The sequence below is a fragment of the Phyllostomus discolor genome, chromosome 1 (genome assembly GCF_004126475.2).
Source record: "Phyllostomus discolor isolate MPI-MPIP mPhyDis1 chromosome 1, mPhyDis1.pri.v3, whole genome shotgun sequence".
Classification (NCBI taxonomy): Eukaryota; Metazoa; Chordata; class Mammalia; order Chiroptera; family Phyllostomidae; genus Phyllostomus; species Phyllostomus discolor.
The window spans coordinates 11,046,044-12,199,476 of record NC_040903.2 but is presented as its reverse complement, the minus strand read 5'-3'; the positions used below and the strand labels follow the sequence as shown (position 1 = coordinate 12,199,476).

Here is a 1,153,433-nt window from a genome sequence, read left to right as displayed (position 1 = left end):
AAAGGTAAAATCAGGACATCAGCAGACGACTCATAGGAATTTCGGATGTTCGTGGTTATGGTGAGAAATGGTTTTATTTGAGATAGTTTATGTAGGTAGCACCCAGGGGCTTAATGTGGTTTTTCTGCTGTAGAGCTCTGGTTATGTGTTTTGGAATGTGCTGAAATATGGCAGACGTTCTGTGTAATGATTTTTCAAACATGCCCAAAGGTAAAGTGAATAGTCGAATGAACTGTTTATCTACCACTCAGGTTTAATAATTTTTAAGATTTTCCAATCTTGTTTCGCTTGTGTCTTCCCGCTGCCTTTTCTTTTTCTTTCTGGGATGTTCAAACAAACCCTAAGCATCATATCATTTTACCCATCAATATATGAGTATGTATCTCCAACAAACAAGAACCTGAATAAAACCCCTACCGTATCACTTATAAAAAGCCCACACTAATAACCTAACAAAATGAACAACAAATCTGTATTGCCATCCAAATCAACGTTTGTTCAAGTTTTCCCGATTTTAACAAAGGTATTTTGATAGTTGGTGTGATCAAATCAACACCCAAAGAAGTTCTACTCGTTACATTGGCTTAGTTTATCTTGTAAACCTCTTTAATTTACAATCACCTGTTTCCTCCCATTATTTTACTTGCTTATTTATAATTATTTAATTTTGCCTTTTCATTACAGTACTGTACTTTTTAGAGCTGTTCGAGGTTTACAGCAATGCTGAGATAAAGGTAGAGATATTTCATACACCCCTGCGCCCCATTAACAGCCCCTCCCCCAGTAGAGTGGTACGTTTCTTAAAACATGTCGACCGCCACTGGCACATCTTTATCATCATCATCATTATCATCATCATCACCCAGAGTTCCTTGTTTACCTGAGGGAGCACTCTTGGTGTTGTCTGTGGGTTGGGCCAATCTGTTCATTATTATGGTATCAGAGTACCATAACGTACTCTGAGTATTTTCAGTGCCCTGAAATTTTTCTGTCTGTTCATCCCTCTCCCCACACCCCAACCTCTGGCAGCCACCGACCTTTGTACTGTCCCCATGGTTGTGCCTTTTCCAGATGCCATGTGGTTGGCATCCCGGTGTGTGGTCTTTTCCAGTGAGCTGCTTTCACTTAGCAATATGCATTTAAGTTTATTTCATGTCTTTTCATGCCTTGGTAGCTAATATCTTTTTAGTGCTGAATAATGTCCAATGGCCTGGATGTACCAGACTTTATTTATCCACTAATCTATTGAAGGGCGTATTAGTTACTTCCAAGTTTTGGCAAATAAGGATATAGCTGCCACAAATCCATGTGCAGGTTTTTGTATAGATGTGTTTTTACATCCTTTGGGTCAACACCGAGGAGTATGTTGCTGATAATGTGGTAAGTATATGTTTCGTGTTCTAAGAAACTGCCAAACTGGCTTCCTAAGTGGTTGTACCATTTCAATTTCCAACTAGGAATGAATGAGAATTCCCATTGCCCCACATCCTCACTGTTATTTGATATTGTCAGTGTTCCAAATATTGGCCATCCTTTTATTTTTCTTTGCCATTTTTAAAAATTGAGAATCCTGAGGCATTCACCCTGTAGAATTTCCTGTATACTAGATTTGTCAGGTTGCATTGTGTGGCAATTGAAAAATGTATCTTCGTGGGCTGCGAACCAAAGTGTCGCAGGTTCGATTCCCAGTCAGGGCACATGCCTGGGTTGCAGGCCATGACCCCCAGCAACCGCACATTGATGTTTCTCTCTCTCTCTCTCTCTCTCTTTCTTTCTCCCTCCCTTCTCTCTCTAAAAATAAAAATAAATAAAAGCGCTCAATCCACTGAGCTATGCCAGCCAGGGCTAAATAAATAAAATCTTTAAAAAAAAAGAAAAATGTATCTTCATCCTCCTAATTTACTATGAAACTGTTAGCCATATGTAGAGGCTTGGTTATCTCCTTCTTTTTGGCAAGGACAGGGCCAGAATAATTTATAGGTGGTGTCATGTATTACCTATATTATTGCATTGTCAGCCTAAATAAAGAGGTTAACTGAGGCAATTTGGAATTACCAGAACTTGAGTTTATTTGGGGATAAGAGGAGTTACCATACAAAACACAAACTATTACAGGCTATGGGAGAGTCACTGAGGATACTGGGTGAGTGGTTTTTATTGGCAAGTTGTGCAGAGGGGGCAGTTTAACTAGAATCTAGGCAGCAAGTTCATTAGCCTGAGGATGGGGAGAGGTCTTGGTGGACATTCAGTGGTTAAGGGATATGATTTTTTTCCTGAGGACACATGGCCTTTTCCAGTTGCCATGTAGTTGGCATGCATGAGATTCTCCATTTTTTATCCTCCAGTTCCATTTTAGAGAGAAATCCTTTCATAGTATTGGGGCCCATGTGATGACCACCTCTGTCCAGGTGGGCTCACGTGACTCCCACGAGACATTAGAGGCAGAGAACCCATTCCAGCAGGAGCCAGAAGCAGAAAAGTGTGGTAGGAGAGAGGAGGGCAGGAAGAGAAGCTGCCAGCAGGGGAAGGTCTGATGTGCTGTTGCTGGCTCTGAGACACGGGGGATGCTGAGCAAGGCCCCTAGGAGCTGAATGCAGGACCCAGCTCAAAGCCAGCAAACAAAACAGACCTCTGTTCTTCCACTCCAATGAACTTTACTCGGCCACCAGCCTGAAGGCGCTCAGAAGCAGATTTTTCCCAGTGCGGCCCAGGCTGGGGGATCCCTTGGTTCCGATCTAAAATCTGCCGCAGAAACACCAGTCAAGCAGACCTGGACTTTCCACTGACGGAACGGTGAGAGAATGAATTCATGCTGCTTTAAGCTGCTAAATGTGTGGTATTTGTGATGACGGCCAAACAGGCGTACCTCAAAGATGTTGCAGGTCAGTTCCAGGCCACCGCAATAAAGCAAGTTGCATTCTTTTTGCAGGTAGAGGGGTTCTTGCCTTCAATATGTAAAACACGCAACATCCGTGGAGCATAATAAACAGAGGAGCAATAAAAAACAAAATGAAGCATGCCCACAGATACGTGTAAGCAGTACAAGTGGATACAGGTTTGTGAGCCTGACCCCTCTATTAGAAAGTTCTCCACAAATGTATCGCCTCGTGGTTTCAGCAGCTGTTGACAATTGTTTGAATCGATTGTCATTCATGGTTACAAAACGGTGATTTTTCTAATTTGATCTTTCCCTCTGCATTTGTCAGCTGGCATTTCCTAAAGAAGAGCCTGACCTTATCGATAATTTAGTTTCCCCTCAAAGTTTTTGTGTCTGAAAAGCAGGATAAATGCCTCATTTTTTAAACATCAGCTCTCAAAACACTGAGATGAGTATACAAGGGAAAAGATGACAGTCCTTTTCCTCATAGAACTTACATCCTGTTGGGAAAAACAGGGTGTAAGCAAACCGATAATTAAATTGATAACAAAATGCCAAATAGGGACGAGTACTTTGAAGATAACTGAGGTCGGGTGAAGGCCTGGAGAGTGACTAGGGGTTCATTTTAGGGAGCAAGGCCACGGAAAGCGTGTCCCAGGAGGAGACCCTTCAGCCTGAGGGAGGTGAGGCAGGAGACTCTGCCTGCAGCAGCTCACGCCCTCGGGCAGGGCAGGGGGAAGTACGGATAGAATGGGAAAGCCCTGAGGGAGAGCCTGGATCGGAGCCACCCTGGACCACAAGGAGCCAGTGCTTAGTGACCAGTGAGCAAGGAGAAGGGTATTCGAGATGAGAGTGAGTTTGTAGCCAGTCTTGGCCTCACCCCGGGACTTGTAAGCCATGGAGAAGACTTGGGGCTTTCTTCTTTTTTTTTTTTAAAGATGTTATTTATTTATCTTTAGAGAGGGAAGGGAGGGAGAAAGAGAGAGAGAGAGAAACATCAATGTGCGGTTGCTGGGGGCCGTGGCCTGCAGCCCAGGCATGTGCCCTGACTGGGAATGGAACCTGCGACACTTTGGTTTGCAGCCTGCGCCCAATCCACTGAGCTACGCCAGCCATGGCTGGGGCTTTATTCTAACATGGTGGCAAGCCATTGTAAGATTTCTAGTAAGGAGCACACAGTGTTCTGACCCCTGTTGGAAACCATCCCCACAGAGTGCTCTGGGAGAGAAAACAGTTTTCCATTTCTGTGCTACAGAAGTAGATGTTTTGCTGAGTTATGCTCAAAGCACTTCGTGAACAGTGAATTTCCATTCATTCAGTTGATACATAAATATCAAATAACACGCTGGGAGCACCTTTTTCAGCTGTAGGCATAGAATGATGAACAAGACATCGCTCTAACCTTATGGAATTTATAATCTAATACTTGAGTTTAGAAGTAAACAGATCGTTGTAAACAGGGCAGTAAGCTCTGTAAAACGGATAAACACTGGAGGACGTGTGTGCCTGTTGGGCAAACCACACAGCTCAGATGGGGGGTGGGGGGAAGAAATGTGTGTTTACTTCAGCCGTGTTCTGAAAGCTGGGCTGTAGGCGGCTAAGGCTGCCAGTGAAACGCAGGATGGCCAGTTACATTCGAGCTTCATGGAAACAGTGCATGCACTCCTTCCTATGTCCCAAATGTTGCCTAGGGCATGCTTGTACTAAAAAAAATATTCATTATTTATCTGAAATTCAGATTTAACTGGGCATCTGGTATTTTTTTATTTCTTCAAGCTAACCAGTCTGGAGGATGTTCTTCAGGGGACCTGCGTGTAGTTGGGTAGACATGGAGTCCAGCGCTGCAGACGGGCGTGTGGAGGGAGTAGGTTAGAGCGGCGATTTTGAACCCTTTTTCACCTCATGGCACACAAACTAACTACGAAAAAATATCTTATGTTTTTGCTTGTCTGACAAAAAACAGGTATAATTTTGATTCATTCACACTGGATGGCTATTGTGTTGTCTGTTGTCACTTTTTTATGTGACAATCTAAGGGAGAGGGGGTCAGTGCCCCTGACTAAATGGTCAGGTGTTGCACGTTTTAGAAGTGCCTGCAGCACACAGGTTGAAACTCGTTGGGTGAGACCACATCGGATGGCCACCTTGCATCCTGCTGTCAGACCACTCCAAGGACAACCGATGGAGGGATTCCAGCAGGGAAGAGACACGCTCAGATCCCGAGGCTAGAAGGAAGCACGCCACGCTGGCTCTCAGAGGACCGGTGATTTTGATGACTGGAGGCGTGATAAATAGGTCACGTTCACGCACCAGCCTTGTCATTTAATGAGCTTATTTTTAGTTTCTTTCATATTCCTCTGAGGAAGGGTTTGTGCTCTGTCTCATTAGTGTGCGCTAATGTTAATCCTGAACCAGCAGTAAAAATCTTGATGGGAAAAATGTTTCATGAGAGACAAAAACAGGGTTTGACAAGAGGAGATCCCCCCCACCCCCAGAGGAGCTCCCAGAATGTTTTTCACAGGGTTGACTCACTGGCCCTCGCTGTCCATTTCGGGGGGCGGAGGGAGTGGGTGTCAGGAGTGTCATCTCTCAGGTGACTTGCTTCAGCCTGCAGCAAGGATCCCCAAGGGGTTCTCTGGCAAGCAGGAGGCTGAGGCGCATGTGGGAGGCCAAGAGCACGGCACCGGGAGGCCACGGCCAGCTCTCTCCCGTGGGTGGGTGGGAACAGAGAGGCCTCAGCTCTTCAGCAACAGCCAGACTCAAGGTGCAGCCTGACTTTGAAACTGATGTATGAGAGCCGGTCGGAATTTCCTTGGAGATGAGAATGCAGAAGGGAGTTGCTCATCAAACACAACGCCGCGGGCCACCGTCATTCTGAAGCATGACTCCCTCCTAGTAATTTGTCATCTGTGTTATCTTCCTGTCAGAGTTTGTGGGCCTATTAAACTCATTTTTCTTAATCCAAATCTTGTTCTTTCTTCAACTCTTCTCCCTGTTCTCGGTCACCTGCCTTAACCTCCCGGTTCTTCCTCTCTGTTTTTCAGAGGTTCCTCCACTCATTCATTCATTCAATATTACTGAACATCTATGGTAAAGCCTGTTTTTGGCCTGGTTGCTGAAGAATAAAAAGACGGGTCAAAGAGTGTCTTTTTTCAAGATATATTTATAATAGTTGGAAGAAGAGAGAGAACAAGTCAGTAATATGTATCTATTTTATTATTTATTCTGTTATAATCATGCCATTTTTTTCCCTTTTGCTCCCCTGCACCCAACCCACCCCTCTTTCCCACAGTCAGTCCTCTCTCCCTGGCGCATGTCCCTGACTCATTCATACACGTTCTCTGATGAATCCGTTCCCTTTCTTTCTGTGATTCCCCTCTCCCTTCTCCCCTCCTGCAGCTGTCAGTCTGTTCCATGTTTCCATGTCTCTGGTTCTATTTTTCGTGTTAGTTATTTTGTTCATTAGATTCCATAAGTGAGGTCACATGGTATTTGTCTTTTGCAACTGGCCTGGCTTATTTCACTTAACATAATAGTCTCCAGTTCCATCCATGCTGTCCCAAAAGGTAGGAGCTCCTTCTTACTTTCTGCTGTGTAGTATTCCATTGTGTAAGTGTACCACAGCTTTTTGATCCACTCATCTGCTGATGGGCACTTGGGCTGCTTCTAACACTTGGGTATTGTAACAGCACTACTGTGAACATAGGGATACATAAGTTCTTTTGAACTGGTGTTTTTCAGAGGATTCTTATGGTATTCCCAACAGTGGAATCATTGGGTCAGAGGGCAGATCCATTTTTAAATTTTTGAGGAAACCCCATACTGTGTTCCACAGTGGCTACACCAGTCTGCATTCCCACCAACAGTGCACTAGGGTTCCCTTTTCTCCACATCCTCGCCAGCACTTGTTGTTTGTTGATTTATTAATGATGGCCATTCTGACAGGTGCGAGGTGATATCTTATTGTGGTTTTAATTTGCATCTCTCTGATGACTAGTGATGCTGAGCGTTTTTTCATATGTCTCTGGGCCCTCCATAGGTTCTCCATGGAGAAGTATCTCTTTCAGGTCCTTTGCCTATTTTTTAATTGGGCTGTTTGTCTTCCTGGTGTGGAGTAGTATGAGTTCTTTATATATTTCAGAGATGAAACCCTTGTCCAAGGTATCATTGGAAATATATTCTCCTGTACAGTCAGTTCTTTTGATGATGGTCATTTCATTTTGATGATGGTTTCTTTAGCCATGCAGAAGCTTTTTTATTTGGTGTAGTCCCATTTGTTTAGTTTTCCTTTATCTCCCTTTCCCTAGAAGACATATTGGCAAAAGTATTGCTACATGGGATGTCTAAAATTTTACTGCCTATAATTTCAGCTAGGACTTTTATGGTATATTGACTTATATTTAACTCCTTTATCCATTCTGAGTTTATTCTGGTATATGGTGTAAATTGATGATTTAGTTTCAATTTTTTGCATGTACCAGTCCAGTTTTCTCAACACCATTTATTGAAGAGACTATTTTTACTCCATTGTATGCTTATGCCCCCTTTGTCAAATAATAACTGACCACAGAGACATGGGTTTATTTCTGGGTCCTCTATTCTGTGCCATTGATCTATATGTTGTTATGTCAGCACCAGACTATTCTGATTATAGTGACCTTGCAATATAGTGTGATATCAAGTATTGTGATCCCTCCTTCTTTGTTTTTCTTTCTCAGGATTGCTCAGGCTATTCAGGGTCTAAAAGTTTCCATATAAATACATGGAATATTTGTTCTAGATCTGTAAAATATGCCATTGGTATTTTAATAGGGATTGTATTGAATCTATAGATTGCTTTGAGTAGTATGGACATTTTAATGATATGAATTCTTCCAATTCATGAACACGAAATATCCTTCCATTTATTTGTATCTTACTCAATTTCTTTGTTCAGTGTTTTGTAGCTTTCTGAGTATAGGTCTTTTATATCCTCGGTTAAATTTATTTTCCTAGGTACTTTATTTTTTTTGTTGCTATAGTAAATGGATTTTTTTTCCTTAGTTTATCTTTCTATTACTTCATTGTTGGTGTACAAGAATGCCATCGATTTCTGAATATTGACTTTGTATCCTGCTACTTTGCCAAATTCACTTATTAGGGTGAGTAGTTTTTTTGGTGGGGACTATAGGGTTTTCTATATACACTATTATGTCATCTGCAGATAATGACAATTTGACTTCCTCCTTTCCAATTTGGATGCCTTTTATTTCTTTTTCTTATCTAATTGCTGTGGCTAGAAACTTTGCTGTGGCTAGAACTTTGCTGTGGTTAGAACTTTGCTGTGGTTAGAACTTCCAGTACTATGTGAATAAGAGTGGTGAAAGCAGACACCCTTATCTTGTTCCTGATTTTAAGGGAATGCTTTTAGCTTTTGCCCACTGAGTATGATGTTGCAGTAAGTCTCTCATATATGGTCTTTATTATGTTGAGGTATGTGCCCTCTATTCACACTTTGTTGAGCATTTTTATCATAAATGGGTGCCGGATTTTATCAAATGCTTTTCAGCATCTATTGATATGACCATGCAATTTTTGGCTTTCATTTTGTTTATATGATATAGTATATTTTTTGATTTGCAAATATTGTACTATCCTTGCATCCCTGGGATAAATCCCACTGAATCATGGTGTATGATCTGTTTAATGCATTGCTGGGTCCAGATTGACAATATTTTGTTGAGGATTTAACAGAGATATTGGCCTGTAGCTATATTTCTTTGCTGCAATTATATTTCTTTGCTGTGTCTTTACCTGGTTTTGGAATTAAGGTAATACTAGTCTTGTAAAAAAAGTTTGGGAGTTTTTCCTCTTCTTGACTTTTTTTGAATAGTGTGAGAAGCAAAAGGGTTAGTTCTTCTTTGAGTGCTTGGTAAAATTCTCCTGTGAAGCCATCTGTCCACGCTTTTGTGTGCAGGGAGTTTTTGATTATGGTTTCAGTTTCACTAGGTGTTATCAGTCTGCTCAGGATTTTAGCTTCTTCTTGATTCAGTTTTGGGAGATTGTATGTTTCCAGAAGTTTGTGCATTTTTCCCTAGGTTGTCCATTTCATAGTAATTTCTTATAATCCTTTGTTATCAGTTGTTACTTCTCATCTTTTGTTCCTGATTTTATTTACTTGGGTACTATCTCTTTTTTTCCTTGATGAGTCTGGTTAAAAGTTTGTCAATTCTGTTTATCTTTTCAAAGAACCAGCTCCTGGATTCATTGATTCTCAAGTTATATTTATTATTGTAGACAGACACGGAGACAACCAAAATGTCCTTTGATATTGTATTGGATAAAGAAGATGTGGTAAATATATACAGTGGAATGCTACTCAGCCATAAGCAAAGATGAAATGCTGCCATTTGCGACAACATAGATGGATCTTGAGAATAGTATGCTAAGCAAAGTGAGTCCCTCAGAAAAAGCTAAGAATCTTATGATTTCACTCATATGTGGGATATAAAAGTGAACCTCATGCAAATAGACAGACAACAGTATGGTGGTTACTGGAGGGAGGAGGAGGGTAGAGGTAGTAAAGGGAAAGGGGACCAAATATGTGATGATGGAAGATGATTTGAGTTTGGGTGGTGGGCATCCAAGGCAATACACAGATTCTGTATCATATAGTTGTATACCTGAAAGCTATATCATCCTATGAACCAATGTTACCTCAATACATTTAGTTAAAAAATAAATAAAAATAATGTATGATGGTAATCATTTACTTATTGTAAAAATAATAACTAACGACAATAGTAACAACCTAATATGTGCTTAATAGATGCTGGAGACTCTTCTAAGAACTTTATATCTATTCACACCTTTAATATTCACAAAAACTCTATGAGAAAACTATAGTTTTGTTACCCTTTTATGAGAAAAGTGAGGTACAGAAAGTCTCAAAAATTTGCTTAATGCCCAAAGGTTAATGGAAGAGCTGGACAAAGACCAGTGCTCTGGCTCTAGAGTTTGTGTTCTTAACTGTATGCTTTATAAATATGCATTGCTTCATGTACACACACACACACAAATCTGTTTTTGTAAAATCTTGTAAAATATGCTATTCACTATTTAAAGATTATTTTCCATGGGTATTTATACCATTGGCTAAGAATAAGGAGAGAGGGAGCTTGGTATGTTACTTGACACCACACCGTCTACCCCCGATCAGATGTGCCAGGTGTATAACATGGTACAGTTGCTTCTGCTACTCTGAAGTTATAATGAGGTTTTCAGTGAAAGATTGAGGTTTGCGAGTCATCTCTACTAGGAATTTAAAACTAGGACATGAATGGTCTCAACTGGAAGGGACGTGTGATAAAAAGAGTGCATAGGAGACTGAAACTCTGAAGTATCACCACTCACAGAGTGGGCAGAAGCAGACCGGAGATGAGAAGAGAAGAGAGGGTGGGAGGTAGCGGGGGATCAGGGAGGGAGTGCCATGCATGGGTGACCAGGGAACAAAGTTTCAAGGATGGAGCCGTCATGCCAAGAGCAGCGGAGAGAGCCGCTTCATTTCCTTACCTTCGTGGATAAACGGCCCTTGAGAAAGCTGCACAAAAGTGCTTCCCAACAAATAGCCTGTGAGGACTCATGCTCTCCTCTGTCCTGGGGTTAATATTGTCCCTTTTCCTTGACTGAGTTGGATTCTTCCCTTTCTCAGAGACGTTTCTGTGTAACTGGAGGCCTTTTGGCCCTCAACCAATTTCCACCCCCTCCATCCATCCTGGGTGGATAAGCACCCTGGCCAAAATGAATGAATGAATGAATGAATGAATAAAGCAAATCTTGATTTTTTTGCATCTACTTTGCTTTTGATAGGAGAAATGAGATGAAACGACTTATCATTAGAGTAGGATGGACTGAACTGAACTCACATTAAGGAGAAAAAGACTGGGAGAAGACGGAATCTTCTTAGCAGGAGCCTTAGCAGGAATCACACTGTTTAACGAGGAGCAGTGACTAAAAGTATACTGAGCAAAGGATAAATGTTCTTTCGAGGAAATGCAGGAAAGTGGCCATTCCAATCTCAGGAGCCCTTTGAGGTCACTAGCACACTTCTCAAAGAATTCTCAGAAAAGCTGATTTAGTCATCCATTTTTCTTCCAAGTCTACCAAATATCCTTCCGGTCTAATTCTGGCAAGGAGACCCGCGATGAGGAATGGGTCACCGTGTCCTTCCCCTGAGGGCAGGGGATGGGGCTGACAGGTGTGCTGCATTTATTTCAGGAATAAAGACAGAAAGCAGAAAATAGACCAAACTCCTGGTGATTATCTCAGAAGTGGGGACCATTCTCTAGATAAGAGAGTAGCTTCCAAATCGTTCTGAAGAAATTTAGAAAACATTGTATGTTTCTCATACCTATCATTTTGGTTTTCCATTATATATTCCTCATAGTAAGTATCGATAAAAATCCACTCAGTGCCCTGGCTGGCGTAGCTCAGTGGATTGAGCGCGGGCTGGGAACCAAAGTGTCCCAGGTTCGATTCCCAGCCAGGGTACATTCCTGGCTGGGCCAGAACCCCCAGCAACCACACATTGATGTTTTCTCTCTCTCTCTCTCTCTCCTCTCTCTCATCTCGCTCTCTCTCTCTCTCTCTCTCTCCCCCCATTCCCTCGCTAAAAGTAAATAAAATCTTAAAAAAAAATCCACTCAGAAAGACTCATGTCCTTGATTTGAGATGGGAATAGGGGTGACACATCAAGTAAAGAGGTACTCTCCTCTCCACTTCACAGCCAATGTGTGGGGCAGGGATGGGGGGAAGAGTCCCAACAGATGCCGGTCACAGCAATTTATAATAAATTGGAGGGAAGGAAAACACAAGACCTAGGGCAAGGAGGAAAAAGCAAAAAGGAGAGCCTTGGTAAAAAGAAAAAGTACCAGTATCACCATAATTTTAATGCTATTGAGAGGTTGCAATGACTTAGCCACCCTTCTAAGTGTTTTAACACATTGAACCCATCTAATAATAATAGGTATTACTTGTCCCTCTTCCTAATGCTACCTAACAAACCTTCCCAATATTTAGTGGTACAAAATGACAACCATTTTCTTGTACTCACAATGCTGAGATCAGGAATTCAGACAGGGCACAGCGAGCATGACTTTTCTTTATCCACAAGGTCAGGAGCTGCAGCTCAGAAGACTGGAACAAGATGGCTTTTCACTCACACATTTGGCTCCTTGGCAGGGATGGGTGGTTGCCTTGAAATCTGGGAATAACTAAGACCCTGGTAGCCTAGGGAAATTGAGCTCCTCACGCGACGACTCCAAATCAGGGAGAAAGGTGGAAACTGCATAGCCTGTTGTGACCTGCGCGGGGAAGGGCCGTGGCGTCCCTTTCGCCAGACTCCGTCTGGTCGTGGAAGCAGACAGCAGCCCACCCACACTCGAAGGGAGGGAGCACAGACTCCAGCTGTTGATACCAGTATCAAGCAATGTGCTGCCACTTACAAGATGTTACACTTTTATTGTCACCATTTTACAAAGGAAGAAATGAAAGCCTAGGGAAGTTAAATAATTTGCCAACAATGACATAGCAAGTAGGTGGCAGAAGGAGGAATCATATCCAGTGTTCTTAATTGTTATGTTAATGAGACCATCACCACTGATGATAGCAATCTACTATTACTCCAGCTAGGACCAGTGCCCCTGCTGCGGCTACCCTTGCTGAGGGGGCCCCCCGTTTCTTCTACTACCATTCTGCTGCCACTCTATCGCTGCTGTCTCCTCCACTGTAACTATTACTGCCACCACTATGACCACTGCAACGGCTACTCTCGCTACTAGGCTGCCAATGACCATTCATCGGGTATAGTCGATAACCCTTGTGTCAGCCCTTGCGATAAGTCTTACGTACAATATTGTATCCAAAGCTTAGAGTATTTCTATTCGGAAACTAGTGTCACCTTCTTCCTTTTAAGAGTGAGAAACTAGGTTAGACATTAAGAAACTGGTGTTGGATAATAGGCTGTGATAATAACCTGGGCCCCCAACCATTCCTGAGTCCTGGCATTCCCCCAATGTTGGCAACCCATGGCAGGTCAAGGCTACCTTCTTCACCATCCAAGTTCATTCCTAACTTGGTGTAAGGCTGTTCTTTGATCTTGGAAGAAACAGACCTACCCTTTAGTGTTTGTCTGTAAGGGAGCAATATGAGAGGATATATAAATAAATATGTTTTTGCTTTATTGATAGAGAATGTGTTTGGAGGATACAGGGCTATACAGTAGAGAGAGCAGGTCTCTGGGATGTGTCCTGGCCATTCCAGAAGCTGCGTGCCTTTGGGCAGTCACTTCCGTGACTGCACCCTACTTCCCCTACTCTTTGGTCAGAAGGATTTGCAAAGCTTCTTTCAACTCTGGTGTCTCATAGGCTAGAATTAATTGAACAGTAGAGAGTGGGGAAGAGATGCAACTTTCTCAGTGTACTTGTTTTTGGCAAGTCCAACTTGTCTGGGTCTGAGAAGGAGCTGGACTTACAATAGACCTATTGCCCATGGAAAAGCATAACTCACCTATAAGAAGCACAGGTAGGGAAAGGGTTATAGAGTGAAATTGGAAATGCTTTAGTGCTGAAAGCTGTTGAACATGGTGCAAATTATATAAAACCACAGGACTTCACAAAGAGACTTTAATGAATATTCTTGCAGTAATGAAATTACTTTGGGTAATGCATTTCTTGGATATGTTCTGTATAAGGAGGGGGAAATGAAATTGTGCCAAATTAAAAATCAAACTAAAATGAACTGGAAGAATTGAAGCTACTAAATATTGAAAAGATCTCAATAATTGTAACACTTAATTTTTTAACAGAAATAGTGAAGAGGAAATCCAATAAAATGTTAACATTAATGTGTGAAAATTTGTGCAAATAAGTACTTTAATCTCTTTACACAGGGGTGGATTTATCTCATTTAGCTACTCAAAAGTTTGTTTCCTGTGTGTGTATATGTGGGGTTCTAATACCATTCTCAGGTTCTGTTTATTAATACCTTAAAAACATGATTGGTACCAAATATATTACTTGCCATGTCAGCCTGTGACGTAACCTTATTTTTTAAAAACATGTATTAAATTTATTGGGGTGACATTGGTTAACAGGGTGCTATAAATTTCAAGTGTACAATTCTATGATGCATCGCCTGTGTATTGCATTGTGTGTTCACCACTCAAGGTCAAGTCTCCTTCTGTCACCATGTATAACATTTGACCCCCTCCACCCTCTTCTACCTCTCTGACCCTGATAACCTTCTTTAACTCTGCTTTTTCTGGAGTGACTTGCAACTTCTGGGAAGGATAATAATAAAAACAATGATGATAATATTTATTGACTTTGTCTCTGCCATGCACTTGGCTGAGCATATCTTACTTAGGTCTTCCAAGATTCCTTATGAAGGAAGTATTCTTATCATCATCTCCATTTTATAGATGAAGAACCTGAGGGTCAGAACCATTAAACAAATTTCATAAGGTCACACAGCTGCTAAGAACCAGATGAACCAGGGTTTGACCCCACGGCAATCAGATCTGGAGCACAAGGTAACTGCCATGCAATGCCGGTAGTTCAGGGGCACCTTTCAGTCCTGCGCAATTTGTTGCACTGATCTGGGAGTGATGCGCTCATTCTTTTCTGCAGTTTGCTGTTCGTGATACTTCTGGTAGATTTATTGCATCAGCTTCCCGCTGACCACGAAGCCAGTGTTATGGACTAAATGTTTGTGTCCCGCTCAAAACCCTGTGCCGAAGCCCAAATCCCCGATGTGATGGGGTCTGGAGATGGGGCCTGTGGAAGTACTTGGGTTTAGATCAGAATATGAAGTTGGGGCCCCCTGATGGATTAGTGTCCTTAGAAGAAGAGGAAGAGAGAACAGAACTGTCTCTCTCTGGGGTGCAAGGACGCAAAGCGAAGATGGCCCTCACCAGGAACTGAATCTGCCAGCCCCTTGAGAGGGCAGATATATATTTTTGATATACAGATGGATTTATGGGGATTCATTTTGGTGTGGGCCAAATGCCTTATTAAGTCATGGATGTAGAAGACTATCTCCTATTCTACTTTGAATTCCAGGGTGCTAGCATGGTATCTCACCTGTGAGAGACACCTGACATTGGGTCGGCCAAAATGTTTGTGTGTTTTTTTCTGTAAAATAAAAGGTGCATTTTTCATTTTCACTTATAACTATATTGATTTGGATATTTTGAGTATATTGGCTATCTTCCACAAGGTATAACGTGGATTGTTCTCAATTAATGTCTTGATTTGATCACCACCAACTTCAACTGGTCTACCCAACCATGGAGCATCGTCCAGCGAGAAATCTCCAGCAGGAAACTTTGCAAACCACTTTTGACACATTTGGTCTGTCACAGCACCTTCTCCATATAATCCATATGGTTTTTTGTTTGTTTCAGTTGTATTTTTACCTTTCCTGAAATAATAAAGTATAATATACCAAAAATGTTGCATATTTTCTTCCATCTTCAATATTAAGATGACACAAAAATTCCTTAATCTTGGTATTTTTTTAATGCATGCTGATATGATAGCTGTCACAATACAATCCAACAAAACTGTTTCAAGTGAAGTTAGAGATGACTAAGTGCTGCTAGAGCCATCATATGGAAAAAGCTGAACGAGCCCTTTGGCCAACCCAGTCATTTCATAAATCCATTAGTACACTCTGGGCTACTGCCTGACGCCTCAAAGAAACTCCCTTGCCAAATTGAAAATTACCCTTCAATCCTTGAGTTCCTTCTCCACTTCTGACTGTGAAAGGCTTGTACACAATTTCAGACAGAAAAGAAAGTAATCCTTTAAGTGCGTATCCTTCTATCGTTATTTTAATGAGTGCTGGAACGGATTCTGCCTTAGAATTTAGTGTTTCTAGAATCTCTTGTCAGCATTTTAGAAGATCTCTTTGGATATGAGTAATTCATGTTAAAAATCCAAGCATAATTTTCTGTTCAGAAAAAAATGAACCCTATAAAAATTCACCTTTTTGAAAAGATTAAATGTCAGCATTTAGAAATTAAATACCCATTGCTATCTGAGATTGCTAAACTCTTACGCTTTAATTTGTTTTAAGTCCTGAAGATGGGTTGGCCTCAGTCCATTCTTATATTTTCATCCCCCATGACTAGGGAAATAGAACTTGTTAGAAACCAGGCTGATCCAGAGATCTCACTGGTCTCAAGGAATGCAAAGGGGAGGGAGTTAACTTGTGTTGAGAATTCAGTTAATATGTGTCAGGAGCAACAATAGCCCTGTGAGATAGGTATATATGTTCTCATCCTATAGATTATGGCAAGCAAACAAACAAATGAAAGCCAAACCAACACCATGCAAGAGAACAAAAAAGAGCTGAGTAGTGAAATTTATGACACGGCTTAGTAGTAACGATCTTCAAAGCACCTGTACTGAGTTATCCTTCAAGAAGCAAAGCTGTGCATATTTTCTATTTATGGAGAAGAGTAGAGTTTTGAAGGCTGTACTGTTTTATGGATACAGTAATAGAAAGAACAGCTTTGAGGAACAGTCTCCATAGGCATTCTCCCTAGCTGGTCTCAGTGTGAGGCACTGTTAGGAAAGTTTCTTTGGTTCCTTGGCTTATGTATTTTTTAGAGGCTTTGATTACAGGGTCCACGGACCCCCAAAGGATGCTTGAATAGAATGCTGAGGTTCTATGAATTTGGATGGGGAAAAATTGCATCTTTTTTCATAAAGATTTTATTTATTTTTAGAGACAGGGGAGGGGAAGGAAGGGAAGGAGAAAGAGAGGGAAACATCAATGTGTGGTTGCCTCTTGCATGCCCCCTCCTGGGGATCTGGCCGGCAACCCAGGCATTTTCGGAATGAATTGATCCAGAGACCCTTTGATGCACATGCCCTTGCTCAGTCCACTGAACTAGACCAGCCAGGGCAAACATTGCATCTTTACTTTCATTAAATCTCTAACTGAACTTTCATTATGAATTTAGGTGACATCCTTCTGTAATTTTAGGTGTACTGTGGCCTTGTCCTCAGTAGAAATCACATGTAACTTCACATTGCATGACAGTTTTTACTGATGTCTTGAAATTGTATGTCTCTATTTCAAAACTATGGTAGTTGTCAGACCTGCTATTATATATTGTTATTTAGTGGAATATTAAAGAAGCATATATATTTTGGTAACTCAAATTTGTTGTCTTAACATTTGGTTACTATATTTACAGTATAAGTATATTCTTTTACAACCTTATATATGTTATTTCACATGGTTAAAAATATTATCCTGAGAGTTTACAGCCTTCCAAGGGTCATGGCACACAAAAAAATAAGTCTCAAATCTTTGCTGTGTGTTTTATCCTCAGTCTCTTCTGCCGTTTCTTTTTTGTTTCTTTTCTTTCTTCCTCTATTATCTCTCCTCTTTCTTTCCTTTCTTCCCATACCTGCTTATACTAACATGGAGATTCTATTCAGGCTTCTATTTACTCTGATAAATAGTGAAGTGAGTTCTCCTTGAGTCCCCCCTCCTTTTTTTTTCTTGTCTGACCTTCACATCTTCTCCTCTGAGAACAGTGCACTGTTGTTTATTTACTTGAGTCAAGCTTTTGCAGGGAGCAGGAAACCCAGCAAGGTCTATGCACCAGCTGGGTCTATGTTCCACCTTTGTGACAAAATTCAGTTCTACCTTTTCTTCTGAGATTTTGTTAAATGTTTCACATCAGGGTCCGTGCCTGATATTAAAGAATGAGTCTTCCTTGAATAAAAGGGAGTGAATCCGGACTTTAGACTATTTCTCCAGCTCAGTGAAGACTACTGCAGAGAGAGAAAGAGGGAGAGAGAGAGCAGGAGAGAAATGAATGTAAGAGAATGAACCCTGGTTGTTATGATTTGGTCTCCTTGCTAATAGTCTAAAGAAGGGGGTGCAAAAAGGTTTGCTGTTTTGCGTGCCTTTTTCCTAGGAATTCAGATTTCATAAAGTAACATCTTATTTTCCTCCATATTGTCTATATTTCTTTTCAGTTCTGGTGTCTCATAGGTGATAAGTATTTCTATAACATTATCATTTTCCTGCCTTTTCTTCTTTTTCTTCCAGCTCGGGGGGTTTATATGTCACCCCATCCCAGTGACTTCAGGGAACAGTTTTAAAGCTCTTACCCATGGCTTGGGAGCATACAATTCTGTGTCTCTATGTGGCTTATCTCAAGGTAGGTCCTGGGATATTCCAAAAACATAATTCTACAGTGACTCCTAGTATAGGTTTGAATTGATATTCTTTTTGTTGTTGTTTCTTTTTGTCTATTCAACAGCAAGGTCTTCATTACTGTCTTTATCTCTGATCAGAAAGTGGGGGCCTAGACTACCACTTACAGTCTGCTTTCTGCAGAGCTCGAATTGGGCATGTGGGTGGGAGCGTGCTCTGCCCTCAGGACACAAACTGTGGAGTGAAGAGAGTTATAAATGACAGCATCTGGGGCCAGGCTGGATTAAGGCCAATGGAGAGTCATACTGAAGCTGGGAGTGGAGGACTGAATAAAAGATGAAACAGAGCGCTCTGGATGGACCACCAGGATCCTGTCCAGAGGACAGAAGGCAAAGCTTGGACAGCAGCCTTGAGGCATGAGGACCTAACATCGGTCACTTTTTATAGGTGTTTGAGCTTGTACAAGGCTGAGCACAGAGAGCTGTTGAGGGCATTTGGAAAGTTTCTGTCCGTCTTCATTTTGCTGTAATGGATAATCACATTCTGTTATGTCTTGGTTCCTTTGTTGAAGTAGTGTTCCTGAGATGATTACAGGAGTGAGGAGATTGCTAGCGTGTTTGAGGATCAATGAAGTTGCCTATGCTTCTCTAATGAAATTAGAAAGAGGGAAATTTAGGAGATTTTTCCCTCTGGTGGGTTTCCCGGTCCTGGTGGGCTAGATCGAGGGTGTGGTAGAAAGAGAGTGTTAAGGATGACATAGGATTTGGAACTGAGGAGATAATGGCATTGAATTGCTACTGACTTTGATAGGGAAGCTCCAGAAGAAACACTTTGGGAAAATGATATATCTAAACCTTTCTAAACAGTGACATAGTTACAGTTGCTTGTCATCCAAGTGTGGTGGATTCTCCAGAATGCCTCGTAGAAAGAATTGAGAGACAGTACTCTACCGTTCTAAGGAACTATTAGTGGAACTGTTTTGCCTGCCACTTTACATAAAAGGAGATAATTATACATATTTCAGAGAAAGATGCTAAGTTCCAATGTCGAAGCCATTCTTTGACATCGGAACTGCTCAGAGGGAAAGAGGAAATGATAATAGTGGGTCATCTGATCTTCCTGGAAGAAACATCCTCGCTGACTTTCTTAGGATTATTATTACTTTTTTATGAGTGCAATGGCTCGAGTGAAGGAATGGAAAATGTGACTCTCATGTAGTTCAGTGACCCAGTTTGAGGCCTTTCATGAAGAAAGAATCAATAGCCTATTTTATCAGAGGATTCTGCCTGTCAGCCGAAGTCCTTCTAGCTAATTTAATGACAGGAATCTATCACATGTATTTATAAAAGCATTAGGGAAAGGAACCAAAAAAGTAGAAAAGCTTGCAATTTGCAACTATGGGGAGCGCCTGCCAGCCTTAGGGTTGGGGAGTGAGGAGAGGAGCTGGGGTCACCAGTGGAGACAGGAATCACATGACCCTGCTCAGGGGGACCTGAAACCACAGAGCTAGAGAGCAGGTACAGCCATTGAGGAGACTATGCCCGAGGCAGAGACAGGGGAGAAATGCACTGGCCTCCTCTTCCTGCTGCCCTTCAGTCTCCTTCTGTGCTTCCCCTGGAAGGCAGGAAGCAAAGAGCCTCGGAATATGGCTGGCAGGGCATCGCCACCCACGTGATTTAGAGCAGAGTAGGGAGAAGGTGGGCAACAGATCTGCAGGCAACTGTGCAAGTGCTCTGTAAACCCCCTCGGAGAGGTTGAAAGGAGAATGAAGTCAGTGAATTCCTGTCTCAGGAATCAAAGGGAAGGAAGGAGTTACACAGAGCTTCAGGTGCTATCAGCATGGAGTTGGGTCTTAGAGAAAAGAGACTATTTTTTTTTTGAGAACTTTGCTAGATTCCAAAGCTTTATACTTTCACCGTGTTTATTTTTATTTACCTTGTGGTGATAGATTCTTTAACCAAAGAGACAGTAAGAAAAGGAGCCCTGTGAAGACTACATTCTTTTTCACACTGTTGGCGGAGAAAAATCCCACATGATTGAATCGGTAAAGAAAAATTTTTAATAGGACAGAGAGTAGGCAATTGGTGAAATTATTCATTATGACAAAATAGAAATAATGTAGAGGTAAACCGGTAGCCCCCATGGACATTTATTCTCAAGTTCCTTCCTTTTCTGATATCCTAGACCATAGCTGGGAGTTCTCTCTGAACTCATCATTTCTACTTCCATTGCCATTTGTTATATAAAGTGAGCACAATATTTATCTTCTGTGTTAAATTTATTGCTTTTGAATCTAAAATGACACCTACTCTGGACAAGATATGTCATATTATTTCCTCTACATGCATCATAACCTAGGAAGATTTGTTGGATATAGTCAACATGTAGCCTGTCATTCAGAGATTAAGTCATATTTTGTAAGAACCATCTGTTGTGAATATCACTGTTGGATTTGTTTCTGTTGTGTTTGATTGGAGCAGGACTTCAAAGAAACATTGAAGTCAAAACTTTGGTAATTCAAAATTCAACCCTGTGCTTTGTAATTTTTGTATTGTTGTTCAGTTACAGTTGTCCCACATTTTTCCCTGTTGCTCTCCCCTGCCCCATCCACCTCCACCCCCACCCCCGCCATCAATCCCCACCCTATTGTCTGTGCCCACGGGCCCTCTGTACGAGTTCCTTGACTCACCCCTTCTCCTTCTTTCCCATGATTCCCCTCCCTCCTCCCCTCTGGTCATTGTCAGTTTGTTCTTTATTTCCAAGTCTCTGGTTCTATTTTGCCTGTTTGTTTATTTTGTTGATTAGGCTTCACTTATAGGTGAGATCATATGGTATTTGTCTTTCATTGCCTGGCTTATTTCACTTAGATACTCTCCAGTTCCAGCCATACTGTCACAAAGGTTAGGTTTCCTTCTTTCTTTCTGCTGCATAGTATTCCATTGTGTGAATGTACCACACATTTTTGATCCTCTCATTTACTGTTGGGCACTTAGGCTGTTTTCTGCACTTGGCTATTGTTAATAATGCTGCTATGAACATTGGGGTGCATAGGTTCTTTTGCATTGGTGTTTCAGGATTTTTAGGGTATAATTCCAGCATTGGAATCACTGGATCAAAAGGCAGTTCCACTTTTAATTTTCTGAGGAAATTCCATACTGTTTTCCACGGTGGCTGCACCAGTCTGCACTCCCACCAACAGTGCCCTAGGGTTCCCTTTTCTCCACAGCCTCGCCAGCACTGGTTGCTGTGTTTATGGTGGCCATTCTGACCAGTGTGAGGTGGTGTCTCATTGTGGTTTTAATTTGCATTTCTCTCATGGCTAGTGATTTGTAATTCTTTTAAACAAACCAAATTTGATTTTGCTATCTGACCCGCTTGAAGTTTATAATTCATGTAATGTGACCTTCTTTCTTTAGAGACATATTACCTATATACTATGAATCTTTATCAGCTTGAGCAAAGTAAAAATATGCATAAACGTTATGGTGAGGAATTCTTTAGTTTTTAAGAGACTGGAAGAAACTGCTGTTATCTTTAAAAGATGTTTGTAGGATAAGTGATGGACTTACTTCAAATATAAATTATGAAAATGTTTCTAATTCTTGATTTTACTTTTTCATTATACTAATTCTTTTGTATTCTCTGACATTTCATTCATGTTTCTCATGTCAAATTTTCGAACATTCATCAACCCCAAAGTTTTCTCAGATGTTCAAATTTGTATATCAAAAATATTTGTCTTATAACATCAATAAACTGATTATTCCAGTGATTAACACTAAAAATTGCTTAGTTTTAATGCTCTCTCGGTGTAATAAGTGCTTCATACTTTCACATCTTGCCTTTGAACATGTGTTTCAGAAGGCCTATGGAATGGTTCAGGAGCTTTCCTCTTTTAGAGGTGAGAACATTATGGGTCAGAGTGGATGCGTGACAACTGTCACCATCATAGCGTGGCCCTAATGGTCAGTTGATGTGGGGGCTCTGTCTCTGTAAAGACGTATGAAGCACAGCAGAGTGAGTGGCACAGTAGGGGGCCAGGGAAGGATTGCTTTATTCCATTTACTGCCCAGCACTTGACACATTGTTTGATTCTGGGGGAAAAATCATAACAGTAGGGACAATGTGTTAGCTCATAGGAAACCTTGATATCTTTCAGATGTGGAGAAAATAACAGCTTTTAAAGCAGAAAATGAACTAATAATACCCCTGTCCTGTCAATTCTGAATGGCACCATGGCTGTCATCATGAAGACGAGATTCAGAAACTTACAAAATAGCTGAATACATCAGTAGACAAAATAAGAAACCTAAGAGCTTTAAATAGTGATTTAGTATCAAAAGCCCAAGATGTCCAGGTTCCTTAGAATTCTTCATTGGAAGGACTACTGAGTACTTAGAAATCTTCCTCTAGGTAAGGTGAAATCTAGACTCCATGGGCGCAAAGATGTCCCCTCCGTCATGATTTTTATAAAAGAATTTCTCGCCCTGGCTGGCGTAGCTCAGTGGATTGAGCGTGGGCTGCGAACCAAAGTGTCACAGGTTCGATTCCCAGCCAGGGTACATGCCTGGGTTGCAGGCCATAACCCCCAGCAACCGCACATAGACCTCTCTCTCTCTCTCTCTCTCTCTCCCTCCCTCCCTTTCCTCTCTAAAAATAAATAAATAAAATCTTTAAAAAAAAAAGAATTTCTCTTTCTGTTTCTCCTATCCCTCAACCCTCAGATTTCTGTGTATTGTCACTCACAGTAGAAGAATGGCCCCTGATTGGCATCATCTATAAACACGTATTGACATCTAATTCTAGGTCGGGCACCATGCATGGGGATAGCAGAGAGGAAGGCACATTCCCTGATGCCCTTGGGAAATCAGATGGATCCTCAATGGAATTCAATAGCTTTATCATTATTGCAATAATTGTTTTCTTATCTATCATCTCATTAATTTTTTGTCAGCATCTTGAGGATATTACTAATATTTTACCGAGGTTAAATATGCTTCATGTCTCTCAGAGATGAGGTGGGACCTAAATAAATGTGGTCTGACTCTTCTTCCAAGGTGGTGGTGTCCTTGTTATTATCGCCAAGTGGGACCTACAAAAGCCACCCCTTTCTCTTAGAAAATGTTGCCCTCCCCTTGCCTGCACAGCTTCCACAATCTCCACCCTTAGCAAAGGAAGACTTCACCCACCCTCCCTTTCCCTTGGGACCATTTGATATATATAATGAGTGTGGTGCCTGCCCATGAAGGCTTGTGTGCCTCGGTCTACTGCAGTGGCTGGAAAAGTAAAAGAACTCCACATGTCCTAGGCTCCTTTGCAGCCGGGGTTCTGAACATAATTTATTTTCACCAGTATGGTGCACTCACCTGAGACTGGGAAAGTGCAGTGAGGCAGAGGTCATCTTTCCATGGCCACTATTTTCTGTCATCAAGCATGGCGGCGGTACTATAGTTCACACGGCAGAGGTCTGATGTAGGTCCACTAGGATCGGAGAAATGAGGAGGGGCAGGGTCCTAGGGTTGGAGTGCTGGAAATCCCCCATCTGGATTGTAGCCATGGTGGTTTGCTAGAACACAAATTCCAGCACATTTCTGCTTTTCCTTTATCCTAACGACAACCCTGAGGGGTAGATACTACTATTATAGCCCGGAGAGGTTAAGTAAAATGCCCAGGTCACACAGCTAGTAAATGAAATGATCTTGATGGGTTTTAATTTGCCTGCTTTAATTGTCTGGTTTCAAAGGCGGCCCTTTTAATCTGGCTATGCTGATTTTTATATAGATGAGAGTTAAATACAAACTAATATCTCAATAAGTTATATGTCCAGAGAAGCTTTTTAGAATGGGTGATTAATGGAAAGCCCTACTCAATAAATACTAAGTGTATAAACAACAACTTCAGTTTACAGACAAGAACCTGAGACCCAGATAATGCAGAGCTATGTCAAAGCTTTTGTAGATAAAATATTAAACTGTCACCGGGTGTTCTGATTCAGTGTATGTTGTTCTTTGGGAGCTAAAACTGATATGAGAATCTGATGAAAACTTTAGATACCTTAGTAGGGAAAAAAAGCCTAAACACCATCACACATACACACAATATTTTGTGTCAGATTTACTTTATTGTTATATAATTGGCTTCTCAGAATTAACCTAAACCTCCTTTTGATGATCCTGGCATTCTAGTGCAATGAAAGCGATTAATTAGGAACTTATTTCACAATAAAGAATAGACTTAATATCTTAGGAATTATAATATTCCATTGTCCTTTTTAAAAAATGATACCTACTTCTGTAAAGTTTGAAAGGGATCTAAATTGCACTAACAACAGTTTGTTTGGTTTGATTTTGATGAGATGTTAAGACTGTAGAGAGAGCTTGTTGAAATCACAGCACAGAGGTGTCTTCGACTACTATTAGATTTTGACTTTTATTTTCATAAGGATAAATGCTGAAAAGCCTGATTTAAGGAATAAGAAGCAAACTGAGTATTCATTTCATTATGTTTCATTAGGCTCTTTGTTATGTGAGGGTAGTTTATCTTATGAAACACTGGAGAGTTTGGGGTTAAATTCATGATTTCCTTTGCCCTCGAATCAGTGAGGGTATTTTTTTTTTCTAGAAATTTCATCATGGATGCTACGTATGTTCGCAAGAACAGAATTATGAATCCTTTTTTCATCTCAACAGAAGTAATTTTTGGCAGACTTTTGTAGTATTCATTCCTGGGTGTCTGCAGACTTCTGACAAATTGACTAGATTTTATCATTTTCCACTTCAGCCTGCTGAAATGCTCCTTCCAGCTTTGGAAAGTTTTCACAAATTTCTGATTCTGAACCTTCTTCTCACACAGCAAATTGGCCAACGGGATCCACAGTTGTCCAGCAGCCACCTCCGTCAAGCACACTGCAGAGCTCCGAGGAAATGATTTATGTCCTCCAGAAGGCCCAGATAGCTGCCTGCCGAGCCAAGACCTGAGTGAACTCCGCCTTTTGTGACTGTTCTAGAAATATGACTTACTCTTATTATTAAAATGCAGCTTCTGCTCAATTTCCAATCCAGCTCTTCAAGACTCCTTCTCTTTTGTAAGCCTGGGAGCATGCGTGCAGAAGACATATTTGTATTCAGCCTCCTCCCGACTAAAATCACGCCAAGAGGCAATGATTCAAAACCTAGAGCAAATGGAAGAGCCCACTCCCAGGGCAGTAGTTTGTCTGTGATTTCAGAACCAAGCAAAGAGATCGTATGACATGTGCAACTTTCTTCTTCATTAAAGCAGGAACAATAGTTGATGTTGTGTGTGACAGGTGACATATCTGTAGAGAGCACCACAAATTCGTGTACTGAGTTTCTGTTGGTGAATACACTCTTTATTCTTTTGAGGTTATTAGCTGCTTCCACAGTTCCCGAAGTGGCTTAAAGCAGGGGTCCACAGCCTGTAGGCCACAGACTGGTAACAGTCCAGGCCCGTTAGGAACCGGGCTGCACTGCAGGTGGTGAGTTTGTATGTCATGTGCTTGAACCAGCCCGAAACAATCCCCACCACCCTGGTCCGTGGAAAAGTTATCTCCCACCAAACCAGTTCTTGGTGCCAAAAAGGTTGGGCTCTGCTGGCCTAAAAGAGGCACTTTTTATAGACATGTGAGCAAAAATGACTTTAGATCCTAGCACCATTGAGAGAGAGTGGTAGTTCCATCCAGTTAATGTTGAAGGAGAATAAGGTGCATTACTATCTGAAACGTATTTAAAAGGATAACAACAAGCTTGGAGAAGATAATAGTGCTGATAGAGTAAGTATACTTTAATTTTTTTTGAATTTGGCCCTTTGTAGTTCACATGGTATTGTGGGCTGAATCATGTGCCCCACAGTTTGTATTTTGAGTCCTAATTCTTCTTACCTCAGTAAGCGACTGTCATTGGAGATAGGGTATTTAAAGAGGTAATTAAGATAAATGAGGTTATTAGGGTGAGTTCTAACTCACTGTGACTGGAGTCCTTATGAAAAGCTCTTAGGACACAGACATGTACAGGGAGGAGATCATGTGAAGACAAAGGAGGAAGAAGACCATCTACAAGCCATGGGGAAAGGCTCCAAAAGAAACCAACCCTGATGACACCTCCATCTTGGCCTTGGCACCCCCAGAATTGTGAGAAAATAAATTTCTCTTGAATACTAGGCTTCTGTACTTCACCATGGCAGCCCTAGCAAACCAGAACATATGGATCCCCTAAGATCTTGACATCCTGTGAGAGTCTTTTTGCCTGGCAATGTGATAAGCATTCTTGGAGGATGCTTCAAAATTAGGTGTTTCAGTTAATGCAAACCCAAGTTTTGATGAAGTTACAGTATTTCAAAGCAAGCCTTCTTCTCATAAAAAGATCTACAATTCTGTCTGTTTTGTCATGATGATCACTGAATATGTTTTGCGAATTGTATTGACTCAAAAATTATCCTAGAACACGAATGAATGCTGTGGCTTTTGTGTCCTGTCCTGCTTGAGAAGAAAGCAAAGCCAAAAGATACCTAAGCTTTATTCCGTTGCCTGTTTCTGAGCTAAGGTAATCCCAATGTGAATGCAGAAATGTTTCTCTAATTATAATGGCAAGGTGTGTTTTCACGGATTCTTTACAGTGATAAATTACTTTGAATCTCATGGCACCACAACTCTTTTAATGGATTCTTGTGTGGCTGGGCTCCATTGGCTGAAAGGAGAGAACAACAGGGAGCCTGGAGAAGACGCATGCTTTTTTTAACGCACTGTGTTGGAAGGAACCATCCTGTTCTGGCTCACACTCCATGGGTGAGATCTAGTTACCAGGTCATACCGACATGCAGGAAGGTGGGGCTATGTCTCAGTGCATAGCCCCTTTTCAATTACAAGTGCACTCTAGTATCTATATTATGTAGTGCAGTCCATACTATGGTACGGGAGGAGGTGAGCAGATTTTTGTGGAGGACGGCTGTCTCTGCCAAAATAGCTCATATCTATTTAATACTCACTGTGTACTTTTATGCCATAAGCCACTTCTGTCATATGGCCTTTAATCCTCACAACAACTCATTAAGTAAGTTCTGTTGTATTCCTAGAATATAGATGAGAAGTTGAGATAGAGAAATTAAATAACTTGGTTACATTCACACAGCTAGGACATGAGAAAGCAGGATTCAGCCCAAGTAACTATTATAGTAGACCACCTTGATGTGTCTATAAAGGAAGCAAAAAGATCATAAAATAGTGAAAGAAGTCTAAGACTTCATGATTGTTTCATTCACGAAGACAGTGAAGATGGTATTTTCTCAGGAAAACAACTCGGCTAATGTCATTCCTACTTTCTATCTAACCAAAGTATTCCTAATTTTTCAACAGTTGAATTAACCTCACACCTTAGTCCATTTTTGGCTGCTCTAACAAAGATTCAATGAACTGGGTAGCTTATAAGGAATAGATATTTATTTCTAACAGTTCTGGAGGCTGGGAAGTCCAAGCTCCATGTGCCAGCAGAGTTTGTCTGGCAAAGGCATGCTTTGTTGCTCACAGACATCCATCTATTCTTTGTGTCCTTACAGGGTGGAAGGGGGACAAGACCTCTCTGGGGTGTCTTTTATAAGAGCACTAATCTCATCCATGATAGCTCCACCCTATGAATTAACCATCTCTCTAAGGCCCCACCTCAGATATCGTCGCATTGGGGATTAGTTTTCACCATATGAATGATGACAAACACATTCAGCCTATAGCATGCATCTCTTTCACATAGAGCTTTCTTGCCTGTCTAGCCTGTATCTTCCTCCATTTAACTTCCATAGCACTCTGTACCATGCATCTGCTTTGGTTACAGAATTATTTCTTTACTGAATGATTTATTCATTATCCATTAGCCATTTTTTAAAAGTGCCTATTATGCTCCAATTACAGTGTTAGGTACTGGTGATATACTGAACAGAGCATGAATAGTGCTTCCAAAATGTCATAGTTGAAAGGAATATGTATTTGGAGACGAGATATTGAATAGTTCATATTGTTGTGGAATTCTCTTATATGTGCTGTGTTTTATCAATGAATTTTTAGGTTGTAACTTCTATCACTCCTCTCCCATCATGCCTAGAACAATAATAGACATATTATAGGAGCTTGAAAAATGCCAGCTTTCTTAAACATGCAAATTTTATTCTTTTAAGTAATTCCAATATATATCTTTTTTTAAAAAGATACTCATCTGAGGATATATTTACTGATTCCAGGGTGGGGGGACAAAGGGAGGGAGGGAGGGAAGAAGGGGGAGGGAGGAGAGAAAGAGAGAGAGAGAAAGACATCGATGTAATAGAGCATCGATTGGTTGCCTCCAAAGCACACCTGATTGAAGACCAAACCTGCAACCTCGGCATGTGTCCCGACCTGGAGTCAAGTCCGCTACCTTTCCGTTTATAGGACAATGCTCCAACCAACTGTGCCACACCAGCCAGGGCTCCACATATATCTTTAACCCACATGTATCTTGGAATACTATTTCAGCATTGGTCTGAATATGTGCCAATGAATAAGTGACTCTATCAGAACATAAGGAAAACCAAATTGAATAACATGATCACCATTTCTTGCACCACATACCTGCTGCGAGGGCTGGTCAATTTCTGTCATTTGGAATTTGAGGAATTTGATAATGGGAAATAGGCTAATGGCACCGAGAGAGAAGGTGTCACGCATTGCTCAACTTATTTCTAACTTATTTAAATAAAATGTCACATTTCCTCACCTTTGACCTCAAAATAGCTCATATATTACACTTAACCATCAATGCCAACTTTGTACGAGAAGATCGATATAAAGTACTTCACATTTATAATATGCATACATACCACACACGACACACACACAGCTAGATTTGAGAACAGATGTTGAATTACATTTGAATCCAAAGCCTCAAAATACATTCTGCTCAGAGTATGGAAACATTTAATCATTAGTTTATCATGCAGCAGTGAGAAGAAAGCCAGTTGTGATATAGTTGCACAATCAATTCAAGAGGTGAGGAAAAAAATTAACCAACTAGATTGTGTTCAGTGCATAATAATTTACCTCATTTTTCTCTCTGCTGGAAATAATGAAGTTATGTAAACAGCATCGAAAACTCCAGTTTTGGTTCTCTGAGTTTTGAGGCTTTTCTTTGAAAAATGAGATAACTGTATTTGAGTTTGAGTAATCACTTCTATAATGAATGTCTCTGTTGGTAAAGTGAAGGGAAATTTTGATTCACTGATTTATATAATTTTGGAGAAGTAATCTTTTATCTTTACATACCTTAAATATTAAGACAAATTAATGTATTTGTTCAAATTCATTGAATGATTCATTACCCTAATCTCTACCTTAATTTTCCTATTAGTGATTCTTTAAAATACTCTTAGTAGGATAAAGTCGTCTCTTAGAATTACCGTAATTGCTTTTTTGGAAAATAGAAGTCTTCCATAGCAAGACAAACTCTATGGAATTTTTTTACAATACTTATTCATGCATTTTTGACTCTTCATTTCCTTCCCACATACTTCTATATATAAAATTTGATAAACTTTTATATATGGAAAAAAAATCAAGTGATATTTTCTCCAACAAAATTCCTTTGGCCTCTAGGTGATCTCAGGAAGACTCTGCATCAGAACTGAGGTCCTGTGTTGCCACAAGAAACACAGTTTTACTTGAGGAAACAAATAGATTATGGCAGTTACTTATTTTTAAGCAAAACGTGGTAGGCTGTTTCTGAGGATCCCTCTGTTTGTAGGCACATGCAATCCCCTCCCTTTGAATTCTTTAACCGGCCTCTAACAAATGGGATATGGACAGGAGGTGGAATGTCCCTCCTGAGATTGGTTCCAAAAAACTGAAACTGGAATCTAGAATTTTTAATATTTTTTCATTCAATATCCCATAAAACAATTTCCATCAATTGGAGGCTATACATTTCCAGATTAACAGGGCCCACTTCATGCCCAACTTCATGTAGGTGAAGAAAAAGACCCACATCAAGGCCTATCATCAAGAAAATGCAGAATATTACCATTAAGGTGAGAATTCTAAAAGCTTCCAGATGGGAAAGGAATAGTTCACATGCGATCAGGAATTATAGTTGCATCAAGCTTCTTAACGGCAATGCTGGCAGATAGAAGACAAGAGAGAAGCACTTCATGAGCCCGAGGAAATGGATTCTAGCTGGAATTACATTCTCTACCGAACTATAAATCAAGTCTGAAGGCAAAATAACATTTTTAGACACACAAGATGTCAACCAATTTATTGCCCGTGGCTGCTCATTCAGCGCATAGGGGTGGGCAATAGACAATAGGACCTGATACCCAGGAAACAGAGGGTTCCTGAGAGTAGGGAGAGGTGATAAAGAGGAGCAGGCTCACTTTGCCTGGCCAAGATGGACCGAGTCCACACTGGAGCATGTGACTTGGGCTCCATGAGAGATGAGACCAAGTCAAAAGAAAGATAAAGTATTGGTGTGTTTCACCTTGTTGAAAAGCATTTGGCAGAGTTTGAGTATGCAGCAATGACCAGCACAGAGGACACTGAGCAAAAGAACACCCTTGTCTTCCTCAGAAGGAAGAAATAATGATATTGTCCATAATGGCAGAATCTAGAAATAGCAAAAACAGATACCATATATTGAAATTGGGGTAAATATTACAAGGATCCACTGAAGATTAGACTAGGATGGCAATGGAGATTCGAAAGTGAGAGTAACAAGAGACACAGGACAGGGACTGCTTAGGAAAAAAAACTACTCTAGCTCTTTGATTTAGAATTATCTATTGATTACAATAACAAGAAATTCTCAGAACTCATATTTTATAAATGTTAAAATGCCTCCTCGTATTCTTCCTCCTCCCTATACTCTACCCCCCTTCATGACCTAGAGATTCTGAAGCTTTTATATTCTCAGTGCCTGATCAGCTGTCCACAGAGACCCCAGAAGTTCCCCCCACCCACCAATCCCTGTGTCTCTTTCCCCCCTTCCCACTCTATACCAGGAAAGTTCTAGGAAAAGGAGTTTCCATAAACATGACCTTCTATCTCTTTTCTTTCCCTCTCCAGAATATCACATTCAGCTTCTGGCAGGGATTCCACATCAAATGGGGTCATTGGCAGGTTTCACTAATGATTTTTCCTCTTCTCCATTTTTGCAGTGGTTTGAAAACAATAGCTCTCCCATCTAGACAGCTTCATTCTTAGAGCATGCCGGGAGCTTTTCTTGCTTGCGTTCCATCTCAGCCTAGCCTCTACCCTGGAAATTGAATGGTCTCTTTGCTTCTTCAGGCTTTTTAGTCAGATTTCACCTCATTATGGTGTGCCAAGGTGAGCTTGCCTGTCATTGATTTCTACATGAATTCTGGACAGCCAGGCAGTTAAACAAACACTGCTCACTGAGTTCCTTTTTGGAATGCACTCCTGGGAGAGGATGCCCACACACTCCTGTGAAAGGTCATTATCACAGCAGTTCTGGCAGGCCACTGGGATGGAGGCCGAGGGAAAAGATGCAGGGGTTTTTGACCATAGATTTCTTTTCCTAGTCTGGGTTCCAGAATACAGAATCTGATCCAACTCTTCAGTCTGGTGTGAATGGGCAGGGGGATAGCCTTCCCTTCTCTTGCTCTGTGTTTCATAGGTCTCAGGTCTTAGAAGGGGCTATGATGGGAATAAGGACAGCATCCTCTGACAGCATAGAGCAGAGTTCCGTACTAGCAAATCAGGGAAAGTTTCCCGGGAATGGATGTGCTTGGAGCCAGAAGGATGCATAGGGTGAGCTCTGAGCTAGGTGGGAAACAACTGGGTGTACCATAGCACCAACAACCACACCTGGCATGATCCCATACTTTCACTGAGCAGTTCATTTTATGAATAACACCACCTCCAAGTGTGGGATTAGCAAGTAGGAAAAGAGCCTGTGCTCAGAACACCAACAACGCCGGGGCCAACGAAACGGGCTCAGTCCAGCTTCAGCAGATTTACCCATAATGTTGCAAGAAGAAAAGCAACAAGTGGTCTATTTTAATTGCAGATTATGTTTTAGTTTTGGGTTTTGTAGTTTGCATTGGTTTCATTTTGTAAAATATGTAGGATGAATAGAAGTGGGGAGGTATCATGCATTTTGAAGAGACTAATATGGTTACTTTACATATATTGTCTCAGAACAACCTTGAGAAAGGTTATATAGGCTAGACATTATTATTGTTGTTGTTGTTGTTATTATTACCAAGTTAATAGACGACCGTGCATAGGTCAGAGAGCTGCTAAGGGGCGTGGTCAGAATCACACTGCTGGTGAAAGAGGTGGGACTTGAAGTAAGAAACTCCACCAATTCACCATGGCTGGTAATTCAGGTAAGTCCGAGCCCAAATCTTTTTTCTTCCATGTGATGAAACTATTTTACCTTATTCACCTTCAAATGGGGAAAAATACATATCCCAGAGAGCCAGAAAATTAAATAAGATAGGGTTGGAACAGTGTGTAACCTAGGACAGGCTTGAAGTATACGTTTAATGGATGGGAGGGATCATCATCCTGCAGTTTCTGGGTTCGGTGACGTTTCCACTCTGCAGTGTGTGAATGGGCATCCATTTGAAGCTATGCCAGACGGGGGGTGGGGTGGGGAGTGGAGATTATGTATTTAGCTTGCTCAGGATTAGACATGTGGTTAGAGCAGGAGTGTGATTCTGATGATGCTGTCGATAAACTTCGGTGCTCTCTGCCCTGCTTCTTCCATTTTATATAGAAACAGCTTAGGTTATTTGTCCAGATCCTAGATGGACTTATTTTGAATTTCCATGTTTTTCAATGCATCCTTTCTATCTGGTTTATTCAGTCAGAATTCAGCGGTGGGAGGGGGAGCTCCAAGGCCGGCAAGGCTGGATTAAAATTCAGGCTTTCTTTGCCTTCTAGTTGCATTATGTCGGAGACATCACCAAAATAGCCTGTGCTTCAGGTTCCTTATCCATGAAATGAGGGTAAGACTAGTATCTACTTATTGGACGTTGAAAGGATTAAATGAATTAATACATGTAAATTGCCTTTAAATTGCTTGGCACAGGTTCAGTGTTTATTGAGCATTCATCGTGTGCCAGGTCCTAGGTTAAGCACTGAGTTATCATCAGTGACCAAGAGAGACAAAGTCTCTATCTCCACGGACCTTAAGTTCTAATGTGGACAAATAAGTACCAGTGGGTTTCTCAAACTCTGAGATTCTTATGTGAGAACGCATTTTAATGCTGCTTGGTCAGAATCGAACAGCAAATGTTTCCAGTTCCCTCTGGGTTTTTCCAGATCGTTCAGAACCCTGATGATATTCCCTTTAGCCTGTGTCCAGGCTTTAATTATTTTCTTTCAGGAATGACTTTCTACGAACTGATATTTATGACTTCATGAGAAGCAACCTCTTTATAGGAACCACTTTATGGATGCCAGATAAAAGTTTGTATACTACGGACCAAAGATTAGAAATGTCTAGTTTTGAGTTTAGCTCTAATGTATGTGGATCATCTGTCTGCTTAAGTTAGGAGTATATAATCTTCATATTATAAAATTTCCATCCTGCTAAATATAACTCTAGGTGCATTATAGGCGAAGCCACTGCTTGACAAAGAAATGTGAAAGGAGGTGACGTGTACGGTTTTGAAAATCCAGATCTCAATGTCTTCCTTGTTTCTCTTCTTGGTAGTTTTATAACAACGGCAACCTACTATTCACTGCTGTACTTTCCCAGCCAAGGGAAGTCCTTCCCACTGAATTGCAGCCAGAAATTTGGCAACAGTTAAATTAAGAATAAAACATTGCCTTTATGTTCTTCCCATTAGCGCACATCAAGATGAACAAACTCACAAGTAACTTGAGGTCATCCTAAATGTAGCAAGTCACTGATGAGCTCATTCTGTGCAGACAGTGCACATGTCAGTTTCAGAAGAAGCAGGGTCCTGTTGGATAATTGACAGGCAGAGTCCCAAGTAGACGTTCTTTCCTTCGGCGACTGCACGCTACTACTTCCTCTGTGTCACCTGTCACGCACAGAGCAAGAAATTATGTACCATCATAGCAGAGAGCCAGTGACTCTCTGTGTGTGATAGACTCTGATTACTTAATTTCATCTGATTTGAATGGTTTGCAGCATCTCAAATGCAGAATGAATGTGTCTATCTGGAAATACACTCGTTGGCTCTCCACAACCATGCAGAAGGATTTAGAACCATTCAAAACCATCATCTCAGACTTGTAATTTGGAACTTAATAAGCCCTTTCATAATATCCAAGTAATACCAAGTAATATCCATTGTGGTATTCATTGTCAAAAATCCTTTCTTTTGGGAAATGCATGCCCCTTCCTCATCCTGCATCACAGTCTATATGTTTATGGATATATTTTTTATAATTTAGTGTAGGTCTAACCTCAACATTCATCAGACACCATCCACAAGAGTTGAGTTCAAATTTGAGTGGAGTATTTTGCTCTAGAAACAGCATCTGATATTTTACCAGTAGGCACTAGGAAGGCTTTACTGGAAAGCTTGTACTGTCCCAGGAGCTAAGTATTTTGAATACCTCCCTAGGTAATACTGCTCCTCTGTGAACACACTATCAGCTAGCTACACACCATTATGTATTCATTTGGTCCATATAGGTAAAGTTTGTGTTTCCAAACAGTTAAGAACCTTATCAGTCTAACATTAGAGAACACTCCAGTTTTGGAGAAGATGATAAGTGATTCTTGTCTTGACTATCTTGACGTGATCTTCCCTCAATACTTAATAAACCAAGGGGTAATGCACAAATGTGCTCTAAAAAGGAAGATATATTGGTATATCTTCTATTGAAATAATTTGGTATATCTTCTATTGGTATAATTTCTATGAAATTGTCTATTAATCCACTTTGCCATCTGAAATCACTGACTTGCTTTACTCAAGCACAGGTGTCTCCTTAATTTAGCCAAACTGCCACTTGTGAAACACCACACTTAAATTTATAATGGAGTGTAACTAAAGGAAGTAGATACCATGATTGAGTTACAAGTCAAACTCCCAATAACAAGAACCTGGAAAATTAATGTGCTTCAACACTTGTTTTTAAACTGTACATTTGAAGACTCACATGTAAGAAATCCTGCTCACATTTGCAACTGCTAACCACATCGCAGATGCTGTTTTGGACACATATGAACTCAGTAATGCACATACTCTTCCATGAGATACTTACATTTATTATCTTGATTTCATAGGTGAGAAAGTGGATGGATGAGGTAAGTCAAGTTTATACACCTACGAGGTGGTGGGCCTATGATTCAAGCCTGGGTCCCAGGCTCCAGACACCACGTCTGTAACCAGTACCCTGTGAGCCTCAATATAAACAGTAGGTTGAGTGCAGTATTGGAAAGACACACTATTAAAAGCAGGTTTTATGCACTCTAACTTTTCATCTTTTACTGTGATGTGCCGACAATTGTCCTTGGGTGTTAGCTGCCTATGCTCCAGAGAAAACTCTAAATCCAGCTCACATGTAAAAATTAATTATGGCCTGTCCATCCTATGGCTTGGACTCAGGGGACCTTTTCTAGTTCAGCTTATGAATGAAGGTGAATGCCCTTCCCAAATCAGTCACTCTGGGATGAATGGCACGATTTAACAGAAATAAAATAAACTCCAGGAGGGCAGAATGGTTGTATCTTTCTCATGATTGGATTCTCAACAGCTGGAACAGAGTTTTCTGTATGATCAATGCTTGTAATTGACTCAACATATGAGTACCACCAGCCCCCAAATTCACATGTTGAAGCCCTCACCCCCCCGCCTAGTGGTATTAGAAAGTACGTCCTTTGGGAAGTAATCGGGTCATTGAGATGGAGCTGTCATGGATAAGAACAGTGTCCGGAGTTCACTTGCCCTCTCTCCCCCGTGTGAGAGTGTAGGGAGAGGTTGGCAGTCTACAACCAGGAAGACGACTCTCGCTAGAATCCAGCCACGGCAGCTCCCTGATCTTGGGCTTCCAGACTCCAGAACTGTGAGGCTTCAATTTCCATTCTTGACAAGTCATCCAGCCTAAAGCATTTTGTTACAGCAGCCTAAACGAGGATGACACTCAATGAAAACTCACGGAAAGCATAAGTATAACGCAAACCCTTGACTTGGGGAAGACCCAATCTTGGACACTCTTGGCCGAGGGGAAGAGTGCTGAAGGAATGGGATTGTCCTCTTTCAAGAAAACTGAGGAGCCCACACAGGGACCTGCAGTAGCAGCAAGGCTTGAAGAAATTTAACATGAGGTGCTCTGGCTGGAGGTGACCTGGTCCCGACTGAGCTTAACACTGAGTGGAAGAGAGTTCCTTTTGTGCCCCAGTAAGCCTGAAACTGCCCCTGCCAGGTTCTGTGGCAACAGTGCGGGGGATAGCGCCAGGCAATGCAGATTTTGAGTAGCCAAACTAGAGCCAAGGAACACAAGGCACCAGAAATGGGGCCTCCTAGTAGACCCCTTATGTCACCCAGTTCTCCCTCAGTAAAGGCATTATTAAGCTGGACAGACCTCATTAATCTAAATAGGCTTTGATTTAATATGTGGGGGAGGGAAATCTGTGAAAGGTATTGACTTCTCATTCATCTGGACATATAAATATGGAATAATTAACTGGAAATATATAGGGTCTAGCACAAATAACACCTTTTTTATTTAAAAAATCTTGTATTACAAAATCATAAGCATGTAATTCTGTAACATAACAATATCACACTCAACCACACCATATGACATTTTAGATGAAATGGTCAGATTGCTGTCCATCTCATGGGAGACAGTCACGTGCCCTACCAACCACACTCAAGCAAGTCTTACTTCTGCTGGATCCTGTATTTCATAGAAAAAAGGGAATTTGACTAGTTGGACTCCAACCTGCTTATAAGGTTCCAAGTGGTTGATGTTTGAGCCTCTGATACCAAGACAAAAGTATTATATTTATTTCAAAAGAAATTGAAGGGACAGTGATTTTCAAGTGAGTCAAGTCCATGAAATAATCAAGGCAGCTACCTAGCTCTTGAGTGCTCTCAGACCTTTGGGGTTTTAGTTTTTCTTCTAGTTTACAGAAGTTTTATCCCTGGAATCTCAAATAGAGTTTATAAAATAGGAAGGTCCCACAGGAATGAAATGTCTTTATCTTAATTGTGATCCAAAGCTCAGACATGTCTTATTTCACTGAAATTGTGTTTTAAACTGGGTTTTGAAAAATATGACGCCTACTTGGGTAGTTAGATTTCGTATTCTAGTCTTCTGCTCAAGTTCTGGTAAATTTGCTAGGGTTGCCAAATTTATCATCGTGCTGTAAGACCTTCTAAACAGTGCAGTAGAGTGTCCAGAGAAAGTGGATCTCAAGGCCTTAACTGATAGCAGTCTCTTACTTCTTATTTTTCATGCCAAGCTTGATGTGATACTACTGGGAACTTGTTAACTCAGCAGCATTTGTCATGATTCTGTTTTGTTGTACAAATACAATAGACTCTTCTTTTTACATTTAATCAATACATAAAGTAGTGAGATAGGGAGAAGGGAGAAGAATCACGTTAGATTAATGATTTCTGACTTATGGTGAAGTTCAGCTGGAGTATTGCACTCGCAGTCCTGAGATGGCCTCTCCTAAAAGCAAAATATTTCTAAATAATTCATTGGCATTGCTCCTGTACATCATAGCCACTCTTTCATTTCTTCACTGGGAGCAAAAGCAAGAAACATTCCAGTCCATCAAGATCAATGTTACTTAGAAGATAGACTTTTGCAGGCAGAGCCCATGCAAATCGCACTGGGGTGTGGGGTGGCGGGAAGAGTCGAAGAGAAAGGGGCTTTGGAGGCCTCTCTGACTATCCAAATATTGAATGTCCATTACGTCATGCAACCTCTCTTACAAATGAAGGGGGTCCTAACCTTATATGAAAAGGGATGCTCACGGCAGTGGTCCTGATCAGGCAGAAGGTGGCAAATGTGGTTCCGGACTAAGGTCTGTGTAGCTCCAAAGCCCAGTCGTTATTCTTTCTTCATTTTCCCTGCCAACAGGCCACAGTTCTGTGTGTGGTGAGGGGAGAAGGGGGTGTTGCTTTTATAGTGATGAGCTACACATTTGCTATCATTTTCTATAGTGAGCACTTCAGTGGGAATTTCCCCACAGAATGACATATGAGGGTATTTGGTTTGATTTTTCTTCTTAACACTCTTTCTCTACAGTAAGATGAAACTTGAGAAGACTTGAAGGAGTGAGTTTTGAAGTAAGAATTGCAGAAGTTTAAGGATACAAAAGGCATTGATGAGACTAAACTGAGTCGTATGGTATAAGAAATACTCAATCTGGATTTACGTACCCGAAGTAACTTTGAAGAGAAAATGCTGAGAGTTCTGGAGCAGCTCAGAGTACTGTGAGGCCTTGCCGCCTCTTCTGGTCTGCCCCGTGTGATCTCCAGAGCAGAGGAGAGCTGGGGTGATGCACGGGGAGGAGCAAAGCTTTGGAGACAGGAAGACTTGACTTCGAGTCAGGATCAGCACTGTCTACCTCCTTGTGTTGTTTACTTAATCTCTCTGAATTTCAATTTCTTTATCTGTTACGCAGGCTTGATAATGCCTATCTTGTGGGGCTGATGTGAACATCAGATATGATACTGCATGTAGAAAACACTGCACCTGGCACATAGTAGGCAGTCACTAAAAAAGTTAAATCACCATGTCCAACTTACATGTTCATTAATAAGGGAGATATAAATTGAGAAAAATAAGGAAGGAGTTGAAAACACATTGTGAAAACGTGTGGTTCTTCCAAACGTGGCTATCCTTTCTATAGTTGCAACTGTGTTCTGTTGGACATGATTTATCTGGTTCTTGGAAAGCCCATAATCTCAAATGTCAGGTTGTCTTAAAAACCCATCATTCGGCCCTGGCTGGCGTAGCTCAGTGGATTGAGCGTGGGCTGCGAACCAAAGTGTTGCAGGTTCCATTCCAGTCAGGGTACATGCCTGGGTTGCAGGCCACAGCCCCCAGCAACCGCACATTGATGTTTCTCTCTCTCTCTCTATCTCCTTCCCTTCTCTCTCTAAAAATAAATAAAATCTTAAAAAAAAATTTAAAAAAACCCCATCATTCGCACTCTTTTGGCTCTTAAAGGCTTTTATGAAATGGCATTTTAGGGAGCAAGAATGGCGAGGGAACTGGGAGAAGGGTGATGACCCCAAAACAAACCAAACTTCACCTGCAGCACAATTTGCTAAGACCAGCTCTGCTCCAAAACACCCCACAGGAGACACATTGGAACTTACAGGTTTGCCAAGCTTAAATATGTAATAGCCTTGTTTTCATTTTGAGAGAAGGCTGATGAGGGGAAAAAAAAAGTCAGACAGAGTTCTTGCTCTAAGGGGCCTCAGCCAAGGCTTCCTTTTTGCCGTTGTATACCATTCCGCCCTTGCGGTCATTTGTAAAGAATTTTACATTCAAATGCTTTTCATTCTCCCCCTCTCCTTGGGACAACAATATATGAAATCATTCCAGGAGGGGGGAGCTCACCTTCTGTGAGGAGATTAGCCTGGCATGTGATAGAAAGAAATGAAAAATAACAGAATGACATAAAACCTGACCACTTCAGGAAATGAGGTAGGTTTTCTATTGCACTTAGGAATGGGTGTTTAGGGCCTTCTGAATGCACTACCAGAGCAGTGACTCACTCCACTTAGCGTGGACACCTGGAAATTTCAGTTCAGATATCATTATGACAAAGTATAATTTTCCCAGGCTGCGGTGTTCACTCTGACTCAGCTGACACAAAACCTACCACACGTTCCTCACTTGGGTCATGACTAACACAGACACTGAATTGAGAGTTATCATGCTGCTCCTTCAAAGAAGAGACTAAGGTTGCTCTCATCATGAAGGGTACGGTTAGCATGATGCATGTACCAAAGCAAACAGAAACCCACCTTCACCCCCTCAGGTGGCAATTCTTGTTAAATATTGCATCTGGAATTGCATAATATTGCACAATGTGTTACTTGGGAGTAACACATTATATTGGTTCTTCAGATTCCTTATCTGTGTAGTAAAGGGTGTTTGGAACTGGTATCAAAACACTTGAAAATTAAATCACTTGAATTGAGCCTAGTCAAGTTCTGCATGGAACAGCACATGACCAGGAAGCTTTATCGTGCTGACAGTCCTAGGCCTCGTAGATATGAGCATATGTTATGATAATATTTTTTCAGATTTCTTAAAGCTCTGCCTGCATTTCAAGAGATTTAAACTCAGCTAGTTGAAAGCAAAGTATTCATCACTTTGAAAATGAGCCAGTTAAATTCAAATAACCGGTTTCTAAGTAGTCATTATCCAAAGTAAGAAGACTCTAAATTATTTGAACCATTCATTGGGAGAGTCATAACTAATGTAGAGATAAAAAATTTTGAGTATTCTGATAATATTTGATAGAATTATTTACTTATAAGAATTTTTATTTTTTTCCAAAGCCTAGCATAGTGGCTCACATAGTAGGTACTGAATAAGTCTTTATTGAAAGAATGGATGGATGAACAAAAGGAAAGAAAATATTCATTATTTTGAAAAGAATTCAGCTATTTGAATTTCTTGACCTTGAAGGAAGGCTAATTTATATTAGGAAGGATAACTTCTCCTTTGTTAGAACAAATACAATAATGATGATTTTTGATAATGGAAGATCTGTGGTCTTGGGTATGACCTGAAAGGAGTTCTATGTACAACAAAGTCTTAGGAAATATGTTGTTGCTCACAGCAGCTCTATTGGAGGTGGGGGTGGGGAGCAATGAGGTCCTGGAAGGAGGAAAAAGAGAAAACAGATTGACATTAGAAGAAGAGCTTGAGAAACTTGTCAGGAAGGAGGATCCTAGAAAGGGGCGTGGCCAACCAAAAGCGTCCCTATGAGAGGAATGAATTTGAAGTTTTAGGCGAGTAAATCCAGTCTTCAAACGTACACTTGCCATCCGTGTGCCTGGCTTTAACGTCTTTCTGTTACCCTAAACTTGAATCTAAAAGTGATGATACTTGAGAGTACTGGGATAGTTTATTTTTGGAGAATAAAAGAAATGTTGTTTTCAGATATGGGGCAAAGTGGTAGAACAATGGTGCAAATGAAAAAGCCAAGATTCACAGAGGAGGTTGTTTAAGGTCGATACTCAGAAACCATTGGAAACAGGAAATTGAGCTACGGAAACCCAGAACAACCCAAATCTGTTTTGAATCTTGGACAGACTTACGTGTAGAAAGAAGGTTCTGCTTTTTCCCCACCACAATCATCTACCCACCTCTGTGCATTTCGTCTCTATCAGCTACTTGTAATCATCCCTTCCCAGGGAGACCGAATGAAAAGTACCTTGATCAATACAGTTAATCACTGCTAAGGACCCAGCCTCTGGCAGCAAAGTATATTTTCATTTGATTTCCATTTGATTAACTAGCCGCTGATGAATATATTTTGTTGGAGTTGCCCAGAAGTAGCAGTTCTAAATGTCCTGGTGATCTGATTTGTTTTTACTAAAGTGTACCTTCTATCTTATTTGAATAAATGATTATTAAGTAACTCCTAAATTCTAACTCTGGGAGTTTATCATCTTATGATCTGCATAACAAGGCCTCAGTTTCTTTTGGTCACTGCTTCATGCTGAAAGCCTTCAAGGGCTAAAATCTGTATCTCAAGCCTGTGTCTAGGTTCTAGGAAGAAGCTGACAAAGAGTGTTTTATATGGACTTCTTGTTTCTGAAGTTAGGGGAAAATGACAGATCGTGTTTGTGTATGTGTGTGTGTATTGCATCCATCAAGTTTTCCAAGTTTGTTCTAAATGTAAGGCATGTGTAAGGTGGAAAGCAAGCTCTCCAGTAGTTGGACCCATGGATCCAGTTTTTTTTCTTGTTTCCCATTGAGTTGAGCACAGAGTACATACTCAATAAATGTCTGCTGACTTCCATAAAAGTGGCCAAGTTTTCAAGAGGTAGGAGGTGACTGTCTCTTTTTTTGCTGGTAAATCCCCACAGAAGCTTGCTTCTCTACTGTGATAGTTTGAGCCTGGTAGGTAGGCTAGCATTTCTTGATAAATTTTACAGAGACAATTAATCATTTGGCTGCCTCTCTAATCTCTTCTTAACAGGGAGTGATACTCAAACGGTGACTTAGACCGTGGGTAGCTCTCAATGCCAAGAAAGTAGACAAGGCATTGCTTTTTTGTAGGAGATTTCTCTGTTTCTTTTGAGTCTAAACTTACCTTCATTCTGATGCATCCTTACTAGTGGAAACAGCACTTAAAACCCTATTTTGGAACACCATTAAAAAGTTTCCTTCTACCAATATATTAGATGAATGCTTTCTTCATAGAATTTTAAATATTTTAGCTCAAATTGCCATATTTTGCTATGTATAATATGCACCCATGTTTTTGGCCCAAAATTTCAGGGAAAAAAATCTCTTGTTTTAATTTTCAATTCAATTTCTTACTTATTTATGGTTAGAAATAAAACTGATTATTGTATTCTAGGGTATTATTTTGCATATGGATATCATTATTGCTTTGTAGTTATACTTTTAATGCTTAAGCATAAATAAAACAATCAAAACCATTTATATATATACAGAATAAGTACTACCGATATATAATGCACATTCTTGCTTTTCCCTCAAAACTTTGGGCAAAAATGTGTGCATTATACACAGCAAAATATGGTGGTTACGTGTTACTCAATTAAGATGCTCTCACCTTTAAGTGTGTGAAACCTTGAGGCTCAGAGTATGTGAGACTGTATAATGTACTTCTCCCCTTGGAAAACAATTGCCCCCTTGTCTTACCACAAAGCAGTTTCCAAAAAACTGCGTGAAAGAAAGGTGTGGGGATATATCTCAAAAATACAAAAGCAGAGGTTTAAAGCTATATTCTCTACACTCTCGTAAGACAATCAGCAACCTTGGTCGGCCAGATTGCCATATGCAGATGTCCCTAGTACTGCCCTAGTGTGCTTCTGATGCAGTACTCACTGTGGGCCTTTATAATTGCAGATTTTGTACTACGCTATCCACTCAGTACATGAGGGGAATAGCTAGACAATGGAAAATAGACTCTGGAAATGAATATTGGATGTTCACAGGAATTCCCACTCAAATTATGTTTTATGCGGTTGTTGAACATCGAACTGTGTTACTGAGAGGCTCATAAGGATCCATGTGGGAACTGGAGAAGTAAGACGGAAGTGTAGCTTACCAACCAGCAGGAGCTACGAAGAAGTTCAGACCCTTCGTGATTAAATCTTTTCATTTTTAATTCCTTTTATAGGCCCTTATATGACAGGTGCAGTATTTTCCTTTTATTTTTCCAAAAGTCTAGGAGAAAGGCTGGGTGTGGTGTGATTACTTTCGTAGCACATGGCAGTTCTGGGGTTTTTTGCTGTCTAACTGCTTGCAGTTCATTGCACTAACTATCAGACCTCCATTCCTGCTTCCAAATACCATCATCATGTAATGCTAAAACAAAAGAAAAGAATGACACCAAAATGCTTAGTGGAAAAAATTCAAGTTGATTGATTTGATACTTCCAGGGAAGGAGTTTCCTGGGCTGGAAATGAAGTCAGCATTTCTTCTCAATCACTCAAGAGACTTGGAGTGAAGTAAATAAATTGTTGTGCCCTGGCTGGTGTGGCTCAATGGATTGAGCACAGGCCTGTGAACCAAAGGATCGCCGGTTCAATTCCCCATCAGGGCACAGGGCCCCAGCAGGGGGTGCTTGAAAGGCAACCACACATTGATGTTCCTCTCCCTCTCTTTCTCCCTCCATTCCTCTTCCTAAAAATAAATAAATAACATATTTAAAAATAAATAAATTATTGGGACATAATAAAAAAATTCTGAGACTTTTAAGTCTTGACTCATTGATTACTATCCCCACAGATCAAAGGGCACCAATATTTTTAAAAAAGGGAGACCTAGAAAGAAGCATGTTCTTTGTGCCTCTTTCTAAACATTCAAATTGTATACTATATACACAAACACAACACATGTATGCATATTTGTAAACATTTTGTGTGTGTATACACACACACACACACACACATAATGTTCCTTCACTACACTTTAGGCTATTCTTCTTTCTCTGGACCCAACATTCCCAGTGGCATTTGCCATCATGAAATTAGTTTACCTTCACAGCCTTAAAAACCCTCAGGCAATCTCAGCTCTGCCGAGATCAGAGTAATTAAAACTGGAAAAGGAAATAATATACTGTATAATAAAATACTAACTTAAACTGAAAAAGAAGGAACAGTTAGCTTAGCAACCTACCCAAGATTCCTTTCTGCTACTCAATTTCCTTTTAACTAAAGTCTTGTAAAACTCTCCCCATGCCTTTATATCGTCTGAGTCAGACACACACCATGATTTAAAGAGCCTTTGAAGGCACTTGAAGCTTTAGTGGCACATGGCCTTGAGCGCATTCTCTGGCTTTCTGAGTCTAGGGAACAGGTTTTGTTCCGGGTTTTCAGCAGTTCTGCTGAAGTCCGCGGCAGAGCCCCTGCATCTGCTCCCGCAGGCGCTGGCTTTCACGTAAGGGCGGACTCTGCCATTGGAGGCAATGTGGCATTGCCTGCATTGTCTTGCTGCCAGCCCCCTCTTTCGATCATGCTTCCCTCAAAATCCAAACAGAGCTAGAAAGCCAGTTAGTGATGACCTCTTACCCAAGTGAACTGGGTTTAACTGAAGCTACAACTTTTCTCAGGTGCTCCGGAGTGATTCGGATATTGTCCCTAGTTCTACAGTCTTGTCTCTCACTCCTCATCTTACTTCCACTCACACATCGTTTGTTAGGGCGGTTCCTGTGGCCCATGTTGGATTCCCTCATTCCTCCAAGAAACCATCCGCAGACCTCCCGTCCCCAGCCCATGATTTGGGTTAGGTGTCCTCCACGTTGCCCCCATTACTCACGCAAGGTTTGACCACTTGCACTGTAAAATAATTGGCTGTTCTATGCTGGGTTATTGCTAAAAGGCAACATATTCTAAGAGCAAGAGCTATGCCGTGTGTTTGCTTATATCAGCAGCTCCTGGAACAATTCTAGTGTCTAGAAAACACTCAGCTGAACTCAATTTCATTAAATCAGGCTTTCCTAATATTTTAAAACATGTAATAATGTGCCATTGCTTTCTACTAAATGAGCATTGCCTTACTTTTTTAACAAACAATTTAAAATCATGGTATAGTTGTAGCCAACCGACCAGACAAACAAAAGAGTTGCTGCAGAGTCACAAGACAGGTGTTTCTCTGTTCATTCTGGGCAACAATCAATGCTAAGAGTAGGCAGAAGAGGGGTTGGGCTGCCTGCCCTGTGGGGGCATCAAAGTGAGGCTCTCGGGAAGGTGAGGGAACAGGCCAGCACACCCTCTCCTTCCAAGTGTCCTGGATCTATGGAGTAGATATTCTTAAGTGGAAGAATTCAAAAGGAGAAGAGAAAGCAAATCAATAAGGAGGAGGGAACCAAGGAAAATTCCAGGGAAGCACCATGCCATTTGTTACCGCAGCCACAGGCACACCCACGAGACAGGCTCTGACATCTGTCAGAAACAGGAAGAACGGGCTTCTCTGCAAAGCTGCTAGGGATTATTATCATTCTTCCCTGGACAGTTCTCAGCGACGGCTCCCCATTTGTCCTTGCCAGGCAGGGCCTTCTCTAAGGGATGAAAATGTCGAGAGATACAGAAGAACCCGGCTGACTCCTGCAGCTATTGTCCCGAAGATGCCAAGGCAGGGACTTCTGGAACACTTTCATTTGGTGACTGAGAGTCATCACTTGACCCTCATTAAGTCGGTGCCTGCAGCTCAGTCGTTGCTTCCCAGGTCTCCTCTGGTGTAACTTCAACTGATCATCCACAACTTGTCAGTATGGATGGCATGGTGGAAAATGCCATGCTCTCTCTTTTACTGTTATTATGAGCCATAAGAATGATTTTTGGCACCTACTTTGTGCCAGGCTTAATGTGTATGCTTTTATATATCTTGTTAATATTCATGACAACCTTTTTTTGCTAAGTACCATTTCCCACTCATTTTACAAACAGTGAGTGAGTTTCTAAGATGTGGATCCTCATCCATCTAACTCTACAATTTGTGTTCTTCCTGCTCATCACCATAATATAGGCCTGTACCATTCTCTTCAATTAAAGGCTGGGCATGATTCTAGAATTGTTCCGCTACTATTCAGGTATCTCCCATTACCTTGCAGTAGCTTGCCTGGGCATTATTTAAATCCTGTCCTTTTCTAAGCTCTTTATTTGAGAAGCATGAATGAATGTGTTGATCAAGAAGCTAAACAAAAAGCAAAAATACTGAAACAAAATTCAAAGTCAAGTAGAAAACTGTAGTCTCTCACTAACATAAGAGAATCACTTTTGCAGCCCTCCGCAGTTTCCAGGTGCATTGGATACTGTCCCATCGCGTAGCCTGGTGGTCCTGTTGGTAGAGAAAATATGCTCTGTTAGCCGCATTCTAAAGATGAATAAAGTAGCCCTGGCTGGCGTAGCTCAGTGGATTGAGTGTGGGCTGCGAACTGAAGCGTTGCAGGTTCGATTCCCAGTCAGGGTACATGCCTGGGTTGCAGGCCACGACCCCCAGCAATCGCACATTGATGTTTCTCTCTCTCTCTTTCTCCCTCCCTTCCCTCTCTAAAAATAAATAAATAAAATCTTTAAAAATATTAAAAAATAAAGATGAATAAAGTTAAGCTCAAAGATTATTTACCTGATTAATCCATATTTTAAAAAATATGTATTACATGTTTTCTAGAACAGTTTCTGCTCTTATGGACTTTCCGTGCTAATGAATGGAGACAGAAAGTGAGGAAAGAAACATGCAAATAAGATGGGGTCAGAGGGTGATGATGAGAGTGGAAGGGCAAGGACGAGAGTCTGAGCTGAGATCTGAAAGCCCAGAGTTGTCCTGCTGTGTGATAACTGGCATGGTGGTGCCAGCAGAAGAAGGAGCAAGTCCAGAGGCCCTGTGGGTGGACTAGTGCCGGCAAGTTGGAGAGTAAAGGGGAACATGGTCGTGAGAAAGGAAACGGTAAGGGTTGCTATCAAAACAGCAAGGCAGTACGTGACCCAAAACACTCTCGGAGGACAAAGATTTTTACACGTAATAGGATCATGAAAGATTTTAATCACGGAATAACTAGAATAAGAAAAGTTATATTTCCCCCTAAAGATATGTTAAATGTGTATAAGCTAAGTACCTGGACCCAATGGAAAGCAGAGCCCTCAGCTCTGTTCAGTAACTCTGCTTTGTCCACCAAGGACATTTGGGTGCAAAGTGTATTGGGCTCCAGCTGCTCTGGCTACGTTCCCATTTCTGAAATGGAAAAGGGTTCTTCCCCATGCAGGGCTTTTATACATAAGCACGTGTGAAATGCCTGAAATGCCAGGCCTTTTCTTGTGGCCTGGCCAGCTCCGGGTCATTTCCTCACTCTCTGCTTTAGTGTTATTTCTGCAGCAAAGCCTTTTGTTATCCTCACCAGTCTAGGTGTTGCTCTGAAGGTACTTTGTGTATGTGGTTGACATCTACAATCAGGTGACTTTACGTAAAGGAGGTGGCACTTAATGCTGTGACTGGGCCTCCTACAATCAGCTAAAAGGCTCTGAGAGCAAAACTGATTATTTTTCTAAGTAGGAGAAATTTTACCTCAAGACTGTGACATGCCCGCCTGTCCTAGAGTTCCCTGCTTGCCCTGCAGACTGCAGTCTTACCAGTCCCCTACAAGTCATATAAGCAAATTCTGTAAAATAAGAGTGAGAGAGAGAGATTTCAGTAAAAAAAAAAAGAAGAAGAAGCTTATGGGGTGTCTGTATGATGCAAAGCCAAACTTTCAATCCAACACACAGGTCCGTGGCATTCAGAGAGCATTCACTCATGGCTTTGACTCATGAAAAAAATGGCTCCCTCTTGCAAAGGTTGGCTGGCTCAAAGGAAAGGCAGACCTGAGATGGGGACTGGTTCCATCAACTTCTCTTTTAATGACTTTTCCTGTGTTCTTTTTTCTTTACTTTATTGGGTTTTCACGCTCATGGTGCAGAATTGTGTGGCATTTTTATATTAGGAAAGAAACACCTGCCTAAAGTTACAGGCATTGGCAGAAAGACCTTGGAGATTAACCATATGCCCAAAGCAAATTCCCTAGTTTTGCGGAAGTCAGAAGTCATCTATTACAAAGGAAAATTAAGCAAAAAGTTATAGAGTATAGAGCCTTGTCCTATCAATCATGGGAATTGATGCTATTATTCTCGAGCTGCTTTCAGAAATGAAGGAAGAGTTACTTGAACATAAATGAAAGATTTAAATTATTTAACAGGTTTTCTGTTTGACTCTGGGAGGGGTTGCAGTGTTTCGACAGTATCCTGGCAGTCCTGAGCCCCGCACTGTGACCCGGGGCTTTACGTGATGAGGAGTCCCTTATTACTTGGGCTGTCACCATCCACCCATGCTGCCGAAATTCATCTAGCCAAAATAGGAATTAGTATAATTTATGGTTTTGTTTTTACAACTGGGACAAGGAAAGAATTGATCAAGTAGCAATCTATCAGTGTTGCTCAAGGCCTTCCTGGGCTTTTATTTATTTATTTTTTTGCCCCTTAAATTCAAATGAAAACCATGGAGAATATTGATTGAAAATCTTCCAAATTTTATTTAATTCCAAACTGTGTCTCAGAAACTATGATCACTTTTAAAGGTGAAATTGGCTGCTTATTAGCTGTTTTCATGAGGCCGCTTCATTTCTGACTTCCCCTCATTATCTCTGCTTGACTATCCAGGTAAATTGGGTCAGTTCTACTATTTGTAGCAATCTGGCTTGGGCCTTTTTGGAAATAGACAACATTTATTTAATACCCCTGGTGCATCTCCCTTGGATACATTCCCTGCAGGGCACATGAAGAGACAAACACTATCCTTGCCGTCATTAACTTGCACTCAAATGGTATAGATATGCCTATATTTAAAAATCAAAGTCACAGAAGGAAAAAATGGCTGCAGAGTCTGAAGAACTGGGTCCTAGTCTGCCTTTTTCTCCAAGTAGCTGTACAGCCCTGGGTAGGCCGCTACACCCGTCTGGGCCTCAGCTTGCTCAGATCATTTCTGTGACTCCTTGATTAGCATGACACGTTCCTAGGGCAAGTGTTATGTGAGCCAACACAGGAAGACTACTGTAGCAAATAAGATCATGTTGCTTGGGAAAAGCTAGCCAAATGTAATTACATACATTTTTATTGAGCACCTACTGTTTGCAAGATACAGTATGCCTCATTGAGGCAATATCAAGATACATGGAATATGCATGTTTCCTTGTCTTTAAGGAGATCACAAGATTTACTGGGGATGCAAAACAGACTGGGAGTCAGGACTAAGGGTTTGACCTCTGGAGAGTATTTGAAACTTTTCTTTGCCAACAACTGGCTGTGAGTAAATAATATAGTTAATTGACCTCTTGGAATAGTGTAAACGAGTTCCTACCTCAACAGCTTGAATGTGGGAGGTGAGGGTGGGGTAGAGCAGGGGAGAATAATGGGGGAAAATGGATACAACTATAACTGAACAGCAATAATTTTTTAAAAGAGTAAATATTTTAATTCATTTAATGGCAAATATTTGAGTGCCTGCGCTAAGCCAAAGACTGCAGTTGATGCTGGGTGTGTATGGGTGAACAAAGTACAGAAAGATACCTGCCGTCACATGACTCAGTTTCCAGGGTCAGGAGATTGATACGAAACTATAGGCGTGATAAGGAAGTGAACTGGACCATATGTGATGAGTTGATGAATGGTATGGGGCAAAATAAAAACTAGGTGATGATAGAGGGAATCTGGGAATAGACACCACAATGTGGGAGGAAGCTATACTTTTAAATATGGTAGTTGGGGTAGACTTCATAGAGAAAGGTCCATTTGAGCAAAGGACGTCAGGAAGATTTGCAGCGTGTATCATGGAATGAATAATTAAGGACAAAGAACAGCCAACACCACACCCAGAGGCAGCAGCAAGGCTGAGCAGCAAAGCAGAAAGGCTGCAGGGTGAATAAGAAGGCCCGTGTGACTGGGGGAGAGTGGGTGATGGGGAGTTTTAGGAAATGAGATTGGCTAGGCAACAAGAGGGAAAAACCAGGCCCTGTGGGATCTTTCAGACACAGTAGGGATTTTGGCTTTCGTCTGAGGGAAGAGAGGGCATTGCAGAGTTTCACGGAGAAGTGACACAATCTTACTGAAGTCTGAAGCACAATAGTAAATACAGGGGGGAGCAGAAGTATAAACAGTGGTGAAAGGGGCGAAAGGGGTAGGAGACTATTACAGTGACTCAGTGGAGGTGGGACGGTGGCTGGGGCTGGGATGGTAGCGGCAGAGAGCTGGGCAGGGTTTGGGGTCTGGGCTTACTTTACCGGAGAGTCAACAGCAGATTCTGGGGGCTCGTAAGTGGGGTGTGAGAGAAGACACAAGTCGAGGACAGCTGCAAGGCTTTAGCCCTGGGTAACAGACATTGAGAAAGCAGAGAAAGCATGCAAACCCTTGAAAGTACTTAGTACCATGTTTGGTACACCGTAGGCTCTCGATGAAGAAATTAAGGTAAATGACGTTTAGAAAGAACTCACTAGACTGCTGAAATCTTTCCATTTTTGAGGTGTTAGTTTAGATACACTTACCTAGTAAACCTTCCCTGACTCCCTCGGGGTGATGCACCATTTCTATCTAAGCCCCTGTCTGCCCGAGTCCTCCCCCATATTACCTCTTATTTTACATTACAGCTTCTCAGATTGCCTTCTGAGAGAAAGCGAGTGGTAGGAAGATTGATAATCCTCGCATTTACTCTGAAAGACCAGAAAATGTTTTCATCCAGGGAGCAAGCAACATTTGAGACGGGGTTTGGAAGAATGATTAGATAGGCGGCGATGGCTGAGAGAACAAAATAAACAGAGTATGTGTTCATACTCAGAGGAGTCTATGGAGGAGCCTACTGGTGGCAAGCAAGCAAGGAAACTGACTCACTCCTAACTTGAGATTTTGGTTCCATATCCTCTGGTCCAGCTAAAGAGGGTCACCGCACAGTGACAGAAGGAGGGCTGGCATTCTCCCATCCTGTGAATTTACACTTTATGTCTTTTGTCTATGATAAGAGCAAGGACCTGGCTTATAGGGGTGTGTGTGTGTGTGTGTGTGTGTGTGTGGTACCAATGGTTCTAAAACATAAATGACATTGTATTTTTCCATTAGTTCCTTCCTGGCATTTCCAGATCCTCTACACTGCTGGGTGCGAGGTATGGGAATGAAAGGAAACTGGGGTTAGTGTCGTCACGTCACAAGCAGATTAAGAATGCTGCATAGAGTTAGCTAACATCCCTGTAGGTACATAGAGCGCATCTTCCCCGTGGACATCCTCAGGGGTAATGGGATACCCACCGTGTGTGTGGCTGTTCTCCACACAGATCTTCATTGATGAGCAGACCCAGGAAAGGCCAAGTCCTCGCTATTCATGATAGCACATTATAAAGACTGTACTATTAAAATAAGAAAATAAAATACAAATATGCACAAACTTTTAATCACAAAATATGTGCAACCACACTAAATAGAACTTCTTTTGAATCGTTCCCATTGAAGAATTGTTTTCTTACGTAGATTAGATGTCTTAGGTTTTTGTGAAATGCAAATTCACAAATTTCAGGGAAGGAGGCTTTCTTTTTCTGAGAGCTCACCTGCAGCGGGCAAAGATATTCCTCACTGCAGCAACAAAGAACTGCAAACGGTGTTCAGATTAAGGCTGTTCTGTCTTGAGAATTTCTCCTGTGTTCAATATGCATGGCTGTCTCTGACGGGATCGAGGGGTAAAATGAATGTTGGATATTGCTGTGAAAATTTAAGCGTGAATGTAATCAAAGTGTTTGGAGGTGGCCTGCGGGGAGCCTTCTTATGAAGAAATGGAACACGGTGACATTGATTTCAGGGTTGGTGACAGCGAGAAGTACAGAGAAATTATTGGCATAGTAAGGTTTTGTTCTCAGTTTCCAGGGTGGATTCAGAAACAGGTGTGGAATCCAGAGGCAGTCTTTCAGTTCCTAGGAGGGGAATTTTAACTGGGGGTTTCATTTTCTAGGAAATGAAGATTCCTGTGTAATTTATTAGAGCAGAGACCAAAGGTGTATATGGAGACAGAGCTGAGGCATACACAGGGCATTTGATGGGGCTGGCCTGGCAGGAAAGGTTATGTATCTCAGAGGTCAAGGATGATGCTTTGGGGTCCTGGCAGTCTCCACCCAGGGTCTGGATTTCTCCCGAGAACTGGGAAAGATGGATCTGCGGGTGGCCTGACAATGACAAATGAGAAAGGAAAATATGAGGAATCTGAGATTTCAATAATGGCGCTATAAGCTCCAGGAATGTAAAGCCTATGACTCTCATAGGTTCCCGGTGAGAATGCGAATTGATATAATGATTCCAAGGAGAATTTCACCATTTACTGTGTATTAAAAGTGTCAAAAATATGTGTACCTTTCACCTCAAATGCTTAATTCTCCGAGTGTTATTGTGAGGAAAAGGTACATACAGATGGAATGTTCAAAGAAACTGCTATTTAGATAGTAAATAAGCAATTAAAAGTAAAGGGGGGATAAAAGAAATGATCTAAACGTACTAAAGAGCTTTGGTTAAGTGTGCTGTATTTTCCTTTGCCTGAAAAGAACTCGCTTGGCCGCTCTGCTCACCTCACAGATGACTCTTCTCTTCTCATCTCTCAGACAGCTGCACCGTTGCGTGCACTACGGACCTCTCCTGACTTGTTCAGGATGGGGTGAGGTGCCCCTCCAGCAGGCTTCCCCACTCTTCTTAACCCTCCTTCATGTCGGTTCTTGCCTTACCATCTCCTAAATGCCTGGTTTATTTTCCTAATACTGCTCAAAATAGGGTGACATAAAAAAGTCTCAAATGAACACAAGTGGAGCAGTCTCACCCACCCAGGCTAGCACGTAATAAATATCAAAGGGGGTGTCTTTTTCCCCTAAGAAAGATGGTACCAGATGGAAACACAAGCAAACACAAAGGAAATACAACAGAACTACCAAAAATGTGGATAAATATACCAGACGGTCTCTTTGTTTCTTTTCTTAATTTGTTTAAGAGCCACTTTATTACTTAGAGAAAATTAATCATGACAGATTGTGGCTATTGCAGCACCTGAGGAAGTAACATATATAGCAATGGACAGAGAGAGGCCAGTGAAAGGAAGTATACTTTGCACGAATCTTACATTACACATGAGGAAGCACAACAGTATTTTTAAAACATTACTCCGTGACAGGCTGATACATTAAGAAGGCATATTGTGATCCCTAAAGCGATAATAAACACCATTACCAATAACAAATAATAGATATGACTAAGAGGTAACAGTAGCGATAAAAGGAAATGCTTGAGTAAAAATGACTGATGTATCTAAATGACGACAGGAAAGAAAAAATTATGAGTGAAGAACACATGGGAGAAATCGGTAACTAGTAGCAAGATAACAGCTTAAAACTCAACTAAATCAATGATTACATTAAGTCTATATGGAGTAGCCACCCCAATTAATTGACAGAGATTGACAATAGAGAACTAAAATAAAAATCTAATTACAAGCTATTACACGAGATGGATTTTAAATATGAGGAACAGATTGGCTAAAAGTAAAAGGATTGGAAAAAGTAACACCATGGAAACACTGTTCAGAAGATATTTGGAATAATGATATTAGTTTGACAAAATAGATTTTAGATTATTGAATATGATAATAAACAGAGAGATATTTAAAAATAATTAAAGAATCAATTTATCATGTAGACATAACAATTCTGAAGTTGTCTAAGCAACTAAAACAGAGCTTAAACAGACATATTCAATTACAGCTCATAATTTTTAATACTTCTCTCTTACTAATTAAGAGAACAATTACACAAAACAATTTAGTAAGATTATAGAATAATGGATCAATAATACCAATCATCATAACCTCATATATGTGGAATGTTACTGTCCACAGCTGCGGGACACAAATTATTTTCAAGTGCATGTGCAACATTTATGAAGACAAATCATATGTTGTGCTATAAAAATGCCTAAGTTTCAAAGAATTTATGTTTTGTGAGCAAAATTAAAAATTTATAAAGAAGATATCCAGAAAGTTCTCCAATATTTGGAAATCCAGTAACATGCTTCAAAGTAAACTATCACCAAAGAAGAAAATCACAGGGATATTTAGAGAATATTCCAAACTGAATGGTGAGGAAAGATTATGTATCACAATTTGTGAACACAGCTAAAGCCCTGATAAAAATTTTAAATGTTTATGTAACGAAAGGAAAAAAGCTTATAATTAATCCACTTTGGGAAAGTAGAAAAATAAGTAAATTAAACCCAAAATAAATAGAAAATAATTAAGGGGAAGAGAAATCAATGAAATGAATAAAAACAGAGATACTGATAAAATTCAAAGGCATTTTTTGGAAAAGTTTAATAAAATTAATAAACCCCTGGGTAAATAAATCAAGTAAAAGAGAGGGAAACAGCTTAATATCGATAATGCTGGACATCTCTGCCAATCTTATAGACATACAAAGGGATAATATTGAGTTGGCCAACAGGTTTGTTCAGTTTCCATGTAAGCTGGCTCTAGTTGTCTTTAATTTCATTTGAAACAATTTCGTTAGAATGTATTGTGACAGCTGTTATATCAGTGCACATTTATAAAACTTATCAAAATTGATGAATTTTTGTGTAGCCATTTTCATATTGGAGATGGAAGGAAGAATATACACAACATTTTTTGGCATATTATGCTTTATTATTTCAAGAAAGGTAAAATGCAACTGAAACCCAAAAATAGCTTGTGCAGTGTGTGGAGAAAGTACAGTGACTGACAGAACATGTCAAAAGTGGTTTGCAAAGTTCTGTTCTGGAGATTTCTCTCTCTCTGGACAATGCTCCATGGTTGGGTAGACCAGATGAACTTGATAGCGATCAAATCAAGACATCAATTGAGAACAATCAATGTTATACCACATGGGAGACAGCAGACATACTAAAAATATCCAAATCAATAAAGTCATTGGTGAAAATGAGAAATGTGTCCTTTACTTTATGTAAAAAAACTAAACTTACTTTTAGGCCAACCCAATATAAATAACACAATAGACCCTGAAGACAAGTTTGATTATTTAAATTAAGTGAACTAATTACTTGATGTATACACAGTTTTAAAACAGATACAAGGAGAAAATAATAGAAATTTTGAATAGCTCTATATCTGTTAAATAATTTGACTTCATAATTAAAAACCTCAGAAAAAATAAAACCACATCCAGAAAACCTTTTGGTGATTTTTTTCAATTATTGTTTACATTCAATATTATTTTATATTCGGTTCAGGTTTACAGCATAGTGGTTAGACAATCATATACTTTTATACTTGCTGGTGAATTTAATCAAACACATCAGGAAGAAAAAATATTAATCTCCCATAGACACTTTCAGAAACTAATAAGGAAGCACCAATCTGATCAGCCCTTACGAGGGTGTCTATGTCAGGAGATGCACTATACCTCATGCATGTAGATGGGCACAATATTGGCAAATGAACCAAATAACATGTAAAAAGCATAATACTGTGCAACTAAGAGGGGTCTATGACAAGAACGTATGATTGTTGGAACATGCAAAAATCAATTAATGTAATTCACCAAACTAATAGAATATAGAGAAAAATTATATGATCATTTTAATAGATGCAAAAATTTTTTGAAAAATTCAACACACACTTATGATAGCTACTCTCAGCAAACTAGAATTTAGGGGAAACGCCTTAATCTGGTAACAGATGTCTTTAAAGTAGTCTCAGCTAAGTGGTGATACTTAATGGTACATTTTTAAATCCCTTGGTCCTATATTCCAGAAAAAGGCGAGGACATCTTAACCTTACCAGTTACCTTCAACACTGCGCTCCTAGTTCTAATCAGGGAAGGGGAGGAAATGGCGGCAACAGTATACCAATTAGGGAGGGCAAAGTGAAAGTGTCTTTATCCTCAACTGACACGAGTTTCTATGTGGAAAATCTCAAGGATTCTACAAAACAAACCACAGAGACCAGTAAATCAATTTAGTAATGTTACAGTATGCAAAAATATTTCTATTTATTACAAATAAACGATTTGAAAATAAAAGTTAAAATAATACTTCTTTAATAATATAAATGCATAAAAGACTTAAAAATACATTTAAATGTAATGATAGATGTAAAAGATGTAAAGTGGAAACTACAAGATCAAGATCGGAGCAGACAAAGACCTAAATAATGGGACAGACATATCATAATATTCGACTGGAAGACTCAATAGTGTTAAGATGTTGTTAGTCCCAAAATGTTCAGTGCATTCCATGCAACCTCAATTAAAATCTTAGTAAACCCTTTGATAGAAATTGACCAAGCAATTCTAAGAAATTATATGGAAGTGCAAAGGAGCTAGAATAACCAAGAAAACTTGTTAATTTGGTGACTTACACCAATTAATTTCCAGACTCACTATAAAGTTATGATGATCTAGAAAGTGCAGATTGGGCATAAAGATCAATGGAAAACAATAGAGGCCAGGAATATAGCCATACATTGACATTTACTTGATTTACTACAAGAGTGCTAAAGCAATTCAATGGGTAAAGGAAATTTGTTCACCAAACGGTCCTGGAACAAGTGGATAGTCACATGAAAGAAAACTGCCACTGCACATCTTACACAAAAATTAATTCAATATGAATCATGTACATAAACATACAATTTAGAACTGTTAAGCTTCTAGGAAGAAATCAGGAGAATATATCTGTGACCTTGGAGTAGGTGAAACAATTTTAGATAGGACACAGACACAAAATATACTGGTAAGAAAGGAATATGCCAGCCACTAAGAGAATATCTTTGCTATATTTAGGTATCTGACAAAGGACTTATATGCAGATGATAAAGGACTCTTATAACGAACCCAACTTAAAAATATACAAACTACTTGAACAGTTTCATAAAGGAAGATACATGAACAGCCAATAAGCACATGAAAATGTGGTCAGCACTCTAATAATTAGGGAATTGCACCTTGAAACTACAATGGCTAAAATGAAAAACCACTAAAGATACCAAATGCTGGTAAGGACATGAAGCAAGAAGCAGCACTGTCAGACATTTTGGGTGAAACTGTAAAATGGCACAACTGTCTTGGAAAAACAGTTTGGAAGTTTTTTCTAACCTTAAACGTTCACCTACTTTGTCTCCCAGCAAGTCTGCTCCTCGGTCTTCACCTGAGAGAAATGAAAATTTATGTCCGTAGAAAAACGTGCATAAACATATTTATGGCAGCTCTGTTTATAATAGACAAGAAAAGAAAATGACTTAAATATTGTATCTAGCAACAGGAGAGTGGATCAGCAAATTCTGCCCTGTTCATACAATTCAGCAATGAAGCAAACTAATCTAGTGATATACACAATAGCATGAATGAATCTCACAAACATTATGTTAAATGATAGGAGCCAGGCAAATACGTACATGCTGCATGATTCTATTTATAAGACCTTTCACAATAGGCAAAACTGATCTGTTGTAGCAGAAATAAGTGGGGTGTGCTGGGAAGATGGAAAATTCTATCTGGATAGAGAAGGGGTTTACACATACCCCTTGTAGGTGTTTGTCAAAATTCTTGGAACCATTCACCCAACGTTTGTGCATTTTATTGTATGAAGATTACATCTCAGTTTTTTAAAAAATATAGAACTCTCTTTATGCCATACTATTAAGCAGAAACATAAAATTTATAAAACAAATAATCTCTTACGTAAACAAGTATTTTATTGGTCAGGATCCACCATGACAACCCACAGGACGACTGCAGCTTGGGATTGGTTTTAAAACATTGAGAAGCATAAGGGGTATTCAGGAAGGTCAGGGAATTCGGCATGCATGCTACACAGCTAAGAACAAATGAGAGAGAGAATCCCCAGCCACAGTATGGCACTGTTCTAGGTGAACTCCCACTGCTGCTGCCATCTGCTGCTTGGCACTGAGGGCGCCAGGGTGGAACCTCCATCGAAGCTACCCCAGAGGACCAGATGTCCCCGCCCCTGCATTTTCAAGGAGATCTTGTTTCCCTATGTGAGTCTGTCTGCCCACTTTGCTCATTTCCTTCTTGCAAGACCTATGCAGTGCAATCAGCTAAGCGGAACACTCGCTGTGGAAGACCTGAGAAATACAAGTGATCTGGTTTCTGAAAAACAGGAAGACTCAGTACAAGATATGTGGAGTCCTAAAAGGAAGTGAGTGGTCAATGAGTTCATCAGATTTATCTGCCGCAGCTCAACCCTTTGAGTCCTGTGACTATGCCCATCCTTTTCCATGTGCACAATTCCAAATAACAGTAGTGGTGCAGCGCTCTTGCATCTAATGCATATGACCATCTTTTATAAAACCAGAATTTGACTCATTTTATGTTCTTCAAATAAAGACACACAGTCTTGTGAGTTATGACATCCAACTCTGAGTTTTGTTTTTTTTCTTACCTTAGCTGAATCACAGCCCTGCTTTGGTGTTTTCTAACCAAATAAAATAGTTCTAACCACCACCAATGTAATCCAAAAAGATAGAACCAAGAAGAAACTCAGTTCTGCGATGGGTCACGGCGCTATTGGTGTTTGTAATTCCCTTCCTCTGCTATGCATTTCATGTCACGTTTTTCTTGAGAAACACCTTGGGTGATTGGAATTTATCTCCTGGAGGATGAACAAAGCCTGTAGCCCTGCCCCGGCTGCTGTGGCTCAGTGGATTGAGCAGCGGCCTCAGAACTGAAAGGTGACATACAGGTTTGGTTCCCAGTCAGGTCACATGCCTGGCCAGGTCCCCAGCTGGGGATGTGCAAGAGGCAACCAACTGATGTTTCCTTCTCTTTCTCTGTCCCTTCCCCTCTCTCTAAAAAATAAACTCTTAAAAAAACAACTTGTAGTCCTGAGGTATTTAATACTTTGATGGACTTTCTTATAAGGGTCACTTTAGTCTTATGTTAACATTTTACACTGGACTGGGAAACACTAGGAGGGACTCAGAATGAAGCCCAGTGTTCTGGGATGTTCCTTTTTTTCCCCTCATTATGTAGCAGTACTTGTCCCTTGGTAATTATGGTTAATAATGAATGCTTTCTGTCTAGTAACATAAGGATCCCAAAAATGGCCATATGGCAGTTTTAGCTTTAAATGCAACGGAATAATTACCCTCTTGGGCACTCAGACTTATAAATACACAGAGCTGGGAGTCCTCGAGACCATAAAAATAATTTTTTAAAGTAGGTCAATAGGTGTAACAGTGCAAGATGCACAGCCACTTTCAACCCTTGGTTTTGACAATGAGAGAAATAACATGTATTGATTCCTTTCCATAGCACACTCGCATCATCAGCTTTTCAACGTGATGCTTTTGAACTGGAGCTTATCTGAGTCTTCCATAGACCTCTGCATGATTCTATGAGGTTTAGTTTTCTTAGTCAAAGGTATTGCCAACAGACGTGTGACTGTGGGAAAGCCAGTCTACACTTCCGTGCCGTCTCTCTGGTGCCAGGCAGTAGCCTACTCATGCTAGCTTGCGATGGATGCCATGTCAAGTTCAGGAATGATCATTGCCATTGATCAGAGAGAGACACTTAGCTCCTTGGATAAGGCCACGCTGGATGTGGTGAGAAGTCCATGTTCCGCACGTGAACATTTTCCAACCTTGCCACCTTGGCTGTATTGAAAACGCTCTGACAGTCAGTGCCATGACTAGGGGAAAGGTGAAACGACCTACACGGGGAGACCATTTGCCACCTCATCAGTGAGCATCTGCTCTGCTCTCCTTCCCCACGGTGGGGCCCCGTGGTAAACATTTATATGGCCATGAGTTCTCAACACTCTGAACTCATTAAGAGTGGTTCACCCACATGTTTCTTTCACAAATCTTATTAACAAACTTCCAGTTTTGTTTTTTTCTGGGTCTTTGTTACCACCCAGTTCATTTAGCCACTACCAACCAGTCGATGTAAGCTCATCTCAGACCTTCACTTCTTCCATGTGCAGGGCCAGGGGATGTATTGCTTGTAGTTTTACCAGTTAGGAGCATTTCCTATATAACTTTCCTTTAGGCCTCAATCAAATGAGGTTATTAATATGATAGCATTCCACTCTCAGCTCAGCACAAGTATTACACAGAATCTTGTGTAAGTCAGTTGTTTTCCTTGTCAGTCAGTCGATCATTAGCAATTCTTCATGAAGGCATCGGTGTAGATTGAGGAAGACATGTTAGTTCATTAGGGGTAGGCATGTTAATAATGAGAGACAATGCTGCAAATCACTCATCCTCGATCTGCTTGTACTTGATCTTGAATGTACGGGTTCCACGTGACTGTGGATGCTTCTGGGAACACCTGACTATAGTTTCTTTCAGGGTGCACAGTTAATGACTCTTTCATGGGTAAGGTGTTCCATTCCTACAGAGGTCCAATAGCAAGCCAAGAACATTTTCGCAAAAGGAGAATAGTTACCTGCCCAAAGGGGCACGCATCAGCTCCCAAACCCATTGTGATTCTCCTTCTCAGGCTTCTATAGCATCCTTGGCTTCACAGAGCACCCTTGCCAGTCACAGACATTTTAGGTATCATTGCATCTACTATGTTATAGAGGTGAAATGGCAAAGCTGCTTGAATTGGTGTTTTCAAGCCCCTCTTGAGCTTGGTAGCCATATGGGCAATTCAATCAATGAGACTGGTACTTTCACATGACATATGCAATGCTTCCAAAATTGTAAGAAGACTACTAAATGTTGCATTTTTAGTGGTTATAAAATGTGTAGTGCAACAGTTTTTCCTTCAGTTTGGAGAGGATATGGGAACATGAACTAGATTCTGTTTATTAACTGAGTAAGAAAGGGATATTAGATGAAGAACTTAATCTTCTGTCAGCATATTAGAGGGTTGCTTATTTGTGTCTTGTGGAATCTAAAAGGCTACCATACATACCATTGTAGGATGAGACCATCTTGTTGCACATTCCCAAGGGTTACCATTCATCTGATGATAAGCACTGTATTAGCCAAAGTTTCCTTCACAACAGTGATCATCAGCTCCATCCTAGCTTCGCTGCAAATTATTGCATGCTGTCCCTTCTTGCCCCTGGTGGTGAAATGCCATCATGAGATCTCATTGCTTCTATTGTAAAAAGGGAGTTCATGCAGTAGAAGTACCTCCTTCCTTTATCCAAGGTACATCCACTTCTTAAAGTGGATGGTGCTCTGCTCACCAAAGCATCTATCGCTTTGGTGGTGAAGGGAATGTTCTCTTGGAATTCTTTGGGGATAGAGGAAAATGGTAAGTGGCTTGTCCATAAGGCATTCAATACATGATTCAATGATATTGTCAGTAATTTCTTTTTTACATTATCACAAGAAACTCGGATGCCTTGCTTTCATTCAGAGCAGTCCATAGATGAAAATACCTTGACCAACTAACAAAGCAAACAACCACAGCCATCATTAGTTGTTCCACTCAGCACACTGAATCCAGAACTTTGGAGAGAAGTACCCATTACAATAAATCCAGCCTGATCTAAACTCCCTAATCTTCCTTCTTTAACATCTGGCCCTACATCATCCTCCAGGCTCTTTGTTGACACATTGCCATTGTTTGGTGTGCAGGTCTTCTCCTCTTAGGTCTCACTTTGCAATCGTCCACTTCCCACCCCCGGAATCTGACCCTAATTTTAGGCTACGAGATAACGAGAGATGGCAGATGTGGGACAAGAGTTCATCATGAGAGTCAGCTCTGTTAGGGGAGGAGGAGATGCTTGTGCTGGCAAAGGTGGTTCAGTGGAATCTGGGGGTTTAGAACACACAAAGTTACCAACGTCATTGCACATGTGTCTGTTCCAGTGGTGAGCATCATGCTTTCCCAATACATGCCCAAATTCACATGTGAGAAACTTGGCAAGGCTAAGAATTTTAAACTACATCATTTTTCAATAAACTGAATCATCAAATTTTTGGTGTGATTATAGGCTCTGTTGGCCCAGGAATGATAAAAGTTAATACACTATTAGGACAGTTAAAAAAACTTGGTCCCTTGCCTGAGTGTTGAGCCAAGAATTAAACACCATGAGTCTGTGATTTAATTTCTAAAGATCTCTGCATTTACAAGTAACCAGCCTATTCTTCAGAATTCACGATGGTGTTTCTCAGTATCACCTTCAGCCAATGACGTGTCTTTAATAGAAACTGCAGTCCAGGGAACCGCAGATAATTCCAAATAACTAAATTGCCACTGTGTGCAATGAGTGGCTAGTGTTGTATTCCCTAATGACAGTGGACAGTCACTCTCTTCAAATTCAATTAAGTCAGCACCAATCTGCCAGCTCCATTTCTGTGTGTGTCTGCGACCTGCAACCACTTCCATTAGTTAAGTATCCTACTTATTAGGATATTTACTGAGAAACAGTACATTTCATTGTTAGTTGTTTAAGCATATGGAATTTTTTACAGGTTATCCTATTACAAATAGGTGACCTTCAGAATTATTTTTCTGTGGAGGGCGGCACTGGAAAATATAGGGACAAAATGCAGGTGTCTCATAGCCAGAAAAAAAAATGTCATGGAAACATCCATCAGTACCACAGACTGCTCTAGCATCAAAGCCTCAGCTGCTGCTGCCCTCCACCCCACACCTGCATCTTTGTGGGCCAGACCCTGGAACCTCCACCACTGAAAGAGTCAAGTAGTTCTTGCCATTGTACTTGAAGGTATACCTAGTCTCTCCAGGTGTCACCACCTCACTTTACTCTCTTCCACCCCCGAAATCCCATGTGAAATCTAGCCTGCACGCAGAACTCAAGTTTCTAGATTTCAGAAAGTCACGCATGCCAAATGAGGCACGAGTACATTTGCACAGACAAGTTCTACATGCAATACACACATAAAAATGTTCATGGCAATTGTCTCTGGCTGGACTTGTCTAACGTATATTCTAGGGTACCTATTTGTATTCCTAAATGCTCAGTAATAAACATTTGTTCTTTATGAAAATAATACACAGGAAGACAAGGGAACAACATGAGTTATGCCTATATGTTCTTTATAAAGTAAGAAAAAATTGGTTTTGCAAAAACTCAATGAAAAGACCAGTAGTAAAGTAGAGAAATAAAGTGATGTCTTTAATTTTTCAAACACCCCAGGGTACGTGCAACCACATACTAAACCCGTTCCTCCTGAGCCAGAGGAGACACGCATCCTTGTTTTAGTTAGTCTTCCCCCAGAAGTGTACTGACAGATGGATTTAACAACAGGCTCTGGAGATGCAGAGATGCGTAAGACATGTGATCTTCCTCTGGAACTACGTTGTCTGAACTCAGGGGTAGATAAGTAAACAAAAGGAGTATAATAAATAGGTACCAGTGCCGGGGTTGGCCTATATATTGTACAGAGGGTTCACAATATATGCATATGAGTCATGTAATATATGGCTACAATAGAAAGAAGATCATTTCTACTGGAAGGAGAAAGTGGGGAGTTACGAAAAACATCAAAGGCTGTTGGTTACTTTGAACTTAATCTTGAAAAGTAAGTATATGTTTAATATGTTAACAGGAGGGTAAGGGAATAGCATGTAGTGGAATATCCTGTAACTTTCCCTTGGCAGAACTCTCTTTGGCACCACACATTAGGATTCTTCTCCTTGTTTTTTTTTTTTTTTTTTTTTTTTTTTTGCAGAAAGTAGCAGATTTACAATTATCATAATTGACTCCCAATCAGGGAAGAACACTGAGTCATCTTGAGGCAGAATACAGGATATGGAATATCCCCATAACCGCATTACTAACAACTAGAAAGACAGCATGGAGTAAAGGTCAGAGCTTTCGGCCTGAAGGCAAGTGCATCTGGTTTGGGATCTGGTCCCACCACGAACTAGCTGTCTAACCTTGGGCAAGTAATTTAATTACACTAAACCTCAGTTTCCCACATCTTTAAAGTGGACATCTAAATAGTACCTACCATTATGGATTGAGGAGACAATTTATTAAGATAATGTCTGTAAAGTATCTACCTGCTCAGTTTCTGACCTATAATAAACACTCAATAAATATTAGCTAGTATCATCAGCTTTATCAATCTGTCTTTCCTTGTGTGAATTTCAACACCTAATCAATCCTGTGTTATCTGATTATTCCTCTCTGAAGATTTAATGAGCACCAGATAGCACTTAAGATTAATTAAGAAAGGAGATTGTTTGAAAACCCAAATCTCTCCAAGTCGGGAGGCATTTTTTCTCTACTCATGCTACTTGAATGAAGAGACTCACTGTATGTCGTTTCCGGTGACACATGAGAAGTAGATTACTTAGGGATGGTTACACAAAAACTCCCATTGACTGGCACGCAAGGAGAATGCGGTGCCCGCAGAAGCTGTGTGCGTGGTCTCAAAGAAACCCGAGATAATTTAGCACCAACACAGTCCTTCAAGAAGTTAGGATGATCAGTTGATCAGCTCAGTAAGAAAAAAATCAAGCAGATAATTGGTAGTTAGACAAAAGCACTCCAAGTATTGAGTTCTCTTTCCATTTCTTCAACTGTAATGGTTGGAGTCCTGTGCACATTGCCCACGGTTGCCATGTTTAATGCCATGACTGCAGAAGAGACTGTTGACTATACCGCTGATTTTTTACAAGAGTTGGCCTAACTCAAATGTATCCCAAAGCATAGGAAAGGGGGGCAGTATGATTAAGATGGAAGAAGACGGACTCTTCCTTGTTTTAATACATGTCAGCAAAGAAGCAGTGCAACAGGGTGGTAAAAGGTCAAGACATTGGGACCAGGGTGCCTGGCTTGCATTTCTAGCTCATCCATTTACTACCTATGTGAACTTGAACAAGCTTAATTCTCTTTGCCTTCAGTTACTCTACCGTAAAATAGGAATAATAGTACTTCACAGGGAAAAAGGACTTGGTACATATAAAATGCCTAGAAGAGTGACCACATCTAAAAAGCTTTCAAAAAACATTAGTCATTTTTATTAGCTGGGTGATCGTGGCCTAATTCTTTCTGAATCTCTATTTCCTTCTATGTAAAATAGGGATAAAAGTAAAACATACCTGGGGCTCTCCCTGAAAAATATGAGGAGAATGGTGTGTGTAAGTGTATAGAAACACACACACACTTTCATTCATGATGAAAGTAGCAGTTGGTCCACCCTGCTCCCCTTGCTGCGAGGCTACACAGAGCTCACACACCCTCTGCAAACAAGATGAGGGGCTCGGGCCGGTGCCTGGCCTTCCTCCAGAAAGAACGCGTACTGTCCAAGAGCTGGCTGTGGGGACATTCCCTAAGTCTCAGCATAAATATGATACATTTAAATGTGAAGAATTAGCCATCGTTCCGACTTCCACTCTAATTTTGTTAGCAGATAGGTAGGATTATATTATCATTCAGAAAAGTCTCTTTTTTTTTCAATGTTTTATTTATTTATTTTTTAGAGAGGGGAAGGGAGGGAGAAAGAGAGGGAGAGAAACATCAGTGCATGGTTGCCTCTCACGTGGCCCCCACTGGGGACCTGGCCCACAACCCAGGCATGTGTCCTGACTGGGAATTGAACCAGTGACCCTTTGGTCTGCAGCCCACACTCAATCCACTGAGCTACATCAGCCAGGGCTCTCTTTTCTTTATTAGGTTATTCTTGTCCTTAGGAAATTGTTCAATTACCTCCATCTGATTTTGTTTTTGGTTATAATGTCTTGCAAGACCTTTCATAGAAGAGTATAAAAGAATGTTATAGATGAAATGCAACAGATGATTTACATATAGAGTTTAAATCTTTCTAGTGTAATGTAAGCTCCTGGCAATGTGGGGTTTGCATGGCAGACCAGGCAAACTGGAGAAAGGTGTGATTTCAGTTAAGGTACCCACCCCACGTATATGTGACACCTCCCCAGCTCCCCATGATGGTGCATGAGTTCCTCCTTGTCCTTATCAAGTTCAGGCCAGTTCTCCTAAAGCAATCCATGTATATTCCTACTATCTCCTCGGTACATACATATCCAGGGTCTTATCTTAATGACCCAACTTTCCAAGCCGTCAGAACTCTAGTGATGGAAGGAATCTACCTGAAGTTGACAATGTCTCAATATAGTATAATAATAATATAAGGATAATAGTGTAATATTTATAGAGGATGTTATATCTATTGTTATAAGGTAGGGTCAAGGTCTTCAACCTAGTTAATTAGTAATGATGGCTGTTTTATTTATTTATTTAAAAGATTTTATTTATGTTTTAGAGAGAGGGGAAGGAAGGGGGAAAGAGAGGGAGAGAAACATCGATGTGCAGGGGAAACATCAATGCATCAGTTAGTTGCCTCTTGCATTCACCTAACCGGGGACATGGCCCACGACCCAGGCATTTGCACTGCCCGGGAGTCGAACCAGTGACCTTTTGGTTTGCCCAGGATGATGCCCAATTCACTGAGCCACACCGGTCAGGGAAATGATGATGGTTTTAGACTGCTAGGGAAATGTTTTCAGAGGAAGAGTTCATTAAAGTTTTTCACATCATGTATCCTCCTGAGAAACCTTCACTGCAGAAAATGAGATCACAGGGAACTGAAGAAGAAATCCAGGCCTCCCGATGGCAGGCATTTTATGTAACAGTTAATGACTATTAAGTGCCTCACACTAATATGTGTGTAGCTAATTTAATTCTCACAACAACTGCATAGAGTAGGTGGTGTAAATAGCCTTATTTATGAATGAGAAACTAAAGGACACAGTAAATGAGGCTATACTGCTACTTGCCCTGCGAAGCAAAATTCAAAACCAAGCTCTTAGCTTGGAAGCCCGGTCACTTTGCTCTCTGCTACACTGCCTCTGGGAAGTAGCTCGAGCAGTCCCCACAGAAGCCGTGAACTATGTCAGTGCTATTAGTTCCACTTAATGGAAGGAGTATGTGCCTAAGGTCCCTCAGCAAGGAAACGGGATCGGCTTCAGGTTCAGTCCCGCCCATTCCCAAAGGCTGTGTTCTTTCCACTGTGAAACACTTCTTCTGTGACAGTCTGGAAGTCTCTTTTGCATCTCCAATTTCTCTTGCAACGATTTCCTTAAGGGAAGCTGACACATACTATGTACTTCCGTCAGAGTGGCACTTTTATTGATTCATTTATTTCTCTGATGACACCACGCTGTGGGTGGGGTCTAACTGCTTGAAACTATTTTCCAGAGTGCTTTCAACAAAACAAATGATTGTGGCATCTTCCAGCATTTAGGCTGCCTAATGGCCAACTTGAAAAGCCAAAGGTGACTTTACTCAGACAAAGTAGTTCCGCCCGTGCTCCTCTATAGTGATTTAATGCCTCGTAATTCCGGGTGCCATTAAGGAGCAATTAAAAGAAGCATGGTAAGTTTCCGTTCTCTGCACACTGAAGAACCAAGTCCCAGAACTTGATTCCCACGTCATCTGTTTTTAGAGGCAAGGTGATCGAGGCCTGGGTCTTGCTTATTTCTTTTCCTGTCGCTCACTATCCTTCATATACCTCTTGCCATTTAAAGAACATAGTATGTCCCTGTGGCAGTCCTTCAGGGGGGAAAAGGAGATGGCCCCTGAAACAGAAGTAGAGAGGGCACTGAAAATAATGACCATGGAATAATCCGAAGGGGCTCTCATTTCCAGAACACTCTCCCCCTCCTCCTAAATCCTTCTTATGTGCCTCTTCAACCATGACACACTGAATTAGCCTTTTATTACAAAATGAGAAAAAGGGCTTAGATAGAAAAAATGGCCCCAGGAGAGGAAAACTCATGGATGGGTTGACTCGTACCAGATTTTTTTTCCCAGAGAGCAAATTTTATTAGGGGAAATGAAGAGGAAGGGAGCTCCCAATTTTTAGTGTCTCTCTGCCCCCACCAGCATTGGGTTAAGCTCTCCACAGACACTTAACCTTCGTGGGACAACTGTGAGCTGGTATTTATTATCTGGATGTTATAGTTGATGAGCTCAAAGAGGTTCACTGACTTGCCTAAGGCTGTACAATTAGGGAGAATCAGAAGCAGAATTCAATCCTCACTCCAAAAACTGGTCTCTCTCTTTGGAGATCATCAACCGCAGTTAACTTTTATGAACAAATACTTCTTCAATATGACACACCAGTTTTGATATTGAAGACAAGAAAAAAACTTCAAGATGTGAATACTACCTCCTGTAGGGAGAGGGTGGAACTTTCTCTTCCCATGTGTCATGTTTCCATTTGGAAGGACCCCTATTAGAGTAACACTCCTGGCCTCCCTCCCTTTTCCTCCCTGTTCTTTCCCTGGCAGGACAGGGGCCCCTGTGACTGGTGAGTTAGGGTTGGTGAGCACAATTTAATCATCTCCCTTATGTTGTGGGAGCTGCCTGCCAGCAGAGGGGATGTGTCCTCCCTCATCTGCTCTCCCATCTGGTAGTTTCAGGATTAAAAGCTCTGTCCCTGTGACGGAAGTTGAGTTTTTCAGTTCCGCTGAAGAAGAGTGAGTAGATTTACCTCTAGTGTGTATTACTATTAGAAACTCAATCCAACCTTCTCTCTGTACCTTGATGGCTCTGATAAAGATGATAATTCATAACTCCAATTTCTGTCTTACTGATGGATGCTCTGTCTGTATTTCAGAAAACAAGTTGCAACTTCAACTAGCGATTTAAAGAAGAAACCACATAGGGACTGGTAGGAGGTGCAGAGATACAGAGCAAGCTGGTCCCAAAGCCATGTGTAGCAGATAAAAATTAGGAGGTATGTCTTGGCTACGGATGTCCCCACTGAGGAGTAAGCGGTCCCAGCCCTACATTAGGCCCCCAAGTCCAGAGTTCTAGTGCTGGGAAAAATGTCCCTAAAACTCATGGCTGTAAAAGCCAGTGAAAATTGAGGCTGAGTGTGATGGAAGGGCTTTTGGAGTCCCAAGCAATTTCTCTTAAAGGGCACGTGGATGAACCACTTCAGACTGACTCTTCCTGAGCTCCCGTGCTGGGATAGCAGCTTGAAAGGCACCAGGGACGTACAAGAAGTAACTGACGTTTCTAGCGTCAGTGTGAGACCTTAGGGGGTGGGCAGCTTCCTCCCAGAAAGAGGTGCTGGCAGAGGCCATTCTTCCTTTGATGAGCTCTCTACCCCACAGAGATGGCAGGCAGGTACCACATTTGAGTCGCCATCAGCTTAGCTATCACTGTTCATTCACCCTGGTGACTCCCTGAGACCTAACCCCATGAAACCTGTGGGTCCACCTAACCTGTTTCCAGTGTCTTTTCTATAGTTTGTCTTGGCTCACACATCAGACTTTTCTAAACTCTCTCAAACAAACAGCATCTGACCTCAGCACACCCCATACCTTTAGCTAAGTGGCCCCAGGCCTGGCACTAGGAGCAGCCTGCCTTGGTACACAGCTTGGCATCTCCCGGGTACCCCCAAGCCTAGCATAAGTAGCATCCATCTGCAGATTGTTTGTAATTCATGCTGGGTACCCCAGGCAGAACACAGGCAATGGCATTCCTCAGTGTCTAGGGAACCGTTTTCTCTGTTTTGACCAGAAGCTTTGGCATCCATGAACATTTTTTTGTCCCTTTTTTCTTGGGGTGGGGAGAGGGGTGTTCCTCACCCTATGATCACTCTTCTCCAACAAGATGCCAAATTACCAGAGTGAAAGCAACTCAATCAGCCACATTACTTCTTTTAATAAAATATCCAGATGATTAATTGACATTTTCCAATGATTATCCTGATGTTTTGGTGACTTGGTAATGTGGCCATATTTCAAAGAAGCATTCTTTTTAAATAGCCACTCTGAATATCAAATATATCATACACAGAGTAGCAGATGTTGGCCATTATCTAAACATTTTGGCAGGTATAGTTTAGTAGGCAGTGCAGGTGAGTACTCATTTTTTATCTAATTACCTGGGCCATTCATCAAACCTTAATTTTCGAGTAACTGCAGTTGTATGGCCTGCAGCTGAGTTCACAATGCATGTGAACCCATTTGGCCATTGTTAGTGGTTCTAAAAAGAACAAAAGGCTAAAAAAAAGATGGCTACGGTGATAAGCAAACATTTAGATACATCAGAATCAAGTCATCTGTTCTTTTTTTATCTGCTTGTTAAGTGAAATCTTTGATGCTATACGTTACCTGTTTTCAAAAGCAGACAGTAAAGGAAATACTTAGGGTCATAATTTAGTGTTCTGTATTTTACTTAATGGGTTACCTAGATAACTTTAGTTTTACCAGTTTTCAGTGATTCTTAAAACTCATACTTTTATCTGGGAAGAGCAATGGATTATATACACGTGAAGGACTTGGAAAGGATGCTTTAATACCTCCAGCTGGAGAGAGTCTGCAATGGTTTTTTGGTTTGGACATTAATGTACCTTTTTTTCTTTCAATGAATTATTCATGTAATTATTTAGTATCTACTATGGTTCAGGAACTATACTGGGCACTGAAATAGACAATCATTAACATATTTTATTGTTCGTTTCCTTGTGATTGAGAATTATGTATGTTATGTATACATATATGTGTGTGTGCATCTATACCTACATACACATACTGAACCACATATTGCATATAACTTTTGTTAAATAGGTAGCAATCTTTTGTATTTTATTTCCTCTTTCAATTTACAGACACCAGGTTTATCTTCTTAAACAACAGTTTTGCAAAGTCATTTCCATGATTAAAACCAACACTAGCTTTTTATTACCCAAAGGATAACGTTCACTTTACTCATCCTGTCATTCCGAGCTCATTTGGTTCTAATCCATGTTTAATGCCACATTTTTAAGAACCCTAACGAAAAACTTATATTCTATTCAATCTATTTTATTTATATTTTCTCCAAGATGTTTCTTAGTTCTTCTCACTGAAAACCTCTCCACCCTAGACATTTAGGAATGCCCACCCCATTGTCTTCTGCCTATTTTAACTCTATCTTTCCTTCAAGAAAGATCAAGTGTGACTCGTTCATACAAACACCTTTGATTATTTCTACCCAAAGTGATGTTTCCCTAACCTGAGCACTAACACTTTATCACTTACTATGCATAATGCTGGCCTATACTTGTCTGCTTTTTTTTCCATCTAAAGATTGTGGTCCGTATAGAATGGGACTAATTTTACCAGCTCTAGTTTAAAACCACTCTTACTGTTGTATAGTCCAATAAAATCTAATCTCTTCATCACCTGGATTTTAGTCCCCTTATAGGAAAGAAACATAGTCTCAAATGTTTTTGCCTCCATATAGCACCAAGTGCAAACCCTGGCCCAGGGTAAACTATCGGGAAACATTTTTCCTTAAGTCAGTAGGACAGCAGAGACAATGGTAGTAGACTTAAAATCAAGAGGCCTGGAATCTAGTGTTTCCTGGTTGGAAAGTCACTTGCATTTTTCTGAACTTGTCCCATCAGCTGTATAAGGACAGGCTTGATGACTTGATCTTTAGGTCCCATTTCACAAATAATAACATGTGACTGGTCTGGCAATAAAAGTATTATTTTTCCCTTCAGATCAACAAATACTGAAGTTGGTAGAATTTTATATAACTACATAAAACTTCTAAGGGACTGATTTTTCTCACGTAACAAGAGAAACGGGCTTGGTATTCCAGGGCTGCCTCAGGGGCTTTTTCTTTCCGCTCTGTCATCTTTAGCATTTGATTTTTCCCTCTCAGTCACCACGTGGCTGCTGTACCTCCAAGCGACTCATTCACGCCCTTCCATCAGGAAGAAAGGGAGTGAGTAAAGGGGAATGTGTCCATGGAGCATGCCTCTTTATCAGCAAAAGAGTAGTTTTCCTAGAAGCCCCAGCGGTAAGACTTCTGTCCTCTTCTCCCAACCAGTTGTATGGCTGGTTGAAATAAAGTCATGGAAATGATGTTTTTAGCTAGTTGGGTCATATAAATAAAGTTAATCAATCAATCTCTCTCTTTTTCTCTCAATAAGGCAGAAATGGAGGATAAATTGACAAGGTCTTTTTATTCTGCTCTCTGTATCTTTACATCTTTACATTTTGTTCATTAATTCCTGTAATAAAACATATGATCCATAGGCAAGTAAAAGCCAATAAAATATTTTTGGGGAGAGGGGGTTAAAGGACTTCTGATAATTTAGTTTGGGAGCATACTGTAATTAATGCCTTTTGATCTCTGATTTCCTTTCCAGGAACTTCAGTGATGTATAATTTATATACAATAAACCACACCCACTTAACATGAACAATGTGGTGAGTTCTGACAGGTACATATGCTCACGAAACTGCTACCAAAATTAAGACACCAAACCTTTCCATCATCCTGAATAATTTCTCCTGCCCCTTTGCAATTCATTCCATCCCCCACCCATGCATCATACAACCACTAATCTGCTTTCTTTTTCTCATATTAATTTGTATTTCTAGGTGTTTACATAAGTGGAATCGTTCAGGATTTACTCCTTTGCGTCTGGCTCATTTCCCTCAGCTTAGTGATTTTGAGATTTATTCATGTTGTTGTGTGTATCAATAGTTCATTCCTTTCTATGGCAGAGTCGTGCTCCACGATATGGGCACACTATTTTGTTCATTCATTTACTGGTTCGTAGATGTTTTGTTTCTAATTTTTGGCTAGGATGAGTAATGCTGCTATGAACATTCATGTACGAGTCTTTGTTTGGACATATATGTTCATGATTTCCTGGCTAAATGCCTAGGATTAGGATCTACAAATGGTTTGTTGATATAAGTCTGACTTTTAAGTATCTGCCAAGTTGTTTGCAAAGTGAGTGTGCCATTTTACATTCCGTCAGTAATTCATAGGAACTGGAGTTGTTTACAGTCTTGCCAACACTTGGTATGGTCAGTCTTTAATTTAGCCATTTTGATGGAAATGGAGCCTTTTTATTTTGTATATTTTGATCTGATCTTGTCAATAATATTTATTTCTAGTGATAGTTCTATGATGCTTAAGTCAATTATTTAGGTTTTCAAAGTGGACAATTTATACTCTCTGAAAATACTGATCATTTAATTTCATCCTTTTCAATTATAGAATTCATTTTTTTAATTTTGTATTTTAATGCAGTGTTAAAACTTGTAGACTTAAATAATATTAGATTTAATAAGTGCTCATTATTTGTTCATGTGATATAATGTTTATCTTATTCCCAATCTAATGCCAATTTCTTTAGTGATTCAGCATTTGGGATAGGTGCTTTTCATCACATTAAAAAGTAAGCTTTTAAAAATTGTTGACAAAGGTTTTTTTCATTAATCATAGCTACATGATGAATTTTTTAAAGTGCTTTTTGGCATCTAAGTACATGATTTTCCCCCAATTTGATTAAAATCCATTAGATGAACCCTTTTTGAGTACGTATATTACACATTTTCATTTGTTAGTATTTTATCTATAATTTTATCATAACTATTCAGAGATGATACGATATTCATATGCCAAGTTTTTAATATCAGCCTTGTCCTATCTTTACAGAAATCAATGTGGAATCTTTCCAACTGCATTCAGACTCTGAAATAATTTGTACGGAATTGATAGACTGTTTCTTGATTATTTGGAAGAACTCATCATATGAACTTACATATGCTTTTAGAAGAAATCTCCAACAGATTTCCTGAATGTATTCCGCAGTTATTAATATGTGAACCTTTCCTGCTTCATGAGTCTATATTGACTTTAACTACCTCTGCACCCCCACACTCCTGCTCCCTCTGACAAACACACAAAGTCACCCATTTTTTTTGAATACTTAAATTCATTAGCACAGGGTATGATTTATTTATATGCTTAACAATTTAAAAAATCTCTCTATCAATGGTTTGGCTCAATTTTCTTCCCTAGTTTCTGCATTTACCTTTTCTTTCATTGGATTATATTAGAGTATTTATTTATTAATTATTAGAGTTCCTTGTTTTTCTTTCTTTTTTTTTTTTAAAGATTTTATTTATTTATTTTTAGGGAGGGAAGGGGGGGAGAGAGAGACAGAGACATCAATGTGCGGTTGCTGGGGGTTATGGCCTGCAACCCAGGAATGTACCCTGGCTGGGAATCGAACCTGGGACACTTTGTTTCCCAGCCCGCGCTCAATCCACTGAGCTACGCCAGCCAGGGCTGTTTTTCTTAAAAAGTACTATTGGATGTGTTTACTCATTTAATACGTTTACACTTAAAAAATAATTGGTATTAACTTCACTCTCTATACCTAACTGTGAGTAGTGCCTGCTCAAGAGTGTCCCTTTTCACGTCCCCAGTCATGGTGATCGGGTGCAGCAGGTATCAGGGAAATGGATCTCAGAGGAGATACAGTGGCAGTCTTCTCGGTCTTGCCCTGCATAGTTTCTGAAGCTTGGTTCATGGTTTTATTTCTTATTTTATTTTATTTTTTGTGAATTCCACATTTCCTAGTATTTTGTCTCCACCTACCATTCCTTAATTTATTCAACATAGCACTGGACATTGATGCTTAAGCAAAACAGATACATTCCCTGCCTTCACAGAATGTATGGTCTAGTAAGGAAGAAAGGAAGAGTAATAACAGGGAACATTGGGAAAATACCTAGTGCCTTGGGAGCAAAGAAGAGAACTAAACCTAGGTGAGGAAGGACCTGTTTTGTTACTGATGTTTGATCCAGTCATTGGTTTCCCATAATGGCCAGGAAAAAAGCCATCCATTGGCTTCTATGAGGCACTCTGAGACTATGCAAGATTAAGTTATACTTCTCATGCCTTAAGGCACTTGGTGTGGGAGGAAGAGCCTAATCAATAATATCAATAAATCAATGATTGTGCTCTAGGTCTAAATTGCAAACAAATTGAAAAAATAAATGTAACAGTAGGACAATTAAAATTTCAGAGTATTTTAAAAATTGGAATTAAAAAAACAGTAAAAATGACTAGATAGCCACCAAGCTGTGTTCAAACTATTCATGAGAGACTTTTAGTCTTCAAATGGATAAAACTGCTTTGGCTGTGTGGGTGGGGTGAGGGAGAAAGCAAAGAAAAGCACATCCTTTTCCTACCCAGTATTACTGCATGTTCTGAGTTATCCAGACCCAGCTTTTCTCTGAAAGCAGAAATCTACCACCTGCTGCTAAATGTGGGAGCAGCGTTCATTGGTGGAGTGACCGATATGTCAGGAAGTGAAATATCTTGAATGTGGTGGCTGCATCAAAAGAACTAAGCAAATTCCAAAAGGCTAATTATGTTACAGAACTGAATATTTAGTATTGGTAGGATTTGCAGTGGGTGCAAACACTTGTCACTCTTACATCCTGAACCTACAGAGAAATAGATGCAGTAGCCAGGTGAAATGTAAAGTGCAATAAATACATATTTATTTATTGTTAGAAAAATGGAATTGGATCAGAAGTCAGATTAAGTGGGGGACTCCTATATCCTCCTACAACTCTAGACTTTGAGACACAGTGGCAGATGAATGAGTGAGTAGAGCAGCTTCTTAGACCACAGTGGTAGGCCGTGCCACTTAGAATACTGCTGAGACTGAGCGCCAAGGGTAAGGGCTCACTTCTCCACAGTGACCTTTAGTTACATGGATTGAGCCCATTGGAAGAACATGGAAGAGTGAATATCATGCTCTCATTATCTCAGCAATAAGATGAGCCCTCCTCCTCCCACATCTCTCTGAGAAGATGGAGATTTGGGGAGACTTCTTATTGTATGAGTTGATGCAGGAGAGGGAGTGGCTGGTTGTCTTCATGAGTATGTAAAAAAAAGGTATAAACATATAATATAAACACGTAGTCCCCACTACTGGAATAGAAAGTCACCAGCCTTTTGAAATAAATATTTAAGTTGAATGAGATTATGAATGATTTTTATACTTTCTGATTGTTCTCCACTGGCCATGTGTTACTTTAATAATTGAGAGAGAGGCAATACTATTGGTACTTAAATATATTCACAGGGGTGGGTTGTATTCTGAGTTTCGTATAATAAAGCGGTTTCTGAAAGCCCTTTGCTTGGCAGACAGGAATACAAAAATCCCAAAAGGACAGGGATTTATGGTCAACAACAAATCAGTAGATAGACAGTTATTTGACACCTACCATCTATTACACATTATTTTATGGGATACAGATGCCCTGGTGAACAAGACAATGTCCCATCCCTCCAAAATAGAGGTCCCATCCCTCTATTCTAGCAGGTGGACCAAGAACAAAAATATGAACAAACAAACAAAAATGTAATTCTAGGAACTGAAAATATTTAAGATGAAAAAAGTTAGACTAGGTGGATATATGCATATGTGTTATTTATGTAGAAGGCACTGAAAATATAAAGGCCCAGCAGTTGGGATAATATGAGCAAATGATAGTAAAGGAAAGACAGATTACATAGGCCAGCGATCAATACGGAGCAATTGGAACTTTGATGATCTGGAGGGTGCAGGTTCCATCTGAGGGAGTCGAGTAGTAGAAATATGAGTCTAATGTTGCTGAATGTTTTGATTTTTCCATGAGAAACTGGAAGCCCCTATTGTCAAAAGAATTCTTCCAATTTTTAATGGTTGCTGCCAATGTACAACATTTTGGGCCAATAACAAAAAAAATGCACACAACAATATGTCTGAATTGAATCATTGGCCTTCCAACTTCTAGCTTTTTCATAAACCATGAAGTTTAAGGGATTGTAGGGATTATAAAGGTCAACATGATGGCAAATACATGAAAAAGGTGAGGTCCAGATGAAGTGATTTGGCTATTGATCTAGACCTGAGAAAGTTGTTCAGACAAGATTCAAGCGTGTTCTTCAGAGCTCTTTCTGTTACATGTGATTATATGATACATGTTTTATTTTCTTTGATTCAGGCCATGGATTATATTCTAACATATCAGGTACTGTCTTATTTTCTTTCCTTTCCATACAAGGATATCTTAAAGGTCAAACTAAAGGAGCACATTTCAACTCCATTTAATAATCACAGGAATTACTAGCATAATGTATTGGATAGTTGACCATAGGACAGCATTTGGAAGAGCCATAAACAAAATGTGTGAGTGCAAGAGTATTATATTGCTGAAAGAGTAAGTGAGTCTATTTTAAAATGAATCAAAACAGAAACGTCTACCACTTTGATGCTGGAAACTTTAATGTGTGCTTTCATAAGAGGAACTCTGCAGGGTCATGTCACATGGTGCTCAGAGTGGCTGGTAGAGAGATTCTGAAACACATGCAATGTGACTTTTCCTTGGTGAATGGTCTTGTTGCCATCCTTGGAGACAATTCTTTATTGTAGTGTCTGATAGCAGAGGAATGACAGCTGGTGGAATAGCATAGGGAATCAGAAAAGAGAGAGCTCAGCCTAGACAAAAAGCATTCTGAACTTCTTTGTAATCACTTCACAGTTGTGTTTTACTAATGAAGGTAGATGTTGATTTCCTAGTAAATTCCCTGTCTGTTTTTTTTTCTTGCTCTGGTTGTATTTATTGAATGAATGAAAGAATGAAAATGCAAAGAGAGAATAGTATTTAATTTGAGTGAAAAAAAGGCTGGCTTAAAAATAGTGTTAGCATTTGAGTATCCTTCAGGAAAGTATTATTTAGTGGCGAGTAGGAAACAGATATCAGAATGGGAGTGGAGCATTTTTCAAGACATCAGTGGGCCCCATTTTGGATTCTGGAGAAGGGTTTTATTATGAAAAGTCAAGAGACAATGAGGCATATAACTCAGGAGACATGAATGCTGGTACTGGCTTTGTGGATGTCTGATGTTGGTTTGGTGTTTGAATATTCTGTATCCATGCTCTCATCTAGCAAAAAGAACCAATGAAAAAATAATACATGATGCAAGACCAAAAGTTTTAAATATAGAAAGTGCTAAACAAAGGCCTAGTTGCTGAAATATCTCAATTAAGAAGCTCTTAGATGAGATGGTTTTTGGAAGTTGGTTCCTTACATCAACAACCTAAATTTATTTTGTTAGGATTTGTTCCTGGTACAGTTAAGAACTTCACCTATATTAAATGCCATAATTTATTTGAAAGCACTCCCATGCATGTACTGCCAATAGGGAATGCCAAGTTGGTTTTACATCAATTCCTTCTGTGCTTAGTACTGCAGTCTCCTAGATCCCAGTCCATGTTAGACATATGATAGATAGATAGATAGATAGATAGATAGATAGATAGATAGATAGATAGACAGATGATAAACAGTGGCCTAAGGAACTTCCATCAAGATAAGACTCAATTGGAAAACCACGAATGTAGCAACCACAGGGCAAGCTGACTCAACTGCCATCTGTAGCCCCACTTGTCCCTGGGATTCTGAACTTCCTTGTAATTACATCTGGTAAGGATGATCACTGTCACAGTTCCGACTAACAGATGTAAACAGCTCTAGCACAGGTTTTCCAAGAAGTTTTTGCTTCCTTGATTAACAAGGACAGATTCAGCAACCACTTCTATTGACATTCATTCCTTATCTTTCTTCTTTATTTGCGCTTGGTATGAGGCTTGGGTGTGCAGTAGTTGCCTTGTCACCATGAGGTTACTAATCTAACAATGAAAGCCAAAAGAAATATAAAAAGAGCCTGAATTCATTGAGGTGGTGCCTCTCAAACTCTCTATGGTTAAGATAATTTTTTAAAAATTTCCAGTCTATTATGAACTGATTAAATACAATAATATAAATAAGTAGGAAAATGAAATTAAAAAGACATGCATAAGTATAAATATTTTAACATTAGATTCAGCAAGTATGTAATAATTCTGCCAAATCATTATCCAAGTCTTTTAGTGCTCACTCTGATTCTCTATGCTCACCTCATCCGTATTCATTTGCTAGGGCACCATAGCAAAATGCCACAGATGGGGTGGTTCATACAACAGAAATTTATTTCTTGCAGTGTTGGAGGCTGAAAGTCCAAGATCAAGATGTTGGCAGATTGGGTTTCTTCTGAGGCCTCTCTTGTTGCCTTGCAGGTGGCCACCTTCTCACTGTGTCCTCACATGGCCTTTCCTCTGTGCGTGCACATATAATACAGTTATATTTGGGGTTAGGGCTTCAATACATGAATACTGTGGGGACGGAAGTCAGTCCATAACATCATCACAGACTGGTAACAAGTATTCATGGGCCAATACCCGCAGCTCCTGGGCCACACGTTGAGAGGAAGCGCTAAGAGGCTGCACCAGTCCTGCACTTGCACCTCCAGGATTCTTGTTCACTGACCAAAACATAACCTCCATTTGTGGAAACCACAATGTGCCAGGTTTCTCTTACTTGCAACTGAAATAAATATTATCGGTGGATATCACCAGGAAGCACATTTTAAAAATTGACATTAGGATACATGGCTGACTTGAGAGTCAAGCCGGTCACGTCCATTGGAGAATCTGTCCGCTGTTTGATTACTTTGCATTACCAGCACGCATGCTCCCCTTTTCTGATAACAGACCTTCATTTCCCTTTGGAAACCCTTCTCATATATTGTATACAATTTTTGTAAACTGTTACTCATGGTGCTCTACCCTCCTCTTGACAGTGAATTGAAACTCGGGCAGGCTTATTCATTCTCTTTGATTAAACACTGACCTTTGACTTGAAACAAAAAAAAAAACCTCTGCTAGTAGGGAAGGTTCATTGATAAAACTGAATGGGGATTATGAAGTCTGTTTGATGAACAGGTAATCACAAAAAGGGGAGTACCTGAGCATCAGCTCAAATACTGCATCTTCTGCGAAACCTTTCTTGTTCTTTCCAACACATGAGGTCCTTTGCCCATTGCATTCCTGCAGTATTGTGTACGTACTTTCCCCAGAGTGAGTATTGGATCACAGAGCAAATATATGTTCTCATCTCTCCTTCCAGTTAGTCAATACACTCCATAAGGAGGAGAATTGAGTCTTGTAATCTTTGTATTTCAAGTAGCCAGCAAAGCGCAGATGCATAATAGGCACTTAATAAGTCATAGCTGAAAGAATGAACTGAATATTTCAGTTTACTGGTTTGTGGATAAATTTCCTCAAGAAAAATGACTCAGAATTTAGAATGCACTGTGCAGGAAGTGGTAGGGATATAAAGATGGGTGAGCTATAATCCTGACTCAAGAATTTTTTGGTCTAGGGGGTGGAGAGGTATTAAGTGGACCCAGGAACATATTAGGATGATTCAGTGGGGCCAGGCAAATGGAAACAATATTGATTCATCCATCCATGCACCAAATATTTGTGTAGTATTACCTGTGAATCAGGCATCGTGAGCAAACTCGCACCAGCTATGAGGGGAACTAACTTTCCAAGCACCTCATGGAGAGGCTGGAGGAAGCTCCTTGGAAAGGGTAGTACTTGAGCAGGACTGTAATGAGTGAGGAGAAGATCTGAAATAGTTGCTGAGTAAAACAAGAATTTGTTGAGAACCCAGAGACATCCTGTTGGACATATTTGAGGGTTCAGGTGATGTTTGAGAAAATGGTTTGCAACAGCCTTTATAGGCATGATTGTAATCTTTTCTTCAATGCTTAGCTGCAGAGTCTTAGAAGCTGAGAAAGTGGATGGATTTGTAACCTTTACCCTACATTAGAGATTTACTAGGTGAGTAGTTATATAATAATACCACTGAGTGCACTAATGAGACAGCGGTTCAGGCAATCACCTCTCAGGGCCAACCTGGGTAGAAAGAACATCCAGGAGGTGGCTGGTCAAAGGTAGAGGAGGCAAGGGAAGAGAGCCTCCATTGGTCCAAAGAGCTGAGTGAGCTGCAGGTGAATATATGTACTTTATATGCATCATCTTACATTGTTCATACAACAACCTTAAGAAGGAGACAATTTTATTGTCTGCATTTTTTCAGGGGAAAAGAAATTGAGGTGACGAAGTCCAGTCACTTACCTGAGATCACACAGTAATGGAAATGATATTTGGAGAGGATTACATTATCTGACTCCAGAGCCTGAATTTACTCTTTTAGGAAGCATATTAATGTAATGTTGAAATAAAAAATAACTTGTTTCTAAAAGTATAGTAATATAGAATCAGTACATGTTCTCCCAGAAGTAATGCCAAATAAGCATTGGGAAATCCTTGCTTTTACAAATTTTGCTTTTCTTCATTGAAATATCTGACATTCCTGAAATTTTGCCATTCCTGACCTACAAAAATGCTGAACATGGTTCACCCAAGCATTACAGTGTTATGGCCATTGTACTCTTGACCCCTAGTCCATATGGTATTGACTCTTTCTGGGCATGTTGATGATGTGCTTGGCCGGGGGACAGTGTCCAATGTCCATTGAGTTATATTCTATCTTGACACAAATCTATGCTTTTGGGGATAAAGACTTAGAGAAATTTAAAAACAACCCAGTGGTGAGTCACTTCTGGTGGGTTCCTTTAGATGAGGATTTGAGAATCCATAGGAGAGGCCACCGGATAATCAGGTGAGAGGCCACCAGATGATCATGAGTCCTTTCTCCTCCAAGCCACGTGCACCAGAGAACTTAGGTGAGCTGAAAGTCATGGGCAGTGTGGGGGTTACAACTGACATTTTATTTTGTGTTGATTATTAAATGTCAGGCTGAAACTTTAAACTTATAGAAAACTAACATACATTGCTACTTGGGATACTGCTTTGAGCTGATCTGACATAGTGTGATAAACAGAACACAACAGCGGGGGAACTGTCTCTTTGCAATGTGTCATGTGGAAGTCTTTGACTTCATGTAAACACATCCTGGAAAATGAAACCCTCAGCAAATCACACAACAAGAACTTCAGACATTGGGAGGGGAATAAATCATGTAGCAACAGAAAGCCATCGAATAATTATGAAAACAATCACAGAAAATATTGCACTTATTCACTTTGTACAAAAAGCTATTATCTGATTTCACTTTGTCACTCATTATAGTCCTGTCATCAAGAGGACTGACCCAATTCTGCCTTCTTTCTCTTGTCATCGTGTTAGAGAGAGGTGAAGGAGAAGCATGTTTGCTGTGTTAATTAAACTTATTCTTTATTCACTGAGAACCAAAAGAATACTTTTCTCTATTAATTTAGATTTTATAATTGCTCATTGTTACTATGACTAAAATAATTTCTCCCCATTGCATGCATTTTCAACATCATCAATAAAATATGCCTAAAATGGTATTTAAATTTAGAAAACAGTTATTTTTTTTTGCCTTAACATCCTTCTACGTGGCTGCAACAACTTGTGATGATGAGGGTTGGAATGGGTGGCACTTCTTATCCAAAGATACAACAGGCCGTAAAACACTATTAAAGTTGACTTTGTTTCTCTGATGCCCTCTTTGGGGTCCTTGTCATCTTTTTATACTGATGGGGTCGATTTTTCCCCCCAGATGCACTCTGATTGTTGACTTTAAAGTAGTATTGTGAAGGTAGTTGTCAGAACTAGTTTGACAACAAAATCAATTAAAGGCAAACATGTACTGGGATGTTGTTTTATTGCCGTTGAGGCAAGGGAATGTAGAAGCGCTCTTTTTAAAAGAAGCTTTTTTTTTTTCTTTGCACAGTTAGAAAGAAGGAGTCCTATCATCCATGACATGTTTAAGTTGATAAGGTTTTGACAGATGAAGAAATGGGGCTCAGAGAGGTTGAGGGACTACGCAAGGTGGGCCAGCTGGTACCTAGAAAAGACAGAGATGCCTGTCTTTTTTCGGCTCCCAGTCCAGTTCTCTTTTCGGTGTTCTCTAACGGATGTAGTTGTTTATAAGGCATACCACGTCTGCTGTCTCCCTTCTGCAGGGAGACCACCAAAGAGGGGTCAGAGCTTCACCTGTAGTGTCACCTTGGATGAGGACAAAAAGCAGTGACATTTTTCCTGAGTGAAGGATCTGCCAGTGAATGATGTGATGACAGGGGTTATGCGCCTGTCACCGCCATCCAGAGGCTTAATCCTCTGTGATCTTGTAGCAGTGACTGCACATGGAGAGGCCCGAGGTGATGTTTCCCACCCTGAGAGCTAGAGCTCCCCTGGGGGAAGCAATGCTGCAAGCTTTAGATGACACCACGGACAACCACAGCTTTGCTTCCCATTGACAGCATTACCCCTGCTTCTATGTGACCAGTTAGAGGTTTTGCTGAAATTTTCTTTGGTGATACAATTCCTGCTAATCAATTTCTATTAGTTTTCCTCTCTTGTCAACCCCGTTTCCTTCGCACATGAATCAGTAAATCAGTGCACAAATATTTATTAGACATCTACCAAGGGCACTGTCCGTGGACTATACCAGGAGAAATGTAATGTAACCCTGACATTCAGTAAAATCATCGCTCAGCAATCCTGAGAGTGTGTTCGGAAAGATTCCAGCCAAAAGAAGGCATGGAGGTGAATGTATCTGAGGCTATCTGAATTGGGTAAAGGCCACCAGTTTTCTCTACTGCAGGATGATGCAGGGCCTCAGGTACACTAATGAGGATTGTAATCCTTCCCGGGGAACAGGTAGTGCAATATTTTCCAGGCGACGGGCCATTTAAAGCTACTCTGCATGGAGTAATTCAAAAGACTAGTTTTCCTTTGAAGACACTTTGGGAGTATTCTATAATTTAAGGAGATGTATTCACTACAATGAAGTTTTTTTTTTATCAAAATCTTTCCTCATGTGACCAGCTCTATGCATTTTCTTGGTGAATGTTGCTTGTGTCTGGGATGATCCATGACGCCGCAGGGGTGTGCATATCTCTGAAATACATACAGCTTTTTTCCAAGGGGTAGATGAGAAAAGAGATAGTTTTCTTCTGATTTGTTTCTTTTTTTAAATTACACTTAGCATTCAGCCTTGGCTGGCATAGCTCAGTGGATTGAGCGCAGGCTGAGAACCAAAGCATCACAGGTTCGATTCCCAGTCAGGGCACATTCCTGGGTTGCAGGCCAGGTCCCCAGTGGGGGCCACGTGAGAAGCAACCACACATTGATGTTACTCTCTCTCTCTTTCCCCCTCCCTTCCCTTCTCTAATAAATAAATAAATAAATAAATAAATAAATAAATAAATAAAATCTTTTAAAAAATTACAGTTGACATTCAATATTATATTAGATTCAAGTGTACCACATAGCAGTTAGTTGTACATTATATAATTTGTGAAGTGATCCCTTGATGAGTTTAATACCCACTCGGCACGGTACCTAGTTATTACAATATTATCGACTATAGTCCCCATGCTGTACTTTACATCCCCATGACTGTTCCGTAACCACCAGTCTGTACTGAGCAACCCCTTCACCTTTTCCATGCCTCCTCCCAACCCCCCTTGTCTCCTGCAACCATCAGTTTGTTCTCTGTATCTATGAGTTTGCATCTGTCTGTTTTGTTTCTTTAGATTCCACATATAAGTTAAATCACATAGCGTGGCTTTCTGACTTATTTTGCTTAGCAAAACATCCCCTAGATTTATGCATGCTGCCACAAATGGGAAGATTTCATTCCTTTTATGGTTGAGTAATTTGCCAGGGGGTACCTGAGGAAATTGTTTTAAGAGAATCAGTTTCCAGATTCTCCATTCTCACATGTAACATCTGTTTTTCCCACAAGTTGAACTGGGGGAGAGAGTCGAATTTTGAAGAGCACCATCCTTTTCACAGCACGACTTCATGGGAAAATCGGTGACATTATTGAAAAGGGAATGACTTTAATACCTGGGTGGAAGAAGTCTCTTTTGCAAGACATTTGTTTTCACTCCAATAATACTTCAGGAGTACCTAACTGACCACTTGCCTGATTATTAAAAATATATTTTGTGTATTTGCCCTGTGACAGTTTGGCAACTACATGGAAAAAGTTGGAGGCTTAAATGCCCTGCTAAAATCAAATATTCCTGTCCATATATTTAGATGAATATATTTTTCTGAGCTTAAAAATATAGAAAAATGAAAATGAGGAAAAGAATTAATGCTACATCTCATCTTAATATGATGATGCTACTTACAGTAATGGTGATGTGTGCTATTCGGTGTTGGATACATGAGTTACGTGGAGGAAAACCACAGCGCCATCCACTCAATTAAAAAAGTATTCCCAATCATATTTGACTTGTTGTGTTAGGAGTTAATTACATTTTTAAAAAAATCGAGCCCTGTAATATTTATAATCATAACACAGAAAGAATATTTAGCACTTAAGACTTTATGGTCAATGGATGTTTAAAAACAATTTACCTTTCAATGTATGCACATATTGTTGTTACATTGAAGTATGATTCAGTGATCACTAAGGCTTCCATACAAGAAATGTCCTGTTTAGGATGAAATACTGTGTGGAAATTGAAATAGAAATATGAGCCTAGGGGGACTAAAGACTGAGGGAAAATTTTAGACTGGAAAAGATGAGTGTGCTTTTATTTATTAAACGAATGATTGTGATTCTGTACATGCTGTTGTGTTTAAATTACTTAGAAGAGAATTTACAGTTATCTGACAGTTTAATTTAAAAGTGTCATTGTTTGTAATTTGCCACAAATTATACCTTTGGCAATTAGTTATAAGATAAACATGAAATTTTAGATGTCAACTTAAAGGTTCACAAGATTTTCTTGAAATTTGTTCATAGAAAAATGAGTGAAGAAAGGCATAAAGGTCACTGATTTAGGCCACAGCCCATGACTACTATTGCTGTTATTATCCCTTTATTTACTCCATGCATTTTCAGTTTACTCTGTGAATTTTAATTGACCTTGGGTGTGTTTTTTTTTATTGTAATTAGGGTTCTTTCATCAAGATAAATCCTCACCTTAGGTTGCCTTCACACATAACCACTTCTGAGGGCACTCTTCCTTAAACTGGGATTAACGCCCACTTTCCAGGGCAAAGCATTGACCTCTTTTCTCTCCATGGTGCATATGTGTTGCCAGCACCATCCTCCCTGATCTCTGCAAAGAGGTGAAGTGTGAAGAGCTGGCTCATGCCACTGGCCTGGGTTTTCAGAGAACCGACCAGGCAGTAAGATGTGGTATTAGCGAGAGATCGCCAGTGTTTGGAGACCGAGATTTAAGGGTCCACGTGACCTTGGACAAGTGGAGCTACGTCTCACAGCTTTAACACTTAATCGATGTATCAGTAAATCTCCTTTCTGATACATCAGATAAGGAGAGTGCTTAATAAGATAAGCACTAAGTAACTTTTTTAAATTTTTAAAAAATTTTTGTAAGAGCACTTATCTGAGATCTAGCTTATTGACAAGTTAAAAGTTTTATTTTATTGTTTTTATTTTGAGATGATTTGAGGCTTTAAAAAGTTACAAAAACATAATTAATGCAATGCATTTTTATATACTTTTATCTAGATTCCCAAATGTTAAAATTTTGTGTAACAATATATTTATAAAAATAAGAAATTGATATTGATAAAATCTTACCATCTAATCTAGAGACCTTATTCAAATTCCACCAATAGTCCCAAATGATACATTTGGATGTTTTTGTCTTGTTTTGTTTTGTTTTGTTTTTCTGGTCCAAGAGCTAATTCAATATCTTGTTGAGTTTAGTTGTCATGTCTCCTTAACCCGGACCAGTTCCTAAAGTTCCTAAGTCAATAAAAAGAGTTCCAGCTGGCCTTGAGCCATTGGAAAAGCGTGGATAAAGACAGTTTGCTTGATCAAACTTTAGTCAGGCTCCTGAAACTTCTCCCAGCACCATCCGTGCACTTTCCTGTAAAATCCAGTTTTAGCAACAACCCTGCTAAGGTGGTTGAAGCAGAATTCCCACCGTCGATCTCTGATCACCCTCAATACCTGAGCAGGTCTCTCATTCTCCGTTATTCTCCAGGTGATGCCTGATCGCCCTGGCTTGTCTTCAGCAAGAGTCCTGTGAGGTTAGATCTGCCAGAAATGCTTCTTATCTCTGATGTTTACTCTTAACAATGTTTTTCATATACTGACCCTACCCGGTTCCTTGGCTATAAATTCCCACTTGCTCATGATACATTTGGAGTCGAACCCGATCTTTTCCCACTCCTACCCTTACAAAATCCCATGGTAGTAGTCTCTATATCTATCTGGTCCTGAATAAAATCTGTCTTACCATCTTAAAAAGTACCTTGAATTTTCTTAGAACTAGAACAAATACTCTTTAAATATATATGGCACTACAGAAGACCCAAAATAGTGAAAGTAATCTTGAGGAAAAAGAACAAAGTTGGAGGTATCAGGCTCTCTGATCTCAAACTATACTACAAAGCTATAATAATCACAACAGGATGGTACTGGCACAAAAACAGACACATAGATCAATGGAACAGAATAGAGAGCCCAGAAATAAACCCTCACTTACGTGGTCAAGTAATCTATGACAAAGGAGGTAAAAATATACACTGGAGTAATGAGAGTCTCTTCAACAAATGGTACTTTGAAAACTGGGCAGATACATGCAAAAAGTAAATGAAACTGGACCACTCTCCTAAATTATATACAAAAATAAACACAAAATGGGTAAGACTTGAATGTAAGCCAAAATTATAAACTTCTATAAGCAAACATAGGAAGTAAACTATTTGACATCAGTCTGAGTAATACCTTTTTGGATACATTCCCTTGAGCAAGGAAAAAAAATAAATAGGACTAAATCAAACTGAAAAGGTTGTGCACAGCAAATCAGAGCTGCAACAAAACGAAATGGCAACCTACTGACTGGGAGAATATAATCTCAAATGTTATATCCAATATCCAATGAAGGGCTTATATCCCAAATACCTAAGAAACTCATACAACTCAATAAACAAAAACATTCTGATTGAAAAACAGGCAGAACACATGATAAGAAGACAAACAAATGACCAACAGTCATAGGAAAAGATTCTCGTCATCACTAATCATCAGGTAAATGCAAGTCAAAACCACAGTGAGAGATACCCACCCACACCAATCAGAATGACTCTTACTAAAAACTTCACAAATGTTCGTGTTGGGAAGAATGTGAAGAGGGACACAGTGCAGGACCCTTGTGCACTTGCTGTCTGTGGGACTGCAAACTGCTGCAGCCTCTCTGGGGAACAGTATGGAGATACCTCATAAAAACTAAAAATAGTTATACAACCTAGCAATTCCACTTCTGGGTGTCTATCTAAAGAAAATGAAAACTCTAATTCAAAAAGATATATGCACCTCTGTGTTTATTGCAGCATAATTTGCAATAGCCGAGATATGGGAGCAACCTAGGTGTCCACAGATAGATAAATGAACAACAAAGATGTGGTATCTGTACAATGGACTATTGTGCAGCAGCAAAAAGGAATGATATCTTTTTTTTTTTTTAAACCTTTTTTTTTAATATTTCATTTATTTATTTTTAGAGAGGGAGAGAGAGAGAAACATCAATGTGCGGTTGCTGGGGGTTATGGCCTGCAACCCAGGAATGTACCCTGGCTGGGAATCGAACCTGGGACACTTTGGTTCCCAGCCCGCGCTCAGTCCACTGAGCTATGCCAGCCAGGGCAAAGGAATGATATCTTGATATCTGAGACAACATGGATGAACGTAGAGAATATTATACTAAGTGAAATAAGTCAGGCAGAGAAAGACCAGTCCTGTTTGGTTTTACTTATATGTGGGATCTAAAACAAAACAGACAAATGAAAACCTACTCATAGAAACAGAAACCAAAGGAATGGTTACCAGAGGGTTGGGGTTCGGGAGATGGCTGAAAAGCGGAAGGGGAATGTAGTCAACAATGTTTTGATGAGTTCACTGGTGACAGATGGTTGCCAGGATGGGTGGGATGGCCACATTGTAAGGTGTAAAAATGTTGAATCACTATATTGCACACCTGAAACTAATATAACCAACATAAGGTTGTAAGCGAAATACAAGTAAATTAAGAAATATGTAAGTATCAAGGGTGTATTTTTAAACAGTATGCACTAGTTATTTTGTAGTGTATGGGGATGACTGTTCTCATGAAATTCTGGGTACGCATTTTTGGACAAAACGCTACAGAAGATGTTGTGGCCTTGTCAGAGTAGCCCGTGAGGAGGCAACCAACTCCAATGTCTCCTTCCTCGTGAGGTTAACTTGGATCACTTTGTTAAGATGCTCTCTGTCAGGTTTCCCCAATACAAACCATGTATTTTTTCAGTTCCTTATTGATGTGACTTGCCCTTACATATAGAAGTCTCGCATAGAAACTTCCAATATTTCTCTGTTTTTTTTTTCACACATCAAAACGCATGGAATCTGAACTTTGGGTAGATGGTGTTCGTCTCTGACTTCACATTTCTTTACAAGGCATTGTAAAATAGACCTTTATCTGGGCTTTTCACAGTGAACCTCTGCCAAGCTCCAGGCATAAAATTAGAGCATGACATTTTAAAGAACATATTGGGGAAAAATACAAAATTCTGTATTAAAATAGCTAACCTTACTCTATTACCGAATTTTGTATTTTTTTTTTAAAGGGATTTTAAAATTAGAAGACCTAAGATTAAGCCTCTGCTCTAGTTCTTATAAGCTTTGTGAACTTTCTGTATTTTTGTATCTCGACTGCCTCTTTTATAAAACGGGAATACTTAAGCCTACACGAGTTAACCTTCCTGTACTCTTATAATCTTCACGAAGACAACTGTGCATGTGATGTTGTGCCATTTTGGGCGTCCGTTTGGCAGCGGCAGGGAGGCGGGGAGAGTATTGCTCAAGTGCCTTGTACCCTCTGGGCACCAGCGCCTCCCCAGTGTGGTCCTGGGATTTGGTTTCAACGATACTGGAAGTCAGTTTTTAGAATGATCAGGCATGTATTAGCCAACTAGTGTTGCGCACTCTCTTTCACACATACACACACTTCGACCTACATTTAATGCAGACATAACCAGAATGACGCTGGTGTTGAAAACGGACTCCCGTCCTTGGAAGCATGGGTGACAGACTCAGACATCCGTGGTCCAAGGAAACACCTCTGCTGTCCTTAAGGTCCTAGGCTGGGTCATGTCAGCTTTCAATGGACTTTCTTGTAGCAATTTTTCTGCCCAGAGGAGGCCAATGCTTACAATGACAGGGTCGGCAACTGAATTTCTATAACCATAGCTAACTCTTTTCCTGTTTGCTACTGAACAAGTCCATGTGCACACCACGTCAGTAGCTGGGGCCCTCCATTCCACAGGGACCTCAGCCTTCTCAGAGCTGCCCGGGGTGCCCCCACCCCAGCATCCCCACCGCTGTCCTTCAGGTGCTTGACTTGCACGGACAAGGGAGCGATGTACTGCCAGATATTACCTAGGAAAGTGCCTTTCCCTCGTTCCCTCCCAGTTATTTCCTCTTTTGCTATACTCTTCATTCATTCATTCATTATTCAGCAACTATTTATTGAGTGCTTTCATATGAACCAGGAGTGTTTCAGGAGGTAGAGACTTCAAGACTTAATGGATCTCAGAGTCGATTTAGCAGATGAAGATGAAACTGCCTCTCATGACTTTCTAGGACTCGGCTCTTTAAACCTTCCGTGCCCATCTCCATGTGCATTATACAGTAAGTGTTTCAAACTGTAAGGAGTTATAAAAATGGACTCTAATTACTGTTGTGGCTTTCATTGTGTGGTTACAATTGATAAGACACTTTGATCCAGCAAGTAGGAGCAAAATTGTACCTCCTCGAATGGCTGTTTTATAACTCCTGCCTCTGCTTACACTCCCTAATTATTGTCTTTATCTTCAAGAAACATTTCCCCACCAGGAGCTGTTTAACAAAGCCACAGCACGGCATGATGCTCCTCAGCTTAGCGAACATCCAGATCTCATCCCGTTACAAGTTCACGTGGACTCCGGGTGACTGATGGGTCCTCTCCGCTTCCCATCTGTGCTCCCGCCTTCGGTATTTTTCCAAAGGACCGCTTTCTTCATCAGTACTAAAACACCTTAGCTTCTGATACAGTGGAGCTGCTGTGAGACCCAGGACTCAGCATTTTAACAACTGCCAGGGGTCATTCTGTTGTAACTGGTCAGTATTGTAAAACTTGGCAGAACATGGCCATAAACCCTGTGTGAATATATTTTTTGTATCCCTTGTCCCTATCAGAGTGTCCAGAATGTTTTACCCTTTTTAAAGTGCTGAAGCCTGGCTGGTTTGGTTCAGTGGAATGAATATAGGCCTGTGAGCTAAAAGGTTGCTGCTTCGATTCCCAGCCAGGGCACATCGGAGTTGCAGGCCAGGTCTCCAGTAGGGGGCGTGTGAGAGGCAATCAAGAAACAACCAATCCACGTATCTTTCGCACACTGATGTATCTCTCCCTCTCTTTCTCCCTCCTTTCCCCTCTCTCTAAAAGTAAATATTTAAAATCTTAAAAAAAATAAAAGTAAATAGCTGGCATTGCAAGGGTATAGTATTAGATCTATTCTACATCCAAGTCCATCAGGTGTTCGAGAAGGAAAGAAAACCAAGGCCACCTTGGGAACATGACTCTTGAACAGTCACTCAAATCAAGACATTTGTCTTCCGAAACTGGCTCCCAAAACCATTTATTTTAAGTGGTGAGAACAGTTTAAAAATTAAAGCAGTTGTTTACTTTTTGGGAAGAAAAATACTGATCCCATGTTCTGCCAATTCTTTTATTACCAATAAAGACCTCGTGGGAGCTGCACAGGACTGGGCAGAGGTTCACCTGCAATAAAAGCCCCAGAGACTCAGTTCATGGGGAATAGATCTAGACTCGTGCCGAATGGTTCGCTCCTCCCTTTGGGATTTTGTTTTCGCACTTTCCACGACCACGTTGTTTACATCATCTAAAACATTCGTAACAGAGCGAGCGCCTATGGCAAAAAACCCACCACGTATCATTGTTGCTATTTTTATAGCTAGAATTCAAGTCTAATAGAAGTAAGTGGGCGTGAGTTATAGTTGTTAAGCATTTAAGCATGTTGATCTCGTGTGCGTGTCTGCGCACAATGTGGCGGTTGCCATGGCATCTGCATGCATGATTTCTGTGAAGGTGGTGCTGATTGAATCTATAAAAAGATAAGCAAAAAAAAAAAAGATGTTTATGAAACCCTTTCCTGATGAAATTGCTGGTGATGCCAATCTGTGTGTTTGTTTTGTTTCAGTCTGCATTGCAGTATTAAATGTTTCTTCTAATGGTAGATTTTTAGACTGCTGGATGGTTGATTGATCTCTTACTGATGGTTTATTAAATCACGGTGCTCACTGGTGTGAGAGGAGAGTGAAAGGCAGTGTTTTTACACAGTCCAGATGACATGTATTCTTAGCTTTTATGCATGTCCTGTGTCCCTGAGAAGGTGTTTAATTAAATTTTTAGAAATCAAATGAGGCGTGTGGCCTATCTCAAACAATTCTAATGTAATTTCATACATAAATGATTTTTTTGCGGGGTAGGGCTGACGATCACTCTCTGTGCTCCCCGCCACGGGTCTGACTGACAGGCCGACTGACTTCAAGTTTGGTTCTGGGAAGTCAGACTAAATCCTAGCATTATCTGTGGGGCTTGAGCAAATCTCTCCTTTACTCCAGACCTCAGTTTCTTCTGCTTTAAAGCTGAGAGGGTTGGCCAGGAAAACTCTTGCTTCACGTCAGCTGTTCAGTATGATTGTATGTGCACACGTGCGTACAAACCTACATTATTACGTGCCCCATTTGCTCAGGGATGAGGCATGTTTTGGATAAACTGATAGTTCATTTAGGTATATTTCAATGCAATTTGAAATGGATATACTTTAACACAATTTGTTGAAACAAAGAAAATGGCTTTTGGTTTTCTTCTCTATGCACGGATTCGTTGCTAATTGTACAGTAACATACAGCAGAAAGCAGCCAGACTTTGGGGTCAGACAAAACAAGCCTGAAATTGAGCTCTGCTGCCGATGAGTTGCATACCTGGGAGAGACTTAGTTTTGAATTTAGGTAAAAGTTCATTGCCATATTAGAAATGACGGCAGGTGCTGCACGTGGTTTTCTCTCCTGTGAATTTTATAGACTAAAAGATTGAGAACGATTTTCAGAAAAAGAAGGGTTCATAATAAAGGATTCTCATATACCTGGAAAATAAATTGAGACTCAGTAATTTGTGAATGAAATTTCCAGTTCCCCTCGGAGGGAAACATACTTTCGGTCACACAGAAATGAATGGCTCAGAACTCCATCCGAACATTTACGTATCTGTTGATGTCACGTGCATTGTCTTAGCAGGAAATGGGGAGGAAATGGGGGCAGGGCAGAACACAGAGAGAAGTTAACCTGCTTTGTGGATGCAGCCGATTTCTTAGCTGATCCTACAGGGAGCCCTAGAGTGGAATGGTCCTCAAGATGTCTCAAACTGAGACAAGGGAGGGGAGCCTTTATACTCTGTCATTGTGCAGTCACAGGCCACCGGTCAGCCTCAGTTTGGGGGAATTCCCTGGAGGTGAGGGGATTGCCCAGTGAGGGCACATCTGTGAGCATCCAGCTGCCAGTATTTCCAGCCGCTGGGGGTGAGTGCACTGGCCCTGAGGGGGACCCAGGGCGAGCAACCAGAATCCACCATGCTTGTTTCTATCCATGTAAAACTAGGCGTGCTTTATCCAACAGTCCTCAAAAATGAGCATTTTTATTAAAGTGAGGCAAGCATATTTTCCTAGAGAACTGTACCTGATGCTATTATCCAAAAGGTTCTGTTAAGATCTAACCCCCCCTTTCAAAATCGTGTATAACTGATACAATCTTATTTCACCACAGGAATCTATTTTGGCATATCACCAAATAACGATATACAGAATTAGATTCTATAAGACTTTTTTGAACATTGCAGATTTATAAATAGATTACTAAGGTAACCACTGTTTAACAGTGTCAATACTTAGGAAATATTTTATCATTTCGACCATTCTCAGGAACGAGATAGGGACACGCACAGGCAGAGGCCCGCACATGTGCCCACTCCTCACTCTGCCTCTCAGTTCCGGAGCTGGACCCATGGCTGCACTGGTGGTGACAAGACGACAGTTGACTCCGGTCACTGGTGGGGGGGGTGGGCGGATGTATGTCTGTGGCTGGGCCGGGGCCCCAAGTGCCTCGGCGCCTGCGGTTGGCTTCCTGGGGAGGCTGCCGGCGTTGGCGATGGGGGTGTCCTTTACGAATAATGAAAAGCAGCAAAAGCCAATGCTATCAGGCCAGGATTTTCAAACCATAAAAATAGATGCAAAAGAGAAGTTTGACCCCACTCAGTGTCAGAACTCCGCTGGAACTGGTACTGATGTAGAAGCAGTAGCAAGGTTTCTTGATGTTCCTGGAGCAGAAGTTCATTACTGGTCCAGGGTGCAGATGCCATGATACGTACAGATGTCAGTGTGTTCCCAGCACAGGGAGACCTGGAGACCGCGCACACATTTGCTCAGGGTTTTAACAAGCTAATCGGGTGCTACAAATACCTGGAGAAAGGTTTGAAAGATGAAGTAAAAACCTGCTGCTCTTCTCAAAGGATTTTTCAGCGTCGCAGAGGAACAAATTGGCCGTGTGGACCGGTGTTCTTCTGGCTAATGGAACACTCAATGCATCCATCCTTAATAGCCTTTAGAGTGAGGATTTGGCCAAAGAAGGGGTTGCAGCAGCTTTTGCCATAAAGCTCTTTAAATCGTGGGTAAAGGAAAAAGATATCACTGCGGTAGTAACTGCAAGTCTTTGGAGAATCGGCATGGGTAACAGGCTGGTGGGGCTTTTCCTGCCAATAAACAACATGCTGAGGGGGGGGTCAGGGGGTGGAGGGATTGAGCAAAAGGGAAACGAACTCACGGACACGGACAACAGTGAGGCGATTGCTGGGGGGAGGGGGTGTAAGAGGACTAAATGGCAATGGAAAAATAAAATAAAATAATAAAACTTATATTAGCCAAAGTGAAAAAAAGCATTGAACACTTTATAAGTATTGAACACTTTATAAGTAAACTTCATGGAGATTTCAGAATATGTTCAGAATCAGCAAACTGTAGGAGCTCATCAGGAACTCCAGAAAAAATGGCAAGAACTTCAGATGTCCTGTGGTGATCCACTTAAGAATATAATTTTGTGTGTCAAGAAAAAGATGAAAACAAAAACAGCAGCAGCAGCATCCCAGAACCCATGGTCATTGGAATAGTCTGGTCCAGTGTGACGAGCATCGTGGAACAGACAGAAAGAGGAGCTTACAGCGGAGCAAACATCAAGCACTTGGAGAGGTTCAGCCTTCTGCTTGCTGCCTTTACTGTTCAAGGTCAGTCTGAGCTGGCTCTGTTGCGGAAGGTTCAGGACTATTGCTAGGATAACAGTCATTTCATGAAAGCCTTCCAGAAAATAGTGGTGCTTTTTTATAAAGCTGAAGTCTGGGGCGAAGAGCCCATTCTGAAGTGGTCTGAAGATGCACATGGTGCAAAGGGAAAATGTGTTTTCCTTGAACAAATGAAAAAGTCTGCGAGTGGCTCAAAAGTGCTCAAGAGGAATCTGAGACTGAAGCTGAAGAAGGCGACTGAACGTTGAAGCTTCACACTCGGCAAAGCAAACAGGAGCTTCAGAGAAAATGTCACGTCTCGCGTGTCCTGGTTCTTACGTCTTCCTACCGCCCCGTGTCAAGCACGATGTCAGGGCTTTCATGGCAAGCTTTATTGTAACTGTCTCTCTGGTTACGGGAAATGTTGGGTTTCGTTTCCAAAACTATGTTTTAAGTAGGCACAGGAGCTATATGTTTGAATCCAATGTTGCATTAGTTCTTTCAAGTTATCTTCTACCTCCCGTCTTTTCACCTGCAATGATGCAATTTAAGGCCATCCGCAATGGCCAGTTTACTTGTTTCCTGGGTTTTCTATATATACCCTTTACAAGTTATGATTTCATTAAAAATAATCCACTATAAAGATTGTTTGTAGCCCTGGCTGGCATAGGTCAGTGGATTGAGCACGGGCTGCGAACCAAAGTGTCGCAGGTTCGATTCCCAGTCAGGCCACATACCTGGGTTGCAGGCCACAGCCCCCAGCAACTGCACATTGATGTTTCTCTCTCTCTCTCTTTCTCCCTCCCTTCCCTCTCTAAAAATAAATAAATAAAATCTAAAAAAAAAGTTCTACCTCCCACATGATATTAAAAAAAAAAAAAGATTGTGGATTAAACTGTAAAAGTATCCAAAGTCTCAAAAAGCAATGATTTCTGTGACAATTATTTTTATGCCCAAAACCCTCCTCCTCAATGAAAGCCTCACCTCCTGTAATTGAATTCATGAACCTGACCCTTGGGTATTTGGTCCATTGCTTGCCTGTTAATATTTTCTTGCATTTTTGATCCCAGGTGTCCCTGAGCTCAATTTTTTGTTCTTTGGTTTCATTCTTTCATGGAGAAGCTACTTGAAGTGAGGTCTTTGGGAAATCATACGTGGCAGAGGTGGTGGGAAGAAGAAATTTGAGCCTTTTCCCTTTGAGAAACCTCTGCATTCAATTTGTATCTTTGCAGTCAAAACAAGTGGGTATTCTTTTCATAGCATTTTCAACTGTACCTTAGAAAAGTCTTGTCATTTAACAAATTTAACACTTGTCATACGCATAGATTAATGGAAAAGGACTCATGAAACAGTGTGAGTAAGAAAATTGATTGTACTAAGCCCAGTAAATTAGTGAAAATGGTAAGTGTCCACATGTGCTCATTGGGACTCTAAAATATAACCCATATCCCATTGGCTTAGAATATTCAATGTAAAGTATGGAGTGTAATGATAATGATATAGTTCCACTTGGCCATATCAGACCAGCTTCATTTTCTTAGCAAATTCACTAATGACTCAAGCATCTGGCTATTCATAGACCCTATGTGCCTTTTTATTAAAAGTTGCCATGAGCTAAATTTCTCTTCTGTGCAGTTGATGACTTTAGTTTAATGGCTGCCTTTTCGTTTTTGTCTTTCTTGCTGCCTCCCCCTTATACACGTAGATGGTAGAAAACCAAATGTGACCACCCATTTTGGTGGAAAGATTTCATCTTAAAAGTGAAGGTTTTGGGAGTTGTTATGATTGTGGAAAGAAACTAGCTTGGAACAATGCCACCAGAGACTGAGTTGAAATTTCCCCTTTCAAAGGTGCCATTTGTATGAACCAAGAATTTGGTGTTCAACAGTTCATCTGGAGGGAGTAACGTGTAATATAAAATTTGAAGTAAAGGTGTATATGACCTTATGAAAAAGAGCATGATTACAGATACCATTGCGAATGGGGTGAAAGTGTAACTGGGTGGCTTTGACAAAGTTTCCATGCACAGGAGCACCATATTCACTAGATTTCTACTTAGTGATCTGCTTTACTTTGTAATTTGTAGTCTCCAAAAGACTTTTTTAAAGAATAAAGTCTATCTTTATGCTTAAGGTATGGGAGTCAGCCTTCTTTATTAATTTTTTATTTTTGGTAAATTCCATGTTCATGTCCAGTGGTAACTACAAGATATACATTCAGGCATCTCCTCCATAAGCATTAAATCATGGCTTTTCTCATCCTTACAGCTCCCAAACTGTAACACCTACACAGAATTCTGATGTAGCAAAAACTGCATAACATTTCTACGACCAAATCATTACCTGGTGCTGGCATTCACGGTGTGGCCTGTTCCATTATACACTGTGTGGAGTGGGAGAATGGGCACTCTCCCAGAACTACATTAAGGCCTTTGTCCGATCAAAGTCTTTTTCTTCATAATGACCAAGTAGTGTTTACCTACTATAATATTACAGTAAGTAGCAAAGTCACCAGTGACAGTATAAAGAAAGGGAATGCTTTCTGAAAAGACCACAGAATCTCATTTTGAATTGTAAGTGGTAATTTTGGAACTCAGCTGCCAATAACAACCTCTGGCTTCAAATATGTAATTCTTAATACAAATGTTAAAATTGTACTTGTATGACTAGATAAATGTTGATTTTTCCTAACTAGGAAAAATCATCCATTTTTCAAAGGATAAGTCTCTTAGATGCCATAATTAAAATGTGTGTTCAGAGCTGGGGTGCAGGGGGGAAGAAAAAAAAACCAGTTAACTCTGTATTCAAGTTTAGATTATCTTTACCTTCTGCAAACTTACCTAAGCATTCGTACATTCTTTTGTTTACTTAATGATTCATTTATTCAAAAAACATTTACTGAGGGTCTGAATGTTTGCTATAGAAGCTAGAATATAAGCTCCAGGAATGCAGGACCTTCTCCTATTTTTTTAACCACTTTTACAGTAAGTATCAAGGACAGCAGTTAGCACCACGGAAATACTTGCTCGGTTAATGAGTGCCGAGTGAAAGTAGCTACACACTGCGCTGGGCACCAGGAGTACAAAGAAAAACACAGATTGTGGTTCCCGCATTGCAGAAGCTTATATCGAGTGGGGACCTTCATCACAGTGAAAGATTCAGGGTGAAACTTACCATGTAAATGATTGCAAAAATGATAGTTCCAAAGATCTCACGCTGATAAAATATGCAGTAGGTAATTCCCTTCCCTCCTATTTATAATACTCAAGACCCGAGAATAATATTACTTGGTGGTGGTGGTGGTTGTTTTGATGCCACTTTTTAGGGCTTCTCGGAAGGGAGATTGTAGGACGGGAAGGAGCCTTGGCATTAGTGGTTGGGACAGGGCAGAGCCGTTATGTCTCATTCTGATGTACATCCCTTCTAATTCTTTGAACATGTGGTTAAATGTGCTGAGAGAATCTAGGGAGAGGGAATTCCAGCATTGGAATCGGGCCTGAACCATAGGCTGATAATGAAATTCATGCTGTAGTTTTTCAACCCTCTGGCTAGTGCTAGGGCTGAACCACATCTGCCAGCACTGTGTCTTCTCAGACTGCCGATCTCAGCGCCTCCAAATTTTGGCACTTCTTGAAGAGCTAGCTCTCTTCCTGCCCAATTCTGCTAAACTTCTCAAAGCCAACAGGGACCTGGCTTTGGATTGTCAGCAGCTGATATGTGCAAGACAGATGGCTTAGGATCTGAGGGAATGAACACCTGTAGTATGGTCAAGGCCAGGAAATACTCAAAGGTAAAAATGGAAGATGCTTTGGCAGTAGATCCCGGTCTATGAAGAAGTGAAATGAAAGAACGGTGATTCTCTTTGGCTGGACTCAATGTTATCTTCATGCTCTTGGGTGAACATGTATACACCGTATCAGAACCCAAAATCTAAGTTGCAGGTTTCCTTCGACATTTCTGCTTTTTTACTGGATCATGACTTCAGTCTTCTTCACATCATTCGGCATATCTCCCCTTCTCTCCTCTTCATAAGAATATTCATGACTCATTTGAAAATAGGAAGTAAAAGATCAGCAAGTTTTATGGCTCTCAGTTTTACTTTTCGCTTTGCACGCTGCCTCAGTATATTGAAAACTTTTTTCTTACTGATAAAATTTCTAATTTGTGGCCCTATTTCTCCATTTGTGCTAGTTTTTGTCCTTTTTACAGGCTAGAGGTATGCCCATAGCACTGTGATGGCTTCTTTCCTGAAACAGACTTGGAATTGCACAGCACGACCGACTACTCATTTACTCCAAATCTCAAACCTCCTAATGGAATTTTTCTTTTCTTTTTTTTTTAAGATTTTATTTATTTATTTATTTTTAGAGAGGGAAGGGAGAGAGACAGAGAGAGAGAGAGAGGGGGGAGAGAGAGAGAGAGGGAGAGAGAAAGAGAGAGAAACATCAATGTGTAGTTGCTGGGGGCCGTGACCTGCAACCCAAGCATGTGCCCTGACTGGGGATCAAACCTGTGATACTTTGGTTCACAGCCCGCACTCAATCCACTGAGCTATGCCAGCCAGGGTGGAATTTTCCAATTAAATTTATTGGGCTGACGTTGATTAATAAGATTATATATGTTTCACGTGTTCATTTCTAAGACACCGATCTGTACATTGCTTGGTGTGCCCACAACTCGAAGTCAAATAATCTTCAGTCCCCATATACTTGACCCACTTTCCCCTTTACTCCCCACCAGCCACCTTCCTGCTGGCGACCCCCACACTGTTGTCTGTGTCCACGAGTTCTTGCTTATTTGTTTTTCTTGGTTCTTCCTGTGTTGCTTTCAGTTGTTTTTTGAATCCGTGAAGATTGATTGCTTTGACTGTCATTGCTACACACTTGCGTGCACTTAGAAATTTAGACTCAGTATGAAGTAAATATTCTTCGTAATAGAAGTAAAGTGATAAATAGAACATGGAGAAGCACTCAGAGAGAGACTGTTGGCTGGGCACACATAAGAACGTTTGGCTAACCGCACTGTATTCAGTACAGCATCATTTAGTCTTGGGATGGAAATTGACTTTGACTGGCATTTGTCAAAGGCTTTCCACCGAATGTTTTCTCAATCCCCCTGGTCAGTGGATAGCTACATCCAAGCCCCCAGCACCCTAATTTGCTCGTCTTGAGTCTCTGGCCAGCCCTGTAATCCTCTGTCTTTAAGGAAGCTCTAACTTAAAAATAATTTTTGTGTCAGCAAAACGAGACTTCTGCAGTCATTTTTTAAAAATCTAGACACTCATTTTTCGTTCTCTGCGTTAGATATCATTTTGCTCCAGTGAGTCTGTGGAAATGACAGTTGTCAGCGGGCACCCTTCCTCCCTTGGCCCTCGCTCATCACCCACTGGAAAGGCAGTCCTGCACTCCCATCTGCCCTTCCTGCCAGTCCCGTCCCTTCATGCATCTTTCTCTAGGTCTCGAGAGAAGGAAAAATGAACGAGATCATTCACTCCCTCCTTTCCTCTCCTCCGCTTATAACTTGAGAACTAACTACCTTCTCGTCAGAAAACAGTTGCTTATCTTGACAAAGTGAAATTTCTCAGCACTTTTTTCAATGTGCCTTACTGGATCCTATTACCTTTTTTTCCTAATCCATAGCTAATGTAAACTATGAGTCTTATTCTTGAAATGATAGATGCCCTAAGGTTTTAGGACATCTCAGAAACTGATTAGCAGCTATATTTTCCCAAAACACAATTGTTCTCAATGTATTTTTAACCAACAGAACAATCCTTAAACAGTAGTAGTAGAAGACTTCTCTTCTGAGACCCGTCATCATGTGTCTGTAAGTATGTTTACGAGGGAATGCAGTGGGGAGTGGAGTGAAACTAGTCTGAGATCTGAGCATACCTCCAAGGTATTTGTCTAATAACATAACACTGAATAAATAGCAGATTAAAGCCAGCTCCCCTCCGTCTGGGAACGGCCCACAGGGAAGCCTGCCCAGCTTCAGGGCTGTCACTGAGTTCCCCGTTCCAGTGAGACCCCTAGTACATGCAAAGCGCATAGCTTTGCAACCCATCAGCCTTGCAACCCAGCTGTGTGATCCTGGGAAAATCACTCAATGTCTCTGTGCCTCTTCTGAAACCCGAGGATGCTCACAGCACCTACCTCATTAGGGTGTTGTGAGCCTTATATTTGCTAATCCATGCATTGCACTGAGGGCCAGGCATGGCACATGCTGGGCCCTTTGTGTGTGATCCTCTAACTATTATCTGACTTAATTAAAAAATGTAGTAACAGGATATTCAGAGAAGAGAACATTCTGCAGTTAAAATTTAGGTAATAATCAGCCTTCAGTTTTGTGTGTGTGACGTGCTGAGTTGGCTCTGACGCTGGACAACCCGATGACTGAGTGATGCCTCCTACTCTGTCCTCAACAGCCCTTCTCTCAACACGGACTTTTCTCAGCTTGGTTTTTCTTCCTGGGATTCAGAAGGAAGTCCTACATTACCTGGAGTGCCAGGCAGGGGAGAAGTAACTTTTCCCAGGGCCCCTCTTTCCTCCTGTCCAAATTTTAGATGAGGCTTAGTTTCAGCTGACGGCTCCTGAGGGAGTCCTAGGCCACAGCTAAGGCTGATGCTATTTACAGGGAGACCTGGAATAGTTCTTAATCCGTGTGGGTTTTAAGAGCCTGGGAAGTCTAAATCTACTTTCAAGTCAGTGAAGCTGGGGGTGCTGGGTCAGAACACTTTAAGAGTATGCTTTTCCTTTCTCTTTCATTGTATTTCTTCAATGCCCAATCTCTAAAACCAGGCCACATGGTTTATCTTTGAATGTTTTTCATGACATTTTAAAAAGAACCAAATACTAAAAACCATTAAAAACCTCTTGCCCATAATATGATGTAGACAAGCTAATACAACCACATTTGGTGAAAATTGTTTCTGATCTCTTGAATAAACTAATGTCAATGATGAGGATACCAGTGGCTATCATTTGCTGATTATACAATATTTTTTAGACATTATACTGAGTGTCAGTCAATTTAGTATTCATATTAATCATCGAATATTCTCAACAACCTTCTGAGGTATTATTCCAACTTTATAAATAAAAAAATGAAATTCAAAGAGGCCAGTGGCATTCACAAGATGACAACGGGTAGACTGTGCCTGCCAGACCCTCCCCCTAACAGCGTCACTTTGTCACCCCACCCTCTCGCAAATTTCTGTTTTGTTGAAATGCCCTCACCCCTCTCAAAACGGAGATGCCTTGTTGGCTCTTTTATGTGCCTTTTCTTCAGCTTGCTAGTAAATTTATGCTTATGTAAGATGCCTTTGTTGACTCCAAGGTATTAGATGATTTGATGTTATTATTCTAATGTATGCCCTTTCAAGATGCAGCCACAGAGGAAAAGGATTTTGCAAAGCTCATGCATTTCCAGACGAGTTTATAAATAGAAGCAGCGTCACCCAGTCTCTTGAAATAGAAAGACATCAGGACAGAGGCCCTTTTTGGGATAAGGCCTCTCTTATCTTGACCAAGTCACTTCTTGTTATGTCCTCATTGACCAGTGAAAGTAATTGATCCCCTCTGCCTTTTGAAGGTTTAATGGGTGCCGTTTGTGACAATGAGAAGAAACAAAATTCTGTTAGCCTCTTCCCATTCATTTCCTTCTAGTAGCAAGATAAAAGCCATGCTCGCAACTTAAAGAAGACAGTGGAATGATTTAGCTCACTTTTATTTGATTCAACAAACATCAGTAAATGATTAGTCAGGCTTTAAGTGTAAAATATTGTAAAACACACTTACAGCTTTAGGTCATATTTAACTCAGCAGCAGTGATAATAGTAATTCAGTGCAGTCTTACACTGAGTCCACGATCAAGGGCGGAATGTTATACATAAGATGTGCACCTAAAAACTAGCAATCATTCCATCCCAACTACTTTTTTTAAAAGTCAAAACAAAACGTTTTCTAAAAGTATTTCTTAGTTTCTTCCCCATTTGCAATTTGTATTGTGTGTATTCTTTCCACTTCTTTTCACTTTGGGGTTACGTATTAGGGAATTCATGGGAAACGCACAACTGAATTAATGTCCACAGTCTTCTGACTAGTCACCTGCCTGACCTCAAGCATTATAATTCATGGGAACATAGTACAGCAGAAAAGGCAAGGGCTTTGGAGGTAAACATTTGGTTGGAATTCTAGTCCCATGTCCTCTCAGCTCTAAAAAATACAAACAAGAATCCCAACCTTGTGTGGCTATTAAAAGACTGAAGTAGGATGGGATATGTAATAGCCTAGGCTGATGTCTGATGTACACGTGTATCGCTTGTTGTAGTTGTGATCTTTCTTCCCCCATCACTGAGCATGAGTCCTGGTCCTAAAGAAGACCCGAGTTTCATCGTCATATGAGAATACAGGTCTCAAAGTCAGAGTCCAGACTCCAAGTTTCTAGTCCACCGCTTACTGACTTTCTCAGCCTGGAGTCAGTTTATATCTCTTTGGAATCTTTAAAGAGATAAAACTACTGATCATGATCATACCTATTTCTAGAGTTGTTTTACATGAGACGATCAATATAAAATGTCTATCACATACAAAGCACTTAATACATGTTTGATGTTAATACTATGAATGGGAAAGATGGCACTCAAAATGGCCCTACCTAATAATAATAATAATAATAAATAATGGCTTCTCACATGACAAATGCAGTTCTAAAGATTTTTATTTGCATTAAATCATTCAGCTCCCTTAACAACCTGATGAGGTAGATATTACTTACAAAATCCTCATTTTTGGAGTATATTTTATTGATTATGCTATTACAGTTATCCCATTTTTTTCTCCTCCACCCTGCAATGCCCCTCCTACCAGCATCCCCCCACCCCCCAAATCAGACTACCACCTGATTTGTCAAGCATCTCCACTTTTAATATGAAAAAAAATGAGGACAAAAGAGACTAATTTTCCAAAAAGTACATAGCTAGAAAATGATAGAGCTAGAATTTGAATTCTGGCTGTTGGGTTTCAGGGTCCATATTCGTAGTCATTTACTGCGTCTCATTTGCCTCACATGTCATTTTGCAACAGTGCATGAGGTAGGTGGGGACTGTGCCATTGTTTCCAATTCTGTAAGGAAGAAACAGAGGGTCCAAAGGGCTGGGCTTCTTGGTGAAATTACTCTCCTCGGCTCATAAAACAAAAAGCTAGCCCTACCTTCAGAGCTCCCAAAAGATCTCCTAGAATTCTTGACCATGTATTTTCTGTGCATATGGGGAAGAATGGGAAAGAAATTGCCTGGCAATCTTCTGTATTATCTTAAAAATTCACCTAGTTTAGGTTGCATGAATATAAAAACTATCTTTAAATTCTTTGGTGCTGAGTGTATGTATGCTCCAAGAAAACGTGTCATGTTTTTCCTGCAGATTTTGTGTCAGTTTGGGAAGTTGGCCTTAAATATGAAGTTATCAGTGCTAAGTGATAAAGATTGTCAAGCATCAATAGGCTCTATTGAACCTAGTATCAGCATTTGGGACCTCTTTTTATGCAATAAAGATGTCACTAACGATATGCATGAGTGAAGAACCAAGATAAGCCAATCATTCTGGCAGCCATCCTGAAGAAGACATAGCTCTTACACTGGACTCTTGAACCCGTATGCTGGTTGCTGGGAAAAACAGTTATTCGCACATCTGGAGTCACTTATGTTGAATTACAGTAGCTCAGGACTGGTGAGCAAATCCCCTCATCATACCTACTCCTTCCCTCACCCTAGGTATTCTGGATTTGCCAGAAAATTGTAGTTCTTTAAATGCCGTGTTCTTCCTCATGGTTCCCAATTTTGCACATGCTGTTCCCTTGCTTTGGAATGTCTTTGTAGGTTCAAAATCCATCTTACGCTAATATGGGCTTTTTAACCTCAAAATGTTGAATAAATTTACAATTCTCAATGAGGAGAATGACAAGGGTGATTTAATAATTCAATATAACAGAGTTTATTTAATATTTTTTTGAGGGTGAGACAGTGTAGAAGGTACAAAGAAAAATGAGAAGTTGAGTGCACAAGCCTTATACTTAAATGAATAAATAACTATTGGGAACATATTATAAACCAGTGATTTTACTAGGAGTTGAGAACACAAACATGAGCCAGATGTTTTCCTGGACTTACAAAACCTCACAGATTTTCAAGGGACTCAAACAGATAAACAACAGCAAAAAAACCCCACATTAAAATATGTGATCATATCAGATAAAGGTATGATACATCTGAATGAGGTAGGTGGAGGGAAGGTCTAAAAATTATGAAAAAATCATGGAAAGATATAACCCGGACCACAAAAGAAAAAAGTTTGCCTTGTGAAAGTGTTAAACAGGACATCCCAGGGAGAGAAAATGGCATAAGCATGTTGCAATTTATTGAAGGACCCAGGAAAAGAGCCCATACCTGGAATTAGATGTATACAAACTGACACATACAAAGGCCGAAGAGCAGAAGTTATATCTTTGGTTTGGTGATGATCCCTCCTTCCCCGTGATCAATAGGTGATGGCTACTGCATCCTCAAGGTTAGACACTGGATCACAGTGGATGTAGCTCAGCTGCTATGAGTATTCCCACCTGTAATGCTGACTTGTCCACTGCCCCTGTGAGAGGAACAAGGCATCTTGTTCCCTTTCAGCCTTCCAAGTCTTGCATCTCTGTCTCTTATTGGCAGAATCTCCACTGCATTCACAGCCACAGCTACAGCTCTCCTTCCTAGTCAGTGCAGGGCGGGAAGAACATGAAAAGGGATGGAAGTGGATGCTGAGACGCATACATGAATCAGGCACATAGAACTGTGGATATTAAGATGAATAGGACGTGGGCCCTGTCTTCAGGCAGTTCCCTTTGTCCACACAATAAAAGATGGTTTGAAAGAATGTTGTGCTAAATCAGAGTCACATGTAAAACCTATCTTTACAGGAAACAATTTAAACATTAATAAAAAACTAGTTGGATGTCATTTGTAGAATTTACCATGTGTTTACACAGTACCAACAAAACCCCATTATCTTTAAGAATCAGAAATTTAAACCCATCTGTAGTCAGTGAGACTCTGGGTCTTTTTTTTTTAAAGCCAACATATTAGAAAGTATAATCAATAAGTACTTAATACAATTTGAACTGAAGTCTCCAACTACTTAGAGAGGAATATTCCGTTTCATGCCAGGAATCCTGTTTGGCAGATTGTAATGTCACAAGTAGTGAGAAAACATAAGTCACCTTGAGAGCTGATTGAATATAATAAATGATTAATGGCAAATTTGTGGTTCCTTTAATGACCATAGCTAAATCAAATCGAATTGAACCATAAATTTGGATGCTTTCTGAAATTGGGTCATGTAACAGTAAGCTTCATAAAGAAGAAAAATCAATGTTGTAATATTACTATGATCAGACTCATAACTCATGATTTGGAGTTTTTTATTTGAAGATTTGGGACTATCTATTTTACATATTTGCATATATTTAATTGGGATGGCAGGGTATTGTAAGTGTAATTTCAAAGGGTTCAGCCAAGAGCCATACATTTTTCTTTCGGTTGATTTTATTTCAACTACATGCACTAAAATCAGCATGGGTTCAATCATTTAACAGTAGAGATGATTTAGTGATCATTTCAGTAAAAAAAAAGGATTTGGACTAGTTTAGCCCTCCACACCAAGGCCTACTTAAAACTAGCTGAATGGTTTCAACAACTCCAGATAATTTGACGATATCTTATGCTTCCATGAGGATAAACTTGGCAAAATGGTAGTCATGTTTTGGGACATATTCCATTGATGTACTGACCTCAGGATTTATTGCAACTGCATGGGTACTATTTCTGAGGCTATGCTGTCAAGCTCTAGCAGAAATTTTTGAGTAAACAAAAGTGGTCTTTTAGTGAACCATTCAGGGGGGGAAATGTGGGGAGGGTGGGCTTGGAGAGATACAAACTCGCAGCAAAGTTGCCCCTGCTTCATGGTGAAATTTCACCAAGAGCAGCTGTAATCTTCCTGATCTCAGAGCTCCCACCTATATTCTAAAATGTTTTTCTAGAGACTGCCATGGGCCAAGGCACCAGAAGAAAAGGCCAGATGATCTGTTTCTTCTCTTAGGTGTTCAGGGCCAAAAATCAGAAGCCAAGAGGAGAATCAGCAAAAGGCATTAGGGCACTGAGAGCAGACTTGAGAGGACGAGGTGGGGGATGGGGTGGGTAAGGGCATCTGCACCCACGTGCCAGCCATTCTTCATCTGTCGGTGCAGTGAGCACTATGGAGAAAAGCCTTTTAGTCAGCCCAATGTGATACTAATGACTGACCTTTGACTGAAGCATGTATTGAGTAAGTTTGTCATCTCACAACCACTGTATTGAAGCTCATTAGGCCAAGAGAGAAAAATTGGGTTGGGAAATATCTTTAAAACAGCAAGGATGATAATTATTATGTGTTATAGAGGAACTAGTCTTCAGCGGAGTTAAATAACAGCAACCCCTTCCGATGGGCTACACACTGTAATTTTCTTCTTCTCACAGTCCTCATCCATTATTTTAACAGTCCTTCAGGATCACCTTCAGGATATACCATAAGTCCTACTCTTTGGTTCCCCATTCCCAAGCTCATCCTATTCAGTGTTGTCGGCGGATTATTTCAGTGGACACTTCCTGAGTCTCTTTTCTCACACTGAAGCCAAAACTTCAAATGCAGGTCTGATTCTGTCTCCTTGTGACACTGTAAAGGTTTCCAACCTTCAGTAAAGTAAAATCAAAGCTTTCGACAGACCTCCAAGCTTCAGGTGACTTGCCCCACTTCTTCCGATGCTAACTGTTATTATTCTCACATTTACTCCGTGCTGTTCTTGAAGCATCCCAGGGTGGTCCCCACGCAGAGCCCCTGCACTTATTTGTCCCTTCCTGGAAAGTTGTTTCCCCAGATATCTGTGAGCCTTTTTCTCTCGTGTTGTCTCTGCTCAAGGGCTGCATCCTCAGAGGGGGCTTCCCTGATCTCCTGTTTAAATCCCCCATGATGCTCACAGTTACATCCTTACTCTGCTTGCATTTAACCATATTGCACGTATATAACTTGACATCATGTCTTTACTTATCTAGTGCATTTCTATTATTATTTGTAAGCTCCATGGAGGTAAAGACTTTAGCTTCAGCTAGGCCAGAACATGACCCACATTAAGTAATAAATGCTTATTGAATAAATGAATGCATAATTTTTTTTTTACTTCAAATGCAGCCTGTTTCACCCTTAGATGTTAACTACCAAGACTCATGTAGGCAATGAAATTTGAGGGCTATGTCTTTGCTAATGTAGCAAGAAAAGCAAGGTATTACATAACATACTGGAACAATTTGATCATTCTGGGTGTTCCAGTTGTATTAACAAGGCTCCTCTGTGCTTTGACCTCACCTCACCAGAGAGATCTGTAATAACTGGTTTATGTCCATAAAGACACAGAATATTATGTGTGTATAGCCACTTTGACACTTTTCAGAAATCAAACATTATGTTTTAATGTTTTCCAAAGTTTTGTTTCACTTGTCCCAACTCCAAATATCAGTGATTCTCTAACTTCAGGTCCAATATTGACTACAATATTAAATCTTTTTTTTCCCCCTTGGAGTAGTGCCTTAAGGGTTCATTCTGCAGCAGACAGCTTAAAATAGAGTTGCACAGAAGATCACAGCAGCAATAAACTTGAAAAGGATTCTAATGATGGCAAAAGCAAAAAGTAAAGTTCAGAGGAAAATTGCCAAAGTATGGAAGGGAATTTACCTTCCATAGAGATATCTTTTTAAGAACTTTCTTCTTATGCTAGCAAAAACCATCACCCCAAGGAAAATTTATCATTCCCGGAGGCAGAAGAGAAAGATACTTGCATATGGTGAGTTTAAGATTCCTAAATATATTTTTCTCATTAGCTCTTTATAATTTTTTCAACATTATTTTTGCTTTGTGTCTAAGCAATAAAAATCAGAGCCAATATTTCAGTGCAAAGTTTGTGGGAGGAAAGGGATCTTGGAAATTAAGTTAGAAGCCCTAGATGTGAAAGATTTGCTCTTCTGCTTAAAGCTACATGACCTAAATAAACCTTTTAATACAGTGGATTAAGATTCTTGTTTGCCACCACATTTGTTCATCCTTCCTTCATGGCAGGGCCATTTGACCAAAGTTCTCAATGTATTGTTTTGCCAGGGACACTGTAACAAAGTATCACAGTCTGAGTAGCCTAAACAACAGAAATTAATTTTTGCACAATTCTGAATGCTAATAGTCCAAGGTCAAGGTGTTAGCTGAGTTGGTTTCTTAGGAGGCCTCTTTCCTTGGTGGCCATTGCTTTCCTGTGTCTTCACATCCCCTTTCCTATACGTTTGTCTCTGCTCAAATTTCTTCTTCCTATAAGATTATCAAATCATACTGCATTAGGGCCTACTCTAGTGGCCATGCTTTAATTTAAAGTCACACCCTGAGGTGTTAGGAGTTAGGGCTTCTGCATACCAGTTTGGGGAGGGGACACAATTCAGCCCATAATACCAATAATAAGCAGAAGTAATTGTGTGCAACTTTCATTTCACCCACTTCCAAGGAACTTGTCCTAGATTTGTGTTCTCTTTTCCCTCTTGCGGCCTAGAAACAGCAAAGGCTGGGTCCACCTGGGGGGCCTCATGTTGGACGCCCAGTCACTGGGATAGCCAAGACGTCTTCCCCGTGTGGAGACTCCCTTCTCAACTGGGACTGTGGTGGAAAACAGAAATACACTTGAGTTTGTTAGAGCCACCTCACTGATGTCTGTTTGTCACGATAATTTATTGTTCACTCTAAAATATTTAACATTTTTTGTCTGAGCTCCCAACTTTCCTCATCTCAAAAATGGGAATGAGATACTTGCTCAGACTGTTGTGATGAAAAATGACATCTGTGTGTGTGAGTACCCAACACAATGATGGCATTGAACCTCTGACGGGAATGGTTTTCTGCATTCTACTTGAAGAGAAGCTCTATTGTGTTAATGTATACAAAATTGCTTTATACGCTAAAAAATCATCATTCCACTATGAGAGTTTATTGTTATTAACTTTTTAACCTCTAAACTCTAATTGCAGAATTTAATGTTAAGCTTCAAGAAGTCTTTGAAACAGAATTTTTAGTACGTGTGATTATTTTTCTTCTTCCAAGGGCCCACCATTAAGAACCACTGAATTTAAGGGCCTCATCAGGCTGGGTAAAATCCAGCATCTTGGGGGGTCAGCACAAAGGTTGTTCCAGCATAGAACACAGCCTTAGAGGACCAGAATGGAAGGGCCACTACTGAAGGAGGAGGAGAGAAGTTGAGGGAAAGGCTCACAAAATCATTAGGATACTAGTGACAGAGGTTCAGAGGCGGAGATGGAGGGATGGACTGGTTCTGAGGGAAGGTGCTACAGCTTGCCATCTTCGCTTCAACGTTTGCCTCGCCCATTGGTCCTTGGTCTCTTCAGCCTAGCCTCCCCACATTTGCCTGCTGGATCTCATTGAAAAGCCGCCATCAATGTACCATATTTTTTTTCAGACCATAAGACACACCTAGGTTTTAGAGGAGGAAAATAGGGGAAAAAGTTTTGAAGCAAAAAATGCGGTAAAATATTTAATAACATAAATAACATAATATTTCACCAATGTAAATGTGAACTGAACTCAACAGCAGCATTAACAACCATTATTCCTCCCAAATTTTGCAGCGGGGCAGAGGAGTCAGTCTTATAGTATGAAAAATATGATAATACAGAGATTTTCTAGTTCCAACACCCCCTTATATTGAGATAAAGCTACAATCTAGGGAGAAAAAGGGAGATGCCATGGCCAAGGTCACACTGCTAGTCAGTATAACCAGGCTGGAATCTGGCTCTGCCTTGCTCCGATGAACTACATCAGTTCCAATGTCATTCCCAAAGGAATTAATAGTCCCAAGAGTGACAATTTCCCACCAACAGGAGACGGCACGGCTCCACCACTGTACCACTTCCTCCCCCATCTCCTCCGTTTCCTCCTCCTTTTTCTCCTCCTTCTCCTTCTCTCCCTTCTCCCCCTCTTTCTCTACTTTCTGTTTTTATCCAAGTTGATCAGGTCCACAGTTTGAAGAGTCACCTGGTTTTATAGGGTTAACTAATTCCCTTAGAAACCACTTTCTCTATTGGCTGATGATTTTGGCATTATCATCCAATGCTCTAAATAACATTAAAGTCTGCTCTAAAAACATTAAGCTTTTCATTTTGGTCATCATTTTCAAAAATGAAATTTTTTTACAATGTCTTGATTTTATTGAAGGTAAACCTCTGTGAAAGCTCAGTTCAATTTTACATTTGTGTCTATAGTAGGTACAACAAAGGTTTATCTCTAGAACAATGGCTGGCATTGGAATGCTTTTAATTAGCATAATTTCTAAGAAAAATATTAATATATTTTATGAAAGCTGAAAGAATATTTTACTGTCCCCAACATGCACATGGTTTCTGAATTCATGAATTCTAGTGGGAATGTCACCAGAAAATCAAATCTTCATTGAGTTCACACTTAATCTGTTTCTTCAATAAAAGTTCACAGTTGTTTATGTCATTCATGCATTTATGGAAGATTTAGGAATAAAAATCTCATGGTGTGTTCTATATAAAGCAAGACATTTACATGAACTGAATAGGGCTTTAAAATTTATTGAATTTCCTTATTGGGCAAAGATGAATTTTTAGCACTTTTTTTTTCCTTACTGCCTCCTACCACACATGCGTACGCTTCTTGTCCCCCACCTCACTCATGCACTGACCTGGAAGCGTGGCTGTGTCCTTATTTCATAATTGCATTTTTATGACTAGAGTTGTGGAATACGGATATCGAGAATACAGAATCGGAAGCCAAAATGCCTGTTCAAAATCCATCTATACTGATGACTAGCTTTGTGACCTTGGATAATTGGCCAAATTAGTTGCCTTACCTGTAAAATGAAGAAATACTAGTACCTACTTCACAAGTTTGGTATGAGGATTAAATGAGTTAACACATTTAAAGTTTTTAGGATCGTGACTGCGCCTGAAAGTAATACATACCTTTTTTTCAAAGCTTAGCCATGTCACGTATGATCACCTTTATTTTTCTGAAGAATGTTTCCTCTATAATTGACGCTTGTCTTTTTTTTATATGAGTAATTTGACCCAACATTTTCAAAGGTGTCTAAATCATCTCTCAAAATGTCCAGGTGCGCTCACAGCCTGTGGATTTTACTGTCCTGAAGAAGTCTTTCCTGGGAATTCCGGAACTACTCCGGCAGGGACGGTCCCTTTCTCTGCCTGTTTCATAGCTGCCCTCCTGGTGGGTCGCGCTGCACTTCCATTCTGGGAATTTTTGTAGCTTCTTCCCAATTGAATGGCTTGTTTCCTGCAGCCCACATCTTTCATCTTCCTCTTTAGAAAGAGAACACATGAGGTAACTCTTCGAGAGCACCCATGTCATAGGATGTTTTAATTCTAATATCCCAGTTAGTGGATAGTTTGGTCTACTTAGCTTCTAGTGTGAAATTAATTTCCATCCAGAATATTAAAGGTGTTTCTTACTTGCTTTCTAAGCACTACTTTTGAGAAATCAAAGCCTCCTAATTTCTGATACTTTGTGTGTGTGTGTGTGTGTGTGTGTGTGTCTCTCTATGTTGACCTGCTTATTTTCCCAGGGGCTCGTGATGTCTTCTCTTTGCGCCAGGGGTTCTGAAATCTAGTTATGTTGTGTTCCTGCTTTGGTTTAAGTTTGTTTTTAATTTGTTGTTTGGGGAACTAATGAACTGTTTCAGTACAGAAACCCAAAAATGTATGTATTTATTTGTTTTGATAACTTTCTTTTCTCCACTTTCCCTCTCCTCTCTTTCTAGAACACCTATTATTCATATTCTGGAGCAGTTAAACTAGTCCTCTAATTTTATAACTTTTTTTGCTTCTTTTCTGAGAAAGAATATCAACTTGATATTGCAAACCTCTTTTAATGTTATTCATTCAAACTATTATATTTTAAATATTTAAGTGCTCATTCTGGTCTCTGTTGTTTTCTGCTTTGTTAACTTCTGTTCTTGGTTCCTAGTTACAACATTGTGTTTCCTTCTTCGTGAACTGATTGGGTTCACCAAAACCCCACCAGGAGGGTTTCAGCCTGTCTGCCAGCACCCTGAGAGCTGAGGGGGAGGAACAGGCAAAGGATTCCCATGCCCACTGTGTACAAGTCTACACTGTCCTCTTGTTTTCATTGTGGTAGCTCCAGCTTCATTTGTCGTGGTATCTTCCAGTCCAGAAATCTTTATTCTACCATCTCGAAAAAATAAACTCCAGACTTGGCTGACACAGGGGAGGGAAGAGGCCTAGCAGCCCAAATAGAGATCTGAGATTCTGATAGTTTCATAAACATCTTGTAAATCAATTCTCTTCTTTTTATCCTGCAAATCACCCCACAGTTGGACATAGTTTATATGGCTAGTTCCTAGGTGTTTGGGAGCTGTTTTGTGACTGTTGTCTTACCCTTCTCTTCTTACCCACGGAGACTTAGGTGTCAAACATTTTTTTTTCTTTCCTGTTGTTCACTAGTGGGGTTCTAGGACAGAGCAACGGTGAGCATGAGCCTGCTCCCCTGGAGTGGAAGCCCATGGTCATTATTTGTGGGTAACCTTACCTCTATGGAGGGTCAGCATCATCTCTAATTAGCTTCACCCAGAGGCTAGCCATTCACTCTTCATGTGACCCGCTGGAAGCTTTTCATATTTAATGCCCTTTTATATAGTAGGAGATAATCAACATCTATAAACCAGGGTATCTGAGAAGGCCAGATGACGTAAGTTGTACATACCTCCATATATAAAGTTCTTAGCACAGAGTCTGGCACGTATTAGGCATTCGATAAACACCAACTCCTTTGCATCCTTTACAATGAGATCATAAAACAATTTTTAAAAGACAGACAAAGCTGGTATCCCTAACCTTTTCCTCTTCTGCTCATAACCCTAAAGACCCACTCCTCAAAGCTGCTAACATTCTCTCGCTGGGATTATAAAACGCTCCCACATTCAAGTTGATATCAGAAAGACTTCTCTCATTCCTATCTGTTTTGTTCATGTTAAGATCCTCAGTATTGATAATGAGGTAAGACTTGGCAAAACACAGGCCCAGCTTCCGAGACCCCACAGCCGAGAGCCTGGAACTAGGGGTTTACTGTATGAAACCGGCCCGTTCTAACTGCAAATGGGCTAGTAAAGCCCCTGCTAGGAAAACAGGGACTATCTCCTGGGAAATAAGAGGCTATGAAAATGCCCCATATTTACATAATGTTGGAGAGTTTGTGCATTTTTTCAAAATTTTATTGAATTGATTGGGGTGGCATTGGTTAATGAAGTTACATAGGTTTTAGGTGTACAGTTCTATAATGCATCACCCGTACTCTGTGTTCCCCACCCAAGTCAAGTCCACCATCACCACACTTTTACCCTCTTCCACCTCCCGCCACCCCCTTTCCTTCCGGTGACCACCATACTGTACATTTGTTTTGATCAAGAACTGGAAAGATCTTCTTCAGGTGGGGCAGGATTCTATTTCCTTCCCCCTACTGCACGTTCTGGGCGGAGGGAGTTCAGTTAGACAGTGACAGTGGATGGTGAATGTCCTGCCCGCATCTTCCTACGCCCGGCAAAGCTCAGAGGTGTTCCCTGTGAACTTCCCGCTGTGCCGTCCTCCACGCTGAAGGAATACTTCCAATTAGCTCTTCACCCGTGCTTTTCTGGGGCCCCTCATCTCTTTGCACCTTGATGAAAGGAATGCTTCCTTTCTCCTCTCCTCACCTAGATGCCTGGGATTCCTCCATGAGATTGAATGCCTTCACGAAGATGTGACAGCAGAGAAGATCTTCGTGCATCCTGAGGACCCAGCACAGGTGAGGGTCGGATCCTGCTCACTCTGCCCTGCTCACATTTTATATCCCTAACCAACCAAAATTCCTTGAAACCAAAAATTATGTTCATATACGTTCACTCCTAATAGCGGTAACTCCTGTTTAATCACAAGATGACAGGTAAGTTGGACCCTCAGGATTTTCCCAACGGATTGCAGCAGACTGAATCATTGGGCTTGGTTCTCCTCTCCCCTTGGTGTAGCAGCAGGATGGTACATCCAGACTCTTCCTCATCCTCACGGTGAGTGGAATATATCTCCCCAAACTTTGGGCTTTAGAAGTGGGGTTGCTAATAGATGTGCTACATACAGTCAGGGGCTGGAAATCTGCCACACGGTTGGCTTACCCTCCTGGGCTTCTGTTGTTACCATGAGAACAGTGTGTCGCAGGATGTTCTCCCTGTATCCCCAGTGTAGTCACTCCAGCTGGCCTGCAGACTTCCAGACCAACGTGGAACTAGCGCAGCTGACTAGCAGATGCATGAGTGAGAAATAAATGTTTGTTATAAGCTTTTCCGTTTTGTCGTATTTTGGCATGTACCTTTATGGAAAACATTTCAGACAAAGTGTCATAAAACTCTACAATGGTCTATATTTTTAGCTGTTCATATGGCTGGTGATATAAATTTATCTCTCAAGAGGTTCCCATGTTGCACTTAATCAAAGTACTATAAGCTCCCTCATCATTATTATTGAATGAAAACACTACTGAATACCTTTCCTATTTAATGTCTTTCTTACCTAATGTTTTCCTTTTCTGCTGATCTCTGTTTCGTGTTATCTGTGACTATGTCTGATTTATTTCTTATTATACCCCAGGGACTATCCTGATACTTAAGATCTAGGAAGGGCTCAATTCATACTAGTCAAATGAAGGAATAAATAACCATGAAAAGAACAGACCTCTAAAATACTTGGTAAAGATATTTATCCCCTCATCTAAAGAATGAACATAAAAAGGCACCTGAAAATGAGCATATGATAGGAGAGAACTCATAAGACTTTAAAATCTATCTGATTCTTAGATTGAAAATTTAGAACTCATGATCAAGATAGTGTGGAAACATTTTAGACAACAGACACTGAGGGGCTCCTAATTTCTGCTGTAGCGTTTTAGCAATAGATGCCTATATACATTGGCAAGACTGAGTAATTTTCCAGGGCCAGGTTATTTGGCCAGGTGAGTCATTTTCTTGGTCATGCTGTGTATCCTTCTGTACGTTATTTCATCTTTTATTCATCAAATAGGCTAAAGGACAGACCAAGAACAGAAAGAAATGGACAAAAAGGTTATTTTCTAGGACTCAGAAGGAGGGATATAACATGACTAAGGAAGGTTAACAACACCTACAAATGGTGCTCACTGTTGATGACATACATAGTGCGATGTCATCAACAGTGAGCGTGACATGGATGTCTGGAACAGAAGGGAGAAGAGTAACGGTAGGGTGACTCTCTGAGGGTACTTGCCTCTGCGCAGGAAGTGGGCCTTTGTTCTTATTCTTACTTTGCAGGTGGTGCCTCTTGAAGAAGGCTATTTCCTGTCACGTTGAGATAACTGAGGCAACTCAGTGGACTGCCTAGATCTATGCAGGGTTGTTAGAATTAAGTTTATTTATATTTGGATGGGAGAAGATTTCACGTGTGGTCCCATGGTTTGGAGAATTTTAAGCTTAGGTGGGTTGGGAATGGGGGGTAGGGGTTCAGATGGAGGATGAATGAACCACAGGCCAGTGCGTGCTTTCTTCCCTAAATCATCCTTAATTATGCAATTTGTGGTGAGTCATTCGCTCTCTCTTTTATAAGTATCAAAATTATCCGGTTTGTTTTTCGGTTTTGACTTCTATGGTTGGGAGCCTTGTAATTGTTCCAGTTTTAGAGCGACCGATTCTTTTGAAGTCTCAGGATGACTTCAAGGTGAACCAGAGAGATAGAGGCAAAATAAATGCACAAACTGAAGCAGAGAGACATATGGTTTGTTCGTAATGGTGTGACTTTGGGAAAGGCACTTCTCCCCAGGAAATGCCTTTGCTATCCCTTAAGATTATAACTCTCATTACTTACTTAGTTCTTCTTGAGATGATTCTTGACACCGTAGGTCCTTGGGAACCCGGCCATGTACTGAATAACCGTGACGGAGACATTCAAACTCATTTACAATTTTAAGCTGTTTGTGCGTCCTCCCTCAGAGAAGCTCCCCATTTCGTCCCAGACACAGAGTGATAAAGTTAATGGAATTGGCCAGTGTTCTGGCTCTTTGTAGGCTCAGGTGTTGTATTTCATTATGAACAATGGAAAGAAAAGTGATGTTATAAAACAGGGCTTTTAATAGGAGACCCAAGCTCCCAACCCCCCAAAACGCTTGTTGACATTTTGTTAAATTAATAAATTGCTTATATTTTATCACTAGAAAACTCTCTAAGTCATTTACATAATATCTCATTTAAATTCTGTGATTGATCTAGCTATATAATGAATAATAAATTCTCCATCAATCAATTTTCTAGATAACTGAGGAATATACTGTAGTTTTTAAAGTAAAAACATGGAATCTATTTTATCAAAATCTTCTTAAATGCATAAAATACATTTTACCTTGTTGGGCAGACGGTATGCAGTACAAGTTCATCTTTCCTCAGTGACTGATTGTGGTTTTTATGTTTGCAATTGTCACGATGAGCAGCAAGGTGCATGCATTATGCATTTTTTTCTACATTTTTTGCTGACTTATCAGCTATAATTTTTTTCTGCCACTTTATTTGGGACAAGTCAGAGCAGCAAGTTGCTAGGATGGCGCATAAACTAAGAGTCCATGGGATCTGAACGGAGACTCGGGGACATGACAGGGAGGACGAGAACTTTGGAACGTTCAGTCATTGTCTCTGAGGCCTTTGCTGTTCACTTCTCGATTTTTCAAAATCATGCTCTTGACATGTCAGGTGTGCATTATACATACTTATATAAATCCCTGTATATTGTATGCATGCATGCATCAGTGTGTGTGTGCAAATGTGTGCATACATGTATGTGTAGAGATCCAACATGGCATAGTGGAAAGAGTGTGGCCATATTATTATCCAACAGACCTTGACCAAACCCTAACAATAGTTCCACTTATAACTGTTTGACCTTGGGTGAGTTTCTTGTTCTTTCTTAGCCTCACTTTTCTTAGTGATGAAATGGGAATAGAAATATTTACTTTGTAACAGCTAGGGCAATTTCTGAGACATAGAGCTATAAAAATATTAATTCATTTTCCTTCCTTCTTCATAAATATAGATGGTCTAGACTTTTTACACTGTATCTATTGCTACTAGAAATATTAAGCTTGTTTGCTATTACAATTAAAAGTAGCAAAGTGATTTATTTTATTCAATTAGTACCTGCCAGTTTATTTGTTTAGACTACTTAGTCCGAGAATTGTAAATACATGTTAGAGGTGACACCTCTTTTTCTCTTATAAGTGATCATGATTCTATTTCCCGCTGAGCCTAGATAAAACCTCAGAATTCTTTTCAACACAGTGCCAGCTTCCACAACCAATCCACCGGAACTGGTACGTAAGATGAAACCTAAATCCCTGAATTAGTCCCTAGAAGGATGAATTCTAAAATTAGAATAATGTTCACAGACACAGAAGCAGGCGAATTAAGAAGAGCTGCCTCCAACGTGTTAGTGAGCAGTGACAAGAGGAAACCCAGGATCTGTTTGGAACAGAACTCCTCTGCAGCAGAAGTGGCACAAGCCAGGTCTGGTGAACACCTCCCATGACCCCATTACCATCGTCCGTCATGATGCCAAGACAACGAGCTTGCTCAGCCCTGGCGCTGATGCCCAGTCTATCAACTCTTCTCATCAGTCCTCGGTTGGAAAGGCAGCCCTGTTTTCATGTTCACTTCACAATTTGGATGTGTTGCTGCTTTTTGTTTGTTTGTATACAGCTCTAACATTCCAGAAATATATTATTGATTTTTCAGTCCAACCTGGTGAACGTCTATGCAGGTCCTATTATGCGTTAAGCATGCGATTCATGAGGGCCAGATGCGTAAGGCCCCCTCAGCTTCCACGGTGCTCATCGGCATGTGGAGATACACACCTGCAGACACCTCAGTGCTGACCACTACGAGAGGTTGCATGAGAGAAGGAGAGCTCATTCCTTTGTCGATCCCGCTATGTGCTCATCCTCTCTGGAACACAACAGGCATGTAGACAGTCTGGTTTCCTAACTAGAGTGAACTCAGAAGTATACATCTTGGATGTTACTAACTAGCAATGTGTGCAAGCTTAAAACAAATCACATTCAACAACATCGTTCCCCTTAAAAGTTAGCCAGCCCTGGAGGCTAAGCAGACTCCAGAATTTGCAATAAGACCTCACAGAAATGAGTTCTGTAGCTCATTCTTTTGGAATAATCTTTAAATTTATTGGGAAGGGCTATTTCCAGGCAGCGAGCTAAGCACTGGGGATACAGAGGCTAACAAGATCTGTGAATGTCTGAGCAGCTCAGTCCATGGAGATAACCAATATGTAAATTAGTAATTAGCATAAAATGGAGACACCTGGAAGCCCCAGCATTTGAGTTGCTATTGGGTGGGTGAGTGGCTACTCATCAGGTAAAGAAATGAAATAAGGGCATTCATTCCCAGAGGAGGAATTTCAGAAGGAAGCAGCAAGTCAGAAAGCCTCACAGCCACTTATGAAGTAACAGAAGCATAAGTAATCCTCTGTGTTAGTCCTTGTGAATGAGAAAGAGTGAAAATGGGACTGGAACCGAGGTGCATGCGAACTTAAACAAGTCGCCTTCGTCAGCATCACGCCCTTCATGAGAAGTGTTGGAGCACACGTCGAAGAGGTTAAGTTCTAACCATAAATAAGGGAGCTGCTCAGAGAAGTGCAAGCTTGGAAAGACATTATACTAATGAACAGAAATTGAGCATTGCTGGTATCACATTACCTAATTCTCGTGAAATTACGTTAGGCTGGGGCTGCTCATATTTTCCCTGTTTTGTAAGTTACAAAACTGAGGCTCAGGAAGGGTTTAGGTTGTACAGCTGGCGAATGACGGCCAGCACATGAACCATTGTGCTTGTGATCTCTGAACCAATGGGATGAGAGAAGAAGAGACCAGAAACAAGGCATTCGAAGGGGAAATGGCAGTATTTCAGGCAAGAGAGGGAGAGAGCTGGCGCCAGAGCAGCAGCAGCGTGGATGAGAGAGGCATAAACTGATGAGCTACGTTCCAAAGATGGATGCCCCTCTGCCTTTTTAGAAGGTGCTAAGGAATACATTCCCATTATTTTAAATTCACTCCTATTAACATTTTAAAGCTCTGTTACCAAGTTACTGATTTTTTTTTTGGTTATTTGCAAATAGAACATCCAAGGATAAAAAAACTCATGCCCACAACAGAAAGTTAAAGCAAAAATATTGGAGTTAAATACTAAAGCAGAATTCCAGAAAGTTCTGAGCAACCTCAGTATCGCTGGAATGATGTATGGTCTGTTCAATAATTTTCTCAGCCATTTTTCCAGTGAGGACCTACTTTGCTGCAGCCCTGTGTACAGTGATGGGGAAATGGTGATGGGATGCAATTTGGCTAGATCCCCATGGAGAACCTTGTGCCTCAGGGTATAAGCTCTCCACGTTACTTGGCAGATAGTAAACTAACAGGTTTTTTTGGAGTGTGTAGGTGTGATATTTCATTAAAATATTTTAAAAGTTATCCTCATAATACCTTTTATTCACACCTCATACTGCAGACAACGTTAACACCAGAAGAAAGTTCCCTGGGATGTATTTTGCACATTGATGGCAGAACAGATTGCAGTGCAAGACTCTGCTTCTGTGACAATGGCTTTGATTAACACCTATCAAAATAGAAACATCATTTGCTCACTTAAGCATTTGTAAAATAACCCAATCTGCTACGGAATTAGAAGCCAAGAGTCTCTATCTCCACATGTGCTGGGAGGACAGTTGCTAACCACCCCCCCTTAGACCCCTAGCTGTGAATGGTCCAGGACCACAGGGGGTCTCAGGCCAATTCCAGCTCAAGTTTCTAGGAGTCTATAGACTTAGGTGTTTTGTCCAGAGTGGCCTGTGGTGTCCCAGACATACTGGGCCATGCATCCAGTAAAACATTCCGTAGCGGTACCCACTCAGGTGGTACCTGTTAGGAGCGACGCCGTACTTGGTCAGGTCTTCATCACGCAGGCTAACTGTTGCGTCATCTGCAAAGCAGAGCGAGAATCTGGATCAATAGGTCATGTCGATGGAAAGGAGTAACTTACAGAATTTCATTTAAGTGATGCCCAACCCCCAACTCTTTCCGGGAGGAACGCTGGGTACTAATAGTTAATTTCAGAAGACCTGTCATTGTTAGGATCTGCTTTCCTTATATGCAGTTAAGGTCTGTTTGAAACCTTCAGCCTGATTTCACTCTCCGAGGCCAGACAGGAAACGTCTGTCATGCCCGAATGACAGCTACCCCCCGCCCCCCTGCCCCATCTGCACCAGGTCTTCTATTTCCTCAAGTTGACAGCGAGGTTCCCTGCTGCTCCTCGGGTGACACCGTTTCCGGACCCCTTGTCATCCTGAACACTTTCTTCCTGCCTTGCTCGCATTCCTCAGGCTTCCTCATTCAAAGGCTATACAAAGAACTGCATTTAGCAAGAATCCTAAAGGATGTCTGACCAATTAAAAATTATAGGGCAGTATTAATTCTTTACCGCTCCACTACTGAAATCTAAAATGTCCTTTGTGTTTATCCGACAGCCACATTGATACTTTCTGATGAAGACCTCTCGTGCCCCAGGGCCTTTGCACTCGCTGTTCTGTCGGGAAAGCTCTTGCCTCCGATGCTCACACGGCTCTCTCCTCACTTCTTCCTGTTCAGATGCCTCCTCCTCAGCCGGCCCACTGAAGTGCTGGTCCTCCCCCGCTCCCTTCCCCCCTTCCCTGGCTGTGCTATTTTTCACATGGGACTATCATCACCTGATCTATGATTGTTATGTGTGTATTATCTGTCTCCTCCACAAAATGTATGCCCCACAAGGCAAGAGACTGTTTTGTCTTCTGCTGCATCCGTCTAGTAGAGGGAAGAGAGAAGACAGCTACTTGTGGACTAAGTGAAAATTGGGTGTGTGATCAGCTACAATTTCTAGAACATTTTCTCACGAAATGATGTGAGATTAAGTCTTTACCCATTCTTCATGTGGCAAGTCACTTGATTTTGTCATTTAAAAGCAGCTTAGCCCTGACTGGTATGGCTCAGTGGGTTGAGTGCCAGCCTGTGAACCGAAAGGTCACCAGTTCGATTCTCAGTCAGGGCACATGCCTGAGCTGTGGGCCAGGTCCAAGGTTGGGGCCCTGCAAGAGGCAACAGATCGATGTTTCACACATCGGTGTTTCACTCCCTCTCTTTCTCTCTCCTTTCCCCTCTCTCAAATAAATAAATAAATAAATAGGTAAAGTCTTTAAAAATAGCTTATATTTATTGAAAATATTTACCCTGTCTGGCTAACCTCAGTGGATTGAGCGCAGGCTGCGAACCAAAGTGTCGCAGGTTCAATTCCCAGTCAGGGTACATGCCTGGGTTGCAGGTCATGACCCCCAGTGCGGGGCACGTGAGAGGCAACCACACATTGATGTTTCTCTCTCTCTCTGTCTCCCTCCCTTCCTTCTCTAAAAATAAATAAATAAAATCTTAAAAAAAAGAAAATATTTAGACAATACAGATTAGCAAAATACCCACTCTAAGTCTCTTATATCAACACAATGTTGTAATATATACTTTTTCTAGACTTTTTATTTTGTAGTTTTTCCTAAAATGATATCATCATTTACATGTTTAACTTGTTTTTTTACTGTGTTTTTTCCTTTTCAACAAATATTTTTACTAAATAAGACCACATAGTATTTTACTATGCAGATATATCATAATTTAACACAATTTACTTAACCAGTCCTTAGGTATCAGAAAGGAAGAGTATTTGCAATTTATTGTGAACTTAGTATTGCATCAGTGTTGTTGCTAAATTTACAGGACATCCATAGTCATTTCCTTGGTATATGAACTTGTTGCATCGAGGAGTATAAAGTATACATTACTGCTAACAGCTATTAAAATATACTTAAATTTAAAGACTCGGGAATTTTTGCTTTTTGAGAGGTTAAAAAGAAGACATTGATGTACTACTGAGAAAAGTGTAAACTGACATGGTATTTCTACATAATAATTTAATTATACCTACCAAGCAAGGAAAACAACATTAAGTTACAGGTTCTTTTTCAAATTTATAACTTCTTTTCATTGGCCTAAAGGAAAAATCAAATACATTTTTTTTTATTAAAGGTTTGTTCCTTTTGTCCTGTTGACACTTTTTTTTTTTTTTTTGAATTCTGAGTCTGTACTCAACACAGGCACCACTGCTGTAAACTTTGTACATTTGATGAGTAAATCTTCTGTCTTTATTTACAATGAGTAGGTTGTAGTTTTTTTAACAGACTACATCAAATATAAAATAATGTTTCGAACTGCTAGACATCTTATTAAAGCTCTCTTTGCTTATTTTATTTTGTTTTATGATGATTAATATGGGGAATTGAAATGACTTTAGTTAGAGAACTACAAAAAAAGAAAGAAGAGTTTGTAAAGGAATTTTAAGCAAGTAAAATATAAAGGAAGGCAGAATAGCTAACAATAATTTACTCCGATGAAGAGAGGTCCCAGCTCCGGCCCAGGATCCTGTCACCCTCACTGACCTTTCTAACTCACGCCTTCGGCGGCTGAAGGACTTCTGTAGGGCAAATGCTAATCCACATCTCCACTGAGGACAGGAGGAGGAGAAAACAGTCAAATAAAAGATCAAAGTCTGGACAGGAAAGAACTCCTTACAGTACAGAAGATAAAGCGCATATTGGAATATTCTGCTAATAAAGTTTATGTAATTCTCATATTATCTTTAAGAAATTAAATAGGTTCATTGTAACAGAGCTTAAGACTACATAACCACTTCTTCCCTCCCTTACCCCTAACAAAAAGATAAAATAAAACAGTAACAGCTTAAAGCAGTAAATTGTTATTTCTCACAGTCTATATAGGTCTAGGTCAAGCCTGGCTCATAATGGTTGGCCTGTGTATTGTGCCTGCCCGTGGCCCACGGGTTTGCTCAGGGCTGGCTAGTTCCTGCAAAGGGTTTGTGCCGGGATGCATGTGGTCTCCAGCAGGCTCGTACAGGCTTATGAGCTCATATAGGCTCATACAGGCTTCTTCTCAGGGGAGGGATGCAAGAGAGGAGAGGAGATGTGTGAGCACTTCCCAAGATTCTACATGCATCATCTATTGATGTCCAATTGTCTATGGCAAGTAATATGGCTAAGCCAGTGTGGAAGTCAATTATCAAAAAGCACAGATGTGGGAAAATGTAGGGAAAAAAACCTGGGGCCATTAATGTTTTACAGTCGTTTATGTGAGACTGCCTAGTAAACTCTCTGGTTCATGGGAGGCCTGCCGTGCTTATTGACTGTCTCAGAGTTTATTAGACCCATGTACCTTGGCGCCGGCATCGTCACACCTGAAGGCAGAGTGATTGTTTGAGGTGTCAGCCAAGTGTATGACTGTATGACATGCTGGAAATTAGTTTTTGTAACTGTAGATTGATATGTGGGAATATGTTATGGCTCAATTTCAGCATCTTCTTGTGGGCCCATGTTGATAATAGAGATTTTTAATGCTCTCATTTGATCTTAACTGTTGTTAACCTCCTGTATTATATATATTTTATATATGTGATACATACATGATACATATCTCATATATATGACTTCTGTGCCTTACTACAATGGAAGGTAAAAAAGAAAGATATAGCTGCTTAAAAGTACTATGAAATGTACTTTCTTCAACAACTTTGCCTAATTGTTTTATTTAGGTCTTGGCAGTGGGCAGCAACGGCTATGAATATACTCAGTATCAAATGTAGGATTCCACAAGGTTAAAGAAAATCCAAAGAAGATCTGTAAAAATAAAGTGTCTGAAAAAACAGTGTGTGTGGAAAAGCGAAGGAGATGGTTGTTAACTGAAAGCATTTTCAAAATGGCCAAAAGCTGACATAGAAACACACTGGTAGTGTCTGGGGGGAGGTGGGTGTGTGTGTGTGTGTGGGATAAAGAAGACGTGACTTTCCTCCCCGTTAGATTCAGTGAAAGGATAGGGGAATGTGACTGGCTCACAACACGGTTGTTAATCTGGAGTGTGTAAATGGGCATTTTTGGTCCAACGAGAAGAGATAAGAGATTAATTGGTCAGGTCCTCTGGGATGCCGAAGGATTGCTTTAAGCCCGCCTCAGTCTTACAGCTACAATTGTGGCTCTTCGTGCAGTAAATACAATTGTCTCCCCTCTCTCCTTAGGCATCATGATAGTCATTAAAATATGCAGATGACCTTCTTTTACTCCTGGAAAAGTCCTTTGTGGGACTCAGGTCATGGAGTGTTATTTCCAGTTTACTGATGAGGAAGTGGAGGATGAGATGGAATCAGGTAATTGGCTCAAGGTACATATCTTGTTGGGGCTCTTACAATTCCCAGATTAGGCTTTCCTCCTCCAGCCTGCTCTCTGTCCCCACACGGGTTCCCACTCCGGCTGATGGCACGCAACTGGCACTTTAGGGGAGGGAAGTCAAGGTTCAGGAGGACAATCAGGCAAGAAGTCACTGAATAAACATTGAGGAAAGAAAAATGAAAGGTAGTAAACTGTAAGAAGTGAGAACCGATGCAGTGCTTGGATAGCTTCATTAGGTCTGTACAGTATTGTAAAGCACGCTTTGGCCCACGCTAGGTTGTAATACAAGCCGGTGAGCACCTGAGGTTTAATACTCACCCTTTTATATGTGTATGTTGCTTGCTTGGCTTCTGCAGATTTGATATTGCAACTCTGAATCTGAACTTAAATTAAAGATGCAATGGTGCATCTTAGAAAGTAGGTCAAGAATAACTTACTCTTTCAGGCACAGAGGCTGTCTGGTTCACGGGACTGGTCGATGCGGTGGTTTGTGAGGGGCTCCGTGGACTAGAAAATGGTGTGCACATCGAGGCTGAAACCTCCTCAGTGAGCCTGCGGAGAGCAGCCTCCCCACTAGAGCGAGGTCAGCGTGGTGTTCGGCATGTGCTCCATGTCCCCAGAGGGATCGGAGCTGTAACAACACAGCACGTTTCTGAAAACGGACTCTGGAAGGAGAAACGGTCATCCTAATCGTGTCCCAGAAACTGGGGACTATGCTGATCACCAAAGCTGTGATGTAGTGGTGAGTTTGAATTTGATCACGTTTATGTCTCAGCTTTGGGCACCTGAGATGTCCCTTTACATGGTCCAGAAAACACTGGGGACAAAGGTGTCCCGTTCATTTGGGGAAAGAAGAAAAATCTTTGTAGTCTTAGCTACCTACATTTTGCAGACTCTGCTTTGATATACTGTGGGACTTGTGTGTAGGTATTTTTTTTGCAAAAAGTAATAATTGAGTTCACTAGGATCAACCACATGTCTCTTGATCTACAAACTCACACTGGATATCATCCTCTTTGAAGCTGTGGGTATCTTCTGCCCCTACTAATCACTTTATGCCTCTTACGGCTTTTCAACTCATTTGTCGAATAACACTAAGCTTGTAATAAACACACTCTAACTTTCTCTAACTTAGAACCTCCTGCTAATCTAAGAAATCAGAAAATTGGCAGGAGAGGCTGATAGAAATTATTTTATTTCCACTGATAGACAGTATGAGCCTGCCCTTATATAGCATTTACCATGTACCTGCCACTGCTGGAAGTGGTTTACATACAACAACTCTCTCAGTCCTTAAAACAACTCTATCCCCACCTTCCTACCACTATTCCTGTTTTACAGGAAACCAAAGTGCAAAGGTAAGGTATTCAAGGTGGCACAGATAGCAAGTGACAAGGCTGGAACTTACACCCGGATTGTCTGCCTCTTGAGCTCCTGCTGTTGATCATTATGCTATACCTTGTCCCCAGGTCACAGGTAGCAAACACAAGGCCCATGGGCTGAATCTAGCCCTCCACCATGTTTTATCTGGCCAGGCATCTTGTTTCTACCCAGTGGTGGTGCCAAACTCCTTGCCCCTAGTAAAGGAGTAGTTACATGTATACAGCCCTAAAATTGTATTCAGCCCTTTGAAGGCAACTGTGAGGCTGATGTGGCCCCCGGTGAAAATGAGTTTGATGAACTCATGAGTCAGATGAACTGGGGAAGTCACCCACAAATGTCTACTTAGTGTCCTTACTCAGGTTCCTCTATTCTTATAATGTCCTTCTTCAGAGTCTCTGCCTGCCAAGGTCAAGTTCAATGTTCACCTCCTTTGTGAAGCCTTACCTAATTTCTCCTAGCCTCCATTCTTTCGCCTCCCCTTGTCATGACACTTATCATTTGGTATTCCTGTCCCTTTATACTCACCTGTGTCCTCTGAAGTATAGTCAGCACTTTCAGGGAGAGAAATATCATGTACTTTTTTTATATTCATTGGTCTACAGCATCTAGGAGAATGCAATGCACATAGTGAGGACTCACTACGCATTGTATTAGACATGAATGAAGAAAGATATTTGGAGATGCTTGTTGATTAATAAGAGTAGGTTTTAAGCTTCTTTTAACTATTCTATTTAATGCCAATCTCTGGTCTAATTGGAAGTATTGTCATTAGATATTTGTTTTGATGACTCTAGACATATGAATCCCTGTTCACTTTAAAGTGTTATTGTAATGAGAGAACGGATAACCTTAGGTGAATGTAGGTAGCTTCTTTGATCTCAAGTCTGTTGTTTCTGAATCTTAATTAGCTATTGCTTTCAGTAAATCAGCAATAGCCTGTGGGTTATTAAAAAAAAGAGAATAAATGGTTTGGTGTAGCTGCTTTATGAATCTCACAGAGTGCATCTACATTTCTCATATTTCATTAAATGTCATTATTTTCCGGCAATCGCTTAACCTGAAATAGCGACATTATACACACATGGTGTAAGACTTCATCTGCAGATGTTTCTCTGCACACTTACAGTGTGAGACTTCTTCTAATTATTTTCTCTGCGGAGTACTCACTATTTTCTCTGCCATTGCTCTGGGTATTCAAGACTGAACAAATCAATGATTAGAAAGGAAGCCTGTTTCTTTTTGTGCGTTGCCTGGATGTCTCAACAATCTCATTATTGGAGGAGTGACTTGTAGAAATATTTAACTCGTCCTGTTTGACAAGTGTCACGTGCTCTACAAGAACAATCAATGTGCTCTCCAGTACTGAGAAGGCTGTGTTTGAGATGGTTTTACTCTGACTTCCTCACAGCCTGCAGTGAGAGGATTTGATTTGAACCCTAGCCATGTTTTGGCTCAAAAGTGTTGAATTGTCTGACCTGGATAACAAGCTCTACAGAATACATTTACAAGATAAAGGAGAGAATGATTTACATCAGGTCAAAGTTAATTGCGATTGGTATTTCCTTAAAAATCCATTCCCTATTATTTTAGCTTATGATAGAATAAATGAACTATTTGGGAGAGAAGGGAGGTCAATGCCATATTCAATTTACTGCCATAGGTGAGCTTCCAATCGGGGAGGGACTTAATTTAAAGAGGATTTTAATAAAGAAGAAGAGGTGCCTTATAAATGTCTAATTACTCTTGCCTGTCAGATTCTTTTCTATTCGAAAAAGGACATCAGACATAGGCTCAATGAAAAGAGGCTTGGTCTTCATTTGATTTCTTCTGAATCTTGTTTTCAAACTTTTCATACTTTGCATTTCCCAAAGCCTCTTAAGCATGCGCCTCTATAAGGGCTACAATACTCTGCAGCCACCATGTATCATCATGCATATGATATCTTGTTGTAATCGCCTTTTTTCTTATACCTAGGCCATGCGAGAAGATCCCTTAGGACAGAGATTGTGTCCTTCTAACATTGTACTGTCTGTGCAGCACCCAGCACAGAGCCTGGGCCACAGTCGCCATTAGAAAGTAACTACTGAATGAATTCATTAATGATAATAATAATGCCACATTCATGGTAATAAATACAATGTTGATGGCTAATTTCTTTTCTGCAAAATATAAGAATTCCAGCTCCTAGTCATCTGTTATTTCTACTGGCTCCACCATGACTCAACCGATGCCCAAGTCAAGGGCATGATTTTCAATGCTCCCCGAAGTCACTTCCTTCCAAGTAGTAATGTCAGGCTGTGTCTCCAAGGACAGTCACAGTGCTGGAGACATGCCGAGTCTCTTGTGGAAGTGGGGAGACTATCTCTTTGCTCCACTTTGCTATCTTGGCATTAAAGGTAAAGTGAAACATTTCACATTTTTCACACAGTATCCTCACAACTCACCAAGTTCCTTACAAGAAGAGTCTTCATCCCTACCTGAAGCTCCTCTCTCTCTCCATGTTGAGTCTGTGTCCATGGGTGCTGGTGGGGCACTAATACCTGGTTCCAGTTCTATGCTTCACGCTGCCTTCTTATCCTGACCTCACTCAGGCATTAACTTACATATTTCACTTTTTCTTCGGCACCAAATGGAATATTATCTCCTTGTTAGTTACCTTTTTTTCTATCTATCTTCCTTCTTTCACCCATGCAGTCATTCGTTCAACGAATAGTTTCTGGATCAGTATTATGTACCAAGCACTATCATGAAGTCCGGGGATACACTGAAGAACAAAGCAGATGAAATTCCTAATGCATGGAATTTCTGCTTATAGCTCTGTTCACCAGCGGAAGCCCAGATAGGCCTTAATTCCGCTTAAGATCTAACTTGCATCCATGCTGGGTCCTAAAATAAGGGACATATTTTTGTCTCTCTTGCTGAGACCTCAGCACACAGAAAGCTTTCTTTCTGTGTATGTTTTGCTTAATTGGGTCAAGGCATTTACTATGCAGTTTGAGGATTTGTGAACACATTAGAAATAGGCAGAGAATAAGAAGGAATGATGCTGATTATATGAACCTTCTCTCAGTCAGAGGAGACAAAAAGAAAGAAGTGTATGGGGAGATGAGAAAGACACTCTTTTATTTTATTTTAATTGTTGTTCAAGTACAGTTTTCTGTCTTTTACTCCCATCCCAGCCCACCCCCAAGACCTCCCTACCTCCCTCCCATTTCCACCCCCCTCCTCATTTTTGCCCATGTGTCCTTTATACTTGTTCCTGCACTCCTTAATTATTATGAGGAATAATCATCTCCTGAAAATTCCCATCCAGTATGGGGAAATAGAGATGGTCTCCATTAGGAGCCCAGGAGACAGTCAAGGACTGGTGTCTAGAAAAAAAAAAAAAAACTAACAAAGAAGGAGCTGGGCCTCAGAGGTCAACTCCAAGCAAAGACAGTCTCCTAATGGAAGGGTTGATGAAATCTGTGGTTCAAGAACCTACAGAGTCACCCATTGATGAGCCCTTTGGAAGAGGAGATACACATACCAAAATGAATATAAATTTTTACAAATGAAGCCCAAATTCCTGAAATATTTTCTTTCAAGTTACTTGAAAGCAAGGTGACCTCTTTGCCAACAGTCTCAGTTGATCATGGAGAAGTGCCATTTTTGAAGAGTGACTCATCAGAAGAAAAGTGATTAAGTAGCTGCACACAGTGAAGTTTGCGTGCAGAGGAAAGAGAATCTCCGATGAGCTGAATGTTCCCTGAGAACTGAATATAGGAGATCCAAAATGAACTTCTTTGCAAAAATCCTGTTACAGCTGCTGCCATCTCTCTTTTTGAAAGCTTCTTACACAAATGGGAAGATGGGAAGATCAATCACCAAAGCTGTAGGAGACAAACCGGAATGACACTAAGTGTTGGATTTTTCCTAACGTTGGCACTTGGAAGCCGTTCAAGTCACTAATCACTCTGAGAAGTAGGCTATAGCCCAAGGCTGTGAACTATCAGTCAACTTCTTAATGACCGTGTCACCAAAGCGAAGCATTAGATGGTGCTCAGAGCCAAGGACATTCTATATGCAAATAAAGCATATCATCAAATATAATTACTTATAGGAAATTTCTCGGGATTGCGTTCATCCCAGAGAGAATTTTGCTGGTGCCGTTAAAATCCTTTAAAACAATATAGTATTCTAAAACTCATTTCTCAGTTTTTGCCTCTTTTAAAAAAAGACATTACATAATTGTTTCTTAATAGAGTGGACGCTGAAAAATAAACAGCACACGTAAGTCTTAGGTATCCACCTGCATCAATGTATGGGATCACAATTCACAAACAAAAGTCAATGACTTAGTGGTAATATAAACCTTTTATTGGCTTAGCCAAATGTGGTAAAATGCCAACAAAATAGTTTCATTCTTTCTTCCATTGTTCCATATCTACTTTATGGGCTATTTTCTCCATACTCCTGGATTTATGCCATAGCTTTTTCATCCTATTTCTTTCCTAGAGCTGTCTCATTTCAATAATGAAAATGTCCAGCTGTCAGCATCATAATCAGAAAGAACTCTGATCTGTAGATACATGTGGAGCCCCTCCTCCCCTCCCAGCGTACACTGCTTCTGATCTAAAAGCCTTGCTGGGGAAGAGGAAGTCAGCCGGCTTCTTCACTGTCTCTGATCACATTCTTGCCTTCTAAGTAGCTGAGCTCCTGACCCTTTAAGGTCCATCCAGGGGGATAAGGAGTCAGGAGAGAAGGCTCATAGCCTCATGTGGCTGGGTGGGCACCACATTCATGGGCTTTTCTGTATTTGAGGGAGACTAGAATTAGCTTATTCACTCAACACCTCTACTGTGCTTCTCAGCGACTCTCCCTGTGGAATAATTAAAAAAAAAAAAAAGAATATTTGGTCTTTTTCCCAGTTCCTGGCACATGGCTCCTAAAACCTAGGAATTTCTGAAGTGATCAGTGTCTTATGCTAATGAAATGACTGATGATTGGAGACCCCTCGATAGCTTCAGGTTTGGGGCTGGTTACAGACAGAGCAACCGTGATAAGAGGGTGAGAATTTTCAGCAGTCCCACCCCCCACCATGCTCCTTTCCCACGTCTCCAGGGAGAAGGGGTAGAGATGGAGTTCGGTCACCAGCGGCCAATGATTCAGTCGGTCATGCCTATTAATGGAACCTCCATACAAACCCTTAAAGGACAGGAGTCAAAGAGCTGTCAAATTGGTGACCACGTGGAGGTACCAGGAGGGCACGGATGCTCTACGCCCTGCCCTCCATGCCATCTCCTGTGCACCCGTTCCATTTGACAGTTCCTGGGTCGTAGCCTTCATAACAGAAGGGCCACAGTCAGTCAAGTTCTGAGTCATTCTAGGAAATTACTAAATTCGATGAGGGAACCCCTGGCTTGTAGTTGATTGAGCAGACACGTGGGCAGCTTATGTACCCCATTTGCAACCCATCTGAAGCAGGAGCAGTCTTGAAGAACTGAACCCTTAAACCTGTGCAGTCAGACACTAAGCTCAGGTAGCTACTGTACAAATAAAGTTGAACTGCAGGATATGCAGCTGGTATCAGAGAATTGAGAAATTGGTCGTTGGTATGGAAAACTTTGACATATGTGGTATCAAGGAAAAAAAACTTTGTACTCTGTGAATCATTCTAGTGAATTATTAAACTTGATGAGGGAAACCTAGGTGCATGCAAGTTTAGGATAGGCCTCCTGGTAAATGTAAATATTCTATTTCTTTCTTTAGACTTGAAGGATATTATGTGAAAGATTCCTTCCCAAACTGACAACTAGTCTCACAAATTTATTTTCCTTTGCTCCTTGGCTCGGTATCAATAGGCCATGGCACCTCATCATTTATGAATGTCACCTAATATACTGAGTGACATGTTTATGTATTCTGTTTCCTTTTTATTGCTTATCTTCTCATCCCCTGCTTGCTACCCTGTACCATCCCTACCCCCACTAGGATGTGACTTCTGTGAGAATGTCCCAAGAATTAGAACAGTGCCTTGGAACATAGTAGGCATGCAATAACTATACCTAACTACAAGAGATCATGCATGAGGTACCCTTTGGCTGGTGAGATGTGATGATGATTTGAATTTATTAATTATACTTTTATAAGTCTTATAATTATTCTACAATAAATACATCTATTGTAATAATAACATAATACAGTGAGTATATAAAAATATAATGATCTTTCTATCCTTAAGCACTTTTCTATTGCTTGAATAATGAATATCATTGTGAACACTTAGCAGGTGATGAAACGGGACAGATTCTAGCAGTTTCGGCTTATGAAAGAGTCAGTGGTTCTCACATTCCCCCCAGGGCCTTTGTGCCTGACACAAGTGGGACCGTCTCCCATGCCGACAGGGGTCAGAGCGTTTGCACCTTAATCGCAACTGCGCTGGCTGGTTTCCCTGTGCCCTGCAGCCAGAGAGATCATGTAACACAGAGCGCACCTACCTTGCCCTCAGAACATAGGCAAATGTGATAATCAAAGCACAATTTCTCATCAAATATGTCATTTGTGCTCAATTCACACCGTTAAAAAAATGGGCCTCTTCTTTTGAGAGCATCCATGGCAATCAAGGAGTCATTTTAAAAAACGCGTCTTAAAACACAAGGGTGATGAACTAGACAACCGTGTATAGTGCACTTATTTATAAAGAATAAAATTCTGTATCTGTGGCGACATGAGAGCTGATGAATGCCTATGTCACAGTTAAGAAGACACGACCGTGTGTGGGGGCACAGGGGGCGAGCAAAGTCATGGCCTCGTTTCCCTTTGAATGTCAAGTATTAGGCTGTCTTGAAACATCTCAATTTTTGGCACCATTAGACATAAACAAGTGTGGGTCGAAATCAACTGAGCTTTTCAATGTTCACGTGTTTGCATGATAAGCTCTCAGAGAACACAGGTGTTTGCCATCAACACAACGATTATTTGACTTTAAATACGATGTTCTGTAGACAGGAAACTAGATTTAAGTTTTCTTCATTTTAGAAACGTAGATAGTGCTGAGTTGCCATTGTTTTTAGAACTCTTTTGCATTTTTTAACCACTGGTAATTCCAGCAAATAGAAAAGTATTTTTCAATAGGCTTTCTGGGGTATTTCTTAGTATGCAGGTGAAATGTTTATGTTTCAGTAATTTTAATTCTAGTTTTAATGGGATAATATAATTCAACCTGAATTTAAAACCAAAGGTCCAGCACATTTGAATCATGCGCAAATATTATTTAGTCTCATGTTACTCTAGAACAATTCTGACATTAGCACATTTGCAAGTTTGGCCCACAAATGACTGCCTTTATGAAACTGACTGCACTTTCCTTGTTTGAAAGAAGTGTTTCTTTCTTTAAAACACTGTAATATGTGTCTGGAACTGAACCACGTGTCGAGTGGGAAGAAAACAGCAGTTCCCATCCTCAGAGACCTCACATGCTATAGTCATGAAATACACACATACACATACATATATGTTTCTACTTACAGAAGTGGGTGAGCGTAATGAAAAAAAAAAAGAAGTGGATGTTGTGAAAGACCAGTAGGTGGTGTAATTAAGTGCCGAGACATCTAAGATGGAGCTATTTAAGTGTTTCAGCTGACAGGCGTTAGGTAGCCTGGCTGAGGGTGGATGGAAGAGGTAAGCCTGGCATTGCTGCGTTCCAGGCTGGAGGCCCCCAGGCCCTGAGGCCTGCACCACTCAGCTTGTCTGAATGCAGAGAAAGTCAGAGTGGTGTAGATCCTATGGGGTGGATCTTTTTAGAATGTTTCAGAAGTAAATCCGTCAAATGCCGGGTTGAGGAACACGGAGATTGACTGGGTCATCCTTGCCTTGGACATGTGCCAGTTGCATTTTTTAAACTACATTTTTTTTATTTTTTATTTTATTTATTTATTTTTTAATTAAATGGTTTGCACCTTTTTAAAAAAGATTTTATTTTTATTTATTTTTAGAGAGGGAAGGGAGGGAGAAAGAGAGAGAGAGAGAGAAACATCAATGTGTGGTTGCTGGGGGCCGTGGCCTGCAACCCACTCATGTGCCCTGACTGGGAATCGAACCTGCGACACTTTGGCTCGCAGCCCATGCTCAATCCACTAAGCTATGCCAGCCAGGGCTTATTTTTTCAAAATATTTTATTGTCATTCTGTTACAGTTGTCTCCTTTTTCCCCCTTTGCCTTCCTCCACCTAGCCCACCCCTGTTCCCACAGCCAGTCCCCACTCGGTTGTCCGTGTCTGTGGGTCCTTCATACACGTTCCTTCACTAGTCCCTTCCCCTTCTCTCCACCCTTACCCCCACCCCCACTCTTCCCCTCTGGTTGCTGCCAGTCTATTCTTTATTTCCCCGCCTCTGGTTCTGTTCTGTCATGGTTTACATGGCAGGAGTGGGGGTGGGTGGGAGTTGATTCAAATCATTGCAAGCATGTTCTGCACTTCAGTCATGTTTATTAATATTTTAAGTGCTTGGCACTGTCCAAGCACCCAAAAAATTAATGATAACAACAAAAAGTAATAATTATATAGTTTTGATATAGGCCATAATAATATTTGTTGATGTTCCTATAGCCTTACTATATATCATAAGCATGTATTAGCATTACACTTATTAATTCTTTTGGTCCTTATATCAAGATTATGAAGCAGGTGCTTTTATTACTCCCCTTTTATAGATGAAGAAAATGAGGCACAGAGAAGTTAAGGAACTTTGTAAAGGTCACACAGCCTTAGAAAGTAACAGAGCTTGAATTGAAACTCACATGTTCTCTTTTCAGTGCCCATGTTCTTAACCACTTCGCTGTGCTGCGGTATGACTTATATTTAAAACCCTAAGTATGAGTGACAGACAACAACAGATCTGACTATGATATAGGGGAAAATAAGAGCTAAATGGGAGTATAAGTAATAAATTCCATTAATTATGATTTTGAAAATGTGGAGGGCTGACAGGAGGCTTGAGGTAGATGGAAAGAAATCTGTTACTACTTTGTATAAATTAAAAAGTTTCCAATAAAAGGAAATTTAAGAAATGGGACCAACCAAGAGCACCTCTGGTCAAGAAGTATCCTAAATCAAAGTCAGACATTGTGGTCAAGGTCATACAGCCCTACCGCACTACATGGATGATGAGGGCAGGGTTCACGCCTACCACAAGGCAGACACTGAGCAAAGTTTTGTTGGATGATTGACAGGCACCCCATGTCCTTCCCTGAGAAGTAACTGGGTAACAGTGGTGGTGCTTAGTCCTGCGTGGGACCCCACACATGCAGGGGCCCAGCATCCTTTATTAAGAGCATCAGCAGCACCAGTTACGGTGGTCACCATGACTGGCCTTCACAGAGCAATTTACGTACAGTAAAAGATTTTCCTATGTGTGATATTACTTTAATGCCTGAAAATGTATTTATTTTGCCCTCACTTTCATAAAAACAATTTTGTTTTTGCCAAAAATAATATATGATCATAGTGTAAAAAGTTAAGTGGCACTATTAAGCCTATCATTAAAAATAAGGGTCCTCATCCAAGGACTCTTTAAATTTCCATCTCTGCAAAAGTAATTAGTTTAAACTTATTTTTTGCTTTTTTGTATTTCCACTCATATATCTAACTGATATGCTTGTATTGCTCTTTCTTGATTTTCCCATTTTACTTTTTTAAAGAGTTTATTTATTTGTTTTTAGAGATAGGGAAAGAAAGGGAAAAAGAGAGGGAGAAAAACATCAGTGTGTGGTTGCCTCTCGCACGCCCCCTACTGGGGACCTGGTCCGAAACCCAGGCATGTGCCCTGACTGGGAATCAAACCAGTGACTTTTGATTCACAGGACAGCATTCAAGCCACTGAGCCACACCAGCCAGGGCCAGATTTTCCCATTTTAAACATCCGTTCGCTTCTTAGGAGAGAAGATGAGCATTTAACTTTTTGACTTTCTCTCTCTTCCTTCCTCCTACACACATACACACTCTCAGGCACACAGTTCCCCTCTCCCTAGCCTGATAATGCAATTAAATGATGCACTTAGGTTATATCAATGTCTTTGAATTATTATTAAGAAATTTAAATGTAACTCCCATGTTTTTCTATTTACTGTACCATGTGTCGTAGCATACATTATTCCCCCACGCACTTTTAAAATTGTTTTTGTACGAGTCTATTTGGAGTAAATAATTGCCCAATTTTTTAAATAAGTTAACTTTCTCTGAATGTATCACTAATTAATTCCCCAAACTTTTGAACACAACTTGAAGGCTGCTATTAATACATCCAAACTCATCAAGCAACATATCATTTTTTTTCCTCCGGAGGGACTCGTTCCCGAAATGCTTTATTCTCATCTGCACTTTCATCCAGCTGACACGCAGACTTGCCGCCCGTGGGACCGCTCCTTCCTCTTCACCTCCCCACTCCCTCCCTTCTGGGCCGGTTCCTTTGGTTCCTGGATCGCGTTTCTCCTTCACATCTCTGTCTGGTGGCGGCACATCCCTCCGCAGTTTCACTCAGAACTGCAAGAAACAATTGTTGAGATAATGTTCATTTTTCATGATAGACTATCATGCTTTCTCAACTTCAGCACCATGGACGTTGGGACCAGATACATTTTTGCTGTGCAAGTTGATCCCATGCATTGAAGGGTGTTTAGTATCGTCCCTGGTCCCTACTTACTACCCGGTAGCACCGCCCTCAGCTGTGGTAACCAAAGACACTTCAAGACATCTCTTGCCCTGGCTGGCATAGCTCAGTGGATTGAGCGCGGGCTGTGAACCAAAGCATCGCAGGTTCGATTCCCAGTCAGGGCACATGCCTGGGTTGCAGGCCATGGCCCCCAGCAACTGCATATTGATGTTTCTCTCTCTCTCTCTCTTTCTCCCTCCCTTCCCTCTCTAAAAAATAAATTTTAAAAATAAAATCTTTTTTAAAAAAGACATCTCTTAATGTCCCCTGGGAAGCAATGTCAGCTCTGATCAAGCATCATCAGGGTTTGTGAACAAATTAACCATTAAGTCTCAGTTGTTTCGCCCAGCACATGTTTGTTCTCATTCAGGGTACACATGCAGTGTGGGTTGGCACGATGCTCTACTTCTCTTACTAATTTATAAAATTATTCAGGAGCCCAAGGCGACAGACATGCTACCATCTTTTACTGGCACACTAGTTAGATTCTCAAGTCAAAGGAGCGGAGGGGCTGGGGAGCAGGGAGGTTTCACCATCTCGTTTCAGAGCCGACAGACCTGACTGCTCACATTCCAAGGGCCAGGATGAGCCACACACCCATGCTCAGTGTCAAGGAATAAAAGGAAAAATAGTCTCTACCACTTTTTACAACTCTAGAAAAGTCTTCATTTTCCTTTTATCGGATTAATACTTTGGCTGGGTTTACAATTTTCCTTAAGAAAGTAGTTTGGTGCTATGAATAGCATTTGACAGATGGAGAGATTTCCTTGGAGAGCTGCAGAGCTACCCAGTGGTAGAACTGAGATGGAACTATTGTCTGACTGGCCACTGCACCTCTTTCTTCTTCCTGGTGGGCACGCAGATAAACCACATCTGCCAACCTTCGCATACCATTTGGCTCTGTGACGGGATTTGGGCCGGCAGGACGGAATAGACGCGATGCATGCCTGGTGCAGAACAACACGCCAGGTCCAGTTCTCTCTTCACTCCCTGTGCTCACGGTGAACCCAGAAATGGGCACAAGAAAATGGAAAGAGCTGGAGTCTCTAAGTGACATCATGAAGCTCCAACTTCACCGGACATTGAATGATTAAACAGTTTTGTAGCGTTAACTCACTGAAATTCTGACATTCGTTATTTTGCTGGCTGCTGTGGTTTCCCCTAGTAGAGCACTGGAGACCAGAAGTAAAGTGCTGCTATAACCAGAACTTGGAAAAAGTATCTTGAATTTAGTGGTTAGAGGGTAAGGGGCATGAAACTCATGGCAGAAGCGGGAGCCTGGCCCATGTTACCTGGTGACAAACATTTGGTACAGCTGCTCTGCCAGCAGCTCTAGGGAAAGTGACGGAGCGCTTCCGTGTTAGTGTCTTCATAAATTATTAGAGATCGGAAGTTGCCAGTTTGCCAGCAGAAATGAAAGGATTCAAAAAGAACCTATAAATAAAAATCTTGAAGGACTGGAAAAACCAATTGCTTCTATACCACACAGAGTAGAAGACATAACGGAGACCTATTTTGAGCAATTAAATTCCATGAAGATCAAGCCTTTGGGACAAAGAACAGGTTAAAGATGTGGTACATTTTAGCCTGATATCCTTGAGGCAAAATTCATTCTATTAAGAGAGAAACAGGCAGTGATAAATTATATAAAACAGATTTGAGAACTATGTTTAGAAAAGAGCTTTGGATTAAAATTCATAGCAAATTAGGTATGGAAGGAATGTACTCAACATCATAAAGGACATACATAATAAGTCCCCAGCTAACGTCGTACTAAAATGCAAAAAGCTGAAAGCTTTTCTTCTAAAATCAGGAACGAAACAAGGATACCATGCTCACCACTTCTGCCCAGGATAGTGCTGAAAGCCCTAGTTAGAGCAAATTAGACAAGGAAGAAAGGCACCCAGATTAGAAAGGAGGAAGTGAAACTGTCTCTATTTGCAGAGACCATGATCTTATATATAGAAAACCTTGAAGACTGCTCTAAAAAACTGTTAGAACTAATAGATTCCGTGAAGTTGTAGAATACAATGTCAACGTACACTAACAACAAACTATCCAAAAAATAAAAGAAATTTAGAAAATAACCTCATATACACTAGCTCCAAAAAATAAAATATTTGTGAATAAATTTAACCGAGGAGGTTAAAGTGAAAATTAGAAACCACTAATGAAAGAAATTGAAGAAAACATGAATAAATGGTGAACTATCCAGTGTATATGGATTATAAGAATTCTACTGTAAAAATGGCTCTACTACTCAGTGGTTTACAGCTACAGTGCAATTCCTATCAAAATTCCAATGGCATTTTTCATAAAAGTAGAAAAAAAATCCTAAAATTCATATGATACCACAGAAGATCATGAATGGCCAAAGCAATCTTGAATGAAAAGAACAAAGCTGGAGTCTTCATACTGCCTGATTTCAAAATATTCTACAAAGCTGTAGCAATGAATGGCATTAAATCAGACATAGAGACCCATGGAACGGAATGGAGGGCCCAGAAATAGTCCAGGCATTTACGGCAAATTGATTTTCAACAAAGGCGCTGAGAACACACAACCGGGAGAGGAAACAAATGCTGTTGGGAAATGTGGTTTTCCGCATGCAGAATGAAATCGGACAATTAGCTCACTCCATACACCACATTCACTCAAAATGAATGAAAGAGTTAAGTGTAAGATCTGAAACCATAAAAACTGTTGGGATAAAACAGGGAAGGAGCTTCTTGACATCGTTCTGGGCAATGATTTTTTTGGATATGACCCCCAAAGCACAAGGAACAGAAGCAAAAATTGACTAAAGGGATTACGTCAAACTAAAAAGCTTTTGCCCAGCAAAGGGAACAAGCAACCGAGTGAAAAGAGAGCCTGCAGAATGGGGAAAAAATAACTGGGAAGCGTACATCTGATGAGGGGCCAATAACCAAAATCTGTAAGTAACTTAAACATCTTAGTAACAACAAAACAAATAATCCAATTATAAAATAGGCAAAGGACTGGAATATGTATTTCTCAAAAGAAGATACACAAATGGCCAGCAGATATATGAAAAAGATGCACAACATCACTAATCATCAGGGACCAGCACATCAAACCCACGGTGAGACATCACCCTCACCTGTTCAAATGGCTGTCATCTAACAGACAAAATTTAAGGTGTTAGCAAAGATGTGGCTATATGGATATGGTGAATGCCTCGTTCACTATTATGATGTCCCGCACAACATTACGTTTATTTTACAGCTCCGAAACAAGGCATTGGCTCCTATCTTTGGAGTGCACTGGCTTGCCATATACCAAATCACCCAAAAGCAAACAAGCAATTTGATTTGTGGAATGGAATGTTGAAGTGGCTGACAATACCTTGCAGGTGTGAGATATGTCCAATGCAGTGAGATACATTCTTGGAGCCTCTGACTGATTTACGATTCTCTCATAACCAGAATATAAAGAAAGGTCTTGGAATTAAAAGGATGGAAATAACATGACTTCCACTTTTTCACCAAAGTGGAAAAATATGACCAGCTAAGAAAAGGAGAAAAATGTAATTAATCGGAACCACCTAAAAATGTGCACAAAACTAGGTAGGACCAAGAGGGAAACTTCTGAAATGTCACTGAAGAGGGAATTGCTACAGGAAGTGATAATTAAGATTTGCTACAAAAACTTGCCAATGAGAGCCGTGAACTGGTCTCTAGCTAAGACTGAGAAAGGAGCTCAGAATATTGCTTTCAGCACCCCGCCCCCAATAATTTCCCACTGCAGAGCCCTGTTATTCCTAATAGTCTGCTTGGAAAGTGGCGCCCCCTATCCCTGCCATGCACGGGTCTGCTGCTTTGGGGGTTTTAGAGGCTGAAGGAGAAATTGCCCACGAGGTACACCCCAAAGGTTCCATTGACTAGAAGTCGTGGATGTCAGCTAGTCACCAGAGTTCTTCATGCCAATGTTAAGACGGTTAGGAAAGGCAGTTAGTTTGTTATCTGGGGTGATTGATCCTGATTTTGAAAGACAAGTACAGTTGCTGCTACCCAGTAGGGGTTTAGAGGAGTCTTTTTGAGCCCAGAGAATCATATGGGGCTCTCTCTTAGTACTTCAGTGCCTCTAGGTCATAGTCAATGGGAGACTAAAGCAACTCAGTACCATCAATGTTTCCCTCGCTCAGGCTAAGTGCATAGGGAGCGTGCAGCCACAGGTACGGAACTCAAGACTATAGTAGCTGTGCATTTTCTTGCATGTCACATATATGTATATACACATACATATGTGTATATATACATGTATATATTATAGATGTGCTAAAATGTATGTTTACATATTTAAACATGTTTTTTTACCAATTTCTCTTTTACCTCCTCATTGTATTAAGGGTCTTGGTGGTACTTACCTTATAATGTAGTCTTTAAATTAAGTAAGGGAGTTGTAACTGGGTTGCAAGAAGAATGATCATCATCCAGAAATGGATGATGAGATTCCTGATGAGACTTTGGGTTTCCTGACTTGCGGAGAGGATGAACTTGTCATTAATTGTATGATGGATAATTGGATCACACTCATCAGAAAAAAATGATGCTGTCTTGTCATTCTGAAGTTTAACAATATGTATAAGATCATATAGGGATGCTGAATATCCAAAGGGACAGTCAGTAGCATTTATTGGTGAATCTTAGCACCGTTCCTGCCTGTTTAACCCCTTGCCTGTATGCAGGGTCTCGTTGATGGAGTAGATTTAGCCAACGACTGGCACTCACCCAGCTTTGGGAGGTGAGAGGGAAAGGTAAGCCATTATTTTCTGGCAGCAGCTCCTGGCCCGCACATGGGCAGACAGCAGATGTGAAGTTTGCAGGGGTGTCCTGGGGAACTCTGCAAAACACCAGCTCCTGTGCTGCAGGCAGTGGAGTCCTGGGGTGTCAGCTTCTCTGCTCTCCTGCCCTTCCTGAGTTTCTGAAAATCAGCAGTCAAATTCTTGACCTTCTCTTCCTTCAGTTCTTCCCAAAATTTGTATGCATTTAGCTTACTATTTAATTCTCTTCCTACCTAAAATAGCTATAGTGGTTTCTGGTCTTTTGACCAACTGCTGGTAAATATCTGACTTCATTTTTCTCTGTGAGACCATCCTGTACCTATTCTGCATTTAGCCCTGTGGGAGGTGATTTAGGAGACCAAAGAGAAGCAAAGGCATAGCTATATACGGTAACTACTTGCTACAGAGCAAAAGCACCCCAAATTTAGTGGCAAACAACAATAACAACTAGTTTCCTATGCTCACAAATCCCACGGACCAAGAATTTTGACATGACGTGACACTGTGGCTTGTTTCTTCACTGCATAAATTCTTGGCCTGGAAAGATGCATGAGCTGGAGGTAATGTCACAGCTGGATACTGAAATCATCTCAAGGTCTTTCACTCACGTATCTGGTCCCTGGGCAGGAAGGACTCGAGGACTACTGTTCCCAACTGGACTGTGTCCAGGTTGCCACTCCACATGGCTTAGCTTCCTCACAGCATGATAGCCTCAAGCTACCTGTGTCCAGGTGGCTTAGGACCCTCAGCCTGAGTCAGCACTGTGAAAGCTGCATCCTGTTTAATGACCCAGCCTCAGAAGTCCCATGGCATCACTCTCACTGAACTCGGTTGGTCAAGTCTAGTCACAGGGCCACCAGGATCCAAGGGGGGGCTAATACACCCCAACTGTTTGGTAGGAACATCTAAGAATGTGGGAGCATTTCAGAACTTTGATGCCACCTAACTGAGAAGAGAAAACTACTATACTCTCAATGGCTTTTCCTTCTACTTAGAGTGCTATCTCTCGTTACTCAGATCTTAACACAGACTCTGTGCCTGCAGAGCACCCTGACCTGACACCATATGGCATAGCGGGTAAGCACCCTGACCCTGGCCACTCAGTTCACACCCAGCTCCACCACTGATGGCTCAGGGACCACAGCAGTTACCCTTTCTGTACAAGAGCATCAGTGTCTGTAAGAGGACTATAACAGCACCTACTTCAGAAGCTCCTTTAAGACTCGTAGTGGATTGAATGGTGGCCGCCAACCAAAGATGCTGTCCACTGGGAACCTGTGAATGTGACCTCATTTGGAAAAAGGGTCTTTGCAAATACAATTATGGATCTTGAACTGAGATCATCCCAGAACCATGGTGGGCCCTAAATCCAATAGCAGGTCTCTTTATTAAGAGAATATTTGTATTTGACTTAAATAAGTGCTATGTGTACATTAGCTCCCTTTACTTAAATTGTCTCTCCTTCCCATCACTCAATTCCATGGCTTTGCTTCACAGTTCCTAACAGTAGCTCAGGTGTTCTCACTTATTTGTTTCCATGCTTATTGTCTGCCTTCCTATGATGGAATGTAACCACCTTGAGAGTGGGGTCCCTGTCTGTCTTTCTCACTGTTGGGCCCTTTGTCCTTTGAAATATGACAGTAGGTATTAGATGATCACTACTCACTGAATACATACACAGCTCATCAAATGGATTGGAAAAAAATCACAGCAAAAGTAAATGCTATCCTGTGTGTTCCAATAGGATTTCATATGGGAAATTCAGGCTATGATGGAATAGTTTAAAAGAATTCGGGAACGAAGTGGACATTGCGGTAGAGTTTAAGGAGAGTGAAAAGTTCAATGTGGCAAAGTGCGTGAAGGCAGGTCTCATTCATTCTTACATTCCCACTTTACACTGAGTGGCACATAAGTGATACTCAAAACCGTACTTTTATTGAATTGAATTTAGAACAGTGGACACTGAAGGAAGTGAATAGTATGAGCACCATACAGAAGGCTTCTATGAGGACTCAATATATACATAAATCAGAACCAAGTAAACATTCTCCAGCCATTTGCTTGACGGAAAGTAAGATTGAAAAATCCTTTCCGTACATAACCTCCTACAATTTATTTACTACTGATTCCACTTTATTTAGAAGGAGAGTCCGCTCCTCTGGAAATATGCCCACTAGGAAGAGACACCCCTAACATTTACCAAAGCTCGACGTGGAGCCCGATTGCATTGTTATGAAGACAGATGGCTCCCGGGGTAGTCCTAATCTCTGTTTATGAAGCTAATGACTCTTCCATCGGCCTGCTGGTCGCATCCCTCCTCTTTTCCAAGCAGCTGAATAAATCTACCCTTAAGTAAATCAGGCTGGGGTTTTGTTGTTGTTGTTGTTGTTGTTCTTTTTCTGAATTTTTTATAGTTCTTTCTCTCAGCTGCACATATGGTTATTGCTTCATAAAGAGAAACAAAGCAAATAGAAATTCTTTCTATATTCTCTATGGCTCCAAGCTATTTGTTTCCAAAAACTATTTTCTTTTTCTTAGTTAGGTGAGTGGATTGAACTGAGTTTCCAACTCAATTTCTAAGCATTTCCGCACACTGATAATTTAAATCTTCCTTTATTGTTATGGCGGACCAGCAGGTCCTTCTCCTGTTTTGTCTCAGCTGTGCAGTGACCTGTGTGAACAAAACTACTTTAAAGCGATGCCATAACAAGTCATCAGCATTGTAAACATCTGAAATCAACATACACCGAAAACAGCTCTCCAGAAAGGGCAAGCGTCTTCCGGAAACACTTGAGTAAAGAGAAAACAGAAAGAGGAGACATTAGCATACATAAAAAGTGTACAGTTTTGCTTCCTGAAGATGGTACTCTCTTGTGTTTTATCTCATAGCTAGCATGAAATAATGTTGAATTTTAATGAGCAAAAAACAATTACTTACAATTCATTTAAATATAGGCTCTTATTTTCCTATAGCCTCCTTTTGCCTCAGTTTCATCATCTGTGAAATGCAGATAGTTATGTGACTGTTGCTGTCTCTTAGGATGATGCACTGGTAAATGATTTGGGGGGTTTTGTTTTGTCTTACCTTATTCTTTGACACTGTATTTACATGGGGACATTTACTAAAGGAAAATGCAGAGACATGACATTGACAAGCAGAGCTAGTTTAATGATTTCTTTTTATTTTTTTTAAAGGGCACTAGCTAGCCCTGGCTGGTGTAGTTCAGTGGAGTGAGTGCGGGCTGTGAACCAAAGCGTCGCAGGTTCGATTCCCAGTCAGGGTACATGCCTGGGTTGCAGGCCATGGCCCCCAGCAACCGCACATTGATGTTTCTCTCTCTCTTTCTCCCTCCCTTCCCTCTCTAAAAATAAAATAAATAAAATCTTTCAAAAAATAAAATAAAGGGCACTAGCTAAGCTTATCTGAAGTAGAAAAAAGAAGGAATGAAATCCGTCTCTAAAATTTTGCAGAGTAGGTCATCCTTGAGAACTAACTGCTCTGCTGAGCTGGTGGCTGCGCGGTAGGAATGGATCCTGCGAAGATGCTGCTTCTGTAACCGGAAAAGACACCAGCGTTCGGGCTGCCTGTCACTACCAAACCCAATAAGCAATGACAGGGATTGAATCTTTTATAGGCACTTTATTCAGATGGCCGGCGATCCAAGAAGATGGCAGGTTCATACCCTAACAAACCATCCTCCTCTCTCTTTCCCAGCCAGATCTTTTATAAGGGGGTTGGGGGAGGGCAAACAAGGTGTCAGCGAAAGCCTTTGAAATTCAACAGTTGCCTCCAAGGGGGAAGGGTAGTCGCTTGCTTCTTCCTGGCACAGACCTCTCCAACAGGTCATCTGTTTATTCTTAGGCGCCAAGATAGGCCTTATGTGTAGTTACTGAAACAAAAACTTAACATACACATTACTTGCTAGATTTATGACTATTTACCTTAAGCTAAATTTTCCCAAGTCTTAAGCGCCTATCACTTCGATTCCCTCTGCTGCGCAGTCTCCACAAAGGGCCAGGGCAGATCTGCCTGGGCACCTGTGCTCAGGCTGGGGCGTATCGATAACCTCCAACCAGCGGAGGTGTCAAATGCAGCACACAGTTTTTACAAACTCTGCGTTTATTTCTCTCCAGACCCTTTCTCCGCCACTCCCTGTAATCCTGTGATTAAGTCAGGTACCTAGAGATCAGTGTTATTTTTTTTTTCTACCACTGGGGTATCACTTAGTCGAGTCCTGAATTGAGTCCGAAGTCAATTTTAGGAGTGTATAAATGTAACTACTCCTTCACGGTTACGGGGTTGAAATTACACTCGGCCCTTTGAAAGCAACCGCGAGGCTGATGTGGCCCCTGGGTGAAAAGGAGCTCAACACCCCTGGCTCAGACGGAGGCAATGGGGAGCAGAAAGCCCAACATACCCCCATCTAGTCTCAGCTTTAATTGGCAGATTCTGTTTCAGATGCAACTGCATCTGCTCAGCAGAATTGGAAATGGCTACTTACCTCTTGGAACTGACTCATGTCTAGTCTGTTTCATTTTTCTTTCTTTGTCTCCCATTACAGAACAGTAAACAACTCAAGGGCAGGGTTATTTGTTCTTTTTTTACTTCTTTGATGCTTTACCTAGCGTCTTCCAGCACACACCTACCGTCCTTATTTAAATAACAATTATCCCATGCTGAGCCAAAGCAAATAATGAAGCTTACTGCAGATTGATTTCAAACTCCAGTGCAAGGAAAGGTCAAACCCTAGGGGAAAAAACACTAAAAAAACAAATAACTCAGCCTCTCTCAAGCTCCAATAACAACTTGTACAGGCCGAAAGCAGAAAAAGTGTCTGAAATACTGTCACTTCAAATGGCTGAATTATTCCTGTGTCCTAAATTTGGAGGCAGAGCTCTTATAGACGCAGAGTCAGTCATTACATAGTGACTGAGGCGAGTTTACAAAGCATTCGAGCCATTTCCAAACATCCCTAACTTAACTCACTTAACTCTTACAATCCCATGAAGTATATGCTATAACATCTCCATTTTACAGATGGGGAGACTGAGACCTGTTGAGGTTAGGAACTTGCCCCAGGTCACACTACTGAGAGTGGGATCGGAGAGATAAGACCCTAGGTAGTCTGGCTGGGAAACCCCCAACTCTGAACAGGCAGGCTCTACTGATAACTGCTTGTTGAAATGGAAATGTAAAGGGCATGTCTTGCAGCGTTTTCTGTTTTGTTTCCTAGTCATCATGCCGGTTTCTCTCTCCCTGCATCTTGTCTAACATTATGTCCCTAGGGGAGGAGGAGAAGTAGGTCTGAGGAGTTAGGACTTGGAACTCCCCTGGTCCTGTGCTAAGGAGACCAGGCTGTTGTCTCTCGGGGGATTATTGCAAGGCCAAGGAGACACAATGGGGAGAAATGGAGTTACACCACTGGTGTCTTAATCTGCCTTTTTTGGACAGAAATCTGAGATGGGGGCAGGTTAGATAAGGGGTGGGTAATGCTGACGGCAGGGGTCAGGATGTGGGAGACTAAATCTTAGGATCTCCTTGCAGTACCCTGAGGAAACCGCATGGCTGGATCACATGGGAGAGACTGACTTGCTATTCTCAAGTTGTGGAAGGAAGCCTGCAAGTCCCACAGGCCCCCCTGTTTCCCCCCGCCCGAGTTCATGTGGATGCTGCTAAAAGCTCCAGGATGGTGATGACCAGAGGGGTGGTTTGGGCTTCCACCAAAGCCAGACTGCCGGCGGACCTCCTGAGTCTGCGTCAGACTGGCAGTAAGAGCTGCTGTTTGGGGGCTGCAGAACCAATGAGAATGAAGGTAAGGCTGAATGGCAGCAGGGCCCCCAGGCCCTGACCCAGCTGAGGGGGAATGACCAGGGCGTGACAACCGCCACAGGAGGCGTCTGCAGAGCAGGGCAGATTCTGCACACCAGCCACGGCAGTGCAGCGGGGACCCGCAACGACGCACCAGGGGCCCCGTTTTACCAAGTTTCTTAATTGGAAAACATTAAAATGAGAGTTTTTTTTAAGCCTCATAGGTTACATGCAGATGCCATCCTGAAGTGAAATAGCTGGAACAGGGGCCAAGCCTGAAACAAATTAAGTCATTTGAAAGCGATTGAATTACCTTGAGAGATGTTTTAAATTAATCTATTATATCCTAATTAAATTAAAGTTAAACTTTTATTTCCTCTGTTATTGAAGTGGAACTCATAAGGAAGAATGATGAAAAGGAATAAATTCTTTACCCTGGTGGTGTGGTATTTTGAATTTTGATTCGGCTGCAAAATTCTTCAAAAACATGCATCAGTCTCTCATCTGTGGGCAGAATGTAGCATGATGGTGGTTTTAAACTTTTCTCTAAGGGTGCCCATTACTTTACAAATTATTTCCTACTACAGGTTAAAAGGCTACCAAATATCTTCAACCCTCTTGAGGGATGTTATTAAAAAGTCAGCAGGCCCTGGCTGGTGAGGCTCAGTGGATTGAGTGCAGGCCTGTGAACCAAAGCATCGCAGGTTCGATTCCCAGTCAAGGCACATGCCTGGGTTGCAGGCCATATCCCCAGTATGGGATGTGCTAGAGGCAACCACACATTGATGTTTCACTCCCTCTCTTTCTCCCTCCCATCCCCATCTCTCTAAAATAAATAACATCTTTTAAAAAAGTCAGCAAAATTTTCTAAAATGTTAATGTAAATGCTAAGCTTGTCACATTTGATAAAACTTTAAAACTTCTAGGGGTTAAACTATTGGTAAAAATTCATCGATCTTATTATTATACATTATGTTAGTTTGGTTGTCTGTTGCCATATAGTAAGTTTCCCTAAAACTTCCTGACTTAAAATAACGATTGATTTGCTCACAATTCTGCAATTTCAGCAGGACTCAACTAGGTGGTTCTTCTGTCTGTCCTTCATGCGGTCCAGAGATCTGGCGGCTCAGTTAAGCCCAAGATGGGAAGTCTTCAAGTGTTTAGACACTTGGTGTTGGGTGTTGGCCGGAACTCTCTCTCCACGGAGTCTCTCCTTGTTCAGTGGCCTAGCTCGAGCTTTCTCATGTGCATGAGGCATTCCAAGAGAGTGATGGAGAAGCATCAAAGTCTGTGAAGGCCTGGGCTCCAGAATCAATATAAGGCTATTTCCTCCACGTTCTACTGGCACAGCAAGTCAGAAGCTGCTTCAGGTTTGAGGCTGGTGAAAGAAACTCCACCAGTTCACGAAAGGGGCAACGAAATCCCATAGGTGTGATTTTCTAGTCTAATACATGGACTTCCCGCCTGATCTGAGGTTCCTTCAAAATTTCATTCAGTGCATGTTGAAACCTCCATAAGATGTTATCACTGCTTTTATATATCCACTTTTTATCTATAGTTATTAACATAGTTACCTTTTCGATTATTTTTCATTCCTTTTTACATTAAAAAAACTCATCATTTTCTTCCTCCCGAAGGACCATGCCAATATTTCTGTTAATGTGAGTCTGCTGTTAATTCATTTGCTAGTTTTGTTTGTCTGGAAATGCCTGTATTTTACCTTCATTTTCTGAAGTAGATTATTCTGGCTTGGCAACTGTTTCCTTTCAGCATTTTGAAGGCACCTTCTGTTAACTTCTGACTTCCATTATTGCCAGTGAGAAGACACATGTCTGCCTTATTTTTGCATCTTTCAAGGGAATGTGTCTTGTTCGCCTGCGATGCTTTTACATTTTGTCTTTTACTTTGTGATTTTCCAGCTGTGTTGCTGTATGTGTCCAGGATGGGTTTCCTTGTATTACCCCTGCTTTATAGGTTCTCAGAACTTCTGATCTCTGTAACTTGGTGTATGTCCTCAGTTTTAGAACACATTTCTTTTCAACTTTCTTGACAGACATGTTTGTAATCTTGTCATTGTCAAAAGCAGAAAAAATACACAATAGAGATCCTGTAAGATTCTAATTAGGATGTAAAGTTCAGAAGAGACCATCATTCTTACATTAGCAAAGGAAACAGATCTGATAAGAATAGTCATCTTTTTGAAACTAATCATGAAGCTTGAAATGAAGGAAACCTAAGTCGACTAAACCACATAAGTGAGGAACACCTGATAGGAGAGCAGAGACCCATTGCTTCTGTCATTTCTGGTGCAAGAAGTGGAGAGAGAGTCAGGAAACAAACAGTCAAAACTTCAATAAATATTTCATGACCACCAGTGGCCCAAAATCACAGAATATCAGAAGTGTGGATAGCCCTCACCTCAGAGAGGGTCAGCTCCTTTGTACCAACCGTGTCTCTATTTTTCTCTGAGTGCTCGAGTTTCCCAACACCAGGGTTCGGGAAACAAGACGTAAAAGGTGCTTCCCCCCATGCAAGGGGGCGGGCCTGAGCGCTGAGGGCTCCCTTTGCCCTTTCCTGTCCCTGTCTCCCTGAATTAGTTTCCTATTGCTACCAGAACAAACCAGCACAAAAGTGGTGGCTTATAACCCCACAAATTTATTCTGGAGTGCAGAAACCCACCACCGCTAGGCCAAAGCCACAGTGTCAGCAAGGCCCCTCCCCCTCAGGCTGAAGGAGACCCTGTGTTTACGTGCCTCCCCTGATTTCCAAGCTACATTCCTCGTGTTTCTTGTCTCATGGCCTCTTCCTGCGTCTTCAAAGCCCGCAGTGTAGCATCTTTACATTTACATCTCTTTCTGCGGAGGGTTTCTCCTTCCCTTCTCCTTTGCTCCATTTCTCTTACTTTATAAATGTCTGCAGACACATCCTTTTCTTCCCTGAGAGTTTCAGCACGAGTTTGTATTGGCTCACTGTGTGGGTCACATGTCCATCTGTCTTGGATCCGGCCACTGTAGACGGAGAGAAGGAAGTGTCACTGACTTCGGTAGCGAGTTCCAGATCACTTGGACCTAGAGAAGGTCCTAAAAAATGGGTTTGTATTAGCAAAAGGAGGAACAGATATTCATCAAATAACAGCAGATCCCCTCGGTACTCTACTAAAAAGCTTTGTACTTTACATAGTAATATTCCAGTTAAAGCTCCTAATTTGGACTAACTGGGAGGTGGAAGTTTTGACTAAATTTGTAGAACCTTTTAAAAGAAGATATTTTTTCTCTCTCTCTTTGAAAGCAGTTTCACGTGGGTATGTAAGAGAAAAAAATGCACTAATGGTTGCCTCCACTTCTTTGAGATGAATTGTAAAGAATACATGGAGAGAGTGGGTAATTAGCAGTCTTTTATTTCAATAAGGGAAAAGATGCTTCTAAAGTATTTGAGGATGATTGAAAATGTAGTTCTTTAAGTGGCTTTTTACATTTTACTGCAGTTGTTCTAAGATTATTAATTTACTTGGCCAAATCATCACAGATTCTGAATTAATGAGGTGCTCAAAGATAGGCAGATGGCATTATCTAGTTTGCTTTAAATAACCCTCAAGGCATAATATTTCCTCCACCATTGGGATAATTGTGCAAATGTTTGCTAAATCTTTTTTAGAGCAAAGGCTCTAAAGAATGGCTGATGTATTTATTGAAGTGTTGTTAATTTAGCTTGAAGGATATTCTTATTTTACTCAAGACAAAGTAGGTCCTACTTATTTTAGATCTCCTTTAACTAGAGGGTTTCCTTACTGACTCTTAGGACACTCTGTCCCTAAGTATGGTCTATAACAGCGCCAGCAAAGTGTGGTGTCCAGTTTTTGCAGATACAGAAAAAAGCCAAATACAGAACTTGAGAAAATTTAGAAACTTTTACAGCAATTAGGCTAAGTATTTGTGCAACAACCAAGTGTGTACTCAGTGGATTCATCTTGTTGAACACAGTACAAACCAGTTTCGGTATTCTTGAACTTGCATAATAAATCATACTTGCTGCAAACTGCATCTCAGCAATGTAGAATTAAACCACACAACATTGGTTGTAAAGGATTTTTTAAAAAGAAATTTGGCCTATTATCATAGATAATTTAATGATTGCACAAAAAAATTCCTTGAAGACATCAGAAAGCTACGAAGAAAGTGAAGAATTACTCAGCCTAAAGGTAGGAAGATAACATTATCCAAGGCCTCATATAATCTCAGCAATTTTTATATGTAGTGTTTGAAATCCCCCAAACATTATACAAGCATATGAGTAATAAAACAATGTGATTAAAAGTCAAAATTAGCATTAGACACTATAAATAGACTTCCACATAATCTAGCTAGTAGATTCATCATTTATGGAGTTTAAAAGAACTGTGCTGAATGTGCTTTAGCAATAAGATAACTTGGGAATTTATCAGAGAACTGGAACATATTTCACAAAAGTACCAAATGAAAATTGTATTGCCAAAAGTTGCAAAAACAGCATCAAGGATTCAGTGAATGGATTTATCAGCAAATTACACACAGCTCACAGAGAAAATCAGTGAAGTGGACAATGGCTTGGATGAAAAACATGCAGCATGCATTGAGGAGAAGCAAAATGATAGAAGACACACCACACGAAATGTAAAAACACATGAAGTACAGTGAGAATATATGTGCATGTAATTGGAGCTTCAAAGGGGGGGGCAGAGATAATAAGGCTGAATGATATCGACATGAAATTGGCTGAGAATGTTTCCAAACTGACAAAAGACTTCAGACCACAGGTTTAAGAATCATTATGAATCTTCAGCCACATAAATACAAAGAAAAAACAATGAGGCACATCACTGCCAAATTGCTGAAAACAAAAACAAACAAACAATAAAATCTTAGATGCATTTAGAGAAAATAATGTTACTTTCAGAGAGCTATAATTAGACTGACAGATTTCTCAACAGAGACAATGAATAAAGGAAGTGAATGAGATAAAATTTCAAATTGTTAATGTATATAATATATACTATACATATAATATATATGCCGGCCTACTGTTCTATACTCTGTGAAGATATTCATCAAAAATATTAAAGAGAGAAGGGAATTTTCAGACAAACAAAAACTGGAAGAATTTATCACCACTATATGGCCATAGAGATAATAAGAATACTCTGACCATAAAAGGAGTTGATAATAGAAGCTCAGAGTTGCAGGAAAATATGAAGAGCAATATAAAAATAACTATGTGGATAAAACTAAATGAATATTAGTGGTTGAAACCAATAGAATATGTTAATATCTCATGTAGTTTGAAATAAAGAGAGTTAAAAGTAGTAATATGCATGTTGTAGCAATTGAGAGGAGAGATAAATCAAGCTAAATGTTTAAAAGCCTTTGTCTGTCCAGAAAAAGAAAAAATACATATTTACATTACAATTCGTTGAGTCAAGGGTTGGTTTTCAACTAAGGGTAATTTTTTCCTTCAAGGAACATTTGGTAGTATCTGGAGCCATTTTTGTTTTTCATAATTATGAGGATATGACTGGCTTTTGATCTGTAGAAGACAGAGATGCTGCTAAATCCTATGATGCACAGGAAAGCCACTCTGATAACAAAGGATTATCTGGCCCAAAGTGTCAACAGTGTTTATATTGATAAATAAACTCTCATCTAGCTTCATCACTAAAAGCATGGGACTCAAGCTAATAAAGAGGAGAAAAATGATCAAAATAATACATTTATATGGGGCAACAATAAATAAAAAAGGAAGATAGGATAAGGGTAAGAAATAAAAACAAATCAGGTGATGGTAAATTTAAAATTAATGCTATAAGTAATTGCATTAACTATAGATGAATGGATGTTCCAATATAAATAACATTGCATCACTAGATAAAATAAGCAGCTATATGCCACTTACAGTAAATATATCTTAAAAATCAATGCATATGTACAAATAGATTTCCAGTTAGAAAATAGTGAATGTGTTTCTTGCAAAACAAATGAATGAAAAAATAATAGTCTTAGCTTTTTCCAATTGCTTTCTAGAAGCATTTGCACTTAGTTTTTTTCCGTCTCTCTCTTCTTAAACAGACTTTATTCAATTTTGTAATTGATTACTGTCTTCATATGTCACTAGACTATAAAATTTATGAGAATAGAGATTAGGTTTGCCTTTTATTTTCCTGATACAAACACATTGTCTGCCATTGTGCCCAGCATACAGCAAGTATTATCTATAAACAGGTATTCAAGCCCATAGGGGCAGGACTGGAGGTTTATATGGAGGAGAATGTTGGGAGAGGAGGTTGGAATATAGTTTGGGCTTAGATCATTCCAGGCCAAGTGAGTCATACTAAGGAGTTTGAATTTTATATATCCCGCATAAGGAATCTTATGCAAATTTTTAAGATGAATGGTAATGTGAATACCTCTGCTTTTTTGGTAGACCAACATAACGATCAAGCAGAAATAAATAAGTGTGAGTTAATGATGAAGACCAAAGACTAGTTAAAGCAACATACCATGACTGTAAGTCAGGAACGAAAAGAACCAGGATGAACATATTAGCAGGGAAGAAGAGTACAAAGAAAGAGCCAGGTATGAGAGGCATTTCTGAAACAAAACAAAAAAATTTGATGTGACTTGGCAATTATTTGGATTGTGGGAATGAGATAGAGGTAGGAGGGGAGGGTAGCAGAAATATTTGTACATTGCAAAATTAGACAAATGGAGGTGCTATTAACCAAGATAAAAAAATTCATTAGTTGGAACTGGTTAGCACAATGTGGAGAGAGTTTCCATTGTAGATAGAAGTTAAACTTAGTAAGAAAGAGTCCTGTGTTCCAACTCCAGTTCTTCCAACTATTCTATATGATAGTTTTATATAATCTATAAGGTGGATATATTGACTTGGTGGTAAAGAATTTCCACTCCCCTAAAGAGGAGTCTGATCTTTGCCCCTTGCTCCTGGGAGGTAACCTTTGCAATTTCTTAAACAATAAGAGTGTCTTTGTTACCCAGGTGCATCCCTCAGAGCTCCCCTAAGAGCTTATGCTGAGGAGGTGACTCCTGGTGGGCCCCTTGGACCACACTGTATATCAACCAAACAGTCAAGCCCATGTGATGTAAAGAAGCTCCAGTAAAAGTTTCAAACACAGAGCTCGGGTGGCCTTCCTGTATTGACAATACTCCCTGTGTGTTGACACACATGAGTGTGGGGAGGATAAAGTGTCCTGAGGACACTGGAAGCCTCTCATGTGGAATCCTCTTAGACCACCATATGCATCTCTTTCTTTGGCTGTAACAAACCATACCTGCAAGTAAAATAGCTTTTAGCGAGTTCTTGGGGCTTTCTAGTGCGTCTTGAAACCTGAGGTTAAGTTTGGGAAGCTCCTGCACTTGTAGTTGGTGTCAGAAGTCAGGGTAGACTTGTGTGGACTTTCCCCTCTAACTTTGTGGTTGGATCCTAACTCTTTATAGCTGGGGTAAGAAGTCGTGGGCTGAGTGGGATAACTGTGCTCTGGACCTCATAGTTGGCTGAACTCCAGGCACTCAGAAACTTGCAAGGGTTAACTAATTTAAGTTACCAATGTTTGCACAAACTATACAGAAGATATGGGATGTGGAAATGGGGATGTAGCAATGAAAATATATCCAGTCTTGACCCTCATGGAGCATATAAACCAGGACTAACTGAGGTCAGGTACTTGAAAAGGACTGAATGTTTTTGTCCTCCACTACGGCCTGCCATGACTCAGATGCTGATGTCTTAACCCCCACTCCCCACAAAGTGTAGTAGTAGGCTGTGGGCCTTTGGGAGCTAATTAGACCACAAGGGTAGAGCCCCCACATGTGGAATTAGTGACCTTATCAGAAGCCCCCTAGAGAGCTCTCTTGATCTCTTCCTGCCACGTGAGCATACAACAAAAGGACACCCCGCCAGGCTGGTAGCCTGATCTCAGACTTCCACCCTCCAGAACTGTGAGAAGCACACTTCTGTTGTTTATAAGCCGTGAACTCTACGGTATTTTGTTAAAGGAATCCAAATTGATTAAGACAGTACGTAAAACTGTAAGGAAACTGGCATAAATCCAGGTACCCAGTGAGGTCAGAATAAATATGAATTTCCCTTGAAGAAGTTCCGCTTAGATGGAGGTGTATTTGAATTCATGCATATGGATGAGGCCATATAGAAAGGGGTTTTAGAGAGAGCCCTTGACTCAAGAAACAAAAGGTCTCTTCAAGGTCAGAGAAAAAAAAAAGTTCCTAAAATGTTCCTAGAACGGAAGAGGAAGGTTGTTCCATACCTGCTTCTCACCTGTAATTGATAGGGTCCAGCTGAAACACCTGATCTGAAGTCATAAAAATGGCAATTTACTCCTACATACTTAAGCAAAGGAAACCCAGAAATGATGCTTTCTTAATGTATTTGCGGCAAATATGGGAGAAACACATATACAGAAAGACAACTCTCCAGAAAGAGGTGATAGGGAGTTTCACCTCACTGTTCTGTAGGCCACCCACCACTAGATTATAACGTGGTGCAGCTGCAAATACAGCTGTGGCTCCCTGATCATCTGGAGTGAAAAAAAGCTTTCTTTTTAACATGAGAAATGGTCATGCTACAAGAACACATTTTCTGAATGTGACAAATGAGTTTTTCTGCTTTAAAAGCACATCAGCATTTATTTCGGATCACTTTATAAATGACACACATGAAAATAAACTACATTATTTTGTAGGTCATACCCACACACAGAAGGATAAAAAAGTAAGGGAGCCTGGAGAAAGGAAGGCGTGGACAAAACCTCAGGTGACACAGATTGTGTCGATGACTCCATGATGGGGAAGACACCCAACTGAGTCCACGTTGTGCGTCCTGGTTTTCCGGCACCCGCCTCACAAAAGCTTTTAATGGGCCTTTAGGGGTTCTTAGGCTGTGGAGAGAGCCAGGGAGATTTTATTTCTCAGGATGATAAAACATGTTCTTCAGTGATGGAGAAAATAGGTAATTGACTAAGCAACTAACAGGTGGCATTGTCCTTCCCTCCTTGCCTTCATTTGTTCCTTTATTATTAAATGGTACTGTGGCCCCGTTCAACACATGGCCCACGGTATGAAAGCTCTCTCAGATTTTATCTTATGCACAAAACAAAGCACCTCTCAAAAACTTACTTTTTAGAAAATCTTTTGCTGGGTGAGAACAGTAATAGAACCAACTTATGATTCACTAAACAAAAAAAAAAACACTCTCCAGTATTGGAAAAAAAGTAATAATAACACATTTTTGAAAAGAAGTCTCTTTGTGCAATGCAGATTAACCACATTTTCAGTAAATGGAAGCATTACATATGCTAATAAAGGCAAAGACACTTAGCATCTCCCATTGTGTTCCTGGTCTCAGTCAGCCCTGAACATCTTAACATCTTAATGAGTACATGAAGAGTGTGCAGTGAAATGAGGATCTCTGCTTTGTTTTATGCCTTCTGCTAAACTTTTCAATTACAGGAACTGTCTTTGTAGGGTTTTCCCTGCTGTGTAAACTTACGCATCTCCATGCACAGATTGTCTATATTGAAACTGCATGATTAAAAGTATGCAAATATTTAAGTACTATATATTAATGTATTCCTTCAACAAACATTTATAACAGGGTTGTATTTAATTCTACATTAGGAAGATAATTCAAAAGAGAAAAGTTTAAGTGCCAGAGGATCAGCCCCTCACTGGGGTATGAATTCCAAGGTTTGCCCACTCTGATTTCAGGCCCATGGTTGGAAAGCTAGGAGCTAAAATTTGGTTTTAATACTGAGGAAAATAGCGACTGCAACTTATTATTGTGTGTAACCCAGTTGCAGTCGGCACTTCTCAGTCCCCTGAGAACTTCGGTTAAATGTGTTTTCAGTATGACGCGTGTGGCCTGGGACAGCCCACATAATTTCCCCACGCTCCCTCCTATTTCCTGCAGTTAGCATTCGAGTGCTTCCTTCTGTTCTATTCCACTGGTTCTGTCTTTCGCCTGGAGAGTGTGCTTATGAAAAGTCCATTTCCTCCACTGGTTCCAAAAGAAACCCACATCAGCATTTCATAGCTGTTTTGTGGATGGGGAGAGGCGCCACTGGGATGGACCACGTAGGGAGCAATGATCTTTCTGGTGTACTTAGTTCTTCAAGTTTTATACATTTAAAGTTTTCATTTTACATAAAATGGTAACCTTGGACTCAGAGAGGTTAAGGTTAAGTAAACCGATGAAGGTCGAAAACCTATTAAGTGTCAGAGTCAGTATTAAATCCAGATCGTTCTGAGAACCATATACTGTCTATTACAAATATATGTCTTTTTCCAATTATTATGTGTCATTGCAATGAGATTGTATAGATGTACATATACCAATTTGTGAAATTTGTTTTTAATGAGAAGTGCATAAATATACAAATGCAATAAAAATATGCTTTATTTCTAAGAGCAACACTGAAGCAGACTATAAAATTTAATAGAAACCTAAAAGGCATCATTTGTAACCATTAATACATAGCTCCCTAGGCATCAGAGCAGTTGAGAGATGTTATATCTTAAAAAATGAAAGAGGAACAATAGAGACGAAGTAGGTCACAGTACAAAGGAAAACACAAATATTTTACCAGTTCTAATACACTCAGTTTGTGGAATCTGAGAACCCGGGTTTAGGTGGAAAAGCTGCCCGGTGAGTGTCTGGGGCCATACCGACTCACACAGCTTTCCAGGTTAGAATATTTGGGCATTTCATCAGCTTGAGCGCTGTGTGCAATTTTCCAACGTTTCTGTCCTTGCCTAACATTTCCTTTGATGAAGTGGCTTTCTCTAGTTTCCCCAAGAAAGTGAAATATTTAATGCTATTGATTGATTAATGTAATTCATGTAGAAATGCAGCAGCCAATAGCTCTTGTGTTCATTCCTGCATAAACAAGGTACTTTTTCTCCTATGTAATTTTACTTTCCTCAACAGAAGGCTACCTGGGATATAGACAGCTGTCTCGGTGGTAAGGTAATTAATGTATTATTTCATTAAAGAGGATGTTTTGAATATTTAAAAATATTAGTTCAAGGTTTCATGTTATTTCCTAATTTTTTAATTAATTTTTTATTGTTGTTAAGTTACAGCTGTCTCCATTTTCCCATCACCACTTTTTCCCTCCCATAACATATTTGCCAGTGATATGTCAGACAAGGGTTTGATCTCCAAAATATATAAAGAGCTCACATGACTCCACTCCAGGAAGATAAACAATCCAATTAAAAAAATGGGCAAAGGACATGATCAGACACTTCTCCAAGGAGTGTAACCAGAAAAAACACCAGCATTCGGGCTGCCTGTCACTACCAAATCCAATAACCAATGACAGTGATTGAATCTTTTATAGGTGCTTTATTCAGATGGCCAGCAATCTGAGAAGATGGCAGGTTCATACCCTAACAAACCATCTTCCCCTTTCTTTCCTGGCCAGATCTTTTATAAGGGGGTTAGGGGAGGACAAATGGGTCAGCAAAAGCCTTGAAATTCCAAGGAGGAGGGGTAGTTGCCTGGTACGGATGTCTTCAGGCGGTAATCTCTAGCCAGTACCCCAGAAAGTCAGCCGCTTTTTCTCAGGCGCCAGGTGGGCCTTATCTGTAGTTTCTGAAACAAAACCTTAACATACACATTACTTGCTAGATTTGTGGCTATTTACCTTAAGCTAAAATTTTCCAAGTCTTAAGCCCCCTATCAGGAGGACATACAGAGGGCCCAGAGACACATGAAAGGGTGCTCAGCAGCACTAACCATCAGAGGATGCAAATTAAAACCACAATGAGATACCATATCACACCAGCCAGAATGGCCATCATAAACAAATCAACAAACAGTAAGTACTAGAGAGGCTGAGGAGAAAAGGGAACCCTAGAAATTGTTGGTGGGAATGCAGACTGGTTATTTCCTAAGCTTAAACCAGCTTTACTGAAACATATTAGGCAAAAAGGAGATAAATATACAATCCAGGAATGTCCTGTGGAAAATATGTGACTGTAAAGCAGTGGTTTTTGAGCTTAGCATGCATCAGCGTCACCTATAAGATTTGTTAAAATATTCAGTTTCTAACTTAGTAAGCATAATGTCAGGTCTGATAATTTACATTTTTAGTAATTTCCCAAATGATTTTGATATTGTTGGTCCAGAGAGCATGGTTTAAGAAACACTACTCTAAAGTAAAGAAATCATTTTTCCAATAAACATCATATTTTATACATTCATATGAACATTTTAAAAACTATATACTTGCACAGCAAAGAAAACCATCAACAAAATGAAAAGGCAATTTACTGGATGGGATAAAATATTTGCAAATCATGAATTTGATAGGGGTTAATATCCAAAATATATAAAGAATTCATATAACTCAATAGCAACCCCCCAAACATTCTGATTAAAAATGGACAGAGGATCCGAATAGACATTTTTTTCAAAGAAGACATGCAGATGGCCAATACATACATGAAAACGTACTTAACAACACTAATCATCTGGGTAATGAAAATGAAAACCACAGTGAGATATTACCTCACATCTGTTAGAATGGCTGTCATCAAAAACACCAGAAATGAGGAGGGCTGGCAAGGATGTGGAGAAAAGGGAACGCTTGTGTTCTGTGAGTGGGGATGTGAGTTGGTGGAGAGAATCCTAGTGAGTAGGTAAAGAAGGACACAAGAAGAGTTAGAAAGACATGTAAGACTCGGTGTAGCATCAAGACTTCAGGACTTGGCAGTGGTTTGGGAACTACTTTAAACACCATTAGAAGGTTTAGAGGGAGAATAACCTGATGAAGTTCCCATATGATGTGTGTTCTCAGTACTGGGACTTCTGTCACTGTATTCCTGCTCTATTGGTCACACTGTCTGGGACAGTGGTAGAAGGATTTCATAGGGCTCAGTCTGGCTTTTCTCTCTTCTTTGGCTTGATAATTGGAAGAGTGTTTTTAGGGTGGTGTTCCTGGTCTAATGTCCAAAAACATTAAAAGTTGATGGTTTTAGAGCTCGTTGTATTCTTTTCCAAGAAGACATCCTCCGAAACTCTAAGACACTGGAACCAAATAGGAACAATTCAGTTACCTTTAATATTAATTTGCAATAAAGATTCAGAGTTTGCAGCCCACTAGATGCAAATTGAATCAGAAGTGGCTGTGGCCCTATGTGGTTAATACATATACCATTTTAGATGGAGAGAGAGAGAGAGAGCTGGGAGAAAAAGAAGGAGGAGGGGGAGTGGGAAGAGAATAAAGACAAGAGGAAGGAAGACAAGGAGAATGGAGAGAAGGAGGGGAAAAAAGAGGAGGAGGAGGAAGAGGAGAACAACAATGACAGGAGGAGGGAAAGGGAACATGGAAATGGGGCAAAGCACATGTGCAGGACAATGAAGGAGAGATGGGCCCTCAGCCCAGATCATCCTGAAGTCAGTATACACTTCCTGTTTTGTTTTGTGTTTTGTTTTCCATGGGGCATCTCTATAGCCCATCAATAAAATCTGCAGTTTTTCTTCAACTAGTTCAGTAGGTTACTTTTACCTCCTACCTCAATGAGAAAAGAGCCGAGGGGAAAAGCGTGATTGGAGTCAAATAGGATGGGGGCAAATTTACTGGGACATGTTTCCATAGAAAACTCAGGACTTAGTGCACTTGGAATAAGGGGACGAAAAAGTAAAGGAATGCCATAGAACTTCAGCAGGTCCCCATATGGCGGCTGACGTCAGCTCACTTCCACAATCTGCTCGAGCTCCCCTTTCTCTGCACATAAATCAGAAGGAGAGGTAGAAAACAACAGGGGGTGGAAAGCAAAATCTCCCCCAAGTGCCCGTATGTGACCATGAATATTTACTTTTAGTGGTAATGGGAGAATTTACATACTCTTCCTATGTGCTCGTGTTATGATACCAAATTGCCACCTGGTGTTCAAATTGGTTTTGTGTTCATATTATATCTGGAACTTCAAAGGACACTCCTTTTTATTTGTAGTTTAGAGTTTGCAACGCTATGGCTTACCTCCCTTTGGAAAAGTTGGAGGAAAAACATTCCGTACAGATGACAGGTTTTTCTTCTCCTCGGAACATTCCACATTATTCTGTGGGTGATGTCAGCTGTTTTACTGTGTGTGCATGCATGTGTTCATTCCTTTTTCATGCTTAGTCCCAACAAAGGAGCCATTGACTCCAACTCTCAGGCTTGACACCAATATTGTGCGAACAACCCGAGTAGGGAACATTACTGGTCTTTTACATGATCTGAAAAAACATTGATGACAAATGGGTATTGTACAGATATAAAAGAAAGCTGATTTATGGAGCAATTATGTCTGTTCAGGGCACATTGTCCCAACCACAAGACAAATTGAGTTTTTGGGGAGTTATGGCGGACAAGCAGGTTGGAGGAAACTTATTCAGAGCATATTGCTTTAACCTCTTAAAAAGTAATTTCGTAATGTTACACCAATGTCAAGAGAAGTTCCGGAGGAAATGGCACTAGTGTTAATTCTGATGGGGGTGGGAGGGCACTTGCACCTTCTGTGTCTGAGCCAGCACACAGTGATCTATTCACCGAGTTGCATTCATACGGTAAGATTTTAATGTTTTTTTAAAACTGAGTATTATACAGGAAATACTTCTCATCATTAGTGTGTGCATGTGGTTACTTCTTTTTATGTACCCAGACTTTTTATTGCAGTATCAAATGCACAGAGAAAGGGGTGGCTTGAGTTTTCACAAGGCAAGCATCCAGGTAACACACACACACAGATCAGGAATTAGGATACTCACCCCAATACATTCAATAAAAAACAAAAAAAAATGAGGACACGACCAACCTCCGATTCCCTCACCTGTGTCCCTTTTTCCGGCACTATGCATGCTCCCAAAGGTAACCACTGTTCTTATTTCTTCTTCTTTGATCAACTTGCAACTTTGTATGAACAGAATTACACAGACACCCTTTTGTGTTCGACTTCTTCCACTCCATGTTATTTCTGCAAGCCTCGTCCATAGTATTGCGTGTGCAGTCACGTGCCATTGAATGATGGGAATGTATTCTGAGATTTGTCATTAGGCACTTCCATCATTATGCGAACATCATTCAGTGTATTCAGGCAAAGCTCGATGGTACAGTGTACAGTGGTTGTATGTGCTGTACTCTCATAGGACTGGCAGAGCAGTAGGTTTGTTTATACCAGCACCACCACAAACACATGAGAAAGGTGTGCTGCAGCGTTGCCATGGCTACCATGTCACTAGACAATAGGAATTATGATCTTATCACTGTTGTATATGAGATTCATCACTGACCAAAATCTCCTTATGTGCAGTGCATGACTGTCTCTGCAGTATTTTCATTTTATTTTTAAAAAATTTTTATTGAATGTATTGGGGTGATGTTGGTTAATAAGATTACATAGGTTTGAGGTGTACAATTGTGTTATATCTTATGTGTGTATTGTGTTGTGTGTTCGCCACCCAAAGTCAGGTCTTCTTCAGTCTGTTCATTTTCATTGTTATGTAGCATACCATTGTTTGAATGAACCGCATTTTATTTATCCCTATTTTATTTACTTATTTTCCTCAAGGTCACTTTATTAATGAACTGGAGCTTGCCAAAGTTCACACAGATAAGAAGTGGTAAAGCCCATGTTTAAACGCCCACCTCATCAGAGACATCCCTTTTTATTCCCTTTTAATTGGAGAGAAGCACACTACCCAAGCATCCTTCTGTTACTGTCTTTTTTCTTCTACTTGACAGCGTATCCTAAGGATATCTATACCAATAAAAGTAGTGATGCTTTGCCCTTTCCTCCCCTAAGTTCTTTATGAATATGTACACACCCATTAGTTGCCTAAGGCTGCTGTGAAAGCATGCCTCAGACAGGGTGGTGTAAGGAACAGAAAGTATTGTCTCACGCAGCGGAAGCTAGAAGTCTGCAGTCAAGGTTTCGGCAGTGCTGGCTCCTTCAGAGGGCTCCAGGTGGGGGGGGGCTTCTCCAGGCTTCTTCCGGCTTCAGGCTGCCCAGGGCCATCTTCCTCCTGTGTCTCTTCATGTCACCTTCGCTGTGCCCACATTTCCCCTATTTATAAGAATGTCGGTCTGATTGAATTGGGACCCACCCTAATGACCTTACTTTAACTTTATTTCCTCTGTGGAGAGCCTATCTCCAAGGAAGCTCACACGCTGAAGTTCAGGGGGTGAGGCCTCCAACACACTGGTCCTGGAGGACAAAACTCACCCCGTAACAACCTGTATGTACAATTTTACAGAAACGGGGCTATTCACCTGCTGGGGTACTTTCGTTGTTTTGGATGTGTTTACTTGCACAGCGGTCCTCTCTTACCAGTCGTATCACTTCAAATTCATGGTAATTTATTGGTTCAAGAGATTACGGTCAATTATAATAAAATACAATATTCCATTTTGATATCACATCAGTCAGTGTTCCTGTGTGTGGAAAATATTCACTTTTCAGAACAAACTAAGAGTCCAATGTCTAAATGCTCAGTGTGTCTATTAATGTGCCATCTTTAATTTTACATCACTGATAAAAATCCGAAAACATTTAAAATAAAGTTGAAACATGACTCAGATTCAAACCTACACACATGTGGGTTCTTTAAATCCCCAAATTATTATAAGCAGAACTGATAGTTCCAGATTTATTTACTTTTAGTGTTTTCAACCCTCTTGACAAGAGAGGCCACGCAGGAACTCAGAAAAAAGTCAGCGTTACTAAGCAATGCGATTCGGTGCCCCTGACAGGCAGCTGACTGGGCTGACCTCCTGTGACATGCTCAGTCAAAAGGAAACAGGTCTAAAACGTGGGTGCCCAGAAGCAGGAAAGCGCCTGCGAGACAAAGAACTCAAGTTTTACAAGCTTGCCAAAGCCTACGCAGCCACCAAGTGCGAGAAATGCGCCCCAGCAGGTGAAACCGTGAAACCATCCACAGCAGAGGCAACTTTCGCTCTACTATTTAAAACCGCTGGCTACAAACAACACTGAAACCTTTACGACTGTACCTTTCATTTCCGTTATGTGTCTCACCAGTGAAATATGGGCTCACACGGAGCATGAATCTTTTCAGTAACCAACTTCGGAAGCCAGCACCAAACGGGTATTCAGCGGAAGGAGTCATTTCACGCAGGCCTTAGGATAGTAATGCTATTTTGATCTCCAAAAAAAAAATCAGCTAAAGAAAGCCTCAAATTTTAGAAACACCATTATAAGCTTATGTTTTCACAGTCTTCATTTAGAAATAGAACACTCTAAAGGTTAATTGAATGAATGGGCATTCACTCTCTTTTGCATTATGCTAAGATTACACCTCTGAATATAAAACGAACAGTATATCCGAAGTAATAATGGCCAAGTGCAAATACGCTTTTCTTTGTCCTTCCGCTGTTCATATTTCCTAGAGGACAGAGTCAGCGGACACATCTGTGGGAGAGGAGTGGGAGCCACTATAGTTCAAGTGCCTTTGTCACAGGGGAAGCCGGAGCACAAGAGGGATTCTTATAGACAAAGCCTTAATATGTCATTCACAAGGAGAAATGACCTTTTGGCTGGTCTCCCTGTATCTAAGCCTATTTCACTGCTGGGGAGGAGAGCAGTATGGATTTTTTGTGCTGCATCTACAGGAGCTGAAGAACCGGCTGTGTCTTTGTTATGGTCATGCTATTTCTGAGAACATCTCCCGGGCTCTCCGAGGCACAGATAAAGCCTGACCCTTCTTCAGAGCATCCTGGGTTCAAGGGATGATTCCTCAAAGCTTTGAAAGCACAGTCTACAAGGCAAAAGAACATATTCTGATTTCAATGAAATTGGGGAATTTCACACAGGAGTTAATGGATGATAGAAAGGGATGATATGCAAGATGTCTTTCCTGCTATTGTTGACACTATTACAGATGTCCCCTATTACTGAACCCTTTGTCCACCTCCATGAAAACCGTGTTCCCCCATCCCCGACCCTCATCACACTGTTGTCTGTGTCCATGGGCAATGAACATATGTTCTTTGGCTCATCCCTTCACTGTCTTTTACCCATTTCCCCTACCACCCGTCTCCCCCTGACAGCTGTCTGTCTGTTCCGTGTATTCCTGCCTCTGGTTCTATTTTGTTCACAGTTTATTTTGTGCATTAGATTTTCACATATAAATGTGATCATATGGCATTTGTCTTTCTCTGTCTGGCTTATTTTACTTAGCATAATAATCTCCAGGTCCATTTATGCTGTTGCAAAGGGTAAGATTTCCTTCTTTTTTTTCTAGCTATACAGTATTCCACTATGTAAATGTACCACAGCTTTTTTATCCACTCACCTACCGATGGGCACTTGGGCTGTTTCTGATCTTGGTTATTGTAAATGACACTGTTATGAATATAGGTGTGCGCACATTCTTTCTGACTGGTGTTTTGGGATTCTTAGGGTATATTCACAGAAGTAGGATTACTGGGTCCAAAAGCAGTTCCATTTTTAATTTTCTGAGGAAATTCCACACTGTTTTCCACAGTGGCTGCGCCAGTCTGCATTCCCGACAAAAGTACATGAGGGTTCCTTTTTCTCCACACCCTCACCAGCACTTGGTTGTTGATTTATTGACGGTAGCCATTCTGACAGGTATGAGATGGTATCTCATTGTGGTTTTATTTGACATTTCACTGATGATTAGTGCCACTGAGCATTTTTTCTTGTGTCTGTCCAGGTCTTTTGCCATTTTTTAAATTGGATCGATTATCTTCCTGGTGTTGAGTTGTACAAGTACCTTAAACATTTTGGAAATGAACCCCTCATCAGAGGTATCATCGGCAGATATGTCCTCCCATCCAGTGGGTTCCCTTTTCATTGCAGTCACACACACAACGTCTTCAACTAAGGTGTCACTCCAGAGCCAGCACGGGACTCTTCCGATCAACTGGACAAAGACTGTAGAGAATGGGCAAGGGACACAGACAGGCAGTATACAGAAAAAGAAATCCCAAAATGCACATAAGAATTTGAAAGGGCATTAAAGACGTTTGGCAATCAGAAAAAGACCAACAACGACAACAGCAAGATACCATATTGCACATTTTAAGTTGGCGATAATTAGAAAGTTGGATATCTCCCAGCATTCACGGGGAGGTGGAGCGTGAGGACCGGTGGAGGCATCATTCGGGAAAGCCATCCAGCACTACCTGGAGACACAGGCATAATGTTTTGATATATGTATTTATTTATATATCGCAGTATGGCAGCCCAGAGTGTAGGTCCCAAAGAAATTCTCACACAGCCCATACAGATTGATTCAGAGCACTGCTTGTGTTGGTAGAATGAGTTGGAAATGGAAACCAAGTAACAGAGTTCTGAGGGTTTTTTTTTTCATGCATTTGCATACTTTCAGGAAAGCATGTACTCTCCACTTGAAACAGCATCTGCCTCTCCTTTCAGCTTCTGTACAAAGCTTCACCCTTTCCATCACATACCTAGGAGCCCCTAAAGGCAATTGACTTCATACCCTGCTCGACAGTCCTGTCCTTCAGTGGTATCTCCCAGATACACTGAGCACATTTAAAAATGTGAGGGAGGCCACTGAGTAGGCATAGGCCTGAGTGTAGAGCAAAAACTGGCAGCTCTCAGTTCATGCTTTTTGATCAGCTGAAGAGGAAGACACAGCCCCTTCTTAAATGAGCTAATCATGCACATTACAAGTTGCAGAACCAAGCATGAGCAAAAGGGCTTTTCATGATATTTTGCTTGCATGAAGAACATGGCAAAAGAAACAGGAGAGGAGAAGGATAGAACCTAATATCCTTCCCCCCCTTCTCTCTCTCTCTCTGCTTTAATTTGAGCTGTTTACAAATGACACATCACAGGAAGATGGGAGCCAATTTTCAGATCTGGATGTCCCAGTCAGCTCTCCACACACAGCGCCTGGAAAGCCAGCAGCCCCCCACTTGCCTGCTTTAAGGGCTTTACTCTGCCAAGGCAAGCTTTCCAAATGGACAGATGCAGAATGCTGTTTCGTGGGCTGGATACTCAAATCAAAACCCTGTCTGCAAATTGGAGAGCAGTGCAATTGTGTTACAAATCCTGATGGGGTGGGAGGCAGGGCATGCAGCCACGGAGGATGAGTGTAGACCACAGACCGCCCCCATTCAGTAGGTTCCTCTGCACGTCAGGGTCACCTGCTGCAGAGAACCTGTGGATCGGCACAGCCTTGTGTGTACACCGTCTGATTTCGGTTTGGTAATAAGTCGGCACTTAGTGTATTACCAAGTGTTAGGCAAGTCTGCTAGAGAAAAATTTCATCCAGTGTTACCATGTTCCCATTAGTGTCCAGTTCTCAAATTTACTGTTCATAGGGACAGGGGAGATTAGGCAAGGATTCAGGATAAAACAACCAAAATTTAGAATTATAATCGCAATAGTACTTTCAAAGTCATATATTTCAGTTGGAAAAATGCTAAACTTCAAACATATTATTGCCTTTCAAATGACTTTTGTGTTAAACTGTATATATCCATTCGACATGTCCATCACGAACCCTTAGTAACTGTTTGCTGTGTTACAGTCACTGTGTTAAGTGGTGTGTGTATGTGTGTGTGTGTGTGATCACATTTGATGCACAAGCATTCCTAGATTTTGATGCATCTCATAAAAGTCATTGAATTGGGGAAGTGTTCCACCATCTCATTACTTTTAATCAATCAGTCACAATGTATCCAGAAGTAACCACATCTAGCTGTAGATAGATAGATAGATAGATAGAGAAAAGAATCACGTCTTCACACACAATGTCCAAGAGTGTTCATACCAGCATCACTCCTAGTCAGCCCAAGTAATAAAATCGGCTCAATTGCATGGAGAATGAGTGACAAATGGAGCACACAGAGATTCTCGACACAATTGGCTCTTCATCCTACATGTCACCATCTTGGATGGCCTCTCCAGGCCATTTTCCTTCTATTTTTTCTATCATGCAGAATCCGGGTTCCCTTACTCACAGCATTGTCTCAGCCCCGCCTTCTTTATTTCTGTGATATCCAGTTTATTTCTTATTGCCCACACAAGCCATGTGTCCCACAAGGGCAGGACATGATTTTGTCCTCATCACCATTGACTCTGCAATGCCAAAGCATTCCCTGTCAGGCTCAGGGAGGGTGGTCAGGAAGTATTTGGTAAATGAAGCTTGACTGGACAGAAGTGTTTTGCATAATATTTGTTACATAATAAGTACACAGAAAATATTTACTGTTTTTTGTAGTTATGATACAAATATACAATCCCGTTAGTAACATGTATCACGCAAATGTGCAGTAAAAGAGGAAGGTTTTTAACATTTGTTCCACGCATATGCATCCAAAACACGGGGGCACGCTCTCTCTGGCACACAGAAAAAATGTGGGGAGTCCTGTTTTGGTTCGGCTTCCTCTGAAAATGGAATGTATTCAGGAATCCCATTCCACAGAATTTTTCCAAAATTCCTGCTAAGGACATTTTCAGACAGCAGAACAGCCAGGTCCCCAAGGCCCTGCAGGCACTCGTTGACACGCTGCGGCCTGGTCTGGCCCAGGCAGCTGTCCGAGTCCTGCCTACGCCTAGATACAGGATGGGGACCACTGCTCCTCACCCAGAAGTGCGGCAACACCATCTGGGCAATGGTGTGGCGGCCGCTGAGAAACCACAGCCGGGAGTAATATGTTTTGGACAGAGTATCGGCGTAAAATCCGACAAACACGAATAGATCCAGGTACGCAAATTACAGTGACCTAGTTGCAGTTTGTTTGGATTTGAGATCTGTTTAGGAAAGGTTGCCTGAGCGTTGTCACTAGCAACACGGTGCCGGGGCGTGGCTTTGCGGGCCCAATAACAGGCTCCGTGGGCCGTGGGCCTTTTCCTTCTGTGATTCCTATCAGGCACACATGACGTTTCAACACATGATCCTGGAAGGGGATTCAACTATGTCAAGTTTTTAACAATTTAGGAGGTGGGTGGGGCCCTAGAGATTTCAGACATCCCTGTCTATCTTCTTTGTGTTAAGAAGGTGGCCGTAGCACCAGGAAGGCCTTCTCGGTGTTCACCTTGCAGAGTTCTTACTGGTGCTCAGTGCAAGCTGTCACTCCTCAATTGGTCTGCTCGTTTATCTGGTTCAGGGGAGAAACAATCTGCCCAGCCCTGCTTCCATTTGCCACTCCTGTAAAAACCTGAAGTTTGTAATATGCCCCTGTCCTTCCTCAAGCTAAACATCCCAGGTGACTTCATGACATTTAGTTCACTGGGAAATAGAGGTGAACTTGGCCCTGGGTCCCACAAAGGGTGTAAATTCACTCAGAATCTGAGAGAGGACAGGGGAGGCTCAGGGTGTGCGAAAGCACAGCACTGGGCAGCGCGGGCCTACCAAGGCCACGGGTCACCTCCATTACTGAACACTTTCTGGGATATCAATACCCTCTGCGGGAGCTAGGGCGGGGACTCCTAAGTCCGCATGGAAGCATTGTGTAAGTATTTACACTTACATCATTTTCCAAACAATTGGAACATTAATGTATGCATCATTTGAACATATAAATAAGCATTAACATTAATGAGATGATTTACTGATTTAGTGGGACAAAGACATCTATAAAACTGGCCTTGTATTCTAACTCTCATTTTTAGGGTACACTTTATGAGAATTCTTATCATTAGTTAACTAGAATTTACCAAACTGCATTCTACAGTGGTTTGTTCAAAAATTGGCTTCTGTCCCCAGTGGGCAAGGAGAGACCAGTGAAAGAGGCAGATCATTCCAGATTGTTCGGTGGCCCGTTTGATAAGAAAGGAAACTGCTGAGGCTTGTCTTAGGTGGCTGAGAGGTGAGTAGATTTTCACACATACTTACAAGAATAGTAAAAGCTGATGCAGAGGCCTTACCTGGTTTCAGTCAGGTCTACGGTCCAGGTGGTCTCAATAGCGCATGCTCTCTCAAGGCTGGGTCCGTGAAACAGCTCCTGCTGAGGGAGATGGAGGGTGCATTCCAAGGACACAGAAGGGATGAGGAGCCTCCAAGTGCTAAGGTCCAGCTAGAGGACTGACTGGAGGTCTTGACCTCTCAGTGGCCTCTGCCAATGATGCTCCAAAAGTGAGTTTTGAGATGTTAGTAGATATTCCTCAAAGAAAGGATACCATTTCAAAAGAACCTATGTACCCCGATGTTCATAGCAGCAAAATGTATAATAGTCAAGTGCTGGGAACAATCTAAGTGCCCATCACTAAATAAGTGCATCAAAAAACTGTGGTACATGTACACAATGGAATACTACACAGCAGAAGGGAAGAGCTCCTACCCTTCCCGTCAGCAGGGATGGAGTTGGAGAGCATGACGCTAAGTGAAACAAGCCAGGCGGTGAAAGACAAATACCACATGATCTCACCTATAAGTGGAACCTAACCAACAAAACAAATAAGCTAGCAAAATATAATCAGGGACATGGAAATAAAAACCAAGCTGACAGTAATGAGAAGGGAAGGGGGAGGGGGATAATGGGGGAAAGAAGGGGAAGGATCATCAAGGAACATGTATGAAGGACCCACGGACAAAGACAATGGTGGAGGGGGAGGATTGAATGTGGGAGGTGAGGGTGGGTAGGGCAGGAGAGAGTAATCAGAGGAAAATGAGGACTACTGTATTGAACAATAAAAAAATTAAAATTAAAAAAATTAAAAAAGAAATGATACCATTAATTCTAGCATCAAGTTTCTGATTTTACTATCATGCCACGTGACAAATAACATTTTAAGAGTAGAGTTAGATAGAACCACTATACTATCTTAATTTGTTCATTCTCCAGGAAAGTACATTTTACACACATTTTTTTGATGCATGACCCGTTGTTAGTATTATTTTTCATGGTGATTATGATGTATTTTGTAAATACTAAATTCATATATTTAACATTTCCTAGATATAATATTTCACTACATATTATATAATGTTTTTCTTTTTAATTATTTTTTAATTTGCTTATACTGTTAATTATTGGCATAATTTTAATACCAACTATAATATTATTAGGACAGTATATTAGATGTTTTGCTTCTTATTACATTTAGGTTATAATAATATTTAATAATTATTTTTGTTTTGTGTTAAAATATAATTATCTAATGTCTTTGTATGGGATATTTTTATGTGAACAATTAAAACCTTTACATGCACACTTATCATAAATTAGTAGAACACTTAAGTCATTGAAGTGTTAAGAGTAAATACGACTCTTAATAAAATAAAACATACCAACAAAGTTTTAGGAAAAAAGTCTTCTGGTATGTTCTGCTTCTCTGTTTAACCTACAGAAGAGCTGAGTGCCTCTGAATAAAGCAAATTCCCTAGCAAACAATAAAAATGTGAGGGCTTTAGAAATTAAAATATTGAGTTTTAGATAATGATCCTGTTTCTTTATTTAATTAAAATAGGAGATTGAAAACTCAGGTTGGCAACCCCACGAGCTGATGGCATGGAAGTGTTCCTGCCCTTCCCTCGGAGGAGAGGTATTTCATAATCTCCCCTAAACAAATGGATTACGCATTTTATACTTTCCATTTCTTGGAGCATTGGAAACACTTTGGAGTCTATGAGGCTATTCTGGTGGATTATGCAGGTGGATAATCTGTGTGGGAAAACCATCTTGAATTGAAGTTCTCTGGTGTTTTGGTGTGAAATTACTTTCGAATGTGTTTTAAGATGGATCTGTCTTTAGCTCACGTTCTTCGTGATGCACACAATAATTGTGATGTTATGCGTTGTGTAGAGCTCTGTCCTATGTTCTGCAATGACTAGACAGGCACATGGACACACTACATTGCCAGAAAGAGGGCAATTTATTTGGAATTCAGGGGATGGTATGAAACATATCTTCCTTGCTCTTGAGTCTGTCTCTCTTTCAGGGATGGACAAACAGACTCCACTGCTACCTGTTGTCCTCCTTTCTTCCTTTCAGCCCTTCCTCCCCTTCTGGCTTCTGCATGCTCCTCCACGTCTGCTCTCCCAAGTCTGCCCAGGTCAGGAGGTCTCATGTATCCTCATGCATAAAGCCAGCAGAGCCATTAATGCTGACGCTTCTACATACCATCCTGTGCTCTCGTGTGTATGAGACACCCTCGACCACTAGGTCCTCAGCTACTCCACTGCCGCCTCAACATCCTTTGCAGGAGAGCTTAAGTGAGAACATTCTATCCTGCTCAGGTATAATCAGCTGAAAGACTACCTTTTACCTTTGAGAGATTGTTTAGGTATAAGGGGATGAATGATTCAGAAGACTTGTTCTAAAGTACACAGCAATGTTAATTTTTAGATATTGTTAACTTAAACATTGTCCTAAGTACATTGTCCGAACCTGTGGGGAAATTTTATGCGTTTCTTTGAGCCAAACTGATGACAATTGCTGGGAAGCAACATCTCAACAGCTTGAGAAAAATACTCTGAAGAATGTAAGTTTTACAACTTATTTAATGCATCAGAATCAAAGCAGATGTAAGGGGGGTTCCATGAAATTAATTGGTGACAGATTAGGGAGGTGGGAGAGAGCAAACTGAGGAAATCTCTGAGACTGGATGAAGAGGGAAATGGAGAGACAAATAGTTCTTTTACACTGGTGGGTATGGGGTAGCAAACAATGAACATTTACAGGACCAGGAGGTGGCACTTGGGGAAACAATGAGGGGTCCCGTAGTCTCACGCTCTGCTGGGAGGTCGTGCCCTGCAGGGTCTAGAAAAAGGGGATTATTCCGACATTCCAAGGGTATGTTATTCTAGATGCAAAACGACAATAGACTGGCTTACTTAAGGTAAAGACTGACCTTTGTCAAGGAAGCTACAGGCCTGGGACATGACTACCCACCATGACTTGCCTTAGTTAGGAATTTTTATGTTCAGACCATCCTATGTGGTTACTTTTGGTGTCTGAGTCCGTAGGGCTGCCATGCAGGCCTCCTCTGAGCTTGTCGTGTTTAGTGTGCGACCCCCTTTTCATCACAGTATTTATGTATTTTTATATATATGCATTTTACATATGCATATATGTAAAATATGTATATATTTTTACATATGTACAGTTTACCAAGACTGGAAAGAACTATTTGTGCACTAAGAGCAACTTAACTCACACATAGAACCGCAGTCAGAATCCACCCACGACCATCGCTCTCACCATCCGAATTGTGACTGTTCCTAAATTGATTAACAGTCTCAGTTTGCCCAGGCTGTCTGGGAACATAACATTCCTTGCTAAAACTTGGAGAGTCCTGGGAATTTCCAGTTCGAATAAAACCAAGAAGGTACCCAGGGTGCAGGGCTTTTTGAATTATAGAGCTGAGAAAGTCCCCGGAAATAAGTGGTCACCTTACTGGCAACTGATTTCTGAATTCGTCCTGGGAGATGTGAGTAAATGCGTGCCCTAGGATGGGTTGAATTAATCCTTGCTCGAGATTACACTGGGTGGTGAAAACCTTTGTCATCATGTAAGAGAAAATGTCCAATTTTGTTGGGCCTGATTGTCATAATATATACCCTCTCCCCACTTCCTTGTGGAAACATTACCAGTTTCTCAAATTGGCACACTGAGGACCTCAGAATCTGACCTGTACCTTTCTTTCTCCCCCTGCACCCCCAGCACTCCCTGCCATACTCCAGCTCTACTGAACTCTGAGTCCTTCTCCTCCAGCCTTGCAAACTCCACACACACTATTCTTTCATTCCCTGTCTCTCTGCTTCTTCCCTCCATGCAGCATGCTCATTCCATAAGACGTATCTGAAAATATTTCCCATTCCTACTATTTAGACATGTCTTCTTTTTACTAACCTATTGCTCAAAAATAGGGATAATGGCTTATTATTTTTATTTCCATTGCTTAATCTCTTGTCTGAGACACTATAACTTTTGTTGAGTGAACATCCTAGGCTGATACATTTTTTTAAGCAGATGAAAAAACTGAGGCCCCGAGAGGTCAAAGGGTTTTCCCTACATCAATAGGTAGGAAGCGACTGAGGCACGGCTTGCACTGATGTCTTCCTTCTCTAAAGATCATGCAGTCATCGCCACTTCAGCTGCACATGTGGATTGCCAATACATAACATGTGCTCTCAGCTTTCAATGGAGAACTCCAGAAAGGGTCAGGAGAGGAGTATGTTTCAAGGGAAGGAGAAAAGCAGTCCCTATTTTGAGACAATGATCTTCAACACAATAGAGTTCCTCTAAAGGAAAATAGATGTTGGAATGCAAAGGTCTTACATTGAAAAGAGTCATTGCCCTCTGTCTTGCCTATTTTAGTTCATCTTAGACCAGGCTTGTTGATTTAGGTCAGTTTGCTACACTTTAGACCGTATTAATTTAGTGTATAATATTTCCCATGCGAATATTAGGAAAAAAAACTGAAATGGGATTTTGTTCATAATATCTTTTGTGCATATAAGAGAGAAGTTACTATTCTGATAATTAAGACCATTCAATTTGCATTAATTTAAATTAAACTCCATGATTTTGTCACATTCCCATCAGGTTGAGTTTGGAAATGTTCCTTAGTTTCCTCAACTTAATCTTCATTAATTAAGGGTCAAGAATCAAAGGTTATGGATGTGCAGAATTTCATGTACCTCAAGTCAATTTTTAAGAGCTCATATCTCATCTGAAATGAATTAGAAAATCTTAAGAAATACTGTCACATTTTTTATATTGAGCTACAATTGAAAGTCTGGTGGTGAATTTTCACTGCTTTTAATGCAACATCAATGTTCCTAGTTTGGCTGGGATTTATTCTGTGTGCCTGGAACACATTCCCTGACTTTTTAGATGCTTTGTTTCCCCCGCAATTAGAATAACTAAGTATTCAGTTGTCATGGAAATACTCCCCTCTATAAAAATTCTTAAAACAGAAGCTTTCTTGCTTTGTCTCTCTTTGCAGAGAAGGCAGGCGATCGCTGTGCCACCTTGATCCTCCTTTCTATGGGCTTCTCTTTGTATCTCAGGTGCCTCCCGATTCAAATTATTTCTTAGCCCTTTCACAGTGCTTGATCTCTCGATAAAAAAACGACTCTTCATTCATGAGGAGCAGCAATAATATTCAAATGGTGTCCTAAGCTCTTAGTAGTTGACAATGATCGCTGGATATGTAGCTGAGGCATTGTTAGGTTGGCTGCTTTTAGTTTCATCCCAGCTCCGAGTATTTTAGTAGTTACTTGGAAATTGACTGTTGCTCGCGGGAGGCAAGTGACGGCAGGACTCAGCAGCTGGCACACCAGAGCCACATCCTGTTCATCTCCCTGCGGAGGTTTCACCTCACACCGTCTGGTGGGTCAATGAATATGTCACCAGTGCTACGATTAGGACAGGCACTTCACAATTATTTGTTCAACGAAAGGAAACACCAAGTGGGTTCTGAAATTAATTCTTTATCCTGGGGGGCAGTGAAGTAGGTGAGGTGTTTCTCTTCAAGAACCGGTGCTTTAGTGATTGGAGCATGGGAAGATAACCCATCCTCTCTCCTGTGTCATTTAGTTCGTATTGACTGAGCAGCGACAATATGCAAGCACTGTGCTTGGTGCTGAAAACTCAGTGGTCACATCATGGTGGTGTTACTGGTGCTCCGGGTTCTTGCAGACCCTCAGGATGGAAATCAATAGAGATCACCGGAAGCTGATGCAGAGAAAGAAGTTTCATTTAGCTTGTGCACAGGGAAGCCAGCACCACAGAGGGACAGGAGAGGGGCTGCTTCTCCAACAAAGGCTGGGAGAATTTTAAAGAAGCTTAGGTGGGGAAAGTGACGTCCAAGTTTGTCAAGGCAGGGACGTTTTGGAGCCTGCCCAGAATAACTACATGCTTCTTCATAGGTCACATGTCTCCTTGGTATGTGAAATCTCCACCCAGGGGGTGTGTTCTTTTGGCCTTTAAATGAGGGAATATTAGCAGAAGAACAGAGTTTCTTGCTAATGGCGTGTGTGAGCCAAGGGAAAGACAGCCCCCTGAAGTCAATCTTACACTCAGGCAGTCTAGCTGCTGATTGGCTACTTGGCAGAAGGAGTCAGGGAGGCAAAAGGGACAGTTCAGCAGGTCTTGGGTTCCTACCAGCTGAGCCCGGAGACTGGCCTGCCTACCTCAGTTTGAGGCAGCAGCCCAGAAGAATGGTTACAGGTCCTAGGTTTGGAGCCAGACTGCCTCCATCCAAACCTCCACGTTTTTGCTCACTAGGTCTATGGGCTCAGTCTTCAATTTCCTCACGTGTAAAATTGTGATTGCACCTACTTTTCAGGGTTGCTATGGGGGTTGAATGGATTCATATCTGTAAGTATTCCAGAACAGTACCTGGGACGCTTTAAGCACTCTGTGTTTGTACAGTATAAATAAGACGAAATGTTGATTAAGAGAGACAGAGTTCTGTTCTCATGGAATTTACGATCTTGCCAAGAATTCTTCATTGGTAATATCACCCCCCAGGCACAATCTAAGCACCAAATAAAACATGTCCCCAAGGCAGCTTTTGACAGAATAAAAAAGAGAAAAACAAGGGAAAAACTGAATAGGAGAAACAGTTCACCAACATTCTTATGCTCTCCGTTCAGCGTCCACACGGTTTCCCCTTATATTCACCACTATCCTCGAACGGAGGGCAATAGAGGAAGTGGGTTATAATGAGTGCACCAGGATATATGTGTGAATCACAGGAGTGACTTGGCAGATGCAAACACATCTCACTCGGTGTAATAGATGTCGTAATAGATGTCTTCCTAAAGCGTGGTAGAAACATTTAGGGTCTTTAAATCAAATTATATTTCAAATGCTCCAGGAGAAGCATCTGTGGTGAATCCCTTATAAGAGATTAGCCATTATGTAATTTACCTGGTTTTTATATTTTGGCTTTTGCATTGGATTTTTTTAAAGTTATATATTATGTACTAGTTTTTCCTGATCTGTGGATTAATTAAAAATAATTGGATTTGATTAAATGTTCTGAGTGTAGGCACTCTGTTTATCTGAACAATATGAGCATTTGGCATATGAAAGCATTCGAAAACTATTTGTTGAAACGAGTAAATAAATGCAGTTTCATTAAATTACGAAACATGTGGAATTTTAGGTTGGGTTATCAAGCAGTACATTTCTCTTCAAATTAACAATGACTAACTATTTTATTAAATGTTCTAGAAAAAGAGTCGGAGAGAGAACATGTTTAAAAAAATAAATGGACACAAATGCATTTACCCTAAATGATGTTAAGGGACGAGCCTATGCAAGAAAGGGTCAAGGTACACAGTCACCCTGGTTCTGTTGCCTCCTTCCCTCCAGCACCACTTGGTTACTTTACATGCCGGAGTTAATGCCGGGGCAGAGCACGTGGTCCAGGTTCCCTTCCTGCTGAAGCAAGACCCTGGGGAAAGGCAGGAGTCTGTATGCAGCAGGAGGCCAAGAGCTCTGTAGATCGTCGGACCCCTGATAGTCTAGAGTCAAACGTGATTTCCAATCCGACGGAGCATTGAGCTCTACTAAGTATTTCTCAGGTATTTTCTAATTCAGGACTCTTTCCTAAGATTTATGTGGCAGTTCAAACCTTCTCGCGATTATTGGCACCTCCTTCCTTCCCACTACCCATCCCCTAGTGTCTGTCGTATTCAACGGAAGAGCTCAATCCTACTTCCCGGGAAAAAGAGTAGGAGCCCTCATATTGAAATCCCTTCAAGCTTTTGGACCAAAACTCACTGCAGGGACACCTGCCAGCTTCTCATCCTTTCTGCTACAATGAGGGCCTTTCTCCTGAGACACATCACTGTGACTGGACTATGGGTCATGTCTTCATCTGGCTCCTTAATAAACTGGCTGCCCAGATTATTCTCTCTCTCTTCTGTATCTTTAACTTGTTTTGCTTTCCTGGTTTCTTCTTCTTTTTAAAGATTTTATGTATTTATATTTAGAGAGGGGGAGAGAGGGAGACAGAGAGGGAGAGAAATGTCAATGTGTGGTTGTCTCTCACATGCCCTTCACCAGGAACCTGGCTCGCAACCCAGGCATGTGCCCTAGACTGGGAATCGAACTGGCGACTCTCTGGTTTGCAGGCTGGCACTCAATCCATTGAGCCACACCAGCCAGGGCTATTGATTTCTTCTTATCAATAGCTAAAGCGATCAGTTCTCACCCATGAAAATAAAAAGGGCGAAGTGTTCTGGACTTCATGTCTATTTTAGTCACCATTCATTCATTTATTGCCAACACAGCCAAAATTTTGGAATAATTATACAGTCTGTCTCTACTTTCTCTTCATTTTCTCCTCAGTTGGAGGCAAGTGATTTTTCCCTGGCAGCTCTGCTAAAATATTCTTTCAAAGATGCCAGTGATGTTCTTGTCACAAATCGCAGTGGAGACACCTCAGTTCTTCCCTGGCTTGATGTCCTCGCAGCATGTGACATCTCTGACCTCTCCTGGGGCACTTTTGGCCTCCGTGTCCCTTACTTTGCCCTCTCGGATTTTCTCCTACTTCTGCTGTCTTTCCCCTTTCTCTCAAATGTTCCTTAAATGTTGAATTTCCTCTGATTTTGCCCTCAGACCTTCTTCATCAATAGTAATTTGGGCTCTCCTCTGGCGCCAGGCACTTCATTTCTTGTTCTGTACGCTATCCTTGCTAATGCCATCCATTCCCCGTGAGTTAAATTATCAGCTATATCTAGTGTTGAAAGATTCGGCAAATAAAAAAATATAAAACGTATTACAGTATCATCCATTGTTTGTTCCAAGTCCACATTTCACTGGTCATCATGCATTTTATTTGGCAACCCTCCCTGCATCAGGAGCCGCATACTGAAACACCTGCATTGAGCTCACACAAGGTGCAAAGCAGAACGGTGTAAGGCAGGTGACGGTCAGGAGGAGGGCCAGCTGAAGAGCGCACGCATCATCAGGAGACCTTTCAGTTCAGTATCTTCCACAAGCTTGCAGGCAAACAAGTCAGGTCTAAGGGTCACGTCTAATCCAAAGCTATGCATTTGGACCTTCTAAAGTCCATATGCTAATGGTTCCTTTCGGTCCTATGCAGGCAACTCTGTCCCAGATATCTCCGCTTGCGTATTCTCCGGGTAACTCCAGATGCACAGGGAAAAAGTCTCTATGCGGTAGCCAGTTATCACTCTATAATACAAATTAGGTTATGCCACTTTCCTGTTTAAACTTTTAACTGATTTTCCATTGTCTTCAGGATAAAATCCAAACTTCTTGACAGAGTTTACAGGAGTTTTATGTGTCCTCAGGCTACTGCCTTTAGTGTCATCTCCTGTCATGATCACCCCTACCCCTACTACTCAATGCCAACCTCGTATCAAAGGAACCCCACTAACTTGAAAAAATCATGTTTTCTCTGGCTCCTGAGACTTTGCAGGTGCTCTTCTTTCTGCTTGGAGCCCGTTCCTCTGCCCGTGCGCACGCTACCTTTGCTGCCACGTGAGCTGCTTTGGCCAATGTGATTTGAGCAGAAGGGGCACATGGAAATTGTGGAGAGAGTGTTAAGGCCAAGGCATGCTTTGCTATGCCTGCTTTTCTCTACATCTGTGGCTCTAGAAGCATATACATGTTCCTGGATCCACAACTCAAGGGAAAGCTAAATAATGCTTCTTTGGGTTAGTGCCTTCATGGGAGCAGTTCTCGTTTGAGTTTGTTACACGTGGGAGATGCTTGATACAACACGTGGGTGTAAGTCTCAGATGTCACTCTAAACAGACTGAGAAAAGGGGAAACAATGTTTGCTAATTCTAAGTGCACTTAATGTATGATAGACTTTGTTATTTCAGCTGAAGAAACATGTGGGTCAGCATGTGTGGTGGTAAATAGATTTGTTTTTCTAGTCCAAAAAGTCTGTAGTCAGGTGACTGTTCTATGTGAACCAAAAAAAAAAAAAGAATGAAACCACACATATTAGTAACTGAAGGAACGTTGATTTATCTGCTTTCCTCTGTTATTTTTATAAAATAAAAATGTTGGGTTTCAATGGGGCATTCCATCAATTAAAAAGCATGGCTTAGATTAAACTGGATAAATTCTTAGGCTAAACTGCAAGAATTTTACTCACCACAGTGGAGTTTTTTCTATTCAATTTGACCTGCAGTTAATGCTATCACTTACGTTACATACGGGGCTTGATTCACTATCACCAAGCATTCAAGCATTGTCCCAGTGAACAGATGATTTCTCTTCTGTGAGGAATCATAAACTAAGGCAACGGTGACTACAGAGTATTATGCAACATTCTTTAAAACTCTGAGCCCCAAATCTGATGGGTCACGAGACTTGGCCGGAGAGATGATACATCCAGAGATGCTCGAGCCCTGCTCTAGCCCTGCTGAAATCTTGGACTTGGGAGCTACTGATTTAAAGCTTTTTCTTCAGAAGGGTAGGAAATCAGATGGGGGTGCTGGCATTTCAAGCAAAGATACAGTTTAATTTTTAAATTGCTTTCATTTTCTCTGGGTAATGATCATCTGCGCCAATTAATGAATGAAAACAATGTATAGTCATCCTATCAATTAAGAAGAGATATTTAATTTTGGCAAAAAAAAAGTCTGTCTTTGAGATGAGAAGCAGAATAAAGAAATGAGATGTAATGAATAGATTAATTTTCTCATCAATGTGGAGAGTGAGATAGTAATGGGGAAAGAGATTAACAAACTGAAAATCCAACAGATCTTTAATGAAAATCTATTGTGTTTTGGGCCTTTGGTGTGAAGCATTAGGGAACTCAAGTTGAGATAATGAATTTTACCATGGGAGTTTAAATCTCAGCTCTCACTTGCAAGAGGTGCATGGATATAACAACAATAATATTTAGTTTCCCCATGTATTTAATGGATATAATTTCTATCTCATAGTACTGACCTAAGAATCAAGTGGTACAAAATATAGGGTTTGCCAGAAGTAAGCCCTGCTGGAGTGTGGTTGGTAGGGTAATAGTATGAGTGTAATAATTTATAGTTTTAGTTTGAACACTTCACCTGAAATGTCACAGGGTGTGCTTGAGTGTGATATTGTTACATTACAGAATTATGTGCTTATGCAATTATAACAAAAGATTTTGTAATAAAAAAGGGTGTTATTTGTGCTGGGCCCTGTATATAACACAATACTGGGCTTATTTACGAGATTCATTTTTATTTAGTGTCCAATCCTGAAATAGTCTTATGAAGAAGATATACCTACAAGCCAGGGATTTTTAATACAAAATAACAAGCCCTGTTATATTGGAGTCATGGGAGCTAAAGATGAGATGAGGAGCACCCAACCCTGTCACCCACAGGGCCAACGGCACCAAATGGGCAATGAGGGGCTGGGTGTGCTTGGAATTGGTGGTAGGCAGAATCATGGCCACCCAAAGATGTTCATGTCTTAATCCCCAGAGCCTGTAAATATGTTACTTTACATAGCAATGGAGAACTGGGGTTGCATGGAGAATGAAGGTTGTTAATCAGCTGGCATTAACTTAGCAGACTCGCTGGCTTATCTGGGTGGACCTGACCCTTAGATGTGTGAGAAGGAGGCAGAGAGCCGGTGTTAATGCGCTGCAGTGTGAGAAAGGCCAACTGGCCATCGCTGACTTTGACTGGAAGGAGGCCGCCCGCCCAGGACTGCGGGTGACCTCTGGAAGCTGGCGAAGCCAAGAAAAACGGATGGTTCCCTAGAGCCTTCTGCAAGGAATGCCACTTTGCCTACACATTGAACTCAGTGAAACCTCTTTCAGACTTCTGACGCCCCGGCTCTGCAACATAATACATCTGTGCTGGTTTAGGCCACTAGTTTGCAATAATTTGTTGCAATAACTGTAAAAAGCTAACACAAAACTAGACTGAATGAGTGGTCAAGGTGGGGGCTAGTCCTCCCTAGTTAGCGATGACGCATTCAGAACGTGGGGTTGTAGAGACTGCGGCTGCTGGGAACCACAGCATTTCTGCGCATTTAGAGTGTAGGGGCAGGGCAGGTGCATTAGAACGTGACCCCAGACGGAAGGGAATGGATGGTGGAAGGCCATACGCATCCTTAAAAGGAAGGTGGGCTTTTCCCCAAAGACACCAGGGGATCCTTAAAGGACTTTCAAGGTGAATAAATAACATGACAACGCAGAAATGAGGAGAAACAACTGAGAATGGAAAAATTTAAGCTGCCTCATTTAATGTACCAAAATAGATCGTTATTTCTTTTTGAGATGTGATCTGAACTATAAACTTGTCATCTTCCCTAATTCTAAGTTTGGCCTCCTGCTGTTTCTTGGGAGTGTGTATCCAAATGTTCATTTGCACTGGTTCAATACTTCTGCACCCTTGTTTATCCAGCCTCCTAGGAGAAAGCGTGTTCCTAAGGCGACTGACGCAAGGCAATGGCGTTTTGATTCTCCCTCTAATTCCCTCCTTTGATGATCAGTTGTTGTACTTGAAATGGAACCTTCAGGCTAATTTGCCCGCTGCAGAAAGCCGAACTGATCCAGACAAATCAACTAACGAGCTGCCCGCATCCTTGGTTATATTTTAATTGAAAGGAGACGACTGTGCATTGTGATACAAAAGAAAGAATGGCCCCTGAAACAAAATACTCATTCATCTTTTTATGCAACAGATTTTGATTGGTTAGCTATTTTGTGCCAGGCACTGAGCATGACACTGGATAACTAATGGTAAAACAACAACAACAACAACAACAACAACAAAACAAACCCAGAAAAACAGAAACAGATGTGATTCTAGTCTTCCAGGACATTATAGGTGTGTGTGTGTGTGTGTGTGTGTGTGTGTGTGTGTTGGAAGATGGATATTAAGCGAGTACAAACAAACAAAAGCATATATTTACAATTCATGGGAACCTTTGGGAAAGAGAGGAACAAGGTACTTTGAGAGACAGAGAAATGGAGATGGAGCATGGAGGGTGAGGAGGTTTCTGAGAAAGCGATATTTGCAATATAACCTGTGGGATAGGAATCATAGCATTGGTGGCAGAGGGAATAATGTGCAGAAGGTCCTGAGGGTGGAAATGCCAGTGAGCTAGAATAAATCCAGGGCTAGGGCTCCGTACTTGAAGAGGTGATGAGGGTCAAGTTCCCACAGGCTATAATTGGAAATAACTGGGCAATTGAGTCAAGTTGTTCATGGCTTCTGGAATTTTGGTACTTTATAAAAAGAATTTATTGAACTTGATGGTCCCTACTACCCTGCAAAAGAATAAGACATCAGTTCCATTGCCCCATGAAGAGTAAAGTGATGAAGGGAAAGCTTTTTAGGTTATTGGAAAAGCCTTGGATTTTAGCAAATATTTATTGAGAACTTAATTTATGCAGCGAATGGGGCGGGGGGGTGGTTAGCAGGAGGAGTGAAATGCATCAGCATTGCTTTCCAGGCAAGGCTGTTCTTCTGTTCTGTCTCTCTTCTCTGTAGGCTGGTCGGTAGGAAGGATCCCCAAATACCACCACCCACAGACAACTCTTGAAGGATCACTGAGAAGCTCCCTGCAGCTTCTGAATAACTCAAAACTACCCCGAGACTTCAAGATGCTACTTCTGACTTCTTAACCTTCCTACCCACAGGCCGTCACACTTAAGGGAGAGCGGAGCTGGCTTTTCTGCACACCCTTGGCCACTCGGCTGCTCAGCATCCCTTCCCAAATCGTATCTGTAGGGTGGGAAACGTGGAGCCCTGGAGGAACCGGTCAGTGCAGGCTGAACACACTCTGCATGTTTTCTGCAGTGTCTGCTGTTGGTAAATGATTTAACATAACGAGATTTGGCTGAGGGTGATTTCTGGAGAAAGCCACGTGATCCTCTCCAACCCCTAAGCATCCATCAGAGAAAGAGAATCTGGATGGTGGGTGGACAGATTGCTACCCAAAATGCCTAGAGAGTGTGTTCCTTGACATAAAGAGGGTGCGTTGAGCTTGGATTACTCAGATGGAAATGCCAGGGTGTAGAGTTAATCTTTGATACCCCAATTTCTGTTGTACCGTTTTCATTCCAGCCGTCACGTGGCAGGAGGGGGCACTTTGGTCTGCCTCTGTTGGCTGACTCTTCTTTGAAGCCATGATTGAAAAGGAAACTGTTCCTGCTATTCACTGTTAAGTGGTCACCACATATGGGGAAATTAAGAATGTCACTTCTGTAGCAGTCTGTGTTCTTACCACCGAAACAAAGTGCTCTCTCATTACATGGACAGCAGGTGACAGAAGGTGAGACCGTTCAGGGCTAATGTCTAAATGCTTAGGCCCTATTTGCTTTTCTTTGCCTTTACTCTTCTATTTGGTGAACCGCAAAATTTCTTCTTATTATAATTTCTTAATTACAAATGCTTCCAGGGTGGAAAAAAGTACCTTGAGTGAAATTAAAAGTATATATGGTAGATTTATCAGAGCAAATGAATGTTTATATATATATGGTATATATATTATATATATTCATTATGTGTGCATAAAATAATGAGATTGCTTTGTTTTAATAAGAGCCAGGGTTACAAAATTTCAAAGGCTTCACGTTGCTCTATTTAAGTTCCCACCAGCTTTTGGCCTTTCAAAATGTTCTCACCCAGATTGATAACTCTGTTAATTCTGTTTGGTTTTTTGATGATATTTCTGTGGGCTGTAAAAGTAGCTGTCACAGCTCACTTGAACTTTTACCCACACAAGTGCAGAACTGGTGGAGAGGGAAGGAAAGCTAGCATGTGGCGCTCAGACAACAGAGCTTCCATTCTGATCCCTACAAACGGAGTTAGAAGATCCCCGTGATTATTTCTGATGGGGCACTGGGCCTTGAGGTAGTGCTTGGCACACCAGTAAGAGTCTTCAGAATGACTGGATACACAAGGCCAGAAACGTAGTAAGATTTGGTAACTCATAGCTTGGGTGTTCATGGTTCACTTTTTCTCTTTTCCAAGTACACCTGAAATAAGCCATCCTACTCCCCCCCATTCCACACACACACACACACACGCACGCAAGAAACATAGAGTTGAATTAACTCTGAGGATACTCTGATCTTTTTATACCTTTGGTGATCGTTCTAGTGGTTATCCCCCAGTCTGAGAGGCGAAGGAAAGAGGAAAGGCACGAGGGAACCCGCAGCCAGCTTGCTCTTCGGAGCACCGTAGAGTCATTCGGCCCGCTGGGGTGGGGATGGGGCGCAACCTTCCGCGGCAAATCCTGCACACGTGTCCATCGTTATCCGATTTCAGAGCGTGCTGGAAATACACGTGTGTTTCAGAAGACAAAAACACCTTTTCTTTTCTTGAGGAAAAGGGATCAGTTTTCCTGCTGCTGATAATTTGGGCCAGGTATGATCAGGATTTTCCTGCATGTCCGTCCGGTTTCACTGTCGGAGGTGAGAAGACAGTAAGGGTGGTGATATAAGGTGTGTCCTGGGTCCGAAGCTGGAGGAGAGCGTATGGAGGGAGCACTGGACTTTTCAGGTCCTGAAAAGTGGTCTGAAGGTAGCTCTGCACAGCAGCATGTATCAGGTGAGTGAAGAGGACAGGTACTGGGGCAATTGCTTACGAGCTCAGGGCCAGGTTCAACTTCTGAACTCCACCCAGTATCTTGCCCTTCATCCATCTGGACTTGTAAATCAGAACTTTACTGTCTGTGTCTAAAGCAACTAGGTAGCCACCTCTGGAGAGACAGGCCATCAGTGGCTACTCAGAGAGGACACTCTGCACTGTCCACTAGACAACAGTAAGACCAAAGGGAGCCCTGAAACTTACTGGGGTGCTGGGGAGAGTCACCCGCACTTAGAGGTTGAACTGAGCATGCTTCAGCAGGGACACTGGTATTTGGGCACCTCCTTTAATGCTGCTTTCTCTTTCCGCAATAGCCCCGGGAGGTCAGCCCTGAGCAACACCCCCAGCACCCACCTTGTGTTAATAGGCAGACTCATCCCTGCACACACTGGTAGCATCCGCATCAGCCTCAGCAGTCCTCCAGGTACAATTTACACAGCGTGGTTTGTTCAGTGTGTGAAAACAAAGAGCTTCTTGCCTGTGCATTGCGTCTTGCTGTGTAGCAGAAAGGATAATCCAGAAAGGACAAAGGATAATTCATCCTTTTATTCAATAGATTTGCTTTCATTGAGTGCCCATATTTCCCCATTTGATCCCAAAAAGCAATGTGGTTCCAGTCTTCAGGGAAACAGTTGTGTGTGTGTGTGTTGGGCGATGGTCATTAAACAACTAAGTACAGAATAAATATTTATTTATAATTTGGGATAAGTCCTGGCTGGGAAAGGAGCCAAGTGCTTTGAGGGAGGAAAAGAAACGCGGCGGAAGGACCGGCGCACTCTCTGCGGTTACTCCGGACAGCCAGTGACCGTGCACTCAGAGAGCTCCGCTCGCCGCGGGGGTCCTCGCATCAGGACCTTTGGCTCTGGGATAAGCTTGTGCACTGCGGTTCGTTATCAGGAAATGACCTTCAGTCCCTAGCATGATTTGCATTCATTTCTTTTTTAATGTACTTTATTGATTATGCTATTACAGTTGTCCCATTTTTTCTCTCCATTATTCCCCTCTGCCCTGAACCCCCCATCTCACCATCATTGCCCCACCTTGGTTCATGTCCATGGGTCATACATATAAGTTCATTTCTAGCCATGTGAAACGGTTGAGTTTGGGTTGGTTACCAAAAACAATGATTATGTTTTACTTTCACCATCTGCTTAATTATTGATCCACGATGATATGCCATTGACTAGATTTCTATTAATTAAAAAAAATGATGTCCTCATGCTTACCTAGCATCACAAATTGGTTATTAACAGTATTCTTTTCACGATCTTATTATAAGGCCTCCTGGGCCTTTCATTCAATAGACAGATGGATCATTCCAAACTGTTCTAAGATGTACCATGTAAAAATGTGCCAATTGCAAAGGTTATTTTCACACATGATCACATTTAAACCTCCTTTTCCTGCAGAGAGGACTCGCTACTCCCACCTTACAGATAACAAGACTAAAGGGAAAGAAGTTAAATGACAAGTTACACAAATACAACTGGCCAGTGTAAACACTCAGCCCCTGTCACTCAGTGTGGGTTTTCCTGTTGCCCCAGATTTCTCTGCTACCTGTGCAGGTGTGTTGTTGGGCTGAGGTGCCTTCTCTTTGCACACCTCAGTTATTCTTCCCTTGATACTTTTTGTTAACAATTTTTAGTTTTCATAGTTTTTCTTACTGGATTCACTTTCTTTAGTTTTTTTTCCAAGTTTTTAAAAAGATTTTACTTATTTATTTTTAGAGAGGGAAGGGAGGGAGAAAGAGAGAGAGAGAAAAACATCAGTGTGCAGTTGCTGGGGGCTGTGGCCTGCAACCTAGGCATGTGCCCTGACTGGGAATCGAACCTGCAATGCTTTGGTTTGCAGCCTGCGCTCAATCCACTGAGCTATGCCAGCCAGGGCGGATTCATTTTACTTATCCTCTTAGCTAATAGTTCCAGATTATCAGCTGCCCAAAGGAGTTAGCTGCATTGGTAAGATATGTCATCTCTCTTTACCATAGTCTTTTCTTCTGTGAAGTGGGCATTTGATAGCCCCTTTCATTCAGTTACTTCATAGTACATATACTACATATAAGATGTTTCTAAAAGAACATGCCTCATGCTAAGTGTTTAGCAAAGTCTAGTGTTTAATCTTTCTCTTTCAATATTAGAAAAAATCATTTTTTAAACATGGCTTTGCAATGTCTAAATATTGTGTGTGTATATATATGTATATACATAGCATATATATATGCTATTGAAGAGGGAATGCTCCATGTTATGGGGGTTACTGCTCACACTACAGGCTCCTCGCCCTTTAAATGCCCTCAGAGGACCAAGCCCACAGGCACAGGACATGGAGGGAAAGGAGGTGAGTCACAGGAACCTAAGGTCTGACGAGGCTCCAGATGACAATTGTCAAAGCCTGCTTCCCAACTCCTCTTTGGAGAGTTTTGTCACTCACTGATTTAGCTGTGTTTCCCCCCTCTGAGCAGTTATAGGTGGACACTGGGTTTGGACGGGTGAACCGGCCCCGTCATTGAGTGCTGGTGTCAGTAACTGCCCTGGCTCGGCACCTGTGCGCCAACGGCGCGGCCCACTCTCCACCCAGCCCTGCCTTTTCCAGAAGGAGAGATTAGATGCCAGTGCCCTGTCCTTCTCCTCATCCTGTTTTCAGCTTCTAGCCCTGTCATTAGTTGTTAAAATATCTCCAGGAGTGAAGCCAGAGGGGTCTTGAATGGCTATGGTTTAGAAATGCCCATCAAAATGGTGAAGGCAGACAAAAGGGGACAATTGATTAGAAGAAGACCCTTCCGTCAGCGGGTACAATTCACAGCCTCCCTACTTCCCTTTGTCATGGGAACGCAATGGGAACTGTGCAGTATATTTTAAAAAAAGAAAGAAAGACAGACAAAGTCTGTGACCTTGATAGGTTGTGACTCTTCACATTGGCTTTGCCTATGGTCAGGCTTGTGATCTCAGCTCACCACCTTGAACTTGAGTGTCCTCACTTGTCAAATGGAAAGGAAATTTGCTGCCTTGTAGACAGTGGTTAGACAGTAAAAAGTGCCAATTACTGAACTTAGCATATGTTAGGTGCTCAAAAATGGTAGCTCTTATTAGTGGGAAATACCAATCACGTATAACTTTAGCCTGCAAAATTAAATGATGTTAATTTTCAAAGAGCAATTTCAAACATATGAACAAGGAGTTGCTTGTTAATCCTTGGAACAAGGTCACTAATGGTCTGCCCGCTCCAAAATCCAGTGGGAGTTATTTCAGGTCTCTGTGCACTTGACATCTTGTTACTATGGCCACTGCCTTCTTGGAAAATTCTCTTTTCTTGGTTTCCATGGGACAGGGCTGTCCACAATTTGGGTAACACACATTTGAAAATTGGTTCCAATCCTGCACCAAGCCCCAGATCTTCAATGGGGCAGACTAGCGTGCTTATATCTTCTATGGGGGTGGGGGGTGGTGGGGTGGGATGAGTTGCAATTAGAAAATGCTCCCTTCCTACCCCCACACTTTGTGATTTGGGGGGGAGAACTTTTCTGTTTAGTGGATGATTAGTTGATATAATTTCCACGGTTGTTGTAATGTGCTTGTTGGTTGAGATTTTGCATAATGACTGAGACATGGGATTTTTCCCATCTACCTCCCCACGACACAAACCCACATTTATTACACTCCTACAGTGTTCAGGATTGGATGTTCGCGCCTCACTCATCATGCGAAGCCAGGGTTAACAGTGCTTGCACCGTGCAGGAAGAGGCACCAGAATTTTTCCTCATTTCCCATAAAGGAGCGCTGCAACTTTACTGTTAGCAGCATAAGCTCTGGAGCCAGACTGCTCAGGTTTGCATGCCAGCCCTAAACCACTTGTAACTGGGTACCTCGATTTCCTCATCTGCAAAATGGGTGTACCAACAGTATTAACTCATAGGATGATTGTGAGACTTAAACCTGTGAAATAATTTTTATTCTACTAAAGTTTATCTACTAAGAATTTTTTGGGTTGATACTATCAAAGGAAACCTACTACCAACATTGTCCCGATACAGTCTTACTGCTGCTAGGCAGCCATGCTGCCTTATGGGTCCAAATATTCCTTCAGCTGAGAGCAAGAACAATGGTCTTCCACGTAATTTATGAACTCTGTGTTGTGGAACTTTGGAGCATGTGAATGAGTGGCAGAGAGCATTGTGATAGTTGTTCTCATCACTGTGGATAAAATGCAGGTACTTGCCCCTAATCAGGAAAGTAAATAAAACACAAATGACCATTCATTACCATCACCCATCCAACAATTTCGGGCTTCTGAAAACCTCATGGCGTCGGAACTTTGAAGGTCTCAGCCACCTTCCCCCCCTTTTCTGTTTCCTGGCAGGTTGTTAACTAACACACCTGAACTTGGTGTAAGATACTTCATCTATTTTGACAAGAGTGAATGTGGCAGTTTCACTCCTCGATTCTGACAGATTGTCAAACCTGGTTTGGAATCATCCAGGCTCAGAACTGTGGCAATTATTTTTAACCTTAACTAAAAATATAGACTCTTGTTTTCTTTACAACTTTTCTAATTGATATAAAGAAGTTTAATTGTACTAGTACATTAGAAAGCAAATTGAACAAGTCCCCCTGAATGTTAGTTTACTGAAAAATCTTAAATATAACAAGTCACTTTCTTATCAGCAATGTAATACATACGGTGCTTTGAACCACACACACGCATAAACAAAGCAATGCATATATCTTTTTTAAGGGCTTGCTCTGTTGGAATCAGTTATTTCAAGAAAACAAGTGATTTAGAATGCAATTCAGTTTTCAGCTATGTCCAACTTTTGATTATGAAGAATACTCTAGGGACAGAGTATTCTTAGTTACATTGAAACCATTTTTGGACCGTTTCATTCAAAGTGATAACAAGTAAACTAACAGATTCTTACTCCCCAATTTAGACCTATTTTTAGTCTAAATGCAGTTCCATGAGCAATTAAAGAAAACACAAAGATAAAAGGTATCCAGAGGTTTGGAATTTAATGAGCCTATCCCCGAATTAGAACCTCTAGGTCAGACACAGAACCTAGAAATACGGAATTTCGGTAAAACCTTTTCAGCCTTAACTTCATTAGGGATATCGGCTTTAAGTAGCTACAGAGCTCTCCGGTTTCACTCAATCTCCACTCCAAAGCACGTCCCCTCCTCACTCCTCCTGCCCCATGGAGAACGTAGTTCAAAGATCTCCTGAAATTCCAAAGCTGAGAAACCCAGTTCAGCGATATAATAACTCTACGTTTATAATTATCGACTCACCCTGCAAGACAAAGTTGCAAGGAAAATCTGAATGCTGCAGTTCAACTGGCAGTACTCCAGCTTGTGTGAGCTTGGTGAGGCCTGTAACACAAAGGGCCGAAAGATGTCAGATGATAAAGGTTGGGGTGCTGGCTGCATCCTGTGCTCCTTGAGAACATTCAAGTAAGTCGCTTCCTTTCTGTGCACTTTAGTTGCTTCATCCGCAAAGTGGAGGGAATAAAATTTGACCTGTCTACCTCTCGTCGTTGTAAAGACCAAATCAGCCACAAACTCAGAAATTCTATAGGGTTATCAGAAGTAACCTTTCTACCCTAAAATGGTTACCCCATTTTTTTTGGTCTCATCTATGGCACATGAAGATACCTTTAATGTCAAGACCTCCAAATAGATTATTTTCTCTGTTTGTTATAATAATCGCAAGAGATCAAATATCACAAAACAATTTCCCGCTGGAGTCAGATGACCCAGTTTGTGGATATTGGCTGCTTGAACTCTAATGAGGCAATAAACAATCCCAGCCATTTGGGCAGGGAACTGGCGCAAAAGGTAGAACAGGTTCATCTCACCGGGGGGACCTCATCTCGATGCGGTGAATTGGTTGTGATTGCAACACTGAACTCCTCCAGTGCTCAGTGGGCTTGGGGAGCCTCCGTGTCCCGATGAGCCGCACTTCTCGCATCTTAATACCCGAAACCACCCGAGGAAGTCGTTGAAATGAGGATGCTGACTCAGGTGGTCCGAGCAAGCCTCCAGATTCCGAATTTCTGATTTTCTCACGAGTTCCCAGATGACACAGGTGCTGCTGGGCTGCCCGCCGCACTCGGGTTACCTGTCCTGCAGAGCGGCGGTTTCTCAAGGGATGGTCTCCGGTGTGTATCAGTCCGCTTGGGCTGCAGTACCAAAGGAATGCAAACTGTGCGGCTTAAAACAAAGGAAATTTATGTTCTCACAGTTCTGGGGGCTGCAACGTCTAAGATCAAGTTTTTCAACGACAGGAAAAGCGGCAGGGGGAGAGGGGATGTGAAGAGGATGTACATGGGAACTGTGACCTTTCTGATCAATTTTTCTGTAAACCTAAAACTGCTCTAAAATACAGAGCCTACTAATTAGGCAAAAATTAGATTCTAACACCTTGCTCCCACAGCTGGTGAGTCCATCATGGAGGCTGGAGCTCAGGTGCTTTCAAACCGACCCTTTATGCAATTCTTACATATATACTGAAGTTGGAGAACCACGAGGTAGACATGGAGAGCTTTGGTCGTGTACCTGAATGAATGTGTGTTCAAAGCTCAGCTGCACCTCTTCACAGCTGGCTGACCTTGGACTGCTTACCCTGTATTTCCCCTCTCTGAGTTTCAGCCTTATTTTAAAATCAGGGCAAACTAGCTCTATAAAGTGATAAGATGATGTAGAGGTTTAAACGCAGAACATGCATAGTAAGCACTCAATAAATATTCAGTATCAAAGTCGTACTATATCGTTACTGCTCAAGTCCTGGGGAGCAAGGCGGAATCCTGCTAAAATGTGAAGGGCTTTCAGAAAAGAACAGGCAATAAAAGTAATGGGCAATAAAAGATCAGGACAATAATAAAAGTAATCCTGGATGCTTCTATGACATTCCAAAGGTTATACCTAGCTTTCACTTTCCTTCCCTGACTGGATCCTCAAAATGACCTTGTGAGGCAGAAATTCTCCTTTAACAGAGGAAGAACAGAAGCTTAGCAATGATCAGTGACTTGCTGAAGGGCACAGTGCTGGGAAATGTCGGGCTCCAGACTGTCTAAATTCTAGCCCAGGGTGGTAGTGCAGTGCAGTAACGAAGCACTCTTGGGTCAGACTGGAGGGTTCAAATCCCAGAGGTACTGATTATGACTGGAATGAAATTACCAAACCAGTTCACCTCTCTTAAGTCTTAATTTTCTCATCATTCAATAGGGACGTAATAATAGTGATTACTTGGTAGTGTCTTGTAAAGACTAAATAAAATAATGTTCATAACATCTGAGATTAATAGCTGGCACATGGTGAGTTCACTTAGCCTGCACCCATTTTTAAGCACGGTTCCTTGAGGGCACGCCATGTACCCATGTTACACAAAGAGTAACCAGAGGTTAATGGAAAAAGATGTAGAAATCCATGTGCATACATTTTTGGGGGGTATGGCTTGGGAAGGGATGGAGGGGCCAGGGCTGCTACAGCTTCTGAAGAGAAGTGGCAGGCTGGCACGACATGCTGTGACATAAGAGTCCCTTCCCTATATCGGTTTGAGTTATCCTCTAGTAAGGAACTGGTACCGAAAAGGCAGAGGGTCCCTCACCCTCCAGGCCCAAATCTCTGAACCAACGACAAAACTGGCAACAAAGAGAGAACCTTCCCTGTGATACTGGGCAATGACTAAGGACCTGAATCAAGAGGTTTGGGGGAGGAATTTATGGAAAGATCCCACACAAATATTTTGGAAATATTATACAATATTGTCAACTTCTGGAGTACAGTATCCACTTTCCTTGTGATTTTGTTGCCTTCTTTACAAGTAGTCCAAGGATAGATGCCTAGTAGGATTAAAATAGACAGACACTCATTGGATACATTTAAGAAGTGACTGGCCCCACAAGACGTTCTGGGTATGTTGTAGACGGAAGTGGGGTTGTAAGTTTCTTCCCAAATTATGAAGGAAGGTTGGGTAGCTCTGTCCTAGATACAGAGATTCCTTTTCCTCTCAATCATCATGATAAAGTGCAAGGATGCTGATGATGGTAGCTCTTAACGAGCTCTTATTCCGTGCCAACAACCACTGTGAGCAACCGACACATGTTGTTTCATTTAATCTTTTCCAGCAATTAACTGAAGTAGGCATTATTCTTTTCTACATTTTAGAGATGGGAAAGGTAGGTTAAATTGTCACTGCTTGGATACACAGTTAGTAACAGTTGGAACTGGGATTCTGTCACAGGCTTTCAGACCCAAATCAGCACAGGACGGTGGCTTTGGAAGTGACAGAGCTGGACAGGTATCAGTGATCATCCATGGACTCCAAGTCGTGAGAGTGGATTCTGCAAAGAGCTGCTACAGAATTAGAGATTCCTGTGTGTCTCGTGTGGCCCTAAGCTCTTTACATCTATCAATTTCCTAAAATCCTCACAACAAACCAGTAAAATATATACCATTATAACTTCGTTGTCACAGCTGACATAAATAATTGGCACCAGGTCACAAAATTAGTAAGCAGTGGAACTAGGATTTGAACCTAGGCAAAGGTGGTGCCAACATCAGTCACCTTAACCACGAACCAAGAGGCAAGTCAGAGGCCTCAGGAGACCAAGTGAGTCACTGGTGGGACTGGGCCCGGAGGAAGGGCAACAAAGTGTCCGTGGAGACCTCCTTGGAGTGAGGGGCAAGGCTTCAGATGCTGATGACAGTGTATCTGCACCAGGAGAGTGGATGGTTTTGCAGGCACTTAGAATGGCTTCAGACCAAATAATGGCCAATTGACCAAACAATTGCAAGTGGGAACAAGTTCTATTTTGGTTTCCCAGAGAACTGGTCAACCTGACCTTTTTTTCTCTATACAGACTTCATGCAGTTAACTCTTGGGAATACAGAAGTTGGCAATTTAATTATGGGTTTCTCGTGTAGTAACCATGGCCACAAGTGGTTCACTGCTTTGTCCTTATCTTCCCAAACATTCCTGGCCTTCATTTCCTTAAGAGAGTAAATGACACGGAGTGACGAATGCCCATGGAAGCGGCGGGAGAGACCTTTCTTTCTAAGGAAACCTTCCCTGTGCACGCTTGTCCGAAGCAGCTCCCCATCTCCTCCACCCCCTCTCTCCAAGGTGGCATTCAAGCCCAGACCTTGCCCTGCGCACCCTGGTGCGAACAGCCAGCATTTCCTGACACCCAGCCAAATCTCATGACTGGTTCTAGCTTCAGTTTGGAAAGTTTCCTGTCTAGGAGTTCCTGGCGCTCTGCCCAGTTCTAGAAAAGGGCATCTCCTTGCTCTTCCCTTCTGGCGTCCTCCGAACTCAGCCTAACTTTGTGCGGCAGCAGCTCAGACTCGAGGTCGGAATTTAAATCCCCAGGGGGTAGTGTGTTCCTGCCTGAGGCTCTAGACCACACACCTGCCCCCACTAACCCCAAACTCCGGGCAGAGCCCGGCTCTGTGCGCAGCAAGTAGGGGTCCAAGAGGTGCCGCTTGTAACCCGCTGTCAACTCTTGGAGGGGACCCTGCACATCCCTAAGTCGCCTCCCGACTATTTAGGGTCTGGCTGCTCCTTCGCCAAAGCCACTGAGGCAGCCCCTATTCGGCGACACGGCAGCAGGTGGCAGGGGCGGCGCCCGAGAGGGCGAGGGGAGGGGGCTCCTTGCTCTCCGGTTCCTGGCGCCTGGCATCCGCTTCCAGCCCTCCAGCGCACCGGCTACCCAACGCCATCCTAGCGCCCCCGCACCCCGGCCGCCTAGCACTGCACGGCGTCCGCAGCGCCCCCAGCCGGCCTCTGCCCGCACCTGCAGCCCGCTCCGCGCGCTCTGCCCGTCGCCGCTGCCGCCGCCGCTGCCACCTCTCTGGCTCGCAGCGCCACGGACGCCCCTGGGCCGCACAGCGAGTGCGCTCCGGTGCCAGACCCTTCCACAGACACCCCGGAGCCGGTGGACCCGTGAGTCCCGCTCCTGCACCCTGCATCCCCAAAGATGAATGTGAGGAGGGTGGAGAGCATCTCGGCTCAGCTGGAGGAGGCGTGCTCCACAGGCGGTAGGACGCGATAAGCTTGCGAGCGGGCTCCGCTCCCGCCCTCCTTCCCTGGCGCGCTGAGACCCCGACCCCTTCCCGGGCTGGGGAGCTTGCTGCCTGGGCTGCATGAGACAGTCACCTAGGCGGGACCGGGAAGGGGAGGTGGGGGCGGAGGGAACAGGGGTGAGAAGGAGAGGGGGTGCACGACATGTCCAGGTCGGGGAGGAAGAGATGTTGGAAGTGTGTGTGGAACTCGCCGGTGGCAGGGTCCCCTGCGATCCTGTGCTTACTTTTGCCTTCTCTGAAAACCTCCGATGTCGTTTATGCGTCTGCCCGGTGACTCCAGACCGCACAGTCCTGTCCCCGAACACCCCGGGGCGAGCGCGCGGAAACAGTATCGATCCTCTCCCTCCACCTTTCCTTGAAGCTCCCAAACATTTCATTAAAACTCTGTTTTCTCCCCGCGTGATAGACAGGCGAATGCTTCCCAGGGCATGTTCTTCGGAGGGAGCGCACGCCTTGTGGTGTCAGAGTATTCAGAGAAAATGGTCCTCAGTGACACCTGGGGGTAATGTACTCCCAGGTCAGCCTCGGAAAAGGTGCTGGGCACTGTTGTGCAAGGCGCTGGGCCTTCGGAGGTCCTGCGTTCTGCGAAAGCAGGCACGGGACTTGTTCTGATGAGTTTAGTGCGATCCACAGTAAACCCGGGGGATGAGACCCCTACTCTTCCAATGAAGTGTCTTTGGTTGAACCGGTTCGTTGTTGGGTGGCTCGGATGTGCACAGGGCGTCAGAAGAGACATCAGTAGAATGAAGGTTGGTGTAGGGAATGCAAGAGTAACTAAGGGCTGGGTGTTTCCCCGATTATGTAAAACGAGGGTCACACACATGACTACCACATAGTTCGGACTTACAGGATGTACAACTTGGAGGTGAGGGGTGTAAAAGTTGCAAGGAAGGAGGTATTCCACATGCTACCTGTTTATATTCGGAGAAGTGGGTCACTTCAACCATCTGAGCCTATCACTCTAATTTAGACATTGAGAAATGGACACTTACCCTTTCTCCCCTCCCTCCGGCACGCAGGTTGCTGTAATGGGGAGGACTCTATTCTTACACGAGTGTGAGATTTTAAAGAGAAAAATTGCATGGCGGCCATCTCCTTTAAAGCCTCAAATTTGGCTTGCACCGATGTTTCGTTCTGGTTGAATTTATGGAAATAGCTCCCACTCATTGCAAACCGAGTATCTTAGGAGGAATACTCATAGTCTGTAGGAGATCGAATTTTTCCAGAACGGCGTAAGTGCGGAGGGCTGACTAGTCAGTTCAGTTCATGGGGTCTCTGTCTTTGCATTTCCTCTGACTACAAATAGAGCGGAGAGCTAGCTGTTCTTTTGGGCACTTCACTCAAGCACAAGGCAAAGACTGGAAACTCAAAAGACAGACGAAGTGGTAGCAACACACGTCGGGGTACTGGGTGGCTTGCATCATTCAGCGTCTTGGGGACAGCAGCTTTTGGGAAGGACCCAATCCTCAACTGGCCACATGGACATGGAATCAGCATGTCCGGTCAGATGGAAGGGTCACAGGGGGCCATACTCTCTCTTTGTTACATAAAATGAGGAAAATGCTTCAGTGCTCTGGTTGTTTGTGCTCAGAGTTATGGTGGGCTTTACTAATCAGGAGATAAGGAGAGGTTGCCATTTTTAGGGGTTTGTATTCTATTTTCAGTTCTTGTTTTAAAACAACAGTTCTGGATCTCTTGTTTCTTTTCAAGTAAATGAGACATTTGCAAAACTTCCAAAATGACCATAATGGTTTTTCCTTGTATGCGTACATGTTTGATGGAGTTTTAGAAAGTGACTGAATTGGAATTTAAACAAAACTTAACTGGAGGGTCATACCGAGAAGAGTGTATGAAGATGAGACAGCAATCGGAATTGGAGGTGTGTGTGCGTGTGTGCACACATGGGCACTTGCACGCCTGCGTTCTGTATGACCTCACTCTAGAGCCAGAGTGCTATCAAAAGTGGTTTGCTGACAGGCAAAGGAGAAAACCACAAGAAAGGGAAGGTTAAGGGGTGCCTGTAGGAAGGATAGGAGCAGGGTTGAGTGGCTGAACTTTATAATCATATAGCCAAACACATGCTCTCTTTTCAACAGGTAATACGTGTAACATGCTAACTGATCAGTGCCACTTCTAAATCAGTGTAGCTGGAGCACTGCACATGTACAGAGCGCAGAAGACAGGCCGTTGTAACTAAGTACATACAAACAGAGAAGGTTTCTCATCAATTGCAGTGCTCAGTTTTACCTGGCTTCTCATCAGCTTCCACATTCCACCAAAAGCCTGCCTAGAATATATTTTTCATATCATCATCTATTCCCATTACTTTGCTCCCCTGCTATAGAATCAAACATAATCCTGCGACCAGTGGAGAAGCAGAGGGAGATGATAATTCAACAGTGAGTTTGAAAAAGAATCAGAAATAAGGTCAGAGGGAAAAACCTACCAAATTAGCCATTGGTGTCCGTAATGTGTGCCTTCTAACCGAGGCATGGCAGATGTGAAGGGATATGATCTACAAGTAAAAGTGGGGAGGGAAGCGTGTGTTGCAGTAGTTGATGGAGGAGGTCATCACGAGGATGTGACTGCCGATTGGTTGACCGTCCAGTCAGATCCTGGCAATGGGATGCCCTTCCCCGCTATCACTGGGGGGGTGTGTTCCACTCAACATTCCCACAGCCAGAGCCGTTTTTAAGGACACAGCCTTGAGAGAGCAATAGCTGTCAAGACCATGTGCATGGTCTACATAAGCAAACCCAGGGAAGGCCAGTATATAAACTCTTAAGATTCCGGTGGGTAGGGACAGAGATCTACTTATCTGGGGGCAACTCAAAGCAAGCCCCCTAAGTAAGTCCCACTGCTTTTTAAACTTGCCCCCATCAGACTGGGTGGTCTGCCTGTTTCTTCAGTCTCTCCTTGCCTCTGCCTGTGGGGACAGGTTTCAGATGTCACCTGAGAACTCCTGGGTTCGGAATCAACAAGAGAGATTCAAAGCTCTTCCATTTTGAACTGTTGTTTGGTGGATGTCTCAGGGTTCTGGCTTATGTGTTGTGTTTATGAAGGATAAGGCAAACAGAAATCAGTAATTCCACGAGGGTAATGGTGAAAAGTCTATGTACTCTGGACCCAGGAAGAGCTTTTTATTGCACACGGCATTGTGCTGTTTTTCTTTCTGTTGTTAAATGTGAGAAGGTACTAAACCAGTGATTTGATGAAGTGTTAAAAAGTGCCTTCCTGTACCTTTTCCCCCAGCCAATGCGGATGCACAGTTTCATAAATTAAGGCTATGGATAGTTTTGAAATTAATGAGCCGTGCGATATGAAATGTATGTGTACGATTTCTGCAGAAATGTGGACTGGAGAGTGGTTGAATCTTTTGAAGATATATTTCGGGGTTTAAAGTACGTGGTCCTTCTTGCTTTTTTTTTTTTGTCCTTTTATTTGCTTTCCTTGTCCCCACTAGCTTTCTGGAACATGTGGATAATATTGCTTTTCAATATTTCATGGCAAAGTGTGCTTGTTTACTTAATAGCCTCCCTTCTTAGGGACTATTTCAAGTAGATTACAGTGTGTGCGTGGTGGTAAGGGATCCTGAAGGAGCAAGAATGAGTGTTTAATTTGTTCAATGGGTCTTTACCATCCTTTAAAATGGTTTAAGATTATGTAACTGCACCTGTCACTACGAGTTCATTCAGCCCTGGACACTGAATTGCCTACTTTTTAAAACATTTTCATTTGGTGAAAGGTCCTAATGGTCTTTCCTCAATTTGCGTCATCCCAAACTCACCACAGAGCTTCCTGCTGTTCATCAGCACCGCCCGGAAGGCCGTGAACCCTGGGAGCAGGGCTGTTGGGTTCAGCCACTGCCGTTGTTATCCCTTCACGTCTCCGTGGAGTCCGGCATGTAGCATTGGCTCCACAAACAGGTATTTGCTGAAGGAGGGAAGTGTCTGCCTTGCATTCTGTGACACTGGATTATTCTGTTCCCTCCAGCTCATCGCAGAGCTCTTTTTCAGACCTTATTTTTCCTTCCTAGGTCCATTTGATGCAACTTTTCACAAAACTCTGTCTTATTTTTCTTCTCCCTCTACTGTCTCCCTAGTCCCTAGTCTTTTCCTTCTCCCTAGTCTTCTATTTACTCTCTGAGAGAAGAAAGTAGGGAGACTGTTTTTTGCGGTGTGGATGCATGTGGCCTGGATGCGGAGGTCTCTTGAGTCTACAGCTCTGGCCCAGCCCCTTCTAAAAGACCAGCTGGGCATTTCCATGCCCTGTCAGTCAGGCCCATCAGCAGGTTTCAGCAGCGCCTCAAAATCAAGATGCCAGAAACGTCCTCTCTTTTAAGAACAGATTGTTTTCCAAAGTGTGCTAATGGTGGCATAATATCTTAAGGCATATGGTTAACAAAATAAAGCAAAAGAGTCATCATGGCTCACAGGGTCTCATCTAGCTTCTGTGTCTAGCTCCCCCTCCAGTTCACATGGCATTTTCTGAGGTTATGTCCTTATGATCATTTCCCAGGTCATCATGGTTGTCTCCAAGATCTGCACTAAGTGCCACTGTTCATTCCCAACCCAATGCATTTACTAAAAATGGACTTGGGTCAGATCATTCTCCTGTGCAAAAGTTTTTGAGGCCTTCCCATTACAGTACTTATAGAACTAAAAATATCATTTTCTTAGTTTGATAGTCAAGGCTCGCATAGTATGGCAGAATCCTTCATCCCAGCATTAACTTCTGTGACTCTCCCAGGGGTATACCTAAACCTGCTCACCTGGACTGGTCCCCAGTCTCCATGTTGCACCTACCACTTAGAGTGAACTTCCTGCCCCAAAGATACCCACCGAACATGGTTGAATGTCCAGTCCCAAACACGTCTTTCAGGATGCATTTCAAATGCAAGGTCTTTTTTGTGTGTAGCTTTACTGATTTTTCCCTGCCTCCTCCCCCAAAACTTATGCTCTGAATTTTCAAAGGTCATTTTTCTTTTGTTTTGACCAATATCTGAATGACAAGGCAGAATAAACTACTCATATTTGTTTCCTTTGCATTTTAAATTGTAACTCTGTGATGCCAAATACCACCCATGAATTTACTCATTTTTGTACCCCTCCGAATGACTAGCACAGTGCTTCTGTGGGGGCTTAAAACATATTTAGTTGATTGAACTTAAACCACATTGCCCAAGGGTAGACCCATCAAAGACCCAAAATTACAATTCCCATTTGATCGCTTGTTAAATCATGCATTGGAAGTGACCTTCCTTTTTGGCTTCTTGTCTTTTCTATTCAGCAGGCCAGGTTCACGAATAAAGTAACACAACATCAAGGCAGTGCTCCACTGAACCCTGCATGTTCTGGCATCTATAATGCATGGCTATGAGAGCTTACATTGTTTTGAAGTCAAGTTTAATAAGTGCCCAGTGTTTTCTGTGTAGTCAGAGCAATAGTCAGTTGTCTTTGGGTTGTTGCTATGACTCTTCCTCATCCTAAGTACCTTCCAGACCTATTAGCTCCAGGATGAGTAGTCCAAGGGGCCCCCAGTAAGTGGTTATCACCTCCCCTGGTTTTTCTCCAAAGAAAAGAGAAGGAAGATTAATTATGTGCTGCCTCTGCATCATGATGGTGATTGTCCATGCTGGTCCAAGTTCATGTTACAGAGAGTGGCCTTTCCTGACAGTTTCCAACCCAGAACCTAAATGGCCACGTCACCTTGTACCCCATCAGTATTATCATCATCTTCATCATTCTCCTCATCTGATGATAAATCCTTTCATTAGAGCAGTGGCTGTGGAAAGGAATAGAAACATAAAAAATCTGGGACATCATTCAGTGTACACACATCCGTTTCATTATGTGCATTTTCTTTTGTATCAAACTTCCCAGACAGAATCAGGCTGCTTTTCGAGGGAATTGGGAGGGAAATGGAAACCGTGACTAGGAGGAGGTGAGATGAGGTTCAGCCCTTTCGCTCTAACCACTGTGGCCCAGTGTTCTTGCTATCAGCTGCTCTTCACGCATACTAGGCACGGAGCGTTAGAAAGTCTGGAAAAGGAGAGACTCTCAGCATTGAAACATTAAGTTCTCCATACACTCTGTTGAGAGTCTAAGGAACCATGTGAACAGGGATATAAATATAGAATTTGCCATATTGAGCAGTTGGCCTTTAGGCCCGTCTTAAGGGCTGAGTTTTCTTCCCACACGAAGAAAAAAATCAGCCAGTTCACAGCCAGTGTGGTTGAATGGCTCTCCCCTCAGAAGGAGGTGGGCAGTGTCCATACCCTGTGGATATGCCACTGACCTTTCAGGAAGTTCTCTCCCCTGCATATTCTACCCCGATGATGTATTTAGGGAAAGAGGGAGAGTCACCCCCTCTCACATCAGCAGTTTATACCTTCCTTGGTTACCTGAGGTTTGAATTGGCGTAGGGAGGCATTCCCCCATGTACTCAGGCAGCATCTGCTCATGAATAGTAAATAAAACGTCTTTGGGGAATTCGAACTGGCATTTTTTATAGGTCTTCACTTTAAAAAGGTTTTGGAGGAAAAATAGACTTTCATCTCCAGATGTCAACACTTCTTAATATTTTGAAGGATCTTTTGAGTGGAGCAGTTTATTTAAGAAACGGCATTAGCTGTGGCCCCAACGGGAATCCAAATCAGTTTTGAGTGATACGGGAACTGCTAGGCTAACGACTGTGCTACCTCTCCCTTTCTCTACCTGCCCCCCACCCATCATCGTCATTGTGATTTCATCTGCGCATTGTGTTCACAGATGCTAAGGTGTCCCCCAGGATGTCCCCAAGTATGTACTTTTTCCCAAGAGAAGACATGACTTCCAAATGTCTTCATGAATTTCATAATAAAATGGATGACACTAGCACATGTAGCTATTAAAATGATCTGCATCTCAGAATGGATATTCTGCCAGGGGATTTATTTTGGGTTGTAACTTTTTGTACTTTGATGAATTTTCATTAGACTAGCATGGGAAAGTACTTACAAAAATTGGTCTAGCCCATACCTTTTAGCCATGTTTTATGTATGACGAGGGCTCCAGAGATGCGTTGGATGAATTTTTACATATAATTTTATATAAAATTTTCATATTTTAAACTGTGATTATATACCCTAAGTGTGAAGGTACACTCTTGTGGTCCAGCCCATTCCATCACCATGCAGACTGGTCCATCTTCAGGTCATTGCCTTGTAGGGTCTGCAGTGAATATGGAAAAAAAGAAGAAAAAGAAAAACCAAAAATACACACACAACCAGACAAATAATATAGAAATAACAAACAGACATTTCAAAAATAAATCTGTCAAACCCACTTGTGAGAACAAGTTTAATGTGGAGTAATTTTATTTAATTTAGGAAGTGGAGCACATAGAAAATAGTCACTGAGGATAATGGTGCCGTGTTCCTCTTACTTCTACAAAACGGTGGTCTTTGTATCCGCTTGTGGATTACAGGGACGGACTCTGTAATGCTGAGACTAATGTAGCCAATGCTCACGGGGAAACTGGTTGGTGCTGGATGAGTGAAATGTGGAGTCTGCCTTCAGAGAGCTTGCTGTTCATTCCATAGATATTTACCGAGGATGCACCAGGTACGGTAAGTCCTCACTTAACTCGATAGGTTTTTGGAAACTGCAACTTGAATCAAAATGGCATATAAGGGGACCACTTTTACCATAGGCTGGTTGAAATAAACAAGAGTTGAGTTCCTATGGAATATTTCTGGTTGGAAAAAAATCAACGAATGTCTAAATAAGGACCTAAAATGGTTACAATATTAAATGTTGAGATCAATGTGAGCGACACATCTATTTAAGAAAGATTAATAAAAGCAAGTCAGATAAAGATGTTTCCAACCTATTGATTCCAGTTCAAGGTCATGGGTGGCCTGACTCTATCCCAGCAGTTCAGGGCTCAAGGAGGGAGCCCAGCGTGGCCCTTCCATCCATCGCAGGGCCAGCCACCCCCACTCACTCAGACCGGGGCACCTCAGAGACGCCAGTGCATCTCACATGCACATTTGTATGATGTGGAAGGAAACTGGAGAAAGCCCACGCAGACATGGGTAGAACATACACATTCCACAGACGGTGATCTTGATGGGGAATCTTGTGTTTGTTTGGTTGGTTTTTTGGTTTTGTTTTTTTCTCTCGTCAATGTTACAAAAAAAAGGATAGAATGAAATAAGATTATTTGAGGACTTGCTGTATTTATAGTAAAGTAAGGGAAAAAAGAAATAACTCAACATGTATATTTTAAAACATTTACTACCATCAGACAGATGTTGAAAGGCAAAATTACTTCCAGTACCATTGTTTTCCAAGTAGATAAAATTATATTGAACTTGACCTTTCTTTCATTGGGGTCCTACAGAATGAAACTATCGAAAGAATTGGGCTTGAAATGTGTTCTGTTGCCCAGTGTCTTCCTGCCTTCTCTCTGTTTTTCCATCTGTAACATGGGTTTATCTGTCAGGCACTTAAAGACTTCGTGATATTATCTAAAACTATTTTAAAGATTCTTTAAAACCTATGATTCTGACAGTCCATAAAGATGAGCACTTTTTTTCATAAAACAAATCTGATTTTCAAACTTGGAGAGTACAAAAAAAGTAATAACTTCTGTTTAAAGAGAGTCACAAAGGAATTGAAAATGTCCAGTTTTCTTAATGTCAGTTGTTAAACATTCCAGTGAAGACCAAGGCATTTCCAATTAGTGCGGGGTTTTAAAAATGAAATTGAGTATCACTCTAATTTTTAAATTTAATTTTGTAGAATCAATCATTTATCCTAAGAATGTTATTACACCTGATCTAATATTGTGAGCACTTGTGAAAATCAGGTCGTGCTAAGCCTTCCTCACATCTCTCCCAATAATTCTTAAATTATCTCCGTATCATCTGTTTTCCCAAACTCCCTTAATTTGAAGCCGAATCGCTTCCTACTGGGATGCACAGCATTCTCGCAGTCTGTTCCTCATTCCCTTCCTCTCATGGCCTGGTTTCACTGGTTTCATCAGTTTCCTGCTGAGGCTGTGATTTCCCAGAGTTGGTGCAGGCCCTGCAGCACAGCTGCCTTAATCGGAAGGTTGCAGGGAGGGGAATCACGGGTGACAGGTATACAACAGTGATGGTTTGGAACCAGGCTTTGAGAAACATGGGGAAAAGGAAAGTAGAAACTGCCAGCTACAGCAATGTGCAGGGACATGGACCGAGGGAACCTTCCTGCCATAGGTTTATAGAATAAACCCAACTTTCAGGGGAGGCGTTGCAAGATAGTTTTTAAAAAGGCAACAAACACAGCTAAGCTGCAAAGCTGGAAGGAAATAAATACTAGAAATTCTGATGTGAGATAAGTTACCAGACTTGCAGCTAACCTCTAGAAACCCTCGTAGTTAAATTAAATTTGTGGATGGAGACTCCAAATAAAAGTTAGTCATTAAAACACTTTCAAAATTATTGTTGATCTGTCAGGATAAATACTGACGTTGAAAGTGCATAAAGACGACACTGGAAGGACTGAACTGTAGGATTCATTTGTTAGCAACATTGCACTTTAAAACATTTGCATTTATCCCCGGATCCCTGAGCATGAGACTGTATCTCGTCATTGATATCATTAGAATAGAATTTCAGATCTCAAGCAGTGACAATTGTAAGTTCAGCTTTTAATGGAACTTGTGTTCTGGTAGTTTTAGAAACAGTTTTGAGGTTGTTATTGAACAGTCATCTATTCAAATAACATTAATCAATTACCTGCTATCGGAGAGAGATTGCTAGAAAACATTTCAGAATATTAAAAGGCATGCTAGTTGATTAGGGTATAGGAATTAAGGTTTTAAATCATATTTTCCTTCTCCATCCCAGAATTCTACTTGATTTGAGTTGTGTATTGATTAAGTAGGACACGTTGGTTTAATTCAGTTTCAAAGGCACCTCACTGGATGCTGGTGTCTGTGCCTGGTGGAGGAACTCAGCAGCGGCTGGTGGGACCTGGGAGTAAAACCACGGAAACGTGGCAGTGGGAGAAGGAATTGCAGAGGAGGAGGTTATTAAGGTCTGTGCCTGGCACATGATGATTCGTGCATGCCAGCTATTGGGAATAAAAGAGTTTCAAAAGCGCCAGAGCTGGTCGATGGCGTGAACTGCTCCAGAACGCTAGTGGTGGGTGAAGAAGGAAGCCCGAGGGTGAGAGTCTGGAGTCAGAATCAGGGTTCAGATACTGATGCTGTGTCTACTACTGTGTGACCCTGAGAAGCCTCGTGCCCTCCTTGTAGCCGAGTTTCTTTATGAATGTCTGCAACATGCTTGCCCACGGCTTGCTTCCCCATTTACTCGGGGCTCTATTAAAACAGTATAGCTCTGGCAGGGTAGCCCATTTGGTTACGGCGTTGTTCCGATATGTCGAAGTTGTGGGTTTGATCCCTTTAGGGCATATATAAGAATCAACCAATGAATATAGAGATAAGTGAAACAACAAATCAGTGTCTCTCATCCTGGATGGTGTAGCTCAGTGGATTGAGCGTGGGCTGCGAATCAAAGGGTTGCCAGTTCAATTCCCAGTCAGGGCACATGCCTGGGTTGCAGGTCAGGTCCCCAGTGGGGGCCATGTGAGAGGCAGCCGCACATTGATGTTTCTTTCCCTCTCTTTCTCCCTCCCTTCCCCTCTCTCTAAAAATAAATAAATAAAAAGATTTTTAAAAATCAGTGTCCCTCTCTCTCTTTCTCTATTTCTCTCTCTCTCCCCCCCTTCCCAATCTCTTTCCCTCTTTCCTTTCTTCTCTCTCTAAAATCAGTAAATAAAAACATTAAAAAGACAGTATATCTGTGATGACTTCATCTAATATAAAACCATCTTGTGTCTCTAGTCTCTTATTCTACTTTACTGTCCTTGATAGATTTTATATACTCCTTCAAAGAGAAAAATATTTATATATACTCTACTACTATCCTATATGTGTATATATAAATAGTATATAGTAGATACATAAATACTGTATACTAGTATATAGTATATACATAAATACTGTATACTATTTATATACACATATTTATTTTGTGTATATTTCTTTATTTTCACTCTCTTCTTAAAACTCACTCAGTGTGTGCAATTGGCAAATCAATGAAGAGGACCCTTTTCTGCAGACCACATTAAGGATTAACTGAACTAATGTATATAAAGTGCTCAGCACCGTGCCTGAGAGAGCGGGCCTGATAAATGTAAATTGTGGTCATTTCTATTTTCCTTTTTTGGGCTTGAGAAAAGGTCCTTTAATCCTGAGGCTGGGAAGCCCAGAGGGTGGTGAGGATGGGAGCCTATGGGGGGTGGTAGAGGGGGTGAGTTGTGAGGAAGGGCACCTTGCCCTCTGGAAGGGGCAGACCTTGTACTTGACCACAGAGGGAAGAGGAGGCTGCCCTGGGGTGACCTCCTGGGGAGGAGCTGAGCTCTGAGCTGGGCTTTGAACCACAGGTGGCATTTTGAGAGGTTGTGAGGAAGAGTTTAGTGGGTGGTGTGAAGGAATTAGTGGGGACAGCAGTTTGCCTGGAGCAGAAGGTTGTCGGAGAAGTGCTGAGGCTGAGAAACAGGGCTGGGCAGAGGCTGATAAATGTGGGTTCTATCCAGCGGGCAAGAGTTCAAGAATTTGAGAGAGATGATGGCCTATGCAAGCGGCATTAGAGTGGCCTTGTTCTGCTGCAGAGGAAAGATGTGAAGAGGGGGAGTGTCCGGGCGCCGGGGTACAGGTGAGAAGACTTCGCAGCTGCGCAGACTTAAGGCGGGATTGGCCAGTTGTGGCGGGGTGTCGGCGGGGAAGGAAACGACGTTGGCACACTCTGGCGGCATCATGGCTGGTCTTTGTACCGATGGAAGGTGGATGTAAAGGAGGAGCAGCGTGACGTGCGCGCAGGCCCGGCCCTCAAACTTGGTTGACCGAGCAAAGGCCTTCACTTGATGATGGGAACTTTTTATCCAGAATACAGAAGAGGGAAATTGTGTGTCTGTGTGTACACGTGAAGGGTCAAAAAATTGAATTCAACATATTTAGTGTATTTGAGCGATTCCCTGGTGAGAGAGACACTAGATCATTTTGATGTCCTTTTCATTGATAACTACATTGAGGCATAAAGGAGTTCAGCCGCTTGCCCATAGTCACACAGCTAGTGACTAGGAGAATGGGGGTGTTAACCAAGGCCATAGTAATCAATGCACAGCCTGCGTGTGGTGCTCACAGCTCTCCACTCGCCTGCCTGGACAGGCGGGCCTGGGGAAGACTGGAGAGTGGCTCACTGGGCCGGCCTGGTGGTGTGCCCGGGGGGCCGGGCTCAGCTCAGCAGACACAGTGCTTATTGCCCAGTGTGGTTGTTAATGGAGGTAAAGGGCAAATGACCTGGATTTCTGGATCACGTCCAAAGTAAATAGACATCCAACGCCAGTGCCCAGTCCAAGTGATCCTGCATGGGGGAAGGAACCCGGCTGTGGTTGGGGGAAAAAGAAACATTACTACTCGAGGGGTTTGCATGACAATGAAAGTAGCCTGCAGGGACCCCTGAGGCTGAGTTGCAGGGCTGATGGGTGTGACCAACGTGGGCAAGAGGATGGGGCAGGCAGGGCATCAAAAGTGCAATGCACAGGGCTGCTTTGAAGGATGTCTGTGGTCGCGTGCAAAGACGTGATTTTGATTCAGAGTGTCCCACCTTCAGAGCTGCCCTTCCTCCACTCCTCCATCCTGCATTCGCTGCTCCATCCCACCCTGTGGACACTGGGCTCAGGCTCTCGCTGAAACTCCCTGCCTGAGAATGTATGGCATTCCTGCAAGCCATGAACTCCAGCCCTCCTCCGTCCTGCCAGAATAAGGCATGAATCCCTTTAGTACTGTTTCTTAATGAGTACAGTTTTAATTAATTGTTTGCTATCTGCCAACCCAGAGACTGTGCACACTTTCAGGACCCATGGGGGCACTCAACTATTTGTTGACCAATGGATAATGAAGTGTCTTTAAATAACCTGATAAAAGAGCAGTCAGATATTGTCATAACGATTAGGTGAGCCTCCTAATTCTGCCACCATGACCTGCAATGAGCAATCACTTAAGGAGCTCAAAGGAATTTGCTCTGTCTCATTCCCTGAACCTCAGGACCCTTCTCACTTAACTTTGCTCCATTGGACTCATGTATTTAGCAAACTTTATAAGTCAAACCTTGTGCTGGGTGCTCAGGGTTGCAAATACCTCTCTGTCCTCCCAGATGGCTAGCAAGGAAGAAATACCTTCCGCAATGCAATACCAGTGCACTGAGAATTTCAGAACAGTGAGTAAAGGATGCTGTAGGAACATATGGGAAAAAGTTGATATGATTTTAGGGGTAGAAAATATTTTTTAAGGGGAGTAGAAATTAAATGGACAGCTGATTGATGGAGGGAGATACGAACAGAGTAGGGAACATACTTGAAGAACTGAAGAAAGTCTGAGGGAGAGAGAGAGAGAGAGAGAGAGAGAGACAGGCAGACACAGAAGATAATGCTGAAGAGGTAGACACAGGACCCGATGGTGGAGAGTTTGAGTTTTGCTTGTTGTTAAGGATTCGGACTTGGTCTCAAGGGCAATGGGAAGTGGGAGGAGATTGCAAGCAGGGGGATTCGATAACCAAACAACCACATCTCCTCTGTTTCTGGCTGTGGTCCCCACACTCGGAAGCGAGCATGAGGCAGCTATTCCAATGACCAGAAAACTGCCAGTCATGTTTTTGTGGGATCTGTTATTATTTTCCTCATCCTTTTTTTTCTATTTACCTTTCCTCTTCTGCTTTGCCTAAGCTCAGAAATCTGGCTTGGGTCTGTCATTGGAACTCACGGCCGGCCTTTTAGTGACTGGCTCAGCAGTCTGTAGAGGGCTGTGGTCTTGTATCCCTAGCGGCAAATTTTTATTTTTTTGATTGTGTCCTTTCACTTTCATAGATTTCATCACAAATTGTACATATGTACTAATGGGAAGATGGACACTAATTCTTAGTAAAGCATAACTTCTTTTCTTAGATTAATAGTAAATATGATAGAAATACTAATAGCAAACCCAAAAGGTGTGATCCCAGTGAGCTCTGGTGAAGCCATTTGTGTTTACCCTTAACTATTTCAAAGAGAAAAGTCTACTACTCTAGACTTTATAGCCTAGAGTGAAGTCATGAGTGGGAAAGAACTCTCAACAATGTGCAACTGCGTCAACAGTTGACTTCTGTGTATTATGTGATCACTCACACAGATACCAAGTGTTGCAGGGGCTCTGTTACCTTGCAGTGCTGTTATTGCCTATTTATTCTTCCTAAAGGCTTCAGGCCAGTTGCAGCTGCGTGCAGCCCAGTTCAGAACCGCTCTGCGTTGTCCAGGACCAGCTTTGTCCTGCTTTGTTTCTGGCATATTCTGTCTGCTGTGAGCTCGTCACTGTTTCACGCATGGTGGCCGTGCCAACTCCAGAGAAGCTGCCATCTCTCTGTCTACAAATATCCAAAGATTTCATGAGAGGCACACGAGTGGGGGACCAATACATTAACACAGGTCTAAATAGGTTACTGCCACACACATCCTAACATCCGGGCGGTTTCTGACTCACCCACAGAGAGCGCATCTGTTATTTCTATTCCGCGAATCCATGTGGCGTGGGTCTGGCACCTGCCGATTTGTGGGGAACCTGAGCCAGCATCACGTACCCAGCGGCAGTGGGTGACCCGTAGTGGAAAATCCCGACAGGCCTTCACAGGAAGGGATTTTTTTTTAAATCAAAAAAGGTGGAGCCTTAAGCTTTTAAGATCTCATGTGAGGTGCATGCTTGTGTGCCTGGTGCTGGTAGGGTTGCAAGAGCGAAAGGTGAAATCTAACAGTTGGAGACGACCAGCTAGCGGTGACGTCAGAAGCCCCCACGGTAGTCACATGTGTTGACACTGATTTCACGATGGCTTTGCCAATGGTTCACACAAACAGCTTCAAATCATGCCGCAGGCTGACTGACTGGTTTAATCCTCCGTAGTTAGACTCCTTGAGGATAGATACTGGCTCTTTTGTTCACTGTAGGCTGCATGTGCCAATAGCAGAGTCTCAAATATTTGTTGAATGAACAAACCATCCCCAAAACCTAGCTCCTAGTTGCTGTTTGGTCTCTGGGAGAGAGGAACACGTGGACAAGTAACTCTAAGACCACTGTGACTTAAATGCTAAAATAGAGGCATGTGCAGTGTCCTCCTGGGAACAAAAGTGTGGCAGGCAGTGAGCAGGTGTATTGGGAAGGGAAGGAAACCGTGCAGAGGACAATGGTATCTCCGACAGGTCTTGCAATGGGTTGGGGTTTATCCAGTGGAGGAGAGAGAAAGGGATTCCTAGGTAAAAAGAACAGCCTGTGCCAAAACAGAGGGTTCTGTGAACATTCAAGCGTATTCAGGGAACGGTGAGAAAAAGTCCACATGGCCTACAAACAGGCCATGGAGGCAGATGTATTCAAAAGCCAGGCTGGGAGGGTAGATGGTGATAGATCATTGCAGACCCTTGCATTTATGACTGAGGCATTTGCATTAAAATCTGCAAGCATCGGGGAGCTATTGAACAGTGTTAATCAAGGGAATGACAATAATCATGTTTTGGAAGGAAATGATGAAGATAGCTTCATAGAAGTCAAGGAAACTAGTTGGAAAAGTAATGCAGACCATGTAGATGGGAGACCTGAATGAAAGCAGTGTGGCAGGTGGAAGAGGGGTGGTAGCGTTGAGAACTGTAGCAGGTATAATCAGTACGTTATTAAGCATCAGAATGAGGACAAGAAAAGCAAGAGTTGACATGTCTGTGTGTTCAGCTGTAACCATCAGTGGGAATTCTTGAGGATATAGTTGCCTTGGGATTTGCTGAGGTTGAGAGTGCCAGCTTGCAGTGGAAGGCACGCACCTAGATCTCAGAAGGGGCTAGAGATACAGACTTGGGAGCCAATGGATTGCAGATGAAACCATGGGGACGGAGGGGGTCTCTTAGGGAGAGAACAGAGCTTAGAATGGAATATTAGGAGGCAGGTTACAATTAAGTGGCTGCAGCAGGGAGGAGATACCAGCAAAGGAGGAGTCAGAGATGAATCATAAAACGAAGTACAAGGAATGGCAGCCAAGAGTAATCCTGTGGGTGCCAGGGAAGGAAACTTCCCCAGAACTTGGTCAATAATCTTAAGTGCTCTGCATGCTCAAGTCAAATGAGAACCGTAAGGATTTGGCAGTTAGGAGGCTGAAGCAGTTTCAGTGGGGCAGAAGCCAGACTGCATTGGTTTGGGTGTGAGTGAGAAAATGAAAAGAGAAAATGTGGGCAACTCTTCTGAGAAGTTTAGCTGTGCAGGAAAGGTGGGGGGGCGGGGGCGGGTGGATGGAGCAGTGACTTGAGCCAGTAAGGGCTGGTGGATTCATTTTGTCCAACAGGAGAAATCTGGGCACGTTTGTAGGCATGGGCCTCGTTAGGGCAGGCGCTGGGCAGTGGGGAGCAAGGGAGTGAAAACGCAGCAGAGGGAATGATTCCTCTATTCTGTCACCAGTGTACCTTAAGCCTCACTGAATGCAGTGGGCTATTTATGTGTGAACTACTTATGAAAATACAGACACTTGTATAGAATAATAATCCCCTGAGGACTGGTAATCACCAACATTGATAGTTGATGGTTTTACAGAATATATACTGCCAGCCTCCTTTGCATAAGGCAATACAATGTCAATGTCTCCTGTTTTGCCTTGACTCCATGAATGTGGTGTGTGTCCTTCCTATTCACTTTATACTGTCCTTCTATCTGCACATGTAGGTGTGCGTGAACAGTGTGTCACATGTTTCATGCATGGCTGAGTTTGTTTGAGCTGCTGTGACAAAAATGCCACAGTGTGGGTGGCTCATGAGCAAGAGGAATGTATTGCTCACTGTTCTGGAGACTGGAAGTCTGAGGTCAGGGTGGCAGCATGGTCAGGGGAGGGCCCCCTTCCCTGTCACAAATTCTGTGCATGGTCACACAGTGGGAGGAATGAGCGAGCACGCACAGCGGGGCCTCATTCACAAGGGTACTAAAGCCGTCCATGAGGATTCTACCCTCCAAGGTGGCCCCACCTGCTAATGCTGTCGTCTTTGGGGGTTATGAATTTGGGGTAACGTATGCATTTGGGGGGGACACAGACATTCAGACTGTAGCAATGTGTGGGTGTTTGAATTTACCCAAATAGGCTTTTTGAAAACATCATATCTCGGAGACTAGCTGCATTGATGGATATATGTAGTTTATTGTGCTGATTATTATTTCATTGCTGTGTCCGCCTACTTAAGAGACTGAGTCATTCTGGGCCAGGGATGCATTTTGTTTATATCTGTATCCCCGGCCCTAAATATTTATTGACTAAATGGGTAAGCGGGCAGTAGGCAGGCATGGCTTGGGAAGGAGTACGGGGCCGGGAGGCTGTGCTCGGAGACCTCAGGGAGAAGTCAGGTTTGGGGAGGACTTCATGCGTGCCAGGATCTGTTTACAAGGAAGCAGAGGGACTGTTCTGAGAAGAGGGTGGGGATGAGGTTTTAAGAAGTGTGGTATAGATTTATAACCTTTAGCTTAATTAGGGGAAGGCTATCCCAAATAGTTACTCTTTTTATTTATATATTTATGTATTTAAATTTTTTATTGTTCAATTACAGTTGTCCCCTGTTTTCTCCCATAACCCTGCCCTGCCCTGCCCTTGACCCCTCTCCCACATTCAACCCCCGCCCTTGTTGTCCTTGTCCATGGGTCCTTTATACATGTTCCTTGACTTGACCCCCTTCCCCCTTCCCTAAAAACCCTTCCTCATGCATTAAGCTCACTTTGTTTTGGGTTTATAGTTGATCATAGCTAGAAAACATCAGTCAGCTTCTGAAACATTGTTGCTTCCCCAAATTTATCTTTCCTAATTCATATGTTTCTTTACCACCAGGGGGGAAATAGTGGCTTGTTCTTTGACTACATGGTATCTGGTGATTTCAGTCGGTATTAGGGTTTGGGGAAGCATTCATCTGGTTGTCACTTGGACCTTTATTAAGAGCATTTTTTACACTAGATGTGATAAATTGAGCTGTTTTGTGTAGTTTAATCTATTTTGCATGTTAATAATCCATCGTGGCTTATATGCAAGACTAACCGTCTTCTAAGTGTCCTGTGTCTGAGTGTCCTGAAGGCCCCCATCACTGCCCGCAGGCTCCAGAGGCTGTTTCAGGGATCCTGTCATCCTAGGTCATTGTGACTATATAATTCTTTACTGATCCAAACCAGAGGATTTTTTTCTTTAGGTCCAAAGGAAAAATCTTTAATACGGTTCAACTAATATAAATTGGATGTCTTCTCTGGACTAGGCATTCTTCCAGGGTGTTGAGCAGATGCATCGAAAAAGAATCCAAAACTGAAGATCATACTCTTGCTATGATTATACTGTTCATTAGACTTGCCGCCTACATTGGAGAGAGCTTGGTGTTTACTTGGTACTGATAGGTGGCTGGCCATGTGTTAGACTGTACGTGCATAGCTGAGTTAGATCCTCACCTCCACATCCCGTCAGTAAGTAGAATTATCACCATCCTACAGACACAGAGATTGAGACCCAGAAAGATTAAGCAACCTGCTCCATCCAGCTCACAGCAAGTGTCAGAGATGACAGATTTCAGTTCATGTCCATCTGACTCCAAAGCCTTTGTTTTTTCTTCTCTTCACAGCTATTTTCCAAATTTATATAGAAGATTAGTATTTGCTATATTGATTAGAGACAGGATCATCTGAGCTGAATATTAAACAAAATAAAAAAAGTAAATTCTCTAACTATACAACTATAAGAACACTCTCTTGAAATGTCGTCGGGAGCCCTGGCCTCTGGCTGGGTGTGATGGTACTGAGGCCTGGACTTGGCTGCAGGTTGCTCCTGCTTTTACCCTCTTCGGAATTCCTAGGCCCCCTCTCCCGTGTTGCTGGTGTCATTCAGTCCCTGCTCTTTGACAGTTTACTAAGTGGTGTTCCTCTTCCTGGAGACTCTTAGGAGGTGAGGTGGAGGGACCCTCTAGTAGACCTATTACACTGTAGTAGACAGAATAGCGGACTCCCTAAAATGTTCGTGTTTCAGTCCCTGGGACCGGTGGCTGATACTTTATATGGAGATAAGGATTTTGCAGATGCAGTTCAGTTAAGGATCTTACCATGGGGAGATGATCCTGGATTATAGAGAGGTTCCAGGCTAATCACTTGAGATGCACAGCCAATACTTTCTGGGTTAGGAAAGGGGGAGATCCTTTCCTGACTCTGGCCAGAGAGTCTGGGCAGAGAGACGGCGCTAGTCACGAATGGTAGAGAGTTGCAAACTTGTTGATTTGAAGGTGAATGAAGGGAGCCACTGGCCGAGGAAGGTGGGGGGCAGAAAGGCCAACAGATTCTTGCCTCCAGCCTCCAGAAAGGACTCCAGCCCCCTGAACACCTAGCGTTGTGAGGCCTATAAGAAGTTTAGGATTGATCGCTGCGAAGTGCTTATCCTGGTGTCTGGCGCACATTGGTTGTTTAACAGAGTTATGGGAGTGATGAAGATGTTCTCAAGTGTTGGATTCCTCCCAGTTGTTTGAAGGGAAAACCACCTAGTTTATTAGCATCCACAGCTGGATTCTTGGGCCGAGGTGTGATTGATCTCCCACGAAAGCTAAACTCGCTTCTGAGAAATAAAGGTGAAATATACAGGAGCGGGAAGCAGGCTTGTCTGGTGGTCTCGCCCAGGCCTTAGAGTGAGACTGCCTTGATTTGAATCCCAGTCCCATCACTTATTACTTTGTGAATTCAGTGTCCTCATCTGGTAAGTGACTTAATAATAACACGGACCTCCTAGAAGTAGTGTATAGGTAAGATTGATATGAGATAATGCATGTGAGCTTTTAGCCATAGCAATTACCCAGTATTGGCTGTAAAGCTCAAGGAATTTTATGACTACTCAAACAGGCAAAACAATTTATATAAACCTTTTCCAATTTAAAATTGCTTTGGCCGACCATACATCATCGGGCTCTTTAAATATGCTAGTTGTGGTTGGTGATAATACCCTTTTTAAAGATCAGGACATTGAGGATCAGTGAGCTGAAGTGACCTGCTCGAGGTCACAGTAAGCAGAGAAATGGACTTTAACCAAACCTTCTAGTTCCAATGCTCCTGTTCTCACTTATTAATTCAACAGATTTGTTGAGCACAGACTATGTGCTGAGACACTAGGCAATTCACTGGGTGCATCCATCACTAAGATAGATGGTTTCTCTTATCGTGAGGTCTTTAAATATGACTGGCCTCTAGATACTAAAACAAATTATTTTCATGATTATTACCAAAGAAAGTTAATGATTGTCATTCGAGACTATACCAGGGGGAAATGAAACTTTCCCAAATGGTTCATCTGGAAGAAATAACATTTAATTAGAAGGCGAAGGAAGGGTCGGGTAGGCTGTAGAGGATGGGGAAATGGAATTCCCCATGGTGGGGATCCCCTGGGAGTGACAGTTGGGAGGTACAAGTGAAATGACATCTTTGAGCTGGAAGCAATCCAGTATGGCTACAGTGGAGTCAGGGGAAGTGGGGTGAGAGATGACACAAGAGAAATTAGAAAAATGCACCCTAGAGATTAGTAAGCACCATTTTAGGGACTCAGAGCATTTGCTTAAGGGCAGCAGAAGTTACCAGTGGAGTAGTAGGGCAGGATTCACTTTAAAAATGTGGCTGCACAGGGAATTAGACTATAGAGGAACAAGAGTGGAGGAAAGAGGAGAGGCTGGAGGCAGAGACACCAGGGGAGCAGTATCCTGAAGAAATCTTTGCGTGGTGAGTGTGGAGGAAGCTGTCTGAAATTCTAGGTGATCTACTCCAAGTCTAAATGTATGACGTTATCACTAACTCTTATGAAACTGATGCAGAGGATAACAGATCGCTTTCTGCAGATGAGGGGGAAAACTTTTTCTCTTTTCTAACCCAGAGGTCTTAGCCAAAGACTGCTTGGCTAAATTGTATGTGTAGACAATATTAATAAATAGAGACCATACTTCTGGTCACAAAAACCATTTTAATATATATAACTATTTAGTTGAAGGAATTTCGTTTTCTTCATTCACCATGAAAAACTGACTTATGTTAGAGAATAGTTATGCCTTTGGATTTTCTTGATATGAAATACAGCAACACCACAGGCTGCTGGTCTACATTGTGTCAAAGATACTGCCTCTCACTGGCTGAAGGACGCGGTCATCAGTTTGGCCAATGCCTCACTCTGTCCTGTGGCATTATGGGAGTAAATGTTGGCTTGCTGGCAAAATGCTGGACATGTGGGACTGGCCATTGTTATCTATTGGTGTGGGTAAGACAAGAAACAGAAGATGGAACCACTGTTTTAAAATTTTAATGATCTTCAGGAACAATAAAAATATTTGATAATCTAATTAGGAAGTTCTTAAGACCCAGATACATGAAAGGTTAAACTGTAATTCTAGGTAGTATACAAAAAGTGCTGAATGGTCGGCTAAGGCAGTGAATGCCGTGGGTAATCAAAGGAGGAGGGCATCACAGTGAGCTAGGGTGGCTGGAGGGGAAGGCTTCAGGGAGGAGACCGGCTTCTCCAGTTTGTGAATTGGTAGCATTCGGATAGTCGAAGCAAGAGAGAAAGGTGTTTCACGTGGGTGGGTGGGTTGACAAAGTGGTATTGAGTAAGGGATGTTTGAGGGCCACTGAACAGGCCAGTCTGCTGGAAGAGGAATGGTAGGATTCCTTTTGTATCAGAGACCAGAGAGTCATGGGAAATCATGGGCCATAGGCTGTGGGTGGTGATGGAGGGGGGGAGGTGGAGACTGGCGGAGAATAGGATGGCAGCTGTGAGAGGGAGGGGGAATGGGAGAACATGCATTTCATTAGAGTTCTACTTAATCCTCACCTTGCATAGTGATAAAATAGAAGTGTGTATGATTGAATCATGGAAGGCATTTGGAAGTAGTGTCCTTGAATTTAGTAAAACTTGACTTTCAGGTTGTAATAACATTATGCTGTGCAAAAATCCATCCTTCTGTTATTGTCATGTTGGGGGGGCATCATTACATGGGTCTGAGAAATGAAACCAATGCAATATTTTCCTCTTTTACTTTATAGAACTCAACTTCTGACTCCTTGGAGTATAGCAAATATGATCTTCCCTCTGGACTGATCACTGATTTTGTTTCTTTTCACTTCTGACCTCTTTTGCACAAGGCAGAAAGAATAGGTTTCTTCATAGTTTGATTGATCTCAATTTACATTATACTTATTCATTTTCATGTCATTTTACACCACTGGTTAATGGATCTGCTGTCTCCTTTTTCTTTGTACAGCAAAATGCTTGGCACAGTAAATATTTCTTGATGGAATAGAGAATAGGCTCCAAAATGTATTTCCCGATTAATCTTCAAACCTTGAAGAACATAACAGAAGAAAGCTTTGTAAAGGCAGAGCAGCTTAATGGAATAGTAGGAAGTTTCCTACTGCTTAGGAACCCAATACACTTCTTCGCCAGCTCACCAAATATTTATTGAGCATCTGTGGACAGTCTGGGAAATAGGGACACAGCAATGAGAGACTCAGGCAAGACCCTTAATCTCCAAGAGCATAGATACTTTGGAGGAAGACAGGTAATAAATAGACAAGAAAATATAAGATAGCAATACTTGTTGTGAAGGAAGAGAAACAACATGGTGGACTGAGAGTAATACAGTTGGCTACTTGAGACTTACTGGCCAAGGAAGGCTTCTTGGAAGAGGGGAGAACCTTGGATCATAAGAAATAGTCATTTGTATGACTATCCAGGAGAAAAGCTTTCCAGATAGAAGACACAGCTGTTATAAAGCAAAAGCATAATAAGCTGGGATTATACAAAGGTCAGGAAGGACAGAGAAGTTGGAATGTAGGGAGCAAGGTGGGGAGATTTGAGATGAGTCAGAGAGGTAGGTGGCAGCCAGATCACGCAGGGAAGACCTTGGACTCTAGAAGGAGGTGTGTTGATTTGACTCTTAAGTGTGATAAAACACTGCTATGAGGTCTTTATGCAGAGAAGTGACAGGATATACTTTATATTTTAAAGAAGGACCCACTGGCTGATTTATTGGAAATGAATGATGAGGTGGAAAGAATGAAAAGAAGCAGGGAGATGAGTTGGGAAGTTCTAGCAGTATCCTAGGCAGGACATGTGTTGGGTTTGGAATGTCGATGGACAGAAGAGGATGGATTCAAGGCCTACAGTGCGGGTAGAGTTGACCGATTCATTGCAATGAACTGGATGTGGGAATAAAGAAGAAAGAAGAAGCAAGGATACTTCTGGGCATTTGGCTTGAGCTACTGCCTAGGTGGGGGTGGTATTTATTGGCATGAGGAAAACCGAGGGAGGAGAAGATTGGGAATGGTCCGAAAACCAGGAGTTCAGTTTTGCATATGTCTCAGGTATATCTTAGACAGACAAGTGGAGATTTCAAGTAAGCAGTTGAATATATAAGATATAAAGCTTTTAGGGTAGAGATTAGGGCAGATGATACAAATGATTGAGTCTTGTAATACACATTTTTATTAAAACTGGGATCAGAAGATACCATCCATAGCAAACTCATGCACACTGAGTGAGGACTGTATTCTGAGGCTCCTTAATATTTAGAGGCAGACCTAGGCAGCTCTCAGCAAGCAACACCAAAAGTGGGAGGTCAGGGATGGAGGGGACAGATCGGGAGAGTGTAATACCACAGAAGCCAAGAAGGAGGGAGGGTTGCACGGAGTCAAGTGCTACTGAGGGTTTGAATTATACAGAGAAGTAACAATCTGTTGAATAAGAAATGAGTGAAGGAATAATGTCTGGCTATAGCTGTCTAATAACCGAACTTGAGGTCACTTCTGGGTGAGTGCTTTATAGTTGGTTATGCAGAGAAGCTTTTATAGCCACTCCCCATTTTTTTTTTTTTTGCCAACCCAATACACACTTAGTCTCTTTGTAACTGTGACCTGCATTTACTCGGGCCTCTATCCCTCTCTTGTTTGATAGAGTGCTAATAAAATATTCCTCAAGATGTTTCATCCTTCCTGGCCAAAGGTGGCATCTGAACTACATTATACCCATCAGATGGGCATCTAAGAGACAGGACTTTTGAGTAGAATGACAAAACCAGGTCACATGTGGGTTACAGAATCCTGGGTTTGCATCGTAGCTCTATACGTTAGCAGCTCAATGGGACTGACCAAATCCTGAACTTGACTAAGTCTTGTTCTCCTCACATGGGAAATGTGAGTGATACAGGCTTGGGGGGATGTGTATATGTGGATGTGTGTCTGTTTGACTTCAACAAGTAGTGCATGGGAAGGTCCCAGAAAGTGGTGGTCATTGCTGTCATTCATGGTCTGATCACTCCAGTAGGTGTGCAGAGGGTGGACGCTGGGAGCGAACCTGCAGGGAACAAGCCACACGAAGAGAGGCTGTTGCATCCAAGTAGTTGAGAAACATCAGAGGCCCCAGGTGATAGCAGAGAGAGGTGGAGGGGGAGATGATGAAGGAATCATTTAGGATGCAGGGTGAAGAATCTTTCCTACTAAATGTATTTAGTGGGCAGTATCGACTTGGAAGATGAAATAGGGGAGGGCTTTGACATTGATAACACGAAGGGAAATCCTGACTCCTGATTGGTCCCAATTCTACTGGAGACAGAACTGTGGCCAACATAAGCTGGGTAACAAACACATCACTTGGTCCATTACTTGTGGCTTCTCAGAGCCCCACTTCACCCTAGAAAAGCATTCACTTTGATTTCTAACACGGTAATCCAGGCTCAATGCTGAAAGGGAGGTGATGCTTCGAAAATAAGAGAGTAAATATTCCACGTGACTTTTTCTTTGAACAGGAGCATAGCCTGTTGATGGGGAGTGCCCAGATATTGGGGAATTATTGATTGTTGGTGTTACACTTGTGACAGGCGGGAAACATGTAATCATCGAGAATCTCTGCTAAATGAACCCGCACCCTGAATGTGACAGGTGCAGGCTGCCACAGAAACCGGGGCAGCGGCTCCCCGGCGAAGCAGTCTGAGACTGCCAGGACAGCGGGCCTGTCTTCCTTCTCCTCGAGCGTTTCTCTCCAACGCTGATGTCATCGCGTAGCAAGTAAATGGAAAACAAAAACACGATCGTAGCATTTTTTTTCCGAGATATAATCTCCATACCTAGATAAGAAAAGCAGTGGATTTTTATTGCTTAACCTGGAAGTTCCGCAGGACCGTGCTGGGGAGAAGCAGATGTTTTCAAAATTAGCTTTGGGTGGTACAGAGATACTCATATCTCTACTCTTAGGTCCAACGGCAAACACTGAAAGCACACCGTCATTATTTTTGTCCTCTGAGCGTGAGAGGGTGTTGGACGCAAAGCGACGGAAGCAGGGCTTCCGGGACCCAGCGAGTCACAGCCTGTCACCCAGGGACGCGGAGTAGGACGACAGGCGGGACTGAGGGCAGTGGTCTGGTGGGGGACTTCCCCGCAGGGAGACAGGCAGCAGCGTGCCTTGCACACACACGAGACAGAATCCACACCTGTGGCTGTTTACAGAGGGCCGGCAGGACCACCGGAAAGGCAGCGTTGGTGTGATGAAAAGCACCGTTAGCAACTGTAGCAAAATAAAAGAGAACAAAGAGAATGTACTATATAGGAGGTGCCGCATGGTAGGCTTCGAAATTTAGTATCAGAAATGAACAAGCTGCAATGTAGACAAATCACAGACAGAGATGGTCCATCCGTTTGGAAACCCTGGCCCCTCTCACAACGCCTGGTGTGTTGTTAATGGGAAAACTCAGTGTTCGTGGAACTGAAATCCATGTGTGTGTGTATTTGTGTGTGTGTGTATATATATGTATTATATGTGTCTGTATATACGTAACAGATGTTTATATATCTTTCCAAATAGGGGAAGAAAGTAGTTTACAGCCATAAGAGAAAAATCGGTGAAAAAAATAAATGATAAACAAGGAGGTGGAGAGTCAGATTTAAATCCTGGCTCCTTAACTGTGTGATTTGGACAAGTAATATCTCCTCTTTGAACTCCGACTCATTGTCAAATAGGTGTGAGCATGCTTACCTACCAGCGTTGCTAAAAAGATGGGACGAGGTCTGTATGCAGAGCATCTTGCACAAAGCCTGGCACATGATAGATTCCCAATAAAGGCTTGTTCCTCCTTCTTACCTTTCCAGTACCTGCCACCCTACCTTTATTGGATAAATGTAAAGCAGAAATTGGCAGTTATGCAGGATTGGCCACTGTGCCTGTCTGGATAATTTTGACCTTTTTTATGTAAATACAGTTTTGCCGGCACACAGCCACGCTCACTTGTTTGTGTGTTGCACGTACAGATGCTGTCGTGTCACCGGGGAAGCGCTGAGTAGGTTGCAACGGTGTCCTTACGGTCTGCGAAGCCTAAAACGCTTGCCGTGCGGCCCTTTACAGAAGAAGGTTTCTGATCTCCACTCTAACATCAAGATGTTAATGTAATTCAAGATTCAACTGGCTTATTTTCTTCTGTTCATTCCTTTCAAATCTGTCCATTCCTTGGATCTGTTTTCTACCTGTGTCTGCCCACACAAGAAGCTATTATTTCTGGCAGTTTTACTACGAAGCCTTAGGGTCTGTGTGCAATTGGTTACTTGTTTCTTCACTCACTCATGCCTTCACGCCTTCCTTCATTCAAAAGATGGGGATTGAGCACTCTCAAGGAGCTGGAGACGGAGTGAGGAAGAAGGAAGCTGAGGCCCGTGCTGTTGTGGAGCTCGCTGGGGGTCCTACCCGTGTGTGTAAACATGTAAACAGAAGCATGATGTACAAAGCTCTGAGAAATGTAACCCATGGATAATTTTTTTAAAGATTTTATTTATTTATTTTTAGGGAGGGAAGGGAGGAGAGAGAGAGAGAGAGAGAGAGAGAGAGAGGGAGAGAAACATCAATGTGTGGTTGCTGGGGGTTATGGCCTGCAACCCAGGAATGTACCCTGGCTGGGAATCGAACCTGGGACACTTTGGTTCCCAGCCCATGCTCAATCCACTGAGCTACACCAGCCAGGGCTAACCCATGGATAATTTAAAAGTAGGAAGATTTGGGAGCGAAGAGTATGAGGAATGGTGGAATCAAGGTTGGCTGAGGATGACCGAGGAAGCCCTCTCTAAGGAGGTGACAGGTGAGCAGACCCAAATGAGACGGGACAGCCTAGCAAAGACCCAGGAGAGAGAGTTCCAGTTAGGGGGGCAGCAGGGGAAGAGATGTGAGTTAGGAAGGAGACCAAAAGTTTCGAGGGCTGAAAGAAAGCTGGTGGTGCCCCAGTGTGTGGGAATACAGGGATAGGTGAGGTCAGAGAGAATGAAAAGGGCCTATGTGAAAGGATTTTGCGTATCAGGTGGCGGCCCAGGCTTTTCTCCCTGCCCCCACCTTTGTGGCACAGCCCAGCAGGGACCAAGTTCTATGTACTTGACATCTTTCAGATCAACCCTTTTTCCTTTCGCCGTCGTCACAGCCACCATCCCCTTACTCCTGGATCATGCCCAGTGTTTGCTCATGGGCCACCCTGGCAGGCTCTCTCCCACTGTCTGCACAGTGCTGAGTGCAGGATAGTTCTAATCCATCCCCCTGCTTAAAGCCCTCTCCAGAACTTTTGGATCAAGTTCCAGGTGACTGTACAGGCCTCTGCCTCATGCTCTGACCTCTGCAGGCCCTGCTCCTGTCATCCTTTGCTCTCTACGTGGGTCCTGTCGCTCAAGCCCAGAGGATCTGGTTCCTGAATCATCCTCCTCCACCCACGTTCCTCCACTCCCCCACCCACTCCCCCCTGCTTATATTATTTGGCAATTCCTACTCACGCTTCATCTCAGCGTTGTGTTTCCTCTTCCGGGAAGCCTTCCCTCACTTTCCAGGCTGATGCAGACCACTCTCAGAGCCTCTGTTAACTCACTCCGAGCATCATCATCACCCTGTCAGCACTCCTGACCGCTCCGATCCTTCAGGCTGCCTTCATTCTCTTTTTATACTTTCATTATCTCTCATCTCTCTTGCTAGGATGATGGCTCTCTGATGGCAAGGACCTCATTTTATTCAGTACTAGATTCCCGGTACAAAGCTTGGTGGAATAAATAACTCTAGAATTTTTCTTTTCTAAATGAGGGTATAGCCTAAGCTGTTGTAATCTCTTGGAAAACTGTATAGTCTATGTTCCTGTTTTCTCCCATCCACTACCTACATGATATTCAGAGGGACATTATAAAGGTAGTCACAGCCTAGAAGGGGTCAGGGTTTCTAATTGTGATAAAGGATATATGGATTATGACATGATACCATATGGTATAACATATACAGCATAACGTCTAAGTTTGCCCCTAGACCCATCCTTGCACGATCTCTCTGTGCCTCTCCACCTCATCTTCTGTTGCACTCTCTGCTTTTTCTGCTAAGCTGTAGTCACACGACTGTGTGACTAGCTCCCCCAATCCTTGGCCGTGCCAGGCTACTGTCAGCCTCAGGCTCTTTGCATGTGCCAGGCTTTGGCCTGCACACGGCTGACCTTAGCATGGCGGGCTCCTTCTGTGCCCCATGTCAGCCTGCACCCAGTTTCTCAGAGCCCTGTTTCTGTGGAGCTTTCATGCTGCAATATAGTCTGTTCATTCATCTGCTTTGTTTTCTTCACTACTCTTACTCCTGTTGGACGTTTAAAGGTATACTTACCTGTTTGCTGATTCTTGGTTCCCTACACTAGATGGTGACCTCCTTGAACACACCATTGTGCAGCCAATTAAGTGTTGTACAGTGACTGGTGCATACGAGATGCGCAAATACTTGCGGAACAGATGGATGAATGAATGTTCTCCCACATTACCATAAACATGCACCAGATTCTCCATTGCCCTGACTGGCAGTAAACACGTAGATTGCAGGGGCCATACCATAATCACTTGTGTTCCCACAGTGCCCATAACTACATTCAGTGCATATCAATAAATATTCAGTATAGATCCTAAAATGTGGCATGCTAAGAAGCTTGGGATGTGCTAGATGACAGAGGAGCAATGACAGGGAGAGTTTGGTGCTCTGCAGAGGTCGTGCAACTAGTCAGAAGACAGCTCATCTACAGATGTAAAGTATGGAAGAGCAAGAATTAAAAGGAGAGGTGGATGGGGGTCACACAGACAAAGACATCGAGGAGTCCTGGTCTGTACCTAGGGGGACTGGACAGCTGTCACTGAACTGGGAACCATGAAAATGCTAATGGTTGAGTTAAAAGATGGAACCCAGCCCCACATGCAAAGAGACCTCAATATTGGTTATGGTATTAGGTGGGTGTCTGGTGGGTACAGGTGTGCTACAAATCCCAGTCTCAAGATGTGCATGTGTGTGTGTGTAGGGGGGTACAAACTTCTAGTTGGTTTTCAGGACTTGGGAAGATGTTTAGAAAGCACATCTCAAAAAGTCAACTAGGTGCATCTCAGCATTGGAGCTATAAAAATTATCCATGCTCCCTTTCAGTTTACCTTGAAGCTCAGGTGGTTTTATTGCACAGGTAGAAATGTTGGGAAGTAGTAGTTGCAAGGAGAGAATCTCATTACTGACTTTCTTTGTCTCCTTTAAGCCATTAAAACTTTGTGTAGACTGCATAAATAGATGCCACCCTAAGCACAGAAAACTAGCATCTTGCCTAATTGACAAGAACTGAAGCCTTTGCCACAGATGCTAGAAGCTGGCTCTCTTTTCGTAAGCCTTTCTTATCTCATTCTTAATTTTAAAAAGCATCAGCACCTTAGCAGGGACTATAGGCTGAGCTACTTTTTTAAGAGAAGTGTTTTCATTGTGAGAAGACCCAAATTGATTCTTAAAACAAAAAAATCTGTTCTTTGTTCAGCTGAGACTGTCAACTCACTGCATGCAGTGGGGAAAACTCTAAAGAGTAATTAAATAAGGGTGCTTTTTACTTTTATATGAAATAGCTTTTTTAAAAAAATGGAGAGCAGATTTCAGCTAGTCTTTAATTAAGGCATTTTATAGGCTGAGCTAGAGTAAGTGATAGCAAATAAAACGCTTCTGCTCATTAAAAACACTAATCACTTAACGAATCAGCTCTTAAAAAGCCGAGTTCAACTCTACACGTAATAATGGTTCATGTGACTTTTTTTTAATCTCCTAAGGAAAAGTAAATTAAACACAGAAGCTGTAATGTAACTGTCCGAATAATCAAATTTCATTTGCCTCTTAACTCCGAGGGAGCTAGATTAAAGAGTAATGAAAAGCCTCCCTTCCATAATTTAGTTCCTGATAGCTTTGATTTGTTCCCCAATTGCAGCTTTGCCGAAGAGCAGGCATCTGTAGATGTCATTCTTAATCATCGCTGTTTTTAGAAGTAAAGTGTGTCATTTCAGCCCAGTCTCTGGGGCTTCAGAGAGTGCTCCCAGAACAAGATGTACGTAATTCTTCGATGAGACCAGGCACCTTGATTGGTGGAAGCGTTCAGTCTGCGTTGGCTTTCGTTTTGGATGGTCTTGCAGAGTTCCAGATTTTCATGAGCAGTTATTTGAGCCGTTTGAAATAAAACGCTGTTATGTATGCAGCGCTTTAAAAGTTATTTTTCGTTGGAATTTGATGTTGAATCGGTGTCGTTTAGACCTTGCAGACGGCAGGTTGGTCTTGCTCTTGAGGACCGCTTTGCTGTTTGGGAGAGAAGATCGGACCTCACGTCTTGCCCTCACCTCCTGCTTCTGGGTAGGGTGGGTCTGGTGTGAGTGGTACGGCAGAGTGGGGCGCAGTTCCTCTGAGTTATCCTGCAGGCTCTGTGCTCCCCCGCCCCCTGCTGTTTGCTGTCAGACAAGAGCCATCTGCACTTCTCTGTTCACCGAATGGCTGCTGAGCACCTGCTCCGGGATAGACGTGGGAAGAAGGGCTGGGAAGCCGTCCGTCATGCAGCTTCCCTGGAGAAGACATTCGAGTGCATGAATAAAGACAAAGCAAATGAAGAGCAACATCTTTTCAGCCCAGAATGGGGACTATGAGATAAATGAGCTGCGGAGAGGAACTGGATGTGACGGGGGTGGGGCAGGGCATAGCAAGGCTGTTTGGGTGGGGTTCTCTGAGAAGATGATGATGTGGAAGCCCAGGAGAGAAAGACAAGAAGAAGCCGAGTAAAGACCTAGGGAAAGAAAAATCTAGTAAAGGGAGAAGTTCGGTGTGCCTTAGGAACTTAGAGAAATTTACCTGGAGGGTGGCTGGTGAGGGCTAGGGAGATCCAGGTCGTTGAGGGAGAAGTAGCGTTCAGTGCCTTACAGGGTTGAGCAGAGACTTTGGAGCTTACTACATTGAACAAAAATCTATTTCATTTCTCAAGTGTCCTAATCTCTCTTTCTTTCCCAGTCATAAAGTATTTTGTGATCCTTTTTTCAACCAGTAATTACTGAGCATTGACTCTATGTTACACGGAATTCTGCCCTCAGGAAGTTTGAGGTCCGGGTAGGGAGGTGGACACCGATCCAATATCACGTAAACTGGAGTTCACGTGGAGTACAACTCAAGAACGCACACCCCACAACACGCAAACTTGGAAATAAGTGGAGCTGGGTGTGAAGCAGTGGACTTGCATGCCCTGCTGAGTCTTCCTTCTCCATCCTCAGTTCTCAGTTCTTGATGTCTTGGAGGGAAGCTGGTTAGGGCATGACCATGTCGTGTGGGACTCTAAGTCCAGTCTGTTGTATACTGGGCACCTTGCGCTCTTCATTTTGCTGCATGCTGTGGCTCTACAGAGAAACTATAAAGTGTTGCTTTGTCCGCTAACTTTACGTAAGTTGGTCCCACATTTTGTATGGCTGAGTGTTGACTATCACCGATTGCCCAACGGCGGAGACTTGGCTGCACTAAAATGAGAGGTGTGCTGCCCATGCAGGTGAACGTGCTCTTGTTTGGGTGCTCAGCGCAGGACTCCTTAAAGCGGTGAGCTGACGCCTGGAGGAGGGTGAGCGTTAGCCAGGCCTGAATGGGAGGGAGGAGTGTTCCAGGCAGAGGGAACAGCGTGAGGAAGCCCTGTGACAAGAGGAAGTGCAAAAGGCCAGGGCCACTGGAGCTGGGGGACGTGGAAAGCACGGGCTAGCTCCTGCTGGATGGAGAAGTCACAGGGGAGTGCAGCAGGGAGTCACCCTGGGGACACAGGCCTGCGTGTGCAGGCGTGCATCTGTCCTGAAGAAACGAGGCGTTAAAGCAAGAGAATTGCCCATCTTGCTTTGGCTTTCTTTAATTTCTTTTTTTTTTAAGATTTTTGTTTATTTATTTTTAGAGAGGGAAGGCGGGGAGAGAGAGAGAGAGAGAGAGAGAGAGAGAGAGAGAGAGAGAGAGAGAGAAACATCAATGTGAGGCTGCTGGGGATCATGGCCTGCAACCCAGGCATGTACCCTGGCTGGGAATCGAACCTGCGACACTTTGGTTCGCAGCCTGTGCTCAATCCACTGAGCTACGCCAGCCAGGGTGGCTTTCTTTAATTTCTTAGTACAAGGAAAGACTATTGGAGCAGGAGAGAGCCATGGAGGGAGCAATTCAACTGCCCGTGTAATGGGCAAGAAAGCTTTTGTTCTAGATTCGGAATATGACAGCCAAACCCGTGCACAGTCAATGCAGTGTTTTTGCCAACACTCCAAACGTACACTAGACATGACTTCGACCAGGTTTATATTTCAGAAAGAACTTCCTTTTCTTTTTCATTACTTTTATCTTTGTTTCTATCATGACAGATGTAGTCCCTTTTTTCCTACTGTGACTACGAGGGAGTTCCATTTAAAAACATTATTATTGTCTGAGGAGGGCTTTATTACACCAAAGGGAAAACATTGCCTACGCACAGCACCAGCAAACGTTTGAAATCCTGTTGGGGAACTAGACACACTTAACCACTGCTGTTGGCAGGGGAAGCTGGTTTGTCACTTCCAGAAGAACTGGGTGTCTTAGGAGAAGGCTGACGTCACTCTTGCCCCATGACCAAGAAGGTCCGTTCCTAAGTGAAAACAACAACAACAAAAAAACTGGCATTGCTCTTAAAATTGGGCACAAGAGACAAGTTCAAGAATATTCATGATGGTATTGTTTATCATAATGGAAAAGGAGAAGTAACTTTAATGTCCATCAGGAGGAGAGTGGTATAGGAATAGTGGCATACTCAAACTTTGGAGGAAACCCAAGCCTCATGTGTCAAATCCTTTAAGAAAATTTTAAAAACATGTCGAGTTCGAAAAGCAAGTTTTAGAAGTATACATAAGAGTGTGCCTTTTACATAAAACGTCACATGTCCCAAACAATACTGTTTCATTGTTTTGGGACAGATCCATTATTGATAAGTGTAGAAGGAGGTGTACAGGCTTGGGGAACAGCACATTCAGACCAATCCGAGAAGGGTGTGCAGATGGCTTTAACAATGCACGGTTTTTGTTTTTTTAACTTAAGTTGCAGGTAGATACATAACTATTTTTATTACTGTGCTTTTAAAAATGTATATAAGCAACAAAATAATAATACAATAATTTCCACAGTTGTACAAGCTTAAGCCCTTTTAGCTTTCCAAAACTATCAGAGCAAAACTGTCTTAGTCCATCTGGGCTGCTATGACAAAAAGGACAGGCTGGGTGGCTTCAGCAGCAAACATTTCTCTCTCACAGCTGTGCAGGCTGGGAGGTCCGGGCTCGAGGTGCAGGCAGATTCGGGGTGTGGTGAAGATCTGTTTCCTGCCCATAGAGGGCATCTCCTGCCCTTGTCCTCAGGAGGCGGAGGGGGTGGGGCTCTCCAGGGTCTCTTTTCTAAGAGAACAAATCCCATTCACCCCCACGACCTAATCACCCCCATGACCATCTGGCACCCTGATCTTGGACTTCCCAGCCTCCAGAAGTAAGTAAGAAGTAAATTCTGCTGTTTGTAAGCCACCCAGTCTGTGCTATTTTATGATAGCAACCCAAAGGGACTGAGACTTTTTGTCTTGAAAGGATGTTTGGTGAGACGCAGGCCCAGTGACCCAGGGTTTGAGGACCTGTGCCACCTAACTTCTAAGGAAAGCAAAATTAATATTTGTGGAATGCCTAATTTATGCTGATCATGGTACTAGTTTCTGTTACATAGTAAGTGGTTCTGTTGGGGCCTTGTTTTGTCCATTTTCCAGACTGGAAAGCCGAGGCAGAGAAATTGTTTAGGGACTTGCTCACGTGGGTAGTCATGGTTCATGGAGGAGCAAGAAGTCAAATGCAGATACGTGAGACTCTAAACCCCACAGGCTGATTAGGGTGTGCGTCTGTTCTCTTGGTACGCGCTAAAGCTAGGGGAGGGGTTGAGGGTTTTTTTTTCTCCTGTCCCTTCTTAAGACAAAGTTCTTATGACGAGCTTGTTTCAAGAGTATAGGAGGTGTCTGAAATCGTGGCACATCCGTGGCCTTGTCTGTTTCCAGCCCCAGACACCGTGATTCCTCAGGGTGCTGAAATGGCGCAGTAGCCGCGACCACAGACGTCAGAGTCAACTTAATAATCTCTGTTTTGTTAACCACTGAGTGAGTCACGTCTATTCTAATAAACTGCAGCATATATTTGAAGGGACCAGGCTATAAAATTGTTTAATTGTTAAAATGAAATAAAATAGTTTGAAATATATTGTGAAAGAATGAGACTTTCGAAATTTATGAAAATGAACAAAACTGTTGGGGCATAGACACCAGGGTGATAAGGAATTTATATTATTTGGAAGAGAAACATTTATATAACTTCCTAATGGGTCTGCCATTTATGATTTAATAGTTCTTTTCCCATTTTAAAAAATAAATTGCGTATCTCATTATGGCCTATTATCTTTTACTCTGTTGATTTGGTGAGATTTCTATAATTTACTCTATGTTAAAAAAAGAATAATAAATGAGTTTAATAATGTCCTTAAGACTCTCGGCACTTATTTTTCCCTTTTCATAGGACTATTTAAAAAAACCAGTGTCTGCAGTCTTCCCAAATTGATTCTAAATAGTCATTTCTGTTTGAGCTCTGAAAGACCAATTAATATATTGAAGCGGCAACATTCAATCCTTCCTACACTAATCTTAGTCGTAGCAGAATTAGTGTATCAACAAAGGCAATTTTTCCACATGATCAGTAATATTTCCTTATACTTTCTTTTTGCTTAAGACAGGGTTGACTTTTAGTTATTTGTTATTTTATTATTTTTAGACCTGGTCTATCCAAAGGGGGAGGGTGAGTGTTCCTTGGATGACCTACTTACTAGCATCAAAACAATCTACTTTTAGGTTGAGAGGCAGATGACTTCGGAAGGAATAAAGAAATGAACCATTATTCCACACTTCTGTCAGGTTTACCCCTACGGTGCCTGTTATCGACATAATCAGAGATCAGAATCACTGAATGTAATTTGACTCCTTTCCTCCCCAGAGGGCATTAGTTGCTAGCACCAGTAGCTATGTGATAAAGTAGGACCTGGATGAAATTACCCCTCTGGTTTACATGGTAACCATACTTGGCCATTTTGCTTAGCCATTACATGTGATAACAGCCAGGGGCCCCGTTGGTACCCCTCCCCCCAATTCCTGGAACCTGAAATGTCACAACGATGCACTGTAGCAGTGATGTTATTATGGGCTTCATGTGACACTTGTTTGTGTCCCTCCTCTCCAAGGGAAGATCTGGTGACTTCCCGTAAGTGGCTGAATTCACAACGGCCCTTCTTGTATCATGTATCTTGTTTCTTGTATCTTGTATCTTCCGATGGAGCCTGTCGCAAATCCTTGCAAGATTCGACCGCCTCGTTCTGTCTGCTGCTCTCCCCACACCTCTCTGCTTGGTCCCGCCCACCTTTCCAAAGCCACCTCACACCCTTGCCCATCTTGTTCCCACCTTGTCCCTCGGGGCTTCCCATGACATCTGTCCTGCTTCATGGAGGCCTCTTCCTTGCCATTTCCTGGACCCGAACTTCCCTGCTTTCGCTCTGTCATATCTGACTCCTTATCCCCTGGGATTCAGCTGGAATGTCACCTTCCCGGAGACGCTTTCTGCACTTACTCCCCTGCACACAGCATTCCTTCTTCCATCTCAGACCTGTCTGTTCCAGTCTGTTACAGCAGACTTGAAAATAATGGAATTTTTCATCTTTGTTTCCTTGTTGTGTTGCATTTTATTAACTCTCTGGGCCCCAGGGGCTTTGCCAACAGCTCACGTGTATATGCCCCGTGTCACCCTCTCTTCTCACTTGCCTGAGTGCACCCAAAGCAGTTGTGAACCAAATAGACAGCTGAGGGTGTCCTTGCCAGACAAGGGGAGCGCTCTGTCCACGAAGGCCCAGCCCCAGATCTTCAGAACGCATCTGAGCAGCCAGCGTGTCTTCTAGAGTTTTCCCCTCTTTGCTTCGACTTCCCAGAGAATCTTCATCTCACCCTTGTGCCCAGGCCTCTGTGAAAGCACATGCTCATTCAGCATTTCAGGGGTTTCGAGTCATATACCTGGCATCTTAGCAATGACCCAGGCACAACTTGTAATGTCCCCAAAGGCCTACAGCAACGGTGACAAAGCATTCCGTGAGACTCATGAGCTATGTGTTTGGGCAGATCGGTGGGCGCAGGGGAGCGAGGAGGGAAGAGGAGGGCTTGCTGGGATTTGTTCACCCACATTCTTCAATTTGTGCTTTTTTAAATATTCTCTCTCTTTGAGCCCTGCCAAGGGTCCCTTTAATTTAAAAAAGAAAAAAGTTTATTGATGGAGTATTAGATCAAGCTTATGAGATTAAAGCATGATTACCGCTAGGTTTCATCTTACAAGTTTTAACTTTGAATAATAAACATATTTATCACTGCTCTGATGACAAAAGTAATTTGTTCATTTTTGCCAACCCGGGCATCGCAACCATGTAGGAGAGAATAAAAAATTACCCCTCATGTCAGCCGCACTTTACCGCCTAAAAGCATGAGCTTGTTTAGTGTTTTCTCTCCAGCTCTGGATGGAATGTGTGCAGATGGCAAGTGCACCCTAAACATTTTCAAATAAATAAATAAATGCATGCATTGCCCATATCCACAATTTGATACATTTCCCTGTCTTCATGTATATAAATGTACATAATTAAGAGCAGTGGCCTGCCAAAGAATCAGGCATAGAGGGTGTTGCCTTGTCTGTTGAGAGGTCAACAATAATAATAAAGCCAACTCACAGGGCCCCACTTTTTACTTGCACTGTGCTCAGGCAGTTCTAAGCAACGGTGTTGATAAACCATTCCTCTCCCAGCAGACCCCCTCCCGCACCTCCACTTGGCACCCCGAAGGGAAAGAGCACGCTAGCCCAAGCATTGGTAACAGTTTATTGTCAGATGTTCTCAACAGAAAGCTTTTAGAACTTCTGGTGAAAGCACTGGTGGTATGTCCCAATAACCTTGAACATATTCCTGGTCTTTGAATCTCTCTTCTGAAATTCCGCCTTAAAAGTATAGCATGCAACGCAGATGAAACGTTATGAGAAATGATTTTCATCCCAGCATTATTTATAGCAAAAGTACAGGCATAGCTTCAATGTTGAATATTGAAGAAATAAGCTCCTTAATCCTGGTATACTCGTATAATGGACTATTTATTATATGCAGGCTTTTTAAATGGTACATAGAAAACTCGGGGTTTTTAAGTGGATTTGCATATAAAGCATCTACTAACTGATCAGAAGTACATGCAATGGACAACACATAAAACAGAAATATGGCAGAAAAAGATACAGTTTCATTGAGAAGGGCAACATTGGAACAAGTCATGTGCCCCAGCACATTTTGTTCAACCGTTGACCGCGTATGTCGTGGTGCCATGAGATCGTAATGGAGCTGAAAATGTCCTTTTGTCTAGTGACTTTGTAGCCTTCATAAGGTCACAGCACACTGCATTCACTCACTTGTTTGTGGTGATGCTGGTGTCAACAAGCCTACTGCGTGCTGCCTGTCACCCGAAAGGACAGCACGCACAATAATGTGCAGTCCGTAATACTCAATGATAATAAATGCCTATATTACTGGTTTACGTATTTACTATACTATACTATTTATTGTCATTTTAAAGTATACCTTTCTCCTTAGTAAAAAAACGTTTGCTGTAAAACAGTGTGCCGTGTTATGCCAGAGCAGCCTCATACATCTGTGTTTAGCTGTCTCCTGTGCTCGATCTAACGGTGTTTTGTACAGCGAGGTGCTCTGTGGGTGTGCAGCCCGGGAGCAATGGGCCACACCGCACAGCCCAGGTGTGTAGGAGGCTGCACGTCAACGTTTGTGTCACACAGAGTCAAGAGCGCTGTGTGATGTCCACACAATGTCGAAATCACCTACCGCCGGGGTCCTTAGGATGGATTCCCATCTTTCAGGGGAGCATGGCTGTTCTAGGAAGGTGTGAATTACAGCTAGAATAACAGTGTATTCAGTGTTTGAGGGCACTAAGCATGGGATCAGAAATCAAGACTTAAATGCAATTTTTGCGAGTGAGTATATGGAAAGCGTAGTTATGGAAAAGTTTGAAGAATGACTTTAAAGTAGTAAAACAGAGTTAGTGAGTCCAATGTGCAAAAGGCTCAGTCTCTTGATGGCCTGTGGGGCTGTCTTCACAAAAGCTACGGCAGCTTCAGGCCAAGGTGCCACATCCCCCCCAGCTCTACAGATCCGTGCTGCTTTCTCCTCTGCCGGGTGCAGGGGCCTCTTGCTGGTCCCAGGAAAGCAAAGGGATGGCTGCTCACTCAGGGACTGAGTCAGCCGACGGAGCCAGCTCTGCCCTCGGCAAGTACGTTAGGGTTAATCGCTAGGAGGCTCTGCTTTTCTCTACACACGACTGCATTTGCTTTATTTTTTTTTGTAATTGAGAGGCCTTGAATTTATTTATTTTTCTCTTTTTAATAGATTTTTAAATTGTCGTTCAATCGAATTATTTTTCATTCTGGCGTATCTGCGTGACCTGTCAGCAAATCACCTTAGTGTTCATTTTTTAACCCAAGTTTTCAGAAATGAGAAAAATTATTGATATTTTTACGTTGGAAATATTGGCTTCAGATTTGTTTCCCATCACTTAAACACTGGTTACTATTAGAAAAAGGAATGATTGATGATTAAATATTGATTTAACACCTACGTTGTAGCTTATGGGACAAAATAATAGTGAAATATGATTCCAATCTCAAGAGGATTCTGGCTTGATTATTGGGAGTTATTTTCCATCCTAAGGAGCTTTCACAGTTTCTCTGTGTCTCTCTTTTATGGTTTAAAATGTTCTTGTCCTCCAAACTCGAAAAGACAGAAAATGTGTCTTTTTCACTTTCATATTCCAAACTGTATTGTGTTGCTTAGAACTTATTTATAAATGAGTTAAAATAACACTGAATTATGACTAGAATAAAGTTTTGGAAACTTCTCTGTGTTATATAAACCTATTTACTCTTTGAAGAATTTTTAGAGCAAGGAAAAAAACTTTGACACTCGGGCTAAAAGAACAGAATGTGAAATTAAAGATCTCCTGGCCAATTAAGTTGGTATGTAAATTAGAACCTTGCTCTTAAAGGCACACGATTCTCTTGCTGTCTTATCAATATTCCTGGCACACTACAAAGTTGGCAAATGGAAAGAAAATTCTTTTTATTCCCAAATTCTATGTCTGTAGTGAACAACTTTACTGTATTTTCCTGGGGGTTGTAAATATCCTCTCAAAAATGAAATGTGTCTGAAAGGCACATTGTTCCATTATTTCAAAAGGAAAGCATAGATTTAAAAAATGTTTTACATATAGCTTTGTACCAAAACATCACACAAGAGAGTCTGAAGAATTAAGTGCAGGAGAGCGATCCAATCTATATAATATGGCCAAGGTATAGACAAATGTGGGCATACCATTTCCATGATTAAACTATTTCAGTGGCTCTCCATTATATTTTTTTAAATCAGGTTTTATGTTTGAAATAGCTTCTCATAGTTTCTAATTAAGATTTTCTTTTTTTTTAAAGATTTTATTTGTTTATTTTTAGAGAGGGAAGGGAGGGAGATAGACAGAGAGAGAGAGAAACATCAATGTGCAGTTGCTGGGGGTCATGGCCTGCAACCTAGGCATGTACCCTGGCTGGGAATCGAACCTGGGACACTTTAGTTCCCAGTCTGCGCTCAATCCACTGAGCTAGCCAGCTAGGGCTTTCTTCATTATATTTTGAATATAGCCAAAAGTATTCACCCCGGTCACAGGGCCTGCATTATTGAGCCCCAGCTGGCCTCACTCACTCTTACCTCTCCCACTCTCCTGCTTCTCTCCCTCCGATTTCCCACAAGCCAGGGCTTTCTTACCCTAGAAGGCACCATGCTACACCCTGCCCCAGGTTCGTTGAAAACACAGGTTCTTTTTCTTGGACCCACTCACTTGAGCCCTGACCATCACCTGTTCTTGTCTGGTTCCTAGAGCCAGATCCCTCCGAGATAGGAACTCACAGTGCCTTACGCTGTTCCAACAAGTATATATCACCATTCCAAGTCAATCATTTTGTTAATAGCATTACATGTCTATCCTTTTTATGAGGATGTACATTCTAGAAGGGTAATGATTATATTTGTCTGCATTATTTTTTTTTATCTGCAATGTAAAATGCCAGGCAAATAGTAAATACTCTTCTATAAATGCTGTTGTATAAAATGGAGCAAATTACAGACTCTTGCATAGGACAGTTATAAAGAAGGAGTGAGATAGTCTGAAGGGGTGTAGTGTGGATCAGAGCAAGCACACTTGTTGTAAGACTCCTGGCTCCTGGCTGGCATAGCTCAGTGGACTGAGCACGGGCTGCGAACCAAAGTGTCACAGGTTCAATTCCCAGTCAGGGTACATGCCTGGGTTGCAGGCCGTGACCCCCAGCAACCACACATTGATGCTTCTCTCTCTCTCTCTGTCTCTCTCTCTCTCTCTCCCTCCCTCCCTTCCCTCTCTAAAAATAAATAAAAATCTTAAAAAAAAGACTCCCGGAGCCCTGGATTTTTGGTGGTGTTGGCAACGTTTCACTGGTACCGACAGTCTTCCTCCACACCCAGCACTTCCTCCTTTTTCTGGGGATTCCCACACGAGCCAGAGAGCGTGCCCCTGGATTTATTATTAAGCAAAATTAAGGCACTTTAATAAAAAGATGGGAAGTATAAATTAATCAATCAGTCAATCAATCTGAACTTTATTGGACATTGTTGGATGACCGCCATTTGGAGCAGATCAAGATGAGGGCCCTTTCTCATTGCTGATCTGGAGGCACCTTTATGGGCCATGTTGCTCATAAGACGAATAGTTACCACGATCACTTTCTTCTCACCACAGTTTTCTCTTTCATGACTGTATCCCATCTGACGCCCACCAGTGTAATGAAATCCCAAAGGTGTTAATAATAATTTAACATGTGAGCACTTATGTTTTGGCAGGCCCTATTCTAAGTATCTTTAATGTATGAACTTATGTAATTCTAGCAGTCGTCCTCTGAAATAGGATTATTATTATCCCTAATACCAAGACCCAGAGAGGTTGCCCTGGTTACGCAGCTAATGAAGGGCAGAGCAGGGCTTGAATTTAGAAAGTGGGACTCTGAGTGGCTCCGACCCCCACCACTGCGCTGTGCTGGTAAAGTGGTTCTGAGGCAATGCCTGTTCGCAGCGCTGTTGAATCTGTATTCCGGCTGCCCTCTGAGAATTTCATCCTCTCTCCTCGTGTCTGGAGAAAAAGAAATGTTGGAATCAGTTGTCTGTCCCAGTTGGACCGAAAAGGACCTCATCTTCCCATGTCTTCGCTCAGTTAAGATTAGTCATACACTAACACAGAAAAAAAGGGGGTGGGTGGGCAGAGGCTATTAAGTTTAGCAAGACATTTGTATCAAAGGAGGTCTACTAAGTTCTCCAGCGCATTCAGTTGCTAGTTGGGAAATGCAGGGGGAAAGGCAGCGGTCCCACTGTGGATAGAAAAGATCCTCTACCCACACGGGAAGCCAGAGGAGAGGTTAGAAAACATGGACCGGAGGTGCAGAGGACAGCGAGAGGCAGCTGCTGAGTACACAGGACGCAGAGGAAGGGAGAACAGCACCTCTGGCAGGGTACCCTGACTTCGGGGGCAGCCTGTAGGGAAGAGGCTCTGTGCGACGGGATCAGGACCTGGAACCGAGCGTGCTGTCCGCCCTGAGCTACAGAGTGATCTCAACCCTGCTGTGTAAGAGGAAAAAGTCAATGTTTTCTTTGGGGGAAACAAAACCAAACCCTAAAACAAACAAAGAAAACCAGAGTTGGTTAGAAGAGCTCATACATTAACAATGTCAAATAACAGGGCACTACTAAATTTTTACTTAAATTATTTATGTGATAACACTAATCAGAATATGAATTTTTAATATTTGCCATTGAATATTCTATATTTCTCTACACTGTGCCTCGGATGACAGGAGGCACTGAAAGTGGAAAATCCCATATTGTCCCAATATAATTACTCAGATACTTCTTTGTAACTTGTTTTTCTTCAGACAGTCTTATGCACAAAGGATGTGCCTACTACTTTTGTGGCTTATTCTTTTAAGATAGCTGGGGATTTAGGAAGTACAACTAGTAAACTGAAGTAAGTTGATAAGAAATGAATAAATGACTTTTCATTGTTTCATTTTTAAATTAATTTAAATCAGCGCTTATTTGATGAATTCATCCACCCATATAGATGTGATAGAGGTGTAGGACGCTACGAGAATAGATTCCTCTCAGGCTATGAATAATGCTAACCAGGGCTCTAAAACAGGAGATACAGGCAACAGTTCCCATGCACAGAGCAGCATTACAGATTCAGTTCAGATATAATCCCCCGGCGCACTACACGGTGGCTATAAATTCTCACACTGATATAGCTTTATAGATTCACGGAGGAGTTGTTAGCTTCAACCACATTTTAACAACTAGACCACTTACAATCTATATGGTCATTGGCTGTGGAGAACAACCAGTCTCAGAACGAATAATATGTTAGATTCAGCAGCTCCTTACTTAGTGGTTGCTGTTGGGACAGCGTATACACGTACAACATGCAGATGTTGCGTTGTCTTGCTACGAGTCCTTTCTGATGCGTAATGAATTCATTTAAGGAGAAAACTAGAAATCACGGGAAGAGAAATGAAGCAGTTTGAATGTCATCAGGATGGACAGAGGAACCTCAAACCATTCTGATTTTATGCACTTACTTATCAATGGGAATTGATGTGCTTCCTGAAGTCCAGCAATTCTATATGTTTAAAGAGGTCTGGTGCTGACACAGCACACTATTAAAAGCAAACAAAAGGTGTCCAAAGAAATGTTATTGAAGCCTGTTCTGACAGCTGGTGTTCGCGTTTCATAAATGGAGTAAAAACAACCCCAAAGCGTAAATTGAATCATGGCTCCTGGCGTAGACACGCAGCGGCGCACTGTTAGGCTTTGGATATTGCTATGAGGCCATTCCACACTTCTAATTCATCTGTGCGTTTTTCACAAAGGAAAAAAATATTTTGCTTCAGGGGGCCTGGTTTCATATGGGATACCTGTTTGCGCATCAAAGCCCTTGCTCTTTCTGAAAGTGGTTGTTATTCCGACTACGTTAGACTTTCTGAAAATTCATTGTGTCTGTGGAACTTGTGATTGGCAAAATGTAGCCGAATAGCACAGATCCCAGAAATGAGCCTGAAATGGTATATTAGCTTCTACAATAAGGAGATAGGTGTGATGGCTGTGTACGGTGCCAGCTGGTTACTGGGAATATCGGGGAGAACCCTTTGCAAAAGCACTGACAGGTGACTCTCTTACCACTATGCTGTACCCCTGAGACTGGTATCAAACAATACTGAATGTAAACTGTAATTAAAAAACCTTTAATTAATAAAAAAAGATAAAATAAGGAGATATTTTCTAAATTAGTGGTCCCAAACCATGGCTGTGTCACCTGTAGAGCTTCCGAAATTAGAGATGTGTTGACTTCATACCTTGTCAATCAAAATCTCTAGGGGGGTGGGATGAGGGATTCTGTTTAGTTGTCACTGTAGTCTCGTGAGGTGAATCTCACTCACAGCTAATTAGGTTGCAAAGCATTAGTGTAAATAATTAACGGTTGACCAGAACTTTATAATTCATAAAGCATGTCACAATTTTTAATCTCGTTTAATCTGGTGTGAAAAGTGCCATTCCTGTTTTATAGACAAAGAACTCAAGAGAGGTTAAGTGATTGTATACCCTGCTAGGAAACTAACTTGGATTCTAGACTTGTGATGCAAACTCACTATCTTTTCCTCCTTTCTCTCTCTCTCTCTCTCTCTCTTGCTCTCTCTTTCTCTTTTTCAGGGGGAGGGGTGGAGGGTGCATAATCTGCATGCAGAAAAATGGCCAAGCCATTGATGTGCAGTGCAGTGAGTGCAGTGAATTCTCATAAACTGAGCACACCCATGGAAGCAGCACCCCAGATGCCTGCCCCTGGGCCCCTCCAGTCACTGATGCCCCCACCCCCAACCCCCAAGAGGAGAATCACTAACCTGATTTCTAACAGCATCACTTAGATTCACCCGCTTCTGTGTTTGGTCAAATAGAACCACCCAGTAAGAACTGTTGTGTATGGTGTCTTTCTCTAATGTTTACATCTGTAAGATTCATCCATGTTGTTTTGTGCAGCAATAATTATTTACCTGCATAGGTTATGGTGTCTATTTGTGTGTATATAAAAAAGTTATTTGATGCATTCTAGTACTGGTGGGAATTTCGGCAATCCCAGTTCTAGCTCACTGCCAGCGGTGTTCTGTCCACATTCTAGTGCACATCTTCAGTGAACGTGTGTGTACTTCTACTGGATATATACTTAGGTAAGCCCTGAGCTTTTAGAATTATAATTTTTAAGTTGACAGGACTCACCTCTAGCCTTTCTCTTTCAAATCTTCCTCTTCTTTATTTATTCCAATTCTACCACCTCTCCCAACTTTATTAGTCATAACCTCTCTGAAAAAAGGGAAAGGCAAATTGATTTACTGTAAAGCAGGGGTCCCCAACCTCTGGGCCTAGGACCCGTACCTGTTAGGAATCAGGCTGCACAGCAGGAGGTGAGCTTGAATGGAATGCTCTTGAATCGTCCTGGAACCATCCTCACTCTGCCCTCTGGTCCGTGGAAAAATTGTCTTCCATGAACCTGGTTCCTGGTGCCAAAAAGGTTGGGGACCGCTGTTCTAAGGTATGCCATGTCTAGTGATTCCTAATTTATTTCAAAGAATAATATATTCATTTACATGAACAGCTTTCTGATTGTGGAATTTCAGGACATGAGAAAATTGTAGGCAGAGCAAGGCAATGGCTTTCTCTTATCATGACATAGAGTTTTGTTTTAAATTTTGTTAGACAAAATGTTATGAGCAAACATTTGATGAAGTAATGAATTGGCTACTCAGTGAGTAACCACTTGTGATTACCTCCCCACTAGGTCCGGACCCCATTCTATCAGTTACCACCGGTCAGAGAATGTCAGCCTGCTCAGAAGGTATGTCACAATTACACCATCAGTGTCTGTCCTTCAGGACATTGCCCCTATGTCCTTCCCTAAGGATGGATCTTAAGGACAGTATGGACCTTTCCTGTGGACTTCACTCTAGTGGTCCCTGAATTTTAACTTTATGGTTCATGGATGTCACTAAGTCATATTAAATACCATGTGTTGTCTTGATCCAAGGAGCAAGGGAGATAGCACTGATTAATGGCCAATGGGCTTTCCCATAGGTGAGGTAGTTATTTCTTTAGGCCTCAGTTTCCTCAAGTTCAAAATTGGTATAGTCCCATTTCCATTACATTAAATGATATAAAAGATATCATGAGTCTAAGACAAGTATCTGGTGCTGAATAAATGGTGTCATTAATGGCTGCTAAAGGTCGGGGATCATGTCTTCTTCATCCCCATAGTAGTATTTCACAGGAAGGCGCTTCAAATTTTTAAGGGAACCTGTGATTTATCCAAGTTCGACTGACTGGTGGGTAGCGTTCTCATGAAAGAGGAAGCTGCTTCCCCCCCCCCCCCCCAGCTCCATTGCCCTTCTCGATGAATCCTGAATGACTAACAAGACTATGAAATCAGTTTTCAAGCTCTGCGAACCTGCTCCCCATAGGGAAAGCATTTTCAGGTGACCACATCACCTCTAGGGGCTTCAGGTAGGGTTAGACCATAGTTCACCAGAGCCCGAGCATATTTGAGAAGCACAGACAGAATTATGCTGGTGCTGCACTCATTAAGGAGGGCAAATGATTGGAACTCAGCTTTGTCTGAATCTTCAGGTCCCGTCCATCCTCACCCCCGGGCAAACATGTTAATAAAACCAGCTGAACTACTTTAATCATTTTTCACCTCATAGTCTAATGCTTCAATGTTAGCTGTTAATTTGCCTCTTGATGGTGAGGATTGTCATATATGGCAGATGACTGCAGGACCTCTTGTAGGAAGTGGTTATCAATAGACATCCCCCTCTACTTCTACTGCCATGGATCCGAATACGACCACCAGCACATCCCACAATCTGCCACCAAAAGCACCAACGATTCTATCTGGAATACCACCACTAACTGCACCACAATACTACCAAGAATTTCGTCACCAACCATTCCAGTGCCACCAGCAATTCCATCACCAACACCACTGGCAATTACGTAACCACTATTCAACCTGACACTACGGGCCAACAGATATGCCAGCCTCTGGGAGCCCACGTGAATGAAACATGGTCCATGACCTCACCGAGTCCATGGTTTAGTGGAGGATATGTATCAAAGGCGGCACTGTTCGATCCTGCCTGACTTAGGTGGACTCATGTGTCCTTTATTCCAAGATACCCTGCCACTCTGCCCTCACAGTTTTCTCCAGCCCCAGAGTTTTCTGCCTGGAGTAGTTTTGTCCCTTATCCTCATGAGTTGAAACCTTTCTTACACTTAATCTTTTAGCTTAAGTGTGACCTCCAGAGAGAAACTTTCAATGGCTTCCCCTTTATGTTGGCATGATAGGGATAATAGTGTTTACCTTGCATGGCTGGTTAGCATTAAACATAAATGAATGCTGACTGCCTCACACAGTGCTTGCAGGGAGCGAGTAGTAGTCATAGTAGCAGTAATGGTGAAACGAGACAGATGATCCATGTGACTGAAAATAGAGAGACAAACTAGGAATGCAACCAAGGCCCAGGAGGCTAGGAGGAATCATGTAGAGACAGAAGTTTCAGCTCGGAAATTGGGAGGCAAAGCCTGGAGTTATATGAGCCTCAGAGAAGGGGTTCCAAGCCAGGGCTGAGTCTGGGGAAGGCCTTTAGAACATGCGGGGCTCTTAGTTACGATGGTGCGGTTGGTGCCGTGGAACAGAGCAAACGAAATCTGAAAGTAGCAAAGGGGAGGGGAGGTAATTAACTACATCTTTCATGATTGCACCTGAGTGTGAAAAGAAGTAGTTACTGATGAGATTGGCTTTCAATCACCATATACTTGTGGCCTTCTAATTTCATTTTATGCCCTTCCCTTCCTTGAGCTCATCGGCTTTGAGTGCAAAGTTTTTGGAATAGGGATTTAAAATTCTCACTTGTCTTTATTGCAACTAATTCCTATGAGTCTAGGCAAGGGGAGTATTTAGTAAGCAGTTCTATTTTTGTTGTTGTTTTGTAAAAAGCCAAAAAGGTATCCAACACAGGTTGCATGAAATTCCACGGAGATTATCCCTAAGTAATTATTCTGGCCCACACCAGTTTCTTCCTTTTATCTTTAACCTGTGCTGCGTGTGAGTCAGCATTAAACTTGTCTTTGATTTATCCTTATTCATTAGTCAGTTTAGTGTCATGAAGTTAAGAGCAAAGATTATGGAGGCAGACCTTTTGGTTTCCAGTCCCTGCTCTAGGACTTACCATCGGTGAGAACTCGGGTCACTTAACCCCTTTCTACCTTTAACTATCACTCTGTAAAGTGGTGACAATAATCAGACCTACTAGTGCATAAGCCATAGAGTTGTTATGGTAATAAAATAAAATAACACAGATCACTTAGAGCAGTACCTGGCTCATGCTAATTGCTCTGTAAGTATGAACTATCACGACTGGACAACTAATAAAAAGCACTAGATAGAGAATTTTCACAGCTTTTTTTGTAATTGTGCAAAGTTCACATTTGAAAGTAAAAAGTTATTGCAAATACTCTTCTATAAGCTCAGCAAACATTCCATAAAACCAATCAGTTCAATCATCAACAATATTTTTCCTTTTCTTTTAAATTTTTATTTATTGATGAGAGAGAGAGAGAAACATCAATTTGTTGTTCCACTTATTTTTGTAGTCATTGGTTGATTCTTGTGTGTGCCCTGAACTGGGATCGAACTCGCAACCTTGGCATATTGGCACGACATTCTAATCAACTGAACTACCCGGCCAGGGCAACAATCTTTTCTTTCTAAGTTAGAATATATCAAGGTTGATTACAACTGCTTTTAAAACTCATTATTACATAACCTCACCTATAATAATAGCTGTGTTAGTTAAGGAAAGCATTATTCAAAGAGCTGAATCATCCACATGCACATGAATTTAGCATCATTTCCTTAAGGGTGATAATCACTACAGAGAGAATATTCATTTTGTTGGATAAATCCATGTGTCTGATTTAGCAGAGTAAATGGGGGAGGGAGCAGTTCACCATTTAAACTATCTTTGTCACGTCTTTGTAAAGCAAAACGCTCTGTCCCCAGGCAGTTCTTATCTACCCTTCAAATCAGCAACTCCTATGTATTTTGTCTCTACAGTCTATATTTTTACACAGGAAAGTCAGTCATCTCTTTTTACCAAACGTTTTACTTAGGCCTTGCCCTGAAGTGGACCATTGTGTCAGTGGCTTGCTACTTGAGCTCTCCTTGATCCAGACCAGGGATTTCAGGATGTTCTCCTCGTGTGGGACTTCATCCATTCTTTTCGGTGTCCTGAAACTTCTGATCATGTCACTCCAAGTTCAGGTCCTTGGAGCACTCACATGCTCGAAAGCAGGAGTGTCAAACTCATTTTCACCGGGGGCCACAGCAGCCTTGCGGTTGCCTTCAAAGGGCCGAATGTAATTTTAGGATTGTGTACATGCAACTACCCCTTAACAGTGGAGCGAGAGCTCAGTGCTGCTGATGGGTAGAAACAAGGTGCCCGGCCGGATAACACAAGGTGGAGGGCCGGATTCAGCCCGCAGGCCTTGTATTTGCCACCGGCACTCTAAAGCAAAAGCATTTATTATACATATATCTGACTTTCCTAACATAATGAACGTGGTAACTATGAAACAATGAAAAATGAAAGGATAAGAGGAAACGTCTAAATAAAATATTTTCTATGCCCTAAATCAGGGGTGTCAAACTCATTTTCATCGGGGGCCACATCAGCCTTGAGGTTGCCTTCAAAGCGCCGACTGTAATTTTGGGACTGTATAAATGTCAGTACTCCTTAACTGTTTAGGAGCTGAAATTATATTCTGTTGTTCAAAGGCAACTGCGAGGCCCTAAATGATTAACACTTGTTTTGGGTACAGTTACTTGACCTTGAGTATCAATTATCCTCCAACAAGTCTTTAGAGATAGTTGAAGTTCATAAATGCCATCTCTCCTGGTGAGACACAAAGATGATGGTAACAATTTTCAGTGTGGAAAACCTTTGTATCCATGACTTCAGGGTTCACAGTTTGCACCTGAGCCTCAGTCAGACTCCGTCTTCCAGCTCCGTAGGAGCTGGTTCTGTGTCTTTGACTCTAGCGGAAAACCGGGCTCATTCCCTTCGCAAGAATACGTTGGGAGTAAGTGGTGAAGAGGCATGTTAAGTGCATTTTAGTAACTTGCTGAGAAGTCTTCCCTGATAAAATTAGAGGAATTGTTGGGCTTCCAGAAAATGGGCTTGGAGAAAAAATGAGGTGTTGTGTGAACATTTTTGTGTTGTGAACAAATACTTTCTGAATATCTGCTCTTTTGCTTTCTGGCATCTTTAGAGCTTAACTTCTAACCAATAAATTGGAAGTTTATACTGTATACTTTGATGTTTATCATAGTTTTTCACAGTCGTAATTATCAGATTCTCAATACCAAACTTGGAAAACCCTGATGTTTTAGCAGAATTTCTAAACTTGGATTAAAAAGATGAAACAAAACACTCCCTGAACCTTTTTCATTCCTGAACAGTACAGAATGGTGTATACTGAGATTCTGCTTACTTACATCACAGAAAGAAATGTAAGAACCCACGGGCCCCGTGCACATGGAGCAAGGCTTCTAGGTTACTGTGAAAATGAGTTGTGGTAACTGAAAACGGCAGGTGTATGAGGAGGCACAAGGTAATGGTTCTCCATGAAGACTGGCTTTTGAATTTCAGTGTCCATGTTCCCATCTTCCCAGAAATCAGTACAGAGAGGCAGACTTTCTGCAAACCATCAGGATGCCTGTTAGGAATACACAGAGGCAGGTATATTTAAGGGGTAATATTCTTAGTACCTTGCACAAACTAGCAATCCTTTTTTTTATTGGAAGGAGATGTTTCCTCCCTCTTAATTATTCCATCTGAATATCCAGTCCTGACATTTAAAAGCAAAACATGCTCAAATTTCTTTTGAAATTCAAAGTTTGTGCTAAATTAGGGTTGTTTGGTGGGAAGTGAGCTTTGCATGTTTAAGGTTTGCTCATACAAGTTTGATTGACTTGGGGCTTGCGAAGTGGGTGAACAGAGCCGGTGGCAAGAAAAGGAGAAATAGAAGTTAAGTGGGAAGGTGACTCATTGTCATTTCCTGGAGTTCTTCGGCTAAAGGACAAAGAGCTGTGGATCAGGGGGTCAAGAAGTGAAGCTGTCGCTCTTTCTCTCGGGATGTTGCAATAACAATGAAACATGGTGCCAAGCGTTGACTAAATACGATATCCATATTTTCCCTCAGACTTTCTTCATGCATTGTCTTCTCTTCCTGCAGTCAAAAATAGCTGCTCCGTGAATGAGTATTAAATAGAATTAGGGGCAACTTAATAAAAAATGTTTGTTTCCAGTACTTCTTTCTTGTGCCCCTGGTTCTCCTTCTTCCCTCTACCTTTTATGTTTGTTTATCAAACTCACGTTACGTGCCAGGGATTATATAAGGTGCTAAGGATGCAAGGGCAAACCACACAAAAGTGTGCTTGGTTGTCTGGCGCTTGCATTCGAATGGGAAAAATAGAATGAAAGAGAGTAAGCAAAGTGAATAATTACGAATTGTGATGAGAGTTACGAAGGACCCAATCAAGGGCCTGTGTTAGGAAATCAAGTTCACCGTAGGGAGGCTGTGGGGCCACGGCTGGTCAGCATCTCTGCTGTGCACACCCAGGTGATGGGCTGGGGCCAGCAGCCCCTGAAGTTCTGATGGGAGACAGTTCCAGGAAGAGGGAATGGCAGTGGCTATGGTGGTGACATCCCTTTCAGAGTCTGGAGAGAGGGGGTTCGGTTAGAAAGTAGTGAGAAATGGGACGGTGATATGTCTTTTCTTCTAGGTGTCCCTAGAAACAGATCCTGAAGACAGTGGTTTAAACCCCTGTCACAGTTTCCTCACCTTAGCTCCCCTGCTGGGTGGGCTTCCGACCAGGCCATTGCAATATTGCCCTCCACCATGGCTGCCAGACAATCCAACACTCACATTCACCATGCACTTGCGGAAGCACCTATTCATTCAGTCAGCAGGTGTCTTTCTAGGACTTACTGAGGCCGGGTACTGTTTTGGGCACTAGAAAAAGAATAGACAAGGAGACTGGGCAGGAGGAAGGGTGGCGAGGGCAGATGAGAAAGAAACAAATAGAAACTGCTGTTACCAGCAATGTCGGCTTTCAGTTCTTGAGTTGGGCAGAGAAAGAATCCAGGGCCAAGCACTCTAGTGCAAGAAAACATTAATTTAGCATGCAAAATGAAAATATACCCAAAAAGAAGATTCCAGCAGGCTTCTTAGAGAACTGCCTTGGTCTTTTAGGAAGAAAGTCACAGAGGCAGAAGAAGTGAGCCGGCTGGGCTGCGTGGACTCAGGAAAGAAGCTACAGAGGCGAAGAAGGGCCCTCGGAGACAGGGTCAGGTGGCCAGCCCAGGGTGAGCCGCTGCTGCCCGCTGCTCCCCTGGCTGCAAGTCTTGTGGGGACCTTTAGAACTTGGGAGGAAAAAGGCAAAGATGCACACCTGAAAAAAGAAGGGATGACATGCTCTAGAGAGAGAGCAGAGTGTACACTGATCCCTTTGTCATAAGCGTTTTCTTCGTCTGTTTTCTAGAGGCAGGACTTTTAGGGGATGTTTCAAGGGAGGATCTCAGTAGAATCTTCATTAGCTTTCCAGGTGTGTCCTTTAATATGCGGATGCATCAAAATGAGAATATAGGTCATTTTCTGGTCAGTGTCGGCTTCAAACGATGTCACCACAGAGGGACTAAGTCAAGTCTGCCCCAGCAAGGTCTGGCATGTGTAAGATAAGGCATTGTGACTTATTCTCTGGCTGTAAATGACTCAACCAGTTTGTTCAACTACCTGTCTCAGTTTCCCCCATTCCACATGCCAAGGAAATTTCCTGGCTTCTAACTATCCCGCCTCAGTGCCACGCAGGTAATTAAAACAGAGTCATGTGATAGACTGCTGGGAGAGAGGGTCAGATGAGGTCTCCTTAAGAAAGTGACATTTAAGCCAAGATCTAAATATAATAAGGAAAGGAGCTATAAATGATCTCTGTCGAAATGATTCCAAATGGTACCTCCAAGTGAGAAAAGCTTGGCAGAATTCAAGCACCAGACATATCCAAGCCCAGAGTAGCCCCCAAAGTCGTTCTGACTGCAGATAATTTTCTGACCTGTGAGTCACTGAGTCACATAATCATATAAAACCTCAGAAATTCAAGAGCAGAGGTGGGGATGAGAAAAATGGAGACAACTGTACTTGAACAACAATAAAAAAAAAGATATGCGACTAATGATCGCGATAAATTTTTTTGAGCCAATACTGTATGGCAGGTATGACGCTGGGCCCTTTTATAGGAATTACTTCACTTAATGCTCAGACCCCTACAGAGTGGACATTAGCTTTATCTCCATTTACAAAGGAGGCAATGCAGTCTTGGAGCGGAGAGTAAGGTGAGGTCAGAGTTTGTGGGTGCAAGGCCCAGGATGTGGGCCTTGGCAGTCGGGCCGCAGACCCTAGCTAATGGACACTGGACAGTGTACTGCATTCCCTGGAGCTGTTTCCACTGCATTTAGTGCTGATGAATGTTTTATCATCCAGAAGAATAGAATACAGAAGTATCTTGCTGTTTGTTTTTGTCTTGAGTCTTCAAAAAAACAGCTCTGCCTCTAGGTTGAACTGGAAACCGTTTGTACTTTTGGTGCTGGCTAGGGTGGCAGTTATGTTGCTTGCTCTTAAATACCTTTTAGTATCATTTGGAACACACTATTAAAAACAAGAATTAATATATGGGAAGGGAGGTAAATACGTCGACACATATATTTCATAAAATCCTGGATCTACCGGGTCACGTGTGGACGCGAGAGAACCCACTCTCGTTCCTTCGCTGAATCTGAAAGAAGACGTGCGAATTGTCCCTCTGTCTTTCCCTCCTTCCTTCCCTACCCCCCTCCCCCCTCACCACTTCTTATTTTTGCATTCAAAATATTAAAATTCAGGGCCCCAGATGTTCATTCCATTATGGAATTATTAAAAAAATAAGTCATATTTGTTCTCTTTTGAGTTTTCTAAAGGAAATGGCGCAGCTTGGGAAACAGCATTCAAAGCGGCCCTCTGAGGACAAACTTTCTGTGGCTCCTGTTTTCTGCCGCCTTCTTTCGAAACGGAGTTTTGTGCCACGCAGCAGCTCACCCTCGCGACCTGGCCAGCAGGCTATCAGCAGCAGAAGGCACAGAGTGCTTTGTTTGCACTTAGAAAAAAACTGTCTGCTATTGCCGTGCGTCCTATCTTAATCCTAAAATGTATCTCTCTCTACACCTCCCACAGATTGCCTGCATCCTTTTGTGCCATAAATAGAAGTTAGAACAAGGGGCTCTCAGCTTGGCAGAAGCCGACAAAGCAACGTGAGCTTAGTCTACCCTCACCTCATGCTCCACAGCAAATGGAGACGTGACCCGCCCTCGACCACCTCTGACAATGGAAATATTTAATCCTGTGGAGCTTATTCCAAACAAAGGAGGCTCCATTTAGCCATTTATCTGAGTACCCATCCAGACTTCATCCACTTCATTAATTGATCCGTTGGAAGGTTATTTAGTCCATCAGGTATTTTTTAAAAAATCGTTCAGGTATTGAGTGCTTACTAGGTACCAGGCATTTTGTTAGCCAGGGAAGCAAGGGTGAAAACATCATGGACAGATTTTTGTCTTTTTTTTCAATAAACTTATAGTTCAAAAAATGATACAGATATTTAGACAGTTAATGGCATTGTAGAACAACAGTTGCCGTAATGAAAATATGTATGCAGTTAATTAAGATCATTCGTCCGCCAGAGTAGTAGTCGGAGAAAAGGAAATGCTTTTCCATCGAACAAAATGTAAGAACAATGGCCTGTCACACATGGCTTCATGTACCAAGGGTTTTTAAAAAGTTCAGATATTACTATACCTCTGTCAATCTAGTCTGACTCCACTCACCTTTTTGCACAAGTTTCATAGTTTTGTCTCTTTAAACGTCTTGACTTTTATGGAGCTTACTTGCCTGCTTTTGCTGCCCACTTAGAGACCTTGAAATGTTATCCTCAGACCTACATGGCACAGAAGACAAGGTCAATGATGAGTCTATTTTCATTGTAGTTCAAGATTCTAAATAACGACACTGACTGTAATTGAATTTCAGGAAAGAGAAATCCCTGTGCAGCATCTGGTTACTCCTGGTGAGGAGTTCTGAGAGGCGTCTTCAGGAACTCCACCCACCGAGCAGGTTTCCCTTCCCAGTTTCGCTCACACGTGCTCTCCATGCACTTGAATCAAAGTCAAAGCTTCCCCAGGTCCCTGCTTGTTCACATCCCCTTTGCTCGTTTCTTCCAGAAAGCAGGGACGCAGGGACTTGGAAAGGACTGCCTTTTGGTGCAATTTCTCAGTCTCTGTTGAGATCCTGCCTGGGCCCCTACACGCTGCCCTTTCTTCCTCCGAAGGCTTTTCCGGTCCCTCTATCAAGTCTCCACACCCAGATTCCAAAGCTCCCCTGCTCCTCTCCTCCTTGAAATGCAAATGTTCCCTAGCTTCTGCATCTGCCTCTGAAAGGTGTAAGATCAAATAAGACTCAAACCATAAAATTTGAAGATTTCGAAGATTTATGTATTTACTTTTAGAGACAGGGGGAGTGAGGAAGAAAGAGAGGAAGAGAAAATTCAATTGGTTGCCTCTTGAATGCCCACAACCGGGAACCTGGCCCGCAACCCTGGTGTGTGCTCTGACCGGGAATTGAACCTATGACCTTTTGGTTGGTTTGCAGGACAACACCCACCCCCAGTGCCACACCATTCAGTGCAAGTCCATATCTCTTGATGAAAGCAAGGCAGTCCTCTATCCATGGCATATGATCCAAATTAAACCAGAAAAGAATATATGAATTATCAAAGGAAGGAAAATAAGACTGAAAGGGCAACACTGGCTGTCTTTAAATGGTGGGGTTTTGGTGAGTTCTGTTTTCTTTATTTTTACTCTTCTGTGTTTTCTAAATTTTTAATAATGTGTGTGGAATAATTAGATGTTTAGAAAAGAAAGGAACAAGTGAAATCCATCCATTGAGCTCAAGAAAACTGGTCAAAAAGACTAAGTGGAGGTGGAATTCTTCCGTCCCAGCCAAGTTCACCTGAAGGCAATGGCCATGGTCGATCAGCTCCTGATCCTAGAGGAGCAGCTGGCTGCACAGGGCTCTGCCGGCAAGAGGCTGCTGAAGGGCAAGGAAGAGTCGATCTGAGCAACTTTTCTAATGTGTTGGGTTTGCTCGGCTTAACCATGGCTCCTCTGGGCTTTCAAACTAACTCGGGGTTCGGTTGTTCTCAGAGACCATCTTACCTCATGACTCAGGTCTGGGCTTCTCAGACTCCTCTACTTCTCAGAGGTCTGCAGGCTCCTAAACGTGGGGAGACGCAATAGGACATAAGGTCCTATTTTCATCTTCCAATACAAAGCACGTCAGGGGGAGTTGCTATCTATAACCAAAGTGCTTTCATAAAAGAGCTCCGCTCAAAAATGTAGGCAGCACATCCTAACCTGAGAATGAAAGACAATATTTTAATTGGACAAATTTTGCCTCCTGAAAACCTCATTGTATTTTTCTTTTGATTTTGTCATAGTATGTGAAGCAACAGAGTGACCCAGCATAGGTCCAAGATTTCCCACCTAAGGAGCCGTCACTAGCTAACTTCTTTTTTATCGCCACCCTTCATTCTGACAACCGTCACTGTCCCTTTTGTAGGAGGGAGGGCACTCAGGCCCAGGTGGTTTAGGAGGGGCAGGGAGCTCTTCTGACCAGGTTTTGCTGAATTGTCTATGAGTCCTCAAGTTTGTGTTCATATTGCATAGAAAAAAAATAAAACTAAATAATTGATGTAAATGTGGGAATTGCCTTAGGAATGACCTAAGCTTTAAATTAGGAAATTTGTTAAGTAAAACCTTTGAAAGCTCATGTCAACTTAGACCTCCCCAGGGCTCACTACGAAGGACCGGGAGCTCAAGTCTACAGAGAAGGTGTATGCTTCTTTTTTAAAAAAAATATTTTATTTACTTATTTTTAGAGAGGGAAGGGAGGGAGAAAGAGAGAGAGAGAGAGAAACATCAATGTGCGGTTGCTGGGGGCCATGGCCTGCAACCCAGGCATGTGCCCTGACTGGGAATCGAACCTGTGATGCTTTGGTTCACAGCCGGCGCTCAACCCACTGAGCTACACCAGCCAGGGCAGGTGTATGCTTCTTAAAAGGGTCATGGTGATAGATTACAAAAAGATGCCCCCCAGCCATGGGAAATTATACAAAATTAATACAGGCAGACAGTGCAGTGACTGCTCTGAACATAGAGATCTTTGAGCAGAGAGCACAGTGACCTGCCAGACAAAAATACAAGCTTGCGTGGACCTCATGTCCCCATACGAGGGCCTCCTAGGAGGCTCTCAGCTTCCCACTCTTGGAAAGTGTGTCGATGTCCTCCCAGTGCATTAGAATTAGAACCATTCTAATTGTTCTGAGGTCTGGCACTTTGCCTGCAACCCTAGAACATGCCTTAGTACCTACTTGGAGATTGAATGACTGGGGAATAAATCTGTAGATCTTTTATCTCTGTGCTGTGCCAGTATTTACTGCCTGAGAACTATTCCTGTAAAAGGCGAACGGCCAGAAATAGAATCAGGGCTAGAGAACACCTGGTGACCCGGGCAGAGCTTGCCATCGGCAGTAGGATTGGCAACTTGTACTAAAATCGCACCAAATGTTTTAGACCACAATAAGTGCCGGCTGAAAATGAGGTAGGCAGGAGGACAGTAGTTACCAGAGATCCAAGAAGAGGGGTAGGAAAATTCAGGAACCCAAGAAGTTCTTGTTTGACAGTCGAACTTGAGTGCAGGTTGACATTGAAAAGAGAGGAAACCAGGAGAATAAAACTTGGACACAAAGCATTGCTGTGCTAATGTAGTATTAAAAGCGAAACTGAAGCATATTGACATTTTTAAGAGATTGAGCGAAAATCCTTTGGAATGAGGCACTGTCTAATCTAGCAGATAGAAAGGAGCCCCGAGGAGCTGTACAAATGAAATATCTGTACAAGCCGAGAGAGTGGGAACAAGAAAGTTATACCAGGCAAAAGAGTGGCTTGGTGATCGCAAGGTAACTCCCCTTCAGGGGATGGCAGGGGTCACCAGGTGGGTCACCTGGCTAGTTTGGTCAGGTGATTCCTGATTGGCTGGTTTAAGATTTCCATTTCTTGAGGAGCTGAAACTAATGACGTGAAGTGTGGGTTTGGTGATGTGGGGTTTGGCATAAAGTGACTCCATTTGGGGTGTGTTCTCCTTTCTTTTTTCCCGGGGTGTTGACTTTTTTGTTTTTTGGGGGGTTTTTGTACTGTAAGCATCCGTTCCTGTTAGGAAGTACCTTTTGTATTTCCTCTATGCTGCTGATCCCTCTGATCAATCAATCCAAGGGTGACCCCATATGATGGATCTTGGGGTTTACACCTAATGAGAACAGTAATTCAGCATTTGGTTTTAAGAGAACATCGTTTTAATCTGATGATTTCTATCTTAGTCAATATGGGTTTTTGTTTTTGTTTTTTTCTGGTCTTTATTTCTCCTTGGTTTAAATTCGAGCAATTGAATGGTGCCTTTTTGTGATTGGCTGGCTTCTGTCAGACAGGCCGGTCTGCACATGGACCATTAATACCTCTTAAGGTTTGGGAGTGTGTTAATTAATGCTCATAACCTCGGTTCAAGCTCCCAGTAGACGGGACACATTTGCTTTTATCCTACGTGTTGAATAAATGAGTGCGCCTGCCATTTTTTTCCTGGGAACTTTCACCCACTTTTTATGGTGTACGTTAGACATTTTAGAAGAAGCTGCATGCCGTCAACCACTTAAAAATCCACCGTATTCCTTCTTCAGACACTTTCATGAAGCAGACTGCTTGCAATCTACTTTGACATTTTAAAATGGTTTCCGTTTTATTTTATTTTTAATTGAATTTTTTTGGCATGACATGGGTTAATAAAATTATATAGGTGTCAGGTATACAATTCTGCAACACACTGTCTGTATATTGTATTGTGTGTTTACTGTCCCAAGTCAAGTCTCCTTCCGTCACCACTTATCTCCCCTTTACCTTCTTCTACTTCTGCTTACCCCACCCTCTCCCCTTTCCCTCCGGCAGTCACCATACCTTGTCTGTGTTTCTTATTTTTTTCTTTGCTTAATCCCTTTACCCTTCTCATCCAGCCCCTAAGCCCCTCCCCTCTGACAGCGGTCAGTCTGATAGCAATTTATCTTGTTCTATTGAACATGTATACATTTGGTCCTAAAATTAATTCCATTTGTACAGCTCTCATTTTTTCCCTATTCAGTCTTAGAAAAGGAAGCATTTCCTCCTTCTGTCTTTCTGGTTCCTGTCTTTCTTCCTTTAGTACTCTACCTACACTGGTCTTTCTCTGTCGATGTTTCTTCACCTGAGGTCCACCAGCAGAATTTAGGGGTTCGTTAAAATTATATAGGAGTAAAAATCACATTTTTCTTTTACAAACTTCTAGCTACCTGAAATTTAACAAGTCCTTCAACAAACTGCAGAAATTACATGCAACTTCATCACCAATGCAATCATAGATAACCTAATCACATTTCAACTGCCACACATGTGGTTAAAATTACAGTAGTTAATAGACCCCATTGCATATTCATAGTTCATATTTCTACAGTGAAATATATTACTTCATCACAGAATTATTTTGTAATATTTTGATAGCTTTTCCCAATATAACCTGATAATCTGTTTCCTATTTAATTTTGTGTATTTTCTTTGATTCATTTAAAAACGTTGTTCTGAGAAGGGATCCATAAACTTCACGAAACTTAGAAAGGGAGCCATGGTTTAAAAAAATGTTAAGAATTGATGCCCTGGATGGCGTAGCTCAGTGGATTGAGCGCAGGCCTCTGAAGCAAGGGGTTACTGGTTTGATTCCAGGCAGGAACACGTGCCCGGGTAGCCCGGCAGGTCCCCAGTGGGGGGGTGTAATAGGCAACCACACATTGACGTTTTTTTTCCCTCTCTTTCTCCTTCCCTTCCCTTCTCTCTAAAAATAAATAGAATCTTTTTTAAAAACAGAACCTAAATTGGTTTTCTGCAATCTCCCTTTTCTGTGTAAACCATAGTTTGAATGTCCTTTACTTATCCTAAAATGCTCCTCAGTAACAAACTTGTATTTTTTTTTACAAAATCCTATGATCTAAAATGTTTTCATATTGCGTGTGATGTAAAAACCATTCAGTGTCAGCTAGCAAAGCAAATCAGACATTAAGTTAGCATTTGCTATAATGAAATCAGACCTGTGTAATTACCACAGTGCAATCACACTCATCTGAGAATTTGCTGTGTTTCCCTTTTCAGCAGCAAATAATTAAAACTCTTATTTGGCCATGAATGATGAGATGTTCTTTTTCCTACTGCTGAACACAGGCATTGATTTTCTGCAACAAAAATGCTTCTATAACAACTTAATTCATTAAAGTATTTTTTAAGTGCTTACAATACAGTAGACACTGTGCAAATGATACTCACTTTCATTGGTAAATGAATATTTGACACAAGATGCAGAGAGCACTAAAGGCCACATCCCCAAATCACCATAGACCTTTTTAAGGGCAAAGCACTATGTGAGAAAACAGATGAAGAAAAAACTAAAGCACACAAATACTTATTTTTTAATATTTATCTCTCTGAGTTAAGTTCCAGAATTAATCAAATCCTGAGTTTCTATTGGCTCTTGGTGACCCGGTACCTAATGAACAGGCAGGCAGTGATTGGTTCATCAGAACCACATCTCCCACTTCCATTTGAGAATTGATGTCAAATTGTGACAAAGGAGCTGAACTCGGGTGTCAGATGGCCTCAAGCCTGCGTGCGTCCTGGCTCTACTGTTTCCCAGCTGTATGACCTCGTTGAAATCACATCTGAGCCTCAGGTTACCTGTCATGAAAAAGAGAATAATAAAATATAACTGGAAAATGAAATATGAGAATAATAAAATATAGTTACGGGAGCTTAAAGGGTTATATGGAAAATACCTGCCACTGCTACTTGGTACATTGTGAGCACTCAAGTTTTAATTGTTAATTGTTGTCAAAACTCTGCTCTAATACACCACCTGCCTAGCAATAAGAGGTCAAGAATTCTGTCAAATTCTAAACTCCATTTGACTCTTACTGTGACCCAGAGGACATGGCACACTCTTGGCCCTTGTCACAGAGAAATGCAAATAAGTAGAAATAATGTATATTGTTGAAGTCAAATGATAATTTCTTAAAGTCAGTAAAAAGATCACTAAATGTCGTGGTGTATAATTATATCAATTAGAATCCTGGGACCAAACAGAAGAGAGTTTAATGAAGTGACAACCTACAAATACGTGGGTAAGACCGAGGGAACTAGCAAAGAATGGTGTGACATCCAAGGAGGAGAGCAGCGAACATGGGGGGCTGTGGCAACCCCCTGAGCTGGGGAGGGCGGGGCACCATCAGCAGAAGCTATAGAGCCAAGATTCTCGCCATCGGAGATGAGTCGTGAGGGATAGCCTGACGGAGAAGAACCCATTCACTGTCCAGTGCCCTGTGGGCGGGAGCCCTGGGAGCGTACACAGTACCCTCTGTCTTCGCCAAACCCAAACTCTGACCAGAAGCCAGAGAGCGCAGAGACCCGGGTAAAACAGCCTGTACAGACAGCCTTCGGAGCACGATGGGGAAGAATAGAGAGTGGACTGAGGGCCAACAGAGATTAGTCAGCTAAATACTGTGAGAAGCATCTGGGGACTCAGGGGAGGGTGCCATAAGGACGAGAGTAGTCACAGGGAGCTGTGTTCTTAATGAAAATCGGGCGCTATAAATAACTCCTGCTTTAGACACACATGAGCACATTCAACTTGAGTGTGACATAACCTTCAGCTGTAACGATTCTACCAAATGATATGGTCAGGAGCCCCCTCCCCACCCACTCCACCCCACCCCCACCTCCAATCACGGATCTGTTCCTTCCTGTGGCTCATCAGCCATGGTGAATGCTCCACAGTCCACAAAGCCCAGGATGTTTGCCTTGCGAGTCTTTGAGAAACATAGACAGAATCTATCAAGCAAATTACCTTGTGTTCACAGAGTGAACTAATGCCTGGGGAGGTAGAAATGGTCACTAACCTGACGCTAGGTCTCAGCCTTGTTACTCCCTGTCTATCAGTGGCCAGGTAATCTGTTCAAAGATAAATGCTCCCAGTTGTGCTGGAGCCTCTGGATCTTTCCCTCGGCTGCCATTGATCGCTCCTGCAAGACCTATTCATTTGAAACTTTCTATTGATCTGTTTACAGAAGTCACTTCAGGACTTATTTTTGTGACAGGAATGCTTTCAACGGTGGATTCCTTTGGGACTTACTTAAAATTTTGTTGTGGCTGGTAAGGCTGTTTGTGTGTTCAAAAAGCTTGTCCCCATGCTTGGTCTTAATCATTTTTGTGCGACGGAAGAATCCAGACATTCAGCAGCCCCTTCCTTCAGCGAATCATTCATTCACTGACCGTTTTCTCAGCGTCTGTTGTGCACCAGGAGCACGGTAGTTATTAGAGATGCGTTACCCAGCTTTAAGAGGGAAAATCGTTTTCATTTCTTTCATTTCTAATAGCCTGACAATACTGTCTTGTGTTGTCCTCTGAATCAGATTCCCAGGCCTGGCTGGGCTCAGCAGGAAAGAGTTCTGTGATTGGTGAGCCCTGTCTATGACCGGCATGGATGGTGGATATAGCGAGTGGGGGAGCATCCTGAAGAGAGTCACTCACAAATGTTTGCGTCTTTCTGAAATGCCAGGTGTATTAGGAGTGACTCCCCAATTACTCTATAGAATCACACACAGGCTATACACAGAGAAGGAAACTTATGGGATAAAAGGAGGCAGAACAAGTGTCCATCATGAAGTCCTAGCCACTGGCAGCATTCACAAGTGAAGAGGCGGACTTTGGTCTCCAGCCAGTGGCAGCGGGGGTGGCCTGCATCTGGTCTGGTGGAAGTCCAGCAGGGCTCAGAGCCAGACCCGTGGTACAGCTAGGCTTGAGTGTCGGGTGGTCAGAGCTCTGAGTTCTGATAGTCCACAATGGGTGGAGGTCCCACTCATACTGCTGTCCACCCAGAGTCCTTATCAAGTGTTCAGATATGTGGCTCTGGGCTTTCTGGGCTCCTCCCAAGGGCCTTCTCGTTGTGCCCCATCACCTCAGTCTTGACGCAGCACTTGACATAACTGTCATGGCTGACAGTGATGCCCTACAGGATTGTCAAAGGCGTCCAGAAAATACGCTCTGCTCCTGCTCTGCACACCAGAGAACTTCCAGCTGTGTGGTCTGCTCACTCGGTTGGCTCATTGCAGCTTTCAGGTTCAGTGCCATCTCTTTTTGGATGGGGGAGAACTTTGTGGTGAGAGACAAGTTTGCTTCAAGTGCAAATGTCCTCGCACCCAGAGGGCTTTCAAACTCTTTGTTGAATAAATTAATTCAATTGTTTAAACACTCGGAGGAAAGAGTCTTTTGGGGAACAATGTATGGCTCTTTCTCTCTACTTCCAATTTCTGTCATATTTTGAAAAGTGACACTGAAAATTCACCTAGCAAATAAGCGGTGGGTACCTTTCTGTCATCACAGTCTAAGGATTTTTACCAATGATATCCATGAATCTGAGTATGAATGCTGAAACTAATGGAGCATATCTGAAATCACAAATGACTGACTTTTAAGCTCCAGACCAAGCTGAACCTGAAATTCAGTTGTAAAGTGAAGAATAAGGTTGTATTTTCTGTCTGAGATAGTCACATGGACGTGTCTATACTGGCTTCACAGAAAAAGTTGGTGGTCCATTTGACCCTTAGTTAAAAGTAATGAAACTTTACAACTTCAGAACAATTTTAACGATTCTTGAAAGGTGCTTCTCAATACAATATCTTCCCAGGAGCGCCCATGTTGGTGAAATAAGTTATATCATTAGTTGTTCTCGTTATAATATGCACGTTCAGTGAGAAAAGATAGAAATAGTGGATGAATCACAATAATTGAATCTATTATTGATTCCTTCTTAAGGTCATCTCCATCAAATGGTTTCTGAATTTTTCTCTCTGGCTTCCTCCTCTTCTCCCTCTCTTCTCTGTGTTCTAAGGCATAAAAACATCTCATTTCTGGACCTATAGCCTTTGCTTCCCTATTCTGTACCTTAACCTGGATAGAAGTGAGAGTGTATTTATACCTTCAATGGTGGGAGACCTGCTGATTCTAACCTGTGGGTCACTCATGCCTTTAGTGAGAATGATCAAAATGTTCCGCAAACTTCAGGGCAGAGGCAGCAACCCGGTAGAACGGATTCTGGCTCACAGCACTGGCTGGAGTTGGGGCCCTAAGCCCTGAGCATGAATGCCAGTCACTCACCTTTAGTTAAACCGAATTACAGGCAGGTCCCCGGGATTCCGTGTAGGAACGAAGCAGGTGGGCTAACGGACACTTTACTCTTGGTGTCTAGGACAGCGGTTGGGAACAGTAGCTCAGAACTGTTTTATCCTCGGTTGTGACCTCAAGGAAACTAACCAAATATCACTCTCTCCTCGTCAGTATCTCCTGGGCCTTGCTGGCTGTCCCCTTCTCTGAGGCCCACAGAGATTCCCAGGTGAGGAGGGGGTTGCAGCTGAGGAAGAAGGGGGTCACCATTTTTCATTATTTTCCCTAACCTTTTGTTTTGTTGTCAGTTCATTTTCCCCTTTTATTTTTTTAAATTTGGTTAGCTGTTCTTTATTTTATTAATGCTCACTCAGATCTGTGTAGTATACTAATTGCTTTAATTTACATGCATCATCTCATTTATTCCTGCCAACAAATTTGAAATGTGGTTACCTCTCTTATACATGAGAAAATGAGTTCCAGAAAGGTTCCTAAGATCTTGGCTTGTCCAGGGACACACAGCAGGTTCACGGTGGGTGTGGAGTGTGAACCCAGAGTAGGCTAACTAAAAAGTCTGCATGGTTCCGATGATGGTATGTCTAGACATTTTATCTTTGTTTCATTTCAACGCCTTCGGGCTGGCTTGCTCTCTCTCAAAAAGGCCCTATTGCATTAAACCCGGTGTCATGTGTGTGTGTGTGTGTGTGTGTGTGTGACAGAGACCTGTGATCTATGTCAAGGTCTAGATCGACATCTATATTCGTATCTAAAGAGAGAGAAATATCTGCCTAGGGTTGATGGGCATTTGAGTTTGTGGTTCCTGCCTTACAAGAAAAACATATTTTGTTCCGGGAGAGAACGGTCCTTTTATTTGTGAAATGTCATAAAGATTATGGCATTGATGCCCTCAGATTATACAAAGGTAAACCCCAAGGGCTGCTTGAAGGGGGGTAAGAGGGAAGGAGCTGAATTATTTTGCATCCTAGAGGGATGGTGAACATAGACTGACCTCTGGCAGTTCAAGAAAAGTTTAGGGCCCTGTGATTAGGGAGAAAATAGAGGACCAGAAGGGTCATCGGCAGGATAATGGCCCAAGGCAACAAGCTGAGATTGAAGGAAGAAAACAAGCAGTGAGAGGACATACTTCAGAGGAGGGAAAGTCTAGACACTTGAATGTGTCACGTCAAAGAATACAGTTTCAATTGTATTTTGTTCTGGATTCTACCCCCTAATGTGGTTTGCAACTTCCCAGGGACTGCTGGGTGTCCCGTGCACGATGGAGGGTGATAAGGGACCCTTCAGGCTACACTGAGCTGAGCGGCCACAGGAAGCAGACAGGGTACAGGGTCGGTGAGGATCTACTGGGAGAACGAATTTGGGGTTGGCAGCAACAAGAGAATATAAGCTACCTCCCCCAGGGACACTCAGAAAGAGCAGCAGCAAACCACATAGGCCGAAGTCAAGTTGCCTGGATGTTAGAGCGAACCATGACCCCAGATGGCTGGGGGATATGTGGGGGCTCCTGTCTTCCAGGGTTCCCGCGCTTTGAGGAAGTGCACGGTTGCTTCTCTTCTCCTCATGTGTGTTTTGGAACCCCTACTTTTATCCCAGTTAGAACATTTTAGCAAATATTCCTTTGGCTGTCAGACAATTGTACAGATATCCAGGCAAAGAAAGATCGATTCCAACAGGCTTTTATCATTGTTATTTATGGCATTGTGTTCTTGGGGCAGGACATGATATCACCTTGCGCTCTATGCCACTCTGCTTTTGTAGATATTTTCCGTACCAGGCTCCCTCATTTTCTTCCTGTCTGCTGTCAATGTACCTTTTTTTTAAAGAATCTTAACACATTTGTGTTTCTTTGAGGAAATGGAACTAAATTCAGTAGTAGCGGTTAGCACTTCCTGGGGGCCTGGGAGCCAGATACAGTTCCAAGTACCTTAGCATTGCCCACGGACCTTTGCGAGTCCCTGAGAGAGTGCTGTTTTTCTCTGGAAAATCAGAGCAAAGGGGGCCTTGGAGTCAGGTTCTGGGGGTTAGCCTGGGACAGGCTTTCGCTGCCCACTGCTGCCCTGGTTGCAAATCTCATGGGAGCCCTTAGGGCTTAGGGGAAAGAAAGCAGAGATACAGGACTAAGAGAGAAAGGCATAGATGAGAGATGATAGAGATAGAGATAGAGATAGAGATAGAGATAGAGATAGAGATAGAGATAGAGATAGCGTGAGCAGGCTAAGTTCTTTGTCTTAAGGCTTTTTATTTTTCACCCTGGCTGGCGTAGCTCAGTGGATTGAGTGCGGGCTGCAAATCAGTGTGTCACAGGTTCAATTCCCAGCCAGGGTACATGCCTGGGTTGCAGGCCATGACCCCCAGCAACCGCACATTGATGTTTCTCTCTCTCTCTCTCTCCCTGCCTCCCTTCCTTCTCTAAGAATAAATAAATAAAATCTTTTAAAAAAGGCTTTTTATTTTTCTTAGCTGGTGGTGGGAATCCTAGGGGAGGTCCCAGGGGAGAACCTTAACAGAATACTCATTAGTTTTCCAGGTGTGTCCTTTAATAGGTTGATTAATCAAAATGTGTACAAAGAAGGGTCAGGGTTATTTTCCGGTTAGTTGTATTTTCAAAAGATGTCATCAGAGAGGGACTGGGACCAAGGAAGGTGTGCCCCAGGACCATTTGGAATGTATCAACCACTGGCTTCTAAGTGTCTTTGGTTCGGGGAGATAAGACTTTGTGATGTATTGCCTGGCTGTAAATTGTTTGACAGGTTTGTCTGTCTATATGCCTCAGTTTCCCCATCCTAATTGCCCAGGAGCATTCCTAGCTTCTTATCATCCCGCCTCACGCTGGAGTGGCCGGTCCTGACCTAGGCAGGGTGGTCACAGGAACAGCGTTGGTCTGCTACAAGAGCTGGGTGACACTGACGTGCACATTTAGGGTGCTAGAGAAAAGGAACAGAAAGATAGAGCACTTGCAAATTCACTCTGATTCTAGCGATTTGTATCAAGAATTTATGAGATCGAAGGTAGCGTGCCCACTTTCTATAATCGCTGCTCTTGGTAAAAGTTTGTCTATTATTTTTTTAAAGGTGAGGCCCATTTGTACTTCTACATTAGTTCAGTTAATGACCCTCTTTCCCAGTCTGCAGCATGAAATTATTCATTTAATAATTTATTATATCTTTATTGTTTGTACTATATCATAGCAGACTGTGCTTTACAGTATTAATATAATCTAATGAGGAAGAAGGAAACATACTTAAATCATTCTGATGCAGGTCAGTACTGTAATAAAGGACTCCGGGCTGGGCTATAGATGGGGGTGGAATTAGTTTTACTAATTTTCTGGAACAGAAATAGCTCCAGACAGAAGTTTGACTTGTGTTTCTCAACGACGTACATCTGTTGGGATGGTTAGCCATGGATAAAAGTGGTACATTCTCTACCCTCTTTTCCTTTTCCATTTCTCTAAGCCTTCCTTTTAGACATCGCGTATGTGTGATGCATGTAGTCATTCTTACTCTTGGGTGCTGGGCTCCTAAAACAGAGGAAGTTAAGGACTTCCTTAGTACCTTTGGCTTCGATGGCCACGCATGCCCCCAGTCGGGGATATCTGTGCTTGGATGGGGTAGCAGCTCCCCAGAGGCCTTGTGACTAAGGGCAACGGACTTATTTATGGTGGTGGAGCTGCTTCCTGCTTCCTCCCCTGAGCAAACACACAGCATATGGCTGACCCCGGCCCTTCAGAGGGGATTAGGTAGGAGGCAATGTCACATAACAAATTTCAATTAGTGGCGCTAATGGAGAAGACTTACTGTGAATTGCCTGAATCCAGAAATGATCTGCAAACAAAGTCTCAGTGCATGGTATTTATACCAATTTCAATTTAAGCTGCTGATTAACAGTATGTATTTATACATGCAGAAAAGCAAATTATTTCAATTACCAAGCCTCCAGAATGTAACTCTGCAAGCTTTAGTTAAAACCACAATGAAGCTGTAGGAATCATTTCTGAAACGATTTTTCTAGTTTCACAGAATTTCTTTTATGTTGAGATTTATTTTCTTGGTCAAATTTTTAAGTCATTCCATACATAGATGTTTAAAATGTGTTTTGGGGGGAGGGGGTTAGTGAGAAGTAAACCCTTCTAATAGTTTTAATAGTCCCATCATATTTTAATGTGAAATTAAAAATTGATGCATCAAGTTGCAAGCTTGAGGTTAATCCTTTTTTTTATAAAGATTTTTTAAATATTTTATTTATTTATTTTTTAGAGGGAGAAGGGAGGGAGAAAGAGAGAGAGAGAAACATCAATGTGTGGTTGCTGGGGGCCATGGCCTGCAACCCAGGCATGTGCCCTGACTGGAAATGGAACCTGCAATGCTTTGGTTCGCAGCCTGCCCTCAATCCACTGAGCTACACCAGCCAGGACTAGGTTAATCCCTTTTACCTTGGGGCTCTGCTGTCTTCCCCTCCAATCCCGCCCCGCTCCCCACCTTTCCCTCCTCTCCTGTCTCCTCCTCTTCCTAACCTCTCCTCTCCCAAACCTCTCCTCTCCTCTTCCTCCTTCATTTTTGTTGACATTAGAAGCCTTCAGAAATTCTATTATAGCAAGTGATTGCATCTCAATGGGCTAATAAATGAATCATCCATTGTTTCAGGTGAGGACCCACCTTTTGGAAGTCCAACAGATGAATCATCACCCTGAAAAGAAATGTATTAGTTATTTAACATTTTCCCCTCTTCTCATGAATACGTGTTCTTCTTTTATTCATGGCTTAAACTGTTGAACTTTGAGACTACAGGAGAAAAAAGGAGTGATTTCTACTTATAGCTCCTTGGATAACAGTATTTCCATCACTAATGGCTGAATTAAAAAAATGTTATTTGAATCATCCAGTTCTTTCAGCATCACCTTGTCCAAGTCCAGGCCGTCAGCAAGTGGGAGTTGCGAGCTGAGCTGCTCACTGCCCTAAATGCATCCAGCAGAGACTTGAACGTCCTGACTTTATGTCTATTAACCAGCCTTCTTCCTCTGCTAACTGTCACTGGAAGGTGATTGGAGTTCCTTTGGGAACTTACCTTCCTGGGGTGTTGGATCTATGCTGGAAGGACCTGGTGTTCAGCCTCAGCAATTCTAGAAGCTCCTCCCCCTTCTCTCTCTCTTTTTTTAATTAATTTTTTTCCTCATTTTTTATTGTTCAAGTACAGTTGTTTTTATTTTGCCCCCACCACTCCACCCACCCCAGCCATCTCCACTCGCCCCTCCCCCTTAATTCTACCCTGCTTTGGTTTTGTCCATTATACTTGTGTCCTTTATACTTGTTCCTGAAAACCCTTCCCCCCTTTCCCCACATTGTCCCCTCCTTCTTTTTGATAAATCTGAAGTCTAGGCGGGGCATCTGTTTCCCAATACCAGGCGTGTGGATGAAGTAGGTGGAACTATAAGAGTGGGAAGTGAGCTCCCTAGTGGCTCAGCTACTGAAACACGTAGCTCTGTCTCCATTCCGCCTGTTTGCCGGCCACCCAGCCATGAGCGTGCGTCAGGTGCTGGTGACTGAAAGAGTGCTGGGATTTCCAGCTGCCAGTGTGGGTACAAGGCAACATGAATGAGTATTCTCTCATGCTTGTTCACATAGGGCATTTGCATGTTCATGGCTGTCTTTGTAAAATCACACAGGCATCAATAACATTGCCCTAGAAAACATGGCTTTCAGGGAAAAGCGTCTTTGCATCACTAGGTGCCAGAAATAAAATGGAATCACTGTGTTGAATATTCTAATAAATAAAATAATGTTTATGACATACTTTGTATGCCTTGATCGCCAGTATGTGAGACCATCTTGGTTTTGTATAATATAGACTGTAGTAGCATAAACGGGCTCCAGACAGCTTAGCCGTACCTCAGGGTGGGAGTGTGCTGGGGTACAATTGTCTTAGATTCTCATACACTGGCAGTGTGAGTCCATGGGAATGCGTATATGTTCAGCTGATGTGAATTATGTAACGAAGTTGCTATTAGTCAAAGTTTAAAAGGATGATTACATTTTCAACTGGGAAAATTATATCCTACTTTAAGTATATTACAAGCAAAATCAAAGACTAATTGCTTTTGTGTTTAAAGCGAAATAGAATTCTAGTTTGTTTAATACGAGCATTTGGCAAGCGCAACTGAGACATGTGCTAAGTAAGTTTGTTGTTTCACAAATGTCTTCCTAGACCTGCTCTGGTCACAAGTCTCAGACCAGTTTCACCTTTAGCAAGTGGAAATGTGGGTAGAGTTTGAAGCACAGTTGATGGAGGAGCTCGGACAAAATTGTGGGGTTCTTCCTCGCCTTTCCCCCTTGCCCCATCCTTCTCTCCCTTCCCTTTTGCTTGCTCTCCTCCGGGCATGCTGCTGCTTTGCTGCGAGAACAGCCCTGTGCTGTCTGCATGCTGAGTAAGATGGATCTCAGCCCTGTTTAGTTTATCTCATCCCTTCCTGCCTGGGTCAGAAAGGGAAAGTGATACCTCCCCTCCCCCATCTGCATATCAAAAGTAATGGCAGGGCGCTGCCTGGCCTCCCTCTTGGCCAATAGTCCTGCTCACACAAAAAAGAGTGACGATTTCTGATTTCTGTCTTTTGCCAAATATGCATAAGGATGACTATTTCAGTAGTGATCTGTCAGAAGGTTATTTTTGTTTTGTAGAGCTTGTCACACACACACACACACACACACACACATTGTCTTAGACCATATGCCCGATAAGCTACTCTTTACCAAGAGCAATGATTTCCAGAGTCTTCCTTTTATGTGATGTTACTTTGAGGATTGTTTATAAGAAACTGGATAATCCTATGTAATCCTATGTTTACACCATAATGCTTGTTTTTCTAAATTTCCAGCATTTTCTAATTGCAGTCCTAATAGCTGGAAACAACTGATACCTTATAAGGATATGACTCTAGAATCAATTATCAACTAAATAAATTTAGGCAAATATGTCATCTTAAAATTATCATCAATAAGATATTCCAAACGCTGGTACAGGAAGAGAATTTGTTTGATTAAGATTTATGAGAAAAATTTGGAGACTGTATTAAAAAGTTTGCTTTAAAAGAGTGCTAATAGCAAAATTACATATAATTGGTAGTTATAGGGAGTTAACTTGCTTTTAACTTTATTTTAATATGTCACTTTGTTATGGACTAGAATGCATATTAAAAATGCCAATATGCTTCTAAACATTGATTTTCATTGTTTTATTGTAGCCAGTCTTTTGAGTTGAGTCCTTTGTTGTATAACTGTAACTCCTATTTAGACTCTATAGAGAGTGAGAGAATGAAATAAGGCAGAAATTGAGCCACTAGAGTTTTAAGTAAAATTCCATTTCAGAGAAATCTGAGACACTTTCATTTTTGCCTCTTGTGCTAGTAATCATCAGTACAGAAAATGACAAGAAAAATGCTTTTCAGAGTTATCAAGAAATTAAACTTTTTCTCAGACATTTTTCTTCTTTGTTTTCCTCTGATACTCAAGATATCCAATTATACGTGTGACACCATGATAATAAAACTTGATAAGATTTAACTACAATGTTTGTAAAGGTAGCCAGTCATAACTTGATATGCTTTTCTAACACCCCTGAATGAATTTAAGCCCTGTTTGGTACTGCCCCTCAGGTATAGCTCCAAGTATTTACTAACTATTATTCTAGAATCCCGGCCTCTGATAAGAATCACGGTGTGGAAGTCACAAATGACCTCTGTCCCCGGTAGTCAGCCAGGCTGGGTAAACCAGGGGAGTGTCTCCTTGTGCTATATCAGCACATGATAAATAGGTGACGTCAAAAAATGACCAGTTTCGCCGTATCTTCGCCACATGGTGGCGAAGACTATGACAAAGGAGACGGATCCTGTCCTTTCCTAATGGGACAACCACTGCTCGGATCCAGCGGATGGGGGCCACGTGAGAATGGTGGCCTAGTGTTGCCAGACCTGTGAAGATAGAAATCTCACTGTCCTGGAAGTGAGATTTTTTCAATGTTGGTAACTAATGTATTTGGGCTAGGAAACCATGTTGAGAATATTTGAAGGGAAAACCCAACTAAAGTTTTATGCTGGAGTATACAGCTCATAACTATGTGAGAAAGGGAGGGAAGAGGGAAAGTTTGGAGGTAGTTCAGGACTGAGTGGGCAGATAAATGATGATGGTGGCCCGTACCGGAGCAGTGAGAGGGTCCTGGAGCAAAGGTAAAGAGGTGGGTTAGGGTCCTTCAGGAGATAAAATAGGCAGGCCTTATAAGCCAATCATGTAGGGATGAGAGCCTCAGAAGAAATGAAGTTTCACTTTGCTCTGCAGTCTCAGGGGAAAACACACACGCACACACACACACACACACACACAAACCCCCGAAACAAAACAAAAGAAAAAAAAACCTGCTGGGGCTCAGGTGGAGCGTGCATATTTTTGTCAGTAATCTGAAATCCAATTATCTGTCTTCTGCAAGTGCGGACACCAGTCCTGTGCACACAATAATTATCCCATGTATGGGCTCAGCTTTGATTTTTCAATCAGAGGATGCACTGATACCACTGCTGCATTTGCTTCAAAGGTCATGGCTTCAGTGTTTCAGATGCTAGAAAGCAAAGATGAAAATAGCAGCAGAATGATTTCATACAGCAGATGGGGGAAAAGCAAATGGAGGTCAGTCTGCAGGCACTGGTGGGAGAGAAGCATGAGGGGCAAAGTCAGGAGCTAAAATCTCTCCTGTAGATGGGGATGCTGATAAAACAGGAAAAGGGGATGCAGCTGAGAATCTCTCCATTCTCAGCTAGCTTCCCACCGGACATTGGACCACTGATGGTCCTCTGCTGAGCTCCCTGTAGAGTGAGTGTTCTGTTTATTGCATGAGGACAAGTTTAAATTATCTTTGAGGTCCTAGAGGTATCTATCATCTCTCTTCAGGGACAAAAACAAGAACTGGCAGGGGCACATGTTGGAACAGAGAATCAAAAGGAACAGTCATGTCAATTCAATCACATTTATGGGCATTATTGGAGAGAAGACAAGGACTTGATGATCTGACATTGGTTAAGATGTAGTCTAAGCTCTCAAGGGAGATAAACATTTAAAGAACGTTAAATAATAGCAGTAGTGTAGAACAAATAGTGCATTAATTACTTTAGAGAGATTGAGCTTCGGTGCCTAAAGTACAGATAGATATTCAAGTGGTGATGTTTTGTTTTGGGGAGGAAGAGCCTGATTTTCAGAAGTGATGTCATGACTCAAAACAGTTGTTCAAGATATAGCCTGGGAGTCAATTCTAGCAAAGGGTAGAGATGACTGACATCTGCCAAAGAGATAATGTAAAGCAAAAACAATGGCGAGCTAAGAGTAGAGCCCAGCTGAAGAATCTAGAAGGGATTCACCGGATCCACACAGGATAGGCAATACCTTTGTCATTCTAGATTTGTACATTGATGGCAGTTAGGCTCTTGGGGTCATAGATATTTGAAAGAGGAGAAGGCCAATGTAGGTTTGGAGATGATAAGTTAATTATGACATCAGGGTCAAGAGAGGTCCAAACAGTGCTCTGCAATTAAAATGTGGGGTGACCCAGGAAGCAGTTTGAAGTTCAATGTGAGTATGTAGGTTGCACTGAATCCCCCTCCTCCTCTCAGCCATCTGACTCTCCGGGATGGAATCCTGTCCCAACACCCTCACTGAGCTTTAACTAATCGGGCAAGCTGGTTGCTAATTCTTCCACTTCTGAGGTCCTAGAGCACTTACATCTGTTCCTTTCTTGACACTTACAGTTTGATGATCTTGCCTTAATCACTTCATGTGTATATGCTTGATGACTAGGATGACAGTTATAAAACTGGAACACTTTGGGGGCATGACACTGGGAGACAGTGCTGTCAGTGCTATTGACAGTCACTGAGGTACAATAGGCACCAGTATGGACCATCCTGGGCAACCAGGCTGTGCGGTCACTGGACATGCTTCCCGACTGGGCCACATGGTTCTGTTATCTCCTCTAGCCTCAAACAGAGTAGCATTCATTGACTACATGAGATGCCCATAGAAAGGACTATGGAGATTGCTAGGTGACTCCAAACTTTGTTTTATAGAGGAGGCAACGATAGAGGTCCAGAGTGGCAATATGACTTGCCAGTGGCCACACAGCTAGTTCTACCTTGCAGGTCTGTTCTTTTCATGACTCATCTTGTTTTCTTACTGATACCTGATATCTTTTTTCAGGCATTGCTGTGAGCTCATTGCCTGGTTGATTAATTATGTTGTCTTGCTTCTTAGACTAGGTGTTCATGTCATCTTTTTCTACCTGTTCTGGCCTTCATTCACAATGACTGATACTGTGTTGAGTAGGTTAAATGCTCATTGAATTAATAGGTGATGATTGAAAAATGAATTCTTATCAATGAAAAGGGACTTGGAAATCATAGAGAGAGGTCCTCTCATAAACAGGGAGAATGAAACTCAGCGCTATAGGGCTTGTTCTAAGGTCAGCAGCTAGTTAGTGATAAACCCAAAATAAAAGGCAATTCTCCTAAGTCTTTTAATACTGGACTAATACGTTTCCTACTATGGCCCACTGCTTAGAAAGTGACAGTGTAATATGATTGACCCAAATGTAAGATGACATCATCATGATTTATATATTTTCTTGTAGTTTTCCAATTGCTGTCACATTATAAGACCCTCCACTGCAACCTATGAAGCTGGCTCAGCAACTGAACCCTTTTTCGAATTAGGTGATCAAAACACAGAATTGAAGAGACTTGGTATCAAAGCGGTCCAGTTTCCTCCAACACAGAGAACACAAAGAAACCTGTTCAATCTTAATACTAACCTTAAAATAAAGGTTTTTTTTTGTTGCTATTTTTATTATAATTCAGCAAAGCCCTGTTAGCAAAGATGTTCTTCAAGGAAAGGCTTGGGAATTATGTTAAACAGCTTTCTCCAAGTTACTTTTCAGCCAAGTAACACTGTCTTGATTTACTTTGGCTCTTGTGGAAAATACTTACAGCAGGAAAATGGTGGTTCTTTTTTATTTTAGCTAAAAAGGTGAAGAACTTTGCAATCATGTACTGAGTGGGCTAAGACAATAGTATGTGATAAAGCTTCCAGAATTCTAAATAAAGACAGAAACAGAAAACTGCAGAAAAAGGAAATCTTAGAAATTGGCTGCATATTGAATGAGGCTGCATACCCACCATGTGATGCTGAATTACTGACGTGATAGCTCAGAGCAGCATCCGGAGTGAGGTCCCCACAGGGAACTTGGTATTTCTGCCAGCTTTGCCCTCTTTCTAACTAGGGAGCATTTGGGCGTATGTTTACTGTACTAGAAAACATTGACCTAAATCAGCACAATTAACGAAGTTTCCTGGGTGGTTTTGTTGCTTTGCTCTGCTGAAGTTCAATTGAAACTATTCCTGATTAAATTAAATGTGCATGTGAGAAGAGGCGAACATTTTCCAGTTCTTCCAGAATGTTCGCTAAATGGTAGCTGGACAGCTCTTTCCTAGGTGTTCATTGGGATTGTGAGTTGCCTAATGGAAGACGGGGATTATGGTTTATCATAGAGCTGAGGCTTATGCTGACCAAAGCAGCGAGTTATGGTTTGGAATCCTCCTGGCATCGACTCTGGGCTTCCTTAGCCAGATGGAGGGCTTCCCTGCAGGATATGAATACAGACAGGATTACTCCCCGGCCTGGCATCTTAGCTGCTATTCTATACTTCCTTTTCTCTATGACATCTACATAAGTAATGCATGTAACATTTAGCCCATGGCGAGTGCAGAACAGCAGTTAACTCGAGGATTCATGCTGCTGTCGCCAACGTGGTCCTGGTGTTGAAGGAGCATCCCTAGCTCTGACAGAGAGGGGCCCCTTGTGCCTCATGGTTCTTTACTGTCACACTGATGGCACCTCAGTTGTTGGTTAACTTTGTTTTTGCCTGCACCAGCCTTTAAGAACTATAAAAGCAAAGATTATGCCCAGCACATCCTAGGCACTGAGTACATATTTGTTAATTAGAGGAAATATATTTAACTCACTTCATTTATTTTCCCAATAGTGCTGTTCACCCTGACCTTGGAAAAGGCACTAGTTGACTACATGGAAGTTTCTGTTGCATCTCTGGAACAAAGTATTTCTTAAAGCAGGGCTCTCGTTTTAAAAGCAAAGCAAAGCAAAGCAAGGCCGTCTCCCAGGCTGCACTAATACATAATGTCACCGGGGAAGACAGAACCACCCAAATGCACACAGGGGTCTGTTTGTTGCAGTGCAGTGGGAACCCAGTGTTCAGCCCCCTGTGCTTGCATTCTGAGCGTGGCTTTGGAAGCCTTTCTGAGCTTCTCGTCTGTGTGATTGTAACTTGAATGACTTCCTGTAACAATGCTTCCCCGCCTTGGCTTCAATGCACCTGTTCTCCTCCCACCGGACACCTTCTGCAACGGCTCCCTGCTTCCTCTGCCGGAAGCCTCAGGAGTTAAAAAGATCAGCATGTTTCACACTTAATTCTGCCTTCTTCTTTATTTATTCTCTCAACTTGGGTATCATCACTCCTCCCTTCACCAAACTTTCAGAGTGTGTGTGTAATTAAGTTATACGTCAGTCTGCCCTACAAGACTACAAGCTTCATAAGACTATAAGCTTCATGATGGCAGGGGATTTTTATCTGCTTTGTTCCTGAATGTGTAACAGTCAGTTGTGAATCTTGCACACATGGCGAGTGCACGATTAACGAAGGAATATGTAATGTTTCGGCTAAAATTCATGACAGCCAGAGAATGCCTGACTTTGGAGTCGATGAGCTGAGATGAATGGGACCACCCCCCTGTTTCCAAATCATCTTATCTGGATCAAACTTAAATGGCATAATATTATTTTAAAAGTTTTAGCCCTGGCTGCTGTGGTTCAGTGGATTGAGCACTGGCCTGTGAACTGAAAGGCTGCCAGTTCAATTCCTAGTCAGGGCACCTGCCTGGGTTGTAGGCCAGGTCCCCAGTTGCGGGCACGTGAGAGGCAACCAATCAGTGTATCTCTCACACATTAATGTTTCTCTTCCTCTTTCTCCCTCCCTTCCCCTCTCTCTAAAAGTAAATACATAAAATATCTTTAAAAGTTTCAAATGGAACATAAAATTGAAATTAAACAAACCCTACAAGAGCCCGGATAGCTCAGTCGGCAGAGCATCAGACTTTTAAGTCTACGGCCATACCACCCTGAACGCGCCTGATCTTGTCTGATCTCGGAAGCTAAGCAGGGTCAGGCCTGGTTAGTACTTGGATGGGAGACAAACCCTACAACAGTGCTCAGATTAGTAACCAATTAAAAATCTTCTCAGTAGTGTCCTCTGAGTCCCTGCCTGAGCCTTTGGAGCTTGTTACGGCTGGTGGGGAGATACAATTCCAGAGAGCTGCACTGGGTAGTGGATGATTATAAGGATTTCTAAGATACCTTTAAAATAAATTTTCAAATTCAGGTTTAAAGATACTTGAGGTTTATCAGTTTTGTTGTTTATTTCACAAAATGACTCTATTGTAGTGACTCTGTCTTAAATTTCCTGTTTTTTTCCCCCTTTTAAATGTCCTGTAGGTATATTGGATTATGATTCAAATGCATAGGTCCTAGACACATTTCTGTCACGAATGGATTTTGTCATTGTAAGTTAACATGCATGTCCTCTCTGAACCTACATTTAATTTATGTAGTGAGCACAGAAACTTGGCTTATCATAACTTCTTTCTTTCTTCCAAAACACAGATGCACAAGCAAATGCACCTGTTGTCATAAATGTGATAATATATGATTGATTCATTTCTTTGGGAATATTGAATATACTTGTTGTACCTAAGGATTATATGAGAGTACCATCTACCTTCTTGGCATTTTTTCACATCTAATATTCTTTTCCTATACTCTTAAAATAATTTATTTATGATCTAAATTAAATATAAATTTATGTAGCAAGCTCTGTTGTCACTTTAGATAAGTACTGTTATGGGTGATACTGATTAATTTGTCTCTGCCAGCAAAATAAAACATGGTGATCAATGTTTCTCATGGATTTTTTTCTGCTGGGATGATGCTGATTTTTTATTGCTAATCCGCCTGTACAAGGGACAATTTCAATAACTATTCTGTTTTGATGTGAGTTTCTTCTATGGCATCCAAATTGATTTGTGGGTAGAATTTGAAGATGCACTCTTCAAAAATAACAGAAAGAGGCATAGTTGGATTAATGAAAAAAAAACAAACAGCAGGTAGTATGTGCTAACAACACAGTTCTCCTTAATGTTCTCTCTTTATAATGCCCCTTTCAGATGCATAATCGATATTGCCTTAAGCATTCTCCTGTTCTCTTGCTCAGCTAAGATAGTAGGGCAGATCAGAGTGCAGAATGCACACCCACAATTGCACAACAGAATTAGTCCTGTTCTACTTCATAAAATAGCCCACGCGATGAGACAGGCAGAAAGGCCAAGCTAGTCTTTGTTTCTGTCAAGAGGGATGATTCCCACAGATGGTAAAAACCCAACAAAGGTTTAGCATGTGCCAATCAATAGTTGGATTACCATATTTTTTTTTAGAGGAAGATAGATATGCTTACAAAGTCAACCTCTTTCTCTTGTGGCATTATCTCCTTAGGGACCTCACCTTTTTAGGACACATACATGTTCTTATCATTGAAATATTTGCTGCCAGAGTGAAAATGTTTTCCCCACCGCAACCTCATCCCAGGCTCTCAATGACTCTAATGTTAGCCAGAAAGAATTTCAGGATTGAGTCCCGTAAGGGTGTTCAGGTGGTGGGTACCTTCTGAGATCCAACACAACATGACGTTTACCTTCTGTGATTTTCAAGAACCTCAGTGGGTACTTTAGAGCAAGTTTAAGAGGTTTTTTTCTTTTTAATAATAAATGATAATGGAGACTATGGTAGACCCTGCTTGTGGAATACTCTCTGTCCTTATGAATTTCAGTGAAATAGAGTTTTAATGCATTCATTTTATGAAAGAGTAATCTGGAAGAACTAGCTGGAGCACACAGCTGGGAAGTGGGGGAGCCAGACCGAGAACTCCTCCCTGATTACCTGCCCGTATGTTTCCGGGCCTTGCGCTGCTACCAGTTATTTGTGGTTCCAGTATGATACCATCAAGTCTTGGGGATGCCCATGCATGTGAACCCTTGTACCGGAGGCAGGTGGCGCCATAGGCTTCCATGCAAGGCATGCTTCTTATTTCAGGGAGTGCAGAGGATTAACCCAGTGAGTGGAATCTGAGAGCCTACTGAAATACCTGGCTACTGGGACAGTTTAATTTCTTTCTAATTATCTGGACTGCGACTTCCCACAACTTTAAACCTTCATGGTGGTGCCAACCTCAGAAGTGAGACATAAAGAGAAAGCTCCTGTGCGGTGGGTGGTTGTGATTAGACAGAATCAAATAAAATAATCAAGACGGATTCAGGGTCTGAACATACCAAGCGCAGGCTGCCTAGGACCTACTTGGTCCTACAGGTCAAAAAGGGAAGGTGGGCTTTTATCTGCAGTGAAGGGATAATGAGCAATTTAAAAAAAAAATAAAAACTGAGCAAGGAAAGACAAAGGGAAGGAAAAAATCAAGAGAGAAAAAATGGAAAGCAGAGTGATAAATGGTAGAGAAAGTAAGTAGATGGCTGTGTCAGAAAAGGTAAGAGGTGAAGAACATTCTGTAAGGAGTGACAACTGGGTGTCAGGTGACAGCTATTCCAAGAGCAGAAACAAACCCAAAAACTAAAGGGAAAAAGTTATTTCTGTGCTTAAGAGAAGGATTAAGGTGCAAAGAACAATTTAATTTTTAGAGATGATATTCTTAATTCTTTTTATTGTATTTGCTAATCACGTCCACAGATGATATTTCACTTAATCCTCACAATGGTGTGTGCCATAGGTTAAGTGGATGCTTCAGTCTCTGCTTTAGAAATGTGGAAACCTAGTGTCTGAGAGGCTAAGGGACTTACCTGCTTTCTTGAACAAGTGCTGGAGCTGAGACAAAACAATGTGTGTTCTGACCCTGTCTAGTTCACGTACACGATGGGCCGCTGGGCATCACTGTATAATGTTAAAAGTATATACATCATAGGATGGCTTTGCTAGATGTGGTTGGGGACATGTAGTTACTAGGCTAGTCTGGTGTTCTTAATTTAAAATAGCATAGGGGATAAAGGTATGCAGAGTACATCACCGGCTGGATTTCACCTGTTGCATACTAATGTGAGCTAGTCAGGGTGCATTTACTATAGAGGAGAGGTCACATATGTCACAAGTGATGCTCCTGGTCATACAATGTGGGCAGTCACAGTGGGTGATCAGCTGAAAACTCAGGCCCAGTGGCATCTGCAGTAGAAGCCGGAAACCACGCCAAGCCCACTCACAGCATGTGCCGGAGGAGCGTGAACTCCAGCGGTCGCCTGTTGTTCCCATTTGCTCAGGATCTCTTTCCCTCTTCATCTTTTCTGTTCTCAGTGCATGAGGCAGAACAGACCCATCACCCTCTACCTTCCTCTACCTTCAAGCAACAGCAATTGGAATATGCCCCTCGCTGGGCCAATTACTGCCTTCCTTAGTCACCTCCTGCCTGTGTACGTGGAAAAGGCTGGTGCTGTCCATAGGTGCTGCTTGGGGCATGTGGGCTTGGGGTGGCTGCTGCCTTGTAGAATGAGCCTGACAGAAAACTCAAACAGTCAGCTCCTAGGCCCTCTCACTGAGACTCCAGAAGACAGAATCGGTTGCCTCCTCGAACTCCCATTTGAGGTAACAAATAAATACTCAAGTTAGAATGAGTTGACATCTGGTCACTTTGCAAATTGGAGTATATACAAATGCAGGTAGATGGTGCATGATGACAATAGGCAACGCTTACTCATGCATACTACACTATGAGGCAGTCTTCTAAGAGCTTTCATGCATTAATCATTTAATCCTCACAGCATCCTGTGAAGTATATATCATTGTTATTTCTATATTATAGGTAAAGAAACTAAGGCAGAGAGAGGTTAGATCCCTTGCTTTTAGATCACAGACATAGGAAGAGGCAGAGCTGGGATTTGAACCCAGGCAGTCTAGCTATACTCATGAACTCCATTCTCTGGACCTCAGGCTCTCTTTTTGTCATGTATGCGTGCATCCATATACATATATGTACTTTATGTATATACTTTACCTCTCTCTGATGTGAAAATTCTCAGAAAGAATGGAATTCATGTTACAGGCTAGGAGATTGATGTTGGTTATGTGCACAGAAATGAGTATCTTAAATTTTATCCAAGTGTCACAGATAAGGATAGAAATGACTACTAGAACTGGAAAAAGAAACTATAGATCTATGAGTGTTTTTAAAAGGGTATAAATAGGAACATTAAAATGAATGACTATAATATTGAAGCATCCACATTTATTCTCAGAAAGGGTAGGCATTTGCCTGTCAAATGTTTTTCAGAAGTAAAAAACACAACAAAAGAAAAGAAGACAAAACAAAACCCCCGAAGCAGCCAGATACAGGCATTGGAGCACACCTTATGGGATTCCCACTGAGGGAACAGTCACAGTGGGCAGGAATCTCTGAACAGACCCTACTGAAAACTAACATATTTTGTGGGCTAGATCATTTAACCAAGTCAAGTACCAGGACATCGCAAAATTAAATATGTTGTCATAAAGGTCTGGAATGCAATATTCTATTAGGGAAGTTACGGAAGAATTTATTTAGATGTTTCAAAAAATAATCTTGAAGCCCCATCACATACCGGGGCTTCTTTAAGTCAATGAACCTGAGGGCATTTTGCAGGGATTCCCAAGTCCAAATTACAGTCAGTAAATCCTGTGCCAAGATGTATGTGAAACTGAAAGAGTTAACTCTCACCATGTACCACAGTTATAGGCTACCACACACACACACACACACATTTGTTATTTTAAAATGTGTCAAGGTCCTATAACTTTCCATGTGTATCATGCAAACAAATATAAAAATATAAACAAACAGTTATGAAAAATCTGTTCTGCTTTTAGAAAAGAATGGTCTTTGAATCATGAATATGTCTTGGGACAGGGGCAGGACATGGGCCAGATCCTGCCCTCCACCTGTTCTTGTACAGCTAGTATACTAAGAATTTGTTAAAGTATTTTTTAAATGGCTGAAAGAAATCAAAACAAGCACAATATTTAGCAGCTCATAAAAATTCCAGTTTCAGTTGTCCATAAATAAAGTTTATTAGGATAGAGCTGCAGCCGTTACTTCAGACTCTGTTTATGCCTTTTTTGACTGCAGAGCTGAGTAATTGTGATGGAAACGGTGTGACCCGCGGAGCCTAAAATACTCTGTACCATCTGGCCCTTTCTGTACAGGAACAGTTTGCTGACCCTGCCGTAGGGTAGGAAAGCGGCGACACTGGGAAGCACTTGAAATGCTCATCCTAAGAGAGCAGACTTAGTGTCTAGAAACGAACAAATAGACCGATAAACAAATGTGCGTGTGTCGGTGTCTATGAGTGATTTAACCGTCCTGCCTGTCATTTTATTACTTCCTGGATTAAAATCATAAATCATGGTTGAATCAACATATACCGCATGCCATTTCAGAAATTGTGTGTGTGTGTGTGTGTGTGTGTGACAAGTTTATACAATCCCGTGATAAGCAATGCAGTGGGCTGTCAGTTTCATTACACCATAAACACCCACATTTTGTTTAAAATAGAGGGGCTTTATGAAAACTGTGTCCTGTTGAAATATGTACTCTCATGCAGATACAAAAGGACACATTTAAGCTTGGGAACGAGGTTTTGTTCAAATGCCTAAGATAATTCGTGAAAGGAACAAGTCTTGGGTTTCTCTCACCTTATCAGTGGATTTGGTAAAGGCAGTGGAACGGAAGATGCCTGTCAGCCAGCAGAAAGGCTGGGAGTCCTGGGCTCCATTATACTGCAACACAGAAGTCACAGGTAGCATGGTGCAGACCTTCGATGAGCAAGGGAAAGCACACTCCCAAAGGCACGGGCGCTCCGCCCTTGGGAGTTCACTGCCAGAGTTGTCATGCTTTGGGCCTTTGTCTGTCATTGCTAACCAGCTCGTTTTTCTCATCTCTACATCTGTACATTCTAACCATGTATCTTATTTCTTTAAAACCTTTCATTTCTTTAAAATATTTGAAGCATACAACATATATAAACTGTATGACTAACTGTGCCGGCTGACAAATGATAAAATTGTCTGCGGACCCAGCTATTACCTCTGTCACCTTTTCCTCTGTATTCTTAGGAAATAACTTTTTGTATCTTCTGTTGTCATGGCTTGTGTGTACGTGTCCTATATTTCTCTAAAATGCTAAGTTTCTTCAAGGCAGCATCCTTGATTCATTCTTCGTTGCTTCCCTGTAGGATTAAGGACATTTCCTTAAGCAGAGCATGTGGAATGGATGAGAGAATGTACTGCAAGCTCTCTGTGGAAAGAAAGGTTTCCTTTCTGTTCCTTATGTTATAATTACCAAACTTAGGGCCCAGAGTAGGCAATTAGCAAATGGTGGAATTGATTTGAACAAAGAGTCCTGTTATTCCATTCAGGCGCACTCCTGAATGCCAGTGCACAGGTGCTGAGTTGTGTTAGGGATTATTCATACATTTTCACCAAAAATAAGACCTTGTGAGCTTATTGAGGTTCAACGCTACCTTGTCCATTTATAGAAGACCTCTGGTTACATGTACTGTAACTGTCATAGTTTTTTCTCTTTTCAGCGCATTCTGTTAGTCATGTCAAATTGGTCTGTGTTTTGCTCTTCTCAGTACATGTTGGAAAGTGTCCCTGTAGCTCATGTCTTGGGGTGCTTTAGCTCTAAGCTGGTCTTGTCTGTTTAAAAAGTACCCCCCCACACTTTTTAAAAACCTGTTCCCTGTCCTCTTTATGACACTCCCAGACATTTTGATTTGGCTTTACCAGCCAGTGAGAATATTCCTTCTTCCAAGGTGGCATTATCTTCAAACAAACCATGATTCTTCAGCCTGCTCATCTGTACTGATCAGGCTACTTTTGCCAGTGCTCACTTTAAGAGGCTACTTTTTAAGTTCTAATTTCTAGTTGTTCTAAATAGAAAATGGGGCTGCCATCTTGATATTGCTGTGTTATGCTGTCTTTACTGTTTGATTGTTACTCAGGAGCATGTTACTTTTTAAGACCAGATAAATGAGTGAGTACAGAAAAGCCTGATTCAATTATATGTGACCTTGTGCTGGTGTAAAAACATTTTCATCAAATGCTTTCATGACAATCCACTTTTACCTACTATGGAAGCAGCTTCTGAAAACTCTCATTTAAACATAAATAATATTGAGTTCAGAACTAACTAGAAATTATATTTTGTGAAAAATACAGAAAAAGTGATACTCAAGAATTTGGGTGTGAGGATATTAGGTATTACCAGACATATCTGCAAGCCCAATAAATTCACTGGGAAACCAGTCAACTCAACCTGCAGGTGATATGTAAATAGTTAAGTTAAACAAGCAATGATTACTGTCAATTAAATCTTTATAACAATACAACAAAGTAGGTACCATGACCGTCTTCACTTACAGAGGAGAAAATTGAGGTACAGAGAGGACTAGATATGTTACTAAAAAGAAGAAACATAGGAGCCCCCCCTAATGTATAAACAGAATGTCTAGATTCTATAGATCCCAGGGCTGTAGTGAACATGGACTTCCTCCTGGGGGGGTGGACAGCGGATAGAGTTTTAGCACAGTCACATCTAATATTCTATTTTCAGTTGTTGCCCATACTTACCATGCCCTAACCCTCCTTCATTACCCTAAACCTTTCCTGCAAGTCTACAATGCACAATGGCCCTTCAGTTACGATTCTTCAGAATGGTGAAGAATCAGTGTGGTAATAACAAAAGAGCTGCCTGCACAAAATATTGTGGTCTAGCAAGCTCTTGACTAGGAGGCTGAGCAGCATGGAAATTTGTGAGAGTCACAGGGCACAGGGTGGGGAGAGATGATTTGCTCACGGTTTGGGATGGAGACGTAAGGCATCTGACTTGCACGTAACCCACACGACAGCTCTTTATCCAACAGCTATTCTTACACCGTGCAAACTACATTCTGTGCTCAGCATGGGTTCACATTTTCCAGAAAGGATATACTTGTACAAAAGTATGAATATTCTCTCTTCTGTAGGAAAGACAGGGGAAGTGAATCACCTCATGTGTATTACAATGTATTCTCCAAATCCCTGTTTGGCATTTTAAAAAAAATCTTCTGGCAGATTTAGAGACAACAAACTTCAGATTTCCGTAATAGTTTGGTTGCATTACATGAACCAATACATTATTGCCTAATTGAAATGATAGCTTGCAAATTCTGACAATATATTATTTACTAAGACTGTAGTTTTGATTTACTAATCATTTAATTACAGGCATACCTTGTCTTATTGTTCCTTGCTTTATTGTACTTAACAGATTTTTTTTTTCAAATTGAAGGTGAGGCTCCCCACCAGCAAAAAGATTAAGACGTGCTTTATTGCAACACTCGCTATATTGCGGTGGTCTGGAACCACACTATCAATATCCCTGAGATAGGCCTGTACATTTTCCGTGAGAAGTAGATGCTAGGGTAGCTACCCATTGATATATACTAAGTAACTTTTAAATTTAATAAGACTCAGTGATGAGGCAATATAAATTTCAAAGAAACAGAGCATTTATCCCCAAAGTTGTTAGCAGCATATTGTCTTCTACAGGACAATTTTAACATAATTCAAGGAACTTCAATTGTGTCCTTAAAAATGATCTTTTCTCTTGTTTACTGCATTTTAAGTAAGTGCCCTTTTTGAGGGGAACTCATAAAAAATCATGTACAACAGTACATGACATGGAACTATCATAATTAGTGGGACTATGAGATATTAAAGAGTGATTTTGTCCATTATTTTGATTGATCAAGTGTAATATGAGTAGAAAAGTTTGCAGTCCATTGAGAAAGTACAGAGGTGTCTTGTTTTTTGTTTTTGTTTTTTTTTTTAATCTGTGGGCCCAGGCCTCCAAACCGTATTTACCTTCTTATAGGTATAAATGTACACCTTTCACACTGGCCAAAGGTGGAGGTTCAATACAGAAGTTCATACTGATGTCTGAACTGTCTTTTCAGTGATAGGAATATCTGAAATGTAGACTGATGTGAGTTCATAAAAGGTTTGTGTGCTCTTGGCATTATGTCTAGGGAGACATAAAGTGACAATAGGCCAGCAGGTGACTAGAATACATAGAAGATATTCATTAAGGAAGAGTTTCACTCTTACTTGGCTAAGATGTGGGGTTCTGCACAAGACCATGCCCTGTCGCCCCAGTCCCAGGGAGGACCCCACGCAGCCCCATGCACTTCTAGTTCAGAAAGGGCCCTTAGGGGTCATCTCTTGCAATAACCCACATTTATAGGACCGAAGTTGGAGTGATTTTTTGAGACCACAGACATACTCAGGTCAGCAGAAGGAGACCTGGCACCCTGGCCGCCGGGCTCTTCTGCATGCCCCTTTCGTGGGCTCCTCTCAGGTATTGAGGGTCCAGGGGAGTTGAGGATAAAAAGGATTTTCCCTCCTCTCTCTTCCCTTTGGAACCTGAAAGCAGATAATCAGGTGGAATGATTCCTTTCTCACGGCACAGCAGAAGATGCAGGCTTTATTATCTGGTGTAAAATATGTGAGATAGAAATTGCCTTTTTGCCCTTAAATTTCACATTTAATATTTTATGGCACTTAAGGGATTAATGAATTATTTTTGTCCTAATTCATTATTTATGGAGTGCTTTTGACAAAACGGAATGTAATTCCACAAAGTGACAGGCACTGGGAGGAAAATGTGCTTGGAGATAATTGGTCCGGTGCTGCCCAAAAGAATTGAAGACATCCTTTTGGTAGACATTTAATGATGGAATTTCTAAGAAGCGCTTATTCACTAACAATGGCAGCTAACCAACTTTGGGTTATGTGAGGGCCAGAAATCCAATTTCTAAAATCCTCTTTCTGTCTTTATGCCATCTCCATGAAATGAATTTAAATTCAGCTAGCGAACTCATTTTGAACAACTTCTATGGACACATGCATCATCATTTAATTCCTTACCTACGTCTGGGAGCTCTGAGGGAGAAAAGGGAAAATCTATGAAAACCTCCAAGTGGCTGCCTGTTAACTTTTAAAAACCTATTTAGTATCTTGGCCTCTTTCTCTCGGTACTTATCCCAGCTTGTGTCTGAGCTTCCGAATTCTCCCCACAAAACCTCTGCACTTCGGGAAGAGGTAAAACCCATTCGGCTCTGGATGAAAGCCGTCAGTACCTCCTGGGCTCTGAGTGCAGAGCTGTTTTTTGGGCCCTGAAACTAGTTGAACCCAGACATTATGCTTTAGTGTCTTCTTGGAAGAAGCTTTTTGCTTTTCTAAGAAAGTAACTGGGACATTTCATTCTTCTCCTAACAGCCTTCCCCTTTCCTTCAGGGAACCGCAGTGTTCAGTGTGAAATAAGGGGTCATGAGAAAATGCTATGATGTTAGTGATCCAGTTAGTTAACTGCACATTTACTGAGTCATGTTTTGTATTTTTTTAAAAAAATGTCCTTTCTTAGGAAAATGTACATGGAAGTAGGTTAAAATGAGGAAACTGTAAAGGCCACTCTCTTGGGTTAAAACTTGGAAAAATAGGACATCTCTTGACATCGCCGAACCTGGGTTTTCCCAGCGGGCTGTAGCCTCCAGATCACAGGTAACGGGGAGGCAATTATCTCCCTTCTGCTCTTCCTACGTTCAGGCACAAGCTGTCGATGTACAGTAATTGAGTTTTCCCAGAGTGTCTAAAGAAGAAAGGGCATGTCATCAAGAAGTATAGCTGAATATCATACTCATTTCCCTATGAAATTGAAAATATTTTTGTTATGAACTATGTAATGATAAATCATGTGCAATTTAATGATTACCGAAATGAAAACCCATCCAACCACTCTTCAGTTCAAAAGTGAAACAGCAGGTAGTTCAGGAACCTTCCGCTCTGCACGCCCCTCACGGATTTCACAACCAGAAACCCCAACGGTCAACCCCACCCTGAATTCTGGTTTAATCGTCATCTTGCTCCTCATTAGAGTTTTACCAGCCATATGTCTCCCCATAGGCAATGTATTTTTAGTTTTGATTGTAGTTGAACTGTGTAAAGTTGGGTTACAGGTATTCTTTTGTGATGGTTTTATTAATTAAATGTTTTGTTTTTGATGTCAATCCATGCTGAAACTGTTACCTGTGATTCATTCATTTTCAGCACTGAATGAAATACTGCATTCCACTTACCTATTCTATCTTTGGTTGAAACTTGGTTTGCTTCTGGTTTATTATTATTATTATTATCATCATCATCATCATCATCATCATTATTATTTAATTTATTGTTCAGCTACAGTTATCCTACCTTTTTCCCCATTGCTCTCCCCTGCCCCATCCTTGTCACTTCCACAGTCTATTCCCTCCTCCATTGTCTGTGCCCATGAGTCCTCTGTTCCTGTTCCCTTGCTTGCCCCCACCCCTTCATTCCCCCATTATCCTCCTGCCCACTCCCCTCTGGTCCCTGCCAGCTTGTTCTTTACTTCCAAGTCTCTGGTTCTATTTTGCACACTGTTTGTTTTGCTGATTAGGTTCCACTTATAGGTGAGATCATGTGGTATTTGTCTTTCACCGCCTGGCTTATTTCACTTAGCATCATGCTCTCCAGTTCCATCCATGCTATTGAGAAGGGTATGAGTTCCTTCTGTCTTTCTGCTGCACAGTATTCAATTGTGTTACAAACAGCAAAGATCATTCTCATGTATACCCCTGATGCATATGTGCAAACATTTCTTTAAAGAAGAGTTACTGGATTATAGAATATGAGAATGTAAAGTTATATATATCAACTTATCATCAAGTTGTATACTTTAAATATATACAATTTTATTTGTCAGTAATTTCTAAATAAAGCTGGGGGGGAGACATGTGAGAAGAAAAGAAAGTCCCCTCTATTTTTATTTTAAGGTTTTTCTGCTGCTTCTTTGATCTTCTCTGTTATGCTTGTTAATTTTGTCAATTTCTATTTTTCATTCTTTCTCCCTTCTGCTTTCTTTACATTCTTGTCCTAACTTTTTGTGAGTTGTTGCTGAGCTCATTAATTTTGAACTTTTCCAGCCTTTTTCTGTATGCTATGTTAGTTGCATCTACCAAGTTTCAATATCTAGTGTTAAGCTTTAAATATTATCTAAATTTCTTAATGAGTTCTTAGACCAATGAGTGACTTGGGAGTGTTTTAAAATTTCTACATACTAGTATAAGTAATATATAAATGATGTAATTTTCTAGTTATCATTTTGTTATTTTGTTATTGATTTCTAAGTTAATTACTTTGTGATCATAGCCTATGACATATGCTCTATGATACCAATACTTCAGAACTTGTTGAGAATGTTGGTGTTTGGTATATTTTTATGTATGTGTTTCAATGCTTCATGTGAGATACAATCTCTTCATGTTAGATGTGCTGTTCAATGGGCATATATTTGAGCAAGCTTATTCATTGTATTGTTTAACTTTTCCAAAGCTCTAGCAATTTCTGTTAGCTTGATATTTAAATATCTGAGGCACCATGGATTTTTTCAGTGTTACCATGTAATTCCATTAATTTTTGCTTTATATATTATGGGGTTGTGTTATTAGGGATATACATGTTCAGATTTATTTTATTTTCCATGTTAATGGAAAATTTCATTATTGCATTGTCCTCTGTATCTCTCTAATGATGTTTTCCATCCACTAAAGTCTACTTTGTTTACTAGTAATAGAGCAACACCAAATTTCTTGTGGTTTGTGCTTTGTTGATATATTATTCCCACCCAATCTTTTTTCCCTCAGCATTTGGTGTTAGGTTTTAGGCATGTCTTGTGTAAACAGCATATAGCTGGGATTCTTTTATCAATTTCTTCTATTTATTTAATTTGCTGAGATATTTGGATTAGTCTGTATATTTTTTCCTTAGTCTTTTTTCCTATTTTTTTCTTTCTTTTCCTTTATTGCTGTCTTTTACTTTTTTAAAAAATTCTACTCTTTTCTTTGGGCTATTTGGACATTTTACTCTCAATTTCCATTCTTCTAGTAGTTAATTTTACACTTTACCATTCCTAGTTAATAAACTCTAAGATTAATAAATTTGCATACCCATGTTTTTGACCAACATAAGGATCTAAGGACACTTTAATGGTCATCACCCCTTTGCAAAGCCAGTGCTATTTTTTCTTCTATTTTAATTTCCATGTTGCAGAGTTAACAAAATATTAACCAAAATATTTCTCATCATTTCTTATTGCATTTTCAAGATCCCATCTAGTATCATTTTCCTTCAGTCTTAAGTATATCTGTGATTATTTTAGTTTACATTTGTGGTAAACACTATTTTGGCTTTTGTCTGAAATATCATTGATTCATTTTTTATTTTGGATAATAGAACTGAGTATATAATTCTATTTTGATTTATTTAATTTTCTGAGCATTTGGAAGATACTACTACATGCTGCCTCATTATTATTTAGAAGTCAGTCATCATTCTAATTGCAATACAGGCCAAAGTAATCTTTTTCTTTTTTTCTTTCTTTTTCTGCTTAATGATTTTTTCATTATATTCAGTATTGCATAGTTTTACAATATGTACCTGGGAAAGAATGTTTAAAATTTATACTGTTCTTACTTTATTTTTTTTCTAGAGTATAGGATTCATGTCTTTCAGTTGTTCAAAAATTTCTGTTACCTCTGTGAATATTGCTGTTTCTCCATTCTCACTGATGTCTTGTGGAAATTCAGTTATGTGTGTGTTGGATCTTCCCGTGCTACTTTGTTGTATCTTAACTGTTTTCTTGTTTCGCATATCTTTTTTTCTGTATTTTAATTGGGATTAATTCTTTGAAACTGCTTCCTAATTTACAAATTCTAATATTGTGTCTAATCTGCTTAGTCATTTCATTAAGTGTTGATTTCAAGTATTACATTATGTATAGAAATTCTATTCAATTTTTAAATGTACCCACTTATTTTTGAGGGAACTCCTACTTCTAAGTCATAGTTTAATTTTTTACTTAATTTTTGGTAGTGTTAATATATACAAATACATTTAGCATCCTATGGAAGTAGTTACAATAAGTGAAATATTTGGGGGACTGATTCTACTCCCTCCCGCCCCCTGACTCTCATTCATGGTGACTTTTTCCTTGTTTTTAACTCAGAGCTGCTCATTTTACCTAAAACTTGATAGGTGGGAATCATGTGAAGCCTGGGTTGGAGGAGTTGTCCTGTAGAGAAAGCTTACATTAGTTGTTTCAGACATCAAGGAGCACTACCACACCTGGAACATTTTAGATTGAATCTTCTGTGTGTGAGTTTTTATGACACAGGAGTAAATTTAGACTGTGAATCGACAAGGTCCCCCTTGTGGTTATGTAGCCTCAAGAGAGCCTTTTTATTTACTTTCCTGCAACTCAGTGACAAATGTGGAGCAGGCCAGTTCTCTAACCTGTGTTTGTGTGGCAGGGTTATTTCTTCTTCAGCTTTGTGGTTTTGTCTTTATGCAGGGATTCCCTGTCCCTAGTACTACTCTGCATATCTTCTAAAGAGGAATCATAAAACAAATTTTTGAGACTGTGTCAGAAGTCCTCTGAGTGAAAGCAAACTTTACTGCTTGATTATCTACTAATTTCTGCTTTAACTTTGTTTCTGATCTCTCTGAAATCCTTCCTTTGTTTCAATTCATCAGTGCCTTAGAATTTTTCAATATTTTTTTGAACATCATGATTGTTTCTTCTATACTGTTAGACATTGCTATCACCCAATAAGTATTTATTTAATTCCATTTCCTTTGCTATGTTCCTGCCTTCTTTGTTGCTTTCTTCTTATTGTGTTTTTCTCACTAGTGGATTATGGAGTTAACCCTAGTTTAATAAATTTTTACTAGGATGGAGTTTGAGATGCACAAGTTCTAACTATTTTTTTATCGCATACTGAAGGTACTGAAGATTTTATTTAGTACCTACTTAGTGAAATATATAAACACAAGCGGAACCTATTTTGTGTTTTTAAATATCATTGCTTATACACATTCATGTTATTGACCACTTGGGTTATTATTTTAAGATATGGCCCTAAGTTTGCCTTATGAAGGACTCTACTATACCACCAAAATATTGCATATAAAGTGGCAATAATGCCACAAACCAGTTTATTCACATTTACTTCCTATATTATTCAGTTCTGTATATTTGAAACATTTTTTTCTACTAAGAAAACATACTAAAATATGTGTTTAAGCCTCCTTCTGCTGTCATTTTTAGGTTTTCAGTATTTAAATATGAGATAAGTTGACTCTATCCAACTAAAACATAGTAATTTCTACTTGTGCACTCAGTTTTAATCATGTAAGTGATGTGCTTTATATAGTTAATTTAAAATAAATAATTTTTTGTTATTTATAGCAAAGAGTTTCCTCCAATTTAAAATTACTTGGTTTTTAGTAGAATCATTGGATTTTAGATTACTTGCGCATTTGTATTCATTCTTATTTTTTCCACATGGGCTACTTCTAATTTACTAAACAGCCTGAACACTAATCTACTAAAAAAGTTCTATTTCAGTGACAATCCTTTTAATTTCAACAAGTACTGTACCTTTCTCCTAGACTGGGCTGAGTAAGTTCTTTAAAAAAAACACTTCATAGACTAGTTCTGTACGTTTTGTTTTTGTTGGTCTTCTATCAATACATGAACATGGTAAGGCCAAGATCGCTGGTTGGGAAGCATCTAGGAAATGTCTAAAAGATTTTAACTAGGATGAAACACCTTTTATGGAAATATTCTGCCTTCCCAAGCATTCCTAGATTCTCACTCCTTTAGTCATTAGCATGGAATCACTGCACTCTGTTAGTTAACAATCCATACCTCTCGTCTGCTCATGATGGATTTTCAGAGCCGAGTAGTTCTATTGGCAAAAATGACTTACATAGTTTTCAGTTATCTGTAGGTGTTTAGGATATGATCTGAACACATTCCAATGGCTTGTGAGACTGTCCCTTCTGCCCGCTCTACACCTTTCTAATCTTACCTCTCAGTGCTTCCCTTTTGGCTCACTAGGTATTGGTTATGCTAGTCATCTTTCCTGATCCGAAAGGCCAGTTTTATTTCCACTTTAGGTCCTTTGAACTTGCTATTCTCCCTCCTTACAATTTGCATGACCAGCTCCTTCTTTTTATTCAGATTTCATCTTAATGTTTCCTTCCTAAAAGGTTCTCTTCATTCCCCATTCTCATTGATCTGCCATGATGACTCATTTCTTCCTGTTTAGTTTTATTCACAGATCCTGTAAATACTGGAAATCATCTTTTAATTCTCGATAAAATATAGTTTCCATGAGAGCAGGGCATTGTCTTATTCCCTTTGGTATCCCTGGTACTTGACCATGTGTCTGGCACAGAGCAGGCACTCTTATGTTAAATAAGTCAGTGAATGAGTCCAGATAGTGAAATTCTCATCAACATAATATTATCATTACTAGAATAATGATGTGTAGCCCTGGATGGTGTGGCTCAGTGGATAGTGTGCCAGCCTATGAACCAAAAGGTTGCCAGTTCGATCCCTAGTTGGGGCACATGCCTGGGTTGCAGGCCAGGTCTCCAGGTGGGAGTATGCAAGAGGCAACTGATTGATGTATCTCTTACACATCAATGTTCCCTCCCTTTTTTTCTCCCTCCCTTCCCCTCTAAAAATAAATAAATAAAATCTTAAAAAAAGAATAGTAATGTATAATATTTTATAGTCTTAGTATTTAAACCATATTCACATACTTTGTCATTGTCTTCAATCATGTGAGAATAATTCAAATTATTGTAAGTGTAATAAAGAAATGTTTATGTAAAAGCAGCCTGATGATACAAAACATTATCTTATACAAACACAATGATGAGAAATTTCACGTTCAGTATAGTTCGCTTTATCCTCTACAAATACCTTTATTGGGGATAAAAGTGAAGTGTGGAGAAGCAGTTACCATGGTAAACTTAGATTTTCAATAATGCACTTGAAATTCCTTTGTAAAAATCAAAACTAAATGTCACAGTTGGTTTTTCCCATTTCATGTTTTTTTCATGTTTATTACTATAAAGTTTGGTTCATTTTATATTTTTTTTCTTCCTGAACCTTTTACATCTTTCAGTGGTACCTGATTAAGTAGGACGGAACTTCCGGCCTCCAGGTGGCCCTGTACAAATAGGTGTGTCCCATGTGTCCTGACAGGGGACGTGTGAAATAATCTGAGTGTGGGAAAGTTTGAGTGCTACCAAAATTGGCTTCAAAACCTTCCTCTTCTGCTTGTTTTCCTTTTTATAAGAAGGGGTTTGTCACTTAGCTTTTGCTGTATGGTAAGCCACACACTTAGTGGCTAAAATCAACAATCATTTATTGGCTTGGAGCACCGTGGGTCAGCCATCTGGCTGGGCCCAGTTGGGCTGCTCTTCAACGGGTATCTCTGGGACTCACTTTCATAGCTGCAGTCCATGCAGTCCAGCTAGCAGGTTGGTTGGACAGGTTGGTACTGGATGGCCTCCTTCCATTGCAGTCAATAGGTCTGGCTGTTCACTGCAGTGACAGAGGCAGCTGGGCCATGTGTCTCCAGCATCCAGCAGACTAGCCCAGGCTTCATCACATGGTAGCCATCAGACAGGGCCAAGCCCCATGGCACAAGCACTTATCAAGTCTTTAGTTTGCTAATCTCCTATTGGCTGAAGTGTATCACAGGGCTAAGACCAGATACCTAGAGGTAGAGATCTACATTGTACCTCTTCAATGGGAGGAGCTGCAAGGTCAAGTTTTTCAAGGGTATACAAAAAGGAGTTGGAGGAATTGGTGGTCTGTTTTTATGTTTTACTAGAAGGGGTTCCTACAAATCATCCTTTAGGGTGAAAAACTCACAGAGAAAATAAATTTCTCTTTTTAAATTATTTTATTTTAGCTCAAGTACAGTTGTCTGCATTTACCCCTCCACAATTGCCCCCCGACCCCAGCCATCCCTACCTCCCTCCCCTGCCTCTACCCTGCCTTGGTTTTGTCCATGTGTCCTTCACAGTTGTTCCTGAAAACCCTTCCCCCCTCCCCCCATTATCCCCTCCCACCTCCCCTCTGGTTACTGTCAGATTGTTCTTAATTTCAATGCCTCTGGTTATATTTTGCTTACTTGTCTGTTTTGTTGATTAGGTTCCACTTAAAGGTGAGATCATAAGGTATTTGTCCCTCACCACCTGGCTTATTTCACTTAGCATAATGTTTGATCATTGAGTAAGTGCTTTTCTAACTTAGCTGAATTCCCAGCTAAGTAGTACTCACATTTCCATGTGTGTAAGAAGCATCTTGCCTGTCTATTGATATGCAGATTCTAGCATCCTTCCTCTACCCTGTTCTGATTTAGTGTATTTGAGGTCAGGCCCAATATATATTTTCTTTACCTACCAACACATAGTGTTGTAGGACAGCTAGTAGAACTGTATTTTTCTGAAGATAGAATAGAAATGGCATGCATGCTTATGTCTGGACAAGAAATATGAGGTGATTTGTTGAAAGTTTTCATTTCTTTGAAATTAATGTTCTACCTGAAAAAAATGAATCTTATAGTTTTCTTTAACCTCTACCAAAAATTCAGGTTAAACTCCAATAAATTAAATTTCCACTTAGCCATGGGGTATATTTTTCATGAAAATAAACTTATTTAATATGAAAAAGATTGTTAAAATGTATGTTATAGTGGGGCAAAGTGTTGTTATGATTGATAATATACATTGCATGATCCAACTCTTATATGAAATGTTTGTATGCAAAGATCTTCCTCACTGACTTTGAACATTGTAGATTAAGGGAAGGGAGCAGCTAAAAGAGCAAATTAGATATTTCTTCCCAAGGGGTACATGCACTATTTATAGAAAAAAATAGGAAAATTATATCTATGTTACATCTATTTGGCAAAATATTTTATTTATGTGAAAAATGATTTGAAAAATATTTTCTTAAAATACTGTACTAGTAATAAGTTTATATTTATCTTATAAATTTTATTTGTATATACTTAAATATCGGTAAACTATCTGTTAGGGAGATAATCTCTACCATTTTATAATTCACTTATTGAAACACCATGAATACTAACAATTTACCACAGGCCAAAACGCTAGATGTTTGTACGGACAGCAAATAACAAGAGAGGAATTTATGTGCACTAATGTTTGTTTTGAATATTATCCAAGAGTCCTGGGTGAGATGTTGGATACAGTAGCCTCTGTATAAATGTGCTTGTTTGAGTATCTAGTTGGAACTCTGGATTTGCCCTTAATAAAATCTCAGTGGAAAAAAACCCTCTTTTTTGCAACTATGAATAGGAAATAACAGGAAGATGTCCAGCGAATTGTTCGACCTCTGGAGGCTGATTAATTAAATAGTTTTATTATCATCTAATAAAAGATTCCCAGTATGCTGTTTGCCGTTTCGTGTTCTGAAAGCATAACAAAAACGGAAAATAAGGTTGAAGCAAAAGTGGGTTTACAGTTGTCCATATGAAAATAATATAATAATTAATAGTAAAAGAATGAACTCCGTATTTCACGTACTCACAACTGTAAACCTACTTCTGCCCCACCCTCTGTTATTTGTTGCATCTCCTGTCCTGTGCAGGTGGTATCATGTGTCGTTGGTCTGTCGGTGAATCCTGTGCTCAGGTGCCAGGCAGAAATCCTGATGAGTTCATTTGTAATCCTGATGCAAAGTTAATGCCTACTTTATTTCACTGATTGTAGACTTAACTTCTTTTCTCCAGGGTTTTATTTCATACATATTAGCTTCTTAGAGGTACATCTTGAGCTGCTTTTAATTTATAAATGCACATGTCTAATGTGCTTTCGTTCAGGAAAATCATGGTAAATATGTGACTGAAAGATGTTACTGATCACTTTTCTCATTTGTGAGCCAAGATGCCATTCAGAGTCCAAGTAAAATACATCAGTCTTTACTATTTAAGTAAATTTCTGTCACTGTGACATCTTAAAATAATAGGTTTGATAAATATGGTTTAAATTTTTAAATTTCAACGTTTTAAACAAGAGGTTTACTTATATATAATATAAAGTGACGTGGGTTACTACTGAGACTTTAAGTTCCCATTCACTCATTCAGTCTCATTCATTCAATTCATTACTGAAAACCTGTTAGGTGCTAGGTCATAGTGAGGCTACCATGATTCACCCGAAATCCTGAAATGAAGATACTTCCATTTATGTAACACATTTCCCACTCTACATTTAGGGGCTTATTCAGACCATTGAAACTTTTTTATAATGTTTATTCCCATGTGTGCTAATTTCTGTAAATAATTTTAAAATCCAACGCAATAGTAGGTTTCATTTGTTAAAGTTTAAAAATTATCCCGCTTAATTTCGGCTGTCAGTAAAATGCTTAAAGGTTTTATTTCTTTTTTTTTTACATGTAATGGCTCTGGCTTCTTTTTCCCCAGGGAAATGTATCATCTTTGATATTATCTGGTGGCCAGTTCAATGACCTGAAAAATACAGTTCATGGGAACTATTCAGGTTTCAATGACACCCACAGGAGGATCCTTATATCTTAGTTAGAGCCAGAGATTAGACTGAAAATGACCTAAAAAAATATTGTCTTTAAACTTGGTTTCACGGGTGGGTCCAGACGCCTGAGCTGACTGCCCAAGGCCAGGGTATCCACCTGGGGTATCTGGCCACCTGAACAATAGTGGCTTCTAATCTTCATGCTACATAGAAACGAAGAATAAAACATTTCCCCAAACTAGTAATGGCTAACGTTGACATCTGCGTTTTACGATTAGGAGTTGTAAATTAAGACTGTTTTTTCCTTCAAATGGCAACATGGTGCTTAGAATGAATTGCACAACACAACTGAAGAGATGTTCCAGTGTCCTTTCTCATGAAGAATATGCCTGATGCTCACTTATCAGTGGTCCCAGTGGCATTCCGTTAACAGCGACAATGATTTAGCAACCTGGGTGTCTCAAAATAGGTTGGCCCTGTAATGTGGAGATCAGCTGCTATCTGGTAGGTTCGTTTGCAGATGAGCCGCCCTATGAGCATAACCCGAATTTAGAATAAAGAGCAAAAGCCTGTTAATGATTATTGAAATAAACTGAAATGTCAGTGAATTTAGAGAAATCCAATTATGATGTGAATAAGAAATGATCAGCACAGCAAAGTAAACAGAGTTTCTGAAACTTTCCGAAGCCTACTCCACTTCTAAAACTGCAGGAGATTAAGATCATGACTTTATGATTTACAGGGAAAGAGAAAGCAGAATTAGTTGCCACTCTGTTAGTGATTTGTTTCTCTTGATCAACTGAACTTAGTGCCCATATTCTGACGATTTTATGTGGCCTAAATGCTTCTTTAAATGTGCATAGAGCCAGGTAGCTTGTTTTCAAAATGTGTTGCATGGCTATAGATAAATCACCTTTGCATGTGGACCAACATATATAGGAAGTCAAGGTTACAATGCTGTGTGTGTGTATGTGGGTGTGTGCATATCTTATAATTTAGTGTCCTTTGAAATGACTTCGTTCACTATTGTTTATTCCACAGACATTTTAGGTAAACTGCACAAGATAAAAACTAAGTTCAAAGGATATATGATTTTTATGGTCATTTGTTATTTTCTGAGCATATCTGCCTTTTTTTTACAAAATGTTTTTAAGATTTTATTTATTTATTTTTGGAGAGAGGCAAAGAGAGTGAGAAAAAGAGGGAGAGAAATATCAGTGTGTGGTCGCCTCTTGCATGCCCCCTACTGGGGACCTGGCCCGCAACTCAGGCATGTGCCCTGACTGGGAATTGAACTGGCGACCCTTTGGTTTGCAGTCTGGTGCTCAATTCACTGAGCCATACCAGCCAGGGCTGCCTTTTTTATAACTTCTAATCCACCCAAACTAATGGAGTGAAACAATTCATTTAATAGGAAGCCTGTTTTATATTATTCAAAGAGCATTTAGTTAGCTCTATTGCTCTTAAATATCTTACCATCTTCCACCTATATTTTAAGTCACTAAATATGATGAGCATTAAAGAGTGAATCCTAGTTCACGGTGTCCCTAAAAATGACCAAATCTCATATTGCACATCAAAAATGACTGACTCATAAGTTTTTCTATAATGATATGTAAGCATCTCTCAGGCCTTAGAAGTGTGAACAAAAGATTGATTTTATAAGTTAATGTGACATTTTGAAAATTAAATCTCTCTCATAAAGACAATTGCAAAAATGTGTTAGTTTAAAATTCTTTTATATAAAATAAAATCATAACATTGCTTCCTTCAACACATTTAAATAGGACCTGAGACTCTGTTCTTGTCTTCATATAATAGGTATTTCTTAAGTGTCTAGCCATCATGACATAAGATGATAGATGAACAGAGGTAAATAAAACGATGCCTTCTGGCATTCACCAAACTTAATGCCTGTTGCAGGAGACAGATGACAAGTTAACAATCAAACCATAAATAATGGGAAATAAGAAGGTTCTATTAGAAAGAATAAAAGAGGGAACTACTTTGCATTGACTGGTCCATTAAGGCAGCTCTGAGGACGTGAAGTACAAGGTGAGGACTGGGAAGTCGGAGTTGCACCATGGGCCGTGCACTGTGCCGCGGGCTGTGTGTTGGTGGAGACCTGCCTGTGTCCATGAACCAGAAAAAGGCTGGTGTGGCCGGCAGCCAGCAGTCAATGTTGAGAGAGCAGTGACAGATGAAGCTTAAGTGAACATTCAAAGAAGCTTGGAATGTATTCTAAGTGCGAAAGGAAGCCATTGCGGGGTTTTAGTGTCATCTAATATTAGTGCAAAGAAAACTGTACAATTCCCTTTTGTTTTCCAGAATATCTGTATCTGAAGCTATGAAGAAAGTTAGAAATCTGAGCAAGCATTTTGTATGGGTCAGCTGGGATTAAAGGGCTGGTCATGCTGGCACCACCGAGTGGGTGGATTTCCCATCCTTCTTCATTCATTATCGTTATTGATTTGGGGGAGAGAGAGGAGAGAGGGAGATTGATTTGTTGTTCCACTTATTTGTGCGTTCACTGGTTGCTTCTTGTATGTGCCCTGACCGGAGAATCAAACCCAAACCCGAACCTTTGGCATGTCTACCACCTGAGTACCTCTGGGTACCACCTGAGCTACCCAGCCAGGGTGCCCATTATTCGGAATGAGGGAGTGGTCTTCCTGTGTTGGAATGCTGTTAGGCTCCCTGCAGCGAGAGACTGTGGTTCTGTCCTCAAGACTGAGTATACAAGAAATGTTTTGTTGCAGTATTTTTATACTTACGTTACCTCGACGATATAACTCATGTTTTCATTTTGAGCATTTTTTAATGAAAGCTTATGGTGAGACAGACTTTCTGACGGGATAATATTTCTAAAATGCAGAGGGTCTTTAAAAATCATAAAGCCTTTATTCAAGTACCATCTGTTGCAAGTGCGCAATGGAAGGTTCCGTGACGATGGGAATGTTCTGTGTCTGTGCTGCCCAGCACAGGGGCCAGGGCTCCCAGGCGGTGACTGAACATTGAAAACTCGGCGAACGTGACTGAGGAACCAAATTGCTCATGTATTTCATTTTAATGAATTTGAAATTTGAGAGCTGCACGTGACTAGTGGCCTGTATTGAACAGCTCAGATTTATTACACCCTTATCAGTGTTCTCAGTGAGGACGGGCCAATGGGAAATGCTCAGAACCCGCTCTCCAACCCCACACAGGCATATGTGCCAACCCCTGCCATGTAACACAGAAAGTGAGAAGTGCATGGCCGAGTCTGGGGTTAACCAGGAAGGGCTTCAGAAGAGGGGATGATACTTTTTTTTAAGACTTTATTTATTTATTTATTTATTTATTTATTTATTTATTTATTTTGAGAGAGGGAAGGGAGGGAGAAAGAGAGAGAGAGAGAGAGAAACATCAATGTGCAGTTGCTGGGGGCCGTGGCCTGCAACCCAGGCATGTGCCCTGACTGGGAATTTAACCTGCGACACTTTGGTTCGCAGCCCACGCTCAATCCGCTGAGCTACGCCAGCCAGGGCATGGGCTGATACTGTTGAGTGAGAAACGGAGAGGCAGATGGTGAAAGCGGTGGCAGCGGCCCTGGGTGTGGAAGGAGGGGTGAGGTTGTTTGCCTGGGGAGTTGGAATGAAGGGCACTGGGAGCAGAGGACCCACAAGGAGAGGAGAACAAAGAGTCAGCACTGGAGACATGGACATCAGCATCATCGTCATCTGTGAAGTGCTTCCGATGAGGCATTTTAACTGAGGACGAAGAGGTCAAGCTGGCAGCGACAGAGCCAAGCTGCGAACTCGGGAAAGTTGAGCACGAGGCTCAGAGGGCTCCTGATGGAAGCGTGGCCATCAAGTGGTAATGGAAGGAAATAGCAGTGGAGAGAGGACAGGCAGGCGCAGGTCCTCACAGGAAATCCCACACTGAGAGGAGGTCAGGAGGATGAGAAAATAGTAGAGGATGTCTGGAGCGAGGGGTGAAGAGGAGAACAAAGAAGGGGCTCTGGACCGGGGGACAGGGTGGAGAGCAGGAGGGCGTGTCAAGGACGCGATGTGAGGAGCAGACGACAAAAGTCTAAAGGCTCTTTGAGTTGGCTTTTAAGCATTCTCTCCATCCCCAGCCTTTCTTTTTATAGACATTTTATTAGCTGGGAGGTCCTTTGACCTTTTTAGTTTCCCCATTCATTCTTTAACTTTTTGACTATTTTCTTTACAAAGATGAATTGCGTTATAACTTAGTTGTTGAATATCAAAGGTTTGGCCCAATGTCCATGCATAGTCAGTTCTGTTCAATACCAGCCAGAAATAATCAACTGTATGATGGGGAGGACACATGTTGTGTAGGATGTCATCATATACACAATGTGAGTGTCCATTTTTGTTGTGTCCATTCATACATAGGTGATTTCAGTGTAGCTTCTGGGAACCCACAGTTGCTTTCCATTACAATGGCCTCCTTCAACCAGATCATAACTCTAGGTATGATTTTGGGTGAGAACAAAAACATCCCATTGTTCCCATCTGAAATAGCTTTCATAGAAACAGTGCAGCCTCCCAAAGGACCTGCCTGTGAGATTCGTCACTTCATTACTGAGACCAAGTCACTTGCCACAAAGCGAAACTGCCTTTTAAATTGTTATTTGTAAATACAGTTAACCTACATTTTTTTTAAATATGGAAAACCCTCATCAGTACCAACAATGGAGGAGCTATTTCTGGACATCGTACCAGCTGGTGGTGTAGATGGGACAGATGGCCAAAGCACTTTAATGGGGGGGAGGGTAATGTGTTGGCTTGGGCAGATCGGAATAAGAGATTTTATGGGCTATGTTTTCATTTAAAAAATCATCTACGATAATATTTTCCCAAGCAGTAATTTCGTGAGAGTGGAGGCTAGCTTTAGAAACTTGATCATTTGCATCCAGCTTTTATCGAACGATAAACCGGCATCTTTGGTTTTCTGCCTCAGTGTGTACCTGTACTTGTTGATGTCTGCAGACCCACAAATGGTAATGAGGCTGTGTACAGTAAAGCTAGAGAGCGGGTCACCCCACTTTTTTTAAATGTCAACTCTGTCCCTGGGCCCTGACCTCCTCTGCTGGATCCCCTGCACTGTGCTTTGGCGGGGTAAGTAAAGTCACCCTGGTGTTTTTAGGAAGTGACAGGACAAAGGGGGGTTCTGTCCACTCATCAGTGTGCATCTGATGCGTGGGCAGGAAATCCTTCATTTCCATTTTATTTGAAAGCTCTGAGGTGTCCCTCACTTAAACACACTAGAGATAATGGTTCTGGTGACCGCGTTTGTGCTGGTGGGAATGGTTTTGTTGCCAGACAGACCTGTTGGCACCTTGATCTTTGACTAGCCTGCCTCCAGATTTTGAAAAATAAATATTAGTTATCCAAGCTGCTCAGTCTATGGTATTTTGTTACAGCAGCCCGACCTAAGACAGATGATATTGATTTCTTACTGAGAGAGGAGTGATTCTATCTTAGATCTATATTTATCTAGCCGAGTCTTATAAAAATTATTAAATAACATTTCTCTGTGAATATTTATTCTTAGCAGGAAATCTATAGTAATTTCTTATTTGTGTTTTTAACAATGTTTGTTCTTCTTACTGTGTTTTCTTCCCCATTTCAACTAGGTAATTGGCTTTTCACTTAGGGGATTTGCCAAGGCAGAAAATAAATCAGCTTGAATACAGACATACTTGCTTTCTTTTGTGGAAACTCAGATTGGCTGTGGAGGTAATTTGAGTTGTACTGAACAGGTGAGAGAGATAAGTGAGAGGAACTTTTTCTCCTTCCAGGTTGGAAGAATTCAGATTTTTTCAGGGTTCTACCAGTATCAGGAGGCTTTGCAGATTGTGGTAGCATCTGGAGAGGTGGTAAAGCATCAGGCAGTATAGCCTCTTGGGGCACCTAGGAGGGCTGGACCAAGGCATGGTTTTCAAGTGTGACGCAAGTGCCTGGATCCAGCATGGGTACCGTACATCCCAAACATGACACAAAGGCATCAGAACTTCTGGCTGAGAAACGGGCTCATGTTGGCAGAGACAATGAGTGAACTAATGATGTGGACCAGTGGCCTTCCTAAAGGGTGAGGGGACTCAGTCCTGGAGCATCACGTCAGAGCCTGAGATCTCTGTGTGACCTGGTGATTAATTTTCCAACACAAGATGTGATTTGAGCAGTGTTGGATTTGTATCGATTTGAGAAAATGAAGAAATTGACATTTCTTGCCATTTAGATTTATGGACAGAGATTAATTTCACGTCAGTTTCTCATGTGGCCAAGTACCATGTTTCCCTAAACAACTTTTGTGAGTTCTGATATTAATAACAAGCCTAAACTTTTTGGCAGCTAACAGCTCATGGTGTTGTCTTACAGTGCTGTTTAATATTTCTGTTGTTTTTCTTGCTTTCTTTTTTTTTGAGCTACTATGTTAGTATAGAGATCTTGCATTTATTTCTTTACATCCTCTATAATATCTGGGATATTTTAGATACCTGTGTTTGAGTCTCACCATTATATTTGTTCTGGAGAGGATTATTAAAAAATCAGTATTTATCATTTATATAATGTTTATTTCTCTGGATTTTCAGAAGACTCTGATCAATTAACTCATCTTGAGGGGAAAGAAATAAAAAACTAAGGGTAGGGAAAATCTAAAAAGAAGGAGATTTCTTTTCTAAAACTAGATGTATTCCCACCCACTCCTGAGAAAATGAAAGGATAAGAGTGGTTTTAAATAAGACCTGCTGCAGAACATCTATGCTAAGCATAGCTACCAGGAAGGCCCAGATTTTGTTTTTTGAGTATACTGATTTATTCTATGGGATAGCTAGAAGTCTTTATTTTATTGAGGCAATCATTGTACATTTATTCTGCACACCATTGCTTGCAAGCATTTCAAGCTAACATTGTTCAACGATGGTTACCTAGCTGAAAAATTGGCATAACAAATACTGAGGGTATTTGTGGATATTAAGAATTTCTGGACAATCTCCACTCTTTAATTGCCATTTGGTCTCATTTGCAACTGTGACAAGGACCCCCCACCCTGAGGCCTTGCTGGTATTAACTGAGACGCTTTCTGCACCCGCCTTGGATTACCACTGAATGTGCATATTTAAAATTCCTCTAAGAATCATGCTTGATGCAGCCTTATCTGGCCATGCCACACACTCCCTTTCTGGGTTGAATCATGCATACTACATTCAGTCCGTCTTAGAGGGACAGAGAGGAGAAGTACCACTCAGACCTGTCTCCACAGCTGTTGTAGCTCCTCCTTCCGCAGCTTTTCTTTGTGGAATCTCTTGGGTTTATAACTGGCTTCCATCCCACATGGTAAAATGCCCAGTGAGTCCTGCTGGAGGGGGAACTAATGAATGAGACCCAGGTTTGCTGCAGGTACACTCACATCAGTTCAGAAGCTGGCCATGAGCAGAAAGGTTTTATTCAAAATACCTGGATAGCATCTTATTACTCATTTCATTCATTAGTTTAGAAGCTTTAAGACTTGAACTGTATCTTAATTAAAGTCTGAAATATTCTTCAAAATTCTACCCCAATCCTCACCCAGTACCATGTATCCTGTGGCGGATAGTAGGCAGGAGGATTCATGCAATAATCAGATGCTGCTAGATTTTACTCTCACTTGTCTTTCTCCATCCTTGAGGTAGCTCATCTGTATAGGATTCAATGGCCTGTGAGCACTTAGGTTTTTAGAATTTTATAAATCAGAAACTTGTTGGTATTCCTTAAGGAGTCCTGAATTCTCACATCACCTGTGACTTTTGTTCACAGGCTTTCTGTGCTTTGACACAAGTTCTAAGCACAGCGGGCAGTTCTGTGGTGTGCACGACGGTTTGGTCAATGCCGCCCTGCTCTCAAGGATGCCCGCTCTGAAGAGGTAGGGCCTGGGTCTCATTCGTTAGTTCCTTTTCAAGTGCCAGAAGCCCTAACACAATGTTTGACCCATCAGAGGTGTTCTACAAATTAAATGAACTTATGACTTGATGAACACTCCATTTATTGACTTCACTGATGTCATCAAGCTACAAAGTATTAGCTAAAACTCAAATCTTCTGTCCTCTGGTGAGAGTCTTCCTTTGACATCCAACCCTTACTTGACTGTGAAAACGAAGTCAAGGAAAGACGTGGAGTTGGGAGAGTTTCTGGAGAGCGGGTTCCTGGGTTGGAGTGGGGTGAGCAGAGAACGTGTCTTGAAATGAGCATCTTGTAGCAATAACCAGTGCTCCTTCAAGTTTTTTTTTTAAAATCTGAGATCAATCATTTTAAAGTTGACTACCTCACATTCCCCTGAAAAGGAAAAGGTGATTTTGGAAGTAAAAGAGTGTGTTTGGGGGGTGGGGATCGTGGAGAGAGAAGAATGAGGCTGACGAAATGTAATTGTATATATGGGAAATATCACTTTCTCTTAGATTGTATTGGAATTGGGTCTCTGTTGTTTTTTTTTTAATTAATGTGTCATCTTTCCATCCATCCACTCAACTGCTGTCTTCATTCAAAAATATTATTTTAACATGGATTCCCATGCCCTCTCCCAGAAGTTGAAGATAAATAACAATGAGTAATTTTTATATAATATCACGTGTGACTTAAGAGTTAGAAAGGCTGGTTATAGTCCCAGTTATGCTTCCATTTTATGTATACTTCTTTAAATAATTCATTCTTTCTTTGCCTTTATCTTACCATTAATATGAGAGTAAAAATTTGATCCTGATTACCTCATAGTCAGCAAGCTTTATTTGGGAAAGGAAAAACAAACAAAAAAAGTTGACCCCCAAACTCATGGGCAACATTGGGGAGGTGGTAATATACTATGATCTTTGATTTCTTATAAAATGGGGATAATAGTGCTGCTTGTTTAAGCGTTTCAGAATAAATAGAGACAAGACATGTAAAACTATATTAAATACTAAACAACCTAAATGATAAATACTAGTTACTAATTCTTAAAACACTAAGAAACTAAAATATTTACTTATCATTGAAGAAAGTCATATATTTTAGCATTGTTAGCACCGTGGATGAACACTGTAATTTTTGTTTATAAGACAGGCAGATGTTCTTAGGTCTTTAATAGAGTGAGATTCAGAAACAAATGAGAGTAACATTAATTCTCACTTTCAGTGAGCTTTCTCTCATGAAAATCTTCAAGACTCTTCTGTACCTTGCCCATCTGAAATGTATTTTTAAGGACTGATATTCTGTTTATTTTTTCTGTTCTTTCCCTTCCACCCTTTCCTTGATGATTTCTGTGTGTATGTCTCATCACAGCTGTCTCCAGGAAGGAGAGCATTCCCTCCTGGCCCAGCACCTCTACCCTGGACTCACTCGGCTGCGGAGACACCCCTCATGGGTCATTGACGACGAGTTCCCAAGCCATGGTCCAGCAGATACCCCAAACTAGTGTTGCTTTGTCCACAAACCTCTCCATACTGGCCTAAACCATTCCACGGCTCAGTGTCCATAACCACTGATCTAATGTCCCACCCATCTTTCTCATACCCCAGGTACAAATAGGAAGCAAACTGGTTTGGGGTATAGTGTAGGTGGTCACTAGCCTCATTGCTAAGTTCACATACAACTACTGGTCTTACCAGTTAATTACCTATTATTTACCTAGCATGCACATCAATCTACCCATTTTAGATGTTTTCCTTTCTCCTTGAGTATGTATATTTATTTTCTCATAAATTTAAGAAAAATAACATGTCAAATTACCTTCTCTTAGTGATAATGGTAAAAGGGCCTTGGACATGAAAATGTGAAAATCTGTTAGACTATTTACTGTCTCTTTAGCTTACTAGTTAAATCATCTGAGGAAAATACATAAGGTTCTCTGAACCTGAGCTTCCTGTTCAATGGACATACCACTTCACTGGATTCTTATTCTTTTCTGAGAAATCAATGACAGTGTCTTGCAAAGTTCTTAACAGAGAGAAAAAAAAGTGACAAAAGTGTTTGTCCTGGGTTGACAAAAAATAATTAAAAAGAAAAAGCAGGAGAGATTGCTCATGAGAAATGTTGGCAAATGCTACAACTAAGATTCCTTTTAGAAGCCGTAGTGTGTTTGATTGCCTGAGGCGTTAGGGAGGGTTTATGTCCTCCATCAAACACTCCGTGTTATGTTTGGGATCTATTGAATTCTGCTATATCTGTAATTTATTTTTGGAAAGGGAGTTCTATATTATAGTAACAGTATTGAATTTTTCCTTCAAGTCCTCTATGCCCTGTTATTTATTTATTTGTTTATGTCTTTATTTATTTAGGCTTACTGTTTCTCTGCAAATCATCCTGTGAACAATGGTGAAAATAACCATTCATTGTAAACAGAAGACGGAGATGTTTGGGAAGTGGTGGTTGTGTCGGGCAGATAATTCATCTGCTTCTTTTGATTGGTCAGCTTTTGTTTTGTTTGAAAATATAGTCCCTTGAGAATCACTGTTTTATTTGTGTGTCTGTGTTCTTTAGAAATGATAATAACTTCACAATGTTAATTGATCTGATCTGGTTCATTTTTTAATCCTTGCTTTGGCCAAAGGAAAGAAAATGGTGATAAAAGCCTATTGCTAAACTTTGTTAAGTCAAATCTAAGTATTGTTAACATGAAGATGACACATGAGAAATGAATTTCAGCAAATCTTCAACATCTCTCATGATTTTAGCTGAAAGGAATAAATCCAGCAATGGACGCTGCCAGGAACGGGCCCTCACAGCATGGCCGGAATCCCTAGTGGTCATGAGTTACTGTAGTAACCATCTGGACTCAAATATGCTCACCATTTCCCTTCAGAATTTGTAGAATGAACACTTTGTGGGGAAAGGAACTCATTTCTACTCAGAAAGTTCAGGAGTTTTCTGTAAGTTCAGCTGTCAAAAATTTTTTACCCTATGTAGAGACTGTCTTTATGGAAGACTTTTGTTCAAATTGAGCAAATTAAGAAACGACACAGACTATATTCCATAAAGAACCTCCCACCATACACACACGAATACTGGATACCATATGTAAAGAATCTTTTTAAATGCACTGCTGAGCTGGCAAGAATGTAAGAGGATGCTGAGAAGCCAAAAGAGAAAAACGAAGCCAAAACCCAGGGATTACAGAATGCGGTGTGAGAGCCACGAGCCGTCCCACAACCCCTGCTGATCAAGGATCCCTGTGAATTCTGGTTTTGGTGTCAACAGGGGCTTGGAACCTATGCAGGGTGGGGACTGTGAAAATAAACCCCCATGTCCCTGCATGAATCTGGGACCCTTGAGGTGTGTGGAAAATGAGCATCAAGAAAAATCACTTGTCTCAAAATGGCATTGGCTAGAGGGAAAAAAATAAAATTTCCTGCTAGAATTTGTGAGCATCATCTAACCCTCCCATGGGTTAGAAGGTCCAATCCATGCTAACTGTGGATTTCAAAAAAAACTTTAAGCTTAACATTTACTTTAAAGATGTGCCCAAGATTCTTCTAGAAACGGAACCATCATCCAAAAAGACCAAAGGGAGCCCGGGAGACAGTCTCACATGTAACAGCAGGTGAGAGAGCTTCTTCTTGGTCTCCTTTTCCTCGCTGGCAGGAGCGATGAGGCCCTGCTGCGGCTTGCACTGTGCTGAAGCCAGGCCCCAGCACGTCCGATGTCCCACGTCACCCTTCGTGCCAACTGGGCTTTCTGCCCAGTGAGGCTCTCCAACCAGAGTGCACGCCTTCCTTTCTCGGTCATTCTTCTGGGCAGCCCTTATCACCGTCTGATATATATGTCCTATGCACCTGTTTGTGTCACCCCCACTGAAATCCGAGTTACACGAGGGCAGTGCGTTTGGTCTTTTTCCCACTGTGTTACCTCTGGCGTCTAAGGCGGCAGCTGGTACATGGGAGGTGTTCACTAAATATACTTTCTACATGAGTAAAAAGCAGAATTAAATATGTAATCATTGAAAGTAAAAATGTAAAGATGAATTTAAATTGCAGATTAAAAAGAAGTCAAGAGGTTATTAACAAAGTAGATGGTAAAAACTGGGGAAATTATCCAGACCAGCACAGAGAAGCAACAGGATGGAAAAAAAATGAAAGGTTGAGAGATACAAGGATAGAGTAAGAAAGTCTAAATATGCCTGTTTAAATAGGGAGTGTCAATATTTGAAAAGAAGAGGGGAGTTTGCTTTGCTTGCCAAATTCTGGTATAGTTGTTTTCTATGAAGCAGGGAAGAGAAGATTCTAAATTATGACGGACATAAGTCAAAAGGGATTTTTAGCAAACTTCCTCTTGTTTTCCAGTTAACAATAATATTCTTAGTTATTATGTGAATTGCTTTTTTTCTGGTTAATTTTTTTATTGGGTTTCTTTTCTGTAATTATCTCAAAAGTCTAAATGGTCCAGACCTCCTTAGCACTTGGAAAAGTCTTGCAACCTTGACAGCAGGAAAGTGTTTAAAAGCATGGAGTTTGGAGTTACCTATTTCTGCATTTGATCCCGGCTCTGCCGTGCACCAGAAGTAACACCTTGACCCAGTTAACCCGACATCTCTGAATCTCAGTTCCTTTTTCTGTGAAAGAGGAACAGTCTGGTGCTTTATCCTTTGGTTGTTTTGCATGCACTGAGCCCCAAGCCTGGTCTTGGAAAGGCATGGTGGAAGACGTCACCTATGATCGTTACTGATGGCACGTCACCCAAGTCCTAAACGGGCTGTTCCTTGGTGCGCTCACGCTCTCAAGACGATAATCGTTTGAAATTACGGATTCTTTTTCTGCATAGATTGTTATAGATAAAGCCAGTCTTCCTTCCAGAGAAATGCCAGCTGATTGAAAATCTTGGTACATTTCTTGGAGATTGGAACAGAATTTTATTACACACGGACAGAAAGTGGTGACAGGGCCACACAACCGAGCCCAGTGGATGCATGTCTTTAACTGGCTGAGGGAACTGCTTTTTTTGAAGCACCTAATTGATTTTCATTCCACGTGCATTCTAAGCATTCAGTAACAAAAAAAACATTTAATTAATGCCTTCAGGAATATGAAAACATAAAACTGAAATTTAGTGTAAGCTATAAAATTTCAATGACCATCGAAAGTCATTTTTCTTTCATGTTACATTGCCTCCATGGAAACTGATAATGCTTTTTTCCCCTCTCACTGTTGGGATAAAATCTTTAAAAATGTCTCTTGGGATTTTCATTTCAAATCTTCATGTATACTACACACATGACCAAATGATACGTGCACATAAGTCTGACAGGTGTCCATGTAAGTTTGTGCCTAGTCCCCTAGAATTAGAAGTTAATAGGTATGTATATATATTTTCATATTTTATATATTCAAGCACACGTCTTAAAGGGAGAGAAAGAAGGCAAGGAGAATTGCAACTAACAGATACTTTTTGGCGGGCTGGGAGCGGAGGAAAATCTAGAAATCTGTCTCCTAAAGTAAGCCTTATCCTTACATCGTGAAGTTCTTACATCGATGTACTGTCACATCGTTTATGTCTTACCACTGCCTTTTTTCCTACGCCGCCTATTTCTGCATTTCCATTCATCTTACACATGTGGTGATGGTATCAGAATGTGCAGAGGACCCTGCCAGAGGATCTTGTGAAATAAACAGCTACTCTTCCTGTGGAACTATTTGCTGTTAGCTCATTTGTTCGGTCTCAGCTCCCTCTCTCAGAATCAGAAATCAATATATATCTTGGATTAATATTATATATTTCTTTTGTTATAACATTTGAATGCTAGGTAAAAAAAAATTCATTGTTCCTGGGATAAATAATTTTAGTACTAACACAATAATCCAATAAAAATTAAATGACGTGAAAGCCAAATACAATAATGAAACCCTGATAGTGTTGCAAAGAAAAATAAAAGTTGTGAACATTCAAATGTAGAAAGCTCTATCAAAAAAACCACAACTAAGACTGCATTATAAGAAATATCAAACCATAGGACATAAATATTGCATAAGAAACACAAATGGACTAAGTAGAAATAACACATCTTTTTGAGACAGTGAGAGGGGCAGGCAGGCGAAGACGGGGCAGTGATACCCATCTGGGTGGAGCGGGTCAGTGAGGCTGCGTAGAGGGTGAGAGGGCTGAACGGTCTCCGTGACCCGCGGTGGTGGGAAACCCCACAACACATTAACGCCAAATGAAGGTGGAGCCCCTCGCTCAGAGTATGTGCGGGCTTTGCTAATGTCAAAAGTGTTAAATATAAAGGAGCCTGGTGGGCATCAAGTATTGATTTAAAAATTTCTTTTAGTGTGCCTCTCATTGTACAGTAGCTCACCCAATCACCTGAAGGGCAGCATGCCCACCAACTTCGGGCTTTTCCATAATATACAATCTCGACCCTTGCAAACCACAAAACTGTATCATTGCTAAATACATTAATCAATTCACACTGTTGATGTTTATTATTCAGACATAAAAATAAAATTCACAACCCATCATCATTAATAGTATACAGATGTATTATTTTAAAAATAAGCGTAGCATACACGTAATCCATTGCTTAGAGGTGGCTATTTTCTTTCATAAAATTGGGAGGGGGCCTTTCAAAATGGTCCATTATCGTTATGAGTGCATTCCCCGGGCACGTGGTTTACCTGGTTTGGGCAGAATGAAAAGCCTCAGAGAGCCTGTGCAACAGACAATGGGAACGAAAGAAAAGTGGGTGTGGTCTGTGTTACAGGTAGTATGGACCTAGTCTCTTCACATCCTCTGGGAAACGGGAGGAAAGAATACAAATTGCTTTAAAAGATTTTATTGTTATTCTCCATGAAAACTAAGCCACAGAGATCTCCATGTTCATTGGCGTGTAATTTTCTTTAAAAAAAAAGTGTGTTGCAGTTACTAAATTCACCAGGGATTGTGTGGTGTATGCGTGTGTATCTTCATAAATCTGTTTTAAGGGGAGCATTCAGAAAGGAACAGAAAAAGACGTTGTATAGAATGTATACATGCAAATGGCATCCAGACAGCCTGGAACGATTCAAATGGGGAAAGTATTTAAAGCGTATCTGAATTTTCACTTACTTCAATTATTTTAAGTGGCCTCTTTATTTTAAAATCGTCCCATGCTCATGGGCCTAGAGGGTATTATGCTCAGTGAAATAAGCCAGTCAGAGAAAGACAAATGTCATATGATCTCACTCCATGTGGAATCCAAAGAACAAAATAAGCAAACAAACAAAACAGAAGCAGCTCATAGATGCAGAGAATGGACTGGTGGTTTCCAGAGGGATGGGGGTTGGGCCCTGGGTGGAAGAGGTGAAGGAACTGAGAAGCACGAATCGGTAGTTACAGAACAGTCACGGGGAAGTAAGTAAAGCACAGGAAATATAGTCAGTAACATTGTGATAGCCATGTATGGCTCCATGTGGGTATTGAAATATCAATGGGAAAGCTATGTAAAGTATATGATTGTCCAACCACTATGCTGTACACCTGAAACCAATATTAAATGAATGAATGAATGAGTGAGTCAATGAATGAATGACAAAAATTGTTCCATGCCTGAAAACCGAGATTAGCATCATTTTACTTCATAGGTATGGCACAAAATCCGAAAGAATTTTATTTGTTCGCTGAGGCTGCCATAACAGAACACCACCGAGGGAGTGGTTTGAACAACAGAAACTTATCATCTCACAGATCTGGAGACAAGAAGTCTAGGATCCAGGTGTCAGCAGGTTCGGTTCCTATGAGGCCTCTCTCCTCGGACTGCGGGTGGCTGCCTTCTTGCTGTGTTTGTTCATGGTCTCCCCTGTGTCACATGAGTCCCTGGCGTCTATTGCCCTGTTCTAATTATACATAAGGACACCAGTCAAGCTGTGCTGGAACCCACCTGGGTGGTATCCTTTTTAACTTTAAAGACTATCTCCACATATAGTCACGTTGTGCGGTCCTGGGGGTGAGGACCTTAACACGTGATTTCAGGGTTGGGGGGGACACACTTTAGCCCACGACGACAGCCCAAGCCATACTTGCGTAGAGAACCTGAGAGTAATCATGATTTCGGCTGGAGAGCCCGAAGGGAGTTTAGGTCCCCTCACTGTGTGTAAGTCAGGGTCACATGTCCCGTGGAGTCCAAGGTCAGAAGCACCCCTGTGTTGTCAGGATCCCTCAGCTCAGCTGCCGGGGAAGGTCGCCTGGCTCATGCTGTTGACCGGCTGTATGTTTCCATTACACCAAACAAGTCATGGAAAAGAGAACCGCTTCGACATAAGATCGAATTAAATAAAATCTGTGATGCTGCCCTGTATGCTCTCCTCCCTTCTGTATATTTTCATGTATTATTTCAAAGTGGAGACTGTTCTCAGGCCTGGAAGATAATTTACGTGGGCAGATTTTATGATGAAACGAGAGCAAGCATTGCCACACACAGGAAGGATCGAGTAGTGTTTATTGTATTCTTCTCCAACCTCTTGCATTCTAAGTTACACATTTTATTTACTCATGTTTAAGTTTTCTAAACTTAACCAACCAACCCCTTGTCTTTTAAAAAGCAAAACCAAACCCTAGAGCCTTGCTGTGTGAGTCCCATAACGCTCCCTGCAGAAAGACGATAACGTTTTATATACTGGAGTTGCAAATTTCCATTGCTGTGTGGCACAGATTTTGTTTTTTCAGGAGACTACCCTAGGCATTGTTGCCTTTGAAGGTCCGGCACAGCAGGGCTGGCCATGCCCCCGCCACCTTGCTCCTGGGGCGTGGGAAATCTCTGCCCCCAGGCACGGAAGGGAGCAGGGCTCCTTCTCGCCTCTGCGGCCTCTGGGCCAAAGGATTCTCTCCGAATTTCTTTCACAAACGCTTGGCATTTGGAATCATGCCCTTAACTGTCAGGTCCAGGTTTTGTGGTTTGGAGCTTAGAAACAAATCAGAACCTGCCAATGCCTCTCAATGCTACAGGGTTAAATCCAATGAATGGTTTGATGTCGCAGCCCTCCGCCCCCCGGGGTCCGTCACCATGAACTTGGAGCAGGAGTTTAAACCTTTGAGTACTGCCCTGTGGTACTGAGTCACACCTCGCTCTTGTCTCTGCTGGCCTCAGCCCCGCTGGAAAATCAAGACCTTCCTTTTTTGACCTCCCCCGGCCTTCATCCTCACTCTTCCTCCCGGCCTCCTCGCAGGCCTGTTCTCCAGGAGCAGGTTTCCCAGACTGCCCTGGCTCACGGCCACTCTCACATTATCGCCTTTCACTTCTAACGCCTACACCTTTACATGCCTCGGAGTTTTCTTCCCATTACTGAGTTTTGACTTCATACCTTTATTTTTTAAGGCAACTTTGTCACTAGCACACATTTTAAAATCTATACTATTTGCCATTTGTGAAAGACAAATAAAAAATTAACAGGACAGAAACAACTTGGTATGAAACTCCTCAGGGTTCACTACCTGCCATCGCCTGACTGACTTCTTCATGTAACACATGTTTGGGCATACGTGTTCCGGACACCGGGAGTGGGGTGGAAGTTGACACAAGCAAGGTCTGCGTGCTCTTATCATTTACAGCCTATTGAGGAGAGATGCAAATAAAGGAATAAACAAATAGGTGAGCCAAAAATTTAAAAAAACCCCACAAAGTACTGTACTGAGTATCTTGGGAAAAAAAAGGTTGCAGGGACAAAGACTGAGGTGCCATCATGATTGGATGTATGCGGTGGAGGAAGGTAAGGACCAAGTGTTAACACGTGAAGTGACCGACCTACCGGAAGGAAGCACAGCCGGCCCGGGAGCCAGGTGGCCTGGGTGCCCGTCCAGCAGAGGAAAGCCCAGGCCCGTGCTCACCACCTTTCCCTCGTGGAGACTTGTTCTCGTCTTGTTTTCTGGAATAAGCCTAAGGGACTAAAAGAAGTACTCATGATTGTTTGCACTATTTTTTGCCTTTTTCAGTCCCTCACCTGTCTATTTTCCAGTTAACTTAGAAAAATAGCTGTCCTCATAAAGTGATAGATTCTAAAATAGAGAATTCTGTGGCATATGCAAACTGATGAAAGAAGCACACATTCCAGTAGGGTGAAGGCAGGGATGAAGCACTGGAGTTGTAAGTGGGGAACACTGCCACGCTGTACAGCATTGTCCTTAACTTGTGTGAGTAACAGTAACAGGCCTGATGGCATCCTGCCAAGCAGTGGTTCCTTTCAAAGGTAAGGTTCAGTTCTGTTAGAGGTTACAGTGTGCCCTGATGGGGTGGCTCAATGGATGGAGTGCTGGAGCTTTGGATGGAGTGAACCAAGGGGTCGCAGGTTCGATTCCCAGTCAGGGCATATGCCTGGGTTGCTGGCCAGGCCCTCAGTTGGGGGTGCCTGAGAAGCAACCACACACTGATGTTTCTCTCCCTCTCTCTCTCCCTCCCTTTCTCTAAAAATAATTAAATACAATCTTTAAAAAAAATTGCAATGCGATGATGAAAGCAGGTCACACTACCGTGTTAACTCAGGATAGCAAGGTACTGACTGACCGCGGAGTATGTGAGTTTTAGGTTTGAGGACAGAGCCCTCTTCTGGCAGTGATAGGTACTTTTTAAAAATTATCTTCAATTCTATTCGAAGGGACATCAAATACAAAAATGTCCTGAAATCAGATTAAAAAAAATTCAAGGTGAGCAGTAGAATATAAATTACCACAATGTGAGGTTTTGGCAAGGTACATTTTTCTCCTAAAATCAGCTCGCCGTGTCCTTGAGGTCGGAGTGTGCTCTGCAAAGGGCTCTAGCAACAGGATCAAGTGAGAGTGCAGGGTATCTTATTTCCGAAGTTGTTGTTTACATGCATTTCCAGCATCGGCATCGGTGAGATCCGACTTTAACCCACAAGCCCTTTTGCAAATGTTTGAGGCTGGCCGCGCTCTGATCAGGAAGTGGTCGTGGGGTCGTGTCCTCTGGAGGTCTGCGGTGGTGGATCCCCCCGCCTCCCCGAAAAGGAGCACGGCCGCGTTTGCTTTGGATCACGTTCATCCCCCGCCCCCTCCCTCCAGTCTCTCCGGTTCTGCTGAGGGACGCCCGCGTGCACCAGGCGGCGTGAGTGCCCCCCGCGTTCCGCTTTGCCGGAGGATTTCCTGTTAACTGACCTGCAGAGCCGGCTCCTCCAGGCTGTTTCCCAACCAAAATAGCAGGTCCATGCTTTCCCGGGTGTCACGTGGGAATCGGGATGGAGAATGTGCAGAAACCAAACTTCAGCTCTGGGCTCCCAGGCAAATCCGTTTAAAGGGAATCCAAACTGAATCCGAAGTTCATTTGCCCGAGTAATTGTTGGAAAACCAAATTTGGGCAGATTCCTTTAGAAAGCCCCTTTATTTAAACAGAGGGAGTGACATAAAGGGATTCTGCCTGATACCTGAATAAAAAAAAAAAAAAAAAACAGTGAGCACAAATATAATGTCTTCTGTTGTGCGTACAAGCAGTGAGATGTGCACAGAGAATTAAACCTTTATAGTAAATTTTTTTAGGAAACGGTATATAAAACTTTTTAAGTTGTAAAGTGAGCTGTCTATGAAAAACACACCCAGCGCTTAACACAGATACAGCAAAGACATTGCAAAGTCTTCAACACCCTCCTCTCTGTGACCCAGCGTGTACCTAATAACAATATGGACATTTAGATTTTTAAAAGAAGTACATTTTGTGTTAGAGATTGCTGACAGGGTAACCATTTCCAGACAGGCCTCAGCATGGATGTGCTACTGTCGCCATCTAGTGGTCATGTTCAGGAGACACGCTCCAAACGGAAGGCTTCCACTGTCCAGTTAGGAGTAACTGTCCTTCCATTCTTTCCTAAGCGAAGTTGTTAGCTGAGATGAAACAATGCAAGTACAATTTTTTAAAGTAGGATGTAAAAGGTGCATTCATTAAGGCATAAATGAAAGTTTGTACAAGTCAAGATGGAGTTACTAAAATGTCTCTATACTAAAGAGCTAAAGCATCCGTGTTTGTAGGCATTCTTCCCCAGACGAGCTGTGAATTCCTTGAGGGAAGAAGCTGCCTCAGCCATCGTTGTGTCCTGGAGGACCAGGGACCGGCCTGACGCAGGCCACTGTGTGCAGAGCGCATGCATCTTGTTCCCTCGTGACCCGGGCTGTGGCTTCCTGAAGGGAGAGGCGGGGGCATGACAGAGAGCCTTCTTTGTCATGCGCAGCATGGAGTGTCGAGTGGCTGATGAGCTCACAAATAATGAACCTCTGATGGACGTGCTGGAAATCGTGAGCTGTCCCCTTTGTCACTCATCTAAGTGTTGATGTTACGTAGCTAATTAATGAAGACCCAGTTTAAACAGACGTCGAACACCAGTCTGGCTTTCTTCTTTAGTCTCCAAAGCACTTGACAGGAGCCGCCGTTCAGTAAGTGCTCCTGGTGCCCTGTGGACCATCAGTGGCGGCGTGAGCGGCTGCGGTTGCACTCTCCGTGGTCCTCAGAGGCTTTCTTCCTTCTTTAGGGTTTGCTGGTCATGCTTGGTTCCAGGCTCACTGGGTGGCCAGTGAAATGACCCCTTGCCCCCCGCCTCTCCAGAAGGAGTCTGTCACCGAGCTCCTTTCTTACCCAAGATGCCGACCACTGGAGAAGAGGAGAGACTGAGGCAGAGGCCATGGGGTTGGTGAGGGACTTGCTGTATTTCCCACCCCTTGGGATTTCCAGGAAATCACCGAGGCTGATTTCCCACACGAGATTGGAGGCCCCTGCAAGCGCAGGCAAGACCTGCAGCTGCAGAATTATCATGACGACTCGGGTAATGATCACTCCCCTTTATAACGGCTTGCACCATGCTCAGCACACACAAAGTGATGTGTGGCCTTAGCTTATTTAATAAAGATAACACTTATGTGAAGTGATGATTATTATTTTCTGTTTTAGTGGTGGCAAGCAAGCTCAGCAAGCTTATGTTCACAGGCCCCAAATCACATGACCAGGGAGACAATTCAAATCCAGGTTCATCTATTTCTTGAATCCGCCAAATGGTGAACATAAATCACCTTGTTCAGGAGGTAATACGCTACAGTGAAAGGAGCTCTGGGCAGGCATGCAGAGACTGCTGTGTAGATGCTCACTGCATGCCCCCAGGGAGACCTCCTCATGGCCCTCATTGCAGGGGGGAGGACCCTGTCTCAGAGGGCGGAGAAGGCTCACCCCAGGTAGCATGAGCAGTGGGAAGGGGAGCAGATCAGGGAGCCACTCAGGCTTGCAGTCTGCATAACGGTGATGACCATGGGAGGCCTGGCTTCCATCTCAGCGGGGCTGGTTTCTAGACAGGTTACCGGGCAATGTACCTGGCAGATCCGGGGCTCGGTTTCCTCGTTTGTAAATTAGCGATCTTACCGGCTCTGTCCTCTGCAGAAGCTTTCTATGAGAAAGAAAGCACAGGTGTGCGAATGTGTTCCAAATTTGTGAAACACTACAAAATATGGCCATTTGTGAAGATACTATTTAGTCCTGTGCAGCGCGCATGCCGATGTGACATAGACGTAAAATATGCACATTACAGAATGTACCTGTTACTGATGTTGCCTATTACCCTTCACTAAATAAATGAATCAACAAACAAATGCGTAAAGCAGGGTACCTTTCTTTGCTTTCAGCTTTGACCTGGGCACAAAGTGTACCGTGAATTTGGCCTTTTTGGAATTAATGGCGAATACTTTTACAAATCGACAAGAGGATTCCAAATGAATGTAAAGGTTTATGTCTATGAAACTTTTAAAACAGGAACACACCCTGTTTTTATAGAGGAAGTGACAACAGTTTTTGTGCTTTTGATTTCTATTCCAAATGCTGACCAAGTGTTTTTCTTGGCATGGAGTCAGCTGGGGCCACTTAAGGATGGATTTGGTAAGCAGCTCCTACTGCGAACGCAGTAGTATACGTGGCCGTTAATTGACTGACACGGGTGAAAGGTAAGACACGCACTCTGAAGTCAATAGTGGATTCCCCACACCCACGCTCTGCTCTAGCTTTGGCCTGAGTGGTGCCGTTCCCGTCTTCTCATGGAGAAGTGTTGGCAAAGGCCTGGGGACTTACCCAGCAACTGTCCCCTGTCGCTGTGGCCCAGGCAGCTGGCGTGCAGCAGAAGCACGGGGCAGGCGCATCTCACTGCCCATCTGGTGAGTGCTGAAGGGTCCTTGTGGGTGAGGGACCCGCTCGTGGCTCTGCACTTGGGGGTCAAAGCCAAGGTTTCAGTTTATTTGGATTGTCTCTGTGCTTAGACTATGTCTGCTCTCAGCTCACTCTCTGTCCTGATCACCCTCAGCCTTCATTCCACAGGTGTTTATGAAACCAGTCAACACTCTTGGGTGGTAACAACACGAAGGTGCAACGCTGCAGAGTTTGCAGCCGGGAGGAAGGAATAAGGGAAAGGAAGGAGGAAGGGAGACTTAGATTTTACGGACACCTGCTAGGTGGCAGATGGTGACTTATAGATTGGTGAATGCATGAGTCCTTTTCCTCCTCACGGGAACTTGTGAAGTAGATGCCGTGGTCATTTAGTTCAGATGCGGCAGTTGTGATGATTAAGTCTGACGCTCTTAGAGACATGGAGTATTTGCCATCCTCTCTGACACCTCAGCTCGCAGTGTGTTACGTCATGACCTTCCAGGAGAGCTGAGTCTGAGCGTGCTCAGTGACGCGCAGTAGAACCCCGTTTGTGGCTGGTCGAAGGAGGAGAGGAAATGTTGACCTTGTTGTCTCGCATGAGAGAGCCCGGGAACATGGCTGGGCAGAGGCTCCCCTGGACTTCACCTCTCGGCTCTCCTTTCCGGTTCGGCCTCGCTCATTCTGCACATGGGCTCCTCCATGTGATAAGAGGAAGAGGAGCCTGGGTCCACATAGTTCTAGGCTTGCAGCCTCTTAGCTTAACAAGCTGCAAGGAAAGTGTGAGTCCTCCTGACCCCAGAAACTTGGTGCCTCTCCCTTTTGAACTCAGGTCCAGGAGGTGACTTGCTTTGAGCAAAGAAGTAAAGTGTTTCTCTTGCAGGAGGTAGATTTAAGGACCGGTGTATGGTTCACACTGACAGGTGTGGCTCAGTTGGTTTGTGTGACATCCTGCAAAACAAAAGGTTGCTGGTTCGATTCCCAGTCACGGCACCTGCCTGGATTTTGGGTTTGGTCCCTGGTGGGGCCGTGTACAGATCAATGTTTCTCTCTCATATTGAAGTATCCTTCTCTCTCTTTCTTTATCCCTTCCCCTCTCTCTAAAAATACATACAAACATACAATGAAATCAGTAGAATCAGTGTATGGTTCGTCTGTCTCTGGGATCAGGGAGGCCTATGCCAGACCAGGGTCTCGGAGTGACTCACTGTACTGAGCAGAATCTCTGTTTTCTCAAGATGAAAGTGTCTGTATACTTTGCTGTTTTGAGGAGCTGAGACTGTCTGGCTGGTCGTGACCACAATGTAACCTAGACTGTCCCGAGTAGCAGCAGATTAAGGAAGGACACCGGCCTGTCTGGCTCAGGTGTAATGCCCATCCTTTATCAATGTATCGACTGTGGCCAGGCAGGCAACATGTGGAGTAATAGCCAATGAGTGGCAACAACCTGAACGCCTTTCAGCTGATGAATGGATGAGTAAAATGTTGTGTGTGCATACAATGGAAGGTTCTTTGGACATAAAAAAAAATGAAGTACCGATTTATGCTACAACACAGATGAAACTCATGCTAAGTAAAAAGAGCCAGATACAAAAGGCCATATGTTGCATAATTCCATGTCTTTAGAGTTAGAATGTAGACTGGTAATGACTTGGGACTTTTGGAAGGGAGGTGGGAAATGGTAGCTAATGGGCATGGGGTTTGTTTTGAGTGATAAAGATGATCTGAAATTGACTGTGGTCAGAGCTGCACAGTCCTGAGTATGTAGCAGTATGCACTGCATGCTTTAAATGAGGGGGTTGCGTGGCATGTGAATTGTATTCCAGTAAAGCTGTTATAAAGAGTGGGGTCTGAGCGTCTATGGCTCTTTTAAAGCTCCCCACATGGTCCTGGCACGCAGCGGTTGTTGCGAACTGCTGGCTTAGATGGACCGAGCTAACCCTGCTGGTTGGGAGGGGAAGGGACAGATGGGTGTTGGGGCAGCCAACGCTGTGTCTTCATCATCCGAGAACAATTTCAGTCCTGTTTGAGGTCACCTGACTCAGCTCACCCGGAGACGAGAGATGACACTGGTCACGAAGGTTGTGGAAACATCAAGTGAAAGTCAACTCAACGTTGACTCAGAGGTAGTTACCAGATTTACTCTGGTAATGGCTAGAAAGAAACTGAATTTAGGACATGATCATGATAAGATAAAGGAGCATGCAGTGCGAAGGAGCCAGGAGTTGTGCTCATTAACTATAATTCCTCCAGTTTACTTAACACAGTCGGATTTCCATCGGGTTGCTCCACCTGAAAGTATATCTTGGGGAATACAGTGTTTGGCTTTATGGCTACACTCTTGAGATTCCTGACATCTACTTGCAATTTTTTTTTTACATTCACAATATGTCCTTACATCTGGTTTCAGGAAGACATCCTTGTACACATATTTCTGTGTTGGGCAGGTTGACATCTTAGAACATGAAAAGGCCAAAGATAAAACCACTGACTTCCACAGCATTTTTTAGCTTCCAGTTTTTATTTAAAATATAAACCTTTATGTTTCAAAACCAGGAGCTCTTTTCCCTAGGTTGCAGCACACTGCCCGTGAGCGTGAAAGTTTTCGGTTGTGGGAGGGGCTTTCAACCTGCCGTTGCTCACAGAGGGGTAGGGCGTTCAGTGGAGTCCTCGTGCGCTTGTATTCGTGTGTGCACATGTGGCTTTGACTACACACACGTTTCTACAAACTTATTGTGAGCGACATCAGCCCCTCCTCCCAATCCTTCCCTCTCCGTTCACTGTTTCCTTGGTGAGATCCTGTAGCTACGCTGTTACCTCCTGGTCTTTCAGGGTTGGGCGCTCTCTCTGATTTACCACCGACGAAGACAGGGATTTCGATCCTTTTGTGTGTCTCTGCAACACCTACATTTATAATGTTCCTCGTATTTCTGCTACAACTGTGTGGTCGTTTTATAAACACAAATCTTCCATGTTTATGTCACTGTGGCTGTAAGCACTAATGTTTGAAGAGCCCTGTATTCATCTCATATTTTCTGTGTCTTCTGTCCTGTTGCTCCCCTGGGGGCAGTAGCTCCTTTTTCGGTTTGCTTTAGTTTTGTGTGTGTGTATCATTGATTGATCCTGAAACTCACGCGGAGGAGGGTGAGCAGCCACCAGCAGCAGGGACAGGGGCCTGGGATGGAGTCTCCCTCAGACCTTCCCACAGGGACGGATTCTGCCCATTTCTCGATGCGGGACTTCTGGCCTCGAGAACCACGAGGGAGTAGGTGCCTCTGTCGTTTTCACCCACCCGGTGTGGCGACGTGTTGCGGTGGCCCTCGGGAAACGGCACAGTGGCACGTTTCTGAGGGAGGCGCCTTCCAGTCCTGCTGCCCAGGACTGAAGCTCACGTGGGCGGGCGGGCGGCGCAGAGGCCTGGGGAGTCTCAGTGTCCGGTGTGAGCCCTTCCTCTGAGCACCCGCCTGCGTTCATCATGGCAGCCTCGCTGCAAACACCTGCGGTTTCGTCTAATCTCCAAGGCCTCAGTTTCACCCTCCCCCCCCAAAAAAAAAGCAGGTCTCCAGCCTCTGGCTGCTGAGGGTGGTGGCAACGATGGCCCGCTCAGCTGTCACAAGTGGACGAACAATCTATGTGCTTGGGATTTCATTTCTCAGGGGACAAAAACCGGATGCCGCAGGTCTGTTGTGCGTGGGTCACCAGCCAGCAGTGACCATGGAACGCTGCGGATGGCTCGACGAAAAACACGTGAGAAACAACATGCAAAGAGAAAAGACTAGCTTCTGTGGGGAGGTAGGGATGAAATGGCCACCCCCCCTAGTGGGGAGCGGGCTGATTTACAGTCCATACCTGCTTTTATTGGGCTCATTTTGCATAATAATTCAGGTAAAGTACAGTACTTATCAGGGGGAAGTAAGGAACCATAGAAAACAAGGAACTCTGCTAGTCTATTGAGTCGGGGTCAAAGAGCTGTAAGACTTTGAGGAGCAAACTAACTTCCTCCTTGGACCCTTCTCATTCAACTGAGAGCATTCTAAACAAAGAAGGTTTCACAGTAATTTACATGTTCTTTCTTAGGCCTGATCACCCAGGGAATCTGCCCTTTCAGCACAGAGCTGCACCACCCTGTCATTGTTTCAGGCTTAGCACGGGAACTAAGGCAATAAGGAGATTTTCTCCCAGATGATGAGAACTCAGGCTATGTCAAAGCTGAGGAGCGAGGGTCCATCACCCCCTTTTGCTGCAGCCCCCCAAGTCCTTCTTTTGGGGGGCCTCCCAAAGTGATCGTGCCTGTCTTAGGTTGTTCCCCCCTTGGGGAATCTTACCCGTCTTTGGCTAACCGACCAAGCTTTTTGGGGTTCAGTTATGAATAAAGCAGCAGAAGCAGCATTCCTGCCAGGGAGATAAGCTTTTTTCTCCTTGCTGGCTTATGGTTCCAAGGGCGTTCCCTTAGCCTTAGCCTAGGCGGGGGTTTCAGCTTCTGATACTACTCAGGGCGGTTCCCAACACACGTCCTCCCATGTTCCAGCTTCCAAAGTGTGTTCCCTGCCCCTGCTCGATGTCACTCTCTGCTCATGTCAATCATGAAAGGTCTGTGCTTTCACGCAGGTGCCGCCTCACCGGGGGAATGGATGCATTTGGGCCCGTCTTTAACTGGAACCGCGCACAGGTTTTCTTTGTGTTGACTTAAGCATCTGTTCTTTCTCAAATGACGGCACCTTCTAGCACTCGTGACATGCCCTTTCTCACAGAACTTCACTTTTCAGTAATACCCTTTCTATATATATATATATATATATATAATTATAGATTTTTATATATATAAAAAGAGGGCTGTCCAGAAAGTATCCATTCATCTACTGTGAAAAATAGAGACATTTATTGAAGAAGACATAAGATACAAGAAACATTGTACGTAAGACAATGGTGCCTCAGTCCCCTTCAAAGTAGGCACCTTGGGACCTCACACAGTTCTCCCAATTGCCATTAGCTGCCCGTCCTATTTTCCTGAATCTCATTGATGTTCTGAAATCTCTTCTCTTTCTAAGGTGATTTTAGTTTTGAGAAAAGCCAGAAGTCTCAGGGCGCCAGATCTGGGCTGGAGTAGGGCTGAGTCACTTGGGTGATTTGATGTTTCGCCCCAAAACTCTGCACAAGTTGTGATGCATGAGTGGGTGTGTTGTCGTGATGAAGCTGCCAATCACCGGTTGCCCATAGCTGTGGCCTTCTGAATCATCCCAGCAGTTTCCATGGAGGAATGTCCAAGTTTAACACAAAATTTGAGGCAGATTCATTTCTCTACTCACTCAGTCATTTTGAATGTGACGGCCACACAGTACACATGCTCACTCAGTGGTGTCTACCGCCCCCACTGACTAGTACAGTGAAGTTGTCATTGTTCACGCATGCGCATTCCAGTCCACTCTCCTAGGTTGTCAGATTTTGAAGGAATGTAAACATTCAGTCTATATGAAAGAGGAAAATAAAAAAGTATATATTTTCATAAGATTATATTTAAGAAATAAAAAATTGAAATATATATATATATATATATATATATATATATATATTCTGTGTTTTTAACATGCTCAGTGTGCTCATTAAGAGAGCTGACTGACAGAGTACATATTTCTTTGCCTGCAAATCATTAGCCATCTGCTAGGGGCAGAGTGCGTAACATAAACCTTAGCATATGTAAGACCGTGGGTGTCCATACACAGGCGAGTGTGATCACAGGTGACAGCTACTTGGGGCCCTTCATTGGTGCATCTCGTGGTGTAGCTTATCCACTATTCCATCCTACTGAAGAAATAGTGGGTTGTATTCAGAACTAATATTACATCTAGCATAAAAAATTTCTGATTTTTAATTCTGTTTCCTCACAATGGTATGTTTTGTGGTGTGTGAGGAAACTTTAGTGATTGCTGTCTGTTTTTACAGTGATTGTTTGAATATCGATTACTATTATTGAGTTGGATAAGGTATTATCCGAATGTGTCTGAGAGAGACACATTCACGGTGAGTTAGAGACTGAAGACATCTTAGAGATCGGGAACTTGAATTTCTTTCTTTTACGTCAGAATAAAGGGAGACTTAGGAAGGGATACATCAGAGGAATTTCTGTAGGTCACAGTGTTGCTAGAGCCTCACTTTGTGATTTTTTTTGTTCCTTACACTCTCTACCATGTTACAAATGCAGGCACACCTCATTGTACGGAATGCAGGTGAATGCAAATTCTGGTCTGCAATGCCTGGTGCCTGGCCAGCTGCCTGCTGCCCCCTGTCGTTGCATTACCCTCACAGTAATAGAACCCTGCCTCTGTTTCTGGGTGAACCTTGTGGTGAGCTTTTCTTTGCTATAAAATATGACTTTTGTTTTATGTTGATAGTGGAACAGAGTTCATGAGCATGAAGAGGGACGGAACATGGGCCCGAGCTGGCCCATCGATAATCAGAGATGCCTTGTGACATTCTCAAAATGTGTTGCACCTCAGTGTCATGATGCAGGCAGGTGCAGAAAAGACAAGTAGCACAAGGGGGTCATGATGTATGGGTTGACCCTCCTTCTCAGACTGAAACTGGAAAAGCTGGCATGCATGCTGCCTGTTGCTATCAGACCCAATAAGCAGAGACAGGGATTGAATCGTTATGGGCACTTTATTCAGATGGCTGGTGATCTGAGAAGACGGTGGGTTATGTATCCTAACAGACCATCTTACATCCCATTTTCAACCAACCATTTTTATAAGGAGAAGAAAAATGTAGGTAAGGGGTTCGGAATTTAAGGGAAACATTAATCAGATAAAAGCTGGAGTATTCCTTTATCCGTGTCCTGGGTGGTGGGCATCTCCACCTGGAGCACACTGGCTCAGATACCATCCTGATGGCTTGCAGTCCTCCTGGGGCACAAAGGTGGAACTGCTTATGCGCTTCTAGAGTCAGGGTGGGTCATACTTTTGGTTCCTGGAACAATAGCTTTTTACATGCATTGATTGCTAAGCTATTCGCTATTACCTGAAACTAAAATATTTGCAATGTTTGAGTCTCCCATCAAGACCAGTTGACTTCATGAACTTCCACGGGGCGAAATTCCCAATGACATCTTCTTGTGTGGAAAAGGAGATGTGAACAATTTCCCTCAAGGTAAAATAATGGTTAACAGCAAGAGCAGGGAAGTAATTTCTAAGCATTAAACCACAGAGCTAACGACATGAAGAAGTCTGGTATATTTGACTAAATCAACATTTATTATGCCAACATAATAAAATTATGCCATGGATAAAATGAAACATATAGGATGGGGAGAACATTTAGGACACGTGTAAAAAGTTATTAATTTTGTTAATTTCTTTTTTTATTATGTTTCAGACTTTATAGTAGAAAACTGGGCATTGAAACCTGAGGCATTTAGAAAGGCAGAAATAGAAATGGCCAGAACACATCTGTAAAAGTGTAACTGGAAAAGACACCTGGCATTCAGGCTGCCTGTCACTACCAAATCCAATAAGCAATGACAGTGACTGAATCTTTTATGGGCACTTTATTCAGATGGCCGGCGATCCGAGAAGATGGCAGGTTCATACCCTAACAAACCATCTTGCCTTCTCTTTCCTGGCCAAATCTTTTATAAGGGGGTGGGGGAGGACAGGCAAGGTGCGGTGAGGGCTTTGAAATTCAGGGAGGATTAGGTGTGCGAAGCTGCAGCCTTCTTGTTCTCAGCAGTTAGCTGTTCCCAAGGGGGTGGGGGTGGTCACACAAAAGGCTGGGACACCTCCAACATGTTCCCAGGCAGTAATCTCTAGCCAGTGCCCCAGGAGGTCGGCTGCCTTCTCAGGAGCCAGGACGGGCCTTATCTGTAGTTTCTGAAACAAAAGCTTAACATACACATTACTTGCTAGATTTACAGCTTGTTACCTTAAGCTAAAATTTTCCAAGTTTTGAGTCCCTATCAAAAGGAGTGTTCACCTTGAAGTAAGTACAGGCAAATACAACAGCCTCCAGCTTCCTTCACATGGCTTCTTTTTTAAAAAAACTTTTTTAAAAGATTTTATGTATTTATTTTTAGAAAGGGAAGGGAGGGAGATAGAGAGAGAGAGAGAGAAACATCAATGTGCGGTTGCTTGGGGTCATGGCCTGCAACCCAGGCATGTACCCTGACTGGGAATCAAACCTGAGACACTTTGGTTCGCAGTCCGCCCTCAATCCACTGAGCTACGCCAGCCAGGGCTTTGTGTGGCTTCTTAAAGTCTCTCAGAGGAGGCGTTGATGAGAAAGTGTGGGGAGAGCACTCTCACAGGGGTGTGAGCTGGTGTGCCTGCTGCGGATGACCTTGGCCAGACAGTATATGGAAAGCCTTCACATCTCCACATGCTCTGACGAAGGAGCTATATATCTGGTGATCTTTTATATAAAAAATCAGAGCTGAGTACAAAGTTCTTCATCCAGGATAACGTTATACCTCCCAAAATAGCATCAAGAAAATTAAAGAAACCCAAATGGCCAACAATAAAATAAAATATCGTATGATTAAATGTACTGTAGTCACTATGAGAGATTTAAACGACCTGAAATTTGACAACGTGTTTTAGGTGAAAAACTGCATTTCAAGATTGTGTGCTTTTGAAGCCTACATACAAGGGATTATTAGTGAAAATGCAGGGATTAATTCCTTATTCGTGTTTTTCTATATTTTAATGACCACATGCATATTTTTACAATGACAGAGTGTGAATAATTGCTAATATGCACTGAACTTTTCTAAAACCTGTGGAAATCTAGGAGCATATATTTAAACCAAGGGAACTAGTGCGTGCCTATAGATTTCCCGCTTGTAGAAGTAAATTTTGGTGTTGGCCAGCAGGTGGCAGTGGCAAACAAGCAGTGTTTTAGGAATGAGGGGCAAGACTTGGGACAGTTTAACCTTCTTCGTGCTCAGGCGGAATTGTAACCCTAACATCAGGGTGATCCTTTGGTTTATAATCATCTGTGTGCTCAAATCAGAATTTATCTTTAAATATAAATGTACTTAGAGATGAAAGAGTCAAAGCACCCTTGAAGGAATTTTTGCTACTGTTCAAAGGGAGAGGAGGAGTTATATTTTGTATGCCAATGTGCTTATTTTATTATTGCTTGTCAAGATCAACTTGAATATTTTGATACTAAAAATACAGATTGAGTTCAAAATCTTAGATTTAAAAATATCTCTAAGAATACCTTATAATCAGTCTAATTATTTTACTTAAGTAATTTTTAGCCTCAAATCATAAAATTGAGAAGCTGATTAGAATTTTTTATTTTTTTTTAAAACCCAGGCCTTTATGGAATACTAACACACACAGACACACGTACATTCCACTTTGATGTAAAATTACTGTTATTTTATACTTCATTTCTAATCCAGGCAATGATTCTGTGCTTATGATGGGGTCAACAGGAGGTATTTTGCTTGGAGGGTTGGTGGCAGTGATTGGTTGTGTAACTAAGACTGATTTTCTATGGGACATTATGTTTCTCAGTTTCCGTTTAAGGAAGGATGTGAATAACAAGAGCAAATTCTTGGAAGTTATGTCTTTTCCAACGGTCACTTTTGATTTCCTTAACCTGAACTGAGAGCTCCATACATACTCAAATAGATACATTTGTGATAAATTTGCTGTGTTGGTACTTGCAATGAGTTGGCGTTTGTTTCATTACATCATGAGTATATTTCAAATCAGTTTCTGAACCAAATTGTGTGTATTAAGCTCCTACTGTATACATTTTCACCAGGGCAGCAGAGCAACAATGACAAATGTTTAAATATTTAGAGGCACCTCATTTTATTTTGTAAATATGCTCTCCTTCCAGACTTGAGAGGCTTGTAACACCTATATTTTGCAGTAGAAAATAAGCTGAGACTGAGGGGCTTTGTTAAACTCAGGGTTACAGAATTTATAAGTAAATTTCCACTCTGTTCTGAGCCATCCACCTCTCTCTCCTGAAGTGCACCTGCTCCCTCGCCCCACCTCCTTGATATCTCTCAGGCACTAGATCCTTGGAACCCCACAGCTCTCCTCCAATCCCAGGTAGCCCTGGGCTAGTCTTCACATTGTAAATCGGCTCCGCCACAGACCTGCATGCAACCCTCCCAGGGCTACCTATCATTCTTGGAATAAACCGTGCCTAGAATCATGACCAGTAGGGAGTGGATGCTCAGTGAATTTTTATTTGCGTCAGTTGAATGAATGAATACACAAAACCTGCCCTTCCTGAGCCCCAGCCCCACTACTCCACAGGTCCACTCACCCAGGGGTGAAGTAGGACTTTTGTGTGGGGGTGCCAGCTTCGGGATTGAGTGCATTAGCTGGTGCTCTTGCTGGCTCTTGGCTGTTGGGCAAGTCCAGCCCCGTCTCTGTAAGTGAGATCATCATAATAATCTTCACTTACTTGATCAAGGTGTGGGGAGATCCTGGTGGAGGATATTCTCATAAAATCATGCTAAACCGTGAGAAATTACACAAAGCAGTAATAGTTACTCGATAATTTCAGGTTCACCAGTTGGGCATGTTTGCTTCAGAGTGACAGTGATGGCAGTAAAGGAGAACCTGGGGGTGTCTATTTCAAGATTTGAGGGAGGGTGTGGACAACAGCCATTGGGAGTCCAGGCTTTTGAAGACAAATGAGCTTGCATGCAAGTCTCTGATCAATTTCTCGCAACCTAAGCGATTTGGTTGCAAATGATGCGGACTCCCTGGGCCTCGGTTCTCTTTGTGTGCAGTGGTGCACCGGAAGCTGCCTTGAGGGTTGTTATGGAGATAGTACATGAGATGCGGGCTGGTCAGGCACAGGGCTCTAGTGTTACTCCAAGTGGGCTGGCCTGGGACAAACCTGGTGGAACCCAGGAATCACATTCTCTCGTTTTGACAAAATGTATCGTTCAGACCACCACCTGCGATTTTAGCAGGAAGACACCTGTGTTTCCTGTCGTTCCACTCCTCCTGTCTTTCCTCTATAATCCAAGAACCGTCACCCACAGAGAGTCCCAGGTGCAAGTTTAAGTGGAGAGAGAACCACACTCCTTGTCCTCTGCTGCCATGACATATCCTTGCCACATGGTGTCACTGTTGAGGATGGCATCGACAAAGTCCCACAGCCACTTGTTTCCTTAGGTCTTTTCCTAAGCAGCTCCCTGCACTTCGCTGTAGTGCCTGGACTCTGCGGCACCTGCTCTGTCCTCACACACGCACCTCTTCAGTCGTTTTCCCACAGCCTGGGCTTGAGGTCTCTCGGGGGTCCTGAGATACTTCCGAGCGTCAACCACATGTGGGCTGGAAAATGGACCCTCCCCCATGGCCCCTGAAGTCCTGACTCATCCTCCTTGGTGGGCACAGGCCCTCCCTGTTGAGCAATCCCTCACTCAGGAGCTGCTCACCGTCTCCGCAGGGGCTGCCTCTGCACAAGCACAGCCTACAAGGCAGAGGAAGACAGGGAGGGCAGCGGGGTGCTCAGTCTGGCTCCAACCTGAGCCTCTGAGGGACCCTTGTGGCCCAGCCCACTCATGGGAGGGGAGCAAAAGGCTCTCGGCTCGTCTAAGGAGCAGAGCCACCATCTTTCATTGCCGTTAGTTGGCAGGGGTTTATGTATTCAGGGCTCTGATCCCGGTCAGACATCATTCATCACCACCGACTCTGGGTACAAGTATGACACACTTCATTTTGTCTTTATATAAATAAATCACCCAAAGCAAATGGCCCGGTGTCAAGATATAGCCCAAGGCTCTTACTTCTTCCGCTTTCCCTGCAAAGCAGACTAGCTCATTTGTGAACTTTCTCATTGAGCGTTTCTCATTCCTCTTCTTGTTGCAAACTTAGCACCTTAATTGGCACCCACTCAATATTGCTGCCTTTCGCATTTGGTTTTTGCCCTAAGCTTCAGGGTTGGTCTCCCTGGCTGCTGTTATAGTCTTTCCTAGAATTGCCCGTCTATAGCTTCTCTTGTCTCCACACACACACACACACACGTCTGAAATAATTTACTTTTCTCCAGCCACTGTGGAAATGCCTCCTTATCGCACCTGTATGACTTGCATTTCTGCAGGTCTGCTGCAAAACTTCTGCAATAAACTGGATCTCCTCCTGCTGTTTTCTCCCTATTTTCCTGGCTTTACCTACAGAATCACACTATTCGTCACTAAAGTGGATCGTCCTATTTAGACCACGTGATCCAGTTGCATACATTTTCTTCTGATCAGGAGCTGCTGGCGCGCGAGCCCCTTCCTGGCAAACCTACTCGTAACTCACAGGTTGCTTCCAAGTTCTGTGGGTTGGCTCAAGCTTCTTCTCTTTCTCTCTCGCTCTCTCTTTTTAAAAGCAAACTTGGGAGGTTTTACAATTCAAGATCAATCGAAGATTGTTTCCCTTCCTTTGCCACCTTCACTTTTCAATGAAGAAAAAGATGCTTGCACCAAATCTGAAATGAAAAAAAAATCAGCATTGCATATAGAAAAAGCATTCTAGTTGTGTTTTTGAATCTTCAGAATAACCAACTGTGAGAGTTTAGTTTTTATTACTCCCTGTTGCATAGCAAAATTCAGACTCAGAGAAAAGAAGGTTGGTCAGCTCAGGGGGCAGACCCAAACCCTCTGTACCTCCCCCTGCCGACCGACGCCTGGCCCCCAGCAGACACTCAAAGAGGGTGAATCGACTCTATAGACCAGCTAAGACTTTTGCTCCTCACTTCAGAATGGACTGTTGTTTAAGCAGCCAATGGGGTAATGTTCAGTGGCTGGAGTTCAAAATGTAAAGCAATTCTTTTTATTCAGTAAAAGAAAAAGAAAAGAATAATAAGCCTTCATTGTTGGAAGAGAGTGAAGCCAAGTGCATTCGGTAGCCACACGGAGGCTGACCTGGCAGTCCACCGGGTCTCTAACTGTAGCCCTCTTCGGCAGGAACCCCTGTGGCACCAGCACCTGATGTCATGGACTGCTGTGCAAGGGAACTGTGCAGCCGTGGGCTTTGTTTATGAAGACACACAGTCAACGCCAGTAGTTGAAATGGTAATGAGGGCAGACAGGTCATTCGGACAGTATTCTCATTTCACTGGTGTGAGCTCAGCCATGGTTCCGGGATTGCTAGCCAGTGCCTGGGGTACATTCCTCAGTGTCCCGATGAAAGGAAATCAGATCGATGGTGCGGCAGCCCATCCATTCTAGAAGCAATGGCTAAGCGTTTGCTGTGTACTCAGCACTGTCCTACACAGGACACCCATCCCCCGGCCATCCTCCAGGGAGGATCCATGCTGACATCGGAACACTCGTCAAATGCTCTCAGGAACCCTTCCTTCCAATTCTCTATCTCCCTCCACCCCTTCCCCACCTTCCCAGGCCCCCCTCCCTATCTCCTCTTCTGAATAATTTGCGAGCACTTGTTCAAAGAAAGAATCATGACTGAGAGAGAGTTTGAGTGTTGGTGAGAACATTTTATTGCCCCAGCCCACTAAAAGCACGGATGAAGTGTTTAGATGTGGCTGATGGATGTCAGCTTTCTTCACAGCCAACTGTCCAATGTGGTACTGTCGAATGTGGTAGGCTTTGAAACACGCCATCATGAGAGAAATCACGGGTGTCCTCGCTTGTTCATTTCATGTCGGTGGTTGAAGAAAGGTTTACTTGGCTTTGCTTGGAGGCTCATGTAGCCAATCTCCACTCAAATGTGATTTTCTTTGGTGTGGTATAGTGGGGGCCAGTCCACATTTCCCGGGTCTGGTGCTGTGCCAGGGCCTGGGGAGACGGACGTGAGGCAGGGACCCAGCGCCCATAAAACGGACGCCTGGTGTATGGCCATGTGTGATCATCTCAAACGTAAATACTTACAATGTATGAAATATAAATGTACATTGATTTAGATATACATTAACTACCTTAGCTAGCTAGATTTCAGTACTGCTTACCTAGAAGATGGATGAGCGTTGGAGGAAACACGAAGCACCAGCCCACGGGGGACGCTTAAGGAGGACGGGTGATTCCTCATCTTCCCCGCGCCACCCATCTGCGGTGCTGCCCCAGGGCCCCTGGGGCCGGTGCGCCCTTGAGGCGTAGTTGCTCTGAACTGAGATGTGCCGTGAAGGTAAAACCACACACCGATTCCACAGACTGAATGCGAACATGGAGAAGCAGCTCCCTAATCATTGTTTCTTATTGATTATGTATTAAAGTGATATTCTGGGTACAGTGCGTTAAATAAAGTATGTTGCTGAAATTAATTCACCTGCTTCTTTTTATGTTTAAGCCTGTGGCGAGTAGAAGGAGGAATTATGTCTGTGGTGCGTGCTGTGTGTCTGAGAGGCTCTTGTGTCTTCACCGGTCCTCCTGGGGGTTATTGCTTATAGAGGGTTATAACCCATTGTTTACATGTAAGATTATAACACAAATAATTTTCTCTAACCATGACTTTTGATCAGCTTTGTAAGAGCACACCTCATCTGTAGCTAGTGTGTGCCTAGCTTTCATTTAGCCAGTTAGGTACTTCCTGTCCTGCTTTCATTAAATCAATTAGGTACTTCCAGTTTGCAAAGTAAGAAATGTTTTTATTTTTATTTTTCTTCTTATTATTTTTAAGCCTTGCCTGAGGATATGTGCACTGATATTAGAGAGACAGGAAGGGGAGAGAGGGAAAGAGAGAGAGAAAAACATTGGTGTGAGAGAGAAATATTGAAGAGTTGCCTCCGGTATGCAGCCCAACTGGGATTGGGGTGCACAAGCGAGGTATGTGTCCTGACTGGGGATTGAACCTGCAGCCTTTTGGTGTATGGATGGGCTGATGCTCCAACCAACTGAGCTACCTGGCCAAGGCAGGAATATTTTTGTTAAAGAATTTGTTTGTAACTACACAATCTCTCTTCTCTTCTTACTTTCTTCCCTTCTCCCCTTATAGGAGTAAATTTGGAAAAAAAATCTAGAAGAAGTAATTAAAATTTATATAGTCTCATGATAGGAAACATTCACTTTTACTGTTATGGTTATTCTTTTCATTTTTTTCAATTTTTTGACTGTTTCGTTTTCTTGTTTTACAAACTTATATATTGAATTTTCATTCTTTATTTGAACAGAAGAATTTTATGTTTCCCATTTTAACTGATTGCATAAATTAAAAGAGAACAATATCATTGTAACAGCTATACAATGTTCTAAGTGAATATAACATTTCCCTTTGCTATTGACTTTGTATCTTGAATCCAGACACGAACAATTACATGTAATGCATCTTTTTTCCTCCATGTTTTAGATCATTTCCATTTGTTCCCTGAGCAAGCCTCAGATGGACATTTGAGGAAAAGTGTGGAGACCATTCTGTGTGGCATGGGTCTAGCTCCCACTCGGAGATGCACAGGACCCATGCCCACGGATAGGTCCTCCCATGGGGAATCAGGGCTGCAATGTACCTAGGCCGCTTTGAGTCTTGCTCTTGCTAAAAAACTCCCTCACCCTGAATTGAGGACATTTACTGCAAAGTAACTTCCTAAAATCCCTCTAAACCTTCCAAGGATGAGTGTGACCAGTTCAGCCACTTTTGCCTTTTCATTGGCAAATATCCCTCTTCTGTGATGTGATTAGCAGCATTGGCTCCTTTGTTTTCTGTAAAACGTAACCCCCTAAAGTGAACCCGTGCATAGTAAATGGGGACCATCACGTAATGTGCTAAGAAACCTAATAAAGGCCGGTCACGGCAAGGGCCGAGGCTTTTGCTCCCCTTGAGAGGAAAGCCATGCCGTCCCTTTTCCTCCACTGGACTCAGGAGTCCGTGTGAATGTCTCCTTTCATCCATAATGACGCGGACACTGCGGGCCGGTGTCTGCATCCGAAGAGCCCACTGAGAAAGACTGGGTAGCACATCCCAGGAGCTGCGAGCTTCAGTTTGGAGGTGATATTGCTGAAAAGCTGTAGAGGCTTCTTTACTGTTAAAATATGCAAGACCTGATGCCTCCTCATTCTCATTTGGCCACGCTGTGCCCAGAACACTGTATATTAATAAAGCCAGTCTCCAAAAGCTCATCATTTTTCCATTTAATAACTTTAGAATATTAACAGGTATGTATTTACTTGAAGCTTGAATTTAAGCCAGTTTTTTCCACTGTTTGTAATTGTTAGCACCAGTGCATGGGTTGGAATGAGCATGGGTGTTTACCCAGGCGAGCGGCTGCGTCGCCACCAGAATCGTCCTGGTGCTGTCTGTCGTGCTTTATCATGAGCTTCGGCCGAGCACTAAACAATCATTCGCTGACCTGCCGAATTCTAGTCGCTGACTGTGGTTCCGTGTAGGCGGTGGACGTGAAATATTGAGAAAGAGGCTTGGGGCTGGGGAGCAAGTGAGCTACATTCTCAGCACGAAGAGCCGTGAGCAATCGACGTGCGGATCCGAGTTATGCGTGAGGACGGACTGCGGTTCACAGTCTGCTCTTCGTGGGTCTCAGCGCAGCTGAATGGGTTGCTTTCAAGCCTGCGGTTGTTTCCTTTCCCGGTTAGATGCAGCAGGATACTTACGTTACTGAAGATAGCTAGGAGAGCAAGGAGAGCAAGGGCAGGGAAGGCAGGAGCTGTGTACTCAACGCAAGCGGAGAGGAAGGGTGAGGGTTTCAGTCTGTGTCTTCCTCCCACTCCCCCCGGGTGCACAGCCCTGCGCGGGCAGGCGTTCAGCGCAGGGCACAAGGAGCGGCAGCAAGAACAGGGACGTGAAGATTCTGGAAACTTAGGCTGTCATTCCAGGTGCGCTGACCTCAGCAAAGTTGAATTCACCTGTGAGGACTCCCAACCTCTCAGAATCCACTGTAATGTGGGAGGCTGAGCCCCGGCCAGGGGTGGTCGATGAGTCTCTTCAACAACTCGCTTGCTTAGGAACGACTCCCTAGAATTTGGTGTTAAAGCCATATTTCAGTGACGGCTCAGGGATAAAAAGTGTCCCACTCAGTCACGAATGTTGGTGAAAAGGACTAGGATTACTCTCTTTCCACAAGCCATCAAAGATGATCTTCTAAATTCAACATTCTGTAATTTTTTGATGGCAGAAGGTTCGTGTGTCCTACCAACCTAAAACTGAGAAGATTCAGTTGAACATTTTCATTTTTTAAAAAATAAGTAATGCATTAAAATTACTTGTATGATTTGGTCCTGATTGGTGTGGCTCAGCTGGTTGGAGTTTCCTTCCGTAACTAAAAGGTGGAGGGTTCAATCCCTGGCTGGGGGCATGTACTATCCCTGGTCTTGGTGACTACAGGAGGGAACCAACTGATGCTTCTCTCTCTCTAAAAGTTACGAAAATGGGTCCTCAGGTGAGGATAAAGAAAGTATTTGTGTGATGTGGAAATGGCACCTAACACACAGCCAGTGCCGCCTGGGAGCTCTGTGGTAGTGGTCACTGGGCTCAGTGGTAGTGGTCTCAGGGGAGCGTGTGAACCATCCAAAGGGGCAAAGTTAACCAAAGCCAAGAGTGCTTACTCACTGACCACATTCTTGTATTGACAGCTTAATTGTTTTCAAATCCCTAGAAGTAAGAAGCAAAAATGGCACAAGTGACTGCTCACAGAGTTAGGGACGTTTTGCCTGGGGCAGCTCAGTCCACTGTATTGTCTAAGTCAAGTCACCTTTCCTTCCCGTGGTCTGCGAGTCTGTGGTTACGTTCTGTTGTGGCAGAAGTCAAACACCAATACCAACAATGCCTTCCTGAGTTCTCCTCCATGCCAGGACCCCGACAAAGTGCTTTACACAACCCCAGTAATTTTGACACAAGCCTTATAAGTAGGGAGCATCATGTTCATGATCAGGCTGATCTTACCAATTATGAGACTCAGGCACAGAAAAGTTACACGACTTACCCAAGGTCACCTTGCTAGTGGACAGCAGAGCTCTTAACCTGAGCGTGACAATCATTATCACTTGAGGGCCTACTCTGTACAAGGCCCTTGGCCAGAAGCGTTCCCTAAACGATCTTGCTTCAGGTCTGTGTCATAGAGAGATAACCGAAGCGCAGGTGGCTTAAGTAGTGAGTCCACCGTCACCCAGTGAATCCGTCTGGTAGCTGGGAATCCCTCATTCCAAAGAACGTGGTGGATTCAGCACTTCAAAGCCTCCCTCCTGGAGCTCGTTACGCAGCTGTGGACAGTCCTTTCGTTGAAGCAAAGTGAACCGACTACACACATTGAAATCTGGATCACCTTTCGTACTACAGATCTGCAGAAAGGAGACACTGCAGAATTTTAGAGAAGGCATCTTGAAGAGGCGCGCACCCGCGTCCTGCGGATGTTGTACCGTCCACAGCGGGCTGGTTATCGTCGCTAATGGCGGAGCTCAAGCCTTCCTTCCTCGAAGAGATATTCTGTGATCGCCCTTGTGTTGTGTTTTGAAAGTGCCTCCCAAACACACACTGTCCCACACACACACACACACACGCACACCTGCAGGGAGTCCCTGTTCACATTACTCCATTCCATTCGTTGTCTTCAGATCACGTACCACTGTCGATGTTGTCCTGTCTGTCCTTTCCCTAGAAACGGTCGCATGGGAGGAGAGACCTTCTGGCCGTGTTCACCGTGGCATCCCTAGCACCTAGGGTGCATCTGGCACACAAAGAGCAACCTAAAATTTTTATTGAGTGAATTGTGTGCAGTTTTCTTATTAAAAATATCAACCGCAGCAAATATTTCTTAGCTGGTTCCCTGTGCGCCTTACTGGACTATAAGACGCATATTTTAGCACAATTTTTGGCCTCAAATTTTTTCCCTGTTTTTCTCCTCTAAAACCTAGGTGCATCTTATGGTCCAAAAAATAGATGCATCTAGGTTTTAGAGGAGGAAAATAGGAAAACAATTTTTTGAAGCAAAAAATGTGGTAAAAAGTGTCTTATAGTCTGAAAAATACAGCACACATTTTCTGTATCTATTTCTAACAGTAACATTAGAGAATTGTTCCTGTTAGTGTGGCTTTGCAGATGAGCAAAATCGGACAGATGAGGTCAAATTGCTGGCAAAAGGGCACACATACCTAGTGATTAAGGGCCCCAGTCCAACCCACAGAGACCGTACCGTTTAATACTGACCTCCCCCCCACCCCCCTGTGACAGCAGAGTGTCCCGAACAGCTTGATCTGCTCCTTGGCTGGTTTTTCCCCAAAGGTAATTTATGTGTTCTCGTTGCTGACTTAGTAGACACGATTTAAATTCAGCTAACACACACTGAACACGCCCATAGGCTCCGCGGCACACACCATTAGTCTTACTTTACAGAGGAAAAATGGGAACGTCAGGCAGGCGACATTGATTTGGTGACAGCCGCTGGAGCCGCAGCACAAGCCCGGGACTGTGGATTCCAAGTCCCCCCCTGCTCACCCTGTTGGGGAAACAGCTGCGTCCCTGCCACCGAAGAGAAATCCCTCCCCGGCGCTGCATTCCCTTCCCGTCGTTTCCCAGCGGTGTATTGAGAGGGGGAGTGAGGCTGCGCTGCGTACGGGGGTTCCGTAGTAAAGGGCTCTCTTGGGGCAGATAATATTCGACTATACGTTCTTGATAGTTATGTATTTCAAACCCATACATGAATCGCTTTTCTTGTTTGTCAGAGACCTCACCACCTACACAGAGTGTAGTCCTGGGTGGTTCTCTTATAATTCCCTTCCTCTGAAAGTCAGGTTTACATTTGCATTTCAATATCCCTTCCTGGCAGTTGACAAATTTCTGGAGCTCTCGCATTGATTTGTCTTCAGGATAAAGAATAATTGGAGGAGTAATTCAGAAACACCAGAGCAGATCTGTGACCCTCTGAAAGTCATCCGGTAGTTACTAAACTAATAAACATGTACTTGAACTTCGCCCATGAAGGGGGAGAGGCTGCACTTAAAAGATTTCTTCTTCTTCTTCTTTTTTAAGATTTTATTTATATATTTTTAGAGAGAGGGGAAAGAAGGGAAAAAGAGAGGGAGAAAAACATAAATGTGTGATTGCCTCTCATGCGCCCCCTACTGGGGACTGGCCTGCAACCCAGGCATGTGCCCTGACTGGGAATTGAACTGACTCTTTTGTTCACAGGTTGGTTCTCAATCTACTGAGCCATACCAGCTAGGGCAAAAAATATTCTTTATAATACTAAGCTCAACTATTTTAAAATGTAGCTTACATGGAAGAAGTAAACAGAAAAAAAGAAAAAACCCACACACAGAAACTAAAACAAATAAGCCAAAGATTTCAGACAGACCAAATAGAAGGAGAAATGTTTCTTTATTTCTCTAGAAACTGGGAAAGAAAAGGAGAAATTAAAATCCATGTCTTTAGCTATAGTTGATATTTGTCTGTTGGCATTGCTTTACAGTAGACTGGAATTTTTAGGTTGTCAAGCAAATATTCTGCTTCTAAACAGGGAGGCAGGCCTATACTGTTAAAAATGTGTTGCATTCCCTAGACTGTTTTAGAGGTGCTGCAGCCATTTATAGTTTGTAATACAATCTATGGGAAAAATCACAATTTATTGTCTCAGTTCATCCATAACATAACAGATGATCATTAGTACACTGTTGTCGGCAACTATGGAAATTGTGAGAGGCGAAATTTCTAAGACCACATCGGGGCTAGAAACAAAAGTAAATTTTTTTCTCCTGAGAATTATATGCATGGGAATTCAAAGGCAAAGTTTCTGGTGAATCTGTACTGAAAGTTACCGATGCTTTTATTAGATCTTTCATTAACTCTACTTTTTTTCAACCAGATATTTGAGCCCTGGGTGATGTTGGGCAAATTTCTTACCGACCAGCCGTGCTGGCTTCCCTGTCTGTAAACCTGGGGTAGTGTTCCTACCTTCTGCTCATGGTTACTCGTGTGTTTATTCATTCAGCAAACATTTCTCAAGCCCTCATAATGTGTCAGAGACTAAGCAGTGAATTAACTAAGTTGCCTGCCCTGAAATGGTTTATGTTCTAGCAAGGGAGAATAGATAATAAACTCATAAATAAAGAAGCTTGTGTCAGGTAGTGGCAAGGGCTCTGGAGGAAAAGCAGAGTAGAGAGGAGTGGAAGAATGATGAGGTGGGAGGGGTATTATAAGGTCACCAGGGAAAGCCGCCCTTCTGAGGGGACAGTTGAGCAGAGACCTGAAGGAAATGTTATTGAGAAAATTTAGAAAAGAAACCCTTGCATATACGGTGATTTGCAAGACACCTGCTGCAGGAAGATGTGAGCTCTTGCCACTCGCTTAGTCTATTCTCTATTCTATTCTATTGTTCATTGGAACAGGAGCACAGCATGAGATTTGCTTTCTTAGTAAGTATCGCGTATGCAACACAGTATCGTTAACTCGAGGCACTGTGTTGCATAGCAGATTTCCATAACGGATGCATCTTGCGTAACTGGGACTCAACACCAACTGGTGCTCATTTTAAGTCACTGGAGTGAGAGCTTCCTGAGAAGAGGGGACGTTTCTGTTTTGTTCCTCACTGCATGGTAGGTATGCACAGTGCCTGGGGAGGTTTTCAGCACAACTCAGCTGCAGCCCTTTTGAGTCTGCCTGCTTCCTGGTGGCTATGGCAGGACGAGGGAGCGAAAGAAAGAGGCAGGGGGCAGGCTGAGGGTGGATTAGGAAGCACTGTGGCAGCAGCTACCTGTCCCACCTCATCAGAATGTCATCAGCAGTGACATAGACCTGGGGGGCTTTGGAACAGGAGCTCGACCTGAGTTTCAGGAAAGACGTGATGCTTCCATAAGAAGTTTCCTTCAAAGCAGGTGTGTCATCTACAGAAAACAACACAGGTTAGATCCTGAGACCTGAGGACAAGTCCTGGCTTCCTTCCTCCCCTGGTTGGGGATGCAGGAGGAAAGTGTACCATGGGAGATTTAAAAGGTGTCAGCTTTATCCCTGTGGTGACCCAAGCACTGCATTCTGATTTGCTGTTAGCTTGCTGCAAATAGCTGAGCCGTATTTCTGAGACACGAGACAAGGATCCTCCTTCCTTTCATCCATTCAGTTACTATTTACTGGGTCCACTATTATTACAAATGTGCAGGGCCAGCCCTGCGACTTGTGAAATTAGACCGTTTAATGTCCTCAGTTCCCAGTTCCAAACTCTGTGTGAAAGTCATGCAGTCTTAAATATGGCGTCTGTCACAAGGTCTAAACTGGTTTTGCTTTTTTTTTTTTTTTTTTGGTGATACCTAATAAAAGTGAGTGTCTCTTATAAATAACTTGAGGACAGTTAGCATCTCGTGTACCCAGAGACTATTTGAAAAAGTTGAATTACTTATAATGTAGTCTCTTAAGTGGATTTGCTGATGGTTTATATAATTTCCATTTTTTTTCTAGGGTTTTGGCTAGTGGGAAAGACCTTCATAAGTTACGCACGTGCTGGGGGTGCCACCACACTCTCCCCTGCCCTGTTTAATTGCAGACCTCAGAAACACTCAGGCGGAAGAGGGCATACGCAGGTTAAATGGTAATGGAAAAAATACAATAAAAATAGATTTAAAAATCAAAGATGTCAGGCAGTTAACTAAATTTCTCATTCACTTTTGCTAAATTGAACACATCCTTGAAAAACTGACAAACAGAAATGAGCCTCCAAATGTCTCCAGAAAGGCACGGTGCTTGGAAACAAAAAAAGCCTCTAATTGTAGCAGCACATTTTATGGTCAATAAAGTATTCAATATGCTATGCAGTGGGACATTTCAACTGAGAGTCAAATAAAAAATAACTGTGCATGTGATAACTCAATGAAATTTTTTTTTTCTCTCAGCAAGAGATAAAAAAAACTCAGCTGTTTCCAGCCTGGTATATTTGATAAATTACTTGTACCAAAGAGAATGGAAACTTAGTCTAGCTAAAACAAAACAAAAACAAATTCCTTGAGGAGGATACTATGGAAAGTTATGTATCTGATTCTGATTGTTTGGGATTCTCGAAATGAAATTTTTCTTAAATGGCCCTGGCTGGTGTAGCTCAGTGGATTGAGCACAGGCTGCGAACCAAAGTGTCGCAGGTTCGATTCCCAGCCAGGGTACATGCCTGGGTTGCAGGCCATGACCCCCAGCAACCGCACATTGATGTTTCTCTCTCTCTCTCTTTCTCCCTCCCTTCCCTCTCTAAAAATAAATAAATAAAATCTTTAAAAATGTATGTTCTCTAAAAAAAAATTTTTTTTCTTAAATGTTAAGTCCAGATTCTGACCTCAGTGATTTTTCTTTCCAGAAAAAAATAGCACTTTTTCTTCTCCCCCTTCTTTTTTCCTTATTCATTATCCATCCATCCATTCGATTCCTTTCTTCCACAAATATTTCCTAAACCTATACATGTACCACAGTCTAAGGCTTGTGCTGGTGGATACGTTTTTCATTTTGTGCTGGTGGGAAAAATAAAACAGAAGGGATGAATAAAGTTTGGAGACTCTTAGATGCGGAGACAGCTAACAGCCTTGGGCAGCTGACACATGCACACAGGAACCTGTGAGAAGGTCTCGGAGGAAGAGGCAGATCTGGCCACGAGGGAGTTGTTTTCGGTTTGCAGTACTGTCATCTGTTCCCAGACTTGCCTCACCCAGGGTTCATTAACATCGTTCATCTTGTGGCTCTGCACATAATTATCGATCGTCCCGTCTGATGTGGCGTTAATAGTCTTTCTCCCTCACGCTCTTCATCCTGATGCCTGTGCTTGTTTTTTCTGTCCACATGTTCAACCCAAGTGTGATTTCAGATGAATTTAAATGAATCTGGGCATTCTAGTCACATTGGTAAAACTTGGGCTATTACCTGACAGGTGCAAATGCCCCTTTTTGAGATAAAGAGAGTAAGTTTATTTACTTTTTTAGAAGAACTTTTTGTTATGAAAGTTTTCAACATAAACCAAAACAGTGAATAGTATAATGGACCTTGTGTACTATTTACGCAGCTGCAGCGACTGTTAACAATTTTTAATCTTGTATTATTTATCCATTTATTGATTGGGAGGGTATGTTTTAAAATAAATGTTAGCCATCATACTTACCTCCTGCAGATCTTCGTGTATGCGTCTCCAACTGATAAGAACAGGTTTATACATAAACCTCATGCCATTATTTCATATGACACAATGAACAGTTCTTCAAAAAAATGTAATACTCAGTCTGCATTTCCATCTTCACCTTTCCTCAGGGGTCTCAAGAATTCTTTCAATGGTGTCTGTTAAATTGGAGTCCAAAGTCCTTTTATGGCCTTTGGCTGTTGTGGTTTCCATTTCTTTCAATGAAATACGTTTGATCCCCCTTCCCTTCTATTCAGGACATTGAGTTTTTGAGAAACCGGACTTGTATTCTGTATACTGTGTTACACCCTGGGTTTGGCGAAGGGCTTCCTCATGGTGCCTCCACTCGTGTTCCCTCTGTCCCTCCTGCTTGCTGGGCAGGTTTGATGAGATAGATCCTGTTCATTCTGCAAGGCCTGGGTAGGCAACGAGGCAGCAGTAGAGATGTCAGGAAAATGAAACCTAGTGTGTTCCTGAGCTGCTTCCAGGGAAGCATGCTCTCTGATTTACCAAAGTCGATAGTGGGGGTTGAGGGCAGGAGCCCCTCCTCCCTACAAAGGGTCTGCCTCTGTCTACAGTAGAGGACTGAAGTCTTATGTAACTGGCAGTTGGGTGACTCCTCTTGACTGAGTCCATTTGCCTAATGGGCATGTAATTTGAGCCCGAGACTGAAGTGCTTAAGTCCATATAGGAGAAATGGGTGCTAGTATCAGCAGTCTGCCTTCTTTATCCTCCATTATATAGCCCGAAGTCTCAACAACAAGTCAGTGACGGATATCTGGAATACAGACTTGGAAAGGGCGGTAGGTCATTAGCCTCCTTAGAGTAACCACAAGTTTCTGACATAATCCTGCAACCACAGGTACACAAGACTTGGAGAGAATGATGAACACATAACATATGGCCTGCTTCATGCTTGGTCCTAGGAAATGCTGAATGATCGGCAGTATTTATAATCAGCCTCTTTTCTCAAAGGATGTCTACACATCACTTATTCAATAGTAAACCATCATCACACTCAGCCACTACACGGGTTCCATCCCAGCCCCAGACCTAAAGCTCAGGAGGGACATCTCAGGGGACCAGAAATGCAGGTATGGACTCTGAGCAGGGTGACAAAAATCCCTGGGCTCTGAAATCACTGTGAAAATAGTCCTTCGCATTAACATCACACCCATTCCTTTCTGCGTCCTTCCCTCCTCATTTCCTTGGTCGGATTGGATCGTGTAGCACTGGGATGTGTATGAAGTCTCCAAATTCTATAAACACACCCTGTGAGGTGACTTCTGTGTCTACTTCCATATAGCGTCAATACACTGGGTGTAGAATGGTGAGTCTATAGAATTTATTAAAATGAAAATGATCTAAATTCTTCGATTTGTAAGATCCTTTAGAGTTTGTGAAATGAATTCACATATGGCATGTGATTTAATCCTTAAGCAATTCCGTTGGAAAAAATAATTTTATGCCCAATCAACAATGAAGCTTGGAGAATTTAAACAACTCATCGAATGGCATGGAATAGGAAATCAGATTTTAATTTCATTAGCTTATTGAAAAGTACTGCAGACACTTGGTGCTGGTTTTATGCTTACACAGGGACACGAGGGCAGAGGATGGACTCCCAGCCTCAGAAGACTTAGACTGTGAGTATGAAACCTGAAGTGGTGAGGGGTACAAAGAGAGGGGGCAAACGAAAGGAACAGGAGACTGGGCCAGGAGGGTGTTCAGGATGAGTCTCGGCTGCGTGCGCTCCAAGCAGGTGTGCTCCAAGCAGGTGTGCACCTCTCTTCTCTCGGCTCAAAGGTCCAGAAAGGTGAGGGGGCCCAGGCCCTCAGTGCGGCAGCCTAGCAGGTGTGGAGGGCACTCTGGGTGATGCGGAGGCAGAGGCCAACCAAAGTTGGATGATGCAGCTCTCTTTAGTGAATATCACAACAACCTACCCCAGAGTGGGTGAAGGTCTGACCCAATCAGTGGCGACAGAGAGAAATTGTGGGTGAGTCAAGCTCTTTTCCATCATAATTGCCACTGGCACGTCTGGGGGTGATGTTAAGTGGGCAGAGGGCAGTAGGGTTAGAACAGAGAGGAACCAGCCCTTGTCACGTGGGTCCATCATTTGAAGCTTGCACCGGAGAGCGATGACAGCCATCAGGGTGTACTTCCACAGAAAGACGGCAGTGGCTACCAGAACTCGTGACCCGGTCATGACGAACTGTCTCCCGAGGAGCCAGACTTTGGGAAAATCGTGTGCTGTCGGATCTTTTTGACAGGAACGCCACTGGTCCCTCGGTGACCAGTGCCATCAGCTTCCCAGCGAGAGTGGACGTGCAGGAGCGAGTCCTGCCTCCCGCTCCGATGGGAATGAAAACAGGAACGCCAGGAGCCTTGACCATGTCTGTCCCTTGATTTTGAAAACACGTTTGAATGACAGCAGTTCTGGGAGACTGTGTGTGAAATAATTTTTCTCGGTAATATTTTTATTGCATAAAGAGGTTTACAATCAAGAGTTATCAATTTAATCTTCTGAATGGTACCCCTAAGCTGCTACTTTAAGAACTGAGTAATTTATTCTTGTAGTTATTACAATCTTCATTTTTTTTCTAAAAGTAATACGGTTATTACTGAACTGTTACAATTGGTTTTTATGGCTTGGATACCATCTGTCTGCTGTTCTTCTCAAATAAGGAGAATTCCAGAAAAACCCAAGACATTAACAGCGGTGTCTTTGTCCCTAACTTTTTATTTTTTCAATCAGCAATACTAAAACCGTCTTAACCATGGTCAGGGTCATCTATTTATTTTCATATCCCTTTTAGATGACTAAAAGAACAACACACGATTATTAATGACAGTACAACAACTCTAAAAATATCTGAGCCCTGGGTTACTCCCCTTCTGAAACATCCCTAATAATTCACCTGTCTCTGTGATAAATGATTCGTATCAGGGTCCAAAGTCAGTCTTCAGGATACAGAGTCAACCTTCAGGCAAAAACATTCTGTAATAGAGAAAGAACTAAAAGGAAAACCCAATGTGTACTTGTGTAAATTTATGTTACACTTTCAATTTTTATATTTCATCTGTAGATATCTAGAGCAAAGTTGACATTTACTCTGAACCGCTGGCAGTAAAAAAAAATCATGATTTTTATCCACTTTGCAGCTTATCAAACTCTTATTACAGATGCCATTTCAGTTAATCTTGCCAACAGTCCTGTGTGATTGCTACTGTCATCGCATCGGTCTTCTAGAGATGGTGAAGTGGGCATTTTGCAGGGTAACTGGACCTCCCAACAGAGGGTGCAGTGGGAACCAGCACCCCTTGACTATAGATCTTTCTCTGTTCTTTCTACCATATCGTTCTACCTCAGATATTTTCAGAAATACTCGTTGTGAAATATGGCCTTGTTCTCTCCATAAACCACTATGCTGTATTAGTTTCTTAGGGCTTTCGTAACACATTACTACACACGAGGTGACTTAGAAATTTATTTCTTTCAGTTCTGGAGGCCAGAAGTCCAAAATTAAGGTGTTGGGAAGGTGAAGATTCATCCCACCAAAGGCCCCAGGGGAGAATCCTTGATTGTCTCTTGCAGCTTCGAGGGGTCCTGGTATTCTTTAGTTTGCAGCAATATAACTCGGATTTCTGCCTCCGTCTCCACATGACTCCTTCCTAAGTGTCTGAATGTCCTTTCCTGTCTCCTGTAAGGACACTCACATTCGATTTAGGGCCCTCTCTCATCTAGCATGATCTCATCTTGATATTTATCTTAATTACCTCTGCGAAGATCCTGTTTCCAAATGAGGTCATTTTCTCAGGTTTCAGGTGGACATGCATTCTGGGGGGACCCAGATCCACCTATTAGGACTTTGTATCTTATTTCAGTTCCAACAGGAAAATTAAAATGCTGGTTAGAACTACAATCAAATCAATGAATATGGTTTGAGACCTGATATTTTTAATGGGCAACTGATTGCCCAAAGCTTACAGTTGGAGTCTCTTATGAGCTCCAGAGTTGTGTGAGTTTTGAATCTCTGCCATATACCGAAGAGTAAAATATACCAATTTTCCAGTTCCGATGGGGCAGTATTTTATAGTTTGCACTAAGAGTCGGTGCCCATATGTTGGAACTTGCCATAAATCGCTGCATATTTCCCTCACAGTCAGAGAGAAAGACAGGAGACATCACGTGTTTCCTGTTGCTAAGATGCCTGCAGAACTGTGAAACATGGCCCTGGCCGTCAGGCCCATACAATGGTCCCTGCTGGGTGGACAGACTGAACAGGGAGTGATTTCATCAGGGCTTGCTGGAAGGTGAGCTGATCAATGAGTGATTCTCAAATCCTCATGATAGGAAATTCATAGAGGGATCCACAGGAATCCTATAGAGGGATCTCTTTTCATTTTTTAAAAAAGATTTTTCTTTTAAAGATGTTATTTATTTTATTTTTAGAGAGAGGGAGGGAGGGAGGGAGAAAGAGAGGAAGAGAAATATCAATGTATTGTTGTCTCTCATGCGCCCCATATTGGGGACCTGGCCTACAACACAGGCATGTGTCCTGACTAGGAATTGAACTGGCAGCCCTTTGGTTTGCAGGCCAGCACTCAATCCACTAAGCCACACCAGGCAGGGCTCTTTTCATTTTTATTCTGTCTGCAGTGACTGGGGCAGAATGAAGGGGTGGTTGGCAGTGGGTCTTGAGTGAAGATAATGCTCTTACCAGCATAACAGTTGGTTAGGGTCTGATGAAAGCAAAGCATTTAAATAACCAGCTGACATGCTAATATAAGCTTAATAGAATTTAAACTAAAGTTGACAACTTCAATTCAATTTTACTTGCTATGTTTTATATAAAACTAATATATATAATATAAGAATATATACTAGTTTTTAGAAACTAATGTATAATACATAATATTAATATATGAAACAAATACAGAATATAGAAATAAAACTAATATAGAAAAAACTAATATACACCATATAGTAGTTTTATATTACCAATATTCTATAAATGTAAAACTAATACTTGCTATTTCAATCCAGTTAACCTAAGTTGAAGTAATTGTTTTATATAAAGCTAAAATATACATGATGGGGCAAAAATAGGTTTACAGTTGTGAATACACAAAACAGAGAGTTTATTCTTGTATTATAATTTATTTGTATTATGTTCCACATGAACAACTATAAACCTATTTTTCCCCATTCTCTCCCTCTGTGTATATAACATATACATTAGTATATATGTTATTAATATAATTAGTGTACATAATATAAAACCAATATTTGCTGCTTTTTTGAAAGTGAAAATACGTAATTCCAGAAAGCAAAAACAAGCAAATCTTCAGTTTTATTGCCCTAAAGTAATGACTGCAACTTTATCTCCTGGTACTCCTTGTATTCTCTATACCTCTTAAAAAATATAACTTTGCATCCTGCCATATTTTTTAAAAAACAAAATTGTAGATGTTTTGTTTTAGTAGTTTTTATAACTATTATTTTGGTGAGAGCTCACCAAGGATAGAGTTTCCATTAGGGTTTACCCATTTGGGCATTTAAATTGTTTCAAATTCATTTGTTATGATAAATAATACTCAGATGCATTATATTTTGGTAAAAGTCTCTCCCCAAAAGCAAATATCCTTATCTCTAGTTTTGTTTTTATTACTCTTTCTTGATTATGTTGATTATATGCCAGTTTATATTCCTGTGGATAGAATTCAGCTCACTCACTGAACTGAATCTTTGCTAGCATGAGATGCTAACAGCAGGAAAATATTTTTCAATAATAAACAGTTTGATAAAGAAAATAATCAGAATTGTATTTTCCTTGTAGTTATCATTCCTTTGCTAATATGCAAAGATGACATTTTTTATCTCCTTTGAAGGCAAATTATTTTTAAATTGCTTATGCCCATGATGGGCTGCATTGTTTTCTCCCGGAATTCATCTGTGGACACCCTAAGCCCCAGCACCTCAGGGTGAGACCGTACTCAGAGACAGGGCCTCTGAGGAGATGTTGAGGTAAGATGAGGGCACAGGGGTGGGCCCCGATGCAGTCTGACTGGTGTCTTTATCACGAGAGGAGACGAGGGCACCGCCAGCACACAGACCTGGAGACGACCCATTGGGGACACACCAGGAAGGAGGCCCTCCACACAAGCAGGGGAGAGAGGCCTCAGGAGGAAGCGGACCTGCCGGCACCTTGATCTTGGACTTCCAGCTTTCAGAGCTGTGAGAAAGTAAATTAATTTTGCTTAAGCCAGCCCATCAGCGGAACTTTGTTCTGGCAGCTCTCGCAAAGTAATACCATGTTCCTCACCAATTTATTTATTGGGGTCTTAAAGCTTTCCTTAGTACCTGGTACAAAGACTTTTCTTTTATGTTAACACAATTTCCTTTTTGCACCTGTGGCAGTGTGATTATTTGCCTCTTTCATATTTTCTTAATTTTTGAACTTACATGTGTATATTTACTCTTTTTTTCCACGACTATTCATCTTTGCCTTTGTGCTTTTTTTTCTCCAGTACTTCAAAGCTTAGAACGTCCTTCTCCCTTAAGGGGTTTGGCACATTGTCAGTTCTATTTTTTATTAGTTTTCCAGCAGTTTGATGTTGACCTGTATAATGCGTTTGAGAAAATGCAGACTCACAGAACTGGGTGAGCTTCAAATTCACCGAGCCAAGTTTTCTTTAAGAGTTCCACACCCTGCCCAGCACCCAGCTCTTTATTTGCAGTGACCCATTTAAGAGAAGAGTTCTTTTCAGTGGCTCTGACTTCATTTTGAAGATGTTCATTGTCAAAATGAAACAGCAGCATCGTTTTTAAAAGCCTTAATGTCATCAATATCAACAGTTATAAATACAAAGAACCTACATGCAAACAATACCTGTGGCTCTCTGAAATATTTTTGAGGTCTTTGAAATTCTACTGGAATCTTGTTTGCAGCGATGAGCATGTTGTCGAGCAAGATGAAAGATACACCCCCCTCTGGTTTTCCTTGTTTTCGCTTGTGATTCTCATGCTAAGGAATAATTTAAAGTTTTCTTTTAAGGGTCATGTAATCCAACGTTTCCACTACGTTTGTCTTTGAAGATATTTCTAGAATGTATTTAGAAACCTCTCTCTTTTTCTGCGGCTCTGTGTTGACTTGGTTTAGTTTTGCTCTCAGATCTGTGAGAGCCGTCTTCTCTACGAGATGGCAATTGTCATTTTCTTTGTTCGTGGTATTCACTTCAAAATATAACAATACTTTCCCTTGTGAGATAAAATTATCTCACTTTGTTGGAATTTCTCTTATATCAATGATTAGTAGTAAAAATGTCACCTGCAGAATTGAATGGCCTTCTCTGAAGAGGTGAAGGATAAATTTCTCTTACATTTTTATTGATTATTTTCCATATAACATTGTGTAAGTTAAAGGTGTACACCAAGGGGGTCAAACTCATCTTCACCCAGGGCCACATCAGCCTCGCGGTTGCCTTCAAAGGGCCGAATGTAATTTCAACTCCTTAACAGTTAAGGAGTCGTTACATTTATGCAGTCCTAAAATTATTTCAGCCCTTTGAAGGCAACTGCAAGGCTGATGTGGCCCCCGGTGAAAATGAATTTGGTACCCCTGGTGTACAACGTATTGATTTGACGCATTTATGTTGCAATGCCATTGCTACTGTAACATTAGCCAACATCTCCATCATGTCACATAATTATAATTTCTTTTAGTGTTCAGAACAACCAAGTTCTAGTCTCCTAGAAAATTTAATATTTGTAATACAGTTTTGTTGTCTATAATCGCTGTACTGTGTATTTTATTTTCCAGGATTTATTTATCTGTTTGTTTGAGTTTCTATTCTTGAGCATCTTCTCATTCCCTCACCCCCAGCTCCTGGTAACCACCATCCCAGTCTTTGTTTCTGTGAGTTTGACAGTTTTAGATTCTACATATAAGTGATATTATATAGTATTTGTCTTTTTCTGTCTCACTTACCTCACTTAGTATATCCATGTTGTTGCAAATGGCAACATTGGCTTAATAGCGTTCCATTGTGTGTTTGTGTGTATGAGGTCTGTCTGGAAAAAGTCCGGCCATTGTTAACATAACAAGAACAGTTTGCACGACATTGATGTCACCTGGCAGCCAAGGAGAGTGGGCTGGAATGCACATGTGTGAACAATGATGACTTCACTGTACTGGTCAGTGGGGGCAGTAGACTCCACTGGGTGATCATGTGCACTGTGTGGCCATTGCATTCAAAATGACTGAGTGAGAAGAGCAACAAATCTGTCTCAAATTTTGTGTGAAGCTTGAATATTCCTCCATGGGAACTATTCAGATGATGCAGAAGGTGGAAGCTATGGGCAACTGGTGATTGGCAGCTTTATTACGACAACATGCTCACTCATGCATTGCATCTCATACAGAGTTTTTTTACCCAGGTGACTCAGCCTCCCTGAGCCCTGATTTGGTGCCCTGTAACTTCTGGCTTTTCCCAAAATGAAAATCACCTTTGAAAGGGAAGAGGTTTCAGACCATTGAAGAGACTCAGGACAATATGATGGGCCAGCTGATGGTGACTGGGAGAACTGTGTGAGATCCCAAGGTGCCTACTTTGAAGGGGACTGAGGCATCATTGTCCTATGTACAATGCTTCTTGTATCTTTATCTTCCTCAATAAATGCCTCTACTTTTCATAGTACATGGCTGGATATTTTCTGGATGACCTCTTATATCTCTCACATCTTCTTTATCCATTCATCCATAGTGGGACATATCTCGGCTATTGTGAAGAATGCCTCAATAAACAGGAGAGTGCATGTATCACTTTGATAACTGGTTTCCATTTCCTTTGGATATATATGGGATTCCTGGATCATGTGCTAGTTTGATGAATTTTTTGAAGAACCTCTTTTCCATACTAGTGTTTGTACAAGCGTAAAATCCCATCAAGAGTACATGCCTGTTTTCTTTCCTAGAAATCTTGGCCAACACTTGTCTTTCCTTTCTTTTTACAATATTTTTGTTAGTAGAGTTTACTGACATACAAGGTATATTGATAAGATGTACTTGTTCGACAGTGATTTATTGCACACCCACTACAATGGGGTGTTCTGAAGTTTGGGGACACCGGCAGTTTGTAGAGCATGGACCCTGACCAATCAGAATGGGCCCTGGCTGTTGTGGAGCAAAGTCTCAAGGTTCCCTGCTGCCCCTTTAGTTGCTGGACTGAGGGTCCCAGGGCAAATCTCAGGAAAGCAGCTCCTTATTGAAGTGTTGTAATATTCTAGCAAGTGGTATGACCTTTTCAGACTCTAAACCCACTCCTGGCGTTATTGTGATGTATAAGATTAATGAATATGAATCAAACAGGCCCTCACCTGTACGTATCAGTGGACAAGTGTGGGAGCGCACAGGAGGAAGTCACAGATGCTCTGAAAGAATTACGTCCAGAGGAATCCCAAAGAAGACTAGGAACAGTGCTACTTGAGACTGAGGGCAAGTACTGCAGTGAGACAAGACTTCATAGGGGAGGTGACCTTGCTAAGTTTTGGAAGCTGAGCAAATGTTCATGAAGGTTTGAAGGCAGAGGGTGAATCATGAGCAAAGATTAAGTCCTAACTTTGTAGACTGTTTCATCATTAGATTTATTATTACTGGGAATAGGTCTGCCCCTGAACTCACATTGTTTGAGGTTACAGTTGTGTCTCATTAACAGCAGTTGAGGTTGATGGTTGTTGACCAACAGCATACTTCTCCAGTATTTCTTCATCATCTAGATTTTCTGTTCCCCTGGCCTCGTTTCCAGTAGAGCTCTGGTCAAGTCTAATTCCTGAGGAAGTCAGACAGAGCAGCGCCTTGAATGTCAGGCCCCATTGCTGTGCCCCTCACGTTTTCAGCACTCCATTGACCGTGCATGAAGGGCATGATATCCCACCCAGGACACTGCTGAAACCAGGGAAAAAGCTCTACCTTTTGCACAGAATAACCTCTGAATCTGCACTCTTGTTGTCTTCATGATAAAGTACAAACGTGGCATTGCTGATTTCCTAGAAATTTCAAATTGAATTAAATATATTTTTTAAAGAGAGGTGGGGGAGAAAGGGCAAGTATGCATTCCCTCAAATAAGAAGCCACACCAAGGAGTGTGATTATTTCTTAATATTGTTGTGGTGGGCAGAATGATCGCCCCTGCAAAGATGCACACATTCCGATACCCAGACCCTATGACTGTCTCACCTTACATGACACAAGGAACTGTGAAGCTGTGATTGAGCCAAGGACCCTGAGGTGGGGGTGTTTCCCTAAATTACCTGGCAGGACACAGTATAAGTACAAGGTTCCTTCCAGTGGAAGAGGGACCAGGAGCGTCAGTGTCAAGCTGACTGAACGTGTGAGAAAGACTCCACCAAGCATCCGGGTTTTGCAGGGGAACAGGCACCGTGAGCCGAGGAGGACGAGGAAAGCAGGAGGCCCCGCCGAGCTGGGAAAGGCAAGGAGCAGTTCCTTAAGAGCCTCCAGGGGAAGCCCAACACCTTCATTTTATGCCAGGGAGCCTCACCTTGGACTTCAGACCTCAGCACTGTGAGAGAATTAATTGGGGTGCAGTCACCAAGTGTGTGGTAGTTGCTTACAGCAGCAGTAGGAAACTGATATAAGTACAGTGGGGGTTAAGTGGTAACTATCGATCATGTCTCTGTAGGCCCAAAGTGAACCCTAATGTCCCTCTTCCCCTCCTGCTCCAGCCCACGGTACCCACTATACTCTGCAGGAAACACTCCCAAGGTCTTTATCAGAAAAGCGAAGTAAAGTAAGTCAGACAGGGAAAGTCAAGAAGATAAGATTTCAGACATTTATGGAATATAAAAACTGAAAGCTGCACATGAACAAACAAGGCAAACAAACAAACAAAAACTCTTAGACACAACTCATTGACAGAGACAGCAGTGTGGTGGTTACAGAGGGAAGGGGTGGGGTTATAAAAGGTAAACAGGGTCAGATCTATGATAGCAGAAAAAGATTTGACTTTGGGTGGCAGGCACCCAATGCGATATGCAGATGATGTATCATAGAGTTGTACCCTTGAAACCTGTATTATATTATCAACCAGTGTCAACCCAATGAATTGAATTGAAGAAGCAAATACATATTTATTATACAAAATATAAGTAGGCTAAAGACAAATATATGTCCAACTACCCAGATATATTCTTCTATTACTTTTAATGTATGTGATGTTTATGTTCTTAACATATTCAAATAACTCAGAGCGGTGGGAATAAGTAACAGTGGATCTTCTCACCAGGAAGGTAGCCAACCCCCAGGACACAATGAGTGGTCCGGAAACCCAAGGCGTGCCCTGCTTCCATCCCATACTGAGAAATCCCTCATCCCTGGGATGCACTGGATGACCCTGAGAGATGTGAAAACAGCAGGCTCCGATGGAGCCCAGCATTCTGTAGGCCTAAAGCCTCACCGCTGCTGGCTATAGAATTCTAGAAACTCTGACGCAACCCAGATTTTCACACAACGGTTTCAGTTTTAAATAGACAATTTTATGGAAACAGTATTAACAAGGATAGGTGCAGATGCACAGTCTCAAGGAAAACCCTTTCAAAACTCTAGGAGGTGAGCCCTGGCTGGTGGTTCAGTGGATTGAGCACCAGCCTGTGAACCAAAGGGTTGCTGGTTCGATTCCCAGTCAGGACACCTGCCTGGGTTGTGGGCCAGGTCCCCGGTGGGGGCATGTGAGAAGCAATCACTCATTGACATTTCCTTCCCTCTCTTTCTCCCTCCCTTCCCATCTCACTATTTTGTTAGATCTCAAACAGGCTTCAGGGCTTTCCCCCCTCTCCTCATCTGGTTTGAAAATTCCTTGAGGGGAGGGACTAAGTCTGGTTGCCCTTCTCTGTGTCCCCCTCGATACTCTGGGGACTGATGTGTGTATACAGTTCTCCCCCCGCCGCCTCATTAACGTGGCGGACTGACCAGTGCGTGGGTCTGGCCATAACACTTACAGGCTTTAGTACCTCAGCAGTCCCATCTGCTCAGTGTGGTGGTGCGTGGACTTGCAGGTGCTGATTCACATTTAGAAAAGAGACCCGGGAAGAGGAAGTAAATACCAGCCTCCTACTTAACCGCGAGACGTGGAACTGTCAGGTGGATCACGAGTCTTCACGAACCTTCCTCCTTTCCTCAAGCAGAAAATCCACGCAGGGAGCCAGATCCTCAACGAGGAGGTTGCTTGGCAAACACAGAGTCAGTGCGAATGACATAACTTGCTTCTTTTTTAATGCTCAGGGGCCTGACCTGGCTGGATCCCCATCTGCCACGCTCCCCTGTGCAGTGCTGGGGTGGACAACAAAAGCTCATGGGAAATGTCATTTTTGCACAACCCTGAATGGAAACCTGCCTTCAGTGCTTGTTTATTAGGTACAGCAATGCTATTTCAATAATGGCACGTGTGCTTCTTATACGCGAAGGAGAAGCATTAGTTCTCTTTAAAGTTCTTTCAGATTAGTAGTTGGTTTTACATTTCACCTCCTGAAGTTTTTTTTAAAGGTTTCATTTATTTTTAGAGAGATGGTAAGGGAGGGAGAAAGAGAGGGAAGGAAATGTCAATGAGTGATTGCTTCTCGCATGCCCCCACTGGAGACCTGGCCCACAACCCAGGCAGGTGTCCTGATTGGGAATTGAACCAGCAACCCTTTGGTTCACAGGCTGGTGCTCAATCCACTGAACCACCAGCCAGGGCTCACCTTTTAGAGTTTTGAAAGGGCTTTCCTTGCGACTGTGCATGTGCACCTATCTTTGTTAATACTGTTTTCATAAAATTGTCTATTTAAAACTGAAACCGTTGGGTGAAAATCCGGGTTACATCAGAGTTTCTAGAATTCTATAGCCAGCAGTGGTGAGGCTTTAGGCCTACAGAATGCTGGGCTCCATCGGAGCCTGCTGTTTTCAAATCTCTCAGGGTCATCCAGTGCATCCCAGGGATGAGGGATTTCTCAGTATGGGATGGAAGCAAGGCACGCCTTGGGTTTCCGGACCACTCATTGTGTCCTGGGGGTTGGCTACCTTCCTGGTGAGAAAATCCACTGTTACTGATTCCCACCGCTCTGAGTGTCTGGCAGTCCTGCTTTCCTCTCCAGCTCATCTGTCTTTCCATGCAGTCACCGATTTCATGGAGACATCCCATATTGCCCACCATGGCTGAGACCTACTTACCCCAGCTACTTTCCCAGTGAATTAAAGCTCCCCTATGTGAACTGGAGAAAAGGACATTGGGATTGGAACTGTCATGCCAGCATGACAAAAACAATGCCACCTGTGTGGACAAGAAAGGATGTTCTCCGTCACCTTGTAACCTGTCATTGACTGCCTCGGCGGCTTATTTATTTTTCCACGCAACTCTTTTTCAACCAGAATTTATTAAGCACCTCTTCTGAGTAAAATATGTATTTTAGGACAATGTAAAACTGGGTGTATTTTCATTTCTTGACTATCTGCCAATGTGCAGCAGGGAAGCTTGGATTTAACAAGGGGTTTCTATTTAGTTGTGTGTGGGGAGGGCAGATACGCAGTGTGGGCTGAGCACTGTGTATGACAGATTCTCCACCTAGCTCTTTGCATCTATTATTTTATTTAATTCCCAACATATATGAAATTATTGCCCTTTTCCTGTTGAGGAAGTGGAAGGATGGCAAAGTTAAATAATTTCCCCAAAATCCGTAGCTGATGTTATCATGCTTTCAGTGAAGGTCTGTTTTAGAATCCTGTGGTTTTCATCTCCCCACGGTATACCCAGTACAATTAACGTTCCGTGCAGGTAGGGTCTTCATGTCGTTATTTACTGGTGGACCTTTCATACTTACCAGTTCCCAGTAGGTGTGACATACAAATGACTTTTGTTGAAAGAAAAAGGAAGAAATGAAAAAAAAAGATAGAGTGAGAAAAGATGCTAGGGAAGGAAGGAAGGAGGTAAAATGGTCTCTCAGAATACTCTTTGGCTTCAAGTAGTTCAAGCATGTCTTCTATAGAATATAATGAATTTGTGTATTTGATTATTGTGTACATGAGTATGTAAAGGTTCCATTATTGAAAAGCTTCACTCTGTAGGTAAATATTTGTGAATGTGTTTGTATATAGGTATGTGGGTATGTATGTACATATAGGCATATATAATACAGATGACATTATATGCATATATTGTCTTGAGTATTTGAAAATTTTGCTGGACTGTAGTTACGTGAGTATATGCAATGTCATCTATATTTTTTGAAATACTTTTGGCTAAGCCCGTATGCAGAGATTAAAACCATTTGCCTTAATGACTGAATGACTGAAGGAATATAAAGCAAATTTAATCAGAAATCCCTGCTTTTGCCTTGCTGGTGTGGCTGAGTGGACTGAGAACTGGCCTGGGAACCAAAGCATCACTGGTTCAATTCCCAGTCAGGGCACATGCCTGGGTTGCGGGCCAGGTCCCCAGTAGGGGGTGTGCAAGAGGCAACCACACAGTCATGTTTCTCTCCCTCTCTTTCTCCCTCCCTTCCCCATATCTAAAAATAAATAAATAAAATCTTTAAAAAAATTCCTGCTTTCTTGTAGATACCATTTTTGTTTTGCTGTGAATCACCCATTGCATACTTTTGTTGGAGCATTTTGTTTACTCGGTTTTTTCTTCTTTGTTGTAATGTTAGTTAGATTTTAATGAGAAAAACAGAAAATGGGCTTTGACATAAAGGATCTACTTCAAAGGAGCTATTCACAACAACCAGGCAAATGTTTTGGACGCAAGTGTGTTTTAACAAGTGTAATTTCCTCCCCAGACCGCAATGCTATGAGTAGCATTGGGATTTTTCTATGTGGATGCAACTCATTTATTTTGTGAAAAACAATAGTTCTTTTAATGACATGGAAATTCATTTGAAACCATTATCAGCTGTCACATACATCTTTGGCAAGCACATTTTCTATATAAACTTTCTTGATACCTCTTGGAAAAACAGTCATTTTTGCATCTATTCTGTAAGTAATTCTGCCTAAATTGCTTGGAGAAAAACAGAGATAAAGCAGTCTAAGAGCTGCAGGTTTGAAAAATGGCTCTTCTTGAAACATCAATTTAATTTTCAAACCTTTTAGTTTATATTTTGCTTTAAAGGCAGTTACATACATTTTTCTCCTTACAATATATATATATATTTGGAATACATGTTAGATGGGCGGCAGTGGCTGGGGCTGGAGGGGTCAAGCAACACGGGGAAGGGACTCATGGACATGGACAGCAGTGCGGCGATTGTGGCGGGGGAGGGGGGCAGGTGAAGATGGGAGGGGGTGGAGGGGAGTAAATGGTGATGGGAAAAATACAGTACCAATAAAGTAGTAAAGTTTTTTAAAAAATTAAAAAATATTATTGCAGTTGAGGAGAAAGTAAGGAGGACAGGGAGAATCACCGGACTAAAGGGTGAGCCTGGATATTTAGAGAAGCATCATGAAGGATAGATTGGATTTGACTTTCCATAAAGAACGAGTGGACACACGTTCCAGTTTCTGCACATCCTGGCCAGCACGTTGTCTCCTGTTTCTTTGATCACAGACATCCTAACAGATGTGGGGTAGCATCTCCTTCGTGACACTGAGCATCTTCTCCTGTGCTGTTGACTATTTGCCTGTCTTTTTTGGAGAAAAGTCTATTCAAGCCCTTAGCTTTTTTTTTTTAACTTGAGCTATTAGTTTTTTTTTCACTGTTGAGTTATAGGTTTCACTTATATATTTTAGAAATTCACCCCTTATCAGATATATGGTTTGTAAGTAGTCTTTCCCACTCCTTAAGTTGCCTTTCCACCCTACTGTTTTGTTTCTTGAAGTGATAATAGCACTCACGTGTTGACTGAAACGCCCTTCATAATAGCCAAGGTGTAAAGCAACCTAAGTGCCCATTGATCAATGTGAATGGATAAATGAAATGTGATTCATACATACTATTTTTCACTTTTATAAAAAAGAAGTAAATATTGCAAGATGTGATGACAGGGTGAACCAGGGATTGTATTAATTATGCTAAGTGAAAGTAGCCAGTCATCTCACGATTCCACTTACATGAGGAATTAAAAGAGTCAAAAGTCTAAGAAACAGGAAGGGGGGATGGGTGCAATCAATGGGTCTAACGCTCATTCATGCCAGAGGGAGTTCTAGAGATCTTCAGGACAGCGCTTCGCCTGTAGTCAACACTGTGTTGTGCAGTAAAAGCCTGCTAGGAGCGTAGAGCTTATGTTAAGTGCTTTTACCCCAAGAAAATAATTATTCTGAAAGATGTAACAAAGTGGTCATAGAAGAGCACTTTCTTGATGTAATAAAGAGTATCTACAAAAACAAAATAAAAAAAAGAATGGGTGGTGGGTGGATTTAGAGAAATAAAATTAGAGGTAATGTATTAAAACTTACACTACTTTGACTGGAGATACTGTGGAAACTAGACACATGTGAGGATGAAACCCATTCTTAATTGCTCACACGTTAACGCAGCACAAATCCACAGCAACGCCATCAAGTCCACACCGTGATGCTTTTCAGCAATTAAAAGGTTTTGTTCGCAGGGCTCTTTTAGAAGACAGATTTGTTTGGGTTTCGCTTTAATGATTAAATCAGGAGTTTTTCCATTTATTTCTAACACATGACTAAGTATGGAATATTACTCTGGTTCCTCCCCTAATTGCCTGGAGTAAATGATTAGACTCATTTCACTCAGATCGCCTTGGTTCCTCCTCCCTCACGTTTCCTCTGAATTGATCCTCTTAATGACCTTAACAGTGGGAGGTTTTCGTTTAAATCCTGCAAGTAGGCTATAGGAAGGAGAAATAAGAACCCAGATTTCAAGTAACATAGCATGTTTTCCTTTCTCCTTTTTATATTCCTTTAATTGTGTTTTGTTAATATAGTTACAAGTGCCTTCTAAAATATTAATGCATTTGCTTGCTTTGACTTTTAAATCTCATTTTTAACCTTTCATGAACTTCAGCATTTAGAGTTTATAGACTATTTTTCTTCATTTTCTTTTCCATGTGTATTTATGTAAAGAAGTGTATGAGGAAATTTATTCATGCCACTTATTTTATTTAATTTAAGCAAAAGAAATGAGGAATCTGACTTGGAAGGGAACAATGGCCAAGATTAATAACATAGCCCTGCAGTTTATATGGGAAGAAGAGCCCTGGCCTGGGAGCTGAGCAATCTGAGTGTGTTCTGATGTTGCCTGTTGCGTGGCTATGTGGTCTCCTTCAGTCGTGTTCCACTTTAGGGTCTCATTTTAAAGATCTACCAAATTAAAATTTGCACTGAATGATTTTTCTGGTTTCTTCCAGTTCGGAAATTTTAAGATTCTCCCTAAATTGGTTTCCCTTTTCATTGGGTGACCACTTCAAGAACTATTTAGGGAATCAAAATACCTGAAAGTCCTGGCTGGCGTAGCTCAGTGGATTGAGCATGGGCTGAGAACCAAAGTGTCGCAGGTTCAGTTCCCAGTCAGGGTACATGTCTGGGTTGCAGGCCATGACCCCCAGCAACCGCACACTGATGTTTCTCTCTCTCTCTCTCTCTCTCTCTCTCTCTCTCTCTCTTTCTCCCTCCTTCTCTCTCTAAAAAATAAATAAATAAAATCTTTTAAAAACTTTAAAAAAATACCTGAAAGTATGTGAGAGAGAGGTGAGATCAATGTATGTAAACGTGGCTTCTGACGATAAATTAAAAAATACTAGAGGAAGAATAGCTATTTTTCTGGGGCATAGTTTGGCGTGAATGGTGAAAATGTGAACTTTTGATTAGTGCACATGAGGATAGTATTATTACTGTAACATAACCTTCAACGTTGGTAAAACTTCAGTGCCCGGGAGTGAATGGACCAGGGACTTTATTCTGACTCAGTCTCTAAATAGGCCGTAAATGAAACATCTGTGGACCTTGAGTTCTATCCTTCAAATAAAAGATTTGGAGTAAATGACTCAAGCTCTTTTTTCTACCTCTGGCAGAAATCCACGATAGGAAGTTCATTGAAATCAGCATCAAGAAAACCAAAGGGCTAGCCAAGCTCTGTTCCAGCTGCCCATGTTTATTAGTCCACCCAAGATCAGTGCTCACGTATTTTCAGCGCAGGCTTTTAATGAGCTGTACTCTGCGTCAAGGCCCAGGGATTCAAAAATAGATCCCAGAAGGCAGAGTCCAGAGGGAGAAATGCACAGACGTGTGCACAGAGCCACAGGATCCTTACTGTCTTAGAAACGTGAGCAACGGGCCTTATACCCAGAGACTTAATTCACTGCAATTAAGAATAAACTGACAGTAACCAGAGGTGAGGTGGGAGGAAATAATGGGGGGGGCGGTAAAGGAGAAAGGGTTTTCAGGAACATGTATAAAGGACACATGGACAAAACCAAAGCAGGGTAGGATCAAGAGTAGGAGATGCGGGTGACTGGGTTGAGAGGGACTGGTGAGGGGAAATGGAGACAATTGTACCTGAACAACAATAAAAAATGTGGAAAAAAAGAAAAAGGAAGAAAAGAATAGTATAGGAAATGGAGAAGCCAAAGAACTTATATGTACAACCCGTGGACATGAACTAAGGGGGTTAGGGAATGCTGGTGGGAAGGGTGGGGGGGGATAAAAGAAGGGAAATGGGACAACTGTAATAATGTTATCAATAAAATATACTTAAAAAAAGAAAATGACAGAAAAGAGAGGAAGGCATCAGTTCCGCTTCGGGTTTCACCTGTGAAGCGACAATAACAACTGGTACCTGACCTAAGAGCCTGCGTTCGACCAGAGGAGGAATTGGGAGGAGCACGTCCAGGCCCCAGCTCTGAGAGTGCTGAGACCGGGAGACTCGTTCGGGAAACCCACTGGTTCTGTGTGATCGGAGCATGAATGTTAGGGTCTGGACCCCGAGGACTTTTTGGTAGACCACTTTAAATTAATTCAGATTTACCTTGCATGGAAGGAGGATGTTTTAAACATGTTTGGAGAGAAGAGGGTTGGAGGCCCCTAATTTCCTGCAGTGCACAGGACGGATGGATGGTGCGGGACCGTCCGCAGGAAGGGAAGCTGGGTGGCTGCTGCAGAAGCTCAGGCGGGGGATAAGTAGGGGTGTGAATGGGGACCAAACCTATGCCCAAAACTCTGTCATACTTGGCAGTGGGAGTCAGGATGGGTTGGGTCATGCTGAGATAATGAATGACGCCCAAGTATCAGTGGCTTAATACAACTAAAGTTTATTTCTCACCCAATATACGTAACTAGTCCACGTAAGAATTTAAGGGGAGACACTGAGACATTCTTGGCTCGTCGCAGTCATTGAGGGACTTGGGTTGATTGCTTCCACAGTCACCGCAGCAGGGTTAAATGAGCAGGGTGAATCACGCCGTCTCTAATAGCATCGACCTGAGCTGACCCGTTTCCTTTCTGTGCACCTTGCATCAGCAAAGGCAAGTCATTTGGCCATGCCCAGCTCCAGGGCAGCTGCAAAATGCGGGCCGATGGGGCTCTCAAAGTGAAAGCAAGAATCTAGGTAAACAACTCCATGATAACAAACAAGTAAATTGGGAGGAGGCAGGCTGAGAGAAGCTAGGGCCACTTCAAAGATAGTCTAGCTGAGACTTTTATTTATGAAGGCTCATCCTCCTCCTCTGACAAATTTTACTTATGCTTACTTTCTCCTCTTCCAGAAAGCTCTCCTAGGCTAGGTGTTCTCGGTGGTATGCTGTTATATATTTAACAGCTGCCCGTCTGTGAAAGCAAAACCACAACTCTGTTTGGTAGCCCTTGGTGAACTCGCTGGTGTCAATACTCTCACTGGGGCGAATTTCAAGCTATCAGTGTGATGCTTACCTTACATGATATTTTCACCATACATATACAACACTACATAACCTCAATTCCATAGATAATAGTAAAGTGTAATAAAATAATTAGGAAATGTTGGCATTTCAAGCATTTATATTTCAAATCCAGTTTTCTTTTAATGGAACGTTTGTCTGATTTAATTTTTCACAATGGCCGTATTCAGTGAGTGACTTATAAAATTCCTGAAAATTTAGCTGTTACACACTCCCACAGGCTGTCTCCAGCACATCACCCTCGTCTTCCTGCTCTCTGAGCTCACTCCCACGGCACTCTGTACTTGTTCCTGTGATTGCTCTCATCGGCTTCATTTGAATTATGCATTTGCTCATCTGTCTTCTCTACCGGACAGTGATCTCCTCAAGGAAGAGGGCATTGTCTTACTGTTGAGTGCTCACGTGCTTAGCATGGTGCTTGGAACACAGAAGACAGCCATCCGATACCGGCTGAGAAAACGAATTAGTGAAAACACATTTTTCATACAAAAAGCAAAGAGTGGTTTCTCTTTCCACTGAGCTTTATTTATAGGGACCTAGTCATTCCATTGCATTAAGAAAGCACCACTTCTCACAATTGATCTTATGTTAAACTCTCCCTACCTGCAAATACTTAAGTTGTTTAAAAAAAATCTTGGAACCTGGCTTCCCTGCATGGGTGAATGCCAGTTTCTCAAGAAGATATGTCAAGGTAAATATGCGTACATATTCAAGATCTAGGTTGTCAATTAGAAAATTCTGGTGTTCCTTTGGAGTCTTATTATTACATTTAACTATGTAAATAATATAAATGTACCTGCTTTAACATTTTTTCCTCTCCCAAATGAGATAAGTTATTCAAGACAGCAGTTATGTCTTAGGCTCATTTATGTCTCTTTTGCCTAACACACTATGGGTCGTACCGTAGTGACTCAAAGCCGTTAAGAGTTGACTATTTTCCTTCTACCTCAAATAAAGGTAAAGTAGGTGTAGGATTATTTTCTGAAGCTTCCTATATATCTTCTATATTTTTCGTTTTAATGAGTTAGCAGGACCTTTCTGACACAAATGCCACTGCATGCTACTCTGAATCAGTGGTTGGAAATCTCACTGGTTATTTTTGTTTGGTTTCACTTTCTTGTTCTTTAGCTTGATTAGCTCAGTGTCTTGACACTGACTTAAAGTTGTCTTCTCAATGTACAATCCGTGGAAATAGGACTTCAAGGACAACAGACGGCTCCAGGTAGGAATAAGAGCGCCCCGCGTGACAGATTGCAGGTACTTGGCATGGCTAGATTATGAGAATCCTTATCTAAATTGTTTACATGTCAGGTTTCCTTGGTAGCCCAGAATAATGTGGATAAATGAGCCTCCCCGTTGGTAATTACATTTCCCTGGCGATATTTGGGTGAATGTTCATAAAAGGTAATAAGAGCTTCCACCAGTGCTCTGTCCTGCAGCGTGTCACGGCCTGGCCTCTGATAGCGTCTGACACTTATTGCTTCAGTCCGAGGTTTCTAAAAGCAGAGAGGCCTCCGCCCGGTCTTTTCCCAGATGATACTGTCCTAACCTGGAAAGAGTCAAAAATCCAATTAGGTCTGCAACTTCCCGTGGATGTCCTGCACGTTTATGGGAACACCCTAATGGTCTGGATCGGGAATCATCAGATGGAGCGTCAGAAAGGAAATCTCTGGAAGAGAGGGCAACTTCTCCACCTTCCCCCTTCTTTCAAAATCCTGCCACAGCCCCTCAGAGAGCTGTCCTCCCTCCTCTCCCAGTGGAGAGTTTCCGCTCCCCTGGTGTTGAAATCTGCGGTTGCTCATACGCGGGTGTTGTCTCGGTGCTTGAAGACAGGAGAATGTGGGAAGCGTGGTTCCGTAGCTCCTTTTGTCAAAGTAACAGAAAGAAAGGCACTGCCTTGCAGAGATCGTACTGGCTGCTCCCCATGCACATGCGCTGGCTTCGATTCCAGCCAGGAGGGATTCAGCTCTACTCTGAATTCACGTGCCCGTCCCCACAGATGCCCCACGGAGCACGCATCTTATGCCTGGTGTGTGTGTGGGGTGGGGGGCAGTGAGGAGGCATTCCTACATCAATATAAGTGTGTGAAATTCTCTATATAATTTATCGTTCTTTTAAATTGGTGATACATATGAATATCCTTTATAGCCTCTGGGAAATCCTCCAGTGAAAACATGTGTGTGTGGTGGGGAGGGGGTGTGCACGTGCGTTTGTTGTCTACTGTTTCCCGAATTTAGCCCACTGTGTGTCTCAGTCAGGGGCCACGCGGGAGGCAGAAACCACACAGCGATCTGAACAGGGGAATTTGAATGTCTAGAATTGTTTATAACAGAATCGGAGTGAAAATGAGATCGGCACACACAGCATAAAGAGAGCTCCAGGGAATGCAGATGGTGCAGACAGAAGGAGCTGCCCCGGCCCCCAGAGTGGACAGTGCCCAAGGATGGCCGGTCCGCCCTCCCACACTGAGGTCCGGACCGGGTTAGAGGGGGCACAGCTTTGACAGTTACGCATCAGCTCTTTCTTTAGCATTAAAAAAAAAACTCTGTTAAAACATGTTATCTCTTCTATCAATATGCTTTTTAGTGTTTTTGGATGAGTGGATTGCACAGAAATAGAATAGAAATAGAACAGTATTTGGAGCTAGACATGGGTTTACATCTTTTTGTTTTAATTTCACTCTCCCATTCAATGGCAACATGATTTGGACCCTGATAATCCTAGAGTCTGAGCAGACACCAGGAGTCAAGCCATCGCTTTTCATGACCACTTCTTCCCCGGCCTCCACCTTGAGCGGTGAATATATTGAGGTGGTAACTGCTGAGGCAAGAACTCACGGCCTCCATCGCCACGTGAGTGCGGGGAGCGGTGCAGAGGCAGGAGCAGGCTCTGGGCAGCCCCACTCGCGAGAGCATGTTGCTGAGCCCCAGCTCTCGATGCAGGGATGGGGTAGACCCTTGCCTGCTCTTCAATCACTACGTTGACTTTGGGCCAGATAAATATTTGAGAGTTATTATAAGGGATAAAAAGTTGCAGGCCCTTAGAATAGCCAGATAGAATGCATTGGGCAACAATCGGTATTGCTACTCTTCCTTCTTACTTTCTGGAACTGGGTTTAATGATTAAAGAGAGGTGGAACCACCACTTGGTGTGCTTTGAAATATATTTGCAGGCCCGGGGCTATTTTTGATAAGTTTTATATCATTTTCCCAATTATACATGATTTCATCCTTGGATGTGGCACTAGAGAGGTCTTCAAGCAAAACCTAATATAATTTATAATAGAACTGAGTTAAGGTAGAATTCTTATTTTTTATTAGTAGATTTTACAAGCAATCTCTTTTCCTAGTGACTTACACTCATTTTATAAAACAGTAAACCACAGAAGTAAGGGACCAACTTATGCTGTTACTGACAACTAAACCAAGATTATGTAATCCAGGTTATTCCATATGTATACAATTGAACTATTGGAATTACTGGAATACTTGAAATATATAGAAGAAGGAGCACTGTTCAGCTCTGAACTCCAGAGTTGCTTATTGAGTTCCAGCATCTGCCCTGCCTCTGGTGTGTATTGGCACAGATGTATTTTGAGTTTTATGGAGGTTCATATCAGTTCAGCAATATTTTCTCATCCTTTGAACTCTTTCAGAGTTTGTGAAAAAAAAAAGTAGGTTCATTTTTGACAGAATAGAACAATAGTATCACAGTTATATGGACAGCTGCATAATTAAATTAATTTTAACATGGCCTAGAGATCAGCAGATTATGCAAAATGTTGCTGGTAGAGACTTGTTTCCATAAAGGCTTAATAGTGCACATCTTTGGATTTCGAATAGCAGTGAATTTTTAAGGGTTCTAGCTTTTAGGGTGTCAGGGGTGAAGGCCTAGGGTGGTGATTAAAAGTGTATTGATTTAAGAGAATGAGACTGGCCTTTGTGGCATGTGATTTTTCACATGATTTCTGTCTTATGTTCTTTGAACTCCTGGCCTAAATACAATGTGGTGAGCAATAAGTTACTTTTCGTATAAACATTGTCCTTTCAGTTCTTTCCACTCCTCATCCTTCACCTCTTCCCTCACGTAGAAAGCATATTTCTATATGTCTAAACATACAGAGTTCTGCAGTATCTCTTCTATATGGGTGTGTGTGGGTGTGTGTGTGTGTGCACATGCCTCCCCTGCACACGTGCGGAAGCCGGATTATACTAGAAAGAAGATTTATTACAAGAGTGTCCAACAGCGGGACAGGCTTTCTCACCAGTCACGGGCCCTTGTCATCTGGAAAATTCAAGCCCGTGTTTGCTGCTCATCGTCATGACAGACTCTTCAATTGGCTGGGACAGAGCCAGGTGCCCAGTGTTGTCCCTCCCACCTTGTGAGTTTATAATTCTACACAGATGTTCATTTCGGGCCAAATCAGAATCGACATAAACTTCCAGCTGACCAGGTCACTAGACAAAATTCTTAGTTGTAGGACTCTGTTTGCCCATAGGATCATCCTGCTATTTTAATATTTTATGAAGCTTATTTTCCTTAAGGCACCTTATTATTTCTAAGCTTCACAACCTGCCCTGCCATGACCCCAGGTACTGCTATGTGTCCAGTCTTGCTGTCGCTGGGGTGTTACCTTGCTCTCCCTGACCCAGTCCGAGCAGCTGCTCATCCCCTGTAGTTGTTCATTCCTGAGCATGCGTGGAGTGTCCACCATAGGCCACACATTTAAACGCAAGTTCTTTCCTTCAAGGAGTTCACAGTCCAGAAAAGAAAATTTCAATTTGACAAATTGTACCACGAAGTGGCAAATGTTAATGGCGTGTGAAGAAGAGGCGGAGTTTCACAGAGTTTAAGATCTAGGACTTCGGTTTGAGTCGCCTTCCTCAATGGAATAGCCGGGTGATTTTCAGTGAAGCGCCTGTTATATTTGTTTCTAAGTAATTGTATGTCCGTGTTATAAAAATGGATATTTTTGAGATCCGCTGCTGGTAAAGATAGAGCAGCAGGGACCAGGTTTACTTTTCACCTGAAAGAAGCAAAACCACAGAATAGCTGTTTCCAAAGTATTGGGCATCAGATGATGAAGGGCAGTGATCCCGTGGGGTGGGAATGAAGCTAGCAATGTCTGCTTCAGGGAGAGTTTTCTAGAACAATTGTGTTAATGACCCTTACATTGTATCTGGCTTAGGCTTTATTAAACTGTATACCTTAAATACTTTACAAATAATACCTTCTGTATTGTGCTACATATTATGCATATACATTTATGTATTAACAGTGTTTTAAGAAATATTTAAATGAAAGTGATTCGTCTGTGAAGCATGTCATTCATTTATAAATAAAAGAGTTTAAAGAGTTTAAGAGTAAAAAGAGCTTAAAAGAGTTTCTTGGTGAAGGTCAAAGTTTGCAAAGCCTTCTGATAGCTCTGTACCCTTTCTAGCAATTTTTAGGGGAATGAGCCACAACTATACTTCTGCTTTAAAAACACCTTTACTGCATTCATGTGAGGGGCACTGCGAAGCTCCTACCTCTTGTGTCTGCCTATAAGAGCTGCTAGTGGAATAATGATATGCTGCGAGCAAACTATATTCCCTAGATTAGCACGGAGATCAAAAGATTTATAGCAGAATCTCTTCTGAGTAGCCACTGGTGTATCCCTTGTTCCTTTTTAATTTAGGTTAAGCCTGGGAAATTAAATGCAGATGTGTATCTAATAATGAAATACAAAAGATTGTATGTGCATTAGAATGTTGTTGGTTGGAAGTGAAGTGTGTGACCAAGCAAAAGGCAATCAAAGCCCTCAATTATGCTTATCCAGGACTAGCCCTACAAGATTTTCTAAAGTGTTTACTGAGGGTCTGATATGGGTCAGGCGCTGTAGGAGGTGTTGTGTTCAGCATGCAGCTCTGCGTATCACAGAGCTTAGGCTGTAGGAAGGGGCGGCAGATAGCAAATCAGTAAGTGCAAGAAACGTGTGTTGGGGTATCATATTACAATAAATGATAGAATAAAGTAAAACAACAGACAGAGGGTATAGGCAATGTGTCGTGTGAGGGACTTCAGTTTGAAGTGAGAGGTCTGGGGATGCCTCGTCGTGAAGTTGACTCCTGAGCAGATCTGACCTGGACATGACCTTGTGAAGGGATCCCAGGTGGAGAGGACAGCAAGGCCCACATCCCTGAGGCAAGGCATGTTGGTTCATTTGTTTGTTTGTTTGTTTACTTGTTTATGCGATTACAGTTGTCCCAGTTTTATCCCCGTTGTCACCCTGCACCCACCCACCCCCACTCTTCGCCTCTGTGTGAGCAGCAATGAGCGGGGGATGCGGGGGCGTCGGCCCGATGAAGCCACAGAGGAACTGGAAATAAGTGATATATGGGCTTTAAGGCTCTGTCTTTCCTCTGAATGTGATATGTAGTCATTAGAGAGACTTGGGCAGAGGTGGGATGTAACCTGGGTTTTGTTTTAAAGGGATCGCTCTGGTAGCGGGTCCAGAACAGGCTGTAGGCATCCAGGGCAGGTGCAGAGGGGCCTGTCGTGAGGCTATTGTCACGAACCGGCAGTAAATCACGGCAGCTGGGACAGGGGCTGTCGGGGCGGCAGGATAGGGAGTTCTTCCAGTTTGAATGTGGAACCAACGTCATTTGTTTTTAGGTGAGACACGGAGTGGAAGGAAGAGGTTTTGTTTTGTTTTGTTTTCCTCCGAGCACCTGGAAGATCAATATTGCATGTACGGAGATGTCAGAGATTCTGTGAACAGCTTCGTGGGAAGAGGAGAATTGGAATCTAGTTTTGGTTGCTTCTGAGATGCTCATTGCATACAATTAGCTATGTCAATAGATGAGTCTCGAGTTCAGGGAGGAGACCCAGACTGGAGAATTTTATTTGCAAGTTGCTGAACTTGCCTGCAGTGAACTCACCTGGACAGTGAGTGTAGACAGAGGAGAGGAGGTCTGAGATGGACTTTTGGAGGATGAGAATCCAGCAGGCTGAGGACGGGAGCGGCCATGGAGGAGGAGCAAACCCGGAGTTGGGTAGACACGGAGTGAACACGTGTGACGGAAACACCTGGGCTCTTCACATGTTCCAGGATGTGGGCGTGCACAGCCTGTCATTCTGCAAAGCACCCTAACCAAAGGCAAAAGGCCATTTCTCATATAGCTTGTGACTCGTTGTATGCTCCCCAATATTAGAAAGTCCTGACCAACAATAAATCTGAGAAATAGCAGTTGGCAGCTCACCATATCCTTTGTACCAAGTACCACCAAACATAATACACGGATTACCTCTTCCCTACACAGATTGAGACTGTGGTGTGAGGAAATTAGATTTTACTCCCAGGTAATGGAAGAATGGACCTTCCCCAAACTTACAGAAGGGAAGTGAGAATGTAGCCTCAGGGTTCTAATGCATGACTGACACAAATCAGGATTGAGTCTCCCATCGACTGAGTGAGTGTGTATCTGTCCTCTGCACTGTGTCAGGGACTGTGCTTGCCACCACATGAACGGTGGCAAAGAGGGTAATTTCTCAGTGAGCGTGCATTTGGGAAGGGAGAGAAGCAATGGAATCAACAGCCACAGCTCAGTGTGATACGTAAGTTATTTGTGAAAGCTAAGGGAACGCAGGGTGTTCGCACCAGGGAACAGAATCTTGAAGTCTGAGAAAAAACTGCCTGGCGGCAGCAGGCAAACACTGGCATTTAGTGTCAGTATTTCCCAGAGCCATTTGCACACACGTCTGGTTTCAGCATCACTGTCTCGTGATGATCTTCCTGAGATGTGCTCTAGGCCACTTCCTGGTCTGGCAAGGATATTACCCAACCGTGTCTGCTACGTGAGACTCCTCTTTATGCCCAGGCACTTTTATGCGTAGTATTTCACACGCCGCTGTCTTAGTCTGTTACATGACAGTTTACTACTAACAAAAGACATGCTTCTTTGACAGAATCTAAAGGCTGTTACATCTGGCTACTCGGGGAACAGCCCCAGAAGCAAGTCAACTCAGTGGTACCACTCTGTTATTTACGCGTGAGGAGTAAATAACAAAGGAGTCTCAAAGAAGTGAGTACATTCAGGCTGATGGTACACTGATGCCCTAGCTGCTTTGGAAATAAGTATCAAAATTAATGAAGGTATGACACACGACATTGTTATCCACAGAGTTCCTACGGTATAGTTTGAAGATTTGATGGAAATGAACTTGATAGGAATCCAGCTCTTTTCATATGTGTACTTTTAACCTACATATAACATTTTTTTGCTCTAGATTAAGAAAGCACAGTTGCCCAAACATTAGACATTAGTCATAGATTTCCTTTTATTTTATTCTTTCCAGAAGTATTCAAACTGGAATTCATTTTCTTCTCTTTAAAGTACAATCTTCCTTTGGGTCCAGGAGATCCCTGATTAATCAATTCATGACAATTTTGTATCATTTATTATGCACCTGCTACACTGTAGGCGCTTTACTGGTAACTGGAAATCAACAAGTGAGGAAAGACACAATCTTTGTCTAAATGTAATGATGTATAATTGAACAGTATTAAAGGGAAAATAGACCCTGAAAGAGAAAAACATTGTAAAAGAAAGTTGGTTTGGTGTCCTCTCCTCTCATTTACAGAGATGAGATAAAATATCACATGATAAGGTTGTTTGCTTCAGATGGACCTTTAATCTACTTACTTCCGATCATGCAAAGACCCCAGGGCCTTCTTCCCCAGTGGTCACCTTCCACGTCTCTTGGTGGGTTGAAGGCTACGTCTGTCTCTCCCCACAGTGAGACATGTCAGAGAGTGCAGTCATACCTTGGACTGTCTCCTGTTTATTCAAGGCGTTGCTGGTAGTTGCCTGATTTCACTGGCCAGCTTTGTATTAGGTATGTTTGTTGTTGTTGCTGCTGCCTTTTCCACGGAGCATTTTATGGATGACTTAGAAGCGTGCATCTGAGGTGTCCAATTTTTCAGCCATACTCCAAAACACCAGCTCCAGATCATTATTTAAAAAGGGTGTGAAATGTTGTGAACAGGAAGCCGAAGAAAAAAAGAGAGCTAGGGCTTTTTTTTAAGATATAGTTTTGAAATATTTACTAAGAAGTCCAATTTTCTGGCCTTGTGTTTTGAGGATGATTTATTGGCTCGAAAGAAACCTGCAAGTTGTCAACAATAATATTAGGAATACAGGAGACGGAAGGCAGAGGTGTCAAACAAAGGCTATCCCAGATTCGCCAGGTTTAAACACTGAATCAGGCTGAGCGAACACAGCTTTGGATTATTTTGACATTTCATGGGAATGTCTGTGAAGCTAAAATGTTTACAAAACACCCCCCAAAAGGAAGGAGTGAGGACTGAGTAGAGGAAGCTAAAAAGTGATCATTTGTAAGAAGGAAACACGCAGCCAAAGGCCTTCCTCCGTCTTCTGGTTCTGATGGGGCTGGTGCTCTGCCCGTGGGCCGAGGCAGCGGGCTGTGCACAGCTCCTGGGATCTCGTTTTCTTTTACAATTTTTTATTGCTGTTCAGTTACAGTTGTCCCCTTTCTTCCCTCATTCCTCTCCCCCAGCTCTGCCCACTCCCGCCTCCCACATCCAATCCTCCCCCTGTTGTCTTTGTCCACGGGTCCTTCATACATGTTCCTTGACTTGACCCTTCCCCCTCTCCTTGGATCTGTTAAGCAAGGCGTTCAGGCCACTCTGTTCTTTACTGAGCATCAGATATTTAATAGACACCTTAACATCTCCATCATCTCTTTACTGTGGAGTAAAAATGCCATGAAAAATTATGTGTTTGGTGCATATATTTACTAAATGAGCATAAACCTGCATGCAAAATCCCAACATCTAATAGTGGTTCTCTGGCCAACAGTAGAAGCTACAGTAGATGCCGGAGAACTCTCCAGGTGTGAGGATAACCGAAGACATGAAAGGGCCCACACAGTGTGCACGTAGGCAAGGCAGGATCAAATGACGAGGGGCCCCACAGCGGCGTGCAGAAATACAGCACTGTGTTGTATCTTTAAAATTCACCTGAATCCTCAGATGCTTTGCATGCTATGGTAATTCATACATGTTGAATGTCAAGCAAGTGCCAAATATATTGCATGTATTATTTATAACTCTTTTCAAACTCGTGGGTTTATATCAATTATCCTGAGACTGAGAAAAGCCAAGAGAATGTTCTGAGAGTGAATAATTAGTAATCTGGGAAGCTGGAATTCAAATTCCGGCTTACATGACTCCTAAACCCATTCTTACATTGGTGCATCTCAGGGAAGGCTTGTGCTACCGGAGAGGGTGGATTATGTGTATAACCAAAGGTTTGCATATGTATCTCTAACCAGGTGTGACTGAGCTCCTATGTAGCACCAAATCTTCTTTCTTGAGCCATTTGTTGTGAGTTCTTTGCTCTTTTAAGCTCATCTCTTTCATTTCCCAACACTTCTCCATTAGCCATGCAAAGGTTGCCATTTCTCCGTGACAGCATTTCCGGTGGGCTCTGCATTCCTGGAAAGTGAGGATGCACACCTCACATCTGGTTCCACCAGCCACTCACGTTCCCTAATTTGGATCTGGGGGTTGGTAGACAGGGCCTGAGTCAACATGCTGGAAGGAGTCAGAGCAGCTCTGTGAAATCAGCTCCTGTGGGCAACAAATGGCGGTGGGGCTAAGGCAGCAGGTGACCTGGTAGATGTTTTTATGTTGCTCACTCTTATTGCATAAAGCACACATAAAATAAACAGGTAAACAGGTAGGTAGAGGGGTGGGTGGGTAGAAAGATATGTAGCTGTGTGGATAGTAACAATCCTATGGAACATTTATCATTTTTGTCTGAAGATACCACTTTTCTTACTAGGTTCCTAAGATGGGGACTCGTTCACAGCCTGCTCTCCTGAATGTTAGCCATACTGCCTGCCAGTGTATGTGTGTGTGGATGGGTATATGTATGTATGTATGTACATATGTAATATATGTGTGTATATCTATATATGCATATATGCATACACAGTCATGCTAATTACTATTCTGTTTAGTCATAGAGTGGCACAAAAGTGTCACCATAGGATGCGGAAATAGTGAAATGTCACACGGGTGGCAAAATGGCAATGATGACTCCATTTTGTGAGGGGTCATTTCACAGGGTGCATGAGGAACAAAGGGTAAGAGGGCCAGCCAGCCACCCTTCTCTCTAGAGCCGGGGAGATGGCAGGGCAGGGACCTGGCTAGCTTGTCAAGGTGGCTTTTATCATTTCCATTGACTTGTGATTTATGTAATCTCAATAGAAAATTTGGTGGGTGCCCAAATGGTGTGTGGAATTAAATCTGCATACACTAAATAAGAATAAGAAAGCTTCCGCCTGTGGGAGGAACCCTTGTCAGAGTTTCCTTCCCCCTCCAGGCAACTTCATGGGCAGCCTTGCTCAGGTGCACTCTCTCTCTCTCTCTCTCTCTCTCTCTCTCTCTCTCTCTCCCCCGTCCACCGCAGCCCCTGTAGAATGTGGCACTTCTTTGTTCTCTCCCCTAGCCACTTGCAAAAATCCTACTCACCTCCTAAAACTCATTGCAAAGTCTGCTGAGTACTGCCTACCCTGAACACATGTGTCCTCCTGCTCCTGGCCCCTCATCACATGCCCTGGGATACACTTGGATTGTTTTCGTGTCTCTTTTCACATTGGGCACGTAAGATCCAAAAATGTAAGGCTGGCTTACAATCCTTCACACTGCGTTCTTCAGCACCTAGCCGTCGATTGAATACATGAGTGGTATTTCATAAAACACCTCTTATGTTTGTTTTTCCTGGTGAAAGACTGAGTAATGAGCTCAGTGGAACAGTAATTTGATTGCCTATGACATTGATGCTTTTAAGGACTCAAAGTTTTTGCTGCAAATCAGAAAATAGGTACCTCTGAAAGAAAATAATCTGTTTCTTTTTGCACCAGTGGTGTATTTGCTAAATAAAAACACACAGGCAGTGCTTAGAGCAGCTTCAAGGATAAGGACCGTCTAAATGCAAAGTCATGTCTTATGAATATAACATGCAATTTGGAGGAAATTAACTTTAATACGAGCATGAGGGTGCCTTTATGCGGGTTTATTAGTTTGGAAGAAGGAACGAATTTTGTAGGCCGTGTGAACAGTGAGTGCTGAACCTACAACCACACTCACCGGAGTGGCCCCAGACACGCCCTGAGACATATTAGAGTGTTACGTGTAAGCTGGAGGTCAGCATCCTAATGGTGAAACCCAAAACGTGTTGGATAATGAGAGGGCAGGTGAGTTTTTACGAGGTATACTTTTAATGGAGAACTTGGGTACTTCGCGCTAGGAATTCCTTATTTCTAAAAACCGAGTGGCTTTTTTTTAAAACGGAGGGTGGTTTATACTCCCCATTGACGCATTGAAAGATGGAACCTGGGCTGATTGGAACTGACGGTGAACTTTGCCGTGTGCCAGGGAAGGAGGCTCCGAGCCTGATGCGTCCGTTCTCAGTCGAAGCCCTGTTGCCATTTAGGCTGGTTTTCTTTTTAAAAATTGGGTCATTGTTGGGATCCTAAAAAACTGAGACACAGAACCATAAAGAGAAGAATATAAATGGCCATAGCCCACCCCCACCCCTGAAGAAATAATCATACATAATCTTTCGGTGCAGAGCTGTTCAATGACTCGGCTGACAATGAGCAGCTAGCACAGGCAGAGATAGGACGACAGCTGGGCATCCTTCCTTTAAATCATTTCACCGCATCCACGGACCAGTTATGTTGTATGTAAATATTGGAGATAGCTCACTAAAGAGTTTACCAAAACTTTGAATCATGGCTCTAAAGTTATACAACAACTTTGAATCATTCCCTTTCACTGTGAAGCAGGGTCCTTGAATCTCTGAGGACAGCTGTGTAATCCTGGATAGATTCTCCAAGCCAGAAAAAAGAAAGAAAGAAAGAACATTTCCATCATTTGGATGTGAAAATCAAGATGGCAATCTAGCTTAAATTTTCTTGATGTATGTCAGCTGTAATATTCTATTTGTTTTAGGAAGTTATGTTATCTTTTATTCTCTTGATTCTTTTTTTTTCTATTTTATTTATTTATTTTCAGAGAGGGAAGGGAGAAAGAGAGAGAGAGAGAAACATCAATGTGCGGTTGCTGGGGGTCATGGCCTGCAGCCCAGGCATGTACCCTGACTGGGAATTGAACCTGTGACACTTTGGTTCGCAGCCTGCGCTCAATCCACTGAGCTATGCCAGCCAGGGCATCTTAATTCTTTTTTTCTCCTACATAGAAAAATTGGAGAAATGTGTGCTGTATCTACTATGGAAAATACTTTATGTGATAGTACATGCAGCTGGCCTAATCCTCATTTCTTAAGCTTAAGAGAGAGGTCCTGTTCACATGGAGCCTGGTGGAACCAAAAGAAATTCTCATCGCCAGTTGGTCGGTGGATACACTGACTGGTATTAACAGTTGTAGAAGAAGTGTCAAGTGACTGGCCCTCCCACTATTGTTTGTGTTTTTACCTGACACAAAAGTTTCTTTTCTCTTGCCCCATGGATTTCCAGTGCGTTTAGAAATAGACTCATTCACTGCATTATTCAACAAACGTGTGTTGCACTTTTGCTCTCCCTCAACTCCACTGACTCTGGTAGCACAAAACTCGGCCCTGATGAAGGAGCAGATTTTCCCTTTTAGGCTCATTCTCAGCACTTTCACGCCGGGTTCACACAAGGGGAACATGAAAGAATGCTTCTCTCCCCGTAGGTTCTCTACGGAGCGTCTGTGAGCAGCAGCTGAAGCAGCAGCAGGCAGATGATAAATTTAAATCGACTCCCTTATATTTCTTTATGTTCCTCTGAGATGAATGGAGTTCCTGGGTATCTAACATAATTAGGTTTCCCTCCGCCTCCCTTTCCCACCCCCATCTGACTTTCTTCTATTCCATCTCAGGTACTGAAGTTGTGTATCTCATTGATTTCCGACATTAGGTACCATCAGTGATTCGCAATGGTAGGGCTTCCGCTGCAGGAGAGATGACTTTATTCTTTTTCCTTTTCTTAGCTCTAATATTTTTTTTTCAAATTAAATGTATTGGGGTGATATTGGTTAACAGAATTATACAGGTGCTAAGTGCACAATTTTATGATATATCACCTATATAATGTATTTTGTGCCCACCACCCAAAGTTAACTCTTCCATCACCAAATGACTTTATTCTTTATGGGTCGCTTATTGAGGGGGCACATGTGTTGTGAAACTGAACATGTGTCTTCGGTCTTTCTGTGTGTTCGGTTCTTGCTGCGGCGTGCTGACATCTTAAAAACAATGACTGCAGTGCACACTGTCGATTGTGCTGCAAGAGGCTGGGATCCCAGAAGTCTAGATTCTGATATCGGAAACTGAAATGCACTGGCCCTGGCAAAACAGAAAAATGAGGACTCGGTAGAAGGTCCTTTCAATTAGGTTTGCTCATTCAAATAATCCCTTGGTTCTCTTGTTTATCCTTTGGGTATGCAGTCTTGCCTGGTAGTGTGATTCCTCACACTGTCTCAGTTCTCATGCAGAGTTCCTGTTCTTGGGTTCCTGTGATCCATGCCAGAAGAGAGAGTTCACCACATATTGTCAAAATAGAAGTGAATTCTGTGAATGGAATTTTAAACGTGCTTGCTTTTCAAGTAGGCCTTGCTGGTCTGTGTTACGTGTTTTCTTGTGTCTAGGAACTTCTTGGTAGTACTGTGGTTGAATATGTAATTGTCAGTAATTGCCTACAAGATAGTAAATGTATGTGATTTAACCCTACCTGTATAAAGACAAACAGGTTAATAAGTACTCTGTTTAGTTAAGGTTGTGTTTTAAATAAGTGTATTTTTTTTCATGTAACTGAAGCGTATCCCTTGATGTATTATAACTTCCGCATCAACCAGATGAGATGGGAACTCTTTCTAAGCATGGCACGCGCTTCCCTCTCTCCTCAAGTAGAATACACAGTGCAGACTCCTTTAACGAGGGCTCAAAGCCATTGCTGCAGGTAGGCTAGTCATCCTCTAGTGTGATATTGCGATAGTTTCCACAGTTCTGAAGTCTGCAGGGGTCTGTCTGAGAATGTGTGCTTGGTTTTTATTGCTTTTCTCTTTTTGGCCTAGTGATAAACTGCTCTCTCTTACTTCTCTATGTTTTGAGTGTCTCTATCATGCCACAGTGTGAACCAACTCAGGACAAAAGATGCAAGAAGATACTAGGACTGGGAGACTAGGGAATTGAGCCAGAGTAATGCTGAAGATACAAGACAGAGACGCAAACTGATAATCCTGGACACAAAATATACAGACCTTGGAATGGGAACTGTATTAAAGAAGGAACTATAAGCATGAATAAGGGATCAATATAGGTGACCAGTGATCAATGGTCTCAAGGTCAGAAAACAAAGGCAGTAAAAAATCAGGTTAATGAGTTAATATGTGCAAATTCTAATCAGTTCAACCCAGTTAAGAGAAATAAGCAAGGCTCGCATGGTGAGTTTTCTATTGGGGAAAGACAGTCCCATTTGTTCTGGCACAGCCTAATTCTTGCAAACACAGAGGCTTAGCTCTTGTAGAGGGTCACACACTGCTTAGTGTATTTGACTCACTTCTTATAATCCATTGGATTCTAGGGAGCTATAAAGTTAATACACAGTGAATTATGTAACTAACGTTGTCGAAACCACATGTGAAATCCGAGTGCCTTGTCTCAAAGCCGAGGTTCTCAATGGGAGGGGGCAGTGAAGTCTCTCCCACAGGAGCCGTTAGATTACGAAATGTCTGGAGACATTTCTCATTGTCGCACTGGGAAAGCACTTCTTACATTTTAGTGGGTAGAGGCCAGGCATGTGGCTGAGCATCTGACAGTGCACAAGGCAGCCCCAACGGCAGAGAGTTATCTGGTCCAAAATAGTGTCAAATTTGAGAACCACAGGGTAAGGGAAACTGTCAGTCTAATAGAGGGAAGTGGGATGTGGAAGCATCCTCTGAGGCCTGTAAGGCTTCATGGTTCTGAAAGCACAGGGTGATGTAAACTAAGTAACTTCAGCGTGGCACTTTCGCCTTTTAAAAAACAGTAGACGACTGATTCAGCAAAAGAAATCTGGAGAACTTGGCTTGCAGAAAAGTGGTTTCTTAAAAATATCTTTCTAAATTTACTTACACCGGGTTCTTAATCGTCAGTCACCCCAGAGGGTGGAATGACTGGAGTAACTGAGTGACCGCAGTTCCTGGTCACAGCCCTTTGCTCCCATCAACAAAGCCACTTTAGGATGACACGGATGACAGGGTGAGGACATGTGAATGGGTCCATCAGCTTGGGAGGCAGAGGATGTGACCCAAGCTGACTGACTGACTGGGGTAAACATGTGCTCCCGGGCCACCTTACAATTAAGCTCTCGAACTTGAATGACTCTTTATTATAGGATTGCAAGGAACCAGAAGTGTCTGCCTCTTTTCAGAATCTCAAGACTATTCTATTTTTGCCCCCATATGTGAACCAAACCACTTTGGCTAGTAACGTTGTGGTGTCCTAGGTCACTGTCTGACTGTTGTTGTCTGACTGTCATTGTCTGACCAGGAATGGGTTGGCTTATTCGTATTGTCAGCTGTTTCCTACAAGATTGAGATCATTATACAATGGGATTTCATGTGGCTATATTTATAAATTTTACATACTACTTCCCTCCAGTTAGATAGGTCCCTGCTGTCTCCACTTTAGTGCTGATCTTAAAGAATTCCAAGTGTTATCAAAGTAACCTGATTTTACAGCTCCTTTCTTAATAAATGTTTGAATGAAAGAGGGAATGAATAATGTAAGAATCAAAGGAAATAGTTTGCAGTTATGGTCCCAGAAACACAGAGAAAAAAGCCGAAAACCCTATTTCAAAAACTGTTCATCTTTTCAAGAGGAAAGCATAAGTTTGATGTATTCTTCAGGTTTCTAGAGGAAAAATAGTTGGTGGCATGAAATTGTTTCCCTAAACACATCCAATGTAGCATCAGGCATTATTTTTAAACTATTACAAACTTTCCAGAGTTGAAAGGGAGCTCTCCAGTACACTCTTTGGTTAGAAAATGCATGCAGGCACCCATCACTTTCATACAAACTCATCATCTTTTGAAGCCCGCTCATGGGTCTGTCCCTGCCCTTATAGTATGAAGTACAATCCCTGTGTTCATTTGCCCCTACTGACCATACAGCCAGTGTTCACACGAGAACAGGAACATGCAGATATAGTTCTATATTGCCTATACAATGGCTCTAACTCCTATTGTTTAAGTAATAATCCTGAGTATTCAAGAAAATTCTACTAAGTACTGAGAGGGGTTTAGATGCTCCACCCAGACACTATTGAATATATGTTTTAGAAAGATTTCCTTCTCAATTTTGGATAAAGAAGCAGTTCACCTTAGCAGTAACAACACTGGTAATAGTAGTAGCAGTGGCAGCTTCCATACACGAGCCATCTCCCGTGCACCAGATATAGTTGCTATGTGTTTTATCTACATTATCCGATTTAACTCTCATAAGATGTTTGCTGGGTAGGTCCATTAGGTGAGCATTTCTAGGTCCCTTCACACATGATTAAACTGAGGCTTTGACATTTTTCAGTGATTTTACCAAAATCATGCACAGTTCAGTGAAAGGATTGGCATAGGAAGCTCCAAGGGCCCAAAGCCTTGGTCCTTCTTCTTTTTAAAATGTCCAATAATAGAGTGAATGTTCATAATGACACTATCCCCCGAAAAAAGAATTCTAAGAAATAAAAGAAAAAGAGAATGAAGACTAAGTTGGCTAGTTGCTACTACGGCCAGATTTCCTCCGGTCTCTAAATAGAAAGATCGACCTTAAATCCCACACAGCAGCAGCTGCCCATGGCGTTGGCCTGTGCTGTGAGCACCCGGGCAGGCACTCGAGGCCAAGAAACTGTGTTTCAGCAGCAAAATCCAATGGGGCATCTAGGCTCCTGTCAGGAGAAAGGTGTGGAGAGAGTTTATCTGGAGAGGAGGCTGCACAGAGGGGTCTCAGCAACCAGAATGTAAGAACAATCCATCTGTGCTCATAACTGTGGGTCAATCTTCAAAATGTGCCAAAATGCCCATGGAGTGAAGTGCTTTGCTAAAGGCAAAATTATAAAGGCGTTGTAAACATTCTTTTAAGACTGGTGAAAGATCGGAGGAGAAGAGTCCTTCCGCCCCATCCAGTTTTACTGACATATAAGGAGTTACCCTATAGGAGCAATAATAGCAGACTTAGCCCAACTGAAAATAAATCCTGCTCGCTTTGCTAAGATTTATCTTGTAAAATTCCTTAAATGCCGTCAGGTATCTAGGTCCATTGCATCCATTAGAATATTTGAGAATGGTATAGATGGTATTATCCAATATGTGTCATTATTTTTACAAGAAATCATGTTAACGTTAGCTCTGAGTACTTCCAAAACACATGGTTTATCTTGTAATTTTAATGGCTACCAGAATAGAAAAGGTGGAATTCAACACTCTAACCCAAATGAGCAACTCGAAATGGGTTTTTCAGGCTCCACAGGAAGCAGAGATGTGAACTATGAGATTCCACAGTGTTTTAAAGCACGAGTTTTGGGGTCAGGCAGAGTGGACCGTGTTTAAGATGTGATACCTGATATCACAGAGAACTTAGGGGAAGTAGTTAATCTTTCTCAGCCTCAGCTCCTCCATCTTTTGGGGGGATAATAAGAACTACTTCGAATGTCTCTTCCAAAGATGAGATAACACAGCAAAATTTTTCACCATGGTGCCCTACCCAAAAAGAATGTTCAATAAATAGATAGCATTGGTGTTTTGCAGGCATAGAACTGCTTAGGAAAGTTCACAGCACGGGCTCCTTATTTTCCCTTCTGTATATGTTACTTTGCTTCAAAGACAACATAAGAATGACAGAAAGACTTCAAGTAAAAATTGTCTAACTTTCTCATACTTAATGACATTGTTTTCCTTCAATCTATATATCTTTCTATATAGATGTTATTTTTTCATATTTTCACAAATTTTATAGTTTGCTATTCTAAATGTCAGCATATACCATAAGAGCGTCTATGGTGTTACGGTCTCCTCTGTCTTATCTCATTATTTTCCTCCCCAGTGGAGCAGGTTGCCATTCTTTGTGAATGAGATCCACACATGTAGAGGATGCAGTCTTATTTCACAAAAATAGGGTCATATACTATTGATGTTTTGTAACTTTTTTCTCACATAACAATATGCAGTAGGCCTGTGTCTGGGTAAATGACACAATCCTCTGGAAACGAAAGCTCCAGGGCAGCAGGCTGTGCACGTGGGGTTATTTATCGCAGCGCTGTTTGTAGTAGCGGGACAACTGAAGTTTGTGCCTGGATATTGTCCATGGCAGTATGGGGAATAGATTGAAGGGCATACATAGTACGAAACATTGTGTGGCTGTTCTGGCACTCCATGTACAGATTTTTTTTTTTTTTTGAGCTAGAAAAGAATGGAGGAGTTCTTTAATCTAATGCCCTCATTTAACAGACCAGGATGCTGAGTCCCAAAGCAGCTTGCCTACCTTGGGTCCTCTCAGAGATCTAGAATGTAGGCCCGACTCTCAGTCCAGGGCTCATTTCACAGCCTCTCGCTGCTGACCAGCTGCCTACACAGTTCGCCTGGAGCAGAGGGTCGGCTGTGGGTGGATGTGAGCATGAGTTTGTGGCATGCACTAAAAAGGCTTTTAGTACGACTTCTGCAGTGAGAGTTCAATAGTGTCTTTACCGTACTGGAGGGCGTGGAACATGAAAACTGCATTAGGTGCTTTTCCGTTACAGCACACATGTCACCCGTTGTCACACATTTGTCCCCTGACTGAGTTTCCTGGGGAAGGTCAGAGCCCTGAATTACTTTGCCTCGCCATGGCAGGGTCCTGAATATTTCATCACACTGCTCCGACGAGAAGAGGGTCTGGCAGCAAGTTCCAGGGGAGTGTGGGCAAGTGCTCCTCCACAGACAGCTGGTGGAAGTGACTCCTTCGGGCGCGCTCAAGGACACTCAGAAGGTACGGGGGATGCTGAGGCATTCCTTTCCTCCAGCTTGTCAAGGTGGGATTGAGACTTGTGAGATGGTGTGGAGTGGCGTTACTTTGCTTTAAGGAAGTTTAGCAAGAATGTATAGTTCGGAGAGAAAGGCAGCTGTTGCGTGTGGTGGTATTGATTTGTTTTCCATAATGACGTGCCGACATGTGCTCTCCTGTCCAATGTAACCTGAAGGTCACACGGACTGGCAGCTCTTGTGGTTATCATAACATGATGTAGGTGGTTACTAGCCGCAAGACTAGGACATGGGGGCTTATTTTATTTTTTTAAGCATTTGGCCGATGGCATTAGTGTAGTTATAAGAACATTGATGGGAGCTTTAGCAGAAACTTTGCAGAACAGATCACTCACACTAAAGAGAATCATAACATAGTATTGTACATGAGATTAGTGCCTAAATATGTTACTGGGGTTGTCTGATGCCATCGACTCTAGTATTTCTAGATGTTTGCATAAGTCAGAAAATCCTTTCTTGTGAAACAGATCAAGAATATTTTAATTTTAATACTACCCTTATTGCTGATCATATTTAAACTATTATTTTTTCTTTTCCTGTTTTGTGTTTTAAACATTTCATTAAAAATGTATTTTCTTTTAAAAGATCTATTTAATGATAAATAAATAGCGTAAGGCAGGCCTATCTTGAATGAAAAATAGGGCAAAGCTGTTTATAACTAAGACAACGTGACAGCAGCCTTGTAGGTCACCTCTGTCTCCTTCAGGGGTTCCATCCATATTCAACTCTAACTGTCACTTCTGCATGGATGGCTTCTACATGCGGCCTTCAGTCTTGACCTTTACTCTGAATGCTAAATCAGCATTTCCAGATGCTCAGTAGGTCCCTTTACATCACCTAACACTTAATTCCTGACTTCTGTCTGATAAGTAACAGAAACTCAATAAAAATGGACTAAATCAGCTCTTCGTTGTTATATGTTAAGGGGGAGTTAGCAGATGGCCAACAAATCAATTGCTCTTTTCAACTTTTTTTTTTTACTTAGAAACTGCCCTTAGCAGTTTCCCTAGGCTCAAAATTTTCTTTCCTGAACTCTCACCTTACAAGAGAAAGAGATGGAAAGTCCCGAGTCTCTCTCTTACAAAACAAGGAAAATCAAAGAAACACTGGTTGAAATTCAGCTTTTTCAGAATTACTCAAAAAACCAGATTTATACCATGATCATTGAAAAAAGAAAGACTCATCTTCAAAAAAGATAATGGAGAGAAGGGAATTAGCATGCTAGATCCAAATGTTTCAATCATGCACGTGGTATCATAATTTTTGAACATATTGGCTGTTCTAAAAAAGTTAAAAAAGTAGAAAAATGCAGCGGCACTAAGCCTATGTGTGTTTCTTAGATTCAGAGAGACACCACAGGACTGCCTGTGGTTGATGACTTTCCTTGAAGCCAAATGAGCAACCTGATTATTTTAACGCTGCATATCGATTCCTTTGATATAACTTACCATGAAGCTCCCTTGACTCACTCGTGATTTGCTTTGAAATGTAAGGCTGGGGATGCATTGCCAAGACCACATCCCAGCCTATCAGCCATGGCAGGTGGTTTTAGGCTGAGATAGCTGGCAGATTCTTGGAGGTTACATAAAATTTACATAGAGCCCTAATTTCATCATCTTCAGTTTGCAATTTAGCTTTCCTTCGACTTTTCATTCCAAGATAGTAGTTGGCTTAGGTTGCATAGATTACCAAAATTCTGTGTTTTTGAGTTCTCAGGAGATGCTAAATTTGTAAGCTTCCCTGTCCCATATTCAGAGATGCTGTGTCTGTTTGTGGAAGGTGAGGCCCAAGAAATCTGCATTTTAACCAAGCATTCTAGATGGCTCTAATGCACACAGGCCAAAACCCACAGATGGAGGAAAAACTGAGTAGCAGTGTGGATAAAATCGAAGTGAATACATTTTAGAGATCTCAATAAAGCAAATAATATTTAGATATCAACACCAAAATCATTATATAATTATAAAATATTGCTTTAATAGTCCCAATAATCACATTTTTTAAAGACAGGAGATTGCAAGGCTGCTGAGTAGCTGAGGGACATGAATCCAAATAAAGGCAAATGACTTGATTTTAATCCCAGTGCTGGACTGGAACCTTGATTCCAATGTACTCTATATGGCCCATCGGAAAGGGGGCGGGGGGAATCTATCACAAAGAAAAAGGCTGTAACATATTTTTCAGGACCTAATGTCAGCTTAATTTTGTGGAAGAAGGGGCCTTTGAACAAGTGAAGAACATTTTTCTTTTCTTTTTCTTTTCTGCAATCCGGGAGTAAATCCATGACAGGGAAGGCGCCGACTCCCGGCTGCTGGCCTCTCAGCCTTCCCTCCTCTGAAGTTCCACTGAGCTCCCCCTCCTCTCTGCCTGCCAGGACTCTCTGGTGTGGATGTGGGTTTGTTTTTAAGAACAACACAGGCATCTGACTCTGACTGTCACTGCTCCCCATCAGCCATCAGAGAAATGTGTTTCTCCCCAGCTCCCATCACCATCATAATAAGGCTTTGAGATGGGGCTCCAGATGGTCAGGGCCCCCTTGGAGGAGCCTTCAGCTCTAGGGGCACAGATTTCTGATGGACTGTCTCCCTAAAGTACATGGGGATGTCATAGACACTTTTCTTACCTCTAAACAATCATGAATGAAAACCTGTGGCTCTCCCTCTTAAAAATGAAACAAAACAAACAAATGAACAAAAAACAGCTAGAACTTCATCTAGTGGGGAAAAAAATTACTTCTTCAGCCGTTCAGTTTTTTTGTTTTTCACACTGCAGGCACCAGGACCAATGGTGACTAGCTGCCCAGGTACCAAAAAATTATGCTTCCCAAGTCTCTTGATGTCAATTCTGCACATAGAGCAATCAAGCTGCCCTGTGTCCTTCAGTTATTTTTTAATCTCATAATTTGTACTAAACAGTTTATGGATCTATTTACATGTAATTATTTGCATTATCTCACTTCCTTAATTCTGTATCACACATTGGCATATGTGATACAGAATTCTCGTATCTATCAATCGTTTTAGTCTCATGTGAAATTCAATGATGATAGAAAACATGAACAGTAGCACTATCTAGCCATTACCTAGAATACTAATTAGATGGGTTTCGGTTGATTTAGACACAGGCTCGAGAAAGGACGACTTTTCATGACAGAAGGTTTGATTTTGACTTTCCTGGTGTTCACAAAGCTGTTTCCAAAGTTAACGCAAAGGATCTGAGAATGTTGGCGTGCTCTTTATTCATTGAAGCGACGGAGCAGTGATATTTCTGGAGTGGTAATGGCCCTGGCATTGGGGCATTTCTCTCTAATGGACAGTAACTGGTCTGATACTTACTCAAGGCCCATTTTCAAGACCTGTGACTCTGCCTCAAGGCTCTGCTGCTCTCCGCAGCCCCACGGTGAGCTATTTTTAAGCTGCACGTGTTTAATTTTGCATAACGATGTCTGTGCCCACTGAGGTACACAGGATGCACCAAGATGCATTGAGAAGAGCAGTATTTGGGGGGAAACTCCACCACGGCAAGAGTGTTCTCAGGAATCAGTGGGTTCATTCTTCCTGGAGAAAAAGCCAACCATCTTCCCTTAATCAGTTGTGTCTATTTTTCCATTTGAAGGAGCAACGTGGGTGACCCAAATGTATTTAAGATTTGCTTTACTTGGACTTGGAATTCTCAGAAAGAGCTGGTCAGAAAACAAAAACAAAAACAGAACAACATGAATTCCTCCTAAATGCAATTAGCATACATCTTGGAACACGCCCACACTTTCACGTGCCTTTGTGACTGATGTAACAAGACCCACAGTTGCTTGTGCAATGTTTCCTCCTCATGAGACCCTTAGTTCTTATATCACGGTGTGTGCCAGTTTGTTAGAAATTAAATTTAGCTACAAATTTACTGCAGCAAGCTTTACTAGATGCTGTACTTTATGCCAAAGATGCTAACTAGTTTGTTCATCCAGAAAACCCTGAAGCCCTCGTGACCTGTACTATAAAGCTCACTTACATTTTTTTCTGTAATGACAGCCACGTTGCTGAAATAGTTCTGAAACATTCAAGACATCTGTTGTTCTGAAGCATGCAACCTTTATCATTGACACTTTTGGAGATAATGGCTGTATCAATTCAGATTAGCCGATTATTAAGAGAACATTTTTCTTTTTTATTTTCTAATACTCTGACATTTTATATTTATCTTACAAATTACGTTTTGCCGAGGATAGCATTAAACAATAGTAGTTTCCCTACACAATTTCCAACAATACATAGATGCAGGCAAATGGGTTCTCTAACAAAACTGGTGATTCGTCATTGCTTTCCCTGGAGAAAGGGTTGATGGTGTCGTTGCTCAGGGCTTTGACATCAAAAATGAACTACCACAGAAGGCTCGTTTCAAGAAAGATCCCCAGCAGAGTGATTTGTATTGACTGACTGTCAGAAGTTATAGAAAGATGCTCATACAGGGAAGGTACCCACATGTGAGCTCTGGGTATCCACACGGTTCACTCTTGCACCTCCTCCAGCTCTTGGCTCAAATGTCATCTCAGCGAGGACTTGTCTGATCACTCCATTTCACTTGCACCACCGTTCGGCGTATTCAGTTCTCCTTGCCTGTTCTATTGTTTCTTTCCCCTCATTGTAACATAAGCTTCACAAACCAGTAGTTTTGTGTGTTTGGTTCACTTGTGTGTATTCAGACCTGAAATTTCAAAGCATAGTAAGAGCTAAAAAGGTATTTTAAAAATTGTCTTTACTTAATTATAAGGTAACTTTTTATTTTGGGATAATTTTAGGTGCAGGTGGAAAGTAGGAAATGATACAAAGAGATCCTGTATATACATTACTCATTTCCCCCAATGGTAACACCTTACAAAACTATAATAGAATGTCACAACTAGGATATGGACATTGATACCATCAGGACACAGAGCCACAAGAATCTGTCATGTGGCACTTTTATAGCTATGTCCATTTCCCTCCACCCCCTACCCTTAACCTTTAGCATCTACTAATCTGTTGTATGTTTTCAGGCTTTTGTTGTTTTAAGAATGCTATTTAAATAGAATCATGAAGTATGTAACCTTTTGAGACTGGCTTTTTTTCACTCAATATAATTCTCTTGAGATTCATTCAGGTTGTATGTATCATAATTCCTTCTTTCCTTCCTTCCTTCCTTCCTTCCTTCCTTCCTTCCTTCCTCCCTTCCTCCCTTCCTCTTTCCTTCCTCCCTTTATTGAGAGAGGGGAAGGGAGGAAGAAAGAGGAAGAGAAACATCAATGTGAGAGAGAAACATTGATCAGTTGCCTCTAGCACGTCCCCAACCAGGGACCCAACCTGCATGCAACTCAGGCATGTGCCCTGTCCAGGAACTGAACCAGCAACCCTTTGCTTTGTGGGACAATGCTCTAACCAACTGAGCCACACCAGTCAGGACATAGTTCATTTCTTCTTGTTGTTGTGTATTAGTTCATGATATGGATGTACCACTGTTTAATTATCCAGTCCTTGAAGGACAACTAGGTTGTTTCCAGTTTGGGGCTATTTCAAGCAAAAATACTACAAGCATTTGTGCAAAGATTTTTGTCTGAACACATATTTGCATTTCTCCAATTGCTAGTTAAACGCTTGATGTATATTTAGAATTATATACTAGTAGACTTTTTCAGGGTAGCTGTAATATTTTACATGTCCACCAATAATGTATGAGTTCCAGCTTGTCTGTACCTTTGCCAGACTTTGATCTTATCACTCCTTTTAAAAAAAAAAAAAAATTAGCCACCCCAATGGATGCATAATGTCTCATTGTACTTTTATTTTGCATTTCAGTAGCAAATAATATTAATTTTTTATGTGCCTACTTGCCATCTTATATCTTTTGCAGAGAAACAGGTCTTTCTGGTTTTTGTTCATGTTCTAATTGTATCATAAAATTTTTATTGTTGAGTTGTGAAAATGATTTATATATTCTAGATGCTGCTTCTTTGTCAGATATGTGATTTACAAATATTTTATCCTACTCTGTAATTTGTCTTTTCATCCCCTTAACAGAGTCTTGATGAGTCAGATTTTAGAGTTGAATGACATTTAACCTGTCAATTTCTTTTAGATATTAGAATTTAGATTTTTAGGATTGGATGGCCCTCAACCTGTTGATTTCTTTTAGAATTTAGAATTTAGATTTTAGAATTGGATGGCATTCAACTGGTCTAACAGCTCTTTGCCTAGTCCATGGTCTTGAAGATTTTCTCCTACTTTTTTCTTAAACCGAAACTTCTGTAATTTTACATTTAAGGCCATGATCCATTGTGAGCTAATGTTTGTACAAGGTCTGAGATCTTGGTGAAAGCTTTTTTTGTTGACTATTGAGGTGTCATTCATTGTTCCAGCACCACTTGTCATTGACCTGCTCTGGCATCTTTGTCAAAAACCAGCTGTGCATAATAACGTGGCCCTAGTCCTAGATTTTGTCATCTTTTCCTTTGAACTAAGTGCCCATCTCTCTACCAATACCAAACTCAGGCAGAGTGATTTCAGAGCTCAATCTTTATTTCAAAATGGTTTTTGCTATTCTAGTTTCTTTGTCCTTTGTCCCTGTCTCTATATATTTTAAAATAATTTTGTATATATTAAAAATATCTCCTGGCTGGCGTAGTTTAGTGGATTGAGCGTGGGCTGAGAACCAAAGTGTCGCAGGTTTGATTCCCAGCCAGGGCACATGCCTGGGTTGCAGGCCATGGCCCCCAGCACATTGATGTTTCTCTCTCTCTATCTCCCTTCCTTCCCTCTCTAAAAAAATAAATAAATAAAATCTTAAAAAAAATATCTTTCTGAGAGTTAGATTGCTATCTTTAATACATGAACATGGCATGTCTCTTTATTAATTTAAATCTTTTAGTTTTTTTAATCAGAGTATTTATAATTTTCATCATGAAAACCTTATAAATATTTTGTTAGGTTTACACCAAAGTGTTCATTTTTTGAGCAACTGTAAATGATTTTTTATTTTAAATTTCAGTGTCCACATGTTCCTTGCTAATACAGTTGATTTCTCGGTAAAGCAACTGAATGTGTAAGTGTCCCGTGACCTGGCTGAACTCACTAATTAAATCTAGGAGTATGGGTTTTTTGGTAGATTTCTTGAGAATTTTTACATAGATAATCATGTCTTCTGCAAATAAGATAATTTTATTTGTTGCTTTATAATCCCTGTAGTTCGTATTTCCTTTTGTTACCTCATTGCACTGGCTAGTGCTTCCAACACTGTGTCGAATAACGCTGGTTGAAGCGGACACTTATTCCTGCCCTGTTCCTGCTCTTAGGGCGGAAGCATTCGGTGTCTCCACTCAGTGTTAGGTGTACTGTTACCAGCAGGTTTTGTAGATGCTATTTGTCAGGCTGGGGAAGCTGCCTTCTATTTCTAGTTCTCTAAGATTTTAAAACATATAAATGGGTGTTGAATTGTGTCATATGCTATTTTTCTGAATCAACTGATATGATTAAGTGATTCTTTTTCTTTAGCCTATAAACATGGTGAATTACTTCAACTTTTTTTTTTAATGCTGAGCTAGTCTTAGATCTCCAGGATGAAATCCACTTGGCTGTGACACATAATTTTTTTTACGTATTCCAGAATTCTCTTTGATAATGTTTAGTTATAGGCTTTTGAGCCTATATTAATAAGATCCCTGTGTACAGTTTTCTTTTTTGTTATTGTCTGGTTTGGGTATCAGGGTAACACTAAGCCCATAAAATGAATTGCAGAGTATCATCTCTTTTCTATTTTCTGGAAGAGATAGTCCAGAACTGGTGTTAATTCTTCTTTACACATTTGGTGGAAATCTCCAATAAAACCATGAGACCCCTTTGCGGGGCGGGGGAGGGGAGTTTTTCAAATGTACATTCAATTTACTTAACAATTATAGGGCTGTTTAAATTATTTCATTGGTAAATAATTTTAGGGTTTTTTTGAAAAATTGGTCTATTTTCCATAAAATGTTAAATAATGTCTATAAAGTTATGTATGGTATTCTATCGATATTTACAGGTTCTGTAGTAATAGCCTCCTTTAAAAAAATTTTAAAATCCTATTAAAAATATATTTTAAATCAACTAGTTAAAAATACATCTTAAATTCTGAGTACATTAAAGATATCTGGATTCTAATATGTCCAGCATAGAATTTTTTTATTTCTGTAACCCTCATAGTCTACCCACAGTGTGTTTCTTTCATCATTTATTCAATTTATCCATCTAATTTTTCAAGCCTTAAACTAAGCCATCCTTAATTCTTGTCTTTTTCTCATTCCCAACCCTACTTACTCTGTTTCCAAATATATCCAGAAACCAGTCAACTCTCACGACCCCTCCGGGTGAGGCCACCGTCCTTGCTCCCCCAGACCGCCACTGTGCTCTCGGGTGTCCATTCCGTCACTCCAGCTGCCCACAATGCACCCTTCCATGGCAGACAGATCACAGCATCCATCCCCATAGTGCCTGGAGAGACGTCCCGGCGCACGCTGACTGAAACCCAAACCCGTCACCCTGGCTGTGAGGCCCCCACACTGGCAGGCTCCATGAAACCTTCTCCCATAAGGTCTCCTGGCTCAGCATGCGTACTTCAGCGGCCGCATCCTTCTTCCTATGTCTTTAGGATGCCTTGCCATTCTCTGCTAGGGGTCTCGACACAAGCTGTTACCTCTGCTTGGCATGCTCTTTCCCTGAACATCTCGTGGTTGGCTCTTCTTATAATTTATATCCTTGCTTAACTGTCTTTTTTTAAAAGATGTCTTCCCTGACCACTTAACCTACTGACTTTCTGTTTTACCAACCTGGCTTTAATAGTCTCCATAGCGCTTACTCATGTGTGATATTTTCTTATTTATTCCTTGTTTATGATACCAAAGTGCAAGCTTCAAGAATGTAGGGGCTTGCCTTTCTTTATTACTATACCTTCAGCACCTAGAAATATGTATGGAACATAACAGGTGATCAATATATAATTTCTACATAAATGAATGGAAGAGCACTGTGGTTAGTATCCTCTATATCTTATTTCATTCTCCCCAAAAATGAACAAAATATTCTGATCCCCAGTTTATAGGCAAGAAAGTGAGGCTTAATTAGCCCAATCACAGAACGACAGTGGTGTATTTTTTCTGCCTATTTCAAACTAGGGACATCAGCATTTAAGGCAAATGCATGGGAGCAAGAATTTCAAAAAGTATGTTGCTAATCATTGTGTATGAATCTATTTTTATCTCTGACACTTGCAACTACAGTTCTGATCATTTCTGGAGAGGATGCTTCATGAGCCCATTTAAATAATTATACCACTGAGTCTGGTGGAAATGTGGAAGGATTACAGAAGAAGTTCTAGATATATCCTAAAACTTTTTGGTATTTATATTTATACAAGACAAGCAAAAACAAAATAAATTAGAGTAGGGGCAAATCCTACAACCTGCCCAAAGCAGCTATGAATGAAAACAAAACCAAAAACAATCAAACCCCTTTCACCTTAAGAGAGGGTAAGCCTATAGCTCTCTGGCTTTAAAAGCAACTGCCTACCTTTTAACACTGTCTTTTTCATGGAAAAGTACTTTGTGAAATTTGCAAACTCTCCCAGGGGTGCTCACTAATGAAATAAGCCCATTGGTAGGGAGCTAGCAAGTTCCCCTTTCAAATTTGCCCCTTACAAATAAATATGAAGAAACTGAGGCAACTCTTTCTCAGAGGCGAATGCAGCAAATTCATTTTGGAGCTCCGTCGCCCGGAGGCAAAGTATAGGTGCTGGGAAGTTGTGGTTTCCAGGCTGCGGTATTTTAAAGGAAATAAAGGGTTTTTCCTAATTTCCAAATACCTGAGCCTGGATAGTGCAGAAAACAGCTAAATTTCTGTAACAGCTTATTTTCCACCTCTGTGCCCATGAAGTGGCGTAGATTTATCTGTGACAGAACAGCCTTGCCGCCATTGGGTGGTAAACCTTCAACTCTCCTTGTTTAGAATCAGGGTCAGCTCCTCCAAGGAGCCTTTCCACCAATTAGGCTTTCTGGACCTGATTAACACTGGATCAGGGAATTGTCTGATGTCTGACCTTGAGCAGCAGCTTCCCTACTTCCCTTTTATTTTTGGAATCATTTTGCACAGCCTTGGACCCTAAGATTCATCCTCAGCAGGCTTGATTGCATTAGCAGGCTCCTTTTATTAGTATCCAAAGGGTTTCGGCCCCAGTGACCTGTCATCTGTCCCCTCACCCGCTTCCATGCTGATTCATTGATGAGCTGGCATCGCAGGCCCCGCCTCCCTGTGAGTGGTCTGCGAGTTGCCATCGGTTTTGAAGAGGGGATGCAGAGCTGAACCACAGTGGGTTACTACAAGTGTGAAGGGCAGCCTATCTGTTGCCACGGAAGAACTTGGTGACCATTCTGAGAGGCAGCCCTTTCTCACCAGCCTGTTACTGTTCTGTCTCGGCTGCTCTAGCTTGGGAAAGGAATTTCTGATTCAGGCACTCACAGCTAATTCCACAGGAGTTGTAAAGCAGCCTGTGACATAAACTGAGACAGAAGTTTCCCCTCAGAGACTGTCTTTTTGTTTCTTGGCAAAGACTTCTGGCTCTCCTCAGAGGAATACCTTGTTGCTTAAGATGAGTGGCTGTAGAAAGCGGTGTAAACGTGAAATATTGAAATTTGCCCAGTATCTTCTCAGACTATTAACAGGTTCTCTTCATACAGGTAATGACTTTTTTTTTTTTTTAAATAGAGGCTGGTAGAGCATGATAACGAAGTTGAAACGGAAGAGGGAAAGCTCACTATTTCTGTGTTGTGTTTGTTTTTAATGTTGTCAATAAAATACAGTTTTGTGAGTGTTTGCTGAGATTCACGTTTCTAAAAATGTGTGCAGTGCAGATCTTGTGTAGGGGAGAACTGGATGCTGTGGCTGTATCTTTTATGTCTTTTTTGGCAGTGTTGCTGTTAAATGTGCCTCAATCTAAGGAAGCAATGTCTTCAGAGCAGAAGGATTTTTTTTTTAAATGCTTGATTGTGTGAGGGGGTTTTTCCCTCTCTCCGGCTTGCTGCAGTTTGCTGGAAAATACATAGCTGTATTTGGAAATTCTGCAGGTATTTAGAAATTCTCTAGGACTCTTGGATCATTCTAATCCATAGATTATTTTATAGTATTTGGTCACAGAGCATGGCAGTGAAAGAGTCAAGAGCATTTCTTTTGGGTTTCTGAATTCCTTGCAAAATGTGAGCAAAATGTGAAAACAGCTGAAGAGTAAAACGTCCATGAGATGTTTGATATTTGTTTCATTGCTGTGGATTTCAGCGTTTAAAAATTTGCATGATTGAAATAGAAACTCTATTTCAATCTGTTTTCATAACAAGAAAATATTTTAAGGTGTTTCAAAATCATGAGCCTAAGCTAGCAAGTTGCCCATGAAATTCCTAAGGCAATATCGTCATTGAAATAGTGACAGGTGGGACCCAAACTACTTTGAATCTCTTATCAGTAATTGATATATTTAATGGGCCATCAAACTTCTGACAGGCAAAACTTGGTTGATATACTGCATTGTTATTCTGGCCACGGAGCGCTATTGTTAGCTGTGTGTTTTCAACTTAGATTTGTCTCCTTTAATCTAAATAATGAGAAAGAAGAGTTTGTAATGAAACCTATGCACTGTGCTGTGAAGGTGGGGAGATGAACGTGAACAATGTTTTCCCTGGGAGGGAAACTCTCTGGGTAATAACAGAATTGCATCTACCGTTATGTTGACCACCTGATCACGGAAAACAGTTTTGGTTCAGTAACTGTGAAAAATCAAATGATTTTAGAAAACATTGGTAAATATTAATAAATATAAAAGGACTGTTATCAGGTGCTGATCTTTATGCAGTGCAAATTGAGGTGCTTCTTCATGCTTGTAAGAGTAATCATTAAGAGTCTCTACCCGACTTTTGTGAACTTGGAGCTCTGTTGTAGTTTTTGTCAATCTCTTTACATTTTGATTGCAAATACTTCCCTCAATATGACTTTGCTTTACCGTATCAATGTGACCAATAATGTCCATATAGTACTGGCTTTGAATATTCAATTAAGGATGGTGTGCCCTTCGTAATATTGTGTTTGTTTTGGATGATATTCAATATGTGATCTTTTATCTTGCTCCGAAATTAGAGAAATATTTTATAAAAGAAAGCTGTCTATGACATTTCCATGGTAGACTGTATTTTGCTCTTTGATGAGACAATTTTAAGAGCCTACCTATTTCTTTAGATGTGGTGCTGTGCTTTTCTTGCTCAGTCTGTGTATAGTTTTCTTAAACATCTGATTTCAAATGACTTGATGAAGATAGTAAATGCTTGTGAAGTTGTAAACCATAAGTATCAAATCCAAAACAGTGGCTGTCAGATGACTGGATAGTTATTTATAGTATGAAATTTATGCAAAGATAGTATAGCACCAGTATTTTAAGCCTTATTTAATGCGTATTTAAAAAATCAATGAAGATGGGATTCCTCCTCTTCTTTTTAAGCAAGAAGAGAAAAAAATAAGAACTTTGAGAAACAGGATGCACAGATTATAATAAAATAAGAAGATAAATAGTTGACCTGTGAAATGTGATTACAGCAACTTGAGTTTTGTAAGAATTCTTTCCAGTCCAGTCTCTACTATTAAATGTTGTAAAATCCAGCCAGAGTCTTTACAACTGCTCAGAATGGAACTTGGAAAAGCCAATTTATGTATTTACTAGAAGCTGCGATAATATACACTGTTCATATTGCAGAATCTAATGTAAAATTCATTAGGGCACTTTCAGTCTCTTAGCTTGTAATTAATGAAGAAGTAGGAAGCAGAGTTGAGTTATTTTTTAAAAATGTACTTTGAGGTTGGATATGCAAGCAGTTGCTAATCGTATCCTGAACAATCTGCAAATGCCTTGTAGTTATCAAAAATTTAAAGCAATACAAATATGCCATGGATAATTTTTTATTGTGTTTTTTTTTTTTTCATTTTATGAACAAGCCCTTTATCCCCACTTTACCAATTAAAGATGTGACCTGAGGGACTAATTTTGCTTTACCTTGGGAAACAGGTTGATTCTGAGATATGTAATCTGTATTGTTGACAGTTCCCTTTCATCTGATACCAGAATGCCCGTGCCTTCACATAAACATAGACATTTTGTGTCCATACACATTTAAGAAGTGTTTATGGACACAAAATCTCCTTTGATGTGTCTTATTAGTGTTACCAAAAGGTAGAGGAAAACGGTGTCCTGAGAGCTTGCTTGCCATGTACATTTTGGCAATGGGTAGGATTGCTTATCAATGAATTACTTAATTAGTGATTTTCTTTCTAAAATGTTCTTTATGTTTGAGAACAATAATTCAATGGAAAATACTTGTCCAGATACAATAAGACACTTTCATTTTACCAGAAACTTTTTACACATTTTTATCCTGGCAGTTCACTTTTCAGAGTGGAGTTTACAAACACATGTTTTTGCTCTACTTATCACGAAAACAGGAGCATTGTTAAGACCCTTTGTTATATATAATACTTCTCAGAAGCCCATTTGCAAATATTATAAGTTAATGGCTACTGTGTTCACTATAGTGAGGTGCAAAAGAGGGGCAATTATCCCAATTCCTTCTCAGTATGAGACATGCCTTTTCATGCACCATATTTTATTCAACTTGAATTGAGGATCATGGTAACCAATATATGAAGGAGGTCCCCAAAATCTGGAATTTATTTATTAAAAATTGTTTATTTATTCTTGTTTAAACTTCAGGCCCCTTCAAAGGACTCTCCATTCGATGCAATATACCTACTGAGACTTTTTTCCCACTGTTCAGATCAGTTTCTGAATTCATCAATTTTGGTAACTTTTAGTGCTTCTGACATTTTTTGTTTCACCTCATCCACAGGAAGAAAATGTTTCCCTTTGAGGACTTTTTCACTTAGGGAAACGAAAAGTCATTCAGGGTGAGATCAGGTGAATAGGGAGGGTGGGGCATGAGGGTCATAACAATTTTGCTCAAAAACTGCTGAACACTCAATGTGGTGGGCAGGTGCGCTCATAAATCACCTGTACTGAAATGGGCAACGTGTTGAAAGGGTCTTAAAAAAATTCACTGAATCTGAATGTAGCTTCTAACAACAAGGCCAGCGGGTACACTGGTACAGGTGGGGTCCTAGAACACTCACTTAGCGAGGGAAGTCTGTACTGTAAGAAGATACTTCCAATTTTTGGGGGGAGTCCCCCTTCATATTCTTGTACATTTAACTAAGTGGAGATGACTTACAAGGATGGTAATACGATGCCAGTAATTTGAGACCGATTGTGTTGACGGGCAATCTGTGTAACTTAGGAGCCCAGAATGTCCTATTACACAAGAAACGACCCATAAAGAAAGGATGAATGATATTTCAGATACCAAACTTCTACTTCTTTCTTCTTCAATCATGAAATTTAGTATTGGAATGTTTTATGGTTCTTCTTCGGAGGTTGTTTGGATATTTGTCCCTTCTCCGTACATCCTTGAACTCACTTGCCTGTTAGTAAGTGTTCCCAAAACACGTGTCTGAGGCAGACGCTGCCTAGAGCTGTTTCGGGCCTCAAGACCACCACCTACAGGGGTGGTGGGGTTTCCCTCTCCACCTAAGTGAAACACGCAATTTAAATCAAAACGCCGAGTTGCTGTTTAACAGTGGGTTGACGTATTTCCAACTCAATGTCATTACATTATTAAAAGCACGTGGTAAGCATTCATCATCTCATCAAGCAGCGAACTTGAGATGAAAGGAGAGGGCGCGAGAGCATCTGCTTCACAAGTTTGCATTCAGTGGTTTTTTTCCTGAGGACCAAGCCAGTCACAAGGCAAATGATACAAAGATTTAGATCTGCTTAGGCTGGATTCTGAAAGAATGAAGAGAAAATAGTGATCCTTAGCAAATTCAGGTAATGAAGAAAGCCTGCATCTCTTTACATGCACTTCCTTTTCCTGTCCTCTTCTTTCCCTTCCCGGTTCCAAGTACCGGGACCCTCTGACCTCCTCTCCTCTTCTCCACCTCCGCCCCATTTGAACACAGGGCAGAGGCATCGCCCAAAAAGGGAGGGCTTCTGAAGGCCTCACATAATTTAAAATTCACAAAACTCAAGTGTAATCCAGGTGAAAGATGGCAGGTGTTTCTATTTCCCAGTTCACGCGGCCCTGGCATGTGACGGTTGACTCAACAGTTTATATTCACTTAGTGTGTCAGTTCTGAAAGTATGCTCTTCTTGATTAATTTTTTTAAATGCATTGGGATTTTGCTGATCAGGTGAAATTGTATTCATTACGGCACGATGTAAATTTTGCAGTACGGACATGCACATCAAATGCTACCATTCATACTCAGTCCTGTGCTTCTCCTCCTGAAATGTGCCCTCAGGAAAGAAGAAAGCAATGAAGGACGATGTCGCATCAACTTGATCGCCAAGGATTATGTGTCACTGTGGGTGTTTCTGCCCAGCGGAGTTTGCATTTTAAACTTTATTGTAAGAATCATTTTGTCTTCTATCAATTTGTTTAACTTTTCAGTTAGGAGTTAAAGAATATTTTGAGGGACTCAGCATTTCACCGAATCATCTCAAAGTCTGCCAGTTGTTGCTGAATTCGGTGTGAGGACAGCTGGGTTCAATGGACGGAACACCTATCTTTGCAGGTTATGAGTTGCCCTTCATTTCAGGAGGAAATCTGCATGTTCATGTGTAATAACCCTGTGTTTTATGCTCTTTCCTCCATAATTCGTATAACAGGTATACTTGCTGGGCTTAAAAAACTCTTCCCAAGAGAAGGTTGTTTTTTATCATTGTGTGAACTTCTAAGCAATGTCGTCTGATCATACGGTCATATATATATTCAAGTCTCAGAACTCATTTGTGAGCCGATTGACTGAATTAATCAATATAGTATAGGTGGTCTAAAAGAGAGAGCTAATATTCCCGGAAGGAGCTGCCTTGCCCCTGTGGATTCAAATAATTAGAGCTTCCTCACTGAAGATGTCGACAATTATAATTCAGTGCTTCATTGATGTACTTGAAGAAGAAATGTGAACATTTCACAATACAGGACAAAGATATTGGGGATACTATGCATTGAGTGTGACATGTATCAGTCATGTTCCTGGCAGGAAAGAGAGCTCACGCTCAGGAACATAATGCACTGAAGGGAGAATGCACGTGGGCAGCATGTAAGCGAATGCACAAGGAGTGATAGTAAGAACCGACCCCTGAAAGAGCAAGGGAGGGAGCCGGTTCTGAAGCCTGGGGAAGGAAACTGGATGCAGAGCGCTGCTGGACAGCAGACATGGCTTTTAGTCCAGGGTCACGGCCAGCCCATGGAGACCTGATCAGGGCCGTCAGGAAAAGAGAAAAATTGCGGGCCCACCTTCCTCCTGCCTTCAGAGTTTTAGCCTGGGCTCCCATTGGCTGACTCCCTTCCAGAAAGCCACTCTAAATATGAGTAGTATACAGTAGTAATATTCTCATGGCTGTATTTATTACTTTATGTTATATTTATATTCTATAAGTAGAACTGTCCTCATGGCTATATTTATTATATTTATATTTTTATAAGTAGAAATATTCCCATGGCTGTATTTATTATTTAACATTTGTCCACAACAAGTATTACCGCTGACTGGGATTTCTTTGTTTAAAATTATGATCAGTGACCAGGTTGCTTTCCCTTAAAAGAAACTGAAAGTGGCACGCGCAAGCTCATTGTAGCCCCGGGTGACGTGCAGGTTCGGGTCCCTCTGCCGTGTCTCCCGCTATCGCTGTTTATCTTTTATGTTGGCCACATAGCTTCTGTCCAGAACCTCTCTGTGCATCTCTTAAACTTCATAAGTAAAATAAACCTACACCTCCAAACAAACTGACTCTTTTTTTCTGAGGAGATATCACTGTCATCAGCCCAAATGAATGACACATGAAGACAATGTAATATTTGTCTTATGGGAAGATGGTATTACAACCCAGTACAGTAAGGTTGTGGCTTGTGTTTGCTGGGTGTAAGGATGGATTTGGTGGAGCACATGTCCCTTCCAGCTCCTTTTCCCAGCTGTGGAATACATCTGTGTGTTGGGAGTTCAGGAAGGGCTGTAATCTGAAAAGTGTCCCTTGATTGTAGAAGAAAGCAACATCCAACTGGCCATAGTAGAAATCAGCATCAGCAAGATTATTTTTGTCATGTATGCCAAACAGATTGACCAACAAATTAGTTCTTAGCAAGGTCTGCACACTGTGGTTCCATGTCGCCTGCCTGGTGGAGGTGCCGCAGTCACATCTGATCGTGTCTTGTATTTGGGATGAAATTCAGTTTACTTTTTAAAAGGGGGATGCGTAGGACTCTGCACCGGATCAGCCTTCTGTAACGGCTGCGGGGAGCCGGCTACTCATTAGTTTCAGGGAGGGCGAGTCAGAGAGAAAAACTGAATGGTGGCTGAGGTGGGGAGAATGTAACTTTGCCAAGTTTTGGTCGGAGGAGTCAACTTGTAAGAAGCGTTCCATCCTTTGACAGCTTTCTTTATGTGTCTCATGTCTGGCTCCGTCTCCCTCTAATATCTTTGCATCACGAACTTGATGACCATAACATACGACAATTACATTAAAAACACAAAAAGAATTCTGAGGATGTGTTTCAGGAGAGCTGTTCTCCCTGATCAACCCCCGGCCATACTTCTGGAGGTCCACAGCCAGCACGAGGGAGACTTAGGAACCTCTCGGGATTCCAGCTCTTTTTACATTCCTACAACCTTCTCTAAGCTGGGTCAACTCATCTCACCTGCAAAACGGGGATATTCCTATGTATATTTTAGTTACTGACATTACTACTGACTTGATATGTATGGGATGCTCTGTTCTTGTCATTTTTCCAATTAAATTTTCTCCAAAGATAACTGGATTCTAATCATGATTATGCTGCCTCCTAACTAGGAATAAATAGAAAGTAACCCATATAAATGACTTCCATTTTAAACCCTTTTGTCTTTTATTTTATTAGTTTTCAATAGCTATAATTACCTTTTATTCACTCAACTCACACTTAGTAAGTGCTTGTAAGGGCTGGGCCCTGTGGTTTTGTGAAGCTATTTCTTCGCGCCCCCCACCCGCCCCACACCACTCTGTTAGGAAAGCAAATAAACGTGCAATGGTTAACTCAGCACACCAACGTGCGGTAAGACTTCCACATGCAGAGGCCTGTCTCTTGTGGTGTCCGCCAAGGAGAGGCAAGGACAATGGGTATCCTAGGTGAGGCAGTAAGACCTTGAAATATGTCCCTCAGACAAAATTAGAGGGAGAGAGGCTGGAGAGAGGGGAGCCACATGGGGAAGATGAGAGAGCAGCTGGGGGAGAGGATATGTGGGATTAGTTTTAGGAGGAGGAAGTTTGGCTGCAGAGCTTAATTACCCAGACTACCAGATTGCTGCAGACACTACCAGCAAAGCCCACCAGAAGGTTCTATTCCTTGTGCAGAGACACACTTCTGTGGCTTACCGAGCGATCGCACAGTGAATGTTGCATTTCTTCAGTTAAGCACCTGTTCACAGCCCGTTTCTTCCCCAGCGTCAACCTGTCTTCACCCTGTGATGTACGTTAATTTGATTTTTTTTTTTACTTTTTGGAACTCTCATAGTATGAGTTGTCTATCCCTTACTGTTGTGCCTTTGATTACTCATCAACCCTGTATTATTTAACTGATTCAGGTGTTGGAGCCATATCTCAAATATCCTGTAGAGGACATAAAATAATTGAATTCTCCAGCTCTTTCCAAACACAGTGTTGACTGCATAGTGTCTGCTCAGCAATATGGATTTGAAGGCGGATGTGTAATTTAATGTGCTCCCTTCTGAGTCACGTTATTGGACTTGAACTAGGCCACTGGGGCATCCCGTGGGGGGACTGAGATATACAACTAGATGGGTCAGAATCCAAACTGTGTCTTTGTTTGACTACCCAGTCCTCCCTCCTGCAACTCAAACTTACTCGGAAGAGCTGTGTGATGGCTTTACCTCTCAACTCAAACGTCGTCTTAGCCATTTCCTGACCGTCTGATCCAAAACAGCCCCTCCCATACTGGCTTTCCTTCATATCACCTTTTGGAAGTGGCTTTTACAGATAGGGTGACCAACATGGGGACACATATGAGAGGAAAAGGAGGCAATCTGAATAACCACAGCAGGAATACTGGCATAAACCAAGGCTGTCCCAGATAACCTGTGACGTGTGGCTGCCCTCTCAGTAGAAATGACCACTCTCTAAAACAATGTAGACTGTGTTACAAGCGCCTGTAAAACTGGAATGCAGGCTCCTTTTGAAGGATCATGCTTGTTTTGTTCATCATTGTAATCCAGGGCCCGGACCCTGCCTAACACATGATTGGAACGATGGCTGAGCTGCACACCAGTGCTCAGTAGAAGGCAAGGTGACAGCATCTCCGGCCCGTTTCTCCTCATCTTCCCCAAAGCTGATAGGATTGTGATTGTTTGCCCATATCACTTCTGATCTCCGCCACGTCAGCTTCTCATCCTCCTCTCTGCTGTGGTTCTGCTGCTTTCTTATCTCTGCCTAGTACTTCTTCCCATTACAGAAACTGTTGTAGATCATCCAGAGCCCGGAAGTCTGAACTCCTCAAATTGTACAAAGAGAAGTTGTAACTGCACAGTTTTAAATAGAGGTAGGAGCTGAGTACTGGCTCATTTGTTTCAAAAGCCATCTATGCTATGGGTGATTTACGTGTAAATGTCTGTGTATTTGTATTTTCACATTTTCTACAATTAACATAGTATATGTATAATATTGCATTTAATTGTTTTTAAAATAATAAAGTAGAAATGTATAGGTTCTTTCAATCTTTAACTATGGTCCATCTGCTGGCAACAAAAAGATACCACTTTGGCCTTGGTTGGTGTGGCTCAGTGGACTGAGTACTGGCCTACAAACCAGAGGGTCGCCAGTTTGATTCCCAGTCAGGGCACATGCCTGGGTTGCAGGCCAGGTCCCCAGTAGGGGGCACATGAGAAGCAACTACATATTGATGTTTCTCTCCCTCTCTTTCTCCTTCCCTTCCTCTCTATCTAAAAAGAAGTAAAACTTTTTTTTGAAATAAAAAGATACCACTTTGGATGTACTGCAATTTTAGAAGCATTACAAAAATGTATATATTATTAGGGTTTCAGCTGATCTGTTTGCCATCTTTTCTTATCTGGCTTGTAACTTTGACACAAGTCTAAGTTCCCCTAGCTCAGTGTCACTGCCTTTCCAACGGGAAGATTTCCATTTTGCAGGGTGACCAGGGTCGGGTAAGAGCCTTAAAGCCTGTCCAATCAGTGATGTTCCTCTTTTATAATAAGTCATTAAGACACACAGAGCCTGTTTTATTATGGGGTGGACATAAAAGAGTTTCTAGCCATCTTATAATTCCCCGAGCCAATCGAAAGTCAAAAGGCTTCAAAGAGCTCTGAAGCCAGTTCTATAAAAGGCTTCTAGAGCTTTAAAGATGAGTTTTATGCTCTGTCTCCTGAAGTTCCCCAAGGGAACCCATAGAGCCAACTCCTGGGCATGTACCCAGACACAGGCAAATGTGCCTTCCAAGGATGCCCTTCTAGCCTGTCTCCAAGTAAACGTAACACGTGATCTCTGAAGGTTAAGCAGCTTGTTCAAACTCAAATGAATGAAAGCTCACAACACAGTGAGAACAATAAAGACAGCATTATGTATATCATGGTACTTATATAAATAGTTGAGTTGGAATATGTTATTGGATCATAGATATGCAAAATCTCAATGGACCATAAAACTCATTCGATCTGGATTCTTTATTTTCAGAAGAGAATACCGGGGCCTGAGTTACTCGAGTGATTTCACCAAGGTCGTGAGAGCTAGTTCTGTTATTAGCCTATGACGTCACCATTCCAGACACAGAGTTTTCCCACAGCCTCACGCTGTGATGAGTGCCTGTGCTGGTGGCTTGGTATGACGGTGGTACCTAATCTTGGCAGCCAAGAAGACCTGAACTTAAAATCTTAATACCGTTTCATCTTAGCAGATGACCTCAGGCAAATTTACATTCTCCCCATGATGCCTGTTTCCTCATCAGAAAAATTAAGTGATCTCAATTCAAGCTGCCACTGGCTACTTTTTTAAGCCTGCGTTTTGACAGATGGTAGTTGGGGTCAGTACTCATTTGAGGAGTCCTAAGGCCTGTTTTGGACCCTAATAAATCAATGCAAGGTCTAAGAACTAACACATCCAGTTGTTCTGGAGTCTCAGAAAAGGTCAAATTATACTTAATTTTTATCAATGTAAAATTTTCAAAGAGCAAATACAATATATGGCTCAAAGGTCTTAAAATGATAAAATTTAAAGTATGTATACTTAAAGGACTATACCTTAATACTCTTTTATCAAAAACCTTCTCCTACCTAAAAATGCCAAATAACTCATATATTATATATTGTACAACATATTTTTGCTAAAAATTTATGGGTATAAAGTTCTTTCATTAAAAAATCAGTGATTAAATATATTTTCTCCACTAAAGAAAAAGATTAATAACTATATCCATCTTGCCTAATTTTAAGGGTATAAAGTATAATAGAATGAAGGAACAACAGCAGTGAAAATTAGAAATTATCTACTTCAGAAGTCAGTATTAAGGTCCTGCAGGTTTCTTAAATTCTTTATTATGTATAAGAAGATGGGAAATATGCATAGATATTGAAGTCATATATTTAGGAAAGCCCAATTTAATTGATGTGATTTATTAATATGTGTTTTAAGACTTCAGTTATTAACAATAAAATCAGATCACTCTGGAGAAGCATTTTATTATGAAATATAAATTTGAAAAATTTTAGAATCAGTAGATAAATTTGAAGAATGCATAATAATTATACCCTCAGAGTTCAGAACAAGAAAAGCAGTTATTGGAAATGTGAATTCAGCCCATCCAATCTCTAAGAATTTAGGTGAATGATATTTTTTTCTTCATTTTTGTCCTGCTTATCATGATGCCAAAATTTGTATTTAAAATTAGGCACTTTTTTTTACTTGTGACACTTTATACTCCACGTCTTGACCTCTGTCAAATGATATATTGTGTTTGATACCTGACTTCACCAATTATTAGAAATATGGACAAGTTGCTTTACTTCTCTTAGGCTCTGTGACCTCATAAAAGGCAATAATGACAGCATCAATCTCCCAAAGATTCCGGTAATCATGCAAATAATGCAGAGACTTAAGGTCTAATTGTAAGACAACGTACTTGTTCAGTGAAATATATTTTGTAAGTTCATCCAATGTTTATTGTGATTCTAGATTTTCTGGCCCACTCAGAATGTATGTTGAGGGATCCAAAGATGCATAAAACACCAGCTGTACCATAAAGAAGCTTAATAGTTAGTAAAGAAGTTAAAACATATATTTAAAAACCTTACTACAGACTCGAGTGTGTTGGGTCACAGGGGAAATGTACAGATGGTGTGTTAGTTAGTTAGTTAGTTAGTTAGTTAGATGGCGTGGAATTCAGAGGGAGTCCACTTTGTGTTGGTGGCAAGAGGGACGTGCTTAGCGGTGGAAACATTTGAGCTGGGTTTTCGTGGCTACAGGTTTGGAGATGCAGAACTGGTGATGGGGCCTCCCAGGAAGAGCAAAGAAACAAAGGGGATAATATACAGAAATAACTGGATTGCTAGGTTTTATTTATTGAGCACATCTTTGTTAAGCAGCTACCCTCAGATAGGCACTATTTCAGGAACTTCGAGTTCATCGGTCAACCAAAGATCATTACTTTCGTGTAGCAGGGAGATGAATAAGAATCATACTAAGTTGGTTAAGAGCATGGCAGTGGGTGCCTACCTGCTCTGGGTGAAAACTGAGCAGGGTAAGCAGGTTTGGGAGTGCTGCAGAGCTAGAAGTATGGCTGCCATAACAAAATAACAAAGACTAAGTTGCTTAAACAAGAGAAATATATTTTCTCATTGTTCTGGAGGCTGGAAATCCAAGATTAATGTGTCCACAGGTTTGGTTTATAGTTGGCCTCTCTCCTTGGCTTATAGTTGGCCACTTTCTCAGTACAGCCTCACATGGCCTTGTATAGCTTCCTATGTGTCCAAACTTTAACGAGACCATCAAGTTGGGTGAGGGGCCACTCTAATAGTCTTATTTAACTGGATTGCCTCTTTAAGACCTTATCTACAAGTACAGCCATATTCTGAGATTCTAGGGGTTAGGGCTTCAACATCTAGGTTTTAGGGGTGGAGTCACAGTCAGTCTAAAACAGAGTGGTGGCAGTTTAAATAGAATGGTCAGGATAGACTCTTTGAGAGGATGCTGTAAGATCAAAATCTCGAAACAAGTGAGAGAACTGTGGGGAACAGGATTCCAGACAGAGAGACCAGCCAGGGCAAAAACTACAAGGCAGGCTCGGTTTGAGTGTGTTCAAGGAGCAGAAAGGAGATCAGTTAGCTGGAGCAGAGTCAAACCAAAGAGTGTAATTGGACAAAGTGTTCATAAAGACAGAAATAAAGGGGACCAGAATATAAAGGCTTTACAGGTTATGGTGAGGACCTGAGCATTTGCTCTGAGCGGAACTGAGAACTACTTACTGCAGGATTCTGGGCAAAGTTCAGTGTAAACATGCTGATTGCTGGCTGCTCTTCTGAGATGTGCACCAGAGTAAGAGCTGGCCAACAGGAGCCCACAGGCCAAATCCAGCCTGTTGCCTGGTTTTGTGTCACCCATAAACTAAGAGTTTTGTCTACTTGTTTAAGTGGTTGAAAAGCATCAAAGGAAAAATAACATTATATGGCACAGAAAAATCAAATGGAATTCAAATTTAGCATCCAGAAGTTGCACGTCAGTGGAACTCTGCTCATTCATTTACATATTACCTACGGCTGCTTTTGCCTGACAGTGGCCGAGTTTTGTTGCTGTGACGAAAACTGCCTGACCTGGAAGCTTATGCTATTTACCAGCTGAGCCTTCCAGAGTCGGTGGTCTGCCTGCCCCTGGAGAGGGTCCAGGATAGAGACTGTGGGGAAGGTGGTGACTCTGACCGGGACTGGAGCAGTACAGGCTGTAGTGGGAGCTGGTCCGCAATGCTAGTGATGTTTGGGAGGACTGTTTGGATTGTGGACTGGGCCGAGGCTGTGGGGTATGAGAGCACTGCGGTGAAACAGGATACCCTGCCTACCTGACAGCAGAGATGTGCCTGCTGTGACTGTCGCAGTGTTTTTGGAAGCCCAGCTGGCAGCAGACAGCGCCAGGGGATGAACCGAAGTGCTCAAGTCAAGAGACACCCACGGCCCGGGCCCAAAGAGATGAGGACGATAAGGTGGTAGATTCAAGAGCACCCTGCACACGTTGCACAGGTTTGCCATTTTCTGCGCCTGTGAGGAACCTTCTGTGAAAATAGAGCAGTTTTCAAACAACTTTAAAAATATCTTGAGGTGCTAGAATATGAGTATTCTAATTATATACCCTTCGAGTTAAAATAGAGTTCTTCAAAGTAAATCAGGCTGAATACCTTTTTCATAATTTAGGCTTTTGGGTGTGTACTGTTGAAAATATGGACTCAAAAGAAGGCCGTTAGCCATTCGTGAGTGGCCTGAAGAGGCAGCAACCTGGACTCCTAACTTGTTTCCTTCGCATTTATTAGCTAAAAGCAAAAATCTTTAAGTTCACGTTTCTTCTTTGTTCTATGAGTTATTTTCATAAGCAGTATCTTCAACCTTAGCTTTAAAGTACTTCTACAGACATCCATGGTCTTTGAGAAGATATCTGAATCATTTTTTTCCAATGTGTACTTTGGAGGATTGATGGGTGAACATACATTTAATTCAATTTTATGTATTCCATCCATAACCTCAATCATATATTTCATGAAGAAAGCTGCTTCTTCCTTAAAAATACCCCTTTGTTGTTTTAACATGTGGTTGTTCCATTAATTGTATCATCTCAGCTGGTATATTTAAAGAATACTCAGGGTTTTATATGTAATGTCCAAAGTTATACAAGTTTGCTTCATGATATATACTTTCCAGCTTCACTGAGTTCTGTCTTTCCAAATGCAAGTGATGATAAATAAGGCTAAAACAAAAACACCCCAAATATAGGAAGAAAGATTGGGCTAAAATCTCGTAAATCTTTTTATAAGACACAAAGAGTTATATAGTATAAAATAGACCTCAAACCCAGGGTTGATTTATTCATATATGAATGAGTACAGGGTTCCTTGCATAAATATATTTCTGTTGACAGAATCTTCTAGACATAGTAAGAACTATCTCCGCTACAATGAGCAGAGGAAATAAAATTTCCTGTTCATCTAAAATTAATCAGTCTTTACCAAGAACAGATATACGGTCTAGTATCTTCACTAGGATTCCCAAGGGAGGAGTCATTTCTGGACAAGATTTGAGGATAACTTATGCAGGTTATGATGTAACTTTGAAAATGTTACTTTTAAGTTTCTATTTGGGTAACTGAGTGAGGTAAATTATAGAATTCACTTCCTATATTGCCTTGTCTTTGTTCAAAGGAAGGTCTTATTATGCCTCAAGAGTTCGCTAACTCTGAGAAGTGAAAGACCGTAGTGTCACAGCTGTTGGTAGTGAAAAGCACTGGAGAGGACAGTGACCACCAGGGTCTAGAAGAGGGAGGCAGTGACTCTTCACCCTACTCCCCCCATTTTGAAGAGAAGGCCAAGTTCACTGAGGGCTATGAAGCTTGGCAGAGTGGTCTCAGTGTACCACTGGTAACATTTTTGTTGGACCAAATTTGCCTAAGAATTTAGGAGCCATGCGTGGGTTCGTACCGCATTCTTAGGCTAAGAACCCCTTTCTTTCTCTGCTAGAATTGAGACTGGAAGTCCTCTATTGTACAATGCTTACATTTGTAGAAATAAGCTGATTTTACATGATCCCCAGGCTTGGCATTGGAGAGCACTTGAATCACAAACTAAGAAAGTAGTCTCTTTTGATGTTTTCTTTCAGCCTTTTGATAGCATCAGTGGACATCCTTGACTTACTGCAAATGTGTCTTTGTTACCACCCAAAAACTCGGGACTCTCCATTTTCAACAAGACAGCAGATCTGAGCTCAGTGTTCAGGAAGACACGAATATAAATCTAATATTTAAGAATATACCCACATTTTGTTTAGAAGGTATTTTTTGTGATTTCTTCCACTTTTAGCAAATAATTTTATGGAAGTGAAATTGTTTATTTGATCATACTTTTATTTAGCTAAAACTGATGTATTTAAAAAACGTTAATCCAGAGGTTGCACTGATAACGCTCCGATGAAGGAGTTTCCCTGGTGAAGGAGTTTCTAGGAGGAACACGGATACGGCTGCATCGTAAGTGGGCTCCACAGGTGGCTGAGCTTCAGACACTCTGTGGGCCCGGCCAAGGCTGTCATCCGGAGACTCAAGCGGTAAAGTATCGGGTGCAAATAAATCCCTGGAATAAGAGCAAGAAGATGAGTTCTATTTCTTGATATGCTGGGTACGGATACTCAACCCCAGCTCCCTTTCTCAAAGGCACATGAGGGAGATGACAGTCGGAAAGAGCCAAGCACACCGCAGTTCTGCAGTCGAAGATAACGTGCGAACGTGGTAACGCACTGTCTTCAAAATGTAATATTCAAAACAATTAAGAAATATTACCCACTCATCATAACCATTCGGGGCTAAATTGCTCCATAAACACCCTACAGTATTACCTCTTTAAAATTACTTTTACTCAGAAGTCTAAAGATCAATTTAACCCTCCAGAAAGTTTATTTGAACTAGATGTAGAGAATGCCCACACCCAGGATTCTGTAGAAGAGATAGAAAAATTCAGCAAGGGCACGTGCGCACACACACAGATCTTGGCTGACCTGTGAACTTTCATGTCCATCTGGGCGCAGTTTCTGGTCATTACTCTGAGAGCAGACTTAGATGGGGATCTAAGTCAATAAATATAGCAAAGGCTATAAGGATTATTTTTTACTCTGCTGACAAGTCATTAATATTTTCCATTTAAAATCCAATTTGTTGTTAGATTTTTTTACTGGAGAAGTGTTTAAAAGGTTGAGTTGGCTGATGGGTCCTAGTTTTATTTTCATTTCTGTCTTCAAATGCACCCTGCAAGGCACGAGATGCACTGGTGTCTTTGAGTCTTAAAATGAGTTCGGATTTTTAAAACCATGTATAAAAGCAGGTGTACAATAATTTGTTCGTTACCTTCCGTGTAAACTTTAATTAGTTCTCTAGTAACATTGACTGCAACTCAGTCAGGTAGAAATGATGGACCAAATAATTAGCCTTCAATACTTATTCTGAAATCGGCTGTTAAAAAAACCCTGAAATTGGCTATTCACTTATAACTTAGGAGTATAGTTCATTACCCATTATCATTAGCTTGTTCAGACTGTATAATACATTAGTATTATACCAATTGCAGTCTCAAGCTTTGAACAATAGTTTTACAGGTAGTAAATTGAATAACACTTCTCTACCATTTGTTTTTATATTTATTTTATAAAATTTTGCCAGATATATAAATTTAATTTTTAGAACACAGGAACTGGAAAATGGTCATGTTATAGTAAATAGAATTCATTTTGATATTCTATTTTTAAATAAAATTTCCCTTCTCATTTTTATGATCTATTAGAATTAACTTTCTGCTTCATAATTAAGTACAGTGTTTTATTTTTATATTTATTATTAAAAATTAGTCCTGTAATTATTATAATTCAAGTTTAAGTTAGCATCAGAAGTTATTATATTTTCATCAACTAAGAGAACCAAAAGGATATAAAAAATAATGTGAAAAACACGCACCTCTCAGTCATTTTGAATACAGGCTCTTAGCCATTGTGACCACAGGCAACTAATTTTAACTCTCTGCTTTCTTAACTTCCTATGTTGTTTTATTTGTGAAAAGCACTTTGTAACTTGAGAGATGCTCTGTAAATGCTACTGGCCTTCGGTAATCCCCACCTCCTGGAAGGCACACCGTCACTGTCCCCTCCCACAGGTGTCAGCATTGATTAGTGTGAGCATTACTGTACAGAAGACACAATGGCATGTCACTGCCAAGATCAGGTCATAAAGGACACTGTGGCTGCCATCAGACTTACTCGCAGGCTCTACTGAATCACTGTGGAGAAGCTATGAGGTTGGTCTAGGAGGAAACCCGCAGGGTGGGTTCCCCTCCCATCGATGGCCATGTGGGTGCACCATCTACAAAGCCCTGTCCAGCTCAACTGCCTGGAGCCCTGGCCTAAGACTTGGCTGCAACCTCAAGAAAAATCATGAACCAGAACCACCCAGCTAAACCTTTCCAAAGTCCTGGCCCAACATTAACTGAGATAAATGTAAACTGTTTTAATTCACTAAATTTGAGGGTAATGTGTTACACAACAATACACAAGTAGTGTATTGTTATTATCCCCCAAACCATCTGCCCCTCCCTCTGTCCCTTATAAGGAGCCTTAGGATGCTTCCATGGTATCTGAACCAGCCAGAAGCAGATTAAAAAAAAAAAAATCACACCTAACAACAAGTACATGCTACACTGATGAAAACAAAACACATATTTAAATACTAACCTTTCCCTCTCTCAAGCGTAAGTACATTTTGACCAGATTATTTTATCAATTAAAGTCCCCGACAACTCTAGGAATAAGTGTTACGATCCCCTTTCTCAAAGGAGGAAACCAAAACTGGCAGAGGCTTGGGGGTGGCCACTGGGCAGATGTGTTACAGAGCGAGTGCCTCAAGTGACACCCATCACATCCCTTTGAGGATGTTAAGGAAGCACCACTCAGGCTCTGAGAGAAGGCCCACATGATGCGCATCTTTCTGCAGGCACCTGAGCACACCCAGGAGAATTTATTTTGTTTACTTTAAGCTTCAGGATTGGGCTGGGGGAGAACGTGTTTGTTTGCAGTCTGGCTTTTGAGGAAGAGGGGCATTGCTGGAGTATAATTTAATTTTTTTAGGTATCTAACTTTTTTCCTGGGAATCATTTGACCTGTGAAATGAATTTATATTCTTGCAAGCCATTAGGGTTTTGTTGCCACTCCTGGGAACATGAGCACTGTAGTGTGTAGGGTTTCAGGTTGGTGTTCTGGTGCAGAGCTCAAAACATCGTATAACACCCTTGATTCTGAGTAATGTCAGCAGAAGGGGACCCATGAATCATATAGATCCATTAGTGGCAGGAGAAAAGTGATGAAGTATAGCCAAGAGTAAAACTGGATTCTGCTGGCCATTGACATGTGATGAGGATTGTGTGAAGGAGAGATAATGTAGGGAGGACATCATGTAGAAGTTAAGTCTAAATATGCCAACAGTGGGAATGTTCTCCACGTAGTCTCGGCCTCCATTGTAATTCTACAGTCGATCCAAATCACTTTGTGATGGGAATTAGATCGGGACTCATTGGAGAAGGAGGCATCTCCCAGAAATAGGCTTCTGAAAAAGCAACATGGTATCAATCATGGCAGAACAGAATCTTCTAGATCCCCGTACGAATTTCTTAAATGTGGCGGGCTACATTTGAAGAATATTCATTTGCTTTCATAGCCAGCCATTCTTGTTAGATTTTTGAAATTCAGTAAACTCCGACTGCTCATAATTTAGTATTTTGTAACATATTTAGGTTTCTAAATCAGTGTGGTGAGGCATGAGATAAAAATAAAATCAGAGTCTGTTGAACGCTTATGTTGCTTAGTCAGCTCTAAATATGACCTGCGAAAATCAAAGTAGAAACAAAATGATATTGAGTAACCCCATTTTATTTCATGTTTATTACTGTAAAATTTAAAAAAAATGATTATACCACTATAAAACATAGCAAGCTACTAAAAATTTACAAAACTACTCATTCATAAAACTCTGTCCACTTATCATTTTATAAGATGGGGTTGACCTATAAAAGTTAAGTTAAATATGATTGGTTTGATTCTCTAAATTTAATGTTATATTCGGCATTAAGAAATATATTTCATGAGCGGCATTCTCATTCCATTTCAGATGTATGCTTTGTTCAAAGTGGTAGTAAATCCTAAGGGAAAAAAGTTTTTTTCTACCAATGAAAAAAATAGAAATTTTATTGCTTATACTACTTCAGTCTCAAACTTAGTTCTAAATTCAGTATATATTTTTTACTGGCTTTTAATGGTGGAAAATGTTATCACATACATATGTGTACCAAACTGAAAGCACATTACACCTCCTGCTTAATCATAATATGTTTTCTCTCTCATCTGTGTCTTAACACAGCAGTGGTTAAAAGTCACGATACATTTAGGGTGAAGGCCATTGTTAAGCTGCAGAATGTAACTGCTATCCAAAAGCAGCTGGATAATTTCACATTATTGGGGGCCCATTCACATCTGGTCAGAATATGTCATCCCATCCTTTATCTGTCACCTGACGTGAAACCAAGGTCCCCCGAAGAAGTAGAAGAGTCACCGAGTTACCTCTTCCATGTTCTCATCCTAGGCATGAAGTACAAGGATTATTTGTAATCCAGGGTTTTTTGTGTGTTCATTTGTTTTGTTTTGTTTTGTTTCTATAAATCACTTATTCTCTTGTCTCTTTTGTGAGGGTGAGTTGGAGTGGAAGAATGCTCTTAGGTATCTTTGGATACCTAAGCCTACCTAACCAGGTCTAGAGAAACTAGAAGACGTGTGGTGTGTCGAGTGTGAACTATTCTCAACAGTGTGAACCACAGTGTGATGGTGCCTCACGGCACAGCCTGTGCTATGGCACAACATGCCTTCCGGTGGGTCCATCTGTGCATTCGTGACATGCAGTCAATGTGTTCATTAAGAGTTAGTGTGATGTAATGCTCTCTGAAATAGAAGCATTAGTCATAAATTTTATAATATTTACTTCCCACACCTTGTCCCACACCCGCTATAGAATAGGGAAGCAATAATTGCTGTCTTGTCTTCTTGTGCAAGAAGACTTATCTATGCTGTGCACACAGGCAGTCATCATGGATTTGCAATTTAATACAAATCGTGTCTAGGCATGTTGTTATTTAGTGAATCACACAGCAGCACCCTATGGCTGTCATGAGAGCGCTTTTGTGATACTCTACCCCCAGATCTTTCTCCAGCATCCCCCTTCACACACCCGAACCCCAAGATGGTGACCCCAGTGAGGTTGGTGACTACATGGTTGATGTACAATGCTTTAATCCTGGCAGGGCATACTGTAAATGTTCAGTAGGTAGGTTTGAGTGAACAAACTTGTGAAATCAAGACTAGAGGTGGTAGGGCTCCCAAGAAATATATAATCTCCCCATAGACAAGTGTGAAAAGATGAATTAGAAAGCTAAAGTGAGGTGAGCATGACTTTTATTAAGGTCTTACTATGGTCTGAGTGTTTGGGCCTCCTCATGTCCCCCCACCTCCCACCGCCACATTTTTGTTGAAATTCGGATGCTTAGCATGACAGTGTTGAGGTAGGGCCTTTGGGTGATGTTTAGGCCATGACCGTGGAGCCCTAATCAGTGGAATTAATGCTCTTAGAGACCTCACAGGGCTCCCTGGCCCCCTTTGTGTGTGGCACTGTCCAAGAACCCAAAAGTGAGTCCTCAGCAGCCATCACACAGAATCAGCAGGCACCATGATCTTGGACTTATGGAACTGTTGCAAATAAGTATTTGTTGCCTGGAAAGCGCCCAGTCTGTGGCATTTTGTTATAGCAGCACAAATGGATGAACACAGGTCTGCAGCATCACGAAAACTTTCTACAGCTTTTCCCTTTCATACCCCATGATGCCTAATTGCATGTGCAGAATTGTTGGGGCCTGTAGTCCCCTCTGTCCCTTCCCTCTTCCAAGGGCACGGTTGTCTAGGCTGTGCCCCTCCCAGAATTCCTGAGATGGCTATTTATTTATTTGCAAAATGGTTGTCCCTTTCCCTTCCTTCTTTTTATCGTTTTCTTCTGTTTATTTCCCCCAGGTCAGTGGGATCTAGACAGTGCTGGAGTCAAGACAGAATAAAGAGAGGAGAAAAACCTGTTGGGTGGCTCTCAGTTCTCCCCTTTATTCATCACCACCAGCTTAAGTATATCCTCTAAAAAGACCGGAAGGAATGTCTAAAGGAATTTTCATTATTGCTTTTTGTCTAAAAGTCAGCTTTGGCATTTTCACTTAGTGTCTATAAAACTGCTCCGAGTAAGTACCCTGCGAAACACAGAGATTAGTATTGTTAATTTAATGCAGTAAGCTCAGAGTCTTTATAAGATACCACCTCCTTTTGAACTTTATGTTCAAATCAGTGGAGACCAGAGCGGAGTTTTTCAGAAGAATATTAACTTCGCTACTTCATATGTTACGCAAATAGAAGAACCAGAGAAAATACAAATACTTGGGCTCTACCATCAGCATAAATCATACTGAAATATGGGAAAGTGGGCCTTTTTTGTTTTTCCTCATAAAGTGCTGGGGAAATTAGATGAACTTGCTCCATAGATAATGGATACGGTAATGTGGAGAGATGATCCGTTGCAATAATGTATTTGAAAAGGCTCTAATGAGGCAGAGATTCAGCGCAATTGATGACATCAAGAAACAAACATGTATTATGGACCAAAAAAAGTTATTAGAGTCAAACTGCCATACATCTTATCATCAAGCTGTTCTTCTTAATCAGAGAGTCAGTGTTACCTCAGTAAGTGCATTATGCTGTCATCTTTTTAAAAAAGGAACAACATCCCAATTTTATTTTTATGCATTCTCCTTCAAAGGTAGTATCTTGTTTTGGCACCACTAAAATTTTTGAAAGCAATATAATAGTCTTCTAGAAGCAGACATAAAAGCAGTGTGTCTATACCCAGAAAAATGCTTGGAACAAAGTGGCAGCCAGAGAAAATGATGAGGTTTTGTTAGTCGATGATTTTTTTTTTCAACATTAATGTGTCTATAATTTTCTGCACAAATTTTATTCTATTTTTTATTTTTATTTTTTATCTTCACCTGAGTACATGTTTATTGATGTTAGAGAGATGGGAAGGGAGGGAAGAGAGAGAGAGGAATATCAATGTGAGAGAGAAACATCAATTGGTTGCCTCCTACTCATGCCTTCAACAGAGACTGAACCCACAACCCAGGAATATGCCCTGACTGGGAATCGAACCTGTGACCCTTTGGTCTACACAGGACAACACTCTAACTCACTGAGCCACACTGGTGGGGGCTTTCTGCATAAATTTGAATAAATGTATTTTTATCCATGTTTTACTACAGATGGCGTTAAAATTAGTTTTTACTCTACTCAATCTATAATAATTGAAACAGACAGAAGACCACAGGGACTCCATGTAAGGTCAGGGGTGAATGAAGACATCTAAGGATGCAAGTGGTTGGCTACAGCTGAGCGTACAAGTTGGAAATAAAGACCTGGACCTTGAGGGTTGTCTGCACCCAGCATGGTTTGGCTGATAGGCTTTTACAGTTCACCATCATGCCCACTGCAGATGATACTATGCAGTGTTCCCAGGAGAAAGTCCATGGTACGAAGATCTGTCTGGATGTGAGCCTACTTGTCCTGTGGGCCCTCCAATTCAAATTTCCATCTGCCATTCTCTTCAGATCCATGACTTATGCCATTGGCGTTCACGTTGATAAGCTTCTACCAAGAGCTTGTGTATGTTTGTTTAAAACACGGGGCCAGGGGATGGATGAAGAAAGCAGTGGTGATTATTCCTCAGCTTTTTCCCAGTCTACAATTGTACTTAAGAGTTAGGTTTGTAACTAGGTTCCACCACTTCGCTGTGTTCAGTATACACATTTTTGTCTTCAAATGTCCCTTCCTGCTACAGTATTTTTCATTTATATGTTTTGTTTTTAAACATCCATCCCTAACTTTTATGGCTCCTTTCCCCATTCTCCCTAACTGTTGAGGGCAAATGAGAACAAATCTTCCTCCATCGTGTTCAGAAGATGGTGAAATGTCCATGTGTCATCCCTTTCCTGAACGTTGGGGGACACTGGTGAGTCTGAGGACTAGTAGTGAATCTTAAAAAAGAGTGATTTCTTTTTCTTCTGAAGAATAACAGCACTGATTGATTGGGGATCCACTTGTGCTGATCCTTTATATAAACTATCTTATTTAATCTTTACTGAAAGACTGTAAGGCAGCCACTGGCAGCCAACTCATGCTGCGGGTGAACACACTAAGCATGAGCACGCTGGAGTCAGGCCTCTCCAGGCCTGCAGGGCCAAGGCCTGTCATTTTCTCTAGGGCTCTCAAAATATTGAAACTCCAAGAAATACCAAGTAAGGTCACAAAATTATTGTGGTAATTTAAAGTTACATGTGAAACAAAATAAAAATTTTCACACAAAAACAATGTAATAAAGTTGTCTTGTGTGCAAAATCCATCTTTGCAGTATGCATATTTTAAAAACCCATAGTGGCCCTGGCTGGTGTAGCTCAGTGGATTGAGCGAGGGCTGAGAACCAAAGTGTCTCAGGTTCAATTCCCAGTCAGGTCACATGCCAGGGTTGCAGGCCATGACCTCCAGCAAGCGCACATTGATGTTTCTCTCTCTCTCTTTCTCCCTTCCTTCCCTCTCTAAAAATAAATAAATAAAATCTTTTTAAAAAAACCATAGTGTATTACAGATGGCATGAGTAGATAAAGGAACTCGACTTACACTTGCATTATGAGTGCGAATTTTTAGTCTCGTATGTCTCTCTGGGAAGCACCTGAGACACAGGGGATTAAGTCACGTGCCTGTGGCCACACAGCTAGTAAACAGCAAAGCCAAAAGAGTTGCTGAGGTGTCTGACCCTAGAGTCTATGCTTTTAACCACTCTGCTGGGTAGTTTTGCTAGGTCAGCCCACATCTGACATCTTCTGCTCACCAGAAGGCATCGCCAGCTTTCAAATGGCAAGAAGATGAGTAGAAATATGTATTTGGTTTAAATATATGATAGGAATAAACACTTTCTCATTTTCCTACCATCTTGGCCCCTCTTGAAGTCCTAGGTAGTGAAGGGTGTTCCTCTCGGTTGCCTCTGTTTTTTTCTTGGCAGATGTAAATAGCAACTGAAGAGAATAATGGGGTGCTTGAAATATGACTGATGCACAGAACTGTACTGTGGCTTAGGTGCACCAGCAATGGACATGACCTCAGAAGACCTGGGTTTGAATGCTACCTTTGACATTCTGTGCCTTGAATTTCTTCCTCACAAAATAGTGGCATTGTGAGAATGGGAAGTTGGAATATATGTATATGTATATATATGCCATAAATATATATATATTTCTAACACACATATATATAGAAGCCATATATATCTATATGTGTGTATATGTGTGTGTGTATTTCTAATACAGGGACTTTGGTGTATTAGATGTCAACCTTCTGTGGAATGAATTTGGCCCGAGGCAGTTCCAAAGTACCAGTATATGCAGAAGTACCTGAAAGGAGGTTAGTGGGTTCTAAGGGACCATTCAGAAATTAAATGGTGTTATCCTCACCTCAAAGGTATTAGGCCTTAGCACAAGCAAGGTCATGATCACAGCTTCAAGGCCTATGTGGGTCTATGTGGGTCAATGAGCAACACCCAGAAGCTATTTATGATACTAATTCAGTCCCATTGAAGGTATACAGAAAGCAGGTAAAATAGCCTTTATTTAACCAAAGCTGACCTCTGAGAAGAGGGCGGCCTCAGTCATCACAGTGTTCCCAAACTCTTATAGCTCCCCTCCTCCCAACCCCCCATTGTGGGTTGGGGTCATCTTTTCATCCTCAGGAAACTATCAGCAAAACTCCATCTACATGCTTTGCAAAAAAGGTTTAAAAAAGAAGGTGGCAGTCACTTATGTAAACTTCCTTTTCTCAACAGGACCAAGAATGAAAGTAAGTTAGAAACTAGTTTTGACAAAGGGCTAGATTGACTGTTTACAACCTGATTTCAAATCATTTTATAAGTCTTGTTAACAAGGGCTGCTTTTCCTTTTTCCCTGATATTTCTAAAATAACCTTCACTCTGGGTGCTTAACCTTCTCCCCTTTGCGTGCCCCAAATGAGATTGTTTTGGAATATTTTCTGGGTAAATAGCTATTATAGCAACATTTTTTAAAATTGTTAATATTTCTTCTTTTTTTAAAGATTTATTTATTTTTAGAGAGGGAAGGGAGGGAGCAAGAGAGAGAGAGAGAAACATCAATATATGGTTGCTGGGGACCATGGCCTGCAACCCAGGCATGTGCCCTGGCTGGGAATCGAACCTGCGATGCTTTGGTTCACAGCCCGCGCTCAATCCACTGAGCTACGCCAGCCAGGGACGCTTCTTTTTTATATAGTTTAAATTGTCAGTGTAAAATATAACTATGTTGCATTTGATTTTTATCTTTTGAGTAGCCCTTGAACCAAATAATTTTGGTTCAAGGGGAAATGGACAGTACTCGGGGATGTTGCTATAACCTTTCTCCTGTTTCTCCTCCTTTTCCTAGGACCTAACAAACTATGTCTATATTACCAGCCTGAATCTTTTCCCTGCTTGATATTTTTGCCCTTCTCTCGGTTCTGTGTATGGGATTTGTGGTTTTTAAGAGCCCACATAGAACTGCAAAGCTGTTACAATCATTTTTATATAGAAACGATTATTTTAGACCACAAACCAAAATTACATGAAGATAATGTTATACGTAGGAGGCCTGAGTCGCATGAAGTAGAGTCCTAATTAAAGCTGCTTTTGTGTGCCATTGTCGTTATTCTGGGTGGCTTGCATAATGCTGCATTTGTAATGAGAGACAAGTTTCCAATGCCATTTAGCACATCGACTTGGAGGCAGATGTTATTGTATTCTGTATTTGAGGCCCGTGGTGATCTTCATCTTATCCCGTGGTGATGGTGGGTGGGGAGGGATGCCTGCTGTGGACTGTGACAAGAGAAATGTGTATTTAGGTGGTAAGCCAGAGAACTTGGGAAATTTCTTTTGGACAAAATTGAAAGTATAAAGTGACTGCATAGAAATAAAGAGAAGCGATATGTTTCATTATTGGAAAAGGTTTTTTAAATGATTTTTAAAGGTGTGGTTTTTTTAAATCTTTGTATGTTTTCATATACAGGAGTTTTGAGTTTCCGACTGGTGGAAAAGAACGGATTTCCTTTTCATCTATTATTTCTTCCATCCCTTCTGTGATTAGTTCTGGTGAATTCTTTTTTTTTTTTTTTTACTTTTTTTAGGAAAAGGTTTTAACAAACATAAAATAAATAATATCTCCCCAAACTCTGCAGGCCTGGGTAGTCAGATTTTCCTCGGGGCTTCCCCAATTCTGCACTTCATTCTTTCAAACTTGAGGAAGAATGTGACAGGGTGTTTACAACACTGGAAACAGCCTCACACTCAGGCTAATACCCTTTCGGCCAAGTGGTGAGAGGAAGCCCAACACACTTCTGAAGAGGAGCTCTGGACACGGTCCTCATCTTGAAGTGCCTGCAAACTACCTGGGTTGGATTGTACTGCCCCTCACCCAGAACTGACAAGTGTCCTTCACAGCCAGAAAGCTTCCCTTACTCGGTTCAGACCTCAAGCATTCTTTTCTTTTCCCTTCAAAGATGAAAGCTGTTAGTAATTTCTTATGCCAAAATGGTTTGGCCTTTTTGTTTTGCCTTTTGGCACTGGTTTAATGTTACCATAAACCTGGGTTTTAGTTTTTACTTTGTTACGTGCTTCTCAACATTCCAGGGACACCAGCTGAAATGTCAAGGATAAAAAGAACCTACTAAGTGTGGTGCACTAGAAGGAGGGTGCAGGTCTAAGTACCATGGTTCTGTTTTCTTCTCTACAACCACTACTAGAAACTGGAACTCAGTTGCAAGCATGAGTCTTCTTTGACCTCTGTTAGGGACAATAATAGCAAATTAGAGGAGCAGACAGAGAACCCCCCGCCCCAGGAGCCCACTCTGACGTCCATGTCCAAGTTGGCAGTGCCATCTTTCTCTTTCCTTCTGCCGAGGTGCTGGGTGTGTGTGTGCCAATGCCACAGCAGGGTACACCAGTCCACCGTGGAAATTCCCCTGAGCTACATCGACGCTGATCTTCCCCAGCTGTCCTCTGGGATTCCCCAGGAGCCCACATCTCCAAGGGAAAGTTTGAAAAGATGTGTGGGTTGATCAATGGAAACAAATATGTTATATGTTTTGCTTGATGTGAAAGGCTCCTCAATGTAGAAATCACTTTAAATGAGAAGTAATGAATTATGTAACAGAGTCCAACATATACAGAAAAATCATAATGTAGTTAATTTAAGCAAACATTATTGAATGTTTCTTATATGCAGCATGTGGGGGGGTAGGTAATTTAAGAGATATGAGAGAGAATAAAATATGTACCCTTGCCTCTTAGTTTCCAATCTACATAAAAGAAGTATATGGAAATAAGAGGATATATATACAAATATTATATTTGGTATGGTATGGGAGTATAAGAAGGATGGAAGACATTTCTGAGTGGAAAAATCCTAGGACCTCCTTTAATAAGGGAGGTGTTCGAGCTGAGCTTTATGGTTGGTAGAGTGTTGATAGAGCTGCAGGAAGGATAGTTGAGGGATGGATTTGAGAGAAAGTTTGGTGGCAGGAAAGGACCTATTTAATAAATGCATAGTGACGAGCCTGCAGCACTGTGAGCACATGTGGGACAGAGGGGAAAGGAGACAAGCTGTCTGTGGTGCTTTCACCTAAATTACTCTCACCAGCTATTTAGTTCACCTCCATCCTCTTATCAACCAACCAACCATCGTCACCGCTTTACAAATAACATCCATTCCATGGATATTAATTAACCCCTCTGAAACCAAAAGCTGGGAAGTAACATTTAGGGTTTGAAACCAGATTTTGTTCTGTTGTACCAACCATACTCTTTCTACCAGGGAGTCTTATCAATAATTCTAGTGAATAATTGTGATTTATTGAGAACCTACCGTATGCTAGTTTTTATTTTCCTTAATCCTTGGAAGAACCTAAGGTGTAGCAATTATTTTGCAGATATCCAGCTCATGAAATTATTTGATGTATGAAAATAGTAGAAGTTAAAGCTGAGAAGGAGAAATGGAGATAGAAATGGAATGGGTTTGAATACCAGACAAAGGAGTCTTTATTTCATATAAAAACCAGTGATGTGATCATTAAACGTAGTCATCTGAAAAATGCATTATCAACTGTAATTGAAAAAATAAAATAAATTAATGATTGTCTAACCACTATGCTGTATACCTGAAACTAATACAGAATAATATTGAAAGTGAACTATAATTGAAAAAATGCATTATCAGAATTGTACTTGAAGAAGATTAATATGTTAGCTCTATCAGGACCAAGTGAAGAAAGAGTCTTAGTAAGATGTTTTAAGTTGGAAAACAAATTAAAAATAATAATAAAATACAGGCTGTTTAATTGTAAAAACAATTTTTAAAGTGGATTAATATCCAAAATATACAAGAGACTCTTAAAGTGCTGCAATAAGGAAACAAAAAAACTTTATTAAAAATGAGCCAAAGACTGTAACATTTACCTCACTGAAGAAGATATACAAGTGTCACAGGTTTGATTCCCAGTCAGGGCACATGCCTGGGTTGCAGGCCACAGCCCCCAGCAACCACACATTGATGTTTCTCTCTCTCTCTCTCTCTCTTTCTCCCTCCCTTCCCTCTCTAAAAGTAAATAAATAAAATCCTAAAAAAAAAGAAGATATACAGACGGCAAATGAGCACATGGAAAGATACTCTACATCCTATGGCATCAGGGAAACACAAAAGAAAACACCAGTGAGATACTACTAAACACCTATGCAAATGGCCACAATTCAGAACACTGACGACAACAACAAGTGCGGCTAAGGATGTGGAGCAACAGGAACTCACATTCATTGCTGGAGGGAATGCCAATGGTGCAGCTACTTTGGAAGACAGTTTGGCAGTTTCTTAATGAAACTAAATGTGCTCTTACCATATAATTCAGCAACAGTGGTCCTTGGCATTTCTCTAACAACGTTAAAAACTTATGTCCACACAAAAACCTTCACATGGATGATTTTGGCAGTGTTATTTATAAATGTCAAAACTTAAAAAACAACTAAGATGCCCTTCAGTAGCTGAAAGGATAAATGAACTGTGGTACACCCAGACAGTGGAATATTTTTCAGAGCTAAAAGGAAATGAGCTGTTAAGCCATGAAAATTCATGAGGAAACCTAAATGCATATTCCTAGGGAAAGAAGCCAATGTGAAAGCCTACATATTAAGTGATTCCAACTTTATGACATTCTGGAAAAGGCAAACCTGTGGTGAGAGGGCAAAGATCAGGAATTGCGAGGGATTTGGGAGGAGAGGGGTGAAGAGTCAGGGCTCAGGAGGTTTCTAGGGCAGTGAAAATACTCCATATGACATTATAATGATGGATGCATGTCATTATACATTTGTCCAAACCCATAGATGTACAACACCAAGAGTGAATATCATGTGAACTATGGATTTAGGGTGATTATGATGTGTCAGTGTAGGTTCATCAATTGTAACAAATGTACCTTGAGTGGGGCTGTTGACAAGGGGAAATGCTGCATGTGTAGGGGCTAGGAGGGATATAGGGAATTTCTATACCTTCCCCTCAGCTTTGCTGTGAACCCAAAATTGCTCTAAGAAAGTTTTACTTTTAAAAGTAATGTATGAAAACTGATGGATGAAAGTGGTTTGCAACCAAATTGCATCCAGGATGCAGGTTTTAAAGCTCTAAATTAAAATATAACCTAGTCTTGTATTATCGTATGGTTAAGGAATGAGATAAACTATGACCACTAAAATGCCAATCATACATAGATCACCAGTTTTTAAAGAAAATAGCATTCCTTAATTTCCTCCATAACAACTTTTTGAGTGCCAGCTGCATGCATACTACGCTACTCCGCTGAGTATATAACATGTGACAAGACACCTACACAGCATCCCAGAATCGTGACTTGTGATATCCATTTCTTTAAGTCAGGCACACAGCAGCATCTCTGTAAACATTGTTGGTTGAGTAAACCAATGAATGAATGAATGAATGAGTCCATCAACCAATCAGTGATTATCATTTGCAGAATAGCCATGTTCTGTTCTCAGTGGTATTTTCAGCTCACGAAGATGAGGTATCATCATACCTTGGAACATAAATGTGTCATTATCATTTCTATTCTTGAGAAATATAGTTTAGATCACTCCATTTTATATATTTTTAGTTACAAAGTCCATTAAATGCATTCATGAAAAACCAGCGGTGAATTAAAAAAAACATATTTTTATCTATCACAAATGTTATAATGAGCTCCTAGTGTAGCATACTGATGAATTGTTTAAGCTTCAAGGAATTTTAAATTTGACTTAATGTTAAATCATAGTCTTTTAAAGCTATTTTAAGAAGTAAATTGCTATATATGTCAGTAGTCAAAATGTCTAGCTCATTAATTTCCTTTTTTACTTACATCTATATCAAAATATAACATCCAAGACATTTTTAAAGCTTACTTTTCTTCACTGAAAATGAAGAGTTTAGCTATACAGTTTTTATTTTATTTCCTATACCCACCATTCATTATATTAAACTACCCAATTGACTGCCAAGCAGCTAGACCTAAATTTTCTCAAATTGATTTTCAGGTGAAATTTGTGAGGCTAATCTAATAATCAATGGGCTACTTTGTGAACTGCATATAAATTATGCACATTATTTTGAGAGATTTTGAACTGGTCTATTTACTAGTTCAGTTTTGTCAGTAGGATACCATTGCAAACTAAGTGTTGTATCTTCTGCAATACCAGTCTCTTACTGGAGAACATCACAGAATCATTCACTTCTATAAGCTGAAGAGAAGATTTAGATTACTCTTATTTCACAAGAAAGATGGAGGTCATAGGAAATACGGTGAGGGAATTTTGGCCCCTCACCCCCTGTCTAGTGCCCATGACTCTTGCACCCCACCCCCAAGACTACATATGTTGTATTAAAGAATAAGTATTATGCGATACTCTCTTTGCGGGCTGTAGCTTTATTATGTCTTTATGTATATACTGCAGCCCAGGTCACATGACTTAAGATCAAGTGGTAGAGTCTTCAACCTAAATAAAAAGTCCGCTTACCTCCAAAGAAGTAAAATGACAATGTGTTGAATGACAGCCTTAAATGTTTGCTTCAAGAAGGTTTATTTCCTGGTTATAGGAATTCTTGTTGTTGTTTTCAATATGTATCTGTATACTTGTATATTTTAGGTAAAATTATTTTTAAAGATATTTGATGACACATTAGTAATACTGTACTACACCTTCATCGAACATCAAATTATGGGCAAAGCCAAGCCCAGAGTGTTTCCAAAGAATCTCAGTAGATTTCACGGGCTTGTGCACGAAATCTCACATATTGATGCAAAGAAAGAGACCCAGAGTCTAGTGATTCTCATGTCACAGATCAGTCTAACAGATGCTTTTCCACTTTTAGTGCTGTAGACTAAAAGAAACATTGTAGACTACAATAAACATGAATAATACAGATAATCCCAGTTATAATAATCATTAAACATTGAGAACCTGAAAATCTGCCATGAGTCAGGTACTGTCCCAGGTATATCTCTAGTCCTCACATCAGCTCTACAACCTGAGAGCTGTATGCTGATTTCAGAGTTCAGACAATGAGATTAGGTGTGTTTTGCTTTGTCTGAGATCAGTCTCAAAGAGTAGAATGTAGAAAGGGAGTCAGTCTGACACTGGACCTGCAGATCTGTTATTACCACAAAGTGCGCCCCTGAAAATAATGAACCCGTGGGGATAACAACCTCATGCTCGGAAGCAGCCTTGACTATTTTCAATGTTAAAAAAAAGATCAAAGTATTATAAGAAAGCTAAGAAGCAAATCATCACAGAGCAGGACTGAAAAGACTGCTTTCTGTCATTGCTACGTGACTGCTCAGTGTGGCTTATATTCATCTGCTGTTATTCATATTATTATTCATAATATCAGATGACATTTATTGAGCTGGGTCAGGGAAGGCTTCCTGAAGGAAGGGAAATAGTAGTGGTGACCTGAGTGGTTAATTACCAATTGAAAAATGCATGGGACACAGGGAGATAGATGGTAGCAGTGGGGTGGGGGAGGTTGTCCATGTGGAAACAGCTCGTACAAAGGCACAGATATGGCACACTGTTATGGGTTGAATTGCATCAAAGATTATATGTTGAAGTCCTAACCCCCAGAACCTCAGTATGTGCCCTTATTTGTAAATAGGGTTGTTGCAGATATAATTAGTTAAGATGAGGTCATCCAGGAGTAGAGTGGGCCCCTAATCTTATATGACTGGGATCCTTTTAAGAAGCTGAGCTTTGGACACAGACACACTGGGGCAGGATGTGTGTGCCCTGTGAAGATGAAGTCAGAGACAGGGCTGATGCATCTACAAGCCCAGGAACACCAAAGATTTCTGGGTAACCACTGGCAGCTAGGGGAGAAGCATGGGACAGAGACTCCCTCACAGACAGCTTCGGAAGGAATCCTTGCCACTGATGTCTTGACCTTGGATTTCCAGCCTCTAGAACTCTCAGACTATAAATTTCTGTTGTTGAAGTCACTCCATTGGTTATAGTAATCCTAGCAAACTTACACAGGGACCAAGGAGTTCAAAGAGAGGCAGTATGGCTCGTGACTTTCATTCCTTAATGAAGGACAAAGTGTCCTCTAACAACCAGTGCGATGGCAGAGAAGTGCCCTGGCAATGTTGGAGCTATTTCATTCATAATGGCCGCTGTCTCATAAAACACATGGTGGGACTAAAACTTGTGCACTATGGTCTATTAAATGTGCTTAAAAAGCAATTGACTTCACTGTGTTATATGGTTATTTGATAAATGTTTAGCATCTATGATGTGCCATGTTCTATAGGATAGTTGAAAAGCTTGGACTAAAAACTAAAAACTGTGAACAGAACTAAGAGTTCCCATATTTGAGGAGACTTTGGACAATATCCCGGCTTCTTGGGGTATCAGTGTCCTCATCAGCTTCCCCAAGGATGGGAGATTAAATAAGATTACAGTGGACACACGCGTTTAGTGGATTTCGTGCTTCATAGCAGGAACACTGTAATGGAGATGTATTATTATTGTTGTTGTTTTCTATTGCTTAGGTTGGGGAGATGTGCATGCCATCATCCCATCCCTTTGGGCTCCTGGTCTCCTCCTGCCCATGAGACATGTTGCCAGTTTCTGGCTCTGTTTCCCGGCTCTTCATTTCCAGCTTCCAATGGGGCCTGACGATCAGATGGCCATGATTAGTTCTTTGGCTTGCATTGCAGATTATCTATTAAGTATCCATCTTCTCGGCCACTGAGGCATATGGTGAGCACTTCCAGGGCTTAAAATAAATCTGCATTTTAACATGTGGGATCTTATTATGCAAAAGAGAGCTCACACGGGGTCTAACCTTGTTATTTGTTATGCCACCCACGTCTGCTTGTGCATTCTGGATGGAACAGTACATCAGGCCCTGGGCCTTTCATTTGATGACAGTGCATAGACATTGTGAGTGAAGACATCCTAGGAAGTAGCGTCAGCCCTCAACTGCACACGATGCAGGAAAGGAGAGAGAGGGTGAAGAGTCATTTCCCTTTCTCTTTCTGCAGACACATCCTTCAGTTTTCAACCCAACACTTTTTAGCACCTACTATGTGCCAGCTGTTTCTATGGATACTTGGGTGATGGTGGATAGGATGGCACAGACCTGGACGCGTGTTTGTCAGAAGAGATCTTGTAATGTTGAGTACAAGAAGTGAACCTTGTTCTCTGGGCTGGTGCAGCTCTGTCCCAGCACACCCACTGTAACCCGTAGATGGTGCAGTGGGATTAGGTTTCGTCCTCTTGACTAAGTGCCCTTGGAGTGGGCACTTAGAGCAACTAAATGGACAACTAGTGGAAAGAATGCCCAGCAGACAAAAAACCAGGTGACCGACTATATAACCCTCTGAGGGTTGCTTGGTTTTGGGGTGGATGTGTATATACTGAAGTTTATTATGTTTTGTTCTGTATCCTTCAACTATAAATTGACTGTTTCTTATGTGAATGGGCAGAAAGTTGTGGCTTATTCAGCATTTTTGACAAAAATACTTTAGGTTTTACATTTCAAAACTAGGTATTTTTTGTTTGAAGATTTTTCCAAGCATTACTGTTCTCAGATATAAATAAAAGAAATTAATATCACACAGGAGATTTTAAAAAAAGATTTTATGAATTTACTTTTAGAGAAGGGAAGGGAGGGAGAAAGAGAGGGAGAGAAACATCAATGTGTAGTTGCCTCTCACACACCCCCATGGGGGACTTGACCTGCCACCCAGGCATGTGCCCTGACTGGGAATCAAACCAGTGACCCTTTGGTTCACAGGCTAACACTCAATCCACTGAGCCACACCAGCCAGGGTGAAATATAGGAGATTTGTTTGTAAACATTAGCTTGATAGTATTTTCCTGTAGTCATAGAAACTTATTTGAGTTTCCTAAATGAAGACTTTTTAAAAAAAGGTGTGGCATGCCATTTAACTTAACACACAAATAGTGCAAAGGTAAAAATAATAGCACTAGGTACAAAAACACAGAGATGGAGAGAATTGGATTTAGACACTAATTCCAGTTCCCCTGCCTCCTTGTTTTGTTGCTAAGGGCAAGTTATCCATCCTTTATAGGACTTGTAATATAATACTACATTCTTTGGACATTGCGAGGATTAAAGAAGAAAATGCATGTAGTAAATATCCGATACACGTTAGCTGTCATAGTTGATGGCTGCTGGCCCTTTTTAGAATTCATAAGGATCTTCAGCATGTAAACAGCATTACAAATCTAGGACAATAGGCTTTCTGTTTATCTATATAGAAACGGATGTGCTTATAAAGACTGTCCTTTATATGTGTACAAGCTGAGAGCATATTTACTTATGTGGCATTGTAAAAATAATATTGGTAGCACATACATGACTGTGCTAAGCCTCATCCTGTGTACTCCATGTTAAGTATTATCATCCTTATAATAATCCTATGAGAAGATTCTATTATAAACATTCTGCAGATCAGAAAGCCCAAACCTGAAGATGAGAAGATGAGACTACACAGCCAGTAAGCTGCAGAAGTGGAATTCCAGCCAAGGCAATCTGCTCCGGCTCTGTGTTCTTAACGACTAGAATGTTCTGAATCTCAATGACAAACAGGTTAATGTACACACATGCAAACACACGCGGCAGTGCTCAAGTGTGTGTGTGTGTGTGTGTTGCCCTGGAAAAGCTACTGCATGATGACTGTGCAGAACATCTCCTCCTCTGTAATTCTGTTGACGTCTGTAGCCACACTTCAACTTTTCTGTTTGCAGCTCTCTTTTCCCTAGCAGGCTGATTGAATTACATGGCTCATCATATGCAAAATGAGAGGCTAACTTGAAAGCTCTCTCTGTTGCCCAGCAATGGATGATTGCTCCCCATTGCTTGAAGTTACACTTAAGCATATCCTTAGACATCATTCTCCTTATTTGCTTCCTCTCACCCCCACTCCAGCTACTTGTGCGATGGATCTATATCCAATTATGTATCATCGAGTGGCAGGAGGATGTCATTGATATGGACTAACTGTACTTTGTGAGCTCATTGGTGATCTCTGGTCTTCAGTGCTAGATGAACTGTTGCAACAGTTAAATCTTGTAACAGGCTGCACATAGCAGAAATATGACTACTGTAGCTTGACCAAATAGACATTCATTTTCCTCACAAATCAGGAAGTTCAGGGGTACCCTGTCTGCTATTACTGCAGTGGATTCTCAAGTCCTTAGTGTCCTAGGCTCCTTACACCTTTCCACACTACCACCCCTAGTTTGTATCTTTTCTCTTCCAGTTTATGCCTCAAAGCCACAAAATGGCTGTTCCCACTCTGACCTCACATCCCAATTCCAGATAGGAAAATGTTAGGTAGTTTCCCCTACAGAGTTTGGGGCAGAACTTTTTAACAAAAGAGACAGTGGATCCAATGGTCCTGGCACATTACTGCCCCAAAACAAAATTTGGATTCTGTTAGTAAGAAGCCTAAGTGTAAATTGGGTGGCAGTCAGTGCTGGCTGTAACTGAAAACTCATTCTGCAAAGATGATTTACTGCTAAGGCAGATGTAACATTCAAGCAACTCATATTTATTTATAGAGTGTCTACTACAGGCCTAGAAGTATAGATCAGTGAGGAGCATGACTGTCTATGTAAGGAAACTTACCACCCAGAAAATGACATGCATGGATAAGCATGTAACTACAAAATACAGTGATACGGGCACATCCAATGGCTCTCTGAGAAATCAGTCGTAGGGTCAACATATACAAACTTTGGTTCTGGATAATATTAAGAGAAATATGAACTAGAAGTAATATCATTTTATTGCATATAACTATGTCAGACATTATGTATGTACATGTGTATATACTATGTACATACATATTTATCTAACTTCAATTGGATATCTTTTTACTCCTCAATTTACAGCCAAGTTATGGGAAGCAAATTGCAGTAAATACCTTTCCCAAGGTCAAGTAAAATAGAGAGCTGGGAATCTAACCCAGACAGTCTACCTACCAGGAACTTCTTAATCTGTGGTCTATAGTGAGGATACTTAGGAAGCTCCATTTGGCTATTTGTTTCATTTTTGAAACTTCTGGTAAGGCCAGAAGTTTCTTTGGCTATAGAACCCTTGACTCATTCAGGATTCATCATGTTTCATAAACTGGCCCTACCCAGGCTGGGCAGGCTTTAGCTTGGTCACCCAACTGCATGGAAGGACACTGTGCTAGAATCTTCTCAGCTAGGGAATGGTTAAGTTGCAAGTATTCATATTTCCAAAATAGAGTACTTTTAACTAGGTCATTTCTTTGGGCAAAACATCCTGTTTTAACTCTTAATCTTCACTAAGTTTCAGTGATCACTCATGTGAACCTCCATATTTCCAGAGATGCTCTCTCTCTCTCTACCTTTTCTTGGATAGACTTACTAGAGATAATAGCTTATTTGCTCAGGGGCCTTGGTTTTCTGACACTCCCTTCAATACCATACGTGTGGTAGAATTCTAAGATGATCCCTCACAGACCCAAGCCTCCCTGTAATATCCTCCCCAGTCTGTGAGAGGGACCTGGGATGATGATGCGATATCACAACATCACTCCCGTATTTAGGTTTTGCTATTTGGCACAGCTCACTTTAAGAAAGGAGATTATGTTCGGTTGGGGGAGTGGAAGTGATCTAATCAAGCTAGCCCATAAAAAAAAGCAAGCTTCTTCCTGGCAACAGAGACTTGAAATGTGACAGGGATTCAACAGAAGGGAGACTCTTCATTGCTAGCTTTGAAAAGGGAGGGGCACGTGACAAGGAACTGTGGATGGTCTCCAGGGGCTGAATGGTCCCAAGCTGACAGCCAGCGAAGAAATAGGGACCCCAGTCCTACAATGAAAGAATTAAATTCTGCTCCAACCACACGGGCTTACATAAGTTCTCCAGGCCCCAGAGGACAAGGGACCCTGGCTTGACACTCTAATTTTGGCCCTGAGAGACCATTCTGTGCTGCGTCCTGACCCACAGAAACTGGGTGATAAATTCATGTTGTTTTAAGTTACTAAGCTCTAGACAACTTGTTATGCAGCAGTACATAGCTAATACACTTTGGCTTTGGTTCCAAATGTCTAAGTCTTCTGTCCTGACTCCAAATATGTCCAAGTAGAATAACCCACCTAGGTCATTGAGTTAGTACCAGAATGGGCTTTGCCCAGCTTATACTAGAGGCATTCCATCAAGGTGAGGGATCGGGACCCACATCATTGGAATAGTGTTTTTATTTTTGTTATTTTAGGGTTTGTACTAGAAAAATTTTACCAGTGTCTTCCCATATTACATACCTTATAAAACCCCTGCCATGACTACCAAAAAGATAAAAACAAATCCCACACAATACGATTAGAAATCAGATCAGTGGACCAAGGACAAAGTCCAAGGTGAAAGCAAATTTAAAATACATGAAATTAGTAGAGCATGCACTAAGGGTTTTCCACATAGTGAGCAACACAATTTGATGCTCTTTTTCTTGCTGGGTGAAGTACAGACCCTGTGGAGTGGCTTGGGAAGGAAAATGCTTTTTCTCTTGGTTTCTGCATCAAGGAGTACTCTAGCAATCTATTTTAGTCTTCATTAACATATGAAGATTGAGTTCAGGGTTAACGCATTGTAGACATCATTTGTCCAGAATGCACATGATTTTGCCTGGAGAAGGAAAGACTAGAGATTTGTGGTTGTGTGCATTGTTGGTAGCTGCAAAGCTGGAATAAAGCACCTGCCTGTAATAAAATAATGGCCCTTACTCACAGTTGTACATTGCTTTTGCCCATTCACATTTGGAGGTCATTAATCCTGTCTTCCTTCATGGATGGACATTCAATACATTCCTCACTATTGATTCAGCTCTATAGTTCAGGGTGCTATAAAAATTTACAAAGGGCAGTTGGAGAAAAATGTCGCATTACAAAGGTACACGTAGAAAGGGCTATCTTTATCTTACCTACAAAGAAGCATAGGCATTTGCAGGAGGGGCTGTCAAAGGAGCAAAGGAAAAAAAATAAATAGCCAATAAATGATCATAAATTCTTAACCTCGAAGGGACTTGTTAAGACCTAGACCATATAGGAACTCCCTTTCACACTCTCCAGAAGGAAACAGTCTTCCAGGGTATGATGGAAATATCCTGGGTGTGGAACTAAGTAGCCTATAAGGCATCCCCTTCTTCCCATGATCCCTGTACCACTCAAGAGAAGGATGCTTACAGTGAACGTACCTATATCATACTGCAATTGTCATCCTTTGCGATAGTTCTTTCTGATCTTCATCTCGTCCTTGTATCCATAGCATATAGTAGAGCACAGTGACTGTAGGCACATAGAATATTTTTGTTGAGTGTAAATTTTGGTGAAATCCTGACTTCAGGGATAAGAATTCCTGATACCATCTACTTATCACTCACATAACTATAACAAGGATAGTAAAAACTTAGCCCTGTGTACATGGCTTAGGTACTAATATTCTTTGTATGATCTTACTTTTCTGATGTTTTTCTCCAAGCCATTTCAATATAGTTTGACAATGATTTCTTCAGTATACCTGATGACCAATCAGAAATAGATGTGACTTAAGGTAGCTGATCACCTAGAGACACAAGTGCCTCAGCCTTGAACATAAGCCATGAAGCCAGGGAAACCTTCAACCTCCTGTCCTTTATCTTCCATTTAAATTGATTGAGAATGTTAAGCCATTATTGAGTCAATAATGAGCAAAAGCTTGAGTATATTAATTACAACTCAAGTAACATCCTATAGTGTTTAATCAGGAGGAGGGAGGTATATGTCATTGAGCAAACACAAGGGAATCTAAAATGACATCATAATCAAATGAATAAATATTTGATTTTCTATGATATACAGGGCCCGTCCTTGCTAATGGAGCTGGTAAATACCTGTGATAAATAGATAGAATTTCCCCCATCTAGATGGCTCTATTTTGCTGCTGCAGCGTCAGAACAATGCATGATTACCATGATTCCTTTTGAAATAATCTATGTGTAAACTGATATGTTGGCAATTACTCAGCCGGTGTTTATTTTCTGTTGAATCTTTCTTTCATTGCTTCCCTTCATGTTTGAGGTTGTTTTGAAATACTCACCGAGCACATTTATGTCTCGGAGCCTGGGAATAGGGAAGGCATGCCTGGTGGTTCTTTTCACCCCAGAGGAGGGCTCACCAGGCTGTCAGGTGTGCCTCGCCGTGACTCACAACATTGGAGGACTTGACTAGTTTCCACGGAGTTCCACTTAGTCTCAGAAGCTCCACTCTCTGAAATGTAATGTGTTCTTACAAGATCTTACTGCTTTGCATATTTAAATGATCATTTTCCATAATGCATGATGACACTTGGTGCATAGAAAAAAATGTGGCTTTACAGTCTAATGGACTTAAAGTAGGAGTGACTTGAAGAATGAATCCTTTGGTGTGGTTCTTATTTATATTTCATATCATAGGAATAAAGGATGGAGGAGATTAATGTTTCCATCTTTTTTTTTTTGAAAATATCAGTATGGCAGGACACCACCTCAGGGACAGGCTTGAGGAGCAAGAAATGATATTTTTCAGTGAACCTGGGTATGACTGAGTAGGGTCCGCGAGTCCAGGGCCCGAGCTGGAAAGTTGAGAACAAGAGGGGGATCCTTACTCTACCCCCCGTGAAGGTAGAGGAGGAAGCCAGATGAAGAGCTCGAGGTGGATGAGGGATTCTGAGCACTGGAGCTGAGACCTCGAAGAGAAATTTGACTTCTTTTTCTTTAGTGTGTAAAGTGAATTCCGTTTTCCTCTCTTCATGTTTTTAGTCCACTGTCTGCTTCTGAGTAATATTCCGTAATGCTAGATGTCTTTGGGGAAATAGAATAAAATGAGGATTAGGGTCTAAGGTAGGCACGGAGTAAAAGTCCTTAGAAGGTGTCCACCCTGACCCCTGCCCAATCTGGCTTCCATATTGGTCTCATATTTGGATCAAGATAGAAAAAAACAGACTAATTTTTTTTAATGAAAAGAATTTTATTCTTAAAAAGATAAATTATGGGAAATGGCTTTCCCAGAGGATTCTGGAAATATTTGTATATTGTTCTTCAAAAAAATTATGTGTGTATTATGTATTCTAAGGTTAATAAATATGATATAATGATTAATTAAGATCTATAATTAGATATAGCATAGCTTTAAGTTAAAGAGAATGAGATTAAACCAATATTTATTTTTAGTTTGAGAATATACTTTATAATTCTGGAGCATCTTCAAATCACCCTTCATTTTATTTTGTTCCGCTTTTCTTCAAAACTTCCTAGCTCCTTTGATTCTCAACCAACAGGAAAAGAAGTTGGTGGAAAATAATTTGCAGATGTAACCTCCCTGATCACCCTTCTCTGTAGGGCAGAAAATACAATGCTAACTGCCGCCCTTGACCTGGGAAACCAGAGGCAGGGGTGGTAATTGGATCCCTGAGTGGCAGAGGCAAGGGGAGCACTGCCCCTGGCAAGGCGGCTGTGGTCATCCTAATGAAAAGCTGAGCCTGTGCAGCCTTCGGAATAGTCCAGCTCACAGGGACCCATGCTGTGGTTGGTCATGGTGTTGTTCCTAGAAGTTTAAAAAAATGGAGCGCCTACCAAATTCATGCTTGGTGTGTGTGAGTGGGAGAGTCCTCAGTCAGGTGAACACAAGTCTAATTTGAGTCATAAGAAGAGAGAGTCATGGCCCCTCATTCAGGACAGGCTTGAACCAGGTTGCAGAATCAGATCCCCTTGCATGAAGGGGAGGCTGGGTCCTCTTGAGACAGGAGCTTGCTAGAATACCAAAGCGTTTCTTTCTCTTCTCCTTTCCCAAAGTGACCTATGGCCATCACCAGGGTGGCTGTGCATTGTTGAGAAGGAAATAATCATATCTTACTGGGATTACGGGACCCTGTCTCTGAACTGACCTGGCACTAATTCTAGGAAATCCAAAATGCCACTGTGGCCCATGTGTCAGAGTGGGGGCTTCTTGGAGGTCAGATTATGCTTGTAATTTTAGCTCAGGTCCATGTCACAGTGGGTCCTGGAATCATCCTGGGGTTATTTCCCCAGGCCCAGAATTCATGATTGGAATAGACGTGCTCAGCAATTGGCAGAATTGTCAAATATGAATGAGATATTCTGTTCAATCCTCAAGAAGTAAAAAACAAAAGAGTGAAGACAGTTATTTTTCCATTTATCTATAATGGGACATACGGTATTCTAAAGTGATCCTAATTTTCAAAATTGTTATAAAATGTTCTAAAATTTTCTTATGTCCTTTGAACCAAGAAGAAATTTATTTTCAGTTTATCAATATTCTAGTCAGATTGAGGTTTCATCACTGAAAGTTCTGTCTAGTTAATGGAGAACTCGAGAATTTTGAGATACAATATAAAAACATTAAATGGAAAGATAATTAGTTTTCCTCAAAATGATTTAATGACACAGATTGCCTCTTTTCACTCCCAATTATAGACATTTTTGATTCTTACTTTCTTAGGAGTTTCTGTCCTATTGTTGTACTTCAATTTTATCATTGCTATTTTGCAACTCAGTAATTAGTTTTGCTGGTATTTTTCTTCAATTGCATAGATAAATGTAATTTGAACATAATGTGATTAAGTCTAAGGGATTCCATTTCCTGTAGCCTCCATACAATTGGCAATGTGGAGAAAGAAGGAAATGCAGTTGGTGTAAGAATTCAAGCAATCATTTCATGTCCTGGAAAATCTTATGCATCTTAGTCTTTTTACTTTCTCTTCTTGGCGAGAGTTTCGGTCAAAACTTTAAGTTCACATCCAGATCTATTATCACATTCTTTTAAAACCCAATTGATCTGCAGAATAATATATATTTGTGGCCTAACAAATCTCATGTAATTATTTTTATTTTCTTAAAAGATAATCCTTCACTCAATTAACAGTAAATTGTTGACGTTAGGTCATTTTAAAAAATGTTACCTGAACACACCTGGAATTCCTTATAAGGTCTAGCTTTTCTACCTGATCACAAGAGACTTACTTTCCTTGTGTCAAAAAGGCTCTAACTGGAGGAGCGTTCCCTTGAAACTGATGCAATTCTCTGTCTTACTCTCACATGATCAGACATCCTGGGCTATCTCGGAGAAAATGTGTGTGTTTAGTTGGGGCATTTCTGTAAAATATGCACCATTTCTCGCAGCAGATTTGCCTGGTTGTCAAAGCCTCAATTGCAACAAGCTAGAACTGAGTTTCCAAAAACCAGAGTGCAGAAATGGACAACTCTGGCGCCCAGGGAATGTCATTTGTCTGGGACAGCGCTTGTATTTGCAGGCGAGGCTGCCAAGCTCCTGCTACAGTTTGCCTGGTCAGGTAGAGCTTTCACTGTTGTAATAAAAATTTGGAGATGTTAGAAGTGGCCGGATGCTGCTGCACTCTTTTTCCTGGTTACAAACTTGTATGGCATGTTTCGAAAGGGTGCCTAAAAAATAGACCGGACAGCTGGCGCCAAGTATAGTCAGAAAGAACAAAACAGTTTGAGCTGGGACTGTGAATTGAAAGCCATCTGAAACAAACCCGAATCTGGAAGAGAGGTGGAGTTACTTTTAAACTGCCTTTGACTCCACGCTGACTGTCTCTTGGGTTGCTGATGAATTATCATTGATCGTGATTTGATCCAGATTGGGGGAATTTATTACAGGAGTATCCGTCAGGACGGATGCACTTCTGCTCTCAGTGAGCTCTTTGATTCTTCCAGAAAGCATTTCCTTTAGCAATTGAAATGGACCTTTTAGCTCAGCTAAATTATCATTGGCATCTTTTGAATCTCCAAAGGCATTGGTGTGTTATATTGTCTCACTGTTTTGGGGATTGGATGAAAGGAAGAGAAGAAAATGAAAAGTGTGGATTTGACTGTCATTGTTTTTTTTTTTTTTTCTCTGATTTGTGTCGAGGAGGGAGGATGGCCAAGAAAATTAGACTCTAGGGAATGTAGTTACAGGCATGGATCTCTGGCATCAGTCTGGGTTTGAATCATCATTCACCCACTTCCTGTGTGATAAGGCAAGACCCTAAACTACTCCAAATTTTTGTTTTCTCATCTTTTACATGAGTGTAACTATCAAGACCTCTGATGCAGAATTATGGGGCAAGTTTAGTGAGATGTCCATGGAAGTTGGTCAACACAGGGCTTATCGTGTGTGTAATGGCTTGTGTGTTAGAACCCCAGTTCTAGCGATTACCGCCTCCATGGCCTCACCCAGGTGTTTACTCTCTCACCCCTGTTTTCTCACCTTTAAAGTGAAGGTAATGATACCCAACCTGGAGAACTACGGAGAGTTTAGACCCATATAAAGTGCCAAGCTTTTGACATTTAGTATTTGATCAACACACTACACCAGTTTGCTCTACTTTTCACTGCCACTTCCAGTGACAGCAAAATAGCAATAGTAGCAGCTATTATTCAATGCTTTGTAAGGCCAGGCACTAGACATCGTACACAAAGACAGTCCTTCACCGTTGTGTTTGCAGTGAAATGACGTCACGCGTCGTGGCATAAATTCACACTTCTGCCAAATTTCTGGTCTGCTGTCACTTCGATTATTTTCTTTTTGCAGGGTAGAAAACAGGAAAAAAAAAATAAGATCCAGTCTAAAGACTTGACAGGTTATGTGCCTTTGGGGGGTTCTTAGGTGAACTTTCTACCTCCGCAGGGGGAGTTCTGTAGTAGACCCTGGAGACTTTCAAAGAGAATGTCAGCGTTACATCTTATTGTCTGCAGCTCAGCAGGAAAAAACGTGGATCTCACACTAGGTTCCAAGAACAATTTACAATCTAAAGGTTTCATTTTCTAGTGCTGCCTGAGTCCTTTTACAGCTTTTCAAATAGGAAAATCGTTGAATCCTTATGGATAAGTTATTTCTTTGAAGATTTTCAAGTCGTGGTTTTAGGAAAAATATTACTTTTGTATTGCTTGGTAATATTTCTGCCAAGGACTTTGAATTCAAGTTCCAATTTATATCAGATTATTTTAAAACCCAATTAGCCGGCAGCACAATGTGTTAAAAGCAGCAGCGCATTCTGATGATTGATTTCCTTGAAGCCTCCATTCTTCTGCAGGACTCCGGGCTGCCGGTGTGGATGGAAAACAATGGACAGATTCTGTCTCTCTGGGCACTTAACACAGACCTTTAATGAAAATGTCGGGAGTCTCCGTGTGAAAGGATGCTGCCGTTTATTTGCTCCTTCCCAGGAGCAGAAAATCTATTACAGGGATTTGAATAAGTCTCTATGAAGTCTGGATAGGCGCTGGCTTTCCTGACTCCTTTGTAGGTCAAGGCAACAATTGATCCAAACAATTTATTTTAAAATAACTTTATATACCTCTTAACGTGGTTTTGTCAAAAGAAGATGGAATTTTAGATGGCTAATTTTCCAGGCTCAGCTTTCATAGGTTTGAAGTTCGGAGAAGCTGAATAAAAGTTGAATAAATACATTTTGTGATGTGGCTTATGGTGGTATATTCTGGTTTTGCTTTTATTTTTGGATACAGCACACTAATTGCTCTTCTTCCTAATTGGCTTCAAAATTTGAATTATTAATCTATTCTGAAAGGGAGTTATCTCAAAGGCAATATGATATGGTGGTGATAACAACACTTGACCCAGTGTTGATAAACTAGGTCTTTATCATTTTGCGAATTTAGGAAGTAATTTTATTCCTCTGAGACCCTGTACTTTTTCATGCAAATGAGCTAATTTAGATAGATGGCCTCTATTTCTCCTTACATTCTAAAATTCTAAATATACTTCTTTTTGGTCTCTTTGAAGGCATAACTTTATATTATGTCCCTTAAAGTTTTAAATAACTCTCATGTGAATGGATGATGCGTGATAACTTTGCGGACTGTATTTTTGTCTACACTGTTTGTTTACCCCACTCACTGTGGCCTTGGGGAAGTCACTTTCAACCAGCTTGCTCAATCTAAATATACAAATGAGAAATTTGAACAAGATTGTGTCTAAGGATCCTTCTCATTCTAATGTTTTCTGTAACTAGCGTCTATTTATTAAAGTCATACAAGGTCAAAAAAAGTGTGTAGTTTTGAGTATTGTAGGAAACACCAGGCAAGAAAGACAGAGCCTCTTCCCTAAAGAGAGCCCTTCCCTTCCCTCGGATGAGATGGGGGCATCTCAGTCCATGCGGGCTATGGTTACAAAATAGAACAGACTGGCTGGCTGATAAGAAACAGAAATGCATTTCCTATTGTTCTGGAGGCTGAAAATCCAAGGCCAAGGTGCTGGCAGATGCTGTATCCGGTGAGCACCCATGTCCTGGTGTCTAGACAGCTGTCTTCTCCCTGGGTCCTTGCAGGGTGAAGGGCGAGGACTCTCCGAGGGGATGTCTTTATTGAGGGCACTGGACCCATGCACCAGGGCTCTCATTCACAACTGAGTGGCCTCCTAAAAGCTCTTCTCATCGCCCTGGCTTGCGTAGCTCAGTGGATTGAGCTTGGGCTATGAACCAAAGCATTGCAGGTTTAATTCCCAGTCAGGGCACATGGCTGGGTTTCGGGCCGGATGCCCAGTTGGGGGCCACATGAGAGGCAACCACACATTGATGTTTCTCTCTCTCTCTTTCTCCCTCCCTTCCAAACTCTAAAAATAAATTTAAAAAAAAAAGTGTCTTCTCCATGTGCCATCATTTGGGGACCAGGTGTTACCATATAAATTTGGGGACACACACATTTCATTCCATAGCATGCAGGACTTATGAAACCACTAAAATTACATGTAAAATGCACACTTTATGTTCATTTTCTTGGAGGAAAAAAAATCATCTTTCATCAAACATGGGAGTGTTACAGAGTGAATAACCCGGTGGACTTCCATCAGGAATCAATGAAGGGAGAGGGGTCCCTAGATGCTTTCAGATGGTTCAGGGAGTGAAATCCATTTTCTTAGTAAAACTCAAATGATATTTCTTTGTATTTTCTTTCACTAATGAATGAAAAGTAGATGTTTCCGGAAGCTCCATGCTCTTTACTTTTATAACAGAGTGAATACATCATAAATATAAGAATCCAGTTATCTTCCATTAGGCTAGACATTAAAAGTATTTGCAAAAATATAAAAGAATGTCACTGTTTTCATGTGTTGGAAAATAAAATTTTTTCATTTTAATTTTTAATTCAATTTTTATTTATTTATATTTAGATACTTGTATAATTATTTTTAAAAATATGTTTATGTGAACATGTAGAAAGTTTATTGTTATGTTGAAGCTAATATATTTTTTTTAGATTTTATTTATTTTTTTTAGAGAGGGAAGGGAGGGAGAAAGAGAGAGAGAGACAGAGAGAGACAGAGAGAGACAGAGAGAGAGAGAGGAACATCAATGTGCAGTTACTGGGGGCCATGGCCTGCAACCCAGGCATGTGCCCTGATTGGGAATCGAAACTGCGATGCTTTGGTTTGCAGCCTGCGCTCAATCCACTGAGTTATGCCAGCCAGGGCTGAAGTTAATATATTTTTACATTCTCAGTTTAAATTCTAACATGCTAAATATCAAAAATTCATTATATATGTATATACATATACAAGTATATATGGATTTTGGAGTCATCAATCATTTTTGAGGGTCAAGGACTCCTAAGACTGAAATTGTTGAGAAATGCTGACTTAGTGCCTCATTAAATTAGGCTAATCTGTAGTAGTAAACAGAGCCTGCCTTGTTATTAACTTCATGCAAAGGGATTTATATCTCTCTTACCTAATTGTCTCAATAGGTTCTCAGGTTCTCAGGGTAACTCCCTAACACATGAGAATTTAGGGACCTAGGCTAATGGGTGTAGCTTCTTCATCTTTAGCACTCGACTTTCAAATTTGTCCCAGAAAATAATGACATCCCAGTCACCTGGCAAAGGGAAGGACCACAGAGGAAGAGAAGTGGGGAGTCACATTCCTTCAGCTAGAATTCAGTTCCATGGCCATGGCCAACTGCATTGAGCTGCATAAACACAGACTGGTGGAATAGTTACTGATTTATGGTTTCCTCATATGAAAATAGATACAATAGACTTTGAACTTGAGAAGGTTCTTCTGAGGGTTCTTGTGCAAAAGTGCTTAAGAATGGCTAGTATACATTTGTCAAATAACTATTTGTAAAATTTGTTTAAATGTCTGTGGCTCAAAGAATGTGAAGTCAGTCTGCTAAAGGAATTTAACATTAAGAAATCGATATATAACTTGTAATAACAATAACTATAAGAGCATGTGCACTTTGGGCAATAAAAGTTTGTAAACTGTCTGGGGACACACAGAAGGAGGGCCCATATTTAGTTTGTGCTTTCATGGAAGATCTTGAGTGGGACGTTCTTGAAGGATGTTCCAAAAATAGTTCATTGATATTTTTTTGCTCTGGCATTTCATCACCTCCTCTAGATACACTTTTGTGGCACTTACCTGACCTTGGAGTTATGTTGAATTTTCTCATCGGCTACCCTCTTTAGCTTTTAACTCCTGCTACTCTACAAGAACGGGAATTGTATACTTGAACCTAACATGATGCCTGACCCATCATAAGCCCTTGAGTATATTCAATGGATAACACTTAGCTTTAATAAAAAAAAAATTGTTTGAAAGAAGGTGAGAAATTCTTTAAAATGTTTGGAAGTTAAGAGTCTGTGATAAAAGAGCATTTGTGAAGTTTAAATATAAGTCAGTAGAAAACTAAAGTGTAGCAATAATACAAGATCTCAAGAAGCATGGAATCCATACGCAAGAAGAAGCATGACTATAATAGCTCACATAGCCAACCCCAAAATAAGAAAGAATGGGAAAAGTATGGAAAATGATATAGGTACTAAAGTTTCTAGTAACAAAACAGAAATGGAGAGAGGCTGATGTAAGATGGCATCCATCTTAAGGGGTAGGGATTTATTGAGAAATTGTGATGGAATAATTGTTTGAAAGTGGCATCTCAAATATCTGTGGAATGAACAATTGATGGGTAGATTTATAGATGATGGAATATTGCCTTTCATTCTATTTTATTGACCCCCAAGGCAAATGGAGTCAGAGGAAAATAATTGTCACTTAAGGTGAGCACATTGAAGGAAAGGTGATCAGCAGTTAGAAACTTTAGAGATCTTCCTTCTAAATGAAGCACGAATGCCACTGAACCGAATCCATCCACCAGGTGGCACTTAGAAATGGAATCGAATGGACTTGGGCCGACTGGGACTGAAGAGGCATTCTGAGAGGGGAGGGCAAGGGGCATTGCATAGATGTAGAATTCTGGGGGGGTACTCTTCAGAGAGATGTGAAGATTAAGGCAATAGAAAAAGTCAGCTTATGGAGTATTTAAGGAATTAACTACATCCGGTTTTCCAAATGGAATACTGGTATAATGGTGTGGCCATGCCCACACTTGTACTTAGGTGCTAACTAACTATTGGTTTACCTTGTAAGTCTAAGGAAAAAATAATTTATTTGCAAAGTGCCTGTTCAATAGGTCACTTTAGCTAATGTTTACACAACTACTCTATTATCGTTAGTTAACTTTTGCTATTTAAATAAACAGAGACTTAGGCATATAATCTTCTCAAAAGTGAATTGGGAGATTCTACTCTATGTTGGGAACTGCCCTGACTGGTATCAGAAGCTGAAACCCCCGCCTAGGCTAAGGCTAAGGGAACGCCCTTGGAACTGTAAGCCAGCAAGGAGACAAAAGCTTATCTCCCTGGCAGGAATGCTGCTTCTGCTGCTGAATCCCCAAAAGCTTGGTCTGTTAGCCAAAGACGGGTAAGATTCCCCACAGGGGGAACGACCTAAGGCAGGCACGATCACTTTGGGAGGCCCCCCAAAAGAAGGACTTTGGGGGCTGCAGCAGAAGGGGGTGACGGACCCTCGCTCCTTTGACAAAGCCTGAGTTCTCATCGTCTGGGAGAAAATCTCCTTATTGCCTTAGTTCCCGTGCTAAGCCTGAAACAATGACAGGGTGGTACAGCACTGTGCTGAAAAGGGGCAGATTCCCTGGGTGATCAGGCCTACGAAAGAACATGTAAATTACTGTGAAACCTGCTTTGTTTAGAATGCTCTCAGTTGAATGAGAGGGGTCCAAGGAGGAAGTTATGTTCCTCAAAGTCTTACAGCTCTTTGACCCCCACTCAATAGACCAGCAGAGTTCCTTGTTTTCTATAGTTCCTTACTTCCCCCTGATAAGTACTGTACTTTACCTGAATTATTATGCAAAATGAGCCCAATAAAAGCATGTATGGACCGTAAATCGAGGTCCTCCCCACTAGGGGCGGGGTCGCCATTTCTGTCCCTACTTCCCCACAGAAACTAGTCTTGTCTCTGTGCATGTGTGTTTGTTTCTCGTGTGTTTTTCGGCGAGCCATCCACAGCGTTCCGTGGTCACTTCTGGCCGGTGACCCACGCGCAACAACTCTATAAAATTAAAATATATTATAACAACCTGTAGATATGGAAATGATCAGACATGTTTGTGGTATTTCGTCATTGTTAACAAATACATGGCGTAGCCTCCCCCTTATTCATGGGGAACACATTTTAAAGCCACCAGTGGATGCCTGGAACTGTAGATAGTGTCCTACCCTATATTTACTGGGCTTCTTCCTATACGTGCAGACCTTTTCACTCTAAGGAAGCACTTTATGGCTTCTGTTTGGCATATCCAAATCACTGGCATCACTATTCTTTTGCTTTGGGGCTATTATTAAGTAAAATAAGGCTTACTTGAAAACAAGCACTACAATACCATGTCAATCTGATAATCGAAAGGGCTACTAAGTGACTAATGGGCAGAGAACGTACACAGTGTGGATGCTAGACAAACGGATGATTCACATCTTGAACAGATGGAGCAGGACAGCACAAGGTTTCATCGTGATAGTCCGAGTGGTGCGTAATTTCACACTCATGAATTGTTTATTTCTGGAATTTGCCATTTAATATTTTTAGACCACTGTTCTAGACTGCAGGTCACTGAAACCTCAGAAAGCAAAACCTCAGATCAGGGCGTGCTACCATTTCAATAATCCAAATGAAAAACATGGCTTATATTTGCATTATTAACTTTTGTTCTCAAGTACATTTATTCAGTCTACAAATGCTTATTGAATGTTTACTAGGTGCTTAAGATATGAAGAGAACTATGATGGAGCTCATGCCTTGGAAAGCTTCCTGTTTTCATAGGAGAGATAAATGTTACACATACATACATACCTTGGGGTGTGAACACTAAGAGAAGAAGTGATAAGATACAGAAGCAGTGCATTCACCTTCTTGAAGATAGCCAGGGAGGCGTCCCAAGACAGTATTAGAGCATGCTTAGAAGGCTGAGTAGAAAGTCAAGAGATGGGCTAGAGACGGAAGACACTTCAGAAGGGGCAGGCTGTGTGCAAGAAGACACGGGGAGTGAAACAGCATGCTGTGTGGGGCCTCACAGGGAATTTGTTCTTTCTGAAAGGAGGAGGTGAGGGTAGGAGCAGAAGGTGATACTCAATCTGTCTGGTAAAACCCATCAACACCTTTCATATCATGCCAAGAAGTCTGGGTTCTGTTTTGCAGGTACACAGAGCCTAGTAAGGACGGAAATGTTTATTGGATAAATGCAGAGGGCATCATTAAAGAATGTTAAAAAGGAAAGGTTTGCAGTCATATTTGTTTGTTTTTCATCATTGTGTCGGCAGTGAAGAGGGAGGTGTGTGGGAGCAATAAGGAAATGACTGCAATAACCCAGGTAATTGATTTGAAACTAACCCAACGGAGTTAGGAAATCGAGATGTAGGTCCAGTGCTTGGCAAGGAGGAAGCGATCAGAGTAACTAATGAAGATTCGGGTGATATTAGGATGGATATGGTAATGATGTATAAAAGGAAGTGAGCTTGAAAAGTGTTTAAAATATATTCTGCTGACATCAAAACTTGAGCAACTCTCCTGCAGGAACGGTCCAGGAGTATAGTGTTGCTGTGACAGGCAGAACCCAGAACAGAAACATCTTCCAAATATCTGATGGGTATCCAGTTGTTTCCAAATTTAAAAGAGGATTTTTTAAAAGAGTACTCATGGTGTCATCGTTCACATTCAGTTTTCATGTCTCATAAGGGCACATCCGAGCATTCTCCGAGAACACTAGCAGCGAATTGGGCTCTAGCAGGACATTTCGCATTAGCGTGTCTCCAGATGACAGCCTTCTTGTTGCTCAGAGAGGAGTTAATATTATCGCTTCCTTAAGGAGCCGTGAAACTAGGCTAGTTAATTCCCCCAGATAATTTTCTTGTACATTGTCCTCAGCAATCCAGTACAATCAGTTATATCTGATAGAGCTGATCATTGATTTATTATTCTTTTGGGGTGCTTAAACTCCCAGGTCTCACTGGGACAACTATGGACATAATACGTCTTCCTTCAAAATAAATGTTCTATTTCTAGCCCAGTTTCTCTTCTGCACCACTCTGGGGACCAACCCCACTGACACATCCCTGTAGCATCTGTCAGCTTTCCTCCCTCCCTCAGTTTTCTGACCCGTGACTCCGTAACACCTTGGGAAGGCATTGAGAAAAATGAGATTTTGTTATCTCAAGTCAATTGGAATTTTACCTCCATAATTAATATAATTCTATACCTCAGATTTAAAAAACAATCTATCTACCTATCTATTCTACAGTGTTTGCATAATTCATAACTATGTGCCATTTTATATAAGGTAGTTTATATTTAAAGGCACTCACTGCCTTCTTGGAAGTACTAATCAAAGGTAAGAGGGTAATCATGTAATTATCATAATATGATAAATTCAATGGCGATTTGATAATAGAGTAGGGTTTTCTACTGACTTAAAAGTGTTACCCTCTGCCACCCATTATATGGACAGGGAGATATTTGTTTCTGTTCTGTTGTCATGGAACTCACCTTAAACATAGAAACACATTGGTTATTAGTAAAAAGGAGAAGTATAACTATGGTTAGTTTAAGAGGATATCAAAATGCCAGGAGATCACAGAAGTTTTCAAGGTGATATTCCTGTAGGTAAAACCGATGTTTTCTAAGGGAATTGAAGCCCAGAAAACCTGTCTACAGGGATGGTCTTTTTCTCAGCCCCTTTTCTGTACTGCCTCTAACATTTTGAATACCTGAGTCATCTGCTCCTTGTGAAGCCTCTATTTATTTGTTTGTTTATATATTGGAGATTATATATATTTTTTTCTATGTATATAATATATATTCTATTATATATATATTCTGTATAGAATCTATATAGAATACATAACAACCAGCACTTATTCTATATATAGATAGAGATATCTATCTATCTATCTATCTAGAACCAGTCACGTGCACATCTAGAACCAGTCACGTGCACATTGAGAAATAACAGCCAGGCCTTGCTTTTGAGAGACTCATGGTGCTGCACGTGCAGCCAGGCAGGGTGATCGAAGCTCAGCGGGTGATGATAGAGGTATGCACAGGGTACCCAGTGATCACCGACAGGAACACACCTCCTCTCAGCTCATTAAATCACGTCTGATAGTCAGACTTCAGAATTTGGGAGGAGGGGAGGAAGCAGGCAGACAGGAAATAAAATGCACCTATTGGGGAAATATCTTATCCTAAAAAAGCACAAAGGAGCCATACATTCGGTAATGAATTTGAAATGAAGTAAAGTAAGCAACACTTAACAGAGGAAACCAGGCTCCTGTAACTTATAATAAGCCCATATATACCATTCTTATGTAAAATATATCTATTTTGGGTGGAAAAGCTCAACCCAAGTCAGTTAAACAAGAATAACTGTAGGCATATTCTCCCCCATTGGATCTTTAAAAGTTGAGTAAATTTCATTTCTTGCATAATCCTGAAAGCCTTTTCTCTCAGGAATCATTTCCTCTTAAGTTTCACTATATAAATGTACCTTTCCAAAGCCATTATCATGTTCTGAAAAGGTTTTGTTAACGACCAGCACTTATTAGACTCAACAGGCAATCCAAGCAAGCAAATTATCCTGTGCTTACAAGCTGAGGGCTAAAATGAAATCAGCCTTGGAGTGGAAAGATCAACAAGCAGAAGGCCTAAAGTAAATTTCATAAAGCATATTTCTTTTTATATTATGTTTTTGCAAATATTTTGTGGGAAATTCCAGTAGAGCAATTTTATTTCTCCTAGGCAAAATCTTTCTCTTGTTTTCCTCTTAGAGTAAAACGATAGTAAAACTCAATAATAATTTCACAAATCAGAAATAATTGAGCATAATTCAGGCTCATGTTGTTAGAAAACAACCAATAGCTGATGTATTGCACAGTTGCTGTGTATTTAGCACTGTGCTAATTTAGCTTAAAGATGACAGAAAAATAAATAAAAGTTAATAGTAATTGTGTGTGTGTGTGTGTGTGTGTGTTTGAGAAAGAGGAGGAGGGAGGAGAAGAGAGAGAGACAGAGAAAGAAAAAGAGTTTATGATTGGGGTAAAAAGAGATCTGGAATGATGGAGAAAAAAACAGAAACTTTGGTTCATAATCAGGAACTAAAATGCCTAGTGGGGAGACTGATGTGCAGAACCCCTAAAGAGGTCTAGATCAAACTGGTGCACCAAAGTCATTGGAAAAGTTTCTTTAACAAGGTAGAGATTTGGGAGGCTGAATGCAGAAGTTGTTGAAGAATATGGAAATTAGGCTGATTTTTTTAAACAGTTGTATAACAAACCTTTTTGGAAGTGAAAAGGAAAATTAGAATTCAGCATTAAGTCACAAGCCGAGGATAATTGCTTTTAGTCTTGCCTGAATCCACGAAACCGCTGTCACATAAAAACTGCATTCAAGGGGCAGCGGAGAAAGGCTGAAGGTGGATAGGCAAGGGCTTTATACATCTAAATCCATCACTGTTGGATTTAAATTAGAACTTTCCGTCCATTAAAAATGAAGACAGTCTGTGTGTAAGACAGTGTGCAACATGTCTAGGACCTGGGAGAATGTGATGTAGGGAAAAGTAAAATGCACCCCCGTCTTGGAAATGCACAGCTAATGGGGAAGCTGAGAGTAGCCGCTCGTGTAGACAATCTCTGTGAAGTGAGGCAGGAAAAGGGAGCACGTGTGATTTCCTCACATAGATACTAGTTCGCTTAGGTGGGCTGCACATTCAGGGGACTCAATACGTTTAGTCTGAGAAGGCTACCCTCACAGCGTGCATGGTACCTCTCTGGATAAAGGCCTAAAGTCAGACAAGGATGGCTGAAGCAGCCTTAAGTCAAAGTCCTTCATCCTTCTGTCTCCATCTGCTCAGGCGGCCATCACAAACTACCTTAGACTGGGTAACTTAAAAAACAGAAACATATTGCTTACAGTTCTAGAAGTGTGGTAGCTCCAGATAAAGGCATCAACAAGGTAGATGTCTTCTCTTGAAGGCTCTTCTCTTTCTTGGCTCGTGGAAAGGTATCGTCTTGCCATGTCCTTACACACACGAGCTCTTCTTGGTGCCTGCAGAGAGAGTGAACTCTGTGCTGTCTCTTTTTATAAGGGTGCTAATCCCATCAGGGGTTCCTCACCTTCCAGACCTCATGTGTTGCAAATGATCTCCCAAGGCTTCCTCTCCAAATACCATCCTATTGGCAGGTTAGAGTTTCAACATCCAAATTTGGTAGGGACACAATAACAACCTCCTTTCTTAGGCATTGAGCCCTGTAAAGGAACTTTTGAAAATACACCCCTGGGAGGGTTGCCAAGTAAAATCCAAGTCCCTTAATTAAATTTGAATATCAGGTAAATAGCAGATAATGGTTGAGTATAAATATGACCCATGCAACATTGGGAACATAGTGATATTAACAAAGCATTTGCTTTTTATCTGAACTTAAAATTTAACTGGGTGGCCTTATAGGGAACCAGTCCACATGGCAATGGCAAATGTAGTTCAGCCTTGGTTTGGAAAATGGACAGGCTCAAGGCAGCACACAGGAGCCAGGACCACAGATCAGCTTTCCCCTGGGGAACCAGGCATGCATTTTATCTAGGCTACTTTGAGGCTTGCTTTTGCTAAAACTCCCTCACCCTGAGTTAAGACAGCAGAAGTTTAATGCATATCTTTGAAGCAACTCCCTAAAATCTGCTCTAAGCTGTTCCAAGGATGGAGTGTAACCAGATCAATCACTTTTATCGTTCCTTTGTATTTGCAACATTCTTTTCTTTATAAGAAAACTTCTTATCTGTAAGAAGTAATCACTTAAAGTAAACCTAAGCATAATGAATGAGAACTTTCTTTGATGTATGCTACTAGAAAGCAATAAAAGCCTGTCCAGGCAAGGGTCGGGGCACTCTCCCACTCAGAGTGGCCATGCTGTTCCTTTTCTCCACAGGACTTCTGTAGTCCGTGTGAATTTGTTCGTCGCATCCACAACACTGCGGACACCACTGGCCGGAGTCCGCATCACAGCCTGTATTTTTGTTTGCTAAATCTGGTGATTCTAGCCCCTCATTTGTGTCTCACCGGCTTTTGCTGGGCTAACCAAGCAATTACTCATTCCAACCCTGATGGCAACAATCACTCAGGCTTTATAATTGGTTATTATAATGACTTGCTATGTCACAGACACACTAAGTTTTCTGTTTCAGGTATTGATTATTGCTGATGCCCATTGTTTTCTCTCTCATTTAGTCTTTGGAATGCTTGAGGGTTTTTCTTTAAGAACATTTCACAGACAGGCATGTCAAGATAACTTCTCTGACACTAAAGCTGATGGAAGGAGAGTGGCAGACCAAGCCTTTGCTCAAGGCCACTTTTTCCAAGGTCCCAGGTCATGAGTGCTGCAGGTGGCCGGCTCAGCCAGCTTCTGTCCTTTCCCTGAGAGGGCCCTGCATTAGGGCAAGAGCACTGAGGTTGGTGATTGGGATTTAAATTTAAGTTCCAGTGTGTCTTTTGGCATTGACTTGAGAGCCTGGCATGACCTTGCCATGCTTCAGCTTCCACAACCACCCAGCCTGATAAAAGCACATCCACCACCTTTGATTTTATGAATGAGATGGATGGTAGTAATAGCAGACAATCTGATAGCACCCACTGTGTGCCATGCTCAGCAGATTTACTAAGAAGTTACTTAGCAATCAACATACCCTTTAGAGGTTGATACTATTATTATTTGGATATTATAGATAAAGAATTAGAGGTATAAAGCAGTTAAGAAGTATTGCAGATTCATAGATACTGTTTAATGTATATTATTATATTTTTCATTATCATCATCTTCATCATTTTAGTCTTAGCAAGAGAACCAACAACACCAGGATCATTTATTTTAAAAAAATCAATCTCTCCCAGGAAACACTGTTGATTTGCTATTTAATAATTTAGAACCTCAAACCATTTTGGTTAAAAAAAATTGTGTTGAGCCCAGTTTAACGCAAGCATGGCTTAATTGCCGCGTTCTGTCTGTTACTTGGTTACCAAGTTCAGCAATGTTGGAGCAAGCACAAGGGATGCCCTGTCTTAGTGAATTTGAACCTATTCAGTTTTTTATGAAATCATTGGCATAGTAGAGTCATTCAAAGCCTGAAACGGAGTACCTTAAGTGGGAAGGTGGGAAGAATATGAGGTGAATAAGAAAGTCCGAGATCAAGGCACCACTGTGACCCTGTAAGTGCTCTGGGTGCCTCTGAACCTTGTGCGCACAGCAGAGAACTGCTGGTACCTCCTAAGGCAGCATTCCTCAGTTGTGGCCTAGAGGCTGCGATTGGAAAGAATTTTGAGAGTAGAAAGTGGTAGAATATAAACTGTTAGGTAACGCTGAAGCAAAACTACAAGTGACAGTTTGCGAACTTGCACATGCCGAAGAAGTGTGAATGACCGTGAGAACCGAACTGTGTTAGAGAAGTAGGGTCAAGTGCCGTTCCATTCGGCATTTGTCGAGTACTTGCCATGTGTGATACGGTGAGCTGGGCATTGGAGGATAAAAATATGAAAGAAGAATTGGGCATTTTTTTGCCTTCAATATGTATTTTTTTTAATATAATGTGTGTCTCGTGTTCAATACCTTTTCTCCTGGTTGGTAGAATGATGCCATTTACTCTCTGGCTAGTGTATAGCTGTTTGTCAGATACACTTGGTGTGTGATATAATTCACCATCAGTGAGACGCTCACAGTTTCTCAACATGTTTTCCAAGTCTTGAGACCATCACTGCATAATTTTAAATGTTTATGATTTTGTATTTTCAAATTGCCAGTGGAAAAATATAGCTGAAAATGTATTGGTAACTATAGAATCGCACGGAACCTAAAGAATCAGTTCCTGCTAATACTATATTTAGTTACACTCAAACTTCCTTCATTGCATTTAAATTATGGTATAAGATCTGTCATTGAATACTTATACATAAATATAAATGATTAAATAATTTTACCAGTTGTATTTAATTTTTTATTCACTATTAAATATTTATTAAATATTCTGTAAAAATATTTATTTGTTTGTTTATTTATTTATTTATTGTTTAAGTACAGTTGTCTCCATTTGCCCACCACCACTTTCCCCCACCCACCCTCCATCCTTCCTTCCTTTGATTTTATCCAGGAGTCCTTTGTACATGTTCCTTGATGGCCCTTCCCCTTCGTTCCCCTGGTATCTGCCTCCTCACCCCCATGCCAATTACTGTCAGTTTGTTTTTTATTTCCATGTCTCTGGTTATATTTTGCTTGCTTTTTTTGGTTTGTTGCTTAGGTTCCACTTAAAGGTGAGATCATATGGTATTTGTCTTTCATCATCTAGCTTATTTCACTTACCATAAACCATAATGCTCTCCAGTTCCATCCATGTTGTCACAAAGGGTAGGAGCTCCTTCTTTCTCTCTGCTGCATAGAATTCCATTGTATAAATGTACCATAGTTTTTTGGTCCATTCATTTACTGATGGGCACCTAGGTTGTTTCCAGCACATGGCTGTTGTGAATTGTGCTGCTATGAACATTGGGGTGCATAGGTTCTTTTGGATTGGTGTTTGAGGATTCTTAGGGTATAATCCCAGCAGTGGAATTGCTGGGTCAAAAAGCAGTTCCATTTTCAGCTTTTTGGCTGTTGTATTTGAATGTTTTCTCAGGTGTTAGGTTCCAAATAAGGATAAGAGAAATATAAAATACAAGTCACCCTCAATGTTGATTTGAATTTTCTAAATAGAACACCCTGGCAAATTAGGTATAACATACCAAGTCTCTAGTGGGGATATTCACTCTTTGCTTGGCACAAATTATTTTCAAAGTATTTTTAAACTTGATACTTCCTATTGAAGCTTGGTATCTTAAAAATTATCAAAATAAATAGTTATGCAGTTTCATAAATAGTCACTATTCAGTTTTGCAAATCCCATCTTCCTTTATATTCAGGAGTCATGCCACAGTGATATGAATAAATATATTCAATTAGCAACTATGAATACATTTTTCGAGTTCATGAAAAGCTCTGCATAATGATTCAGTGCATAGTTTTCCTTAACAGCTTAAAAATCAGGGATTTGTTCCCCTTTCTATAGTACTCCAGGGACTCAGAGATTTTACTAGGAAAAAAGAATACATGTATTTAATAAAATTGTTTTTTAATTAAGGAGGAGGTATAGGATAGATGGGCAAAATGTTGAGAAGCACTTGAAACAAATCCTAATAAATATCAACTAATTATGCTGTTCCCTTACCCCAGAGATAAAATATGGAGTGCCTTTGTTAAAGTCATTACAAGATGAGTAACAAGCAGTTTTTAATTATACACCATTTGTATACCTGTGAATAATTAACCTGGCAGTTGCTACCTGGGTGACAGTGATTGACAGAAGGCTACCAATGGTTCCAGGCAAAAGATACATCTTTAGTAAGAATAAAGCCTGCAGAACCTTTACCTGAATGAAGACAGTGACAAAGAGCAAGGAGTGAGCCAGCACTCAAAGTCAAGGGGCCAGAGTCCCTGCGCTCCGAAACTTTGGGGTGCCCAGTGGCCAATCACAACCCTAACTCATATGAGGATCCCTTAGGTGTCTTCTTAGATGCATACCTTTTGCTGTTTTATAGGGAGTTTACAGCCTTTATTATTCTAACTAATATTTTTTACATTTTATTTTCAATAGCAATTCGTATTTTATATTACTTTGTGTTTCAGGTGTACAGCATAGGGGTTAGACAACCATATACTTTCCAAAGTGTTGGCCCCGATATTTCTGGTGCGAACCTAGCACCATACATCGTTATTACAATATTATTCTAACTAATCTTTATGCCTGCTTTCCCAATAGAAGAAAAGTACTGGTACCAACCTCAGATCATCCTTGAGCATTGACAGTGGCCTTGGGTGAATCAAACAGTGATTTCCTTTGCAAGATGTACCCCTGGTGGGCCAGCCTCTGGCCTTTTTGCACAAGTGTATTGGATCTTAAGAAAAATAGCTTAGGTATTATAGTCTATGGTGAAAGCCAGCTTAAGACTATTAGTCTGTTAAAAAGAAAAAGTAGTAGGGTTGGCAACATCATGTCATGTTTCCATGTGAAAAATTTCCTCCAGGGTTAGAGGCAGCTGCAAATTCAACTGGAGAATTCTGGGTTGCACTAAGTTTTATCTAGGAGTTGCAGACCAATCCCCCAAGCCTACGGACATATACTGTTTGCCTGGATTGGGTTTTGCCTTAGTTGAATTTTAATGGCTTTCATTGGAACATGCCTACTGTTTGCTACAATTCTGAAACTCTCTCTGTGTTGCTTTTTCCTTGGCTCACTTTGCATCTGCTCTAGGCAGTTGTCCGTGTTCCAGGTCTTATACTGTGTGTCTTGGTAAGATTTCTTGTCCAGAGACTGGGATATATGCACGAGTAGGGAGAAGTAGGAAGTTTATTATGAAACCACTATTCAGAGTCCTAAAGAAACAACAGTCCTCAGTAGGCTGAGAGATGTTGGAATATCAAAGAGGTGTGGAAAGCATTGGTGGTAGCGGTCAGGAGCCAGCCCTGAAAGACAAGAGGGCAAGGTCACAAATCCAGACCCTCCAGACTGGATGACTGAGCCCAAAACCTTGGCCTAATGCATGGGCAACAGATGTAGGAACTAGAGGAAGAGAAATAGGATCTTCAATTATATTCCTTCTTTACATTTAGAAAATGTCTTAATGATACTGGTGGACCACTGGTTAGAGCCCAGGGAGTCTCCCTCATTGTCCAGGATGGCAACAGGAGGAGGTTCTTACACTGAGTGTGAAAACAGCCGCCCTTCTCCCCGCTCTCCAGTATCAGATTGGGGGTGGGACCAGAGCAAAGCAGGCACATGCACCATAGAAGTCAAAATGGCATAGGGGGAGGTGCTGGACCAGAGAGGACTGTCAGTCAAGCGTAGGGAAAGAAGAGATTGGTTGGGAGGTGAACACACTTGCACTGCAAGAAAGTTTGGGAAGTTGATTCACTGTGTTGGGAAACCACCTGGTCCATCACATGCCCAAAACTAATAGTCCCAGGAAAACAAAGAATCTCTCTCTCTCCCCCCACCCCTTGCTTGTGGCTCACTGCTCAGGACCTGCACTTGGACGATGCACTCGCCTGCCCTCTCCATTGGGCATTTGGCCTTCAGGAGGGAGCCTCTCTCTCTTGCCGACCCGGTGATGCATTCACCAGTACATTCACACGCTGTCTCATCCAAGGGTACACAACCTTGCAGCCCTAGCAGCCATGTGGCACGTGGACTCCAGGAGGGAGCCTGAAATGGGCAGAGACTGGGAACAAGCTAAGATCCATGGATGACCATTTAGCAACTCCTGCAGGCTCCAAAGGGTGGCACTTTAAAATGGAGCAAGAACTCGGAGCACTGGCTTTTGTTTGGGTCTTGCTGAGGATGGTTGGGCTTTGTCTTGGTTTTGTGAAAGAGAAGAGCTGTGGTGGAGGGAGCCTGTCATTCTCCCAAATTGTGCAGCATCTGAATAAAACCTCTTTCCTTCTTTTATTGACAACTGCCTCAGGAGTTTGGTTTTTGTGGCAGCAAGCAGATGAAACCCCCTTTTTTGTTCGGTAACACCAAGATAGGTTTAGACTAGTAACTGGTTAGGACTAGTTAACCAAGCAAATCTTTGTAACTACTACTCATTTTCCGGGGGTTTCCCACCAGTTTTTCTATTTAAATAACCATCTTTGAGGGTAGCTTTAGAAAGAAGAGTAAAAGCCCCAAGAACTTTTTCTGCAGTCTACCGTATTTTTGGCTTATCTGTCCTTTATTTAGCTATGACTTCTGCCCTTATGATCCTCATCCTATTTAGGATGTTGTATTTTTTTTTCTAACTCCCATGATGATTCCTACTACAGATTCCTTTCTCCAGAATTGGTTATCGGTGTGCCCGGCAGGTGGCGCACTGGCCTAGAACGCTCTTGTGCACGCTCCGCCTTCACTTCCCGTAAAACCCTGAGTGCCGCACCCTCTGCACCGCTTCACTTCACTCCCGCACAGTCTCAAGGAGTAGGTGTCACTGTACCCATTTGACAGATGACAAGAATGAGCCTCTGAGAACTGTAATTTTATAATTATCAAGTTATAATTTTATGAATACATTTTATAATATATTATGAAAAGCCCAAGGTGACACACACCTTCCAGTGTGAACTCTAACCTTCTGGCCCCAGAATTGTCATCTCTCTGCTGTAGCACCTCCTGCCCTTATGCAGTCCCTTCAAGACCAAACGAATCATTCTGAACTCCTTACCATGTCTCTGATTGATTGTGAGCTGCATCCTCCATTAGACTATGGAAAACTTCGAGACAGTGGCTATGACGGAATTTTCATGTCCTCCATACCAGATAAGGCCTTGGTTCCTAAGTGAGGGCTTGATTATCGAGTAGATGATAAGTGAAAGATATGTCAGTAATCTATGTATTTTACTAATGCAGCCAACAGAAGGAGCCTGGCCTTGGAACTCAGGCCTTATTTTGCTTATATCAGGCACATGTCACCTAAGGCTGTTACTTTCCTTCTCCTGGGCTTAAAGGGTGAACAAATCCAGACAGAAATAATAAGCAATGCTGCAATTAGCATTTGGACTGTCTGATTATATCGCATAAAGTATGCAATACAAGTTAACGACTAGGGAAAGGTTAAAGCATATGTAAATAATAAATACTGATTATCATTTTTCCTGCTCTGCTTGCTCTAAATCAGTGTTTAAATTTGCTCAATCAAGTACTAATTTTTAAAAAGGTATTTCTACTTTAAAACATTTTAGTTGAATAATCATTAGCAATTTTTTCTCTTGTCTTTTTAAAATATAGAGTGCATGACTATTACTATTTTAATTTCTAACTTTGGAAATGAATATCCAAACACTAAATGTAGGATGCATGGTAGAACACAGGTAGTTTGGAACTAGGTGGGGGAGAAATAGGGCAGTTAGGAAAGGTGGTCAGAAGCTTGAGGACTGAGCCCCACCTCTGCTGTCACTTAGTCATTCAACAAACATCTATTGAGTCTCTACCATGTGCTGGGCAAGCACATCAATTTGTGGTTACACATGAATAAATGAAGAGGGGTCATGACTGGAGTCATCAAGTAGTTCACAGTTTATTAGAGGAAACAAACATGCAAACAAATGGAAATAATATAGAAAATCCATAAATACATATATAGAGAGAGAGGGATAGGAGAGGTAGACAAGAGTGAGAAAGGAAGAACCAAGAAGAAAGAGCAATTGGCTATCCAACCAGAGAGTTAACTTTTGAGAGTTACTTTACCTCTTTCTCCAGTCTGCTAAATCAGTTTCCTAAACTTTAGTAATTGCTGGTACCATCTACATATATATGAAAAATCTAAGTAGTGCTTGTTTAATGTTTGCTTTCTTCCAATAGACATTAAGTTAATTATCTTTTCTCTTTTTAATGTAGTATTCTCTTAAACAGTAGCATATACGAAGTCACTGGCTGAAAAAGCTACTTCTAACACACCTATACTAAATTTGTGAAATCCCCACCCAAACTAGGAGCACTCCAGGCTCACTGTATTTTGCTTACCTCAGAAAACTGAATTATTATGCTTGTAAAACAAATGCATTCTTATTAAAATTAACTTTGGAATAGTGAATCGCTACCTAAAAGCTTCCTAACTACTTCCTAGGTGTACTGCAAGTGGCACCTAATCCATCACAGTTTGGGAATTCTGGCCAAGTGGTCCTGTCTGACGTCCCTTCTCTCATCAGTATTTTGATTTCTGTAAAACTTTTCATTGTTGAAATAAAGCAAGCATCTTCCTGTTAGCTGTCAGGTAATTCAAACTCACAGAAGCCTGAAGGAACCCCGCCCCCCAACCTGGCTTTGTTAATGTCAAAAAGGTTTAAAACAGGAAGAGAAGTAGAGGTGGGAGCTCTTCTCCCTGCCTGGAGGGGGTCAGAGTAGCCCAGGGGGAGGAAGAGGAGCAAGTCGGTCTCTGAACTTCTACGTACAGATGATGCAGGTGGAATGTGACAGTCTCTAATCACATTCCCAACTTCTCAGAAGCTGTTCTTCTTACTGAAAACTGGTGCCTGTCTTAAATATAAATATTAAATTAAGGAGGAATAGGAGACACTAAAGTGAAAAGCAGGAAAATGATTATGAGTTTTGGAGAAGCATAATTATGCTATAATTTGTTTATTTGTGATGCAAGAATGACTTACTATTTAAAATTCCAAAAGGAAATTATGGTGACATGTGATTTAGAAATAAAGCTATAGCCCATTAGGGAAATTAAAGGGAAGTGTGTTTCTACCAGTGAAAACTACAGCAGTAATTGTCAAATTTATAATAACACATTGGTGTTTTTCCTCATCAGTGTATGGTTTAAACTTGCTTGGGTTGCCATCTTAAAACTTTTCTGAAACCAAGGCCCATTTCCTTGTGATTTTCATAGTAGAGAGTATACCGTGGTGTGTGTGCTTTATAAAAGCATATTCAGTATTATAACTGAACTTTATATTTAAAAATCACTATTTCAATTTTATAACATAAAGCCATATTAAAAGAAGGAATGATACACAACCTTTTTGTATTAATCCAAAAAGGGGATGTGATAAAAAAACATATAAACTATCAAGGCAGCTACATTTGCCTTTCTAGTGGCTCTATTCATTCTGATGTAATTAAAACACAGTAAGGGACCTCCCATATCACCCTCAGCCAGGGAATGTTTCTAAGTACTTGTGTCATTTACAAACTTCCTTTGATTCATTTAAAAAAAAACTGGGTGCTTTTAATGGGTGAATTTTGTCCCCTGCCAAAAGGTATGTTGGAGTCCTGAGTGCTAGTACCTCAGAATGTGATCTTACTTGAAAATGAGGCCATTAATTAATTAGATTAACCAATTAACTAGATGTAACTGAATTACTGAGTATTGAGTGGATCTAAGATGATACTGCAATAGGGCAGACCCTTCATCCAAGATGACTCATGCTCCTGTAAGAAGTGAAGAGACACAAACGGCTCCCTGAGGAGGGAGGCGGAGACTGAGGTGCTGCGGGCCAAGGAACAGGGGTGGTCAGCAACCCACCGGACACTGGAAGAGGCAAGAGAACATTCTCCCCTCGAGCTTTCAGAGAGAGGGCATGGCTCAACTGACATCTCCATATTGGACATCTGGCCTTCAGATCTATGTGGCAATAAGTGCCTGTTCTTTAAAGCCTCCCTGTTTGCAGTCATTTGTTACGGCAGCCCTCAGAAACGGATGCAGTACCAGCAGTCCTCTGTCCCCGAGTGCTGTAGGTGTTTGAGACACATCAGTAAACAGTGCAGAGGGAGGAACAGACAGAAAGTCAATTGGACAGTATCTTAGATGGCAATGCAGCGTTGGCCTGGCAGATTAGAGGCAGATGGAAGGGACAGTGAAGATTACCACTGTGAATCATGAGGCCAGAGATGAAGGTCACATTTGAGCAAAATTTGAAGACAGTGAAGGTGTCAGCCTCCTAAAAATACATGGGGAAAAAATACTCCAGGGAGCAGCAAGCTCTAAGTCAAAGCGTTAGAACAGGGGTGGCAAACTCATTTTCACCGGGGGCCACATCAGCTTTGTGGTAGCCTTCAAAGGGCCGAATGGAATTTTAGGGCTGTGTAACTGTAACTACTCCTTAACTAGGGGCAAGGAGCTCAGTGCTGCTGCCAGGTAGAAACAAGGTGCGGGGCCGGATAAAACAAGGCGGAGGGCCAGATTCGGCCCACGGGCCTTGTGTCTGCCACCTGTGCCTTAGAACACGAACATGCCCTGTCTGTTGGAGGAACAGCCAGAGGTCAATCATGGCCCGAGGGAGTGAGAGGAAGTGGGAAAAGGAGCTGCGGTCGAGGTAGTACTGGAGTAACGAGACCTTCCAGGACCCGGCATGGGTTTATGTTGGTAAAATCAGAGAGTCAGTCATTGGAGGCTAAAGCAGGGCCTTGACATGGCCTGACCAACTTTTTCAAAGACTCTCACCTGTTTCTCTGTTTACATCCAGATGTAACATGCAAGGACAAGGGCCCCAATACCAATTCATAGACTATTTCAACAATCCCGGCAAAAGATAATGCTTACGTCACAGAGGGCTCAGTAGAAGCTGTAAAGAGTGGTTGGATTACAGACAGAGCCAACAAGATTTCCTGGCCTGTTGGATATGGGGCGTGAAAGACTGAAGGGTAAAGGATGCTTCTAGAGCCATGACCTCTAGAAGAATGGAACTGCCACCTAACACGTGCAGGCACATCGAGGAGTGAGTGGCAGACATATCTTTCATTTTGGAGATGAACTTCATCTGCTCTCCCCCCCGATTTTTATGCCGAACGGTTTGTTCCTTTGTTTTCAATCATGGCATAGTCTGTTGCATTGTTTAGTATCTAGGTTTGTTTTATATGTCTTTCATTTATTTATTGAGGCATTTTTATTATTTTTATTGCATCTTTTTCAATTACCTTTTATCCCCATTATACCCCCAGTACCCCCTGCCATCGCCAGGGTTCTAGGTTCACAGAAAAACCGAGGGGACAGTACAGAGATCTCCTGTACCTTTCCTGTCCCCATACTTGCACAGCCCACCCTCTTCTCAACATCCCCCTCCAGAATGGCGCCTTTGTGACCACTGGTGAGCCTACACTGATGCATTGTAACCATCCAAAGTCTGTAGTTTATATTATGGTTTGTCTTGGCGTCATACTTTCTATTAGTTTGGACAAATGTATAGTGATATGTATCCACCACTACGGTGCCATATAAAGTATTTTCACTGCCATAGAAATACTCTGTGCTCCACCTCCTCATACCCTCTGCCCGCCAATTCCTAGGAACCACTGATATTTTTACTGTCTCTTGTAATTTTGCCTTTTCCAGGATGTCACATTACTGTAATCCTCAGTGTGTGGACTTTTTAGATTGATGTGTTTAGTGGAGTAATGTGCACATAAGTTACCTTCATGTCTTTCCACGTCTTGATAGCTCGTTCCCTTTTAGTAGTGAATGATATTCCATTGTCTAGATGTTTCAGAGTTTATTTATGCATTCACCCTCTGAAGGAGGGCATCTTGGCTACTGTCCATTTTGGCACTCAGGAATCAAACTCCTATAAGCATCCATGGGCAGACCTTTTTGAGGACGTAAATTCTCTGCTCCTTTGGGAAAATAAGAAGAGTGATTGCTGGATCATACAGAAAAAAGTATTTTGTGAGAATTTTTTTTTTAAAAAATGACCAACGTGTCTTCCGAAATGGCTATCCAACTTTGCATTCCCACCAGCAATGTAATGTATGCGAGTTCCTGTCACTCCCCATCTTCACCAGTACTTGGTATCGCCAGTGTTACAGATTTTGTCCATTTAATAGGTGTGTAAATAGGAGTGAGAGCATCTCACTATTGTTTTAATTTGCATTTCCCTGATGCCATATGATATGGAGCATCTTTTTATGGGCTTATTTGCCATGTGTATATCTTTTTAAGTGAGGTATTTGTTAAGGTACTTGGCCCACTCTGTGATGAGGCTGTTTGCTTACTGTTTAGTTTGAGAGTTCTTTGTATAATTTGAATAACAGTCCTTTATCAGATGCCCTCTGCAAATATTTTCTCTGCCAGAGATTTGTCTTTTTATCCTCTTGATGTTGTCTTTCAAAGAGTGGAAATTTTTAACTTGAGTGAAATCCTGTTTATCAATGATTTCTTTCCTGGACTGTGCCTAAGGCTGTATCTACATCATCACCGTACCCAAGGTCACCTAGGTTTTCCCCTACGTTGCCTTCTAGGACTTGTATAGTTTTGCAATTTACACAGAAATCTGTAATTTGTTTTAGTTGATTTTCATGACGTTTGGGGTGTCTTTGTCTAGACTTTTTTTTTTGCATGTGGAAGTACTTTTGTTCCAGCACTATTTTCAAGAGACTGTCTTTGCTTCATTGTATTAATTTTTGTTTCTTTCTCAATAATCAGTTGGCTCTATTTATGGGGGTCTACTTTTGAGCTCTACATTCTGTTCCATTGGTCTAGTTGTCTATTCTTTTGCCACTGCAGCCCTGTCTTGATTAATAGAGCTTTATAGTAAGTCTTGAAGTTGGGTACTGTCCATCCCCCAACTGGTTCTCCTCCTTCAACATTGTGTTGGCTATTCTGGGCCTTCTACCTTGTTACATAGCCTCTAGACTCATTTTGACAGTGCCCACACAGTAACTTACTGGGATTGTGATTGGGACTGCATTGAATTTATAGAATAAATAGGGAAGAACTAATATCTTGACAATATTGAGTCTTTCTATCCATGAAAATGGAATATCTCTCCATTTATTTAGTTTTTCTTTGATTTCATTTACTGGAATTTTGTAGTTTTATTTATGTAGATTTTGTACATATTTTGTTAGATTTATAACTAAGTATTTCATTTTGAGGTTGCTAAATATAAATGATATTTTAAAATGTATTTTAAATTCTACTTGTTCACAGCTCACATATAGAAAAGTGATGGTTAATCTCGTATTGTAAAAACTTGCTATAATCACTCATTAGTTCCAGCTCTTTTGTTGATTCGTTAGGGTTTTCTACATAGAGATCATGTCAGCTGTGAACAAAGGCAGTTTTATTTCTTCATTCCCAATCTGTGAACATTTTATTTCCTTCCTTTGTTTTACTTTATTAGGTAAGTTTGCCAATGTGGTGTTAAAAATGAGTGGTGAGAAGGTACATCCTTACCAGGTACCTGATCTTAGAGGGGAAGTTTTGAGTTTCTCACTTTCCCTATGATGTTAGCTGTCAGCTTTTTGCAGAAAGCATTTGTCAGGTTCAAGTTCACCTCTATGGCTAATTTACTTAGAGTTTATATCATAAATGGGCATTAGATTTCATCAAATGTTTATTTGCATTTATTGATATGATCATGTAGTTTCTCTCTCTCTTTTTTTAGTCTGTTGACATGATGAATTACATTGATTTTCTAATGCTGAACCAGCCTTGTATACTTCAGATAAATTCCACTTGATCTTGGTGTGAATTCCTCTTATCCACTGTTAGATTTGATTTGCTTATATTTTGTTGAGGATTTTTGCATCTATGTTCATGATTTTCTTTTCTCATAATGACATTATCTGGTTTTGCTATTAGTAATGCTAGCCTCATAGAATACATTAGGAAGTATCCCCTCTGCTTCTAAGACGTCTATCTTTAAGGTTATTATTTTTGCTTCCTTTTACTCTATCAGTAGTATTTTTCTCTTTTCTTTTTTATTTTGTTTTCCTTTTCTATAACTTAAATTTCCAAAATATTTTCCCTTTCCTCCCTCCCTCCCTCCTTCCCTCCCTCCCTCCCTCCCTTCCTTCCTTCCTTCCTTCCTTCCTTCCTTCCTTCCTTCCTTCCTTTTTTCTACCTATATTACTCTTAACCTCCTAGTTTTAAACTAACTAGTTTTTAACCAGAGAAGTCCATCCCATGGAGGGGGCCACACTCAAAAAGAGACAGCCTAACCCTCTGTTTCCAGGAAATATACAGGTGTGCTTTATCTTGGAGCAGATGAACTCCTGAGAAATGTGGGGAAGCCTCAGAGTGTGTCACGTGTGTTAGGTCCCTTTAAGACCAACTGCACCAGGGAGTTTGCTTGTCAATAACTGACTGGTTTCCTAGAAAATATTCCTGGGTAACCTAAGAGTGGTTCCTGACTTGTTAGCTTTTTTGATGGGTTTGAATAGTACATACCTGTAAGGCATTTCGATTTCACATTGTCCTGTTTTGTTTTGCTTTTCCTTTATCTCTCTAGCTGGGAGGAGGAAATAGTCACTGATAAAGTTAGGAGTACATCTGTCATCTGTCGGTTACAAAAATCTGTTGAGCTTACTTGACCAGAATATGTTTTTCTGACATTGTTTTATATCTTGGCAGGTTGTATATCTTGTGCCTTAATACTTGCGTCCCTTATGTCAAGGAGACTGTTGTCGGCACGAATACAAAGTCACACTCTAATAATCTTTTTAGTTTGTATTTTTTCTATTCAGCTCAAGGCAGAATTAATTTTCTCTGAACAGCAGGAGAAACGAAAGTGTTGATGGAGTCCTACTTTGATTCATTGCAAAATGAATGAATTGCTTCCCCATAGAACATTCTTCCAGATACAAATGTAAATTTCTGCATGAAATATTCCTCACCACCACATACATTTATGAATATACCCAAATCATACGTAATGGCAGTACCTGGGCAACACTGAGAGATTTCAAAAGAGTATTTCAGAGGTAGAGAGAACCAATCTATTAGTTATCTCTTACCATATAATAAATGATCTCGACATTTAGTACTTCCTAAAAAAAAGACGCATTTATTATCTCATAGCATCTGTGGGTTGGGAATCTAGTACCTGAGCTGTATTCTCAGGCCTGGAGTCTGAAGGCTTGACAGGGTCTGAGGCCGCCCCTCGACATCATCACTGATACAGCCAGTGAGGCAGCACTGGCTGTGGGCAGGAGGCCTGAGCTTCCCTCCATGCGGACCTCTTTACAGCACTGCTTGAATATCCTCATGCATGCTGGGTGGCTTCGCCCACAGAAAGTGATCCAAGAGAAAGCAAAGTGAGAGCTGAAATGGCTGGTATTACCTAGCTTTCTAGGCCACACATCCACGTCTACAATATCATGTGAGTCAGCATACCTCCATTCTGTTCAGTGTGGCAGAGGCCTGTCCTACGGCACCAGTCTAGGGAGGCTAACTCACTGGGAAGGGTGACTTCTGCTCTGTCGTAACAGATACAGGGTGTATTGGATTGAGGAAGAACTATTGATTAGGCCTTTTACAGCCTGGTGGAGTTGTGCCTGAGCCGGCAGAACCTCACAATTAAGTTGAGAAAAATGGCTTAGGAATACTAAAATGGATCATTTTTCCCACTAAATATATTTAAACAATTTATTTATTTGTTCTTTGCTTTCCACCAACTAAACTAGAACAATATCACCTCCACTAGGGGAAGGGCTTTTCTGATACCACCAAGAAAGATCTACCTCCTCTGTTTTGCATAACACTCTGTATATAGTGCATCTTATGATTTACACTTATCATTTATTAATGATTTATATTGTGAATATTCTCTCTCTGAAGCCACTCTGCTTGAAACCATTAGCTTTCATAAGACACAGTGTTATCGAAGACTTTGCAGAGCTAATCCGCCTTGATGTCGCACGTCTCTTTGCTGCCCCATCTATATGACGAATAATTGATTTGTCAAACATAATACTAAACTTTTCATTAAAGAACCATACTGTACTAGATGCCAATCTAAAATATGCCAGTACAGACTAGTAGTTTCCACTGGATGCATCCTACCTCTTCATTTAAGCATCCACCCCAGACAACCCAAAAAGTCAGCCTCCAGATTTTCGATTCTGTTTTAGTAACTGGGGGGGGGTTCAGACCAAATCATTGTGTGATTATCTACATGCAAGTCTTATGTTCAAAACGCGTTGTTCTGTTTTCACTTTTAGGATATACTATGGAATGCAACCTAGTTGCAAAATATCATTTGTTCAGTGCACATATATTTTAACTAAGCTCAATCCTGACAACCAATTTCAGCCTAAAACAAAATAAAGCAGAAAAACATGCTGTTTAAAAATATATATATATATAATTTTTTCTTGCTCATAAAATAAATAGAAAGTGGCCTGTTCATTTCTGACTCTGAGTTGACAGGCCTGAAGAGTTGCTACTAGAAAGGCAATAATGTCACCAGTCGCATGAGTCCTTGGCTCTTCCGAAGACTGTCTTATGACCAAGGAAAGGTTAAAGCATTGAGAAAAGGTAGAACAGGCCATCTCTCTAAATTTATTTTAAATTTAAAGCAAACAGCAATCCTCATCTTTATCGTAAATAAAATGTTTAGAGGCATCCGATTCTTCCACTGTTGATAGCCCCCTGTTCCGAACTGTACCTCTGGGCATAAACAGGCCCAACAAAAGCCAAGTGACATTGAAGAATATTATTTCCCATGAAAAAGATATGGTGCATCTATATAGCTGTTCTTTGGGTTACAGAGTAAATAAAGTACCTCTTTATATAAAAGGGGAAAAAAAAGCTTAAGCTAGATGAAGATATAGAGAGTTGATATGAGAAGCTATATACTTGTCTTTATCAGTAATGTGAATATGTTATAACAGGACCCTGTTAATTCCTTGATTGTTCATTTATATAAATGACTCTATATTCCTATTCATATTTTTATGCCGTCTATGGAGATAAAACTGTCACATGGTTATTTCCCCCTCTATGTCATAGGGTAAATTGTATCCCTCTCCAAAACTTTTATGTTAAAATCCTAACCCTCAATCCTCTAGAATGTGGCTGTCTTTCGAGATAGGATCTTTACAGAGGTCATTAAGTTCAAGTTAGGTTATTAGGGTGGGCCCTCCTCCAATATCTCTTGTATCCTTATAAGAAGAGGAGATGTGGGCACAGACATGTACAGAGAGAGGTCCACGTGAAGTCGGTGGGACACAAGGGCCTCTCACAAGCCAAAGAGAGATAGGCCCAGAACCAGCGTTTTCCTCATGGCCCTTAGACACTGAACCCACTGACACCTTGGTCTTGAATTTCTAGCCTCCAGAACTGTGAGCAATTACGTTTCTTTTGCTTAAGTCACTCCCTTTGCGGTACTTTGTTATGGCAGCCCTGGCAAACTATTATACTGTCCTCTCTCAGCTAAGACCTCTAGTGGACTTAACACATGGTTTGCGGGTAGTTTTTATCGCGCGCTCTACTACCAGTCAACGTAAAACGTATAAATACTTCTCCTGCATACAATGTGTTAATACATTCTTCAGATTTATTTCTCTCCTTAAGCAAACATCCTTCACCCATCTTTGTCTCACATACCTTGACTATCCTTGTATCTGCAGTGTTGAGACAGGAAACCCCTTTCCCCCCCAAAGTTGAAAGTTGCCCTAAGAGTCTGACCCACCATAACTTGCAACTAAAAAGGGGTTTGTAGTCAAAATGATTTGTAATCTAAAGGAGCTTCATGGCTCAGCAGTGTGGTGGTGGGAGGGTAGGTAAGTATCTTCATTTACACACAAAACAAAGTTGTTGCTTTTTTGGTGGGGAAGTGGGTATCTTGGTTTTCATGCGAAAACCAATTTGTATGGGTTTTTAAAGTCAATAAAATAAGCATTTTAGAAGGGAGCATTAAAAATAGAATGCTTTGTGACCGAACATATTGATTACACCCGGCAAGCCTTGGGCCCTGGCCCATGGCAGAGGGTGTAGAAATGACCAATAAGGACTCAATTCTAAAACTGACTTCCCTCATGTACTGCATTGTACTCATTTAGTCTGGGGGAGAGCCTGCAGCTTCCAAGCTAAGCTTCCCTCTGGGCCGTACTGCCAGCCTCTCCCAGTTTGCCACTTTAAACAGCCCAGCCCAAAGTGCCAAAGAAGGACCTCAGGAATCTGCTATTTCTGACAATTGTGTCTACAGCAAACCAGATGGCACTGTTCCCCAAGGGGCTGGTGTCTGTGTTTATGACATGCCTGGTCTCTAGGTCCCTTAGCTTCTGAGCCCTAGGCAGACAGTTCTTCCTCATTGAAGAACTACATTTCCTTTCCAATTACGGGCCCCCGAAAAAGCCCACCACAGAAGGTTCATGTTCTACCCCCAGAAATTCTTGTGTCCTTTTTAAGTTTTAGAAAATGTTAAAGTCACAACACTTAGGCTAAGCTAGACTAAGCTAATATAACAAAGTATATTTTTGCTGGAAGTGTTCTGATACAAGTGGAAATCTAAAGTGGAGTAATTTGACCACTTTGAGGCTTTTGAAATAATTGATCAAAGTGGAAGCTGTTTCCGTTCAGCTCCTTTACTTTTCCGAGTTTGTCTTTCATTCTCTTTGCCCCACAGTGACTTTCAAAGGAATTGCTTGAATTTGTCTAATTTTAGTGTGTTAAAAGGGATTGCAGGACCCGTTTCATTTCTTGAGGCAAAACAGCATCCAATTTCTCTTTTTCAGAAGTAGCCAGTGTGCTAGTCGGGTTTAGTTTAAATTTAGCCAGCATGCGAAAACCCATATTGGAGTGAAATGGTTAATGAGGGACATTAATCTTAAAAATAAAAAAAAAGTCCAATGGCAAATATACCTATGATTTGATTTTATTTGTTAAAGATTTATTTGAAAATATTTTTAAAATGTTTATTGATTTTAGAGAGAAGAGGGGGAAAGAGAGACAGACAGACAGACAGAGACAGAGGCATCGGTGTGAGAGAGAAACGTTGATCGGTTGCCTCGGGTAGAAGTCCCAGCTGGGGATCAAACCCGCAATCCACACAACGTCTGGTGCACGGGACAATGCTCCAACCAACTGAGCTACACCAGCCAGGGTCTAAAGTTTCATTTACGCCTGATATTTGAAGACAAATATTTTCGCATTAAACAAGATAAAAATGGTATTACCTTACATTGCTACATTACCATGTTTAAGTATTTTACTCTGAAATCATGCAGCTGAGGAAAAATTCTGATTCCCCAAATGATGAGATTTATAAACTTGAGTAGTTTACTTACACTTCTTTTTTCTGTAGTTTCTTCTTTTCTAAGTGGAGAGAAGAAGAGGGACTATTTTGTAGGATGATATATAGCAATGATTTGGCACACTAGCATAGAGTAAGGGCAATAAGTAACAGCTATCATCAATGTAGTTATAACTTACTAAAAATTAACAAAGAGTTCTTCTTTACTTGGCACTCTCATATTTCTAGACAAGTTATTTGGCAGAGAAAGACTCCATTTCTCTACTGCAGCAATAAAAGCTACCATTTCATTAGGCCCAATAGTGTGCAATTATAAAAATAATGTATTTTACTTCATTTTTAGGTAACTGACTTAACCAAACTTTCCTGTGTACTAAATAATTATTGTAAAACAAAGAATATATATATTTATAATCAGTGAACAAAAAATGCTCTTAGATCTCCTATTACTGAATGTAAGTCTACTAAAATTTCAAACTAAATTAACAAATCTATGTCAGTTGTTTTATTTCACATTTTAAATTATAATACAAGACAGTCACTCCAATAGACCAAATTCATTCCAGCTTTTCAGGAACATAAATTGCCTGCATGTGCAAATTCTTAGATATGAGAAATAATTTCTATAAATTTAAATATCATAATTTTGATTTTGTTAAATTGTTTTATTCCTGATTATATATCTTCTCTGGGGTTTAAGTAACCATTACCATTCCTGATATTTTGTTATTTTCAATGATTGCTACTTCTAATTTTGGGGGGACTGGACAATGAGTGGCTTCTCAGGCAATTACCTTCCTAATTAATTTAGGTTGGACCCAGTGATTTTAGCTCAGCTGGTGGGAACAGCAGATGTCACGGATTCACAACAATGTAAAAAGGGCTGACCTTTCAGTTCACATGATATAATCCCCCTTCTGCCCTCAGCTCCCAACTGTGTAAAGTACTTGATTAGATTTTGCATTTTCTACTTTCTATGCATTTGATTTCTTTCTCCTTTTTCCTTCCTTCCTTCCTTCCTTCCTTCCTTCCTTCCTTTGTATCACACATTCTTAAAGATATTCAAAATGTCTGAATAAATTTCATTTACCTCTTATGGCTTCATCTAACCAGCAAATTAGCTTTACTCCAAGGTAATTTTGCTGACACAGTGGAGTGATTCAAAACACAAAATTTAGAGAACTAGAGAAACTGCAAAAGTTGGTAAATAAATGCACAAATTAGTGTATTCATCCATGCAATAAAGGAATGATAAAAGATGTTTTAAAGCTTTTTGGCAGTACCAACAGAGAAGAGACACAATCATAAGTCTCCTAAGGATTATTAAAGTTGTTTTTTCCTGAAATTAAATGTACTCAATGTAACTGCCAAAACAGTAGAGTTTTTTGTAACAGAGTAGATATGCAGATGTAAGCATACATTTAAAATGTACAGGAATGCACATAAACATGGGCATTATTTCTTAACCATTAAGTGGATTCATAAAATTTAAAATAGAGGAATTCAGCCCTGGCTGGTGTGGCCCAGTGGATTGAGCACTGGCCTGTCAACCAAAGGGCAGATGGTTCAATTCCCAGACACAGTGCATGCCTGGGTTGCAGGCCAGGTCCCCCCCCTGCCACCAACGGGGGACGTGTGAGAGGCAGCCACACATTGATGTTTCTTTCCCTTTCTTTCTCCTTCCCTTCCCCTCTCTCTAAAAATAAATAAATGAAATCCTTTAAAAAGAAAAATTCAAATCCAATAATTAGTCCCCTACAGAACATCTTTATTTGTTTATTAGGAAACATTTTAAAGCACCTCCTATGGACTAAGTGTTATAATTAGTTGATTCTTATTCTTTCTTCTTCATCCTAAATTTATTGATTTATAAAAATATAGCTATTTCTAAACTAATAAGGTGAGCATCTATGGCTTCAACCAATGGAAGAATCAGCAGCAAATGATCAAATGTATTTAAAATATATATTCTAAATAATATAATATGGATCAATTATACATGATCTCTGACTGATTGTACTTGAAAATTATCCATGTTTTACTTGTCTGTGTATCTATCTATCTATCTATATATATATAGTAAACATATACAAAAAGGGACTTTAAGTTTAGCTTATTTATTTGCCCACTGACTATATTACTCTGACCATCACAGTTGCCACACAGTCTTATCTACACTATGGTGTACACAATGGCAGCAAATTAACTGTGCTCAGCAGAAGATACTGAGACTAATATGACAGTCTCTACTATAGGGAGTATAGTTAGGGAGAAGGGCATGCAAACATATAATTATGAAACAAACTGATGCTGTAACAGAGGCAAAGCTGAATATGATCAACCCTGTTTAGAGTAAACAGAGGAATTCACAGCAGAAGAACCATTTGGATCAAGGGTTGAAGTATAACCAAGAGTCTAGCAGGTAGTCAGAGCCAGGCTGGAAAACCATATCCCGAGCACAAGGAATAATATATATAAAGCCACTGACATTCAACAAATGCTTTTTGCTTTCTGTGTTGAGTTTACAATGGAGTGAAGGTAGGGGCAAAAGTATATCAGTAAATCAACTAAGGGTTATTTTGCATAGTGAGAAATGCTATAAATAAGAGAGTAATGTAACTCAAAGTTATTGGTAGGACAACTAGCATGTGCTTGTGTGATCAGGAAGAGCTTCTCAATGAAGTGACAGTTAAGATCTGAATAAGTGGAATCCAGCCAATGAGGAGCCATGGGGGAAAGCTATGAGAAGGTTCCAAGTGCAATGTCCTTGAAGCAGAAATGAGCTTGGCTCAGTGTTGGAAACAGCCTAAGTGCCCATCAGTAAATGAGTACATAAAAATGTGGTACATTTACACAATGGAATTCTATGCAGCAGAAAGAAAGAGGGAGCTCCTACCCTTTGCAACAGCATGGATGGAACTGGAGAGCATTATGCTAAGTGAAATAAGCCAGGCAGTGAAAGACAAATACCATATGATCTCACCTATAGGTGGAACCTAATCAGCAAAACAAATGAGCAAAATAGAACCAGAGACTTGGAAATAGAGAACAAACTGACAGCAACCAGAGAGGACTGGGGAAGGGGATAAGAGAGGAAAAAAGAAGAAGGATCAAACCAGGAACATGTATAAAGGACCCATGGGAAAAAACAATGGAGGGAGGATTGAATGTGGAGGTGGGGGTGGGTAGGGCAAGGGAGAGTAATGAGGGAAAAATTGGGACAACTGTAATTGAACAACAATAAAAAAAGATATTGAATATAAGCCCGGAGGGCATATCTTTGTTTTTACTTAAGCTTAGGGGGGAGCATTCAATCATTCATCATTAAATATGATATCAGTAATATTTTGGTAGAAGATCCTTATAAAATCAGAAAACATTCTCGTATTCCTATCTTGTTGAGAGCTTTTTAAATAAAATAATAAACTTATTTCTGTATTAAAAAAGAAATTAACTTGGCTCATTTGAGGATCATAAAGGAGGTCGAATGAGTGGGAGAATGAAAAGAGGAAGACAGAGAGTAGGGAGGAGGCAGGCCATGCAGGATCTGTAGTCTGAGGGATGGGGTATGGATTTTAGTTCAGGTGCCATGTGAAGCCAGGCAGAAGACTGGCATGATCCAATTGTATTTTTTAAATTTACTTTGGGGGTTGGGTGGAGGATATGTCTAGGAGCTGAGAAGGAAGAAAAGAGGAAGAAGACGGAGGGAAAAAGAGGGTCTTGCAGAGGGCCAGAAAAATATGACAATGACAGTTTGAGCTATAGCGGTAGAGCCAGAAGGAGAACATCTCATTATGGCCACAATGTGTATTTATTTTGGCTGGATTTTTGTATATTAAATATATATAGAGAGAAGTGAATGGAGATTAGTTCGGATAAGTTGGCAGGGACTAGATTATGAATGATTTTTTAATGGGATGGCTATTAAAATGTATTCCTTTGGCAATATGAAAACATTAAAGTGTCATAAGCAGAGAAAAAGAGTACAGCATGTTTGGGTTTGGGTTTTATTACATCCTGCAGGCTGCACTGTGGAAAAGGAATTGAGAGGAAGGAGTCTGAATCCAGGGAGACCAGATAGAACCCTATGACACAGGTACCTATGAGCACTGTTGAGAGTTTAAACCAAGAAGCAGTTGATAAGCATAAAGTTGAAAAAATGAATTTAAAATAATATAGAATCAATGTAGATTGGTGATCGATTGGATGTCAAGAATAATATAGAATATAGAAAAATAAAGACTCCACAATGGTACCCAGTTTTTGTTCTTCGTTTGTTTGTTTAACATCAATGGTTGGATGAGTGGTGGCACAATGAAATAAAATGAAAAACTCTGAAAGGACGTCAGAGTTGAGGTGATGATATGCTGAGTTTGGGATCTCTGGAATTTCCGATAGGAGATGTCTGCTAGTCAGTAGACGAGCAGAGACACACAGCAAGGCCGGGAATGCAGAATAGGAATAGACGAGAGAAGGAGCTTGGAAACAGGTACTCATGGTGGAAACAGAATGGAGCATGTGGTAGTGAGGGAAGTCTGTCCAGGTGCAAAAAAACGAAGAATAGCTCCAACCATCTAAAAATAAGTATTAGAAGGACATGCACTGCATATGTGTTTTGCACTGCATACGTGTTTTTCCAGTATGGGGTCAAGAATGTAGGCCAGGCTGGAAAACAAGATGAACCTTAACAGTAATTCAGAAAGTTTGGGCAGCACTGGTCAAAACTTAGATTGTTCTGGATCAAGGGTCTGGGTACAAAACATGGAAGGTTGTTGTAAGTAAGTTGATATTGAGTTAACACCTTGGCTCAACCTGAAAGTGTGTGCGCTGTTGGCCTGCTTTGGGAGGAGGCAACCCCTGAGCATGACCAGGCCAGCCCCTCCCAGCAGACTGAATGGGAGGACCCGGCTAGCAGAGAGAGTGAAGAGAGAGGCAGTCTCAGACATTTCTATTTAGATCAATGGATTTTTAAAAATATCATCTCAGGGCCACTTGACACAGAAACACTGGGAATGTCTGTTAAAAAATATGTATTTCTGAATCCTACACAGATCTACTCAATCAAAATTTCTGAGAATAAGGATGTATCACCTTTGTTTATATCAGTACTCTCTACTGCCTCCTTTGAGTTTACCCCCAGTTTTTATAGGTTAGCTCAAAATCCTGATTTCTTCAAGTCAACTCTCTTGGTCCCTGCAATGATTCACCTTTGATAGGTAAATAAGGTGAGTTAATGTAGCAGTCCTCTTGGTCAGAACGAGTCTGCTCAAAATAATTACTGAACTCAGACTTCAAAACCAGAAATGCATTAGTAAAAACCAAACCCTTGATATTATTTTATAAGAGAAGCAATGGGGTAAAGCTATCCGAAAATCTGCCCTGTGCCTACTTACAGCTCTGGTCCTGAGCTGTGTACCGGGATTGGATTTTCCTCATGAGTTTTCCAGTTCTGTTTGCATATTTAAAAAATCAATATATTTATGGTAGTAAATATAATCTGTGGTACCTATTATGACCTTAATACATGGTAATTACTATCATTTTTTCTATCTTATTATGGTTATAATTTGCATTCTTTCTCAAGGGAAGTTTTAAAATTAGAAAGTTATTTCTTTAAGAAATTTCTGAAATTAAAGAAATATATAAATAATAAATCACAGCTGTAATAGAAACTATATTTTAAAAAACCCTCTTGGTTATTTATTCCCTGTCTAAGAAAGCATAGATAAACAAAAGATTGAATAGAACTGAAACATAATTTTAAAAAAATGTGTGTGTGATAATTTTATAATGCATTATTTGTTTTAATATGTGAACTGGGGATCAATATTCAAAGCAGATAGCAGGAGGTTCCAGAACATCCCTTAAAGGGACCATGAATGAAAAAAGGGGTGGTTAAAATACAACGATGCCAAAATCAGGATTTGAAGGATGTTGACCGTGAAACGATAACCCAGGCACAGGGCTGCGGGGATGATGCACTTAATCAAATACATCAGCTTCATAAATTCTGCTGTGCTCTGAGATCGCTGTCCCCCTGAGAGAAGTCTAATAGTAACCCAACCTAATGTGCCTTCCAGGAGCCATAACATGGCTCTGTTTAATAGAAAATCAGCTAGGGGAATGTTTGCGCTTGGATTCAGAAACTGTGGAAACAAACAAGGTGAAAAAGCATAAATTGGACGAGTTATGGTGTCCTGCTGGTGCATATATGAAAAACAGCCGGGGTGCAAATGAGTAGATCTTACAAATATTTCATTTGCTCAGTTACAACTTAAAAAAATCTCAGATCTTTTTTTTTTTTTTTTGTATGGGGGGAGGCTTTGTCTAATCAAAGCAGATAAACATAAATCAGCACCTTTAAAATTAGAGAGAGTCTGTGACAAGTGAGTGAGGTGACTTCCTTAAGGTTCCCCTCCCATCATCTGGTACAGGGGTTGATGAACCCCAGGGCAAATACAGCCCGATGCCTGCTTTTGTCAGGTTTAGGTGGCACAACACCGTGCCCATTGTTTTACATTTTGCCTGTGTCTGGTTTCACAACACAACTGCAGAGCTGAGTAGTTGGGACAGAGACAGTAGGACTTGCAAGGCTTAAAATATTTTCTCTCTGGCCCTTTATAGTAAAAGTTTTCTGAGCCTGATCCTTTATACAGACTGGCATAGAGTTGAGTTCAGGAACAGTTTAATGGCTTTGAAACGTGCACTGTAGCTGTATACCCAGAACAAGCTGATTAATCTCCCTAAAACTCAGTTTTCCCCCATGCTAAAATGGGCCTATACTAAGGGTCTTACAATATCTTCACATAGTCCAGCATAGTGCTTGGAAGATGGTCCATAAATAAAATACATATAGCATTTTTCCTTCTTCTGTCCCTTCAGGAAATGATAGCAGAATGCTGGCTTAATTCAGAATAGTCAGTGGTATGCTAACTGGTGATTTTACAGCTTTCTAAATTTTCACATGTACAGAAATTATTGACTTTTGTAACTGAATTAATGCTTTATAATTATTTATGACTGTCCTCAGTCAGGTTGCATTTTTTTCTCTTGTCTTTTTCTCTCTCCTTTGTAAGTAATTGTATATTTTCCTATAAATTCGATGTCTTCTTTTTATTTTTATATTAACCACAGGGAATCTATTTTATTTTTTTAAAAGATACTATATCATAAAACACTGATGTTTGGGTGCCTTGCTGTTGAAACATAGAAGTAGCGGAAGGGCTTTTCTTTTAAAAAAAATTCCCTCAATCTTTTATTTTTGGCCACCCCCAATCTGCCAGGAGAAAGGCAGTTCTAACAGGTTGAAGACAGGAGACCTAGATAGAGCCCCTACATGAGGTGTGAATAGTGAAGGGACCAATCAAAGAAAACTCTTTTTTATATTTGGATGAAGATTCCTGATGGAAGGGAAGCATCCTTTGATGGTGGGGTTTGCTGACAGTGGCCCTAACCTCAGCCTTCTGAGAGGGGTCTCACTTTCCATTGTCTTGTACTCTATAGCTGTTTTTCTGAGCTTAAACGTTGATGTTATTTTTGTTGCCCAATTTGGGAGATAGTCTTAAAAGTGACGAGCTTATGAGTGTTTCATTGATAGAATACTAGACAAAAGCAAGCATGCTTGCTAATGCCATCATTCTTGAGACAATGAAGAAATGTCCTTGGTTTAAAATTTTACTAACATGAGCTCTTGAGGAAGACACTTTTGTCTGGGCCATTTCTTCTAGGATAATCTCTTGGCTGAGAGGCAGCAAGCCTGGCTGGGAATGAGGAAGGCCAACCGTTCCCACGTCATTAGGTGTCCCTGCCCTGGTTAGCATGTTAGCCACCAAGTCATTACAGAATGGGGTGTACTGAATTACACTGAGTCAAAGGGGTTCCCTGACAAGAGACCCCAAGAAGAAATTGTGAGTAGGGGAAGAACATTTTGGAAGAAGGAAGCCAAGAAGCACCTTTTCATTTTTCCTTAAAACTCAACCCGGAGCTCATCTGAGTTCCCCAAAGATTCCATGTTTTGTTACCAGGTAAGGTGAAGGAAAGGTAAGAGTGAGCTCCTCTCTTCTTCAGAGAAAAAAAATGTGCTTTGAGTGTAGGGAATACTCAGCAGGGAATAAAGTGTTGGCGAGGGACCATGGTGATGCTTTATCAAAGGATTTGGCGATATGTCCCTTTGGATCCAGAATTCCCAGTTTCCAAGGACACTGATTCCCCATTTCCACTGAAATTTCCTTTCAGCCAAAGAGAATCTCATGGCTTCTGCTACGGAATTCATGCCAAAGGCCCTTTGTGAGTGGTGATTAAGACTGAGTATTAAGGGTATATAGCATTTACCTTGTTAATTTGGCTCCTTTTCACTTTTCTTAATCTTTATTGTATTTTTCCATTGTCCTTTAATCCCCACATACCCCCACCCCCAGCAGTCATTACACTGTTGTCCATGTCCACAAGTCCTTTCTCCTTTTTGCTCAATCCCTCCACCTCCTCATCTCCCCACCCCCACTTGCTATCCCCCTGCTCTCCATCTATGAGTCTGTGCTGTTTCTTCCATATATCATGCTAGTGATTCTCAATACTAGTCACCCATTAGACTTTGCTCACGACCGAGACATCGGTATTATTTTAAATGTCTGCCGGAAGATGACGGTAGCATCCAGCACTGAGCACCGCCAACCTCCCTATTCACTAGTCTAGATTTTTAAACATGGCTGTTACTTTTACCAATGGATTTCTAGGGTTATCAGTGCCTTATATTATGTACAACTTTGTATACCTGTGATTTATGCTTCAATTCGAGATTAAGATGATAGCTCCTCACTCACTGTCCAGGCTCAAGGAAGCTCATCCATCACACGGCAGCTTCATGACCATGCACACACCGATACTGAAACTGCATTTGCAGCACTGGGTAGGCCAAAAAGTCCATTCAGGGTACTTTTTTCCTGTAAAATAAAAAAGCACATTTGTAAAAATTTTCACCAATAACTCTATTTATTTGGAGATTTTGGGTATGTTGGCTATTTTCTGCTATTATCTTCTAGTGGGTAGAGGCCAGGGGTGCTTCTAAACACTTTCCCATGCATAAGACAGCCCCACAATAAAGAATTATTTGGCCAAAATGTCACTAGTACCAAGAAACTTGGCAAACCACTTTTGACACCTTTGATCAGTCACAGCACCTTCTCCATGTACCGCACAAATCATTTTTTTTTTGCATTTCAGTTGCGTTTTTACCTTTCTTGAAATAACAAAGCATAATATTCCAAAACAGTGCATTTTTTCTTTCATCTTCAATATTCAAATGGCTGCATAAAAATTCACCAGTTTTGATGTTTTTTTTAATGCATGCTGATATGACAGCTGTCACAATGCAATCTAATAAAATTGTTTCAAATGAAATTAAAGACAACTAAGTACTACTAGTTGTCTACTAGCAATCATACAAAAAATAAATAAATGAACTTTTTGGCCAACCCAATATCTATCCTGGGAGGGATGTTGCCACAGAAGCTGTATTGCTCATAGTCTGCAGAATGCAAAGTCTGAATGTGATTGGCAACAAAATTCTTTTAATTAAACTGAGACATTGGTGTGTACATTCTTAAAATAGTAAACCTGTCCAAATATGACAACTTGCTTCATAAGTCAGAGCTAGGGGAGCAAAAAAGTAGAAATAGGAAAATAATGAAGATTTATATATGAATATAGTTCTAGCTGGGAACCAGAAGACTATTTTTTCCCACTTATGAGGAACTGTCAGGTAGATCAGACTATAAATTGAGAAGGTTAGTTTAAGAAGCACAAAGTGTAGCACAGGCAAAAATGCACTGAAGCATTTTTAAGGCGTATTAATAAAAGCAGTGCACTTGTTACAAATATTGACTTCCCCTAGGGACATGTGGGATGGTGCACTTGTGTTCTGAGTGAGATCGGAAGAGGCCAAGCGTAAACATAAGCCTGTGATCTTAGTCACTTTTAAGCCTAAATCTTCATAAAATGTAAGGCTGTCTTCATGACGTTTGAGTAGTGGCAATCAACTTCTGAATAAAAAGAGAGGAGGAAGAATTCCAAATAGAAGACCTTGCTGTGAACTTATAAAGCCCAGTTAGGCTGGACAAACAAGGAACTCAGTAAAATGTACATGGATCAGGAACCTACAAGGAGCCCGCAAAGAACCTGCCTAGAACCTGCAAGATTCCTTTGCGCTCTACTGGATGTGATAATGTTATATGTTTATCTCCTACTGGATGTGAGAATGTTATGTGTTTAACTCCAGTAAGCCCTCCAGCATTGGATGCCTGGTGTAGTGGCTTCCTCACTGATCCAGACAGACTAATGTGCATAATCAATTCCCTCTAATATTTGCAGATATTTATGATGTTCTGTAATTATAACTTATTTTTCATGAATGTGGTTCCAATTTCCAAACAAATACTACGGAGTCTGACAGAAGAAATGGTACACTCTCTAATTCTGATTATGCTCCCTCCTTCTTCTCCAAATAATTGGTTCTGATCATTGCAATTGACTAGCCTTTTAATTCTGTTTATGGTTTGTTCCTATGTGCAGACATTTTGTATTTTTATGAAGACACTTCTATTGATTTTTTAAAATCTCCTGTGATTTCTTCCAATATTTTTAAGCTTAGGCCACATTTTCTCTTCCTGGAATCTATTAAGCATTCACCCTTATTTTTGTTTTGTTCTGATTTTATTTATTTATTTACTCATTCAATTTAATTGTACTGTTCCTCTTTCTCCTTCTCCATTCTCCTGCCTTTGAATGATCATTTCCAACGCTGGTTTGCACTTACTAAACCCTTGCGTGGTGGCAAGAGTTGCCCTAAGCATTTTGCATGTTCTATAGTCTATCGACCAACCCTAAAGGTTGATGCAATGATTATTCTCCTGAAGGATAAGCCTTGCTCGAGTGCACGAAGTCATTATCGATATGTTATCCAGCGCAAAGCCTTTGCTCACAACTATAATGCTATCCTTTCTTGTTTGTTATTTGTTGGTTTTGTTGTTAATAGAATGATCTTGCAACCGTCATCAATAGCCCATTTTTAAAACAGTAAAGTGTTTATTTTCACACCTCTAAAGGGGTATCATAACATCCTAACACGTGATGTAGCTCCGAGAATTCCACGAGGCATTACACGCACATAGAGCGTGGAACGTGGTTTTGTTCACAGAACAAACATAACCACCTGTCTTCACACTGGTCTGTTGAGTTCCTCTAGATCGCAAGAAGCTTGCTGTTGTGTCTTCCAAGCTACTCGTAGAGTTTCCCTTTCAGCTGGCCCACAAGCCTCATTTTCTGTCCTTGGAAAGAGCACACGTACATGAGCCCCAAGCAAGTGGTTGGCTCACAGATTTTCAACTGTTACCTTTGAGTTCAAATGCTTCCTATTTACTCTGAGACCACTAACAACAAAGGGTCCTTAACTAGGAAGAACACTCCCATAGTGGCTCACTCAGTGAGTTCTCTTGCAGTCTTTCTTCTTGTTGGCACAGCATTAGTGCTCCTACGGAACAGGATTTTCCAAAACCTCCATGACTAGGAGCAGAGGACACATTGCCTTGATTTGGGTTTTGTATAGTTCCACTTAAGGACAGGCATCTATCTCAATGTGTCACCAAAAAACCCAACTTCTCTTTAGTGGGGTTTGGACCCTTGCCCCAGCTGGTCCCCATAGGTTGTAGGGAAGCCGGGACAGTGGGGGACATGACCTAATGTGAGGTCACTACGAATGCTGCCACGCTGATAGATAACAGCAGGGTGATGTCATGAACCATTTTATGAGGACAGCCTGAGCCACGTGTTTGCCAGGTCTGGAGACCCTGCTGTGCAGAGTGGTATGGACAGCGACCTCTGCCTTCAGAAGTCTAATTAAGGTTGAGAAAGGAGTGGGACACTGACAGGTTGTCAGCACCCAAGCCCAGTGCCCAGACCACAAAACCACCAGGGGCTCCACGCTGTGCTAGCTCGCTGACAGTGAATAAGTGTGTCCCGTTGTTAATTCCTACAGTTTTAGAGGAAAGTGGGCATTCAGCCCAGTTGTTGCAGTGTGAGTTAAAATTTCTTGATTTTACACTTCAGGTGTGTTTATACAAATGCTCACCTTGTTCCTTGCCTAGTGCCTATGGCATAGCAGGATATTTTGTCTTTACTTTCTAAAAATAGCAAAAATTATTTAAATTTCAGGATGAATATATGCAATGTAGTTCTGAGGGGGTCAAAAGGAGGTGGAGAGTGATTTGACATTATCATTACTGCTCAGGACCCTGGGGAGATTGCAATATGCTGATTTCAATAAATGATGTGTTTTCCTTCCTTTTCAACTTATTTCAGCGATGTCCCACACGGCCATGAGATTGTCTCATTGAAGAGAAACAAGGGGGTCCCTAACCACGGATTGCCATCTTCCCTCCCCATCCTAAACACCACAATGTTTCTCTTTTGTGTTAGCCAGCTCTTTTAATAATTCATTTCTTGCTGAATTCCTGAGCAGAAGTGAAAATTATTGAGTCTGAATATTTGCTTTGCTAGAAGAATTATACTTATATCTTTTACACTGAGATTGAAGATTGAAGATGCAGCCTTTTACTGAGCATCTCTACCTTATAATGAGGATAGATTCAAGCAGGGATCAGGTCGGTTTCATGGATTCCTAGAATACAAATAACCATGAATTAGATGATTGAGCTCCACTCAAAAGAAGTCAAAATACTCAAGTTCTTTTTATCTTGTAGTGATTATCAACCCTAACAAAATTATCTGAGCCTTTTAAAACTTCAATCAATCAGTTAATAAATCAATCACTGTCATTGTTTTAGCTGAGAAAACTAGTGAGAATTAAATGAGAAATTAAAGACAATCAATGAGTTTACAACAAAATAGTTGTAGTTTTTTAAATTAAATTTATTGGGATGACATTGGTTAATAAAATCACACAGGTTTCCAGTGTACGTTTCTATGACACATGATGTGTATATTGCACTGTGTGGTCACCACCAAAAGTCAGGTCTCCTTCCATCACCCTGTATCTGAACCCCTCTACACTTTACTGCCCCCTGGACCCATCCCTGTGGTAACCACCAAACTGTCAAGTGTGTCTGTGAGTTTTTGTTTGTCTTTCATGTTTATGCATTTGCTGCTTTCAGTTTTACATCTACATACATGGCCACAGTGGTTCTGAGCTGGGCAATATTTAATAGTAAGTGGGATGCTTATATATTTTCCTTTATTTGGATACTGTTTCTATTTCTGCAGCATAAAATGCCAGGAGCAGCCCTGGCCTGGTGGCTCAGTTAGTTAGAGCATCACCTCCACACCAAAGGGCTGTAAGTCTGATTCCCCATCAGGGCACGTACTTCGGTTGTGTGTTCAATCCCCAGTTGGTGCATGTATAGGAGGCAACTGATCTTTGTTTCTCTCTCCCTTTCTTTCTCTCTCTCCTTTCCTTTGTCTCTAAGATCAATAAAAAGATATCCTTAGGTGAGGATTAAAATAATAATAATAATAAATAATATTAAAATTCCAGGAGCTGATTTTGAGTTGCGGGTGGAGCCTAGTTACCTCTACAGAGGTAGTGTTCTGATGCGATAGTGCAAACACGTTGTGTAGTTACCCTTATACAAAACAATAAACTAGTATGCGTTGAAGACAGAGATAGCCTCTTAGGATTATATATTAGTGGAACTTGAAAGGTATGACAGAGCACATAAGTTAAGGTCATTTTGCATTTATGTGTATCTGCATCACACAATTTGGGTCTATGGTGAAATAAAATCCCTAAACCTTCCTCCTCCCTTCCAGTCTTTATTCCTTTTCTTGTTTTTTCCTTATTTTCTTAATATAGAATATTTGTCAACAGGGCCAGCTTCATGGGTGGGCAGCCTGTGCCCAAGCTTAGAAAGGCACTACGCTTCTTTATGTTTTACTTATTTTCATGGTGTGCTGTCACTGTCTTGACATGTTTATATCTTTTTAAACATGGGGCCAGAAAATTTTATTTTGCAGTGGGTCCAGCAAAATATGGAGCCCTTATCAAACCACGTCCGTGCCCCTGGCTTACAAATGGTGGGTTCCTCGATAGCGTGTCCTTTCCTCCCCCGCTCCTCACCGGAGACACTGTAGGACAGCGCTGCCTCCCTTTCCTGCAACTGTGAGGGAGACACCAGCTGTCTAGACCTCCTAACAGACTCCAGCCACTGCCCCTCTCATTCCTGTCACACAGGGACCTGGCCAAACCCTTGATACAAGTTTTTTTTACATCATATCACTTTCATACTTAAAAATTTTCAGCAATGTCTGGTCTAAATGTAGACTCATCTACAAACAGTAATCCGTTCCCATGTTCTGATGAATCTTTTCTTAATTCCTATTGCTCCTTCAAGTTTCATTTTAATCTATAGAATATTATCACTTTACCAAACCATGAGTATGTTATAAAATGCTGTATTTTTAACGTCTTTAGCAAATCAGTTCAGTTATGTAATCTTTGTAAACACGCACCATGCTGGTAATGGCAACAGTGCGATGAAGAACAAGACACACTTGGCCTCTGCCCTCATTAATTCACCGGGTGGAAGGAGATAGAGATGTTTAATATGTAATCACTTATTGTTCAGAGCATCAGGAAAGAAGATAATTGGAATAATAGGAGATAATTAAAGAGGCCCTAATTTGCCTCTGTCCTCTGACTGGTCAAACCTGATACATCGTTCAAAATCCAGATTAAAAGCTCCTTTTTTTCATGCAGCTTCTTGTCACTTGTCTCCCTTGCTAACAGTATTTACAGTTTACTTATCCATATCAACCCTTTCTCATTAATATTTTATCCTTGGCTCCTTAATTAGACTGTGGTCTAGACTATGCCTCACATGCTTTTTTTTTTTTTTTGCCCTTCAGGACTCCGCTCAGCTATTACGTTCCCTGGAGTTCTTGCCTCACTGCCCTTTTCCCCAGCCCTAAATGAGAGACCGAGAGAGAGAGAGAGAGAGACGGGCAGACACAGATCTGGAGCCAGAGGCAGAGATAGAGACAGAGATAATCACCTGGTGTATTAGTTCTTTTGCAGACAGTCTTTTCTCTCTGTGTTTAGTGCTTAGCATTCCTAGACTGACTTACTTACTGGCTTCCTTGTGTATTATAAAAAGGGAGACATTAGGGGAAGCAATGGCCTGAAGTTTTTTATGCTTGTAGATTTTGGAACTCCAGCTTTACCTCTTTTTTTTTATTCATTTAGTTTATCGATATCTATTTTCTGAGAACCTATCATGAGCCAGACACTGTTGATAAAGAGACAATACAAGTCACCGTCCCTGTTCTCATGGAACTATCGTCTAAAAATGAATAAGTTATGCATTATACAAATATTAACCGCTGGGAAAGTGCAATGAAGGAAAACTACAGGATGCTGCTGGAAAAGGTCAAAGTGTTCATTTCCTCATATTGGTCCCACTGTTTGTACAAGGGAGACATTGATACTCCATTGCTGACAAAGTTAAATGACATGATGTAAGTGGATGCTGAGTATCCTGTCACAAATGTACATTATTTGTTATCAATCCTATTATTATTTGTAAATGAAAATGAAGTTTGTCTTCTTCACCAAAATGCCAGAGATCTTCTTTTAAGGTAACTCAATTTTACCAGTGAAGTATTGCAATATGATACTCACTACCTGCATGCATCTCTCATGCACCTCTATTCCATTATCTCAAAGGGTTTCCTTCCCTTTTATGCCCTCATTTCATAATAATAAGTCAATAAATTAGGCTTCTTGGAATTCCTTCTTATGATTTCTGCAATAATGGACTTTATACAGTAGGACACTAATTATATTTTCAAGCACAATTGTTTTTATGAGAAAGGCTTCCTGTACTATGTGTGGGCTGATGAGTTTCTGAGCCTACTTCCCACTTTTTCTGACAGCCTCTCAGTACAGTGATTAGAGCACAGAGAGGAACCTTCAGCTCATCCAGGATCCGTGGTTCATTAAGTCAAATCCTTTCCTTTGTTTCCACTTCATTTGAGTTGTACAAGTGGTATTTATTTTATTTCATAAAAGCACTTTATGTCTTGATAATAAATTCTGAAAAGAAAAATTTGCCTTGGACATTCAGCTGACCCTTGAATGATGCCGGCATTCAGGGCACTGGCACCCCTGCATGGTGAAAAACCCAGGCGTAACTTCTGACTCTCAACACAACTACCAATAGTCTACTGTTGATCAGAAGCCTTGCTGGTAACAAACAGCCAGTGAACACAGATTTTGTATGTTATCTGTACCATGTACTGTATTCTGACAATAAAGTCAGCTACAGAAAAGAAAATGTCAAAAAGAACACCATAAGGAACAGAAGGTGCATTGACAGTGCTGTGCACCATCAATACTGTAGGTTTACATTGTTTTTTTACAAAATGACTCAGCCGTCTGTCAGTACCTACATCAGTGTTGTCTTATATGATCCAAAACACTGTGTCTGTTATGTGTATCCCTAACACTAGACATCAAACACAAAAATGTAGTGTGAAAAAGAAATTTATTTTTATTTATAGGTGCAACAACTCATGCATTGCTAAAGTGAAGAAGGAGAAATATGATTGCTTTATGGTAGCCAAGTTGTAATGGATACAATGGTTTAACCTATACACTGATGAATGAATCACTGTAGAATTGTAAGGCATGCGGTATTATAGTCCCATTCATAATAGCATATTGAGACATTGTTACATTAAACAATTACTTATGTGTGATGACAGGCTGATAGGCAGCTTCTCAATTAGGAGAGACAGGGGCATAGTGTAATGTAATTCTTTGAAAGCAAAGTTACAAAACAGTAGAAGAGCTAACATATTATTAATTTGATGTTAAATATTACTCACTGTATGCCTATGTAAGGATGGCCATCTGCTTGCATTCAAGTCTTGCACACGATGCTCTACACAATGAACAGGTGATAATGATGGTGATGGTGATGGTGATGGTGATGGTGTGACACAACAGTGTCTCATCCAAGTTTCTGCTGTACAGTTTTTAGATTTTCACACGAAGACAAACACATACTCAACAGATGAGTTTATGAACTCTATGGTACCATGACTATTTACTATTCATTAAGTGGAAGTGGATCATCATAAAGTCTTCATCCTCATCCTCTTCACATTGAGTCGGAAGAGGAGGAGGAAGAGGAAGAGGAGGGTCGTTCTTGCTGTGTCAGAGGTGGCAGAGGTGGAGGAGGTGGAGGACATGCAGAAGAGGCAGGCACACCCAGCGTGGCTTTATGGAATACATTGCCATTTCTGCCTGGCTTTTATTGCCTTTTCATTTCTCTAAAAGTGTTTTGATGCCATATCAATCTTTTATCCACCATTTGCTTTAGTTTCTCTGCCAGTGTTATAGAAGGGTTTGTGTCCTGAAAGAAGTCCAAAGCAGCCTAGAATAATCAGAACCCTTCTGCCAGATTGTCTAACGTCATTGATTTGTTTTCTGTCTCTTCTTCTTCTATGTCTTCTTGCTCATCCTTCGGCACTTGTTTGGAAGCATCCTCCTTCATCAAGTCCACGTTCATTAGTTCTTCTGCCGTGGTGTCGATTAGCTCTTGAATTTCTCCAAGATCCATATCTTGAAACCCTTTAGTCCTCCATCTTTATTTATTTATTTTTTTGCCATATTCACAATCACTTTTCTTATTTCTTTGCTTGGCTCTGTTGTCAATCCCCTGAAGCCACACACAACATGTACACACAATTTTCTCCAGCAGCAATTTATTGTTTTGGGCTTGATGACTTTCCCAGCTTTTTTCTGAAACAATGATGGCACCTTCAATAATGGAATCCTTTCAGTCTTTTTTGATTTTTTCTCTGTAAGGGTTCTCTTCCACAGTGTTGCCATTTCTTTCCATGGAGTAGACTGTGTAATCAGCCTTATTGGTCCTTATGACCCCTGATCTAGAGACTGAATTAAGACATCGTGTTTGGGGGCAGGTAGACCACTTGGCCTGGTCATTGTCCTATAGCAAAAGAACTTTAAAAGGCAGTCCCTTACCAGCAGGGTACTTCCTGACATCAGGGACAAAGCAATGATGGGACCAATCCAGAAAAAGGGTTCTTGTCCAGGCCTGTTTGTTTTACAATCAGAAGACCGGCAGCTGGTTGATATCTTCCCTTCAAGGCTCGGGGTTAACAACAGCCTTTTAGATCAGGGCAGTCCTGACCATCAACTCACCTGTATTTGCACAAAACAATGAACTTGCCATATCCCTTCCTGCCTTAAGTCCTGGTGCTTGCTTCCTTTCCCTTACTAATAAAGGTCCTTTGTGACTTCTTTTTTTCCCCCCACTCTCTCTCCAGAACTGGGCACTTTCATTTGCATTAAAAACCCATTCAGGCAGATAACTCTTTCTCCTCAGGGATTCTCTTAATGGTGCCTGGGAAGTTGTCTGCCGCCTCTGGGTGGGCAGACACTGCTTCTCCTCCTATCTTGACACCTTTTCTTAAGCCAAAACTCTATGAAATTATCAAACCATCCTTTGCTGGCATTAAATTCTCCAGCTTTACATCTTTCACCTTCCTTTGGCTTTAAGTGGTCATATAATGACTTTGCTTTTTTTCTTTTTTTGGATCATGTTAAAGTCTGTAAGGATGCCTTTCTTATAGCAATCCTGCACCCATGTAGAAGCTGCATTTTTTACTTTATTTATTTATTTTTAGAGAGGGAAGGGAAGGAGAAAGAGAGAGAGAGAAACATCAATGTGCAGTTGCTGGGGGCCGTGGCCTGCAACCCAGGTGTGTGGCCTGACTGGGAATCGAACCTGTGACACTTTGGTTCGCAGCCCATGCTCAATCCACTGAGCTACCCCAGCCAGGGCTAAGCTGCATTTTTATAATGACATAAAATGGTACTTCACAACTTGTGTGAGGTTTTCACACCTGCCAGTATAGCTGCAGCAATGGTTTTGTGAATTCCCTTTCCCTTTTTTTTTTACAATGGTCCTCACACTGGATTTATGTGTTTTGATAAGGTGGGAAGCCATAGCTGCAGTCCTCTATCTACTGTACGTATCAAGTCATTCAACATTTTCTTGCAATGTCATGACTTTTCTCTGCTTCCCGGGGACACCTCCGACATCACTGGTGGCACTTTGTATGGGTCCCACGGTGCTATTCGCCATTTATGATATTGCACAAAACACGATGAGAATAAGCACTAGAACCAAGAGAGATCACTTTTTACTGTGCTATGCAATCCATTGGAGAGATGAATTGTCACAGGGAGCTATTTAGCATCACAAGGCATTCTAAGCAGAAACAACACCTGAGCTCTCACTGTAATAGCAACAGGAGGTTGCTACAAAATTATTACAGTAGTTCAGTATGCATTACAGGTCGTTTCTATGCAGTTATGATTCAATGCAGCATCTTTACATTTGTTTACATTTCTCTGAGCTGCAAATGTATGGTTTGTGGGCATTAGTTTTGATATAACCTTTTATAATAGATGTGTGTATATTTTATGCTAGTAAGTGATAAAACAGGTTAGTATCTACATGTATTTTATACACCATGATGTTCCTAACTTTTTCTCTCCAGAACCAGGCACTTGCATCTGCATTAAAAACCTGCTCAGACAGATATTTTTTCCTCCTCCATGATTTTCCTAACGGTGTCTGGGAAGACGCTGTCTGCAGCCTCTTGGGTGGCAGAAGCTGTTCTCCTGCTTTTTATATTTCTAGGCCACATGGTTCATCTACAAGTTGTTTCAAATTGTTGCCAATCTCCCAAAAGTTTTCTGATGTACTTATTAGGGCAAAAACAAACAAACAAAAAACCCCTATGTATAAGTGGACCTGCAAAGCTCAAACTCATGTTGTTCAAGAGTCGAACTGTGTTTTCATCTCATGGTTGGGAATCCGTGGAAGCAGAGGGCGGACTTAAGTTATACCTGGGTTATCACCGTGAGGTTCACACCCTGGTGTCCCAAAGTCAACTGTAATTGGAATCGCTAAGAACGTCCTGTTTATTCCACTCCTTCAGGGAAGCCTGCTGGGTAGGATCTGGGGATCTGATGGGTAGAATCTGGGGGTGCAAAGGCACAATTTCTGGGTCAAGTCAGGCTCCCTACTGACTTGGGATGAGAACGTGGAGCATACACTGTCTGAGTGTCCATCTCCTCATCTCTCAGGGAGACGGAAGATCAGACAATTACCCAACTCGAGGAACTGTTGTGAGAAATGTGTCAGTGAATAACACGCAGAATATTTAGCCAGGGCCTGGTACGTAGTAAGCACTCACTGTATATCTGCTACTACCACTGTGTATTCCAGGGATATTCATGAAGCACCCCCATTTGCCAAGGCTTGTACCAAGCGTGAAGATTCACTACGTTAAGCTTTTGTTCGGTGGCTGTTTCTGCACATGAGCCCCTTACCTCCTCCAGTCTGCTTTGTTTCCTTCTTAAAAATGAAATAAAAGGAAACTCAGTCAGTCATAGGAAATGGTCAGGCTTGCTTGGAGAAGCTAATATATTTTGCTTTTCTACAGAAGTTCAAACCCCTTCCATTCATTTTGTCAGAGCCCTACCTCTCTTCACTATCAATCATTCTTTTTTGGTTCCTTTGAACTTGGTATTGCAGCAGGGGGAGCGGAAAGAGGTCAAGCTCCGCAGGCTGGCAAAGCTGGGACTGGGTCCAGGGTTTTCCGCTCACCAGTCACGTGGCCTGGAGTAAGGCTCAGTCTCCGAGCCTGAGCCTGCTCTCTCTAAACTGGGGGGCGGTCCTGTTAACTGGTTATTTTGAGCAACAGTAATAATGGAAGGTACTTCATAAATAGTATTTGTGATTAATTCAGGCAATTTGCTAGCTAAATTATCTCAGTCGTCACATAAGCATACTGTACTTTGCCATTTTACTAATATCTCTTATTATATGTATATTGATTTGAGTTTTAAGTTTTTTGAAGGTAGATTCTATTTTGGCATGTGAATTCTTCCTGGCTAGAATAATTTTGGGTAAATTCATGGTCTAATTTAGGTTGACGTGAGTGACCCTCTTTGAATTGAACAAAATTTAAAACTTCATTACTTCTTCCAAAATTTGCCCTTTATTTTTTAAAGGGGAAAAATACCCTTTAGGTCTAAGATTTAAATACCCTAGAAGAAAAACTGTATCCATAAACTCATTTGGCTTTATTCTCACTAAAGTATAAATAGTAATTGAGGAAAATAAAATAAAAATGAGAGCAATAATGGAGCCACCAGCTGCCCGCTAACCCTGAGGTAGGCAGATTGCTGAGCAGTAAACCCTTGTTTAATTGTGTGTATATCATACATCAGTGTAATTCATTGTAAGTCCAATGAGTGCCAGCTTCTTCCAGGCATCATGGAGACCCTGGTGGTGTGGCAATGAGTGAGCCACAGTTTGTGTGTTTAAATGGGTGAAAGCCGGAAACAAATAGAAATTCAACACCTCCAAAATAATTGTACAATGAAATATTTGCACGAAGGCCTCAATAAATGAGTTTTATTTTCTATGTGTAAGAAACTCTTCAGTGTTGCAATAGCACAATCTCTGTTTCTCTCAAGTTCACAAGGTCAAATCATCTCCCCATTCTATTTCTCCCTCACTTTTTCCCTGTTTGGAACTCAGAAGAAATGGGTAAAATAAAAGCACTTGTATAATGGGTTTTGTTCAGTGTTTTAGCCACCAACGTTTATCCTGTATGCATAAACTCATATTAGAATTACATTAAAATAATACGTCATCATTTTAAATGTTAATGTTTAAATGGTTTTCTTAGTACAACTTGTTTTGTAGAAACCCAAGTATATACTCCTGGCATTTTGCCAGCTTGTTAGTTTCCAGGACTTATTTATGACTTTTCTCATCCTTAATAGCTACCGGTTATTGAGCACTTATTATGTGTCACATTCTAGCATAACTGTTTTCTACATATACTGCCTTACTTAAGCATAACTTCCGCCCTATAAAGTAGATATTGTTTTCCCGATGTTACCCATGAGGACACTGAGGCACACAAAGCGGGAGCTAATTTCCCGAAGTCACAAAGCTACAAAAAGTTGAGTTCGAGTTCGAACTCAGATTTTATCTTCAGCTTGTCTCAAATTCCAAAATCCTTGGCTCTTATGGTCTTATCATGAACATGTTTATACATTGTTTGCAATGCTTGATTTGTAAACTCAGGTTTAAAGATGATGGACATGCACTCAAATTCACTCTTTGTTAAGACACGTGGACAAAACCAAGGGGGAGGGTGGAAGCAGGGGAGGGAGGTGGGTTTGGCTGGGGTGGCTGGGAGTGGTGGGGGAAAATACAGACAACTGTGATTGAACAATAATAAATTATTTTTTTAAAAAATTCACTTTTTGTTGTTCTGAGTGCAGTTTTTCTTCAAAGAGAGATTATCTTCACAGGGGAAAAGAAAATACTGGACACCTTTACATAAGTTTGATTTTTGCCAACTGAGCTCTGTCCTCAATTAGAATTAGGGCAGTTACAGAATTTTTAGTTAAGGGCCTGACTTAGGACAATTTTTAGTGTTGTGAGTAATCCTCAAAGTTACCTGGATTTCTCTGAAATTACAACAAGGATCTTTGAAATGAAGAACGTTGTACCTGGGGAAGGACGTTCACCTTAATTTTAATGTACTTGATCTCCTCCTCCTCCTCCTCCTCCTCCTCCTCCTTCCCCAGAGTCAGCTGGCATCAGGCCTGAGTGGTGGGTACCTGAAAGTAAAATCAGGCTTTCTCAGTGTTCTCTGGGGGGTTGTATTTTTATACCAGACACCCTGTTGGCATCCTTTGTATCAAGTGGTCATGGTTTATTTACAAGGTGGTTGCGTGAGTTTGGGTTAGAAAAGTTCTTTGAAAATGCATCTCTGTAGAGAAATAGTTTCATCCAAAACATGGAAAATCATTATTCTAATATTTACACAAAAATTCCAGGCAATAGAGATGTTAAGCTCCTGTTTTTGTGCTGTTCTTATTGCATCATACATAGCAGTTATTAAATTATTGTTCTTTTCGGTGGGGATGGACATGAGAAGGACCACGATAGGGTAGATATGGCACTCTTAGCACCTGAAATCTACATTATATGCATTTCCATTAATGCATCAGTCAGTTTAGGTAATAAAATCAACTTATAAAGAGTCTTATTATGTGCCAGTCCCCATCACACTAATTACTTATTCCACTTCAAAAGTAAAAGGGAGGCCAAATGCGTGGTGTTTACTTCACTGGGTGATCCGCATAGAGCGACCAAGGGTACTAGCCAGATGGAGAGGGGAGTTCCAAAGTTCAAGGTCATCCTGTCCAGTTCTTCTCAGACATTTGTGATTATCACCGAGGAAAAAAATATCTTTTACGGGACAGTCCAGCACGTGCACGCACACACGAAGACGCACAGTAACTGCAGGCAGAGGTTCCAGACGATGCCTCCACCCTCACTATGTGCGATGTGCTCCGATCGCTTCTGGCCCAGTCCCTCCGGTCCCACCCTTCCACTCCATTTTCATTCTAACTTGACCCCACTCCAGTCTGTCCACCTCTCCTTTATAAGTCTCATCCCAGTCCATCACTACATTGATTTCATGACCCATTTGTGGAGCCTGACTGAGAGTTTGAGAAATGCTTTGTATAGGTAATTAGAAGAGCTAAATAAAAGAGAATTAAAGGATCACAAAAGTTTGACTGAGTGTTTAGGGTGGACAGATTAAAGGTGGCAGATCCCTCAGGGAGGGAAGGAAGGTCTGAACTAACCAGTACAAATTAGGAGGGTCAACATTTATTGAAAACTTTCTTTTTGAAGGCACTATGAAACACTTAGTTTTGAGTCTATTCTAATCATCTAAGCCCTTTAAAAATTGTACACACATAATAGGCATTATCTATTATCCTTGCTTTATATCATAAGGGGTGAGTGAGGCTTTGAAAATATTTTCCCCAAGTTTATATAGCTTGTGATTGGCAAAGCCAGACTTTTGCACCAGATTCATAGAGAACCTAAGCTCTCATTATTCCATTTCTATCTTTTCCCACTCAGAGATATCGGTGTCTTTTATTGTGCAAAGCTCAGCACATTTTGTTACAGAGCAATAATATTCATCCAAGGACATGTCTTCAGTCTCTTCCAGGTTTCTTAGGAGAGGGGGCCATGGAGATTTTCTAATATAAAAACATTTTAAACTTAGAATTCTGAGTTACTCAAGTTGTCAATTCCCATGAAAATCAAAAACTAAACCTCCTGCAGTTCTATCATTATGCCATTGTTCTACCAAGGTGGTTATTTTTTTTTCCTTTGTTTAGAAATATAATGGTGTTTTACTTAAACATTCCAGAAAGAGATCTTATTTTCTCTGCAGGTCTGTATGTAATGGCATCACGCAGGGTGACAGAGGGAAATGCAGAAGACACCACACATTGATGTGCGCTACAGTTTATAAATACAGCTCAGGCTGGGGGGTCGGTTTGCATGGACAAACTCTAAGCACGTGCATTGAACTTGGCCATTTGCTCTCTGAACGGGTTGGCATGTCCTTAACAAAAGCACAGATGTTACCAGCCTGCTTTTCCCTCTCGTGATTTACTGTGATGCTCAAAAAGGACATCCAATTTCTGTGCCACATATTTAATATTTCTCCTGACATCGTACAAAGTACTTGTTGACACAGTGGCCCACTTGATTTTCCAGGGAAAAGGAAAGTCGGGCTGGGAGTTCACTCTCCTTAATGTAATCATATTCTTGAAACATGTACTTGGCAATCGTAAGATGATGAGTTTGGGAGAACACTGAGAAGGATTACTTTGAATCACTTGTTTACCTTGCATGAAACATTTCACAGAATTACTTAGAGGAGAGTGTCTGTTCCATGCCACTCTAGGGTAAATATAGTTTTTATTCAATAATATTTATTAGTAACCTTTAAAATTATTTCAAGAAAATATTAGCCAACCTCATCAAAGCATGACTTTATTTCATAAGACACCATTATGTTAACTTTGAACAAAATTTTCTCATTCAAAGAAGGTTGGTTTTAGAATAAGACATATGAAGAGTTAAATGTAATTTCTGTCACCTGTAAATAGTGTAACCTTGGACAAGGTGTTTGAACATTCTGGGCCAAAGTGTCTTTATGTGAGAAATAGGGAAGGAATACTTAAAAGCAATATTGTTGATATTAAGTGGGATAATAAAGCCTAAAAGAGTTCTTGGCTCAAGGTCAAGGCTCAGTAATGATTCATGTCTTTGTCTTTCTAAACATTGTGAACTCATATACTGAGAACTGTTGTACTTTTAAAGTTAATCCGAGAAAATTCAGTGGTAAATAGATATTGCCACTTTACTCCACACATAAAGATATTTTATTACAGCATAGAGTTAGGAAATTGTTATTATAATTGGAAGTGAAACATTTAGTTGTATTTGGGGTGGTTGATAATTCTTGTAAAACATAATGCATCTCAACTTATGTAAGAGATCTTGCATCAAAAACTGTGAGCTCTATTGGATAGTGTCCAACTCAGCTACAAAAGTTATTTTTCAAAAGTAATTTTCACTGTTATATATTCTTGTTCTGCTACATGAGTCAGGATAGATGGAAACATTTAGTTAAATTAAGTTTTTATCTCTGCGCTGAAAGGCAGTTTATGGAGAATGATAACTAGAATGTCTTTGTATTCAGCATGCATTGAATTGTCCATTGACTTTGAGAATATATAGTACAAAGGTTTTTGGTGATGAAAAGCAGAGTGGCTAAGGGGAGTTGATCCTTGTAGGTAACTACATCCAGAATTGTGAGTGTGGATTGATGATAAAAAAATAATTCAAGGAAGAATAAACAAACCCATGAATGAATATTAATCGATTTAATTAAACTCAAAACAAATTAATAGGTTGCATAGCAAGCAATTTACAAATAAGATACTAATAAATGAGATTAAATCAACATTTAACATGGCACAAAGGAATCTGAATAGGAGGATGGCATGACAAGAATGCAAATGATATTCTTGACATATTCTTCTTGCATGAAAGAGAACGTGTCAACTTTTCTTCAGAGTAGTTTTCCTTGTTTTTGAATACATTTGCAGGCTCCCCTTTTGCTTGTGTTGTGTTCTGATGGCACTGTGGCTTTAAGTGTGCTTTCCTGAATTATCAGCAAATGGGAGACACTGTGTTCTGGCCTAGTGGCTAGGGCAGGCGTCGTAAGCAACAAAGCAGATCACTGGTTTTTCATCCACCTCATAAATGATACTTTCTATCAAATTGTCTTAAGTCAGTTGATTCCTTAGAATCTCTGATGCAGGACTGTTCAAGTTGGAGAAGAACAAAACACTAAAAAATGTGAACATCTGTGAGCAGAAACAAATGTTGACGAGTAGTAGCATTCATCTATTGACTCAGTTGGTCATTCTACAGATAGTTATGGAGCACCTGAAATCTGCAAAAGCAGTAGGACTCTCAAGTCAGTGTGCAAGGCAAACGTAAGAAATTGGGCCTTACCAGACAGAGGGACTCCCTCTGAATTATTTTCCCCTGGGATGGATCCCCTCCCTGCTGGATAAAGATCACTATTTCTTTGGTTGAGTATAAGACGTAGTCATTGGCTTGTCCTCTGGTGCCCAGAAGTAAACAAAACACCCATGATTAAAACCTAGAACTATACCCCAGGACAAGAAGATGCTTACATGGTATCCCAGAAGATGAGATGACCGAGGTAAGCAGGAATCTCTTCCCTCACATGGCTCTCACTCCGTCATTCATCTATTGTGTGGAATGGTGGGTTGAAGAACCTGCCATATTTAAATCCTTTCCTCTCAATGTCTTATTTTCTGTCTTTCCCCCTTTCTTTTTATCTTTCTCCCTTCTTGACTTCTTTTAGTCAAATATTTGTATTTTCGTTTGTTGTATTCTTGGCTTTTGATGCAGATAGATCTTGGGTAGAATCCAGAGCAAATCATGTTTCCTCAGTATATAGCTATACATTAGCTACTCTGAATGAATAAATTAACTTTCCTTAACTCAAAGCTGTACTAACAATGTTAAACGTTGGGTTTTCTGGAGGAATTCTCAAGAATTTGCATACATTCCTAGCTCAGTGTTTGCCATTGAGTAGGCACAAGCGAATGGTGGTACACAGTCTACAGCCTATGATGATAGAGCAGATACAGGCAAAAGAGGTAATACCAAGAAAAGAGTGATACATTCTTTCACGTATCCCCTGGATAATTTCCAAGGCTGGGAAAGAGCTAAATAGGTGGTCATGGCAAACAATGACAACCATAGCAAGGGAAAAGGAGTGTGAAAGGCACGAAGACACCAGAGAATGGAGAACGTTTATGGAATTGCAATTCTAAAGTGATAGTGGGCAGAGGAGTTAAGCAAGAGTATATAGTGTAGGGGCTGAACTCTGAACAATCTTTAGATTGACATTTGAGAGAGATTACTATTACTCTCCTCATTAGAGTCCAATGTTTTCCAACCATGGCAAGTTGCTTGGACTGAAGTTCTGGAGTAGCGTCCTACAAAGCACATTCAAGGCACAACAGGTAAACTCCTTTCAGCTAAAGAGGTTTGTTAGTGCACAATGCAGGTTATAACTGGAAAGGTAAGTTGGCATGAATTTATAGGGTAGAATTTCTTAAACTGAAGAAAAATAGGCAAAACCTCAGTCTGGGTGTTAAGCTGATTGATATTTTTAATAAAGTTAACCATAAAGCTAATATTTTAGAAACAATATGCTCAGTAAATAATTTTATTGCTATTATCAAAATCATTGAATAAAAATGAAGCAATTCTAAAGTAAAAATACGATATAATAGCATTTTAATTGACCTAATTAAGCCCACATGGTTAAAACCTGAAGTGTTTCAACTGAGTATAATCTCTGAAGAAATTAGCATATTAATTTTAACATAATTATAATCATAACACTTCAAATGTTATGAATTCAAGGGTCAGATATGTATTATAAAGAAAATAATAATTTGATAAACTGAATAATTAAAATTAAATAACTTTGTAGTCTTCTAGAAATGTTTAAATTTTGATAAATTACTAATAAAAGACTTATATTTCACTTTTGAGATATTTCCAGCTTTGAGCTGCATTTCAAGTAATTCTGAGCACATTAAACAATTTAGGATGTTGGTTTTTTTAGTCAGTGCACAAAACAAGTCTAATGTTTCTACTTTGGTATGCATACTTTTGAAAGATTCTGGATTATTTTCAGCCAGGGGACATCCATAACCTAACACAATAGACCAGTTTCTGTGAGAGGCACACTCTAAAATTTCAGTGGTTTTACCAAATAGAAGTCTATCCTCATTCTTGTCTATAAGACAAAAGCACATACCCAAGTAGATTGCTCTCCTCCAAGTGATGGGTCAGGGACCCAAGCTCCTTCTGTGTTATGGCTCCACCATCTTCCATAAGTGACTGTCAAGATCATTGCAGAGGTTGCCTGTGTTGGAAGATTGCATGCAGAAAATTTGTGTGAGCCTCTCTGAAAGTATCAGAGGAGAATATTCACTCATATCCTCCTGGCCAGAACTCAGGCACGGGGCCACTCCCAGAAATCTGGTAAGTGCATGCTAGCCCCATGCACAGAAGGAAGTAAAAGCAGGAGGTGGCGCCCTGCCTGGCGTAGCTCAGTGGATAGAGCGTGGGCTGCAAACCAGTGTCGCAGGTTCAATTCCCAGCCAGGGTACATGCCTGGGTTGCAGGCCATGCCCCCCAGCAACCTCACATTGATGTTTCTCTCTTTCTCTCTCTCTCTCTCTCTCTCCCTCCCTTCCCTCTCTAAAAATAAATTAATTAATTAAAAAAAAAGCAGGAGGTGGCGAAGAGCTTCCAATCACCAGCTACTCCTGAGGAAAGGAGTTCAAGTACATGGAGCCTACCGGTGCCAGGCAGGGCTGATAGGCATGTCTGCTCCTATGACTTCAGTTAATTTTCACTGCAAGCTTACAAAGTAGGCAACAGTTCAAGGATCTGCTTAGCAAGGGTTATTTCAACATTTCAAAACCAGAATCCAGTTTGAGGTCTATCAGATTGTGTCATCTTGAGGTTGAGTATCAGCACGGCTTAGCAGCCCAGCATTCCTGACCCACACCCCCAGCTCTGCAGTTTACCAGTTGTGTGACACTGTGTATGTTAAATAATTTACCTAGGCTTTAACATTTTTATTGATAAACTTAGACTATTCCTTTTCCTGTTCTGTTTTTCCTGGAACAGACTCAATGCTCACTAATTGACAGATAGAACTTATATTTGTCTTTACAATTGTATGATTTGTGATGTTTCTCATACTATCAAACCCACTGATACCTATTCTATAATTAACTGATGAAATAAATTTGGCTTGTTATGAATTATGACATAAGGAGATTATAGTATAAAATGTGCATTTAATACTTGACAATGAGTATCAGCCAAGGGCAGTGAGTCCAGATATCCTTTGAACATAGTTCCTTATGGAGATGATAATTAAACTGTGTACATGATAGAAAACTTGTGTCTGAATAACTGCTAAGTAAGCTACAGGAAAAAAAAAAAAGCCCTGGCTGGTGTGGCTCAGTGAATTGAGTGCTAGCCTCTGATCCAAAAGGTCACTGGTTCAATTCCCAGTCAGGGCCCACAACAGGGTTGTGGGCCAAGAGGCAACCCATCGCTGTTTCTCTCACACATTGATGTTTCTCTGCCTCTCTTTTTTTCTCATTTCTACTCTCTCTAAAAAAATAAATAAATAAAATCTTTAAATTTTTTTTGGAAAAAAAGGCAAGGTATTAGACATTATTCTCTTTTATAAGCCAGATTGTTCCTTAGGTATAAGAAGCTACAGGGAGAAATATTTTTCTTTTTATGTTCTTGAAAACATGGTCCCTAGTATAGAAAGTATTCATTTTCATTCAAAACAGAATAAGTGATTTTCATCTGACCTTGCCTATCTGAAAACTTCCAAATCATCCTGGACTTCTAATTCAGCAAGTGTTATACCCTTAGCCTCTCAGATACTTATTTCTGCTTACTTCAGGTGGCTCCTAACTCAAGACCCCTGCCTTCCAAACTGTTGCCTCCATGACTCCCCTCCCCATAGTGAGCTGGAGGGTAATACCAGCCCTACGCAGGTGCCAGGCTAAGTATAAAGTGATTGTGCAGTGTTTATTCAAGGGTTGTGCACAGAGGATACTTTAGATTACTCTAGAAGGTACATAGACAAACTTTTTTTTAAAAAATAGTCATATTTTACGGCATGTACACATTGTATCATTTCATCAGCCTGTGGAAATTTTTCCTTACAGCAATGCTAAGAGTGAATTGATAACCAATGTATTTTAAGAGAGTTGTTAGGTTAATAATAGTAAAGATAATAGACAGGTTTTCAGAAATAGCAAAAATTTAAGGCAAAAACATTGGAAAAGTTGAACCTAGGGAGAATGGATAGACGAGACATAAGGGTGCACTCTGTTCTAGAGATGCTTCTTTTCGATTTCATCCTCAAATCTCCTTATCTCATCTGTTTTATTCAGCCTGTCAAGTACATGTTCTCCCTCAGACCCCTGGTTTGAGTGTGCACCTTCAACAACTAACGACAATCAGTGTTCTTCAAATAGTGATTCTTCTGTCTCTCACTTTTCAACCCCTACCAGGATTACAGAATTTTATTTATAGTCCCCCTTAAATTAAAGGCTACCAGGAGTCTCCTAAAAGTGCATAATGATTCTGTTCCCTCAGAAGGAAAGCACCTTCTTTTCAAATGTCCATGAAACATTGATAAGACTGGCCATTTTGAAACCCACAAAAAAACCCCTCTGTAGATTATCTACATAAAGAACACATACAACACTTTCATTCTTTCAGCTGAACATTAAAAACAAACCCAGAAAGTAAAAAGGCAGTATAACCTGGAAATTTTTTAATCTTTTTCTAAAGACACATTGATCAAAATGGGAATAAAAAACCAAGATTGTTAGCTTCTAGCAAATTGTAATTTGAAAGGTAAGAAATGTACCTTATCATCAAGTTTAAGAAAACATCCGTTGTGAGGTACATGGTTATTTTATGTTCATTAAGAAGAACATTCCTGCCAATAAACTATGACTCGGCTCTTTTTATTTTTCCTTAGAGTTTTCATCCACCTTGCCACCAAGCACACCGGGATGTAGCATTCCATAAGAGAGGGGCCCCCATATTATCTCCAGAATGTTCTAATCCACTGACACCTATTTTAAAAGTTTCAAAAGTTTTGACGGTAATGCTTTCTTGATCTCAGAAAGTCTGCATTACGCCATTTTGGATTGATAACATGAAAACATCTGAAACAGTGACTCAACTAAGCTCTCGCAGTAGCAATCAGGCACACACTCCACCTTAGGGGCCGAGGCAGGGACATCACGGCTGGGACTGCGCAGGCTCCCATGGTGGGTGGGTGGCAGCAAGTCAGGACAGCAACCTGCCTGGTGACCACTGCAATCTGGTCAGAAAGGAGCTGAGCGCACTCACAGGTGCCAGTGCCCTCCCTTTGCCCCAGGCATCTCTTGACTCCAAGGTACATTACAGGAAGAAATGGTGCGTCAGAATTGTGCCTCAGAATTGGTGAAATGTGGACTTAGATAGTCTGGGACCCAAATAAGGCATTGCCTGCGGGGAAATGCATGGGCTTAAGTGCTTCAATTAATAAAATGTGAAAAATTCAATGAATTAAGCCTCTAGGCTCAAACTACTGAAAAAGGAAACAAAGTAAACCTAAGGAAAGAAGAAGGATGGGATTTAATAGGAAAAAAAATCAATGATTTAGAAATCAGAAAAACAGTAGAACTAACATAAATGCAGGAGATGGTATGTATATAAGCTACTTCAGGGAGAAAAAGAGCAACATGAAGACAGAAAATAATAAATGCTCGGGAGAGGCAGCCCTTGACAAAGGAGAGATTATATGAAATTCAGTTTCCCTCTGTTGTCGAGATAATTAATTCATGCTAATTCGCAAGACTTTTGTATGGAAACTAATACAGGAATGAATAAGTAATAACAAGAATAAACTGTTTCATGCACTCACAACTGGGAACCTCCTTTGGCCCACCCTGTATTTAGAAATCACGGGTCTGTGCCAGGCACACAGACCATGTTCTCTCCAGAGCAGTTACTGCTGCTGCTGCTAATGTAAGTGCAGTCCCACACTTACTGCTACTCCTGCTGCCATTACTAGCATTAACACTGCTAAGGCGAGTACTCCTGATGACCGTCCCTCCCATTATTGACACAACTAGACAGCCATGGTAGCATCTTGCTCCAGGTGTTCTGAGGTGGTTGCCTAATCCTGCTGGAGAAGTCAGGGAAGGTTTTCTCAAGAGACAAAGACCAACCTAATTCTGGAGTACAACCAGGCAATGGGGAGAGGTAAAGAGAGCGGTGCGTGAGGACTCAGAGGGATGAGAGACTGTAATGCATTTTCAACACTGATGTTATATAAAGTAAGGTTGGGCGGGGGGGTCAACAGGACGATGATAAGAAATGAAGTGAGTACATGAATAAGGATGCAAGCACCCATATTTGCCATGTACAGTGTGCGCCCATGTTTTTGTGCACATTTTACATGGGATGATTGTACCCATAATTATATCCAGGGTATGCAATCATTGTACCCACATATAACGTGCATCCTGGTTTTTCCCTCAAAAATTTGGGCAAAAAAGTGTGCATTATACATGGCAAAATACGGTAAGACATTAAGACCCATTGTGACAAATTTTTAAAGATTTTATTTATTTTTAGAAAGAGAAAGGGAAGGAGAAAGATAGGGAGAGAAATATCAATGTGTGATTACCTCTCCCATGCCCCCAGCTGATGACCTGGCCTGCAGCCCAGCCATATGCCCTGACTGGGAATCGAACTGGAGACCGTTTGGTTCACAGGCCGGTACTCAGTCCACTGAGCCCCACCAGCCAGGATGACAAAATTGTTTTACTGTGGTTTTTATTGATTTATCTACATGATACCTTACACAATATTTAAAAATAACACACCCTGATGATTACTGATGTTGAGCATCTTTTCATGTGTCCATGGGTCATTTGTCTGTTTTCTTTGGAGAAGTGTCTATTCAGGTCCTTTGCCTATTTTTTATTGGATTTTTTTTAGTGCTGAGTTTTATAAGTTCTTTATAAATTTTAGATATTAACCCCTTATCAGACGTATCAGCAAATATGCTCTCCCATTCAGTGGGTTGTCTTTTCATTTTGTTGATGGTTTCCTTTGCTGTGCAAACAATTTTTTGATGTAGTCCCATTAGTTTATTTTTTATTTTGCTTCCCTTACCCAAGGAGATATGGCAGGAAAATATTGCTATGATATGTGCAAATCTAGTAAATGAAATGAACTAACGAGCAAAATAGAGACAGACTTATAGATAGAGAGCAGGCTGACAGCTGTGGTGGGGGTGGGGGAGGGGATGCTGGGAGGAGGATTGAGCAAAGAAAAGATAGAAACTCATGGACACAGACAGCAGCATGGTGATCGCTGGGGGAGAGGGGAGGAGGGTGTGCATGGGATAAAGGGTGATGGATGGAGACTTGAGCTGGGGTGGTGACTACACCATGCAGTGTGCAGATGATGTGTTGTTGAACTGTGCACCTGAAACCTGTATAATTTTGTTAACCGATGTCACCTCCGTAAATTCATTAGAGAGGGAAAACTTCATTATTGTTAGAAAAATAAAAATAAAAAATAACATGCCCTGGGTTTGTGCTTTAAATTTCTTTTGCCCTGGAGTTTGAATGCATTACAGGATAAGTCAAAAAAGGCCATGGTAAATTTACTTTAAACGCTTCAGGCAGAACAAACCAAGGTTTGCTGATATAGCTAACAGAAGAAAAAAGCAGCAAATTGTGTTAAAATAAGAGATTCTTACTAGTCATAACACATCACACTGCCAAAACATGTGTTTGCCAGAATTTTTGACAAGTAGCAGGCTCTTTTATAAATAGATGGAGCTCCTTTAGAGCACAAGCATGTGCTTGAAGTCATCTGGCTATTTCAGATAGAAGAGTCTCCAGCAATCAAGATGTAAGGCACGGCACTTTGTTACAGTAGTTACTAATTCAGACAGTTCCAGATTCAAATTCTCTTCCAGATCTTATTTTTTTATGTCTACAATGTATGTATATGTTTATATATCTCTAAAATATCTTTATTTTAGGAAATTTTACCTCTCTAAGATTCAGTTTCTGCATCAATAAAATAGTGCACAATATGTATACTATACATTGGATGTGATAATGAAGTATCAATATAAGCAAAACACTGAGCAAAGTGCTGGATAGACATTATTAGGATTGTTATAATTGGTTCCTTTTTTCTAAATCATTTTGCATTTGTGTAGACACTCCCCATTAAATCTTAAACATCCCAGAGTCTACAAGCTCTGGATTTTATTTCAGTGCAATTAAAACTCGTGTGCCCCTAGGAACCTGCCTACTCAGGTCAGTAAGTGGCCCTTCTGTAAGCCTGATGGGTTTTAATTTAACCTGCCTATCCCACCGTACCTTTCTCCTCCCACGTTCTGCAGGGAAACCATGGATATGTGCTCCTGCTGATCAAATACCTTGGCCAGAAAATTCCAGGGTACCTGCTGCTGATTTATGTGGATATTTTGACTACTGCATTTGTGCGTGTAAGATAAAGAGCCAAAGTATTAAGGCCTAGGATATGGAGCAACTGCAGCACCTTTCTGAGTTAGACTGCCTTTCCTGTAAACATCTGTGGTCAGACCCGCATGGGTGTGCAGGCACGCCAGTAATTTCCACATACGCTGAGACAGCTGGGGCTGCCGTCTCCCAGGTGCATCCTCTAGGAGCCCCTTCCTGTCCACTCCTGGCAGCTGCTCCTGTCAATGAACTTTGTATCACCCTATTCTCATCACCATCCTTCAGCCTGTCATCTCAGAGGACTGTGACAGACCTTAAAAAGCGAGAAGAAGAGGAAGTAATGCTCAGAGGGGATTATAAATGAGCTGAGCTCAGAACTCAGAGCAATGCTTCACTTTGCCAGGTGGTATTTGAATCTTGAAATGACCTTGCTGCCTAGAGTAACGAGGGAGTGTGTGAGTCTGGGTGGCTTTTCGGAGATGTAGCAGAGTGTAATGATTAAGGGAAAGGGATTTGGAGTTCAACTTGGGTTTGAATTCATTCAAGTCCAGCCACTTACAATCAAGATGAACTTGTCTGAATATTGTATCATCTCTGATCTTCAGTTTCTTCCTACCTGAAACAGGGGTCATAATACCTACTCCACGGTGTTGTCTGGATGGTTTGATGGATGTGAGGAAAGTGTTCCACTTCTGCCACACAATAGTGCCGGATAAACAATGTAACAGTGATGACAATGATGTGATGGCACTGTTAATAATAATCAAATGATGTGATGTTCAGGAAAAGTAAATCTGTTCTATAAAATTCTCTAAAATAATGCTGCCAATCCTCTGACAAATGCAGACCCATTTTCAAGAACCACTGAAGATTGCCCAGGGGTTATTGGCTTGTACATATTTCCCTCTTTCTGGTGACTCAGGCTAGCTAGAGTACAGTTCTGGGCTCTGTCCTTTCCTTTTAGTGTCATTTCCTGTTGTTCCCTAATGCATACTTGATGCTCAAGTGTCTTGAGAACCTTAATAGATTTTATTGAAGTTTGTACTCATTTGCTAAGGCTGCCATAACAAAGCACCACAGAATGGGTGGCTTAAACAACAGGAATATATTGTCTTGAAGTTTGGGAGTCTGGAGGTCTGAGATCAAGGTGTCAGCAGGTTTCGTCACCTCTGGGGACTGTACGAAGAATCTGTTCAATGCCTTCCTTAGTTGTGGTGTGTTGCTTGCTATCTTTGACATTCGTTGGCATGTAGAAGTATCACCCAGATCTCTGTACCTGTGTATGTGTGCATGTATGTGTGTCTAAATGTTTCCTTTGTACAAGGACACCAGTTGATGTATTGGAATAGGGCCTCACTCTATTGCAAGATAACTTTGTCTTAATTAATTATAAGTGGAACAATCCTATGTCCAAATGAAGTCACATTCTGGAGTGCTCGGGGTTAGGACTTCAACATATACATTGGTAAGGAGCACCATTCGACCCATAACAAAGTTGCTTCTAAAAAGTTGAAGCCATTACTATTAAATTCACATATCTATCATATTATAATACCATTTGAATACCATATTTCCTCCTAGGAACCTTGGTTTCAAAATGTTCTAATACAGTTTCTCATTCACGGCTCTGTCCCCGCAGCACCTCATCATGGCAGAGCATTCATTGACTTGAAAGCTGCCTAGCAGCCCTTCCTATGGCTCTGATACACATTACTTGTTATCGAGTACTAGTTTGCCTTCCCTTCTAGTATATAAACTGTTTAGAAGTAAGGGTGATGTCTTTCTTGCCTACTGGAACCTGCAAAAATATGGGGCTTTAAGATACCCCATGACTAACCCCTCCATTTTCTGTGATAGAGTGCCCATTTCTCGTGATACTCACCATTGTTATGAATGAAAATGCAACTTCTTTCCTCATCCATTTTTACTTTGTATGAGACTATAGGGGTGTGATAAAAATCACTGCTGCTAGGGTTATACCCTCCAACCTGTGGTCTCCCACACCATATGCTGTATATTAGACTTGGTTGTACATGTCAGAAAATGACATCAGTGTCATATATGTATCATGTATACTAAGATCTGAGCAGTAGGCTGAATCAAAGTGATCTAGAGGACCTGGGGTCCTTCTTTCTTTTTGCTCTATAAGGATTAATGCATTTTTCTGTTCCTGAATTTTGGCCCTTAAAGATACAGTACAAAAAAACAGGGAAGAGGAAAGGGGGAGGTAGGGCAAAAGGGCTGCCTTTCCACAGAGGTCAAACCCCCCTTGCGGAGTTTCTGCAGATGTCCCACCCCATGGGTTTTCTTTATACTTCATTGGTCACTCCTCGTTTAATGAGAGAATAGGAGAAGACTGGGCACCTTCCTAATCTTAATAAAATCACAGCTCTGTTCTTAAAGTAGAAGCAAGCATAGGTATCAGATAGGTAACTGTCTACTTCTGTCACAGTGATTATAGGAGACAGTTAATGTTTGTTGTCAATAAGTGCATTTTTTAAGGTTTTTTTAAAAGATTTTATTTATTTATTTTTAGAGAGGGAAGGGAGGGAGAAAGAGAGAGAGAGAGAGAAACATCAATGCGTGGTTGCTGGGAGCCGTGGCCTGCAACCCAGACATGTGCCCTTACTGGGAATCGAACCTGCGATGCTTTGGTTCACAGCCCACGCTCAAGCCACTGAGCTACGCCAGCCAGGAATAAGTGAATTTTTAACATTTGATTTCTAAGAGTTATAATAGGGGATGCCAGTTTTCCATATTGATGGTCCTCATGGAATTAAGGATGTCATTGGCAGTGAGCCTGGCAGTCCTTATTGATTTGCCCAAATCTATCATTACACCATGTGGAGGTACTTGGATGCATTATCCTTTGAAATTTTTCTTCATGTTCTATGCGTCTATGAGGCTGCATTTGTGGATTCTTTGCTGTTTCAGTTAGAAAATCTGATACTACCCCAGCAACCAATGTCTACCTGTTTTCTAAGCAAACCTAAATCTCTTAATCCACCTAAAAATGGGGGATCTACTTATCCAGCTCACTGGTTTGTCTGGATAATCAGCAAGAAAAAATAATTAAAGATCTTTATGGCACAAGTTATGCTACATATCTTGCTAAACATGGCTCATTCCAGTATAATCGAATGACTACTTGACTGCAGAGTGGACTAGTAAGAACTATCACATATTTAATTGTGGAACATTAAATCCTAACATGATGTAGAATTCTACCCGTTGGCATTAGGTAAAATTTACATTAGAGAAATTTATAACAAAAAGATGATCTTCCTTATTTTATCTATCTATCTATTTATTTATTTGTTTATTTTACTAATATGCATTGGCCTAGGGGCCAGGAAAAAGTGAGAAGAAGGCTAATCTAACTCCCAATAATGACATAATGACAACTCCTTTTCACATCTCATGATTCCGCCCTGTATTTCATTATATGCCTCCTTTCTAAGACTGGAAATTTTCATGTTTATTTCTTTTCTTACCTCACATCCAATCACCAACCTGTGTTCTATCCCCAAACATCTCTGAGTTGCCACTTTGTCCTTATCTCCACTCTCTTGGATCAACCCATCCATCATCTTTTGTCCAGAAACTGACTCTGGTGTCCTAATTACTCTCCTTGCCATCAGTCTGTCCCCAGACCGATCCATCTTCACACTGTTGCCAACATTAACTTAAAACAACTTCTTGGGTCTTTCCAGTCTGTATGTTGTGGAACAAGAGACCTCTCACAGCCCAGAGATCAACTATATCTATCGCTGCATTTCTTCCCCTCCCCTCCAGGTGACTACTGCTTCAATGATTCCTACCTAATGGTTTTTTAAAATCCTGTCTCCTTAAAATTCTGTGCTTGCTCCCATATCCTTGTTTATCAAGACCTATTTCAGAGCATTCTAACTGCTTAGTGCTAGCTGGTAGGGAGATACTACTTGGATATCCAGATTCACCTGGAAGCTTTCATTAACTTGCCCAGACAGAATAGTCATGAGTTTTCTTCCTGCTCTTATCCTATCTTGTATTCCAACAACCTCAGTAGAGTTCTGTCCACCCCGTCTATCCTGTGAGCTTCTTAAGGGCGGAGACTTTATCTTACTCATCTTTTTATATCCTTCCCCTCTGTAGTACCCAGTGTAGGACCTGACACATAAAGTACATTGTAAATGATTACTGAATAGCTGTAAAACCATCATGAAAGTTATTGTTATACAAATCAGTGGTTTAGGTACCTATGATAAGAGATGGGATGTGGACATGAAATATGAACAGCCACATCACACACATAGTTGTCATTTTGGAGTACTTATAAGCCAGGTTCATGGCTAAGCAGTTCATGTTTTTGTATTTGTGGAAGCTTCAAATTAGTTTATGGGTGTTTATCTCCATTTTATACCACTTGCCTCAGGTCACACCACTAATAAATATTAAATTGATTTATTAGTTGTGTGACCTATTTGGTTGATCAAGAAGTCTGTATTGTATTTTCTGTAAAATAAAAGGCAATTTTTATTTTCACCAATAACTTTATTGATTTGGATATTTTGAGTATGTTGGCTATACCCACATGGCATAATGTTGATTGTTCTCAATGTCTCAATTGAATCACTGTCAACTTCAACTGGTCTACCAGACCATGGAGCATTGTCCAATGAGAAGTCTGCATCACAAAACTTCACAAACCATTTTTGACACATTTAATCAGTCACAGCACCTTCTCCATACACTGCATAGGTCTTTTTCTTTTTTGCATTTCAGTTGTCTTGTTGCCTCTCTTGAAATAATTAAGCATAATACACCAAAAAGATTACATATTTTCTTCCATCTTCAATATTGAAATGGCTACACAAAAATAAACCAAGTTTGATAAGTTTTTTTAAAAATGCACACTGATAAGACAGCTGCCACACACAATCTAACAAAATTGTTTCGAATGAAGTTAAAGACACCTAAGCACTCCTAGAACCATCTTATGGGGAAAACCAAATGAGCTTTTTGGCCAACCCAACAGCATTATGATTTTTCTCTGCATTTGTTCGAATCAAAGCTCATACTCTTCATGAATATACTCTGGTGCCTGGTGTGGGAATGAGCAGGAATCTTAGTATGGGAAGGGCAGGTGGAGGACTTCCCCCAAAACTAATATTCTAGGGGGGTCGTGAAAGGGAGTCATATGCTCACCCTCCTCCTGGATGTGTGTTTTTCCACTTAAATTAAATATCAGATCCTTTAAGGGGTAGGTCATGGAGGGCTGAGCAGGCGTATGCAAGCCCTCATTTCTGAATAAATCTGCTGGGATGAGTTCACTCTGGTCAGCTTGCTACTTCTCACTTGGGAGGAAGTGTCTCATCCCTGCACTCATCAGCTGGCCACGTGCAACGTCCATATAAAAATGTTATCAGGCAGGAAAATAAAATGAACCACAGTCTACTTGCAAAAGAGTGTAATGAGCAGGGAGTGTAGTGGAGAGGCATGGTTTGGGATTCAAGAAATCCTCTATGTACTTTTCTGTTGTTAATCGATAAATGAGTAAACTGACAATAACACATATCACAAATTAAAAGCACTAGATAAAAAACACTTCATGTCTTAGCTATATTGTTTGGGGGATTCAGTAAAGGGTACTTGATTATTCTGTTGCTTCTTTTTCTCCTTTTCCTCCTACTTTCTCCCCCAAAAGCTCTAGGAGCTCCCCTGTGCTGACTAAGGAGGTAACATACACACTGTGTGGTCACCACAGGCCATAAGGAGTCTTATCCCTTGAAACCCATGAGGCTTTCCCCCACCTGCCATGCTTCTTCTCATCCGAGATCCTGGTCTGAGTATTTCCCAAGTCTCATTTCAAATAGTCTTTGGTCCTCTCTTCTCACCCCTCTCTCCTAGTCAAAATTATGTTTCCTCTGCTCCATAGCAAATGATGCCCAAGGCCATCCTTAGTTTAGCATTCTCAATTTGGATGTAGTAAGATACAGAAGTTAAGCAATATTCCAAACTTTATACAGCAAAGTAGTTACAGATCTTAAGTAGAAATTAGATTTTTAAGATTCTCTATCTAATCCACATTCCATTCTCCTATTTGGCCTAACTGGAGAAATACATCAAACATGTAAAAAGTACAAAGCATTAATTTGTTGGAAGTAATGTTTAGTTTTTATCAATGTATGATCTATTGATCCCTCTACCAATATATATTAATAGATTGTGGGAAACTACATCTGTCATAAAAAAAAACTAATAGCCATTAGCATTGCAAAATAATGACACTACTAAAACCTGTCCTTTGAGGTAAAAACTGGTTATTTATCTCTATTCCTTGGATCAAACATATCTAAAATATTAGACTGACTAACAAAGAAGTAAGGTTTTTAAAATCCAGTAAAATCTAGCTGACATTAATGGGAAATTACAATTTCAAATGCATTACCCTTGTAAGATAAATCAAAGGTAACCGTAATTAAGATAATTGCAAGAGATATTTTGGGTTCTGTGTATTTGCACAAGTGTTGAAAGGTGGAATATAAATGTGAAAGTATTTTTGTTCCCTTTGGTACCTTAAACTTGAATAATTTTTAGACCAAAACATACTGAGTTTTTCATACTGAGTGAAAACCTGAAATTTATTAACATAATCTTGTCTGTATGTACATATATTCTCAAATGTTAAAACACAATGCTGATTAATCAGAGGTTGATATTGTTGGTGTTACATAAAATACAAAGTTCACAACATGATTTTTTCCTTTTACTTTCTTTTTGTGTTGGCTAGGAAGTTTTATTATTTCTATATAACATATAATAAAATGCTATTTATTATTTGGTTCTCATATTAAAAGTTATCAAGTCATTTTCAAGTCTCCAAATATTCTATGTCATTTGATTGGAGGAACGTAAGCATGAAAGTTTACTGGAGGTAAACAATGAACACTTTTAGGAGGGATTTGTACAAACTATGCAGGGAGACGTGGAGGAGCCATTTAGATATAATGTGCATATACATTTGTTCTTGCTAATGGCTCTTTCATATCGATAGTAAGTGGCTTATCCACCTCTGCAAATTAAATGTTAATGACAGCCACTTAAACTCTAATCGTTCATTCTGATCCTTCTAAAATTGCTTAGACTCTTTAATAATGCTTTGACAGTCCTGTGTCCCAGGGTTCAGCAGCTCCTCCAAATAAGTATATAAAAACCTCAGTTTATTTCCTTTGCCTACAAAAGTGACTCCTCCACAGTTGTTTTTATGGTGAATGAGCTAGCTACTAGTATTATGTAAAAAGGCAGAAAGGGAGATAGGAAGAAAAAAAAAGGGACATTTTTTTAGTCTTATGTCCACAGTAGATGACCAGAGGAATTTTCACGAACCTGGATAGTTTCAGGAAAATCCCAGGATTCCGTCACACTGTCCAAGCTGTAATTGCATGTTCATGCCTAAACTAATTATTGTCCTCGAGTTCTCATTAAGCAGCTTTGGGTCATGTGATCACTCCTCTAGCCAAGGGACAGGGTCTTCCTCATAAATGAACAGTGTGGAGGTCAGTGCGGTGTGTCAGAGAGCAAGGGAGGGCTCTGTAATTTAAAAGGAGTTGATCTGAAGCCTGGCCACTGTCGAGGGTTAATGATGTAACACATGTGAAATGTTTCACAGCACTCCTGGTATGTAGCAAATGTTCTGTTAATGATATCCATTATAACCCTTTCTTTTATAATGATAGTACATGAGACAATCGCTTTAACGGTTTTGGTCCGGTGTTCCTGGGGGAAGACACACCGTGCGTCAAACTGGCTCACTGCCCCCCGACGAGGAAAACCAGTGGGGCCGCTGCTGCTCATCAGAGTGTAAAAGATCAAGACGGAAAGGGAACACCTTATGAGTTGTTTTTGAGCCCTCAGCTTTGAGGGCTAGAGGGGGATAAAATACATTTCTGAATTTCAGTGTAGTCTTGGGTCTTAGGAAATGATTAAATAGACTTTCCTGTCTCAATGGTATCGAGGAAAATTGTGGTTCTAGCCCGTTTATTTTTAGTCTCGAATGGGTTCTCCTTCTAACTCCCTCTCTCTTTCCTTCCTATCAGCGAAGGATGCTGAAACAGAAGCCACAGGTTTCTAGTGCTCACTGTCCACTTTGGACAATGGGCGGCAAACAGACACTTTACTCTTCTTCATGTACCCACGAATACTTTCTAAAGGTCCTGAGGACATCGCAACTCCCCTAATGGGAACGGTTATTTCATTGCTAATTCGTATTTCCTCAACTTGCTTCAGCGCACACAACTAATAAGTGTGCAATTCAGACGCCAGATGTGGCAAAACAGAACACTCCGTGTAATGAGTTCTATTATTTTTCACCATGCGATTTAATAGACCAGCAACTTTAATGCCAGAAAAAAATGTTTCCAACACAAATCAACAAATCAAAAATATAGTTCTCGTTGTATCACTTGTTTTCTTTTTGCAGCATTGATTTCCCCCTATTAATTAGGTAGCATGGTCTGTTAGTATCAATGAGAATAAGGCCCCATTGTCCATTGTGGCACATCATTGTGCCACAATGGATTTAGATTCCATCATTGTGGAATCTAAACGTTCCACAGCAGCACATCTGGTTGTGTTTGTTGGCTGAACTGTCCTGGAGAGTTACAGAAATTACGGCTTGCCATCCGCTGTGAACAACCATAAAAAGAAATATGCCCACATTTATTAACCTCCTCAAAGGGCTAGAATCGGTTCCTAGAACCGATGGAAGGAAGCCCCAAACACTTTTCTCGCTGATGCATGAAATAACATAATATTACATGATGCCATACCACGGTTGAGATATTAACATAACAGTGTTTCGTGAATGAAAGCTATATTTGCTGAATCCCCCAAACAAAATTAAGTGGCTTCTGGGGTTCCGAAAGAACTTCCTTGACATTGACGCAGTCTACTCATTGTAGAAATAGCTTAAGGTTATTTGCTACTAAGAAGTAAGGTTCTTTGGTTTTCCATAGAACCGAATCTGTAGAATGGTGAAGTGAGCTGTTTTGTGAATATTTAATTTTCAGAACTTTGATCTATTGTATATTAGGCACTTATGTATTTATGGATAACTTTAAAGTTTAATAAGGCTCAATTACAAAACCAGCTATGGTCCATTTGCTATGAGGGCCTTAAATCACAGATGTGGTAAGCAGGAAGCTCCAGTAGTCTGATTATCAGGGGCAGACTTTATTTCCCTGTTAGAATAGCCCACAGGGACATGGTCTTAGGGTCAGGACATTGTGCGGCAGGCAACACCAAGTGAAACAAATTTCAATTTAGACCCCCATAAAGTATCTCTGGGAGCCTATTTGCAGCTATGTTATTTGCTTATTTTTAGAATATGCATAAATTAGCTCCTGGAATGGGAGGAACAAAGGCTATGTATAAAGAGAGAATGAACTATGTTCAAAGGAGTGTCACCTGATTAAGAAGGGAAAAGTCAAAGTAAAATGAAATAGAGCAAGTAAAGGTATAAATCACGTAAGAGGAAAAAAAGTTCCATGACAAAACAAGAAATTAGTAAGTAGTTACCCATGGAATTACATTCTGAAATTGTTTCTTTCTGCAAACTTAGATAGAGTTGTTTGGAACAATGGGGGTAGAGTGGAACTTAGTGATTGGAAGCACTAGCAGATAGGGCTCATAGACCTGATTTTTCCACCTCCGCCCCTAATCTGTTATAGGGCTATGAACAGTTGGTATATTTTATCAAGTTCCTGGTTTTCTTTTTTTAGGTCCTGACAGAACTACTTTGAACTGTATTTGTTATTTTCCAATTACAGTTGACATACGATATTATATTAGTTTCAGATATACAACATTTATATAACTTAGGAAGTGATCATCCGGGTAAGTCTAGTACCCCTGTGACACCAAACACAGTTATTACAATCTCATTGACTGTTCTCTGTGCGGTACTCAATGTCCCCTCGACTGTTCTGTAACTGCCAATTTGTCCATCTCAGTTTCTTTCCTTTTCACTCATTCCTCCCAACCTCCCTCTCATCTAGAGACCATCAAAATGTTCATTGCATTTATGAATTTCTGTTCTGTCTGTTTGTTTTGTTTCTTTTTAGATTCTACATGTTAAGTGGAGTCCTCTGGCATCTCTCTTTCTCTGTCTGACTTATTTCACTCAGCACAAAGTCCTCTGGGTTTTCTTATTAGTGATTTGGGGTTGGTACTCTCTCTGCCCACCTCGAAAGGTATGGTCCACATGCCCCTTCTATTCCTTCAAGACCCAATAAGTCACCATCTTTTTCTGAGAAGTGACTTTCATGGCAATGTCATTGTTTCTTCTGGCCTCCCATCAACCTTGTGAGACCTCCACTGTGTTACAGGACACATCATGCATCGTGGGTTCTTCCCTGAATATGTCTTGTTTTGAATAGGTAGTATATGTACATTCACAGAGAATGTAAAGACTGAATTGCTATTGCCTACCACAGAGCTTGACAAATGGTGGGTCTGCTATGCATTGTTGCATACATTTTAAAACGTGCTATGAAACTGTTTAGAACTAAGCCATTCAATCTCCTCATGCAAATTGTGAAAGATTTATATTGGATGAATTTTGAGTTCCCTTTTCTCACTTTTAAAAGTAAGTGATAGTGTCGCAGGTTTGATTCCCAGTCAGGGTACACGCCTGGGTTGCAGGCCATGACCCCCAGCAACTGCACATTGATGTCTCTCTCTCTCTCTCTCTCTCTCTCTCTCCCCCTCTCTCTCTCCCCCCTCCCTTCCCTCTCTAAAAATAAATAAATAAAATCTTTTTTAAAAAGTAAGTGATTATTATTATTTTTCACCATTTATTTGCTGATGGTTATGTGTTACATACTGTTCTAGATCTGTCTAGTCATTTCACTTAGCCATAACTAGGCCAATTGAGGGAGCTTTAATCATCTCACTTTTTACAGATGAGATAACAGAGACTTAGAAAATGTGATTGTCTTGCTTAGAGCAGATGGCAGGGCTTCTGTGTAAATTAAGGTCCTCCTGACACCAAAACACATGTTCTCATTCACTAGTTAAACATGCATAGAGAAAGACCCTTTTATGTGCGTGGGATCAAAGTAACTTGGTTGACTTCGAGAAACACATTGTACAGAATGAGAAAAGTTGAGGAAGCTACCCCATCAAAGAATAAATGGCCAAGCAAGAACTGCTTATGCCACTCACAAACTGCATGTTTTTGATGACTGCAGTCTTAACATAACAACACCCAGCAAGGCACAATCTACGTAATGTTTGTCTCACACTCCAATTAATTTATTATTGAGGCATGGCTCTAAACAGCTGAGAGATCACTGTTTTTGCTTTTGATTGTAGAATCTAAATAGATGGTGTTGATATACTTAGGGTTTGTACCTAGATATTTCTTCTTAGTGTCACATAATAAGGCAGCAGTTTATTTTAAGACTTTATTTCTTTATTTTTAGAGAGAGGGGAAGGGAAGGAGAAGGAGGGAGAGGAACATCAATGTATGGTTGCCTCTCATGTGCCCTGCACTGGGGACCTGGCCTGCAACCCAGGCATGTGCCCTGACTGGGAACTGAAGCAGTGACCCTTTGCTTTGAAGTCTGGTGCTCAATCCACTGAGCCACACAGCCAGGGCTCCCCTCATTCTTAAGTCCCATGTGCACTTCTTCAATGCTGGCCCAGTGCCTGATCACCTCCGGTAAAAGAATCCCTACTGTTTTCTTGGAATCTTATCTCCTCCCACCCAGTTCTATTGAGCTTTGGTTGTCATATAGCATTGTATGACAATGCTATATAGTTTAAGATGTACAACACAATGATTTGAGATATGTACACAATGCCAAACGATTACCATAGTAAGCTCGGTTAACATCCATCACTCACATTGTTGCACAGCCCTTATTTTCCTGGGGTGGGAACTTTTAAGACTGGGCAATTTTCAAACATACAATGCAGTATTGTTAACTATGCCATGCTGTATATTGCATCCCCAGGAGAAGGAAACTGAATTCACTGTAGCCTGACTGGGTTCATTTAAGTCATTTGGGAAACATTTGACTTTGTTTCAAAATTGGAAAGTGGAAGATGCCTGGGGTGCTCCATCATCTCAAGGATGTCTGCACAGCACTACCAAGTAGTACTATGGGCCAGCGGGTGGCACTAATGGGATCTAAGTGGTAGACAAGTTCACTTCCAAACAGTTTTCTACTCTGCATTCCATGACTGCAGGACACATTGTTTTCTCTAGTTTTTTTTATTTTATTTTAAGATGTGCAAAACATTGATTATCAAGGAGCTCAAAACAGGAGAAATTTTTATAAAATGAGCACTGAAATATGAGGTCTGTCTAGGAGGTATCCAGCCATGTAATATAGAAAATAGAGACATTTATTGAAGAAGATACAAGATACAAGAAATATTGTACACAGGACAATGATGCCTCAGTCCCCTTCAAGGTTGCCCTTGAAGGCACCTTGAGACCTCACAGAGTTCTCCCAATAACCATCAGATGCTCTGTCATATTTTCCTGTAACTCATTGATGTTCTGAAATCTCTTCCCTTTTAGAGATGATTTTAGTGTTGGGAAAAGCCAGAAGTCTCAGGGCATCAAATCTGGGCTGTAGTGGGGCTGAGTCACCTGGGTGATTTGATGTTTCACCAAAGAACTCTGCACAAGATGTGATGCATGAGCAGGCACATTGTTGTCATGAAGCTGCCAATCACCAGTTGCCCATAGCTGCAGGGTTCTGAATCATCCAAATAGTTTCTACATGGGAATGTTCAAACTTAACAGAAAATTTGATGCAGATTTGCTGTTCTACTCACTCAGTCATTTTGAATGCGATAGCCACACAGTACACATGCTCACTCAATGGCATCTACTTGCCCCACTGACTAGTACAGTGAAGGTGTCATTGTTCACCCATGTGCATTCCAGTCCACTCTCCTTGTCTGTCAGGTTACACTGGTGTCACACAAACCATTCTCGTTATATTAACAATGACTGGACTTTTCCTGGATAGACCTTGTATTACTAGAGTCATGAGTTTTATCTCCATACAGGATGTTTTTCTATAACCATGTTGGAGGCTAAGTATACATAGTGGCAATTATTATTATTATTTCTATTTTTCCCAGTTACGTATTTACTCTTCTGAGCTTCCTTGCTATCTTAATGAGTGTGAAATACTGTGATTGTGGTAATATCCATGTGAAATTAGCCAAGATTAGTATTATAATGGGGCTGTCACAATATAACTTACTGTGTGTACATTTGCTGTATTCTGTATTTAATCTAGGAACGCCCAGTACTAGAGGACACTAAATTTCTATTGGTAGAGAATTTCTAAATTATAAAAACAGTCACAGGACCACCACATGCAAGAACTGCTGCTTACTCCACCCATTTCTGGAAGGTAATGGGATGCACATTTATATTCAAGGTGGCAGTCAGCACCGTCACAAAGAAATGTATTTCACAAAGCTTAAGCCAGCATTTTCCTGGACAACTGTTTTGCATTGATTTAAGTAATGTCTACTGACATATTTTGGAATCAGTGTTCCATAGCAGGTCCTTTGCAATAAATTGCCCTTTCAAGGTATTTTCAGGTAACTTGCAGTTTGACAAAGCAGTCATGGTGAATGGTTTCTGAAATAGCCTGGGAGAAGGAAAACACTCCATCTTTTCCATGGGGAGGCTAAGCAGTCTCAGGAGGTTTGACTTCTCATTCCCATGTGAGCTGGGGGACTAAAGACTCGAGTCTGTTTCCCCTCTGCTACATATGGCTGGGCCGGTGGGAACTGGGGAAAGGCATTGAGCTCCTCCATGCTGAAGTGCCCTGCTCTCCTAATTGGATATATAGCTGAACCAGGCCCCTAATGTGTTTGTTGATAAAACACATCAAATAGTGAAAGAACTATGGGGGGAAAAAAAAGACACCATATCAAAATCCTTGCAATTATTTTTGAAGGTTCTTTCTGTGGGGGCTCCACCCGCAGGGCCCCCCTAGCCTCCATGAATGAGAGTAAGTCTACCAAGATATGATCTGCTTCGGGAGGAAAGGTGGCCGATCTCTCCAAGGAGAAGGACCAGGATCCTTTTCCTCAACTGGCTTTTATTGGGTTCAGTTTGCACAGGAATACAGGTAAAGCCCATCAGTCATTGTCAGGCACTAAGGATCAACCAATAGATACTGTACAAAGAACTACGAGGGCTTATTCTGTGAAAGGTCAGTTAGCTAAAGGGCTATAAAACTTTGGGAAACAAACTTATTTCCTGCTAGGACCCTTATCAGAAAATTGAGAGGTTCTTAGCAAATCAGGTTTAACAGGATTTTATGCATTCTTTCTTAAGCCTGATCGCCCCAGGGAACCTGCCCTTTCCAGCACAGGGCTGTCCTCACCTCCAGCATTGTGTTAGGTTTAAGTGAGGCAGAGGAAGTAAGGCAGCCAAGAGATTAGGAGACTTCTTGCAGACAGAGTGGGGACTCGGGTTGTGTCAAAGCCGAGGGGCAACGGTCCATCACTCCTTTTTTCTATAGCCCCCCAAGTCCTTCCCTGAGGGACTTTTCATGACCATGCCTGTCTTAGGTAGTCCCTCCCTTGAGGAATCTTACCTATCATTGGCTAACCAGCCAGGCTTGGGGCCAAGCAGGGTAAAATAAAGGGGGTAAAGGCAGCACCCCTGCCAGGGAGATAAGCTTTGTCTCGTTAGTGGCTTAGGGTCCCAAGGCCTCTCACTCAGCCTTAGCCATGGGGGGTTACGGCTTCTGGAACCAGGCAGGGCGGTTCCCAACAGTTCTCCAACTTTAGAGCCAATAATCTATAACATTTTCCAAATCCATGTTATGCCTCATCCCTTTTAAAAATCAGTTGGCCTTATAAATTTACCAAGCAAGATTCATTTACTTCAATAACACTTTGAGATACAATAAACCAAAAGATACTCTTTCCTTTAATGTTTGGGATCTGACCTCATTCCAGAGTTAATGGGGCACGCATTTTTATAGCATCCAGCTGGGTCCAGAGACACACCTGGCCCAGGGTACTCCCAGCCTCCCACAGACCAGCTGACTGGACCCGGATCTGGAGTTGAGATATGAACTCTGACAACCATGGAAACAGCAGCGGACACTGGCCCCAGCGATCCTATTTGTGTCCAGGTGTGTAATGGAGGCCTCTTTGTGCAGGTGCTCGAGCTCGCTGGACACACTCGGTATTTATTTAAAGGAGGCTATTTCTCTTAACATGACAGTTAAGTCCATCAGAAATGTTTCTTATTCCCACCAATATTCTGAAAACACATGTTGTCTAAAATAGTTCAGGTATCTTTTCTTGTTTCTTTTGTGGGATGCACTCATTTTGGTGCTGTGCTCCTGGTCCCACTCACAACTCTCATGCTTTAACCCAATGGCACAGGCTCAGCTTTGGGTTTCCCAATGAGGAGAATTAGATGCATCAAAAGTTAAATGTTTCCCAAAAACCCCATTGTCCTGGAAGGATCGTTGAAGGCCACCACAATGGGGTCCATTTCTACTGCAGTGATTAAAGGGAGCAGTCTTTTCACTGCTTGTGTGGGGGTGCATGTGATATGGTTCATGGATTTCATTAATTTTTCAGAACTCGGGTGCATGACAAATACCTCATGGCTCAGCGAGCTCAGTGCACGGCAAGGTCAGAAGAAAGCAGCAACCTGAATCACAGGTGTGATGGTTTTATTGCAGTGATTTAATGGGTGGCCCCGGGCAGGTTGATGCAGGTCATGTTGCCCCTGTTATTCCAAACTTATTGTAGGGAAAACAGCTAGTAATCATCTGATTCTTAAGTCCTTTGCAAGGCAATAGGCAATAGGCCAGTATCTCCAAATGAGTCCAATGAACTGTTAGAAAATGTTTAGAGTATGACCTGGCACTTCTACAAATTCACTGACTACCAGAAGAGAGTCTATGTCTCATGAAGTAGTGGGACGGGATAAAGAAACTCAGGCAAAAGCAGGCTGAAGGAGACCAACATTCATTCACTCACACATTTAACAAACACTTATTCGACTCCTGTTGTGCCCTGTGTGAGTTTCTGGGATTGTGAATAAGATGTAGATGTGACCATACAGGACGGTGCAGTCCAGTGCGGGAGGCAGGATTATGAACAGACAGTGACCGCAGAGGGGAGCAGGTGCCCAGGAGAGTGGAGGAAGGTGAGTGGCCTTTTCTGGGAGGTGAGACAGACAGGAGCCTGACGCCATCCCAGGAGGAGGCACACAAGGGAAGAAGGGCAGGCAGGCGGAAGGAAATCGTTTATGCAAACGCATGACGTGTTCAGTGGAGCACAAGATGATGAACAGAAACGGCAGGAAAAGCTGCCTGTAGTTCTAACGTTGGCAGAGTTGCTCTTACAGCTCTGCCACATCATTAAAGCTAGCTTTTTTTTAAGGAAAGAATATTGAAGTCTTGAGGCCTGTGTTTAGGGTTTGGTTTAAAACCAAGTGTCTGCCTGAAAGATGGAGACAGCGGTGCTGCTCTCGGCCTTGCCTTGGCTTCTCATCAAACAAAGGACGCAACGCAAAGCCCTCCCCGCTGCCGGAGATCAGCACAGCGCTGTCCCAGCTCAGGCTGCTGTACCAAAATGCCACAGACTGGGTGGCTTCTCGACAACAGACATTTCTTTCTCACAGTCCTGGAGCCTCAGGTCAGGATGCCAAGCCTGGTACGGTTCCAACGAGCCCCTCTTCTGGGTTGCACATGACCTTGTTCTCCCTTGGTCCTTCCACGACAGGCAGCAGGGATGGGGGAGCCTCTCTTGTGTCTGTTCTTACAAGGACATTAGCCCCATTTTTGAAGCCTCCACCCTCACGACCTAATTGCCTTCCAAAAGCCCCACCTCCTAATATTTTGGGGATTAGGATTTCTAATCCCCAAAGGTTAGGGTTAGGGTTAGGGTTAGGAATAGGAATTTTGAGGGGACACACACATTTGGCCCACAACAGCCCCCTCATCTCTTTTCCTGCACCCACCCAGCTCCTTCACTGTGTTTGCAGCCTCCCTGGCTTGCTGACTTTTCCTGTTCTGGGTCTTGGCATTTGCTGCTCCCTCTGCAGAGAACACACATCCCTCTTTATTGCCATGCCTCACTCTCTCGTGGCGTCATTCGCTCTTGGCCTTCAGAAGACCTTTGGGAGTGACTGCACACTCCCAAAAGCATCCATCATTCATCCTTATCCCCTTATTCTTTAGAGCGTCATTACTATTTGGCATTGCATAGTATGCCAATTTATATTCTTAACACCTGACCCCTGTAGTACATTGAATTGTGACCCCTGCCCCCCCAAAAAACATATGACCCTTATCTAGCCATGGGGAATGTGTGAATGTGACCTTATTTAGAAGAGGGGTCTTTGCAGTTAGGGTCTTGAGATAAAGTCATCCTGGACTTAGGGTGGATCCTAAATCTAACAACCAGTTTCTTTATTAGAAAAGGGAAAGGGAGGAGATAGAGTTCTGGATTCTCATGCCTTTCACTTGTGATGATGATGATGATGATATTGGGGGCTGATAGTAACATAAAATGAAAGCTAACATTGCTTTCATTTTCTCCTTTAATGCTCCTGACAACCCCATGAAATGGTAAGTTATTATGAGCCCATTTTACAATTGACTAAACTGAAGCTCAGAAAAATCTCAGTGACATTCCATGAGATCACGTAACCACTCAGGGGCCTCATCCAGCAGAACAGGGGCCCCAGGTGGGGCACCAGCATCTTGGAAGGCCTCCAGCTTATTCTCCATGCTCCCGGGACAGCTCTGTCCTCCAGCACTGGCCACAGTGCAGAAAGAAAGAAACTTCCACGGGAGGCTAAGACACGCAACTGCTGCAGTGGGTGTTTTTTTACACATTATCTCATTCAGCCCCCTCGACACTTGTGCGAAGCTGCTGTCCCTTCACTTTATACAAAGCTGGAGAGAGATGGGTGACATGTGGCAGTTGGCTGGGATTGACTCAAATGTTCCAGATCTTTCCACGATATACCACTTTCAGACTACGCACACTTGTGCTCACCAGTTACTCCAACGCTCTTAGGCCCCACTTTGAGCGTGCAGGTGCTATTTCCTAGAATTCCACAACTATACTGAGTTAACTGGCTCTTTTCATCCACACCCTCTCTGCCCTTATAAGAAACACTGTGTTTTTTCCCATCAGCCGCCCCCTGGTGATTGTTCCCCAGGAAGCTGAGTGTCTTGATGGCTTCTCTCCTCAGGGCAGTGGAGGAGGATGCGAACGAGGAATTGTGACTGTCTCATTGGTTCTTCCAGCTTAGCAGAAACTTGAAGTTGCTTGTATATTTGGCTCCCGCATCCCCTTTATTTCCTGACTCTGCTTCTTCATAGCTGTGTGAGCCCCAGGAGACCTGGGAATAGCACTCCACAGCAAGATAAGTGGCTCTAAAGAAAGGTCAGTCTGCAGAGAGAAGCCTATAAAACCAGCTATTAAAAATGTGCTTTGTTGTGGCAAGTGCAGATAACACTCTGTCCTGCGCATCCTCCCCGATCTCTGCTCCCTTCCACAGTAAAAGTATTCTCCGTCCTAGAGACTTTCCAGCTCTGTGATTATTTCTATCAAGGGTATGGCCAAGGGCTATATTCTATAGGTCAGGATTTCTTGTGCTTTGTCATGGGAGGAGAAAATAGCAGATGTCTCACTGCACTTGGGATGATTAATTTTTAGATTCTTTATATACTTCCTTCTATAGTTCCTCTAAGATTGGTAAATTACCTCAAACCACTATTTTAAAGGGAAAAAGCTTATGTCTTTCATTATTATTATTATTATTATTGTCATTTTACAAATTAGTCATGTACCTGTATCTCTATTGTATCCAGTAACATCCATATTGAGTCACTTGATCAGAACTTACAGTCTAGGATCTTGGCTTGGTGGTTTGAAGTATTGATCACTAACTAATAACATCAGAAACTTGTTTTTCTCCAAGTAAACAGAATTTAGGAAACCAAACATTGAATTGATCTTTCCTGATCACATGATTTATTCATATAATTTCACCACCTTAATTTCATGCCTCCTAGCTGTAAAATTAAGAAGACCTATATTTTGTAACATATGATCTTAAAAAAATAGCTCTTCCCTATTTTCAATCTTCACAACAACCTGATGGACAGACGGGATTGGACGGGAATGAGCCGCTGTTACACACAGGCCCGGCTGAGGGAAGGGCTTGCCTGAGTATCTAAGTATCTTCAATGCATCTGAAATAAGAACCTCTCAACTGGTATCTTTTCTCACAATCCAGCATTTATTTATTTATTTGTTTGTTTGTTTATTTATTTACTTATTTCATTCTTTCATTTTGCAGTTCTGCCTCTTTTCTTTAAGGCTGTCTGGCACTTAGGGAGGTAAGACAAAGAACGCCAGGGCCAGTGAGAGGAGCAAAGGCCTGAAGACCAAACCGCGCTGGGCCAGGCTGGGTATTTTGTAGATGCTGTTTAATCCCCGTGAAAGAGGCGCGTGTGCCCTCTCCGAGAGAGCAATTGAGAACTTTAAAAGCTCCATGCTTAACAGCTTTTGGCGGAGTTGCATCCTTGCCAATGAAAGACTAATAATGAAATTTTTATCAGGCTGTCAAGGATGTTTAGTCTTTTGAAGCAGCTGACGGCGCTCGGCTGCATCAGACCATCACATGTCCATGAACTGTGGCCAGCTCCGAAGACCGTTTAATTACTCGGTAGGGAGAGTTCCTGGTGTCCTCGTGGCAGGGAAATATGAGACTGGCTGCAGATCTGCTGCAGGTAGAAATGATAATTATTCAATACTGGGAAATAATTCATAAAAGCCGGAAGAGCCAAAGAGTTCCAATTAGACGCCTGTCAGCATTACCATCTAACTCGATGTACTCCTCTTGAATAATCTAAGAGCGTTTCTATGTTTTGCACATATAATTGTGCCCTTATAAAAATCGTTCAGAGTATGAAGCTAAAGATAACTTATTTTCAATTTTGTGTTTTGAAGGATACATTTTTATATGTAGCAATTTACTCAAATACATATATTTGTATATATCATATAGATGGTAAAAACAATGGCTTATATTTGTATGATTTTTTGTTTGTTTCTTGTTTTAAACCTTTAACAGTGTTCTTGGGTTCCACAACTACCTGAATAGGCAGTGAGCCACCCTACGTGAGCCTCTGAAGCCCTTTAAAGTGTGGCAATAATGTCTCTGTGTGTGGGAAGTGACAAAGGGGCAGTCTTTGGGACTGGATCCAGCTGTGTGAGGTTCCTGGCTTGGGCAGGCTCAGAAAAATTGTGACCTCTATTTTCCTTTAAATAAAAAAATGTGTTTATCGTATACTTTTGTGACATTTATCTGTCAAAAAATCATAATAAATGCAAGACATAGTTCTCCTGAAATCTTCTATTATGCAAAAGATAGTCTATCATGCAGATAACCACATACAACTCTCTTTTTCTACTGGAACTTATAAGAATATGTATCTGGGAGCATGTCTAGGGTAGGGAGGTGTAGTGGTGAAGATTTGACCCATCCGAGAGAGATGAGGTTATTAGCTTTAAGGAATTACGTGAAATGAACAGTAACTATAACAGAAAGCTGGTTTTAGCAGCAGCTGAATGGATGGATTTATTGAAGGAGAAGGGAGGCTGGAGACAGATAAACTAGTGAAGAGAAATTGTCAGTGAGGTTGTGGAATGGAATTCAGCATATTTTCATTCACCAGAGTCTTCTCATTGTTTTGTGACCATCGAGGTTATAGCAGTCAACTTAGGTGAGGAAACCAGCTCCTATTTCCCGTGCTCCTTACTCGTTTAATTAAATCTCTTCTACTGATTAAGTTTTCTGGCACTTAATTTAAATTTAATCTTCACGGTCATCGGATCAGCAATTAACTCCTTTCTCCCATTGGCTATGCCGGAAGGGGAAACTTAGGTGTCTTCTCTCAAACCACGTTGGTGATTGGCCGTGACCATGAAGAGCTAGTGAGGAAATTCATAGCAGAATTTGCAAGAAAGTTTTGTGGGCAGCAGCATCTTTGCCCTGCAGAGTTTTCCTGGAGCAGGCAGGTTTAAGGGGATTATAGGCACTAGAATTCCATGAATCGAAAGCAGGGACTCTGGGAGGCTGTCCTTAGGACCTGGGCTGCTGCAGTGGAACATTAGTTGATAGGTGGTCAGCTTGCCTTTACTGAAATAAATCCAGGCAAATCGGGTCACCTGTAATTTGGGTCTCGACAATTGGTGGCAGTGGAAGGCTCATCCCTGAGGTCATGAGGCTTAGCTTCCACATTTAACAGGTGAGCAAAGAGAGCTCCAGGGAGACATTGCTCCAGTGTATCACATCCTGCCGGAATCCTGATGTCCTGAAGCCCATTTAATTTGGGACTTTCTCCCCATGAGCCCCATTGCCCTGTGCGCAAATCCAGCCTCCTTTTACTAGCTGAGCAAGACATTTAACTTGTCTATGCTTCAATTCCTCACCAATGATAATATACAAGTCATTTAACTTTTGTGAGGAGTAAAACTAGTTCTTGTGTCTGACAAATGATAAATATGTGTACGTATGGCTACATTTGTGCTTGTGGTTAATATCTACTCTCAGAATGAATGGAGTATTGCATTGCTTTTCTCTAGCTCATTGGCTCTCACAGGGCTGATTTTGTCCTCAGGGGACATTTGGCCATGCATGGAGATACTGTAAGTTGTCATAGCTCCAGGTTAGAGGGTGCTTCTGACTTTTAATAGGTAGAAGCCAGGGATGCTGCTAAACATCTTTAAGTGAGTAGGTCAGCCCCCATAACAAAGAATTATCTAGACCAAATTGTCAATTGTGCTGAGATTGAGAAGCCCCATCCTACTTTGAAAAAAAAAAGTAATAAATTGAACCTAGGCTACAAATTAACACTGAGTTTAGAAAAGAAAAATAAAGATACTTAAATAATAATTCTGTAAGTGGGAGAGAGCTCTAGTTTCAACCATGTCACTGAATACGTGCTGGCCCAGCTTGTTAGAGCTCTGCATCAGAGCTGCTTACCCCTTGCCAACTTCTGCTCCCTCTGCCCCCAGCAATCGATGGTTGGGATTGTTAGGAACTCGTGACTGTAAACCTACTTTGCCCTGGCTGGATTGAGTATTCACTTGGGTTATATAGAGTGTTGCTACTCACTCTTTTTTATTTCATACTGAGTAGGACAGTACATCTTATAGTTAGAAGTCTTTTTGGATGGGGACATGCTTTTCCAACTGTTGAAATTGAAGGCTTTCCCAGCCATTCCCATCGATATGGCTTTTCCGGTGCCATCCCTGCCCCAGGATTCCTCTTTGCTTTGGTGCTATAGCGATGCAAGAGGACGGTTGTGACCTTGCCTTGATGTGATCGGCAACTATTTTTCTCTTTATTAATAATTAATTCTCATTATATATAAAAGTGAAACATAAAATCTCATAAAATTAGATGTGATATATACATTTAGAAGGTTATAGTCTACTGAGAAAGTAGTTTACTGCATGTGACTGTTTACAGAGTTATGAGATCCCTTTAAAATTGTGAATAACCAGGGGACCACAGTCCCTGAAAGCCTGGCAAGAAAAAATAATACTTCTAGCTTCACTATTGTGACATTTCATTATGAGGAATGTTATCATATAAGAACCTCTTTAAATATAGATTTTAGCATGATACTGTCTACAAAAGAGAGCAATTTTGTGTTAAGAAAACACTACTCATACACAAATGCAAGTGACATAATATATATATAAAGTATTAATATATAGATTTAATGCAAGCAGACCTCCTTTTATTGTGCTTCACTTTATTGTGCTTCACAAATGTTGTGTTTTTTACTAATTGAAAGCAAGTCCCTCTGCCAACAAAAAGATTACACTTCGCTTTGTTGTGATATTCACGTTATTGCCATTATCTGGAACCAAATCCTCAGTATCTCCAGGGTATCAAGGTGTGCTTGGCTGTATCTACTAAGCTAAGTCAGATTTAAATCTAAGTCTGTACCTCCAGATTTTTCTTTTTCTTTCTCTTTTATATTAGTCAGCTCTTGCTATAACAATGCTGTGTAACAAACTATGCCAAACTCACTGGGCTTGCCACAGCAAGTATTTAGCTTCAAACTCACAGGTCTGCAGGGAACTCTGTTTCAGCGGATCTAGACCGACGGACCTGGAAGGCTCAGCTGAACACCCTGATTTGTCGGTTTGGCTTCATATTTGTGTGCTCCAGAGTGCAGTGTGAAGGCTCAGTATTGTCATGGTGATCACCAGAGCACATGAGGAAAGTTCAACCTCATTAATGTATCTAAGGCCCCCTTTCCAGATCCCATTCCTAGAAGTTCTATTGGCCCGAGCAAGACACATGGCCAAGCCCAATGCCAATGGGCTGAGGAACTGTATTTTTCCCATAGTGAGAAAGAAAAAAGTACTGGACTAAATAGTTGCTTGAAAATATTTTCAACTATCACACCTTCCCCTTATTTTAGGTAAAGATACATTTGCCCTTTTTGCTTGGAATTAATTTCTGCCTCTTTCCACCCTCAGAATTGAGACCAGTTATCAGAAAAGCAAGCCCATTTCTGTGTAGCACTATCCATCTTGATATTCTATGGCATGCAGCTACGTTTTCCCCATTTATACTGTTAATGTATGCATGGGTTGGCTAATCTGTTTGAGACAATAATTTAATTATAGCCTCAGACATTCCACAGTGTAAACAATTTAGCAGACAAGGAAAGCTTAAGAATGATGGAAAACTTCAGCTTTGGTAAAAGAGTCTCATTACGAAATGATACACCCATTTGGGAGATGCAAAAATCTTTTAAGAAAAACAAACATTTTAGAATGTTTCATGTCTTCTAGAAATCATATTTGAGCAAATAAGAGAAGAAAAATAATGCACTCAGTATTGGGGGTCATGGCAAGTCTGTTTCTCTATTTCTCTCTGTCTTCTGCTCTATTGGATTATACCTTGGTCTTGTCCCCTTGGCTTTACTTGAACCAGGGTTCAACTTCCCTGTGAAACAGTGCACTTGGCTTTCCCTTGACAAGGACTACACATGCAATATGAAATTGTAGAACCCCAACAGAGTGTTTCTGGTAGGGGGGCCCTCAGAGTTCTTTCACCCTTGTATAATCCCCTCCTCTTTCAAGGTGAGTGGAATCTTGGAACACGATGTATCTTTCCTGAGATTATATCACATTCCTTGTCAGAGTTCATCTTACAGCATGGAGACTACCTGTGTGGGCCTAATCTGGCCTCATGCTTCCTTGGGAGGACAGAGCTTTTTCCAAGTGCTGGTAGAAGAACAGGCCAGACAGAGTCTAAGCATTGAAATGACTCAACATACTGTTGAGGTTTGAAAATGAAGAAACTTTGTAAGAAGGAGTGCAGAGCAGCCTCCAGGAGGAGAGAGCAGCCTGAGAGGAGACTGACGGCCAGCAAAGAAACAGGGACCACAAGGGCGTGGATTCTGCCAGCAACTGAAATGAACTTGGGTGTGGACAAGTTCCTAAAACTTCCAGACAAGAGTCCAGGCGTCTGATACTTGGTACTTGGATTTCAGTCCTGTGAACTTTTCTGAGAAAACCCAGTCAAGCCTGAATACAGAAATGTGAAATAATAAAGGGATAATGCTTTATGCTGCTAATTTTCCAGTAACTTATACAGCAGTATAAAGTGACTCTGTCTTCAAACTGTCACACGTGTGTTTGTATGTACTGCTCACAAAGCTGACTCTATGCCAGTGGTACCCTCTTCACATGTCAAAGCTGACACATAGCTCTGGCCAATCCACTTCCAGAAACTGTGGTTTGTCTCTGTTATTGAATTGGCTTTGCAGTTTACTTGTACAATTTTGTGTGGTCTCGGACTTGCTTTAAGAAAAAGATTACATGCCTAAGTAAAAGCTAAGTGTAAAAGTGGATATTTAATTTTTTTAAAGATTTTATTTATTTATTTTTAAAGAGGGAAGGGAGGGAGATAGAGAGAGAGAGAGAGAAACATCAATGTACAGTTGCTGGGGGTTATGGCCTGCAACCCAGGCATGTACCCTGGCTGGGAATCGAACCTGCAATGCTTTAGTTCGCAGCCTGCGCTCAATCCACTGAGCTATGCCAGCCAGGGCTAATGGATATTTATTTAGGATAGGAAATTATAAATTTCAAAGTTAGAAATTTTTGAAAGCAGACCAATTATATAAATATGAAAATATAAATAGTAACATACTTTAAAATAGAGTAGGACCTTTATGTACCTATAGAATATTTTTTTCAAATTTTGCTTGCATAGCATTTGATGATTTTATAATATTTTTATAGACCATAGAAAAATAATTCAGGCTTTGAGCAGAGTCAATAGAAATGTATTTTTAAATTGTAGTTAGGGAGAATTCCTTTTACTTCAAAACTCATTATTTGCAATGTTATATAACTTTTTAGGATTGTTTTCAAATAGAAAATATCTACTGATATTTTTCATAAGTTGTAAGATTTTGTGATATTTTAAACTTTGATATGCATTGATCTTCAATTGTCATTGAATTGGCTGTTTTCATTCATGAAATGATCAGTGATGCTCTCATTTTAGTAGTGTATTAAGTTTTCAATTTTCATCCATACTGGTGTTTTCTGTCATTTCAACATGAAATTTAAATTTTTTCCCAATGTATTCATTTCACTCATTATTCATTCCTCTTCACTACTTGAATCATCAACCCAAGAACCTATTCATTGTTGCTAGTCAAAATAGTGTATCTCTCCCACTAGTGATTCCTGCTCTTGATATGATCTGATTTTTTGGGGGTGTTGCTAAATTTGCTTCATTATGTCAACATAATTTACTCTGTTCCAAGCTTCTCTTTTGATGAGTAGTGCTTCATTTACATCAAAAAGACCTTAATTTCTAGAAGGAGCCTCTGGTATGCGGTATGGCTTCCTCCCAAAAACTTGACTTCCCGGTTACCCTTCGTGAGACAGCAGCCTTGCTCCTGCTCATTCATACTCACCTGAGGTGAGCCTTGATGTGGACGCACTGGCGGTCGCAAGTTCAGCTGTGGCTCATTGAAAAACTGCTTCTTCGTCCTGGCTGGCATAGCTCAGTGGATTGAGTGCGGGCTGCGAACCAAAGTGTCGCAGGTTCGATTCCCAGCCAGGGCACATGCCTGGGTTGCAGGCTATAACCCCCAGCAACCGCACATTGATGTTTCTCTCTCTCTATCTCCCTCCCTTCCCTCTCTAAAAAAATAAATAAATAAAATCTTTAAAAAAAAAAGAAAAACTGCTTCTTAATCCCTGTGTACGTGTGAGGTTGACTATTTTTGTTTTAAAGCTTGTCATGTGGCAGTGTGATTTTATACTATAAAATGTAAGACTTCCTTTCTTAATTATCTGGCTATGTGCCTCTTCTGTCAAGGGAAAAAAAAAAGATTCCTGTCGTGATTACATGTGCCTAGGATTTGCACAAAAATATATTTAGGGAGGCCACATGGTTTACTGAAAAGAGCATTTAGATTTTTCAATCTGATGTCCTAATTAAGTTCAAAAGCCAGGATCCCCATTCATTATAATGATGTGTAGCTATATGCAACTTACTGAATCTTTGTGCACCTCAGCCTCATCATGTGTGATTCGGCCACATAGCCAACAGTGTTCTTACAAAGCATATGGAATGGTGCCTAGGAGAGGGTCTGCAATGGATGTTAGCTCAGAACCTGAATGTTTCACCAGTCTCCCCGAGTTCTGTAAACAAAGTCATTGGACATTCTGCACAATCAAAACTATTTCTTAACTTACAATATCAAGGACACCAACATTAAGAATTGGAAGAATCCTCAAAATTCCATTTGTGGCGACATAAATGGTGTTTTGTATGCATTGGCTGAATGTTGAGATCTCCTTGTTTGACAATATACATAATAGTTTTATAATTCTAACTTTGTGTCTGTAGTCTCACTACAGCCACACAGGGCACACGCTGGCGTGATGGAGGCTCCAGTGAGATTGCACTAAGCTCAGGTGCTGTAACACAGGGCTCAAAAAAAAACGTCTAACATGTGCTCCATGTTGAGTGTGCATTTATGCCTTGTCCCCTTCCATTACATTGCAGGGAAAACACAGGCCAAGCTATGAAATATTAGGGAGAGAAGTAAATACTAGGGATACCGCTGTATAAGCTCCAGTTTGTAAGCCAAAGAAAAATGAGGAAGAGGAGGGAGAGAAATATGGTTTGCATCTCTTCAGAAGAAAATAGGCTGGAACTAGAAAGAAATGGATGCTCTTTTGCCTTCCTCCCCTACATCTACTGGCTTGGAGATGGGCTTCAGAAGCCAGGTTTATGTGTCCACTGTTTATGTTCTCGACACTGAGCCTGGCACCTTGCAGCCATGGGTGGGTAACTATGGATGATGTATTAGTTTCCTAGTGCAGTTGTAACCAAGTATCATAAACTAGGCGGCTTAAAACAACATAAGTGTATTGGCTTACAGTTCTTTAGCCTACAAGTCCCAAATCAAGGTGTTTGCAGGGCCATATACTACTTGTGAAGATTCTAGGGAAGAATCTTTTCTTGCTTCTTCTAGTTCCTAATGGTTGCTGGCAAACCTCCGCATTTTTTGGCTTGTAAATAAAAACATCACACGAATCTCTCCCTCTGTCTTCTCATGGACATCCTTTCTATGTGCCTGTTTCTACATTTCCCTCATCCTATAAGGACTCCACTTATATTAGATTCAGGGCCCACTCTAACTCAATATGACCTTATCTTAACCTGATTACATCTGCAAAGATGGATAGACACGTATTTTTAGCAAACACTCTTCCACCCCAGATAGATAATTGTTTTGTTTGTTTGCTTGTTTCTGGAATGTGCCAAGAGCTGTACCGAATACACACAAGTTGATAAGCTTCTGTTCTTTTGTATATAAATGTTTAAGAGTATTTTGCTTTCCCTCTGGCATCATGAATTTTAAAGTGTCAGTGACATTCAGTGCTGTGCAGTGATGTGGCATGGCACCACTCCATCTCAGCACGATGCATGAGCTATCAGACATGAGATTGAAGCAATCTTCAACAGCATACTGTCCAGTGAATTTTGATTTACAACATGCAAGTTTGAAAATCACAGCAAGTTTTGAGTAGTTTTTACACTGATCAGAACCTTGTTCTACCATAGAGTTTCAGGTAATAAAAGATTACCTGAATTTCCCTGGCCCATGTGTCTCAGTTAGTTGGGGATCATCCCACCCAGTGAAGGGTCACTGGTTTGATTCCCAATCAGGGCACATACCTGAGTCGTGGGCGTGGTCACCTGTCAGGGCACATACGAGAACCAACTGATGGATGTATCGCTCATATCGATGTTTCTCTTCTTCTCTTTCTTCCTCCCTTCCCCTCTCTCTATAAATAAATAAATAAATAAATTTTTAAAAACATCCCCTGAATTATATATGCCAATTTAACCCTTAATGGGTGGTGCACAGAACAGAACCTGGATATCCACTGAATGGCTGTTCAGTGTGATTCTGAGGAAATGAGACCCTTTGTGCCTTGTAGAGACTCTCATTCCTATGTGGCCTCGGCTTAATTTCATAGCTGCTTTATTTAGGTGGCAAATATTTGAAGGGAAGAAATGGAAGTAACATGGTGTAGCAGAAAAAAAAACACATAGATTTTTGCATTGGGTATCACAGGGCTCAACATCTAGGGATGATATTAACTTTGAATGAACTGTTTATCCTCTTTTTGTTCTGTTTGCTTCATTGTTAACAGAGAGATAGCAATCTGTGTTTCTCATAGTGCTGTGCAGAATAAGTGAAGTCACACATGTACACATAGTAGATGCATAGAGTGTTCCTTTCTTTCATCTCTTAGTTACTTGTTATCTGCTGAAATGAAACTTTAAAGGGAAAGTAAAACAACAGTAAAAAGAGAGAATCATCAGTGCATCATTAACAATGTTCAAAGAGAACATAGAATGACAATTTCCCTTCCTAATGTCTTAATCTGTATAGCATGTATATTTATAATAATATTGTCTGCCTTGAAAATTCCAGATCCTCAGACTCAGCGAGGTACCGCCTGGGCACGTGGGAATTAGCATTCGAGCTCTGTTGGCTTGGTCCTCTCTTCCCGACTTTTTAAAAATGAAATGAGTCATCCAGGAGCTCATGAAATCTCCTCACCTGAGCCCTTCTTGCTCTCACAGAGCCTGACTTGTAAGAGAGCTCTATTGGGTGAGAGTGCCCAGGAATCATCGTCGGTCAGGTTCAGGAACGCCCATGGCACTGGACCTAACCTTTATCCCAGTGGATTGCCAAGGAATAGAGAGGAAGGCGCGTTGAGGGTGATTATTTGGAGACTTCATTGTACCGACTCCAAAGATTCAAGTTTTTAGGAATTCAGTATCATCCAGGATTAGACATTTAGAAACCATCCTAGGGACTGCTAATTTAGATAATATACAGACCTATCTTTGAACAACTATAGAACAGAAGGGAAAAAATGTGTTCAGTGAGTGGGGAACCTGAAGATTGGCATACGCTACCCAACATAACATCATAAAATATTGAGAACATTGTGTTTTGATAGTCAGCTCATATGGAAGAATACTTTTTAAATGCAGAGTTAATGAAACCGTGGGGTTTCTCAGATCTCTGCAAACATTCAACAGGATATTTCATAAAAATAGAATCTAGAATGCTGACAAATAAAATGATCATGTTTGCACTCCATTTGTCCTAGCTAGCAGAGGTCATGGTACTTTGCAGAAAAGAAGTTGGAAAAGTTATAGAAAAACATTATCCATTAAAAACATCTAGCAGCGATGGTTTAGCACCTTGAGTGGGGAAGCACATTCTGTTTGATATTATAGACCCTGGATCTTAAATGGAAATTTCCCTAGCATGGACAAACACTCCTTTCCAGTTTTCATGGTTCACTGGAAATATACCATGGAAATCTGTTATCTTATCATTACAAATAAAGTCCCCGAGAATGAAATCTTCTGAGTAGACTTGTCTAGTAATAGGAAGAATACTATGACCAAATTTGATCTTAGAGCCAGAAATTTTTGAAATTATTATGTAATACATTTCTTTTCACAAATGAAGATATATTATAAATTACTGAATTAGTTGTTGACTTTGTAAACCTACCTATTGAATGAAGAATCTGGTCAGCCTGAGAGTTTTGAGGGAAGCAAAACTTAACTTATGTTCATCTTTGCAGCAGCAACTGCTTTTTTACAGACTAACTTGGGATGGCTAATCAATATATTGGAGTGGAATGGACTGACATAGAGGGGAGTGGGGTGGAAAGGAAGACTAGAGATGGGTGGAACATAGAGTGGAATGGAACGAACTTAAACGGAAGGGGCTGGAATATACAAGAATGGAATGGGGTGGAGTGGAGTGGAACAAAATAATATGTCCGCGTTTTGACTTTGACCGACTCCGGGTGAATCCATGACATCATGTTCCAGGACGCTAAAGGTGGGTCCGGACTCTGATCAGGGGTCCTTCACCCACATTCTGTGCTCCTCGGCCACCTTGTCTGCAGCTGCAAAGCATCCCCTGCTGGTCAGGGCTGTCTCCAAGGTTTCAGATGGGGAGCATTTCAGATGGGGAGTGGCTCATCTGGGCCCACGGCTCTCCCCGTCTGCACTGTGACAGGACGCACCTGCAGACGGTACCTGAGCAGTCCCTTCAGCCAGGGCACCCTAGGAACCACCATAGGCTTGACTTCCTCACCTGTAAAATGGTGGTAACAGTACCTACATCAAATTATTGTTAAAACTAAATAAAAATAAAGCCCATGTGAGCCCTGTTCATGATAAAGGCTATATACTAAGGTGAGTGATTATTTAAAGCACAAGCTTTACTGATATAACATTCCAATGCACTTTGGGGATTCTAAAAACAAAGTAGAAATCCACACATGTCTATGCACCACAAAATCACAATTAATGTGTTTGTCCTACCATAAGTAATTAGATCTAAGATTCTATATACGATAACTATAGGCACGGTACTATGCGTAGTACTTTATATGCATTTTGTCATTACACTTACATAGATTCTATGCAGTAGGTCCTATTCCCATTTTATATATGAGGAAACAGGGTAAGTTAAATTATCCAGAGATGCATAGTTTGTGTGTGGCAAAACCATAACTTCAATTCAGCGGCATAAACTCAACTGCTATTCTATACCACTGTTGCCATCATTTTAGGAGTTTTGGGCTTTATTTTTGGTTTCTGCAAAAATAAAGTCATGTATCCTGTGTCTGATGGCTCTGCTCCTGTGACTTCCCAATGCTCTTTGGCTATCCTGAGCATCTGTTTTCTGTGAGTGTTTTTTTCTGTCTTATAACTTCCTAACATGTTGCAGAACTGTTTCTAGCTTTCATTTCTTTTACATCACTTCTGTTTGTTCAGCCTCAATGTCTCAATAAATGGGTTTTATAGGATTCACTGAGAAGAAGTAAATAAAAAACCCTAACTATCACGGTATCTATAAGAAAGAAGGCACAAATTAAAATGTGTTTCTGCTTTTCCTTTATTCTCCATCCATACTAAACCTCAGATCAATCTCAGTACCTTTAAAATCAACGTGGCTCTTCTCCAGAAAGTCATTATTGATCATGATGTCTTCCCATTGGATATTAAGTCAGAGCTTGGAAATAACAGATGAAAATGGCCTAAAGTCAGAGAGGACAATGCATTTTAAATACAACATTTAGAAAATAAAAGGAGACAGACACAGATAGCATCCCACACAATAGCAGTGTATTTTTTTCCGATGCAAGATTCTTGCTCTCTCCTGAGCTTATAGTAATCGCAAATTAAAGAAACTGCAGTTTTCAAAACCACTTTCCAGTTTTCCCCTCTCCTGACCCTGTATTTTCAGATGAGTCAGGATAAGCAGGCTGGTATTCACCTGGAAGTCTCAGATAGCAAGCTGAAAGAGCAGAGTAAGGCTCCAGATTCCATCAAAATCATATGACGTTTTCTTCTGCCAGGGGTCATGGTTCTTATTGTCTCTCCAGGTGGTATGCCCTAAAATTATGAGCCCTCAAATCACCATTTTAAAGTATTTAAGTCCCCACCTGTGAACTGTGGACCTGAATGTACCACCTAGCTTGCTCCCTCTGGGGAAGTGTCTCTGGGGTCTTTGCTACTATACCCAGCCCAAATACCCCCAGGCTCCTCCCTGGGAGTACAGCGCCTGCCTTTGCTGCCTCTGGTGACCTGCACTGCCACCTCCAGCTTGCTGCACATGAGCACAGCTCTCTGCTGACACGCACGTGCCAAGAGAGCAGAGCCTTGCTATCCGTCTTGTTCAGCCTGGTCCTTAAAAATTATCAGTAAGTGTTTAACAAATGAATAAACTAATGAATCCACCCATTTTATTGTGATACTTTAATTACCTTAGGTGCTTTTGATGCCACTTTATTCTTTTTTTATTCAGTTATCCAGAATTGGCCTACACGAGTCCTATGTGACTTTTAAGACATTTTCAGAGAAGACAGAGCTCATGGTCCATGGACTCCTCCCTGTGTTTATTGCACTGTTAACTATTTTGCCACATTGTCACCAAAACTGTTGCTAACATATTAAAATATTCTTGTTATACTGTATCTATTCAGACTGTAGATACCTAAATAGTAACATGTCACAAATATAAAAAACACAAACATTTAAGGAATAAAAACATTAAAAATAGTTGCTAACCAAAACTGAATTGCAAATGAAATACTTTAAAGAAAAACTGTAACCATGTGTATGACATTTACGTACTTTCAGTTTTAGTTTGTGTAGGTCTTGACATGCACATAAAACGGGATGACCTCAGAGCCCAAGGTACTTTACACATTTTCCAGTACATGTTTTTCTACCAAATATTATAGTGAAAAAATGCTGGCTCAAGAATATTCTTTGAGATTTCTCAGGGCTTCCATCACACTGAGGTTTTGGGGAGGTGAAGGAACTTGTCCTTTGCCCCCTAAGATTCTGCTCATCTGAAAAATGAAGGGAACAATGACACCCGGCACTGGAGTGGGGAGGAGCAAATACGCTCCGCTGCAGAGAGGGCGTCGCACACTGTCTGGTACCTCGCCAGGGACCCATAGGTGCCAGCTAGAAATCACTGCATAGTGGCATGACGACTAGAAGGAAAAGCCTTCTGCCAGTTGTGAATTCTGACTGATTAGACAGAGCGAAAGCTCAATCATCTCTGCTCAATGATATGATCAAAGCGTAGGTGACCAGGACATGCCACCATGCGTTTAAAAAGACCAGACCTTCTTAGATTCACACAGTAATAACACTCTTGGCTTTTGTCTCTTAACACCTGGGATCCTACATCAGAGCCTGTAATGTTAGTGGTAATGCCTCTCTTGACAGCTGTTCTCAACTCTTCCCGTTTAGCACCCTGCAGAGCAATCTGCGGATTCACTACTGCCCAGGGGGACATTAAACACCGTAACAAGTCTGGAAGGAGACCTGAGAATATTTCACCAAAATAAATCTTCTCTGAGAAAAAATAGGAGATGAAAACCCAGGAATATAAATTCCTTTAACATTAAATAGCACATTTCATTAGTCCTGGCTTTCAGTCACTTCTCTTATCTCAAACTGAGTTCTCTCAGCTATTATGTAGACTCTCCGGTTCCTGAACTAATCTTCACCTGAGAAAGTGTGCTTCAACCGCTGTCTTGAACTGGTAAATTTTCTTGATGCTTTATGTCCCGTCTCTGGCTGAGCTACGGACTCTGGAGCTTTCTAGAGTTTTCCCCATTTTTTCTCCACTATGTTTGTATGGTTTTTGATAATCATTTCTTTTCCTATTCCAAGGTCATCATTATGACCTGAACATAACCCGCTTGTCTAGAGTAGTGGTCAGCAAACAAAGACTTAGACCTCTAACCCAATCTTCATCCTGTTTCAACCTCTTCGTTTTCCATCTTCACAATCCCATGATAGCTTCTGCACTGTACCCTTGCTGCTACCGTCTAGGTGGGAGGAAAGGGCAAAGACTTTGGAAGGACGGTACACCTTTCACAAAAATCTAAGCAGGTTTCTCATTCTCATTGGCCAGAGTGCTGTCACATGACCACTTTTAAGGACAGTTGGAACAAACATGGCGTGGCTGACATCTTTGCCACATCCCCAAAATTGAGCTTTGGTTTCTGAGTAGCAAGCAAGGACCATTTAATCATTCCAAACACACACACACACAAATCCACACTATTATATTTGAGCACCTATAAGCTTCTCAGTGAAGATCTGAATTAAAGCAATGCAGAAAGACAGAGCAGGCTGTTAAAGAATCATTGATCTGGGATCAGTGCGAGTCGTGACCTGTAATAGCTGCAGACAGCGGAGAGTGCCATTCAGTTAGGTACTTTCATTACCATTTATAAAAATGATTCTCTATTAATGTTGAGTGTTGATTAGGGCTGACCCCATAGCAATTTCTCCAGGAACTTTTTAAGAATGTTTTTATGTAGCTGATGTTGTGGCCCCTACCTCAGGGAACAGCAAACATAAATAGAAGCAGGTGAGTTGCTGACCTTCTGTAGGAAGCTCAGAGTCCTCCTTGTACCCTTTATTATCATTCTGTTGTACACTGTTAATATGTGTTTGTCCATGAAGAATCAAGATCAGGCTGAAGGCTCACCAGCTGTAAATATGACTTCCACTGCACTGGAATGTGAGCTTCTAGACTCCATAGAAATTGTATTTATATTTGTGTGCCTTGTGGCATGATGCCTGGAATAATAGGCAATTCGTGATTGTTACAATGAAGCCAGATGATATGTTCAAATCAAGGAAAACTGAAAAACTTTCATTTTCTTACATGCAGGTGAGGATGTTCTTTGATAGTTATGTATATAGTTATCTATGTATCCATCCTTCTGTACATTTGTATATCTATCCACAGAGCCATCTATCCAAGAAACATGCTGGTTAAAAAAATCTGCCTAATTGCTTGATGTAGTAATAAACATTGTTTTACTTTTGCAGCAATATTATCTATAAGCTTAATATAATTTAATGAAATAACCCAACCCTGTCCTGAGTACTAATGATTATAAGGATTAGACAGGAAATGATTACTGCTGGTTTAGTAAAATGGGTCACAATAACTTGAGAATTGAATTGCTGTTCATTAATTCCATTGCAGATAAATTTTTCATTTGAGAAGCAAATCATGTTCTATGGCTACACTCCTAAATTCCTGATCTAGGGCACCCACAGCCTAGTCGCACGCTTTTAACAATAATTATTACTCATTAATATCATGAACACTGTTGTATTATTATTGTTTAAAGGGAGAAAATGACTTTCTACATTCATAGAAATTAGATCCTTCTACACTAATGAGTAACTATCTGGGATACTATTTTGTGAAGCAATTTTCAGTTTTCTGTTTGGAGGTTTAGGAAGTAGTTGGGTGTTTTTCCAGAATTTAAAAATATAACCATCTCAGCCCTGGCTGGCATAGTTCAGTGGATTGAGCTCAGGCTGCGAACTAAAGCATCGCAGGTTCGATTCCCAGCCAGGGTACATGCCTGGGTTGCAGGCCATAACCCCCAGCAACCGCACATTGATGTTTCTCCCTCTCTCTCTTTCTCCTTCCCTCTCTAAAAATAAATAAATAAAATCTTTAAAAAAATTTAAAAAATAAAAATATAACCATCTCTACTCTTCTTTCACAATTGACTTCATAATAGTAGAACACAGGTATTTTACTTTACTTATGCCCAGTATCTAACATAATATTATGCATATTACAACAACAGTTACTTTAGCGTGTGTTCATGGAACACCTGTGAAGTATCCCACGATTCCTAGGGATATCAAAGAAGACAGCTCAAAAGCTAGGGCTGTTGCCTCCCAGAATCTTATTCTCAGAAAGACAAGACACACAGAACAAATTAATATAATGGCATATTATATTTGGAGGGTTTTTCCATATCCTGTATGCAATTTGCTTGTGGTTATAAAATCTGGCATAGAATGTTCCTTTTTGAGGTATTTTTTTTGGAATCGATCGCTTCTTCATTTAAGTAGTTCTGAACTGATGTTCTCTTCGCTGGCTGTTATTTGTCAAATGGAGTGTGGAGATTCGCAGAGCTAGCGGAACGAGAAGATGGCTATCTGTTGGTTTCAAACGGAACTTCTGCTGCTATGTTGCAAAACCGTTTCTCAAAGGGCGAGGACACATAACTAATTTAGCGAAGTGCCTTCCCCACATATAGTTCATAATGACTTCATGGTTTTGTGGTTTAATGAAGATGGATCTTATTCATGGATTCAACAAGTTCGTATGGACCACTTTATGTGTCAGGAACTGTGCCAGAAAATCAGCGGTCAAGCCAACTGCCAGCCTCTTTGCTTCCACAGAGCTTGCAAACTAATGATAAAGACAGACAGCAAATGGTTCCAAAATTAAGTGAGGTAAAAAGATGAGACGCTATGAGAGAGAAGAACAGGGGCCTTACTTAGAAGATTTCCCTGTAGATGTAATAATTACAATGAAACCTAGAAAATGAAAATATATAAAGTATGTAAAGAGTGGGAAGACAGAAAAAAAGCAGTTGTAGAAGCCAGGAATGGAAAAGAACTTGATATATTCAAAGACTTGGAAAAAGAAGGGAAGAAAAAGTCATAGTGGTTATAACCTAAGTGAGGAGTACAAGACAAAGTTTGAGGAAAAGTCAGGGGCAAGGTGTATTTTATAGTCATGCAAACGTCTCTTGTTGGGTCTCCCAGGAGCTACTTAATACATTGCACCTCACCTCTACCTGAATCTTGTCAAAGGGAGCAAATGCCAGGGCAAATAATGGAAGCCCGAACATCTGCTTCGTGTGAGAGTCAAAGGGCACCAGGCCTGAACCCCAGAATGATACACACTACCAGCCCGATCATGAGAAGGACAGACTAAGGCAGGCCTCCCTCAGGGCGACAGGTCAAATGAAGACGAAGCCCAGCAGAGCAGGGCTATGCATTCTCCCCGCACTTGCCACACGGCTGTGTCTCCGCGCCTCTCGGGGCCGGAGCAAATTAAGAAGCAGGTGAGGCTCGGGCTCTCACCAAACCTGGGTTCCTCACAGGAAGGAGGCACTGTGGTGGCAAAGAGGCATGGCAGGGGTGTTCTACAATTCAGATGTTGTCCTAAGTCCTCTTAAAGGTTTTAAGGAAGGTCTGCATGGTCCCATATACGTATATTGTTAAGAGTGCTTCAAGGGCTCAACAGAAAGGTGTCCAAAGAGAAAGATAAATATTATTTAGGACTAATCCATCAATGTAATTTCATATTTCATATAGCATTTGACAGTGGATAGGGTACATAGATACCTATAGAATTAGTCACCTCTGGCACAGATGCACTGATATTTAAAAAAAAAAAAAAAAAAACAAAACAAAAGGAAGACCACAGGAAGAAATATAAAAAGCAAACATCTTTTATGATGTGTTAGGCTGTTTTAGGAACTTTACAAATAGTAACTCATTTAATGCACTTAGTAACCTAATGAAGTGGAAATTATGATTTTCTTTATCCTCACTTTATAAAGACCGCAAACAGTAGAAGATTAGGGAGTTTAGCCTAAATTCAAGCAGGAAATAACTAGTAGAGGTAGGATGTGGTTGTACCACTCTACTACCTGTGAAATGGGTGGGGTGGGAGAATTTAGGGCCTTGTTTGCATTTTATTTCTATTATTTCCCATTTCATTGGCTTGGCTAGAGAGAACTAGTCATTACAGAATATACTGTGACCAGTGAAAATGTATTTTGCTTTATTCAAAGTTGCTTAAAAACATAGCATCACAATATTATTCTTCTGGACAGCATCCATAAAGAGGTTTTAACATGCAGTGCTTGCTGTTATTCCTTTCGGGGAGCCTCTGAAGGGTTAAATGCAACAACAGTTAATGAGTTTGGACACAATGTGTAGATGGAAGGAAAATAGCCAGATGCTTATTATATTAAAATGGTCTTTTGTTTTACAATCACCTGTCAGCTCATTTGCCTCCATTAATGCAGCATTAGCGGTGACAGACACAGGTTGAAGTAATTAGTGTTGAAAACGTGTCTCGGAAGCGTGCTGCATCTCCCCATCATCCCCCAGAGGACGCGGATATGTTGACACAGTGTCTTGAAAGACAGTGGGCTTCCACGAGCCATGTAAATGCCCACGGGTGTTTACTGCAGTGCTCACCACAGAGGTGGTCTTTCTCAGTGCACACGTGTTTTCATTTTGTTTGGAACCTCTGAAAAGGACGCATTTTGAAACAACTGCCATGCCCATCAGGAGCAGAAATTACTCTGGCTGCCGTGAAGGGAGAGGTAGAAGGTGGATAAGAACTCAAGTGGAGAGAGAGCAGTTTGTGCACTAGCTCAGCGGTGCAGACGAGGGAGGGTGGTGCCCGAGAGAGTGAGCGGAGTCGAGGTATATTTTGGATACGGGCACTCTGAAACTTGTCAGTAGATTAAACAAATTGCCTTGTGCAATTTCCTCTTTTGACTTCTTCCTTAACACATTGTTTACTAAGAGCCAAGTGTTGTCAAGCTTGAGCTAAAATCCTTCAATCCAAGTGCTAAGTTCACCTCTTAGTAATACCCTCAGAGAAGATAAAGGTTCCATAAATCTTAAATAGGATCAGTAAAAGCAGACCTTGTTCCCATTGGTATACTGTGATCGCTAGGAGTGAAAGCTTATGATGCCTCAGTTCAAATCCCAGCTCCACTAATTCAGAGCTGTGTGACCTTGGGCACATTATTCTACCCCCCTGTCCTTTAGCTTGCCCAGTGAGTTAAGTGGATGTAACAATGCTGCTTCCTCACAGGCTGTGTATCAAGTGAATGAACAAGTATGCAAAGGCTTGGGATAGGGTACGGTCTGGAAGAGGCACTCGATAATTCTTAGCTGCTGTTAAAGCTAAACCTGAGTTTGGCAAGATTCACACTCTCTCCTCTTGGGTTCCAGGCAACTTAGCTGGTTATTAGGTATCTATTTTAATGTCCCCAAATATACCCTTGAAGGTCTGCCACTTGGAATTGGCTGGTCTGCCCTGACCATGTGGACAATTTACGGAGGATTCCATTGTGTAATTTCATATACAAGTCCAGTGGAACCTTATTTTCCGTCTAGAGAAAAGACCACTGTACTTCCTGCCGCACAAGAACCAGCAGCCCTATAAAGACTAAGAATCTCGTCTTGGAGGTAAAGAAATGCCACCTTTAGGTGGCACATCCTGGTATTTCACCAAATTTAACACTTAGCTAAGGACTTAGGCTCTAGCAAAGGAAATGCCGCTCCCAAGCATTACAGCAAGTGGTCATTCCCACGGTTACAGGGCCTGTTGCAGATACTGCTCTACCGACAGGTTCCTCTCACGGCCTGTCTTTCTCAGCAGAGGTTGTACTTCCCACCCTCGGTAAAGGGTTGATGTTTTCGGATTCTTTCTATATCATAAGGCCTCCCTGAGTAGAGGGACTGAGAGCTGACCATGAACTGTGGGGTCTGATTGGCTGACTCCTCTGCCCTCTACTCCCCTGCATCTGCTCCCCACGCCCCTCCTCTGCTGTGTCTCCCATGGGAGAGTTGCTGTTCAGCCTGTATGTGTTTCCTTAACAATTATGGAGGGCTCAGGCCTCCCCACTGTAGAGAAAACACAGGAGTTTATCTGAGGTGTTCTGGAACTGACTGCTGAGAAAACGAAAGGATCCATGGGGAGTAGCATATTCCTTTCACTAATTACCCAGAGCCCTGCTGGACTTGAATCATAAGGGTGAGCACTTATTCGTGCACTTGACCAGGATATTTAATTGGTTCCGTGGAAAGTCAACCCGTGTTTGATGGAGGGAGTGTGTGCTATATTTGATGGTATTCAAAATTCAAAAAAGAGTTCCTGTAGGAAAAGTGGGAGAATAAAAAAGGCCCAGGATCTGAATGAAAAGGACCTGGGCTGGGACATCCCGTGTTCCTATGTTACTAGCTGTATGATGGCTCTGGGCTCCAGGCTCCTGGCTGGCTCCTGACATCTCAAGGCTTCAGTCGCCTCGCGTGTGAGGTGGGAATAGTGATGCCTCGCCATGGGACTTTGTGAGGAACGGATGGGACAATGCTCTGTGTTGAGCACCTGGCCGACCCCACAACAAAGGGTGGCAGTTGTTGTTCGACGTCTCACGGTCTGAGTCTTCTGTTGCGGATCGAAGGAGACTGTGGGTGTGGATGTCTTGAGCATGATGACGTCTCTCCTCCCTGTGTGTTAGGGAAAGTTGAGTTTTTGTCAGTGTTCTTCATTTCAAGAAGTACTCACTGAATTTCAGTTAATATGTCAGCAACAGGGTTCAGTACTATAGATAAAGGAATTAGTAAGACAAATCCTTGCCCCCGAGGGAGGATTGGAATACAGTAACTCATACTGGGTCAGGAGAAAGTCAGCCATACATGGAAACATAACCAGGTGACTGAAGAATCTCAATGCACTGAGGCATTCATGTGAAGTGATATACTTTCTTTTAAAATTGTTTCATTTTTAAAAGATTTTATTCATCCATTTTCAGGGAGGGGAGGGGGGGAGAGAGAGAGAGAGAGAGAGGGAGAGAGGGAGGGAGACATCAATGTGCGGTTGCTGGGGGTTATGGCCTGCAACCCAGGAATGTACCCTGGCTGGGAATCGAACCTGGGACACTTTGGTTCCCAGCCTGCACTCAATCCACTGAGCTACTCCAGCCAGGGCAAAATTGTTTCATTTTTAATATGCGCTCCCCCCCACCTCTTCCTGCCCATTAATGATATCCTGGGAATCTTCTAGATTGTTCTGGCCAATTTTAGATATTAAAGTTTCGTACTTTGAAACTCCTTATCACCTTCTTGGTTCAAAACTGTCTCTCTCCCCTCTCCTTTCCTTTATGACAGAGCCCCTCCAGGCAGTGAGGTCAAGTGAGGGGAAGGGGAGGAGCACTTCCCTCCTATCTTTATGCTCATTTATGGGGAGAAGTCCCCCGATTCCAGTCTGATGTGGTTGTTCCTGAGTGTGCGGTGCTCAGAGTTTTCTGGGGTGTTGATATGCAATATTCAAGGTCCCTCCTTCACTGAGAACCTTTATCTTGGTTGGACTTGTCAGCTGTTCAGGCTGCTCTAGAACTGTTATTATCCTTCCCAGGGAGGCGTCAACACCGGCAGAGTCTCCTCTGACACCCTGTGGGTGTCCCATGGACTAGGGGTGAGTTGCACCCTCTTTCCTGGGCACACCACACCGCACTCTCTACACACCTGGCTGCTCTATCAAATCTTAAATCTTCAGGGCACCCGGGCATCAGTGTCGATGATCTCCATGTTCCTAAACTCCAGGTCCTCCCAGGCACGACTCACCATGCTCCCCCCCGACCTGCCGGTTGTACTGAAGGGAACCTTACTGCTCTACAGCTAAGTGGCCTGAAGCAGAAGAAATAGAGGGGGAGGCTTTTCTTGATAGAGGCACCCCAGATCCTGACTAGTGACTCATGGGTGTCAACAGTCAGTTTAGTTTGAGGGATCAGGAGAGAGGAGAGGAAGTGGAATTGTACCAGTCTTATCTCTTCTCTCATTTCCCCCAAGTCATCCTATTAATTTTCAGTGAGTAGGAGGAGAGTTGGGATTGTTGGTGGTGGGACCTGTTCTGCTACTTTGGCATGATCGCGTGGTGGTGTCTGACCTCAACTACAAGTGGCTCATTTGAGTTGGGCTACAGAGCACTGTGGCTCAGCTCTGAGCTGCAAGGACAGACCCTCTCCTTCCCACAGAAAAGGTACAACTCTCATTCTTTACGGCAGTACAAGGGGGCAAGGACTAATTTTTCTGAAGACATTTCGGACGGCTCCTTAATCCTTCCCTCACCTATAGTCTTGCTTGGCATAGGACCTTGCTTATTTAGAGCTCATAGTAATATTGTTTTCTGATTGACATTTTGAATTTATCAGCCAATCTCTTGATTTGTTTCTGTGTGACTGGTCTGCAAGAGGGTGACAGAAAGCTAAAGAGTGGGACAGATAGAACCCACCGAGGGAGAGACTTAGAAGTGCAGTAAGTGTGATACTAGAGAGGCAGTTCTTCCGGAGCAGGGCCCCTGTCGCTGAGACCCAGCCCAGTCAAGGAGCTTCCAGAAAGCTTCTTTAGGGAAGCACTGGTTAAGTAAGGATTCGAAGGATGAGTGGAAGCTAGAGGCAAAGAAAAAAAGCAAGGGTTTTTAGACAAAAAAAAATGCTGAAAGAGAATCAGGATGGTTGGAATATACAGAATGGGTTGTATTAGATGATCCTGGAAAGAAGATAGTGACCAAATCATAAAGACCATAAGGGCATGTTTAGAATGGGAGAAACGGGAGGGAGAAAGAGAAAGACAGAAAGGGAGAAAGAGAAGACAGAGAGAAAGGATGGAACGAAGGAGAAAGGGAGGGAGGGAAGAAGAGAGGGTAAGTGGGTGAAAATGAATGAGCAATCTTCTTTCAGGCATCAGCCTCTCTGGAAAGGATGATGGATGGGTCAGGCTTAGCCAGTGACACTCCCGGGGGTGAGGAGTGACCCGCCTTGTGTACCTCACTCTTCTCCGTGTGGGATGTGAGGGTGCACACTGGGATGGGATCAATGAAAAGGCCCTGATGGGCAGATAGCCTTCCCTTCACTTGGGCATTTTTCAACTATAATGTAACGGCCTTCCTCTTTTTACCCTGTCCTTTTACTTTAATAGTTCTTTCTCTCTTCCTTTGTGCCTCATGCCTCCTCTAACCCCGTGCCTGTTGGGTTTGCTTATCAATAAATGTGATTTCAATTCTTTTGAGGAAAGCAATGCCTCAGTCATTTAGTTGCTATTTTTCCCACTAGGGCCGTCTTCGTGGGCTCGACACCCTCGGTGGGAACACGCACTTTGTGTGGATGGTTATGTTTTGTCGTTTGGACATCAACAATCCCGTGATGACTTCTCTGAAATATCTGCCCTTCTCCTCCGAGGGCCATGCGGAGGCGTGTTAGGCTTGTCACAGTCTTATTGCATCACATTAGTGACACTGTGCTTTCTTCCACTGAGCTGAGAATGCTCTTTCACCTTGGGAAATATAACTGAGGACATTCTGCCACTGTGTCCATTTCAAAGGCATAATAACACAACAGACACAAACCATCAGCACACACAAGCCACGCGAACGGCTCGTTTCTAGGGTTGGATCAGGGCAATGGCCTTGTCTCTTCAGGGTCGGGATTATTCCGACACGTGAGACCTTTTCATTTTACGGGTCTGACTGTCCTGTGATGGACGTTCAGCTGACCACACAAGGCTGACATCTTCTCTTTTTCCTCAGGAGTGTTCTTACCCCCTGTGATTGGCAAAGTGCTTTTTGTGAGAGGATCTAAGTCAGTGCCATGAAAGGGAACCACACTCAGGCCTGTTTATTGTTTTTAACCTGTTTCCTTGTACACAGTAAGGGAGGTGGGATCGTGGTGGTGGTAGTGCGACAGGTGGGAATACTGTAAAAACTCCTTCCCGTGGTTCATATTCCCCTGGCTAGCTGGCCTCCTACGCACTTCCCAGTGAACCCCCATTCCTCTTCACTTCACAGCCTGCCCCGAGAGAGATCATTATTTTCATTGTTTAATGAAGTGTTGTTGCAATTAACTGGACGTTCTTTCAATAGACTTAAATCGTGAAAATCAGTCTGCTGTGTTTTCCTTTATTCATTCCAACACAAATACTAACACTGCTAACAGATCTGCTTATTAAAAGCTAACAGGGGACTTTAGACTGCCGTGTAGTCAGTGGGTGTCTTACATGAAACATAAGGAACTTGGCAACTAATATTTTCCATTGCCAGAGTTTTAAGCATAGAAAGTTATTTGAGTCCTGGGCACCTCTTTGCTTCCGAACATTTCTGGTCTAGGTCTCCCTGAACGGGACCACGAGACTCTTGAATGAGTCCCCCCCGCTGCCCGCCCCCCTGCAACCACCCCTCCCTGCCCCACCCTGTCCTTTACCCCGACACGGATGACCTTCTCAACTTTTAAGCCTCTGCTGCCACTCCCTGGAGAAATGTGAAATACAACATTAGCTCCATCTTTTTTTCATCTTTTTACCAAGGAGCAATAGTCATTTTACTACATCTCAAACTCAATTAACAACACATAACATTAAAGTAAAAAGCTTTCAGGAGGATGTTAAGTAAAGCCATTACAAATTAAGAGAGCGATAGCACTGTTATTAATAGACTTGCTTTATTGGCTACTTGGGTAATGAGAGCAGTTCACAATGTGGACACTTGAAGAGAGGCAGCTCTCTAAAGACCAGCTTTCAGTTGTCATTGTATCAAGGAGAGAGACCTCCTTCCTCCTTTCCCTCTTATTTTTCTTCTTTCCATCCTTTCTTTTTCCATTTGAGTCTTCCACTGGAAATTTTTTGAGTATCTACTACCCTTTGTTAGACCTTGTGCTGAATGTAATTAATGCAAAATCAAATTAGCCTATGTTCCGAATCCCCACAGGGATGCTCTGGTGATGGAGAAATGTATGGAAAATGAGAATTAGAATATAAAGCAGGCTTGAGAGAGTTAGGCAGAAGATATCATTGGACCTCAAAAGAGCAGCTTCCAAAGTCACCGTTTGAGTTATTTGCAGTGAGTTCTGATACTTTTCTGAGAGTCAGAAACCCCATCCTCCAGTGAGTTGGCGGTTAATCTCTACAAATGTTAGGGCTTATGTTTCCCTCCTTACAATGAGAGCAATTGTTTGTCATCTTCGGTGGAAGGCAATCGGAATGGACAGGGATTGAGAAAAGGTGTCACCAAGCAGCTTCTCTCTGTAATTTAATCAATGCATTTCAAGAGATTTAGCTAGAAAGGTGGAGGTCTTTTCAGCCCTCTTTAGAAATATACTTCTTTTTGTTCACATATTTTATCATCTCTATACTGTAAGTTGGTATTTATGTAGTTTCAAGCATCTCTAAGAAGCAGCACCTAAGAATACTTAGGCACAATACAAGATTTAAAAATAAAATGCAAATTAATTCTTTCTTCATATTCAACCTCTACTATTCCTTTAAGTCGTGAAAGTGGTAGCTATAGCCTAAAAATAACTTTTATTTATTGTTTTTGAAAATATGCTGTTTCCTAGTAGCAAGAGCCTAGAAATACCCATATCTATTTTAAGGCTTAAAAAACCTGGTGATCAAGATTAAAAATACCCATATGAGTTGGAGAGAGCGAAGGAGGAAAGAATGTGAATTAATACTCTTGAGTGTATATTATGCATGGGAATGTGTTTGACAATTTATATCCATTGGTTTATTTAAACTTTTTTGAAACACAGAGGTCAATATGTTAGGTCCATTGCAGAGATGAGGAAAATGAGGTTTGGAGAGCGTAAGCAACTTGTTTAAGGTCGAAAAATTGGTAAATGGTAGGCGTTGGATCATAGCAGACCCAAACGTTCTACTCCAGAACCAAAAGGAAGCTTTTAAATGCCTGCATTTCAGTGAAAATGTGCATTAGCTAAATCTGCCTGAGTTTATGCTTAAGAGTAATGAGGTGTCAGCGGGATCAGCAGGGCAAGCACAAAGTACTTATTTTAAACCACCTGAAAATATAGCTGCTTCTCTTCGAAGTACACACTTCCTATCGAGCTCATTTTCTATTAAGAAGGCTTAATGCAAGGAAAAAAAACTTATTGGGGTTGTAAGAAAACCATAAGCTAATTTAAAAGTCAGGAATCCAATGAGGGTCTTTTCTTTCTTTTTTGAAGTACAGGTTTTCAGAGACCAAATTCATTCACATCAGATTCCATGGGAAAATCAAGTCAAATTGTTAAATGCTGGATCTTTTACTCTGTGTGAAGCAGCCGGTTGCCCTTCTTAAGCACAAGTGAGGTCTGTGGCCTCCCTCGTATTCGCGGAGAAACAAACGCAGAGTAGAAGGCGGGGAGAGTCCAGTGGAGCCGCCTGATTTAGGCTCAAGATGAGCGTCCAGCCCCCTTGGAGCAACGGGTGGGCACGTGCTCTGCAGGTGGTTAAGGCAGGAGCAGCCTGCTGCGCGGGCATGGTGGGCATGGGTTGTCCCTGGGTAGAACCTCACTTTCCTCATCTGCAGCAGCCTTCATAATGGCCCCGGGCCACAGGGTCATCGTGCGGCTTTAACAGAGTAACGCATGGAGCAAAGACTCCCGAGCGAGCGAATGCCTGCAGCACTCACTGCCTGCTGGATCAGAGTTAACCTACAGGCCGTGGAACAAAGCAGATATGACAGCAGCTATGGTATTGCCATACCAAGTCCTCAGGGGCAGATTTGTATCAAAATGCGTTGGTGTGACCTTGGAGAGTAACTTAAGCACGCTAAGGTTCAATGGCCTGGACAAAGGGAATGTTGAATCACACCACAGAGCAGAGCTGGTGCGAGGTGTCTGCGAAACTCCTTTATGAAACGTGAGGTGCGGCTCCAATCCCGGTTATCGCCACTCCTTTCTATTCCTTCCTCTGCTCATAGACGTCTCATCCTTGAATTCCTGAATGAGTCAGATTAATGGTAATATTCACACGAACCGTATAACGATGATATACAGTACGCTCCCTGGCAGGGATTAACTGTTCTAACGCGGCTCCAGGAACCCTGAGGGGGAAAGGGAAAGGGGGAAAGATCTCAGAGATGAGTCCATGGACAGGTTGCAGCTCTGCTGGGAGGCCGTACAGAGCGCCATCGTGCGTGGAGGAAAGGAAATTGAGGCTGAGCGGGCAGAGCTAGGGAAGGTGCCTGGGTCGGGAGCCTACTTAGCTACAGGTTACAGCGGTCATTCAACTAACGGTGCCTTAAGTTAATCAGCTTATGTTCTCTCGTACAACAAATGTAGAGGAAGGCAGTTTCCTTGCTTGGGGAATGCCATCTGAGATCTGGCACCTCTTGGCTCCTCAGCGCATAGTTTCCACCCCCAGGCTTGCTGCCTCCTGTCGGCTGGCGACTGCATCAGCTCTGTCACTGTGTTCGTGGCCAGAGGAAGGGGAAAGGATGGCACCCACCCTATCTTTTTCTTACAAAGAGAGAAAAAGCTTTTCCAGAATTTCCTGGCAAACTTTGTTATATCTCAAAGGCCAGAGTTTGCCAGACAGCTACTCCTGGCTGCAATGAACCCTGGGAAAGTGAATATTTGATTAGGCACGTGGCTACCCTGGGCGGAATCTGAGTTGCAGTGACAAGGACCCTGGGGAGAAAGACGGGGCTGACAGCGGGCGGCGCCTGTCACAGTGCAGTTCCCAGAGCTGGTGGAGAGGGGCCGCTCGGATTCAAGGTGTCGGAACTCGGACTCGGACACGTTGTCTTCAAGCATGACGGCACTTCCAATGAGCTCAGGACCCTACGTTATAAGCGTGTGCAGTTTTGGGCTGAGAGGCAAAGAACATAATAGAATAGATGGAAATTTGAGAGTTTTTAATTAGTTAAAGGAATAAAGTGAGAAATTTGCTTTAAGTAACAGTTCCCTTGTGAACTATTTGTTATATGTAATCGATTGAAAAAATAATGCATGCATTTTTTCAAGTGCTGCATCCTTAAATGAAATTATAACATTGTCCCTAATCCAACTTTTTTTTTTACCAGTAAAATAAATGCCACCTACTCCACCTTCCAGGACAGATGCCACAGTGTTTAGATGCTGTGTTAAGTGTCATTCAAGATTGTAACTGCATGGGTGTGGCGTGGAGGGGAATAAAGGCGGGAGATGGGACAACTGTAATAACATACTCAATAAAATAGATTTGAAAAAGGTTATGACTGCAAAAGTAATTTGGCTCAAGAAACTGTCATTATAAGCAAGTGATTTAAACAGCATGAGTTTATAGGGGTACAAAGTGATTTCATTAGGTACAACCTAGTTGATGAAATGAAACATTGTATAGAAAGTAGTTCCTCGGAGGTTTTAAAACTTCCCAGCCTTGCATATAAAATGGGCCTGGCAAACTTCAGTGTATCTATTTGAGGAAAATTAGAATTTGTTTAATTTTTAGAATTGCTGGTTTCTTATGATGAGATTTTCTACCCCATTAGTTTATCATAACTATCTTTTAGTATTTGGAATCAGCATAACAAAGGGACATTGAACTGTAAAACTCAACTGCATGGTTTTAAGAACTTTTACTTTATTCAGGAACAGGATTTGACTTCAGCACCACCCAGTGACAAATCTAAAAACTGCACCCTGTTGAGATGGGCTGGCATCTTAGACTTGCAAAGTCATTGTCCAATCCACAGGTCAGTGGCTACTGCAGCTGGTGAATGCTTGAAACGTGACTCATTCCAGTTCTGATTTACTGTAAGCATGAAACACGCTGATGTCCTTCATTGCCTGTTAAAATGATATTGTTGAATTATATTTGGTTATAGAAAATACATTATTAAAATTCATCTCACCTGTATATGTTCAACATTGTAATGTAGATATTAGAATATTAAAATTTATGCATATACTTTCCATCACATTTTTATGAGACACACTGCTAACTTGAAGACTTAATTCAGTAGTTTTGCCTCAGTAGGTCATTTGGTAAAAGTATGGAGGTAAAGAAGCTGATGTAAACATGTTGGATCATGAGTAGAGGGCATAGAAATAAATATAGCCAAGCTTCCTTTGTTTGTGTACTTTTGATCTCATGAAATTAATACTTTCGGAGGACTTATTTGCTATTAAAATGCCTGTGTTAAAAACTCCTGGCGGGGGGAGTGTTGAGTGTGGGAGGTGGGGAGGGGAGGCCAGGGGAGAGTAATGGGGGGGAAATGGGGGCAACTGTAATTGAACAACAATAAAAAAATAAAATGAATTTAAAAATAAATAAGTAAAACTAAAGAAAAAACTCACTAGGTGGCAGGCATTGTTTTAAATGCACACATGCCTTTTCTCACTTAATCCCTACAAAAGTTCTATTAGCAAGTACTGTTATTTTTCTAATTTTACACACAACAGAGTGAGGCCCAGAGAGCTCAATGCCTTGTCCAAGGTCACGAGGCTAGAAGAGACAGAGCCAAGGGTGTGGAGACAGGCTGGCTCTGTCTCTGTGCCTGACCACTCTGCTGTCCTCTTACTGAAGAGAAAATATGGACGGGAAGTAAAACCCGCACTGGACACAGGAAAACCACTTAAGCACGTGTTTCCCCCAATATTAGAAAGTGGTCACAGATTGTTGCCAATTTTTTAGTCATTGCATTCGTATTAATACAATTTAAGTGGGTTTAGTTAGTAACAGTCATTTTTTTTTAAGATTTTATTTATTTATTTTTAGAGAGGGAAGGGAGGGAGAAAGAGAGAGAGAGAGAAACATCAATGTGCGGTTGCTGGGGGTCATGGCCTGCACCCCAGGCATGTACCCTGACTGGGAATCGAACCTGCGAGACTTTGGTTTGCAGCCTGTGCTCACTCCACTGAGCTATGCCAGCCAGGGCTAGTAACAGTCATTTTTAAACACGATGTTTCACAATGTCCACTGATTATTTAGCATCGCTGCAGTTAGATGACACTGTAAGGATCCTAAATGAATAAGACACAGGATTTGCCTTCCAGTGCTTGGCATTGCGATATCGGACCCACAAACAAATAACACAGATGAAGTGTGCAGAAGGAAGGCACACGAGGATATGGCATTTAAGCAGAGTTTTGGAGGAAAAGTAGGACTTTTCAGGCAGAAAAGAGAAGGAATCCAGAGGTCCCACGCAGAGGGGACACTTTGGGAAAAGTTACATCATCGTGAAACAGCATGACACGTGCAGAAAACTAGAAACAGATCAACGTTGTTCAAGTTTCAAGTTGGGGGGCAGAGGCGGGGGCGCTAGTCCACTGGGGCCGCCACAGAGGCCTCTTACCCAGCATGAACTCACTCAGCCTGCCACCCGCAGTGAGAGAAGATGATTTCGGGTGGGAGATGATCAGCTCTGAGTTTGGTTTGATCTAATTCTTTTGCTTTAATATTGTAATGTTATGAGGTGAGATGGATGCCCTGGGAGAAAGCAATCTATGAAACTGCAGCCCCAGAAAGAGTTCAAGAACACGTGTCTCTAAACTGCGAACACCCTGCAGGCCCCGTGAAGATCAAACGAATTCATGGTACGGCAGCACTTGGGAAACAGCCCTGTGCCGTGTACACGTAGGTTTTACAGTTATCAGCACCTCGGGGCTGAATCAATCAGGTCATTTAAAGGTCTAGAGCACAGCTGTTTTTACAATAAAACTTTTAGATACCTTTTTTATTAGTTGTTACTCTAGTGAATATTTTTGGAAGTCGTATTGGTGGCATTATTAAGATCTTTTATGACGATTTTCCAGGTCACAACAAACCGGTACTTCGATGGTGGAAAAAAAAATGAGCGGGAAACTTGGTAAAATGGTTAAAATGCATGTTTTAAATTTAATTCTAATTTTCGTTAGGCCAAGACTAATTGAAACATAATCATGAACAAGAGTTTGGTCTCTTATTCATGACTTTTTAAAAAGGACCTTAATAAGTATTGCAAATATCACCTGACAGTGTCCCATGTGAGACTCTCTGGTCCTTTTAATGTCAGCTGCAGGAACTAGAAAGATTCATCATGGACTCCTCTCGAAGTGAGTAACAGGTAAACCAACCTCTCTAAAGAAAGGCCCCTCTCTGAGACCAGCAACACAGAGACAGGTCTCTGGTTCTGTGCACCGACACAGCGGAGCTGCCCCGGCCCAGGTCCAAACAGGTGTGGTATGTTGGTGCGCCGCTTGCATCACCCCAGTGATGTTCTCAAAGCGTATTTTTGAGCCCAAAGAACCAGATGGATCACAAGAGTCTTTGAGTTTGGGGCATGGAAACTGGTGTTTTTTAAAACAGACATCCTAGATGATTTTAATGCACTCTGAAGTTTGAAAGGCAAGGGATCAGGACCTGTGTAATGGAGGCTCAGCCACTGTTCTGTGGGGTTCTCACTAACTACAAAACTCACGACAGCAAGAGCTCACAGCTGTTGCTAATATAGCTTCTGCCTTAGCAAGCACTGAGATGCTGCTGGCGTGAAATCTGAAGCATAGCTCGGCCAGTGCTGTTCATTCGGGCCGATTTCATCGTAGCTCAGCACTCCAGGGAATTAAAGCCACGACTTGTCGCTAATGACTTGCTCCATGCCATCCTGACAATTTCTTTTTATCAGTCATTTTTCTGACAAAAACAAAAAACAAAGAAGTGCTGAGAGCCCTGGCTGGTGTGGCTTAGTGGGTTCAGTGACAGTCAGCAAACCGAAAGGTCACCGGGTTGATTCCCAGTCAGGGCACATGCCTGGGTTGCCAGTCAGGTTCCCAGTTGGGGGCATGCAAGAGGCAACCACATATTGATCTCTCCCTCTCTCCCTCCCTTCCTTCCCCAATCTCTAAAAATAAATCAATATAATCTAAAAAAATTTTTAAAAAGAGTGCTAAGAAAATAGAACTTAAAAGTTTGCATCACAAAAAAAAATGCAACGGACTGTGGTGATGGGTGTTAATCAGACATTTTGGTCATCATTTCACAGGACACTCATGTATTGAACTGTTACATTGTATACCTGGAACAAATCAAATGTTATATATTGATTACATCTCAATTAAAAAAAAAGAAGAAACGACTTTCTGTTCTGCCATGGAGAGAATCTTGTCATTTAGTATGTTGTCTAGAATGAAAAAAATAGCCCTCTTAATACACTATTGGAAATGAACGGTTCATCTAAGTTTTTAGGTTGACCAATAATGAGTAGATGGATCCGGTTTGCGTGCCTTATATTCGCAGTGCCAGATATTACAGATTGTTTCTTGTTATAACAGTAATTGCTGTTATATAATCCATGATTTATTAGGATGATTGAGGTGTGTGATTACAGTTTTATTTGCATCTTTGTCTCAAGGAACTGCAGGTTATATGAGATATTTGCTGTTGTTGTTTTGTACACTTCCCACCATCCCCATCCCCCAGCACGAGAGCTGACCTGAATGACTGCTCTCCACTTGGGGAAAGAAACAGGAGGGTGTGGGTAAAAGAGCCATGTTTGGGGCAAGAAAAAGCTGGGTGAGACTACTTCTTGAGTAAAATGATGGGTGTATTGTTATAGCTTAGTTTATATTTTGCCTTAATTAGTTTCTCCATCACATATATAATATTCTTTAGAGAAATGACATGTAGAAGCAGCACACTTTTTAAAAAGTCCACTTCAACCAAAGTCAAGTTGAGTGGACTGGGTTGTATCATGTTAAGTAAGGACCAGTTCTCCTGACTGTATTAATTTCATGCCTCAGAAAGAGACACTATATATGTGGTTGTGAAATCACTTTCCATGGTAAAAAAAAAAGTTATTTATCCAGAGGAACTGGTAAATATAGATTTCACAGCTATGGGTGTACATTTCTTACAAAATATTCGAATGCTCAGGATTGTCTTTGGGCCTCCACAGAAAATCACACAGTAGTTGATAATGCATGCTAATTTTTGAAAACTAAGAATTATACTTTGTCCTATATTATGTACAAAATGTAATGGAATTGGTACCTTTCAGTTTAAATTATTTCTGCTTTCAATGCTTTTTAATAAGAAAAAAAATCGAATTCCCTTATTAAAGTTAAAACTCACATTTATCTAATCATAATTTATTCCTGAAAGAGAGGTATTATAGAAAGGTAACATGAAACCTATATAATTTTGTTAACCAATGACACTCCAATAGATCCAATTTTAAAAGAGAAACACACAAAAAGAGTGAATAGCATTTTAGATATTTAGAGATATCTGTAAGATAAGGAGACCCTCGGTGAGGTTTTAGAGGAAGGAAGATGTGTCGTGGCCTCGGAAACATTTACGAGGCAGTCTTCATTAAGTCAGAAGATCTGAGTAAGAACAGTTGTAATTTGGGGGCAAAAATATCTTTGCCCACTCAAACAGAGACCCTGGTGTATTTATGTTCTTATGGAAAAACTGACAATGGCAAAGAATTATTAATCATTTCTCTTTTGTGATAACTGTGCAGTTTCAATTCACTCAAATAAGATCTAACCTATTTTGTGTCTGGTTATTAATTCTGTTATAAAAAATCAATCCCCCCACTTTATTTTTTCCCATTCTAAACCAGGCTGTTAATTAGGGGAGCATGCTAATTTCCATTTTCCTATTTCCATTTTGAGCACGTCTAAGGTCCTGAAATAGAGATTAATGTGCCCTGTTTTCAGTTTCATTTTGATAGTAAAGGGATTTGAGCTACTCAGATGTTATAATTTTCATAAATAAAATGTCTTCATTATGCTGCTTTCATAATTTTAACTATTAGTTTGGGGATCCGGGGATAATTGGGTAGGCACCAAACTTCAGCAAGCCATCCGCCTTAGGCTGTATTGTGTGTGTGCCTGTGTGACATTAGATAGAGAGATTGTAGGTAGATCCTTATTTACAGAAATAAGGGCATTGATATAGATAGATACATAGTTTCTCTTTCTTATCTATCTGTGTATCTGACTAGAGAGACAGGGTATCAGAGATAGAGAGAAAGACCATTATTTTTCAGTTTTCAGCCAGGGAAAATTTGAACCTGACCTAAGAAAAGAGGTGCACTACAAATGCCGCGCCATGCTAATAGCAATATTTAAGCTTATTTAATCTAGCTGTTCATAGACAATAGGTCTACATGTTATTGTATGTAGACTGACTGTTCTAGAAAAGCACGTTCCTGTGTTTCTGAAACATGAACAGTGAAGATCCCAGCACTTAGTAACTAAGGGGTATCAAACTCATGTTCACCGGGGACCCATAAGCCTCAAGGATGCCTTCAAAAAGCCGAATGTGATTTTAGGACTGTATAAACATAACTACTCCTTAACAGTTGAGTGAGAGCTCGGCACTGCCACCAACCAAAAGAAGGTGGAGGGCCAGATTTGGCCTTTGGGCCTTGTGTTTGCCACCTGTGATTAGTTGAAGCAGTGTTGAAGGTCATTGCCATCCAGGACTGGGAGGATTGCTCAAGACCTCTGAGAGAGGCAAAATGCTCCTGTTCATTTCAGCAGATTGCTTTCCCCTTCTTTCTTCCTAAATGGGAAATTGGGGGGAAATTAACACGTAAGGTTCATAGGAGAAATTGATCATCTGATATGTGAATGAGTAGATGGTGGATATGATGGCAACTTTTCATTCAACTAAAACTAAGGAGAGAGTTAAAGGTGAGTGTATAGTACCGTGCTCCTTTCCAAATGTGAGATTATATACATATGTATGTATATATACATATATACAAAAGTCATATATATACACAAAATTTATACATATATATGTTATATATATATATATATAAAACTTTTTCTTACATGTACAAAGTCACAAAAAGTTATTTCTTTAAAGATTCTTTAAACAGTAAATTGTGCTAAAGTCAGGACGAGGTGTGTATGTGTGTAAAAGAGAGAGAGAGAGAAAGGGAGAGAGAGAGGGATGACACTGAAGTTGGAGGGATCTGGGTGGACAGTCCATAGTTAGTCCACTGATACAGATTGAAGGCAGTTGTCAAACTCAATAATTCTCATGATTAAATATTGTCCCTGAGGCAGGCAAAATCCCATGACTAACTATAGAATGCTAAGATCTTGGGAAAGCAAGCGAATAGGAGGTTGTGTGGCAAGAATGTAAAGAAGGCAAAATACACTCAATTATAAGAAATTCAAAAGTTAGAAATAGCGATGCTACCTAAATTTTAAGCTATCATTCCTGTACTTGTCCCTTAAAGACTTCCCCACCACTTTGAGCATGGAGGTTAAAAAGATCACTCCAAGAAAAATGTTAATTATCATGCACATTGAGAATGAGTCAAAAGACGGACATTGTCACTATCACTTCATAGTTATGATATAATTTGAACCCTGCACAGTTGCCAGTTTTAATCTGCGTTCTATGAATTTAATGGGTTTTAATGGACAAGAACTCAAATGGAATTTGAAACCTAAATAATCAGCTCAGATGAAGATTTACAGACATTTTATAAAAGATTCATTACACTAATGCTACTGCTGAGCTTGATATAAAAGAAATAATAATATATTCTTCATTTTCTAGATTTCTTTTCCATGCATTGAAACAGGATTTAATAATATAGTAAACTTATAAATCTTTAATATATTAATGCCCTTACACTTGCATATATTTTTAATAATCAAAAAGTAATGATGGAATTTCATATCCATTTCATACGATTTGTCTAATTTAATCCTTCTGGATCAAAGATCATTGTTATTGCTTTTTGTTTGTTTGTGTTTAGTGAATACTTAACATGGAATTTACTGCCTTTTATGCTTTGAACATGCATATTACACTACAAGTTTGTAGGACTATGGGGAGTTTGGTAAAAGCTAAATAAACCACATCCCAGTTTACAGCCCCTTTGTCCACTGAGCAGATCTCCTCTTGGCTTATAAATTCTGGCAGCCACTTGAAAAGGTGCAGGAAGCTCAGGTCAGATCAGCAACAGGTGGGTCTCGGGGTGGCGCTGGAGGATGTGCTTCTGGGGAACGAAGTTCAAGGCAGCCTCCTGGTTCAATTGATTTTTGCAGGCATGCTCTGCCTTCCAGCTACATAAGGGGTGCTTGGTCTTCATCGCTGTTCCCTATTAGGTGGTCCCATCTCACTGTTGTAAGGGTTGAATACCTGAGTCACTGAACTCAGAGCATGCGGAGGATCCTGGCTGTGCCCAGGCTGCCGAGCAGAAATAATTCCCCAAAGAAGTCGGCTGTCACAAGGCTCACGGCTTCCAGGAGGTATGTGTGTTTCTCCTCTAAAGTAACTAAGGCTAAAAGAAAGTCTTTAATATGAAGTTGCTGGATGTAGATCTCAGAAACTAACAACCAGGTCGTTTGACTCCTAACCAGTTCTCTCACCTCTCCATACCTCAAATCACGGCGATAAAAGTTGAGTGCAATTGTGTCTCCATAGTTTCCGTGACAGGCTCCTATTAGCATGTGTTTCCAAGGTGAACACAAAGTTGTAAAGCTACTTAGAAACATGGGTAGATTGAACACTTAGATACATTTTAGTTGGTTTTATTGGCTGTTGTTGTAGCTCTTTGGTTTGATTTCTATATATTTGGGTGTATGAAGGAATATATTTGGGACTTTGTATATGAACTTGAATTTCTGGGTTTCTTAAGTTTTACCAAGTTGTAAATTACCGTCTGTGGTTCTGACTACTTTGTTTTCCAAAATTTTGAGTATAAAGCCTGCTTGGTGAGGGTTCATTGGTCAGAGAGAGAGCAAGAGAGTGAGAGGGAAGAGTCAAGAAACAAACTAATATATTACTTGGAAGATAAGTCAACTTTTTAAAAGAAGGGGTTACAGTGATCAACTCTGAAATCAAAGTGTCTTTGCATGCATCATCATGTCTGTTTCAGGGTGAGTGTATAGTCATCATGGTAAGATTCCTGGAAGTTCTATGGCTCCATCACACTGTATATATATTTGCAGAATCTCTCTATAGCTCCTCAAAGATATGACCCTGAGATGTCTATGAAGAAAAAAGGGGCTTCATTCGATTTTTCTGCCTGTGATTTATTTGATCTCTAAAGTATATCATTGATGCTACCACATAAGGTCCATCAGTTGTGAACCATTATCAATGCTTTTATAGTATTTTAAGACTTTTAAGGGGTATATGGGGATGACATTTCAATAAAGCAGATTATACTATTGTGCGACCTCACTGTACTGGTAAACTTTGACATTGGTAAAGCTCTGTAGTCCCCTTCCCCCTCAAGTTTTGAAGTCAGGACTTTCTGAAAGTGTGGCAATCCATGAATTATTTGCCGAGATGCTGCTATGTGCCTAACATTCCAGCAGGCACTGGGGATAGAAGACGGCAATTGCTGCCCCCAAAGAGTGTTTGTGTATGAGGACACGGTTTCCCACCCGAGTGCTGGTACTGGGAGAGTCAGCTGGTCGATAGATAAGGACTTGTTGTCGTCATATGGTAATTGTCGTTTCTTTTCAGAATAACTCGGACACTAATTTACTAATTGATGACAGTTGAAATAAATGCATGGAAGTGAAGTTGTGAGCTGATGTAGAGAAAAGTTTGCAATTTCAATGAATTTGAAAAGGGAGGGCATAGCATCAGTTCTGAAGGTGGTACAACCGGGGGCGTAGTTTGGGACATTCTTCCCACAGGGAATTATAAACATGGAGATCTAATGACAGTAGAGGGGGCTTACTGTCACCATGCAGGCTTGGTCTTGATAGATCTTTAGTGATGATGCGGGAGTGAAAACTGGGGTGGAGCTGGGGTGGGCGGGAGGAAGACCGCAGAGAGGAGGCATCTGAGCCAGGACTTGATGGATATGTAGTTCACCATTTGGGGAAGGGGGGGCTTTTGGGCAGAAAGAGAGTGGTGCTGAGCCCTGAGATATGAAACAGCATTATTTAAAAAAAACTAAGTAACTCAATAAGGATGGGAAATAAGAGTTGTGTAGGGAAATGACTGAGGCATAATAATGCTCAGAGGCATTATTCTAAGCAGTATATTCCCAAGTATATTCCCGAGGATATTCCTGAGTATATTCCAAGCAGCATTCTCTGTTCTTACTGTGCACTCTATCATCTAATCTTCCCAATAATCATGAGATGTGTATGTTGAGGCTGTTTTATCGCCCTGCCCAGGGAGTGCTATTTATATCATAGTTCACATCAATGATATTCCATAGAATTTAATGCCTCCATTTTATAGATCAGCAAACCTGAGCACAAGGAAGTTAAATAATTTGCCCAATATCACATAGCTGTGAGTATGAAAGCTGAATTTGAAGCCAACTAGTCTACTGTAGGGAAAGGAGAGAGGAGCCATTCCACATGGCCTTGGAGGAAGACTGGAATGTATCCTCTGCATAACGGAAGCTCCTGAAATGTTGTGAGGCTGGGTACAATGATGAGATTGGTACTTAGAAAACCGCTCTGGCTCCATTGTGCTACAATATCAGAGTAAGTTTAGCTTGGAGGCAGGGAGACCAGTCATGTTAAGTCAGTCAAGAGCGACAGCTGGTGAAGGCCAAGCACCATCAGGATGATAGCGCTGGTTTGGAGAAAGCTCGGTGACTTCCTTGTCATAAGGATTGGGCTACTTGGGTTTCCCCCCACTGGGTCTTAAGAAGCCAGATTCATTGACTCTGTGTCCTCATGCTGAGTGTTTCACAAAGCTGTGCGACAAGGGCAGAGATTGATTTATTCATTGTTGTCACCAGCCGATCTTTGGTCTCAAGGATTTTCTTTGTTGATTCTCGGCGATACAGGTCAGCCCATCCCCAGCACTGGGACATCCTTTCTCTCTCTGATTACCTGTGGTCTCATGCCCAGTGTCCCGAGCTCCTTCCACAGGCATATAGTTGCATTTGCAGTGGGATCCAAAGCTATTGGATGGCATGGTGCAAGAGACATTTTTCTTATTTGTTCATCTTTAGTTACATCTTGATACTATGTTTTAATCTTTCTGTTTTAACTTATAACATATGAAAGTATTCATTTATCTCAGAAAGGTCTCTGAGTGGCCGTTGGGAAAATTCAGTGGATGTGCTGACTTTTGAATTGTGTAAGGATCCAGTCTGCACAAGAAAAAAACAAACAGAACAAACAAACAAAACACTTAGTGTTTAACAATGCCACCACTCATCAGATTCACCACAAGATCCTAACCCCCCATCAGCCATCATCATCAGGGGTCTTAGGCCCCCAAGCTTGTTTCCACATTCTCATATGGTCTGACCTGCTGCCATCCTTCACCATCACAGTCTTCCTCATTGTCCACTGGACCACAGACTGGGTCCTTGGCAAAGTGCCTTAGGTCCACAACTCTTCATGGTCCTTTCAGCTTTCCCTTCAGCCTTGTCGAACAGAGCTGTTCTCCACCCGTACCCACAGCCACTAGGTGAGGTAAGTGTCTTCCTTCATCTTCATTGCTGCTTTCAAGTTGTCCCTCTCCCTTCCCACATATCCCCGCGTGCTTTGGGAGACTCCTTCATTGAGCTCCCTCTCCCCAAGAGTTGAGATGCTGATGTTGTGGGAGAGGGAAAAGTAATTCACGAGAAGATGTCTCACTTGAGGCACTCAACTGCAGAACTGCCCGAGAGGGGTGCTGGGGGGAGCTGCTGGCTCCTGTGCGCAGCAGCAGGGTGCTTCTGGAGAAGTCGCGTGCAGGGTGGAATGCTGTCCACGGGCACAGCAGAACCAGGAAGGACAACCCCTCCTCCTGTAATGCCCATCCAGCACCTTCTACTGACAAAGCCTCTGGTCAGCCGGCAAAATAATAATATTGAAAGGGACCAGATTCATTTCCAAAGACCAGCAAAGAAGGATGGATAGGAGTGGAGAGTCAATAGTCAATCACCAACACACACAATGCATTTTTTTAAATTTATGAAAGACTTCTGATTTTCTCTAATAACATTTTCTAAAGTATCTCCTTGGTTGCTTCTTGTTTATGTTTCTTTTTACTCTCCTGCTCACCTGCTTTTCCAGAATACATCATTGTGTCAAGTTCAAAATTATATTTCCCTGGGATATTTTAATTTTTGATTGTGTTAAGCTTTTAAGTTAATTTGGAAGAATTTTTTTTATTTTTAAGATTTATTTATTTATTTGTAGAGAGGGAAGGGAGGGAGAAAGAGAGAGAGAGAAACATCAATGTGCAGTTGCTGGGGGCCATGGCCTGCAACCCAGGCATGTGCCCTGGCTGGGAATCAAACTGGTGACCCTTTGGTTCCCAGCCCGTGCTCAATCCATTAAGCCATACCAGCCAGGGCTAAACTTATATATATATAAGTTTATAGTTATAGTTATATATATATATAACTATAATATATAAGACTATATATATAATATATAAGACCATATATATATAGAAGACTTGGAGATTTCTAGTTTTGGGCTACTCATAAATACTTTACAAGTTATTAGTACTAGTAGTGATGGTATCATTTTGCATTAGATCTTTTTCCTCCATTATGTTTTTCTTTCATTGTATTTTCTGTTTGATTGTCACCTGTATTGAGAAGATTATTAGTTTTAAAAATCAATTCCTTATAACTTCTGATAGATTTCTAGTTAATTCTCCTAGTTTTTAAGGCTGGCATTCATGTTATTTAAAAGTAATTTTGTGTCCCATTTGGCTTCCCATGAATCTTTTCGCACTGAGGCAGTTAGAATGGCGTTGCCCAGCCATGGGACAGGATCTCAGCAGGGTCACTTACAAAGCATTTGATGATCTGGACTAATATTATTATTAAGTTGCTATCTCTTCCTCTCTGACATTGGAGAGTTATCTTCTCTACCTCATAAAATTGTTATAAGAATTAAATAAGATGATGATTGTGAAATTTTTCATCTTGGAGAACATAAATGGTCCCTTTAAATATTGAGTAGGACATAGAATGGCCCTTTTGTCTGTTATCTGCATGTTTTGGCCTCTAGCCCCAGAGCACAGCTGCCCGACCAGCCCTCCTGAGCTTGCTAAGGTGTTGCCTGAGTGATCACTTGAACTTCCATCCACCCTGTTGAAAAGAATCCCAGAGCCTTTGGAGATGGAATTTGTTACTACGGTAGCGAGTCTGAGGCCTCCTAAGGCAGGCCCTTGGCTTTTCTCCTACCCTCCATAAATGGGGTGAGTGTGCTCCACTCAAGTGAAGGGAGGACTTTTCAAGACATCACCCCAAAGACACTGTGCTGTCTGCTAGGTGGGCACATAGTGCTCTCACTGCCTTGCCAGCGCTTGCTGAGTAGCAGTGGTGTACTAGAGTGGAGTGAAAGGACACAGTTCTTAGGAGACTTCACAGATGTTCTCAGGACTTAGTGGTGTGTATGCACACAAACATAGATTGGCCCTGCTTTTTCCCTGGAGACTTCTATAGGAAAGTCTGAAGACTTTCTAGAGCTTCTTGTGATGGGAGAGCAGAATCCACAAGGGATGACGTAGCTGAAGTTACCTGCCTTTGGTTCCCCAGGGGCATATGAATTCCCCATTGGCCAAGTGGATACCTTAGAAAATGGTCAAAATCCATCCAATAGGACCCCAAGTAAGAGGGCTAGCTACCAAAGAGACCTCTGTGTTTAGAAGCCATGGGGTAGACTTGAGTGGACAGAAGTTCCAGAAACTGGGACTAGAGCTCAGCCAGTGAACATACTATCCATGACCCAATGGAGAGTCCATTTATGTCCCGATAAAGCCAGAATTTGGATTTCTTGATTCAGAGCTAATGGAGGACTCTAAGCCATGCCATGTAACTAAAAAACATGTTGCTTGTTTCTTCTCTCCTCAACTCTTCTGCCCCAACTCTGGAGGACCCTGAAGTAGCAGAGCAAGTGAGATGAAGGGGTAAAGACAAGAGAAGAGTAAGGGAGGGGTGTGTCCTACTCCACTGTAACTCCTCCAGGCTGGAATGCAGCCCAGGTAGGGGCTACAGCGGAGAAGTGTGCATTTGAAAATGAAGTCTTTGTTATACTGGATTGCACTGGTTTATACAAGAAATCGAGTCAGATGCCAAAATTAGGCTCTTCCTTAGAACATAAATGACTCTAGAAATTAGGATGAAATCCAGACATTATTCAAAGAAAAGGAAAATATATTCTACAGAACATTTTAAAGGTAGCATTTGAAAAAAATAATTTATTTTTTGTTGTACTTTAAGAAGTTAAGACTATTCAATCAACCAGTCACACAGGTATTCATCTGATGGGGGTAAGCTCACAAAATGAAATATTTGGTAGAAAGGACAATAACATATGACTAGTAATAGTATTTGTATATCTTCTCAAGGACCTTCTTAATGATGAATTAATAAAATGACTTATATTAATGTATATTCTATTTGCAGGTATTTCTATTTCAATCAATTTTGTTTATAATGACCATTTTCTCAAAATGAAAATAATAGTAACTGGATTAAAACTGTGAAGCAAACTTTCACACTCTTTTCAAAATCACAACCAGCTGCCTTTAGGTAGGTAACCTATTCTCAGAGGCAAAGGGGCCACCCCTAAGATTGTGTGCCGGGGCACTAGGAAACATTAACTTCCATCCAGTGAGCCTGTGGTTCTATGATTCTCCCAAGGTACATGATCTTTATTCTTTTCATTGAATCATCTGCAACTGCTCTACATCTGATATTCCTCCTTGAGTCGTTAATTTTGGAGTTGCTGGCAGAGTAACTTTGAATATGTTATTTAAAGTAGCATCCAAACCTACAGCAAAGAGGATCTTAGCATATTAGTTAAGGCCACACTGATAGAACATGCAAATCCCCAAACCTAGGTAGCTTGTCAGAACAAAACTTTGTTTCTGGGCCTTTAAAAGTCCCAGTGGGTGTTTCTGACAGGCACCAAGCTCTTTTCCGAATGCCACTTCAGGGACCCAGTCTCCCTCCACACCATGACTCTGCAAGGTGGTCACCAAAGGAGGAAAAGCATCGAGGATCACGCCAGGAAGTTTCTATGGTCCAGACTTGGTTTCTGGCACTTCCACCAGAGTCCCTCATCACCTCTTACTCACAAGGCCACACTGGACTGCGAGCGTACCTGAGCTGTGTCGTCTTAAGTGTGTCCAGGAGAAAGAGCAGATAAGATTGGTCCATGGCTTGCCAACTTCTGCCACACTTGACATCTTCTGTCTACCTTCCAACTGTCCTTTTTTTATCTTATAAGCCTCACTTTACTTCAAATTTGGGGATGAGGGCAATAAGATCTTTCCTCCCACTTCCATGCCTTTGCTCCTGTTCTTTTTGCTTTGAATAACCTTCTTGTGTAACTTTAGGTATGAAGTCAATTGTCACCTCTTCACAGAGGTCTGTGCTTATATTCTAAGTTGAGCAAAACCTCCTGCCCACTCAGACACAGGCTAACCCATCTAGAACCCACCCATTCATTCTAGATGATTACGGAAAGCCTAAAGGACGTGGGAAGCTCCATAAAGGCTAGTTCCTTCTATTTGTCTCAAACTGTCAACTGACATTTATTTCTGGCCTATGCTAAAAACATGCTTTAGGTTAAGTAGAAATCTTATCTAACAAGGAGCTTTTCAGATACTAAGCAGAGACTTGGCACCTGTTGACTTGTGGTTTTTCAGAATGGCTTTCCAAATGAATTTATTTGTTAGAGACCCTATTTTCTAAATGGGAGCCATAAAGTGAGTATTGGCTGATTCATGATTCTCTCATTTCCAACCACATTCATAGTTCCTTTTTTTCCTGCAGCCTTGCTGTCTTGGAAGTATTTTTAAGTCTCTTATTAAGAGAGGAAAGTCTTTCTATATGTGTGTTTTGGGTTGTGGAGGAGGCAAGCAACTGGAAGGTAAATATGTTGCCCTAGCTGATTTCTCTCCTATCAGATTCAAGGTCTGGATGAAATCTCTGCTGCTATCCAAGGCTTTCTTTCATCAAATAAGGGATACAGTGAAGTTAATGCTGCCTGCCTCTTACAGATAAGCTGGCAGGAGCCCGGGAAGATAAATGACTTCCCAGTGTCACAACCCAACCTTATAAGTTTATCAGAATGGATATACTTCAAAATTTCTCTTTTAAGTACATTGCCTACCTAAATAAAATTAAAAATATCTTTCAAAGCAAAAAAAATTATACCTTTTCCCATGCATTTCATACCCTCAAATAGTTCACCTAGATTATGCAAGAATTCAATTAAGTGTTAAAAAAATCAACTGGAGTGAGCCAAGAAATGCAAAGTCTCAGGAAACCTATTAAAGTTCGATTTTTCTCCCAATTAAAAACTTGGGGATGTCATATTTTTTTTCTTCATTCGGTCTGGAAGGATGTGTCAAAATCTCAATGTTTGTGCAGTTCAGCTCATTCTGTGAACCGTGTGGGAATACAAACTCACAGTGGTGAAAGATGCCCCTGTTCTGAGTGCAGACATCTCGTGACAACTTTCACTTAGAGGACAAACTCAGAACATTTACTCTCCAGTCCTTCCATCACCAGAGCAGTGTCCAAAGATGGGACTTGTCCTCAGGAAAGGATAATGCGGTTGAATGTATTAGTGGCGCATCGCACAGAAATTAGAGTACAACTGAAATGCTTAATAACATAATTCCTCAGCTGCGCTTTCCTGAAAAATAAAGATGTAAGATGCTAGTGAGCTACTAGCTAATAGGACTGAAGAATAATAGGATTAATGAACTGCCCTAATGTAATCTATTTTCATCATGGATTTTAGTCATTGCAAATCCGTTACTGAATTACCTCTGATGGCAGCAATAAAGGTTTTTTTTAGAAAGTCATTGGGAAAATCAACATGCCAAGGCCCCACCTTCTTCGTCAGTTGGAAAGGCATTGATTTAGTGCTGGAGGGAGAGTTGTTTGATTTTCTTTTAACTCTGTTCATAAACCCTCAGTGTCTGGGTTCTTGCTTTCTCTTTGTTCCATTTATTCAGCATGTAACCAGTCCCTGCTCGTTGCCAAAGCAGTGTCAAGTACTGATGGTCAAAAAGAACTGTGGCCTGGTGCTTGCCCTTACTGACCTCGCTCCCTAGCTCACAAACACAGAAGCCAATAATCTCAATGCTTGATGAGGACTATAAGAGTGTGAACATTCTATTATGAGCTGTAGATGAGGATCTCCAACCTAGAAGCCTCAGACGGCTTCTTGGGGAAGACAGCTTTAGGCTGGGTCCCGAAGAGCATTTTACAGTGTGTCAGTTTAGCCAAATACTCTGATTTATTTTTCTGGTCAGCTTTAATTCATCTATCCTTAGACTTCCCCTCACAGGATGTATGTAACATCGTTCTGATAAAATACTGCTGAAACCCTGTGTGCTGATATTATTAATTCTTCCCTTGGACTCCTAGGTCCCAGCCCTTGGCTCTGTATCTTTGTTTCCAGTGCATCTCCGAGCCTGTGATTAAATGATCATTAGACTGGATTTTCTTCTTTTGTCTGCTTTCCAAAATCTATTCTCCTGGTATGGGGTCATTGCCCATTGCCAGCGTGCATGCTCTTTGCATATTTCCTAATACCTGCTTCCTCTATGACTGATTTATTGGTTTTATTTTATTATTAAAATTTACTTAATCTAATTAACATGAATTCAAATACCATCTTCCCTGTCTGGGGGTCTACACCGGCATTAAGCAGAGCTTCTTCACCATTGTGCTTCCTCTAACTTAACATTCATCTCTCCTCTTTCTCCACACAATTTATTCCAAGTTCAAGAAAACACAAAGTTAGTAAAGAAATGTAGTTTGAAAAATAAGTGGGCTGTTTCTCATGGGTGCTTGGGTTAACAAGTCTGATGCTGCTATGCATATCGATAAAATGAACAATTGCGTAAGTAGATGGCAGATGGGGCAGCCATGCTACTTTTGAGTGGGAGCTCATAGATAAGCAAAGGGAGGAGGGGACGCAAATCCATATGGTGATGGATTCGAGTCAGACATGTCCGTGTGAACCCCTGTTTAGCTTAGCATGGGTGCAGGGAACCACGTATAGAAATATCTAGAGTTATGGACAGACACAGGTTAATATATGGCATGTAATCAATCCTTGGTCTCTGAGCTGAGAGAGCCTAAAAGCAATGATACCCATATAGCAACAAGCACAATTATTGCCCAGACTTTGATTCTTAATACCGTTTTTCAGTTAAAGAGACCGGGGTTCCTTTGAGAAATGGCTGATTCTAAGTCTGAGGAGGAACATGTACAATGTAAGTGAGGAACATCTTGTTGAGCCAGAAAATAAGGAAATGACAAGTTAAAAAAATACGTCTAACGATGTCAAAGAGACACAGTAACCAACTGAATTATTTTCCAATGGCCAAATCTGACATAATGTGAGCAACAACATAATTTGATCTTTTTATTATGGCCCAAAGTATAAAATAAATGTCCATGAGTTCATGCTGAAATAAATAAATGACTGGGTAAATTAGTTCATGGAAAACAGATAAATCTTTATGCAGAAAAACTCCAAATAATTGTTGTAGGTACTCTGCCCTCACCGAGGTGGGCCATAACTCCCATTCCTTCAGTGTGAGCTGTACCTAGTGACTCCCTTCCAAAGAGCACCGAATGCAAAGGGTGGGGGAGAGTGGCTTCACAGTGAGGAAACCGGAAACACGACCTCAGCCAGGTGATCCAGGCTAACATCAGCAGTGAGAAGTCAGGTGGATACACTGAGTACTTTATATGACACGATAACATTGGCGCTTTACCCCAGCAGTGCTCCTGCTGAGGACTCCGTGTAGCCCCAGTCTGGTCAAGAGTGAGACATGTGGCAAGTCCCAAGTGGGAGACTTTGTAGGAAGTAGCTGGCCACTACTTCTCAACACACACGAGATATCAAAATCAAGGAAAATCTGGGGCACCGGCCCAGCTAAGGGGAACTTTAGAAGCACGACAGCACAATGTAATGTGGTGTCCTGGATGATGCTCTGGGACGGAAAAGGACTTCTAAGAAGAAGTAAAGATTTAATCAAATAATGACTTGAGTTAATAAAGATCTGTCATTATTATAACGGTGTGAGATGTTAATAATAACAGGGTAAATTGTAGGGGTGTACATGGGAACTTTCTGTACTGTCTTCAATTTTCATATAAATATAAAGCTGTTGCAAAATTAAAATAGCTTTATTTAAAATTTTAAATATAATATCATTGATAGGAAATGATGGGAGGAATGTAGAGTTAGGGTGAATATTTAGAATGAGAGTTTGGATGACGTCATTGAGAAGTATTGTCCTTTTTGTTTTCAAAGATTTTATTTATTTATTTTTTAGAGAGAGAGGAAGGGAGGGAGAAAGTGAGGGAAACATGGATTTGTGAGAGAAGCATGGATCAGTGGCCTCTCGCACGCCCCCAACTGGGGACCTGGCCTGCAGCCCAAGCATATGCCCTGACTGGGACTTGAACTAGCAGTCTTTTGGTTTGCAGGACAATGTGCAACCCACTAAGCTACACCAGCAGGGCAAGAAGTATTGTCTTTATTTGATACTTTGAGATGTACTTGTCTTAGCAAAGCATAGTTTTTAGAAAAGAAACATTTCCTATTTACTCTTCATGGTTTTTTTTAGCATTCAGTCAATAAATTAGGTAGAGCTTGAATTACACAAAATGCAAATATGGTGATTCTTGAGATGAATTCTATTTCCTTTGATGTCGAGAGATAGAGAGATAAAACACTAAAACCTCCTAAAACACATTGCAGATTTCTTATCCCCTACATTCTGAGCATCTCTCAATGTATAAATTCAGCTTTTACTTGAGAAGTTGCTTTTGGCTGTGAAAGTATGAAGACTGTGTCCTCACCCAAGCCCAAGTCACACTCCCCAGCGTCCGCACTGCCCACAGTTCTCCTCACAGTATTGTAGGAGCAGCAGAATCATCCACATGCAAAAGGCTCAGAAGCTCATTCCACTGCCAGAAAGTCCGGCTGATTCTTTGTCATGCTCCGAAAGCATCGCAGCTAATCAGAACTAAAGCAAAGTCAGTAGAGGCAGCGCATTTCTGCTGCTGCATTTCCAGCACGTTATCTGAGAAGGCTGATTGGCTGAGGCACAGGCAGGGAGCGAATAGAGAGAGGCTGATCTTCCTGGGATTTATCCCAAAAGTTTCCTGCTGTGCCCAAAAAAAAAAAAAGATAAGGTGAACACCATTTCCCAGGCTCGATCCAGCTGTGGGGGGTAGCAGTGGGCCTTTTCCAAGGGGAACGTGTCACGAAACCAGGGATTGGGAGCAGGCCGACCCAGACTTTTCCCTTTTCTCCCTCATCACATACCGGTTCGGTGGACGTTGTGTGATGTCCTGTGACCGCCATCATTATTTGTCCTGGATGCCGGGGATGTACACATAATCAAGACTCAACCCTTGCTTTCAGAGAGGTGAAAAACAGATGGGAAATGAAAGATCGTGCTGAGCGCCATGGGGTGCTGCACCAAGGGCCTGAAAGTTGAAGGCAAGGAGCCCAGGGTTCTGCTGCGGGTGAGGGAGGAGGTTTTGCAGAGGATGCGATGTGCCACTGAAACCGAAGTTAAGATGATGAGTAACAGCTCAGTGTCCTAGAAGAGTGGAAAGGACACTCTTGGCTGAAGTGACAGCATATACCAGGGCACGAAGTTGGGAGATGATTTAGGGAGCTGGACCGGGCAATTGCCAGCTGCAGTTTTGAAATGCAAAGTGTCTGAATGTAGGCACATTTATGGTGTGACATGGCAGGGGGTGGGGTGCGGGGTGGGGGCGCTGGAAGGAGGTAAGCTGAGAGAGACAGACAAGAGCCAGGTGATAGATAACAGCCTAGGCCTGTTCAGAATGTTGGAAACAGGCAGTGAGGAATAATTGAATGGTTAGGAGGGATGTAAGAGTTAGCGTTTCATCATTTTACATAACGCCGTGGCATAATTATGTTACTTGCTAACACTTGGATTTGCTCTGCTGCAAAACAATGTTGCAGTGTTTATCTATAATATTTAATCATAAGCCCTGATAGGGGTGTTTTGTTAACTGTAAAGATTTTGTAGTTGAGAACTGCCTCCTGGCTAATTAATGCGTGTCAGGACAGCTAAGAATGCTTCCAATTCTTGTTTACTTGTCCTGAAGTAAATGTTCGGTCGTCTCGCCAAATGGGAGAAAAGAAAATTAATATCTTGCAGGTTGTCATCCAGTAGAAAAAATCTCTCTAAGCCTTGTTGTTTATTTGTGAAATGTTTATTAAATTCTTCCTTGCTACGTGCCAGCCCCTGTGCCAGGAGCCGTTTAGGCAAAGATGAATACAAAGAGTCCCTGTCCATCAGCAGGTTGCGGTCTGGTGGAGGGGCCAGATGAGGACGTGAATCCGCCAGCCGAAGTGTCCAAGCTGTGGTGAGAGCAGTTTGTGGAGGGAGCAATGCGGGGCTCTGGAGAAGAATGAGGTCGATTTTGCTCCGTTGTACGTGCCAGGACTGGGCCAGCAAAGACCTTCAAGGGAAAGTGTACGCGTGCATTCACGAGGGAGCTGGGGGAAGGCGTTTATGCAGCGGCCGTCCTATGTTAGCTATGGAGAGGGGGGAGGGTGATGCAGGAGCCCTAGGAGCTGCTGAGTTCAGCTGGACAGCTTCTGTGCGGCGCCACGCTGGAGGGCACCGGTCCCGTCAAAGTCTGTAAGGTCGCTGCCCCTCCCCCAAGGCGCACAGCGGTGAGGCCGCGCACTCCGCAGCCTACGCAAGTTTCCAGGGCAGACCTGCACGTCAATTCAGTGTGTGTGCTACGTAAATGGTTGTGTAATTACCTGTCTTGCTTCCGTTTGGACCTTCCTATCCTTAGAGGAAATGAGAGATGATGACCAAATTCAGGGTCACTTCCTGTGTCAAGGTTTTAAGAGGAAAGCAGTGTCCGTGGGGGCCAAAATAACGGTGGTGTATCGAATCTGAATGGCAGCCGTTTGGGGAGCCACCTGTTCTTGTTACGTTTACTCCTTGGACAACTTGGAAAACCTCATTTTCTTGCTCAGGCTTGGACACGGGTTTGTTTTGTTTTGCTTTGTTAGATTTCCCCCCGTTTAGGAGAACCGTACTGCCTTACAGATTATTTTTTCCCTACACGACATAGATGTTGTGGACTGTTGTTATAGAAGACACCAAGAACAATTGTGCTTTGAGGCAGCAGAGAAACTGGCTTTATTCCCCTGTGTTATTCTGTAGCCGCAAACAGGAAGTAGATACTCGGGTCTTTCTTAGTTGGGATGGCAAAGCGACATGTACCAGACTGAGATACCTCAACAGATCGGCCTCAGGATTTCAGAAGGCTCAGGTCCTAGGTAGAAAGAGGGGATAGACTCTCTACTGAGACAAATGCTACCTAAAAAATTAGCCCTGGCTGGCGTAGCTCAGTAGATTGAGCACGGGCTGGGAACCAAAGTGTCCCAGGTTCAATTCCCAGCCAGGGTACATTCCTGGGTTGCAGGCCATAACCCCCAGCAACCGCACATTGATGTCTCTCTCTCTCTCTCCCTTCCCTCCCTAGAAATAAATAAATAAAATCTTTAAAAAAAACAGGTTAAAAAAATAATGGAGGACCAAATAAAGAAATAAACAAATAGTGAAAAGAACCTAGGACCCTGAGTCTTTCAGTGTTAATTTGAAATGTTTCAAAAATGAAAAAGTTAACCAGGTTTTGGCATCAAAGAAACAAGAGACATCCAACTGAAGTAACAATAAAAGGAAAAAGAGAAAATCAAATTCCACTTACAAACAGGGAGAATGCAAAGGTTTTTCTGAGAAATAATTTGTGGAAAGGTACACTGATATGTTGTCAGGCTGGTCCTAGAAGGCTCGAGACATTGAGGACAGGTTTTGTTTAAAGGGTTTGTTTCATAGCAACATTCCAAAAAAGGGAAAATAAGAAAAAAATGTGAATGAAGATTATAATAAATTGTGCGGGGAAATACCTCCGCGTTTGTATTCTTTGGGCTAAAATTCGTTGCTGTTATTGTGACATTCGGGGGCCTGCCAGGCTGGCTGGGAGTCTGGAGACCGAGTCCCTGGTGGGACCTGTCCAGTTTTTGTACACAGCCCACCTGTGGGAGGTTAACTACAGCGTGCATTTGTTAATATTTTAGAGAACTTGGTGAGAACTAATATAATGACTTTTCAAACAGCACAGCCCCTTCCTCTTATGATAAATGAGCAGGGTTTGAGTGTCGAAGAAAGCCACATAAGTGCTCCCCTTCGCCCACAGCGAGGCTACTGGCTTTGCGCCATGACATGCTCCAGTAACCTGTGGAACTGCGGTTCTCATCATACGGAGATTATTTGGAACGCTGTAGCCTAGGATGTTCCACCCGGAGAGAGGCTATTTTTAATTTCAGACTGCAAAAAAAGGCAATGGTATTCAGTGGGGTTCAGTCTTGGATTTAAGATTTTCATCAAGACCTACCAGAGAGACTGTAAAATGAGCTCATTAAGTTTGCTTTAGGCACGATGTTAGGGGTGTCAGGCGTAATCCTGAGAAATAGCTCAGCAATGCAAATTTGCCCTAGGGAGCTGCAAAAAGTTTAGTAAAGATAATTGTCTAAAAAAAAACAAACCTGGAAAAAATTGGAACCTGAAGAATAATTGGCTCTAAGAATATGGGCACAATAACGTCTAGGGCTCTAATTCATTATATCTTGACCATGGATCAGAGCTGTAGCCCTGAGCTTTTAAAAACACACATTGATGGTTTTAAAAATGGTTTTAAAAATGCATTCAACAAATATTTTTTCCAGTAAGAAACTGCAGCTGGTGACAAGCACTGTGTTGGGACACCCCTGGGGGTTCGGGACTGGGACACTGTTGGTCTCTCAGAGCCCAGAGCAGTGCCTGCTGCAGAGTCCAGCCAGGCTCTGTTAAAGGGAGTATGGGTTGGGGGGTGGGGCATGGAGAAAAATAAGACAGAGCCCTACACTTCAGGGACAGACTCCACTTAGGGGATCAGGGGAAATATATGTACCTGTTGCCGGATGCCAGTGGAAAACATGTGACTATGAGCGTCAGGTTGACAACTCCAGGTGGTCCTTGAGGTTTTCCAGGTTCCAGCACATAGGCTATGTGAGTTCATCTCTTTGTTTCAATTTTAACAATCTCTAAAATGAAACTAATGAAGTCTACTTTCCACAATGTTATGAGATAGATAGATAATAGGCAGATAGAGGATAGGTAGGTAGGTAGGTAGATAGATAATGGATGGATGACAGATGATACTTTTCTTCTGGTTTTCCATCCGTAAAATACAGAAGGTAGTTGACTCTCAAATGAAGATAGAAACACCTAAAGTGCACATTTCATTTCGGTGTTGGACTGGAGATGTGCATTAACTAAGCACCTGGTTCGGACCAAACCCCGTTAATCTAGAAGGCAGGATCCTGGGTCTTCCTAAGAAAAGTACGGAGGCCTTGTGGTTTTCTTCTCTAGAGAACTAGTCTGTGAGAAGGCAGTGCAGGAGGGGGAGTTTAACAGCACAGCATTGAAGAGGAAGGTGTTTTTTGTGATAAAATGGTTTATAGATTTTCAAGTGAGGTTTGTGGAAATTAAAAATGAAATAACATAACTCCACCACCTACATTTCTAATCTTCTAGAACTGCGTAAAAAAAAATGACCATAACTTTTACGTGCCAAAATCACAAATCACCAGTGAACTGGCAGTGAATGGTTCCTTAGCTCTGGTGTCTGAGTTTCACGAAGCTTCCGTCAGAGCAGCTGCAGGAGAGCTGGATTGGTATTTCAGGGAAGGTCCTGGCGTGTTGTGTAAGCCCTAGAACTAGTGTCTTGTTTTACATCACCCAAAAAGCATCTTTGCGAAAAATGTACCAAAGGTAGTCTGTGTTAAATATATGCTTGCTTGTTGGAACATTAGGTAGATTGAGGTTTTGAACACCAGTTTAACCTATAACTTGCATTGGTTAGGAGAAGTCAGTCACCAGTATTGAAATTGAAGCTCTCAGCATTGGTTCCAGAGGTAAGTGACCGCATTTCCCATGTGGTCGGGCTGCGGGTGAGGTGGCCTGAGTCTCACATCACCTCTTCAATGTCCTCTCTGAGCCTCCTTTCATCTGCGAGATGAGGGTAAGGGTCAATTTGGATGCAGTGTTGCTTGGGGGTAAAGGGCAGTCCTAATGTGTAAGTGCTTAGCAAATTATGGAGCACACTGAATAAAAACAAGGCGCTGTGCATTTTCCAGAGTGTGCCTTTGAACAATATTTTAGATAAAATAGGTTGGCTTGGTTTCAGTTAAGCCTCTTATAACAATGTTACAACACAGGGTGAAAAGAAAACTGTGAAAAAAAAGAGCAAGGCAGCTTGCTTCCTCTTCATACAAAGGCTCCGCCCCTTTCCACCCTGCCCTTTCCTTCACCCTTCCCTGACCCCGGGGCCAGCCTCTGCAAACAGATACGGTCAATGGAGATGATGCTATTGAAAAGGCATTCTTTTTAAGGAATCTTAGCAATGGTGGGAGGGAGGGTACAGGGACTTCCACAAATACAGTTCTAAAGTAACTCTTTGGTTTTGCAAAGAATGTCCCATAAAGTAAGAACACTTTCTCATAGCCTGTAACACGCATTGCCCACATATGCGGAGTTCAATGAATTTGTCTTCTGTCTTTCACTATGCTTATAGAAAAATCTGCATGAAAACATTGTTTTTTTCCACCTGTGGACAGAGTTAATAGGAGTGTAGAACAGCAAACTGCTAGGTGTACTGTAGGTAGTTCCCCTCCCCATCCCCAATATAGTAATATTGAGAAAGCGAATTGACTGACAAAATTATCAGACACTTACTTTTTCATCTTGCCTGCTTTTAAGTAGAAATTCAACTAAATATTTTCATCAATATGATTCATGAAAGAAGGTAACTAAAGGTAAGGTATTTACCCCAGGCTTCTGCCAATTGTCTGAGAAATTTGGGATTATTCTACACATTTGTCAAATTTTTATCAAGTCCCGTTACTCCGCAGCCTTGCTAAGAATCCGAGTCTTCTGTGTTGTCTCCCGTATGGCTTCTCCAAATACTGGCTTTGCCTCACTATAAACTATGAAGCTCTTAACCAAACTTTTATTTGTGCTCACAGAAGTTATAGAGTCTGATAAACTGGTGCCAGTTGAATTTCTATAAAGCCCTAACTTCTGTTTGTTAAATATAAACTTCCAAAGGACAGCATGAAAACCAGATCTCATCTTCAGTTATTTTTTTAAACTGTTTTCAACTACCATCAGAAATAAGCCTCATAATCCCTCCTGAAAGTGGAGTGGGGAATGCCTACAATGACTGTGTCGGTGGTCCTTCACAGGGGGCAAGGAGGGGGGGACAGAGAAAGGGCTGGGCATTCTGGTTCTTGGTGGAGAGTGAAACAATTTAACTTCCCGTGTTCTCTGACTGAGAAATACATGCTTGATATTTCTGTCAAAAAAGAGGGATTATGCCACAGTAACAAATGGACCCCACATCCCCATTTCTTACAACCACAGATGTTTGTCATTTGTTTCACTGTGGTACAGCTGTGGCTTTGCTCTATGTCATCCTCATTTCAGGACCCAGAGTTATGGAGCAAATTCTAGTGAGAATATTGCCAGTCATCATGTCAGAAAGAAGAGAGATAAGACTTCAACACGCAAGTGACATATCTTTTCCACTTCCGTCTTACTGAACAGGGCACATCCCATGACCAAACCCAATGATAAGAGGCAGTAATGAATAATTCTCCCTTGAGAAGTAGCAGTGAATACTGTTGAAATTCTACCAGCAAATGATAACTTAGTTACGAGCCAGATGCTATAGTAGGCACTTACAAATATGAATTCTAATCTTCATAATAATCTTAGAATATAGGGGTGCTTTAATCCTTACTTTGCAGAAGAGGCAAAAGGTCATCAGTTTGACTGCTCTCCCATCTAGTAATGGATCCGGAAGCATCTGAGCTGTGGCTCCAACTGTGCACTCACTGTAATTAGTATTCTCCTTGAAGAGAAACTAAAAGGCTCCTCAAAATCTATATGCAAAAAACCCAGATCATGAAACTCTATTCAATCCATATGTTTCAAAACATAGAAATTCTCTTCAATCAAAGTATCATCTAAGAGAGGAAATGAAATGCATTAAATTGGGTATTGATAGTTGCAGTCATGTACAAAATTCCAAATTCATTGGATGAACACAGTGAAATCGGTTTCCTCACTCATGTTAACTGTTTAATGAGTATTCCTGTGGACCAGAGACTTTCTTCTTCCTTGTGGTTAGGTATCCAGGTTCCATCCACCTTGTTGCTTTATCATCTCCTAGGGCCTCAGGGTCCCCTCAATTCAGTGGATGGGGAGACAGAAGGTGAAGAAAGCATACTTGCTTCTTAGCTGCCTCACCCTGGACATGACACTGGTTACTCCTACTCTCATTGCTTTAGCCAGAACTAGTCACACAGCCCTTTGTGCATACAAGGATGGCTGGGAAGTGTAGTCTCTAACTGGCCAGTCCCCGCCTGCAGCAACTCCATGTTATGGAGGGGGGTTTATGAAGTTTTAGCGAACCTCTGTCATGGAGAACATTGTCATTTTTATGATGATGCAAAGTAGAAAGAGAATTCCTACGAAAGGGAGATGCAAATGCACTTCAGTTCCTGACATGTTTGTTCCTTGTTCCCTTTCTCCAAATGTAGCCAACAAAATTTAATGTAACATATTTTTTCAACAAATCTATTAAGTGACCTTCCAGAGATTTTACTACTTATTGTTTGGGACATAAAATCAAGTATGACTCATTTTTGCCAGCAGACGGATACCATGGGCTTCTTCCATTGGAGTGTTAAATCCAAGGCCAGAAGGAGATTCTGTTTGAATCTCATCCCCAGCTGGGCAGTTGCCTGGAGGACTCTGTATCCTCCCTTGCAAAATGGAAATAATAATATACATTTCTCACAAGTAGTATGTGGAGTTGAAGTTAAATGGCAGTTATAAAGCCCTTGTGAAAATGCAAATTAAGTAGGCTGAATGTTACCATCTCATTTCTCCTTTTACGACCCATTAGGAACTTGTACATACAAAAATATTGGCAGAGCCCGGCTTCTGAGCATGAAATGAGAATTCAAGGCGAGTCATCCAGCACCATTATATAATCGTGGTAAAATATAAAGTGCTCACCTTCTGGAATGAAAACGTAGAAAAAGGATCATTAGTGATTTGCCATTGTACCTCCGGAACTCCCTGCCTTCTCTAACTTGCCTCAGCCCCTTTTCCCACCCAGAGTTAGAAAATCAAAATTACTAGGACTCTGGGAACTGGTAGTCTACTGCTAATTTTAATCAACCCATGGCTAAAATGGGGAAGAGAGTCTGAATTGCTGTACCTTGCTACAGAGAAAAATAATGTTTTAAAAATCGGATCTATGGTAAAAGTTTCTCCTACTACTTACAACAGGGCTTCTGAAACGCTTCTGACAGTGGAAGTATGCTGAACAAATAAAGGACTGGGCAAGCCTGGTTCTCAAACTTGAGCATGCAGCAAGCAAGCTCTGACTCTCGTGCAGAGCTTGCTAAACAACACACAGATTTCTGGGCCCTGCCCCCAGGCATTCTTCATGGGTGTGTGTGGTAGGGCAGGACACTGGGTCAACATCTGGTACAGCGGCCTTTCCTTCCTGCCTGTGGCGGTGTCACTTACCACTTGTATGATTAGATTAGACAACAGTCTCTATTTTTTTTTAATTTTAAAGATTTTATTTATTTATTTTTAGAGAGGGAAGGGAGGGGGGAGAGAGAGAGAGAGAGAGAGAGAAATCAATGTGTGGTTGCTGGGGGTTCTAGCCTGCAACCCAGGAATGTACCCTGGCTGGGAATCGAACCTGGGACACTTTGGTTCCCAGCCCGCGCTCAATCCACTGAGCTACGCCAGCCAGGGCTTATTTTTTTCTTTTTTAAAAATATTTTATTTATTTTTAGAGAGAGGCGAAGGGGGGGAGAGAGAGAGGGAGAGAAACATCAATGTGAGAGAGAAATAACAATTGGTTGCCTCTCGCACTCCCCTAACTGGGCATCTGGCCCGCAACCCAGACACATGCCATGACCAGGATTGATCCAGTGACCATTTGGTTTGTGGGAGGAGACCCACCCCAGTGAGCCACACCAGTCAGGGCAGTGTATCTTTTCCCTGAAGTTCAATTCTCTCATCTGTTAAAACAGAGATGACACTTTACGTGTTTGTGTGAACAAATAAAAGGGCTTGGTGCAAAGGAGAGGCTCAGTACATGTTCTATATTTTCTTTTCTTTCCTCATTTCTTGCTTTCCCATTTTCTTCCTGTCTTCCATCCCTGCCATTTTTTTTCCTTACACCCTGCCCCACCTGAGAATAGAAAACGGAGGAACGATCCTCTCTCCCGTGCTCCACACCCACCCAGTGGTTCCACAAGACATCCTTCTAGCCCACGCCTGCTTTCCTGCCCTGGAGCAGCAGCACCCTCTGTCCTCAGAGTCTAGACCCCTGACTGCCGGTGGGGCCCCAGTTCCCTCTCTGTTCCAAATTGCATTAAAATGAGCCCCTGACGCCACATACGCCACTTTCTGAAGCTCAGTTTCCTGTACTGTTTCTCAGCAGTCGTTCCCAATATCACCTATACTGTCCCCCCCTTTTCCTTGGCATATGTTTCTGTCATGATTAAGACATATGTAACATAAAGACACCATGTATGAACATTCCAAAAGGATTGACTGTTTTTAAAATGCATCTGGCAGTAAGGATTTGGCTACTTCTGTGCTAGATGATGTATTAAAATGTGAACAACAGGGACCTGCCTAATCAGTCTGGTGTCAGGGGCAAGATAGCCTACCTCCTAAGTTCTCTATTCTGCACCGAGTAGTGTCTTAAGTGTAGATGGGCCTGCCGCACTGCACTGAGACCTGGAATGAATGAGCCTCATCTCTTTGGGGTTTTGATGATTCTGGTATTTCAAGTGATTACATTATTGTCTTCCAAGTAGAGCCGTGATGTTGTTCTTGAACTTTAGAGGGCAGTAGAGGAGCTGTCTGAAAAATCCTGACTTGACCAGGAAAATCATTTTTCTCTCTCAAATTATTTCTACAAAGCTTTTTCTTCAGGAGGAAAGTAAAGGATTCTATTTTAAAAGGTACTTGTAATAGCCTTCTTTATAATGAAGCGATTACTTCCCGGTATATTTTGTATAAAAAGGGAATTTTTTTTCTCTGCAAAAATAGGTACTTTATACTGATTTATAACCCAGGAAGAAGTACAAAATTTTCAAAAAGGAACTATTGGCTATAATAAGGTAATGCCATTTTATTTTAAGAATAGTTTTTTCTCTTTGCACGTGGTTTACAACGTACATTTAGAAGGACAGATAGTTTTGGAAAATTGTGGCTGTGTTTAAACAGTTAATGATGTTAAAGCAATTGGAGGCAGATGAACTTGTACAATTTCAGAGGCGAGAAAACAATCCTGCTTTAATAATGTAAAAACACACAAGCAAAAAGGTCAAATGGGACTTACATTTTGAGGAGTTAGAGTTCACTTTACTAAATGATTTCTTTTCAGCCAGTGACTCACAGCATCTGAATTTGGCCATCCTATTGCTTAAGAGAAACTTGTTCAAACAGCAGTTTCCAAAATCTTACTAAAGGCTACAATGAGAAATGCTCCCCTGGATTTCCTCTCTTTCTCGGGGTGACTCCAAAATCATAGGCACACAGCATCATAACAATCCCATTCCCATTCCTTTTGGGACTGGGTCCCCCTTTCGGGGTCTGCACTACAGACAGAGGTGTTGTTCTGAGCTGGTACTCTGAAGGAGAAGCTCCCTTGCTTGCCTTGTCCAAGCTCTTTCCCACCGCTGCTCAAGGATATTAGCTCAGGCCTCTTCTTCATCCTTCTTCATATTTGTTTGACTTTCCCAGTACAGTTTAATTCCACTGGATTGGAAAAAACAGTCTGTAAGTTTTTTTTCCATAAAATAAAAGACATGTTTTTCATTTTTACCAATAGCTTCATTGGTTCTTAATTCATATCTCTGTTTGATCACTATCAGCTTCAATTGGTCTGCCTGGCTGTGGAGCATCGTCCAGCGAGAAATTACTAGCACGAAACTTTGCAAACCACTTTTGACATGTTTGATCAGTCATAGCACTTTCTCCATATACCACACAAGTCTATTTTTGTGTTTAAGTTGAGTTTTTACCTTTCTTGAAATAATAAAGCATAAAATGCCAAAAAATGGTGCATATTCTCTTCCATCTTCAGTGTTAAAATGGCTACACAGAAATTCACCAATTTTGATACTTTTTTAAATTCATGCTGATATGATAGGTGTCATAATACAATCTAACAAAATTGTTTCAAATGAAGTTGAAGACAACTAAGCACTATTAGAGCCATCTTATAGAAAAAAGCAAACAAACTTTTTGGCCAACCCAATAGTAACTATCTAATCATTTTCCCACATCCTGGTTTCCTGACTTTTTCTCTTACAGCTCTTTAGGAACCCAGCTTGGAAGAAATCACCCATGTGATTACATAACCCTGTATTTTCTCTAGCAAACTTATTGGACAGTGGTCCATCTCTCCTGTTTGTAAGTCCCAAGAGATCTTATGGGGCAGATCTCCTAAGTATGTTCTCAGCGGCATCAGCTTTCTGTGTAGCAGGATCTCTCAGGGTCCTCTATGCTAATCAAGTCTCTCAGCCCGCACAACGAGATATCAGGAGGTTTCCCAAAGTAAGGTTTTTGGCTCTCCTTTGTCAATACGGCCACGTCCTCAGAGACCAGGAGCCGGCTGGCTTTAAGAATCTAGCCTGACAATGCAGAATACCAATTGGATACAATAAAATAGAAGAGGGCCTCTGGCACTTCAGAAATGAGGCAATGATGGCCATCACACTTTCAGGAAAGGCCATGCTCTTTTTATTCCAAAGTCACAGTCAATATTACATAGCAGGATTCTGGGAGTCTCAAAATCCCAGTAGCAAAATGTATAAATTATGTATTTATATATCCTTCATGGACACATCTCCTGTGAATTCTGTGAGGTGCACTACTGGAGCCTGTGTTCATGAAGATGTGCACTTTTTGTTGCTTCTTTCCATTCATCATTTTGGGGAGGGACGTGGCCTTGGTTTTCAAGCTAGCCCATTCTTTCTGACGCAGCAACTCTCAAGGGGCTTCATCGCCACTGTGAAACGGGGTCCTGTTGCCAGTTCCCAGGTAAAATTGCACATATTGAGGCAGAGTGTCTAGGAACAAATAAGCCGACTGTATAAAGCTCCCGCAGCGGATCTAAACCAGAGAAAAGCAAGGGAAAGTTTTCAAGTTGGAACGACATTTTATTCAGGCTTGGGCCGCATTTCTTCCCTGAGCCTTCTTCATCAAACCAGAGTGCCTTGAATGCCGACCATGAGCCCAATAGAGAACTGACCCTGCTGTGGAGTTAATAACCTTTAAGTGGTAAAAGTAAAAATAATGCCAAACTCAGAAGGAACGTTATTATATCATGTTTGTTTTAATTTTTTTCCCATTTAGTTTCCTGCCATGCTGTAATTGTTTCAAACAATTGTTTCCAATTGTTTGAAAAGCCTTAAGGTCAGGGGAAGGGAGGTTCTTTCTTTTTATAGTGTGCGATGGTAAATACAACAATGGTGAGTGATATGTGATTCTTCCAGGGTTAGATGAGTTGGCTACACCACCACCGAACAATGTGCCCAGGATGGGCCACATTATGACTTCAGTGTGGGGGCGGGGGGATTCTTCCTGGAAAAGATCCAGCCAACTCTAAAGGATGGTGATTACTTGATGCTATATGGGGGCTCCATTAGGAGATTATATGGGGTACTTCTCTATGTGGAATGGGGTTTCCAGCGAATGGCAGAAATGATGCTTCTGATCTTGAATATTTATCTTAACTCTGCTGAGCAAGATTTGACCTATTTTGCTGTCTGTCGTTCTTTCTCTTATTCTCACTTTCTCATATTCTCTGTATTCTGGAGTGATTTCAGAATCTTTTAGTGGCACAGGTTATCACTGTGATAATTAAGTATCATTGAGCTGGCAGTGAAATGTTAGTTAATGGATGGTATTTGTTGATAAAATGCCAGATAGCAGATAATTAATTATAGTAGTGAATTTGGGGGAAAAAAACAAGTCCGTCAGAATGGACTTAATGACCAATCTGCCATCTGGCCTAGACTAAGGGACCATCTGGGTCAGTGTTGAGTCACTCTGCGTTCTCTGAGGTGTCTCAGTAAAGGTCAGATATATCCATAACACTGTGGACAGGAACCTGTACAGTTCAGTGTTGGTTGTCTGTAATTTGACTGGGCTTAGTTCTAAAAGGATTAGGGATACTGGTGAAGACATGAGAAAATATGGGAGCAATGGAATTTGGCAGGATGGTGATCCCGGTCTTAGGGAGAAGTATGTACTGATGGGAGGTGGCGTGGATACAACATAAAGGAGAGTGGTGAACTTGAGTGTTGTAGCAGCAGAGTGCTAACATCTGCCCCAGCGTGGGACCAGGTAGTCAGTTCACTTGTAGCAGACTTCCAGCTGACAGCCAGAGAGACGAAGAAGGGACCCTCTGCCCTTAGCTATCCTTGGCCCCTAAAAGAGTGCCAGTCGTTTCCAAGTGTTGGATAGAAGGAAGGAGCAAGTCAGTAGCCTTGGTTTTAATTGATAGGGATGTTCACAACAGGCAAATCTACAGAGACAGAAAGTAGATTAGTGGGTTTCCAAGGGTGGGGTTTGGAGGGATGATGGAACTTCTCCAAAATTGATTGTGGAGACGCTTGCAGAACTCTGTGAACACATCAGAAACCACTATATTGTAGAGGTGAATTATATAGTACATTCATTATATCTCAATAAATCTGTTAAAATATAACGTCTCCATAATTAATTAGTCGGTGATGCGTTTGCCAGAGAGTGAACGTTCCTGGGTAGGAGTTCATCTTGATTTATATCGACCAGAGAGACCATAGATCCTCCCACACTCCAGGTAGTCAGCGTGTTTGTGGCAAAGAAAATGATTCAAGAAGGGGTGTTCAATTGGGGATAAGGTTATCACAGAGCTGTGGAAGCACAGGGACAGCCTGAGTCTGTGTGGAGGAATCTGGGGATTCTTCGTGGAACCATTAGTCTTAGAACTGAATTTTGAAGGTTAATGAGAAGTGCACCAGGCAGGTGAGGAGGCCAAAGGCTCATCAGGCAGATAAACAGCCCGGAGAAGTGGAGAGCATAGGAGACCAAGCTGGCACAGTTGGCATAGCTGGTGAATGTGACTGGGGGGGCGGCAAGAAATTAGACGAGAAACAAAAGTGGTGACTGGATCTTAAAGTGCTTTATGATGCCTTTGGACATTATGTCTTCCCAAAATATGCTTTAAGGAATTGCTTCTTAAATTATCTGTAGTAACGACCAGGATTTTATTATTAGTATTATTTATTCTAATGTGTCATGAATTGACAGTATTCTTTTAAAAACATAATAATGATGAATTACTAAGAAATGAGACTAAATATTAGCAAACAGATAATGCTCTTTGCTGCACTTTCAAGTTGCTATAAGATTTTTCTAAAGTGTTGCTCCTAATTTCCTTTCTTTTTTTCTTATTGCAGATAAGTAATTAATAATTTGTGAACCAGCACTGGTTCACATTTTGAGTAGCACAGGTCTAAAGAACCCATCCCTGGGATCAGCTGCATGTGGGAAACACTGGGCGTTTTATCTTTCTCATCCTCTCCCAGGATATGTGTAAACTGCACTATCAAATTAAAGAACCCGGAGAAATCTTCTAGCACATAAGTTGGCTTACCTTTGTTTCAGTGGGCATTTACAATTTTTCTTTCTTCAGTTATTCATGCATTCATTCATTTCATCTTTCATTAAGCAACCATTCTCAAGTGCCCACCGTCTTCCCAGCAACATTCCAGGCACTGAGGGTAAGGAAAGAACACTCCACTGTCCTACACCTGTGTCTCACTGGAGGGAACTGACAGTCGAACAAATATTTAAAACATATTGAGCCCTGGCTGGCATAGCTCAGTGGATTGAGCACGGGCTGTGAACCAAAGTGTTGCAGGTTCGATTCCCGGTCAGGGGACATGCCTGGGTTGCAGACCATGACCCCCAGCAACCGCACATTGATGTTTCTCTCTCTCTTTCTCCCTTCCTTCCCTCTCTAAAAAATAAATAAATAAAATCTCTTTTTAAAAAAGACATATTGGAGTGAATTAGGTAAAAATAAATGCTGGGGTGATGAGCGAAAGAGAAATGGGCTTCAACAAGTCAGTAGTGTTGTAGCTGAATAAGTTATCACTGGAAAGGTGACATTTGGGTAAAAACCAATAGTGAGAAGGCAAACCTTGCAGATATGGGGTGGGAGAGAGAGTGCTTAGGCAGAGAGAAAGAGAGTTATGTGCAAATGTTCTGAGGTAGGAGGATACCTGTGAATGTGAGCAAGACTAAGAATAGAATGAGTAGAGAAAAGAGAGGTGAGACAGCAAGTTGAAGGGGTAAGAGATGGCCAGACCACACAAGACCCCATAGTCCTTTGTAAGATACTGGTTTTTACCAAATTTGCAGATTGGGGATCAGAAGTCATTGGAGAGTTGGATCAGAGGAGTGATGTCACCAAATGTAGTTTTCATAGGACCACTCTGGTTGCTCTGTACAGAAGAAATGAAAAGAAAAGCAGAGCTGTCAGTCAGAAATTTATTGCAGAAATTCAAGCTCGAGATGGACAAGGCTCAGAACACAGTGAAAGGAATGAGGGTGGTGAGAGTGGTTGGAGTCTGAATATCCTTCCCAGGCAGTTCAGACAGATTAACTCACAGACTGGATGAGGAGTGGGAGGGGAGACAAGGACACGATGCATTTGATCTCAGCAATTCGAAGAATTCGCCTGTACTGGAACTGGGAAAGACTGAGGAAGGAGAGTTGGAAATGGAACTCTCAGAAGCTCAGCTTTGAACTGGAGAAGCTTGAGATGCCTAGTAGACACTGAGGTGGAAATGCCAAGTAAGCTGTTGGCCACGTGAGTCTGGAGGGCAGGTGGAGATACACTTTGGGGAATCATCAGCATTTTACATGGTATTTAAAGCCATGAGACTGGATAAGGACCAGAAAGGGCATCGGTGTGGACAAAATAAAGAAGTCCAAGTCTAGTCCCTGGGGGACTGCCCTATTCAGAGATTATAGAGGTGAGAAGAAGGAGCAAATCAGACAGAAAGAGCAACTGGGGAGGAATTAGTAACATTCGTATATTTAGATGTCATTGACACGGAAAAAAATGACGTCTTTCTAGAAGGATGGAGTGTTTGACCCTCCCAAATACTGCCAAAGGCCAGGTGAGTCTCCGATGGAGAGGTGGCTGTGGGGGTTAGCAGAGCAGACACTACAGGAGACTTTACCAAGAGCAGACATGGTAACTGTGGACGAAAAGCCTGATTGCAATATGCCCAGGAGCTATCTGGGGAAAGGAATGGAAGGGAAAGATCTGAGATACTCCTTTGGTGAGTGTGGGACAGTAGCTGGAGGGTACATGAGAATAACTGAGATTTAGATGATGATGGTGGTAGTGGTGGTAATGACGGCAGTTGTGAAAAAGAAATAGCAGCATGCTCCTATGTTGATGAAAAAGTAGGGGAAAGGGGACATAGGGGGAAGAGGAACAATATCCCTGAGAAAGTGAGAGGACGTGGTGGAGGCATTTACTGTACCTAGGGGTGGCTTCTGAAGACAGGGAGGTATGTGAGCACCCATGAAAGTGAGTGAGAGCCGTCACTGTGGAAGCTAGAGGAATTTCTTTTTTGACTGCTCCTATTTGTCCGGGAGGTCTTAAGCTGAAACTGAGGACAGAACAGGTATTAATAATCCAAAATAAGAGATGACATGAGCCAGTTATCTAGGAGAATTGCCTCTAGTAATGTGGTCTGATGACCCAGGAACATTGAAGGATCTCTTCGTTTAGTGATCATGAACTTCACATGGGACCTGTCGACATGGTTGTGTTATTTATGCCCACTACTCGTTTTCATATGACACTTGTTTCCAATCAGCGGAATCTCTTCGTGGCGTACCCACTGCTTGAGGTTGCAGGTGGAAGGAGGGCTTTAGGCAGGACATCCACGTGGTCAAGTTTACAGAGTAAGAGGGACATTGTGATATCTGCATGCAGGGTGGATTCACAGGGAATGAGACGGAGGGCAAGAACTTAGGTAACAGGCTACTGAGCCAGTCAGGCAAGAACTGATGTTCGTGAGCAGAGATTCTTTTATCTGTGTGTGTCTACATGTAATTCAGAGACTGCCTTATTTGAGAAGGCATTCTTGTTTTCCATAGAGCAATACAGGAGTGCATCACTAGCAACCCTGCATATCAGATGGTTTTGGCATTTGCTTTAGATGAACCTTGTTCTGGGACTGCCATATGCCAGCTCTGCATACCCCAGAATCTCCCATCTGCCTTTGCGCTCTACAAGAGGCTGGTCTGTAGGAAAGAGGGACGCTGGCCAGCTAGTGTGGTTTTTATTTGCATGAATAAATTACGTCTTGCATTGTTTATATTACACTGTTTCCTATCCCCACCAGAAGAGCTTTGTGTTTAAGATGAAGACATTTCTGATTGTTTTAGGGAGCTCTTTTCATGAAGGGAGAAACCTGGAAGATGAGGAATTGAGAGAGTAAACAATGGTAAAGAATTGCCTGAAAAGATTACTCACTGAGAACTGGGAGCTGGAGATTTGATTTTCTCATCTCGTTTTGGAAAAATTCAGACAAACATAGCTGGCATGCTGAAGGCATTAAAGGCGGGAAGGTAGAGAGAAAGGGCCAGCAAGCCACCAACCAGGAATTAAAAGAGAACACGAAACACAGCCCAGAGCTTGGCCAGTCTACTAAGGGAGGTCCAGGAGCAGCAGTGGCAGGTAACAAATGATCATAAGCTGTGACCTGATTCATTCAGTGGGAATTGAAAATAGAAGCCGAGGAAGAAACCTAGATCCTCTAAATGAAACACTTCTTTCACAAAGCAGATCAGTAAATGGAAGGAGAGTGAGGATGATATAGTTTGATATAATTGACAGGTTTCTTTTACGTAACTGAAGTTGATAAGGGCAAAGGCCACAAGAGGTCACCGCATTCAGAATTTGACTAATTTGAAATGTTCCTTCGGAGGACAAGACGTAGGAAAAGCTCAGGACAGCCTGGATCCCCTGGGCGAGCGAGGGGTGTGATATGAAAAGGTATTCCTTGGAGTTCTTAAACAGCCTCGAGCTCGTTGGGAACCAGCGAATTTATGAATAGCATCACAGTCTATAATTTATCACAGAACATTAACTACAGGTAACTCTGCAGTGGAACAGCCACTCCAGCTCTGTGGGTCTAATGGGAGCTGTGCACGCTGGACCCAGCTAGCTGACCCCACAGGAAAGCTTTCTGAGTTTATCTGCTTCTCTTGGAAAGAGATGCAAACATATCCTGAGAGTGACTCAGCAATGAAGACTTCTAATATAGTGTTTCCCTAGACCAAGCATCTACTAAACTGCCTTCTTTCGATTATTCAAATTTGTAAAATGACACACTATAAAAGAAGGAATCAACCCTTCTTTCAGTAAAATTGACAAAGAAAATCTGCAATACAAAAATTACCCTTATGTATAGTGCTTAGCAATCTGCACCTTGCTATTAGTAGTAAACAATTTTTTTTAGTATTTCGAAATTTAATTTAATGTGTTTTAGAAATTATATGACAAGTTCATCACATCTATGATTTCATGGATATTATGACTAGGACAGGCTTAATTTCAAAGAATGCATTGATTTAAAGACATATAAAGCTTAAGAAATACAATGGCAGGTAGTAGATTGATGTGATAAAACTTTAACCTAGGTGTACAGCATAGTTGTACCCATAAATATGAGTAACAGCATAACAAACAAAAGTTATCTCCGAGCAATATTGTATCATTGTTCAAACTTGCTTAGATCAATAGAATACGTAAACAAATTCTGATCTGACTGCAAAAAATATAGTTTGGCAAACTTGAAAGGAAGTCTTTAGGGGTAGATAAATCTAGATTCAACTGCTGGCTCTGACCTTTTTTTTTTTTTTCCTGACTAGTTTTAGGGAAACTACGTGATGTCCCTGTGACTCAGCTGCTTTATTTGAGAGTAATTCCACATAAAGTGCTTACCAAATGCTTTGCCTGGAGAAGGCATTGAGGAAATTCTATCACTATTATTGCAGATAGAAAACCAAAGTCAGTTTTCTTCTCGCTGTGCTAATCAGCAGACTATGAAGCATTCAGAGGCATGACAGAGGCATATGGATGGAAAACAGGACAAGATGTAGAATCGAAAGATCTGGGTTTAGTCTGCAGGGTCAGAATTTTTCACCTACTAAACGTGCAATTTAGCCAATTTATTTATTTCTGTCTTAGCCTAATATGGAAAACCCCAAGTGGTAAGAGTACACAGTAACATCTAGTCGTATGTAACTATACACAAGGTGATTGATGTCTACAAGACTATCACATACAAATGACCGTATATAGAAAGAAGGGCAGAAAGCGTGAGAGAAAAGGGGATGATGGGAAGAAAAGAAAGAAAGAATATTAGGGAAAGATAGACAGTTGGCTTAGAGCCAGGAAATCTTGATTCAATATTTAGCTTTTGAAACCATAGGAAGCTTTAGTTACCTTATCTATAAAATGATGCATTAGAAGCTGCATCAGTGGGTTTTTCATGTCTATCTATCTGTCTGTCTATCAATTCGTTGCATAGAGTAAATGCTTAATTAATGTCGGTCCTTTTTTGGTTGTTTTTGTCACAACCAAGCTCTCTGCTATGATCTAATGAGGCAGAGCTGATCTTACTGGATTGTGACTCCCTGGTGCATTTGGAAAAACAAAGCAAAGGAAAATTGAGTTTACAAGGTAATCAGAAGCCATTTCTGAGGGATTATAATAGTCGCAGGTCATTGCCTGGATTCTGTCTTCTCTAGAAACCAGTCTTTGTTTCACAGGCATGGGCCCTCAGTAGCTGGGGGCTGGAGAGCTATAATTTGTTCTTTGCCCAGAGCTGATTGGGACAGGAGTAGACACATCTGACCCAAGCCAATTCAGTTTGAAGAAAGACAAAGAACAGGAACAATTGAATAGACTCACATTAATTGCTAGATAGAAAGGCTACTTCAAGGTCTCTGCTAGGCTGCTGGGTGACCAACTGCATCCATTTGCCTGGGACTGGAGGACTTCCCCAGAACCTGGGACCGTTGGTGTTAACTGGGGTGGCCCTGGATACACTAGGGTGGTAAGTCACCCTATCAGCTGCTCTGCTCACTAACCCTACTCAAAGACTGACTATTCATGTCTTCCTTGAGTTCCTACCCTGGTATCCTTCCAGTGACTGCATTTTAAAGCTTAAACTATCCAGAATCAAACCAAAAAGAAATTTTTAAAAATATGATGCTATATGCAAAACAAACTACTAAAGTAACAGGGGGAATATCAGTATATAATAGAAACCAATGCAAGCTATTGACCTTGAATGAATGAAATTATTTATTTATCCCTAATATTTGTGCCAGAAAACTACTGCTTAGTTGAGCTTGCAAAAAGAATGCCTCTTCTAATGCTCCCTAATATTTAGTGAATTATGTTAGTAAATTGAGAAGGATTATCTACTTACTCTGCTCAGAAAATTGATTCATTATCTCTGTTACAGAAAAGGGTGGAGGGTGTCTTAGCATCAGAAGCATTTTACCCTGAAGTCATGATGATGAATCAGGAATTCGATCAGGCTGTGTCTCCAGTGAATTGCACTGTCAAATAATGTTAATAGAACCAACAGCAGCCTCGCTCACGGCCTTCTCAAGTGTTCGTGTGCCTCAGAATCTCTTTGAGAGCCGGTTAAACACTCAGTCTCTTGGGTCCATTCCCTGGAGTCTGAGGCAGGGCCCCCAAATCTGCAGTTAACAAAGTGCCCTAGGTCCTTGCTGCTCAAAGTGTGACGGTCCAGCTGCATTAGTATCACCTAAGAGCTTGAAGAAAAGTAAGACCTCAGGCCCTACCCTAGACCCACTAAATCAGGATGTGTTTTTCAGCACATTTAGCATGTTTGAGGGGGGCTGCCCTGGGAGATCCTAAGGCAGTGTTATAAGAACTGCCCGTTGAAACAATATAATCCAGCGTCTTCTGGGTCAACAATAACAATAGCAATAGTTGATGTGTTTGAGTGCTTCTTAAGCTCCAGGCATTATTTTAATGCTTTAACATGACTTAACTCCAATTAATCTTTATAAACCAGCTCTTAGGGGTCATTGTTTTCAGATGAGAAAATGGAGGTGCCAAAAAAGAAAGTTCGCAGACTCACCAGTAGGGGAGCGATTGACCTAGCTTCGAGGGCCGGTGGTTTGGCAAAGGCAGGTGTGAGTGCTCAGCTATCACAGACTCCTGCTTCCTCCTGGGCAAACAGAAGTTTCACCAGTAAGGGGATGGGAACCACGTGCAGGCAGTAACCTAGGGATAGCATTCCCAGTGCCCTGAAAATCAGGAGCTGGAAGTTGTCCTTTGTTGTGTCGCTGATACTGAGTGCAACATACACTTTCTGGGGACTCTGTGTGGCTTCAGTCTTCTCCCCTGTGGCTCATGGTGATGCTGTGAGGCTTGAAGGAGCTGCCTGAGGCAAAGGGCAGAGGGCCAAGAGCAAGGCTGGCGTGGATGAGGGACTCAAGCAAGTGTCCCAGAGCAAATGAGGGAGGACGGTGGAGTGTGAGAAGCCTGGACTGGACGGGACTCTCAGCCCTGCTAATCAGTTAGTCCTCTGTAAAGCTGTCACCAGATTGTGCCTCTGTTCCCCCACCTGTAAAATGAGGTGAATGAAACCCATTTTCCAGGATTGCCAGAATAGTTAAATGAGATTATGTTCATCAGGTAGCAAACCACCTACTGTTCCATATAAAGGATTCAATTAGTAATCACTACCTATATTTCCCTATCACAATCACTTTTACTCCAAATTTTAATCTATTATCTTCCTCCAAGTAATTATGATGTCTCAGCATTGGGACGGATCTTAGAAGTTGTGTTTGTCCCATTTGTCACACCCATGAGGTGGCCCCTTCTATCAGGGCAGCTGGCTCACATTGTCACTGTGACATGAGCTTCCACCCCCTAGAACAAGAGGGCCTTCCTCCTTGAGTCCCATTCTGAAACGACTGCCCCAGGCCGTGGAAAAGAACGTTTTGATGGCTGAATGACATATGTCTATAGCAGAACCAGGACTCAGAAACATTTTTTCTGACTTTAAACTCTTTCACTGCCCCATAAAGCTGAATTCACTTGTATTATAATATTTTCTGGGATATTGCACCACTGTGGAGGTTTGAGACAGTGATCATGTTTTACAAATGTTTTACCGCTGACATTTGACCTTATGCTGCTGCTATTCTCAGCCACAAAGAGCCAGACAGAAAAGCGATCTTGCTACTCATTACTCAGAAAAAGCAGCAACTGTGGAATGAAAACTAACCTCAGATGACAAAGAAACACTTGCTGTTATCACACGTTTAAGAAAATTCTCCTATTGTCTGTGATTAGGACTTTGTGTTTTATTATTTTAAAAAATTGATGTTCTTTTCAAAGTATGAAATACCTCTCTTATACCATTATCATTCACTTTTATGTCATATAATTTTGACTCTGTATTTTAAAACCACCCATTTGTCCTCAGATCTGTAACCAGAATATCTAAAGTTAGTGCCTGAATTCTCACATTTTGAAATACCAGACCATCTTGTTAGTGATACCTTGAAATAGTCATAAATAGTGAGTGGTACATGATGAATCTATGAGTTAACTTCATGAAGAATAGCTTACATTTATAAAGCGATTAAAATTCTCAAATTCTTCACATTCTTTTATTTGATCCGTATAATATTCCCATGTGTGGCATGGGGAACATTATTATCAAGCTCATTTTATAAATGGTAAGTGGTAGTCCTGATATGAGGAAATCCATTGAGCTGTCCAAATCCATTTACCCATCAAAGTGTCCAACTGGGAAGGTCAAGTTGAAACTGATTTAGGGGAGAAGTCATAAAGTAGCAGTGCCTATTAGATACCTCTCAGGAGTTTGATGTGAACCCCAAGAGGTCTGGGACATAGAAATGAAGATGGGAGTTGTTTGTGCATTGATGGACTTAACGTTGTAAGCCCGGGTGATACCCTCAAGGGGGTAAATCAACACAGGAAAAAGTGCTGTGTGAACTGAGCCCTGAGCTCCAATGCTCAGAGGTGGGAACGTGACAAAGAATCAGATGAGAAGAATAACAGAAGCTCTATAAACACCTCATCCAGGGGTGTCCAACCCGTGGCCTGCGGGCTGCATGTGGCCCAGGATGGCTATGAATGTGGCCCAACACAAAATCATAAATTTACTTAAAACATTACTTAGTTTTTTAAAAGCTTTTTAAAAAATATTTTATTTATTTATTTTTAGACAGAGGGGAAGGGAGGGAGAAAGAAAGGGAGAGAAACATCGTGTGGTTGTCTCTTATGCGCCCCCTACCGGGGGACCTGCCCCACAACCCAGGCATGTGCCCTGACTGGGAATTAAGCCAGTGACCCTTTGGTTTGCAGGCCAGCACTCAATCCACTGAGCCACATAGCCAGGACAAAACATTACTTAGTTTTATTACTGCTTTATACTCTTTAATTACTGAGATATGTACATTTTCTACTTTAGTAATCACAAACCTGGGACCTGCTTGATGATTTTAAAAGATTATCAGAAGGTCTACTGCATAATTAGGGTTATTAAGTGAGGACTTTTTTGCTTAAGTGTGGTGGCGGATATCATGAAAATTATGTATGGACCTTTTATTTGCTCTTCAGTTTTCATTCGTTTGTGTATTTAATGTGTGGCCCAAAGACGCCAAAAGGTTCGACACCCCTGGATCACTGTGTTGCCCAACTGAAAGTAAAATAATATTACATGTCAACTGTAATTATAAAACAATTTTTTTTAAAAAGTCAGAATAAGTAAAATAAATGAAAATGGAAGAAAAAGAAGTGGTGTGGGAGCTATCCGTGAGATTGGAAGAAATTAGGTTATTGTACTCTGAATAACAAGAAAACAAAGATTTGTAAGGAAAGGAGGTGGTTTGCATGTTCCTGATATTCCATGTAAGATAAGGTCAGAATGTTACCTCTTTTTTTAAAAAAGATTTTATTTATTTATTTTTAGAGAGGGAAGGGAGGGAGAAAGAGAGAGAGAGAAACATCAATGTGCAGTTGCTGGGGGTCATGGCCTGCAACCCAGGCATGTACCCTGACTGGGAATCGAACCTGGGACACTAGAACATTACCTCTTATATTTAACAATGTAGCAATCATTATCGACCTTGCTGCAAAAAGCTGCTTCCAATTGTAGTAATTCAAGAGCGAACAGGAGCAGAGGATTTGGACATACCAAAGGAAAACAAAGGGTGGGGACTAAGGGTCTGGTCACTTTAGTTGAAGCATAACTGATACTTTGTCTTCAATGGGTAAAATCCATCAGGACTCTGCTATCAGTGGTGACACTATAATCCCCAAGTGCAGGGGAAGGAGAATTACTGAAGGCCTCACTCTCTTCCCTTCTGGGGATCTGTGTGCGCTGGACAAGAGGGGTCCAGTGTGGCGTCTCACTCTGTTTGTCAGTGCTCACCTCTCCCTGGCTGTCACTGGCCCGGTCTGGAGTGGCAGACAGGATGTCTGAGAGCAATTTCTTGATCTCAGCCATAATGGGGGGAAAAAGGAGGGGGTGGAGGTAAAGTTGAAAAGTTGAAAAACAAGGGAAAAAAAAACAAAAACAAAGCATAGGTTGATAAACTATAGAAAGTGGGACTGGTTTTGAGTATCTTACCTCTTTCAATAGATGTTTGTAGGTATTTCTTAAATGAAGTAAAGTTGCCAGGTTAGCTATTCAATGGTGTTCTCCCCAGATCCTCCAAACCTCCTTTGCCATTCTCTTTCAGATGCTCCGTCTTCAGTATACCTGACTGTGTCTCTGAAATAAAGAGGCATGTACAGTGGACTTGAAAGTAATCATAGAAGGATGCGGGGTTATAACAGAAAGACAGAGTGGAGGTGGGAGGTGGGGGGGATCTGTTACTAGCCTTTTGATCTTTTTTTCTGCAGGGGGAGAGGAGGAAAACAAGATTCAGGGAGGTTATATAATTTGCTCAAGATCTGTGCTTTCTGATTTAGTGTATTGTTCTTCCACTCAATTAAAGTCCCAGGAACCAGTGAATGGGCAATGGGGAAAGGGAAATTGACAAAGGCATCGTAAACAAGGGCGGGCAGAAGCCCCTGAAGCAGGGAGAACAATTTAAATTTGACAGGGAAGGTGACAGGCTGCCCTGGAGGTTTGAGGAAGGGAAGAATGTGGTCAAAATTTTGAGCAAAGAAGATTATTTTGACAGCCTTTGGTACTGATTGGATATTTCCTAATATAACAGTGTTAGAGGTCCTGGGGAAAATATTTTCTCTCCCTAGATGTTATTTGTATAGTTTCAATATTATATAAATTGCTGTACATTCCAGAAATTAGACTCTTTGATTTGTTCTGTTTTGTTTCAGGAGGTCGTGCAATTGAGTTATGAGACTGACACTCAGTAGCTCAAACCCAATCATTTCATGCGCCTCAGCGCAATTTTCCCAATATAGAAATGATTCTGAGATTTATTCAAGTTGAATAGTGCAGATCCCATCAAGTTAATTATTACCAAAAAAAAAAAAAGGAAAATGCGATATTGTTTGAACAGCAGATGTGTTAATACAGAGTAATTATGTTGATTGAAAATGAGTAGTTCCATCAGGCAGATGCCCAATTTCTCCCCTACCAGTCAACACTGAATGTCTTTTAATACGCTGGAAAATTACTGGGCGCCGTCGAAATAACAAAGCAATCACTGGAGTCTTTGCCTAAAATCCCTCTAGAGACCAGGACAAATAAAATGATTACAGAGATTTGAATAGTTGAAATTTTATCGCCGTTCTCTTGGAAAAACAATCTCCCAATTAGTTGAGAATTGATAGCTTCTGATATTTCCTGAAATAGCTTCTGCGTTCAGAATATTGATCTGCGCTTCCCTCCAGTAGGTTACCTGGGAAAAGGTTATTCTCATTATGGTGAACACATAACAGGCTGCTCTTAAAAGTATTTGCAAGAGAGTCTTTCAAGTTTATGGAAGGCAGGGGCCTGAGATACAGTGTTGTGAGTGAGGCCAGACGAACCAGCCTGTTGTCTCCTGGTTCACTTTGCATCACAAGAAGACAGAGCCTAAAAGAGTATTCAGCACAAGTAACACCTGAGCATTCCCAATGCCTAGCCATCTAATAGGTTCAGGGCGTGAGAGAAAAGAAGAAATTTATTGGGGAGGAAACAGCTATGGAAGAAAGAGCACTGCACTTAAAGGAGAACTTTTTTTTTCCCCTTTCTTGACTCCTTGGGAAGGATCGAAGGTTACGTGCCCTCTCAGAGCTCTGACTTGCCGCTTGGTACAATGGCAGCCCCATTCCTGATGAAGCCCCAGGTACCAGGGATGCTAACACAAATGTGCACCACTGTCCTGGTCCGAACGGACTCACAGAACAGTGGTTGTCGTGGGAATACTGAGCCAGACAAGGAGGGGGGTCGCTGTTTGGGGCCATGCGAAGTGCTCAGTACTTACACAAGAATTACTTTTTTAAATCTTCATGGCAACCCCAATAGTCATATGATAGACTTATTCCCATTTTATAGGTATGGCAATGAGGCACAGGTCGGTTGAATAACTCACCCCAAATCACACAGCTGGCACAAAGCCGGCAAGTGCAGGGATGTCTCTGAGCTGGATACTCAGAATTTCAGAACAATTGATTCAGGAATCAAGGACAATATGGCAAGACAGAAATATGTGGAGGTTTTGTGACCCTATTTTGGAAGCAGTGCAGTTCTGTGCACGTGTTGGTGATTGTTAAATCAAGGATGGAGGAATAACTCAAAAGTTAAATCACAACTGGACATGCCCAAAAACATGTAAAAATGTAAGTAAAATACAGAGTTTCATGGATGAAAAAGAGGCCACAGTATACTAAACCCAACAAGTCCAGGGCAGGCCTGCATGGTGGCCCTGCAAACTCAGAGAGCGAAAGTAGCCACACAGGTTGGTCTGAAATGGAAACTTCTAACTAAAAGCAGTTCAGGGTGGGCAGCCGTGTCCTAGGCCGGTATCTCCCCGGAGAGAGGTCAGTCTTCACCTCAGCTAAGCCTGTTCATCATGTGTTTGCACCTATGATAACAGACCTCTGGAACATCAGGGTGACTTCCTTTCTCCAGACCTCTCGGGGCACAGTGACCCACCAGAGCAGAGACCCCAGGACCCCTCGTTGTTCTTGTTGTCATGTCCATTGCTAACTGTTATCTATCCTATATGCCCCAAAGTAAAAGATGTATATGCCCCTTCCTTTTCCTCTTTATCCATCCCAGAGATTTTCCCACTTTGCTTTCTCCTGCCTCCCTCATCTATCACCAATGGATTTTTTTGTAACCCTTTGATCATAATGTATAAAATAAGGTGCAAAACTACTGTTCCCTGGAGCATTTTCTCATGCCGTTTGAGATTTTTCTTCCCAGCAATTGTCGTCAGTTTGGCTCCAATAAACCCGTAAAAATTCTCCATAGATTTGGATGTTTCTCATGTCGACAGTTGTCAAGGGGAATTACCTCAGGGTTGTAGAATACGGTAATATGGTGTCACGTATTCCCGTGCCTTCAATCAGAGCCCCTCTGGGCGCCACAGGACTGCCAAGGAAAGGAAGGACAAGATAGGTACCAGGTTCGGACTGGGCACACCTCATGCTTGGCAGCCATCGGAACGATCCGCATGTCAACACACAGGTCCCACGACATTGCCTTCATCTGCTCTGAGGAAGAATCCCGATTGGGCATTAAGAATGAAGTGATGAGCCCTGGCTGGTGTAGCTCAGTGGATTGAGTGCGGGCTGTGAACCAAAGTGTCACAGGTTCGATTCCCAGTCAGGGTACATGCCTGGGTTGCAGGCCATGACCCCCAGCAACCGCACACTGATGTTTCTCTCTCTCTCTCCCTCCCTCCCCTCTCTAAAAATAAATAAATAAAATCTTAAAAAAAAGAATGAAGTGATGAACCCCTCTGGGGCTAGAGGGTAAAGCAGTTTAAGTGGAGAAATGCACCATCCAAATGGTTTCACTTGTGCTCCAGAAATATGCCACTCCAGTGTTGCAAGATGTAATAGTAAAGACATCCTCAAGGGGTATCCTCCGCTTGTCTGCTCGAGCCCGGACCATGGCCTGCTATTGTGTCTATTCAAAGACCATTTGCAGGAACTGTGTTTGTCAGTAAAAGCAGATTACAGTTACTCTAAGGTCAATGGAAAGCTGGAGTATAACCAGTTTTAAGCACGGCATTTACTAAACGACATTGTTAGCCACAAGGTGTCTGCAGATATCTAAGGTTAGGGATTGGTTTTAATTCAGCTAGTGGAACGGAAAAAGAACTGTTATCTATATTTGTGATTCAGGTGTAGCTCCTAGCTTCCGGAAAATATGCCCTTTATTAAGAGGATGAAAAGGGACGTTTTTGAAATTTGCTATCCAGTGTCACTCCTCAATTAACTCCTCTTCATTCAGTCAGCCAGAATCGGTATTTAGCTCATTAAAAATAAAGGCTTCCTTTTCTATTCCCTTTGCTGTTATTGATATTGTTAATCATTTTAATTAGTGGCTTCCCATGGTTCCTGCCAAGTCCAATTAGACTCAAACCCAATAAACAATGAAGAGGTGAAAACAGCAGCTCAAAACATGGATTCATTTCGCTGGTACGAAATGGAGGTAGCTGCGTTTTAAGTCCTGTTGACCTTTAAACAGTGACGTCCCCTGGTCCCACGGACTGTAATGGCATCTGGTTGCTTCTGCAAAATGTAATGCACGGTCCTACCTTTCAAAGACCCTCTGCACCCCTCCAACATATATTTGCTCGCCCACACATTCTCCGTCATGCTGAGGTTTACGTTTTTGCGTGCCAGCTACCAAAACAGCTTACATTTCATGTTCCTCCTATGACCTCCTCTTGGTCTGAAATGGGAACTGTGTGCACGTGCCCTTCGCCTCCTCTGCCCTCAGAAGGCGCGCTCTCCTTTGGCAAAGAAGAATTCCCATTCTCAGTGATGGGAGAGGAGTTTGGTGCCTGTGTTTTCAGGCAGCCACACTGTATCTATCCTGAATATGGTGCTAAATTATTTTATAAGACACTTTTTACATAATTCATTTAATGACTCTGTGAGGTAGTTACTTCTGTTATCCCCATGTTAGATACAAAAGCTGACATTTCAAAACTACGTAATGTTATCAAGCTAGAAAACATTAGACGTGGGATCTGAACTTAGTTCTGTATGGTCCCAAGTGCTGAACTCCTATGTTCAGATTTATGATGGTCTTTTACTTAGGAACAGATTCAAGACAGTCTCCCAGCAGGGAAATATGCAAGCATGAAAACTTCATCAAAATTTTTTCTTAGGATGGCTGCAATTAATGATATGACTTTTTTATGAGAATAGCATCACCGTATCCAACCCATCCTCGATTCTCTGACCATACTTGCCAGGTGACATGGTACATGCTATCTTATAGGCGAGCCAAGAAATTTTATTGGCATTCCTAGGTCTATATAGTAAACAGTTTTTATCCCTTGGGAACCATTCAGTTATAACAAGGACATCTATCTTATTACCTCAAGACTTTATGATCTGTCCATTTTACATATGCACTGTGGAAGGCCCTAAAAAGCAATGATTGGACTTGAATCCTGGCTGTAGTGTTTAAAGCCCGGGATATCTTGAGCAGATTACTTACCTTTTCTGAACTGTGGGGTCTGGGAGATAGTAATAAAAAATGAATGAGTTGAACCCAGGAAATGGCAACTAAAAATTTTGCCTTGCAATGTTTTTTGAAATTTAACAGAGTTAATTGAAGCATATATTCAAATGTGCCTGACCTATAGTTTTTTTTTAATAAATGGTAGTAGTAATTGTTGGTTCTTATTTATCTAGCATCATATGTACAGCACTTGGTGGTTTTATGTATGGGAGCAGGTGGATGGTGGGTTTCAACCAGGCAGGATGTCAGGAGACTATGACAGCCAATAGCATCCCCCCAACCAAAGGGACTCAGGCAGAAAGGAAATTGGATATGGCAGCACATTAACCTGGTTCCTGACGATAGAGTGGAAGACTAGTAGAAGGCTTATCTTGATTGAAAAGATCAAGAGAATTAACTCAGCAACTATTAACATTCAGAAGCGCGTGTATCCATCAGCTATTACCACAATAATGCTAGAAAACAAACAACTGTAAAATGCAGTGCTTACAAGAGTGTTTATTCTCATACTATTTCTGTCTGATCTCAGATGAGCTCAGCTATGCTTGGCTAAAAGCTGGAGGTTCAACTTAGATCTGTTCCATAGATTTTCGTTCTGGAGCCCAGGCCCTGGACACTAAGTCATAAAAGAGAAAGCCCAGTTACACAGGGTGAGTAGAAGTAGGTTTACATTTGGGAGTACACAGAAGACAGAGTTTATTCTTCTATTATTATCTATAATCTAAACACGAATTACGTGTTTAATTGTGTTATTTTTCATATGAACAGTCGTAAGCCTACGCTTGCCCCACCTTGTATAGACACATTTGCAGCTTCTGCCTGGGTCGGGTCTTCTAATGGCCTGTTAACCAAAGCAAATCACGTGGCTTCATACAGTGACTTATACTCTGCTCACCATCAGACAGTCAGATAGACATACAATTTTATTACAGGGAGATGAAGAATTGGGATCAATTCTACCACACGAAGGTTAAACTTGGGGTGGCAGTAGGATCGTGGAGCCTTTGAACTATTGATCTAGAGGTCCTTCTGCCTCCTCCGCAGAAGGTCCAGACTGAGTGGGGAATTTAGACCTGCAACCTAGGCCTGGGATGAGAGACCTCAGCTCTAGGAAGAGGGGGAAACTGCACTAGGAAAAGAACAAAGCAGCCCGCTGATGACCACCGTCCGATGGTTTGACCGGGTCCACGGAACCTGTGTGCAACATGCCCTCCTTGAATGCTGTGCTTTGGCCTGGGGATTCCATTTGTCTGCCTGTGTCCAGGTTGCTGGTGCACATTGAGGGAGCTATTGATTACACATGCATTTCCCTTCCTAATATTTTTCTTCAGGCACTTCATGTCTAACTTCTTTTATTTTCTGTCTTGTACAGCATTTGTAAGCACAATGTAGAAAAATCCTCTGCTTCTCCATTGGCGCTGGGCTTTTCCCCAGCTCACTAATTTGAGTAGTGATAGTGAGATTCAGTAACACCGTGTCCCTTGGTTTGTGCTCATAAATAGACACACTCTTTAGGGCTGTTAAACATCGTAACTTCTGTTATACGTTTGTGGTGTGCATTTTCCCCAAAATCAATACGTGTACAATCAATTCTGATTTAAGTGATTTTCAGGTACTATTATGCTTTGCTAAATTGAGATGCCTCGTTATGGTTAAAGAACAAGAAGCATTAAGTTTTATTAGGAGCTCATGCTGGCTGTTGGGAGAAATGACTGTGATTATTCGTTGAGCAGCTTGAGCCTAATCTGGTTTCCTGACTTAGAGTTATGCAGTCTACCTAGTGTAATGCCTTCTTAATGCAGTTTACCCCAGAACAGAGCACTGTCCCTGCCTGCCTGTCTGTGCTCCTAGAAGATTATTCATACATACTTCTATTGCAGAATTTTGAATATATTATGAATATTCTATTTTTAAATGTTTTAAAATATTTTTTGTATTAATTTTTAGAGAGGGGAAGGAAGAGAGAAAGAGGAAGAGAAACATCAATGTGTGGTTGCCTCTTGCATGCCCCCTTCTGGGGACCGGGCCTGAAACCCAGGCCTGTGCCCTGACTGGGAATCATACCAAGGACCCTTTGGTTCACAGCCCAGCACTCAATCTACTGAGCCACACCAGCCCAGGCATATTGTGAATATTCTTATATCTCTGTTCCCTAATGAGATCATGAGAACAATATGTCAGGTACGTGGCATGTATTTATGTGCTTACCTAGTAGCTGGCACATTTAGTAATAAGATTTCATTAAGTGACTAATCATTGTGACTTTGGGTGCACCATACCAAACAATATGATCAAGGCATCAAACATAAATCAGTTTTTTGTCTAGAGTCTTCCATATCTGTGTTTCCATTACATCTGAGATATGGTGCTTTGTGGGTACAAACCTGCCTTGGAAGCTTATAGTTCAGTCTTTAATGATTCTAATCAAATGACTGTCTGTTCATAGAATGTATTAATCTACCTTGAAATCTGATCCTCCTTTGAGGCTTTCCCCTATACTTTCTTGTACATTTTCATTCTTCGTTATCTTCACATTAATTCTTCTTCTAAACTTATAAGGGGGAGGGGGGCCCAAACACCCCCGGAATTTAATTTTTTAAATTTTGTATTTATTTTTACTTTTTTAAACTTCAGTCAAAGTATTCTCCATTTGATACAATGCACATATTGAGGCTTTTTTCCACTTCTTAAAACAGTTTTTAAACTCATCAATTTTGATGCCTTTTAGTGCTTCTGCGGTTTTTTCTTTCTCCTCTTTCACATCAGCAAAGTGTTTCCTTTGAGAACCTCTTTTTAAAGTCTGGGGAAACAAAAAAAAAAAAGTCACCTTGGGTGAGATCTGGTGAATAGGGAGGGTAGGGCACAGGGATCATGCTGTTTTTGGTCAAAAACTGCTGAACATTCAGCGAGGTGTGAGCAGGAGGACTTGTAAATGACCCATCATGAAACAGGAAAACACGTTGAAAAAGTTGTCCAAAAAAACTCACTGAAACCAAACGCAGCCTCTCACAACAATGCCTTCTGGTACACTGATGCTGTTGGATTCCTGGAACACTCACCTAGTGGCAGAAGCCTGTACTACAACGGATCCACCCTCCAGAAGATAATTCTGGGTTCTTTTGGGTCTCCCCTCATATATCTCTGGTACTAAGTCACTCTTTTTTTCTAAATATTGTATTTATTTATTTTTAGAGACAGGGGAATGGAGAGAGACAGAGAAGGAGAGAAACACCCATGTGTGCTCGCCTCTCATGCGCTCCCTAGTGTGAACCTGGCCTGCAACCCAGGCATAACCAGTGACCCTTTGGTTGGCAGGCACATGCTCAATCCACTAAGCTACACCAACTGGGCTGGTGATATGCACTCATATCTGAATGGTATCTGAGATGCATACAGCACATAATCTATAACAAAATTACCCTCAGGGACCAGTTCTGAAGTTAAACATGTCTGAACATCATTTACGGACACTTTCTGAATGCATTTACTTGTTGTGTGGTATGCAGATATTCATAACATTCTGTCCGGGAAGAATCAAAGACAAAGCAGATCAAAGAACTGTGGGTGGGTAATAAAAATCAGTATTTTGTGCATACCCTTTTAGTATTTATTATGCGAAATACTCAATACTGGTGCTACTTTTCTATGATTGCCATGTTTTGGACTAGAGTTTTCTTACATTTATTTCAAATTTCCTTTGGTTCTACAGACTCTTAACTATTTCCTGCACTTTTCCCAAGGTCCTCTTTGATATTCTTCTGTGTCTTCTCACACATAGTCTGTAGACTTTATCCTGTTTTTCTTTGAGTTTATTGGGTATCCTGGTCCCCCTTCATTTTTAATTCAATATGTTTTATCGAAGAAGCACCCACGGTGACATGTTGACAAGGCGCCTCATCCCTCGTATTTCCTTGTATCTGATGAGGTTGTTCTTGAAAGAAATGCACCCAGAAGCTCATTTTACTCTGTATTTTACATTGCTTTGATGCCTTGTTTGATTTTTCTTCTGTAAATAATGTCTTAAATCATTGCTGCGCTTTTGAAGGTCTTTGAATCTATTTGGAATAATGTGGCTATTTTTATCTCTGGCTCCGCACTTACATTTCACGATCCAATTTAGAAGCGGTGTAGCAGGGTGGAAAGAGCTGGGTTGGCCCAGCCGAAGGTTTTAAAACCCTAGGCCATCCATTTATCTACCTTACAGGACCTTGAGAGAGTCACTGCACCTCTCAGAGCCTTGGATTCCTCACCTGTTAGTCTTCTGCATTCCCTAATAGTGTCTTTCACCCCCACAGACTATTGTGAGGGAAAAGAATATACAGCACGTAGCATGTGCTTCATTAATGACAGTAAAATGATGCTGACATACATCTTCCTGAGGAATACTCAGAAAATTAGTTTTGAGTCATTGCTAATAGAACCGCTCTGGAGTAGGCCTATTTCACAGGCTGCCTCACTCTCTTTAGCATCACCGCGCTGTGCTGGGAATGGCCATGCGGCACGCTTACCCGAGGGTCATTGCCTGGCCTCCCTCATATTGTGTGGACCTCTTCTGTTTTCATAATAAAATATTGCTGATGTCCTTTGTCAAGCTCTGCCATTTTCCTTCCCTTCAAAGGAAAGTCATTCATGAGAACCTTTGCCACTTTGAGATAGTTGTGTAAACCATTAACTGGTTGCTAGTAAGTGTGTACCATGTTGAAGGAATATACTATGGAGTCACTTTTATGTCAGTTTTTTTAGGATAAAAGATTTCTCAGTAGGGAAATAAATTGTACTAGCTTTAAGAAAAGAGTAATGGAAGAGGAGAAAAGCAGAAAAAAGAGGAGAAAGGCTAACTCTACGACTACTTACTGCGAACGTATGATGTAAGGTGCTGTTTCAGGATGGTCGCTGCTACCACAGCGTTTCAGGCTGTCAGCGAGGATTTGTTAGTGGGGAGTCTTCTTGAAAAGGAAGTTCCTGTCTTAATCCTCTCTGTGGCTGATGAAGAACCGGTGCTGGGCGCATATGGGGTTGAATGAAAGGAATGATCGGAATGGAAGAGGCTTAATGAACGTTACTCTGGAGATAGCCTGATGGGAAGAGAAGTTACAAACATTGTTTCGTTAGGAATGGATGGTCAAATAATGAGATATGCATTGTACAGTGTTTTACTTTACCGTTTGGAGGGTTAAGCAAATACACTTACAGAGATACAAATGACCAAAATAAAAAGATGATTCTTGTCTACTGTCCTTATTTTGGAGATTTTGCTGAGATTAAATTCACACTCAAAAATATGCACCTTAATTCCTTCTATTTCTTTTTTTATATATGTATATTTTTTATTTTAATTGTTGCAGTACAATTTTCTATCTTTTACTTCCTCTATTACTACCACAGGGCATCATGCCTCCCATCTTGCCCAATCAACCAGAAAGCCTACCACCTTAAATGACACTGAAATGTTGTGTGTTGGAATTATTTCTATGGGGAGCCCAATTGTAAGTTGCCTAAAAAATATAATGGATTCCACGATAGCTCCCTTCCACCACTGAGCGTGATTATGGGCTTCCTCTGCTCACCTCAGTTGTGCTGTTTTTGAAGCCGCCAGCTGATTTTAATGCTGACCAAAGGCACCGTGAGTTATATGAATTCTTATGGAAAAAAATACCAACTTTTATTTCAGTTGACTTTTGTACAGCCTTTCACTGTGGCAGCCTATCAGCATCCCAGTGGCCTGATGTCCCTGCTGCACCATTGTGTTGGTAGCAAAACAGGATATTACATTGAAAAAGGAATGCATACGACTAATACTGGAACGCTTCAGTGTGTCGGCTTTAAAAAGGACAGCATAATGCACTTCTCTGATTTAGAAGTAACAGCAGGAGGAAGTAATCGCGATAGCCCTTCGCTTGTGATAATTATTTTATTTGCCATCTCTGTGTGAGTCCCACCCCTGCAAAAGCCCTCAGACACTCCCAGACCAGTTCCTCCCTCTAGGTGCCCACACCCATTACTGTTCAAGCATGTTATCCAATTTCCCCCTGGAAACAAAGACAATGAATCTTTTCTCATACCTTAGTTTGCTTTATGCTTGTATCGGAACTAGAATTCACGTTGGCTATGGTTGGTGGCTGGCAGTAAGTTTCTTTAAGAAACTTGAAAAAGGACAGGCTAACTCTTTCTGGAAAAATCCTCTCCTGTGTCTAACCTACCTGGGTAATTCTTACTCATATAATGGCTAGACTTAGCCTTAGTCCCCACCCATTCCTACTGAATTCACCTTCCCCTGATTCCTGGTAAATCCCAAATCACATTGCCCAAGCCACATGCCTCGGGGTTTCTAGGGCTGTAATCTCTATTCCCCAGAGCCCCAGATGTGAGAACCATTGTCCCTCAGTCAGACCGCTCTTTGAGTCACCCTTATCTAAAGCTTGGGCCTCAGGTAAAGACTAAGCCCATTGTCCTGCAAGAGACACCCTAGAAATCCTGACTAATGTACTCACTTAATAGGCTCCTCCAGTTCTGATCTCACCGAGAGGAGGCACGGTGCAGGTGAGGCTGTATTTTGCTTCATTAGCCTTTCCCAGGCATGGGTACCAGTCCTGTTAATTAGCCACAATGATTTAAAAAGCCAGGAAACATTGCTTTACTAGAGGTTTGGAAATGATGGGTTGAAAATTAAAACCTTAAAATTGGATATTTTTCAGTTTTACCCACCAGTGCCTAAAACAGTGCCCGGCCCATAGTAGATGCTCAATAAACATCTCTTAAATCAATAAATGCTAAATATGACTGTTTCCAGGGAAAAAAATTGTAATTTACCTAAAATTTTCTTTATGGATCCACCCACTTCTTAGCCTAAATTTTCTATATTGAGTCCCACAGCTTCTTAGCCATGATTGGAAATTTCACCCTCAGTTCAGGAAAAATAGTACCTCCCGCACAAAAGGAGTTAGTCGTGCCCTCAGATAATTGGAGTGCATTTGTGAGAATGAAAAGCTAATGATCGACTTGAAAGGTATTGAGGGTGTGATTTGATATGAAGTCTCTTGGGCAGAAAAGAAACAAAAATAGAATTTAAATGCTTAATTAGAAGGTTTCCTTTTTAAATAGTTTAGGTTTTATAGAAAATAAAGCTAACCCATGTCTTAGTCATGTTAACCAAAGGAAATTACATGTTTAAGTACTCCTAAGAAATTCAGGTGAAGAAGCAAAAAAGGGTGTGTTCTAAAATAATAACAGAACTGAAACGAGTGTGTCAAGGCTTTCAAAGCCCTGTTGTTGTACACTTTTGTTTGCTGTGTAGTCTAACTGTTTGACCCCTTCATCTGAGAGTGAATGCACAGATTTTTATAATAGCTTTTAAGGTATAACTTACATATCATAAAATGAACTGATATTCGGCATACAATTCAACAGTTCTCATTACATTTACAAAGGTTTGCAGCCATCGCAACCACCCAGTTTAGAGCATTCCCATCATACCCAGAAGGCCCTCGTGCTCCCCCACGGTCTCTGTTGTTCCCACCCCCAGGACCTGGCAATACTGCGAAAATACTTTGTCTCTAGGCATTTGTCTTTCTAGAGATTTCATATGGATTAAACTACATTATATGACCTTTTGTTCTTGATTTTACTCAGCATATTGTTTTTGTGGTCCATCTATGTTGGATCATGTTTGTTCCTTCTCCATGATGAATAATATTCTCTTTTTTTAAGATTTTATTTATTTATTTTTAGAGAGGGAAGGGAAGGAGAAAGAGAGAGAGAGAGAGAAACATCAATGTGCAGTTGCTGGGGGTCATGGCCTGCAACCCAGGCATGTACCCTGACTGGGAATCGAACCTGGGACACACTTTGGTTCGCAATCAGCACTCAATCCACTGAGCTACACCAGCCAGGGCTGAATAATATTCTTACACATTGCTCTTCATATCTGTGAGTAGGCCGTACAACACTGAAGGCAAACATATGTAAAACTCCAAAGAGTTTTTGTGTTTTCTTTTGTTGATAGGCTAATGATAAATAAAATTATATATATGCATATATTTAATCTGAATATATAGAAATATCTTTCATGATTTTGCTTATTTTATTCATTTATAGCTCTCTAAGCTATTACTTAAATTCTTCTTCCCATTTAATATTATATACATATTTAATATTACACTTCAAATATGAAGTATAGAAAGATAAAAGAGGGTTAAATATTAAGGTTTTTACTGACTCATGTCAAGAAAAAGTGACTGTAGTGTTATCATTGGTAGTTTAATTGTCTCTTAATAAATTGAAATATTTATTGTAAAGTGCTTAATTGACATAAGATTGTACTTGTGATAATTAGCTATTTGTTAAGTCTATAATAAGTAAATCATATTTGAGGAAGGTAGTATTTTATGCCTATCCATTTTATTTCATTAATAATTTAAAAGCATGAGGGCAAGATAGAGAAAAGACCAGAGAGAACCAGAGTCCTTCAAAGGCCAAACAAAAATAGATTATTGAGAAAAATTCTATTTTTTTTCATTTCCCTTGTGTTTTTATTTCTCTCTTCTCTAATATCTCTTCCTCCACTTTTTTTTTTTTTTTGGTCTGGGAACACAGTATGGAATTTCCTCAAAAAACTAAAAAGTGTTCCTCCATTTTTTAAAATTTTGCATATGCTCATTGCAGTCCTGGACAAATTTCTGCTTTTTTATGTTCTATGAAAAGACGTTTGCAGTCAGCGACAAGGGCTGCACGAAAGTGATTGGAAAATTAAAATAAATTAAAACAGCCTATGCACTTTGGGGGGCAGGTTCTATTCTACCCAGCTTTTGTATCTCTCAGGATATGATACTGTGCATATCCTCCCTGAAAGATATTTGGTTAATGTTTACTAATTAAGATGACACAGTAGGCGAGAAGTGGAGAACTATCTGTAATCTCCTAAAGTTCCGTTTTTTTGGTTTTTTGTTTTTAATGCCTGGGTTTGCCTCTTTCTTTGATTTCAAGAATCTTAGGTAAATATTTACTAGGAATGATGTGAGATAGGTCTAAAGAAAGGAAACTTCTTTCACTAATTTTTACTAAACATACACTGTAATAGATTAGATCGTCCGAATGTTGAGACCCTGTTCCTTTACTAATGCAGACGGTATGTGCACTTTTACAAGCCTTCACCTGCCTTTCATCCAGTCTTGGAAAAGCAAGGAACCACTGAATGAAAAAAATAAAGCTCATAAATCACATGGCTCTCATGCAGGAGGCCTGATATTCAAAGGAAATACCAGTGCTAGCAGTGTGGTTTTTCTCTCTGTGGATTTCAGTGAAAACACGTCACCTTTGCAATCAAAGACTCGGCCAAATTTAAAAAAGTCAATTAGGTTGAGCAGTGCAATGGGAACATGGAGTTCTGGGATGGAAGCAAGTGCAGAAAGAATGATTATGGGTGACAGTTACGGAAACACATTCCTTAAATCATTCTCTTTCAGAAATTAACATTACTCATTTACTTTGTCATTCAACGGATATTTGCATGAGGCAGTGAGGGTTACATAGGCAACAATGAGCCCCAGGGACACACTCTGTAAGTAGGGCAAGATGAAAGTGTGGAAACTCCACCTCAATTAGGTGAGCTTCTGTTGTTCCCATTTAAGGCATCGCCCCCAAGAGGGAAAGGTGAACGTGGAACCTCCCGTCTCTTTTTCTCTTCTCTTTCCCTTTTAATAGCAGAAGTCTCTTCTAGTTCTTTTTTTTTCCCCCCTATGGGACCTTCTCTTAAATAAGTTCTGTCAATTTCCCCCAACTGAAGGCTTATAACAAAACCAATTGTAAAGGTAGACTGGGAAATTTTTAGAATTAAAGAAAACTGTTTGAATAATTTCAATGCCCTGGCCTTTGTGATTGTGTTCTGGCACCGATCTTCAAGTTAGTGTTTATGAAGGCAAATACTAAACATAATTCCTTTCTCTTTTAACCTCTTCTAGCAAAAGATATCAATGTATGTCATTACACGGAGGGGAGGCTAAATACAAACAGTCGATACTCTTCCATGGTTAGTCAGAGACAGATGCTGCTTAAAATCATGTAGTGTGAAGAGCTACACAAGGGAGAAAATATAGGTTCCACCTGAGGAATGACAGTTTGGGTGTGTCCTGCATTGGCTCAGAATAAAGAATGAATTCTCTGAGAGAACGGCCTCTTAAGCTTTAAGCTACATTCTGAAAGCTGAATAGCAGTAATTCTCCTTAGAGATAATTACATATTCGGGAGGGGAGACAATGAAGAATAAAAGGTATGTGGAATAGTCAGTTACAGGAGAAAGTGTCAGGGACACTGGAGAGAAAGCATGCCAGGAACTAGAAGATCTGCTAGACCATGTTACAGATTTTGGGTCCCCTTATTAGGACAATATTAAAGGCCTTTCAGCAGGATGTCGACTTACTGTGATGTGTACATCCCACAGACGGCTGTGGAGAACAGAGTGACTGGACGCGAGAAATAGAAGGAGGCAGTCAAGAAGAAAGCCCTCGGTGGTCCTCACAGCAGGCCGCGGACGGACAGACCTGTGGTGTTCGTGGGGGAGGGGAGAAGTGTAGAACGCAAGAGAGACTTAAATGAGACCTTATCCTTTTGTCTCTGCCCAACTCTAACAGCCTTAGGCAGTGCAATTTCTGCATGTGCTGAGATTCATTTGGAGGATTGGATCTTATGAATTTTTTCCTAAATCTCTTCTGCATAGCCTATCTCTCCGTGGATTGGTTATGACAATGACTTGACTTAACGCAAAACCAAATTGAATCAACCCCAAAACTCTATTGTTCTATTTGCTTCCTTGTTCTCCTATGCTTTACCTTCTTTTTAAAAAATCAAACAATGCTAATTAACAATAGCTAATTATTTTTGAGCCCTCCTAAGTTGTTAGGTATATCATTTTACTTAGGCATTCCAAGATAGATATTATGTATTAGATATAGTAGATATTGTGCTTATAACTATTGTCATCATTATTTCTACTGTATAGATGAGTAACCAAAGATGTAATTAAATGATGTAATGATGGAGGTCGTATGAAACTCAGTCCTTTTTGGCTCAACATGACCATTAGTTTGCACACATACACTCTCCATTCTTTCCCACCAAAATCAGCATCGTTATCATCATCATCATCATCACCTTAGTGTGTATATCACACCCTAGAAATCAGAAGTATGCTCAGGAAATTATCTGGGAAACTATTGCTTGGGATACAATGGGGTAATGCTCTGGATTATTAATTTTTCAACACATTTTACCCTCCAGATACGTGTTGGATGCCAGAGCTGGGGATGGCATTATGAATATGTTACTGTCTCAATACAGTATGCAACATAGAAAGACTTCTATAGCAGAAAGGCACTTACCGCAGAAGGATATGTCAGGATTATTTCACATTCCAGGAGTCGTGCATTACAGAGCGCAGGTGAAAATGCCGAGTGGGGGGCCCCGCGTGGGTACAGCTGCCCCCCCTGAGGGGCTGACTCACTTCCTCCTTCTGACTTCCCCTGTGCTCCTTTGCTTCTCCTCTTCATCTCTGAATAATCGCATTCTAGCTTCTGACTGTACTCTGAAGGAAAGAGTTCTTACCATCCCTGCTCTTGTGGGAAATTGGTCCCTATGAATATTTTCATGTTTCTGCATAATTGGGGTTTTCTGAGCAAGAACATCGGCACCTGGGTAAAAGGATGTTTGACTAGCAACCCTCAAAGTCGAGAGCTCCTGAGAGGTGTGAATTCTGATCTCTCCCCTGGAGACGTTTGATGACATCCCAGGGAGCTGGAGTACAGACTTATCCCCTTCCCTCACCAAATAGTTTTTACACTGCAGAGAAAAAGTCTCTTTCACTCTGTCCACAGGGGCAGAGGGACCGATGGGAAAGCCACCTTATACAAGCTCCAAGTTTCATAATTCCAGGGTTCCTTTCCCACGGTCCAAACGCCAGCATATGCACAGGGCACATCAGACTCTCAGCGCACTTGACCATGAAACTAATGCAAGCTGCTCCGTGAGCAATGAAAGTCTGGATCCCTGGTCCAGAAGCCTGCGTCCCTGTGTGTGTGTGTGTGCTTATTTATATGTGTAGATACAGGTAGGAACATCACAGACCATTCACTGTTCCAAACCACAGCTTTCCAGATAAAGAAACCAAGGCTGGAAACATGTTCTTGTGGCTGCTTTCTAGAGTGATCCTTTTGTTCCTCTACTCTTTGAGTTTCTTTTTTTTTTTTAAAGATTTTATTTATTTATTTTTAGAGAGGAAAGGGAGGGAGAAAGAGAGAGAGAGAAACATCAATGTGCGGTTGCTGGGGGTCAAAGCCTGCAACCCAGGCATGTGCCCTGACTGGGAATCGAACCTGCGGCACTTTGGTTCACAGCCCACGCTCAATCCACTGAGCTACACGAGCCAGGGCCTCTTTGAGTTTCTATACGGACACTCGAACGGTGAGTCGACCATTAAAGAGTATGGCTTCCCATCTGTTTCAGTACTCACTTCCATTCAACTGTGAGAATGTTTAACCTAAGTCACCTGGGGAAATGGATTTCTGGGAAGGAGAGACAATCCGAGAGTTAACGTGCCCTGGCCCAATGGCTCCAGCTCTAACGGATGGGCCAGGATCTACAGGAAAAGTGAGATTCTTCATTGTTCCGTGTGGCCCTGCCATTATCTGAAGAAATGTAATAAGGACCTATTTTCTCCCCAGAAAAAGATCAGACAGCCGTTTCATGACCTCTCATGGTAGGGAAGGACTTTGCTGTTCTGGAGCATTTGGCCACATCGGTCGGTCAGAGGGGATGACCAGTGCGACCCTCCAGCCAGATGCAGCTCGAATTGAGTCTCTCCAGGAGGCTGTGAGCTCTTCGCTGTCCTCTTCTCAAAACGGAACAGAGTAGATGGACTTGGAATGCTCCCATTTAAGCCACGTATCCTTTAATACCTCAAAGCCGGGAAGCAAATCACACGTTTCAGATCCTTAGAGATAATCCCACACGGAATTTCTCTTTTTCCTGGTTTTCTTTCATCTTCCCACAATCTCTTTGCAAGCGCCTTGTCTGGGGTGCCCTCCCCCTGCTACCTTTCAAGAGACTCTAACACGGGATGGAAATGGAGGTCTTCTAGCTCTCCCGTCTCTTGTGCTTTGCACACTCTTCCCTGGTGTTTCGGCAGTGGGTTAACCATGGCTTGCCTGTGTCCGGGCTTTGCTGGCCCCGCATGGGGAGAGGGAGGTGGGGTGCCTGATCTCTTCTGGGAGACAATAATGGGGGCTGCCATTCAAGTTCAGACTTCCAAAGAGTGGAGACCGACACCAGTTTTCCCATGAAGCACCAAAGCAAACATTTTGCTAGAGCAAATAGGATTCATTTTTTTTCCCTAAAGTCAACACTATTTCACACGGGGAGAGAATCTTCCCATTAGCATGACTTTGACCCCACTCCTTTCAAAGTAATCACCTTGGCATCACTGTTTAAGGAGCATGTGACCCTGTCCTCTGGCTGATGTACCGGACACGTGGGATGGATGGAGTCCCCTGACGGGGAGGGAAATGGGACTACAGGGGTAATCACTCTCCTGTATTCCACAGGACTCCCCACTGCATTCTGCAGGCACAATCATTTCTCTTAAGAACTAAGTGTGTATACCAGCTCATATCTGTAAACCGGGCAGCTTTCAATATGTTTAATACCGCACTTTTTCCGTTTTCCTTTTTTTTTCTGTTTTCAACCCATTTTCTTTTGCATGGCTAAGTGATGGCTCACAAGGCCAAAGAAGAATTGGCGAAAGAATCGCCACTTCCTCCTTTGTCTCTCAGCGGCTTGCTGTGCTATAGATGCATTTAACCTGGGCGAAACTGGGGAGGCGAAACCTAATTTAACAGCTATCAATCACAGGCGGCAGGGCGGCGGGAGGAGAAAATAAAAAAGTTGGCTCTCTTGTGCAGGCCTCTCTCAGGAAAACAAAAGGGAACCGTAGATGCTTCCTATCCTTACAAGACGCCTTCTAATCCTTTTGCCAAGTTACACGTAATTTGAAAGACGATGTATCCCATTTCCACTTATATAATGCCGCCCTCGTATTAAAAAGTGTGTGACTGACATGTTAGCTGAAATATTTAATAAGAATTAAATACACCCGGCTTCATTACAAGGCAACCGAGCAACTTAATATGAAATTCAAACGCTAATTAAATGAAGCCTCGCGACGTGGAGCCGAGCAGATGCTTTTCTTCTCCCTGGAATAATGAGCGTGGCTGAACGTTCCAGCCCTTTAATGGTCAGACTGTCATCCGCGTTGTCTGTTACATCCTTCCAGAAGCTTCTAAACCTACTCAGATTAAAAAAGCCAAAGTCAGGCAAGCTCAGTGGCTTCTGTTTCTGTGTTATCTTTCCCATACTCTCATCACCTACCCTCCTAACTCACCTCCTTTTCACTCACTCGCTCGGCTCCAGTCTCCCCAGCCTCCTGCTTTTCTGTCTCACACACTGGGTGCTCCCACAGCAGAATCCTTGCCCTTGAAGAAGTCCCCCCACCCCCGCCCAGGCACACTTTTCTCTACGACAGGTACAAATCTCTCTCCATAGAACTTAACACCATCTCACATATTCTACATTTTACTTAAACATTCTATTTGCCCTGGCTGGCGTAGCTGAGTGGATTGAGCACGGGCTGTGAACCAAAGTGTCGCAGGTTCGATTCCCAGTCAGGGTATATGCCTGGGTTGCAGGCCATGACCCCCAGCAACCGCACATTGATGTTTCTCTCTCTCTCTCTTTCTTCCTCCCTTCCCTCTCTAAAAATAAATAAATAAAATCTTAAAAAAAACATTCTATTTATAGCGTGACTCCCCGGCTAGAACAAAAGGGAAAGAATTGTTTACTGTTGTATCTCCAGAACAGTGACCACCCCGTGGTAGACATACTATACACATTTGCTGCATGAATGAATGAATGTGAAAGTAGTCTGTTCTGTGGCAGCTATAAGTATATAATTTTAAAAGAAATTGACTGGAACAGAACTGGACTAAAGGTTACTTGCAGCAGGGACTAATAGCCCTGTTATAAATAGGTTCAACCATTGTAGACTGAATAATACCAATCCAGACAATTGACTTTGTCTCCAGCTATAGAACATCCTGGTTTTTGCCAGGGGATGAAATAAGGAACCGGGTAAAGGAGCCGGAGATTAATTCATTCACATATTGATGGTTTCTAAGGGAACTGGGCAGTGTGCAGGGCTCTAGGGATACAATACTAATAGGATCTGGTCTCCCTTCTCACGGAGCTCCCTGGGAAAACAGATAATAAAGCAGCTCATTGCAGTTCAACACTTTCGGCGGTGCATGCGCTGTACAGGCAAAGTTCCAGGGGAGAAAAAAGAAGGGCCAGTAAGCTGACCTGCCTTTAGGGTTTGTTTGGGGAAGGCATTACAAAGGAAGTTAAGTTTTATATGGATTTTTAAGACATTTTCAGTTACAAGTAATGGGCAATTCAGTTCAGTTAGGCTTAAGCGATTAAGGAAATGTATTGTCTCACGTACTGAGGTCAGAGCTAGGGATCAGAGTTCCGCGGCTACCTCTCTGGGAGTGTCTCAGGCCTGGTCTTTTCTGTGTGGCAGCTTCTTGCTCAGACCAGCATCTCTCGTAGCTCAGAAAAGGCTCCATCAAAACCACATTTGTATTTTTCTACCCTACTGCTATACTACCCACATCTGGAGTTGGTTTTCCTCCAACTACTGAATAAAAATACCATGGTTGATCTAGCTGTACCACCTAACACCACTGATCAATCTTTAAACAGTTACCGTGACCAGAAAATGCTGTGGGTTAACTGGTGTATACCTGGGTGACTGGTCCAGTCCTACACTCTCCACTGGAGCAAGGGGAATGGAACCAGGGCCTCTGGCTTATAGCAGTGAAGGGCGGACTCAATGTGTTGTGGTTACTCCCATCCAACCACAAAGGAGTTACACAGATGCTTGCAGAGAAATGCTTGCATAGCAACTTCAATAGGCCCTACAACCTCAAGGATGAGTAAGAACTTTCGACAGAAATGATGCAGAAAAGTAATGTTAAAAGTAGAAGAAACACCACATGAAAAACCCTGGAAATAGAATTGCACTATTGTGGGAAAATTATGTTGGGCATGGGGACAGGGGGAATGTCTGGAAATAAAACCCGCAATAAGACTATAGACACTTCCAAATGGTTTCTATGTAACATACAAAGAAGTGGGATGGTTTTTAGAATAATAAAGCTTTGGGTCTATCTAAATCAAATAAACATAAAATCAGTGGATTGCCAATGATCAGCAAGGTACGGAGGAAGTCAGAGGAGCAGGAGGTACAGTCCTTGTTCTTCAACAGCTGCGGAGACAAGCAAGTTGGGTAACCAAAGTAGCAATCCAAAGTGCTTCATTGTCTAACCAGGTGTCACTAAATCTGATTCAGAAGTCCGATGGAGTTTTGTGAGAACTGGTAGACAGAGAAAAGCTTCAGGGAAGAGGCAAGAACCTGGAGAACACTTGAAAGGATGCAGCCATGTGTAGTAGGTAGAAAAGAACAGAAGACATTCTTCATGAGAGGCGTGTGTTCAAGCAGGAGGTTGGGTGACAACATTGAACAGGAATGGAGGCAATGGCTGCTCGTTGAGTACATACAGGGGTGGGCCAAACCAGGTTTACAATTATTTGTATGGGAAAAGACATGCAGGCTATGATTATTACAGTAGCTTTATTAACTCAAAAGACTGTCATAATGCAACATAGACATACTTCTGCCCACCCCATGGTGAGCAGCCATTAAAGAGCTGCAAGTGGTAAGAGCAAAGATTTTAGAATCATTTCCTCGGTACTCAGAGTTCTCATGTCTACACAAGGACACGCATCTGTTCACTACACAGCCGTGCCCTAAAGAGCTAAGAGACTTGAGCACGTAGAGTACCTTATACCTGGGATTCTTCGTGACCAATACATGTAGCTCCTCTCCTTCCTCTTCCGATGAGAATGATAAGGAGGAAGAATCCCATGATGATGAATGACTAGACAGACAGATTTTAATTACTCAAAGCAAAATAGAGAAAGGAAAAAAACTGGTAAGTATCTTAACTTCATATGAAGAAGCAGCAAGGAAAGACATTTTTTTGGGGGGTGGGACTTTATTGTACTTTGGTAAGACCAGCAATGTTGATCTTCATTTACTGCTTGTAACATTATCAAGAATAATGAGCCAAAGGCTCATTGATAGACTTTCCATCATAATGGATCCTCATATCATATAAGAGCCATATTCTTGACTAAGTGTTGATATATTTTTTACACTAGCTAAAAGTTAACTTCTGTATTGTGCTTAGTTAAAAAACTGGTAAGTACATTAAAGGTTACTTTCCCTTAACATAGACTCTTCCCCTTCTCCAGTCTCAAGGCATCTGTTACCCTAAATCTTACTCTGCCCAAGACTGAACCTCTCTCTTTAGCATCTAAAGATTGTTAGTGACGGCAGCATCCACCACTAAGATACTCTTGTGTATTTTTTCATCATTAAGTGAATAAATTCTTGACATTTATAGGCTTCATCTCTCTCATTTTCCTACCTCCTCTGTCGTTGCCCTTTTCCAGGTCACCTCTACTCTGAGAGACTAAAATAGACTCGGTCCCCTTCCACAAGGTCTGTCCCTCAGCCATCTGATCCCTTTGTCATCGTTGCCTGAGGGCACCATTGTCAGGACACTCCCCCTTTCAAGCACTGACAGACCTTCAGAAAGGTCGGACATAGGCTGCACTTATGTTTAAACGGCATGTTTGCATTTCTCACTTATTGCTGCATAAATAAGTACCCCGTGAATTATTAGTTTAAAATGATCAACATCAGTTACAATTCACAACTTGCTGTGGGTCTGGGATTTGGAAGCTGCGTGGTTGGGTGGTTCTAGCTTAGTCTTCCGTGAGGTTGCAGTCAAAATGTCGGTCCAGACTTCTGTCACCTCAAGGCTTACGTGTCACTGGGCAATTGACTTTGAAGGTGGTTCACTCAGACAGCTGCCAAGGTGGCGCCGTGTTTGTCAGGTGGCCTCAGCTCCTCTCTGCATGGGCTTCTCAGTGGGGTGGCTTCAGGTCTTCACCGCATGACAGCTGGCTTCCCCCGAGAGCTGGAGGCAAGAAGGAGAGAGAGCAAGGCAGTAGCTGTGACCTTCCGGGGGTGTTGCCGGTCACATTGTAAGTCACTTCAGCTACATTTTTTTGGCCAGAAAGGAATCACTCAGGGTGACCTACATTCCTGAGAGAAATTAAGCCTTGCCTTTGGAAGGGAGAGCTGTCAAAGAATTTGCATACCTATTTTAAAACCACGACATCCTTAATTACGTCTTCCAGGAATATGCTCAATATAATATTTTTCAGTCTTCATGAAGTACCTCTTTAGGTAAAATGCCTCTGCATTTAAAGAGATGGGTCCCACTGTTAAATCCACACAAAGTACAGTGGTACGTGACTTTCCCCGTTTCCAGGCTGGGGAACACTTCCGTAGTGTGTTTATCGTACTCTTATCGAAGGAGCTGGGTCGACTGCGTTTATTGCAAACTGTGCTCATTGACTTATTTACTTTTTCACTCTCTCAACATAGATTCCAATTCCGCCAGCCTGGTCTCCTCACTATGCCAGTGTTTGTGTGTTTATTGCTGCCTCCAAGGCTTTACTGAGACCATTCCTCCATCCACTGTTCGGCCTTTTAAACCCTGGGCCCTGGTGATAGGCAAGCTCAAGCCTCACCTTGCTGTGGAGAGCTGATTCATAGCTTTGCCATGCATGGTTCTCATTACTCATACCCTTTATTTTACATTGTATTGTATTGTATTGTATTGTATTCAGTTCACAATTTTACACCATTCTATTTCTGTAATTGTGCCTGTTCATAGCAAATACTCATTCAGTATCTGTGAATGAGTGAATGAATATAGATTAAAATAGTTTATTTAACCCAGTTATCCAAGGTATTATCACTTCACCAAGTAATCAATAGAAAAAATTATTAATAAAGTACTTTACATTCTTTTTGTACTAAGTTATAAAAATCTGGTGTATCTTTTATATATCTCAACTCATATGCTAAATTTTCATCAGTAATATGTGATCTGTATGGAGATTTCAAAAAACGTATGGCTTAAAAATGCAAATTCACATACACATTATTGCAAAAGTACTTAGTTTTCCAGTAACTAAATTGAGTATTCATTTTTTAAATAGACATGAAAATTAAGTTCCTCAGTTTTAGTAGTCACATTGAAAACGCTCGGTCCCTGTTTGTGACTTGTGACAATCAGACAGGGTAGCACAATTCTAAAATCACAGTTACACATTTGGGAGGTCATTGGATTATAAGCTAATCTTTACCCAAAGCAATGCTTAGAAGTGAAAAATTGGAAAACACTCCAGCACATACCAACACTATGTATGATCAAACTCCTCGAATGAAATTTTGCTAGCAAATCACTGTAATGAGATGTATTCCGGGCCTGCATATGACAAGGATCACATCTTGGTTGTTGTATCCAGCAGAAAAGAAATGTAATTACAAGTGCAAACTCGTATAGAAAGTAATTTGGCTTTAATAACACTTCTCAAAAAGTCTGAAGGATTAAATCGCATTGAATGGAACAATTTGAATTGAAACGGTCGAGCCCAAAACAATTACATTGCAATGAACACGGCAAAACATCCTCTAAATACTCTTCAAGTTCACCCACAGCATCAGGCCACAGGAGCTGCACCTGATATCTTTGCTTTTTGTCTCCTCCTCAAACCTTCCTCTAATTACTCAGCTTCTACTGCTCAGGCTCCTCCTTCTCCTCTCTGCCCACTTCCAGAAGCTTTATATTGTAAGTCACCCGAAAATATCATTCTTGTCATTTGCCTCTTCACACCTTTTCCTGCTTAGCAAAGCTGATTTCCCCCCCAAACCCGAGCAGATCATGCTGAATACTCCTAAGGGGTGAAGGGGACAGATTTAAGATGAAGGATTTGAAAGTCTCTAAATGCCGGTGTTTTTGCACTATCATGCTAGTGTATAAAATAAATCTTAACTCGTGTTCTTCTTAGGACTGAAAGATACTCCTTGCTCTTTGGTTAAAGGAACACCTGTACTAAAAATTTTATAAGATCTTGAAATAAACCAAAAGGACCACTACATGCCTTCGGTGACTACAGGAATTGTCTCGGTTTCCTGATTCTGTGGGGCCTCTGTGTGTTCTGAGCTATTTACAATTCACGAAAACTCACAGCTATGTCTTATGGAGACTCCTTGTTTTTTATGCTGTGAATATTGGCCAGTTGTGCATCTACAGAACACATTCATGTCAGCATCCCTGATGGCCTAGGTTTCTATAGTCTGTAAGTCTTTCTCCTTAAAAGTATTCACAATGGGAAAGGAACCGCTTGTTCAAATCAGCATGTCTTTGAAAATTAAGTCACGTTATACGGCCTGAAGGAAATGCTGGCAAGGGAAATGGGGGAGTGGGTGCTAGTAGGAGTTTGCAGAGCACATCGACATGCGGAAGAGCATATTGGTCAGGAGGCTGGGTTCTGGCGTTAACCTGATATCTAGCTTTGCCTCCAAAGAGCTGTGCTTTTTCAAAGTTTTTAGGTCCTTTGAACCTGAGTATACTAAAATTCAAGATGTCTATTTACTCACTGATTGTTTCATTCAGCAAACATGTACTGAGTTCATAATAACCTCCCCCCCAGACATCCTTCAAGGCTCTGGCAAACACCCGGGAACAAAACAGGCGGATCCCCTACTTCGTGGAACTTAGGGCATCCCTTTGGAGAAGGCTGGCAGGCACTCAAAGGTGTTGGGGAACGACCAGTGACTATAAACACCTGAGGAAGAATGGAGATAGGGAGGGAAGGTGCTTAGATTAGGACCCTCAGCGATGGTTTCCTCAGGCAGGGGGCATGGGTAGAGAGGTCTGAACGTGTGCATGTGTATACCATGTAGCTGTGTACCGTGGCGGTGTACTATGTAGCTCTCTCTTCTCCAGGCAGAGGAAATAGCTCCAGTGGAGTCCATAGGTATGTTAACCAAAACAAAGAAAAACGAGAATTCCATCTTGTTGGAAGACAGTGAATAAAAAGGAGGTTGTCACACCCATGCAGAATTGCAGTGACTTTCAAACCTGTCAATTCCATCTTGAATCCTGGGTTTCTTACTCGTACATGGCATTGTAACATCATGTATTGGTCATTCGGAAAATACTCACTAAGCCAGGCATGTTTACCAAATGCCACAGTTTATCATATGCAGTGTCAAGAAAATCACAGTTGTAATAGCACCGTCACTGTCACCAGAAAGCACTGGGAACAGTGCAATGGTGCCAGGTTCATGGTGGCAGGTAGGGGTTTTCCAAAATTCTAAATTCTGCTGGAAAGCTCCCATGTTATCCTTTGCTGCAAATACTGTCAGCTGTTTCCTGGAAGGAGCAGGCTCACTGTTCAATGTCAAGAAAATGTCCATCATATACGCAAGTCGGAGTAATTATATTTTGTCAGTTGTACTCTCAAGTAAAAGCAACAGCCCTCAAAAAAGGTGACTAGTTCAGCTGACCATTGAAACAATTGCACAAGTGCCACTCCTTGCAACAAATGTCATCATTATGTAAACAATGGAAGTACCGTAATACACCTCCTGTTTTGTCACAGAGCATAATAAAAAGGCGTGTGCTCAAAACTGAGACGTAATAAAAGTAATCACTGTAGTGCTCATCAGCGACATTTCTACCTGAAACTGGACTCCTTATTTTCTGCCCCCTTGTGACAGTGAAGAACTCAGCGACTCCTGATGCCACAGCTAAGGTGCTGCCTGGTTTACTCAGCTCTGATTTTGTACCATTTATGCGAAATCAACCCCGTGGTAAAAGCAAATGACATTTAGTGTCATTAGGAAACCATGTCTATCTACTTTGTTGACGCTACTATCGATGTCCCCTGCACTATATGATTCAAAGGAAACAGCCGAAGAGGATCTCAATGCCCCTTTCTTTCCGAATTTCTCAAAGTTACCAAATCCTCAGGCAGGCTTTAGTCCAGTAGCCCCTTATCTGGAAGAGAGCGAGGCCTTCCATCTTTAAGACATAAAAGACGGCAGGCCACCCTCTGTGATGGGCTGAGCCAGTCCTGATGATGGAGGTGAGCATCTGTGCTGGCCCAGCAATCATGAGCAGTCCGTGTGTCTGCAGCCATCACTACACGGTGATATGGCTGACATCCATTGGGTCCTTCCGTGTGGTAGGCTTGTGGTGCATTATGAACATTATTTCACTTAATTCTCCAGGAGCGTCAGAAGGTAAGCCAGGTTCAGAGTTGGTGGGAGACATAGTCAGGTTTCAAGTTCACATCTGTGGGACACCAGAGGGGTCGGCACCGACCACACCCAGCACATCTTTGCCTACGACAGTGGGCTCCAGTGGTAGAAGAAAATTACCTGCTGGGTGTTCACTCAAAGGTTCTGACTTAGAGGAGGCAATATCAGAAGTTTCTATTTTTAGTTAGGAAATGATTACAAAAGGTGTAGACATTGTAACAGCTGTGCCATAGTTTCATTAATCAGGAGTCTCTTTGATGTATAACAAATTGCCTACAATTGCCATCTGTCCCAGGGTAATATTTTACTTTCAATATAGAATTTTTCTCATTAAACAATATATATAATTCGCTTACAGTTTGCTTCATACACAATAGCTAAAAATTATTCTAACATTCTCAGAATATGCCTAAAATGCTGTAAAACACTGAATATTTGTTACAGTATTTGAAAATTGTTACTATTTTATGTATGCATATATGTGCACATGCATGTGTGTGTGTAAACCAACATGTGTTGCATGTTAGTGTGTGTGTGTGTGTGTGAGATTAGGGTACATGGAAATAGAAAAGGAACCCAGAACCTAAATGTCACTCAGAGGAGGTACCTTGGGGCTACCAGTAAGACAGTTACAGATGGCATTGCATAGCACAGATGAAGATCCATGAACCACAGACATCTGCTGAGTCGCTGCTAACTGGCCAGCACTGTTCCAGACTCTGGGGGAGCACAACAGAATAAAGCAAATCCCTGCTATCGTGGAGCTTATAATCCCTTCATGCAGAAGAGCAATACTAGACAAGTAACTGTTTTGCTGCAGTAAGTACTGTGAAAAATAAGGCTTGTTGAGGAGAACAGAGAGTAATGAGGATGGGAGACACCAACTTACTGGATGATGCCTGAGTAGCAAGCTGCCCTGGTCTCTGCCAGGAGAGCTCTGCAGGCAGAAGACTGGGTAAGAGCGAGGGCCACCATGGGAGAGCCCTTGTGCTACTGGAGCAGCAGGAAGAAACCCAGTGTGGCTGCTGGAGCGCCACTGCAGGATGGGGCAATTGTCCAAAAGATAAGGATCCCGGGTCCAAAAGATAAGGATCCCGGGTCCAAAAGATGAGGAGCAGAGGGGAACCCTGTTGACGTCTTAAATTTTATTCGAAATAAAAAGGGAAGGGATGAGCTTAACATGCATTTGGAGCAGGCAGGAGCGTGACATGACCTGACTCGGGGTTTGAAGGGGCGGCACTGGCTGCTGGGGCCACTGGGGGAGAAGACACTGTAGGTGGGGAAAGAGCGGCGAGGCGGATTCCTCGGAGGCCATTTCCACGGTCAGCGGCGACACGGCGATGACGCGGACTAACGCGGTGGAAGTGCGAATCCCGAGCCGTGGTTTGTGGAAATATTTTAAATGCAGAGCCACCGCGATTCTGTTGTGAATGCAGATGAACAATGACAAGGGTTTGAGGACAGCACCCTGGAGCCTTCCACTGCATAAAGATCGATAAATTGATATTTAATAAAAAATAGAAACCAAGAAGGAGCAGCCTGGAGGTACAAAGAGAGCCAAGGGCATCTTACAGAAACCAAGGGAAGAAAATGTTTCAAAGAGAAAGTTACCAACTGTGTCAAATACTGCCGATCAGTCCATTGAGAAGAGAACCAGAAATAACCACTGTATTTTACAATGAGGTGTCATCGATGACCATGACAGTGGAGTAGTACAGACAGGGGTCCCCAGTCTCCAGGCCATGAACTGAGACCAGTCAGGGCCTGTTAGGAACTGGGCCACACAGCGGGAGGTAAGCATGAACGTAATGCACTTGAATCATCCTGGAACCATCCCCCCCACCACCGCAGCCAGTCGAAAAACTGACTTCCACGAAACCAGTCCCTGGTGCCAAAAAGTTGGGCACCGCTGGTGTAGACTAAGTTCTGACCAGAGCTGACTTCGGGGTTTGTGAATGAGTAAGAGGGGATGTCAACACGAAATGGTTTCATTACAAAAGGACACAGGAAATCTCTGTCCAGAGAGAGATGAGGGGCCCAAGAAAGGCTCGATGAAAAGTAAAAAGCTTTATTATGGAATGTGCATAAGCTAAGAAGCCAATGAAGAATCAAAAAATAACGGTGTAAGAGAGAACAGGTTTACTGTGGAGAGGACAGGGGACCTGGGGCCTGAGCAGAAGGGTAGGTCTGGGAGCCAAGGCTGGCTGTGCCTCTGCAGCCAGAGGGGCCGCCTGTGCCAACGGGGGGAGGGGAGAGATTTGCGGGTGGGACCGCATGGATGTTCGGCTCTGAAGGTCCCCCTGCAGAGCTGGAGAGTTTCAGCAACAGCCGTGTAGGGCGTGGGGAAGGGGACTGGTCTCTGCCTGCAGCTGCCCTGGTTCGGACACCAGCCTCAGGACAGAGGCCTCACCACCTGCAAGGAGGCACTGGGGGAGTGCCAAGGCCCATCCCCCCTTGACATTTAGTCTTCCTCCATGAACAGGATTCTGCGATGAGATGTTCCCATTCAGGGTGACCATATCCTACCCGTGACTGGGTCAGTGTGAAGAGACAGAGCAGTCAGTGGAAATTTTCTGTGACTCGTTAACTCTTCAAGGAAGTGATGGCCGTGTCTGCTTCTAGGGAAGAAACTTGAACTTGCAAACACAAGAAGGCTATCTGTATGAATAACTGCTGCCTTCAAAATGTAGCGTTCAGGTTCGGAAAGATTAAAGTAAATCCAGAGAATCCATTTAGCCCATGAATCTGAAGAAGACAAAATTACTTTTTTTCTTCCTCTGCATTTCACAGCAGTTAACAAGGCGCCCATGGTAAGTAACCAGGTAGATAAAATATAGGCTTTTAAAAATAAATTACATCACAGACCCTTTAATGCCTCATTTTAAATTAACAGAGCATGAGTTTTTAAAAAAAAACCCATGGCATGCTGAAGGGTCCTTTCCATGCATGTAAATGCATGTACTTTGGGGAAAAATCAAAATGAACACCACCCTTTCACTATTAAAACACCAGGGGTGAGAGGTCTCGTTAGCAGGGGCTTCTGAAACATAGATACCTGAATTCTACCTTCAGCAGAGGACCACCCTCATGATTGCCCAGCACCCCTGTTTTCTAGAACTTGCCCTCCCTGGAGAAAGGCCCCAGAATATTGCGAAATTATATAATGTGGCCATGGCATAAGTATAGAGAGTGAGCTATGAATTAGCACATCAGACTCATTTTCCCGGTAACCTGATTTCACAGGGTGCATCTCGTTGCCACAGGTAAAAACAGATGGGATCCATTGCTCCTTCCTTCTGTGGTCAGCGAGCCTTGAGCACGTTATTCCAAGTTTTTTTTTACGAAGCTGGAAGTGATCCCTTTTGCTTTGTTCACATCTTGAAATAAGGAAAAGTCAATTTGCCTCGAGTTCGGCAAACCCACATCCAATGTGAAGTTCACTGGCTGCTGAGTTTCTGTCAGACCTTAATAAGTCTGCCCCAGAAAAAGACAAATGCGAGTGTTTGGGGAGCCCCCTGGGTTTCTCTTTGAGCTTGGGCATAGGAGATTTGTAAAATGGGACAGTCCTCACGCATCTCATTCCTTAAAGAGAAAGCCTGTGTTTTGCCTTATTTTAGAACGATCCAAATGAAATCATTCTAGGCTGACAGGGAATAGAACAAAAATAAAACACAGCTGTGCATTTTCACTTGGTTATCTTTGAGAGGGAGCCGAACTGGGCTACAGGGAGCCCGCTGGTTCAACGCCGTCCAGTAAATCAGAACAAGCGCGGCTTCTGGAGTCAGCCTCACTGAGTCCTCGCCCCGGATCTGCTGCGGCCACCTGCTCGCTCGTTCGTTCTGCCACCTGTAAAACCAGGGGCTTGGTGAAGGTCTTTCCCGTCTTGAAAGTGCTGCCCATCTGCAGAATGCAGATCTCACAGAGGGTGCGTTCTGTATTCGTGAGCCCTCACTGAGCCAATGCCATGTAACCCCCCTCGGCGCTACCCCCACCTTCTCCTTGGCCCTTGGGTGCCAGCTTGCTAACCAGCCTTGTTATTTGTAGAAAATCAGGAGGAAGAAGAAGGGGAGAAAGGATGGGCAGACAGGAAAGAGAAGGAGCAAGGAGAAGGCTGGAATCAGTAAACAGAAATCGGTGATGAGCGTCTCGGCTCACCCCCCACATCACACCTCTCCACCGAGGTCCAGCTCCAGCGCCGCCTCCTGCAGGCACACCCGTCCTCTTGGTTCTGCCTACGTTTGCTCCCCTGGAAAGATTGAGGCCTTTGAAAGGGAAGAATTGGGGCCTTCTTATCTATGCTCCCCCATAACGTTCTGCATAATGTCTAAGGTGTAGACAGTGTTCTGAAAGCGCCTAGTGAAATAACATGAATTCAACTGAACTCTGAGGACGTCGTGCTTAACAGAGAGGCTAAGGAAATAGGCTGCCTCTTTCCTTAGTGGATGAATTCCAGGACCTTGGGTTTTAAACCGATGTAGAGATACGGACTTGGAACATCAGCTTCATGAATACCTTGCCTCTTCTCTATAATGAGCACTGTCTAGTTCTTATATTTCCACAGAGGTGTGTAAAATACCTCACTACCTCCCAGGGTGTGTTATTTGTCTCTGTGCTTTGGCCGCAGGTCTATTTTTTTTTCCACTGGCCTTGCTCATATCTAGAAATACCTTGCTTTAGGAGTCGGGGATAGGATCATCAGACTTACCAAATATTAGGTGGGACACACTCACAATGAAGAGTGACTTGCTGTGTGTATCTGAAATTCAAATTTAACCAGACATTTTGTGCTTTATCTAGCGACACCAGATAGGACTCAAATGGCTTGAAACTCAACTCATCTTGGCTTCAACCACAACATTGACAAAACCAAAAGCAACAAGAATTTATCGCTCCATGTAACTGACAGGCCCAGGTGGTAAATCTGGACTTCAGGTGGGACTTAATGTAATATAGCCATAGGCATCCATTTAATCTCTCAGCTCTGGCTTCTGCCCTAATGGCTTCACCTCCTGGCTTCCTGTGGTGCTAGGTGATTAGGGACAGTGCCTGCTTCAGATCCTGCCAGGGTCAGTCTCAGTGGGGGAGAGCCACTGCCTCCTACCCCGTGGGCAGCACCAGCTGGAGCGGCTGTGTGCCTGCTCTGGGCCACACCCTCACCCTGAACTGACACTCTGGCCGTGGCAGCACTGTGCTCTGATTGGTCAGACCTGAGCCACCTGCCCTGGCCTTTCTCTCCCTTGGAGGCACCTGGAATGATGGAGGGAGAACAGTAGTTCTTTACAAACTAAATTGGGAACCCTGTATTTTCTCAGAAGGAAAATGGTGCTGAGTGACAGAGGCAAAAGGAAGAACAAAAAAGAAAGAAAAAAAACCCGTTGACTACATCTGATACAGGTTTTCATTACCATTTATTTATTCACTCATTCATTCATTTGTGTTTGTTTGTTTGTTTATTTATTTATAGCTACTTGGTTTTATTTGTTTATTTAACAGAAAAAAATTGTTACATGTTCATGGGGAATTCACACAGGCAGGACAGTTCCACAGGTACTGGGGCAGCATCGGACATACAGGACATGTTGGGACAAAGGAGAAAATGAGAAAGGAGGGGCATGGGGTATTGAACTTCAGAAGCGAGAATGGTAGATTGCTGGTAGCTGAGGAGGAGAGGAACACAGGTGACAGGCAAATCCTTGCTAGGTGACTCAGAAACTGTGGGACCCCGGGGGTGCCGAGCCCACAGGCACCTGCCTGCAGTCCTCTATCTACCACGCCACATTCAGGCTAGGCAAAGGCCACCTCCTAAGATTGCCAACTAGGTTTTGAAGAGATTTTGGAAGAAAAGATGGCAGCAGGGCTCTGGGTATTCATTCTGGTTATTCCGCAAAGCTGTTCAAGTTGCTTTAACTTTGTGCATCAATTTCCACATGTGTACTTGAGGAATGACGTAATGAGTGATTTCTGAAGCCCTTTCTCATCTACCATTGTCCAGTCCTGGGAGTGGTAGCAGGGGGAAGACCATGAGAGAAAGAGAGGAATTCGGTGCATCTAATGTGTTGGGGGTCAACGTGTTGCTGTTAGGAGGATAGTCATGGTGTAAATGGAACATGTGTTTTATTGATACTATTCACCCTGGTTGTTGGTTCTCAGCTTTCTTAGATTCTTTGTGGCTATTTAAAAAGATACGTTTAACTCAGTCAATGAAAATTTGTGAACATGTGTTCATTAGCATTACTGCTCACTCACTGGTGCCAACTCGGTTTTTCCCTCCAGATTGATTTATTAGAGAGGAAGAAGAAGCGGAAGTCTCAGAGGAAGGATCAAACTCTTGTGATTTTACTTCAACATCACATGCCATTGAAATGACAGATCAGCTTTGTGCTGTGGCACTGATAGTACCTTGTGAGCTTTTGAGATCTCTTTGAAATGTTCAGATTAAAGGAATTAAGTTAGATTTTAAAACATCTAATTACTAGTTTTGCTGAACACTTAAATGCAGAAGAAAGTCGATTTCCCTTCTTCTTCCCTTCAGATGTCATTTAATTTGTTCTCTCGCCACGGAGCCTTCATGTTCAAAGGCAGTTTTCCACATTTTGGTTTAAACTCTGGGAAACAGATCTGAACGGACTTGGCCAGGCTTAACCTTGACCAAAAATTGAGTACGACAGGCTCAGACCTCAGTGAAAATTGCAGCTGTCTGTCATGTACTCATGAGGTCTGGCTGTTCTACCTCCTTCGGCTGACTTTCCCAAGCACCCCTGCGGGGACTGGACCCTGGTGTGTGCGATGGTGTCTGCTTCCAGTTCTTTGGACAACAGCTTCAGTGAAAGCTGACGTGGGACTTTCTGTACCCAGCCACCTCAGAACAACATGTCATTTTTATGACTTTTAATCATGTAGTCTACCCTCCCCCTAACCTTCAATTTATAGGTGCAAAGCAGGGCCCCATTTAGGAAAGAGTGACAGACCCAAGGGCAGGGAGCTATCAAAAACAGGCACGCCCCCCTCTATTTCACACCCAGCCTCTATTCTTTGAGAGCCGAAATGATCATGATCTACTGCCAGGTGTAGCTCTTTGACAAGATCATCAAATTCATTCAAGGAATTCTAGATCCTTGGGTAAGGCAGAGGGAATGTTATATTTCAAAAATATTTAAAATGTTTATTATTAACATTGGTTGTGAAATCTCTTTGGTATCTTTTTTTGAGGAAAAATGCTTTAAAATGGTGATTTAGGGATGTTATTGACAAATGTGACATGAGTTTATGGACTGAAATGCGAACCTTAATGTTTCACTCTGGGTGTTCCCAAGACCCCCTATAATAATGGAAACATGTCCAGGTGTGGTTGGAGGGTGTTGATGTAGCTACTGTAGAGCCAGATAGGTTTCTGCCTTCCAGAAGCTGTCCCCTAGCTACTGGCACATAACTTATTAACAGAGTATCAAATGTAAAGTCTTTGTTTCACGTTTATTTTTAAGAAGCCTGACTATGAATATGTGGCATTGTCTTCTCCCTGTAACTTTTTTTCTTTTGCCTCAGCTAAAGGCTCTAAGGGCTCCGCCCCAGTCGCAGCACAGACACCACGTAAACATTGTGTTTGCTTCCCTCCCTGGGAGAACAGGTGGCGCTGTGCTAGTTTCCTGGTGTGATGGTAATGAATTACCACACACGGAGTAGCGCGGAACTATGCAAGTGCATTCATTGTCGGTCAGTGCATCAGCTCAAACTTGTTTCACCAGGATGAAAATCCATATGTCAGCAGGGCTGGGTTCAGTGTCCAGGGTAGAATATGCTACCTTGCTTTTTTTTTGTTTTGTTTTCTAAAGACACGGCATTCCTTGGCTCATGCCACTCATCACTCCAAACCTTGCTTTCTCCAGCCCGGAGCCTTTTCTCTGACCCTTCCTTGCCTCCCCGACTCTTCTGAAAACCATGTGACTACCTGGGGCCCCTTGGATAGTCCAGACGGATCACTGGTGACTTTGACAAAACCTGTTTCCACCCTTGACTATCTGTGTTACTTCTGATACTTTACTTAGTCAACTTGAGGTGTCAGAATCCTCATTTTCAAGATGAGGATAATAAGAATACATACCTCCTATGGCTTGGGAAAGAATTCAGTGAAGTCACATACAAGTCGTGTATGTGGTCTTAAGGGCCAGTTCTTTCCCCAAAGGGAATGTGGATTATATGTATCAACCGTGCATGTAAAGCAAAACATCAAACGAAAAATGCATGTTTCCCTTTGAGAAGCTCTTCATACAGGTTCTGTAGATTCTAAGTATCTGTATGGTTAAGTTTTGGAATGTCAGTCAACACTTTACTGAGGTGTCTTTAAAATTAGCAACCTAAACGTAAAACGGTCCATGCATGACAACAGTGGAAAATTTCCGTGATGGCAATAAGGACCCTGATCATTACAATTGAAGAAGAAAATCATGAAACATTCTAAAAATAACATCACAGCACGATTCAGATAGTTTGAAAAGTTAAGACAAGGTTTTGAATAAAACATCAACTCTTAATAACATAAACTTCTTGAGGTTCAGATCAAGTTACAGTGGGTCTACAGGAGAGCTTTGTTTTGTATACCAATGAACTAGTGGATATCACAGCGGAGACAGCGGACAGCTTGCATTCGTGATTTTCAAAGGCTCAGCTTATAAATTGCCAGGTCTGTCTTCTGGCGGTCTTTCTAAAGCAGGCTTGGTTACCTCCACATAGTTATGGCGTGACTGTCCAGGGACGCCCCTTCCTCCCTTTGCTTCCCCGTAGCCAAATTTTCTTCCCAACTGTGAACTTTGCTACATATCTTTAGGATAAAACTTCAGAGTTAAAATAATTGAAAAAAAATATCTTCAGATCTTCTTGTAAAGAAAAATAAAAGAAGATACCTGGCTGGCGTAGCTCAGTGGATTGAGCGCGGGCTGGGAACCAAAGTGTCCCAGGTTCGATTCCCAGCCAGGGTACATGCCTGGGTTGCAGGCCATGACCCCCGGCAACCGCACATTGAAGTTTCTCTGTCTCTCTCTCTCTCTCTATCTCCCTCCCTTCCCTCTCTAAAAATAAATAAATAAAATCTCTAAAAAAAAGAAAAATAAAAGAAAGATAAAGTGCAAAGCCCAAGCATTAAGCTACTTTTTACCTGACTTTCCCACTAACAATGAATATCTATTCTGGTGGACATTTGAAAGAAGTTTTCTAATAACGATTTGCCAGTCTTTAACAAATTCATCTTGGATACAGTCACATGCCCACCTGCTGATTAAATTTTTCCAGGAAAGAGAGACAAATCTTTGAACAATCCATCATCGCAACAGATTTGATTTTGTCTTATGTTTATATTTCAATGACAGGCCTAATACCTAAATCAATACTTTTATTAACCAATGTCACCCCAATAAATTCAATAAAAAAGAATCCCCTTTAGGTTTCTTCAGATGATTTATGGCCTTAGTTACATTATTGCTTCAGGTGTAATCAGGAATATTTGTCTTCATGGCATGGCAATGGAGACATGGATAGAATATGCTAATGGGCCTGTCTTTGTACATAATGTTTTATTAGTCTTTTCTTTGTTTCAGTCTCTTAATTAGTGACAGTCATTTAAAGCCATCCATCTTTGCTCAGATTTATGCAAATGCTGTAAGTTAATAATGTGAGTTTCAAGGACCCTGTTTATCACCCTTTATTTTGAGTTTCTTCGTCTATTAGTTTGTTCAGCTAAATGTCTTTTTTAAAGCTATAAAATAAAATTCATCAATCAAATAATTATTAAAAAGTCTTAAGAGTAATTTCGTGTTTCATATCAGAGTACAAATACCTTTTGTAACATTCAATATTTTTTCATATATTCCAATATTACTTATGTCTCAACACAGCCCCCAAACATGTACTAAGTGCCTACTCAGGAAAATGATAATGTCCTGTTAACCTTTACTCCCAAAAGTGCTCTCTTGCATTTACTGGCTCCTTGCAATTTAAAACAGAATCCTCAGAGTTAACTCATGGTAATTGGAGTTAATGTGATAGAGGTTGATTAACATGCTTATTGGTACTATGAGAAATGCTCTCTTAATTATAATCTTCTTAATAGTTCACACAATCAAGACAAAATTATCACTTAGTTTACAGCTTTGCATATTCATTGTGTACTTACACCTTCAAACTTTGGGTTTTTGTTGTTGTTGTTTTTTTCCCTAAAACTCATACCTGTAACAGCCTGGAAATGGTGACATGCCATTTTCCGCAGTCTAGTGCTGGGGTCTCTTCCCATTTATTGATATTGACAGGAGTCTATCTTCCGATCGAATACACAAGGAGCAGTAGGTCCAGGACAGTATCAGAATTGCTTTTCTTCACATCCAGATTTTTTCCAGGGATTGTGCTTGGTGATGAGATTAATGATGGAATTTCTGGGCTCAGATACATCACTGGATACTTTTGAAAACAGACACTGACTAGACTTATTTAAGCTCTCTAGGGTCAGGACTAGACCACACCCGCTATTATATCTCCAGTGCTTTGCATGCAGTAGAAACATACTAGTTGCACAAGCAGTGCTGGGTGAAGTGCAAAGAGGTGTGTGCACCGAGGACGGAAAGGAATGTGCCTGCAGGGGTGAAAGTGAGGGCCAGCTTTCGAAAGGTGCCTGTAGAATCGGTAGAAGTTTTCCAGAGACAGAGTCCAAACGTCCTTTAGGAAACTGGGAACCTGTGGTTTGCCATGCATCTGATGTGCAGGGTGAAGGGCTGGCCCACGGTGAGGCTGGGACGGTGGGGTGCACCAGGAGTGGGGACGCTTGGGGGGCAGCTTTCTCTCTGGGTTGGAGGAGCCATCAAAAATGTGCATTCAGGGCACATTCCCGAAGGAAGCTGAAAAATCAGAGAAGGCAGCATGACAGAGGATGAGCGAGTGTACTCTGATACGCTACCGTGGCCACCTCATATCAGAAAAATTGTCATTCAGGCATCAGCATGAGCTACATCTAAGTGCGCACATTGTTAGCTAGATAAATGACTCCGTTTTCTGATCTTCAGTGTCGGAATCTAAAAAGTGGGAATTATAATACTAATTTGAAGAGTACTTTGTAAATATTAAAGATCCTAAAGATAAAATATTTGGGTAAATTATAATATATGCTCTTAGATAATGAGACATTAATGGAAATAAATTCGTATTAGTAATATGTGATCCTCAATCCAATTTTAAAAAGTCCAAAGGCTATGACTAGATGTTTCTCCAAAGAGGAAACAGATCTGGCAAGTATGCAGATGGGAAGAAGCTCACTGTCACTAGCTGTCAGGAAGATGAAAATGAAAACCGCATCGAGACACTGCTTCATACCCACTAGGACAGCTCTAATGGAAAACACGGATAAAAACTAGCATTGACGAGGAAGTGGAGAAATTAGGAGGCTTGCGGACTGCTGCAGGAGTGTCAAAAGGCTGCATTCCCTTTGGAGAAAAGTCTGGCACTTCCAAAAGATTAAACAGAGTTACCATAGAGCCCAACAGTTCCACTCCTAGGAACATGAGAACATATTCTCACATAAAAAATGCACAAGAATGTTTATAGCAACATTATTGATGACAGCCAAGAGTGGAAACTACCCAAGTGCCCATTAGCAGGTGAATAGATAAATTAACTGTGTTAGAATATTATTTAGCAATCAAAAGGGAAGGCATTACTGATATCTACTACAATGTGGTTGAACCTTAAAAATACTGTGCTAAGTGAATAAGCCAGTCACAAAAGACCACATATAGTATCATACTACTTATATGAAATTTAAGTGTAAGATACAGAATAGGCAATTCTACCAGGGTGCATGCCTAGGCCTGTTTGGAGCAGAAATGGAGGGTGAGTGCTAATGTATTTAAAGATTGTTTGGGAGGGGGCATAGAGAAGATGGTCTAATACTGATTGTGAGGATTATTGCACAACTGTAAATACACTAAACACCACCGAATCCACTGAATGCAGCTCACCTTAAAGGGAAAGGTGTATGGTATGTGAACTATAGCTCAATAAAGCTGTTATAGAATAGTACAAAGCAGTAATTGCTAAATACATTTAGTACTTAATATATGAAGTCAAGTAGTAAATTATCTCAGTAACTGAAGCAACCCTTCCTTTGAAATAGGGACATTTTAACACCAGTCATAGGCAAGAAAACAGAGACTTAGAGATATAATTAGTGAGAGCGATAGTTGGAGATTTTATTAATTGTATTATATGCATGTAATATACAGGGTCTGGCACAAATAATGCCCCCTTTTTATTACAAATCATAGGCATGTAATTCTGTAACACAGCAATATCACACTCAAGCATTCCATATGACATTTTAGGTGAAATGTTCAAACTAAAACTGTATGTAAATTCTTACACCCATATCATTACCGCACCAACCACACTCAAGGAGGCATTACTACTGCTGGACTCTATATATTATTACACATATACATATTTTATTTCTTTTTTAAAAAAATATTTTATTTATTTATTTTTAGAGAGAGGGGAAAGGAGGGAGTGAAACATCAACATGTGGTTGCCTTTTGCATCCCCTACTGGGGACCTGGCCTGCAACCCAGGCACGTGCCCTGACTGGGAATCAAACCTGCGACACTTTGGTTTGCAGCCCACGCTGAATTCACTGAGCTGCATCAGCCAGGGCTGAAATACACTTTTTTAAAAAGTAAAATTTCTGATTCTTGCCCTGATTTGCAAGCTATTTTTGATGACATTTCCTTATCTGTTGATTAGATCCCCAGACTTCATGAGGAGAATCTAAGGGCATTCTCAAAATAGCAACCAAGTGTCTTTTAGGAGACATTAACAAAAGAGTTGATACAGTGATTAAGCACACCTGAGATCTGGTGTAAACTATAATTACATGTTGCATAGAAACTTTCTTGTTGAACTGAAGAAAAACATGTCTTCTACTTAAAACATCAAACCAATCATTGTTCCCTGTTTTCTCTTGGCTGCAGAGCAGCATCTCCATGAGCAGTCCTTTCTGGGGTGGTGATACGGAAAAACATCACCGCTGTTATCCGTTATTTAGTTCTACAGAGTTGTCTGCAACGAACTCGTGAAAGCAGTGGCATCCACCGGTATTTCTTTCCTTCCCTTCCTCTCCTGCCTGCTCTATTCTATAACATAATCTGAGTCTTGGAGTGACATTCATCTTCCTTCATGCTTGTGCCCCCAAAATGCCCTTTGCACCTTTAGCTTCGAAACGTCATAACAAAAGAAAGTGATTTTTCTTTGAGTTTGTCTAGGAAAATGAGAATTCAAACTTTAGGCTGTGCAAGAAGAGGAGACAGTGTCTAGGAAATGAGCTTTCGGAACCTTTTGTTCTTTTTATAGTTTGTGGAAATTATTTTTTTTTAAGATGATGAGACCAGATAGACAGGTATGGCGGTGACCGGGTTGCCCGGGTGCACCTGTCAGAAGAGCAGCGAGTCCTCCAAAGATGTGCGGAGTATCCGGCAAGGTCCTGGCCCAGTGTCCACGGAAAAATTAATAATCTTCCCTCCCTCTCCTGGGGATGACAGGTGAAGTGCGTGGGGCTCAGTGCTCCGTTTACGTTGAAGCTACTAAAAATCAGGATTCGTGGAGATAGAGAGTAACTATTCTTGTTCACTGCAGCCCATCAGTGCATAACTACTAGTAACGCTTACAAAATATTTTATGAATTAAGAAATGAATGAATAAATCTTTGTGAAGGCGTATCTCATCCAGGGGACACTTGTGTGGTTTGCCAACAGGCGTTGAAGACAATATGGAGGGTACTTTCCCTAATTCTTTAAGACATTCTCTTGTAAGTCTGTGCCTGTCTGTTTGGAGTATGAATAGCAGTCAGATCACATCCTTGGGGGCAGATGAATTTAGGGGCAGGTGACTGGGAGCACGCACAGGGGAACAGAGGTCACCTCTCTCATGTCCTCTGTGAGGAGTTTCATGTCTATTACTGGGGGAGATGCATTGTCTCAGCAGCTGTCTGACTTCCTATTACTACCCAAGAGGGGCTCAGTTTCACTTCCGGAAAGAGCATGGATGCAAGAACATAAGGAAAAATGCAACTCATATAAATCACCAGGTTCTAAAAAGTAATAGCCAACTTCTTTATGTTTCTATAGTATCTGCTATTAAAAAGTCATTCCCCGGAATTCGTACCTTTCATTATAGCCTAAAATACAGTCTTAGAAAGCAATTAGAGTGATATTCTTTCTTTGGTTGATAAGCATTAGGCCATCAAATTTTCTTGGCGTGGTCCATTCCAGTTCTCCCGAAGTTTTTATGCATGCATTCCTAGTGTGAGCCAGTTATGAAGCAGTCAGCAAAACTGTGAGGGAACTAGGCATGGCTATTAGTGGCCCTTGGAATAAAGTAGTTTCTCCAGTAGATCTGTCCATCGACACTCCCCACGTAAGTCCTGTGGCATCTGATTTGAAACACGTCTGGTTGCCTCCACCTACCCGCCCTCCTTAAGCATCACAGTGTCAACCCAGTGCAGGGATGACGGCAATGGTGCTGCTGCTGCTGGAGACCAACATTTCTGAGTATTTATTTTGTGGCTGAAGCCTGTCTAGATACTGGAAATGTGTGAACTCTTTTCATCTGCGCAACCATCCCATAGGCTGCTGCATTAGCCCCTAATGGAAATGAAGAAGAAACGGAGCCTCAAAGAAGTAAAACCAGTTGCTTGAGGCCATCCCACTAGGATATGGAAACTCAAATGCGGCACTCGGGTCTCGACTCCTAACCACTGCACCACGTGTTCTGTGTTCTAATGCTCTTGTTTCCTGCTCAGCCTAGTATCCTTCAGACAACTAAACACGTGTGTGGAGCGCCGCCTACCTGACTGCTATCCCATCTCTCTTCAGTTGTCCCTAGAATTGTCTCTCAACCTTGAGGGTCGATATTGATGAAGTTACAGGAAGCTGTGATTCCTTACAGCCTGGAAGATATATGGAGAGACACTGCTTTCAGGAAGGAGCCAAAACACCCCTCCTAGTGCCAAGAATAACTCAGTAAATCATGAAAAACTATAGAGTTAGTGATACTCGGCTACATTTTATTTTATCTACCTTCCCAACCCCCCACCCCAGGGAAGTCAGCTACTTAAAACAAAAATGCCATCATCACCTCCCAAACTACTTCTAGGTGCCAGAGACATGGCCTGTGTTGTCATCCATAATTCACAGAACATTTTAAGTGTCTTGCTCAGAGTCAATTAACAATGCCAGTTGGCAAATCCTTTGGATCAATTCTGTCCCTTTTGAACCACTGTGATTTATGGACACACAGGAAGTGTTCAATGCACTCTAATAGGCGTAAACCTGAGATGTCACATGTTATCCCATGTCAATCTGGGACTGGGTCTTATTGCTGCCTCTATCTTCTTGCACCATTGTGTTAAATATTTCTCTACATGACCAGACTGGTTCGAAATCTCCCCACTGTTCATTTTTCATGTTGAAGATGGATGATGTGATTTAAAATCAAAATCAAAGTCCAACTAACATTATTCACTCAACACATTTATTTATTATCTACACTGTGTCCTTCACAGTGCTGGGGAAAGCAGTAGAAAAACAGATGAGCCTCCTATTCCCATGGAGCTTAGATTACAGTGTGGTGAGAAAGAGCCATGAAGAGGAAGAAGAGGAAATGCAGAGTAGGGGGATGGGCAGTAGAATTAAAGGAAATGTAGGAGGTGGGCGTGTGCTGGATCACATCAAACTTTGCAGGTAAGGGGTCATTTATTTATTGATGTGTTTATTTGTTGGTTTTCAAGTAGTGGGAGAGGTTCCCAGGGTTCTTTAAGGAGGGCAATGATATTATCTAGTTCAGGTTTTTGAAAGACTCTTCCGCATGTTGTGATGCAATGGGGAAGTGCAGAGCAAGCGATGGAAGCAGCGAACCGAAACGTAGGCATGTGCGTCAACCCAGAGGAACACTAAGGCTGTGTTAACTGCAGTATAATAGGCCCACAGAAGAATCGGCATGGAGCGGCTCTGCTGTGCCAGCTGGTCAGGTTCCCGTGTGTATGCAGCTCTCTGAGCTTTTGCACACACACTTGCATGTGTGCCTTAGAGTTCCTCCGTAGCTTTCACCTTAGATACCCTGTTCTCCAGAGAGCCTTCTCTGGCCCCACTTGAAAATTAGTTGTGCCATAACCCCTTCCCTTCCCCTTATCATGAAACTTACTTTCTCTCTTGTGGTATCGTTACTTGTCCTTGTTGCCCGTTAGACTGTGAACTGCCTGAAGACAGATCTACAGCTCTGTCACTGCGTTAATTCCCTAGGGCTGCCCTAACAAGATACCACAGACCGTGTGGTTCACACAATGGAAACTTAGTTCGCCGCAGTTATGGAGGCTGGAAGGCTGAGGTCAAGGTGTCAGCAGGTGTGGCTTCTTCTGGGGCCTCTCTCCTTGGCTTGCAGGTAGCCGCCTTCTCCTTGTGTCCTCACATGGTCTTTCCTCTGTCACACACATCCCTGGTGTCTCCTCGTGTGCCCAAACATCCTCTTATAAAGACATCAGTCACATTGGAGTAAGGCCCAGCCATATGGCCTCATTTTACCTTAATGACCCTTTTAAACCTGATTTCCAAATTCACATTCTGTGGTACTGGGAGGTAGGATTTCAATCATGAGTTTTGGGGAGATGCAATTCAGCCCATAATAGTCACTGTTTCATATATTGTATCTGGAACACTGGAGGCATTCAAAAAACGTGTTAATGAATTTTTTTCTTCTTCTGTAATTATCTTAACAATTATATCAAAGGGTGTGTGATGATGATTCATTTATACCACTAGGTTTTTTTGAATTCTGGATGATCCAGGGTTTGGGCCAGGGGTTTAGCTTGTGTTTCCGTCAATAATATGATTAAAAGGCAAAAGGTTTCTTTATTACCAAGTTTCAAATGTTAATGCAGGTGAAGATGTTACTCAATCTTAGAATCATCCATAAATACGCCATTTTTTAGCACAGGATTCTACAGTTTGAGTATTGGTGTGTGTTTTTGGATAGTGGATTGGACCAGACACTCTCATAGTTAAAGTCATAGCCTGAGAGTACTTTTATTAACTCAACCAAATACTTAGTAATTTTTTAAACAAATTTAAAGGTTTTATTTATTTATTTTTAGAGAAGGGAAGGAAAGAAAAAAAGGAAGAGAAACACCAATGTGTGTTTGCCTCTCACGTGGCCCCCACTGGGGACCTGGCCCACAGCCCAGGCATGTGGCCTGACTGGGAATTGAACTGGAGACCCTTTGGTTCACAGCCCTCACTCCATCCACTGAGCCACACCAGCCAGGGCGATGCTTAGTAATATTAATTTTTGCTTTGAATTCACTTATAGGACTTCTTCGAATATAATACTGATCCTCTGCTGCTGTCAATACAAGCTATAATTATCCTCACTTTTCAGCAGACTGACCTCTTTTTAATATAAATCTGGTCAGATGGCTGCCCTCCTTAAAACTCCTCTGTGCTCTTAGGATGAACGGCGTGATCCTCAGCTTAGTCTCAGATGCCCTGATCCCCCTCTGACCGTGCCGGGCTCATGGCCTGCCGTCCCCTCTCTTCTCATGAACTCTGGCCTCGGCAGGCTCTTCTCTGTCCTGTGATCATTCTGAGGGTTGCAGACTCCAGCCTGTGCTGTCATCTGCAGACTGCAGCCTGTGCTGTCATCTCTGTCAAAAAAACCTGTCCTTCATCCTTCCTCATCCTACCTTCATCTAAGGTCACACAACACTTCCTTAGGACAACCTTGTAAGATGTTTCTTTTTTCCTCAATCGGATAGGCATGTTCCAGGTGGCCTGGGCTGCCTTAGCTCTTGTCGATACTCCTGCTTCCTTCACAGCTCTTGGATACTTTCAGTTATCTACTTAAGTAGACACGGGTTTGACTAATGTACACCTCCATGCTAGACCGCCAGCACCAGGTCAGGGGTTCTGGGCCCGGTTTTGTTTGCTGTTGTAGCTCCAGGCTTATCTGTTTAACATTTGGCTGTTGCTCAGTGGAAAGCTGCGGACAGAAGATAAAGCTGGCTGTCACGGAAACATGAATTCACGGGTTGGTCATTCCAACTTGGTGAGAAGATGGGAAGTCCGAACTGCCAATTGCATTGCACCCTCTGATGTGGTTATAATTAGATAATCTTTGGGAGAATACAAAGCCAAAATTAGATTTTAAAACTAAAAATAAATCAACCATAGTAAATCCAAATGTAAATTCGCTGCACTAATCAACTCTGTGGAAGAGCTCTATTACACAGATGTGATTTTTCCCCAAAGTTCACATTTTACCTCTTTTGCTTGGAGGAAAAAAAAATGAATGGGACGAAAATTCTCAGTCTCAATGATTTCAATGATAACACTCAATACTACTTAAAAAGATTTTGGTGGGAATAATGCTAAATTTCTATGTACAGAAATCACACAGATATGCCAAGTATTTTAAACAGCTAAGTAGAAATGCTACTTGGAATGTAGGTGCTTATCAATGATAAATCTAGCCAGAATGTATTGTTACTCATCATTACTGATGTACAGTCTTCCTGCAATGCTGTGCGAACTATCCATTTCATGCCACTTTCCTCCTGGAGAGATACAGAGATCTTGAACAAGTAAATAAAAGCTTCAAGCTTAATTGGGTGACAGTGAAAAAGCATAGAATTATTGTTTAAATCTGAGTGCTTAACAAAGCCAGTGGGATAACTGGAAGACATGACATCTTGTACCTTCCCTCAAGCTGACATTCAGTTATTAATGAAGGTTCAGAAAACCTCTTAGCTGTTTACTGAAAGCCATTGCCAAATGTGTAGACACGAATATTGCCGATCTCAACCCAGGTGACTTTCATCAGCAGTGAATAATGGCTTTGACCCTTCAGATTTAAAAAGCAAAAAAGCAAACACACTCAGCCTTGCATCCTGTGCTTAATGGGGCTGAGCTGAGAACATGCACCATTCTCCAAGCTTATCAAGTGCCTCTTTCTGTGTCATGAAAATCTGTGGGCTGCTCCTGAAGTTAACCATTTTATCTATGTGTCAATGACACTGATGAAAAGATTGCGCCTATATGAGTGGTGGGGAAAGGTATTGAAACACAGAGGAAAACGAGTTCGGGAGATTATGTGGGAGAGTAAGTAGTTCATCTACACCTAAAACTATGAATATTGATTCAAATTGAAATTCTCTGGCTTCCTTCATTCATAGCCACTAGGTTGGAATAAGTTTTAAGATGCTCTATGTTTCTGAGCATTTCAATAATTTATTCCTGGAGGCCAACCCATCAATAAACATAAAAAAATCTCTCAAATTATAAGTGATCTATATTTTACTTTGGAACTAGAAACATTGTATAACTTCTCTCAGCCTCTCTTCCCCTCCATCCTTCCTTCTTTCCCTCTCTCCCTCCCTGCTCTCTCTTTCACACACACACACACACACACACACCCTAAGGGTGAAAGATGGGTATATTGTTCGATGGTTGAGGCCACCCCCACCTAAGAATCTGATTAAAGAAAATAAAGCACCAACAAAATTTGGCATTGGCTAAACAGAATAGAGTGTAGCAATGTTGATGTGGTATCAGTTAACCCCACATGAAGCACCTGCTGTACTGTAGACAAGGAGACGGAAGAAGCACATGGTGTTATAGGATGATGGTAGGATGAGCTCTGGGTTTAGGATCTGGCAATTTTACAAGATAGGCTATGCCTTTTCCTGGTTTCGTAAGAGTGGGAACATTATAGCCCTCAATTTCCTCATCTGTAAAATGGGAATAATAGCAACATCTACCACCAATAGCAACTACAGATATGGAAAGTTTACGTGTGTAATTGCTCTGTGCTGATCATAGAAGATCCCCAACTAGAAAACATTTATTTTCTTTTCTTAGACACTGGGATACAATGACGACCCAGTCACTACAGTCAGGTGTTGTTCTATAATGGTGGTGGGGGCAATAGATAGAAACATGTGATCACAATATGAAATGCAGATACAATAATAAAAATATTACCAAATGTCCCCAGGGGAAGGCCAGGCTTAGATCTGTCTGAATGGGACATATAAGGGGGAGAGTTGAGGTGGGTGGATGATGAGAGAACTGTGCTTGCAGGAAGCAGAAACTGAAACAAAGAATTATTTACCAGCTATTGTCTACAGAGCCATAGACTAGGGTGCTATGAAAGCACAAAAATAACTTGTACCAGTTTCCATTACTGGTGTGATCATAAATTGCTATCACCACTTGAGAGAATAATAAGGAAGAATTTAGTAAAATTGAAAAGTGATTCAATGTCTTAATAAACAGAATTCTATTTATAGAAATTTACCCTTAAGAAACCCTCCCATCTAGAGGTAAAAGGGAGTTCAATGCAGCATTATTTGAAGTGTTGGGTGAGAGGCAAAGCCACTTGAGAATTTCATGTAGGTGAGTGACATAATGTGTCTTATGTTTTAAAGGATCACTCTGATGGTTCTGTACTGAGAATGGATTTTTGGGGTGTCCAAGGAGGACACGTGAAGACCAGCTGGGAGACGGTTTAATAGTCTAAACAAGACATATGGCGTCTTGGTCCAGAGTGGCTGAATAAAGATGGTGAGAAGTAGTTGAATTCTGGATATATTTTGAAGATAGGGCCAATGATATTCCAATTACTGAAAATAAACAAATGAGAAACTAGTTAATGGTTTAAAGGAATGACCTAGGTTAATAACCCCTAAAATTATAGAAATCTCAAAAATAATGTTGAACACCAAAAATAATACATGCTATCATACTATTCTGTTAGAATTTATATGAATAAAGAAAAACCTTATGGTACTATATATACAGAAATGCTTAGCTATAAAAGCATAAAAATGGATATAAGGACACTAAATTTATGGTGTTCTTACCTGTCAGCATGGTAGGAAGGGGAGGAAATTGGGCTGGAGAGAAGGAAGGAAATGTGATTTCAACTATATGTTGTATTTTATTTCTTGAAAAAATGTTAGTAAATATTGTGAAGATCGCTATGCAGTATGTATACAAGAAGCATTCTATATTTCTTTCTACATTTTAATAAGCAGAAATACAAAAAAATAGAGACTAATAAGGCTAAGCTGCTAAGTTCCTATAATCACTTAGGGACATAAAATACAAGGCAACTTGTCTTTAGAGATATTTGGAAACTATATTTCAAATGCTATGAAGGTTGAAAGCATGATGCAATTAAGTAATAGGGAGGAAAAAGATGGAGGGTTTCAGGTAGTTTGCAGGTAATAGTTCAACAGGTAAAAATGCAAGAAAGCAATTCTGTGAGAACAAAAACAAGAGCAAAGACAAGAAACCATTCACCATCTTTTGGAAAGGGCCCACTTCGTTTTCAGTCTGTGGAATGGACACACAGTCGATGAGCCCTCCCTATCTACATCCTGCCTTCTAAAAAGAGCGATCTGATTCCCATCACTGAAAGATAATATTGTGCAGCAAAGTTAAAAACAATGCATCCATTGCAGCATTTTTTATCAAAGGCGTTTATTATGGCTTTACATACCAAGGAATACTGGAAAAAGACATTAAAAGTAGTGAGCACTGTAACTTTTTGTTAACTAGAAAATAGAATATATGAAAAATTGAAATCTAAAGATCTTAAGAAACAAAAATGAATGGAAATGTCCCCTAGGTTTAATCTAAAAGCAGTGCTGATAATTTGACAGTCATCGCAGAAATTTACCTTTTTTAAAGATTTTTATTTAGTTAGTTTTAGAGAGGGAAGGGAAGGAGATAGAGAGAGAGAGAAACATCAATGTGTGGTTGCTGGGGTCATGGCCTGCGACCCAGGCATGTGCCGTGACTGGGAATCCAACCTGCGACACTGGTTCGCAGCCCATGCTCAATCCACTGAGCTAGACCAGCCGGGGCTAGAAATTTCCTTTTAAGTCTACAGGCTCTATTAAGTGTAATCTGGGCGGCAGTTCAGGAGCAAGTTTAAAGTGTGTGCTATATGTGAAGCGAAGGGATTGACTGAACAAGCTGGTTAAACCGGAACATTGACGCGGTGGGCTTGGTGCAAGTGGTCTCCTTCCTGAAGAACAAGTCCCACTACTGCCACCACGTATAAGCATCCGTCCCCCAGTGAAACGCCAACCAGTCCACCTTGGGTGCTGCTAGTTAACTCAGCAGTCCAACTGAATGTCCGGAGTATGAGGTGCCACCATGTACCAGCCTGGTTTGCAGAAATCCGAGGACGGGCATGCAACTCGCTTCTTTTTCTCCAGTCTCCCAGCCAGCGGAGTTGTAATATGCTCTAAGGGGCATGAAAAATGATTGTGCTAACCAAGCTTTGTCTCAGTTTCCGAATCTTTATTTCCCTGTGGCAATAATTTATCACTTTCTCTTATGTGTGCTTAACATTCTGACAAATTGCCTGATAAACTTGGATGCTAACAGCCAGCGAAGAGGCAGAATGAGGCACCAACAGTGTGCGTGACGTGGTGCCTGTAACATGGGACTTGAGTTTTTTACATTTTTTCTCCTTCGGTGGACCCTTTGTACTAAAAGATCTATTACACATACTGTATTTCAGTACATTACCCCTGTGTTTCCTACATAGGTATTTAAACCTTATTGATAAGCAGTGGCCAAGTGAGCTAAATAGGAGGCAGCTCTCTTATTATTCTTTTCAGTAATTGTCACTGTGTGCCCTATCACCACGTATTTGTTGCAGCTGGACTTGGTCTATAAATAGCTTTGTGAAATGATGGACAGTTTTCATGGCCTGTTGGCATGGAATCAATACGCAGCAGAAGGGACCTTATGAATCAATTACATTGTCCCTGCCAGGGTTACCATGGAAGCTCCAGCTCCCTATGTCTTCCCACCTTCCCCTTCCCGGGCAGTACTCTCTGTGTCTCTTTAATTAGAATAAATGCAATTTATTTAGTCATGGAAAGCTTGCTTGAGCAAGTTTTGTGAAGGTGTCAGACAGAATTCAACGGGCCATGCATATTCAGGGAAGACTAATGTGAAAATGCAAATGATTTTCCTAATTTACTTCCTTGAGAACAACCAAAGGGGGAGGGGCCTCCTATCTGGGAAATAAGCTTCCTTTGATTGTAAAGAAATTGGGTCTGATATTCCTTCTTTACTCACACACAAAACAAGCTGTACTTCTTAAAATAACCTTTTCCGCTGTGGATATAATGATCTATTACATATGCATCTCTCCAGCGACTCTTTGGCATCTCTTAGCTTTGATGTTGCCGACAACAGCTTCCTTTTGGGCCCAATCCGCAGGGCTAAACAGGAATAATTACTGTGTCACCGCTCCGCGCCTGGCCCTATAGGAAGATGAAGACACGTACCCTGGTCACAAGGCATGAACAGATGGGTTGGGGAGGCAGGTACACATGAGAAAAACAGATGTGACCACAGGTAAAAGTGAAAACAACCTAACCAGACAGGCAAAGAGGCAAGTCGAACAGAGTAGTACCCTTCACGGTGCAGGGCTACAGGGAAAGCTTTAACTAAGGAGGAAGAACCAGAAACTTGGCAAATGAGGGGGGTGGGGGACATCCAGGGCACACTTCCCGGAGGAGGGATTGCTTGCGATGACATCTGACAGACGGGCAGTAACTGGCTAGCTGGATGAGGTGCAGGAAGAACAAACGGCGTATGAAGCAAGAGGCTGGGAAAAGACACGGGCACCGAAAGACCAGTCCATGTCTGAGAAGCTGCACATAGGCTATTAGGACAGCAGATACACTTTGTAGGGTCCACCGTCCAAAGTTGGACACAGATCATGAAAGAGTTCCGTTCTGTCCTCAGATTCTCAGTTTCCTTTTGAAGGCAGTGGTTGGAAAACATTTCTACTTGAAGGAAAAGTAACATGTCACCATGTGGGAAAGGGTAAACTAGTTTTATCGAAATGGTACAAGTGGCAAATTTTTGATGATGCTCTTGTTTAAAATTGTTTTTAACTTAAGATGCTTATCTGCAACAAAGATTTCAAAAGAAGAAAAAATAAACGCTACAATCATAATTTGGGCAGAAGGCATATCTGTAATTTTCCTTTAGTAGAATACGGAAATTTTGCCTAGGGCTTAAGATAGCCCTGACTGGAAGCTAGAAGCCAAAGAATAAACTGATTTTTCGATTAGATACCCTGCTTATGTGTTTGCTTGTTTGCTTTTAGAATCTCTGCTCCCTCAGGAGGAGATTATGACTTAGTAGGTACTTCTTTGAACAGGAAACTTTTTCACTCCCCCATACTCTGTTGAAAGGGCTAATAATTACTATAATCATTTAATAAGCTCAGTAAAATGCACCACGCTGGACCCAAGTCCTTTACATACATTTTCCATGTTCTCTTCACCGCCATACTGGGGGCACACTGCCCGTGCCTAAGTTTACAGATGAAGAAACTGAGACTCAAAAAATCCTTGTAAATGGTCCAAGATCAGTGGGCCACCCTGAGAAGAGGGGAGCTTGGTGTTGGAACCCAGGCGATTTTTAACTCAAAGCCCTTCTTCTTACTCCACTGCGGAGGGACTTGGCTTCCACAAGACATTCCTGGGGGAGGGGGTGGGGGGTGTAGAACGTACAGGTATAACCCTATGACTCAGGGTTGGACAGAATGTACGAGAAAACAGTAAACATAAAAAGCTGCATTCTGTGGTCTTTATGACTAATGTATCTCCAGAAACTCCTGCTTTTGAAAACTTGGGTAACCCATTTGCAAGCTGTTGGGCAATTTAAATCTATGTGGAGTGAACACACACCCCTTAAATCAACGCACTAAGTACTTTTTTCCTCCATTACCTCCAAATTATGTACCACTTCCGCTGTGTATGATGCGTAAGGGTACTTAAAAGGCAACAGTAGAAAATAAGCTGTATTTCATCTGTCCTAAGGGCCCTGTGCAATCCTGAGGGAGACATGCTTTGGGCAAGTGGTTTTATCTCACTTACAAAAGGAAAACAAAATTGGCTGTGGTGGTATAAACACCTCCAAGACATGCGTTCCACGGCAGGGCCCACCGGACCTGATATGAGCAGGCCTGGGGCTCTCTCCCCAAACCCCTACCGAGCTGCACCCCTTGCCCAGGAAGCCAGTGCCAGTACGTCTGGGGGTGCCACACGTCTCCCTCATGGCAGCCTGGTTCACGGAATGTCAAATGGGCACCGATCTGACCCCTCATTTTATAGAATATACGTTTACTATCCTCACGTCCACAGTGAAAAGGCTGCCCACTGGTAAAAACAAACTACCATTGCTTTCTAAAACAATCTATGGAGGTCTGTTGAAAACACAATTCACTGACTGTTTCGAACATTGTTTAAACTTGTAACGAAGCTTGTCTTTCACGGTTGGTTGTGATGCTCTGCATTAGTGAGGACTCCTTGGTGTTCTTCATATCTATATCGCAATCCTTTCTCATGTATCACCTGTATCATCCTCAGAATCGCCCTGCAGGGTATTTGTATTACTGTTTTATTTGTATTGGTACTAGTATCGGTTTTATTCTAAAAATGAGAAGCCATACCTCCACAGAGGGTGTGTGGCTGGCCCAGAGGTACCCAGGGCCAGAGCCTGGCCGAGACGATCCGTCTTCTAGCCTCGCATCCCTTCGTCTTCCTCTCATGTCACACGGATACCGAGATAACATGACGATGTGCAATGGGGGAGGGGCAGTTCCCCAAAGGGAACCCCAGCTCTGTTGCCAAAAGAAAAGTAGACGCTGAGAAGAACCAGAACTAGTTACCCATCATATAAACCCCACTGGTCCCCCAAATCAAAAAATTCGCCCTGGCTGGTGTAGCTCAGTGGATTGAGCGTGGGCTGTGAACCAAAGCATCGCAGGTTCGATTCCCAGTCAGGGCACCTGCCTGGGTTGCAGGCCATGACCCCCAGCAACCGCACATTGATGTTTCTCTCTCTCTTTCTCTTTCTCCCTCCCTTCCCTCTCTAAAAATAAATAAAATCTTTAAAAAAATTCTTGTGTCACATCTTTGTACTTGAATGTTTTCATAGACTTATTCGCCCCTGGAAAACTGGCTCTGCAATACAGTCTATTCAATGAGTCATTTTGTCCAACCCATTACACCAATTAATGGAGAAATTATATTTAAATTATATTTTCTGCCCAATAATATGGTAGGTTGCATTCACTTACATCAAATTCTATCAGCTCTACCCTATGAAGTAGATTTTCAGAAATTAAGCCTCATTTTTTTATCCAAGGAACTGTCAACTTGAGACTAAATTTGTCTTGTGAACTTGATTAAAACTATTATATTCATATAATATAATATATATTATATATTTATATATTATATAACAATTATATATATACATATATAACTGGAAAACTCAAAAAACAACTCTCTACCCAATTTGATTCATTGAGCATATATTAACTTTTAAGAAAATGAACTTTAAGATAACATTAAGGAACACATAGGTCGTAATCTATTCTCATGATAGGTGAAATAAGATTCTACTTATAATTTGGGACTCTGGTAAATGTGAAGACCCTTGCTGAAGCAGGCTAGCATCTGAGGCTATGTTCTTCTTTCTAAATTCTTCAATATGTTGACACCGGCTGTCACATTCAAATAACTCTCATTACAGAGAAATGACCATTAATAATACATTTCGAAGCACTGAATTTCGTTCCTAGCACATTTGAATTCATGAAATATGAAAAGTTGGCAGCAGTAGGGAGATAAGCATTGTATTCATTTAAAATGAGCCTTTTTTTTTTTAGTTTTTAGAGCTGCCCACAAATATCCTTCCACTTCCAGAGCTCAAATATCCTAATTATGAAATTTTAGGAGACCTTTATATTATATCAAGGGTTAGTCTAGATGAATCTTATTATTATAGTTGGCACTTTTAATTATTCATGTGGATATTAAGGATCAATATTTAGATTTATATCATGTAATCAGCCTCCTGAATCATAGCATCTTCAATCATGTTTCCTTCTATTACAGCCCAAAACCTGGGGCCCATTTCTCATACACTCTCCCAGGTCCCACGATGCTTCATATCATAACAGCTAGCGTTTCCTGAGAATTTACTGTCTGCCAGGCACAGAGTTAATGTCTTATCTATCTTACTTGATTTGATCATCTTATGAGGGAGGTGCTATTATCATCCCTATTTATTTTTATAGGGAGTGGTTAGATAAAAAGAAATTAGGTACCATGTCCAAGGTTATAGAAATTGTATGTGGTGGAGTCAGGGCAAGCTGCTAATTCCAGCACCTTCCAGGTATACTGGTGATTCTCATTGCCCCGGAGGTATCCTTTCTGCCAGGAGGACTCATCATCTACTGACTGATCTCCCACATGCTGAGCCCACTCTCACTCCAGACCAACACCATTGTTGACCTTCTTGTTTAGAAGGTTCTTTCCTTCTCATCCTCTCAGTTATTCAAATCCCATAGATGCCTCTAAGCTCAGTACAGCTCTCACCCTCCTGGCGAAGCTCATTGGACCGTTTCATTCCTGTGCCTACAATCCTTTACAGACCCTCATTTCTAAAGGACCAAGTCCGAGTATCCGTGCCTGGCATGGAAGACCCTGCACGGTTTTGTCCCTGAAAAACGAATGGGGCCTCTGGCAGAATGGCCCTTCTGGGCTTCCATTGCTCTCCCCACCAGGCCACATGCACTCATTCTCTCCAGCCTCACCGGTGAACTCCAGTGCTGCCCTCCTACGACTCCAGGATGCTGCTCTGGACTCCTCCCATCCTCTCCTGCAACACAGGGGCATTTTCTCGGGGGTCAGCTGGAAAAGGTTTTCTTAACCTCACGTGACTGCCTATTTCCTTCCTTTTTCCTGAGAGTTGTCTGAGTACTTAGTCTCCAGTTTCCCCCCCCCCCCATCTTTCTCTAATGCTGTCTCTGATCAGGGTTTTGCCCAGACAAATCTCCTTGAAATGATTCTGTCAAGGTCGCCAGTAGCCTCCGTGTCGCTTAATCCAATGAGCTGTCAGCCCCCCGGTCATGCCTGTCATACTTCCTTCTGGGGGCTGTGCAGAGGCTGCCTCCTCTACCTGGAGACTGCTCCCCTTAGATCTCTCACCCAGCTCGTGTGCAGCCTCTCTCAGAGCTTGATTCCTGCAGTATCGGCTTGGCTGAGCCGTCCCTGCCTATCTATTTAAAATCAGAAAATCTCCCATCTCTCCTCATACCCTGGCCTCTTTCCTGCTTCGTTTTTCTCATTAGCACTTAGCCCATTGGTTGTATATGTTACTGCATGACTTTGTATGTTACTTTTCAATGGACTTCTTATTTTACCTGAACGTGAGTGTGCTTTTTTTTTTTTACTTTGAGTGTCTTTTCTCCAGGAGAATAGATAAGGTCCACCCAGGCAGGGATTCAGTTTATGTTTCGTAGCCCCATACCTCCAGTACCAAAAACGAACAGACAGACAAACAAAACCCTCACACATAATGGAACCCCCCACAATGGACAGCCCTTACTGAATCACCCAAAGTTCCCCAAATGTGCCACCCAACTTAGTTTCCTCTTGACATGTTTTCTTGCTGCATTCTGTGTCCTGAATCACTTTCATGACCTCTCTGATCAATAATGCCTGATCATCTTTGAAGCCCCTGCTTAGAGCTGCCTCATTCGTTTCTCACATTAGTAACAACTTGGGTGAAGGTCTCAGCTCTTATTCCCGCAGGGTCATCATGAAATTTAAATGAGACAGCACAGAGGGGGTCTAAGTGCTTACCTAAGTATTTGAGACATCAGAAAATTTCAACAAGTTACTGTTATCTTACTCATTCCTCCTCCACTCCTAAACCCTGGTAAAATTAACCACTCCCCATTCATCCCATGTATGCCATCTCCCTACTAGACAACCGGACCTCCTGGAGGGCACGGAGTGGATCCTATTCATCTTTGTATCTTCGGAACAAAACTAAGCACCTGGCATACAAAAGCCTGAATGTTAATGTTGACAGCCATCGTGTACTGAGTTTAATTTTGTACTAGATTACATGATAAGACGTCCACAAACATCACGTCATTTAACTATATTAACATTCCCATTAAGTAATACTTCCTTAAAGTGTGCTTTAGGAGACTCAGTTAGGTTACTTTACTTCCTCAAGATCACACGATTAGCAAGTTATGCACTGGAACTAGGGTGGAGGTCTACCTAATCTCAACATTTGCTTGGCACCACTTGACTGTAACCAGAAAGGAAAGGTGAGTGAATGAGTAGACAGATGAGTGGATGGACAGACAGATGGACAGATGGATGAAGACTGTTCTTGGCCAGTTCAGCACTTAATCTCTGTTCATATGCTCTCACCTGTATAATCTGAAACCCATATAGGCTGTGCTCCAATGCTTCAGAAAATGATCACAGAGAAACTAGAATTATTATATCAGTTTTTCCCTTTCCAAAATAAAGCACCAGGGCAAGCATCTTTGTTAAACTGATGGTGCAGGGGGCTTCTTTCTGCTCCGCCAAAGGCTGTTGTCCATGGAGAAAGGCATGGCAGTGTGCACCATCGGTAAATGCACGGGCTCCGGAAGCAGCTCCCTCGGTCTGCTGAGCCACGTCACGGACTGCCCGTGTGACCTCAGACAAATGACTTAACTTCACTGCTCCTGAACCACACTGCAAAGTGAACTTACTATTTAAATCCAAATTAGGCTTAGTGTACATGGTTGAAGTAATGCATTTAAACTATTTAGGACAAGACCTAACATATACTATGTGCCTAATATATTTTATTTATTTTTCCTTTGGGCATTTCTCTTATGCACATACATTAGACATGTTTTACCTAATCACAGATGATCTTAGATGCCATTAGAATAAGCTTAAACCACACTTTGAGCTTTTTTCTTATGTATAGTGCAGTCAATGCTGTTGTCATTGTAACTCACCATATCTTTTCCTTAGTGAAAGCCTCCTAAATTCTAGTCTCTCCAATAAGACTCTCTCATACATTGCTTCCACATGTCACACCAACCTCAGCAGGTGTCATGACCCCGGACAAGGTGTGCCTGACAGCCTGTGATATTGGAGGAGATGGCGCCTACGTTTAAGCTCACGTACTTCTGAATCCAACTCTGGCCTTCCTTCCACGACCCGAGGCTTGAAACGGCATTTTTATCTCAGCCTAGCAGGAGGTGGTGACAGTTAAAAATATGTGCGCTTAATTTCAGAACCCGCCAGTAACAAACAGTTGCGCCAAGCCTGCTTTGTGGAGGGAGCCTTGGGGGAATCGCTGGCAGGTTGGCTACCTCGGATCGCATGCAGCAGACAGGGAAAGATGTCAGATTGAGAACGCTCCCGGTGGACTCTGTGTTTACAAGCTAGCAATAGCCTTGACTTTGCATAAGTAGACTTCAACATTCCCTGACAGGTAGCGTGCAGCTATGTGTCTTCCTTCAGTAGGAATGTCTATACACATGCATTTCCATCAGGTGTCTGGTTCTTGACACAGCTGCACTGGTTGGGAGCCATGCTTATCAAAACTGGTTTTGGAATGGTAAAGAGTCTCCAAATGGTAAAACGCTTCCAACTAGAAAATGTGTCACTTGGCCAGGAATGAATATCCTGGCCTGGTCTAGGTGTTGATCGCTGCATCTTTTGAAGTCTTGAAGGGCAATAACTGTGTCCAATTTTGCTAAAGCCCTGATGAAAAGAATGAAACAAAGTAGGCAAAATAAAGCAAGATAAGATAGGATAGAGTGGGGACAGAAAGCACCAGAGACAACACAGGCTCAAGAGTGTAAGAAACCAGGGGATGAACCTGCTTTCCTTGTCCACTTTAGGGCGGCTTGGCTAAAAATGTGGGCAAGACTCACATTTTTTGTTTGTTTGAGGTGTGATTGATATACAGTAAACTGAATCTCTTTGTCTGTCTCTGTCTCTGTCTCTGTCTCTGTCTCTCTCTCTCTCTCTCTCTCTGACTCTCATGTGTTATTCTTGTTTTACTGGGTAAAGATCAGAGACCACAGCGGCAGGGTTAATTCTTGCCCTTGTGTCCCTAGCCTTAGGCATAGAGACATTGGAAGGCGACAGGGAACTTCCACTGAACCTTAGGGGAGAAGCTTCCTTCCCCAGCGGTAGTGCAAGCCTGCCTGCCACGCCTGTCATCCCTTCCTGGAGCCAGCCCTCAGGAGCACATGGGCACCCTCACCCTTAGCACTCTGCCTGCTCTATCCCGCAGTGGCCCTGGAAGCAAGAATCCTGAGCTCTCAAACCTCAGGAACTGCCTTTGTGTATCCCCTCTGGCGTTGCTATTTCCTTTGTAGACAAGGCCACACAGGGCAGGCTTCCCCATGAGTGAGGCATGATGGCTTTGCCGGAGTGGCTGAAAATGTGGGAGGATTCCTAACACCTGCATTGCCACGCAGCTTCACTTGCAGGCTGTGGGCTGGAGTGCTTCCAAATGATGAAAGAGAGGTGGCTCCTTTTCTAGAAGTCAACCATGTACAGACAGTCCCTGATGTAGGATGATTTGACTTAACAATTTTCGACTTCACAGTGGTGTGCAAGTGATATGCAGGCTAGATGCCTTAACTCAAATTTTGAATTTGGATCTTCCCTTGGCTAGTGCTATGCAGGATAGTCTTGTGATGCTGGACAGAGGCAGTGAGCCTCCGCTCCCAGCTCCTCGTGACCTCGCAGGTAACAGCCCACACTCTCCTGTGTCTTCATGGCGTTCCCTGATTTTGCCCAGTTGTCGGCGAGTATAAGGGTTCTGAGCATGTTTGGCTGTGAGGTTGGCCTGTGAGGTTCAGTAGGTTAGGTGTACTAAATGCACTTTTGATTTGTGTCCTTGTTAATTTGTGATGGATTTGTCAGGACATAACCCCCCTCATAAGCCAGGGAGCATCTGTAATAGTTACTTCTTTGTGACCGCCAGGTGAGCTGAATGAGCTTAACCTCTTCACCAGCAGCATTCGAGCCTTGTATATTTGAGGGTGTATTTCATTATTAAGAGAAATCTTGACTGTATTTAAAGGTAAGTGTGGAAAATACAGTTCCTAGGCCTCAAATCAAATGGCTATAGCAAGAGAATGTGTATTTATGGTAGGATTTCAAGCAAGTTTTATGAACGTAAACATGGTTAGATGTTTTACAACAAGCAATCACCTATTTATAATCCAGGCATAGTCAAAGTGCTCATGTGAAAAGAATTAATAGAGAATAAGGTGCCCAGAAATTAACATTTGTAATTTCAGATATTTCAGGCTGTATCTTAAGTTTGGTTGATGGCTATGAGCTAGTGAACACCACGGAATAAATATTTCCTTAATGAACACAAATACATCATCCAGATCTCAGGCTTCAAATTATTGCTAATCTGAATAATTTCTATTCTGAAGCTCTTTTCAGAAATGCCCTCTGCCAGGGTTAATGACAGCAACAGAAACAGAATAAATAGCTAGCTATTGGGTGAGAAAATCAAATAGAATGAAAAACAAATTGAAGGTTGTTTCAAGTCAATCCCACCTAAATATAATGGAAAACATACCACTGTATCAATTATGGAAACAGACTTGATTTCTGAAACGTAGTCTGGAAAGTGAAAGCAGTATTTAACAGCTTGTGTGAGCGTTAGAGATAATCACGGCAGTGTCTGGCCCGGAACACGCTGACACCTTTGTGTTGCTCACCGTGATGTCCAGGCCCTTAGGAGGAGATGCCTTTCCTCTGGCGAAAGCGAGCCTTTCCCACTTTCCCCTCCATGCCGGCACTCCTGCCAACTCCGCTGCATCTCACGGTCCCCCACCTCCTGGCCTTTCTCTCCATCCACTTCCGATATCCTCTCCTGACTTTGTGCCTTTTCAAAGTGACCCTCTTCCAAGTCCAACCCAGGTACTTCTTCTTCCAAGATGAATACCTCTGACCACTAGTGCTCTTCATGCTATGAAAGCACCCCACCTTTCATGTATATATTTCTCATTGTTTTTATCTTGCGTTATTTTTTATGACAGTTAATTTGGTTTGTGTGTGCTCATGACTCCCTGGCTTATATGGTTCTGGAGGTCCTTTTGAGCTTTCTCTGATGTGTACCCTTCCCATGGCATAGGTGTATTTGCTTGCCATTAATGTATTAATTCATTCCTATATTACAAAATACGTGTCATATTGTACACATGTACAGTATATGGAGGTGCTACATTAGTTAAGATCCATCCTGCGCTTGCTTTGACCACATAAATACTAAGCTCCTTCTGTCTACAACCTGTGGAGTACAAGTTCTTTCATCCCATGCATATTATTGGTGTCTCCTATATGTGAGTCCTCTGCCCAAATCTCTTTTCTCAGCACCATGTCTATACACCACTATTATAGCTCTTATCACATTATATAGTTCTATGCTCACTCCCATAAATTCCTAATACACCCCACTTAGCAGAAACCATGCCATTTCATTTCAAACTCTTCACACCTAACACTTGATAAGCTCTCAATAAATGTTCAATAAAGATTTGTGTTAGATGCACTGATAAGTGGCAGAATGAGTATATTTAGGAATTATTTTTTAATATAACGTGGTTGCTGTAAGCATAATGTGTTTGGAGCAAAATGTTTAGTGGAAGGTTTAATACTTGTAGTATTACTGAAATTAAGTGCTAACAATGTGAATTGCAAAAGAAGGGTCATTAAGATGTGGACACCTAATGGAGCTCACATTTTCTTGGTCTAAAGATGAGTAGCTCCTGCCCCATGAGCTTAGTCCCCCGTCATCCTCACTGCCAGAAACACTCCCATTTTATCAGGTTTCTGCTCTCTGGACTCAAAAGGGTAGCCAACAGGAGAGCTGTTTATGCTCTCTGAGTACTTATTTTCTGATTTGGGGAATTAGTGTACAGGCCCTTAGGGCCTCTGTAGCTAGACCCTTACAGGTCCCTACATGTTATGGAGGAAGAATGGAGGTTATTCCTAAGTATGCTCTTTGAGGAAGGGAAGGGGCTTAGGCTTCAGGTCTTAGGCTTCTGTCTCTCTCTGTGCTCCTACTGTTCACAGTGATGGTGATGATAAGCAAAACTACCCTCTGTAAGTTGCAAAGACCAGAAAGTGCCTATCCAAAAATCTGTAATGACTTAGACTGCACAGCTTGCAACCAACTATTTGAAAAGTTCACTTTTCTCAACTGCAGTAGAGCTATATAACTTGTAAACACACTGCAGATTTACATAGTCTTTTACAAATGAAAAATATATGCCCTGGATGATTTTACTGACGTTAGTGCAGCTGGTGAGAAAAAAAAAAAACCCAACCAGCTCAGCAGACAATCCTGACTCACTGTGTAATGTAGGTACATGAGCTAAAAGGTCAGCCCTGCAGGACCAGCACAGGGTTTGAGAAACATCTTGTATCCACAGTCATGGGGAGTTGGAGCCAGAAAGCGAGCCTGGACTTATGTTCGAGTGAAGGGCTCAGAGCTGCAACCTAAGAAGCATACCCAACTGGGCAACTGGAAGAAGGAGGGCTGCTGGGATGTGACTGTCATCAGAGGGTAACACCCAAGGATCAGAGGGACTGGAAAAATGAGGACACAGAGAGAGAACTTGGGATCAGGAGAACAAACACCTAAATCCTGGCTTCGTCCCCCAATAGCTGCTCTGTGGTCTTAAAAATTCTCACCAGCTACTGTGGTCTTGAGCAAGTTCCTTAACCTCACTAAGCCTTTTTTTTTTGATAAAAAGATAAAAGTGTGAACCTATCAAAAGAGCAACTTTGAAGATTGAGTAGCTCAGTAAATGTTAATTGTTGTTATTGTCATCATTAATTACAGTAAAATAAGCTAGTTGGAGACCTGGCTGAGTAACAGGCACACGAATGACACATTCTTTCTTATATTTTCATTTATCTTCTATTTGTTCCCTGAAATGCATCCCATGGACAGGTGAGACCCAAATAAAGGACTGGATAAGATCAACCTAGTTTATGGTTTTTAACTTAAATTTCACCAGTAGGTTTGTTTTACCTTTACTGTCTGGGGCCCTGTAAACTAGAGTGGCAAAAGACAGATTAGGTTGAGGAAAATGAACATAAGTGTATTAACATGTGCATACATGAGGAAATACCCAGAGATGAGTAACTCAAAGGGGTGGTTAGGACTTGGGCTTATGTAGCATTTTAATAAAAAGATGATACTTTTACAGAGAAGTGACAAGGCAAAGGGAAAGGACTTTGAGTTCCTAGGGGTGTCAAATTGCCAGGAGGCAATTATATGGGGAAACCAAGTAGATGAGGGCCAGTTTTAGTAAGCTTTGTTACTTGGATGCCTCTTGGTGAGTGACTGGGCTGAGAAGGGTCTCCAGTTGCCTCCAGTGATTAACTTCCGTCCTACCTGAAGGTAGACAGAAGGAAAGAGAGGGAAATGTGGGGACACCTTTATATACCTATGTCCTGCTTTTTGGCAAATTGGGGGAGGGCAGAAGACATTCCTACATCTGTTTCTTCTTCTCAATGGCCTTCAACTCAAAACAACCCTAATGCCAAAGAGGGATATTTGGGGGAGCCTATTTTGCTCCCCTTCACACCCATCAGTAAAAGGACTAGTTATGTCACAGGTGGGCACAGGTAACCAGGTTCTTGGTGATCGCAGACAAAGAATTGAACCGAACACACAGAGTTTATAGCATAAAGAGAGACAGCAGATTTATTAAGCTATAATACATTCCACAGAACATGGAAGCGGGCCAACTCCAAGCAGAGATTGACCTCAGGGGCTGGATGGATTCTGTTCTTATAGGGCAGATCCTTCCTGGCTAATTTTGGCAGGCTTTCTTTGCACCTGTACAAGTAGTTGCATTACTTTAAAGCTACTACGCATGTGGTCTCCCATGATTTTCCTTGAGTGGCAACCAGAGAGGGGGGCAAACAATGTTAATTTATTATAATGCTATTATAATGAAGCAGGGGTCGTGTAGCATCTTCTGCCCAGGTGCATTCGCCATGATTCAGTGCTTTTCCAGAAAGCAGGAACAGCCAGTCTTACAGGGTCTCTGACTTGCATGGAAGTCCTTTATCTTAGCCCTGGGGCACCTCCAGAGTTTCCTGCATCCTGACTAGTTAGAGCGTTTCTTCCTGTCCACCTGCAGTGGGGAACCCTGCGTGGCCTCCCCAGAGGGAGGTGGCTTTCTACCCAATTTTGCTCCTGAGACCTTGTGATCAATTTTTCAGGGAAAGGGCAGAAGCTGTAAAAGAGAATGAGAACTGAATGTGCATTACTTCGGGCTGAAAATTGTTGGTTTACCTAACCTTTATCTCAACCCTAAAAAGTGATTTTCCAGCAACCAAAACTGAGGCTGAGATATGAAGTAATCGACCCAGGATCACCTAGCTAGAGAATGGCAGATCCAGAATTCGGATAACATGCTTCTAATACCACTGCTCTTGCAAAATAAAAAAATTTAGGTTGTTTTTCTTCTTGTCTTCAGTTCTGAACAAGAGCAGTCACCAGAATTGCATGTGTTGAGTGAGGGGAGGACTTTCTGAGTCCTCTGCTGAGCCAGCCCCTGGGCTGTTCTGTGGCTTCCTCTCTCATTTTGGGGTGTCATATCTGCATCATTTTCAGACAACTGACATAGCTCCATTAAAAGTTGTTTGTAAACTGGAATTCACAGTATCTGGGGTTGAATTTGACCTGTTCTATTTCCCTCTCTAGGCCAAACAGCCATTGAATGGACAGTCTATTTTCTCTGAACTGGGCCTGTCATCACCTCATATTTCAGTCCTAGCCTCTCTCTCTCTCCACTCTCCCACTGGACTTTTTGTTCACCCCAACAAAAAGTCCAGTTCCCGAGCTGTCAGGCAAGCATCCCTCTTGGGCTTTGCTATGTGAGGTCATTCTCTGGACAATGCGGAACAACGGGGAGAGGGAGGAGAATTTGGGGCTCATGGCTTCCTGTACCCCTGGAGGGAAAGTAATACTACCATTAAATATAAATATGAACTAGCTATCATTATGACAAGTATGACACAATATATATGCATGTTATTAAATATGTTAGTTTATAAGTTTATAATTTTCATTCAATATTTTCATGTAGTTCACTCTTTACTATTTTTGTGATTTATGGAATAAGCCTCAGGTGCAAAAAAAAAAGTACAAAAAAACCCCCTGATGGACCTCAGGATCACAGACAGTGCAGAAGCGCTACTTATTCCTCTGGACAAAGTAAACTTCAGCAGTGATCGCAGCTCACATCCTTTAGGAGCCAGACCATGATAACAGTTAATTTTTTTTTTAGTATTAACTGTACCAGAAAATGTCCTTTTCTAGGTAAAGTCCGGGGTAGCAGGGGTTGTAAATGCAAATTGTAAGGAGCAGACAACAACGGTGGTAAGATTTCTTGAGCATTTTCTATGTGCTGGAGGCTGTTTGAGGCACTTCTATGTAGTATTGCCGTCAGTCCTCGGTCATGAAACTGAAGGTAAGACAATTACACTCAGTTCATAGGTGGACGAACTGAAACATTGAATAGTGAGTCAAACAGCTAACAAGGGATGGAGGGAGGTTATAAATGAAGACCTCTGACCCCAGTGTCTGTCTTTGGCACTTGAGCTTCAGGCTCCTTGAACTGTACACAGTGTCTGCAAGTCAGACAGTAGTAAGTACTGTGGGAGGTAGAAGCTGGAGAGTATTCATCTGCTTAAATTTTGTCAGTAAAATGATGATGATGACTGATGATGATGATGATGATAGACAAGGGGTAGGGGGAGGAAGAGAAGGAGGAAGAGGAAAAATAAGAGGAGGAGGAAGAATATGTGTTGACTAAAAAACACATTTGGGGGGCTGTTAGCATGTGCTGTGACTTGGACAACCTGAGCCAACATGCTGAAACAAAGGGGGTACCGGCTACCTGATCAGCAGGTTCCCCATTGTCAGAGGCAACTGAGGCAGAGCCACCCGCTATCCTGCTGGAAACTGCTTGAATCCTTGCTGCCCCTCCCCATCAAACAAGGCCCATAACTTTCTGTTGCCAATCAGTCATCCCTGACCAGAGGACATTGTCTTACACACAACTATACCCAGGACACCTGGGGCAGACCAGCAGGGTGACTCACCCTCCCGGAGTCTGCTACACACCCTGAGAAACCCTCCCAACCTTTCTCTCGCTGCTGCAGTCTGCTCGGACTCGGCCAGTCTGGTCTCAGTGTCCTACCTTGAATAAAAGACCCCTGCCCTGTTTTTTTCTGGGGGGTTGGGAATGAGCTGAGAATTTATTTGTGTTTTAATATTTTTTGTATTTTTTTTCTAATTTTTAAAAGTATCTTTTATTGATTTTGCAATTACAGTTGTACCATTGTCCCTCCTTCATTCCCTTCTACCCTGTACCCCCCCTGCCACCTGCATTCCCCCGTCCCCTTAGTTCATGTCCATAGGTCGTGCATATAGGTTCTTAGGCTTCTCCATTTCCCATACTATTCTTAACCTCCCCCTGTCTATTTTCTACCTACCATTTATGCTTCTTATTCCCTGTACCTTCCCCCACCCCAGCTCCCTGCTGGTAACCCTCCATGTGATCTCTATTTCTGAGTCTGTTTCTGTTCCAGTTGTTTGCTTAGGTTTTTTTGTTTGTTTTTATTTAGGTTCAGTTGTTGATAGTTGTGTTTGTTGTCATTTTATTATTCATAGTTTTGATCTTTTTCTTGTTCTTAGGTAAGTCCCTTTAACATTTCATGCAATAAAAGCTTGGTGATGATGAACTCCTTTAATTTGACCTTATCTGGGAAGCACTTTTTCTGCCCTTCCAGTCTCCATGGGAGCTTTGCTATATAATTTTGGATGTAGGTCCTTGCCTTTCATGACTTTAAATACTTCTTTTTATCTCCTTCTTGCCTGAAAGTTTTCTTTTGAGAAATCAGCTGATAGTCTTATGAGAACTGCTTTGTAGGTAACTATCTCCTTTTCTCTTGAAGCTTTTACAATTCTCTCCTTATCTTTAATCTTGGGTAATGTAATTATGATGTGCCTTGGTGTAGGCTTCCTTGGGTCCAGCTTCTTTGGGACAAGCCCTTAGTAGGATCTTTTTGGCTCCCCGTCCTTTCTTAGCCACCTCGTCTACCTAACAGGGGCCAGTTTCCACCCTGGGCTGCTGGGGTCTGGCAGTGGATGCTGATTTAAAGCTAAATTAAACAGATTTATGAACTTGAAATTTTAGAGTTATTCTCAAGAATATTAACACTTGGCTCATGACTTCAGAGAGCTTTAGGATAATTGTTCTTTTGTCTAACCCTGACCTTATAGGCAGACACTTGCAATTTCAATCCAAAAATTCTGATTTATTTCTTGACTGCTTCACCTACATTTTTGTAACTAACATTATTTTGAATATATTTTTAACATACAAAAGAAATGGTGTTACACTATGAGGAATTTTTAGAAACCCAATATCCTCTTCTTTAAATGCTTTTATGAAAACACAATAAAGTACATGAAGAAGGTTCATTGTTAGTTTAAAGAAATCCATTAATTTACATTGTATTCATGTACTTTTGAAAGATAATGATGCACTGGCTAGGAATGATTTATGAATATAAAACCCCCCAAACAACAGTAAAAACCAATTAAAAATAAAAAAAGCTTTCTTCACAGCATGTCACTGCTTCAAAAAGAAGGCATCAAGAATCCAAAAACCAAAATCAACTTTCTCTTTTAAATTCTAAATGACTTTTACTTGAATAGATAAGCAAGCCTCTTTATATACCATTTTTGGAACTAGGTGATATAGAAATAAAATTTGTTATGAATTATTGTGACTTGTTTTAATTTTCTAATATACTCAAATAGAATGTAATGGATAATTTATCTGAACCACTTTTCTTGCTTAAGTATAGCCAGTAATTTCTGATGATTCCTGATTGTTTTGATTGGCATTTTTCTAGTAGATTGAAATTAATGTAAGGTCACATCCATCAGTCAGTAAGAGATTAGATATCTTTTCATTCTAAATTCTGAGAAAAAAAAAACAGTTTAAATTTTGAGGCATGATTACCCATAGTTGGATCCAATAAATACAGGGTCTAGCACAAACTCCCCTTTTTATTACAAAATCATAAGCATGTAATTCTCTGAAATAACAATATCATACTCAAGCACACCATATAACATTTTAGATGAAATGTCCAAATTAAAACTATAAATTAGTAGACCTGTATTATTGCCCTACCAACCACTCAAGCAGGCCTTAACTTCTGCCAGACCCTATATTTATATATGAGTAGATGAATGACTGAATGAGGGAGTAATTGAATGGACCTAAATTAAAAACTATTTCAAATACTTGTTTCTGTAAGCAATCTCCTTTTCAGATATAAATTTCATTTCCTTAATTTTCTTGGCGATTGGTAATAGAATGAGGAATTTTCCAAATTTTATCTCTTTTTTCATCATTTTGAATGTTTTATTGTTTATGATGTTACAGTTGGCCCAATTTCCCCTTTGCCCCCCTCCCCCCAACCCACCCCCATTCCCACCGTCAATCCCCATACTGGTGTTCATGTCCACAGACCATGCATATATGTTCTTTATCCAACCCTTTCACCTTCTTTCTTTTTTTTTTAGTATCATATTCCTCCTCATAGAGGAAACTTTTTTAAAGATTTTATTTATTTATTTTTAGAGAGGGAAGGGAGGGAGGTAGATAGAGAGAGAGAAACATCAATGTGTGGTTGCTGGAGGTCATGGCCTACAATCCAGGCATGCACCCTGATGGGGAATCGAACCTGCAGCATTTTGGTTCACAGCCTGTGCTCAATCCACTGAGCTATGCCAGCCAGGGTAAACCTTCTTTCAACCAATCCTACCTCCCCCCTCCCCCCACCCCTCTCACAGCTGTCAGTGTGTTCCATTTTTCTGTGCCTCTGATTCTATTTTTCTGGTTAGTTTATTTTGTTCATTAGATTCCACTTATAAGTGAAATCATCTGGTATTTGACTTTCATTGACTGGCTTATTTCACTTAGAATAATACTGTCCAAGTCCATCCATAATGTCACAAGAGGTAAGAATTCCTTCTTTTTCACTGCTGTGTAGCATTTTGTTGTGTAAATGTACCATTGCTTTTTTAGCCACTTCTGAATTTTATCTCTTTATCTCATGTAAAGTGCAATAAATATGGAATAGAAATGATTCATTCATCTGACTTTTCATGGTACTCCCAGAAAATGTTTGGACCCTGGGGCCAGTTTGATTGCCAAGAACACTGTTGCGTAGTGTGGTTCCAACTGTGTCAGGAGCCCAAGAGCTGGTGAAAAGTCGCAGAGAACTCGCATCAGGAGAAACAGTCATTGCAGGTGTTTCAGGTGAATCTCCTTCAAGAGGATGGAAGCACTTCAGATGGTCTCCAGTGCTTGCATTGGTATTCATATGCTTCCCTGATTCATTTTTAACATCCAAAGAGAGAACCAGGCCGTAGTGTTTACAGAGTGATAATTATTCTGTAAAAGTTATGAATATTTATGGCCTCCCTGACCCTTATTGGGTTCATTGTATATAGTGATTAAGAATTTTCGGTGCTCATCCTTAAGCAAATTGGATTTAAAAAAATGCTTTTCACACTCAGGCTTCAAGGTGAAACCGTTTGTTTCCGTTTGCTAGTGCTGCCATAACAAAGTAATTAAAAGTGGGTGGCTTATCATTAATTTATTGTTTCACAGTTTTGGAGGTCTGAAGTCCAATATCAAAGTATCAGCAGGGTTGGTTCCTTCTGAGGGCTGTGAGGGAGAATCCATTCATGCCTCTCACCTAGTAGATTCTGGTGGGTTGCTGGCGACCTTGGGCATTCCTTTGGCCTGTAAGCCAGAAGCACCACCTTGATTTCTGCCTTCCTTTCCACATGGTGCTGTGTGTGTGCCCGAATTTTCCCATGTTATAAGGACAGTAGTTGTGTTGGATTAGAGCTCGCCTGATGACCTCATTTTAACTTGATGGCTTCTGTGAAGATTCTCTCTCCAGATAGCTCACATTACGGGGTACTAGAGGTTAAGACTGCTATCTATCATTTTTGGGAAGATGCAGTTCAACTCCTTGTACCTTTAAAGAAGAAATGTCTCAGGATTTTACAGAAAGAACTGTGTCCGCTATGTGCCAAACACTTATATGTCACCATCCTTAGTTCCTTGACAACCTAGTGAGGTGGGTGACATTTTCATTTCAACAAACGAGGAGTGTAGAGTTTAGCGGGATTAAGTCATTAGGGACAGTGCACCCATTAGTGAAGAGAGGGGCCAAGAATCAAATCCAGACCAAAAGTCTGTGTGTCTTCTCTCCACCCTGCTTTTACTGAATGGACGACATGGGCAGGGCCTTCCATATAATTATTTGCTATTGTATCTCCAGCACCTACAATAGTGCTTGCCGTAGAGTGTACACACAAATGTCAGCTAAAACAAAGAAGACAAAGTTAACTGACTTGTTCACATGTGGTTTTCCTCATTGTGAGATGAAAGGGAAGTGTGTGTTCTTATGCTTGGATATGAATGGAAACCTGTCTAGTATGTGGCCTTTCACACAAATGAAAAATGTCATCTTGTACCATCATCAGTCAGTTTGAGATACGGAGGACAGCTTTTATTTGAAACAAGAATCTCGGTTATTAGCTTGTACCAGAGAAAGTACATACCAGGCATTTTATTTTAGTACACACACACACAAGCAAGCATTCAAAGTAAGAATATAGCCCTCACCAGATATGTGGTTCCCACAGGGCACAGAAACAGCCAGAAAGAGCATGGCATCAGTGACTAGGCTATTTCAGAAATCCCGTATACTACGTGCAGGAATAGTATCGGGAAGTAAAGAACCGATGTTTAGTACGTGGTCTTGATTTTAGATGAAGTAATCTTTCTGTCGAACCAGAAAAAAAGTGCAAAACAACTTCAGGTTCACTTTGAATATGGCAGGACTTGCTTGATAAGAAAGGAATACACTTTCTAGTTTGACCTCCACTGTAGTGATATTAAAGTTACAATTTATTAGTCATATTGAACAACCCGACTCAATCCCTGCTAGAGAAATTTGAAGTGCTGTTGATACGAGAGCTGTGCATTTGTCTGTAGAAATGCTTCATAGCAGTAACAATGAAGCTGAGCATGACTGAATGCGTGAGAGCAGGAGAACTTCTCTTGATGCTCACAGGACGTATCATGGAGGATGCCACTTTTGCGCCTAGAGTTTATTAGATACACGGTTATTTGAATGACTTCCCTACGGAAGCCCACTTTTAAGAAAAGAGTGGTACCTTCCAGCATGGACTGCTTTGCACTTTGCACATCACTGTTTCGACCTTGTTCGATGTTCACAGTTGACTGTCTGAGTGAGGCAGACCGTGTGTAGTCCATGGTACTCAGGCATCAAAGGTGGCTCAGAGGATTTGTCTGATGAAGCATATGCTTAATGAACAAGTGTCAGAGACAGGGCCTGAACCCGTCTTAATGTTGTTTGGAGATCAGTTTATGAGCTGCTGTTGGGCAATTGAACAAAAGGTGATTAAAAAATCTATGCCCTGTGGCCGAAAGCTAGGGTTATTACAGTTCACTAACTTTTCAACCAAGCAGTCTCCTGACCCACCAATTTTACAGCAGAACATGATTTTTATAAGGCGGTTAGGTTCAAGGCTGCTATTTAGATGAAAATCACTGTAGTCAGTGTATTAGTTTGCTAGGGTGGACATAACTAAATAGCACAGTCTAGGTGACTTAAACAGTGTGTTTTATTACAGTTCGTCAGGCTACATGGTCAAAAGCAAGGTGTCAGATGGCTGGGTTTCTCCCGAGGCCCCTCTCCTAGGCCTGCAGACAATCGCGTTCTTGATGTGTCATCACATGAGTGCATTTGTCCTGGTTTCCTCTTCTCGTAACTGTACCAGTTGTATTGGGTTCTAGCCCACTCATATAACCTCATTTCATAAAGAAAAAATCATTAATTTAAAGGCCCGATATCCAAATAGTCACCTTCTGAGATATAAGGAGTCAGGACTCCATCATATGAATTTGAGAGGGGACAGATTTCAGCCCATAACAGTTGGGACGACCCTGCACTTTGATTGGCCAGGGTGGTCTCCATTTACACCTCTTGTCTTAGTGTAATTATCATCAATTTTCATTAATTTCCTATCTCACTCAAAAGCATTTCAATTTGTATGGTAAATTATATGGTTGTTTTACCTATAGTCAAACCAGCCTTTAAAACTCCTTTAAAATCAGCCACGAAGCATAGTACTGATGTGCTGTTTCTTAGTAACTCCCTCAGCCAGGTTGCCTTCCATTGTAAGGTACCACTGTTTCTTCACCGGGGCTATGTTGTTTGACATGCATATTATTAAATACTAGACATATATGTGGTATAAAGGGGATATCCTGTCACTCTTAAAAGCATGTGGGAAATAAGACTGACAGAGAAAGAGCAAATTCACTTCTTCCGTGTTATACGCATCGAGAGACGGGCAGGGATGAGCATCAGCTCAGTGTGATGGTGGGCGGTGGTGCCCGGGCAGGACGTCAGTCAGGACTTAGTCCCTTCATCCAGGGAGGATAACTGGCCCCGCATGTCCTGCTGGCCACTGAGGACACCCTGCCTCCACTAGAGGGTTGAAGTGTTCTCACCTAAGTTGGTTCTCATAATCAGTTCTATGACTCCGAATTTCCCTGGCACATTAAATTACATTCACCCTTTACATTGGTAGGGCTCAAGGAAGGCAGAGTTCAAAAGTCAGCTCCATTCCTCTCACTTTCACCAGATGAGCACCCGCTGGGAGCATGGGGCGAGTCTGAAGGGATGAAGTGCAGGTTGGTGGGAAGAAAAGAGAGAGGATGACCCAAGGAGCCTGGACCTACAGTTCTTTTTTTAAATAAATATGTTATTGTTGTTCTATTACAGTTGTCCCAATTTTTCCCTCTTTGCCTCTTTGCTGTCCTCCACCCGGCTCAACCCCACTCCTACAGTGAGTCCCCACACTGTTGTCCATGGCCGTGGGCCATTCATACATGCTCCTTGACTAGTTCCTTCCCCTTCTTTCCACCCTTATCTCCCACCCCCTTCCCCTCTGGTCACTGTCAGCCTGTTCCTTGTGTCCATGCCTCTGGTTCTGTTGTTCTCCTTCATTTGTTTTGTTGATTATGTTCCTCTTATAGCTGAGATCATATGGTATTTGTCTTTCACCACCTGGCTTATTTCCCTTAGCACAATACTCTCCAGTTCTATCCATGCTGTCACAAATGATAGGAGTTATAGTTCTTAATTAAAATGTTAGTGGTAGCCTGGTGCCTCCATATTAGTTTTCTTGGATTTCCCAAATAGTTTTTTACTAGTAATAAAGTACCCAAACTGATGAATGTTTTACCCTATTAAATAAATTAGGGCAGTCGTTCCTCTAATTACAGTACACTTTCATTTTGACAAATGTTGCAGAGAGAGAGAGAAGGAGCTGGAGTTACAAGCAGCTGGCTGGGGCTTGCGAGTAACCTAGGTGTACCCAAGGGATCGTTCCCTATACTGGAAACTCTTTCATTATGTAAAACAGCACAGAAACATAAGGTTGAGAACTGCTATTCCAGCTCTTTAGATCAATGTTAATGTCTCCAAAAATTCTCTCTGCTGTTTGCTTTCCTCATACTTTATTACCCAGGAGAGCTGATGGAAACATTTGCTGTGATCTCAGCTACTTGTCATTGCAATGTGTCGCCCCCCATTTTGAGTCCGAGGGCACTGTTGGTAACCTCCCTGCACCCTCAGAACCCCAGAAGTCCCCAGTGCCCTGGTAGCTGGCCATGGCAGCAATCCATCCATTCCACGAGGTGCCCTCAGTCACCAGTGAGTCTCAGTTCCTTGTAAGGGCCCCCAGGTTTATTGCTGGGTAATTAGATGTATTTTCAGGTGCCAAGAGATTATCTCTATTTTCTCTACCTCTTCATTAAAGGTTTATAAAAGAAGTTGCTGAATGACACATTGCATGTACTTTCTTGTGCTCAGTTAATCCTTGAAAGTATCCCCTATCACGACCTGTCCAACCCTGGTGTCTCCAACAACTCCCCTATTTTAGCCGGAGAATGTCTGGAACTTGGCCTACAGTCAAAGCATTTCATGTTCTGACTCGATTCACTCTGCTGACTTCCATACAGCAGGAAGTCAATAAATGTATACTGAAGGAATAAATGCACCGTGTTTTTCCGTGATAAAATAATACAGCTAAGTACTGACTGTGTGTTTATAATGTTATACAGTTTTTCTGTTTCTTTGATAATTTGCAATAAGCCCATGAGTCGGGTACTAGAATTGTTTCTATTTTGCACTTTAGGAAACTGTTTAAGTGACTTGGCCAATGTTATTTATTAAGTTATGGAGTGTCCAAGCCAAGTTTTGAACTTGGCCAGACTAGCTGTGGTGTCAGGCTCTCAAACGCTGTTGAGAACTTACTCTCCTGGTGCTCTGCCAGCCCTTCCGTCCCCACCACGATGCCTTTGTCTGAGCCGTTCCCCCAGCAGGAAACACCCTTCCCATTCATTTCATCTGGCCAGCTCCAAGTAGCCGCTTAAAGCCCAGCCTTGTCCCCACCCTTCACAGAGCTATCTCCAGGTCTCCAACGCACAGCTGACTGACTCTCTCTAGAACTCACAGCACTTGTTGTCGGCACCAGTTCCTTTGGCTCCCAGCGTATGCCAGAGAGTAAAATCCTCAAGATCGTTGGTTTGTATTATTTTTAACTCAATAAATGTGTAATGACTAAATAAAACACTGTAGTGCAGCTCTGAACTCTCCCGGAGCTATATATTTTAGTTCCTCGTTTCCATACGCCTTGATGCTCTTCTCCATATAGTCTTTGCTGCTCCAACAGATTTTTATTCAAATGAAGTGGTTTACGGCTGGAATGAGTTAGCTAAGTCATTTTTGCAGGGAGAGGCCACTATGTTCACTGTGGGTTTTGCTTGCCGACTCCCAACGAGGTGAACCAGGGTGAAACCAGAGACAGAATGCGGTTGTAACAATGCGTGCCAGAATATAAATAGGCTCGGTTATGTTTTCTTCCACAGAGGAGCTGCGTGCTAGCATTCTGAATTCTTGGTTGTGTAACCTAGCAGAGACACCTGTGTGTCTGTTTTGTAAGCGTTTGATAGCTTCACTTGGGGAACAAGTCTATGCAGGAAACTGTCCTTTCATTGTTGAAGATTGTCAGTGTTTTAACCAGACCATCATTTCTCAGTTACGGCCACACCGTCAGCAAAGGCATGCAGGCCTGTCCTAGTCAAGACAGACAGTAATCACGTTACCAGTCAACATCCACAATCCTGAAGTCCGGACGAGGACAGCATGTGTATCTGCACATTCCATTGGCCACCCCTCAGTCACACGCCGGTCACCTTCATGGGTGGATGAGAACAGCTTCCCTCTTTTTGTCTCCCTCTTTTTTATTTCCCCAACCTCACGCTCCATGTCTTGAGCACGATCCAAAATATTGTCCTCAAAGCACCCCCAGGCTCCAGGGTCACACCTCAGTCCCCCTCCTTGAGCCGTCGTGGGTTCTCTTTCTATAACACGTCATCTATTACATGGTATTGTGTGTTCACCACCCCAAGGCAGGTCTCCCTTCATCACAGTTGTGGGTTCTGACAATGTGCCTCATTTAAGCCTCTCTGAGTCTGTCACGTGGATGAAACAAACAGATATTATCCCACTTAAAATAGACAATCTCTCACAGCATAATTATGACCTATTACCGTGTTAATATACTGTTTCTAGTCTCCCTAAGGCTGCACATACTGACAGAAAAGTGGGTGAGAAGAGAGAAAGCGATGAAGAGAGAACTTGTTGCCATACCACAAAGAGATGATGAAGATGGTGATGACCATGATCAAAATCATACCAAGTCCCCATTCAGGGCATCATGTGGAACCCATTTCATCTCATCAACACCGCGCCCATTTTACAGATGTGTGTTGGAGCATTGGATGGTGCATTAGAGAGTGCCTGTAACTTGCTGTGCCGGTCCTTTGCAGGTGTGCTCCCAGATCCATTTTTCTTTTCTTCTCATGCTAGAGCTGTATCACAAGGAACTACCTTTAGGCTCCTTTTGCTGACAGCCTTGTGGTTGAGCTTATTGCATGCTGTGGACTGTACTGGAGCAAGGTAGAAGGTGGGAGGGGGTAACCAGGGTATCACCCTTCCTGCCTCGGCAGCATGTCGGGCACCTTCTCTGTGGCTTCAGCTCCCCCTGGATAGTCCTGTCCCCTGCAGTGCCAGATGCCAGCAGCCTGCTGCGACATTGCCTTCTTTTATTGTCCCTCTAGCCTTGAGGAGATCCGGGCATCCTCCTTCTAGCTGTACTATGCTCCCAGTAGCCCAATTGTCCATTCTTTGACTTCTAAACATTACATAATCTGGGTAACAGATCCCCCCGTATTAGATCTCTTTGGTTTAAAATACCTATTGTGTGTGTGTGTGTGTGTGTGTGTGTGTGTGTGTCCTGAGCTTGCCTTATTCATATGCCCCAGATCACACAGCTAGAATTTTGTAAAACTAGAATTCTAATCCATGTTAATCCATTCTAATCCATTCTAATCCGTGCTCCAAGGTTCAAATATATGTTCTTAATCACTATCCTTATCTCCTGGAACATAAATTTAAAAAATGATTAAAATAATATTTAGCTTTATGACTAGGTCATGAATTTTACTAATAAATATTGTTATTTTGATTTGATGGAATTTGATTTTAGCTAAAACCTGAAGCCATGATGTGTAGTATTGAGTCGTGTTTTGCATCACGGAAAAGCCATAGTCACTTAAATTGCACAGATTAACATTTTGCTTTTTGGAGAGCTGAGTTCCAATGGATTAATGTCACCTGGGGGCTTTTTAGAAATGCAGAAGCCTGGGTCTCATGACGGTCTCTGTTTTAACAAGCTCCCCAGGTGATTTGTGTACACAGAGAAGTTTGAGAAACACTGTGCTCAAAGATTATGATTTGAGTAAAGAATCACATAAAAACATCCTGAAGATTTAAAGGATAACGCCATTACAACATTTTACAACACCAAAACAACGTTTTAAGTCTACGTTGTTCCAAGTTTAACAACCACTATACTTCAGACTTTACCCCAGCTCATAAATGAGTTATGTTCCAAATTCCATTTGTTAGTGTACTTTTGAAACTCTTTGCTAAATGAAAATCATGTTATGTGTTTTGATTAGGTTTACAGACTAGCCCATTAGAACTCATGTTAGATCGTGGAGTGATGAGATCCAGGTTAATTTCAAAGTAGAAGAAAAATCTTTTTTCTTAGATATAAGCCTATTCTAAGCACTTATTATTATTTACATACCAAGAGTTAGACTGGCATCCCTAGGCTGCCCACCCAGGGAATTTCAAGCATCTGCCCTTGTGCACCCCCACCCAGGCCTGCTCTGTCCCCAAAGTGCTACAACATGAACCAACACCATGCTGCTCTCATCAAATTCTGCATTTGTCAGAATCCCTAATTTTAGCAAGAGTTATTATGAAAGGAATTAACTTTATTTTATTTTTATTTGTTTATCTTCACCTAAGAACATTTTTTCATTGCTTTTGGTGAGGAGGAAGGGGGGAAAGACAGAGGAGAGAGAGAGGAGGGGGAGAGAGAGAGAGATGTGAGAAACATGAAAACATCAATTTGGTTGCCTCCTGGGTACGTCCCTACTAGGGATTGAACCTGAAACCCAGGTATTTGCCCTGGCTGGGAATTGAACCCACAACCTTTCAGTGTATGGGAGGATGCTCCATCCAACTTAGCCACACTGGCCAGAGTCAAATGAATAGACTTTAATTCAAACTAATGAGTAGTTAACTAGTCATTTAAGCACTCTCAGAGGAATTTTTATATTTATACTGGAATGGTTGTTAGTTCAATTAGATCCCTAATTGGTGGAACTGTGTCACCTGGTGTAACAAATGGAATGGGGAACCAACAACGATGCGGAGGAGAGGTGACTCGGTGAGGAGGCCAGCTTTCCTTGGGAACATAACGCCGAATGCTCCCCCATTCACATTCCTTGCGCATCACAGCTGCTTTTTTATCAATAGCTCTAACTTGGTTGTTGTCATTCTTTTCTCTTTTTACAGTGGCTCTGTTAGCGTAGGGCAAAGATTTGCTGTTTCCCTATGTGGTTTGCATATCATCAGGATTACCTGTAATGTAAAAATTTGAGTGGTTCCCTACTATATTAGTTATTCATTACTATATAACAAATTACCCCAAAATTCATAGCTGAAAGATACCTTATTTCACAGATTTTGAGAATTAGCTGGGTGGTTCTGACTTGTGAAGTTCTGTCAAGCTGTTGGCTGAGTCAGCAGCCAGTTCAGTGCTTCACTTGAGCAAGGAACCACTTTGGGGTTCACTCTAACTTGCTGGCTGAGCCTCACCACATGGGTCCCTCTGCAGGCTGCCTGAGTTTGCCCACACAAGGTTTCTGGTGTCCATCTCCCCAGGGCTGCTGCAAGACATAGTAGCCAGCTTCCCTCAGAGGAAGGATTCAAATGGAGAGAGAATGAGAGAGTGAGTGCACCCAAGCTGGAAGCCACAGTCTTTTTATAACCTGACATCAGAAATGGCATCACCTCACTTCTGCAATATGCCACTTCCTGGAAGCAAGTCACTAAGCCCAGCCCACACTCCAGGGGAGGACAATTAAGCTCCACCTCTTAAGGAGAAGAATATTTAAAACTATGTGGATGTGACCAACACATCTACATAAGTAGACGTAGTGACACCAGAACTTTCTATCAGAAGTGAATTCTTATGCATGTATGCCTCTGTGTTTCAAGATTTGGAAAAAACACTGATCTTACGTAGGAATCAGGAGACCAGTTGTTACACCTAGGTCTTACATTTACTGGCAACATGACCTTAAAAATTGCCTAAACTTTTTTGTAGTTGAGAGAGATGTTTTAATTTTCTTTTCTAGAAATTGGAAATATTAATGCCTACTCTGGTACATATCAAAAACTTTGTGATGCTTTGATGAGGCAATGGATATGGAAGTACCTTGGAGTCTGCCAGGTCGGCATCACTGCAGGGTCAGTTTACTCTGTCTGCCGTACCTCTTACGTGGTAACTACCCATGTCAGGATTAGAAGGACTTTGTAAATTCTGCGTGTTCTCGTTTGGATTAGTGGCTGCTTCTTGTAGGTTTAACAAATAAAACTTTACTGACCCACAGTTTTTTTTTTCGGTCTTTACCTTTTTAGAAAAGTTTACAACAAAATTAGGAAGAAGTTAGAGATTTCCCATTGGCCCCCTACCCCTACGTATGAATAACATCACTCACCAGAGTGGTATGTTTGGTACCAAGCATAAACCTACACTGACACATTGTAATCACCCAAAGTCCATGTTTGCCTTAGGATTCACTCTTGGTGCTGTGTATTCTATGCATTTGGATAAATGAATAGTGATGTGTATGCATTGTTATAATGTCACACAGAGCATTTTCACTGCCATAAATATCCTCAGTGCTACGCCTGTCATTTCCCACCTTCCACCCCTGGTGGCCACTGATGTGTGTATATTGTCTCCATAGTTTTGCTATACCACCGTTTAAAAAGAAAATAAAATGAAAACCTTCTCCTATTCTCCACAATTTGGTCTCTGAGGCCACTGGCTCATGAAAATCCTAATGCATGTGTTTATGGATTTAATACCCCATCCACAGACGGCCCCAGGGCTTACCTGTGCTTTATCCTCTGACACAGGTCCTTGACCTCTCGTTCCCCATAGTGAACAAGCCGCCAGACCTTTGTCTCTTTGGCAACTTAATGTTCCTTTCATAGTCCGCATCAGATGGATTCTAACAATTAGACTCCTTATGTAACACCCAACTTGCCTCTGTAGGTTGGCCTGCAGACTTCCAGGCTCTGTGATTACAGGAAAGCTTTCTCCTTATTTTGATTGACTGAACACCTTCTCCATTGTCAGTACATGCCTTCTCAAATATTTGCAGGCCTCCTAAGTTCCTTGCCTCTTCAGCTAACCTATTTCCCTGGGCAGCTGTACTCCCAGGTGAGAACGTGGAAAGGACAGGGCAAGGGGGAGTACAATCCAGAGACCTGAATGCTGATCATTCACCAGCTGTGACTTTTACCAGGATTCCTATTGGAAAAATGGAGTTCAAGGCTCTCCCTCAGAGTGTTGTTCTGAAAATTTGAGTTAAAAACAATAGTTTTTTTTTTCCTTATAAGATTTAGGCATGGCGTGGAGGACTGGCCTGAATCAGAATTAACGGTGTGGAGGGAGCAGGGGCTTTTTTAATGGAGCCTGTGTGAAGCTCCTCCTACAAAACTCTCTAGGGCTGGAGTCAGAGACTGTGCAGTCTGGGCTTCCTGGGGGATTCTCTCGGACCGTACAGTTCGAGAATTACTGCTTCTCTGGAAATGCCCTGGGCTCATGGGTCCTGGTAAAGAGATTCATATAGACAAGCATCCTTTTTGTTCTATGGGTTGAATTGTTCCTGGGACTATAAAGAATAGGCTCATCATGACACAAACCATTTCACCGACTGAAGGGAGATGATGCACTCGGAAGAAGGGATGTATAACTCCCTAAAGAGCTGCCTTTCCTGTCCAAAGTAGCGGTTTACAAATGTGTGGATTTCCTGCTTTCCGAATTTCCTCTGCCCTCTCTTCCCACAACTTTTTAAAGGAGTATCTTCCTAAATATACCCTTGGCTTTTCAATATGTCGGCTTTCACTGCATCTGTGACCTCATTTACCACCCTAGCTCCAAACACATTACATTTTTATTGACTTTGGCCCTGCAGAACTATTTCTTTTAAGTCTATTTATCATGGACTTAAAAGCAGCTTCTCAACTTCCTTGCTGTCACCAGTGTTATAAGAAAATGCAGACTGCTGTAATTGGGTCCATTTTTCACAAACCCTTTTCTTCTCCGTTCACCTATTGCTGATTCCAAGCAGGCTAAACTATCACCTTAAGGAGGTACATGCCAAGAAGCAGACCTGAAGAGGAAAATTCAAGGCTCAGAAAACAGGAACATTTTTTAAACTTAGAACTTATGGAGCTACCTACCTATCACGTCTTGGCTCTAGGTTTAAAGCCCCGCTATCCCCTAGACTTACACAGAGGGTAAGGTGTTTGAATCTTGACATTAAGGAAAACTTAGATTATAAAAGGAATATTCCAGAGGAAGACACAAAAGTATACGTGCATTATGTAGCAGGATTTATTTATTCTGCAAGGGGCATAGCAAACTGTGAGCCTAGCAACAAGATTAGGTGTTTCATACTTAAAATTAATAGAGAATAAGAGAGAGAGAATGTTTAGGCCGTATTATAAAGATCTTTGAAAGGTTAGGTAAGGCATTTGTAATTTTGCTCATCAAGTGCTCTGAGGGCATAAAAAACAAATAAATCAAGGATCATATGCGAGAGTAAACTGGAAGGAGAATAATGGGTTTATAGTCAGAGGAAGTTTGTCTTAGTCCTAACGCTAGCAGTTAGTCAGGGTGTGTGTCCTTGGTCATGTGATTTAAGCTTTCTATTACCTTCAGTGGGGAACAGCGGCAATTTTTTATTCATCAATTGTTTTTTTTTTTCTTAAATTTATTGGGGTGACATTGGTTAATAGAATTCTATAGGTTTCGAGTGCACAATCCTATTGGGTAATACATCATCTGCATATTACATTGTGTGCCCGCCACCCAAAGTCAGGTTTCTTTCCATCAACCTGCATTTGACCCCCTGTGCCCTTTACTGTCCCCGCATCCCTTCCTTCTGGAAACTACCATACTGTTGTTATCTGTGTCTGTGCATTTTTGTTTGTATTTCTCGTTAGTTCATTTGTTGCTTTCAGTTTTATATTCCACATGTGAGTGAAATCATATGGTTCTTGACTTTTTCCATCTGACTTACTTCTCTTTGCGTAATATTCTCAAGATCCACCCAGGTTGTCACAAATGGCAGTATTTCATCTTTTCTTATAGCTGAGTAGTATTCCATTATATAGATATAGATAGATATAGATATAGATATATAGATATATCTCCTACATCTTCTTTATATATATCTATATATAGCCTATATAGAGAGATAGATAGATAGGATATATATTATGTATATATACCCCATATCTATCTCTATATATATCCTACTATATCTACATATCTATATCTATATATATCTATATCTATCTATATATCTATATATATATCTATATATCTATATATATATATATAGATATATATATATACCCTACATCTTCTTCAGCCAATTATTTATTGAAGGATACTTCCAGTGTTTCCATTTCTTGGCCACTGTGAAGAATGCTGCAATGAACTTACGGGTGCATGTATCTTTGCGAATAAATGTTTTCAAGTCTTTCAGGCACATACCCAGAAGAAGGGTGGCTGGGTCACATGGGAACTCTCTTCTTCCTTTTCTGAGGAGCCTCCATACTATTTTGCACAACGGCTGCACCAGGTTACAGTCACACGCACCAGCAGTGAATGAGGGTCCCTTTTCTTCACAACCTCGCCAACATTTGTTATCACTTGTTTTGTTGTGTCAGGGATGAAATTCAGTGACGTAAAGACAGTGTTTTGTACTCTAAAATAATAGTTTCCCATATATATAAAAGCTGCAGTGTGTTCAGTTTTATTCATCCCCAGATAATGAGTCAGTTCCAGGACCCTCTCCCGTTCTACCCCCTCACCCTTGAGATGAAACGTCTTGTCCCAAATTTCTTGCAACCCCACCTTCCTAGGTTTGTCCCTTTGGTTGGTCCTTCTTCTACACTTTGGAGCCACCACTCTTGCCTCCTTTCCTCTTCCCCTGTGTAGTCATAGGTATTTTTTTCTAAGGAAAAAACTCACTTTGCAAGCATGCCTCTAAGACTCCACTTAGGTCCATGGCTGTTATGAACCTTGTTTCTAATTGGTGTGGGGGGAGGAAAGAAAAACAGCCCCTTAGATACTAATGGCAGGGAACAGAAGTACAATGAAAGCAATGTGATTAGTACAACCAAATAGCACCTTGTTGAGTGCATATCTTGCATCCTTTACAACGTTAATTTCGAAATGACAAGCCACTCAGCTACTGAGAGCATGTAAAGCTGTCAGACTACATATCAAGTCATTGATCAAAGAAAACTGTGGACTTCCTGTCATCAGAACTATAGTGACGGGAGAAACCACATGGGAGGGTAAGCCCATCAAGGAAGACCCAAGGAGCTGGAGGCCAAGAACTGAATCAACAATGTGTTTTATAGTCCAGAGATGCTAGGAACTAGAAGCACTGAGAAAAAGCAGTGGTCAGAAACAAATGGGAAATTATGGTTCTTATAACTAAGTTAAGTGTTTCAAAAAGGCAATATTGTCACCATGCCTTTTTCATCTTTCTGGTCCCCTGGGTGCAGATAAATTGCACATCTGGCAAGGGGGATGGGTAAAAGAATCATTAATTAAAAGAAACTATTAAAAATGGCACTTTAAACTTAATTAGCATATTCCTTAAGTTATTTTTCATTTGAAAACACTTTTGTCTACAGATATCAAAATGCATGTGTTTTATGCATGTGTTTGCATATCTACTTTTCAAGTATATCAGGAGAGGGTCCGTCTGGAGGTGAACATCAGTCTGCTTATCTAAGGGAAACAAATGAAGTGAGAGTTAGCAGTGTCATTAGGAGCCTGTATTTGGTTTCCCAGATTGCCCTAACAAATCGGTTGGCTTAAAACAATTCTGAAGGCTAGAAGTCTGAAATTAAGGTGTCTGCATCACCATGTTCTTCCCAATGGCTCTTGGGAAGAATCCTTCCTTGCTTCTCCTTAGCTTTTAGTTGCTGCCAGTCATCCTTGGCATTCCTTGTCTTGTAGCTGCATTGTTCCAAACTCTGCATTTATTGTCACATGGCCAGCTTTTCCCAGTCTTCATATGATCTTCTTAATTGGGGGCCCGCTCTCATCTAGTATGACTTCATCTTCTCTCAACTAATGATATGTGCAAACACCCTATTTTCAAATAAGGTTGCATTTTTAGTCTCCTGGTAGACATGAATTTTAGGGGATACTATTCAACTTACAACGTAGCCTTTAATGTGACTGACTATGTACATGTAATGTGGACAATGTACTATACGGAGCTGGCCATGTTGAGGCAAATCTGATGACTATACTTAATGTTCTTTCTACTGAAGCTGCAGTTCTCTCAAATTTGGCTATTGCACCTCAGGCTGAACTGGACCCTTCTCTGTGTATTTGAGACATCACATGATAAACAGAGGTGCGTATTTTCTGGAGTGGAATATTTTTCTAGTTGCATGCCAGCAGAGTGCGTTGATTATATACAGAATTCTGAAATGTCTGTGCCCTTTAGATGTCCTTAGTAGATGTGCGTGATTGTGAATCTTAGCGGCGGTTCTTCTGCAGACTTGCGCCATCCAATGGCTGCTGCTTATGAGAGCCGAGCAGGTTATTATTCTATATGTTCTAGAAGTAACCAGAGATAAAGATAAATCAAGTTCTGCTCTTCCGTGTGCAACAAATTTAAATTTAAATAATGGATGGTTTCAAATAGCTTTCTGAGATCAGGCCTACAAGAATCACTAGAAGGAATAATGCGGCTAATAATGATACGATTTTTAAAATGTAAATGGACTGTTTTTAAATGAGAAGGAATTTATTTATTTATTTTTAATCTGCCAACAGGTGAGCTAACAGACCTTGCGAAGGTTTAGCAGGCTGTAAATCTGTAAAGAAAAACTACAGTTAAAATATTTTGATAATGTTGCATAGGCCCAAAATATTACCCATAACTCACTAAATCGAAAGAAAAAAATGGGTGGTTAGCACTTACTCTTGAATCATCAGTAAAGAAAGAATAGGGAAGAATGTAGGCTATCCCTGAGACTCAGTTTTCTTTTTAAAATGGGAAAAATGCTGCCTGTAGCATACAATGATTACTGGTTGGAGGGAGTCACGTGAAAAACTATTATGCAGAATTAGACATATATACAATAATTGAGTAGTTGATGAAGATGAGAATACAGAAGTAGTAGAAGAAAATATAAAACATTATGAAAAATGCCAAAGAAATTGCATAGAAAAATTTCTATGCAGTTAGGTCTGTTCTCTCATAAGTACCCGTAATCAATTCCAAATTCTGTACATATATTCTAAGAAGTATATTCTATTGGCACATCCAACTCAACGTAGGTAAAATGCAACATCTCCGGTTTCCTACTGTGGCTGTTTTACCTCTTTTGATCTCGTTACTTTTCATGGCAGCAAAAATGTAGCCAAGGTTGAAGCCCCACAGGTCTTGAATGCTTCCAACTTTACTTCCTAAAAATAATCTTCAGGTGACATTTCTGTACTCTGCCTCTCAGATTCCCTCACCTACTTCGGTGCTTTCCATCTCCGCTTAAGATGCCATATTTAGAACTATTACTCATGTTCAGGAAATGATTGTTTCCACTTTCCCATTTGTTCAACAGGCCAGATGAAGCATCCAAAAGCATGGGTCTGACTTTGCTCTATGACTACTTGAATATATTCCATTTCTTGATCATGTTGCTTTGTTTTCTGCTTTTTAATCTTCCAGTAATTGCCTTTCCATATACAAAGGTACCCCTCAAAAACCCAAATTTATCTTCCACAGGGCAGGCTTCTTATTGTATGGCTTCCCCCATTAGGTGAGTGTTCTAGGAACCCGTCTGTATCGGTGTATCAGCTGGCATTGCTGTGAGAGGCTGTGTTCTGGTTCAGGATTTTTTTTCTGAAGACTCTTTCACTGTGTTTGCCCATTTCATGATGGGTGATTTAGCAGCACACCTTCCCACACTGCATTGAGTGTTCAGCAGTTTTTGACCAATAATGGCATGACCCCCATTGCCACCTTCCCTGTACACCCAATCTTATCCCAAGAACATTTTTTTGTTTCCCCAGATGAAAAAAGTCCTCAAAGGGAAACATTTTGCCCATGTGGAAGCAGTGAAGCAAAAAGCAGCAGAAGCACTAAAAGGCATCAAAATCAATGAGTTCAAACACTGTTTTGAGCAGTGGAAGAAACATCTGAATAGGTGCATTGCATCAAAGAGGGATTACTGTGAATGGGACTAAAGTTTAAACATATGAGAATAAATACACAATCTTTAATAAATAAATTCCAGGGTTTTTGCCCCCCTTGTACTATGTTCAAACAAAAGCATTCTACTTGTCATTCTATGAATTACAACCAGGCATGACTGCTTCTCTACTGGTTCCCATCATTTACTCTGAAATAATATTCCTCTCACTCTTACTGTAGATATTCAACAGTATTAAGATGAACAAATTGCTTTCTGTCATTGGATAACACTGAGCTATCATACCATGACTTACCAAAGTCAACTACATATGAGCTTCTGACCCTGCGGTAGATAACAATCATGTTTATCTACCTAGCAGCAACACAGTTCACCTGTTTAGGCACAGTTCTTGTAGATCCTTGTGGGCAGCAAGCACTTACTGCCTGCTACAGCAGCTCATGAAACACAAAACACACCCTTAGTAACATTTATTCCCATGGAACTTCCTCAGGTTACTGTACTTTGCCAACGCAAGCTCTGTAGCGCTCTTCTCATTCCATAATTCTGGATCCTTTCAATGCAGTCCTTTTCTGCTTCTCTGTCAGATTAATTTGTTTCATCATGTGAAATGAAAAAGGTATGAGTAGCAAAATCAGAGAAAGATTTGGTAGCTGTGACTTTTGAGTTAATAATTCCTTGAGGGAATAGATATAGCCTTATTAATTATACATTGATATAACTACTTTAGAGTAAGAGTTATGGAATGGTTACTATGTGATGAGACCTTCATTTATTTTGTGTTAAACTTTCAAAGTAACTCTTTAATGATGATATATAGTAGGAACTGTTAATTGCCTATCAAATTTTTATTTTGACATCTTCCCTGCTAAGAGAACCTGATTTTGTTTGGGGCAGCAATGTACTCAGTAAAAATATTTGGTCTTTCATTTTCTCATGCAACAAGGTATCACCATCTTTTTAAGATTTGGCCAGAGTTTCCTTCTGAATAAAAATGCAGTCATACAAAGGGAATGACTTTGGCCCCTTCTCTCTCATCTCCGCCTCAACCTCAGAAGCAATGCTTAGTGGTAAAGAGCTATCTTAAAACCCAGGACAAAAAAAATGCATATAAAGAATGGTGTGAAGTGTTTACTCAGGTCTGTTGCCCATGTTTAATGACTTTATTTGTTTTTGTTTATTCTTTGGTTTTGGTGGTTTCTTGCTGATGAGTTGCAAGAGTTCCTTGTACTGTGCATATTTTGGATGTCAGCTCCCTATTGGATATGTAGTTTGCAAATCTTTTCTCCATTTATATGTTGCCTTTTCATTTTGTTGATGCTTTTCTTTATTCTTAAGAAGCTTTCTAGGTTGATGTAGTCGGACTTACTTATTTGCTATAGACATTTTTTCAGAAAGACATACAAATGGCCAACAGGTATATGAAAAACGTATTTAGTATCACTGATCATGAGAGAAGTAAAAATTACAACCACCATGAGACATCACCTCACTGTGAGGAAGTCTACTATCAGAAGCACAAGAGATACATTTTGTGAGCATGGGAAGAAAAGAGAACTCTTGTATAGTGTTGATGGGAATGTAAACTGGTATGGTCATTATAGAAAAGAGTATGGAGGGTCCTCAAGAAATTAAAAATAAAACTAGCATATGATCTATCAAGCTCACTTCTGGGTATGTATCCAAAGAAAACAAAATTATTATCTTGAAGAGATATCTGTACTTCCATGTTTATTGTGACATTAGTCACTGTAGCCAAGGCACAGAAAGAACCTAAGTGTCCATCAGTAGAATGAATGAAAAAGAACATGTGCAACACAATGAAATTCTATTCAGCCTTAGAGGAAATATTGCCTTTTGCAACAACGTGGGTGAACCTAGAGAGCATGATGTTAAGTGAAATAAGCCAGACACAGAAAAATATGGCATGCCATCACCTGTATGTAGAATTTAAAACAAAATCAAACTCACAGAAACAGAGAAGAGAAAGGTGGGTGCCGGGGGATAAGGAAATGGAGGTAACGGGCAGAGGATGATGAAAGTGTACAAAGTTTTATTATAAAATGAGTAAGGTCTGAAGATTTAATGTATAACATAGTGACTATAGTTGAAAATGCTGTACTGTATAATTGACATTTGCTAAGGGAGTATAACTCATTCTTGTACACACAAAAACAGAAGGTATACAGATGGCAACAAGCATTCACAAAGGCCCTCACATCATATGTCATCAGGAAAACGCAAATGAAAACAACAATGAGATAGACACCAGCACACACCTGTTAGATGGCCGAAATCTGGAGCGCTGACAGCACCAAATGTTGGAGAGGATGTGGAGCAACAGGAGCCCTCATTCATTGCTGGTGGGACGGCGCAATGGTTTGGCTACTTTGGAAGACAATTTGACAATTTCTTACAAACTACACATACTTTTACCATACAGTCCAGCAACTGTGCTCCTTAATGTTTACCCACAGCAGCTGAAAACGTATGTCCACTGAAAAACCTTTACGTGGATGTTTTAACAGCTTTATTCATAATCGCCATAACTTGGAAGGAACAAAAAAGTATGTCCTTTAGTAGGTGAATAGTTAAACATAATATATGGTACATCCAGACAATGGAATGTTGTTCAGCACTAAAACAAAATGAGCTACTGAGCTATGGAAAGATGTGGAGAAAACCCGAATGCATATTTTAAGAGAAGGAAGTCAATCTGAAAAGGTTATATACTGTGTGATTCCACCTATGTGACATTCTGGAGAAAGCAAAGTGATGGAGATGGTGAAAAAAATCAGTGGTTTCTGGAGTGTGTGTGTTTGTGTGTGTGGTGTGAATGGGCAGAGCACAAAGGATTTTTAGGGCAGTGCAAATAATATAATAATCCATTATGCCATTATACATTTATGCAAATTCATCAATTTAAAACACCCAGAGTAAACCCTAAGTTAAATTATAGAGTTTGGTGAGTATGATGTCAATGCAGGTCCATTCGTGGTAACAAATGTGCCAGTCTGCTGAGTGAGGTTGGTGACGGAAGAGGATGTGCGTGTGTGTGGTACAGGGGGTATGCAGGAAACATCAATGCTTCCCTCTTCATTTCACTGTGAACCCAACATTGCTGGGAAAAATAGTCTTAAAAAAGAAAGGTGAGTCAGGAAGATAAACAAGGATCTTGGATCTTTGATGACAACATGGAGCTGCTGTGTCAGGCTTGAGCGGCCTGCTTCTGATTTCTTATTATATAAGAAAATGAACAGTGACTTAAACACATCGACACTGACTAATACTAGCAAACTGAGCTTAACAAACTTGCTTAAATAAATACCCTCGTTTGTAACATGACAGCCAAGATTTGAACTCATGTAGTTTGCCTGCTGGGTCCATGTTCCTAACCAACAATAACTTAATTTATTCAAAATCTGACACAGTAATTATTTCTCAAAATGAAATTCCTAGCCATTCTAGCACAAAAAGATGGAGCTTCTTATAAGGTATTTGTTCCTCCCAGGAAAAAAATTATTTTGTACTTTAAAAAATTCATCTGGGAACTAAGATTCCATCAGGGAGTTCTGTATACTAAGTATGGCTCTAAAATAATAAATACTTTGAAACCCACCTACGAGAACTCAAAAACCCCAAAGAGAGTGTTTATTTGAGGTAGTCACCTTTGGAGGCTACATTCTTATCCCTACAGCGCTTTCCCTCGTTCCGCAAAGCCTCTGGGAAATGCTGTTCGGAAAGTGACTACCCAGTCAGGCCCATGAGCCTCACGGAAATGAGATTTATGGCTTCATTTTAATATGAAAAGAAAATGACCATCTGTCTTAGTTGCAGATTTGATCCCAAATTGCTTTGGGGATTTTTTAAAAAATCAAACCATCAACAAAATGATGAACACATGACATAATAAAAAAATCACGATGACCCTGGCCTCATCCCACCAGAGCTTACCTCACATCTTACACTCTAGCCGCACCTGCCTCTTACCTCCCCTCCCCTCACTCTCCCGCTCTGCAGCATGGGGGTATCCTGACAGCATCGTGCGAAATGAAATAACCCAGAAGGAAAAGGACAGGGACTCTATGATTTCACTCCTTTGTAGAATATAAAATGAAAAGCAACAAAAGAACAAACAAAACAAACTCAGACACAGACAGCGAAATGGTGGGTTACCGGAGGGGAAGGAGGTGGGGGAGGGTACAAAGGGATAAGGTGGTCACATATAAGGTGACAGGATGACACTGGACTCTAAAATATCCTAGTGCGCTCTGAGCAATGTCAGAATAAATGCAAAAAGTGTGTAATCAGTAAGATAATCATTCTGAAGGTGATGGTCATTTGGATTTATGCTTTTCAAAATGTTTCATAAAAAACCCATCCCATTATGTTGTAGCTATGTATGTTTAATGCCCAGTTAACTCTGAATGAAAGTACTGTCTTAGCAAACTATGGTCAGAGAAATAACGTGATATGCAAGAAGAACCTCAGAAGCAAAAGACACGTATTTAGAGTGCCAACTTGAAAATCTTGGATTCTGCTTGCGGTAGGGGAATATACAAATACTTTCTGTATCATTCACTGGCTGCATCATTCTTGTTGTATCTCGTACTTGTCCCCCAGGCAGTGCCAGGACCAGAAATTGCCCAAGGCAAGGGAGATGATTCATTGATTGAGTTCTTTGTTTTGGTTTGAAATTTTCTTGTAACTCCAAGTATTATAGGATTTTTTGAGATAAAGAATCATTCAGAGAACATCTAGTTCCTGTGTTTGGTTCACAGGAGATACCCAGGTGCTGGGAGGTACACTTTTCTCCCAAGGTCACCGAGATGTTTAAGGACAAAGAGGGCAGAGACAAGAACCGATGTGCATTTTTCCACTGTATTATATGAGCCGAGGTTACCACTCAGTAATTACTAGTGAGATAGAGAACTCAACTTCTCTCTCCAACAAGTTGCACTAGAGTTTGTGAGGGTCAGGTCCTTTATTTAAAATGAGAAGAGGAGAGGGTTGGGAATCTACCCAAAAGAAATGAAAACCCGAGTCTAGAAAAAGATTTGAAAGCAAATATTTACAGCAGTGTTATTTGTAATAATGACGCAAACACCTGTCAACTGGTGAATAGAATAATAAAACATAGTAGGTTCATACAATGGAACACATTTTAGTAATACCAAGAAACCAAGCAGTATTGGCACGAGATACCCCCAGGGATGAACCTCCACATTGCATGATGGGAAAGGAGCCAGACAAAAAGACAGCATGTGGTATAATTGCATTTACGTGAAGTATCTGGAAAATATAAATTGACAGGTTCAAAGAGTAGACTGTGGTTGCCTGCAGCCGCACATAAGCATGAGAGATCTTTCGGGGTGACGGAAATGTTCTGATGTTGGATTTTGGCAACGGTTGCACAGCTATGTAAATTTGCTAAACGTCATTCAATCATACACATAAATGGGTTGCAAATTATACTTCAATGAAGCTGTTTTTAAAAATGGGAAAGGGCCGAGCTGGTGTAGTTCAGTGGATTGAGCGCGGGCTGGGAACCAAAGTGTCGCAGGTTTGATTCCCAGTCAGGGTACATGCCTGGGTTGCAGGACATGACCCCCAGCAACCGCACATTGATGTTTCTCTCTCTCTCTCTCTCTCTCTCTCTCTCTCTCCCTCCCTTCCCTCTCTAAAAATAAATTAATAAAATCTTTTAAAAAATGGGAAGGGGCACAGTTTATTCTTCAAACACCCAAGGTTATTTAACTCCATCAACTCTACCAGCCATGCTGTTACCCTTCCCTAGAACTTATATTCTCAAGACACAGGGTGTCTTAAACTTATGTCCCTTAGGACACATTATTCCATGGCATAAACTAACATGTTTTTTGGAGATTTTTATTACACAGTGAGCATTTTACTTGTTTTTCCTTTTTATTCCTCACCACAACCCTGTGACATATGAACCCTATATTAATGAGGAGAAAACTGCGTGATTTTTTTTTAATGTCACAAAACTTGTACAGAGCCAAGTGGAATCTGAAACCCTTCATTTCCAGAGTCTGAGCTCTCGGCCAGTGCGCCACTGACTGTCTGTCAGATGGTGGCCGGAGGAAAGGAAAATCAGTTTTTGTGGATGCCTTGCTGAACCTGTTTTGCGACAGACAGGGGACACTTGTATGATAGACCCTTTCTGTCACAGCTTTAGCACATTCAGGAAAATAATGCTTTTTTTATCTCCTGAAATTTATTCCTACAGTGATATGATAAAGTAGTGGTGAGAAAATCCCCAGGATTTTTGGGCTGAATTGTTAAGAATAAACAAGTGATTGCCATTTGGGCACCAGCCATAAAAATTAGTCTTATCGCCAGAAGGGTCCATTCTCTCTCTTTAACACATCTTTAATTTGCTGTGACAGGCTTGTGTGAGAGATTTTTATTAATTATTTTTTGGTTATTTTCAGTGACAGAATGCTAGTGTGATGTCCTGTTTCCTTTTCCTTTGATATATATATATATGTGTGTGTGTGTGTGTGTGTATATATACACACACACATATATATATATTTAAGTTTCCTGATAAAAAAATTCATGATGACATGTCAACAAGATCACATTTCTTCCCACAGAGCGAGTCTAACTGGGAGAAGACAGACATGTAAACAAGTCATTACTACGAAATGTGTTAAATGCTATATTCTGAGGTGATAGAAAAGAGAAGGGCTCGATGGTCTTCAAACAAGTAGGAAATATTTTGTGAAAAACCTGACATTTAAGTTGAACCGTAAAGGATCAACAGAGATTTTTAGGGAGACGAAGTAGGGGAGAGTACCCCATGAAGGAGGTGTGAGAAAGGCGGAGGACGTGCAACTGAAGGAGAGACATCATGTGGCTGAACCAGATGGTGAGCATGGCATTTAGTAGGCTTATTACATATTAGTCACTTGGAAAATAATCTGGTGAATGAGCAAATGGATGAATGAGCCCAACAATTTTGCTTATGCAGTACAATTTTCTGAGCTCCAATTTCTGGGTGAGGGAAATCATAGAAAGACTGCTTGTGTATAGATTTTTCTGTATTAACATGAGATATAAACTATATAATTGCATATGAAATTCCTAGAGAAGATATGAACAGAAGTTATCTGATATGGTGGTAAGAGTGTATGCTTGTATGTATAGAGGGAAACAGAGGTCAGGGAAAGGGGAGACAGAAAGAAAGGGAAGGAAAATGGAAAATTATTTTTAAAGTCGTCTTGAGGGAAATGAGCACCAACAGAAATGGCAGTAACGTGACACTGGGCATGACCTGTGAAGTCCAAACTAGAAACTATTGGGCTTGGGAAGGGAAAAACATTTCTGAATATTGCTTTTAGCCAAAGAAGCAAGAAACAGACTATAGTCAAAGTTTGTGATAGGGAATCAAAATGAGAGACTCCATCAACCCAAGGAAAGCAGAATATAGTTGTTTTTTTTAAAGGTTTTTATTGAGTTATTTTTAGAGAGAGAGGAAGGGAGAGAGAAAGAGAGGGACAGAAACATCAATGTGTGGTTGCTCTCATGCGCCCCCTACTGGGGACCTGGCCTGCAACCTAGGCATGTGCCCTAGACTGGGAATCGAACCTGCTACCCTTTGATTTACAGGCCAACACTCAATTCATTGGGCCACACCAGCTATGGCAGGATACAGTTTTAGAAAGGAACCAAGCCAGACTATCAGGAAAGGGGAAAACAGAGGAGGCAGTAGGAGGGTAGGGCACAGAACAAATCGGGAGATAATCCAATTCAATTTTAGTGCCTGTTTCAGGTTTGATTTTGAAGGGATGGGTGTTAGCTTTGGGAACCAGCACCTCAGGGTCTTAAAGGTACAATTCAGAACTGCTGCAAGTAATGGACAAGGCATGGCTGAGGGGGAAAATGGGCTCTTTTCAAGAAGCAACAGGAGAAATAAAGAGAAATAAGACATTGCTGAGGATGGAGTGGGGAGATTTTGCTAAAACTCATTTGCAAAAGGTAATTATTCACTGGAGGTAGGAGTGACCGCACTCAGTGACAACACCGATTGTGCTGGAAGAGAAAGCTACAGAGCTTGTTGTCCTTTAAGCGCGTCACATTTTTGTTGAAAACCGTTCATGTGGAATGTGTCATGAGGTTTCAATTAAATTTGTCCAGGATTAAATGTGAAATTATTCCTTGTTTTAATTTGAGAGACCTAATACAAAAGCTTCCCCTAATGTTATACAATGGCAAAATGAATGTCATCAGTCACTTTTTTAAGCTTATTTTTGTGTGAAATTGGGTAGTGCAACTGTTTAATTCCTGGAATTTATATAATCAGAAGCCTGTAGCCATAACTGTTACTGTCTGTACTTCTTATAACTTTGATTCCACTGTGTTCCTTAGAGTCGTCGCTGCAAAAGAATATTTCACAGCAGTATTCTCGTGATTCTAAGACTTCTTCCAACTCAGAAATTCCTGTAATGTATCCATTCTCATCCATTTTTGTGTTCTTGTAATTATGCATTTAAAAGGAATGATTCTCACTTCTTAGTTTCACATTAATCAGATGTTTCATGATGCCTCTCTGCAATTATGATTGGTTTCCAAGCAGTAGATAGGCTCATGAACACTACTGAACATTTAAGCTCTAACATGATTTATAAAATGTCCATAGTGGTCCTCCTACATGCAATATACTAACCTACACAGGCAGGTGTGGTTTAGCGTATGTGACCTGAACATACTGCTTTTAATGACTTCTCCTACAGTAAAGAAGGGAAACTCGCCAAAGTGTTGGTTGGGATGTTAAGATATTACTTGAAATGGCCTTGAAACTACCTCAGTGTTTATTAATATCTAGTGGACCTGAAAAAAAATACAAACCCGAAATATTTTAGGTAGCCTTTATATCATTCTACCCATCAAGTATTAGTCAATTTGCTAATATGTCCCTCTAACAATCTGTTACACTCTCCTGTTCATTGTATACCTGTATGGACTGACATATAAAATTTCTTCTTCTGGGAGCACTCTTGCTGGTTGACCTGGAAAACTCCTACTCACCTGTGAGACCCATCTTGGGCCTCACCTCTTGGGGGAGGTCTTCCCTGATGAGACCTTCGGGCCCACTGTCTGGCGGCAGAACCAAACTTCCCCTCATCGGCACTTCCCAGCACCACAGGGCTTTCTCCGAAGTGCAGATCATGTTGCTTTGGAATCATATGTTTACAAGATTTCTCTCCCGCCGGACTGTGGGGTCCTGGAAAGCAATGATCTCATCTGCTTTCTTTTTTGAATGTCAGTGTGGAGAGTAGGTGCTGCATAAATATTAGTTGAACAGAATTTTTTTCTTTAGCAAGATAGCGTGGGTCTGCACTCTTAGAGAGGTTTCTTTTAAATTTTTGTGTTGTTGTTCGATTACGGTTGTCCCCATTTTTCCCCATTACTCTCCCCTGCCCGACCCACACCCCCACTTCCACATTCAATCCTCCCCCCCGACCCCATTGTCTTTGTCCGTGGGTCCTTCATACATGTTCCTTGACTTGACCCTTCCCCTGCTTTCCCCATTACTCTCCCCCCACACTCCCCTCTGGTCACTGTGGGTTTGTTCTTTAGTTGAACGGAACTTATTGCAAAGAATCTCAAATGGCTATTTAAATGTTGACGTAGTTCTTTTCTCATGCATTTATATCTTGCCTCCCAATGGAATTACAAGCTATGTAAGCTCAAGGACTGTGTCTCCTATTTATCTGTACCAATTTAGGAGAATATAACCAGTGGGGTTTTTAATAAGAAAAATGTTTATTGTTCATTACTTAGTATAATTCCCTCTCCAGGGGTCATCAGTATTAAACATTGGGACTACATATTTTTAGACTATACATATATTTTTAATATATACACATATTAAGTACAAAAAATGGAGTAAGGAGATAATGCTGTTTTGCAACTTGCTTGTTTTTTTTTCACTTAAGAATATATTTTGCCTACCACTCCATGTCAGTAAACAAAGAGATTTTTGTAATAACTTCATGGTATTCTTTGGCATAGAGGTACCATTACTTATTTATCGAAGCCTGAGTAGCTTGGCATTTAGATGTTTCCATACTTTTGAAACAATGCTATTACTCAGTGGCCGTGCTGTGCCATCCACAGCCCCCTTCAGGAGGAAGATACTCAGAAACAGTGTTCTTTGTATTGTAAGTAATCAAATACTATATATTAATTATCAGTCTTTTTTTTTCTCAGAATAACATCGTGTAAGCTATGAAGCAATAGTGTAAGTTGTTTTATACAGGGTTATCATTTATTCAAATAATCCTGATATCAGGTCCATTTTCTGTTTATATGAGAACAGGGAAATCTAACAAATTGTTATGGTGACATAAGTACCAAAGAAGACAAAAGATGTGTTGCCTTTAAGCAATGCCTTTTTACAGGTGTGACCCAAATCGGCCCATACAGAGTTCAGCAGTTGGTGAAAACTGGGCAATGCATCAACTCATGGCTGAAGTTGTTAGAGGCTCTTTTCAAATCTCAGTTATGTTACCAATCCTCTCCAATTAAATCGAGCACAGGGTAAGTGAGTATTTGCTGTGTGTTAGGCACTGGGCAACTTCCTAGGTGTTAGTTATGATAGAAATACATTGAAGGTAACCCAACTGGTATTCTCTTCATTCCTGGCTCTTTATCTTACTATCTAAAGTGATTTAGGGGAAATTACTGAACTCCTTTGACTCCAGATTTTTTAATCAGTGAAATGAAGGACGTGAATCTCAACCACAAAGGAAGTTATAAAGAAGAGAGAGCTGGCCTCTAGTTGGTGCTCAGGAAACGATAATCTCATGAGTCACTAAAAGGAGCATTCTGTTTTGCCAATTCACCACTTTATAGTAGAGGACGGAAGCATGCAGGACTCCTTCAAAAGGCAGGTGCCAATTACAAAGAGATAATGGGGCTATCAGTTGTTTCCAGATGTCTTTATTTTAATAGCATTATTATGTGTTGGCATTTTATGTAATTCAGTTTCGATTACAGCAACTGTTACATGTAGTGGGCTAGCCAAAGGTTGGCAGGTACCTCATGCCCAAGCCTTAGGTTTAATAGCATTAATGGCTACGTCAGCTCCCCATTACTGTCTGCATTTGATTTAGTGGTGGCCTTCAGCCTAGAGGCAGGGCGCTGGTGCCTTCTCATTGACTGGCTCGCATTTCTGGAAGAGACTTTCATTTTGCCTGAGACCATTTTCTTCTATTTCCTGTTATTAGGGACAATGCAACAAAATATAGTTTCCTATTCCCTTTTTATTTCCCCTTCCTTTTCAGACAAATTCTGTCACCAAACAGAGTTGCTTTACCAAAGCATTCCTTGTATTCAATGGATTCTGTTTTTATTGTCACCCATGAACACTTATTAAAAACGTAATGGTGATTCATATATATTCTAGTTCGAAAAAAGCTATCCAGAAGGCAATGTCAACATTCCTGGTGTATTTTATAGAGAAATAAATTAGGGTGGGGGTGGGATTGAAATTTCCTTTCATCCTTCCTTCCTCAACCCTTTCTCTCCCTTCTTCCTTCTCTTCCTTTTTCTTTCTTTTTCTTCCCTTTCTTTCTTCTTCCTCATACCCCTGCTCTTTTTATCCTCCTTGTTCCCTTCTTTTGCTTCCTATTCTTTTTCTCCTCCTCTTCTTTTTTTAAAGATTTTATTTACTTATTTTTATTTTTAGAGAGGGAAGGGAGGGAGAAAGAGAGAGAGAGAGAAACATCAATGTGTGGTTGCTGGGGGCCGTGGCCTGCAATCCAGGCATGTGCCCTGACTGGGAATCGAACCTGCGATGCTTTGGTTCTCAGCCTGCGCTCAATCCACTGAGCTATGCTAGCCAGGTCCTCCTCTTCTTTTTATGTTTTTTTTAAATGCTGAATTAACGAATCCCCTTGTCCTTGTCTTGTCTGAAGTTTCCCATTTGATTCCATTACACTCCTGCCAGTCTGTTGCACAGCCTGCTAGAAGTCCCTGGGATTACCCGTACTTACATCCTCCCTCTGTTTGTAGATTTTTATCACATCCCCTAGTTGTCACTTAGCCAAGTAGTAGACATTTATCTCCTTTAATCTGGCCTCATCAATCAAATCTGTTTTTTCCTCTAATCATTTTTTATCACTTTCCAAATGGTTTCCAATTTGTCTGCATCTCTCCGGAATGAACCTGCCTCACACTGAATGCAGGGACCGAAGGCTGAACCCTCATTGGCTGCATTTGGCCGTGCTGTCTTTCTGAACAAATATTGTATAACAAGTATGTGTATATTGGTTCTTTATCTTGCCAATTTATAACTTCGCAAATTCACGCAGACTGCGTCCTCACTGAGGTTCCCTGAAGTTGATTAAAAAATGTATGTTTTTTCCAGGAGCCCAAGTGGTTAAACCTTGATACAACACGACTTACGACATTTGCGCTTACATTCTGTGTGAATAACTTCCCTAACATCTAACACACAATTGATAATGTCTACTCTCCTGGTGGGGGTCCTGACTAGGTTGAGGTAAGCCAAGTCCCAGGACAACTACAAGACCCTGTTAATCAGTCTCCCCTTAAATTATACAAACTGTGTGCACACTTGCTTTAGGCTACTTCCTTCCAGCCTCTCTCATGAAGACAAAATAGCATAAAAGTTTGAAAATACCCTGAAAAATGCAAAGACATGGACACACGTAAGAATTGTCCTCATTGTTCTTCACCAGTCCAGCTCAGCACCACTTGACAGCAGTGGAATCATCACCCGAGTGGGCTCACTTGGCCAAGTCCTTCTCTCCAGCCTCGCCAGTCCACCCTTCCGAGGTTTCTAGGCTCCAGTCATGCACACCGCTGCCTACCCCGGCACCTCCATGCCAAAACTAACCCAGCAAGCTGTGCAGACACAGACCTTATTATTTCTTTATTCTACCATTAAAGTGAACTCATGTAGATTCCCATTCCCTTGTCCGCTTTCTTGAAAATAACAAGGTTATCAGAAGAAATTGTATATATTTATAAGGAAATACTATTCACGTCAGGTCACAGATTTGCAGTTTCATTACGGGATTTTACAGACGTGATGCCTTTTCCGGCAGATGCTCTAACACACGGTTTATAAAACTACTCTGATAATGAACTTCAGTAAGGGATACATTCTTTTCATTACCCAGAACACACACACAAAGACACACAGAAACATAATGGGACAAGGATTTCTCGAATTAGTACTAACATTTTCTACTTGCAAGGCATTCACCTATTCTATTCTCTTTCTTTCTATTCAATTCTTTTCTGTCCTGTCCTATAAAATGAACTCCATTCCATTCTTTTGGAGTGTGCTCAATCTACTAGCCTATTTCAGTTTTTTAAAATTGTTAACCATGAACCAATTAAGTTTATTTTGCTAGCCATTACTATGACACAATAACTTTGGACACACAAAATACTTGGAAGTTTTGTTTTGTAGTGGAACTAAGCAGATTGCTGTGAACAGACTTTTAACTGATGTTTGTGTACATATTTATGTACACAGTTGTATGTGCCTGTGTAAGGTGCGACAGAAGACAATGCTGGACTGACTTCATCAAGTGCAAAAGGGCATCCACCTTGAAGGGGACATGACTGTTCTTGCGTGCACTGCTATTTAGCAGGTTACCATGTAGTTCAAGGAACAGGAGAATTCTGCACAAGTTAACGGGGCTCGTATTGGGTGGACAACTAATTTACCACAGGACACTGAAAAGAAGGCTACCTTTAGAGACTCCGAAAGGCATCATGCATTTGGGAATTTTTCTACACAAAAAAGTAGAATCCTGGTCATTGAGAGGCAGGTACTACAGGTAAATCGTTGATTGAAATACAAGGGAAAAACTAGTCAAAAACCAGAACCTAAAGATCACAGTAGGACTGCAGAAAAGGCCCATTCCATGCCATATCATGCATCTGTGGGCTTCTTGCTGCTTAAGTGTGTCTTTACTTAAGATGTGATTGATCCAACTACATGCAAGCGCAACCAGAGAGTCACAGCTGCACACAGAACCAGGCTTGAGGCTCAAAGAATGGGTAGTGCCTGGCAGATCTTGGGAAGTGGACAGGATTCTGCCCTCTTTACACTTACATTTTGGCATTCGACTTTTTTTTTTGCTTATGAATAGAGCAAGTTCTGAGTACTGCATTAGAATGTATACATCCATAAATGTCATTGATGTTATTTTTTCTGACTTATTTCATAAGTTCTGTCTTTAAATTGCCCTAGTATGGCATCTGCTTTGAGTTATGTTTTATTCTTTTCTGTTGTACACTGCCATTATCAAATTAGTAATAGCCCAGACTTTATTATTAACAGGAGGGATTCTATTGGGTTTCCTTCATAGTTTGTTGATGGCTTAACTATAATTCATTTTTAAGCAGTTTCTGATGGAGGGACTCTTCATGTTTCTTATGTCCAAGAAAAATACAAATGCAGGAATGTTTTTTACTAACCATGTAAAGTCACAAGATAAAGCCCATAAAAAAATAAAGCTTCTCTCTCTCTCTCACCATTTATTCCCCCATACCCTCTTCCATTTCCATCTACCCCTACCCCCCCCAATCATCACACAGTTGTCCATGTCCATGAGTTATTTCTCATTTTTTCTTTTTTTTGCTCAATTCTTCGACCTCCCCAGCCCCACAATACCCTTCAGAGCTGTAAGCCTGCTCTCTACCTATGAGTCTGTCTCTAGTTTGCTTGTAGCTCAATTTGTTCATTAGAGTCCACATATGAATAAAATCATATGGTGCTTGTCTTTCTATGACTGGCTTATTTCACTTAGCATAATGTTCTCCAGGTCCATCCATGCTATCTCAAAGAGTAAAATCTCATTGTGTAAATGTATCATAACTGCTTTATCTACTCACCTACTGATGGATACTTGGCTTGCTTCCAAAACTTGGTGGTTGTAAATAATGATGCAATGAACATAAGGGTGCTTATGTTGCTTCTAGTTAGTGTTTAGGGTGGACTCACTGGGTCATAAAAATGGGTAGATCCATTTTTAATTTTTTGAGGTAACTCCATACTGCTTTCCAGAGTGACTGTACCAATCTGCATTCCCACCCAAAGTGCTTCAGTGTTCTCCTTTCTCCACATCACCACCAACACTTGATGATGGCCATTCTAACAGATGTGAGGTGATATCGTACTGTGGTTTTAATGTGCACTTCTCTAATGATTAGTGACACTGAGCATCTTTTCATATGTCTATTAGCCATCTGTATGTCCTCTCTGGGGAAGTGTCTATTTAGGTCCTTTGCCCATTTTGTAATCGGATTTTTTTGGTGTTGAGGTGTGTGTGTGTGTGTGTGTATGTGTGTGTCTATATATGAAGAATATATATTCTTTATAAATTTTGGATATTAACCTCTTATAACTTATATCAACAAATATGTTCTCCCATGCGGTGGGTTGTGTTTTCATTTTGTTGATAGTTTCCTTTGCTGTGCAAAATCTTTTTAGCTGAATGTAGTACCATTTATTTATTTTTTGTTTGTTTGTTTCCCTTGTCCAAGGAAACATATTAGAAAAAAAATATTGCTACAAGCAATATCTGAGATTTTACTGTCTATATATATTTTCCTGTAGGGTTTTTATGGTTTCAAATCGAACATTTAAGTCTTTAATCTATTTTGAGTTTATTCTTGTGTGTGGTGTAAGAAAGTGGTCTAGTTTCATTTTTTTTTTTTGCGCATATCTGTCCAGTTTTCCCTACACTATTTATTGAATAGACTATCTTTAGCCCATTGTATGTTTTTGCCTCCTTTGTCAAATATTAAGCTTCTCTTGATGCCCAGGCTCTTTAAAAAATTGAAACCCATGTTCCTATATAAACTTGCAGTTACTAAAAACACATATCAAGGAGCACTACAAAGGTAAAGAGTTTCAGAAAGAAAAAAAAAACACAGAGCTGAGTGCCATTTTCTCTTCCACTATTTGGCGGTGCATTGATAACAAAGTACTTTGCTGTACAATGCATAAGTCTCAAAAATATGAAAGTAAATAACATAAAGTATATAGAAAAATGACCTTTTCAAAATCCCATTTTAAACATTCAAAGTCAAAAGTTTAAGTGAATAGTGAATCTAAAATGCCTTTTCCAAGTGAAATAGAATTGTCAAGGCTCATTTCTACTTTGAGTAACAAGAAATTATTAGGATTTCTTTGACTCATAATGATAAAGTGAACTTCCAACTATCCCCCAAGTGAACTAGGGGGTGATGGAGGCAAAGTCAGTGAATAATTGAAGCTCAATGATAAAATAAAAGGCCTATTTTAACCATGGATTTCAGCTTCCTTCCCTAGCAAACCTTTATATAAGCCAAAGAAAAATAGGCAAGTTATTTGTGAATCATTTTACCTCTCTGCCTTGCATTCTCTCTCTTTCTCTCTCTCCCTCCCTCCCTCTCCCCCCTATCTTTCTTGATAGTATTTCTAAGACATGAAGAAATCAAAATGTGATGAGAAGGGGCTATGCATTTCCTGTGAATTGGATAGAACTTGAGTTAGTTTTTATGTTAATGGCAGTGAGAAGACATGGGCTTTGGGCAAACTCCAGGCTATACTGATTTTATACACATAGAAACAATCTACAGGTGGAACCTTGGCCAGTTTACTCCAAGCCTCTGGATCCCATGGTTGCTGGTTAGCCACGTATTAACACGCCTGGTGAGGTGACAGAAGGTACCAGGTGAAGCTCCTGCTAAGGTGCTTATCACATCTCCAGGGCCCACAAGGCATCCAGGATGGGAACTACCCCCCTTTCTCAGAAAAGCTTACGAAGAAGGATATGGCTCTAAAAATGCCTTGTGTTATCTTTCTCATTGGTGCAGAGAATGGAAGGTTTGAGCATGATGGCAGCGAGAATTTAAAGGGAGTTCCTTCCACAGCCGGTGGCTCTGTTGGTTGGAGCATCATCGCACACACCGAAAGGTGGTAGGCTTGACCCCCAGTCGGGGCATGTATGGGTGGCAACTGAGCAATGTCTCTCTCTCTCTCTCTCTCCCTCTCTCTCTCTCTCTCTCTCACTCTCCCCTCTTCTCTCTCTAAAATCAATAAACATCCTTGGGTGAGGATTTGAAAAAATAAAAGGGACTCCCAAAAGGGGAGCTCTAAAATGTTTGAACAAAGGCAGCATCGTTGGAAACACTGCATAACTTTCTGATACACCTTCACTGAAGAGTAGAAGACCTGTTTGGATTTGGATGGCCAAGTTCTGACAGCAACTAGTTACACGTACACACACTTTCTGTTCCTCATACTCATGCCTTGTTTATATATGTGTATACATATATGTGTGTACACACACACACACACACACAGTTCATGTGTTTTATACAAACACACACACACATATCATTCCATATGTGGAATGAGTGTTTCTTCGCCAGGTTTTTGGTATTATTTAATTGTTTTTTTTAAGGTTGATGTAAATACGTATTTGCCCATTTGATTTCCTCCATGAATTTTATTGAGATTTTTTTCCCCCAAAGGAAAGTAAGTCATAAAAAATGATTTACAGTGTTTTTGGAACACTGAGTAGCAAATGTATTTTTTTGATTTTATGTTAATTCATCAAAATGATTTCTACATTCATTAATCAAAATGTGTTGATTAACTTTATGTTAAAATCACTAGGCTTTAAAAATTGACAAAGAGACAGTTGGCATGTGAATTGAGAGTTTGATCAAGTCCAAGGTACTGTGAAAATAATGTGAAATGCTCAATACCCCAGACCAGATGCCATGTTTTTCTCTTGCTACTGACAAGCATGCCCATCTCAAGAGAATACTGAACCACCTTCCCAGTGTCTCTTGAACGGTTGGCCACTGAGAAGTGTGACAGCCAGAGCAGACCCTGAGAACACGTTGGCAGTACCTGTAAAAACACTGCATCAGGCAGCCTGTGTTCCTGAAGACAGGGAATGCATGAAACTCCAAACTGCTTGTTCCCAACACAGACGCCAACTTCTGTAAAGCTGGTTTCATAATTTGGGAGGCTGCGTCATCCATCAGTGTGGTGACTAGTAAATTATTTTAATAAAATAAATTTGAATGTTTGAAACATAGAAAAGTTCATAGGGAATAGGAAGAAAGTCATAATATTGCAGATTATTGATTGCCTAAGAACTTCTGCATTAGTTTTGAATGTTCTGATTGCCTTAGAATCATTACACAGACACTATGGAAAGCAGTATGGAGATATCTCAAAAAGTAAAAATGGAACTGCCTTATGGCCCAGTGATTCCACCTCTGCGAATTTATCTAAAGGAACCTGAAACACGAATTTGAGAGAATATATGCACCCCCATGTTCATTGCAATGTTATTGACAATAGCCAAGATTAGGAAGCAGCCTATGTGTGTGTCAGCAGATGAGTGAATAAAGCAGCTATGGTACCCTTACACAACAGAATATTACTTGGCCATAAAAAAGAAAAATTTATCCTTTGTGACAGCATGATTGAACCTAGAGAACATTATGCTAAGTGAAATGAACCAGACAGGGAAAGACAAATGCCCTCTGATTCCACTGATACATGGCATCTAATGAACAAACTAAATTAACAAGCAAAGTACAGACAGACTCATAGATAGTGAGCAAGCTGACAGCTCTGGAAGGGAGATAGGGGTGTAGAGATCAAGCAAAAAAGAAAAACAAGAGAAAACTCACGGACACAGACAACAATGTGGTAATTGCAGGGAGGAGGTAGGTGGGTGGAGGGGGAAGAGGGTATTGGGGTAATAAATGATAATAGAAAAAATATAATAAAATAAAGTGTCAATCAATCAATCATAATTACAAAAAAAATAATCATTCTGGATTTTCCAGTTTAGCTAGTTATTCTATTGGATAAGCCTCTGTGCTTCCCAGAAAACTGGCTCTTAAAAACACCTCCATCATCATTTCCCAGTGCCATCAGATATCAAGTCACCAGGTCGCTAATGGTCTCACTTTTCCTGCACAAAGGTGATGAACAAAACTCTTTCACACCAGCGGGTTAGTGAGTAATGTTTTCTGCCATTTAAGTTATTTTGGGGACATCTGGAATGCCTAATGTGAAAAATTAAGTCACTAATTATGGGATTCTGGGCATGGCGATGCTTCGGTGGAGGATTATGCATTTGGCTTAAATCCTCTTCGTGCCTTAGAGATAACACACCGTTAGTTTCTTCCTTTTGTAACTCCCCTCTATTGCATCCCTTCTTCATTTACTGCAACATTTACTGATCAACTAATATATTCCAGGAACATGAACAAGTACTGAGGATAGAAAGATAAATGAGATAGGACCTCTCCTCTCCAATCTCGTAGTTTCATACAGGAGATACTTATGTCAACCAGCTCATTAATCTTGAAAGAATTATAGTTGAGATAAGTACCAAGCAGAATGAGGGGATAGAGGGGAAGTCAATCTTGTCTGGTTGGGGGGAGGAGCTTGTGAAAGACCCACCCAAGTGAAAACATTTAAGCTGATTCTTAAATGACATACAAGAATTTCTCAGGAGGAGGAAAGAAGCAGTTGGATGAATGAACTCAGCCTACTATTGGCTACAGCAGTGGTTTAGCACGACTTGAACCCAAGGAGATGAGGCTGGAGAGCTTCTCGGAGGGCTGAGGGGGGCCTTGCCTTGCTGTGGTTTGGGATTTCACTCTTCAGTCAGTAAGACAGCACCGAAAACTGAAGCTGAGGCTGGCATGTCCCTATCGCTGTGACAACAGTGTAGACTGAGGGGGGGTCAGAGGGGAAGAGAGACTTTTAGCAGCCACATGTCGAGTGGATATCACAGGCCAAACATGGCACCAGATTCTGGACACACCTTGGGGGCAAAGTACCTGTAACACCCATGTCATTCTAATGATAATGATAACAACAACGTTGATTTATTTTCTTACTTTAAGTACTTCCACTCACAACTTCGAGGTGTTTTGACTACGTGTGTTTTATAGAGGAGGTAACTAGAGTTAAGAGATGGAATCTGTCCAGAGCTCTGTAGCCAGTGAGTGTCCCATTAGTAATTGTGCCCAGGCAGTGATTTCACTATGATCTACTGGGATGGGAGGAAAAGAAACATCCATACAGTCAGCCGTGACTTGAGTGAGAACAGAGCTGGGCCACAGTTACTACTGCAACAAAAAATAGGACAAAAGGAATACAGGGAGACTCTGTGCTACAGTGATTGGAAGCAGGAAGCTATAGTGTTGGGACCCCAGACATGTATTTTCTCACCCTTCCCTAGGTTGTTCTCTCTGCCCTACACTCTTTAATGGGTGCAGCCGGCTGGCCAATGTGCGCCAGTGCTGAGTGGCCACTGCAGGGCTGTTGTGCCTTTTTCTTGACTCTTTCTTCCCTCTTGTTGCTGAAAGTGGCTCTTGGACAGCTTCCACTCCAGGACTTCAAATCTGTGTGTTGGCTCTCGTGCATTCAGCAGCCAAATGCCCAGCAGTGGCTAAGCCTCCTCTAAAGGTTAGTGTGAAAAAAATCATAAAATAAAAATTGTCCTTCAATGTCCTATAATCACAGGACACCTGGTGTGTTACTTAGCAGTTAAAGTAGAAATACAGGATCTTGGCACAAATGACACCCATTTTTTATGAGCTGGTAATTTACACCAAATTTTTTATTATAAAATCATAAACATGTAATTCCGTAACATAATAATATCACACTCAAGCACTCCATATGATATTTTAGGTGAAATGTCCAAATTGCTGTCCATTTCAAGGCAGACATTCACGTACCCTACCAGCCACACTCAGTGGCGCTGCTCCTGCTGGACCCTGTGCGCTGTGATGGCCCCAAGGTCCCATTCTGTGGTATATATGCCCTTTAGAACCCCTTTCCTTTGGGTAGGAGTGGAGCTTGTATCTATGAGAGGATACAACTACCATAATGATGGTGCTGTAAATGGCAGAAGTGATTTCGTGGGTGTAATTGAGGTCCCTGGTCAGTTGACTTTGAGTTCATCACAAGGGAGGCTATCTTAGGTGAGACTGACCTAATTAACTAATACCTGAAAAGAGATCAGAGAGACTGAAAAATGAGAGAGGTTTTCCTACTGGCATTGAAGGAGCCAAGTGCCATATTGTACAGACGGCAAGGCACTGAGAGAATCTTCTGGAAAACCGGAGTGCTCCTTGTCCAACAGCCAGGAAGGAAACAGGAGTTCAGTCACACAACCACAAAGAAATCAGTTCTGTGCGTAACCAGTGATCTCGAGAGAGGACCCGGAGCTTCAGGTAGGAGCATAGCCCCAGACCATACTTTCACTATACTTTTTGGAAGCCTGAGGAGAGGATCCACCTGACGCATAACCAGATTCTTCATCCGTGGAAAGTGTGAGATATTAAGTGTGTGTTGTTTTTGTCACTCAGTCTGTGACAATTAGCTATGCAGTGGTAAAAGACTACAGCACATACTAATGCCACGTTCACGGAGGTGCTTTTCTCACTTATCAAACCAGCAAGTCCTGCTCGATTGGCTTGTTTGGATAACCCTACAAAAAAGTTTCATCTGGTATGGCTCTCTATATAAATTTAATATGCCATGCCCTTGATTATCTATAATGGTTAACCTTTTACTCTCTCGGGGTATTTTGTGTTACTTAATGAGTTGTATTTTTATTAAATTGATGTGTGTATCATATAAAACATAAGCTTAATTATAATGCAAAATTAGATTTTAACACGATATAATATCATAGCATTGTATTTGAAATATTCCTATTGAAACCAAGGTTATTAAAAAGCGATTAAGTTAGAGTTGTTATTAATTAAACTACAACATATAGGTAGTATGAATAATTGTCAAGTAGATTGTTCTCTATTACTTTACATATTTTGTATTTCTTTCATGCAATCAAATAAGAGAATAAACAAATTTTATACTATATTATAGTGAGGAACTATAAGATGTCAATTGTAATGAAGAATAATTTTTTGGAAGGCACAATATTTGGAATAAAATCTGGCTAAATATATATCTGTACCCAAGAATTCTATTAAACAGGGCTAAAATCTGTAGAAATTGCCCTGAGTTTAATGAACACATAAATAATCCTGTTTCAATTATTTGATTTTATAATAAATGAATTATGCATCAGACTTTGTGTCTTTTGTTACTTTTATAGTATCGATTTAGATAAAGATGATTTCTGGTGGAGTAATGGGACAGGGCTCCATGTGGCTGCTGTCTTGTTTTTTATTAGATCTCAAACTGCAATATCTACTTTGCCTAAATCAGCTTCACACATCCGACCACTCGCATCCATCACTTGCTCTTTATTTCACTTTGCCTGGCTATTAAGGCGGCTGCATATCAGTGTTGTCCCTCCTTAAGTGATTACATTTGGGGCCCAAAAGAGGATGCACCAAGGATAAACCCAAGATGAGAGCTAGGCTGCGGAGCAGTGCTGAGACATGTGGAAAGCCTCACAGTCTTATCTCCATCTAAGTTTGCATCTGAAGCTCCCTGGTAAAAGACAGTTATAGTGGATGCAGGGAGTGAATCATCAAAAAACATTTTGACAATGTAGAATGGAACCTTGCATCTATTCACCAACGATTTAAAAATACCTTACTTTTAGTAGAAGAAAAACTTTCTAGAGAAGTTGGAGAAACGGATGGAGCCCCTGTCTATTCTTAACGATGTCAAGTTCAGAAAATGTGTGACTCTTGGCGACTTTTTAATAAGCTGAAGAAATGTCTCCCCGGAGGCTGTGCCACCTGCGGGGTGAGAGCGTGCAAGCAGATGAATGTAGTTTTTCTCACATTGTGGTCCAAGAAGTCCTGCATTGGGAGAGTTGATAAAACGGGAGGCTCGTGGGCTCTCCTCAAGATCTACTGAATCAGAATCTTTGGGGAAGATCTAAAGATTCACTTTTAAGAAAATCTCTAGGTAACCATAATGCACACTAAATTTTGAGCACCACCAGTAAATATATATGTGTTTATTTTACATAGGCATTTATGTAAAAAGGCTCAAGAAAATGGTCTTTTCTCTCTTGCCAGTGTTAAGCAATATTGCTCTTATTTGTAACCCACCCTCCTCATTTATCTTTAATCCCGTAAGGATGCACTATAGTGGCTTCAAAGTGTTTTCTGAGCCACTGCCTATTATTTCTCCATTTAACTCCATTCACATTCACCCACTGAGAATGATGCCTTTGCTATTCATCCTGAGGACAAAGTTACCTGGTGAAGCCTGGTATGGTGTCGCTTTCTTACCACTGAGGATGTTGTCTAGCCAAGGAATGTTGAGAGTGATGTATAGATAACCGATGGGACTGATGGAGCAATGATGGAATACATCCTTGAATTAAATTTCCTCAGCAGATGACTGGACTCTGAAAAAAAAGTTGAATCTGAATAGAGTCTCATGCTCCACTGCGACCTCACTGTGTCTGTTCACCCTGCGAAGTGTTCCAGAATGGGAGTTGACTAAGATTTGTAAGAAAACATTTCTCAGCCGTGGCTGGCGTAGCTCAGTTGATTGAGCGTGAGCTGCGAACCAAAGTGTCGCAGGTTCGATTCCCAGTTAGGGTGCATGCCTGGGTTGCAGGCCATGACCCCCAGCAACCACATATTGATGTTTCTCTCTCTCTCTCTTTCTCCCTCCCTTCCCTCTCTAAAAATAAATAAAAATAAAATCTTAAAAAAAAACCAGTTCCCAGGAAAGGTATTGCAATGATATTTACATTTATTTTCTTTGCAACAGGAATGCCTGGATTTACATTTTTCATAAGAAAAGCAATTTAAAAGCTATGTCATTAAAGTAAACAAATTTTCCTGCATCACTTTGGTGAAGATGGTGGTAAACTTGATGAACAGAGTTTTCTTTAGAATCCCAACTTAATTGAAGATATGCTACTCCTTTGTATCCATGAGGTGGCTGGGAATAATAATGGCATTTAGCTAATGGAGTTGTTCCATGAGTTTATTGACATAATTCATGTAAAGCAATTAGAACAGTGTGTGATGCACAGCAAGGGCTCAATAAGTAATAACAATAATAGGTACCATTTACTGAGCATTTACAATGTGACAACCTCTGTTCTAAGTGCTTTGCATGAATCATCTCAGCAATTTTCTCAGTGCCAAGAAGCCCCGAAGAAGTGGACTGAAGATGTGAACCCAAACTTCCTCCTAAACCTCTGTCTGCATTGTCTGCCCCTTTCATAAAAGTGGCTCATTATTTCCTCACCTTATTATTGAAAGACACTTCTTACTTGATGACTTACTGCTTGGTTATATTTTGAAGTTCATGTAGAAGGGCCAAATACCCTCCCAATTCACTCGGTCAGAGGATTTGGCCAGGCTTCTCTTAGAGCCAGTAACTTGACAAAGGAGGGGAGTACGTTAGAGGCAGGCAACTGGTCCTCACTGTGTGTCAGAGCGGCAGATGGAGGGGAGAAACTTCATGCGGGCATCAGGGCGAGTGACCTGACTGGCGCTGAGTGTGTTCCAGGACCTGGGTGAATTCTCTGTCGAGCCTAGTCTTATTTTCCACTGGACATGTAACGTAGATTGCTCTTGCCATGAAAAAAGTTGCCACCTAATATCTGTCTGATTTCATTCTCCTACCTCCCACGGCCACTGGGCCTGACTGGGGTCTCCTGTTCTCGTGGTACTTTCCATACTCCCTCAAAGACTTTTTTTTCTAGAAGCTTCTGTAGAGGGTCGTTGTTTGCGATTAGTTCTAAAAAAACTTTCTGGTCAAGATCTCTGGAGTCAGACCTGAATTTCAATCCTGGGTTGGGTATTTTCTGTTGTAGTACTAATTCTCTGCTCCTCAATTTCCTTTTGTACAATGGAGATCATAGTGGCACCCAGTTCATAGGATATAGCACAAGGTGCAGTAAAAGAATACAAATAAAGCGCTTAGTTCACTAATTAATCTGGCAACCAGTAGTTAGCCTACAAGCACTAGCTATTACCATCTAAATTTTGTTTTAATAGATTTTAAGCGCTGCAAAAACTGGAGACAGGACTTCTATTGCCCATACCATCTTGTACACCTTGACCATAGATCTAGCAAATGAATCCATGATGAATAATCAAAAAGTACATGAAATACAGTTTCGTTTTGGACCAGACAAACTAACTGAGGCTCTGAGACTTGGGTAAGAGGAAATTCTCCACCGTGCCTCCCTGTCCTCCCCTGCCCCTGGTTTAATACCGCCGCCAACCTGGAATGAAAAAGATAGGCATCACCAGACCCTCCTCGCACCCGGCCTCGGTTCCTCCAAGGGCAGCCTCACCCCTCATTGTGGAAGCAAACGTTATTTTCCTTCCAAAAGGCCTGTCGCTGGAAACAAAGCAGAAGCGGGGTTACGGCTGCTGGTGACTGGTGATCTCGCATGAGCTGCACCTGGAGGAGGGGCTGTGCAGCGCCGCGGTCCGAACGTCTGTAACTGGACGTGCTCAGTCGTCTGGGCGCGGGCCAAGAAGGGTTTCACGTGGCTGCAGAGCCTGGGTTCCCCCCCTCAGTTGCTCTGTGGAAACCTCTTTTAAACAGTAAGACCTGGATCTGCCTCTCACCCTTCTGGTTAGTTTTTAAGAGTAGGTTGCCTACAAGTTTAGGCGCTTTTGAGAAAATATCACAACAGCATCCCCTTCTCTCCTCATGCTCACTCCCTCTCCCAGCCCCAGCCCCTCGACTCCCCAACCCCAGTGCAGGGGCACAGATTTTTCCCGTGTCTGAAATCACACAATCTGGAAAGGGCAAACTAACTGTATTTTGGCAGTGTAGTGCTGGTTACGACCGCACCGACATCTGTCTGTTAGTGAAGGGAAGCACTTATGACGCACTCAGTGGGAATTTGCCCACTGTTAAGTCTTTCACGTGGGGATTCTCCTGGCAGTCCGTGTACCGATGACTGGCTTCTGATGCTTTGGGACATGGGACAATTTCTTTTAAAGATTTTATTTATTTATTTTATTTATTTATTTTAGAGAGGGAAGGGAGAGAGATAGAGAGGGAGAGAAACACCAATGTGTGGTTGCTGGGGGTCATGGCCTGCAATCCAGGCATGCACCCTGACTGGGAATCGAACCTGCGACACTTTGGTTCGCAACCCGTGCTCAATCCACTGAGCTACGCCAGCCAGGGCTGGGATAATTTACTAACTCTTCCCAAGCCTCTGGTTTTTCATCTCTAAGATGTGAATGAAAACCTTTATCTTCTTCTTAGAGGGCCCGAGAGGATAGGAGAGTTGGTGTGCTCAGCCCAGGGTTTGGTAAAGCATGTACTCCATGAAACACAAATGCTATATAGCACATCATCCTCACAACACCCTCAGAGAGGTATACTGGCCCCCTTTGGAAGACCAGCAAATTGAGGTTTAGAAAGTTTAAGTAACCTGAATGAGGCCAAAGATCTGGTCTCTTCTTCCTACTGGCCACTCAGGTATTTGTCTTTTAAAATGGAATGCTGTCTTTCACAGAAAGGAAAGATACTAATCCATGCTTTAATTTCATTCTAAGCTATGACCAAAAGCTGAGTTCTTGACAAAGCCACTTTGCCTGTTTAGACAGCAATGGTGTTTCAGAGGAAAATCAGAGGATGGGAGGGGGCGCTCTCCTAGGTCCTTCCCATCCTCCTCACCAGTGGCATTTAGGTAACGGGCAGGGAGACCTGCCCTGATGCTGCCTGCTGTGGCTTTCCTTGGTCACATCATTGTGGACTGCAGAGTAAACCCACATTAAACTCTGAGAACATGGCCAGCACACTCCAGTGGGCGGTGCTCACGGCTCTCCTTACAGCCAGGTGTCAGGAGCACACTGCCCTGCTGTGCTGGCTTCCTCAGCACGGGCTTCCTCACGGGGCAGGCAGAAACCTCAGCAGGGTCCACAGGCACACTGGGCACTCGAGATAACAGGGAGCAAGGTCCTGGCCGATGAGTGAGAGAGCAGCTAGCTTTGTAGGCTAGGTGACAGTATCCATACGGTTGTTCATGCAACAGCTGGTCAGTGCCTTTTATGTGCCAGGCACTCCTCTGAGCGCAAGGCTATCCCAGTGAACACCATGGACAAAATCTCTGCCTTCACAGGGAGAAGGTTATATTCTAACAGAAGATATTAGATGAATGAGGAAACAAATATGCCTCTCGAGTGGTGGTGGTGCTTTGGAGGAAAATACAGGACGGTGATCCCAAGGTCAGGAAGCTGTGATGTTTACACGGTGCAGTTAGCAATGACCCCACCGTGATGCACAGTTTGGAGCCAAACCCCACATCAAGTCACTTATTCTTGGAGTGACCTGGAAATAAGCATTCCAATAGAGGGAACAGCCAGGGACAAAGGCCTGAGCTTATGAGGTAAACAACCTGAAAGGAACCCCCACAGGTCCTGGGGGGAGCAGTTCACATCTGAGGGAACCCCTAACTTATCCCACCCTGACTGAATGGAAAGAACCCTCCTCTGGACTTTTCACTGGCAACATGCCTACACCCAGTTCTCACCAAACAATGCCAACTTTATTTTGTTTTCATAAACAATGCACACATGTTAAGGTGTACAATATGATATTTTGATATACATTTACATGGTGAAATGATTACTGCAGTCATCTCTTGCACAGTTACCTTTTTCATGGTCATGAGAGCCCAGAAACCCACTGTCCTAGCACATTTCAGGAACACACCACAGCAGGATTACCTGCAGCCAGCATGCTGCACAGTACCTCCCTAGAATGTGTCCTTCCTGCATACCCACCCTTGGCGCAACATGGCCCCATTCATCCCACCGCCCTGCTGCTGGTAACCACCATTCTACCCTCTGCATCTATGAATTCAGCTATTTTAGATTCGACGTACACGTGAGATCATTTCTTTTTGAGTCTGGTTCCTTTCTTTTTTTTTCTTTTCCTTTGCTACACTTTTTTTTTATTGTTGTTCAAGTACAGTTGTCTCCATTTTTCCCCACAACTCCCCCCCCACCAGCCATCTGGACCTCTCCACCTTGATCCTACCCCACTTTGGTTTTGTCCATGTGTGGTTCATTTCTCTTAGCATTGTGCCCTCTAGGTTCATCCACAGTGTCCCAAGTGACAGGATTACTTTTCTTAAAGGCTGAATAACAGTTCAGTGTTTGTGTGTGTGTGCGTATCACGACTTCTTTATCCATTCCTCCATCGATAGATTGTTTCTACCTCTTTGCTGTCATGAATAATGATACAATAAACATGCAAGTGCAGGTATCTCTTCGAAGTACTGATTTCATGTCCTTTGGATATATACCCAGAAGAGAGTTTGCTGAATTATGTGGTAATTCTATTTATAATTTTATGAGGACACTTCATACTGTTTTTCACAGTGGTGGCACTAATTTAAATTCTCACTGATAATTCATAAAAGTTCCTTTTCATCCACATTCTCGCCATTTACTTTTTATCTTTTTTTCTTTGTATGAAATTTCTGGAGGTGACATTGGTCAATACGATTGTATAGGTTTCAAGTGTACGTTTCTATGATGCATGATCTTCATGTTGCGTTGTATGCCCACCACCCACAGTGAAATCCTGCCTGTTACCCAGCCGTTCTAGTGGGTGTGAGGTGATACCTCATGCTGGGCTTTTTTCCTGTACATATGTATTCTTTGACTAATCCCTTCATCTGCTTTGACTGGCACTTCCCTAATAATTAATTATGTTGAGAACCTTTTCATGTATCTGTTGGCCATTTGCCTATCTTCTTGCAAAAAATTCTATTCATGACCTTCTACCATTTTTAAATCAAGTTACTTGATTTTTGCAATTGAGTTGTATGAGCTACTTATAGATTTTGAATCTGACCACTTTTCAGGCATATGGTTTGAAAATATTTTCTCCAATTCTGCAGGCTACATTTCTATTTTGTTGGTGGTTTCCTTTGCTATGTAGAATCTTTTTAGTTTGATGAAGTTCAGCGTGTTCATTTTTGCTTTTGTTGCCAGGACATCAGCTTTAAATATAAATACAAAGGACCTGATCACTGACTTTCATTTATGGGGCAAGTTCAAGGGCTCCCTTGGGTAGAAAAACAGAAAAATCCCTTCTGCAGGCCAGAGGTTGAAGTGCATTTAAACAATAATAATCTTGTGAATAAATAGGCAAGAAAATCTATGAATTCAATTAACTATGAGACTGCAATCTTCACACGTTGCAAAGTTACAGGGGTTAATGGATTAATTAGAATGTCACAAAACTTTGGGAGGATCATTTTGGTTCTGACCTTCATTCCTAGGATGATAAATATTTGTGCCAGTTGTTTGGATATTTAATTCAATTAAATCTGTGTGGAATAATGGAAGGAAGAATGAGCTTTGAGTTGAACAAATTAGTGATTGAATTTTGATCCCATCCCTCACCAGAAGCAGAACCTTGAGGCTACTAGTTAAACTCTGCAGCTTAGTGTTTCTCTGTAAATCTCACCTAATTATACCTCATTTCAGAGAGGCTGAAAGGGAAAAGCAATGTGTGCAAAGCATCTGGTATGTGGTAATTAATTAATGCTGCCTATTGTTATGCAACAAGTATATGCGCCATAGACCTGGGAAGTGTGTGTGGGGAACAGACAGGAAAGGAAGGCATGATTTCCGCCCTCGACAAACTTACCCTGAAGTGTGGATAATTACACCCAAGTAGCTACAATATAATATATTATAAGAGGAAAAAGTACTATAATAAAGGGGAGGGGGAGAGTTTCTCTCCAATTCTGCTTGGAGAAGTTTCATGGAAATGTTTTAGGAGCTTGTGAGGCGGATATGGTGTGGAAAGGGTTTTTCAAATACATCCAGTCTCTGAACAAAGCCTGGAGATGCAGGAGCTCAGAATGAGCTTGCAGGGAGGAAGCTGAGCTGTCAGGTAGAGTGATGGACAGAAACAGGGCCAATGAGGTGCCCCCTCAAGCTGCCGTCAGATGCCCGAGAGACTAGGATGCAGTTAAAAGGAGCTTCAATTTTATTCATTAGGGACAGAGGGAGCCATGGAAAGTTTTTGTGGAGGGAATAATAATATGAGGGCTGTGTCTCAGAGCCATTGCTCTGGCAGCGCTGTGTGGTATCAACACAGACGAAGAGACTTGTAATAAGCACAAGAGCTACGAGTGATTGAATACTCTGTTCTGAAAGTATTAAACTCAATTACGGTAACAGTCCAATGAGCTAAGTGCATTATGCCCTTTTTGCAGACAAGCACGTGAAGGCGTGGAGATGTTGAGTAACTTACCTGAGGCCACCCGGCTTGTGTGAGAGGTCGGAGACCGGAATCCAAGCATCTGGGCTCTGGAGTCCGTGCTCTGAACCATTGCACTACCCTGCCTCAAAAGCCAACCAGACATTAGGAAGGCATGCATTCTAACCAGCTCTGCCTTTGCCTGATCTTCCTGGTGCTTTCTGGGTCCTCAGTGTGTTCATCTTAAATTGGTTTTCTGAGATGTCTTCTAACACTTGTTTGTTTGTTTGTTTGTTTTAATTCTGTATTTTAATGTGGGTCTGATCTATTTGGGCAGCAGTGGGGTGGGGGAGGGGGGAAATGAATGATTGTGCAGGAAACAGAAGCTCCAAGCAAAGTTTTGTTTCTGATTGATCTTTTTTCCTCAAAAACTGTCTGTGGCTCCAGATTTACTTGGATCATGTTTTTTAAAAAGCATAGGAAGTATACACTGGAAAAAAAGAAGTATGTATTTTGGTGTATTCAGTGGAAATGAGCTAATGCCTCAGCTAGCTGCTGAACTCTAAAATTTACAATTATTAAGAATACTTACTAGTTTATTATACCTTTCATTTGAAACTGTAAGACAGTCACTATTCAAATCCCCGAACTCGTTCACAATGACTCAGGCTGTGCCCTGGGATAAAGCAACTCATTGAAAAGAAGCGAGTCAATACGGCACAACTCCCTTAAGCCTCATTTCTCGCTGTTCTCATCTCGCTGGGACAAAACACACACTTCGCTTCTCCTGACTAGTAAACAGTGTTTCTGAAGCAGCTGAATCCGAGCTGATACTCCGCCCCTCAGCATTTTCAGGTTTATTTCAAGATGTGGTGCGCTGGTCCCTGTCTGCAGCAGGAGTCCAGCCTTGGTTAGTTTCCGTTTCCAAGGCAACTGACCAGCCCAACAAAGCCACCAGCAGAGCGGGCTCAGGCTGGCTGGACCAGCGGCCACCTAGCCATCACTGCCACACGTCATGTTTCCTGGAGACCTTCTGGTGACCTCCCAGGTCTTCGGGTGATCTGCGTGTTACTCCATGCGTGGCTGTCTCTCTGTGTAAGAGTGATAACCCCCAGGAAGCGCATAATTCCGACAGGCTGACTTTATCCGGCTGCCACTTCTGGCCTCTGCTACTGTAGACAGGATGAATGTATTTTCTCCCATTCACGCCCTTTCTCGCAGCCGCTCCATCTCGTCTCCTCTCTCTCTCTTTCTCTCTCTCTCTCTCTCTCCCTCTCTCTCCCTCTCTCTATCTCTCTCTCTCTCTCTCCCTCTCTCCCTACCCCCCCCCCCACCTCGGCTCTCCTCCTCCCCTACTCCTCTGGCAGTAGCCTTCTTAATGTAGTTTAATGGCTTTACAAAGAAAGCCAGGAAGACAGGCACTTCTCACTGGCTGTTATCGGACCATGACCTAGCTGACCATGAACTTGGAAGGGCTTGAAATGATAGCAGTTCTGATCGTCATTGTGCTTTTTGTTAAATTATTGGAACAGTTTGGGCTGATTGAAGCAGGTTTAGAAGGTAAGGGAGTGCTTTTTAGTTACTTCTAAAAATTCTGTTTTGCAATAAAAATTTCGTAAGGGACTAGAAGAGGCACCTGAAAGGAAATCAGAGAAATGTAACTGTGGGGTGGACGTGAAGAAAGGTAGATTTTTTTGAAGGAAAAAAAGATTAATAATATAAACTTTTTGTAAGTTTCAGTAATGTTTTCACAGCAGTAGAACGTTAAAACTGTGATCATCACTTTAAATCAAAATGTTAGCACCAAAACTGAGGAAATGAAAAATTTATAATTGATATGTCTGCTTATATTGAGAACATTTAGTCCATATGGATCTTAGATTATTTTATCTATTATCCCTTTTTATAGTATCAGCAAAATTTTTATTTGGATATGTTATGAGGTTCATCTGTTTGTTGCTATGCAAATGCATTCATCAAATGGACATGGATATACATGTGTTATAATTTCTTATGATTTAAGATTGGAGCCTAAGACTGACAAGCTTTTTATAAGGTTGTCTTGAGACATATTTATAGTATTACTTATGTTACATCCCAACAGAGTTTGTGGGACAGCATCCCCAACTTATAGGACAGACCTTAGCGTGGAATCCAAACAGCAAACTGTTTTTCCAGTGTTTGTTCTGTATGTTTGTCAGAGGCTTCTTCTCCTAGTGTCCCTGACACTCATCTTGTGCTTTAAAAAATAAGACGTGTACTTGCCTGTACCTTTCCCTGAATTAAAGTCTCTGTTAAGAGTCTGAGTAAACTTAGATTCTTTTATTTTCCTGCTGCTCCGAACACATTTGAGAGTGTTTGCGTACAGCTCGTGACTGACTCTGAAGGTGTCAGGGCAATGCTTAAACGCAGCCGCAGACGATGTTTGACGTGGTGATACTTTGGTGTTCGCCTTGCTGTAAATTGGAAACTTGTGTAAAAATGCAAATAGGTTATAAATGTTTTACATCCACAGCTAATCTAGTCCTCCAGAGGGGGCTGCCAAGTGTGGCATAAATCGGATTGCATTGACAAACAGCAAACATGAAATTAGAGTAAGTGTGTCACTCGGATGTAGGTTATCAGAAATCTCTGTCTGTAACCCATGGTGGGGAGGGATGGTGGAATGCAGGGTTTGTTCAAGTAATGTTAAGTAAGTTTGCAGAGTGCTGTTTGTGGCCTCTTTCAACGGAAACATTTGTAGTTCTAAAAGAGGGTAAAATTCTGAATTCTGGAAGCGGTGACTGCTCTTTAATGCTGACTTTATCTCGTGCGTCCTCATGACACCAGGAACTTGGTTGTGCGTCTCTGTTTATTAGTGTGTGTTATTGTACCCGGCAAATGGGACGGGACCTGCTATTGTAAGGCACTGGTTTTTATTTCCTGAGACTGACGGTTACATGGACCAGTGTCGGCATTCTTGGCTATGTTGAGGGAATTGTTTACCTGATTTCATGGACGATGTGTGGTCATTCTTTAAACTCTTTGTTGATGGTGTTTATTCTGGGTTTGGGGATGAAAAATCTACTCTGGTATTGGTTTTCTAATTTTAGGAGCAAAAACGTTTACTCTCCCAAAGGAGAGTGCACATTTCCTTCCTCTAAAGACTACTAACCTTTATGAATTCTTTTCTTTTTCTAATTGCTTGTACTTGAAGCTATACTGATGTGTATAAGCAGTTTCTATCCTGTATTTTATATTTTATGGTGTCAGCATCTCCCAGGCCAACACTGTGCTAATACTATGCAGAGAGTCAGTGTTCTCTCTTATGAACTTCAACATCAAAACCCACAGCTGATTTCCAGTGTTTTTAGAAAGTGTTTTTAAATGACAAAATGTTGATAACCACTCTAAGGAGCAGTTTTATCTAATGGGTAAATGCTGATAGAGACAGAAAACAAAAGTGCTTTCTGTCTTGAAGTTTGTATAAGACGTTTCCAAAGTAAATGCTAGCCCCAGAAAATCTCCTAAACTATATTTAAGTTGGCTGCATACTTTGTTTATGAGAGATAGAAACCCAAAGAATGGATTGAACTGTTATAGTTCATTGTACATAGTCTGATTCTATAGATGAGAATATGCGCAAATCTAAAGTCGTAGCCTAATTTTAATTAATGAAAAGGGTAAACATTTATTATCAAAATAGCATCTTCATAGATTTTCTGCAGCTTTCTTAAAAACAAACTCGAATATTTTTCAGATTTATTTTCCCATAGGAGTTCCCTTCCTCCCCCTACCATTTTACATATCTAAGTTGAGGAAAGTAATTTCTTCCACCTTTCTTATTTGTCTGCTGAAGTGTACTATAGTAAAAAGATTTGAGTATTAAGTACGAAAACGTGGACTTAGGTTAAAGCCCTATACAGATGGTTTTGAATTTTTTCCTTAAATAATTAAACATTTTCATCTAAGCCTTAAAATTGTTTTACAGTGTAGTTATCATTTCCAGGCATAGTTTTTCTTTCTATATTTTCACATGTGCAATATGCATTACGTTCTTAGGGCATATATAACACTAGGTTTGCATAATGCAGTTGTTATCTCTCTTTAAATATGTATAGAATAAATGCACTTCAAAATAAATGAGTAACTTTCAAGTCTGAAGTTTTTGTTTGCTTGGCTTTGAGTACTTTGAACTCCCATTCTTGCAGAAGACTGGGAGATGGGTCTAGAAGGTCTGGTTTCTTTTATTCCAGACTAGATCTGGTCTGCATAAACACGCAGTGCTACTCATAGATCCATGGCATCTGTTTCTAAACAAAAAGAGTTGCATTCAGTGGGTAGCATCCTTGAACATGAGAAAATAAAACAATATTAGGAGTACAGATTCTTACCCCTTTCCAGCTACTCTCTTATTTTCTTTTTTTTTAAGATTTTATTTATTTATTTTTAGAGCGAGGGGAAGGGAAGGAACAAGAGAGGGAGAGAAACATCAATGTGTGGTTGCCTCTTGCATGTCCCCTACTGGGGACCTGGCCCAATACCCAGGCATGTGCCCTGACTGGGAATAGAACCAGTGACCCTTTGGTTTGCAGGCCGGCGCTCAGTCCATTGAGACACACTAGCCAGGACCCACTCTCTTACTTTCTAACCTTGGTAAGCCATATTACCTCTTTAGTGGTCTAAAATGAAAAAAACTGGACTTGATTATCTCCATAGACCTTTCCATTTCAAAAAGTTTACCAGTTGATCAGGCAATGAGAGTTTGATGATTTACATAACACATGCCCTTTCTTATGAAATGGCTATCAGTGACCCATTTTGGAATTGATATGCAGTACAGGCGTTGAACTAATCTCTCCTCTCCCATAGTGGACTCATTCATCACATCTCAGAGAGATTCTCATTGCATTTCAAGAGAACAGAGAAATGCCCTTTCCTGTAGATTTGACATTTGGGACTGTGGTTCCAGACATTCTTGTAATGTAGTTTCTCAAAACTTACATGGGGTTCCAATAATAAATAAGTACACCGCGTTATTGTTTGTTAACATTTTAAAGTTCACTTGTTTTTGGTTTTGGATGGTTTGGGTTTTTGTTGTTGTTGTTGTTATTTATTTATTTATTTATTTGTAGTTTAGTTCAACTTCAATATGTTTTCTTTTTAAGAAAAGTAATCTCAACAGCAGACCAGTATGAATGCATCTAGTAGTTTGAACTTGAGCAAAGTTTTGAGGATAACACACACTGCTAGAGTTTTGAACTCACAGGCTCTTTCGCCTACTGAGGAGTGCAGGCACTACGAGGAATTACACTGGTTTGGAATACTAAAACCTCACAACAGTAAATTGCCTCTTTTCCAGCCATAGAAATGAAAGTGGTTTTCAGTTTATGCATACCAGGGAGAAATTGAATAAAAATTTTAATGGCAAAGCTATTTCATTATTTCTGCATCCAACTCTGGGCTGTGAAAATATCTACTTTTCATCCAAATATGCATTAAATTATGCTGAAATAGTTACTGAATTAAGAAAGAGCCATCTTTCTCCCTACTTACTAATAATCTCAGTAAAAGGCATTTCACAAAAGTACAACAGCACACATGACTTGGGAAAAAAAATCACTTTTATTGGTATTTGTCTTTGATAAAAAGACAAAAAGAAATCAAATAATAATTTAAGTCCCTTGTAGAATACACATTAATTGTGGTATATATTTAGCTCATTATATTTATAATACCATAATACAAGCTTCCTCAAGAGTTCTAAAGAATACTCACATGCACAAGATGAATTTTTGGAATGCAAGTTCTTAGCTTTCCTGTGTGTTCACAGAGGTGTAGATGTGTTGGGCCTGTCAACAAAGTGGGCCGACTGGAAAACAGGTCTGTGTGCCCATGATGTGTAATGAGGACCACGGGCCTGGAAATGACAGGACCTGTTGTAGTACCTCAGACAGCCCAGTGGACATTCTGAAAACAGACTCTCTTTTAATTCTCCCATAAGTCTACTTACCCAAATGCAGTGGGATGCAACAGCGGATGTACATTTGCACGACCAGGGAAGTCTTTCTGAACTATGATGCTTAAGAAATATAAAACTGATTTGTGGTGATATTAGAAAATTTACACGTACTATCTTTTTACACCATCTGGGAATGGAATAAAGGAAATACTTACCTATTTGAATTTCTTTAGTGTTTTTAGAGTTAATGTTTCCTTTATTTCAAGAACATGAATGCCTACAAAGGAACTATTAGAAGAAGAGGATTTAGTCTGGTCAGAGATAATACTCGGAGAATCCAGAGAGTTATTTTGCTTAGATTCTAATTATAGCTTGGCCTCTTGATGGTCATGTGGTTAGAGCTATTACTTGGCTTTTATAATTTTTATTTTTTAATCTATTGAAATGAAATGATGATGAATAATATTAATATTTTGCTTTATTGAAGATCACCTATCTATGAGAGATGTGAAATGCAGTATAGTATTAAACAGTGTATTAAAGTGTTAAATGTGCCCTGGCTGGCGTAGCTCAATGGATTGAGTGAGGGCTGTGAACCACAGTGTCGCAGGTTCGATTCCCAGTCAGGGCACATGCCCGGGTTGTAGGCCACGGCCCCCAGCAATCGCACATTGATGTTTCTCTCTCTCTCTCTTTCTCCCTCCCTTCCCTCTCTAAAAATAAATAAATAAAATCTTTAAAAAAATAAAAAAATAGAGTGTTAAACATAGTATAGTATTAATATTAGTATGGAACTATCTGATTTTCACCATGGTCCTTTGGAGCAGGTAAACTTAGACCTCTAGGGACTAGGTAACTTGGCTCAGGGTTACTCAACCCATAAGTCATAAAGGTGAAATTCAAACTCACATCATCAGGCTCTGTATTCTATTCTGTAACTTTAATTTTCTAGGCCTTATAGCGTGGCGTCTATGACAAATAATCTGGTAAAGGGGAGAAAGTTTTAGGTCAATTATCCATCAACTCTTTCTACAATCCCTTCTGGACATATTCTATTATGTGAAACACTCGACATCACTGACATTGTTTAGTAAGCATGAATGTTCACACTGACAGGCTAACAATACTATTCTATAAATAGAGCATAAAGAATATTAACAGTCTCTAAGAAATTAGACAAATCTTATAACTTAAATGAATCTGTATTATACTCTTGTTAAATCAAGTGCATTCTTTATTTGGGCTCTGGGATAAAAACTGAGAAGAAAGTGGATAGACTCGGACCCAACCCGATTTATACCTGTTTGCTTTGGACGACAGGTGGGACTACTGGAACTGGATGGGACAAAGATGAGCTGCTGGTTTGGGAGAAAATAGGACAATCCACATGAGATGCTGCAGTGTAAAGATAAGACCCTGAACCCAGGAGGGACGTTATTTGGGAATGGGCTGAGGTTTACGGAGAGGACTGATTGAGTGCAGCACAGGCAGACGAAGGTAGTAAGATGATCCGCGCAGGCGTAGGGCTTTGGAGTGAGAGCATCCACAGCTGATACCGAGCCTAACAGAAGCCTCAGTAGGATTTCCGGCTTAGTCAGGGTGGTCGTCAGCAGAAAACACATACTCCAGTCTGTTTTCGTGGGTGTGAAGTGAGAAGGAACACAGATAGTTCTGGTTATGGGGAACAGACGACTAAGGGAGGGAGGAAAACTCACTTCGGTTGGGAATCTACTGGAGGACCAACAGGGTAAACGGAGTGTTGTTCCATGTGCCGTGCCCGGGCATCATCATACCAGCCTGCAAGACCGCAGGAGATACTTCCATGTAGATAGCAAACTGGAGGTTCAGAGAGATTAAGAACTCGCTCAAGATCACAAGAGAATGTGATGAGAGAATCTGTATTATTTCCAATGTTTTCCTACTGGCATTGATGCAAATGCCGTTGAGAAGATAAGTATTCAAAGATAAGATAAAGTGTGCACAGATAAATAAAAGCCTTTTCTAACATAAACCATTTCTATAGACTATCCCTATCACAATAAATGTTTTTTTTTTTAATTTGACTGAATTTGTTTACTTCTAGTTCCATGTAGAGGTGTTCTGTGTAAATGCACAGCTATGATGATAAGCCCAAAAATGAGAAAGAAGGAAAAAAGAAACATGTATTTAACATAATTTAATTTCTACTTTATCAAATCTTCATAGAATGGAACATCCTTTAGAAATTTCCGGTTCCAAATTGATTATTTTGTAGATAAGTAAACTGAGTCCTAGAGAGATGAAATGACTTCTACAGAAGAAAAAAAAAAAAACCGCTTCCCTACAGGAGGAAAAAAACTCCTCTACAAAAGAAAAAAAGCCTGATGAATTATGCTCAAAAAACAAACTTTAGCCATGGTCTAAATTCCACAAAATGTGTATCCAAATTTGAGCTTTCCTGAGTTATTCCGCCAGCGGACCAATCACTCTAACATCCAAAGATTTTAGGACCTCGGTGATGGTAATTTTCACACTTTCTTCTTAGCTTTATCATGAGTGACAGATGCTACCACAAAGAATACTTAGGCATAAACTAAGGCATCTGCCACCTCAGTGACTTGTCTGAGTAAGTTAGTAATGGAGAGCCATTGCTGGCAGCCAGCCATTCAGTAGCCCAGGCGTTGAATTTCTGGAAAACCTAGGTTCGACACCCAGCAGATGCACACACAAGTCGCAAGGGCAGGTATTCTAATTGGTCATCTCCCTGATTACTAAAAGCAGGAAGTTAAGTGTCTCCCTGGCCTCACCCAGGCTTGTTCCATTTCACAGGGACCTGCCTACTCTGACCTCTCTGGAATTCTCCCCCAGGCGGCTGGCGGCAGTTCTTTGAAAAATGTTTACAAAGGTCAGCAGCCTCATCATCAAGACCAACGGTTATTACTGAAACAATACCAATTTTGTGTTTCAGGTTTCTTACAGAGACCACAGGTTATAGAGCGGAGAGCACAGACTCTAAAACCGCAATAATTGCATTTAATAATAATTGAATGCTAGCTCTAATATACCGTATTTTGCCGTGCATAATGTGCTCCCATGTATACTGAGCACCCATGATTTTGGCCCAAACTTTAAGGGAAAAAAATATTTCCTTTTAATTTTTTAATTCAATTTTTATTCATTTATATTGACAAACAAATCCAATTATATTCTAGGGTATTATTTTACATACAGGTGTCATTGCTTTCTAGAGTTATATAAGCATAAATAAAAGAATTAAAAACATTTATATAGACACAGAATTAGTACTTCCCATGTTATGATGTGCATCCTTATTTTTCCCTCAAGAATATGGTAAAAAAATACGTATTATATGCAGCAAAATACAGTATATTAGTTTTGTGACCTGGGGTAACATGAGTTAGTATTTGTGTATGCTTAGAACTCTTTCTAGGATATAACAATCGATTTGTGAGTTTTGCCATATTCAGTGCCATCATCTTTTATTCCAGAGAAAAGAGGTCACCACTCAGTATCTGGAACCAAAAGCTGCATTCCTTGCCTGCTCAGCAAGTGAGAACAGTCCTTACAGAATACATTGTTCAGAGCAAGCACTCCTGGTGTGTGTCGGGTTGGGGGCTTTGCAAAGCGTGCTTATTACTAATGGAGAGTTGCCATTTTTTTATTGGGTTGGGTTCAAAATTGGTTCTGGTGTTCCTTGTTACTGTAATCAAAGAACAATCATTGATTTCCTTTCTTGAAACTACAGAGCGGGAACTTTTTTATTTTCATGGTGGACAATATTTAAGATTATTTATTGAGCAACTCTCTTAGCTTTCATGTTGTTCTAAGCTCCAGGGATGCCGCCAGAAACCGAGGAACAAAATCTTCCATTCTTACAAGTTGATCTGCCAAATTTTGAGATACAGCTATAATTGCTACACGAAGGTCCAGGAGACAGAAGAGTTAAAGTAGAAATTATTCATGCTTTCATTCACTAAGTATGTTACCTGTAGTGTGCTCCACACATTGTTCTTTACACAGCAGTGAGCACAAAACAAGTCCTTGTAGAATTGATGTCCTATTGGGAAGGAAAATAAAAAACGATAAACAAAGGGATACACACAATCTGATATCTAATGGAGACAAGCATAAATGATAAGTAAGGGGTCAGAAACAGGTGTTTTTATGATTGAGTGGTAAGAAAAGGCCTTTCTGCAGAATTGACTTTTCTGCCAGCACTTGAAAGAAATGAACGGAGAAGACAGTATTATCTGGGACAAGAGGATTCCAGGCAAAGGGAGGATCAAGTACAGGAGCCCGTGGTGCGAGGTGTGTTTCTTGTATCCGAGTTGCACCGGAAGGCCAGTGGGATCAGAGCAGCGAGCTGCTGAGGGTAGTGAGACGAGGAGTGGAGGGACGGCCAAAGTCACATCATGCCGGGCCATTGCAAAGGCTGGGTTTTAGCCTTCATGTACTGGGGAGCCACTGAAGGGTTGGGTTAGGATGGGAAGTCTCTACAAGTCCTCGATTTCACCTTTCTTTTATGGGTCACGGTATCCGTTTCCACACCGTATCTACCTACCCTAATCTCAGCATGGAGTCTCCTTCTAGATATTTCTTGGCTCTGCACCAGACACCTCCCAGGACATGGATTCACTATCTTTTGTCAGACCTCCCTTATCTGGAAAAACTGCCTGCAATGCTCGTGACCGATCTGGAACATAGGTTCAGGCTTCAATACTCGTCCTTCTTCATGAAGTTAGATCTGCCCTCTCACCTGCCCGGTGAGGTGAGCAGGGCGAGTCCTCCTCTCCTTACCAGGCTGCTTCAAGCACCTGGCCCACGCACCCTTCTCTTAATCGCATCCACAGGGCCAGTGTACATTGTCTCCACTAGAGTGGACATTTGAAAGAACCAAATTATATTCCTCCAGCCCCTGCCATAAAGAGAGTATTAGGAAGTTGAGATGAAACACACATTTCACGTAAAAGAATTATGTTGTTTTCCTTTGAGTGACTTCTCCTCCCCCACATATTAGCTTCAAATATAACTGTTCAAATTGGGCATATTCCAAATTAAAATGAGAATGACACATTTATACTCAAGATATTTGTACTAATACATTTTTTGAAACTAGCAAGAAGTCATAGAGACCGTAGTCCCACCCTCTCATTTTACGAGTAATTGAGGCCCAGGAAGGTTAATTGACTTATCAGAAGTGACAGAACTAATTGTTACCATTAGATACATAATAATTGCATCATCTATGGTAAGGTGATAAATTATAGGTGAATCACTAATAATTTCACATATTTATAATATCCAAATTTTGTAAAACCCTGTAATAGTAACCTGATTAGCCATAGTTACAGGATTTCTGGCTCTTTATGTACTTCATATACTATTAATCTTCTTTCCTCATCTTGGAATTTTCTCGTTTTACTGGTTTATGCCCAGGACAGTGGGGGAGGGGGGTTTCTGGTATACAGGCAGACATAAAGCTCCTGAGGAAGCTGGTGAGGTACCCCGAACGTGATGCACAATGGTGAAGACACGGGGGCGAACCCCAAACGCCTGGTGCTTGGGCATTCAGGCAGGCGAGAGATGAATACTGGAGACAGGTATCATGTAGGGAGGTCCCCAGGCTGGTGGCATCAGATATGAAGAGTCCCAGTAATATACGAATGAGCGCTTCATTGAGCATATGATATGCCAGGCACTATGGCCGGTATTTTAAATGCATTATTCATGCTGACAATCATTTTTATACACTGGTGATAGAAGTGAAGGTTTAACAAATTAGGAAGTACATGCTCTGGAAGTTTCCATCACTTACCTAAGATCATACCCCTAGGAGTGGTCTATCTGTGGTTCATTTCTACCCTGTCAGCTTGGAGAGAATGAATTCTCAGTCGTCATGTACCTGCGTCTCAGGTAGGACTAGGTCCATTCCATTGAAGTAAATTAAGCTGAAGCTACAGAGTCCCTCTGTAGACCCCTTTCCATCTTCATTCTAAATAAATATTAACTGTCATACCAAATTTTGTATATGAGATTTTTCTACCTTTTTCCTAGAGACTCTTCTCCAAGTTGTATAAGATTCAGGCCCCGCAGAACCAAGATCTGCCCCCGTTGTGAGCTGAGAACATCTTGCCTTTTCCGGCATGACGACAGCTCCTGCCTAGAGATACAGAGAGTAACCTCTGTCCTTCAAGACAGGAAGTTGGATACGAAGTTCACTGTAGGGGTCCCAGTCGTCTCTCTGCCTAGCTCCATGTGACTCAGACTTCATGAGTGACACAGTGAGGCCGAGATGATTTGGCAGCATGACATGCCCAGATGCCTGGACAATGCCTGGCTCTATTAATGTGCTCTATCAATGTGACCATTAATTGTTAGATACCCAAAGCTGGGTGGGACAAAACTGAGGAAATGAGGCAAAGGTAACAATCGTCTATTATTTATTTATCATTTGTTTCATATACGATCATCTAGCTATATGCTACAAATTTGGAGTACCTCCCTAGAAATCTTTATGTTTTCACTGTCCTCTTCTTCATTCAGGGCAAATGGATCCTTTCGTATTCATCAGTATTCATTCATTCATTCATTCATTCAACCTGTACTTAGCAAGCTCCTACAGGATGGAATTCTAGGGGATGGTGACAGGAGAGTGACAACAATACCAAGCTCCCTGCTGTTACAGAGGAATCAGCGTTGGTTGTAGCATAGACTCTCCTTCCCCGTGTTATACAGAAGGGACGGCAGAGAATATGGGCACAGTTGTTGGTACATACATAATGGGGAGTTGAGAGACATTATGTCTGATTGCTTTCTTCTGTTAATATGAAGTGGGGTGAGGTAAAAGCACTTGTGGATAGGGTATAATGGATGTTTTAAGGAGAGAGAAAGTACAGTGTGGTCTTTTTGGAGCCTGGTCTTTGCAGGGCAAATATGAGAAGATTGCTGGGCAGCGCTTAGTGCCTATTGGAGATGCGTGGTTACAATTTTAAAAGGGGACTCTCCCTGACTCGGACAAAGTGAGCCTCTTTTTGAGTGCATTACTATAAGATCACTTTTCCCAGACATGTTCAAACAGAAGGCAAAATGGGTTAGTAAATGGGGAAATGGAAATAAAATTTCCATTCCAGTGGCTATCAAAATCAGCAAGGTATATAATTTGTGCTGTACACGTACACACTTGTGCACAAATATACTGTATTTTGCCTGGTATAATGCACACTTTTTTTCCCAAATATTTGAGAGAAAAATAAGGTTGCACATGGGTAGTACTAATTCGGTATCTATATAAATGTTTTTAATTATTTTTTATGCTTATGCATTTAAAATATAGCTCTTGAATGCAATAATGATATCCGCCTGCAAAATAATACTCTGGAATACAATAATTGGGTTTGTTTCTAAATATAAATGAATAAAAATTGAATTAAAGAATTAAGATGGAGCCTGGCTGGTGTAGCTCAGTGGATTGAGCTTGGGCTGCGAACCAAAGCATCCCAGGTTCAATTCCTAGTCAGGGCACATGCCTGGGTTGCAGGCCACGACCCCCAGCAACCGCACATTGATGTTTCTCTCTCTATCTCCCTCCCTTCCCTTTCTAAAAATAAATACATAAATAAATAAATCTTTTAAAAATTAAAAAAAAAGAATTAAGATGAAAGATGTTTTTCCTGAAAGTTTGGGCCAAAAACATGGGTGCTCATTACACACGGCAAAATACGGTATGTTTTTCTAAATATCACTAGATTCATGGGCATGCACACCTACATGCTTCACACACACACGCACACACTCCAAGAACATAAGCCATGAACTTTATCAGTTAAGATATCAGCCATCATTCACTGAAGAACCCAATTCTTGATTCCTTTGAACCATCACCCATGCAGCTTCCTTGAGAGATGCATGTGTATTTAACCCTACGAACAAGTACCAAAGAGGAGAGGCGTGTAGTGGAAGAGAGCACTACTGGAGAGAGAATGGAGCTTGACTCTGGGGTGAAGCGGAATGAAAAGGCCCTGAGTGCACCCTCTCCTCTAGCTGTATGACCTTGGCCAAGTCATTTAACGTTCCTGGTCCTCTGTTGTGTCTACGGAATCCTTCACTGCGTGTGTCTCACAGACTAACGTCAGAAAGGAATCAGATTTAATAGAAACACAGTGCTTGGAATGGTGGTTCTGGCCCACAGGAAGTGCCCAGCTCAGTGTTCTGTTCTCTGCCTGGGTCTTGCTCTCCGGGTCCTCAGTCTCCCACCTTGGGTCTCCTACCTGGGCCCAGTCTTATGGTTCTCTGGCTGCCTTGGGGTCCCAACCAGGTGCCCTTCCTAAGCTCAGGTTCCTCCCTCCCCGATCAGTGTCAGTACCCATGGCCAGGCTGAATTCAATTCTGAATTCATTCAGTTTGGACAAGAGCCTTCTTGATAAATTGCTCATTGGTAAATTTCCCCAGTCACCTGGCATATATCCCACGATGTTGGCAAACACCAGTGTGTTGAAAAAATATTCCAAATATGTTTCTTAAGTTAAAAGAACAAGTTTCCAAACAGTATGGGAAATAACGATCCCATTTAAAAAATGCACACGAGGTTGGAGGGGAGAGAATGAGCACTGGAATTTTTTTATTTCTTTTCTGAACATGTGTGTTTTGGGCATGTGTAAATATAACTCCTTAGAGGTTACTTTTAAAAGGCAAAAAATATCCATATGGAATGCACACTAATTTTTCCAGTTGAAGAAACTCAGCACCCTTTAAAACCTAGCCATTTATTAATTAAAAATGAAAACCTTTTTTTTTTATTTAGGAAATATATTTCAAACTGAGACACTTTGGGTTTGTTTTTTTTATCTTTAAAACAAAGATAATTCAGAAGTAACCTCTCGGAACTGAGGGCAGATTTTTATACCCTGAAGTCATCTTCAACTTCAAGTCGGTTTCTGCGATGATTGATAAAAAACCATCTCTATCACTAATCCTACGTCAAGGAAGTTATTAAGAGCCCAGGATATGGATATTTTTCTTAGGAGCCTTGCTTACCTAAAAGAGGAGCTCACGTTCCTGCCCATTTTAGGAGGAACTGAAGTTTGATGACTGTGAGGGGAAAACCATTTTATTTCACTCCATTGATGTGCTTTGCTTCCTCTCCACTGAGAAGGAAATTGGGCTGGGTGTGCGGTCTGTGAGGAAGGTCGGGTGGGAGGTGGGGAGGGGAGTGCTGGAGGAAGTTCGCTCTTTCTGGGCCACTCAGCTTCCCTCACTTCTGGGCTTCAGTCATTTCCTTTCTCCAACAGCAGCTTGCTGCGTCTGAGTGAATGCCATTCATGTGAAAACCTAGGTATGAGTTATTTCATATGGGGAACCAATGAAAAGGAAAGGAGTGATACAAAGAAGCTTCAAGAAGTATGGAAGCACTTAAGGCCTGGGCAAAGATTCCACTAAATGGTTCCCCAGCAAGGAATTCTAAGGACTTCTCATGCGTTTCTTTTTCTTTTGAAAGTACTTTATAGAATTTGGCTACAGGGATGATCCTGTAATTTTCTTTTTTTTTATTCCTAGACTTTTTCGTTTTCTTGAATGCTAAATGTGAAAAAAAAATGAGGTTGACCTTGATTCAAATAAATGGAATTTGGGGGAAGAAAAACCCTACTTTGAGACAATAGGCTATGATCTGAGAATACAGGTGAGTAAGTTAGGATCTGCACTTTGACAGAACTTAAGTCCTAATACAACTCCCCCTGAATGTTCGCATCGTGGAAAGAACACAGCGCTGGGTTCAAATAGTCTTGTGTTTCCATCCAGACTCGGTCTGTAGCTAGGTATGTGATCTCAGTTTTCCTTCTCCAACAAGTGGCCATGAGACCAACCTCATAGAATTCTTGTGAAGAAGAATGAGCTAATATATGTACAACATCAAGTGCAGGAGCCACATGAGAGGGCTCACTCAACCAGTACGTGTTACACATTGTACAGCAGGTGGCCTAAGAATGTTTAGAGCGTGCACTTTGCAGTCTGACAGCCTGGCTTTGAACCCTGGCCTGGGCAGTTACCTGCTTTGTAGTATCAGAGAAACTGTCTATCCCTTCCGTGCCTCAGCGGCCTCATCAGTAAAAAAAAAAAAGAAGAAGAAAAAAGAAGAAGAAAAAGAAAAGAAGAAGAAGAAACTAGTAGCATCGATATCACAGGGTTTTGAGGATGAGTCAAGATATGAAAGCACGCGCAGTGCCTGGCGCAACGTAAGGCCTCTGTAAGCGTTCGTCCTTACTGTTTATGGTAACCGGGGAATCTTTTTCAAAATCTAGTCTAAGTGCTTAGCCCGTCTTCCTTTTAAAAAATATTTTTATAGCAGTGGCTTCTAATTTAGCTTGTTTCTTTCATTTTACATAGGTGTGCGTGAGTTTTGTCTAAAACCTAAGCATGCATCTGTGTGTGGCTGGAGAAGATTCTCGGAGAGACAGGCAGGCCACAGGTACCGTGAGCACTTGGGTAGCAGCCCGCACTGAGCTGGCGGCCCCGCCTGGGCTAACCGTCAGGGAGATGTGCACCTACCGCTGGGAACAAGGACAACAGCCTCCTGAGAGGCTGTGCGTGCATCAACACAAATCCTGCCCTCCCAAATGGGGCAAACCCAGCTTCTGGTCATCAAGCATCTCTCCTCCCCAGAAAATCCAAGCTCCGTTTCAGGCAGAAAGAGTTGCTGACCGATGCCTATATCCCCTGCAGCAGTACTTGGTAGATACGCAACTGGATGTGAGCAAGGGAGTCGGATAGATGACGATGAAATATTACCTGTATGTAGCTAAATCTAATTTTGTAGGATTTCTCATTTTAAAATCTAATTTTGATATCAACTATATGTATTTAATATTAAGAGCTCTCGCTTGATTTTAGATCAGCAGATTTCCCAATAACCAAAGCGCAAAAGGTGGTAGGAAGTTAAGGAAGGGAAGCATCATAGTAGGAGCCCTTATTGGTCTTTGCATAGGTTACAGGAGCCCCCTCCTAAAGCACCTAGACTTTTTGGCAAAATAGATTTGAATGGGGGCCATCCGCAGTAGAAATGGAATTAGTAGGAAGCCATTTGGTACCAGATTCTGCCGCACACTTACTTGGGAAAATCACTAGCAGGACTTTTGGGAAGTAAATTAACTGTGCCCCAGGCTCCTCGTGGGTCATATGGAGATAATAATATTTGCCTCAGGGGTTGCTGAGATGATTAAATATATTAATATGTACAAAGCATCATGGACAGTGTCTGGCCTTGCATAACTTTGCTTATTGCTTTATTATTATAGTACTTTTCATATATTTTATGAATATATTATCATTTTGCCTTTACATAGTGATTATGAGACATACAGAACCTCATGTAGTACATATTTATTTTCATAGATTTATGCTTGCATTCTAACAGGAATACACGTAGTACTAGTAGTAGTATTTTGATTTGTATACATGATCCTTGGCTTTTTCTTTCCCAAATTAATGGAAGCTCATAAAACTTCAGACAGTGAGACAAACTGACCTGGTTGGGCTGAATCCTAAGCACTGCTTGCCTCCTATTAACGCCTAACAGGATGCTTTTGGGAAATGCTGCATTATAGGCAACAGGAATGTGCGGAAAGAGTGTGCACATCGGGGTGAGAGAGCCTGGATTTGAATCCGAACTTTGTCCTTAGTGAACCTATGCTACAGTTTATCTTTTCTTTTTGTTTTGTTTAATTTCTTTGTCTGCTTTCTTGTCAGCAATATATGTATATTATTTTATTCTCAAAGGGCCATTGGGAAAATTAACAGATTAAAAGCCTAAGCATAGATCACAAACATTATCTCCCTTCCCTTCTCTCCAATGAATGGAAGGACATTTACAGAGAGATTTCTGACAGACATCAGGAATCCCTGGGGACGTATCTTGCAAATTGCTCATTGAGCAGAAATGTTTCCGGCCATGGTTTAAAATAGGGTATAAGATACTTAGATACTTCCCTGGATGAGAGTTCCTTTTCAGAGAAAATGCATCCGGGGACTTGGTCTCCATCTCACACCTCCTTTACCCTGAAGCAGCAAACCTTATCTCCCCAGTTTGTCACTTCCAGGCCTTAAACTGTAGCCAATTCGGGGTGCCATTTATCACACGAGTATGCTGGAGCCATGTTCATTTTCACCTGCTCAGCCAATTATGGTGTCAGCGTAACAGGGCACAGTGGCCTTATCACAGGCAGGCGTTCGGGGCAGCGTTTTCTGTTCTCCGTGCAATGCACACACAGTGTCATCCAGTCACATGTTCTGTTCCTTCCAAATGTTCTGACCTCTTAGCTACTTATTCTAAAGTTGAAAGCTCTGAGGCAGGTTTTCAAACAAGGCAAAATAACAGAGATGGGGGAAAAGAGGGGTAGCAAGGTAAGAGGGTATAGAATCCCCCTGTGTATCTGCATTTAAATGGGAAGGATGCTGAATGGAGGGAAGGACAGAAGAGCAGGAGCACAGGCTCCAAGGGGCCCAGGCAATTTCCCTTTAGCATTTGTCATTTCTCACGGACAGTGCTTTGTCTCACAGCAATAAGTCACACCACTGCTGGAAGGAAGCCAGCTCTCTGTGCAGTGCTGTGTGGCCGGCATCGTGTCATGCTTTTTTGTTCTTTTTCACTGTGGCTTTGACCATTAAATTCCAGTCACCTGTAGGATTTTTATCTCCGGTGAAAAGAAAGGGAAACATACAGAGCGAGCTCTCCAAAAGGCGGACGGCCTCATTTGGAACGTGCAGTGATTGGGCACTGCTCGAGCCGAGGCTGTGAGGCAATCTTTATTCATGGGGAATGTAAATGCGTTTGTCTGAAGGAGATTTGGAGAGGGGAAAATTTTAAATGCTGGAAGAAGTCAACTGTTTTCAAGCAACCTCCAAGATCCTCAGACGCTGTTTTAATAATGCATGTAATTAAAAAGTATTTTTATCTATTCATTAAAGGCAAGATTGAAGAAGGGTGTCAAATAGTCTTGACTTTGTAATCCCAGTTTGAGTTAATATTTAATCTCAAAACAGATGCGAATGGATCACCCTAGGCCATAACGGGGTATGGGGTGCATTTGTGCGTGTGTGTGCTTTAAGGGCAAAAGTGTGATGCCAGAGGAAAAAGATAGATAGTTATAATAGGAGTAAATAGGAGTTAAAAGCACTGATGTAGAGATCAGGTGACCGGTGTTTGAATCTGAGGTGTTCTATTTACTTCGGGGTGTGACTTGGGTCAAGAGCTATAGGAAAAGCCTTTGGTGCCTTCCCAGGTCCCTTGCAACCCTTTTCCTGGTGGGTGTGGCCATGCCCCAGCTGTGGGCTCTCCACAGTGGCTCACACCTGTCGCCTCCTCTGAAGGATTACCCTCGGGGGATTGCAGCCAAGGTGCCTGGGAGACTCTCATATACACACACAGAGGACCTGGGACAAAAGGTGTATTTGAGCCTCACTCCCTTACCTCAGGACCTCCAGATGGGACAAACGCTGCTCTCCAGAGTTTGGAGAGCTCCAAAGCCTCCCCTGGATGAGAACAGCAATTTTCAACCAGAGTGCTGCAAGAATTTTTAAAACTTGCAACACCTGGCTATTTAGCCAGGGGCACTGACCTCCCTGAGATTGTCAAATAAAAAAATGATGACAGCCAACACAACAACAGCTATCCGGTGTGAATGAATCAAAATTATACCTAATTTTTGGTCAGACTGGCAAATAATACAATGTATTTTTTGGTGTGAGGCAGAATTTTAGTCATTAGTTGGTATGCGCCATGAGATGAAAATGCTTGAAAATCGCTGGAGTTGACTAAAGCTAGACTTTCCTAGAAACTTCCCAGCTCCTCCATCTTCCCATTCTTGCTCCCTGCATACCCAGCTACTATCGTCTCCCAAAAGCATTCCCTCCACGAGCCAGCAAATCTGCTGCAGGCACTGCCTTCAGGGCCCTGGGTCTAAAACATGTGGCTTCATTTCTCTGCATCTAGTTACTTTGCCTGGAACAATATCCACAGATTGAGAAGCACCCAGCACCCTCAGCAGCCTGAAGCAAGCGTTCAGGAAAGGTTGTTGCTCCTGATGTTGTTGCCTTTGCTGTCGATGCTATCTATTCTTATTCCTCGAATGTGTGGCTGATGTGTTGAGCCATTAAACTACTTTTGTAAGTTAAATAGTAAGGGATCAATTTCAGAGCAGCCAACTGAAGAATGAACACCCACATCTGGGCATGTTCACTTGAGTTTTTATTATGGCTGACCTTCATTAAATAGAATCTGCTTCCTAAACTCAGACCGAACAATGTTTATTTTAAAATGGAATAATCCAGAGGTGTTTGTGTCTGCAAATACTTACAGTCTAGTAAGGACATCACACAGATATTTAAGTGAATAGAATACAAGAAAGGATTGGAAGGCAAACGACAAGATATTAACACCAAAATGCTGTGTTGTTCTAAGGCAAGGAAAGACCACAGTCGGACTGAGGCATGGGAGAGAGACTCTTAGAGAAAATGAAGAATGGCTGATTGAGTGAACGGGTATATGATTGGCTAGCTGTTCAACCAGCCTCTTGGCTGAAGTTTTTAATAAGTCTGTTGAATAATTTATAGTCACAAAATGGACCCTCTTAAGTATATAATTCAGTGAATTTTAGTCAATTCTCCATGTCATATCTATCCACTTCTAGGACATTTCCATTGATCCAATAGGTTCTCTCCTGCCCATTTTTAGATCATCCCCATCCACTTCCACCCACAGCTCCATGCAACCACTAATCTTTATAGGTTTTTATTTTCTGGAAATTTTATACAAATGTATTCAGATAATGTGTGACTTTCAATAATTCATCTTTTTTATTGCTAGGTAGTAGTCCATTCTGAAGATGCATTGCATTGTCCTTCACCATTCACCTGCTGATGGGCACTTGGATTATTTCTACTTTTTTGGCTATTTTGTGTGCAGGCTTTTTGTGTGGAGGTTAGATATATTTTTTAAAAAAAATGTTTAAGATTTTGTTTATTTATTTTTAGGGAGGGGAAGGGAGGGAGAAAGAGAGAGAAAGAAACATCAATGTGTGGTTGCCTCTCTCATGGCCCCCACTGGGGATGCAGCCCGCAACCCAGGCATGTGTCCTGACTGGGAATCAAACCTGCGATGCTTTGGTTCGCAGCCCATGCTCAATCCACTGAGCTACGCCAGCCAGGGAGGTTAGATATATTTTAACAGTTGCATGTAAGATACCAGTGAAGAAAACGAATACGAAATGGAGATGAAAAGTTCGTGTTGTGGTCAAGAAGAAGTGATTGCACATTTAGCAGGAGCAAAGAGAATCCCAGAGGCATGGAGAAATATGAAAAATAATGAAAGCAACATCACAACTTGTCAGTGTACATCAAGAGAAATATTTATCTTCCAAAATGTTCTACCTAGAAAATATTTTATGTTCGGAACATTTTGTGAAACACTAAATGACATGCACTCCTCTGGGAAAATACCAATGCCCATTAGCATTTTAAAGATTTGGAGAAGTCTGGTAGGAACAATAACAATTTTTAAAGTACATTTTAAAACTAAAAATGCATTTAAAAAACTTATATTTTGATATCAGCCTATCATTTCACATATATTTTGATTAGCCTGTCATGTCACATGGAAATGGTTTTAATTAATTAAATGTATTACTATTTCATGAATCTAACATTCTATGGGTACACTTTGGTTAATGCATATAAAATAGTTACATACCAGCTTCTACCTTGAATGCCAGATAGGAATTATGGAGAAGTTAATCGTATTATAGGGAGGTGTTACAACCTTCCTAATCCTGGCTAAGTCATTTGATTATGGAAATGAGACAGTCTATTTTTGGTGCCAGTCTGAAACCCATCAGAAGAGTTGTCCGTGTCTCTTCTTTGAAAAGTGAGCAGGTCCTGAGCTCAGACCCAAGCCTTGTAAACAAGGCTGTTTCTTTGTGTTTGTACCTGTCCTTATGTCTTGGTGGCAAATGACACTTATCTGCAATTTAATAGTGATAAAACATTCCCTTTTAAAATAATCAATTTAATTAAAAATGAAATGAATTACTTTAAGAAAAATAGCCATAGTACAAGTAAAATCTGGATTTTATAGAGAGATTAAAGATGGTTTTGAATAGTTGGAATTTGGGAAACACCATTCTAAGCTTTACCTAAGCTAAGAATGTTCTTTCTTTATGAGAGCTCCCTTGATATTAAAAAAAAATAAGAACTACCTCAGTTCTCTTTGGTGATCATATTCTGTTTCCTGGGAATCAACCAGTCTATTTTAGAAGACAGCCATGCAAATAAATACATGATAGTCTAGAACTGAAGGTTTGCTGGTGAAAGGGGGAGGCATGGTTTGAAAACCACTCTCGGATAGAATGTTTTTCTTCTTTCTTCGCCAAGAAATCTGCAGAAATATTGCAGCCTGTGATGGAAGGTTTGCAGCCCATAGAAGTTGCCACATCTCTCTCTCATTAGATACAATCAACTCAGTTAGTTGGAAATGCTACGTTGTTTCACTAAATCCAATATTCAGATCAATGGGAAGTCGCCACATGTACACAGACTAGCAATTTTCAAATGATTACAATACATTAACATAGACCCCCACATTCTCCCGATTTTGTGTATATAATTTAATATCTCCTTGTTGAATCACAACTGAACTCAGGGTCTCAATCAGTCTTGAGAATATTGATTGGATGTATACCGTATTTGGACCACAATACCTCTTAAACAGCAATTTATTGGATGCTAGGTAAAAGTTTACTTGAGCTCAAAAGTATCTACCACCTTTAAGATGAGCCTGTCTCTGCTTTAAGTTCGACACATTGGTTGGTATCTTAATTCAGTCCTGCGTCTGTTCTTAAGTATGCCTCAGAATACTATATCAGCAGAGGTAACTGGTTTGTATTTAAAAAGATAGTTGAAGCCGTTACAGAGAATATAAATTGTATTTTATACAATCATGATGGCTCTGGGTTTAAGATTATAGGGGCCTGTGCTGTGTTTTCTCTCTTGTGTTTAACTAGATAACAATGTACTTACCCGGGCACTTATGTGTCAGTCTCTGAGACACAAGGAATCCAAGCCACTATGAACTTCTCCTTCTAACTTCCCTGAAAGTCCTCATTCACACCGTTTGTCCTGGCTTCCTGGAATAGATGATAGGTTCTCAATGTTCTGATGACATTTCATGTCATTTTTAACACCCACCGAGTCACTCAGGGCAAAGGCTGAGTCATGTGTAACCCAGGTCTGAATGGTGTTTGATAGACTGATTGATTTTCATTCAACACGTACTTCTGGTAGGTTACTGCAGGGAATTTGGCCGTTTGGGGCAAACAGAGGAGGTTTGGGACAGAGGAGCATTAAGACGTAGTTTGTGTTTTCAATGAGTCACACTAGCTGACATCTTCACAGGGGAAGGACAAGATAGAAAACAGGCCAGCCGGCGCGGAGGCTTTGCGGTTAGCCAGGTAAAAGTGATGATGGCGTGAACCAGGGTGGGAGAAGTGACAGGTGCTTGTTTTGTACCTTGTAACGAGCCTGACAAGTTTCTGCTTCCAGTATAGTGTTTGACAAATATATGATACCATATTCCTGTCTGCTGTATACCTCTACACTTTCCAAACTCTTTACCTTCCAGTAATTATTTAAAAAGACTTATCTCTGCGTATTTACAAAATAGCCTCTGTATCCAAGCTGAAGGGCAGGGAATAGGGTGTACTGTATAGTTGCTGTGTTCAGCAGAAGCATTCATTTGTTTCCTATGCAACTGGATGCATTTTGATTTAAATAGTTTTACTAGGTTTTTTTTTTCCACATAGGCAGAGAAAAAGAAGGGAATGAACATGGCCTGCAACTTCTGCTAACAATAACATCAAAGGCCTTGCAGTGTTTAGACAAAATAAGTGACTAAATGCAAAATTTGACAAGCTGCCTGTTAGCACTGAAGAGAAACGTGGCGGTCGCTTTGTGTTCTATCAATGGCTTTATCCCTAGAGTTCCTTCGTGAGTGCTAGAAATAATTGTGAAATTGCCTTTTTAAATACTGAAATGCTGCTTTGTGAGATGCTTCGTTTAGCACAGAAAAATTTTAATCTAGACACATCCTCAAAATTCCTTTTTTAAATAATGGGCAGATACCATTATGCTCATATCAGCCATGAGTTATCTAAGGCTCACGTGAATCACGTGGCCAAGGTCATGGCCTCCCAACACACCCACCCACACCGGAAGCTCGATGCTGGCAGAGAATTGTGCCTGCTGCGCCCCAGCGCCCAGTCCAGTGCCGGCCGAATACGTATTTGAAGAATATATGACTGAATGAGTGAATAAATAATGTTACAGAACCAAAATTATAATAAGAACATGACTTAAAATACTAGACGGGGACTAACTTGATAGAGATGTAGAAAATATTTTCAATATATCTATAGTAATGAAAAATTAGAAGCAATAACTAGTATGTATGATATTTTAAAATGCAACTTTTGGGAAACTTTAGACTGTGGGGGGGCTCCACCCGCAGGGCCCCTCTGGCCGACACATGAGAATAAGTGTACCAAGACGTGATCTGCTTGGGGAGGAAAGGTGGCCAGTGTCTCACAGGAGAAGGGCCAGGAGCCTGTTCCTAAAAAGCCCCTCCAGGGCTTTTATTGGGTTCGTTTGCACAGGAATTCAGGTAAAGCTCATTACTCATTGTCAGGCAGTAAGGATCAAACAATAGATAACAAAGAACTCCGAGGGCCTATTTTGAGTCAGGGTCAGATAACTAAAGAGCTGTTAAACTTTAAAGAACAAACCTACTTCTTGTTTGGACCCTTATCATTCAACTGAGAGCATTCTAAACAAAGCAGGTTTCACAGGATTTTACATATTCTTTCTTAGGCCTGATCGCCTGGGGAACCCGCCCTTTCCAGCACAGGGTTACACCACCCTCTGTCATTGTTTCAGGCCTAGATGGAGTAAGGGAAGCAAGGCAGCCAAGAGATTAGGACATTTTCTCGCAAACAATGAGGACTCAGGCTTTGTCAAAGCTGAGGGGCAAGGGTCCATCACCCCCTTTTGCTGTAGCCCCCAAAGTCCTTTCTTGGGGGCCTCTCACATGATCGTGCCTGTCTTAGATCGTTCCCCCCTTGGGGAATCGACTGAGCATTGGGGGCCAGGCAGGGTGAAGTAAAAGGAGCAGAAGCAGCGCTCCTGCCAGGGAGATAAGCTTCTGTCTCCTTGCTGGCTTATGGTCCAAGGTCATTCCCTCAGCCTCAGCCTTGGCGGGGGTTACAGCTTCTGATACCAGACAGGGCACTTCCCAACATTAAACTGTTTCTTCTATTACACATTTTTATAATGAATTTGTCCTTACTTATATTTCTTGACTTTTTAACTTCAGATATTACCTATTGTCTTCTTGGTTAGAAAATTAGGATTGCACTCTCTCACAAGACTCCTTTGTCCACACCCAAGTCCCCCACCCCATCCTCACGATATTTTCACTCAGCATCACAAGGGCTTACATTATTACAGTAACATAATATTGTTCACAGCTCTTTAAAATTGTGTGTAATGACTACTTTCTTTTGTCACTTGAGCTAATAATGGCATTTTTTTTTCATTTTAGTTTCAAAATATTCTATGGATGTATGACTTCCCAAGCCCAATCTCAATCTGTAATTCTCTTCTCAGGACCAATGGGCATACTCTAAAACCCCATACATTCATTTTCCCCCTTTGGGAAGTCCCCCCCGGACCCTTTGCTCTGGTCCCAACGTCGGCTGTTGTTCTCTAGGTCCCCTGCATATGTGTCCTGCCAGGTCCCTGTTGGAACTCCCTTAGCCTCTGTCTTGGGTGGGAGCCCGCAGCCTCTTCTTCTTTGACAGTCCCTCCAATCAGTGGATTGTGTCTTCTATTACTTCCTAAGGAGAAAAGGTTACTTCATTCTAAGTTTTCCATTCTCAGTTTTTTTTTTTAAAGTTATCATTGCATGTGACCTGTAGTTTGAGTTAGAATTATAAATTGGAGAATAGTTTCCCTCAGAATTTTAAGTTGTACTTTTTCAATCTCCCACTATCTTTGTTTAAGACTCCGCTGTTATTCTTTCCATGGAAACAGTTTCTTTTCTCCCCTCTGGAAGCCCGTTAGCACTTTTCTTCCTGGTGGTCTGAAACTCCATACGGCGTGTCTTAGTGGGGGGTTTCTTGCCTCTCAGTGTTTGTGCCTTAGGTCGGCCTCGGCAGTTTGAAAACTGAACCCCTCAGTTCTGGGGGATCATTTTGCTCTATTTGTTTGAAACATGTTTCTCCACCGTTGATTCTGTTTTTTTCTTTCTGCATTTTCTATTAGTCAGATATTGGGTCTTCTCAACTGATCTTGTAATTTTCTGATTGTTTCTCTCTTATTTTCTAGCATTTTTCCATAGTTCTTTATGTGAGAATTTCTTAAATTTATTTTCTCTTTCTTAATTCCTTTCTGTGCCTGCTAACACATTTTCTAATTTGACAAAGTTTCTTATGAATGTTTCTTTTTTTACAGCACTCCTTGTACCTGTGAATTTTTAAAAATTTTATCTGAAGCTATCAAACACATTTTAAAAATTTAGTAATATTTTTCTCCCTGTACTGATCGTTTCCTCTGAATTCCGTTTATTACTTGTTTTGGTCTCTGCCTTTTCATCCTGGGCCGTGCATGAATATTTCAGAGTGGGATGGTAACATGCCGTGCACATCACCTGTGTGACTGAGCCGGCCGTGTTCATTAGTGGCTTTCACTGTGGGCTGGCCACGCAGTTAAAATTCCAGCCATTTAATCAGAAGGTCCCAAGACATTCCCATCTGTGGGTCTTTTCTCCAGGGCTAGGGCTAATTTCCTATCATATATGAGTTGGAAATTGCATTAGCCTGTATGAAATAGAAATCCAACTTTAGTTTCTTAATTGTATAAGATTTTCTCCTTTTCTCTCAATAAAATGGCTAAAGTTCTGCTCAAATTGTATCTTTACCTACCAGCACGCTTAGCATATGGCTTTTATCACCCACATTTATCACTCGTAGTTTCAAAGGGTTTGCTCCAGCTCCAACCTTGTCCATGCTCCAGACAGGAAGTAAAGTTTTTCCTTTTTTTTTATAACTTATTTAAATTATTTTTTAACTTTCTAAAATTGTTGTCCAAATACAGTTGTCTCCATTTTTCCCCCACCATTCCCCCCAACCCCAGCCATCCCCACTTCCTACCCTTGATCCTACCCACTTTGGTTTTGTCCATGTGTCCTTTACATGTTCCTGAAAACCCTTCTCCCCTTTTCCTCCATTATCCACCCCCCCCCACCTCCTCTCAGGAAGGAGAGTTTTGAAGGAGGAAAGGGTAGCACCTTTACTAAAATAAATCAATGAATAAATAAACATGCCATAAATCTATAGTGAACTTCTTTGGCCAAAACTATTTCATTAAGCCATTTCTAGTTGCAAGGGGGTATGGGAAGTTAAAGTTTATAGCTGGGCCACTGTTAACCTGAACAAAATCAGGCTTCTGTTAGAGAGGAAGAAGGGAGGGTGGATAATGAATAGAAAAACTAGCAGTGTTCGCTACATAAAATAAAACGGATAAAATGCATTGCCCACGGTTGAGTTAAAGAGATGCAAACCCAATAGACTGTGTGTGCTCTTATTATCTTAGGATCCAATGACGGGTGAGGATTCGACTTTAGGGGCTGAGCACACAGTTTGTGCAGATGAGGTGTGTGGAGTTGTGCTCTTGAAACCTGTGTAATCCTATTGACGATGTCAACCCAATACACTTAATTTAAAAAGGGAATCTGACATAAGGGACATCAGTGTATTTAGGTGCTTGCTCTAATAGTAAGATTAGGAAGCATTTATCCAGGAAAGACTCTATTAGCTGCTCTATCATGCTCCCTGGCTCTCCGTAGAATTAACAAACTCTGCTGTAACTGAACTGTAATTGCCTTAAGTGTGGCCACTGAAAGGTATTCCTAATGGTAAAATTAGCCTCTAATATATGTCCTGACAAAGAGTAAGTACTTGATAACTATTTGAATAAACACATCAAGATGTGACATTGCTTATAGTTTATGACTAAATTGTTCATTGTGTAAATAATTGATTTTTTTTACATTGAACATTTAAAGAGGAAGGAAAGAATAAAGAAAGGAAAAGAGGAAAAAAGAGAGAGACAAAGAAGGAAGGAAGAAAAAGAGAGAGGGAAGGAGGCAGGGACGGGGGAAGGAAGGAAGGAAGGAAGGGAGGGAGGGAGGGAGGGAGGGAAATTTTGATTACTTGCAGCCCGTGTGGTTTTATGTTACAAAGGAAATCTCACATCCTCATTGTCTTTTGAAGGGCTGTTAGAATGAAAGGTGAGGGAAATGCAGAAGAGTCGATCTAACTGTTACTAGGGCTGTAATCTGTAGCTCCCGAGTAGACAGGCGCTGACTGATTACAGTCTGCTCAAGGATAAGTCTGTTTGTGCTACTTCCGAGCTCCGTGACCTTTGACAAGTTGCTTAATATTTTTATGTCTCAGTTTTCTCATCTTTAAAATGAAAGCAATAGTAATGTCTGGCTCATACAATTGATATGAGTAATAAAAGATCCACATATATAAAACACCTTTGGTCAGTAAACATTTGATAATAGTTAGCTGATTTAACATATTTAGACAAGATGAATATTAAAATGAGATTTTTTCCAAAAAGAATTAAGAAACTACCATATTTTGCCATGTATACTATACTCCAGTGTATAATGCACACCCATGTTTTTGGCCCAAACTTTCAGGAAAAAAACTTAAAAAATTTTTTTAATTCAATTTTTATTTATTTATATTTAGATACTTGTTTTTTGTATTGTAAAATAATTTTAGCATTTATTTTTGATCATACAGATATTCTTATTGCTTTTCAGGGTTACGCTTTTAACACATAGCCTAAATAAAAGAAGTAAAAACATTTATACAGATATAGAATTAGTACTACCCATATATAATGCATATCCTCATTTTTTCCTCAAAAATGTGGGCAAAACATTGTGCATTATACATGGCAAGATACGGTACATACAAAACAGGATAATTCAGGTGATCACAGCTATGACTGCACGGCCAGCGGGAGCTGTCTTCCCGCAGGTACTGTGCCTGTTTGCTGGACATGCCACAATGTAGCACCACAGATGGGGTGGCCTAAACAATGGAAATTTGCTGTCTCGCTCTTCTGGGGGCTGGACATTTGAAATTAAGATGTGTAAGAGGCTATTGGCTTCTGAGAAGGATCTGTTTTGTGCCTTTCTCCTAGCTTCTGGTAACCTCAGATGTTCCTTGGCTTGTTATTGGTGATGTCCCTGTGTCTTCACATCACGTTCCCTCTCTACATGTCTATTTCTGTGTCTGAAGTCCCCTTCTTATAAGGAGGACTTATAAGAAGGGTCATGTTGGATTAGGGCTCACCTCAGGGAACTTACCTTAACCTGAGCATCCACCAACAATCTATTTCCAAATAAGGACTCAATCACAAGTACTGACAGTTAGGACTTCAACAGGTGGGGGTGGAAGTGGGAGGACAATTCCAATCATGATAAGCATGACTTCGACGAGGACATAGGTAACTTGTTTCCCAGATCTGCACATGATCAAGGAGTCAGCTGGTGCCTCTGTGCCCTTCGGAAAATGGACAGGATTGCTCTCACAGCCTTGGTCAACCTATAGCCCCACAACGATACCAGTGGACTCCTGGCGGCTCTTGCTCTCCTGGATCCCCAATACCAGGCTATTGTGCCCTGTGGACTGCCATGTACCTCACTGACCCACTGGGGTCTTCAGATATGATCCATTTGCACATGCACAAAAGAAAAAAATCAGTGAGTATTGCTGGCTCCATGGAGGCTTTTTGAAGGGAGGGAGAATTTTTAATATACACCATACAGTGACTTTCCCCAGGACTGCTGGGAGGATTGCCTGGATCCCTGTGTTTCAGCTGGCCCTGGCCTGCATCAGCATTATTAATAATGGGAGTGGTGGTAACAACTTCCCCACTCTGAGTGTGAACACTTGCATGATTTGAGTCCTTATTTGTTTGTGCTGCTCTACTAGGCTGAATCCTGTGAGTTCGGGTTCCCTGTTTTATATTTTCATACCTGTGCTTATCACTGCAATCCAGTATGGTCAGTTGCATTCATGATGGCCTCAGAAACGTGTATGCTGAACAGGGATCCCCAGGTGTGTGACCTCCAAGTCACAGTATCGCCTCTGGAGCCCTGGACTGGAAGTCCGAAGACTTGGGTTAGGATCGTGGCTTTGCCATGAGCCAGCAGGAGAGTCCAGGGGGTCTGGAAAAACACATTCTTCCTCTCAGGATTTCAAATGTTCTCCTTTCTAGAGTGAAAAGACTGAATTAGAAATCCACAGACACAAATGCAGATCCATGAATCAGCACATCAAAATTAGCGTGTGCCTATTAAACGAACCAGATGTTGGACTTCATTCTAGACCAATGGGACTGAATATTAACAGCAGGGCCCATACCAGTCCTTTCTCCGGAATTGCTCCAGGTTTGATGGGACTCAGTGATTGATTTCTTTAAAATTTTGGAATTTTTTGTATCAAGATAGTCACATTTATTTTTTTTAATTCCTAAAGGAATTCTTTGTTAAAGGGAGGAAAAGAATTAAATGAACAGTATTCATAGTGGTTTTGAAGGAAGATCATCTCCCTCTTTTCTAGAAAGCAAACAGAAATGGGACAATCAAGTATGCACCCTCAGCTGAGAGAGTATTTCGGGGATCAATACATTTAAACTCTTGCTGCAATGTTGGACTATTTGCACTTTGGGCCCCTGAGTGCTGCCGATGTCGGGACCTTATGCTTAGGGAGAGTAGGTGTATTTACCAAATTATTCACAGTATTTGAAGAAATACAGTGGTTTTCATTGGAATTGAAGACATTATGGTTCCATGCTGTTTTAAGCCAGCCCATTAGCAGCCCCTCATAATTGAATTTTTCAGTTGTAGTAACCTTTTAGATCTATGACCTTCTGCATTGTAAGTTGGAAGTGATTACTACAAGTGTTCTCAATTTTCTCTTAGCTCTGTTGGTCTTAAAGGTTTCTAAATTAATTTGTTAAATGTCATATCCCAAAGGGAGAAATAAAGGTTCTTCTCTTTGTGATTAGATTCCTAAACTCTTCCTTAAATTGTTGATTGTTAGCTGAGAGGCCGTTTCCAAGAAGCATACATCCCGAGAAAGCCTTCAAGGGTAGCTTTTCTTCCCTTGGTCCTCCTTGATTGGCTCCATCGTATTTCCATCCTTCCCACACAGGCATGGTGCTTCACAGCAGATAGGAGGTTTTCACGAGTATTTTCTAGTTTGATTTTCACAACACAAGGGCTTTATAGGGAATATATATTAAGTATTAAATTTAAGCAGAAAGGAGGTAGGTGATTTTGCCAAGGTCACATGAGACCTGTAAGCAGAACCTTAGTCTGTGCATTTTAGTCATCATGAGTTTATTCTGCAGGAATGTACTGAGTACACCCTGGCCTAACACATACCAGAAACGGTGCTGGACACTGGGAAGTCAGACAGGAACAAGAGAACTCACAGAAAGCTCCAGTCTAATACACACACACACACACACAAATACATGCATACATACATGTATGCAAACATATAGAGAGTATAGAAAATGCAATAATTGAACCATGTACAAGGTGCAGCTGCAGAACACAGAAAGAAATGATCAATTCCCCATGGAGTCTGGCTATAGTAAGACAGAATCTCGAGCAGCTTCAGAATTCAGTATGGGTGGAGTTTAGGAGCCCTGCAATTTGGATAAGAATAGATGATACATTGTCTTAAACATGGTACAATAGAATTTATGGAAGATCAAGGAAATGCTAATTATCCATATCACAGAATATGAAGAATATGATGATGCCGTAAGGTATCCTTTCTCACTCTCCCTGTAAAAAGACAACTCTCCAATTTTTGGCTTGAGTGACTGCTTGGGTAGAAAGAGCTTTCACTGGGATGGAACTGAGATGGGGTAACACAGGAAGGAAGTTGTCTTTCCAGGGGAGATAATTCAGCAACAGTCTTTCCATTGTGCCATGTGGCCTCCACTCAGCAGACGTTTTACTAGTTACCAACACAGTGGAAAGGATCTTCTCTAGAAGTACTGGGCCTAGGAATGGACTGGTTGGGTGGGTATTCGGGGTGTAGTGGGCCAACAGGTCATGTTGGTGCACTCAGGGGGATCCCATGGAACACATTTATTCACTATTCTTCTCAACCGCTGATATCCTGTTAATGATGAGAGTAACAAAAATAGTGGTAACTGTTTTGTCAGCAAAGCAGCGCTTTAAGGATCTGCCTATATTGTCTTTGGCAATGACACAATGGAATGAGACACCGTATGTAATTGCCACATTATTCATAAAGCTATTGCCACTAAATGCTTCATCTAAAAAAAAAAGTGATGCTGTTAGGGAAATTCGGAAGTGAGATTTGCTTAGTTTTATAGTTATGCTGGAGATAATTGATAATTGGCTCTAAAGAAAAAATCAGAGGGCCTTAGAATTCCATTAGCATATATACTCTTCATCATCCTAATGGCACCAAATAAGAGTCTGTATAAAATATTTATATGTATATGTTGCCTAGTAAAACAATGACATTAAAGTGAAATACAAACAGCATCATGGCTTATGGAGGTATGGATTGTTGAGCGAATGACATAAAAATAGCCTGCCTTAATTCTTCTTTTCTTGGTTTAACCTTTTTTAAAAAAAGAAAAAGAATACATTCATTTCCCTAATTGCACTATAAGATGAAGAAAATATTTAAATTACCAGAAAAGGGATTTTAAAATTTATGTTCGAGAGGTGGTCAAAGTGCTGATGAAGAACTTCAGGCCCGGGTTTTGCTGCTCAGTGTCTTAATCTGTGAAATGGGGTTGATAATAACTCCATCTAATATGTTGCCATGATGATGTACTTGCACATGGAAGCCTCAGCCCGTCATTGTACAGAAATTACTCAGTGATTTTAGCTATTGTATAATTGGGTGTTATTTTGACATATGAACAAAAGCCAACTCCAATATAGTATTTATACTATGCCAGGTGCTACCTTCAGTGCTTTTTGCAATGGGTACTACCGTTATCCTGGATTACAGAAGATGAAATAAAGGCACAGGAAGGTTAAGCAAAATGTCCCCAAAAAAGACATCTAGCTGGGAGTGGAACCCAGCAGTCTGACTCTGTGACTGACCGCTAGATGGTAAATGCTCCAAGATGACTTGCTGGCTATGTAGGCACAATGGATAATAAATGCTGTTAGAGGTATTGTTCATATTCTACACTTTCTTTTTTTCTTTTTTTATGGTTGTTCAGTTACAGTTGTCCTCGTTTTTCCACCATTACTCTCCCTGCCTAGTACCTGTCCCTTTCCTCCCACTTCAACCCTCCCCCCTTGTTGCCTTTGTCCACGGGCCCTTTATACATGTTCCTTGGCATTCCACAGTTTCAACATAATGATGATTCTTTTACAAACGAGTAAGTATGTACTATGTGTGGGGTGCTGATGGAGAAAGAGCGTAAACTCTCTGTGAGTGCTCTCCGAGGTTTACCTCTCTGCCTTGCCCTGTCCTGAGAGCCTTTTGGATTGCTAATTATTCGCTTTCCTGTTCTTGATAAATTACTGCCAAACCACTTGAAAACTCTGTTCCTTTCCTGTTTTACCAATAGCTTCGGTCCTATCTTCTTTCACTGTGAACCTTTCGGCAACCTGCTGCCTCATTTATGGAAAGATGGTATTTCTCACATTGATCCCAGGCCTGACAGGCTGCTCAGAGCACCTTGCAGTGCTTATGAGGCCAAGACCACTCCCAGGTGTTTACCCCCTCCCCCACCCCCCTGATCAAAGACAGGAAGTCCCCCACTAGGCCTCTCCTCTTGGCTTCCTCTGACCTTTGGACAATATTAGTATAGTTGTTTCCAAGACCTATTTATAAGCACTGGCACCCTGAGAATCATAAATAACACATGTTAACAGTGCGGATGAACACAAGTTGCATGAGTAATGCCGCATCCCCTAAAATTCTGTCTCAAAGCATGAATCAGTTGTTGTGAATGACTACCAACAGCTTCTGCTGTGTCTGGAGGGCAAGCTCAATATTTAGAAATAAGAAGCAATTCTTCTTCCCTATTGGATTGCCGTCATTCCATCTGGAAACATAAAACAAAAGTCAAATGGGAGCTCGACACCATGTCTCAGATGTACCTGATCTATTAAAGCAAGAAGCAAGTGTTGTGCCACGAATCTTCCAGACTAAAGACTAGGTCTTCGGTGCCTGACTGTGCCCTGACACTGCTGCAAGAAAAAATAAATAAATACACTTTTGGTTAACAACCTTGTAGAAGAATTTCTATATGCATCAGATTTATATATTAAAATCAGATGACCACCTTAAAACACTGGTCCTCAAACCCCATATCTAAGAAGTCCTAATACTTCAAGTTGAACCAACATGCTTCTCTCCATCCCAAATTGAGTAATGCAGACCTTTCCTCCTTTTTTAGGGGAAAAAAAAATGTGGATAGAGCTTTTGCAATTTTAAGGTTTGTTGTTTTTTTCTATAACCTAACATTAAGTTATATTAGTTGCTGGAAAATTCTGGAAGAAAATAATTTGAATGAGCAAATAGCAAACATCTATCTATTACTAGGGAAACTAAGAAAGAATAGCAGATCATATTTTGATGGCTTTGGATTTCTTCATGTATATAGATAATCATTACGTGTGAAATGTTCTTACTTTCTGTAATTTAAATTGACCTTGGTCCACTTGGTGGAGTTAAGTCTACAGATATTTTCAACTGTTCTACTCCCAACAGCATGGTTCCTCGATGTTGTATCATCTGAAGTCTTTTGAGCTGCTGTCCTCCCCTTAGTAAGAAGTCACCTCTCAGACCTGAGGAAAGTGTGCACATTTCCAATGCCGGTGCTTCCTGCAGAATTGCTGTTCCTTGTGAGATGAGAGTGGGTCCACTGGCTAGGTCCTCATGCCTTTCTTAACCAAAGCAATACCACTTTCATTCTCTTCGTTTTAGCATTTTGGATTTCTCTGTGAATGCTAATTTGATCAAAGAAGCCCATCCCTAGAAAGGGTTGAGAACCAGTGTCCTAGTGTTTAAGAACACTGTGAGCTGGAAAAGTCTGTGAGCCTACAGTTCTCTCTGGTGGGCAGTCTGTTTAAATGGAGTATGAAAAGCTACCACCTACAATCTACCCCAATAGTCTTGATTTGATTATAAAGGTGATCTACACAATAAATTCAAAGGAGCTGTGCTCAAAAACAGAAGAGTGATAGGGAAAACTAAGGTGCATTTAGTTTAGGATCTCTTGGGAAACTATTTCTTTTTAGGTCACACACAAGACCAAGGACAATCCTGAAGATCATGCAGCTGTTCGGGCTGGTGCCTCAGCTGAGCTCTGACCCCCAGTATCCCAGTTCTTTCCATACAGTCTTCATCCTTTTTTCTCCCTCCTCTTCTGAGCCATCCTCCTTGCAAACTTCTAACACGGCAGGATTCACTTGGGCCACTCTGAAAAGGGAACGAGAATGGAGGAAGAAGGGAAGAACTTGCAGATGGATTTCTTGGATTTGTCCAGATAGAGGCAGTCCCAGTGGCCCTGACTAGTGATATCTAGTCAATCACCAAACCTTGTCTATTAAATATCCCAATTACCTTTTGATCCAATACATCATCTGTGTTTCTTCCATCACTAGAAAGCCATGTTTCGCTGGGATCATTAAAGCAAGTTTCTAAGGTGTTTTCTCTGGGCTAGCAGTTTTCTAGCCCATGTTTCTCACTATAGCTGAATTGTGATCACACCCCTCTCCCCTATAAAACTACAGCTGGACTGTTTGGCAGGCCATAGAGGCCCCTGCTCATTGTTCAGGCTTAACCTCTTGACCTACCTTCTTGTAAACTTAGCCTTCCACCCATACTGAAGAACTCGTTGGTCCTTAATCAAGACAGTATCTACCTGTACTTGGACATTTGCAGATGCTTTTCCTCCTCCTCCCTGAAAGACACCCCTCGCCACTTCTCCCCCAATTTCCTAGGTAAACCTTTCTCATTTTAGTTTTAGCCATGACTTTTGCCTAAGAAGACTTTCCTAGTTGCCAATCTGAAGGCTAGCGGTAATGATTATTGGGTGTCCTCCCAAAAACCAAATCAAATTTCCCAAGCCTGTGAGATATTTGAACTAAGACACCTAAAACCACCTGCATCACAACTACAACCCTTAGCACAGTGGACTTGAATCACCTACTTCCTATTCAAACTCCCCAACTAGGCTGCAAAGCCCTTGAGGTCAGGGACTATTACATGTTGGGCTTTCTGTTCTCTCTCTCCTATCCATCCTCACTCCATCCCTGTACCACTGCTTGACATCAATCACATAGACATGAGGAAAGTATTGCTGAATGAGTTGCCTCTTGGTTTAAATACCCCACGGGCTCAAAGACCACATGCGGAAGAATTCTTCTTCCCCTGGACTGAAGCAGAGAATGACACACATCTGTTCTTGACTGCCTCCTTCAAGACAAAGTCAACCTCATTAATTCAGAATTCTGGCAGTGATCAATGTCTCCCAAATGAATTTTGTAGGGCATGAGTGGCTAATCGGGGAAAGAAAATGTGTACCATTAGCGTTAACGTAAGAAAATGTTAGAATGGAAAATGGCAGGCTTATACAAACTTTCCTAATCATCCAGAGAGAGCACCGTGTTTGATATGAGAGGTCTCTGTGTTTCACTTGGTCCCAAGAAAAGATCAGTAAACCCTGTTTATATGCAGCCAGAGACTTTGTTTTCATCTAAAAACATTATTATGCAAATAGTCGTTTCAAAACACATGCTGAGACTTGAATATTTATTCAGTTAAAGAAAGCTCTGCTGTTGAAATTCCAGAAAATGTAAATGTAAGAGATTGGTATGTGAAAAGCCCAGCTCATTAAAAGTGACCTTTTAAAATGTGTTTTAAAACTTAGCTGTGGCATTGTTATGTTGTACACAGGATCGATGGTATAAAAATAACTCTGGGAGCTATTTTTTTTTTCTTTAAATCCACCTTTCCCATCCAGGGCCTGAGATTACACAAACATAGGGGCTGCGACAGTATCCCCATGAGAGAATGAAATGGCTGTTTAATGCACTCTCCAATGAAAAGCAAATTCAATTAAAAGGACACATAAAACAGTAGGAAACTGCCACTGTGAATATTATCTTAGTAGGCACATTCAATAAGCAAAATGTTGAATCAGTCATATTTGGAAAAACAAATCTAAACTTGAGCCAGTATCCATCATTTTAGCCACTACCATATCAACTTGTCTGCAGTGGGGATAGCTGAGCTTCGTTGGCACTTGGTCTGTGTCTTCTGCTTTACTTTCCTAAGTAGGCTGCGTTATGGTAGCTGTCACCCCTGTTCTATAGATAAGGGAACTGGGTCTCCGAAAGGCCGTGTGACTTGCCCAGTATCTCACCAGTAGTAAGGGGCAGAGCTGGGATTCGGATGCCATCCTGGCTGACGATCCAAGTTATCACCACGGCATTATACCCCTTTTCTGTTAGTGAGGAACTGCTATCCAGTGGTCGGTCTGAGCTGTCTTTGGTGTTTGGTTGTTTGTTTGTTGTTTTGTTAGTTTGTTTTCCATTTTGTTTGTTTGCTTGGCATTCTGTGTTTTTTTTTTAAAGATTTTATTTATTTATTTTTAGGGAGGGAAGGGAGGGGGAGAGAGAGAGAAAGAGAGAGAGAGAGAGACATCAATGTGCGGTTGCTGGGGGTTATGGCCTGCAACCCAGGAATGTACCCTGGCTGGGAATCGAACCTGGGACACTTTGGTTCCCAGCCCGCACTTAGGCATTCTGTTTTTAAGTAATCATAATTTGTTCGTTTAAGTCAGATGCTGGGCCTCAGTAAAAACATTATTCTATGAAAACTCAGGGATAATCTTGTGCAAAAAATAGGCTGTAATGGTAAAACCACTGTCTCTATCGTCTACGGCAAGCTCTGAGAAGTTGCCTAAAAATTATAGCTAAATTCAAATACATATGGGACAAGAGCTAACACCACAGGCATCCTTCGTATAGATTCCCTAACATTGGGAAAAACTTGCATTCTTACTCTGCCATTTAATATTCTTGTGACTGGAAACGAGTAAGTAAATCTCTGTAAATGAGTGTGAAAAATAGAGATGTCTCATCTGTGGAATGGGACAAACGATACCTACCTCACTGGATTGTTGAGAGGACTGAGTGAGGTGAAATACACAAAGCGCTAGCACAGTGGCAAAGAGCAACCACTCGAGTTATTATTATACTCTTAATGAATTCTCCGATAAATATCTTATTTATAGATACTTGACACAGTTCCTTAGCCCTTTAAAATGTCATTGTTTGTTCAGTGTTGCAGGCTACGAAAGAATTGATGTGCTCAATTGCATGTGTTCAAAAGTCAAAAACAAGTGGTGTGTATTAATTTGTCCCTCCATTGAACAAGTGGGTGAAGACTGCTGGCTCTTAATTTAGAGCATTGATTTCTAATCGTGAAGGTTATTTTTGATTGTGCTTCTATCTCCCTGCATCAGAGGTCAATACTTTCACTCAGGATAAGCTGCTACAAATCGGACCACTGCAAACAAAATTGGTTTGTGTGTTGCTGTTATTTCCCAGAAAGCTCCATTCCCACACTAGTTCCTTATCTCAGGCTCTTACCCTCTTGTCCGGCTCCCTCCTGTAGCCCAGGAAGTAGTTTCCAGGATCCCAGCTGTGCTCAATGAAATCCATCCTCCGCCTTGTGACCACAGTGACCTTTATGGAGTGCAAATCTGATCATGGAATTTCCCTTTCTTCACATTCTCTTAAGGTGCTCTATTGATAACATAAAGTAAATATTTCACCCCCACAAGGCCCTTCAGGGCCTGACTCCCCCTGTTAACTCAATGCCTTCAAGCTCACCAGTTCTCTTTTTTTCTAAGATTTTATTTATTTATTTTTAGAGAGGGAAGGGAGGGAGATAGATAGATACAGAGAGAGAGAGAGAGAGAGAGAGAGAGAGAGAGAGAGAGAGAGAGGGAGAGGGAGAGAGAGAGAGAGAAACATCAATGTGTGGTTGCTGGGGGCTGTGGCCTGCAACCCAGGCATGTACCCTGACTGAGAATCGAACCTGCGACACCGTGGTTCGCAGCCCACGCTCAATCCACTGAGCTATACCAGCCAGGGCACAGTTCTCTCTTTTCACTCCTTCTACAAACACACTCAGATAAGTAACCAGCAGCTTCTCATCTCCCCGCTTTTGCCCATTCTCTTCCTTCTACCCAGCTCCCTCTGTTTCCCCCCCTCACTTCTTTTGTTGGTGAAGAGCCCAGTTACCTCTTGAGACTCACGTCAAGTGTTACATTTCTGTGATCCAGGTCTGGTCCTTGGAGTCTCGCACTGTGGAAGTGGGGTCCTTGTGGTGTTGCGAGAAAAGCATTTGGGAGACCCTTAGGGAGGATGAGGTAAGGTTTATGTGGGTGAGAACAGAAGGCTGGTCCCAGGTTTCCAATGTCTCATCTCTGTCCATCATACTCTGAAAGAAGTCCGATCTTTTCTTCCTCAGGCCCAGAGATAGGGGAATGGTACAGACATTTTGTGCCATTGGTTCAGTCCATGTGTCTGTCCCTATTTGGCCAGCTTAGTCTGTTCGTGGCTGGCACTGTGCTCAGGCCCACGCAGTCTGCCGTGGGCCCCACGTGGCTGCTAGGGCCACATGGCTGCTGTGGAGAGAACACGCAAATGAAAGGGGCAAGCTCCTGTTACTGGGTGGGAAAAAGAGGGGGAAAAAATGCCTTTGTCTTCGTTAGGCTCAGGTTAGCTTATCTCAGGCTTGGAAACGACTAGGCACTTCTTTAAACTAAACCGTCAACTTCCCAAGCTTGTGGGCTTGTACTGTCCCCCGCTCCTCACCAACCTATTTCCTAGATCTCCTGTGTTGTGTTCCTTATCTAATCCTACCCTTTTCCTAGGCTAGACGGACAGGCCTTTATGGTCACTGTTTTGGCCCCCACTGTGCACGCCTCATAGAAGCACCTTCCCCTGCAACATCTTTACTTGTACTGCACATGTGCTCACCTCCCCCCTCCTCTCCCTCCTCTCCCTACAATCCAGTACCAGAGGGCAGCTGCTCCCTATGCGGGGGAAGGGAGGGGCGTGCATCCCCTATGTGGGGCAATGCTGCTATCCCCTTGAGTGTGTGAGGCTGTAGCTTCCTGATTAAGCAGGCTTATGCTCCCTAGTTGATTACGCTTAATAGTGTCTGATTCCCTTTGCTTCCTTTCTTTATTAAGAGTTAGCTCTCTATGCTAACAACACCACATTGAGTTAATGTTTCCTTTTCTGCATGCCTGTAATATCTTGTATCTATTTTATTCTAGCTCTAATTTCTTTATTTATTGAACAAACTTCTATGGTGCCCATTAGGTTTTAGACACTGTTCTAAGCATTTTACAAACAGTAACTCATTTGATCTTCTAGACAACTCTAGGAGTTGGGTGTAGTATTGTCACCGTCATTTTACACACGGAGAAACTCAGGCGCAGAGAGATTAAGCGATATAGTTAGTGAGAGGTAGAGCCGGCACTTTAATTCAGCACTGAGGCTCCTGAGCAGAACTGCTCACCTTGCACACTGTGTTCTTAGTCATGGTGCTAACTATTTCTGTCCCTACGCTGGTGTTGGAAGGATTTTTTCCAGTTCTCACTTTGGTGTGTCTTTCTCATATCAAGTGCATACTTACTGTATGTGGATGTGGGATAAATGTAGGAAATGGAATATTAATAATTCAGTGCTATCCCTAATCCTCCCTTCAGCTTTTCGTGCCTCCAATGTGTTGTCTCCTTAGGCCGCAAAACCAAAATTTATTTTGTAGGATGCTGGGCATCAGAACAGCTCTTCTAAAACTCCCCTGCACACTTACTAATCTCTAATCAAAGTGTCGCCACCATTGTTCTTGGGGCACAGAAAGCAAAGAAGTTCCCTTATCCTTAGCAGGTCTTTTATCTGTGGCAAAAATGAGTTATCATTTTGGGGTCGGACAGGCTTCTGCTAGAGCATTGACTCTGTCCAGAGGCAAAAGCAGTGGTGGCGTTTCGAACATCCAGGCCAGCGGGTGCTGAGTAGCTGCTCGAATAAGTCGTGGCATTGTAGGATTTGGTCATCCGCTTTGAAGGCCCAGAAGTTCATTCTTTTCGCCTGATTAATTCCCAAGAGGATGACTTGAGCTAAGCCAGCTTCACATGAAACAGAGGCCACGCGATGAGAGTTCTGTAGCCAGACTTGGGTTCCAATGGAGCCTTCACCATTGACAAGCTCAGTGACCTTGGGCTCTGAATCTTAGTTTCCGCCTCTCAAAAACATGGATGATGCATCTCCCTCACGAAGATGTCTTCTAGAATGAAGTAAATTCTACCTGAGTACTACCTGGCACATAGTAAGCTGTCAAAGGTTAATGACAAGTTATAACAAGTATAATTGTCACTTGGTCAGCATGACCAAGACAGGCTGTCCTTATGGTCAAGCTCCCATGAAAACCTGGATCCCAATCAGGAGCTACTTGATGGACGCCATGGAAACCAGGGAAGGGACAGGTAATTCAGTCTGTGTGAAGGGGGGCATTGGAAAAGGTCTTGTTATTTATTTAATCATGCATTAAGTAATTATAGATTAGACAACTATTACCGGCCAAATACTCCATTAGGTGCCAGGGATAGCTAAAATAAGAACGCAAGATTCACTTCCTGCTCTCAATTTGTTCACAGTCCTGATAATGTAAGCAATAAATAAGTGAACAAGCAACTCAATGTATAATAATAGCTTTTGACACATGCTAGAAAAAAATAAATGTTGTGAATTGATGGAGAATAACTGGGTAAAAATGGGAGTATTCTCTTAGCTTGCTTCAACAGATCCGGAGATGAGATTGCGTGCCAATGTGATTTATTAGAAGATGTTCCCGGGAAACAGTGGTAGGGAAGGGAACTAGGGCCAGGGAAGGGGGGACGGCACATAGGAGTGCAGTATAATCAAAGACCCTGAGGGCAACACTGGCCGAACCCTGCGGGAGAGCAGTAAGGGAATTGCAATTCAGCGGCAGAGTTGAGCCCATCATGAATCCAGGGAGCTGGAACCTTTATACCCCTCATCCATCAGGCATTGGTTAAGGCTGCACCCTGGGACGGAGGGGGATATAAATCAACAGATACTTTCAACTCTCACTGCATGGTCAAAGCCATTCTGGCAGTCTGAAAGTCATCCTTGGGCAAAGAGACACAGATTCTGGCAGTTGGAAGTGAAACGGCACTGGGAGTTCACGGTCACGAAGATAAAAGAGAGAACTGAGGCGATGTGGGCAGAGTGCTGACAGCATCTACTATGGGGGTGAGGGTGTCATCTGAAGGGATGACGTTAAAACCAAGACCCGAGAGATAAGAGGGATTCAGCCTTGTGAAGGACAGGCAAATGTTTCCCAGAAGAAACCGTGTGGGAAGGCGTTGAGATAGGAAAGAGCATTGTGCATTTAATGAATTGCAAGCATCTACATGTCAGTAATATCATGAGTGAGAGGGGAAATATAATCAGACTGAGGAAGTACGCGGGGTCCAGAAGTTTGTTGGCCATGTAAGGGAGTTAGGGTTTGCTCATTGCCCGAGCCATTAACTCTGCCGACAGGCATTCAGGCAATTGCTTTAAGGAGGCAAGAGGGGGAAGGTGGTGAATACCACAGGTTTTGGAGTCTGACAGTTCTGAGTTCAAGTTCCACTTTTATGTCTAACTATGAGTGTCATTTGGGAGATTATTTAAGTCTCTGAGCTATAGTTGGACCACATGTACCATAAAGACAGTAAGAATATTACTACTCTCATGAAGTGGTTAAATGTTGCCATCCAGATTAAATCATAACCAAATGATGGGAATCCCGTAGGCACTCAGAATATGCTTGCAATTATTATTATCATTATCAGCATCAGTAATGTTTCTATACTCTAATTACAGAGTGAAATAATGCCCCCTCTTTGGTTTTAATGTCTGTTTGTATAAAAACCAAACAGTTGTGTCCAGGGCCTCCTAAACTGACCTGCGGCTTCAAGCAAATACAGGAATGTTTCATTATCATGTGTCTGATAAGCTAAAAGCATTCCAGTAGGAGAAAAGATGTTATTTCGGTTTGAAATAAAGTGAGGCAGATAACCTTGGCAAGAAGAAATCTCAGAGTAAGGAAGAGGTTGCCAGTTTTTTTGTTTATTTGTTTTGTTTCTTTGCAGTTTTTTTTTTCTTTTTGCCTTGTTCAAGTAAGCCAATACAGAGGTCAAAACACAGGGACATTAAGTGTACATTTGGAAACTTTCAAATGTACACAATTAATTGAGAATAGTAAAGGCATCAAGAATTACAGAATACACTATCAGTTACTGGCTTAAAGAGATGGAGAAACTGATAGTTAATAACTTCAGATAATAATTTATGTTTCCCTCCAAGAAAAACTCACTCGGTGCTGGACAGTGGGTCTGGGCAGTGTTGCTGCTGATGGGAAGAGCTTGCTGTCCCTCTCTCTTTCTCTGCCTCTCTCTTTCTTCCTTGCTTAGGGGAGTCTTCCTTTTCTTGGATCCTCAATGACTGTTTCAGGAATCATTCAGTCATTGAATATTTGAGCACCTATTTGATACCACGGTGTTATGAGGAAAACTCTAGATGGAGGCTTACTTATTCCATATTTACCAAAAATGTTTTTTTTTGTCTCAGTTCTACCTAAGTTTTCATGTGATTACTAATGAATCATTTAATGGGACTCTGTCTAAATATGTTCATATGTGCCATGAGGCTGGAACTTGCATCTCCACTCTCTCATAGCTGCTCTCAAGCTACAGTTAAATGACAGATGAGAATGTGTTTTAAAACACTAATATTGCCCTGGCTGGCGCAGCTCAGTGGATTGAGCGTGGGCTGCAAACCAAAGTGTCGCAGGTTCGATTCTCAGTCAGGACAAATGCCTGGGTTGCAGACCACGGCCCCCAGCAACCGCACGTTGATGTTTCTCTCTCTCTCTCTTTCTCCTTCCCTTCCCTCTCTAAAAATAAATAAATAAAATCTTTAAAAATAATAAAATAAAATAAAGCACTAATATTATTTTTGGAAAGCTCTGTTGTTACCATTGTTATATCATTTATTTTTTTTAAATAATTTAAAAGAATAGAAAAACATTTGATTATGTGGATAAACTAATTAAAGCAGCTGAGGAAAGCTGATGGATGGAGGGAGATCTGATGAAAAGCAAGAAAAAAACCATCAGAATAGTTTCAGAGTTCGAATAGTCACCCCAACGATCCATTTACTGTTCCCCTCTTTCTGATGTCTTCATCTAACAGTGCTTTCGATCTGTAGCTCTCAAACTATGGTGTGTATGAGAACCGTGAGAAGCTGAATCCTGAGTTTGTTAAAACACAGATGACTGGACCCTCCACCAGAGTTTCTCATTCATTGGGTTTGGAGTTGGGCTCAAAACTGTGCATTTCTAACAAGTTTCAGATTAAGCTCATATGCCAAGGCTGGGCAATGCACTTGGAGAAGTTAAGGGAGCCCCTGCTCTTGCTGAGCTTGCAAAGTAAATGAAGAGACAAAGTTGGAATGCATGAAAAAAACAAAATCTACCCCTGAGCTCCAGACACAGTATGAAAGTGTCTACTCGCTGAGGTGTATCAACTCTAACACGCCCAGAATGGAGCTCTTGCCCTCGGTCCACAAACCTGTTTATCTTCTAGTCTTTCCCACCTCAGTTAAACACATTCTCAACCCAAATGATCCAATGAAAAACTTCAGGGTTGATCTCAGCACCCATACCCAAGCCATTTGTTCATTCATTTACCAAATGCTTACTCATTTCGCATGCGCTGTATGTCAGGGGCTGTATGTCAGACATTCTTCGAGATCCTGGGGGATAGAGAAATGACCCAAACAAAGCCCAAGTGCTCAAAAAACTTAATTTTTGTATGTAAAATATGAAACACCAAGTAAATACATGTGCATATAGTATATGCCCTATACTGTAACCAAACGGGAGCATTTCACACCACCAGCATCGCCACCCTGATTTCAGCCATCCTCTCTAGCCTCGTCTACTGAAATGTACTCATAACTAATCCTCCTGCTTCCACTGTTCTCCAATGGAACCAGCCATCCACAGTTTTCAGATGATTCTTTATAAAGTACCAGATTATGATGTTCTCCTACCTAAAACCTTTGCATCTAGCATGAAATCCAGACTCCTTAATTAGCATGGTATACAAGACCTCTTGAAACTCTTTTACTTAATCTCTTTGCCATTCACAACCTCCTATAAATGTCTTTCTTCCTCCCTGACATACTAAATATATTTAAGCCTCGGGGCCTTTGCACTTGCTGTACCACCTTCATGCAACATTCTTTCTGAACATCTGATTTTCCTTGTCATCATTTAAGTCTTAGAACAGTAGTTTCTGACCCCGCTTCTAACACACCTCACTGCCACAACTCTGTATTTTATTACTCATTTTTTCCTTCATAGCATTTATTGCTCTCTGATACTACCTAGCTAAATAGATAACTATTGCCAGTAAAATGTAAGCTTCATGAGGGCACTGACTTTATTCAGACTCATTCAGTGTTATGTCTCCTTATGTCTTAGGTACATAGATAAGCACCTAACATATCATACGCACTGGGTTAAAATTAACAGAGTAAGTACATGAATGAATAAAGCACCATGATTAATGGTCAAGGTGTCTCTTCAAATCACCGTGAAGCTCTTCAGTGTCAGTGACCATATCTAGTTCCTCTTTGTGTCCCAGTGTTTAACCCAGTGCTGTGCATACAGCAGATGCCCAACGAACGTCTGCTGAATGAATAAATACATAAAATAAGCACTTCACTGTCTTATACTTCTGAAACAGCCTCCTAAATTAGTTATTAGTTCATCTCTGTTTTAGAGGTAAATATTCCTGAGGATTAGACATGGTTGAGGAGTTTACTTCAGTAGAGGCAAAGAACAACAAAACAAAGAAAAAACAAAACAAAGGTTGATCACCCCAGAGGCTGAGGGAGCAGAGGTTTCGGAGGATTAAGTGTCACTGGGCAGATGTGGAGGAGGAACTGAACGCTGACCGGTGGATTTTTCCTGAAGATGGATTTTGATAAATTTGAAGAGAGCTGAGTCAGGAGGAGAGTGGAGTTCCAGCAGGAAGTGGTAATGAGAAAATGAAGAGAATAGGTATAAGAGATGTGTTTCAGAACACAGAGACAAAACTCTTCAACCTTAGTTTTTATTATGATTTGGAAATGGGGGGTGGAATTTAAACAAATTTAAACAAAGGTGAGGTTAGAGCTAGTGGGGAGGGAGAGTCCAAGATGCAGTTGAATTTGGGAGTGCGAGCACTCAGGCCGTGAGAAGAGGTGAGGGGTTCAGGAAGAGCGGCCTGTCCCCCCAAAGGCGTGGGAGAGGTGGGCAGAGGCAGGTGCCAGGATGCAGTAGACAGGGAGGAATTGTAGGAGCTCATCCAAGACTCTCTTGGACTTGATAAGATGTGATGAAGCAGAAGTCATTGAAAATAGTGGCTCATTTGTTGATGTGTCAGGAATGGGGGAAGGTGATTATGTGGTGAGTGTGGATGATGTAAGGGTACAGAGCCTTCTAGATACCATATGAGAAGATAGAGAAAATGAGGTAATGAGAGGCCAGAACCTGAAAATTAAATGGAATTAGGTGAGTGTCGAGGAGTAAAATGTTAAAGAACTTTTGAGAAAAATGAATTGTTTTGGTTACTGGTTTCACCCATGTCTAAATATGTACTTTTGAGCCAATTATTTCCTTTCCACCTTAATTTCTTCTCCTATCAATTGTCAAGATTAAGAGAGAAAATGTGTACTCAACACTTGCCAGAAGAGCTGGATGAAAGAGAAAAGCTCAAAAAAAATAATAGATTGGTCAGAGTAAGGAAAGGTCTAGAGAGGTTCTTAGATATCATTTTAAAATTTAGTACATAGGAATCACTTGGCAAAATGACTTTAAGTGCGTAACCTGGCCCCATTTCCCCAATGAGATCTGAGCCTGTAGGTCTTCAGCAGGGCCTGGAAATATGCATTTGTAATAAGGCAACATTCTAGCTGATGCTCTTAAGGGTGATCCACGAGTCTCACTGAGAAGAGCCTTGAGAAATGGAAAGGTGATTGACGGAGCTACATGGTACGGAGCCAGCACTGTACAGTTACATTTGTCCTGGTATAATAGCCATGATCGACCTTCTAGAACAGGGTTCTTAGTATATACCTTGGAAACAATTCATTCATTTGTGCATTCCTTCACTCATTCATTGGTTCATTCATTTACATTTACAATGTTGTATGCCCACCACTCCTACCTACTTCCAAAACATTTTCATCACCCAAAATCTGTACCCATCAATCAGTTGCTACCCATTTCCCATTCTTCCCCACTTCTGAGAACAACCAAACTGCATCCTGTCTCTGTGAATTCACATATTCTGGATATTTTATATACATGCAATTACATAGTATGTGAAATCTTGTGCCTCATTTCTTTCACTTAGCATAATGTTTTGGGGGTTCATCCATGGTCTAGCAGGCATGAGTACTTCATTCCTTCCTTTTTACATCTGAATAATATTTCACGTGTGCTTATAGCACACTTTGCTTAGTCATTCTTTTACTGATGGACCTTCAGAGCATTTCCGGCATTTGGCCACTGTGAATAGTGCTGCCGTGAATATGGATGTGTGGAAACGAAACCTCTCTCCACAGGGGTATGAGCCTCAGAGATGCTAATGTAATCCCTCTGGCTGAAATCACCCAGGTACTGTTAATACGGGGGCTCTACCGAGGACATCTGTTCAAGGTATTGATTGGAAGAAACATTTGAATTTCTGTGTAATTTTAGCACTATTAACAGACACATTCCTTTTCTCAGACTGATAGAACATTCTTCCACAGGACTCAGTAGAAAAGGAGCTGTGATTGCAGAACAGGTTGGAGAGGACAATTGGCCTGAGTGAATGGGCTCAGTCCTGGCTCAAGTGTAACCGTAGCTCAGGAAGTCATCAGTAACCTCCTGAATGCAGTCTACTTTTCTCTCCGCATATGATTGCTTTCTGGCAATGCTACGGAGGGGGGAGGGGGGAACACGTTTTATCCCTGATGGCTGAATAGCAGCTGAATGAGCCAAAAATGAGCCTCAGGGACCCCTCCCAGTGATCTGAGAAGGGGCGTCAGCATTTATCAAGGCTGCCTGTGAATAATATCCAGGGGGAAAAAAAGAAAAGAAATTGCTGTGGCAATTATTTTAATGGAAAGGACCGTTCACTCTCAGACCTAGACACCATTGATGTCTCAGGAAGGTATGAGCGTGTCCTTTGATGCGAGGCTTTGTACTTCTGTAAAAGCTTCTTCAGAGGAGTTCAAAGTGCTTTCCATGGACTCGCTCCCCGTCCCTTTCAACCCTTTGTGAGGGGGGACAGCAAGTGCTCTTCTCATCTCACAGATGATAGGAAGGTTGAAACGCCGTGAGGTTAAGTGGTGTGTTCAAGGCCTCCCTTTCCATCTTTCAGGATGGGACCCAAGGCTCCTGGCTTCCAGGGTCCTCACAGTTGGCCCTCTCACCTTCTTGCCCTTTCGTCACAAGAGTAACATTATAATGGTTACTAAAAAAAGTATCCACCTCCATGCAAGATGGATATTTCAGACGGTGATCCTGGACTGAGTTTGCTGTCAGGGTCACAATGGCATTATGGATTCATGGCATGGAGAAATTGTTCACATTCGTTTTCATTATTTTTGCTGGATTTCACACAGTTGTGTGAACACCATCAGTATTCATCAGCTCTTCATAAAGTGCCATCTTTACGTGGTGGAATGGAACGATACACTCGCATCACGTTTCACTTCATTGTCACGGAAAGGGCATTATAAAGCAACCCCAGGCACATGGTCTATTTAAAAGATAACCGAGACATGATTGTTTTTGAGCACAAGATGATACATTATTTTTTTCCTGGATGAAACTTTTAATGAATATTGTTGGTTTGGTTGAATAGTTCTCTCATCATTAAACCTTACTTTAGCACCGCGATGTGATATGAGGCCCACAGTGTTCTGAGCACAGTGTGAAACTTCAGAACATCAGAACCTCATAGCTGCTGTGTATTTATTATTTGTCTATCTGCTAAATTATGAAAGTAATGACTGCAAGTAAAGTAAAAAAATCAAACCAATGAAACTGAGCTCATAGAAAAGGATTTAAGATGAAAACTAAACATGTTCTTCTCTGTTATCACGCTCCTACATTTTTCTGCATTATGCTACAATCTGCCATGTTCTGGCAATATATCTTGGATAGCTTTTCTTTAATTCATTTCACTATACAAATCACATTTTTATTACTTACAAAATATAACATTGTTTGGCTATATAATAATTTATTTAATTAAATCCTTTGATGTGGAAATTTAAGTTGTCTCTAGTTCTTCAATAATTAAAATATCTATAATGAATAAATAGACTGGTACATATGTAATTTTATGAGTTAAAATAGAGAATGCAGTTGTATTCTCTGTATTTATATAGAAATAAAGTGTTTCTATAACTTATGTATATATTTTTGAAATATGTACATATTCATAACATATAGATATATGAATATAATATATATTTATATATGGAATACATTACATATATTCTTATATTTTACATATTCTAGATATGTTGCAAGTTTTCTCTGAGGAGATTTAAAACAAAAATTACAACTTTTCCAACCCCAGCATAAAGTATCTGCTGAGTCAGAATCCTAGGGTGTATACTGAATATCAATTTTTTTTCTTTTTTAAAGTCCAAAAGTTTTTCTCTTGATGCATTACATATGTCATTGTCAAATTGTTCGCCCTACACATTGCTCCTAGAGAAGCAGCAGTGAAATTCCACAAGATAAAGCATGGAACAGGCAGTTTTTAGTGACTGGTTTTAGTGACTTATCAGAAGGGTTAGGCGTCCATTCAAGCAGAACAGCCGTCTTATGGCAGATGGAAGTTTCAGAGCTGAATAAGAAAAGAACTGAGCTGTATCTCTGGGGAAGAAGTTTTAAACTATATAGAATTTTCCAAGTGTGTGGAATCTCTCTTTCTAATTTTTATTACAATTAACAGTGATTTTGTGGAAATATTAGTATTTTTAACAGTACTGGATTTTGAGCAGAAGTGTAGTTGTCCAGATGCTTTATGAGCACCTGTAGTTTTGCAAAAACCCAATCCTGGCAAATAAAAATATGAAAAACAAATGAGATGCTTTAGCCTTCCTGAACATTTTACTGCTCCCTTTATACATTCAGAAAATGCATTTGTTGGATAAGATCTCAACTTGAAAGGCTTGTGAGATATCAAGAAATCACCGCTCTGAACCCTTTCTTATTAAAAAATACGTCGACTCCCGCTTTGTCACAGGACAGTGCTCTTGGTTATCGGGAAGCTATTGTGCTCGCAGAGAATAATTAAGTCACTGGCTATGAGCTTATTGAATACTTTGTGGGAAAATTATTTCATAAAAACTATTGCAACAAGTCTGAACATCATCAGTGTTACTGACACATTCAGTTTTTCATTACCAAATGTTTACTATATTTGGGGGCACCATGCTGATTTAAAGAGTGATCAAATTTAAATAGAAATATTTATGCATAGTCTAAATGAACACTTCCAAACAATTCTATCATATTAGTGCATCTAACTCAAGGAAAAAAAACGTTGTGGGGTGGGGGGCATATGTTAGTGCGAAGGGGAAAGTAACTCTCACCTGAGAAGAAATTCTAGATTATTTCATATTTTACTGTCAAGACTGAAGGCACACATTGGAGAATTTCTGGGTGCCTGTAGTTACCATGACCAAGGCTAAGCAGCCAGCTACTGTTGGTCTCTTCTGCTGGGCCCAGGTGTAGGTCTCCCAGTACACAAACAAGTTCATAGTTCAAGTGCCACAAGTTATTAGACAAGTAAGTGTTGGATGAGTCATGTAATCTCTATATAGTTCAACTTTATCATCTATGAAATGGTTACCGTTATAACAGTTGTTTCACACATAGGCTAAGACAGTTAATTACTACTGGACGTATAAAGTACTTGGCACATTGTCTAATGCATAGGAAGCATTCATTATCACTTTCAACAATTGGATACATGTCTGGGGCCACTGTGGTTAGTTATCCCTAAGAGAATTGTCCCTAGTCCCCATGTTTTGAAATCCTTTGAGAACACAGAATAAAAGGAAAAAGAAGGGGAGTGAGTATTATTGATGGGTAGCTATTCTGTTCTAAACACTCTGCTAGGTACTTGAGATACAATAGTTCAATGAGTCTTTTCACCAGTCTTACAAGGCCAAGCAAATAAGGCTTACAATGGTTATTACAATGTTCCTATGGAATGCAGAGTATGGAGCACGTATTGGAAACTTCGTGTGGCTGCAGTATTGGAAGGAAAGAGACTCCGTACTGACATACATACATACCACTGACTTTATTTTCTCCCAGCCCATGGCATCACCAACACCATCACTAATGCATAATGACAGGGACTGCAGTTTTGAACCTCAGCCCTTTCATTTCAAACTATAGGCTTTGTCCCTGTCACTGTCTATTATCCAAGTCTGCTTCATTTAAATGTACAGACAAAGTTGGAGGGACACACAGTATTGTGTCATGGGCCCCAAAGGAATGAAAGTTTCAGCTTCCTCCATTCTGTGGGGTTGCTACGGATATATAAGGTATCAGAAAATCTTGTCAATTCTACTCAAAACTTAAAAGAAAAGATGATTTTCTAGCCTAAAATGAAAATAAATTTGTCCAGTAGATTTTTCATTATTATATAGAGAGTGTAGGTGGTACTAACTAAATTTTTCTCTAGCTGATTACTTGTGTTGGCATGATAGAAAAGCATCGACTTTAACATGGATATATTCTGGTTCTAGACACACTCAACCACTTCATGAATGTGTGACTTTGGAAGTTATTTATCTTCTTCAAGCCTTAATTTTCCAGATCAATTTGAATAATGACGGTATCTATCCCATGGAATGAATATTTGGATAAACAAGACATGAAAGGCCCTTCTACTGCGCCTGGCCCACATGAAGCCTTTCAAAATGACATAGGACGTCAGACACGCCTGGGCACCCATTTCTAGAACTGGGCTCCCTTAGCCCCTATAGTAAGAGTGTATTAATCCCAGGATGTTAATTAGATACTCAGGCACTGCTCTAAAGGGAAAAGACATGAGCTTACATGTATTATTACCATGCAGTTTGCTGAAAAGTGCAGCATTTAGAAATTCTCCAGTTACCGAGGCTTTGGACAGACTAGTCAATCACTAGTGAACAACTGGGTATTCAGAGAAACCCATTAAGTGGTCTAAGCAAAGATCCCTGGGGAAAAGGGAAGATTTAAGCTTCCGTCATTTTAAGGATAATCTTTGTATATTGTGAATATTTGCTGGCTGGCTGGACTTAACTTACTCTTGCTCTGCTCCTGTGAGGCCCACAGTCAAGTTAAGAGCTTCAGGAAATTTCACAAAATCTACACTGATGGTGTCTTTGGGAAAAAAAAAAAGATCCGACAGCACTGGGCCCACATCCACACTAGTGACTATGAAGGTAGGCCTGAGTCTGGCGGCTGCCCTTAAAAAGGGGCGTGCAGTCTCTGGTGAGCACAGCCCTCCCCACTCACCACACTGCCTGTGCGCTCCTCCTGAGCGGGACTCACCTGTTGTACGAACTGCTCACATTCCGTAGGCAGTCGAGTGTTTGAGCCACCTTCTATCTTGCGTGTACATTATCTTGCTGGAGACATCCTTTGGCCACACCTTTCCTCTCCGTGTATACTGGGATTGATTTCTAGAGGATAATACCAGAATTACTCCTCCCTCCCTTAGCTTCTGGAAATCCCTGCACTTCCATTCTGGCATTTTTAACCCTGTGTGGTGTCCTTCAATAGCCTGAAGAGTCCTGATGAGCAATAATCACGTTCCTGTCTCACAAAATCATAACATCTTGCATGGTAGTGGTGTTAAATAGTCAGGCTGTAACTTGTATGGAATGACTAACCAAAGGCATAAGGAATATAACAGAATGTGGGTTGGTTTAGAAATTGGACCTGTTGACGATTAGCTGCATGTCCTCCACCCCCCCCCGCCCCCCCCCCGCGGTCATGCTGTATGCATCATGTAAAGGTTGGATTAGGTAAGCCACAAAGTCTCTTCCAACTCTAAAATTCTTGGATCAAGTGGAGCACCTAATCCCCTTGTTCATTTTATTCCTATTTTAAGCTCAGTTTTACTGACTTGGGATAAGCTTCTAATATCTCCACAACCAGGATATTAGTAATATAATCCTTATCTTTTTGGATCTCTGCAAGAACTAACTAATAAATGATGTGGAAACTCTTAGATGAAATACAGAAAGAAATGGGAAATTACTTATTACATTTTCATGACTGCATTTTAAATGGTAATAGTCGCGGGTCTACATTTCACTTATGAGCAGAACTTTAGCTGTTAGTGTTTGTAAAAAAATATTAATTCTAGTTTTATGTTCCTTCCTCCCTGAAGAAGTGATTTTCTTTCTTATTATTCTTCAACTTTTATTATAAAATCCTCGACAACCCAGTGGGTCCGTTGCAGGAAATCTTTAGGCCCCGCATCCTTATTCAAGAGAATAAAGGGTTTGCAACATGCTTCCCCTTCCCAGCTCCCAGGGCTATCACAGTGCCGGGAAGGGATAGGTGCTTCAAAGCTGCCTGCTGTTTGCTGGAAGAAAGAAAAGCAAAAATAGCATCAATAGTAAGTAGCCCATGGCAACTGTGTGGCCTAAACTGCTGAGGGATTCCCAGTGATTTCGGGGATCATGTCTTCAAAGGTTTTATTTTATCACTCATGGGTGTTTCGCAGGATGCCTCACATAACGAATGCTCTACAACTAAAAGTTCTCATTAACAAAATTAGGTTAGGGCTCGACAGTGTTTGGAGGAGCGTGTGAGCGTCTTTCCTTTCATACTAAGGAGGTGGCAGATGAGATCAAGGTTGGCAGGCAGTCTGTCTTCTGGGGCCTCCAAGAAGGAAGGGGCCAGGATGTTTGAAAGCAGAGAACTTCCAGCAAAACGGGGCTATACATGTGTGCCACCTGCGTGGGGGTAAAGGGCTTCCTGGTGCTGGAACAGAATTGTGACATGTGGTTCACAAGAAAGTTGTAACTGATGTATTCATGTTGCTCGTGGCCCCCAGGCTGGCCCCTTTCAGACAAGTTTGAGCTTATCATACAAAGTATCACTTCATAAAATTTTTATGGTCCCAGAAAAATCTGCTATTAGTGTTGTGTTCTGTATCTGAACAGCTTTGACACTTCTTTTGTCACCTCTCTGCTTCTGCATCCTGACCTTGATTGGTTAGTATTGTTATTCTATTGCTCTGTAACAAATGAATACAAACTTGGTGGCTTGTATCAATGCATAGTTGTTATCTTGCAGTTTTTGTGGGTCAGGAGTCCGGGCACAGCTTAGAAGCATCCTTGGCTTAGGGTCTCACAAGTTGTTAGCCGGAAGTGAGTTCTCATCAGGAGGTTAGATTGGGTATGCATGTTTCACCCCTCATATGGTTGTCAAGCGCATTCAGTTATGACTGTAGATTTGATGGAAGCTTGCTCTGCAAAGTCAATAAGAGGGAAAGAGAAAGACTCTAACCATGCAGACACCACAGCCTTATACAATGCATCATGCATATTGCGTATTCTCTTGGTTAGAATCAAGTCACAGGTCTCACGTGAAATCAGGGAAGAGAGTTACCCCAAAACATGACTTTCAGCAGGTGAGCGTCATGAAAGGCCACCTGAAGCATCTATCTGCCCTGTGTTCCCTCCAGGTTCTCTCATTCTTGGTGTGAACCCTGTTGCTTCTCTTGAGTTTCCAGTTACAGGTCTGACACGTTCTACTTCTCCTTCTCCTTCTCCTTCTCCTCGGACCCCTATTATTAGTTTTAGACATTATCTCGCCCTTAAAAACTTATCACGTATGATCTACAGAGATTTTGTATGTTTGTTCACTCAACACGTGTTTATTACTCACCTACTATATGAAAGTTATGTCAAAAATGGAATATGCAAAAATAATGAATCAAAGCAAAGACAAAAAGCAAAGTGCTGCATTCACAGAGCTTACTCTCGAAACTCCATGAATTTGGGCTACCTATCTGCTTACCCTAATCAGAAATGACTGTAAACCAATGAGCCGTGGTAATGCAGCCCAGGTGCGCTCTCAGGTGTGTGCAATGGAGGGGTGTGATGCAGTCAGGGCCGTGGGGGAAGGTCTAGAAGTCGAGTGAACCTTCAGAAAACCTGTCTATTCCTCATTGCCTTGAAAGGGCAAGAGAATGCCTTTATTTCCTCATTTCCACCTCACAGAAACCTAATAAAGTGGCCTTAGTGACCACATTTGATAAAAAAAGAAAAAGAAAACGGAGGTCAATGAAGCAGTCACAGCTCAAATAGCTTGTAAGTGACAAACGTGGGGTTTGGGCTCAGATCTTCTTCCCGCTAACGCCGGTGCCCCAAATTGCTGTTCATAGAGAATACCATGGATCCTTAATGGAGAAATAGCCTTTGTGGAATGGGTTTGGGCAAATGATCCATCTCTGTTGACTTTGATGCAATAGCATTCAAGAATATTTTTGAATACATTTGAATTTCAGTAGGGCATAAACAATATTAAATTTGTCATCTTACTGGTAATGAGATGGAAGCTCTAATTGTTGTTTTTGAGGACTTAGCAACTTAAAGAATCAGGCCTCGGAGATGCCTCTCATTTAAATGTGCATTTTAATAAAGCGTTTGTTCTCAAAGTTGAAAAATATTCGAACGGTTTCAACTAACCTCAAATTTGAGTATTTTGAGATGCATTAAAAGACATATTTTTAGACTCAGAACTCATCAACCCCGGCACAGAATGAACACGCTAAGTCTCAGTTTGAAAGAGAATTCGACTGGAAAGACATTTTCCTCTCTGTGGGATTAGTGTGTTTATATTCAGTATTATAAATAGAATAGGTCCACGGTCAATTGTAAATGGCTTCTTCCAAAATTACTTCTTTCTGCTTGTGTAAATGTAGGCTATCTGTCACTGTGATGGAAAATGATGGCTAGTAAACGTTTATCTATCCAAAAAAGCCAAAGTGGAGTGTTCAGATTATGGGATGATGTATAAGAAAGCTCTTTCAGGGGTGGCCTTGGTCTTCAGTCATTGATAGCCTGGATTTGGTGGACGCCATGCAGGACACTCAGTCTCTTCCTCATTCTGTACAGACAGACAGACACCTTCGATCATCGTAACAGCCTGTGCGGTGGCGACTATCTATTATTATCCCCATTGAACAGATATCACAGAGGCAGAGTCTCGAACCAGTACAGTGTTTGCTCAAGGTCTAACCTGAGCATAGCATTTACAGGGTACAGAGCTTTTCTCACACAAGATTGTTTTGTAAGTTGTTTCTTTTGTATATATGGTGTGCACTCTCTACTCATCTGAGCAGTTCACATTTCTTTGCCCTTTCAACAACCCTGATTGAGGAGGAAGATAGGGGAGCCATCCCTATGCCCGTGATGTAGAGAACCATCCCGTGGTTTTGGAGACTGAACGTTCTGCATTATGGGAGGAAGCCTAGAGGCTGGGCTTCCATTTGGTACCTAGCAGGTACCAACTGTGGAGCTTTAAACAAAACAAGACAATACAGAATAAACAGAAAACCCCGGCCTCTCTCAGAGAATGACAAAGAATGACAAGGAAGTTCTTCACAATATAAATAAAAGCCCCCAGGCCTCTCTGATTTATTTATGTCATTTCTTGACAGCCCATTGAACCCCACCTGGCTCATTCCTCCGACCAGGGTTTGCTATGCTCTCCATTCTGTGTTTCTTTAGTCTTTACCTTTTTCACCTGGAGACTCAGCCACAAGCCTCTGACTTGAATCCCGCCTACATGTCAAAGGATGAGCCTGTTGCCTCTTCAGGAAGTGCTCAGCTCAGAAGGAGGAGTTTTTATAAAATATCACGTTTTCCTGATTATAAAAGTTAACTTGTGTTGGCTTTAGAAATTTTTGGAAAATCTTTAGAGAAGCATGAATGAAAAGGTTTTTTTCGAAACTTTTATACATGCTCAGTAACATTTCTGTGAATGTACACACAATTTAGATTGCACTGCACACACTGTATGTAAACTACTTTTTTTTAACCAAACTATATACCGTGAACACTCTCACACGCTTTCTTGTCATTACATGTTCTTCTGCAACATTGCTTGTAACAGCTGTGTAGAATTTTATACATATCATCAGCATATAAAGATATATATTCATTTATCTAAATGTTTCTTATTTTAACCTATTAGGTTATTTTCCACTTTTCAATACTATGAATAACAATGAAATGAACATCATTATGGATAAATATGTTATTACATCTCTTCTTATTTCCTTAGCACAGACTTTGACAAGAAAAACCTCTGTATTAAAGTAAATGTGCATAGTTAGGAGAAAAGTGTCTCAACAATGTTCTACAGACGGGAGATCACTAAGGTGATGTCCTTACATTGCGAGGAACATTGGGAAAAGTATTTTGGGGGCAGCTACCCTGTCAGGAAGTGATTTTTGTTCACTTTTTTTTCACTCTCTTGCCTTTGATTCCCCAGTTGCTACCCTTTCCACAGTCCCTGTCCTCCAGGTACATCTGCCCTCACCTGCCAGCCTCACATGGAAACCAGGAAGTCTTGCCCAATGGACTGCACCCCATACCACACCTGGGGTTTCTCAGGCAAATCAACAGGGTGTGAAACTAGGGGCTGGGAAACAATAACGACCGATAAAAGTAGATAAATGGCATGTAGGAAATCCCGCTAGTGAAGATTTTTATCATAATGAGTAATTTACTGCAAAGTGACGTTTGCCCCATAAGATCTGTTGGCTCTTACAGATGTCCTGAGTGTGTGAAGAGTGTAGGGATTCTGGCTGCTTCCACAGGAAGCTGCTTTGAAGTAGGAGCACTTGGTAGGACCAGAAATTAAATTAGATTGCCTGCACTCTAAGGAACTTGGATGATCTCTGTGGACCAAATCCCGTTTTTATGCACTTTACTGTCTTCATAACGCTTGCATCAGAGTTCATTTGTTCACGTGCTTTTCATCACCTGCTCCCTTGTTAAAAGGTGAACACCATGGGACAGGCGCCTTGCCTGACTCGTTCCCTTTCTATCCCCAGCATCCAGCGCAGCACACAGCACGGGTTTGATTTCAAATAATATTGTTGGGATGAAAGAATGAAAGAACTGCTATCGTTCTCTGACCCTTTGAATGTCGACATTCTCAGTATGGAATAAATGAAGTCCTGATGAATCGGTTTTGTTTCGTGTACGGCATCGGGCATCTCCTCTGCATGTGCACCTCTCCGTAGTCGTACGGAATGTTCCTGAAGGGAAAAAAAGGAGCAAAACATAGAGAAAACTTCCCACCAACCAACTGAATACATATCTTAAAAGGCAGATTAAATGACTGCTTATTAAATATTTGTTCACTAACTGGAGGCTAATTAAAATTATGTCAGTTTCTGATTTTAGCAGCAGATCTAACTTCCTAGATCTGGCATTCTCAGATAAGGCTTGCTGACATGTTATCTATAAGCTACGCTTATCTCAAGTCTGGTTAATAGAGGAATTTGAATGAGGAGAAAAACTATTTGAATGAGAGAAAAAGTCAGTGGAATCAATGATTTGCAGGCTAAGACTCAGATGTTACATTTCCCTGTTGATGGATTTAAGTGTTTGTAATATATTTAAATGGAAAAATAAATCAAATTTACCATATGAAAGTAATGTCGTTATGTCAATACAAATGCTCTGCCAATTCTACCTGCCCAGTTCTTTGTTAATGGAACTCATCTTTCTGAATTATTATGTGATATTCACATTGCCATCTGTGTTATTTATGTATGCCTGCTCCGGATTTCTTCTTAAAAAATCTTTAATTAATGCAGAGCTTAGAGAGTAGAAAGAAAATGCTAAATCAAGACCATTAAGCTATGACTGAAAAAGCCATTTGTTTTCATTAAACATGACTTTCAGCTATCTACATTGGAGCCTAAGCATCTTTCCAATCAAAGTGTTTAATATTCTCCCTTTCTCCAGTCTCTGATGGCATCAAGACCCTAGCCAGACCAAACATCCTCCTAGGAGCCATCCCTCCTCTCTGTGGGCGCAGGACACTGCTATGCCCTGCATCTGAGCACCTGCCTTAGGCTGTTAAAATGCTCTGTTTCCACCCTGGCTGGTGTAGCTCAGTGGATTGAGTGCAGGCTGTGAACCAGAGTGTCGCAGGTTCGATTCCCAGCCAGGGTACATGCCTGGGTTGCAGGCCATGACCCCCAGCAACCGCACATTGATGTTTCTCTCTCTCTCTCTATCTCCCTCCCTTCCCTCTCTAAAATATAAATAAATAAAATCTTTAAAAAACTGCAATACTCTTTAAAAAAATGCTCTGTTTCCACAAATATTAATTGAGCACCAGCTATATGTGTGCCAGTCACTGGCATGTTGTTAAACCAAAGAAATCCCTGCCTTAGAGAACTTGCTTTCTAAGAGGGGAGTCACTAAACAAATAAGCAAATAAAGCTATGATATAATTCTGCGTAAATGCAGGTTGTGAGGAGAAATAAAGCATGGTGAAGGGTAGAGATCTCACTTGATCTTTGCCTATCTCGGCTTTTATTTCTCACACCCGTTCAGCCCATACCTTCTTGTTTTTTTATAGATTTTATTTATTTATTTTTTATAGAGGGAAGGGAGGGAGATAGAGAGAGAAAGAGAGAGAGAGAGAAACATCAATGTGTGGTTGCTGGGAGTCAGTCATGGCCTGCAACCCAGGCATGTGCCCTGACTGGGAATCAAACCTGCGACACTTTGGTTCGCAGCCCGCGCTCAATCCACTGAGCTATGCCAGCCAGGGCTCAGCCCATACCTTCTTATCAATGATATCAAGCTACTTGGTCACCCAATTTTCTGATCCCTTTTCTCTTTCACTGCACACATCACTGGACTGTCTTTGATCTTGTATGTCCTTTTAGGAAATTTCTATTCATCTTTCAAATCCCAGGTTTACTGTTACCTTCTCGGTGAACTCTCTTTATTGTCCCTACCCCTTTCACTCACTCTCACATTCCTCCAGAGCCTGTTCACCCTGTTCTCTCTATCACCAAACTTCATACATTAGATGATAGATAGGTAGATAGATAGATAGATAGATGTAGATATATCATACTTTATTTTAACCAATTATTTTCTTATTGGTTTGGGAAATTTCTGTATTAGATTGAGAAGGCAAGAAATAATTCTTAACACAATTCTTTGCATAGGCCATAGACCCCATAAATGGTTATGCATGCATGCATGAATGAATGAATGAATGAATGAAACAAATTCTTCTACTATTCCTTCAACAATGAAGGTGTGTTAGAGCAGTGCCTAACACACAGTACGTTCTCAATACTAATTTATTGAATAGTTATGTTTCATTCAAAAATCAACATAAAAATTATTGAATAATATTTAAGAAATAATTCTTAAATTTGGAAATGTTGCCTATAAGACACACTCCCAGTAGCCAACTGTTGTAGTCAGTTCTACCCAGTTTCTTTTATTAAGTTCTTCCTTCTTTATACATAATTTAGTCATTAATAAAAGACTATTTTATAAACAGTTTAAACTACTTTGTCTTCATTAAAACATTATATGTAAGTCCATTTTTGTATTCAGCAAGCCCATTTCACTGATCTTCCATGTGTACAGCTCCTGATTCTTCAGAGTGACACTGATACATCACACCACCAAATCTGAAGTCTTTGCTAGGGTATAGGTGCTGGTGCTTAGCACGGAAGGAGCAAAACAGTACCTCCAGTAGAGGACAGGACAAGGTCTGAACACAGAGCCATTCATTCCAGCCAGCAGCGTATCAGCAATGGTGACTTTGTTAAATTCGAGCATCGGGGTAAAGAACAGGTAATTTCACTTCATGGAAGAAAGCATCACTAACCTACTCAGATTATTTACGTGTGCCCTATCAGCCAGCGTCCTCTCTTCCTCTGACTGAATGCACACACTTACCTGGTCCTGACATTGACCACAATTTGGAAAGCCAGGCATCTGCGTCACAAGCTTTGAACACAGGAGATAAATAGATCTGAACTTCCACACCTTATTGCTGTTGTTTTCATCTCAAGTGCCACATTACCCTCTCCCGAACCTCCTGATGAATGGCGTTTCATCTTTGTCAAGTGGAAAAAAAAAATGCTACAGTGGTATTTTCAAGAGTGAGCAGTGACATCTGCACAGAAGTGTTATCATCTCAAATATTACTGTAAATACGGTTAGCCCTCTGAGCAGAACTCAGTGTCTATGGATTATTACCAGAAAGGGGAGTAAGAATCTATTTTTTACAAATGGGCCAGCTCAATATTAAAGCATAGTTCCAAGAAATATTGGAACCTTAGAACCTTCATCTTTATTAAAGAATATACACAAGTAAAATATCTATTAAACATATTCACACATTAAATATTTTCTTTATATAAGCAATTTATTCTTACTGACTGAAGTAATATGAATCAGGAAATAGCTACTTGGGTAAAATTTAACAAATGTACACTGAACCTGGAACTACTTTATATGAGGAAAATACTTCTGTACAAAAGTTTAAAAGTCTCATACCTGAAAAACAAATGTAATAAAACAAAATTTATTTAAACTTGAATGAGATTCACTTACCAAATTTTAGTGCATGAAAGCAATAAGAATAAATTTTCATATATGTTTAAGAGAATCGGGCCATGCTTCCAACTTGTATTATTAAGTGGCCTAAGAACAGTAAATTTTATATAAATAGTCCTTGAAATAATTTTTTAAAACTTTATTGGCATTAATTATATTAAAAGATGACACCATAGGTGGTTCCATGCTTTTGTTTTTTCCTCCTTAGTTTTCTAAAATGTCTATAGTGATTCGCTTTAAATGGTGACTTAGAAATATTCCCTTTAAATTAGAAAAACAAAAGAGCCCTGGCTGGCATAGCTCAGTGGATTGAGCGTGGGCTGCAAACCAAAGCATCGCAGGTTCGATTCCCAGTCAGGGCACATGCCTGGGTTGCAGGCCACAGCCCCCAGCAACCACACATTGATGTTTCTCTCTATCTCTCTTTCTCCCTCCCTTCCCTCTCTAAAAATAAATAAATAAAAATCTTTAAAAAAATGTTTAAAAGAAAACATGAAATTCTAAGGTAACCAATATTATAAAAAAAAGAAAAACAAAAGAAACCATATTATATGAAAAGAATGGGTTGTGTGTTGTTCCTTAAGACTGAATCTGTAGAAAATTTCCTCACTCATCTGTGAAAATGAGTACTCGGCCTATTTCAAAAGTGTCTCTCATTCCAATGCATTTGAGTTTGTTTTTAAGACCAATGTTCTCATAGATGCTTCATTCTTCCTTATACTCAGTATCATGCTACCATGAAAGTATGAAGTCAACACTCAAAAACTGGAAAATGCCTGGGATTATTTTCAACATTTAGCTTTTGGGAATTACACTATTTTAGATTTGAAGTTTCCTTATATTTTGGATATGGGAAGATCACTGCTTATCCTGGAATCCAATTCTAGTCACTTCTATTGCTCTGAGACAACCATTCAGTCTATATTTAGAACAATCGACTCAGTAGAAAAAAGAAACAGGCCTCTCTCATCACCCTTTGATCTGATAGATGTATCCAAATGCTGGTCAGCTTTCCAGTGAATGTTGCCATGGGCAACAGTTTTAAGAACTGGATATAAATAAAGGAGAATGTAGAAAAGAAATACCATATGAATATTTATCTGTGTGGCCATGTCCACACATGTGGCTTTTTTCATGTGGCTGTCAAGATTTAGATCTTCACATTTTATTTATCTATTTCTCTGAGCTCTTAACCATTCTCCCCCAGAATCCTGAAATGCATACCTAATCAGCCTCCTTCCCCATGCCCCGTCTCCTGGCTGGCCCAGACTTTTAACTCACTGAAGCCAGGCAAGGCCACCAAAATGATACTCTCAGCACGTCCCCCCCTGTTCAAAAGGTCAGCATAACACTACAACTATTTATTTATTAAGTGATGAGCATTCTGCTAGGTCCATGGATCTACTAGCGTGAAAGAGCTTCCACCCTCAAGAAAACTCAAGATGTTTTTATTTACAATCTAGTGGGAAAAGAAGACATGTGAACAGTGAGTTCTAAAACGGGACAGGATGACATCAGTGACCACTGGAGTCTGAGGAGAAGGCTTTCATAGAACAGTGAAATGAACCATGAATTATTTAAAAGCCCAACCTCTAGCTAATTAGAGTACCATGAAGAGCCCTTGGTGTGTAGTTTCAATCCTAGATTTAGCCTGTTCTTTGAGTTCATGAGCTTTTATTCCTATCTTGGCTTATTTCACCAAGATAGGAATAAAAAGACTTTCTTCCATGAGGACACTTTTTAAAGGTAAGTTTAAGAAAAGTCAAATCATACCAGTTTGTTAAATAAAGATGGGGATATATTAACTGACGCACCCAAAAAGTTTAGAGCTACTTCCCAACTTTTAGAAACTATCTAAAAGTGAAGCTTCAGGTGAGGCTTAATCCAGCAACTGAAATATCACATCCGAGCCCTAGTTTCCCTTTCATTGTCCATGTCTTCCATGGTGAGGCCCCCTAGGTATCCTAGACCAATCATCATGTAGCATCTAAGGGTAGTGATGGACCCCGCCTCCTTCTACTAACTTCAAGAAGAACAACTGATATTTTCTAGAAGTCTAATACAATTCCTGAACCCGAGTTGAGCCGCAGCCCCCCTCATGAATCAGTCATTGCTAGGGTGTTATGTTGATTGTCTCACCCCAGTTTGGGACCATCTCTAGACTCGATGGTGGTGTCGTCTCCGGATGCCCACCGAAGGAGGGAGAAGAGCACTTACGTCAGGGGGTACCAGTACTGTTTCAGCACAAGGAGGGCGAGTGAACTAGATGGCAAAGTGAATCAGACAAGAGTGAATTAATTAAACATCAAATAAATAATTCATAATTTGTGAACATCTTTATTTTTGGATGATATTTTTATAATATCTTTTGATGCTGTAGAAAGTATCCCCAACTGAATGCTGTTTAAATTCAGAAAGTCTGTCTTCTATATTGTGTTTCCCTAGCAAAATCTTTTACAGTATTTTTTTTAAATTTTTTTAAAGATTTTATTTATTTATTTTTAGAGAGGGAAGGGAGGGAGGGAGAGAGAGACAGACAGACAGACAGGCACAGACATCAATGTGTGGTTGCTGGGGGTTATGGCCTGCAACCCAGTAATGTACCCTGGCTGGGAATCGAACCTGGGACACTTTGGTTCCCAGCCCGCGCTCAATCCACTGAGCTACGCCAGCCATAAAATCTTTTACAGTATTTTGAAGAGAATAAGCACCCGATAAATTTATTATTTTTTTATTCTAAAAATTTCCACTCTACCATTGTACTTATTTTTTTTTAAGTGACCAATGTTCTCTCTAATTTTAAAACTGAAGTTTCTCCCATGGCTTTTCAGGGTTTCATTTGTATTTAGCTCATTTCTTGTCAGAACTCAGTAATATTCCATGATCTGGATTTTCCACACTATGTCCATCCTTGTGCCTATGAGGGACATCTTGCCTCTTCCAAGTTTTGGCAACTATAAATAAGACTGCTACAGAACTGTGTGAGTGGGCATTTGTGTGCACATAAGTTTTAGACTCACTGGGGTAAATAACAAGGAAAGTGACCCCTGGGTCACAGGGTAAGAATATGCTTAATTTTGTAAGAAACCGCCAGGCTGTCTTTCAAAGAGGCTGCGCAGTTCGGTGTTCCCACCAACAATGAGTGGGAACTCCTTGTTGCTCCGTTCTTGCCAGCACCTGGTGTTCTCAATACAGCTACAGCTGACCCTTGAACCACATGGCAATTAGGGCACCGACCCCAACGCAGTTGAAAATCTACATTTGACTGTTAACTCGCCCCAAACTTAAACTACAGTAGTTCCTCGGTATCCAAAGGTGATTGGTGCTAGGACCCTCCTCAGATGCCAAAATCCACAGACGCTCGAGTCCCTAATGTAAAATGATGTAGAACAATATGCATATACAGTTTCTGAAATTAAACTATCAATGGAATAATATTTCTAGAACTAAAAATATTAACAAGATGTGCAGTTGCTGTCTGTGGCATCTGAACCCCTATTTGGGTACATGAAACACTCACCTCCTCCAGGGTACGGAGCAGAGATAACTGTCACACACATCTATAAGACACTGTATTGAGACATTATAAAATTAGTTATAAAATATAACAAAAACCCTAAATGCAGGTCCTTCTCAAGGTTGGTAGTGAGAGAAACACTTGGCTGAGCCCACAGACTTTTATCCTGAATTCCAGGCAGGCTAACCCATGAGCCTCAGGGTGTGTGTGAAGCCTCCGTAGTTACATGAGAAATTGCAGTGTGTGCGCCTTTTTCTAAGCAGGCAGTTTATAGGTTTCCTCCTCTTCTTTCAAGTGCCCATGCCCTGTTAAAGGTAAAGAAGAAGTTCTTCCTTCACTATGCATATGAAAGCTGAGGACTATTCCTTCATTCGCTCATTCATTCCTACAAAAAAAGCATGCATGCATGGAATGCCTTTTGTATGCCAACCGTTATGCCAAGACCCAAAATACGGTGGTGGAAAAGTTTAGAGCAAATTCCCTATAACCACAGATGGAAGAATAGAGGGAATAAAAAGTAGAGATAACTGTATGTGGCATACATAATTCCTGGTACTGAAAACTCTGCCATTAATCAGCCACTTAGTTTTTCCATCTATACAAAGAGTTAGGAACCAGAAGCTACTCTGCATACAGGGAGTAACCATTAGCTGACCTAATTGTACATATTAGGTCAGCTAATTGTAATATTGCACAATTCTGGATAATTCTAAAATCTTCATTAATTACCCTGTTTTTTTCCTTTCATAGGCTGTCCTTAGTCACACAAATTTCTAACAGCCTGCTGCACACCATTGGGCATATGCCATAGTAGATGCCATAAATCAAGGTTCCCCAAAACCTGGCTGACATTTTCCTCCTTTTATCTATCTGCACCCCCCTTGCCTTTGACCTTGCCCTAGGTCACTGGTTTTCCTTTTTGCTCCGTTTGTATAGAGACCACCACAAAATCCCATTCCACTCATTGAAGCTTCTTCAAAACGTATGTTTTACTCTTTCTTTCCCCCTTGCACCTCATACCCAATCACTTTCCAAGTCTAGCTCAATAATACCTCCTTGCAAATGCGAATGTTAAATGTGCATTTTAAGAGTTGGGTTCTAATTAGGTTATTGGACTGCTAAAAGCTTTTTCCTGTTTCATAACAGCTTCTCAAATCAAGGTCATGCTCCTTTGGTCCTTCACGTGATGTGTCTGCACTTTGTGCCCCCAGCTTGCCTTTGCACACAAACCTCCCACCACTCCCCAGGCGGAGCCCTTACCAAGGGCACTGTGGAGACATTGGAGTTGTTCTCAGTAGTCTCACTTTTGTGCCTTTGGCAATGATGTGACTGATAAGGCGATAGCAGCCGCGATCATTATTATTGAGTGTTCATTGTGCCACTGGGCTAAGTACTTTGCAATTATGAATGGCAGGCTGCCGAACACAGCACTAAGAATTTGGGCTTTGGCCCTGGCTGGTGTGGCTCAGTGGGTTGAGTGCTGGCCTGTGAACCAAAGGGTTGCTGTTTGATTCCCAGTCAGGGCACATGCCTGGATTGCGGGCCAGGTCTCCAGTAGGGGGTAAACGAGAGGCAACCACACATTGATGTTTCTCTCTCCCTCTCTTCCCCTCTCTCTAAAAATAAATAAGTAAGATCTTTAAAAAAAAAAAGGATTTGAGCTTTGAATGCCAGGTCTGCAACCTATTTAACTGAGAGACCTGGTCAGTTACTTAAATTCTCTATCTCAGTTTCCTGGTTTATTCAACTAGATACCACACCAGCCACCTCATAAGTTGTGCTGAGGAGTGGATACGCTAATGTAGTTTCATGCCCTGCCTCGTGTACAGTAATCACTCAGTGACTGTGAATTGTTAGTAGCATTATTAAAATTCATAACAGGTGTTCGGAGTAGTTATTATTGTCTCTATTTCTGTGTGAGACTTACCGGAAGGATGGATGCTGCACATTCCTCTGTGAGACTGTCTTATTCCCGCTTTAGCATGTCAGAAATGTTTGCAGGTTCCTTGCACATTCTCCCTGAAGCCTGTAATTGATTTTCCCTGTGTAAATATCATTATTACTGGTTTATCCCCAATCCAGGATATTCTTCATATCATAGGGATGTTTGTTTATATGTCACATCTTTCTAAATTGGATAGTGGATCATTCCTTTGGGAGAGCAGTTGTGAGGATAGAAAGAAGCAAGGCTTGGTGTAAAAGCACCCAGTTTTGAATTCGGATTCTTCTGCTTCTCGGCTGTGTGACGCTGAGCAAGTTGCCTAGCCTCTCTGATCCTCTGTTTTCTTATCTCTAAAATGGGTACCACAATGGCTTCCAGTGTGTTCCTGAAAATTAAATAAGCTGGGAAAGGAATAGCAACTGGGACAGTGTCTGGCATGGAGACAGGGTCTCGTTCAGAATGAATTACCCTCTTACATTCTCCTCAAGAGAACAGATTTACCCAGCCTTGTACTCTTCATAGCAGTCAGCACGCAGTCTTACAAATATTTGGTGCTTAGAATATATCAAATTAAATCTAATTACTGTTACATCCAGAGATACCAAATAGCAACACCAATAGTGAGGACATATTGCAATGTGAAGATACTAGCTACATGCGTGGTTGTTATAAAGTTATCTTCTTATTATGATTTAATAATGCCATATCAGAGCTATCCCTGGGGTGATCTCTTACAATATCTCTTATAAACCGTAGCCTGGAGAATTAATCTTTGTGAAATCCTCACCTCTGTGAACTGCTTCCTCACTAGTTTTCGTATTCATTGAACTCCAGAAATACCTACCATAGACTTAACCTTTGGATTCTAATTGTCAGTTCACATTTCCATATTTTCATGTGGCGGTGGCCAAAAAATTTGTTTACTTTTTTCCATACAATGGTTCTAGTAGCTCTTAGTGGCCTTTAATTTCATTTGAAACAATTTGGTTAGATTGTATTGTGACAGCTATCATATGAACATGCATTTCAAAAAACTTATCAAAATTGGCGAATTCTTGTGCAGCCATTTTAATATTGAAGATGGAAAAATACACAACATTTTTGGCACATTATGCTTTATTGTTTCAAGAAAGGTAAAAACTCAACTGAAACATGCACACAAAGATTTGTGCAGTGTATGGAGAAGGTGCTGTGACGGATTGAACATGTCAGAAGTGGTTTGCCAAGTTTCTTGGTACCGTTGATATTCTGGCCAACGATTCTTTGCCGCAGGGCTGTCTCGTGCATGTTTAGCGGCACCCCTGGCCTCTACCCACTAGAAGCTAATATCAGGAGTATGCTATTGGCTTCTCAAAAATAGCATACTCAAAATATCGAAGTCAAAAAAAATCATTGATGAAAATGAAAAAATGTGTCTTTTATTTTATGGAAAAAACTAAACGGACTTTTTGGCCAGCACAGTACAAAACTGTGACCCCCTCAAGGAGAAGCCCCCCTCTTATTTGTCTTCCATCTCTGGTCCCTGACATGGCACCCAGCCCGTAGAAGGAGCCAGGCACCAGGCCTTGGGCCTTAAGGAGCTGAGGAGATAGAAGATCATGATGAAGAGTAATCACGCCCTCAGCACGCAAGGGGTTCCAGGGGGGTGAGGAGACAGAGCCTCCCACGTAGGAAAGGAGTCCAGGAAGGCTTTCTGAGGAAGTGATGTGTGCACCATTTTAACAGACAAGGGGGAAAACAATGTTAGTATCAAAAGAACTCTCCTTTGTTTGAATCAGTGAATGTGTCTTTGAGTGAAATCTCAAAGAAACATATTTTACAACATTGGCTGTTGAGCTTAACCACGAAAAGGCTCCCACTTTTCATTACAGCAAAGCCACGCCACTTGCTAATTGATGTTCATTTCTTGGAAAAAAATATACACCAAAGGAATAGTGGTACCTTATAAACTATGCTTTATAAATCAGATCCTTTTAAATTACTCTACAAAGCTCCATTGTGTCAAGCTCATTCTTGAAATGATCAAGTAGTCTTCTCGAAGAGCTCCAAGATCATGTCCGAGTGGAGAGGATGCATTCTGTTGTCGTCCCCCCAGTTAATGTGTGTGCGTGCGTAATCAGACACAGTGGCTGTCAGCATGTACCTGGGGGATGAGCACGGTTCCGGGGCTGCCGAGACGGGCTGCCAGCACCCACCGTGTGGATATCGCTGCATATTTTTCTCACTGATAGTTGGATGCCAATGCTCTTGGGACCCATAACAGAAGGTTACAAGATAAATACTATAAATCTTCCCAAAACATTCACTCAGGGCCTTTCCTAAAAATTGGCCATGGAGCACTAAAAAGACTATGTAAGTGAATCACCTCTTCCCGCCTGTCTGTCCCCAGAGATCAGCCACGGACTGTGGAAAGGACTGATAATAAATGAGAAAACAGCATGAGAAAAGCAACAGGCGTAGACTGTGGAAGAAAGGGACTGAGGGTACTTTTCCATTTCTATAGTAGATTTCATGTATGCACTGGTATATTTCAAAAACATTACAGGGTAGTCAAGTGTTAAACTGACGGGGCATACATTCGTATACACAGGTATGGGTGGATGTCTCAGCTCTGAAATATGGAAATAAAATGTTGTATGTTTTTTATATGTGGATGGAAAGAGGAGCTATATTCATACGATGTGAGTATTCAAACTTGTAGAAGCTATATTAATCATTTAACACAAAATCAATATCCTTTATCCTGGGGTACAGAAAATAGAAAATTATATAAGACAAAAATGCTCGTTCACAAGGCAGTCCTCAGAGTAAAGGTGATTGGCGAGTGATCAGTGAGTGTCCACTGTGAACAGCACAGCAAGAGAAGCAGAGGTCAGGGCAGCGTTAGACCAGGGAAGGCGGGGATGCAGGTGGGACTTTTTGCAGAACATGTTGACTTCTGAGCGGGGATCTGTGACTGTGAATGCGTTACACACTGTATTGTCCCAGGTCTGTGAAGAGAATAAGTTAGCATTTGAAATTATTATTATATTCTTATCCAGTAAACACTTGTGACCAGCCAGGCGCAGTGCTCAATGTTTGACATATTTTCTCTTCATGGCTATAAGGCGAGTGTGCCTGAGTATTCTCATTTTACAGATGGAAAAACTGAGGTGTAAAGAGAGGAGAAATCAGGGAGGGAAATGGGGACAACTGTCACTGAGCAAACAGTAAGAATGAATAAAAAAAAGAGAGAGGAGAAACCAAGTGTACTCAATCGTATGTTACAAGGCCAGGATTCAAATCCAGATCTTCCTAAATGCAATGCCTGGATGGTGAGGCACCCTGTGCAGGGACATTAGAGCTTTCCAGAGGACAGAGGTGTAAACTGGATCAGTCAAAGACTTTTTGGAAGAGTGGAGCTAGGACTGACTCCTGGGAAATGGATGGGGGGCAGAAAGGCAGAGCACAACGGTAGGGCATCTTGCCAGGAGACCTGAGCACGTCTAAGGCATGGTCTGTTCTCACTGGGCTAGGTCCCTCTGATTTTCTCACTGCTTAGAATCACGGTGGCTCGATCTGGCTGAGCCTCCCAGACTCCCCCAGATTGGATGGCATTTCAGCACTCCAGCACACGGAATGGAAAGTACCCCTACCCTACCCTACCAGGACACCCTCCACAGCTGAAGCGGCTGGGAAACAATGGTTTTACTTGCTTCTGACCTTGACAGAAACCCAAGCCACTGGAAGTTTAACTCACTACAGTTATGCTTTTCTCTTCTTACGCCAGTGTCTCTCAACCCTCTTTCATTATTGTATTCCCAGGAAGCCATTTTAGAATTTCTTTTTTCTAGTCAACACCCATTAAATTCTAACACCCCAGATATGTGGCATATCCATATATACATATATATCTATGCAGATCTGTGCTTTATACATAAAAAGTAAGATTTTTCATCATGAACTAATTTTCACCCCCTTGGAACTGATTCAGCCCCTGATGATCGTGGGTGCCTCCCGCTGTGCTTTGTCCCCTAGTTTGCATTCTGTTGTAACATGAAAATAGACAGTTTGGAATGAGAGTAGCTTCCAAGACAGTTACCTAACTTGCCTGGATACAAATGTATTCTGTGGACAATGGTGATGAGCATACCTACCTCAGGAAGTTTTACTAACAGGTTAAATGAAGATAACCCAGAAGCAAAGGCAATAGGAACTTAGAAAGTATGACTTTCTCCTGTTTCTGTGGCACAGCTCCTTTCAAGCTCAGCCTCTCTGCTGCATTTTTCAGCTGCTGGTTTGCTCTCTTTCCCAAGGACAGAAGCGAGGAAGCAGAGTAACCACAGAAAAGATTTAATTCACAGACGACCAATCATTCCATATACACAAGGGATAAGAAAGGAACACTTTATATAACAATAAATATGGGGATAATGATACTGTACATTTTAAGGGTATTTCATCAATGTGAAATATTTTCACACTCCTATTCTGCAAGATTGCTTGTGGAAGTGAGTAGAAATGCAATTATGAGGAAGGATGCACCAAAAAATGGAATTATCTTCTGGAGGGTGGGACCCTTGAAGTCCAGGCTTTCCCTGCTAGGTGAGTGTTCTAGGGACCCATCTGGATCCGTGCACCATCTGGCGTTGTTGTGAGAGGCTGCCGTCAGTGAAATTTGTTGGAAGACTCTTATCATCATGTTTGCCCATTTCATGATTGACGAGTGCACCTGCCCACACTGCGCTGAATATTCAGCAGTTTCGACCAAAAATGTCATGACCCCCATGTCCCACCCTCCCTCTATACCCAATCAAACCCTGATCAACATTTTTTTCCCCTGGATGAAAAAAGTCCTCAAAGGGAAATGTTTTGCCCATGTGGAGGAGCTGAAACAAAAAACGGCAGAAGCACTAAAAGGCATCACAATCAACGTGTTCAAAAACTGTTTTCAAGCCCTGGCTGGCGTAGCTCAGTGGATTGAGCATGGGCTGGGAACCAAAGTGTCCCAGGTTCGATTCCCAGCTAGGGTACATTCCTGGGTTGCAGGTCATAACCCCCAGCAACCGCACATTGATGTCTCTCTCTCTCTCTCTCTCTCTCTCTCTCTCTCTCTCTCTCCCCCCTCCCTCCCTAAAAATAAATAAATAAAATGTTAAAAAAAAAACTGTTTTCAACAGGGGAAAAAAGTCTTGACAGGTGTATGGCATTACGTAGAGAGCACTTTGAAGGTGACTGAAGTTTAAAGATGTGAGAATAAATGCACAATTTTTATAAATAAATTCCAGGGGTTTTTTTGGGGGGGAGGTGGGGGGTCCCTCTTCATAGTAGCCTCACTAAGAGTGAGAAATGTCAGATAGCATGTGGCCAGCCCAAGGTCACATAGTAAAAGATGGTGTAGCTGGAACTCCGATCGAATTTCTCTGATTCTAAATGAGTGACACTCCCTTGTTGCTTATTATTCCTTAAAATCCTCACTTTTCAAGCATAAAATCTAGTCAATTGTCAAAAATTCTTTCAAATCTATAACTAGGCTTCACTTTGCTTCAATTTTAATAATTGTCCTTTGGTAAACATTACACTTTATATCGGTGATCCCTGTCCCTAACTTCCACTGAGATCTCATTAGTTCTTTGAATAATATTTGAAATTCAGCATACTTCCTATCTAAGAAAGGATTGGAGAAAATAGTGTTTTTTTTTCATGGGCTTAAGGTGGAAAGATTGAAAACTGTAGTCCTTTTGGCAGGTACTTGGAAGGAATGCTGAAAGAAACTTTCTATAATGATGCAAAGTTTTACTCAATAAGATTCAATAATGATCAAACTGATTTTCTTTGTTTTTATCACCGAAGTTGTTAGATAAACTCTACCTCTCGCTATTTTCTGTGAATGCATTTCAAAATAATTTACCTTCCATGGACAACGGTAATTGGAATGTAACTGGTAATTATTTTATCTGAAGTGTCTCCTATGCCTGGATCTGTGCAAATAATAGACTTCTGCCTCTCTCTCGGCAGCGTTCAGAGCTTGGTTTTAATCTGCATTGTAATGCTCTAGACTATTTCGATGGTAGAAAAGCTTGCCAAGGAAGAATGCAGATCAGAACACTAAATCCCCAAAGCACAGCCCCTCCTTTCATATTGGACTTTAATAAGAGCAGTGGCTAAGAACAAAACTGCTCGGATGTGTTTAGAGCAGTAAAGAGAAGAGGCAACAATTCTCAATGAGCCTATGATCTTTACCAGGCAGCTAGTCAACTTCAGATAACTTTCCCATTATTCTCATAATAAAGTCTTTGGGGGCACTCCAGTGTAAGTGTCTTTATTAATAGCTCTCCTGCCATCCATTTTTAGGCACCGTTCCATATTGTCACCAATGTGTCAATCTCCCAAAGCAATATATCTGAGAGTTTTAAATTGCCATTTGACAGGGAATTGTCAGAGGAAAAGCTCATTTCAACTGATTAAGAACACGAGCATGAACAATGCTGATGCTGTGTATAGATAAATACATAACATAGATTAAAATTAATTATTAAAGTGTATTTCATTAGAAGAATCTTCTACTTAAACTTTGATCGATAGGTGATGGAATTGCATTTATTTGCTAGAGGATTACATTTTACTTGTTATCACAAACAAATATAATACAGTGAAATGAGCAAATATTACTGCACTTTCAACAATGAATGAGACACTAATAGGAATATGAAAGAACTACACAGATTACTTCCCTGACTTCCAAAAGCTTACAGTCCTATTGGAGAGCTAAAGCATATATATACACACACACACACACATATATATAGTATCTTTCTCTATATATACATATATGTATACACATATATTCATACATAGAGAGGGAGAGACCATAATAAAATAAATCTGATTAAATTACAAAGTATATGGTAAAGATTTGCATTACTGAAAGCTAATTAAAATGCATTAATTCAATATGCAGAGTAATTGCAGGAGGCTTTAGGAAGAGATCCCACAAAAAAGAACTTAAGAAGAACAGAAGATAAGGATGGTCGTGGACCAGAAAAGATGAGAATCAAAGCACCAGACCAGACACTGAGCAAAGCACAGCCATGGAGCAGAAAGGCTGGGAAGGTTGATTCTTGCTAGGAACCCAGTAAGATGCAGTGGAGGCGAAAGTTAGAGAACCAGATTATGAAGGATTATTTGTAACTATTTTGGAAAGGATCTGTAGGCGTTGGGGACATCACCATGCACACCACAAACTGCACTGGCCCATCTGATGTGTCTTAGAGAGAGCAGTCTGGGGGCATGGGTCTGTGGCTAAGCATCGTAGGAAGGAGGGAAGGCTATTAAGAAATGATGTAATAATCTAGGAATGGGGAGAAGAGGTCTAGGCACATGGGATGGGGGACACAGTAAGAATAAAGGAGGGTGCATTTCATTAACCACTTTTTCTAGTTGATTCATTGCAGTTGATAGAAAGTAAATACATTTTTTAAAACTGCAAATAATTACCCGATTGAAATAGGCTCTTTCTCTGAAGATTCCCTATCATGTAGTTATTTAAGAGGTACATTACTTTCAGAAGATGTCACACTAGTGATTTTATATGGAATGAGGCTGAATCATGGGTGACACCAGAGATATTAACAAAGGGGTATATACTTTTTGATGCCACCCTTGCCAGGGGGGTCGAGCTGGCCTAGTCTAGAAATTTGTCACAAGGGAACTTGCTGTCTGGGGTGTTCGCTAGCTCAAGACTGCTTGATGGTCTGTGGTTTGTATACGTGTATGTACCCACTTATTGTTAGTACACAAATAATGCACATTTATGATGGAAAAATTAACAAAGCTTTGAAAAAGAAAATAAAGGACAAATTCTGTGATCCCACCACCTCTACTCTAGGTAAGTATTGACATTTCAGAGTATTTTTTTTCTCTTAGGTCCATGTCTGTATCTACTTGTTATAAGAAACATTCTGATAGTGATCTCTCTTCTGCCATCTCTCTTCTCCCTGACTATCTTTAACTCCTGCTTTCTCTTTTTGTCTCCTTTATTTTTAAATCCATTTATTCAAATACATCACAACTTGTAAAAATAGAATCATAACATTTTTTCTAGCCCCACAATATGGACACGCAGAAAATCTCTCTACTTGCTGTAAAATTTAAGAGGACTTTATGGACCCAGCCCGTGACCACCTGGCTAACCAGGAATATGTCTAATTTTCAGAGTCTTAGGAAAGCAATGGTTTTCAGAGAAGTTCCCACTCAGGTCGCGTTGGGCTATCTAAAACCATGAAAATCTGACGTTTTTTAGAGGATGAATGGGTAGAAATAGCAACACCAAAACGTGAAGGCAAAGGGGATGATGAGTACAGTTACAGAAGTGTGGAACCCAGGGACAGGGGAAGGAGCTCTGAAATCGTTAAAGGCACAGGGTTCCCCGCTGGACAGCCCCGAATGTGAGTTCCGGCCCCACTTCCCCTGCCAGCTGTGGTGTGAACGTGAGCATATTGCTTACCCTCGCTATGGATCAGTGCTCTCTTTTGTAAAATATGAATAAAAATGTTCATCTCACAGGTTTTTTTTCTGAAGAGTAGATCAGGTAATATATTTTTTAAATGCCTACCGCACGTCATCTCTCAATTCTGTCTGAAATGATGCCAAGTTGATGCACCTTAAAGCAACAAAACAACTGAGCTTCAGAGAAAAGAACAGACTTGCTTAAGGTCATGTAATGCACTAGCAGTGAAAGCAGATTGGAATCACGGCTCGATTCTCAGGCCAGCATTCCTCCCACTTTATACCAAGAAGCCACTCCCTTCCCAATGAGTGGAGAGAATGTGCAAGTAAACATTCAGAAAACCTGAAATCCCCCCAAATCAATGAATTGTGGAACTCTAAATTTCAACCAGGACATCTCTCTATGCAACCATTTAAAGTCAAACAAACAAAAGCTTAACAAACAAAAAAACCTTTTGAGCCCTAGCTGGGGTAGCTCGGTGGACTGAGCATGGGCTGCAAACCAGGCATCACAGGTTCGATTCCCAGTCAGGGCACATGCCTAGGTTGCAGTCCATGACCCCCAGCAACTGTACATTGATGCCTCTCTCTCTCTCCCTCCCTTCCCTCTCTATAAATAAATAAATAAATAAATACAATTTTTTAAAAGTCTCTGTTTTTAAAAAAACACACAAAACCTTTCGATATAGTCTGTTTGACACTTAGGAGGGGTCACAGCCACTTAGTATGACTACTTTGGACTTGAACCTTTTAATTACTGCAGCCACCAGAAATAATTTATTATCCTGACATGATGTAAAAGAAGTAAGAACAAAACAAATATTCAAACTGGCATTTTAAAATATGCGGATCAAAGAGTCCCCATTCTTTACTTTGTATCAAGATGAACCTGTTTGGTACCTGCCACGGAGTGCAGCTTATCTAGACGCCACAGGAAGCAAAGGCTACCTTTAACACAATGGAAAAGGGCAAATGAATGCTAACATTTAATTAAAGCCCCCGGGAAGGAGTGGCAAAGGGCAAATCAGTGCGGGAAGAATGGTGTTGCTGGTGCCTCAGGGAGGCAGGCTGGGTGAGCATGAGCAGGCAAAACGTGCCTGCAGACAGTGGAATGGGCAGCTCTCTTGAGGTTACCAAGTTCTACGACAGTTGTTTGTCTTCAGAAGAGAGCACACTGGGGAAGGCAGCCACCCACTGCAGAGGGTGCATATAAGGACTTGGAAGTCAGATCGAGCTGGGTTTGAGAAGCACCTCACAGAGGGGTTACAAGCAGGGACTGGGAGCAAGAGTAACTGTCCTCAAACACCAGCTGCACCCACTGGCTGTGTGCCTCAGGCCAGCCACTGCATCTCTGTCTCTCCCTTCCCTCTTCTCTAAAGGGGCCTTAATACCTAGGCACACAGAAGTCAGGAAGATTAAACAAAGGAGTAACTGTTTCTGAAACACTTGGTAGGCATTAAACATTAAGTATTTGTTTAACATATATCTGCATTCTAGACCCACCACTTCCTTGCTTTACTCCCAATAGGTTACGTAGCCTTTGTAGGGCTCAGACTTCTCATCTGGGAAATGGGTCTATTCATGGTGCCTGGCTTACAGAGTTGTGCATGCACAGCACCTGGCATACAGCAGTCAAAGAATTATTATATTTTTTTTAAATATATTTTATTGATTAAGCTTTTACTATTGTCTCATATTTTCTTTCCTTTATTCCCCTCTGCCCTGCATCCCCCTCCCACCCACATTCCCCCACCCCTTTTAGTTCATGTTCATGGGTCATACATGTAAGTTCTTTGGCTTTTCCATTTCCTATACTATTCTTACCCCCCACCCCCGTTTATTTTCTACCTATCATTTATGCTACTTATTCCCTATACTTTTTCCCCCATTCCCCCCTTTCACCTTCCTGCTGATAACCCTCCATATGATGTCCATCTCTATAAATCTGTTCCTGTTCTAGTTGTTTGCTTAGTTTTTGTTCTTGTTTTAGGTTCAGTTGCTGATAGTTGTGAGTTGTCATTTTACTGTTCATATTTTTGATCATCCTCTTTTTCTTAGATAAGTCCCTTTAACATTTCATATAATAAGGACTTGGTGATGATGAACTCCTTTAACTTGACCTTATCTGGGAAGCACTTTATCTGCCCTTCCATTGTAAATGAAAGCTTTGCTGGATACGGCAATCTTGGATGTAGATCTTTGCCTTTCCTGACTTGGAATACTTCTTTCTAGTCCCTTCTTGCCTGCAAGGTGCCTTTTGAGAAATCAGCTGATAATCTTACAGGAACTCCTTTGTAAGTAACTGTCTCCTTTTCTCTTGCTGCTTTTAAGATTCTCTCCTTATCTTTAATCTTGGGCAATGTAATTATGATGTGCCTTAGTGTGTGCTTCCTTGGGCCCAACTTCTTTGGGACTCTGAGTTTCCTGGGCTCCTGGAAGTCTACTCCGTCTGCCAGACTGGGGAAATTATCTTGGTTTTTACTTCACCACCCAGATCAGAAGCTCTAAATCGGATGCTGTGTCATGTTTCTCTTTGGGTCCCCCACCCCAGCATTGTCTGCATTTATGTTTGTAAAAGGAGCAAAAACCTATAGAGACACAGATAAGATATGTTATATACACGTAACAGAGACACTTTCATGACCTAACTGAGAGCGTGCCCTCTGAAAAGAACCACGTGGACTTCCACTAAAACACACAAGACACACGTGGAATTGTCCTCAGAGAACCGTAGAACAATGAGGTTGACCTCGCAGTCACCCAACACAGTAGTGTTCTTTCCTGCATCCTTGACAGACGGTCACCCGCTTCTCACAGAAGCTTCCCGAAATCCACAACTACATCCTTCATGGGGCAAGTACACTTCCTTTTCTTTTACAGTCCAGTGGAGCTTTTAAAAATAGCTCTTTGATACAAATGGAAAGTCTCATTTATTGTACTTTCTTCTTGAGCCTATCTCCATTACAGAATGGCAAGTCCTTTGAGAGAAGAGGTAAGGGGTCGCCAGCTGGCTCATATGTACATGTCCCTTCTCCATGTGGGATATTACGGTGTCCCCACTAGATGCTCAGCAAGTGTTTATTGAGCAAATTAGTTAAATGATTAGGAATCTCGTATGATGTTTCCCTTTCAGAGAATATGGCTTAAGTGAAACATCTACAAATCTTCTTTCCTTCAGTTTACACATACCTTGTCACGTTTAAAACCTTGACATTTAAAGGGATCAAGTTTCATTTCCTGATTCAAGGGTTAAATTTAGGTTATTTTTAGCCCTGGCTGGCATAGCTCAGTGGATTGAGCATGGGCTGCGAACCAAAGTGTTGCAGGTTCGATTCCCAGTCAGGGCACATGCCTGGGTTGCAGGCCATGATCCCCAGCAACCGCACATTGATGTTTCTCTCTCTCTCTCTCTCTCTTTCTCTTTCTCCCTCCCTTCCCTCTCTAAAAAATAAATAAATAAAATCTTTTTTAAAAATTTAGGTTATTTTTTTAACACTTGACATTTTGATCTTATGGATTATTAGACCTTAAGAAAAGTCAAATTTTTCCAGTTATTTTACATATTGGGAATCCCAAACCAATCATTAGCACAGCTGGGTTCCCTGCCTCTTATTCCTGCTTCAACTCCACTGCACCGTTCTGCAAACACTCACGACGTACAAAGCCCCTTTAACCTACAAAAGAAGCTGTGGCTTTTTGATCCTCAAATCTATGCTGTAGAAAGAACAAACATTACGCGATTATGTTTCCGAGACAAAAGAAGGTTCAAAGAGGTCCAAGGACATTCTTTATCAGGGAATTAGTTAAGCTGGCAGAGAACCCAGGCCTCTGGCTTCAATTCAGCTTTCTTCCTTCCCTGGGACCCTACTGAGGAGTGGAGATAATCTTAAAAATGGAGAGAATCCGAAATAAAGATATAGCCGATGCAGGTGCCGACAGTCAAAGTCGAAAGGATTGCCTGCTCTGGACCACTCTGAGGACAGGGACACGGAGCTCTGCAGTCGGAACCAGCCCAAGGATAAGCAGAGAGCACATTTCCCCCTTTTTTACTTTATGAGGAAAATACTGTTTTTCTCTACCTAGGGACCACCGTGGAATGGAACAAGGGAAAATAGAAGCAGCTCTCTGTGGGAGTTGAACTTTAGATAACTTTTCTCACCAAAAAGAAAGAGAAAACTGAGATATATCTTGTTAGCCAATTTAAATCAATGTACCAGCCCTCACTCTCTGTGCTGTCTTCATAGCACTTGTATTATTAAAATATATGAAAATTCTTTAACAAATTCAGAAGAAATATTCATGAGGTTGACTCCTGGATATGATGTCTGACATCAGGTTCTTAGGAGGATGCATGCTTGGCTTACCTTGCTCCCCTGCTGAAGAGCCTGCTCCCCACCGGGCCAGAGCCAGCAGGGGTGTGAACAGGGCAGTCCCCTGCCTCTCAGGGGCAGGAGCTGTAGGGCTGGTGTGCAGGTTCTGCAAGCTGGAGATGTGTGTTGACCCAGGCAGAAGGGAATCACAACATTCTTAATGAGGCATTGTGACGTGGCTGTTCTCAGTTGGAATCAAACTAGAGTAAGCTGAAGTTGTCTCGTAGGTGGTGAATAATTAGCAATTCCAGGGAATAGTCAGAACTATGATTGTGGCACTTTTCTTTGATGCCTGGAGTGATCGTATGGATTGCAATGCTCCTCTTTCCTGTCAATCATCCAGTCAATAAACACCTTCTGAAGAAACACCTGCACATCATGATTTTGAGGGGGTTATTCTAAGTCTTCTTCCAGCCATTCCTCTCCCCACAGGGCCAAGGAGATCTGACCACCTGGAGCCCACACTCTGTCTTCTAGTCCCCATTCTAGGAACCCAGGATCCCAGGATATCTCACTCAAGCAGCTCAAGTCTGCTTGCAGGGCCTGTCTGAGCCACTTTCCTGAGTGCAACTACTGAATGAGGGATTACGCAAATGTACATGCAGTTCTATGCTGGAAGACTGGCCCAGGGCTGACTATTTGTGGGGGGGGGGGGTGTGAAGAGAGCTGGGACTGAAGACTGTGAGTGTCCATACACATGCTCACAAGGCTACATGCTGTGCAGAAATGACTAGGGGTGAGAAGAAAGAAGAGGCCAACAGCCAAGCGCTTCCAGGGAAATTCTTGTCATGGCGCATAAATATGAGAAGTGGGTCCAGCCGCCTTTTTAGATTTTGCCCCTTCGTTTTCTATTTAGGGAAGCAGCAACCAGGCACCTCCCTGGTCCATTTCAGGATTGATAAGTAGATGCAGAGGAATTCATTCAAGTTCTGGGAGCAAAAAAGAATACGATGGAAAAGGCAATGTGAGCAAGCGGGAGGAATGAGACAGATCTGCGCTCCAGGTCTGACCTGCTGCCTCTCAGACCCGGGGCCTCATGCAGTTGAACCTCTCTGAATCATATCTGTAAAATGAGGCTTACAATGTTACTGACCTTTTAGAATCACGGCGGAGGGTACAGATGCAAATAGCATGCACTAGAAATGTCACCCACACAGTAGGCATGTTATGAAGGTAGTTCTCTGATGGGTGTGAAGGGTCATGAGGAAGCAGACCTTCCAACATGGAAAAGACCTAGCAGAAAGTCGGGATTATTGACCTCAGAAACGCCAAGATTAATTGGAAGGTGACTTCTATTGAATGTCAAACAGAACAGAAATTTCCTTTTTGAGAAAACTGATTCGTCTAATTTCTTAACACAAGTAAAAACCATTGTACTCTTTTTTAAAAGGCTATAATGAATGGGCAGTAGAAGCTCACAATTGACGGAGTTGTGTAATGGTGTCATTAATGAAAATGTGTGAGCACTTAGGCGTCCTGAGGGCACCACTTCTGCTGCTTCTCCGGCATTTAACCATGTTTTTGGTCCCCCTATTTTTTTGTATCTTTCTCTCTCATTATTCTTCTCTTGTTGCCCTTTTAACCTGAGTGGATTCAAAGCATGTCAGCCTCTGGACTGCAGCAATTAAAGGGACTGAGTTAGCTTTACATGACATTAGTGGCTCCGTTTAAAACACATTGGACAGTAACAGACATTGCTGGAAGAGAGGGCTTTGTGAAGCTCATGTTGGAGACTGTTATGTGACTGCATCTGCCATCTCGTGAACCCTTAAAATACATTCTCCAGTAAAATGATGTTACATAATAGAAGCTTGCAGACAGAAGAGTATGCAGACCTGACGAACACTCAGGTTTGGAAAGAAAAGATTCAGCCCATTGGATCTCAACCCCTCCCTCAGTCACTGGGTGGGTTCGGACAGTCACTTAACCACTCCTTGATTCAGTTTCCTCTTTTGTGAAGTGGACAATGCACTACCTATTTCGTAGATGAGTTGTGAAAGTTAAATTTTTTAAAATGTTTATAAAGGGCTAACTGTCATGTCTGACACACTGAGAAAGCTCTTATTAACGGCTGCCTCAAATAAATAAACATCCGTATGTCTCCTAATCGTACCCCAATTCCAGGTGCCTGTAGCCTCCTGATTAAGTTGCTTCTCTGTGTTCACAGTATCAGCTGTAGGCAGGAGGGAGTGCTGGTGACTGTTTGGGTTAAAACTCTCAGAGGTGGGTTCCTTCTGACAATGCTGACTGCATGAAGGGCTCCGGGGGCAGCTGAGGAATCATGCCAACCTGGGGTTATTTTGAGTAGTGAAAGTAATATTATTGGAAACTTTTACTTTTACAATACCAAATGTCTGGTTTATGTAGTAATGTGAGCTTTGTATCCTTACCTGGGCTTTCTGAAAATATTTTATAGAGTTTCACATATCTTCATTAATACTTCTTTTGAAAATGTTTTGTAAGAATATCTTGACCCCTTAAATGAAATTGTTGAAGTTGTGACTCCATACTCTAAGATTTGAGGCAATATAGTGGTTTTAATTTTCTTTATGGATTACTGCCACTCAAAGTATATTTGTGCTCCTAATTGATTTCAAAGTTAAAATGGCCTTAGAGTTGTAAATAAGTAACTGAAAAGAACTATTTAGAAAAATATAGATCGTTTATATAGGTTTTTGTCTCTAACTGGTAAGATAGTCACAGTTCAGTGTCACTTTATGGATTATTTATCAAGCATTTAATATATGCCAGGCATCTGGCTTGGTGCTGTATTGGCTCTTTCTATGATTACTCTTAAATATATAAGAGCAATAAATAAAGCTTGGTTGCATGTCAACAGCAACTAAGTATCAGAACTAAATTTGATGCCACTTACTAATTCTGAGGCCTTGGTTATAAATTCTCTTAAATCTCAATATGCAAAGACATCTGTGATTTTGAGAGATTTTTCAATCTCAAAAGGCTGTGACATTTAAAAGATCTAAAATATATGAAAATTCAACATGTTACATTGGAATCAAAATGGGTTTTAAACGATGAAGGTATATATGTAGCACTAGAAAACATTATCACATAGGCACTCAGAAGTCAATACTGATGTCTGCTAAAGTGAGACACAGTATATCCTGTGAACCAGCAGTTCCACTCCTAGGTAGATGCCCAAAAGAGGAGTGCAGACATCCATTGCAGCACACAAAAGAATGTCCATAACAGCTTATCACATTGACCAGTAATGGAAACAACCCAGGTACCCACAACAATAGAGTGGGTACATTGTGATGTGGTTATGCAATGGAACACAACACAACACAATAAATACCATTAGACAACATGGTCTACTGCTAGACCATGAATTAGTCTCACATATATAATGAAAAAAAATGCATGTAAAAATCTCCATTGTGTATGATTGATTCCATTTATAAGTTCAAAAACAGGCAACACGCATCTTTGGTGATATGTCAGAGGAGTAGCTATGCCTGGTCCCCACAGGTACTCACTGGGAAGGAATATGAAGAATTCATGTGATGGTTAAAAATATTCTGTATCTTGTAGTGGGATGGTGGTATTGTGTGTGTGTGTGTGTGTGTGTGTACAAATTAATCAAGGTGTACATGTAATATCTGTGCATGTTATGTATATTCTACTTCACGATTAAATTGAATAGAAAGACAACACTATGTCTATTTCTCCGAATAATGAGCATTGTGTAAAACTGAGACTACATCTCGGCTTTGCTAAAGTATTTGCATCAAGTTAGGGCCCAGTGGAAAATAAACACACAGTCTCCCTGTTCACCTATTATGAAGAATTTCCTGATGTCAACAGCAATGTGGGAGCATCCTGAGCGCTGGGCCCTGTGTGACAAACAGGTCCCATACCCACGGGGCCAGTCCAGCGCAGACACCTCAGAGGATTGTCCTCTAAAGTGATACAGACTCACTAAGGCTGGGCATCTACATAGTGTAAAATGAAAGATGAAAGTCCCTGCTCCTGCCAGAAAGGAATAATTTTGAGTTAAAGAGGTCAGGTCCTGTTCGGGTGGATGACCAAGCTACTCTATTGAAAAGGCAACGGGATAAATACTTTACTATGGGAAAACACACAAAAACTGAGATTTAATAAGTGTACTTAATTAAGGAGAAAACTATTTATATGAGAGCTATGAATAAAAAACGAGTTCCATTGAAATGAAACAAGCAGTTCTCTCCACACCAAGGAAGACACATAGAAATGGTACCTTGGTGACAAGCTAGCGTGGGATAGCACAAGGACTAGTGATAACTTTTGCTTCACTGATTGTGAATTTTTAATCCTGTGTTCGTATTACTTTAATCATTAAATATACCGAAACCCTTTGAGAAATCCATGCCTTCAGAGTGAAGTGTTTGACACACGAGAGCGAGATGAGGAGATTGTGAGAACAAAGTACGGGGAAGACAGAGGGAGGCCGGGAGGCTTGGGGACGCTCCGCTGACTTTGTTTCCTTGCAGGCATGATGCTTACTCCCAGCAAAGTTAAGAGGCAGCCAGCAGGTGTGGTCAGGGCGTCCCTGCCTTCCCGAGACAGAGTTCCTGGGAGTAGCATGAGGGTTCAGCACACAGGAGAATGAGAATTTTCTACCTGGGCAGAAAAATATTTACAGCCTCCTTCATGAGGCATTGCGAACTGGCTGCTCCCTCTTGGAGTCATAGTGAAGAAATTTATCTTGTGGATGGCGAATAACTATCAGCCTTGGGGAATACAGCAAAACAGAATACAATGACTTTGTTATTGGTTCTTTGGTTTCTTGAATGGCAGTTTATGTTCCCATTTACGTATCACTGCCTCTGTTTCCTACTAAAAGCTCATCTATAAGGAACTTTTGAAGATTCAGTGGCATAAAGCAAACCCTCCATTCATGTTCAAAGACTCTGAGCCACTTGGGTTTATAAATGAATGTAAGCCTTGGGACTTTCTGTGAAACTTCTCAGTTTTTTAATGCATAGCTATATTGCCCGTAAGTCTCTATTCAGCAAATATTTGTAATATGAACTCTTCAAGGCTTCAGAATGCTGCTGACCTAAATGAGGCTTTATTTGCGTTAACATTTGACTTTATCCCGACCTCTTTGCATTGCCAATCACCTCCCTTGGTTACGCCTGGGTGTCCTAGAGCTGTTTCATACATTTCTGCCATGGTCTCCTGGTAGGTGACCACAGCTCCTGAAGCCACTTTGAAACCCGAAATCTGTGTCTTGTCATTGCCTTTGTGGAAGGGGACAACTGTGGCAATGAAGAGCATCCGGATAAGTGCTAAAGAGGAGAGTCACGTGAGGCCACGGAGAATAGAGAAGAAATGTGCCTAATCAGGAAGGGACATGTGCTGGGGTCTGAAGGATATGGTGGGAATTAACAAAGCAGCATCAGAAGAGCAGGAGCAGAACCCTGAGATGGGAGGGAGCATGGTGCAGATGGGGAACGTGCTAAAGAAAACGTGCCTGCTATCACAATAGCAAAAATTTCTGAAGTATCACTGCCTCCACGTGATCTCTTTATTCCTTGCTTCTGTGGCCCAAAATTGCAATAGGAGGCGCCACGTCGCTGCATCGCAGTCATTCAAAAACCCCGGCTGACTGAGGTTCCACCAACTTCAGGGCTTGGCTTCTGATGCCAGTCTGTGCATTGACAATCCGGCCATGGAAGGACAAGAGAAAGAGCATGGGCACAGTGTGTGGAGTTTTCATGAGTCAGGCCTGGAAAAAAATATATAGCGCTTTCACTCCTATTTCAATCACCCTGTCTCGGCAACAGGGCCACAAAGGATGGCCAAACCTATGGAGGAATTAAAATTCTAAGAAAGCAATTCAAAGTTCAGAGATGTTTAAAGATCATAACTGAGACCCTTAGGACTTGACATTGTTTCTCATTTGTGGTTGAGTTGAGATATAGGCTCCTTCCTTTACTCATTTACTCACACTTTATCCATTTATTCTTTGAATATTTACCAGGTCCCTACGTTGTGCTAGGCCAATAATCAATAAACCACATTTTTATGCGGCACTTAATAGGGTGGAGAAGGTTATAGATGGAGATATCAGGAGCCATAAACACACTTTTTGCATTTCCCATTTTGGCAGTCATTTAAGGAGAAAAATGTAATTGCTCATTGGTGCTTAAATTCTTATCAAGATAGAACAGCTAGAATTAAGGATAATGTTTTAAAGTAGGGAATTTATGTTCTTCTTGGGGAAAAAACACATTAAACTAAAATTTGTAAAAGTATCTTTGGTGCAATTCCAATGTTCAATTATTCCAGTTCGCTCTGTGCTGCTAGGTGTCCCCGGCTGAGTCATGCAGGTTACTGTACACAAACCCCCTCCTTCCGCCCCGAAAGGCTCGAGTTTGAGGTGCCTTATTATTGGCCAAGGAAGATGTGAAGAAACATGTAATGACTTTGACATTCCCCTCATGCAGTTTTCACATGAATTTTTAAATGACAAGATGGGATCAATGCTGAGGGATGACTAAAAGATTTGCAGATCCAGCAAATCCCCAAGCACAGGAGAATGCGAGATGTTTCCTTGTTTTTGACTATTTGGAAGCGGGTGGCTGATCCAATTTTTTTCTGAGTGTGAGCAGAACCCTGCTTAAAGCCCGTGTCAATCAGCAAATAAATCCATTCGCTTACTTCGCATCCACATTTGGACCGTTGCTCTGCAATCTTTACTTTCTCCGCGGCTCAGCTGTGACACATAAAGAAAGCTTTAAAAAGAGTGTGAATAATTAAAGCAACAAGCAATTAACTAATTGATTGTGAAAAGTAGCTTACACAACATCAAGAGCGTAATTGCCACTGCTTTGTAGGGCAGCCGAGGCTGTGATGATCTGTGGGTCTTCGTTTTCACTCTCCTCTAACAAACAACCAGACTAAACAATTTTGCAGACAAATTTTCACTGGTTCTTGGAACACGTTGACCTTCTTTCAGTTCCTGCCTCTCACCCTCTCCCCTTTCCTTGCTCCCTCTGCCTGGATCTGCTCCTCCCCCGCTCCTGCCAGGCCAGCTCACAGGTTATCCATTACCTGTTAGGGAGACCCTTCCCTCACCATCTCTTCTGCCTTTTGTAGAATCCATTCAGACCCTCCTTCTCAGCTGTCACAGCCTCCCTCTCTGCCCCTTACTCAGTTAGGACCAGCTAAATAATTTGAATGACCCAGTGAAGAATGGAATGTGGGGCCCCTGTGTTGAAAAACTCAGAATACCCAAGATGGCCACGTCAGAACATTAAACCGAGCCCTTTAAGTGGGGAGCCCCGGGAGGCCATGCCGCCAGCACAGCCCACAGCACTGGCTCACAATTGCTGCTGGGCTCACCTCTGAAGCTGAAGCTGCACAGAGTGAGAACCTCCTGTAACTTGCTTTCCATGTCAGCCTGGTCCCCAAGGCCTCCAGGATGGTGTAAAGATGGCCATCTACAATCTCAGTTCCAAAAGAGGGCGGGGGGAGAGGGGAGCTCACCGACACGGGGAATGAGATACGGAAGGTTGACTACTGTGATCAGCAGGCCCTATGGGACCTGGATCCTCCTGCTTCTGTGACTACATCCCCTCCCTCTGTGCAGCCCACTCTTCTGGAGCCACACTGGCCCTGCTGGACAGGCACCTTATCTCTGTCTCGGGGCCTTCACATGTGCTTTGTTCTCCTCCAGCAGAGCCATATGGTTCTGTAAATCTTTAGTTTTTTCCTCAAATATTCCTTCCTCAGAAAGGCCTTCCTGGGCCACTGCAGGCTCCCATAATAGGCCTTCATTTGCCTTAGCGTGCCTAATAGGCACTCTCCATGGCCTTCATTTACCTTCTTGCCCTGACCGTTATTTAAATGTATACTTGTTGGATTTCCGTTTCCTGTCTCCTGTTTCTCAAATGGAAGCTCCACCAGGGCAAGACCTGTGTCTCTCTTGCTTTCTTCTGTATCTCCAGATGGGAAAAGGAAAGAAAAACTATAGTGCTTAATGCCTACCAAGCACCCATTGAATATATGAATAAAAAAATGAATGAATAGTTCCAAAACTGCCTCTGGCCTAATCTTATTTATTTGGCAAAAAATAAAATAAAATAAAAATTGATGTTCTGTCCTCAAATGCCAGGGGTCTAAAAACTCCAACCCAAAGGCCAGACCCAGCCCCCCTGTGTTGGTAACTGAAGACACACTGGGACACCGCTGTGCCCATCCACTTCTGTCCTGTCGGTGCCCACTTCTGTGAAACGACAGCAGAGCTGGGTAGTTGCCACAGAGACCGTACGGTCTGCAAAGACTCTTTCTCTTTGAATTTCAAAGACAAATTTGCTGGCCTCTGGGAGAGAGCACGTGCCACCTGAGAATGCAAGAACAAATGACCCGTCCAATAAAATCAGTTCAGAGTCATGCGCACCAACAAAGCAACCAAACAGAACTACTGCAAAAAAATACTTAATGTTCTTTTTGAATCAGTAATTCTCCCATTGATCTGCCTTTAATGTGAGGAACGGCCCCACGTGAGTCTGTTCAGTAAACATGATACACCAACGGCATGCCATAGCTATTAACGTAGGAATGGAAAGAGCAGGAAAGGGGAAAGGAAACAATAAGAAAGAGACAGCAAGGCAGGAAGAGACAGCAAGGCAGGAAAAGACAGCTGTGTGAAGAGTCAGAAAGGTGGCCACTGAAAGGACGTGCCAAGAAGAGAAGGGAGGAAAACAGTCTACTTCTCAAAAAGTTGAACATAGAATGGCCCGGTGACCCAGTAATTCCACTCGGTATGTAACTAAACAGGTTGAAAGCAGGGACTCAGACGGAGGCTCGTACACCAGCGTTCACAGCCACATTCTTCACAATAGCCCAAAGGTGGTGGTGAGGGGGGACCAGTGTCCTTCAGCAGGTACCTGGATAACTGGATAATGTGAGGTGTGCACACACAAGGGAGTGTCTATCACTGGGCCATAAAGAGGAGTGAACTTCTGATACTACAACATGCATGAACTTGGAAAACATTTGCAAAATGAAATAAGCATTTTAAAAAGGACAATAATGTATGATTCCACTCATGAGCCCGAGAAGTCAAATCCACAGACACAGAGCGAAACGCTGGTTAGTTACCAGGGACTAAGGAGGGGAGGGGAGGGGTTATTACTAAATGAGTAGGGTTGTTATTTGGGGTGATGGCGAGTTTCTGGAAGTAGTGATGGCGGTTACAGAACATTGTGAATGTACTTAATGCCACTGAGTTGCACACTTAAAAATAGTTAAAATGGTAAGTTTTATGTCATGTGTATTTTACTGTGATAATTTTTTATTTAAAGAAGAAAATCAGAGACAGACAATAGAGATACTAGGCTCCTAGAAGTCCCTAAGTCCACTCAAAAAAAAAAGTGTGGAGCCTGAGCCGACAGCTTATGGAGAAACAGAGGGGTCCCTCCTTGTGGAAGGTAGAACTGGAGGGAAAGAAACTGGATATTATTAAGCTGGGGAGTCTTCCAAGCAAAGTGTTGAGGGAGCGGCTTGATTCCTTGTGAGTGCTCATCATGAAACACATGATGAGAGAAATGAATGGAAGACAATTGTTAAGCAAAAAGGAACCAGAACATAAAGATGCAGAAAATTCGTAGTCTGTCCATGTTAAAAAAAATAAAATAATTTGTTCAGGAAACAGCACCAATGGTGTGGCGACTGTTTGACCAGGGGAGGAGTGTGGGCTTGGAGCACAGAACTGGTCAGCCGAAGCAGCTGCACCAGCAGGAGACCACCAGTTCGAACTGAGCGGGGAGGAGGCATGACCTAATGAAGGAAAGTAGGAATGTATGCTGTTCTGCAAGAAAAGGGAAGAAGGACCCTGAAGGCATTTCAGAGATTGCCAGGGTGATGACTAGGTTTTAACAGCTCAGACAGGCACCATCGGAAGCCACAGGGGGAGGGCCACTCAGACCCCCTGGGGCACGATCCCCACAGGGCAGGGTGCCATTACGCTAAATTGTGCAGGTGACTTGGCCACCCCAGTGAGTCTAGAAAGTAGAGCATTGAGCCAAAAGGGGTTGTTTTCCAGCCTTAAGATCGCGTGGATTTGCCTTACTAGGGTTGGATGTACCTGGGACTTGTCCCTCCTGTCTTCTTTCTGATATCTCCCATTTGCAAGGGGAATCTCTCTATCTTATGCCCATCCGGTTGCTGTGCTTTGGAAGCACGTAACTTGTTTGGTTTTGTGGGCCTGCAGCTAAGATTGGCTAAGATTAGTTGAACCTGGAAATTCAACCGTATCTGGTTTGGACGATATTTAAATCATACTTTAGAGTTGATATTGGAGTACATTAAGATTTGGGGGCTGTTGGAATGGAATGAGTGTATCTAGCGTGTGAGAAGGACATGGGTCTGGAGGCAAAGTAGGGGGTGTGTAATCATTTAAGCCACAGCTTTCCACCAGAATGCTATGTACTGAATGTTTGTGTCCCTCCAAAATGTTTGTGCCCTCATCCAAATACAACTGCTGAAGCCCTAATGTGGTAGTAAGGAGAGGTGGAACTTTAGGAAGAGGGAGTGGTCCCCACAATGAGATTAGCGTCCCTTTAAGCAGAGGAAGAGAGCTAACTTGTTCTCTCTTGCAAAGTGAGCCTACGAGGAGAAAACAACCATCTATAAACCAGGCAAAGGGCCTTCACCGTGAACTCAGTCACACCGGCATCTTGATTTTGGACTTCCAGGCTCCAGAGCTATGAGAAATAAGTGTTCATGGCACTCAGTGTTTGTTACTTTGTTACGGCAGCCCGAGCAGACTACAGCAAGAGTGAAGTGGAGACTGACTGAAGATGGGAGCTGTCATTAATAGTGGGTGTAATTCGGCTCCGTGTCAATTTTTTCTTTGGATGTTATGATTTTAAGTCCATATTAACAGAGCATAAAAGCATGTAAAGTTCCGTGCCTTACTTTATGCTTGCTAGTTACTATCTCAGTTTCCTCAATGTGAAAACAAATGCAGAGTTTATTGTCTTAGAATGTTTCTAAAATAGGATATGATTTATAATTAGTCCATATACTTAATGGCATGTTTTTCTCAGGGGAGAAAACAGTTGAGTAAACTCATGATGTGCCCCCAAATTGATGTCATCATAGAATTAAAGCTATATACCATTTCAATGAAACCATTTAGCTATAAGAAAATGCTGACACTACCCACTGGTGAAATACCCTACAGTTAAATTCCTCTCTTGAACTCTAATAAATTTTCCCTCTGAGTATAATTGGATGACTTCTTATAAGTTATACGTCTAGAGAAAAAGATTCAAAATCAATTCAAGTCCTTAAGAATAATATAAAACAATGTGAAATGGATGACCATTAGGGAGAGTTATGAACTAAGATCTCTAGACGGAAGCATAAAAATAAATCATGTGTTGAGGTCATATCATTCTAGTGAGAAAAATAATCATAATAATAACATAAATGAGGACTGCAAACCATTCATTGCATACCTACTATGTGCCAGGCTGTGGGGCTGTGTGTTTTACGCATACCCCGATATTCAAGGAGGAGGGTATAATATCATTGAAACATCAGGATTGAAAATTATTTCTTTTTAAATATTTTAAGCCATCTTATTTGAGACTAAGCTTGCCACTCTTAAATTAATTTCATCCATCATTTAAGAGCTTAAACTGACCTCTGGAAAACTCTGTCTCATCCGTGAGAGATTGCTCATCGTCCGAGAGTGGTACAGCTGTGTTTCATTACTGGGTGCACTGGCCGTGGTAAATGTGGGTCCCTGGTCTTCCTTTCCTAGTTAACTAGCCTTCTGTTGTTGCACACGGGACCACCCTCTTTCGGCGCTAGAGGACATCTCCCTGCCGTGTCAGGAGGGGATTACGTGGCACCAGTAAAACAAACTGAGCTGTGGCAGCAGCTGTTGAATGGCTTCCTTGTAGCCCGTAAAGCTTCAGAAGACCAAGGTCCACCTTCCGTCATCAAGCTCTATGCAACTGATCGTGTACAAATTCCCTCCAGGCTCCAGATGTGGCAGATTCCAGCTCATATTCCTTTAAAATATAATGTCCGCCCTACCACACATTTTAATGCTCCGATAAACTTGACAATTTCCCCTGCTATCAAATATGCAAAGCTCTCACGTGAGAAGTCAACTCTGAATGGTGGATAAGCAATGCGTTATTTGCTGTCCCAAGTCTGTGCATGCTACCCAGTCTGTCTTTGTTTAGGACATCTCTGTGCTTATTGCAAACCATTCTCTTTTTGGCCATGTGGATTCTTATTGTAATAAATGATAAAGAAATTGAATATGTAGAGGGATTGCTTGGAAAAAAAATGATCCTAGCAGATTGAATCTCGGGGCAATGCTATTATTTTTGAAAGCCACAATTCTCTGATCTACCAGGATTTGCCCTTTGTCCCTATCCAGGGAAGGATTACGGCTGACAAATGGTAACTCCTTTTCAAAATACATACTCTTTTCTTTCAAGTTTCCTTATGAAAGCTTTGAAACTCACAAATAAATACGAGGAAAGCCACCAGAGCAGCTGTGCCACCTAAATGTAATTATACCTTTAATTTGCATGCAACTTGGTAGGTGGAGGAATATGTAAATACATTCTTAATCTCTGTTGGCCATTAGAGTTTCTTTATTCTAATATATGTTTTCTTAGGAATGGCAAATAAAGTACAGTCCCTCTCGTTTTACTTTTAAAGCCTGTCTAGGATATTGGTGGCTAACTTTTATCTCTGGTTACTGTTCACCTTTCCTGGTTTATCATTGAATTGTCAGCACCTGATCCCATGTCTGAACATAGAAGTTGCCTCCCCACCCTCAAATCCCCCCAAAATGAAATGAGAATTAGTTCAAAATGGTAAGAGGAGAGTTACACACACTGCCTTCTTGTTGGCCAAGAGTGTCTTTCTATGTCCCTGAAATCGGGCTGCCTAGTTCTGCTAAGGAGAGATTAGGCTTCATGTTTTCTGCTTATTTCAAAGTTAGGGCAGGAAGTCTGTAGTTGACTCCTTTGACTTGCCCCTTCCCCTCCTTTCCCCTGTTATCCCCCTTGTTTCTCTCCTCTGGTCACTGTCAGTTCATTCCCTGTTTCCATGCCTTTGGTTTTATTTTGCTCATTTGTTTGTTTTGTTGATTAGAGTCCACTTATATGTGAGGTGATATGGTATTTGTTTCTCAGGCCTGGCTTGTTTCACTTAGCGTAATGTTCTCCAGCTCCATCCATGCTGTTGCAAATAGTACCAGTGCATTTTTCTTAAGAATTGTGTTTCCTCACAAAGATCACATTAATTTTTTCCCTTCTATATTTAACCATAGAAATGGGCTTGAACTACAAATTTTAGTTCCACTTGGAACATCAGTGGTTTTATGGTAAACATGTTTGAATTCCCATTGGTGTAGCTAAGGGCATAAATTGCAAAAAAAACATGCAAATGTCAAAATTCAAAAAGGAGAAAGTATAATCCTTGAATTGAATGGTCTACTAGACTTCTGGCATTTGAATAAAGATTTTGTAAACCTGAATAATTACTAAAAGCATAACTTCTATGAACATAATTTTTTTTCTTGTGTGGTAAAAAGAATTTAACCAAAGAGAATAGAAGAGTTGAATTAACTGAATTTCAGAAGCGGCGTTTCCATTTCGTACGGCAAGGGTTGGTGTGTTCTGCCTTCCTACACAGCTATCAGAGGACCACCTCACATTAAAGGGAGCACTGAGTAGTGGACTGTCAGAGGGCTGATAAAACAGGAGATTGTGCACACAGTTTTAATGAGAAGTTTTTTTTTATATTGCTGATGGACATAAACTACTGCTGCTACAACATAATTTTGTCCTTAGAAATATTAACTGATAGCAGGATAGGGTCTTAGACATAAACTTTTAGCAATGCTGTGTTTCATTGACATTATGTTCAATGCTGTAAGATGTTTTCTGCTGAAATTTCAAAGGGGCCAGGAAGCCGAATGTGACTTCAAAAAGGCCAGGATATAGTTGTGGAGTTGGGGGGCCCGGGGGAGGGTGCGCTGGTGAAAGGCTTCAATATGCCAGGTCTCGTCCTCATCATCACCTTATATAACTAATGGCACGTGGTTTCACTGTGTAAGAATCATAATATTGATGACAATTGTTTATTGAAGCACTCGGTATGTATCAAGTACAACCTTGTATATTTGATACACATTATTCTTTTATTCTTTACCATAGTTCTACATCATGAGTATTATTCTCATTTTATCATAGAGGTAACTAATTAGGAAACTTAATTTTGTCCGAGTGTGCAGAGTGTCAGGTTTTATCCAGACTCAGACTCAGGCCTTTCACGTCAAACACTGTCCTGTCTGCCTCTCCAGACTTTTCTCGAGGGTCTGCTCTGAGCCCAGCTCCTCTCATTAACTTGCAAAGGAGTAGTGAGCACACAGGACTCCTGCCCTTGCAAACATTGCCCTTTAGCTGGTGAGTTAGATGTTTCACAAATGTGTTAGTAGTTAGCCCTTTACCACAATGGCAAATGCCATGAAGGAAAATTCCAGGATGCTCTTGTGGGCAGGGGGGTGGCACTCAAAAGAGACACAAGTCACATGATAATGTGGACAGGTGAGAGTTCCATATGTCAGGAACCTTTCGTGTTTAGCATAATGTGGAAAATCACCAATTAGAAATATTCTTTTCATAGTGCAAGTTTAATTTGCTGGGGACTGAATTGAATTTCTTAGTGACTTTCTATAGATAATATTGTTATATCTTAATAACCAAAGTAATGACACAACAAACAAGCAAGCATAATAGAACCAGAGACACTGAAATACAGAACAAACTGACAGTAACCAGAGGGATAGGTGGAGAGAGATAACAGGAGAAAGAAAGGGAAGGGGCATCAAGAAATATGTATAAAGGACCCATGGACAAAGCCAAAGGAGGAAGAATTGAGGGTGGGAGGTAGGGGCGGGCAGAGTGGGGGGAAGTGGTGATGGGAAAATGGAGACAACTGTACTTGAACAACAATAAAAAATTGTTACATAATAAAAGAAACAAAATAATGTAAGAAACTTAAAGTATATTATTATCGCCTTTAACATATTTTCATACCAATCGAGGAGAGAGAAGGAATCATACTTTGATTCAATGTCTTATTTGATTCACGTGCTTTTTTGGAACATCTGGCACATAGTTGCTTCCCATTGAAGATTTAGTGGGTTAAGTGAATAAAAGCAGAATATAGTGAGTCAAGAGGTTTCTGCTTTGAAGATTTGATTCTTCCCTGCTGCTTTATTCTTTGATCCAATGCAAGCTGTCCTCTTTTATAAAAGGGCATCTGTAGGCAATTGCAATAGGAATTCTTTGGAGCGATGTTGTCCCCACTCAGAACTCATGGTGAAGATAAACACTTAACAAACTTGTTAAAAATGACAAGCCTTTTCTCCACCTGCAGAATTATCTCCCCTGACTGCCAGCACCATGCCAGGTGCTACATGGTCCTTGAAGGTTTTCTCATTGTCCTGTCACATCAACCTGATGAACTAGGAATTGATACCCATTACTGTTGCTACTGTGAGACCCATTTGACAGATGAGAACACTGAGGTTCAGAAAAATTGAGTGCATTTCCCAAAGTCAAAGGCTAATAAAGTGCACTGTCAGGTTCTAGTTCTAGGGCTGTTGGGCTCCAGAGCCTGTGTTACTTCTACCCGCGCTGGGAGGTTGTTCTGTGTTTGCTGTCTTTGTGTGTCCGGCCAGTCAGAATGGGAGCGGTGTGTTGTCAGGACGTATTAAGCATAGACAGTGACTGCACAATCTGCAGGCAGAGCTAACAACTTGCAGAAAGAAGGAAATGCTAGAGAATGAGTAAGAGAGATCGAATCTAATGCCAGAGCCATCAGATGGCTGGGAAAGACGGACTTGCAGGCAATGTGTTCCTGACAAATGATTCCCCTCTGTTCTTTTGATTCAACAAAACCCCATTATATTTTTCACTGTTTCCTCTGTGACTAGCACAGGATAAGCATACATACTTAATGAAAACAAAAATGAATTTCAAAACAGTCAGTGGAAGCCATCTCTGTGAGAATGAATGAGCAGGGCTCATGCTTAGAGGTCACATCCTTTGCAACTTGTCATAGTCTCTGAAAAGTTCCTTTACCCTTAATAAATATCAGTCAGCTGATGACGCATCTCATACCTCAGCCACTAGAAATTCCATTTGCTTTTACTGTCTGCGCTCACACATAGTTAGCTTCCTTGGAATTTTACACTGACTTAGTTCAGAATGAGATACTGAAGTATACATATCAAATAGCCGTTTAAAAAATATTATGTTATGATATTGAGGATTGTCAGAAATGGACCATATACCCATATAAATGATAACTTTGATTTTTATAGGCTTCAGCTGAACACTCCCTTAGAGTTTAACAAAATAAATAATTACTTATTGCCATATTGCCCAGAAGAAAATGAAATGAGAAAATACCCCCATTGCCTTAAGCCAAACATATGGAGTCCACAAAAAAGTAAAAAGCCTGTATCATAAAATGTGATGTTTGGTATCTGTGTTTTTATCCAAAACTTAAGTTGGGCTATTGAAAAAAAAATGGGGTTGAGAAAGGCACGAAGGAAAATTGTATGTTTTTTTAAAGGCATGAAGTAGTGCTAATTTGAATATTATCCGTCTTCTTTAACCACTGGACTTTTAAATAAAGTGAGAAATTTGAACTAGTTTCACTGAGATGCTTGAGAAGGTAATGTGTACTATTCAGAAGAATATTTTGTCGGCATCATCTCTTCCTTATCCCACCTTGACTTTGGGTCGTGACACATTCCCCCGGAGTAAGAGGACATCACAGATCCCCTGGTGTGTGCAGTGGTCCAGTGGCCACAGCAGGAGCTCTGCTGGAAAATATTTGTAGGTGTCGCTAGGTGGGTTTCAGTGCAGGGATGTAGGCTAAGAGAGGTATGTGTGTCTCTTATAAAATGATGGATGCCTTATCACCATTTGGTTGCAGTCACTGGGGTAATGAAAGTATGGAGAAGCAAAGCTTTTAAAGAGCAGGAGATGAGCAGAGAGAAAGAGGAGATAAATATTTTTAAAGCGCATTGAGGACATATACTTGCAAAAGTGGACATGCAAGTAGGAAAGCAAACATAAGTGGACAGTCATCCAATCCACCTGGAAATAAGAAATCAAGGAAAGAAGGTCTTGGAAATCTAGACAAGAGAGGGAGTCCCTGTTTGATTCCATCACTGGAAGCTGTACTTGGCTAGTAAAAGGGTCTGAGGTGAAGACAACAGTGGAGAAAAGTGACAGAGAGCTTGTGCTCAGCCAGTGGAAATTATTCTTTCTGTTGATGCTTCTCACACCTCTCTGCTGGCATTGCTGATGGCTAGTGTGGGCCCATTTGCTATTGTGGAAATGGATGTAAAGGGAGTAAAACTCCTCTCAAGTAAAGAAAATAAACTGGAAGTAGTTTGCTGCAAAGGGTTAATTGAAATGGTCCATGAGGTTGAGAGTGATGATGATGAGTTACCTTTCACTCAGAGATTTGACATGTTTTGCTTTCATATTTGCAGAAACTGGTAAGGCATGCCTTTCTGTCCCCAAGTCACAGAGGAGTAAACTGAGGCAGGCATGTAGCTATGAGTCAGGGAGGAAAAGTAAAAGAAAAGTTCTTGGCAGAATGTCAGGTAAATGTTGAAACCCTCCGTGGATCCTGCCCTGAAATCTGTGTGATTTACTGAGAAAAACAAGAGCTTCCTTAAAACTGAAATCTTAGTCACAGGAAGGTGAGATTTTCTTCCACCTCTGAGCACGATTTGACTTTTGGAGAAAGCCCGACTTTGTTTTAAAAGGCAAACCCAAAGTGGTGTGTATTCTGTCCTACACAATGTTTATGTTTGTAGAAATTACACAAAAGGAAAACATTTTTCTCTCAGCTGTTGGCAACCTTGCGTGTAATAAATACGGTTCCATCCTCCTATTTGGATGTGCTTACCTAGTACCACCTGGTGGCAGCTAAAAATATTTCAGGAAAGGAGAAGACAACATCCCCAATGTCTCAAATTCAAACTTCAGTCTCCGGAGGGAGATGGGGCCACATGTGAGATGGTTTGACTCAGGAAAGGGCTGGCACTGAAGTCTCTGGTCATGTTACCAATGCCAAGAACCACCCCACTATTTAGGAGGAATGCACTTTCAGATGAATTTTCCTTAGTCATAATTGATCGTGTTTATGTCTTCATTCTCCTCCCTGATCCCAAACACTGATGCGTAAGACAGCCAGCCAGCTAGCAGTAGGAATGTCAATGATGACAGCGGAGAACAAACCTAAGTGGAACATACAAAGGTGTCAACCCAGCACCTTGGCCTCATTAATATCAGGTTACTGCTAATTGTGCTAACAACACTGTCAGTCTCTCCCCCATCATTATGTAATCATGACTTTCTTTTTATCACTGGCTTAAATTGCTTTTTTAGATCTAGTCCCCTGAAAATTCCTCATCTTCCCCTAGGCACTTTCCTATAAAACATTTATTCAGCCAATATTAAGTATTCCACAGTTGCCAAACACAATGCTAGTATTGGAGATTTAACATTGAACTAAGGGCTAAATTCCTACTCTTATAATTTTAATAAAAGAGATTGCTACTATATAGTAGTTACATATCAGTGCTATTCTGTGCCAGGCTCTGTTGTAAATGATTTATCGATTTAATTTTTTTCACGACAACTCAATGATATGGATACTATTTTTATCCCAATTTTATTAAAGAAGAAATTTAAGCACAGGTAAGCAAGTAACTCATCCATGGTCACCAAAACAATAAGTGAGAGAGATGGGATTCAAATCCAAGCTGACTCCAGAATCTATTCTTAGTTATTGCTTTCTACTGCCTTTCAATAAATAAGAAGGCAAACAATAGACAGAACATTAATAAATAATTTTATAGTAATCTACAAGAACAAATAATTACTTTCATATTTACAATAATTGTAGAATAACTTACTATAGCAATTGAGCATTAAGGAAAATCAAATATCATAATGGGGATAGAGAGAATAGTCTGGGAAGAGAGAAATCAGGAGTCTAAGAAGGGGCTTCTTTAGACTAGGTGGCCAAAGACATCAGAGCTGAGATCTGAATGATAAGAGAGAATCCACTCTGTAAAGATTGAGGAGGAGGAGTCTCCCAGCAGAAGGAAGAGCACCTGCAAAAGCAAGGGGAATGTTGGAGAAGGTTCAAGGAGCAGGAAGATGGCCCCTGAGGTTGGACTGTTGTGAGCAGATGTTGGGAACTGCTCTGCCTGGTTTCAGAAGCTGTAATCCCCCATGGCTAAATCTGAATAAAGGACTTTAGGACCATAAGCCACTTTGGAGACAAAGCTCATCTTTCTTGTAGGTGCACCACCTCTGCCCCCTTTCTCTTCACCCTGCTTGGCCCTGGGCGGATGACTGGCTAGCCAATGATGGGTAAGATTCCTCAAAGGAGGGATGACCTAAGACAGGCACAGTTGTGAAGGGGCCCTCCAGGAAGGACTTGGAGGGCTATAGAGAAAGGGGGGATGGACTGTCTCCCCTCGGCTTTGACATAGCCTGACACCTCATTCTGTCTCCAAGAAGTCTCCTAATCTCTTGGCTGCCTTACTTCCCCTGTCCAACTTAAGCCTGAAACAATGCTGGAGGTGGGTGCAGCCCTGTACTGGAAAGGGTGGATTCCCTAAAGCAATCAGGCCTAAGAAAGAATGCATAAAAGCCTACAAAACCTACTTTTCCAATACCCTAAATTTAAATGATAAAGGTTGAAGTGGGAAGTGAGTTTCTTCCCCAAAGTTTTATGGCCATTTAACTATCTGACCCTGACTCAGAATAAGCCCTCAGAGTTCTTTGAATGTTATCTATTATTTAATCATTTCTGCCTGACAATGATTGAAAGTTTTATGTATACAACCTGTATTCCTGTGGAAATTGAACCCAATAAAAGCTTGTTAAGGCAAGGGTCAAGGCGCTCTCCTCTTGAGAGAGTGGCTGAAGTGCTCTGAGGCTATTTCTCCCCTTGAGAGAGAAGCCACACTGTCCCTTTTCCTCCACAGGACTCAGTAGTCCCTGTGAATTTGTCTTGTCCCAACCATAATGCCACGGACCCCAGGAATTGGGATCCGCATCAAACAAGGACATGGACAAGATGAAGTTGGAAAGGTGGCAAGGGCCTGATCTCGCAGAGCCTTAAATATAAGTAAAAAGTATGAAATTATGTGGTCTGACTAAGCCAGCCCATCTGAAGAGAAAGACCCATTCTCATTTCAATGAGAAATCACTGGGTGGCTTGGATCCCTCCTGTCCTCCAGATTGCTTCTGCTGAAACATTACCCCTCGTCACAGCCTCTATGGTATTTCTCAAGATAGTTCACTAGGTACATAGGAGATCTGCATCTAATGTGCTGATTGTCCACCGCTGGCTGTCTCACTGAAAGGCCAAAAGCCTGCTTTTTCTCGACGATTCTTTCCCAGACATTCTTTTTTCTAATTGTTCTGAATGTCCCCTTACAGCATTCAGTGTCAGTGAAGGTCTAGCCATAATGATATCTCCTCTGACTAAGGGCTGCGGTAGAGGCATTCCAAAAGTGCTGGAAGCAAATGAAATCATGTTTTATTGCTAGGAACTGGCGACTGTTTGGCATTTAGTAAAGCAAATGTTTGACCCAAGGGCACTATTTTACCAGTGTTAGTCATGAATCTCTTCTATGTTTGTTTTATTCAGTTTTGAGATGGTACTATCTGATGAATAATGTGCCCACTGTGAGTGTTAGAGGCCCAGAGGGTAGAATTATGGTATCTGTAGTAATGGCGTGCAAAGAACACAGTGAGCCCAAAAGACAAGCTGCCTCATTGTCCTAAGGAGGCAGGATATGTGCCTCTTCAAATGCATGCAGTCCCTGAACTCAGCCTTCCACAGATGCCTACCACATGACAGGCTCACCTATTAGATTGAAAACTCCCTGAGGAGCAATGTTTCACAGCTTTTTATCACAACACCAAGCATGACACCTTGTGATTTATAAGGCACACATGATTATCATGGATAGTTGAATGGAAGGATGGGTGGATGGATGGATGGATGTGTGGGTGGATGGGCAGATGGATGGATGGATGGATGGATGGATGGATTCAAAGAATTCAAAGGTCTTGAGCGTCAGAGTGCAGTCTAGGTAATGCTTCTTTCTGTAAGGGAATCTTGATGATGGTCAAATCAGATGCAGTAACATATGATCAGGAGCTAAAATATCACTGATCATCAGTCTTAAGAAAAGTTTCAGCTTTCATGTCTGGAGAAGAGCTGATTTCTAGCTCTCCTGTTTGCAAGTGTGGAGCCAGGCAAGTCAAGGACATTTAAGCAAAGGACATTAATTGAGGACAAACGTATCAACCTATTGTGATCAACCAGAAGACTGGGTAACTCTCTAGGTCTCAGTTCAGATGTCCTTACATCACTTCCATCAGGAGTCTATTCCTGACCCCAAAGGCAAGATTAGGGTCCATCCCTGTTGCCTCTACTGCATAAGAATATGCTGTAATTTCTACGTGAATGTCACATTGCTTCAAGCTATTTCCTTAGTGTTTGAAACCTAGTATACACTAAAATTAGCAAGAATGTCACCTCTTAGTGGGAGAAGTCACTCTCTGCCTGAAGTTCAAAACTTAAGACAGATTCTTCTCTTCCAATATAAGCATATCAATATGAGATATCCTTATGCTTGTAATCAGGAGACTAGGATATTACTATATAATTACCATATAAAGGTATGAGAGATAGCCAGATAGCCAGATAGCCAGACAGAGCCTGAATTTTTAATAAGGGCTATATGTGAAGATCTAATATAGCCATTCTTTAATGTATTTGCCTAGAAGTATTCAGAGGGAGAAGGGACATTACAATTTGCCAACGTTAGCTTTTTCCTCTCTGTTAAATCTATATAACAAAATCAATAAAAATTTGTCATTTGAATATATCTGTAAAAGAGGGCCTATGAGATACATTCCATTAATTTATATTCATTATATACACATACAATTTTTGTTTTTCCCTTGTGTTCTCTTCCCAATGACACCTCATTTGTTTCTTTCTTAGCTATGCATCAACTCGAAATATAGTCCACATCATCTACCTCTACTTCTCTCCAGTCCATTTCATCTTCAACTGTATGTAGTTTTTGTTTTATTAGGTTTTTATTTCTTTACAAGTTTTTCACTAATGAATACATACATTACTTGTTCATCAGAAAAAAATTATTTTAATATTTCTAAGTAGAACTCTTTTTTAAATTTAGTATTTATTGTATTTTTCCAGTCTAAGTAGAACTCTAAGCATACAGATATTTATACTATTTGTTATAATTGGAAATCAATCTTTTTTTCTTATTTATAAGCAATGCAAATGAAAAAGTTCTAGTCATAAACTCTGGAACTGGAAGTCTGATTCCTATGATTCATCAGGAATTACTTCAGCAGCATCTTAAGTGTTTGTTTATGGATTTTGGAAAGATGCGATAGTCAAATTTATGAGAATTTTGGTAATTGTGTTTTTAGGTACTTATTTAAAAATGGCATCACCATAAACATTTCAGTGCATTCTGTTGACTTGGTGTCTCAGTAATTAGATGAAGCAGAAAGAGGAGTTGGTTTCTTAATAGCCTGTTACAAGCACTTGATGGGAAAAATATTTATTGACTCCACAGTTTCTCCGACCTCCACAATCACTGTAACTTCAGGGACCTGCTCCGTACTCTGCATGACCCATCGTGAGGGCTCCAAGAACAGGCAGTAGGTTGAAGAGTAAATGACCAGGAGGAAGTGGAGGTAGTTCATGTAGACAGCATTTTAAGGAGACAAGTAAGTAATAGAAATAAATGAGCTCGTGTGGTTGGAACATTGTCTTGTCACTGAAAGGTTGTGGGTTTGCCTCCCCATCAGGCCACACTCCTAGGTTGTGGGTTCGATCCCTGTAGGGGCACGTACAGGAAGCAAGCAGTCAGTGCTTCTGTCTTGCGTCAGTGTTTCTCTCTCTCCCTTTGTCTCTCCCTTCCCCTCTCTGTTGAAAAGCAATGGAAAATTCCTCAGGAGAAGGTAAAAAAAAAAACATTAAAAAACATGAAGTGCAGCTTGGAAAATAACATAAGGGCAACAGAAGCATTTATAAAGACCATTGTTCACTATCTATCATAAAAGCAACATAAGTTGATTTTACAGTATTTCTCATAAACCACAAAAAATATTCTTATCTTTTTTCAACATATACACCCACATGCATACACATCCACTCATGCATACACAATTATATGTTTTTTACAACAAATTTGAGCTATTTACCCATAACTAGAATTTTCCCATGTCTTTTTATTAGTTTTCCAAAAGATTCTTGCCCATTTGGACATTTTCCAATACTCGCTACTGTATTTTCACAATGGCTATCCTTGAACAAACTCTCTGGACACTGTATTATTTCTTTATGATAAATTTAAGGAAAGGATAATTTTTGGATTGAATACAGCTAAAATGACATTCAAGTTCAAGTGAGCAGAAAGTCAGAAGCTTCACCAGAAGAACAGACAGCAAATAACAGAGCAATGTCTGTTGGAAGGTCAATGCAATGGGTGTACCTTGGCCTGAGAAATGAGTCTTTGAAATGATCTGGCATCTCTGATACCTCCTCTAAGATGGAAAGGAAGAAAGAAACATGATAGAAAATAAAGATGTTTGGTGTTGGAAGAGGCAATATCAGAGGATGTCCTTCTCCAATAATCTCGCTTCTGAATGACCCAGGAAATATGTTCATCTGACAAGAACAGGAAGTTAGGAACTTGGTTGAGAACTTGAGGAGCTTAAGTTTTAGAATAATCCATTTTTGGAGGGGAAAGTAAGCAAAGTGGCATAAATACTAACTTACACTTTTTGATTCCTAATCACATGCCAAGAATGAGTATCAGAATATTAGTTGTATTGTTGCAGGTGATTTGTTCACCAACTCTGAAAAATAAGAAGGCAAATGAGGGAATTAAGCTCATAGAACTTGAGTAGCTATCAAGGGCACATGGTTGCTATACCTGAAAATAATTCTAGACTCAGGAATTCACGTCCCTGGTGTGAACTGCAGTAGCCACAATGGCACTGACCACAGGTGATGTCAAGTAACACCTGTAAGCAGCATGCTCAAATCTGAAAAACGCTGCCCTGGACAAGAAATAGACACAGTCAGATATTCATTCCTATTCATATTTATGCCTTTCAACTAGAGAAATGGGTGGAAATAAACTTGCACTGGCTTTGAAGCATATTGTCTAACTTCCAGTTGCATACGTGATCAAAATTAGGCTTTGAAACTACCTCGTCGTGTCCTTGCAGCCCCCAGACTAACTGCTTTCATGAAGAGGAAGGACCTTATTTCTAAGACAGATAATTAAAATATGTTGTAATGAAGTTGGAAATGGTAGTGTCTTATGCTAAGTAAGTCCACAGGGATTTGTAGCTGAAGTAGGTTGAGGCTTTAATAGTAAAAAGATGTTTTTCATAAACCTGCCCGAGGCACGGTAAAAGGTCTTGTTCTAGCTGAGGTTAACAGTTGAATGCTGAATTTAATTTCAAAAAGTGTAATAGCTTGGGAAATGTAGGGATATTATTGGAAACTTAGTTTGAAGTTTTCTTTTTTAGATGTGCTATAATTTTAATGCAGAAGTAGTTTTCTAATATTCACTCATGCATTTAATAGCCATGCTTTAACCCCTAATATATACGGGGTGCCTGCAAGGTAGAGGATCAGAGAGGAGAAATATAAAGATTAACATAAGCTTCCGTGCCCTTGGACCCACATAATCACCAGTTCCCCACAGCATATGGTCTAATAAAACACTGTACACCTGGTTTGCACTTAAAGCACTCTTATTGAACTGGAACTCCCAGGAACCCAATCATCCATTCTGCTTTTTACAAATGGAGGATTCAAAGAGGGCTGAGGAACAGCAAATACCTTCCACCAGTTTGTATTTTCCATGAGGTGAAGGTCCCCTTCATTTGTTCACTGCCTGAGAACAATGTCTGTATACAGTTGGTACTCAATAACTTGAATAAGCAAGCCTACGACACCAGTCATGCTGGCCCAGGGATCCGAAATTCCCGCCACCAAAGCAAATCTTTCTGTGAATGTGGAAGTTATCTCCAAAGTAGAGCCTGTTAAAACGTAAATATGTATTATCTGTGGGGTATCCACTCACTGGATGCCGGTGTTCCAACCACGTGATTCGATTCATGGATGAGGCAGCTGCCATTGTGAAAGCAGACCCTGGGGGAAGGAGAGAGGTCCTGGATTTACTCTGATACCCTAGGAGGGGGTTTGAAACTTAGCATGTTAGAACTAGAAAAGTTCATAACAATGACAAAATGCAGTGATTTTATTTTTTTTTTCAGCTGCAACAGCACCTCTTTTGAATAAGTTGAAAACAGGACCCCAATTTATTTCATTGATGTAAGCATAGATGATCCCGCAGCCCCCGCTTAGACTCCCTTGGCCCCCTTGCCTGTGGAGAAGTACGAGGGACCTGCCAGATCCAGCCGTGACACCGGAAATCTAGCCCAGCTTCCTCACTGTTCAGGAGGACAGATCGGGCCCCGTGAGTTCGATTACCTTTGCAGGACAATGACCTTGTCAGGATAAGAACTTAGGCTACCCTGTTGGTCTTAAGTCCCATTCAAGTCCATAGGGAAGGAGTACAAATGATTTGACACAAACCCCAGCTTTGATGTGTCTAATTGTCTTATGGGCTTTGGGTCAATGTTGAAAAATTGCACTGGGCAAGCCAGACAGTCCAGGAAAGCTTTATTCAGGCCTAGTGTAAAAAGGGGTCAAGACTATTGCAACAGAGGAGAGACACTGCTAAAAAAAAGGAGGTGGGAGAATTGTTCAATGTTGGGGTGAGCTGATAGAGGAACTTGGGGGCAGGGTGGTGGGTCAATGCTATGAGGCCGTCTGTGTTTCGTGAGTGTTGCCTATCCAAGGCAGGCTTCCACTCCTGTCTTTGCTGATGATTACATTTCAAAGGGGAGGTGATCATCTGTTGCGCGTGGGTCACCGGCCAGCAGTGACCACAGAACGCTGCGGATGGCTCGCCGAAAAACACGCGAGAAACAAACATGCACAGAGACAAGACTAGTTTCTGTGGGGAAGTAGGGACAGAATGGCCACCCCCCCTAGTGGGGAGGGCCTTGATTTACCATCCATACATGCTTTTATTGGGCTCATTTTGCATAATAATTCAGGTAAAGTACAGTACTTATCAGGGGGAAGTAAGGAACTATAGAAAACAAGGAACTCTGCTGGTCTATTGAGTGGGGGTCAAAGAGCTGTGAGACTTTGAGGAACATAACTTCCTCCTTGGACCCCTCTCATTCAATTGAGAGCATTCTAAACAAAGAAGGTTTCACAGTAATTTACATGTTGTTTCTTAGGCCTGATCACCCAGGGAATCTGCCCTTTCAGCACAGAGCTGCACCACCCTGTCATGTTTCAGGCTTAGCACGGGAACTAAGGCAATAAGGAGATTTTCTCCCAGACGATGAGAACTCAGGCTATGTCAAAGCCGAGGAGTGAGGGTCCGTCACCCTCTTTTGCTGCAGCCCCCAAAGTCCTTCTTTTGGGGGGCCTCCCAAAGTGATCATGCCTGCCTTAGGTCGTTCCCCCCGTGGGGAATCTTACCCGTCTTTGGCTAACTGGCCAAGCTTTTTGGGGTTCAGTTATGAATAAAGCAGCAGAAGCAGCATTCCTGCCAGGGAGACAAGCCCTTGTCTCCTTGCTGGCTTACGGTTCCAAGGGCGTTCCCTTAGCCTTAGCCTAGGCGGGGGTTTCAGCTTCTGATACTAGTCAGGGCAGTTCCCAACAATCATCCCTCTGAGAAAGGCATTTCTGGGCTTTGGAAGATGTACATCTCAAAGGATCAGAGAAAGAATGTATAATTTCAAGTTTTCTTGAAAATAAATGCTCTAAGAAATGGGAAGTCAGGAGTCTACAGTCAAGAAGAAACTTGTCTAAAGTTCAGTCAAGATGAGGGAATATTCAGTGCCCTCATCTGTAAGAAGAAGGCAACAAAATCGTATCTTAAGAAAGCTTCTGAAAATTACATGGGTTAATATCACTAATGCATTTTTATACAAAGAACATAATATCACAGAAATATCAAATACAAAGAGCCTATGTTTCGGTAAAACAAAAAGACGAGACCCGTTTCGGTAAAAAAAAAAAAAAAAGTGAAATAAAGGGTAAAACTAATAAACCCTCACATATAACAAGTCCCTAATAAATGTCAAGTACTTATGTTATTTCTAATCCCCTACAAGTTTATCATTATTCCAATTTTGTAGGGAAACAGTCTGAATCTCAGAAAGGTTAAGTCTTTTGTTCAAAGTCACATACCAGCAAGGACAGAGCCATGATTCAGCCATAGGATTGTCTAACCTTCAAATCTTGTTTTTTCCCCCCCCTAAAATACCAAGCCTCTCAGAAACTGTATCAGGCCTAAGACCAGAGAAGACACAACTATATAGTTATTCTGTTCAAGAGGCTCAGAGGTCAACTTCTTTGTTATTTTGTTCCCAAGTTTTTTTGGACTGTGGGTGTTAAAATGAGAGGTGAAAATTGAATGGCCCCAATGAGTGGACAATGAAGCCATTCAACTACCTGCCAACTAAAAGCTCTAAGGGCACAATCTGACATTTTCTGGGACAGGCCATGTGGGCACTTAAGGACATTAGTGCTCCATTAGGTGGAAGGCAGGTGACCTTTTCTTTCCTTGCCTTCTATGCTTGGCATTAGCAGGAAAGGAGTGGAATGTGCAGAGACAAGAAAAGCTCTCTGTTGTGAGCAAGAGCATTTTACCTCCTTGGGCTCAGCTGGGAAAGAAGTATTCTGTGAGAAGCCACATACAAAATAAAAGCTTTTCTTCTTTGTTTCGACGGCAGCATGTGACTTCCTCTCCCCTGCTGCTTATCAATTCAAGAAAAGTCCATTCAAAGTTTCTGCTGGAAATGGGATTTCGGAGGTGAGCTCACCTAGCTGAGGTCAGCAGCTCTCCGAGAGCACTGGACTTGCTGTTACAGGCTTGGGCTTTAAGCTGCTTTCACTAAGAAGCTATGACTATGGACAAAGCAGTTTTTCCTCCCTGAGCCTCAGTTTCCTACTGTATAAAAAGGACATAAACGAAATCACTCCTAAGTTTGCTTCCTTACAGTCTTGTAATTAGGATTCTAGGGAACTGTCCAAATGATGTTTTTCCTCCAGGGGCCTTGGGTGATCACCCAGCCAGAAAACAGCCTTCCTTCTCTGTACTCCCATGCTGCTGACTGTTTGCACCTCTCAGATGCACTGTCCTCTTCTCTGTTTGTGTGGGAGGCAGCCTAGTGCGGTGGCAGAACACCCAGACGCATGCAGCTCTGTGACTGTGTGGCCAGTCTGCTGCTTACCACCTGTGTGATGAGGAATAAATGGTCCAACCTCCGAGCCTCAGTCTCCCCGTCTGTAAAATGAAAGTACAGTAGATGTTTTCCAAGTGTTTTTCTTTCTCTAGTATTTTGTAAAATACCTATCCTATAACTGGGGGATTCCCTGTCTTATGAATCTTCCTCTTGACATTTAAGCTATAAACTCACTTTTCTATCCTGCCTTGCTGATAGGGCTCAGACATCTGACCCAACCCTCTACCAATCAGATACATCATCAGAAGACTTGATTTGAAGGTGAGGACTTGAGAATCCACTTTCGGACAAGGGTAGAGGGAGGGTTGCCCAGGTTCCAAGGAGCTAAGTATCAGGGATTTAGGTGTCAAGCATTCACTGCGACCAGCAGTTACAAAGTTGTGCCCCAGCAGTTTGGGCGGGGGGGTGACTTGGCATTGAACCTGACCAAGACTCATCCAAGAATGATTCTCCAACTCTCTCAGAAATTCTCAGAGCTACTGAATATTCTTCAATGAACTCATTTTTGCCCAAACTCAGTACAGTGAAATCTGTGGAATCTCTGACTGATACATGTGAGTGAGCATACCTATCATGTAAAGAGAGTCTGAGGGTGAAATAAGGTCAATAATGCACTGAGCCCAATCCATGGAACAGAGCTGGGGCTTTACAACGCTATTTATTGTGTTTTACTGTATTGGCGCATTCGATCTCCTCAAATACATGGAGAGCTCCTTAAGACCAATGTGCATGTTGCCCCAAGGCACCACGTTGAATGCTTAGAGGACATCAAAGAAACATTCATAGGCCCTGGATGGCATGGTTCAGTGAATGCGAGTGCCAACCTGCCAACTGAAAGGTTGCCAGTTCGATTCCCAGTCAGGACACGTGCCTGGGTTGCAGGCCCAGTCCCCAGTTAGGGTCTTGCAAGAGGCAACCAACTGATGTTTCTCTCACTCGCTTTCACCTCCCATTCCCCTGTCTCTAAAAACAAGTTAACTAAAATATGTTTTTAAAGAAACATTCATTGTTATCTTTCCTTTACAGACATGACATCTCAGCAGGAGAGGCAACAAAACCTGGGCTCATGTGTTAGATTACCTGCCTTCCGATCCCATCTTTGGAAGCCCTCGGCTCTCCCACTAATTTTGTAACACACAGCCATCCTCTACCTCTGTTATTGTCCCCTGTAAAATCATGGTTATTTTTCTTACCTTATATGGCTTATGTGAATATGAAATGACTTAATTCAGTTGAAGCAGTCAGAATAGAGTCTGATACATAGAAAACACTCATCAGATGTTGGCTCTTAGGAAAGCTCAATAACTATGCTAAGTGATATTATACTGATTAAATAATCAGAGTTTACAGATTGGCACAAGTCCCCGATTGCCCAAAGAGTTGACACATGCTCTTGCAAAAATGTCAGCTAGCACTGTCTTGGAAACTTGTGAGAGGTAGCATGAACTGAGCACGTACTGAGGGCCAGGTGCTCTAATCTCCTTGCACACACATATTCATATTTATTTTTCCCAGGAAATGTGGAGCTAATGATGACCATTCCTATTCTACAAATAAGCAATTGTTTGGTGACTTGGTCAAGGACCCCAAACTAGAAAGAAGGGCCAGGACTTGAATCCAGGCTTCCTGACCCTAAATCCATATTCCTAATCCCTGCTCTGCAGTTCTGTGGGAATTCTGGATTCTTTTGACCAAGTGATTCTGAGTAAAGTTTGATCTCCCCAACCCTTCTAAAAATGCATTTAGCACTGTGTGTTACACAGAAACATGGGAATGCCCATTATTTTAGAAAGTGTAATGGAAGCTGTCCAGGACGCAGAGTCATGCTTGGGTATAGTTACTAGAAGCAGGGCAGCCTTAGTACTCTGCCTCCAACAAAGAGAAGGAATTGTCTGTCAGCACATTTTCATTTTGTAGAATCTGCTTTTAGTGAGTCTACGCAGGTCACCAATTGTCTAAGAGCTTGTTAACGGCTATTTTAGGAAAACATTGTTGACAATTCCCTAATGGATAGGACTTATTTTCTCCTCTATCCCAATGATTAAGATAAAGCTCACTTCATCATGGGTGCAATTGGATTTGGCCATTTACCCACCCGAAAGCATAATTAGAACTTGGCAAAAAGAATCAATAGAGAAAATGGAAGCATTTGTGCAGATTTATTTGTAACTCAAACCTGAACCAGTCAATACTTCAGTTGTTGATGGCAATTGAATTGAAAATTGAATACAAGGTAAAGCTCTGGAAACCAAAATAGTTGGCATATTAAGCTAGTTCCTAAATCTTAACCCTTTTTCCACTTAAAAATTAAATCTACTGCTGAGTAAATACAGTGATTGGAAATATAAGACATCTGACACAGGAAATTAAAGAAGAGTTATTGATAGAATAGCAAATTGAATTTCTATATCAGTAAAAGGGGAAATTTACCTTTTGCATATAAAAATGTATTTCAGCTGAACAATGATGTATTATCATAAATTGCCCCAGGGATAAAGAATTCTCAGTCAGTACCATCCCATAACCAAACAGGGCTGGGATAAAGGCAATGATTAAAAGAAAACAAGATAGGCTTGCTCTAGAACATGAAACTAGACCCCTCATCTGTCCTTCCACCCTTCCTCCTTGCCTTCCTCCCTTTCTCCCTCCCTCCCTCCCTCCCTCCCTTCCTTTCCTTGTCCTTCCTTCTTTCCTCTCTCCTTCCCTCCTTCCTTTTTTCTTTCCTTCATTCCTTTTTTTCTTTCTCTAAAAGAAAAATGATCTAATCAAGCAAATGGACAAATGAATCCCTTTAGGAACACCCTTTATTTAAAAAAAAATCATTTGCTACCAGGAAGGCAAAGAGGATTGAAAACTGTACAAATTTCTAATGAGAATAGCTACAGAGTGACAAGACACTGATTTCCAGAGGACAGTGAGGTGGCTTCATCAAAGCACCAGCAGTCTTTTCCAGGACCATGAATCACTGCATAATTTCCATCCAAGTACTTTCCGCTTCACAAAAGAAAATACGAGAATGCAATTGACAGTTAAGATCTAGAAGCGACCGTTCATCATCTTTGTGACCCTCAGTCTCATTGTTAATGTTAAAAAAAACAGTATCTAGAAGTGGCAGATGGGCAGGACTTTCATTTTACATTCTGCAGTCCTGGGGATAATTTGAACTTTCCTTAGGCATGAAAAAATATATAATTTTGTAAAGATGCATTAAATAAAAGCTAGTGGCTGACTTGTCTTTAAAGGACAATAATGCTTTGAATGTCAATGTTGAAGAAAATATTGGCAAATAAGCTTTTAGCATATAATCCATTAATTTCTGCATGACAGTAAATGAATTTTTAACACGGGTGAGCTGGACACTGGACACTCATTTCTGCATGCCAGAGTTATCTAGCTCTTATTCAAATGGTTGAGTGAAGGATGGGAAACAAAGACTTAATGGATCTGTAACATATTTTGAATCAGGAAAAATTCCAAATATTTTTACATTTTGAAATTAAGGTATATTGACACATAATAAGCTATACATCTTTAAACTGTTTGATGTGCTCTATGCATTGTTTTATATGTGTGACATAACTCCAGTCAAAACAGTGAGCCTATATCTCTGTTGTGCTCAAAAGGTCTTTGTGTCTCTTTGTAGTATCTCCTTCCTGGAGCTCCCCACCACTCTTGTTCAGGCAACCATGGGTATGTTTTCTCTCTCTATTTTTTAATTTTTAGATAAATGAGATCAGAAAGTATATATTCTTTTATCTGAATTCTTACCTTCTGTATAAGTACTTTGAGATTCCTTATTGTGTGTTATCAATAGGTCATTTTTTAATGATGAGTGGTATTCCACTGTATAAATGGACAACAGTTTATTTATTCACTTCTTGCTACATATTTGGGTTGTTCCAATTTGGGGCTATTATGTATGAATAATGCTACTGTGAGAATTTGCGTACAAACCTTTATATGCCTATATGTTTTTTTTTCTCTTGAGAAAATTTCTAAGACCGAGGTGGGGAAATAATATGCTAGGTATATATTTTTAACTTTTTAAGAAACATATAAATTGTTTTCCAAAGACTGTTGTATCACCTCACATTTCCACTAGAAGCTTTTGAGAATATTAATTAATCTATCTGGTCACCATCACTTGGTAGGATCCGTTTTTTTTTTAATTTAGCCAGTTGCTAGAAGTGTAATGGTATCTCATTATAATGTATATTTGAATTTTTTAATGCACAACAATATTTAGAATCTTATATGTTCTTACATGCCACCTGTACATCTTTTTTAGTGAAGTGTTTGCTTAACTCTTTTGCCCCTTCTTTAAATAGGTTGGTTGTTTCCTTGTTGAGTTTTTAGAGTTCTTTCCAAATTGTCAGTACAAGCACACCCCCTACACACTTTCCATGTATGCTTTGTATTTTCTTCTGCCAATGTCTTTCAAAGGACAGAAGTTTTAAAGATTTTATTTATTTTTTTTTAGAGAGAGGGGAAGGGAGAGAGGAAGAGAAGGCAAGAAACATCGATGTGCCAGAGAAACATGGATCAGTTGCCTCTCACACGCCCCCAACTGGGGACCTGGCCACAACCCAGACACGTGCCCTGACTGAAAATAGAACCATCGACCTTTTGCTTTGGGGGATAATGCCCAGTCCACTGAGTCACATCAGTAAGGGCCAAAGAACAGAAGTTTTAAATGTGACAAAGCCCAACTTAATTTTATTTTTTAATGGAGTATGCTTTTATCCTCATATGTAGAAAGTCTTTACCTAATCTAAGATCACTAAGAATGTGTGCCTGTTTTCTTCCAGACATTTTATAGTTTTGGATTTTATATTTAAATCTAGAACACATTCGACTTTACTAAAACATTAGGAACACAGAGAAATGCAATTTCTGGCTAGACAGCTTTTCCCAGACACAACTCTACACCATTGAAGATGAGCCTGAATCTTTTGTTGGCGGCTGTCTTTCTCTGCCACATCTGTGTGTTAGGGTTGTCATGAGGATGACAGAGAGAATTTATGGAGTGTCTTTAATGTTTGACACATACTTTCCCCTTAAATTTTTGGGAAATACTACTGTTATTAAACAATGTATTTTCTGGACAAATTCAAAATGTTTAGCTACAAATTGAGTTCTATTCTTACCTATATATTTAAAAAGATTAGGAAAGTCTATCAAATGACATAAAATTATGTCAAATGATACACAGTTTTTTGGACTTTTGGAGCATTAGTTGTTCTGCTGGAAAACTCTATAATATAAGAAATAATATATAGATGAGCAAGGCATCTAAAAATAGTCATAGAGGTTATAAGACGAGAGATTTATTCCCTGTGTGCACATCAGTTTTCTCCTTCCTTCCTCAATGCTTGAATACATTTGTTTAGCAAATACTGATCTGTACTTTCTTCCTCTACCTTTGTTACATCTCTCAGAGTCAACTTTTTCTTTCCAACGCATTTTGAACTATCAAGCTTTACCCCCTCCTACTTTGAGCTCATTTAAAGCCAAGGCCATGTTGTATTTATCTTGGTATCTCTAGTGCTCTTCAACTGGTTTAGAGATAAAACTGTGGTTTGGATTTTTGTTTCAATGTAAATCTACTAAGTTGTCTTATTTTACTTTAAAGTATAACTTACAGGTACCGCAGGGGAAGGAGGAGGGGGATAAGGAAGGGAAGAAGGAGAAAGGCCTAGTTAAAGAACAAGTATAAATGACCCATGGCCATGGACAACAGGGTGGCGATTGACTATGGGAGTGTGGGGTGGGCAGGGCAGAGGAGAGCAACAGGGAAAAATGGGGACAACTGTAATATGACAACAATAAAAAAATAATAAAATATATACTACCAAGGGAAATGTGCCTCTTCACTAACAAATAGTCACTGAGCAATACTGTTAACCAGGTGGTAAACTAGGGGATACGTCAGTGAAAAAAAAAGAATAAAACCAGACAGAAATCCCCACTGTCACAGAATTTATATCTTTGTACAATGAAATAATCAACACATACATAAATAATAAGAAATATATTGTGTTAGATAATGTACAGTCACAAAACTAAAGCAGAATAAACTAATGCTGAGTAGCGAATGGTGGGAGGAGGCAGGGGTTAACAATTTAAAAGGGTATTCAGGGAAGACCTCAAGGACAAGGTATGACATGCACAAGGAGGCAAAGGAGGAAGTGAGAAAGCCACGGGGGTAGCTGAAGGATGCGTATATGAGACGTAAAACTGAAAGCAATGAACAAACAAGATAAACAAATAAGCACAATCTCATAGACACAGACTACAGTATGGTGGTTACCAGAAGGAAGAAGGGTAAGGAGGTAGTAAAGAGTGAAGAGGGTCAAATATATGGTGACAGAAGATTTGACTTTGGGTGTGGAGCACACAATGCAATATACAGATGATATATCATAGAATCGTACACATGAAACCTGTATAGTCTTATTAACCAATGTCACCCTGGTAATTTTAATTTTAAAAAAGTACTATATCTCTAGCAAAAAAAGAAAAAAAAAACCCTCTTAATTAAATATGAATATGATATTTGGGGGGAAAAAGACAGTGAAGATTTCAGATATAAGGGTCTGAACAGGCACATGATAGACATATTTAAGTGACATCAGGAAACTGATAACATAATTAGTGCAAAAGAAGTGAGGCAGGATCAAGTGAAACACTGCAGTTGACGTGGAACTGTGTAACTGGTAATTAGGATTCTGACTTCTACTCTTTGTGTCAAGGGAAGGCCCTGGAAGGTTTTGCACAGGCGAGTGATATGATCTGGCTGACATTTCAGGAGACTCACTCAGACTGTTATGGTGGGAAGATAGAGAAGGTTTGCTGGCTGAAGCAGGAAGACCCCTTAGGAGCTTAGTGCCTTGAGCTGAGAAGGGTCCACAGCAGAAAGGCAAGTGGTGAGAAATATCAGATTGTACATACATAGTCTTCGATATTGTTGAACTTTGGATCATGGAATTATTTCTTTTTCAGAATAATGGAATGGAAGGAGAGGAGCTAGTGACAGTGAATTATAGACGCATTACTTAGGGTGATATGTTATAATAGGGAGTAAAGAAATGAGGCAGTAAGCTGAAGCTGGGTGCAGGGTTAAGAGTCCCCAAATTTTATTTTATTTTTATATTTATTTCAAAGATGTGAGCCTTCCCAGTATTATGTGGGCTGGTGGGACCCATCTAGCAGAGAAGGGGAAGTTAAGGATATAGGAGAGAAAGGTGTGGATTGTTGGAGTGACATCCTTATGCAGGTAAAGCTCCTGAGAGCCAGGGCACCAGGTGGGTGAGTTGGACAGGAGCCCACAGTGCTCATCCACAATAAGTCTATAAGGAAAAGAAAGACTGCCATTTAAACACAGAGGGACTAATAAGTACTGAATTGTGTCCCCGCCCTCCAAATTCATATGCTGAAGCCCTGAGACCCAATGTGATGGTATTTGGAGATGGGACCTTTGGGAGGTGATTAGGTCTAGAAGAAGTCATGAGGATGGGGTCCTTGCAATGGAATTAGTGCCTTTATAAGAAAGGACTTGAGCCCTGGCTGGTGTGGCTTAATGGATTGAGTGCTGGCCTGTGAATAAGAGGATCACTGGTTTGATTCCCAGTCAGGGCACATGACTGGGTTGCAGGCCAAGTCCCCAGGAAGGGTAGGTGAGAGGCAACCACCCACTGATATTTCTCTTCTTCTCTTTCTCCTTCCCTTCCCCTCTCTCTAAAAATAAACAAATAAAATCTTTTAACATTTTAAGAGAAAAAAGAAGAGACTTGAGAGAACTTGCTCTCTTCTTCTCTTTTCCATGTGAAGACACAGCTACATGGCAGCATCTATAAGCCAGGAAGAGAGCTCTCACCAGGAACCAACCATGCTTTTTCACCCTGACCTTGGACTTCCTAGCTAGATTCCTTTTCTTCAAGCCACCCAGTCTATGGTATTTTGTTATGGCAGCCTGAGCAGACTAAGACAGAGGGAGCTAAGGGCCAGGTGTGATTGTGGGAGCCTGTGGAAGTCATTGGTTATAGTCTTCATTTTAATAAAATAGTCATAATTCTTGTATATAGATTGAATTACAGTTTGATCAATGATATTGGTGCCACCAGGACTTATAATTAAGATCAACCTGATATAATAAGAAATATTATAGTCTTTGAGGAAGAAAGGTTTCCATTGCAATTGTTCTGATAAAGGTACTTTTCTTTAACACACATTATGAGTCTTAAGTTTACAGTTCTTGTGACATTAAAAAAGAGACTTCAATATTACAGAAATGCTCTTAGTTTTTTTACGAGTAAAATTTAGATTGAAACGTAACTCAGTGATGACAAGATACGGAATGAGTATAAGATATGTTATGGTAGCAGGGATGTAAATTTTATATTCATTAGCTTCTGTGTCAATTAATAAGAAGTAATGGCTAGCTCAGGACTTGCCTCTTCAAAGCACCAGAGTCAACAGATTGCCTTTCTTTCAAGCTCCTTTATTAACCATTTATTAAGACTGACAGTCTCTAAATTTAGGACTGCTTTTTTACCAGGGCAAAATTACAAAATATGGGGCTTATCAATTTCTGAATTGATTCAATGGAGCTTTTAACAATTTTCTTATTGAATGGATAGATACACACATTTTTTTTAAAGAAAGTAGTTCATCTTTTTTGTTTTAAGATTTTATTTATTTATTTTTAGAGAGGGAAGGGAGGGTGAAAGAGAGAGAGAGAAACATCAATGTGCAGTTGCTGAGGGTTATGGCCTGCAACCCAGGCATGTACCCTGGCTGGGAATCGAACCTGCGACACTTTGGTTCACAGCCCGCACTCAATCCACTGAGCTATGCCAGCCAGGGCTAGATACACACATTTTTATACTTACCAATTGCCTTAGCACAATAGCCATGTTATTCCTGGCTCTCTTTATAATTATATCCCCCCACCCCCATGCACACATTCACTCATAAGCTGCAAGATAATGGTGGTGTCTTTTACCAAGATCTCAGGATGGTATGGGTTCCCATCTTGGGACCAGGCTAATTGATACCATAGTCAGGAGAGCTTTTCCAGAACATCAAAGTTGAGAGTGGATTTGCAAGTGACCCAACATAAATGCTTCCCTAACTGGCCTCCTGGCTTTCACTCGGATTTTCCTCTAAACTTTCCTATAAGTATATCAAGAACACAAACAGAGTCAAGCACTGCCCTGCTTAACAGCCCCATCATTTTAAAATTGATCACAAGCTCCGCCAGGTTCTAAATGCCCTAGGTGCCGCATGAAGCTCCCACTTCTTGAAACCCAGAGGCCTGGCTGCAACTCCTGCTCACTGCCTGTGAAAAGCCCCAGACCCGCTCCGAGGTTTCTGCAGGTTCCAGAGCACCCTCTCAGTCCTGAGCCCTCCCTCCATTCAGGTACTTGTCACTCTACCTACTGGTTCTGGGAGCTAGTTCTGTCTGTCCATTTCTGCCCTGGTGCCACAACAGGAAGGGAACTTTCTTTGATTTCTACATGTAAACACAAAACACTAAACATGTATCTGTGTCTTTTGTCTTTGTGGAAAAATGATGGTGAGTATGGGGTGGGGGATGATACAAGGGTGTTTTCAGTACAGCCAAACAAACAAATCAAAGTCTGTCTCCTCAGAATTTTGTCATTCTCCTACCATGTTTATATCCCTGCTCTTTTTTTCTTCCTCCTCCTCCTCATTTTTCTCATGTCTTCCAACCATAAAATCCTGTTTGTTTTCAATGCAGAGCTGCTAGCTTTCTGTTTTCTTGATTTCACTGCTTGCTACCAGCCAAACAAAGCTTATTTCCTTCCTGAAAGGAATTCCAGAGCCAAGGACTCATAAAATATAGATGATTTACCTCACCACTCCAAAAACTCTTTTCTTGTCTTTCTTTATATCAGCAGTGTCATTTTTTAAAAAATGATTTTATTTATTTATTTTTAGAGAGGGAAGGGAGGGAGACAGAGAAAAAGAGAGAAACATCAATGTGTGGTTGCTGGAGGCCGTGGCCTGCAACCCAGGCATGTACCCTGACTGGGAATCGAACCTGCGACACTTTGGTTCGCAGCCCGCCCTCAATCCACTGAGCTACACCAGCCAGGGCTCAGCAGTGTCCTTTTCAAACTTCACCATCATTGTTTCTCCCAAAATTAACTTGGAATTCCTGGAATGGTCCAGGGCTCTCTCATCCATAGAATTTTGAAACGGTTGGTACCTCTCCTTGGAATCTCCTTCACTTGTGAGTCTTCTCTGTTCCTCTGGATAATGGCTCTAAACTTTCCTCTAAAGTGGGTTTTAGCTTAGAATTTGTCTCCCTGGTTCCTTAAGACAGAGGTACAATTATGTGTTTCTACAGCAGCCACTTAGAGCACATTCCAATACAGGGTCTGGCACAAATAACACCCCTTTCTTATTACAGAATCTTTTAGTACAAAATCATAAGCATGTAGTTCTGTAACATAACAATATCACACTGAAGAACGCTATATGGCATTTTAGGTGAAATGTTCAAATTAAAACTATAAATTGTTACACCCATATTATTATCCTACCAACCACACTCAAGCAGACCTTACTTTTGCTGGGCCCAGTATATGGTCTTTCCATTTCCTCAGGTGGAATTCTCTGACCACTTTTCTCTTCCTTGAAGACAGCGAGGTCTACATATCTAATCCCCACCCCCTAGGACAAAGTGTGCACATAAGAGTATTTCAATAAGTAGTAAAATACATAAATGCATGAAGGAAGAAAGAGACCGAAATTCAGAGTTTTGCTAAATTGTTTAATCTGAAACTATAAAACCCTTTCTAACTCACTGCCAAGGTCTTTGATCAAACTAGACCTTTCTCTTTGCATAATCTTCTTAGGCTTTTATTGCATTTCGAGTTTCTAGAACATTTCAAATGCAGAGGGTGAGACATAATCAATTATGATTTTAGTTTGCACACTTATGTAATTCCTCTTAAGCAAAGTATTTTGGTTCAAATAAAGCTACTGGAAAGATAGTTCTAAGCCAACAATTCGTCTTTAGTGCAGCATATTCAAAGCCAATTTAATTCACATTTTCTTTTACTGTATCCAAATTTGACATGTTAGAAGTAGTGCAATTTTCTGTTCAGCAAAGTTTGAGTGTTTATCAAAACAGATAGATCATTCACATTGCCACTCAGAGATAAATAAAATAATTTAACAAATTGAATTGTGCTGTCTTTCCCAGTAGGGAAAAATGGCCTTTTATTTGCTGTAATTTTTCACCTTACTTGGCCTTTCTTAATGTTGTTTACTTCAGCTGCTTTCTTTTCTTTCTGGAGTATCACATTTTGAATTTAGTTTAGTTCTCTTTTAAGAACAATGTTTTGAACTGAGAAAAAAAACAAGAATTACATCTTGACAGCAGAATATTATTGTTTATATGTCACTATGTTAAAGTTAATAAAATAATTAGCATTTGGTGAAAATATCATATGGCAGAATGGTGTAAGCATGCCTTGATATTAGATAAAACAGAACCATCATCATTGGATATGCGAGGGTTCTGCAAGTTGGTGAAAAGCGTGACATCATTTCTTCATCCAAATGTGGCCTCAGTAGTGTCAACATTCCGTATTTCTATATTATTTACTCCCTCAGTCAACTTCCTGTCCAACATCCCAGTAATTGTTGACTCAGCCACGCACTGTTTTCACTCTCTGAAGGTTGTTACTTTGGGATAGATTGTTCTTTTATAATAAGTAATGTTGAAGAACATGTGGTTTCTTAGCCTAAAGGTAGACAATACAATATAACAAATATAAATGCTGTCATGGATTTAAGCTACTGAGCAAAAGGAATAAAGTTAAGTAATTAGCCAATAGTTTCCCAATTCTCATACTATGACGAGATTAACTGAGTAGCATTTTGTCTATGATCTGGAAGGGAAAGTTGTCAATAATTTGGGCATAAAGCTCCTTAAAATGTCAGAATACATGGAGGTATTACTTGATTTTCCTTCTCATCTTTTTTTAATGGCCTAACCTATAACCTAAAAAAAATGTCTAGCTATAAATCCATTTTTGAAACAAATGAGGAATAGTTACATGTTTTAAAAACGTTGATAATAAAGCAAGATAAATTCTGTGTTAGAATTTTACACACTTGGGGAAGTGCATAAGCTGACGAGTGTTAGCAATGTCAGTAGGTGTGTCCATCGGGACAGAGTTGGGAAGATTCCCATCACACACACATCACCCGATCCCATCACACGCACCGGGTGATTTAAGAAGAGCTTATTTTAATAAAGGAACTACTGACAAAGGGCAAATCTATGCCTCATACAGATAGAAAATTCTATAACTTTTATCTAAACACAGTTTATAAATATTATAACTATTTATAAATGAACATAAATATAAATATTTCATTTAACTTATTAATGAATAGGGAAACCAGTAGGAAGTTACAACTGGATCAAAAGAGAGTTTAAAGTACCACCTGTCTACGGGCAGATAAGGAATGCTGAAATAAATTTACAAATAGACTCAAAACTGACTTTTTCTTGAGAGTAAAGGGAGATTATATTTATGATAGATAAGATTTATTGGTGTGTCTGTAGACAAAAACCATTTGTGTTATCATCAGTTATCTATGATTTATAGAACTGTGCAATCGTTCAAGGCAAATAAAAGGCACAGAATAAAAAACCCCGGAGTTAGGTCCTCAGTGTTCTAGTTTTCTATCGCTGTGGAACAAATTACCACAAACTTAGTGGCTTAAAATACGCCCACTTACTTGCTCCAAGTTTCATCCGTTGGAAGTCCAGCATAGTTTAACAGGCTCCTCTGCTTGGAGTTTCCTAAGAGTCTCCCAGGCTGGGCCCTTTGCTGGAAGCTCTCAGACTTGCCTTCTAAGCTCATTCAAATCAGTGACGAGATGCGATTCCACGTGGTTGTAGGACTGAAGTCCCATTTTCCTTGCTGGCTATTGGTCACGAATCACTCTGTGTGACCAAATCCCATTCCTACTTCCTCCCATGTGACCCTCCCCATCTTAGAACCAGCAATAATGACCCTTTCCGTTTTCCTCATGTTTTAAGTCTTTCTTTCTTCTAATTCTGATGTTTCTTTCTTCTAATTCTTTCTTTTAATTCTTCTAATTTCTTCTACCCACCAGCTGGAGAAAATTTTATGCTTTTGAGGGCTGGTATGATTCAGTTAAGCTCATGTGGGTAATCTCCATATTTTAAGGTCAATGGATTTAAGACTTTAATTACAGCTGCATAATCCCATCATAGCAATTCCTAAATCACTGTTTGTTCGACTGAAAAACCAGAAAATCAGAATCTCGGTGGGAGGATGAGGATGAACTTCTGGATTTTTCTCACCACCTACCAATGTTTCTTTGGGCCATTTCAATGTCTGTCATAACTCTTTCTTACAAACCAGTATAAAGAAACTGCTCTGGAGCAGAGACGGCAGACTGGGGCTCCACAGTGAGGGCCTTCAGTGGTTCTGCCGGTTCGTATGAGGAAGAACGTTTTCCTTGACCTTTCAGGGCTTTTATGTTCATCTTGAAAAGAAAACATTTTGAACTCGGGATGTGACAAGTATTTCTATGTTGTCTTTGGAGTGAGTAGTCTGGTTTCCTCTACCCAACCACGTTCCCTAATCTTGAAATGTGGGTTTATCTTCTGTACACTATAACTACATGATTAGGATTGGAAAGGGCTGCTTTTTTTTTTTTAACACCTCTCAAATTCAACACAGAGAAGCTCCTAGGATGCAGTCATCCTGCCTATTTCTCCAGGAAGAAAGAACCAACTGACCCGTTTCTTCCATCATCTTCTTAACTGTAAAGAAATTATTTTGCCTGGCTGGTGTAGCTCAGTGGTTTAGCATGGGCTGTGAACCAAAGCATCACAGGTTTGATTCCCAGTCAGGGCATATGCCTGGGTTGTGGGCCAGGTCCCCAGTGGGGGCCACATGAGAGGCAACCACACATTGATGTCTCTCTCTCTCTCTCTCTCTCTCTCTCTCTCTCTATCTCCCTCCCCTCCCCTCTCTAAAAATAAATAAATTAAATCTTTAAAAAAATGAGAAATTATTTTGCAAGCTGAAGGGTGATGTTTAATTTGAAAGAGGTGCTTAGATGGTGACATTTGTGAATTCTTTATCTTTTGTTCCCAACAAGAAGACTACATACATAGCAAGTATGGTTACTATCAGGGTTTTTTTCAAATGTCTTCCAGTTTTAGCTACTATCATTATCACAGTTGAGACTGCAGCTGTAAATTCCAAATATGTGTTCCAATTTGAAATGGAATAGCTTTTATATATAAAATGTATATATTCTATATAATTTATAAAATTATATATAGTTTATATAATATATATCATATATCATACACCACATATATTATATATATCCTGGCTTATCCTGTGACAAAGGCTAACTGGATGAGAACAAAGGTCCAATTTTGCAATGAAACCTTTGATGTGATAAAGAAGCATACAGAGAAAATATCACAAAGTTGGTTTCATATGTGAATAAACTATCACAGTCTCTGTATAAATACACAATTTTACATGTGTGAATCCACATTTTTGGATGAGGTTTTTTTCTCCTAGAGAGTGAAGCCATTCTTTCTCAGAAGTCTTTGCACATTTGGTATTTTAAAATGTCTGTTGTTGTCGTTGTTCTAAGAAAGGGCCGTATCGTGAAGATGCTAACCCTGTGAATGCATGACAGGTTGGTCACAGGAGACAAAAGTTTCGAGTCTGGTCATGGAACCCTGTTCACCTCCCCGGGAGGAGAGGCTGCTGTATATCAAATCAGCTCATTCTTTTTTTGTGGAGCCTTATCTTGCAAAGAGGAAAACGAGAAAACTTTCCATACAACTCCTTCCTCCTAAAAATAGGAACCCAAAACTGCCTTATCATTTCACCTGACTTTATGGCATTTTACATTCTATAGCTTCGTCCTTTATAAAAGCATACATAACTTTTTCCAATGACACACTCCCCCGCAAAAAAGAATAAACTGCTCTCTGTAGTTTAAATTTTGGGAACCGCTCCTTTGTGTTTTAGGTAGATATGAACAAACATAGTGAGAACCTACAAGGGCTTCCTCCTCGTTCACAGTTTTCGTCTCCATTTATAGCACCAATTTTTAATACCCAAACATTTGTATGTCATCCATAATATTCACAGTGTAATCCTTTAATCCTCAAATCATTACATGGCATTAGGATTGTTACCACTTTCTAAATAGCTGTGAACATTCCTCAGGAGTCTGCACACCCCATTGGCGTCAGTCACTGCTCAGAAAGCGTGACAAGGGGAGGGGATGCTGGTGAGAAGTCAGGCTCGGAGACGGACAAGCAGGGAATGGAGCACCGCTAACCTCCGATCCTGACTGCTTAGGTGCAGGGGACACATCTGGGAGGCAGCAGGGCCCCGGGAACTTTGGTTGAAAATTGCATTTCTGTCTGGCTGGCGTAGCTCAGTGGATTGAGTGCAGCCTGCAAACCAAAGTGTCACAGGTTCGATTCCCAGTCAGGGTACATGCCTGGGTTGCAGGCCACGACCCCCAGCAACCGCACATTGATGTTTCTCTCTCCCTCTCTCTCTCTCTCTCTCCCTCCTTTCCCTTTCTAAAAATAAATAAATAAAACCTTTTAAAAAAAGAAAGAAAATTGCATTTCTGAAGCCACCTGTAGGAGATGATTGGAGATAATCTTTCCTATTGAATCTCCAAAATGGGGTAGTTAGAACCAAAAGACCGCCTCAAGCCAGGAGTGTAAAAGTCCTAGAATTTCTACGTGTAATTAACCCCTTCCATGTTGCTATGTTATCATTAGTAATTAATTATTCCTAAAGCTAACCAATTTATCACCGCACTTTGGATGTTCCTGTGATCCAAACTTCTTTTCATCGAAGTTCAAGCTATTACCTGAGTGAATAATACAGAAGCTCATTTAGTCTCCAGAAGGCATTCATCCTATCAAATGTTCTAATCTCCATCTGCCCTTGGCCTACGGTAAAGCAGCCAGCTATAACTAAGAGATTAATTTTGAAGGGCCATATTTTAACTTCAAAATTCAATTGCATTTTGCACTCTACTGATACTTTAAATCTAAAAAAAAAAGTGTTTTAAATGCCTGGTACTTCAGGAAAACTGACTCTCTAGGAGATATTTATTCTGTGCTTTTAACTTGATGAAGTTCCAAAAGACACCAAGCGCAGTATGAGAAGCACAGGGTATTAGAAAGTGCATGAACTCTGGAGGTTGATACGTTGTCCAACTAATTTATGAGTTAACCTTTCTACCCTTCTGTTTTCTTCACTTTCAAAATAGTGCCTTAGCTTGGGTTGCAGGAAGTAGGCCCTGAGAGATGTTTCGTGTGCAGAATATGTATTATGGATATTCCTGGGATCAGCATCCATGCGAGGAGGGGAGGAGAGTGAGTGGCCAGAGGGAGATGTTGAACAGTGACGTGGTCTCAGTGGAAGACTGTCCATGGGGAGTGCTGAAGCCACAGTGCCTGTCAGACTTGGCCCCGGCCGGGGCAAGATGGAAAGCTAATACGTCATTGGGCATAAGTCACCCTGGGAAAGGTAGGATCACAGGCGAGGTGTCTGTTTACAGCTGGAGCCATCCTTGAAAGGGCTGGCCACTGAGGGCGATCTGCTGACAGCACTCTTAGCAGGAGCCCTTTATCATCTGGGCAGTGCATCCTAATTCACAGTGTTTCTGATGACAATTTTACCTAGGTGGTACTCAAAAAAAAAAAAAAGGTTGGTTTTCTTCTCATTTTACCTGAAATACTTCTGACTGGTACAGTGACACTAAAAGTAAGTTACTTTTATTTACTTTTCTTATATAACCTTTTTACATTTTCTTTCTTTTCACTTCCCTTTTTTCAGAACACAAAGCAAGTGATTGAAGTAAGTTATGAGTTTGTTGTAGACTGAATTGTACCCCCTTCAAAGCTCATATGTTGAAGCACAGTAACTCAGAATAAAACTACTTGGAGATAAGATCTTTAAAGAGATGACTAACTTAAATGAAGCTGTTAGAGTAGGTTGCAATCCAATTCAACTAGCGTCCTTATAAGAAGAGATTATTTGGACGCACCAAGAGACACCAAGCATGGGTGCCCCCAGAGGAGGACTGTGAGGTGGCCATCTGCAAGCCAGGGAGAGAGGCCTCCTAAAGAAAGAAAATTTGCTGGTACCTTGACCTTGGACTTCTAGTCTTAGAACTGTAACAAAATAAATTCCTATTGTTGAAGGCACCCAGGCTGTGTTCTGTCACATGGCAGCCCTAGCAAACGAACACAGAGTTTATACCAACTCATGATTCAGTTTTCAGTTGCCTAATTTTTGCTCCAGAGACAACCCATAAAGAAATCAAAATCATGGCGTGACGTGGGACACTAAAGCAGACTCTAAAACAAATGCAAGCTGCAAACCCAGGTCCCAGAATACCTCGTTAGTGTTAGAGAGAAAGGATTATATTGGTTTCCTATGGTTGCTGTAACAAATTACTGCAAACTTAATTTTACCTAAAATACTTCCTATTGTTTTAATGGCCTATTATCTTGTAGCTGTTCTGGAGGTCAGAAATTTTCACAAGGTGTTGGTATGGCTGGGTTCCTTTCCGGGGGGTCCGGGAAAGAATCAGTTTTGTTCTGTTTTGTTCTCATCATTTTTATCTTCTTGAGGATACCCACGCTCTTTGACTCATACCTCCTTCCCTCTTCAAAACCAGAAGGTCAGGTCAAGTCTTTCTCATGCTCCATCACAGACAGCCACTCTTCTGCCTCCCTGACCCCTGTGAATGCATCAGACCCACAGGATAACCCAGGATAATCTTCCCATCCAAGACTCTCAACTGAAGCACAGGTGCAGTCTCTTTGGCCCTGGAAGGAAACGTATCCACAGGTCCTGGCAACTAAGACTTGGGCTTCTTTGGAGGGTAATATTCCACCTACCACAGACTTGTAAAATAACTGTGAGAGAACCAAAGAGAAGTTTCTTTACCTCTATACTAGGGAAGGGTTCAGGATTTGAGCTTTCAGGATGAGTCAGTCATTCGCAAGGCAAATAAAAATGAGGACAGACTCCCTAGACAGAAAAAACCACAGTGTTTGCATTTGGGGAAATAAAAGAATATAAGCTTTGGCATTCAAAGTAAGATATAAACACAGTAAGAAGAGATGGGAGAATTGGTTAGAAATAGGGCATTTGAACTGTGATTCAAGAAAGTAAGGTTATTTAAATATTTGAATGGGCTTGGGAAAGTGGTGGCAAGAAAATGGAGACAACTGTACTTGAACAACAATAAAAAAGAAATAAAGAAATATTTGAATGGGATTTATAGGAAGTAAGAGTGAGAAGAAGCTGAAAACAAAGAGAAGGCAGGCTGCAGAAATAGCACCAGCCGCAGCGTAGAGAGGTGATGGCTGAGGATATTCATTCTGATCCCATCCTTGGGATGCAAAGAATACACTGAGGTATATGGTCATCAAAAGTTCCTGTTAGACTCAAAGTTGAAGCTTCAAGGATACAGAGAAAAACCCTTATTTTAGGAAGCTAAAATTTTCATTAAACGTCAGTTTTAAACATGTTCATCTGAAAATACAAAGTTTTCCATTACTCTAGAAAGTTTTCTTATTTCTAAATTTTCCACTACTTTCCCCATTAGCATGCCAATAATCTAATCATAAGTATCCTTTATCAAGTTCTTAGGTGCTAACATATTAGTAAGTGCTGAGTTAGGAATAGTTGTACCTAGTGAACAGATGAACAGGCTCTGACAAATTAAAACATTACTTTAAATTTCATGAAGGCAAATCTGAGCTATTTCTCTGAAAACAACTTTCTAGTAAGATTACAAGAAACTAAAATAGTTTGCCAGTGTATAAAAGTGCACAATCAAAAGAAGCCTGCTTTTTTTCCCACTACATATAGGCTATTTTCCAATTTGAAATACATAAAAAAAAAGAAAGAAAACAAATGGAGGAGAGGGGAGAGCAAGAACCCCTTCCTGAAGAATCAGAAAGACTTGAAAATCACCTGCTGTCATTTGAGAGATGCCATTTACCGGCATTTGAGTGCATGGGCTACTCACCCTCTCTGGGATGCCACTGGCTGCCTTTTCCCAGGAAGGTACAGTGACTTGCGGTGTATCGGGCAGCTCCTCCAGTGTGCCAGTGCATAGTCATCTACCAGAATTCTAAGAGGATTCTCAGGTTTTTCTGCACTTGAAAATGAACCATGAGAGTTGATTCTTTGCCATGTTCTACCCTGATCCTCATTGTTGAAATAGTTCACCAAGATGGCAGGACAGAAGAAAAGGACATTAGCCAGTTGTAATCGTTAGCTTAGTAGGGGCAATCAAAGGAGGCAACACAGAGGTCAGCTTTGAGAAAGGGCTGGAAGTTCACAGAGAGCAGTCTTGGGAGGCAGGTCTGGGTGCAGTACAGACATCCTGAGGTTGTATGACATCAACAGTATGATAGGAGGGGTTTTGTTGGGGGAAGAAGGATAGACAAACAAATGGAGATGTTCTCAAAAAGAAGGGACAGTGACCACTGAAGACCCATTTTGCCATATCAATAGTGTGACCTAAACTTATCCTTACCCTTGAGGGTTATCAGGACTTAGGGATCTCACCGAACCCCATTTTTCTCTACAAAATGTATCTGAATGGGGACCCCCAACATCTGTACTGAACTTGATGTGTTGGTGTGGATTGAAAGATGATTTGCTACCATATCTCAGATATATAGGTCTTCAAATTGGATCCCTCCAAAATTTTAATCCATCTAGGCTCCCCAAGCGTTCTCTAACAGAGAAATGGAAGAGCAGAGGGGAACCGTAGGGGACATTCTGGTTAGGACTCATCTCTAGCAGTCGGGTAGTTTCCCCTCCATTCAGCACATTCTAACTTCTAGTTTACAGACCCAGTGACAACTGAATCCCCATTTCCTGCACCCATAAACAGGGAGCAACAGTCAAATCACATCTCAGGGTGGTACTGACTGTTTGAAAAGAAGAGTGCATCGCTGGGTCTGTGTACTTCGCTGCTGCCATCATTCCTTCCCAGAATTATTCTTTGCTAATTCTCCCAAAAGATTACTAGCTTCCTCCAGTGGTTGTTTGTTCTTCAGGCAAGTCATTAGGTGGGGAACAGAAGGTCAGAAAACAAGGCGCTTTGTACCACAGGCCATTGAACGGTTGTAAATAAAATTAAAGCACAGAGATGTGTTGGGACCTTAGGGTAAGGCAAGTATCCAGAAACAGTTTCAAGGCTCAGGAAATTTGAGACATTATTTTAAATCACACAGTTAGTGTCAGCGTGAGGGCTGTGCTCTGAAAGCAACCAGTTCCAGGTATCGACAGAGCGTATTCTAAGCCTGTGATACCATAGCTTTGTTTTGAAAAATATAATAACTTGAAGTAAATTTTCAGTAAAAAATGCACAAATACAGATGATTAAATTTAACCTTGCTTTTAAAATTCAGAAAACATTTTAGGGTTTTGCAGGGTATCCAGGTAATAATCTCAAATAGGGCTTGTCCATGTTCCTGCAAAAATGGAAGCACAATTCCACTTACCCAAGGTATCTACAATAGTCAAACAGATAAAAACAAAGTAATGGTGGTTGCTACAGGCTGAGGGGAGCGAGAGGTAGAGAGGGGTTGTTCAGGGGGTACAGCTCCAATGACACAGGGAGAATAACTTCTAGAGGTCTGCTCTATGATCTTGTGCCTATAGTGAAGAGTACTGTATTGTGCACTTAAGGTTTATGAAGAAGGTAGCTCTCATGTTAAGTGTTCTTCACCACACACACAAAAAAGTGGTGATTAATTGCATGTCTTTGCTTTAGATCCTCATTAAAGTTAGTTTTTCTGCATAAGAATATCTATCTTAGCCTGTGAAACCATTGTGACAATGACAATTGTCTAGCACCAGAACATAGCATGTCGAAAGCACTGCGTCTTTCCTCTTTGACCCATTCTACACCTCTGCTAATCTTAATCAAAGAGAATAGAGTATGCCTTTGACCAGCAGAGAGCAGCAATGATATACTTTATAAGAGTAACTCTGCTGAACTTGACCATCTTTTCTAAAATGTCCATGTTGTCGGAGCTACACTAGCTCTGTTTTGAGTGATCCCAGTCTTTGGGGGATCCCCTGAAATCAGCACGTGAGGCTGCTGCTGCTGGTCTGGGCCTCCATCCCAATTTATGGCTTACTAGTGCATGCATCGTGTTGGTGCCTGCTGGCAGCTTTGTCTCTTGGTGCTGCCAACAGGGTCCAGGTGTTTGGGTCAAAAATTGCCACTCCATCATGGTGGTGTTTGCCCTCATTGCCCAGCTGAGTTCAAAACCAGGGGTTATGGTGTTTTGTGGAGCTTGTACAGTGTTCTATGTGGACTTACAATATGGCCTTCTTATGTAAAAGACTGTTGAGGATCTTTGAGTGTGATCCTCATGTAGAAGACTCTTTGAGTGTGATCTTCTTATGTAAAAGACTGTCGAGGATCTCCTAATGGAAGCAATCACACTGACAGAGAAATAGACAGGGGACACAAGCTTAGGGGATCTCTAGGAAACTGGAATAGAAGAGATAAAGCAGAAACCTAGAGAAAATGGAAGGAAGGATCTGTGAGTAGAGGTCAAAGAAGAGAGAATTTCAAAAGTAAATGTCCAATTTTCAAATCACCTTGTGACAGTGAAAATGAACTGGGAAAGGTTGTTGACTTCCAAAATACATGGTTTGCAGGACCAACAACTTTGGTCTCATTTTAAGGACTCAAGCTAGATTACATGGGGTTGGAGGGAAGTGGTAAGAAAATATTGTGCAGAAGAAAGTTGGTGCCAAAGCAACTTGGGAAAAAAGAAAGACAGTTTTCGCTCCAATGCAGGAAGGAAGTAGCAATGTATGAATAATGACACAGAAGGACTTTGAGGTGGAACAGAAATGAATGACCTCAATCTGCTCAACAGAGCAGACGGCCTTGGCTTTCTGGCATATGTGTGTTTGTTTTCTTGCAGGATTGATAGATTGAGTGCAGAAAATAAAAAATGAAATACAACTTTATGAAAAAGAATGCTGTAAAGTTCCATGAGTTTAGCTTAGGTCCCATAACAGGAGTTTGCACTGGAAACAGAAGAAATCATAGAATTTTATCTTGATGACCCGAGACTGCAGGTATTCAGAAGACTGCAAGGAGTCAAGTTTATTGAGTGGTGTTGATTTAGGGTGGTGGAAGATGAGGAGGGGTTGATGAACCCAGGGAGAAAAATAGCTGCATTGCCTGACTTTGGAGTCTGGGCAAAACAGAAGACAAAAAAAAAGTCAGGGCGTGATGATCAATGGGAACAGGGGTGTGAGGAAATGAGAGTCCCGTGGGACTCACAGGAATCCGGGGTGTGGGGGGACCGAAGGTACCCTCTGCGTATTCCAGCTGGCTCCCCGGTCTGCCTCGACATTTTCTTTTTTTTAGTTCTTGGTGTGAAGAAGATAATCAATACCTATTTGCTAAAAAAATTAATAATTATCATGAAACCTAGACCATTTTAAAAGTAAAGCATTCAAGTTGGGTATGCCAGGAAATAAGCGCCTTTGGCTGTACATGGGGAAAACCTAGAGGCAGTTAAAATAGGACTGTCTCACACACATGTCTCTCTGCCCTGTCCCCCGCCCTCGCCCCAGCAGGGGAGTCTTAGAACCGTGTCGCCATCGCCAGCGAGACAATGAATGAATTCTCTCCCCTAAGAAAAGATGTTTTGCGTTTTTTGAAAACTCGTCACCCTTTTCCCAATCAGCAACACTCTTCAACTACCATCCAATCCAGGGACTCCATCTGAGGAGCCAGGTCTGGAAGGTAGATTCTTTCACACGTTAACTAAGTGTTCCTGAGGTTTAGATGGGAATTACGTTATATAAAGTACATGTGACGTTGTTTATACCAAGGTGGTTTTTTAAACATTTTTACTGATGCATAATGTGTGTACGGAAAAGGACACATAATTTCCACATTGATGAATTTTCACAAACCAGGCGCACCTGTGTGACCTCGGAGCAGACCGGGAACACACCCAGCATTCCGGAGCCCGGCCTCCCGTTCCCGTGCAAGCACTGTGCCCGGCCTCTAGGGCCCTCCCCGTCCTGGTTTCTAATAGCAGAGGGGACTTACTTGGTTTTGGTTCTCCGTGCAAGTGTGTAACGTACCGTACCATCTCTTTTGCTGTTTGCTTCATTTGCTCAAAATTATCCTTTTCCACACCCATCCACATTGCTGCACATTTATAGGACTCTTCTTGCGGCAGGGCATTTTATGTGTGACTGCGCCATATTTTACTACTGGTGGGCATTTGGGGTTTGTATGGATTTATGGCTATTAAAAACATGCTGTTGTGCACAACCTACTATGTGCCGTTTGGTGAACATGAATGTGCATTTCTGTTGGATACCTAAATAGGGTGTAATTACTGGGTCATATATGACATATATGCATGATCATATGCATATATGATCAGCTTTATATAGTATAATACTTTAAAACTACTTACAGTCAATATATACGGGGTGGGAGAAAAGTAAGCTTACAGTTGTTTGTATGGAAAATAATACAAGCATTAATAAAAAAAAGTACAAGAAAAAACTCTGCGTTTCACATACCAACAACTATAAATCCACTTTTGCCCCTCCCTGTATACTGCAAATCAGCAGAACCAGGACAAATAGCCAGAGCTATTAACCCAACTCTAATAACCCTCTTATCACCATTCATTCATTCATTCATTCATTCTTTAATATGTTTTTACGTAGCTCTTACATGAACAACCCTAGGCACTATGGATACACACAATGACTTCCATCTCTGATCTCAAGGAATTTACAGTAGAGCCGAATGTTTTGAGGATTAGGACGGACCATGGAGTAATTCTTTCAAATGAAGAAAGCAGACCAGCATTTCCCAGTGGAGAAGCTACTTGGAAGTGGTGCTTCTGAACTGCATTTTGGATAGTGGCTAGGCGTGGCACAAGTGATAAAGGCAAAGCAGGGAATTTTAGCTTGTGTAGCGGCTCAGAGGCAGAAAAGCTTAGTGTGGTGATTCTGACATCCAGCTACCCCTTAGAATCACCCAGATAATTTTAGAAATATGGTACTCGATGTCCTCCTCAGAACAGTGATTTAAGACCAATTAATGCAGGCAAGGCCTGGGTGTCTGTAATTCTTATAATCTTATAAGGTGATTCTAGGGTAGGGTCATGACTGAGAATCAGTGGTCTGGTGGTTTTAAACCCTCCCCTCCAATTTGTTCAGCATGGTTTGTGCCCAGGATAAGAGGGAGGGAAGGGTAACAATAAAGAAGTCCTGGAATAGAAGGACAACAGACAGACCACCCAAGGCTCCCACCTTGGTCAAAAGGCTTTATCAGGAAAAGAAAACAATCACCTTGGCATTTTCCATAATACAGATACCATGTTGTTAAGAATAAGTTAAGGAGTGGCATTTAAGACGTCTCCCAGGCAGTGATGTATTTAAAAAAAACATCATTTACGTTCACACTGGTTTAATTAGCGTTTCCGCCTCAACGCCTGTTACATTATCTCACAGTTTTTGACACAGTTGTCCCAAGAACATCAGCTTATACCAAACACATTTTAAATAGCAAACTTAGAGAAGTTGTTCCTAAATAGTTTACATTTATCATGGCCCCAGGCCGCGTCTATCTATACTGTGAAGTGAAAAAAATTCCCCGGAGTTGCGAACTTCTGTAAATTCACTGCTGTTCCCAAGGTCAACAGCGGCCAGTGGTTCACTACCGCAGCAGTGGGGAAGCTGCAGGCAGTGGCTGCTGTGTGCACGAGGGAAGCCGGAGTGAAAATAGGTGAAGTCTATGTCTGAATTAGATCCCTGCACAAAAAGCAGCGAGGTGTGGAGGAAGACCATGGTTTCCGTGGCGGGTCAGAATCCCTGCTTCCTGAAATCCCAGCCGTGGCCATTCCCAGGGATGTGATCCTGCAGACAGTCCTTTGATCCTTCTGAACCAACGTGTTTCTGCCTGTGAAATGGGAGGGGAACAAATGTTTCACTGAGTGTGAACTCTGTCCCAGGCACAACACCTATGCTTTGGACAGGTACAACCTTATTTAATACCCCAATGACTGAATTCTGCGGAGTGATTTTCATGAATAGACCTGTTTTCCATATCAGGAAAAAGGAAGCTTAGAACGGAAGTGACTAACTCCAAACCCTGATCTTTTACTGATCACACAGCATTCACTTCTTAACACAAAACGTATCAAGAAGTAGCATTCTCTCTGTTTCTGGGTGACAACAAGATAGGTAAAAAGGAGCACGTGATCAATCACAGAGTGCCTTACCCATCATGATAGAAGCAAAAGATGGGCTACACCGGTTTGAGCATGTTGTAAGTGAGAATCTTATAATTATGTGAGAATGCAAGTAATCATGCCTCCTACTGTTCCACGAAGTATTTATTGAACACCTACTCTACACCAGGTCCTCCTCCGGGCACTGTGTATGAGAAGGGGTTGATAAATAATACAGGCAACTCTTCACATTTAGTGCCTTTTAGTTCACTATGGAGGCAACACGTTTCAGGGAGTAGCGCCCTCACCCTGAGTGCACGCAGCCTCCCATGTGGCTGGGCAGAGAGAAAAAAGAAAACCGCTACAGGTGACCTTTTCGGTTGAGTGGCGTTTGTTTATTTAAACAAAACCGTTAACAGGAGTAGAACCCCTTTGTCATGTTTTGAAGTGTCAGCTACTTCCAAAGACAGAGTTCCTTTGTTTTTGGCTTTGACAAAGTTTTTTGATTCAGGGGGAGCTTGTCTCCAAGGCTGCGGGATTCTGTTCTCTCCAGTCCATGCGACTGTCCCCAAGCACACAGTTCCCCTGTGATGTTCCCTCCCCATCTCGCTGAAGGCTGGCCTGCGCCTTCCTGTGCTTTTAGGTGCTAGCTCCTCCTTGCCACTCTCTGTAGTACAGGTGGTTAAACAAGCCAATGTGATTTAGTCTAATTCCACAGGTTATTAAATCAAGCACTCGAAGGTCAGTGTTAAACAGAAACAGATGAGGAATTCTTTTCATAAACGTAAATAGTTATGCAAGGCCCATGTGATGGTATCCAAAGGGACAGAGACTTCTGTTTCGGGACATCTTCCATATACACTCGTATAAATATAGATTGAGGCCGATAATGAATGTGTTGCCCCTGAAGCTGGGATTGACTTTTATTTGCTTTTGTAAACTTTTGATTGTGCAGGACAGCGTGTTTAACAGAAAATGATTGATTAGGGAGAGGTGACAAAAATGGAGAGGGCAACTATGGCATTGCATAGGACAAAAGCCAAAGGAGAACACCGCTGATTTAGTCATCCAAGAGTGTGATTTGCTACCGATGATCCCTCTGCATTGACACATTGGAGAGCTCTGACATTCAGCATCTCCATTTGCTCATTTTGTTGAGTCAGTAAACATAGGTTGAACAGCTACTGTGTTCTGGGTGATGTTCTAGTTTGGGGATACTGCCAATGAACAGGAGACACAATGTCAAGCCACCATGATGTTTGTACTGTATTGGGCATCTGCCAGGGTGGAGAAGGCTTTGGGGGGTAGGTGAAGGGTCAGGTAGGATGGCAGTGTAGAGCTAAACAAGTGAACAAATTAATTAATTGGATAGTGTTAGATAGGAAGAAATACTATGAAGAATAATAGTCATGAGGGACAGAGTCCACTATGACCCCATCTTTATATTTGTGTTGCTGCAAAGGCAGTTCTTGAGACAAGGAATTGGAGGCAAGTGACTTGCTTGGGAGTTGATCTCAATGAGTATGAAAAGAGAGTAGGGAAGTGAGATGTTAAAAGAGAAAAGCCAGGTGAGAGCAAAGACACCCTTTGACCAGCTGTGGGATGCAGAGAGTCATTGTCCTGCATGGGGACCGTCAGCCTGGGAACTCAGGACAGGCTGGGATGAGGCCAGCATCTGCAGACATCAGGTTGAGGGAAGACCCCTTGGAGGGCATTCTCCTGAGTTGATACCTGAACGATGAGGATGACTTGGGCTTATAAAGATCCAGTTGCCTAATGTTTCATGTAGAAAGAATAGCAAGTGCACAGGCCCACAGGTGAGAACCAGCTTGGCCTATCCCAGGAACAGAAAGAGTAGTTCTGGGCCTGATCATAGGGTGACGTCCAGGTCAGGGTGAGGGTGTAGAATTTGATACTCAGGCCTGACCTGTGCAGTGATCCCACGTGAAACCCTAGATAATAGTCTTGTTCCTACTTTGAAGGCTTGCCTGGGCAGCAAGTAAACCTTTTTAACAAATAAACCTTGGTTTCTCCATGGGTAAAATGGGAATGTGGACTCCATCTCTTTCAGACACAAACTCCTTTCTCTTCCCTCAATTGGAAGGACCACAGGGGCAGGAACTGATCTGCTAGCTTCTCATCCTCTCCCACAAAGTTGGTGCTTAATAAACGCTCATTGACCCTATGCTGGACTCTATGTCTCCCGAGGGCTCTGGGCTTTGGAGTCAGAAATACAATGGCTCAAATCTGCATTCTGCCTGTTTCAGCTGTGCTCCCTAAGACACAACATTTCATTTCTCAGAACCTCAGTTTCCCTCTGTGTTCAGTTGGGATTTGTTCTTTGTACTGAAACTCACTATCAAGAATTACCAGGATTACAGGAGCTGGTGTACATGAAACCACCCAGCACACCACCCCACACTGACCTGAGTTAGTACCATCTCATCTTTTGGCCCTATAAGGCCAGCGAGCTCTTACTCCATGGCCATAATGATATCCAGGACACGCTTTGACTATTGTCCTGGGCTTCCAAAGATAGGTTTTTGTTTGTATATTATAATAAGCTATATTTATTTTAATCATTAGAGTCTTTGATGTCATGTTTACATTTGGTAAAAGATCATGGAAAACTGAAGCTAAACTGGATTGGAAAGGTTACAGGCTCTGTCTGCTTAAGACAAGTGCAGGGCATTTATCAACTCAGGAGTCTGAGCCATGAGCCAAAGCCCCATATTCATTTCTCATTCTTTACATCTGAACCCTGACGACTGAAAAGAAAGTGTACAAGGTAAGGCCACAGCCAGGCCGTAACCCCTGCCATGGCTCTGGGAAGTCCCTCACCCCGGCCCAAGAGAAAAAATAACAACATCGCTTTCAAAAAATGCTAAATTACTGTGCTCCTTATGGAATCTCCCACTCAGAATGTCTATACTAAAAAGTATAAGGGGGAGTGTGACCCTCCTACTTAACTCTTAATGATAACTGGTTAGAATGGAACAGCCCTTGGTTGCGGGGTGGGAGATATGGTTGTTTTGTAACCTGATTGCAGAGACAGTCAGGAGTCCTAAAGCCTTGCTCTTTTCTTTGAGCTTAAATCACCTTCTGTAATCTACCATATTTCAGCGGTTTGTAAATTAGGGTTGCCTACAATCTTGGTGACAGGGTTACCCGAAAACTTGAAAATGCCAATTCTCAGGGCCCCGTCCCAGACTGAATGAATTAGGTTTTCTGAGGGTGGGTCCACAATATCTTTTTTAACAGGCCCTCCTGGAGGTTCTCATGTACATTTAAGTTGGAAAACCACTGCTTTATTCATCTGGCAAGGAGTGGAGGGGGGGCTTCTCTGGAGTAAAGGGTGGGTCCAGGGGCAGCTTTCAGGACTGCAGAGCCCACCAGCTCCAGGTAGGGCAGACCTCCCTGGGGACACCTGTATGCCTCTCCCCTTAGGTACCGTATATATCTATAAACTACTTTATTTCACTGTCCCAAACCCATACCGTTTCCTTTAAGCCTTGGACTTCCATAGTCAAAATGAAGGTTCAAGATGAAAATAAGATTCAGTTAGGAGGAAATAAACTTGAGTCGGCTACTCAGATGTTTGGAAGAGAGAACAATATGCTCTGATAAAGGGAAAGTCCCAGACTGGATTTGTGGGGGAGGGAGCATTTTGAACAGGCAAGAAGATGAGAAGGATTTTTATATACAAGATCTGTCCTGAAAAAGTCCAGCCATTATCAATAGAATGAGAACAGTTTGCATGACATCAGTGTAACCTGGAAGCCAAGGAAAATGGACTGGAATGAGCATGTGTGAACAATGATGACCTCACTGTACTAGTCAGCAGGGCAGTAGAGTCTGTAGAGTGAGCATGTATACTGTGTGGCCATTGCATTCAAAATGACTGAGTGAGTAGAGCAACAAATCCGCATTGAATTTTGTGTCAGCCTTGAACATTCTTCCATGGAAACTATTTGGATGATTCAGAAGGCTACAGCTATGGGCAGCTGGTGATGGGCAGCTTCCTCATGACAACATGCCCACTCATGCATCACGTCTCATATAGAGTTTTTTTGCAAAACATCAAATTACCCAGGTGACTCAGCTCCCCTACAACCCAGATTTGGCACCCTGTGACTTCTGGCTTTTTCGAAAACTAAAATCATCTTTGAAGGGGTGAGATTTCAGACTGTTGATGAGATTCAGGAAAATATGACGAGGCAGCTGATGGCAATTGGAAGAACTGTGTGAGGTCCCAAGGTGCCTACTTTGAAGGGGACTGAGGTGTCATTGTCCTATGTATAATGTTGCTTGCATCTTATATTTTCTTTAACAAATGTTGCCATTTTTCATATTGCATATCAGATACCTTCTAGGCAGACCTCATGCATGTAAGGCCCTATCCATTGGCACAAAGACCTTATTGAAATTAACACATCAGATAAAATAAAGATAATTCAGAAGTCAATAGACTGATCACACCCCACTTTGCTGGTTGAACCAGCTCAGTGGATGGGAAAATACTGCAGTACACCTCCAAATCACTTCACGCCAATAGACGTTGGTTCACTTGCAACTTCCTAGATGTGTATCCAAGGTTCCTGTGGATTTCTACAATTATTAAACATGTGTCTGATTAAAGAAGAAGAAAGTCATAACCAAACACAGAAAGTGTTTCTTATTAAGGCTGAATATTTATTTAAAAACACACATAAAACAATGTCTTTTTCCCAGTACCAAACCTACATTTGTTAAACAGTAATTGGGTCTTTCATTCACTGTCCCTCTTTACCTTTAAAACTGATATTTGTTAGGTGTTTTTTTCTCCTTTCTGGAAGAATGCATCAGAATTCACACAATGTCATTAGCAGATTTAGTTAGAATTTAGAAACTGAGAGGCAAATAAAATTAAAGTTGGGGTAAATTAGTGAGTAAAAGGTGCTAGAGTTGTGTGTGCTCATTAACTAAGTGTTGTTCTTCAATGTGTCAGCACTGACAACTGAAGCTTTGTTGTCTTAGAAGCATGGAGGAGAACAGGTGGACACCCAGGAGAGCAGAAAGGGAAGGTGGTGAGTGGGGTGCGAACCTCCAGGGAGGGGATGTGTAAACAACCATTTCTGGGATCACTCCCACCTTCTGGATACCGAGGCCACCGGGGGTGGGTGCCTGTCCTGTTTCTAGACTTTGGCAAATCTGTGCGTAGGAGACTTGGATGCCCGCGTCCAGTCATGAGTGTCTGTCTGCCTTAGTTCGTTCAGGCTCTAGGACAACAGAACCATAGACCGCATGGCATATAAATAACAGAAATTTATTTCCCACAGTTCTGGAGGCTAGAAGTTCTTTGCAAGCCACATAGCCTGTGGTATATGACTATAGCAGCCCAAATAGACTAAGACAACAATCACCTTTTGTACTTGACACAATTGGTCAAGAGGACAATACATACAAAGTATTGAAACAAAAAGAATCAATCAGGCTTGGATGATGAGATGGGGTCTGAGCTTTACTGTCGTGTGTGGTCTGGCCGTGGTGTTTATTGTACAGTCAGTCTCTCAGCTCTGTGAGGAATGGGTAACACTAGTCAAATAAGGCAGTAGTTCTCGAAGTCTGGCATGATGAGATTGAACTACACATGTTAAGAAAGAGAAGACAGATGATAGACACACACACACACACACACCCCAGTTAAAACTTCACAACTCTCTTTTCCTGTCCGCGCGCCCCACTCCAAGGTTCTTAGCTCTTTGGGAATTTCTCTTAGTCCTTTTATACTGTCAGGTGAGTAACTCACACATTGCAAATTGGTGCTTAATTCGTATTTATAGTTTTTTCTAGATTCCTTTGTTTATGTCTTTGGGTTGACTGTGACTAATAGCAAGATTTGTCTTCAGAGGAGAAGATAAGGCTCGTGGCCTACTCCCAGTGCTAATTGCCTAAAGCACTCTGGCAGGAACAACACATTAAGGATAATAGGGTTGGGGAATTGGGGAACATAAAACAAAGAAATGGACCAAGGGGCCCGTGTGGGCAGCTGAAGTCAGTGTGATGTGCTCTGTGGTTTCCCCAGCGTAGTGCCCATCCTCGGGAAGACGTGATTTACACTGAGCTGGTCCTTTACGGACTCCGGTTGCATCTCTCTCTGGGAAACTGCATTAGGTCTTTGGCAAGTGGTCTGGTCAGGATAAATCAATTTTGACAAAACTGTTTTCATTATTTGCTCTGAGTGGCCAATTAGAGATTATTGTTATTTTTATTTAAGTAACACTGTCTGCACCTATTTATTTAAAAAAAAATGGAAAATGAAAAGTTAATGCATTACCGCACTGAATTGTTCATTAACTCGTTTATTACCTAACGGCCAATAACTTAGTCTGCAGAGCAGAGGTTATTGAGCTTGGCTGCATATTAGAATTCCCATGCCCCCACCGCACCTCATAGTAATAAGTTAGAAATATTTGGGGAGGGACCCAGGGTATGAAAAACTCCTCAGGTGATTCCAATGTCCAGCCAAGGTTCAAAGTTGCTGATCTAGAATTAAGCTTTCTTGTTTAAATCCCAGAAACTCTGCTCACTAACTGCACAAGTTACTTAAACCCTCTGAACCTCAGTTTTCTCATCTGTAAAATGGCGATGGGAATTGCATCTGCCTCAAAGGGGTTTAGGGGGATTAAGAGAGATAATGCATGAAAATGCTGGTACAGTTTCTGACACGTGGTAAGTTATATATTAGCTTTACTGTTATTTCAAATATTATTATTTCTGTTACCATTATGCCTTATGGAAATACAGAAATAATAAAATATGATGAAATACTTAACTAATTATAATACTGGGAGGAATTATATTTTATGTAGCTATGAAGATAAAGTGATAGTGCTACGAGGAAAAAAGATTTATCTCAGGCATCATTGAAGTAGGAACAATTTAGTTGGGTCTCAAGTCTTTTCTATGAATAATCTGATCTAGGAAGAAGAAAATACATTAACAACTTAGCTGAAAACCTCATTTTAAAAAAGTAAAAGTAACCACTCAGTTTTGTTTTACTTATTTTTTTCCCATTTTTTATTCTTGGTGGGATGAGCGTGAATGAGGCAGATGAGGAGGACAGATTTAAATGTTGGTTCATGCTGCACTTTTGGAAAATCTCAGAGGAGAAAACCAAAATTGGTTAAGTCCATGATGTGCCTATCTGCCTGAGTAAAGAGAGATGAAAGGTGTTGATAGGCCAAGGTCTGTCATGTGTAGTTCCTTTATTGGGGATTTTACCCACAGCCCCTGCTTAGGGAGTCATAATTGGCATTGCCAATGTCTGCACAGGTAGTTTGATTCTGTCTGTATATCTTCACAGCCAGACATCTGTCTGACCAGGACAGGGCATTTTGTCTGTGGGCAGCCAATCCACGGCTGGGAAATGGTCTGCCGCATGGGCTACTGTGAAAGCGTTGACCCACCAGCAATAACTCTTCAGTTAGATCCAGCCTCATGCCTATCTTGGGAATGGCAAACTGGAGAGAGAATGAAGTGAGAACTTGTAGCAAAAATGGAAGGATGAATGGAGAGAGCCATGAAGCTGCAGAGGATAAGTGAAGTCAGAAGCCTTAACACAAAGAACATCCCAAGGAGAGTGATGTGGTCAGTTATTAGTATCGGAAGCCATAGAACATGAGACAGAAAAGTTGCAGTCATTATAAAGATATCAGATCAATGATTTCTACTTGTCAAAGAAGAGATGAAACATCGGGTGCCTAAAGCTTCCCTTATTCAATCTGTGCAGTTCCAGACCTGGGTCCTTCACTCTGCAAAGTCTACAGCTGTCCCAATGCCACCTGAAGTCTCACTTATCTTCACGCTTTCTCAGCTGCCTCTTCCCCTCCCCACATGACAGGAGACAGTAGCAAGGAGTCTCTGCTCCTTGAACAATTGAATGAATGAATGAATGAATGAACCTAAGAAAACTAGAACAAAGAAAATCTTTCCCCAATGGAATCTTACAAGTTTCATGGATTCTAAGGGAGTGAGTGCATGCTTCTGATCAAAGTTCTAACCAAGGTTAGTGGGACCTGAAGTTTGAACAGTTGGAATGGGCCTCTTTAAGACAAGGAGTTGAAATAATCTCATTTGCTGTATGTGAATACGTAGAATTAACTGGCACCTGAGTAAGCAGGGAACCCTAAAGCTGCAGCTCCTCTAGCGTCATGGTGAATCTGGTATGAAATGGAAGGGAGAAGAATACAAAGGAAAAGTGAAGTATTTCCAAGCATCATCTTATTCACTGTTTGCCTAGGCCTGACTCTGGCAGAAACTTTGGAAATTCTTGTTACTTATTGACAGTAGTGCTAAAGGAGTTTATGACTTTAGTAATTGGATTGGTCTTCCTTCAAAGACTTTTGGTCACATATGTGCCCTTAAAAAGTATATCTGTTAAAGTTATTATTGGAAATCAAGTATTTTTAATCTTTCTGAGGTCCTAATACATAGTATTTCATTCCAACGATATATAATATTGATCATCAAATAATTCTGTTCACTCACCAGTGGTAACACAGAATATCTTTACCAAGGTTTGCTTTTCTTTTTGGTACCCACTTTTTCCCAAAGGCTGAACATAAAATTTATTATTATTGATCTATCTTTCAGTATAGTGCAGAAATCTTTTGGATTAGATATTTTCATCTTTACTTGGTTTAGTTTTATACTTAAATTCCTACCGAAGCTGACTTGTCAAACATTTGGATAAGTATTGAAGAGATAATCTGTTTACTTCATCCTGCTATTTGCGGGTGACTAAATCCAATGTGAAATTTCTAGAATATTCATGTGTAATATTTCACTATGTTTAAAATTAGTTCTCCTTTATTCATTTAAACAATAAGAATTAATCCAGAGTCTTCTATGACTTCAATATTCTGCTTTGAGGTAAAAAGATAAATTATATATCCATAATCCCTGATTTCAACATGTGTTTATTTTAAACAAGATATAAATGCAGCCCACATGAAACCAACTATTATTACCTATAGGAGCTAAAGTATGGATGCTAATTCTGATGGCAACCGCATTAAGTTGTGTATGGCTAGACACAGGAGTGGGAGGTTAATATGAAGAGAGCAGCAGCGGGATGGTGGGGCAGAGAGACAGGAAGCCACTTGAGAAGAAACAAGGGGAAGAAGGGTGACTGAAGCTCACTGGCCATGGCAGAGGCTTGAAGGAAAATGTCCCGGTAGTGTGGGGGATCTGTGTGGAGGACTAGTGACAACAAAGATGAAATGAATAAGAAGCAGCAGGACTGATGTAAATCTTACGGATTTTTTTTTTTTTGTTACCGTAGTACAGGACATAAAGTCATTGAGATTTTTTGAGTGTGGGAATGACTTGACTGTGCTACCAAGGGTTAAACAGCACTGTGTTTACAGTCAAACAGATCAGTGTTTGATTAATGTCTCTGCAACTTACTACTTGTGTAACTTTGGAACGCACCTTTCCTTAAACTTCCTAAACCTGACTTCCTTCATCTATAAATAAACGGTGGTATTAATGGTTCTATGCTTCATAGTATTATTATGAATTTTTAATGAAGTAATGAATATAAACATATAGGACTGGCATCTGGGGACATAGTAAAAACTCAATGTATAATAACTTCTGTCATGATTTCCAAAGTTACAATCCAGTATGGTTAGTGTTGCAGTGTCGCTCATTACCCAAATGGGAGAACAGCGAAGATTTTTGTTTTTGTTTTTCAAATGTATTGAGTTTAAGACAAAAATGAAGCATGTAATAAGATGTTACCAATGAAAGCAATATATGTATTTTTAGGTCGCATTATTTTATTTAGGTCCCTGGATAACACAGAATAGTTTGTGATAGTATAGATTTGGATGCACCGTTTATACACAGTAAAGAGAAATAAAAATTTAAACAATTAGCAGATTAATTTTCATCTCAATTTGTACCTTTCATTGCAACCTAAAAACACTGATGAGTTGTGATTGCTTAACATGAGCCATTTGGATAAGTGCATTCACTCGGGGGTTAGTAGAATCCATGCTGGGAGATGCAAGGAGGAGGCTCTATTTTGGATGTGAGCTCTTCTGTCCAATTACTTTATCATACTCTGCATCTGAGAGGTTACAGAAAGGGCTAGGATTGAATTGAGGACAGGAAACAGGCTACAGATGGGTCAGGGCTATATCAAACTCGCTGTTTTTTCCATTTTCAGCCTGATCTATGCGACCAACCAAAAAGAAAGGAGAAGGGAGGAAAATCTAAATTCTGGGTTCAGATCAAAATGTACTGACTTTGATTCTTTGATGAAGAAGGGGACTAGTAGCCCTGGTTGGCGTGGCTCAGTGGATTGAGCGTGGGCTGCGAACCAAAGTGTCGCAGGTTCGATTCCCAGCCAGGGTACATGCCTGGGTTGCAGGCCATGACCCCCAGCAGCCGCACATTCATGTTTCTCTCTCTCTCTCTCTTTCTCCCTCCCTTCCCTCTCTAAAAATAAATAAATAAAATCTTTAAAAGAAGGGGACTAGTTATGACATATAAAAGTTAAGTTGAATGTCCCCTAGTTCTTGGTAGAGTTCAGAAGCTGAATATTTGCCTTGTGTATTTGTCTTTGTTCCTTCTTTGAAAAAAAAAAAAACAAAACAACTCAGCCAGTAATTTTGATGTTCCCTGTTCAAATATTGATCACCCGCATCTCTTCCACATGCTTGAATGCAATGCCAGAATGGCTGCATATTGAAGCTGTGTCATTGTTTTCAGTGCTTAAACAAGACAGGGGAACAATCTCTTCCCCAGCAGCAGAGCGAATTGTGATGCTAGAATCCCTTAGCCTCCACCAGGTCCCCGAGAAGCTAACTGAAGTGTTTCTTCCATACTCTTCCGCCAAGTACATCCTTTTACCCCCCACAGATGGATACAATTTCTCCTTTATATATATTTCATTCTTCAGTTGAAGCAGTCAAGGAAATGATTTTCCCTGCTGCTTGCCCCACTGACTTACAGCCCTCTGTCTGTGTGAGATCCAGCTTGATGAGATTTTCTTTGTCATTGCTGCTGAAGAATCTGTTTCTTTGGAGTTCTACCTAGAACTATGTTGTGCCACCTGCAAAACTTCCTGCCCTCTTGTGCGGTCAGCAAACCCCACTTCCCCCCTCCATTTGCAGCTTCACTGTATAATATCAGATATTTCCCTGGAACTTGGACTCCGTGGAATAGGTGTTGTCAAACATACCAAAATTCTTATTTTTATGTTTTAACTATTGATAGTATTTACAAGTAGAGAAGACATTCTCCCTGAGGGTTTATCGTCTGGGGAAAAAATAGAAAGCAAACAATCAGATCTCAAAAATGGTAGCCAATTGGCTACTTCGTTATCAGTGGGATGAGACCCTGTTTTTTTGCTTTTGTGTGTGTGTTTTGTTTTGTTTTGTTTTGTGTATGACTCTTAGAGGAAAAAGAAAGAAGAGAAAAAACATTGCTACCACTCCCCAGGGGCCCGAGGAGTATGGGCACAAGCTTCCCTCTTCTGGTTCTCTAGTCCATCCTGCTAGCAAGGACTCTTCAGGCCTATGTTCTCAGCCCCCTCCCCTCCCCCACTGCCACTGTAGAAATCAGGAAGCTTTCTACAGCTCCTGGGCCAATGGTGGGCGGAATTAAACCCACTCTCAGAGCATTGTTTGAATGGCATCTAGTTCCTCTGGTGCCACAGAATCTGAGGAGCTGCAGCCTCGCCTGGACTAGACCAGCTGGAGCCCAGGGATGCCTACTCATGGGTTTTCTGGAAGTGGCAGTCACATCCCTCCTGTACCTCATGCCCTAAACCTGTCTGGGAATTACATTGTCTCCCTTACTTGCCCACCTTTGAATTCAGTCCTGTGGAATTTTGACCTTGTCTGAAGATGGGAGAAAGTGCAGGTAAACATTTCCCTAATCATATATTCTGCTAAATCTTTTGTCTATGTCAGGAGCCTATACTATTTGAAACTCAAAGCCAAGAGTCAATTCTTTCATTCTTTTTTTCTCCTATGCTTTTTCTTCTCCATGTGCTGAAAGCAGGGAAACATTTAGGAGTAATAAAATATCAGAAATGAAAACTATAATTAATTAAAAAAATAAAAATATTATTCCTTTATAGTAGTTAATAATATATTAACAAACAAGAGCGGTTTGTTCATTCTGATGATTAAGAATCGTTGTAACATAAGAAGTTCATCAGACTAGAAGAGACAATTGAACTAACATTTCAAGTGATTGCTCTGTCCATCTGTATTGTGTAAAGAAATTAAAATATGGTAATAATTGCTTTTACCCTTAAAAATAATCTTGCAAGTTACCCAATTATTTCCAGTTTAGAGATGACAAAGTTGAGGCTCAAAACAGGAAGCACTTAGCATCACGTCCACAAATAAAATACGTTTGATACAGAACTAAACTTCAGATCTGTCAATCTGCCTTCACGGTCTGAGCTCGTTTCCTGGTGCCACACTGAAGGAACAAATGACTGAGTTGCATACGTTGCATCCAGACCAATTGGGAAAGTTATATTTGGAGCAGAAGCAAAGAGCTCTTTATGGTGGTATTGGGTTTCATTTGTGAACCACTATTTATTGGGTGTTTTTATGTGCATAACATTGTGCCAGATAACGAGAAGGAAGCCAGGTAGTTGTAAGACACCGCCCCTACCATGAGAAGGGAACTCATAAAGCAGGGACAGAGACAGCACGGACCGAATGCCTGTGAAGCACTACAGTGGGTCCAAGAGAAGCAAAGAGAAATTGATCTTGAGATCTCTCTGGGGGAAGCAGAGAAATCTTTGCAGAGGAGTTCGCCATTGAATGCACTGAGAGGGAAGAGGGCGTGTGAAGTCTAAGAGCTCTGCATTGCCAGAGAGTTTCTAGAATGTATTTAGTAATATTCATTGTATCAGTAAGTGTGCTTGATTATGATCTGAGCACCTTGTAAACATTTTTAGCTTTCTAACATTTACATCATATTTTAATTCACGATATCTACAGTGAAGCAAGAGTCATAAGAATCAGGTTTACATGGTTCGTAAGTGTCCTATGTAAATTATTAATAAAACGACCAGAAAATCACTCCTCCCAAAGGGAGCTGCTATGTAGTTATATGTTTTCATAGGTGAAAGTGGTCCTGGAAAATTTTTAGTTCAATGTTTCTCAAACTTCAGTAGGTAGAAACCTCCTTTTAAAGGACAACTTTCCCTCAAATGTCAAATATGAAATTATATTTATTAACATTTTATTTAAATTTCTACAAAGAGAAAACATAAAACTCTTTATGTTTAAAGATTGTAAACAACTGCAAAGCCTAAAACTCTCACTCATCCATGCAATATAAGATAAACGACAAGGCAGAGAAATCTAAAATAACTGGCAATATTATGACAGAAGATTATGGTGCTGTCAAGAGAAGGCACACATTTGACCTACTTACTATCATAGACAGGTCATGTGTAACTCAATGCCTTTAGCGTTTTTCTCCTCCCAAACTCCAGCAAACCCTTCCGTGGTACAGTGATCTGTGATGGAGTTTGGCTTTCCTTGTTGTGGGTGCATGGTTTATATAGTCTGGTTCTTTCTGTCCTTAGGAGTCCCGGCAAGTGGAGCAGCACCATCAAAGCAGTCATAAAGACTGAAATCTAATGGCTATCCTCTGGTCATCCTGAGGATGCAGACTATGGCGCTATTTGTTTCTGGAAACAATCGTCAAATTGTTTGCCTCAAATCTGAAAGCCTCATGAAAGCCTCAAATTTGAAATTGTAATTAAAATGTAGCCACAATCAATAAACTCCTGGAGACCTAAATTCTAATCCAATTACTTCACTTTGGAGATGGAGCTAAAATGATGTACAAAGGATCAAATATTTGACCTCAGAGTTCATAGTTAAGAGTAGAACTTGAACTACGTGGAGAATTCACTAGGTTTCAGAACATTCAGCATCATCCCTAAATGATGAACTTGTGTATTTTTTGTCACAAAAATATGGATATAAATAATAACATCTGTTTTCCTTATACCCTTTTTCTTTAAAAATTTAAGTCTTTGCTTACTTTTTTAAGAGAGTAGTTTCAGGAAAGCAAGCCTTGAATTTTGAAAAGCAGCTAAGATCAAAAGAACGGAAGATCAGAAGGAAATCACAGACAGAACAGAAGGAAAAAACCCATATTTCAAGATGCTCCACAAATTGAAATTTTGGGTGGAATACATCTGAAAAATATCTCCTCTGATACAAGATCTCATTGAATGCAGAAAAACAGGTAAAATTAAAAGAAATCTTTGTAGTTACATTGTCCATAATCTACTAAGGATAAGTCAGCAACCAATTTACTTGGAGATACACACGCATGTGTGCGTGTGTGTAATTATATTACATTGTCCTGTGTCAACTTCCCTCCTGGAGGAATTTTTCTAATTCCTGTTCACCAGGGTGCACACAGACAATGGATGGCAAGATGAGTCTCAGGTGCGTTCTCGTGATGTTGGTGCACTCGGGCCTCCTGAACTTGGCTTCTTCACCTGTGCCCCTACCTCTTTACCGCCCTTAGCCTTCGCTACACTTTCTCTTATCTAACATTTTTTAAAAGGAACTAACTTCAGTCACTTGAAGATCAGAATGAACTTAAAACGGAGTTCTGTGTTGAAGAGCACCTCTCTCTGATCTGAGCCATATATAGATTATAGATTTTTCATAATTTTAGTAATGTTAGTTTTACAACTATTTATACTATTTGTTTTAACAGCTTTGCTGACATATAATTTATGAACCATAAAATGAACATGTTTAAGTGTTAAACATTCAATAGAATTTTTCATATTTACCTGTTTATTAGTACAAACCAGTAATAGAACATTTTTAGTTGCTACCTGTCTCTGTACCTTCCTACCTCTAAGCAACAAGTAGTCTAGTTTCTGTATTTATATGTTTGCCCTTACTTTGGACATTTTATATAAATGGAATCTTATGTTCCTGGCTTGTTTCACTGAGTGTGATGTTTTTTGAGGCTCATCCATGTTGCAGCAGCTATTAAGATTTTGCTCTTCTTAATTGTTAAATCATGTGTCCTTGTATGGGTATACCACCCTTTGTTTATTCACCTGCTGGGCATCTGGGTTGTTTCCATGGTGGGGCTGTTATGAATAAAGTTGCTATGAATGTTTCCATACAAGCCTTGGTGTGGACATACAGTTTCTCTTCCTGTGGGAAGACACCTAGGAATGGAATTGTTGAGTCGCACAGTCATGTGCTGTCTATGTTTCACTTTTTAAGGCATGCTATTTGTTTCCTTGATAGAATTGTGTGCTGTTTTGTTTTAATTTTGAGACATTTGGTGGTTCATGGCTGAATGGAAATTGTCAAAAGCTTTGTGGAAGACATGTCACTTTGTCCCATTGTTTGCTCGGCTTTGAATTGGTGGTATACTCCCAGGACAGAAGGACGGGCAGGCAGAGCCCCTTTCCTCTGAAAGAGAAAGAGAGGAGTGGACTCTCATTCACTCCTGCCCCCGTGACGTCTGGGTCAGGCCCCACAGCTCTTTGTTGTGCTGCACAGAGAGAAAATGCTAAGAGGCTTTATTAAACAATGAGGAATTGCACCTTCTCCTGAAAATTAAAGTTATTTTCAGTGAGACAAGAGCATACAAAGAGAGAACCAGATATATATGTATGTATATACTTAATATCTAAATTATAAAATATAAGGAAATCTACATTCAGAAGAACTGTTTTCAAATTAATTTTCAAAGAACCTGCTTTAATGCTTTGGATCATTATACTTGTTAGTTTCTATAATTTAGTTATTATATTTGGTGTGCAAATAAATAGATATGTGACAAAGACAATACATAGTGGCAAAGAAAATAAAAGCTGAAGAAGCCTAAGATGAGTATAGACTGTTAAACAGCCTGTTACCTGCATAGGAACATTAGGGCCCTTTTAGAAGAAAAAAAAATGTGACTCTTAATACAATATTAACCAGAAAAGGTAAACAGCTGTGTGATAGTCAGACCTCTCCAGAGAGTCTAGGGGTTTTTCATTTTGTTTTAGTCAAACACAAGGATAAGCCATGCGGCATACTCAGATTCGTAAGCATACTCGATAGGATATTGGAGTGTATACATTATGTATAAGGATTTGTCCAATTTCCCTTTGCTGGCTTCTTGGGAATTTTTGTTTCAGCATCTGTGCCGAATTTCCGTGGCCATGGCATGCAGCAGGGCATTAGAGCTGAGCAGCGGTGAGTGTGCACAGAAGTTCTCACAAATAACACCTGCAGCAGCTGCCTCTTCAGAGCTCCCTGTGGACAGTATCGTGTGTATTAAAGTGACATATAGTTAAATGAAATAAAACCACATAAGGGAATAAACAAAAAAATGCAAAACTAAAATTTCTCTTGAGTGGTGTTAGCCGTGGGGGATATGGAGAAAACTTTAATGATTAAACTAGAATAATTTTCTTACACACTAGCAAAGCACGGGGTACACATGTACAGCTGTAGTTTGTACTCTAGTTATTGCAAAGCAACACGGTTAATTATATTTTATTTAATTGATATTTTAACTGAACTAACTTCATTGAATTTTACTTAGTTGATATTTGTTTTTAAAGAACCAGGTTTCTCTGTAACGTTGGATTACGTGCACACTTATCCTGAGTGATAAAGATAACATTGGGTCAAAAAGAGGTTAAGTGAAGTGACAAACTTTTCCGTCTTTTATTAATTTCAGAAAAATAAGGTAACCTTCACTGAAATTGAGAACAGGCTGGCAGTAACCAGAGGGGAGAGGAGAGGGAATTTCAGGGGAAAAGTGGAAGGGTTTGAAGGAACAAGTATAAAGGACACATGGACAAAAACTAGGGGGCGTGGAAGCAGGAGGGAGGTGGGGAGGGCTGGGGGGGTGGGCTGGGATGGGGGTAAAAGGCAGAAAACTGTACTTGAACAACAATTAAAATAAATAAATAAATAAATAGAATAAGGTAGCATTACCTTTTATTTTTATTTTTTATTTTGGGGGAAGAAGCAATATTTTAACCACATGTTTCTGCAGTGAGACCCTCTTTGCTTCTCCTTGCGTTGGGAAAACTCAAACCAAAGATTTCCCAAATGGGCCTAGTCAGTCATCACATTCCCTCTGGGTCTGCTCACCATCTAGACATCGGTGAATGGTCTCACACACACACACACACACACACACACACACACCATTCCCTAAGCTGCCGGTGTCTGATCCCTGCCTTAACTGATATACCTACCACCCTCCCTATTACGGACATTTGAAAAATTAGCCTATTTTAATCCTCCCCTTGCCCTCCCTCATGCCCCAATTAATTTCTGAATTTTAGCCTTCTTGCTGTTCTGTTTCGTACAATCGCTGGTACGTTTTCATCTTACTGCTCCAGCAGTAAGGAGCACGATCAAGTGATGGTAAGGTCCAGGATTCTTGGTTCCTAATCCAAGATCTGGAACTTCTAGTTGTGTAAGCCTGGGCAAGTTTCTCATCCTTCGTGCCTCCTCATCTGTGCTCTGGGGAAGTAGATGCCGGCTGTTGGCAGGAAGTGGCAGCTCTTCTCCGTGTGAATGTCTCTGTAACACTGCTTGAGTTTTCTCCCAGTGTGGCGGCTGGCTTCCCCCAGAGCACGTGGTCCCAGAAAGCACAAGGCAGGAGCCACAGGATCTTTTACAACCCGGTCTCCGAGGTCAGACAACTTCATTTCTGTAGTTACCTATTGATGGTACAGGACGGTGTGGGACCTCGTGCAGAAGGCGTGAATGCCGGCAGGAGGCAGGGCTCACTGAGGCCATCGTGGGGGCCAGCTACAGCTCCTATTCATAGTGCTTTCGCCCTACGTCCAGCTTTCTTCTTCTCTTCTCTTCTCTTGGGTTACGCTCCCCACTGAGCTTCACCTTACATCTCTCACACCCCCACCAATGTGAAGCCGTACCAGCACACATCCTCAGCAGTTTTTACGTTCCTCTTCTACAGGTCAGTTGTTATCTTTTTGCCACATCAGAAGCTAATATCTTCTTTGGTCATATATTTTCACTTTAGATAATAATTGTCTTTGTATGAGTAAGTTTTAATCTTCTGTACTCAAATCTGTACAAAAATACTAACAGTACTTTCGTAATTTCTTTTATCATGCAAAAAAGTTACTACATTTCTCTAAAAAACTTATATTAGTTCTATTTTGGACTAGAATGTTATTATTTCTAAATGAAGTTTTGAATCATTTGGAATTTGTTTTGCCATCTGTACCGAGGTGTAGCTCTAGGTTTATATAAAAAGCTTTTCTTCTAATTTTTGTGATATCTTGCTTATTTTTATTTCGCACCTTATCCTGGTCTCCATTCACCAACTTTTGTAAGTAGAACATTATTTTGTAAATAGGGCATTACTTATCCTTTATAAAAACTTTGTCCTTTATTTACAATTTGCCCATACTAACTGTGTGCCTCTGAGGCATAAAATCTAGGCTTATAAACACGCATTTGATTGAGTTCGATCCCCAAAACTGAGTTTTCAGAGGTTTTTGTTTGTTTGTTTTTCTATCCCTCTCTCACTGAGATCACATCTTGAAGTCAAGGGAGCTCTTTTGGGTACACTGATGTTTTGGCTGTGATGACATTTCTTGCTTGTGATTGCAGGTACAGTGATAACTGTTCAATTGCTTCTGTAATTTTGGAGGGTGCTTTGCATTCAGCTTATGTTGCCCTTCAAATCAGGTAAAAAATGAGAGTCAAAGCTTTTATTATTGGAATACAAGCTAAGTCACATTCTGACTGTAATTAAGGGCTATTAGCAAGGTAACTCATTTTCCTGCAAACTGGAAGCCAGTTACGTCCGGATTTGGAGGCACCGTAACAGCACCTGCTACTGATATGCCGTGAACTCCACTCTGATGAGGTGCTGTGGGCAGCACAGATTTATTTTTTTTAAACAATGTTACCTGCTTAACTTTAAAACTTTTATTGGAGGAAGTCTCAAAAGGAATCTTCCTGGTGGGAAGCAAGTGATTTGTGCAGGGATGTACTTTTGTGAATATGTACCTATAGCCTTTTTCATTATTCATCTTTGCTTACAACATGGTCTCAAAACTTTTGTGTCTTTGAGGTGTTTCCTAGTGGCAAGGTGCTTCTGTGCCTTTGAATGGTGTGTTCTAACCTCTCTCTTACACTTCTGCATAAAAGTTCTTTTCTGACAATTTCAGATGTCATTGTCACATTATGTATAGGCATTTGTGCCATTGTTTCTAGACTAGATTGCAAGTTGGTGCTTAGTTGGGGGTTTTCCAGGGACCTGGCTAGTCAGTCATTCCTCCTGTCTGCTGGCTCTTTGTCAATTTCTATCATGAAACCAAACCCCCTGCCACTTCACAGTCCTTTCATCTGGGACCTGGAGCACTGCAGGGAGGCAGAGGGAACCGCGGGGCTTGCTGCTCATTGGTCCTCTCTCCTTCTGCTGACAGGCATTGCAAGAAATCTCTGCATGTGGTTGAGGATGGCAGGAGGAGGGGAGGAATCACAACAGAAACTGATGCCTAGTGCCGATGACTGTGACTCCAGATACTCAAGTTCGTTCTTTAGCCATAACATAACATTTGCAAAACAAAGTGGATAGGGAAAAAATACAGACTTCTCTGGCTTTGGAACTTGTAATGGATTGCATAGGTGACTTCCAAATGGCATATTTTTAGGCTGGTAGATAATTAAGCAGATGACTGTGGTTTTTAGAGCAACCCCTGCCAAGGTCTGTGGAGACATTAGTCCTTGAATTCTCCATCTTCAGGAGAATAGACAGCGCTCAGCCTGCTTTGTGGATGGCAGTAACTACTACCCGTGGTTTCTGTGAGGATTAAACAAGTTGATCATGGAAGGTACCTTTACGCAGGGGTGTCCAACCTTTTGGCATCGCTGGACCATAGTGGAAGAGGAAGAGTTGTCTTGGGCCACACAGTAAAATACACAAATGCTAACAGAAACTGATGAGCAAAAAAAAAAGGTTTTATGTGAATTTATGATTTTGTGTTGGGCCTCATTCATAGCCATCCTGGGCCACGTGCCGCCTGCGGGCTATAGTTGGACAGCCCTCAAGAGTACCTGATATATAACAAATGCTCAATACATGGCCATTATCTATAACTTAAATTTTTCCATGGATATTCAATACATGGCATTAAGTAAACTGGACTAGACAGGAAGCTGGGGGCAGTAGGTGCTGCAAAGTTTTCACGGCTGGACAGACCTGATTCTGCATCCTGGCCTTGTTGTTTGCTAACTCCGTGACTTGGACCACCACTCACACTGTCCGAATCCCAGTTTCTTCAACACTGTAATGGGAATAACAGTTGCTCCTCCTCACATTATGAGGCTTACATGAGGTTTATGTAAAAGGTACATCCACATGTCAAATGGAAGGCGTGGTACCTGCAAGCACTCCATAGAGGGAGTTCCTTGTTACAGGCTTTAGGTGACCTGAATTCAAGCCCCTGCCTTTCCATGCACTAACTATGAGATCTTCCTGAAACTACTTCATTCTCTCAGTCCTCAGCGTTTTCTTTTGTTTTTCCCGGAAAAGGAAGCAAGATGAAGTTGCTACCGAACAGCATATGGGGCCCTGCTGCCCACCGCCACCCTCTAGGCAAACTTCCGGAGGCAAACTTCCGGAGGCAAACTTTTGGTGATAAGGGAAAGGAGTCTATTCAAAAGCTACACAATTTTGAAACCTAAACTCTTTAACTCTTTAGTTACAGTTTTAATTACTTAAGCTTAGAAATCAAGGCTAATATCTTCAACACATGAGTTCTCCTATCGTTCCGCCTGTTAGTTTTTAATAATCTAATTTCTATAGGGTTTGTTTAAAAACTAAAGCAGTGTAAGATACAAAAGCTTGCCCTGGCTGGCGTAGCTCAGTGGATTGAGTGCAGGCTGTGAACCAAAGTGTTCCAGGTTCGATTCCCAGTCAGGGTACATGCCTGGGTTGCAGGCCATGACCCCCAGCAACCGCACATTGATGTTTCTCTCTCTCTCTCTTTCTCCCTCCCTTCCCTCTCTAAAAATAAATAAATAAAATCTCTAAAAAAACATACAGAAGCTACACAATTTTGGAAGAAAGGCAGGCTTCTGCCTCAGAGCTCATCCCCTCTAAAACAGCCGAAGAAGAGCAGCCCTGCCACCCTCTGCCAGGCCTACCCAACCCCAGGTTGCACCTAGAATTTCTTCTCCCATCCAAAATCCATCCAGTGCGGGGATGGATTTGGGAAATCTTTGGGAAACGAAGGCAGCTGCAGGAAAATCATGCAGGTATCCCGGAGGAAAAGAGCCCTTCTTTTATTTTACATCTCCTGGCCCACCAGTAGTGAGCCCTGGAGACATTCAGCTTCTCAGCCAATCCCGTCCTGGACTGTTTAGCACGGCCTCCGGCAACCTCCTCCTAGGGTGCCTTCCCATTCCACCCCAGTGATCTGACCGGATCTCCCTGTATCAGAATGGTATTCAGTATTTGTGCAGATATGTACTCTACCACTTATATTGTTTTATTAGCACCTATTTTTTTAAAAATAGTTATTTCTTGAGTCTTCCATATTTTAACTCTTAAGAGTCATTCATGGTTGTACATCTGGAGCCTAGCACAGTGCCCCACATATAAAACGTGCTCAGTAAACGGTAAGTAAAGGAATGCATGCTAAGGTGGAAACACATTTCCGTAAGAGTAATGTATCAACAACATTCAAGGACAGAGAAACAGTGGCAGCTCTCGTTTCACACAAGTGATGGCCAGGCATTAGAAAATTGGAAGTTGGTTGAACAAAAAGTTCCCAAGGGTATTAAGGAGGAATAGCATTTTTCTCTGCATGAAATTACTCCTAACACAATTACATGTGACCAAATCAAATTTACTTTCCTTGCCATTGAAGCGTGAGATGTAATTGGCACTGGCTCCATTAAAATTGGTCTGTCTTTGCTCCATAATTTTTGTAAATTTAGCAGAGTAATATTTTCTTATTAGTCATTTATCCAATTTTTCTCAAACAGCATTGAGGAAAAAAACCACATCATTGGTAATGATTTAACCTTGTAATATACATTTTATACCAAATATGATTACTTTTCAAAGTGAAATCCAACAAATAATACTAAGATCTATAAATGCAAAAATTTATTCTGAGGTTTTTAAAAATAGCTTTATTGGAAAAAAAGTACTGCCATAAAACTATTTGTGATTAAAAATAATTTGAAAATAGCTGGGAGAAAAATCAAACCTTTGTTTTTTAAGGTGGAAGGTAAGGTGGAAGGTCCTAGACATCTGAACTAGCTGGTGTCACGTGCATTGTCCTTAAAATATCTCTTTGAAGCTAGTTTATCTCTGTCACCTACCTGACCTTCAGGGTTATATGTTGCTGCTTTTGTCAGCATTCACATGCCTCTGACTGTGTGCATCAGGTCTCCTATTGTCCATGTCTCAGCAACATGTGTAAAGTTTTGTTGCCTTGTTCATTCAGTAAAGAACCACTGAGCACCTCGATTTGTGTCGTGCTTGGGTAGATGATGCCAACTGACATCATTGCGATGGCCACCCTGATGGAGCTCAGAGTGCAGTGAGACAGGCATTGTATACATAGGCACATAGGTCAATATAGTGACAATTTGAGGTGAGCAACATGAAGCGAGAGGACAGGGTGTGTGTCTAAAAAAAAAACAATGGCTGGGACCAGAGTTGCAGGGCTGTTGGTCTGGAATGGCAAGATCAGAGAGCATATTTCTGGAAGAAGGGGGTTTGTCCCAAAATCTGTAAGCTGATGAGTTAAAGAAAGATTGTGGTGAGGACAGTGAGTTGCAGAGAATTTCAGATAAATGAGAGACTATATCCAAAGAACAGAAATTGGAAGGGTGTGTGCTCATGAGGCGACCCAGGAGATTTAGCAGGGATGATGTTGTTCAGGAGCTTGGGTGATGTGATCACATTCACATTGGGACATGTCATGGGTGAAATGTGGAGAAGGGACTGGGTAGCCAAGAGTTCAAGGGAAGATACAAGTTGGGAGACTACAGCTTCCACAGCCTAGAAAGAGGTGGAGGCCTCATGCACCAAGGGGGGAGTGGGGAGTACGGAGAGAAGGGTGCAAACTGACACGTGTCCAAGTCCGTGTTGCCTTGTGGCCTTCCCCATTTGTGCACTTGTTGACATCCAGAAACTGAATGTGTCTTTAGTAAATGGCATTTTATGGCTTATTTTCATTTGCTTTTTTAGTTGTACTGTATTTTAATGTCATATGTTAAATTGATGTCATCTTAGATTCAATAGAATATAATAAAATGTGCTAAAATTTTATAAAGGATTATGGCCTTAATTACCATCCTTAATGTAGGTTTATTTTTAACTGAGGTATCTGAAGTGACAATAGGATGTGACATCATACTAGGACAATAATCTGTTTTCAAGTATTTATTCATCTCATAAATATTTATTGTGTTCAAGGCACCAAGGGGTCTCTGGAGATAGGATGGTAAGAGAATAAAAAAACAAGAATACCTATCTCTTGGAGCTGCAAGCACGACTAAGAAGATAGACATGGTATATGTAATAGATGCTATTGAGTTCTGTGAAAAAGTGTGGCTTGCTGTGGCAGGGAGAAAAATACGTGCCTGGCCTTGTCTGATAGAAAAAGAAAAATGTCTTAAAGAAGTGATATCAAATTTGAGACCTGAAATATGAGGAGTCAGAATGGAGAAGGAGAAGAAAGAAGTCATTCCAGGCCCATTTCCTAACGCATGTGAGTCATGGAAAGGTCAGTAGCTATACAACACAGGGCGGGGATGAGAGAATGATGAAAGATGAGGCTGGGAGATAGGCAGGACCTGCTACCCCTGGGTCTTATCTCATGGACAATGAGACGGGTAGAAAATGTTTATATAGTAGCCTTGTTTTCATGAAGGTCTGTGGTTGCAGTGGACAGAAAGCATTTGGAGGGTAAATGGAAGGTGAGAATGGATGCCTGAAGGGCAGAGAGATAATCTTATTAATCCTGAGAGTGGAAATAATGCACAGATGCAAGAGATATGTAGGCACAAAGCCCACAGGAGCTTGTGCCATATAGTAGGGTGACCAGCCATCCTGATTTGACCAAGCGGATTCTGATTTTAGCATTGAGAGAAAAAAAAAGTTTTGTATCCCAGGAAGTCCTTCAGTTCCAGGCAAATCATGATGTTTGGTCATCTTAGATGGGAGAACAAGAGATATAAGACTCCGTTTTTGTTATTGATTTTTGTTGTTGTTTTGCAGGGAGGGGTTTTCCTTGGACAATGAGGTAGATTATGATACCATTTGCTTCATAAGAGCCCCGAAGGAGGCCAGTTTTTGAGGGGCGATATCATGTGGATTGGAGTTGCCAGTGAAACAATAAGGTGCACATTGAAACAAAGCATTCTGGAATTCAGTAGCAAGATCGGTGCGGTGGTAGACATTTAAGACTTGAGAATTTAAGTGGCCAGTGAAGCCATGATTTCAAAAAAAAATAAACCAGTGAGATTATATTGAGTAAGAAGAGAAATACGAGCCCTGGTGGTTTTAAGTTTATGTGTCTGCTATGAAAGAACCAGAAAAAGACAATGAGGAAGAATGGCTAGAGAGAGAGGAAGAATAAAAGGAAACCAAGACATGGCAGCCATTTCAAAGGAGCACTGAATTGTATTAAATAGTATTGACATACATTTATGATGATAACTCCAATTTGTCGAATTTGAGACACGTTAGCAGGAGTAATGCCTGTAGATTGATTGAAATATAAACTTGGGTGGTTTGAGGCAATGTTGTGAAGTGATTGGGGGGTGAGGAGACAGCAAGTGAAGATGTTTTGAAACCTTTAACGATAACAAAGACAGAGAGGCTGTCACCTAAAAGAGAGCAGAGTACATTTTCTGTGTTTGAAAGGGACTTGAACAAGCAGAGACAGAGAACTTGGAGGAATTGGAAAGAGGGAGCATGGGGTCTTAAGAAAGAAAGAAGAGAGGATCTAAAGAATGATGGAGGAATTTCTGTTAGCTGAGAGAAGGGCCTCCTTCCCTACTGTGACCCAAGAAAAAGGAGAAAAGAAAGATTCAGGGACGTATCCCAGAGAGATGTTGTATGAAAAGGGGTGCTACACAGGAAGCACTTCATTCAGTATTCATGTGTCAACTTATTCTTCAAAAGAAAAAGTACAATAAGCAGCCCAGTGAATTACTATTGTCATATATTCATAACTGCATCTGTTATGACTATATGAACAATTATTATTATCAATAACATGAAGTGTAAACAACTTTATCGTAAGTCGAATCCTGCTGGGCATTCATAGTGTAGAGATGACACTGTCATTGCCATTAAGGACTTGTGGTATAGTGATGAAAACTGGAGTTCAAACAGACAGCTGCAGGACCATCTGATGGGAGGTGGGACCAGAGTGTGGTGGAAGTAGGGAGCAGGGAACAACTTCCTAAAAGTCGGATGAATTGGGATATGGGTTTAGCCGTGAGAATAAGACTAAAATAACTTGGACTTCACAATATAGAATCGTTATGCACCTCTATGTCAGACAGGTAGAAAGAACAGGATGACTCTGTTCCATGAGGTCATGCGGGGATCTAGATGTTTGTACCTTAGTTGCTTCATTATATCTATTTGATAGAGCCTGGCTCCCTCCTGACACATCCACGTTCTGGTGCACAGGAAGGGAGCAGAGCGGGTGGAGGGTGTGACCTGGATGGCAAACACACTGTTTAGGCTCAAATTGTATATGCCCAGCCAACTCTCTAGTATCATGGGGGATGCAAAAAATCTCTGCTGGGGACAAACCAACCATCTGTCACAGGTGGTGACTTTGACTGAAATCTGTGAGGATATAAGGAGTTTTTGGGGAAAGAGATTTCTGGGGTAAGAGACAAATGTATGTAAAAGCAAGGGTAGTATTTTAAATTGTTGGCAAACATTATGGCACAGATTTTAGAGGAGACTCCTCCAGGGCCTGTGCTTCCTCCCTCAGATCATCTCTCATAGTGACAGCAGGGGTGGGGGACAATTCCGCATGAGCTAAGATGCAGCTGGCAGTCCCAGGGCTTTACTCATCGCTCAGTGTGTGACCTTCTGATTCCGCCTGCAGGTGATGTCACTGGAGCTCCCCCAGCATGACTGCACGTACAGAGTTAACCAATGTTGGAAGGATAAAAGCTTTATCTTTTATGGATCATTCTGGGAGGATTCTGTAGACATCTCAGAGGTTCTAGCATATTTCAGCTTCTCATGCCTCAGCAGCCACCTTGGCAAGGCACATTTATGTTGGCTGTTCTCCATTGCTGTATCACTCTCTCACTTCCGCTTCCTGAGACCACCTCCTTAATAAAATGATTGTATCTGATTCCTTATCTCAGACTCTGCCTTTTGGCCTGCCAAAGTTGACAGGTCAATTTTGAGCAGATACCCTGATCCATCAGAATAGATGTCTGCTGGGTGGCCCTCATCAGTGTGTCCCTACTGACCATCAGCTCTGTGTAAAACCACAGGGCCAGGAAATTGTGAGGTGACTTCAAAAGTCTATGAGAAGTGTGTATGACAACAAAGTAGACTTTATTATAAGGGGAGACAGAAGAGTCTGCAGAAGTAGATGGGGTTCCGTTAATATACAGAATATATAGACTTAATGATGCTATTATATATTTATAAAATATAGTTATCATATAATATAGGTGGAATATGTTTAATTATATATAATCTATATTTAATCATGTGGTTGCCAAGAAGCCAATAATGATGAATTTTATCTTGATGTTCTTTATGCACATATGCATCTTATTAGAGAAGCAATGTTTGAATGAAGTTTCCAGAAAGTTGGGTTCAGAATAAATTGCAGGGAACATTTCTATAGGAAGAGGGCTCCTGGAAGAGGCTATTTTGGACATCCAAATGGAAAACTAGCATCCAAAAAGGGGCAGAAACTGGAGCCATAGCACTGGCAATGGAAAGAAGGGAATCGATATTCTAGGGAAAAGGGATGAATTGAAATGATGTTCAAAATGTTTGACAGCAGGCCCTGCCGGGCACTGATGAGCAAGAATGGACGTCGACTGAAAAAGCCCCAGTGTGACAGAACTGGAGCATTCTGGCTGATTAGCAGCCTGAGCGGGAAGGGCTAACTCCCAGAACCACCCAGACTATCCCCAGATCTACGAACACTTCTGACTTTCCAGCTGGCGCTGAGAATGGAATCCTAGCCTTGTGTAATGCCATTTAGACTTATGCATTGCATTGTCACCCCCATTTCTTCCACATTTTAAGGATTTTTTGGGACAAATCTATTTTAATACATTTAAAAATGCATGAGTTCACCTTTGATGACCAAGTCATGATTGACACTGTACCCAGTGAGCTCTCGACATTCACTGTCGTATTTCTGACCTACCCGTTCTGGTCTGTGAGTCTCGAACTCTGGCTAGGTCTAACAGGCTGATAGACCTAAAGCGCATGTCAGAGCAGGTGTGAGCATGTCCATGACAATTCAGGCAAGAATTAATGCTTTTCTTAGAATAAAGGACTTTTTTCCTGAAATATTTCAGGTCTGCTCAAGCCACTGCAAAGTCAGCTTGATTTACTCAACAAATATCAATTAATCACATCCTGTAGTCCAGTAATCAGATTATCTTGGGGGACCAGAAGGTAGAAGAAGACAGACTGTGTGGCCATCAGAAGTTTTAGAGCCTTACACACAGGTAAAATGTCCCTGTATTTCCTAATGTTCATTCTATCTTATTTTATAATACTATCGGGTTGGCCAAAAAGTTCATTTGTTTTTTTTTTTTTCTTTAAGATAGCTCTTGTAGAGCTTAGTTGTCTTTAAATTCATCCAAAACAATTTTATTAGATTATATGGTGACAGCTGTCATACCAGCACTCATTTAAAAAAAACTTTCAAAATTGGTGAATTTTTGTGTAGCCATTTTAATCTTGAAGATGGTAGAAAATACACAACATTTTTGGCACATCATGCTTTCTTATTTCACAAAAGGGAAAAAACAACTGAAATGCAAAAAAAGATTTGTGCAGTGTGTGGAGAAGGTGCTGTGAAAGATCGAACATGTCAAAAGTGGTTTGTGAAGTTTACTGCTGGAGATTTCTCGGTGGATGACGCTTCAAGGTCAGGTTGACCAGCTGAAGTTGATGGTGATCAAATCAAGACACTAACTGAGAACAATCAACATTCTACCACATGGGAGATAGCCAAAATACTCAGAATGGGCAAGTCAATAAAGTTATTGGTGGAAATTTTAAAAATGTGTCTTTTATGTTATGAAAAACCCCTAACTAAATGGACTTTTTGGCCAACCCAATGTATTTCCTGTTATTTCACAGACTGAGAAGTAAGCAAGCAGTGATTTTTACATTGCAATTTCCCCCGCCACCAATCTCAGAATTAAAAAGAGGGGAATTCCATTAGTTTTCACGCTGTCATAACAAATTACTACAAACGTGTTGCCTTGAAACAAAGAAACTTACTCTCTCACAGTCACAGGGACCAGGAGTCTAAAATCAAAGTGACAGCGGACCGCACTGCCTCCAGAGGCCCCAGGGGACAGTCCATTCCTTGCCTCTTTCAGCCTCTGCTGGCTCCAGGCCTGTCTCGGCTTGTTCCCGCCTAGCTCCTGGCTCTGCCTCTGTGGTTCTATTACTTCCTTCTTTTCTGTGTCTGTCTCTCTCTGGAATGAGAAACCAGAGGGCACAGATATCTCCCTCTCTCTCAAGAAATGCATGTGCTTGCATTTAAAGCCCATCTGGATACCTCACAATAAACAGCTCCTCTCAAGATTCTTAATCTCGTAGGCAAAGACCCATTTTCTGAATAAGGGAACAGTCACAGCTTCTCGGGTGAAGACCTGGTCAAATCTTCTAGGGGTGCCTACTTTATGTACTAAAAGAGTAAAAGCTAGCTGTTCTTTTGGAGAGAGAGAGACAGACAGAGACAGAGAATATGAATATGAATCCTTCTTAAGTGCAAAAAGTCTGATAGGGCTAAGAAGAGTCTTCACCTACAGTCACTTCCTACCCTTGTCTAAGAAAGAAACAAAGAGAGAAGGAAGAAACAAAAGTTGGACAGAAGCAAGACCAATATGATGTAGATGAGAACCACAGATCCTGAGACCAATGAGACCTGCATTTAAATCCCACTTAAATGACATAGTAGTTATGCTATCCTACAAGTACCTTTCGTGTGGCAATGATAATGTCTAAAATGCAGAGTTAGTTTAGCACTTACATGAAATTTTATATGTAAAACATTATATATACAATTATAAGCATATTTTTATTCTGGGGAGAGCAGGTTCAAAGTCATCCTCCCTGGCTCTAATTGAATGACTAATATTCATCTAATTGAAGTTCTAATCAATATTACTAATATCAGCCCATTGCTCATCATTCCTTTATTTCTGATAATGAGCTTCTGGGACATTTTTTTTCCCTGTAAGACTTTATCACTTCTGCCTTTTGCCCCAGACAGCATAAACTCCAGTGGTACCCAAGAGAAGAGGAAGTGAGACTGCTCTGTAAGGCAGGTGTTTGTGCTGGTGCTGATATAGAACAAGCAGCTGGGTTACACTATTACAGAGGTTCGAGCCTGTCGTAACTCATGATAACCCAAATGATCCGTTAGTGGGGTCGCTCTCTCAGGGATAGATCATTGTAAAATATGGCGCAAAGGGAACGTCAAAGTCCAACCAGACATTCTCTGGAGTGTTTTAGCTCCTACTTGCTTTCCTGGCCTAAGTGCCCCTAATGACACCCTCCAGGGGAAATGCAAGTGTTTTTTGGCTAATGCATTTTCAAAATGGGAGTTGTCAGCTCTTAGGGGAGTCTCACAGGCCTTGATGAGCTATCAACTGCTGTGTTCCTTTAAATACTTAAAAATCAGCATGAGCAAAAAAAAAAAACACTATCGTTATTTCTAACACAGTGAGAGAGAAATTTTTAAAATGCACCCACACCAAAGACTGAACCAATCTGAGAAAATCAGTTTCTGCATTAGCAGATCAATTCGCCACCACTAAAGAGTAGAATGCTCATGCATGAAAGCATCCGCCATCTGCCTTTTCAAAGAGAATTACTTTTTCAGTGTGAGATTAGTGACATCAGAAGGGGAGAGTTATCTCTTCACTTGACATAGTGCTTTGAACAGTTTGCAAGCTGAGCACATGAATCCTTCATTAAAGTATGCTATTTTCTTCAACATCTTAATGCATGAGTCATTAAGTTTTACTGTTTTTACATTTAAAAAATTCCCTAATTAGCTTCTGAAAAGTCAGAGTTTTTCAATGGAGTTAATTGCTCTTCTCTCAGTATAGCATGTGGATGATGTCAGTAAAGACTTGTTTTCTCTTGTGTGATTAAGTTACAAACACTATACTGAAATTTCAAAGTAATGACAAAAAAAGCAGACCCATGTGAATCGGCATTCTTATGAGGGCCACTAAATAAGAGTTTGTATTTTTATAGAAGATTTAATGTTCCTTTTTATCAGTCAATAACTTTTCCTTCTACAGTTTTAACAAAAATCGGGACTATTTGGAGAGTAATTTCAAAAAATACTACTGAGGTTAATGGCAGTTGACCTCAGTTGGATTTCCTTTCTTCTGCCGTGCCAGAATACAAAAACCCCAGAACAATTACCAGCGTTTTTGAGAGTAATTGTAGATATAGCAAAAAATTAGCATAATTAGCTAGGATATTATTTTTAGAACTTAAAATATTGATTCCTGTGGTAATTACATTTGTGCTTTCTCACTTGGTTTCTGAAGCACTAATGGGATGACCATTATCATCAGAAAACACCATGAAGCCAACTTTACAACCACACATTGTAGTCTTAATGGTGAGGTCCTAGAAGTTCAGACATTTAGGCATGAGAACTTCAGTCAAGGTGTTGCACAGTACCAAAATCAGTCCCCTCAATGTGTCATGCTTTCTAATCTAATCTGAAGGTTGTCAGACTAGACTGTATAAAACAGATGTTATGGACTAATAATTTAAAAAAATACTTGATCTGACTGGTAATTTAAATTGGTGTTGAAAGTGTAAAAAACGTCTGAACCCCACTAATACTTGCAGAGAATATTTTCTATGAAGTTAGTGACACTCTTTAGGCTTTGATTAATATTTTCTAAGACTGTTGCTTGGTCGAACGGTGGATGATTTAGTTTATTTCCTGAAATTGACACAAGTGAAAAACATTGGGAGCTCAAAATATATTTATTGAACACCTATGGTATACAAAACACTGGCCTAGAAACTATGAGAATGACAAGGTCAATATAAATAAAATAGTGTAAAATAAACAAGTAAACCACTTACTAATAGCTTTACAGGATCTTATATCTTAGGAGAGACCATTTAACATAGATAAAAAGGATTAAATAAATATTAAAGTGCTAAGTGCAGTAAAAAATTGTAAAGAAAACATCCTTTGAGGATTTAGAGAACAAAAATATTACCATCTAGAGAGGGAGGGGAGAAAGTAATCATTTTTATGGAAGAGATGACACTGAAGTGGTTTATGAACTAAGACCTGGATATCTTTAGAGGTCTATTATCTGCCTAACACATAGAACATGAGTTTAGGTTCAATGGGAAGAAAGACAAGGACCTATTAAGGAAAAGGGAATTTGACTTGGCAAAAATGAAAATGGGGCAGTTCATGAATTACTGAAGAGGTGTTCAATAAATTAGTATCTCTAAATCTCTCTAAAATTACCTTTAAAGGCAAGGTAGTTATTTCCTCCATCTGATTTTAAATATGTAAACATAACTAATAAGTAACAGATCTGGAATTTAAATTTAGAACACTCCAATTACAAAACATGTGACTTTTGGCTTTGAGGTACTTATCTGAATGTTAGAAGATAAAGGACTAGTAGTAAAAAAAACATGAACTTTAAACATTTTATGAACTGATAAAGAGACTCTTGGGATAGTAAGCTGTTTTTTAGGTAACTTCCAGAGCCTCTGGCATATAGATAAGAAGGCTACACTAGATGGTTTCCAAGGTCCCAGTGGTAGCTTCCTCAAAGATATTTACTTTTTTCATAAATTGAGATAAAAGAACCTTGTAGAATTTTCCAAGAATCAGAAGCTTTCTAATAAAAATCTCTTATCTTAGCCCTGTCTGTAACCAATCCAAGGGTGAAACAGGATAAAGCTTTATCACAAATTAAGCCTTCAGATCACCTTGATTTATTTTGAGCCAGTGGAGGCCAGAGGGCTGATTCCAACCCATGTAAATAGTAAGGAAACCCAAAGGCTCAGTAGGTGGTGATAACTGTTTCTGAAACTCAAAATGTATGTGAGCTATTTAGGATGACCTTTTAACTCACCATTACTGTTTACCTTGTCATTAAGATACCTCAGTAGCTGCTGAAACCCAACTATATTGAAAGACTTCATCACTGGGATCATTCGTGTAAGCATCTTTGGTCTTCTTGTCCACTGCACGTCTATAATATGGTACAGTTAAAGGTTTATAAGAAGCCTAGGAAAGTCAGTCAATAACTTATTCTTTGGGCACCTATCACATGCCCATATTTTATAAGCGCTGAAAGTGAAACAGAAAAGCATGACAACGGGTGCCTTGCTGAGAAGTTATAACAGAGCACGGGAGAGAGGACACTCACAGCACAAATAGAAAACCATGCAAGGCAATGTATAATTAAGCACCTAATTCTGTGACACAGGCTCTTACAAGAGCAATAAGTTTTCAGAAGGATGAGAGTCGAGTGGGCTGAAATCGTCAGAGAAAATCCATGGAGGAGGTGAGAGTATTGGTAGGAAGCTGAAGAATGCGTAGGAGAGGATGAAGGGAACGCCGGGCGTGGGTTATATTTAAGAGACTGGCTTGATAGGAATAGATGTCCCGTGTCGGAATGAAATGAAAAATAAAATTCACTCTCTCCTTTCTTCATGTTGCATCTCTAAACAACAATAGATATAAATCTAAGTTTGAAAGTTTCCAAAAAAATAATCTCATAACTAATCTCCTTGCTTTATGTAATTACATGATTTATTATGACCTATATAGGTAATGCCACAGCCTTACAAATAATCTTCTAGATTTATTAGATATTCAATATTATATTTGCATAGCCTACAGCTGTGATTGCTAATATTTTTCCCCTTAAAATTGTTTTTTTTTTAGCTTTCCATTTTGCTGGGGAAAGCGAATACTCAGAACTGAGTCATAATAATGAAGCTGACAATAACATTTTATATTTCCAAATAGCTTAATAATTTATATGTAACAATGTGCTTCAAAAACAAAATATTGGCTGGCTAAAAAGTCTGGAAGTGAGTGCCCCGGGCAGAGTGGACACTTGTAAATGTTTGTTGTGAGCATGAAAGAATGCATATTTGGGGTTAATTAATGGACAAGTGCTCAATGTATTTAGGATTAAAATATTGGCAGTATGGCTTTTAAATAAAAGTAGCTTATTTCACTTAGCATAAATTCTCCAGTCCATCCATATTGTTGAACAAACTGAACTAACAAGTAAATTAGAGACAGACTCATAGATACAGAGAAATATAACAACTAAGGGGGGTGGAGGTCGGGGAGGAGGGGTTGAGAAAAAGGAGTTAGAACTCATGGACATGGATGACAATGTGGTGGGGGGAGGGCATAAGGGGCCTAAATGGTAATGGGAAAAATGAAATAAGAAAAAAGAAAAAGAGCTGGAATGGGAGTAAAAGGGAGAAAACTGTACTTGAACAATGATTTAAAAAAAAAGAAAAAGAAAGAAATTTTTTCAAATGTCAGAACATTCTAAAGAATGATGCCAGCTCACATGTTCACATTACGTTCTTTCTGAGGGCATTGATGATTACTTGTTTAACAAGTCATTTTTGTATTTATGTTGAGTTTTTTTTTATTTTTCAGAGTGCTCTCACCTACGCTCCTTTTTGCCTCACAACAGCTTGTGTGGGTCTGCCAGATGTGTGACCTTCCTTATCTTTAGTTCCTCACGCCAGTGCCTGAGTAGTGCCCAGCAAATAATGATTACAACAACACCCAGTGAAAATTATGGAGGACTTATCTGATATTCCCTGAATCTAAGTTTCCCATGGATTCCATTACTCTGTTTCCCAAACACCTTCAGGGCAAATACTCTGATGATCCCTTTTTATAGCTGAGACAGCCAGAGCATAATAAGGCAAACTACTTACCTAATCCACAGGACTGTTCGTTAACAGAAAAATCTAAGACACATACTCTGGTCTACCAATATATATGCTATAATTAATCAATATAACCTGCTACTGTAGCATTTTTTTGGTGGGGGAGGGATATAAAAATGCCAAAGCACTATTTGTACTGATCATTGATCATAAAGCATTCCTTCTGAGTTCTTCAATGAAAAGTCTGGAAGCCACTTGTCAGTGAAATGTATTTAGAGGAACATTTCTTTTTTCAAAGCAGAGGCATAAATCATTAACTAAAAGCTGTAATTCCTGTCAATGTATTTAATTGCAAGTTGGAAGTGTTTGTACTCAAGTGTGCAAAGCAGTAATGTGATAGTAAATTCCCATGATGACAGGCTGTCAGCATGAAATTGTTGGTTTAGCCAGAGGAGAAAACAATGGGTATTTCAGTGACAGGGCTTGAAACAGAATGTGAAAAACTATACAGCTTAAGGATCAGTGATGTCCAAGCTTCCATACATCCCAGTTTTCTAACACTGAGATGTTAGGGTAAATCTTTAAACTTGGAGACATTGAAACACAACTGTGTTGCCTTAACATTGACACTTGGATACAGGCATTTAGTTTGTGTGATGATTAAAACTATTCCATGTTATCGTAGACTCGAGAGCCGTTTGATCAAGAGCATCACGCATGAATAATGCGATTTTAGACTTCCTTTCCCTGAAACGGTTACGTATTTTAGAAGTTCTTTCAAAATACTTGAACTCTTTCTTATTTCCCCTGTTTTCAATATTCCTAGACTTTACTTCCCAGAATCAGGAATTCTGGCTTAAAATTCTGGATTTGGAGTAAGAGTAAGTCTGAAGAACGTCATGTACTTTACTTGACAAGTCTATCAATACTCAACCAAGTGTTGAATTTTCCTTATACATCTTCCCTTCTGAGAATCATCGTGGCCCACTTGGTAAATCATGATATTTACTTCAGTTCGTGATTTAAGTCAATATGACCTCTCTGGCAACTTTGGTCTTCTCGTCCCTCATTATATATTTAAAGGTGCTATTACCTTGAGAATTTATTCTGTTTTGACTGGTGGGATATAAGCAATTTAAATCTGGGAAAATAAATCAGTCTTAGGTCCTTGTTCCATGTCTCCCTAAAAATTGCAACACGTTAAAATCTGAGATTGGCATCTTCTGCTTGGTGGTGTTTATTACAACCTCTCTAGCATAGTGTAAATGACACAGATGAAGCTCACTGTGTACTGGTTGAAACAATAGGGGGCACAGAGGTGAATGGCAGGCAAAGGAAAACAGTATAAGACCAGCATGGCCTGCTCCCCTAGCTCCCAATGTCAAAGAGCAGGGCTTGTTTACAGATTCCAGAATTTAAAATATTTAACCTGTCCTGTGGAAAGGATCATGCATTTGTTTGCCAAAGCTGCCGTAACCAAGTTCCTCCAACAGATGACTTAAGCAACAGACATTTATCGCCACGCAGTTCTGGAGGCTCTAAGTGCCAAATCAAGGTGTCAGTAGGGTTGGTTCCTTCTGAGCGCTGTGAGGGGGCATCAGTCCATGCTTCTCTCCCAGCTTCTGATAGCCTCGGGCATTACTTATGCCTGGTATTCTCCCTCTTTCTTCAAGGCACATTCTCTCTATGCTTGCCTGACTCTGTGACCAAATATCTTCTTTTTATAAGGACACCACTCAGATTAGATTAGATTAGACTAGATTAGACTAGATTAGACATGACTAACCTTTTATATGCAAGAGGTGCAGGAAATTAGTTCTTGGCTGGACAGCCATGCATTACTCTGCAGTACACAGGGGAGCGCAGGTGTTAGGTAGAAGCCTCATTGTCTCCGCGGCAGACTTTTCCTACAACTGAGCCATGCTGTCCGTCCATTGGTCTTGCTGGAGCTGTTTCTCAGTGTCTAGTCAGACGCACATGGTTTCTCTAAAACCAAAGCTGTACGTTGTGCCCTTAGTTTTGTGTAGAGAAAGAATTCTGAGTTGAACCACAGCTATTACCACTGAAAACTCTTTCTTAGGCAAGTATTCATTTAACACATATTATGCATCTAACTGTTTGAAACCTGTAATCAATCAGCTCAAATCTACGGGTAAACTAATTACTAGAGTAGTTCTCCAAAGCCTCTGGAAATGCATTTAGCCAGTGTTAGCCTTCATTAATCTAAAAATGTTTGCACATACCTATAATACTGAACAGAATACTCAGAAGCTGGAAATTTTGAGATATAATATAAAAAAGAAAATAATGTTTATAGTATTTGGTGACTTCATCTTAAATCTCTATAATTATAGATTGTCCCTATGAGACAAAATTGATTGGGACATAAAAATTGACCTGGCATGTATACATTAAAATATATTTATTCTAAATATGTACTTTATTTATATTTGTTTATCTTGTATTGCAAGATAATGAGGCATAAACGTAAGAGTTTATGGGGTTTCTTTTTTATTTTTTTTCTCCCAAGAGCCAGGTTTCAGTCAACTGTCTGTCCCAGTGTCTAGCACAGGGCTTGGTATTATATAATTTCTCAGTTAAATAATATTGCATAAATAAAAATATAAATTAATAAAATGGGCAAAGCCTCACATAAATCAATAATTGGCATTCATTTTACCAGGTAAACATACTTTAGTAAGTTTTTATTTTCCAGTTAGTTCTCCAGTCCTCGGGAATGTACTTTTAATATCATAATTTAATATTTAATATCTTAATATCAAGGAGATTGGGTTCTCCATGTATTTGCAATACAGGTATTAGAAATCGGTGCTAATGGAAGAGGGAGGGCAGAAGCAGAATCACTCAGAGGAAGAAGCCTAATTATTGCAGAACCACCAAGTCTCAACCAACCCACAGGGAGTTCTAAGGTGTCAGACTTATCCCAGACTCACCCAGAAGAGTTGGGACTTTAGCCCTGGCTGGCGTAGCTCAGTGGATTGAGCACGGGCTGCGAACCAAAATGTCGCAGGTTCGATTCCCAGTCAAGGTACATGCCTGGGTTGCAGGCCATAACCCCCAGCAACCGCACATTGATGTTTCTCTGTCTCTCTTTCTCCCTCTTTTCCCTCTCTAAAAATAAATAAATAAAATCTTAAAAAAAAAAGAGTTGGGGCTTTACACCCACCACAGCTGGCCCTTGGGCAAGGCAGTTCTCTGCAGCTGAATCAAACCCTGACACCACTAACAGCCAGAGGCCCTCCCAGGACAGTGCTGGGGTGTGAGTTCCCTCCTGGAAGGAGGATCTGGACAGAGGAACTCTGTGTCCATCACATAGATCAAAAACAGAATAAAATAAACCAGTCCCTTGATTCATCTATTCTCAGTTCAACCATACCCATCCATGAATCCTTAATATATTCCAGGGTAAGAGTCAAAATACCAAACACCTGCTGCCTCCTGGCTCCAGCCATCAGAACCAACATCCATCATAAAAAGTCCAATTGGCCCTACCAGTGTGAACTGCCTGATATTAGTAATCGTGTGATACAGTGTTTCCTTGGCAACTGTGAGGGTAAATGTCTTCAAATACCCAGTGTTAGGAAAGAGTTTATTATGGAAAAATAAAGTTTAGCTAGCTGAGCTTATCAAACAATTGATAAAGGCCACATGTGGTTGGACGCTATGAGGGCTTGGGAAACACCAAGCACTGTGCTCAACCCTTCCGTTATCTCATTTAATATCCCTAGTGCCACGAGGCAGGTCCCACTGTTGTTCCATTTACAGATGAGTGAAGAAACTAAAGTTTAGAAGGGGTAAGGTATATGCTCATGGAAAAAAATAATATCCTGTAGAATAGGCTTAGAAACCCATATTTGTCCAACTCTGGAGCTTGATCCAATGGCACGGCCGTGCTGCCCATGTACTTTCTGAACACGCGTGGGTGTTCATCAGCCCTGGAGTCCATCACTTGCAAGAGATGGAGTTGGGAACAATGACGATACATTCCCTTCTTTTTCACCTGGACCTCTTCATCCTCTCTTATTCTCAGCTACCAATGTTTAGACTCATCTCATAGTGTCCCAAAATATGTTTCCATTGGCCACCAAGAGTTTGCATCTTTTCCCTTGATGATTTTGCTGAACCCTAATTAGTTAGCAAGAATAAAGGCAGAGGATCTAGGTATGTTTTCTTTAAAAACAAAAGCAAAGAACCTCGGGTCATTGAATTGTGCCCTGAGCCATATACCTACCAAACATTGACAATCTTTACATATACTTTTACCTCTTTTCCATTATTTAGCTTGCCTTTTCAATGTCTGTGAATATAAAATATTATCACAATAGGTTTAAATATGCAGTGCCTGAAACGCTTTAATATTTTCTTTCTTGTTTGGAAGTTAATGTGACACTTTTAAAATATGCTTTTGAATGAGATACAGATCACCACCATGCTACAATAATTAGGACCTCAGTTTCTAATGTCTTTGTATATTTTAGCTGTTATCATTGCAATTCTTATCCAGTGCTTTCCAAACAATGGACTTAAATACATTAGTAAGTCAAGAGAATTTTGCTGTTAAATACAACCCAAAAGACCTAATAAAACAGATAATTCTCACTTCCAAGATAACCAATATGCTATGAATAATTTTTGAACCATTTAGAAAGTTGAAGTTCATTTCAACCTTGAAGCAAAAATCTCTTTCAAGTCAAGATACTATTGTTCAACTCTCACAGAGTCTGATTAAGAGAAACAATGATTCACCCTTTTTTATGAAAAATGGATTTAAGTCCATATTCATTCTTTAGGAAAAAATATGAGGAAATCAAATAAGGTTTAACAGTATTATGTTAAGGTTTTTTGGAAAAATAATTGTCACCGCTACATTTTAAGCTAACAAAGCCTTTGTTCATGAATGATGAACTATGAAAGGTATTGAAAATGCTTTTTCAAGCAAATGCAAAAAAGTGACTGAAAATCCACCTCAAAGCAGAACTGCGTTTCTCTTGAGTCATAAGGGAATTCTACATAGAAGATGGCAATGCAGACAATACCGTACAGAGTATTGCTAGTCCGTAAGAGGCTCCCGCACAGATATCCAATGGCAACAGCACCCATACTGTGAAGTGCAGGGTATACCCTTAATAATTTATGACTACTTACATTACGTGTGAAAATACATAGCCAAACAATAAATGTTTCTAAGTGTCTACCATGTATAAGCCGCTCTCTAGTTACTGTGTGTTTTAACTTGCACTGCTACAACAAAATACCACAGACTGGCTGGCTTAAACCACAGACATTTATTTCTCGCAGTGCTAAAGGGCAAAAACTTTGAGATCAGGGTGCTCATATGGCTGCATTCTGATGTGAGGCCTTTTCTTGTCTCCGGATGCCTGCATTTTTGTTGTATTTTTGAGAGAGAGAAAAAGAGAGAGACAGGGAGATAAGCTCTGTGATCTCTTCTTACAAGGGCACTAATCCCATCATGAGGGCCCCACCCTCATCTGAACCTAATTATATCCCAAAGGCCACACATCCTAACACCATCCCATTGGGGATTAGGGCTTCAATATAGGAATTTGGGGGAGACACAAACATTCAATTCATAACACTATTCCATACAAAAGCCTTTCGAGGGATCCAGCTCTCTCTCGACTGTTTATAACACCCCTCTGATGAACTGATGTGTATTAGATGTGCAGTTGCAGTGAGCTTCAAAAGGGCAGGAAGAATAACATTCCCTGGTTTCATCTTCGGTGCCATGTACAATAATCCAGAATGTGAAGTAGGTATTGTAGAATGATAAATAAATGCAAAAGAGGGGTAATAAGAGAGATGAGACTGACACGTGAAATTTCAAAAGTTACAGCAACATCAAAAAGAATATCTTATGTACAAAAACATGACACTTTGCAAGTGTGTGGTGGAGAAAATATATTTAATGATTCTAGAAGAAAAAGGCTTCTTCATGGAGGTGGGTAACCTGGGCATGATAGAGAAAAGAAACAAGATAATGAAGAGAAAGAATTTACTGAGAAAATTGTATAAGAATAAGAAATAAGCAGGAAATTTCAGATGAGATCGGGCACGTTCAGGGTAGTATGGTTGTAGACATAAGCAGGAAATTTCAGTGTGTTTGCTAGGGATACTGAACAGCCCAAATTTACTACAAAAATGGTGGAATAATGCTGTGGACACTGGCCTGCAGTGTCCACATCATCATGGATGAAATGAGACATTCACACAGACTACTGAGTCTCATGGAAGAAAAGGGACAGCATGGCTTTTCTCTCAAGGGGAGCAAAAGCCATGGCCTCTGCCATGACAGGCCTTTATTGGGTTTCTCCGCCCATTACAAGAAGGTCCTCATTTACTATGCACGGGTTCACTTTATGTGGTTACCTTTTACAGAAAACAAAGGAGCCAATGCTCCTAATCACATCACAGAAGAGGGATATTTGCAAATGAAAAGGCAAAAGTGGTTGAACTGGTTACACTCATCCTTGGAAGGTTTAGTATGGATTTTAGGAAGTTACTTTGCAGTAAATGTCCTCAATTCAGGGTGAGGGAGTTTTAGCAAAAAGCAAGACTCAGCAGCCTAGGCACATTGCAGGCCTGATTCCCCACGGGAGAACCTATCCGTGGGTGTGGGTCCTGTGCATCTCTGAGTGGGACCTGGACCCACACCACGCAGAACGGTCTCCTACAGAATAAAATAATTGAAGGGATTAAACCATACACCAAAACTTGCAAACTTAGGCCCCTAAACTCCACATAAGCCAAAGTATGCTTTATTTTTGCCCTATACTCTTTAAATGTTTTTAATTTCTTGTGAATGCATACACACCAGAAAATTTTACACAGAAATTCAAATTCTCCACTTCCCATAAAAATTTTGTGATTGAACATTCCTCTCAGTTCCAACCCGTCAGATCAGAGGGAATGAGGGAAACAGCTGCTGAGATGGCCCTCCTCCTGTTTTCCCTGCAGCCCACCAGGTTTGGGTTTCTCTCTGTCAGCTAAGGCCATTTCACTTGTTTAGGGTTCTCTGTCTCAGCCCTTACGGTTCGAGAGGTCTGATGAGGATGCAGTTTGAGGTCAGATGTCTCTCTCTCTCTCTCATGCCCGTGGTGCACTCACCGTGAGCCCTAGAAGTTTACAGCTGCCCTAGCAACTCACAAGGGGCCGTGTGAGGTCAACGATCATCACAGCTCTGAATGACACTGATTCGAGTCAACAGAAGACCCTGTCAAGCCTGAGAGAGCAGAGGTAAAGGCAGTGTAACAGCTTGAAGAGCTTAGACTTTCCATTCAATGCTGAAACCCCAGCAAGGGATGTGGAGTCATCCAATAAGGATTGCCGTACAAAGGGGGGGATTCTGTGGTCTCTCTTTGGTCATTAGTTACCTTCAAGAAATTTTTCTGCATACTTCACAGAAAATTTAAATGCAGCTACTTCCCAACATGTAAAAAATATAAGTTCTCAGTGGTCTGGAAGCAACAGAATTCCTCAAAGGTAGTGGGGCAGGAGATTCCTTTGAGCATTTTCCAATAGCCATGGGCCCTAATTCAAGACAAATTTTATATACAATTTCAGAAGTTTGGGGGATTCTTGGAAAGACTCTTTATTGGCATTTCGATTGTATGTAGAAATTCTAGATTAAAGAAATTGTTCATGAATATTGTCAAAGAAGATTTAAAGGTTAACCTGAATGAATTTGGAATTCTCAGCAAAGGGCACGAGCAAGGTTTAACTCCAAGCACTTGTAAAATAGTGAAATTTATTTAAAATGAAAAGAGCATTGGAAGGGAGGAGATACCGTGACTAGGATGGGAACAAGGCAAATAGAGCAGAGAAAATTGGGATAAGAGATACTGAGGAAATAGCATCTGAGTGATATTCACTCTATTTTTAAATTCTCACGTATTGAAGTTGTAGCTATATCCAGGAATATCCAAGATCCGAAGTCCTAGTAATTCTACGCTGCCGCTCTAAATGCCCCACATGCTTTTCACAGTCAGTCTTCCCTGCAGGCTGACCCTATTTCTATTTGGAACTTGACCCTCTCATGGCCTAAATCCTACTGCCTATTGTGAAGCAGTGATATTAATACCAAGTTGCAAGGCTTTGGGAGACAAATGATGTAGTCTCGATTTCCCATGCGTTTTTTACAACATGCTGCACACTCTCAAGTTTTAGTAGAAGCTCAATGTTTCATAAGTTCAAGATGATGCAGAGTTCAAAACACTGGTTCAGGATGCTCCGTGAGCTTAGTGAGGACCTTAACAGCATAAAGAAGATGCAGTCAGAAATGAAGAACACACTAATTGAAATAAAGAACAATTTATAGGGAAACAATGGAGTGGATAAAGCTGAGAATCAAATCAATTATTTGGAACATAAGAAAAAAAAACAACCAATCGAAACAACAAGAAGGAAGGAAAATCCAGAAAAAGCAAGGATAGTGTAAGCAGCTTATTGGACAACTATAGGCCATCCAACATTCACTTCATAGGGGTGCCAGAAGGAGAAGAGAAAGAGCAAGAAGTTAGAAATCTATCTGAAAAAAGAATGAAAGAAAACTTCCCTAATTTGGTAAAGTATATAGACATACAAGCCCAGGAAGCACAGAGAGTCCTAAACAAGATGGATGCAATGAGGCCCACGCCAAGACACATATAATTAAAATGCCAAAGGTTAAAGATAAAGAGATGGGAGAGGGTGTGGGAGAATGGGTGAGAGGTGAGGGGGTTAAGAAGTACAAATAGGCGGTTACAGAATATCCACGGGGATGTGAAGTACAGTATAGGAAAGGGAGTAGCTTAAGAGCTTATACACATGACCCATGGAAATGAATAAGGATGGGGGATTGCCTGAGGGAGTGGAGGATGCTGGGTGGAGGGGAGCAAAGGGGGGAAATCAGGACAACTGTAATAGCATAATCAATAAAATATAATTTAAAAAAATAAGTTTTGGGCTCCAAATTTTTTTAAACACAAGGATGAGCTGTTTCGTTCTTACTGCTAGTCAGAGAATGGTCAAACATTTTCCATTATGTATAAAATAAAAGAAGGAACTAAATATTTGTATCATTATAGATAGCAACATCTATACCTATCATTTGTTATTCAAAGCGATGCACTCTTTCTGCAATCTGATTGCTCTGTTACATCCTCTAGTGACAAGTACATGGTCATGTAATTAAGAGATTCTTAATGACTATTTTTAGGTAAAGATAACAAAGGCCTGCCAATCAGGAAAACAAATGGCCCTCAGCATTCAAATAACTGAAAGATACAACAGATACTGCAGCAGAAAATAACTTTTCCCATTTGCTATTGAACTTGGCATTTACCTTGGTATTTAGCTACCTTATCTATCACAATTTAAAACATATTCTCTTTAAAACTACGAAATGACTTGCAAAAAAAACTATCCTCGAAAAGGACATAGATGTGAAATTAAGTGAAAGAAAAATGACACTTTTTTGTTTTGGGTGTTCAGAAAAAGCGAGGTCCAAGGGCCATGCCCCACAAAAGAACACACATGAATAAAACACGAGCTGTCCTCCTCCGGGAGCTTCTAGTTTGGCAGAGGAGCAGATGCATGGGGGTGATCACCATTCGGAGGGGAGAATACAGAATCCCCGATGCACCCCACAGCAGGGTGGGGGAAGAGATGTGCTAGAAAGGAACCTCAGGAGATGTTTTCAAAATTGATGGCATCTGAGCAGGTCTTGGAGAATGAATTGAGTTTGGGCACGACTCTTTCACTAGGGGGCTGCAAGGGAACTGAACTACAGAAGCCAGAAGAGGCCAGTGAAAGAAAATCAGCCTAAGACATTCTTACTTGGGTGCACGTTTCTGATCTCCAGCTGTTCAGTTTACCCAGTAGCTTTGCCTCATTAGAATGCCTTGAGATAATTTTGGTATATTTGAGTCTGAATGATCAACCAAAGAAAAACATGTTAGTGTTAAGATCACTTTTAGTTCTTAATCAGTGTTTACTTGTTTGAATAAGCTGCCATATTTTTCCTAATGCCATAATGCCATGTTTCTGCAAAGGCATTAGAGAAGTGTGCAAGTAAGCATGTTTCACATAGTTTGTAAGACAATATCTCTTCTCTGAGAACATAACAGGAAGTACATGATTTTTCCTTGGTTGATCTCTTTTTGTTTCCGTCCTTTCCTTTGAGGACTTCACTTTGATTTAACATTCCCAAATTTTGCTGAAATATGTTAGTTTCTAACATATTAGATACATGTTTATGTTATTTTTAGTTTGTACACAGAGACATTGTTTTGGGATAGGGAGAAAATTTTCTCCTCCATTTTTCATTTGGATTTAAATTAGATTGATTTTAATTACCCGCTGCAAATTAAAAAAGATTCTAAAACCGTACCACCATCATCTTTTGTATTGCCAGGATAGTTATATCATGATTGTTGTAGTAGCCTCAAATGGTTTGAAGAGTTAAGAAGATAGAGGAAATCCCTCAAATATTTATGTCCAGCTTTATATGACATAGCCAATAAATTGTAATTTATTTACTTTTATGTAAAATATGTCAGTATTTGATGGTTACCTCAACTGGGTACCCACAACCTGGAGATAAAGCACAAAGGGTGCCTGTCCTTAAGGGTTGTACAACTAATAGGAACAGAAATGCTTTTAAACAAATAAATGTATTAAAGCACCTACTATCTCCACAGGATGCTGAATCAGTGGGTACGAACAGATGAGTCTTGAGATGAATGAAGTTCAGTAATAAAACATGCACACAAGTGAATTTTAACTAATAATAGCTAATGTGAATGATTGGCTTTTTAAATTGTTTTCAATTCATGGGCATGGATTAAAAAGCATCCTTTGAAGAGCATCACTCTGATTCGCTTGTGTTTCCTCGGGCAGAAGAGAGGAGAGGGGACCAAGGAGGGTTCGCTGCGAATGGGCATGTGGGGTGGGTCACATGGTCAGCGTGCTTGTCATGCAGAACACAGCAAATAAAGAAAACAACATAGTCATCCCTCCATATCTACAGGTTCCACATCCTAGGATTCAACCAACTACGGATCAAACATACTTGAAAAAAGTGTTACATTGTTGCTGACATGTACTATGTAGTTGAACGTTTCATGATGGTGTCTGTGCCGAGCCTGCACACTTTTCTCTTGTCCCTATTTCCTAAGCAATATGGTAAAACAGCTCTTACATAGCATTGCTGTTGTGTTGGGTATTACAAGTTATCTGGAGATGAGTTGAAGTACATGGGAGGACGCGTGTAGGTGCTTTCACGAATAGTTATTGTGACAGCCCTCAGAGTGTGCCTTTTGTCAGGTTTGTCCTTGAGGGCCCCTGCGCTTCCAGTGAGTGGCAGGGCACCGTGGGCCTCGTCTTAACACAGGCTCTGGGAGTTTCGCTAGATGAGTCAGCACTGCTCTCCCTCAAACACCTTTGCTTTTCAAGCACAGTATTTCCTGATTTGACTTGAAGTCTACGTCCCACCTGCTTCTTCTCTCGCCCTGAACTTGAAGCCTAAACAGAAATGTCAAAGCATGAAGAAGTAACATTTTCACACAGCCAGGAGGGAGAGTGGGCAGGGAATACGGATCCACTCTTCATGATCTGTTTCAGCCAAACAGCGAGGACTCAGGGGACTCCAGTGTTCGGCCCTACTCCCTGCTGGAGTGCAGGGCCTTGTTCCTGTGAGCTGCTAGGTTGACTTTGGATCTCTTAAATATGCCCGGTCACCCCCTGTTCATGCTTCTCCTCATTCCTGGGCAAGAGTAGAAGTGTCTTCCTACTAGAAATCACGAGAATGCTGTGTGATATCACTCTTTTCATTTGCATTGCACTCAGAATAGGCTAGTTTAGAGAGGACCTTTCTGACTGCCTTCCACTTTCGGTCAGCACAGGGAATCCCAACAAACGCATTGAATGTTTTCGGTCATTGTGACAGCCCCACCTAACATCTAGTCAACCATATCAAATTAAAATATTCCATTCTTTCCTCTATTTAAATGCCTACCACTTCACTGTCATTGGGGGTGAAATCCAGTAACAAAGGCAATAGCCGTCTAAGTTTATCAAATTACTCAGATAATCATTCATTTCTAGAGTATTTCATTATTCATTTAAGGGCATGCCTGGCACGTGGGAAGTGCTTTATAACTAGCAGGTATTATTTCTACTTGAAAGGCAAATTGTGTTCTTAATTCTTCTCTATTCGAATTTTTTTTCCCTTCAGGTTTCTCTGTTGATTTTTTTCCATGATTCTATTTACCTGATAATTAAAATATGTACTTGAGCGCTATGGCTTCGGATTGACTGTATTATCTAAGAATAGGTCTTATATGTGCCCTTCGTCTAAACTTCTGTATAATCTATACTCAGCAGGATCAAGAGTAGAGTAGCATAGAAAACCAAGTGTTGAAAACCAAGTTTTGGCTGTTATTCTTTCGGTTGCTTGAGAGCTTGTTATACTTGCGGAATTGGAGCTTTGATCAATAAGTTAAAGCTAGTGAAGAACGGGAGAAGAGAAATGTTTTGAGACAAAGCAGATCATGGAGATTAGAAGTCATTTAAAATGTGGAGTTTTGTTCCCCTGAGTGTGGTTCATGGGCAGCAGCATCCCCATCATCTGGGAGCTTGGTAGACATGCAGAATCTTAAGCCCCACACCAGACCTCCTGACTCAGCCTGCGTTTATTCAAGATCACTCGTGGGCCCTGGCTGGTGTGGCTCAGTGGACTGAGCGCCAGCCTATGAACCAAAGGGTTGCTGGTTCGGTTCTGGGTGGGGCATATGCCTGGGTTGCAGGCCAGGTCCGGTCCCCAGTGGGGCGCTGGAGAGGCAACCACCCATTGATGTTTCTCTCCCTTTCTTTTTCCCTTCTTTACCCTCTCTCTAAAAATAAATTTAAAAAAAATTTTTTTTAAAGAGATCAATCAAGGGATTTGTGTACCCATTCACATTTGAGAACCACTGGGCTAGGACATACAAGCATCAACCATGAACTTCAAAACCCTGCAGTAGAGAAAGGAAGTACTGTGCAATGATGGACCAGTCACGGACAAAGTTAGGGGAACTTGAACCCAGCTCTGCATCTCCCCTCAAGTCCTACAGTGGTAAGTGGTGGAAGTAGCATGTCAATATAGGTTTGGGTTCACCGTTGACTTTTTCCCTGTATCACATTGAGAGAAGTTTGTCAGTAATCTCTGAGAGCAGACTTTTCTTTGTCTGCTCTTGCAATTTAGATAGTGAGGCTACTGTGCCCGACTTCAACTGTTTCAACATTGTTATTTCCAGTTCTCAAACGATGCCTACTCAATGATAACAATTTCAAAGATTCCATTTCTTAAAAAATTTCCAATCCCTTCCATTCCTCCCTTACAAATACAGTTGATCTTCATTCTCCAAAGCAGCTACCTTTCTAAATCCAAGTGCTCACTAAAATGTATGTACAACTCCAGAATCAATATCCAGGGCATTTCCGTGGCCATTGTGGACAGCCGCAGAACAGCAAAAAAGTGCCATCAGCTGTTGCGCGCGTTCCCAGCGGAGGCTGAACACGGGGACGCTCCGCCTCTTCCGTTCAGCTCTCACACTGTCAACGAGTGTCTTTTTCACCGTCTGTTTAGTTCCATGTTTTTCCCATTTCTTTTTGTTTGATTTCACTCTTCAAGCTGGTCTCCATGCACAGTGCTAAAGTTCCGCTTACTTTTCCTGTGCCTAAGAGGAGGTGGAGAGGTACAAGACAAGCTTCGTTCAGGTATGTTATACTCTTGGCTATAAATTCAATGTGGATGAATCAACAATATGCATTCAGTGCGGTGACTTGAAACAGAAATAAGGCACACAAGAAGGTTATACTGTGACTAGCTGATAAAAATCTTGTGACTAGAGGTGCTCAGGAACCGAGCCCTGCATTTCCTCAGGAGCGATGGCTCAATCCTCACTAATTCAGGGTTTGCAACGACTTCATAGAACTAAAGTACTGCAGGTAATGAGAATTCTGTCACAGCCCAAGATAACTTTTTCTCCATGACAATTTGGTTCTGTCCTAGAACTTAGAAACACCTGCAGTCACTGCTTGCTCAGTAATCTCCACAATGCAACAGAAATGAGCAATACACCGTGTGCTCCTCCAGATAGCCTAAGAAAGCCTGGGCGGGAGCTGAATCCATTTGCCGACGGTGACTTCTCTATTGTTACAATGCATCACCTCGTTTAGAACTGATTTCACCTGTGAAGGAGGAGTCTCTCCCTCCCCTTGCTGGGGTCAGGCTATTTATCACTGTCCTTTTCCCTTTTCAGTTTAAATCCCAAACAAGCAGGTAGCCTTCTGGGGTCACATTCTGAACCTCCTTTTAGAACCACGGGGAAATGCAGAACACCGTCCAGGCATCTCGAGTCTTCGCATCTCGCAGCTGTGGAAGCTGAGGCCGGGAGCGGCCAGTGGAGTGCCCGGAAGGGTTGCTAGAGCAACCTAGGGAAGCAGGGGCTCAGAGGAAGGGCTGTTTTCTTCGTTGACGCTGGAGCCCAGCGCTCGCGGACTTCCTCTCTTTGAGACGTTGGGTGTTCCCATAATGGGAGGCAGACTGTTTGCTCTGCCCCATGGGTCACTAGTGGCCACTTTCCTTGGACACTTAAGAGAGCATTTGGCTGTTTTCTAGAAAGGATTAAAGGTGTTAAGAAAAGGAATATTGATTTAGGGCTTCACGACTTAGGGAATCTGGGTTTCTCTGTTGGGCCTGGAAGGCAAATTTGCTACCACAGCACTGCAGCTGATCCTCCTACAGAAGGGGAAATTGCCATGTGTTAAAGGTGCGTCTTGACTTCTAACTACCCCAGCATTGTGTAAACTGTCTCAGACCTAAATTGAACCAGTACCTTCACAATGTAACCATATTCTTCTCAATTGCAATGCTACTTTAGGCAGGATCTATGTGAAAAACATTTTTTTTGTGGGGGCACATATTAAAATTTGATTTTTTCCTACTTAAAAAACAAACAAACCATACGATCTGCACTCCGGCTTAGCCTTGGCTGAATCAATATGACGAGTTACTAAGGACTAATGAATGAGATCGCAGGTCCCTGAAGACACACGGGATGACAAGTGTGTGTGTGCATGGAACCAACCAGAGGGGCCTTGTCCAGAAACACATGGAGTTCTTTTTCCAGTAGAAAATGAATGACTTCCCCTTTCACCTGTATTTTGGTTCCCTCTCCTCATGTGTTAAGGTAAATGCATTTTAACTTGAAGGGGAGCTCAAGTTTGAAGAACGTAAAAATTACCCTAGAGAACCAGACCAGTCAACACTCGACAATCTTTTCTCAGCTTGTTTTCTTTAACCTTGAACCCCAACACTCTTGTGCAGAAAGCATTTCCGATAATGGAGATGAATACCTGCTGATATGAAAGAAGATCGATACTACTTGTGACATGGGGAGGATTTCAGATAATGTGTATGAACACCTGACGCATTCTAGATACATTGTTGACTCTCAGTGAAATTGGATAGTTTCTTTGGATTTCTCATCGGGCCTGTATCGTTCATAAATAACTGGCCTATTAGCTGGAATTATCAGTCTCTATGTTCGCTGTCTCTATTTCCTTGCTCAATGAAATATTCTTTCGGAGGCTGCTCAGGCAGTCTCAGACTTAAAAATGTAACTTCACCTTTAAAAAAACTAACCGCAAAGAGCAGCGTTTTCCTTTCCCCCGAGGCTGCATTTTTTTCAGGGCTGGTGCCGGGACACGGAGGACAAAGCTGTCTCCCCAGGAACTCACAGTGTGTTAGAGAAAGTAGACAAGTAAATAAATAAAAGCAAGGAAATGTCACTCTTCATCGTATCATTTTATTTTCTTAATAGCAGTTATAACAACCTGCAATTGTCCAGGGCAATCTGCCTCTCCTCCTAGGAAGTAAATGCTCTGAGGGCAGGGACCTGGCACGGAGCAGTGGGTACCCACTAAGGGTGAGTTTAATAAATACAGCACAGCCCTGGCTGGCGTAGCTCAGTGGATTGAGTGCGGGCTGCGAACCAAAGCATCGCAGGTTCGATTCCCAGTCAGGGCACATGCCTGGGTTGCAGGCCACGGCCCCCAGCAACCGCACATTGATGTTTCTCTCTCTCTCTTTCTCCTTCCTTTCCCTCTCTAAAAGTAAATAAATAAAAATCAAATCAATCAATCAATCAATCAATACAGTACAACATGAGATACTGGGTCCGTACAGGGGACTCTGGGGCCCTTACGTGAGTAGTTTCTCTAGGGCTACAAGATTTTTCTGCTACTCTTTCTTGAAGCCTATTTATGCATGTGGCTCTGTGCTATGATTCTCATTTCAAGCTTCTCTCTCGGTCTCGTATGCTTGTCCTGCCTAGAGTAGCATTGCAATAAAAAGGTGATGGTTATATTGTGACTATGTGTATAAACTGTCTGAATGCAGACATGGCGATGATGACCTAGAGATTTGCCATGGTCTCCCCGTGACCCAGTCTGTCTCATTCTGGACCCCAGAGCCCGAGGGTACATCATAAATGAGGTAGGACACTGGGCGCCACCTGGAGACACATGGCTTTGAACCTCAGCTCGCTCACTCAGTGAAGTGAGCGAGTTGTCCATCTCCCTGACTCTCAGACTCACCTGTGCAGTGGGGAGTGAGCAGCACTTTCTCCTCACAAAGTCGATGCTTGTAAAATGCTTAGCACTGAGTGTGCATGCATTGAATCTGCGTACATGCAACTAATGTTCAGAGATTTGCATCCTGTTTCAGCGAGTTGTGTTCCTTATAAGCCTTGGTAGGATTGCGACTTTAGGACCACCCGTACCCCCAACATTGCTGCCATCTGATGTTGGGGTGAGGGAGTGGAAGCCTTCCCACAGAAGGTAACGTGGGCAGTGTTTGTGTGTCTGACCTGGAAGCTATGGAAGAGTGGGAGCAGGAGGCCCTTCTAGAAGGTGTACCCCCATGAGACAGCTGTCAGCGCTTCTTGTATGAGTGGTAAACAGCCCTGAAGCTGTGGCATCTCGGAGTTCCCCAATCACTGAAGGCAATAAAGAAAAAAGCAAAAGATAATGAAATCTTTGGGGTAACTTTAGTGACAATCGAAGAGGGATGTTTGGTTGTGGAAAGCATTTCTTTTGTTTGCTTTCAGGGCTGCTTTATAAAACTAAATGGTGGCAGAAACACTGTGGAAGTTATTAATGAGAAAGATCAAGCTAAATGTAACTATAATTCTAACTGTCCAGAGCCATTAATTTGAACTAATTTGCTGTAAACAATTCAAGCTGAAGGTTTGCTGGACCTTCATCATTTTCTGCCCAGCTTTTTAGCTTCCTTGGTAGGCAGCAAGGGGGGCTTTATCGATCTAGTGTTTGCAATGATTTGTCTCTAACAAAGACTGTGTCATAGTGAATCAAGCAATGTCTAACGAAAGTATTTTGTTTTTTAAAATAGATATAAAGTGATTCATGTGGCAGTTTTTAGGACTTGTTTCCACTACTAAGGGATGTGCATTTTTTCAGCAAGCATAGGCCGCAAATCTGTGCTTATCTTTTAATTCTCAAATGATGTCTTCTTGGTAAGAAATTAGCATTTCCATCAGGCCCGGTTTCTAGACGCCATGTATTTTCGAATGCACTGATTCCCGAAGTAGCACTTGTGCGTTTCATACCCCTTGCCTAGGCTGGGTATAAAATATAATGAAAGAATGTGACTGGGGTTCAATAGGCACATCCCTCTACCAACTAATAGCTGTGTGAGGCTGGGCAGGTTTATTAAAGTCTCTGATCCTCAATTCCTTCCTAGGATTGTTGTACAGATTAATGATACAGTGTAGATGACAGGTATGTCACATGTAATGCAGCCCATGTAAAAGGCATAGCACGTATAACAATATATGCAACAGGAGTCGTATATGTAATGGAGTATAGGCAAAAGGCACAGCACAGCATGTCCCAAGCAGACAATAGGACAAGGATCCCTGGGCAAGTGACTCATTAAAGATGTGCTCCCAGGTGAAGGAAGAAGGACACTGGGGACAGAAGGCTGGGAAGGGGAAAGAACCCCGGCAAGGGTATGGTGTCAGGCAAAGTCCCAGCCTCAGCCTGATTCTGCAGAGAGGAGCTGTGTTGTGCAAAGTGTGCTTCGGAGTTTGCCGAGACTTAACATGAGAGAGCAGGACCTCCTTCTTCCCTCACTAACTGGTTTGACTACAGGATACAGTGGAACTATAAGCTCTCGGGCACTTGCCACTCTCTGGCCATGCGGACACAGCGGCTCCAGCCACCTGAGGGCCGCTGTCCCAAACTAAGTCACAAATGCAAGCCATTAGGTGAAGCGAAAGCAGTGAGGGACACTAGGAGCCAGTAACAGGGACCTGTGGGGATCGAGGCAAACCACTGAAGGTGTTCACTACAGTAACACATGATAAAGTCTCAACAAATGTCAGTTCCCTTTCTTCTCCTAAGCAGTCACTATTCCCATCATTCATAGCAGCCTCTTACTTAGTGTTAAGTCTTGAGGTCAAAGGTTGTATACTTTCAGCCTTTTCAATGGCTGCACGTGGCCATGAGAGAAAATGTGCTGGGCACACGGGAAGATGAACATGAGTCATGACTTACGAAACTCAGATCCTCATGCATTTCTGGTTTGCGGTAAATCTCAAGGGCCACACGGGGATGGTAGACAAAGATTGTTATTACTCGTTAGTAGTTACTACAGAGCACACAGCAATTCCAACCGCTGTGTTTGCTTTCTTTGAGTGATTAGTGAGATGTCCTATTCTAATCTGAAAGTTTTTCTGATACACATTAAAATTAGCTCTGGCAATTGCAGGCAAGGTAAAGGATTCGGGATGTTGGGAGCTATCAGTTCTGACAAAGTCATCAGAGAGGCAACTGTTCTTCAACGTGTTCAATATGAGAACAAGAACCAAGTAGCCACTTAAGAAAACTACAGCTTGATGCTCTCACACAAAACATTGCAACTGAGACAATTTCAGCAACTGCCAGCCAGACTCATGTCCATTAAAAGCAAATGTAATCAATGAGATTTTTTTTTTAAAAGCAAATGTAATCAAGAGCCAAGGATGAGAGAAGGGAATTGCTTTGGGCCATTACCGTGCTGTCCTATAGATCACGCTGCACCATAACACACTGTTTGTGAACCTCCCACAGGCTGCCCCCTTCAGGGTCTGCAAATGGATGGTAAGAAGTCACTGTCTGCTGATCCCCACCCCGGGGGGTCGGGGGTGGGGCAGGACAGCTGTGAGGCTCTCTGAAGGTGAACCGGCTCTAAAAGTACCACATTGCCTACCTCCAATAGCTGTAACTGAGGCAAAAGGAAATGCTTCCCCAGGCTGTGTTTACTGAGCTGAGTTTCCAGAAGTGACATTTACTTTGAAAGCGTTCAGTAACTCTTTTGTCTGGCATATAATCTCCACAAGCGCTTAGGATAACAGATGGAGCGTACACTGCGCCTTGAAAATTAATGTGGCCCCTCCACGGGTGACTGACAGAGGGATACCACCGCTGTGACAAAATATTCCTCAGGGTGTCCCTAGCCACCCAGAACTTGGGGAAGCCTCACAGGCCACCCTGTTCAGGGTGACCAGGGAAAAGACAGGGCTGCCTGTCCCTTGATCGGAAGGCATTAGCGATCTTGGCGAGGTTCGAGTCCTTTCTCACGATCTTCCCTCTGCATTTGAAAGTGGAAACCAAACAGTTACAGCATATGGAGCCCAGAGAGAACATCCTCCAAAGCACAGCTTGTGTTATTAAAGAGGCAAACGGTGTCCTCGGGACCGCGGACGCCTCCAGGCTGATTTGTTTGTGATACTGATAGGTAAACAAACACCAGTGATGACGCTCTGGGGCGGCGTGTAATGCATGCGGATTGCTTCTGTTTCCCGCCAGAGCCCCAGGGCTGGACCAAAGGATGCTTTCACTGGTGTGGACTGAATCCTAGTGACAGGACGGGAGGTTCCTCTCCCCCGTCTCACTTACCAGCTGGCTTTCTCTTCCACGGAAAACATAAATATCTTTTTTTCACCGCAGCCTTGTCTGCAAATATTTAAAATAGTAATTACTGGGGAAAACCAAGCACAACTATATTTGTTTGTCATGTAATTATGTGTTTATGACACTTGCTGTACAAAGCAAATTTTCTTTTTATTGTGACATAAATTCGCTAGCTTTTACCGGAGAAACCATATGTAGTTCCCTTCACAGCCCGAAAAGTACAAATCAATTGGTTTCTACTGTTAGCGGTGTCCACGTAAGCAGAGTGCCTGCCTACTTATTGCTTTAAAATTTGCCACGAGGCAGTTTTTCCCAATTCCTAGAGAAATCCATATGGACCTACTATTTAAATCAGAAGGTGTAGGCTTCAAAACTTTTCCTTTTATAGAAGAATTTGATCTAGAATGTCTAAAATAATGATTTCAATCATTTATTCATTCAGTACATTTTTATTGACTACCTACATATCTGATATGTATTGAATGCTTGTATCTTTTTTTAAAGCTTCCTTATGTTTTATGTATTTTTTAAAAGATTTTATTTATTTATTTTTAGAGAGGGAAGGGAGGGAGAAAGAGGGAGAGAGAAACATCAATGTGCGGTTGCTGGGGGTCATGGCCTGCAACCCAGGCATGTGCCCTGACTGGGAATTGAACCTGCGACGCTTTGGTTCGCACCCCACACTCAATGCACTGAGCTACGCCAGCCAGGGCTAATGCTTGTACCTTTAGGTCATCCCTTTTCTGACTCTACCCTTATTTAGGAGAATCTCAGCTGTAAAGATGGGGAAAGCCTGAAAGTCATATGAGGGAACAGCACAGGGAATACGACCCTAGGGCCAAGGAACAATGAGCCAATGGACATTCACTAAAGGTTTCCTTTGTTCCCAGAGGGCTGAGTTCTCAATAAACACAGCTCTGCTTGACTTTTGAAGAGTTTAATTATTAATGATGGTCAATACCCTAAACCTGATGCCTGTTCCTAGTGGTTTGAAAACCTGTGGGGAATTTTTTACTCTTCTATTGAAAGTCAGCTGTAAAACTGACTGAGAATAAACAGACTTCCTGCTTGGGAAGTGGAAATTGGCAGATAACTGGGAGGGAGCTGGAAAGGGAAGAATTCTCCTGTAGAATGTGTCAATGTGTGCCCACTTGTAGAAAATTCTCAGCCTAAGAGTTAGAGGAAATTGAAACCCCTGTTGCCCAGTAGTTTAAACTTTATTTTCTTTATTAAAAAGAACTATTGGTAGCAGAAAACTTTCTTCAAAGGGAAGCATCCTAAAGACCCAACATATAAAACCGATAAAACACAGAGCTTCTCCAAATCAAGGAGGAGTCCAGATAGCGTGTTTCCATCCCACACTAACAGGTGGGACTGTACTGAGACTGTTTGGTCAAACCCTCCCCTAAGGCACCATCTCGAAGCCACGTCATTGGTGACTTGTCTTGTATTTCATGACAAGGAACTCCTTGCTTCACAAGGTAGCTATTTCATCTCTCCACAGCTCTAAGACATGTGTATAGGTTTCCTGCATTATCACTCATTACAAATCACCAGTACAGGAGAGATTTTCAATACAAATGGGATCAGAAGTAATGGGACACTGTGCTTGTTCGTTGTCAGCTCAGAAAACCCACTAAAGGTTTAAGCAGGAGGCAACAGGTTTTTTTTTTTAACTGTTGATCAAGGATACTGGTTTCCATTTTACCGCCACCACTCCCGCCCAGCCCAGACATCCCCAGATCCTTCCCCTGGTTCCACCCCACCGCCCTTGGTTTTGTCCATGTGTGCTTTACTGTTCTTCCTAAAAACCCTCCCCTCTCCCCCCCCCCCCCATTACCCCTTCTACCTCCCCTCTGGTAACAATTTCTTTTTAAAAATCTTTTGGGTTCCCTGAAACAGGCTTAGTGACTTTTTCATGGAAAGGCTACAATGAAATGTATCCCTTGCATAAAATCAGCTATGCAAGATTCAACCTCAAGAAAATGTTTGTTCTGCGTCCTAAGTCCTTTGAGAAAGCTTGGTGTTAGAGGAGGTATAATGAAAATGCCAATTACAGATGCTCAGCAAGCAAACCTGTTCAGAAACTCCAATCGAAAGGAAAGTTCATCCCAGATGCAATATTTATATGTCCTCCGGCTCTCGGGGCGACAGCGCCCCTGAGCCCTGACTCACCCCTGCCTCTGCACCCAGCACAGACACAAACACAAAACGCTCCCTGGCAGACCGCAGCCACTGCCATGGGCTTGGAGGAGGAGAAGGGCACAGCAGCTTTCCTGTGTCTTTGTGTCTCTGAGGGGCTGTGTGAGAAAGGTCTCCAAAGTTCCCAGGAGGCCAGCAAGACTAAATAAAAGCGGTGTGTGGCACGTCCCTGCCCTCTCTCATCTGCCGAGTCTCGACACAAGCGCCCCCGCAGAGCTGGTGTCTGTGTGTCGCGCCAAGAATGTTTCAGGGGCTCTGCCCCCTGTTTTTGCAAACAGTTTCATTGGAGCTCAGCCACACCCCTCCGTCTAGGCATTGTCTGCCACAGCTTTCAAAGTGCCGTGGCGGAACCAGGCGATGCAGCACACACCTCACGGACCGCGGTGCCTAAAATATTTCCTACCCGGTGCTTTACAGATATGGTTTGCTGACCACTGTATGCTGTGCTCACCACCCCAAGTGGAGTCTCTGTCCATCACTGCGTATCCCCACTATCCCCTATGGTAACCGGAAAAGACACCGGCGTTCGGGCTGCCTGTCACTACCAGATCCAATAAGCAATGACAGGGATTGAATCTTTCATAGGCGCTTTATTCAGATGGCCGGTGATCCGAGAAGATGGCAGGGTCATACCCTAACAAACCATCTTCCCCTTACTTTCCTGGCCAGATCTTTTATAAGGGGGTTGGGGGAGGACCAACGGGTTGGCGAAAGCCTTGAAATTCCCAGCTACAGCACTCCCATCCTGGGCAATTAGCTATCTCCAAGTGGGAGGGGTGGTTGCCTGCTCTTCCCAATACCATGTCTCCAGGCGGTAATCTTTAGCCAGCACCCCAGGAGGTCGGCTGCTTTTTCTCAGGCGCCAGACGGGCCTTACCTGTTGTTTCTGAAACAAAAAGCTTAACATACACATTACTTGCTAGATTTATGGTTATTTACCTTAAGCTAAAATTTTCCAAGTTTGAGTCCCCTATCACTATCCTACCCCCGCCCTCCCCCTCACAACACACAGATATCACCACACTGTGGTCCACGTTCATGAATTTTTTCCTCTTTTTTTTCTTTTTTGCTCTGTCCCTCCACCCTCTCCACCCAGCTCCCCAACCCCCTCTCCTCCGACCACTGTCAGCCTGCTCTCTGTCTTCGCCTGTCTCCGTTTTGCTGGAAAGACAAGCACCATATATGATTTCACTCATAGGTGGAACCTAATGACCAAAACGACCCTTGCTTGCTGGTACGGTGGTGGTAAAGAGGATTCAGCAGAAGACAAGGGCCAGTGACATAGAATTGGCTGGAGGGACTAGGCAAAGTAACTCGGGTTTGTACGGCATTCGCTCTTCAGTGGATCCCAAACATGTAGGCCAAGGCTTTTTAGTTTCCATTTGAGGAAAAGGCAAGCCAAGAGCAGGGAGCAGGTGAGCAGCAGAGCCAGTGGGAAATTGTCCAGTGAAAAGGAACTTTTTTGCACATGTCACAGCACAAAGACACACTTTTGTGTGCTTTATGTCAAAGCACATTCACAAATTTGAATTTTAGAGACTAACTGTATAACAGCATTCATCTTATGCTCATTTTATTGACCAGAATTCAGAGAATAAAGGCAAAATAGCAGTAATAGAGGAATAGAAATTAATTTCAGGCTTTGCCATCCACTATAATTTATAAATTATTTTCATCTCCCTAAACATCAACTAATCATCTATAAAATGCAAGGTATAATAATAGAAACTACTGTTTCTGGGAATTCAGACATAATGAATTACAGATGTGTGGTACAGAGTGAGAATTAAATAAATGTCAATAAAGAATTAGCAAATAAATATCCTGGTTCAGGTTCCCCCAACCCGCAACTGAGGAAACCGTACGCCAGGGCAAGCACGCAGGGGCAAGGGGTCTGTGACCCAGGGAGCCGCTTGAAGGAGTGGGAATAGGGGACAAGAAGAGGTGACAGTTAGCAAAGGAGTATGGGCACAAGCCCATGGAGATCCTGGTAGAGACTGCCTGGAACCTGCCTTCAGATTGTCACAATGGGACAGTTCATGTCTGTTGTCGGGCAAGGCTCGCTCATGTGTCATTATCTCCCTGGCAGGCATTTCCCTGGGCTCAGGGAACGCCCCGAGGTAGAGACATGGGCAGCTGCGGTACCAATGGGACTGTCTCGGTTGAGTTCCGGGGAAGGTCAAGGGGATGTGGCTGAGCCATCCACTGAGTCTGCTGCAACAGACAGACAATGCGGCAGTCTCTCTTGTTCCAGGTCCACAAGTTCTAATCAACAGACATTTCGATCTAGAAGCCATTATTAACGATACACTTTCTTGGGCTTCTGAAGAGGCTGTCGCATCAAAGTCTTATAACTTATTATGAATATCACCCCAGGTGATAATAACAATGATAATGATAAAACATCTACTTTATTGTGTTTGTGTGTCTGCATGACCACATCCTTCATTAGTACCCTGGAGAAGATGTAAGGCTAGCAATTTCGTAACACATTTTGTCTTAAAGGGCATTTGAAGATATTCTTTGAAATATACCTGCAGGCCCATGGAACTTGTTTGGAGCCTGTTTTAGAAGAGATTTACAAAATGTTCAGATTCTTCTGCTACAAAATTATAGACGTAGATCTCCCAGAAAGAATGTGTAACACTCTTTCATCATGGACACCAAGGGTTAAAAAAAAAATCCTACATTGAAGTGAAAGGAATAGATTGGTTTTCTCTTTCCCTGGGCACTTTGTTTTATTAGAGAAACACACCAAGCTTTGATTCCAGTTGGGTTCCCCAGTTTTCTTTTCTGCTGCAAATCAGTCCAGACAGGTGCTGATTAGGGCACGTGTTCCCCAACTTCCTGACTCAGCGTCATTTCAAGATGACAGTGTTCCCTGGAACCATCATCTTCCCTTGCCCGTGGAAAGAAAAAACATAATGAAAAGGGATATATAGTGTTCTGGGGCTGTGGCAGAGGAAGGTAACTTAGTGGTTAACTCACGCCCCGCTCTAGCTCACAGGCGCGGTTGCTGCAGAAATGTGTTCACTGTGCAGAGCCGCCTGCGGGTGGCGAGATAACTTAGAGCACCTGGGGCCTCCCCTGGTGTAAGGCCTCAGTTCCCAACTCTGACACGGTGTTCTTTCACGACATCCCATCCTCCTATGTCTGCGTTAGGGACATTGTTTTTGCGGTGGTTGGTTTACATATGAGTATTCCCCACTGATTTGGGAGCCTCTGTGTTTTATTGACTTCCTTATCTCTGGCATCTAGCCATTACACGATACATATTAGAAGGTACTAAGTGTTTTGCCAAATGAATTATGCCAGGAAGGAAGGAAAAAAGGGAGGGAGGGAGGGAGGGAGGGAGGAAGGGAGGGAGGGAGGAAGGAAGGAAGGAAGGAAGGAAGGAAGGAAGGAAGGAAGGAAGGAAGGAAGGAAGGAAGGAAGGAGAGAGATATCTCCATCCACCTCACACCTCCCCCTCTGAAAAGCATACTTACTTTTCCTCACTCGATTACTCGATTATACCTGGAATAGGGACATGTTCCTTCAAGGAGGCTCTATGGCTCCAATGGAGTAAAGGTAGTATTTGGAGGTCCAAGGGATAAGTGGAGGCCAGATTACAGCACACCCTGGCTGAGTGAATGAAATTGTGGACTATTGCAGGGTCTTGATATGACTTCCATTCTAAAAGGCTCACTCTGCTGCTTTGAGAATAGAGTGTCGGGGAGCAAGGGTGGGAGCAGGCCGACTGTTAGGAAGCTGTTGCAGGGATCCGGGCCAGAGGAGACAGCATCTCTCATTGGGGTGGGAGCAAAGGTGGTGGTGAGAGGCGGTGGGACTCCGGGTATCAGGAGGTGGAGGCATCAGGGATCCTGATGGGGGTCTCCAGTGCTGGTGACTGGCAAGAGTGGGAGAATGCTGTTTTTGTTCATGGAAATGAGAACACTGAGTGTAGGGCTGGCTGGGGGAGGTCAGGAACTCAGTTTAACACATGCTGATTGTGAGGTTTCTAGTAGACATCAAAGTGGGGATGCAGGGTCAGCGATTACACATCTGAAGTTTGAGAGGTTCAGGCTAGACATATCAACTGTGAGTTGTTGAGATACACAAATTATTTAAAACCATGAGGATGGATAATGTCAAAAAGTAGTAAATACATGTAAATAGGAGGACTGAGCTCTGCGACACTCCAACAAAATTAGAATAGTGGTCCATTCCCTCTTGAATTCAGGTTGTTTCCACTTTTTTCTTCAAAGGAAAAGCTGGGGGGGTATTTATTTGTTTTTTTCATTTTATGTACAATTAAAACAGCTGCAATTAAAACAAAAGATCAGCAGAAGTAGCACTGAAAATTCATGAAGATGATAGCGCAGAGCAGTGCACCTAAAATAGTATCACTGTCGGAGAAGACAGTGACCTGCCCGAAAAGGATCCCATGTGACAGAGAAGCAAACTGCCCCAGCCAACCTCGAATGAATGTGACCGCATCCAACACGAGCATTTGTGAAAGTCGACCCTGGAGCCCAACACTATCCCAATAAAATAGGCCTTTGCCATTCTTTCCTCATTACTGGAAACTATTTTAGTGCCTGGTGTGGTCCGCCAGCCAGGGAGTCCTGTATTAACTTGGTATTGTTACTATAATAAATTACCGCCCATATGACCACAGTTAAGCTTACTTACTACCTCTTTAAAGACCTTGTCTTCAAATATAGTCGGCTGCAAAACCTCCTTTGCTGTGTAAGGTAACATAGAGGATTTTGCGGTCAAGATACAGACATTTATGGGGCAGCATTATTCTGCCTAGAACAACTTCTAAATTTATAGCTTCCACTTATACCTCTATTCTGAGGACCAAACCCATATATTTAAGTGTCTGTTTATTTTTTGCCACTTTAGAGGGCTAAAGGCACCACCAATACAATACATCCAGTGCTAACTTCATGAGTTTGGTCCTAAATCTGGTCTTTCACTATTGTAAGGCTCTCACCGATTTCCTGTGGTAGTAAATAAATTCAACATGGTGTATTTGCATAAGCCAGAAACCCAGGTACCATATTTAAGACCCATCCTTCCCTCATCCCCATATTAATCGAATGACATATTCTATCGATGCAATCCAGAGGATGGCAAACTTTTTCTTAAAGCTCCAGATAATAAATATTCTAGGCTTTGTGTGCCACGCAATCTCTGTCCCAACTGTTCAGCTCTGTTGCTGTAGCCATGGACAATACATAATAAATAGGTGTGTCGTGTTCTACTAAAACTTTTATTTCTAGTAACAGACAGCCGACCCATAGGCCATACTTGGTTGACCTCTGATTTAACCTTTAAAGTAAGTTTCCTTCCATCTATCCCCATTGCCAACACCTTCCTTTAATTGACCGTCATCATCACCATCATCATCATCTCTCTCTCTCTCAAACTATTGAAAGAATCCAGTCTAGCCACATCCACCTTTGAAATTCCCCAATACGCTCTTCTCAGGACAGTCAGAATAATTTTTTAAAATACAAATCTGTGTATGCCACACCCTGGCTCACATCCTTCAGCATTGCCGTGATCGTAAGACGAAATCCTCAGTGTGACCCCCTAAGGTTTCTGTCCTCTAGCCCTATGTGAGTCTCCTGCCACTGCCACGTTCGCTGTGACTGGTGTCCCAGACACGCTGACCTACAACTAGCCGTGCTTCCTCCCACCATGGCGCATTTGCACGTGCGCTTTCATCTGCTTAGGCTGCCTTTCCCCAGGCTTGACCTAACTGACTCTCAGCCATTGTCTTTGCAGGAAGAACAGGTATACTGCACTGGGGTTCAGAGTGAAATGTATGCGGGGGTTGCCATGGACCCAGCAGTAGGCACTCGGGATGAACAATGGCAAGAGGGAGAACCACAGGGGAGGGACCACACGGCAGGAACCATGTTAGGAGCTGATGATGACATACATAGCCACTCTGAGAAGTAGAAATCAGGAGCTGGCAAGACCCAGAGGAAGAAATACGCAGACCCCTCTCCTCCCACTGTTGTAGATCTGATAGTTCCCAATGACTGAACCCACCGGAAATCAAAAGGCAAGAGATCCTGAGAGAAGCAGCCTGTGGGAGTTAGTTCCCCTCTTTACATGTTCTTATAGCAACTTTGTCCTTCATAAACACTCTTCAGGGTTGTAATTTCTTTTTATATGCAGGACTTTTAGATTAATATCTACCGCTTTCTCTTGGAATCCACACCACATGATGTCAAAAACTGTGCCACTTTTACTTACAACTGTCTCACCAAATTCTACCGTAGGCCTGGCAAATTGAGGGTACTTAATACATAGTTATTAAATATTTGAAGGAAAAAAATTCAATCAATTAATCAATGAATGAACTTTTCTCAGTTTATTCTCTGCCTTAGTGGCTCTCACCTTGTTCACCATACTGTAGCAGTTTTTCCTCTTTTTTCCCAAGCACCTTGCTAAGCAGTTGGACTTGAAAACAGAATTTGACTCCATCTGCTTTGATCATTGGTCCATCCTTGGACAATATTTCTAACTCCTCCAGACTCTGAGTTTTAGTTTGCCTCCGAAGTTCAGGCCATTACAGCAAGCTCCAGAGGTGGAACTTCCTCCTTTCTTCCCCCTCTCCTGCTTCCCCAGTCTGCGGGTCAGCCTAACCCTGTGTGACAAAGGACACATTATGACAATTGGCAGCAGATTAATTGTGGTGACTATGTGGCCTTAACGTCCTAAACTCTCGTACCTTTATTTCCTTAGGTGATTGTTTATCATGTGAACTCCACATAAAAGCTCTTTTAGTAACTGTCCTCTTGGCTTCTACTTGATCTTCTCTTCCATTCTCATTCAATTTCAGGGTGATTCAAAGAGTTCTGCATATTTAAACAAATATTTCTCATGCAAAGAAGTCATTTTTCTTTTTCCTTTTCAAATTGATGGACATTTTTTAATTAAAAAGCCCTATGAGCCCTGGCTGGCATAGCTCAGTGGATTGAGCTCAGGCTGCGAACCAAAGTGTCACAGGTTCAATTCCCAGTCAGGGCACATGCCTGGGTTGCAGGCCATGACCCCCAGCAACCGCACATTGATGTTTCTCTCTCTCTTTCTCCCTCTCTTCCCTCTCTAAAAAATAAATAAATAAAATCTTTTTTAAAAAAAGCCCTATGAAGTATTGGACACTTTAAGAAAAACCATACTGACTTGACCCAAAAATACATTTTCTAAGATTAAAGATAGAATTTTTTTATCAGGATAAAGTCAATAATAATATCATCTTATTGCGCAAAACAGAAAGTACAGCTCTGAATTAAGTATTTTGACATTCACCAAATGCCAGCAGATAAGGTTGAAATTTTGAAGAGACCATTAAGGAAAAGTTTCTACTTAGTCTAAATATAGCCAATTAGTGCAGCTAATAATAGATCTATTGCTTGGTGTTTAGTGACAATTTTAGAAAAGGTTAATATATAAGAATTTATTTGGGAATATAGGCACATAAATATGTAAGCTTTAGAAATCCTGCTGGAAACTGTGCTGTCTAGCAGGCTTAACCAGGAATTTTAGTTGTTGGAAACTGACTATAAATAGTATTCAAGGTTTGCCAGTTTTCTAAGAACAAGGTGACTTTTAACAAAACATGGTATTAAATATACTTTAGTGTTCCAGCCCCAGCTGGTGTAGCTCAGTGGATTGTGTGCCAGCCTGTGAACCAGAGGGTCACTGGGTTCGATTTCCAGTCAGGGCACAAGCCTGGGTTGTGGGCCAGGTTCGCAGTAGGGGGCACAGAAAAAGCAACCACACACTGATGTTTCTCTCGTTCTCTTTCTCCTTCCCTTCCCCTCCCTCTAAAAATACATAAATAAAATCTTTATAAATAAATAAATAAACAAACAAACAAATACATAAATAAATAGAAATTTCGTGTTTCAATGATGGTTAGAAAGGAACCTCCTAGTCAAGCTGGATTCCTACATCAGCCTTATGAACATTAATCACCCTGAACCCGAGTTGAATCAGAGAATCTGCTAGAGAAGACTCTGTTGACAAAAGTGATGGTTAATAAAGACTCATTGTATTACCTAATGATGTTGCAAAAGAAAAAGCATTAATTAATTGATTCCAAACCATATTAAACTGAAAAAAATATGTATGATTTTATTATAAAATAAATTTATCAGTAAAATAAATGAATTAAGAGTGGACAATAGAAACCATGATATAAAAATCATACTCATTTGCTGGATTATCAGGCCACTACATTTATTGATGGAATTGTCATGCTGCTCTCCAAAAAGGCTGCACTGTTTCACTTTCCAGCCATGTGAGGGGTCCAGTCTCTCCACACCCTCCCCACACTTGTTCTCATCTGTCTGATTAGAGCCATCCTGCTGGGTGAAAGCGGGTCTCCTTGTGACTTTGATGTGCGTTTCACCAATGGCTTAAAATGTGAAGCATCTTTTCACATGCTTATGGGCCATCGCTATATCTTCTTTGAAGAAATGTCTATTCAGATCCTTTCCTCAGTTTTAAATTGGGTTATTTATCTTTTGATTATTGAGTTGTGTAAACATTTACTTTAGATACAAGTCCCTTATCAGATATATGATTTACAAATTTTTCTCCCATTCTATGGGTTGCCTTTTTGTTTTCTACTAGTGAATTTTTCATGTTGATTATAGTACTCTTCAACTCAGGCATTTCCATTCAGTGCTTAAAGAGTAATTTCTATATTGATGTTCTTTATGTGATGGGACACTCTCATCATGGCTTCCTTTACTTCTATAAGCATAATTTTCTTTAGGTTTTTAAATATTTTTAGAAGATTTTATTTATTTATTTTTAGAGAGAGGGGAAAGGAGGAGAAAGAGAGGGACAGAAACATCAATGTGTGGTTGCTTCTTGTGCACCCCCTACTGGGGACCAGGCATGCAACTCAGCCATGTGCCCTGACTAGGAATCAAACCAGTGACCCTTCACTTCACAGGCCAACACTCAATCCACTAAGCCACACCAGCCAGAGCCAAATATTTTCATAATGACCCCCTAGTTAATGTCTTAACCAATTGTTTTCATATTTTCATTTCCTGAGGAATGCATTTTTTATTCAAATTTTATGAGGTAAATATATGACAAGAAAATTATGGGACAACAAGATAAGGCATTAAATGATGGTACGGGTCATTTGGACCCAGTAATTTGTGACTGTTTTAAGAAAAAAAGAACTTCTAGAGCTCAGTTGTTGTGACTTTAAAAGGAATTAGAGAAATATCTTTTGAATTGTTTTATCATATTATTGTAAATGTGCTATTTCTAATATACATCAAAAATCCAAATTTTCTTGCCTAGGTTTTATTTTTTTTCCTGAATTTTCATCTCATAATGGGGATGCTAAAGTCAATGCAAAGGGACAACTTTTTGTATCTTAAAAAATTATCTTGAAAATACTGTAAGTATTAACCCCTTCTCCCCCTCCTCAATGCATATGGCTTTGTTGTTCTGAGTCAACAGATTATTTGTGTTTGCTGGTTTTTGTTTTGTTTTGTTCTTTTGCTTTTCAATTCCAATTGACATACAATATTAGTTGCAGGTGTACAACATAGTGATTAGACATTTATATAACTTACAAGCTAATTACCTGACATGTCTAGTATCCATCTGGCACTATACATAGTTATTACAACACTATTAACTATATTCCCTATGTTGTAGTTTACATCCCTGTGATTATCTTTGTAACTGGCAATTTCTACTCCTTAATCACTTCACCTTTTCCATCCATCTCCCTAACTCCCCTTCCTTCTGTCAGTCATCATTTTGTTCTCTACATCTATGAACCAACAAATTATTGTAATAGCATCAAATGAAGTAGTTGGATTGGCCTATAGGCTATATAAAATGAAAATTGGTTTTGAGCTTGTTTATTTCTTAGATGCTTGTACAGGTTGAATGTTCTTAGTCTAAGTCCATGCATGATTCCATCCCACCAAGTATGAGATTATGTTCCATCCTCCAGTGGTTGGAGGTGCCCTGAGGAAATGTGGAGTGACTGACAAAAATAAAAACACCCAGGTATATTCAGCAGCTTAAATATATGTAAAAGGCTTAGCAGGTCTTGATTCTCAGGCCGGCATTCAACCACTGAGCCATCCCAGCCAAGGCTTAGCAGGTCTTTTCTGTAGTGATTCCCCATTCTTGATGGACTCAAATGACTCAGTTCTTAGACAAGTTGTGATTCTTTCTTCCAGATCCTCTTTGGCTTTGCTACACCATTATACAAGTCATTTTATTCATTTTTAATTGATTGCATTCAATTCATCTTTTCATAACCATCTAGAGGGATGAATCATGATAATAGTTTTCAATTTTCAGTTCCCATTTAGCCTCGGTAATGAAAATAATGCACTCAAAGTTTGAAAAGTGCTTCATTTTCTTGGATACCGGATTACTGGAGTAATCTTTAAAAAGCAAGCTCATATATCTGAAGGATGATGGAATAGCAATAAAATCAAGTATCTAGGAAAAAACCTGTCTGCAGTCTGAAGGTCATGGTCTCTTTGGGTGGGTCGGTCATTAACAGCTTGGCAAATCAGGAGTGCAGGGGCATTTACCTGCTGTAGACAGAAGAGGGACTACCACTCGAACATGCCATGTTTCAGATTGAGTGTGCATGTTGATCACAAGGCCAGGCACGTGGCTGTCTTTGTTACTTTATTAATTAATACTTATTGGTGGCATGAGGAGCAGCCTTAGATGATGATGGGAAGAACTCACGGATATTGGGTGAATGTGAGGACTGCTAGAGGACAACATGCAGAGCCACTTGCCGCTAACTTGGAGCCTATGATAGACAATATGTTTTTCTGGGAATAACCTAGGAAGAAGAAACAGCTCATTGGAGCCCATGAGTTGAGCTTCAATGTTTTCCAACTCAAAAGCCTTTAAGGGATAAGTATTGTACATGTACAGTGCAACCGTGTGCTGGGGGTATGAGGAGACTCATGGAAAACTGCAGAGGCGTGATCTAATTATTTTGGTTTCTAAAAGCACTCCAAGGAAACAATGCACATCTAGCTACAGGCCATGTTTGCCTCTTAGCAATCAGTTTCTGAACTCGGGTATTGCTTGAGTGAACACGCCAGTCTCAAAACTACAGAACTGTCAGACCACAAACATGAAGCTACGCAATCTGACCTTTTACATTTCTTTCCCTCTCCTTTTGAGTTTTCAAGTAATTTTACTTCATGCGACTGTAGGACATACTTCTGGTGATATAGCCCCCCCCAAAAAAAAATTAATATTAAATAAAGTAATGGACAATGATTCTAGCAAGTTGTGGGGAGAGGGAGTGGTTGTATTAAGAAAAACCTTTAATGGTTGCTTTGTATGTACCAGTGACATTATATATATATATATATATATATATATATATATATATATATAGTATTTAATTTCAACAAAACTATATGCTAGATATTATCATCTCTTATTTCACAGACTGAGGCTCAGAGAAGTTAATGAATGTCTCAGAGTTTTTGGCTAGTGTTATGGGACAAATTATGTCCCCCCAAAACTCATACATTGAAGCCTTAAATCTTAGTGTCTCAAAATGTGACTTTATTTGGTGGTAGTACCTTTAAAGAACTGACTCCATTAAAATTATTCTTAATTCAATATGGCCGGCATCATTATAAGCAGAAGAGATTAGGACACAGGCACACAGAAAGGGAAAAAGACACAATAAAGCCACAAGAATACGGCCATCTACAAGCCGAACAGAGAGGACTCAGAAGAAGCCAACCCTGCCGACAACTTATTTGGGACTTCCAGCCTCCAGAGCTATGAGCCAGTACAGTTCTTTTGTTCAAGTCACCTAGTTAGTAGTACTTTGCCATGACAACCACAAGTTAATGTAGTTAAGGTTTCATAAATTCAACTCAGTATTGTCAGAATTCAGAATTCACTATACCCTAAAGTCCTGTGAACAAATTCAGTTTTAAATACCTCTGTCATGGTTCTAGTTAACACCTCCTGTGTTAGTCCAGGTTTTCAATGAGGCCCATCTCAACACAACATTAAATGTGCAAGAACTGTATTAAGAGAAATGCCTGTAAAAGAAACTAGAGAGAACAGCTGGGAGAGCCATCAAACAATGACACAACTCAGACTCCAAGTGAAAGAGACAGAGGAGGAACACTGGAAGAAGCTTTGAGTCAGCTGTGACGTGTAAGGTTCAGCAATCCTTCACAGAGTCCTGAAACCAAAGGTAGCTGTGAGAGGGGTCCCATCTCTCCTAGGAATAGCCTGCCCCAGTATCCCCTACAAGCTCAGTCATTGGCTGAGAGAGTCTGGGGGGAGGGGTGTCCTTGGTGCAAAGATGCAAAACAGGATAGCAACTGTGACCCTTAGTTAACTACCACCTTGAATTTCAAGATCTATTAAGATGCATTCTCATGGAGACTGTTAAAGAAGAAGTAAATTCTAACTGTTAAAGAAGTAGTTATTCAATGACACTTTTGTTAGAGCACAACAAGGTAGGTTTATTCCAGGGCGGCCTAGTGATAGATTGAGGGACCGCTGCAATGGAGTAGAAAGTTTGCAGTGGGGTAGAAAGATTGGGCTCAAGTCTGAATACAGCAGGGGTAAATAAGAATTTACAGCCAAGGAACAGGGTCGTGATCAGTGTATGGAAAATTACAAAGGGAAAAATCAGAGGGAAGAAGGGATGTTGCCAAACCAACCTAACAGGCTTTTTGCTAAAGATAGGCCAACCTGATTGGATATCACCTGTAGGATGGTAGAGGATGAGTAACCGAGGTAGATACAGAGAGTGATCAGTATGGCAGACTGGGCATTCTGGCTAAACCAGCTTAGAAGAGTTTTTGCTAAACTATTGGACAATGCAGAGATACAGGAGTTCAAATTAAAGGCCTACTTGAACATCTCAGGGGACCTTGAATAGAAATTGGTCAAGAGAAGAATCTTTGTCAATACCTCACCTCCATATTTTCTAACTTTATGAAACAACTTTTCTTTTATAAGGGCACATCATGTGTATCATCTCCGAAGCAAATGCTATATTTAGTCACCAGATACTTGTTGACTATGTGATGAGGGCTTAACAACCACAAGGAGCTAAAAGAATATAAAATTATGAAAGCAAAAAAAAATGTCTATCCATTGATTCACACCCTGTGTTTTTAAGTTCTAAACCCAAATTCCAATTTTAGGTGCAGAATGGACACCAATTTTTATTATGATAGTTTATTCAATGTTCCCCTTTACCTGACACAAATCCTGCCTAGAGGGCCACCCCTGGTGTGGCAGGAATAGGGCGGCTCCTAGGAGGCAGGAGTTGCAATTATGGAAGAGCTCTCCTGTTTCAAATGGCCCAGTGGTGTTTCCAGGTCTTCTTTTCTGCTCCTGAGTGGAAACTGAAAAGAGCTGGTCAAGCCCATGCCCGGGGTCCGGGGGCTAGAGGCTCACTGGAGGAAATTCAGCCCTAGAGTACCTTCATGAGCATCTCTCTGTGCCCTCTCTTTTCAGTGTGTGGTCAGCACGCTCACTAGCCCGCTACTGGCATCTGGTTTCCACTCTCCTCCCCTGAAAGTCCTGACCTCCTTACCTAATTCCTGTGATCCCTTTTTTTCCACCAGGACTGGATTTGATGCCAGTGCCTGTCACATCATCTCAGATTCCCCTCCTCCGAGCCCTGCTGATGCTGACATGTGATGCACGTCCAAGTTCTACCGCTACATGTGTGCTACTTCCTGTGTTGAGACCCCTCGCCTGTGGGCTGTAGCCCAGAATTAGCTGGAGTTTACCTCCCTACCTTAAATTTGCAAAATGACTGGAAATGTCTAATGATTGCCCCTCTTACTTCATTCCCAGGTCCCCAGTGAGAAGTTTCTTCTGTGCTCATTGCTTGGTGCCATGATATTGTACCCCAAATTGCCATAATTCATAGCATTAGAGTGAGTCACATCTTTGAATTAAAGCATCAAGATTCAAGTTAAATGTGTTACCTAGAAAAGCCAGCACATTTGGTTGTCATGGCATGCATCAACCTGGTCATTATCCCACCACCAAGAAAAGTCTTGAGAGATATAGGACAGATGTATTTTCAAAGACTGATTCATTTCAATTTGGAATGTGGACATAATATAGTCCTACTTCTTATGTCATACACAACCCCCTACTTTATAACACTAATCCAGTTCTCCAGGTCCTAGTCTAACATTTTCTATGACATGAATTGCTGAATGTGCAAAGCACATATGTATTTAGAGAGTCTAGTGATCAGATTCTTTACCCTGAACTTCAAACCACTTTTTTCTCTTCAGAAGAGATTATGCTAAATTATATTCAACAGATATGTATTGAAACTTCTCTCTCTCTCTTTACACACACACACACACACACACACTTATACTCACACACACTGCAAGATGAGTGCTACGTGCTAGGCACACCAAGATCCACAAGGCATGATATCTCTGCCCTCTATGAGCCCATGTCCTATCGAAATGTCAGAAGTCTTTAGAAACAATATGAGGATGCCCTTGTTCAGTTGTGCCACTGTTGCTTTCGGTACAAATTAGCTTAGTACATTCTTATCATGCTTCTATTTGATTTTCATTCTCTTTCTTTTTTCTTTCTGAAACAGTCAAAACATCAAAAGTATTTTAAGACCAATTTGGGCTTTTTTTTTTCAAAATAATGAACCAGTTAAGACATAATTTATTCAGCTTGTCCCAATTAGATCACAGAAGCTGAATGATGAAATTCGATCCTGAAAGAAATAAACAAGAGCGTTAAGTACATCCAAAAGACATCTGTCAAATCTGGGGATAGTGTGACAGCAAGGGACTTTTTTAAAGACTCTTTGGGAATAGGATTTTAATGGGATTGGCTCTGCTTCTTTGAGGCCAACGTTGGAAGAGTCATCTATACAGCCAGTATCAAAGAGACTTAATTCTTGTTGACTTGGAGAAAACGTTAGAAAGAGAATTCCATTATAAATGTGTTTTTCTAGTTGGAAGCTGGGAAATGAAGCGCTCAGTAGGCACATGTGTACCCAGAGAGCTGGTTGACACGCACACTGTCTAAAGGTCTAAATTGCAGTCATTTATAGCACAGAAGCAGGTGCCATGGAAGCATGCAAAGTTGTTGTGAGGAGAAGGGCTATTTTTCTAAAGTAGGCTGTAAATAATACCACACACAAGAAGACAGAAAAGTACTAAAAGAAGTAATAGCCTTGTGCTAGTATCCGAGACCCTTATAAGACTTTCAGGACAGTAACTTGTGACTCAGGGATCAGAAGATGCTTCGGGAACAAGGACTGTATGAAACCTGGAGTTCATCAGCCACACAGAATCCAAACCGATCTGCCGTTCAGCCAGGAGTGAGTATGGTGGCAGCCGCACTTTCAAAGTTAACGAGGACAAATCACAATGCTGGCTTAGCGTGTCTTTCACAAAAAAGGCAAAGATGCCAATTATTTCCTGTGTTTTTAAGTGATTGCATTTTACTTCCCCTCTTTTGTTTCTCCTAATTATAATCAAAATGAATAATAATCACAATTATTATTCATATTTTGCCCCATTATTTCCTTACTAGGCATCATTTGTTGCTACAATATCTGGAGACATTTAGTAGAATAAATGAAGTACATGTGCAGGTTATGTTTTATAAAACTTGGAAGAGGGTGATGCAATCCGAAGTAACCTTTGGAACTGTTTGGTTTTCACTATTACAAAAAATAAATAAAAGGAAGAAATGTTAAAGGGGCTTCTTTAAAAAGAAGAATAACAAAATGTGAATATGAAAATATCACAAAGAGAAACTTCTCACTGACAAAAGCAAACTCATAATAAAAGCAGTGGATCAACCAACACTAAAGCTAGTGCAAAGGTTATAAGGCACAAGTGGGAAGATCATGTTTACAACAGTAAATTACGGGCTACACATACACACAAAGGAAGTAAAAAACAATGCCAAAATCATAAATGTGAAAGGGGTGAGCAAAAATGGTAGTGACTTTAGAATGTGTTTGAACTTAAACAACCATAAACTTCAAATAAAACTGCTATAAACATGGCTTGGTATATATGAAGCACATGATAACCAAAACCCAAAAATCTATAAAAGATATACAAGAAATGAAGTGAAAGAAATCCAAACACACCACTATAGAAAGTCATCCACATACAAGAGAAGAGAGCAAGAGAATAAGAAAAAAACAAAGAAGCACAATAATGACCAGAAAACAATTAATAAAATGGCAGTAAATGTATATCAATAATTACTTTTAATGTGAACAAAGTTAATGCTCCAATCAAAAGACAAATGGATAAAGAAATGGTACATATATAACAATGGAATATTACTTGACCACAAAAAAGAATGAAATCTTACGATTTGCAACAACATGAATGGACCCAGAGGGTAACATGCTGGGTGAAATAAGTCAAACAGAGAAAAACAAATACCTCATGATTTGACTTACATGTGAAATCTAAAAAAGCAAAATAAAAAAAAAATTTTTAAAAGAAACAGACTCATAGGTATAGAGAACAAACTGATCATTGCCAGATGGAAGAGGACTGGAAGACTGAGTGGAAAATGTGAAGGGACTAAAAATTACAAATTGGCAGTTACAAAATAGCCATGGGTGTGTAAAGTATAGGTTAGAGAATATAGTCAATAATACTATAATAACTTCATGTGGTGTCAGGTAGGCACAAAACTTACTGAGGGGTTCATTTTGTAGGTTATATAAATATCCATCTAACAACTATGCTGGATTCCTGAAACTAATGTGATATTGATTGTCAACTGTAATTGAAAAATATTTTTTTAAATGAAGAGAAGAGACACTGTTTTCTTCCATCAGTCCTTGACCTGGTAGCATGAAATTGCCTGACATCAGCTGAAATGGATCTTATTTCAAATAAAAGTCCAAGTGTACAAAGACAACCTTGAAAACAACTAAAAAAAATCAGACACGATGGGGGGATGGACTGTGGGAGTCGGGGGGATGGGACAGCGGAGAGCAGCAAGGACAGAAGTGGGAACAACAATAAAAAATTGCAAAAAACATCGTAACTTAAGCTTTCAAATACATCTCATCCTGCAAGTGCTCACCTTAATTTATGAACACAATATACTCTGCTATTATTGCCAAAATAGCAGTTGGAAAATAGCTATGTTGTGACTGATCGCGAAACAAGTTGCATGGGGCCGGTGGTGAAGGCATTGCTGTGAGTCCGTGGTCTTCCCAGTGTTGCTTCCAAAGCGAACTTCCCTGGGGCGGTCACTTACCTTGACTCTGCCACTTGCCTCCAAATACAATTTTGTTGCTTCCCAAAATCAAATCCATCACGTAAAGATCTGGGATTTCTCCCAGCAGGCGTTCCCAAGAAAGTGCTACCGCTCTGCAGGCATTTCGCCTGGGGAATTCAAACAGTGCTCCAGCTTCAATAGCGCCATTAAATTAAGTGCCTGGCTCCCCCAAGGACTTCTTGGGAAGGCACCAGATTTCATTTAGATGTATACATTCTAGTTTTAAAACATGTCCAGCTCTATTGAGGCATAGTTTGTATTTTAAAAACCACACGTAAGTAATATATACAATTTGGTGAATTTGGACCTTTGTAACCCTCTGTTACTCTCATCACAATCAAAATAATAAACATATTTATCACCTCCAAAAGTTTTTTTGTGCCCTTTCATTGTTCTTTGGGTGTTTTAATTTTAAAATTAAACACATGACTTTATACTCACATCTAATATTATTTCGGTGAACAGGGGAAGAAAATGAAAGTGTGGCCACATTCCTGTATCAGATACCAAGGAAAATGTCTGGTGCTTTTTTTTCACAGGTGTTAAGGTCCTCTCTACCTGATAGATGACAGAGATATGTCTAAGAAGTTGTAGGTGTGTGGCTATAATTACCTCTCTCGAACAAAGTCAGCAGTTGGTATGCACTTGTTACTTTCTAGGGAGCCAGGGATGAGTCTTGAAATGATATCTCTCTCAGGACATTGGAGATCATTGTCACACTTGAAAGGCAACCTTCCTAATCCTAGGAAGGCAGTGTGTTGAGGTGCAGTGGCTTCCAAACCGGTCACCTGTCAGAATCCCCTATGTATGGAGGTAGATCTATCCCCAGTCTGGATGAATCTTTTCTCTTCCTCTTTTCTTTTCTCTTTTCTTTTCTTTTCTTTCATCAAAGGAAGGAAGGAAGGAAGTATGGCCACATTCCTGTATCAGGTACCAAGGGAAATGTCTGGTGCTTCTTTAACGGGTGTTAAGATCCTCTGTACATGACAGATGATATAGATATGTCGTCTATCTATGTGTCTGTTCTTTTTTATTTGTTACTTTTAAATAATCTCATTTTTTGATGATTCAGACTTAGAGGTAAAAGCAATTGTTCCTGGAGGTTTTCTTTGGCCTCCTCATTCTCTTAGTCGAAAGTTTAGCATATTCTGCAACTTCTTTCTTCTTTTTCTTAGTATATTGTTTCATTAGAGCAACACGGAGAATAACAAGATGCTGAATCTTGGGTGCTTTGGTCCTAGGTTTCTTACCTTCCTTGTTTTGGGGCTTTCTCACAACATATTGACAGACATCATCTTCTTTAGAGATTGAAAAGTTTTCCAATTCTGCTAGGTCTTTAAAGCCGCAGGTGACGAGGTGCAATAGAATCAGTGAGACCAGGCATATCTCTCTTTCCCTTTTTTTAAAAATAATGACCAGCTTGAGAACACTGAGACTGACGGCCACAATGCAACCCTGAACAGATTTGTACTTTCTTTCTCCACTCTGGTTTGGTCTACAACAGAAATGCCCCTTACTCAGCAGTAGGTGAACATGGCCATGGGGCAAGACACACTGCTTCATGGGGAAAGCTTGTGTATTATTCCCACCACCGATGCAAAGCCACACCCCTTCCACTCTTCACGCAGAGCACCAGCAGCAACTTCCGTGGCCATGCGCTTGTCATAAAAGGTATGAAGTTGGCATTCATCATCCACTTCAAGATGTTCAGCTTCATCCTGAAGGAGCTCACTGCCTCCAAGAGACCACCAAAAAGAGCTGGGCAAATCTTTATCATGGGGTTGGGGTTTAGATGTCCGTGTTATTTAAGGGTCCTCATCAGTGAGACTGACCCATTCATTCCTCCAACCAGTGTTTGTAGCCACATGAGGATGAGTGAGACCCAGGTGAGGGTCCCCCCATCATTGTTTCCTAACTACAGGACCATGCACAAGTTACTTAGCCTCTCTGCCCCTCTGAGTCCTCATCTCTAAAATGTTAGGGCTTAGTGAAACATTCAGGAGATACATCTGGTGAACAAGAAGCTCTCAAAGAATTTCTGTTTCCTCTTCTTTCAACACTACTTCTCTCCCCAGTGAGCAGGTGTTACAGACTACGTGTTTGTGCCCCCCTAAAATTCACAGGTTGAATCCTAACCTGGTATTTGAACTTTGTGCCTTTGGAGGTAATTAGGATTAGGCCAGGAGGGTGTGGTCCTTATGATGGTATTAGTGGCTTTATAAAGAGATGACGAGAAGCGCCCTCTCTCCCCCCCCGCCCTTCCCGTATGCACACGTTGATGAAAGACTACATAATGACAAATTGAGAAGCCAGCCATCTGCAAGCCAGGAAAACAGCTCTCCACAAGAACCAGATCAGTCAGTACCTTGATTTTGGACTTCCTAGCCAACCATGCAAAGTAAATCTCTGTTGTTTAAGCCAGCCAGTCTGCGGTTTTTGGTGTGGCAGCCTAAGCAGACCAAGATGTAGGCAAAGAAGACTTTTAAAATGGTGTAGACGCAGTCGGGACCGTTGAGTGGAAAGGGGGAGCCGACAGAATATTTTCCTCTAAGGAGACCCTGTCGGGGCATCTTTTCAGAGCACCAATGTGGAAAAGCTCAGGACAGGCAGCCCACCTGAGCCACAGAAAGGAACCCGAACCAGAATTCTCTAGCCGCCTTTGGCAGCATATGGATTCCGATGACCTAGGACCTTGGAAATAGAGAGGACACAAAATGATTTCTTCTGAGAAAGAAGATAAATTAAAGTACATTGCAATAGCTATGTGGGAGAAAACCAAGAGATGGTAATTAAATTTGTTACAGAGGAGTTCGGGAACAATCAAATATTCCATCAAGGAAATCTAAAGAAATCTGTGTGAGAGAGGCTGGGAGTGATTATAATTCTCTGCATGCAGTCCCAATCAAAGGAGCTCGCCCTGTCTAGATTTAAACTGTGTGGGGAGAAAGGAAATGGTCAACCCTTGACAAAGAAAAGAAAAGAACGTCTCCAGGGCTGGAAGACATTGGGAGGATTCAATTTCATGTTTTCTATTTATGCTGGAGGCTGTGACACCAGAGTTTATTGAAATTAGTCTTCGTGGCCATCTAAACTTAGATGGCCGTGACATTTCATTCACTCATTTATTCATTCACTCATTGGGAAAATATTTATTGAGTATCAACCATGCGCCACTCACTAAGCCAGCTGTTGCCCGTGCACATTGCTGTGTTTGTGGGGTTACAGGGTGTGCATTCCTGCCTTTGCAAGCATGTTTCACGCCTTTAACCTGATTTTTCAAAAGGTGAAGAACCTCAGATCAATGGGCAAATTAGCTCACTTATTTGATTATTATGATTCAAGAAACATCTGCTTTATTACTTGTGGACATTTTTTTTCCCCTGCTGCACTAGGTAGATAGTTTGCAAAATATACAAGGCAGACAGCTGAAATCCTGAGATCCCAGCCTTGGCGGAGGATGAAAGGGATGTGTGAGTCTGAGAACAAAGGAGCTTGGAGTTATTTAAATGTGTCTCTTAAAGGAAAACCCAGCGCTTGGCACCTTGCAGTTTCCTTTAAAAAAGAAAGAAAAAAGAGCCCATAGGGACTAGATGAAGTTGCATTTCTTCTGACCCTTAAATAATAGTAGCTTCATAAATAAGAGGTATTTTTTTTTTTTAACACAGACATTGTACACCACAGAGCAGCTCTCTGGCAATCCAGGCAGACAGCCTTATTTCAGCCAGAAACTCTGATTAGACTTAATTTTATGGACGCCTAAAATTGTTCCTCAGACTCTACAAGTGAAAAAAAACAACAACTAGAAAATAAAAAGAGGATGGGCGTTAAAGGGTGGGGTGAGGGGAGAGTGCGGTAGCAAACTTCGGAAAGTGGATGCAATTCTAAGGTGGTTTCCTTGATAAAATATAGCGTGGATAATTGGATGTGATTTTTTTTCCACTGGTAGGGTTTTTAAAACCAGAACAGGCAGCAGTTTTTCTCTCTCCCCACCCTGCCCGCCAGGCTCAGCTCCGAGCGGTGCTGTTTGGGAGAAACATTTCCGCAGCTACCGTATATTGTAGGCTTAAACGGGTTTTTAATCATCTCAGACAGGGGAGACATTTCATTTCAAACTGGGGGCAGGTTATGAAATGGGAGACTCATTAGGAACAAAACCAGATGAGCTCAATTAAACTAACTGTTCTCAGGCAAAGCCCTGGTGCCTCGCAGGCTAACTTTGTTTAAGGTTTACAGAACAAACAAGCGGCACTTCAGGTGTCCTTACGGAGCAGCTAGGCATGGCCTGACTCCCAACTGCTTTCTCCGTCAGATTACTTCTCATTTACTGTGGCTTGGGGCCCTGGAGAATCCAGACCTCCCTTTGACACCATTGTTTTCTTCCGAGATAATTACTGAGGAGTGTTGGGGCAAGGAGGTTCAGATCTCTCCATTCGATTTCAGAGGCTTGGTTGCTTAATGATTGCATTCCTTTCCCTTGCTTTCCTTTCAAAATGACGCTTGACTTTAAAAATGATGTTTTCTAAACCCTGGAATGTGGACACGGTCCCTCCCAGGATCGGTCCTCGCCAGCTCCTTGTGCTTTGGTGGGTGGCTTCTTCCTGGGTGGGCTCTGCAAGGTCTGAGTTGTCACTAGGCCTTCAGGAGAACTGACCCCCTGCAGAGCCTTCTGGAAAGGAGTCTCAATGCTGGTTGACTGTCCGATTCACCTGGGGAGCTTGGAAAACCGCTGGCACACTCAGCTCCCAGATCTTCTGATTTTCATGGTCAGGGACCCAATTTTTGTAAATGTATACTTACTACGAATTTGTCTAGTGATGCCAATGGACAGCACAGGCTGAGGAGCACAGACTCAAACAGTGTACCTTCCACCTCACTCATCAGGAGACCTTGGAAAGCCAGACGGGCACTGCGGGGAATTCACATGGAGCCTTCCCAGTGACAGTGTCCTCAAACACAGAGACAAGAATTTGTTGCAAGGCCTTGCCAGACTCTACCATTTCCAGGTGCTGCCTTGTGTGGGTCTAGCCCCTGCTTCTCTCCATTCTGCACCCTAACCTAGCTTGCTTGACAATGGACCTGAAAATGCTGTGTGAGCTTTCACGTGCTTTCCTTTCCCAGGCGCGGCACGTACCCACGCACTCGCTGCCCCATGTCCCAGGCAAAAATCCTTCTTCTCCTTCAAGACCCCTTCCCGGGAACACTGATTCTACTCACAGCAAACTTTCATTCTTCCATGGTTTTCTACAATCGTGGCTACATCATCATGGCTCTTGATGTATAATATAATCGTTCAGCATTTGACATAAATGTTTTCCACCATTGGGTTACAGGCCCTTGGAGGCAGACACTTAAGGCTCTCAATAGGAAATGTCTCATTTGAAGTTCCGTCAAAAGCAAGCTACTACCTATCTTAGGGCCTTTGCAGTTGCTCTTTCTCCATGAGGTACCTCCTGGAAGAAACCTGCAAAAAGCAACTCCCCAATCTGTCTCTGTCACCTGGTCCTGTTTTGTTTTCTTTGTGGCATTCACAGAGCATCTACATTTCCTTTATCTGCTTGTTTACTTTGGTGTCTGTCTCTCTCCTCCGGAATGCAAGCGCCTGCCCCTCCATCCTATGTCTTGTTACACACTGGGACCCAGAACAGGGTGTGCATCCACATAGTGGATGGCGAATAAATGTCTGTTCTTGCCCAGCTTTCAGATCAGATGGACCTGGTCTGAAACCCAGGCTCTGACAGATGCAGTTTGAATCTTGAGCAAGATGTATAACCTCTCTATGCCTCGACTGCCTCTATTCCAAGGCTCTTGGTTGCTATCCTATTAATATAACCACTTCTAAGGGAGGGGAGGGGAACCACTCTACCCAATGAACAGATCAATCAAAAGTTGAATGCAAATTCCAGAAAAATTAAAAAGTCAGGGGAAATAATATGTTTTAGGATCACACATTCACGATAATTATTCACAATAATTAGATAATATTTCCCTGATAGGGTGGCTCCTCTGGTTAAATAAGAAGGTGCGTGAGGCACCTGGCAAGGATCTGTTAAGTCTGTTTCACTGTGTCCAAGGTCACTCTGTATTCAAGCCATGCAAGAATGCTGGATACCAGCTCCCTCAAATTTGATCACTCCCTTTTCCAATAATGTTATGCCAAACCATGTTCATAGTGAAATTCATTATAGTTGTTCCACTGTTCAGCATAATTTGGAAGCCCCTTTGATCAGAGTTTTCAGGTGATTTATATATTTTTAAAAGTGCATATATATGTATATATAGAGACACACACACAGACAGACACATACATGCACACGTACACAATATTATGTTTGTTTTAAGAAAGTTTATTTGAAGCCCTGGCTGGCGTAGCTCAGTGGATGGAGCGCGGGCTGGGAACCAAAGTGTCCCAGGTTCGATTCCCAGCCAGGGTACATTCCTGGGTTGCAGGCCATGACCCCCCAGCAACCGCACATTGATGTTTCTCTCTCTCTCTATCTCTATCTCCCTCCCTTCCCTCCCTAAAAATAATAAATAAATAAAATCTTTAAAAAAAAAAAAGAAAGTTTATTTGATACACAAGTATTAAATATAAATTCTTTCAACCATCTATGTATGAATTAGAGCTGAAACAGTTAAAGTCTTCTATGATTAGGCCCTTTGGTATTTATTCAGAAAATACTGTAAGAAGTCTGAGTAATTGGAAAGAGCCCAAGGATTACTGGTTAGTTTTACCTGCTGTACTTGTATGGCCAAAGAGTACATTCTCCTGATTATGCAATCACAGAAAAGGTGGTAATGTTGCTCCTGTAGACAAACCTGGCATTCCAGGTGGTGAGGCCAGGTGGTGGCAGAGAAAACTCGTTAAGTCTTTCCAGACTTCTGATCTGCAGCTAACATTTTAATCTGGGAACCCCTTGTGCTTTGCAAGGCACCTCCAGCTGTAATTTAGAACTAACTCCCACAAAAGCAACCTGTTTGATAGGAAATGGTCCACACTTTTGTTATTTACATGAGTAGACACGGCTTCTCTAAGGCACAGGCGCCAACTCCTTGTTGATCACTTTGCTTCCAGAGAGGTCCCTTTCGGTGTCCCGTCTGTCTCTCACTTCTTTTTCTCCGCTGCTGCTTCGGTGTGCTGATGTTATGCTTAAATCACTCCATTCCCACATTCCCTTCTCCTTTAACATTTTAAAAACCCTTAAAATAGAAACACTCCTGGTCACAAATCCATATTCAAGGTCCCCATGCAATGGAGTTTCCATCCATACAGCCTGCCCTTCTGAGTCAATGGCACCCATATTGCAAAACTGAAATTAGTTTACAACCAGTTATCATTCACTAAGTCTGACCAAACGTGGTTTGGTTTATTTTGGGGGGTGTTTTTTTTTTTTTTTGGTTTTCGACACAAGATGTTCCCTCCCCCTTCCAACTTCTCTGCTTTCTCCCAGTGATAATTGTTGAGGTTCTTCCTCTTCTCTTGTGTTCCCCAGGACTCTCTCCTGGACCCTGCTACCCTCTTGCCTGGGGCAGTCTCCTACATTACAATATTTTTTGCCATCAGCCAAATGGGTTGACTGTCCCTCCTGGATGTTTCCACAGTGATGATTCAATCATGCAAGTGACCTCAGTACTAGGTTTACCATGTTCACACGGCCAGATGTACCCTCCTCGTTTTTTCTGAGTCATCACTATCCATCTGTTGTTACAGCTGGACACTGGGGAGTTACTGATATACCCTCTTTCTTATTTTGTCAATCACTAAGTCCTGGTCATTTTACCTCTCAAAAATCTTTTGAATCTTCCCTCTCTATTTTACTGCTAGAAAAACTGACTTTGTATAGGTGTTACCTTCTTTTGCTTAGGATATTCTATGTATAATTGGTCTCACTATCTTCAGGCTTGGATTCCCCTATCTCCCTCCTTTCCCCACCCCTTACGGTGATGTTTCATAGTCACCACGTTAGCTAGAGAGAGCTAAAATACAAGTCTGCCCACATCATTCTCCATACTCAGCCTCCCGTGACCTGGCCACTCCGTCTCTTCAGCGTCATTTCCAACTGCTTCCACATTTGCACTTTTTAACTTTGGTACTATGGAATTTCCTGATAGTTCCCCAAATATATCATTTGGTTGCAGAACCCCATACCTTTGCTTATGCTTTTCCCTCTGCCCAGAATTATCATCCTGCCTTTATTGGCTTGAGTCATTCTTGCTTATCTTTTAAGACTCTGTTGCCCCACATCTTCCTTTTCTATAGCTGCTCCTAAAAAAGCAATATTCTGTTTGGTTTAATGAAATGATACTGACAATAGCACCAACTCAAGTGAGCGATCTCCACCATGAACCAGCTATGTAACCTTGGACAAATCAGAGTGCTAAATTTCCTTTTGCCTAAAATGACCTTTTTAAGCTAGAAGCTTTCCAAAGTTCTCTCAAGCTTCCATTTTCTGCATCTCTTCACCAGGGACAAAGCACCTCCGAGTCGTCAATACATCAGTGGTTCAGTACAACTACAAGCCTTGTTGTTTATTGATCACTTGTAAGGTAAAGTGGCTTTTATGTGAAGTCAATGTATGTGTTAAATATGTTTCAAAGTAATTGCTTTATCTACTTAAGAGAATCAAACCAGCGGGTCTGCCTAACACACCCGCCCCTTGGGGACTGCAGGGTTTTGTAGATTTTCCCTCCATGTGAAAGACGTCAGTCTGGGAAGCCAAACCTTAGCAGAAGGGAAGGAGGGTAGATTTTTGAAGTCAGATCTGGATTCAAATTTAAAAACTTGACTCCTTTTGTGACATTGGAGAAGTTGCATAACCAGTTTTCTTTAGTACTGAATTTAAAATAATTACTGCTAGAAGTTTGCAATAGGTCAAACATATGTCAAACTTCTAAAAAAGCGCTTAGCACACAGGAGGTGCTCAGTTATCATCATCATCATCATCATCATCATCATCACACTAGCTAGAAGATAGATAATCAGCCAAGTAAGGATCGCTGAATCCCTCATTATGTAGGGGGCATTAATACCAGCATCAAGTAACCACCAGATGCGGTGATGTTAGGTTAAGAAGCACTTCAGGATATTAATTTAATTCTTTTATACCTATGGGACACAAAAGCCAGAGAGGTTAAATGATTTGTCTAAAAATATCTCTCTAGCAAGTGATACTACAGGGACTTGAGCCTCATCTGCTGGTTCAAAGTTTAAGCACTTCCTTTTAGTTTATGCTTCTCAAATGTTAGCTTGCATCACAGTCAGCCACAGAGCTTGTAAAACATGTGTCACTGCACCCCATCCAGATTTTCTGATTTAATAGACCCGGCACAGGCCTCCAAACTGGTATTTTTAACAGGTCCCAGGTAATGCTGAAGGTACACTTTGAGTAGCATTGGGATGAGCCACTCTGTTCTGAATTGGCTGGGAGGAGTTCTTGGCTTTCCTACGCACCTCACTCTCAGAGAGTGACAGAGAGAAAGATGAGGCGTTACAGCCCAATCATCCCTACACCAGGTTTGTATGGGATAAACACTGCCAATAAATGGGGAATGAGCATTTCTCCCATTCTTGCATTTTCCTGCCATATTCTTAGACAAGGAACATTGGGTTGCAGAAAAATTTACCCCCCAGGCTGATTTTATAAAAATTACAGCTTGTGTTGGCCAGCGTGCTCCTAGTCCTGTTTGGAGCCTGCTGATACGCACTAAAACCTACTGTGTCTGGGACGAGAGCCTGGCTCTGGGGCTCATCATTCCTTCTGGGGCAGCGTCTGTATCGCAGTGCAGGCAGAAAACACAACACGACCAGGTGCTCTCTGGGAGGGTGTCACAGGAACCGTGGTGAGGAATCGGTCCCTGCCACCTTTTTATCTTCTTTAGGGAGAGGGAAACAGATTACATCCCCAAAGTCCATTGTTCCGCAGGCAGCCTGGCATGCCTGGCTCACATTCCCATAGAAACAACCATGCTCTGTGGTCTGCATTATGGGTTGCAAAGGTTTTTGTTTTTGTTTTTTCTCCCCCTGAGGACATTTTCATTGCTTACAGAGAGAGAGAGAGAGAGAGAGAGAGAAGGTGAGAGAGAACATTCCATTGGCTGCCTCCAGGATGCACTCTGACCCGGGGATGGAACTCACAACATTTCGATTCCAGGAAGACATTCCATCCAATTGAGCCACACTGGCCAGGGCACAAAGGATTTTAATGAACACACCTGGAAACCAATTAGCATGTGTAACATAATTTAGAAGGAAAGACGTCTTCTTCTTTGGAGCAAGAAGGAAAGATTGGTTCAAAGAACACACAAGCAGTATTTCTCAGAGAAAGGTGTTGAAGCAGGTTAGGATTGATTTCAGTGTCAACAAATTCTGTGCAAGAATGAAAGCACTCTAAACCTCTCTGTCTCCTCTTCTGCTGGGAGCTGATAATGTACACCTCAGAGAGCCCTTGCGACAGTTAAATAGGATAATACGTGTGAAGACTCCCTGCTACCATATCTTGAACAAAGTAGACAATAAATTCCTGTGGTTAATTATTAAAGAACACAAATTCTCCATCTTCAGTTTCTTCACTTCGGCACACATGGTTTTCCCTTTAACACAAATAGCTATGCCCGTCACCCTCAAGTATTTCGTATGTAGATGTAATATAAATGTAAATTTAAAATTCCAGCTCCCCTCTAGAAGCCATTATGAAATTGTTGCGTAAATTGCTTATCAGGATTTTGAAATGTAACAAGGAAGTCAAGCTCAAACATGGTTTGAGTGATTAGAAAAAGCCATCAATCCCTTCTTTTTTACCATAAGCCACAGTCACTGAAGAGGTAGGGAATCGAGGAAGGATGGCCCTTGAAATCCCATGATCCTGGGTAGGGGGTCTGGGGACTGGGTGAAAAAGGTGAAGGGATTGAGAAGCATGGGTTGGTAGTGACAAAATGGTCATGGGGATGCCAAGAACGGCATAAGAAATATAGTCAACAATATTGTAACAACTGTGTATGGGGCCAGATGGGCACTGAAGGGGGGACACTTTACAAAGTGAATGCTTGTCTAATCACTCTGCTATACACCTGAAACTAATAAAAAATATTGACTGTAAACTGTAATTGAAAAATTTTAAATAACTTAAAATTATTTAAAAAATAAACCCCATCATTCTTAATTATGCAGAGCATTTCTGCTCACCCAGTTGAAATCCAAAACATATACATTCTAATCAATGTAGAAACTAAAAAATAATTGTTAAGAGCTCTTTCTTTCAGGACCCACTTACCTTGAAATGCAGATTAATGACTTTTTTATCACTCAAACTTTTTTTGAACTATAGTTCTTTGTTATATTTTTAATTTCCTCATAAGCAATTAGTAAAACAATTTTATAGTGTTTTCTCCTAGAGGAAAGGTGGGTTTTTTATTTACATTTATGTTACGTTTACATAAAGGTATGTAAAGGCAATGTATATATCTATTTGTGTTGATCAAAGGGAAAACCATGTGTGCTTATGAATGAGAATGTCTGTTGCTTTAAGTAGCTATTTCAGCAGCACTCACCATACCTACTCTATGTCATGTCACTTCAGGGCTGGGGATAGTGAGCGAAGCCAAATGACCTTGAGAGTCAAATGGGGAAAAGAAGATAGATCATGAAACTAGATAGTCTGTATGACAGTGGTAATTGCTAAGAAGAATAAAAGGGTAAGGAAGAGAAAAGAGACAACCAGGAGGAGAAGAAGGTAATTTGGGACAATGCAGCCTCCTGGGCTAACTAAGGTGATAGCACTAAAATATGGACCCGACATTGTCAGAGGAGTGAGTCGTGTGGAAATGTGGGTGCAGAGTGGTCCTGGGAGAGGAAACCACAAGTGCCAAGGCCGTGAGGCAGGCGCAGGCCACGGGTCATCAAGGCACATGGAGGAGCCAGCCAAGTGTGGCTAGAGTGAGTGAGGAAGGGGGAATAAACGAGAGAAGAAATCAGAAACTCATCGTAAGAGACCCATACACCATTGCAAATGGGCTTTCATATTTAGAAAAATGAGAGCTTTTGGAAACAGAAGGATCCCACGATTGAGCTTATGTTTTAAAAGGTATACCCTGGCTACATTTTCTATAGACTAGAACATGGGAAGACAAGGGTGAAAGCTGAAAGACGGCTTAGGAGACAAGAGTCACGAAAGAGAAAATGGTGGCTTGGATCAGAGGGGAGGCAGTGATGTGCTGAGAATGGGTCAAATTCTGGTTAGTCTTTAAGGAAGAGGCAAATGTTGGGTAACTAATCATCAGCAAATGCCTCTGACTTGGCATTACAAGAATATATGGTATTTTACCTGGCTGGCATAGCTCAGTGGATTGAGCATGGGCTGTGAACCAAAGCATCGCAGGTTCGATTCCCAGTCAGGGCACATGCCTGGGTTGTAGGCCACGGCCCCCAGCAACCATACATTGATGTTTCTCTCTCTTTCTCTTTCTCCTTTCCTTCCCTCTCTTAAAAAAAAGAAAAGAATAGATGGCATTTTCCTACCTGGAGAATGTACTGTTCTGAGACATGTGGAGGTGGGGAGAGTCTGCTGAGCAAAAGCTTTTGATTTGAAGTCGCCATAAACAAATGTGCACGTGCCCCTGATATTCAGTCCTTTGTTACTCCTTTCCTTAATAATGACTGGTGATCCAAAGGTAGAGATGAATGCTCTGAGGAAATGAAGTTGCCCATCCCTGTAAATTCCAACCTGTAATGTGCATGCCTTGTTTCCACCTTATCTCCAACTAGTGTACTGTGCAGTCACTAAACTTGGTGCTTCTTGACTCAAACCCTCATGCATCGATTTGTTAGTCCTTTACAATATAACTAATTTTGCAGATAATCTCAGGTTTCAACTAAAGAGGGTAAATGTATTTTTCTGGACGCTTGAACATCACCCATGATTCTTTCCCTCTCTAGCTTTCACGGCTAATCAGTTCCATGTATCTGGAGGTTCCAATTACCTCCGTATCTCTCACATCCTTCCAAGTCTCTTCAGCTGGTAGGCCACATTCCTAATTTCTCTCTCACTTGGATTTCTGGAACAGCCTTTTAATTAGTCTCTTTCCCTGCAGTTCAGTCACACTCACCTATCAGTCAGTTCCCTACAGAACAGTAACAGTGATCTTTCTAAAGTACAAATGTGATGCTGTTGTGGTTCTGCTTTCATTCTTCATTGGGTCCCTAGTCCTCTCAAGACAGAACAAACAAACTTTAGCAGGCTTATGGAGTCTTTGTGATCTGGGTCCTGCTTACCGAAGCATCATACCTTGAAACACAGTTTACCGCCATCAAATCCATTCACTTTACACTGTTCCTGCCCCAAACTCACTCAGGGCACTGAGCACTTGGCCGTGTCAACAGTGCCGATCCCCTTGTTCTCTCTTCCAGTGACACATTTTCCCCATTTTTGTCTCGCCTTGCTCATCCTTAAGATCTCAGCTCAGATTTTTTCTAGAAAACCTGTCCAGATTCAAGTGTGGGTAAAGTTTCCATCTATTTAATTGAGCTCTCATGATGGACCACCATTGGTCTCACTGCAGTGTTTAATGCCTGCCTGCTTACTTCTCTGCATTCCCCATGGGAAGCTCCTAGAGAGCAGGGGCCAGCTTACCTGCACATGTTATCCCCAACACCTGTGTTGACATTGGGCAGACACTGGATGCCCAGTGATACTTGTAGACTTGTCTTGGAGTGAATGGAAGAGCATAGGCATCACAGCTGAAAATCCCTTCAAGCATTACTTTTTCCCTTTCACTCTTCACTCCAGTCTTTTGCACATGTACACACAGAATACAACACTCCAACGCACACACATATGCAACCAGTTGTACCTTCAACAGCCCCAAACTAATTGGTGCTAGGGCCACACTTGAACTCAGATAATGACTGGATTTCTACATTTAACACAATGATAATCATCTCCTTGCAGCCCTTTCTTCTCTTAATCCCCCCACCCCACCAATATTCCTTTCTAAGGTCTCCTTAGATCTCTCTCACCACACTTGCTCTGGCACAATTGACTCCTTTTGCTCCTTGAATCTCTTGCTCTGTTTCTCTCTCTGAACATCTCTCCTCCCTTAATAGCTCATTCACTTTTGTCACTTCCACTATCACATTTCTATGGATAAATCCCAGATTTTTATCTCTAGCTGTGGCCTCTCACCCAAAGCCTAACTTTGTATTTGTTAAGTCATGAACTCAGCAACCCTACTTACATACCTGTTTGGGTTACTCAAACAGAACTCTATCAAAATATTAGTTATCTGCACCTCCCTACATGTTCCTGTTCCTATTCCCAGTTTTACTCACACATGCCCTGGAGTGGCTATCTGGACCCTCAAAAGGACTACAGACCAGTGAGTGGGTCTCCAATGCTCTTAGGTAACCTGTTTCATAGGTGTAACTGGTTGATGCGGGGGCATTTGCCTGACTTGAGGTGGGTCAGCAAGTTGCCCTTTTTGAAGTTTGAAATCAACAGGTAGGTAGATGCCATGGTCAAGATCACCGAAAGATGAAGAAGCTCAAGGGCAGCTCTCTTAAGCAGAAGTCCGCAAACTACTGTTGTGGGCCACTCAGAGATGCCTTCTTTCTGGCCCTTCCTACGTCTTGGTTATTCAGTTGCCTCATCAAATGTGTTAGCTATCTTTGTACCCTTTCGGTATATTTCTACTACTTTTTTTATTGTTTCACTAGTCAGAGACAGGAAAATGTTGACAAACCAATCCCTATGTTTCAGAAACAACTCAGATCACCTTTGATGCCTCCTGTCCTTGGTCTCTGCTGCCCCCTCTTCAGCCAGGTTCACCTCTGCATCTTTGCTACTGCTTGTGCCCATCCGTCGCTGCCCACTGACTTGACCTCTGGCTAAGACTCACTGGCCTTCCTGTCTCTGGTTTCCTTCCTCTCTTTTTCATTGTGCTTCTCTGCTACGGTCATATCACTCCACTGCCCAGAAACATTGATTAGATCCTCAACATTCAACTTCCTTCCAGATACCCGTAGCTCTTCATTGCCTGCCCATCCCCCAGTTCCCAGTCTGATGAATTTTCTCTTGAACCCACTGTGCTAGAGTTGAAGTTACTTGCTTATCTCTGATATGACCATTGCTGGGCCAATTCATGTGATTACAAATGCCCATGTGAGGAAAGAACCTTGTCATATGCTATTCATTCATTCATTCAACAAATAGTTAGGAAATGCCTCTAATTGCCCAGCACTATTCTACGTACTGGAGATTATATGACAAATAAGACTAGTAATGGGCCTTACTAGGAGTCTTGTATAGAAATGGAAAGAGGTTATGAATGGACCAACAAACATGTAAAAAAAACTAAGTTCAGGGAGAGCAATGAGTATTATGAAGAAAATAGGCCCTGGCTGGCATAGCTCAGTGGATTGAGCATGGACTGCGAACCAAAGTGTTGCAGGTTCAATTCCCAGTCAGGATACATGCCTGGGTTGTGGGCCATGACCCCTAGCAACTGCACATTGATGTGTGTGTGTGTGTGTCTCTTTCTCTCTCTCTCTTTCTCCCTCCATTCCCTCTCTAAAAATAAATAAAGTCTTAAAAAAAGAAAATTAAAAATTAAAAAAATAAAACAGCAGTTTTATAGACTAATGGGCAGTGGTGCCAGGAGACCCAGACTATCTCTGACAGGGGGACCAAGGCAGCCCTCCCCTGAGAAGAGAGCACTGGAGCCCAAAGCTGAGTGCTGAGAATAAGCCAGAAATAAACAGGAAACAATTTTAAGGGAAAGAGCATGCCACACAGAAGAATCGAGAAGCACAAATTATTTAGGCAAGAATAATCTCAGTTTACTCAAAGAACTGAAAGACCATGTGAGGTGAGAACTGCGGTTTTGAGGGCAGTGCAGGGGTGGGTTAGAGACTGAAAGTGGTCTTAGTTGAGATCGAAGAGAGGCCAATACTGGTGAAGAGTTTGAATGTTATCCTCAATGTGATAGACAATTACTGGAAAGCCAGACTCAGGGAAGTTATATGAAAAATATACTCTTTCATCCACCATGATGAATATAAGCGAGTTGAAGGTTCACACTGTGTAAAAACAGACTGCAGAGTTGTGAGAGTGAAAGCAGGAAAATCAGGTGGGCATGTGGTTCGTGGAGGCTTGGGTCAAGGAGGGCTATGTTAGCAGAGTTAGTGACAGTGAGAGAGGGGACATGTTCAAGGTGGAGCCCATTGGATTAGATTGGATTAAAGGGGCCGCACATATTTCAACATGCGGTAGACATCTAAGACATTTTAAAAGACTCACTGAAGGAATGAGTAAACCACTGTTCATGGCCAAACCCAGACTTCATGAAGCCTTTCTGAAGGACCTGCTGCCCTGCTCCTGTCCCTCCTCTGAGCTCCTACTGACTTGAAACACACTTTCTCATGGACACTTATAATCTCCCTTGGATTTAGTGACTTACAGGCATTCCTTCCTTACCTCCCCTTCTGGGCAGTAAGCTTCCTCATGGTGTGGTTCCTCCACAGCCCTTGCCTATTTGTCACGGCACAAAATCAGTGTCAGCTTTCCTGACGAATGCATGAAGCAATGCACAAGTAAAGTGAGGTGGAAAGTGTGAGAAGGACTCAGTCCTCGGATAAAAACTGATTACTGAGCTACAGCATCTGAAATCGGAGGATCTCCCCAGATGGACTGAGCAATTTCACAGCTCAGTTGGCTCAGGCTCTGCCTTGCTTGGAAACCCAGGACTAAACGAGTGACTAAGGGTGGCTGTGTTTCAAAGAACCAAGCCCTCCCTGGCCTGGTAGCTCAGTTCATTAGCGCATTGTCCTGATACACCAGGGTTGTAGGGTCGAGTCCTGGTCAGGACTCATCTATGAGTAAACTAAAGAATTCATAGATCGGTGAGACAACAAATTGGTGTCTCTTTCTCTTTCTTTAAGATCAATAAATAAAAAATTAAAATGTAGAACCAAACCCTGGAGGCAAAGTGAGGCTGGCTTTGTGAGGGCAACCAGATTCTCATGGTTCACATATGGGGAAGGGGGTTAAGTGCCTGAACCATTTTCAATTGCAGTTTCTTCATTTATCAAATGTGTGTAACATTAGAAATACCTCCGAGATGGATTGTGAGGAAATAGTAATAATTACTCTTGCAAATAGAGCACTTGCTTTGTGTTCTGTGGTGCCGTGAAAGCTTTAGCTGTACGGTGTACTAAGCCCTTTACTGTTCCTGATGAGAAGAGGTACCCACTTTTATTATCCTCATTTCATAAAGCGCCGATGTAATGCACTTAACCATAGCACTCGATACAGAAAAGCATTCTGTATGTCCTTGGGAAGGAAAAAAAACCCCAAACTAATGTGGAGCCAGAACACCTGGTTCTAAAACCCAGTTTTGCTGCTGCTTTTGACCTTGGATAAAGCAAACTCTCATAACCTCAATTTTCTCATTTTCAAAATGAACTGATATAAGCAATAAGTGAAACCGAGTCTGCAAAAGCGCGGACACACCTAAAATTATGACAAAATCCTGGATAAATGTAGGTGTTTGCCAAGTATTCGAGTTGATTTTTTTTTAACTCAAGTGTGTTAGACACCAGCCCCTTTAAGTGCAGCGTTCTTAGGAGAAAGCCCTTCATTTCCACAGTTTTGTTACTTCCTTGAAGAGTCCTTCCGAAAGTCATGACCTGTGACTTTCTTGTGCTCGAAGCATTAGCAGCTTTAACTAAAAATGAAAACCCTGGTAGCTGAAGATCTTAGTTCATTTCTGGTGTTATTCATCCTCGAACGTCTGGGCCAGTTAATGAGAATGTTGCATGCGAGTGTGTTTTCACTGCATAAGGAGCACCTGCTCTTCCATCGACTTTTGTGATCTTCCTGGAAATTCTGTACAGAGGAGCACGATCCCAGTCTGTCTGCGCCAGGGTTCTAGCTTCCATCACTCCACATTCAGGGCTGGGTCCACAGGACACTCCGTCTCTGTATCTAACTGCCTTTGACCGCTAAACTGAAAGTTCAGTGTCCCTCACTTTCCTCATTAGCCTATAGCTTCTAAATTGTTTGGTGTTCCCTTTTAATGTTTTAAAATGTGCTTTCTTCAGAGTTCTTTCCTAGTAAAAATTGGAAGTTCAGAGACAAAAGAGCTCATTAGAGCCGCCCTTTCCTTTTCAAAGACAAGGTCCTTTTTCTGTGTATTAAACACGAATGCGTTTATGCAAATACATTGTAAGTGGTTTGCTGCTGATGAAGTAGATTCTATCCCTGTGGGTTTCAGTTTAGGGTTAGCCTTTTTTATTTTTTCTTATCTAAAGGAGTTTTTATTGTTAAATGTAAGTTATATAGCACAACCATGTGGTGGGCTGAATAATGCAACTCCCTGTTGGGAACCACCCTGCCTGGTATCAGAAGCTGTAACCCCCATCTAGGCTAAGGCTAAGGGAACGCCCTTGGAACCCTAAGCCAGGAAGGAGACAAAAGCTTATCTCCCTGGCAGGAACTCTGCTTCTGCTGCTTCATTCATAACTGAACCCCAAGGCTTGGTCGGTTAGCCAAAGATGGGTAAGATTCCCCAAGGGGGGAACAATCTAAGACAGGCACGATCACGTGGGAGGCCCCCAAAAGAAGGACTTTGGGGGCTACAGCAAAAGGGGGTGATGGACCCTCACTCCTCGGCTTTGATATAGCCTGAGTTCTCATCGTCTGGGAGAAAATCTCCTTATCTCTTGGTTGCCTTAGTTCCTTTGCTCCACCTAAGCCTGAAACAATGACAGGGTGGTGCAGCTCTGTGCTGAAAAGGGCGGATTCCCTGGGTGATCAGGCCTAAGAAAGAATATGTAAACTCCTGTGAATCCTACTTTGTTTAGAATGCTCTCAGTTGAATGAGAAGAGTCCAAGGAGGAAGTTAGTTTATTCCTCCAAGTTTTACAGCTCTTTGACCCTGACTCAAAATACACCGCAGAGTTCCTTGTTATCTATGGTTCCTTACTTCCTCGTAATGAGTAATGTGATTTACCTGAATTATTATGCAAAACGAGCCCAATAAAAGCAGGTTTGGATGGTAAATCAGCGCACTCCCCACTAGAGGGGGTGGCCATCCCGTCCCTACTTCTCCGCAGAAACTAGTCTATCTCTGTGCATGTTTTTTCTCACGTTTTGATGAGCCATCCGCAGCGTTCCGTGATTACTGCTGGCCGGTGACCCACACATCAACTCCCCCACCCCCGCCAAAAAAAAATCAAATCCACATCCTAATCTCCTGAACCCATGGGAATGCAGGGTTACATGGAAAGGGTGAGTAAACTTGCAGATGAAATTAAGGTTGCCAATTAGCTGACCTTAAAGTAAGAAGGCTATCCTGGATGATCCAGGTAGACCTGATACAATCACAAAGATGAGTGAAAGAGAGAGGCAGAAGAGTGGGGTTCAGAACGGTGATGCCTGAGAAAGGCTCAGCTGGCCACTGTTGGCCCTGGGGATGGAGGTGGCCACTTGCCAAGGAATGTGGGCATGTTCTAGAGCCGGAAAAGGCAAGAAATGATATTCTTCCCTAAGTCTCCTAAAGGAACACAGCCCTCCCAATCCCATGGGGACCTATTTCAGACACCTCCTGAGCTGTAAGATAATAAATGTTTGTGGTTTTAAGCACTTTATACTAACCTGTTACAGCAGCAATGGGAAACTGATACAGCATTTCAGTAATGAGTGCAATGACAGAAAACAAGTGATCCCCAGCAGGAGTCAATCAGGCTAAAACATCAACGGACTATATATGCTGGGAAACATGTAATTCTCAAAAATCATTCCCTTTCTAGCTCTTTGGTCCTCTCTTTTTGGAGATCAGAAGAAATGATCCCTATGATAATTATGTGTGTGTATGAATTTTAAAATCGAGAATCATTTAAACTTAAAAATAATTCTGGAGTCTGGTGCCCAAGAAAAGAGAAAGGAGAGAGAAAGAAAGAGAGAGAGAGAGCAAATGAACAAGGGGGCTTTAGAAGTGTTTTCAGAGAGGCATCTTGAGAACTCTACAAATATTCTTTCCACATAGCCCCTACAACTCTGTACACAAAACGTGATCCAGATAATCATTCAGACTCTTTGGAGATTTGGAATGCACTTAAGTCTAGACCTGTTGAGCTCTCATCCCCAAAGCACTGCTGTGAGACAGGAAGTGGGGGACTGCAGCTCTGAAAATACCAGGGGCCCTCTGTGGGAACCCTGTGTCTACGAACTAAGAGAACCAAGCGGATGACGTGATCTATCTATGGAAGCAGGGGCCCATCCCAAACAAGCAGGAAGGTGTCAGAGGGCCTAGGCACAGACATTGAAGGCAGGGCCCTAGACCCAGCTATAGAGCTAGTGCCCCATCCATGAAAATGCAATTTATCGTGCTTTTAAAACCACCTGCTCCATTTCTAAGGTCCCGTGAAGGTACTGCTGAGAAAAGTGGAGCCGAAGAGCTATTTTGCATGTCTAGTTAGAAGAACCCCAGAGGCTGATGGACCAGGGAGGTGGGACTAATTCAGGAGAAATAACCACTTGCTCATCTGCTTCCTGTAGCCGTGTCAAATCCGGCTTTAGATACCATTTCTCTGGCAGTCTCTGAGAATCCCACAGGCAGAAAACAGGCTGAATTCTGCTTTGTATTATTGAATCTGTCACTAGTGGATGGCACAAAGGATTGCCTGTCTCTTCTGCCTCTCATTTCTCCCTCTCCTTTTTCTTCCTCTCTTCTCTCCTTCCTTCAACTTTCCTGCTTCCTCTCACTTCTCTCCAGAGCCTCTCCCTCACCTTATCTCATTTCTTGACCTTGATCCAAGAAAGAACTTGCTATTTTCATTTACATATCAGTAGAAGTTAAAGCCACACTGCATGCTACTTTCTGAGGTATAATTTACATTTTAAATATTGTTTCTCTTTGTTTAATAGTGTTTCTCTTGTAAAAACAATACAAGACAAAAATACTGATTTTTACACATACCACCCCCCCTCGCAGGCGGGTAAGAACATTGACTCTTGAGCAAGAATTCTGGAGGTAAATTCCAACTCTGATATCTAGCATATAATTGTCTAGGAGGAAAAACATTTTCTCTTCCCTTTTATGTTCAGTAACTTGGGTCTGAAAATTAGACTAACAAAAGTCAAATTAACAGGAGAAAAAAAAATATATATATATATATGGTCTGTCCAGAAAAAGTTATTGTTAATATAAGGAGAATGGTTTGCAAGACATCAGTATAAACCTGGCAACCAAGGAGAGTGGACTGGAATGCACATGTGTGAACAATGACGACTTCACTGTCCTAGTCAGTGGGGGTGGTATATGCCGTTGAGTGAGCATGTGTACTGTGTGGCTATTGCACTCAAAATGACTGAGTGAATAGATCAACAAATCTGTATTGAGTTTTGTGTTAAGCTTGCACATTCCTCTGCGGAAACTATTCGGATGCTTCAGAAGGCCACAGCTATGAGCAGGTAGTGATTGGCAGCTTCATCATGACAGCATGCCTGCTCAGGCATCACATCTCGTGCAGAGTTTTTTGGTGAAACATCAAATCACCCAGGGGACTCAGCCCCTCTACAGCCCAGACTTGGCCCCCAGCAACTTCTGGCTTTTCCCAAAACTAAAATCACTTTTGAAAGGGAAGAGATTTCAAACCATCAATAAGATTCAGGATAATACAATGGGGCAGCTGATGGCGATTGGGAGAACTGTGTGGGGTCCCAAGGTGCCTACTTTGAAGGGGACTGAGGCATCATTGTCCTGTGTACAATGTTTATTGTACCTTGTATCTTCTGCAATAAATGTCTCTACTCTCATATTACATGGCTGGATACCTCCTGGAGAGATCTTATACAATTTTATTAATATTTCTGTGCATTGAAGTTCACAGAAAAGAAGTGAAATCCAAAGAACTCTGGGGCTTATATAGCATTTTAACAAAAGAAAGGGAGTCTGAGTTTCGAGCGATGATAAGTTGCAGGGAAGTGACTAGGAAATATATGAGGGCACCTAATGGAAGATAAGTGTTGTTTCGGTTAAGGGTGTTTATGCAGACTTATTTCGTGCTGGCTCTCCCTCTCTGCTGATAAGAGTTGCCGGTCTCTGCTTCCTGGCACTGGGCGAGGGGTTGAGGAGGCAGCTTCACAAAGGGGAATTTATGCTCCACTTTTAGTTAGATAAAAGGGAGAGCAGAGCACTCTCCCCATGCCTGCCGATTTTCAATTGCTTTCAGCTCAACATAATCCTTATGCCCAAATGGAATATTTTGGAGTGGCCTGTTCTGATCCTTTCCACAATGTTGTGCAAGTTACTTAAGCTTTTGCATTTCAGTGCCTTCATCTGTAAAAGGGATTAAAAATACTACTTAGCCTTTCGGGAAGCTGTGATGATTCAATGAGATCATTTATGGAGTGCATACAATACACGGTCTATCACATAGCACGAACTTAAAATGATTGTAAACCTAATTATAATATAACAAAGAAAAGGATAGTCATTATTATTATTATTATTATCCTTCATAATCACTGTCCTAAGGGCAGCTCAGTGCAGTGGTATGTGGCAGACACTTTTATAGAGAGAGCACATGGAAAGGGCCATGACAGGAGAGCCAAAGACGTCTCTCAAGTTCAACTGGGGAACCCAAGAATCCAGTCTGTTTAGACTAGGAAGGTCAGGAAACGGAAATTGCAGCAGGAAAAAAAAATCATAACTCATAGGAAAAGATTATGGCCTTATGAAACTTTTCAAGCTGTATTTCCAAATAATCGACTGCTAGTTTATATTAAGTTTACATACCGCACGTTGCTTTGATCGTGAAAAGACACAAGAACTCTTTTCAGGATACATCATGGGCAATGCTGCTGGAAGTTTCTTGAAGTGGAAGGTGTTCTCCCGCCATCACCAGCACTTCGTGGATGCAACAGGGCACTCCAACCAGAAAAGAAAGTCTTAATTGTTTAATGGACAGCCATATGCATATTTTAAAGAGGTCCAATGCATTTGCTAATCTTTCTGTACGAGCCCCAAGCTAAGTGAGATGGCTTGAATCCTGTCGCATTTGAGTGGAAAGCTTGCCTGCAGAATATTCAGGGATCTTTCCAGATCGTTGAGCGACCCCAAGACAGAAGGATGTGATACACTTTAGGGGAGAAGTAAGGGTTGGCCAGAGGGCAAGAATAGAGGGCACCAGAAGGGGAGAAAACCCTAAAATTAGCAGAGGCACTAAGCATCACACACCACCCTTGTCCACATTACCTGCTCGATCCTCTTCTCATTTATTTTTCAAAACCTAGATGAGACTTCTTTTTTCAATGGAACCTTCTAGATGATGCCAGCCACATTGATGCCTTGCTTCTCGTAACTCCAATTGACTGAAAGGAGAAAATGTTTCTTTTAGAAATTATTTTTTTAATTTCTTAATGTGTCATTCTGATGTCCCCTGTAGTTAATAATTCAGAAGCAATGAAGAACTGTGAGACTCAGGCCAACATTGTTTGCTTCCCAGACCCTTTGATTGAAAAGTCAGTTCTCTTCTTTGTACCTCTTTTAAGCATCAGTCAAATAAAAAGATTGGATTATTTAATCTTTAAATGATCTCTAAAGGTTTATATGAATATAAACTAGTAATCTTAAATTGAAATTTGACAACTAGTTTCTATACTCATTGTTTTTCTATCTGTATTTTTGAAAGACAATATGTAGATAGGTAAATTCATCTAACTTTAACATTTTTAACTTTGTTAGTGAATATGTGTAAAAATTTTAAAATAGTGCCTGACATTTATAAGTTCTCCCTAAATGTGAGTAGCTATTATTTTGGGAGTAAATCAGGTGTAAACCCTGGTTGCACCCCTTATTGAATGCGACTTTGTAAAAGTAATTTAATCTCAATGACCTTTGGTTTTTATTTATTTATTATTATTTCTGTTTTGAAATAGGGATAATAACACGTAACTCTGGTGTGGAGCAGCAGTAAATGAGTTTATACATGTAAAGTACATAGCATGGCTTAGAGTTAAGTGGGCAGGAAATGCTAGCTTATCCTGAAAGACAAAACTGCTGGACATGCCTTACAGAGTAAAGAAAGGTGTGGTCTTTGGAAGGAGGAGGAAAAGCAGGTCGTACTTTAATGCAGCCAACGGGGCTGAGGCTTGCAAGTTCCTGCAACGAAGTGACAGAACTGTAATCTGGATTTTTTTTTCTATAATATGCAGCCTTCTTTTCTGAAATGTCCCTAGGAAAACACTGTTCCCCAGGTCTCTCCGATTTCCTTAAATTTGTCAGAAACTCTTTGATGACACTATTACCTTACAAGATTCATGCAAAAAGCTCTGGTATCCTTTGAGAGCCAGGAGACCCTAGAAATGGAGGCAACGGGAAGAGCTCAAAACAGTCGTGGTAAAGGGACCTGGACAGATAGGGAAAGGCTGAGCCGCCAAGACCTCGGCTGCTGGGTCCTACACGAATGCCGTTGTCCCGAAGGGAAGTCCTGCCTAGAGCCAACCAAATCTTATCTGTGGGTATTTACGTGAGAATTATTGGGATTTCTTTCCTGGAAAATGGGTGTGCCAATTTTAAAACACGTAGTTTAACTTTGTAAATCAAGAGATTAGATGAAAAATATTTGCTGAAATCTTCTGAGGGGTATTAAAGGGAAGGATGAATTTGGGAATTAGACACAGGAATGTTTGAATTCAAGAACTATTACATGTTAGTGTGTGACCTTGGACAAGTCACTTCATTCCGTACCTTAGTTTTGTTTTTTGTTGTTTTTTTTTTTATTTAACAATAAAGTGGCATTACAGCTGACTTGACCTAATTAATTCTTGTAATTTTCTTTTTAAACCTTTGACTTCCTATAGCTTTACGTTGTCAGGAATTTCAGAGAAATGTTACTTAAGGCGTATTTTCTCATCAACTGCTGAGAACTGTGTCCCCTTCACTTGCTTGCTGACATAAGTGTAAACAACATGATTAGATGGGCAAGTGGTTGAGCAGATTGATAGAAACGCATCTTCCTTAAACATATTATAGGAAATAAAATGCACCATTATAAGAGCCCAATTGGTGGCCTGAGTGCATTCCTGGGGCCCAGGGAGGAAAAACTGCCTATCGGTGGGATCGATGAGGAAGTCTTCATGGGGGAGAGACAAGAACTAGACCCAGGAGCAAGGAGAAGTGTCAGGGCCCATGAAGCACACAGTCACTGTCACAAGCGTGTGTTTGCAATATAGTCTTTCCTATAAGTCAGCCTTCAGTCCCCACTTAGGTCACCAGAGCCGGGCCTTAAGACCCAAAAGTGCTGAGCTGCCTGTGCCCAGTCCCACAAGTGACACGGGCACTGAGAAATAGCAGGGAGCCAACAGAGGTTACTATGCTAGTCATTCGGACTTTAATAATGCAGCTTCACTCAGCTTTTATTAATGCAGATTCACTCCAAATCCATGGTAACCGAATAACAATACTAATCACTCAGAAACAATCAGTATCAACAACTCGCAAGAGAATTGGGAGATGATGAACCCAAGTCCCAGAGTGTTGGTCGTCTGCAGGTCTGGTTGAAATAGCATGGCAGGCAAGGGAACTGTAAGCATCTTACGAGGAAGGATCTCTGGAGCCAGGTGGGCAGCAGGGCAGACAGAGTCCTAAGTCCAGCAGGGCAGAGCCTCCGGAGGCCAATGCCAAGGGAGATCAGCGTGGCATTGAGCAGCACCCTGGTGCGTGGAGCTCAGCCATCTCAGCAGTGGTCTGGAGCCTGCCTCAGTTTTAACACTTGAGAGTAGGGCACTCCACCCTTCTGGGTCTTTTGATGGGTAAGTGCCTTGGCACTCATGATGGCAAGTGGGGAATTTCCCCAGGAGCCTACCTCTGAGTGGTCTTGCTCTGCAGACACTGTTCTGGTCATGCATGTAGATATCTTAGGTGTGTCTCCCTACCAGATGCGTCTAGTGTGACTTACGTCACTTCCTTCTTAACCCAAAATGCCATGGCTGACTGGCAGCCACCTTGGTTGATATGAGTGACTAACTCAAAGCTTGTGTGTGATGTACAACTTCTAAGGATGACGAAAGCCTCCATTGGTGATGGGGACCTCCTCCTGAAAGTCTTTGTCCTGTTACTACCACTCACCTTTCTCCAAGGAGAGCTGGTTTTCCCTTCTTGTGTTTCCGGTCTTCTCTATAGAACCGTGTCTTCAAGAGCTGGTGCATGTATTGACTGCATTCAATTTTACGCCTGCCTCTGTTAACCTGCAAGTCCCCGAGGTGTAGGTTTGGGCATCGTTTGCTATTTCATCATTTTGGACCATTCTTAGCTCATAGTAGTAGCTTAATAAATGTTAATGAAGAACTGAATGGATGAGTAGATACTTATTGTCTATTAAGTGCTATGCCCCCAGCTTTGGCAAGTAAATTAACTTCTCTATTCTTCCGTTTCTTCTATAAAGTGAGCTGTGGGGGTGAGTTAATTGTCGATAAATCACTATAATACTAGTGATTTGACTAGGCACATAGTCAATTCTCAGTAAATACTTATTATTATGAACACATTGAATTCCCAGGATTCCCTTTAAGTGGAGAAATTTAAAGAAAGCATTCAAGCACAATAGTATAATTGCATCTTCACAGAATAAAAACTATTTTCCGAGAGGGTGTCTTGCAGAAAATTACACAAGAAGAAAAGTAAAAATAAAACAAAACAGAAATGCCCCTCCCCCGTGTCTAAGATATTCCTCAGAAGCCCCGTGTTTGTCAGTTCCAGGGGCTAACAGTCCTTCGCATGCAAGATGCCCGTGTGCACCCTAACTCTCTTCAGCACTACTGTGGGGCTGGGCATCAGAGGAGTGGAGGTCACAGGCAGCATGGTGAAGCCAGCGTGGTCCTGGGCACAGCCCAGCGTGGTCCTGGGCACAGCCCAGAGTCCATCCCGTGCCTGAGCTGCTTGCCTAGTTTGGTGTCAAATACCCCATGGGATCCTTTGGGACAGCACAGCCCACGCCTCCCTGATGAGAGTCACCTAGTTTCTGGTTTCAGGAACACAAACTCCCTGATCTTCTGAATCAGACTCTTGAGTGTTTTCAACAAGCGCCTGGGGTGATTTTTATCAGCAGGGAAGTTGGTGAAACTTCGCTTTGGAGACAGACTGAAGCAAGACTTCCAAGGATGCTAGTGGTCCTCACCTTTCAGGGGGCAGTTCCTTAACATCAGTGTTCTTACAGGGGTTCTCCTCTGCCCCACCCTCCATCCATGCATGTTTGTAAACATAAGGACTAAATCAATTCCCCACGTGTCAGCCTGGACCAGAACAGTCCCAGGGGAGTAGCAGGTGGGGGGCATTGTGGATGCTGTTCCGTGACCAAAGAGGCTGAATCACGGAATTTTTGCTCCTGCACTTTTCTCCCTAAAGCTGACTACTGGCTTCCCTGGGGGCTTTTGGAAAGGGGCTATAGTCACCAGTCACTGAAATGGATGATTTTCTAGCATCCCAAGAGGGGTGCTGAGCTCTCACAGTGCAAGCTCTGGGAAGAGAGAGCAGCTGCTCAGGCAAAAAAAAAGGGGGGGGGGGGGGGGGGGGGGGGGAAACACGCAAGCTTCCCAGGCAGCAAACTAGAGCACAGAGAGCCCCGCGCAGCCCCGTGTCGCTTATTCAGCGTGGAGTGCCACCGTGCTCTCCCCGGGGCAAGTTTCCTGGGAGTGTCCCTCCTCTCCACCCGCACAGCAAAGTCTCCAGCTCTCCAACAGATGTCTCTTTCGCAGCTCTGAAGTCCAAGTACTCACTGGCTGCAGCAGCACCGAGTCCTCAGCCCAGCGCGCGCCGCGGGTTGGGGGACCCCAGCAGGCAAATGCCAACATCAGCATGAGAGGCTGGACCTCAGCCCAGCTCAGTCCTCACCCCGGGCGGCTGCTGCCTGGCCCTGCGCTTCTGAGAGGAGCGGCTCCCTTTCCCCCCTCAGGAGTCTTTGTTCCAAGCCAGATATTGCTGGGATTCTCACGTTAACTCTCTCCACTCCAAAGGGGTCCAGAGGCTGGGATGCTCTGCCCTCCTGAAGGATGTTGACTCTCGAGTGGGAGTCCGAAGGACTGCAAACAGTGGGTATTGTTGTGATTATATGTGCATCTCTGAAGCTGCTTCATTTGCTGGGACTGATTGATTTTTCCGAAGGTAAAGTGGTCGCTCCCAGTGTGTGCCGTTGGTCAGGTCTGGCTCAGAGCTGGATACAGGCGCCGCAGAAGTTGAGGCTTAATAGCCAATGTGAAAGTTTTAAAATATGCATGCTTGCCACGGAGCAGCCTAGTAACAGACGGTTCGTTTCTGTTTACCCAGATATTGGACGTTGGGAGGGAAGGGGTTTTGCATCATTATCTTTCTATTTGAAACCTGTTGGTGTTTAGGGTGGTGATGTTATGGGTTAAATATATGTCCAAGGTGGGAAGTGAGGATTCTTTCCTGTGGGGTGATAATACAGGTTGGGTTTTGGTTGTCAAGTTCATGTTGGCTACCACTCCTTAAATGTCATTAGTAAGTCCGTCATCTGGAGCAGTGCCCTGATTTGTGAGTGAAATACCTGTGTGTGCCTCATTAGTTAGGAGGTATGGGGGTGGAGCTGGGTGGCTGGTGATGATATAAAATGGGTAAGCTTTTGACTTAAAGTTGAGTTACTGGGTGCTTAGCAAAAATGTATTTTGGATGCTTAACCTGCAAAAGTATTTCATTTCTATTTCCCAGTGAGCCACTTTGCTCATTTTTCTGGGAACAAATAATACACAGAAGACAACACTGTTGCTACCAATAAATATTTTATCCACCTAATATTAACTTTACTACCTAAATGACTTTTATTCTTTAAAGAGAAAAGAGAAAAAAATGTTGACTAACTTTGCTTTAACAATGTGTGTGTGTATACACACACATTTTTTTATGAAATAATTTTTCTACTGAAGTAACATGCTTTGAATCATTTCAATTTCTATCATTTAATGTCAATTTCACATCCAAGGTTTCCTTTTTTCTCAAGTGAAAGAGTGGAGTTCCTGAGACACTTTCTAATGTTCCCTCCTAGGAAGGAAGTGATCTTTCATTGCCGAGTTTTTTAATGAATATTTACTTCTCTAGTCTGTCATGTTGGAAGTTGATGGAAATATTTAAGCCCACCTGTGCTATATAGTCTTTCTAACTGAGACCTGATAGCTAACATGACATCATCTCAAACCACATCTGGTATACAAGTTGTTTCTGGCAACATGTTAGTAATGATCAATGTGTCTTGTCTACGGAAAGTCCTTTGATGCTACAAAGTGGGCTCCTTAGGTGTTAATTGTTTAGCCCAGTAGAAGAAAATAAGGAGCTGTCATGTAATTTTCATGCCTTCTTTTAAGTAATCTCTGACAAATTCTGTTTAGGCATACGTGAGAATAATATTGTAATGGGATTAAATAAAGCCTTGGAAGTTAGTTTCTTCCTTTTCTCACATTACACGGTAGTTTTATTTACTTCCTAGAAGAGAGCAATGCATAATCAGCTTCTCCAAGTGCTAGACAATCCTCTGCATTATTTTGAGGTTCCTGCCTTAGTACACTAGTGTTGGTGTCATAATAAAATACAGATACAATAACTTCAATTTCTATGAGTGGGGTAATTTGCTTCTGTTTGATTTTGTCACCATATTAGTTTTTGCCCTCTGGACTCGGTTGAGTCACGGCCCCCAACTTTATTGCACTGTACTCAAGTTGATGAAGTGGTCTGGAAAGGGAACCTCCATGGGGGGATTTGTGGAAGTTAGCTTTCATGTAGGATAGCACACAGCTCTTTATTGCCAACGTTGGTGATGTGGACACTTACAGTCAAATGTCCTAAGTTTAAGACTCATGCTATTGACTCAGCTTTTACTCTTTAGGTCTTGTTTTATGTCACCTAGAGTTGAAGGTTTTCAGATGAAAACTTCCAATGTGATTTCCAACAACAGGAGAAGTAGACTTCTCCAACTAGAATCATAGAATTTTTAGCTAGTCTGAAACATCTTTCTTGGGCTGGATATCCATATTCATACCCAAATAATATCCATATTCATATATAAGCCTATATTTCAGTATACACACACACATATATTTATAGATGTACCTACATATTTATAGGTATTATGTAAAATGTGCAGAAAGCTAGGTAAACTGGATTCAATGTATAATCCTTGATCATACTAAAATACAAAGATGCAGGTTATACAATACTGGAGGTATAACCTATATATATTTGCTTGACAAATGAGTCCTTTTTGGTTCTGAAGTACCTGTTAGAACATGGTGGTCTAGTCCATCCTTCTCATTGGACTTTGGAGATGACTGCTGCCTAGATAGGTTAAGTGGTCTATCAGAAGGCAAACGAACTCAGGGCAGAGACAGGACCAGAACCAAGGGCTGCTGAATCGTATGTGCTGTTCCTACTACAACACTCTTTTTATTTGTTCCTCTTCTCTGATATGGAGAAAGAGGATTAATGAGAACACACACAGAAAATTTAGTGAGTTTCTGAATTCCTGAACTGTCCACTAACAACACCCTATGAAATATGTGAAGAAAATACAGTGATAGGAAGTAATACTACCTAATAGACACTTAACTTCTACAAGTCTTTCATCCCAACCCAAGTGAGGTCGCCAAGGATGGCATATAATCAGGCCAAGCCAGGCCACCAGCTGTTGTCATAGAGACGGGGTTAGGACAAAGACAAACCAAGTGGTCTTCTGACTACCTTTTCTCTAAGGTGCACTGAATTTTGACTACCTGTGACTCATGGTTAATACCAATGAATGGCCAGTCCAAGTAGAATCCAGTAGCGAGACCAATAAGATCATGGAAATTCTGGCTAGGTCCCTGTCTGTGTTTTCTCAGATGATGTCACTTAGACTTTGTGATCACCAGGCAGGTAGAGGAACAAGAAAAGAGGCAGTTAAAGAGCAAGGCGCAAAACATTAGATTACCAAGTCCTTCATCCTTTCTACCTGAAAATGATAAAATGACCAATAAGAGCCATCACAATGTGGATTACTAAACTTTTCACTGACACTACACTGCCTACAGAATATGGTCAGAATAAAGCCAGGAAATTAGCCATTCCTGTGAGGGGGAGAAGTGAGGATGATGAGGTCCAGAGCAGAAATCTGTGCTTCTCTGAGGCAACATTCAACTTGTATACTGTTCTCATGAAGCAATCAATGATTCTCCACTGGTACTACTGTGGAGTATTTTCTACAGTGTGACTCCATGCATAGATTAATTTAGAAAATGCTTCTGAACCTATTGGAATGAGAGGGTCCACGTTAGTGTTGGGATAAAGCACTGTTACCTAAGTATTGTCATCTACAATTGTGGTGAGAATTAGCTATGGAGAGAAAAGAGTTAAGAGAAACACTTGTGCTCTTACTTAAATTAGATTCCAATTTTGATAAAGCCCTTTTTATAAAATAATTCTCTTTCAATTGAAATTCAAGGTTTAAGAAGCAAAAGCAATTTACAGAAAGGATTAAAATGACTAATGGGATTTTAATACAATGATTAGACGTTTTAAACACATCCATTTATTCATAAGGAGAATAGGAAGAATACTCACCAGATTAATCTCATTATTTCAAAGTTTAGCATGAACTATATGTCTTACTGAATTCTAAATACCATATTTTCCCATGTATAATGTGCACTTTTTTGCCCATATTTTTCAGGGAAAAATAAGGATGTACATTATACATGGGTAGTACTAATTCTGTATCTATATAAATGTTTTTTTTTTAGATTTTATTTGTTTATCTTTACAGAGAGAGGAAGGGAAGGAGAAAGAGAGGGAGAGAAATATCAGTGTGCGGTTGCCTCTCACGCACCCCCTCCTGGGGACCTGGCTCGCAACCCAGCCCTGTGCCCTGACTGAGAATCAAACTCGTGACCCTTTGGTTCAGAGTCTGGTGCTCAATCCACTGAGCCACACCAGCCAGGGATATATAAATATTTTTAATTCTTTTATTTATTTTTATGTGTTAACAGTGTAACTCTAGAAAATGATAATGATATCCATATACAAAATAATACCCTAGAATATGATATTCAGTTTTGTTTCTAAATAGAAATAAATTAAAAATAAATAAATAAATAATTGAATTACAAAATTACAATGAAAGTTTTCTTCCTGAAAGTTTAAACCAAAAACATGGGAGTGCATTGTACATGGCAAAACACAGTATGTGCAGAGTTCTCTGGCAGGCACTGACCGAGAGCGTTGCAAAGGAATGTGCCCTCACCAAGCTTTCCTTCTAGTCAGGGAGGCCAGTTACCAAACAGACAGAAGGGATACGTGCTTGGCATAAGCCTGAGAAGTGGCATGTAGAGGGCAGACGGAGTGGTGCATTCTGGAAAGGGCTCAAGGGAAGGCTTCCTGGGGAACAGGCGGTCACATAGGACCTCGCAGTGGGTGGAAACTTCCCCAAATGGGAGCACGGGGAGAAAAGATTTCAGCCTAAGCAAAGAGCTTGGATTGTGACCCGAAGCACTGGCAGGAGGTGGCTTCCGTGAATCAGGGCGGTGGCTTGTGGCACGTGGGAGTGGGAGTGTTGAAATGGGAGGTGTGGCCGAAGCACCCACTTGGGATGCAGACAAGCGTTTTAGGAGGGTCGGCCTGGGAGCATGTGGAGACGAGTTCAGAGGCAAGAGGATGGAAGCAGAGGCTCCAGTTATGCTTATGGAACAGTTCACCTGAGAGACAACAGGGGCAAAAATCCATAAAGTGCCATCCTCAGTAAAATACTTAGTGTAAGTGGTCAATTTCTAGCTTTTCCATAAATTCATGTTTGACATAATATCCTTGGTCTGTACCTGTTCTAACATGGCATAATTGTATTTCATTTCAGAGCAACATGTTTGGCTTTAAATATATTTCTCATGAGAAAAGAAAGAAATGTGGGACACACCGAGGTTGTAGCTATAGATACAAAAGCTCCATTTAAGGTGGGAACTATGAAATTCTGGTGGGTGTATCTCACTTCTTACCAAGTCCCTAATTATTCTGAACTCTTTATTTTGGAAAACTATATGCATGAAAAGTGTAGCAAATAGCATAAGGAGCTTCTGTGTACCTGTCGTCCAGCTTCAATAATTCCCAATACTTGGCTATTTGTGTTTTATCAATGGCTTGTCTTTAAAAGTAGGGTTTTTTTATTATATGAAATTTTCTGGGCTCTCTGCTAGGCCCAGGATACAAAGATGCATTAAAGATAGTCACTACGCTCAAGGAACTCCCAGTTGTAAATGGAGATGGGGAATATAAACAAAGAAACTGCAATACATTTTAGTGGGTAGATAGATACAAGTCAGGCTAAGATATAAAAGAAAAAATGAAACACTACTGAGTCCAAGAGGAAGAGATAGAAGTGATCAGAGATGACTCTCTGGAGGAGGTGGCTCCTAAGCCGTTTTTTTTTTTAAGATTTTATTTATTTATTTTTAGAGAGGGAAGGGAGGGAGAGAGAGAGAGAGAGAGAGAGAGAGAGAGAGAGAGAGAGAGAGAGGGAGAGAGAAACATCAATGTGCGGTTTCTGGGGGTTATGGCCTGCAACCCAGGCATGTACCCTGGCTGGGAATCGAACCTGGGACACTTTGGTTCCCAGCCCGCTTAGCTGGGTTTTTATGGATGAAGAGAAGTTTATTGAATTCAGGCGACAGAAAGGCACTTGTGCAAGTTCTGCATAAGGACACAGAGCCAATAAAGTTGGTAAAGGGGAATTGGTACAGTTTTATTCCTTCTCCTTGATCACATAATTATCCCCATTGTCTAGCACAGCGTTTGGTGTGCAGAAGACACTCGAAAAACTATGGCATGAGCATCATTTACCCTCATTCGGTGAGAGAGCCAGTGCATTTGTACTGGAGCTACATAATTAAGGGACTCCTGTACCTCTTTCAAGTTTCCACAGTGGCCTGGAACTGTCGATTAGTGGATTATGATCTTTTACTATTTTTTTCCACTGGTAAGATTTCACATCAAAATTAGAGATACCCACACTCCAAAGGTATTAGGGGCAGCTGTTCATTAGAACCCCATGGCCCTGGGAAACAATTTCGAACGAGACATCCCGCGGTGAGATGAAAAAGCCCAGCTTTAAATGGACTCCAATTTGGCTGGGAAAATAGCTCTTTCCATTTCATAACTAGGAAAAAAGACCCTTAGGTGTCTGACTAAAACTGAAAGAATATGTATTACGCTCCCGCTCTATGAAGAGGAACGGTGGACAGGAGGGTATTTTACTGTCATTAAGAAGTTTCAAAGTAGTGAGAGACCAAACAGCTCCTGAATAACTAAGACAAGACTTAAAGTGTCTGGTGAGCGGAAGCAAGGCCTTCAGAAAACTAGAGAGAAGAGCCAACCCATCCATCCAGTAGGAAGACGTCAGGGAAGGTTGGGTGGAGATGGTGACCGTTGAAATCCGAGGAGTTGAAGGATCAAAACACTTTAACAGGTAAAAACTGGGAGCTAAAAATCAAAATTTAGACTGTAATTTTTAATAACGCAGCAGTTTTCTGAAGTCGTTGTTTGTAATCAGGTTGATTCTACAGAGCCCATTAATCAGCTTAAGATATCAAGTTTCTGCTCTGGCCCTGCCAATGTGTTTGGTACTGACCGGTTTGGGGACCCTTCTTTTCAGTTTTGCTTACTTTGGGAGCCCAATCTCCAACCCAGCTGGAAGCAGGGAGCTGGAATCTTACGAGGGAGGAGGGATGAGTGTACATTCATTGGCTTGTACATTTCAATGACCTCCAGCCAAAGGCCACCAGGAACATACCTATTTTTGAACCATTTGTCTTTGTTACTCTTTGAAGAGAGGGAGCATACACACCATGGAGACCTGTAGGGCATCTCAGTAAAAGGGTGTTAGAAAGAATTTGTGGGACTTGAGCTTGTGCTGGGGAATTTATGATTTAGGAAGTAGAGCTTTGATCTGGAGTAGATGCGTCAAAAAGCCAGGAACATTCTATGACTTGGCATCTTAAATGGTATCTATAAGTAGTGAATACTAGGCAGAAGCTAAAGCTGTAATTAACAAGGAAGCAAGCTATATTAGCCAAGATGTGGACTATTTGGTTATTTTTGTGGTTTAAACAAAGGTTATGTTTTTATGGCATTGTTTTTGTCTTGATCAATCATAGGTAGAGTCATCTTGTCTGATGTTGGTATTTTGTAAAATTGCTTATATTCAATAAGAGAGTGCTGAGGCTTAGCTGATAAGCCTGCGCATCTCCCTCAGGATGTCAGAAGCTGCTTTGTCCTCACACATGGTGAGGAAGAGGGAGGAGTAAGGTGAGGGGCAGGTCCACAGACCACACAGCAGACAAATCTGAGTGTAAACCCTGATCTTCAACTTCAAAAAAGTTACTTAACCTTCCTGAGCTTGAGCTTCTTTTTCTGTACATTAAGGCTAATAAACCCAACCTTTCAAGACTGTTATATGGAATACAAAAGTATGAGTGAAATATCTGGCTCAGTGCTTGGAATATGAACAGGAGCCAATACTTTTGTTTCTTGTGATCATGTCAGGATAGGAAAACATGCTCAAATTCTTTGAGTTCTATCAGTGTTTCTCAAGCTTTACCTGGTGTCAGCATCACCTGGAAGACTCGTTAGAACACAGATTGATGGGCTCCATCCGAGGAGTTGCTGATTCAGTGCATCTAGGCGAAGGTCTGAGAATTTGCATTTCTAATAATTTCTCTCGTTTGTCTGCTGCTGCTGATGCACAGACCACCATTTGAGAACCACTGAGTTAGATAATAAGTCTGAAAGGCCAAACCCGTGGTGTTTGCAATGTGTTCTTCACTGAGCTCTTTGGCCCCTGCGGAACTTTATTCTAATGATCGAACTTGTTCTACAGTAAGCATTTTAGGCTTGTGGGCCACGTAGTTTGTAGTCAAGACTCCATTCTGTTGTTGCGGCACAACAGGTACACAAACGAATGAGTGCAGCTATGTTCTGATAATGATTTGTGGATACTTAAATATAAATCTCATGCCATTTTCATGTGTCACTAAATATTATTTTTTAATCATTGTAAATGTGAAATAATGCTTAGCTCAAAGATCATACAAAAACAGGCAGCAGGCTAGACTTGGTCTATTGCTATAACTTGCCAACCCCTGTATTAGACTTGGCAATAAAGAAACCCATTAAGAAGAGGCCCCTGGTTGGCGACATACTGCCTTTGGGAAACTTATTTAGATTTTTTTTTTTTTGAGCCCTCGGTCTCCCTGAGCAGATGAAGGTCTAGTGCGTCCTTTGGGGTTGATGGAATTATCTGCTCAATTAGCAAGTGATTTGAATTACCAAGCATGTGTTTGTTCAATAAAGTGTCTTTCCTTTCCCTAATCCCACATGTCTAGGCCAGTTGAGAGGGTTGTTATATGCACTGAGCTGTCCACAGGATTTTGTCATACAGTGAGTAGTGCTAGGGCTAGGCAGAGTGATTTGGGTCATCCTGCCATCGATTTTCATTTTAGGTTTTACTGCCTCTCAGACAAGATGGAATCATATCCTCTTTTCATTAAGGTTATAAACCATTATCTAGTGGGTGTGTTAAGGACACATTTCAACTGTTCAAAGCAAACTGGTCCTCAGAGTATTATATTACACTGAGCCTTTTGTGTTCTCCTGAAAATGAAAGATATATAAATAGTGGGGAAGTTAATGTTCTTGGAAGTGAGGCAGGTCTGAAGTCAGATAACTGTTCTGCTTTATACAGGCCACATGGTTTTGGACAAAGGTACATAGCCATGCTGAACTTCAGTTCTCTCATATACAAAACGGGGACAATGACAGTACTTACTTGGTAAGATTATAACGAGAAGTAAATTAAGCATTACTTGTTCAAGTCATGCTTAGCACAATGTCTGGCGTACAGGTTCAGCAAATATTGGGTATTTCTTATAGCGCCAGTGTTATTTCTGTCATTGATCTTCACATCCGTTGTACCTGTCAGTAAACATGGTCATTCATGCAATCGTCCACTGAGAAAAGTTTGTGTACCCACTGTGCTAGTAATTGGGAGCTTAAATGCATAGTGTTGGCTAAGAGGGCCTTACATACAAATAAATGTGCAAACAAGTTGGTTTAGTAAATAGCCCTGGTTTCTCATCTGTGCAAGGATTAGAAGGATGTAAAACAGACACTGACCACTCCTATTTAGAAGTGGGAGGAGCATCAGACAATTGCTCGTTAAGATGACCTTCGAGCTGAATCTCGGTGATACATTAGCACTCAACGTCATGCGTCCTTGGGAAACACTGATGCTTGATAAAACCTAGTTTCGCGTTTTCCAGGATATGTCATGTGGATCCCAGTTTCTAACTCCTGGCTCACATTACTCTCTTCCTCCCCCGCCAATGCCTTTTCTTACCCAAATGCCACTCATATTTTCCCATTTCAGCTCAGATCGAAACTTACCCTCTCTTCTATAATATTGCTTTTCTTCTCTGATCTTACTTCGCTGAGTCCTGAAATATGTTGTACGATAATATAGCACTTGATAATAATAAACCTTCATGCGGTCTCCCCCAAATCACTTCATTTGTGTTACTTCATTTTCTTCTCAGCTACAAATAAGGAACCACTGTACTTCCATACAGAGTAAATTTTCCTTATATTCCCACAGTGTCCAGAGCAGTACAAAGTGTATCCCAGAGGCTCAACAAATACTTATCAGTGGCTATGTCAGCTGCAACTTTGATGGATTGTCCATTTGCATCAGTATATTTGTCTTATTTGACTCCTATATCCATCCAATCTGCCTTCATAGTGTTACAAGAGAACTTTCTTAAAACATGAGGACTGAGCTCACGTTCAAGATTCTTCTGTATCACTTACAAAACAGAACTTCCTTGTCCCTGCATGTGATACAGTGGATGGAGACCTGACCAGTGCCTACCTGTCCAACCCATGTCTGGTCACATCTCCTTGCTCCTCCTCTGCCCAACTTCAAGTCCCTAAGACCCCATGCTGCCTCCAGCTACCATTCTGTTGCATATACTGTTCTCTCTTCCAGAATTCCACCCCTTCCTCAGATGCCTGGAGACATCTTTTTCACCTTCAGCTCTTAGTTTGTACTGTTCCTTCTCTGAGAAGCATTTCTGGTCTCCCTCAGTGAGCACAGCTCTGGTCCTGAGGCCTCGCTTTCTTTCCCCACACTCTCCTGTGCCCGTCTGGTGCTCCAGCGCAGTCCCGTCGTCCTTTCCCAAGCTCCCCGTGTTTTTTCATGCCTCATGCCTTTGCTCTCAGTACCAATGCTCCCTTTCCTAAAATACAAATCCCATTGGTCTTCACCTGATTAACTCCTTATTATCTTTTCAGCTCAGCTCAGGATCCATCTGTTCCAGAAAGCTTCCCTTGAACCACCTCGTTGGCTTAAGTGCCCATTGCTATTATCCCAAAGCACTCAGTCTTTGCACTTCAAACTACATTAAGTTTTTGATTTCTGTGTCTGTCTCTTTCGCGAAACTTCCAGCACCCCATAGGCAGGGCACTCATCTCTATGTCTCCTGTGCCCTGTGGGAATGAGCGGATGGATGGGTAGGTAACTGTTAGGCATGTCTATTCAGAGGTCCTGGTACTAAACAGCTCAGAGTTTCCATGGAAATTTTGAATTGATATGCTTTTAAAACACGTTTTAGTCAGTTTCTCAACCTCAGCACTATTGAGTGAGATCATTATTCTTTTGTGAGTGTTGCCCTCTGCCTTATAGAGTGATTGGCAGTATCCTGGGATGCTACCTAGCAAATGCCAGTAGCTCCTTCACCCAAATTGTGGCAACCAACGTTGCCTTCAGGTGCTGCTGAATATCCCAAGGGGGAGGAGCGCAGGCAGAATCACCTGCCTCCACATTGAGAACCAATGGATTGAAGTATGGTCAAGCATGGTTGGAAAACCTTTTTTAGGTACATATATTCATAAATCATTGAATGGAGTTGAAGTGTGAAAACAACCTAGCATTATTGGAAATCCTTGAAAACCAAAACTGAATATTGGAAATAGGTTATGTTTTTTATGACAAAAGTAATAAATAATCATTATGGAAAGTATATAAATATAGAAAAAAAATATGCAGAAAGTACCCCTAGTTTCACCATTCAAACAATAACCACTAGTAATATTTTTTAGAATAAACACTAGTAATATTTTTATTTAAATACATACTTTCAGTTTTTTCCACATTTAGATTTGTTTCTTTAAACTTACTAATGCTGTGTGTATCATGAAATTTATTTTGCTTTAAGTTCAATATTAGGGTATAAGTATTTTTATATTAGATTACAGATCCTTCAAAAACACTTTAATGCCTATGTTATATTCTGTAAATTGTGTTATAATTTAGTTATCCTGACTCTAGGGCATATAAGTTATTTGCATTTTTTTAGTACTTGAAAAATTCTGTAATAAAATCTCTGTGGGTAAAGTCTTATAGATTTAGAATTATGTCCTTAAGATAGGGTCTTAGAAGAAGAATTAATGGAATAAGAGAATTAACTGTTTCAAGTCCCTCGGTGTAAATGCGAGGTCACTTTTCTCTCCAAAGGGTCACGCACATTTGCTGCTCCCCTGAAAGCTGGAGTGCCAAGTGGTTTGTGCTTATTGCACTGTCACGATGTGCTATTAGGGGACATTTTGAAGGTGGACACCAAAGACCATGTTGGCAAGCTCAGTGTTAAGAAACCATGTCTTAGCGCAGGACTGCTAAAGTCTTTTAAACCAACCTTAGGAATCCTAATTTTGTGCAGACGTGAAATCCACATTGTAGCCTGAACACGGTCTTCCTGTTCTGTTCTCGTGCGGGTCAGAATGCACTCCCTCCACGAAATGGTCTCAGCCTTTCATGGGTCATCACACCCATCTCAACCACCAAGAATGGTGCTTAGTGGGCACCAGGTTTTTATGGACAGAGAACAGATGACATAGTCTTTCACTAGATGAAGTAACTGTTTGGTCCTTGTGGATTTAGGAGAAAAGTTGTCATGCATAAAACCATTGCTGTACACACCCAAACTTCCTGAACCTTATTAATAGTTGCATTTCACTTCAGTGAATTTAAACAGCAGGGAGAGAGAGTAACGTCTCTTTTTACAGGCATGGCCATGCACATCTCAAGTAAAAGTCTGGTGTATCTGGTTCATGTGACAAGGTCTGGAATGAAGAACCATAGGTATTTTGAATAGGAAGATGTGAAAGCCTACCCAGGTAAACTCTCTCATATCACAGGTCACGTTAAGGAATGAATCACACAAAGTCCCTTCATTAACTCATGATAGAGCTTGACTGTAGACATGGAACATCACTCAGGTTAGGAGATGCCGAGCCTTGAAAATGGACAAAAAATATCAAATCTGGACCCTGAATCATTCTGGCTGTGTGTCCTGTGCAAATCACCAAAACTCTCTGAACTTTAATTGTCTCACGCATCAGATAGAGATCATCTTAATGCCAACTTCATAGGTTTTCATAGATCTTCACATTTATAGAGTGATTTTGAGAGAGAATAACTCGGAGACAAGGCACACATCATATTTTAACTTAAATTTTCTAATGAAGACTTCAGTCCCCCCTCTTCTTACATAAATCCTGGTAGAAAGGATTTCAAACATTATGAACAGAGCTGCCAAAAACTCAATTTTTTAATGCTGATTCTGAATATTTTATGTTGCAACTTTTACAAGGTTGGGTTCTGCCACATCTCAGATAATCCATAGGTATTTTCTACATCCACTTTTATAAGTGAGAAAACTTGTTCAAAGGGGCTACATGACTTGTCTTGTTTATGAGCAAATGAATAGTAGAATGGAAATTGGCTAGAGACTTCAAAAGCTAGAGCTTCTGTTGTTTCCACTTAACCCTCCACATAAGCACTAAATCTTTTTTCTAAATTCTAGGATAGGTAAAGAAATACTCTAACGTCCTTGGATTACTAAAACTAAGATAGCATATTTGGAGTCAAGTACTTTTTCAGACATCCATTTGATTAGAATTAAGTGACACGAACAGCTTTATATGTCAATAAACTTGTGGTTATGAATGACCTGCCCACAGAAACTCTCTAATGAATAAACAGAGTATTGAAGACCTGGCAGCAATGAGGTTAACTGGTTATGTGATTCCAAATTTAAACAAATTATAGGAGAATATGGATGATGATAAAATAATTAGAAGACTAAGGTGCCCGAACAGCCAAAATTCCACATCGGTCTTCACTCTATTCAGACATTCTTACATATCACGGGTGCATTGAAGAAGAAATTAGCAGAGGCCTCTGAACACCACCTGAGTAAAAGCAGGAGTAACTCCATCCTGTTATTGCAAAGGTTCAAGGTGACACAGAAGGAATTAGTCAAATGCATTCCTTCATGACCATAGTGGTTGTATGGCTAAAACTCTTTTTGAAAATATTCCTCATTAAAAATTTGCATCATAGCTCTGGGTCCCTAACAAGATTTTAGACTCAAATTATAATGCTCAAAATGGCCTTGTTATTGTTGTATAACTCTTAAACAATGCAGCAACAATTAAACTAACATATAGCTTAACCTTTCATAGGTGTACTTGAAGGAAAATGCAAGATCAGCAAAGAAATGCTGTCATTGCAAAATTTTGGTAAAGTTGAGAGTTGACCCACCTAGCTAATATATTGGAAATACACACATTTTGCAAGAATAGGAACTATTCTTGCCAATGGTTGGCTAAGAGGAGTAAAGAAATTTTTCTACAAGGACAGATCTCATCCTACTGCACTCCAGAGGGACCTCAATATGTCTGTTTGTCAGGTAACAACTTCACTGTGGAATAATTATTTAAGGAAAGTTTCTTAGCTCCTTTGCATAAATTTTCTTAGGCTGGAAAGGATGGGGGTTTTTCAAATGAATATGAAAGTAGCTTGAGACCTTATACCATGACATCTATACTACAAGTACCTCTTTCCCTCATTTCATTAAGAGTAGTGTCCGTGGTGATTTTTTCTTATAGTGCCATATTCTTGACTCTTGGACCTGGCATCTGTGTTGCATAGTAAGCCACAGAAAGTCTGCTGATAGATCAAGTGCATGATGGTTTCTGAAATACCAAGGATACTGGTCTGAAGCCAATCCCAGGTACAGGCAGGAATATGGGACAGGAATTGTCTAACTCTGGCTCTCCTTTCCTTGTCTGGTTTCTCCCTGCACACTCTCTGGAGTGTGGATTCGTGCTACTAGACTCACACTTACCTATGGTGGGAAACAGCAGAGGGTAGAGGGTTAAAGTTAAACTGCATTCCATTTTTATTTCCTTCCCTCTACCGTCTCTTCAGTTAAACGGAATTATTTAAACTTTGTCTTGAAATAAAGTAAACAAGTGAGGGATTTCCCTTTCTTTCCTAATTCACATGCTAATAAAGAATATTTATGTAATGTGCCTCCTAATTGAGGTAATCTTCCCTAATCATTTTCTAACATAATAATAAATATCTTACTCTGTGAGAATTAAGACCCTTGACAATGGACTTGGCCCTATTCTGTATCACCACCAATTACTCCATATTAACTCTGTTTCCTTCAAATTATTCCATATTAATTCTTCTTCCTTCAAAGGCTAGGAAAATTGGATATTTTGAATAAGGCAAAAATGTTTATTCCTATGGTATCAACTAAGTATAGTCAGTATTCACAACATTACTGATCTTGGAGAAAAAAAATGTGGTGAGCATCAAAATGACTCAGGATAATTTTTGTAAGAGTCTTCACCCCGAGTAGCTGGGGGAAATTATCAGAAAAAGGGATGAAGACCAGAGCACCCTATTAATTATAATCAAAGAAAATGCTGTTCTTGCTCAACTTTAGTATGAAGTGCACTTTCTATGAACGTTGCCAGAGCAATAATTTTTTCACTAGTGATCATATAGATTATAAAGGAAAATAATATCCGATTATGAAATCTTTGAACCACATATTTTAACTACAGCTAGGACATGCTTCTTAATTTTAGGGCAAAATCTATTTTTTATCCCTATTAATGAACAGTGTGGCCAGCAGTAGGCTAAGTATAGTGATCAAGGATGAAAAGTCAAAGTGGGTTTGAATTGTTACACCAGCATTTACAAGATGTGTGGTTTCGGACAAGTCATTTCAGTTTTTGATACTCAAGCTTCTCTTATATAATGTTGCAATGCACTGTTACAGGATTCTTGTAAAAACTGAGGGCTAAGGACATTATATATACAAGTATGTAAAAAAAGTACAGGCTCAAGGAAAAATATTTTTTTATATTCAAACTTTATTAAATGGGCAAATGTTTAAGAATGTTCCTTTTCCATAAAGTAAGTTATACCAAGGAAGAGCAGAATCTATTTTCAGAAATACAAAAAATCTTTGATATATGTGTTTCATATACATTGTCTTAGCCTGTTCAAGCTGCTATAACAAGTTACCATAGACTGGGTGACTTAAAAAACAGATGTATACCTCTCCTAGTTTTGGACGTCTTTATAATATAAATGACATTTAATATAATGGCAATTCTGTAGCAGTGTATCATAATACCTATTCAACTGTTTTTATACTAAGAGCGTAACAAATTGGAAAATTGCTTACAACAATTGAAAGATATTTTTACAGAGACTTTTTAAAACCATGCTTTTGCCATATTCTGAACAAAAACTATAATGGAGAGCTTAGCTATACCCTTGTTTACCATGTTATTACTCATAAAAAAAGAAAGGAAAGAAAAGAAACGGAACAATGCTCAGTGGGCTGTTGACCCAAGAGCAGGAAACCGACTTGCCCGGCTACTCCAGCACTCACACTGTGCCCGCCCCTGTCTGATCCTGTCCATGTGTTTGTCTCCCCTGACCTTACTGCCTGCTCTCTTCCGTCCGTCCGAGTCAAACCTGTCCCTAAACTCTCGCCTAATCTCTTTTGGTATCTTTAACCTCCTCTTTCCCTGTGGTTTTACTGCACAAAACCCACTCTCCTGTTCTCCTTTTACTTTTTGTACCTGGAGTGTGTGTGTTGCATCTCTTCTGTTCAGTAAAAGCTTCTTGAGCACAGCAAGTGTGCATTAATGTTTCTTAGTTACACATGGAACATTGAACAGGTCCTTGGTACATGCAGGATTTCATTAATAAATCAGTGTTATTTAATCTGAAGAAGTACATATAACAGAGTTACATGATTCCTGAGTGGAAAAAGAAAACTCATTTCCTGAATAATGGAAATACTAACTCATTAAAAATATGGCGTATTATTTTATTATATATAAGTCACTATGATGTACTCCCATTTTATTTTTGTCCCAACTTTAGATAAATATATTTGTACACCCATTTTATGGACGCATAAACTGAAATTTAGAGAAATTGAATGAATTCCCTATGGTCTGTTAAAATATTCTAACTAAACATTTATCACTTTGTTATGAATTCAAATCAGTGGATAACAGATGAGTTGAATGAAACTTCAGAGATTTGAGTAAATGTCCTAAAGCTGAAATTGCAAGATCATTACAAATCATATTAACCCTGTCTATACATTTTGTATGTATTTTTCAGCATTTCATCATGTGCTTTTGAGAGTAAGAATTTTTACTTTGAGTTGTTTTTTATTTTCTATTAAATGAATAAAAGATAAAAGAAATCAATCTTTTTAGGCTTGTTTTTAACTGAAATTGATCAAACATAGCTTGTTGGTTTCAATGTTTGCAGGGATGACCCATCTCGTTACTCTGGTGTCTGCATGTGTTTCTGACAACACCCTTTGTTCTGACTATTGGAGGTGGGGTTTGAAGGAAGCCAAAAAGATAGCATCCCCTTTACCCCTCCTTGTTCTGAATGAAGAAGAACTAAGACAAAGGAGCGGCAGATGGAGGACAAATGTGGTCGGCTGGAGCTCAGTGTGAGAACCCCATGGTGATAGGTTAGAATCAGGCAGATGCAGCCTCTGTCACAGGCAATGCCGCCAGGGATTAGACCCCTCAGCCCATGGTCTGGGAACGGTGGTGCTGCCCAGGAGAGACTATGATTGGAGGAGCAGAGGAGAATCCTGCTCCATGTGCGTCATTTGCTCCCAGAAGGACAAAATGAAAAAAAAAAACAAATGAGTAGAACAGGAACATTATCTTTCCCAAATTTACCAATCACATAAGTCATTCCTCTACCAGGAAGGAGGAAGTGAGGGTCAGATGATGCCAGGAAGGTATAGAGAAGATGTGTTGTCATGGAAACCAAAGGATGGGGAGAGGTGCCTTTCCTAACACTGACCTGTTGATAATCTCCAAAGAGCTTTGGGAGTTCAAGTCCACATGGATTGTTAATTTTAAAGCCACTGCTAATGAAAATGTCTGGAAATAGTCACAAGTTGTGTGTACAGTGCATGAATATTTCCTTACACAGAAGTGAATTTTTTATCTGTTTGTTTTCATTGCATTTCAGGGACCACTATTGTCTGTCCAAGGTCCCCTGGGACCTGAATCACCAGGGTGTGTGATTCTCATGCAGACTTCTTGGTTATATTTTTCAAATTTACTTCTTGGGACTGGAACCAGCAGTTTGCATTTTAAACAAGCACTCAGGTGATTGCAAGGCAATTTCAGCTTATGAAACACTAATGAAAATAGGAGTTATAGAAACCAACTTCCATTATCTTAAAACACTCGGTATGTTCCAAATGTACACTATTTGATTATTTCCAGTAATAGTTAGAATTGTTGTCTCTGATGAGTTTTGGAACTATCATTTTTCATCCATAAACAGTAAGTGTCTTTCGAACTCTCAGAAATGGAGCCCTCATGCACACAGAGAATTGTGTATGAACTGTGATAGCATATAGAGGCAGCAATGGAGTCGAATAGCTTTTTAGTTTAGGATGTTTTCTTAATTTGAGCTACCAGAGATTTTAAAACATTCCCTTTGTTTACTAAATAGTCCCGATCATAAAAATAATGTGTTATTATACATGTTGGGATGTTCAATTGGAAATTTCTAATGAAAGCTAATAAATATAAACTTATTTATGAGTGAGTTTTTAAGTTCTATTTTATATTTTTCTTGGGGTCTTTTATGTCTGAGAATGTTATATCTATTTATAGAGTAGAAAAGTAATGGAAAACTATTCCTTGATTTTCAAAATTTGTTAACAGGCAAAAGTTTAATAGTGTCCCTTTTCCATGAAATAAGTTATACAAAAGAACAGGATCTACTTCCAAGAATACAAAAACTGTTTGACATATATGCTGTACATATATTGTCTTAGTCTGTTCAACCTGCTATAAAACATTGCCATAGCCTGGGTGGCTTCAACAACAGACATTTATTTCTCACAGTTCTGGGGGCTGGAAGTTGAGGTCAGGGTGCCCCCACGGTCAGGTTCTGATGAGAGCCCTCTTCCAGTGTGCTGATGGCTACTTTTCACTGTGTCCTTGCACGGTGGGAAAAGAGCTAGGTAGCTCTCCAGCCTCTTCTGATAAAGGCACTAATCCCATTCCTGAGGGCCCCATCCTCATCACCTAATTACTTTCCAAAGGCCACACCACTAAATACCATCATATTGGGATTAAGGTTTTAACCTACAAATTTGTAGGGGACACAAATGTTCCATTCATTGTACACATGACCAAAAATCTCAGAAGTCTCCACGGGCCCTTCCTGCATTCTCCCATTTAAAACTGCACAGCTCCTGCCTTTTCTTCCGGGAACCTCTGACCCTCTTTTCTGTTGCATTTGTCTCTAGTTACCTTCTGATAGACTTTATTTTGTTATAGGCCTGCTTAGTTGTTTTTGCTTCCAGGTGGCTCACTGTTGAACTGCTAGCCCCTAAAATACCACCAGAACTTTGTAGTTTCTCAATATTGGTTGAATGAATGAATACAGTTCAGATAGAATGTCAAAGGGTTGTAGCCTCTGCTACCTAGGGTCTTTCTCAGGAGGAGGGGACTGCTTTGCTTGGATCCCCATTCCCTCCACAGATGCCTGGGTTCCTGCTCCCTGTGCACATGTGGAAGTTGTTTCTGGGGCACTTGCCTCCAGACAGGTGCACACAGGAGGCAGAGCAGGAACGAGCACCACGAGCGTCCATGACTGGAACACAGAGGGGTCAGTGATGGGGTTTACAGTGAAGGAGAAGAAACAGATGCCTTCTTGCTCCCTGGGCTGTTTCTGAAGAAAGTCATTTGATGCAAATCTGGCCAACCATAACCACTGTTTCTTGCCTGAATTGTTTTAGAACTCTGCAGGGTATAAGTATGTTTACAAATACTCTTAATTCCTTGTTCAATATTTTTGGAAATAAGTGGAGGCTAATTTGGGATTAGGGGACATTCGAGCTCAGTCCCTAAACACCCACTCTCACCACGTGTGCTCTCTATTTAATTGTAATTGTTTGGAGAGCTGATCAAGAAACACATTAGAAGTGCACATTTGTTATGGAACTTCTCCTTCCTTTGCGTACACAGTCATGGTGTGTCTTTGCTGTTGCCCGACGTTTAGCAAGACAATGGTGATGTGAAAAAGGAAAATAAAGGCAAGCACTTAACTGAGCCCGGTGATATTCAAGGAACTTTGTATGTTATCATCTTATTTAATCCTTGCAGTAACTCAGCAAGTAGATATTTCCATTTTCTTCATTTTACAGGTGAGACTAAGGATTGTAGTGAAGGTCGCAGAGCTATGGACCCAGGATTTGAGCATTGGTAGTCTGGTTGCAGAGCTTTATTAATGATAGAGTTTCCTTTCTAAAGGGCTCAGGTGGGAAGAGATAGATGAGATAGATAGATGATAGATAGATAGATAGATAGATAGATAGACAGATAGATAGATAGATATACAGATATAGATAGGTATAAACAGACATATCATAAAATGTGATGAAGGTGGTATAAAAAAGCAAAAGACACTGAACTGTGTCTACTGTAGCTGGGGAAACCTTTAAAGAGCGATGGTGTAGTGAACTTTGAGGGATGATCAGGAATTTTCCAGGTGGGGGAAAGAGGCAAATACTGAGGATAAATGAAGGAAGAATTTTAATAACGAGTCTCCTTTATGGATCAACTTATGGCAGTTTTCAGCCATTCCTGTTTATACTCTTCCTTGCAGATACAGTTTGAACATTTTGGAACCAAACTTGAACCTGTGTTCATTTGTAAATAAACATGCACATCACTGCCTGACATCATAACAGAAGAAATGCTATGTAAGTGCGTGTCACGATAGGTTAGCCATTGAAATAATAGAAAACAGAGAACATATACTGTGGAAGCTAATTATTTAAAAGTACAGTCACTTATTTTAGCCACCCAATGTCAGGAGCCAAAAGGTAGACCATGTCACTGTTTATGGACTTGTGACTACCCTCTCTTGTGCTGTTCTCGGATGACAGCCTTAGTGCACATAAAAATACCTTATTTTAAATCTTCTTTCCCTCCTCAGTGTTATCAACTAAACTCTCTACAACAAGCAGTAAACAGAACCTTTTCCCACCTGGCCAAAGTAATCATTTAGAGATTTACAGACTCCTACTGATTTCAACATGTTCCATGATGGTTGGATTTCAATTGTGCTTGGCATCCCGCAGCTGTGAAGGATTAATTCCCAGCACTGCCCCCGGCAGTGTCATTTTGTTCAGAGGCTGTCTGTGCGTGTCCATCACTTTCCTACCCTAGAAGGCGGTGCCTGCAAGTGCAGGTGTTCTTGCTGGTGCAAATCAACACCCCTCTTCTAGGCACTGTAGGACGCCAGTGACACAGAACAGGATGGAATGCATGGATGCTTCTCGTCAGCTAAAGATGGTTGCTACTTTAGCTGAGGTTATGTTAGAGGTACACATGTCCCCCAGATAATCAATCCTTTAGAAACAGTCCTTTCGTTAGCCCCTAAGAAAGATGCTGCTGCTTACTTCTGCACAATAAGTGGCAGGTAGGAAGTCCAGTGTTTTGTACTCCTTCTATTTGCCTCCAGTCTTTCGCACTCCCTCAATTTAGTTGAAGGTCGTTCTTTGTATAATAATACGTCTACTAAAATCTGCCTACAGGGAAACTACACTTCATGTGTTCCTTTTCACTAGTTTTTATTATACAGTGACAGGAAACGTTTGTACTTATTCTTGCCTCCAGGGGAATCTGGAACTCAGCTGGCTTACTCAAAACTGTCAATTTGTCAGAAAGCACAATGGGTTTGTGTTGCCCTTTGCCTTCAGTGGAAATGTTTCTTTCCCGTGCATTTTCCATGAAACGCCCTATTTTTCCAGCTGAAGAAACGAGCACAGTGGTCTGGGTTGCAGATGTCACATTGGGTCTGTGCTCTCCCTAGGAGGTAGTTCACTGGCCATTAGGGAGCCGGCTACATGTCCTCTGGACCATAGAAGAGAATCCTCAGTCCACTGAGCATTACACGTGGTCCTTCTACAACAGTAACATTAGGGCACTTTCCCATAAATGCTTATTGAGCAAGGTTACTAAGGAAACCAGAGGCCCAGCAAGTGGCAATTTATGCTAAGGTTAAAAGGTACAAATGTAATCCTTGTTTGGCTCGAGGATTTGACTTCTAATTTTCTCAGAAGATGCAGCTGACATGCACTTTATGAGTGTTCTCTAAAGAGGGTCACTGGTCAGAATTCTGTCTCCCGTCTTTCGTCTGTGCAGGCTGTACCTCCGAAGGGACTGGAGGCCAGAAACCAGAGGTCACCATGAAAGTGTGAGAAGAGCCGTCACTCCTTCCTATAGGATGTGCAATCTAAGCTATTACTGTTATAGGATTTTATATTTTCCCAGTCTGGTGATGAAATGATCATTATTAATATACAGTGCAATTAGCGTACTTACAATGACTCTATTGATACCCTAGAGAGCTGCCACATGGTTCTCCTTATTTGCCTTTATGGCAGGAAGGGTACAGATCATTATCCCGTGTCTGAAGGCCATGGGCACTGAAGTGCAAGAGTGTAAACAACCTGCTCCAAATCATGTGCTTGGTTAGTGAGGAGGCGACTGGCCCAGCAGCAGGATGTGGACTTTGGATCTAGACAAACCTTCTCTCTCTCTCTCTCTCTCTCTCTCTCTCTCTCATACTTCCTTTTAAAACTTGGAAAATAACTAGTAACCATAACACATACATCAAACTTGTAAGGCTTAGGTCAACTTCAACGCATTTTTTAAATGCCCTGTATATTATAGATGCTATACAAATACTAGTACGTACTTGTGTTATTCTGACTTATGTTCAGTGCTCTTTCCACCTTATCATTCCATTCAGGTCTAGCAAACACTGTGCTCCGAACCACCTTATACATTTACATGCAGTGCTGTTTTGTTGGTTTGTTTGTTTTGGTAAAAAGTTATGTTTTATTTCTTGCTTTAGCTGCTAGGAAACTCGATGTCAAACTTACTGAGTAATTATTAAAAACCTTATAGCATATTTCCTTAACCTGGTTTTATTTCATTTTCCATTATTTCTCTTTTTTCCCATTTATTGTCTTATTCTCCTGCAGTGAATATACATACCTGAATACCACCTCGTATGAGGTGGGAAAAATTAGCAGAACAATAACTACACAATAATGATGATGAAGTCACAGCACACTCTTTTTAAAAAAGGACTGTGAACTTTTATCCATCTCACTCTTTTTGGAAGTAAAAGTTTATTTGCTCTTAAGGATAAATTAAATAATAGCAAATATTTATTGAACGCCTATGTAATACAAGGCATATTGGGGTTCACTGAAAATAGAAAAGTGCACCCTTGTCAAAAGATTTATAATCAAATGTAGAAAAGTTTTAGATGTTAGAAGTTGACGAAGTATCCGGAATACACCAAGAGACTAGTTGTCTGATAATAACCAGTCTGAGAAATAAAATGTAAACCCTCAGTTTACCTCCTTTATTTCAATCAAGTCATAATCCCCCCAATTCTTATCCTTCCCTGTTTCACTCTCAGAAAATTATAACAGTGAAAGAGGATGTTACTGGATTCAGAATAAGGAAAAATGAGTGGCACTCTGTAGATGTTTGAACTTAGGGAAGTTCACATCCCATTTCTCCTTGGTGGACCTCATTTTCCATATCTGTAAAATGAAATTTGGATCCCTAAAACTTTTTTAAGCTGTAATGTACCTATTTGAGAAGTAGTTTCAAGTCACTTATCTCTGAAGTGATCAATTATATTTACTAAAACAAAATTATTTCATTTATACAAGAAAAGAAGTGATGATAGATTTTTTTATGTATCCTGGACAATTAGCTGGTTAAAGGGACATGTTGGAAAATAATTTTATCTATTGTACAGAATTCTAGAGATGGTAATGGCCCTGACATTAATCAGGACAATCCCTTCATTTCACAAACGAGGAGGCTGAAGCTCAGAGGAATTGAGAGAATTGTATAAACCCAGACTCTTAGCACAGAGCTGGTGGCTAGAAGCTTCCAATACTTATGATATCAGAGTCCATTCATAGAAATCTAATTACTAGATGACTGGGTGGCAGAAATGTATTCAACTCTAGGTTCTGCACTGACTTTGTACTAAGAGCTATTTAAGGAACAAAAGCTGTGTAGATTAGAGCTCAGTTACAGACAGCAGGAACACTCTATCAGATTTAAGAAGAAAGGATTTTATTACCAGGTATTAGGTGGCTTACAGACTAGTTGGAAAAACTGAAGCAAAAACCCTAGGAAGGACTCATAGCTCCCAGCTCCAGACTCACCCTACCTCAGACATGATCAGAAACCTGGCTACTGCAACAGGAGACTCTGTATCCAAAGCTGCAAGCACAGAACTATGCAGCCTCTGCCCCAGCCTTGCCTCTCTTCCTTCCATTCCACGTTCAAGTGAAATATGGAACACTAGCTGCAAGGGAGTCTGGATAAGACAAGGTTTAACTTTCTAGTCTCTGCAACAAAAGATGGCTCAAGGAGAAGGTTGAAATAGATATTGAGACAATAGAGACTATCTTCCAGGAATCCAAGAAGGCGACAACTAGTAGAATTAGGGGACCCAAACCACATCATATAAGGAATAATATAAGACAGAGGTGACAAATAGATTCGATTTTACCAGGCAGCTCTAGCTAATTGGCTGCCAAGAGCATAGAATTGAGAAAGATTTGAGAGACGTGTCTGGGCCCAGCAGTATAAACCCCCGGGACTCATTAGTGATGTCTGCCACCAAAAGCCATCAGAACTGTATAAATGCTGTCACATCCCAAAGCCAGTTGCTGCCTGACCAGCTTGGTTGGCAGACTTTTCCATATTGCCTTGTGGAATATCGATGATGTTGCAGTTGTTGTTTAATACAACTTGATTGATTTCTTCGCATTATCATGATTATCATGCCTTATGAAATAAAGCAAATGACAATTTATTTAATGATTTAATCATCTCTATACCCTACATGGTCCTTAATACACATTAAATTATTATCTGTTAATCTAATTTTAAAGTTTCAATCATTCCATCAAAAATGTTCAGTCTGCACAAAATAATCATGTCATTGTGTCGGGCTTAGTAAGACCCAAGTTTTTAATGGATCTCTCTAGTCCTCCTTTAAAAGAAAGATATTTTGTCCATGTTTACAGAATCCTAAAAAGTTGAAACAACTTAGAAGGTGAGCTTGTTCATTGAGCATGGACTCAGTTTATTACTTTGAGCCCACCCAGTTTTTATGTTCTTGTGAACACTTTTAGCTTGAACTCCTGTGTTCACTTGGCTGGTAACATATTTTCTGGAATATAAGATGCACTCCCCCCACCCAAAACTGGGAGTAAAATGGGGGTGTGTCTTATAGTCCAAATGTAGCTTTACATTTACATGGGCGAATTATTATATTATTTGTTATTAAATATTTTACCACATTTTTTGCTTCCAACATTTTTTTCCTATTTTCCTCCTCTAAAACCTAGGTGTGTCTTATGGTCCAAAAAATATGGTACTTATTCATAAACATAGTTCCTCCCTGAGAAGTGAGCAGAGATACCTCTCTTATAATGGATGTGTGTAGGGCTTTGAAATGAGGGTGCTGGTTTATGATTTCTGCACAAAGTTTTCAGTTTTCCTTAAATCCTGCACGGAAAGGCTGCCTATTTCTGGAGAAAAGCACATGAAGCTGTTTCATAGGACTCTATTTGCTAACCTGCATAGCCTACTCTGAGTGCGGCAAATACTTAATCACATTTCTCCGAGAAGAAGAAGCAGAATCTAGCTGACCTGTTTTTTTGAAACTTCAAATATCTTCTTTTATTTTTAAATTCATTTCCATTTCAGTATAGCTGGTACACAATTTTATATTGGTTATATTCGTTTCAGGTGTACAATATTGTGATTCAGCATGTTTATACCTTACAATGTGATCACCCCACTAATTCTAGTAATCGTCTGTCATCATGTAAACTTATCACAATACTGTTGACTATATTTCCCTTCTGCTTTTCACCTTTCCCTCCATACCCCTCCCTTCTAGTAACCCTCCCTTTGTAGCTGATCCATGTTCAGTGATTGATGATGACTCTCTTTTGATAACTCTTCATGGAGAAGGCCACATCTGGGGGAACATCAGTAAGAGCAGAATGAGCATGTGTGGCTTGGAACACAAAGATGAATCTCATTAACACCATCAATCCATACAGTAAATTACAGTGTATTTACTTTTATACACAGGATATTATTTAAATATTACGTGCTGTGCTAGGTTCCTGTAATATGGAAGTCTGGAGTTGTGTCTGGTCACTAGGGGTATAAGAGACAGATACGATGAGAAGGCGGATACTGTGCACAAGTCATTATGAGGGTCTCTGGGGAGAGGCACAGAGCTTGAGGAGGTTGACAGAGGGGGAAAGTAGTTCATGCTCCACTGGATGAAAAGGAAGACTGTTGACTCGAACAGACAGTGTTTCAAATTCACACCACACGATTTAACAACTGGGATAAATCACTGTCATTCTGAGGAGGGGAAAAAACCTTGAAATAGATTGTGGCTGAAATATTTAACATGATCTCAGTTTTCTTTACTATGAAGCCTATCATAGATAAAAATAAAAGCAAGTTACAATTTTTCTTTTTTCTTATTAAGAAATATGTTTGTAAGTGCAGTCAGATTATTCGTTATTAACCATCCATTCGTATCCATTTATAAAGTGCCCACCATGTGCCAGACATCATGTTACCTACAGATAGAAACATAAGTATCAGCAAAGCATATTTTATTATTATTGCTGAAGGAGAGCCAAGTTTGCTTTTTTTTAAAGATTTTATTTATTTATTTATTTTAGAGAGGGAAGGGAGAGAGATAGAGAGAGAGAGAAACATCAATGTGCAGTTGCTGGGGGTCATGGCCTGCAACCCGGGCATGTACCCTGACTGGGAATCGAACCTGCAACACTTTGGTTCACAGCCCGCACTCAATCCACTGAGCTACGCCAGTCAGGGCTGTCCAAGTTTGCTTTTTAACAATTGTACTATATACAGGATATGGCAAAGGTAGGTTTACAGTTGTGAATATGTGAAACACCGAGCTTAATCTTCTATTATTATTAATTAATTATTGTATATTTTCCATCTGATAATTGTTGATAACTGTAAATCAACTTTTGCCCCACCTTGTATTTTTTTAAAAAGAAGGAAAGAAACAAAGAAATCTGTACCATCTTCAACTGCTTATATAAGCTTAGGTTTTTCTTATCCCATTTTTTCTCCTTCTGTCAGAAAAATGAAATCATCAGTTCAGCAAAACCCATCATCGCAGCCCAACACTCAAATGAATACAATATATTGTTAGTTTGCTCTCAATTTTGTAGAGAATTTACTACCTGTAAACAGAAATGGATGGTGCCTATTCAAAAAAAAATGTACAAGTGTTTTGGTGGGAGGAGAGAGAGGAGGGGATTCATGTTTAATCTTCTTTTAGGAAGCAACTACATGTCCAGAAGCTGCTGGTTCTCATTTGAGACTTAAATAAATAAATAAATAAATAATAAATATCACATTCTTAATCATTTTTCGATGATCAAAAGTTTTTACAATATTAATTTGGTATTAATTCTAATCACTTTTGCGAGAATTTTATAATAATTCAGCTTTCACTTCTAACGCATTGACTCAAATATTTAGAATTTTCCAGATCAATTGTTTATTAGTCAGCTTAAGCCAATATAACAAAAACCACAGACTGGGCAGTTTAGAAAACAATGTTTAGCCCTGGCTGGCATAGCTCAGTGGATTGAGCTCGGGCTGCAAACCAAAGCATCGCAGGTTCAATTCCCAGTCAGGGCACGTGCCTGGGTTGCAGGCCACGGCCCCCAGCAATCGCACATTGATGTTTCTCTCTCTCTCTCTCTCTCTTTCCCTCCCTTCCCTCTCTAAAAATAAATAAATAAAATATTTTTTTAAAATTTTAAAAAACAATGTTTATTTTCTTGCATTTTTAGAGGCTGAAGGTCCAAGTTCAGGGAGCCAGCAAGGTCAGGTTCTGGTGAGGTCTCTCTTCCTGGCTTGTAGATGGCTGCCTTCTCACTATGTTGTCTGTGCCTGGGAGGAGAAAGGGCTAGAGGGAGCTCACTGGTGTCTCTTCTTATAAAGACACTAATCCTATCAATCAGAGCCCCATTCTGGTGACCTCATTTAACCTTAATTACTTCCTCTGAAGCCCCATCTCCAAATACAGTCATACTGGAGGCTAGAGGGCTTCAACACATGAGTATTGGAGAACACAGGTATTCAGTCCATAGCAAATAGACCCCCATATTACCCTAGAATTGTATTCCATGAAAGAGTGTGAGGCTCATTTTTTTTAGTGGAAAACAGAAAAGCTGAGCAAAAACAACAGTGCAGAAGCAAAGCCATGCACCCTGCATTTAATGCTGTTTTTCCCCTTGGTGCATTCCAGCATCAAATTGGTTTGGGGAAGTCAAGTTGGTTTTGTAAGAGTCCTAGAGAAGAAGGCTATGATTGCATTAATAACTTTAGAATTTGATTCAGAGGCTATAATCTCATTGGCTTCAACATCACACATCTCTTTACTGCTTAGAAAAGCAAAGTCTGTGAGCCTACAAAGGGGTTAAAGTCTCTAATGGCATCACACTTGCCTGTACAGAGTATTGATTGCATCGGCTTAGAGTTAAATTGCCACCAAAAATCTAGTTAGATCTCTCCTCAGTGGCTTGGGGATTTTGATTACAGGATGGCTGTGAGTGGAATGTTTTCCAATATCAAAGAAGAGCAGTTCATTCTATCTCAGGCTTATTCATTCTGTCTAGGGAATATGGACAGAACGAAATATCCACAGCAAAAGAAGCAAATGAACCCTTTGGCAAGTTTCTCACTTCCCATACAATACCTTAACTCAAAGTCAAGAAAAAAGACAAAAGGTGAGAAGACCCAAGAGCTGAGAGGAGAGGGTGCCACAGTAGCTAACGGCTGTAGATCTCCAAGGAAAGAAGACATTTCCTTGGACATCGCCTTCCCCGTGGAGAAGGAATCAGCATTTCCACTGGTGGCAGATGAAATCCACCTGATCCGATCTGCGAACCCCATGGATCAGAAAGCCCAAAGGGATGACCCATAGTCAGCTTTCCCACAAGAATCTGTTATGGTAGCATGGAGGGCTGTTGGAACTAAGTTTTTAAACCGGTGCAGGTATAATCCTTTCCATTCTGGACATTTAAGGTACTATGGAAGCATTGTGACTGGTGTTCAGTATTTATAAAGGATTTTTTTTCAAAGTAACCCAAATCTCAACCTCTGCCTCTCTTCCACAAAATGTGTGTGAACATACCCTCATTTACTCGAGAGGGTTGTACAGGACAGTAGGGAAGAGGCTACATTTACACACAGGAATGTGCGCAAAGCATCACTGCCACTTACCAACTGTGTGACCTCTGGGGAGTTACTCTTGCCCTCTGACCTTCGGTTCTCACCACACCGGGGGCTGTGGGGATGCCATGAGACGGTGCCCTTGGGGTGGTGCCCTTACATGCTCCTCGGAATGAATTCTGGACGACCCTTAACTTCCTTCCTGTTAGCAAAGGGATCTAAAAGACAAAATGATGGTAAGGTATTATCACTTTATACCTTACCATTTTCAGGCATATTACCATTATTTTTTTTTTAAAAAAACCATCAGGAGAAAACAAAGTAAATTGTCTCTAATAATGGAATTTCAAACAATAGTGACGCTGATATTGCTGAGAAGGAAACAAAAGGGTTTTCCTAACTCGACTCAAATCACATGCACCCGCATCTCCTTGGGAGACACCCAGGCCTAGGTCTCAAAGAGCCACATCCCCAACAGTGAGTTTAAGCAAAGCTGTTTCCCAGGGACTGTTGTTTCTTTCCTTGAAGACTCTCCGGCCAAGGGATGGGGGGGGCGTGGTCTATGGGGTGGGGTGGCGGTAACGTGTGCCCTCTGCAGAGTCAGGGAGCCTGCTAGAGGGAGCCTGGAGGAGGGCAGCAGAGATGAGAGCTGAACGCTGGGCCCCGCCCAGTCCGGCCTGCTACAAGTATTTCATGCAAGGAAACACTGGTTTAATTGAAAAAATAAAGGTTATTGTCAAAGCAAACCAGAAATGAAGGACCTCGGTCAATATTTATTGAATTTTGCTCTCCTGGGCTTTTCAGCTTTCCAATATTATATTGAGCCACACTCTCTTTCGCGTGTGACCTGTTTCTGAGATAAGTTTGGATCTAACCGGTACCTTGGCAATATTGAGAATAAATAAGGGGCACTTCTGGAGCAAGGACGTGAACTGCCCGTTGCTTTTGGAAGTCTGGTGTGGCCCCACAGGGGGCAGTCCTTTTTCTTCATCTTTTTGTCTAGGCTTCTTCAACACCTGTTTGCCTGGCACTTACTAAATTGCTTCATTTGATTCTCACAGCAACTCTGGGAAGAGAAAGTGAAGGATTTATCATTCTACTTTTTTTGAACATGTAAACTAAGCCTCAAATAGATTGAGAAGGACCACTCTATTAATCAGTGCTGGAGCTGAGACTGGAATCCAAGTTAGTTGAAAGTGTTTCCCACCAGGCTGAGCCTCTTAGGACCAAATCCAGGAGGCTGCAGGTAGAGATTTGAGAAGGAACAAATTTGATTGTGAGATGCTGCCTGTAGCTGGCCCTGTATCTGGCATGCAATAAGTGTTCAGTACAAATTAGCCATTATCAATGTCCTTGGTTGTTTATTGCTGTTGTAATTATTTCCTTCTATCCCAGAGGGCATCAGAATAGCTTTGCCTCTTGAGGCTTCTCTGTATTGAGGTTATTTTTATCGTCAGCAATCACCATTTCTTAAATCTCTGTTGCATATAGCGTTGGAGGCTAGGTACTGGGACAATGAAATGACAGGGGATCAGCTCAAGGCCTCAAGGCACTATGCTCCAGCTAGAAAGGCTGGCCAGTGAGGACTTCATGTCCAGGAGTAGCAGTCAGAGTAGCATGAGGTAGAGACGTTCATGGAGACTTGATAACAGGAGATCGGAACTTTGAACTGATCCCTAAAGACTTAAGGAAACAGAGAAGAAATGGTGGTGGTGTACTGTAGAGAGATGCTGAGATGGGGAGTTTGTGTATTTTGAGCATCACTTGTGGAGAGTATTAAAAATAGACACAGGCAGGCCCACCTCTGAAAATTCTTAGTCAGTACAGCTGGATGGAATCCTAGTTTCACAGTAACAAGTTCAGTAATGAAACAAACCAAAGTTGTTCTTGGCAATGGGAACCATTCATTGCCTCTCATCGGGTATCTGGTACTAAGTCACAGAGATTAATTGAATTTAATCAGGCTCATCAAAAGTTCATGCTCACAGAATAAATATTCAGTGTGTTTTTTAAGCCTAAAAGGACATTTATTGGTTTTTTACAATATAAGCACAGTGTAGGAAGGCCCTTTCCCCTTCATCGGCAGTCTCCCCGACTCCTTCCCAAGGTTCTCTCTGCGTGGTGGCTCCATATTTTGGGGCTGTCCTCTCTCAATCCAGACCCAGGGAGGTCTGGTCTTAAATTCCTTTTATTTCACACCTGAAAGGAGTCTAATGGGGAGAGTTTCAGGCAAGTAGTTAATTGGCCTGGACTGGATAACAAGCCCATTGCTGCAAAAACTCTGTGCAATGGATACCAAGGACTGTGACTGGACCACTGGTTCAGTCAGGAGTCAGACTGTGTAAGCAGGGGCTGTGGTTGGCAGCCAGGGTTAGGGGTGGCATGGAAACTGGTATGTGGGGGGTAGAGGCAGGGCAGTTCTCTGAAATGACTGTGTCATTAGACGAAGAGGGCAGACAAAAACCCCAGTGGTGTTCTTTCTACATTTGACATCATTGCATCTTCCTACTCTTTCAAAGACTCCAGAACTGGACATTGTATCTGTGTCTGTGGGGAAAGGGGGACTGGCACACATCAAGAAGGCTGAGCACCCTGTATTGGTGACACCTGAAATTAATCAGCTTACACAGAATTTTGAGTCTTTTGACTGATAAAGCAAACATCCCTAATATAGTATCAGTAAAATTAGCCAGCATTTTTTCAAGGGGGGATGAACAAGCATCTTGCTTTCCCTTGAGTAAAAGCCTAGACGTCAAAAGGCCAGATAATAAAGCAGGTGTGTGTTTAAGCATATAAGCAACAGCCAAACTCTTTCCCAAAGTGGTTTGACCACTTTGCATTCCCACCAGTTCAGAGTCTCTTTTTTGTCCGGATCCTCCTTTCCTCCAACTATGCAGAAATTCAAGTTAATAATCATTCGTTGAAATCCTTTCTGCCGTCCACCATTATGTTTTCCTTTGGGGATCTGCATTATTCTAGAGTAGCCAACACATTCCTCCAAGCTTTAATAGGAAGACCGTCAGGAGGTGTTTAAAACAAGTGTTTTAACATCTGAAGGGAGGAAAGGCTGAAAGATAAAAAAAAAAGTGAAGCGAAACGCTACCATCCCTCATGTTAAGTCTGTTCGCCTGCCCCACCGTGTTGAGATTCTAAGATTATAATTTCTTTCTTCTCTTAGACAGATCACTAGTTGGACTGGCAATGACGTTCTACTGCACGCAGACTGGTATCCACACTCATGACCGTGACCCACAGAGCCCTGTGCAGACTAACTTAGATCAGCCTTCCCTGCTTGGCCTCCTACCTTCTCCACTTACCACCCTTCTCTCTGTTCCTCAGAACCCCCAAGCTCATCCTCGCCCTGGAGCACTGGCATTGCCTGGGCTACTCTGTCCTTCATCTGAACATGGCTTCTTGTCCTTAAAGTTGCAGTTGAATTTTCACCTGAAAGGAGTCATGCTAGTCATCTGATCAGAAGCAGAACCCCAACCCCCTCCATCGGTATGTTCCTCAAAGCACATTTTATGACCCCTCACTGTCCTGGTGATTAGTTTGCTTTTTGATGTATCTTCCCTCTCCACCAGCACTAATGGACCCGAAGACACCTAAGTGTGAATTCCTGCTGGGCTGGTGCATGGCTGTGTCCAAAATACCTAGACCAGCATCTGCCACACAGAAATTGCTCAATACATTGTATTTGTTTAATGAATGGATGGATGCTCTCAACTTTCCTCCCATCTTTGTCCTCTTCTTCTTCCCCCAATCCTTTCACTTCCATGCCTCTTTCTCAGAACCACACTTTATTTGAGTGGCTGTCAGGAATTCGGGGGGAAAAAGCTGCCCAGCCTTCCCCTGTCATTTGTCCGTCTGAGCTCATGACCCCAGTCGAACACCACCTGAGATAAAAGCCCATGATCTCAGATGTCTTGACTCTCGGGCAGTGGAAACATGTCAGCGAGTCCCAGAGGGCCCATCCATTTTAAGAGACCTTCTGAGATTTAGAGGAGAAAGGGTTCCTTTTTTTGGCAACTAGTCTGAGAATTAGGTTACACTCTAAATTAAGTGGAGCAAACTCTTTCATACACGGCCCAGTTCTACACCTAGGCTTGGGCACGCGTGCGCACGCACAGCCTCGCAGCATCTGAGGATTCAGGCTTTTGGTTTGATATATGGCACGTGCACTTGTTTGCATAAGGTTGTGGCTTTAATAAAATGCTTTCACAGGTGTCTTCAGACTTTGTGCCAAGAAGGAAGCAGGGTAGTTGTGAGTATCCCATTTTACTGATGTGGAAATGAAGGCCCCCGGGGAGGTTTAGGGTAGTGCCAAAGGTTACACTACTAATTTGGAGTCCTGGAATCTAAACTGGATTCTGCTGTGGGATGTTCTGGGAAGTTACTAGATTGAGCCTCCATTTCCATGCCTGGAAAATGAGACAGTTAAATCATCTCCAAGGCAGGACATCTCAAACTTCAATGTGTCAACAGATTCCCTGGGATCCTTGATAAATTGCAGTCCTGAACTAGTAGGTCTGGGTAGGGCTCACTACTCTGCATTTTTAATGATTGCTTACAGCTCCCAAGTAATGCCCAACTATGGGTTCACGGGCCACATTTCAAAAAGTGAAGCATGAAAGCTAAGTGGACATGATAGATGAAAGCCCCTGGGATTCACAGGCTCGTGTTGAAGTGGAGAAGCTCTGCTCTAAGGAACTCTATTTCTGAGACTCAGACTGTCCTCCCAGATGCACCCTCATTGGAGCTGTGATCTCTGGGGAAGTCACTTTGACTGAGCCAGTTCATGGGGACTTAGCTATATCTGAGAGAGGCAATGATATATAATTTAACTTTAGCAAGGAAAGGATCTTTGGCAAACAGACTTTGAAAACATAAATTTGAGTTCCCCAGAAGTAGTGATGTTTTTTCATAGGAGTGGGCAACTAAATATTGTCCCCACAGTCTTCTCGGTTTATCTCTGTCTTGGTTTATCTTGGGTTAAAGTGAGAGGAAGGGTTGTCTGGGAGTAGGTGAGTAGCCTGAGGCTTAGACAGGCTCCTGGCTTTGCTGGAGCCTTGCATAGCCTGAGGGGAAATGCCCAGGCTAACCCACAGCTTTCTTTGTCTCTGCCAGGATGAATGCAGAGCATTGTCACACTGAGCAAGCCTCTGCAGATTTGCATTGGGAAGAAAATGCCTGGGCTGATAAAAAGAACATAAATCATTGTATTTTAGTGTTCTCATCATCTAGTGAAGCACAAGTGAATTTCCATTACGCCTTATCAGGACCTGAATTCTCAGTCATTGAGAAATGCATGGTCCCCTCTGGTTGTCCACTAGTTGCAGAGTGGGAAATGCATAGGGCAGGTCGGTCTTCAGCCTATGGAAATGCAGCTGCAGTCCTGTTCAAGCTGTGTCTGTTGACTTCCGCAAGACCACAGCCTGGATGAGCATCATGCTCAGCACAGACACGGAACTGCTTCCCTAGGTTGCACAGGGTGGCCAGAGAGGCCCCTGCAGGGTCACTGCAGCTGAGGGGGATAGGGAATGTTGGACGTAGGGTCGCACTGGGGGCCATAGTGAGTCTGTATGCACAGGAATGGAGCTGGGTGCTGTGCTTATTTTCACACATTTGATCATGACCAACCAATGACTTGTCTGTAATTATTCCCATTGTATAGAACAGAGAGGAAACAGTCTCAGGGGAAGCAACCGGCCAAGGCATCCTGTGATTACTTTGATTCTCCTTGCTACCAGATCTCTTATTCCAGCTATCAGAATTAACATTTCCAATCTTCTAACATGTACTCTAACACTCCCAAGAATGTGTCCCTTGCACATTTGATCCGAGACTGAGTTGCTAATAAAAATAACCTATAAATGGACAGAACTGAGGAAATAGGGCCTTGTGAGCTTTTATACAATCTGCATACCTAGCCCTAGTTGCAAAGCTGATGTTGTTTCTTTTACATTATCACCCTTCTTGAAGTCCCACCATGCCAATGAAGGAAACACAGACTGTTAAAGCAGAGACATCTGGGGTTCAAACGCCAGCTTTACAGCTTATTAATTGTACAGCTACTATCAATTTATTTTTCCTCTCTGAGCTCAGTTTTCTCCTCCATTAAATGGGGTTAATAATCCAAGTTGGGGCCATTAGGGGGACGAAAGAGAAAGCCCATGGAATAGTCCCTGGCCTATAATGAGCATTTAGCAGCATAATGAGCATTTAACAAAAAAGCGGCAGTAGGCAGCAAATAAGATACAGTAAATTGTAGAACAGGGATTTGAACCTCAGCTCTTAATTGCTAATAGATTGCTTCTGCCACAAATGGTAACTTTGGCTATTAATAGATGCTTAACATCCAGAAGCAAAGGCTAAAGCATAGTACGGTGTGTGCTGGTTGGTGTGCATGCTGCTGTCTAAGATTGTAACTGGGGCTCCACAAACTAAGGTCTTGGCAGGCTCCTGTCTTTTGAAGAACAGAAACCACTAGAACTATATTTCTCAGCAATTACAATATATTCGGTCAGTTCTATTTTAAAGAAAATGCAATAAATGTCAGTGTAAAATGATTGACTAAATAATTATAAGTGGAATCTAAAAATAAATGCAATGCCTATATTTATACATTCTCCATCAGTACTTTTTAGACTTCATTACTTTTATAAATACACGTCTTAATTAAGCATATTAATCCTGATTCATGGTTAAAATAAACAACCTCAGGCAAAGTACATAAGCTTTTTACAAAGAATAAAATAGTGGGAATCACTTTGAAAAAGTTACTTGACTCTCCATATCAAGTTTTTGTTTTTTTTTTAATCGGAGCACTGTGGATAATAAGAGCCCTGCTTTATAGCGGTGTTATGGGGACTGAAGGAGATAGTACACAGAAAACATCTAGTGTTTTTGGCAAGATCTCAATGAAGGGTAAGCATGATGCAGTATTGCATAGGCTTTGGGTTGGAGACCGGATTGGTTAGAGTTTACTACATGAGTTCCTTCAGTTTCAGAAATCCCAGTTGCTTTATCAAGGATGGAGTAGTTCATCCTGTCTTGGTTAGGATGAGGAAATATGGCGGCCTTTATTATGTGGCTTACCCACTGCTCAGAACATAATTCTTAATTCTCTCCCTGCTCGCCTACCCACTGCAGCTGTGGCCCACTGTAGGGAGGACAGGCATGCCAGGGAGCCATGACACAATGTCCTCGCCTTTGCCTGCAAGTCTCTTGCCAAGATACTCATTCACGTGTTTGTCCCCTCTCTTCGGTGAGGTCTCTTCGTAAATGTCACCTCTTCAAGGAGACTTTGACCACCCCGTTATCATGAGGTCAGGGAAAGAGCAATCTCAAACCCTACATTCCTTCTTCATAACACGTGTTACTACAGGACGTCACATTTTATTGTGATTTCTCTGTTGCGAGTCTCCCCCCACTAGAATGTGACCTCCTCGCGGCCAGGAAACTTACTGATTTTGTTCACTCTCTTGCCTTGGTGTCTAGAGCAGTACGTACCACACAGTACTCCCTCTGTGCATACGTTCTGTTGGTGTTTTCAAATCTGCTCAAACCAAATTAGTTCCGGGCCTGCATCACTACAGAGATGGTCAAATACACATGTTTCACATGAAGGGTGAAAGTTCACTCTATGTCTCATATTTCTACATACTAGAGAAATGATCGAATATTCTTAGCTTCCTCTCTGAAACATGTGCTGGTTCCTGTTTTATCCGTGAGCTCTGTTTCGAAACTAATGACAATGACATTTTAAATATACAAATATCTAACTATTTTTAAAAGCGTTAACCTTTCCATGTAACATTTTCTTGGATATCTAATAAGCAATAACATTTTGTTGTTTGCCATCTTAAACATAGCAGGTCCATAAGCCTCAAAAAACTTGCCCTGCCCAAATCATCAATCTTCATAATGAGAGAATTTCTGTCTTTATAAGTTTCTCTTCTTTTGTCCTTCTTTCTTCATTCCTTTGCCAGCAGAATTTTTCATTTGAAACTTTCTGTCTGTACTAAGCTCTCTGTTAAGGATATCTCTTTTTAAGAATTGTTTGCTTTGAGGTAATTTTATTTATTTTCATGATTTTATTTGTTACCAATTAATATAAGTTTATCCAGTTTCTACTTTTATATAGTGAAGGACAAAATTTTGCAACCAATCAAGCAAAGCAGAAATAAGTTCATTGACAAGACAGAAAAATAAAATTTCATGTCATACTCTTTTTTATTTCATTTTACTGAAGTTTTTACCTTTAAGAAGCCGTGTTTTCCTTTTTTAAAATTATTTTATTGTTAGCCCTGGCTGGCGTAGCTCAGTGGATTGAGCGCGGACTGGGAACCAAAGTGTCCCAGGTTCGATTCCCAGCCAGGGTACATTCCTGGGTTGCAGGCCATAACCCCCAGCAACCGCACATTGATGTCTGTCTGTCTGTCTGTCTGTCTCTCTCTCCCCCTGCCCCCTCCCTCTCTAAAAATAAATAAATAAAATCTTAAAAAAAAAAAATAAATAAAATTATTTTATTGTTATTCAAGTACAGTTGCCTGCATTTACCCCCCATCACTCCCCTGCTCCACCCCAGCCATCCCCCATTTTCATTCGCATGAATTAGGGAACTTGCAAATAGTTCAAATATACAAACCCTTTTTTTAGCTCTTTTAGACATTCTCTCTACTCTTTACATACCAACTCTAAATAGAGATAGGGGAAATGAAATTATTAGTCTGGGTGTTTTAAAGACATTAGCTCATGTAACTTCACAGTAATCCTATAGAGTAGTGTTGTAATAATATTTTAAAGGATATGAATTAGGGCCCAGAGTGTTTGAGAAATTTGCTCAGTATGGCACGGTGGTTAAGCGGTTGGTACTGGAACCCAGTGTGTCTGTCGCTAAGCCCAAGGACTCTTTCCACAGCCCTGCCCTGCCTTTCCATACCAGGGTCTCAGTCAATGTCCTTATTCTCTTCCAATGAGCAGCCTTTGGTGTTAGAGCAGAGAACCATATGGCACAGGTAGGCTAAAGACTGATGAAAGAAATAATAATGAGAGCAATCCTCTGGATAAACAGTTTTCGCCTGGATAAAATTCTTGGTTAAAGAGACATTTCACCTGGCTGGTGTAGCTCAGTAGATTGAGCGTGGGCTGTGAACCAAAGTATTGCAGGTTCCATTCCCAGCCAGGGCAAATGCCTGGGTTGCAGGCCACGGCCCCCAGCAACCACACATTGATGTTTCTCTCTCTCTCTCTCTCTCTCTCTCTCTCTCTCTCTCTTTCCTTTCCCTCTCTAAAAATAAATAAATAAAAACTTTAAAAAGAGAGATGTTTCAATTAGATAATAATTTGAAAAGTTTATTTTCTAGAAATTTTATTTTCCTAGGAAGTGAGCAATACTCTAAATGTCCTGCATAGGAAATGGCTACATAAGAAATTTATTTCATGTGTTTTATATCCTGGATGCTTAAAAATAAAGGTCTGAAGAGTATTTATTCCATTAATTCCATCTACCTCTGAACACGAAGGCCCCATGTTCTCCCTGCTTTTCAGGGGAAAAATAAAATTCAAAGTGAGTCACTCCCTCAACTCTTGATTTAATTTTTAAATGTCTATTTTGTGGCTGGCACTTTGCAAGCTGACTGGAGCACCTAGATAAATGAGGTACAACTACTGTTCTCAAACAGCTCACAGGGGGTTGGGCAATAGTCAAAAGAACAGATAAATATAAAATAGTGAAGTGATACCTGTAATAATTGGTCATTGCAGAACTACACAGATATGTATCACATTCAGCCAGGGCTGGACAAGGTAGCTTCCTAGAGGAGATAACTGAGCTGTGTTTTACTGGACAAAGGAAAATAGATGCTTGAAAGTAGAAATAGAAAGGTTTTTCAGGTGGGGAAGAGTACATCATTGTGAAAGGCATGGTGGAGGCAGGGATGCACATGAAGAATGGCTCAGGTAGTTGTAAGAAATGTCTGAAAGTGGAAGGACACAGTCATGCTTGCCTCCTCATGGAGCATTGCTTAGGAGTTTACATATAAGGAGAGTAAAGCTAAGAGGTAAGGAAGAAATGTAGGGTGCAAGACCAGGAATGCAAACACTGGTAACAGCCAGAGCCAGAGCAGTAGTCATGGGGTGTAAAGAGCTGATGGAAAGAGTAAGCAACAGATTCTATAAATATATCAGACCTAAAATGAGCAGCGTTGTGTCATTAGTTGAAAGTGAGCTCAAGGACAATCAAAGCCAACTCCAGACTTGCAGTGTGGGTGACTGACGGAGAGGGTGGTGCTTTCCATTCAGATAGGAAGAAAAGATGTGTATGCTGTTTAATGGAGAAGATCATAGGTTTAAATCTTAATCTTTAGCCATGGAGGAAGCATGAGAATTCTAGGAGGAACTGTCTCACGGGCTGTGAGATAAACACGTTTCCGTGTGGGGGTGGCAAATGGGGACAGAGTTTAGAAGTGTCAACACAAGAAATGTTCAAACCTGTAGAGAACTTTTATGAGTTTATTTCAGCCAAAACGGATGATACTTGATGGGAAGCAAGATCTCAATTGCCCCAGGAAATAACTTTCTCATTTTCTTTTATGTATTTGAAGTCAAGGGGTGAAAATAAGGAAGGTTACGTGAAGGGAGCAGATTCGGTGGGGACCAGATTACAAGGTAGTTACGATTAAGTGCTCTCTTGAGCACAGCTCATGCCTTCAAGGAGTATTATTTCTGGCATTTCAAAGGTGTGTTAACCTATATGCACAATAACAATGGACAGGGCTTGATGAAATACTTCTCACTAAACAAGTTAGAGGCTTTGGGCATAACTCCCCACAGTGACCTAGTCAATGAGAAGTGGATTCAATACACCCATGGTCTTTGTTCACAGAACTGACCACTCTAGAATATGTGCAGAGGACAAGGATAAGACAATACATGAAAGTAATATTTAATGGTGAGGAAGGGTAAGAAGGAATGGTGACCGATTTAGAGTGAGATGTCAGAAAACCTTAGGAGCTTTAGAATTTCTACAGTGTCAAATGAAGCAGAAAAGTTTAATAAATGACTTTTTTTTTCAAATACAAGTTAAAGTTGATTCAGAAAGTCAGAGAGGTAGGAAAAAACAACTGGACTGTGTGGGCTCAGGAAATAAGTTGTAGAGGCAAACAAAAGACCCTGGAGCTGAAGGAGGAGAGAGAGAGAGAGAGAGAGAGAGAGAGAGAGAGAGCGAGAGCACAAAGGTCTGCGCATTGAGGGAAGGAAAGAGGGGGAAAAGTCGTGGGCATGCTCTACAGAGAGAGACAGAATGCTAATAAATGACCTTAAGATGATTCATTGAATTTGAAGTTCAGGTGATAGTAAATGAATGTGTCAGAAACTGTTTTGCTAGAGGGAAACGAGGAAAAATCACTTCTAGTAGATCAAATAGTGAATGGCCAATGAGAAACTGGAGAAATAAGCAGACAATAGTCTTTCAACAAATTTTGACATAAAGAAAAGAGTTGAAGTTCGACTCTAAGGTTGGGCTCATCAGAGGCACAGTGCCCTTCTTTGTTTGGAACTGAGCAAAACCAAGTTTCAGTAAAGACAGGCATAGAAAGAATGTTCTGCAAAACTGGAAAATGTGGAAAATACTGTTTCTTTGTTTTGTGTTGTTCCTATGCTGAAGTATGGATGCAAGAAATCTCAATGGAGAGGATTGCATCGGTAGGCACATTGAATCCCTTATGGAACTATAAGGGGTTCAGTCTGGGCAAGAGTTTGGAGGTAGTTTTGTGATTCAAGAGTGGGAAGGACTAATGTTGTGCTTAGTGACCAGGGACAGTAGGGAGGAGGCACATGGTTAGAGGTGTTGGCTTTTAAGCAGCATAACTGAAAGCATCATCATATTGGTGCCTAAGCTGATTGAGGAGGACACTAGTCATCATAGAACTGTGCTAAAGCAAAGAGAGATACAACTTCAAAAGATCCACAGGGACTTTGATTATGTTAACAGAATTCCGAAGTACATTAAAAGAGAGTTTTATTAACATGTCATGTGCAAATCAAGGGCATACACAGCCCTCAGTATGAGCCAAAGACACATCCGAAAATGGAGGGGACGGGGCAAGGTTTTTTTAAAGGCAAAAAGCAATAAGGCGTGAGCTGATCATCAAAGAGATGGGTTGCTAGGGGCAACAAGATCATAAACTTCCATCATTTTTCTGATTCGTGAGGCAACAGAACTTTTTCAGAACTTGGCTAAATTGGTGGTCCTCAAGCGGGGTTGTGAGATGGGAACAAGGGTTGACATAGGGTTAGGCAGGCCCTGGTCCATATCCTAGTTGTGGTCCAGGCACGCAGGATGAAAGTTCTGGTGTGAGCTATCGAAAGGAATCAGACGGCACAGAGAGACTGCTCCGCAGGCAGTTTCAAGTCCCAGGAGCAGAGTCATGAGGCTGTGACGCAGCCTCAGAGTTCAAACTGCAAAAATCCAAATCTTGGGCCACGAGTTATGATATTAAAGTTCTAATAAGTCCTCAGGTATGACGTGGTGGCAAACACAATAATACAAACACACTGGCCAGATTGAATTGGCTTCATGAAATATGACTGATCTCTGAGCTAATCTGTACCAAAGGTAAACACCTTCGTTGGCTCCCCCTTGTATTTTTTCTCCTGACTCAACACCAACCTTTATTTGAACAGTGAACTTAGACTGAAAAAATGCTCTAGTAAAATCTTTTGTATGACGAAAACCTAAAGAAGTTTTGATATAAGCACATCTAAAGCCCCACTTAACATTCAAGGTGAGATTTGCATGAGCTCTGTCTCTTTGGATTTTAAAGATGTATATTCACGAGAAAGCCTCTTTATGCTTTGTTAGCTGTTTCTCTTATTGTGCTTTAAAATTGAGAACTGGCCCTGAGCGGTATGGCTCAGTTGGTTGAGTGTTGTCTCACAAAGCAAAATGTCTCTGGCTCAGTTCCTGGACGGGGCACATGCCTGGGCTGCACATGCTCAGTCCCTGGTTGGGCATGTGCAAGAAGGCAACCGATCAATGTTTCTCGCATCGGCGTTATCACTCCCTCTTTTTCTCCCTCCCTTCCCCTAGCTCTAAAAATAAATACACAATTTTTTTTTTAAAAATTGAAACCTGGTAAACAACATACAGTTACCTGTTCTAACTTTTTAAAAATCTTTCTGTGGTATCTTAAAAATCATTATAGTTAAGACAGTGAATTGAGCCCTGGCTGGCATAGCTCAGTGGATTGAGCACAGGCTGCGAACCAAAGTGTCGCAGGTTCGATTCCCAGTCAGGGCAAATGCCTGGGTTACAGGCCACGGCCCCCAGCAGCCGCACATTGATGTTTCTCTCTTTCTCTCTCTCCCTCCTTTCCCTCTCTAAAAATAAATAAATAAAATCTTTTAAAAAATTTAAAAAGACAGTGAATTGAAGAAAGATTACAACTATGGCTTGACTTTATTAATTTTCATAAATAATTGTGACCTAAATATTTCTCTCTGAAATACTCTGGGCAGATTGCAAGCTAAATGGTCAACAGGCAAGAGTCTCACAATGTGAGTGGCAATATCCTCATCCAAGGTAGATCCTAACTTTTACTCAAAGTCAAGGCCATGTGAACACTTTCTAAAGTCTTAAAAACAAAAAAGGCTTTGGCACTTCCCCTATTCGTATTGATAATTAATTCCAAATGATAAAAGCCTTCTGATTTTCCTATGATAAACACAAGTGTTAATTGTTATTGATTTTCTTCCAATTTCAAATATTGCATTCTTTGCAAAGCTCTTTGGAATCACCGTTGCTTAGTGCCCTGAGCGTGTGCTTCTGAGATGGTCCAGTACAGAGGAAAGAACTTCCCTACGAGCTGCACAAGTGACCACACTCTTCAGGCAGCTGTTCCAACACTAGGCCAGCCTTTGCCCCTAGAAGGCTCCTCACCACTTTCTTTCATATCAGGAAAGCTGTGCAGGAGGGCAAAACAGACACCAAGAAAAGGACATCTTTGTCTTTAGGTGACAGATTAATTCACAGTGTGCCTGCTTGAGATCACACCCTAGACAGTGCCGAGGTCCGGGAGTAGCCACAGGGGAGGCTGCCAGGCATAACTATTATTGTATTTGTGATCTTCACTCTGCCTTTCATAACTCTGGTTTTATTACTAGCCATTTTTCAGGTACCAGCCTGGGGCTAAATTTTATTTCAACTGTTTTGCTTTGTACTGTGTGGGAAGTGGTGAGGGATGGGAAGATAAACAGAGACACACATTTCTGTCAATTACTTACAGACTAGTTCAAGATAGAGACATATGCAAAAATATGGGAGAATTAAAAGATGAGCAGATATAGGTGGGATGTGAGCAATCCTGAAAGCAGCCTAGGCACAGATATTGTAAAACCTCTACTTTGCAAACTGCAACATTGGGGGTTTTGTCACACCTATTAGAGCCCCGGGTAAGTGTTCAATAAGTATTTGTTGAAGGAGTAAAATTGTTTAGTGATTTATGTAGATAATTATATGTACATATATTAGTATGTCTTGGTGAGTGATGAAATCTTCAGGACAGAGATTTAAAAAAAAATCTCTGAATCTGGCACATACAAGATCTTGGAGGAATGATTTTGAAATGAATGAGTGATTATAACAACCTATTCCAAATGTATTTCTGCATCACGGTTGTATTAGATAACCCCACCTGAATCTAAGGGGTAAATATCTGTCTGGCTGGAAAAGCAGCCCTTAGGTAAATACTGCTACAGACTCAGGAATGACTTTATCTGAGGCAGAACATCTCCCTTCAGCACGTCCATCTCTCCTGTCAGATGAGTATATGATGTAGTGACCCTTCTCATCATTATTGTCATTGTTCAATAATGACAATACCAGTGTTTTTACCAGATATCTTTTTAAGTTCATCCTTTTTTAAAAAAGATCTTATTTATTTATTTTTAGAGAGGGAAAGGAGTGAGAAAGAGAGAGAGAAACATCAATGTGTGGTTGCTGGGGGCCGTGGCCTGCAACCCAGGCGTGTGCCCTGACTGGGAATCGAACCTGTGACTTTGGTTCGCAGCCCGAGTTAATTCTTTTTTTAAATTTTAATTGTTCGAGTACAGTTTTCTGCCTTTTACTCCTATCCCAGCCCACCCTCCCAGCCCTCCCTACCTGCGTCCCATTCCTCCCTCCCCCTTATTTTTGTCCATGTGTCCTTTATACTTGTTCCTGCAAACCCTTCCCCTTTTCCCCTGTAATTCCCTCCCCTCTTCCCTCTGGTCACTATCAGCCTGTTCTCTATTTCAGTGTCTTTGGTTATATTTTGCTTGTTTGTTTGTTTTGCTGATTAGGTTCCTGTTAAAGGTGAGATCATAAAATAACAGTTGTATGAAGTGAAAATGATTAACCCCAATTAATTGGTAAGAAAATTGTATCTTGTGTGTGATCATGACCTTGTAGACAAAAAACTAAATCTCTTGTGTTCTAGTATTCTAATTTATAATATATACTATCCATAATTTATAATATATAGTATCTACTTTATAATATATAGTATCTATATATAATACATGGAAAGCATAATATATACTTCATTAGGATTCTTTTTTAAAAAAATATTTTTTTAATTTATTTTTTTAGAGGTGGGGAAGCGAGGGAGAAAAAGAGGGAGAGAACCATTAATGTGTGGTTGCCTCTCACATGCCTCCTACTGGGGAACTGGCCTGTGACCCAGGCATGTGCCCTGACAGGGAATCAAACCATTGACTCTTTGGTTCACAGGCCAGCACTCAATCCACTGAGGTATACCAGCTAGGGCCCTACTTCATTACAGTTCTTATGTCAATTAAAAATTCCATGTACGAAGTAGTCACATACAAGTAAACACTGTTAGATACGTTGTGGGTGCTCTTTACAAGGTGAGGGTGATGATGGTGGTAGCCATGACTTACTAGCAAGTACAGGCTCCTTGAGTATGACTAGCTTACCAAAACTGTGGATTGATGCAGTAGGAGAGGAACTGGGAATATTGGTTAATACAAGACAAAAAAATGTCTTTGGAAACCACAGAAAGGGTTTTTGAGTGATGAGAGATTCTTTAGGAGTACCTGCTAAGAAAAACAGTAGAATTTCTATTTACTTGCAAGAGAGACCATAGCTTATACTCAAATATTAGAGAGCTATTAAAAGATATTATACAAAGTGTGGCATGATAAGGTTGTTCCTATTGAAATTCCCACTAAGGCAATGTAGAGAATGAAATTGGGGAACTTGAGAAGAAATAAAGCAGCCTAAATAAAGCCAGTAGAATTAGGGATGCAGATATTTTGATACCTGCATCCCTGAAGATAGGACTGACAGGATTTAGGGTTTGTGAGGACTTGGATATGAGTTGTGTGGGATCTGAGAGTCTAGCATGATTCCTAGTTTTCTAGCTGAAAAACAGGGTGAGTATTTGCAAGGACTCAGAGATGGAGCTTAAGAGACAATGATGATGATTTCCACTTTGGATATAAAGAACTCAAAGCCATCTGATAAACAGTTACAGTTTTTATTTCTATATTGTGCATTTCTCCTTATTAGTATATAAGCTCCATGATGGTAGAGATGTTTAGCTTTATTGTTTTAATCTACCATTATATCTCAGCAGTGCCCTTATGAGTGTGAAGTAAAGAGAAATGACAAGACGCCAGGGAACATGAATATTCGAATTTAAGGGCAATAGAAATAAAAAGAACCCCAAGTGCAGATTAAGAAAGAATGGCCACGGATTTGTGAGAGGAAATGTAGGAGAATGTGGTGTCAATAAATCAAGATGGAAAAAACTCAAGAAGGGCATAGTCCCTATTGGCACCGTGATGCAAAATCATCTAGTAAGTTGAGAAGAGATACAGGATGACCCAATGAACTTTAGAAGAGAAGTTTGGGTGTGTGGTGGCTTGAGCTGCTGATGCTACATGACAACAAGTTGAGGAACAAATTGTTTTATTTTGTTAAAATATAAAAGGATTAAATATATGTGTACATGGAAGGGAGTGGGCAGGAACAAATGGACAGGGAGAGTTAGAGGAAGAGAAAACGAAGTAGATCTACCTTATGGATTCCAGTTTTACTTTCAATTTCTACCATATTTACATCTCAGCTTTTTAGATTCTAACATTTTCAACATTTATTTAGCAAGTGGTGTGTGTGTGTACATGTCTATGATTTCCATACTTCAATAAAGTATGTGTTTCTGATCCTTTAGATGACATTCAACTTTACAAAGCTTTCTCCACCTCCATGCACAGCGTACATGCAAATATCAAGGTTGAAATGTATCCCACTGATTGGGAAAACCTATGGTCAAGGCCACCCACAATTTGATTGTCCTGAGACTAAGGAGCTGCCTAAATTTCTTTCTGTTCTTCTGCCTTTTGCTTCAACATAACATCTAAAGTTACGGAGAAAGGAAAGATTGGAGAGTTGAAGTCAGTATACTCCTATCTTAGAGCAACAGTTGTTTGGATTAACATTTTGAACAGTAACTATAGTTGGGTCTACCAGATCTTACTTTGAGATTGTTATTAAAATTTCATGAAGTATAGATAATTATGAATTAAACTGTGATATACTTGAATCTGTATAATAGTCAGACTACTGTGCTATACTTTCAGAAATGCCTTCATAAATGTATCCCTTCAATTGATAGAGTCAGGTGCATACTCTATAGATTTCCACAGCTTTCTAATTAACCTAGAACATTATACATATCAAGTTGTATTATAAATAGCTACTTACTTATATTCATCTCCCACTAGAGTATTAGATATAATAAAGAACTATGTTTTGGCACCCTGGCTGGTGTAGCTCAGTGGACTGAGCGCCGGCTGCGAACCAAAGTGTCGCAGGTTCGATTCCTAGCCAGGGCACATGCCTGGGTTGCAGGCCATCACCCCCAGCAGCCACACATTGATGTTTCTCTCGCTCTCTCTCTTTCTCCCTCCCTTCCCTCTCTAAAAATAAATAAATAGATCTTTTAAAAAAAGAAAAAGAAAAAAAGATCTATGTTTTATATTTATAAGGCATTTAGTAAATACTGGTAAACTAGTTAAGATCTACTCTGAATTTTTATAAATAATTGTTGAAAGGTGGCAAGGAATACTTAAACTATGAGGATTTCTCTCAATTTCAGCAATGTAGACACATGAATTTTTTAAATCAAAGCTCATACTTTTCCATACAAATTAAAAATATAGAGACTGCTGGTCAAAATGGTAGCATAGGTAAATACAGCTCACCTCCTTGAATAACCACACCAAAATTACAACTAAATTATAGAACAGCCATCACTCAGAGCCATCAGAAATCGAGATAAATGGAAGTCTGACAACTACGGAATTGAAGAAACCACACCCATCCAGACTGGCAGGCGGGGTGGAGACAAGGAACAGATTGGTCCCACGTCCATGTGCGGTAGATACAAATTTGGGAGTGATGTCTTGAGAGCAAGAAGTCCCAGCCCCACATCAGGTCCCCCAGCCCAAGATTTCAGTGCTGGGAAGATAAATCCCCATAACTTCTGGTTGCAAAAAAAAAAAAAAACACAAAAAACAAAAACAAAAAACAAAACAGTGGAGACTGAGCCACTGGATGAAACAGCTGGAATCCCAAGCAGTTCCTTTTGAAGAACCTGCACATGGACGCATCTACTCAGACTCACTCCCTCTGAGCTCCAGCACTGGAGCAGAAGCTTGAAAGGAACTTAGAAAGGAACTACCTTAGAGGTATACAGGGAAAAACGGAAGTGTCTGGCATTAAGGTGAGAGCTGGAGGATAGCTTTCTCCCAGACATAAAGGTGGGCAGAGGCCATTGTCCATTTCCTGAAACCTCCCTGCCTAGAACCACAGAGCTGGCAGGCTAGTGCCTTATCTGAGACTCCATCAACCTGGTTAACACTGACCAGCCCTGTAGATCCCCAGAAATTCTATCCCACCCAATTTACAGACCCACCCAAACTGCTTTTCCATGTGAATGGCTGGTCTTGGTTCATGCTTCACAACTTCCTAAATCCTCTCAAACAGGGAATACCCAGCTTCAGTGAGCCCCCAGCCTCCACACCTCTGGCTAAGTGCCCCTAGGTCTGGCACTAGCAGCAATACAGTATAGGAAATGGAGTAGCCAAAGAAATTATATGCATGTCCCATGGACATTAGCAATGATGTGGGGATTGCCTGAGGAAGTGAGAGGTACTGGGTGGAGCACAAAAGAGGAAAAATTGGGACAATTGTAATAGCATAATCAATAAAATATAGTTAATAAAATATAATGACTCACCTCTGGTAATTTTTTCTGATTTGTTTATTTACATTAATTGATGCCATAGAAAAAGTTTAATTCATTTACATGAAAATCTTAGCATTGCTAAGTCTGAAAATTAAATCTGCACTTCAGCATGTTTCATTGAGTCAAATTTGGAAGAAGAAAAGAAGGAGAAGGAAAAGGAAAAGAAGGAGAAGAAGAAGAAAAGGGAAGGGGAAAAAAGAGGAAGAAGAGGAAAAGGAGAAGAAAATGTGAAGTTAGAACTATCTTAGAAAATCTGTATTTTATAATCATAAGATAATTGTAGCTTTTACATAATTTTAAAAGTGATGACAAATTGCTATATATTAGAGCATATACTAAAAATTGCATTTTTAACTTTGAACATATTTTATCACTCTTATGTTCTTTGTGTCCACATACATGCTCATATGCACACACACATAGTTTTTAGCTTTTGTTCAATATTTCTTTCTAATTTTTTTCTCTTAGAATTGAGTTAGTCCCCTGGAAATAAATCATGTCTTCAATTGTTAACAAGTCCTAGAACAATAGGCATTTTAATATAACACTTCTTAGACAAATAATAGCTTAAAATATATGCTGTGGGATTATTTTCTAGCTTTAAAAATACCCTTTTAAAAATATAGATAAACATGGCATTTTCCATGGTACTGAAACTGCTCAGTTGTATACAACTTTAATGATATTAGGGCATGATGACTAAATCCCACACATTTCAGTTTAAACTATAATAAATACCGAAAACAAACAACTAGAATTCAGTCTCAAATCCTCCTCCAGAAGTCAGAATGCTAGCAAGAAATATTTTTGCCTTCATCTTTTTCCTTTCTTTAATATAAACTATTCCACGAAAGGATTAATATTGCATCAGGAAAAGCCTTTTAACTTTTAATCGTGTTACCATATTTCAAAGGACTGTAAATAAAAAACATTATGGTTTTTAAAATACTTTAAAATAGGGATAAACATCTTTAAATGCTGAGTAATGTAGACCTGTAAATTGCATGGACTATTATAGCTTCAAGGAAAACAGCAACTTAAATATTTTATTCCCACACATTTCTTTCTCCTCTTCTGCTCACAAAAATAATCACTTTCTTGGATAAAGTCCACCCAGTCATCATACCCCCGCAAAAAAAAACCCAGCAAGAATATCTTTTTAAAATACACTAAGGCTGTATTTTGATACTAATGTTGGTTTTATAATTTCTTGCTTTGTTTAGAGGTGTATAACCAATTCTTTTTGGCTCTGCCATTATTTCTCATATCCAAAAGCTAAATTATTCGAGCAGGAGAAACTAAGGTCATGATTCAATTGCCAGATGGTACCCAGAAATCCAAGAGGAGCTTTTCTAAGATCAGCGATTTCCAGGAAGTTCAGTACGTTGGAGGGGTTCGTGTAGAAACTCTGTTATGGAAAGTGCAAATGCCCCACGCCTGAGCCTTACTTCACAACATCTCAAAAGACTGAACTGATGTACAGGGTGAATGATTTAAGAAGTGAACTTTATACATAGATTTCACATGTTTCCAAAGGGCCCTGCCGAGGTGGACTTCACATTTCAAGCTCTAACACATGAAAACACAGAAACATGTTGCATGAAGTGCTTTTCGGGAACGCAGCCAACACCTCACAATATACAATGGGTTTAAAGTCACCTCTGTTCACTCTAATGAATACCGTGATGAACAATAAAACCAAAAAGGAAGATGAGCAGATGATATAATTAATCCACATATCGTCCAAGCTTTTGCCTCCACGTGCCCAGAAGAGGGAGGGCAGACGGAGCCACACAGCACCCCTGCTCCGTTGTCCGCGCCCCTCACTCCTCAAACTTTCCTTTGGTCAAGCACCGCAAACACCCCAAGAAGCCAGAAAAGTTCCTCCACCAAAGGCCCTCAGGCATTGGGTAGGAAACAGTTAACACACAGGTCTGAGACTGCTATCCATAGGACCTGCCTAGCAGTTTGACCTTGGTCTGGCATCCGGGAACCTGGATTTGGGGAGGTGTCACATTATTCCCTAACTGATGAGACTGGCTAGTTTTTCTACATTGTTTGTACCAAAAAGGTGGTTTATAAGGAATACCTGATTTCCTGCGGGCATCTGCAGTTTTGGTGCATCCTAGGCAGGGAGTGTCTTTGTGACTTGCATGACCAACAGGCACCTTGGGCACTGTGTCTTTCATGAGCTTTTCTCTCAGACAACAGTTCAACAGGCTCTCCCAACTCATTGCTGGGGAAATTACGTTTCATGTAGTTGTAAACCCCTGGTATTAAATCAGTAACACCCTATTTTGAAAAAGCACATGTAAAACCTTTCTCCTGATTCTTGAATCTCACCTGTAGGTGAGCAGCTTGACTATGGGGAGCAGAGATTTATCCTACAAGAGAAGAGTCACGTGTCACATACGGAAATGCAGAGAGTTCTATATTTATTTGATTCAGTTCATTCGCTTTTTATTCTTAGGGCTAAAGAATGATGGAACTCTAGCTGAGAAGGAAATTAGCTTGTTGAGTAAATGCAATTCTTTAAAATACTGCTTTTATACATCTTTGGCAAACTGAGAGGTGCCCATCTAGGAGAGCCAGGCACCACCTGCTGTGTTGGATCAAAAATTGATATCCTAATGGAGTGGGCTGCCCCAGAGCAGAGACGGGTGATGACAGTCTGCACAAAACTGGAGGCTCAGGCCATTGAAGATTATAGCCAGTCATGAATTTTCTAGGTAGGTTTCAGGCATTTCTTTATTTGATTAGCCTACATTGTGTCTTAGGTAGTTATTGCATAAAGCCCCCTTTAAAGACATCACTTCTACTTGCCTCTTATTGGCCAGTTATTTATTATGTAATATGGCAGGCACTGGGCAAGTGATGGTTAAGAGCCCCAAACCCAGAGATGGATGACATGGGTAACCGCTGGAAGGCGACTTTATATCTCTTGAGGTCTTTTTTTTTAAAGATTTTATTTATTTATTTTTAGAGAGGGAAGGGAGGGAGATAGAGAGACAGAGAGAAACATCAATGTGCGGTTGCTGGGGGTTATAGCCCGCAACCCAGGCATGTACCCTGGCTGGGAATCGAACCTGCGACACTTTGGTTCGCAGCCCGCGCTCAATCCACTGAGCTATGCCAGCCAGGTCTCTTGAGGTCTTAAAGTCCTCATATTTAGATGGGGGTGATGATAATGCCTTCCTAATAGCATAGTTGTGAAAACTGAGTTAATGCATGGGAAGTCCTAGAAGGATGTCTGCCACATAGTGCTAATAAATTGTTGATGGACTCATGGAATCCTTAGTAAGCCTTATCCATCATCATTATTACCCTTCATAAGTTTTATTAGGTGCCTCCAATGAGCCAGAAGATGCAAGAGCCGAAGCAGGCACGGGCCGCTGCTCTCACGGAGCTTTTATCTTGAAAAAGAAAGGCAAACAGAAGGAGAGGGGACCTTGCCCCGACACAGGCTCCCTCGCTTAGACCAGGGGTCCACGGCCAGATCCCACTTCTACGGTCACTCTGCCAGCCATTACATGTTAAGAGTTAGCAGGAAATGTAAGAACACTCCACAAAACAGAACAAAAGTGGCATAAGAAATGTTTTAAAGGTGATAAAAATTGAATTAAAACATGAAACAAGCCAACACTAAATCAAAGTGATGTAATGTAAGTGGCTAAAAGCCCGATCTTGACAAGAAGAGTAAATAAGGTGGAAATGATAAGTAATGAGGAAATACAGGCTCTGAGAGCTGAAAAGAATAAAGGAATGAGGTGAAACTTTAAAAATATGTGAAACGTGCTAAGAAATGATGAGAACCTGGCTGGTGTAGCTCAGTGGATTGAGCACGGGCTGCAAACCGGCATCGCAGGTTCGATTCCCAGTCAGGGCACATGCCTAGGTTGCAGGCCACAGCCCCCAGCAACCGCACACTGATGTTTCTCTCTCTCTCTTTCTCTCTTTCTCCTTCCCTTCCCTCTCTAAAATAAAATAAATAAAATCCTAAAAAAAAAGAAATGATGAGAAACAAGACAAAAGAAATAGACCCAAGTAAAGCCATAGAAGGATAAAACTCAGTATAATATAAGAAAACACAAGCAATTTATTAGTAAAAAATAAACAACCTAAAGACAAAACACAAAAAATAAAATCTCAATTAGGTTGAAGATAGAAATGAATTTTTAAAGGTTAAAAAATAGAGGCAGATGTTTCCAAAGTTAGCTAAGAAAGAAGTTGCACATGACAGAGCAAGTAAGTAAAAATATGCATCAACTAATTTATGATAACATAGAGATGAGTCTTAGCTCTTTCAAAGTACGAAGTCGTATTTAAAGATTGATCCAGTTTTCCTTCATTTTGTAAATAAAAAACTGTTCTCCATTTGAAAATAGAAAGTTTATCTTAGAAGACTTAGAAAAAGTCTGTGGCCTGTAATTTATTATTTACATCTTTAAACTCCATGCTTTAAAAAAAAAAACAAAAGGTTGTTTCTTTCCATCTGACTAATGAAAGCACCAGGCCCCACATAATAGGAATGCACTGAGCTGTGGCAGATGAGGGCCTGGCAGAGGAAGGCCAGCTTTCAATCCAAGCTATGGCACTCATTGCCTCCCTTAATATTTGCCCTGGAGAAATTCAGCAGAGAATTGAGTGCCAAATGTGCAAAATGAAGATCAACAGGAAGATGTGGGCTTGCTATGCAGTGAGAAAAGCAAGAAGAATTAAGATGCTCCATTTAAATTTCATTTGCGTTGTTAAGTTCATTGCACGCCCGTGGCAGTTTGCAGTGTGTTTGGATCCTTCCTCTCAACCTGTCTCTTAAGGATTCGCTTGCTGTATAAATAATGATGATTCTGCACAGAGGAGCAGCATGCCGCTAATGGCCTCACCTACTTTTACCCTGGCAGTTTATGATACCTAATTTGAAATTGCACACCACACATATCGAGGTTCGGAAATTCTTCCCATGTAAGAAACGAGAGCAAAATATTACCAATAATAACTAATGACTAAGAATAACTCATCTTTGTTAAAGACATTTTAACAAAGCGTTTTTTTTATGTTCCTTGTCTCGTTCAGGAGAAAATCAGGTCTTCGTACTGCCTCTGCACATACTAGAGACAACTCGGCCAGTTAATTTTTTTTCTAAATCGCTGTCTTTGAAATTCTCTAATACACCAGCAAGATGGGCCTGAGGGACTGAGTTTTCAGCTAACCCTGTGGTGATCAGCTTCTTTTCCTAGAATCAATGCCTACATCTTCCTTGTGGCTTTGAGCACCCATGAGTAACTACCCTCCTCTCTATCCTTGAGTCTTCTGTCTCCTAGAGAAGAGAAGTTATCTGAGCTTCTTCTCAGTTGCTCTATGACTTCTGGGAATAATTTTTAAAAGTTTATCATACCCTAGAAGGATCAGAGTTTCCCAAAATATTGCTCTTTAGAATCTGAGTGTGGGCCAACAAATAAATAATACCTGAGATGGCCAGTCTAGAAAAATGTGTCAAGGGTTCATTCTAGGATAACTTCCTTGAAGCCCACAATGATCTTGCACCACCTGGACAAATTCCATAGATCAGTGTGGCCATGAAGCGAGTCTCTGTGGTAGAGTTCAAAGGGCGGGACTACTGAAGAACCAGGAGAACTTCTTTAAAAGATTTTCTTTTTCTTTCTTGGTGAAATAGACAGCTAGAGTGACCTCTGTGAAGTATCATCCTTAAAATAACGAGCATTATGGCGTACTCACCACATGCCAGATCCGAGCACTAATTTTCATTCTATCTTCACAGCAAGCTTACATGGTTGGTGTTCTTGTTATCCCCATTTCCAGATGAGGCCCTGGAGTTGAAAGCATGAAGGGGTGCTCCCCAAGCCACTCAGTAAGTGGCAAAACCAGGATTCTGAGTCTACAATCTTAGCTGACACTATGTTGGTATCACTGGTGCTATCAACACTTAAATCTGATATTTTGAGAAGATCCGCAAATTGGCAACTTATTCTTACTAGTGCCCTCGACTTACCCTCATTCATAAGGAGTTGAGATAGGTGGAGGCATTCATAAGGAGTTGAGACAGGTGGAGGCATTCTGGATGCCTGGTCCAACTGTGGTCTGTGAGAAGCTTTTCACAATTTAATGCGCATATGGATCACCAGAGGTTCTTATCAAAATGCAAGTTCTGATTCAGTAGCTCAGGGGTGAGTCCAAAGATTCTGCATTTCCAACAAGTTCCCAGATGAGGCCGATGGTCTGAGTAGCACATTTTAAGTAGAAAGAATGTGAAGGAAAAAAAAAACACTTAGAATAAAGTCTCAGCTAGATATCAGTTGTGCTCTGCATTTTCTAAGCTTCATAAATTTTCTCATTTATAAAATATGGACCATAATACCAAACAGGCTTATCTCATGGGACTGTTTTGATGATCAAGTTGGGTAGTGCTTTGTAAAGTGCTCAAAAAACCAAAGCATTTGTTACTTATCATCTTGTACATGAAGCTCAAATGTATTCAGTCCCATGCCCCCCCTCAAAGCATACATGAACCTCAGGTCTATCTTGCAGCAAGACTCTTCCTATAAAAATGTATCAGACAATGGTCCTGCTTGATTCTATGCACGTGCAATCCTGAGGTCATGTTCAATTTGATGGCTTTCGTCATCCAGAGAATAAGGTAGGGTCTATAATTTTCCTTACCCAGGAAGCCATTTGTATAAGCTTCCCGTGACATTTTGGGCTGAGAGCACAATATTGCTTTCTCCCAGTAAGGATGTCTTATCTCAATTTCATCACTTTGATGAGTTCCTTTTTAGGATATGAGTGTGTTTCCTCAGCACTGTTTTCTGAGATTATTACAGTGTGTTGGCAATGCTGGGTTCCCTACTGCCACCAGTTTCCCCTGAGCTACCAGCAGAGCCTGGCATTGAAGGCCACCGAGCAAGGGCTGCCTCTGCAAGTTTTCCAGACTTAGCTTCCTGCAGGCCCTTGCCTCTGAGTGACAGATTGTTCTGCTAAGGCCTGGAATTTCAGATTGTCCCAATCAAATGCTAATTGTTTTTAGAAACCTTAAAAAAGCAATGACTTATTCATATAAAATGAGCCTCCTTCCTGCTTTGGAATTCACCCAACATCGATTCATTCATTTAACAAATATGTATTGAACAGTCAGCGCTAGGCTATGCATGATGCTGGGGAGACAGATGAATGAAACATGAATAGTGTACGTGTGGCCTTAGTATTCAGACAGACCAGATTCATTGACACATTCCGTTAGCCTTTAGACTTCTGATCTTAGGCAAGCTAAAACATTCCTGAGTGCAGTGCCTTCCTTGATAAATGATTCTCATGAAGTTTATGTAAGACAGCACAGGGAGACCTCATTTTCTGTGCTACTTTACAAACATTTGATGTTTCACAGTTAGCATACTTTTGAAACCATAAAAGTCAGTGTTTGTGCTGCCTGTCATCACCAGAACCAATAAACAGAGGCAGGGATTGAATCTTTATGGGCGCTTCATTCAGATGGCCGGCGATCTGAGAAGACAGTGGATTCTGTACCCTAAAAAATCATCCTATATTTCCTTTTAGCCAGCCTTTTTTATAAGGGAAAAAAAGTGCAGGTAAGGGGTTTGGAATTCAGAAGGAAAAAAGCATAGGTAAGGGATTTGTGACTTGGGAAAGAGGTTACTCGGATAAAAGCTGCAGTCTAGCAATTTCCCTAGCATCTTTTCTTCCCTAGACTGGTGATTCTTCATCTGTGTCCTGGGTGGCAGATGTCTCTCCCTGGAACACAATTGCTCAGACCCTATCTTGATTACTTGCAGTCCCCTCTGGAGCACAAAGGTCAAATTGCTTGCAGTCCCCTGGGGTCAGGGTGGCCCACTCCTTCAGTTCCTGAAACAATAGTGTTTTACATGCATTAACTACTAAACTTATTAACTATTACTTAAAACAAAAAATTTCCAGCTCTTGGGTTCTCCCATCACTTTTTATAAATTAAAGATAAGTCCCACCACCTGCAAAAAGATTATGACCCACTTTATTGTGGTGGTCTGGAACCCAAGCCATAATATCTCCAAGGTATGCCTGCATTGATAAGGTGCCTATTACAACGCTTAGGCATAGCAGATTTCTAAAACAGGGTTTGGGGTTTCATAAGCAGCTTTCTGTTCCATGTCCTGCGGATAGGGAAGAGCCAGAGAATCTGATGGATCTAGTAGGGAGTCAGTTCTGAGTGATAGAGGAAGGCACAGAATTGACCTCTGGAGTGAAGTGAGGGTTTGTTTTTTTTTTAATTTTTTCACTTATATCTCTCAAAAAGGTCACCTTCTTTTTAATAAAACCTTAACATCCCTGGGAATAGAAAGCATTGAGGAGCATTTAATGAGTCTGTATCATCAGCAGACATTCGTAGAATTGAATTCAGTGATGCTAGGACTTTCAGGATTCAAGTTTTGGTTCCGTTGTATTTAAGATAAAGGCTGGTTGATGTGAATTATAAGAAGGTTGTGCTTTATTTGAAGAACATAGTCTTGGCAACATCAATACTTATTTAAAGTTTCCATAAGGTTAACAAGGATGGCCAGAGTTTCTGTTAAAGCTTAAGGGGATATTGTATTGCCTTAAAGCAATATCCAAAACAGGTCACTGTTCAGTCAGTCTGCCAGCTTTGAAGTTATAAAACTCTTTAAAAATTTAACAAAATTTTGAGTATTGTATTACTTTCAAATTTGCACATAGCATAAGACTTTATTATTTATATGGTACTATTTTGAATTCGCATGCAAAGTATGACTTCACTTTATGTGACTCCAAAGAATTCCCTTAGGCAACATTTTGATGTGGTCAAGATACTAGGTACTTATTAAAAGATACCAGACAGCGTCTATTTAATTGGCATGAAATTAAATTTTTTCTTCAGGACATAGCTCCTCAGCTTCTGTGATATATTTTCACATTGAGTTTTCCTGGCTCAGTTTCTAACAAATAAAATGTTGAGCATCAGACATAGTTGCTTGTTTTCAAGGACAATATTTCATACTGTGTGTCAGTCTAAAGCATTAGTTACTACAAATCAAATTAGGAGAAAGAGCTACTCATATCCATTTGGGAATATTGATTTGTGGTGCTTGGTTTTTCTGTGGTGCTGATAGAGAATTTAGAATTACAGCATTAGGGATCTTTCCATTTACCCTGTTTAATTGAATATGACTTATTCTGAACTCACATTGATATAATTTGTGGATGTCATTTGTACCTCAACATGTACAATATTGTGACTAGTAAACTATTGATCATTTCAATGGATTTAATGAGTTGCAAATCTGCATTTATGTTCCTTTCTAACTGCTGAGAATGTACTAATGTCTTTTAGGCATTAATGGGCACAAAAGCAACACATGAGCAAATAAGAAAAACAAACAAACAAAAACTCCTAGACACAGACAACAGTATGGTAGTTACCAGAGGGAAGAAGGGAGAAGGGTAATAAAGGGTAAAGAGGGTCAGATATATGGTGATAGAAGATTTGACTTTGGGTAATGGGCCCACAATGAAATAAACAGATGGTATACCATAGAATTGTACATTTGAAACCTATATCATTTTATTAATGGATGTCACCCTAATAAGTTTAATTTTTATAAAAGAGAGATGCAGACCTGAGTTTGAATTCTTTGGTACTTGCTGAGGGATAAAAGAGAAATGACTGTAAATCCTCTGAGGTACTGAGGTTCTTTGAACATAAAATAAAGATCATATCCAGCTCGCACAGTTATTGTAGAATGAATGATAACATACGTAAAAGTCCTAGTACCCTGACTAGCATGTAACATGTGAAAAATAATTGCTAGTCACATTGAGATAGCTGCTTTTTTATAAAGATCACTGAACACATCAACACTGACATCTTTATATAAAGAACAAAGAGTGTTCACCATTCCCACAGTTAACATTTATTTAAGCAAGATATTTTTATTGAGAGACCATACATGCCAGACATTTAGACTTTGGGTAAAAAACAATAAAAACAGTCCTGGCTGGTGTGGCTCAATGGATTGAGTGCTGGCCTGGAAACCAAAGTGTTGCAAGTTCAATTCCCAGTCAGGGCACATGCCTGGGTTGTGGGCCAGGTGTCCAGTAGGGGTTGTGCTAGAGGCAACCATACAATGATTGTTTCTCTCTCTCTTTCTCTCTCCTTTCCCCTCCTCTCTAAAAACAAATAAATAAAATATGTTTTTAAAAAAGAATAGTAAAAACATAGAAATACTTTCCCTGAAGGAACTTACTATCTGTTGGAGACAATCAGGCATTAACACATAACTACATTAAGTACATTTCACGTTAACAGTGACAGGACTATGGGGAGGGGCTGGCGAAGTTCCTGCTCTACCTGGGAAGTCACGGTTTAGGCCAGTTGTCTCGGTACCATCACTTATAGTGCCCCTTTTCATCTTCAGTGGTGTTCTAAGTTGGATGATACATTTGATAGTTATCTGTATTTGTTTGCTAAGGCCACTGTTATCAAAGACTGGATAGCTTAAGCAACCAAAATATTTTATTGCACAGATCTGGAGGCCGGAAGTCCACGATCAAGGTGCCATCAGGACTGGTGTCTCCTGAGGGCTCTCTCCTTGTCTAGGAGGCATAGCAGGCAGAGAGACACCAGTGGGTGACAAGGAAAGAATGAGAAGTGTAAGTGGAATATAGACAGACAGGAGAGTTCTGGTGGGAGGATTGTGCAGACTTTGTAGGCCCTTGTAGTGAGTTTGGCTATGAGGCTCAGTGATACAGAGAGCCATCTTGTGTTCAATGAATATCTGATTAATCAATCAATTAATTAATTAATTTAAAACTAAGATGAGAAGATCCTTCCAGTTTAGTTGCTTGTGAATGATCAGACTCAACAGAGACTTACTGCAGAATATAGAACATGGGGACTCCCCAGGGGTAGAATCCACTCATTGGTAGCGTGTAGTGATTGATTTACCCAAGATGAGTATGCTGGGTAGCAATTTGTAAAAACTTTCAGTTTCATTACGAAAGTGCCACAAGTACACCACAGATTCTGTATATTAAAGGAATGTTCTATGTAAAGTAGAGGATAAATATTTGGCCCTGTTTTAATTTGACTTTTCCTGCGGTTCTTAAAAATCTGTTAACTGATGTCTATGTTAGTTTCCTAGGGATTTCCTAACAAGTTACAACAACCCGAGTAGCTGAAAACCACAGACATTTTTTTTCTTTCTCAGTTTGGGAGACCAGAAGTCTGAAGTGAGAGGGACAGCATGGCTGGCTCCTGGAGGCTCTGAGACATGGTCTGCTCTACGTCTGTCTCTTGGTTTCTGGTGGTTGCTGCTTTCCTTGGCTTGTAGCCACATCACTCCACTATTTGCCTCCATCATCACATGGCCCTCTTCCGTGTGTGTGTGTGTGTGTGTGTGTGTGTGTGTGTGTCCTTTGACTGGTGTCAAAGGACACCAGTCATTTGATTTAGGGCCCATTCTACTCCCGTATGAGCTCATCTGAATTTTACTAATTGCATCTGTGAAGACTCTATTTCCAAATAAGTTCACTTTCTGAGATTCATTGTGCCCGTGAATTGTTGAGAAACACTGTTCAATCCAGTCTAGCGTTTATGTAGAAACAACTGGAGGTCAATTAGCAATATTGAAACTGCAAACCACAGTTCTTAGGAAAACCTATCTGGCATGGATTGGCCCAGAACAGAGTTTGGTTTACATTTGAGTCACTTGATTCAGCTGGTCTGCAATGACCAGGCATGGCTCATCTGTAAAGCCACACTGGTGATTCTAATGAGCAGCTAGGGCAAAGTAATTGGTATTCACAGAATCATTAGCCCTTGAGCTTTAGTGCATATCTTATTTGATTTTCATCCCCAGTGTCTGGCACAGGGTCTGTTTATATATACTCTATAAATATTTACTGGTTAAATTAATGAACAAATCAATCTGCCGAATAAATACATTGTTGAAAGATGAGACTTGAATACAATGACCCAAAAGGATAGGAAATAGTCTTCCTACTGGAAGTTATAATGGATTGTATGTTATTTCTTCTTGCATTGGAAGGATTTTGCAGAAACAATTACTTCATTCATCTCCCAAATTCCTTGAGATTAGTAAGTGTCACATATTATTGCCCCCATTTTTCAGATGAAGAAATTGGATCTCCCAGTGCAGCTTTCTCCTCAACTGCATTATTTTTTAATACCACCAGGAGTTTGATGGATTTCCTATAGAAAATGGGATTAGAGGCAGCTTTTCTAGCAAAGGAATACAGGTCACTAAGTGTTTGGTACCATATTCAAGATAGAATGATTCAAGAAGCCTAATAGGGGGAAGAGGGAGGGGAGTGTAAAAACCACTCCATAAAGTAGAACATATTCTGTAGCTGAAGGCTACACAGTTGGACACGCCCAGTAAGGGAAGTGGTCTACTTATTAGAGGTGTCGTAGTGAAATGTTGAAGTCAGACTGTCATACCCAGGAGTTAGACAGATGGACGTGTGTTCCTATCTTGGTATTTAGGAGCTGCAAGCATCTCTCTACCCTTAGTTTCCTTGCCTGTCATTTGTCTATCATAATATTATCTGCCACATGAAGGTTAAGTGATATAATGATTGTAAAATACTTGTTACATAGAAGTTCTTATTGTGGGTAGAGTGCTGTATTTTAGGTGTTTTTTTCTCCACCTTTTGCTAGGGCAAGATCATGTTCAAGTGAAATTCAGATGACTTTCTTGTGTTATTGTTTAATTCTTTGTTCATATTTGTCTTCTCCATTAGATTTTAAGTTCCGTGAGAGCAGGGATTGGGTGCCTTTTTGCCAGTGCGCCATGAACATGTCTTGGGGAAAACATAAGCCAGACTACAGCGCTGCCCTGCTCAGGAGTCCTTCATCGTCTCCTTATTTCACTCTGAGCACAAACTAAAGTTCTTATAGTGAACTACGAGACTCTGTAGTACTTTATACAAAAGAACTTGAATAGAAGAAAAACAGATGATTTTTAAGGTACTTTTAAGTATGGTTTTACGAAGCAGGAGTCAGGTAACTGACCAATCATAAAATGAACAGGGTAGTCTAGGCTATATAAATATTAATGTGAAGGGGTAGGGGAGGGGCAGAAAGATTCGTTATGTAATTTAAAAAAACACTGTTAGATGAGAAAATGAACTTCATAATCCCAAATCATTTAAAAGCTCAATTTATAAATTATATTTGTGGGTTTTGTCATCGGAGGAATCAACTTCACTCAAATGCAACCAACTTTCTGATTTTTGACTTATCCCAAAGGAAAATTTGAAGTTACATTGCTTGAGCATTAGAAATGCTTATGTGCATGTGAAGATCAGTGAACATGAGAAATGAGACTTTTGGGAACTAATGTATAAATATAACATGGTTATTTGTATTAGCTTGAAGACAGGAAACAGTAAAGTAGGGTTTAGGTTTGATTTATATTTATGATAAAATTTCTATTACAGAGGCAGCACTCAGGGTAGACATTTGGGTGTGGGGGATGCTTTAATTGCTGCTGTATCATAAAAGGTACTGCCGTCACTTTCAAAATTTTCCTCTTTGTTTTGCATACTGAGGCTTAAACACATTTCTCCCAGCACCCACTGGGTAGGTGAGAGAACATTACTAGCCAGTAGCTGGGTATACATAACCTCATTTGAACCTACTAACCACTCAGGACACAGTCAAGGGGGGCATTATTAGTGTTGCCATGATACAGGTAAGATCAAAGAGGCTTAATGAGGTCAATGCCACTTTCTAGAGTCTCACAAACAAAAAGTGGCAGAGCTTAGATTCCAACCAGTTTTTTTCCCCTGAATACAAAGCAGCAAGTCTTTCTACTACAGGTGTCCCAAATTACTTACATTATTCTATGTTGGTAACAATACTTACGTGAGATTCACTCCCTTATCAATTCTTTAAGTGCACAGTAAGGTATTGTTATCTACAAGCACCACGTCCTACAGCAGATCTCTAGAACTCGTTCATCTAGCAAAACTGGACATTTATACCCTGTGAACAACATGTCTCCACTTACCCCACCCCCAGCCCCAGGCAACCCCCATTCTACTCTCGGCTTCTACGAATTTGATCATTTTAGATGCCTCCAGTTAAGTATGGAATTGTGCAACATTTGTGTCCTTCTGCGAGTGGCTTATTTTACTTAGCCTCATGCCCTCAAGGTTCATCCATGTCATCATACGTGGTTTCTTTCTTTTTAAAGCTGAAAAAATATCACAACACTATTAAAATAATATTGAATGTTTGCAAAATACTTACATTGTAGCTACCTATGTTACCTTTTCTGCTAATGATAGCTATTTTTTAATGAACCATTGTTAACGATGTCACACAATTTACGTTATTTACAGTGTGATGAAGTTGCCATTTAGTAAACAACTGTACATGGGCCTGTGGGAGCAATCCCTTCTGGTTGCTAATGTACCATGATCATGTAATTTGCCATCTAAACCAGAAACATTTTTTTAATATAAAAAGGGTAAGGGCATATAGGGTGCTAACATAGGATGTAAGGACAACTCTCAAAAACGGGCACTATCCTGGGCAAACCAGATCTCGTCACCACACTTATAGGGAACTCCAGATAACTTCCCACCTCCCACACAAAAGATGTCACCATGTAAGCAAGTGTTTTTGGCAGTTTTGGCAGAGGAACAAAAGAAAATCGGCCTTCAACCGTGGATCTCAACAGATCCCCAAGAACACTGATGCCTTTCCCACGTCATGTTCGGCGTGTGTTCTCTCGCAAGTTCTGCCAGTGGAGGAGGGCAGTGCGGTGGACAATCACAAGCACTTCATACTGATTTAGAAAGCACTGTGGCTTTTAGTCACCTAATTGTTTAGCATTGGGTACCATAATTATCCTGTCTTCAGCTGACTAACGCTCTCTGTAAATGTTTCATGAGGCATGCAATCAACACAAAATAAAGACGGTCAAATGGGACTTGGCCTTGATTGAGTCCAGGGCAGAAAGAGACAGATAGACAGAGACAGAGGACAGAGAAAAGTAAAGGGGAGATGCAAACAGAGACATAGAGGGACCAGGACAGAGAGAGACATGCAGCCAGAGAAACACAGAGACGGAGAGGGAGAGGCAGACAGAGAGATAGGGAAGTGCCAATGACTAGGGAAGAAAGTGAGGCGCCCACAGAGCTAGAGAGACAGAGCAGAGAGAGATACTTAGGAGTGGGACTGAGAGAGACTAGCATTTATTTTGGGAGAAACACGGGTCTTCAAGTGGCAGCTCTAAGACTTAAATTTACTCTGTTTGCATTTAGATGCTGTAGATTATTTTGAGCAAATTCAAGCACCTTCGGGCTCCCTCCTTCTTAATTAACTGATAGAAAAAACAGAGGTAATTTTATAATCAGGCAAAACACACAGGTCAATTAGGAAGGTCAGTGTTCTGCCTCCAAAATTCGTAAGGTGACAAAATTAAATGTATCTATTTTCCCATGGTTTTCAGTGACCAGCCCTGCTGCTACCCTTCATAAAAGGGTGACTTTGTGGATCCAAAAGCAATTTGTACAGTGTCGTAACAATTTCCAGCAAGAATTGTCACCATAATATGAATTCCAAATTATCTGGGATCTGGTTTCTTCAAGAATAAATTTGAAAATACAAAATGAACCCTGATCTGTTTTCAGCAGTCTGCTGTGTTATTATGTATTCTCTTTGCTTCTCTATTCTTCTGTCCCTCACTTCTATGGGGTTAATTAAATATTTTTAATATTCCATGTTAATTCCTGTGTTTGCATATTTATGACCTCTAAGCCCATTTTAAAAGTAGGCATTTCAGCAGATAAGTTTGCGTTTGTAACTAGTGAAGAATGTACTTCCTATCCCAGCAAGAAGTCACTGCCCATGAGTTACCTTGTCACTGATTCAAACAAGACGCAGATGGGATCACAGTACCATTGAAACTCCTGGTGATTTTGTCATAGTTATTGATTCGTGGAAAGACATGGAAACGTTATTAGCCATATTTCCACCAGACATCCACAGGCATAGGGTCTAGGAAGAAAAACATTGTGCATAATTCAAAAGCACAAGATAGAAGCTGAACAGGGCTATGAATTACAGAGTAGAGCCTTTATTTCCATGCAAAGCCACAGAAAATATTTGGTTTTGCTATAAGCCACACTACAAAAAAAGAAAGAAGACAAAAAGGAAGATAAGCATGATTCTCACTAACGTGAAATTATCGTGTCTATTACCATCATCATTACTTCTTAAATTCATAATTCACGGACCATCATTCACCACTGAAACTGACGTTGGCATGTAATGGCGTTTGTTGTGCAACAGAAAAAGCAGTCAGTGAAAAAATGACCTCTTGCATATCCCTCTACTGAGATGTGGAGGGTCAGAAATGTGGGGCAACCAGCATGATGACAGCTGCTGGTCTGTTTTCAGTAAACTCGGGCTTTGTAAGATAAAACCTTCTCATTGGGAAAACAAATGAATTCATTTTCATTCATTTATATCACAACATAGAGTGTCCTACTACTTTGCACATTTACTTTTTATCCTTTTTGTATTGCTCTGTTTCGTGGTTTTTAAAATGTTGGTGTACTAGTAGATTGGTTTATCTTCTACATGCAGGGATAAGGAAGTTGGTTTAATTTTAATTTCTAAGGTAATACATTTGTGAATAGATCATTATACTCAGTGGTTTATATAGCCAGTCAACTTAAGGTATTATTTTGTCCATAGTATGTGCCAATAAATGTTCATGAATAGCAAATAAACAAGTCAAATTAATTACTCCATGAATATATGTTACTGCTAATATATGTAATACACTGTTCTAGTTGCTAATAATCAAAATAGGGTAATAAACTTTCTCATCTCATTAGATATTTTTGCTCAAATATAATTCCAGTGACACCTTCCCTGGCTACCATATTCAAAATTACAAGTCTTCCCCATCGCACCTCCCAACCTGTGCACCCACAGAATTCTCTAGACCTCACCCCTGCTTTCTGACAATCTTTATATCTTGCAATTTAATTTTGTTTATTATTTTTCTTCTCTGACTGTAAGGTAAGATCAATTAAAGTAAGAATTTTTTGTCTTGTTCTCAGCACCTGGGAGAGTGCCTAGTGTAAGCACTCAATAAATTTGTTTTTAATAAATGAAGAATATTCTGGTTTCTCTGCAGATCATATAAATCTTTTGCCTTTTTAATAATTGAAGAGAATCCTGCCATCAGCAAAGTCAGGTTTAATCAAAGAAACTGAACCCTGGCTGGTGTGGCTCAGTGGATTGAGCACCAGCCTGCAAGCTGAAGGGTTGCTGGTTGGATTCCCAGTCACGGCACATGCCTGGGTTGCGGGCCAGGTCCCCAGTTGGGGGTGTGCAAGAGACAACAACCAGTCAATGTATCTCTCCATTACTGTAGATTTAATATGAGATACTGGCTCACACAATTATAGAGCTGAGAAGTCCTACAGATGCCATCTGCAAGCTAGAAGTTTAGTAAAGCTGGTGGTGTAGTTTCAGTCCAAACCTGAAGGCCTGAGAACCAGGAGCACCAGTGTCAATGGATGGGAGGCAATGGTTGTTCCAATTCAGGCAGAGAAAAATTCTTCTTTCCCTTTCCTTTCTGCTGTATTTAATCCCTCAGCTTATTTGATAATGGCCACCAGCTTTGGTGAAGGTGGTATTCTTTATTCAGTCTACCAATTCAATTGCTAACTTGTTTTAGAAACACCATCACAGATACACCCGCAATAATGTTTTACCAGCTGTCAGGGCATCCCTTAGCCCAATCAAGTTGACACATAAAATTAGCTACAACAATGACCCACATTCTATCCTTGCACAGATCCTATCCTCCAACACACATACCAGTTCTCTCCTCTCCAGCGCCCTTTCCTGTAGATTCTGGTCACTTTTAAAGCCTTGAATTTCAATCTCTGTCACCTCAACTTATTCAACATGAGCTTCCCAGTTTCCAAATGCAGGTCCAGCTGCCTGTTGCCATGAAAGCCAAATTCATGAGACAGGTGCTGGTGAAAAGGAAAGTGGTTTATTTTAGTACTGGTCACCTGAGAGGATTGGAGACTCATGTCTCAAAGCCCATGTTAGCATCTCAGTACAAGCACAAGTTTTTATAAGGAGGGAGAGGAAAAGCAGAACAAACAGATGAGGGGAAGGAGTTGGAAAGTTCTCTACATGAAGATCAGCACGGTCCATTCCAATAAGGGAAGTGATGGTCCAGAGTGTGTCATGCTGGTTGAGTTGTCTCGTCCTGGCTTCACATCACCTGGCTTTACATCATCCTGGCTTTACTTCATCCTGGCTCCATGGGTGGAGGTCAGCACATCTTTCCAGAGCTGAGATGCCTGAAGATTGGAGCCTGTATCCTTTGAAATTAGTCCCTAGGATTCCTATACAAACATGCTATTTATCTACAAAGTACATATTGGAGTCAGCACTTACAGAAACAATGTCAAAAGAATGGTGGGGTGGGTTACAATTCCCCACTGTCATACCACCTCTCTGAACTATGGAAAAGGCATGCTGCTAGGCAGAGAGAGCCAAGATGTTTGCGGAGCTCACCTCTTGGGGTCTTTCCTGCCATGCAGCACAGTTCTACATTGCTTGCTGTTCAGTGCTTGAAAACAGTTTCCTCGTATGGCTTGCCCAGTTATACAGTTGCTTAGAGTAGGGTAGCACATCCTGCAGCGTTTATCCTCTAAGGTCTGGAAGTAAAAACTTTCAAGCTTACATGGCCGTGGGGAAGACATATGTCAAATACATGATGGCGTCATCGATTCTTTTAATTATATTTGTGGTAATGGCAATAAAAGAGATGTATAGTTGTGATAAGGAAAAATAGAGGGAACTATCAGCGTATAACAGAGCTGCTCATAATCTGCTTTGGTCTGTCATGTAATGTTTTCCTTAGAAAGTCATTACTAAACTAAAATCTCCAGGATGAACAAGGCCACACAGAGGCAAAACCAGAGTTCAGATAGAGGTTGTGACATGAGGTCAAAGGAAACACAATCTACTCAGTGAACTGGAAAAATATTATCTAGCCCTGGCTGGTGTAGCTCAGTGGATTGAGCATGGGCTGGGAACCAAAGTGTCCCAGGTTCAATTCCCAGCCAGGGTACATTCCTGGGTTGCAAGCCACGGCCCCCAGCAACCGCACATTGATGTTTCTCTCTCTCTCTCTCTCTCTCTCTCTCTCCCCCCCTCCCTCTCTAAAAATAAATAAATAAAATCTTTAAAAAAAAAGAAAAAATATTATCTAACATTCATTGAGGGTATATTATGACTAGTCAGCACCTTGAATGCTTTATGTATTATCTCATTAGATTCTAATTATAACAACTTTAAGAGTTACTATAACTAATCCATTTTACTGATGAGCCAAGATTCAGAGAGATTGAACAAGCTTACCCAAGGTCATGAGGTGCTAGAATTTGGATCCAGGCTGTTTTACTACAGCACTTGAACATGCAACTACTGCACTGTAAGGAAAACAAACAAAGAAAAGCATAATAATCTGATAACAGAGAGAGAGAGAGAGAGAGGAGAGAGGAAACTATATGACGGTCACGTGTAGCCTTCCAGAAACTAAAGGTCTCACTCACCAGAAAACACTAGAAAAACAACTAGTAACCATATACCATTTATATTTAAATATAGGGCAGGGCAAAAGTAGGTTTAAAGTGTAAGTACGCAAAAATGTTTATTCTTGTATTATCATTTACTAATTATTGTGTTATATTCCATATGAACCACTGTAAACCTAATTTGCCCCACCCTGTATTCTCTCGTAAAATGGACCTTCAAACTCTGTTTTGAAAACAAAGATTCTTTACTACGAATCTTTTGTTTTATAAAGAAAAGACAGAGGCCCAAGGAAGTTTCATAAGTTGCCCAAGGTTGCTCAGCTTGAGGTAGTCAAACAGGGACTAAACTCTGGGACTTCTAAGTCCTGATTAAAAACAGCAGCCTGTCTACCTTGCAGTCTCAAGAGCAGTTCAAAAGATGCTCCAATAAAAACAAAGTTAGTTCCCCAACAGTGGGTGCTGGGAGGGAGTGTAACCAGGGAAGTAGGAAGACCCTCCCCCAACCCCAGGCCTGAGTGTCCAGGGAGTAGTTATAGACAGAATAAGCTTGGTGGACATGGAAATGGAAGGGAAAAGGAGGAAGTGAAACAACTGGCAAATATTTCTAGAGTGTCTGCCATGTGCCAATGCCGGGTATGATTACAGTTTGGCTAGATGTGCAGAATCAAATCTGAAGCAAAGGAGCTGGGTCAGAGGTGAAAAAAAACAACAACCCTAAAGGCTCTCTCCTACAGTAGGTGGCTGATAGAGCCTTGCCTCTCTATTTCTTTGTCAGAATAGGGTTTCATTCTGCAAATAAGGTGTGATATCCAGAACAATAGGGTGTGACTCAGGAACAATAGAGAAGGAAGAGCAGAAGATGAGGGAGGTCTCTCTTTTCTCAGGAAGGTTTCAGGATGCAGTAGGGATAGTTTCCTAGAGGCAAGTGTGTTTGAGTTGAGTTGTAAAGGCTGCAAAGGCATTTAGAACTTGATGGCTGGTGAAGGACCTGCCAGGGTCCCCAGGATGTGGGTGGAAATTTGCAGTGACTTGGAGGAAGAAGCAGATGTCCTGCTTGGGGAGCTGAAGCAGAGTCCAAAGTCCTGAGGAGGACGTGGCTCTTAGATGGATGTGCCCCTTTAGAAATGTAATGGAAAAAAGCCAACTGAAGAGCCTGAGTTATATAAATCATGTTTATGTATTTTACAAGTTTAAAAGCTTACTTAGATACTAATCGAGGAAATGAAATCAGATCTTCCTTTGGCATTGAAAGTGAATTTATTCACTCATCTGTCAGACCCTGACTGAACTCTCGGCCAGCACCTGGGATATCCAGTGAACAAGACATTTCACACCAAATCAGTGTCAAGATCAGGGTGGCAGCCTGGTTTGTGAGTTCCAACAAAGGCAAGATAGGTGGTGTGACCAATGGTTGATGGCCCATTGGGAGCAAGAGGGAGGGTAGTGGAAAATGCCGTCAGAGTAAGGGGGTTTGGGTCCATAGTGGGGAGTGTGAGTTTTCTTCACAGCACAACATGAACGTTTTAAAGGACTTTTAAGCAGGGAAATGATCTGATTGGATTTATCTACCTACTCATGTATTATCATTCTCCACCCGAGAGATCTATCAGGTTTCTTAGCCAACAGACACGAATGTGGGGTGGAACCAGCTCCAAAGGGAAATGGTCAGTAGCTTTGTAGTCAGGACTTCTTATAACTGTGAGATTGAAATAATGAAGTAGAAAGGCAACAAACGATACATTTGCAAGGCCCATATTATAAAGATGGCCTGATCTCAATTTAAATTGGTTCTTTTCCTATGTGCTTTACATTCAACACCTTCCAAACTGACTTGGGGGAGACAGTATATGCATCTCAACATAAATTCGGGCTCTGGGTGCTCAGAGCGGGTAGGCTGATGCTGAGTTGGACAGTCAAGTGTTTCAGGAGCTTACCCACTGGGTGGCTAAAGATTTTCTTTCAGTCCCCATGAACTAGCTGAAGTCAGACTTACCCCTTTGTCTGTTCCTGGGTTAACATTTTTCAAACACACCTTGCTTCTTCTAGCGTTACTCTGCTTGAATAATTCCATCCAGTAAATGTCAACACATGAAAAATGTGAAAGACCGCCCCATCTCTGGGCATGTCAACGTATGCTAATGAAGCTGCGTATCAAGGACATCCATTTCTCTCCCTTTCAGGGAAGGCAAAGGTATTAACAGGTGATTGCAGTGTGAATGACTTATGCAAAGCATCTCTGTCCTTGGTAATCAAAGATGAGGAGCAATGAGAACAGAAAATTGCCCTATGGGCCCTTAATGCTGGTTTGAATATTGAAATCTCAATCCAGTTATCTCTTTGGATGATATTTATTTGCTTTCCAATCTAAGGTTATAAAAAAAAAAGCCACTACATTTTACTTTTGTCACTTGAAAGATATATTTGCATGATTCTGTTTTCACTTGCTAATCATTACCTTTAATGCAACACAAGAAAAAGCTTTGAAAAGAAAACCTCAAAAATCAAAAAACCAGAAGGGGGAAAGGATTTTTTTTGTCCCTCCTGGGTTCCCAACCTGCTGCCTGTGATTGCCTTGAACAGATGGCTGTGCGCAGGTCCCGCCTGCCTGCTTCCTCTGATAAGCCCTGCAGCCCGCCCTAGTTGCTCTGGGAAGACAGCATTAACAGAACCCGTCGGTATCTTCTAGGTTTCCTCTACGCTCAGAGCAGCACCAAGCGCAGCATCAAAGAGCGGCTCCTGAAGCTCTTGCCCTGCTCAGCCGCCAAAACATCGTCTCCTGCTGTTCAAAGCAAGTTTGTTTGTTTGTTTCCTCGAAAATGTTTGTTTTGTTTGTTTAGGTCTGCATGCATTGCCGTTCCCTGCTTCTAAAGAGAACCGATACATTATGCGCTGCAAAACTAACTCTACTGATGTATTCATGTTTACCTAAACACCCAGGAGAACTTCTGTGCAGTTGTGAGGTGTGTCCTGATTGGCAGATGGAAGCATGGTGTTAGTGGCAGGAGCTTGGGCTTCAAAACACTTGGAAGATTTTGTTTCATCTGTGGGGTGGGGACTACACCAGACAACTCTTGGATTCTCAGTTGTCTAACTTGTTAGCAGATGAGTGTATACTTTAAAGTGGATTATCTTGTAAATTCCTTGACCCCAATACACGCATTTGGTGTTGTAATTTAGATACTGTCAAGCTTCATAAATATCATTAAGTTTGAAAAACTACTGTAAGGTGAGAAACATTTACACAATGTGACTTTTTTCTTTGCCCATTGTCTACCTGTATCAATCATGGTTCTCTAGAAAAACAGAATGAATACATACATACATTTGCACATATATACACACGCACACGCGCACACGCATACAAGCAAACAAATAGAACATATATATAAAGAGATTTATTTTCAGGAATAAACGTCTACACTCTAGGACCTGGCAGATCTGAAATTCATAGGCCAGGCTGACAGGCTGGAAATTCAGATGGGATCTGATGTTGTCGTCTTGAGACAGAATTCCTCCTTTGCAGGAAATGTCAGTTTTTGCCTGTCTTTCCAAATGATGGATGAGGTCCACCCACATGATCCAGGGTAACCTCTTTTGCTGAAAGCCAACTGATTGTAGGTATTGACCACATCTACAAAATGTCTTGACAGTAACACTTAGATTAGCGTTTGATTAAATAAGTGAGTACTATAGCCTAGCCAAGGTGACACATAGACTAATCAACATACTCTGTGTTTTTTTCTCTTTCTCTCCAACTTTGTGGCAAATACAAGATACAGGGTCCAGCACAAATAACATCCCGTTTTTATAACAGCATCTTTTATTACATAATCATAAGCATGCAATTCTATAACATAACAATATCACACTCAACCACACCATAAGACCTTTTAGGTGACATGTTCAAATTAAAACTGTAAATTAGTACACCCATATTATTACTCTACCAACCACACTCGAGCAGGCATTATTTCTGCTGGATCCTGTACAATGAACATTTACAAATATTGAATGTTCACAAACATTCTTTCATAAAGAGTTTTTCCAAGCATCAGACAGCTGTTGGAATCAGGGAAGGTGGCATTCTTTGCCAGTGAGGAAACAGGACACTAAAAAGCTGGGAGAAACCTTCTAGGGGAAGGGCCAGCCCCCATGCCTTCACCTCCTCTCTTCATGTTCTGCCACGTCATGTTGTAGGAATTGTCGGACTCAACTCGTGAATTGAAAATGTGAATGTCCTGCAACTTCATTAGTCTCCACAACAAAAATGGAGAAAATATATAAAGTGCCTCATACAACCAATCAAAAGACCCAGAATAGAATAGTAATTCATTTCCATGGCACCAACCAAAGGTAATGTATCATAATAATGAGATTTAATGAATTCACTTAGTCATTCAACATGTATTTGTTATACATCAGCCCCTATTCCTGTGCTGGGAAAGAAAGGGCAGTAAATAGAATAGAATAGAACACTAAATAGAAAAGATCTGTCCTACCAGAACATTCTGTGGAGAGAGGGGACAGAACAAAATTGCTTTTAATAGTAATAATCCCATGTACAAAAAAATTAGAATTATGGGTGAGAAACTCTCTGCTTTGATTTGTTTTCCTTCATTGTACACACTCACACCATCTCAAAAACAAAGCATAACATGCCATCAACCACTTAGAAGGCCGTAACCCAGAGCAATGCCAAACCTAGTCCTACATGACACTGAAGCTGCAGGTACTTTTGTTGCCACTATTTGTCAGCAAATGTTGGTTATTACAGCCATTGCTTTCCTCCTTCCACACTGGAATCGAAAGTACCAATTTACAGGTGCACTGTAATTTTCAACCAAGTATGAGGAAGAAGTCAGAACATTTCTTAAAAGAAAAAAAAGATACTAAAAATGAGCAGAAAGACTCCAAAAACTACTTTTTATAAAAATGGGATTTCATAAAACTGCAGATATTGAACCCCTGCTAGGCACGGCCACTGATTTGTGAACTCCAAAAGGTCTACAGATATGAAACTCCTGCCCCTGGTAGCTACCGATTTCCCCATTAGCTACCTATCACAAGAAATTCCCAGCATGCAGAAGTAAATTACTCGGAGAGGAGACCATGTTAAATCCATTGTTGTGTTACTTTACAATGGTGATTTCATCAGATCTCAATCTATATGATCTGGGACCTAAGAGGTTGGACACAGAATGGAAAAGATGATATGAGAGCAAGAGGCAAAAGACAGGGGTTATCAGAGTGGCAGGGGACCCTAGGCCACCAGGAAGAGCGTGGGCACCACGAAGAGATCTTTAGGTGAGGGGGAGGCCTGGCTGTGGAGCTCTAGGCTGGCCTGCAGTGCACAGTGGCTGAGGAAATATTCAGGCAGCTTCAAAGCTAAGGGCTGAAAGTTAGCTTAATAAAGGGTCAATACTCACCCTAAATTTTATTTTCTTTTTCCGGGAAGGCAGATAAGAAAGGGCTCTTCATTCCTCTTGGCAGGAATGTGAGGTTTATGAATATTATGCAAATAATAAAAGAATAAATATTTCCTGCAGAAAACCCTACACTCCTGCTGAGACATGGAGTACTCAGATCCCCCCAATCAAAACCCTGAGAGTTTGGAGAGAGCACAGGAAAGCCATGTAGTCTCTCCTCATGTCTAGTTCCCAGACAGACCCCTGTCATCACAGCGAGCTCAGATCAGCCTCCTTTGAACTTCCCATCATGTTCCCCTTCGTGAGAGTCATGCACAGCATCCACACCTTCTTCTACAAAATAGCCTTCCTCCTCCTCTCTTCCTCTTCCTCTTTGGCAGGAAGGCAGATGGTTTCTTTACAAAAGTTACTCAACTTCATGGCAGGATGTTTGGAAAGCACAAAAAGAGAAGAGAAATCACACACGCAAGCAGACTACACCCACACCACACAGCACACTGATAATCCTGCCATATAGCAATTCAGTGCTATACCTACACTGAAGCACTGACAAATAAGCACTAACAACTTTCGTCACTGCTGTGTGTCCATTGATGAGATCTCATCGATGCCAAAGTTTTATCCTTTTTTACATTGCATGCTTTCATCAATGTTAGCCTTGCAATGAAAACTCTAACATCATTTTAATGGCAAGCATGATGTTACATTTTACAATTACTCTAAACATAAATTGTATTTGACCAAATCCTCTGAGTTTTAGATATTTAGAATTTTTCCCTTTTGATGTGTTTTACCCCATAATGTGAATAGCATGAAAATAAAGACATCTGTGCATATATCTATGTACACATATCTAGGTACACATATCCCTATGTCCTTTAGATTATTTTCTCCAAAATTTGGAATTATTGGGTGAAAGAATTAAATTCTGTGAATGCAACTTTCCCAATGCATATTAGACAAAAATTTTTGAGTTGGCTTTTCAAATATTTAAACACAACATATATATTACCTCCTGAATTTTTTGTTACATGGACTCAATATTTGGAAATTATATGCACCTTATACTCATTAGTTAAGTACATACTACACATTAGTTCTGCTGTCTGTGCCTCAAGTGAAAGCATTAAAAAAAGTTGCATGTGACAAAGACTTTCTGCATGCAAAGCCATAGACACTGATAAATTTTTGAAAATCGAAGGTATCACCCATCTGCAATAAACAGCCAAAATCAGGAGCCCAGACTCCTCACATCTGGACCCGGATGTTTGAGAAGACTGTAGGACAAATACTGAAGTTCATCTGCCTTGGAAAGGTTTGGGAAACAACAGACACAGCCTTGAGAATGTGACAGATCAATGCAGTGGCACCCAGTGGAGCAGGAGTGATGGATGTCAGCTGTGGAGAATTACTGTTGGCCTTAGACAGTATCTGTCCTGACACTCAGATCCTCCCCCGCCTCCCCAGCAAAAATGAGAAATGGGGTGACAACTGAGGCTGGCAACATTTGGACCATGAGTGAAGGATTAGCTCCTTCAAGTTTTCGGGCTTATCCCCTGTGCAGCCAATGGCCCTCTGGTCATTGAGCACCCAGGCCAGATGCAGTAGCCTGGTCCCTGTCACTCAATCCCACTCTCTGGCTTCTGATGTTATTTATTGGTACCATAAGCTATGTAGTTGCTGACAATGGAATCATCTTCCCTCTGTTTTATGCTCCTCCTCCCATGATCTTATTGGTCACTAAACTCTGGTCAGTTTTCTGTAAAATATCTTTTAATTTAATTTCTCCTTTTCATCTCTGTGGTAGGGCTCTTGCTTAGACCCTCCTTTTCTCTTCTAACAGCTATTGAAAAAAGGGAAACGGAGGTAGCCTGGGCGTTAGTGTCATCCTGGCCTGGTCTGATTATGCCTCTTACTAAACAAAACACCTGGAGTTGTTTAGACAAATTCTCTGGCCTTTTCATTTCCTTATTTCATCATTCATTCCACAATACTTGTTTGAAACCCCATGCGTGGCACATCTAGGCACTGACCTTAGAGTGTGGAACAGGACACATAGTAGTTCACTGCCCTCATGGAGCTTTTATGGCAAGAGAGATGACAAAAACAAAAATAAAGATAATTTCAGAAGTTGAGGAGTGTTATGAAGGAAGTAAACCTGTGGTAATATGATGGAAATGATGTGGCAAGAAGAGCTGTTTTGCCTTGTTGACGGGTGGTATTTGAGACCCCAGAACAAGAGGAGGTCAGCAGCGTGAGGGCCTGGAGAGAGAGGTCCGAGGAAGAGGGAACAGCAAGTGCAGTTTCTAAGGAGGAAATGCATGTGGTTTATTCCGAGTACAGAAAGAAAGACCGCGGTGATTATCAGAAAACACGGTGGTTGTGGGCACTAAACAAGAGCATTTATGCAAAGCACTTGGCACATGAAACAGCGTGAGTATAACTATATCACCACTATTAAGTCAACTGATACTGCCTTCTGAGGAAAGTATGTTATTTGCCCCATATGACAGCTCAGAAAACTGAGGCACAGAGAAGTAAGACCACTTTCTCAATGAACATACCTGGGATTCTGACTCCAGAGCCTGCTGACTTCATCAGGATAAGCTGGGGCAGAGGAAGATAAAGTCAATTACTCAGTAATCCAGTGAGGAGATAGAGCCTTAATACAGATTGACAGCATTTATTTTTTAAAGAAAGAATATTTGCGCTCACATAGAACCGAGTAGCTAGGGATATCTTGATAATAAAGCCCTTCATGAAATAACTAGTTGAACTCCTTAATCCTATATTTATCTACTCAATATACATTTGAGGGCATAGAATTGTAGCACTTTTTTATAATGTGACTCACAAATATTCAAGTTGGAAAGAAACATGGGGGAAGCCTAAGTTCTGGTCCTCTCCCCCTGGGAAAGTCAGGCCACCTTCCCATTTCACAACCGAGGCAACTGTGGCCTCAGGATGCTGCGATGGTCTGTGCAGAAATCACACAACTGGAAGTTGGGATAAAACCCATACCCCTTAATCAAAAGATTAAGGGGGTTGGAATGATTGCAACATATGGGATGGTCATATCAATAGAATAATCCTTACTAGAAAATTCAGTGAGTGAAGGCCAGTTTCATGGGGCTGCCACATAGAGGGGTTCCATGGATTAGATACTATCTAAGTAAAATGTCATTATAGTTTAAATGTTATAAGTGTCATTCTTGTTATAACAACAACTATAATAACAGCCTATTATAAGGAAAATAGCCTACTTTACATATGAGTAAACTGAAGCCTAAAGAAGGGAAATAATTTGTTCCAAATCACAGAGCTATTTAAAAAAATCTAGGAGACTTGACTCCAAGTCCAGTACTTTGAACGCTGAAACCCCATACAGAGCTGCCTCAGTACTTGTTGTAAATTCATTCCAGAACTCCTGATGAGTGCCAGAACTGACGAGTGCTGGATGATGAAGCATTCTCTCTTGCAGGGCAACGTAGCGACTCATACAAGTTCTAGCAAGTGTGACAGAGTCCCAAGTGAGCACCGAGTGCTGAAACTATTTTTTCCCCTCATCAAAATGTGATGAGTACAGGGTTGGATGAGTTCTGAAACCAAAGAGTGCCAGGGTATGATTGTAATTTGGTAGCAGTCAGAATCCAGGCAGGAAACACAAGGCACTCTTAAATAGGGTGTTGGAGGGGAGTTTAACGAAGGGATTATTTGCAAAGATATGGGCAGGTTTCCTGGACCCAAGAGGCTGATGAAAGACAATGCTAGCAACAGTGAAAGTTATCATTTCGAGAGAGCCAGTTACCAGAAAATGAAGAAAGCTGTAGATAATTCTGTAACTATCATAGATGGCTTCACAACAGGGGCTCTGGCCTTTGGAAATGCAAAACAACTCCTGTCAACTCTACAGCCACCAAGAAGGGAGCCCAAAGAAACAATAGCATGACCTCCTTCTTTTCCTCCTCTCTGATATTCTGTTGGCGTTTCCCATTGGCCAAACCCAGTGGGTAGCCAGACGACAAGGAACGCAGTTCCCATCCATAAAGACCAGCCTCTCAGACCCAGAGCAGCAAGCAGGATAGAGGTGGCTCAGGAGGTCAACTGGACATATTTTCCAGGTTCTGTCGTCTTAAGAACCAGCAGTTGGGGATCTACCGGACTAGTGACAGTTCTCAGAGTCAGTCAGACTGCTCTTGAATATATGTGTGTTATTTATTTATATATATATATATATATATATATTTATTGTATTGATTTGCTTCATAATAACATTTACCCAGTAGAATCTCAGTGCCCTCATTCAATCAAAATAATTGATTCACCAAATTAAAGCTTTATTCTATGGTGTTTGTTGTTCCCAATTCCATGACATCTTGGAGGCTGACAGCTGGCTCACCGGTTTCGTTAATATTGAGTAGATAATTATAGGATTAAGGAACGTAACTAGCTATTTCACAAATGGCTTAGTATCAAGAAATCCCTAGCTTTGCTATTCTTTGCGAGCTCAAATACTATTTCTTTAAAAATGCGTGCTGTCAAGTCTGTGGCTTTATCTCCTCATTGAACAACTGAGAGATTCACTTTATTTCTCCATGCCCTAGTCTAAAGTAATTACTTTCCCTATTTATCCAAAGCACATGATGGTTACAAAAGGTTACTTAATAGGTAACGGTAAGGAACAAATGCAAAAAATAAAATAAATACTTGATTATATGTTTTTTTATATAGATGTTTTCTTTATTTGCTTCATAGTAACATTTGCCCAGTCAAATCTCAGTGCCCTCATTCAATCAAAATAATCAATTCACCAAATTAAACCTTTATTCCAGGTTTTTTTTGCTGTTGATGTGAGCAGACACAGGAAAGCAAATGCGACAAAGTTATTATGAGGCTATACCACTCATAACCCATGAGCCACCATCATCTCACTGTCTTGTGTAATAAAAAAGCATAATTTCCTAACTTTCCTTCAGATTCCTGGTGTCAAATACAGCACAGTGTTCCAGTGTTTTGTTTTTCTTGGCAGCATATTGATCATGGAAAGGTTTGGATGCCTCCCTTGACTGAGAGACCATCAGCATTTGGCTGTTGGATTTGTTTTCAAAAAGTGACTTGCACTGCCAACCCGCTGCCAATTAAAAAGTGACAGTAACCTCTAGGAAGTTTTTTTTAAAAGTATTTAACCTCCTGACAATTAATTAATCTTATGCTGACTCCTTAGTGACTTTAGCTAAAAGCTCTGACCAGGGCATAGAGTCAGGAAAATTTTTGGAGTAACAGAAGCATAACCTATGAGGGTTTGTAAACTTACTTTGCAATTATAAAGCAAGGGTTTCCAATTTCATCATCTGTATGAGCTCAAAAAATGTTGTGATCAAGTTCTTAAAATGTTATTTTGACTTATTTAACAAACATCTAGCACTTACTCTGTAGCTGGAATGGTTCTAACTGCTTTGCACAGTTTAATTCATTATATTCTAAAAATAATCCTATAAAGTAGGCATTCTCTATTATGTACATTTTACAAAATAGGCAACTGAGGGGTAAGGGGTTAATTCAATTACCTGAATCATCTCATCAGTAAGAGGTGTGGGTGGTAGGGGACAGAGTCTGTGGATTTTATCAGTTCTTTAGTTATGTTCAATGTTTTGGTCAGTTTTACAAAAAAAAAAAGTCTTTTTCCACTTACCTATTCAACATAGGACACCCTTGACCAGCCCACATTGTCCCGAGCGACTGTAGTCTCTGGACCTCAGTCTCATCATGTACAAATGAGAAGCACAAGCTGTGTCTCATCTCCTAGATCTAACATTGCAGGAATTAATGTGATGGAATTGCTTATTTCTAGCTATGACAATGGGCATTCCAAAGCTAACATACAGTTTCCTTTGTTCATGATACTTCACTACCCATGGAAGGCAGGATGTGGGAAGAGTTAGAAACTCCACTTACCCCAGTTTTAATACCAGTCAGCCTATTATTTACTTATGGTAAACTATGCATTTTACTAATGAAAATTGTTGTCCCTTCCCTTTGTATGACCTTTTACAGGTTTTTAAGTTTATCTCTTGCTCTGGCTGGTATGGGTCAGTTGGTTGGAGCATTGTTCCATAACCAAAAGGTTGCAAGTTCAATTCCCAGTCAGGGCACATACCTAGGTTGCAGGTTCAGCCCTGGATCCAGGTGCATACAGGTGCATATGAGAGGCAACCAATTCAATGTTTCTCTCTCTTCCTTCTACTCTCTCTAAAAAAGCAATAAAAAATGTCCTCTGGTAGGTATAAAAAATTAAAACTTGACTATCTCATTTTATTTTCATAAAGCTCTTGGGGAGAATAACAGATCATAGGGGTTATAATCTTCATTTAACAAATTGAAAAATTGAGTGAGTAAGTGGTTTGTCCAAAGTCACATAAGTGTTTAATGACGAATAGAAGGAGGCACATTCTTTTTCCTGGTCTTCCATGTATCTAGCAGGAATCTTCATTAAATCATGAATGAGTGTTGGTATAGGAGAGCCAGAGGCAGGAATCCCAGAACTGCCTGTTTGGCAGACATAGACATAGAAGACATTTATGGAGCACTACCAATGTGAGAAGCAATAGTGCCAGGAACAGGTGAACACATAGATCATGATGTCTAAAGGCTAACCTTGTACTGAAATAAGCAGACATATATATACAAATCACTCACATACAATGACTTCAAATAAAATGCTGTGAAAGGCAATGCAATAAGTTAAGAGCAGTAATGCTGGGATTAGCCTATTTGGTTCAAATCCTGGTTCTGTAACTAACTAGCTATAGAAAACTTAGGTAAGTTTCTTACCCTTTCTGAGCTTCAACTGCCTTTTATTTACAGTGGAAATAATAGTAACAAATATTATATAAGGTCTGTCCAGAAAGCATTCAGCCACGTACTATGAAAAATAGATACATTTACTGAAGAAGATAGAAGATACAAGAAACAATTATTTCAGCGATTTACAGGGAAACAACAGTAGAGTAGATGAAGCTGAGATTCAAATCGATAAAATGGAACATAAGGAAGCAAAAAACAACCAATCAAACAACAAGAAGAGAAAAGAATCCAAAAAAAAATCAGGATAGAGTAAGCAGCCTCTGGTACAACTTCAAGCATTCCAACATTTGTGTCATAGGAGTGCCAGAAAGAAAAGAGAAAGAGTGAGAAATTGGAAACCAATTTGAAAAAATAATGAAAGAAAATGTCCCTAATTTGGTGAAGGAAATAGACATAGAAGTCCAGGAAGCATGAAGAGTAGCAAACAAGATGGATGCAAAGAGTCCTGCTCCAGGACACATCATAATTAAAATGCCAAAGGTTAGAGATAGAGAGAATCTTAAAAGCAGCAAGAGAAAAGCAGTCATTTACCTACAGGGGAGTTCCCATAAGACTGTCAGCTGATTTCTCAAAAGAAACTTTGTAAGTTGGAAGGGATTGGTAAGAAATATTCAGTCATGAAAAGCAGGGACTTACAGCCAACATTGCTCTACCCTGCAAAGCTATTATTTAGAATCGAAAGGCAGAAAAAGAGCTTCCCAGACAAGAAAAAAACGGAGGAATTCATCAATACCAAATCATTATTATATGAAATGTTAAAGGCACTTATTTAAGAAAAAGGAGAAGATAAAAGCTAGGAACAATAAAATGGTAATAAATACAAAACTATCAACAGTTGAATCTAAAAAAAAATACAAACTAAACAAAGAACCGAGACAGAATCATGAATACACAGAGCATTTTGATGGCTGAAAGGTGGGAGGGAGGTACAGGGGAATATATGAAGAGATGAGGGGATTAAGAGCTACAAATAAGTAGTTACAGAATAGCCATGGGGATGCAAAATACACTGTAGGAAATGGAGTAGCTGAAGAACTTACACACATGGCCCATGAACATGAACAATGTTGGGGGCATTGCCTGAGGGAGTGAGCAGTTCTGGAGGGAGAGGGGCAAACATGGAAAAATTATGACAACTGTAGTAGCATGATCAATAAAATATAATTTAAAAATAAATCATATGATCTTCAGTTAAATGAGAGAACTAAATCAAGAAATTAAAACATTAACCCAAGACCTCACAATTACTCAGTGTCAAAGGAGGGATTTCACTCTGTTGTAATGCCAGAGTTTCAGTCTTCACTAAACTTCTATGCCTAGAAAAGAAAACAAATGTTTCAATACAAGGGGACAGTCACAGAAGGAAACAAATGGACTTGAAACACAGGGTGAATGTGTAGCAGAAACACTGGGAAACCATTGGTGGCATTGAGTCAAAGATAGGAAAGGGAGACAGTGATTCTACCAAAGGATACTGGTGGCATTAAGCAAAATAAGGAATGAAGAAAGCCATGAACATTAAGAAAAGAGGATCATTGTACTTTAGGTATGGCTTAAAGTGTTCGAAAGACATAAGCCATTCTTGAAACATATTTTTTGTCGGTTGCTGTATCATTTTTGTTCAGGTTACCTGTGTGATAAAATCTTTTTTCTTCCCACTTGATTTTTCCACAATTTTCTTTGTTGTTACTTTGGGCCAAAAGGGATGGAATGATGGAATAAGAAGCTACATAGGAGTTTAGATAAACAAAAGCCTTCTCTGTTTTTGTCTTTTCATAATCAGCCACTTGTGCAGTTTCTATTAGAAGCCACAAATACCTATTTTCCATCTGCATTGACCTAAACAGTAATATTTGGCCAAAACATGAGTCCAGCAATGCTAGTTTCTGCTCATTTCCTTTATACCCTGAAACAGAAGCCTAACACCTCAAGGAGACTCAATTTTACACCCCACCAGGTCCATAAAATACACAACTTGCTATGTTATCTGCCTAAATTGCAGGGTTAAGGTTGAACCTTCTTACTTCCAAATTGCCTTTTTTGCCAGGGGATATAGAGCAGCAAGTATGATGAACAAAAGTTCTTTACAGGAACACTGGCCCATCTTTGCCTGTAAGCTTTCAGAGGGAAAAAGAAAAGAAAGAAGAATAACAACAACAAAAAGACAAGTTCTGGAGACAACCTAACATAGGAAACCTTATTCACCTTTCAGCAAAGCAGATTCTTTTGAGACTTCGGGTAGAAAACCAATTCCACAGCAAATGGTAGAGTTCTCTGAATCTGCTTGAATGTAGGCATATTCTCTAGTGGGTTTTCCTGGGGGTAATAAAAATCGTTTTTAATTTATCTCAGTGAGAGTGTGAAATTAATCAATGCTTCAGATGGGGAGACTGGGCAAAATCATCACAATCAACAGCAGAAAGCCAAAGTATGGATTCCTATGATGCACTATATACTATGAAAAATGCTTGACATACATTATTCCACTTAACCTTCAGAATTATTGTTCAAGTGCTATTCAAGAATTATTATCACCACTTATCAATTGAGGAGAATAAAGACTTGAGGTTTCAAGTGATTTGACTTAAATTATAAAGCTACTAAGCAGCAGAGCTGGAACTCGAGCCCAAGTCATTTAGTCTTTTGACAAACTATGTGAATACCTACCACAGGGGAGACACTAATCTTGGTGCTGCGGTAGCAATCATGAACAAGCCCATGAACCGTGGAACCACACTTCCCAGGGCTCATACACTGTCTGTGGTACTGTGTGACCATCGGTAAGTTGCTTCACTTCTCTGTGCCAATGTCTTCATCTTTAGAAAAGAATACAGTGTGCCCATGGGAATTTCACGAGTTAATGTATATGAAGTACTTACACAAAGCAAATGTTATGAAGAGTGGTTTGCTATTATTTTTACATTTTTAGGACAAATAGAAGAAAGTCTATCAAAATTTAAGAGAAACTCTACTGTTAGGGCATTTTTAATTTAGTGTACTATCATGAGATAGCTTTCTTTATGTTTCTCTTCATGTATCTCTCTTCATGTTTCACCACTTTATAAATTTTTCTTTTTGATCATAGGTGCTCTCAGCTTTTGCCTTTCCTGGCAAAAAGAATAACCTAGAATATCTATCTTTTTATCTGCTTCTGTGTGCAAGTTCAGATTTCTTGTTTCCTTCTGCTGTCACCCTAGCATTTTTACTGTAAATTTTCTCTCTGTATTTAATGACTGGCAGTATAATGTTTATTTCCCTCACTTACCAAAAAGTGAGTAAGACCCTCTCACCTATGAAATAATACCTCTTTTATAAGGGACCCTTCATAACTTGTCACAATAATAGTATGGATAGTGCTAATAATAAGCATTCCAATAGGTGATTATACTTAAAAATCTAAGCTGTGTAAACAGTAATTTACATTTATGAATAAGGTAGAGACAGTCCATTCATACATACTGTGGGAAATAACTCAAGCAATTTTTTTCTGAGTAGTTATATTTTATAACTGATTGAATTCAACCACAAAATTATAAAATAATTCAAGTTCTCCTAGAATAGAAATTGCAATGTCATTGCCAATAACCATCTCTAACTGAAAACATTCAGAATAATTGGCTGTCGACAAAGCGCTTTTCATTTTCCAGGTAATCTATGGATATTAAGTAGGTTAAAGTACAATTATGAAGGGCTTTTTGATCCTAACATACTTTTAGGATAAGAGTTGAAGAAACACATGTTTGAGTGACAAATTTGGAGGAGTTCCAATTGTTCTGGGTGGCCTTGGAAGTGCTAGGACTCCCCAGTTTTTCAGATGGATGGATTGCTTTCTATTCATGGGCTACGTGTGATCAACTTGGAGTGAACCACTCATGTATTTTACATGTGTGCCTGACAACAGCTCCTGGGGGATGGATGGGTGACTGGTTGTGAAGACCAGAATTGAGAGGGCTCCCAGGCCATTACAGGTCTGAGTAAGACATGTGAAGCTGGCAAAGTTTAAAGAGTTACTTCCAAACCTGGCCTGGGTTTGAACTCTGCACCCAGAGAAGTCAAATGCTAGAACAGGAAGAGGAAAGACGGGTTTGTGTCTAATTCCTGCTCCCTCACTTATCAGCTGTGTAATTGTGCTGACTTGTGCAAATTCCTCACCACTTGAAAGTCCATTTCCTCAACTGATTATAGTGCCAATCCATTTGAGTGCTGTGAGGGGTGGACCTGGGGAATGGGAAGCTCTGAGTATATTGCATCCTGCTAATGCCTGTACCAGTTTTTGGTGTAGAAAGGAAGGGAGGGGAAAAAGTTGCCCATGTCATGTAAAATAGCTTTGGAAACATTCTCCCAGGCAGCTTTATCTCTGTCCCAATAAGTCAGACTTGAATATTAAATGACAGTCGTATCTCCTTATTCCAGAACTTCTCCGGGAGAGTTTCCAATGCTATAGTTAAGTATACCACAACATTGTTTAGTATGAAGTTAAAATTTGGAGTAAATTAAGTCAAACTCGCCTCCAATACCTGCTACCGGACTCAGCTTCTAAATATTAATATGTAACATATCATTAGATAGTAATCATTGTCATCATGATGTTATTGTCATTTTGATAAAGTCACTATTAAATAAATTTAATAAATGGTAAACATTAGGAGTAAAAACTCAGAGGGTATTTTTATAAATGGCATAAAGTGATATAAATCAAGCCAGCTGAATTGTTGGCTTAGATGTGCAATTTTCAACCAGTGTGCCACAAGAATTTTTAAAACATGCAGTACCTGACTATTTAGTCAAGGCCACTGACTTCTTTTCCCTTAGATTGTCAGATTAAAAAAATGACAGCAGTCGACTCAACAATAGCCATCTGGGGTGAATGAATCAAAATTATACCTATTTTGTTGTCAGATCAGCAAAAAATATAATATATTTTTTGGTGTGCTGCAGAATTTTAGTAATTAGTTTATGTGTGCTATGAGAAGAAAAATATTGGAAATTGCTGGCTTAGACAAATCAATTTCAGTTCAAATGGAATTTTAAAGTTATATTATCTGTGATCACATTATAATGAAAAGTGGATACTTTTTTTTAAAGAAAGGTCATGTTATGTTGAGAAATGGACCTCCGGGTAGACACCCCCACTCAGGCTGGCATGCTTCAAATAGCTGTGCATTTATTTCACTTCTTTATTGATCACTTTTAGTGTGCCAGACCAGATGCTGTTGGATCAGTGTAGCGAGCATCTTGTTACTGAACCAAAGTGAAGTTTGGTGCCCATCACCATCAAAAGACAAACTCTAGAGGCAGAGGCTGGTGAGAAAGGGAAGGGGTTTTTATTGGTATGCTCAACAATCTGTGAGGGTGGGAGACTCCCTGTCTCCAGGCTCATCCGACTCATCTCTTCTGCAAAACACAGACAAAATCCAGCCATCCCCAGCAAGACCAAAACCCAAGGCAGTGCCCAGAATTCCTGCTCTATTTTAAAGTACCATCCTTTGGAGCACAAGGTGGCTAAGTGATCATCCCAGAAGCTTAGCTTGTTCCCAGCTGTTGTCTGGCTCCAGGCTCCTTCCTGGAGCCTGCATGCCGTGCCAGTCCCACCACCAGCCATGTGGCTTCCAGTAGCAAGTCCCATGCTCCTGGGCACTGGAGCCAGATAAGCCACTGGCAAATGCTCCCCTAGGTCAGCGAGAGAGATTTTCACCTACAGACCATAGGCTTTGCCACTGTAGTTATGGTGCCAGTACACCATCTGAATGCAAGTCTTGAGCAGCAGCCATAAGCCAAAGAGAGCTTTCTTTTTTCCCTGGGTTTTTACTAGTTTTGGGTGTGGGGTAGAAAAGGTGCTTCCTCAGAATGACCAATTAACTTCTAAAACTTATGTGTACCCCTGACCAATCCCTTCTTTTCCCCAGGCTAGACTGATGGGCCTCTTTGGTGCAGCACCTCCACCTGCTGCCATTCTGATGTCCATAGTGCATGTGCCTGTCTTCCCTTGGTCCCACTCTCAATCAGACACCCAAAAAGGGTAGGAGTGCTTTCCCCCCGTCCAATTATCTTGCTAGCCTTGCACATGCTCAGTACAATATCTTCTCCTGCCACCATCTTTCCCAGGGTGAGGGATCTGCTACCAGGAGTAGGACTATCTGCACCGAGGCGGAGTGTTAAAGACACAAGCTCAGTTACCCAGGCAATGCTGCCTCACCACAGCCCTGGGGAAATCACCATCTCCTCTGGTAGTCCTTCCTGTTCCCTGCCTTCCAACTGCTCCCTGCAGTCTGGCCAGACTATTGGTATTAGTTTGGAAGATCCAAAGAGAAGACACAGAGACAAGAGCCTCACAATGTTATGCTACAACACGGCGAGGACTCGACTGTGTGTGTCTAGGCTGCATGCTGAACCACCTTCTTAAAAGTAATTGACATTATTTTTCATAAAATGGAAAAATAATCAACATTACAGGCCTTGCTTACAAACATGTTTTAGGCCCACAGGCCTCAGACTCATGTTTGCTTATAAAGCAGGATGTTCTGTAGTTATGTTCTGGAGGGCACGGCTTGACCTCAGATAGAGACAAGTTTGCATAATTATGAGTTGAGCTGTAATAAGCTCCTATTGTACTTCAAGAGAAGTTGTAAGAAAAGGGAGAAAGATGACTATTTTTAAAACTAATCCTGTTGTTCCCAAGTGATTTGAAGTCCAATTTCTAGCCCAACTGTGTCATGACCTAAGGGGACAATAGACTCAGGCATAGAAGAACCTTGGCTCTTCAGAGACTTAATTCTAAGGAACAAAGAACAAAGAGAGACAGCCAGGAAACTCAAGGGTGTCTGGGTTTGATCATTTATTGTCTGAATAAAATTAAATCTGTTAAAAGATGCATGAATTAAAATGCTATTTGTATTCAGCTTGTCTCAGGATGCAAAGGCAGCGCTGCAATTAGCAACTGAGCAAGATGTGAGTTAACAGAGCCCTGAAGATAATTTGGGAGGTCAGAGTCCCCCCTGGTCCTGGGTCCTGGTTATTGTCCCAGACAAACCCCTCAGCCTCCCACAACTTAAATTTCTCAGTGATAAAATGAAGAAATATAAACAACTTTTTGTGTTCTTTCCAATTCCAAGAACTCATCACTTCCATATCTTATTCTCCTCTTTTCCAATCAGCCCATCGCAGGCCACCATTCTGCACAAGGTGGCCAGGCATGTTTCCTCTGAGTCCCTGGAGATTCAGTGGCTACCTGGTTTGTGGCTTTAAATATTTTATCCCCTAGGATTTTAGACCAAAATTCTTATATGTAACTGTTACCATCTCAGAGAGCATGTTGACTAAATGCATGATTTTTGACGTCAAAAAGCCAGGAATCAAATCCCAGCTCTGTCACCGACTACCTGTATGACCTTGAGTAAGTTGTTTAAGCTCTTTGAGTTCCAGTGTATCCTGTGTGAAATAAGGGAAATAACAAATGCCTCACAGAAGTTTTGTCAGTATTAGAATGAGATAGTAGGCCCCAGGCTTGGACCTAAAGCTCTCTGTAGGGTGTATGTGTGTCTGTGGGCAGGGGTTATAAACAATCTGAGCAGAATGCTTAAAAAGTTGGACTTCAGATTGCTAAACACCTTTGTCTGCTTCATTACTAACTAGACATTTAGAATTCTAATCACTTAGAATTTCCAAATTTCATTTTTCTCATCTATAGATTGGGGATTATAATCACTTTCTCAGGTATTATAAAGATTAAATGATGTGATTGACTCACAATCTGCCCGTCACTCACTGGGCAAACTTGGTGAATAACAAGACCTGCTTTTATTAGTGTTTTGTGTCATTTGAATATCCGTAAGTATATTGGTTTGCTAGGGGAGCCGTAGACTGGGTGGCTCATACAACAGGAAGTTATTTTCTCACAGTTCTGGAGTCCAAAATCAAGGAGCCAGCACATGACTGCTTTTTCCTGAGACCTCATCTATTGGCCTGCAGATGGCTGCCTTTTTGCTGTATCTTCACATGGCCTCTCTCTCTCTCTCTCTCAATACACAAGTTGTATTGTACTAGGGTCCCAACCTTATGATCTCATTTAACTTTAATTACCTTCTTAAAGGCCACATCTTCAAATATAGTTGTATTGGGGGTTAGGCCTCCAACATGTAATTATATGGAGGCACAATCCAACCCATAACAGGGCCAGAAATCAGACTGCAGTAGATTAAGGAGCTAGAAGTAGGAAATGAACCCAGTGGATAAAGTCAACTTTTCTGAGATATTTGACAGTGCAGGAGAGGAGAGAGGTTGTCATCATTTTTGTCATTGTTGAGACAGCATGTGGCCAAGTAGGAAGAACATAAGCTTTGCCATTAAAGACTCGAGTATAAATCTTGTCTCTTTTTTTCTTCTGTGTGACATCTAATCACTCTTTTTTTTAATCTCTATGAGACCCAGTATCCACATATGTAAAAAAATAGACAATTACACCTCATCTCAAAGTTATTGCAAGGACTAGAATAATATCAGTAGACCTCGTCTCCTGACATATAATAGGAGCTCAATAAATGTTAAACACCACATTTAAAATCCCCCCAAAGCATGCTTTTCAGTGGTGGCTGAGTCTCATCACGTATTTCACAGCTGGATCATGCTGGGCTCTTCACAGAGTTTGCCTCCAGGAATCCAAGTTTTGATTGAGTTCGGTGGTGTCATTTTTTAAATTTATCATAAGCTGCTGATTGCTGATGATTTCAGGTGTGTTTTTAGAGCCTGTCAGCATCTTGGAAATAGAAACAGCCCCTTGGCAGGTAGGAGTCATTAAGAAGTAAGGTACCAGTCCGCAGGGAAAACAAAGAGAGTTTGCAGGCAGGCACTTCAAGTGTGGTGCTTTGAATATTGCATGTGGTGTTTTGAATATTGCATGTGCTACTCATCTGATCACACACACTTAACTCAATTACACTGATCCTCTGGCCCTGGGTCCTTTGTCTCAGTCTCGGCATCTGCAAGTCTGCAACTGCTAGGGAAGAAAGTGTGTTGTGTGTGTGGTTCAGACTGCTGTGTGGTTACAAAGGCCAAGAAGTTAATAAGCTGTTTTGTTTCTTGCCAGTGGAAGGGTCACTAGGTCCAGAGGAAGTTATACTATGATTGAAAGACTTCTCAGAGAATCTGATTAAAATCCCCTCTACTTTTGCCTACGCTGTGTTTCTCAGAACAATGCACAGTCAACACAGTGATTCCAAAGAAGGCATTTACGGTTCACCAGTGGTCCACAAACCACAGGCTGGGAAATAATCTTCTAGAGGACAGCTAAGGTTCATGGGGCTCCACAGGAATGGAAACTCTAGCAGCAATATCATTTGTTTACTGACTTATTCATTCATTCATTTACCAAATAATTCTTTAGTCACAAGGGATATGAGACTCTATGTCAAGTCCAGAGGATATTCAGATCTGTAAGACATTACTCCTGTCTCCAGGTAACTCACAATGTAGAAGGCAGACATGAAGAGATCACACTGTTTTGCTTTACATGCCACTAGATGACAGGGAGGTAGCGTGAGATAACCCGACCAGGGAGCCATTGGTCCACATGGTGGAGCAATCCAGGGAGGCTTTAAAGAGGAGGCAGTAATATTTGAATTGGATCATCAAAGATATATACATTTCACCGGGTGGAACAAGAATATCTTAAGCAGAGGGAATTATACTGTAAATGATTCAAAAGTAGTTTACATCAGAACATGTTTCAAGAAATTAGAGTCTTTCTATTTGTTATTGTCTGTTTACAGAACAATTAGATCTGTTCTGTGGCATTTATTTCTGCATTGACAGCTACGATAACTACAATACAACCCAATGGATGAACAGCCATCGTAGCGGGCACCATCTTCCTTCATTTTCTCTTGCTCAGGACTCATTGAGCAGCATCAACTCATTCACTCCAATGAACCACAGAGAAAATTGAAGGAGCCCTGTTTTGCCTTTTTTTGATTTTCCTCATAAAGCCCAGCCTGAGGTCAAGTTGTTAAATCCTAGCTACCTTGTATTGGCTACTTTATCTCTCTTCACATCCTTTAGATGCACACCCCCAAAATTCTCATCAATTTTATCCCTGCCAGCTCAGAGTTGATTCTTGGTCTTTCCATCTGTTCAAGTCCCTTTTATTATTCTTACCCATCAATCACTATTTCTGCAGTTCTTCCAGATCACTGTTGCAAAATAAAGTATTCTGATAGAAAAAGGACAAAAGAAATATTTGCTTTCACTTCCTCTTCCTCATTTGGACAAGCACAACCATTCCGAGTGTCTGTTTCCTCACCCTTATTAATCTTTTGTAAACTCCTTGAGGGTGGTGATACAGAGGACGTGCTGAGATTGGACTTCCACAGACCTTTTTTCTCTGCAAAGTGTGAGCTCTGGCCCCTCACAGCCCGCAGTGAGGGAGGGCAGAGCTGCGTAGGTACAGAGGTTAGTGAGCGGCAGCATTATCAAGCATCAAAGAGGATGTGACTTTTGTGGTCCAAAGTGACTACATTTGCAGCTGACGCATGAAACGTGGAACTGGGAGTGCTGGTGGTCCTGGGTCCAGACTTGATGACAAGAAGCTGCTGCTCTGGGCCTCAGCCCTCTGAGCTGAAAGTCTACAGCCAAGAGGAAGGAGTATAATGGAAGGAAGCCCTGACCTTACAAGCCCTGACCCAGTACGAGGCCTGGTGATGCTTCTGCCCCTGACGAATCCCTCAGCTGAGGTTTGGACTGGTCTATGGCAGGAAAAACTCCTTAGGCCTCCAGTGGGCCACCCTGCAAGGAAGTGGGGCCTAATTAAGGATGCTGCACTTTGAGACCCAACTAGCCAGATCCTGATAGATCCCCACACCTCCCGATGTGTGTCCCACATGCCCCTGAGCAAACAGGCAGATGTTACTTGTGGAAGGAAGGGTTCTATGTACAAATGCCCTTTGGGATTAATTGGGTTACACAAAGCGAAACCAAATTCTTTGTTGCAAGTTCTCTTAGAACTTTATATCCCTGTGTTGTGCTCCCAAACTATGCTAACATTTACATTTCCCAAATGTATATGGACTGAAAATTATTTTGCATAAGAACACCTTACAGAAATTATAGTATAAATATAATTCACAAAGCAAAGTACAAGGTTTTGTAATTTATCTGTAGCATGGACTTCCTTGGCTGCAAAGTAGGGTCTGGCCAGAAGTCCCCCTGGGCCCTGGCCCACACAGTCCTGCGTGCACCCATGAAGCTCGACTTTATGCCAATCAAACTGGCAGCTGCTTTTGTCTACACTGTTTGCCGTCCCAGGTGAAATACTTCATTTCAGTATAAACAAAGTTTTGTCTCATAGATGCATGATATAAGGGTGATGTTGATTGCTAGTAAACTAAAAGGTTATTTTCATAATTAGTACTTGGTGTATATACACAAATCCCGGGTTTCAAGTTTTCAATGACTTTTTAAACTTTTTATACTGTACTGAAAAATATTAGTGTTATAATGTCTAATGACTAGAAAATGTTAGAAAATAGTATATAGCTCTGGCTGGTGTGGCTCAGTGGATTGAGTGTCAGCCTGGGAACCCAAAGGTCACCAGTTCAGTTCCCAGTCAGGCCAGGTCCCCAGGAGTGGTCACGTGTGAGAGGCAACCGATTGATGTATCTCTCGCACATTGATGTTTCTCTCCCTCTCTCTCTAAAAATAAATAAACGAAATCTTAAAAAGTGAATTGTTTAAAAAGAAGAACTGTTATATAGAATTAGCCTGGCTTAATACTGTAAACTCTGGGAAATATAAATATGGTTTGGCAGTGTGAGAATCATTCCTCCGGAAAAATAATAGACACCTAGTGAGTATTTCTCTCTGCTTGCCTGCGGATAAGCATGGGCGTGCCGCGACTGTTCCTAAGACTCTGCTTGCCTTTCTCCCGCAGACAGCGTGGAAGATGAGCTGGAGATGGCCACCGTCAGGCATCGGCCTGAGGCTCTCGAGCTTCTGGAAGCCCAGAGCAAATTCACCAAGAAGGAGCTCCAGATTCTTTACCGAGGATTTAAGAACGTAAGAACTCTTTTTGATCTCACCTTCACCTCGTTCTCAGAGGAGCACTGAGAAGTGAGAGGGAAATATACAACCTGTGAAAGCCCCACTGTCTGTGTGTTTCACACCAGTCTTTCCTAGATGTGAATATTGCTGATAACCATGTGGTCTTTGACTCACTGTGGCATACCAGTGCTCATACACTGTAGGCACACATTGAACAAGGATGAGTTGAGGAGAAAGGTTTATTCAATTCAATTATTAGTTGGGATATTTTTTTGCTTTTTCAGCTATAATGATATCATTTCAATAAGCTTCAACTGTCTCTTCATTTTTAAACTATAGTCCTAAACTTGACTTGAAACTTAGCTATAAACCAGGGCTTGCCATGGAAGTCCATTCCTAACATTGGAGAAAAGTCTAGATAAGTCCGATGGTCTCGGAAACATCATGCTGCAAAGACTCTAGACCACAGGTGTCTATAGGTAGCCCCTGCATCCAGTTACCTGTGTTACAGGTGTGACTCTGATACTCCTTCCTCAGTGATTCATCTGCAAAAGGAATGATGGTCCATGGACACCAGAGGGTGAGGGTGGGAGGCAGTGAGTGGCCCAGGCAATCAATCCAACACACATTATTACTGAATCTTTGGTGTGTGCTCAGTATTAAGCTAGATATTGCAGGTTATTCAAAAGCTAGGGAAGACATGCTTCTGTCTCCAAGGAGATTATGGCCTGAATATAAAGAGAGAAGACTTGCTGTCATGTGTCTGTTTAAAAGCAATTCATCTTTAAAAGTATCAATGGCTGTGGGCGTGTATCCAATGGCATGAACCACCCAAGGTGCATTGTGTTCCTACACATCTGTAAGCCATAGCGAGATCCAAATTAAATTACTTCGATTCCTCCCCAAACCCACTTTCAAAGAGACTCACATTCCATAACCCATAAAAGTCTACAGTGTCCAAAGATTTCTGCTAATTCCAGCCTCTTCAAATCTGACCACTTCAAATAGTACCTCCGTCCAACCTCAGGCGAGCCAGATGAGGAACTCTGGCCCTGCTTTGATATCCATAAAACATTTAATCAGAGCATTGGTAACTCAAGTTCCTTTTTCAGAATATGTTCATAGGGTTCCATCATGCATATTGCACACAACCTTCCACCATCTCTCTGACTCCATGGGGTCTTTCTCTGTCCCACTTCTACTCCTCACCACTCTCCTTACCAGGGCATTCTAAATGTATCTTCCCCCATTACTCTTCCAAAACCTCCTTCTCTGCTATCTCCCAGGCCTTTGTGGGGGTACACTCATTGGGGAGGAGGGAGACATAGTGGAGATGGGTGTTCACTACACAGGCACAAGACTCTCATTAAAAGGGATCTTTATGTGTAATGTATCTAGATGACACATATAAGAAAACATGCATAAAGAGAAAGGAGCTGTAGAGGATTATTAGTTATGCCTGTGCTGCCAGTTTGCAGACTTCAGAGTGAGCAAGACTTACAATGCAACAGCTGCCCTGATTCCTCGCAGCAGCAAACCACTGAGTGGCAAGGATGGGAAAGGAGAGGAGGTGAGAAAGACCAAGTCTTGGCCCACAGTAAAGGCTAAGGAAAAACCAATGTAACAGAATAGAACTTCCAATGCATTCTTGTGAACATCTAAAAATGTCTCTGCTCTAACTCAAAGATCTTGTAATAAGCAAACGTATTTCCTTTTAACATTGGATTGTTCAGCAGATACAAATTGGCTGTTGGATAAAGGAGAAATTAATCCAGCCTCCCAACACGCCTGCATTCCTGGCCAGCTGATCTGCATTATTACTCCGCTTTCATCACTGTAGGTGCCTCCATGAAGGACCCCGTGCCTTTCACCCCATTTGTTGAGAATTGGAGTCATGGTTACTGCCAGCACCTCTGCAACAGGTCTTATCCAAGTTGCACTTCACAAAATATTGCTCAGGATCCAAAGTCTGCATTCCTTGATTTCTTTTGCATACTTGTTCTGCTTCCTATTTTCCCCTTCCCCCCTTCTCCCAACTTTTCTTTCCCCCTTGTCCAGCCTTCTGATTTGTCTCTTTCCTCATTTCTCCATTCTCTCCCCCTTTTTTAATCTTTTTTGTAAAATCATCACCTGAGGATATGTTTCTTGATTTTTAAAGAGAGAGGAAGGGAGAAAGATAGAGAGAAACATCAATGTGAGAGAGAAACATCAATCAGTTGCCTCCCGTGCACGCCCTAACTGGGGATAAAACATGCAACCTAGGTATGTGCCCTGACTGGGAATCGAACTTGCAACCTTTTGGTGTGCAGGATGACTCTCCAACCAACTGAGCCACCTGGCCAGGATGCTGCCTCCTTGTTTTCCCTTTGTCTTTTCATGTTGTCAATTCCTGCCTCCTTTCTTTTTCACTCTTTCTCTTTCTTCCTCTTTCTCCATGTTTTCTCTTCTCTCTTCATTGTTTTCTCTGTCCTGCCTACCCTGCCTCATGAGATAAATTTCCATCAGACCTTTATATGCCTAAAGCATATTTTAGATACTTCTCTCAAAGAAAGGACTTCACAGTTGCTCAGAAAATACTACTTGACGTCTCTGAGAAACCAAACAACAGTGGTACTGCAAGACAAGCTCTGAAGCAGGTCAGCAGCACTCGTGTTTGCAGGGGGGACAGCATCGACCCAGCTGGGCATCGGAGAAAGCAAACGAACTACCCTTGGTTTCCTGAACACCAATTATCTCAAGCCCTTAAGTTCAAAAAATCATTTCCTTGAGACCAATTAGGATATTCATTTTTAATGAAACCTTTAAAAACTCCCCGTAGTTTGATTAGAAGGATAAACTATTCATCAACATCTTAAAATAGTCACACAGAAGTGGCTGAAGATGGCCAGGTACGCTGCTAGTAAAAGCCCCCAGAGCCCCACATCTTTTTCCAGTGCCGTGTCTCTGATAGCGTTTCTTCATTTCCAACATAGTCATCAATCTCAGGGGGTCTGGGAGAAAATGAAGATGATGGGAGAGAATTTCCCCAGCCCTTCACCCCATCTTACCCACTGAATCACCCACCCCCCACATTTTCATTCCTCTTACCACATGCTGAACTGAGTCTCCAAAAGTAGGCCACTGATACAAAAGGGAGAATATAATACAATCTTTCTCAACCTTCGCTGTGCCTCGGAATCATCTGATGGGCTTGTTAAAACACAGACTTCTGGGTCCCGGCCCAAAAGATCATGATTCAGTAGGTCTGAGATTGGGGCAGAGGCTTTGCCCTTTTTGTAAGTTCTCAGGCGATGCTGATAGGCTGTTCCGGGGCTCACACTTTGCGAACCAATGTGCAGTGCAGATCTCATACACGTTGCTGTCAGGGTTGGGCCCACATTTTACTTGTTTCAGCAGCTCCTCTGCATCAGTGGTGTCTACAGATTTAGATAATGATATCTACATTGCACAGGTTTGGGTTTATTCATTTTGTTTAACCTTCATTTTTGAGATAATAAGGCGACAAACGTGAAGTGAAACAAAAAGGAGTTATGATGGTGTGGCCCCAAATGGTCAACCTCACTTGTGTGTCCCATCAAAGTGGGACACTAATGGTTGGCTTACACACCTCCCAGGCACTGTCCTGAGTCTTGAGCTGCTAGGTATTAGAAAGGCTATGGAAAACTACAAGGTATCACCTACACATGAGCAGCCTCAAACTCAACTGCACGTTGCAATCATCCAGGGAGCTTTAAAAGTTACAAATAGTTGGGTACCATGTTTGGTGATTCTGATGTAATTGTTCAGAGAAGAAGTTTGAGCAACAGGATTTATAAAGCTCTCCAGGTAGTTACAATGTGCATGCCAAGCTGAGAACCATTGAACTGGATATATAAGATTCTAGGTGTAAGGCAATTATATCACACACACACACACAAAATGGACCTAATAATGAAGAGCTCTATGATGACAAATACCAACGGTTAGACTGGTTTTGTGGGAACCTTGCGAAGTCCTTTGTGGGTGGGATGTTTGCATATGTGTGAGCGTGTGAGGAGTGGGAGTAACAGATCTTACCTCCAGTGATTCTGATTTGGTTAAACCTGGGGTGATGCTCAAGAATCCTTCTGTTTTTTAACTTTTTAATTTAAAAAATAAATTCTCACTTTAATAGATAGCTAAGAGGAGGCCACATTTGAGAACCACTGACCTGGAAAGTCATACATGCATTTGTATACATGAGTCATAAACTCCCTTTGCTGCTCCGTTTCAAGATCAAGCATAACTTGAGTTCAGTTTTAGGTGATCATGAATAGTCTGCTGGGGCATTCAGTTTTAGTGCGGCCATGCATCTTTCCAGTTGTGAGCATGCAAACACAGTTTATTCTTGTATTATTATATATTGGTTATTGTATTATTTTCCATATAAGCAACTGTAAACCAACTCTGCTCCACCCTGGAGCTAGATCTGTACGCTTTGGACTCCTGGGTCAGTGCTCTCCCACATCTTTGCCTGCTTCCTTTTCCTTCACTACTTGGAATTGTATTAGGATGAAGTATCCACTAGATTCAAATATGTGCTTGAAGGCATCACTCTAATGCTTGTTAATGCTGGGCTAAAAATGAGTAAAAATTAATACTTTCCCTCCCATCTTCCAAGTGCTTCTAGCTGCACTAATAATCAAGTTAACAGAGATAGATTAACAAGAGAAAAATCAAATTTTAACACAGGTGCATGGAGAATTCACATAAGCATAAAATATTCCAAAAAGAGCGAGGCAACACTAGGTATATGTATTTTAAGCAAAGGAGAAAAAGTCTTAGATGTCCAGAAGCGAGAATGGGCCATGTGAGGAAGAACAGAACACACATGATGGGAACATCTGTTCTGAGAAATGACAGGAACACTGGGACTCAGGGGTTGGCTAGCTAACAAGTCCCTGCCTGGAGCCCTTCTGCGGACCACACTTCAGTCAGATAGGACCACAGCAGCATCCCCAGACTCCCTGCCCGGAGCAGGCCTTTCCATCTGAATCTCTCAGGCAGAAATAGAGAGGGTCAAAGGTTCTTTCTGCGTCGTGTTTTTTAATAAACAGCTGAAAATCAATATCCCGAAAAGATAGCTTCAGGGTCACAAAACTTTGGTTCCCTTCATTACTGTCCTTTTTTTTTTTCCAAAAGAAATGCTAAGTGTTAGTATCTTTTTTACCTAAAAGAAAGATGTTGGTATTAGCTTTCTATGGCATATAACAAATTACTACATATTAGTGGCTTAAAGCACACACACATTTATTATGTTACGGTTTTGCAGGTCAGGAGTCCAGAGATGCCTTAGTTGGATCCTGCCCTTGAGCTCACACAAAGCTGCAATGAAAGTACTGGATGAGCTGCATTACTTTCTGGATCCCGCATCTATGGTTATTGGCAGAATTCATTTCCTGTGGTTGTGTTTCCAATGTCCCCACTCTTGCTGACTGTCAACCTGGGGCTCCCCAGCAACTAGAGGTGTCCCATAGTCCCGGCCAATGGCTCACTCACAGGCTCTCTCATAACACAGCAGCTCGCATCTTCAAAGCTAGTGAGGGAGTCTCTTGGCTGCTACAGCAGAGCCTGGTATAATGTAACATAATCATGAGGGTGGCATCCCAGGGCATCACACTTGATAATGCAGCACTCGGGTCCAGGAGATTAAAAAGGGTGTGACTTATTGGGAGTCCCCATAGGGTGTCCACCACAGTGGTATTGGTGAGGGGACAACAACCCCTGTGGAGTGACACAGCTGAATTCGGCCTGATGTCACATCTGCAGTGCAGCCAATCTCCACCCTCAGTGCTATTCCTGCATCCGGGCATCTCCTTGGAGGTTTTACCAAAAGTCACAGCAAACTTTTGCTTAATTGCCGTAAGAGTTTTTATACTCTGGCCAAGGCACCAGCAAGGGATGACAGTTCTTTGATGGGGTCTTTCCACCCCACCCGAAGTGTCTGAGAACTCATTACATTAAGACCTTTAAAAATAGATGATGGGAACTGAGGATGAAATTATAGGGATCTACATTTCTGACACGGTACGTTTACATGAATAACACAAAGCCCCACTGATGGTGGAGAGGGGGAGGGAGAGTGTAGCCCGTGCATGGAGAAGAGTGGGCTAGGTAGTTAGGATAGAGAAATGAGCTGCTAATGTAAGGCAATTGCTCTTTTGTCCTGAGTCCTCAGAGGTATTCTTAAGGTTTTCAGAGACTGATTGTGTGACCTTCAGCAAATTGCTTCTTACCTGGCAGCTCTGTCTCCCCGTCACCAAATTAGGGATTAAGATCTTCCTTTCCAATCAGAACGAGGGTGCGTAATAATTGGTTTTGTTCCACACTTGAAGAGCTCAGATAAAAGATCTTCCCTAAGTGCAAAGTATTACTCACGTACTTTAGAATCAAGGTATAAGTACAGAGTTAAAATGTTATTTCCTATGCCCTAGCAGAGTTTTTTGCCAGACCTCCAAGACACAGGGCTTTCAGACGAGCAGGTTGTCGGCAGGTCTAAGCAGATAAACATGGCTGCCTCTCTGGCTTCTAAGGACTGACATAGGGCAAGTGCTCTCCTGGGGTTAAACCTTTTGACTGTCGTTTCCTACCTTGGGCAGGTAGTTTAGTTTCTCTGGATATTGCATTCTCCTTTGAAAATTCAGGATGTTGACACTCACGTATATAAGATGATAAAAAATATTTCGTACAATCCCTTTTATTTAGAGTGTGGTCCATAGACATGAGAGCTCTTTGATTCTTTCCTCTTGTAAGTTCCTAAGGACTCCACGATGTTCTCTTGACCTAAAAATGACGGTGTGATGAGATTGCAGGTCTGGCTACCATCGGGCTGTACACTTGACCTCTCTGGGCTTCACGTATCTCATATGCAAAACTGGGGAAGTAGCATCTCGCAGATATTTTGCAAAAATAATGACTGTAAAGCCCAGAGTACAAAACCTGTCTCATAATAACACTCAAAATGTAACTATTATTCTTTTTATCATTATCATTATTAGCACCATTTTCACCAATGAACTGTGGCCCATCCAGAAGCTCTTTCTTTGTCTTTGTCCCACACCCTGGCCTAAGGACAAATTTGGGAAGAGTGCCCTTTGTTTCCTTTCGATTTTACTCTGTCCTTTGCCTGGCTGGAAAAAAACAGCAGTCTTTCCTGTAATGAATTCCTCAGCAAAATTTTGTAAAAATCAAAGCAGATGACTTAATTTGTAGTGTTTCCAACATACAATACAACCACGGACACAGGTAATTTTAAAAAACACCTTACATAAAAGCGACCCTTTTATAAAGTGCAATTCACCAAAAGGATTTCTAAAAGCTTCAAGATTCTCTATCCATCTTGTCACAAGTATCCTGCTAGTAAGATCTCAAGTTATTTCCCTTCGAGTCACAAGAGGATTCTTCCAGGCTGATGGGGCCACTCTGCTCCAATAGGACACTCAGGGATCCAGGTTCCTTACAATACATTTACTGACATGCTCTCCTTTGGATGGGCTTCTGTCCCCATCTGCATCATGTAAACTAGGTCACGTTCATGTTTGTGTCCAGAGGTGAAAACGCTGTAGATCAGGCCAAGCAACTAGTCCAAATTTAGAGATAACACAAAGATTATGTGCATCACTTTCACTTACATTCTAAGGGCTTATTAGTCACGTGAACCAGCCACTTCCAGGGAAAGCTAGTAACTGTGGTCTCTAGCTGGATAGTAGTGCATGTAGATAGAAGGAGAAACTAGGCTGGGGAAACAACTAGCGCTCTGGAAAAACCAATAAACACTTCTACTAAATTTTTCCAGGGAATATACAGTACTGAAGAATTCCTAAGTTACTCTAGCTAATTCTCTTAAGACAATTTTTTTTTAAAAGTCTGAGAGCAAAATATCAATTTATTCTTCAAACTCATATATCCCTTAATGGATCAAGACCTTTAAAATAAAGATAGTAAGTTTCTGCCTTTTGAATGCCTTGAGGTTTCCCACTTCCCTTAGCACTGTACATCAGAAGTGAATAATGCATAACAAGTTCAAGAGCGGCTTCATCCAAGGAGGTTTGGTAGTATACTTTGTTGTGTATCAAACCCAGTCTTCAGAGCACAGAACCCGAGCACAGAGCAGTGGTAAGACTGCTGGGCAGATCAATTTTAACAACATTACTCCTTCTTATTTTTTTTTGGAAGAACTAATTGATTCACACAAATATATCACTGGGAGCCCAATAAATAATTTTTCAAATTCAGTACCTATTCCTTTAAGAGTCTGATGTGAAACTTTGGATGTCTCATGGTTAAAACTAATAACAAGTCTGGGTACCACTCATCACTGCAAGCTGCTGGCAATGAACTTGCCCCATAAAGTCAGATCATTTTTCATTTTTTTTACAATCCCCACTTAAATGGATTCATTAATATAAGCCTAACTGGCAATTACTCTTGTGTTCTTGGAAGGGATTCAAATCTTCATTAAAATAAAGTAAGTTGCCAAAACTTTAGAAATCTTTTAATACTACATTGAAATCAAGTGTGTTAGACTATAAATTCTCTTAAATCTGTGTTGATTAATTTAACCTGAGGGAAATGCAAAGCCATGTTTAAAGGAAAATGAGGTAGAATCAGTAATTCTCTTATCTAGGCATATTATGCTAATATGTAAATTATGCTTCATATATGGGATTCCAACTCCCTTGGAATTTTAGGAGATTAAATCAAAACTTCTCATCTAAATCTTTTCCTGTTTGTTAATCCTTTCCACAGGCAAATACAGAGCATCAACCTATTCTTGAGTACTAAACTATATGTCAGGGATGTTGCTGGTGTTGCTTACACATTAGTCAGTAAAAGAGAATTGTCTTTGACTCATAGACATTACAGTCTAGTGTAGGAAGTATAAAATTAATAAGAGAGAAATCATTAACACAGACGTAGTGTTGGCTCTTTGTCCAGCTCTATTCTGTCATAGCAACATCTATCTACGCAGCACGCAGAAGACTTTGAACAATTTAATCTACAGAGAGTAAAAAGAAATAGTGTCTTTAAAACTACTAAGGAATATCAAAAGACCATTTCAGTAGAGCAGATTATGTTATTTCAGAAGATAAACTCATTGCCTTCTTGAAGACTTCTTTCTATTGTTCAAAGATCCTTAGCTAACAAAAAAAATGTTTAGCGTGAGCTAAGGTATTACCTATCAAATCCTACAGGCTGATGGAACTTCTTTTATTAACATGCAAATAGGTCAACATGGACATAAGCCAAACCACTTTTTCCCGATGTGAATTTTCAACCACTGAAGGAAGGCCAATGAACAACTTCATTTTTATTTTCATTTTTAATATACCATCTATTGATCTTCAAATACTATGAAGGAAAACTTGTGTAAACACATGCATAATATAACCAATATAATGTACATCATGGATTCCACAACACTGAGGAAAGGAGAATATTTAATTTTTCAAAAATGTAGGCCCAGAGAGTTACTACCATTTGGCATCATATTTAGTCCTTAACTTCTCAGGAGCCAAGTATTCAGTTTTGTTTTGTTTTGTTTTCATTTTCTTAGGTTCTTTCAGCATAGTTCCTGGTTATACCACTCATCATTAAGCAGTTAGCTAGTTATTTAGTTTACCTAGCTTTCTAAACATTATACCCTTTTGTTACCAACGTGGAATTTGTGGAATTACGCCTGCACTGCTGAATACAGACACAACACAAAGACTGATGGAGAAGGGAAAAGGTCTTTATTAAAAGTTGCCCAATTTGAGGGAATTGAGGACTCCCCAGCTCCAGGCCAATCTCTTCCACAAACACAGAAAGAACCCAGTCACCCCCAGAGACAGAGTCAGGGTCCAGATACCCTGCTCCATCCTTATTTGTTCTTCTGGGGCCGGAGGCTGTTATGCAAACAGGTCTTTGTCTTCAGGCTCTCTCTCCCTGAAGGGCACACTTGTGAGTGCAGAAGGGGCTGTGTCTACTCACCCAAGGCCACTCACACACCTGGGAGAAGGCCAGCGCTCCAGACTATGTGCTCCTGCACTGGTCTCAGAGTGAGGGGAGAGGTGCAGTCTGGGACCGTGCAGTGTGGAGACGCAGCGTCCCACGGACCACCACTGGTGGAGCACAGCCCACCGTGAGACTCACCCTCAGTGTGAGCCAGCTCCCAACCAGGCAAGCAAGGGCAAGGAAAAAATTGGGGCAAGCAGAGTCTGGTGCCCACTGGTCCCCACAAGCACTGCAGCCCCCCCTGACCAGGCAAGTGAGGGAAAGGAAAAGGGCCTAAGTCTCCAGGCACCCACGCGCCCTTTGTTTAAAAGTCAGGGCCCCAAATCCCAGCCAATCCAAGCTAATGCCCGTGATCGTCAGCCTGTGCAGTGTCTCTGCTCCTCCTCCTGCCGCCGTGTTAACCTCCACGGTACACGGGTGGTATGACCCTTTCAGCCCACGCTTGCTCTTTGAAAGCTTCCTCCTGCCCTGCCCCCAGCTGGGCTAGTTTGTTTATCTTTCCGGGGTTGCGGGAGTGGGGGGGTATGGAAATCTGCAGCGCTGGTTGGCTGTGCTTTTAATCCCGCCTCTCTGATACTTTCTGACCACTCCCCCACGCAGGGGAAGCCTGGCTCCTTTGTACCACCTCAGGGTGCCCCCTTTTGCCAGATCACCCCTTCAAGAATAACACTTTCTTCTCCCCAAAAAAGATCATTAAAAAAAGTTTGTAGAAATTTCTAGAAAAAGGAAGAACAAAAATATTCCAAGCAGTAATTTAGTGCCTTATTACCAAGAAAGTAAGTAGTATAATTTCTGCAGTTAAAATCCAAGTTGAATCTTTTTGCCAGAAATGTGGTCCAATATAGAGCTCTTCATTAAAGAAAAAAAAAGAAGTAAACATTATTTGAAGTAAACAAATTCTATGACAGGTTGTGATTAGCCCCTTGGTGATGTATTGTTACAACTTGTGGTCTGTAATTATTTTAGGACTCAGATTCCTCATATGTTATTCACGGTGACTGGAAGGGGGGTAGGCAATAATGTTGTTCATGGAACTAATAGTAGATTAAACACATTTTAATATACCGTACACAATTGAGCAATTTACGGCTTGTCTGAAGCAGAATAAGGCACCATGTATCTGTCCGTGCATGAAGTGAATGCTAATAGTGCCTACTTGGTTTCTTCTGGAACTCCACATAAAACCCTAGTTCCCTAATGGAAGGAAAGCTTGTTACTGAACACACTTTGCATTATCATTAATAACTGCTACTGATTTACTGGATAGATTACATCTATTGAAAACAGATTGGGAGCATGCAGCTAATTACCAGCTTTTTCTAATTAATTAGTGTTTTGTGTGACTAGAATACCAGAGTGCCTTCACCCGATGAGCATGTGCTGCAGGGAGGCCATCTCCGGCAGCACCGTGCACTGCCCTCTGTCGCGTGTCACTGGTAGGGCAGACTTAGAGGGGACCCGTTTTTCAGTGCGTGCGTGTGTGGAGAACTGAGAGCCACCTAGTCCTGGATTCCGGTCCCTGCTCTGACACTTAGTAGTCATTTTACCCTGAGAAAACTCCCTGAACCTCGCCTTCCTTATCTCTAGTGGGAATAATACCATTTACTCATAATATTGGTGGTGAGTCTTAAAGAAATCATTGTAAGTGGAGGCGCTTATAGGTGATACATGCCGGCGCTGACTTCCTGAGCCCTTGCATCACGCTGGTTCACCACAAACAAAAACACCCTCTGCTGATACTCTTGGGTCTTGTGGTGAAGGTGAGTTATACATTCAGAGCTCTGTTCATACGCCTTTGATAACAACTAACTCCAAGGTCTCCAAATTTTTCAGAGACCAATGTTGAAGGTGACCTACATGATGATTATTTGTCCTGAAGTCACACAGTCAATGAAATAGCCACTGAGATAATGAAATCTCTGCCTTCTTTACCTTCAGACCCTGTCTTTTGCCTCTTCATCCAGAATTCTCTCTACTATACCAAACTGCCTCTGGAATTCCAGGGCACCTTGTCCCTCCCACATACCAAACCATGAAGTCTTCAGCCAGCCGTTCACACGTGTGTCCCGAGTGTCTGTAGAATGTGGGACTGCAGCAAACACTTGGGAAATGGATAGTAAGCAAACAGATGTGAGTGCCGCCCTCAACAAGTGACGGCACCACGTAACTTGGTATCTCCTTTTCTACATTATTAGTATAAAACCTGGATCATCTACTACATGTATGGCATTTTTTTGGCAGAGTGATCTTAACATCAAGAGATTTAGAGACTTCCTGAGGTCATATGGCTAATTAGTAACTGTGACATAATTACAATAGACTCATCTGAGCTCCCAACTCAATAACTCAGTCCAGCATTCCAATAAGGAGACACTGAGTATCAAAAAATAGAATCTTAAAAAAAGGTTGTCCCTAAGCAAAGGGAAATGTTAGCTCCTTAATATGACAACTAGGTAGGACCAGAGTCCCTGGCTCTCATTTGGTACAGCATGCCTGCCCCGAGGTGAGCAGAGATCATTGCCATGCAGGTATCGCATGAAGTTTCCAATCACGTGCAGAGGGATTTATAAGATAGAGGAGCAGCCGACATAAGGATAAAGAGCATGGAGTCAATCTGCCTGGATTTACATCCTGATTCTGCCGCTTTCTCACTGGTAAACTTGAAGATGCCACTTAGCCTGTCTGTATCTCAGTTTCTGTGCAAAGATGACTCTGACCTTTTGGATTGACATTCTGACAGATCAAAGGAGGACCCCGTTTGGAGGGGACCTTCACAAGCGCCGCCTTGTTCACATCCACGGAGAGTTATGGAGTTGTTAGTAGCCTGTGCATGTCTAGAGGTCAAGGGGAGCTATCCAAGCTGGGAAATAAATACTGGTGACCTCAATACCTAAATTATATTTATTTCCATGAGACTAGATGAGATCACCAGGCACAAGCTATGTTTTGATTTATGTTTTTGAAATCTCACACTGACAGAGCGGACTCAGAGGAAGGAGAGGGGAGGCTGTTAGACCAGCTTGGGACCTAATGCAGTAGCTCAAGCTCAAGCTTGATTAGCAAGGAAGACAGAGACCAGCAGTAACCATGGTAATAACAAAAATGAATCATGATGCCACGCAATTGTAATTTTAAACAAATAATATAGTACTAGTTACAATAAAATTACGGCAAAAATGCTATAAGGGCCAGGCACCTCTTTTTATTTTTCTGATGTGAAGGTGAAGGAGGCAGAGAGTAGTTTATCTTTCGGAATTTCTGCCACTGGCCCCTGAAGGAAGACTGGACTCTTATCTTAAACAAAATCGGAAAAGACAAATTTCACAATGTTTCAGAGATAAAGTCTCACCCACTTTTATGATATATACTCTAATACCTTATTGATTTTGCCTTCACCCTACCTTCATCATCACTGCCATAGACTGATTGCCTCCCACACTGAAAAACTAGAGACTCGAACAGAAGAGGCAGTTGGGAAGGTCTCTGATAGCTACTTCCTTTAGGGTGTGGCCTCCTTTCCTGCAGCTTTGGACATAAATGGACCAGTTTCTTCTGTTTCTTAGCACTCTCTTTTTCCAAGTGTGCAACTGTTACAGAACACACAACAAGGGGGGCCTGGGATGATATACTATTATTGAAAGAAGGCCCCGGGTCTGTTATGTCCGCCACCAGAGGAGAGATGTCTCTGAATGCCAGAGATTTGTGAAAAGGAAAGGAAACGTTTATTTAATGCTATATAGAAACTTAAAGTAGTGACCTAATGTCTTCACCAAAATCCCAAAGTCCCTTAAGACACCCACAAACACACAGTCCTTCCTTCCTTCCCCCTTTGCCCAGTCCAGAGTACCGTATCTCAGGGAAGGAAATAGAAGTCCATGGCTCAGGCAGTCCTATGGTTCTTCCCAGTTAGTACTCCCTCTCGACTGGGAGACCTCCCTGGGTTCCCGGCACCCTTGGCCGAGTCACCGGGATCTCTGCTAAAACCAGGTGGTGGTTCCCCCTTCTAAAGCTGTGGGGGTCTCACTCTGCCAGGCCGCGTGGTTCTCTCCTCAGGGCTGCCACGTGGTTCTCTTCTCAGGGCTGCAGGTGTCTACACTCTGTCAAGTCCGCGTGCTTCTCCTTCTCCTCTCGGGGCCAAGGGAGTCTTCACTCTGCCAAAGCTGTGGGGTTCTCTCTTGCAGGGCTGCGCATAACTCTCCCCCTCCAATGGCTGCTGCATCTCCGTTTAAATCCCGGCGCCAATCTTCCTCTGCAGCCCCATTTCCGGCTCCTCTCACAATTGGCTACAGCTGCCAGATTCCGGGCAGGTGTGGCCCTGTGGTGTGGAGCCAATTATCTCCAGGCTCTTCTGGATCTTATTACAGATCCCTATTTGAGGCTCCCCTCTTGGCTGCACCCTGTTACACAACTATAGTTCTTTATTCCTTCTCTTCACGGTCTTGCATCAACATTTGTATGGGGTAGGTAAGGACGTGCATATTTGTGTGTGTGTATGAACATTCAATGAACAAGATGTATAAGAAAATAAAGAATAAAATACAATAAACATTTTTTACAATAAAAGTTAAACGATAATAAAACAAAGGGAACTGGAACCCACGTTGCTCAGGAGAGACAAGGAGTAAAAGAGCATGTCGAGCCCACATATCTCCCTGACGCTGTGGGTCCCCCCGCAGCTGCTCCTCCCCGCTGCCGAACTGCACTGTGGTGCAGGCCCTCCCGGTCCAGCAGGTACCACTGGAAACACCCAACAGCTGCATGTTCTCCTGTGTTGTCTGTCTCCTGGGGTTCATGACCATCTCCCCAGTGACCCAGCCAAGAAATCTGTGATCATGCTTGACCCCTTTTTCCTTTAATGACCCTTACCTGGTCACCCACCAACTCCGGTCAGAATTCCTTGTCTAACACCGACTCTAATCTGTCCCCTCCTCTCCAGCCCAGCGCTGCATGCCGTAGCTCACGTCTGCATCGTCTCCTTTATGAAGGAGTCGACAGTGTTGTGATTAGTCTGCACACCTCTATCTTCTAATCAGAATATAGTCTTCATCCCAGCACCGCATCCTACAGGGAAAACAGAAAACTGGCCAAGGCGGTTCATTACTGAAATTCATTCTTTACTTACTCTATGTTATGTCAATGAGACCACATTTCTCAAGTCCTTGAGCCGAGGCACTCTGCCTGCTTCCGAAGGTTACCCCGGGAAACCAAGGAGGAATGCGTGAAACACTCACGGAAGCCTGCGTTAAACACGCGCATCAGAAGTAAAATACTCCTTAGTGTATGTTTTTATATTTTCTTTAAAACAAATTAAAATATTCCTGACATTTGGAATCCAGAAGTCAGCAATTTTAAATACAGTATCTGACAAAGTTTAAGGTGAGATGTATTTAATGATATCTCAGTACTAGTTCCTGGGGACTGGGTCATCTGTGGTTATGTGTACTGTTTATGCACACTGGGGAGTAATACCACAAAAGCAATTAGGAAAGCCAGTAGCACATGACACCCCTTTGATACCACCTATCCTGGAACACTTACTCTACACGCAAAAATATGAATATTGAGGTATCACATTTTCATTTTCTACACAGGTTTTCAGTTCCAAGCCAAGTCAATTTGTGTGCTTTCTTAGTCTGAATTTTATTTTAAGTATATTAAACTTGCTTTAGGAGGCAATGTTACAAAAGAAAAAAATAATTACATGTGTCCATTGGGGAGATGAAAAAAATGTATAAATGGATTGTTTCTGGCTTCCAAATGTCTCTGGCACAATTCTTTCGTTGTGCTAGGCAGTTTTAAGCATTTTGTATCAGCTACACAATAATATTATACAATAATGTTCACCAATAAAATGTCCTATTGAATACAAAGAGTGTTATGTTAATACACACAGTGCTGTGAAATACATACGACTACTGTCTCAGTTTCACAGACGAGGAAACTCCAACAGAGAATATGGGGTCACTTAAGGACGTGCAGGTAAGAAGGTGGCAGAGCTGGGATTCAAGCTTCAGCAGTCAGCCCCGAATACACGCTCTTAGCCACTCCCCGTGCTTTCTGTGCCCTCAAGTTTGCTACCTGCTTCCCATCGCCACCCTCCTTACTCCATTGTGAGGCTTCACGGCAAAATCTTAGCTTTCTGACTTTTACTCTCACCGTCACCAGTCCATCAAAGTACTCTTTGGTCAAAGTGATCTTTATAAATAACAAATCTGTTGATACTAACTCTGCTCACCTTCTTTAAGAACCCTCGATTCTTGTATTTAAATGAAATTTAATTCCTTTGCATGACATTTAAGGCCCTTCAGGGTTTGGCTTTTTCCCTGTGTTTCCGCCCTCAATGCCAGTCACGCTCCGCTTCAGGTTTTATGTTCTAATCCTGCCAGCTTAGGTAGCCAGCCTTTCCAGAGCTCGCGATGCATTCTCCCGCCACCTTTGTAATTTGATCCTGCTAACGCAGACATGACATTTATTACTCCAAGTCTCGGGAGTCTGAGAAGACTCGGCTGTCCTCCCCTCACCTCCCAGATAATTCTTTGCTCCTCTCTTACGACATGGTTCTGCTCTGTGGTGGTTCATTTGCCCACTTCCCTACCATGCTACAAGCAGAGGTGCTCTGTCCCTTTATCTCGGGGTCTTCAGTCCTCAATGAATTTAAAGTGAGAAGTGACTAGACCGACATGGTGTTGTTTACATGCCAACTCTCAGTTATGAACTGTATCACTTTGATGACTCATCTGCAAAATGAGATAATAGCGCCTACCTATATCATAAGTTCTTGTGAGGATCAAATGGGATAATTTATCTATTGATCAATAGGTGATAGGTAGATGTAGGTAGATAGAGAGGTCAGCACAATTCCTGACACAGGGTAAGCACCCCAAAGTCTTAGATTGTCTTCCTACTATTGTTCTGGGTTGCTTAACTTTATAGTGTTCATGAAAGCACCATGCATCGTTAGACATTCTTTAATTCTGAGTCTAAATTGGACCCCATTTTCCACCTATAGTGCATTGGATTCAATTTCCCAATCGGTGAACTCAGGCCTATTGGATTAATGTTATACTTGGCAGAACAACCGGTAGCGCTGTTCCAGGTGGAAGCAGCTGCTAGCTCCCTCCTTGCAGCACTACAGATGTCCTGCTAAGGCTCAAGGCTTGCAGAACTCTCGAGAAACAGGCCTTAGCACTTGCAGAAGCTTGCTTTCACTAGACAATGACTTAGGTCGAGAGCATTTCGGACTCCAAGCTGTGTGCCTCCCAGGGGCGGCACAATCAAGAGAGCTGAGCCAACCCACCGACAAGCCACGCCAGAAGCTAGCTTCGCTGCTTCCGAACAGGATTGCATTTCTTCTGCTCACTTGGAGAGGGACCGCCATCATATTTGTTTACTAAACTGGTCTGGCTGCCTTTGTTTCATAGACTCACATGTCAGTTAAAAGCACCGAAATTCATACTACTACTTGTAGCCCGCCAGCCTCGCCTTCCGATATTGCTACTGATAGGATGCAATGGACTGAACGTCTGTGTCCCCCTATAATTTATATGTGAAAGTCCTGTCTCCCGTGGAATGATGTTAGGAAGTGTGGTCTTTGGGGAGCAATGAGGTCATGGGGTGGAGCCCTCATGATGGGATCACCACCCTCATAATATGAGACCTGAGGGAGTTTGCTTTCTCTTTCTGCAGAGGGCACAATAGGAAGACCGCATGAAAAACAAAAGCAGGCCCTAACCAGATGTTTATGTATCAGCACCTTGATCGCAGACTTCCCAGCCCCCAGATCAGTGAGAAATAAATTTCTGATGTTTCAGCCACACAATCTGTGGTATTCTGTGTCAGCAGCCTGAACAGACTAAGATATAGGCTATCTTTTGTGGAGGGACCCCTTTTAGTGTCACCATTAATTTAGCTTTTTGACATCAGAAACATTATCTGAACACCTTTGAACCAGCAATATCCCATCTCCACAGCTGGCCAAGTAATGTGTCATGTGCGGCAACATTAGACATCATATTCAGAAAGCATCTTGTACAGTAGAAGCCATATAATTTGCACCAGGCTGTGCTGGTAAATAGCAGTAAATATCATTAATTTTCAACTAATCTGAGTATCAACTCATCATGAATGCATAGAACTGAAGAATAATTTGTTTTGTATTTTTTTCGCGATTCAGATGATTGCTTTTCCCACTATTTGGAGGACTCGGCTAGCTACTCCTTAATTATTACCCATTCTCCCAATTGCTTGGCACCAACCCTCAAAGCAGCCACCGGCTGGAAAAAGAACAACTTTTCAAAGACAATGTCTGATTATATTGCAAAGATAATAATTTGGCTTTAGATTTTCAAATCTATGGTAATTGCATTACCATATTCATGTGTTCATGCAGTCATTTAGTAAATATTGGACACAGGCCAGGTGATGGAAAGAGGCCATAGAAGAGCTCGCTATCATAGAGGGAGAGAGAAATGGTATAACAAGCTACTGTGATGCATTACAACAAGGCAACAGTAAAGGCAGAACAGAGAGGTGAGAATAATGAAGCTTACCGGTGAAAGAAATGAAAAGGCAACCTGAGGAAGGTGCTATCTGAATCAGGACTTTCTGACTCAGGACTTAAAAGATCACAGAACATTCCCCCTGGAGGGAGGGGATGTCGCAGCCATTGGAATGACCAGGATGGCACACTGGGGGCAGTGTGGAGCTGGCTTTGAGTCAGGTGCAGAGCTCATGGTGAAGATGCAGGATTAGCAGCAAAGGAAGATACTAGAGCCCGAATATCATGAGATTTATGTGCATAACAAGGGTTTAAGGATTTGTCCTAAAGGCAGAATTTGAAATCTGCCTGGAAGACTGGTTTGAGGTAAAAGACACTTCACACAAAGATGAGACTTTGTAACTGAGCATGAAGGTCTGGCTGCCTGAGGCTACAGAAGCCAGTGCTGTGAGGCAGATGCTGATGCAAAGGCAAGTGGTTTATTTTCAGGTGCTGGCCACCTGGAGGATGGGGGACTCACATCTCAAAGCCCATTCTCCAGCTCTCAGTGGAGGCAGAGGTTTTCAAAAGGAGGGAGAGGGGGACAGAACCGAGAGATCAAGGGGAGGGGGTTGATGAGTTTGTGTGCAGATGAGCACAGTCCATTCTGATAAAGCAAGTGAGGGTCCAGTGTGCGTCATCCTGATGTAGTCATTCTGGCTTCACAGGATGCTGGCTTTACGTCATTCTGACTTTACATCATCCTGGATCCATGGTTAAAGGTCAGCAGATCTCCCAGAGCTGGGATGTCTGACGATCAGGGTCTGAATCTCTTGAAGTTAGTACCTAGGATTCTCATACAAACATGCTTTTCATCTACAAGCCACATATTAGTCAGAGCCAACACTTCCAGAAACAGTGTCAAAACAATGGAGGGGCGGGTTATACTCTCCCACCGTTATAATTCTCCATTGTTACAGCCTGGGCTAATTCCACAGGCTCAACCTCCAGTTATTAAAGTTTTGACTGACATGTGTAAGCTGTGCAGTCTCTTATGAACCTTCTTTCTCTCCTAGAGATTGAGTGAACCTTCCTGACCTTATTTTCTCAGCAAAAAGATTTCCTTACCTAATGGTTACAATCCATGTTTGGAATGAATACAATATTGACTTGTTTCCTTGTCCACTCAAACTACCTTGAATGAGTCTAAATTACCACTCTCAGTGAGACAGCCTGAACATCAGGGCCATGAATTTTTGTTTCGGTGTGGAATTGTTTACACGATTCAATGTCTAAGTCCCCCAGGCCAACATAAATTCAATTTCCCAAATAAACAGAAAATGGCTAACTTTCATAGGTGTCTTGGACACCAGCCCACAGTGTCCGAAGCATTACGGATGAGACAAAATAAATTCACACAGACTACCGAGTCCTGTGGAGGAAAAGGGATGGTGCAACTTCTCTCTCAAGAGGAGAGCACCACAACCCTTGCCTCCCCAAGCTTGTATTGGATTCAATTTGCATAGGAATACAGGGTGTATACGTAAAGCTCATTAATCATTATTAGGCAGTGATGATCAAACAATAGATAACATACAAAGAACTCTGAGGGCCTATTTTGAGTTAGGGTCAGGTAGTTAAATGGCCATAAAACTTTGAGGAACAAATTCACTTTCTGCTTGGACCCTCATAATTTAATTGAGAGCATTCTAAACAAAACAGGTTTCACAGAATTGTACATAATCCTTCTTAGGCCTGATCACCCTAGGGAACCTCCCTTTCCAGCACAGGGCTGCACCCACCTCCAGCATTGTTTCAGGCTTAAGTAAGTCAGGGGAAGTAAGGCAGCCAGGAGATTAGGAGACTTCTTGCAGACAGAATGAGGACTCAGGCTATGCCAAAGCCAAGGGGTAATGGTCCATCACCCCCTTTTTCTATAGCCCCCCAAGTCTTTCCCTGGGGGCTCCCGTGATTGTGCCTATTTTAGGTCATCCCTCCCTTGAGGAATCTTACCCATCATTGGCTAACTGATCAAGCATTGGGGGCCAGGCAGGGTGAAGTTAAAGGAGCAGAGGTGGTGCCCCTGCCAGGGAGATAAGCTTTGTCTCCTCAGTGGCTTATGGTCTGAAGGTCACTCACTCAGCCCTAGCCATGGGGGTGTTACAGCTCCTGAAACCAGCCAGGGCAGTTCCCAACACAGAAGAAGATATGAAACCCATTCTAGACTTCCTATTAGTAGGTCTGTGCCAACCTGTGAAAAATCCAAATGGTTTCTACACCCTCCAGAGTCCTTTCCGTTTGGCGTAAAGCTTTCAAGTACAGAAAGCTCCAGTTATCTTCAAAAGGCGAAGCTCCCTTGGGTGCAAGAGTACTGAGTTACCAAGTCCTCAAGGTGAGAGACCCGCTCAAGGGCCTTTCACTCTTTATGTGAGAACTAGTTCATCTCCTTTAAAAACATTTCTACAGCTCAACATCCTGGAAAACCATCATGATGCTGAGTTATGCTTTGCTGCCCAGCCCCTGCCAGGGATGAGGAATTTGATTTAACATTCCATGGCACCTGGAGAGGTCTTTCATCTTGTCCCGGATCTGCTTCTTACAGAGCTTGATTTGTTGGGAAGTGTCCCCTGTGCCCTTCACCCTTTTGCCAGTCACAGCTTTGAACAAGAAGTAATTTCTCCCTGAATTGTTCTTCCCACCTTCCGGGAAAACAGCATGTGAAATTTCATTGGACGGCATCTTGACAAAGACTCGGTCCTCTACCCAAAGAGTTGTAAGAGCATTTTCAAGTGTGTTCACTGCTCAGAACTATCCATATGTTTCAGAGTAGTGGGATTTTCCAAGATGAGCTGGAAGCCTTAGGAAAGCTATTTCATCTCTCAAAGTCTCATGCACCTCAATACTAAAACGTAGAAAATGATGCGTCACTCACAACACTACTATATTTTTAAAGGGGCTTGAGAAGCCTTGCCAACCAAATATTGCTTATGATTCTATATCACTAATATCGGTAACAATACGTATCTTCTACTGGACAATGTCAAACATTTCATACATTTGATGTCAATCTTATCATACAGAGTTAGAGGTTTTTGAGATGTCATTATCTCAAGAAGGGATTCAGGTTAGTGTAACAGGGAGGTTTCCAGTGTTGGTTACCAGATGAGATAAGGCTCTGCAGGCTTGGACCTAGACTATATTGTACAAGAACCATTATAGCAAGTGGAACCTAAATTCTCACCACCATTTTATACCTTGCTAGGTTTGTTACTGAGATCACTGCATTTACCTTTCTGACCTCGGTGAGAGCTCCTGTGAAATCTGAGTAGTAATATGGCACATTAGAGTCCTGAGAGCTGAGACATTTCCTTCCCTTCTTGGTGCAGAGGTTGACACATAACACGTGCTCTTAAACAGCAGCTGCCATCATGCTCAAGAATGGTGGGCATTGCTATTTTCTGAACATCAGGCTACCAGTGAATGCATAAACATGTATGAAGATAGTATTTCCTTATTTTCCCTCATGATTCAGATAATTACAGTCAATTACAGGTAATTTTTTCCAGTTTGAATGAAAACTAAGTTTGCATGAAAACAGGCTAATGTAGGAGGTATTCCAATCATAATGATTATTTTGATAATCTAACAGTAGCAATAATAATTATAACTGCTATTTATTTCAAATTTGCTCTTTGGTCAGGACTGTGTGGATTTAAGGAATTTAAGCTAGTGTAGGAAGAGAGAGAGAGAGGGAGGGAGAGAGAGATGATAGATAGATATTGATTTATTTATGTAAAAGGTATTTGAAGAAACCCAAAAGCAGAAAGTACAAGCAAATTTCAGTAGAGATTAGGGTCCAATATTGAAAAACTAAAAGGAATTAGCATTCAAATTTCTAGAGCCAGAATGTCATTTTTGCATTTCTGAGCCCATAGCTGAGAAATAATCTCCCCAGGAGTTCCTACAACTCCTCTTTGCTCAACCACTGAAAGAGACAAGTGTCTCTGATGTCCCTGTGTTTATAACCTGGTGAGCAAAGGTAAGTAGCTAATCTTGTTTTAGGTGCCCTCCCCTAGTCCCCCCGAGTACCTCCCTCTATTCCACTCATCAATGAGCATCAGGAAAGAGATAATGGCTACAAACAGGGCTGCAGAGTCTCTTGCCTGTGAATTGGAGTGGAGGAGACCCAATCATAAAGTTGAATTCATTTGTCCCAGGTCAATGAACTAACAGGAGGCAGAGGCCTATCTGGCCCCCAAGTTCATACTATCTCCTTGAGCCTTGTTGCTCTGCAGTCAAAATGCTGGAAAGCAGTGCCCACTGGAGATTCAGCATTGGCCTCAGGGAGACACAACAGTGAGGGATTTTGTAAAGCTGGGCCTCCCCTGAATACCCACTTCCCACATCACGAAAGGAGGGTGAGAAAGTGAGAGGGCCGTTGGGAGAAACAAGGATTCTTTGCCTAAAACCGTTGCTTCCCAGACATTAACGTGCACACAAATCACCTGGAGGCCTTATGAAAAGGCACCTTCTGCTTCAGTTCTCCTGTGATGGAGCCTGAAATTCTGCATGTGTTAGCCAATGCTCAAGTGATGCCGTCGCTATGGATCCTGCCCCAGGAACACACTATGTAGAGGGGGGTTTAAAGCAAAGAACTAGGGAAACTGAAGCAGCAAGAGATCTGCAGCTTCCTGGACCTCACCCGCACGCAGCCACATGGAGAGCTGGTGCCTTGGCAGGCTCCCTCCTCTCTGTTTGCTTCTCCTCCCAGGCTAGTGACAAGATGAGTAGCTGCAGCTACAGTAGCTTGCTGGCCCAGCCAAAGAAAAAGCCTGTGCTGGCTAAAAAAGTTGTGGGCAAATAATCAGTGGGCGTTGCTGGCAGCCAGGGAGTTTGAAGTTTGTCTTGTTAGGATACACAGGCTATTTTGTGCCAGAAATTTATTTCTTTTTCCTGAATTCAACTTTGTAGAAACTTACCAATATGCATGGTGAATAGAATTTTTATAAACCTTGCTGATTAGAAAGTATATCGAATGCACACAGAAGTCACTATTTGATATTATTTCTGATGTGAGTGGTGCCCCCTGCCCTGGCTTTGGCAGGAGCTCGGGGTCTGATTCCAACCATGTGTTTATTGGGTGCTTAAACAATGCTGCATACCATGTCAAATGGATTACATACATTACTTCATTTTTGTCCTCACAAAGCCCTGGAGCCGGGTGCTATATGTCTTCTCACTTTAGCGATGGTGAAGCTGAGGCCAAAATATGTTGTATGAGGTGACCAAACACTGTCTAATATGGGTTTGACTCCCTCATGACACATTCGCACACTGACCTTCCTGGCCATTGACACCCGTCCCTTTGCCTTTTGGTTGATGCTGCATTCCAGTACCAACCTTTAACTCTGCCCCTTCATGGGGAGGTTGGGAATGTTGAGAAGCCGTTCTGGCCACACTCAGGGCCGTTGTATTTGGGGGTGTTGTTAGTGCTGTCTCCCTCTAGGGCACTTCATTAACCACCATTCTCGTCAGTGGCATCAGTGGCATCTCCAGATATTGTCCACATATCCAACCCCGAACCCAGAGGCGCCTCTGTCCCCTTCAGCAGATGGTTTGGCTTTTCCTTTAGTGAGTGGAGACAAGTTTTTCCCAAAGTCCCTTATGTATACTTTTAACTCAGAATATCAGACAGTTCAAATGAGTGTGATTTAAACAATGAAGGATATAAATCTCTGTCCAAACAGGAAGTTGGAGGTAAGAGGTTCCAGGAACACACCGGCTCAGTATTGTGATCAGACCCAGGTTCCTCCTCTTCCATCCTGAGCAGTTTGCTTCTTTGGGCCTGCCTTCCAGTTGCAAGAGGGCTCCCTCATTCCAAGCGTCATGGTTTCATACTACCAAATTCAAGGAAGGAAATCTATTTATTACTTAGCAAAATAATTCCTAGAAGTCTCCTCAGCAGAGATCTTCTCGGTGTATGTACTTAGTCATTTCCCCACACCCAGATCGATCGCCAGCAGATGAGAAAGGGATAGCCACGCTGAGTCCATTTCAACCATGGTTCGTCCTCAGAGATGAGAGCGACCTGAGCACATTGTCACACGAACAGAACGTACGTACTTGGTTTCTGCAAACTAAGGAAGAAGGTGTAGTGTGGCCACTGGGTGGAACCTTCAGTGTCTGATTCATTTCTCTCATCCTGATGTCTCTCTTTCTCCTGCGGCTTCCTCCCAGCCTCCGAAGCACCATGTGAAGTCGTCTGTCCTTTTCAGCTTTTTGGTCTCTTTCTTCCCACCTAACCACCCCTCTTGCTCCCATTTCCTCTCTCTTTTTTTAAAGATTTTATTTACTTATTTTTAGAGAGGGAGGGGAGGGAGAAAGAGAGATAAAGAGAGAAACATCAATGTGCAGTTGCTGGGGGTCACGGCCTGCAACCCAGGCATGTGCCCTAACTGGGAATTGAAACTGCGACACTTTGGTTCGTAGCCTGCGCTCAATCCACTGAGCTACGCCAGCCAGGGCCCATTTCCTCTCTCTTTCTCTTTGCCCAATCAATGATGATTTCTCTAGTTTTGAACTCCATTACCCCTTTCCTTCAAATATATTTCAGTATCCCCTATAAGAATGAGTCAAAATAAAAACTACCATTTCCTTAGCTCTGTAATACTTTATCCGAGTTCTGACTTTCTTTGAACCAACAAAATCTTCAAAAGAAATCAATGCTGCTCTGGCTGGTGGGGCTCAGTGGATTGAGTGCTGGTCTGTGAACCTAAAGGTCACCAGTTCAATTCCTGGTCTGGGCACATGCCTGGGTTGTAGGCCAGGTCCCTGCTGGGGGCGTGCAAGAGGCAACCAATCACCGTATCTCTCACATATTACTGTTTTTCTCCCTCTCTTTCTTCTTCCCTTTCCTTCTCTCTAAAAATATAAATAAAATCTTTAAAAAAAGAAATCAATGCTCCTTCATCATTCATTCATACAGGTCTGTGGAGTCTGGCTTTTGGCCCGAGGAGTGAAAAGAACATAGCCCCAAACTAGACCAGATCAAACTCAGAATCAATTTCCTGAAATTTCTCTCTGGATCTGTCCATCCTTGTCGGGAAACTTACTCTCCTCTCAGTCCCTACATCTCGGCAAAATTCTGCATCTGTCCATCTCCACAAGTGGACCCAGCCAGCCACTTCCCTGACTTCTCCATCTCTGTCTCACGTATCTGATCTTCTTTCTCTAGACTCTAAGCATCTTGAGGAAAGGGACCAGGTCTTACTCATTATCATCCCCACACAACATGCAGGCAGAATTTGAGATCAAGCCCTGATCTGTTGTGAAACTTCTAAAACAGTCTTCTTGACTCCTGTCCCCTCCCTCTCCAAACCATTCTGTTACCAGAGGTACACTTATAAAAGTGCAAATTGGATCACATTAGTTCCTTATTTAAAATCATAAACTCCCTAGCCTGTCAGTGAAGTTCCTTCATAAAACAACCCAAACCAATTTTCTAACCTGAAGTCTACCGTATCGCCCCTGAACACACACATGCACACCTCGTGTACACATCGTAAAATACTGTTCCTCAAAGAATGGTCCATGTACCACCTTCCTGTGAATCATTTGGGAAACTTCCTTAAGATGAAATCCTCGTGCCACACCCAAGGCCACCTCAACCTGAATCGTTAGGACTGGCCTGGGCTGGGTCTGTATGTTTTTAATACTCATCCAAGGCAACTCGGAATGCATGTGGAAGTCTGAAGCCGTGGCCTTATAGCATATTTAATAAGCAAAAACTGATTCAATTGAGTATGACTACCCCCATTTTCAATTTTTCTAAGTGTTTATCATACCCATTCAATCATTGTCTCATTTTTTCTCTATGGGAATGAGACAAAGAAGTCACTAAGGTAAAGTGGAGAAGTGGACCAAGTAACACTTGGCCAACGAATTTAAAAGTTTCCCTATGAACAAGTCAATCCATCTGAAGGGAGTTGTGCCTCATTGTTTTGACTGTCTCCGAACGAAGTCCACTCGATCATTTGCTTTCCCACTGGGATATTTGGGGAATGATAGCATTTGAGTTCCTCGTCCTTGAGAAGAATGTATGGCCTCGGGTTTGCTTTTTCTCTGTAAATTAAGGAAAGGGTTCACCCTCATGAGTTGCTTGGTGACCTTGATAATGACACCAGCCACAGGTGGTCACTTGGTGCGCTCCCCACATGCGTTGAGTTCATGTTCTTCACCCATTCCATTTGCATCAGCCGTCTCGGTCGATGCCCCAGCACCAGCCTGCTGACTCCGCATGGCCCCGGAAGCACCAAGCGCTATGGGCCTTAACGAGCACACAGCTGCATGTAATGAAGGAGTACCAAAGTTGCAGCTGAAATTGGATTTTAAAGCTTTATGGCGTTTTACAAAAGGCAAGTCCAGAAGCTTTGTAAAAACCTTTGCCATCTCAAATACTTGCTATGATAATTTCCCATTTTAATGGCAAACAACAATTGATCTTGTTTATTCTTGCTGCTGGTTTGCTTCCCTTTCTCATCTCTGGCTCCAACCCTTTCCACTCATCATGGTGACCAAGTGAGTGGGTAAAATATTACTGAACCGTGACACAATGTCTGTAGCTGTGTTAAGGATTGAAGCTGATTGATCATTGTGAACGGCATTGGGTTATTTAGGAAGATGGTCAGAATTCCAGATCCAACTATAGCCAGTTTTCCTTTTCATGCAAAAAACACAGCTTTAGTGTCTAGCTCCCTCTCTCTGTCTCCCTCCTTCCCTCTCCTCTCTCTCTCTCCCTCCCTCCCTTTCTCTCTCTTCCTCTTTCCCTCCCTCTCCCCACTTCCAGTTCTGTTACTTATTCCTTCTTTCACTGACTCAGACAAATAAACCCACCAAAACACATTGCTTTTGATATTGCCTCTGACCCAAGGGCACAGAGAAAAGACTCGAAATGAAAACAGAAATCAAATCAGATCCACAAGCCGATGCCAGAGGGGACGATAAAATAAAGGACAAAGTGAATGGTCCCGGCATCTCATTTCCCCCACAAAATGACTTCTCAGCTTGAACAATGGTTGGCTTTTGCGGTCTTTGTTTTCCAATAACAGCAACAATAAGGAAAATTGTTTCAAGTGATGAGAGTGAGAAAGAAGCCGCTGCCCGAGTGAGAGAATATTCCTGGTTGTACACATCAGAGCATTCACCTTGGTCTCAGTGAGTCCATCATGTTCACTCAGGCTCATGTCCAAAGGAGCACTGCTAAAGAAGTCAGATTTCCCCCACTTTGCTCCTGAGTACTTGTCGGTCCTAAACAGCAAGACTGTCAGCACCCTAGTGGGCAGCAGCTTCTGAGTCTGTCCTTTAGGCGTGAGGGCTGCGGTCGGCCTGCTACAGAGCAGGGAGATGAGAACAAACAGCGTGTACGTGAGCAGGCTCCTGAGATGCGCTGCAATCACATGCCACCTCCATGCAGCAACCCTCAATTTATAAAGTTCCATGCTCTTGATGTCATTGAAAGGAAATTGCATATGAAATTGCAAGATAGTAAATGTATTACCCCACATGCCTGATAAGAGGAGGTAGGATATTGCATTCTATGACTTTAAGAATGACAGCCACTGAAACTCATCCTGACAATGCAACTGATGGCCAGGAAATGTAGAAAATACATATCCAAGTCACTGGAAATTTATGAATTCATTTTTAGGCTGGAGAAAGAGTGTGAGGGGGGAGAGAGGGAGGGAGAGACAGAGAGGGAGAGAGAGAGAAAGAAACAGCCTGAAGTGCCCACATCTAGGCAGAGAAGTTCAGGATGTGAGTTCCTCTAGTATTAACCTTGCACTTCATGGCTTGCCCTCTGGCGGAGTGTGAAGGGAGTTTTGTAGGCCAAGTAACCCTCCACCCCAGTCCTAAGTCCCTCTGACCTCACAACTCACCCACGAATGAACAGACCACACAGGTGTCTTCTGATTCTCATTTTCTTCTCCTTACCAAGATTCACTGGCCGTGGTCTGTCAGAGTGGTTTCCAATTTCCAGTGATTTGCAGAACGCAGATTATTCCTGTCACTGGAGAGGTCAAACAACCAAAAAGTAAATGTGACTTTGCCACCTCCAAAGGACTGGATGCTTTGGTGCATTTGATAGAGATGCAAGTTGTTTAGCTCTAGGTTGTCCGCACACAGAAGGTGTGAGGTGACAGGTTGCTCTTCACTCCCACTCTGGGCTGCATGGAAATATAAAGAATAGACCCTGACTCTAAAGAGCTCATCAGTTTTGCTGAGGGTGAGAAAGAACAAGGCACTGAAACTCATCCTGACAATGCAATTGATGTCCAGGAAATGTAGAAAATACATATCCAGGTCACTGGAAATTTATGAATTCATTTTTAGGCTGGAGAAAGAGTGTGAGGGGAGAGAGAGGGAGGGAGAGATAGAGAGGGAGAGAGAAAGAAACAGCCTGAAGTGTCCAGATCTAGGCAGAGAAGTTCAGGATGTGAGTTCCTGAACAGCTGATGGTGGATAAACCACTGACAGTTGGTTTTAAAATCTAGGCTGAATAGATCTTCCAGGAAAAAAAAAAGGTTTGCACACAGAGGTAGAGATGGGGTGACTGGCTTCAAATGACTATCTAAAATCTTCTCATAACAAGCTCACCCTTATTAACTTTGCATGTGGACTTGCCTGATAAAACCCAGAGTGTAGCTGACTTGCAATCACTAATGGCAAAATCGTAAACCCATCCAGCATCTATAACTACCACTCTTTTAACAAAAAGCAAGTTGGGTTTCTCAGCACACTTTCCAAGGGAAGCAATTGGGCTGTGGACACTATGATTTCACCATAATGGACTGACCTAACATAAAGGGTGACAAGCTAGGCAACTGAAGTTGCTAATAAAATATAAATAATTGTGTTTGCATATAAATACATCTAACTATGTTCTTTTAAAATATACAGATTAATACAAACTATGATGGGTCTTGAGAGGGCTACATATAGTTGCCTCTAACAACATAAAGGCAGAGATTTCGTCTCAGTACTTATTGACATGAATGCCACTGCTGGGTGTTGGTCTCTGATGTGTCCTCTGTCACATTTGCATTATGTGAACAGAGGAGCTGTCTCCAGGAGCAGACCTACTGCTTTCATGGCCACCTTAAGTGTCATTTTTATGTTTGATCATATCCCCAGAACTTTGCATTGCTATACTCCTAGTTATGTGTTGTGCTCTTTCATAGTAATAACATAAAATGGGTATGAATTCAGCTGGCAACTTAGACAAGCTGATTTTCCATGGTGTGCCCATGTGTTAACTCATGTTTTCAACCGCTCCCTCAACAGAAGGATACTGAAGGAGATTTGCCATAGGGCATCCAGAGCCCCCATAGGTCCTTCATCTAACCAGACAAAGAGAAAGCCAAACACCTGACCCACACTCTAAGGTCCTTCAAAAATTGCCTTTACTGGATCACACTTTGGAGTGATGTCATCAGACTGTACTTAGGCTTGTTATATAAAACAGCTCCAAGAGACTTGCTGTCGCATCCGTTACAGGCGCTCCAGAGAGAACAGCGTTACATCCTCTTTACGACAATACTGGGAGGAATTTCTTCCTTGTCTCCCTACCAAGAACGACTGCACTTCTCCTGGGCAAGAGTCTGTTTGTGTTTTTATCTCACAAATATTGGACGATGAATAAATTACCACACTTTCCAGTAGGGGGAAATGCATTTTCCTCCCTGCTTTCTGAAAATGTATCCCCAAGGGCCCTGAATAGCTTTCTAAATCATATTTTCCATTTTGTATTTTTATTTCATGATAAGACTTTTTAAATGACATAAAGATATTCTAGGACAGGGATTCGTAAGCTTTATCCAGAAAAGGGCTAGAGTAAATATTTTAGGCTTTGTGGGCCACATGAGTCTCTGTCATGTATTCTTTTTCTTTTTCAACCACTTAAAATTGTAACTCAGGGACCTTACAGAAGTAGGTGTAAGGCAGATTTGGTCCACAGGCCATAGTTTAGTGATGCAGCTGGAGGGTCTCTAGGTGACATCTTCTTCTGCAAACTGTCACGGGACAGCAGGGTCTTCGGTCTTTTGTCTGTGCTGTCCGTGGTGGTACTGGCCCTGCCGCATTCAGTGACACGAGGCAGTGAGGAAATAAGAAGGCTAATGTGAACTGTAAATGCCATGTGTGGTCTAAGTGAAGGCCCAGTGTCAGAAAGCACCTCTACCAAGGAAGATTTCCAGTCCTTCAAAAGGTGGTAAGAGAATTAGACTCAGCACACAGCCCAAAGTAATCGGAGATGGCTGCTACCTGTACTGGGCTTGGAGATTCCCAGATGAAGCCAAGCTGTGACTCTAGGCTGCCTGCTGCTAATGTTGGGCCTGGGGCCATTGAGCTGGAAGTATGGATGCTGGGGCCTCACTGAGGCCAGTTGTTGCTTGTTTGAAAGGATTTAAGAAGTTGTGAAGCATGAGCCAATACTAACCATTCATATGGAAAAGTCACTGTTAACTTTGTGTGGGCCTGTAAGTTGGGTGGGATGGAGTCTCTGGGGATCTCCAGGGCAGGTCAAACAGTGTTAGCCATGTTGATGGCATCTCAGATATGACACCCACCTGCTGGCTCTGTGGTTCTGCGGGAAGAGTGTTCAGGAAAGGGACAATGGCCTCTGGCTACCTTTCTGTCTATGAGAAAGCTGTCCTCCAGCTCTTGCCTTAATGCCAGATACTTCAATTCCTCTCTGTATGCCACTTGATGCCTTTCAAGCTGCTACCCCGGTGCTGGAGCTCAGAGGGAGTGAATCTGAGTAAGTCTGTGTTTGGGTTCTTTAAGGGGAACTGCTTGAGACTCCAGAAGTGTCTTCCACCAACTGAATCTGTGCTGGGTTTTGCAGCCAGAAGTTGGGGAGACTCATCTTCCTGGCACTGGAACCCTGGGGTGGGGGGCCTGGTGTGGGACGGGCACTCATCACTCCTAAGATACCTCTCCTGAATTTTTATGCGCCACACTTGGATGCAGAATGAGCTCGTTCTGCATCACCACCCCTCCTACCAGTCTGGATAGATGTGATTTCTTCAATTCCGTAGCTGTGAGACTTTCATTCAACTTGATTTCTGAAAGTTCTGAGAATGGTCATTCTATAGTTTAGTTGTAATTTTGATATGGTTGTGCAAGGAGGTGAGCTGTGCCTCCCTACACTGCCATCTTGACTGGGAATCCTCCCTGGTAACTTTGAATTCATGCCTTTTAAATTTATCCACAAGACACTGGACAGCCAATATCAAATTGTCAGCAGGAGAATGATACCTATAGAACTGTGAATGGAGAAGGTAAACTCCAGAGGCTGAGAAATCAATTTAGAGCCTGTTGCAGGATCTGAGTGATAAATGTTGAGATCCGATGTGGCGATGAGTCGTGTCCCCACCTCTAGAGTTCCTGACTTGTGGAGTCTGGTGTGAAGCCCAAGAGTTTGCATTTCTAACAAGTTTCTGGGAGTGTGGGTGCTACTGACCCAGGGACCACACTTTGAACAACATTGGTTTTGAGCAATGGTCATAAAAATGGTAAACAAAAAGCAGGTTTGGGTGCCACCTAGATCAAACAAGAGAGGATGCATGGAGTGGGAGGAGTCAGAGCTGCATTCCAGGCCTAACTGTAATGTGCAGTCACCAACGTAAGGAAGACAGAGGGAGAAGTGTTTGCAAAAAACATGATAATGCTGCCTCGGGAACTGTTGGTTATGGCCTGTTGGTAATGACGAAGGGGGAATTCCTGAGAAGGCAGATAATTGTGTTTGTAGGTGAGAAGGGATAGCTAAACTAGTTGTAATGTTAAGGAGTCATTATATAAGGGACTAAGGTCACATGGGTGAGTAAGAGAGACAATGTGAAAATGAGAAAAAATAAAGGCTCAGAATAAGACCCCAGGTACCACCAACAGAGGGAGGAAGAGAAAGAGGGAGGGAGAGAGGAAGGAAAGAGTGTAAAAGAGGGAGAGGGAAGATGGGGGCAAGGAGAAGAGGAGGCCTTCAAGGTGTCTCTGAAGAGACAAGGTGAAAGCTGATGAGCGATGCATCAGTGCAGGGACCAGTTTCTATCTCGTCCCATCAGCCTCCTGCAGGCATCATGAGATGTCTGGCCTTGAACCACCAAATTTTTTCCCTTGCTAAAGACTAACACTTTATGTTGACCTGAGGTGTGTTCATTTGCTGTCGCTTAGTCTAATAAGCAAAATCCAGAGTAGGTCGGGGCTTTCATTTCCCCAAAGACGTGTGATCTGCATAACTGATAGAGTGGACATCCAGCATACTCGCCTGGCAGAATTATCTGACAGCAAACCCTAGGTCCTGTCTGAACCACTGGGTCCTGTTTGCTTCCCTACCTCTGTGAAAGAACATGTAATGAAATCGGCCTGCAACACTGCATTTGAAATTTCCCAGCATGATAGTCATTGGATATGTGGAAAGCTATGAGGAAATTTCAGTGAGCCTGTGAGACAGCCAGAATAATTGGGCTGCAATGCTGTCATCTACCGCCTTCATTTTTAAAATTTGGGCAATACTTACAGCTTTTCATTAGCCCCACCAAACTTTCCAAATGAACCACAACACTCCATGTTGAATTATTTTAAGATTTCCCAACTTGTAGAACATCGGCATTATCTGTATTTGATCATATTCAGAGAGAATGGATGATAATCCATTCCAGGATCCTAATTACATAGTCTTCGGGATTTGGTTCATGAAATTACCTTCTCAGCTAAAAACTGATACAATCTAAAGCCTGGCACATAGTAGGCATTTAATAAATGCTTTAGAAATAAATGAATATAATACACAATGAACTAATGAATATAAAAGGAGGAGTAAAAAATCTCTGGGTGGGATTCAGACTATGTGTATTAGTTTTCTATTACTGCGTCGCAAACTATCCCAAACGTAAGGGCTGAAGCAACACACCATGTATTAATTGACAGTTGCGAGGCTTGGAAGCCCAACACAGGATGTCTGGGTTTTCTGCTAAGGGATTCACGGCACCAAAATCCAGGTGTCAGCAGGGCTGAGTAATTTTCTGGAGGCTCCGTGGGAAAACCCACTTCCAAGCTTATTGTTGCTGTTGGCAGATTTCAGCATTTTTGTGGCTATTTTACTGAGTCTCTCCTCTTCTTGCTGACTGACAAGCAGGGTCTGCGCTCAGCTCCTAGAAGACTGTGTACATTCCTTGTCATCTCTCCCCCTCCATCATTAGGCCAGGCATGGTGATTCAAACTTTCCCTGCTTCTCACTACTGGCTAATTCTGCTTCAATCAGCCTAAGAAGTCTCGCTGCTTTTAAAGGACTTATGGGATCAGGTCAGACCCTCCCAGATGAGCTCCCTGTTTTATGGTTAACTGGTCCACTGTGCCACGTAACATGACCCCATCACAGAGTCAAGTCCATCAGATCCACGTGGGGTGTGTGCACATGGGGGCAGGGGATCTTGGGGGCCGTCCTAGAAATCTCACCACTGTTCCCCCGGAGACCCAGTGACAGTGGGCCCCAGGGCACGCCACTGTGCGTCTCTGAAGGCACAATTTGATGTTCCCAGGCCTGCTTGATTATTATGTTGGACGACCTAAGGTTGCGAAATAGGTAGTCCATTTTGTGTTTTTAAAATATATTTTCTAACCTTGCATTTTTGCACTTTTGTAACAGCTTCTGTAGCAGATAGAAAAATCCTATTACCTCTTTCCATTAAATGAGTGGAATACAAAGGGAGACAAACCAGCAACTATCCCCTTAGAAAAACCCGGGCACGCTGGAGTCCTTTTTAGCTTGTAGCGCTACAATTGAGCTTTTATATTCAATGTACGGGTTGGCAGAGGGTAAAATCATTACACAACGGAGCACGCTAGCTAGGCTAGGAGGGCCTGCTCTCCTACCTTCTACATTAGAGCAGTAGAGGTCAGCTCATGACTTTCTCAAGAGAAAAGCAAAACATAGAACCGCTGTTTACTTCAGAATTTTGATTTTCACAAAGCATTGGGGTCTTTGAACACAGAGGTTATTAAAGGAGCTATTTTCTGAAATGTTTGGTGTTTAGAAAACCACCCCATGATGCAATGTAGATTATTTCCATCTATTAATATTCACTGTATCTGTTTTATGCATTAATAGTCACTGTAGATTATTTCCATCTGTTAATATCCACTTGAAACTATCTTTTATTTGGGACCCTAAAACTTTGGTCTTTTTATTTCTTAATGATTTCCAGTTTTCTGGCTTACTCTGCATCAAAATCTTTTCTCAAGTTTGAGAAAGTAGACATGTTAGCTGATAATAATGAAAATAATACATGAACATAATAATGAAAATAATAATTAGTTACTGATAATAATGAAAAAATAATTTTAAGGACTGCCTTAGCATTTATTTAATGCTAAGGTCTTCAATCATGTTTTAACACATCTGCACCCACTCGGTTTTCATGGCCGTGCTGTTAACCACTGATGCTGATTTCACAAGAGATGAAAGGAGCTCCCTTTTTATGATTCTTTTGTGTTAATTTAGTGGTTTTTTATTATTTACTTTTACTTCTTGTTTTGGCTTGTAAGTTGTATTTGTCAGGGAGAGAGACAGGAGTTTATTTCAAGGAACTGGTCCACACAGTTGTGAATCATAGCAAGTTCAAAATCTGCAGGGCAGGCTGGCAGGCTGGAGATCCAGCAAAGAACTGAAGTCTAAAGGTAATTTAGTAACAGGCGTCCTTTTTTCTCAAGGGCAGTCAGTCTTTTCTTGAGAGCTTTAACTGATTGGATGATGCCCCCTCACATTATGGAAAGCAATCTGCTTTACTCAAAGTCTACTGACTTAAATGTCAATTCCATTTAAAAAAAAAAACTTCAAAGAAACCTCTAGAACAGTGTTTGACCAATTGCAATAGGTAGACAGAGTCTGTCTACCTAGTCTAGGTAAAGAACTATAATAACACACGTAGAAGTTGTATTTACTTGTTTAATTTGGGGGTTTAACACAGAAATAGATTCCTTAAGGCGGGTTAAATGCATACTGTGGAAGGAAGCCGTGCAGGGGTGTCCAACCCATGGCCCATGGGCCGTATGAGGCCCAGGATGGCTATGAATGTGGCCCAGCACAAAACCGTAAATTTACTTAAAACCTCTGTCTCACTCATCAGTTTTTGTTAGTGTTTGTGTATTGAATGTGTGGCCCAGGACAACTGTCCTTCCATTGTGGCCCAGAGACGCCAAAAGGCTGGACACCCTGAGTGAAAGCATGCCCTGTTGTTCGTTGACTTAAGTCTTGATAGAAACAAAATTTTACTCAATGATCAGGGAATTCTTATATCAGCTCCCTCTTCCTCCTCACTGTGGACCTCCTAATTTAAGCCCTTAGACATTCTCAATTTTATGTGGCTGAGCAAATTATACTTTTCTATTTTGGCTTGCTCTGAATTTACCAACTACTTGCTGAATTATCTTCTGGCTATCCCACCTCTTCTTGACAAATACATTAGGCTATTACTTTTATTAATTTAATCAGAGCTTCATAATTATTTGGTGAAGATACACCGTCTTTGCTTATGCACTTCTTACTCAAAGTTCTCTGTGAGCACAGACTACAAGTATGTTGTTTTAGAGCCTCGGCTCCCCTTCAGTCCCCTCAGCAAGACCCTGCTGGGCTGCCTTCTGGATCTCAGAGCTGAGCTTTCCCCAGAGGGTGTCAGCCCGCAGTGCTCTCTGTGTGTCTCCACCACGCACTGCAATGACCAGTTGGGCTAGATTTTGCTCCTTTCAGTGGAGAGACTGGTATGCTGACTGGGAACCACGGTACTCCTCATTACACAGGAAAACAGCACTCGTGACACGTTCTGGACAATATTTTTAAATATTGTGTCTGATGTACTTCAGGGTTTTGCTTTAAAAAAAAGATTTCATTTATTTTTTTGAGATAGGAAGGAAGGGAGGGAGAAAGAGAGGGAGAAAAATATCAATGTGTGGTTGACTCTCATGTGGCCCCCACTGGGGACCTGGCCCACAACCTAGGTATGTGCCCTGACTGGGAATCGATCCAGCGACACTTTGGTTCACAGCCTGTGCTCAACCCACTGAGCCACACCAGCCAGGGCTAGGGTTTTTCTTTTTAACATAACATTTCCATAGTCATGTGGATTCAGTCTTCATATATTCAAATTCACATTCCTTCTCTTGTCTTTTATAGTTTATGTATGGCTCCTTCATTAATTTATTCAAAAGAAGCAGTCTGTCACTCACTAGGTACTATGCTACATGTAGGAATACAGCAGTGAACCTGATATACCAAAATTTTTCTTTTACCTACTGAGCTCACAATCTAGTGAGACATACATACATATACATACACACGAGCTATCACAACACCAAATGAAAAGTGTTTAAGAAAAGAATGAAATATCGCAGAAGGGAATATGTAGTAAAACTCCTACAAATAAAGGGGGGAAAGTATTACTTTACCAAATAACCCATTTTCAGATATAACTAGATATTGAAGCCTTCTTAAATGCCAAAATGTAACTGGACACCCAGACAATTATTTCACAGGTCCTTTTAAAAGGACAAATATTCCAAGTGACAATTTCTATTAAAAACAAATTATACTGGAAACAAAGGTAAATAATCTTAAATAACCTTAACATTGCAAACTTAAAGATGAATTATGGCTAATACTCATTGAATTACTAATGACCTCTTTTTGAGAATTTTAAATTCTCAAAAATCAATAAAGTATGCTTATTGGTTCAACTGTAATCAGAATTTGAGTAACAAATTAATCATTATATAAAAGCCTTACAGTAAAAGTAAGTGTATTGAAAAAAATGCATGGACATATAAATACATACTTTATCTACCTTCATTTCAAAAAGTTTTTGGTTTTTCACTGAACATGATTTTAGTAGTGCTACAAAATAAAATCAATATGAAAAGAACAAGGAAAAATTCTAAAATGAAAAATTTTTAATTGCAGGCAAAACCCAAAATCTTTAAAAAGAGTCAGCAGTATAATACAGTTTTTAATACTCTTATATAACAGTCTTAGACAGCAACTCCAAAGAGCTCAAATAAACTATTGACACCAGAATAAAACTGTCTAAAAAATAAATTGCTAGTAGCAAATCAATTGGGAAGTATGAACATTTGAAAGGAAATTTATAGATGTAAATACTATTATTTTTATGAAACATAAAAACTGCCTTTCCGGATATAAAATGTAGGGAAGGATAAATACTACAATTTGTCCATTTCCAGTTATATGTATCTGATCTGCCTACACGTACACTGACATTTCAAAAGATCCTCCTTGCCAACTGCACAATTAGCAGATGTCTCAAGCAAGGCCCCCTTGTCTTGAGTCACTGAGCAGGATTTATGACTATGAATAATTGTCCTTATAAACAACTCATGTGGCTATAACACCTTAGAGCTGGCAAAATATTTATACTTGTTTTCAGCCACTCTGTTTGGTAAATGGGGATGTATCATTAGGCCAAACTTCGCTGAGAAAATAGATGGTACAATTATAAAGGAATTCTCCAAGGCCACATAATCGACAGGAAACATAAAGAACTATAATCCGGGCCCCTTGATTTCAAGTTCAAATGCTGTTCCTTTTCACCACATGGTACCTCTTTTACAACCACCTACTGCATCCCAGGCTGCAAAAAACAATTTGTAAATAACCAGAAATATCAGAAACCCACAGTGTATGTTCTAGATGAGCAAGAAAGAGTCATGTTTAATTTTTCAGTTTTCATAAAGGAGCATGATGGCAACTTACCGAGGTAAGTTCGTTGATGGTCATGATGATTTTATTCTTTCTATAATAAAACTTTCATCTGTTTCTACACTTGATCTTAGCCAAAAGGCCGAGAAGCGATCATCTGTTTCTAATCACAGAACTAATTTATGTTCATTATACAAAGACAGAAAAGTATAAAAGGCTATAATGAAAAATTTGAATGAAATCACTAGTTACATTCTATTTTTTATTGTGACATTCTTTGAAAGCCCAGCCCAAGTCTTGGCATTTTTATCAAACTCACCCAAAAGTCACATTAAATAAATAAAATATACCACCCTCATTGTGCTCTGAAATTACCTCACTCAGTTTACAGCCAGGGTATCTTCAGAGCTGTACATACTATCAAATCTGCTTCCAATGATCTGAGCTCATCATCAGCTCTATCAGCAGAGATCACCCCAATCACTGTTTCCATCTGAGACACTAACGCAGCTTCCTAAGTGCTTGTTACAGAGCTGTTTGAGAAGCGAGTGGGTCAGAAATCCATCCCCAAGACTGGCAGCAGTGGTCAAAGGAGCCTGGTATCAGAAAAAGCAAAGAAGGAAAAGGCCAGTGGTTAATCTGTAGAGGAAGCGGTGTGCATTTGTGAGGCCAAGAGTTGGTCCTACCAAAGTCTCCAGTAAGCCCAGCCTTGCTCATCTGCCTACCCCTTTCCCCACTCTAAGCTTCTTTGGACGGGGGACGTTTGCTAGCCCTACCTTGAAGTTGAGAAACAGGTGTCAGGAGAGTAGTCCAATGGTGTGCCCTCTCTACCCAACATATCTTTTCTTAATTATATGTGTGTGTGTGTGATTTATAAATCACATATATCTATGTCTATATTTATCATAGGTAGATAGATAGATTGATTGATTGATTGACCTCCAGTGGGGAGGGAGAAACCTGCAGAAAATACAATATGCCTTTGCAGGCGGTCATCCCTCATCCTAGAATATCCCTCCCTGGTTTCAAAATTGGGTAAATTCCTAACAAACCTTCAGACATCTTTGTTTCCTACAAATTCTTCCCAGTAAAGATTGAGCATCTTTTCCACAATAGACCATAACACACACATCACACTGTTTTAGACTGATTCAATTACAAATGTTTCCTAGCCACAGGGTTGTGAGCCCATGAGATAAGGGTGTGTGCCTTACCCATCTTTATCACCCTCATGCCCAGAATACCCAGCCTACACACTGAATAACTTTGTTTGGATTAAATGATTAGGAAACTAAAGAATCAAAGAAAGAAGAATGTAAGAAAAATGAAGGAAAGAAGGAAGGGGAAATAAGGAGGGTTTTTTCTTTAATAATTCAAAATACTTCCAGAGTGAGAGTTCCAGTCATGTACGAACTTATCCTAAATTTTACTACTCTGAGAGTCTAATAACCACAAATACAAGGAAGAAGGGAAGAGCATTTTAAACCTATCAACCTTGTATTTCTTCAGTGATGTCTGTCTTTTACAGCACAGAGTAGTGGAACAAACATGGGCTGAGCATGACAAAAAGAGGGTTTTATTCCTGCTCTGTCAAGATGTAACCTAGAGCAGCTCATTTGACCTCCCTTGCCTCAGTTTCCCCAGCTTAAAAATGAGATGCTTGAATACGATGAGTCTTTAACACTCAAGCAAACTAATTGTTCTGGAAATAATTATGTTACTTAAATATCAAACTGGGCCAGAATTAATAGGAATTCTATGTTGGGAAGACTAAAATAAAAATAGGGAAACTATGTAGCAGGGAGGCCTTTGTACTGTTTTGGATACTAGTGTTTAAGAGTTGTATCACCTACTAAGGTGAAGTGGATAATCAGTGTGAGGCAGCAGAGGGTCCCCTGGTCCACATTCAGGGGCAAAGGGCAGGAGCTGGGCCTGCCTCTTTCACAACTGTGTTTCCCAAGGACAGACTGATAGCAGAGGCTCCAAAAAATGTTAATGAAATAGATCCATTGTCATTTCCAAATAACAGTACTCTTTTAATGAGCAGATAATGTAAGGAATTAAAAGGCATCTGAATTGCAGTTATTACAGAATCTTACTTTATATAATCCTCAACATTTATTCATATTGCCACAACTATATTTCTGTATGCTTAATTTATAGTAGACTAGAGCTTCTAGCTCAGTGTTCTACCACACATGGCTTCTCAAAGAAGTTCATCACATAATGTAATCATTAGGCCACAACAAGAAGTCAATTCAAATTGTTCATCTCATTCATTTACATGTGCCTGGCCTACAGTAGGATTTAATAAAAATTTATTGAGTAGATTTGACTTGACTAAATAAGAACTGTAAAATTGAAATTTCTTGAAACTTCAAATATTCTTACAGATTAATTTGTTTTGTTTTATTTTATATATATATATATATATATATATATATATATATATACTCATTGCATCATCTCAGCTTCCTACTGGCCTTTGAAATAACTTTCTAGAGCTCAAACCCTCTGGTTGTGAAAAAGAAAGTTCATAAAATAAACTAATATATCATTTCTTGTGCCCGGAGTCAGATATTGAAACAATAACTAAGAAAAATATGAACTTTCTCTCATCTATCTGATAGTTATCTCCTGAGGCACCAAAACACACCAACAAGAGAAACAGAAAACTGCATTTATTTCTCTGTAGCCATCCTAGAAAGAACAAGGAGCTGAATGAAACAATATCATAGATTAGATGGTATTTTTTACCATCTACTGTATAGATTAGAATATTTTGGATTACATGTAACATAAGCCTCATTCAGTATTTTTAAAGGAGTTTAAGGTTCATATCCAAAGTGAAAGAAAGGCACAGAGATTCCCGTGCACCCCCTTCCTACACATGCACAGCCTCCCCCATTGTCAGCCTCACTCACAAGAAAGGATAATGCATTGGTTACCAGGGATAAACCTACATTAACACACCATAGTTACCCAAAGTCCATCACTTATTTTAGGGTTCACTTGTGTTGTCCATTGTATGGATTCACTCAAATATATAATGACGTATATCCATCATTATGTCATACAGAGATTTTTCTCTGCTTTAAAAGTCCGATATGCTCTGCCCATTCACACCTCTCTCCCTACTCACCCCTGACAACCACTAATCTTTTTGCTGTCTCCATAGTTTTGCCTTTTCCAGAATGTTAAATGCATATTACTAAGTAAAAGAAGCCAATCTGTAAAGCTACATACTGTATGACACTTAAGTTTCCTCCATGTCCTTTTATGGCTTAATAGTTCCTTTCTCTTCAGTTCTGAATAATATTCCATTGTCTGGATGTACCAGTGCTTATATATTCATTCACCTATTGAAGGACATCTTGGTTGCTTCCAAATGTTGACAATCATAAATAAGGTCGCTATAAACATCCATGTGTAGGTTTTGTGTAAACATAATTTTTCACCTCTTTTGAATAAAATCCAAGGGTTGTAATTACTGGATTGCGTGGTTTGAGTAGTTTCATAAGACACCTCCAAACTTTTTTCCAAAGTGGCTATAGCATTTTGCATTTCCACCAGCAATGACTGAGTTTCTGTTGTTCCACAACCTTGTCAGCATTTGGTGTTGTCAATATTCTAAATTTTGGCCATGTTAAGAGGTGTGTAGTAGTATTGCATTGCCATTTTGATTTACATTTTCCTGATGTCATATGATATGAGACTATTTTCACATGCTTATTTGCCATCTGTATGTGTCCTTTGGTGCAGTGTCTGTTAAGGTCTGAAGCTATTTTTTTAGCCAAGTTGTTTGTTTTTTTTACTGTTCAGTTTTAAGGGTTCTTTGTATATTTTAGATAACAATATTCTTTCAGATGTGTCTTTTGCAAATACTTTCTTCCATTCTGTGGTTTTTCTTCTAATTATCTTGACATTGTCTTTTGCAAAGCAGCAGTTTTTAATTTTAGTGAAATCAAAGATCAATTTGTTCTTTTACAGATTGTGTCATTTGTCCTATATCTAAAAAGACATCACCAGACTCAAGGTCATCTAGGGCTTCTCCTATGTTTTTCTATGAGTTTTAGATTTTGTATATTACACTTAGGTCTATGATCCATTTTGAGTTAGTTTTTGTGGAAAGTGCAAGGTCTGTGTCCGGATTCATTATTTTGCGTATGGATGTCCATTGTTCCAGCACCATTGGTTGAAAAGACCATCTTTGCTCCATTGTATTGTGTTTGGCCCTTTGTCAAAAATCAGTTGACTATATTTATGTGGGCCTATTCCTGAGCTTTCTATTCTTTTCCATTGGTCTCTTCATCTGTCCCTTCACCAATACCACACTGTCTTGATTACTTTACTACCATTACTTTATACTTAGCCTTGAAGTAGGGTAGCATCGGTCTTCCAACTTTGTTCTTCTCCTTGCTATTGGCTACTCTGGGTTTTTTGCCTCTCCACATAGTTTAGAATCAGTTTGTCAACATCCATGACATAACTCACTGGGATTTAGATTGGGATTACAGTGTTTCTCTAGATCAATTTGGGAAGAACAAACATTTTCACAAAATTGACTTATCCTACCCATGAATGAGGTATATCTTTTCATTTATTTAGTATTCTTTGACTTCGTTTTATTAGGGTTTTATAACTTTCATCACTTAGATCTTGCACATACTTTGTTAGATTTATACCTACTATTTTGTTTTGGAAGTGCTAATGTAAACTATAGTGTTTTTTAATTCCAAATTCCACTTTTCACAGTTGATATATAGAAAAGCAACTGACTTGTGTATATTAACCTTGTGTCCTGTGACATCGCTATAATTGCTTATTAGTTCCAGGATATTTTGGAGCTAATTAAAGTCTCTGTTGAGCTTGGGGCTGGAAGTCATGAGCTTCTTGAATATCTCTCCTTTCTTCATTCCTTTGATATCACAATCTGTTGCTTCCCTCTGTACCTTTCCTACTCCTCTTTGGTCTTCTTCATGGACTACTCAACCTATTTACATTCTCTAAATGTTGCTAGTCCTCAAGGCTGTGTATTCAGCTCCCTCACTTTTTTCACTCTATGTTGTCCTTGCGAGGTTGCCATACCTTTGTGCTAGAGCAATACAGACCTGTAGCTATAAGCTTAGACCTCTTACTTGAGCTCCAGACTCATTCCTGTTGTTGACTCTCCATTATAGATACTTCAAACTTCAATTGGTTAAAAAAACAGCACTAATCTATCTCTAAACCATTTCTTCCCCACAACCCACATTCCTCCACATGATCCCCCAAGAAAGTCCATTCTTTGCCTCTACTCTGATCTTAAATAATGATGCCTCCACTGATTCATAATTATAATCGTCTCACAATGGAGAAATCATAATACGTGTAATAACTGTGCTCCTACTGATTATTTTGTAGTCTACACTAACATTTGGTTAGTTTTTACTGAAAAGTAATGAGTTAGATTAGTTTACTTACAGCCCCTGACACGGTAGCATAAAATGCAAAAATCAAACATATTTATGGAAAGATGTGACAAATCATTTTTTTGATGGTAGAATCAAAGAAGTAGTTCTTAAAGACAACCTTAGTTATGAGATCAAAAGTCTAATTAGAAACAATAGAAAAAATACAGACATTCCATTTCTCTGAAAAAAAATCACCCTTTTTCAACTGAGCATTGTAACTACCGGAAGGAATATTTTTCATCTTACTAGGTATGCTGGGCTATTAAACAGCAGATGATCCCTGAAATATTTTCAGAGGTTATACAGAGGCCAAACCATGCAGACTTATCTCCCTCAAAAATAATAAGAACAAACAAACAAAGAAACCATGAGGTAAAGCTATCATAACGTAAATCCAAACACTTAAATCTCTTTCTGGGAAACACTAAGGTTAACAGCTGATGAATCAGAAAATGAAAATATCTGTGAGATATTGAAGAAAACATGCATTATTTTTCCTTCAGTATGTGGCAAGACCATAGTGCTTCCAGCTTTATGCCTCACTAGAGAGAGTAAAAATGGTTATTACCAGCTTACGTAATGTGAGTTTTGAAGAGGACCCCTCGCTGATTGAAATAATGCCTTTTCCATACTTGCAAATACGCATCTTGAATATCCACCAGCTCTAAAGTGAAAAATGTGCAAATGTAAACAAAGAGTAAAAGTGGTAGAATGTTGTGATTTGATAGCTCTTTTCTATGCCTGGAGCGTTTTTGAGAAGTCAGGATTTTTCTGTGTTAAGTAAACAAATACATATGTAGTATTTCATGTGTTTAAACAGGTAAGCAGTGAAGAATAAGATGTAGAGTACTTCGATTTTCAGGGTAAACACATCCATACAGGCAATAGGTATATCGACTAGCTCGCTAATCTTTCAGCCCTCCAGGAAGATGCTAGCTTCTCACGGAGGCCTCACTAGCTCTTTCAGTAGTCGGTACAGAAATCCATTCTAATCGACTGCAGCATGCATATGTATGCATTGCAGAAATTATCATCAGCATTATTATTAATCATTAGCTAAAGCAAAGAAAGATGCAGAAGCAACTCCTACTTACAAATGAATCATCGTGAGTTATTGACCTTGGACCCCACAGCAGCATGAGTTTGTTCTGTATGTTTTCTTTTTTTCCTAGTTTTGGGAGTTGACAGCAAGACTTTAATCTCCATCAAGGTTGAAACTCTTGTACATCGGGAATAAATTCACACACCAAGAACATAACAGCTGATTAGAGGGAAGAATCCACAAGCACAAAAACATGTCTGTCTGTTTGCTTCTGTTTCTTCAGCACAGAGCCTGGTCCGGGGCACGTATTTCATGAGTACGTGTTGAGTAAATGCTATACCGCACTTGGGAGTTCTAGTGGTAGGACAAAAAGAGAAGAGAGCAATATTTTAGATCGCGGTTGGGACTTCTGCTGGGGACTTGATGTAAAACATCAGTTAAGTCTCTTTAGAGTCACACAGAACAGCTATATTACCCCATCATATGAACAGTAAAGACCTTGATCTTGGACATAGCTAATAGATCCTGAATAATTAAGTTGGTATGAGACTATCCCTGCGGGCACATTTGCCATCTCTTTAGTCCTTGAACACATTCCATGCTTTGTGCATGACCTTGGCCTCTCCCCCAGCTCATGCCTACTTCTACCAGTCCTTCACATCTCTTTGTAAAGGCTCTTAAATGTCACTTCCTCAAGGGAGGAAGTCTTCCCTGTATCCCTGAATGAGCTGGTCTCCTGCAGTCCTCCGCAGCACTTATCACGGCTGCAGCTAACTGATGGTCTTTGCAGCCCTTTGTTTCATGTGTGCCTTCTCTGGTAGACTCTGAACTCCCCATGAGGGTCTTCATCTGTCCTATCGACTGTTTTATCCCCAACATTTACTGTATTTTCTGACATATATTTTCAAAAATATTCAATGAATAAATGAATGAGGGTTAAACTCAGGCTTTGGGATGTTAAGTAACTTACTCAAAGTCCCCCAGGTAGTAAGTTATACGGGTAGGTTTGAGGCTGGGGCTATCGAATTCCAAAGGCTGCAATTAGAACAATAAAAAAAGAGAATGAAAGGTTGGTTTAGGATGATAAAACACCTCTAAGAGTAAGTAAGCAGGTGATATTTAATAAGGGAAAATACAATGTCCTCCATTAAGTGAAAAACAACAATATGACTAAACAGATTCATCACGATCGCCCCCACCCTTATAGAAGTAATTCCCATCACAGTTAACACCAGGGAGCGCAGTGAACATTGCACCTGGGTTGTCTGTGTTTAAACCACCTAGTAACTCTGAGATGGGTATTGTCATCCTGTTTTAAGATATAAAGCTTTCCTCAGTAATAAATACAGCCAAGCAAACCCAAGCAGTTTGACTCAAGAACCCACATGAATTTACAAAGAAATATATGACTTCAAGGTTTGCACTTTGGAGTATCTGTGTTGTCTTGCTAATTGGTTCTTTACACCCACAATCTACAGATTTTTGGTGACTAAAATTATGGGTGGACCAACTCCCAAACAGAGGTTGTAATATTAGGCTGATTTACTCCCAGGATAATTTCCAGGATAGAGGAGATCATAGTCTCTCCTGAGCTCTGAGCTCTGTTTCCTGAAATGGTTAATTTTTCTATATACCTAACTTGGAAAGAGGAGCTCACGCTCACCTTTCAGAAAGGGAAAATTGCTTCTTGGAGAGAAATCTAGCAGGACTGGCTCCAACCACAGGGAAAGAGCTTCCCTAGAGTCAACTAGAAAGCCAGGTTCTGGCTCTCGTGGAGGACACTGCTGCCCCCTTGTGCCTAAATATTGTAATAGAACACTCAACACGCAGAGGTCGGCTCATCCTACGCGCTGAGTTCCAGAAACCCCTTTGCATTGCTCTTAAGCCGCCCAGGCCAAGCCCGAGTCTCCTTTGGAGCAACCCTGTCGGTGATGGGAGCCTGGAAGCCTTGTGGGTCCGGGCACAGCTGTCCTCTCGGGCATCTTTTGTGACCCTTGCTGATGAGAGAAAAACCTTCCAAACATCACTCTAAGGCAAAGAAGGGTAGAAACTTCTCCAGGTCTCGCAACAAGCAGGATTTAATTAAACAGAATAAGCATTCCTTCAACTTACAATCAAGCTTCAGAGAGTCAGGGCTGCTTTTGAAATTGTAGTTTGCCGAGAGGCAAATATCTGAGAGAGGGAATAGGTGTTCTTTCCTCAGGTTTGGTAATAAGAATGTAGGAGTAGGGGAATATGTAATAAATGTGTTAGAGCTGGCTTTGACCTTGTCCTAAACACCTTCCTTATGAAAGCCAACAACCTGAGGACTCGGGATTCTGTCCTACACATCTCGTCACCTGTGACTTTGAATTACTTTATGAAAAGTAGATTCCCCATGCTATTTCGCCCTGATGGACTTTCATATGATATTTATTTGTGTGGATATGTAAATAGCATCTGTCTCCCCCATGGACTGCAACTCCAATGGGTGGGTTTCATACTTGTGGGTCTGGGAATGTTTATTGAATAAATCATTAGTAATTTTCTTGGGGGTTAAATTAATGGGGTTGGGAAATATTGGGATAATAGTTTTCTGTGAGTATATTATTTCTTTCCATTGTTACACTTACCTTTCTGGAGGGAACTCAGTAAGATATATAGTAAAGACTTTCTAGGCAAACTCAGGTTCAAATCCCAGTTGTACTGTTTAAAATCTGTTAGGGAAGTTCAGAAAATCCTTTTTTGAAGGCTCTTTAAATCAAATAACTCAACATGCATTCTGATAAAGGGTCAGAACTTGGACCCAACCCCAGGAAGCCTTTTTCCTGCAAAATTTGGGCAACTTCATTTTTCAGAATCAACGCAAGTTACTTGAGGGGAGAACATTAAATCAATATTTGTGGAGTTCCTAGAATAATGGTAGGATCTTTATAGATATAAGGCCAATGAGCTATCATTTCTTCACTATAAAGTGCTATTACTTTCCACATTTTATAGACTGACACTCAGAGGTCCAGGACATTTCAGTGATTTCTTTGTAAGCAGGAACTTGAGTCCTTTTTAAAAAAAACATCTCATGTAATTTTCCAAAGTAAGTGAACAGAGGTGAAGACGAGGAGGAATCTTGCCTTGTCCCTTGGATGTGTCCTTCCTCCCAGTTGACCGGAGGACCTCAAGGGGCTCAGGAAGTGCCCACACCTCCACACTCAAGCAGCTCAGTGACATCTTGATTATCATCCAGCTCTCATCTCTTTTCCAGTATTATGTGTGGAAGTCTTTCTCTAACTTTTTTTATACAACCTTAAATTCTTACGTAACCACTTAGATCCATGGAGTATATTCAGGGAGTGAAGAAGTTTCTTAATGCAAATTTTAGAAGCAGCAAAATGCTCAGCATGTTAGTTGAATCCAATTTGTTATTTATTTTCATATATATTGTCTACCTTAATTTTCTTTGTGTGTGTGTGTGCTTGTGATGTCAATATTTGCTACAGGTCATTTTACAGATAAAACTTAGACTAAGAGAGTGTAGGTGACTTGTTAAGGGTTCAAACACCTGGGAACATTAGAACAGGAATTTAAAGATAATTCTAGCTGTTAAGGATCATCATGTATGCTCTGAAAACTGGGGAGCTAGTTCTATTATTTTTTAATGAGCATTTTAGAGTCTAGTTGTTGAATATAGTAAGGCTTTTTAAAGTCTGTGTGGAGATAAGACATGTTTTCTCTTGACCCTGGTGGTCTCCCTTAATTTCCATGATCATATTTATGATAAGCAATTGTAGGAGACCGTTCTGCGTGGCGTGGGCCCAGCTCCCACTGGGAGATGCACAGGACCCACACCCATGGATAGGTTATCTCATGGGGAATCAGGCCTGCAATGTATGTAGGCCACTATGAGTCTTGCTTTTTGCTAAAACTCCCTCACTCTGAATTGAGGACATTACTGCAAAGTAACTTCCTAAAATCCATGCTAAACTTTCTAAGGAAGAGTGTAACGGGTTCAACCACTTTTGACTTTTCATTGGCAAATATCCGTCTTCTGTGATGTGATTAGCAGCATTGGCTCCTTTGTTTTCTGTAAAAGGTAACCACCTAAAGCGAGCCTGTGCATAGTTAATGAGGACCTTCTTGTAATGTGCCTAGGAAAACAATAAAAGTTCATTAGAGCAAGGATTGAGGCTTTTGCTCCCCTTGAGAGAAAAGGCATGTTGTCCCTTGTCCTCCACGGGACTGGGTAGTCTGTGGGATGTCTCATTTTATCCATAATGACACTGACACTGCGGGCCAGAGTCTGCATCAAGCAATCACGAAAGTTGGGGGGTGGAACCAAGAGTTTGAGCTCAGAAGTTCTTCAAAACCATTCCACAGTGCCTGGTAAGTCTCGGAAGTAGGGACTTCACACAGCATCACACAAGACATCAAAGACACTCCTCAGCACAATTGGATAGAGAAAAATAGGGAAATCACAGAAAAACAAAAATTGTTTTGAAGTGCACAGAGTTCTAAAAACTTGCACACAATCTTTTTAAGCAAACTTCCCAGGGCAAGTTTATTTCCTAATGTCTCAAAAGCTAAGAACCAGTCGAGTACTTATCCATCCAGGATAAACTTGTACAGTACTCTCTGTTCTGAACACCGCTGGGCTCTGTACAGATTGGTCCCTTGCCTTCAGGCCATTTACCAAGTCTCAAGCGAGCAGAGAAGTCCACAAACACAACCGAGTGAGATCTAGCCGTGGCATCATGCCACGTAGATTTTGAAAATCTCCTACAACTGTAGAACGCCAGGGCCTCTTCAGTGGCGATGTTACTAAGAGAGTAACCTTTCCTAGTAATTCCAGTTTGAAGAGAACGCAGTGGGGATTGGAAATTTCGTTTAAAAGAACCTCTGCTCTCCCAGTTGGTTTAGGTATTAAGCAGGGTGGAATACTACGTGAAGACAGCCATGCTTTCCAGCTGCAGGTCTCTGAGAAGGAAACACGCCGTCCGTCACCTTTCTTGTCTCAGTGGGTTCTCTTCATCTGCTTATGAAAGTCACCCTTGCTGGAGGCGGGGGGGTGTTCGGTTTCCACATTTTAATCAGCTAATTAATGGGAACTATAAAAGGAAATCTCAGAAGATAAAAAAAATCATCTTGGCTATGAAATAATTATACTATTACTCAGCTTGATATGCTCCCATCTTTAAAGTTAAGAAAATAAAAAGATAGCCTTTCCCAAATATTAAATATATGCAAACAGTTATGAGATATCTCTAATATACAACACAACTGGTTAGAACACCCTTCTGTAAGGGGGCTTCTTATCTGACTTGTAGGCCCTGCAGACTTCTGAATCTTGACTATAATAATTGATTAGAGTCCATGTGGTATATGTAATGATAATTTGAAAGTAGTTTTAAATTAGGACTTTATAAAATAACAAATAATTAACAGAGTCAGATTCCTACCCACCATCAGAATATTATAGTTTAATGATTAAGTTCACTTAGATATAAATAAATATATGCATTATTATATATGCAGTTAAGTTCTCAGATGAATGAAAACTATCCCCTCGCCATGCAACCAGCAAAACTACTTGACCATTATGGACAAGGGAATCATGCTTTTTGTCCTGTCCTGGCGTATCGGTCAGAATGCCACTGAATAACAGAATCCCAGCAGCTGCAAATGTTCAAAGATACATTCTCATCCGCCCCATGTCCATCTCTGGGCAGCAGGGCTGCTGTGCTTATTGATTCACCTCCAGGGGTCCTGCTGGTGGAGCGGCAGCGTCGCGCACGGGGTCTTCACGCCAGGGAGAAGAGACAGCTCTAGTGTGTCTGGTGTCAGCAAGTAAACGCTGCGGCCCGAGAGTGATGTGTGTCTAGAAACGTTCTGATCTTCTGGTCACACTGGATGGGGGTGGAGTTGGAGGGTTAGGGTGTTCTCACTCCACCAAGCAATTCTGGGACAGCAGCTGGGTGTCCTAAAGTTCAACTCCGTGTTGACAATGTCTACCCAGATGCGCATCCGACTCCAGGTGAACAGCTCAGTCCCACAGCACCATCCTCCACTTCAGGTGCCAATTGCAAACCCAGGTTGTTTCTTGAAGTTTTAACTGAAAGCTGTAAATCACGGGTTCCTGTGAGTGCTTCCTTGGGCTTAATTAACTTGCTAGAATTGCCAACAGGACACAGGAAACCCATGTACTCAATGGATTCCCAGCTTATTAGGAAAAGGATGTGACTCAGGAATATCCAGGTGGAAGAGGTGCATAGCACAAGGGTTGGGAAAAGGGTGCTGAGCTTCATGCCCTCTTCGAGCATGCTGTTCTCACCAAATCTCCACGTGTCCGTGAACTCAGAAGCTCTCTGAACACCACCCTTTTTGGGTTTTATGGGGGCTTCATCATAAGCACAATTGATTAAGTTATAGATTATTGGTGTTGGAACTCAACCTCCACCCTTATCCCTTCTGAGAGGTCAGGGGGTGGGACTGAAAATTCCAACCCTCTGATCACATGGTTGGCTCTCTCACAACCACTGGGATATGCTTGGATGGAGTCCAGAAGTCACCTCATCTGCATATAATAAGAGAAACTTTTCTCTTTCATCATTCCTAAAATTCCAAAGGTTTTAGGATCTCTGTGCCAGAAATGGGGATGAAGACCAAAATGTGTATATATACTTCTTATCATAAACCTCAACGTCACAGGGTCACTTCTACTTCCCATTCATTGGACAGGGGTTATCATGTGGTCAGAGCCAACCATTAGGGACCCATGAAATGCAACGTTCCCTTAAGTTCAGAAGCAGGGAGAAGTTGTTGGTAAATAGCAGTAAAGACTACCACACGTGAAGTCTGTTCTCCTTTCCTAGCCCAATTCAGCTGCTCCCCTTGGGCGTATCTCACGGGTTATTGCTGCTGGTTCTTGTAAATGTCGAGGATGCTTGCTGGTCTCTGCTTGTGAACTTGCCCACAGCTCCCTCTAAGTGGGGTCTCTAGCAATTGTACTGTTGAAGAAGGGAACTTACCTGACACCTGTTCTTGCCGGAGGAATGGATGGGCAGTAGAAGACTGTCATTGAACATTTACAGATACCTCTTCAGGAACACAGAAAGAATTCTGGTACAAAAAGCTTTATTTTATTATTTTTATTTTATTGTTGTTCAGTTACAGTCGTCCCCATTTTCCCCCCTTACTCTCCCCTGCCCTACCCACTCCCCACCTTATAGATTCAATTCTTCCCCCCCCTTGATTTTGTCCATGGATCCTTTATACATGTTCCTTGATGACCCTTCCCCTTTTTCCCCATTATCTCCCTCCCCCATTCCCTCTGGTCACTATCAGTTTGTTCTTTATTTCTATGTCTCTGCTTCTATTTTGCTTGCTTGTTTGTTTTGTTGATCAGGTTCCACATATAGGTGAGATCACATGGTATTTGTCTTTCACCTCCTGGCTTATTTCACTTAGCATAGCTCTCTCAGGTTCCATCCATGCTTTCACAAAGGGTAGGAGCTCCTTCTTTCTTTCTTCTGCATGGTATTCCACTGTGTAAATGTACCAGTTTTTTGATCCACTCATTTATTGGTGGGCACTTAGGCAGTTTCTAGCACTTGGCTAATGTAAATAACCCTGCTATGAACATCAGGGTGCATAGGTTCTTTTGAATTGGTGTTTCAGGATTCTTAAGGTATAATCCCAGTGGTGGAATTGCTGGGTCAAAAGGTAGTTCTATTTTTAGTTTCTTGAAGAAATCCCATACTGTTTTCCGCAGTGGCTGCACCAGGCTGCATTCCCACCAACAGTGCCCTAGGGTTCCCTTTTCTCCATACCCTCTCCAGCACTTGTTGTTTGTTGATTTGTTTGTGATGGACATTCTGACTGGTGTGAAGTGATATCTCATTGTGGTTTTAATTTGCATCTCTCTGATGGCTAGTGATATTGAGCACCCTTTCATATTTCTATAGGCCTTCTCTATGTCCTCCTTGGAGAAGTGTCTGTTCAGGTCCTTTGCCCATTTTTCAATTGGATTGTTCATCTTCCTGGTGTGGAGTTGTGTATATTTTGGAGATCAAGCCCCTGTCTGAGGTATCACTGGCAAATGTATTTTCCCATATGGTTGGTTCCCTTTTCATTTTGCTGATGTTTCCTTTAGCTATGCAGAAGCTTTTTAATTTGATGTATTCGCATTTGTTTATTCTTTCCTTTATATCCCTTGCAAGGATGGATTCATAATGCACCTCAAAAAATAATCTCTTTAGCAATTTCCTATGCATATGTGGATCCCTCTTTAAAGCACGTAACATGGACTATTATGTTTTGAATGTACTCATCTAAGCATTACTAGGAAGAACTTTCCTTTCAATTAATGAATAAAAGGCTCCTGGGTTTCTACTGACATTTATTTCCAGCATGGTGGCCTTTATTCTTCTCAGCTGTCATTTACAATTGCAGTATTCCCATGCCTTCGAGGGTAAGCTCTGACGATATTAGATAGAGTAAATTCAATTTATAATGCTGGAGTAGGAGGCATAACTCATATCTACTTTACGGGCTCATTGCATTATATTAGACCTGCTCTCTACTGGGTTCCACTGCTTGGCTGAATACCATTTAACCCTGGTATATCCACATGGATGTTACAATGACTCTTTGGATAATGGAATCCTAATTGCCGAGTTCTTGATTATTATTATTTCACTAGTGACTACTATTTAATGAGCAAGGCCATGTGCAAAGAAGAGGGCTAACATAACATGTATTATCATGTCAGTTTTTATAATAGCCCTCTGAGGTCAACAGTTGTCTGGATGTCACAGGGGAGAACAATAAGACTTAGATTCTTATATTAAGCAATTTGTTTGAAGCTACACAGCTTTTAAGTGGCAGATCTGAGGATCAAGCAAGTTCCACTTAACTCCAGAGTCCAGGAGCCATAAGCATTTCACTACAGTGTCCTAAATGCTACCTGGCAGAACCGACCAGCTGTTGTGTGAACATGGATGCGTTTGTGGTAGCCGCACATCAGCCTAACCTCAGGAAACCCAGGTACAAGATAAAGCTCAGCGACCCACTGTGTGGCTCCTGGGCAATTCCTCTAAACTCATCCTCAATCTCTTCACTTTACAATGAAGCCATTAAGTGGCATTGTCTGTAAAGCTGCTTGTTCTTGAATCTGGGATCCATAGACCACCCGCAGTCTGCCATTTTCTATTTATGAGATTGTGGGCAGTTTCTCTCTAAGACAGTTTGTTCATTGGTAAAGTGGAGGTAATGCTGTCATCTATTTATTTGCATGAAAGAATCCATGTGTGCCCTGGCTGGCGTGGTTCAGTGGATGGAGCGCGGGCTGCGAACCAAAGTGTCGCAGGTTCGATTCCCAGTCAGGCTACATGCCTGGGTTGCAGGCCATGACCCCCAGCAACCGCACATTGATGTTTCTCTCCTCTCTCTTTCTCCCTCCCTTCCCTCTCTAAAAATAAATAAATAAAATCTTTAAAAAAATTCAAAGTCATTTAAAAAAAAAGAATCCATGTGCAACATGTAACACAATGCGTACAACATACAAAGGGCTCATATGTGTCAGCTTGTCAGCATCACCATCATGATCAACACCATCATCCTCATGTTGTTATTATAAAAAAACACTACTTTATTAGCACTGACATCAGCAATAACTAGCAAGGTATTCAGTGCACACTCACACGTGATCTGGACCTTCACGTGTACCATGACACTACCTAAAGGGATCCGAAATGGTCACCAAGGGCACACCCTGAAAGGCCCAAAAAGGCAAATGTCTCTTCACCAACTGACAAACAAATGGCAGTTGTGTGCTAAGCAAATCTCATTCCACATTTATTGCATCCTGATTACATCATGGTGAAGGGTTTAAGAAGCAATTAAAAAAAAAAGCTTTCTGGTCACAACGGAATAGTGTATCAGCAAGCAAAATATCAAGATATTGTAGTTCCTTGACATTTGATGGAGTACTTCATTTTAACCTGACCTACAAACTGGAACTTTTTCCAAAGCACTTCAGTGTCTGGCCGTTGATAAAAGAGTCAAGTGTGTGTAGTGAGGACGAAGGTGGAACAGTTCTTGTTGGACTAACGACAATAATTTCTCAAAAAATAAATTAAAAACATTTTCCACAAGTTCTCAAACTATAATTTATAATATATACATTTTTAATCAATGTCCCCAGTTTTAATTGAAATGAGTTCTTTTGGCTGTGGGAGCAAACAAATCTTGTGAGTCTTCCCAAAGGAAGTACTTTCACAGGTGGTTTACCAGGAGACCACCTTTCCAGTTTTAATGGAAAAACAGATGAAAATCCTAAAACAGGATAACATTGCAATTAGTGGAGGCAGGTGTATGTGAGTTTTGTTTCGCTGAACTTTTACTCCATGAGAGCGGAAGCTGAAATTTTTTAACTCGTTCCTCTCTCCTCAAAGAGCAGAACAGTGCTTGATGCAGAGAAGTCACTGAATAACTCTCTGTGGAAAGAGTACGTAAGTGGGTGGCTGTGTGACAAGCCATCACCCAGCACTTTGCTTAATTTTAATCTCTGAACTTCATTTCTTCAGCTCTGAATAACTCCTGCCTTTCGGGGACAGTAAAAAAGCGATCAGAGAGGCGATGTTTGTACGAAAGCACAGAGTATGGGCTCAGTAAACCAGTCGTCGTCGTGATCACGTGGCCCTACACATTGCTGGAAACAGGCACATCACTTTGTCCCTCGGAGAGATCCGTACAAAGACCTCGATGTCCTCTGTCAGTTTTCAGAATGGCAATTGGATTCATGAGGGAAGCAAATTGATGCTCTTTATGCATGGGATTTGGTGCACGCCAAATCCCCATGTGATTGTGGTCAGCAGCCCCTCTTGATGTAAAACTTTCCCGTAAGCCTGTGGAGGCCGCACATAATGGGAGAGCCTTGCTGGAAAGCAACGTGACTGTGCATAGGGAGAGCTTAAACTCTCTGGTCCTGTGCTTCTCCTTCTGGGGCTAGTCATAAAGAAGCAACTGCAGGTGCAGTCACGGATGTGAGCACTGGAATATTAATTACCTCATCGTTCCTATGTAGTCAAGACTACTGAAATCCTCTTGACATCCAACAATATGGTAAATTCAATGGATACTTTATTGTACAGCCACTAAAACTCGTGAATGGAAAATGCTCAGGATATTTTGTAAAGTTAAAAAAATAAGATACAATATCATGTTCTTATATTACCCCTATTTTATTTGTAGAACATATTAATATACGCTTAGATAAATGACCAAAATGGTTGCACAGTAGTATGATTATGAGAGATTTTTATTTACTTCACTTTTTCTGAAGCCAGCATATGTTCACAGAATAATCATTTGTTAATAGTCAGACAAAATGTCTTTAGAGCATATATTATAGAAATAATAAGTGTTTATAGTAGGCTATAGTATCATTTTATTTTTTTTAATTTTTTAAATATTTTATTTATTTATTTTTAGAGAGGGAAAGGAGGGAGAGAGAGAGAGAGAGAGAAACATCAATGTGCAGTTGCTGGGGGTCATGGCCTGCAACCCAGGCATGTACCCTGACTGGGAATCAAACCTGTGACACTTTGGTTTGCAGCCCACACTCAATCCACTGAACTATGCCAGCCAGGGCTCTATAGTATCATTTTAAAGTATGGATGAGTGAGGGTCTCCTCACTTTCCCTAAATTTGGGGGCTCTTAGATGAAGAAGCCCTAATGAAATATGCATCCTGAGATATTTAAGCCTTATCTGACATGTTGGCTTGGAAATATCATAATGTTAAAATGACACCAGGGGAAAGGCCTTGATGCTGTTAAATGATTTGATGATGGCGATACTAAAGCATCCGTGGGAGAACTATTTTGGTACACGGACATTTGGAGGATGTTTCAAATAAGCCTCCAAGACAGACATTGGGAACAGTTCACCAAATAAATCTGTGTTCTTCTTCTTTGTTGAGCACATGAGACTTCTTCTTTCATTTGGGGTGGACATATTAACTGATTTCTAACTAACAAAGTGAGAGTGGAAATCACGTGTGTACTACTTCAAAACCTGACCCATAAACACCTCCCACTCCCACTTCCCAATGCCCTTTTCCTCCTTCTGGATGACACAATCAGAGATTTTGGAAGGCACATGTTGAAAATAGCCAAGCTTTCATTAACCTCTCTCCTTTAATGACTCTGAGAGAATAACCATAAGCTAATCTGTTTACCCACCCAAGTCTGTTAGATGAGCAAGAAATAGACTACATTCTTTTTAATTTGTTACATAGTGAGGGGCTTCTCTGTTACAGCAGCAAGAGATAACCTACCTAATGCAGTCACATTGTCTATCATGTACACTTAGCTGTGCACATGGCCTGGCCAAGTTCATTCTTGAAGAAGAGATGGAAACACCACTATTGTGGATAAACCATGCCATGAAAGGAATGAGGGTAAATGTTAGAGGACAGTCCATCTGTACCATTTTTAAAATCACTGGAGTCCTATAGAATTTGGTTAATTTTTCTCATATGAAGGTAGTAAAATGCATTGGTTTCCTATAAGAACTCAAACCACACTTTCTGGATTGTTATTTTTATCATCTTTTGTCTTTTTTTAGTCTTTCTTCTTCGATTTGGATATAGGTCCCATGAAGGAAATACCTTTGACTTGTTTATTGCTGATGACCCAGTTCCTACAAAAACATCTAGAATAATAAGTGCACCAGACATAATGGTTGAGGATGTAAATGAATGTAATGAATGTGAGATGGATAAAGACGAGTTCACCTGGTGAGAATTACCACCCTCAAAAATTGACCAGGAGCTTTCAATTGGCATGGAAAGGATTTTTGTCCGAGATAGACATGTGATAAAACATAAAAGGAATACACATGAGACAGCCAATTTTTAAATTTTATTTTATATTATAAGATCTATTCATCAAATGCTTCTGGAGAGCAAAGGCAGCTGACAAATTAGCTGAGAGCAGATGTCTGTTCACTCCCCAGCTTCACCTCGTGCTAGCATCGCTTATAGCTGTGGCAGGCTTCCAGCCCTGACCTTGCACAAATTCATCACCTGATGGCAGAGAGCCATCCGTTTGCTGCTCTCTTCCTACTGTCCCAAGCAGGTGGTGCCGAGTTAAATGGCCCATAAATCATCGTTTGCATGTGTGAGAGGTTCCAACTACGAAGTGCTTATTTGCTTTTAAAATTGGCTCTGTCGCTGCCAACTAGATAGAGTCACTTAGTCAAAATTGTGGAGTGATTAGCTACGTACATGCCATCTTCTTTTCTTGAGTTATCTGCCGATTGTTCATTCCTTTATGCATTAGTCAGGATTCCCCCAGAAAATCAGAATCAATAGACATGTATATGTACAGAGGGAAATTTATTTTAAGTAATTGGCTCACAGAGTTGTGCAGGATTAGCCAGTCCAAAATCTGAAGGGGGACAACAGACAGGCTGGAGGCTCAAGAAAGAGTTGCAGTTCAAGTTCAAAGGCAAGCTGCTGTACAACAAGGAAGAGCTGATGTTAAATATCATGCCCAGAGACTACTGCTAGAGAGTTCCCTGTTGCTCAGTAGAGGCAGCCTTTTGTTCTATGCAAGTCTTCAACTGATTCAATTAGGCCCACCCACACTATGGAGGGCAATCTGCTTTAATCAAAGTATGCCTACTTAAATGTAAATCCAAAAACAACCTCATAGAAGCACCCAGTATAATGCTTGATCAAACACTTGGGCATCATGGCCCAGGCAAGCTGATGTGAAATTAACCTTCGCAGCTTACTTGCTAGCTGTTTTGCTCATTTGTTTTCACTTTTCTTTTCTTTTCTTTTCCTATATTTTCTTTTCTTTTTTGAGGACCAGGGTCCTTGGGGTTATTACTTTGACAGGATTCATCTAATCCAAAACTTGCAGTGACCCAAACAGTCCCTAACTCACCTTCCAGCTCTCCCAATGCATAGCTGAGTTAACAATGCTCTACCCACAGAGCTTCCAGTTGGTTCTGCCTCTATGAACGGAGATACCCAAGCCATAGGCTTACAGTAACAAGTAACTGGGAGAAATATACACAGACAAGCTCTCTAAACACAAGTTTATATTGAAATTATTATTTAAATTTGTGTTTATAAATCAGAGATCTTACCTTTCAAACAAACGAATGAGAAAATAAAAAAAATTCTCTTGTGAAGTACAATCCAGTTATAACTGGCTTCTTGGAATAAAGAAAGATTGAACTAACAAATCAATTTTATTTGTAAGTGGAAAATGTTGGTAAGGGTTAAGAGAAGATTTAAGGACCACACCAGATGATTACTGAAGATCCCAAGAACAGAGTCAAATTTAAAGCTCACAGAATATTTATCTCCAAAGTTAAGGATGTTGACACACCCTGATTCTTCTCCAGTGAATCCTGGGGGACTACCAGGTAGTTTGGAGGTCCTGTGACAACTGACCCAAGGGAGCTCAGGTTAAGATGGGACTATCCATGAGAAGCTAATGCAAAGGACTGGACAAAGCCCATCACTTTCTCACCTCAGTGCACAAGTAACATCCCACATGTGATGTAATGCTGGACTATCATGTGATTGTGAGTCTCCACTGCCCCAGGATTCTCTCCTCCTCAGGTTCCCAGCCAGACTGTTCACATAACTACGAAGAGTAGAGGAAGCTTGGCCCTCGCCTCCATCCAAGGTCTGCTTGTTTAGCTCTCACTTTCCTCCCAAGACAAATCCCTTCTAGCATTTAAGATTTCAGTTCCTCTTGCAGAAAAATGCCCAGCGCACTCTGAGAGGGGTGGCCTTGCCCTATGGCCCCACCAGGTCAATAGCCCAACATTACTGGAGTTTCTAAGGTCAATATCCATCTGTCTTAAGTAACTCCATCCATGGAACAAAGGTAGGAATTCATTACCTTCCGGCCTGTTTCTTTTCAGGCCTCAAGAAATTAAGAAAATTGTGGGTCCTGTCTCATTCAAGCTCACTCATTCCAAACGAAGTTATCATACACGCCGGAACAAAATGTTAACACAAATTAGTAACTACTCCCAGTGGAAACTTCTTAGGCCAGGCCACCCTGCACCCAAATGGAGCACCCATTTTCTTACTGAGCTAGAGATTCTGTGGGTCAGCAAATCTCCAGAGGACACAGCACCAAGCAAAGACTATGTCAAGCATCTTGCAATATGAAAAACAATATAACTTCCTCTTACCTCTTTGATAGTAAACATATGTGCTCCTACAAGCAGCAATGTGTTTTTGAATGTGTCAGACCGGCTCTGACATTTATATGGAACGATTTTTACATCCGCGCTTTTTTTTCATTCCGAGAGAACTGAGACAAAGACAACTTTATAGTTGTGCCTTTATTCTCTTTGTAATAATGGCTACGTGGTTAACTTACTCGGTGCCGCTTTACACAGTAGTCGGTTCGGTTTAAAAATGTGCAAAACATTAGTTTTATGAACACTCTGTTCATATTGCTTCTTTACCACTTTCTCCAGGAATGCCCCAGCGGTGTTGTTAACGAAGAAACCTTCAAAGAGATTTACTCACAATTCTTTCCGCAGGGAGGTAAGTACAAATGTGGACTTGTTAAAGCACTCTCGGTTAGAATTATGCTTGCAATCTTTTTTTTCCCTCCCACTTGGCGCTGTGCTGGCCCGGGGGAGGGACGCGCAGTTGGCATGCAGCCCTTTCTCTCGCCCTTCACTACACTCTTTCTTGGTCTTTTTCGGGGGCAGCCGGAGCTTCAGCCTCATCCCCACGTCCTGAGATTTTCTCAGTGGTTTTGGCTCATGAATAATGGTTCCTCGTTCTTTCTGTGAGAGGGAGTGATGTTGGCATTGACTGATGTGGCCATTTGGTGAGGTCACTCTGTGTGTGTGTTGGCCTTGGGTACTAATACCTCGCTGAACTACTTATGCTCATAATCTTGACTCTGCTGTCATCTTGCATGGCATGGCTTTACATCTTCGATCATTATGTAAAAGAACTCATATACAGCATGCAAGGGCATGAAACTTTCAATATATCATAAAAGTAAACTGCTTGCAAAGTATCACCCAGCCACGAGTTTGCTCTTCAGCCTAACACAGCCAGCAGTGTTCCTGTGTGCCTAGTGCGGCGGGTCTCAAGTGCACCATGGTTCCTGACCATGATGGCCTGGTCCTGGGCCTTGGAGCTTTCGCAAGCTTTATCGGTTTCACCTGGTTCTGATTCTCCTGACTCTCAAAATTAGGACAAACATCATTATCCTCAATTTACAGATGTGAAATCTGGGGCTCAGAGAAATTAAATGGCTGCCTCAGGGCCACACATCCATTAAGTGGCAAATCTGGGTTAGAGCCTAGATTTCTTGGGAGCGTCAGATCGTATTCTCTCTGCTGCTTCTCCGTGTTTCAGTGACTCTTTACTGGGACAACCCCCACCTGAGAAAAAGGAACACCACTCTAGATATTGTTTTATTTGCAAAGGAAACGGGATTGCAAAAAGGATAATACATACATGGTAGAGATGAGCAAAGAGATATGCTAGCCACTGAAACCTTTCCTTTCTCCTTCAACCACCCATCAGGACACCCAGCTCAAACTGGTCACACAGCCCACGGCATGCCCAGCCATGTGTCAGGTGCTGGTAATGCAAGAGGAATAAGATGCGATGCCTGCCCCAAAACATCTGCCGCATCTGCCCCAGTCTCGTGCAGCAGGTGGACACTATCGAAATAGAACATAAGTGTGGGGATAGGGGTTTTAAAAATCATTCTTGGGGGTGCACAAGGTTGGATGAGTGCAGCAGCTGAAGGAAAGGGAGGACAGGAAAAGGAGGCCATCCGTGCAGGCAAACGGGACCTGAGCGGACGGAGCCACCCCTGACCAGGCGCCTCATGGGTGTCGGACCCCGCCCTGCATCACTCCTCACCTTCCAACAACCCTAGAAAAGATTCTCCCTTTTTAACAAGGGTGGAGACTAAGGGACAGGCAGGTTCATCCACTTCCCTTCTAGCATCATTTTCGCTGCTGTCCACCTAAAATATCCCACATCATGTCGTGTCAGATTAACTCAACAGTCTCTGACTTCGTCCCTCTGCTTTGGACTTCCCTCCCCACTTACCTACCATGGTCTGCTCTCAACACAAGCTGAGTGGTCCCGCCGGATCGAGTCATGGCTCCACTCCGACCTTCCCGCCCATGAGAACAGTAGTCACGCCCCACGCAGGGACCTACACTTTGTGGTCGCAGGTCCCCTCTTCCCTCCCTGTCGACTCACCCCATTCCAGCCACACCGGCCTCCTTACCGTTCCTCCAACACAGCTGTCCTGCTGCCGCTTCTGGCCTTGAAATAACTGGTCCTCCACCTGGAAGTCTCTTTCTCCAGCACCCATCACAGTGCCTCGCCACCTCTGACTTTATCCCAGTGCCACCCTGGCTGAAACCGCAACCTCTTAAACTGCCCCATGCCCCCTCCCTGCTGTATATGCTTTGCTTCAGCACTCAAGGGCCCCTCCCACTATATCCTATTTAACCTATTTTTTGTTATTGCTCATGTTCTGCCCCCACTAGAATGCCGTCTCCGAGGCAGTAGAGGTGTTTTGTCTGTTTCGTTCACGCTGTTTGCACAGGTTGTGGCACCGTGACCAAACAGAAACGGCATTCGGAGACCCGCACCGTGTGGATGACCGAATGATGGCCACCTCACGTGGTGGCTGTCACAGTCCAATAAGAACTGTAACAGGCATTTTGACAGTTTATAACACCTAAACATGTGTTGTTTCATACAAAAATTAGATTCTCTTTCGGTTTTCAGCACAGTTGGTATTAGATATTTTGATGGATCGAAATGAGTTTGTACCTGGGTGGTCAAAATAGAAATTCTCATTTAGGATGGCCTCTTAGAAGAAGTTAATTGGAATTCAGTTCTGTGTGACCGATTCTGATATGAATTTAGACACGTCGTGGCTGACACCTCCCCCACCCCATCTCATTACCAAAAGCCTACAGACAGGTACCACACACAAGGCCAGATCCCCTTGGGTCCAGGGTCCACATCGCTAAAGAATTTGAGATATCACTTGATTAACATATAGATTTCTAAATCATTAAAAATAGATTTTTTAAAGAAAAATCACGTTTATTATATATTTAAGTGTCTCTCAATGTAGTGATAGGCAATAATATCAAAGCACCTAGCACAAAAGGAAATCTTTATTTTTTGATCATTTCAAATGGAAGTTATTACATGCTACAAATTAGATACAGTTTCAAATTAAAAATTTATCTTTATTTGAGAAATAACATTTTGGCATCAAAGAATATCTACATTCTTTTGCAAAGGATTCTTACTACAAAATCCAAAGGGATTTGGAGAAAAATTACTTTTGCGCCCTTAAAAATTCTTTGATTACTCATACTAATGGAATGCATAAATCAAAAAGTACCAGGTATAATAAATAAAAGAAATGAAATAGTTTAGAGAACAAGGAGTTGCCATTAAAAAAAATTGATATCCTGCCTGCAAATTGTACCTTGCAGCACTCCTAGAAAGGAGAAAAAGACCTAAGGAAGAATGCCATCTCAGTGGCAGGCAAATTCACGTTATGGCCACCCTCACACTCCTGTGAATCCATTGGTTTAGGTTGCTGATCTGAAAGCAACACGTTTATCTCCTTATCAGCAGTAACGGGGATGGCTCCATAAATCACAATGTCTCCCCACTTCCTCCCGGAAGATGCTTTGTCTCATCTGCAGAACCTCCTGCAATGTGCATTGTGTCAGGCTCTCAGTTTTCTCTCACGCTTAGCGAGATGGCTTACCCAGCACAGCTTGTTAGGTGTTCTGGGTGTCAGCACGGCTGGGTGGAACAGAAGCTTCTTTGTCAGGGACTGAGTCCGCCCACTATAACACAAGCGTGGAGGGCGTGGTTTATTGGTGCCCTTGCCTGGGTCACGGCAGCAGTACTTTTTCAACCTCACGTACAGTGGAAGCTTGAACATGGGTGCTCTTAGCTCGAGAAGCATTTTTAAAGCTCATAAAAATTGCAGTTTCCTGAGCTACTCCTGCTTTTGTTGTAAGAATTTTGCACTTACTTTGACTGTACAAAGCAGCCGATAAACAGCTATTGAAGGAATGGAAGAATGAGCTCCAGTCAAAAGACTCTAAGTCAGCAAACATTTTATTGAGCAGCCACTGTGTTCAAGCTGCTTGAGGCACTTAGATGGGTTCAATGGACATAAATATATATATTTTATTTTTAAAATAACTCTGTCACTGAATATCTAGGACAATATCCATGAGAATTTTCAGGGCGATTTATAAAGGGCTTTTATCGAACAGAAAGAGCTATTTGTGTGTAAGAACCTGAACCTGGCTTGCCTTAGTGACAGTGCCATGCACCATGGACTGTACGTTCAGGTGCAACAGGCTAATTCTGTGTGTCGTGCTTCAGTTCAGGCAGGGAATGGGCATTTGTGGTGGAAAGAAAGAAATCAGCCAGACTGATTTCAGTCCTCAGATCTGACGACACATGATCATCTAATATTCTGAACTGGACGGGCATCAATAGTTTTTCAGTGAAGGGGTTAATTGATGTCATCTCTGGGGTCTGGAAACAACTGAGTTAAGGGCCCTGGACTAAGTCAGGAGTCCTGAGCTTGTGGCCAGATGATGCCGCCACCCAGGCATGTTATCCAAGTGGTTTATTTCTCTGGGGCTCAGGCTGTTTCTCTTTGAAATGTGGAACAACATTTTTACAGCACCTATAAAATGTACAACAAAGTATCCTTGGTTTCCTTTCTACTCTAATAATCTTTATTTTAAGAGCTGGTTCTGAGATGTCTTGATTTTATTGCTGACTCTACCATTAACTAACTAGGTCACCAGAACTAAGCCACTAGAAGTACCTGAACTTCTTTTTTTTACCTTTGTTAGACAACATCCCTTCCAAGCCTAGGGACCCGTCAATTCTGAGCCCTAAATGTAAAATTTCAACTTCACAAGTAAAATTATAAGAAATGAAAGACAAATACAATATGATCTCACCTTTAACAGGAACCTAAACAACAAAACAAAGAAACAAGCAAAATATAACCAAAGACACTGAAATAAAGAACAGACTGACAGAGTTCAGAGGGGAGAGGAGAGGGAATTCAGGGGAATTTCAGGGGGAAGGGGAAGGGTTTACAGGAACAAGTATAAAGGACATGGATAAAAACTAGGGGTGGGTGGAAATGGGAGGGAGGAGGGGAGGGCTGGGTGGGTGGGTTGGGATGGGAGTAAAAGATAGAAAATTGTACTGCAACAACAATTTAAATAAAATTTTAAAAATAAATTAAAAAATAAGTGGAGGCAATCTCGGCATATCAAACTCAGTAACTAATTTTCTTATGTGTAAGGAAATGTGAAAAATAAGGTCGTATGGGGAGAAGAAAGAGTACTGTTACATCTCTGGAGCCCTGACCTGTGCTGAAATCTAGACTCCAGGACACCAGTTATTCATCATCCTGTTAGCAAATACTCACTGAGCATCTAAGGAAATCACAGTCAGATGGAGCCAGACCACAGACGGTTTGGTAGACGGTCTTCCTTTGCCTCACGAGTCCGTGTCTGTGCCCAAGCCAGACACTTGCAGGGCCTTGCCTCCTTCCTCTCACCCCGTCACAACAAGTAGCATCCCTCCCCCCTTTTAAAAAGCTCTCAGGGTCTCCAAATGCCAGCCAGGAGAAATCCAAATGCCACCGGAATCCTCAGTGCCTTGCATGGTGCAATCTATTGAGCCCAAAGTTATATCAAATTAGAACACCCGCCACTTAAACATACAACAGAGTTTACCAAGAATGGGAACCTTTTCAGGTGAAAATATATGACATCCATAAAAACAATTGATCACATGTCTTTAAGGTAGTCGAAAGAAAAGTGCCTTGTCTATGAAAAAAAAGAATACCTAATATTTACTGAACATGTAATATGTGCCTAGGACTGTCCTAGCCCTTTGCATATAGTATCTCATTTAATCTTCTCCCGATGACTCTGTGAAGTGCATATTGCTATCATTTTACAGGAAACTGAGTCACAGGGAGAGAAACAGCTTGTCCAAGGTTATGCAGGTGATGTTTGGTAGAGCTGATATTCAAGTTCAGGCAGTCTGCCCTCACCACATTATTAACAATTGTTCTCTGCACAGTGTACCTAGGCTGGGAAACCAGCTTGACTCCCAGGAGACCTGCCAAGGTACATTGAGAAGAATAAGAAGTCCTCTGAACCACAATAGACAGGACCTTGAGGGTATGCCCCCCATGTCAATCTTTCAAGTGAGAGCAGATACATTTAAGAAGAATGGTAATTATATCGGCTCACATTTGTACATTTAAAAAATCTCAACATGGTTTGTTCCGAGGCATCATTCATGGTGAATTCTGCTTGCTACGGTAAAGGCATCCACCCTGGTTATATAAATAGAGTAACAAGAGACCTGCTTAATGAAGCTCATTATAAACTATGCAAAATCTCTTTTTTTTTCCTCCCTGAAATAAGTTAAACACACCACTTGTCAGCTCATCTCTCCATAGGGCACTAAATACTTCCAGAACTCTGTGTAAGAGTTTTGCTCTGTCAAGAGCAAAACAACTTTGCAGATAAAAATTGGCTGCCAATTTTTATCTGCAGCCAATTTTAGTAACTCTGCAATGGAACTTTCCACCATTGCATTAAGTTGTTTGCATACTCAAGGATTTCTTCCGGCAGCTCACCAGTACTCAACGGACACCCACCCTGGATATAATGGTTTTACATATTATTCTGACCCAACTGTGTACCTGTTTAGTTCATTGAAAACACTGTTACTGATGCATATGTTTAAGCAATCCTTTGAATTATATTTAAAGGTAAGAGGGGAAAGAAATACCACCATTATTTTGAGAAACTGAGTGTATAATCTACCTCATAAAATATATGGCCTTCAATATCCTTAACCACTGGGGTAAAGCATTCAGGAAAAATAATCCTTAAGGAAGTATTGGCACTTGAGAGCTGGGGAAGAGGTTGGTGTGACCTCTGACCTCCCTTGTTTGGAGAGGACAATTCTCTATTGCTACTATGACTTTGTTTTTTGACCACCTTTAAAAAACCAATTCACAAAGTAAAAGGTAAATAGGAGATTTATTTGACAAACTAAAAAGCAATTCATAAAGTTAAAGGTGAATACATGTTTTGTTAAAAATCCCAATAAAAATAAAGATTAAAAGTTGTAAAGTAGAAATGGATTTTCAACAGAAGATAAAAGGCTAAGAGCCAATGAGCTAAAAGGTTACACTTTTTAATATAAAAAAAAGGTTAAGGTAAAAGGCTGAAACCCACGAGATGAAACATTTTAAATAACCAAGTAGATTTGATCAAGGGTCAAGCATAGAAGCACTTAAAAATGAAAACTGCACTAAGAAAAGAAAACAATAAGGAAATGTGTATACTTCTAAAATGAGAAAGTAGAAAGCTCAGAGATTAGAGAGACAAAGGAGAAGTAGCAGAAGAGGGTGGAAGGGAGAACTAAAGGGGGGAAATACCTACTCAGAGGAAGTGTTGGATGTCAGAGAACGTTAGTGTCACCAGGCAGCGTCATAAGACATTGGGACAGAGAGCCTTCCCAAACCGTGTACTGTTATTCAAAGCCTTGACTCCCACCCAGGACCCAGACAGGGCACCTGGGCACCTTTAAGACCACACAATCCCCTTCCAACAAGGGACCGACACTTTCCAAGTCACTGCTGTCTCCACTTCACTGGCTGTAGGCGAGCCTGCGTTTTTAGTCAGAAAAACCCCAAGTTCTGTCCCACTCGACTCCCTATCGACTGTGTGACTTGGGGCAAGTTTCTCAAACTCACTGGCTCTCGGTAGCTTATCTAAATTGCAAAACTGAAAAATGACAGTAATAATAGTAACGTGTCTGTGCCTCATTCGTAGTATTTTTATTATTTCACTTGTAGAAATAGTCCCTGCGAAACACTAAGCAGTTCCCAGATGGGTCTCCCTTAATCCCCCCACCCATCAACGGTCCTATTATTCATCCTGGAGGAGAGTCAGCAACTTCACCCAAGTCTCCCCTGTGTCCACAGCATTTCTGGCCAGAGAGCCACAGAGATGTCTGTCATCTGTGGCTTTGGTGTAGGTAGCTCACTGCTGTGACCTTGAAATTCCAGCCCTTTACAGAAAGGAGGTGGGCAACGGTGTGGGGGGGAAGCACGGTTAAAGGAGATGGAGTCAATTCTCCTGGCTTGGACTTGGACTTGGACTTGCTATAGAATTCTTCTGTCGGATATTGAAATGCTGACCACAGTCTTCCCTTTTCAACATTTTAGACTCGACAACGTATGCACATTTCCTGTTCAACGCATTTGACACAGACCACAATGGAGCAGTGAGTTTTGAGGTAAGTCTTTGAGTTTTTCTTTAATGTGACTTCTAATGAGTTTTCTTTAATGTGACACTGAGAGAGGATTAGTCTTTTTAGCTGGAAAATTTGAGCTTGGATTTTAATTTTTTTTTGCCTTTTGAGATTTTTATTCTTTCTCATTATTATTATGGTAAGAACACTCAACCTGAGATCCACCCTCTTAACAAATATTTAAGTGCACAATACATTGTTACTAGCTATGGGCACCATGCTATAGGGCAGATCTTTAGAGCTTACTCATCTTGCTTGACTGAAACTGTTTATGCCCGTTGACTGGTAACTCTCTACTTCCCCTTCCCCCAGCCCCTGGCAGTCACCATTCCACTCTTCGATTATGTGGGTTTGACTATTTTAGCAATGAACTGTAAAAATGATCTCTGACTGTTTTAGATACTTCATATAGGTGGAATCATGCAGTATTTGTGCTTCTATGATGCCTTATTTCGTTTAGCGTGAGGTTGTCAAGGTCCATCCACACCATTGCATGTTGCAGAAATTCCTTTCTCTTTTCAAGGGTGAATGGTATTTCACTGTATGTATGTACCACTTTTTCTTTACCCATTCATCTGTCCACAGGTATTTCATTACTTCTCCATCTTGGCTAATGTGACTAGAGCTGCAGTGAAGATGACAGAGAAATTTGAGATCTCTACTCCAATTCTTTTGGATAAATTTTAAGAAGTGGGATTGTTAGATCATATGATTGTTGTTTTTAATTTTTTTAAGAACCTCCATACTGTTTTCCATGGTGGCTGTACCATTTTGCATTCCTACCAACTGTGTGCAAATTTTCCAAATCCTCCATGTCTTCGCCAATACAAGCCATCTTTCATTGTTTTGATAACAGACACCCTGATAAGGGTCAGGTGACACTGGATTGTGGTTTTGACTTGCATTTCACTGATGACTGGTGACAATGAACACTTACTTAATACACCTATTGGCCACTTATGTGTCTTCTTCAGAGAAATAAATGCCTGTTTAAGTCCCCAGACCATTTTTTAAATTGGGTTACTAGATTTTTCGTTTACTCTTGAGTTATAGGAATTTCTTAGATATTGTGGAGGTAACCCCTTATCAGATATAAGGTATATCAATCTTTTCTCCCATTCTATAAGTTGCCTTTTCACTCTCTTGTCTCCTTTGCTGAACAGGCACTTTTTCATTTGATGTAATTCAACAATTTTACTTTTTAAAATTTTTATTTATTTAAATTTTTAGACAGAGGGGAAGGGAGGGAGAAAGAGGGAGAGAAACATCAATGTGTGGTTGCTTCTCACATGCCCCCAACTGGGGACCTGGCCCACAACCCAGGCTTGTGCCCTGACTGGGAATCAAACCTATAACCCTTTGGTTCACAGGCCAGTACTCAATCCACTGAGCCACACCAGCCAGGGCTCAAGGTTTTTATTTATTCTTTTATTTCCTGTGCTTTTGGTGTCACATCCATGAAATCATTGCCAATTCCAATGTCATGACATTTCCCTCCATGTTTACTTCTCAGAGTTTTGTGATTTCAGGTCTTAATCTGTTTTAAGTGATAATTGTGTAGAGTGTAAGGTAAGGGTCCAATTTCATTCTTTTGGGTGTGTATACCCATTTTTCCTAACCCCATTTGCTGAACAAACTATCCTTTCCCTTCCCCCATCGTGTATTCTTGGCACCTGCATCAAAGATCAGTTGACTAGATATATTTCTGAGGTCCCTATTCTGTTCCATTAGGTCTACATGTTTATCTTTATGCCAGTACCATATGGTTTTGATTACTATAACTTTGTAATATATCTTAAAGTCAGGAAGTTTGATGCCTTAGTAGAGGCTATAGGAACGGCTTTGGGCCATTACTAAATAACAATAAGGGTGACTGGAGCACAAGCACTGCAGTGCTGTAACAGTGGATCTGATAACGAAGACTGCCACTAAGTGACCAGGGAGTAGGGGGCGTCTACAGCGTGCAGACACTGGACAGAAGGACGATTCACATCCCTGGCAGATGGAGCAGGACCTCGTGAGATTTCACCACCCTACTCAGAATGACGTGCAATTTTTTTAAAAATAAATTGTTTATTCTTGAATTTTTCATTTAATATTTCTAGGCTGTGATTGACCATGGGTAACTGAAACCAAGGGAAGTAAAACCATGGATAAGGGGCGTGCTACTGTAGCTGCTATTTATTCCCAAGAGTCCAGAGAGTAGCTGATGAAAGCCTGGGCTACAATCAGGGCCACTGGAGATGAAAAAAAAGGGGTGGCAGATCAAGACATATTAAAATTGGTGGAATTCTACTGCAACACAATCTGTCATGCTGAGGGGGTGAAGGTCATGTATTCATGGCCAGCTGCCTGGAAGAAGGGCTGTGTGAAGTCAGGATGAGAAAAGAAAGGCGCAGCCGTCTGAGATGACTGTCAACAGCCACGGGGCAGGGTCACGAGGGCAGCAAAGTGCCTCCTCTTGCGTGCAAGGTGCTCCCGCAGACTGAACGCTACTAAAATGACGAATCTGGGCCAGGAACTTCAACGTGTCCACTCACGTAACTTAACCTAGAAATATCAACAAGCAGAGAGGAGTAGAAGCTGGCGGTGGCTGAGCAGGAGGTGTGGACTGAGAACACTGCAGAGGTCAAGGCCAGGGCAGTGGGCTTTATCTTGGATGTGGCGGCAGCAGTTAGTGGGGGGGACTGGGGGTCATGTGAGAGTGTCACAGGTACCAGGTCTCCACTGGTGGCAGCTGACCATCACCCCATAATAATGTTGTATTAGCGTTTGCTTCATTTTACCTACAAGACTAATTCCAGTGCAGCCTTAGGGTAGCTACACTATTGATATCGAAGTTTCCAGTTAAGCTCATGAAATCTTTTGTAGCTAATTTGCAGAGAGTGGGGTGAGGTGAAAACTGCTAGTGATTTCATTCCTGGAAATTACTTATGTGACAGAAACGTACCATCAATTACCTATAGCACATCGCACTTAATTTCACATGCAAATTTAGTCTAGTGTTAATGATACAAGGTCTGCATACCATTGTTATTTTCATATTTATGTAAAATTCTGATAATTATGATGAATGTCGATTGTAATTTGGGAAATTAGTTATAATGGCTATATACTATAAGCATGCTGGGAAATGTCTGTCTTTCAAAGGCAAACTAATGACTAAATAAATGTTATATTAAAATCAGATTCAACACTAGGCGATTGTAGTTATTTTTCTACGTTGATTCGCTACCTGGAAGGTCTCTAGAAAACAAAGTGATTAGCAGTGAACATATTCTGAGTAGCGATAGCATTTCGAGAGGTGCCACGGAGATCGCTCTGCCTCACAATAAAAGGAAATGGATTTTTCTGCCTAATTTGCTTAAAGCCTGAAGGGCAAGAGTGAATGAAACAGGAGGGGGCCTGGGTCCAGAAATGACTGAATCTGAACCCCACTTTGGTCCCAAGTGGCTGTGAGACCCGGTGCTGAGACTATAAACCCTCTGGGCCTCGGCATTCAGGTCTGCAAACCGCCAGCAAGCAGAGCTTCTTCACGGGGTGATGGAAGAAGGAACAGTTAATCATGTCGGTCAAAGGTGTGGCTCAGCACCTGGCGGGAAATTCAGGTTCGATATTTATTAGACATTAACCATAGCATTTATTACGCTGGAGATTACTCTATCAAAGCCAGTGAATAACATTGGTCATCTTGTAGACAGGCATCTCATATCATTGGGCATATTCAAGAGAATGCTGAGGGATTGCTCCGTCTGCGATGCGCTGAAAGACAGGACTACATCTGATTATATAATAAGCATTTACTGTGTAGCAGTCACTGCACTACGTGTTTACAATTAGCATTAACAATAACAACAGGTACGCACAGTAACACTAACTGACCCTTCTTTTGCACTCATTATGAGGCAGGCCTTTTGCTGAGAAAATTACATAGGCTAATTTAATCTTCCTAAGTACTATTATCTCCTATTTAGCAAATGATTCACAGAGGACTTAGGTAACCTGCCCAAGGCCACTCAGGAAGTAGGGGAACCAAGATTCAAACTCAGGCAGTCTGGCCCCAGCATGTAGCTCTCTGCACCTGTGCACCTGCACTATCTGGCCTGGGCGGCGTGTGCAGATCTGCAGCCAGATCTGAAGTCCACAGAGCCAGCGGGTTTTGTCCTTCAGAGTCCTGCAGATTGAGAAAGGTAAAGCTGTGCATGTACTCTCCATTTTTAACACCTCCAGCAGGGTCTGCAGCTTGCTACAGTGAAATGTGTCATACCTGTGCAGCAAAAAGATGACAAATGATAACTGTGGCAGAGACTGCTACTGATCACCAACGTCCAGGTGCTCCACTCCGTGGTCACATGATGCGGCCATAATCCCCACCTGCCCTGCAGTCAGGTGGGGCCGAGACTGAGTTTTTACCCAGCTGATATGGGTGGGAGTGACAAGATCCCCTCCCTCTATCTTTCCGTCTGTGGAGCCTGGGAGGTCACATGTTTTAGTTAGTCTCACACCACAGGGGAAGGAGCCTGGGTGTCGGAACAACTGTGTGAAAGAGAGCCCTCTTCACTCATTTCACTGTTTGTGGGTGACAAGGAAGCTCACATTGCGCTAAGCCAGTAAGATTTGCAAGTATTGATATAGCTGTTAATGTCCTCTGATTAATGCAATAGAAATAGATGATGAAGATCCGATAGATAGATAGATAGATAGATAGATAGATAGATGATAGATAGATAGAAAGAAAAACTAATTAGAAATATTTTAATGTTAGTTCACTTCAGGTTTTGACGCCACATAAGTTTTGGCAGCAAAATTGACCACCTCCCTCTGTCTTCACAGTAAGTGGCTTTAGTTTACAAGAAAACCGTTTTGGAGGAAGGTGGTGAATTGCAGATAAAAAGTGAAGGACTGTAGTGGACCATTCTGCGTGGCGTGGGCCCAGCCCCCAGTGGCAAACATTTACTGCAAAGTAACTTCCTAAAAACCACGCTAAACTTTCCAAAGGACCAGTGTAACGGGTTCAACCACTTTTGCCTTTTCATTTGCAAATATCCCTCTTCTGCAATGTGATTGCGGGCATCCTCTCCTTTGTTTTCTGTATAAGGTAACCACCTAAAGCGAGCCTGTGCATAGTTAATGAGGACCTTCTTCTAAGGTGCCCAGTAAGACAGTGAAAGCTCATTGGAGCGAGGGCCAAGGCTTTTGCTCCCCCTGAGAGAGAAGCCACTCACCCTTTTCTTCCACAGGATTCGGTAGTCCCTGTGAATTTTTGTTTCAGCTACAATGCCGTGGACCCACACCAGCAGGGGTCCACAACATCGGACCTGTATTACTAGCCACATGTTATTGATAAAGGATCCCTAACTCAGGGAGAGTAAGGTATTAACTCTGTATTTAGCTAGACATCAAGAAGCGGGGCAAAGGGGAATCAGACACTGAATTTAATAAACTGGGGGCATGAGCCTGCCTGCTTCACCAGGAAGCTGCAGCTTTACATACTCCAGGGGCCACAGCGTCATTCTGACCAGGGGATTCACACTCCTCCCTCGCCCTCCGCCAGCACTGAACTGGTGGGGGCCACAGGGGTGATGATAGACCACAGAGCCCGGGAAGCGAAAGTAGGAGGTGCAAACTCATCTAAAGCCCATGAAAGCCTGGAAATGATTTGATCATTTTGGAAAAGCACCTGGTCCATCCCAAGCTAATATAGTCTGAGGGGAACAAAGACGCTTGCTTGCTTGCTCGTTTGATCTTGCTTGTGAGCTGCACTTGTGCAGTAGGCTCACACATTTTCTCTCCATAGCCATGTGCCCCTACTGCCCACAGGGCCCACGGCATCTGGGAGGGAGCCCGAACACCAAGCACAGCAATGGACTGCAGGTGGAAACACAAGCTACACTGGCCAGATGCTGGACTGGACTGGACTTTAATATGGCACAGTATTGTTATAAAAGGCAGGGGGTCCTGGGGTGACATACTATTACCGAAAGGAACCCCCCAGGTTTGTTATGTCTGTCGCCTTATAGGAAAGACATCTCTCAATGCCAGAGATGCATGAAAAGGAAAGGAAATGTTTGTTTAATGCTATACAAACTTAAAGTAGTGACCTAATGTCTTCATCAAAATCCCAAAGTCCCTTAAAACGCCCACAAACACACACAGTCCTTCCTTCCCCCTTTGCCCAGTCTGGGGTACTGTATCTCAGGAAAAGAAATAGAAGCCCATGACTCAGGCAGCCCCCAGTTCTTCCCAGTAATCTGTCTCGGCTGGTAGGCCTCCCTCGGTTCCCGGCACCATCAGCTGTGTTGCCAGGATCTCTGCTAAAGCCGGGTGGTGGTTCCCCCTTCTAAAGCTGTGGGGGTCTCCACCCTGGCAAAGCTTTGTGGCTCTCCTTTCTATTGCCACAGCTGCATGGTTCTCTGCAGTGCCACAGTTGAGTGGTCCTCTGTCTGCACTGCCACAGCTGCGTGGTCCTCTCTGCACAATGGCTCTGGGAGTCCCTATTCTGGCAAAGCCGAGTGGTTCTCCCTCCAATGGCTGCCATGTCTCAGTTTAAATCCCCGCGCCCATCCTCCTCTGCAGCCCCATTTCCAACTCCTCCCACAATTGGCTCTACCTGCCAGCACTCTCATATCCTTCCAGCTTTACTGGGCTGCCATTGTGAGTCTGGGCAGGTGTGGCCCCATGTCATGGAGCCAGTCTTTTCCAAGCTCCCACGCAGGTGCTGTAACTTGGGGGACCTGCCCCCCAGTTACATCTTGGTGGGGAAGTTCCTTCCATTCCCCTGGCTCAGAGCACGGCCACAGCTATTTAACATATCTATGCAACCAGTTAAAGGTTATAGGTATGTTAAATGACCACACCAGAGGTTAGCTGCAAAGCTGTTGCTATGCAAAACAGCTCTCAATGGCCCTGCTCCATGTGTGCCTTCCCCCAACCTACACGTATCGGGGAGAGGGGGAAGGACATCTTATATATCTTTCTAATATTTCCTAGACACCTTGAGTTCTGGACCCCACTCCAAATCCCTATTTGGGCCCCCCCCCCTCTTGGCTGCACCCTGCTACAGTATCTCTGGACGTGGACTCCATTCCTGGCCCTGATTTTCCATGGCAGGACAGACAGAGGGAACCCAGGGGTGGCTCATTGCTTCCGCAGGAATAAACCATCTCGCCTCCCTGTAATCTCCCACGCGTGTGCCCTTGGATTGTTTCCTCAGGATCCCATGGAAGAACCTGATCTCCACCGGCAACAAAGTGACTTGTCTGAAGCCGTTCAGTTAATAAATGGCAGAATCAGGATTGAACCTCAGCTCTGCTTAAGTCCCTAAAGCCTCCAGCTTTAACCAAGGCTCAGCAAACTTTTCTGTAAGGGGCCAGATAGTCAACATTTTTAACTTTGCAAGATACACAGTCTCTATCGCCTCGACTCAGTTTTGCTGTTGCAGCACAAAAGCAACAACAGACAAATTCTAAATAAATGGGCACAGCTTTGTTCCAATAAAAAGTCGATTTCTTGAAACAGATGGTGGTCCAGACGTGAGCCCTGGGCCATGCATAGACAGACTTGCAGCCCCCATTCTCGACCATCCCAGGAGACGGCCTGCTAACGAGGGGGAGCCCAAGCCATCGTGTTTGCCAGATGACGTCTGAAATGCACTTCTAGGATTCAGTTACTGTCCCACTTCCACAACGACCATTCAGGAATCCATCCCATCCACAAAACTCAGAGCACAGGCCTGCGGTCAGTCTCTGGTTCTGCCGCTCACTGTGCAGCCCAGGGCTCCGTCCCATATTTCCTCCGAGCCTCCATCCCTGGCACGGGGACAGCAGTACCTGTTCCCAACAGGTGCCTGAGGCTGACACAGAATATTACACAGAGATCGCCCAACATGGGCCCCCCCCCACACGTCAGGAAACCATAGTCACTATTACAGTTAAATCGCGGGGTCCTGGGGCACTTTAACCCAAGATGTCCATGCCTTTCCTAAGGAAAAAAATCAAAATAATGAGAAATAGAGAAAAACGTTTACCACAACATCATTTATAATGAAGAAAAATGTCAATTCATTAACATATCCAGCAGTAGAAAGCACAGTTAAATAAATTATCATATATTTGTATGACATAGCAGTGTTTCAAACTCCAGATTGCGACCATTAGTAGACGGGGGAATAAATTTAGAGATTAATGACAAGGCTCCTAAAAAAAAAAGTAATGGAAGAGAAATGGAAATAGAGTCATAAGTTTAGTTTCTAGTGTATGATTTTATGTGTGTATGCATCCATATAGGATGCTATTTAAAATATAATTCTTAGTGTGGTTTTGGACCCAAAATGTTAAATGTTCAGAAGCCATTGTGAAAGTATTTTATTAGATTAAACCATATGAAATTACTATTCTTAACAAATATGCTCCAAAATTAGCAATTTCATGTGGTTCGATTTAATATGTGGTTATTGAATGATATCACAATAAATTTTCAGTGATGTGAAATGCTTATAATTGTAAGTGAAATATACAGGATTAAATGTATACATATGACCATTGCTATAAATGTATGCTAAACTATGCATACAAAATGGAAATGTTCAGTGTGAACACGTGATAGGATTACTTGTTATTGCAATTTTCTTTGGTAGAGTTTTCTATATTTTTTACATAAATCAAGCATTCTATGTATATATTTATCATACTTTGTATTTATGATGCTGCTTAAAAACTCATTAATTTTTAATGGCCTCCAGTGAAATCAAAACAAATAACTCTTTTAATTTCAATAAATATGACTGTAATCACTTACCAAGGCACTAAATTACCTAAATAGACAGTATTGTATATCAGTCAAGGTAGGTACATTATGTCTTCTACTTGATAAAATCGAGCTTCAGATCTTAGAAAATATAGTTCTTATTATTTTTAAGACATGTTGATACATTTTATTAGTTTCAACAAATGCAACTTCTGGTAGTACCCAAGTTGTGTCTTTCAAATATTTAATAGTAGCTCAGTCACTGTGGATGGGAGGTCACACCAGAGGAAATTAATAACCTTTAAAAAGTTTATGAAACTATGTAAGCAAGCATAAAGTAAGAAATATATGAAACATGTATACAACTTTCCCTGCTGAATCTGCCACGGCCTAGCTGAGTTAACCATTTTAACCTTTGGCGAGTCACTTAATGTTTTACCATCTGTAAGTGGAGGCTGATTGTGGCAAATGCCCCGAATGCATGATTCTAAGCCCAAGTGCCCTTGGGCAGGTGGGGGGCCGGAGGACTGCAGTACCAGCGTGGTGACCAGCACCAAGGCTCTCGGTAAACGTTTGTAGATCAATAAAGCTGGTTCTGAAGAAGACTGGTTACTATAAAGCACACGTCTATGCCCTTCGCTTCCTTTTGCTTGGTCATAAGGAAATGGGAACTAGAATTCAGTATCCATCCCCCTTTATCATTTTTAACCATCAGGGAAGCACCAGGAGTTGAAAAGACAATCCTTCCCCATTGCTGCTCTCAGCATCCTTGCTGGAAATCAGGGGCCCTAGACATGTGAGTTCACCCCTGGATTTTGAAGTCCGTTGCCTTGGTTTCTATGTGTGCCCTGCACCAGTGCCATACCATACTGCTCTGTAGTGAGTTTTGAAATTGGAAAGTTTGAGTTCTCCAACTTTGCTTCTCTTTTTCAATATTGTTTTGGCTATCTGGGGCCCCTTGCAATCCCATATGCATTCGAAGATCAGTTTTTCCATTTTTGCAAAAGAAGTCAATGGTCATTCTTGATAAATTTGTTTAATAAAGTGGGAATTGAATGCTTCCTTAACATAATAAAAGTCAGTATCATGCTGAATGTAAAAACACTAGAAATAGTCTCATTAAATTCAGTAACAAAATAAGGAAGTCTACTATCATTGTACATATTATTCAATACATTAAAGATTATTAAAAATATAAAAATACATAAAAGAGGTAAAATGAACTCCATTTGAAGCTCAAATGATCATGAAATGGAAAACCCAGGTGCAGCAATTGAAAAACAATCATATACAATAGGAAAACTCTGTTAGTTGGCAGCGTACAAAATCATTATACAGAAATCAATAGTTTTCATATGTATTATAGAAATAAAAATTATAATATATAATAGAGGAAAATACCTCATTTAGAACAGCAACAGAAAGACTAAAATATTGGAAATAAATATGATTAAGAAATAGGAACACACACTTTGGAAAAAACAAAGATACCTGGAACATGCTGGAGTTTGTTATGCTAAACAATGGCCCCCCAAAGGGACCACATCCTACTTCCTGGAACTTGTGGCTCTGTTACCTTACGAGGTGAAAGAAAGTTTGCAGATGTGACTAAGGTTCTTGAGGTGGAGAGTTCATCCTGGATTAGCTGGACGGGCCCGGTGTTATTGCAAGGGTCCTTCTGAAAGGGAGGCAGAGAGATTGGAGTAAGAACACTGGAGTAAGCTATGACCGCAGGCAGCGGTGGGAGTGTGTGCTTTAAAGGTGAAGGAAGGGTTCGCAAGTGGAGCGATGTGGGTGGTCTCTAGAAGCTGGTGGCAGTGTGGGAGCATACTCTCTCTTCAGACGCCCCTGGAGGGAGGTAGCTCCACCTCCGCCTGCATGCCAGCCTGGTGAAACCATTTGAGATTCCCAAGCCCCAGAACCATAAGATAATGAATGTGCATCATCTCATACCCCTAAGTCTGTGGTCATTGGCCGCAGCAGCAATAGGAAACCAATACTCTCCGTGACAAAAGTAACTTGGACAAGGGAAAGAAAGGTGTTCTGCAGTCTTGAGTAGGAAGAGTCATCACAAGCACTTGTCAAATCCGCCAGGGTTGATCTGAAAACTTACCTCAAACCCTGTATATACCCCTGACTTTAAGAAGCAAATGGTATCATCTCCATTTTACAGATAGGAAAATTGAGGCCAAAGGATGTTGTCTGAGAACCCAAAGCTCTCGAGTGACACAGCTGGAACTTGAATTCAGGGAGTCTGGCTTCCAGCTTCGTGCTCTTTCACAGCCACCTGCGTGCACGGTAGAACGTGGTTTCTAAGTAAGGTTACAACCGGCCCAGAGGTTAAGGACAGTCCTCATGTCTTCTAGCAGGTGTTTTTCATGGGAAGGGTGTCATGTTTGTGTTTGCCTTTTGAAAGATACCGTTTTATTAGATTCCCTTCTGGAAGAATTGTGCACCCTTGTACGGGAAAGCCAACAGCACTTACAGCATGCATCTTGGTACTTGTGATGTCTGTTCTGACACAATTTCCAGTTCCAACATTGAGCTAAGTCACAGTTCCCAATGAGAAGATGAGAACGTCTCCTCTAAGGTGTGGCTGAGGCTCACAAAGGATTCTCAGAAACAAAGCTCCAAGAATACAAGGATAATGTTGCTAAATAAATGGTTCAAAATCCAGAGGGCTGTAGTTGTTGCTGCCATCCTTGAAGGGAGGATTTTACCTGGGTTTGTATTTTACTTCTTTGGAAATGTCATATCAATTTGTATTTTTTTAATTTCTTTTTAGGATTTCATCAAGGGTCTTTCTATTTTGCTCCGGGGGACAGTACAAGAAAAACTCAACTGGGCATTTAACTTATATGACATAAATAAAGATGGCTACATCACTAAAGAAGTAAGAACTACTTCTCCAACAGCTATCCTTTGGGGCATTTTCATTTTTTGACTTCAAAATGTTAATTTGCAATTATTAATTTGGAAATTACTCTTTCAGGATATCTAAAATATTGTATGTAGTGGTAAAGAAATATTCTAATAAAATGTGGAATGGGTAGGAATAGTTTATGTTGAATCTGTACAGTAGATATAAAACATGTAAGCATTATACCCTGTTTCCTAATGGCATTTTAATAAACACCATGAATAAACTATAGATTGTGTTTGGAATTAGACAGGAATAAAATGTATCCAAACCACATTAGAATGACCTTCTCTGTCCCCATATAACATGACCCAAGTGGAAACATGCAATTGTTAAGCCAAACAGATTGCGTGATGACTTGTATTGCATAGGAAATGACCTGATAGAATGGTGGGGCCCCCAAACACTTCCAGGCAGGCCATGCAAGAAAGAAGAGCCACAGACCAAATAAGATATTCATATCAAATGATTCATTAAAGTGACATGAAACACGATGAGAAGCAATAAAAAAAAAGAGATGGGGTAAGGCAACAAATTTAGGATAAGGTGCAAGTGGGGTTGAAGAATCCCGTTACCTGAATCCTGGGAGGGCTTATGTATCTTGTGCGCTGTCGCTCTGCCCCTCAAGGAAAAGGAATCCTGGGCCAGTGACATGAACTTGCTCTGCTGGCGACAAAGGGACAAGTGCACCTGAGCGCAGCTCCAGTGACACAGTTCACCTGGTCAATAGCCATGCGTTTTATTTGTGTTTCTTTTTTTTTTTTTTTAAGATTTTATTTATTTATTTTTAGAGAGGGAAGGGAGAGAGAGCGAGAGAGAGAGAAACATCAATGTGCGGTTGCTGGGGGTCATGGCCTGCAACCCAGGCATGTACCCTGGCTGGGAATCGAACCTGGGACACTTTGGTTCCCAGCCCGCACTCCATCCACTGAGCTATGCCAGCCAGGGCTTTATTTGTGTTTCTTGAGCAGAGGACACATGGGGTCCAGGACGTTCCTCACCAATGGGTGTCTGATTAACACCTCATGAATATGAATGTTTGTGTATATGGAGCATATCCTAAATAGTTAGTGCTTGTATATTCGGTATACAATGACATGAGCAATTAGTACTTGGGTGTCTCGGGAGTATCAGGTATCTCTTTGTATCAGGTACCTTTGTATCAGGTACCTTCAACTCTTTTCTAATCTTCCTTTGTTGAGTACAAACATGCTGTTTTTACCGCCCACACCCAATACACCCCCTGAAATCTGCCTGTGGCAAGCAAACTTCTTACTGCTTATCTAAGCTCAAAACATCTTCAAGAGTTTCACCAATGATTCATAAACTACAGACTAGTTTATTATTTATAGTAGAACTACAAACTCTCAAAAATAAATGTGTATTATATCTCTATAATGAACTCCATCCAGATTCTTTTATGTGGGAAATTCAATAAGAAGGAAAAAATGTGAAACAATAATTCTGAATGCCTAAATAATTGGCTATCATTGTTGCTGAGGTTGAAAGTAAATCAAAAACTAGATTTTGTTTTAATAAAATAATAATGAAATGTTAAGGTGTATGCCAGGCTCATTTGACTGGGTCTACATGTTTGATTTCTTCAGTTAAAGCTATAGTTTAAAAAAAAATAAAAATGGGGAAAATCCTAGTGAGTTTTGAGACTTAGTTTTAGTATAATTTTCATGATGTGGAGTTATATTTTATTCTCAATAGAAAAATTGATGATAACCATGTAAGATCTAAAATAATTCAATAAAACAAAGATAGTCTGTGTGAAATCTATGGAAACCCAAACATTAAACCAGAATATTTCTGATCAAGCTTGATATGTGGAAATTCTCTTCACTTCCAAACCAAGATCAGAGATATTTCTTACATTCTGATTCTGCTGCTTCCAATGCACAAAGCTGTTGGCTTTTCCTCACAACCAAAAGTCATGTAATGGAGAACCAAAGAAAAGGGAAAACCTTGAAATCGAGTGGCAATAATCTGTAAGACTCCTCAGGGTGGTGTCCTTGCGCGTCACTTGCAGCCTCATGGGCGTGCGTTTGGCTTTTCAGGAAATGCTCGACATAATGAAGGCCATATACGACATGATGGGCAAATGCACGTATCCCGTCCTCAAAGAAGACGCTCCCAGACAACACGTGGAGACATTTTTCCAGGTAGGACGGCAAAAAGGAAGTCAGAGAGAAACTGGGAGAGAAACTAAGAGGAAATTTTTATTTGTTTGTTTTCAAAGTGCCATGATGATTAAAAGACTTCCCTGAAAGGGATAAAACAATAGAATATACACCATCCTACCAACTTAATCATTTTGTTTTTGTATGTATTATAATAGTGATAACTACACTTATGGAACATTCACAATATATCTAGATAGAACACTAAACAATTGCCATGATTCCCAATTTTTTGTTTTTGTTTTTGGTGGGGGGGTGCGGTTTGCATTCAGTTCTCACAAGAACCCTATGAGGTTCTAAATCCTCATTAGCCCCATTTAACTGATGAGAAGACCAAAGTTCTGAAAGTTTCAGCACATTACCTGAGCTCTGGCTTAGCTCAAGGCCAAGTCAATGGCTCCAGATCTACCCCACCTACTGGTGACAAGGGAGGAGCCAAAAGGAGCCAGCCAGATGATTCCTATCACTGAGACATTATTAGTTCGTGTTCTGAAGCAGTTCTTCCCGCTCAAACAAGCGGTGGGTTTCTTGTCCCCCGCCCCCCATATCAGCATCAGCTCGGTTGGATCAGGTGTGAGGAGATCGCAGGGTAATGAATAATTTCATTCTTTTCTTCCTGAACAGAAAATGGACAAAAATAAAGATGGAGTTGTTACTATAGATGAGTTCATCGAAAGTTGCCAAAAAGTAAGTAACGGTAGGGAAGGAACCTTCCTTTTGCTTTCATAACAGCTAGACTGAGCATTGCCAGCCAGCCACCGCTTTCCCACTGTGACACAGCCGAGATAAGCCCGCCGCTCAGAAACAACCACCGGTTTCTGCATTAACTAATCAGCCCCAGTGCTGATTACAGTTACATCAGTAAGCCCTGCAGATGCAAACATTGCACATGGACTGGAGTTTTTGCTCCTTAAACCCTTTAGAGCACAGGTGGCAAACACAAGGCCTGCAGGCCCAATCCAGCCCTCCACTTTGTTTTATCCGGCCCTGCACCTTGTTTCCCGGCACCCGGTGGCAGCACCGAGCTCTCACTTAACTGTTAAGGAGCAGTTACATTTATTCGGTCCTAAAATTACATTCAGCCCTTTGAAGGCAACCACGAAGCTGATGTGGCCCTCAGTGAAATAGTTTGACACCCCTGCTTTAACAGAGTATTCGTCATTGAGAATAAAACATGTTCCATTTAGCCCTGGCTGGTGTTGCTTAGTAGATTGAGGGCTGGCCTGTGAACCAAAGGGTTGCTGGTTTAATTCCCAGTGAAGGCACATGCCTGGGTTGCGGGCCAGGTCCCCAGTAGGGGGAGCATGAGAGGCAACCGCACATTGATATTTCTCTTCCTCTTTTTCTCCCTCCCTTCCCTTCTGTCTAAAAATAAATAAAATCTTTACCAGAAAAAAAAAAAACCTGTGTCAGATTTAAATTGTTCTTTGCCTGGACTTCACTTACAACATATATGTTGTCTATTATATCTCCATAGCACTAGAATTCTGGTACAGTTAAGCATTCATCACAGCCCAAGCTTAGGGCTGATTGTTAAGAGAAACATCATTGCTTTAATGCACAAGGATAAGAACTGGCTGAAGTAATAACAGTCTCAGGTGCATAAAACAAAGAGGAGTAAATTCTCTCCGAGGAGAAATCTGGCTGGTGGGAGGCCAGTTTTAGCTTACCTGGAATTCTTTGACTTCGTGTGTGGCTACAACCACAATGAACAGTTTTAAAAACATGGATGCAGTTTGCTGGTGCTTTAGCTTTTCCACTTAAATATTGACACACTTCCCCTTTGCCGGTGCCTGCTTGTTTCTATACTCATACTCCAAGCGGGTAGCACCAACCTGCTCCACGCTGCTGTTGTGACCTGGCGCCTAGGAGTGGAGGTCATCACTAGCTCAGCCATCGTTCACCATTACTGTAGAAAGCTCACCGAATGCCATTCTCATACAGCCTCCACGTGCCCCCATGACGCACAGTCTGTCCCTTATGTTCCTAAGGAATATGCTACACCAAAGTCAGCCACGGGGCAATGGTTTTCCCCAAACAATTCTTTCTCTGGCACTGAGAGACCATTCACTTTTAAAGGCTCCTAGAGGCAACCCAGATTTAGCCCTGACATACCCAGGGAAAGGTGCAATTACTGAAAACATGTCCCAAAGCCCCAGCCTCCATTCTTCATGAAATCGTCTCTCTCCAATGCGCACACAAACCTGTTTCCTTCTGCACGTTCAAGTCTGTGGTCCACCTGGAATGCCAAAATTTGCATTTGCTCTCTTTGTCTTACCCTCCTTGACTCTCTAGTTTCTGTTCCGGCATTCTGGTTTGGGAAATATCTTTATTAGCAACAAGAGTTCAATGAAATATTGAAAGCCTAGCAGACTCAACAAAACGTAAAAGGGGCTCTCCAGCTGTCTGTGTGGAGCGTGGACAGAACGCTGTTTACACGTGCAAAGAGCATGTGAGCTTGGGGTGTAGGGGCTGCCCGGGACAGGCAGTGTTTAGAGGAAAACAATGTGTAGCAGGTCCTCGAATAACGTCATGTTCTCCAGTGTCGTTTATTCCAAGTCATTTCGTTCAATGCCATTCATTCAACCTTGTTTCACTATGATGTTGAGATGCCATGGGAACTTAACCCTTGTTTATAGCTATACGTCATTTCGCTTAGTCACAAAACCTATCAGTGACATCACATGAGGGTTTACTGTACTTTCCCTTGCACATATGCTGAATTTAATCTTGTTTTTTCCCCTTACAGGATGAAAACATAATGCGCTCCATGCAGCTCTTCGAAAATGTGATTTAACTTGTCAAATACATCCTCGATCAGACAAATGTGAACTGTTCTACCACACTTACAAGTTGGAGCTACCACTTTTAGCATAGATTGCTCAGCTTTACACTGAGGCATATTATGCAAACCAGCTTTGTTTATTATGAAGCAATTCCCAAAAGATTTGAGTTTCCCACTTTTAAATTTGCATCCTTTTCATAATGCCCCTGAGTTAGTTCACGGGATGGTTTCAGTCACGTCACACCCTGTGAATATTCACGAGTAATAGAATCTGGCATATAGTTTTATTGGTACTTTAGCCATGGGATTATTAAGACCTTCCCATTATCAGTGACTTTAAATTTATTTTATTGTTTTTTGCTACTCATTTGGATGTACTCAACCCCAGGATTTTAAGTGGTTTTCTAAAATACTGGCATGTGCATTTAATTTCCAGAAATTAATTTTCACGTTTGTAGGCTGCAGGTCTACTCATGCACTACAAGTAAACAGGATTACCCCAGTTTAAGAAAGCAAACCCATGGCCCCGGTGTCTATGGATTTGCCACCTTCTGTTCAAAACATCCATTTACCTGGCATTTTTCAAAAACAAATTAGTTTAACACCAAGTGTCAGCATATGCCTAATAGCTTATTTAATAAGCATTTCTTAATTTTTCATAAGTACACATTATAGCTAAGGTCTGGACGATGTATATAATTTTGGATTTGTTCAATCTTCCAGGTTGACTGTTTTCTACTGTCATTAAGTGGAAGTCCAAGGTGCGAAACAAAGTGAGGATGTTTATAGGCATATGCCAAGGGGCAGGATATCTGTCCTTCAGGACCCAGGAATGCTTAATAAGAAGTAAATTTTAGCCCTGGCTGGTGTGGCTCAGTGGATTGAGTGCTAGCCTGAGAACCAAAGGGTTGCCAGTTCGATTCCCAGTCAGGGCACATGCCTGGGTTGCGGGCCAGGTCCCCAGTAGGGGGCACATGAGAGGCAACCACACATTGATGTTTCTCTCCCTTTCTCCCTCTGTTCCCCTCTGTCTAAATATAAACTCTTCTAAAAAAAGAAGTAAATTTTAACAGCATTGAAAGCCGATTGCACCCCTTGCCCTGACTTCCTCATGGCATGTTTATAAATTCATGCCATCAGGGACAAAGAAACCTCCATTTCCCCGATGTGTGCTAGAAACAAGCAAAAATCACTTTGAAAACACCAGTGATTCCATTATAGTGAGAACTCCAATACCAAAACGTAGTTGACAATGAATACAAGTGCTAAGCAACTTATCTGGCCTGTGTCATGATTTAGCGTACCATAAAACTCCCATAATGCTGATTCTTTTTAACTCACTTAAGCCAAAATTGTCAAGTTGCCACATTACTAAAGATACACACACCTTCAGTTTTGCAGAAATATCACAGAGACCAAGAGGCGACAGGAGGAGGAAACTTGCGACTGTCTTTGCGACAACAAATCAGGTATCTATTCTGGTGTAGAGATAGGATGTGGAGAGCTGCCCTGCTAGCACCAGTGTAGAAGTTCAAAGTAGTACAATACATGTACACTGAAATCCGCCATCGCGTGTTTGTGTAAACTCGACGTGCACATTTTGTATTTCAAGAAGAAAAAATAAAAGCAAATAAAATGTTTATAACTCTACTGTATCTCACGGGTTTTTATTCAAACCCACTTCATCATTACTAGATTGAAAGTGGTTTTGCTTATGGCGTTTTCTGGATTGTAGATGTCTTTGCCTGGGGTGGTGCTGGCTGCAACGAGGGAGAGGGAAAGCCAGGCTGGGGCAGGCAGATGTCCTAGGTTGTGTGACCTGAGGATGGGACAAGTGAGACCTGAGGACCATGCATACCAGACGGGGAGCCAGGAAGCACAAAGGATCTGAAGGAGGATGAGCATTTCACGACTGTGACGCTTCAGAAGTTACTTTTATCTTTTCAGATTTCTGCCGTGAGACTATCTAAAGTGGGCCTGCAGAGCGCTCCCCCCAGGGGCTGCAAGGACAGAGCGGAGGAAGTGCTTTCTCGGGCACTTAGGAACAGGGCGTGCTGCCCTCATGGGAACGCGACCCTGAACACCCATCCCCCGGGCAGCGTCCGAGGGCGCGGATTTGGAAGGGGTCTGCTGGGACTACTCGGGCTCCCATGGGCTCCGTTCTTGCCCTTAAGACGGAAGGTCTTATTCTTGGTTTTTATTTCTCTTCTACTCCTTTCTCTTGTAAAATGATCCAGAGTCAGCTTCTACAACATCGACACTCAGAACAATGCCCATAAATTTCAAAACCTTTTTAAATTTAATTGTTCAACACAAGCCTAACAAAATCAATGAACACATAGAAGAGTTTTAAATTTTTAATTTCAGAATCTCTCCATGTACTGAATTCAGTCTACGAAATATAAAAATAACATTTTATGAAATACAATTAACACCTAAAGTTTAGGCAGCTTTAATGAGTTGTAATAAACAACATACTTATGAGAGAATTTACACATTAAAAAAATTTTAACTAGAATACTCTGGAAAAAATATTCCCAAGCATTCTACATTATGAAATACATATTTACAAACAATAAACAGTGAATTCACAAATGTCCACTATTTTAAATTTCTATCGCATTGATAAATATAAAATCCAGATATGGCAAAATGTCTAGAAATAGGTGTATAGCTACAAACTGATTACAAAAGGAATGTTATAAATAAAAGTCATTAGAAAATAAATACAAACACATCTGTAAACTCAGTAATAGCTGTTCACACAAACCATAGAAATAGGAAAAATAAACCTCACAAAACGGTCCTATATAGAACTTTTTAAAATGCCTTTCCTTTATTAACTACGCCTTTTCGTTGTTGAGTCACTTCCCATGATCCTGTGGAACTGCGTATGTTCACCTGAAACCAGTAAAGAATGGACGGTGGCTGTGAGTTACAAAACAACAGACTGAGGGGCAGGGGCAGAGGCCGCCCAGGTGTCTGCGGTCTGCGAGTGTAACACCTGCCACCGGGCAGCAGGAGGATTTTTGGGGGCCCTCTTCTTCAACAACATATGGAGCAGTATGTCGGAATTTTAGCTTTGATGATGATAAGGCATTCCTGTCAACAGAAAAAAGAAATTAGTCTTGTTATTACCATGCGGGGTTCCTCTAAGAGGTATTACATTTGCAAAGTCATGTTCAACAGGTCAAAGCAAACAAAAGGTCAAAGGTCAAAACAAACAAAATGGGGTAACAGCAGAATGATGAAGTGAGAAGTGAAACTTTTTTTGAGTTAAACATAGGTTATCTCTTACTTAAAAAAGATTAACTAGAGAAGTAGTTAGGAACCAGAATACCAATATTTGAATCCAGCCTCTGCCAGCCACTTCCCTGTCAAACCTGGAGGTAATTAGGTCTCTGTGCCTGTTTCTAGATCTTTCAAGGGGAATAACAACCCAACACCCTCTGAGGGTTGTAGTCAAGATTAAATGAGTTTACTCTGTCAAAAGTAATCAGTAAAGCAGCCGGCATGAAACACTTTCCCATGTGATCAATAAAGATCGAGTTGTATGTAAGCGTGAACCTGGACAGCTGTGTATCACTTAGGAAAAATAAAGAAATCAAGCTCAGAAGGAACCAATTTCAATTTGAGGCCAGTTAAGAACTGATTAGTTATAAGAGAATGGCACTGTGACCGTCACTGATAATGTTGTTTTCCCAGGAGTCTTCCCATCGGTGTGATACCTGCAGGCCCTAAGAAGTGAGACACTGTTGGGGGTGGGGGGAGCGGTGAACAATACACTATTATCAAATGGAACCCCCCTGTGCTCCAGGGCTCCTCCCTGTCCTACTGTAGGAGGGTGCAGCCAGGGGGCCCCCAAAAGAAGGATTTGTAATGGGATCCAGAACTCAGGGTGTCCAGGAAATATTAGAAAGATATATGGGATGTCCTCACCACCTCCCCACAGGTGTGAGTTGGGGGAAGGGACACATGGAGCAGGGCCATTGAGAGCTGTTTTGCATAGCAAGAGCTTTGCAGCTGACCTCTGGTATGGTCATTTAACATATCTATAGCCTTGAACTGGTTGCATAGATATGTTAAGTAGCTGTGGCCCTGCTCTGAGCTGGGGGGATGGAAGGAACTTCCCCCCAAGATGTAACTGGGAGGCAACTCCCCCTAGTTACAGTGCCTGCGTGGGAGCTTGGAGAAGATTGGCTCCACCACATGGGGCCACCCCTGCCCAGACTCAGGATGGCAGCCCAGTGAAGCTGGAAGGATATGGGAGTGCTGGCAAGTGTAGCTGATTGTGGGAGGAGCTGGAAATGGGGCTGCAGAGAAAGATTGGCGAGGGGATTTAAACCGAGACTCGGCAGCCATTGACGAGAGGATCATGCGGCTGTGGCAGTGAAGAGAATCGTGTGCTTTTGGCAGAGTGGGGATCCCCCGAAGCCATGAGAAGAACCACCAGGCAGCTTTTAGCTGGAGATCCCAGTGTCAAATGATGGTGCGGGGAACCGAGGGAGGCCTACCAGCTGAGAACAGATTACTAAGAAGAACGGGGGGCTGCCTGAGCCACGGACTTCTATTTCTTCCTGAGAAATGGTACCCCAGACTGGGCAAAGGGGGAAGGAAGGACTGTGTGTGTGTGGGGGGGGGGGTTAAGGGACTTAGGGATTTTGATGAAGACATTAAGTCTTTACTCTTAAGTCTGTATAACTTGAATAAACAATTCCTTTCCTTTTCACCAATCTCTAACATGGAGAGTTATAATTCTCTGGCAAAGGGAAGGGTAAACCTATACAGGGGGACCCCAGGAGAAAAGGGGGGGTCAATTTGATAACATTGTGGGGCCCCCTTCCCTGATGGCCAATCAGGGAAAATCATGGGAGACCACATGTGCAGTAGTAGCTTTAAAGTAAAACTACTTGGACATGCACAGTAAAAGCCCACCAAAATTAGCCAGGAAGGATGATCTGCCCTGTAAGAATAGAGTCCCTCCAGCTCATGAGGTCAGTCTCTGCTTGGAGTTGGCCTGCTCCCATGTTCTCTGGTATATACTGGGTGTCTGGTTCAATTCTTTGTCCCGATCACCAAGAACTTGGTTACCTGTGCCCACCTGTGACAGTTTCCCCCTTCCGTGGCTGCCGTGCCTGGGTTTAAACCCCAGCGCCAATCTTCTTCTGCAGCCCCATTTCCGACTCCTCCCTCAATCAATTACACCCATCAGCATTCCCGTGTTTTTCCATCTCTACTGGGCTGCCACAGTAAGTCCAGGCAGGCGTGGCCCCATGGCATGGAGCTAATCATCTCCAAGCCCTCACACAGGTGCTGTAACCAGGGGCAGGTGCCTCCCAGTTACATCATGGGTTGAAGTCACTCCCACCTCCCTGGCTCAAAGCAGGGCTACAGTTGTTTAACATATCTATGCAACCAGTTACAGGTTATAGATATGTTAAATGACCATGCCAGAGGTTATCTGCAAAACTGTTGCTATGCAAAAATAGCTCTCAATGGCCCTGCTCCATTTGTCCCATGCCCCCAGTTCAGACTTGTGGGGGTTAGGACATCCTATACATATATTTTCTTAATATTTCCTGAACACCCTGAGTTCTGGCCCCCATTACAAATCCCTGTTTGGGGGCCCCCTGGCTACACCCTGTATCAACACCACAACATTGATATTCTTTTTTAAAGACTTCTCTCTAAATATTTAAAGAAAGAGAAACAAATATAAATGTTTACATTTTAGAAGGGAAAAAAAGAGCATTCATTAATTTCATGAAGGATTACAAGTATCCAAAGCAAGCACAAAAATAATTAAGCCTAGGGAAAGTTTTTGATATGTAGTAATATGGTATGTAATAATAACTGATGTAAGGACATTACATAAAAAATATCATGTAAGAGAACAAGTAGAGAAAAAAGTCTGAAGGAATAAATACTACTTAATATCCATTATGACTTCAAAATCGTTTCTTATTCTGCACTGGCATGATTCAAAACAGAAGAGATTGAGTAGTGGAAGAGGCTCCCTTGGTAACTATCTCTGAGACCCTGGATCCATCAACTACACCCTTGGGAGCACCCCCCTCCAAATCTTAGTGTGCGGTTTCTGAACTTTACGCACGAACTACCCCTCCTTCCTAGGCACGCCCATGCAATCTAACACACTGGGCTGCCCCTGTCTGCTTGCCCCACTCCCCACACCAGTCCACAGGATGTGTGACAGCCACCTGGGAAGTTTGTCTGATTGAAAAGCCGTGCCACAGTAAGCATCTGTTCCCTTGCATTTCACGGGGAGGAAAGAACAAATTCATTCTGCATTCCAATTCTCAGAGCAGCAGGCACATTTGCAAGCAAGAATTCCCTTTCTGCTAAGGAGCAACACTGGACTGGGTGGGGGGGGCAGTTTGGTGTACCACCAGAAGGCATCCGAACACTAGTCCTCAGCCTAGGGCCCCCACACAACAAAGAAACCTGTTATCTAGTAGCTTCGGCAATCCCTTCCTGCTCATAAACTTTATTCGAGGCATTCATCATGCAGAATGTCATCAATTTAAAAAGTCCCCAAAATTGGTCAAATTGGGTAATTTAGGCAAAGTTTAAACTAAAACACCTGCTATTTTAAAATTGTATACAGTCATATGAATGTCTGTAACTAATTCCTTCAGAACATTCCTAGAATGAAACTAAGTTTTGCAATGTAACTCTGTCATTAAGATTCGATTAAACATGAGCTCCATAACAAGATGGGAATGAAAATATTTAGAGGCTGTATTCTCTGGACATTTCTTTCAGAAGATGAAAACCCAGCCCTGCCCCACGTGGCTCAGTTGGTAGGTTGTCAACCCACCAAGTGAAAGGTCACCGATTGGATTCCTGGTCAGGGCACACACCAGAGGCAACCAATTGTGTTTCTCTCCCACATTGATGTATCCCTCCCTCTCTCCCTTCCTTCCCCTCTCTCTAAAAATAAAATCTTTAAAAAAAGATGAAAAAGCCTCATTATTTGACATCACACAGATAATAATGAACCCCCTCCATTCTTGCACCTTCTTGCAGTTAGAACAGTCACCCGAGCCACCCCCGTGAGTGCGCACACGCACACACGGGCTGCCGGACAGATCACTGCAGACATCGGGAAGAAACCTCATTTCAGTCTACGATTATGAGAAAATTATAAAATTTTAGAAAAAATGGCACATGAAAGGAAAATACTGTTTTTCAATCAGCTGTCTACATTAATCTCCTGTTTTTGAACTTTTAAATGGTTAAAGCAAAACATCCAAAAATTCAAAATGAAGGGATAAAAACCCTGTACCGCTGTCCGCAGAGCTACCCAGTCAGCACGGTTAAGTGACTGCACAGCCTGGAGTCCCTCGGACCGGGGGCCGAAGGCCAGCGCTGAAACTCCTGTGACCTGGGCAAGACCAAACGCGGGGCTCCGAGAGGGAAACACTAGTGTCCACTCCACATGGTCACTTGTGGCTGACACGAGAGCATGTGTATTGCACAGTGAGTTCCGTAATGTGACTGAAAGTGGAACAAGGATTACGGCTTAAAGAAGAATGTACCACTTACACTTCCGCCGTGCTGCTCCAGCTCCTGTAGCGCACTGGTGATGGGCTCTTTGAATTTCTTGTCTCTTAGTCTCTTTGAAAGCTTTAAAAATAAGATTAGGGGAAATAAAATGATTTCAAAAAGCAGTAATATTCACCATAAGTATAAGTAAAACTTAACTAAAAAACAGGCTAACCAAAAATAAAGTCATTGAATCTTTACTGTCCATGAATACCACTTAATTGCTTTAGGCTCCAAGGCTGCTTTTAGGAAGTACCTCATTGAAGCATGTATGTAATAGATGCCACTCCATTTCTTGGGAACAAAAATCTATTAGTTTAATTATTTCAAGTAACACCAGTCCTACAAAATCTGCTACAGTGTAGTATCCAGACTAAGGGTTCTATGAAACTGCACACTTTTCCATTTTATAATTTGCAAGAGCATCTGGAGAACTGTGATGGAAAGCTAAGCCTCTAAAACAGGTGTTTTCAATGGCGACATACACTTACGTAAGAGGGTGGCTAAGCTCTGCCTGTAATTCATGGCTCCCCACCAACACGGGCATCAGACCATTACAGTGCTCATTAATCTGTGCGCATCAACTTTGCTTACTTCTCAGCGCAACTCTAAGTTCTGTTCCTCAGCTGCTTTCCAGTGAAAACATCTGGAGTAACTGTCCATCGGTTACATACTTTAGGAAGCATTAGGATGATTGTGGTTAAGATAATGAGGTTTGTTCTCATTATCATTATGAGGTTTGCTCTGGTTTTCTGTTTTTGTCTTTTGAGGCTTTGCATCACTCGACGCCGTTGCCTCACGGAGAGAGGACAGGGCCGGCGCGGAGGCACGGCCACTCCCCAGTCCTCCCGGCACTTACACTCGTGAGCAGGTGCTTCAGGTGGCCATTCAGAGAAGGGCCGACGACGACGCTCAGCTGCACCAGGGCATTTACTCCCCTCTCAAAGACCTCGTCGTCTGAGTGAGCCTGTGCAGTGTCGGTGGGTCACCGATAGGAAGGGAAAGAAAAGAGAAAGGAAGGACGTGTTAGGAGAGAGGACAAGCCAGGAGAAAAAAAATAAGACTGAATTGAATGTCCAAAATTAGAACATAACCAACCAAACCCAGAATTTAAAAAATAATCTTTAATGCAAGACATGTAGAAGCAACATACAAATTTTATAAAAAATGGGACTGGACCATTAACTAAGATATATTGTACCATGCAGAAAGATGGCTGTGAGGTTCATTACTTTCTCTAATTACTCAAAATGTCCCATTTTACTTTTAGTACATCCTTTAAAGGTGTTTTCAAGTAAATGATTATCTGGCTCTGAATAAGAGTGACTTAATTCTGCATATAAACAGAACAGGTAAAAAAGCTAATTAGCATGTAATTTGGAAGAAAAGGAAGACATAAAATATCCTCAATGGACCACAGAAAATTCAAAGAGTAAAGAACATACCAGGGCTGCCTTCAGCACGGGGACTAGTCGAGGAAGCAGAGGCACAGCTTTTTCGGGAGCATCTTGGACCAAAAGTAACTCTCTAAAGCCCTCTTTTGAAACAAAGGTGTACGGATGTTTGGTCTCTCTCAGACCCTGACAAAGACCCAAAACAAAACAAAACAAAATCCACATTTGCTTATGCTAATAAGAAAAATTGAATTCTCACTTATGTGAGGATCAAGTCTTATTGTTTTCTTAATCATGGTACAGAAGTTTAATATTACAGTTTTAAATAAACGGAAAAAATGTAGAATAAGACACATACATGAGACAGAAAGGATATCTATCCACAGGAAAAAAGGAAGGAGGGAAGGAAGGGAGGGAGGGTGGGAGGGAGGAAGGAAGGAAGGACAGAAGGGAGAAAGGAAAAATAATAAGAAAAGATTAAAGAAACAGAAAAAAAGGAGAAACAAAAAAAGGAACTTTACCCGGCTGGCATAGCTCAGTGGATTGAGCGCGGGCTGGGAACCAAAGTGTCCCAGGTTCAATTCCCAGCCAGGGTACATTCCTGGGTTGCAGGCCATAACCCCCAGCAACCGCACATTGATGACTCTCTCTCTCTCTCTCCCTCTCTCTCTCTCTCTCCCTCTCCCTCTCTCTCTCTCTCTCTCTCTCTCTCTCTCTCTCTCTCTCTCTCTCTCTCCCTCCCTTCCCTCTCTAAAAATAAATAAATAAAATCTTAAAAAAAAAAATTCCACAACATTCTAAAAACACTGCATTAAAAAAAAAAAAAAGGAACTTTAAAAAGGAAAGGAAGGGGGTAAAGAGAGAAAGGGAGGAAGGGAGAGAAAAGGTAAATAAAAAGAAATAAAGAGAAAAAAAGGAAGAGAAAAACATACTAGTATAATAAATACATTTTGTATACATTCCTAAACACTACCTGAAAGCATAATGCATTAGTCTGAAATGTATGTTTATAAACACCACTTTCTGAATGCATAATTATCGGACCCTTTACCTTTACCATGATCTCTCAATTTGTTTTCCTGACACAAATGTTAAATAATATAAAGGAACCTATTCAATTTTTTTAATTCTATAAAAGCACCTCTATGATTTTCTACTTAAAATGCACAAGAAAACAAGACCCTAGAAAATCCTACAAAAGAAATTAGGGCGTTAACAGCAGTCACCTAAGAAACACACCGTGGACACAGGACTAGCTGAACAGGACAGACCAAGCACTCATGACCTGAGTTGGTTTGAACGCTCACCGCCAATGCCCTCCTGACTTGACCAGTTCAACAAAGATGTTCCTCCGCGTTGAGTCTAACTACTTCTACATTTGAAGCATGCATATTTCAACCATTTACCTATAAATACCTGTGTAGACTAACCTCATGCTTATAAAGCTGATTAATTAGTTTCTAATAACTATACGCCAATTACCGGTATACGTAGTTCCTAAGACAGTGCAGTGCTTTAATGCCTATTGTTTGGCTCTTGATTCAAAAGTAAAGATTCCAATTTACTGATGAGTTACAAAATAACATTTAATGTAATTTTAAAAGATATTTTCCCATAAATACTTAGGAGAGATGGAGTAATTACTTACCTCAGCTAAAGTGATGAGAAGAGGATCAAACGGAAGATTTGCGGGAGGACATTCCCACTGCAACCTGTGCTTGACTGACCCATGGACCAACCTGCAGTATAAAAACCAGTGAATGTAACAAGAACGACGTAACCATATACTAAGCAGTGAATATCTGACACATATGTACTCTTTCTAGAACACAACCACATTAAAATTATTTTGTAACATGTAGAAAAACCGTGACTTCAAACCATATTACAGACGTGTTATAAAGCAATGCCTGTAATGCTGCAAATCCTTACCCTTTCGGCAAAATTGCTGGAAAACTAAACAACCCTGCATTTGCTAAATCTGCAGTTTTGGAGCTCAAGCATGTTGTTGTGAGTCTCAATGCAAATGTTACAGTTGATGCATTTCAGTCATCATTATAACAAAATAATCTACTCAAAATAGAAAATACAAAGTGTAATAATTAGAAACAAAAATTTACTTTAGAACAAACATCGTTTTTGGATACAGATCACTGAATGCTGACAGAAATGATGCTCAGTCCAGCCAGGCGTCATCCGTGTGGGAGAGAACGGACTCCAGGAAGGAGACACGGCCCACATGGGGTAACAAAGGGGCAGCCTCTTGAATTAAAGCTCCTGCTGCCGCTTCTTTCTTTTGAGCACCTTGCATTGAGGCACAGCGCACATGCAATCAGCTGCACTTATTTAAAGTGCACAGGGTGGTAAGTTTTGATGTGTGAACATACACATCGAACCATCACCACAATCCTTAACGGTGAACTTCTTCACCACCCTCAAAGGCTCTCATCTTGACTCCTTCGTGTGATCTGTGGAACTGCAAGAGGCCTCAGTAACACTGTTTTACATTTCTAGCAACAATCAATTGCTTTGGGTGGGTAAGGAAGTATAAGAATGTTAACAGGGTTTCAATTTAGAATATCATAGTCAGCCAAATCTGAAAACACCATTAAAAACTACATTTCTTAAATATTAGAAAAATAAAGCAAACCAGAAAAGGATGTGATTATTCTTTCCACAATGAAAATAAAATTCTCTATCAATTATATAAGGCTAAAACTAAACATATTCATAAGAAATAAATGATTCTAAAGCCCTGGCTGGCATAGCTCAGTGGATTGAGCGCGGGCTGCGAACCAAAGTATTGCAGGTTCGATCCCCAGTCAGGGTACATGCCTCGGTTGCAGGCCATGGGCCCCAGCAGGCCCCCCGCAACCCCTCCCTCCCTCCCTCCCTCCCTCCCTCCCTCCCTCCCTCCCTCCCTCCCTCCCTCCCTCTCTCTCTCTCTCTCTCTCTCTCTCTCTCTCCCCCTCCCTCCCCTCCATAAAAATAAATAAATAAAATCTTAAAAAAAAGAAATAAATGATTCTAGAGAGTGAAATCTCATAATAATATCTCTCTATTAGTAACCTATATTGCTTTCTTTAAAACAATTCTGAATTCTCTCTAGAAAGGTGGAAAGAATTATATCAAAAGTAAGAAAAAATCAATTAAGGAATATTATTACAACAAATGTAATTTTGAAATTTTGTATACTTAAAATATAATTTTTAAAAATAATAAAAACAATGTTATTAAATTGTCAACTTTCAGTTTACAAACAAAATAGAATAATTTATTTGTAACCTGCACAAGCCAATGAATGCTTAGGCTGTTTTAAAAGCTGGTTCAATCAATTTCTTAAATTACTCGGTGGTTTACTGAAGATCTATGATAATTCTATTTTGGAATTAAAATTATTTTCTCCAACAATGTCCTAGGATCTATACCAATCTAACAGCCCAAAAGTGTAAGTCACCTTTATTTCAACCTCCCTCGTAAATAAAACTTTCAATACATTCACACTGAATATTGTATTGATTTTACTCAATTATTTTGAATAACATGGTGAGTTACAACTTGCATTGACTTTACCTGCAAGGGATACCTCCTTTAGAGTAAACAGCTGCAAATGCAGAAGGGGCCCGTGTTTGTTCGCCAAACTGTAATGAAATATGACAAGAATACAATAAGTACTACGCTCACCTCCACTTTGTCCGTATCTAATCAGTTTTAGTCCTGCTCAGGTCAGAGGCAAAAGAACACCCTGACTTTCCAGCCACGTTCAGCTTCCCAGTGCACCACTGTGCCTGCAGCAACGCAGCTGGGAAGCGTCAGTCCTCTCCGGACCGAATACACAACCACTGGCACACTGCGTGTTTCCTTCCACCCTAACCTGTCTCGAAAGGCTTGAAGGTGCCCGAAACCATTTGTATAACACATAAATATAATACAGATAAATATACACTATCATAAATGTAGTAAGATACCACTCCTCAACCCCTCCTCAGTGTGACTGACCTTTGAAGGTGAGAGCTGAACGGCGGTGTTAAGCGCAGGGAAGCACACTGGTTTCCGGGCCTCAGCACACTCCCTGCCTGTCCCCCAGCTAAGTGTGGGTGCTCTGGACCGTCAGGGAGCCTGTCCCTTCCCAAACCGGCCTTCTGCTTCCACAGAAATCAAAGCTTAGGCTGGGCAGGGGTCATAGGGCTGGAGACTGAGCAAGACTCTCAGAAACAAATGCCCCCATGTGCCTGCCTAGATATAAAACTTCACGACTTTCAGTTTTGCTATACATTATTATCTTAAGAATAGATTAAATCTGGACCTACTCTCAAAGGCAATTTAAGGGGTGATCAATCACAGCAGTTTAAAAATCGCAGCATACAGAGTTTCAATATAATTGATCAGAAACTAAAGATATAAAAAGTAAATATTTCGCAACATGGTACTCTGAATATAATTAAATAAAATAGTCATTGAAAATATAAAATAGAAACTTACTATGCATAACTAGCTAAAAATTTTTTAATTGCATACAATAATTAAAAATACACTTAAAAGTTTAAGTTTAGAATTAGCCCTGTTCCCTCTGGAAAAACACATTTTGAGTAAAAATACATATGAAGTTTCACTAAAATACAATATCACAATGAAAGATTCATTTGTGAAGCTCAACCCATATTCTGCATAGTAACTCACAGCAATAGTAATATTTTATTTGAGTTATAATCCCTGCTAAAAATATGTTTTAAAATTTGTTTCTAAATAAGAATCATATAAGATAAGTAACTGAAAAAGTGTTGCTTATATTGGGAAAAAATTAAGACAAATCAATTAAATATGGAAAAAGGAAGTAACAGCAAGAAAGTATCGGGGTCTTCAGGATTGTAATTTCGTTGACACTCTGTAAATTACAGAAAGAGAACATAGGAACATAGCAAATAGGAACATAGGAAAGAACATAGATACTCAAACTGTAATTTCTTTTTTTTTGAGACATCATCCTTTCAAAGAGATTTTTTAAAGATTTTATTTATTTATTTTTAGAGGGGAAAGGAGGAAGAAAGAGAGGGAGAGAAACATCAATGTGTGGTTGGCTCTCAGGAGCCTCCTACTGGGGACCTGGATTGCAACCCAGGCTAGTGACCTGACTAGGGAATTGAACCAGTGACCCTCTAGTTTGCAAACCAGCACTCAATCCACTGAGCCACACCAGACAGGGCTCATTTCACTTTTCTAAGTAGATAATGTCCTGTTTCTTGGAATGTTCATTGTATCCTTGCCTAAGTACCTGCCGTATTTCACCTGCCATCAAAATCAGAGAACCAGCTGAAACCACTATCATCTCAGCCCATGGAGGCTGGGCCAAACGCACCTGGTGCTGCTGCTCAGGTGTGTTCACTTTTGGGTAAGTCACTGATTTACACACAATTATGTACTTTTATGTGCTTAAATCTCATTGTTGTTAAATCTGATTAAATTGCTGGGATAAGGCAAAAGGAAGCTGGCACTACAGTTAGGATTTCTGGTGGAGCAAGTTTATACATCACGGAAAAACGATTACAGACCTTTATGCAACTATCAAGGCATGCAATTCATCCTATGACAACTAAATATAAGTTTATTCACTGATATCAGAATGTCAAAAAATCACAGCAAATAAAAAATAAGGTCGATATGCAATTTGTTTTCTATCCTACCATACATCCCCAGGAATGAGACAGGATTTACCAACGCTGGTTGATACCCACTTCACACCTGTCACCTGCACTCACTTCCACACCCTCTCCCCCCTTCACCATCGTGCCACACGCCCTCCCTGCCTCACCACCTCAGCACTAGCACAGGAGACCTTAAACAGGATTCGAACGGTTCAACGGGGTGCTATGCGCATGTTCTTAGAAAACTCTACTGAATCAGAATCTCCCTTGTACCTACCGGGTTAATTGTCTTAGGGTTCAGTTTATCACTTGGTCGAGGGTGGGCTTTTCTTGCAGACTCCGGTGAACTGGCTGCTGATGAGGATTTGCTTCGTTGAACTGCGGTCCTGTGTTTTATTTGTGGACTTGCTGGTGTCCTTTGGTTGTAATTACCTGGAAAAGAAACCCAGAAAAATCAACCCAAAAAAGGTGAGAACAGTAAAACTCACCCCCCATTCTTGTGGAAGCCAGGATTCAGGTGTCACTAGTCAAGTTCGCCGCTTCCCTGAAGCAGCAGCGTGTCGTACCTACCTGGCGCTCTGCTTCTCAGCTGCACGTCTCCGCGGCACTCTGACTTCTGCATTGCTTCCCCTGTGGTCCTGCAGGCAAATGAAACTTGATTTCAAAAAACTTTGAGGAAATTCACTGACACTAGAAAGACCAAAACAGAATACAGTATAAAATACAGTAAAAGACACACACAAAAAACAGTATGGTGGTATGATATGGAGCAAAATACTTGAAAAGACTAATGAGAAAATCTAAGATTATATCAGTTCCAGTATGATCAATGACAGCAAATTTAAAACTGGCCATAAGAAAATAAAATGTATAAAACCACATTTTTTCCCCTTCAAATTATCAAAATATACAGTCAGATACTCAGTTGCAATGCTCTGGTCACATGCAGAAAACACGAACTAGATTTCTGAAGAGTGGCTGGCACATCCCCTACGGTGTCCACGTTCTCTGGCCTCTATTTTTCCAAAGTCCCAACTGTCATGGCCTGCATACCAAGCCCTACTTTTGCAGTGATGTAATAAACTGTCCTACTCAATGTCCCACGAGCTCCTTGAATCGAACATAACCCAAAGGTTATCATACACACTGAAGTTGTAAATCCCTTGTTAACTCAAGGAACCACCAGTTTTCTGGCCCATCAAGTTGAAAAACTTACAGATCATTGCTGTTTCCTTTTCCTTTGCTTCCTTCACTCAACCCTGTGACGTGTTCAACATGGTATGGCGAGGCAGAAAGAGCTCTGGGCTCATATCTGGGTGTGCATCTCCTCTCTGCCAATTATGAGGTTCAGGAATTCAGGCAGACTATGTAACCCCCCTAAGCTTCGCTTCCCTGATCTACTGACAGGTAAATCAAGCCTATCAAAGCCATGGTTGAGTCACATTATCAACCTGCTCACCAGCCAATGGAGGAGGTTCACCTCTCCCTCTTCCTTATTTCCCTTTTCTGGTAATGAAAGGAGTCTAGTTCATAACCCATGATTTCCTGCCCAATCAGTGGTTTCTAAACTTCTATCTCTACCAATGAGTGCTCCACCACACACAACCAGACCCACATACCCAGCTGCCTGCTGGGATCCCCAGGCCAAGCTCCAATCCTAAATTCCCGTGGCCTCTCCCATCTTCTGTTTCTCAAATGTTCTCTTCCATGGCCCTCTAATTTCTGCACTGCTTCTTTCGTGCTTCTACTTGATTACTTCCTCTCTCCCTTACAACACACTCCCGTCATTCCTTCATGAGAGCACTCTCCACTTCACGCCTGTAGTGCAGCCACAACTGCAACTGCACTGTAAGATCTTCCCGGATGGCAACACAGGGAAAGTCCTTCCATGCTTCCAAAGGACAGTCTTTCAGATATTTGAGGATGACTCTCAGGTCTTTAGTTTCCTCTTCTTCAGGATAAACACTGATACTTTCTGAAGTGATCCCTTGCATGAGCTGATTTTAACGGATTAGAAACTTTCACGAGGAAGACCAAGCTCCACATAGTAACAGTGAGCCTGATAATATTTCAACCATGATGTGAGCAGAGTGCCTTGTAGAGATAAACGTTAGAATGCTGCTATGCACAGAACTTTAAATTCCAATTTTTTTTAAATTTAATATACTGACTTAATTTTCTCATCCTGTGATCAGCAGAGGACTTACTTCCCAACATCGCACTTCGCATTCATTCCCAAGGCCTTTTCTAGAAACATGGTCATTCACATTTCATTAACTTCATCAGATAATACTCTAAGACAAGCTAAGGCAAGCTTTAAACACACTGACCTAATACAGCACTTCAGTGATTGTTTAAGAAGTCCTTACAATTATTCCTGGGCTGTTTTGAGAAGCTCCCGCTGAGGAGCAATACATTAAGATTCTATTTAAAAAAAATATGTGCCTCATTTCCAACTCTACAATTGGGGTAACTACAGTAACTATTCTAAATGTTGATGAAGACTAATAAAGTAATATATGTAAAACATTTATGTATATGTTTGGCACATAGTAAGTACTATATTGAGTTTTAAGCACTTCCTTTATAATGATACAAAGTGGTTTGTTGTATCACCAATAATAGCGGGGTTAAGGTGATTAAATAGTTTCCTTCTTTCTGAAAAATCTGGTTTAATAGCTTGGATTATGCCAATTTGAAGATCCAGTTTAAGATCAGTCTGTCTTGATCGTAAACTGTCATAACTGACATGGTTGAAAACGGTATTATCACAAAGAGGCCTACCCACAATCCTAACAAGTGCCTCGTTTGCCACATCAAACCGGGACACACATTTTCCAACACTGTCTAGCAATTCTGCAAACGTTTTTGTTGGAACAATTAAATCTGTACACTCTGTTATGTCACCAAGGTGCTCCTTTGAAGGTCCTAATGGTAAGATACTGCATTATGAACGACTTCAAAAAATTAACTGGAAGTCTTCACTTCACTTTTAAACATGTTAAAAAGTGAGTTTCCAAAGGTTTCAGTTCAGTATACACGGCAGTTCTTATGTGTAATGTACTTAATTTTCAGATACCAACAAACACCCACACAAACACACAATGATGAAAACACTTCTATGGACACTTTTGAAACACCTTAAATTAGTTTCTTTCTGAAATAATTAATTTTTTTCCATGTATTGGTAAAAGTATCTTCTTTTGTCTCAAAGACAAATTAAGTGCACTCAATTTAAAAAACATATCTATCTGGTAGATTACTGACAACAAACCTGCAGCATGAGTTGTTTGTAAAGGAAAACATGCTTAATTTATCTTATGGTCATCCACCCTTTTGAGTGCATTTTCATCAAATAACATGGAAGAGGGTGGTGTGAAAGGGTAATATTGGAAGTGAAAAATAAAGAACTGCTTTATGTTAATAAATATTCTAAGGCCACCATTCTTTTACAAAGCAATATGAAGACTCTAGACTCTAGAATCCACAAATCCACTTAACCCAAACACGTAAACTATGTCACAGTATCAGAGAGCTCCACTGTGGGATCCTCCCTTTCCCCTCAGGTTTCCTTAGCTGTAGGCATCTGTGTCCAAGCTAGGAACGCAGAGCGTTCTTTCACTGTTTTGAACAACTCGTAAATCCTCTTTTTCACTATATGCACTCCCCCCACACCCCGCACCCTGCTCTGAGACACTGCATGAAACTGCTTGATAAATTCTCAAGGGCAGATGCCACATTATTTACTCTTCCCTAATCCTATTTAGACAGTTCCAAAAGCGTAATAGGCAACGCACTCCAGTTCTTTCTAATTCCAAAGCACAGAGACATAGCCCAGTAACCACCTACTCAGTCCCCTTTTACTATAAAGTAAATCCAACGGGCCAGTAACAAGGGTCTTAAATTTGCTTTTCATTTTCCTAGCCTCTATTCCTCCACCACCATACGTTTCTTAGTATCTAAGGCCATTTTAGGGCCAGGGTGTTGTCAAAGTTGGAAAAGAAAGAAGGCATGTAGGGGGAAAATGGAGAAAAACTGATTTTTTTTTTAAGGAGGGTGGAAGAAAAGGCGGCCGGTTTCAATTAAGGCGAACGGAGGCTACTCTGGGTCAAAGTACGACTCGGGAAAAGAAAGGGCGAGCTCTAGGCTCACAGCATCTCCAGGGTCCTTAGCAACGGAGTCCGCTGGCCCTAGCAACAGGCCATAACGGAAGCCGGCTAGGCCCAGAGAGTCCGGAAAGCGCAGCGGACGCCCCACACCCGCAGCCCACGGCTCTGGGCACCGGTCCTACCGCGCCAGCCGCCCCTACGACCCTCCCGCTAGCCGCCACCCTAGACGGGGCTTTTCACCGGCGCCCGCTGGGCCACTGCCGCGGTTCCCGCCACCTGTCGCCTGAGTTTGGGGAAAAGGAGGCTGCGCGCGATCCCCGGATCTGGCGGCGCCGTGCATGACGTCAGACGCACGTTATGACCACTAAGCCAATAGCAGGGAAGTCGCAGATAGGCTGGCGGCTGAGGGTTGCCCCGGCAACAGGCGCCAGAGGTGAAAAGGGCAGTTCCTGAGCCAGCTTCGCTGTCTGGTGACCAAAAGGCACGTGGTGGGGGTTGTTTTAGGAATGAGAGGTCCAGGGAGGAGAGCGCTCCTCATTCCATGCGTTGCCGCCTCTCTCCAGTGGCACACTTAACATGCTCAGTGTTCACCAGGTATCTTGCTCTGGCCCAGGTCATCTGGGAGTTGGGGACCATGAACTCCAGCCTCGGAGTCTTCAGGGGAGAAAGCCAGTCATCGCCCTGCCCAGCTGTAGAATTGTGTTTCCTGTGATATCTTACTAATCATATGCTACTGCGTCAACTACATAATACATACCTATTTTAACAGTGAAAAGTGCGTGCTTTTGTACTCCAGGTATTTAATAAAACAGATGTTGCAGGAAAATGTGTGTCCTCTTGTGAGTCCACCAAGAGCAATTTGGGATGTCATAGTAAAAAGCCTACACCCTTACAGACCTGTCTACTGCATTCCTTTCTAAAGTCCTCTTTTGTTGCCAACCTTAACTGTTTGCTTAGACAGGAGCTAACTCTACAGCTGTCATTGTCTCAACACCCCAGACAGTGTAATCTCACCCTGCCTTTGTAACTCCATTCTTGCTCCCTGAATTTGCTGCCCCAGAAGCACCTTTCCTAGGCTGCTGCTAGCAAATTGTAGTAAAGACTCAGGAAATGCTCTCTGAATAAATGAACGAATGGATTCTATAATTTCTCTAATGTCCCGTGAACTTTGCAGACATATCTATCTGAACATTTACTCTTAATTATGATGTATTTACCTATCTTCTCCACTAAACTGAAATTGTCTCCATCAGTTTCCTATCCCCAATATCTGCACAATGCATGCCTAACAGTGCTTTTTAAAAAGCAAAAGAAAAAAGATCCTATTTTTAGCAACTTTCACCTTATTATCCTCTTCTCCAGCTTTTTCAAGATTTATTATATCTCCTTGCCTTCTTACTCACTCCTAGCATTGCCAGAGTCCGACTGAGCAGCACCTAGCTTATCTTCATTTAAAAAATAAAGAAACAGGTTCATTGGCATTTTGACTTTGTGTGGATATCATGCAGTGATGCAGGGGGTACTTTCTTGGACATACTAATTTGAGAAGCCTGTGAGACATCCAGCTGAAGCTGGCCTGAATGAAGTTCACAGTTCCTTTCTTAATGGTCAACTTCAGGATTAAAGGTGTAGAATCTAAGGTGTTAATGCACTTTCTCTGTAGTTCCCTTAGACATTAATAAAGAGCCCCTCTTGGTAACTAGAACTTTGCTAAATTGTTCTATTCTTAATGTATCAATACACATATAAAGTTATAAACTAGATAATACATCAGATAAAAACTCAGATTTTTTCTTACTGTGTTGATACCTATTTCACTTGTGAAAATTTCTTAATTATATCCATTTAGTCACCAAGCATTTTAAAGTAAATATCAGAGGTATTAATGGCTTGGCCTTAATTACATTAAAGGAAATCTGTTTCTTTTTTGTACAAATTATAGACTGACTGATCATTCCCAATTATCAGGAAATGAGATGTAAGACAACTCATTTTTTTCTGTGTAATTTCCAGGACACCCTGTCAGGAAATGCTAGACATGTAATCATTGAGTGTCCCGATGGAAAAATTAAATTCTAATTTTAATTATTTTCCACATGGAAAAAATTAAGCCATGATGATGATGGTTACGTCGGTGAAAGTAAATGAGACCAACATGAAGGAGCATGAGGGCAGTATTGTCCAAGAGAAGTAAAATGTGAGTCACACTGGAAAATTTTCCCTTTCTAGTAGGCACATTGTTTAAAAGTAAAAAGAAACAGGCGACATTCAGTTTAATAATATATTTGTATTTAACGAAATAGGTCCAAAGTACTATCAATGTGCAATAATTATGGAAATATTAGTGTGATGTTTTACTTTCTTGTTAGTATGCTGAGTCCTTGAAATGTCGTGTGTGTATTATATTTACAGCACATCTCCGTCCAGACCAGCCCCATTTCACCTCCTCAACAGCCACACGTGGCTAGTGGTGACCACTGGAGTGTAGGAAAAGAGAGCTATGTCCTCAGATAGTTGTACAAACATAGAACCAAGTGAAACAAATGCATTGTGTTAAGTGGCTGCCGAGTACACACTGCATGTAGCACATATCATTAGGTGTTGGAAAATAAAGCAAAATGTAAAGGGAAGCTAATTACATGAATTGGCTATGAATCTCTGACTATGGAATTGGCACAAGTAGTGGCTTTATTTATGATTCATAGTTGAATTTGGCTTCCTTTACAAATTCCCCTTTAGTTTGTGAAGAAACTAAGGCTTTCTTCTTCTTGGATATGAGTTGGGGAGGGAGTGGTGAAGCTGGGAGGGGTGAGGTGTCTGGTCCTCTGTTGTCCTCTGCCTCTGCTGCCAGCTACTGAGATGCCCTTTGACCTTTCTGGCCCTCCACTGGGTGTTCACGAGCCATGTAAATTGTCCATGCATACCTCTCATTCCAGATTCTCATTCTCAGTGAGTTTTAACTTTCTCTTAAGCTCTTGGGAAGTATTCTGTTCTTCCCATGTGCAGTGAGAGAAACCCACCTGTTGAGTTGCACACTGTAGAGATAATGGGAACCTGCAAGACTGTCTTCAAGTCTTTTGCCTAGATACCCCACGTGGCCATTTCTTTTGACCCTGAGACCTGCTTGACTCAGGGGTATCCAGACCCACATTACTTCTGGGACATCGCCTTGGGATCAGGATGACGGTTGGGGAGGGCAGGGCACGCTGTCTCTTTGCACTCGGATCTGGACCTGGACTCTGAAAGATGGCATGTTCTTCAAACTCTTCCAAGCAATGACTAATTCTTGCACTTGGCTTTTGAAACTTCAAAGCCAAGAATTGTTCTTGTGGTCAGCATTTCTTTATGATACCACCCCCCAAGCCAGACTCTGTGTCAATAAACATAAAATAGTCTAGCTGCAGTCTCCGTGGAAGAAGTGCCACGGGGTAGCAGGAAATGTTACTTTTACAGAAACGGTTTTATTATGTTAGTTTATAACTTGTTTCAGAGTCTTTTACAGGGTTTTTTTAAGCCAAAGGTGACAGTTGGAATAATAAACCATTTAAAGAGTGTTTTATTCCACTTAGTTCAAGTACAGCCTATTAAGTCGAGGGTTAGAGATAGGCAGGAAAGGAATGGGTTTTTCGTATGTCTTTTAGAAAGTAGGGCACTGACCAAAATTAAAACAATTAAACAGGTCATTAAGCCCTAGGTACTGAATCCTTGCTCTGCTGATCTTGGGTTAATGAGTCCTCCTTCCCAAAGTCATGGACAACAGGGCTAACAGAAACAGGAAGCCTTGACTTTGCCTCTCTGCCCATTCTAACAGGTGTCCATGGTGACAATGTCAGCTTATAATGAAAAATCTGTTCACGTGATTCCATTCTCTATAAATAACATGAATAGTTAAGAGTACTAGGTATAGTCTTTAGCTGAGGGTTTTTTGTTGTTGTTGTTTATTTGTTTTTGTTTCTTTTTTAAGATTTTATTTATTTATTTTTAGAGAGGGAAGGGAAGGAGAAAGAGAGAGAGAGAGAAACATCAATGTGCAGTTGCTGGGAGCTATAGCCTGCAACCCAGGCATGTGCTCTGACTGGGAATCAAACCTGTGATGCTTTGGTTCACAGCCCGCCCTTAATCCACTGAGCTACACCAGCCAGGGTGTTTATTTGTTTTTTAAAGCTGTATTTCCAGATGGCTTAGTTCCTGATCTACGACTTGTAGATGGACCTTTACGCCATTCTACTCACAGTGCAGTTCTTGGAGCTTCATCATCACCGCACCACTGTCATCCCTGGAGGGTGTGCTAAAAACACAGAATTGACCTGGCTGGTGTAGCTCAGTGAAATGAGAATGGGCTGCGAACCAAAGTGTCGCAGGTTTGATTCCCAGTCATGCCTGGGTTGCAGGCCATGACCCCCAGCAACCACACATTGATGTTTCTCTCTCTCTCTCTTTCTCCCTCCCTTCCCTCTCTAAAAATAAATAAATAAAATCTTAAAAAACACACAAACACAGGATTGCAGTCTCTGCTCAAGGTCTCCTGAATGTGATTCTGCATTTTGCCAAGACCCCCTCACACAAGGAAATGTGCCTTACGGTTTAGGAAGCACTAATTTAGGCATGTGTGAGGGTGAAGCAGAAACTACCCCTTGATGATATAAAGAATAAGCATTTCTTGTGAAATTATTATAAAAATCACAGTGTCAGAATAAAGGAGAATGTAATTGTGTCTTGAGGTGTAGCCAACAATAATTGTACAGGGATTTAGTCAAAGATTCCACTGAGAGTCAGGACATATATTATGACCATGAGGGCTGTTCTGGGTTGAAGTCCTCCTCCCACAGAGTTATACATTGGAGTCCTGACCTGCATTACCTTAAAATGTGACCTTAAAAATTTGGAAATAGGGTCATTGAAGATGTTAAGTAGTTAAGGGAGATGACTGCTAGCCTTATAAAAAGGGAAATTTTGGCCACAGGAACACATACAGGGAAAACACCACGTGAAGGTGAAGGCAGAAGCCAAAGACCACCAAACCACTGGCAGCTCAGGCAAGGGCGCGGGGGGATTCCCCCTTGCAGCTCTCCGCAGGAGCCAACGCTGCTGATGCTAGGACCTGAGCCTTCCAGCTTTCAGAACCAGGAGACAATGTAACCATGCAAACTGGGGCTCGGCCACTTGGTGCCTTTGATTCATATGACCCAACAATTAGTGTTGAAGGAAACAGGTTTTTATTCGCAGGGTTCCAACCTTGGGGGGGGGGGGTGTTGCTGAGAGCACTCCTGCTCAGAGCCCTTCTCTCCCATGAGCCCCAGAACTTCCCTTACTCTCCAAAAGGCGACAAGCTAAAACCATGCCCAGAAGTTCCCCGTCTCAGCTGGGGAACTTCCATCAGCCGGACATGCAAACAGATCTCCATCCTCTATGGAATGTACACTTGTGAGATCGGAGTCACTGTCCTCTCGCAGCAACTTCCTTCTTCGGGATCTGGAGCGTGGTATTCTCAGTCTGCATTTTGCGGTTCAGAAACACATGTGCCATGTTACACTGCCCCAGAGGGAAGAGGGTGACTTCCCCCTTGTCTTTCAGGAAAACAGGAGTCTGGGGCTCCACATTCCGGGTCACAGTTCAGCTCCAAGCATCTCTCAGGAGCCTGGATGTCCAGGCAGGTCCCTTCAGCTCCATCAGCTCTGTTGCCGTCCTCTGCAGGCAGACCTCCAGGCAGGCAGACCTCGTGGCAGGCTGACCCTCAGACCTCTGGCTCCAATTTTAATTGCTCGGCTCAGAAATTCCTGTGTGACCTAATATTTGGCTCTCCTTATGGTGCGTTAGTGTCCGCCATTTTTGTCAGCTCCCCAGTGTCTTTGATCCTCTTTTGGCTGCCATCTTTAGTCAGGGCAAGAGGTCCCAGTGGCACACTGCGCAGGCGTCAGGAAGGGCATCTGCTCTCCTGGAGCTTACGCAAGCCCCTGTGTGACCTTCCCTTCTGGCTGTGTCACCAATCACTGCACTTTCTCACAATCACCTACACAATTCACCTGGGTAGCAGCCTTCTTCCCTTCCTGAAGGGAATCTGCCTTTGTTATGTAATGTCGCTTAAAGCTGTACTTTCACCCTATGGGCATTCCCTGCTCTTCCCCCCTTCTGCCTCCCTGCAGGATTTGGGGGGAATGGGGACAGTGGGGCTCTCCCCCTTCGGGGACCCATGTTCTGCACTCTGTTACAACAATGAATTTCTATTGCTTAAGCCTCCCAGGTTGTTATGGCAGCCCCACAAGCTAATCCAAGAGACCTGAAAAATTTTCAGAGCCTGCTGATTCATCCTGCAACATGTGCTGTGATTGTCTTCTGGTGAAAAGCTATATTAAACCTAGAAACAAAATATTTCTTTGGTGAAAAACAAATCAATTTGTTGACAAGTATGCCAATCTTGGAACACAGGAACTGAAGTAGGCTTCAAGGCCATCTGAGAGTTGCACAGTTCCTGAAACACACTTATATTGACAACATTTTAGAATTACATGTGCATAATTAACCCAGGAGGAATTGAGAGTCTCTTTTTGTTTTGCTAATTCTTTTTATACTGTGGGATTTGTAAAAAGGGCAGCTCTCACCATAGTATTGAGCTAATTAAAAATCTGGAGTTGCTAATTTTTCTAGCATTCTTTCTCATTAACTTAATGGAGCAAATATTTGGTGTTTCCCAGAGCAGCCCAGAAACCCTCAAAATAGTTTAAGTACAAAAGACACACTGAGAGTTTTCTTGTTGTGAATCTGGAGACTGCATTTGGCAAAGGAAATGTAAAAAAAAAACAAAACAAAAAACCCTCTCAAAAAGTAACAAGAAGCAAACAACATTTATAAGACTATAAATAGAAAACCTATATGTTTGGATCAGAGCGATAACATTTAAAATTAATACAGCAACAAATAACAATGACTAAGACCTCTAAATTTTTCAGAAGTTATTCTGTTGCTGAAATAAATGACAGATCATGAAAAAAATGTGCAAAGATCATAGGATCCTGAGTGAGAATTTTATGATATGAAAATGTTACTAAGCACAGACTAATTTTTACCGATTCTTCCTCAAAGCAGACTGTATAGTCAAAGGACACATTTCACTCCGCAGTAAATGCTTGTTCAATGAACTAATTAATAGTTTTGTTGGAAAAGAAAATAAAAGCATTGCTTACTTAACTGTGGGGTTATTTCTTGAATCTGCTGTAGCTTGAAGGGCTACAAACAGCCCTGTTTGACGGGTTGGGTGAAACAAGGACAAAAGGTGGGCTATAGGAAACGCTGTTGAGTTGCCAGAACAGCCTTTTCACACTGTCTGGAGAGGTAGCCAAAAACATAGGGATACTGGCATATCGGAGTGGATTCATCCCGTAAGATCTACTCAGCCAACCTGAGAGGGTGGTGGTGGAAGGCGTTAGGCCCAGTGGAATGTGCCTTTTGCCGTGACTGGGAGGAATAAATGTGTGAGAGAAGCCCCAGCGTCCTCGAAGACTTGTGTGGTCACTCTTTGTACGTCAGAAATTACAGTGGAAACTGCCGCCACCAAACTTGGATCCCTAAACACAGTGGGGATAATTGGATATCAGGGTGGCAGGGGCCATGTGGCCACACTTAATCACCAAAGACAAGGTGGATGTGGTTAGCAAATTGGACAGTGGAGTCAGAGTAGTAATCAGAATAGTCTGGCTCCCAGGAACCGATGCGAGCGCCTGGCTGTTGACCACAATGTCTCTAGCAGGGAAAGAGATGGGCCACACACTAAACTTTTACCTGGTATTTTTAAGTGAAAGAGCTGGTAGGGTAAGTGAACACAAGACTAATGTGCATCACCGATCCCAAGAGAGTACCATCTCCGCCATCAATCCCCACACCCGAGTCAATTTGCAGACCCAGATTGCCCTGAATGCAAGGGAACACGAGTTCTCTTGAGGAAGGATCCCACCGTATCCCCCCAAATCTAAACTGTTGACCATTCTCCAAGTCATTCCTCAATGAGGCCTATGACCTTTATCAGGGGAACTATGTATTGTGAAAAAGAAAAAGTAGTGTTTTATGAAGACGATTGGACGCTGGCTCTGAGCTGACACTGATTCCAGAAGAGCCATAGGTCACTGGGTCCACCAGTCAGAGGGGAGGGGCTTTTGGAGGTCAGGTGGACAATGTTCTTTTAGCTCAGCTTTGTCCCATATTGTGGCCCCAGGAGACCCCAAACTCATCACTGGTTATTTCTCCGGGCCTGGAATTTATACTTGGAATAGACACACTCAGCAACCGGCAGGTTTTCCACGTTGGTTCCCTGACCTGTGGGGTGGGGATTACTATAGTAAACAAAGGTCAAGTGGAAGCCAGTAGCACTGCCTTCGCCTAGGAAAACAGTAAATCAAAAGCGATTCCCCATTGTTGGAGGAATATCACAGATTAATGTCACCTTCAAAGACTTACCTTACGTAGGGATGATTCCAACCACAATCTCACTCAGTTCGCCTGTTTGGCTTGTGCAGAAAACAGATGGATTTTACCAAATGACTGTCACACACTTAACAGGTGGTGAGTCCTATTGAAGCTCCTACAAGCGATACACCTTCACTTCCCTCCTCCAGGGGTCTATCCGGTCTGCAGCCCTGCGCCCTGATTCAGTCGGTAAGAACTTGAACCGCCTTTCCCCTCCACAAGGCATTGCCATGACGTGGGCCATACTGTGCTGACCGGAGCTAATGAACCAAAAGTAGCCACTACTCTAGACTTGTTGGTAGGACATTTGTTTGTCAGACTGTAGGAAATAAATCTACCCAAATTTTGGGAACCTCAACCTCAGGGAAATTTCTAGGGGTTCAGCGGTCCGGAGAATATCTAGATAATGCTTCTCAAGTGAAGGGTCAGTGGTTACATCTGACCCTTCCCACAACCAATAAGAAAGACAGAATGCCTAGTGTCTTTAGATTTCAGAGGCAACGGATCTGTCCTTTAAATGTGTTTACTGAGTGAGCCAAAAAAAAACCCCAGTTCAGAGTGGGGCCCAGAGCAGGAGAAGGCTCTGCTCAGGTCCAGGCTGCCCTGCAAGCTCTCCTGGCACTTTGGCCACCGTCCTTGGCAGATCCAAGATTGCTCAGTGCCACCGGCAAACACAGAGGTTACAATCATTTCACTGAGATGGATGATAATCAGATTTTAAAACTTTTCTCAAATTCTTCCATATCCTTCACTGTCCCCTCTGCTCACTTCGCCTGATGTGAGGGTTTATTTTATGTGTTGACTTGGCTTGGCCACTGCGTCTGTATGTGTCCAGTGTTCTGAACGTTCTGTAAGGGAGTTTTTGAACGAGGTTAACATTTATATCGTGGACTTTGCATAAAGCAGATTGCTCTCCGTGATGCGGGTAGGCTTTACCCAATCAGCTGAAGGTCCAAGTAGAACAGAAGAATGACCTCTCCCGAGCAAGAGGAAAGTCTGCAGTAGACAGCCTTTGGACTTGAACCGTGGTATCAGCTCTCTCCTGGGTCTCTAGCCTCCTGGCCCCTTTTGCAGATTTCACACTTAGTAGCTTCCGTAGTTGCATCAGTCAGTTTCTTAAAATAAGTATTCACATATATTAACACATTGCATTGTTTGTGTTTCTCTGGAAAACAATGCACCCAACTGCTCCATGCTGTGGAGCAAACTCCAGTTACCCAACTGAGCAGCCCTGAAAAGCGATATCAGTGCGCTATTAAAAAGGTTAACCTGTGTTCCCAATTTCTAAATCTCAGCCCAGAATCTCTAGAACGCTTGTTCTGTGTTGGGAGAACACAGAGCAAGGCTGAGTTCTCTGGCTGAGCTGAGTTTGGTTTCTGGCTCCCACATTGAGTTAAAGAAAGAGGTCAGGGCTGGCTGGCATTAAAGTTGAATAGGTCGAAAGAGCAGAGTGATGGTAAATGGCCCAGTTAGCTGCATCCGTGATATCTGTGTAGTTTCTAATTCACATCAAATACATTAGGATAAAGTATTCTCAATTGGCCCTCTTCCCGGGAAAGATGACCAGGTAATGGTCCGTTCTCGCGTTCACTGTTTGCTGCACACAGATCATCTGACTTGACTTAGCATTGTTGCTATGACTCGTGGCATTAAAATACATTTTACTTAGTGTAGTTAATTTATATTAGGATTTTTATTCATTTTTTTTAAGGAAACAGCATACTTCAAAATGATAAAATACCACCAGCTCTTATTTATTTCCCCAATATGTAAGAGGGGACTTAAGACAACACTCTGGTGACTGCTGGGGGGAGGGGCATAAAGGAGATAAATGGTAACATACAAAATACAATAAAAGATAAAATTATGCACAAAAATAGCTACTTTATATTTTTAAAACGAGGGAAATATCCAAAAACGTTGTCAAATTTTAACTTTGGGCCACTAGGTGGCGCCAAGTAACTATCTCTCGTTTCGCTTCTCGGCTACAATTTTCTATTGTCAGCTGGGCAATTGAAGAGAGGAAAAATATAAAAGCTATTTACTGGTGATGTTGAACAAGACAGAGGTTTTATTAATAGAGAATCGAACACATTTTGTAATTCAATTGCTAGCCAAATTATTTTCTTTATTGTCATGTACCTGTACAGTTAAAAGCAGAAAATGGGATCAGCATTGCAGAAAACACGGCCAGGCGAAAATGCAATCAGCATTGACTGGGCATGTTCACCTCGGTCACATAGTAAGTGGAGGGGAATGACTATAACGCGCTGCATCTGCTGAGCGGCTCTGAAAAATTGTTTCTGACCGCGTACAACAGGCCCTTTGCATTTTCATGATTACTGCACCCAAGGACACTCTCAGGGCTTGCAAAGGTCAAGAGAAACGCTCTCTGCTGGAGAGTTTTAGCTCACAGCAAAGAAAAAAAAAGGTCCCTATAAGAAAATTTGCTTGGGGGGGGGCAGATTTAAATTTTATCTCGGGCTGTCCCCTTGGGTCACAGTTAGCATGGACCTGTCTAACTTGCATCCAGCATCCAGTGTGGTCTGTAACCACCCTTCCCTGACGGCCTCGTTGCGAGGTAGAGCTATGACTAGGAACCATGGGAGACATGAATAATATCATGCTATCATTTTTCAAAACCGCTTCAGAGGCAAAATTTGGAATTTCAAATGCATGGGGGTCTTTGATCAGAGGAGGAGATCTTGGGAATACCAATAATGGAGCAATCCAAAGAGCCCGGTGGGCACTCCTCTCTAGAAATCAAGGGGAGGAAACATAAAAACCCATAAATGTTGAGCAAGGTATTCATGGGCCCTAAGAACGTGCTTAAGAAACAGGGGAAGGATGTATTCATGTTCAGTAGAGTGCATCTCCGGAGGAAAAGACATGAGGTAATTGGTTAAGTTCAACAGCCTTGGAGGTAATTTTGAAGACAGTGAAGCAAGGTCACCGTTAACGAGCAAACCTGGCTTATTCTCCCGCGCCCAAGCTGCGTCTAACCGCTCGGCCTGCTCCCTGCTTCACTTCCTTTCATTGGTGGCGTCCATGCTCACGTTATCTTAGGAGCCCAACTTTCAAAACCTGCTGGGGGACCATAACCCCCAGCCTCGAGCCCCATCCTACCCTGATCTATTAACGCGTTTCTGCGAAGCTGCTCTCTCCCCGGAGTGACGAGCGAACGCCCCCCTGGCGGTAACAACGGAAGAAATGAAGGCACGCACTTTGGATGCTATTTTGCAGATGCCGGGTCTCTCTCCAGGTAGTAATTAGGAGCGAGTTTTACACAACATTTAGCAACGGTGCCCTGAGAGTTTGAAAGAGTTCACTTCTCTCTTTAGACAGTGACTACCAAAGGGTTACTTTGGAGAAAACTGGTTTTTAAAGATCTGAAGCCAGAGACTGAACGGATGTGGGGGCTGATGTGCATTGTTAATATCTGTGAAAACCGAAAAGAATAGGATTCCAGAGACCTCCATAAATCAAAGAAAAGACCTTTTAAAAATAGTGATATGAGCCAGATGGCACACACAGAAATCAATATTCTGAGTCCTTTGGGGACAGGGTTTAATTCTGTCAGGCCCCATGCAGCATCTGATGCAGAGATTTGCACCTAGTGGGTGTCTAGTTAATATATTTGAGTCAGGCTGAACAATGTACAAATACACACACACACACCCCCACACACACAGGGCCGGTAATCAGTAGGTCACAGCTAAGAAAGTTACCAATGCTAAAATTGTATCAGGTGTAGATGAGTAATATCTCACTCTGGTTGCTTAATTTCCAGGGCATTGGTGTTCAATTTTAAATTTAACACCATAAAACTTAATTCTGAGGTTCAGTAAAGTATTGCAGA

General features: G+C 41.4%; 2 protein-coding genes, 9 long non-coding RNA genes and 2 pseudogenes across 17 annotated transcripts; 8 read left to right on the top strand and 5 right to left on the bottom strand.

The window, feature by feature from the left end:
- Positions 1–94,110: 94,110 nt before the first annotated feature.
- Positions 94,111–95,639, top strand: LOC114491562 (annotated as a pseudogene).
- A 101,288-nt stretch (positions 95,640–196,927) lies between these two features.
- Positions 196,928–1,124,056, top strand: KCNIP4 (potassium voltage-gated channel interacting protein 4). Of its 6 annotated transcripts, XM_028506525.2 has the most exons (9): positions 196,928–197,172; positions 1,015,972–1,016,073; positions 1,037,496–1,037,620; positions 1,097,844–1,097,913; positions 1,105,685–1,105,755; positions 1,117,301–1,117,408; positions 1,119,499–1,119,603; positions 1,120,246–1,120,308; positions 1,122,371–1,124,056. In XM_028506525.2, exons 1-9 carry the CDS (start codon positions 197,112–197,114, stop codon positions 1,122,416–1,122,418), a joined length of 753 nt encoding a protein of 250 aa, XP_028362326.1. In that variant the 5' UTR covers positions 196,928–197,111; the 3' UTR covers positions 1,122,419–1,124,056. The 6 variants fall into 6 exon arrangements, with proteins under 6 accessions (XP_028362326.1, XP_028362331.1, XP_028362329.1 ...); XM_028506530.2 differs by lacking the exon at positions 1,015,972–1,016,073 and having other exon boundaries at positions 196,938–197,172; XM_028506528.2 differs by lacking the exons at positions 196,928–197,172; positions 1,015,972–1,016,073 and adding an exon at positions 391,087–391,952.
- On the top strand, positions 292,732–308,503 carry LOC118499139. Its single transcript, XR_004901658.1, has 3 exons — positions 292,732–294,313; positions 301,019–301,029; positions 308,492–308,503. It is a non-coding gene; the product is annotated as an uncharacterized LOC118499139 (long non-coding RNA).
- LOC114493711 lies at positions 383,992–384,143 on the bottom strand (annotated as a pseudogene).
- LOC118499140 lies at positions 420,784–426,381 on the top strand. Its single transcript, XR_004901659.1, has 2 exons — positions 420,784–420,841; positions 421,005–426,381. It is a non-coding gene; the product is annotated as an uncharacterized LOC118499140 (long non-coding RNA).
- On the top strand, positions 450,606–464,968 carry LOC118499143. The gene is made up of 2 exons (XR_004901662.1): positions 450,606–450,649; positions 463,338–464,968. It is a non-coding gene; the product is annotated as an uncharacterized LOC118499143 (long non-coding RNA).
- LOC118499131 lies at positions 493,912–496,449 on the top strand. The gene is made up of 2 exons (XR_004901651.1): positions 493,912–495,536; positions 495,747–496,449. It is a non-coding gene; the product is annotated as an uncharacterized LOC118499131 (long non-coding RNA).
- LOC118499134 lies at positions 533,378–550,753 on the bottom strand. The gene is made up of 4 exons (XR_004901653.1): positions 550,742–550,753; positions 550,635–550,637; positions 548,171–548,180; positions 533,378–535,363 (listed from the first exon to the last, which is right to left on the bottom strand). It is a non-coding gene; the product is annotated as an uncharacterized LOC118499134 (long non-coding RNA).
- LOC118499136 lies at positions 850,554–855,069 on the top strand. Its single transcript, XR_004901656.1, has 2 exons — positions 850,554–854,079; positions 854,286–855,069. It is a non-coding gene; the product is annotated as an uncharacterized LOC118499136 (long non-coding RNA).
- Positions 909,169–910,511, top strand: LOC118499130. The gene is made up of 2 exons (XR_004901648.1): positions 909,169–910,294; positions 910,352–910,511. It is a non-coding gene; the product is annotated as an uncharacterized LOC118499130 (long non-coding RNA).
- LOC118499126 lies at positions 961,788–984,464 on the bottom strand. The gene is made up of 3 exons (XR_004901645.1): positions 984,451–984,464; positions 980,407–980,411; positions 961,788–962,438 (listed from the first exon to the last, which is right to left on the bottom strand). It is a non-coding gene; the product is annotated as an uncharacterized LOC118499126 (long non-coding RNA).
- Positions 1,004,248–1,023,369, bottom strand: LOC118499128. The gene is made up of 3 exons (XR_004901647.1): positions 1,022,199–1,023,369; positions 1,005,546–1,005,550; positions 1,004,248–1,004,258 (listed from the first exon to the last, which is right to left on the bottom strand). It is a non-coding gene; the product is annotated as an uncharacterized LOC118499128 (long non-coding RNA).
- Positions 1,124,057–1,124,535: 479 nt separating the features above from the next.
- Positions 1,124,536–1,141,467, bottom strand: PACRGL (parkin coregulated like). 2 transcript variants are annotated; one of them, XR_004901640.1, is made up of 9 exons: positions 1,137,579–1,139,964; positions 1,137,286–1,137,440; positions 1,134,940–1,135,007; positions 1,133,015–1,133,105; positions 1,131,418–1,131,552; positions 1,130,832–1,130,939; positions 1,129,973–1,130,053; positions 1,125,346–1,125,508; positions 1,124,536–1,124,652 (listed from the first exon to the last, which is right to left on the bottom strand). XR_004901640.1 is itself a non-coding variant. In XM_028507636.2 (9 exons), exons 2-9 carry the CDS (start codon positions 1,137,628–1,137,630, stop codon positions 1,125,452–1,125,454), a joined length of 747 nt encoding a protein of 248 aa, XP_028363437.1. In that variant the 5' UTR covers positions 1,137,631–1,137,646; positions 1,141,358–1,141,467; the 3' UTR covers positions 1,124,843–1,125,451. The 2 variants fall into 2 exon arrangements, 1 of the variants encoding a protein (XP_028363437.1); XM_028507636.2 differs by lacking the exon at positions 1,124,536–1,124,652 and adding an exon at positions 1,141,358–1,141,467 and having other exon boundaries at positions 1,124,843–1,125,508; positions 1,137,579–1,137,646.
- Between the last annotated feature and the right edge of the window lie 11,966 nt (positions 1,141,468–1,153,433).

Excerpts from the sequence above, each read along its gene's own strand:
- KCNIP4 (XM_028506525.2), top strand. The coding sequence starts at position 197,112 with ATGAATGTGAGGAGGGTGGAGAGCATCTCGGCTCAGCTGGAGGAGGCG. Across the intron at positions 1,037,621-1,097,843 it reads TTTACCGAGGATTTAAGAAC|GAATGCCCCAGCGGTGTTGT; the intron begins GTAAGAACTCTT and ends CACTTTCTCCAG. Across the intron at positions 1,097,914-1,105,684 it reads ACAATTCTTTCCGCAGGGAG|ACTCGACAACGTATGCACAT; the intron begins GTAAGTACAAAT and ends TCAACATTTTAG.
- PACRGL (XM_028507636.2), bottom strand. The coding sequence starts at position 1,137,630 with ATGCAGAAGTCAGAGTGCCGCGGAGACGTGCAGCTGAGAAGCAGAGCG. Across the intron at positions 1,130,940-1,131,417 it reads CCGTGCTGAAGGCAGCCCTG|GCTCACTCAGACGACGAGGT; the intron begins GTATGTTCTTTA and ends GACACTGCACAG. Across the intron at positions 1,130,054-1,130,831 it reads TGAAGCACCTGCTCACGAGT|CTTTCAAAGAGACTAAGAGA; the intron begins GTAAGTGCCGGG and ends TTATTTTTAAAG.